At 42.0% G+C, this 1125216-nt stretch overlaps 3 protein-coding genes, 1 long non-coding RNA gene and 2 pseudogenes across 29 annotated transcripts; 5 read left to right on the plus strand and 1 right to left on the minus strand.

Moving 5' to 3' along the window:
- The first annotated feature begins 95449 nt into the window (after window positions 1-95449).
- LARP4B (La ribonucleoprotein 4B) lies at window positions 95450-214807 on the plus strand. 2 transcript variants are annotated; one of them, XM_073334490.2, is made up of 17 exons: window positions 95450-95842; window positions 152657-152791; window positions 172795-172942; window positions 173195-173356; window positions 175689-175770; window positions 176724-176860; window positions 177272-177375; window positions 179193-179303; window positions 179870-179923; window positions 180006-180215; window positions 184265-184371; window positions 185033-185287; window positions 187661-187706; window positions 190563-190727; window positions 197552-197676; window positions 204374-204482; window positions 210858-214807. In XM_073334490.2, exons 2-17 carry the CDS (start codon window positions 152711-152713, stop codon window positions 211137-211139), a joined length of 2178 nt encoding a protein of 725 aa, XP_073190591.1. In that variant the 5' UTR covers window positions 95450-95842; window positions 152657-152710; the 3' UTR covers window positions 211140-214807. The 2 variants fall into 2 exon arrangements, with proteins under 2 accessions (XP_073190591.1, XP_073190592.1); XM_073334491.2 differs by lacking the exon at window positions 204374-204482 and having other exon boundaries at window positions 210858-211037.
- A 99737-nt stretch (window positions 214808-314544) lies between these two features.
- LOC140908047 (U2 spliceosomal RNA) lies at window positions 314545-314701 on the plus strand (annotated as a pseudogene).
- A 2098-nt stretch (window positions 314702-316799) lies between these two features.
- Window positions 316800-802476, plus strand: DIP2C (DIP2 acetate--CoA ligase C (putative)). Of its 11 annotated transcripts, none has more exons than XM_073334492.2 (40): window positions 316800-317326; window positions 601445-601516; window positions 604534-604701; window positions 613263-613373; window positions 644744-644869; window positions 645830-646039; window positions 656024-656155; window positions 657656-657775; window positions 658848-659045; window positions 669932-670023; window positions 674682-674792; window positions 689979-690102; window positions 690412-690557; window positions 692700-692802; window positions 693114-693178; window positions 696681-696774; window positions 696929-697048; window positions 697823-697937; window positions 701897-702036; window positions 705294-705430; window positions 707728-707936; window positions 708930-709044; window positions 712275-712476; window positions 714107-714216; window positions 715600-715680; window positions 718868-718991; window positions 720178-720299; window positions 724260-724371; window positions 724500-724609; window positions 725149-725279; window positions 732939-733107; window positions 735139-735309; window positions 745946-745975; window positions 746568-746612; window positions 747672-747733; window positions 779258-779315; window positions 780723-780797; window positions 782226-782400; window positions 787547-787670; window positions 799134-802476. In XM_073334492.2, exons 1-40 carry the CDS (start codon window positions 317242-317244, stop codon window positions 799384-799386), a joined length of 4947 nt encoding a protein of 1648 aa, XP_073190593.1. In that variant the 5' UTR covers window positions 316800-317241; the 3' UTR covers window positions 799387-802476. The 11 variants fall into 11 exon arrangements, with proteins under 11 accessions (XP_073190593.1, XP_073190594.1, XP_073190597.1 ...); XM_073334493.2 differs by having other exon boundaries at window positions 690415-690557; XM_073334496.2 differs by having other exon boundaries at window positions 690448-690557.
- LOC140907946 (small ribosomal subunit protein uS8 pseudogene) lies at window positions 543499-546424 on the plus strand (annotated as a pseudogene).
- A 29070-nt stretch (window positions 802477-831546) lies between the features above and the next one.
- On the minus strand, window positions 831547-992221 carry ZMYND11 (zinc finger MYND-type containing 11). 15 transcript variants are annotated; one of them, XM_073334509.2, is made up of 18 exons: window positions 991973-992220; window positions 928653-928741; window positions 911255-911395; window positions 882508-882667; window positions 870954-870998; window positions 867939-868100; window positions 858864-858941; window positions 858305-858397; window positions 856573-856660; window positions 854557-854612; window positions 853614-853691; window positions 852951-853069; window positions 851075-851282; window positions 849870-849938; window positions 847988-848026; window positions 838407-838679; window positions 837332-837517; window positions 831547-833170 (listed from the first exon to the last, which is right to left on the minus strand). In XM_073334509.2, the coding sequence occupies exons 3-18, from the start codon at window positions 911368-911370 to the stop codon at window positions 833048-833050; spliced, it is 1893 nt and encodes a 630-aa protein (XP_073190610.1). In that variant the 5' UTR covers window positions 911371-911395; window positions 928653-928741; window positions 991973-992220; the 3' UTR covers window positions 831547-833047. The 15 variants fall into 15 exon arrangements, with proteins under 15 accessions (XP_073190610.1, XP_073190609.1, XP_073190612.1 ...); XM_073334508.2 differs by having other exon boundaries at window positions 928636-928741; XM_073334511.1 differs by lacking the exon at window positions 991973-992220 and adding an exon at window positions 991120-991140 and having other exon boundaries at window positions 928636-928741.
- On the plus strand, window positions 990385-1015416 carry LOC140907773 (uncharacterized). The gene is made up of 5 exons (XR_012157619.2): window positions 990385-990549; window positions 1009970-1010161; window positions 1011769-1011894; window positions 1013322-1013348; window positions 1014198-1015416. It is a non-coding gene; the product is annotated as an uncharacterized LOC140907773 (long non-coding RNA).
- Window positions 1015417-1125216: the final 109800 nt, after the last annotated feature.

Raw genomic sequence — 1125216 nt, forward strand, 5'->3', positions numbered from 1 at the left:
CCATTTTGTTACCCAGGCTCCTCGCATTAGTGTACAAACATCTTAATTTTTGCTGTTTGGCTTCGCTCACATTCTGTACCCAATTGGGCATAGACATTCTACCACCAGTATCACCTATTAGACTGGCATGTACACTACCCTTCTTCCTTATGTCCATTCTCCTACCCACGGCTGTATCCTTTCTTACTTCGTTTTCTTCCCTCTCAATGTTAAAATCCGGTGTGGAGATTACCTGGATATCTCCCAACCATCTCCCCCAAATTCCTAGTTTAAAACTCTCTTAATCATTTGTGCCAGCCTCCATCCTCAAAGTCTATTTCCCTCCCTACTCAGGTGAAGTCCATCCCGAGAGAACAGTCCTCTGTCCATGAATGCTTCCCAGTGGCCATACATCCCAAAGCCCTCCTTATAGCACTGCTGCCTGAGCCATTTGTTGATTATCATAATCTTGTCACACCTTTGTTGCCCTTTTCTAGGAACAGGCAGAATCCCACTGAAGATCACCTGAGCCTCGATTTCCTTTAGCATCTTCCCCAGCCCAGCACAGTCTCCCTTGATACATTCCAGAGAGAATCTAGCCATATCATTTGTTCCCACATGAAGGACAATCAGTGGATTCTTTCCCACTCCCGTTAGGATCCTCTTCAGCCTCAGGTCCACATCCCATATCTTTGCACCTGGCAGACAGCACACCCTTCTGTTGTCTGGATCAGCTCTGGTTACAGTCCTGTCTATTCTTCTCAGTAAGGAGTCCCCAATCACTTAGAGCTGCCTTTTTCTGGTGATGGTGCGATTCTCCAGTGTATCTCCTGTTCCCTCTGGCTGCAAGTCCTCTCGATTCCTATTATCCCTTGCAATCCTCTGCAACCCATCCCGTATCCTCCTGGGGCTCATATTTGGTGTTGTTATCTCCATTGACTCTTCCCCTCTTCCTGTAGAACTAGCTGCTCTTCTCTTCTTCCTTGCCCTCTCACCTTCAGTGACCACCTGCTGTGCCCCTTCTTCATCTTCCAACTCTGCAAACCTGTTCCTGATCTCTATTTCTCCTTCACTAGCCCGTCTTTTCCTCTGCTTGGTTCTTGTAGTCACATGCTTCCACGGTCCACTTTCCTCTCCCAGCAGTCTCCCCTCAGAGTTCTTTGGTCCTACTTCCATCTGCAAGTCTGAGCTTTTCCCTTCAGCCTCCTCATGTCTTTGCTCCATCATCCACTCGAACCCCCTTCTAAACTCAACCAGAGTTTCCACCTGCATCTCCAATCCTCAGATCTTTTCTTCCAGCAGCTCTATCAGACGGCACTTCATGTAGATGAAACTCTTTTCAGGTATCTCCCTCCAGGATCATATACATGCTACAGCTTCTACAACTCATCATCTTCACTGTGTCCTCCACTACTTGGGTCACTACAACTGCTGCCTCTGTATCTGTCATAGCCTTCTCACCTAAGTTCTGTTAGTCCAGGAAACACAAACCAAACGAAACCACCACCACCCACAGCAAAACAAACCCCGAACGAGCACCAAAACACTGCCAGACCACGACACAATCCCTTCACTAGCTTGTCTGTTTCTCTCCCTGGCTCTCTTAGTCTTCCCCGCAAACTCCCCTTGCAAACTCCCACTCAAACAAGCCTACAAAGAGCAAACATCAAGCCTGGCAGACGCTCGCCACTCATCCTGAGGCTATTATATGGCCACTAGCTCCTTGGGTGGAAGCTGAAAGCCTCTGCTTCCGCCAGGAGCCCCAGGCAGCAATGCGGACAGGCAGGGTACCCTTATATCAGAGCTTGCACTTCATATCAGCACCTTTGATGCATCCTAGTGCAGCTAAAGGACATGTTGTAGACATTTAATGGTCCGTATTTCTTGCCACTATTCCTCATCTCCCCTCATCTTCGTTTTCCCTTCCCCATACATAACAGTCCAGGAAAAATATAAATCAATTGATATTTGAAAAAAATATATACCTAGAATGGATGGATGTGTGAAAGAACATTAAGCAGAAGTCTCGCAAGATTCTGTGAAAGTTGGATCCTCAAGCCTGGACAGCTGGAGATTCCAGTTGATGTAACTAAGAAAACTGCTTAAACAAAGATTGTAACTTGCTAAAATTAAGTTTTTGTCACTAGAAAGCATGTTTTGTTTTGTAACCCAACTGTCTTTTTCTCTTGCTTAGTATCACTTAAATCGCTGTTCTTTGTTGATAAACTGATTCTTAGTTTTACTATAGACCAGCTCAGTGCTGTTATATTGAAGTAAAGTAAATATTGAGTCCTCAGTTAACCTAACAAGCTGGTGTATGTATGGTCTCTTTGGAGACAGCAAACTTAATTTCTGTGTGCATTGCTTGAGAGGGACTGGATGCTATAGAGAGAAATCTCTGGGGAAAACTCAGGAACTAATTCACTAATTGTTACCTGCAAAGCAAGGGTAAGACTGATAGAGTCTTGCTGGTGTGATGGACAGACTGGTGTGGCAAGGAGCTGACACATAGTTTAAAACCCAGCATAGCTGTCTCTCTCACACATGGATCTGTATTCCCAGAGGAGACCATCACACATGCCACTAAAATACATTTGTTTTAAATAAATTACAATTTTTCTGGGATATTTGGACAATGAAAACTAAAGATGAAAAAAATATTGTTTGTTTTTGTTCCTTGTATCATACAGACAGTGAAACCTTCCACCTGGGTGTATAGCCATGGTGTGTAATATTCTGTCAGAATGCACATTTTTCTACAACACTAGGGGCTTGTTTTTAAATAAATTATTCATTCTGCATTTTCTTCACCTTGTTTGCCTTACAGTTTTGCTAGGATGCTCCAAGCAGATGTCAATGGTATTTCAGCAATAATAATCCATCGAATCACTTGAGTCACCAGTTAAGCTTTTCCACAAATTAACTTCAGTAATAAATATATGAATACCACTTATTGCAAAAATGTTAATAAAACCACTCAAGATTATTTTACAGCTGCCCTATCATCTTGAGGCATCATCATTATCACTCCCATAGCCGCATTGATCATTGGGACTCCATCATTGATGAGCAATCAACCAATTGTCTCCACCCCTGAGGATTGTGTGTCAGTGCTTGAGTCTCCGTGAAGTCCATTCCTGTCCACTCTTTTATGTTGTCAATCCATCTCTTTTTCTCTCTACACCTCTTCTTCTCTTCCCCTGTACTGTCCCTTGGAGGATGATCTTGTTACATGGCTGTACCACTTCAACTTGCGCTTCTTCACAGTCGTCAGGAGGTCTTCATATGACCCAGCGCTTTGGGTGATGATGTTGTGGACCTCTTCATTACTGACCTGTCTGAAGTAGGAGATGCCCAGGATTTTACAGAAGCATCTCATCTCTACTACCTAAGGACATAAGAATGGCCATACTGGGTCAGACCAAAGGTCCATCCAGCCCAGTATCCTGTCTGCTGACAGCGGCCAATGCCAGATGTCCCACGGGGAGTAAACCTAACAGGTAATGATCAAGTGATCTCTCTCCTGCCATCCAGCTCCACCCTCCGACAAACAGAGGCATCATTCCTTACCCATCCTGGCTAATAGCCATTAATGGACTTAACCTCCATTACTTTATCCAGTTCTCTTTTAAACCCTGTTATAGTCCATAGCCCTAGCCTTCACAACCTCCTCAGGCAAGGAATTCCACAGGTTGACTGTGCGCTGTGTGAGGAAGAACTTCCTTTTATTTGTTTCAAACCTGCTGCCCACCAATTTCATTTACTGGCCCCTAGTTCTTATGGGAACAAGTAAACAACTTATCCTTATTCACTTTCTCCACACCACTCATGATTTTATATACCTCCATCATATCCCACCTTAGTCTCCTTTTTCCAAGCTGAAAAGTCCCAGCCTCTTTAATCTCTCCTCCTACGGGACCTGTTCCAAACCCCGAGACATTTTAGTTGCCCTTCTCTGAACCTTTTCCAATGCCAGTATATCTTTTTTTGATGCAGTATTCAAGATGTGGGCGTACCATGGATTTATATAAGGGCAATAAAATATTCTCCATCTCATTCTCTATCCCTTTTTTAATGATTCCCAACATCCTGTTTGCTTTTTTGACTGCCGCTGCACACTGCATGGACGTCTTCAGAGAACTATCATGATGACTCCAAGATCTCTTTCCTGATTCGTTGTAGCTAAATTAGCTCCCATCATATTGTATGTATAGTTGGGGTTATTTTTTCCAATGTGCATTACTTTACATTTATCCACATTAAATTTCATTTGCCCAACTTGAATATATACCCCAAATTTAAAAACACAGTAAAAGAACTAAAAAAGAGCCACCGTGGCTTAACAACCATGTAAAAGAAGCAGTGAGAGATAAAAAGGCATCTTTTAAAAAGTGGAAGTCAAATCCTAGTGAGGTAAATAGAAAGGAGAATAAACACTGCCAAATTAAGTGTAAAAATGTAAAACAAAAAGCCAAAAAGGAGTTTGAAGAACAGCTAGCCAAAAACTCAAAAGGTAATAACAAAATGTTTTTTAAGTACATCAGAAGCAGGAAGCCTGCTAAACAACCAGTGGGGCCTCTGGACAATCAAGATACAAAAGGAGCACTTAAAGACGATAAAGTCATTGCAGAAAAACTAAATTAATTCTTTGCTTCAGTCTTCATGGCTGAGGATGTTAGGAAGATTCCCCAACCTGAGCCATCCTTTGTAGGTGACAAATCTGAGGAATTTTGTAGATTGAAGTGTCATTAGAGGAGATTTTGGAATTAATTGATCAACTTAACAGTAAGAAGTCACGGAGCAAATGGCATTCACCCAAGAGTTCTGAAAGAACTCAAATGTGAAATTGTGGAACTATTAACTCTGATTTGTAACCTGTCCTCTAAATCAGCTTCTGTACCCAATGACTGTGTTAGCTTTGGTCCATCTTTCCTTCATCAGATCTTTTACAACCTGGATGGCTCGTTTGCTATTTTTATTATTGATACAACTCTTCAATTTTAGAGCATTGTTTTTCAATCCATATCTCCTTGGCCACCTTCATTCCTTTCTTGATCTTTCTGCCAATTGCTCTGTATTTATCAGCTCCCTCAGTGCTGTTCTTGTCTCTCTTAAGTTCTCTTCTAATGTCACAAATTTGTAGTATTTCATTTGTGACCCATGGTTTGTTTTCTTACGATGTTTCCCAAGGATGTCCATTGCTGCCTCATTCATTACCGCGTTGAAATTGTTGGTCATTGTTACTCCTTCTTCCTCTAGAGCAGTGGTTCCCAAACGGAGGTTACAGGGGGTTCTCGGGAAAAAATTCCCTAATGGCAGACAAAGCTGTCCATAGGGACCCCAGGCAGCTCGGAGCCAGCAGCCCGGAGCCTTGGGGACTTCCAAGAGCTAAGCAGATCAAAGCAAGCATATCGATCACACTGAGGAGATTTAAACTTCAAGACTCCTTATACGAAATAGAAAGGGAGGTGGATATTTTTTGCTGTTTTTAAAATTAAATAGGCTGCTAGTATTGTTTTTAAATTATTATAAAGAACAAGTTTGAGCTTTGTTGTAACGTACGTTGTTTGCCCGGACTGCTCAAGACCTGAATGCTTGTGTAGGAGGAACTCTTGAGTTCTACTTAAGGTACTCCTTAAGTACCTTCTAGCTGTTTCATATCTGATACTCCTTGATGAAACATAGGAGCCAGAGGCACCAGTACAGGGGGGCGACGAGGGTCACGTGTCGCCCCCACATTGGCACACCCCTCCACGGGTCCCTCCCCTTTTTTTCAAGCAGTCCCCATGGGCCCCCCACTTTTCCAGCGGTGCCCCGCCAGGCCCCGGAATGCACAGGGGCTTTGCCCCTGCATCCTTTTTTCCTACTTGCACCTCTGATAGGAGCCTTGTTTTATAACAGGCTTAATCAAAAGTGATACAAACTCCAAAAGTGAGATCTTGGAAGAGTGTTGCTGTTTTCATAATGTAATAAAATACTGTAATGATAAATAGTAATTAATAAATAGTGTGTAATAAGCATCTCATAAAAACAAATTTTATATTTCCAAGATCACTGCTTTTATAATTTATGCTGAGGTAAGGGAGAAAATCCCTGGAAATATTCATTTTTAGGAAAGGGTTCATGAGACTTGACATTTCAGTGAAAGGGGTTCGTGGGTTGTTAAAGTTTAGGAACCACTGCTCTAGAGCAAGCAGCGAGGCATATTTTCCGCTGATCATTGCTTGGAATGATTCTGCAACTTTTCGGTCTCTGAATCTTTCTAAGTCAAACTTGGTTCTGGTGAACTTTGGCCTGACAATTTTCCTTAGCTGCAGCCAAAAATTTAGCATCACAAGGTCATGATCACTTCCAATATCAGTACCAGGGAAGCTCCTTGTTTTAGCTCTGTTAATCCCAGAAGGAAATCGGTTTTGCACCATGATGTAATCAATCTGGCTGTGATGTAGACCATTAGGTGCACACCATGTTGATCGTGTGGATGCTTTATGTGCTCCTAATGCATTTGCAAGAACCAGATTGTTATAGCTGGCAAACTCGAAAAGTCGCAATCCTCTCTCATTAGTTACCACATTACAGAAAGGGCCACAATAATCTCGCCAATCTGCCTGTGCGTCAGTACCCACTTTAGCATTCCAATCTCCTTGTAAAATCAGAATATATTTCTATCTATTTTGAGGCATGCTGCTTCATAAACATTTTAATGCAAGTACTTCATGGGTTCTTGAAGTGGAGAGAAGGTTCAGGTGGCCATTTTTATTTATATGTTGTTCTGGTTGCAAGAACATTTTTAATTATCTTGATGAAATGCATATAAATTGTTCTCTATATCATGCATACAAAGTGAACAAGATGGTGGGTAGATAGGTAAATAAAGATAAGTCCCAAGATCTGTCACTTACAGGGGTGTAATGCCACAGAACGTTAGTGGATTTATGTACAGGTTACATCATTGTGAGGTGAAGCAGCTCCACTGTCCTGAACAAATTGCATCGCCTTTCACGAGAAAGAAGGCATATTTGCCTGAAAACAGAGAAGACAATGGTAGCAGGGTGTTCTCACTGGAGACCTTTAGCTCTGGAATTCACTTTCTGACAAAGCCTGTGTTTGTAGAATTTCTATCTTGGTTTATCAAGATCTTTTCTCAGAATCCTAGAGATTGGCAGCCGGAAAGAGTCTTTTCTGCTTTTAATAATTAAAAGCAGAGTTACATATACATGCACTTTAAGATTAATCAGTTACATTTTATAAATGAAGATAAATTTGCAGATGACCACTAAATAGCAAAGTTTAAACAAAATAGAAATGTTTGTGTATGAAGAGAGAGAGTCATCTTCTCCCATCCACAGCAGCCATCCAAAGAAGAGGTTTTAGTTTTTTTAGTGGATACAGTCCTTATAATTTTTTTATGTTACAAATTCCTCTCTGATGCCATGATATCCCAGTTGTTCAGTGCTTCCCTCATAAGGAGCCATTACATTAGGGGACCTCCAAGGTTGTCTCAGGTATGATTTTACTGTCTGTCTTAGAATGACTGAATGATTGCCCTAAATGCTCTAAATGAGTGCTCTAACCACTAGGCAAGAGAATAGCCTGATGTGGGGCTCCATCAAATATCCCCTAGTCAAGTTGTTCCACTTTAATTGAATAATTAAATATTGAGCCAAAACAATGTAAGATTCCCTCTATAACCTAGTGGTTAGAGCTCACACCTGAGACTTACAGATCCCCGTGGAAATCCCTTCTGTTCATCAGGCAGAAGGGGGACTTGAACCAGGACCTGGGACTTGGCAGACTACCCTCTCCACTAGCTTAAAGGTTATACAGGAGAGCTGCCTCCTCCTCCCTCCCATGTGGCTGTTCTGAATTAAGTAGCCTCTGAACATGCGTACTGGATACAAGCCCAACACCTGTCTTTCCACTCCAACTTGTGGATTGCTCTGGCACTTAGGCAGGAGATAGGCATTTGGGCACCTATAGTGAGGCAGCAGTGCACATGACTAGAGGCAGTAACATGGGCACCTAGGGAACTTTTTACTGCAAAAACATAGGCAGTCAGTGACTTTAGGCACCTACATGGTTAGGCGGCAGCCAACTGGGAGTTTTGTGGATCATGGAAGTGCCCAAAAATGGGATTTAGGCCCTTAAGTATCTTTTTGGATCCGTGCCCCTGAGTCTGATTGTCAGAGGTGCTTAGCACCTGTCTGGCCCATTGATGGGAATGGAAATTTTAGGTGTTCAACAAGTATGAAGGAAGATGCCCAAAGTGTCTCAGTAGGATATCCAAAATCATCACCACTTCAGAAAATGTTGGCCATCCTGCCCCAGCAGACAGAAAAGACTTAATGGTCTTGTAGGTCTCTTCTATTTGATTCTAGAAGGCCTGATCTAAATTCAGATACCTCAGTCTAATCAGGAGTGGCTCCAGCTTCAACAGAATAAAAAATAGTTTAGCAAGTGTCAGGATCAGCCCCTGTGCATGTAACCAAGACATTGGTTTCATTTCATTAGGCTGTGTCAGACTATTTAAGCTAACCTACAGACACTGACTGCAATGAACTTTGCCTTCATGAAAGTCCTATCCTGCATTTCTTTATCAGTAAAGGGCACTTGAACCCCGTTCAATTGATAAAATAATGCGACTCAGAAGACTGGCAATGTCTAGGGAGCCTTTCACACTTAGGTGTCACCAGTCTGACTCACACCCAGAATTAATGATCAGAAGAGACAAAAAGAGATTTATGGTGCTGGTCAGATTATTAATGATCAGATCACAGAAGCCATCACACAAGTTGGCAGTGTTGTTTCCATTTTAGTCCTGAAGCCCCTGCAGTACAGGGCAAAGGAACAGTAGTGTCAGAGACCAGAACTTGAGTGGTGAAGCCCTGTGGTTAGACAGAGAGTAGGTTGCCAAGAATAGGAACCCAGGTTTAGAGCCTGAGTCAGAGCCAAAGTCAGGAATAGGAAACAAGGGTCAGAGCTGGTTACCTGTTGCAAGGCAGAGCTAGGTCCCAGGCAGAGGGCAAACAGGAACTATCACAGCCCTGGGCAAATACTCTGAGCAGCTGAGGGGCTTAAGAGCCCATCTGCTGGTTCTTCCCACCAGTCAGTAGGGTGGCCCGGTGTCCAGTTTTCAACCGGAAAGTCTGGTCGAAAACAGCACCTGACAGTGTCCAGTCAGAAACACTGACCAGACGCCAAAAGTCCAGTTGCCGCCTGCAGGAGCAGAGGTAACACGTAGGGGGGACATGTGGGGGCAAGTGCCCTCCCAGATTGGCCTGCCAGGGCAGGGAGAGGGGCTCTGTCTTTCTCCCACTGCTGCCCCTACCACCCGCAGCCAGGGTCTCCCTCTTGCAGGCAGCCACCACGCTGGTTGGGCGGCAGGGCTCTCACGATGACCCAGAGCAGAGTGTCCGGAGGGAGAAGTAGGTGGTCCCGCCCCTTCCACTCCCCACCTGCACCCAGCTGCCAGAGTCAGAGGCTGAGTGAGCCAGAAACATGCTGGGGAACAAAAGGGGGGAACACACATTTCTCCCACCAGCTGTTTTGGGTTGACGTGAGAGCCCAGCCACCCAGTGTGGCAGCTGCGCTGCCTGAGAGAGAGCCTGGCTGAGGGAGGTGGCGGCAGGCCACCCCCCACCAGGGCCCAGCTGCTGGGGCAGGTGCAGCGGGGAGGGGAGAGCCTCCCCTGACCCTCCTGTAGGTAACTGGTGGGATTGGGAGAGTGCAGCAGTCCCCAGGTTGGGTGCAGGGGTAGGGTTGCCAGGCATCCGATTTTCGACCAGAACACCCAGTCAAAAAGGGACCCTGGCAGCTCTGGTCAGCACTGCTGACCGGGCCATTAAAAGTCTGGTCAGCGGTGCAGTGGGGCTCAGGCAGACTCCCTGCCTGCCGTGGTTCCGTGCAGCTCCTGGAAGCAGCCAGAATGTCTCTGCGGCCCCTAGGTACAGGGGTGATCAGGGAAGCTCTGCACGCTGCCCCAGCCCACCGGCTCCACAGCTCCCATTGGCTGGGAAATGCAGCCAATGGGAGCTGCGGGGGTGGCAACTGCAGCATGCACAGCACAGAGCTGCCTGGCCCCCCCTGCATCTAGGAGCTGAGGAACATGTCTCCACTTCCAGGGAGCCCCTTGAAGTAAGCACCACCCAGAGCCTGCTCCCCACATCTCCTCCCACATCCCAACCCCCTTTCCCAGCACTGAGCCTCCTCCTGTACTCAAATTCCCTCCTGGAGCCAGCATCCACTCCTGGAGCCCAATGCCAGTCCTGAGCCCCATCCCACACCCAAACTCCCTCCCAGAGCCTGCACCCTGCACCCCTTCCTGCACCCTGCACCCCAAGCCCAGAGCCCCCTCCTGCACCCCAAACCTCTCATCCCTGGCCTGACCCCAGAGCCCATACCCTCAGCTGGAGCCCTCATCCCCTTCCACACCCCAACCCCCTACACCAACCTGGAGCCCCCTTCCAAAGCCTGAACCCCTCATTTCTGGCCCCAGCCTGGAGCCTGCACCCTTGGCTGGAGCCCTCACCCCCTTCCACACCTCAATTCCCTGGCTCAAGCGCAGTGAAAGTGAGTGAGGGTGGGGGAGAGCGACTGATGGAGGGATGGGGGAATGGAGTGAGGTGGGGTGGGGCCTCGGATAAGGGGTGGGGCAGGACCTCAGGGAAGGGGCAGGGGGCTGGGCAAGGGTGTTTGGTTTTATGCGATTAGAAAGTTGGTAACCCTATGCAGAGGGTGGGGGGGAAGAGCAATGAGCAAGACCTTGTGGGGCGGGGTGGAGCAGGGTTGTCCAGTTTCCAGAAATTGGAAAGTTGGCAACCCTACCAGTCATGCAGTGTAGCCTGACAGCCTATTACAGGCCAGCTATGCTCGCTAACTTGCCAGGAGACTGACTCTGCTGCAGGCCCTGGGTCCTGACAGCACAAACTTCCCAAACTTCCTATTGCTTCCTCTATTGTTATCTAGTTAACCACAGAACAGTTACATCAGTCTAAGGGCTGCCAGTCCAGCACTGGTTCATTAATTCCTTAAGTAAAATAAAGCCATAGCCTGGCATTTGTACATGAGTTGCGTCCATGTGATATCTGAAATGTTTTTGTGCTCATGATTTTATTTCAAAGTAGTGTCAAATACCAGTTCACATCAGTACACACAGGGGGTAGGTGTCAAGATAGTTTGATTCTCAATATCTTACTCATTAAATCACTACAAAGGGCAGGCACCATCATGGATCATAAAGCTATGAAGATTAACAAGAATGCCAGTAAATAGGTAATGCATTCTAATCTCTTTGATGGTAACATGTCTGAGATACCTTTAGGATCACTCTCACTAATGCAATAAAACATGTTAACATGAGTTTATTGCAGTTACAGCCTAGTCCTGGGAAAACTTTTCAGTTTGTTCAAGCAATATAATAAAGATACAGTGAAATAACTACTGGGAAGACAGCACAGGGCACAATGTAAGAGCACTGGAGAAAACAGATGGGCTGAACAAAAGAGGTGAAAGGCTGGATTCTCCAGTCTGCTACACGTTCTCCTATGCAGCATGAAGTGTTCTTATCCCAGTCAAAAATGTATTAGAGGCCAGGTCAGGACAGAGAGGAGATGAAGCATGGCAGAGTCAAGCTTTCCTATACCCCGTCCTTTGCTGGCATAAGGCCTTTGAGGGACATTACACTGGTGTAAGTCATTGATACCCCTGTACAACACTAAGTTGAGCAAGGGCTGGGCCAGCTTCCAGCCGCCCTCTCCTTCCTCCAACCCACACTCAGTCCAAGTGGAGCATGGACAGAATTTTAAATAAACAAACAAACAAATAAATAAAATGAAAGATCAAGCCTAAAACAAACTCTGGAAGATTGGCTATTAAGTCCTAACATTTACTTGCTTCTTTGCTCCCCACATAAAAACACCACTGGGGCTGGTCGAGTAGCCCTGTAGTAATTATTGTTTAAGGTGAAGAAAGGGATACATGGTTCCCATGTCCACAGATAGCTGCTCACTCCCAGGGCTGGCAGGGATTCAGAATGTTGTGGGGCAACAGCTAATCCCTTAATAACAGTGCCTTATGGCACTCTACAACAACCTCTCCAGCCAATGAGAATGGCATCAAAGGACTCCAGTTCCAAAGGGAGTCCCATCCAGCCTTCCCTAGACAAATGAAGAGGACAGTGCACACTGCAACATACTCTACCTCAGACAACACGCACAGCCACAGAGGTTCGCTAACTATACAACTAGCAGCAGTCCATCTGTGACAGGGCACTCTATTCACTGCTAGGACAATGCCACCTCCTAGTGGTTCTGGGGCTTAGCTCTGACAGGCCAATACCCCTTTCCTGCAGCTGCAATCCATCTCTCTCTCTCTCTGTCCACAGCCCCCCTCTCAAACCAGGAGCTCCTGCTTCCTCTTTGTGACTCAGCCCTCCAGACAGGTCATTCATATTTTCCCCCTCCAGGGTAAAAACATCTTTCAGGGAAAACTGTCTCAGAGCGTCCCCTCTCCACTGCCTGGCCTGTGGCACTTCCCCAGTGGCTGGTAGGAGAACCCAGTCCCACCCTCTGCTCCAGGTTCCCGCTCAGCAGCAACCAAGTTCTGCCTTGCCCCATACCTTGCTACTTTTCCTGCAAGCCTTACCTACCTTTCTAGTTCTCTCCCTCCTTCCCTCCTGGGCTTGTCAACCCAAACTCCCTTTTCCCAGGGGGTAACTGTAGTCCCAAACAGCTCTCCCAGAAAGTAACTGCAGATTACTTCCCTACAGCCCCTATTCTGCACTCGGTTCCTATAGGCCCCTCCTATTCTTGTCCACCTGAGCTTCATTTAATTAATCCCTGCTCTTTGGCTCCTCCAGGTGAAGCCTGGGGAGTTAACTGGCCCACTGCCACCTCAACCCCTTCAAGTCTTGTGTGGGATGGACACCTGTGATGGGGCGCCTGCCCCATACTGGGCTCTAAGGGATTAATAGAGCTCTAGGGAAACTGTACAGGAGGCAGCCAATCAGAAAAGGGCTGAAGCGAGCAGCCAATCAGGGCCAAGCAGGCCCAGATAAAAACAGGAGCTGCAGGGCAGAGAAAGGCAGTTCTCTGCTAGGAGGAAGGACTGTGTCTCTGGAGGGCTGAGAGAACTACTAGCACCCTGGACAGAGCAATGCTCCTTGCAGGGAACAAGAGACAGTTCCTGGCTGGCTGCTGGGGTTTGTACACTGAGGTCCTAAAGCAAAGAAGATGCTGAGGCCATGAGGAAGTGACCAGAAAATTTGCTGCAGTAGCTACTGAGGGAAGTGGCTGAACAGTGGACTCCAGGTCCCCCAGAAGGGGGAGCACAGTGTGTGGCAGAGCCAGAGGGCTGTGTCACTGAAAGGATGTGGCAATCTTTGGAGAGATGAGGGTCCTAGAGCAGGACTGATGGGGGTGAGGCACCACCTGAAGAGGGTGCACTAACATGCAGAGCTAATTCCCATGACAGCCAGCAGGGGCGCCAGAGTGGTGAGCGAACCCCATTACAACACTCCATCACACATAGGAAACTCCAACCAGAGCACCTCACCTTGGTGCTCTGTGTGCGCCAATAGCTTACTCTTCAGTCCAGACCTGCTTTAGAGTTGTTGGCCTCACTTTGCAGGCTAGGACATTTATGACCTCTGTAACACAGCAAGGCAACTTTGCTCCCTCAGAAAACTATGTGTTGACAGAGGCCCATGAACAGGGGTACAATATTCTTGGCAGAGCCCCTGTACCCCCACCCAGATGTGGAATTCCTTATCAGAGATTAGAATAACCCAAGACTAAGACACTTTTAGTATGAGACAAAACCTGGTTTGTCTGCAAGCCTTTCCTGAATGATGATGGTAGATATCAGCCAGGTAATGTTTTTTTAGTGGGAGAAGGGGAAACAGCGAAAAGAAGAAGAACAAAGGAACAAACTCTCAGTAAGTAACAATACAGTTAGCAGGTGATATCTAGGAGAGCTACCTTGTCTTGCATAAGATCAAATAATTAAACCAACTGAATACCACAGTGATGGGTGCCTAGACTGGACTGTGCCTTTAAGAGATGTGGGTGTAAACAATGGGGAAGTATGGAGAATCCTGCATTGAGGGCCCTTGGAATATAAAAAGAGTTATTTATACATAGTAAGGATAAGGTTGTACCCCTTATCTCATACTTAACACACTTAGGACCTGATGTGAAGTTTCCTCAGATTTCCCACTTGGGGAAATGTGCATGTGTAATTTTGCCGGCAAAAATAATTGCAGGCATATTTTACAGCATATTTTAGTTTGTTCAGAAGCCAAGCAGTTTGACATCAAAATGCATCTTTAATTAGCTGTGCCACCTTGATTATCATGCACATTGTGAAGAGAGTTGTCACTTTGGATGGGCTACTACCAGCAGGAGAGTGAGTTTGTGTGTGGGGGGGTGGAGGGTGAGAAAACCTGGATTTGTGCTGGAGATGGCCCAACTTGATGATCACTTTAGATAAGCTATTACCCGCAGGACAGTGGGGTGGGAGGAGGTATTGTTTCATGATCTCTGTGTGTATATAATGTCTGCTGCAGTTTCCACGGTATGCATCCGATGAAGTGAGGTGTAGCTCACGAAAGCTCATGCTCAAATAAATTGGTTAGTCTCTAAGGTGCCACAAGTACTCCTTTTCTTTTTGCGACTACAGACTAACACGGCTGCTACTCTGAAACCAGTTATATTCTAGACACAACATTGAAAAATGAGGAATTGTCCTTTTCAAAAAAGGAATCAGTGTCTTGATCTTCAAGTTTCTAGGTGGTAGGTTTGAGGTTTTATTAATGTTGTTTAAATCCTTATTAGGCTATATGTAAGAGGTAGTAGTAATGATATTCATTAAAGGAAGTATGCTATTAATATTATTATTTGCATTGTTCTTGTAGCTGTATTGGTCTGAGATTATTTGAAGAATGAGGTGAATGAGGTATTATCTCTATTGGACCCCCATCTGTTGGTGAAAGACAAGCTTTCAAGCTGCACAGAGCTCTTCCTCAGGTCTTGAAGTTGGTCCAATAAAAGATATTACGTCACCCACCTTGTCTCATTGCTATTATTAGACACAGAGTTACAACTATAGCAATCCGCATCTAAGAAGAAAGATGGAGTTTAGAAAGTTACGTTAAGAATCAGCAGGTGGTGCTTTTGAGTCACCGGCTTAAGTTTCCTATTGCCAAATACAGCAACATTAAACCTTTAGTAATATATCAGAAGCTTTATGACATTCTACAGTATCTTTCAATAAAGGCACAAGGCACAATAGTAACACTCTTGCTTGCTACTTTGTGAGCTATTACTATTGTCACAATCTGGTCCAGTCCCCTTCTCTGGATGGATACCAGTCTGTGGCGAGTAGCACCAACTGCTGGCTTCCAAGCCTCACTGGGTCTGGGTAGTGACTGGTCACTCTTCCTAGCTCTCAATCTCTCAGGTGCACTCCCCAGTGCAGACCCCATGTCTGGCACCCTTCTAGGGCAATGGAACCCTGCAGTCTGGCCACTTAGACCCTGGAACCATTCCCACAGCCCTCCCAGTTGCTTAGACATATTCCCACAGAGCTCACCTAGCTGTGGGAGCTCTGGTTTCTCAAGTAACTCTTTCAGGGCTGATGTGGCAGGAAAGCAAAGAACAGAGCTTTAGCAAAGGAATTTCTTAACCATTCAGGTTTGGCCCAACTGCCTCTCCATCGTGATAGGGAGGCAGTTGGCCCAAATTTGAGTGAGTGGCATTGTGATATTTGCACAGGCTCACAGCACCATGTGACCCTGTGCACCATGTCACAATGCCCAGAAGGGAACCAAGCCCAGGCTCGCAAGACAGGAGCCACTGCTGCCAGCTGAGTGCGCAGCAAGCTCACTCTCCAGTCCTGTGTGAAAGTTTCTGTCGTACACCTCCTTTTGTAAACTGCATAATACACTTGAAGAGTGACCACACACACTGCAAGGGTGAAGTTGGGCTTAAAAAAAGTCAACTAAAAGGTCACAAAATGAAGGGGTGGGGGCGTGGAGCAAAAAATGGTTTCTTCACTTTTTGTCTCAGACATTTGCAACCATAAAGTGGTAAAGGCTTACGACAATGTCTGTCCTAATGTAAAGGGTGTAAAGTTGATCCCAAGGTTGAAAAACACTTTGACTGGTAATTCCCTGGTCCCCAAACCACCACAAAAGTACTATAAACTCCAATTGCACCATAAAAATCTATAAAGCACCATCTAAAACTAAACAAAACCAATCTACTTTTCTAAAATATTTGTGGTGTTTAAACACTGGGGTAGTAGTGGTGGTAGTTAAAAAAAACTACAAGGTTGAATTTAAATGGTATCTGTGGGTCAAAATGAACTAAAAAAGAAACTGCATGGTTTAAAAGTTCATGGGTCTATAATATATTCCCAAAAAACATCTTTAAAAGGTACTAAATGTTGTGGCACATAAACAAGTCCAAAGTTTTTCTAAGGCAAAATAATTGTATTTTAGTAGGCCCAAAATAATTGATAAATGTGTATGTAAATAAACCCCAGGTATTTTGATGGCAGATAATAAATAACATGCAACTCCCATGCTAGTCCAAAGTAAGCACCTCTACCATAAAATCTTTTTTTAAAAGGTGCTCTACAAAAACTGTAAAGCCAATAAAAACACTGGCAACCATACTGGGTGGCACAAAAGTTGGGGTCTCCCTATAAAATTCAGCAAACATTACAATATTTCCTGAATCTGTCTCTATGTGGCTCTGCACCACCTTCCTCCCTCACCATGTGGCCCTGTGCCTCCACTCCATTCAGACATACTTGCGGACAGGTATTTTGAAATAAATGACCAAAAAAAAGTAAAATTAATTCACTGTTATTTAATATATCTATAAATATTGTAATTAATTAATGTTTCTCAGGCAAATGTGTGTGGCATACATGGTACCAAACTTGTTATGCATTGAATAAAAAAAATAAAGAAGGGGGAATGGTCAAGGTTGTTAAACAGCACACTTATCTGGACCACACTAGTCGAAGAAGGAATTCATAATATTGGGAAAGAAAATTTGCAAGGCTAGAAAATCCTGGACCTTGGGCACTGCATGAAATTAATAATTCAACTGTGACAATTATGATTGCTATTCCTAGATGGATAGGAAATCCTAAAACAGGGTATATGTTAACAGTATGGGTCCAACAGAGAATGGACTTATAAACAGCACTATCCCATTGCAGCAACAAAAAAATAAAATAAAGAGAACCTGCTGTAAACAAATCAAGCACAGATGGTTCTGAGAGTGCTCAGCCCAAATAAACTTGACCACAAGCAAGGGAGGCTGGGTTATTAAAGAGAGGGAGGAGGTGGTACTGATACCGGAGAGATTCCCAGACTCCATGTCTGCATTCCTAACCTCCATTTTGTGTCCCTAGATTCCCCCTTGAATCATAGAATCATAGAATACCAGGGTTGAAAGGGACCTCAGGAGGTCATCTAGTCCAACCCCCTGCTCAAAGCAGGACCAATCCCCAACTAAATCATCCCAGCCAGGGCTTTGTCAAGCCTGACCTTTAAAAACTTCAAAAGAAGGAGATTCTGTCACCTCCCTAGGTAACACATTCCAGTGCTTCACCACCCTCCTCGTGAAAAGTTTTTCCTAATATCCAACCTAAACCTCCCCCACTGCAACTTGAGACCATTACTCCTTGTTCTGTCATCTGCTACCACTGAGAACAGTGTAGAGCCATCCTCTTTGGAACCCCCTTTCAGGTAGTTGAAAGCAGCTATCAAATCCCCCCTCATTCTTCTCTTCCGCAGACTAAACAATCCCAGTTCCCTCAGCCTCTCCTCATAAGTCATGTGTTCCGGTCCCCTAATAATTTTTGTTGCCCTCCGCTGGACTCTTTCCAATTTTTCCACATCCTCGTTGTAGTGTGGGGCCCAAAACTGGACACAGTACTCCAGATGAGGCCTCACCAATGTCGAATAGAGGGGAACGATCACGTCCTTCAATCTGCTGGCAATACCCTTACTTATACATCCCAAAATGCCATTGGGCTTCTTGGCAACAACAGCACACTGTTGACTCATATCCAGCTTCTCGTCCACTGTAACCCCTAGGTCCTTTTCTGCAGAACTGCTGCTTAGCCATTCGGTCCCTAGTCTGTAGCGGTGCATGGGATTCTTCTGTCCTAAGTGCAGGACTCTGCACTTTTCCTTGTTGAACCTCATCAGATTTCTTTTGGCCCAATCCTCTAATTTGTCTAGGGCCCTCTGTATCCTATCCCTACCCTCCAGCCTATCTACTTTTCCTCCCAGTTTAGTGTCATCTGAAAACTTGCTGAGGGTGCAATCCACGCCATCCTCCAGATCATTAATGAAAATATTGAACAAAACCGACCCCAGGACCAACCCTTGGGGCACTCCACTTGATACCGGCTGCTAACTAGACATGGAGCCATTGATCACTACCCGTTGAGCCCAATGATGTAGCCAGCTTTCTATCCACCTTATAGTCCATTCATTCAGCCCATACTTTTTTAACTTGCTGGCAAGAATACTGTGGGAGACCATGTCAAAAGCTTTGCGAAAGTCAAGGAATAACACATCCACTGCTTTCCCCTCATCCACAGAGCCAGTTATCTCGTCATAGAAGGCAATTAGATTAGTCAGGCATGACTTGCCCTTGGTGAATCCATGCTGATTGTTCCTAATCACTTTCCTCTCCTCTAAGTGCTTCAGACTTGATTCCTTGAGGACCTGTTCCATGATTTTTCCAGGGACTGAGGTGAGGCTGACTGGCCTGTAGTTCCCCGGATCCTCCTTCTTCCCTTTTTTAAAGATTGGCAGTACATTAGCCTTTTTCCAGTCATCCAGGACCTCCCCTGATTGCCATGAGTTTTCAAAGACAATGGCCAATGGCTCTGCAATCACATCCACCAACTCCTTTAGCACTCTCGAATGCAGCACATCCGGCCCCATGGATTTGTGCTCGTCCAGCTTTTCTAAACAGTCCCAAACCACTTCTTTCTCCACAGAGGGCTGGTCACCTCCTCCCCATGCTTGAATAAGTAGAAGTTGCTCCCCCACTGGAAGCTGCAGATCACATGCTGAGCATGTGCAGTAAAGGTAGGCTAAAGGTAACAAGGCTAAAAGGTCACAAACTGCTGAGCACGTGAGGTATAAAAGTAGGGAAAAGATCACTGGCAGAGAGCCAAGTGGGTAAGGACAGATGAGGTAATCCTGGCTCTGAGGTAAACAATGGCAGTGAGCATGTGCAGGATGTTTGAATGTTGGCCTGTGTCCAGGAACGAGGTAATGTTTGACACTGAGTATGCGCAGAGAATGTCTGATAGCTGACGGCACAGTATAAAAGGCAGTGGGAAGTAGTCAGCTGGAGAGGAGTGGGAGAAGAGATCAGGAGCTGCTGAGAAGGAGAGATTGAGAGCAGAGCTAAGGGAAAAAGCAAATGGAAAGCTGACCAGAGCTGACCACGCAGCAGCAAACAAATCAATTGACAGAATAAGTCTGCTAGTTTTAATTATGGTACAAGTATAGTGTAGTGTAGCATGTGTGCAGGCTAATAAAAATGCATAAGATTTTGCTAATTGTAATTTACATATTTAAAATTTAAAGTACAATTTAAGAACGGATGTCAGTGATCTGTTGCAGACTGGCCAACTGTAACAGAATATTTTGAATTGTATGCAATTGTGGTTTGAATGCTCTTTAACTTGCAATAAGAGATTTCTATCTAATAGTTATTTCTAGATTATTACTGTATTAGGGATTATTATTTACCTTAAATAGTATTTGTTTTGGAAAGAATACTGCCTGTGTCAATCATTTTATCAGAAGATTATATCTGTGTCCTTCAAATGTTTCCTTAACTACCCTGGAGACCCAGACCTTAGGAAGGACAGATTAAGGGGACAATAGGTTATTCTAGGGGCACCCCAAATTCTGTTTTTGGGGTAACAGTATGGCTTTGGGACGTAGCATGTGCTCTGAGATACCACAACTTCACAGTGAGGACAACACCATGCCAGGGGAGCCTGCATGAATTTTGTCTGAACCTCACTTCTCTGACTCAGAGTGGGACCCATGCCCTATGGCCAAGCGTGAAGATGAAAGAGAATGTAACAGAAAACACCAAATGGGAATCACTGGTGACCAATATTTGTACCCGTACCTCCCTTGTCCATTAACACTGCTGATTTGGTACAAAGAAAAATAGAGCAATTGGTGCCTGTAGTGGGCTGTTTACCCTGCTCTGGCCCTGAAGGAGTTAAAGCAGCCCTGGAGAGGGCTGCAGCGAGGGAGAGGAGTGAGAACAGCTGGGGGAAGCTGAGTGAATAGCTGACCACAGCTGTGGCCACCTTAATTAAGGCCCAGCTGGCCCTTTTTAGAGGGCAGTGGGCTAGAAACCAGACATCAGTCTCCCTCTAGCTGTTGAGGGAGAAGGGCCTGACTGCTCAGAAGCTAAGCAGGGTACCTAGACTGGAGCAGGGCTGGGGGAAGGCCAGAGGAGCTGGGGAGCTCTGGCCTGGAAACCCCCCCAGGCTGCAGGCCTTGTTAAAGGCCAAGAAGGGTACTGGGGTTGCAGAGGGCAGCCCAGGGGTAGGCAAAGATAGCAGGTCCAAACCCCCCTTGCCGGTGATGAGTGGCATTTACACTGCAGTCTGCCCCAGGGAATGGGGGCTAGTTGATGACTGGCAGTGGTCATAGACTGAGGCGAGGTGGGGATAGAGGGCTGGGGATTCCTTGGGGAGGGGAGATGCAGATCCATGGGGTACTGCTAGGGGGCAGCACCCTGGCCCAAAAAGGCACCAGGGTCCAGGAGGGACTCGGGCCCAGCGGCAAGCAGGACACCAGCCTGCAAAGGGTGCTCTGGAGCTGGACACAGAGCTAATTCCCAGGAACCAGCAAGAGGCACCGCAAGGGTGAGTCCCACCCCGTTACAGTGCCCTTTGCCAAACTAGCAGCTGAGCAACAAGCAATTGGGGATAATATTGTTCAGGCAGTGGAGACACCCTGTTAGTCTGTACAAGAGGAGATGATCTTGAACCCCAGTTCATACTTTAAGCCTGGTTAAAATGATTATCACAACTGTGGTCTTGGAAATGTGCTGCTGGGTAATAAACTTTAAAAAAATCACAAAGACAGGAATATGATGCAAATGAAACGACTAGTCATATAAAAAAAGACAGAAGCAGGGGAATGTAGCTGAGGCCTGGCCCAACATAAGTAATTAACACATGGAGGGAGGCTTTTGTTTTTTTTGTTTTTTCCTTGGAAGATAAGAGTTAGGGACACTTGAATTATCAGGTTGAAAACAGAAGATAAGTAAATAGACCAGTAGGCTAAGATGACAAAATTTCTGAGCCAACTAAGATAAGAGGGAGAACGCCTAGGGAACTATTTACTATGAACTAGATGATAAGGGACAAAATAAGTTAGAAATGAGCTAAAGAGGAAGTTGAACCAGGGACAGTGTATGTTGTACAGGGATTGGTTCCTGCAAATAACCAAGCCAAGCATGTATGATGCAATGTACAGTAAATGCAATAAGATGTGTAATACATATAAAAAAGGGGGGTCGGGTGTCTGTAACTTTGGAGCTGTGATGTACCCTGCATCCATGCCCCCCCCCCCCCGCATTTGAGTCTAATCAAGTCTACGTAGCTCTGCTGTATGCCAAATAAAAATACCTAAGTAACAAAGACTGAAGTTGAACTGAGTTCTTGAGAAGCTGAGTGAAAACAGGTCTCAGAGGAAACAATCCCAACAATCATTAGGCTGAGGACAAAATTTAAACCACCAAAATCAGGAACACAAAATGAAGAGGGGCAGGAGTAAAGAGGACTGCTGTTCAAGGGGCCACTAGATGTCCCTGGCAGCTCCCCACTCTTCAAGCCACATAGGCTGGAGGAAGAGCAATACACGTCTCCTGGCTGACCCATACCCTCAAATGCTTTCCAAGGCAGCAGCAGCTGCTGCCCAGCTTCCTTTTCCTTGACCACAGTGAGCACAACAGAGCCTGTATTCCATGCCTTGAACTTTGCATGTTTTTTATCTAACTCTTCTGCCAGGTGGAGTCAGCAGCAACAAGGGCTGGGTTCAATATCTAGGGGTTCCTTTCTAACAGTACACCACAGAACCAGCTCAAGCCCCCACCCCGTAATCTGGGAAAACAACACACCACCCCTTGGTGCCTCTAAGAGGCAACACTTCTCATGCAAGTACGGAGTCTGTGTGTAGAAAAGAAACCCTTAATAAATAGGCGAAAGTAACCTGGCATTAATTTGGGAAAATGCCACAAGCATGATTCAGAAGCATATGAACAGAACACCCATCTCAGACTACACTGGGCAGTAGTATTCTTTGCCGCAGGTTTTCACCTTGAGATGAGAAACTCCAACAAACAAATTCCTTCAACGTGCCCCTCCCCTCTCCCTTCACTGCACTCCTCTCACAGTTGTTGTCCTTGGTCAGTGAAGACCCAGAGGTGCATTTGCATAAGGTCACCTCATACCCTGGTGGAGGTGGGGGGAATGAAGCACCTAGCTCACTCCACTGGTCAGCCACTCACCACTGCTGGCTGCTCACTCTGCCAGCCAATTGCCCTGCCATTCGCTCCACTGGCCACTCACTCTGACGTCAGCCACTCACCTTCCCACTGGCTACACCATTTGGCCGTTCCACTGCAACCTCTGGGATGTCTTGAGGTCCCACCACTTAATACAGCTTTCAGTTCTCAGTAATTTCAGCCGTTAGTGGGGAAGCTTCACTGCTAGTGCAGGCTGGGCAGCCCTTCACCAAAAACACTGTCCCATAGCAGAGCTAATGCTTAGACCTATCAATCTGCAACAAAAGCCTCTCAATTGAGCTTAACTCTGTCACTGCACAGTAGACAGGATCAAATGGTGTCTAGAACCCTGGGGTAGAACTCACTCAGGTACAAACACCTGTCCCTGCCCTTTCCTATCTCCACTGGGCATCTCCTCCTGCTTAGCGAGTGCAGTTCAGTTGGGGGTGAACCCCTTTAATTAGGGCATGCCAAGCACAGTTCTGCTTCCCTTGATCCACACAAGGATAACAACGCTTTACTATCCCTGCACCCAATAACAAAGTGACTTGCAATCCAACATCCACCAAAAGTGGTCATTCAGGGAAAGCAGCTCCATCATGCTGCGCACCTAGGCAGAGTGGGTGTGTCTAAACAAACAAGGTCAGTTCCTGAAGTCATCTTCCCCAGCTCATCACTAGATGTCAGAGGAGAGCTCATTCAGACTCTGTTTACACCTACGTTCTGCTGATTAGTTGTTTGCTCTGACCTCCTCCTGCCACTGTCCCACGATTGCCCGCTCACCACAATCCTCTGCATCCTTTCCTTTCACGTGCCTTCTTCCCAAACATGCACAGCCATATACAATACAAATTTCATTCTAGAGCAATAATGTTGTCCTTGTCAATAACATGAATGTGGCTTGGCATTATTTCTGCAGAAGAAAAAAAATCTGTCCACTAATTCTATGGCTCCGGAACGAACCTCCTGATTTTAAAGTGTCAGATCAGTTTTATGCAGCACCGGTAGCACATTTTCCCTATCCTTTCGCTGCTTCATGGCCAAATCCTCAGGTCCTTACTCTGTTTTTATTTAATTCAGGCAAAATTCCCAGAGACATCAATGGCAGTTTACCAGAATAGGAAGTGAAACAAAGTGAGTAAGGAGAAGGACTCTGCATCTGACTCTTAGTAGATGAAACATCACTTTGTATTCACCATTTTTAGCTGCCCTTTGTGGTATACTTTTACCCCCTCCTTTGTGCCTATGCTGTACAAGTGCACACCAATGTGAAAAGGTGAGATGTATTTCATGGGAGGATGGGGAAGGGAAGCAACCCGCCTTCCACCCGATTTTCTATCTAGCTAGTCATTTATAAGGTCCCCTGTCACTGTAGTATCGGAGATCCTTTTAGAGGCACCTGAAAGCCTTCACACCCCCATTGAGTCATAGTTGGCTAAATCCAGTAGGCTGCTTGGTAGATAAATAGGATTGCCAATGATTCCATGGTTACATATGTTTTTTTGACTGTGAATTGTTGCTGCCAAAGATTCATCAGAAATTCAGGAGCTATGAACTTAAAGTTACCAGCATATTTTTCCCTCTGGAAATGTATTACCAATGAGGAGGAATTCTTGAAGAATGACAAACTTCCCTGCATTACACTGATCCACTATATATTTTTATAACATTGTGATAGGCAGCACTCACCAGGGGTGCTGCATAGTGATTTGGTACCTGAATCTTCATTCTCTCATCTCTAGCATTCCCTGCCCAAGGTCACTCCAGTACAGTGGTGATCTCCTTTCCAGTAGATAGCAACTCTACCCTCCAGCCAGGTCACCAAATGAATTCATCCCCTTCCAGAGGAAGTTAACAGAGTCCAAGAAGATATAAAAGTCCAATGTCCACCACAAAAGAAGGAGTCACGCTTTAAAAAGAATGTTGGCAAATTAAGAAGTGTTCAGAAAAGAGCAACAAGAATGATTTGACATCTGGAAAACCTGACTTACAGTGAGAGACTAACGAAGCTCAATCCTATTCAATTTAACAAAGAGATGGTTAAGGGGTGACTTGATCATGGTCAATGAGAATCTACAATGGGAGAAGATTTCTGATAATAGAGAACTCTTTAATCTAGCATAAAAAGGCCTGAGATTCAGCCGTTGAAAGCAGAAACTAGTCAAATTCAGACAAGAAATAAGGTGCACATTTTTTAGAGTAAGAGTAGATTGGAACAATTTACCTAGAGATGGTGGTGGATTCTGCATCACTTCAAGTCTTAGAATCAAGACTGGATATCTTTCTAGAAGCCATCCTGTATCTCAACCAGAAGTTTTAGGTTGATGAAGAAACTACTTGGTGAAATTGTATGGCCTGTGTTTCACAAGGCATTCTGGCCTCAAAATCAATTAACTTATTCTAATAACATTTAATGTAATAGAAAAAACAGCAGATGTCTCAGAATACAGATTTGCATGACTGAGAAGGGGCAGGTTTTTTTACACCATCATTTTTGTGACTAACGGCACTTTAAATAACTTTAAGAATCCAAAGTTAACTAAAACTGTAACGAGAAGTACCAGCAGCTTCAGCAGGTGGGTTATTTAGTGTAATGTAAGGAAGCTGCTAGTTCATTACCAGGATCCTCGTTTTCTGTCATAAAAAAGCCAAAAATCTCTGATTTTAAAAAAAATCTACGATAGTCAACAATGAAGATGAAATGCTGAACTTTAGTCTCCCTAGCCACAATACATATAAGTATTGAACACAATATTTTATTGATATATTTACAATTTTTAAGAAAGTTCAAAGCCTTTTGTTTTTGTCATAAATATAAAGGGAAGGGTAACCACCTTTCTGTATACAGTGCTATAAAATCCCTCCTGCCCAGAGGCAAGACCTTTTCACCTGTAAAGTGTTAAAAAGCGAAGGTAACCTCACTGGAACCTGACCCAAAATGACCAATGAGGGAACAAGATACTTTCAAATCTGGAGGGGGCGGAACAAAGGGTTCGTCTATCTGTGTGATGCTTTTGCCGGGAACAGATCAGAAATGCAAGCCTTCCAACTCCTGTTAAATTAGTAAGTAATCTAGCTAGAAAATGAGTTAGATTTTCTTTTGTTTAATGGCTGGTAAAATAAGCTGTGGTGGAGGGAATTATATTCCTGTTTTTGTGCCTTTTTGTAACTTAAGGTTTTGCCTAGAGGGATTCTCTATGTTTTGAATCTGATTACCCTGTAAGCTATTTACCATCCTGGTTTTACAGAGGTGATTCTTTTACCTTTTCTTTAATTAAAATTCTTCTTTTAAGAACCTGATTGATTTTTCATTGTTCTTAAGATCCAAGGGTTTGGGTCTGTGTTCACTTGTACCAATTGGTAAGGATTATTATCAAGCCTTCCCCAGGAAAGTGGGTGAAGGGCATGGGGGGGTATTTTGGGGGAAGACGTCTCCAAGTGGTCTCTTTCCCTGTTCTTTGTTTAAAAGGCTTGGTGGTGGCAGCATACTGTTCAAGGACAAGGCAAAGTTTGTACCTTGGGGAAGTTTTTAACCTAAGCTGGTAAGAATAAGCTTAGGGGGTCTTTCATGAAGGTCCCCACATCTGTACCCTAAAGTTCAGAGTAGGGAAGGAACCTTAACAATTTTTGTTTCTTTTTATTCAGTTTATGTTTAGCACTTTCCATGTGTTATACAATTGTCTGCCTTTGAAAGTAATCTACAGCCTCACTGCATACAGAACTGCACAACACATTACTGTCAATGTGAAATATGTCCTTGCCAAAATCAGTGACATGGGATTTGGGGTGATTTTTAAAGTTTTCAGCATCTTTTCATAACTTTAATTACTCACATCTAGAGGCTGAAGTGAAATTTGAGATGCATTAAAACATGAAGCTTTATTCACCACTGAGTAACCTCTATACACTGGAAACAGTTTATTGGAGTATGTTTAGCTAGTAAATTTAAAGTGCATTCAAAAATCAACCACAAGAGGCAGAGGTTGCACACATTGAATAAGTGACACTAGTACTTTCAGTTAATTTAGTAAATATATGTTTTTATCTTTTCACAAAATGTAAAAACTAAAGATTCTCTATAAAAATAAAAGTTATGCATGTTTCCATGGCAAATGGAGTTCTAGGAACCCTGCTCATTACTGGGCCTTGTGTTAATCCTTGGTGCGGCATCCACCCAGCAGAGGGTTCCATAATCCCTCCAGTACAGGAAAGGGATGTAGGGGACCCAACTGTCTGACAAGAGTGAGGCAGAGGTTGCACGTGAATAGGAACAGCAGGCAGGAGCCTGCAATCTGGGACCTGGCTGTGGAGGAAGGGGCTGAGATGCACCCTGTTGCTGGCAGCAGCCAGTGGTAGCCAGAGCAGGAAGATACAGGGCCAGAGGACCTGAGAGATTACATCTAGACCAGTAGTCCCCAAACTTTTTACCTTGTGCCCCCCCTTACCCCTCTCTGTGCCCCCCCCCCAGAGCTGGAGTGGGGGGGACGCGGATGAGGTAAGGGGGCTGAGGCTGGTGCCACAGCTGTGGGAGGGGGTGGAGCCTTGTCTGGGGGCCGAGACTGGCAGCTGGGGCACCAGGACGGGGGCCAAGAGCAGAGTCCCAGGCAGTGATGAGCTGGAGCCGGTTTGCACAAACTGGTTGTTAAATTTTAAAGCCAGTTTAGAACCAGTTGTTAAAGGGGTGGGCAAACTCCGGCCCGCGGGCCACATCTGGCCCGTGGGACCATCCTGTCCAACCCACCTGAGCTCTCAGCTGGGGAGGCTCCCTTGAGAATCCCTTTTTAATTTTTACTCACCCAGCGGCGCTCCGGGTCTTCGGCAGCATTTTGGCGGCGGGTCCTTCACTCACTCCGGGTCTTCGCCGGCACTTTGCCGGCGGGTCCTTCAGTGCCACTGAAGACCCGGAGCGACTGAAGGAGCTGGTTCTTCAGATTTTGGCAGCTCATCACTGGCCCCAGGTGTGGCCCCAGTAGCCGGAGCTGGGACTAAGGTCAGGAGCGGAGCTGAGTGGCTCTCCCTCCACGGCCCCTGTGGGAGCTGGTCCGGGTCCTAGTTACGCCTCTCCTAACATTCCTTGACACTCCTGCAAGGGGGTTTGCCCCACAGTTTGGGGACCTCTGATCTAAACCTTATGCTGGATGCAGGCAGAAACCAGATATTTCATTTAGCAGGAAATTCCACTATTTTGAATTTTTTCCATTCCAAAACAAAACCAAAACAATTAAAATTTTCTGACTAAGTGAAATGTCCGTCCCCCCCAAATTGTTATGGATCAATTAAAATGTTTTATTCCAATCTGCACTTTAAAAAAACAATTATATTATATTGTCGTAGGGTGCCGCTACTGTTTTCACATTTGAAAAGGAATAAAACTGTTTGTCATATACATTTCCAATTATAGTACAGAGTATTCAAGAGTTTTAAACCAGCGGTTCTTGACCTGTTCTGTACATTGATCCATGATAAAACAGAAAAAGCTTTCAGGACCCACTTCTTTCTAGCAATAAAGAAAGAGATGGGGGTTGTGATGCGGTTCGCTCCCCATAGGCTGAGAACCAATGTTTGTTCAAACACTAGTTTAAACAAAAGATGGATGTGTTGTCGTCAGTCCATTCTGTTACCGTGAAATCTAGGCCAAGACGCAGGGAGACAGGCTGTGGTAGTCCGTCTGAGAGGTAAAGAGCCCAGGAAAGCTGCAGGGTCAGCAGCCTCTTAAAAAATCCCCGTATTCAGTACTGCAGAGTTCTGTCTCTTCTCTCCAGAGCTGACACAGTTAAAAACACAACACAGTGTGAAGCCTGAGATAGAAATGTAACTGGAAAGTCCTAAGTAAAAGCGGTTACTTAACTGAACTTATCATGGTACTGTGATAGACTGTATTTCAGCTATATTCCTTATTCCATGATATAAACCTGGAGAAGAAGAATGAACTCAACTGCATGGACCTTGACATTTTGATTAGACCTGTCAGTGAGTATACAAATAACAATCAGGAATCCTTGCATTAATGTATGTTTTATTAGACTGATTTTGATGTGCCAAAAAAAGATATTGGACAATAACAAGTTAAAAAATAATTTTCACTGTTAACTAGACTGTCCTAATTGTAAATACTGTAATTCTAGACTTCTTCATGAGAGACAAAGTTGCAGAGATTAATGTTAATTATTGACATTGTTGTAGGAACAGAGTTATGGATTTGGTGAGGATTTTGCCTTTGACTAACGAAAAAGCAGCAGCTGCTGACACAGATCCAAAGAAGGTGCATGGCTCTACAAGCTCACCTGTTTGTTGGAGCTGACATGACATTTTCCTTCCACTTGTGATAGCTGTTGCTGGACTCATAGTCATAAGAGTAATAGAAGATGCTTTTTAATTGTAATCAGAGAATTTAGGATGTTATTGGTGCATTTAACTGGCATTAGGTGAACAACTGTTGATGGTGAACAATTAAACAATGTCCTAGAACTCTTTCCACACATATGTAAAGATCTTTGTCAAGGTTTGATATTGTGCAAAAGCTTCAATCAGTCTTGCATTATCATCCAAGTACAGATGTCTGAATGAAACATACAGAAAAATGGAACAGCTGGACTAACAACACTTTTCTCAAATCTATAGACAACATGCATGTGGAGGAACTCATGCTGCACCAGGAACCCAGGTCTCCTTGAAGTTAATGGCAAAACTCCTATTGACTTCAACTGAGGCAGGATTCCACCCCATATTTTTAGCTTCTGTATCTACTAACATATAGAGAAATTTGCACCAAAATGTCAAGGCAACTTTTCTAGGAGTTGCCTTGACAAAAAACAATTTGGATAATGGAGCTGGACCCCATCCAAGGAGTCCACTCTCAAGGCAAGGAAGGAAGTGAAGAACAGTTTTAAAATCAGATGTTAGAGATGTATTTGGTTAACTAGTCCAGCTCCTTCAAATGCAAGATTATTCCCCATTGCACAAGTATTGGTGCTTTGTCCTGGCTAGGAGTCCCAAGCAATAGGTCTTCCATCACTTCACCAGGGATACCATACCCCAGCCATATTGATCTCACTATTAGGACACTTTTCCTGATATTCCACTGTGACACTCTGTACCTTGTGGGAACACCCTGCACCCCCATGTTCATCCTTATAATATGATTGTGTGGTATCCAATGCAAAGTTTGTTGTGGGAGGGATAGCTCAGCGGTTTGAGCATTGGCCTGCTTAAACCCAGGGTTGTGAGTTCAATCCTTGAGGGGGCCATTTAGGGATCTGGGCAAAAATTGGGGATTGGTCCTCCTTTGAGCAGGGGGTTGGACTAGATGACCTCCTGAGGTCCCTTCCACCCTGATATTCTATGATTCTATGTCAGGAGGCTCATGATGCACTGAGCATTGTTGTTATAGTAATGTTATAGGTTGTAATTTTATGTATATAGTTATGAGGCTGAAAATGTGTCCTCATGGCTTAAAACAAGCCCAGGCAAAAACTCCTCAGGAGCAGAGGCCCAGGCAAAACTCTCCAGGAGCAGAGGGGCAGTTCACACCTCATCAGAGCATGTATGGAACAAACCCAGCCCAGCGTCACAGGAACAAAGCGCACTAGCCTAGGCAGCAACAAAGGATCTGTTGGACTCTGGAGTGAGTCACCCCCCTTCCCTTGGTCAGTTTGGGACTACAATGAGGTAATGCTCACCTGACTCTGAAGGGGGGGGGTGCAAAGCCAAGAGGGAAGAAAGAACATGATAAAAGGGAGAGACCTTTACTATGCTCTCTCTCATCCACCTCCATCTACAGACACCATCCCAAGCGACTGAAGCACTGATCAAAGGGGAGAGCCTGGCTGAAGGGCAACCAGCCAGCCTGTGGTAAGAAGCATGTAGGTTTGTAAGGGCATGGAAAATGTTAAGATCAGCTTAGAATGTGTTTTGCTTTTATTTCATTTGACCAAATCTGACTTGTTGTGCTTTGACTTATAATAATTTAAAATCTATCTTTTGTAGTTAATAAATTTGTTTGTTCTACCTGAAGCAGTACCTTTGGTTTGAAGCATGTCAGAGACTCCCCTTGGGATAACAAGCGTGGAACATATCAATTTCTTTGTTAAACTGATGAACTCATATAAGCTTGCAGCATCCAGCGGGCATAACTGGACACTGCAAGACGGAGGTTCCTAGAGTTGTCTCTGGGACTGCAGATTTTGGCTAGTGTCATTTGGTTGCACAATCCAAGCAGTGGCTGGCCAAAAGTGCTCACTCATGTAGCTGGGAGCAGCTTACATGCCAGAGGCTGTGCGTGAACAGCCCAGGAGTGGGGGGTTCTCACAGCAGAGCAGGGTAAGGCTGGCTCCCAGAGCTGAGGATTGGAGTGACCTAGCAGATCACTGGTCCAGATAACACCAGGGGAACGTCACATCCACTTCTTAATTTCCTCTAATTAGTCCTAGTTTCTACATAACTTACTGTAGTAGCCTAATAATTCCTCCCTCTGACAACATTGATTGAGTGTTAGATCATCAAAGATTCATCTGTACCAAACAAGGGGCTAGATGAACTGCACCTTCAGTAGTCCTCCATGCACAGAACTGAAGAATGGGAGCTTAGGTGACTCTGTGGCACCATCTTCTCAGGTCCCTCTGTGAGGTCCAGGGTCTGCTTTAGGGAGGAAATGGAGGAGCCAGGTAGGCTGGGGGAGATACGACTGGGCCTTATGTGTGCAACTTGTAAAAAAGAAGTAAACACACAGAGAGCTGTATTAGTTTTTCTGCAGAGCCCTGTATCTGAGGGGCATGTCCCTGATTGTTTGTTTCGGGGTAGAAGTATCAAGGGGAGACCAGAGGTTCTGGCCATGGTCACATTTCTTTTCAAGATTGTTACTGTTTTATCACTGTTTTTCCCCAATGGTACCTCCTCTGTTTCCATAACTTTCAAACATCACAGCTAGTTGGTACAGTTTTAAAGCTCTGCTAGAGACTCCCTTCAGGTTTTAGTATATATTACGACACGACAAACATGGTATTAAGTGTAAGTTCTTATCTGTGATAAACATGGTTGTTGCTAGCACAGCTGAAAATCCTACCATCTGCTGTGGAAATGCTAGATGGGGAAGTGAGGGTAGCAATATTGCCAAACACGTGTTCAGAAATCATGAATCAGGTTCACCAAAAACCATGAGATTGGCTTTAAAATCACAAGATTATGTACAAATAATAGATTTGGTGTTCTTTTTATTTGCTTTTTGAGCCTTTAGGGTGCACTTGGGTCACATTTTGAAGTTTTCTTCACAGCCACGAGGGCTAGAAACTTGTTTTTTCTTTAAGAATGAAGGATGAAATCATCACATATCTACTTTACTCTGGGAGCTGGGGCTTTAAGGAAAACAATAATTATCATGAGTCTCATGACAAAATCATGAGCAACACTGGGATAGGGAACCTCTTCATCCCCAACCCCCACACATCAGCAGAACAGGAAGGCCCATCCTCCAACCTAGCACTAACATGCCAAGCCAAGGTGGTCAGGATCTCACCTGCTGTAGCTATACTGCCATTCCCTGAGTTCATCCATAGCTACTCTAAGGAGTGTATGCTGTTCTTTTTGGAGCAAAAGTCACGAGTGTCTTCCCAGACACAATGAACCATCCTTCTGTGCACTGACAGACGGACTCTGGGATCAGAAGCTGGCAGTCTCCACTCCCCAAACCTGTGTGGCTCACCAGAATTAAGGGCAGAACTATGCCAGAGTGTGTATGTAAACATGCTCTGTAAAACTCAGCAGAAGCAACACATGCGGAGTGGCTCTGTATGTTTGTCTGTTTTGTTTTTTTTAAACTGCCAGACAAGGCAGCAAAGAGAGAGCCTTTTCTTTACAACTTAATGTGACTGCTGGGCCTGGAGCAGGTGTTGGAATTCAGCTGGCAGTACTAAGGGCTGACTTGAACTTATACCAGCCTCACCTCAGGAGAGATACTGGCAATACTTTTTGAACTGCTGGAGCTCTCTAATTTAGTTTGACCTGCCCTCATGACAGGTGGCCGGTCTTCCCTTTGACTTGAGCTACCAAAGCTTGGCCATGGCAAGACTCCAACATTGGTCTTTCAGCTAGTGCGAAAGTGAACCTTTGCAGCATGATGATGTACTGGGTCTGACCTATTCATCACACAAGATGGAGGTGCAGACTACTGGAAAATAATCTGCGCACTCAAGACTCAATCCTTTTCATTGCTCTTTTTCTGCTGTTCCCAGCCACCACCTCAGTTAATGGGCCAGGTCAGATGCTTAGTTCTGTGGGCTAGAAATCTGCCTCCAGATTTTCATCTTAAAAAAACCCCAACCATTTAGTTTAATGCTGCAATTAGTAGCAATGCTAGTAACTTGTAAAGTGCCACTTCTCCAGTCCTTGTCTTATTAACGGGAAACCTACCTAACATCTAGTGTACACCATCCAGCAGCAGGCCTAATTATTCATTGGAAAGACAGATCTGATTCTCTAATATTTAGAAAAGATTTGCAAAGGAATAAAGATAACTAGTGCGTGAGAAGGTGCCCAAACTCCACAAAGAGTTGGGGGCTGTTTTCAGGGCTCTCTGTTGCACAGCACCAGCAACACTACCAAGCCTGGAGAAAGGAGTCAGGAGGGGAAAAAGAAATGGAAGCAGCCTTCAGACTGCAGCTATCCCTGGTAAAGAATTTCTGTCTCCTGTAAGCCTGGAATGAACTAGTGCTGAGTTGCTACCCATGTGGAGGAGAGAGAAGGGGCAATGGTGCTGCTCTGCCAGGGAAAAATCTCTTTTGAGGATCAGAGGAATCTGGCTGGGTTCATGAGATCTGCAGATAGCTAGTGAGACAAGGGGTTACCTTGGGAAAGGGACCCCAATTCTATAGACTGTTTTCCCCTTTAGGGAGTGACAAAGACTGTCCATGTTTCCCTGAGCTGAGGGGAAGCCTTAGAACCAGCACAAAATAGGGGTTTCTTCCCTTTGAGTTAAAAATTGTTTGAACTCCCAGTGAGTGGGAAAGCCTAACCTGGTCCCCTGAGAGGTCAATAAGGCCTCTGAATGGACTAGAGGAGCAGGGGTTTTGTTTGTTCCTCTGTGGTGCCCAGCTTAGAGCATAGACCTTTTGTTGACTACGTGCATGGTCATTCTGATGGAAGAGGTTGTTTCCCTTAACCTTGCTGTGCAACCTGTCTTTCTTCTGCTTCCAGCTTCCTGCGTGAAGGAAACTTTGCTGTAAGCAGCATAAGCTTGCCCAAACAGATCAAAATAATAAGGAATATAAGTCATTACACTCAAAAGAGACACTACATTAATTTCATAGCCTCAATGGCAAAGTACATATGTAATTTGTGTGGATCAAGATCAAGGGAGGCCCCATTTCCTATGCACCCCATTTGACCTCCACTATAAGGCAGAGATCCTGGAGTAAAGCAGCACTGTCTACTGAAAGATCTCCACCCTAAGTCAAGTCCAGTACAATCACTACAGTATTGCATGTTTATTTAATTTGATACAAAATTTAACTTATTTTACTCTGACTCCCAATTTATCTTGTACACAAACCATTATGGCTCTTCTTTCAGAAGTTTACAACTGAACATTGACTTAATACAGCTTTGAAACTTTACTATGCAGAAGAAAAAAACAGCCTTTCCTTTTTTCTTTTAATAGTTTACGTTTAACAAAGTACTGTGCTGTATTTGGGGTTTTTTTGTTTTGTTTTTTTTTGTCTCTGCTGCTGCCTGATTACATACTTCTGGTTTCGAATGAGGTGTGTGTGGTTGACTGGTCAGTTTGTAACTCTGGTGTTCATGACTCTATTGTATTTTGTGTCACAGAGTTCCATGTTATAGACTACATATATGCACTACTGTAACAGCATCATGGTCCAAGTTCAGACCTGGTGCAAGTAGGTGCAACTCCATTGACTTAGCCCTGGTCTACACTAGGACATTAGGTCGAATTTAGCAGCTTTAAATTGATGTAAACCTGCACCTGTCCACACGATGAAGCCCTTTTTTTCGACTTAAAGGGCTCTTAAAATCGATTTCCTTACTCCACCCCTGACAAGTGGATTAGCACTTAAATCGGCCTTGCCGGGTCAAATTTGGGGTACTGTGGACACAATTTGACAGTACTGGGCTCCGGGAGCTATCCCAGAGTGCTCCATTGTGACCGCTCTGGACAGCACTCTCAACTCAGATGCACTGGCCAGGTAGACAGGAAAAGGCCCACGAACTTTTGAATCTCATTTCCTGTTTGGCCAGCGTGTCAAGCTGCAGGTGACCATGCAGAGCTCATCAGCAGAGGTGACCATGTTGGAGTCCCAGAATTGCAGAAGAGCTCCAGCATGGACCGAACGGGAGGTATGGGATCTGATCGCTGTAAGGGGAGAGGAATCCGTGCTATCAGAACTCCGTTCCAGTTTTTGAAATGCCAAAACCTTTGTCAAAATCTCCCAGGGCATGAAGGACAGAGGCCATAACAGGGACCCGAAGCAATGCCGCATGAAACTTAAGAAGCTGAGGCAAGCCTACCAGAAAACCAGAGAGGCGAACGGCTGCTCCGGGTCAGAGCCCCAAACATGCCGCTTCTATTATGAGCTGCATGCCATTTTAGGGGGTTCAGCCACCACTACCCCAGCCGTGTTGTTTGACTCCTTCAGTGGAGATGGAGGCAACATGGAAGCAGGTTTTGGAGACGAAGAAGATGATAGCTCACAGCAAGCAAGCGGAGAAACCAGTTTTCCCGACAGCCAGGAACTGTTTCTCACCCTGGACCTGGAGCCAGTACCCCCCGAACCCCCCACACAAGGCTGCCTCCCGGACCTCGCAGGCGGAGAAGGGACCTCTGGTGAGTGTACCTTTTAAAATACTATACGTGGTTTAAAAGCAAGCATGTGAAAGGATTAATTTGCCCTGGCATTCGCAGCTCTCCTGGATGTACTACCAAAGCCTTTGCAAAAGGTTTCTGGGGAGGGCAGCCTTATTGCGTCCTCCATGATAGAACACTTTACCACTCCAGGCCAGTAGCACGTACTCGGGAATCATTGTACAACAAAGCATTGCAGTGTATGTTTGCTGGCGTTCAAACAACATCCGTTCTTTATCTCTCTGTGTTATCCTCAGGAGAGTGGGATATCATTCATGGTCACCTGGTTGAAATAGGGTGCTTTTCTTCAGGGGACACTCAGAGGTGCCCGTTCCTGCTGGGCTGTTTGCCTGTGGCTGAACAGAAATGTTCCCCGGGGTTAGACACGGGGCGGGGGGACGGTTAAGGGGGTAGCCACGCGGTGGGGGGAGGCAAAATGCAACCTTGTAACGAAAGCACATGTGCTGTGTATGTAATGTTAACAGCAAGGTTTACCCTGAAAGGGTGTAGCCATTGTTTTATAAAATGTGTCTTTAAATACCACTGTCCCTTTTTTTCTCCACCAGCTGCATGCGTTTCAATGATCACAGGATCTTCTCCTTCCCAGAGGCTAGTGAAGATTAGAAAGAAAAAAAAACGCACTCGTGATGAAATGTTCTCTGAGCTCATGCTGTCCTCTCACACTGACAGAGCACAGACGAATGCGTGGAGGCAAATAATGTCAGAGTGCAGGAAAGCACAAAATGACCGGGAGGAGAGGTGGCAGGCTGAAGAGAGTAAGTGGCAGGCTGAAGACAGGGCTGAAGCTTAAATGTGGCGGCAGCATGATGAGAGGAGGCAGGATTCAATGCTGAGGCTGCTGGAGGATCAAACCAATATATATATTGGTGTATGGTTGAGCTGCAGCAAAGGCAGCTGGAGCACAGACTGCCGCTACAGCCCCTGTGTAACCAACCACCCTCCTCCCCAAGTTCCATAGCCTCCTCACCCAGATGCCCAAGAATACGGTGGGGGGGCCTCCGGCCACCCAGCCACTCCACCACAGAGGATTGCCCAAAAAACAGAAGGCTGGTATTCAATAAATTTTAAAGTTGTAAACTTTTAAAGTGCTGTGTGGCCTTGTCCTTCCCTCCTCTACCGCCCCTCCTGGGTTACCTTGGTAGTCATCCCCCTATTTGTGTGATGAATGAATAAAGAATGCATGAATGTAAAGCAACAATGACTTTATTGCCTCTGCAAGCGGTGATCGAAGGGAGGAGAGGAGGGTGGTTAGCTTACAAAGAAGTAGATTGAACCAAGGGGCGGAGGGTTTCATCAAGGAGAAACAAACAGAACTTTCACACCGTAGCCTGTCCAGTCAGGAAACTGGTTTTCAAAGCTTCTCTGATGCGTACCACAACCTCCTGTGCTCTTCTAACCGCCCTGGTGTCTGGCTGCGTGTAACCAGCAGCCAGGCGATTTGCCTCAACCTCCCACCCCGCCATAAACGTCTCCCCCTTACTCTCACAGATATTGTGGAGCACACAGCAAGCAGTAATAACAGTGGGAATATTGGTTTCACTAAGGTCTAAGTGAGGTCTAAGCAAGTCAGTAAACTGCGCCAGCGCACCTTTAAATGTCCAAATGCACATTCTACCACCATTCTGCACTTGCTCAGCCTGTAGTTGAACAGCTCCTGACTACTGTCCAGGCTGCCTGTGTACGGCTGCATGAGCCATGGCATTAAGGGGTAGGCTGGGTCCCCAAGGATAACTATAGACATTTCAACATCCCCAACAGTTATTTTCTGGTCTGGGAATAAAGTCCATTCTTGCAGCTTTTGCAACAGACCAGAGTTCCTGAAGATGCGAGCGTCATGTACCTTTCCCGGCCATCCCACGTTGATGTTGGTGAAACGTCCCTTGTGATCCACCAGAGCTTGCAGCACTATTGAAAAGTACCCCTTGCGGTTTATGTACTCGCCGGCTTAGTGCTCCAGTGCCAAGTTAGGGATATGGGTTCCGTCTATGGCCCCACCACAGTTAGGGAATCCCATTGCAGCAAAGCCATCCACTATGACCTGCACATTTCCCAGGGTCACTACCCTTGATATAAGCAGATCTTTGATTGCATGGGCTACTTGCATCACAGCAGCCTCCACAGTAGATTTGCCCACTCCAAATTGATTCCCGACTGACCGGTAGCTGTCTGGTGTTGCAAGCTTCCACAAGGCTATCGCCACTCGCTTCTCAACTGTGAGGGCTGCTCTCATCTTGGTATTCATGCGCTTCAGGGCAGGGGAAAGCAAGTCACAAAGTTCCATGGAAGTGCCCTTACGCATGTGAAAGTTTCGCAGCCACTGGGAGTTATCCCAGACTTGCAACACTATGCGGTCCCACCAGTCTGTGCTTGTTTCCCAAGCCCAGAATCGGTGTTCCACCACATGAACCTGCCCCATTAGCACCATGATGCATGCATTGGCAGGGCCCATGCTTTCAGAGAAATCTGTGTCCATGTCCTCATCACTCAAGTGACCGCGCTGACGTCGCTTCCTCGCCCGGTATCGCTCTGCCAGGTTCTGGTGCTGCATATACTGCTGGATAATGCGTGTGGTGTTTAATGTGCTCCTAATTGCCAAAGTGAGCTGAGCGGCCTCCATGCTTGCCTTGGTATGGTGTCCGCACAGAAAAAAGGCGCAGAACGATCGTCTGCCGTTGCTCTGACGGAGGGAGGGGCGACTGACGACATGGCTTACAGGGTTGGCTTACAAGGAATTAAAGTCAAGAAAGGGGGTGGCTTTACATCAAGGAGTATTTCAGGCAGGACTTCACAGAGGGTTCCAATAAGAAATGGTGCACCTAAGTAATTGTTCTTATTGGAACAAGCAGGTTGGTCTGGCCTCTGATTGATACATGGCTAGATTTACCTCGCTGCACCTTCTCTGTGAGTGACTGCAGTGTGACCTAGAGGAATAAGTCCCCTAGACGGGGTGGAAGCAAATCTGGTCTATTTCTTGTTTTGATCCCCTCCATCTATCTTTTACATCTTTGGCTGGCAGCAGACGGTGCAGAAGGACTGCAAGCCATCCACATTTCATGGCTGCTCGGCAGAAGATGGTACAATAGGACTGCTAGCCATCCTCATCTCTTGCCTGTCCAGCAGAAGATGGTACAATAGGACTGCTAGCAATCCGTATCGCCTGCCTGCTCACCATAAGATGGTTCAATAGGACTGACTGCAGGACTAAAGAGAATGACCTGGTCAAGTCACTTCTAATGTAGTCTCTGCACCCATGTCTGCCCCATGTCTACCTCGGACATGATGATGACGGCTACCAGTCCTACTGTACCGTCTGCTGCCACAAGGAAAGGTGTTGCTGCTGCTGTGTAGCAATGCAGTACCACGTCTGCCAGCACCCAGGAGACATACGGTGACGGTTACCTGAGCGGGCTCCATGCTTGCCGTGGTATGGCGTCTGCACAGGTAACTCAAGAAAAAAGGTGCGAAAAGATTGTCTGCTGCTGCTTTCACGGCGGGAGGGAGGGAACGGGGGCCTGACGATATGTACCCAAAACCACCCGCGACAATGTTTTAGCCCCATCAGGCATTGGGATCTCAACCCAGAATTCCAATGGGCAGCGGAGACTGCGGGAACTGTGGGATAGCTACCCACAGTGCAACACTCCAGAAGTCGACGCTTGCCTCGGTACTGTGGAAGCGCTCCGCCGAGTTAATGCACTTAATGCACTTAGAGCATTTTCTGTGGGGGGACACACACTCGAATATATAAAAACGATTTCTAAAAAACCAACTTCTATAAATTCAACCTAATTTCGTAGTGTAGACATACCCTTACTGTCATGTAACAATTACAATGCAAATCATATCCGTGTTTGTGCCTCTCCACACTATTCTAGAATGTCACCTTTCACATTCACAGGGTGTTTTTCTTCACTCTTCTCTGAAGGATGAGATGACAGACTAGAAGGAGCTATTGATGTTGATCAGTCTGGGCAACAGGGAGGATTGAAGAGTGATGCTGTCAGCATCAGTGACTACTAAGTGACATGCCTAGCTTTCACTGTGCTGAGGAGCTGAATTCCCATCATAGCTTTCAAAGCCACTCCTTCTGTATAATGCTGCAGACAACCAATACGGTAGTGCATCCCCTCTGTCTTATTTTACTCTCTTTTTTCCTCACTCATTGTGTAGCTACTGCTGAGTCACACAGGTGTCTGTCAGGTAGTCCTCACTATAAGAATCAAATGTTAGGACTGCAGTGCAATGAATGTCCTCTCAGCAGCCCTTGGCCTGGGAGCCAGACCCACTCTAAAATCCTACCTGCCACATGGGACCACAACAGTGGTACCCCTAACTCACCCAGCAATATCATCAATCTATCCAGCTACACACTCAGCCCGGCAGAAGAGTCTGTCCTATCTCGGGGACTCTCTTTCTGCCCTGCCACCCCCACAAGCATGATACAGTTCTGCGGTGATCTGGAAGTCTACTTCCGCCATCTCCGACTCAAAGAATACTTTCAAGATAACACTGAACAGCACACTGATACACAAATACACTCCCACCAACAGCACAAGAAGAAGAACTCCATATGGACCTCTCCTGAGGGTCGAAATGACAGTCTGGACCTATACATAGAATGCTTCCGCCGACATGCACAGGCAGAAATTGTGGAAAAACAACATTGCTTGCCTCATAACCTAAGTCGTGCAGAACGCAATGCCATCCACAGCCTCAGAAACAACCCTGACATTATAATCAAAGAGGCTGATAAAGGAGGTGCTGTTGTCATCATGAACAGGTCTGACTACCCAAAGGAGGCTGCCAGACAACTCTCCAATACCAAATTCTACAGGCCACTTTCCTCAGATCCCACTGAGGAATACACTAAGAAACTGCACCATCTACTCAGGACACTCCCTACACTAACACTGGAACAAATCAACATACCCTTAGAGCCCTAACCGGGGTTATTCTATCTACTACCCAAGATCCACAAACCCAGAAACCCTGGACGCCCCATCATCTCAGGCATTGGTACTCTCACTGAAGGACTATCCGGATATTTGGACTCTCTACTCAGACCCTACGCCACCAGCACTCCCAGATATCTCCGTGACACCACTGATTTCCTGAGAAAACTACAATGCATTGGTGATCTTCCAGAAAACACCAGCCTAGCCACCATGGATGTACAGGCTCTCTACATAAACATCCCACACACAGATGGAATACAGTATCCCTGATGATGCCACAGCACAACTGGTTGCTGAGTTCTGTAACTTTATCCTCACACACAATTATTTCAAATTTGGTGACAATATATACCTCCAGACCAGTGGCACCGCTATGGGCACCCTCATGGCCCCACAATATGCCAACATTTTTATGGCTGATCTGGAACAACGCTTCCTCAGCTCTCGTCCACTCACGCCCCTTCTCTACCTACATTACATTGATGACATCTTCATCATCTGGACCCATGGGAAGGAAATCCTGGAAGAATTCCACCATGATTTCAACAGCTTCCACCCCACCATCAACCTCAGCCTGGACCAATCTACACGGGAGGTCCACTTCCTAGACACCACGGTGCAAATAAGTGACGGTCACGTTAACACCACCCTATACCGAAAACCCACCAACCGCTATGCCTACCTTCATGCCTCCAGTTTCCACCCCGGACACACCACACGATCCATTGTCTACAGCCAAGCACTGAGATACAACTGCATTTTCTCCAACCTCTCAGACAGAGGCCAACATAGAATCTTCACCAAACATTCTTCAAGATCTTCACCAAGCATTCTCAAAACTATGATACCCACATGAGGAAATAAGGAAACAGATCAACAGAGCCAGACATGTACCCAGAAATCTCCTGCTGCAAGACAAGCCCAAGAAAGAAACCAACAGAACTCCACTGGCCACCACATACAGTCCTCAGCTAAAACCTCTCCAATGCATCATCACTGATCTACAACCCATCCTGGACAACAATCCCTCACTTTCACAGGCCTTGGGAGACAGGCCAGTCCTCGCCCACAGACAACCTGAAGCATATTCTCACCAGCAACTACACACCACACCATAGTAACTCTAACTCAGGAACCAATCCATGCAACAAACCTCAATGCCAACTCTGCCCACATATCTACATCAGCGACACCATCACAGGACCTAACCAGATCAGCCACACCATCACCGGTTCATTCACCTGCACGTCCATCAATGTAATCTACGCCATCATGTACCAGCAGTGCCCCTCTGCTACGTACATAGGCCAAACTGGACAGTCCCTACGTAAAAGTATAAATGGACACAAATCAGATATTAGGAACGGCAATATACAAAAACCTGTAGGAGAACACTTCAACCTCCCTGGACACACAATAGCAGATTTAAAGGTGGCCATCCTGCAGCAAAAAAACTTCAGGACCAGACTTCAAAGAGAAACTGCTGAGCTTCAGTTCATTTGCAAATTTGACACCATCAGCTCAGGATTAAACAAAGACTGTGAATGGCTCGCCAACTACAAAAGCAGTTTCTCCTCCCTTGGTGTTCACACCTCAACTGCTAGAAGAGGGCCTTTTCCTCCCTGATTGAACTAACCTCGTTATCCCTAGCCTGATTCTTGCTTGCATATTTATACCTGGCTCTGGAAATTTTCACTACATGCATCCGACGAAGTGGGTATTCACCAACGAAAGCTCATGCTCCAATACGTCTGTTAGTGTATAAGGTGCAACAGGACTCTTTGCCACTGTTACTCTAAAACTAATTTCTCTCCCTTGACAGTGTAATTTACTGCCTCTGTTCTTCTCGGCTAACTCTACATTTTACTGCACCAAGGGATACGGCTGAAACTTCATCATGTGTGAAATGGTCCCTCTTTGAAGAGTTTTATATTTAAAACTTGTTTCTTCTGTGTCAGTCTGACACTTTAGAGATGATAAATTAAGAGACATTTCTGGGAATGCAGCCAATACTGTTGGAGCCCAAGAAAATCAATCTTCAACAAAAAAATAATTTTGATGCCATCACTATCTACCAACATTTGTCTCTGACTTCAGATAGCAAGTCTGAGAAAATGGACTGCTCCCATTAAATAAAGGGGAAGTTGGGAACTGTACTTAGATGTGTGTTGGGAAAGGGCATCTAGTGCAGAAGAGAGCTAATCATAAAGTCCTATAGAATACCACAGTGATGGGCACTGTAGAAACATGGAATAAGTCCTACAGAAACACAGTATATTCATCACAAGATATAAATAAATTTCTCCGCTTTACAGAGCTACAATTGGTAGACACCGTGTACTCCACTTAATAGTACCAATTCTTCTAAAAGTACAGGATACCCCACTTAATTGGGGTGGCTGTTTTACAGAGAGATCTCCTAGGGAATTGATGTAGCCAACTTTTACTGATTAGCAATGACTGCTTCTTGATCAGAACAGTATTAGCAAAGTTTCCACTTCATGACAACATGTTTAAGCCTATGATTTCTTGTTGCAGCCGTCTTCTCCCCCTGACCCCATGAGATGGATTGGCAGATGGGTCCTTCCATGTCCCTGGTACAACAGTTTTGCCCAGATGCAACCATCCCTGTTCTTTTTTTCTGTCCACTTTCTCTCGTTTCTCCTTTTTCTCATTCTTATCTTTCTTTTTTCCTTTTTGCTCTCTTACATATTTTTGCTTATCCTTCTCTCTAATCCTTTCGATCTTCTCCCCCAGCTCCCTACTAACCAGAAGATGACATGCTGCTCGGGGTTTGGTGGAGGTGTCCTGTGCGGTGTACCACAGCTACGCAGGGAAGAGAATCTTGGGCCCAGGACCTGCTGCCTGAGCCTATAGGCCTGTGCATGTGAGCTGCTTCCATAGCAGCTCCATGGAGGCTACAAGGAGAGAACACAAATGTTTAAGGGGAAGAGATATGATTAGAATACAGCACTAACATGGTCGTATCGCCAAAACAAACCCGCCATTCTCTGTCACACCACTCTGCCCCTTATAGGGTTCATTTGCCAACTCCCCAGCTGCCAGCCTGATGGAGTTCTGTAGGGGGAATTGATGGAAGTCAAGTATCTCACTCCTGACAGACATTCTGGCTTCGGTGGCTGACTCCTTTTCTTTCAGGTCATCTCTTCTTCCTGCGCCTTGTCTTAGAACCCCCTCCCAAGACATAGTAGTAGGAGAATCCTCTTTCCCTTGCTGTCAGTCCGAGAGTTTTCTATAGTGTCATTCATCATAGTAGGGAAGCATTGCTTCTCCTCCTCGTGTTACATACTATCAGACACAGTGCAGAGCCAATTCTCTTGTTTCTGTTCCTCCTCATCAGACCCAGTCCTCAGTTCGCTTTATTGTCATTGTGAATTGGGAAACGTACAGAGAAAAGTTCCCTAGCTGTCCAAAAATAGGACACAAAAACTATGGGAAGGGGATTAGAGGGATCCCACACCACTAAAAAGAGACCCAGTCTTAAAGCATTGACTAAAACTGATGAAGCTTTAAAGTCATGTGGCTGCAATTCTTGATGCAACCAATAGTGACAGTAATTATATTCACAGTCCTTTTAGCGCAGTCAAATCTCCAGGCTAGCCTGCGAGCTTGTTCCATCACTATGCCTGGTTTAGTGCAGGCTATTTATTTAAATGTTTCAGAGTAACAGCCGTGTTAGTCTGTATTCGCAAAAAGAAAAGGAGTACTTGTGGCACCTTAGAGACTAACCAATTTATTAGAGCATAAGCTTTCGTGAGCTACAGCTCACTTCCTCAGATGCATATCGTGGAAACTGCAGCAGGCTTTATATATACACAGAGAATATGAAACAATACCTCCTCCCACCCCACTGTCCTGCTGGTAATAGCTTATCTAAAGTGATCATCAGGTGGGCCATTTCCAGCACAAATCCAGGTTTTCTCACCCTCCACCCCCCCACACAAATTCACTCTCCTGCTGGTGATAGCCCATCCAAAGTGACAACTCTTTACACAATGTGCATGACAATCAAGTTGGGCTATTTCCTGCACAAATCCAGGTTTTCTCACATCCCCCCCACCCCCATACACACACAAACTCACTCTCCTGCTGGTAATAGCTCATCCAAACTGACCACTCTTCAAGTTTAAATCCAAGTTAAACCAGAACATCTGGGGGGGGGGGTAGGGAAAAACAAGAGGAAACAGGCTACCTTGCATAATGACTTAGCCACTCCCAGTCTCTATTTAAGCCTAAATTAATAGTATCCAATTTGCAAATGAATTCCAATTCAGCAGTTTCTCGCTGGAGTCTGGATTTGAAGTTTTTTTGTTTTAAGATAGCGACCTTCATGTCTGTGATTGCGTGACCAGAGAGATTGAAGTGTTCTCCGACTGGTTTATGAATGTTATAATTCTTGACATCTGATTTGTGTCCATTTATTCTTTTACGTAGAGACTGTCCAGTTTGACCAATGTACATGGCAGAGGGGCATTGCTGGCACATGATGGCATATATCACATTGGTGGATGTGCAGGTGAACGAGCCTCTGATAGTGTGGCTGATGTTATTAGGCCCTGTGATGGTGTCCCCTGAATAGATATGTGGGCACAATTGGCAACGGGCTTTGTTGCAAGGATAAGTTCCTGGGTTAGTGGTTCTGTTGTGTGGTATGTGGTTGTTGGTGAGTATTTGCTTCAGGTTGCAGGGCTGTCTGTAGGCAAGGACTGGCCTGTCTCCCAAGATTTGTGAGAGTGTTGGGTCATCCTTTAGGATAGGTTGTAGATCCTTAATAATGCGTTGGAGGGGTTTTAGTTGGGGGCTGAAGGTGACGGCTAGTGGCGTTCTGTTATTTTCTTTGTTAGGCCTGTCCTGTAGTAGGTAACTTCTGGGAACTCTTCTGGCTCTATCAATCTGTTTCTTTACTTCTGCAGGTGGGTATTGTAGTTGTAAGAAAGCTTGACATAGATCTTGTAGGTGTTTGTCTCTGTCTGAGGGGTTGGAGCAAATGCGGTTGTATCACAGAGCTTGGCTGTAGACGATGGATCGTGTGGTGTGGTCAGGGTGAAAGCTGGAGTCATGCAGGTAGGAATAGCGGTCAGTAGGTTTCCGGTATAGGGTGGTGTTTATGTGACCATTGTTTATTAGCACTGTAGTGTCCAGGAAGTGGATCTCTTGTGTGGACTGGACCAGGCTGAGGTTGATGATGGGATGGAAATTGTTGAAATCATGGTGGAATTCCTCAAGGGCTTCTTTTCCATGGGTCCAGATGATGAAGATGTCATCAATATAGCGCAAGTAGAGTAGGGGCTTTAGGGGACGAAAGCTGAGGAAGCATTGTTCTAAATCAGCCATAAAAATGTTGGCATACTGTGGGGCCATGCGGGTCCCCATAGCAGTGCCGCTGATCTGAAGGTATACATTGTCCCCAAATGTGAAGTAGTTATGGGTAAGGACAAAGTCACAAAGTTCAGCTACCAGGTTAGCCGTGACATTATCGGGGATAGTGTTCTTGACGGCTTGTAGTCCATCTTTGTGTGGAATGTTGGTGTAGAGGGCTTCCACATCCATAGTGGATCCATCTACTACTTCACATTTGGGGACAATGTATACCTTCAGATCAGCGGCACTGCTATGGGTACCCGCATGGCCCCACAGTATGTATACCTTCCTCAGCTCTCGTCCCCTAAAGCCCCTACTCTACTTGCGCTATATTGATGACATCTTCATCATCTGGACCCATGGAAAAGAAGCCCTTGAGGAATTCCACCATGATTTCAACAATTTCCATCCCATCATCAACCTCAGCCTGGTCCAGTCCACACAAGAGATCCACTTCCTGGACACTACAGTGCTAATAAACAATGGTCACATAAACACCACCCTATACCGGAAACCTACTGACCGCTATTCCTACCTGCATGACTCCAGCTTTCACCCTGACCACACCACACGATCCATCATCTACAGCCAAGCTCTGTGATACAACCGCATTTGCTCCAACCCCTCAGACAGAGACAAACACCTACAAGATCTATGTCAAGCTTTCTTACAACTACAATACCCACCTGCAGAAGTAAAGAAACAGATTGATAGAGCCAGAAGAGTTCCCAGAAGTTACCTACTACAGGACAGGCCTAACAAAGAAAATAACAGAACGCCACTAGCCGTCACCTTCAGCCCCCAACTAAAACCCCTCCAACGCATTATTAAGGATCTACAACCTATCCTAAAGGATGACCCAACACTCTCACAAATCTTGGGAGACAGGCCAGTCCTTGCCTACAGACAGCCCTGCAACCTGAAGCAAATACTCACCAACAACCACATACCACACAACAGAACCACTAACCCAGGAACTTATCCTTGCAACAAAGCCCGTTGCCAATTGTGCCCACATATCTATTCAGGGGACACCATCACAGGGCCTAATAACATCAGCCACACTATCAGAGGCTCGTTCACCTGCACATCCACCAATGTGATATATGCCATCATGTGCCAGCAATGCCCCTCTGCCATGTACATTGGTCAAACTGGACAGTCTCTACGTAAAAGAATAAATGGACACAAATCAGATGTCAAGAATTATAACATTCATAAACCAGTCGGAGAACACTTCAATCTCTCTGGTCACGCAATCACAGACATGAAGGTCGCTATCTTAAAACAAAAAAACTTCAAATCCAGACTCCAGCGAGAAACTGCTGAATTGGAATTCATTTGCAAATTGGATACTATTAATTTAGGCTTAAATAGAGACTGGGAGTGGCTAAGTCATTATGCAAGGTAGCCTGTTTCCTCTTGTTTTTCCCTACCCCCCCCCCCCAGATGTTCTGGTTTAACTTGGATTTAAACTTGAAGAGTGGTCAGTTTGGATGAGCTATTACCAGCAGGAGAGTGAGTTTGTGTGTGTATGGGGGTGGGGGGGATGTGAGAAAACCTGGATTTGTGCAGGAAATAGCCCAACTTGATTGTCATGCACATTGTGTAAAGAGTTGTCACTTTGGATGGGCTATCACCAGCAGGAGAGTGAATTTGTGTGGGGGGGTGGAGGGTGAGAAAACCTGGATTTGTGCTGGAAATGGCCCACCTGATGATCACTTTAGATAAGCTATTACCAGCAGGACAGTGGGGTGGGAGGAGGTATTGTTTCATATTCTCTGTGTATATATAAAGCCTGCTGCAGTTTCCACGATATGCATCTGAGGAAGTGAGCTGTAGCTCATGAAAGCTTATGCTCTAATAAATTGGTTAGTCTCTAAGGTGCCACAAGTACTCCTTTTCTTTTTATTTAAATGTTGTTGCCAATGAAAATTCATATTATCCTTTGACTTTTTTTTTCTTGAATTCAGCCTTCTCCAGAGGAAACAATGTGGAAACTTGGTGCTGCATCAAGATTGCAAAATGGAGTAATTCCATAAAAAGAATGAAACCCAAAAGGATTTAGAAGATACCAGTTGGCTCTGATAATAATCCAACTGCTCTACTTTACTTTTTACTCTGTTGGTTACTTCCCACCCCAATAAAGGTTGTTCAGCTGTGTTATTACAATTGTACCTGTGATACATCAGCAGTTGAATTTACACAGCAGACCTCCACACTGGATTTTAATATTATAAAATATTACTACTGTATTCTACAGTCATCACCTCCAGTTCTGCAGTGATATTACTATTACAGTGGCAAAGAGCCCTGTGGCACCTTATAGACTAACAGACTAACAGATATTGTGGATATCCGAATACGAAGTGGGTATTCACCCACGAAAGCTCATGCTCCAATACGTCTGTTAGTCTATAAGGTGCCACAGGACTCTTTGCCGCTTTTACAGAGCCAGACTAACACGGCAACCCCTCTGAAGCTTGCTACTATTACAGTCATCTTTTGGACCACTGCGGTCAAATGCTGTCGGTTTCTGTTGTTGTTTTTTCAAATAAGGGCTAGCCTGGAAGCAGAGCTCTCAGGATTTGTAGAATGCACAGTATGGATGGTTGGGGCCTATAGATGCTACTGCAATAGAAATAATAATAAAACTAGAATGAGCATTAACCACTGAAGACTCCATAGTCTAGAGTAAACGTACTGTAATGATCCACTAGGGAAAGCCAGAGTGTAATTTGTTTCCAGGCTGATTACCGTGTAAGATTTCAGGGTACATATGGTAAATGAAGTGTGGGGGGAGAGGGGGAAACTCCCTTTTATGGACACCCACCCAGCCAGTTAGCTATAAAATCCCTGTTAGTAGCTGTTCTCTACTTGCTTTACCTGTAAAGGGTTAAAAAAGCCCATAGGTAAAAGGAAGGGAGTGGGCACCTAACCGAAAGAGCCAATGGGAGGGCTAGAACTTTTTAAAATTGGGAAAAAACTTTCCCTTTGTCTGTCTGTCTGTTGTTCTCCAGAGAGAGGAGACACAGAGCTGCATTGCTGTAAGATGCTAAACCAGGTATGAAAAATCATCAAATCATTCTTAGGAATTGCTTATCTAAAACCCCAGATATGTAAGTAAATCAGGAAATGTCTAGGAAGATGTGATTAGGGTTATTTCTTTTATTTCTTATTGGCTTGTGGTCTCCTCTGTGCTAATCCCCAAATGGTTTTGTTTTGCTGGCAACCATTAAGCTGGACTTCAAGAAAACCATTCTTGTTGCTTAGTTTTGATATTTGCTCTTTTTAAATCTAGCAATAGCCTAAGTTACAGATGTATTTTCTTTGTTTTTAATAAAATTTACCTTTTTTTTTTTTTAAAGAACAGGATTGGGTTTTTTGTGTCCTAAGAGGTGTGTGCCTGTTGTTTAATTAGCTGGTGGCAACAGCTGATTTCCTTTGTTTTCTTTCTCAGCTCTACTCTGGAGCGGGGGTGAAAGGGCTTGAGGGTACCCCACAGGGAGGAATTCCCAAGTGCACCTTCCTGGGCCCCAAGCGGTTTTTTGCACTTGGGTGGTGGCAGCATCTACCCATCCAAAGTCAGAGAAAAGTTGTAACCTTGAGAGTTTAATACAAGCCGGAAGTGGCCAGTATTAATTTTTTAGAATCCTTGCGGGCCCCCACCTTCTGCACTCAAAGTGCCAGAGTGGGGAATCAGTCTTGACAGTGCATAATTAGCTATGAGGAGGTAGTGGCTGAGGGCTGTACTGGGAGGCCTACCTCATGGAGCTGAGTGTGCTGGAACTTTCTCTTATAAGCTTCTCACTGCACGCCTTGGGACTCAGCAAGATATGCAGGAACATGCCTATGGACAGAACTCTCAGGTTTTTCCAGGCCATGTGATGGACAGCTTGTCTTTGGAACAAAGAAAGAAAGACCACATGGCAAGAGAATATAAAAAGCTGCTGCAGCTCTTCCATCTTGTCTTCAGTCCTGCTTCTTACCTCTGGAGGAACTTGGCTACACTGAAGCTTTGAACCAAGGACTGAAAGACCCATCTCAGCTGTGGATGTTCTCCGGAGACTTGATTTGAACCTGCAGTTTATTCTATCCCTGCTGCAAGCCTGAACCAAGAACTTTGCCATTACTGTATGTAATTGATTCCATTTAACCAAGTCTAACTCTCATCTATATTTCTTTCCTTTTATGAATAAACCTTTAGATTTTAGATTCTAAAGGATTGGCAACAGCGTGATTTGTGGGTAAGATCTGATTTGTACATTGACCTGGGTCTGGGGCTTGGTCCTTTGGGATCGAGAGAACCTTTTTTCTTTTACTGGGGTATTGGTTTTCATAACCATTTGTCCCCATAACAAGTGGCACTGGTGGTGATACTGGGAAACCGGAGTGTCTAAGGGAATTGGTTTTGTGACTTGTGGTTAGCCAGTGAGGTAAAACCAAAGTCTTCTCTGTTTGGCTGGTTTGGTTTGCCTTGATGTGCATAGAAACCCCAGCCTTGGGCTGTAACTGCCCTGCTTTAAGCAATTTGTCCTGAATTGGCACTCTCAGTTGGGTCCTGCCAGAACCAGCCTCGTTACAGTGATAAAGGGCTGTGAATTGACAAAAGCAGGAGGCATCATGCCTAAGGCAGGAATGTCACCTCCAGGAGTGCCAGGGAGCCCACACAACAGTGGCATCTGCTACCCCTTTATTAGGGTGCCATATCTGTAGCCACTCACAATCACTGTTTGTTTTGGATGGCAGGATGATGGTTCCACTCTAATTCACCTCACCTCTGTGGAACTTCTGGCATCACTGCTGGTGTTAGAATCACTTCATCATTATGAATACAAGGATCAAGACTGTGTCTGACTCTTTGCACAATCGGGGTTGTGGAGTGGGCAGGGAAGCTCCTTGCACTCATTCCCTTATGCACTCACGCAAGACTAGGGATGACATAGCCCTAAATGGACAAGAGATACCTTGCTTTTAATGTTTCTGCCATTTTAATTTGCTAAGATATTGCAAATTTCTGTTAAAGTTGCCACCTATCTGGATTCTTAAATGATAACTATCAAATGTAGGACAGTGGGAAAGAAAGCTCAGTACTGTTTGATGGAAAATAGTTAAGTTAAGAAGGAAGGATTCCCTCTGCAAGCGCTGCTGGTATATACAGCTACTTCTTGCTTCCCATAGTTTGGTCAGAAAGACACACGGCTTTGAGAATTATGGTAGAGAAACTTCAGACATTCTTAAAAATAGAATGACAAGGATATAATTAATACTATCACTTTAAATTGTCATTTTCAACAAATGAGCATTCTTTTGTGGCTGGAAGATCGTCATTTTAAGTAATTATCCTGTTATGCTAGTGACAGATTGACGGTGACCTTTAATCTGCAAGTGAATTATGCAAATCAGTATTTTCATTAAACATTAAATAATTCCCTTGGGAGGAAAAAACAACATTACTTACTCTTAGTTGCTGTTAATGTCTAACAATATGATTTACCACAAATTTCTGTTCTGCATTTTAGAGCCCTGGAGGAAAGAGAATTAAAGCTTTGTTTGGAAATTGGGGTTTAGGCAGGTCACCATCAAGAGAATTTTTAAAAATCCACACTACACCCCCCACACCAGTCACTTTATCTCCTCTACAAAAATGTATGTTCTTTCTGGTAGTACATGAGGCATGCCAACAAAATGCCCAGATTGCTCCATGACATGTTTGTTCACTTGAGTACCCAGAGCTAGTACCCAGACATAGCCACTCCATAATTAAGGTAGAATCTGGCTTCCCATTAAAATTAGCCCTATTCTCACCCCCCACCTTAACCTTACCCCAAACTAGTAAGTATGTGCTTAACTTAAGCATGTGCATAGTCTTATTGACTAACTCCAAGTTCAGCATATGCTTAAGTATCTGCTTGAATTGGGACAACAGCAAGAAGATGCTCATGAACAGAGCCTGGGGTGAAATCAAACTTATTCGATACAGATCTCATGGAAACAGAGCATAACTGCTATACAGTAAAAGTGAAGTGGATATTCTGAATCATGGACTACTCAATACCTAAAGTCTCATCTAAGCATTAAGAATTTCTGTGTATTTTTAATAATTCCCAGGACACAAAATAGTTGTGTCACACTACAAGCTGTAAAAAGAACAGGAGGACTTGTGGCATCTTAGAGACTAACCAATTTATTTGAGCGTGAGCTTTCGTGAGCTACAGCTCACTTCATCGGATGCAAGCTGTATAGAATGAGTAGTGGAATTTCTTGTCCCTTAAGGTAAGATACCCAGATATGGTCCTAAAGACATTCAAGTATCACCTGTGAAAGATCTGAAATGCTGCCACTTCTCTCGAGAGTTCTCCCACAGAGCCAGAATGGATCGCACTAAGCATTCACTTCAATAAAGATATCTCCCAATCTGTACAGAGGAAAGCAAGAGTCTCAATGTCTCCAATGAGCACTGAGACAAAGGTGTAGTGACAGAACTAGGTGAAACAAGCTCACCTCTGAAGAGGTGTTTGTGATCACATACTCAGACAATGAGGCAGCAGATTGGAATTCCTGGTGTGTATATGACCACATTTATAGTGCTGGACATCTGAGCATAGATTATCTGTATCAAATTATTGGGTATTTTAGTTCAACAGTAAACCCTGAACTGGATTTCTCTGGAATGGGTTTCCATGAACACATTCACAGTTGCATCCAGTGAGTATGTGTCTCTCTCACTACCAGAGCATGAATGTAATTTATGCTGCTAGATATTGAATAACTGATCATCCTACTTGAGCAATGGATACAAATACTGTACAATAGTTTCATAGATTATGTCCAGCTGTTAATCCTTTTTTATTTTGATATTGAAAAGTTTCTTGGCACATTAAACAATGATTATTAGTTAATATCTAGCTAGCAGACTGTAAGAAAATTGTGCTTTTTAAAGTTTTGCAAAGTTTTCCCACTACCCAACAAATATTCTTTTAGTTCACATAAATCAATTTATAAACACAGAATTGATTCAGAGTTACCTCTGCTTTTACATGTAATTCATGCTTTGATTTAGGGAAGCAGGCCAAGTACATTAGGGCTTGATCCTGCTCCACTGAAGTCAATGGGAGTTTTACCATTGACTTCAATGGGAGCAGGATCAAGCCCTTTAGTGAGTATAAACAGGCCAGTCCCCTCCCAAGCACCCCATCATGGCCTGAGGTCACACTGCAGGCACCTTGCCTTAGTTTCCCTCTTCAACTCAGGGCCTCTTGAATCAAACAACTCTTCTTTGGTTCAGCAACATCCTTCCTTGGAGCTGTATTTATTCAAATAACAATATTAACCCCAAAACAAAGTTCTCAAATCTTCCACAAGTCCACACTCCCAGTTATTCCTTGGGGTCCTTGCTCTCCCATAGCAGTCTCTGTAATCTTTCCCACTTCCCACTAATACCTCAGGGCTCCCTGCTAGACTTCTCACTCCCAGCAGTCATTCCCTGGCTGGGAGTGAGAAGCCCCTACTGAAGTCTCTCAATACAGCTCCATTTTTGTTGTTTGCATCTCCCAGAGCATGTTCTCCTCTCCGCAGCTTCCTGCTGCTTGTATAGGGGAATCAGTTCCTTCATACCTAGCAAATTCTACAAATTAAGCCCCACACCTCATCCCAGGTTTTGCAGACAGAGCTAATTATACAGGGCTGGCCAGCTCCAGGCCTCCAGCCCTTAAAAGAACAATTACAGCGAGCAAAAATCCATTTAATATATTCATACATTTTAAAGCTATAAGGGTCCATTATTCTGACCTCCTTCTAACCAAGGCCATAGAAATTAATCTAGTTACTCTTCTATTGAGCTCACAACTTGTGTTTGAATAAAGCATCTTCCAGAAAGGCATCCAGTCCTGATTTCAAATGATGGAGACCTCATCACTTCCCTGGGGACTTGGTTCCAATGCTTAATCACTCAGTTAAAAATGTGTGCCTTATTTCAAATATAAATTTGTTTGGCTTTAACGTCCAGCTTTTGGCTCTTGTTATGCCTGTCTCTGTTAGGTTAAAGTGTTGTACCAATAAAATAAAAACCAGCAGGATCTTATTAAAGAGAAAAAGGCAAAATACCACATTTATTGTGAATACAGAAAGAATCATAGTAAGCAGTTAGTTATAGTTATAACATTCCATTCAATCTCATATTTATTCACACATTCATTCATACAAACACACACACACAGGTTATGCAAGTTTGTTATCATAGTTACCAGCCTTAGAGTTGCTCATGCCAAGCCACTGGCCAGGTGGCCTGGACATGAGGAGGGAGCAGGGCCTTGTCAGATGCTCATCTGATGTTCCTGGAAGTTGGTTTGCACAATCAGACCCCCTCCCCCAAAGTTCTCACTTTTTAGAGTCTATTTTTATAGGAATTTCTTCCTATGCCAGTCTATGAGAATTGCTTCATCATGCTGTTGCTGAATCAGTCAGCAGATAGCACATTCCTGATGGCTCCGTGCTGCTAGATGTTATCTTGTTCTTTGGTTCTCCCATTCTTGAGGCTGTTGGGTGGATTCCAGTCTGCCCTCCGGGGGTGGGGTGGGGGAGGTCCTCTGGTTATTTCCACTTGACGCCTCCTTCAGCCGATGGACACTGGATTCTTAGGATGGTACCTCCCTGATCATTCAGTTATTATCCACACCAAGCATCCATCCACATACATCCTCTATCTCTATTTTAATCATAATTTAATCACAATTGTTAATAAAGCAACATGAAAGGGCGGGGAGTCTCTGGGTGCTGTTTCTATTGTTACAAAGTATTGCTTTGAGTCTCTCTCTGTGTGAGTAGTTGTTGTTACAAAGAATTGCTTTGAGAACAGACTCTGTCTTAGAATGTACTAACACAATTAGCAGTTTGCAAGTTTCACACAGAGGGAGAGAAACAGTACCAAAAACCAAGAGACCTCTTAATTAGTAATACCCTGGAAATTAAACTATGGGGAATCAAACTCATTTGTGATTTTAATACAGAACTTCTTTAATACGATCCAACAAAAGAAGCCTTTGGTATTCAGTATGTTCTCCCTGTGTAGGTACTTTTACAACACAATCAAGTCACCTCTCAATCACCTTTTTGATAACCTAACCAGATTGAACTCCTTACATCTCAATACAGCCTGATATAATTTGATTTGTAAAACAAAAAATATATGGATAATAATTCAAATGATTTTCTGTATCACAAGACAAAAAAAAAAAATCTCTCTCCTACTGTTGTTTGCCAAACAAAATGACAGAACATGAAGATGATTTGTCCCCACATTTTTTAAGAGTGCAGTGTGGAGTAAAGAAAGTTTCTAAGTGACTACTTAGTCTACTGTAGCTATGGATTTATTATGACTATTTCCTTTTTGGAACAATCACCAGAGACTACAAAAGATTATTTTTAGCATGAATTCATTCAATAAAATACCATTGATAAGGTTAAAAAAAACATGCACTCATATTAGAAATTAACATTTTTTAAAAATTGAACTGTATTTTGACTTCATGGCTTGGGGCGGCAAAAAACCTAGAGCCAGCCCTGTTCATGGTGTTAGGTTGTACTTAAAAACAATTGAACTCCCCTGACTACTAGTTCTAAGCAAAGCTTTCTTAACCCTTTATTGTTATTAAATGCCAAAAAACTAACTTAACACAGAATTAGAGTTGCACAATGGTGCCTGGTGCCCTTAGAATATAGGATAATAGCACTTCCCTACTTCACAGGGATGTTGTGAGGATAGACACATTAAAGATTGTGAGGCTACATTAGCGGGGGCGACATAAGTACCTATGATTAATAGATGGATGTGGGACTTTTGGGAAGACAAAGCTGAAGCCTCCCACCAAAACCCCTGACTGCACAGTTCTGACTCCTTTCTTTCCTTCCCTGCACTACTCCAACACTCACCCACACTGCTCCAACAGCCCATACTCTCCCCAGCTACTGAGACTGCCCTACCACTGGTCCAATTTCAAGACAATCCAAGTCAGCATGTCATTGCAGAGCGCTTAGAATAGTCCACCTTTAAATAGAATGTAACGCTCAACCTTAACTACAGCAGAGGTGGCACTCTGCTATAATACAAAATCATTCGATCTAAAATGATTTGATTACTGCATTTGGAAAATACTGCGGTATTTTAGTGGCTGATATCATCTGAGGTCACCTAGCAACATAATGTTCATGACAATGGCCTTGTAAATTGCAGAATGACATTTTAAACTATTTATTTGTTTTACTTTTTAGGTTTCTGCTGTTTTTAATCAAATTGAGTATTTGATTGTATGTAGGGAGGAGAAAAGGCATAAAAGTGTATATAAGTCATAGCAGTGAATATTATTATAATGGCTATTATATTATAATAATTATTATTATTATAGTGACTCCAAGAAAGTAATGCCAAGAGATTCTTCTTGCCTTTCTTCTCTCTCATTCACAGACAGAAATAAGCATAACCACAGTCCTGCATTCAACTCAATGCTGCATGCAACTTTCATGGCTTTGATGGCTTACGCGATGTAAAATATATTGATCACCTGATTTTTCTAGCTGGGAAGTCCATAGTAAATATATTAAACCTGGGGTTCCCAAACTTTTTTCCCCTGAGGCCCACCTGTACGGCTGCAATAGGCACTGCGGCCCACTATTAACACTTCTTGAGGAAAATTAGTTTTAGTTACATACATATAAACTATAACACTGTAAATAAACAATGTACATGTTTCCTTTTCATTTTAATATAAACCATTGTAAGGACAGAAATCCTTAGCAATATGCATTCACAGAAATGCTTCAAGATTTTTGAAACCAGTTTTAGTCATAGGTGCTGGAACTAGAGGTGCTGGGGGTGTTGCTATACCCTCTGAAGTGGTTTCCATCATATAGAGGGTTTACAGTTTGGTTCAACGGCTCTGAGCACCCCCACTATACAAATTGTTCTAGCACCCCTGGTTTTAGCACATGTTCAGAAAAAAAGTCAAGAGTAAAATGTGGCATTCAAACAGGGAAAACACAATTTTGTATCAAACTGAACAAGATTATAGGAGTCACTCATGGAGTTAAAGATTTACTAAGGGCTTGTCTAGACTTACCAGGGGATCGACAAGTGGCGATCAATGCATCGGCAGTCGATTTAGCAGGTCTAGTGAAGACCTGCTAAATCGGCAGCAGATTGCTCTCCGTTGACTCCTATACTCCACTGGATAGAGAAGAGTAGAGGGAGTCGATGGGAGAGTGTCTCCCATTGACATCACGTCGTGTGGACCACGTGGTAAGTAGATTTAAGCTATGTTGATTTGAGTTATGTTATTCACATAACTCAAATTGTGTAGCTTAGGTCGAATTTCCCCTGTAGTGTAGAGAAGGCCTAAGAGCTTAACTGGAGAATGTGCCGGCAGACCATCTGGGATTGTGTCATGGCCAACAGTTTGGGAACCTCTGTATTAAAACATGGAGTTTCTGATTTTGCATAAATATTTTTCTGTGGTTTATAGAAATATTTTTGCTCCTTTATGTTGCAAACACTTTAGCTGAATAATATTTATGCAAATCAAAAATATTGTCAACACAGTTCTATGGATCTTTTTGCAAAGCTTTTCTCGTGTCAGCTTTAACATGCATATTAAATATTGAATCATTTAACTGAGGTACTCATCTCAGGAACAGATGTATTAAAATTTCACAAAGAATTATGACATGAAAAGCATAGTTATAAAAAATCTGAGAAGTTTATCTTAAAGCTAGGGGAAATGACCTTTCAGTAATATATATATTTAACATAAGCCTCAACTCTTGATTGTCTAGGAGTTTGCATCTAAGTTTTCTTACTATAATAAATCCAGCAACAGCAGGGATAAAGCTCATCTTCTCACTCCAAAAGCACAGAATTTTCTTCAACTGCTTACAGTATACAGCATATGACAAACAGTTGACCAGGAACAACACAAGATTTGTACATATGTCAACTAACTGGAGTTACACAAAGTTTCTTTCCTTATTTTCTCCCATACCACTCACCTTCTATGCATGGGAAGAGCTGCTTGTAAGAATCAGCAAATCTCTCTTTAAATCAGCAAATCTCTCCTTAAAACCCACCTGGGCCTTGATGTGTACAAAACACTTGACAGTGACTAGATAGACTCCTGTAACCACAGCTTGGTACATTAATTATAAGTGTCTCACTACAACCTTGTGCTCCTCCCCATCTGTTTGTTGTATCTACCTGTGTCTCTTGTCTTGTATTTAGATTGTAAGCTATTTGGGGCAGGGATCCGCTTTCGGTAACATACATGTACAATGCTTAGCACAATTGAGCTCTGATTCTTCAGAGAAGCATTCTAGACACTCAGCAATACAATAAATAATAATACACAGGGTGAGTGAGACCTGGATCAGGCCCAAAATTACCACAGAAAGCATAAAAAAGTTCCTCAAATGTTTATGAAGTGACACATGGCAAGAATGAACCATAAAGAATCAAAACAAACAAAACTTGCACTGTACAGATCCACATAGAAACTTTCAGCTGAAGTTATCAAAGCACAGGAAATCATTAGCTGTGAAGGTTTTTAAAAAAATCACCTAGAGGAGAGCTTTATTGCTACTTTCCAAAATAAAGAAATTAATTACCGATGTTAAGGAAATTCTGGTCAGATCTTTTTAAACTACCACTTCATTTCAATACTTGGCTGAATACTTTGATCTTCTTATTGTGCTATTAGCTTTTGATCTGCCAAACCTCCCACTTCTGCATTCTACCCTTCATCCAACATTCCCTATATACACTATATATAATATATAGTGCTCACAGAGTACCCAGCTATTAGTCCTAGGGATGCTCCTATTTACAAACAAAGCAATGTTAAAGCATTTAATATTCCCCTTTCCATAGCAGTTTTTGAGCGTACCATTTTTTAAATTTTTTTATTTAATATCTGTGTACCATTGCTAATACGATGTATTGTTCTGTTGTCATCATCAGAAAGAAACTAGTTCTATTCTATTTAGATACTTATACATCAACATAGAAAGACAGCTAAAAAACCTGGATCTGAACATTCCCAAGCTTTGAGAAGTTTGGATGAACTTTGTGCCGGGCCCAAATTCCAGGATCCAAACTTTGGTGAAACTTGGATCTCGATTTGAAGTCAGAGTTGAGCTTGGTGGCTCAGCCCCATCGCTGATATATAGAGAAAAAAAGATACATCAGTCAGCCCTTGCAGCAATTCTTGCTGCCTTGCACAATTGCCTTTCTGATTTCAGTGTTTCAATGATGACTAAAGACAGGGTTGTTACTGACTGACCTCTCCCAGCAGAGGAATCTTCTCTCCTAGTTGTTTCTTTAGAAGGCAATTCTCTTCTTCCTGTTTCTGAAGTTTGCAATTTTGGAATCTGTGCTTTCTCTAAAGCTCCCACAGCCCTCTTAGGAACCTCTCCAGGTAAGAGCACATGTTATCTCAAAGGGGTACTGAGGCTTTTATTACATCCTGACTTCACTTCTGTAATTCATTATTTGCAGATCTGTCTGCTACTTCCCTGAGGCATATGCAGCTTGTGCTGAACTTCACTATTAAAACTTGGATTTTTAAGAATATTGCTTCTGTCCTGAAAGAACTTCTCTGGCTTCATTCTGGTGAAGTGGCAGTTTCATTCTGAAATTAGTTTTCTGAAAACAGAAGCCTTCACTATCTCATCTCTACTTCTCTTCCTTTTTTCTTTTTGTTCCTTTCTTCTTCTTCCCCTTTCTCTGTGCTACCTTTTCTGCTCTCCTTAACAGCCATCTCATTCTGAGGTAGTTTTTCACCTCCTCCCTCTTTTAGGCACCTTTCCATCCACCTTCTCTGCTTTTCTCTTTCTGCCTTTATTTGTTCCTATTGAAGGAATTTCATACCTGTGCAGAGGCCCAGCACAAGGCCTATTTGCCACTTGAGCCCTATTCTAAGGATTTAGGTGATTCACAGTGAAATTCACCCCTGTAAAGAAAATCAAAACAAAAGCTGTGCCAGACAATAACACTACCATCACCACACTGGCTCCTTAAGGACTGGGGAATTCCAGAAGCTCCATTTTGGAAAACACTATTAAATTAGGCTTGAATAAAGACTGGGAGTGGATGTGTCATTACACAAAGTAAAACTATTTCCCCCATGTTTATTTTTCCCCCCTACTGTTCCTCACACTGTTCTTGTCAACTGCTGGAAATGACCCATCTTGATTATCACTATAAAAGGTTTTTTGTTTCCCCCCCACCCTCCTGCTGGTAATAGCTCACCTTACCTGATCACTCTCATTACAGTGTGTATGGTAACACCCATTGTTTCATGTTCCCCACTGTATTTTGCATTGTATGCATCTGATGAAGTGAGCTGTAGCTCACAAAAGCTTATGCTCAAATAAATTTGTTAGTCTCTAACGTGCCACAAGTACTCCTGTTCTTTTAAACTGGATTAAGAATATTTTTTCTATTATATACTAAGCACTGCTAGAAGATGAATGACTAATGCTGCAGGTTTCTCTGTAGAACAGTTACACAGGGCAAGATCCTGGCCCCAGCTCCATTCTCTTTGAGAGGCTGTTGTGGTGCAAAGGAAATGGAGAACTGACAAATATCTAGCTGGTGATGTCCCTTGCCTAGGGCAAGCCCCAGGTGGCATAAACAGTTCTAGCCACATGCCCTGGCCCCAGGGATAGGGGCAGGAGAGAGTGCGACTAGGGTTCAAGGCATGCAGGTTATCCTGGGCCAGAAGAACTAGTCATCACAAGTTAGAGGCTGCTCTAGGTTGCACTGTACCAACTCCTGGCTACCACCAGGATCTGGAGTTGGAAAGATGGTGGAAAGCCATCCATGCCCACGCCTTGGGCATGCCAAACAGGAGATTTGGCCACACAGGCCTGAGGACTAGTCAGGGTTTGTCTCTGGCTGCACAGGCATAGATGGGTCTGCAGGGAGAGAGGGACCTGAGAATTCTATCCCTGAGCCGAGGGTAAAGATAAAGGACCCAGGATGGAAGAGGCCTATGGAAGAAGCAGCAATTAACTCAACTGAGCAGTACTCAGATACTGTTTACAAAGTCCCTGGGTTGGAACCCAGAATAGTGGTCAGGCCTGGGTTCCCCCACTGACCACCAGCAAAGTGTGCAAACCCTAAAAAGCAGAGAAAAGCCTAACCTAAGCACAAGAAAGGGACAGGTTTCATTAGGAAGCATGAGTAAAGGGCTAAATCTAAAGAGCCTAGAGCTGGGGTTGAAGACCGTGGGGAGGCCAGACAGACTATTTGTTGGACTCTTTGCTGCCCTGGAAGGTATTCATTTTGGCTGTGTGACCCTGCCAGAGGGCTGAGCCAGAGAAGATCGGCAGGGACAGGCAGACAGCCTGTAGGGGGTTCCAGGAGCAGGAAAAGGATTGCAATATTGTATGTAGCTGCAAAGAGGCACTCAAGTCAATGCCCCCCTACACATCACCACAAATAGTTTTAATAAGTATAAGGAAAGGAAACTATCAAAACCCCTCCCAATGCAATACTCATAAAAAGAAATGAATCAGTCGGTTGGCTTATTACTCTATGTTCTTTAAATCCTGGCTGATGATGGTAGCTGCTGAAATTATATGTCTGTGGAAGCAAGACACTTAATTAAATAATGCAGAATCCAGTGCAGCTTACCTGTCACTTAACTGATGAGTTAAACCAGATGTAATGAGTTGGACCCCTTAGGAAGCCACCTGGTGTGCTGAGATACCACTGAGTCTACCTGTTCTGCCAGCATGGGCCCCCTTTAACCTGTCTTGCTGATCCAGGATATTAAAGCCTCCTCTAATACACACAAAGGGCCACACCCAGCTGCTGACCAGCTCTGGGAAGATTCAGTTTAAGAGACTTGCCCCAGCACTCAGATGTCCACCTCCCTTGGATTGCAGACCCAAAGATATATTATGAAATTCACCCCCTCCCTCAATGTGGAGAGCAGTGTGCACACTTCTTACCCCACAGTTAGAAATTACGAATACTGGGTTTAATAAACAAAACAAATTTTATTAACTATAAAAAGCAGATTTTAAATGGTAAAAGGGGGAACAAACAGAACAAAGCAGATTACTAAGCAAATGAAATCAAACACACAAACTAAGCTAGTTTCACTAAAGACATTGGTTACAAATAGTATTTCTCACCCTAGATATTGTTGCAGGCAGTTTGCAAAGTTTCTGTGGTTCAGAGTTCCAGTTATATTCCTTTTCAGACTGGACCCCTGTCTCAGTCTGGACTCCCCCCTTGCCTTCCCTTTTGCGGTCTTTCCTCTTGAGCAGACAGGCCAGGGAGAGGAGGAGTCCTGTTTGCCTTCCTCCCCACCCTTAAATAAAATTTACATAAGGTGGGAATCCTTTGTTTCCCAAACTTGAAACCCCTTCCCTTACAATGGAAAGCTACATGAAGCCCCAGGTAACGTTTTAGTATCAGCTGACAAGACCCCCTTATTCTGTAGGATCACAGCGTCCATGAGTCAGTGGCAGTATGAAGCGTCCACAGGAAGGCCAAGCTTTTCACAGTCCATTGTCCTCGCTGATGGGCCATCCTCCCTGTCTGGCTTTTCCTTTGGTGGACCTGAAGTGTTAGCCGTGGGCATCACCCAAAGTAGCATAGCTGAAATACAGATACATAGTCAATATTCCTAACTTCAGATACAAAAATGATACAGGCATACAAAATGGATGAGCATTCAATAAATCATAACCTTTCCAATGATATCTCACTTGAGTCATCTGGCATAAAGTATATCAGTTATATCATATTCACATCATAAGCATATTTTCATAAGGAATATGGAATTCAATGTCACACCAGACATCAATCCCTGGCCTGAAATAGGCAAATCAATCACTTCATCTTCAATTAATAAATGAAAAAAGTTCACCTTGAGGTAAAATCATTACATCACAATCTTTCTTGCCTTTGTGGATGCAAAAGTATTGATCATTTCCAACTTGACTTCCAGTAAACAATAAGGCTAAAACACTTACACTCTCCTGTGATATTTGAGACCATAAATATCTTTAATTTGGAGAATGTGGCTTCAGCTGCAGCCACAATAATAGGAATAGTTAAATGCATGTGCTATGCTATGTAAACAGTGGGAAATGTGTTCTTAATGAAAAAGTTCAGAATCTCATGCTGAATTTTTATTTTGTCTGTGTTCACAATACAATTTAATGTCACAAATTCATCCAATAGGTCAGCTGATAAGTCCACTTTAGATGCAACTAATTCTTTACATGCCTCTTCCACAGAGTCACCATCTAGTTTGGGGAATACATGTAAGAAGCCATACATAGCTAAAAATTCCTTCAAACCTGCTGTAAGGTTCTGCAACAACAATGTTCAGGAGTGAATATCAGAAATCAATCCTGAATTTGTCTTTTATAGCCATTTCACTGTCAGCTGCTCCATCCTCATATAACCTTTTCTGTCATCTTCTCTAGTGACTAACTGGAAATATTGGTTCTACATCCAACCCATGAGTAGTTTCTTTGGCTTTCTCAAGAGCTATATCAAAACCTGTCTCACAATAATCCTGGATGGTTGCAGCTGCTGTTTCTATTAATCAGCGTGCCATACTAAACTCCATATAATTTCCCTGAGACTGCTTGCTGAGTATGCTGATTTGAGTACCTTGTACCACATAGTGAGGTGTAAAAGGATTATGCCTATCTTATAGCATCCTCCTCCTAGCAGACCAACCTTTGTTCTTGCTGGGTCAGCTCACTCCCTGGGATTAATTCTGTCTGGGCTTTCTTAAGGAATCCAGGGAAGTTGTTTTCAGCAGGTAATAGTTGATTTAAGCCTTTTTGTAACAGAGTCCTATATGGGTAGGCGGCCTAGTGGTTATCACACCTAGTGCCACCTTCCAGTGAGTAGGTCTTGCATCCCAGGCCCTCTTTTAATCAGAGGTGTAGTGGTAGGGGAGCTTGGGCTCACCCACTCTACTGTGTTCCAACCCAGGGCCCTAGGAGGGTCAAGAGTGTCTGGCCCCTAAAGGTGCCTTCCAAGGTACCCTCCCTAGATCACTTCCTGCCATCTGCTGTTCTCCCACAGCTTCTAGTCTAAAAATCAGGTGAAAAGCAAAAAGAAAAGGCAATCAAACCATCAGCCCCAACTGGAATCCACATACGGAGTTAGTCCCTCCAGGAAGGCTTCTCCAACACCCTTATCGGGAGCCTCCAGGGTAGGTCTGTCCTCCTCCCCTTTTCAACCCTGTCTCCAGTTAGAACATGGTCTGCAGGGCTGGAGGGGCAGGGCTACCTGGGCCCAGTACTGTCCTTTAACCCCTTCCAGCTCATTGTGCGGTTTGTACACCCCATTACTTCTCAACAAAACAATCAGAACCCTTGCAGATTCTTCCCTCTTGCACCAGTAAGAAGATTTTCTGTCTCTTACTTCAGAGCCTGGGCAATAAAGGGCTCCAAATAGACTCCCTCCTGTCCACTTGGTTTTTCTAGAGCAGTTCCTTTCTGCGGTAACTCCAGTAGCCAACCTTTGGGATCACCAGCACTCAGCTTTCTAGAAGGTACTGCAGTTTTGGGTCTCCATTTCCTCTTTTATGAGGGACAGCTAATGAAGTTCATGCTCTTTCTCAGCTGGGCGGAACTAATCAGGCAGACAGACAGCTCCAGGCATCTGATCGTCATAGCTTTATAGGAGGGCTACCATGAAAGGATAAGTAGACAATTTCTTTTGCAATGATTTTGCTCTGAGCAAGGCAGATACTGTCAGAAGTACAGTCATGTAGCTCCCGCAGTGTGTCACAGATCTGAGGGATTTGTTATTCGACAGCTTTTACAGCATCTATGCATGCCTTCCATCTTGTTTCAGACAAGGGGTTCAGGGAAATATCCACACGCTTTTAGAAAGTATCTCACCTTTTAAGAGAGCTACCAGATAATGTAGACACTCTTTTCAGTATACCAAATAAAATTTTGGTCTCAAGGGAGGAGGCAGCAGCATCAGAAATCAGCAAGTTCCAGTTGCAACTACATGTACATGACAAAGGAGTTAACTTTCCTCCTTTGTGCCTGTAAACCCTTGTGCTCGCCCCTCATATTGGAGCCATGATTGTAACATTGGGCTCTGCAGTCTGTTATTTTAAGTCCCGTGTCTTCTAGTTGCTTCCAAGCAGTTTCAGGAAGTTCTGCTCCAGTAGCGCCTTTGATATTCAGAAAGGTAAGAAAAAGTGTTAGATGATTCTTGTTCATCCACTTTTCCATACCAAAGAATAATGACATTGGTTCTATATGAGAACAAGCCAGTGTACAATCAAGCAAGAATAGTTTGCAGTTTTCACTCCCATTAGAATGTGTTATTTAATTTTTTGGCTCAGTTAAACAAACTCATTTGGCGTGTATCGGACCCTAAGAATCCTTCAGTGCGAACTAGCAAAGTGTTCACTGTTCTGTAAGTCATTCCTGCCAGGTGGGACAACTCACTACACCCACCACATTGCTTTCAAAGTATTTATCCAGAAAGGGTCAAGTGAGGTATCTGATAAAAGCTTATGTATTACTGATCTTCAGAATTGTTGTGAGATGTACGTACTGATGATATTTAGGGAGTTGTGTATAAATACTGGAAAATATGTTTTGAAGTCTGAATCAAATCAGAGTTGACAAGCAGGTTCTGACCTGACAAAGGATGTATATGCACCTGTCTGCCTTGATTCACATGTAAAATAAGCTTTGTATGTTAACACAATGGAGGCCCGTTTGCAAACGACATCAACATGAGAATGTGAAGACAACATGGAGCCAGCACGCCAGGGAATAAACCGCTGGAGTTGTCCTGACTCTGGGGACAAAACAATGACTTTAGAGAATATAGGGGCAAGGCAAAAGAGATACCCCTCCATCTTTCACTGAGGAAGCACAAAGGCAGCACTTTTTGTGTTCATGAAAGAGGGATCCCAGCCATGTTGGTTGGAGATGCTGGGAGATTGCTTTAAGTGAGAAACTTCTTTAGACAAGGGTTTGAGCCTGTTAACATTAAGTTTAGACTCCAGGAAGCGTGTTATACTTTGTTTTAAATGTAACCATTTCTGTTTCCATCATTATCCTTAGTCACTATCTCTTCATTCTTAGACTTTCAAAATAAACTTATGATTGTTTTCACTATAAATATATCTCAGTGCTATGATGTTATGTTGGAGCTGATCCTCAGTTGAACCAAACAAGTTGATGTGTGCACTGCTCCTTTGGGGACAACTTACCTGGTAATTTATGTGTGTCCAGTGAAGTGCTAGATACGGCAAGGGAACGCTTCAAGAGAGCTCAGGGGTTGGGGTGCACCTATTGTTAAGGCAAAGTAAGGGCTGGCAGACCCCTGAGAAGATTTTTTGGGTGGCTAACAGACTGATGCTGTCAGGGAGCTGACACCCAGTTAAGCACCAGCAAGTCTTCCTCTTGCTGGAGGCAGGGGGTTATCAAGGTAAGTCACAGTCATGAGCATCCTGAGAAAGCATCACAGTGTCTTGACTAAAATAATGCATATTTGCTGCTCTATGGATACACATGTATCCAGTAGCTCTAAGGATGCCACCATGCAATCCCTCTGCCAGAGCAGTGCATCACCAAACTCTGCCCAATAGGCACAGTCCAAGAGCAGATTCAGAGCAGGAACACTCTGCTCCAGTTGCTGCCAACCCTGCATGGCATGAACAGTATGCTGACATTGCTACGTTCCTGCACAGGGGCTGCTTAGCAAAGGTCCCCCACCCCATACAGACTCCCCAGAATGCCCCTCTTCCTCTACTCCACACACAGACCTCTTCCAACCTTACCCATACATACCCCATGCCATGTACAGACCCCTCCCACTCCACATATACTCCAACAACCCTCCACCAGCCCACATACACATCCAGCAGCCCTCCCTGACACACACATCCCACTCACCACAACTTCCAACCTTTTGACACCTCAGCCCCAGTCACAACCCCCCCCCAACATCCTGGTCACCAACCCTACTGCCCCCAGAATCCCCCATTCACCCCACAGCCCCCCATCAATATATCCCATCATTTGAAAACCCCTCACCACACCACTCCAACATCCTGCAGAGCCCCTCCACAACTTGCCCTGTTCACCCCCAACATTCTTCCCCGCCCTTCACACACTCACTCACTCAACGGCCCACCAATCTCCCCACAATTCTCTTCACCACCCTCCAACATTCCCCACAGCCCACCAACAGCTTGCCCTCAACCACCAACCCTGGGACTTTCCAGCCCTGGCCACTCACCTGACTTTCCTGGTGAAACATGTGGTCAGCCGGTAGGCCTGGCACACACAACGTGGTCAGTCAACTCATTGCACATCACAGCAACTTGCAGACTGCAGTGCACACGTGGATGGAGTCATACTTGCGACGTAAAAGCCAGGCTGCAATGTACATTTGTGTGTGTGCACCCTGGACTGGGCAATGCTACCATGTGACGCCACCTGCCATTGCTGCTGTGAGTCCAACGCCGTCACCCCACCCCTGCCCGCCTGTGCATATGCCACCTGGCCACATTGCTGTGACTTGTGACCACATGCAAAATGCATACATGCACCAGTATGTCAGGAATTTGAAAATGATATGTCGGTGACAGGGAGAACAAACCTTGTTTGGGCTTCTGTTCCAAACGGGTGCTGTGAGAAGCCCCAAAACAAGTGGCCATTTTAAAAAGAAGCCCCAAAACCTGCAACTCATAATTTATGGGGGAAAACACCTGGTTGGAGAAAACAAAAAAGCCCAAATTTTCTTATAAGTTGGGGCCCCTTAAAGATCTTGGGGGGTGGGGGGAGATGGCAAATGTCCTTTTTGCCCATCCCCCGCCCACTCAGTAGTGCCAGCCTTGGTTTCTAGAGACCTATATATGGATTTTTTTTTAAAAAAATAAAGGTATATGGGGCAGATCTTAGTCCCATTGTATTCAAACAGGAGTTTTGCTATTGACTTCACGAAGACCAGGGTTTGGCTCAGAATTGTTAACTTTGCTAATGTTATGACTGGATTTCCCTTCTAGGATTTTGTCTGGAAATATATGATCCAAGTTCGGCAAATAAGACAGAACTCAAATATCAGGCAGACTGCAGAGCGTATCAGGTTTTGCCAACTCTCGTGACTTTATCACAAGTCTCATGATATTTAGGGGTTTTCTTAAAGCCCCAGCTTCTGGATTCAGGTTATTACCTGAGAACTCAGCTTTCATTTTAAAAATAAATTTCTAGCCCTCGTATTTGTAGAGAAAAGCTTGAAAATATGAACCCCATTTGCCCCAACAGTAGAAGATAAATAAAAAGAACCTCAGATGTTATTTTTCAAATCTCATGACGTTTCGGGACCTGACTCAAGATTTTTGAAATCTGGGGTTGGCAATACTGCTGATAGATATCCTTTGGCATGAACACTTAAAGGCCCCAAGATACACACTATTTCAGGAGAGTGAGTTTGTGTGTGTATGGGGGTGGGGGGGGTGAGAAAACCTGGATTTGTGCTGGAAATGGCCCACCTTGATTATCATGCACATTGTAGGGAGAGTGGTCACTTTGGATGAGCTATTACCAGCAGGATAGTGAGTTTGTGTGTGTGGTTTTTGGGAGGGGGGTGAGAGAACCTGGATTTGTGCAGGAAATGGCCCAACTTGATTATCATGCACATTGTGTAGAGAGTTGTCACTTTGGATGGGCTATCACCAGCAGGAGAGTGAATTTGTGGGGGGGAGTGGAGGGTGAGAAAACCTGGATTTGTGCTGGAAATGGCCCAACTTGATGATCACTTTAGATAAGCTATTACCAGCAGGACAGTGGGGTGGGAGGAGGTATTGTTTCATATTCTCTGTGTGTATATAAAGTCTGCTGCAGTTTCCACGGTATGCATCCGATGAAGTGAGCTGTAGCTCACAAAAGCTCATGCTCAAATAAATTGGTTAGTCTCTAAGGTGCCACAAGTACTCCTTTTCTTTTTGCGAATACAGACTAACACGGCTGCTACTCTGAAAACTATTTCATTACTAATTCTGTCAGACTCCCCCCATCTGGTTCTTGTTTTTATTTCCCTACTGCCATATATCCAGTGCAGCCAACACTCACAGTATTATTGTGAGTCCTGGGATTTCAGGTCAATCATGTGGAGCTCATGTGTTCTCACAAGAAAACAGCCACCTGAGGAAGTTTGCCTGAGCTGCCTGCAGTTTCCCCCTTCAGGCATTAGGGGCCACTTGTGCTGCAGGTATCCATAGCTACTGCCTTTAGTCCTGAGATGCCCCTTTGCCCTCTGAGCAGAGCAGAGCCCTGGAGCAGCTGCAGACTAGAAGCCAGCAGCAAATGGCTATCCTCTGCCCTGCCAAAGCCAGGGGAAAGCAAGCAAGGCATTATGCCAGGGGTGGTGCAATTTATGTGCCAGCCCTTGCACAGGGCTGTGCCGAAAGCCACAATCTAGCTCTTAATTTGAATGGTGTTGGAAAAGCACGATGAATAGAAATACACTAATTGAGCCAGGGGCATAGCCTTCTGCAGTATGATGGAATGAAACTTCTATATCTTACTTCATTATTTAATTGTAACTGGCATTTTTCAGCCTCTCTTCCCTGCTATACCTACAGTAAAAACTGCCACACAGTTCTGAAGCCATCTAACAAAAACAACGTGGATCTCACCATGGATACCCATTTAAACAGAGAGGTCACAGGACAGCTGCTATTTGTGTTGCTGAATGGTACTCTATTGTATTATTATTTTGCTCCAGTGAAGCAGAACAAACCCTTCTTTTTCTTTGTTTATCTGAGGTGAAAAAACATACTGGTGCTAACTTTCAGATAAAAACACATGTTGGTATTCAGTTTCTGCTCACTTTGAGCACAGCTGGGAGTAGATTGAGAAGGGCAGGATGACTTTTTCTCTTACATATGGGCAACACATCTATGCTGATAATATTTTTGCTTGTATGTTGTATGGGCAATGTACCAGTACAGTTTATATTTTGCTTATTTGTGATATCCCCTTTCCTTACCCTTTGCCCCCACCCCTCATCTTTAGACTGTCTGCTCTTCAGAACAGAGACTGTCTCTTTTCTTTCTTTGCATAGTACCCTCCTAATTGGGACCTTTGGGCATTACCATAATATAAATATAAAATAAATAAGATATTATCACACACTAAGAGAGTAAGGGTGGCCTTGTGGTGAAGGTACTAGACTGGCAGATCTGGTTTCAATTTCTGGCTTCACCACAGAATTCTCATGTGATGGAGCACCCACGGGGAAAAATTCGTGGGTGCTCTGCACCCACCAGCAGCCAAGCTCCCTGCCCCACCTCCCTTCCTCCTCCGCCTCCTCCCCTGAGCACACCACTCCCCACTCCGCCGCCTACCTCCCAGCGCTTGCCGCCGCCAAACAGCTGTAGCAAGCTCTGGGAGGGAGAGAGGAGGAGCAGGAACTTGGCGCACTCTGGGGAAGAGGCGGGGCTGGGACAGGGATTTGGGGGAAGGGGTTGGAATGGGGGCGGGGCCGGGGCAGAGGCGTTTCGAACACCCACCAGCGCCACGAGAAGTCAGTGCCTATGGTAAGTCAGTTAATCTCTCTGTACTTCAGTTCCCTATCTGTAAAATGGGGATACTACTACTGTCTTGTCTATTTAGTTTTAAGCTCTTTGTTGCAGGAACTGTTTCTATGTGCTTTTATACTGCCTAGGACAATGGAGACTGGATCAGAGTTGGGGCATTTAGATGCTACCAAAACTAAACAACAACATATGATCAAGTCACCTGTCCACTAATCTATCACCCGTAAGCCTTATTTTAAAATTTCAACCCCCCGAGGAGCTTCAGATAATCACCATACTTTTAAAGTCTACCAGAGAAATGCTTACTCCTCCCTCAAATATAGAATGTCTCTCACAAAATACTGTCTTTGTCTGAAGGCCGGGATGGTGCAAGATTCAGTCCTAGGCCAGTAACAGGTTGTCTATATATAAAAACCTCAGTTTCTAAATCTGATCTCTCAGGACACTACAGGACTAGAAATGGCAGCTTTATCTCACTGAGATGGGGAGATTCTCCGCTTTCCAATGGGGCCCAGCACTCACTAGCAGATATGCCCAAAATAACATACTTGAATGTCATGAGATTTTTAAGTATTAAAAAGGCTATTTTTAATTAGATAAGCCAGGCACAGTTGGTTTTGTAGACATTCATTTTTACGTCTGGCCAAGCTGCAATCAACACAGGACCAGAGCGAAGTCTGGGGCAAAGGTGTTTTTATGCCTGCTTCAGTTTGGCCCCAGTGTAAATTAAAGCAGCCTCAGAGCTGCTGCTCTAACTTAAAGACTGTTGTCTGTGGCTCTAAGGGCTGTGCTGGTGATTGGAAATAGCTGGAAAACTGCTGCACGCCAGCCACATCGCCTTATCTTCACCATGCACTCTGCTTTCAGGGGTTCTGTGCACAGGAGAGAAAGAAAGAAACAGACTTTGTGAGGCAAGGGAGGGAGATGAAGTCAATGCAGACTGCTTTTCAAAGCCATTTCAGGTCTCGCTATTTCTATGTTAGAGGGAGAATGAGGAGTTGGGCCCACATGCTCAAAAGGTATTTAGGTACCTAACTTCCATTGATTTCACCTACCTAAATACCTTTGAGGATGTGGGTCTTGTTGCCTAGACTAGTGATTGACACCTTGAAAATGCACAGAGACAAAGAGTGACTTGGTGGGATAGAACCAAGCAAAGGGTAACTAGATTGGTGGGGAAGTAGGAGGAAAAGACTGGGTAGATGTTTTAGAAAAGAGCTATTTAGGTGGAATGACAGTTTAATGAGTTTTTGGAAGGCGAGAGAGACTGCACGAGGGATAGAATGCGGGACTGGAAGGAGCAATTGAAAATGAGGGAGGAGAGAGAGAACACAACAAAGGGGAATGAAGAAGTAGAAGTGAAAGGGAAGTAAAAAGATAAATATACCCAAGAGAAACAAAAGAGAAAAAAGGTTGACTATGGCCTTGTGTTGACCTAGCTGTGGAAGTGTTTTAACTTAAATTTGGTTCCCACCGACATAAATGCCTGTGCCGATTTAGTACCACCACCTCCAGAGGTGATGACTTTCTAAGTGCCAGGGGGGTGCTCCCCCCAGCTCTGCCACAGGCCCCGCCCCACTCCACCCCTGACAACATCCCACCTCCGCCCTGCCTCTTCCCATTCTGCCCCCTCCCACAAGTGCACCCTGTCCTCGCCTCCTGCATGCTGTGGAACAGCTGATTGGGGGAGCCACCTGTGGGTGCTCAGCACCCACTTTTTTTTCTTCTGTGGGTGCTCCAGCCCTGGAGCACCCATGTAGTCAGCACCTATGACCACGTCCCCGAGTGGCATAGAGTCACAGTTGATGTAATTAGGTTGACTCAATGTCAGTGTAACACTGCTTACGTTGACTGTTACTGGCTTTCAGGAGCTGTCCCACAATGCCCCAAACTGACAATACAATTGATACAAGCGCTCCTGGTGAGGGCTCATACCACTGACACAAGAAACCAAATGTGCACACATACAAGCGATTTTATAACTGCAGTGGCTGTATGCCATTGTAATTAGGTTGACATAATTTTGTAGTGTAGACATGGCTTTAAGGATAGGGAAAAGAGAGAACAAGGGAGACTTAAGGTAAAATTTTCAAGAGCCACCTACATGATTTACAAGCCTTGATCCCATTTTGAAATTTGATTTAAGCTTTTATAAACCTAAATCCTCTCTATGAGGCTTAGGGTCCTAAGAGCCTGGATCGCTTTTGAAAATGGAGCTTAAGTTCTTTAGAAAATTTTATTCACAACAAATTATATTTTAAAAGATTACTGCACTTACCAGAATGCTGAATGTCACATGCCATAAAAGTGGGTTTGTGTGTTAGCCTTCTGGATTGCTCCTATGGATGGGAAATAAAACCACTTCCTACACGATCCTGAATAGTCCCAGCTCTCCTATGGGGTTCCCTCAACCTTGCCCTTACTTGTATCTTGCTTAATATTTTCTGGGCTGCCTGGGCCTTATACTCTGACTCTGATATAGCTGATAGTATTGTAAACCCATGAGAGTTAATAGTGTTCAGGAGGGGCTTAGCACCTCTCAAGATTATTGTCTATTATTTGCATTGCATCTGTACTGTCATAGAATCATAGAATATCAGGGTTGGAAGGGACCTCAGGAGGTCATCTAGTCCAACCCCCTGCTCAAAGCAGGACCAATCCCCAATTAAATCATCCCAGCCAGGGCTTTGTCAAGCCTGACCTTAAAAAATTCTAAGGAAGGAGATTCTACCACCTCCCTAGGTAACGCATTCCAGTGTTTCACCACCCTCCTAGTGAAAAAGTTTTTCCTAATATCCAACCTAAACCTCCCCCACTGCAACTTGAGACCATTACTCTTTGTCCTGTCCTCTTCTACCACTGAGAATAGTCTAGAACCATCCTCTCTGGAACCACCTCTTAGGTAGTTGAAAGCAGCTATCAAATCCCCCCTCATTCTTCTCTTCTGCAGACTAAACAATCCCAGTTCCCTCAGCCTCTCCTCATAACTCATGTGTTCCAGACCGCTAATCATTTTTGTTGCCCTTCGCTGGACTCTCTCCAATTTATCCACATCCTTCTTGTAGTGTGGGGCCCAAAACTGGACACGCTACTCCAGATGAGGCCTCACCAATGTCGAATAGAGGGGGACGATCACGTACCTCGATCTGCTCGCTATGCCCCTACTTATACATCCCAAAATGCCATTGGCCTTCTTGGCAACAAGGGCACACTGCTGACTCATATCCAGCTTCTCGTCCACTGTCACCCCTAGGTCCTTTTCCACAGAACTGCTGCCTAGCCATTCGGTCCCTAGTCTGTAGCTGTGCATTGGGTTCTTCCGTCCTAAGTGCAGGACCCTGCACTTATCCTTATTGAACCTCATCAGATTTCTTTTGGCCCAATCCTCTAATTTGTCTAGGTCCCTCTGTATCCTATCCCTCCCCTCCAGCGTATCTACCACTCCTCCCAGTTTAGTATCATCCGCAAATTTGCTGAGAGTGCAATCCAAACCATCCTCCAGATCATTTATGAAGATATTGAACAAAACCGCCCCAGGTCCGACCCCTGGGGCACTCCACTTGACACCGGCTGCCAACTAGACATGGAGCCATTGATCACTACCCATTGAGCCCAACAATCTAGCCAACTTTCTACCCACCTTATAGTGCATTCATCCAGCCCATACTTCTTTAACTTGCTGACTTGTGGGAGACCGTGTCAAAAGCTTTGCTAAAGTCAAGAAACAATACATCCATTGCTTTCCCTTCATCCACAGAACCAGTAATCTCATCATAGAAGGCGATTAGATTAGTGAGGCATGACCTTCCCTTAGTGAATCCATGCTGACTGTTCCTGATCACTTTCCTCTCATGTAAGTGCTTCAGAATTGATTCTTTGAGGACCTGCTCCATAATTTTTCCGGGGACTGAGGTGAGGCTGACTGGCCTGTAGTTCCCAGGATCCTCCTTCTTCCCTTTTTTAAAGATTGGCACTACATTAGCCTTTTTCCAGTCATCCGGGACTTCCCCGGTTCGCCACGAGTTTTCAAAGATAATGGCCAATGGCTCTGCAATCACAGCCGCCAATTCCTTTAGCACTCTCGGATGCAACTCGTCCAGCCCCATGGACTTGTGCACGTCCAGCTTTTCTAAATAGTCCCTAACCACCTCTTTCTCCACAGAGGGCTGGCCATCTATTCCCCATGTTGTGATGCCCAGCGCAGCAGTCTGGGAGCTGACCTTGTTAGTGAAGACAGAGGCAAAAAAAGCATTGAGCACATTAGCTTTTTCCACATCCTCTGTCACTAGGTTGCCTCCCTCATTCATTAAGGGACCCACACTTTCCTTGGCTTTCTTCTTGTTGCCAACATACCTGAAGAAACCCTTCTTGTTACTCTTGACATCTCTCGCTAGCTGCAGCTCCAGGTGTGATTTGGCCCTCCTGATTTCATTCCTACATGCCCGAGCAATATTTTTATACTCTTCCCTGGTCATATGTCCAACCTTCCACTTCTTGTAAGCTTCTTTTTTATGTGCAGAGGACCTAGCCTGGATCAGGCCTCCATTGTGCTAAACTCTGACTATAAACCAAGATGCTACAAGCTTACCCAAGAAACAGCAAGGAGGCAGGGTTGAGTAAGGACACATATACTAGCTAGGGCACAAGTTGCTGACTCTGACAGAACAAGATTTTTTCCATCCTCTGCCTTTTGCTTATTTTTCAAAGCTCTATTTCCATTTATTAACCTCTGGCTTTTTCAACGTTTTAAAAACTTAATGTCCTCCCATTTTCTTCTCCTCCCCCTCTCCAGCTTTCTGGCTATCAATAGGATTTTTATATTCTCGTACTAAACGTGTATATTTTTAGTCTCATTAAAAAGTTCCAGTTTTATCATATGTAAAAAAACCATTTCAATGTTTATAACATAGTCTTACATACTATTGGAAATAAATGAGAGAGGTAGCTTTCTGTTCGTGGGTCAAGTCTATCATGTGTGGTCATGGGCTCTCTTTGTGGCCATATAGAGGATTTCTTTACATGGCATTCTGAGCAGATGGGAGTTTCACATTTTCTCTTTCTGCCTTGGTTCCTCTTGGTTTGGCTGCCTGCCAGTCATAAGTACCATGTGCTGTGGCCAATAGGTATCTACTAGCCTCTGTGCAAGCTCAGCCTCAGAAGGTTGCACAACTTTCAGTCCCATTGCTCCACCCCACCAATGTATTTGGAACTTAACCGCTCTTATTTTTCATGTTCCACACCCCTGGATCCCATCTTGGATTAAACCCTTGAAAATGTCTAACTCACATGTTAGACTGACAAATACTGGTTTTGCATCTCTAGTGCCACATTTGCACAATGCACTCAGATATGCTCTAGGAATAATTTTGGGGAAGTTCTAGGGCCTGTGTTATACAGGAGGTCAGACTACATGATTACAATGGTCCCTTCTGCTCTTGAAATCTATTAATCCATTTACTAGATCAGTCAACACTACAATTACCTTCCTGATCAGTTTATGACACTTGGAAAGAAAATTTAATGTATTTATGCAAGACACTTCTCAAATATCGCTCTGATTTTGCATCAGAACTTCTTATTCTGTAAATATTATTTATATTACGATAGAGCCCAAAAAGTTTTAGGCACTGTACAAGCATATAAAAAAAGTGTTGGAAATATAAAAATGTCAGGGTTTAAAGCAACAGTTTAGATTTTAATCATTGTTCTGTATTGAAAATCAATGTAAATATGCACAGTGCATTTTATCTGTTAAGTGAATTTTTACTGTTCCTGTACAGTCTCAGAGTGTCAGCCCTGATGACAGAATCATAGGCCTGGAAGGGACCTCGATGTGTCTTCTAGTCTAGATAATATTTAGTCCTGCTATGAGTGCAGGGGACTTGACTAGATGACTTCCCGAGATCCCTTTCAGTCCTATGATTCAAGTCTAGTCCCTAGCACTCATGGCAGGACTAAGTATTACACCATCCCTGACAGGTGTTTGTCTAACCTGCTTTTAAAAATCTCCAGTGATGGACAGTCCATAACTTCCCTAGGCAATTTAATCCAGTGCTTAACAACCCTGAAAGTTAGGAAGTTTTTCCTAATGTCCAACCTAAACTGCCCTTGCTGCAGTTTAAGCCCTTGGCTTCTTGTCCTACGCTCAGAGTTTAACGAGAACAATTTTTCTCCCTCCTCCTTGTAACAACCTTTTTATGTACTTGAAAACCGATGATCATTGTTGTTGCTCTTTTCTGGACTTTCTCCAATTTGTCCACATCTTTCCTGAAATGTGGCACTTAGAACCGGACACAATACTCCAGTTGAGGCCTTACCAGCAGAGAGTAGAGCAGAAGACTTATTTCTCATGTCTTGCTTACAACACTCCTGCTAATACATCTGTGGCAGGGCAGAGGTAAACCCCGTGAATGCCCTGCTAAAAAGGGTTGGCCGCACCCTGCTTCCTAGCAGGGTGGCCAAGTACGGAGGCCCAGGCACTCAGCAGGGTGCCCAGCTGCAGGCCCTAAAGAGGGCTGGCCCAGAGGAATAGACTGAGCCAAGTGGAGACAGCTGTGCTGAGTACTGGGACGATTATATAAGCCCTGAGAAAAGCTCAGTCAGGGCTAGCCTGGTAAGGGACAGGAGGGCTGCATTTCTGCCTCTGTACCAACTGAAGGAGGCTCAAGGGCCAGAAGACCATGGGAAGGGTCTGTAGGAGGATAGCGGTTGGGGGCTAACGGGAGCACTGTAAATAAAGACACGAAAGTGAATCAGCACAGGAGGGCATTGAGACTCTTTATTTGACAAACCTAAGCGCAGGGTGCAGCTGCGAGGGAGGGGAAGCCTGAGCTGATCCTGCAACAACATCCCAGAATGATGTTTGCTTTTTTTGCAACAGTGTTACACTGTTGACTCATATTTAGCTTTTATCCACTAAGAACCCCAGATCCCTTTCCACAGTACTCCTTCCTAAGCAGTCACTTCCCATTTTGTATGTGTGCGACTGACTGTTCCTTCTTAAGTGGAGTACTTTGGATTTGTCCTTATTGAATTTCATCCGATTTCAGACCATTTCTCCAGTTTGTCTAGATCATTTTAAATTTTAATCCTATACTCAAAGCACTTGCAACCCTCCCAGCTTGGTATCATCCACAAACTTTATAAATGTACTCTCTATGCCATTATCTAAATCATTGATGAAGATTTTGAACAGAACCGGACCCAAAACTGATCCCTGTGGGACCCAACTTGATATGCTCTTCCAGCTTGAATGTGAACCACTGATAACTACACTCTAGGAACAATTTTCCAACCAGTTATGCACCCACCTTATAGTAGTTCCATCTAGGCTGTATTTCCCTAGTTTGTTTATGAGAAGGTCATGCAAGCCAGTATCAAAAGCCTTACTAAACTCAAGATATACCACATCTACCACTTCCCCTCTATCCACAAGACTTGTTACCCTGTCAAAAAAAGCAATTAGGCTGGTCTGACATAATTTGTTCTTGACAAATCCACGCTGTTACTTATCACCTTATCTTCTAATTGTTTGCAAATTGATTGCTTAATTAAGTGCTCCATTATCTTTCCATGTACTGAAGTTAAGCTGACTGGTCTCTAATTCCTCAGGTTGTCCTTATTGCCCTATTTATAGATGGGCATTATATTTACCCTTTTCCAGTCCTCTGGAATCTCTCTGGTCTTCCATGACTTTTTGAAGATAATCACTAATGACTCAGATATTGCCTGTCAGCTTCTTGAGTATTCTAGGATATATTTCATCAGGCCCTGGTGACTTGAAGACATCTAACTTGTCTAAGTAACTTAACTTATTCTTTCCCTATTTTAACAGTCAGGGTGGTTAAGCACTGGAATAAATTGCCCAGGGAGGCAATCTCATTGGAGATTTTTAAGAGCAGATTGGACAAACACCTGTCAGGGATGGTCTAGATCACTACTTCTCAAGCTATCTGATGTTGGGGAGGGAAGCAGCATTTTTTCCCCCCAGGGTGCATGCAGACCGGCAGCCGATGGCTCACGGACCGGCACCGGTCCACAGACCACCACTTTGTGTAGCACTGGTCTAGATAATACTTAGTCCTGCCATGAATGCAGGGGACTGGACTAGATGACCTCTCAATGTCCCTTCCAGTCCTAGAGTTCTACGCTTTTCTCTGCCTCCCCCCCAGCCTCCCGTCTGTCCTTCCTGAGCAAGCTGTACCCTTCTATACCAATATTCCAGTCCTGTGTATTATCCCCCACGCAGCCAGGCATTTACCTCCAGGATGCATCTATGTCTGCCTGGGCCCCTACCTGGGCTCGAAGGATTGAAGATAATACCACCTGCACCCCTAGCTCCTTCACCTTCACTCTCAGAGCTGTGTAGTCACTTCTGATCTGCTCAGGGTCATACCTTGCAGTATCATTAGAATCCACATGAATGAGTAGTATGGGGTAGTGGTCAGAGGGCCAGATGATCCTCAACAATCCCTCCATAACATCTTGGATATGGGCCTCTGGCAGGCAGCACCACCTCCTGGGATGCCATGTCAGGGCGACAGATGGCTGCCTCCATCCCCCTCAGAAGAGCATCACCAACCACCACTACTCTACACTTCCTCCTGGGAGTAGTGGCTGTGATCCTCCCAACCTTGGGGATACAGAACTTCTCCTCCACCACCTCTGGAAGACTTCTCTTTATCCAAACGATTGGTAAGGCACAGGCAGTGTTAGTGAAAACTTCAGTAAAACACACCATCAATGTGCCAAAATTCTCATGTAGAGAGACCATCTCTAGGATGGAGAGGATTGTTCAACCTACCTGTCATCAAGTTACAATTCCATCCTGGACTCATTTTCAGCATAAAATATTTGTTCATCCTGGCTTCTTTAGACTGAAGTCCTCAGCCTTTGCCACCAAGCTTACCAAGTAGACAGAGTGCTTTTTCTGATATGGACATCTGTCCACTAAGTGTTGGACTGTAACCACCAACTCGTTTCACATAGGCTAAAAAACAGATTTCAGTTACGCTCACCTAAGCCAGATGTAAACTAGTAATACAGAGTTCAATGCCTCAGAATCCCAGTATAAATAAATGCCTTTCACTAAAGTACATTTGTCATGGTGTTTTTCCTCTAATCTTTTGGTATTAAATACTCAAGTTATCAAAAATAATACAGTAGAATCTCAGAGTTACGAACACCCAGAGTTACGTACCGACCGATTAACCACACACCTCATTTGGAACTGGAAGTATGCAATCAGGCAGCAGCAGAGACCAAAAACATTTTAAAAAAGGCAAATACAGTACTGTGTTAAACATAAACTACTAAAAAATAAAGGGAAAGTTTAAAAGAAAAAGATTTGACAAGAAAACTGTTTGTGCTTGTTTCATTTAAAGAGATGGTTAAAAGCAGAATTTATTCTGCATAGTAAAATTTCAAAGCTGTATTAAGTCAATGTTCAGTTGTAAACTTTTGAAAGAACAACCATAACGTTTTGTTCAGAGTTTCGAACATTTCAGTTACAAACAACCTCCATTCCCAAGGTGTTTGTAGCTCTGAGGTTCTACTGTTATACTATGTTTAAACAGCCTCTGAATGAGCTCTCCATTGGCATCTAGTGATGAACTGGGGGGAAAGACTTCAGGAGCAGAGATTATTTACATAGACACACCTATTTACATACAAATGCTAAAGCAGCACAGCTGTACCGCCAATGGGAGTGCTTCTCTTGTCGGCATAGTTAATCCATCTCCATAAGAGGTGGTAGCTATGTTGATGGGAGAAGCTCTCAACGTAGCTAAGGATGCTGCCCAATGTACTGTGGGGTGGGTGTTTGCTTATGGTCACATGCTTTTAATGTTATTGTGGTGTTTTTCCAATCATTCCTGGATTCCTTTTTATTAAAAGGTTTCAGAGTAGCAGCCGTGTTAGTCTGTATTCGCAAAAAGAAAAGGAGTACTAGTGGCATCTTAGAGACTAACCAATTTATTTGAGCATGAGCTTTCGTGAGCTACAGCTCACTTCATCGGATGCATTCGAATGAAGTGAGCTGTAGCTCACGAAAGCTTATGCTAAATAAATTGGTTAGTCTCTAAGGTGCTACTAGTACTCCTTTTCTTTTATTAAAAGTTTTATTTTGCTATACACAGACTCAGTGCTTGTGAGTGAGGAAGTATTGCCTCTTAGAGGGGTCCAGAGGTGATGGATAGTTTTCCCAGATTCCTGGGGGGAGGGCTCAAGCTAGTTCTGTTTTGTATTGTTAAGAGGAATCCCTAGATATTGAACCCAACCCTTGTTGCTGCCGACTCCACCTGGCAGAAGGGTTACATATGCCTGGATCTAAAGACAGTGATCTTGATCCCTGATCATGGCATTGTTGGGATTCCCCCTGAGACCTTTTCCAGCTTATCCAGAACACCTTGTCCAATTCTGGGGCAACACTTCTAGTGCTTTGGGATCCAAAAACTCAGTTCAACTCCAGCTTGTCTCTGATGTTACTTTTTTAGGCAGCTTTATGACCATGCTGGCCAGGCCCAGACACAGTGAGTTTAGATACAGGGTGATACCTTAATTGCAAGCTATGTCCCACACAACATTTTCCCTAGTTAAATCTTGAATTTAATTGGTTTGGACATCATAGCGATCATGTAAGGATCAATCACTTTGTAGGTCCTGGAAGGACCAATCGCTTATATCCTTACCTTATCTACGTTTCAAGTTTATCAGGTTAGGGTGTTCCCACTATCAACTAGCCTGAACGCACCATCTCTAGCACACAGCTGTTACACCCGTAGTTACAGTTTAACCTAGTACTCAAATGAAACTATATGCAAGCTTACTCACGCCCAGCAAGATCTATGCCCACAGGCATAACTCCCATTGTCAGTCACTAATTTGGTTTGTTTTCTGGGATGAAGAACTGTCCTTTTTTCACTGACACATTGAAGTTTCTATGTTTGCTCTTAGTTAATGACCATCTTTGTTTAGGGAATGCAGCCATACAAATGCATTGGGGCTTGATATCTATGTAGCGATGTGATGACTCAGCAGTGCGGTGCCTCCTGCTGGTCATTGTGGGAATTAGCTCTCCAGCATACAGAGTGTCTCCTCCTGGCTAGTGTCTTGCCTGCCGCTGGCCCCTTGCTCCTCCTGGACCCCTGTGCCCTTTACCTTGGGGTGCTGCCCACAGCAGTAACCCCCAGACAGGGTCTCCCCTCCCCAGGGAACCCCCAACCCTCTATCTCCACCTTACCTCAGTAGCTACCGCCAGTCACCATCTAGCCCCCCCACCCCCATTCACTGGGGCAGACTACAGTCTGTAAACCACTCATCACTGGCAAAAGGGGTTTGGACCTTTCCCCGCTGACCAGTACCCTCTTTAGGCCTTACACAAGGCCTGCAGCCTGGGGAGTTGCCAGGCTGGAGTACCCCAGCTCCTCTTGCCTTTCCCCAGCACTTCTCTACCTCTAGTACCCTACTCCCAGACAGCTAGATCCTTCTCTCTCACCAAAGGCCAAGGGCTCAAAGGAGAGATCCATCAATCTAGTTAAAACCCCATTAAGATCCTAGGAAGAAGGGGGGCTCCCAGACAGAAGGAAACATGAACTAGGCCTTTAAGGAGGTATGAGAATAGCATGTAACCCTGAATCAGAGGATGATGGGCTGATATTCCTGCCAGGTGCACTCTGATAGAACTAACAGATAGTCCATAGTTCTTCAGAGATAACAAACAATCCAAAATAAAGGGAATTAGTGTCTCCAAGGAAGAAAGATGATGCTGTTCTGCCCAAATCATGAATCTTTTATACTGAGCTGCATATGGAGATTCTTGTGGAGTCTTTTCTGTTCCAAGTTAGAATGTGGAGAATATCAGAGGAATAGTCTCTTTCCAACTCACTTAGCCAGCCAGAATCCATGCTGTGAGACGCAGTGGGGTTGGGTCCAGAAGAAGAATCTGTCCATTGTTTTGGGGAAATTATATCTTAGGCAGGTGGATGGATAGTTTCTTTAGATTTGGATACCAAAACTATCTGGACCAGGCAGATGCTATCAGGATCATTACCTCTATGTCCTGCACTGAGTATTCTCAAGACCCTCAGTATTAGAGGGTACACATACATTATCCCCTGAGTTATATACAAGGAATGCATCTGACTGGAAGCCAGGGCTTGCAGGCCACCTGGAGCCAAAATTCTGACACGTGTTAATTTCTGTGGCAAACAAGTCCTTGACTGGTTGACCCCATTTGTGACAAATATTTTTGATGACAGAATCTTTGATGGACCATTTGTGGCTGCAAAGAAACTGCCTGCTCAATTTGTCTGCTAGTGTGTTTTTTAACTGTGACAGAGTGCTGGGCTACAACAGCTAATCCAGCATCACCGCAACCTCAGTTGGTTGCCCCATGTGCACTTGAATATGGGAACAGTGTCAAACTGATAGACTGAGGATAGGCTGAAGAGAGTTAACAGCTAATTGCCTCCTAAGGGTATAAAGGCACAGGAAGGAAATGTGAGAGAGAAAGTGAAAGAGCAGTAGGCTGGCAGAAGCCAAGGCAGTCTCTCCCCTGCTAGGCTCAGAAGCCTTAGAGCCCCAGGATACTGTTAAAGGTGCTGCACAATCTGTAAAGGTGGTGGGAATGAACTTTTTAAATAAATCACTGGGTGTTTTACCTAAATAAGGTCTCTGAATAGTTTGTTTGTTTGGAAAGAGGCAAGAGCAGACCACACACCCTGCCACAGTAACTCTGGAAGATATAGAGCTACTAGGGTAATCTGATGACTGATGCACCAATTCCACAGGCAAATTGCTCCTTTGCCCAGGGTGAAAGATCAGGCTTCTTGTTTGTTCACCCCATGATGTTGGCTGTCATAACCTGAATAGGTATTCCTTGGATCATAGGTAGAAATTTAAACAGACTAACAGGGTTACATTTAGCTCCACGACACTTATGTGTAGGTTCTTGTTTTCTTGAGATCAAAGTCCTTGGGTTTGACGGCGATCCAAGTGTGCTCCCAAGTCAAGGATGGAAACATCTGTAACAAGTGTTTTTGTGGGCAGAGGAGGTGAAAATAGTACTCCCTTGCATACCAAGAAGGGGCCTTCCATCAGTTTAATGACAGAAGGATATCTTGAAGAATTTGAATTGTCATATCGATGTGATGTCTGCCTGGAAGGTAGACAGACTTCAACCATCCTTGCATGCCACCAAGATGAAATCTGGCCTGCTGAATTATGTTTGTGCAAGAGGCTATGTGTTTGAGTGATCTATGTTGTTACTGACATTTGAGAATGGTTCTGTAGATAATTTGAGGTCCACCATGATTTCAAATCTGCTTTGAGGGAGGTAAGCTCTTGCTGTTGCTCAGCCTAAGATTGCTCCTATAAATTCTAGCCTCTGGGATGGCATCAGGGAAGATTTTTTGTTGTTGTTCTTCAGTGATCAATCCTGTGACCATTTGGCTCCAAATATCCAGATCCTTCTGGGTATACTCAGTGTCTCTATTAAAGCCATACATCAACAACTCTTTTGTGCATTGAACACAACTGCCTCCTCCTGCAGTGCAGGTCCAGGGTCATGACAGATATGAGGTCCACAAAATATTGGATTCAAAAATGAAACATGGCTCCCGCTGGTATCTCATTGACTGATACTGGCTCTGACTCTGGCTTCTGTTCTGGAATCCCAAGCTTCTGCCATGAGTCCTGCCCAACATTGCCCAGGATCCTGACACAGTACTGGAGTGGATGGTGTCAAAGACATTGGTACCTAAAGGATTGGTGCTGGTACTGGGAACCTCAGAGTCAGTGCCAAAGCAAAAGGCATTGTTGATGGCCACCACAGCTCTGGAAATGGATGCAGATTGAAATTGCTCCTTGCCATTACCGGAGCTTGGTGACTAAGGTCTGTCAGGGTGCCAAAGGGCCCCATCTCAGGCCATTTGCTATCCTTTGAGGAGGTTGAGCGAGGGGATTTTTAACCCCGTTTTTTTACCGGGTCCCTCAGAAAGTGATCAATGCCTGTGTTGTTGAGCAGTGCAATACTCTGTCCTACCCCACTCAGAAGCCAATGGTGCTGACTTGAGGGCAGGAACAGAAGAGGTCTTTTTCAAATAATGTGTTTGACAGCTAACATCAGACTCAGAGCTCACTGGAGCACTTTAGAGGAAGACTGCTCTGGAGCAAGAGGGTCTTGTCTGCTGGATTCAAAGCAGGTCTCAATCTGTCTAACAAGAAAAACTTCAGGCGAGCTTCCCTTGCCTTCTGCATTTGTTTGGAAAATGATCAGCAGATCAAACATATCTTGGTGGTATGCCCATCTCCTAGACAAAATAAACCTGTGGTATGCCTATCATTGAGGGCCATGGCCACCTCACAGGAGGGGCAATATTTAGAACCAGGAGATTTGTTTCAGACATTATGGCTGAAGCCCCATTACCAACAGAAGCCTATCAACTAACTAACACACTAAATAACTATTATGTATCCTATGACAAAACTGTTTACAAACAAAGCTAACCAAGTGGAAGAGATAAGGACACCATCTGCAGTTTTTTCTGTCAGTCGTGGACCACCACTGCTCTTTATGCCCTCAGGTGGGGGTGTTGCAAAGGCTCTCAGGGTGCAGGTGTGGCCAGCAGGCACTGCTGACCAAAAGATTCTATTCACAGGTACGTGGGGTACATGTGCACCAAGAGTGGAATTCATCTGGACAATCACTGAAAGAAAAACCTACAGATTTTTCTATGGGAGGACCTGATTTGTTCTTTATCCTATAGTGTCTCCACTTACTTTGGATCAAGCTCCATCTGAGTTTTTCACTTTTGATTCAGAAGCTGGCACACTCCAAGGCAGTGTTTCCCAAACTTGGGACGTTGCTTGTCCAGGGAAAGCCCCTGGTGAGCCGGGCTGGTTTGCTCCCACTGGCTGCGATCGGCCGAACCTGCAGACGTGGCAGGTAAACAAACCAGCTTGGCCCGCCAGGAGCTTTCCCTGAGCAAGACACATCCCAAGTTTGGGAAACACTGCTCTAAGGCTTTGTATAGCAGAGTGGGTGATCTACTGTAAGATTAGCTTTTATACATTATTTCTGCTTGAGAATGATACCCCTTTTTAACTTATATAATAATCACCTTGAGCAGCTACAGGAGTATTTAATCTAGAATTCATTAATATATATGAAAACAAATAAATCCCACCATGACTGATAGCTGCTATGTCACTAAGTTTTTTTTCTGGCACACTTGCTGCTCACCTCCCTAATCACCTCCTTTAGCAAATATACCTTTCTTATCACTAGGAAAATTGTAACCTTTTAATAAAGCCCCAAGGTGTAAAACTCTCTGCAGTCGTCCCCTTTGTGGGATACATTTAGCTGTCAATTGTACACTTACTGAAGCTCTGAAAACTGGCCAGACCAAGTGTTGTTAACTTGGGAGATTTAGATGAAGGACCAGGCACTGTATGTAATTCTAGTGTTTTGAAAACAGATATGTGGCCAGATCCTAAGACTGACAAGTGTTTGGTGCAGCTGGAGAAGCGGGTACTATGGTCGCTCTGAACCAACTTTGTAATCCCCCTATCCTGGTCCCACTTCCACTAACTGTCAAGGGGCCACTACTGCAGCTGGAGATCACCAGTATCATAGACCATATCACTTTCTCCCCCAAATCACATCCCCTGCAGTGACCATAGGGAGGATGGTGCGCAGAAGCCATTATGGTGATTTTATGTTACCTGAGGATTCCCCTACATAAGGGGGAATACTCCAGTGGCTGCACATGATACTGGCATCAGGGGGCAGCTTTGAGTGTACAGAACTGGCCCATAGTATTTCAAGGAACTTTCATTCTCACTAATTAATGCCCAGTATTTTATGGCATTTGGAGAATTAAATCTTCACCAAATAAATAAATTACGACTGTCAAGCGATTAAAGAAATTAACTGTGATTAATCGCACAATTACAGAAATTAATCGCGATAAACTGTGCCATTAATCATGCTGTTAATAATAGAATAATATTTATATAAATATTTTTGGATGTTTTCCACATTTGCAAATATATTGATTTCAATTACAACACAGAATACAGAAGTGTACAGTGTTCACTTTATATTTATTTTTATTATAAATATTTGCACCATAAAAATAAAAGAAATAGTATTTTTCAATTCACTTAATACAAGTACTGTAGTGCAATCTCTTTATCATGAAAGTTGAACTTACAAATGGAGAATTACGTAGAAAAAATAACTGCATTCAAAAATCTAACAGTGTAAAACTTTAGAGCCTATAAGTCCACTCAGTCCTACTTCTTGTTCAGCTAATCATTCAGACAAACAAGTTTATTTACATTTGCAGGAGATAGTGCTGCCCACTTCTTGTTTACAATGTCACCTGAAAGTGAGAACAGATGTTCGCATGGCACTGTTGTAGCCGGTGTTGCAAGACATTTATGTGCCAGATGCACTAAAGATTCATATGTCCCTTCATGCTTCAACCACCATTCCAGAGGACATGCATCCATGGGTTCTGCCCAATAATGTTCCAAAGCAGTGCAGACCAACGCATGTTCATTTTCATCATCTGAGTCAGATGCCACCAGCGGAAGGTTGGTTTTCTTTTTGGTGGTTCGGATTCTGTAGTTTCCGCATCAAAGTGTTGTGCTTTTAAGACTTCTGAAAGCATGCTCTACATCTCTTCTCTCTCAGATTTTGGAAGGCACTTCAGATTCTTAAATCTTGGATCAAGTGCTGTAGCTATCTTTAGAAATCTCACATTGGTACCTTTTTCGCGTTTTGCCAAATCTTCAGTGAAAGTGTTCTTAAAATGAACAACATCGGTCATCATCTGAGACTGCTATAACATGAAATATATGGCAGAATGTGAGTACAACACCGAGCAGGAGACATACAATTTTCCCCCAAGACTTAAATCACAAATTTAATTAACGCATTATTTTTTTAACGAGCATCATCAGCATGGAAGCATGTCATCTGGAATGGTGGCCGAAGCATGAAGGGGCATACAAATGTTTAGCATATCTGGCATGTAAGTACCTTGCAATGTCGGCTACAAAAGTGCTATGCGAACAGCTGTTCTCACTTTCAGGTGACATTGTAAATAAGAAGTGGGCAGCATTATCTCCCATAAATGTAAACAAACTTGTTTCTCTTAGTAATTGGCTGAACAAGAAATAAGACTTAGTGGACTTGTAGGCTCTAAAGTTTTACATTGTTTTGTTTTTGAGTACGGTTATGTAACAAAAAAAATCTGCATTTGTAAGTTGCTCTTTCACAATAAAGAAATTCCACTATGGTACTTGTATGAGGTGAATTGAAAAATACTTTTTCTTTTATCATTTTTACTCTGCAAATATTTGTAATAAAAATAATATAAAATGAGCATTGTACACTTTGTATTCTGTGTTCTACTTGAAATCCATATAGCTGGAAATGTAGAAAAACATCCAAAATATTTAATAAATTTCAATTGGTATTCTATTGTTTACCGGTGCAATTAAAACTGCAGTTAATTTTTTTGAGTTAATTGCATGAGTTAACGGCGATTAATTGACAGCCCTAATATACATAAGATATTTATTATATGTTACATCAAGGTTTTTTTTTATAATATGTATAAATATGAATTTTTTTGCCACCCCAATACAGTATGATCTGCTTTGGGGCCTGAACAGATTGGGGCCAGAACCACAAGGGTGCTGGAACTATTTGTATAGCGAGGGTGCTGAGATGCCATTGAACTAAACTGTAAACCCCGTGTATGGTGGAAATCACTTTAAAACAGGGGGTGCTGCCACAGCCCCAGTTTCAGCACCTATGCAGAACAATGATAAAACCAGTTGTTACTTTGCTCGTAGAGTTCTTGTACTCTCCTGAGCGGCGCTAGGGAGCATCTACACAACTGCATTTTCCTAGTTAGGTGACTGTGTATTGAAATGATACTAATCCAGTCATGTTACAACATGGTTAGGTCTTGCCTGTGTAGATGGGACCAGACCATGTTATAACATGGAGCATTATCATGTTACGGACTTGATCTTCCCAACATAGCCAATTTGTACCCTTAGAACTGTGTTATAAAACCACACTATAGGCCTCCTCGGGGAGATAATCTCTGGCATGACTCTTGGAAAAAATCTCTCTTTCCCTGCTGTGCTAGATCAGAAACCTGATACCAACAGCCTATGTTTAAACAGCTGTTTGTATCTACAATGATTCTGCTCCCAATATGGACAGGGCATAACTATTCACCAACCAAAATCCTGGATTTACAAATCTCCAATTCCTATACGAAAAAAATCCAGAGAGGACCCAATTCTCCACTACCTTACATTTAGTGTAGTCATTTACACCGAGGCAATATGAATGGTAGCATTTTACACGCAACTTGCGTTTCCTATGCAAGGTGTAAATGACCACACAAGGTGCAAGGCAGTTGAAAATCTGCTAACTCTTCATTCTTCAGATGTGCTATTTTGGTGGTGAGGGGCACGTGTAGATAAATAAGAAAAATAAAGACAATTCATTATCTCTATCATTGAATGGATAGTCTTTTTATGCATTGGTTGGTGTCTGAAAATTCTTCAGCTTTTCTGGCACAGAGGGGCATTCAATAGAAAGTTAGAACAACGAAGCACACATTTCTATGATTAGATTGCAAAGGTTAAAATGGTCTGCAATTTCTCTGTGAATAACATGTAGGCCATGATATACAGGGATTATGTAATTAGCACTGGAGGCAGATAAAAGTGTTGGTGTGTTTCTGACATTTTAGAACCATATTGCTCTGATTAAAAATTTGTTACTCAGGCCAACTGAACTTTGACAGAGAAACATGTTCTGGGTTTGCTCCTCATATGGACAATATTGTTCTTGCACTCTGTCTTACTAGGCTAGGCACATTAAAAATTATATCTGCTATTAACTGAAGACGAGCAAAGAGTAGTGAAAAACCAAAATATTATTTTAGGCTCATGGTCACATTTTTGCTGCATAATTGTCAACAAACCTATTACAAATTATACATCTCTTTTTGAAAAGTGATTTTCTTAAGTTCTCTACATTTGATTCAGCCAGACCTTTTTGTTGAGGCATTAGAGTAAATTTCTGGCATGGCTAAACCATTTTACTCTATACTCTGTTTTATGCCAGTGTAACTTCATTGCAAGGTGTGAAGGGAGAACTGAACTCACTGCCTACCCCAAAGATTAATTTTTTTTCTGTGTGTTTTTTTATTTTTTAAATGCAAAATGATTCCAGCTGTTTTGTAGTTATGGGCAAGTAGGTCAAAATAGCCAATGCTAAAAACTTGTCATGGATATAGTCCTCACTGAGCACTAGTGTCTATGCCTTGGTGTGAGGACACGGAAATACAAAATTATAATCACTTTTCAGGAAAACATCCCTGTTCAGGACACGACAATTGATTTAAACAGGGCTCCATTAGGTGCAAGAGCTTTCTTGCATAGAATCAGTTGCAAGATTGGGCCTTAATGTCTCTGAGCCTCAGTTCTCCATCTGTAACATGGGGATAAAGTACTCAACAAGGTTGTCCAGATGATAAATTCATGAATTTTGTGAAAAGCTCAGCTACCGCAAAGATGGGGACCATGAAAGCAAGTACGAAGTTAAGGAGGTGTTAAAATGCAAGCCCAGCACTGAGAAGAATTAAAATACATTTCAGATTGTTTAGGAAAATTCTGAGTCACTTACAAAATATGAAAAAGTGTGACTCCTTATTAAAGTTTCATTAACATTTTCAGAGAATAATTAAATGGCTAAAATTTATAAAAAAAAGCTCCCAGAAACAGATTATTATTGCACTGAGGAATTTGAATGTATTACAACTGACAAACATAAGACCTGGAAACTAGTTGGTCTGATGAGCTGCCAGGATGATAATTTTCAGACCTGTGTTTATGTGGGATATATTTAAAAACTAATTACAAACTTACATGAGAGCGGTTAATAGTAATACCAAGCTGCTCCCAGCAGTGATTGTAGCTTTACTAATCAGTGCTCTAAAACTGCATTACAGAAAGCTACACTTCAGCAGAGATGAAAATGGCTGACATACACATTGTAACTTTAAAAAACAGTTTTACTACTGTATTAAAGAAATGCAATTGAACCACAATGGAGAGCTAGTATCTGTTTAAAATAGTTTTGTTGAACCTAGTTCAACAAAATGCATAGATCTTCTGGCCTGTCTCCCCTGAGCCTACAGAAGACTAACATTACACTCCATAATGACAGGTTTCAGAGTAACAGCCGTGTTAGTCTGTATTCGTAAAAAGAAAAGGAGTACTTGTGGCACCTTAGAGACTAACCAATTTATTTGAGCATAAGCTTTCGTGAGCTACAGCTCACTTCATCGATGTATACTGTGGAAAGTGTAGAAGATCTTTTTATACACACAAAGCATGAAAAAATACCTCCCCCCACCCCACTCTCCTGCTGGTAATAGCTTATCTAAAGTGATCACTGGTGATCACTTTAGATAAGCTCAGGTATTTTTTCATGCTTTGTGTGTATAAAAAGATCTTCTACACTTTCCACAGTAGGCATCCGATGAAGTGAGCTGTAGCTCACGAAAGCTTATGCTCAAATAAATTGGTTAGTCTCTAAGGTGCCACAAGTACTCCTTTTCTTATTACACTCCATGTCTCTTTCAAGCCCTTTCCTCAGGATATGGTTTATTCATTCAAACAAAAACCGAGCAAAGAAACACAAAATAAAGCTATTCCTGACCTACATAGGCCCAGAAGCCTTTCACTACTCCCTGACCACTCAGAGGAACCAAACTCCCCTGACAGCAGCCTCCAGCTGAGCTCTCTGATTTCATTACAGAAAACACCTGATCCAGTACCCCCAGGGTCTGATAATGAAATAGGGCTTCCCAGCCCTTACAGGGGTGTTAAGCAGTGGTTTGCTACCAAATCATGTTAGTTAATCCTGCCAGGAAAATCCCACACTACACAACATGTTATCAGTTACTTTTCTGGGTTCTTAGAGCTACAGTGTGTATATGGGGATTGAACATGCTCCTCTAGAGTCTAACTGAATTTTGCCTTTGGAAGCAAAATTAGTCCCTGATTTCAGGTTTCAGAGTAGCAGCCGTGTTAGTCTGTACCCTCAAAAAGAAAAGGAGTACTTGTGGCACCTTAGAGACTAACCAATTTATTTGAGCAAAAGCTTTTGTGAGCTACAGCTCACTTCATCGTGTGCATGCAGTGGAAAATACAGTGGGGAGATTTTATATACGCAGAGAACATGGAACAAGGGGTGTTACCATACCTACTGTAACAAGAGTGATCAGGTAAGGTGAGCTATTACCAGCAGGAGAGCGGGGGGAGGGGGGGGAACCTTTGTAGTGATAATCAAGGTGGGCCATTTCCAGCAGTTGACAAGAACGTCTGAGGAACAGGAGGGGGGAAAATAGTTTTACTTTGTGTAATGACCCATCCACTCCCAGTCTTCATTCAAGTCTAAGTTAATTGTGTCCAGTTTGCAAATTAATTCCAATTCAGCAGTCTCTCGCTGGAGTCTGTTTTTGAAGTTTTTTTGTTGAAGAATTGCAACTTTTAGGTCTGTAATCAAGTGACCAAAGAGATTGAAGTGCTCTTCGACTGGTTTTTGAATGTTATAATTCTTGACGTCTGATTTTTGTCCATTTATTCTTTTACGTAGAGACTGTCCAGTTTGGCCAATATACATGGCAAAGGGGCATTCCTGGCACATGATGGCATATATCACATTGGTAGATGTGCAGGTGAACGAGCCTCTGATAGTGTGGCTGATGTGATTAGGCCTTATGATGGTGTCCCCTGAATAGATAGGTGGACACAGTTGACAACGGGCTTTGTTGCAAGGATAGGTTCCTGGGTTAGTGGTTGTGTTGTGTGGTTGCTGGTGAGTATTTGCTTCAGGTTGGGAGGCTGTCTGTAAGCAAGGACTGGCCTGTCTCCCAAGATCTGTGAGAGTGATGGGTCGTCCTTCAGGATAGGTTGTAGATCCTTGATGATGCGTTGGAGAAGTTTTAGTTGGGGGCTGAATGTGACGGCTAGTGGCATTCTGTTATTTTCTTTGTTGGGTCTCTCCTGTAGTAGGTAACTTCTGGGTACTCTTCTGGCTCTGTCAATCTGTTTCTTCACTTCAGCAGGTGGGTATTGTAGTTGTAAGAACACTTGATAGAGATCTTGTAGGTGTTTCTCTGTCTGAGGGGTTGGAGCAAATGCCGTTGTATCGTAGAGCTTGGCTGTAGACAATGGATCATGTGGTTTGGTCTGGATGAAAGCTGGAGGCATGTAGGTAAGCATAGCGGTCAGTAGTTTTCCGGTATAGGGTGGTGTTTATGAGACCATCGCTTATTAGCACGTAGTGTCCAGGAAGTGGATCTCTTGTGTGGACTGGTCCAGGCGGAGGTTGATGGTGGGATGGAAATTGTTGAAGTCATGGTGGAATTCATCAAGGGCTTCTTTTCCATAGGTCCAGATGATGAAGATGTCATTAATGTAGCGCAAGTAGAGTAGGGGTATTAGGGGACGAGAGCTGAGGAAGCGTTGCTCTAACTCAACCATAAAAATGTTGGCATACTGTGGGGCCATGCGGGTACCCATAGCAGTGCCACTGATTTGAAAGTATACATTGTCCTCACCCATAACTATTTCACATTTGGGGACAAAGTCACAAAGTTCAGCCAACAGGTTAGTCGTGACATTATCGGGGATACTGTTCCTGACGGCTTGTAGTCCATCTTTGTGTGGAATGTTGGTGTAGAGGGCTTCTACATCCATAGTGGCCAGGATGGTGTTATCAGGAAGATCACCGATGGATTGTAGTTTCCTCAGGAAGTCAGTGGTGTCTCGAAGGTAGCTGGGAGTGCTGGTAGCGTAGGGCCTGAGGAGGGAGTCTACATAGCCAGACAATCCTGCTGTCAGGGTGCCAATGCCGGAGATGATGGGGCGTCCAGGATTTCCAGGTTTATGGATCTTAGGTAGCAGATAAAATACCCCGGTCTGGGTTCTAGGGGTGTGTCTGTGCGAATGTGTCATTACACAAAGTAAAACTATTTCCCCATGTTTATTTTCCCCCCCACTGCTGTTCCTCACACGTTCTTGTCAACTGCTGGAAATGGCCCACCTTGATTATCATTACAAAAGTCGTCGTCCCATCCTCCCTCCCTGCTGGTAATAGCTCACCTTACCTGATCACTCTCGTTACAGTGTGTATGGTTACACCCATTGTTTCATGTTCTCTGTGTATATAAAATCTCCCCACTACATTTTCTACTGCATGCATCCGATGAAGTGACCTGTAGGTCATGAAAGCTTATGCTCAAATAAATTTGTTAGTCTCTAAGATACCACAAATACTCCTTTTCTTTTTGTGAATACAGGCTAACACCGCTGTCACTCTAAAATTTGTATCTGCACCCGATCTGCAAAAATGATCTGTGGGTATAAACCTGATATCCAGGGATTTGATGTGAAGAGGTGGTGGGGCTCTAGGTTGAGTGGGAGTGTCCCCCCATTAAAGGGGAGGTGGTGGTGGGGGCTCTAGGTTGAGTGGGAGTGTCCCTCCATTAAAGGGGAGGTGGTGGTGGGGGCTCTAGGTTGAGTGGGAGTGTCCCTCCATTAAAGGGGAGGTGGTGGTGGGGCTCTAGGTTGAGTGGGAGTGTCCCTCCATTAAAGGGGAGGTGGTGGTGGGGGGCTCTAGGTTGAGTGGGAGTGTCCCTCCATTAAAGGGGAGGTGGTGGTGGGGCTCTAGGTTGAGTGGGAGTGTCCCTCCATTAAAGGGGAGGTGGTGGTGGGGCTCTAGGTTGAGTGGGAGTGTCCCTCCATTAAAGGGGAGGTGGTGGTGGGGGCTCTAGGTTGAGTGGGAGTGTCCCTCCATTAAAGGGGAGGTGGTGGTGGGGCTCTAGGTTGAGTGGGAGTGTCCCTCCATTAAAGGGGAGGTGGTGGGGGGGGCTCTAGGTTGAGTGGGAGTGTCCCTCCATTAAAGGGGAGGTGGTGGTGGGGGGCTCTAGGTTGAGTGGGAGTGTCCCTCCATTAAAGGGGAGGTGGTGGTGGGGCTCTAGGTTAAGTGGGAGTGTCCATCCATTAAAGGGGAGGTGGTGGTGGGGCTCTAGGTTGAGTGGGAGTGTCCCCCCATTAAAGGGGAGATGGTGGTGGGGGCTCTAGGTTGAGTGGGAGTGTCCCTCCATTAAAGGGGAGGTGGTGGTGGGGCTCTAGGTTGAATGGGAGTGTCCCTCCATTAAAGGGGAGGTGGTGGTGGGGGGCTCTAGGTTGAGTGGGAGTGTCCCTCCATTAAAGGGGAGGTGGTGGTGGGGCTCTAGGTTGAGTGGGAGTGTCCCTCCATTAAAGGGGAGGTGGTGGTGGGGGCTCTAGGTTGAGTGGGAGTGTCCCTCCATTAAAGGGGAGGTGGTGGTGGGGCTCTAGGTTGAGTGGGAGTGTCCCCCCATTAAAGGGGAAGTGGTGGGGGAGCTCTAGTTGAGTGGGCAGTGTCTGCCGTTAAAGGGGAAGTGGTGGTGGGGGCTCTAGGTTAAGTGGGGGTGCCCCCCGTTAAAGGGGAAGTGGGGGGTCTCTAGGTTAAATGGGGGGTGGCCCCCATTAAGGGAACCTGGAGGCGTGATTTAGAGCTCCCCTTTCCCGCAGTGGCCATGCTAGTGAAGGAAAGCTTACGCGTGCCCGGCCTTTGCGAAGGACGTGGGGCTGGCAGCCGTTATCGGCCTTGGACGCTCTCCCCAATTAAAGGGAGGTAGCACGCCCCGGTGGGGGACACTGTGACTAGTTCTCTGTCCGTACCGGTCCCTTTAATTTTTCCGGCTGCAGGAGCAGCGAGGGACGGCGACGGAGAAGTCACATTCCTCCGGTGGGCGTGCTCGGTGCGAGGGGGAGGGGGGAGAAGGGGAACTGCCCTCCCCACTCCGCGCGCTCATTCAGGGCTGGTGACGGCACCTGGTCACGTGCCGAAGGACGTCACACCGCGCGCGGAGTCCGCTCCGCCAATCATCGGCGGCTGCTGCGGGCTGGGGAAATTTTAGCGACGACCAATATCTTCCGCTGGCGAAGGCGGGACTTCCGCCAGGAGCCGGAAGCGGGGCTGTGGGTCTCTCATGCGAGCGGGGTGTTGCTGCTTCTGGGATCAGAGACGTTTTGGGCCCCAAGTGCCGCCGCCGCCGCCTCCTCCTTGTCCACGCCCCCCCCTTCCCGCCGCTGCTGCCGCCGCCGCCGCCGCTTCCTTCCCCCGGGTCCCGCTCTCCATCCTCTTCCTCCTGGGATCCGGCAGCAGCGAGGCCCTGGTGGTGGTGGTGGCGGCGGCGGAGAGAGGCCCCGGCCCCCGCGGAGACCCCGGCAGGAGTGAGAGGCCCCAGCCCCCGCGGAGACCCCGGCATCGGCCCCGGCATCGACCTCAGCGGAGACGTGAGCGGCCTGGGTGGCAGTGGCTGTTGGTGACAGGTGGGTTGAAGGGGCCTCCCCGGGCCCACTCCCTCCCCTTGGCCGGCCTCGCTCCGGCTCCTCCCTGTGCTGCGACCCGCCACCTCCTCTCACCGGGGAGGCGGCCAGGGCCGCCATCTTCCTACCCGCAGATCCTGCTGCTGCGGGAGTTGGATCCCGGCACCGGGCGCTGCTGGTCGTGGCGAGTGCGAGTTCCTCGGTGTGGGGCCGGGCCGGGGCCCCGAGCTGTGTCGGCTGCTCAGAGCCCCGCACGGCAGCTGCCCGGCCTTGCTGGGGAGCGTCCTGCGCACTTCCCTACCCGGGGGCTGGATCTCCCGGCCTGGAGCCGCAGCCAGTCGCTGCCTAAAGCGGCTCTGCCTCCCCGCCCTGGTCTGGCCTCCCTGACAGGGAGTCTCAGCGGAGATCCGGCCCCGCGGCAGCGTTGCTCCCCTCGAGGCCGGGATGGGGGCGGGGGTGTCGTGTAAAGATACGTTAGCGGGCGGAGACGTGGGGTCCTTGCCCTGCCCCATTCAGCCAGGCGCTGCTGCCTGGATTCCTGTAGGCAAATCTTCCCCTGGACACAAATGAGTTAATATGCCTAGGAGCTTCAAAGGCACGTGTAGGAACCCGCCAAAAGAAGCACCAGCAAAAAGTATTGGGTCCTCAGATATTGCTTTTTATCAAGTGTGGTTGCTGTTGGTTCCTCCATTTGCTGCTTCAGCCAAGTTTTCCCCTCTTAATTTTAGTTTGTACAGATACTCAAAATTACGACTTTATATGTTCAGTGTTTTCAATCACCATGTTGCACGTAAGTCCTGTGAGGCAGAAGAATATCACCATTTCTACTTTGCGGGTGTGGATATTGAGGCAAAGTGAAGTTGAGATTTGCCTGTGGTCACAGGGAGAGGTGGTTTCAGAGCCAGTTTGAGTCACAGGTGAGGTTAAAAATCAGGAATTCTGAATTCCAGTCTATTACTTGCTCTCCTAGATCGTGTCTGTGGTCTAGTTTTTCTGGCTTTCATCTGAAAGTTCAACAACATTTGGTTGAGAATCTAACTTAAGTGAAGTAAGAGAAGGGGGTTGCACGTTGGAGCCCTTCATGCAACTTTTTCCAAACTTCACTTTGTGCTGTGAATCTGATTGGGCTATTTAGAACTACCGTTATTTCCCAAATGATATTTTTTCCCCCCAAACTTACCTGAGGAGTACTCATCTCTAGGGCTGTATATCTGACATGTCAGTTACTGTACACCTTATCAAATCAACTTTCTAAGAAAATGTGTTCTGAAATGTAAAGTTAATCAACATACATTTATTAGTAGTTTCACATCTTCGCTATTAGGATAAGACTTTAGCTTTCTAAATGTTGAAAGAACTGGGATGATACCTGAGAGGCGTATAATGTAAATAGTGCTTTATTTTTCTATATGGTATATAGAAGTGGATATTTTTCTGCCCCAGAATGCTGAAACTTGTATTGTGGTCTAGCTTTCAATAATACAGTAACATTTTAAACATTTTAATTGGTTTAATACATCTGGAATAAATGATTACTCATATAGAAACTCAAGTGAAAAAAAACTAGGTTGGTTTGTTTTTTTAAAATCCATATTCGAACAAGAAAGGTGTTTTTTCCCACTTGTGGTAAAGCATAAAGTGTTTCCTTAACTAGTAGTGGTATATTTTCAAGATATGTCATAAGTGCATTACCACCTTAAAACTTATAGTACCTTTCTCCTGGTTATTCTTGTCTTCAAATTCCCACACTTTTATATATTGGAAAAAGGCCTGCATAGGAATAATCTGTAACTAGTATCACTTGCTTTTAACTTCATATTGCATGCCTTTATACAAGAATACCATGTAAAAAGGTATGGTTCAATCTAAATATCGGGTTCATGCATCAGTTGAAATAAACTTGCTTCCATGATTTTACAGCTGAGAACTTATTTTTAACACTGTTACAGAACAACGTGGAGGTGTTAGACCAGGACCCTTTCTTCCTTTGAGACACTGATAACAATTTAGGTCATTCTCAGAAGTTGTCTTTAAACTGATGAGAATAGAGTTAAATATTAACTACTTGCCTTATTTTAGAGAAATGAAAAGTAAGAGTTTTTGTCTAAGCTAAATGTTTTGTGAAGAACTGCAGTTCTTTGTCGTCATTGTAAATCTCATAACTGGCGATAGGGTTTAGCTTTAAATCAGTTAATGAGCTTAATGGGCATGGTAATTTAATGATAAACTTTTATAACTGTTTATATTAAATATTGAATATTTAGCTGGTAGTAACTCTGAAAATGCGATATGTTGAAAACATGGAGGGAAGGCATATTCATTAATCCACATAAAGTGTATTCAATCCAAGCCAATGATAACGAAAGGTGACAGGGAAAGGGGTATAAAGTACAAGCAAGGTGATCAGAGTTTTGATGATGCATGTCTTATCAGTTAAAAATAACCAAGGAACCTTTAAACTGAACAGTTTTGTCTCTTGTTATCCCTGCACCATTCATCACCTTTATCTCCCCAATTTTGATTCCAGTGTCCTTGTACCACATTCCCTACCTTAGACCCTTTCACTTTTCATAAACAGCAGTCAGTTTACAAGAAAGAAGTCAATCACATGATCAACTTGTTGCTTGTGTTTGTCCTGGAAGAAATGGGTCTTGAGGAAGGATTTAAATGGAGAGGGTAGTGGCCTTGCTAACCAGCTCAGGTAAAATATTTTGTGCTGTCAGGGAGGACTCCACAAATCAAAGCAGAAAGATGGTTGTAAGAAAAGCTAACAAATGGAGTATCAATGTTTGGAATCACTGGCAGAAAGAAGATGGTATAAGAGACCAGGTTGGATAAGCAAAGGAAACCTATTTTCAAGCTTGGGAAATATAAAGCCATATTTTTCAGGCATGACATGATGACTCATTATATCAGGGAGATGTGCTGTCAAAAATGATAGGCTCCAAATGGGAAGTTGTAGCATTTTGTTCTTTATATATATATAGGTGTTCGCTGGTAGAATAGCTGGTACTAGTCAAATGTGAACAGATACAAACTGTATGTCCTTGTTGATTAAGATATTGCCAAGCACTTTGTATTAAGATGTTGCTATTCTAGTAATAAGTCTTGAGAAACAAGATATTAACTAAATAGTTATTTGTGGTTAGTGACTTTTTTTAAACTAATTGCTTCATCAGACACTCCTGTTACAAAGCTTAATCTAAAAATTGTCTCGGGAAACCTTATGCTGAAGTTCTGGTAAGACTAAAATCTTTTATCTTTGTTTAGTGTTGGTACTCATAATGGTACTTTTACAGGTTATGGTGCTGTCTCAGGTTGCCCCACAACGAAGCTTTGCTAGTGCTGACCATTGTTCAAACAAGGAACGGATGAATCAACCGGCCAATGTCCAAAAGCAGTTTGCTTACTCATACCCAGTGGCTGGAGGGTTTTATGCTTAAATGAGTCAATACTGCCTTATTTCAAAATTTCTCACTCTAAGAAACCAAAAGAAGAATAGAGCAAAATTAAACGGACAGTTAAAATAAGTGTCTTAAACTTCCTGAAACAAATTAATTATGGCTGTTAAACTGAGTTATGATGTATATTGTGTTTTGCCATCCTCAGGTGCTTTTGAGAACTACATGCTCTATGCCTGCACTGTGGCAATCTTTTCTCCATTATCACCAACAAAACTCAGACATTAATTGATAGTCCTACACAGCAGTTCAGAGATAGGAAGTGAACAGTAACTTTTCCAGGTTACTGGAACAAAAGTGGGCAGAACATAATTATCCACAATGGAATTTGACTAGGTCACTGGGGTTGGCGTCCTTAATCCTGCCTATGTTGCCACCCAGTCTCTGATAAGTAGTTCTGTTATGCCTGAAGGATGGCACAGTGGATTGCATGGTTCTCCCTACTCTTCTTCTAGGTAGCTGAGAATAGCACTTCTTATTTTTCTGTTTCTCATCTAAGTATTCACCTGATGCACTTTGGCTTGTGACATTTAACAAGATTCTCCAAAGTGTTATGATTAGAGCTGGGTGAATAATTGGTGGGTTTTCTTTTCAGTTCAGTGACTGAACTGGTTTTTCTCACTGAAACAAGAAACAAAAATTTCAGTTAGGGTTTTTTCAGTTTTTTATGTTTTGTGGGGTGTATATTTTTTTAAACAAATCCATCTACATTTCAAAATGACATCATTTTGAAACAAATACATGTTTCATTTAAAAAATTGAAATGAACAGTTAAGTTTTTTTTTTCAATTTTTTTTCCATTTGTTTATTGGGTTGAAAATTATTTGTAAATTCGACAAAGTTTTGGCCAAATAAAAAAAAGCAGTGAGGAATTTGGGGGGAGAATGGGAAGAAATTGAAAACATTGAAGTGGTTCACTTCAGTTGCCCCAGAACCACATTTGTGCATGAAAACTATTTGACCAAAAAATTCCGAGGGTTCTGATGCACGTTGACATTTTATCTTGCTCCATGGTATCAAGATATTGACACGGTTTCAGAGCAATATGGTAGTGTGCGTTGTGCCAAAGTATTTTGACTTGTGGGGAAAGTTTAAGGATGGAGTATTAGATTTGAATCCAGGCTGAAATTTTGGAACAAGTCCATCCTTTAACAATGAGCCAAAAAACCTGAATTACCAGTAGCTCTGATTACAAACGGGACTGTCAGACTAGCTATCAATAAAAGTGAACTACATTAGGTGTCTCTTGTGTACCAGTTTGCTTATTTTTAAAAGATTGTGCATTAGTGTTATGTTGTGGGCTGGAGCATGGATTAGTTGCAAAAAATAATGTTGAAGTGATCAACCTCCATTGAGCTATTTAATTCACTTTTTGTCAAATATAAAATCTTACCTAATCATGGTCAATAATTCAAGGTAGAATGTCCTAAAAGTGAGGAAAATGGCAAGTTTAATGAACATACATTTGTGACCACTTGAAATTAATATAGTTTATAAAGACTTGGATCTTACCTTTAGGACATTCACAAGCATAAGCTAAAAGATTCTTAAGTTACATTGGAAAAGTTTTTTTTGGAGTGACCTCCAGAGAAACTGAGAAGGAAACTGACTTTAGATTGTTCTGTAAAAGAAATTTAACCATTTTTTATTAAAAGAATCTTCATGAATTGAGCCAACATTTTCATTGAAAGAAAGCTAGTTCTTAAGAGCTTTTTCTTTCATTGCCTGTACTATCAATTATATTTGATCTCATAGTATAACTCCCACTTGGGCTTTGAATGTGTCAGCACTTTTGTTTTGCTGTCATGCTCCAAAGATCTGCTGTGGTTGAAGAAAACATGTTGTACCAGTACTGCCATAGCTTCCCCGTTATATGCTCTGGTCAGTCCTAACTCTAGCAAATGTCCCAGTGACTTTTTAAATCCTTTTGATTGCCAATTTTTAAAAAAACATTAAATATATAATGGGTCTTAAACTAAGCAGTTTTGCAAATTGGTTGGATAACATCACTTTCTTAGAAAACCTGATTAATCATGCAAACTGCATGTGAAGGTTAGAGACTATTTCTCAAAGCCCTAAAAAATCAAATGATCTAATGTCTCAAACTTCAATGAAATGCTCTTTTACTTAAATAAGGAAAACGTTTGTTGTGGACTCAAAATATGCAGTTTTTAGAATATATATTTTAATTGTTTAGAATATAAGCCCATTAAGATCTGTTGAATTAGACCAGACTTTTGACCTAAACCTTGGTAGTGCCCATTAAATTAACTTTATAGCTTCAAGGTGAAACTTTCAGTCTTGTCTCTGGTTGCTAGAGCAAGAGGCAGTGTTCCAGTCAATACCTTGGTATCAAGTATCGGGGGTAGCCATGTTAGTCTGTATCTACAAAAACAACAAGGAGTCCAATGGCACCTTAAAGACTAACAGATTTATTTGGGCATAAGCTTTCATGGGTAAAAAACCCACTACTTCAGTGCATGGAAAATTTCAGATGCAGGCATTATTATACTGACACATGAAGAGAAGCAATGTGAAGAAGAAATACCTTGGTAGTATCTGGTTTATCAAGGGAAGGTACTTAAGGCAAAATGTCAGCCCAGAGTTAGACTTCTCTCTCTTTTCTTGTTGGGTTAAATCATGCCTTTGTTTTAGAGGTGTACAGTTGTACTGAAATATGAAACTACAGTATCATAGACCAGAGGTTTTCAAACTGGAGGGGCAGACCACTCTGGGGGGTGTGGAGTATACTCCGGGAAGGGAGGGCATGAGAAGCTTTTGCGGGGGCGGTGGGGGGGGGGGGAGATGAGATTTATTGTCCACATTTTACCTACACCAGTGAATAACCTGAAAAGCTGATTCCTCCAGACCTATCCAGTCCTCAGATGGTGCTGTGCATTTTGACAGTGTTCTGTTTAGCTTGCATAGCGTTGTACAAAGTCGTTGCTATCTGTTGTTAATCCGTTCGCTATGAGGCGGTGTGCCCATTTAATTGTAAGCATGGACTACAATTGCAGATTTGCTTTTGCTCGTTTTACAGTGGATTGTTGGCTCATTTGTGCAACAGTGCGGGGGGGGGGAAACAGATTTGAGAGGAGCGCTGCCGCCGCTACACATATTAGTATATGTATTTATGTGGCGGGGAGGGTGCTGTAAACTTCTACAGACATGAAGACGGGGGGTATGATCAAATAAGTTGACCCTGTCTTAGACTCAACTAGAAGACTTGCATTCTGAGAAGCTAAAAAAGTAAACCTTCCAGTATACTCTCATTTCCATTTTAAACTAAAGCAAATTAGGGGGTTTTGTGCTAATCACAGCTCTCAAGTGGCTTTACCTTCTAAAAAACTAAAATTACAAAAAGTAACTAATTCCTGTATCTGTCACCTTCATGGTATTTCTAAGCTCTGGAGCTTTAGAAAGTTAATGGTGTACTCCAGGGCTAATGTGGTTCTGTTGGGTTCTTCTGGATAGTTCTAATTCTGCTGCAATCTCTGATGTTCTCTTGAGGCTCTGGGACACCCTCAGCGGTGGTGCTGGTTTTCTTGTCTCTAGGGCCCATGTCTGGGTGGAGAGAGTGCCAGGGGGTTGTCTTGCATCAAACTAGCATATGTTAATTTGAGGGGGCAATGTGTACCTTAAACTTCAAGTTGAAAACTGTTTTTCCTAGAGTTTCTAGCAGAGCTCTCAGTATTGCAAGAGTATATTACCCAGTCTTCTTGATGACAGGAGAGGGGAATGGTGAGGAAAACGTAAATGTCATCTTTGTAAATAAGGAAAAGGAAGTAAGATACAGTGGTTACAGAACAGGGAATTAATTGAGTTTACTGTTCTAGTCCCAGCTCTGATAAATTGGATGTGGCTCTGGGGAAGACACTCCATTATATATAAAATGGATAAACCTTCTTGTCTCCTTCGAGGGTGTTGTAGTGAATCACTGCATCTGTTAAAGGCTTGAGTCCCTTCCAAGGAGCTCTAGAGGTGTAAATGAAATATTGGGTGATATGTCTTGGCACTGGCCTTGAATGATTTAAGGAGTTACTTTGCAGCTCTACCATTTATTTTGAGGACCTAAGCGTAATTTCTGAAGTGACCCTATGTCTAAACTCTGTTTCCAATGATGTTGGTAAATTAAGATGTGCTGTGTTCCTTACCCCACAAAACATTCAAATTTCAGTTTCAAGAAACATTGTGTGTTACTCAGAAATAGGAATAAAGCCTTGCATTACAAGTCAGCAAAAGTTTCAGCATTAACATGAAAGCTGACTCCCATGATTGAGTTGGTAAGAGCCAATGCAAGCAGCTTATGTTTATCTTTACTACCATAAAGTGAAAGAGGTTTTCCTGTAGTCTTGTTGATGCGGCAGCAGTATAGATGAGCTCCTTTAAGCAATAGTTGGGTTCTAGATGGGGTCATAGATAATTGCTTCTTAAGACAGTGGAAATATTAGAGGAACATTAATTTTCTGGACTTCATCTGCATCCTCGAAAGAGAAGTACTCAAAGAGTTGCAGAGGTGAGGTGTAAGACAAACTCTGAAATCATAGTCCAATGGGGAAAAAAAGCAGCCCCCCCTTTTTTTAATCTGTGTCATCAGTAAACCCCTTCCAGTGTCAGTTATAGTTAAAAGAAAAGGAGTACTTGTGGCACCTTAGAGACTAACCAATTTATTTGAGCATGAGCTTTCGTGAGCTACAGCTCACTTCATCGGATGAAGCGAGCTGTAGCTCACGAAAGCTCATGCTCAAATAAATTGGTTAGTCTCTAAGGTGCCACAAGTACTCCTTTTCTTTTTGCGAATACAGACTAACACGGCTGTTACTCTGAAACCAGTTATAGTTAAGTTTTCCACTACAGTCGGGGGGAAAAAGGGACTCAGCTCTAATGCCCAAATTTGCAGACTATGGACACTTACTGCTGAAGGCAAATTTCAATCTAAGATTCAATAGCTTTCTAGAAACAAACTACAACTTTTATCATACCCTATAAAAATATTTGTCCTGTGTGCACTTAGATGAATTTCCCGTTCATGAGGCTTTTCTTAGTCATGTGAATCTCTCATCACCTTCACCTGACCACTAGGACTAATAGCCATGTGAAATAAATGTAGAGAAACTTGTCAGTTCTCCTCTTCCCCCTGTCCCTCTCCTTCACTCTTAGATTTAGATTTATTTAGAATGCATTGTGGCTCAGTATCTGGCACCTGGAATTTTTTACAGTTTTGCTTATGTAGTGAGTGAGAAATAGAAGAACAAAACTACTAATCTTGCTGCAAGTGTAGAATCTTTGAAATGTCCAAGTGTGGTTTTTGCCTTAAGTGGTGAACCTTTTTAAGCCTCTTCTTGAACCTTTTGTTAAGTCACAAGGTCATGTGTGACCATGACTGTTACTTAAAACTGCTGACTAGCTTGGAGGGGAATACTGCAAAGCTGTGAGATTACTTAACCATGTTTTCTTAAACTGTATTGTTTGGAGCACCATATGCATATGTGTATAAATAAATCAGCTCATACTTTCACTAAAATCATTAGTAAACCTGTAAAATCTTTTGATCTGACTAGGAGGCTCTTGTTAGCTGTCTTCTGAACCACTTCTGCCTAGGAGTTTAAATCTTGTGATTTGGCCAGCTGAGGAGCCAGTGTAGACAACATCTACATGGATGTAACACAACCATAGCCCTCCATCAAGTCCAAGAGCAGCTTTATTTTTTCTGTTGTCAGAACACATTTATTTGTTTCAGTCAGTGTGTGTTGATCATTCTGCCTTTCTGTGTGCATACTTAAAAGGGTGGGGATGGAAATGTTATGCAGCTTTTAATCCAAATGGCCTTAATGGAGACTATGAAGGCCAGAACGTTGTAGCAATTCGGTGTTGGTGAATTAACTGATTCTCTTTAATGTGGTCTTGAACTTGAGCTGTAAAACAGTTTTCTTTCTCCTGTATAAATGTGCTTTCTTTAGCTCTGCTTTAAAAGCAGGACTTGTTCGTTGGTGTAAGAAGAGCTAGCATAGCCATTTGTGACAGTTGTAGGCTGTAAGTGCTGGAGACTATGATCTCCCAGCCTGTTGTTTCTAGGCATATGGTTGTCTAAAGATTGTTGAGGAGCTTCATTTTAGATTTGAAATTTACAAAATGGCATCCTGGCAGAGCATATTGAAACACGTAAATACTACAGTGAAACTAGACAGCTTTTCAGGGCTCTTATCGAAGTGTTTACAGTTTTCTTCTTCAAAGTAGGTGAAACAATAATAAAACCGATCAAAAAAGTTAATAAGTGCAGAAAAATCAATTGATTCCTCTCACCTGGTTCTGGTTTTCTGGTCCTTGATCACTGAATGTGTAGGCATTAATAAACTATGGTTTCATCTTCAGCAAGAGACACCTGTTTACCACCCATCTCCAAGCTTGTAGTCAATAGGTACTGAAGTATGCGATATATAATTCTAAATATTATAGAGCTCTAATTTTTCAAAATGCTGTACAAACACTAACTACCCCCCTTAGCCTGTGAAGTGGGAATGGGAAGTAGTATCCCTGTTGTACAAAATGAAAACTGAGGCAAAGATTAACTGAGTTTAATTAAGCAGATCTGGGGTTAGAACTCTGAAGCTCCTAGCTCCCAACCAGAGGTCGGCACCACCATATTGCTTGAAGGACACTTAAGAAAATTACCGTACTTAGTGATGGACATTGGGTGGGTTATGTCATTCAATCATTCAACGTTTCTTGAAAAATTACCACGGGCCTCAACATTTTTACCACAGATGCTTGTGTCCATGTACGGATATGTTGCTGACCCCTGCTCCCAACTCTGTGGTTGTTCCTAGACTATGTTGCCTTTTTTAGTCAGACAACTGTTCTTCTGTTTCTGATTCAAAAGGTAAGTGATCACTGACCAACCAGCTCACTTCCTTGGTTTCAATGCAGGAGTTCACTTGAGACTGTTGTGGGAATTCTGCATCTTACTACAAATGCAACCACCTGACATGACTTAGATGTCTGACAGTGGGGCTTGGCATCTGCCCTGCTGCAGGTAGCCCTTCAGAGCAGTAGCAGAGTGAAATCAGCTTGACTTGTCAGTTTCACTCTAGAAGCTCCAGCACCCAAAGCAACATTTACAGTGCTCTACTTGCAGTACTCTGCTGCTGCTGAGGATGCTCCCTTGGGGAGGAGGAAGGAAGAAACAAACCCATTTCTCTTCCTCCCATCTTCTTTTTTTTCCCCTCCCCACACCCTCACAAATGATATTAATTTTGTTTGGTTTCCTCATTGTGCCCCGTAATAACAGAAGATAACGTTTATTTGCCTGCAACTCCTGCGCAGTTGCCCAGCTGATAGAGAGGAATTGCCTCAATTAACTCCACTGCTGTTCTCATTGGTGAAATACTATTGGTAGGGGCAGCAGTAAAATTAGGGAAGGAGACCATATGGGAGGTTAAATAGTTACAAACTGAGTTCAGAGGAAAGTGATGGAGTAGTGTTGTAGTGACTACTCATTTGGGATGCTCTCCCCTTTTGTCTGAGGTAGCAGAGGCTGTGAACGCCTCCTCTTGAGAGTGAGGGAATTCCTGGCCTAGTGTTAGCTGCTCGTTGACCTAAAACTAAGACACTTGCCTAGGGTATGAGAAATCTAGATGTGAAACTTGAGCAACCCCCTGTCCTCAATTAGACGCTATTTTAAAAAAAAAAAGTGTCAGCCCTCACATGAAAGGATATTCACTGTTACGGAAGGGCTCTGGGTGTGAGGGGTGTGTAGGGGACACTGACAGACACTCCCTTAGGGTATGTCTACACTATGAAATTAGGTCAAATTTATAAAGTCAGCGTTTAGAAATCGTTTTTATATAGTCGATAGTGTGTCCCCACACAAAATGCTCTTAGCGCATTAACTCTGGAGTGCTTCCACAGTACCGAGGCTAGCGTCGACTTCCGGAGCATTGCACTGTGGGTAGCTATCCCACAATTCCTGCAGTCTCCGCCGCCCATTGGAATTCTGGGTTGAGATCCCAATGCCTAATGGGGCAAAAACATTGTTACAAGTGGTTTTGGGTACATGTTGTCAGGCCCTCCCTCCATCAGAGCAACGGCAGACAATCGTTCTGTGCCTTTTTTCTGTGCAGACGCCATACCACAGCAAGCATGAAGCCTGTTCAGATCACTTTGGCAATTAGGAGCACATTAAACGCCACGTGCATTATCCAGCAGTATATGCAGCACCGGAACCTGGCAAAGCGAAACCAGGCGAGTAGGTGACGTCAGCACGGTGACGAGAGCGATGAGGACCTGGACACAGAGCACGGGCCCTGGCAATGTGGGCATCATGGTGCTAATGGGGCAGGTTCATGCGGTGGGACACCGATTCTGGGCCTGGGAAACAAGCACAGACTGGTGGGACCGCATAGTGTTGCAGGTCTCGGATGATTCCCAGTGGCTGCAAAACTTTTGCATGCGTAAGGGCACTTTCATGGAACTTTGTGACTTGCTTTCCCCTGCCCTGAAGTGCCAGAATACCAAGATGAGAGCAGCCCTCACAGTTGAGAAGCGAGTGGCAATAGCCCTATGGAAGCTTGCAACGCCAGACAGCTACCGGTCAGTCGGGAATCAATTTGGAGTGGGCAAATCTACTGTGGGGACTGCTGTGATGCAAGTAGCCAATGCAATCAAAGATCTGTTGATATCAAGGGTAGTGACCCTGGGAAATGTGCAGGTCATAGTGGATGGCTTTGCTGCAATGGGATTCTCTAACTGTGGTGAGGCCATAGACGGAACCCATATCCCTATCTTGGCACCGGAGCACCAAGCCGGCGAGTACATAAACCGCAAGGGGTTCTTCTCAATAGTGCTGCAAGCACTGGTGGATCACAAGGGACGTTTCACCAACATCAGCGTGGGATGGCCGGGAAAGGTACATGACGCTCACATCTTCAGGAACTCTGGTCTGTTTCAACAGCTGCAGGAAGGGACTTTCTTCCCAGACCAGAAAATAACCATTGGGGATGTTGAAATGCCTATAGTTATCCTTGGGGACCCAGCCTACCCTTTAATGCCATGGCTCATGAAGCCGTACACAGGCAGTCTGGACAGTAGTCAGGAGCTGTTCAACTACAGGCTGAGCAAGTGCAGAATGGTGGTAGAATGTACATTTGGACGTTTAAAAGTGCGCGGGTGCAGTTTACTGACTCGCTTAGACCTCAGTGAAACAATATTCCCACTGTTATTACTGCTTGCTGCGCGCTCCACAATATCTGTGAGAGTAAGGGGGAGACGTTTATGGCAGGGTGGGAGGTTGAGGCAAATCGCCTGGCCGCTGGTTACATGGGGCGGTTAGAAGGGCACAGGCGGGTGCGGTACGCATCAGAGAAGCTTTGAAAACCAGTTTCATGACTGGCCAGGCTATGGTGTGAAAGTTCTGTTTGTTTCTCCTTGATGATCTCCCCTCCCCCGCCACCCGCTTGATTCACTCTATTTCCCTGTAAGCTAACCAGGGTACCCTTGCCCCTTCGATCATCGCTTGCAGAGGCAAAGAAGTCATTGTTGCTTCACATTCATGCATTCTTTATTAATTCATCATACAAATAGGGGGATAACTGCCAAGGTAGCTCAGGAGGGGTAGTGGAGGAGGGAAGCACTGGGATGGGTAGTGGAGGCAGGAAGGACAAGGTCACACAGTACTTGAAAACTTATTGAATGCCCACCTTCCATTGCTTGGGCAATCCTCTGTGGTGGAGTGGCTGGGTGGCCGGAGGGGCCCCCCCCCACCGCATTCTTGGGCGTCTGGGTGAGGCGGCTATGGAACTTGGGGAGTAGGGCAACTGGTTACATAGGGGCTGTAGCGGGGGTCTGTGCTCCTGCTGCCTTTCCTTCAGCTCAACCATACGCTGGAGCATATTAGTTTGATCCTCCAGTAGCCTCAGCATTGAATCCTGCCTCCTCTCATCATGCTGCTGCCACCTATCAGCTTCAGCCCTCTCTTCAGCCCACCCCCTCTCCTTCCGGTCATCTTGTGCTTTCCTGCACTCTGATATTGTCTACCTCGACGCATTTGTCTGTGCTCTGTCAGTGTGGGAGGCCAGCATGAGCTCGGACAACATTTCATCGTGAGTGCGTTTTTTTTCGCCTTCTGATCTTCGTTAGCCTCTGGGAAGGAGAAGATCCTGTGATACTTGAAACACATGCAGCTGGTGGAGGGAAAAAAAAGGACAGTGGTATTTAAAAAGACACATTTTATAGAACAATGGGTACACTCTTTCAGGGTAAACCTTGCTGTTAACATTACATACACAGCACATGTGCTTTCGTTACAAGGTCACATTTTGCCTCCTCCCACCGCGTGGCTAACAGTGGGGAACATTTCTGTTCAGCCACAGGCAAACAGCCCAGCAGGAACGGTCACCTCTGAATGTCCCCTTAAGAAAACCACCATATTTCAACCAGGTGACCATGAATGATATCACTCTCCTGATATAACAGAGATAAAGAACAGATGTTGTTTGAACGCCAGCAAACATACGCTGCAATGCTCTGTTCTGCAATGATTCCCAAGTACATGCTACTGGCCTGGTGTGGTAAAGTGTCCTACCATGGTGGATGGAATAAGGCTGCCCTCCACAGAAACCTTTTGCAAAGGCTTTGGTAGTACATCCAGGAGAGCTTTATGGAGATGTCCCTGGAGGATTTCCGCTCCATCCCCAGGCACGTTAACAGACTTTTCCAGTAGCTGTACTGACAGCGAATGCCAGGGCAAACTAATCATTAAACACACCTGCTTTTAAACCATGTATACTGTTTAAAAAGATACTCACTGGAGGTCCCTTCTCCGCCTGCTGGGTCCAGGAAGCAGCCTTGGGTGGGTTCGGGGGGTACTGGCTCCAGGTCCAGGGTGAGAAACAGTTCCTGGCTGTCGGGAAAACCGGTTTCTCCGCTTGCTTACTGTGAGCTATCTACAACCTCATCATCATCATCTTCCTCATTCCCCAAATCTGCTTCCGTGTTGCCTCCCTCTCCATTGCAGGAGTCAAAGCATAAGGTTGGGGTAGTGGTGGCTGAACCCCCTAAAATAGCATGCAGCTCATCATAGAAGCAGCATGTTTGGGGCTCTGACCCGGAGCAGCCATTTGCCTCTCTGGTTTTCTGGTAGGCTTGCCTCAGCTCCTTAAGTTTCACGTGGCACTGCTTCGGGTCTCTGTTATGGCCTCTGTCCTTCATGCCCTGGGAAATATTTGACAAATGTTTTGGCATTTCGAAAACTGGAACGGAGATCTGATAGCACAGATTCCTTTCCCCATACAGCAATCAGATACTGTTCAGTCCATGCTGGAGCTATTTTGCGATTCTGTGACTCCATGGTCCCCTCTGCTGATGAGCTCTGCACTCGCCTGCAGCTTGCCACGCTGGCCAAACAGGAAATGAGATTCAAAAGTTTGCCGGCCTTTTCCTGTCTACCTGGCCAGTGCATCTGAGTTGAGAGTGCTGTCCAGAACGGTCACAATGGAGCACTCTGGGATAGCTCCCAGAGGCCAATACGGTCTAATTGCATCCACAGAACCCCAAATTCCACCCAGCAAGGCCAACTTCAGCACTCATCCCCATGTCGGGGGTGGAGTAAAGAAATCTATTTTAAGAGCCCTTTAAGTCAAAAAAAAAAAAAAGGGGGGGGGGGGCTTTGTCGTTTGGATGGGTGCAGAGTTAAATCGATTTAACACTGCTAAATTCGACCTCAACTCCTAGTGTAGACCAGGGCTTAATGTAGTATTTTGGATTCTAATATTTAAACTGTATTCTTAAATTTATTCACCTAAATTTAGGTTATTGCTGATTATGTACTCTGTATCCTATGACTTTTAAAAACAAGCTTTGTATTTGTAGGTAATCTAAGCACTATACCCAGATGTACAGACACTCTCTTTTCTCAACCTGTATATTATATAACTTTAACATTAGCGTTAATAAAAATTTTAAATCTGTTCTCTCAAGCAAAAAGGCAGGAAAGGGACAGGTTCATACAAACCACAGACCACAATCCACTCTGCCAACTTCTGGGATGGCAAGACAATGTGCAGAAGGGAAGGCTAATGGTTTATTTAAATTGACAGTTGCGTTTATTTGGAATCAGTAATCGGGTAAAGGCATGCTGTCAGGTGTGATGTCTGGTCGTAGTAAGGTGTGTACCCGTGGCTGGCAAGGGTGAGGGCACATGTGCTGTTAAATTGACTTAAACTTACGTTGCCTTTGTCTCGCGGTTTTATGTCAGGTATATTGTGTATAGTCAACTTAATTGTTTAGCAGTTTTTTTGTGTATCATTATGTACATTGTCTTCAAGCTTGACAAAAGCACTGAAAATAAATTTAGCTGAAATAGCATTGGAAGCAAACCTAAAATTGCTTTTTGCACGTATATGTTTTCCTTATTGACTTCCAGGCACAGAGTGCTCTTATCAGACACCTTACACAAGTACAGGAGTACTTGTAGCACCTTAGAGACTAACAAATTTATTTGAGCATAAGGTTTCGTTAGCTACAGCTCACTTCATCGGATGCATTCAGTGGAAAATACAGTGGGGAGATTTATATACACACAACATGAAACAATGGGTGTTACCATACACACTGTGATGAGAGTGATCACTTAAGGTGAGCTATTACCAGCAGGGGGGCGGGGGGACCTTTTGACCTGCTGAAGTGAAGAAACAGATTGACAAAGCCAGAAGAGTACCCAGAAGTCACCTACTACAGGACAGGCCCAACAAAGATAATAACAGAACGCCACTAGCCATCACCTTCAGCCCCCAACTAAAACCTCTCCAACGCATCATCAAGGATCTACAACCTATGCTGAAGGATGATCCCTCACTCTCACAGAGCTTGGGAGACAGGCCAGTCCTTGCTTACGGACAGCCCCCCAACCTGAAGTAAATACTCACCAGCAACCACACAACAGAACCACTAACCCAGGAACCTAGTCTTGCAACAAAGCCCGTTGCCAATTGTGTCCACATATCTATTCAGGGGACACCATCATAATTACATCAGCCACACTATCAGAGGCTTGTTCACCTGCACATCTACCAATGTGATACATGCCATCATGTGCCAGGAATGCCCCTTTGCCATGTATATTGGCCAAACTGGACAGTCTCTACGTAAAAGAATAAATGGACACAAATCAGACGTCAAGAATTATAACATTCAAAAACCAGTCAGAGAACACTTCAATCTCTCTGGTCACTCGATTACAGACCTAAAGGTCGCAATATTACAACAATAAAACTTCAGAAACAGACTCCAACAAGAGACTGCTGTATTGGAATTAATTTGCAAACTGGATACAATTAACTTAAGCTTGAATAGGGATTGGGAGTGGATGGGTCATTACACAAAGTAAAACTACTTCCCCATGTTTATTCCCCGCCCCGTTCCTCAGACATTCCTGTTAACTGCTGGCAATGGCCCACCTTGATTATCGCTACAGAATTTCTCAATATTTCATGCAAGAGGATTGCCATTGAAAGTCCAAATGTGATGAAAACCCTTGTTGCACATATGTTAATGCCCGGGATTTCTGATTTACCCTCAATTAATTTTGTGTCCTGGCCTGTGTCCAAACGTATTAATAATGATTAGGAATAGCAGTATCAGGCTTAGAGACAAATACAGGAGCATCACCCACGTAGAGCATAAACTTGTTCTCTCTTCGTATCCCATCCTGGTATGATGGGTATGTTGATTTGCCTGGATGGAAATGACTTAACACTGTAAAGCTAAACAAACAGAAGAGGAGAAAGGGGGCAGTCATGCCTCAGACCTCTCTGTAATGGAACAAAAGGCAGAAATAATACGATTGGTATTACCCTTTAAGTCAAGCTAAAGCAGAAAAGCTCCATCCAAGCAATGAATTAGTTATCAAATCAAAATTTTGATATTACATGAAAAAAATAGTCCCAGGTTATATAGTCAAAGGCCTTATCAGCATCTGAAGAAATGACAGCTAAGGATTCTTTAGAATCTCTCAGTGGCAATAATATCAATTGACACACATTATCTGATCCATGTCTATTATAAAGGAAGCCTACCTGATTTGTGTGTCATATTAGAGACCTTTGTCCAACTGCATAACAAGCTTTTGCTTAAAATTTTAGTATCACAATTGATTAAAGAAATTGGCCTGTAATTACTACATAGTCTGAGGTCTTTTCCAGGTCTAGAAATAACTGAAATTACAGCTTCTCTTAGAGTGGTGGGAAAGTTTGCTGATTCCTGGCCTCCTTGACAATATTCATTAATCTAGGAGGTGAACTTTTGATAAAATTCAGTAGGAAACTAGTCTGTGCCAGTAGTCTTTCCAACCTTTTATTTCTTTTATTGCCTGAGTCAGTTCTGTGATTTCTAGCGGGGTGTCTCTAAGTTCCTTCTGAGACTTAGAGATGAATATCCTAGACAATCCATTAGAATAGTTACTAGGGCATCTTTACCAATACCCTCTTCAGCTAAACATAGTTTTAAATCTGTTTTAATTGTTGTATATAATTTGTTACTGTCGAGAATAGCAACAATCTCATTTCTGATGACAGGTTTCAGAGTAACAGCCGTGTTAGTCTGTATTCGCAAAAAGAAAAGGAGTACTTGTGGCACCTTAGAGACTAACCAATTTATTTGAGCATGAGCTTTCGTGAGCTACAGCTCACTTCATCGGATGCATACCGTGGAAACTGCAGCAGACTTTATATATACATAGAGAATATGAAATAACCTCAGCCATGCGGAACGCAATGCCATCCACAGCCTCAGAAACAACTCTGACATCATAATCAAAAAGGCTGACAAAGGAGGTGCTGTTGTTCATATTCCGACCTATTCATGATGACAAGAGGCTGCTCGGCAGCTCTCCAACACGAGTTTCTACAAGCCATTACCCTATGATCCCACTGAGAGTTACCAAAAGCAACTACAGCATTTGCTCAAGAAACTTCCTGAAAAAGCACAAGATCAAATCCGCACAGACACACCCCTGGAACCCCGACCTGGGATATTCTATCTACTACCCAAGATCCATAAACCTGGAAATCCTGGGTGCCCCATCATCTCAGGCATTGGCACCCTGACAGCAGGATTGTCTGGCTATGTAGACTCCCTCCTCAGGCCCTACACGACCAGCACTCCCAGCTACCTTCGAGACACCACTGACTTCCTGAGGAAACTACAATCCATCGGTGATCTTCCTGATAACACCATCCTGGCCACTATGGATGTAGAAGCCCTCTACACCAACATTCCACACAAAGATGGACTACAAGCTGTCAGGAACAGTATCCCCGATAATGTCACGGCTAACCTGGTGGGTGAACTTTGTGACTTTGTCCTTACCCATAACTATTTCACATTTGGGGACAATGTGTACCTTCAGATCAGCGGCACTGCTATGGGTACCCGCATGGCCCCACAGTATGCGAACATTTTTATGGCTGATTTAGAACAACGCTTCCTCAGCTCTCGTCCCCTAAAGCCCCTACTCTACTTGCGCTATATTGATGACATCTTCATCATCTGGACCCATGGAAAAGAAGCCCTTGAGGACTTCCACCATGATTTCAACAATTTCCATCCCACCACCAACCTCAGCCTGGTCCAGTCCACACAAGAGATCCACTTCCTGGACACTACAGTGCTAAAACAATGGTCACATAAACACCACCCTATACCGGAAACCTACTGACCGCTATTCCTACCTGCATGACTCCAGCTTTCACCCTGACCACACCACACGATCCATCGTCTACAGCCAAGCTCTGCGATACAACCGCATTTGCTCCAACCACTCAGACAGAGACAAACACCTACAAGATCTCTGTCAAGCTTTCTTACAACTACAATACCCACCTGCAGAAGTAAAGAAACAGATTGATAGAGCTAGAAGAGTTCCCAGAAGTCACCTACTACAGGACAGGCCTAACAAAGAAAATAACAGAACGCCACTAGCCGTCACCTTCAGCCCCCAACTAAAACCCCTCCAACGCATTATTAAGGATCTACAACCTATCCTAAAGGATGACCCAACACTCTCACAAATCTTGAGAGACAGGCCAGTCCTTGCCTACAGACAGCCCCGCAACCTGAAGCAAATACTCACCAACAACCACATACCACACACCACACAACAGAACCACTAACCCAGGAACTTATCCTTGCAACAAAGCCCGTTGCCAATTGTGCCCACATATCTATTCAGGGGACACCATCACAGGGCCTAATAACATCAGCCACACTATCAGAGGCTCGTTCACCTGCACATCCACCAATGTGATATATGCCATCATGTGCCAGCAATGCCCCTCTGCCATGTACATTGGTCAAACTGGACAGTCTCTACGTAAAAGAATAAATGGACACAAATCAGATGTCAAGAATTATAACATTCATAAACCAGTCGGAGAACACTTCAATCTCTCTTGTCACGCAATCACAGACATGAAGGTCGCTATCTTAAAACAAAAAAACTTCAAATCCAGACTCCAGCGAGAAACTGCTGAATTGGAATTCATTTGCAAATTGGATACTATTAATTTAGGCTTAAATAGAGACTGGGAGTGGCTAAGTCATTATGCAAGGTAGCCTGTTTCCTCTTGTTTTTTCCTCCCCCCCCCCCCCCAGATGTTCTGCTTTAACTTGGATTTAAACTTGGAGAGTGGTCAGTTTGGATGAGCTATTACCAGCAGGAGAGTGAATTTGTGTGGGGGGGTGGAGGGTGAGAAAACCTGGATTTGTGCTGGAAATGGCCCACCTGATGATCACTTTAGATAAGCTATTACCAGCAGGACAGTGGGGTGGGAGGAGGTATTGGTTCATATTCTCTGTGTGTATATAAAGTCTGCTGCAGTTTCCACGGTATGCATCCGATGAAGTGAGCTGTAGCTCACGAAAGCTCATGCTCAAATAAATTGGTTAGTCTCATTTCTGTTAGCCTTTTGTGCCAATAGCTTGCCAGCTTTCTTGCCAGATTCCCAGTAATCTTGCATCAAACAAAATAACGTAAACTCTGCCTTTTGGGGCAGAAGTTTATTGATTTCATACCTTTCGATGAGGGTTCTGAGTTTCTTTAGGCAGAGGGCAGAAGCATAGTCTTCATCCCAGGTCTTAATTTCCTTTGCAATGGTATCAATTCTCTGTTCTCTCCACTCCTTTTATAAAGGTCGCATAATAATTGATAGAGTCTCTGAGGAAGGCTTTCATGGCTTCCCAAAATGTGGCAGCTGGTGAAGAAATGGCAGCATTTGTTTTAAAGAAAGAAAAAGAAAAAAGTTCTTACATCATTTGATAACTCTAGTGAGTATCAAATTTCAGAGGTATTCAATCTCACATTTTAGTTGGCGGGTACATACCCTGTAGGCCTAAAAGACATGCATAGGAGCATTGTCAACTATAACAATATAACAGTACCACAATAAATGATGGGATTTATCAAGTGATAATAGTAAGAAATAGTCCAATCTTGAATGTGTTGAATGACCTGCTGGGGAAAAAACAAAACAAAACTGGGCAATCCTAAGGACAGAGGCTATAATTGCCACATACCTTGTAAGCCTGAATTAGGCAGGTATATATGAAGTACCTGACGGGTTTTAGCGGTGTTATATGGAGATGGAGAAATTTATCAAAGACTGGATCTAGAGTTTCGTTAAAGTCTCTATCTATAATAATTGGATCTGACCTTGTCATTTATATTAATAAAGTATGAAAAAAATTAGGATCATCTCTGTTTGGCCCATAGAGATTGGCGAAGATGATTACAGAATTGCCAGTTTCAGCCTTAAGGACAATGCCTCTGCCCTCATTCAGACCTCTTTTGATCATTCACCTTTTTATGTATTAATATAGCATTGTCTCTCGTTTTAGAATTAAAGCAACTAGAAAATGAGGCCTACCCAATCTCTGTTCAGTTTATGATCGTCAAGTTTTGTCACATATCTCTTAGAGCATGGTGACGTCATCATTAGTAATGAATGTATTTGGTAATAGGGTTATTAAAACCCTTTATATTCCAGGAGACATGTTTAATTATGGGTGCCTTCGTTGTTAAAATGTACCAGATGAAGTATAAAGTCAGTTTGTGAATAAATGAAAAATTGCAAATTTTCTTGAACAGGGTATGGTTCTTGCATAGCTAAACAGCAAAAGTTTTATATAATCCAGGGGAGGCTGTTGCTTCCCAGTATATATTCAGCAGGCGTGGGAAGGAAATTTCCAGCATGGGAGGATAATGGGAAGGGTGAGGAGAGAGAGGAATTAAATAAGTGAAAAAACAAAATGGGGAAAAGATATTGGAGAGAGAAATAGACATTAGTACCATATAGTCAAAAAAGTGTCTTGTTTAAACATCCAAAATTCCCACTTGCCACCTGTGGGATGGGGAGGGTGGCTGCATGAGGTGAAACAGCTCCTGGGACCCAAATGTTACAGCTCTAGTAATCCCCTTTACCAACAGAGCCTTGATACATTAGTCTATAGGGAAGCACCATCTAATAAAGCAATGGTATTGCTAAACCTCTGATTGCCTGAAGCTGGCCTTGCATGATGCGGGATGGAACACTTGAATTTGCCCTGTTCTGTTCATTCGCTCCCTTCTGGCCACTGTCAGAGATGGGATACTGGGCTAATGGACCATTGATCTAACTCAGTATGACTGTTATGTTCTTAACAGCTTCTTTTTTCCCCTCTGGATTTCTGCAGTATAAGTTCCTTAGTGATGAACTTCAGTCAGTGCTCTAGGCTGATCTTCTGAAACTGGTTTGAGGGCAAGGAACTGGTGTACCTGAGGTATATCAAAACAAAAATCTTGGTTAGGGCATGTTAGGAGTTTAGAGACAAATTCAGAAGATTTATCTTTCTGTATTCCCACAATCCTGATGTTACATCGCCATGAATGGCTTTCTAGATTAGTTAGCTTGGTCTTAACAATCTTGATATCATTCCAGTTCTTCATAACCTGTAGTTGGTTGTCTTTGAAAACATCATCCGCTTCAGAAATTGTGTTCTGCTTCACTCATCCATCTGAATAGAGCTTGTAAGTGCACTGTGAATCTTAGTCATGGTGGTCTGTAGGGTAGATGCAGTTTCAACAGTGTCTGTGGCCACGGCTTGCTGAGCGGCCATCCGCTTGCATTCCATCAGTCTCAGGCAACCATTTGTAGAAGGTGAGGAGGCAGATCTCCATGGGGGTAGCAGAGGCCGTGTGCTTCCAGATATTGGAGAGAAAAATGCTGAGCTAAAGGGCATCTTGGGGGTTTCAGTAGTTGAATGGTGGGTTTTAGGAGACAATGTTTGGGGATTTTCTGTGGACTGCTTAGGAAGTCAAGCAACCTGCATCCACTTTGGTCACAGTGCCCTCTGGTGTCTAATTTGTTATAAAAATTAAAACTTCCATATGCAAAATCTGTGGCCCCAACGGCTATCTTAATGTATTAGTAATTTTTTTTTTTTTTTGTTCTTCCTGGAAAAGATGCAGTCCACAGTGAGTCTGGAACTGGCCAGCAGTTCTGAAAGATCTAAAACTAAAAAAATTAGTCTAAAATTATTTGTGTGCTGAATCCTGAGTCTGGTTAGTTCCAGGGTGTAAATGAGCCTAAATGCAGTCCCCATTTTAAGAAGAACATTAAAGGCACACTGTCAACTTAATTCATAGATTCCAAGGCCGGAAGGGACCATAGTGATTATCTAGTCTGACCTATAACACACATAGAATAATTCCTCAAAATAATTCCTAGAGAATATCTTCAACTTTATGGTGATCCACCATAACCCTTGGTAAGCTGTTCCAATGGTTAATTTGTTATACCAATAAAATAAAAACCATCTGGATCTTATTAAAGGGGAAAAGGCAAAATACCACATCTTTTGTGAATACAAAAAGAATCCTAGTAAGCAGTTAGTTATAGCTATAACATTCCATTCAATTTCATATTTATTCACACATTCATGCGCACACACATGTTCTGCAAGGTTGTTATCATAGTTACCAGCCTTGGAGTTGCTCATGCCAAGCCACTGGCCAGGTGGCCTGGACATGAGGAGGGAGCAGGGCCTCGTCAGATGCACATCTGATATTCCTGGAAGTTGGTTTGCAGAATCAGACCCCAAAGTTCTCACTTTCTAGCATTTTCATTTTAAAAGAAATTTCTTCCTATGTCAGTCTTTGGGAATTGCTTCATCATGCTGTTGCTGAATCAATCAGCAGATGGAGCTGTCAGGAATGTGCCATGCTGCCAGATGTTACCTTGTTCTTTGGTTCTCCCATTCTTGAGACGGGTGGGTGGGTGGGGGGGTCTGCCCTCGGGGGGTCCTCTGGTTATTTCCACTTGACACCACCTTCAGCCGATGGACATTGGATTCTTGGGCTGGCACCTCCCTGATCATTTAGTTATTATCCACACCAAGCATCCATCCACATACATCCTCTAGGTCTATTTTAATCACAGTTGTTAACAAATCAAGATGAATACAACAAAAGGGCAGGGAGTCTCTGGGTGCTGTTTCTGTTACAGAGTATTGCTTCGAGTCTCTCTCTATGTGAGGAGTAGTTGTTACAAAGAATTGCTTTGAGAACAGACTCTGTCTTAGAATGTAGTAACACAATTAGTAGCTTGCAGGTTTCACACACAGAGGGAGAGAAACAGTACCAAAAACCAAGAGACCTCTTTGTTTAAATTCCAGGGTATTACTAATTATGGGGAATCAAACTCATTTGTGATTTTAATACAGAACTTCTTTAATATGATCCAACAAATTACCCTCACTGTTAATTTTTTTTTTAACAACACCTTCGTCTGAATTTGTCTTGCTTCAACTTCCAGATGTTGGATCATGTTATACCTTTCTCTGCTAGGTTGAAGAGCCCTTTATTAAATTTTTAAGACTGTAAACAACTCCCTCCCTTAACCTTCTCTTTTTGTTCCGCTAAATACTCAGAGCTCAGTCACAATAAGGCATGTTTCCTAATCGCTTAATCATTCTCATGGTTCTTCTCCAAACTCTCTCCAGTTTATCAACATCCTTCTTGAATTGTACACACCAGAACTGGACACAGTATTCCAGCAGTGGTCACATCAGTGCCAAAAACAGAGGTAAAATAACCCCACTACTCCTACTCAAGATTTGCTTGTACAGGCATCCAAGAATCGTTTTAGCTCTGTTGGGTACAGTGTTGATTTGGGAGCACATTTTCAGTTGGTTATGCACCAGAACCCACATATCTTTCTGAAAGTCACTGCTTCCTAGTGTAGAGTCCCCAATCTTGTAAGTATGGCTGACATTCTTTCTTCTTAGATGTATACATTTATATTAAAACGGTATTATTTATTTGCACCCAGCTTTACCAAGCAAATCAGTTTGCTCTGTATCAGTGACCAGTCCTTATTGACTACTCCCCCAATTTGTGCAAACCTGATCAGTGATGATCTTATGTTTTCTTCCAGGTCGCTGATAAAAATGTCATAGTAAAAGGGCCATGAACTGTTGCCTCTGGATCCTCACTAGAAACACAGTTGCTCAGTGATGATTCACTGGTCACAATTACATTGAGACCTATCACTTAGCTGGTATAGTCTGTTTAAAGCATGCCATGTTAATTTTAAATTCTAGTTTTTTAAATCAAAATATTGTGAGGTACCAAGTTAAACACTCCCTCCTTTAATGTTTATTAATAGAGTCCTGTGTCAGCTCCTCCATTATCTTGCCCAGGATCAATGTCAGACTGACAGGTATATGATTACTCAGGTCATCCCATTCACCCTTTTGAAATATTGACATACCCGTAGCTTTCTCCTAATCTTCTGGAACTGCCCCATTGTTCCAAAACTTAGTGAAGGCCAATATTAATGATCTAACGAGCTCCTCAGCCAATTCTTTTAAAACTTTTGGATGCATGTTATCTGGACCTGCTGATTTTAAAATGTTTAACTTTAGTAGTAGTTTAAATCCTACTTCACTTTATCCGCAAATAGCATGCAAAGACTATTATGGATGAAAATGGGGAGAATTTATCTTCCAGTTACTTTGTGCATTTGTGCACTAAGGCTTGCATATAGCATCCCTGTGTTTCCCTATGTAGTTGGTTTTACTTTGTGGATCTTTTTTAATGTTTTAAAGTATAGAAAAGAAACCCTTTAAATCAAATCGGTAAAAAGTGATTGTAAAACCACAAAATGACATGGGCTCAGGAGGAGGTATCGTACCTGAACCACTTAAAAACAAAAAACAAAGAGTACACTTGAGTTGATGGCATCCCTTTAAATTCATCTCTGGCTAATATGGTAAATGCACAAGTCACTACTATTGATTCCTTCAGTAACTAAGCTTTCGTATATTAGATGAAGTGTGCAAGTCAGTTTAACCTGAAATCAGAAACTTTAACCTGAATTCATTCATTTATTTTTTAAAAACACAACACTATTAAAAACTTCAGTGTGCGCATGTGTATATTTAAAAATTAATCTGTTTAAAATAACATTAAGGTTGCTCCAAAGTTAGAATTGAGGTTGCCTGTGTAACCTTAATTTGTCCCCTTTGTGTATGTGCATTATGATGAATTCTTGAATTATGTGATCAGACTATTTTTTCCATGACCCCTGTTTTCATCAATGCACAGGACAGCCAGTGCTTACTTATTAAGTAGGTGTTCAATATTTTTTTTTCCTCCTTATTCAGGATGCAGCCCCATGCCTTATCTATTGCATACTCTTCAATCTCTGCTCTTAAGAATTATTTTTCTCATGGGCTCTTCTATAGTGCTTATTATAGGATCTGCCTACTTCACACACCTTAACAAACAGTAGGTTGTCATCCTCTGAACCAGCTCTAAAGAGGATGTGACACAAATTTTGCCAGCGTGTTTCAAGGATATTTGTTGACAGCAGAAGAATAGCGAAACTTGGAGATCTTGGGTTCCATTCCAGGCTGCTGGGGGGATGTGTACTCTAGTGGGCACAGTCTTCTGCCTATTTTCCTTAAGCATGACTCCTTTTGCCCTTTGTCTTACAACCTGTAGCTGTCCCAGTTCTTTTTCCCCCACCCCTAGCTCTTTGTCCATGTCCCATTCTCACTTAACCAGTCCCAGTCTCCGCTCTTTTGGCTTGTCATCCCAATCTCCTTCTCCAGCCAGCTCCATTTTCCAGCACTCCTAGCTTCCATCTTGCCTCCCACCCAGGTCTGGCTTTTGTCCCTGTTGTGTCAGGCAGCATCCTGCTTCATGTTGCCTGAGGGAGAGGAGTGAGTGATGGAGGTAGATTCTGCCTGTTTCCCCTGTATGGTGCATAGCTCTGGCACAGTCTGCGGCACTCCAGAGCTGCAGGGGAAGTTCTTTTTAGACCCAGCCTGAATCATGCCCAGTGTTCACAGAATGTTTGGGAGAAATTTAGCTGCTGAAACTTGTCTCCACTCAGCACATGCAAACTATCTCCTTCCCCCTCCCCCCAAAACTTGTATTTTGGCCCATTTTCACAGGGATGGTGTAAACATCCCTGATAGGTCCTTGAAAGATTAAGTCCCTGCTCCAAAGCATGGGAACTCTAGATGCTTTCGAGGAAAAGGTCCCAATCACTAGCATAGGAGAGAAAATGCATTGTTTTGCTTAGCTTTGTTCTTCGAAGTAGTTGAACAGTTTTGGCTGGAATTTTCTAAAATTCTTTAGCCTAATGCTGTCTGCACTACCACTTATGTGAGCAAATCTTTTGTCACTCATTGGTGTCCTACTGTGGTGGAAGAAATAAGGCAGCCCTCCCCAGAAACTTTCTGCAACAGATTTCAGAGTACCTCCACAAAAGTTTCCTGGAGATTTCTATAGTGGATTTCTGGTCTGTCTGTCCTTTTTCATTGGGCACCATCTGCCTACCTGGTATGGCCACTGGGAAGCAGATAGACACTGTACCTCACCTAAGACAAAAGACTGTCACCTCAGTGTTGCCCATGCTGGCCTGGGTCTCCAGCTCCTCAGAGGTATCCAGGCTGCTCTCGGGGGTCATGGTGGGGTCGCTGCTGAGAGTCGCATGCGGCTCCTTGTAGAAGCAGCATGTCTGCAGTGCTGCACAAGAACAACTGTTCACCTCCCTTGCCTTCTGGTACGCCCGCTGCAGTTCCTTGAAGGTTGGTTTTGTTTTGTTTTTTGTTTTTTGTTCGCCCTTCACATGGCACTGCTGTGTGTCCCTGGTGTAGCCCTTCTCCCCCATGTCCTGCACAATCTGCTCATAGATGTCTACATTTCTGTGGCTGAATCAGCTGTGCCTGCACAGCCTCTTCTCATAGACTAATAAGATCCATCGCCTCCTGTGTACTCCAGTTTTGTAGAGTGGAGCTGCCATGATCAGCTGTGCAGGTGAACTCTCCACATCGAAAAAACAGGAAATGGAAATTCAAAAGTTCCTGGTCCTTTAACTGGGAGGGACTTTTTCCTGTGTACCTGGCTACTGTGCAGCAGAGTTGAACATATTTACCAGAGAAGTCACAGTGGAGCATTGTGGGACACCTTCTGGAGGCCAGTTAAGTCAACATAAGCAACGCTGTGTCTACACTGCCTCTGCGTTGACCTAACAACATTGAATTAAGTTCTTCGTCTCTCACGGAGGTGGAGTAATTAAGGCTATGTCTACACTAGCACTTTTGTCAGTCATGGGTGTAGGGGGGGGAAAAACAAAACATCCCCCTGACCAACAAAAGCACCACAGTGAATAGCACTATGTCTGTGGGAGATGCTGTCCTGCTGACATAGCTACCATCGGTCCTTAGGGATGGTTTAGTTATGCTGGCAGAAGAGCTCTCTTTTGCTGGCATAGAGCAGCTATACAGGAGACTTTACATCGGCACAGCTGCAGTGGTACAACTGTGCTGCTGTAAGGTCCATAGCATAGGCATAGCCGAGGTCGACATGGCAGACGAGTTACATTGGCACAAGGGACCTGGTAGTGTAGACACATTCATTATTAGGTTGACATAAGGTAGATTGTCTACCTAACTATGTAGTGTAGACTAGGCCTCTGTTTACTAAAAATAGAAGCTTAGTACACTGAGGTGCTTGCTGGCTCACCTTTGTACTCATGACAAAGGCCCCTATTCCATTGAATTTTGAATATTGCCTTAGACCAGTAGTTCCCAAACTTGTTGCGCCGCTTGTGCAGGGGAAAGCCCCAGCTGGGCCGGGCCAGTTTGTTTACCTGCCATGTCCGCAGGTTCGGCCAATCATGGCTCCCACTTCCTTGACCCATGCTGTTTCCCGCAGCTCCCACTGGCATGGAGCAGTGAACTGGCTAATGGGAGCCATGATCGGCCAAACCTGTGGACGTGGCAGGTAAACAAATCAGCCTGTCCTGGCTGGGGCTTTCCCTGCACAAGCTGGGGAACCAAGTTTGGGAACTACTGCCTTAAACAATTTTACTCATCACACTTATATCTGGCCTATGCTGGGTAGCTAAGTTAAATACAGAACTATAGTGCATCCAGTTCACTTACCGTTACTAGTCCATAAGCATAGGTGGCCAATGGTTGGAGGGTAGTGCCCATCAATAATACCTCAGCTGACAAGTACACTGTTGACCAGTGGTTGCCAACCTTCTCTGTTGCAGCAGACCTTAATACCTTTAATTATTTTCAGGCATAGCACCATATTGTCTCCAAGTAAACTCCTGAATATTCATGAGCCAATCCAGAATGAGGCTAGTACAGTTAAAATCAAAACAACCATGCCAGCTGATGTTAGATCAGTCTGTCTTTTTTGTGCCAGAATTAACATTTTCAACAGTGGAAACTAACATTAAAGCTAGATACAAGAATTCTGGACAAAAGCATGCTTAGTGGAGAGAGTGACACGCACTTGAAAATAATATTTTGAGATGATGAGCAATTAATAATCATTTCTTCTCATTCCCAAAATAGTCTTCCCAAGCATGTGTAACTCTGTTTTTAAAGGCAATATACTTAAGCCCCACTTAGAGTATTGCCAACCTGAAGAGACACCAAAAAAAAAAACCCCACCAGACCCCAACAAATCAGGAGATTGGCCCCCAAAACATGGTTGGTTAGTTTACAAAACATTTTTCAGTCTGATTGGTTAACTTCCCCAGTTTATCCTCAGTGTGTTAGTGATCCCTATGCTCTCAAACGTATTGGGTATGAGGATTTTGACCCCTGTTGCAGGAGTTCTCACCCCCTCATCTGCCCACCGCTTGCCTTGCAATAAATTCTGCCCCTCAGTCTCCAAATCCAGTTCTGCCCTCTAGCCCCCATCAGTTCTTTCCCCACCCGGATGGGTTCTGCCTTCCAGCTAACCTCTGCGTCTCCTGGGGGGCTTCAGCGGGATCCCTGCTCCCCTTCCAGGTTGGGGTCCTGGGTCTCTTCCCATGGCCAGTGGCTGCAGGAAGGGGGGGGCAGGGCAGAGGAGGGGACCTGTTGATCACAGAACGGGAGGGGAAAAAGATTGAGCTCTGATTGGTTGCTCTGCCTGTGGAGGAGGTGGGGCAGTGAGGCAGATGGCCAATCAGAAGACAGCTTCCCCTTCCACTCCACAGGACTCAGATTTGCATCTTACACTCCATTCCCCAAAGCGAGTTTGACTCACACATAATAATGAAAGGGGTCTTGTCCTAGAGAGCAAAAGTACAGAATGTGATCCAGCTCCAACACGAATTAAAATAAAAGGCAAAGTTTTTTGGTGTTCTCATGTAGTTTTTTCAAAAAATTCCATGGTGCACCTGTTTGGTTCTGGCAGCACACTGGCTGGGAAATGCTGCTGTAGACACTGAACTATGACTAACTTCCTAGAATGTGGTACAGAGTGCTCTCACAGGAGATGGAGAAGCTCCTGCAGCCATGGGTCCCCAAACTTTTCATGCTGTGCTTCTCGCCTCAGCCCCAGCCCCCCCCCAGTAGCTGGTTCCAGGAGTTGGTCTGCAGCTCCTGGGTAGGGGGGGGGCCTGAGGTTGAGGGGTGGAGCCACACCTAGGCCAGGGGTCGCGGCCACAGGTGGGGGTAGGTCTGGGGTGACAAGTGGAGTAGGGGCTGGGGGTGGGAGCAGATCTGGGGGCTGGGGCTGGGTGGCACTCCCTTCCCATTGTGGGGGCTGGCCCAGGAGCAGAGCTGCAGCTGGGAGTAGAGTGGGGCTGGGTGGCACTCCCCAACTGTCATGGGGGCTGGCCTGGGCCACGCCCTGCCCCCAAACATTTCTCCATGCCCATCTGAGGTGCACGCCCCACAATTTGGGGACCACTGACCTAGCTGCTAATGCAGTGCTCTAGTGCAGAAAGAAAGGCATGTGAGAGTGAATATAGTGTCTGATACATATTGTAGTGAAAAAGTAGTAAGGGCTTTCTGACTTCCAGGTGGGAAGGTAGGTGGAAATCTGGGGACAGAGTTTTCTGGTGTTAAAAAATTAACGCATGTACCTCTTGGAAGGTCTCAACTAGAGCATTCTTATGTTAAGGTAACTAATGGAAGTGTGCTTCTATGCTGAAGGCTTCTTTTGAAAAACTTCCCTCAACCTAGTTTGTGAAGGAAGGGATTTATGCATCGAGCTAAATTCAAATATATTTTTGTTTACATTTGCTGGAAGGGCAATGAAAAGATTTTTTGTTCTAGTGAGGTTTTTTGTTTTATAGTGTTGCTGTTTGCTATGCTAAAGTTAGTTGTCAGTATTTGCATTATAAATTCTTTTTAAGGACTGATTACTCTGGTCTGAAAACTGGCATGCAAGATTTCAGCCCTGGAGCATTGTTTTGCGGTTTGTATGTTTTAAAATAACAAATCTGACTGACCTGATCGTGCGTATGTTAAACCCTTACACATCTGTGCTCATGTTTACTCCAGATAGCAAAACTGACTACATACCAGTAAAATTACTTTTTTTCTTCTAATCTTGGTTGTAAGTTTCAAGTTTTCAGGTTAAGGGTAGTTCAATATTAAGGGTCATATTCTGAAATCTGTAAGTCGTTCATTCAGTATTATTCAGTCTTTGCCTTCCTGCAAAGATCGCTAATAATGCAGCTGACTTTTTGCATGTGTTGCATTGACTTACAGTTCTTGGGTAGTAAAAACTATAGATGTTTGTAACTCAAGTTTTATTATAACCCATGTTTCTTCTTTGAGTGATTGCTCATGTGCATTCCAATAGGTGTGCACGTGCGCTGCATGCATGATCGCCGGAAAGCTTTTCCCCAAGCGGTACCCATCAGGTCAGCTGTGGAAACGCCTGGAGTGGCACCTTCATGGCAGTGTGTATATGTGTCCCTGCCAACCCACTGCTTGCTCAGCTCCTTCTTACCTCCCGTGACGGTGGTTGGAACAGCTCAGTCTCTTGCATCTGCAAGTGCCTTACCTAGTGGTTCCCTTGTTTTGTTGAAATAGTCAGTTAGTTAATAGTTGTAGATTAGTTTAGCTTACTTCAGGGGACCACCACCCCCCCGCTCTACTCTCTCCGGTGCTGGGGCATACCTCAGTCGCGGGGGTTTAAGGCGTGGGAGAGGTGTGCGAAGCCTATGCCCATAAGTTATCCACATGCTGCCTGTCTCAAGTGCCTCGGGAAGGGCCATCAGACAGATAAGTACCCTATTTGCAGACGCTTCAGACCCAGGACTAAGAGAATGGGACTATCATTTGAAGCTCTTCCTAATGGAGTCGGTCCTTCAGCCTCAGCCAGAGCTAGCCCCAGTATCCTCAGTGTGCAGCACACCTGCCTCGGTACAGGATGTCCCAGCACCAAGAAAGGACTCTGCTAGGGAGCACAGGCACTGCTTCCCGGCCCGCAAGGCCAACGCCTTCAGGCAGCACTATTCGCAATCCCTGGTGCCACATAAGAAAAAGAAGCCAGACATTTCCCCATCAAGAAGCCATGGAGGGATTCCAGTGGGGTGCATTCTCTGGCGGGACATCCTCGGTCTGGTCCTCAAGAACCGGTGCCATTGATTCTGACCCCAGTGGTGGAGCCGTTGGGTCCGGCAAGAACAGACTCCTCAACCTGGGATGACTTGGAGGATGAGCTTGATCTCCCCTCCACTCTGGATATCTATGAGGCAGCCCAAGATCTCATTGCCATGATGACGCAGTTCCCGGCCCCGCAGGTGCGGGTCCTGGTTTTGCAAACTCTGCTACCGCCAATAGCACCGGCGACAGCACTGACTGCAGTGTCATGCCCGGCACTGCAGGTGGCTCCAACATCCGTCATGGCACCGATGGTGGCACCACCGTTAATTCATTATCGAGGGAAGCCCACAATGTTGCAGCGTTGATAACCATCCTTCCGATAGCGCTTGCTGGCACCAGCTTGCTGTCTCCACACCCCCATGGTCGGGTACAGAGTACTTGTCAGAGGCTGTCTTCTGTCTCCTGACACAGCCACCACCGGTCCCGGTCCCGGCACCTTAGGCTAGCAGAGCAACTGGCACCAGCCATCTCCTGGCCACACCTGTGGCAGGCCCTGAACAATGGCCCTTTTTTACCCTTTGGGCCTACCACCAGGCTCAGGGTCAGGGATCCTACTGGTATTGGTAGCGTTGGCACCCCGTGCCCCCCATCAGCAATGTCGCTGGCACGCTACACCCCTAGGGCCCCTGAGGACCCCATATGAGACAGGGCTGCTGAGCAAGCACAGCCCCTCCTGCACTGACATCAGTGACACTTGAGTCGCCTCTGGTCGCCAGGAACTCAGAGGTACCTGACCCAACCTCCAGAGAACCAGAAGGGTAGGAAGACCCTGTCCCAGGAACCTCTTCCTCCTCTTCGCCAGACAAGGCGGTGGCAGGCACCTCCACCACTCTACCACCAATGGGCACTAAAGGCCACCAGGACCTGCTTAGGAGGGTGGCCGTAAACCTTAACCTCCAGGCAGAGGAGGTTATGGAGGACTCGGATCCAGTGGTGGACGTCCTCACTCCCGAAGGTCCTTCTAGAGTGGCCCTGCCCCTCATAAGGATAACTTAGAACACCACAAAAGTGCTCTGGTAGACCCCGGTCTCTATACCACCAATGGCTAAAGGGGTCGAGAGAAGCTATTTTGTGCCACAGAAGGGCTATGAGCACCTTTTTATCCACCCTCAACCGGGGCCTCTGGTGGTTGATGCAGCAAATCACAAAGATCACTAGGAACAGCCAGGCCCCACACCTAAGTCACGGGACATAAAGAAGCTGGATCTCTTTGGCCGTGAAGTCTATTCGACTGACTGGAGGGCTCCAGCAGGCAGTGCTGAGTCGCTACACCTTTAATTCCTGGAACTTGTTGGCTAAATTCCAGGAGTTAATCCTGTCTGACCCTTGCAAGGAGTTCGGTGTGCTCCTTGAGGAGGGTAGAATAGTCTCTAGGACAGCCCTCCAGGCCGCCCTGGACATGGACTCTGCGGCTCGAACCATGGCCACCGCATCGCATTGACGCACAGTGCGTGGCTCCAGGTTTCAGGTATTCCACCTGAGGTCCAGAACACAATACAGGACCTCCCCTTTGACTGTGTGGGCCTGTTTGTCCAAAATACAGACACATGGCTGCACAGCTTGAAGGACTCACAGGCAACTCTGAATTCTCTGGGGCTGCACACCTCAGCGCTTCAGAGAAAGCCCTTTAGGCTTCAGCCCCCTTCCCGCTTCTACCCTGGGCCTCCTAGGTGAGCTCCACCAAGAAGGGGCAGGAATAATAGGAGGCACCCTCTGCAATCCTCCTCAGGCCAAGGCCAGGGTTCAGCCAAACAGCCCCCTGGCCCCAAGCCAAACTTTTTGAAGATGAGCCCGAAGATGGCACACCAGTTGCCATCTTGGATCCTTTCCCCGCCCACCTCCCCACTTGTGAACAGACTCTTCCGCTTCTACCATGCTTGGTCTCAGATCACATCAGACTGCTGGGTCCTCAGCATGGTAGGGGCGGGATACTCTATCCAATTCTGTTCCCTTCTGCCCTCCCACCTCCTCTTCCCTGTCCCTCTTCAGGCATCCCTCCCACGAGCAACTCCTTTTGCAGGAGGTGCATTCGCTCCTAGCTCTAGGGGCAATAGAGGAGGTTCCTCAGGAATTCAGGGCCAAGGGGTTCTACTCTGGCTATTTCCTTATCCCCAAGGCCAAGGGCGGGTTTGGCCTATGCTGGACCTATGAGACCTCAACACATTCATAAAGAAGGTAAAGTTTCGCATGGTCTTTCTGGCTACCATCATTCCCTCCCTGGATCCGGAAGACTGGTATGCCGCCCTCAACTTGAAGGACGCGTACTTCTATATTTTCATTATCCCAGCCCACAGGCTCTTCCTCAGATTTGTAGTCAGTGGCCAGCACTACTAGTTCAGGGTGCTCCCTTTTGGCCTTTCTGCAGCCCCCCGGGTGTTGACCAGGAGTATGGCAGTTGTGGCAGCCTTCCTTCGCAAGCGCCAGGTGCAGGTATTCCTATATCTGCACGACTGACAAAGCCAATTCCCAGGAACAGGTGGCAGAACACTTGTCCCTGACCAGGGCGAGATTTTGCAGGCTGGACTTACATTGAACAAGTCCACACTGACCCCCACACAAAGAATAGAGTTCATAGGAGTGCTCTTGGACTCCACGGAGGCGAGGGCATTTCTTCTGGAACTGCGTTTCAGAGTGCTCACAGACATTATCGAGACCCTGCACCGCTTTCCCACAACCACAGCCAGAAATTGCATGAGGCTATTGGGGCACATGGCAGCCTGTACGTATGTAGTACAGCATGCCAGGCGGCCCCTCCAGGCATGGTTAGCGCAAGTGCATAGACCAGGCAGGTACCCATTGGACTCAATAGTGACCCTCCCGCCTTGGGTTCTCGACTCTCTCCTCTGGTGGCTACAACAGCTGGTTTGTGCTGGAGTACCCTTCGCCAAACCCCAAACTACACTCTCCCTGGTCACGGCTGGGGAGCACATCTGGGCAATATCAGAACCCAGGGCCTCTGATCCTATACAGAGCTATTGCTGCACATCAACATAAGGGAGCTGAGGGCGGTTTGCTGAGCATGCCAAGCATTCCAGACCCACCTCCAGAGCATGTGTATCAGTGCCCACAGACAATACTGCAGTGATCATAGAATCATAGAATCATAGAATATCAGGGTTGGAAGGGACCCCAGAAGGTCATCTAGTCCAACCCCCTGCTCAAAGCAGGACCAATTCCCAGTTAAATCATCCCAGCCAGGGCTTTGTCAAGCCTGACCTTAAAAACCTCTAAGGAAGGAGATTCTACCACCTCCCTAGGTAACGCATTCCAGTGTTTCACCACCCTCTTAGTGAAAAAGTTTTTCCTAATATCCAATCTAAACCTCCCCCACTGCAACTTGAGACCATTACTCCTCGTTCTGTCATCTGCTACCATTGAGAACAGTCTAGAGCCATCCTCTTTGGAACCCCCTTTCAGGTAGTTGAAAGCAGCTATCAAATCCCCCCTCATTCTTCTCTTCTGCAGGCTAAACAATCCCAGCTCCCTCAGCCTCTCCTCATAACTCATGTGTTCCAGTCCCCTAATCATTTTTGTTGCCCTTCGCTGGACTCTCTCCAATTTATCCACATCCTTCTTGAAGTGTGGGGCCCAAAACTGGACACAGTACTCCAGATGAGGCCTCACCAATGTCGAATAGAGGGGAACGATCACGTCCCTCGATCTGCTCGCTATGCCCCTACTTATACATCCCAAAATGCCATTGGCCTTCTTGGCAACAAGGGCACACTGCTGACTCATATCCAGCTTCTCGTCCACTGTCACCCCTAGGTCCTTTTCCGCAGAACTGCTGCCTAGCCATTCGGTCCCTAGTCTGTAGCTGTGCATTGGGTTCTTCCGTCCTAAGTGCAGGACCCTGCACTTATCCTTATTGAACCTCATCAGATTCCTTTTGGCCCAATCTTCCAATTGGTCTAGGTCCTTCTGTATTCTATCCCTCCCCTCCAGCGTATCTACCACTCCTCCCAGTTTAGTATCATCCGCAAATTTGCTGAGAGTGCAATCCACACCATCCTCCAGATCATTTATGAAGATATTGAATAAAACCGGCCCCAGGACCGACCCTTGGGGCACTCCACTTGATACCGGCTGCCAACTAGACATGGAGCCATTGATCACTACCCGTTGAGCCCGACAATCTAGCCAGCTTTCTACCCACCTTATAGTGCATTCATCCAGCCCATACTTCCTTAACTTGGTGACAAGAATACTATGGGAGACCGTGTCAAAAGCTTTGCTAAAGTCAAGAAACAATACATCCACTGCTTTCCCTTCATCCACAGAACCAGTAATCTCATCATAAAAGGTGATTAGATTAGTCAGGCATGACCTTCCCTTGGTGAATCCATGCTGGCTGTTCCTGATCACTTTTCTCTCATGCAAGTGCTTCAGGATTGATTCTTTGAGGACCTGCTCCATGATTTTTCCAGGAACTGAGGTGAGGCTGACTGGCCTGTAGTTCCCAGGATCTTCCTTCTTCCCTTTTTTAAAGATTGGCACTACATTAGCCTTTTTCCAGTCATCCGGGACTTCCCCGGTTCGCCACGAGTTTTCAAAGATAATGGCCCGTGGCTCTGCAATCACAGCCGCCAATTCCTTCAGCACTCTCGGATGCAACTCGTCCGGCCCCATGGACTTGTGCACGTCCAGCTTTTCTAAATAGTCCCTAACCGCCTCTATCTCCACAGAGGGCTGGCCATCTCTTCCGCATTTTGTGATGCCCAGCGCAGCAGTCTGAGAGCTGACCTTGTTAGTGAAAACAGAGGCAAAAAAAGCATTGAGTACATTAGCTTTTTCCACATCCTCTGTCACTAGGTTGCCTCCCTCATTCAGTAAGGGGCCCACACATTCCTTGGCTTTCTTCTTGTTGCCAACATACCTGAAGAAACCCTTCTTGTTACTCTTGACATCTCTGGCTAGCTGCAGCTCCAGGTGCGATTTGGCCCTCCTGATAACATTCCTACATGCCCGAGCAATATTTTTATACTCTTCCCTGGTCATATGTCCAACCTTCCACTTCTTGTAAGCTTCTTTTTTATGTTTAAGATCCGCTAGGATTTCACCATTAAGCCAAGTTGGTCGCCTGCCATATTTACTATTCTTTCGACTCATCGGGATGGTTTGTCCCTGTAACCTCAACAGGGATTCCTTGAAATACAGCCAGCTCTCCTGGACTCCTTTCCCCTTCAAGTTAGTCCCCCAGGGGATCCTGGCCATCCGTTCCCTGAGGGAGTCGAAGTCTGCTTTCCTGAAGTCCAGGGTCCGTATCCTGCTGCTTACCTTTGTTCCCTGCGTCAGGATCCTGAACTCAACCAACTCATGGTCACTACCTCCCAGATTCCCATCCACTTTTGCTTCCCCCACTAATTCTACCCGGTTTGTGAGCAGCAGGTCAAGAAAAGCACCCCCCCTAGTTGGCTCCTCTAGCACTTGCGCCAGGAAATTGTCCCCTACACTTTCCAAAAACTTCCTGGATTGTCTATGCACCGCTGTATTGCTCTCCCAGCAGATATCAGGAAAATTAAAGTCACCCATGAGAATCAGGGCATGCGATCTAGTAGCTTCCGTGTGGCCGGAAGAAAGCCTCATCCACCTCATCCCCCTGGTCCGGTGGTCTATAGCAGACTCCCACCACTACATCACTCTTGTTGCACACACTTCTAAACTTAATCCAGAGACACTCAGGTTTTTCTGCAGTTTCGTACCGGAGCTCTGAGCAGTCATACTGCTCCCTTACATACAGTGCTACTCCCCCACCTTTTCTGCCCTGCCTGTCCTTCCTGAACAGTTTATAACCATCCATGACAGTACTCCAGTCATACGAGTTATCCCACCAAGTCTCTGTTATTCCGATCACGTCATAGTTCCTTGACATCACCAGGACCTCCAGTTCTCCCTGCTTGTTTCGAAGGCTTTGTGCATTTGTATATAAGCACTTGAGATAACCTGTTGATCGCCCCTCATTGCCAGTATGAGGCAGGAGCCCTCCCCTCACAGACATTGCTGCCTGTGCTTCCTCCCGGTATCCCGCTTTCCCACTTACCTCAGGGCTTTGGTCTCCTTCCCCCGGTGAACCTAGTTTAAAGCCCTCCTCACTAGGTTAGCCAGCCTGCTGGCAAAGATGCTCTTCCCTCTCTTCGTAAGATGGAGCCCGTCTCTGCCCAGCACTCCTCCTTCATGGAACACCATCCCATGGTCAAAGAAACCAAAGCCTTCTCTCCGACACCATCTGCGTAGCCATTCGTTGACTTCCACGATTCGACGCTCCCTACCTAGGCCTTTTCCTTCCACGGGGAGGATGGACGAGAACACCACTTGCGCCTCCAACTCCTTTATTCTTCTTCCTAGAGCCACATAGTCCGCAGTGATGGTCTATATAAACAAACAGGGTGGTGCTCGCTTCCTGTGCTGGGAAGCCCTCAAGTTGTGGGACTTTTGCATCGCCCACTGTATGCACCTACAGGCGTCACGCCTTCCAGGGATGCAAAACTAGCTAGCCGATCGACTCGGTCGCTCGTTTCATGGTCACTAATGACCCTCAGACCGGACATCGCTCACTTGATTTTCCAGAGGTGGGGCTCTCCCCACATGGACCTATTCGCGCCGTGGAACAACAGGAAGTGCCAGAGGTTCTGCTCCTTTGTGAACCACAGCCCAGGCTCCACCGTAGACGCTTTTCACTTGTCATGGATGGGTCATCTGCTGTATGTGTTTCCCGCATTCCTTCTCATACACAGAGTGCTCCTCGAGACTCGTCAGGACAGGGCTTCTTTGATCCTCATAGCACCAGCATGGCCTCACTAGCACTGGTTCACCATGCTATTGAACCTCTCAGTGGACAGACCAGTAGTGCTCCCCCTCTGTCAGACCCTAATCAAACAGGAAAAGGGCCATCTGCAACACCCCAATCTAGAGTCCCTCCACCTCACGACGTGGAAGTTCCATGGCTGAACCCTCTTGAGCTTCAGTGCTTGGACTCAGTGAGGGAGGTCCTGTTGGGAAGTAGGAAACCCTCCACTCAAGCCACGTACCTGGCTAAGTGGAAGCGTTTCTCCATTTGGTCTTGACAAAGGGGAACTGAGCCACAATCAGCCCCAATTCCCCTTATTTTGGACTAGCTTTTGTATCTTAAGCACCAAGGGTTAGCAATATCATCCCTGAGGGTACACCTTGCAGCCATTTCGGCCTTTCACCCAGGAATGGCGGGTGGGTCAGTGTTCCATGACCCCATGGTGGGAGGTTTTCTTAAGGGCTTGGACAGACTTTATCCCCCTATACGTCAGCCTGTTCCCCAGTGGGACCTCAACTTAGTCCTGTCCTCACTCATGGGGCCGCCTTTTTGAACCATGGCTACCTGTCTTCTGTCCTATCTCTCCTAGAAGGTGGCCTTTCTGGTGGCTGTAACCTCCGCTAGAAGGGTTTCCAAACTCAGAGCGCTGATCTCCAAACCTCCTTATACGGTATTCTATAAGGACAAGGTGCAGCTACACCCTCACCCTGTGTTTCTCCCTAAGGTTGTATCCCAGTTTCATGTGAACCAAGATATATTTTTACCTGTGTTCTTTCCTAAACCCCATGCCACTAACAAGGAGCGCACGTTCCATTCCCTGGATGTTGGACGTGCCTTGGCATTTTATATTGAACGCATGAAGCCGTAATTTCGTAAATCACCAGAGCTCTTTATTGCCATCGCAGAAAGAATGAGGGGGCTTCCGATCTCAGCACAGCGCATTTAGTCATGTATCTCATCCTGTATCAGGACTTGCTATGACCTGGCTAAAGTTCCAGCCTCTCCGCTTACAGGGCACTTTACCAGAGCGCAGGCAGCATCCACGGCATTCCTGGCGCAGGTCCCTATCCAGGATAACTGCAAGGCGGTGACGTGGTCTTCCGTCCACACCTTCACTTCACACTACGCTGTTACCCAGCAGGCAAGGGATGCGGCTGCCTTTGGTAGGGCAGTCCTGCATTCAGTGGTCTGGTGAACTCCGACCCCTCCCCTTGGGCAACTGCTCGGAAGTCACCTATTGGAATGCACATGAGCAATCACTCAAAGAAGAAAAAAGTTACTTACCTCTCATAACTGTTGTTCTTCAAGATGTTGCTCATGTCCATTCCAAATCCCACCCGCTTCCCCACTGTCTGAGTATTCCAGCAAGAAGGAACTGAGCAGGCAGCCGGTCGGCAGGAACATATATATACGCCGCCATGAAGGCACCCCTCCAGGGATCTCCACAGCCAACCTGGCTAGTAGCGCTAGGGGAATAGCTTTCCGGTGATCGCGCACACAGCTATTGGAATGGACATGAGCAACACATCTCAAAGAACAACAGAGAGGTAAGTAACCGTTTTTTCACTTTGTACTTTGGTTCTCTTTTTCAGCTGAAATGCCCTGCTTGGGTTCATCAAAAGTGTGAATTGTTGTTAAACTTGAGCAAAATCCGTTTAGCTGTTCTTGGGTTAGGATAGTGGAGATGAATTTTGTGTCTTCAAAATAAGCCCGCTCTTTACATATTAATGTCTCAATTTAATTTTAGCGTTTAACTAATGCCTAGCTTTTGCTAAAATAGTCCCTTGATAAATCTGAAGAAAAAGTTAGACAACTATATAAGCAGTTACAAGATTGATAATTTTAATAATTTAAGGTCGAATTAGAAAGGTAAGGCACAAAACCAAATTAAATTAGTTAGGAACATCAAGAGTAACAAAAAACATTTTACAAATACATTAGAAGCAAGAGGAATACTGAGGACAAGGTAGGCCCATTACTCAAATGAGGAGGGATAGCCAATATCCGAAGATACAGCAATGGCCAAAGTGTTAAATGGTTGGGGGTGTTTTGGTTTTCATTGAAAAGTTTAAGAGTGATCAGATGACTAACACTGAAAAATATCAGCATAAATAGGGTAGGCTCTGAGACTGAAATAGGGAAAGAACAAGCTGAGAATTACTTAGGGCTTGTCTAAACTTGAAATGTTGCAAGAGTGCTGCTGTTGCTCTTCAGTGTAGACACCAACTGGAGAGGCTCTCTCATAGGTGTAAGTAATCCACCTCCCAGGGAGGTGGAAGCTAGGTCAGTAGAAGAATTATTTTTCTATTGACCTAGCACTGCCTACATGGGGACTTAGGGCACTTTATCTGTATCATTCAAAGGTGTGAATTTTTCATGTTCTTGAGAGATGTAGCTGGGTTGATCTAACTTTCTAGTGTAGACCAGCCCTTAGTAGACAGACACCTTCCAGTCAGCAGGGCCTGACTACATACCTCCTAGAATACTGAAGGAACTGGCTGAGATCTGAGCCATTAGCAACTGTCTTTGAGAATTTGAGGAGGGTGGGAGAGATTCCAGAGGACTTGCAAAAGGAAAATACAGTAGCCATCTACTAAAAGGGGAATAAGTTCAACCCAGGGACTTACAGCCCAGTCAACTTAACTTGCGTACCTGGAAAGATAATGGAGCAAATAATCAAGCAATCAGTTTGTAACCACCAAGATGATGATAATGTGATACATAAGTCAGCGTGGATTTATCAAGAACAAATCATATTAAACCAACCTAATATTCTTCTTTGATAGGATAACAAGCCTTGTGGATGGGGGAGAGGCAGGAGATGTAATCTATCTTTTCTTCAGTAGTGCTTTTGGTACGATCTCCTATGACCTTCTCAAACTAGGGAAATATAGCTTAGATGTACCCGTTGTAAGGTGGATGCACATCTTATCAATGGTTCTTAGTCAAAGTGGAAGGGCATATCGAGTCGGGTGCCACAGGTATTGGTCCTGCATCCATTTCTGTTCAATATCCTCATAAGTGATTTGGATAATAATATAGAGAATATACTTAAAAAGTTTCAGAGTAACAGCCGTGTTAGTCTGTATTCGCAAAAAGAAAAGGAGTACTTGTGGCACCTTAGAGACTAACCAATTTATTTGAGCATGAGCTTTCGTGAGCTACAGCTCACTTCATCGGATGCATACCGTGGAAACTGCAGAAGACATTATACACACACAGAGACCATGAAACAATACCTCCTCCCACCCCACTGTCCTGCTGGTAATAGCTTATCTAAAGTGATCATCAAGTTGGGCCATTTCCAGCACAAATCCAGGTTTTCTCACCCTCCGCTCCCCCCCCCCACACACACACACAAACTCACTCTCCTGCTGGTAATAGCCCATCCAAAGTGACCACTCTCTTCACAATGTGTATGATAATCAAGGTGGGCCATTTCCAGCACAAATCCAGGCTTTCTCATCTCCCCCCGGAAACACACACACACAAACTCACTCTCCTGCTGGCAATAGCTCATCCAAACTGACCACTCTTAAAAGTTTGTGAACAATACCAAGCTGGGAGGTGTTGCAAGCGCTTTGGAGGACAGGATTAGAATTTGAAATGGCCTGAAATAAATAGGATGAATTTCAGTAAGGACAAATGCTAAGTACTGCACTTAAGAAGGGATAATCAATTGCACAAACATAAAATGGGAAATTACTGCCTCGGGAGGAGTACTGCAGAAAAGGATCTGGGCATTATAGTGGACCACAAACTCAATAAGTCAGCGATGTAATACTGATGCAAAAACGGTGAACATCACTTTGGGATGTATTAGCAGGAGTGTTGTAAGTAAGACATGAAGTAATTCTTCTACTCTACTCAGCACTGATAAGGCCTCAACTCAAGTACATTACTGTGTCCAGTTCTAGGCAACACACTTCAGGAAGGATGTGGACAAATTGGAGAAAGTGCAAAGGAGAACAACAAAAGTGATTAAAGGTCTAGAAAACATGACTTACAAGGGGAAATTAAAAAAAAATTGGGTTTGTTTAGTCTGGAGAAGGGAAGACTGAGGGGGGGAATGTAAGTCTTCAAGTATGTAAATTGTTAAAAAGAGGTAAGTGATAAATTGTTAACCACTAACCACTGAGGACAGGACAAGAAGTAATGGGCTTAAATTGCAGCAAGGGAGATTTAGGTTTGACATTAGGGAAAAACTTCCTAACTGTAAGGGTAGTTAAGCACTAGAACAGATTACTTTGGTCTACATTAGGAACTTAACATCAGTATAATGACATTGCTCAGGAGTGTGAAAAATCCACACCGCAGAGCGACACAGGTATACAGACCTAACCCCCATTGTAAACAGCACTATTTTGTTGGAAGGGCTGACCTCTCAACACAGCTACTTCTTCTCAGAGAGATGAAGCGCCTATGCCAACCTGAGAAGCTTTCCTGGCAACATAGTGTCTTTGCTAAGCACTACAGAGGCACAGCACCTCCAGTGCAGCTGTGCTGTTGCAGCATTGTAAGTGTAGACAAGCCCTGGTCAGGAATGATCTTGATAATACTTACTCCTGCCTGAGTGCAGGGGGCTGGACTAGATGACCTCTCAAGGTACCTTACAGGTCTACGGTTCTGTGATTCTGTTATCTTTTACTAGAGTGCAAAACTGCCTGGTGCATTAGATAAGTGTTTGCTACTGAGTAGGATGTTTGTGGAGTTGTGGAAAAATCATTCAGCTTTCTAGTTTGTGGGAGGGCATGGTTTTTGTATATTGGATTCCTGCAGTCTATGGAATTGTGTGACACCCTTATGCTGTGGCTAGGCTTTCCTCTGTTTAAATGCAAAAGATTACATTACAATATTAACCGTAAATTTAAAGAACAAAGGTCCAAATGCTGATGTGCCTTCAGAGCTTCTATTGACTTGAGTAGAGCCCATAGGGACACTTGTATATAGCAACAACTTGGCCGCACTCTTATATGTATGCCAGTGTTAGGATGACTAGTCAGTTTGTTTTTAAGATACACAATTAACAATGGATATGCCAACATTGCTATGAGAATCTTAAATATTTAATTTAAATTTGTTAATGCTACATGGACATAGAAATATACATTTAATATATTGAGCATTAACTATTTTACCTATTACCTTGATACTATAAAGTGATTAACTTGCTTCCAATAGGTCCCATTGAGTAGTCACATTGTCATCTAGAGCAGTGCTACTCAAAGTGGTGGTGTGCGGACCAGTGCCTGTCCGTGAGCCATCAGCTGCCAATCTGTGCACACATTGGGGGGAAAAAAATTGCCGGTCCCCCACATCAGATAGCTTGAGAAGCACTGCTCTAGAGCATTTTATGTAGTGGGGTTGCCGCTCTGTTGGTCCCAGGATATTAAAGAGAAAGGGTGAGATAATATCTTTTATGGAACAACTTCTGCTGGTGACAGACAAGCTTTCAAGTTTACACAGACCTGAAGAAGAGCTCTGTGTAAGGTCGAAACCTTGTCTGTATCACCAACAAAAGTTGGTCCAATAAAGAGGATATCTCACCCACCATGTCTATCTACAGTATTGTCATTCTTCGCAAGGTTGTTGATACCAGCACACAGCATAGTTAATAAGAAATTTTTAAATCTACAAACTTAGCAAATTTCACTTTATAGTCTTCCACAAAAGTATGAAGGGGGCATTTGACACTTAACTCACTTATAATTGTCATTTAGCCATTTAGCTTGTCCTGAAGTACCTGTGTTCTACTAGGCTGTATGCAAATGCCCTGTTCTGTGACATGGCTAATATGGAACCCTACCAGAATAGAGTTGGACTACAAGGTACTGGTAAGTGGTGACTTTATTATAATGGTGTGGTTTTGAAAAGTTCATTATAAAGTAATTAACTTTCCAAAACGGTGCTTTATAATAATAAAGCCACTCAACCCTGTAGGTCAGCTGTGTAGTCAGGTTCAGTAGTATCTGTGATGTCACCACACAATCTGGGATGTTGCAGCAGAGCTCTCAGGAAACATGAAATGATGATCTAATTTTCATTCGTGGCAAGTGGCTGTGGCATTCCGCACATGCGAACATGGTTTACTTAATTGTAAAATTCTTACCCAATTGGGTGGCCAGTATGATTAACTCCTACTACGTATTAATGCAACAAATAATGCAAATGGTAAGAATATTTATATGGCTGAGTATTCCAAATGAAATTGCCACAGGTTAGTTCTTGACAAAAGTTTTACATGAGATCCAACGTGACACATCAACTAAGGGCATATTTAAATTACTGCCACTACAGTGGCACAGCTGTGGTGCTATATTTGTGCTGCTGTAGCATCATCGTGTAGATGCTTCCTGCCATTGACAGAAGGGGTTTTTCCTTTGGTATATTTAATTCATCTTTTTGAGAGGCAGTAGCTAGGTCAACAGAAGAATTCTTCTGGAAACCTAGTTATGATCCAGGGGTGAGGTCCAGCTAACTATGGCACTCAGCATGCAAAATATTTCGCATCCCTGAGCCACCTAGCTAGGTCGCTCTAACATCTTCTTCATGTAAACCAGGCCTTAGTGTTAGAGGTTGAACACTGATTAGTTGTTATGCTATTTTTAATTGTAACTTTTTTTAAATGCTTGTATGGCCATCACATTTCATTATATTGTTCATGATATTGTTAGCCATCTAAGAAGTTTACTACTAACTTATCTAATGTCAACCTAGAATAATCATTTAGCTGACTACTGTGTGACTGATAACAGGTAGTCAGGAAGTGCCAAAAGGGAACCTCAGTGCAGTGGAGTTTTACTCATGGTTGTTAAAATCATGTCATCCTACTTGTTTTTCCTCCACAGCTTAACATGTATGAAGTACTAGTGCTGACCCTTCATGTTCTAGAAAGAACAAGCTGGGGGAGGGGGTATGATTGCGAGATTAGAGGGGAGGTGTAAAAGCTCCACGGTGGAAGGAAAATAGACAAGAAGATGCATAGGCTGAATGGGGAGGTTTTAAAACTAGCAGTGTCTGTTTTGGCTGAGCATGTGCCCTCATGCGAGTGCTTAAAGGGCAAGGCATCTGCAACTGTCCCCAAGTTCCTGCTGGCTGGAATCTAGCTGGTCCACCCTGCTAGATTTTTACCTCAAGCTAAATGTCTCCAAATTCTTCTCAGAATCTTGAGAACAAAGTTTTTTATTTTGGCACCTTAGTCTGTACTAGTGCTTGTCAGATTGAAAGCTGCTGATCCAGACCCCTTTGTCCTATCCTAGACCACAGGAGACTTAACACACATATGGTATCTCAGGTTTAGAATGGCATCGCTTTAGGCTCATGACTGGTTCATGGCTCTCAACTTGCATGGTGTCTACAGTACTTCCATGTCTCCATCCGCCTGGCCCACAAGAAGTACCTCAGGTTCACAATAGGACCCAATGACTGTCAACGCTGGGTTCCGCCCTTCGCAGTCTCTGTGGCACAGTCTCTTCATGAATCTGGTTTTGGAATCTCTGGGGGTGGGGGAAGTACCTGGCTATAGCAGTGGCACATCTAAGAGGGAATCCACTTCTACTGTATCTAGATGACTGGCAAATCAGAGGCAGGTACTCCTCATCCAAACATCATATTAATAAACAAGTTATGGTCCTGACCAGAATCCTGCAGGAACTTGACTGGTGGCCGCACCCACTGGATGTGAGAAAAGAGGTACTTTTTTTGGTCTCTCCCTGACAATGACACAGGTCACAGATGTCTCAGGGACAGTCTGGTCCACTCACCTTAATCACTTTCAGATGCAAGACTCATGGTCTCAAGATCTTAAGCTCTTCATATATATCTTGAAATTGAGAGCCACTAGGTTAGCTTATATGGCTTTCCTACCTGTCCTGTCTGAAACCCTGCAGTGCAGATTGTGACGGACAACACATTGGCATTGCATAATTTAAATAAGAAACAGAGGCACTTGATCATCATCTTGTTTTCTTTGTCTGGTAGCAATTGAGTTTTGGGAATGGTGCCATCATAATGGAGTGACATTATGCTAGCTCTACATCTTCCAGCTCCAAGTCGGTCAGACCATTGCTGATTCCTGGAACAGCTGTGAGTATTCACTACAGAAATCTATCCTAGACCTGATATTCCACCATAGATCTGTTTGCCATGACCAGTTCTGCTTCAGTGAACGTGTGAGCACTGACTTTTGTTCAGATGCCTTTCTGTTTGGTGATCTCAAGGACTGCTGCATGCCTTCCCCAGGATAATATCCAAGGTCAAAATTGCTTCAGCCAATATGATGTGCTGTGAGATCTCCACAGATGTTCAGCCAGCCCTTCTGTACATCTTTCTATCTGTTTGAAAATGCTGTTGCAAAACTAGGGTCAAATATTGCCCATACGCCCACAGTGGTTGCACCTAATGGCATGGATGTCAGCTGGATGAGTAGAACTGTCAGGGATTGCCCCCTAGAGCAGGGTGGGCAAACTCTTTGGCCCATGGGCCACATCTGGATATGGAAATTGTGTGGCGGGGCCATGAATGCTCATGAAATTTGGATTGGGGTGCAGGATGGGGCGAGGGCTCTGGCCGGGGGTGCAGGCTCTGCGGTGGGGCTGGGGATGAGGGGTTTGGGGTATAGGCGAGTACTCCAAACCGGGACAGAAGGGTTTGGAATATGGGAGATGGCTGGGACAGGGTGTTGGGGTGCAGGAGGGGAAGCTCCTGGATGAGCATATCCCCTCTCCATCTCCTACACAGAGGCATGACCAGGCAACTCTGCATGCTGCCCTGTCCACAGGTGCTGCCCTGAAGCTCCCATTGGCTGCAGTTCCTGGTCAATGGGAGCTGTGGGGGTAGAGGGTGGAGCGTGGATCCCCCTGGCTGTCCCTATACATAAGAGCTGGAATGGGGACATCCTGCTGCTTCTGGGAGCCATGGCACACGGAGCAGCCCCTGACCTTGCTCCGGCTGGAGCGCGGGAGTGGGGCAATCCCCAGATCCCACTCCCCAGCAGGAGTTCAAGGGCCCGGTTAAATCTGCTGGCAGGCCAGATGTGGCCCGCAGGCCATAGTTTGCCTACCTCTGCCCTAGATGCTCAGGAGATTTGTTTTTGCAAAGTTGGACCAGAAGGACTTAAAGTAGAAAAGATTGTTTTGGGCTGCCCATGGGAAGGTGGGGGGATTTGAACCTGGTAGAGGCCCCAGTACCAAAGATTCTGGACTACATATGGCTGCTGAAGCAAGCAGGACTAGCCTGTAGCTCTTAAATCCACCTGCCAATAATATCAGCATGCCACACTCCCATATAGTCGCATTCAGCTTTTTTGCAACCAACAGTATTGAGATTCCTCATGGTTCTCCTTCATACCTGCTCTCTGGTTAGAGATCAGGCACCTGTGGGACTTCAGCATCATTCTATAGCTCATAGAGCTGCCATCAAATCATCATTAGAATGCCCGTTATGCCACCTCACCATCAAGATGGTCTTCCTTCTGGCCATCACATCGGTAAGCTGTAGGTCTCCTATGATTGAACCACCATAAATACCTTTTCATGTAGACATGGTGGTGATGAAACCACACCAAGTTGGTTCTTAAAGTGGTCTCTGAATTGCACCTGAAACCAGTCTATTGCCTTATCAGTCTTCTTCCTGAAGCTACACTTCTCGCCAGGAGAAAAACATCCTTCTCTGGATGTGTCCAGGGCCCTGCTTTACCTCATCAGAACAAAGTCTTTCTAAGTCTCCTTTCCTCTTCATGGCCTTATCTGGCATATTGAAAAGGTCATGCCTTTTTTTCCTCAGAGGATCTTGAAGTGGATCACAGAGTAATGACTGTTGGAAATACATGGCTGGCATGTCTCTCCCTTCAAAGGTCAAGGGACACTCCACCAGGGCAGAGGCAACCTCTTCGGCCTCCTTCAGAAATGTGCTGATCTCTGAGATCTGTATGGCAGCCACGGGGAGCAACCCACTGGCCTTTTGTTATGGATTATTCATAAGGCCGTGAGTTTGTCACAGAAGTCACCCCTGACCTCTGCAACGGCTGGTGCAGCTGGTCTGGGGGCTGCCTTTACAGCCCTCGGCTCCTAGGTGGAGACATGGCCAGGGAGCTCTGTGTGCTGCCTCTGTCTACAGGCACCGCCCACTCAGGGCACAGGCAGCGCGCAGAGCTGCATGGCCGTGCCTCTGTCTAGGAGCTGGGGTGGGGGATGTCACCGCTTCCAGGCAGCCCATCAAGGTAAGCGCAGCCCAGAGCCCTCACCCCCTCTAGCACTCCAACCCGCAGCCCAGAACCCCCTCCAAAACCCAAACTTGTGCTGCTGCTGGGAGGGGGTGCTGTTGCCCAAGACTCTCAGCTTGCCAGCACTGACATTCCTCCAGCACCAGGGGGGGCCCAAGCCGCACGCTGCTGCCCATTCCAAACACCAGTGGGGATTCTGGGCCACCCTCCCAATACCTGCGCACCCCTGGGCCGCTGCCTCTCCCCCAAGCACCCGAGATTTAGTCAGGGGTACATAGTACAAGTCATGGACAGGTCACAGGCCATGCATTCACTTGGTTATGCCTGGGCAGATGCCAATTTCAGAAGAATGGTACTCCAACCTAGTTGATATAGCCAAGACTCCTTGCCCACAGTCCAAGGCAGATTCTGCTTTGCAGTCACCTAGTGTGGGATCCACACTGACAAGTAATTGGAGAGGAGAGTTTCTTATCTATATTAACTATGGGTCTTCAAGGTAGCCAGTGTGGATCCCATGTTCTGCCCTCCATGCCTGTTTTTCAAAGGCCTCAGTTACCTGAGCTTTGAATTGCAAATGAACTGAGGGACGGTTGTGGCCTCCCAGTCCTTACTGCTCTCATACAGGATTACAAGGAACCACAAGATGCATGTGTGGCCCCACTGGACTCTGCTAATAAAACAAAAAAGCACTGTGCTTGAGTCATATGCATGCTTAATGGGATCTACCCTGACTACAGCATCTCAAAGAACCCCATTAACTCTATAGCATAAGTAACCATTCATTGTTAGTTTCCTGTCATGTTCTGTGGCAAATCAAAATATATATTACCAGAATGTACTTTAGTAGCCTACACACTACGTTATTTTAAAAAAAAAATCTTCACGGTTAATAACTAGTGAGAGTGGGTGTTGTTAAAGAATACTTTCAGGAATATTTCCTAGATACCTGGGCTCTGTTAGTGTTTGGACAGATTCTTCCCACCCTTGAATTTCTGGGGGGAAGAAATGTAGAGATTCAATAGTTACAAATATCTAATGTTCTCAAACATAGTTTCATCTTGAAGTAACTAGTAGTGAAACTGTTTAATTAGACTTCATGAAATATTAATATACAAATAACAATGTTTTCTGACACCTCACATGCCAACACTTTATTTGGCTCTTACGGTTCCTTAGTCCTTCACCACAAAGAAATTTATTTTCTTTACCCTACTGCTTCCTCACGTGCTTCATTTAAGGGGCTACTCCTCAAGAACTGGTTGGGTAGAAGTGGTACACTGGTTTTCCAAAAGAATATGCCCAAAATATTTTTCATGCTGTCTGGTCAAACCACCACTGTTGCATATTTAGCATGATACGATAAGCAAGGGTTCGTTTAAACTAGATGCTTAGTCTCGACAGCGACTTAAATTTCAGTTCCTTGAGCAATGCCAGTAAAATGATGGATCTGTTGAATGAGCAATGAGTCAGATAATGGAACCTAGATCTTGTAATTTTGAGTTCTTTGGTTACTTGTAGATTTGCAAGGATTAGTCTTTTGTTGGTAAACATCAGTTTCACCATATGTACACAAACTGATGAAAAAATATTTCCATTGATAGAAATGTACATGTAGGTAAAGTAAGAAAAATGCTGCTTGAGAACTTAGAGAATTTAAGGATATTTAATTTTGTGTATTTTGATATTTAATGTTGACAACTTGTGTGTTAATGGTTTATAATGCTTTAATTTTGAGTCTCAACATTTATCATTGTCTGATCCTCATAAATTTGCAAAATTGTGAATGTAAATAGATAATAAATTAGGAAAAAAGCTTTAAAAATAAACACTGAAATTTATCAAAATTATTTTTAAAAAAATTATTCTCCCTAGCCTATTTACTTGGATCTGCCATAGCGCTATATGAATATCTGGGATATACAGAGTCATTCCACATGTAGAACACCTTCTCAATGTAGGCTCCAAAATTTACTTTCTGTATTTGCCATACATTACTCTAGTAATGTTTTAAAGTTTCACTTTCAGTTCTAACTGTAGTTTCTCTAGCTACCTGCAAAACCTCTTGAGTGAGATCTTGAATACTTTACTTGTGTGCTCCCTTTATGCTGAGTAAAAGGGCTAATGTGGCATAAATGTGCATTAAAACCCCTAGTCCTGCCTGGGGAAAATCTTCCTCACAGCAGGTACTGAGGTAATGGCAGTAAGGGTGCCTCACTGGACCCGCTTGCGAAGCCCTAGTTCAGTGGTGCATGTGCCTGGGCAGGTCTGCAGTGCTGTGGAGATTGCAGGCATTCCTGGGACTCTGCTGTAACTTAAAAAGGCCACAGGGCTCTCTGAGTTAGGCTGGAGATTGCTCCATCCTCCAGAGTAGCCCAGGGTTTGGAGAGTGTGAAGATTACTTAAAACTACCCTAGCATATACCCCAACCTCTTCATTTCCCTGGGGTGTGCATTCTGTGCCTCCTCTTACAGGCACAACACTACATCTCACCCCTTGGCTTTAGCACTAAATCTAACATGTTCAAAGTGGTACTTCCCACAAATTGCACAATTTCGTGTGTGTGTGTGGTACTCTAGGGCTAACAATGGGATTTAAAAAACTAACAAAAAACCTCCATTTGTACTCAGGGACTTTAAGGCCAGAAGGCACCATCATCCAGAAGGCACTGGAGTACTGTCATGGATGGTTATAAACTGTTCAGGAAGGACAGGCAGGGCAGAAAAGGTGGGGGAGTAGCACTGTATGTAAGGGAGCAGTATGACTGCTCAGAGCTCCGGTACGAAACTGCAGAAAAACCTGAGTGACTCTGGATTAAGTTTAGAAGTGTGTGCAACAAGAGTGATGTAGTGGTGGGAGTCTGCTATAGACCACCGGACCAGGGGGATGAGGTAGATAAGGCTTTCTTCCGGCCACACGGAAGCTACTAGATCGCATGCCCTGATTCTCATGGGTGACTTTAATTTTCCTGATATCTGCTGGGAGAGCAATACAGCGGTGCATAGACAATCCAGGAAGTTTTTGGAAAGCGTAGGGGACAATTTCCTGGCGCAAGTGCTAGAGGAACCAACTAGGGGGGGCGCTTTTCTTGACCTGCTGCTCACAAACCGGGTAGAATTAGTGGGGGAAGCAAAAGTGGATGGGAATCTGGGAGGCAGTGACCATGAGTTGGTTGAGTTCAGGATCCTGACTCAGGGAAGAAAGGTAAGCAGCAGGATACGGACCCTGGACTTCAGGAAAGCAGACTTCGACTCCCTCAGGGAACGGATGGCCAGGATCCCCTGGGGGACTAACTTGAAGGGGAAAGGAGTCCAGGAGAGCTGGCTGTATTTCAAGGAATCCCTGTTGAGGTTACAGGGACAAACCATCCCAATGAGTCGAAAGAATAGTAAATATGGCAGGCGACCAGCTTGGCTTAATGGTGAAATCCTAGCGGATCTTAAACATAAAAAAGAAGCTTACAAGAAGTGGAAGGTTGGACATATGACCAGGGAAGAGTATAAAAATATTGCTCGGGCATGTAGGAATGTTATCAGGAGGGCCAAATCGCACCTGGAGCTGCAGCTAGCCAGAGATGTCAAGAGTAACAAGAAGGGTTTCTTCAGGTATGTTGGCAACAAGAAGAAAGCCAAGGAATGTGTGGGCCCCTTACTGAATGAGGGAGGCAACCTAGTGACAGAGGATGTGGAAAAAGCTAATGTACTCAATGCTTTTTTTGCCTCTGTTTTCACTAACAAGGTCAGCTCTCAGACTGCTGCGCTGGGCATCACAACATGGGGAAGAGATGGCCAGCCCTCTGTGGAGATAGAGGTGGTTAGGGACTATTTAGAAAAGCTGGACGTGCACAAGTCCATGGGGCCGGACGAGTTGCATCCGAGAGTGCTGAAGGAATTGGCGGCTGTGATTGCAGAGCCATTGGCCATTATCTTTGAAAACTCGTGGTGAACCGGGGAAGTCCCAGATGACTGGAAAAAGGCTAATGTAGTGCCAATCTTTAAAAAAGGGAAGAAGGAGGATCCTGGGAACTACAGGCCAGTCAGCCTCACCTCAGTCCCTGGAAAAATCATGGAGCAGGTCCTCAAAGAATCAATCCTGAAGCACTTGCATGAGAGAAAAGTGATCAGGAACAGCCAGCATGGATTCACCAAGGGAAGGTCATGCCTGACTAATCTAATCGCCTTTTATGATGAGATTATTGGTTCTGTGGATGAAGGGAAAGCAGTGGATGTATTGTTTCTTGACTTTAGCAAAGCTTTTGACACGGTCTCCCACAGTATTCTTGTCAGCAAGTTAAGGAAGTATGGGCTGGATGAATGCACTATAAGGTGGGTAGAAAGTTGGCTAGATTGTCGGGCTCAACGGGTAGTGATCAATGGCTCCATGTCTAGTTGGCAGCCGGTATCAAGTGGAGTGCCCCAAGGGTCGGTCCTGGGGCCGGTTTTGTTCAATATCTTCATAAATGATCTGGAGGATGGTGTGGATTGCACTCTCAGCAAATTTGCGGATGAAACTAAACTGGGAGGAGTGGTAGATACGCTGGAGGGGAGGGATAGGATATAGAAGGACCTAGACAAATTGGAGGATTGGGCCAAAAGAAATCTGATGAGGTTCAATAAGGATAAGTGCAGGGTCCTGCACTTAGGACGGAAGAACCCAATGCACAGCTACAGACTAGGGACCGAATGGCTAGGCAGCAGTTCTGCGGAAAAGGACCTGGGGGTGACAGTGGACGAGAAGCTGGATATGAGTCAGCAGTGTGCCCTTGTTGCCAAGAAGGCCAATGGCATTTTGGGATGTATAAGTAGGGGCATAGCGAGCAGATCGAGGGACGTGATCGTTCCCCTCTATTCGACATTGGTGAGGCCTCATCTGGAGTACTGTGTCCAGTTTTGGGCCCCATACTTCAAGAAGGATGTGGATAAATTGGAGAGAGTCCAGCGAAGGGCAACAAAAATGATTAGGGGACTGGAACACATGAGTTATGAGGAGAGGCTGAGGGAGCTGGGATTGTTTAGCCTGCAGAAGAGAAGAATGTGGGGGGGATTTGATAGCTGCTTTCAACTACCTGAAAGGGGGTTCCAAAGAGGATGGCTCTAGACTGTTCTCAATGGTAGCAGATGACAGAACGAGGAGTAATGGTCTCAAGTTGCAGTGGGGGAGGTTTAGATTGGATATTAGGAAAAACTTTTTCACTAAGAGGGTGGTGAAACACTGGAATGCGTTACCTAGGGAGGTGGTAGAATCTCCTTCCTTAGAGGTTTTTAAGGTCAGGCTTGACAAAGCCCTGGCTGGGATGATTTAACTGGGAATTGGTCCTGCTTCGAGCAGGGGGTTGGACTAGATGACCTTCTGGGGTCCCTTCCAACCCTGATATTCTATGATTCTATGATCATGATCATCTAGTCCAGTGATGGGCAAACTTTTTTCGCCTAAGGGCTACATCGGGGTTGCAAAACTATATGGAGGGCTGGGTAGGGAAGGCTGTGCCTCCCCAAACAGCCGGGCCCCCTGTCCCCGATCTGTCCTCTCCCGCTTCCCGACCAACCCCCCAAAACCTCCACCCCATCCAACTGCTTCCAATCCCCTCTGCTCCTTGTCCCCTGACTGCCCCAACCCTTATCCACAACCCCGTCCCTTGACAGGCCCCCTAGGACTCCCATGTCCTATCCAGCCCCTCCCCTGCCTCTGACCGCCGCCGCCACCACCCCCCGAGCCTCCCCCCCTCAATCCAACTGCCCGTGGGACTCCCTGCCCCCTTACCATGCGAGAGCCAGCTGTGCTGCGTGGCAGAAGCGGCGGCCCAGAGCACTGGCTGCGCGTTGCGATGAGGCTCAGGGGGAGGGGCCGGGGACTAGCCTCCCTGGCCAGGAGCTCAGGCCAGGCAGAATGGTCCCGTGGGCCATAGTTTGCCCACCTCTGATCTAGTCTGACCACCTGCACGTTGCAGTCCCTAGAACCTCACCCACCTACTCCTGTAGTAGACCCATAACCTCTTGCTGAGTTTCTGAAGTCCTCAAATCATGATGTAAAGACTCCAAGTTGCAGAAAATTCACCATTTGCACTACTTTAAACCTGCAAGTGACCTGTTCCCCATGCTGCAAAAGAGAGTTGAAAAATCCCAGTCTGTGCCCCTCTGACCTGGGGGGAAATTCCTTCCCAACTCAAAATAGGTCTCTCAGTTAGACCCAGAGCATGTGCACAAGGCCCAGCCAGCCAGACACATGTGAAAGAATTCTCTGTAGTATCTGGGAGCCCTCCCCAGCTAGTGTCCCATTTCTGGCCGTTGAGAATATTTGCTACTAGCAGTTGCAGATCAGCTACATGTCATTGTAGGCAGTCTCATCATCCCATCCCCTCCATAAACTTACCAAGCTCTGTTTTGAAGCCAATTTAGATTTTTTGCCCCCACTGCTCCCATTAGAAGGCTGGTCCAGAATGTCACTTCTCTGATGGTTGAAACCTTTTGTCTAATTTCAAGCCTAAACTTGTTGATGGCCAGTTTATGTCCATTGTTCTTGTGCCAACGTTGGTGCTTCACTTAACTCCTTTCCCTCCCTGGTATTTATCTCTTAGGATTGTTCTCTACAAATACACCAATCTCCTCTCAGCCTTACTTGGTTAGGCTACACTAGCCAAGCTCTTTGAGCCTTCTCTCCAGAAGGAAGGTTTTCCATTCTTCTGATCATCCTAAGTAGCCCTTCTCTTCACCTGTTCCAGTTTGAGTTCATCTTTCTTACACACGGGAGACCAGAATTGTACATAGTATTTCAGATGAGGTTCTGCCCCTCCCACAAAAATATTCTCATTTACATTCCGGTCCTTTTTTAAAAATGAAGGATGTGATGTATACAATGACTTGCTCATTATTATTTTTTTTATGAAACACCGGTTTACTAAGACAGAGGTATTTAATAATAGCTGTAAAATTTGAAGCCATCCCTGTCCTGCAGATTTTCACCCCTCATCAGCTTTCTACCCATCCGGCTGGATAAAGGAACTTTCAAGCATGATGGAATAAAGTGACTTAAGTCCTGCTAACATAGAAAAGCAATTGTGATGTGACCTCCTTTTTTAAAAAATTGCTAAGATGAAATGTTATAACAGATGGGAACCTGAAAATCCATTTGTACTGGAATTGGGAATCTTTTTAATCAAATGGAAAAAATAAATTAGCTGCAGCAGTGGCAAAAAGAGGTGGTGCATTGTTGGAAACCAACCTGAATGCGTCTCGAGGTGGATCAATGTAAATTGTGCTTACAGCTGTTTTCTACTGGAAAATCTACAGTAGAAACAGTTGTAGCTGTTCTTCTTGCCATTGTTCTACAAAATGAAGTTGCTTATGAATTCTTGAACTATTTTAACAGTCACTTTTATAGCATCTGTATCTTTGTTTTCTCTGCAGCTTACCAAGGTGACCAGTAAAGTTCTCTCTGAGGAGCCAAAAAGCAGACAGCTCATGACTTCTGATCAGGACACTAAAGTTGTGGCTGAACCGCAGGTGCAGCAAGTACAAGAAGTTAAAGACGGTTCTCATCTAGTAAGTATTATAGTAAAAAAATAATTTCACTTAGTTACCTAGTGTAGTCTTTGTTTTGTATATTAAACAAATATGCACTTTTGTTTGGCAGTCTTTAATACAAATTGTAGCCCAAAACGTTCTAATACAGGATGTGGGCGGTACATGGCACCACCACCAAAAATCCTGAGAAATAGCTGTCTAGGTGGCCGTGTTTCCACAACTCCTGGAAATTCACCTTCATGGTACAAAGTTGTTGCTCAGTCTTGGAGTAGTATGCTTCTTTAGTTAACATGTTATGCACTTACTAGTATGCTAAAGCCAGTTGGAGAGGAGGGTTTTTTTAAAAAAAAAAAAACAAAAAACAATTAAAATTAAGTTGCCAACCCTGAAGTCAGTCAAAAGAAAGTGCTAGACTCTCACATGAGGAGAAATTGTACCGGAATAAATCCTGGCATGGATATTTTTAGCTTGAAAGTGTGTTAACTTGTGTAAAATGGTATTTTGCATAGTCAAAGCACTCTGGCAGACTGCACAAAATACATGTTGCAGTGCAGGATCTAATAAATTGCATTATGGGGTTCATGTGGCTTTTGGCAAAATGCATGGTAAATGCAACTTGTGTACAGATTTATAGTGATAGTAGCAAATGTTCCAAAAAACTTAGACATTTGGGTTTGAAATTTTTTTTATTAACCAAATGCAAAATTTGACTTCTTGCATAAATAGTACTTAAATGATTTAAGAGACTAAAATGTAAGTGCTTTGCCTTTAAGGAAAATGTTGCCTTTGGGACTGGGTAGGGGGTAAGTGGGGTAGGGAGGGGGAGCTGCACTTGGGGCAGGGGTAGGAGCAGGGAGCTGTCAATACCTCTAGACTGAGTGGTCTCAGAGTGCTCCTCCAGGCTCCACCAGCAGCTGCTACCCCCTACCCCTGGGGCTGGTAACAGAGCGGGGATGGGAAGCGCTCCCTTCCCACCCTCTGGTGAGGTTGGCCTAGGCCTGCCGCACCCTTCCCCACATTTGGGGACCACTGCACTAGGGGCTTGAGGTGCACTTATATTCAGCACAATGTGTTATCTGATTGATCTTCTCTTAACACTTAAAACATGCTTTGCTAGAGCATATAACAAACAGATCACTAGACCGCTTTAAACTAGTGCACTCTGCTTTTCTCACTTCCACTAATTAAACACATGTATTCTCCAGGTTGTCCTAAAACATGGGCATAAGTGGAGATTGGGGACCTTATTTCTTTTTGGTTGAGTCACTTTGTTGCCTCAATTCTGTTCTGCCTCAAACTCAAATGTAGATGTTTCTCTTCTCTTTAAAATCACAGACCGGAATATACTGAGCCAAATTTAGAGTGACATTATTTCAGATGTGCAGAGTTTTTGTTCTATGCTAAAGTTGCCTCTCCTCAGAATATCTATCTGACTCTAGGGAACAGTCAAAATACCAGTAACTTTCAGTGCTACATCTGGATCTAATAGGTACATCAGTTGTTGCTCTAAAGAAAAGGGTGTCCGCTGATTTGCATTAGTCTCCCACTCTGAGAAGCCACTCACTATACTTTTTGTCTAATGCTAGTTCTTCTAAAATAGTTAAGTGTCCTTAATTAAAACACGTAATGCTAGATGCAAATTTAGAGCCAAATCTCAAATTTCTGCTCTTCCGTATCTGTTTAGAAATGGGATTAACCATCTTCGATTACTTTAGAGAAAACAGATTTCATTTAATGTCTAAACTGTGGTAAAGGAGCTTCTGAAGGCAAACAGTTAACATGAGGTTTGGAAGACTTGAAATGCTATTCATAGCATGAGACCTGAAGATTAAGCATATTCTGTAGTTTTCAGGAGTGGTAAGCTTTTCTTCCTATGAAGTGTCATTATTTTTCAAGCTTTTCATGAACCTATACTAGTATCGTGGTTCTTAGGGTACTGCTCGTGTAGAGCACCTTTGTCAGTGACATAGTATATTGAACTGTGCTTCTGAAGGGCTTTCTTTAAAAGCCATATATTCCCTCTCATACAAAATGTCTGAATGTTTTATTAGTAATTACTTGGTGCTTCCTGTACAGAATCTGGGAATGGTGTCTGTAGATTCATGAGCAAAGCTTGTTACTTCAGTAGAATTCAAGAAACATATAAAGAAATAGGTCATCTAATTTGTAAAACTTTTTATGTAGATGCTTCAAAGAATAATTCCAGCTGAGGTCCTGGCTAAAACATTAACAAGAAAGCACTTTAGATTTTTTTATGAAAATCACTCTTTTTTTCCAGTTTATTTGAATTGAATTACTTTTTAAAGGTTATAAGGCTATATTTCTGTAAACTGGTGCAGAAAGGTGTAGATTACTTCTCTGGACCTCTGTGCACTGGGGGTATTCATCACAACGCGTTGCTGCTTGTGGAGGCCCTACCAGAAACCCTGAGAGCACAAGAACCCAGCTCCCAGGAGCTTATTGGGAATGCGCTGAAACGTATTCTCTAGCCATCCTGGCTGTGCCCCTCAAATGAAGGTTAGGCGTCTGCTTTCTGCCAGTTCATTCTCCCCTTCACAGAATGTCTGTTGGGAGGCTTTTGGAATAGCTGTAGACCTTGGAAAACGTAACTCCTTAGGTACTGGTCTGGAGCCTGGAATGAACCAATGAACCCACAGAAGCGTGTGTTTTGGGTTTTTTTGTTCGTTTTTTTTTAATTTCTGTAAAGGATTAGCGTTTCTCAATAAAATATAGTGACAGTCTTCCTCTGCAAACCTAGATCAAAACTTACAACACACTTGTAACTGCTCCATAGTTTGAGCAGCTAGTGGTCTGCCTCATAGTAAGCAAATAAAGGCACAATTTTTTTTTTGGTAGGACCCCTTTGCCCCTACTATCCCAATGCCCCTACCTAAAAATCTGGCTCTGTGTAGACAAAGTGAACATGTTCACTGGGAATTTCCAAAATTTACTTTAGTCTGGTAATGGCTAAGGGTATGTCTACATAAGGGGTTTAATGCAACTTTTTAGATGCACATCTGGTAACTCACAGTATACAAGTGCCACCAATAGCATGCACCTAATATGCTTGTTCTGTTAGAAATTTCAACATGGTCTGAACACGCGCTAGTAGTTTGCTGCAAACTGGTGGAGTATCATTCTCGGGGGGGGGGGGGGAAATATCCCAAAGTCCTTTGCTGTGTGGCTGAGCAGTGTATATTATGGGATAGTTTTCGCTGTGAATTGTGGGATGCGAAGTGGAAGTTAGGAGGATTCAGATTTTAAACCCCCATGTTCTGTTGTTTCATGTCATGCTTCCTTTTTGGATGAGCATTTTTGCCGTTTTTGAATTGCTTCCTGCCAGCATGGACCCTGAAATGCACTATGCTGCTATGGTGGCAAGTGAGAGTATGCAGGGACTGCCTGGGCTGTATTACAGTGCACACAGCCACACATTCGGCTTTGGTCTTCACCCACCTTACCACCAAGCAGAAGGAAGGAACATTTTAACTGTCTGAGTAGTTGCCGGAAGGTGATCGTGTGCATTTGTCTATTTTGAAAGACAGATGCTGCTGCTTATGGAATCATTTTGGATGCAGCAGAGAGAGTCCCAATTATCATAGCTGTGTTCTGCATAATATTTGAGACCAAGGGGGAAGGCCTTATCAATGCGTGGAGCCGAGGTGCAGAGACTTGCTTGGCAGTTCGAGCAGCCAGCAGGGCATCCTGTAGAGAATACTAGCACGCAGGAGAATACTTTTAGGGATACCTATTGCTCATATTTTGAATCTCCTGGTTGGATGTGTGTCTGTGTATCCAGCTGCTACTCCGTGGTGGGGCAAACTGGGATAAATTTTGATCAGTTCAGTACATTTAAGGCTGGTGGAGGTGGGATATTGGCTATATACGTCTGTAAAACTTTGAATTATTTTAGCTTTATTTAAAGAATTTTGTGTTCCATTAGTGATGAGTGAGAATGGACCAACATGGATTTTAAATCATTTTTATTATGGAACAGTAACAAAGCCAAAAACTTTGCAAATAAAAAAGGTATTTATTATTTAAATACATTTTCCAAAACATTCTGACCAGCAAAAAGCAAACCTTTTAAATAAAACAATGTGAACCAAACTAAAAGTGCAACAATGTAAACAGAGCAAAAATAACAAGTTTGCAGGGGGAAGAGGCTTAAAGTTAGTGTGTCTAGGTTTTACCACTTGTACACAGTCGTTCTGGTGCCAAGGTTCAAAAGTTCTGGACTTCTGGAACCAGTGTTCCTGGTGAGCGGATGTTGGACCTGAGAGGGGAGTGGCCTCTCCAACAAGTGCTGCGTGGATATGGCATTGATGAATTGCTGCTGGTGTCCATAACCAGTATTGTGGCCTAGCAGGATCATGTTTTGTAGGAGAGCATTCTGGTTCAGGATTGCATTCATGAGTTGCTTCTGTGTATTCCTGTCTTTTTTGTCAATGCTTTCCTTAGCCACTGTGATACTTTCCTTGATCACTGCCACAGTCTCCTGGGAGAGATGAATTTCTTTCTTCCTCTATCAGCCAGTGTGGTCTTCGTTTAGGGCTCTGCCATGAATTCGTTGAACATTTTGTCCTGAATCTTCCTTTTTTTGCTCCTTCCTTCTGGTTGGCCAGCCCCTCAACAGTAGCTAGAGGCCCTGTCCTTGATGGTTTGGCTGTTGCAGGTGCTGTGGTTGTGGGAGTATTGAAAGTGGGGAGGGGACACCCAGTTGCTTATTGTTCATAATTCAGACTGGCCATGGTAGCATTTTCATTTATTATGCCTATATGACTTTACCTCCTTAAGACACTTGCCATCTTGGGGAAGCTCAGAGATGGTAAGTGGCCTGCATGTGAGGAGGTGCTGCGTGCACTAGGATTTCTGTATGCTATATGTTTCCTGCTGTGCTTCAGTAGGATGTGGGGGTGGGGTGGGATGGGATGAGTTGAGTTGGAATTATGTTCCAATTTTGGTTTTGCAGTTTTGTTTTAGGCCCTCTGGTGTTGGAGGGATCGGAGATGCATTCAAGGCTGAGCAGAGAGTAATCCCCTGTGGATCCCCATTAGGCTGTCCACACTCTTGATGATGCACTGAGGCAGGTGACCAGGAAGCAGAGAACAGTATTGCTTAAAAAAGGAAAGGGCAGACCAGTGAGGTATTCTGTGAAGTTATTCACCAGAGTGGGCCACCTCAGAAGTACTGCAGGAGAGGAAAGGACTTGCAAGCTAAACTGGGAGGGGAGGGAAGCATGGGTATGCTATACTAGGGATAGATGGGTGTGCAGCTATTCCCTATGGTGTGCAAACTAAAATTGAACAATTCCTCCGTCTTAAATTCTGTTATCTCCCCTGCAAACATGGAGAGAGTGCAGATGGGGTCTTGCTGTGATTGTTAGTGGACTATGTATGTTACAGGGCATTGAAACCTCATCAGGGAACAGTACTGTTTGTACCTTTTTCTGGGCATGTAATGTCCATTTATACCTTACGTAAACTCGGAACACTAACCACATTTATTTTCCTGTAACCACCGTCTAAAAAAACAGTTGCATTTTGCAATAATAAATTGTTTTCATTAATCAAATGTGCTGGGGGGTGGGGTAGAGGCCGTGGCTGCACCATGCAGCTAGCCGCCATTTTGGGCTGGTGAATGGGTGGCATTTTCTAGGTAGGGCAGATGAGGAAAGGAGAAATTAAGATGGACAAGTGACCTCTGTGGCACGGTCCTGAAGACTGTTGATAGCTGTGGCTTGCATGAGGACTGTCACCTGGGCGGAGCAGCCGCCAATTTGGGTACACGTATGGGGTGGCCAACAGGTCAGCATGGACAGAGGGAGGCAGGGGCTAGCTTCTGGCTCACATCTGTCTAAAATGGCTGTGGCCGTGGGGCACCCAGAATAGAAGGCAGAAGGCGTTGTATAGCATGACAATAAATTGTAAAGATAGGTACCTGTTGAAATTCCCTCCAGGGAATCGGACTCTTTGTTTGCAACCTGGCTTTCTAACTGGAACTGAGCCTCTGCTGATGCAGAGCAGGAATCGGTATATGTTGCAGCAGGGCATGACTGCAGCTGACTTTCCAGCTGGCTAGCATTAGGTTTGGGGTCCCAAAAAGATCCTGACTCTCTCAGGAATCAGCACTTCTCCAGCATCCTCCAGTGGGTCTTGCTGGTCATCTCTGGTGGTGGGGAGAGCAGGTTCCACATGGTGTCTTGGATGAGTTGTGCTATAATTGTGTAGGATCCTGTCCAGTTCGTCATAAAATGGGCAGGTCACCTGTCCTCTACCAGATTGTCATTGTCCCTCATTTCAGTGTACATTCTCTTTCTTTTTCCTTCATTGGTCGTTGTCCCAGTGTTGAGTCCAAAATGTCTTTATTCTAGTGGCCAGCCACAAGAGTGTCCTGCACCAATACTTTTCTCCAGATGGCGATGGAAATCCAGGGTCTCAGTATGGCTCCAAGAATAATGATACAGTGGGATCCAGGAGAAAATGAGAATATTTTATCTCTGCTCCAACTGTAGAGGGGGAAGGGATTGTCCTGGGAACTTGACCCCAGAGCAGGAGGATGACACACAAGTGAACAGACAAGTCAGTAATGGGCAACCTGCAGAGCACTGTGGGATAGCCTTTAGAAGCATGGAGGCAGATGCATGCACGTGAACAATAGACTGCACTAATTAAGTTGTAGGAATCCCAGTCCACTTGGCAAGAGGACTCCAGAGTTCCTCAAGTGAGGAGTTTGTGTGCAGTGATGGAATGAATCATGTATACAGCCATTTTCAAACAGGATTAACTTGGTTTGATCCACTTTAAAACTCCTATGTAAACAAGCGCTAAGTGAGGCAGAGGGATTTCTTCAATCTTGTATCTAGGAAACCTCAGTGAATGGACACCATACAACATTTAATGACCAATCAAACTACTTACTGTGTTAGGCTCTTTGAAATAGCTTGGAAACGGTGGAAACCCCATTGTTGGATACTATTAAAATTAGACAAAGCACCTGCAAACTGGCTGTAAGAAACAATCCTACTTTGGCAGAAAACTGAATAAAACTGAACTTTTGCCATCTTTAATGTCAGCAGCTTGGAGAAACTCCCATATCTAAATTTTGTTTTTAAAACATCAGTATACTTTTTAATGAGGATAATAAAATGGCAGTGGTGGAGTCAAGTGATTCTTAGTTTTAGTAGATCTGGGATCCTTATTGTCCAGCCCTGAAGTTTTCTTTAAGTTCCTCTTGTACTAAACTACTATCAGTTCTCGGTATGTCATTTTTTTGGTTTTGTAGTATTTCTATCTGTCATAGTAAGTGGGCCATATTATTCCCATTTTACGGATGAGGAACTGAGGCACAGTAAGAGTAGGTGACATGCCCAAGGTCATAAGCTGAGACAACTGTGAATTGAATTCTCATCTCCTAAGTCATAATTTCATTCTTCAACCGCAAAAGAGGCTGCCTTTGATAGTGGGGTTTTTTTCCCCCAGGTGTTCTAATAGCAGCCCTATGTCAATGCATTTTACCATTCCTAATTTGATTATTCTGTTACTCACTGTAGAGAAGATCCTTAACTTGGGCACAGTTTGTCTGGTTCATCTACTGCTCACGTAATCAGAGTGGTAGCCATGTTAGTCTGTATCAGCAAAACAATGAGGAGTACTTGTGGCACCTTACACACTAGCAAAGTTATTTGGGCATAAGCTTTCGTCGGCTAAAACCCACTTCATCAGATGCATGGAGTGGAAAATACAGTAGGAAGAGATATATAAATTGTACATGAAAAGATGGGAGTTGCCTTACCAATTCTAATGAGAATTGAATTGTCTCTTCAGTGTAGATGAGCATTTTGAGTGAGGATTTCTTAGCAGGGAAAAAAAATCTCTGTAAAATCTGAAATTTTACTAAGTAGAAAATTAAAGAAACAAAGTACAATATGTTCTCTTTAGCAACTTAAGACTAAACATGGGAAAGAACTAAACTAGCAACTTGTCAATAAAGTTTATTTTTCATGTTTTTTTTCTCCATCCTGCCTTAGAATCACCAGAACATACATAAAGAAAATGGTATGGTAAAGCCATAGTAAGTGTTGTCTTGGCCACAGAATTTCCCATTTTGTTTTCCTGTTAATGTAAATAGTAGAATTGCTTGCCTGTGAGAGCACTAAATGAAAACTTTCAGATCCAGTAGGCATGCTCTAGTTTTAATGGCACTTTGTTACTCTGTTGTAGCAAGCTTTCTCTTCACATTTTGTTAACATGTCTGTGACGTGTCATTCCATATTCTTTATGAAAATATGCTTATGATATGAATGACATCATTGAGATATGCAAGATGGCTCATGTGAGAGATCCTTGGAAAGGTTATGACTTACTGAATGTGATTATCCTATTTTTATGCCTGTATCATTTCTGTATCTGAAATTGGGAATATTGACTATGTATCTGTACTTCAACTATGCTACTTTGGGTGACACCCACGGCTAATACTTCAGGACGGGTGGCCCATCCGTGAAGACAATGAGCTGTGAAAAGCTTGGCCTTCCTGTGGACTCTCTCTACTGCCACTGACTCGTGGACACTGTGATGCTACAGAGTCAGGTGGTCTTGTCATCTGATACTAAACATTACCTGGGACTTGATGTAACTTTCCACTGTAAGGGAAAGCGGGGGGTGGTGGTCAAGTTTGGGAAACAAAGGATTCCCACCTTATGTAAATCCTATTTAAGGGTGTGGAGGAAGGCAAACAGGACTCCTCCTCTCCCTGGCCTGTCTGCCCAAGAGGAGAAAGTGCAAAAGGGAAGGCAAGGGGGGAGTCCAGGCTGAGATGGGGGTCCAGTCTGTAAAGGAATATACCTGGAACTCTGAACCACACAAACTTTGCGAACTGCCTGCAACAATATCTAGGGTGAGAAATACTATTTGTAACCAATGTCTTTAGTGAAACTAGCTTAGTTTGCATGTTTTGATTTCATTTGCTTAGTAATCTGCTTTATTCTGCTTGTTCCCCCTGTACCACTTAAAATCTGCCTTTTATAGTTAATAAAATTTGTTTTGTTTATTATTAAACCCAATTTCTGTAAATTTCTAACCCGGGGACGGTGTAAGAAATGTCTCTCCACATTGAGGGCGGGGGCAAATTTCATAATGTATGTTTGGGTCTGAACTCCAAGGGAGGTGGACATCTGAGTGCTAGGGCAAGTCCCTTAAGATCAGTCTTCCCAGAGCTGATCTGCAGCTTGGTGTGGCCCAACCTGTGTGTCAGAGAAGGTTTTTAAGAGCCTGGCTCAGCAAGACAGGCTAAAGGGGGCCCATGCTGGCAGAACAGGTAGACTCAGTGGTATCTCAGCACATCAGGTGGCTTCCCAATGGGTCCAACCTGTCACAGGGTGTGTTTAGTAAAAGACTTAAACTATTTTGTATGGGTCTTAGGTATATCTGATAACCATCTTTATGAACTGTTACAAAACGAAACAGTGGTTGGGTTTAGCATGTGGGTGCTGGATAGTGTTTGCCTGTGACGTACAGGAGGTCAGACTAGATGATCTGGTGGTCTCTTCTGGTCTTAAACTCTGACTCTATTAACTGCTCTGACATGCTGATCTTACAAATGTTTGGATCATTCACACATGTCATATATTCAATGAAATGTATTCTAATTGGGGAGGAGAGACCACCAGTTCTCTTTTCCAGGAAATGTAGGGGAAAAATGACTCATAATTAAATCTGAGTCAAGTTAGACACAAGCATGTTGAACTCTGTCCCAGGAGAGAATTTGGGGGCGGGGGGAGCGGGTAAAAGGGCGGGGGGCAGCAGATAGTAGCAATGATGCATCAGACTTACTATGCTTAAGAACAGTTCAGCTATAGGGACTTGTGACATTGTTCACAGATTTGGTAACTTGGGCCAAAATAGTGTGTCTTTGTTTCTGTGGCGTCTCAAGGCAAATTTCTTAGAGATTATGCATTCTTTCTAATGGTGAGAGGCTTAGTGTTGAACAGAGTTTCTTCTGAAAATTGACCAGTTTAACTCTTTAGCATGTGCCTGTCTGAAGTTAGAGAGTTGGCTGTCTGTGTGACTTAATGTATTTTAGTCTTTGGTCTCATTTGAGGTATTTCCCAATTTCCCAAATTCAGTTTCTTTTGTTCTGTGGGCAGAACAAATCTTAAGACTAATACAGTGACATACAAAAAATCAGTTGCAAAATTTTCTCTGTAGCAACTATCTTCAAACAAATACACATTGTGTACAAAATAGGGATGGGGGACATCAGATATGAAATCACTTAAAACAAAATATCACACACTTTGCAGAAAGAGAAGGAAACTTGGGACTTTGGACAGCTGATGAACATTGATTTTGGCCTATAAGTCCTTGCTGCAACCACCTCGCAGTGCTGCTCCCCGAGGTAAAAAGAAATCAAACTGGACAAAGATGTGATGTTGCTCAATCCAGACTGGCATCTTCAGCGTTGGTCTTTATTCCAACTGTATCTCTGTAGGGGAAGATTCTTGCTCAGGGATTGCAAATTGATGCCTATCCAATTTCTGTGCTTACACACTAGTTAATGCAAGGACCAGATCACTTGATACTTAGGTCACGAAAGCTTATGCTCAGATAAATTTGTTAGTCTCTAAGGTGCCACAAGTACTCCTTTTCTTTTTGCGAATACAGACTAACCCGGCTGCTACTCTGAAACATGTCATTATTCTTCTAGGAATACTTTCTCCTACAATGGCTCACCTGCAAATTCTTGAAATATCTTTTTTAAAAGGCCATCTGCATGCTCAATTCTTATAGTAAGATATCTCTCCCCCAGTACTAACATAAGCTCCTGATGAACTTTGGAATAATTAAGACTTGTTATGATATCCTTTTGTACCTTTCCTACCTTGTCTCTTCTATAGGATGTCTTCAGATAGTGTGGTTAAATCTTACCAGTTCCATAACAGTAAAGGAGCAGGGGTATGTTCTCATGTTTCCTACATTGGAAACCTGCATGTTGCAGTTTTTCCTTGTAAATTTGTTACTAATAAATAGCATATTACAAAGGGATCGAAATGTTTAGTTTTTGGAAATGACTGTTTTTACTTTCTTGTATTGTCTTTTTCTTGAAAGCAGTCCATGTCTCCAGGTGTTTGTAGGTCTTATACATTTTTTCGGCAGTGGCCAGCATCTCACTGGTGAGTCATCTTCTCTTTAGAGTTCTGAAGATTAGAGCTTTCATGTTCGTCGCAGTCTGGGAGTGCAAGCTCAGTAGTGGGAATCTGGTAGAAAACATTTTACTAAAGTAAAAGGATTATAGGTAATTCTCCCCACTGACAGTCTTTCCAAAAGAGTTTACTCCTTGTTTGGCACGCATTAAATTTAATGGAAAATAGAGGAGAAATTAATAGCAAGGTATTTGCACAAAGATCTAGTGCAACACCTGGAAGACTGTTGTACAACTTTGTACCCCATAGTACACTAAGTAGACTGGAAAAACTTAGAATCTTCTCTACCTTTGCCACAAAGATAGTGAAATATCTCAGGCAATAGTAAGGTGGGGAAGTTATAAAGAAGAATTTAAAAAAAATGTAGTAATCTGAACTGTATAAAATTGGGAATAGACAAAGTAGAGATAGCTGAGCAATCTGAGAATGTGATGGTGGGTTTATTTAAACTGAAGCATTGTGTGTTTAATACAATTTTGGAAACTTCTTTCAGAACTTGAAAACTGTTTGCCCGACCAAGCAAACAAGTAAGAATCTTTCCTAGACGAGTGTCAACTTAAGCAGCATGTGTTCTTTAAATAATCTTTTCTTTTCTTTTTTAAGCACTCAGGTTCCAGTTTCTATGGTTGCACAGAGAATCTTCTAAACCTGAACTAAGTGTGAAACAATACAGGGTCATCTTCCTGAGTCTGCAGGCATGGGACCATCACCTGTGCTGCTGTTCAGAACTTGTTAGGCAGCAGCAGAGTAAAAGTTAATTGCGGCATTTTAACTGACAAGACTTGACTTACAGTCTCCTAGGTGGCCATGAAACTTCTGAGTAGGTCGGTTTCATGCTGATGGTTCTTGGGAAAGCTGTGAGCAACAGCAGAATAAGACTGTCTGTTTTCCAAGTAAAACTGAAAAGATGCTGGGAGATGGGTAACTTGGTTAGACTCTCACTACCGCTTATGGAGAATCTTGGAATTTATGAAACGGATGACAGGAATAGACACTGTTCCTTCCAGTATCAGAGGAATTTTTGTGGTAACAGTGGACAAACATTTCACATTAGTCTTGCATACTAGCCACAGGCTATAAAAGACTGGCATTCCCTAGGCTGTGCCAAGAGTATTTTGGTTGTAAGCCAAACCCAGATGATGGGAGGTTGGTTCTGTTTATCATCCCTGGAAAACGGGACCTGGAACACTTAGTCCTGGTAAATGTGTCAAGCCTTGTGGAAAGGATGAATGGGAGAGTGGGCGGATGGAAGAACACCTAGCTGTGGATGGGAAGTAGGGGAATTACTGTTGGGGTAAAATAGAAAAGAGAAGTAGAATAGGTGAGCAAGTGAGGTGGGTTGTTTGGTTTGTTTGTGGTTTTTTTTGTTTTTGTCGGCAAAAATGGCGTGGACAAATGGAGGAGGAGGTAGAACTACCATGTAAGTAAAGAGCTGGAGAGAGAAGAGGAAATACACACTGAAAACAGTGCAGGAAAGATATTCTCTTGTAGGAAAGAAGAGTAAAGTGAAGCCCAAGAAAGGAAAGCAAGAGACCATTTAAAATAAGTAAACCTACTCCTTTAAATTATAGAGGAGCGGTGACCTCGGCATTTTTGCTTTATGATAAGGACAACTAAGCTTGGTCAGAATTTGAAAGCCCTGAAAAAAGGAAGTAAAAATTATGTAGATAAAACTACAACAGATATTTAGATATGTTGCAGGGCTTTCTGTTTTAGAAAGTTAATGCATTTAATAGAGCACTTAGAGTGAACTAAAATAACAATGAAGTACCTAAGCATGCTGCGGTATTGGTTCATTAAAGCTGTTTCCCTTTAAACCTGCAAGCGCGTCAGATGTACTGGAGCTGTAAAAGGGGGAATAACAAGTTGCCTGAATAATTTTGCTATATTTACAGCTACTTTTGGACAAGCTATTGTTTTGTATTGATATATTAATTTAAAAAAAAATTGTTTGGAGGAGAGGGATTTGGATAGCTTATGACTCTTCACTACAAGAGTTGTGACCTAAATTCACTTTTTCTAAAAAGTAGTATCTTAGTCTATATTCACTTTTATAGAACCACTGTTGGGGTATAGTCATGTGCACAACCGCTTCAGTAATACTTTTTCCTGTGTTCTTTAAATCTGAATCAAACTTGCGTGTAGCTCTGCTTTAGCTATTGATGGTCATATCTGCAACTTCAAGGAAACTAGGTTTAGGGCATGCTTGCACTTTGGTAAAGTCATAGTTAAACTAAAAAGAAAAGGAGTACTTGTGGCACCTTAGAGACTAACAAATTTATTTGAGCATAAGCTTTCGTGAGCTACTTCAAAGTAAGCTGTAGCTCACAAAAGCTTATGCTCAAATAAATGAGCTGTAGCTCACGAAAGCTTATGCTCAAATAAATTGGTTAGTCTCTGAGGTGCCACAAGTACTCCTTTTCTTTCTGCGGATACAGACTAACGTGGTTGCTACTCTAAAACCTGTCATAGTTAAAGTAGTTTGGTTTAAGACAACTTTGCTCAGGAAATGTAGCAATTAAATGCTCACAGATCTTAAAATATTAGCGAAGTCTGCTATGTTTTGGTTTGGAAAACTTTGACTTAGCTACTACAGGACATATAATGAAACATTAAAATATTGCTCTGTAATTGGGATTTGGACTTTGAGTGGCAATGGCATATGAGCTCCCTGCACGGTTTTAAATGTACTATTTTTGGCATCTGGGTGTTGGCTTGTCTTTTCAGAAGCAGTAGAAAGTTAGTTAGATGTGCAAGAAGGCGATTTGCAATGTGAGCTCTCCAGTAGTACAGCTGCTTAAACATGGGTTGCTGCTTCAGTAAAGAACTAACTACCAGCAAAAATAATGAAAAAACTGGCCTGTTACAAAAATCTGTGGAAGAGGAGGCACCAGAAAACAGGATAAGTAAAACTTTACCTTCAATTTTAGAAACTGTGGAAAGTAAGGAGCTGCACGCAGTAGAAAAGACAGCTAACGGGACAGCTGCTTTAGTCAGCATTGAGTGCATTCATACCGATAATTGCATGGAGTCAAATCCTAAACATGGGTTCTGGGGTAGGAAAACAAAGTATCCTTCATACAAAAGTGTGGACAACACTGACCATGAGCAAGTCACTAAAAGGAAGTATAACAGACCTTTTAACTTTTTTCTTTCATTTAGTCATATCCTAAAGGTCTTTAACAGATATGAACATTTGGAAAAGAGTAAAGAAAAGGAAGACTGGGATGGCAGTGAAAGAATAATTGAAAATACCAATAGGAATACTCAGTGTACAAATAATACAGAAGTCTCTCAATGTAATAGTCCTAACGGAAACAAATATATTACAGCCAGAGAGCCATGTTGCTCATTGGACTGTATTCCTCCTTCATGGGAACCAGTGGCTCTAGGTCAAAGCTCCCAGGAAGAAACTTTGTTAAATATGAGTTATCTGGAATATTACCCAGTTAAATGTGAATATTCACGAACACAGAATGAAACAGTGGAGTATGTTCAAGACAACAGTCGTGACAGCTATAGAAAGTTTTCAGATACATTACACAGGCAAACAGCAGTTCCAGCTTTTACCTATATTGATATAGACCATAGGCAACGTAGAAGAGATAAGGAGTTTTATAGTATTTGTATTGTAGATGCTGAAGATCTGAAAGTGGATGAAGAGATGCCAGCTACCGAGCATGGAGCAATGGCAGCAGACATAGATAATTCAGCTGTCACAGTTGAAGGAATGTGCAATGTGGTATGCCCTCGAGACACTAGGAAAGAATTTCCAATCCTGCGGTCAGTACAAGTAGAAGCAGAGTTTAATACACAAAAAGAATTGTCTGTAGGTGAAGAGGAGCATAGGTCAAACCTGCAAAAAAATGAAACAAAGGAGTATTATCATATGGACGTCCAGTCATCTTATACAGGCTTACTGGATAGCAGCTGTCAGACATATAGGCTAAATATGGACTCTCTAGCAACAGATGGTTTAAGAGCACTAGTATATGATGAAGAGTTTCGTGAAAATAGAATTCAAAGATTGGATATACTAGATAGTAGTGTCAGTTTGAATGAATCAATTAATAAAAACAATGAGTCTGTAAAATTTGTGAATGCTCTTAGAGAAGAACAATATTGTCCTTATTCAAAAGGTGTGAAACATGTTGACAGCTCCACTTCTGACATCTTCTTGGCTTTAAATCCTAAAGAATATAATTTAGGAAAGACTGAGAGAAACTGTAACACTGAGACCACACCATTTCATTTAAGTGAACGTTTACTGAAAACTGAAAAGGAAGCAAAGACTAAACAAAAATTAGATACTACAAGTAACTTACATTTTCGCTTAAAATTTCAGAAAACAGACAGTGATTCCTTTTCAGCGACTCAAGATCTGGAAAACCTTAGCCAAGAGGATTCCCTATTAAAGCCAGAAAGTAAACTAAATTCTAATGAGAAGACAAACACATTTCAGACAATGTACTGTGAATTTAGAAAAGAGGCCCCTTTTACTTCTTGTGAATGTGACAGCAAATTGGAACAGCTCCTGGAAGATAAAGAGAAATACACAGATGAAATTTTGTGTAGTTTGGAAAATGTTTTGGGTGCAAACGTGATTAAAGTGCCCTCAACATTAAAGAGTGTTTTAGATTTTCAAACTGATATGAAAGGCAGCACTGAAACAAAAATACTGTCAAATGTTTTAAGTCCTAATACCATAAAAGATGACAATCATGTGAGCATCATTGGGCAAACTCCCTCATATCAAGCAGATAACATTCCTGTGGAAACTGGTTGTCTGAGAAGGACCTCATTAAGGGTAAGAAATCATACTTTAGCATCTTGCAAACCACATAACATAAGTACACATGAAATAATCCAAAAGGAAAACAGTCTAGAATGTCAGCTTTCACCAGCACTGCCAGAAAATAAAGGTAAATTATATGACTATTCCAGTTCATTTAACAAAAACAGTATTTCCTCTGTATCTTTGCTGGCATATTCAAATGTGAATAAAATGGACTTGAATTATAAACAAGATGAACTATGGGATAAATGTTCATTTCATGCAGTGGAAAATGAATTGAGTGCTGGAACTGACCCTGCCAGATTAACAAGTGGTGGTGTAGAAATGGTGAAACAACCAAAACTAGAAATGCTTCAACGGGGGACCATTAATAATGAAACAGAAAATAGTGAGCCAGATTTTGAAGTTACCATTTTTGATCATGACAGTAATACACTAAGTCTCAATGGAGACATAATACATAATCAGAATGTTTTCTCAGTTATGCATGATAGACCTGTAACTTTGGAAGACTGTACAGATGATAGATTAAAAATGAGGAACAGTTTCAGAAATCATCAAAGAGCTAGTAATCCTATATTTGGATCTCCTAGCTATCTGTCTCCATCAAGCCAAAGATCCTATTCAGATGTTCTTCAGAAACCAGTGGGAAAGTGTGATGTGACAGATAACTGTGACTATACAGAATTAGACCCAGTTTACGTTAAAAGGTCTACTGAACCTTTGGCTGAAAAACTTCCAGAAACTTATGAAAAATGTGTTTCAGATCTACAGGAACCAGAATTTCAAAGGGGTGAAGAAAACCTGTGTCACAATCTGTCAAAGGAAGAAAACGTTGATGTTTCTAATACATCAGCTGACTATGCAGAAGCACAAACAAGTGAGAATATAAAGTGGTTGGGAACAAAGAACACTGAATCTGAAAACAGCAGTTACATTCTAGATGCTAAGATGAAAAGTTTGAGAAAACTTTCCACCGCAAATCATGAACATACTGAAACTTGTGATCTGAACACATCTGATAAATCTTTTTGTGGGGTTTATACTGACCCAGGGCAGGTAGATAGATATGCTGCTACTCCTTCATATGCATTACCTGATATCCCAGTTGGTGCTAGAGAACTTTGGCAAGGCAATGAGAAGTGTGTTCTAGATCTGATGGGAGATACTTTGAATGAATCAGAAAATACCTGTAAGCTGGATACACAAAATTCCCAAGATGAAATGGGTTCACAGTTCTTAACTCTGCAGGCTGATAATGCTGATTTTACAAGTCAGATACTTTCTAACACCATCTTTAGTGGTGGTAATGAATATCTGATGGACTATTCATGGAATACTGATACTTCTAACACAGTTATGGAGAATGACCGACAACACGTAACTGAGAATTTCCAGAACCAACCTCAAGATTTGACAGTTTCTTCATTTGCTGTAGAAAGAGATCCTTATCAGTTGCTAGTAGCAAAAAATGGTGGTATTTGGGGATGGCAAGATGCAGAATTTGTAAGTATTTTTATAAGCATGATTTGATCATTTACGGTATATTAAACTTTAAAATGTGGCTCTTGAAATTGGGAGTTGGAGTAAATCTGAAGTCCAACTTATGATTTGATTAAACAGCGCAAGTTTCATATACTCTTTCAAAAAGTGTATTGATCAGTTTTGGCTCAATAAAATGAAGTTATGTCATGCTGATATAGTCCAAAAATGTTACTGACCACTGTCAAATCTAAGTCAATGCTGCTTAGAAGTTTAATCCTTGCCAAAGTATGTGAATTTCCAGAATTGAAAATTGCTGTGTAAATGAGATCATGCTACAACTGTTCATCACAAGTGAGGAAAGCTATCTGAAGATTGTCAGTAGTCCCCTTCACTGTGGTATCTAAGAGCTATATTTATAATCACAAAATAAAATGACATTTTCTATTCTAATGTATTCTACATCACGTATATTAAAAACTGCTGAGAGCCTGCATCACTTAAAGGGAGTTTTAAATCTTAAATCAAACTTTTTCAGAGTAGTTCAGATCAGCCCTGCAGGGTGTTCATTTATTTCAGTGGGAATGCCTCATGTCATGTCAAGATTAATTACATTTTTAGAACCAAGTAAACCTTGTGCCTGCACACTTGACACCAAGTACTCCTCCTCGTGAGGAAGGATGGTACAGTGGTTAGGGCACTAGGCTAGGACATGGGAAATTAGAGTTCAGTTTCTTGCTCTGCCACAGACTTGCTATATGAACTTGGGGAGGTCACTTAGACCCATACTTGAAAAGGTAGTTAGGCATTGCAGTGCTGAGTGGAGCAACACCTAAATACATGTAAAAATTCTGTGCTTTAGTCTCTGTCTCCGTTTCCCATCTGCAAAATGTGGTACTAGCACTTCCCTTCCAGAGGTGTTGCAAATAAATACATGGAGAATTTGACAGAGGTACAATAGTGATGGGGATGCATCCATGCATGCATGCATACACACATACATCTTGCTAATTTACCCCACCCTCCCCACCTCAGTCTCTTGTAGCACAGATCATTCCCACCGTTCTGTCACTCACTTCAGCTCATCAGTTCTCTACGCCCCTCATTTAATCACGTTTCTCTTCCCACCCCAACGCTAAAATTCATCACTTTTGTCTCCTACCAAATCTGTTGCATTATAATGAGTTCCTTGGTGGCAATGGCAGCAACACCACACCCAGCCTGGGTAGGCCTCAAGGCCTTCCTGATGGCAAATGCTTCTCCCTTTCCTTGCTGCTCCACTTTTGCTGTTCCTGGGGCATGGGGGTTCTGCTTTGCCCCCTCCTTTATTTAGGGAGGAGGCTTGTGGAGCTCCTGAAATCTTTAGTTCCTTTCTGGAAAGGTATTAGGAGCTTGGGTATCTTCTGCACACCTTTTGAGGAGGGCATTGTAGAAGTGAGGGAGAAGGAAGAGCTGCACGGCAGCTAAACAGGAATGCACTGGGTTAGGTCTTGGCCAACCGGGGGAGAGAAAAGAACAAACTTGACTTGCAGCTGCTTCTCCAGCTCTGCCTTGGTTCGCTGGCAAAGCAAGTGGAGTTCCACCGACAGGCCCAGTGTATCAGTAGCAGCTGCTCTAACCTTGCCCAGCAATTTCACCACCAGCACCTGATTCACATTTTTAAGGCCCTTTGCAGTCATAAGGGCTGGGAATTTCCTTCTTTTTAAAAATGGAAGTTGATGGCATTGGTCATAATCACTGGGGAAAGCTTCCTGGAAAAGCTGGGAAATAAATAAATAACACCGCATGTCTGAATTCAGCAGCATTTAAAAGTTATTACCTGCCACACACTCATCGCCCTTTTAAACTATTATTGATCTCCTGGTTGTAAAAATGGATGAGTTGGTAGTGTAAATGGAACACAATGGCCTTCAGCACCATTGCCATTGTAGTGATTTCTATAATGGTGCTGGAAACAGTGTTCTCCTATCCTACTTATACTACAAATTGTTTCCATTGCTGGTTAAGGGGGGGGGGGGCATGTAGTGTCAGCAGCAACAATTCAGTTTGCATGTATAGGTGGTGCTAAAGGAACATGCTGAATTGTCTTTTGTTTGTTTTTTTTTGCTACCAATCTTTTGGCCGCCTTCTTGCCAAATGGTATTAGCCAAGTTTTGTCATACATACTTCATATGGTGCTATTTTTCTTCTCCGTTCTCTTTCACAGGAACAGGCAGGGAACAAATCTCCGCTTGAAGTAGAGATGTAACATAAACATTTTGTTAGTAAGCAACGTAAAAGATGTATTAACAAACTTAGGAGTGACAGATCCGTGAAAGCTACAAACATTAGTCCTTGTAGCCTGCAGAAATGTTAAGGTCTACACAATGGTATCATCCTTGCACCGGTAGTTCTGTTACTGTTCCTCCTTTTTTCCCCTCAATCAGTCGTGTGGTGAAGGACCTTGGGATGCCCTCTAGCATTATATGTCAGGTTTCTTTTATGTCACATATATAAATGTGACTCATCTACGAAGTACATAATCCAAAATTTCTTTTCTAGGAGTCAACCAAGGTTTCTGAGTTAAATCCTAATGCAAAGGTATGGGGGAATCATATGTTACATTTGGAAGCTAGTGGTGCCACGGATGGTAGCGTGAACAAACCCTGGGAAGAAATACCTGACCATCCTCCAGATTCCTGCAAAGAAGGTATGACTAATAGTTTAAAAAGCTTCCGTTCTGGTTGAAGTAAACCCAGTCCAGAACTTCCGAGTAATGTCACAAATTTTCTAATGTAAGTCGTAAACACGAAAATGATTAAGAAAACAAGGGTATTCTCAGATTTCTTCTAGAATACAATTCTTTACTGAGGTTTATTTATATAATTCAGTTATTGCAAATGAAAGTTTAGACCTTCATGAAAAATCCACTTCAGACATTTTCTTGTAATCCTTGCTGCAGGACTGGATGCCAATGGTGATGGTGACAAAAAGCAGCAAAATGCAGTGTTAACAGAACTGCAGGAGCCATCGCTAACCGTTCCAGTGTCAGACCAAAGAGATATGAACCCTTTGGCTCTAGATAATTCAGAGTATGAATCGATACATGAAACCACCCAGACAGGTAAGAAAAGAAACTTTCTTTATGCTTCGATAGAAATTAATTGTAAACTGTTTGGCTTGTAGCTGAATAATGAACGTGTATACAGCAGAACCTCCGAGTTACAAAAACCTCGGGAATGGACGTTTGAAAGAACTACCATAACGTTTTGTTCAGAGTTACAAAAGTTCACATCTAAACATTGACTTAATACAACTTTGAAACTTTACTATGCAGAAGAAGAATGCTGCTTTTAACCATCTTAATTTAAATGAAACAAGCACAGAAACAATTGCCTTGTCACCTTTTTTTTAACTTTCCCGTTATTTGTTTAGTAGTTCACATTTAACACAGTATTATACTGTAGTTGCTTTTTTGTCTCCACTGCTGCCTGATTGCATACTTCCGGTTCCAAATGAGGAGTGTGTGTGTGTGGTTGACTGGTCAGTTCATAACTCTGGTGTTCATAAATCTGAGATTCTACTGTACTAGACACAAACATCACAGGAAATAATCACTCTTGCAAGTCAGCCTAAACATCTTACAGAATGTGTTCAAAATCTGAATTCTGTCAAAGTACAGTACAGTTTTCCCTTAAAAATTAGCATGCTAATATAAACCTAATCGGTTCTTGTATGATACTGCATTTTGTGGGTATTAAATCTCTACAATAAGTGTAAGGAGGTGTGCTAATAAGTGTCTAATACTTGTGTGAAGCAAAAGGCAATGTTAGTTGCTATAAAGACTTTTTTTAAAAAAATTAACCATTTGTTTAAATATGAATTTTTCACTTATCCTAATGTGTTGCTTATCCTCTTTTGTTTGTCTTATGAAACTGTTTCACACACATTCTTCTGAGTCCCCCTTGTTATAAGCATCTTAATGAAGCTGTAAATGACCAAACTTTGTCGTGGTGTGTTTCAGTAAAGTTTTCAGACTACTGCAGAAGGGTCTTGCTATACTTACTCTTAACTAGCTCTTTTTTTCAGTATATATTATAATGATTATGTAGCATAGTGTCAGGAATAGATTCCAGTTCTGACTGTTTAGTGGCATAACTAACAGCTTCAGGGATGGGGGAGAAGGAAACTGAAGATAAATGGGAAAAGGTGAATTAAGAAGGAAGGAAAACAAAAGACCGTAATAGTGGTGGTGGGTTCTAGAGATAAGCATATTTTTTCTGCTGAATGGAAAAGATCGTTAAACAGGCAGTAAATGATATAAACTAATGTTCAGTTACTATGTTTGGTCTTTGAACATACCTCCCATTGACCTCATTGGGAGTCTTCACTCTAGAGTGACTTTTAGTATGTAGTCCTAAACTTGTACACTAGCCCAAGGGCAATAATTAGAAATGAAATTCGACCTTCTTGACACAGAGTTTGACATCCCTGCTCTAGGAGACACAAACGTAACATTTTACAATGGGGGGAAAATGTGTCTGTAACCATTTGTACATCAATTACATTTACGAAAATGGTACCGTAAAACTGGTTTGAGTTACAGCAACTACATCTTTTCTTCAGAGTTGTAGTGTTTGTGAATTTGGAACACAGTGGTGAGGGCATTGGTGAAAGTGGATTAGTTCTCAAACTTCATTGGACCTCAGCCCCATTCCGACAACAAATATTACTACACAATCTCAGGAGAGGGTACCTGAGCCGGCCCGAGACCTGCCACCCCATGGGGGAGGGAGGGGCAAAGCCGAAGCCCAAGAGTGTCACCCCTGGGCAGGGGGCCTGTAACTTGAGCCCCTCTGCCCAGGGCTGAAAGCCTCAGACTTTGGCTTCACCATGGGGCTTGGGCGTCAGCTCTGGGTGGCTGGGTTCAGGTTATAGGCCCCCAGCCCAGGGCTGAAGTCTCAGGGGTGGCAGGGCTCAGGCTTTAGCTTCAGGCCTGGGCCCCAGCAAGTCTAACGGCCTCCCTGGTGATCACATTGAAATAATGTTGCAACGCACTTTGGGGTCCCGACCCACAGTTTGAGAACTGCTGATAGTTCACTGCACTGCTTCCTTGATATTTGCAAGGGGTTACTCAACCTTGAATTTACTTAAGTTTCTATTCAGTCTTGTAAAGCTCTTCCAACTGCTTGTGGGCACAGACATCCAGATATGTTGCTTTATTAATCTTTTATATTCCTGATGTAGGGATTATTTATTCCTTACTTTTCTGATTGGTAGTCATTTTTTTAGTATCTAGCGTTCAAGTCTTATTAATGTTGAAAGTTTAGGCTACAGCTGACTCTGGGTATGACTTTTGAAGAAGTTACTTTTTCGAATTTTCTGGCAAAATTCACTTTTAGATTTCACTGTTTCTATTCAATTTAATCATACAACCGTACATCTTCCATACTTAGGAGGAAATGACCAATTGCAGCCAGAAGGTCAGGAAGACCTACGAGAAGTGCTTAAAAAAACCCTGGAGTTCTGCTTATCTAGGTATGTATAATACATAAATATGGGACATCATAGGATAGTAGGATCCTGTTATATATTCCCTTCTATCCCTAAGATGTGATGGGATCTCTATCTTCCAAAAGTAAAAACTTAATGGAAAGGAATAGCAATATGAGAGGAAATGATCCATAGAAAAATTCCAGCATGTAGTGCTACTGAGATATTCTGTAGCTTAAACAGAAATAATGGATTCAATGGAGAAATTACTGGATCAGGTGCTGTGGCTTGTGTTTTATGCAGGAGGTCAACAGTGGTCACTTCTGGCTTTAAAATTAATGAATCTACTGTTCTGAAATTCATAACCCAGTTTTATTCATCACATCTCTGTACTACTTCACTACCTTTTTTGTGAATTTAGATTAAGAGGATAGTGAGACTACTATGAAATAAATCAAATACAATTCATAAGGTTGTTTCTATACCGGAGGGCTTTGATATGCTTGTGCATTCTGCCTATGCATCTGTATTTGACATGAAGTAAATAATTCCTTTTATCCTACATGGTTATAAAACTAATACAAGATGTTAACCTTTGAACTCCTGTGTTACCACTTAAAGTTAACATCCACTTACAATTGACAGTCCATTGAAACAGTGGAATTTTCAGGACCTAGCATATTCAGGAAGATGGATCACTTGCCTCTTCCAAGTATGCGAGCACAATTTGTGGCAGTGAAATGGCTAATGGGTGGTGGTCATTCTAACAATTAGTTTGAAGTGGAACAGCAAAATAATGGTGTTGAGTGGTTCTGATGGAAAATGAGTGAAAATATTTTCTCAAGACAAAGGGTGCTGTAAGAATCTGGTACTTGCTACTTTATGGAGATGGATACAACATTCCACTGTGGGAATTTTTTCTTTGCAAATAATCCTTTTTTGCACATGATGAATTTAATGGGAAACCAGGATTAACCACTTATTTTTCCTTCCAACAGAGAGAATCTTGCCAGTGACATGTACCTTATATCACAGATGGACAGTGATCAGTATGTGCCAATAATGACAGTAGCAAACCTTGATCATGTCAAGAAACTCAGTACTGATATGGATTTGATTGTGGAAGTGCTGAGATGTAAGTAAATCGTGTATTTTGACAGCATTTTTGTTGTACATACTAAATGCTTTAGAACATACTAAATATTTGCAACTTAAATAAGGCCACTTAAAACTATCGAACATTAGCGAATGTTCAGCCTTTCATCTAGTGCTAGCACATTCATATTTCACTGCCTTAGACAGAATTTCATAGTTTTAATTAGATTAAAAGTCTGTCTATACAGTAACAATGAGCATGTTTAAGATGGCTCGAAAGTAACCACATTTTATACTATGACCCTTTACACGAACAGGATCAAAATTGTTTAAAACCAGGTTTATGTAAACCATGCAGGCAGACCTTAAGTGACCTTAAGTCTTTTAAGGTGTAAAACTGCTTCACTTTCTGTTTTCTAAAACCAGATTTTTTTTTCCCCTTTCCTCTTAGCATTGCCTTTAGTCCAAGTGGATGAGAAGGGAGAGAAAGTCAGGCCAAATCAGAATCGTTGCATTGTGATTTTACGTGAAGTACCTGAATCTACACCCATTGAAGTAAGGATTTTGTAGTTCCATGAAACAAATAATGGTTCACCCTCTTGACTCAGGAATTAGCATTCTCCCGTTGACAATAAGAATATACAGAGGGGATGTAACCTACTTTTTAACATTTCTAATGAGATTGCTAGACTTTGGTTTATAAAGTCCATTAGAATGATCTGTGGTGTTTCTCTGTAGAAATGCATGATTTCAAGAATATTACAGTAAGACGTGTGTTTCACATGAACTTCTGTAAAGGTCTGAAGCACTTAAACTGCTATTGAGACCATACAGAAATTCTTATAAATAGGTTTAACTGCTGGTCTTCCTCTATAGAACCATGGTTGTAGGTCTTTCGCACTACAGGCCTATTCAGGGATTTAGGCAGGTGACCATGCCTCCACAATAGGTTAGCAGAGTACTTCTCTGTGGCTTCCTCAGCTTAGAATCTCCCTCCCTTAAAATACTCCCTGCTGGCCTTCTTCACAATATGTTCCAGCCTCTTTGCTCTGGGGCATAACTAGTAAATGGATGAAATTGTGAAAAGGAAAAACTTCTAATGCAAAAAGTCACTGCTGAAGCTGGAAGCCTGTCCCGGTGAGTGACTGCAAGCTTCAGAAGCTTTCCTGTAGCGCTGAGACAATCAGCTTGATATACACTAGTTTTGTTGGAAGGAGTGTTAGTAGTCCAGTGGACCACTAACTATGGAACGTGAAGAAAAAATCGGGGATGGAATGTGAAGTCATTCAGTGCGTATCTTTGAAGCAGATTGGACTTGATAGTAGAAAGAAGATGGAGCAGCAGAGGGATCTGTAACTACTTCATTTTGGGGAGCAAGAAGGAGGCAGAGGCACTTAACACAGGGTGGGAAAGCATATGAATGAAAACGTACAAGAAAAATTCATATTGAAAGGAATTAAACGTATTCTATTACTGGCGGAAAAAGTAATAGGAAGTAACAATGGACTTCAACATAAACAGAAGCATAACATTCTTAAAGAACAAAAAAGGGAAAATTAAAATTGAAGATATGGCAAGTCTTCCTTTCAACAGTCCAGCTATTTTAACTTTCAAGGAAGTTTTGCGAAGAGAGGCATTTCATGTGTGTACGAAGTTGTTACATGGATGTTTTCCCCCTGTCACCCATTTGCTGATTATGACAAGATGTATTGGTGCTGGAACTGTGTAGCTGATCTGCCTTGAACACTTGCAAAATAGTTGTGTGAATCACTGGCTTTAAAAATGGCCAAGACCTGTCAGAAGAGAAGTGGATGGTGTAGCTAAACACTGTAGAAACTATGGTAGATGTAAATTGTGTACATTTTCTAATGTAACGGAAAATTGTAGAAAGTCTGACCAGAATGTTCAAAGCTGCTGTCAAGTCTTCAGAGTCACATGATGGTTCTGGATATTACTTGGCTTTTGGTTCTATGAATAAAACAGAATGGAATATTCTGTACTAGAGGCAGAACTATTGTAAATTAACATTGAAAAGTATTTTTGCTTCTGTGCTGCCAAAGTCCGCTATTTTGAGGCAACTGAAATCCTGCATTTATTCTTAAATGAAAGCCCTCTAAATAGCTTTGTGCTCCTGTTTTTAAACAGTACTGAGAAGAACAATCCCAGTATGGCCTTCATAATGCAACATTTCATATCCCTGTATATGAAAAGTAAATTTTAAGATTCAGCATTACTGCGGGTATTATAATCTCTCTCAGTTGAAAAGCATTTTTATTCTGAACTCTTACCCGTCGTTCACGTTCAGAGTTCTACACTTCACAATAACCTTTCTTTTTTTTCCCCCCGTCAATTCTTCCCCACCCTTTCCTTAGGAGGTTGAAGCACTCTTCAGGGGTGATAATTTGCCTAAATTTATCAACTGTGAGTTTGCCTATAATGACAATTGGTTCATTACCTTTGAGTCCGAAGCTGATGCCCAGCAGGTAACAACTTTTTTTTTTTTGTATTGCCCAATAGTTATGCAGCCTTTCGAATGCTCCAAGGCACCAGCCGATCAGGGTGGGCAAAAATCCACTCGTAAATAAACTTTCGGTGACTATTTCTAGTCCAAGAAATACTGTTAAACCTCCAGTTAGTCATATCAGAAGCCTGATTTAGCAAAACATAACCCGTAAGAACTTTATCCTGTGTGCATATGTTCTTGTTTCCTGTGAAATACTTGAACCTTATTTACTACAAATGGCGATATTCTGTAGCATATCTTGAAGCATCACCTTATCTTAAGAAATAAAGTACTGATTTAGACTTTCTAAAGGTCTTTTTAAAAAGCTGTGTAATTCTATATCAAATTTAACTTCAGTGACTAAAGAAATGTTCTAACTTGGATTGACTGTTTATACAATTACTTACCTCCATTTAGTACTGGTGATACTTCAAATGTGGCAATAGTTCTTGGTCTACCAAAACTCCTTTAACACTAGTTGTTGTGTTAAATTAATATTCATAATGGATATTTGACAACTTTTTAAAAAAATGTCCATTTTATAAGGCTTACAGATACCTTAGAGAAGAAGTGAAAACTTTCCAAGGAAAACCAATTAAGGTAAATAAAGCTGTTTGTACTATTTTATTTACTATTAACATAATAGGTTGATGTACTTAAGTAATCTAAATCTCTCTTGCAGGCAAGGATAAAAGCAAAGGCAATAGCTATAAATACATTTTTGCCAAAGAATGGATATAGACCTCTGGACATGAACCTCTACACACAACAGCGTTATACAGCATCCTTTTATTTACCTCCAGTATACAGTCCCCAACAGCAGTTCCCTCTGTACAGCTTAATTGCCCCACAGACCTGGTCTACTACGCACAGCTATCTTGATCCAACATTGGTAAGTGTTCAGGAGTATGAAACAGCTGCTGCATGTTTAACTGTTTCAAGAAGAGTGTTTAGCGTTCAGTTTGAAGGACTGCGTGTGGGAGGTCAAAATCTAAGTTCCACTCTTCTGATTGTATGTGGTGTGGGCTTTTCTTGAAAGTGGACATTGGCAGTCCATATTTTGGAGTATGAGACCCTCTTTGAAAGAGGAATCTGGTTTCTTTTTTTTTCTTTTTTTAAAGAAAGGGAGGCTTCAGAAGTTACTTTCCTCATGCTTTAAATTCAAATCATAAGGTTTTTGTTCTAATGGTTAAACACTTAAGCATCCCCCTCTGAGTAATAGTATTAAATACTTTTAAAAAGGTAATCTTCATAGCATATGTGTATGAGTGTATTTATAAATCCAATTCAATGTTTTATGTACGGAAAGCACCAAACAGGACTAGTTGAGAGGGTATAATCTAGCATATTAGTTTAAAATTTTAAGATTTTTCTCTTGCAAGGTTAATGTGCAGGATTGCCCTATTCGACATATCCTGACAGTTTTACAACTAACATCTTTATTATTAGGTTTAAGAATTATTGATAATCTCTAAGGAAGTACTGATTTAAAGAAATCTTACATTTTCTATATTCAGAGCTAGCGGCAGCCTTAGGTCTACATTGCTAGTGCAGTCACATGAGTTACTTGACAGACCCCACACTCTCTGTATTCTACAGCCTTTCCTCCTCACCACTTACTCTTGCATCAGCATTCATGTCACGCTCCGTCAGTACCCAGCCCAAGTTGGGGAAGCTAATGGTCCAACCAGCAGACCAAATTCAGTGATGAATCCTAGTCATGTGCCACCTGAGGCATGTTGTACATGCGTGGAGAAGAAGGTGTGACTTAGTGCCACATCAGAATTACTTGGGCCAGCTCCACTCTCCACTTGTGCTTCTTGTTTGGTCAGTTGTATTCATGCATGCAGCTTTTTGTGCATTCAGTGGCTGTGGAGTGTCATTGATTGGTGAGGGCCAGGGTTGTCACAAGTGGAACCATCCTCCCACCCCCACATCTGTCTTTAATTGGGGTTAAAATAAACTAGGGTAGCAGTGCTCAAAATTAGAAAGAGACTATTTAGAAATCTTGGCAAATGATTAAAGTCTCTTTGAACTAACTTGATAATTAGAAAGTTGTGGTGAACACATTGACACACAGGGAAAGCAGCCAGAACCCTTTGCAGTTAGTGTTTAAAGGGAGCTATAGAATGGGGAGGAGCCTTGATGGAGTGCACGTTCATCTCTGGACACCCATGTCCTGATTTAAGTAACACCTAAAAACTTGTTTGATTTTTGAGATGGACAAATGAAGACTCAGTAACAGCAGTAATTGTGCCATTTTCAAACATGGTCACATTCTTGTTGTCCAACAGTATCGCTGGTTATGTCAAAGTCAATAAAAGCATGTTGAAGGTTCCATTAGAATTGGAAGGAAAAGACATTTTCTGAATGGAAAATGATCATAATGAAATGTTTTCAAACTAAGGGCTCTTCTGAGGAAAGGGTACTGATCATTTAAAAGATTTTCACTTAAAGAATAATTTGAATAACCTGAATTACATTTATTTACTACGTGCATTTCACTCAGTTTGGACAATAAAAAATACTTTGACTTTCTTGGTTCTTCACAATTAGTGCAGTGTTGCAGCATTTGGGTTACAAATGCTGTAACTTCAGAGCAAGCCTTTTTCATTGAATCTTCACTTGTATTAATAGGCTTTGTAAAATCTTTATCTAAATTTGAAGCCTAAAGTATTGAACAATGTCACTTTTAATCTCTTCATGGTGGCCTGTTTGCTGGCATGTTGTTTTATGCTGCCAGTAAGTTGTGGTGTGACAACTGCACTGTTAAATTTCAATTGTCAGTGATTTGTGATGCTCTTCGCACTTCTAGACAGTGTGGGTGTTTTCCTGTATATATAGTTTTCAGTAAACATAATGTAACCTCCAATTCTTTGAGATGGACTTGACACTGTTAAGCATTTATGTAGTACTCTTTTCATACATGTTTGAAAGTTTAATTCTCAGCTCATCTTGCTGATGCAAGTATTAACTGAGACTGTTGTCTTACTGTTAACACATTCAGTTGTGGGTTGTTTGGTTTTTTTGAGCAGCAAACTTTCCTTTGAACTAGTTAGGCAGGAAAGACAATTTTCTTGGTGCTTGTGCCATTGTAAGAAATAACTGTAAACTTGGGTTTAATTTTTTAACTAAAATGATTGCTTAGTATGCTCCATGATAGGGGGAACATTAGTAGAAGGTGGATAGGAATAGTAAAAAGTAAGTCTAAAATTTAAGAGCTTCACTTTGACTTTGGTAGCTCCCTTTCAATAAGCATTCTGTTACATCCTCTTTTCCCTATTGGGAGCAAGACAAACAGTAATACACATGTAGAGTTGTGCCGAACAACATGAAAAATTACAGGTCCCTGTAACAGACATTTACCAATTTTGGTAAGACTTTGTCAGCAAGCTCTTAGGAAGATGATGAAGAGATCTAGCATATGGAGAAACTGTAAGTGAAAGGTTGCTAGCCTTGACAGTCAACATGTTTTGTATACATTGGTAATACTGTACTTGACTAAATGTACTTTAAGAGATCGTGACTGAGGTATTTATATGTTATAACTATTGTTGAATGCTTGTATTATTAAATAGGTCAATATAAACTGATTAAGTAGCAGTTTTCTTGGCATACTGAATAAATTTAACTTACCTATTTTACTGTCTTTTTCACATGCAGTGAAGATTTGTGCAAGTTGTAGTAACTAGATAACTGGCCATTCCAATAGTTACTGTGAACTCTGAACAGAGATTGTTTTTTACGCAGTCCATAATTTTCAAATCTGGACGTCAACACTGTTTAAAATGATTTGTGTGTCAACATAGCAATCACACCTATTTTTACCTTCAGACAGCTAAAACATGAGATGTGATTGTATCCTCCTCTTTGGCACACTTGAAAATGGGTATTGGAAAGTGAAGTTATCTTAAAGTGTAACACGAATCTATAATGTATTGTGCAGAGGGATGGAGTAACAAGGTACTAGAAATGCCAAACTGGGATGTTGGGGCATTATATCCGTTTTTTGCTTTCTACTACCTTTTACACTACTATCTACTACCATTACTCTTCCAAAGCTGAATGGCTTCATGTCCTCCTTCCACACATTTCATTCTTCTGTGCAGCTCTTCACTCCTGGAACCTGCTTCCTGACCCTGTCTGCCATGCATCCAGCCTTGCCTTAAATATCTTTCTCAAAATGCACTTATTCCATGAGGCTAACACTTTAACCTTCGAGTTATCTTTGAATCCAAACCAGTAAGGGGGAAACTCCTAATCTTCGTGAAGCATGAATTAGTTACTTAAATAGCCATGTAAGCCTATTGTTGTAGTCCTCTTCCTACCCCAGCTGAATGATGTCATCTCACTATGTTGTCTCTGCTGACGTCATAAACTCTTTGAGACAGGGACACTGTTTTACTAGTTTTTAAAGCTCCATGCATGTTCTGATGCTGTATAATATAGGAAACATATCTTAGACTACATAAGGGAGAAAATTAAATCAATATTAATAGTAAAAAAAAAAAAAAAATTTTATCTCCAGTTATCTTTAGAGCATGTGTAATGGCTGTTTATAAACTTCCTCTTGAATGAGTTTGTCATGCATGCACTGGCCTAAAAATGTTCTTATCACATAATCTTAAACTAAAAATGAAAAAATAAAAACCTTTCTGAAATACTGTTCTGCGTAGAATGACATGGGATATCGTTTCAAAAATAACTTCAAGCATTCAGAACAAGCGAAGAGGACTAGATCTCAGAAATGAAGGAAATTAACCTCCAAATTTATCTTACTTTTAAAGAATACCATAGTCGCTATTTTTGACAAACCCGTGGAGGTTCAAGACCTTTAGTATAAATAAGTATTCAATTTTCCACTCTGAAGATAAACATTTAGTTTGGTTATATAGTATGTAATCTACAAATGTATGTCCACACAATGTTTTTATTCTTTAGGTAACGCCATTTCCCAATGCTGGATTTATCAATGGGTTTACATCACCAACCTTCAAGCCCCCTGCTTCTCCATTGACTTCACTCAGACAGTATCCTCCCAGAAGCAGGCAAGTTCAACCAAATAAAAATGTATATCATTTTTTAAAATATCTGTATTCCAGGAGTTGTGCAAGTTACTTTATTCTTCATAGCTTAAAAAAAACCTTTAGCTTGCAAGTTGCATGCTAAATTAAACTTGCTGTAAGATTAAATATGGCCAGATGATACTGATATCAACATAAAAACACTGCAATATTAAAAGTGATTGATTGCACTGCTCCCTTGTAGCTCTGAACTGGTCTGCTATGTGCATGATCAGAGTTTGGCTTTGTAACTTTCTGTTCAAAGTTCCCACTGAAAATGTATCTTTCTGTAATGCAGATTACTAAAATTTGTTTTTCTGGACTAGTTGCAGTATTCAGCTCTGAGAATACTGTATTTGGAATGTCTTTTTCCTGAAGTCCTTGGCTGCAATTATACTATTAGAAATATAATTATCAGCAGATTTATTCATATTATATATTTAAGTTTAGAATAGTTTTAGTCAAGCATTAAGTTAAAATAGAAGTTCCAAGGTTTAATTTTGCTAAAAATACTTTACTTGTATCCAAATAATAATCCATCTCTTTTTAAGAGGATGATCAATTTATAAGGATTATATAAATATACAACAAAGTGCCAAGCAGTTCACATAACCATTTTCGAATACAATGTATTCCTGATTTGTAGGAATCCTAGCAAATCACATCTACGGCACACCATACCCAATGTAGAAAGGGGACCTGGGCTTCTAGACAGTCCTACAATATTCAACTTTTCTGCTGATCGTTTGATTAATGGTGTCAGGAGTCCACAGACAAGGCAACTGGGGCAAAACAGGACACGGATGCAAAATACTACTACAAGTTATACAAAGAGGGATATAGGAACTGGACGAATGGAACAGACTAATATTGACTCTTCCCCTGGCTTAGGAAGAGGAAGGTGAGTGTTTTTAACAGTGGTTCGTATAAATACCTATGGTGTGGTCTGCTTCTGAGTATTTATTTGTATACACAGTAGTAAACACTTTCAGAAACAGGAGTAACATTAAAACATTAACTATGGCCATGTCTTTTCAATATAATTAAGGCTCTGATTGAAACGTTTTCTCTGAACATGTTCAGTTGATTAAACAATACATTAATACATTAAACAAGGGAGGTAACCTGTTGTGACTGTAAAATGTTGAAGTTCTAACCTCTTTTTAGAGAGAACTTTCATGTTCATTTTTGACTTGTGCTAAAATCATCTGTTGTCTAAAACTGTATAAAGAGTTATATGTTAAATGAGGGCCCAGTTTAAGTGAATTGGTTTTCTTAAGTGACTATTTAAAAATGGCACTTTCAGTTGGTCTTGCTTACTGTGTGTTCAGTCATAACTGCTAGATTGAGTGAAACAGTTAACATTTTGCACTCAGTCTAATACTGTAGATAATTCACCTAGGAGTATGTGAGCAGGATTGTATCCTGGCTAACACATAATATAGTTAACTAATTTTCAGTGGCAGGGCCAAATCGTGGTTTCACTTATACCTATGTGATGCAAAGAAAATGGAGTTGCATAAGAGTAACCAAGGGCACATTTTGGATTGTGGGATCTATTGTGCTGTAAGGAAGAAATCCAGTTTACACTTCAGTTCCCAGGTGAAGTTGGCAGGGCTGGGAGTTAGAGAAGCAATTTTTAATTTGCAAATTGAGCAGATTTGATATGGAAGCCATTGAGATACAAACATAAAACCACACTGCCATTTTTTAGTCACACTTTTAGGATTGTATGTTAACTTCCTTTTTCCCCAGAATTACTTTATCACTCTTCCTTATCAATAACCATTTCAATTATGAATAGGGCTCAGTGTCCCTCACAGAGGTTGCGGAAGTCATGGAATCTGTGATCTCCATGACTTGTGCAGGGACCAGTGTGGCTGACCCCAGGGCCACCCAAGCAGTTGGCTCTGGGGCCAACCACTCAGGTGGCCCCCCGGGGACAACCATACCAGCTGCTGCTCCAGCCGTGGTCCCTGGCTGGCTGGCTGGAGCAGTTGCAGTCTGCTGGCCCCAGGCTGCCCCTGGTACCTCTTCCTCTCCTCTGTGTGTGTGCGCGCGTGTGGACGCACACACACCAGGTTTAATCACAGGTATTTTTAGTGAAAGTCATGGGCAGGTCATGGGCTGTGAATTTTTGTTTGTTGCCTGTGACCAGTCCATGACTTTTAGTAAAAGTACCCATGAATAAGTCGTTGCCTTAATTATGAAATGTCAGTTTTTTCAGAAAGCTGAAGTCAGAAGTCAAATTTTACCTTGCCTTTTCACTAAATAAAAATGAGTACTTTAAATGTAAAAGTAAGAACTCCCGGTGTTAAATCCTTTAGTGTTGTATGCAAAAGAACTATATCGGGACATGGTTTTCTTTTTCTAAAACAGGTTTAAGTTGTGAACGGTATGTTAACATATATAATTATGTAGATGGAAGACTTAAGTGGTGTTAGAATTTACATTCTGATGCTTTTGGCACTGGATAAAACTCTAGGATATTTCCTAATGAGTTTCTATTTTTTTCTTAATACATAGATGTTATATTAACGAAGCATCACAAATGCTGTTACCTTTGTCTTTTTGGAAAGGCATAATGAAAAGCTAAAGATAAAATACGTGGTCGTCTTCAAGTGCTAGCTCATGTCAATTCCAATTAGGGGTGTGTGCACCTTGTGCACAATAGCCGGAAGGTTTTCCCCCTAGCAGTACCCATCGGGTCGGGTCGGACACCTCCGTGGTGCTGTATATAGGGCCCTGCCAACCCGCTGCCTCTTCAGTTCCGTCTTGCCCGCTTTGTGCCAACAGAGGGGTGGGCTGCTGGGTCTTGGAATGGACATGAGCAACACCTCTTGAAGAACAACAGTTACGAAAGGCAGGTAACTGGGTTTTTTTCTGCAAATAAGCTATGTTTTCAAGTTTCAGCCAGTACTAAATCACTTCCTAAATATAGGGTAAAAATTATTCAGCCCTTGTTTATTTAATGGTTTTGGGTGTCCCTGAGGCTTCCTGATAATTTTAGATAGTTAGATATTTTGAACAGGGGGATTTTCATTTTAAAAAAGAGTAGTTTTGCCTTGTGTAAACTTCGTGGCTTTTTTCTTGTATGAGCTTTTCTTCAATCATATTTCCTCCTTAATCCTTACTAGTCACGGTCTCTAAAATAATGACTTGTATAATAAGCCTCTAGGATGAGGGTGACTGTAATAAGGTAACTCAGAAATAGATTATTTTTATATCCCATCTAGACAAAGTTCTGATGTTAATTGTATGTTCTGTCTTCTAGGAAAAATTCATATGGCTATCGAAAGAAAAGGGAGGACAAGTTTACAGTGAGTGTTGGATCATAATTTAATCTATAAGTGAAATATGGATAACAAACAAGAACTTGATTACCATGAAGAGTAACTGACCAGGCTTAAATAAGATGTTACACAAGAAAATGTGCTTTCTAATAGTAAACTAAAGATAACTGACTGTTTTGTTAAGGAAAATAGATCTAAATCTACGTTAGAATACACCACATAATGAACACTAAATATCGGGGGGGGGGTCTGATTATTAATGCAGAAGGTTGGAGAGAAAATTTGAAATGCTAGTTTTTTTTTAATGATACGTTACCCCCATTCTTACTACTTGTGATACTTCAGCTGAATGCCTGTGTATTTATTTAAACTTCCAGTGAGAGTTGACAAGGTAAGTACAAGGATTCCTCGAGGTTCAGACATGCCTCGTTTGGAACTTGAAAATCACTAATGCGCCATAGTAGAATTAAGAGTTAAAGAATTAGATATCTTACAGTGATTAATTCATTTGCAGTATCAATGATATAACTGGAACACCTATTAAAATGAGGCAGAACGCTGATTGTAGTATGATGTTTCAGCTCTAAAAACATCTTTGTAGAGAAGAAGCCACTAAGGTGCTTCTAAAGTTAACAAGGGGTGAAATGAGATGGATTTCAGAGGGAACACCGCACAACACCTGATTTCAGAAATAAAGTGAGTTCATTTTATGATGGGTGGTGTATGAGCACAGTTGCCATCGACATAAAACTCAAGAAATAGATCTTGAATGTAGTGTGCACTAACAGTATTGCAAGTTACCAAAAAATGCTGTTAATCTGTAACTTAATACAACTTAAATTTTAGGCATAAATAAAACATCAGACTGGAAATTTGAAAAGCTTGGGCTTACACCAAAAAAAAAACTTTAGTCAGTATCTGTAGCTCTGTTGTGGGACGTGAGATTTGATTTAACTTTATACCCACAGCCTTTCACTCAATTCACTTGTTTAAAATTTCATTGTCATAGCCCATTTGACCACTGTTGCAACAGTTTCTTGGTAAATGATGGTGAAACTTCATGAAATCATTTTTTCCTTCATTACATTATTACTGCAGATCTTCACTGAAGGAGGTGGCCTCTGCATAGTCCCACTTGTGGGGTTGGTGCCTCATGGCGTTGAGCTGTGGAATCTTCTAGACAGCAGGGTCTCTTTCTGTTCGAGCCCCTTCTAGAGATTCAGATGGTATAAAAGGGAGAATGGGCCCAGCTGCCCTTCAGTTGGTTTTTAGCAGTCAAATGTGCAACGGTCTTGGATTGCAGATGGTATCCTTGGTGCTTCCCTTTCTTTTTCTTCTGTCCTTTCAGTTTTTACTTACATTTTAGATTGACAGGTTGGTACAGGTTTGTTTAGTTAGAAGAACAAAGAAATGGTACACATCAGGCACAGGTACTGTCTGGACAACCTCAGGAGCAGGAGAGCCACCTCATTCACCCCTGCTCATGGCAGTGACTTCAGGCCCAGTTGACCAATTCTGCCGTCAGATGTCCAGCATCAGCTTTACTAGCTAATCTGGCGTTTGTGACACCAATAGGACCTGGGCCACCTTCTGCTCAGAAACTGTTCAGCTGAGTTCCCTGATGTCTGGATGATACCACTGAAACCTTGTAAGCTGTTTCTAGGCCCAGATTTGAGGTGATCTTGTACCTATTAAGTCTCATTCAGTTCTGCACCATGTAATGGCTCTGAAAATGTCTGATTTCTAATAATGTGCTGGTGCTGTGACTTTGAAACGGTCCAAGACCATTATTGCTTGGAGGCATCTAGTTTACCAAGACCATGGCCTGTCTCGGAAACAAAGCAGCAACACTTCCGATCATTGTAGCTGTACGTTTGTCCTGCTTATATGCAGTCAGCTGCACGCTGACAATCCTGCAAGCTTCTAGAAGAAAGCAAATTAAATATATATTTAAAAATAAAAGTTGGCATCTGCTCTTCAGACCCCACTGCTTTGGCATCAAAAGTCTTGATTCTGACTGGACTCTTGGGTGCTGCATTGCCAGTGCTTTAGTCCGGAATCTCTGCTGCTGAAGGTCCTGGAAAACCTTAGGCTTCCTTCATCCATTAAGTATAGCAGGCAATCTATTTCAAGGACAGATGCAGTATCAATGGTATAAGGGGAACCCTTATTAAAATGAGTCAGAACTCTGATTGTAATATGTTTCAGCTCTAAAAACGTCATTGAAGAGAGAGAGTCTCTCTTTTTTTTGTTTGTTTTGTTCTGTTCTTTACTGAAACCACCTGGACAAATAGTGAAGAGTTCTGCTATGTAACTTTTACTACTTTTTGTATTAAGTCCTATAATTACTAAAATGGTGACTCAGTGGGGAGAAATAAGCTTCTGTTTCTACAGTGCATTGTGACAGACCATGCGTAAGTAAGCTACCAAATATCGTTCAGCAAACGGCCTGGTCTACCAGTAGACTTTGTACCACTGTTTATTTTGGATAGGGATGTGATTTTTATTTATCAAAATAGTTGCACCAATATAACTGCTAGTGTAGACAGTTCTCTGTATAAAGGTGGTCTATACTGATACAGCTTATTTCCCTTCCTCTACAAGCATAAGTTTTACTGGAATAACTATATCCACACTCGTAACTCATTAACTATTCAAGTATAGTTAAAGCAGTACAACTTGTGTGTGTAAATAGGGCTTATGTTCCTCACTTCCCATTGTACATTTTAGTCAGAATTAAATTTTGTCAGGGATCCGATGGTGAGTAACATTGAGGCCCTGGTCTTTCCTATTTTTGGTGCTTAATTATTTTGTATCAGAGTCCCATAATCTTCCTTAACTGTAGTCTGATTTAATAATATGTCACACTCTCTGTTGTTACAGAGAGGTCAAACGCAGTCTCCACCACCTCCAAAGCCTCCATCTCCTAGCTTTGAATTGGGATTGTCCAGCTTCCCTCCATTACCTGGGGCTGCAGGCAATTTGAAGACTGAAGACTTGTTTGAAAACAGACTGTCCAGTGTCATAATGGGAACATCAAAGGAAAGAGTGAGTAGTTTGAGTTTATTGCTTTACATACCTCCTTGTTTCGAATTCAGTGGTTTATGCAGTAAAAACATAATTCAAGTAGAATTTAACCATGCTTTTATCTAGGTCATGGAAAACTGTAGTTGTTGTTCTGTGTCTAACTCCTTTGCTGTCATCTCTATTCTCATCCGAGCAGTTGGTTGGCCAAGAGTGCACCCTCCGTGCTGAAGGATAACTGAGGTGGTGTGGCGTATGGTGCCCCAGAGTAACTATTTCTAATTAATTGCTAGTGACGAAAACAGAGAGCACTTTTTTCCATGTTCCCAGCTGTGTCAGGTTACTACTTGTTACGTTTTTGATAGCATTAAGTGAAAAATAATCTTAGCCCTGGTCTACACTACAAGTTTTAAGTCAAATTTAGCAGCATTATATCGATTTAATCCTGCACCCGTCCACATGACGAAGCCATTTTTGTCGACTTAAAGGGCTCTTAAAATCGATTTCTGTACTCCTCCCCAACAAGGGGATTAGTGCTGAAATCGACATCGCCGGGTTGAATTTGGGGTAGTGTGGACGCAATTTGACAGCGTTGGCCTCCGGGAGCTATCCCAGAGTGCTCCATTGTGACTGCTCTGGACAGCACTTTGAACTCAGATGCACTAGCCAGGTATACAGGAAAAGCCCCAAGAACTTTAGAATTTCATTTCCTGATTTGGCCAGCGTGGCGAACTCAGCAGCACAGGTGACCATGCAGTCCCCCCAGAATGTTTCTACGCTCCCCCTATCATCTTCGTCCCTGAGGTTATCGCACATTAGAAGGTGGAAAAAACGCACTCACGATGACATGTTTTCCGAGCTCATGCAGTCCTCCTGCACTGATAGGACACAGCTTAATGCATGGAGGCATTCAGTGGTTGAGGCCAGGAAAGAATTGCTGTGTTTGCTTAACAGCAAAAGTATCATGCCTCACTAGTGATCCTGCCCGAGCCAGGTCACTATGTCACATGCACTCCGTGTTGTGTCAGCCTTGGGCAGGGGCATGACCGCTTTGTAAGCAGGAAGGCCATAGATATAGACATTGCATTAGGTAGCTTCTGTAGCTAGAGAGAACATTCCAGTGCATTCGGCAAAGTCTGTGGCAAAAAAAGAGAAGCCCCTTGACACAAACTATTAATATACAACCCCATGTTACACAAAGTATAATAGGGACCATGCGAGGGATACACTCAAATTGGGTTTCCCTAGTTTAGTGGTTATCCCATTCACCTAACACGTGAAAGGTTGCTGGTTTGAAACTGGGCGGAAACAGGTTCCTGTTCCTTTTTCTGACTCGCCTCCTACGTTTTTAGTCTTAGAACAGACCGCGCTGTGAAATTTTACTTTGAATTATATCAGTTCTGAGTTAAATAATATGGAAGCTTTCTCTAAGTTATAGTCCCAGGTTCCTTACCCTTATCAGCTGCTCTGATAAATTAACATTTTTGTTAGGGGCGGGGGAAAATTTTTATGAAGCCTTTTATAGGGACTAAATGCTATCTAGGACTCTGAAATAATCTTAATGTGGCCTATAGAGTGCAATCCTTCGTTCTGGATTTGTCATTTCACAAGTTGAAGTGGTCCTTACTACTCTCCGGGCTTCATGAGCCATGGGAGCAAGGGGTAGGCTGGGGTAGGTGCGACCGTGCAGTGCTGCCAGCTGGGAGAGCAGCCTGAGGCAGAAGCCTCCAGCTTGCATGATATTCCATGCAGAACTGAATCTCCATGAGATGAAACTTAAAGAAGAGAATGATCTGGAGTCACTCCCATTCAGTGCTCTAAGAGGAGGATAGCTATGTCTGTCCAGGCACACCTGATTGACCTCACTGAGGTCTGCCAGGAGCACCCAGGAGACGTACGACGGCTATCAGTCCTATTGCATCGTCTGCTGTGAAGGCAAGGAGCTGCTGCTGTGTAGCAATGCAGTACTGTATCTGCCAGCAGCACCCAGGAGACGTACGTGAGCTGAGCGGGCTCCATGCTTGCTGTGGTATGGCAAGCATAGCAGCAGGCTGAGAGGAGCCAGCGGCCAGGACCCTGGCTGGTAGGAACCAGCGGACGGAGCCCCAGCCAGCTGCCGGTCTGGGGCTCTGTCCGCCGGCCCTGCTCAGCCCACTGCCTGCCTGGGGTTTTGATCATCCAGGCAGGCAGCGGGCTGAGCAGGGTCGGCGGCCGGGACCCTGGAAAGAAGGTGTGAAACGATTGTCTGCTCTTGCTTTCACAGAGGGAGGGAGGGGAGCCCGATGACATGTACCCAAAACCACCTGTGACAAAGTTTTTGTCCCATCAGGCATTGGGATCTTAACCCAGAATTCCAATGGGCAGTGGAGACTGCAGGAACTGTGGGATAGCTGCTCACAGTGCATTGCTCTGTAAGTCAATGCTAGCCACGGTAGTGAGGACAAAGTCTGCTGACTTAATGCACTTAGTGTGGACATACGCAATTGACTGTATAAAATCAAATTCTAAAAATCGACTTCTATAAAATCAACCTTATTTCGTAGTGTAGACGTACCCTTACACTGCAATTTGCTCATAGTTTGATTTGTTGATTTTTTTTTCTTTCCTCCCCTTAAACACTTAGAGAATTGTTGCAGGTGGGGAAAACACATTTTCAACCTCTGAAATAAAAGGAAAGAGCCTGGAAACTCTCTCTCTAAACACTGGGCTTGTCAGTTGAAATAATAAGTATTGCTAAACCAATTGAATCCAAGAGCGGATGTGTGATATCAGTTGGAGAATGTAAAAATACACCAAAATGACCTGGCAGACTCTGCTTTAGGATGCAGCTAGAGATGTAATTCAGAGTTGATGCGCTCTCTAGCTGCTCATATATGGTGCAGAGGACAGAGTCCTAAAGAATGCAGTCTGTGGGCCCAGGGTGCTCTCCAAGACAGATTTAATTCCATAGTGACTATCAGTCTGGTTTGTTGAAGTCTGTTCCACCATCCCTTCAGTTTAATTTTGGTTGCTTTAGTTTTAGTTTAGTTGCAATTTTATCGATATTGTGTATGTTGATTCTCAGTTATAAAATAACCAGATCCTCCAGTGCAGAAGGGTTGCTGTGGACTATTTACAAAACTGGTTTAACTGGCTCGGGGTGTAAGGATGACCCACTAGTGGTAAAGAGTCACATCATAAAGGGGCTTACACAACATTCCCTCTCTTCCCCAACCCCAACCTCTTTCCCACCCACCCTAATATGGTGGTAGTAAAGACGATATCGTGGAAGTGTCCTATGTCATAGCAATCCCTGGTTACATTTTTCTGCCCACTGATGCTGGTAATGGTCTCAGTTAAAGAAAGCCCTAAGGTTCTAACAAGGGGCATAGCCGTTTACAGAACAGTGACAGGGCAGTGCAAAAGTGATTTCTAAGCCACCTTCACCCATTTTCCTTATCCTTCTCCCCCTCCCCACCGCCCCACACACACACTTTTCCACCAATTTGTAGTCTCTGCATTTTGGCCATATTTAAGGATCTGGCCCACAGTCTCTTGGAAATTTTACCTGTTTTAACTCTTAAAGATTCATATCTTCTTTACTCAAATATAACAAGTCTCCACTCTTCTACAAGGGCAGCTCTAATTTGGTTAGGCCAGGGTGGTCTCGTGACAGCACAGTCTATTGCTACATTGGGTGAGGAGTTTGCCTTGGACTCTGAACTCCTGTTTCTGGTTTCTGCTACATTGTGCATGTGCTCATATTTGGAAAAGAGGGTTTGACCCTGAGCATTGCCACTTGAGAATGAATGGGGTCTCATTGATTTGGCTTCCAAGGGAGTTTGATTCCACCCTGTAGGGTATTGTGGGCGTCCTCAACAGAGTTTAAAGTGGGGATTCCTAGATGATACTTTCTGCTTTTCATCTCAGGATTTCATAGCATTTTTTCCTCCAAGCTTCACAATAGCCCTCTGAAGTAGGCAAGTATTATCCTTATCCTTATTTTACAGATGGGCGACCATATGCAGAGGTTTATTCAAACCAGGTTACACAAATCAGTTGAAGAGAGGTAAATAGTGGTGTCCCCCAGGGATCTGTACTAGGACTGGTCCTATTCAACATATTGATAAGTTTCAGAGTAACAGCAATGTTAGTCTGTATTCGCAAAAAGAACAGTAGTACTTGTGGCACCTTAGAGACTAACCAATTTGTTTGAGCATAAGCATCCGATGAAGTGAGCTGTAGCTCATGAAAGCTTATGCTCAAATAAATTGGGTAGTCTCTAAGGTGCCACAAGTACTCATACTGATAAGTGATCTGAAAAAAGGGGTGAACAGGGAGGTGGTGAAATTTGCAGATGATGCAAAATTGCTCAAGATAGTTAAGTCCTAGGCAGACTGCGAAGAGCTACCAGAGGATCTCTCAAAACTGGGTGACTTGGCAACAAAATTTATCAATTTAATGTTGATAAATGCAAAGTAATGCACATTGGAAAACATAATCCCAACTATACGTATAAAATGTTGGACTAAATTAGCTGTTACCACTCAAGAAAGAGATCTTGGAGTCATTGTGGATCATTCTCTGAAAACATCCACTCAGTGTGCCAAAGTGAATAGAATATTGGGAATCATTAAGAAAGGGATAGATAATAAGACCGAAAATATCATATTGCCTCTATAAATTCATGGTATGCCCATATCTTGAATACTACATGCAGAAGTGGTTGCCCCATCTCAAAAAAGATATATTGGAATTGGAAAAGGTTCAGAAAAGGGCAATAAAAATTATTAGAGGTAGAGAATGGCTTCCATATGAGGAGAGATTAATAAGACTGGAACTTTTCAGCTTGGAAAAAAGATGACAAAGGGGGGATATGATAGAGGTCTAAAATCATGACTGGTGTGGAGAAAGTAAATAAGGAAGTGTTGTTTACTCCTTCTCAAAACACAAGAACTAGGAGTCACCAAATGAAATTAATAGGCAGCAAATTTAAAACAAAAGGAAGTATTTTTTCACACAACGCAGTCTGTCTTTGAAACTCTTTGCCAGAGGATGTTGTGAAGGCCAAGACTATAACAGGGTTCACAAAAGAACTAGGTAAGTTCGTGGAGGATAGGTCCATCAATGGCTGTTAGCTAGGATGGACAGGGATGGTGTCCCTAGCCTCTGTTTGCCAGAAGCTGGGAATGGGCAAGCGAGGATGCATCACTTGATGATTACCTGTTCTGTTCATTCCCTCTGGGGCACCTGGCATTGGCCACTGTCGGAAGGCAGGATACTGGGCTAGATGGACCTTTGGTCTGACCCAGTATGGCCGCTCTTATGTTCTTATGTAAAAGACAGGAATGGAACCTAGATATTCGGTCCTTCGCTGATCATGTACCATACTCCCCCTCTAAATATAGTTTGGGAAACTGTCTCAGAAGAGCTCTGCGTAAGCTTGTCTCTTGCACCACCAGAAGTTGGTCCAATAAAAGATATTACGTCATCCGCATTCTCTCTCTGATCTATAAACATGAAATTTTAGGGCTCAGTCATGCAAGGAGTTGAGCACTCAGGCCCAAATCCATCATATGCTTCTATCGAGACTACTCCTATAATTATAGTTAAGTATGTGCATAAGTGGTGTGCTGGATTTGGGCCAGGATGTTCAGTACCTTGCAGGATCAAGCCTTTACACACTTAACTGTGGGTGCAGAGTGGTACTCTCTTCTAGTTTAATTTCTAAACACCAACTACGTACGTGCTGCATGCAGCTGCTCATGATTTCGTTTTCACCAAAGTGTAAGTCTCTGATTTTGTTAGGAGAAACTGAACATAGTTAGTATGTGGTCTGAATCATAATTGCCTCATGGATTACTGTTCACCTTCATGGAATTGCCTATCCACAGACCCCACTGTAGGGATCTCATGCCTAGCCACATCAACATGGAACCAATTTTGAGTGGTAGTTGGAGGACAAAATAATTCCCCTGTTCACACTCACACACTGCTCCCCTTGCTTCACTTCTCTGCTTGCAAAAATGGTCACAGAGCCAACCTCTCCCTTCTGTCTTACTTGATGGACAAATCCAATACTTTTAATTGGTTTTGTTGTTAGAGCTGGTTTTAGCATGGGTAAAGTTTCTCTTTTAATTTTGCAACTATTTGGATTTTAGTATGTCTAGATCCTCTTAGGCCTTGACCAGGAGGAAGGATCAGTCTTTCGGGCAGTGGAAAATTTTAAGGAGTTTTTCGTATTCAGTGGTCAGTCCCACTTCAGATGGGTGTGAAAAGGGCCCTTTAGGTCTTGGGTACGAGCACTCCTCTAAAGGCTGTGATGCCAACACGCTCTTCTCAAAAAGGTACTGAAGCCCATGAGACACTTCAAGAGAACTTGCCTTTGCAAAATACCAAGTTGAAAGAAGTGATCCTGTTGTCAAGGTGCCCTGTTAAAAGGCATTGAAACAAGCTTCACCAGCTAAAAAATTAGGCTTTTGGGACAGAGCCCAAGAACAGCACCTTTTCACGGTGTCATTGGTTCCAAATGGCTACACAAGAAGGTACTTCAGTAAGGATCCTACTGTTGGATCCCAAGTATTGATGTGCCCATTGGATCGGTCTGACCAAAGCCCCAGGAGTAAACACGTTTTTGAAGGTGAAAAGGCTGTTGGGAGACTCTCTGAACCACCTTTGTTGTCAAACCGTGGCTGCTCTTTTCTCCCTCCCCCGCCCGGGAACTTAGCTTCCTTTATTTTCAGCATTAGCCTGTTGATCTGTGGCTGTTCACTATAAATTAATATGTAAATCATGTAGTTTTCTTATTCCTTTGCAAGAACAAGGGCAGTCCTAACACCTCTGCTTAAACATACGGTTTTGTTTTTTAGAACCTAAATGTGGATGCAAGTACAAACACTATTCCTTCAGGAATTCCTCGAGAGCCATTGTTGCCAGCATCTCCTGCTCTGTCTGGGACATTTGAAAGGTCTCCTTCCCCATCCCAGTCTCCTGAGTAAGGATTTAATTACATGCCTATAATTATTCTTTTCTGAATCAAGAGTTTGCATTTTCAAAAGGTTAGGTACACTGTGTGTAACTAGCTATTGAATCCTTAATCAAGGAATGGAGTAACAATATTTCCTGTTGTGAACTATACATAAAGCAGAAGGCATTAGCTTGTTTATTGTGTAATAAATGTGCACACTTTATAGTTGCTAACAAATTGCATAGTCTTGATTCTTAATATCTGTAAATGTTTAATAAAATGGCAAAAAATACTTTAAGCTAGGGGTGGGGAACCTACAGCCTGTGAGTCGAATCCTGCCTGCTGCTTCATTTCATCTGACCTGCAGCAAGTTTCCACACCATGGGCCAGAAGCCCTGAGCCTTGGCGCCCTTCTCCTCCCTTGTCCCCCTCCCACCCTGTGGGGCTGGAGCTGCGAACTCTAGCTCGCCCTACTGCGGGGGTAAGCTAGGGTTGCCAGGTTGTTAAAAGTACAGTCAGCTCCCAGAAGCGACTGGCCCGTAGGCGTGGGGCGATCAAGGAAATGCCTCACACTGCCCCCACCCTTAGTGCCAGCTCTGCAGCTCCCATTGGCCAGGAATCGCAGCCAATGGGAGCTGTGGGGACGGCACTGTTCAGAGCCAGGGGCAGTACTGGAATCCATAAGGGATGCTGGTGATGCTGGTCCAGTGCTCCCAGCCCTCCCTGGCCACATGGGACAAGCCAGCTGAGGTGCCACCTGTGCCACAATTGGAGCATGGCATTGAGGCGGAACCCACGCCCCGTACTCTGGTGCCAAGAGAACCCTCCCCTGACAAAGAAGGGGGTGACACCATCCCTCAGGCCACTCAGTTGTCATCATCGTCCCCAGAGTAGGTGGTGGCCGGACCCTCCCACAACAGCAGTCCCCCCAGACAATTTTAAGGAGCACCAGGGCCCTTCTTAAATGGGTAGCAGAGAATCTGGGCTTTCAAATCAAAGAGAGAGTTTAAGAGGCAGAAGACCTCTTCAATGTCATCTCTGCCACCACACTGGCAAAAATGGCATTGCCTGTCCACCCAGGAGTGATCAAAATAGCCAGGTTGGTGTGGCAAACATCCTCATCTATTCCGCCAACATCCAAGGAAGCAGAAACGAAATACTATGGCCTTGGCTACACTTGCAAGTTAGAGCGCATTAAATCAGCCCTGGGCGCCATAACTCCTGAGGTGTCCACACTGGCAAGGCACATATCGCGCCTGGACTCTGCAGCTGGAGCGCTCCTAGTAATCTACCTCCACAAGAAGCATAAAGCTTGCTGCGCCCTGGCTGAAACGCCCGGGTGCCGGTATGGACAACATGTTGTATTATGGCACTGTGATTGGTCTCCGGAAACGTCCCATAATCCCTTGAAGTCAAGTGGCCACTCTTCTCATTGTTTTGAACTCTGCTGCAGGCATGCGTCTCCCCTTTCAAAGCTTCGTTTCTGACAGCCGGCATGCTTATCTGCTCCAGGACAAAGCAAACCATTACTGTGGAATGCCCCTTCCGCAGAGGCAGGCGAGTGTGTGTGAAAGAGGTGTGGGGGCTGATGGGGTTTTCCCTTTCCTTCTGCTGCTGTCTGAACTTACAAGATAGCATGCTGACACACTCTGCCCCCCAAAACAGTCTCTTCCCCAACATACACACAATACACTCCCTGTCACACTCCACCACCCCCTTCCCTGATTTGAAAAGCATGCTGCAGCCACTTGCACACTGGGTTAGCTCCCACAATGCACTGCTCTCTGTGGCGTTGCAAGAGCTGCTAATGTGGCCACGCCACTGCACTGGCAGCTGACCGTGTGAACACACAGCAGTGCTTTCCCTGCTGTGGTCTCCAAGGGCTGGTTTAACTCCCGGCACTCTACATCTGCAAGTGTAGCCATGCCCTATGTCCCTGCAAAGAGCTTTGAGTATCTGTATATTCATCCCCCTGTGGTGAATGAAAGGGACAGACTTGGCCACCCCAGCGGAAGGCCCAAAACTAAGGAGGCCAAGAGATTCGACTTTTTCGGGAGAGAAATTTATTAGACAACCAGCTTACAGTTTAGGGCAGTGGTGGGCAACCCGTGGGTTGCACACGGCCCATCAGGGTAATCAGCTGGCAGGCCATGAGACTGTTTGTTGACATTGACTGTCCCCAGGCAAACCGTGGCCACTGAGAGCTGCAGGCGTTCAGTAAGTTCACAGAGGCCCTCCCACAGGATCATGCCCAAGAGTTCACTGAATTGGTGAGCAAAAGCATGGTGGTGGCCCAGGGATTCCTCCAGATGGCCTGGAATGTGATGGGCTCGGCTGCCTTGGTGGTTGTGACGTAGCTCCTGTTTGCAGGCTTCTGGGCTGTCCCAGGAGATGCCTACCATGATACAGGATCCCATTTGGCAGTTCAGGGCTCTTTTCTGAGCTAACTGACTCTAGGCTCCATGGGCTCAAGGACTCCTGAGCCACCCTCCATTCCCTGGGTTTGCACACCCCTCAGCAGTCCACGAAGCCATTCCACCTTCCGCCACTTCCTCCTCCAACGCAATCTAGGCCCTGGAGGGCTCCCAAGTCTGGCTCCTACAGGAGCAAGGGCAAGGACAAAGGGCTTAAGAGATGTTATCTGTTCTCTTCCCGCCCGGCTGCTCAACCTGACCCTCTCAGAAGTCAGGGAGGCCAGCAGTCACTTTGAGGGTGTGCTCGAGGACAGCGCCCCAGCCAGTGTACTGGATCCAACCCTCCCTTTCCTCAACTGCCTCCGCACTTTCTGGTCAGCCTCGCCCCGTGTCACCTCGGACTGCTGGGTGCTAGATACAGTTTCTTCGGGCTACACCCTGAAGTTTACAGCCGACCACGCCCTTCCCCGTCCCTCTTTGGGGACCCTTCTCATGAGCAACTCCTCGTTCAGGAGGTCGAAAACCTCCTGTGCCTGGGGGCAATGGAAAAGATTCCTTAGAACCTGGAAGGCAGAGGATTCTACTCCCGCTACTTCCTGATTCCAAAGGGGGCCTCAGACCCAGCCTAGACCTGTGTTGCTTCAACACATAACTCCAGAAGCTAAAGTTTCGCATGGTCTCCCTGCCCTCCTTAATCCCCTTCCTGGATCTGGGAGACTGGTTCACCTCCCTCCATTTAAAGGACACATGCTTCCATCTTTCCAGGGCACCGGCGCTTCCTCTGCTTCATGTTGGGACAGCACCATTTCCGTTTACGGCAGTGCCCTTTGGTCTTTCGTCGGCTCAGAGGGTATGCACAAAATGTATAGCTCCAGTGGCTACTTACCTGAGACGTCGGGGAGTCCAAATATACCTGTACCTTGACGACTGGTTGATGAAGGATCGGTCTGCAGATCAGGTGCGGAGGCATCTCAACCTGGTCTGTTCCACCTGTCGAGACCTGGGTTTGAGGAAAAAATCAACCTTAACCCTGGTACAATGCATGGAGTTCATCGGAGCCGTCCTCAACTCCACTTGGGCCAGGGCCTTCCTCCCCAAGTTTCGATTCCAGGCCATGGCAGACCGCATTACGGGCCTGTGAGCCCACCTGCTCACCACCACCCACCAGTGCCTGAGGTTGCTGGGCCACGTTGCAGCGTGTACTTACATGGTCTGGCACGCACGACTCCCCCTCAGACCTCTCCAGGTGTGGCTGGCGTCAGTCTGTGTCCCCAACCGGCACAGCAGGGACCAGGTGGTCAGGATTCCAGACAGTGTACTAGCGTCCCTCATCGGTGTTGGAAAGTGTTCCCTTCACGGCCCCGTCCTTGTTGGTGACCCTTGTCTCCGATACCTCAGACCTGGGCTGGGGAACCCGGCTGGGGAACCCACCTGGGCGCTCTCAACATTCAAGGCCATTGGTCCAGTCTCAGTCGTTCCCTTCATATCAATGTCAGGAAACTCAGGGTCTTTCTACCTTTGTATACAAGACAGGGTGGTCCAGGTCCTGGCAGACAACACGGCTACGGTTTTCTGTATCAACAGGCAGGGCAGAGCCAGGTCATCGGCCCTTTGCCAGAAAGCCATCTGCCTCTGGGACTTCTGTCTGCAGTACAATATCCATCTCGCAACTGGTCACCTTTCAGGGTCCAAGAACGCGTTGGCAGATCGCCTCAGCAGGACGTTCTCATCTCTCCACAAGTAGTCCCTTCATCCAGAGGTGGTCAGCTCCATCTTCCGCAGGCGGGGATCTCCCCAGGTGGACTTGTTCGTGTCCAGGCAGAACAGGAAGTGCCCCGTCTTCAGCTCGATTGGAGGAGGAGCCCTGTCTTATGCCTTTCTGCTCCCATGGTTGGGGGATTTGATGTATGCCTTCCCTCCTGTACTGTTGCTGCCCAGGGTCCTCATGTAGATCAAACAGGACAGGGAGAGGATCATCCTCATAGCATCAGCGTGGCCATACCAACACTGGTTCCGCATCCTGCTGGGCCTCTTGGTAGCAACCCCGTTCCAGCTACCATTCAGGTTGGACCTGTTGTCCCAGAACCATGGCAGTCTTCTGCACCCCAACCTGACGACACTATATTTGATGGCTTGGCGACTGCTTTGTTAAACACACAGGAGCAGCAGTGCTTGGCAGAGATTCAGTGTGTTCTGTTTGGGAAGCAGGAAGTCCTCCACCAGCACAACCTACATGGCCAAATAGAGAGACTTCACCTGTTGAATTGTGGACAAAGATGTTCATCCTGAGTGGGCTTTGCTGCAGCTTATTCTAGACTACCTCCTGCGTCTCAAGCTCCAGGGCTTGTCCCTCTCAACGATCAAGGTCCATCTAGCAGCTGTCTCAGCCTTTCACCTGCCGTTGCAGGGTAAGTCTGTTTTTGCTTAGGATATCATGGCCAGATTCCTTAAGGGCCTGGAGTGGCCTCTATCCGCAAGTCAGAGATCCCGTCCCTCAGTGGGACTTATATCTGGTGCTGTCTCAGCTCACAGATCCTCCCTTTGAGCCCCTGGCTTCCTGTTTTCTCCTGAAAGGTCTCATTCCTGGTTGCGGTGACGTCAGCCCTCCCGGTATCTGAGGTTCAGTTGCTCACCTCGGAGCCACCGTACATGACCTTCTAAAAGGACAGGGTCCAGCTAAGGCCGCACCTGGCTTTTCTTCCTAAAGTAGTCTGTTTCATTCGAGCCAGGACATTTACTTACTGGTCTTATTTCCAAGCCGCGTAAGTCAGAAGAGGAGCACAGACTACACACCCTGGATGTCAGGAAGGCTCTGGCCTTCTATGTGGATAGGACCAAGTCATTCTTTAAGTTGACACAGTTCATCGCTGTGGCAGATAGGATGAAATGTTACCCAATATCCACTCAAAGAATTTCTTCTTGGATCACTGCCTGCATTTGCTTCTGCTACAACCAAACAAAGGTGCCGCACCCGGTGATTGTCACCACCAACTCTACCAGGGCGCAGGCCTCCTTGGCTGCCTGTCCAGGGCATCTGTAGGGCAGCCACCTGGTCATCCATCCACACTTTTACGTCCCACTGTGCTCTTTCCCAGCAGGCCTGGGACGATGCTGGCTTCAGTAGGGAAGTACTGCAAGCCACTAAGCTGTGAACTCCAAGCCCACCTCCATGGGTACTGCTTGTGAGTCACCTAATATGGAATTGACATGAGCAAGCACTTGAAGAAAAAATGGTTACCTGCCTTTCGTAACTGTTCTTTGAGATGTGTTGCTTGTGTTCATTCCATTACTTGCTCTCCTACCCTTCTGTCAGAGTTGCCAGCAAGAAGGAACTGAGAGGGTGCAAGTCGGCGGCGCCTGATATACCTCCGCATGGGAGCGCCACTTCAGGGGGTGCCACAGCCAGCCCTATGGATACCGCTAAGGCAGAAATTTCAGACAACTGTGCACATGGGCGCACACACGCCTAAAATGGAATGGACATGAGCAACACATCTCAAAGAACAAGTTACGGAAGGTAGGTAACCGTTTTTCATCAAGCTTGACTATACAGAGGACAAAGAAAGTCAGCCCATGGGATTGTAGGCTGCTTTTGGCAGACTCCCAGAGCCAGGAGTCCAGTGGGGCTGGACTACATTGCTTTGTAGTCTACATTGCAAAGCAATAGGGTTTGAACCGTGAGTCCTGGCTTCACTCAGGCTTGAACCTTGCACTCCCATGGGGTCTTGAGACCCTGGGTCTGAGCCCTACGTTAGTGTAATTTGTGTGTAGACCGAAGGGGATTAAGCTTGAGTCTGAGTTCAAACTCTGGGCTCACATTACATTGTAGACACCCCCACTTACAGAACAAAGGAGTTCATAGACTAACTCCCACAGCAATATTTAATATCACTTTGTGCATACAATAATAGAATTGTTTCCAAGTACTGTATGCCACAACCTGTTTTACTTGAGACTTCAGAATCAGAAAATAAGATTGTGGCAAGATAAAATGTGAGCTTTGATGTCCTGGTCCATCTCTAGTTTTAAACAAATATTAACTTAATTAGAATTTGTAACATGTTCCTTATTTTAAGTCATGTATTAAAGGGTAATATACTTTTTAAAAAGGTAGGTTTAAAATATATCGCGAATTAATGTTTAAAAGGTTGTTATAGATGTCAGTTCACATATAGCTGTAACTTTCTTGCCGTCTAAATCAGTCTGATTTAAAAATACTCTTAGATGCGTAATCTGCTCACATGTTGACTTTTCAAGTTCCAAACGTGAAGATAGCTTTTTGAGATTCACTTTCTGATATGTGCTTGCAGTGACTCCAAGGTTGTCGATAAGCAGCAGAGAGAGACACAAAGTATGGAAAGACTTTCTTCCACGCTCAGTACTGCATGTAAATCAGTACAAGTTAATGGGGCTGCCATAGTAAGTGATCATATTAGCTGTCTTTTGTAAGTGTTATCACTTGATGATGTATTAACAGTGCAGCGTTTCCATTGTTTGTCCATTGGTACTTACAGCTGTGAGCCCAGCATCTTTACCGTTGCCTCAAGTCTCTTCTGATTACTTGCAATAATATAGCTGTATAACATCTTGCAGAAAAAATGGCAAGAGTATTTTTGCATTTCCATGATTAAAATTCAGCTCACTGAAGAATTTGCAGGAACAGTTAGTCATAGGTGGAGTGACTTTTTTTTTCCCCTGAGCACCAGTAAGTGCAATTTTGGAGTTGGGAAGGAGGGAAAACATTGGTTTATGCAATTATCATCAGTTTATGTTCATAGTGGAGAGTTTTGATCTGGGAGCACCATTTAACTAACACATTTCCTCTTCTCGTGATTTGCTAACCCACTTCCCCATAGTTTGGTTTCACTCCATCCCCTCCCTCCTGCCTCTCCTTCCTCTCTGTTACTTCCCCAGATCTCCCAACATTACCTCTATCCGTTATCCCACCAAACCTTTGTGGAGTTTTTGGAGGTCGCTCAGACCTTAATATGTTTATCAGGGAGACTGAAACCTGCACTGCACTGCCTATGTACTCCAGGCACAGCAAGGTGTGTAATGGTGAACTTTATTGATCACAAAAAGGGACGCTTGTCTGTGTTGGCAGAGTCTGTGTACTAAAACCCTTAAGCACATGTGTAAATAATGTCTACATTGCAATGAAAGCCCAGGGTTCGTAGAACTCAAGTTAGCAGACCCTGGGTTTGTTAACCTAGGGCTAGAGCATCTCCACTCATTTGTAACCTCCGGTTACTAATTATTGAAACCTGGACCCCAATCTGAGGCTCTAGCATCTACATTGCATTATGCAGGCCTGAGTCCAACCACCCATATCTGACTTCCTAGCACCCTCCCAAAAGGTGCCCGCTCTGGTCCTTTGTTCGTGTTGCAGTGTGTGTAAACTTGACCGTCCACCGAACTTGACAGTCCAGAGGACAAAAAGTCAGCCCGTGGGATACTTTTATGTCTCCCAGAGCATAAAGCTGGTGGGGCTGCAACTGCATTGCAAAGCATTAGGGCTTGAACCCTGGGTCCTGGCTTGACTCAGGCTTGAACCCTCTATTCCCAGGGGGTCCTGGGAACCTGGATCTAAGCACTGGATCAGCAGGATTTATGTGTAGATGGAAGTAGGGGGTTAAGTTTGAGCCTGAGTTTAAACCCTGGGCTTACATTGCAGTGTAGACATACCCTTAGAGGCAACATTGTGTGGGGCACTGTTCCAGTCCCAAACTTACTTACTTTTTATCCAGAACTCCCAACCATCATCTGATGACTTTTGAGCCTTGTCAACAATTGGATGGCATGTCAATGACTCAAACAGTATGGTTAGCTTCAAATATTTAACTGCTTTTTTGCTATGTCTGTGGTGCTGTATGCAAGTATCCATGTTTTCTTTTGATTCATCGATTTGTCCTTTCTGCTTTGGGCAATATGCTAAGTTGACCTCACTGTTGTGACCTTCTCCTCCTCCATATTTAGATATCTGATTTGGCAATTTTTTTTCTTTTAATGAATAACATTTTTCCAAACTCCCTTCTTTCTTGGTTCTGCTGCCCTTTTCCATCATAATCTGAGAAGAGGGGAGAGAACCGGTTAAGTGGAAAGTTCTTAGAGTGCTTGCCCGTGTCAGTTCCATGTTAGGCGCATGCACATGCGTGGTGGTTGGAAATTTTTCCATTAGCGGTATCCAGAGGAACAGTTTTGGCGCCTCCTGGAGTCTCGTGCTCCTGCACCAGTATATTGGACGCTGCCAGTCCCACACCCTCTTAGTTCATTCTGACTGCCTATGACAGTTGTTGGAATGCTCCTTGCTCTTGCAAGTTCCCTAGTGATATTTGTTCTTGGATTCTTCAAGTTTTTTCCTTGTATATAGTTTAAAACTTGTCAAAGCACTGTGGCAAGTGCCAGCCACTTTGCCCCCAAAATTTAAAAGGGCAGAGGGGGAAAAAAAAATGTCCCTGCCCAAGGCTTTGAATACATGTACTCCCACCCACACACCCCCATGGTCACTGGTGGTCTCATCTGCGAACAAACAGGACAGATGGGCAATCTAGTGCAACCCCTAAAAACAAAGACCCTAAGAAACTTGACTTTTTTGGTAGAAAAGTGTTTTCTACTGCAAGTCTGCAGCTACGTGTCACCAATCAGCAAGCATTGCTGGGGTGATACAATTAGAACACTTGGCATTCAATGGCCAAGTTAAGGGACTCTGCCCAGGTGTCAAGACAAGAGTTTTTGGCCATCTTGGAAGAGGGCAAGGCAGTGGCCAAGGCCTCTCTTCAAGCAGCGTTAGATGCAGCCGATCTGGCAGCGCCATTGATGGATCTGCTGTCTCCATGTGACACAGTTCATGGCTGCAGTCCTCAGGGCTCCTGAACAAGGTTCAACTGTCCATCCAGGACCTCCCATTGAGGAGCAATGCCCTGTTTTCACAGCAGACGGACACCAGGCTGCATGGGCTGAAGGACTCGAGGGCCACCCTGCGCTCCTTTGGGCTCTAAGAACTTCCGATATCAGGGAGGCACTTCCGACTGCCACCCAGATACTCAGGTCCACCTCGACAAAGGTCCTATAGAAGGAAAGACTGAGACTTTTAATGCCGCCTATTTTCCCCATTCTCCTTGACCCCGCAGTTGGACTCCGCCCACTGCTCAGGTGGCCCATGGCAAACATTTTGAGGGTGTGCCCCAGGGCAACACACCAGACTAACCCCGATCCAGTCCCCCTTTTATTTTTGCACTGGTTGTCCCTGTTCCTTTCTGCATGGTCCCAAATTATCTCAGACCATTGGGTGCTCAACACCATAACATCTGATTACACCCTGCAGTTCTCCTCCTCACCTCTCCCTCCATCCCCTAGCCTTCTTCAGGGACCCTTCTCACAAGAGACTTCTCATCCAGGAGGTGGAAACCCTCCTATGGGTAGGGGCTGTAGAGGAAATTCCTCAAGATATGAGGGGAAAGGGGTTTTATTCCCGCTACTTTCTAATCCCAAAGGCCAAGCGGGGCCTCAGACCCATCCTAGACCTGTGTCACCTCAACAAATACCTCAAGAAGTTGAAGTTCCGCATGGTCTACCTGACCTCCATCATCCCCTCTCTGGATCCAGGATACTGGTATCCCTAGACTTAAAGGACGCCTATTTCCATATTTTTGTTTTTCATGGTCACATGAGATTCCTCCGATTTGTAGTGGACCAGTGCCATTACCAGTTCACAGCACTGCCCTTCGGCCTTTCGTCTGCTCTGAGGGCCTTCACAAAGTGTATGGCAGTAGTGGCCGCTTACCTGGGGCATTGAGGGGTGCGGATCTACCAGTACTTTGACGACTGACTTGTCAGAGGCAGGTCATGAGCCCAGGTTTAGCACAGCCTTAATCTGGTGTGGGCCACCTGTCAGGAGCTAGGTCTACTTATGAATGAGCAGTAATCAGTCCTGGCCCCGGTTCAGTGAACAGAATTCATAGGAGCCAGTACTTGATTCTACCCAGGCCAGGGCCTTTCTGCTGGAGTCCCAGTTCTGAGCCATGTTGGACTTCATCGCATGTTTAAGAGCCCCACCCGTTCACAAGCTCCCGTGTATGCCTCAAGCTGCTGGGCCACATGGCAGCATGTACTTACTTGGTCCGATATGCGCGTCTATGCCTTAGACCCCTGCAGATGTGGCTGGCATCAGTCTAAGCTCCCAGCAAACATGATTTGGACCTACTGGTCACAGTTCCATCGCACATCCTGTCATCCCTGGCTTGATGGACAGACCCTTGATTTGTGTTGGAAAGGATTCCCTTCACTGCCCCATCTCTATCAGTGATGTTGGTCTCTGACGCGTCAGATCTGGGGTGGGGAGCCCACCACAATGGTCTCCACGCACAACGTCTCTGGTCATAGGAGTATTGTTCCCTCTATATAAATGTCAGGGAACTCAGGGTGATACGCTTGGCCTGCCAGGCATTTTTTCCCTACCTGATGGGCAGAGTTGTTCAAATCCTGACAGACAATACCGCCGCAATGTTCTACATCAACAAACAAGGTGGAGCTCGCTCATCAGTCCTGTGCAAAGAGGCTCTCCAGTTATGGGACTTTTGTACAGCACGCCATTCATCTTGTGGCTTTGTACTTCCCGGGGACCAGGAATTCGCTGGCAGATCTCCTCAGCAGGTGGTTCTTGTCTTGCCTCACGTGGTCATTCTACCCACAGGCGGTCAGTGTGATCTTCAGAGTTTGGGGACTCCCCAGGTGGATCTGTTTGCATCCAGACTGAACAGGAAATGTCAGCAGTTTTGTTAAATTGACAGGCTCGACAGAGACTCCCTGTCAGACACCTTTCTGCTCCCATAGACAGACACTTTTATACGCTTTCCTGTCAATACCCCTGCTGTACAAGGTCCTCTTGAAGATCGAGAGACAAAAATCATGATGGCTCCACCCTGGCCTCAACAGCATTGGTTCGGCGTGCGTGTGAATCTCTCATTAGCAACCCTGCTTGAACTCCCGCTCCGAACGGATCTACTCTCGCGGAACCAGGACCATCTGCACCTCCCAAACCTAGTGTCCCTTTGTCTGACAATGTGGCTTCTGCCTGGCTGTATGCTGAGGAATGGGCCTGCTCAGTTCAAGTGCAGAACATCCTGCTGGGTAGCAGGAAGCACTCCACCAGGACGATCTACCTGGTCAAGTGGAAATGCTTTACCTGTTGTCTTCCCCCTCCAAGTCCTCACTTCAATCCAGCCTGGACTACCTGCTTCACTTCAAACTCCAGGGCTGGTCCTTTCATCAATCAAGGTGCATTTGGCAGCTATCTCAGTTTTTCATCCTCCGATCCAGGGCAGATCGTTCTTCTCTCACGAAATGATGCTCAGGTTCTTGAAAGGCTTGGAGAGGCTCTACCCTCAGATCCGCTATCCAGTCCTTCCGTGGGACTTGAATCTGGTTCTCTCTCGGCTCCTGGGTCCCCCCTTCGAGCCATTGCCATCCTGCTGTCTGCTGCTTCTCTTGTGGAAGGTCACCTTCCTGGTAGCGATCACTTTGGCCTGACAGTTATACAGAATGAGGTTTCACGTCAGAACATCCCTTCAGTTTTCTATAAGGATAAAGTCCAGCTACACCCCCATCCAGCATTCTTACCAAAGGTGGTGTCGCAATTCCGCTATAACAAGGACATCTTCCTACTGGTTTTCTTTCCAAAGTCTCACCAGTCTAATGGTTATTCTGTTTGAATGTTAGACGGGCTTTAGCCTTCTACATCAAGAGAACTAAACCCTTCTGTAAGTTGATGCAGCTTTTCATCATCAAGGTAGACAGAATGAAGGGCCTCCCCTTTTCCTCTCAGAGGATCTCCTTGTGGATAACCGCCTGCATCAGGTTCTGCTATGAACAAGTGGGGGTGTCACCACCGGCTATCATGACTGCCCATTTCACTAGAGCACAAGTTTCTTCAGCAACTTCCTTTGTGCAGGTACCGATTCGAGATATCTGCACAGCCGTTACCTGGTCTTAGGGCCCATACCTTCGCATCCAACCACGCCATCACCCAGCAAGCCTGGGACGGCGCCAGCTTTGGCAAAGCAGTGTTGCAAGCCGCACGACCATGAACTGCGAGCCCACTTCCATGGATACTGCTTGTGAGGCACTTAACATGGAATCAACGTGAGCAAGCACTTGAAGAAAAAACAGTTACCTACCTTTTGTAACTGTTCTTTGAGATGTGTTGCTCATGTCCATTCCATGACCTGCCCTCCTTCCCCGCGGTCTGCATTGACAGCAAGAAGGAACTGAGAGGGTGCGGAGCGGGCGGCACCCAATATACTGGCACATGAGCGTGGGACTAGAGGGGGCACCAGAGGCGGCCTTTTGGATACCGCTAAGGGGAAAATTTCCGACAACCATGCATGTGGGCACGTGCACACGTAACGTGGAATGGACATGAGCAACACATCTCAAAGAATAAGTTATGAAAGGTAGGTAACTGTTTTTCCAAAGTAGGCAGTCTTAGTATTAGCAAACATATCTGTTAAACTTTAAAAGGAGATGATTCTTTACCCCGTTCCCACCATCTTGTTCAGGTCCAGATGGGAGGTTATACGCTGCTATTCAGCGATAAACCTATTACTCGAAGTTTTGTCTCTTGCTTCCAGCCAGTCTTGGCTGTAATGCTACTTGCATGAACTTCACATGCTAAATTGTGCTAAATCTTCCCTGTAGTTGCATATATTATCATGCATAATTTCTGTGCTACATAGTCACAATGAAGACTAATACTGTTTTAACTTCGGTGTCTTTTGTTTATCTTCCATTTCACAGGAACTACGAAAACCTAGTTATGCAGAGATTTGCCAGAGAACAACTAAGGATCCACCTACGTTGCAGCCCCAGAAAGAACAGAAGCCAAACACTGTAGCTTGTGGGAAAGATGAAAGAAAGCCCACAGAAACAATAGAGAAAAACAGAGAACCCCCTCCCACAAAGTCAAATCCAGGACAGCCCAAAGACCAGAGGAGACAGTCAGGGCGCAGATCGCCCCCTCCAGCCATTGGGAAACGTTTAAATAAAGAACAGAACACCCCCCCAAAATCTCCTCAGTGAAACTAATGCTTGGGAGGGGGTTGAAAAGAGTTCTACTTCCTACAAATTAAAACCCATGTTCCCACTCAGAGTACAGAGAATGAGTTGCTGGTTAGGGAGCTTGCAGTGCTGCTAGGCATATAAAATGCCTGCAAGTTTTTCCTTCTATGAAATAATTTTTTACCCTCTTGAGCAAGCGTTCTATTTTTCCGGGATTTAATTGATCTAAACCTTATATTTAGGCTGGTGCTTAACTGGAGGTGATGCTTAGTCTGATTATTTTCAAGATGGAAAATGTGTTCTCTTAAAAAATCAATTTTTTTATGAAGTCTCCTTGTGGCATTGTGAATCCAAGCTCAATACAGTGAGTATTCCTGAACTGTGCTGCTGCAATTTTTTAATAAACTGGTCTGCAAGTAACTATATCTCTAAAATGTCCAAAAGACTGATAATAGCAGCTAGCGTAGAGTGTGGGGGGGGGAAAAAGTATATCGTACAAAAGTAGTATGAATATGACCTTGAGGATTTTTTTATTGAGCTGCTGTTCCAAATATCAGTTAATAAACTTGCACTTTTAGGTTAAACTAATAGTTGATTATAGCATTTTTTTAAAACTAATCTTTTTTGATGACTTTTGCAAAAAAGAAAAAAAAAAAATTAAGTCCTCCAGACAGCACCAATAGAGATGTTCTAAAATATTTGTGTTCTGAGGTACTGCAAGCAAGTAACCAGCTTCTCACTCCAGAATAAAATGAATACTATCATTTCGAAATACAAAGCACATTGTGAATAGAAAAAAATTGTGAGGTTGTGAGCTTGTATAGTGGTGAAGTCTGCTAACGGCTGTTATCACAAGAAAGCACAATAGTGTTCTTGTGATGATCTAAACTTCCCCCTCACCAGGATGGAGTTAACTAGAGTCATTACTGTACTTTCTGGTTTATCCCTGTGCTCAGTGTAGACTTTTTTTAACTTGGCCCCAAGTGCTCTTTGAAAGAGTTCATATCTTAGTCAGCCTAGTGTTGACGTCTTCCTGTAACTACAAGCATTGGCATGTGGATTTAAATTTTTCAAACATTGAGATAATGGTATTTGTTTTTTGTGGTGGAGGAAGAGATCCCTGCTATTTACCTCTGGGATGAGGTTTCTCACACGTATATTTACTTTAGAAGTGATGCGCTTTCTGAAGGACAAGGATGCACTAAATTAGCAAGCTTCTAATAAAGTTGAATATAAATTATTTTTGTTTTAAAATGCCTAAAAATTTTCTTTAAGTGTTTAAATAGCAGGCAGTTCAGATAAACCTCTTTCCTGCTGAATATAACAGTACAGTTTATTCCACAAAAATGTTTGTTTAAACAACTGATTTTTTAAAAATTCTTTCCATCCAATATTTAAAGACTTGAATTTTATTTAAACTTGAAAATGACTTTGCCTTAACTTTTGTATAAGACAGCTTAGAGTTAATGAAGTCTGACCCCCTTAAGGGTTAGCATGAGTTAATTACAGGATTACTCAGTTACAGTATGTATCTATTGTCACTGGTTTTACTGGGTAAACATACTGTAGTACAGGAACTAGCAGCAGGTTTTGTAATATACTTTAAAGATCGTAAACAGTTGATCTTTTTCAGATTGTTGAAAAATCTGTAAATGCAAATAGTCAATACTGTATTAAATATGTGCACTTGGAAGTGTGTGCTTTGCTTGTACAGTTGTAAATAATCAGAACATATAAAAAGGTACCCTAAAGAAAAAAAAATCTGATAAAAATTATTGATATATTATAAATGTTGCTGTTGAGCTGGATGTAGATAAACTAAATGTTGTGGTTTGAATCTTACTTTAATTGGTTGTTTTTTGTTTGTTTTTTTATTTTATTCTGGTGTGCTGAACTGACTCTGCCTCTTCACTGCAAAAGGGAAATGGAAAGAGAGTCTTATTTCAAAGCCCTCAAATGTTTTCATAAGTCTCTCTACAAGTGTGCATTTTAACCAATAGGTGTTCCAGAACAGAACATAAATAGTCAATTCTGGCAGTCTAGCAGTTCAGCCAAAATTTTAAAAATCCCAGTCATAAAATCAAATAAATTCATTGGGATAATAGTTCAAATAGCCAAGAAAAAAAAACCCTGAAGCTTATTTGACCACCTCTTCCAGAGAGAGAGTGTCCATGCTTACATAGATGGATAATCAACTTGAATATGGCTGTCTTAAAAAAAAAAAAAAAAAAGGGGGGGGGGGCCGCCGGGGGAAGTAGCAGTTAATTTCTTAGCAATTTTTATACTGCGGATATCTGATGGTAATGACTTGACCTTTTAAACCCAGCCTGCTGTGTACCGCAGAGTTGATTAAAATGGGCAAGATGAGATTTGTTGGTTCCTTCGTTTAAAAAGCACACTTTGAATTCTTTTGGAGGAGATAGGACTCTGACAACAGCGAACATCACCAAAATTTAGAAACCAGTTCTGTCATTGGATTTTAATATTCTTATCCTTTCCCCAGTGGGCAGTGAAAATGGCAGCTAGACTTGTATATGGTTTAGGCCAGCTGTGAGATTTGTTGTTTGCCTGTTGAAAGTGTGAACCTCAACAGCTGCAAACAATACAGAATGGTCACTTACAGCAACAGTGTACAGCTATTCATAATAGCCAACTGGGACTTAAGGTAATATATTGAGACCAGCGGATTGTGTTGTGCTGTTATAATGTATTCTGCTGCCATTTGTACTAGGTCAATACACTGTAATTACTGCTTACCCAGCAACAGTCTGTTGCAACAGGAGTTTAAACCTTGCTCTGATGTGGTTTTATAGCTTTTTAAAAATAAGCAAAAGTGACCTGCCAAGTAGCTGTATATAATATACAAAAACTTATCTTTGCTGCATTTACTTTGAGATTTTTCCACTTGGTGACAAAATGGACTTTCAGAGTAGAAAGTTGTGATGTTGCATGCAGACTGTTGCTATGGTTCCTATAGCTGTTAACATGTGGCTTTTAAAAAGTTAAAAGGAAAAATCCTCCCAGAAAGCAGTATCTGAGTTACAAGTTCAGAGATAAAGTAATTAAAATTGGCATTTAACTTGTAGGATTGTGTGGTGATGCTTTTCATTTGGAAGTATAAAACAAGTTAACACAGGATCTGAGACTCTTGTTCCAGGAATGTATTTGAAACAAAGGTTGCTTTTGAGACTTTATGTGAATTTCATTTCAGATCAGTCCCCACCATGACTTCATAATTTGCTACTTAGAAATCAGTGGAAAGTGGCAAACTTTTATGTTGCTGCATTATCTTCTGAAGATTCAGCAGTTAATATGGAAAGGCCCTTTGTGGGTGCGATGCAGTGTATCACAAGCAACAGCTGACTGTAATGGTGCATACCTATCTCTATATCTCCTTCAGCTAGCAACTTTAGGGATTTTTATGTGCTTTGTAACCTATTACACTAATAGCAGCAGACAATCGAAGACTTTCAAGGAGAGCTAACAGCTGCCAATTCATGACATAGAAGTGTAATATGGAAGCTTTTTTGAGGGTTTTTGTTTTTGTTCTACTTCTTCCATTAAGACTGGAATCAAGCTTACATGTAAACTATTGGTAATTTAAGTTTCCTTTTGTGTCATAAAATGTAAAACTGTCTAATTTGAAAAATATGTAGGTTATGAAAAATAAAGATTTAGGCACTGTTGAATTCTTGATTTTTTTTTTTAAATTAAACGGTTCACCGGTATCGGTCACTACCTTTGTTTTTGCTCACATTTGTGGAGAGTATGTTGCTTCAAGATTGCTTTATATTATGGATGTTTCTCTGCTGTGAATAGATTCGAAATGAGAGTTTATAAACCATGGTGTAAAGATTAAGCCTCGTGAAAATGTCTTCACAATTTAAAGAGATGAGCAAACAATTGCACGCCTTCATTAGGAAACAGTTAATGTAGGAGTGATGCTTGTCCCAATCAATGTACGTTGATCTTTTTATGAATGCTTCCATTGCAACCCCCTTTTGGGGATTTATGACTGTCCCATAATATTTTGGGCTTCAAATTTGGATTGAAACTTAGTGTCCTGGTACATGACTTTCTCAGTCTAGAAAACTGTTTGTAAGGCACTACCTCAATTACATTGTTTGGCTATTCTATTCGATGGGGAAAAAATGTTTTGGATACTCTGCCCTCCAGATTGAAAAAACCAAAAAAACCTTCAAAAATAATTGAAGTCCTTTTATTTCTTTTAGTCCAGCATATGAATCGGCTGCATTTAGTATTTACCAGTTGCAAGAACCAAGTTTAATGTTAACAAAATAGATACTGGCTTACCCAGCAAGTCTTAGTGTTTTAGAATATGTTGTATCTTAAAGAGCCTTTAGAGCACTGAACTCCCAATGACTTCTCTTAAATGGTAGAATAGCACTTTCTAACTGCCATTGGATGCTGTTTGCTAGGCTGACACCTGAATGTCTGTTTTTCTTTTCTTTCCCTTTCCCCTATTGCCACCACTAATGGCAGCTCTCACAGAGGGAGAAACATTTGGGGTGCCATTGTAGACCAGCTTCTGGTATTTTAAACAGCATAGGCTTCTTTACACTAGGAAAGCTTATTGTGTTAGCTAAATCATTATTGGCATGGTAAATACTGAAGAGGACAGGTCACTGCTTCAGAGCAATCTAGAGCTCTTGGTAAGCTGCGCACAAGTAAACTATGTATTTTAATATAGCTAAATGTATTCATCAGGGATTGAAGAATGTAGGCCATACTTACCCAGTGGGGGACTCTATCCTCGGAACCAGTGATTCTCAAAAAGATTTGGAGGCCATGGTAGATAATCCGCTGAACATGAACTCGCAGTGTGACACTGTGGCCAAAAAGCTAGGGATGCATAAATGGGAATCTTGAGTAGTAGAGAGGTTTTTACCTCTGGATTGGCACTGGTCTGACGACTGCTGGAATACTGTGTCCAGTTCTGGTGCCCACAGTTCAGGAAGGCTGTTTATAAATTAAGAAGGTTCAGAGAAAAGCCACAAGAATGATTAAAAGTTAAGAAAACATGCCTCATAATGATAAACTCCGGGAGCTCAATCTATTTAGTTTAACGAAGAGAAGATTATGGAGTGACCTGATTAATAGTACTTATATAGGGAACAAATGTTTAATAATGGGCTCTGCAGTCTAGCAAAAAAAGGTAGAACATGATCCAATGGCTGGAAGTTGAAGCTAGAGAAATTCAGAGTGGAAATAAGGCATACGTTTGACCAGTGAGAGTAATCTTTGGAGCAGTTCGCCAACAGTCATGGTGGATTCTCCATCGCTGACAATATTTAAACGTCCAATATTTTTTCTACAAGATCTGCTCTAGATGTTATTTTGGGGGAAGTTTTTTAGCCTGTGCTGTGCAGCAGGTCAGAGTAGATGATGACAATGGCCCATTCTGGCATTGGTATCTGAATTTACACTCTGCACTGACAAGGACTCTTTTATGCTTAACTGCGACTGGCTGACAGTGTTAAACATAGCATATCCTTGTCTCTACGTTTGTGTGCTTAGTATCCTGTTAGAAGGATTGTCTGCACAGGACGTTACTGCGCAGCAAAGCAGGGTATGCATCTGCAACGAGCTAGTTTGCTCCCTAGTAACATCCCACGTGGACACTGCTAGGGTGCTCTGAAAGTACCCGTGTGCTCTTGGACTTACTGTACTTTACGAGTAGTAAGAGCCAGAGTGCACGGTGCTAGTGTTCACATGGGATGGTACTGCACAGCAACCTAGTGTGCTATAGATTCACACTTGCTGTTCACTAATGTCTCATGCAGACACGTCCTTAGTTAATGTGTTCAAACACAATGTAACTTTGCAGCGTGAACAAGACCTTCATCTAACCTAGGGGGTTCTCAGGCGTTTTTTTGCTGGGCCCCCCTTGAAAATATTTCAGACTGTGACAACCTCCCCAGCCCCCACAAAAAGATAGCAAATTACTGTACATCCTCATAGAAGCACTAAATTAAGCATGTAGTCGTTATCCCTGCAGCCAAAGGCGCTGAAGCCTTTCAAAAAGGGAGGAAATGTGTCAAGTTCCCAAACAGAGGACACTGCCCAGGGGAAGGCGGTGGGGAGGGTACAGCAGCACCGTACTAGACCACCCTTACTTCTGCGCTGCTGCTGGGGCAGCACCGCTTTTGGAGCGGGGCGGTCGGCCTGTAGTCGCCACCGTCCGGCTGCCCAGCTCTGAAGGCAGTGCCACCGCAAGCAGCAGTGCAGGAGTAAGGGTGGCCATACCGTGCCATCTCGCGAGCCCCCCGCAATAGCCTTCCAACCCCCTTTTGGGTCGGGACCCCCAGTTTGAGAAACGCTGATCTAACCTGCTGAGAACATATTTAGAAAACACGTTTCAGAGCAGTAGCCGTGTTAATCTGTATCAGCAAATACAACAAGGAGTCCTTGTGGCACCTTAGAGATGAACAAATTTGTTAAGTCTCTAAAGTGCCACAAGGACACCTCTTTTTTGTTGTTTTTTTAGAAAACACTAAGAGTACATGTACCCAGCAAAAAAAAAAAAAACCCCACAGCAGTGTGTCTGAGAGCCTGGGTTAACTGACTCGGGCTTGACCTACAGGGCTAAAAATAGTGTCAACATTCTGGCTCGGGCTGGAGCCTAGCCTCCAAAACTGGGCCAGGGGGAAGGTCCCAGAGCCTGGGCTGCAGCCTGAGGCCAAACGTCATATCTACTAAGTTTTAGCTCCATAGCATGAGCCTAAACTGGTCGCCCCAAGCTGTGAGACTTGCTGCTATGGAGGATTTTTTTTTTCCTGGGTAGACCTACTGTGAAACACCAGAAGGTGGCTTACACTAGAGCAATTGGTGAAGTTGCACTGGGGGGTGGGATTTGGATTCAACAATGACCTAGGCTTAAGTAGCGTGAGTTTAACCAAAATGAGTAAGTGCCTCCTTCACTGAGGCAGCAATAGTTTGACAAATACTTCTGCCTGTGGTGCCCTGACATTGGTATTGAACAAACCCAAACTATTCAGTTTTATGCCACTAGAAATAGAGGAAAAAGCAAAGATGGGCAGGATCATCATCAAGTGAGTATTCTGCAAGTTTTTGGCACCAAACGTGCTAGCTGACTCATTCTCAGACTCTAATCCTAAATTCCATTTAAGGGTATGTCTACACTGCAAATAAAAACCCGCGGCTGGCCTGTGCCAGCCGACGGGCTCATGGGGCCTGGGCTGTGGGGCTGTCTCATTACTGTGTAGAATTCCAGGCACAGGCTGGAGCCTGTGCTCCAAGACCCTGCAAGGTGGGAGGGTCCCAGAGCTTGGGCTGCAGTCCAAACCTGAGAGTCTACACTGCAATGAAACAGTCCTATAGCCCAAGCCCTGGGAGCCCGAGTCAGCTGGCACAGGCCAGCCGCAGGTTTTTAGTTGCAGTGTAAATATACCCTAAAAGTCTTATTTTACGGCAAATCTTGTATAGGTTTTGTCTTTTTTTTTAATGTATAATAGCTGTAGAATCTTTAAAATTAAACTTCTTACCCCATTGACTATCATAAGGTTTGGTCGATGCTGAAAAGCTTTACCAGTTCCTTTAGGGGTGTGATTTTTTTATACTAAAATAGCTATACTGGTACAAGCCCTAGTGTGGATACTTATTTTCCTTATGTATGTGAATAGGCTGTACCAATATAGCTGCGTCCACACTAGAGGGATTGGACCACTATACTAGCATAGTTTAAAGCAGCACAACTTTCAGACGCTTCCTACAGTGCCGCATTTTGAAAATGTTTTTGTGATAAAACGGAAAGCAATGGGGCTCCAGGTTACTTACTTTTGGTCGTAATTTTATCAGTACTGTGTGGGGAGAAGCTTGTTAACATCTTTTTCCCCTCCAAAATGTTGTAAGACCACAGTTTATGGAAAAACTTCAGTTTGAGGAAGTGTGTGCTTGGGTGCCCTTATTTGATTCATTTGAATACTAACATTTTCCACCATTTCAGTAGCTTTATGTTCACATTTACTGTGGGTAGACAGTTGTCTGTTGAGCAGTAAATCTATTATGGTGAAGAGCACTCTGAGGGAAGAAAGGATAGATGGATAAATTTGGAGTCGTAAAACATAGCTAGGCTCAATAGATGTATGTAATTATCAAAACAGATGGAATTATAGGTGCCTAATAAAAATGCCTCTTAAATTTTATGCCATTATGGCTCCAGTTCTGGACATGTGCCATGCACAAACTCCCACTCCTTCCTGCTCTTCAGATCCCAGGAGGATTTCTGCCCTACCTACACCCACATCTGCCTCTCCACTCTAACAGCTCTTACAAGCTTATCATTACTTCTACAAGTCTCTGCCCTTCTCCCCTCGTACTAATATCCTTCCCTCAAGCTCCACCACTTTCCCCACCTGCTCTGGCTGTTTAATCTTGTAGTTCTTTGCTATAAAGTCTCTCATGACATAACGATTTTGATGTTTGCTGATCCTCACACATGAATAGCAAGGTGTTTTTCATAGATCAATGTGCTCTGTGTATTGTAACACTTTTAATGTACGTTGAACTTAATTTTTCTCTTGCGTCCCCCCCCCCCACTCACATTAACATTGTTGATGTGGTATGTTTGAAAGTCCATGGATTAAAATCAGTTTTAGATTAAATGTGTCAGATTTGATATTTTAGATTTTGGGATCCCAGACTAGTTTTCAGCACAAATTAAACAAGTGTGGTCTGCCTCTGCATATTTATAGTTATTGCTGGCTTTCCAGTGAGTAAATGATAAATAGTTGTTCAGTTCTATCATGCTAAAATCTAAGTATGCTTCCTATGTTCCATGTTGTGTGGAACAAGTCCTGGCTGCGCTGAAGGAAAGTTCCTTTATGAACACTATGGCAAGGGAAAAGTGCAGGTTAGAGATGCTGCTCCAAGTGATAGAGATCATATTGACTCTGGTTTTTTTGTTTGGTTTTTTTTTTTTCTGTGAAGAGTGTGTTCTTCTGCATTGAACTGGCTGCTTTCCTGGTAGTGAATCTTGAGAAAATGCAAAGGCTTTCTCTAGTTCTGTTAGGCAGCTCTCACTGAGATTGGTGTTCTGGATGTGGTGGGGATCCTGGCCAGCATCCTGCATATAGTGGACATGTCCCTTCCTCTGACTAGTAAAATTTAGTAGGGGAAGGTATTGAAACCTTTGGAGGATGGTGACATCTTATATGTAAGTGTTTTGAGACTGGAAGCCAAGCCAAAAGGGAACAGTCAAGGCTTGCTTATGTGAACCTGGAAACAGTGATTCCTTTCCTGTTAAAACTCTGGCATCGGGACGAGGTGGGGGAGGGGAGGCTATTTTGCATATCAACAGTGAGAAGTGAAAGGTACACAACTCAAATTTAGCAGTGTGCACACCCAGCATGTTACTTAGCTTGACTACGCTACTGTGCATACCATTATTTCAGTGCTTTCTGACATAACTGGAAGATTGAGCAGCACTCATCAAACTTTTTCTGTTGGAATTTTTTTTCCATATTTCAGCATCTGCAGGTTGCTCGATTCAAGCATGGTGGGAGAAGTGGGTTTTGTTGCCATCTTTCCACCCATGGAAAAGATGAGTGACTAGTAAAACCAGAGGAGCATGCTAATGTTCAAGAGCTGGTCCCTATATGCCTGAGATCAGAGATTTCTAACAAGTAGTGTCTATTATCTGCGCAGTTCCCCTCGTGCTTCAAACCAAGGGTATAAAGGTCAGTATGGACAGATGCCTCTCTAGTTCCCTGTGACCACCAAATGGCCTGAGTTGGAATCCTCTGTGTCCATAGATACCTCCATGTTTCCTCTTCAGAAGCTGTAAATATATTGTACATGGTTTTTAGTATTTTAGTGTTTATACTGTAAGACTAAAACACTAATTAGTATAGCTTAGCTTTTCCCCTCCTTGAAGAGTCTCTCCCTGTGGACAAAGCCAAGGCCCAGAGTCCCAGGCTTAAGAACGGACTCTCCTGCCCCAGCTCCTTCTCTATGGCTGACTAACATAGGCACTGCTGCTATAGCCTGGGAGAGGTTTCATATCTCAGCTAAGTGCAGCATTTGCCATGCCTTCCCTCCCCTAACCCATGAGGGGTGAAAGTTCTATCTAAGGAAACGTTTTGTGGCGATGGTTAGGAGCCCTCCCTTGCATACATCAGCCTCAATCCATGAGCAGCACCCCTCGGCACACAAGTTCAGGAATGAAAGCCAGAGCTAAGCAAGCCTAAGGAATCATCAACTCGGGCTTCTCATGAGAGTAAGAGCCACTCTTACAAACACAAGGCTAGATCTCTTTCCAGGTCTGCTTCCAAAAGAAGGAATCCTTCTCCAATGGTCAGTCAGGTGAGTCCTTGCATGGGGGTCCTAAGGATTTCAGCCTGTTTAAACACTCTGAACATGAGGATAAATCACAGAGCAGAAAGGATCCACCAGTACCGGTGACAGGTCTGACTCAAGCCTAAGAATCAGCACCACAACCACTATCTAAGAGTTCCCAGTTAGATGCTTTGACAGTACTCACCCATACCTGGAAGGACCAGCCATCCCCTGTGACCAGGGTTGTGCTGTATCTGTCAGTCCTAATTACTGGAACCCTCCTATGCTCTGGGACTAACTGAAACCTACAGTTCCCTAAAGGATATTTTCACTCTTCTCTATCTTCAATCTCTTCATTCAGGACCAGTCCTCCTGAGACACATTTTGACACCAGAAAAGGAAAAGATAAAATGGGGATGCTTCCCTCTCCCACCCATAGGCAGGAGCTTTCAACCACCGGTATTGACAGCTCCACCAGTCCAACAGGAACCAGCTTTGTCTCTGGACAAATCAGAAGCTCTAGCACCTTGGGCCTAGAGTTCAATTGAGGAGTTCAGTCCGTAGAGCTATCTTTTCTTAACAGATTTCAGGGCGGTATCCGTGTTAGTCTGTATCGGCAAAAACAACAAGGAGTACTTGTGGCACCTTATAGACTAACAAATTTATTTGGTCATAAGGTTTCATGGTCTAAAACCCACTTTATCAGATGCATGGAGTGGAAAATACAGTAGGAAGATAGATAGATAGATATATAGCAGTACATGAAAAGATGGGAGTTGCCTTATTCAGTGGGGGGTCGAGACAAATCAATTGAAGTGGGCTATTATCATCGGGATGAAAAATCACTTTTGTAGTGGTAATCAGGGTGGCACATTTCAAACCGTTAAGGTGTGAGTAGGGGGAAATTAGCATGGGGAAATTAGTGTTGGGGTTTTTTTTAGTTCTTGTAGTGACTCATCCACTCCCATCTTTTCATGTACTGCTATATATATATATCTTCCTACTGTATTTTCCACTCCATACATCTGAAGTCGGTTTTAGCCCATGAAAGCTTTTGCCCAAATAAATTTTAGTCTATAAGGTGCCACTAGTACTCCTCATTGTTTTATCTTTCCTTAACTAGATCTGTTGCATCTTTCTCTGCAAAAGTTTTCAGTGTTTACTCTGGTATCTTGGGTTTCCTAGCATCTTTCTGAGACTCAATGTCTAGCAGGCTGAACTCTTGTATGTGATGCTAAAATATTTAACAGAAAACCATTGCACCATGTGTATGGTTTGAACCTTTTAGGCCTGGAATCAGGAATTGGCCTTGCAAGGTGAGGAAGTGCTGTTGTTGGAGAAGAAAGCATTGTACTACGTTGCTTTGAATTTTTAGAGATTCTTCATTTTCCTGGGTACCTGAAAAGCCAGGTCTGGTTGAAAATGTTCTACTAAAACTGGCTTTTTGAATGGAAAATTGTTTGACTAAATGAAATTTTTCAGAGTAGCAGCCGTGTTAGTCTGTATTCGCAAAAAGAAAAGGAGGACTTGTGGCACCTTAGAGACTAACCAATGTATTTGAGCATAAGCTTTCGTGAGCTACGGCTCACTTCATTCGAATGCATCCGATGAAGTGAGCTGTAGCTCACCAAAGCTCATGCTCAAATAAATTGGTTAGTCTCTAAGGTGCCACAAGTCCTCCTTTTCTTTTTTTAAATGAAATTTATTTGCCAAAAATGTTTGGCTCCTTCAGAAAACCAAAATGTTTCAGCTGTAGTGCCTTATGTTCCCATTGTCATCTCTGGGACAGGTTTCCCAGACATACTTAGTCTTCCATGATAAATCACAGCAGCATTTGAGACAAAATATTCCAGTTTTCAGCCCAAAGCTCAATTTTCTGGGGGAATAATCTTTTCCCCACTAGTCCTAGTATTGTCTGTCTTTTATAAGGATTTGGTAGCAGGATGGATTTAAATCATCACATGGAAAACTTTCACCAATCATTGATTTTAATCAACTTTTCCATTTTTAATTGTTTTCTAAAGAAAGGCGCATTCTCATTAGTTGGTATAGCCATTAAAACATGTTGATTTACAACTAGAGAGCCTTCACAGTAGCTCTGGTACATCTCTGCTGCCTAGGAGAGTACACCCACCATAATAAAATACATTAAGCTTAATATTTTCCGATTCTTATTGATTAATTGCACATTTTAGGATGTTAGAAAATGGTGAATAATATATTGCTTATTTAGGAGATAATTAATTTTTTGCTTAGGATTTGTCAAGCTGCATTAGGATTGTACTAGAATTTAAGCACACAAAACAGCATATAACATTTATCGACCAAAACAAGCCTTAGTACAGTACATGACCTACGGTGCCATATTTGTAAAGCTTGACTTCAAAAGTTAGATGTTCCCCCTGATTCTTTCTTTATATAGAAAAGCAGTCCTGGACTCAACGTTTTTGATAGAGGCTCATGGATTCATCATATTTTTTTATTTTAATATATTTAGGGATTATAAGTAGTTTAGGCCTTAAAACACTTTGTATTAAATTCAGAATTATTTTAAATGATTTAAAAAGAAACTGATTACAATTTAAATAATGAAAAACTGATTTTTCTCCATCTGGTTTGGTAGAGCTATATGTCTACTTTTAGGGACTTGTGTGGATTCCATTATCATAATATCTGAATGCCTCATAGTCTTCTTGGTATTTATATTCTCAACCCCCATGTAAGGGAGAGATTACTAGTAGCCTGATTTTACAGGTAGGGAATAGAGGCGCAGAGAGGTTAAGCCTCACACTGGAAGAATATTGTGGACCTGGATCTCCTGGGTAGTACCCTGATTACTGGACCATATTACTGCTCTTACTCTACTGAAGTAAAGAAACTAAATGGAGGATGCAGGGTACCAATTGTGCCCCTTAGATTGCTAGCATCTCTTTACTTAAATCTCTAATTAAAGAGGGGCTGACTCAATGAAAAGATTTTGGCTTGCATGAGCTATAAATTGCTCTTCCTAAGTGCTGAGGAACACCCATTTTTGAGGATATACATTTACAGGGATTGGGGATGTGAATGGAGGTGCATAGTGGCCCTCCACCTTTTTTTAGGGAGCTCAATTCAAAAAGATTCCTTCCTTAAGGATAACACCCAGGAAGGCATTCATGACCTGCTTTATTCGTGACGGCTAGAGATTTAAGAAGTGGGACATAGGTTCTCACCAGGGTAAAATGCCACCTATGTTCTCATAAGTACCAGCCAGTTTAACACTGTCATGGAATTGTGGAGCCTGAAGAGAGTTGTGACATCCCTGGCTGAGAAAAATGGAGGTAAACTGAAATATAACCAAGGGAGCTGACAAGATGTGCACAGGTTTATTTTTATGTCTCTTTTTAGCGGTCTCCGTCCTTCCTCTGGTCTTTAACTTGTAAGCTTTTCAGAGCAGGGACCATACATTGACACAGTGTGTAGCCTGTTGTAGATTCTACCTCAATATTGTGAATTTCCCCAGGCGGTTCAGATGGCAACAGCAGTCTGGAACGGCTGATTAACTGAAGCTTTTATTTCAAGTCATTTAACTGCTGCCTTTAGCACTTAGTGGGGCCCATTGACTTCCTCATGAATGTGAGGGAGGTGGGGTCTGAGGTATTCATTATATTGCTGACTTGGGTGTGTAGAACACACAAATTTTATCTTCCTAGTTGGCAGTGACCTGGCCTAACTGCTGTCTGGAAGGGAGGCTGACCTGGTTTGGCTGCTCTAGTTGCTAGGTGGAATTTAGGAGTTGAATAACTGCTGTGTGAACCAAATAGTCAAATCCCCCCTCAGGATAGGGTTGATTCAAGCTGAACTCCTCAGAGATGCTGCTTTTTGAGCGCTGAAAATCAGCCCTTTAAGTACCTTCTTCCTGCATGAGGTGCTCTGCTGAAGTGTTGCAGAAAACTGCTAATTATATCACACTCCCATGAGCCAGTTTAAAAACTTAAGAGCAAAACTGGCAATTCTTGGGCAAAACTGCAGTTGATTGACTCTATAATATAAGAAGCCCAGAGCTGTCTTTGTGCTGCTGATAGAGACAGAATCAGCTCAGGCTCCTGAAAGCAACCGGCACATCTCTGGCAGCAGCTCCTAGGTGGTGGGTCTCTGTACACTGTCCCTGCCCACAGTTCCCAGCCAATGGGAGCTGCGGAGTCTGCGCTCAGGTCAGGGGCAGCGCGCAGAGACCTCCTGCCCACCCAGGGGCTGCAGGGAAGTGCTGGCCGCTTCCAGGGGCGGGACGGAGCCAGGGCAGGTAGGGAGCCTGCCTTAGCCCTGTTACTCTTCTGGAGGGGGAGGAGTTGATCAGAGGCGTGCAGACCCCCAGGAGTACACTTGGGGACCCCAGGGGTCCGCAGACCTCAGTTTGAGAAATGCTGCTGTGGATAATAGGTGACTTGGTGTGTCTGTGACGGTTGCTGGATCGGTGAAGATAAGTGTGATCCATGGGTTTTCTTGTCTATAGACTTGTAGGGCTCCATTGCTGACACTGATTGTAGTGTCCAGCAAATTGATGCTGGTGTGGGAGTCTATAGAGAGTCTGATGCGTGGGTGGTGGTTCTTGAAGTTGTCATGCAAATCTGCAAGAGAGTTTAGGTTACCTGTCCAAAGGATGAAAATATCATTGGTGTATCAAAACACATGATATGGTTAGCTAGCTGGTGAGTTATGACTGTTGCATATTACACTGATTAGTGTTGTTCCACTGTTGCCTTTTGCTCCCCAATCTTCTTGTATCCACTTGTCTTCTGACATTTAGATTTATGATCCTTTTATGGGCAAGAACGGTCATCTTACATACAGTGCCAAGCATAATGGGAGTCTTTGATCCATGGTCCCTAGGCATTACCTCTACAGTACTAGGTTTTAAAGGCAAGTATTTATGTAAGGTGCATGATGCTTCAGACATAGAAGGGTTCTCCTCTTACTTCTATGTGGAATTTAAAATCCACTTTATAAAAATAATATAGATAAAACATAGGCTTATGCTGCAGTTTAATAATTATTCTTCTGGTCTATTGGGTTCAGTAAGAGAGCTTGTAAAATATGGCTAGTAAGGCCTCTGGAGTTTTGGCAATTAAATATTGCAGGGGTGGGGGGGTGGGGGTGTTAGAGAAACCCAAAAGTGTATTTTTAAAAACTTAGTAGTGTTTTTAAGAGCTACAATGCCACCTCATACAAAGATGTATGATAATAAACTGGATACTTTGACCCAATGTCTATTTGTCGCAGATTTACCATGCCCCTTGGAAACGGCATTATTTTGCATAGGTGCTCTTCTAAAAGCTGAGCTGGCTAAAGCACAATCCTAGTAAAACAGAGGAAATGTTCGTTGACAGCGGGAAATCTCCTTATGAATTGGCTGCCCAAGTCATTCTTCTTTTTCCTTCTATAGAAGACCTCTGTGCTTGGCTTGGTAAAATGGTGCACAGTCTCAGCTCATTCCTGCTCTTTCACACAACTAGTACCAGTAGCCTGAAATTCTGCCTTCCATTTTCAGAAAGCAAGTAGACTGTAGAGTTTGTTCTCAGGTGGAGATCTAGCTACAGTGATGCAAAATCTTTCACTTCTGGTCCATGCACTATCCCTGGGGCTGCTGGAGTCCATGTGAAGTTTTATCTGGCACCTTCTAGGTAGGACAGACCTAGAGCACATTGGTCTGTGGGCAACAGGGGCACCTGAAGAGGGAGTGCCCGACCCATAACTGTAGAGCCCAGGCGAGCCCAGAGTATGGGGCTGAGCCAGAGGACGACTATAGGAGTGCCATGGCCATTGGGAGGCAAAGGACATGCGTCCAGTGCCATAAGGAGGGCCATATAAAAAGGCATTGCCCCTGGAAAAGAAGTAGGAGGATGCCAGAGAGCTGGGCTTGGTCGGTGACTGCCCAGAGCGAGGGCGCAGTGAGGACTGAGGACCTGGCAGAAAGCCATCTCCCACACTCAGCAGGGGGAGGTAGGGAGGTGATGGATAGGATGTCTGGGGCAGAAAAGACCCAGACAAACAGGGGAACCCACACATGCTGTACATGGATCCTATCAGATTCCAGCCCTGTTCCTAATATCCAAAGCCCTCAACAGGCTAGGCTCTGTAATCCTGCCAGAAACCAGTGAAATTGGTCAGCAAAATGCCAGCAGCATCCCTTCGAGACACAGCAGCCACCAGTAACCCTCCTCCTATCAGTGTAGGGCAGATGCCCCATCACACACCTCCCTCTTAAGCCCACACACCCAGGTGTGGGAGGGGTGTGTCTCTACTTTTCCATCTTCCCTCGCAGCTGGGCCCGCAGGCTGTCCCTCTCTTGCCTCAAGCTCTCTATCAAGAGGAGCAACCTGCTTCCCTCTTCCAGGGTCTGGGTCTCCACTATAGCCTGTCCTGCTCCTGTGTGGGTTCCCCTGTCTGTCTGGGTCTCTCCTCCTCTTCTTGTAAGAATAGCCACTTTTCTCTTTTTTTTTCTTGCCCTCCCACCTTCTGTTACCACCTGCTGTGCCCCTTCTTTTTCCAACTCAGCAAACCTGTTCCTGAGCTCTTTCTCCTTCACTAGCCAGTCTTCTCCTCTGCCTGGTTCTAGTAGTTGCGTGTCTCTACTGGCTGCTTTCCTCACCCAGCAGTCTACACTCAGTTCTCCAGTCCAGCTTGCATTTTTCCTTTCAGCCTCCTTGCCTTCCCTCCATCGTCTGCTCAAATCCCCTTCCAAGTTCAACCGTAGCTTCCACCTGCATCTCCAAACCTAGGAACTTCTCTTCCACCAGCTCTATCAGGCGGTACTTCATACAAAGCTTTTTTTGGGTACCTGCTCCAGGATAATGTACATGCCACAGCTTCCACATCTGGTCATTTTCATTGTCTTTTCCATGCCATAGGCCACTGCCACTGCTGCCTATGTATCTGTCATAGCCGTGGTGCCTATGGTCCTGTCAAGGAAAAACAAAAACAAAACACCACACAGTCCGTCCCCCAAGCTCCCCTAACAAACTCCACTGCTTTATGCTCTTTGCTGGCTCCTGGGCCACTGCTCCTATGCCACTGGCTGGTTGCTTCACTGCCTTTATGGGCCGCCTAATCAGGGAAGCCCCATCCCCTGGTCAGGGCTGTGCTCTGATCAAAGGCTCTGCTTCTCTCACAGCTCACTGCCCCCTACCAGCTTCTGCAAACTGGAAGGGAAGTGGCGGAACCCAAGAACTCACTGCCCCTAAGGACCACGGGCTTGCCTCCTCCCTTATCCTCCCACAGAACTCCCACTAAAACTCCTTTGTTGTCAGCTCTGTTTGCTAGCTCCCGTGCCACCACTCACTTGCCGATCATGTCTAGATTCATAGTAAGAAAAGGAACTAGAGAGGCATCAGTCCACACTGCACTTTTTGACCTTTGTGTGGAGCAAAAGGAGATCTACTGCACGTGTGGCCCAAGGACTCTTGCTTACAAAAATTTCTGGACTCAGGTGCATGGTGTGCATTTGTACCCCACATGTGGAATTCAGACTACACATCTCAAAGAACCACCAGTTACAGGTAAGTAACCTCCATTTCTTATTCCAGAATAAGAGCATCCACACACAAAGTTAATCACGAATAATAGTTCACCCATTTTAAATATACACCCTACTTTATTCTGGATTAACTTTCATGTGTAGATAAATGCTGCTGTGCCAGCATTAAATGTTTATCACCCAGAACAGCAGGTAATGGAATTGTTTGAGGGGGTTTTCGGTTCCAAACACGGAGTAAGGGCTGTTACAGCATTTGCATGGTAGCAAACACTGTAATTAAGTTTTTTGCTTTATAACTCTACCTTTCTCCAAATTTCAGTTTTAAAACTCTTCTTCAGTGCTCAAAGTTCGCTTGGTTAGAAAAGTGTCTTAAAGTGGCTTATCTTAGGAGGTATATGGTGCAGCTGACAGGAAGAAGTCCTGCATGCTAGGAAAAAACTATTCCCATAGCAGCTGGAGGAGGAAAGTATGTGTTTTGTGCACATATAAGGTCATGAACGTTCACCTTCAATATAAGCCTGTTTTATGCCTCATCTGCTCCCCTGATGGCCAGTGAGCTAGACCCTTGCATAGGTGAACTCTTTCCTTGTTTTCTTGTAATTAAAGTTCACTATTTTCAACTCTCCTTCTACCTTAGAGTTTAAATATTAATATAGCATGGAAATATCTGCATTAACACAATGCAGAATAAAAAGCAAGATGGTTGGAGCTGCTTTGTTGGGGGGGGGGGGTCATGCAATGAGAGGAAGGGCTTGATGCAGAAATCACTGCATGAAATTCTATGGCCTTTATTATGCAGGAGGGCCAACCGGGTGATCAGTGGTCCCTTCTGGCTTTAAATCTACCAATATCTGAAGAAACACTCCTTGCCCCAACATGGTAGGCAGACCATACAACTGATGAAGGAGCTGAGTAGAGAGATGCCAGAAGTTGATTTGGAAGAAGATAGTAGTTGTTGTTGCGTGCAACAGTGTGGGAAGTAAACTCTGGTAAGATGTGTGGAGGAAGGCCTGAATGTTCGACAAAGCAAGGGGGAATTAAGATGAGAAGGAGCTAGGAGTAAATGATGTTGGTGATATAGGTAGGGGCAGTGCTGCAGCCTTGACTTGGAGAATAACAGGAAGAGAGGGAGTATGGTCTTGTGGTTAAGGTTGTGCCCAGGGACTCTGGAGATTTGATTTTAATTCCCCCTCTGCCATCCTGGGCATGTCCCTTATTTTGTCTGTGCCTCAATTCACAATCTGCAAAATGAGGGTAATAGGGGGCTAAGTTAATTGTGAGGCACTCATACTATGGCGATGAGGACTATTTATGAGTAGGCTAGAGAAGATTCAGTGTTGGTTGATTCAGGAGATGGCAGTGAAGGCCTTTGAAAAGGGAAGTGATGGTGATCAGGAGTCAAGAACAGTGAATGATTTTGACCTGTTTGACAGGCAGCAATGACACTGAAAGGAAACATGATGTACAATGACCAAGGTCATGGTCTAGGTTTGATTAGCTGGGGTTGAGAAGAAAGGACTATAGAAAAGAGGCAACAGGGTTTGACCGGGACCTAGATGTGAAGTTAAGCTAATTCCAAGACTGTGACTGAGTAGCAGGGCAGGATCATACCATTCTTCAAAAAGATGTACTCACAAACTTGTATCCTTCTTGAGCAGTTTAAATCCAGCCCCAGTAATGACCACTGCAGCACTGACTTCATACCTGTAAACAGCATAATAAAGAGAGATGATCTTTTATCTGTTCCCCTTCTCACTCAGTCTAATGCAATAAGCTATGTAGAATGAAGAGTGGGTGGTTCATGATATCAGAATGATGAGATTAAAAGGTTACTCATTCCATATCCTAAAAGATACACCACCCTAAAAGAACAAATGCTGCTCATGCTGAGAGGCTTTTATTGGGCCAGAGGTCAGTTCTTCACTACCTCTCTTCTTCCAAGCTTGCATGTCACTACTTAGAACATCTGATCCACTGTGCTACCTCTGAAACACCTGACTCACTGTAAATGGGATGAGGGGGCATCTGATATGATGTAGGGGACTGGATGACTCATGGAATGAGTAATAGAATTCTGGAACTGGTTATCTGTTCAAATCCATCTCAAGTCAGCAGTGACTAGGGGTATATCTCACTGCAGAGTGCCCCTGGTTTAGCCTAGCTCAGGTGCGAGTAGCCATGCTGCACAGCTATACTCAGTTATTTCTCAGGGCATATCCCATGGTTCTTAGTGCTGCTCTGAACTGTGCTATTCTGAGTTGTTTCACAGGGTATTGTGGGAGAACTTGACTGTTCTCCTGGGCTCTCTTGTGAAAGAGTTCTTAGCCCACTAGCTCAGGCGTGCTCTCGACTTCTGTCTGTGGCTTCTGTTCCCCCCAGGAGCCAACACATGGATCCAGCTCAGGACAATGACTGTTTCAGCTGTTGCCATTAATGCAACTCTGATTTTGGCAACAGGAGGCAGATACGCCGATCATGAGACGTGGTGAAAGGCATTTTGACAGCGTCGTCTTACCCTGAGAAGGTGATGGCATGCGTTGCTAAGGAGATAACACAGACTGCATGCAGACGCAGCAGGGTGGAGACAGCTGAAGCAGGTTTGAATAGGTGCGGATTCCCCCTACACTGGCAACAGTTCTGGAGCAGGGACTACAAGTGTAGTGGTGGGAGTACATTGTCATACAGGCCTGGGATGACCAGTAGTGGGTCCAGAAGCTCTATCTGGAGCTGTGGGGGATCTTGCTCTGGCCCTTCAGCACCAGGATATGCAGATAAGAGAGATAAGACCAGTCCACAAGTAGATGGCAATAGCAATCTGGAAGTTGGCTACCACAGACAACAGCTACAGGTCTGTGGCTAATCAGTTTGGTGTTCGCAAGTCAACTGTCAGTGCTGTGGTGATGGAGGCTTGTGGGGCAATTGCTGCTGTAGATTATCCCTGGGTAGTGAAGATTGCTAATATCCCAAAATAATAGCAGACTCTGGGGGAACATTTAGGGGCCCTCGATAGCACACTGGAACCCATTGTCTGCCTTCCCACCCCCACAAGGTGCACACAAATATGTAAACCAGAAAGGATACTACTTGCTCATTACCCAGGCCTTGCTTGACTACAGAAGAAGGCTTATGAACATGAAAGTGGGCTGCACCGGCAGGGTGAAAGATGCCAGTAGTGCTCATGGCCTCGTGTGTACCATTAACAGTGGTGTGGCAGAGAAGCACTGGCCGTTCCACTGCCCATGTAGGACTGGGCCTGCGGCCTCTCTGCTATGATGGGGAGGAGCTGTGGGGCTAAAACTGAATGACTGGGGTTGCAACCCCATGCGCCAGGTCGCAGCTGCACTGAGTACTCAGTTTTGCCCCTGCAGCTTCTTGTCGTGATGGACTTAGACTGAGCCTGAGTGGGCAGTGGGGTGGCCAGTGCTTCTGCTGCTCTAGGGCCAGCTCCTGCACCAGAGCTCCCTGTGTCACCTCTCAGGGCAGGGGTGTGACTCTGCACCTGGATAGGACAGGCTGGAAGGTGGGGGCAGAGCATAGCGCTAAATTGGCAGATGAGTCACTGGGCCAGCAACAGCAGCGGGGGTGGCTCCACAGGGATTAACCGTATGTGCCATGGAAACAAATTTCCAGGGCTCCCCTGCATGATGCCAAGGTGTCCCAGAGATCTGGGGTTTTCAAATATTGACAAGATGGGGCTTCATTCCTGACCAATAATATGGATATCAACAGGGTGTCTATGCCCAATGATAGGCTGGGTCTCTCAAGATATCCTCTCTGTCCCTGGCTTATGAAGCCCTGCCCTGATGTGAGAGTACCTGGCAGAAGGAGGTTTAATTCACCCTGACCAGGTGAAGGATGGTGATGGAATGTGCATTCTGCCCACTGAAGGCAAGATCATGCCGCCTATAAAACCATCTGGATGCCCGTGTGTACAAGGCCATTCGTGTTGTTAGGACCTCTGGGCCCCACACAACAGATATGAGGAGAAGGCAGAGTTCTTTGGCCAGGAGTGGATCAATGCCTGTGCTGGTACAAGCAGCCAGTAAATGTGCCTCTGATCTCTGGGGCTGGGTCTAGGAGAGCTAGGGAAGTACTGGATACCTTGGGTACCCAGCTCCTTGGTTTGGAGGGGGAAATGAGGGTGAGCACGTTTATGATAATGTGAGCACAACACTAGTGCGCTGTGTCAATCTACCTGTATTATCCTTATCAATGTACATATATGGTTAATCTGAGACTTCAGGAAAAGCTTTGCTTTGAACTTCCTCTCTTTCTCTGAGCGCTCACGCACTGAGAGATTGAACAGCAAAATAATTTATTAAATCAACACAGGTAGATCAGCTGTCACTAACTAAAGAAAGGGCAAACAAAATGAAGTGCAAAGAAAACAAAACATAAAACGCAGGAGTGCAATGTCCCATAGAATAGAATTTCACATCATCAGTGCACCTGTTCTCCTTCCCCCATGGATGCAAGGAGTGGAAAGCTTTGGGTACATCTGTCCATGTGCACGTCCATTCATGGACTGCATTGACTGGCTCATGCCACGCCCAGATTTGTCCAGTGGCTGCAGCACGTGGTAGCATAGAGGGAATGAGATTGGAGCAAGCTGGACTCAGGCTGGAGCAAGATGTGGGGTCTGGGCTGGCACATTCTGCTGCCTGCTGGCCATCATGTTAAGCAGCCACTCAGACAGTTTCCTCTGCTGCTGGCAGTCCTGTTCCCTCATTGACCAGTCACGCTTGAGGTAGTGAGCTGCCATCTTTTTCTCTCGCTCTCCAACATGGCCAGGGCTGCAGCGTCTCCTTCTGCATTTCCAGGAGCTGCTCTGACCTGTTGGCAAAGTCTTTCTGTATCTCCCCTGCAGCAGGTCATTCCTGGCCTTCGCTCTTTTCTCCTGGAGGGTCTGGACCCTTTCTCTGACAGTCAGTGCCATCATAGGTACCTCACCTCCACTGAATGAGACAACTCGTTACTTTTCTGTTCAGGTGGGAAAAAAGTTTCTCCTCTTTAACTTTCTGCATCACAGCAAGGGAAAAGTTTCAATTTTTCTCTTTGGGATTCAGTTTCCTCCGTTTCTATGCTCTGATGCTGCTGTGTCCTAGGTTTTCTCCCCTCCGTCCCACTCACACTCAACCCTTCAACAATGGCAAGTAATTATTTTTTTTTTAAATAAAAATTATAGGCTTTTGTGGACAGGGACTGACCAATGTTTTTTTAAACTAGTAATGGAATTAAGATTATTACAGGCTGCAGTGACATTGGAAGATGTCAGCTTGCTGGAGATCCCTCAGTGGAAAAGGAGATTCAGGTCTCTGATAGAAAGCCATCCATCTGTGCCAGGGAGCCTTTGGTCACCTGGTGACTGATCGGCAGATGAATGTCTGGAGAGGACTAATGAGCTACAAGGGCAAGTGTGGAAAGTTGGCTCTTCCTAGAAATCAGACAGACAATTTGGAGTTCCTGCTGTACAATAAGTTCTCCTGCATCATTACACAAAGTGGACTAAAATTCAGGCAGTACTAACGGGATGTTGAACTAGGATAGAGTAGCACAGAAGCACCACAGATGTGCCTTTGCAACCTCCCTCACTTCCACCTGTGGCAGCCAGACACCAGACCTGCAGTACTGAAAGTCTTTGCAGGTACTCTTGACTTAATACCAGCACAGCTCATGCAATGAGACTCAATACCTTGGCTGCCTCTGAAAATGCTTCAATGCTAGTGTCAGCAAGAGAAAACAGCACAAATATGTTTATGCTGTAGCTCACGAAAGCTTATGCTCAAATAAATGTGTTAGTCTCTAAGGTGCCACAGGTCCTCCTTTTCTTTTATGCCACCTGTGTCCCTGCATTTGCAGGCATTGGTCAGCTTGTACTAATCCATCCCTGCTCTGCATGCACATAGCACTGCATGCCACAGTAAATCACTGGCTGCATGACTGGATTTCCCCCCCTCCCCTGACTTGGAATCCAACTTGATTCTTAAGTGGCCACAAAGGGAGTCAGGGGAGGAAAAGGGGGAGCAGGATTAAAGACCTGATGCTGAGATGGCCTCAACCATCCACAATTTACATTGACTTCATTGGGGATTATAGGTCCTCTCAAGATCATACTCATTTCATTATTTTCTCCAGGTCAATCTTGAATCCCATTTGCAGGAGGATTTGGAGAAGCTGCCCATGCTGTAACTGTGGCTTTAAACTTGCACCTTTGGCAAGCATGAGATCTCAAATGTCAAAATCAACCAGAAACCAAAGCCCATTAGGCTGTTTGATTAACAGCACTTGGCACCTTCCATTCAAAGACCTAAATTCTTTTTTGCAAACATTAATATAACCTCTTCATGCGAAGGTACACATTACACCAATGAGGAAGAGAGATCAAGAGCCTGAAATGTGACTTCCGTGCTTTACCAAATTGGGGCATAATTGTCTCGTCCCTAAGCGGGATCTGCATAGAACTGTTATTTTATAGGGAGTCAAAGGCATCTTTCTTTTGTTGCACCTGAACTTGCTGGAAGAATATTTACATAATTTAGATCAAGCTTCAACTGTCCCCCTGTAGACCAGCTGAACTTTCCTGTTGCATTGCTGGAAAGAGTGTTCTTATCTAGTTAACAGATCTGACATGGAGGGATGAGATATTGCTCAGGGACAGAGTTTAAGAACAAGTACAAATTAAATGAGGTGCAAAGTGTTAAACAGAGAACTCTTCCCTACTGTAAAGATTGTGTCAAAGAACTTTGTTGTAATATGACTAAGGCAGTGAGAGTGGAATGGTTTCATCCTCATGAGGTTACAAGCTAATCTACTTATCACAGCTTGCAAGAGAGCATTGCTGATGTGAAATGGTAGAAAGCCTATGTTGCTCAGTGTGTTTACTATGCCTGCTACTTTGACTGGTAGACAAGAACTAAATTCATTCTCCAAGGACCAACAAATCACAGCCCCATGCCCCGGCAAGCCAAAGAGCCCCCTGTAAAAGTGCTCATAGCCCTCTAGTTCTCTGCCCTGCCTGTGCGATCTCATAGACTGACTCAGAGATGAAGGCTAGAAGGGACCATCATGATCATCTAGTCTGTCCTCACAGGCCATTGAACCTTGCCCACCTATTCCTGTAATAGACCCATAACCTTTGGCTGTGTTACTGAAGTCCTCAAATCATGCCTGTACTTAGCCACCATGCAAGGCACCAGCAATGTCTAACCATGGCCCCACCTCCCATAGATTGTTGAATCCAAATTTTCTGAGTCCATTGGGCCCATCCTAATGCAGAACCTGGATCTATAGATCCATGAATTGTCTGAATCCATTCCGGCCACATCTGTTACTTACCTTAATGAACTAAGCCCTATGGTGCTAAACTGTTTAAACTACATCTGAATGTAAGAATTTATGTGTCTGCAGTGTTTTCTCTCCCTACCACCAACACTTATTAGTGCTTCTAGTGTAATTGGTGTTACTGCGACACAAAAAATGATATTCCTTTTTTTAATGTAGCCTTCTAGCTAGATTCAGAGAGCAGAAGAAAGGAAGGTGGTGCACTGTAATCTAGAACTTGTCGCTCTTTAAGCAGTAATCTGTAGAAATAAATCTAGCCCAAAGGGCAACTGCTTGTGTCCATTGCAGACACACAGCAAGGTCTCCAGATCCAGCCATTTCAGCATTATTTAAATATTTAAAATGTTATATTTCAGCTGCAGTACAATACAGAGCAGCTTTCCAATTCTTTAGGAACTGCGTGCAAGACTGAAAAAACCTGCACCTCTCTTTGTGGTAACTATGATGTGTGTACGTGCATCCTTGTAGTATGGAAGTTTCTGGAGCGAATATAAGCAATGAGAAATTAGTTTTCATTGTGTCAAATTTATGTTATCAAACCAACATCCTTTTTATTTTTTTAAACATTTTTGTTCTCAGAACACAGACTACTTAAGAGATCGAGGAATACAGCACCTTGGGAAGTAGATATGTTTTTGAAAACTACATTATACAGACTAGGTAGATAGAGACACAAAGATTGTAATTTGCCCAAGTCAGTGACTAAGCCATGATTAGAACAGAAAAATTCTGACTTATGATTCTTTGCTTTAGCCACCTGTTATGGGGTGTCTGCACCACACTGGCCTGTAAGGGGTTAATGGAGCCCTAGGGAGGCTGTGCAGAAAGCAGCTAGTAGGAGAGGGGCTACGAAGAGCGGCCAGTCATGGCCTGGCAGGCCCATAAAAGAAGAGCTGCAGGGCAGAGCAGGTTCAGTTGCTCCTTGGAGCGCAAGGCGGGAGGGCTGGCTGGCTGCCTTGCAGGTTGAAGAAAGCCAGGACCCTGGACAGAGCAGTGCTACTAGCAGGGACCAGGAGAGCTAGGGAAGAGTTCCTGGCTGGTGCTGGGAGTTTCAGGCTGAGGTCCTGAGGCAAGGAGAAGAAGGTACTGGGGCTGTGGGGACGTGGCCTATGCAAATAGACTGAGAGGTTAGAGGGGACGCAGCAAGTGGCTGCCATCTACAGGGTCACTGGGCCAGGACCGAGAGTAGTGAACAGGTCCAGGTCCCCCTCCTACTTGCCACTGAGTAAATGGCTGGACCGTTGGACTGCGGACCGTCCCCCAGAAGTGGGGAGAACAGAGTGAGGCACAGCCGGAGAGCTGTGTCCTGAAGAGGACACTGCAGTCCTTGGAGTGACATGGGTCCAGGAGCAGAAGTGACAGTGGCAGACACTACTGAGAGTCAGACTACTGACCTGTGAAGCTGATCTGCAAGATGACCAGCAGGAGGCACTAGTATGGTGAGTCCCACCCCGTCCCACCACCGCATATTGCCACCTAGCCTTCATCTTAGCAGGGGATTCTTGCATCCTGTAATAGTGAGCCCTGTCAGCAGTGCAGGAGTTTGCCTTTTGAGAGTGTTTTTTAGAGCAATAGTTTGTACTTGACAGAAACAAGGACAATTTGTCTGAGAATGCAGTATGATGGTCTCTGAGACAGCCTTTCTCCTGGCCCCAGCTGCAACCCCACTTCTGGCCTCAGGCCCACTGCAGCCCCAGCCTCATCCCCTGGTACCAGCTGCAGCTCTACTCCCAGCCATAGCTTGGCTCCAGCTGCAGCTCTAGCCCTGGCCTCCGTTCCTGGCCTTGGCTCCTGGCCCCAACCGCAGCTCTGCTCCTGGCCATGGCCTCGCCCTGGCTCCCAACCATAGCTCCTAGGGGGTGCAGACAGATTCCATTAGGGCGGGGGGGGGGTGATAGAAACATTGTTTGGAGACCACTGATTTTAAAGACTTGAAGTCAGAATCTGTCATTTACACTAGTTTAAACCTGCAAGTGACCCATGCCCCATGCTGCAGAAGAAGGCTAAAGAAACCCAGAGTCTCTTCCAATCTGACCTGGGGGGAAATTCCTTCCTGACACCAAATATGGTGATCAGTTAGACCCTGAACATTTTGGCATGACCCAGCAGCCGGACGCGTGGGAGAGAATTCTCTGTAGTATCTCAAAGCCCTCCCCATGTAGTGTCCCATCACCAGCCATTGGAGATATTTGCTGCTAGCAGTTGCAGATCAGCTACATGCCATGGTAGGCAATCTCATCATACCAACTCCTCCATAAACTTAGTCTTGAAGCCAGTTACGTTTTTTGTCCCCACTGCTCCCCTTGGAAGGCTGTTCCAGAACTTCACTCCACCTTATATCTAGGGAAGCTTACATGGGTGAAGTGGAAAAAGAACCTGCTCTAAATTTTCTATTAGTCTCTTACCTGGGTGATGGTCTAAGTAGCTGCTTGAACTAATTGGGATAGTTGTCTTTCTAAATCATAGCTGTAATTTTATCAAGTTTGCTTAACTCTGGGGGTATTTACTGGGCTCTCCTATGCCCATGCCCTTTTTTAGCTAGTTAAGATTTCCTCTGATTTTGCAATGTTTTTATGGGATTAGCATGTATAGCCAGAAAACTGTAGTGATTTGTCTGCCAAATAAAACTGAAAATACAGTCTTCAATAATTTTGACATTTAAACTGTTCAGTGTCACCTCCGGCAGCTGCTACTTGCAACTCACTCTGATGGAATTCTCTTCCTGTCATTTTAGAGGGTTATTTTAAGTGTCTCTTAGTAAGGATGTATGATACAACAACAGGATATAGTAGAGATGGGCCTGACTGAAAACCAATCCCTAGATCAAACCACTGCAGAACACTGGAAAAGGTTGGATCTAGAAATGAATTCTGTACCTGATCCTTCTCTCTAATGGAACAAACCACTTATTATAGTGCCTACGAGCCCCAGTCAGGGACCGAGAACCTCCCTCCACTGCCCTGGGCACTGAACAAAAAGATGGTCCTTGCTCCAAGGAGCATACAATCAAATGTTTTTGAATGTTGAAGTTTGGATCCAGAATCTAACTAGGTAGCTCAGCCTTGTATCTAGTATGTGGTTCACTCACTCTCACCCCTTGGGTATAAGAAGTTCTAGTTATTGATCTTCAGGGCACAATGCACAGTCCAGCTCTTGTCACCAGCTCTTGATAGAGGGGGTTAGTAGCCAGGGAAGGGGGGTTGCGTTTGCCTGGTTCACTCTTGTTCTACAATAAGGCCTGGCTGATGGATTTGACTTTTCTAGCAAGTTGGTTGACCCTATTTGTCTAGGTATTTACCACCGGTGATATGTGATTGGTCACTTAAGTCGCATGATATTGCTCTTTCCAAAGGGATGACAAAAGCTTTTTTTAAATAGGATAGCAAATAATGAATAAGACACATTTTCATGTGTGAATTTTCTGGTAAACAACCCACCCATAGGCTGAAACTGATTTGTGTGGACTATGCAGCAGATAAATTACTACTGGTAGAAATTGGAATCCATTCTCAGAAAATGCACAAAAAGAAAAAATTGGGAAAGATTTGTCATAAATTGTGCATAATGAGTAATTAAACCACATGTGTGCAATATGTATCCACCCTTCAGGACTCCGTGTAACCTTCATCACTGAGCAGAAAGCATTTAAGCAGTAGTGTAAATTACTCTGTTGTATTGCTCTGGGAGGTACTTTGACATCCAAGTGATGGTGGGAGCATAAGAACCCAAATAAAATAGGCATAGAACTATTATAGCCTAACCTTGCTCATATATCCTAATGTGGGAGGAGGTTAGGGCATCACATTCATCTTGATATTCCCCCTGCAGTGAGAATAGCCCACTCCAGACAGCAGGTGCTGGTTTGGTCCCAGCTTTTGTTTAATGCAAACCATTGTGCATTAAAAGTTTGCTTTTTTCTTTACCGACATAGTAGCATGAAAAACCATGCAGTCCCAACATACGTTACATCTGTCTTAGGGTTTTATACTGCTGTTTATACTATGTTTATACCATAGTATCTGAGCACTTTTCATGTATAATCAACAGCAGTAGTGAAGTCCCTACTGCACTAACAGAGCCTGTGCTTTCCCTTTCTTTTCGTGAACTAAAAGTTTTGCTTGGGCTATTCTTCTTTTCATTCTTTGGGCTTTTTCATTGGCTGGTTTGTTTACATAGGAGACTTATTTTTACATATTAAAAAAAACACATTTTGAGGATGGGTTGTTTATAGATAGGCTGAAAGTTGAGGTTTCAAATGGTGGCGTGTTTTTTAAACCCACACTGACATATAGGATAACAGCAAATAATGAGTGACTTGTTCCTGGTACCATATTTTGGAGCAAACGCTCACAGGAAAATTCACTACCTCCTTCCTGGATAAAGGGTGGATCACAGCAAAGTAGGCTTGCCACATTTTTTTTCATAAAAATATTTGCAAATCTTTGTAGTATTCAACTGGCTCCCTTCCCTTGCATTAGAAGCTCTTCAGGGCCGAGGCCTCTACTATTTTAGTGACTTCTTTATCCTCAAGATCACTGGCACTTCAGAAAGTAACAATCAACAGGGAGACCTGTTTTTGGAATCAGTCCTGGAATGTCCAGCTCAGTCAGTAGAGACTGAGTTGTTGAGGCACATGCATTCATTCACAGGCTGCATTTATACGATGGTTGCTTTTGTTACCACATAGAGGAAGCTTTCCTCCTGCATCCCCAACTGAGCCAAGCAGGACCTAGTAACTGCTAACTGACAGCTGATAAAATGAAAGAGGGTGGCTCAGACTGAAAAGATGGATCTTTTGTCTGGAAATAAGAACCTTTGTTCCTGGTGTAGCTCAAGTATTTCAGTGGAATCACCCTAGGGATGAATTTAGCCTTGGCTCTTTGAGCTTGACCTAACCTAACCCTGTGTGTGCCTTACCATCTGTGGAACATGAAACTCATCACCATAGGATATTCTGCGGCAGCATGCATGAGACAGCTGTAAAAGTGCAACCTGGGTAGATATTACATGCTTGTCTGGGAAAGGTAAAATGACATGGTAACAGTGGATTTGTCCTAAGTTTTTCTGTAAATGGTACAAGCACTGTACATGTGTTGTTCCAATGCTTTTCCACTGGGGGGGGAGATGTTTTTTCCTCTTACTTGCAATGGCAAATTAAACTCAATCATGATGTTATGCCTGCAGAAGCAGTGAGAAAAATCTCCAATTTTTATCACCTTTCCCCTTTTCAGAGACAGTCTCACTGTAGCTTCTTGGCTAGCTGGATTCTGGAGGGCTGCTTTGTAAAATGTAATATGTTGCTGTTGTGCTGCAGGGGAGGAGGGGGACTGTGTTGTGCAAAACTGCAGGGGATGAGGGGGTAAGAACCCGTTTCTCAGGGCAACCATCATAGTTTATTTTTAAAGAGGCTAAAGATAAAGTACGACGTGTAGGGTGCAGTGCAATCTGACCACCCACGACATGGATCTTTTGTCTGCTCCTTTCTTTCAGGAAGTGATAGAAGTGCTGTGATGGATATTTCAGTAGTATACTCCCACCCTGAGCCATCTTTGCAGTGTGAACATCAAATGGCAATTTAGTGAGATCAAGGCAAGAATCATTCCCTTTATTGTACTGACTACCTTGCAAATGTGACCAGCTCCAGAAAGTCCCTGGCACTACGCCTGTGGTCACAGCAAAATCTAGGAAGGGAAAGTGGGAATATGATCTTGTTTACTTCAGCACCTGTAATAAACAGTGCAGCAGCAGGAGTAGGATGTCTGCCTTTAGTCCTGTTGCCTGGCAGCAGCCCTGTGCAGTGGGAGACCCTGGCTCACTCAGGAACAGCCTCTAGTCTCTTGCTTACCAAGCCAGTTGGAGTGCAGATGCAGTACGTCACAAAGGTAATATGCTTGGGCTTTGCACAGGGGAGGGTGACAGGCAACTGCTGCCAGCTGGTCTGAAGGTGAAAGCACCTTAGCTTGGTGGAGCTTTCCTACTCAGGGGACCAGTGCTGTGTTCAGGGCTCTCCAAAGCACAGAAGAAAGTTGGGAATGAAGGGTGGGGGAGGGAATAAATAAGAGGTGGAGTTCCCTGGTCTTGATTTGCTTCTAGCAATAGGAAAACGATCAGTAATAACACCTTCCCACCCAGCCCCCTGTCTTTAGCACAGTTATCTAAGGGCTTGTTTATAGTGGAAAACTTTGCCACTTTAACAGTACCAGTGTAATTAAAGCAATACACATGCCTCCCCCCACCCCCCCGGATGGACATAGTTACATCAGTGTAAAGGTGCTTATATCAGCACAGTTTATTCCTGGTTGGGAATAAATTATACCAGTGTGAGGCACCTTTATAGCAGTATAACTGCATCCATGCCAGAGGTCTCACTGGTAAAACACTCATCCCACCCACATAGCTATACCACTGTAGCTTTTCTAGACCAGCCCTAAGTTTCTCTGTAACAGTAGGACATTTTGAATACAGTTTATCATCTTCAGTCTCTACCCCAATCACCACTTCAGCTCTGCAGGAGACCCAGTGGGTAGGATACCAGTCGGGGAGTAAGAAGACTGTGCTGAGAACAAAAGATCTGCCTATGACTTGGTATGACCCTTGGCAAGTCCACTAACCTTTCTGTACCTCAATTTCCCTATCTGTAAAATGGGATGATAATGCTTATCAGCTAGTGTAGCATGCACTAAGATCTACGGGGAAAAACCTGGTATAGAAGTGCTTAGTTACATAATAATGGAGGCACAAAACTTTCTAAAGCCTTGTCACAAGTTCTGGCTGCAGAAGAGGACTCTTGAGTCAACGTATGGTTCTGAATTGTTAGACCTGTCACTATTGAAGGAAAAACTCCAAAGATTGGACCAAGATTAAATTAAATAAATTGAGATCAAATCTGAGGAGAGCACTTTAATTATATAGATGATAGAATCTGGTCTGGTCTTTCTATAGCACCTTTCCTCGACAGGATTCTCCAAGTGCTGTATAAACTGTGTCTCATGTCTTCCAGAATCACCTTCCACACTGCTGAAGTTCAGCCAGCTCAGATGCAACGTGCCATCTGTTTGCTATGCCATGTGACAGATTTGGTCAGGAAGAGAAGAAAAACACTGGATCCAGCTGCAATCACCACAAGGATTTAAGAGGCAGCAATTATTTGTGTGCATTGGAATTGGGCCAGGATGGCAAGACCTCCACCTCTGATCTTGCATAAAGTTCCATGGGATTTTTTTTTTCAGGCTTCCAGAATGCTCCGAGATCGGATGGTGCAGGATATACCTTCACTTTGCCTGTGCCTGGTATCCATCTCTTTTTTTGGATCTGAGTTTCTTTCATCGGAAATGGTTTTAAAATGTGGTTTCTCTCCCAGTGTGTGAGATGCAGGTAGAATATTATACATCACCTTCCTCCACTCAGTCCCCTTTCATATGCTCACGCTCAGGTGCGTTTCCTGGGGACGGCCACCTGAATACGATCATTTTCTAGTCCTAGTTATCTTTTTTCCCCTTGTTCTCGGGCTATGAATTCCCTTGTGTTGTAGAATTACTCTCTCTCAGGTGCTTGTTAAAATTAATCAGCTGAGTAAATACTAGAGGAAATAGGAGGCTGGAAATGAAGACAATGCTAGTAACACTTCACCAAAAATCCCTGCAATGCACCGGTTTGTTAAACTGAGGTTTCATTCTGTTCCAAACCAACATACAAACAGATTCCACCAGGAAGAAAAGCAGTTCAATAAGGAAAAAAACTTTAAAGTAGTAAGGATTGAATTCCACATGCTACAAAAGGAACCCATCCTATAAAATACTCTAAACAGAGCAAAACTAGCAACAACAGTAATGGACATAAGTGCAAGTCAATTTCACCCCCTCCTGGAACACAGCCCTAATTGACTGAATGAAAACTCTCTCCCTAGCCATGCTCCAAATGGTACATTTGTGATACAGGAAGCTTAGAGGAACACTCTGGCTTTCAGTAAATTGATACACATTGCAAAGAGGAACCAACCTCAGAAAATAGCCTACATTAATATACAACTACACCAACAACATAGGGCCAAAATCTGCCTTCGGTTACATCAGTGTAAATGTGGAGCAACTTGATTGGATTCAATGGACTTTCAGTGCTGTAACTGAGATGGGATTTGGCCCTTCCAAGGACTGGAGTTGGGGTGGGGGTGGAATAGAGAGTGAATCCCATTAACTTGCATTGCTGGGGAATTAACAATGGATCCTGAGTAAGCACACAGATCTCCATAGTGCGTTGTTAGCACTAGGATGCTGGAAACAGTGGCCACAAGTAACAGCCTGCAATGCAGAAGGCCTTAGACAAGATTTGAAAACATGGCATCAAAAGGAGGGAAGGTGAAAACCTTTTCTTTTCTTTTCTTTTTTTTTTTTTTTGGCTGACGTCATTGTTTTCTAATATTTCCAGTTGAAGACCAAAACAGGGAGGGGGCATTTTTGCAGCACGTTGCAAAATAAAACTTACCTGGTATTTTTCAGCCAGGGAGATAGAGCCATGCTTCAGTTTGCTCCATGTTTTTGCAATCAAAGCTCCCTATTTCTGCAGCAGCCGCCAGCAGCTCATTCTTCCCATGCAACAAACACAATTCATGCTTCTAACACCACTCTAGACTAATGTCCCATCATTTAACTGTATTAAAGAAAAATGTAAAAGTTTAAGTTCTTGGTTAGTATGTGTGGGTTTTCAAGAAGTTTGTTTATATTTTGGTCAATGCTAGAGCTGGTTGGAAAATAGTAAGTATTTTCTGTGGGGAAACTTTTGAAAGAAACGAAAACGTTCAACAAAAATTTTGAAAATTTTGGATAAAATGAAAGTTTCCAAACCATTCTAGTCATTGCTTTCCTCTTCCCCCCTTTTGGCCGCATGCTGTGTGTTCCTGAAAGTTTAATTTTTTAAATTCTTTATTCTTACTAACGTAGCATCTTTCAAGCCAAAGGATCCCAAATGATTCACAGCTTATGTACCAGAGCACCAGTGAAATGCAGCTACTGCTGGAGTGGGAGGAAGCCAGCCCAGTTTGCTACACAACAGCAGAGAGGGTGAGGCTGTTTCTAGGGCAAATAAGAGCCTCTTTCTGTACTTTAGAAGTAAGGCCAAAGTGGAACATCAATTCTGAGTGCCTTCCTGCTTTGAGAAAGTTCATTCAGAGCCCAGGTATGTGACTTGTCTCCTTTATAAATAATGGGCTTGAAGTTCAAGCCTGGGTAGGAATTTTGGGAATGTTGGGTTCTGGAGGTAAACTTCATAATGCAGGGCCCATCTCTACTCTGTATCAGTGTCTCTAAAAGCAGACTCTCTTCTTGTTACATTGCTGACTGGAATCACTTTAGTCCTCCAGTTATCCAGAGAACCTGAGGCAATGGCAAAAAAGGGTCTAGAATGCCAGTTCCTGAGTTCTGTTGTCTTCCCTCTACTTCTCATTTTCCTCTCCACATATTCTTCTGTTTATCTCCTTTCAGTTTTTTGTCTCCTTCCCGCTGGGCTGGCTCTAGGTTTTGCAACTGCCGAAGCCAAAAAAAAAAAAAGGGGGGGGGTGGCCAGAATGTTGTTCACTCCATTTCCCCCGCATTCCCCATCGCTCACTGTCCCCCGCCCTCACTCACTTTCACTAAGCTGTAGCAGGGGTTTGAGGTGAGAGGGAGTGTGGGCTCTGGGCTGAAAGGTTGGGGCAGAGGGGTTCAGAGTGTGGGAGGGATCCTGGGCGAGCCGGGGGTTGGGGTGCAGTAGGGGGTTTGGGGTGCAGGTTCTGGGTGGGAGTTTGGGTGCAGAAGGAGGCTCAGGGCTGGGGTAGGGGCAGGGGGTTGGGGTGCAGGCCAGGGTGTGGGTTCTGGGATGGAGTTTGGGTGTGGAAGGGGGTTCAGTGCTGGGGCAGGGGGTTGATGCCTGGAAGGGGGTTCTGGGTTGGGCCTGGGGCAGGCTCCAGCCAGGCAGTGCTTACCTCAGGCTGCTCCCGGAAGCAACCAGCATGTCCCTCCAGCTTCTATCATCAGGGGTGGCCAGACAGCTCCATGCACTGTCCCCCACCTCCATGCACTGTCCCCACAGCTCCCATTGGCCGCAGTTCCTGGCCAATGGGAGCTGCGGAGTTGGTGCTTAGGGTAGGGGCAGCACAGAGAGACCCCCACCCCTGACTGCCCCTACACCTAGGAGCCAGCCATGCCGGCAGCTTCCAGGAGTCGTATGGAGCCAGGGCAGGGAGGGAGCCTACCTTAGCCCCACTGCACTGCCAACTGGACTTTTGGACTGTTAAAATCTCCCAGATTGCTTTCAATAGCACCTGGGAGATTGAGGCTGATTCCAGGAGACTCCTGGCCAATCTGGGAGGATTGGCAACCCTAAGCCCCGAGCTCCAGCCGCATGGCTTTAGGCTCCATCCCTGTCCCCCAGCCATGGGGCTTTGGGCTCTGGTGATGGGGCTTCAGACTCTAGCCTCCCACTGTCTCCCCAGACCCCCCCCACAACTGCATCACCCCTGGTACCTACTGCGTACCCCAACCAACCCTCCAGTCTTAATTTGCCCTCAGACTTGCAGGGCTGAATAAGTCTTCTGTGAACAGTGATACTTGTTTGTTCCTATGACATTTAACAACAGACTTACTTGCTAACAATAACTAAATTACAATGATTTGGGTGTGTATATGTCCATATTCATTTGGCTTTCCTAAAGCTAGTTAAATATTTTAGGAAAAGGTGCGAGAGCAGCCACCAGTGAGAGTTGGTGGCTGCACTCTGAGGCCACCAAAAAATTTGTCCTGAAAACCCCTGGCTCTAGCAAACCATTAAAATGTATTCTTTTGAAGGGTCACCATAGACAAAGTTCCTTTCCCTTGTTGGGTGTAAATGCCATGCTGTCTGATGTAGACTCCGTGCTGATCCCTACGCTGCTGGTAATTTTTATGACAGATGATCTCTTCCTGCAACCTCCAGTACAAATTAATAGCACATTGATTTTGACAGCACCTGGGTTGAAGTGTTGGTCTCTTTCTTTTGTCCAGAAAAAAACCCTGTTTACCAACTCCCACTGACATGCCTAGTTTAAACACAGTTTAGTCACATTTTCAGCACACTTGTAAAGTTTTTTGTTGGTTAACTGTACACACAGCACACCAGGGGTGCCAGAATGGGGGGATCAAGGGGCCATGGCACCCAAACTTTTCAAAGTGGGAGGGCTGTGACGTCTTAATTTTTACTGGCCATAAAGGCAAGCGACTGGGGGGAGGGAGCAGAGAGGAGCGGGGTGGGGGCAGGGTCTTGGGGGTAAGAGGTGGAGCAGGGCCTGGGGGGAAGGGACAGCCCAAGAGTGGGGGCTCAGGGCAAAGAGGTGACAGGGGAGCAGGGGGTTGGGGCCCTAATTAGGGTGCCTGTGGCTCCCCCTTCTGCCACTTCTGCAGCACACCAGAATATTAATATTCGTGAGTTATTAGCTTTCCCATGATGCCACCTTTTGGGTAAATATCATGGCAATAGTGTGCCATCTGGCATTGGGGTGCTCTAAGCTCACAATACATGCTGCTGCTCTCATTGTTTGGCAGGGGGCTTCTAAAACACAGACATGGTGAGCACCATCAAAGGACTCCAACTATTTAAAGGGACACTACCCTATTCCTATACATCGCACACCTCATGGACTGATTCTTTCCCTCTCCTCAAAATTCATAGTACCAGCCTGATCTTTCCCTTCCCTTTCTTCATCTCTCCTTATCCCCTCCCTTTTGAACTTCTTTGTCTAGTCATTTTTCCTGTCTCCATTATTATATCACATTTTTTCTCTCCCTCCACTTTTTCCCTTCCCTGCTTCTTTTCCCTTCCTCCTTCTATCCTTTTCTGTTCATCTCTTCCCCACTCCATCTCTCCTATTTCTCTGCCACTTTTTTCTGCATTGCTATCTCTTCCCTTTTCTCCATTTATAATGCTATCAATAATTCCAATCCTGGGGGCGGGGGACGCGGGGCGCAGCAAGTCATGTAAAAACAACAAAATCCCAGATTCTTCATTCTCTAGATCAAAGGTGACTGAGCAATGACAGGAGAATCCTGGACAGCATTTCAAGTACAGTTTTGATGTTAGCTAACCTATCATAACATTAAAATCTCCCTATACTGTATCTAGATCAGATACATAGGTCATTATAGTTCACCTGATACATACTAACACCATCTGAAGAAAGGTCCTTTCAGGCCTGAAAAAGTTAATTAAAATGTTAGATGTTATGCTGGTAGTAAGTATGAGATTAGCTACTCAGTCCAGTTTTATTTCTTAGGACCCACCTAGCTGGAGACACTGGTATTGTGTTAACTCTATGCTTTTGTGCCATGCTCCTTGCTGTGGTAGCTCATTGCCTACATTCTTGTGCTTTGAGATATGTACTGTTGTGCTGAGCCTCTAGTGGAGATGCTTTTGCATCTTTGGTTAATCTGAAGAGTAAAGCCTCCAAGTCTTCTGTGACCAAGTTTGCCTTGCTGCAGCCCTCTTAGCAATGATAAAAACGGTCTTGTTTCACCTTGACTCTTTTATTGTTAAGATTAGAGAAATGTCCAAGTTTCTGTCAAGACAGAAAACCTAAGATATCATGCAACACATTTGAAACCTTAAACTCCGTAGATGTCAACTGGCATAATTCCTTTGACTCTGCTATGCTTGCTTACTCCAGCTGAGGTTCTGACCCATGACACTTAAAGTGAAAACCCTCAATGTTTACTGTAGCTATAAATACAGTTCTTCTTGTAAGTTACGACAGGCTTTATTTCTAATGTGCTGTATAATAAATTTCAATAGAACCTCAGTTACGAATACCTCTGGAATGGAGGTGGTTCAGAACTCTGAATAAAACGTTACGGTGGTTCTTTCAAGTTTACTGCTGAACATTGACTTAATGCAGCTTTGAAACTTTACTATGCAGAAGAAAAATACTGCTTTTAACTATCGTAATTTAAATGAAACAAGCACAGAAACAGTTTCCTTACCTTGTCAAATCTTTTTTAAACGTTCCCTTTATTTTTCTAGTAATTTACATTGAACAGAGTTCTCAACCTTTCCAGACTACTGTACTCCGTTCATGAGTCTGATTAGTTTTGAATACCACAGGTTTCACTTCACTTAAAACTACTTGCTTACAAAATCAGACCTAAAAATACAAAAGTACCACAGCACACTATTACTGAAATTGCTTACTTTCTCATTTTGTCTGTATGAGATTTTAGTTTGTATTGACTTTGCCAATGCTTTTTATGTAGCCTGTTATAAAACTAGGCAAATATCTTCTGGAAAACACGTACACGTACCCCTGGCTGAGAACTGCAGTACTGTATTATATGGTATTGGTGGTTATGTTTTTTTCATCTCTGCTGACTGATTGCATACTCCTGGTTCCAAATGAGGTGTGTGGTTGACCGGTCAGTTCATAACTCTGGTGTTCAGAACTCTTGAGGTTCTATTGTAGCACTAATCCTGGCATTCCCGGCATTATATGTTACTTAAGTGATAACACGTGCTGATTCAAAAAAAGAAATGGCATGCTATCCCTCCAATCTCTCACTTCAGAGAGGATAGTAAACATGTCTGAGCACTGCCAACAGCAAAAAAAGCTATTTAGAAAATACATAAAGGCAGATGATTTGCTGTAAATTCTCAAGCAAGTAACCCCTTACCTGTGTCTTCCTTTTGGGAGCATTTGAGATGAGGACTATCCTCTGACATTAGTAAATCTACATGGACCTCCTTTTCTTTCTTCTATCATTCATTCTGATATTTTTAAGTACGTGTTTTAATAGCTGTGTTGCAGGCCTGCTATCTGGTCATACCCAGCTACCACAAGCCAGCACTACCTCTTGGTAGATGCAAGGCCGGAAATAAAACCATCTATATGGAACTCAGTTTCTCAATCCTGTGCTGTGCTCAGTTGATCGATTGGCAGTGCACAGGCAGCCTTACCCCGGCCGGTTTGCAGGATTGTATTCATTACTCCTGAAACACCACCTTTGAGAAACATGCACACACTTCATGAACCAATAACTTCTGACTGGATCACATCCAGAACGCAGTTTGAACTCCAGCCCTGGTCTGTAGTGAGCATGACCCAAACTCATTACCCTCTGATGGCTGTTTGGCACTTTGTGAAATGACTTGGTTGTCCAGTTCCAAGTTCTTCTTTGGGGGGAAAAAACCTCTCAAAATTGGCAGTGATTTACACCCTTGTTAGCACGCTCAGCATAGAACTTGAGGAGTAACTAGACTTGTAGACCAAACTACCTTCTAAACGGTAGAGTTGGTCCCTCTATGGCAGAATAATTTACAATGAATACATAAATCACGCATACAGTGTTCTAGAACCAAGGGAACTGGGGATGTAATTGGCTGTACTGTACCTATTTTGTGAACAAAAAGAGGGCTTCAGGGCTGTCAAGATGTACCCTTTCTGGATCCAGAGTGTCTTCACCAGTCGCATTGCCAGCTCCTCCAAGAGAGAGATTACAGCTCCCACTTCTTCCATGCCTTGGAAAAGAGGAGGGTTGCCAAAAAAAACACTTGATGGCACCTCTCTGATGGATCTGGATATGACGTGAGAGATGGTGAGGGATTTTTTTACACTGATCTTTTTGCTCCAACTCTGACCAACACCGATGCTAGTGAGATTCTGTGGGATGGACTCCTGACAGTTGGCATGGGTGACCAGGAGAGGCTGGAGGGTCCTCTCACTCTGGCCAAGTCTTGGAAGCCCTTGACATCAATGGGCTGACCTTGGAGCTCTACTGTATGTTCTGGGACTTCCTTGGGCCAGACCTCGCCATCAGCTGGGCTGAGTCCCTCAGGAGTGAGCTGCTACCCTGTTGTGCAAGTAGGCCAGCTTGCCCGTCTGCCAAAAAAAAGAGTAGGACTGCTGCAACCTGATGAATTGAGGCCCAGTTTTGCTCCTCACCATAGACTACAAGGTCATCTTGTTGTAGCAAGAGTCTATGCTGGTGGACCTGATACATCCTGAACAGACATACTGTCCCAATCTGGACCACCTTGGACAACTTCTACCTGTTCCGCAACTTTTTCCATGTAGGGCATGGCTGTCACTTGCCCACCTGTCCCTCGAGCAGCAGAAGGCATGCTTTCCAAGCTACCAGGTCAGCTGGCCTGGTGGTTGAGACTGGGTGGCAGGTCGGCTCCTTTCTATCCAGTGAGGCACAGGTCCACTGATCTATCTTGGTGTCTACCTCTCCTTTACTGGTCCCTTTCTGCTAGTTTATTGAAATACCCTGAATTGAAAGCCAGGGTATCTGGCCAGGTGCAGGCATGGATAGGGTTTGTCTGGCACCTCTTTCTTTAGGGGTAAGGGTGTTGGTCATCAACCAGCTGGTTCTGTCCATGGTGTGGCACCAGTTAATCATCCTGAGCCCACCCCAGAAACCCAGGGAAGGTCCTGGAGTTCAGGCTAGGGAAGCATTGGGTCTCTGAGGGGGTCCTGAGAGGCCTCTTGGGAGAGGGAGGACAGGGCCTGGTCTGTGTCAAGAGTCAGGTCAATATGTTCTCCTTCAGGCTCTGCAAAGACTTTTCAATGCTTTTAGACTAGTATGAAGCCAGCTGGTGCATGCCTTCCTCTGCTGCCTCTGAGAGTTCTGATATGATCAGCTGCAGATACATAAGAGGTTCCCCTGAGAACTCCCTGAGCTGCTGGCTTCTAGCAGGACCTCCTCAGGACCTGGAAGCTTGTCTCTGACCAGGTCCACCACAGTCCGTGGGGAAGCCTCCATTATATCAATCCCCATCTATCTGCATATATGGTGGAGGCCCCCGTATTGTGCTGGAGGTTGGTCCTGGCTGATGTCACCAGAATTAATGACTTCCCAGGCTGTGGCTAGCGAGAGTGGTGCACCCCCTGTGACAGTCACCCACAGCATGGGGCTGGACACCCCTTGCATCTCCTTCTGTGTGCCCTAGGAGGTGATGGCCACAATGCCTCTCTGATGTACTTAGAACAGGTGCTGCAGGTGGTGGCTACCCACATATCCATATTCCCTGAATCTCCAGAGGTCAACACAAGACCCCTACCCCATGAGCTCTCAACTGCCCACAGCATACCACCCAAACAGGCTGCTTACTACCCAGCTGGTCCACTCCGGAGCCAGGCCCAGGGAACATATCTAAATCATCTTATGCACCCCTCTGTACACTCCTCACCTGACACTAAATTGAGAGACATCCTACCACCCTGTGAAGGCAAGGACCTCTGGCAGTCCAGCCTTTACTCCAAACATCTTCCATGGCCCTGCTCAGTGCTCTCAACCAGTGCCCTGGTTGTAAACCTTCGACTTGTGCTCCTGTTCCTGGTTTTTCTTTCCCTTTTTTGTCCCATGTAATGAGTTGTCTTCTGGGCTGTGTGGCCCCCTCCCTCAACTGAGGTAGGCCTTTTGACCTATGGGGGCCTAGGCCCACCCTCCTCAATCTCAAATAGACTGATGCTCTTTGCCCCCCACTAAACTCTCGTGTGTGTGTGTGTGTGTATATGGAGAAGTGGGGGGGAATAGATGGTGAGAGGGATCCAGCCATTTCAACTTGCTTATTTCATGTTGGCTTTTGTTTATACAGATCAAACTAGACAAAATGGTACTGTGATTGATTTTCCCACTCATCAGGAGCCAGAGTCTAATGCTGCCATTCTGCCCCGCTTGGTGTGTCTATCACGAGTAGCCAGAGGTGCAAGTAAGCCGGTACGCCCCGGTACGGCGTATCGGCAAGAGTTGGTGCGCCATACCAGGGCAGATGGGCTTCCCCAGGTGACAATTTAAAGGGCCCGGAGCTCCCAGGAGCGGCTGGAGCCCCAGGCCCTTTACATTTCCACCAGAGCCCCGCTGCTGGAGCCCTGGGGTAGCAGTGGTGGGGCTCCAGCGGCTATTTAAAGAGCCCACGCTCGGAAGGGTCCCTGGCTGCTGTTCTCTGCCCCCCACTCTCTCCTATGGGGGCAGAAGCTTGGTGCTGCCGTCTCCTGGGGCTCTGTCCTGCTGCTACAGGGCAGCCTCCGCTGGCAGCCCAGCTCCCCCTCCCCAGCCTCTTACCCCAGTGTGCTGCGTTCCCCCTCCCGCTCTCTCTCCATGCTGCCGATCAGCTGTTTGCTGGCTTGAGGAAGAAGAGAAGAGGCGGGGGCAGGGCCTTGGGGAAGGGCATGGAATCAGGGCATACCCCCTCCAGCTCCCTGCCATGAGCCGCTCAGGGCAGGGAGCTGGGAGCAACCCCAGCCCACACCCCCAGCCCTCTGCCCTGACTCCTGCACCCTCCCACACCCCATGCCCTGACTTCTGCACCCCCCCACATCCCCACCCCAACCCTGAGCAAACGGGAGCTCCTGCACCGTCCCCCACCCCACATACCCACCTGCACCCCTTGCACTGAATGGGAGCTGCCCCAGGTAAGCGCTCCACACCCCAACCTCCTGCCCCAACCCTGAGCCCTCTCCCTCTTTCTAGCTCCTGGACAGACCCTGCACCCCAACCCCCAGCCTGCTCCTGCACCTTAACTCCCTCCCAGACCCTGCATCCCCAGCCCTGTTCTCAGTGCACCCCCACCCTCCACTTGGTGCAGAGAGAGAGACAAAGAGAATGGGCTAGAACCAGGGAGAAGGTAGGTACCCGCTCTATGTGGGCAGTGGTGTGGGGGGGATCCTGTTTACCCCCTCCCCAGCCCTGTTCCCCTTGCAGTTTACCCCCAGCCCCTCCCATGCTCCAAGGACCAACCCTAGCTCCCGCCCCACTGTGTTTTTGCCCCCATCCCCTGTCTTGCTCCAGTCAGCAGGGACTAATTCTCCCCCAGTGCCTCACTGTGCTCATCTTCCCCTGGCCCCTGCCTTGCTCCAGCTGGGGACCGATCCTTCTCTCCCCCACACCCACCCCCGCCACCACCACCATGCCCCGCTGTGCTCTTGCCCCTAGCCTCTTCTTTCTCTCGGGGGCCCTCAAATATGTTTGGCGCCAGGCCCACAAAAAGTTAATCCAGCCTGAGCCCTTTAAATTGTCCCTGGAGCCTTGTTGCCAGAGCCCTGGGGTAGCCGCAGCGGGGCTCTGGTGGCAAGTTAAAGGGCTGGGGCGCTGGCCCCAGGCCCTTTAAATAGCCGCCTTTAAATCACCCCTGAACACTAGGGCTCTCAGTTGCCTCTGCAGCTGGGAGCTCAGGGGGTGATTTAAAGGGCCCGGGGCTCCCAGCTGCTGCTCCCACAGCCCTAGCCCCAGGCCCTTTAAATCCTGATTTAAAGAGCCTGGGGATTTAAAGGCCCCACCCCTTCAGGACTCCGGAGTACCGGTAAATCCTTTGTTACTTTCACCCCTGCAAGTAGCACTACTTACCACCCTTGTAAACTGTTGGAGCAGAGACCAAGGGCTGAGTCAGCAAGGTGACTAAGCAAACCTGTCATCCTCAAGGGTAATATTTCCAGATCAGGGTTCAGGCCTCAGCAGAGCCATGTAACAAGGATGCCCGTTAACTTTTGCCACTTCTCATTCTCTGGCAGTGCTGCAGATAAAGAGAGGACATCAGGTACCTTTTCATCCAGCACCTTTCATGAGCACTAAATAATTCAGAAAAGAAACCCTTTATATGTGTTAGTGCTCTGCATTCCCACTCCCCATCTGAAGTGGCTCATCCCCACCCACCCTAGAAATACCATCTGAGAACTGTGCTTTATCAAAGCTGTCCTAGCTTTGAATCCCTGATGCCCCTTTGATAAGCTTCTCTTGATCCTCTGCGGCTGCTCTTTGGTGATGCTACAATCTTCGTTGTTTTTTTAAATTACATCAGTGGTTTTTTTCTTAAAAAAAAAAGAGCATTTTTTGTTAATTGTGTTGAATTTTAAATTGCTTGTGAAGCAACTTGAGTGCCTCAGCAGGTGGGGAAAAGGTGCTTTGCTTTGTAAATAAAATAATCTTTATAAATTATTATTGCTTATAAATTGGCAGTTTTCTCAGGCAGTATGTTAATTGGCATTTTATGCAAAATAGCTTTCATTTTTTTCATAATGTTTTCTTTATGCAAAGAAGGAACAAGATGTTTTGAGACTTTAGGTCACAGAATTCAAAGCAACTGGAGATTCTGGATGCTTAACTTAAGATGCCTTAAAAGGGCTTGATTTTCTGAGGGTGGTTACTCACCACTTTCTGAAAAATGAGGTTCCTTTTAAGGTGTGCCAAGTACGGCATGCAAAATCCTTAGTCACTTCTAAAGACTTAGGCCGGTTCTCACCCTTGCCACCATATGCAGCTGATGTGTAATGCAGCAAATTATGATTACTTCTAATCTATTTGTAATACAGATGTGACAGTAGTATCTGGACCACAGGATCCAATGACTGAGTGTCATACTTTAGAAACTGTAAGGAGGTATAAAACTTTTTCTGAGTCACCCTGGAAGCTAGGTCAGGAGGGTCTCTTCAGTTCTGACCCAAGAATGCAAAGGTTTGAGAGGGTCTCAGGTGAAGAAAGAGCAAGAGGAAGGTACAGGAAGACCTGCTGAGAAAAGCCTTTCTGTGATTATGTACTGTTCTGCCATGGGCTTTATTTCAGATTTTTTAAAAAGAGGCAAACCCCAGGTGAGGGGAGAATATTCAGTATTGAGTTTATGTTGTTGAGGGGGGAATGGAGTACAGGCTGCAGCTGTTCACAGCCCTCCAGTAAATTCCAGTTTATAATAGGCTACAAAGAGTATTTCAACCAGAAAAATACATGTTTTACTTCCCTGCCCATGTTTAATTTGTGCACACATAGTCGTACACTCTATTCAATACAGTATTCAGTATGTGCTTATCCCACTGAAATCAGTGCTCAAGTGCTCTGCTGAATCAAGGCCATAAGCTTTGATTTTGATTTGTTTTACTGTATTCTGTGCAAACTGTTCTCTGCAGTTAGAGAAGCAACACCCACAAACCCTACACAAGTTCATAAGCTCTCAAGAGAGAGCCTTAGATCTTAAAACCCTGTTTATGTAAGACTTGTGTCCTGTGCAGACTCAAATGTCATGAAAGTGGCAGGGAAATATTACACAATGCACTTTGCCTGCATGATGTGCACAAAAAGACTCTCCTTCGAGAGTTTTGTGGTATGTTAACTAACCAAACACTCATTCAATATGAGTTTGGGAAAGGTCACAGGCTGAGGGAGAAACAGAAAGAATAAGGGTGGAAAGGGCTCCAGAAAGTTGAACAGAGCACCTATTGGGATATGTGGAAAATGTTTTGAAAAGCCAAGTGCTTAGTTAGTCCAACCCCTGGTCAAGTCTGATGTGAGCAGCCACCTCTTATTTGAGAAATAACCCCATGCAAAGGCTGATCTTTGGGTGAACAGAGGGAGGCTAACGGCGGAGAGGCTAGCAGAGTGAGTTTGCCTGGGATCTGTCAGAGAGGAGGTAAGCTAAGTGCTGCATTGGGGGGCTGTGTTGGTGAGTATCTGAGTGTCTGTTGCGGGAACAATTTCAGTTTGACCATGTGCTTGATTGTTTGAAAAGTGTGAATTGGGAATGCTTTGTCCAGGTGAGCCTTGAGTGGGCCTGACTGTTATAAAAAGCCAGTCAGCTGAGAGGCTAACAGAGGGAGTTTGCCTGGGAAGAGCCCCCTGAAGCTTTCATCTTGCAGGCTTCTCTTAGTAGTTACCACAACACCTGAGGAAGCTCTTAGAAGGAAGGTAATATGGATGAGGTGAACGTTCAGCTGTTACCTGCACAGGATGTGCCATGTTTGTCTTTTTTCCACAGGACCAAAGCAACTTTGTCTGTACAAAGTGCAAGCTGGTCTCCATCTTGGAAGAGAAGGTTCAAGGTCTGAAGAAACAAGTATCAACCTTGCGTTGCATAAGAGAAACTGAAGATTTCCTGGACAGACGTCAGGATATGCTTCTACAGACACAATATTCTGAAGATTCAGAGCTGGCTGCGTATCAGGGACAGAAGGATGGTGAAGAAATTTGGCAGCATGTGACCTCTAGAAGAAGAAAGGGGAGCATCCATGTACCAGCAATGCAGATACAGGTAAGCAACCGTTTTCATGTTCTCTCCACAGGTACAAATGCGGAGAGTGGACTAGATGATACATCTGAGGGAAGGGAGCAGAAGGAGACTCCACCGATTGGAAGGCATGAGATGCACTCTCCTAGGGATGGGGGTTCCACGACCACCGCTCCCAAGAGAAGAAGGCGGGTGGTGGTAGTCGGGGACTCCCTCCTCAGGGGGACTGAGTCATCTGTCTGCCGCCCCTACCGGGAAAACCGAGAAGTCTGCTGCTTGCCAGGAGCTAGGATTCACAATGTGACCGAGAGACTGCCGAGACTCATCAAGCCCTCGGATCGCTACCCCTTCCTGCTTCTCCACTTGGGCACCAATGACACTGCCAAGAATGCCCTTGAGCGGATCACTGCAGACTACGTGGCTCTGGGAAGAAGGATAAAGGAGTTTGAGGTGCAAGTAGTGTTCTCGTTCATCCTCCCTGTGGAAGGAAAAGGCCCGGGTAGAGACCGTCGAATCGTGGAAGTCAACGAATGGCTACGCACATGGTGTCAGAGGGGTGGCTTTGGATTCTTTGACCATGGGATGGTGTTCCAAGAAGGAGGAGTGCTAGGCAGAGGTGGGCTTCACCTAACGAAGAGGGGGAAGAGCATCTTCGCAAGCAGGCTGGCTGGCTAACCTAGTGAGGAGGGCTTTAAACTAGGTTCACCAGGGGAAGGAGACCAAAGCCCTGAGGAAGTGGGAAAGTGAGATACCAGAAGGAAGTAAGAGCAGGAGAGCACAAGAGGGGAGGGCTCCTGCCTCAAACTGAGAAAGCGGGATGATCAGCGAGTTATCTTAAGTGCCTATACACAAATGCAAGAAGCCTGAGAAACAAGCAGGGAGAACTGGAAGTCTGGCACAGTCAAGGAATTATGATGTGATTGGAATAACAGAGATTTGGTGCGATAACTCAAAAGACTGGAGTACTGTCATGGATGGATATAAACTGTTCAGGAAGGACAGCCAGGGCAGAAAAGGTGGGGGAGTTACATTGTATGTAAGAGAGCAGTATGGCTGCTCAGAGCTCCTGTATGAAACTGCAGGAAAAACCCGAGAGTCTCTGGATTAAGTTTAGAAGTGTGAACAACAAGGGTGATGTCGTGGTGGGAGTCTGCTATAGACCAGGATGATGAGGCTTTCTTCCGGCAACTAACAGAAATTACTAGATCGCAGGCCCTGGTTCTCATGGGAGACTTCAATCATCCTGAGATCTGTTGGGAGAGCAATCCAGGAACTTTTTGGAAAGTGTAGGGGACAATTTCCTGGTGCAAGTGCTGGAGGAACCAAGTAGGGGCAGAGCTCTTCTTGACTTGCTGCTCACAAACTGGGAAGAATTAGTAGGGGAAGCAAAAGTCGGGGGGGAACCTGAGAGGCAGTGATCATGAGATGGTCGAGTTCAGGATCCTGACACAAGGAAGAAAGGAGAGCAGCAGAATACAGACCCTGGATTTCAGAAAAGCAGACTTTGACTCCCCCAGGAAACTGATGGGCAGGGTCCCCTGGGAGAATAACATGAGGGGGAAAGACAGCCAGCTCTCCTGGACTCATTTTAAAGAATCCTTATTGAGGTTACAGGAACAAACCATCCCGATGTGTAGCAAGAATAGTAAATATGGCTGGCAACCAGCTTGGCTTAACAGTGAAATCTTTGCTGATCTTAAACACAAAAAAGATTACAAGAAGTGGAAGGTTGGACAAATGACCAGGGAAGAGTATAAAAATATTGCTCAGGCATGCAGGAGTGAAATCAGGAAGGCCAAATCACACCTGGAGTTGCAGCTAGCAAGAGATGTTAAGAGTAACAAGAAGGGTTTCTTCAGGTATGTTAGCAACAAGAAGAAAGTCAAGGAAAGTGTGGGCCCCTTACTGAATGAGGGAGGCAACCTAGTGACAGAGGATGTGGAAAAAGCTAATGTACTCAATGCTTTTTTTGCTTCTGTCTTCACGAACAAGGTCAGTGAATCATGGAGCAGGTCCTCAAGGAATTAATTCTGAAGCACTTCTGGAGAGGAAAGTGATCAGGAACAGTCAGCATGGATTCACCAAGGGTAAGTCATCTAATTGACTAATCTAATTGCCTTCTATGACGAGATAACTGGCTCTGTGGATGAAGGGAAAGCAGTGGACATGTTGTTCCTTGACTTTACCGATCTCCCACAGTATTTTTGCCAGCAAGTTAAAGAAATATGGGCTGAATGAATGGACTATAAGGTGGATAGAAAGCTGGCTAGATCATCGGGCTCAACGGGTAGTGATCAATGGCTCCATGTCTAGTTGGCAGCCGGTATCAAGCAGAGTGCCCCAAGGGTCAGTCCTCTGGCCGGTTTTGTTCAATATCTTCATTAATGATCTGGAGGATGGTGTGGATTGCACCCTCAGCAAGTTTGCAGATGACACTAAACTGGGAGGAGTGGTACATATGCTGGAGGGTAGGGATAGGATACAGAGGGACCTAGACAAATTGGAGGATTGGGCCAAAAGAAATCTGATGAGGTTCAATAAGGATAAGTGCAGACTCCTGCACTTAGGACGGAAGAACCCCATTCACTGCTACAGACTAGGGACCGAATGGCTCAGCAGCAGTTCTGCAGACAAGGACCAAGGGGTTACAGTGGACGAGAAGCTGGATATGAGTCAACAGTGTGCCCTTGTTGCCAGGAACGCTAACGGCATTTTGGGCTGTATAAGTAGGGGCCTTGCCAGCAGATCGAGGGGACCGATCACGTCCCTCAATTTGACATTGGTGAGGCCTCATCTGGAGTACTGTGTCCAGTTTTGGGCCCCACACTACAAGAAGGATGTGGAAAAATTGGGAAGCGTCCAGCGGAGGGCAACAAAAATGATTAGGGGACTGGAACACATGACTTATGAGGAGAGGCTGAGGGAACTGGGATTGTTTAATCTGCGGAAGAGAAGACTATGATGCCAGCTCAGGTGCTGCCTCTTCCAAACTCATCCTGTTGGGGTTTAGAGGAAACCAGAGAGGCACTTATTCTCTGCCATGGTGCCAGTAAAACAGAGCAGCTGGTGGTAGTCTCCTTCTGCATCACCAGATCTTTCAGAGCATTCTCATTCACTTGCCTTCTCTTCACATGTATACATGTAACACGGCAACCCTTAGTGGGCCAGGTTTCCTAAAAAGCTTAGTTCCCATTTAGGCCCCTAAAGGAAATGGCCAGATTTACAGACAACAGCTTCCGTTGTTCTCAAAGTGTGGGTGAGAGATTCTCTATTGTTCTCTGTGGCTGTTGAAATCCTGGTCACATGAATTAGGTTCCTAAAGGGGAGCTGACGGGTGCTGGGCCCTTTAGAAAATCTTGTCCATTCTCTTCTGGAATTCACCATGTACCATGAATTTAGTTGTTGGATCTAAAACTCTGAGTAAAGCATTCCTTTCACAGTGGCCCCTGCATTTACTATTCTTTTATGGCTTTGAGATGTTTTTATAATACATGACTTTAGCACATTGAAAGAAATAGAGCAGGACATGATTTTGAATGAACGTACCCCATCAACTAGTGACTGCTGTTGATCACTTTTCTAAATGTTCAGTATTTTAAATGACAGGATTGCAGTTATCTGAAGTGTTCAAGCCCCTTCATTAATTTTGATACCTAAGGCCCCAATCCTGCAGTGAGTGCTGTAGCATTGGACATTAAAAAAGTTACAATTTGGAAATTCATTTAAAATTCAGCATAAAATTATTACTTATATTATAATCTGTTAAGGCAGCAACTTTCTCTTTGTTTTGCATTTGTACAGCATCTAGCACAATAGAGTCCTGGTCCATGGCTGAGGCTCACAGGCACTACTATGATATAAATATTTATATGCATGCATATGAAGATAAACACACACAACCCACAACGTTTTAAAAATAAGGCTTCTAATTTTCATTTTGTTGACAGCTGCAAAGAGGCATGTGTATAAATCCTTTAATTCAATGTAAAATGTCTGTTACTTCAGAGAGAATACCAGGAATAGTTTCACTATATGAATAAACAAGCAGATGAATGAATGGAAATATTGTGCATCAAGAGTTTCCCATTGACAAAATACCTGTCATATACCTTTTGCCTTAATGCACAAGGAGTCACTTGTGTAACAAAATGGCAAGTAGCCCACTGATCGTATTCAAAGCAAGTCCTAAAAAGGAAAATCTCTCCAGTGTTCAAACCTGTAGAGGAGTGGATGGATGGATGGTAAATCCAAGTGCTTTACTGGCTGCCTGCCTGCCATCCTCTGAAGAACAGCTAATAATAATATCACTTAAAAGAGCTGCTGAAGAGTGAGATTGGTTTTACTGCAGGTAATTTGCAGCTAATCCAATATCGGCTTTTACTATGTCCTTTGCTAAAACCATAGTCAACAAATCCCGAAGCACGGTATGTTTATGCACTGACTGACTTTATTTTCCCTTCGTGGGGAATAGAATCAATGAGTGAAATACTGACCCTACTCCAATCCATGGTAAAACTCCCATTGATGGAAGTGGGCCTAGGATTTTTTAAATATCAAAGCCCCTTCATCCAGGGATGAGAACCCACCAACACCCCTGCCAGTTTACAGCTGCTACTCCAACCTTTGGAGTTGTCTTATCTGAGGGTTAGGCACTGCTGGACTTGCACAAATATGAAAGCACCAGTTTCACCCAAAACCCACTTCCAATCTTCCTCCATCCTGGCTTATATGGAGCTGGTGCAGAGCCCTTCTCTGCCATGCACAGGAGTTGAGGTCACCCTGCATGCCTGCTGCTTTGCAACCTTCATCCTCCCATGCAGCTAGTACGGAAAGTCATTTCTGCAGTTAGCGTAACGTTTAGAAGACCCTCACCAACACCAGTGGAGCAGCCCCCGGGTGCATGTGGCTCACTGCTTCTCATAATTTGATTTTTAACTAGGTTTCCTCTGTCTGCACCTTCCCTCCAAAACAGCTCAGGCACAAGTGCCCCTAATGCAATGGCCTTCTTTTATCAAGGGGTAGCTCTTTTGTCAGCAGTAGCCCTGGTGATCCTGATTCTCCTCTCACTTTACACCAGTATCAATCAGGAGTGACTCCTGGTGTAAAGTGAGGGGAAGGCCCAATATGTGGATTCCAAACCCCAAAAGAATATTGGAATAAAACTTCATTCTCAGGTCTGGTTCCTCTCTGCTTCTCCCCCCGCCCCAGCCTGCTTTTTAATACACTACATATACATGTGGGAAATCTCCCCACCAAAAACCATGAAGCCCCCTGTGATGGGGCAGCAGGTTTGTATAATTTTTAATGGTGCCCAGAACAGGTCCAAGTCCCACTCTTTCCCACCGTGTCCCCCCCTCCCCACCACCACACCTGCCTAAGGCTCTGGGAGGGAGTTTGGGTGTGGGAGGGGGTTTGGGGTGCAGGCTCTGGGAGGAAGTTTGAATGCAGGAGAGGTGCGGGCTCTGGGAGGTAGGCTGGGTGTGGGCTCTGGGCTGGGACAGAGGGCTGGGGTCAGGGGGATGTAGGTATGGGGCTGGGCTGGGAATGAGGAGTCTGGGGTACAGCAGGCAGGCTGGGCTGGGGCAGGGGAGCCAGAGAGGAGGACTTCCCCTTTCCCCCCTCCGGCAGAAGTGAGCTCCAGGGGAGGGGGATGCCTGTCCCTAGCCCCCCTGGCAGGACACTCACCCAAGCCCCCCCCACACTGCTGCTCCAGAGGTCCAGCCAGGATAAGCTCCCCACCCCACGGAGTTGCCTGACTGCAAGGGAGTGCAGCGCGTAGCTGCAGGGGTCAGCCACCCACTGCCCAGGGTAGGCAGCAATGCTCAGGGGAGGGGGCATATGGGGGTAGCAGGCAGGGCCAGGGAAGAGACCCGGCCCCGAACATTAGTAGAGCCGGGCCCTGAATTTGCTGGAGCCTGGGCACCACTGGCCTATACAACTCGCCACCCTTGCCCTGTGACAATCCCAAGGTGTACCCGGGTTGTGAGGCACCTGACTACTTTCTGCTCTTAGCATGAAGGAGTTTTGTCTGTGCTTATTGTGTATCAGCTCCCTGAAACCCACAGCCTCTGTCAGCACAATCTCTACCTTGCAGGCCTCACTCCCTCTGTGCAGGTTAGCGAATGGCATACACCAACCCCCGCGCCTTCTCCAAGCATTCCCTACAGTGTCCAGCCCCTTACCTGCTGAACACTCACAGAACTACCAGGCCTCTTACTTCCAAGAGGCTGGCACCCGCCAGCTTGTAAGAGTCAACTCAGGACCAGCACTTTGCTTAATATCACAGCACTTAGACATATTTATAGTGAAAACAAGCATAAGTTTATCATCAAAGAACAGAGGTTCAGAAGAAAGTGAGTGAAAATATTGGAAACAAATTATTACATGTTAAAAAATGTTTTCTAGAGACTAAACTTAACTAATAGGTTAACCTCCTGTCTAAAGAAGTTTCTCACCCAAAGTCCTCTTCAGCATTTTCAACCAAGGCTCTCTGAGATTCCATTTTCATGAACATAAATGGACAGTGCATTTATTTCCTAGGTGCAGGATGCTAGGATTCCTTCTTTCCTTTCTAGAAGTACCCTGAGAATTCCTTGTCTTTAATCATAGACAGGATAACCTCCTGTGGCTTATTTTTTCCTGTGTGCTCCCTTCCTGCTGATTTTCACATCTCTTCATTAATATCCAACTTTGTATGGAAATAGGCATCTATTGTATTAGCTTACAATGCTTAATTTACATCCCAACAGAGAGAGAGGTGAATAAGCATCTCTTGTTTGAGAGAACATCTGTTTTTCACCTCTGCTGGTGAGTAATACCTCAATACAGACTCTAAGAACATATTTTCAGTGTATGTACGTAGCTGCTTACATAGTACATTTACTAATACAGTTCACAATTGTATGAATAACCACTGTGAGATTGGCTTTCAGTTGGCAGTTCACATGACATTCTTTGGTGATCCAGAATGCACATACCAGAATCAGGCTATTCCTGTTATCCTCTTGCCAGATGACACTAAGCCCTGGTCTACACTATGAGTTTAGGTCGAATTTATAAGTGTTAGATCAATTTAACCCTGCACCCATTCAAATGATGAAGCTATTTACTTTGATTTAAAGGGCTCTTAAAATCGATTTCTGTACTCCTCCCCTGACGAGGAGATTAGCGCTGAAATTGGCTTTCCTGGGTTGAATTCGGGATAGTGTGGTTGCAATTTGGTACCGGCCTCCGGGAGCTATCCCAAAGTGCTCCATTGTGACCTCTCTGGACAGTGCTCCCAACTCAGATGCACTGGCCAGGTAGATAGGAAAAGGCCTGCGAACTTTTGAATCTCATTTCCTGTTTGGCCAGCGTGGCAAGCTGCAGGTGAGTGCAGATCTCATCGGCAGAGGTGACCATGATGGAGCCTCAGAATCCCAAAAGAGCTCCAGCATGGACCGAACGGGATCTGATCGCTGTATGGGGAGATGAATCCATGCTATCAGAACTCTGTTCCAAAAGACGAAATGCCCAAACATTTGAAAAAATCTCCAAGGGCATGAAGGACAGAGGCTATAACAGGGACCCGCAGCAGTGCCGCATGAAACTTACGGAGCTCAGGCAAGCCTACCAAAAAACTAGAGAGGCAAATGGCCGCTCGGGGTCAGAGCCTCAGACATGCCACTTCTATGATGAGCTGCATGCCATTCTAGGAGGTGAAGCCACCACTACCCCACCCCTGTACTTTGACTCAGTCAATGGATTATCATGCAACAGGGATGTGCATTTTGGGGATGAGGAAGATGATAGCGCACAGCAAGCAAGCAGAGAAATCGTTTTCCCCAAGAGCCAGGAACTGTTTCTCACCCTGGACCTGGAGCCACTACCCCCCGAACCCACCCAAGGCGGGCTCCTGGACCCGCCAGGCAGAGAAGGGACAAAAGAGTGAGTGTACCTTTGTGAATATAATACATGGTCCTGTCCTAATCCATATGTAAAGAGGGCTACAGTTAAATATGACTCTCCTAGTTTTAGGCAGCTCAAACATAATGCTGGAATTAATGTAGGATTTTTTTATTTAGGCATTCATTTTCCTTTTTGGATGGGGGAGAAGAAAATACTGGCTTTGGGATTTTTTATTTTATTTTTTTAAAAGGTTCCAGAGCAAGCTGACATTTCTTCTGAAAAGCATTTGTGGCCTACTGGGACCTTCATGATTCAAAAGGCTACAGTAGAACCTGAGTTATGAACACCAGAGTTACAAACTGATCAGTCAACCACACTCCTCATTTGGAACCAGAAGTATGTAATCAGGCAGTAGCAGAGACTTAAAAAAAAAAAAAAAAAAAAAAAAAGCAAGAACAGTACTGCTTTTACTGCGTTAAAAGTAAACTATTAAAAAAGGGAAAGCAGCATTTTTCTTCTGGCATAGTAAAGTTTCAAAGCTCTATTATGTCAATGTTTAGTTGTAAACTTTTGAAAGAACCATCATAACATTTTGTAGAATTACAAACAACCTCCATTCCCAAGGTATTCATAACTGAGGTTTCTACTGTATATCAATTTTATTCTATCAGATTTCCGTTAAGCGATGGTCACCACCCTTTCCCAGCAATTCCCTTTGAGCCTTTTCATCTGAAAATATGTTCACACACATGGATAATCCTACCAAGAATAAACCAGTCACAGCAAGGAGCATCTATTTATAAATTCTAAGGCCAGCAGGGAGCACTGTGATCTCCTAGACCGAACAGCACAGGCCAAAAAATCCCCTAAAAAACTCCTCTTTGAATTTGAGCAGGTCTTTTAGAAAAACATCCTATCTTAATTTAATAATTCACAGTAATGGAATTACCACAACTCTTGGTAAATTAATCCAATGGTGAATTACACGCACTATTAAAAATACGCAACTTATTTCCAGTCTGAATATGTCTAACTTGAACTTTGGCCATTAGATCTTGTTATACCTTTCGTGGCTAGAAAAGCCCATTATCAAATATTTGTTCCCCAGGAAGGTACTTACAGAGTGTGATTTGTCACCCCTTTCCCTTCTCTGTGTTAAGCTAAATACATTTAGTTCCTGGAGTCTATCACTATAAGGCATGGTTTCTAATCCTTCAATCATTCTAATGGCTCTCCTCAGAACCCTCTCACATTTATCAACATCCTTCTTGAATTGTGGACACCAGAAATGTTGCAATCTTCTAGCAGAAATCACACCACACCAAATAAAAATACAGTGGCCCCACTCCTTTTTGAAATTCTCCTGTTTATACATCCAAGGATATCATTAATCCTTTTTGGCCATAGCGTCAACAGTAACTTCATGTTGAGCTGATTATTCACCAAGATCCACAAGTCTTTCTTTGAGTCACAGCTTACCAGGATAGAGTCCTTGATTCTGTAAGTATGGCCTATATTCTTTGCTCAAGGAAGTAAAAATGTACAGTCAGCCCTATTAAAACATTTATTTTTTTGTTTGTGACCAAATATACCAACGAATCCAGATATTTACCACTCCCCTAATCTTTGTAATAGCTGCAAAGACTTTATCAGTGACACTTTTATATTTTCTTCCAACACCATAGATAAAAATGCTAAATAAGGTGTTGCATTTCCAAATTAGGAAGGAAGCTAAGGGCCTTGTGCATACACCTGTAGGAAAGTAGAAGGATGCACCTTAACGTTCCTGAATCCAAACTCACTCAGCGCAATGCAATGCATTCTCTCAGGTTTGAGGGGAGGGGAGGACAGGCCAGTGAAACAAGCAGGTTTTGTGAACTATGTGAAGTCTGCACAACAGCCTACCAGTTCTCACAGAAGGCCATTTTTTCTCTGCAGGTCTCTGAGCCTCCATTTAACCTTCTCAGTAATATAAGTCCCTGTGAAACCATGTTGCCAAGGGAAAGGTCCCTGGGCCTGCTGTGACAGGTTGCCCCTCCCCCCTGGGGTGCCACCTGATGTAGTCAATGTGGAGGAAGATGTACACAGCTTTCCTCCCCTCCCCCCAGTTATGAATTCCACAAACTGGTTTTAGAAAAACAAAAAAGTTTATTAGCTACAAAAGACATTTTTAAGTGGTTATAAGGGAAAGCAAACAGATCAAAGCAGATTATCTAGCAAATGCAACAAACATGCAAGCTAAGCTTAATATACTAAAGAAACTGGTTAAAACCAGTAATTTCTCATCCTAAATGTTTTAAGCAGATTGCAGAGGTTCTTGTAGGCAAGATTCTCTTGCTTGCAGTTTAAAACTCCAGGTATTTCTTTCACAGGCCAGACACTTTTCCAGCCTGGTCTCAGTCCTTCTCTCCCACTTTGTCTTTGTTTGTTAGACGTTTCCAGCAGTCATCCTGGGCAGGGATTCACTGACGAATGAACCCTCATTACGTCACTTCTTTGTATTAAATAGATTTTACATGTGGTGGGAATCTTTTGTTTTCCAGTGTCGTTCCTCCCCACCTCAGTAGAAAAATACTGGTATTCTATCATGGAGTCTGGTACCAGGTGACATGAGCTCATGACCCGGCAGTGTCAAAACAGCCATGAGTCAAAGGCCATTTGTAGCATCCCAGGAAGGTCGCAGATTAGCACCTTCGAAGACCTATTGTTCTCCCTAATGGTTCATTGACTTGTCTCCAGCTAGCCAGCCAGACTGATTGCATTCTGTCTGGTGGGCATTCCCCTGGTGCAAACACTTTTGTAGTACACATGTATAGTCAATATGCCTAACTTTAGATACAAAAATGATACATGCATACAAATAGGATAATCTGATTCAGTAAATCATAACCTTTCCAACGACATCTCACAAGACCCATTTTGCACAAAATACATCTTTGTTGTGATATAATCACATAACAATATTTCTACTAAAAATATGGAGCGTAGTGTCACACCGGCATCCTTTGCCCTATTTGAAAGGGGTTCCAAGTAGAGTTCCAGCAGTTGCTGCTATTTCTACTCCTGTGGGGATTTCCATGGGGGGAAAAACATTCCCCTCTGGCACCAACTTCTCCTCATTCTCAGAATGACCCCCCTTTAGACCAGTAGTGAACCGATCTTGCACACAGAGATTCCTGCAGTCTGGAGGTAGGAAGTAAGGGCTAGGGACGGTGAGGATAAGAATTCCCTAGGGATGTGGCTTCACACATCTGCAGATCTGCGGGCTTTTCTGCACATGTGAAAATTCTAGAGGGGGTGGGGAAATAAGGGGAAACATAACTCCCCCCTCACCCCCAACTTTGTACCTTCCTGTTGATAGTCCCCTCACTGTGGGAAAAGAGCTCCTTTTCACTCCATCCCTATGAGTCTGGCTTCTCTGCCAGCTGCCAAGTTGAACTCTTTTTATAAAAACTAACTTTAGTATATTGAACAGAGTTTACTATGCAGAAGAAAATGCTGCTTTCCTTTTTTTTTAGTAGTTTGCATTTAACACAGTACTGTACTGTATTTGCTTTTATTTTATTTTATTTTTGGTCTCTGCTGCTGCCTGATTGCATACTTCCGGTTCCAAATGAGATGTGTGATTGACTGGTCAGTTTGTAACGCTAGTGTTCATAACTCTAAGGTTCTAATCTGAATTCCTCCAACAAGGTAATGAATTTATCCTCTCAGAACCCTGAGAAAGAGCTGGGAACTGATTGATTATTAGCCTCATGTTTTAGCAACTAAACTGTCCTTCCCTTATACAATTTTTATAGAGCTGTTTTTCATGGTTGGAAAACTTCAGTTCACTTTTTAATTTTGCATGCCTCAGCTCCAGCCAGCACTTAATCAGAACACCTGACATACCACAATAGCTTTTTTTAAAAAACTGTATAGTATTTATAACTCAACCAGGAGTGACTGTGTCTTGTATGTTAAGATCATTTCATTTTTTACAGCTCCCTCCCCACCACCAACACACTGGAACCCACCAGCCATTCTGTGGCCCCACTCCGCAGGAATAATACTGCCTTCTCCATTCCATTCTCTGATTCACACATTGCCATGTTCACCTTCCTCTGCCTCCTTTGAGGACAGAGCTACATTTCCTTTGATTGCACTAGTCAGTCATTTGCAGAGATAAGTAACCTTGTTCAGTGTTGCTGTGCAGATGTTCTGTAAGACAAACAAAATAATTTTTTCAGGCAATCAAGGTCCCTTCAGTGGTTTCATCTCTGTGGGTGTTTTCTTAGAGTGGGATCCAAAGCCCATCAAAATCAATGAGTCTTTCTGATAGCTTAAGTGGGCCCTTAATTAACAGTGTGGTCCTGGAGCTGCGAAGTGTTTGATCCTGAGAGGTGCTGCTGAGCACCCGCTACCTCCTTTGAAAGACCGTGAAGGGCTGTGCACCACATAGCACAAAACATGACCAAAACGAACTACAAATCATAAGTGTTAATATCTGTCATGCTTAGGTTTTTTTAAACTGCAACCTATCACCATAGTATCTGAGTACCTGCCCTAGAAAATCAATAGCAATAATAAAGTCTCTAGAGGGTTTCATGGAGTGTCTGGCACGTCTCCCTTTTCAGAGTGAGAAGAAATTAAAGTCAGGCAGGCTGCTCATAGTTGTCACAGGAATTACAGGAAATCTCAAGACAAATCTAGACTCTCTCTGTTTTCTTGGTTCCTACAATTTAAGGGGCCAGGTTAAAACAGAATTAATATACGAGTCAGCCTTGCAGGACTAAACTGTGTTTTAACTGTACTCCCAGACTATACTGCAACCCTGGCAGTATTCCATTCTTCCAGGTGGGAGACCTGCTCTTTGCCTGTGGAGACGTGGTTACCATATGGTAGTATACCAATACAGGTAAAACATGGTTCTGCGTTAGGTGCAGACAGGATTAGAAGTGTGTGAAAAAACAGGCTTCGTTTCGTATATTTTTGAGATAAAGAATTTTTTACCCATCTCAGATAGGAATGAAACATTTAAATCATGAAAATATCCATAAACTGAAAAAATTGATTCTCCCAGCACCTTTTATGTGTCAGAGTGTTTCCATTTGATTCTGACATTTTTCTTTTTAACCTTTTAGGCTAATTAGATAACATTTTGAAACTAAAAGTTGTTCCAAACCTGAAAATTTAATATTTTTCATTCAAAAATGTTAGAATGAAATATTTCAACACGTTCAAAAAATCAAACCTGACCCTGTTTACTGAACCATTTTGGCTTCAATGAATCAGCACTTTTGATGGAAAAATGATGAGTTGACAGATTCACAACCAGCTCTCGATAGGACGGTTTTAACCATGTGTCTGTGCCGTGCTAGAGTCTTAGGCTTTTTCAGAGCTTTAGCCCAGTTTGTGACACAACACAATTCAGTCCTACCTAACAAGAAGACTGAAATGCAGACAGGAAGCTTTCATTCTGTAAGTGTCCCCTCACGTCCTCCCAGAGTAGGAATAGCAATATAAGTAGGACGCGTCTGAGACTTCAAGGCCGTTTTTTTGTCACATCCAAGATGTTCAGGTAGCTTTGATAATCCTCAAACTCTGAATGAACCCAAACGTCAGAGTGAGTGGGAGCTGGGTGGTCACTTAAGAGCTGAATCTGGACCTTGGGCTAGGACATACTGACATTTATAACATGTTGCTTTTATTACAGCCTTGATAATTCTTCAGTTGTCAAACAGCTGTCTGGCACCCAAAGTAGCCTGACTGAGTTGTCAAGACTCCCTCTCCTGGCTATTTTTTTCCAAACTAAACTTCCCCTCAAAAAGTCCTAAAAGCAGCACCCTGCTGTAGTCATGTGTATGAACCATATGGGCAAGAAGGTGAGTTCTAAGATCTTTTCATGGACTTGTTATGAAAAACAACCAATCGGAGCAGAGTAGACAGTCTTCTTCGGTCTTTGAAGCTGGCTAGGCAAAAGGACCATACATGGTGCCATTTATTGGTGATTTCATTTAGGTCCAACCCTGTGTTTCCTAGAAATTGCTGAGTAATGTTTACTCCTGTTAATGTCAGGAGAATTGAAGGCAGTCATCAGCACCTCTCAGGAGGCACTGCACCTGCACTTTTGGGGCCCAATATAGCAGTCTTTATTCAGGCAATACTCTGATTAGGAGGTTTGCTTGAGTAAGGACTGCAGGCTTGTGCCCTAGTGTGTTTTAGCCCTTCGTATGTAAAATTTAGTGCAGTGACTTTATTTCTAATAGAGGAAGCAAAGGACTAAACAATCTCTTCCCTGGCATTAAATATTCAATAATTTCACGTTGAAGGAATATAGCTTTTTCTTCTGCAGTGTATACCCTGCTAGTGGCTTTTATTAAAATGTGCTAAGTATATCATAGCACATTCTGTCCTCAGCTCTAAGGCTCTTATGTGGTTTCTCTTCCAGCCATTTCACAGTTAAATCCCTAATTTAATAAACCGTAAAATGAGGCATAGGACAAGACTGTGCAGCTCTTGCTCACAGTGGTGAGTGCTTACTCCCAAGAGTAATCCACTTGAAGTCATGGGACTGCTTGTGTCAGTAATTGCTCACCATTGTGAGAGTAAAAGAGGTCACAAATCAAATTATTCCTAGAAGACAAATAACAAAAATGACTCCTAGTAATGCCTCAGCTTCAACTTGATCCATTACTTAGGCTCTAGAGTTTTCCAAATAACTGTGTTTATAGCGGAGTCTTCCTTGGAGATCTTGTGTTCATGTAAGAGGGACAAATACAGGGAAGGAAGCTCAGCACTGAGCTATAATCCTCTTGTAATCATGCTACCACACTAATTAGCAAAAAAAAAAAGAATATGATAGGTCATAGGGCCAAATTCGTCCTTGGAATAAGCCTATACATTTCAGGAGAGTTATATCAGGGATGGATTTGGCTTGGTCTATTTATCTGCTTCTGAATGTCATGCATAGTAGACTTTATGCTGTTTGCTTCAATTTTGAAAAGAGGACACACTATTTTCCTAGAATTTTATGAGAGTGAGGAAATAAGTTCTCTCTATTTTGTAAGGTTAAACATAGGGGCAAATTAATTCTTACTAAACTGCAGCCTCAAAACTCTGTAGGAGATCAAAGTAAGCTATGCATGGGAGGCAAGGCTAATTCCCAGTGTAATGCTTCCTATCTGTGAGTATGCTTCTCCAACTTTGATTTAAATTAGATTTTTATATAGGAATTATTCCTCCAGACTCTTATTGTTCATATACTTTTCCATCTCCCAGATACTGTTTCTACTTCGTTCCAGATGTTTCTATCCCATCTCTCCTTTTATTCTTCATATACTGTTGCTGGACAGCACCAGCAGCAACACAAATTCTGCAGTCTACATAGGCAGCTGTCATGCAATTATTAAGCTCAGAGTTGATGTTTTCATTCAGCTGCACAGAGCTTCCCCCCCCCATTCATCTTCAAGGGACACTAGCCACTATAAAGAACAATGTTATAAGTCTAGCATATTTAATATGGTATCTGGGAATTTATCTTCTCTAAGGTGAAGGATCTTAGATGAAGAAATAATTCACTACTCTTAATGATAATGAGCTCTGTCACAGTTGTGAAGATCTGGTCGTCTTGTCCCAGGTATGTATCTTACAGAATTGTGTACAATACATGGGTTTCTTGGACGGTCTTGGTAGAGAGACCAGTCTTTTTGGCCCTATGATATATTTTCACTTCATCGATCCCTCATCTGTCACAGAGAAATGCTTGCTTGGTCCTGTCTTGCAAACAAATGCATCAGTCTGGAAGTTCCTGGATGAGAACAAGTGATAGATCTCTACATGATAGGAGTGGTGCAGATGCATCAATGCTCTTGATGAATAAGGTGGAGTGTGCAACTTTTCTGAGAACCCCCTTGGCCCAGAACTACTCTTCTCCAATTTCTACACTAGGTCTAGTCAAGTAAACATCTCTGCAGTGGGTTAGTGTGGTGTTTAGATGTTGCTTGTAATTATTAGAATTGGGAGCACTGGCTGTTGGGAGTCTGAAAGGACAGGAATTGAAAAGGCTGAGGGAGAGCTACTGAGGGTGCAGCAGCAGCTTGGAAAAGAGGTTTCCATTTTATAAAATAAAGTCCTGTTTAAGTTTGTTAGTACCTTGCCTGGCTACTACAACATTTTGGCAACGAGGATGGGATCTTCTGCCTCTGAACCCACCTGCACCCTTTCTACAAAGCCCAGGTGAGCCTCCAATTGCTTTTACTACCTGGATCCATATGTTTGACTTATCTGCTTGCAAACAGTGATACAGAGATTTCTGAAGTAAGAAAGCCTGCTCTGCTAATCCACTGCCTTGAAGCAGAAGGGCAGCATATATTTTACACTTTTCCCTTTGCAGACTATAAATGAGACTGCACTCACTGCATTAAAGAACTTTTTTGTACCAAAAGTGAATGTAGTAGCTAATCGCTACAGATTTAACCAGCGTAAGCAGAAACCAGGGGAGACTATAATACAAAATATTGCTTCCCTGAGGAGTCTGATTGTAACTTGTGACTTTGGGAATATGGCAGATGAGAGATTAGAGACAGCTCATTGAGAAAACCATGCTTCGTGTAAGAGAACGTTTACTTCTAGAACCACAACTTACACTAGAAAAAGCAATAACTATTGCTACCCAGATTGAGTCAGCTACAGCTGAAGCCAAAACAATGAGCATGGATTCAGGAGGCACAGTCCAGGCTGTAACTCCTTTGCAGAAAAGTTCACTATCACTGCAGACAAACAATTTCAAGAGGAAAACTAATGAAAAACCACCAAATCAGCAAATTCAAAATACATTAAAAGCATACTTTCTCTGTGGATCCCCACAACACCTTGCAAGCTACACAGGATGTCCGGCAAGAGTAGCAAAAAAAGATTGGACATTTTGCTAAAGTATGTTGCAACAGCCAGTTCAATCAATAGGTGCATGCTGTTACAATACCAGATGTTACTGTGCTGAGCATGGACAAAATCACTACTGCACATATTCCAGAACAAATAAAGTGCACAGTAAATGTTTCTGCCATACCCTCAGGCAAATCACACTCTATTCAGCTAACGTTGGACACTGGTTCAGCAGTATCTATACTACCTGATTCCATCTGTCTGCATTACTTTAAAGATGTGCCTCTTACTGAACCCAAGCTTCACTTGGTGTGCTATTTGAAAAACCATATTCCACTATGTGGCTGCCTGCCAGCAATAGTTACTTTTGATGATTGCGGTGTAACTGCAGAGTTCTACATTGTCCACAAAGGCACTCCGATCCTTGGCAGAGATCTATTGGCTGCTTTAAATCTCAGGGTAGTTAATGGACGAATTGATCTTCCTCAGCAAAGCACTCTTGTGGTACACACACCAGTTTCAGCTGGGAACCAACACCAGGTTGAGGAGAAACTCGGCTGTGCTTATGGGTTTCTGCATAAAGTTAAAATGCAGAATAATGTGATGCCTGTACGACAGAAATTACGGCACTTACCATTTTCAGTCAGGGAAGCGGTTTCAGAGGAACTTAGAAAACTTGTTCAAGAGGACATTATTGAAGAGTGTTTCACCTATAGTAGTGATGCAGAAGAAGGGTGGAGGCATTCGTCTTTGTGTGGATTTAAGGGAGCCAAATAAAGCTATTGTGGTTGACAGCCATCCTCTTTCTCACATAGAAGAAGTATTTGCAGAAGTCCGTGGAGCAAAGATGTTTTCTACTCTTGATTTGCAGAGCACATACCACTAGGTTATGTTGCATGAAGATAGCAGAGTCCTCACAGCATTTATTACACATGAGGGACTATTCCATTTTAAACGTGTTCCATACGGTCTCGCATCAGCCTTCCAAAGTGCCTTCCAAAAAATGTCATTGATTCTGAATAATCAACATGGAGTTCAGTGCGATTTGGATGATATTATCGTGTTTGGAAATACTTCAGAGGAGCATGACAACAACCTGCAGTCTGTACTAAACTGCATCAGCAAAGCAGGCCACAAGCTCAAGAGGTCCAAATGCAAATTTAGATTAACTGAACTCTCCTTTCTGGGGCATACAATTTCACGGACTGGACTAAAAACTGATCCAGCTCATATCCTGGCAATTTAAAATGCTGCTCCTCCAACAGATTTGCAAACCTTATGTTCCTTCTTGGGTCTTACCTCCTGGTTTGCAAAATTAATTCCCAATTATGCTTCTGTCATTGAACCGTTATGAGAATTACTATGGGGAAGTTCAACCTTAGTGTGAACAACGGATGCACAAGCTAGTTTCAAAATGGTGAAAGACTTGATTGTACATAGTCCAGTACTTGCACTATTCAGTCCTGCATTGCCCACAATTGTACCTACTGGTGCTTCTACTTATGGACTTGAGGCTGTCCTCACACAACTTCATGAGGTCAACACAGAGAGGACTGTTGCATTTGCTTCAAGGACACTAAGTAATGCTAAGTAATGGGCTACTGAAAAATGGAGAACTTACCTGTGGGGCTGCACATTCAAGTTGCGCACAGACAACAGCCCTTTGATGACGTTGCTCACCATGAAAGGACTGGGAAGTGCAGGATATCTTATTGCTAGATGGTCTGCAAGACTACTCTTTCAATTATGAACTGGAATATAAGCCTGGAAACCAAAATGTGGTAGCTGATTGCCTTTCTCGCCTGCCTTTGCCTTCACCAGATGGTCCACCGGAGGATGGGGATGTAGTAGTTGTGCTTATTACAAGCACTCTTACTGTAGTTACAAGAGAACAATTTCAAGCTGCTTGTTCAGCATGTCCAATTCAACAAAACTACAGGAATTTCTGACAGAGGTGGCCCAGTAACCCTAAAAACCTTGACCCAGTTGTGCTGCCTTATTTTAGAGTTTGGGATGAACTTTCTTTGCTTGATGGCTGTGTGCTACAAGGTACACAGCAGCTACTTGTACCAGAAGAATTACAGTCAAAACTCATACACCTGGCACACAATACTCATCAAGAAACTGTCAGAACCAAACAATGACTGACTACAGGATCTGTATTGGTAGCCAGGGATGGACTCTCAAACTAAAGCACTCATAAAATCCTGTGCCACTTGCCAAATGCATAATAATACAGCAGTGACATGTACCCCTCCATTACAGCCTGTTCCTCTTCCTGAATCTGCATGGGAAAAAGTGGTGATTGACATTGTAGGACCCTTTGATACTGCTCCAATTGACTGTTATGCCATCACCTTAATAGACTATTTCAGTAAATGGCCTGAGGTAGAGGTTACATTGCAAATCTCTTCTGTTACAGTAATTAAGTTCCTCTCTTCAGTTTTTAGCAGGGAAGGTAACCCCAAAGAACTGGTTTCAATTAATGGAAGTCCATTTACTTCCCTGGAGTTTAAAACTTTTCTAGCAGAGAGGAACATTTTACACAGAAGGTCATCCCTATACTACCCTCAAGCCAATGGGGAAATCGAACGGTTTAACAGAAGTTTGAAAGAGTTTGCAAATGGCTAAACTGGAAGGGCAATTGTGGATAACCTTCACTGCTGATTTCTTTCAAGAGTACCGGGCTACACAACATGCCACAATGCAAAGATCACCCACCGAGCTACTGCATGGGAAACAGACAAATGCTAAACTGAACATTGCTGGATTGTTAAAGGCACGACCTGAGGCCCCAACCGAGGATGATGTGAGAAAAACAGTTGAACAGAACCAAGCAAAGTATAAGGCTTTCACAGACAAGTGGCGGGGTGCTAAGGAACCAGAGTTTCAGGTTTCAGAGTAGCAGCCGTGTTAGTCTGTATTTGCAAATAAATTTGTTCGTCTCTAAGGTGCCACAAGTACTCCTTTTCTTTTTGCAAAGTTTCAGTGTGGTTCCTTCGTTAGAATCTGAAAACCTGGAATTTTACTCAAAGGGGATCATAAATTCACAGCTCCTCTTAAAATCATAGAGAAGAAGGGACCTTACACCTATCGACTTCCTGATGGGCGGGTAGGGAATGTTTCTTATCTTGCACCTGCCTATGCACCAAGAGGAGATTATGCCAACACCCAGTCTGCATTGGATGACTTCACCGTAGTAACAACACAACAAGACATTGCACTGGAACCAGGGCTTGAGAGATGGACTGTCAGATGCAGACGACCACCTGTCTGGACTAGAGACTGTTGTGTAGTATCTATAGTGTATCTATAGTTTTTAGTGTAATAATTCTGTCAACAGTACAATGCCTTGTTTCCTATTTGTTCCTATGGTTAGAACAACAAAGTTTATTGTAATTGGGAGAGTTTCTTGAGAGATGGGAATGTGGTGTTTAGATGTTGCTTGTAATTATTAGAATTGGGAGCACTGGCTGTTGGGAGTCTGAAAGGACAGGAAACAGGAAGGAGGGGGGAGGAGTTGAAGAGGCTGAGGGAGAGCTACTGAGGGTGCAGCAGCAGCTTGGAAAAGAGGTTTCCACTTTAAAAAATACAGTCCTGTTGAAGTTTGTTAGCCAAGCAAACCAATGGCCATGGCCCAGGAAGCCAGATATTACTGTTTCCGGGGAATCTGAAGGATTTATAATCCTCCAGATCATGATCCAGGTGGCTCTTATCGGAGTGGGACCTTTGAATGTTCTTCTCTCACACATTTATTTGGAGATGAGGGAAGGCTCTCTAGGGACTACACTGATCTGTCCACTTAGAGCAGTGGTCCCCAACCTTTCTGCGGGAATAGCATATTGCTATTCCCAGAAGACTGTGGCGGGCGCTGGAGACCCCACCACCGAAATGCCACTGCCGAGCACAGCCGCGGCAAGAACCGTCGCTGCTGAAATGCTGCGGAGAAACGGCAACGCTTCTCGGTGGCATTTTGGCGGGCGGTTCACCGGTGGCCACAGTCAGCGGCAGCATTTTGACGGCACGGTGTCCTGCAGGCGCACAAAACTGCCCCAGCGGGCACCATGGCACCCGTGGGCACTGCATTGGGAACCCCTGACCTAGAGTAAGGACGATGGATGATGGGCCCATAGAGCAGGTGAGCAAATCTATATCACTCTGGGTTTAATTTTGATCTGGTTTGTGAACTAGGTGAAGGAGAGTATAACTCATGATTATGGACTCTGAATGTTTTGATTTTTGAGTCACTAGAAACTAAAACAAAACTCTGCCAAGGGCTTTTCCAATCATTGCAGAGAGAGAATTCCTGAATAAAGACTGGGAGTGGCTGGGTCACTACAAAAAGTAATTTTCCCTCTGTTGATACTCTTCTTGTCAACTATTGGGAATAGGCTCATTCAGAGGTGGGCAAACTATGGCCCGCGGGACCATCCTGCCCGGCAGCCTCAGCATGCCATGCTGTCCACAGCGTGTCTGGCCGGGCAGCGTGGGTGCAGACATGCTGCTCTGAGTGGCATGGTGAGGGGGCTGGGGCAATGGGTATGGGTCAGGGGCCCCCGGGGGGCAGTCAGGGGACAGGGAGCAGGGGGCGGTTGGATGGGGCGGAGGTTTGGGGGGGGTCAGGGCATGGGGAACAGGGGGTGGTTGGATAGGCAGAGGCTTGGGGCAGGGGACAGGGAAGGTTGGATCAGGGGTGGGGTCCCGGGGGTGGTTAGGGGCGGGGATCCCGGGAGGGGGCAGAGTTGGATGGGTGGGGGGTTCTGAGGGGGGCAATCAGGGAGCGGGAAGTGAGAGGGGTCAGAGGGGGTGGGGACCAGGCTGTTTGGGGAGACACAGCCTTCCCTATCCAGCCCTCCATACAGTTTTGCACCCCAGTGTGGCCCTCAGACCAAAAAGTTTGCCCACCCCTGAGCTATATCCACCCTGTTTGAATTGGCCTCATTAGCCCTGACTCCCCACTTGGTAAGGTAACTCCCATCTTTTCATGTGCTGTAATATATGTACCTGCCTACTGTATTTTCCTCTCCATGTATCTGATGAAGTGGGTTTTAGCCCATGAAAGCTTATGTCCAAATAAATTTGTTAGTCTCTAAAGTGCCACAAGGACTCCTCATTGTTTTTGCTGATACAGACTAACATGGCTACCCCTCTGAAACCTGTTTCCAACCATGATGATTGCTGGGTGTGGGCTTCTGGAAGAGAGAAACTGGGCAACTCCTGCTATGATGAATAAACCCTCTGCACCTTGATTAATGCAGGATGCTAATTAAATTTATATATAATGCTGACCAGTGAGGACAGATACATAATACTATGGGATGTGTGGGCCAGATTCAGTCCTGAAGTAAGTGGTTGAAATGCCACTGACTTCAATAGAATGGCACTGTGATGGGGTGTGAACCCCACATTCTTCCTGAAGGAGTTAACATAGGCCAGATGGGCCAATTAATCTATTAGGCTGCAAACTGGGGGACATTTAGACTAAGAGGAAAGGTCTAATCAAGGGACGCTTACCTGTGCAGGAAAAGGCAGGGCTTCTATAAAGCCAGGGAGCTGGTAGCACTAAGGGGGTGACAGGGAAGAGGGCTGCAGTCTCAGGGATTGGGGAGAGAAAGGGATTTGGACCCAAAAGGAGGGGTTTGTCTAGAGACCCAGAGGAAAGGGGTTTGGCTGGAAGGGTTGAGAATGTGATCCTGGGTTAAGCACAGTAGGACATAGTCTAGGGGAGTGACAGGAAGGTTTGTGGTAGTACATAGCTTCCCTGGATTGGAACCCAGAGTAAGGGGAACCCAGGCCCTCCCTCCCCACCCACTGAGTGGCACAGTCTGGGCAGTGAATTTAGACGCTGTCCCGAACCTTGCGGTCTAGCCACTGAGGGAGTGGCCCAGCCAGGGCAGTAGACATAAGGACTGCCTGGGATGATGAGGAGCACGTTGAGAGTACCCTGGAAGGGGAGGATGATGGTGACTTGGCCAGAGGGCTAAGCCCCAAAGGAGAGGCACTGCAGCTCCTGACCAGTGAGAGAGGGGCCGCAGAGTGAGTGACTGAGGCAACGAGCTGAGCAATTGCAGACAGTGATGAGCTAATTTCCCAGATGAGCCACGAAGAGGCAGTTAGAAAAGGTCCCTGTTACATACACCCACTTACACCAGGGTTGAATTTACTCTTTCAGAGCTAGAACCATGGTTAGAAAATAACACAATAAGATTCAGCTTGGCAAACGGCAAGATAATACTGTCGCAGGGCAGGGGCACCTGTATCCCTCTCCGTGGTCCCTTCTCTAGGAACTTGATTCCTCAGCCCTCACCTCTTTTTTGGGCAGAGACCTGCATCTCTCTCACTCCTGACTTGGAGCTCCCTGTGATAGTCCTAGCAAGTCAGACTGAATAAACAGACCAGCATCTGCACTTCGCTTTCTCTTCTCAGGCTTCAGAGTAACAGCCGTGTTAGTCTGTATTCGCAAAAAGAAAAGGAGTACTTGTGGCACCTTAGAGACTAACCAATTTATTTGAGCATGAGCTTTCGTGAGCTACAGCTCACTTCATCGGATGCATACTGTGGAAAGTGAAGAAGATCTTCTTATATACACAGAGACCATGAAACAATACCTCCTCCCACCCCACTCTCCTGCTGGTAATAGCTTATCTAAAGTGACCACTCTCCTTACAATGTGTATGATAATCAAGGTGGGCCATTTCCAGCACAAATCTTTAACAAGAACGTCTGGGGGGGGGGGGGGTTTAAAGGAAAAAACAAGGGGAAATAGGTTACCTTGCATGATGACTTAGCCACTCCCAGTCTCTATTCAAGCCTAAGTTAATTGTATCCAATTTGCAAATGAATTCCAATTCAACAGTTTCTCGCTGGAGTTTGGATTTGAAGTTTTTTTGTTGTAATATAGCAACTTTCATGTCTGTAATCGCGTGACCAGAGAGATTGAAGTGTTCCCCGACTGGTTTATGAATGTTATAATTCTTGACATCTGATTTGTGTCCATTTATTCTTTTACGTAGAGACTGTCCAGTTTGACCAATGTCCATGGGAGAGGGGCATTGCTGGCACATGATGGCATATATCACATTGGTGCATGTGCAGGTGAACGAGCCTCTGATAGTGTGGCTGATGTTATTAGGCCCTCTGATGGTGTCCCCTGAATAGATATGTGGGCACAGTTGGCAATGGGCTTTGTTGCAAGGATAGGTTCCTGGGTTAGTGATTCTGTTGTGTGGTATGTGGTTGCTTCTCAGGCTGTGCCCAGTGTATTGCCCGGAGTTATCAGTTACCACATAGCTCTTTATGAATAAACGTGCTTCCTTGATAAGGTGACAGTATTACAAAGACAACATATTAAAAACACTAAAAGAACCTACATGTGTGCTAAAAAGCTTACCAGAGTTCCCCCCAACTCCAGTCTCAGGCTTTGGTGGTGGCAGTCTTTCCAAACTCACAACGGGGTGTTTCCTGTGGCTTCAAGGGCATAACTGTCTCCGAGTCAGACCACAGACTGGGCAGATCAGCCTGATTTGATTTTTTTCAATGCAGCTCAAGCCTTTGATGTTGGTCTCATGTAACAGGTGATCATCAAATCATGGCCTGCTCCTCAGGGCATAGCTTCAAAAGGCTGTGCTTTTGCATCACCAGAGGTGGGGAATTTGCATTCATCTCCCTTCCCCCACATATTGCCCAGAAAAACCACTTTACGCGTTTTTGTTCCAAAAGTCCATTCTTGTCTGGCCGCTGTTCAGTATAGTCTTTTGGACCCTTGGGTCTCTCATCTGCCATAAATACGTCTGAGTGAAAGTTATACTATGCACTGCAGATAGCGAATAGGAGAGAAAAACCTGGGAGAAACGTAAGAGATCTAGAGGCTTCACTAGAGCCGGGGCAAAGACTGTTGCTGTGCCTAAAGCTGACTGAGCTCGGCCTGCAGCGAAGGCAGTGAGAGTAACCACACCCCTTGTCTGGAAAAGTACTTGCAAGAGAAGGGGCATAGCAAAGAGATTTTAATGGGTTGTTTGAGTCTGAGAAGAGGCAGAGCAATCTTCTCATCAGACCAGAAACCATGGCTGGTGACATTTGGTTAAGACAACTCCAATCTTCTGAGGGTGTGTAGCTTGTTGCCTTGGCTGGATTGATTCACTGGACCAACAGAATGCTTTCTCCAGCTTCGAGATCTCCAAGCACACCCATGCATATCCAGAGGAGTGCACACTCAGGGGTGAGGTAAATGGTGGCAGTGTAAATGCCAGTTAAATACATTTCATTTAGTATTGTAAAGTGTATTTGTTAATTTATTGAACTGCCTCACTGCTGATTTAAATTAGTGATGACATTTAATCTTAGTTTGTTTTATCATGTTTTCTTAAATTGTTAAGTAAAGGTGCGTGCTCATTCTCATCTAAGTGCATATTGGGTATATATTGTTTATAATTGGCATTTTTGAGTTAGACCAATTGACCCCAAGACTGGTTTAGATTTACTCCTGGAGGCTTCCAAGGCACACCCATTGTGTGTGTGTGTGTGTACAGGGCCCACCCACGTGGAGGCATCACCTATTTTAATTTCCTCTACAAGTAAAATGACGGCAGCAGAAGGGTGGATAGAGAATTCCCACCTACCTAACATCACCATTGGGATACTCAGGATCTTCTTTACTGTCGTCAACATCAGACACCCAGGCACCCAGGTGAATGTTCCCTGCTCCCAAATAACCAGGGATGAAAGAGGGGTTACATCTGAATAATATTTTTAATCTATTTTTATGTGGATGGTTAAGTTCTGGCATAGAGGTCGTACAATGAATCAGGTTTCTGAATCCAAGTGTCCTGGCTCAGATTCTAAAAACTAGCTACCTACATCTGTGTCCCTGACTGAGTGACTTGAAGGAAAAGAGTGGCGAATTAATCCTAATAACAGGAAGTAATTACTGTACAGATCCAATCAAGTCCACAGAAGAAAAAATCATGCTTTCTTCACTGAAAAACAGCAAGTGTTTTGAGCACAGACTCCTGGACAACTTATTGTCAATTTGTGACAGTAGTGGAGATCAGTACTGCCACATCTCCTGTAAGTTTAATGTCATGAAATTGGGCATAATTACTTGTAGTAAAGTCTATTAAAGAACTGCTTCCCTAACACTAGATGAAAGCCAGTCTTGGACCTGTACTCTAAATGTGTATAGAATGACCAATGGGAGCTTTGTACACACAACTGGTGCAACCCATTTGTACAGTGTGTCTTTGACCCCTTTAGTGAGTAGTCCATTTTTAGGATAACAACCTACTACTCCTACTAATGGTGCTAATAGTACTCCTTTAGCTCAAGTAGTTGCTATAAGGTTTTAGGTTTAGAGATTCATGACCTGCTGATGACCCATGCAAACGGTTGTTACACTAGCAGACTCAGGGCTTGTAGGTGCAAATTAGTAAGGGGCACTGGCTTTTTAAAAAGGGATAAAATATAGACTGTCATCTTATGATAATTTAAACAGCTGTACTGACCCTATCTTTAATGATGTCTTGCTGCAGATTATTCAAAATGGCAGCACAAGATGACCGAGTGACATCCCCTGTACTTCAGACACAATCTTAAAAGGTTACTTGAAGAAGCAAAATCAATATCTTGAACTTAAAGCACTAGTTTTATTATGAGTTGGCTTTATAGCTTTTAATCACTTCATATGCTGCTGCTGTTTACTCATTTGATATGGTGGTACCTAGCACATTGTGAGTGTTACTTCCAATGTAGACAAGACCATTCTCTCCAAACCCAAGAGGTTGAATTGCAAAAAAGTCAGTCTGGAGGGAGATGAGCTGTACTGACAGCTTAGGTATATATTCTTATAAAATAATTGTAATGTGTCTGGACCAGAGAAGTTAAAACATACAGGGGAAACTTCAACCGAGAGCTGATTTCCTGGAGCGGTGAAAGTGCAGTAAACTTTACTGCTGCTTTTGCTGTCTAATTCTTTCCTAGCTCACAGCAATAACTAAACTGTGTGTGTATTGTAAATAATAACAAATGAAGAGTATGTATTGTGGCATAGCTCCGACCTTGTCCCCGTGGGTCCCATGCCTCCAGGCGGTTTATGCTAGCGTCAGAGGCTCACTGCAACCCTCCACATAGCTCTTCTCTCTCTAGGGCCAGGGATACAGTCATAAGCCAGCAAGGAGGTTGGTGAGAGAATTCCCACAGTCTCTGTTGCTCCTACAGCCTCATACCAAAACAATTTAGCCTCCTGTCCTGATGGGCCTGTTTTCCCCTCCCAGGAGGTGTTTCTGTAGTGGTGGGTTGGGGGGAACCCAGGCCTGTCCTCTACTCCAGGTTCCACCTCAGGGACCTTAATGGTAGCAGCTGTTGGCAGCCGACCTTTCACTGCTAGAGTTGCTACATTGCTCTGGGCCCCTTCCCCACAGCTCTTCTGCTTCTCCCTTATCTTAGGGCTCCCTTACCAATGACTTGAGGGTGTCTTCATTAACCAGCTCACCACTGCTCCCGCTCGGGCCCAAGGGCTACTTTCCCTACTGTGCCCAGATGAGCAAGAGAGCCCTGCCTCTGCTGCCTGCAAGCCGATGGGGCCCATAGAAGAGGGTGCAGCAGGGACACTGCCAGGCATGGGAGAGGGCCTGCCCCAGGGGGAATCTTCCCTCCCTAATGCTGCCCCACTGTTAACCCCCCCCCAACCCGAGGCCCTGAGCCATTGCCCCTGCCCCCGCTCCCCAACCTGACCCCTGTTAGCCAGCCCCCAGATGGTGCCATGGAAGGCTGGGCCATAGTACAGGGGAAGCAGGGCAAGCGGAAGGCTCGAGCTCCGCTCCTCCGCACCTATGCGGAAGCCCCCCAGAAGACCAGGAAGGGGGCACTGATGCTGGGCCTTCTGCTTTGCCCCTGGGTGGAATTTGTCCACCAGTGCTGGCTGGGGAAGGCATGGCAGCACCGGAGGGCAGTACCGCCCCCTCCACTGGAGTCCCTTCCCTCAGAAGCCCCCAATGGAGCCCTTCCTGCCCCATTAACATCCAAAGCCCCTGTGAGCCCAGAGGTGACCGTCGCTTCGGGTGCCAGCGGGGAAAACCCCAGGATGGTGGAAGGCGATCTCCCCTCCATTTATGAGGAGATCGGGGCCCTAGATCTGACCCTGGTCACCCAGCGGGAGGATGACCCTCTGCCAGCGGGCCTCAATCTGAGTGACCTCACCCAGGCCCCCTTTTCCCCATGCTCCCTTCCCCTACCTGCTGCTCCCGCTTCCGCCGGTCCCCTGGGCTTCTCCATCTGCCTGGCCACAGGTGGCACCCCACTGAAGGCCACCAAGCCTATTGAGGCAACTGCCGGTGCCACATGGCCAGGACCTGAGTCCCATGAGGTATCCCTCGTAGGTGTGGGGCAACCGACCGACCTTCCCAGGCGGAGACCCCACTGCAGAGTGTCCACCTCCCGATGTCGTGGCTGCTACACCGGCCATAGAGCCTGAGCCCGGCATCATTGGGGGTCCCCTTCTCACCCCCCCAGATCCCCGAGCCTGATCAAGAGGGACCACCTACTGGGGCCCAGGATCCTACCTCTGTCCCTCTCCCCAACTTTGCCCCATGACCCCTGCTCTGCCCCTACTCTTGATCCCTGCCCTGCCCCTGATGCCAACCCTATCCTTATCCCCTCCACCTCCCGTGATGCCACTGCCGCCCCTTGGGCCATCACCTCCTCGTTCCTAGAGGATAGTCCCCAGGGAGCAACATCTGTATTTCCCTGTCCCAACTCACCAGGGGCTGCTATCTTCCCTCCACTGCCCCCAACTGAGCTAGAGTTTGAAGCGGGCCGTGTGGCGCCAGCCCATCGGGGGTCCGCCCCTTGCCTACCCATCTCAGTAGGCCACGGGGCTGTGTCAGATGCCCCTCCATAGGATTGCCGCGGGCCCGTGACCCTGGCCCCCTATATGCTGCGAGAAGAGCTGCAGGAGTTCCTTGAAGACATCCGTGGCTCCCGTAATAAGGTGCAGCTTGCTCTCCAGCGATGGGGAGACACAGTCTCCTGATCCAAAAGCAAAAATCTTCAGAAGAGATAGATCATTAATTCCAGTGCATTAGTTAAAATCCTATTTCAAATTTAAAAACAAGGGGTGAGGGAAGTACGTCAAAACAATCCTTCCACAGTATATCATAATATTACACACACACACACACACACACACACACAAAACTAGTTAAAAGAACATTAAGGTTGTAACATCAAGTTAGTAAATACCTGAATTAAGGTTGACCTTAAGCTCTCTCTGCCTCAGCTCTCTGTCTGAAAAATGGGAATAATATCACTTTACCCTCACCGGGGTGTTTTGCAAATTAGTTAATGTTTATGACGCGCTCTGATGCTACAGTGATGAACACCATAGCAAAGCCTCTAAGGAAATTAATATTTCTGTCTTCTGAGCAAGAGTTTGAATAGGGTGCAGAAAATAAGGCGTGAGGCCACACATTGAACAATAAAGAAAAAAACCAGCATCATCTATTTTGTGCTCTATCTGACAGAGGCTCCTGTAGGAATAAATAGGATGTGCTCATGTAATTAAAGATTGTTTCCTAGTGCACTGGGGGCAGCTCCGATCTTCGTTCCTAATTTTTGTTGACTTTGCAACCTTCATGTTTTTAACATAGGTTTTGTGTGTTTACACAAACACACAAACACACACACACACACACACATACACCCCTCACTCCCTTCCTTCTAGGGCATTCTATTGGCTCCTTTCAGATCTTGACTTCATCTTTTTTTTTTCTTGAAGATTTGACATAGTACATTTGTGGTCTCTTCCCCATCTGATATTCCCATTATAGCTACTATCTCTGAAAGTATAACCCCTGTCTTCGACATTGGTCTGATCCTGGGCACTGCCTACAAACCCAAACATATATCCACATTTTTCCTCTCGTTCAATTATTCTTTCTCTAGCTCATATAATTTGTTCACCCATTATTTATAGACTGTGGGGCTTTTTTGTTTTGTTAAACGAATATTTACACCAGTGATCTTCCACATCTGGCTGTTCCACCATATGAAATTCTATGTGAATATACATGTAGCTCTCATGAAGACAATGCACCTGGTTGGTGTCCCACAGGCTATACCTGGATTTTAGGCACAAGTGTGCCCTTCAACTCCTTGGTATGTATGTGCTGGGCATGCTGAGGCCGGGCACTGTGGGAACCACTGGAATCTGTTTCCCAAGCTCTTTTCCCCTTGCAGGTAAGAGTAGAACCTCCACTGAATGGAATTAGAGAAGCTGGGAGGGGTGAAGCTCCATTCAGCAGCCATGAAAAAGAAAGCAAGACTTGAAGATGATAAAGTGTGCATTGAAACCACACAGCTTCGTTTTTGTATTGAGGCAATGTCACAACTTAAATATCCTAACACACCATCTGGATGCTATTTTTTGTGGCTGTCTGCGTTGTCATCAGATGACTTAGTGGTTCTTCATCTGTTAAACAATGGGTACTCTTCGTCTAATCTAAGGGGATTTGTTAGTGGTGCACAAACTTAGCCAGGCTCACTGGCTAAAATTAGCTAACCATAGAGAAGGTAAATTTGTTATAACAATAATGTGTAGCACTTTTTACACTGAGTGCTTTTCAATGGTTCTCATCTATTACACCAGTAGAAATGCAGAGTAACTGCAGTAGAGGGCACAGTATAATTCCAACTTAGTACTGCTGTAGCTGCTGCTGGGAATACATAGGCATAGACGTTAAGGACATGAATCGCCACTACTTTGCACATTGTGGAGTCATTTCCATCTGTGCAAAGCATTGCATACTCATTTTGCACGGGTGGAAATGACTATACAATATGCAAAGCAGTGGAGAATAAGGATGTGTCTAGACCACAGTTTCTGGTTGTATTGGAATTGAAGTTTATTGATTGCCAACCATTATAAATGGTATTCTAGATGCCAGATTGAATCGTAATCAGGAACAAATGTTTGTGCTCTGCCTAGCCCTGGACCATCACCTATAGTTGTTAGTTAACTGATTACCGGTTAACTCAAATTAACTTGTTACAACACAAAATGGCTTCCTCAAGCACATAAAGGAAGTTGTTCTACACTGAAGCTAGTTGAACTCACCCATCCTTTATATACTGTTGACCCGCTTTCATATGAAAAGATGACAAATTATTTCTCACTACAGATGAAAGAAGAAATAATTTCCATTGGGTGAAACAATCCAAAGGTTGACTTCAGTTCAATAGTTTCCTACACTGGCATGCATGAGATGCAATACCTTCATGTTAAATGAAAGTGTTCATTACATTCCACAGTCAGTGTATGATCTGCACCTACTGACAGATGGGATTATGTAAAGGCAGGGCTACTGGAATTCTGAACAATGATTTTGTCAGGGTGGTTCCCGTAGCAAAGTTTCATCAAATATGATCAGCATTACTGAGGTACCACAAGCATGAGCCTTGCTCATAGATTTTTCTTTAAATGGTCAATGAGTATGCTGCCTTAAAATAACATGAAATGCCCAAATAAATTTGTTCGTCTCTAAGGTGCCACAAGGACTCCTCGTTATTCTCCTGCACTGATTCTTAAAACAAGCAACGCTTTTGGGGAAAGGGGGTGAGGGGAAGAGGAGAAATTTGGCTGCCAGAGACCGATTCTTTTCAATTTCCTAACTAGAATTTGTGGAGCATGATACACAATAATCTCTGAGACCGGCTCTGTAAAATTTTGAATTTGATTCTCATCAAAGTGGGTCAGATACTTTAGTCTTTACACCAAATTGGTACTGCTATTTGACAATCTTCGATCTCAATGGGACACATCATTGCTTTCTGAGCACTGTGAAATGAAGAAAAAAGCTACTACTAATGCTCCCGCTTCTTCTATTATCTTTAATAATGAAAGAATGCTATCCAAATGTTTTATTTCATTCAGTGGTGGATCAGGGGCCTCTTCTCTCCCCCATCCAAGATTTTTTAGCAGCTGCAGAATCTAAGTTTTGATTTAAAAAATAAATGGTTTCTGGCACTTACACTTGCAGAGAAAATTGACCAAGTGTGAACTGAATGCCAACTGACGCTATGCTCTGCTACACAGAGATATCAGATCAATATCTGCAAGAGAAATCTGAACCACATACTCCCCACATCTTCCACCTTTCATCTCAACAGGCTGTGGACTCCGAAGGGCTATCCGAATGCCAATGTTGTTACCCATTAATTTTTCAGTCAGGGGTGGAGTGGACATGAACCTCTCATCTCAGATCCCAGAAGGCATAAGAACAGGAAGCCCATGGAAGAGAGTAGAGAAGCTATTAAAGTTGGTTGGATCTACCCTTGGCCTTAGGGCTGGTCTATCCTGCCAAGCTTTTTCACAACTGCAAAGCCACTTTTTGCAACAAAGCTCCTCAGTGGCAGCGCTTTAATAAAACCATCTTGACGATAGTGATAAGGCTTTTCGCACAAAGGTTTTATCTCCAAAGTGCCCGGGTAAATGCCTTGCTTACTTTTATCGCTGTGATTGGCCTCTGGAGGTGTCCCACAGCTGACCATGGTGGCTCCACACAGCAAACAGTCTCCCGCTTGGAGCACGCGCACGTTTTTGGAGCTGTTGGCACTGTGGAGAAAGGAGGCTGTACAGTCCTAGCTCCACTCCAGCCATAGGAAATTGGATACCTATGGGCAGATTTCTCATGGCTTGTTGGATGAGGGCTATGAATGGGACACTCATCAGTGCCAGACGAAAATAAAGGAAAATAAAATAAAGGTGTACCAGAAGGCAAGGAACACAAACTGTCACTCCGGTACTGCACAGAAGACTTGCCATTTCTGTAAGGAGCTGGACGCTATCCACCTCCACCACCAAGAGCTCTGTGGATACTCTGGCAAGGCTGGAGGCAGCAGACTCAACCCTGAGGACAAAGTCATGCACAAGGAGATTGAGTTCAAGGAAAATGTGGAGCACACAGCAGGGTTGTTCGGTGGCACAGCAAGTCAGGAACTCTTTTCCACTCCAGAGGGGTCCAGCCAGTCCCAGGACCCCATCTCTGGCATGCATGCTGCAAGAGAGGAGAGCTCTGGTAAGTGGCCTTTTTGAGCTGATGCTGCTTGCTTATATGAGGTAGAGCTGTCTTTTTGCTGGGTATATTCTAGAAGTGGTTGAAGGGATAGAAATGCACAAGATTAGCTGTGTTTGCCTGTGCTTCACATTCCCCTGTGCAGCTAAGCAATGTGGTGGAACGGTGTGTTAATCCACACCGAGATTTCATGGGAATCCTCCAGAGAGTTCTCTAGGAAACCTTCCTGGAGGTACTTGCCAATTCTCTGCCGAAGGTTGCTTGGCAGACCTGCTTTGTTCCTTCCCACATTGTAGGAAGCTTTCCCATCCCAATTGGCACTCACTTGTACAGGAACCAAAGTGGCACACAGGCAAGCAGCATAGGGACTGGGTCTGAAGCCCCATGCGTGCAGATGCACCCTTGCATCCTTGTTTACCCTCAGGAGTGAGAGACCAGCTTCAGTGACCCCCACCAGTAGAAAATTGTGGCAGAATTTACAATATGTCCCTAGTCGTCTGCAGTGTTAGCCTTAAAAAACCGTCTAGACCCTTTGCCCCATCTTGAACGTCCAACCCCTCCCTCCCCAGGCCGAACTCACCATGTTTAGGGTGTTCGCCAAGATGGGTCCTTGCCAAAGGACAGAGAGAAAGTGATTTGTATGTTAAAAGATGTATATTTTACTAGAATAGTTCAAGGCTCTGTGTGAACTCACAATCATGCTTCTGTGTATTGTTTCTTGTGCTTCGGCAGATGTAGCCTTCCAGGGAAGCCCCTACACACCAACAGAGTTCTTCTGCCAGATAAAGAAGTCACCAAGGCGGAGCAAGAAGGACATGTTCTGAGAGGTGCTCCAATCCTCAGAGGCCAAAAAAAGAGAACGCAGGGAGTGGGGAAAGACTCTGAAGGAAAAAATTAAAATAGAAAGGCAGGACAGAAAGGAGAGTGAGGAGTGCATTGTAAAGGCCAGGAGCAGATGATAAAAGCGATGGAGGAGCAAACAGATGTTGAAGTCCCCAATCATTCTCCAATCAGAACACATGCATACACAACTCCCCTTCCGCTCCCCAACAGCCAATACAAAACTGCTTTCCATGCCCTCCCCAAACTCCTCTCCCATATTCCTTGCAACTTCCTGGAAGTCTCAATACCCCATTCACTCCACCACCTCTTCAGACAGCTTCCTAAATAAGAAGCTGGACTTACACACAATTATGAGAACCTACACTGCCCATACTCTTATCTCCCTTCCCACCAAGCCTTTTGTGTGTGTGTGTGTTGTTAATTGGTATTTAATAAAAACAAACACTCTGAAAGATAACCATTCTTTATATAAAGAGAAAAGGAGTACTTGTGGCACCTTAGAGACTAACAAATTTATTTGAGCATAAGCTTTTGAGTGACCAAAGAGATTGAAGTGTTCTCCGACTGGTTTTTGAATATTATAATCCTTAACCCACCCAGCAATAACATAAAGCGGTGGGACACCACCCTATACTGGAAACCTACTGACCACTATGCCTACCTACATGCCTCCAGCTTTCATCCAGATCACACCACACTATCCATTGTCTACAGCCAAGATCTACGATACAACCGCATTTGCTCCAGCCCCTCAGAGAGACAAACACTTACAAGATTTCTATCAAGCATTCTTACAACTACAGTACCCACCGGCGGAGGTGAAGAAACAGACTGACAGAGCCAGAAGAGTATCCAGAAGTTACCTACTACAGGACAGTCCCAACAAAGAAAATAACAGAACACTACTAGCCGTCACCTTCAGCCCCCAACTAAAACCTCTCCAACGCATCATCAAGGATCTACCTATCCTGAAGGACGACCCATCACTCTCACAAATCTTGGGAGACAGGCCAGTCCTTGCTTACAGACAGCCCTCCAACCTGAAGCAAATACTCACCAGCAACCACACAACAGAACCACTAACCTAGGAACCTATCCTTGCAACAAAGCCCGTTGCCAACTGTGTCCACATATCTATTCAGGGGACACCATCATAATTACATCAGCCACACTATCAGAGGCTCGTTCACCTGCACATCTACCAGTGTGATATATGCCATCATGTGCCAGCAATGCCCCTCTGCCATGTACATTGGCCAAACTGGACAGTCTCTATGTAAAAGAATAAATGGACACAAATCAGACGTCAAGAATTGTAACATTCAAAAACCAGTCGGAGAACACTTCAATCTCTTTGGTCACTCGATTACAGACCTAAAAGTTGCAATTCTTCAACAAAAAAACTTCAAAAACAGACTCCAACGAGAGACTGCTGAATTGGAATTAATTTGCAAACTGGATACAATTAACTTAGGCTTGAATAAAGATTGGGAGTGGATGTGTCATTACACAAAGTAAAACTATTTCCCCATGTTTATTGCCCCCTACCTCCCCCCCCCACTGTTCCTCAGACATTCTTGTCAACTGCTGGAAATGGCCCACCTTGATTATCACTACAAAAGGTTTTTTCCCCCCTACTCTTCTGCTGGTAATAGCTCACCTTACCTGATCCCTTTTGTTACAGTGTGTATGGTAACACCCATTGTTTCATGTTCTCTATGTATATAAATCTCCCCACTGTATTTTCCACTGCATGCATCCAATGAAGTGAGCTGTAGCTCACGAAACCTTATGCTCAAATAAATTTGTTAGTCTCTAAGGTGCCACAAGTACTCCTTTTCTTTTTGCGGATTCTGACTAACATGGCTGCTAATCTGAAACCAATCTTTATATGTCTCCTACACGTGGTGGTTGCTGTTGGTAGTAATACATAGTGTCAGTCTGATCATTTGCTGGCTGTGTATCCCAGTCAGGAATTATCACAGAAAGGAAAGCAGCAGAATACGGACCCTGTACTTCAGAAAAGCAGACTTCGACTTCCTCAGGGAACTGATGGGCAGGATCCTCTGGGAGGCTACTATGAGGGGAAAGGAGTCCAGGAGAGCTGGCTGTATTTTAAAGAAGCCTTATCAAGGGTGCAGGAACAAACTATCCCAATGTTCAGAAAGAATAGCAAATATGGCAGGCAACCAGCTTGGCTTAACAGAGAAATCTTCTGTGAGCTTAAACACAAAAACAAAGCTTACAAGAAGTGGAAACTTGGACAGATGACTGAGGAGTATAAAAATATTGCTTGAGCATGCAGAGGTGTAAACAGGAAGGCCAAAGCACAATTGGAGTTGTAGCTAGCAAGGGATGTGAAGGGTAACAAGAAGGGTTTCTATAGGTATATTAGCAACAAGAAGAAGGTCAGGGAAAGTGTGGGACCCTTACTAAATTGGGAGGCAATCTAGTGACAGATTATGTGGAAAAAGCCGAAGTCCTCAGTGCTTTTTTGCCTCAGTCTTCACAAGATCAGCTCCCAGACTGCTGCGCTGGCCAGCCCAGTATGGTGAGGGAGGTGAGCAGCCCTCAGTGATGAAAGAACAGGTTAAGGACTATTTAGAAAAGCGGGACATACATAATTTCACTGGGCTGGATCTGATGCATCTGAGGGTGCTGATGTGATTGCAAAGCCATTGGCCATTATCTTTGAAAACTCGTGGTGATCAGGGGAGGTCCAGGACGACTGGAAAAAGGCAAATATAGTGCCCATCTTTAGAAAAAGGAAGAAGGAGAATCCAGGGAACTACAAGCTGGTCAGCCTCACCTCAGTCCCTGGAAAAATCATCGAGCAAGTCCTCAAGGAATCCATTTTGAAGCACTTGGAGAAGATGAAGGTGATTAGGAACAGTCAGCATGGATTCACCAAGGATAAGTCATACCTGACCAACCTGATTGCCTTCTGTGATGAGATAACTGGCTCTGTGGATATGGGGTAAGTGGTGGACAGGATATATCTTGACTTTAGCAAAGCTTTTGATATGGTCTGACACAGTATTCTTGCCAGCAAGTTAAAAAAGTGTGGATTGGATGAATAGACTACAAGGTGGATAGAAAGCTGGCTAGATGGTCAGGCTCAATGGGTAGTGATCAATAGCTCGATGTCTAGCTGGCAGCCAGTATCAAGCAGAGTTCCTCAGGGGTCTGTCCTGGGGCTAGTTTTGTTCAACATCTTCATTAATGGTCTGGATAATGGGATGGATTAAACTCAGCAAATTCGTGGATGACACTAAGCTGGGGGGAGAAGTAGATACACTGGAGGGTAGGGATAGGGTCCAGAGTGACTTAGAAAAATTGGAGGATTGGGCAAAAAGAAAGCTGATGAGGTTCAACAAGGACAAGTGCAGAGTCCTGCACTTAGGATAGAAGAATTCCATGCACTGCTACAGGCTGGGGACTGACTGTTCTGCAGAAAAGGACCTGGGGATTACAGTGGATGAGAAGCTGGAGTCAACAGTGTGGCCTTGTTGCCAAGAAGGCTAATGACATATTGGGCTACATCAGTAGAAGCATTGCCAGCAGATCAGGGGAAGTGATTATTCCCCTCTATTTGACACTGGTGAGGCCACATCTGGAATATTGTGTTCAGTTTTGGGCCCACCACTACAGAAAGGATGTGGACAAATTGGAGAGAGTCCAGTGGAGGGCAGTGAAAATGATTAGGGGGCTGACTTATGACTCACATGACTTATGAGGAGAGGCTGAGGGAACTGGGCTTCTTTAGTCTTCAGAAGAGAAGAATGAGGGGGGATTTGATAGCAGCCTTCAACTACCCGAAGGGGGGCTCCAAAGAGGATGGAGCCAGGCTGTTCAAAGTGGTGGCAGATGACAAAACAAGGAGCAATGGTCTCAAGTTGCAGTGGGGGCGGTCTAGGTTGGATATTTGGAAACACTATTTCACTAGGAGGGTGGTGAAGCACTGGAATGGGTTTGTTAGGGAGGTGGTGGAATCTCCATCCTTAGAGGTTTTTAAGGCCCAACTTGACAAATGATGGGATGATTTAGTTGGAGTTGGTCCTGCTTTAAGGAGGGGGTTGGACTAGATGACCTCCTGAGGTCTCTTCCAACCCTAATCTTCTATGATTCATGCAAAGTGGCAAGTTAACAAAGCATAGCAGAGTGCTGTACAGAAAGACACATTACTGGAGCTCATTGTCAGAAGGACAGGTTTCAGAGTAACAGCTGTGTTAGTCTGTATTCACAAAAAGAAAAGGAGTACTTGTGGCACCTTAGAGACGAACCAATTTATGCATCCGATGAAGTGAGCTGTAGCTCATGAAAGCTTATGCTCAAATAAATTGGTTTGTCTCTAAGGTGCCACAAGTACTCCTTTTCTTATTGTCAAAGTGTCATCTCAAAGTCTCCCTGGTTTGAGTAGCCCCTTGTTGTGTCCTCCCCCAATAGCCCTGGTATCCGGCTGCTCAAAATCAGCTGCCAGGCAATCCACCTCCATGTTCCACCCTGGGAGAAACTTTTTACCCTTAGCCTCACAAATATTATGGAGTGCACAGCAGGCTGGTATTACCGAGGGAATATTTTCTTCATTTAGGTCTAACCTGCCATAAAGGCAGTGCCAGCATGCTTTTAATCTGCCAAAGGAACATTCTATGATCATTGTGTATCTGTTCAGCATATTGTTGAAGCGCTCCTTGCTGCTGTACAGGTTTCCTGTGTAAGACTTCATGAGCCATGGGAGCAAGGGGTAGGCTAGGTCTCCCAGGATCACTATGGGCATTTCAGCATCCCCCACTGAAATCTTCTGGTCTGGAAAGAAAGTCCCTGCTTGGAGCTTTCTGTACAGGCCAGTGTTCCTGAAGATGTATGCATCATGCACCTTCCCGGACCACACTGTGTTGATGTCAGTGAAACGGCCATGGTGATCCACAAGGGCCTGCAATAGCATAAAGAAGTAGCCCTTTCTATTGAGCACTTTATATTGAGGTACTCTGTAGCAAGATGGTCTGGGGCCAAAATTGGGATATGCGTGCCTTCTATCGCCCCACCACAGTTAGCAAGTTGGGTGGACTTCTGGAGGACAGAACTGATGTGGAGCAGGCAAGAAAGAGAAATGCAGACCAATAGAACCTGAGAGGGAAATGCTATGGAAGGTCATCCATGGATGAATAAAGCTAGAGGACAGAGGCAGAGCAAAAGGAGAGAAGGAGGAAAGAAAATATAAAAGGAAATGGTAATATAACTCACTGGGTAAAAATGTTGATCATATCTTCCTCTAGTAACTGGTCCACATACTGCTACGAGCTTTAGCAGTGGAGGAGGATTGTGCATTTTGGGGAGGCTGTTACAGTAGACGACAAAAAAGAACCAAAAGAATGTCACGTGGTATTATGCAAAAATCAGTATATCAAAATTGTTTATATCAAGCTCAACGTATCAGAGTAGCAGCCATGTTAGTCTGTATTCGCAAAAAGAAAAGGAGTACTTGTGGCACCTTAGAGACTAACCAATTTATTTGAGCATAAGCTTTTGTGAGCTACAGCTCACTAATGCATCCAATAAAGTGAACTGTAGCTCACGAAAGCTTATGGTCAAATTTTTTAGTCTCTAAGGTGCCACAAGTACTCCTTTTCTTTAAGCTCAACGTACGACTCCATGGCAGTACAGGACCTCACTATTGTTAGCTATATAACACCCTGTGACCATGCAGACTTTGGAGTCATTGGTAGAGATAACACTTCAAGACTTTCTGCTCTAAAAACCTATGACCCTGCTTCAGGGGCTAATGAAGAGTCTCTGTAAGGTGTCAGCACTTGTAGCCTCTGTAAACCTGCTCCACTAAAGAGCAGCCCACCTGAGCAGATCTCACTTTCCACCCATGGGAGGGAATGATGCATACACAGTGTTTACTTTGTGCCAGGGCACAGCCCCGGAACCTCTGGGCTTTGCAGTTCATAGCCCCGGCACCTCCGGGCTTGCTGCGTCTGTTGTGAATGTAAAAAATTTGCTTGAGCCCCGGCACCTCTTTCATTGCAAATTAAGCACTGAGTATACACTACCTAACACACTTCAGTGTCACTAGACCAGTATAAAAATGTATTTGTCCATTTAAACAGTTTTGCTATATGAAGAACACAAACTATAATACAGCTTTCACAAAGATGATATTTTCCAGAAAGGGAGAACCCTCCAGGGGCAGTGTATTTTTGTCCTGATTTTCAAAGGTACCTTCATCTCCCTATGAGATTTGTGAATTTTCAGCACTACTGGAAATCAGGCCACTTGAGTCTACTGGCTTCTATCAGTTTGTTGTCACAACCTTAATTTTATTTGTTTGTTTTTGGGGGGGAAGGGGGAAGGTGTATTTAACCACATTAGATGGCATTGGCACTAACAGAGAATCTTTCCACAACAGCTCTACTTCAGTTTACACTGAAGAAGTCACATTTTTACATGATATGATTAGGACCTTTAAATGGCTATGCTGAGAATTAGATTAATTCTTCATAAACCCTATCTATAAGGATAATCGCATTCTGTGTATGCTGATATCAGTGTTGCTAATGCATACATACAGTACAGGAACAGATATCCCTCAAGCTGTCTTTACCTTTCCCTGAACAATATAATGGTTTTTCATCTACCAGAGAGAGATCATTAAACTACTACTTTAATAAAAGGAGGACTTGTGGCACCTTAGAGACTAACCAATTTATCTGAGCATAAGTTTTTGTGAGCTACAGCTCACTTCATCAGATGCGGATACAGACTAACACGGCTGCTACTCTGAAACCTACTACTTTAATGCAACTGAAGAATTAGAATTGCCTTGCAGGGACGTTACTGGCAACTCCAATTTATGATGGGTGCTCAACTTCCAAAGAATATTTCCTCATTTTTTTACAGATACTATGCATGTTGATTTTTGTGTGATATATGCCTTGTGTGGGAAAAATCATACTTTTCATTGTATTCTACCTCTTCGCTATGTAAGAAGCATGGCTGTGTGACAACATCAAGGGGAATTATATGTTATGGTAACTTCTTCCTTTGGGATGGGAGAGTTCTTTGGCTTCTTTTATGCAGATCTGAAGTTTTCACTTTCTCCTTGCTCCCATTTCTTAACTCTCAGTCTCCATTCTCAAGGTCCTGCAGCTCAATCATTGTCTCTCCAGAGGAGAACTGGATGGGATTTCATTTGCACTTCTTAGTGATCAGGACTTATTCTGTTATATACACATGCACAAACAGTGAAGGAGCACCTGCCAATTTAAACAAGACTTGATTAACATAAATATACATCTGACACGAGAGCAAAATACTTCCCCAAGTATTATCCCAGGAAACAACCCCGCCCATGGCCTTTCACAGAATGATTTGGCTACATACATCATCAAATAATAATCATTCTTCTTGAACATCAGCTCCAACAACATGCATAATACAGTCACAAAAACAATATATTCACACAAAATGACATCAACGTCAGCAATCACATGGGTGGCAGAGATTATCTGAATATTAAATGTAAAGTATAATATACAGTGTGACACTCTATACATCAAAGTAGCACCCTGGACCCCATATTCACCACTGTTATGTGATTATGGTATGTTTTGTACAGAGTATGCCTTGTGAGGTATCATTTAAGAAGTCTTGATTTGGTGAACATTAATATCCTTTTGGAGTGTATGTTCTGTCACTGTATGTGAAATTACGAAGTATTGCTATCTGTGTTACTGAAATACGTTGTGAGGTTGGGAAACCCCCCAGCTAGCCTTTCAGTTGCAACAAAGGAGCAGCCATCACTGGCTAGACAGGTGTTGATGGTTCATCAAGAAGAATCCACTATCGCAGAGGCTTCTCAGGCTATGTCTATACTAGGGCAAAACACACCCCTGACTGACATGAGTTATACCAGCAGAAGCGCCCGTATGGACAGCTTGTTGGAGGTGATTTAATGATGCCGACGGGAGAGCCCTTTCCAGTCAGCATAGAGCGAAACCTTACAATGGCGCAGCTGTAGCAGTACAGCTGTGCCACTGTAAGGTCTCTAGTGTAGACGCACCCTCAGAGAAGGCACATTTGCAATTGGGCAGCCTAACCCACGTCCCTGCAAGCATCTTTCTAGCAGCTGGAAAATGTATAAAAGAGGGACAGTGACATCATCACTTGGCCTCTCCCCCCACAGCTCAACACCTGGAAGATTGTCTGTCAGACAAAGACTTTGAACGAGGGAGATTGGTCCAAGGCTGGAAGGGAGTCTACCTGTGAGCCACCTGTAACATCTATTATGGTGAGAGACTGCTTGATTCCAGTCTTGCTTAGTTTGATAAAGTTAGAATTTAGATTGCATTTTTATTTTTATGTAACCATCTTTGATCTCTATGCCTACCACTTATAATCACTTAAAATCTATCTTTCTGTAATTAATAAATCTGTTTGCACGTCCACTACCCTTTTGTCGGTGTGGTGAACTAATTAATGAGCTTGCACTGTCCTACAGAGTGTTGAGCAGCGTAAGATGGTACGTTTCTGAGCGCAAGGCTAGAGGCTGAGGTGATTGGCTGGTACCTCTCTCTGTATGAATCATGAGTGGCTCAGGGAGCATTCATGCAATTTAGCTGGGTGTGGGACTCCACATGCTGATAGCTTTGTGAGAGACAACCCAGCCTGGAGAGTTAAGGGAGCACAGCGGTTCCCACAGTTCCAGGTTGTACTCCGGGGAACCCATCACATATAGTTATTAGAATTTTATAATATAGTGACTGATGTGACAAAACCTTTACTCAATGAGAAGCCTTTACTCACATGTTAAGGACCCCTTGCATAGGTAAGGGCTTACAGCAGGGGGACTTTAAATGACCTGGAAAGGGTGGGGATGGAGGGGAAATGGCTTTGTGTCCTTTTTTAATTCTGCACAATGTATAAAGGAAACCAGAAAGATTTTTGTCCTTTAAGAAATGGTTTTATATTAGAAATTCAGGTCTCAGCTGCCCTGAAGAACTCTGTCAACTGGAGAACTAGAAATATTATGAGATAAGGAACTGGACACTGAGCAACTGAGGCTATGTCCTGCTGTTGTAAGGTAAGCGGTGTAGCTGCTTTGTCCCTCCCGGTGACAAAATTAAACCACCCCCAATGAGGGTCGGTAGCTTCATCGCGGGGAGAGTGGCTCCCGCCAACAAAGCACTGTCTACACCTGCGCTTTTCTTCATTAAAACTTTTGTCGTTCAGGGTGGTGTGTTTTCACACCCCTGAGCAACAAAAGTTTTAAGGAGGAAAGTGCCAGTGCAGACAAAGCCTGAGGCTACACAGCTTTTAGCGACATGGCTGTGTCTCTTCGGCTGTGCCCTTAAACATCACGCAGCGTAGCTGCTCTTTGTCAGCCCTCCTGCTGACAAAAAACTTCCACTCCCAACTAACAGCGTTTGCCCTGTCAGCAGGAGAGCACTCCTGCTGACAAAGCGCTGTTCACAGTGGTGCTTGTCGCGGCAAAACTTTTGTCTTTTTGTTGCTCAGTTGCCAGCGTAGACATAGTCTGAGGGCAGGTCTTCACTTGCAACGTTAAAGCGCTGTAGTTGTGGCACCTGTGCTGGGAGCGAGCTCTCTCAGCGCTAAACCCCCCCCAGCTCCACGGGGGGGGCGTCGCTCCCAGCGCTGGTGCACTGTCTACACTGGCATTCTACAGCGCTGAGACTTTCAGCACTCGGGGGGTGTTTTTTCACACCCCTGAGGGAGAAAGTTGCAGCAATGTAAAGTGCCAGTGTAGACAAGCCCTGAGAGTCAGCCTATTTAAAGCATTTCTAACGTTTGTTTTTGCTAACACCCAATTAACTGATAAATGCTTAAGAGAAATGAAATCTTTAATAAAGATTCAACCCCCCTCCATTCCTTCAATTAAGATGGGAGAGCATACACATCTCTGATACTACCAAGAAGCCCTCTAGCAAAACCAGTGAAGACCAAATGTGACATTCCTAAAACAGGTTTCAGCGTAGCAGTCGTGTTAGTCTGTATCTGCAAAAAGAAAAGGAGTACTTGTGGCACCTTAGAGACTAACACATTTATTTGAGTATAAGCTTTCGTAAGCTACAGCTCACTTCATCGGATGCATTACCTCACAAGATTTGGGGAGGGGGGGACGGGACGGGACGGGACGACTTACGTGTTGTGAAAACCCTAAACATTATGATGAAGTAAAAAACCCAACTGAAAAAATGCTTTGCAGGTCACCTAGTTCTTCCCACAGATTATACAACCACCACTGAAACCAATAGGAGATTATTGTATCCTGCTGAGGGAAGATCAGGCCTTTTACTGTTAATTATATTCGGGATTATGTATTTCTTTGAATCTGAATTTGTGGCTTAGTCACATGTTTATGGAACTTATGTCTGCCATGTTTTTATTGCTGTCACTTAAATCTGAAATGAATGAAAATATTAAAGGAGTTGACTCCTAATACAGTATATAAAAAGGAAGGGTGGAATTCAGTTTACATGCCATACACATGACATTTTCATCTAATATGGCTCAGTCCTAAAAAACACATGACTTGTGCCAACAAAGTATAGTAGATTAGAACCCTAAACATTACTGAAGAGCTTTTAATGTCAAGGTCCACCATGAGAGACACGATGGGTGAGGTAATATCTTTTATTAGACCAACTTCTGTTGGTGAGAGAGACAAACTTTCAAGCCACACAAGGCTCTTCTTCAGGTCTGGGAAAGGTACTCCAAGCAAAATGCAAGGTGGAACAGATATTTTTATCATAAGTAGTTAGCGCACATTGTAAAGGACCATTCAAGGCAGAGAGGTCCATTAACACCTCTGCAGTCATCAGACAAAAAGAGGCGGCTTATTCGGTTACAGCCAGGTTGTTGTAACAAGGCATAAAGCTAGGGTCTCTGTTCAATCCATGATTTTTTGTGTCTAGCGGAGTAATGAATTTAAGCTCCCAAGCCATCTTTTGAAAGCGTTGTGCAGTATTCAAGGTGTCTCCTGTAGTAAACACACATGTCTTATCAACTAATCCTCACAACACTTCTGTGACAGGTTTCAGAGTAGCAGCCGTGTTAGTCTGTATCCGCAAAAAGAAAAGGAGTACTTGTGGCACCTTAGAGACTAACCAATTTATTAGTAAAATCTGTTAATATTTATTAATAAATTTTGTTAGTCTCTAAGGTGCCACAAGTACTCCTTTTCTTTTTGCGAACACTTCTGTGGGGTAAGTAGGGGCTTGTCTGCACGGCGAGGTCATGCACTTGATGGGATTTCTAAAGCCCCCTAACATGTTGTGTGTTAATTGGTACATGTAGCCTCTCCTGGTGTGCACTAATGTCCCCTACTGGGTTTTAACATAGCACTGTTCCAAACAACCTTATTTTAAAGCACCCTAGGAAGCTTTAGTTCGCAGCAGCAGGGTCTACACATGGACCAGCGAATGCACAACATGTTAGTGCACGTTAGAAGTCACACTCTTGCCATTTGCATTACCCCACACGTAGGCAAGCCCTAAGTGGTATTATCCCCATTGTACAAATGGCGAATTGTGACACAGAGAATTTAAGTGACTGTGAACCCAGCTCCAATATCCACTGAAGTGAATGGGAACCGGATGAGTGCCCATGCTTTCGCAGTATACAGCAAAACAGGGCTAGAGCTGGGATTAGAGCTCTGAGGTTCCTAGCTATAAATCTTGCCCGAGTCCACTTGACCATACTACCTTCCTTTAAAAAAAAAAAAAAAAAAAAAGCCAATTCACTGAAAATTAAACAACATAACTAGAAGGTCACAGTCTGTACCTTCTGCGGTCTCAGCTCATTACACACCTGGAGGTTCCTTGAATCCCTCATTACACACCTGGAGGTTCCTTGAATCCCTCCATAAGCCCCCTGTGCCCACCCTCCTATCCCACTCTATTCAGGCACTCTCTCCAACACCTTGGATCTGTGCGTCGCGTCCCCCATTCCCCTCTCTTCCACACACCAGTGGTGCTGTGAGTCCACCATGTCTTCCTCCCTCCATACAATTGTTCCCCATTCTTCCTCCCATGCCAGGAACTCTGCCTGTCCCCCATTCCCACTTCCATCCATACCAGGCTCCCTCATCCTATCCCACACACACTAGGAGTTCTCTATACACTCCCATTCCCCCATGTCCTCCATGCCAGGGGCTCTGTGTTCCCCCATTACCTCGTTCCACCTATGCCCCCTCTTCCCACTTCTCCCCCACCATTCTTATTTCTTTTCTTTCTGACTGGGAAATAAATCATCCAGGGTGTCAACATATTATGCTCTGTTGGGAAGATGGGCAGGGCTGATATGGGGGGGTCTTGTTATGCTTGAAGGTGTTAATGACTGCCATAATTAATCACCAAGTCCTTAGGCTATGTCTACACTACAGAGCGTACAGTGGCACAGTTGTACTGATGCACCACTGTAAGATCTCCCATGTAGCCGCTCTATGCCGATGGGAAAGAGCTCTCCCCGCAACATAATTAATCCACCCCCAACAAGCAGCGGGAGCACGCTGCCACTTATGCCAGTGTAACTTATGTCACTCAGGGCAGTGGAATATCAACACCCCTGAGTGACTTAACTTTTGCTGACAGAAGTGGTAGTGTAGACATAGCCTTAGTCTATACACAGTTGCAGACCTGGGTCAGCTAAGCAAATGCCAGGGGCTCTGTGTGTCTCCCGCTTCCTCCCACCAGGTTTCTGATTTTCACCAGAATAAATAGGGTTCTTCCCACTGATGTCTAGAGCATTCCCTTGGATCAAGTAGTGACAAATCAGAGGAATTCAAAGGAAAGCAACACAAATAATTATGTACCTGGAGGGACTGATTTATAAAGGAACATTAAAAGAGCAACATTTTCACAGCTTGCTAAGTAACAACACATTTTGGAATTGATTGGATGTGGTATTCAAAAGTTATTGCATTACATCCATATACACAACCAGAGAAATACCATCAAGCTGAGAGCAGTACCTCACTTTGCTCTGCCAATAGAGATTAATCTGAAGCAGTGAGATGGGGTTGCTGTCCAGTGGTTTTGTGTTTGGAGAGGTGCAACCTATTTGGTACAGCTGATGCTCCAAGCCATGGAGAGAACACCAAGCAGTAGCCAGAGGTAAACAAAGCAGTTTAGCAGAAAATAAACCACAACTCACCCCTTGTGTAACAAGTGCCAGACAAGAGTGTTTAACCAATAGCAGTGTAAGATTATTTCCTAAACCTACAACATATTCTTGAGTACTTTGTTTTAATTTTTCAAATTTGGGGGACTCCACCCCTTCCCTTAGGAGATTGTTCTACAGTTTAATAGTGGTCTCTTTTGTAAGCTTTTTTCTGATATTCATCTTAAAATCTCCCATTCTTAATTTTATCCCTTTATTCCTAGTTATATACCTTCTACCAATCTAATTTATTGTTACCTTAATGCACACACCTTTTAAATAATTGTGGATCGTTATCTGGGCCAGCCTTAGCTGTTGCTTAGCAAGCTAAAAAACTTCTCTTTTTTAAATCTTTCCTTATAAATCAGTCCCTCCAGGCCTCTAATTATTTTTGGTGCTTTTCTACGAACAATCGCTGATTTGTCACTATTTGTGACAGGATTGCCAAATCCTGCCTGCCTTACACAAATCTCCCATCTGCTTCACTGGACATTTTATAAATTGATCAATCCATTAGTAAATTTGGCCCTCTTCCTATTGCTAAGGTGCCTAGAAGAAAGGCATAGTTTTAGGAACTCAGGTACCATAGGTGTACAAAGGTATATCTAGATCAGTGGTCACCAACCAGCCAATCGTGATCGACTGGTCAATCATAGAGGATCTCCCAATCAATCGTGATCTCCGGTGGCACAGGGGGGCTGCCGCTAAGCCAGTCTCCCTGCCTGCCCCAGCCCCACTCCACTCCCGGAAGCGGCCAGTATGGCCCTGGGGGTGGGAGGGTAGGGGAGTCCCTCTGTGCACTGCGCCTGCCTGCAATCACTGCCCCCGCAGCTCCCATTGGCCAGGAACGGGGAGCTGTGGCCAATGGGAACTGCAGGGGCGGTGCTTGCAGAGAGGGGCAGCACATGGAACCACGTGCCGCCCACGCCCCCACCAGGGCCCACAGGGGCGTGTTGGCCTCTTCCGGGAGCGGTGTGGGGCTGGGGTAGGCAGGGAGCCTGCCTGAACAGCAGCCACACTTCCCCACCAACCGGGAGCTGCCAGAGGTAAGTGCTGCCCGGCGGGAAGCTGCACCCTAGCCCTGAGCCCCCTTCCGGAGCCTGAACCTCCTCCTCCACCCGCAGTCCTGAGCCCCGTCCCAGAACCAACACCCCAAACCAGCCCTGAGCCCCCTCCCAGAGCCAGCATCCCATACCTCCTCCTTTACCCTGAACCTACTCCTGCACCCCAAGTCCCAGCCCTGACTCCCCCCCCAGAGCCAGCATCCTGTACCCCCTCCTGCACCCCAACACTCTGCCCCAGCCCAGAGCCCCCTCCTGCACCCAAACTCCCTCCCAGAGCTTGCAGCCCTCACCCCCTCCTGCACTCCCAATCCCCTGCCCCAGGCTCAGCCTGGAGCCTGGGAACACACTGCAAACCCCTTGACCCCAGCCCAGAATCTGCACCCTCTCCCAAACCCCGACCCCAGCCCAGTGAAAGTGAGTGAGGGTGGGGGAGAATGAGTGAAAGAGAGAGAGGGGATGGAGTGAGTGGGGCCTCAGGAAAGAGGCAGGGTAGATTCTGGGTTGCCCTTAAATTCAAAAAGTGATATTGGGCTTTGTCATAAATATAAAGGGAAGGGTAAACCCCTTTGAAATCCCTCCTGGCCAGGGGAAAGCTCCTCTCACCTGTAAAGGGTTAAGAAGCTAAAGGTAACCTCGCTGGCACCTGACCAAAATGACCAATGAGGAGACAAGATACTTTCAAAAGCTGGGAGGAGGGAGAGAAACAAAGGGTCTGTGTCTGTCTGTATGCTGCTCTTGCCAGGGACAGAACAGGAATGGAGTCTTAGAACTTTTAGTAAGTAATCTAGCTAGGTATGTGTTAGATTATGATTTCTTTAAATGGCTGAGAAAAGAATTGTGCTGAATAGAATAACTATTTCTGTCTGTGTATCTTTTTTGTAACTTAAGGTTTTGCCTAGAGGGGTTCTCTATGTTTTTGAATCTAATTACCCTGTAAGGTATCTACCATCCTGATTTTACAGGGGGGATTTCTTTATTTCTATTTACTTCTATTTTTTATTAAAAGTCTTCTTGTAAAAACTGAATGCTTTTTCATTGTTCTCAGATCCAAGGGTTTGGGTCTGTGGTCACCTATGCAAATTGGTGAGGCTTTTTATCCAACATTTCCCAGGAAAGGGGGGGTGCAAGTGTTGGGAAGATTGTTCATTGTTCTTAAGATCCAAGGGTCTGGGTCTGTAGTCACCTAGGCAAATTGGTGAGGCTTTTTACCAAACCTTGTCCAGGAAGTGGGGTGCAGGGTTTTGGGAAGTATTTTGGGGGGAAAGACACGTCCAAACAGCTCTTCCCCAGTAACCAGTATTAGTTTGGTGGTGGTAGCGGCCAGTCCAAGGACAACGGGGGGAATATTTTGTACCTTGGGGAAGTTTTGACCTAAGCTGGTAAAGATAAGCTTAGGAGGTTTTTTCATGCAGGTCCCCACATCTGTACCCTAGAGTTCAGAGTGGGGGAGGAACCTTGACAGGCTTAAAAAGGTTGGAGACCACTGATCTAGATTATATTAAATTAATTTTCTCTCCCTTACTACTTTATTCATATGCATTGTAAGGGCTCCCGGGGATAAATATAAGCTTCCATTGAATTGCATGCATTTTACAAAAGTTATCTCCAGACAGTCCTCTTTCCCTGCATTCTCCTAGTTCTAAGCCAATTTCTTCCCCTCACTGATAAAACTTTTAGGTGCCAATCCTTCACACACTTGAATAGGTTTGCTGTTATAACTATACTGACAACTCCCTCTGGTGTAGACACAACTTCTACCGGCAAAAGTGTGCTTTTGCCAGTATTGTTTATACCAGATCCCTGAACAAATAAGCCACCAACAAAAGCAATTTTTTGCCAGTATAACTTCATCTCAGCTAGGGCTTTTTCTTTTATAGAAATATCATTTAAAATCACACCCTAAGTGACATTATATCTGCAAAAGTTTTTAGTGTAAATCTGGCCTTAGAATATGTCTTGACTGTGAAGAGAGATGGATTTTTACACTGAGGCTTTATCTACACTACACAATTTGTCACGACATAGCCATGTCACTAAAAGTCGGGCAGTGTAAATGTTGTTTGTTAGCACTTTTGCAGACAAAATACTTTCACCCCCTACGAGCGGGGTTCGCGTTGTCAACAGGAGAGCACTCCTGCTGACGACAAGCCGTTTACACTGCCACTTGCCATGGCAAAACTTTTGTCTTTCAGGGGTGGGAACTTCTTTAAGCATCTGTGCATGACAAAACTTTAGTCGTTCAATTGGCAGTGTAGACAAAGCCTAAGATAGCTAACTCAAGTTACACATAAATATCTAACCCAACTTAGCTATCTTGATATAAAATTGTAGCAGAGACAAGGCATAGGTAGTTTTTATCTCAGTGTACATCTACACTACAGAGACTATATTGGCATAGCTATGTCAGCATGACTCTGTAGGGCAGACACAGCATACACCGATGGAGGGAATTTTTCCACCAGTGTAGAAACACCACCTCCCCCAAACGAAGTTAGCTATGTCAATGGAAGCATTCTTCAGCTGACATAGTTGTGCTTACACTGAGGGTTAGATTGGCATAACTATGTTGGTCACGGGGGTGATTTTTTTCACACTCCTGACCCACATAGCTATCTCAACATGCCCTTAGTTTACCCTAAAAAGGTATGTCTACACTGCAAACTTTTGCCAATGCAAGTTACACTGGCATAAAGCTGCCGCAGTTAGGATAGCACTTGTGTGCATGCATGCTTGCCTCCTTGTGTCAGCACTCTGTATACTCACCAGGAGTTCTTGTTTTGATGCACAGTGTGGTGCACCATGAGTAGGTATCCCAGTGTGCAACTCACCACCATCCAGCATACTATTTTTTGGGAAGTTTTGGCACTGCATGGTGGAGCAGAAATGAGTTGTGCTGGGGTGACTGGCACTGCACGGTCAAGTTTCCATCATGCAACTTTCTCCACCCCATAATGCCATCTCTATCCCATCATTTTTGTACCTATTTCAAAAATCCCATGACCCCATGTGGGACTTGTTGCTGTCTGCCATTTCCAACAGAAGCACGGAGCCTGCCCAGCTCTGCACTATTGTCATGAACGTTGTGAGCACAGGAATCAGAATCCTCTGGTATTTGCAGAGCCACAGGGAACATGACCATTTCCTGGAGGGCAGATGGCAGTGGGACATAGTGAGAACCAATTCAAGATTGTTGGTGGAGTTCATGGAGCAGCTGCAAACAGTGGAATGCCACTTCTGGGCCCAAGAAATGAGCATTGCCTGGTCGGATAGCCTCATCATGCAGACTTGGGATGACGAGCAGTGGCTGCATAATTTTTGGATATGCCAGGTCACATTCGTGGATCTGTGTGATGAGCTCTCCCCAGCCCTCCAGTGCAGCGACACCAGAATGAGAGCTGCACTGAGCTATCAGTGGAAAACCATTTTGGAGTTGGAAAATCTACTCAGGGAGCCATTGTCATACAAGTTGGACTAGATGACCTCCTGAGGTCCCTTCCAACCCTGGTATTCTATGATTCTATGATAAGTGTGCAGGTCCATTAGTCCCTTCTTGCTATTCAGGACAGTGACTCTCAGCAATGTGCAGGACATAATGGATGGCTTTTCAGCTATGGGGTTCCTGCACTGCAGTGGAGCTACAGATGGCATGCATCTCTCTATTTTGGCAACAGACTACCTTGGCACAGAGTACATCAACAGAAAGGGCTGTTTTTCTCTGGTAGATCACCAGAGATGCTTCACTGACCTCAATGTCGGCTGGTCACAGAAGGTGCATGATGCTCACATCTTTAAGAACACAGAACTGTTCAGAAAGCTACAGGCCGGGACTTTCTTTCCCGATTGGAGGTATACCAGTGGCGATGTTGAAATGCCAATAGTGGTGCTGGGAGAGTCACCCTATCCCTTACTCCCCTGGCTCTGAAGCTGTACTCTGGCCACCTTGCCAACACCAAGGAAAGATTCAACTATTAGCTCAGCAGGTGCAGAATGACAGTTGAATGTGCTTTTGGTAGGCTGAAAGGGTGCTGGCGTGTTTACTTACAAATTTGGATCTCATTGAGAAAAATATCCTAATGGTTATAGCAGCCTGCCACAGGCTGCATAATATTTGTGAAAAAAAGGGGGAAAATTTCCTGCCAGGATGGAGGTTGAACAGCCAGACACAAGGGCTATCAGAAGAGTTCAGTGCAGAGCCCTGCAACTCAGCGAGGCTGTGAAAGAGCACAGAGTAATACCTTGTGGTGTACTGTGCTCTACCTGGCCCTGCTGTTTGGGGGCCTCTTACAAATTGTGTGGTGCTTAGTACACATCTATGAATATGACACTGCCAATGCACCTATTAGTTTTGTGGTACTTGCTGTACATTTATGATGATTACATTGTGTTTGTCACTGGTCCCATGAGTTTTGTCACAGTGTACAATAACTACTAAGTGGGTGCTTTCATTTCCACCAGCTACTCTGCAGCATATATTGTGAACTAATAAAGATTCATTATTTTCCACACAATACTCTTTTATGGAGTAACAGAAACACAAAAAAAATTCTGTGCAAGTTAAAAGCAAATATATTAAAACCTTAATAAATGTATGGAACAGAGCTTAAAGAAGGGAAAGGAACAGTCATGTCCATTTAAGCTACACATACACTAATCTCTAAGAGCCACGGTTGATGTATGTGAAGCTGTGGTTATCCTAAATGTCCTCCAGTGTCGACTGGTAGGGTAGGGGATGCAGCCCCTAATGCCATGTGGAATGTTGAGAAGGGGTGAAGAGGGGGTGCTATGCTGGAGTTCTCTACGGACTGCAAAAAGAGGTGAGCCTGGGATTGTTGAATCTGTAGATCCACAAGAGTCTGCAGCATATGTGTTTGCTGCTGGAGAAGCCCCATTACGTCCTGTGCAATCCCCTCTCTGACTCCTGGGCCTTTCTCTTGTCTGCTCTTTCCTTCTCCATACAGCCTGAAATATTCATTCTCCAGACTCTCTGCTCATGGTCCAATGTAGCACTTGCAGGATCTCACCAAACATATCCTTCCATATTGTTTGCTTCCTTCTCCTTATCATGGTCAGGTGTCCATGGATGTGGAGGGAGAACACTTCAGGTCTGCAGTGGCACCAGCTACAGATAAAATGCATAGAGGTACCATTGTCAGTATAGTCACAAGTGAAAGCAAAAGTTAAGATTCAGAACTCCCTTTCCTTGCTCCTCTAAAATTTTAAACAAGACATGAAAAGAAAAGGAGTACTTCTGGCACCTTAGAGACTAACCAATTTATTTGAGCATAAGCTTTCGTGAGCTACAGCTCACTTCATCGGATGCATCTGATGAAGTGAGCTGTAGCTCACGAAAGCTTATGCTCAAATAAATTGGTTAGTCTCTAAGGTGCCAGAAGTACTCCTTTTCTTTTTGCGAATACAGACTAACATGGCTGTTGTTCTGAAACCAAACAAGACTTGCTTATTGACATTTCTGCTTGAGAGTGCTTTGCACAGCGCCACTCCAGCCACGGTAAGTATGGCCCACCAGAGTTGAGGGAAACGATGAGGGAATTGCTTGGTTGCATGAAGCTGTGGGTGGAGACCAATGGCACTAGATACTGGCACTGTTTTCCCCAGGCGTTGGTGATTTTATCTGATATCTCACTCTTGAGAGTAACAAAGGTTGAGAGGACAGCTGCTGCTGGTGTCACAAAGCTGCCTGGGCCTATATGCCGCTAACCCGGTTACTGCATGGTGCCTGCTGAAGTTATTGCTGATTGGCGTGGGAAAGTGTCCTACCATTGTGGAAGAAATAAGGATCCCTAGAAACCTTCAGGACAGGATTGCAATGTACCTCCATGGAAGTTTCCTGAGATCTCTCAGCAGGATTCAAATGACATCACTCTGTATATAAACAAACTGCTTTTCATGCCCCTCCCCCGTCCCCCAGTCACATGTCTCCCATCCTCCTTCTCTTGTTCCTACACCTACACCTCACTGATTACACCAGGTGCCTGTGACTCGGGTTCCTTGGGGATAACTATGGTGTTGGGCGGGGCGGGGAGTCTCCCCCAAGTATGGCCTGCAGCTCTTTGTAAAAGCAACAGGTCTATGGCTTGGCACTGGATCAACTGTTGGCCTCTCTGGCCTTCTGGGATGCCTCCCGCAGTTCCTTCACTTTCATGCAGCACTGCTGCTGATCCCTATCATACCCCCTTCTCCTGCATCCCCTGTGCAAGCTGCTCAGAGATGGCCACATTTCTAGGCTGGTCCATAGCTGTGCTTGCTCAGCCTCTTCCCATCCCAGGACCAGAAGATCCAATATCTCCTGTCTACTCCAGGCCAGAGCGCACCTGGAGTGTGTAGGTGGTGGGAGAGGGAGGCTGGGCCTCCCCAAACAGCCAGGGGTGTCCCTGCCCACACTCTGTCCGCAGGGCCCTGCTTTGGCAGTGCTGCTGGGCTCCAGGGGCCGGGGCCACGCTGCCCGCCTTCCTGGAGCTGTGCCAGTCCCTCCCGGTCCGCTCTGTCCCTCCCGGCACTCCGGGGTTGGGGAGGCTGCAGTGGTACTGTGCACTCTCCCTCCCAGTGCTCCGGGGCTGGGGGGGGCTGCGAGCATTCGCCAGCCTGGGGCGGGGGCAGGGGGCCATGGTGGGGGGCTCTGGGTTCCCATTGTGTGTGTAAGGGGCAGGGCCTCGGGTGGAAGGGACAGGGCTGTGGGCTAGCCTTCCACATCCAGCAATTCACGCGCCACCCATGGTAGGCGGCATGATCTTTTGGGCAGCTGCACCCAACAATGGTGAGCTGCTAGGGTGCTTGCCAAGCTGGGCAATAAGGGAAAGTCATTTCAAAAATTCATGGGGTTTTAAAAGGCAAGGGGGCTTCTGGTCTCTGTGACCTCTGGGCAGTGGAGTTCACAATTGTCAGTGTCGGGCAATGTGGTACAACTGTTGGAGGACTGGTGGGGTCTACATTCATGCTGTGTCAACCTCACTACATTGACCATGGCTCAATGCCACTTGGGGAGGTGATGTTATTATATCAGTGTAATGGAGAGCTTACATGGAGCAGAGATAAATTTAAGTGTAGACACACACAACTACGTTGACACCAGGGAGGCTTAAATGGACTTAACTTTGTACTGTAGACCAGGCCCAAGACTCAGTGGGGCTAGTTGAAGTCATCACTGTACCCTACTGCACCCCCACCTGGGTTATACCTCAATTACCTACACTGAGGTTAAAAACTACCTATGCCTTTCTCCACTAGGATTTTACATTGGGATAGCTAATTCAGGTTAGATAACTCTAAAAATACCGGATCAAAGCCTTGTCAGTGAGAGAAAAGGACAAATTCATCTCTTCTCTTAAACAGATAAGGTACTGTATGGCATGCAAATCCTGTCAAAAGAGCTTTTAAAGACACATGTATTTGACAAAAAGGGTTATACCAATCTGACCGTATTAATTAATCTTAATATTTTGTATTTAGTACCTTCCTCTTTTCCTACTGAAATCAATGGGAGTTTTACCTCTAACTTCAGTGAAAGATCAGGAGTGGTGCCTTTCATCTAAAAATCTTAAAGCATTAATTGAGTAGACCACAATGGGTCAAATCCTGTGAATTTCTTTCTTCTTGTTTTAAATTTAAATACGTTGAAAACATCCAAACTGATATCCTTGGTATCTGGTACCCTGGGCCTAGGACATGATCCTGAAAATCCTTACTTATGTAAGTAGTCTCTTCTCCTGCGAGCAGTCCCACTCAAACAAATTGAATTATTCAGGTGAGTTATTCAGATCCTTCAATTTGAATAGGATAAATTTAATCTTAGAGTGATTATTTTTCCTTTTAAAGTGACTGATTTATGGCATTTGTAATGAAAATGCCAGGAGAACTTTAGCTGTAAATGTTGCAAATGTTCAAATGTTTCCCATTAGGCCCCTTTGTGCAATGTCATAAAAGGCAAAAATTTGGAAAACAGGAGAACGCAACTAACACATATTCTGCAACAATCAGATAACAAGTAAAATAATCACCATTTATCAGCTGAAAGCTTTAAGAAGTAAAGGTGCAACTCCGAGATACACTTTAGTAAGGGAAACTGGATTACTACAACGCTTTGTATTTCCTCCTTTTTGGCTGCCTCATTAATACATGAAAAAGTGGCTTCTGCAGTGCTCTGATGCTTTCAGCATACTGTGTCCCACACAAAACAATAAATAAACAGAACGTGGATTTTCAGATAGGAACCCTAGAGCATATAGTTTTAGCTGGTTTTCATTGGCTAGATCCTAACCTGACTGAAACAAGAAAGATCAGAGATAGGATGCTGTGTGTCTCTGCTGGTATCACTCAGGAATCATTCCACAGAAGACAAAAACATTACCCTATATACCTTGTATGCTCTTGTATCATCCTAAATGGCGTGTGTGTTGTTATGCTGTAAAAAGTAATGGGCCTGGTAAAAAGGACCTGAATAATTGGTTCTGGTCTTGCACTGCACTAAGGAGCAGCATGGGAATGGTTAATAGAAATTAGAGTATATAATGACTAAACGAATAGAAGCAAATGAAATTAAGGGATTCATCTACTAAGATCATGTCTACAGCACATAGTTCTACTTGCATAGCTATCTCTGACAGTATTATGAAGAGGAGTGATCCTGATTGACATAGCAGAGTCAGCAAAAGCCTCTAGTGTAGATAGTTATATTGGCACAACGATGCGTTTGCCAGTATAGCTTGCTTTGCTCAGGCTGGCTCCATTTTGCCTGTATAAGATAAGCTGCAAATAGGAGTGTTATGCTGCTAAAGTACCTATGCTGACAAAGTGCTCCTAGTATAGACATGGCCTAAAGCCTTGTCAACATTACTGAATTTTACAAAAATATTCCCCCTGGTTCCACTATTACTTTAACTGAACTAGTGTTAGCACCAGTTGGGGCTGCCAACTCTGACTGAAGTTATTCCAGGAAATTTTTCCCCCTAGCATGACGTAATGTCATTTTCTGAAAATATCCTATTAAAATCTCCCGGATTGCTTTCAATCGTCACCGGGAGATCGATGCTGATTCTGGGAGACTACAGGCCAATCCTGGAGGCTTGGCAACCCTAGCACCAGTGGAGGCCTAGGCTCCCAGAGCCCAGGATTGCTTTTACCACCATGTCAACTAAACATGACAGTGGGAAGACGCCAGAAGCCAGTTCATCTGAACTAGTGGTAATATGGTGGGAATCTTTGTAAAATTCCCTACTACAGACACATTCTAAAGCTTACTCTGCTCTTTCAAAGGAGCTCCTACATTCTTTTATTTTGCTGCTACTGACTTAAATGGGAGCAGGATTGGATCCAATGTGCTCCTTGTAAATCAAGGCTTTGAACTGAGAATGATGACTTCTTGGCCTTCTGATTAAGATCAAGTGCAGCATCTATTATTATCTTTATGCATCTCTGTCTGGGGATTATGTATTAGATGGATTTTTGGAACTAGAAGATGGTCTAGCAGCTTGCTTCTTCCTTTCCACAAAGTGTCTCCAGGAACTCCTTGGAGGAAGAAGGAGAGAGAAAGAACTGCGGATGTTCAGTATGCTTGTTATAATACAGCAACTGGTTTAATGCAGGGATTCCCAAACTACAGTCCCGGGCAGTCCGTTGGTAGATGCAACTGCATTCTCCAGTCAAGCTCTTAGTAAATCTTTAACTCCATGTGACTCGTGTTGTAATCTTGTTCAGTGTTATACAAAACCGTGTTTTCCCTATTTGAATACCACAGTTTGCTCTCAACATTTTTTTAAAGTGTAATTTTACTAAAACTGGTTTCAAAGAGATCTTGAAGCACTTCGTTGAGTGCATATTGCTAGTGATTTATATCATCACAATTGTTTACATTAAAATGAAAAGGAAATATGTACATTGTTTATTTAGTGTTATAGTTTATATGTATGTAATCATTAAAATGAATAATTTTCCTCAAGAAGTGTTAATAGTGGGCCGCGATGCCTATTGCAGCTGCATAGGTGGACCTCAGGGCAAAAAGTTTTGTAACCCCCAGTTTAATGAATATGGAGCGATGAAGGAAGGCACTGCCTTGTATTATATCTTTATATTTTTCATTAACTGTCATCCTTATAATAAGAGAACTGATTTCCTAACCGTTTTTAACAGTGTCTACACGTAGTATCCCTCCTTTCAGCTTCCCGAGACTCATTAAATGAAAGTCATGATTTGTGAGGCATAAGCATGGACACACTATAATCTAAATGAAACAAGAACGAACAGAATTGTGGTGAGGTCCCTCCCCAACCAACGGAATATACACACACATATGCTTTCATTAAAGTGTACTCGCTGTTTGTTTCTTGGTGTGCAGAATGTAGTTCAAAATGAACATATCAGAATATGCTGAAAGTTGCCTGGTTTGTTAGAGAAAAAAATGGAATTCAGGACATCTGAGTATTATTTCTATCTCTGATGTTGAATTTGGGTAAATTGCTTGGCACCTGTGTGCAGCGTTGCCACCTGCTAGGTCCTTACACATCTGTCATTCCAAGCAGCCAAGAGCCCCGCTGGCTTCAACATTCTGTCCCTGCTACCCAGGTTCTAAAGCACAGGTAACATGGTAACATGGGGAACATGGAAAAGAGATCTTACTGCAACACATTGATTCCCTCTGTGGACATGGGACTTAGTGTTCCTCACTCCCTTAAAATGGGATGACAATACTTAGATCACAGTGTGAAGACTAACTCACTATTTTGTAAAGCACTTTGAAGTTAAAGAGCATTATAAAAGAGGTAAGTATTAGGACTTGTCCACACTTGAAAATGAATTTGGATGAAGGTACCACCACTCTTACTCTGGAATAAGAATGTCCAAAAATAGTTATTCAGGGATATTCCAGAATAGCTATTCTGGAACAACTCCATGTAGAAAAGCCTTTATTATACCGCCTTCCGCTTCCAGAAATGATGTAAAATAATTTGTTTTGCTTGTTTAATTCATAGTGTAGTCATTTTTAGAGGTAAAAACCTCAGAGCAGAGAGAGAGTTGTGAATGACATACACGAACGTGACCCGATACCCTAACCTTGAGCGGCAAATTTCGACAGAAGAGCGGGCTGGCGAGGGCACTGTGTTTGTGCAGCGCCAAGCACACACTGTTAGCACATAAACCACCATCAGATGTAATACACTGAAAATAACTGTCACGCAGACAAACGTGGAGCAACAAATGTCGATGGCACAAAATGCTGCGCAAAAACCGAACCCCAAACCGGCGGGACTTTTAGAGCAAGCCCCCAAAGGCTGCCTGGCGTGGCATGTTACCTAAGGGCACGCGGGGCAAGACAGCGTTGCTGGCGACCCGCCACCCGTGAACGGTCCCCGAAATGCCCGGGGGAGCAGTCACGAGGCGGCGGAGCGGCGCCCTCCAGCGCACGGCGTCGCCCGGCTCGCAGCGGCGGGGCAGAGCCCAGCCACCTGGCTCGCCGCAAACTTCGCCGCTGGTGCCCGCGCGCGCCAGCGGAGCTCCCGGGAGCGTTCCATTCCGCCCTGCCGCGGGGCGGCCCGCCGCCCGGGCAGATGGGGGGGTGGGCTCGAGCGCCCCCCCTAGGGGCGCGCGGGGGCCGCCGCACCCGGCGGGTCACGTGCGTGTGACAGCCGCTCTCGCTGGCCGCGGCAGCCGCGCCGCAGTTCCCCCCGCAGCAGCCGTCTCGAGCGCTCGCCGGAGCCGGATCGCGCGGAGCCCGGGCGCGCTGTGCAGGAGTCACCCCGCGGGGTTGCACCGGGCGGGGGCCGGGCTAGACCGAGCCGCGGTGCCGAGGAGCTGCAAGCGGCAGGCGGCGGCCATGGCGGGGCTCCCCTGAAGGAAGCGGCGAGGGAGGAGGAGGAGGAGAGGAGAAATCTCTGCATTCCCTCCACCCCATCCCTGCGCGCGGACTCCTCGTCCGCCTCCCTCCTGCATGCACCGCTGAGACCGCGCGAGGACTCTGGCATCCACCGCAAGCCCCCCACGTTCCCCCCTTTTCTGTTGCAAACAAAGAGAAGAGAGAGAGAGAGGAGGGGAGAGAAAATCTCCTTGGCTCGAGTATGGCGGACCGCAGCCTTGAGAGCATGTCCCTGCCTCTGGAGGTGAGAGCCAGGCTGGCTGAGCTGGAGCTGGAATTATCGGAAGGTAAATGATTTGTGATCGTCCCTCTCATTTCCACCCCAGCCTCGCCCGCCGGGAGACCCGAGGGGACCCCGCTCCGGGGCTGTCTGCAGCTCCAGGGTGGTGGGAGCAGTAAGCTAGGAGGAGAACCGGGGGGCCGAGGGGGAGTGACACTTCGATGGGGGGGGGGGTTCCCTGGAAGGTTGATTGTCTCTGCTGCAGTGTGTAACCTCTCGTCCCCAGCTTTGTGTCCTCATCTCCTGTGTGTATTTTGCATGGTACAATTGTTTCCTGTGACTGTCAGTTTCTCCTGGTATGTTACACAGCCTAAGGAATGGGGGGGGGGAGAATCCCACAGAACATGGGGTTGATTTTTTTCCTCTTTCTCCTTGTGATTCTCCATGAGGAATTCGCTGCATTTTCAGTTTCTCTGGAAACTGGTTTATTGAATATTTTTTTCCGTGGTTGCTTTTGTTTTCTCCCTAATTCCTGATGGCGCCTGTTGTCTCTCTTTTTTCTGCCCCTTCCCCCCACTACCTTTTTCTGAGGCTGTGTAATTTTTTTTCTGACTGTAAATTCCTCCTCTTTCTCGCTGCCTCTCCTGCCACAGTGCTGGTGGAGATGGAAGAGGGGGCTTTGGCAGCAGGATTTGCTGCTCCAGTGTTGCATGTTTTATTACGGAAGATGGAAAAATCTTAAGGGCTGGGCTTGCAGGGATTCCTGTCCTGCCAAGAAAATGCAGTATTACAGAAACCTGCTATATACTTTGTAACAAAACCTATTTGAATATATCCAGGGACTTGCGTTGAAGTCCATGCAGTGGAGTCCACATTTAAATCAGTTGCAACAAAATAATAATGTTTAGGAAGGTTTATTTAAAAAAAAAGCCAGTTAATTATTTCTGTAGGAGAAACAAGGATTTTAGATTAAATAGAAAAGTCGTTTAACATTTTTAATTGCGAGCTTGGGATCATTCTCCGATTTGGTCTGTTTGGATGCTCCACGGATTCCCTGGTTGGAAAAGATGTCAGTGTAATTCTCATATTATTGTTCCTCTGATTTGGAGGATGAGCTGAAGAGACTAAACCCTCCACCCAGCGTGTGTCTCGCTTCACATTTTGATGTGTGTCAGATTGGGTTAAGTAAGGAGATGTGCCAAATGATTATTTTGTATGAGGATTACTTATTGGTTGGCTAGTAACGAGTTCATGTGCTCAAATGTCACACTAAATCTATAATTTGTATCTAATATATTCCTCTCTGGGGAAGAGAGTGAGAGTATTTCTGTATCGTAACGCTAGAGTTTGCTGTGTCCAGGAGTAAAATTCTGCTAACGGTTGGTTGGTCCCTCTCTCTTATCAAAGACAATTAACGTTCATCCGCCTCGGAAAGGCTGTTAGAATGACGCTTAACAGAAGGGGGAAAAATAACCCAGCATGTCCCAAATTAGTCGTTGGAATAGCTCAACATATCGAACTTCATTTTTTTGTAACGGTTTTAGAAGGGCTTGTTGCCAAGAAGTAAAATGTACTCATGCCAATTTCCACAGCAGGGAGGAGCTGATGTTGACATTGTATTTTCGTTTTAACGGCTTTCAGGGTGAAGAGCAGAATGAGCTTGTGGCTCTGTGCATTGCTCTCAGTCCTGTAGCTTTTTTCAGTACCCTGAAATCTTGAAATAAAGGAGATTAAAAAGGGAGATTGCCTTATTGTAGCCTACAGTGCATTGATTGGCCCTTATCTGTGCTAATAGGGACAGGAAAAGCTGACTGTTTATACTAGAGTATGCTGGATACCCAGCATTCTGGCTGCATGTAGAGATGTTGAGTTTATACAGAGTATGATCTATATATCAACAGTATAGTAATGAAAACAAATTTAATATATACTATATTTTCAGGATGCTGTAATCAATCTGAACATAGCTTCCCTCTGAATGATATATTTCTGTGATTAAGAACACAGAGTGTTGGTGTGCTGAGCATAATCCAGTAATATATTGAGGAAGTAGGATATGTTTAGCAATTAGACATTTGTACACACAGTCCAGCTTCATCCTTGGTGTAATTATTTACTTCATTGGAGTTCCAGCTGGACTGAATTTACCTACGAACAGTATCTCTTTCTTTGTGGCACTGAACCCAACTCCTAGTGGGCAGTATGGCCAATGACTTCAAAACATGGCACCCATATTTTTTAACTCTAAATACATGAATGGTTTAATGGGAGAGGGGTACAAGGGAGGAGGGAAGGGGAGACCAAGCACCATTGAAGTGATTTCACTTAAATGAGTGGTCTAAATGAAGTGAATCTAATGGTGATTGCAGGTGCTCAGCACCCCTGAAAATTATGCCACTCATTTGTTAACTTTAAGCACCCACATTGGAAATTTTGGCCTATGCCCATAATTTCCCAAGGTAGATATATCTCTACATACACTATGATCACTATTAGAAGGTGTAGTTGTAGGTAATTAATATGCTTATCATGATAGCACAGTACTTTAAATAGTTTTCAGAGCAATTTTGCATTGCTAGGCCCTGATCCCACAAACATTTGTGTGTACTTAACTTTCCTATTTTGAACAGTTCAGTTGAAATCAATGGGACTGCTCACAATAGTAAAGTTAAGCACATTATTCATTCGCTTGCAGGATCAGGGTCTTAGTGTGTGTTGCACTTATGTTGTGATAGTGTGTCTGTATATTAAGGCCCAGTTTCAGGAAACTCGGGAGAGCAAACAGATTCAGGACAGCACTTAAGCACTTGCAGAAAGTTATGCATGTTCTTAAGTCCTATGAAAGTTAATGGGACTTAAAGGTAAGCTTAACTTAAAGCATTTGCTTAAGGGCTTTCCTGAAAGAGGGCTTACGGAAGAAAACTGTTGTAGAGAGAAAAGGAGGACTTGTGGCACCTTAGAGACTAACAAATTTATTTGAGCATAAGCTTTCGTGAGCTACAGCTCACTTTGTTGACTGTGTGAAATGATTGATTGCATTGCTTATGCTTATGTATGTTTTAGTGTATCTATCCAGCAACTCGGTGTTGACACATCCGTGAGCTATGTCTCATAACTGTAAGTTGTACCAGTACATTCTAGGACTCCTGGTGCACCTGTCCCATAGTGCAAAACACACTTGTGAGCACCAGAGGCTTTTGGGCAACTTCCAGATGAAAGTTGCTGCATTTTGGCAAGGAGTGACTGATTGTTTGTGGTTTCTTATTCTAGAGCCAAACACTTCTCAGGTGTTGTAACCAGAACACTTCTCAGGTGTTGTAACCAGCTTGTACAAATGATGGGCTCAATCTTGCAAGTATTTATGAATGTGCTGAACTTCATACGTATTAGTGGTCTCATTGGGAGTGGGAGAGCAGTGCTGTGTCACAAACACACAAGACACTGTTTGGCTCTTACAACCTCAGTGTCTTTCACCTTGTTTTTTTTTTTTTTTTTTTTTTGAGTGGGGCAGCAGTATTTTTTCACTTACAAATAGATTCTGATCTACTTGCTCAAGCTGGGTAGTGCCTGACTTCGTGCAAAGTCTCATTGAATTCAGTGGTCAAGGTAACCACACGACCTGCCCGGTAACCACACGACCTGCCCCATAACCAGTTTGGATATGATGTGAAGTGTATAGGACAAGGTAAGGGAGGGTGCTATGATTTTTGTCCAAATCTTGAAGCTGACCTGCATTGCTCTGCAAGGAGGAGATGTACCTTCTGAAAGTGTTGAATTTGTAGGGGTTGTGCTATGATGGTTAGGGAAGGCTGTCCAAACTTCTGCAGCAATCCTTGCCTACATTTCCACTGGTGACAGGCTTAGCTCTGGTGAAGTCTGAAAATGATTATTTAAAAAAAACCAAACAGTTTTTAAAGGGTTTTAAAATGTAGTATGGATGTAAATTCAGTTAACCACTTTCAGATCATGTTACTTTTCTTAATATGATTTAAAAGTTGGTGTGGCCAGAGTCGCAAAAACCTTATAGTGTATGTCTGCAGTCTAAATCCATGTGAGAAGGTGAAATATGTATATGTGTACTGTAAATTCGTCACCTCAGCAGTAAAGTCCACTTTCATGTTAAGTGTTGAGGTGTAATTTTATGTTCAGTTTAAGGCATTAGTGTATACCTTACCATGATGTTTTCCCTTAATGTTGGAGCGGGGGAAAATGTTACAATGTGTCTCTGAAAATATAGAAATGCAAAACAATGGTTTGTGAAAGTGTTTTAGGTAAGTAGTGGGTCTTCCATCATCCAGTTCAATATTCTTTAAGATGTTTGTATGAGTGTGTGTGCATGTACACTGGGAGATTATGGACTTGCTCTGAAGCTCGGTAGTAGTTTCTACTGTCTGTACTGGTGGTTGCATAGCTGATGAACTGTAGCTCTTCTGGGCTGATGCAATCAGCATCTCACTTCATAGTGTAGTTCTTTAAGGCTGTTTGCAATTTTATGAGCCTTTAGTTTTCTAACCCTGTATAATTTTTTTACTGGATGGAATTAGATGAATCATCTTATTTTCTACTAACTGAAGATCTGATGTAATAGTAATAAAAGTGTTTTGTAAATGTCTGTGCATTATAAAATATCAAAATTAAAAGACCCATCCATTTCTTAAAAGTGCCTACCAATTAGAAAGAATTGCTCTAGAAATACTTCTCTTTTTCTTTGGATTAATTTAAGGGTATACAAGATTACATTGCCCTTTAAATTACTTTCTGATCCTAAATTAATTGGGAAAAGATGCTTTAAATTTCTTCCATTATTTTATCCAAGTGTCAGATAACCTTGTAGAAATACGTAAGGAACCACAGATGCCATATGGAAAATGTGAAAAACATCCTGTTCAGAAATTATTCTCACTATATGCTGTATATGTTAGTTTCTTTCCTCCTCCATTTTATGAATATGTGGCATAGTTTTTTGTTTATGAACCTTTACAAAAAGAATATTTTTCATAAAATGTCAGCAGATCTTTTTTATGAATATTTATTGATTCTCAGAGGGTCTGGATGCATGTTCAGCTAATTAATGTGGCCCTCAGTTTTAGTTATGTCCATTGGCCCCATTATGTGCATTAGTGTTTGGATTTATTGGGTTGTTGTTTGGCCCAGGTTGCAAATTAATTTGTTGGTTGTAGGGCTATGTGCTCCCCATACCCATCTCCTCTTTTTGTGTCTGTTACTATGCTGTGTTTCCTTCAGGATAGGAAAGCAAGGGCCTCATACACTACTAGACTAATACAGTCAGCAAAAATACAAGTGCTTTCAGAAGGGAGATGTAGTTGGCAGGGTCTACCATGGAAACTAAAAGCAGCAAACCTGTATGTCTGGATATACTCATTGGGTTGGCGCCAGGGAACCTTAGTTCCTATAGTTAGGTTTCAGAGTAACAGCCGTGTTAGTCTGTATTCGCAAAAAGAAAAGGAGTACTTGCGGCACCTTAGAGACTAACCAATTTGTTTGAGCATAAGCTTTCGTGAGCTACAGCTCACTTCATTGAATGCATACCATGGAAAATACAAACACCCATTTTTTCATGGTCATGTGTATAAAAACATCTTCTGTATTTTCCACGGTATGCATCCGATGAAGTGAGCTGTAGCTCACGAAAGCTTATGCTCAAATAAATTGGTTAGTCTCTAAGGTGCCACAAGTACTCCTTTTCTTTTTCCTATAGTTAGTACTTAAGAATATTAGCCAGCTGACCCTGTACCAGCATAGCAGGTTAAGACTGTGGAAACCTGAATAACTACCATACCTGTATGAATTTGGGGACACAGTAATTCTTTTGCTTTAATTCATTCTTCAACAGATGGTACTCTAGCAAATGGGTACAACCAACCTGTCCAGTGGGATCGAAAGAAACTTTAAGGTGAAGCTCTTGTCATCAGTTATGCTGGACAGTGTACTGGTTTGAGAGGAGAGCAAGAGAGCTGATAGTTTTATAAATGCAGCCAGAGTCGCTCATGAGTTAATGCTCTCATTTAAAGCAAGGGAATCAGAGCTTTAATATTTGTTACATTTGTAGTTATTTGGCGTTGCTCTGATATCTGAACTCAAGACCTTTAGTGGATGTTGATGCATCACAAGGATTTCCCTAATGGCACTGGTGTGCCTTGGCTACTCATTCATTTGAAACATATTTTAGTGTCTTGTAAAACATACAATGCATATTCTGAGGATTTCCCCAAAGCAGCTCTCCTGAAAGTATGCTGTGAATAGAAAAGGAGTACTTGTGGCACCTTAGAGACTAACCAATTTATTTGAGCATGAGCTTTCGTGAGCTACAGCTCACTTCATCAGATGCATGCCGTGGAAACTGCAGTAGACTTCATATATACACAGAGAATATGAAAAAATACCTCCTCCTACCCCATTGTCCAGCTGGTAATAGCTTATCTAAAGTGATCATCAGGTGGGCCATTTCCAGCACAAATCCAGGTTTTCTCACCCTCCACCCCCCACACACAAATTCACTCTCCTGCTGGTGATAGCCCATCCAAAGTGACAACTCTTTACACAATGTGCATGATAATAAAGTTGGGCCATTTCCTGCACAAATCCAGGTTCTGTCACCCCCTCACCCCCCTTCCCAAAAACCACACACACAAACTCACTATTTGAGGCTGCTATTGAGCAATGGTTTATGGTGAAGTGTTACACTTGATAGATCATTCAGATTATCAGTACTGGGTTACACAACGGAGACACCATTGCTTCTCTTCTCAAGGATGTGTGAAAATTGCCTCAGGGGCATCAGTTTTGTTGGTAAAGCAGCCAGCAAGCAGTTTATTTATAACAAGAATAAATGGAGTGAGGGCCTGGCCTTTCTGACACTACATGTTGCCTATCTCTGGTTCTACTGTACGGTCCAGCAGGTAAAAGCCTAATATTGCTTTCCCTTGCCAAACTATACCACTTCATGTATATTGTTATTCAATATGATACCTTTAGATAGCCTAGCCCACATCTAAAAATATTCTTCCATATTTTGGAGTACACTGTCACATTTAGATTCAAACAGGCTTTACCCTCGTAACTCCGTTAATCTGTGGTCCAGAGTAAAACTTCCCTTTAATTTTCTTCGGAAAAATGATTATTAAAAAAATCTCATTCTATATAAAACTCAGGTATAATGAGACTGGAGAGCAGCAGAAAGATAAATTTCAGAGTAACAGCCGTGTTAGTCTGTCTTTGCAAAAAGAAAAGGAGTACTTGTGGCACCTTAGAGACTAACCAATTTATTTGAGCATGACCTTTCGTGAGCTACAGCTCACTTCATCGGATGCATACCGTGGAAACTGCAGTAGACATTATATACACACAGAGACCATGAAACAATACCCCCTCCCACCCCACTGTCCTGCTGGTAATAGCTTATCTAAAGTGATCGGGACATCAATAGGTACCTTTAGGTTTTTATAGCTCAAAGTGTGTGGGAGGAGGAGGGAGGCAGGCCTGGTCTACGCATACAAATTAGATTGTTAGCTACATTGCTCAGGGCTATGAAGTTTCGCATCCTGAGCGCTGTAGTTAGGTTGACCGAACCCCAATGTAGAGCACAGCTGGGTTGATGGAAGAATTCTGCCACTGACCTGGCTACCACCTCTGGGAGAAGTGGATTATCTACATCAATGGAAAAAGCCCTTCTGTAGATGTAGGAAGTGTCCGCACTACAGCGGCACATTTGTAGTGTAGACATAGCCAGAAAATCCTAAATGTAATGTATCGCTTCTGTACTTAAAATTCACTGACTTAATTTTAAGTTTTATAAGAGGATATTTATATAAAGCATCAAGCAGGACTTTTTAAATAACTGCATTAATTCTTCAACAACTGTCAGACAAGATGACTCACCGCTGTATAAGAATGCACCACAGTACATAGCAGATTTGACATAAACCCTTAATCCTTGTGAAATTTTGTATGTATATTCCCCACCTCCCCTGTGGGTGAGCTCTTGTCTATGCTGAAGTCCTGATGATCCCACTCTGCCCCCCCTTCCTAAGGACCAGTTTTGCTGTCCCCAGTCATCTAGCTGAGGATGGGATGTGGCCCACTGTCCAGAGCTCATTAACGGTGTTCTGTCATTGTCTAAAAAGGTCACTGTTGTAACGTTTCCTTTCTTTCTTCAACTCATGAGGCTGAGATTGGTGCATTTCCAGACCCCTGCTGTCCTGTGCAGTGTTTATTTCCGTCTCCTTCTTATGTTATTAAAGTAAGTATATGCTAAAAATCTAAGTCTTGGTTTCACATAATGCCACTTGACTTAGTGATGCAAATCAGAGAATTGCTCATTTTAGGGTTGTGTAACTCAGTCAAATGAGTTTTACAGTAATGTTAACTAGGGCTTCTAATTGCTTGATCAAGTTTTCAGTACCACTACTAAGTACATCCTTAAAAACTGTGAAATAGATTGGGGGCACATTATCCTCTGCTGCAATAAAGCACAGAGGGGCAACTCATCTTGAGGAATTCCCTGCAAATTGTTCCCGGAGGCAGGAAGTGCTTGGAAGGCCACAACATTAAGAGGATCTATGTTGCTTTTGAACTGGAGTCTCCTGAGACTTCTCAGTAGCAGCTGTGGAGGAGACCCAGAAGGAGTTAATGCAGTTCTAAGTACAAATGGGAGAATTATAGGCGGGGAGGTTTGCAGGGAATGGTGCTGAAGCATGGCCAGTTCCTGATTCCTAATCTTCTTTCTCTTCCCCTAAGCCTGGTGGAGTGCTAGCAGAGGGGGGATGGGAGGAATGTACCATGGAGATGGCACTCCTGCACTCCCTTTTGCAAGGGCAGTGGGAGAACTAGGCCATCTGAGAAGCAATACTTGAGTTGACTTGGTCAACACTTATATCACTTATATACGTATATACAATAATATAGTTACCATAATTTTCATACATGGTGTCCAAATCTGGATACACTGATCAGCACAAAGCATCCAGGTGTGGAACTGGGCACCCAAATTTACAGTTAAAGTTAAAAATTAGGCCCTATGTGTTAACTGCTCCCAGGGACCTCTTTTTAAAAAAAAAAATAAAATAAAATCATACCTTGGGTAGTTTGAGTAAAGCGAGCAAGAAAGCTGACAACCTGAGAGATTCTACTATGAAAAGAAAGCCATTGTGAAGAGTTGTATGTTACTAGTGCTAATAATCATGGGTGAGCTGAAAAGTGCAGAAAGCATTCCCAGGGATGATAGACTTACTACATGAGGTTTCATTTCTAGAAAGCAGTATCAAGTATGGTCTACTCTTGGGGCTTGCAGATATTTGAATGACTGAATAGGTAGGGCAGTAGCTAAGGAGGGAAAGAAGGAAAAATTAAAATATTGGTTGTTCTGAAACAATTGTAATATGAGGATCTCTGTCAGGTCCTGTTGCAGTATATAGATCTTGTGACTTGCTATCTGGAGTCAGACAACCTATTATACCTGATCTAAGTTAATGGTGACATCAGACATTCCTTTTTTTCAAACATATTTTGACTGTGTGTAAATCAAAACTAAAAATATTAACAGCTCCATCCAGTTTCTTATATTAAAAGGAAATTTTTTTGTTAAAAATGTGTCCCCTTTCTTTGGCTGAAAGAATTTGAATTCAGAAAGTTTTCAGCCAACTCCACTGGAAATGTCAAAGTATTGGTAATGGAACACTGTGTTTTTACTTCTAGATCACTGGCTCAAAGGCTGCCTAGACTGGCAGAGGTTGAAAGTTTTTGGTTGGCTTTATGACCCGTGTGAAGTAAATTGACAGTCTTGTTCTTAGTGCACAGATGTCCTCATCACAGAAAACAATTTTGTTGCTAGGATCTTTTTATTTAGCAATCCTTGCAGAAAGCCCGAGACTGAATGCACATAGCAGCTGAACTATCCTTTTATTGCCAGAAGTGGCCCTTTTAAGTTAAAGGTGCAGTACATTGGCAGGATGATGTGAGGAAGTTTTCACATCTCTTGTCTATTTTGTACCTCTTTAGTGACCAAATGGAGGAAACTGGTCTTGAGGAATATAAATCTGTTAGCACAAATTCACTTAATGTTTTTGGAAAGATTAAAAAAATCATATGATCGTCACAGCTTTTTCATAACTCGGTCTACTTTCTAACTACATTTTCATAAGTAATTTTTCAGTTTGTAGTTTTAGACCTTGAAATTACAGGAAATAATTAATAGTTTAACACCCTTTTTCTAGCCGTGAGTTTGTGAAACACGTTGATTCACAATTCAGATTTCACTTAAAAATATTGTGCATGGATCAACAATTTTCATGGCTGTTGCTCATTATTTTCTTGATACGCTGATGTTTCATTCTCCCACTACTGTCTTCAAGCTAGACTGCCGCACTGTCGTCATTGCAAGCAAATCCGAGGAAAATTGGGATCTTATACGCTCTCTTTTCCCCTTGCTGAGTGGAATGTGATTCAGATAAATAGCTAATATTTTGATGAAGAGTCTGCACAAATAAAACCAGACTGCTGCACTGTGGTGACATGTAAGCAGTTCCATTTTGCTAAGGAATCTTAAAATGAAAATTGCAATTCAAATGCTGTTATAGCTGTCTTTTAACAGATGCCTGAGGATGAACAAATAGCACTTATCTAGTGAAATGGCAAAATGCAGAGACTTATCTATCTATCTTGCTACCATTAACATCAATGGCAAAACTACCATTGACTTCTAAGGGGCAGGAGTAGCTCCTTATTCTGTACAACATGATTAAATAGACTGAAGATGTAAACCAACCATTGCAAAATGCACACAACTTTTTTTGAGTGTAAAAATCTAGGGGTTAGCTTTATTTCCTTGGAGGCAGAAAAATATATTACATTGCTGGGCTGTTGGAGTGAACCTTAGTGCTAAGTGATAAAATAACAGATTGGCAACATTTTTAATTGGCTCAGTGTTATAATAGAGTAGGTTGGTTTGTTGTGAGGAGCAGCAACAAAAGTGGTTAGCAGGAATTTTATTGTGGTATAAAATTGTATTGGAACTTACGTTTCTACTGATGATATGTTTGACACTCTCTAGTCATATGAAGTTCTCTCTGTGTGTCAGTTACAAGCTTCAAAAGTTGGCTGTGTGTGTAATATCTATCTAATATCTATCTAATATCTAATATCTGCACCATGAAATTCTCTCTGGTTTTGCATAAAAGTGGTGCAGTAGTTTGAGAGTAAGACCCTTACTATGGTTGTCAGAAGTCCTAGGTTCAAATATTGTATGTCTGGTTTAATTGGATGCTGGACTGTATTTTGGAAGATTTCAGAGTACAGCCGTGTTAGTCTGTATTCGCAAAAAGAAAAGGAGTACTTGTGGCACCTTAGAGACTAACCAATTTATTTGAGCATAAGCGTTCATGAGCTACAGCTCCCTTCATCGGATGCATACTGTGGAAAATACAGAAGATGTTTGTTTTTATACACACAAATCATGAAAAAATGGGTGTTTATCACTACAAAAGGTTTTCTCTCCCCCCACCCCACTCTCCTTCTGGTAATAGCTTATGTAAAGTGATCACTCTCCTTACGATGTATATGATAATCAAGGTGGGCCATTTCCAGCACAAATCCAGGTTTTCTCCCTCCCCCCCAACCAAACCCACTCTCCTGTTGGTAATAGCTTCTCTAAAGTGATCACTCTCCTTACAATGTGTATGATAATCAAGAAAAGAAATTTGGGGTCACAGTGGATAACTAGCTTAACACAGACTACCTGTGTTATGTGCCCAAGAGATCAAATGCAATCTTTGGATGTATAATCAAGGGAATACTGAGAAGAAATAGGGAGGTGTTATGATCACTTTATACAACCTTAGTGAGAATGTTACTGGTTCTGTGTCCGATTCTGATGTCCACACTTTAAAAAGGATTTTGGCAAACTGAAAAGAGCTACAAGAATAAACAAAGGCCTGGAAAACCTGCCTTGCAGGTTATGTCGATGCTGAAATAAAAGATGAAGGTGCCAAAGTTCCAAAACTGCTCCACAGCCGTTTTACAGCCCCACAGCCTATGCCCCAGGACCTGGGCCAGCTGTGAGGGTTTAATGGCTGTATAGACATACCCACAATGAGAAACCAAAGAAGCTCAATCTATTTAGCTTAACAAAGGAAAGGTTAAGAGGTGACTTTATGTACTAAGAGTACCTACATGGGGGAAAGATTTCTGATCAGAGAGGGCTCATTAATCTAGGAGACAAAGGCATAACAAGAGCTAGTAGCTGGAAGCTGAAGCTAGACATACTCAGATTAGAAAGAAAAGGAGGACTTGTGGCACCTTAGAGACTAACCAATTTATTTGAGCATAAGCTTTCGTGAGCTACAGCTCACTTCATCGGATGCAGATTAGAAATAAATCAGACATTTTTAATAGCGTAATTAACCATTGAAGCAACATACCTTGGGACGTGATGGATTCTCCATCACTTGAAATCTGTAAATCGAGACTGGATGTCTTTTTCTAAAAGATACACTGTAGCTCAACCAGAAGTAATGGGCTTGATGTGGGAATCGCTTGGTGAAATTCTATGGCCTGTTTTATCCAGAAGGTCAGATCACATGGTCATAATGGGTTCTTCTGGCCTTAAAATCTATGAATATATGAATAAAAGTCCCAGCACAAAAGTAACTTGAGATGTCTCCCTTCCCCTCCCATCTTGTGCAGTGGTGGAGTCTTTTATTAAAATTTGAAAAGACACGCACACCTTCATACATTTTTTTAAATTATCAAAGTATCTTTTTAAAAGCAACCTGCTGCCCCTCAAATTTGCAGGTTTGGGGTTAGTTAGGTGACTTTACATTTTTTTTATCGTGTTATGAGTGGTGTAGTTCATATTCATGTCCTCTTGGTAATTTTAAAAACTGGTATTACAGCTGAGTGCTTAAGGTTTTACTGGTTCTTGAGCGTGTACAAATGATCAGTTAATGTCTATATGCAATAACTTTTTTTTAAAAAAAATCTGTATCCGCACCATAAATATCTGTAATTGCTCTACAGGTGGACAGGATATTAAATTCAGTTGGGTCAATAATATGGATTTCAAAAACACCCTTAGTGTACTTACCCTATAGATTGTAATGACTAGTTCAAAAAAAAAAAAAAGAACTAGATAAGTTCATGGAGGATAGGTCCATCAATGGCTATTAGCCAGGATGGGCAGGGATGGTGTCCCTAGCCTCTGTTTGCCAGAAGCTGGGAATGGGCGACCAGGAATGGATCACTTGATTACCTGTTCTGTTCATTCCCTCTGGCGCACCTGGCATTGGCCAGTGTTGGAAGACAGGATACTGGGCTAGATGGACCTTTGGTCTGACCCAGTATGACCATTCTTGTGTTCTTATGACTACTATGTAGCCTTTAAGTATCAGGTCAATAATATGGATTTTAAAAGCTCCCTATGTGTGGGTCAATAACCCACTTTTTAAATGGGGAATTATTCTTTTAAATAACCTGGTGAAAGAACTCAATTCTGAGATTGAAAATCTATCCTTCATGTGCTCCATTTGTGCCTTGATATAGCTGGGAGGTAAGGTCAGAGTGTGTGTTATAGTGTGCTGAAATATCTTGGCACAAGAGGGCAAGTACACACTTTGGTGTGCTTGCTTTGGTCCCATTTAAATCACAATGTTTGTTTTTTCTGGTTAACTGAATATATGTATTGATTTTGCCTTTTTTCCCTTCCCCTGGGTGTTTTGAGTTTTGTTTTTAACTGTGTCAGCGTAAGTGGCTACAATGCATCCTGTGTTTCTACATTCTCAATATACTAATTTGGAAGTGGTGAGTAGCTCTTTCCTACTTCATGCTGAAAGCAGCAGCATAACCAGTTCTCATCAAAAGACTTTTGGCACTGCTCAGAACTGCTTTTCCTTGCTCTGATGTCTTTTTCCTTTTGCCTCACTAGACAGTCTCAACAGCTCTTATTTGTTCCTCTGCTTTCTGACAACGAGTGAAGAGTAGGAAAGATACTGGTAGCATATTTCTAACCCTTCAGCTGCCATCATGGGTTCCGTGAGTGCTATGTATTTGCTCTGATGCAGCTGCTGACCTTGAGTAAGAGACAACTTGTCTCATGGGCCTACCCCACACATGGGCCTCCCAGGTGACCTGAGACAACCAGTTGGGGAGGAGAGAGTACAAGTGCAGAACAGTCCATTCCTTCTAAGCAGCATAGAAGTCCATACACACAGACAGAAAACACAATCTTTCACTAACAGTCAGAGACGTAAGAAATGTCAACTTGCCTAATATGGAGTCTCCCTTTTGTAGTTTTAGCTAGCTGTGCTTGTCAGTCATGCCTACTAGGAGGGCCATGGTTATGCTTTGGTGGGTTTGCTACACCCCTCCAACTTTGGTTAGACATGCAGTAGTACTGGGCTCCAGTCCACAGGGGATGAAGTGAGCTTGAGCAAGTTGGTTGGACTCTGGTGAGTAAAAGGGACGGGGAGCGGGGAGGGAGAAAGAAATCTCTTAACCAAAAAGAGAGCAGAACACTGTCAAAGGAAAACTTCCCCAGATTCGAGGTGCCGGATCCTAAAGAGGTAGCTAGAAATTGTAGAGCAAAGAAACATCCTCTGTTCACTAACTTGCTCTCTAACAGCTTTCTCCTGAAAGTATACCCCACAGTGCTCAGTTTGTTCCTCCTTTTATAACAGAAGCTAGCAGAGAAGTGGCCTTTTTTCTGTCCAGTGCCAGTCTCATCATCTGCCTCACTGTAAGGTAGATACTGTCCCCTTCATGTCTGATATGAAATGTAGTTTCTGGAAAGGATAGGGAATATTCAGTATGGTCTGCTTTTTAGAGGAGGAGTATGGGGAGCAGAACTTATGAATTCTGTTCCTAGCTCTGTAACTGAATAGCCTTGACTTTAAGTCTCAGTTGCCCAAATGGGTATAATGATACCTACCTCACAGGGCAGCTGTGAACATTAATATTTGAAATACTGGTTTGGGATCCTTGGCTGATATGTGTTGTATAAATAGCTGCTTTTAAACTCCCATCACCAGAAATGCTCATAGTTCTTCTTGGGAGCACAATACGTTATTGCAGAGTTCTGATGAGCTATAGGAATCAAATGCAAAAGTTTCCAAACGCTTGCATAGCCCTTAGTTCACCTTGGCAAGAATTTCAGTACTGCCCTCCCCTCTGCTTCCCTCCCCCAAAGGAATAATTTGAAGCATGAAGTCCAGTGATTAGAAAACAAAGGATGAAATAAGAAGCTTCTCAGTGGCTTAAGTACATGTCTGGAGGGAAGCCATAAAATGGTGAGGTTTACTAGTGTTTTGCAAAGAGGTGTTCTTTCCCCTGGCTATTCCTCTGCTCCCAGGATGAGATTCTGGTTGCACAGAAATAAATGGCAAAACTCCCATTGACTTCAGTAATGCCCAGGATTTTAATCCTAGTGTTTGATGCACTTCCTCTTAAAACAAAGACAAAGTATGACGAGAAACATTAATACAGGAACTAGTCTCCTCTTTTTCCGATAAAAGAAAAGGAGTACTTGTGGCACCTTAGAGACTAACCAATTTATTTGAGCATGAGCTTTCGTGAGCTACAGCTCACTTCATCGGATGTAGCTCACGAAAGCTCATGCTCAAATAAATTGGTTAGTCTCTAAGGTGCCACAAGTACTCCTTTTCTTTTTGCAAATACAGACTAACACGGCTGTTACTCTGAAACCTGTCTTTTTCCGATGTGTGTCAGTAATTTTTGATGCTAATGTAACATCTTACATTTTTCCAATCTCTGCTGAGGTGGAACAAGGGCTAAAATCTACTTGGAGTGGGGAAAATAATTAGAAAAAACACAATAGGGTTCAGATTCATGACTGACTTCCCAAGTGCAAACACAATGCAAATAATAAATCCTGTTTTGTAGGAATGGAATTGCTTTTGGAACCTTAAATGTAACAGGGAAACTCATAGGGAATGCTTAATAAAAATAATTTGATAGCTGTCTGCTCAAGATGAATAGGTTTCAGAGTAGCAGCCGTGTTAGTCTGTATCTGCAAAAAGAAAAGGAGTACTCCTTTTCTTTTTTTCAAGATGAATAGAGTTCAGAAAAGCCCTATGGCACTCCTGTCATTCTCTAAAAGGAAATACATGGACGGAGATTTGCCTGACTGCCTTTGAGGTCTGCCATTTGGCAAAGAGAAAGTAGCCTCTGTGGAAAACCTAGGCAGAGATGAACAAGTGGTTCTCTTGCTTTTATTGCTTCACCTAGTTGTTTTCAGTATGGTCTCTGATCAGTGGGGATCCATTCTAAAGGATTACTGGTTAATTATAGGATGACAGATCATTACTGTTTGTAATAACATGTACCTGGAGCAAGAGAGGCATCAAACACTGGGAGTTGTAGTAGTAAAACACTGGGGGATTCCTGTGTTGTCTGCCTTCCCATCAGTCCTCTTAATCAACAAACGGGGGGTGCAAGACAAAGGTGGAGATTATTCCGGTTTTTTTCCCTTTTGCCATACTGTAGCTGTCATTGTGGTCTTCTTTTTTCATGCACAGAGTGCTTGGAAAGGTGCCAGACTGATACCTTGGAGGCTGAAGCTTTCAAAGCTCATGCTTCTGAGCAACCAACTACATGAAATCGGAGTATTATATAAACCTGCTGAAGTGCAGATGTTCTGATAATCGTACTTGCTGCCTGTCTTTTGTTATTCTTGCCACTTATCTTCAGGCTAAAGATGTATCATGCATATTAAGGGCCAAATTCTGGTATATTTACTCATATTAAATAGTACCTTACCTCTATACTTGATGTCAATGCACTGTGGAGTACCCCCCCGCCAGCTTTGAAAGTATCTTGTCTCCTCATTGGTCATTTTGGTCAGGTGCCAGCGAGGTTATCGTAGCTTCTTAACCCTTTACAGGTGAAAGGGTTTTTCCTCTGGCCAGGAGGGATTTTAAAGGTGTTTACCCTTCCCTTTATATTTATGACAAATATGTGTACAGGATGCAGAATCTGGCCCTTGGAAAATAAAGAGCTTAATGTACTTTATTTAAAAATATAGCTTTTTGGATCAGGGTTCCATCCAGCATATTTTTTTTTATTGATCTGAAGACCACCCCAAAAATGTCATTTGTAGCATATAATTAAAAAAAGGAACATCTTGCAAAGGGCGGTTAATGCTTTCTACATGATGAAAGCTATTTGAATTGTTCAAGCATAAAGCACGGATTATAAACCATATCTTCAGATCATCTTCGCATATTTATGAATGCACCTGTTATATAAGCAGTGAAAAATGCTCAAATTCATCCTGTCGTAGGCCACAGTTATCAGAGTGAAGAAAAACTAGATCATTTGTCAGTTGAAGTATTCTGAATCCAAAGCTGTGCCTTATCTGCCTAATAACCTAATGCTAGAGAAAGATACCATTTGCTTTTAGTAGGACTATATTCATGTGATTGTCTGTGGCTGAATTGCTGCACTGAGTTCTGTGTAAAGATTTCCCCCTCATTTTGCATAATATTGGAGTAATATAAACCAGCTCCAGAATATTGAGTTGTTTCTTATATTTGTAAAAAAATCTAAGGACCAGATATTCATCTGGCATAAACATCATCGTTCCAATGGCTTCAATGGATCAATGACAGCTGAGGAACTGGCCTTAACTATAGCTTCTTTACTTATTCGTGTACATACTCTTAGATACTTGGATCCAGATTCAGAGGCGAGGCTAGATGAAGTGTAATTGATGGTTTGCCTCTTCCGTATGTGTATATATTGTCACCTTACACTTACTGATCCTGAAAGTAGATACACAGTGGGACTCCATGCAGGTTCAGGGGTCTGCACTAGCCTTTCAGTTTGCAGTATGGGGCTGTCAAGGTTCCTTCCCCACTCTGAACTCTAGGGTACAGATGTGGGGACCTGCATGAAAGACCCCCTAAGCTTATTCTTACCAGCTTAGGTTAAAAACGTCCCCAAGGTACAAACTTCGCCTTGTCCTTGAACAATATGCTGCCACCACCAAGCATGTTAAACAAAGAACAGGGAAAGAGACCACTTGGAGAAGTCTTCCCCCAAAATATCCCCCCAAGCCCTACACCCCCTTTCTTGAGGAAGGCTTGATAAGAATCCTCCCCAATTGGTACAGGTGGACACAGATCCAAACCCTTGGATCTTAAGAACAATGACGAATCAACCAGGTTCTTAAAAGAAGAATTTTAATTAAAGAAAAGGTAAAAGAATCACCTCTGTAAAATCAGGATGGTAAATACTTTACCGGGTAATCCGATTCAAAACATAGAGAATCCCTCTAGGCAAAACCTTAAGTTACAAAAGGACACAAAAACAGGAATATACATTCCATCCAGCACAGCTTATTTTACCAGCCATTAAACAAAGGGAAATCTAACACATTTTCCAGCTAGATTACTTACTAACTTAACAGGAGTTGTAAGGCTGCATTCCTGATCTGTTCCTGGCAAAAGCATCACACAGACAAACAAACCCTTTGTTCCCTCCCCCAAATTTGAAAGTATTTTGTCCCCTCGTTGGTCATTTTGGGTCAGGTGCCAGCGAGGTTATCCTAGCTTCTTAACCCTTTACAGGTGAAAGGGTTTTGCCTCTGGTCAGGAGGGATTTTATAGCACTGTATGCAGAAAGGTGGTTACTCTTCCCTTTATATTTATGAAAGGGGGTAAGACTCATACCCACTTACTGACATGTAACTCACACCCTGAACTCTTTACACATCACTTTTGGATTGAGTCCTATGTGTGTAATACAAGATTATATTCTTTTTCATTCGAAGTGGTATTCTTGGCCATGTTTCCCTAAGATTTCCCTTCCTTCCTAAATGACAAGCTACAATTTAGCTCGGAGGATTCTTGGTGGGGGTGATGCATTAAAAACAAGGCATCACTTCAGATCTTTAGAAGGAATAGTGACAGGTAAAAATTCACTTCTATGGCATGTCTAGTGTCTTATCATAGATATCACAGTGCAGTCATTTGGTCCCTATTTCAGATCTCTTGCAGTACTGGGACTTAAAATTTGGCTTTAAATTATGCCATGTACAGTAATAACTAGTGCGTGCATGCTCTCTCTATATCTAAAATAGAATAAAATGCATACAATATATGCATTCAAGCAGATGTTGGAATTTTAAAACTGTTTTAGTTAAAATAATAGCTATTGATTTTGTATATAAAACTTGGTAATTATTGAAATTTACCTCTTGCATGAATAATTTGAACTGAGGTGGTGGGTGATTTGAATGCTATGGGCCTGATACTCCTGTCACTTATAGTAGTTCAACTTCATTGACTTCAGATGAGTTATTTTTGAATTACACTGGTGTCAGAGAAGTATTGGGCCTCTTTATATTTTAGGAAGAATATTTCCAGCCATTCTAACTGCAGTAAGTGGATAAGTAGTACTGAATGTTGTTTAAAATCAATTTATTTGATTGATTAGCCATAAAAGCTAATTCCGGTATGCAAATATCTTGTATTTTGATGAGATCTTCTGTTACTTTTGTTCAAATCCATCTTGAGATTTGTGCCCACCTATAATCATGCACTTCAGTATCCCTTATCTTTTCACTGTTTCGGGCAATTAAAGCAATAATGAATCATTCTGAATAAACTGGAAGCAGTCGTCAAACACTTTTGGTGTAGTTGAACCACCCACAATAGGATCCCCTGTCCTGAGAACTGTTATGTCACTTTGGTCCTCTGTTGAATGTTTAGCTCCCGCTACTTGTTTCTCAGCTCTCCAGGCCTTGGATTGCTTCTATAAGGAGGGAAGTCCAGAGTAGCTGGATTGTATTTTAGGGTACAGCTAAGGCCTTTCAGTATGGTCACAGAGCTTCCATATCCAGATACTCTCCTGACTATTCAAACAGTGAGCAACTGGGCACAGCTTTAGCAAATGAAGGGTATGTAGAGTATGGCCCTGATTCAGCAAAGCATTTAAGCATGTGCTTAAATCCCACTGATTTCGCTAGTTAACATGAAGTCTGATTATTACAGATAGTGGAAACAAATTAGTCTCCTAATATATATTTGTCTGTATGTTCTATGGAGATTGAAAAGTCCTCTCAACTGAGGGCCTTACTATAATATATGAGATGTTGTCTGTATGTTGTGTCTCTCTCTCTCTCTCTGTATCTATATATGAGAGAATACAACTTTGTAATCCGATGAAGTGAGCTGTAGCTCATGAAAGCTTATGCTCAAATAAATTGGTTAGTCTCTAAGGTGCCACAAGTACTCCTTTTCTTTTTGCAAATACAGACTAACACGGCTGTTACTCTGAAACCTTTGTTTTTGTTGGTCACAGAAAAATCTCCTCCTCAGGAACATTCTGTCTTCAGTAGCAGGAAAAGTCACCTTGTTACAAGATGGCCTAAGACGCACATCAGTCCACAGAGGTTGCGCTCATGAAACCAAGATGCATTTGGTCTGCTAATAAGGAAACAGGGTTGACCAGTAATCACTCTGCATCAAAATAAAAGATACTGACTATTACAAAGACCTGGCAGCCACTTGTGTTGATGCCCTTTTTAGTCTATGAACATAATTTAACTTCTTTTTCCCTTTTGCTATATTAAAATATAGCAGGACCCAATGGGAATAAAGAAAAAGATGCCCAAGACCAAATTAAAGTTCCAGTTGGAATATTGGTAGACCAAAGAGAGCAATTGCCCTTGCAGAGGATGAGGGAGATTGGGAAATGAGAACTAAAACTGGAGCATTTCTTATCTCTGATGTGGCCTTAACAAACCTGATTCCTGGATCTGCTGTAATCCTCAACCCACCGACAAAAATATTTGTCTCCTCAGCTCCAGGGCCAAGTATGTGGGCCAGATTTGGAAATTCTGGATCTATCGGTATAATTCTTAAGACTCAATTTAAGGACTCTGTGTGAGGGAGGGAGAGGCAGAGGGAGGTGGATGGTGGGAATTTTCTAGAGTTCAAGAAAGTCAGCGTACGGCGGTGGATGCTAAGGATGAAGTATCTCCTTCATCCCCTCAGGAACTGTATGGCAAAGATGATGGCTACACAAGAGATCTTACAGCTGTGCCGCTGTAAGATCTCTACTGTAGGTGTTCTAATCCGATGGGAGAGCTCTTAATTAATTAATCCATCCCCAATAAGTGGCAGTAACTATGTTGGTGGGAGAAGCTCTCCTGCTGACATAGCGCTGTCCACACTGGCGCTTAGGACGGTGTAATTTATGTTGCTCAGGGGGGTGGCTTAGTCACACCCCTGAGTGACATAATTTACACTGGTTTCAGAGTAACAGCCATGTTAGTCTGTATTTGCAACAAGAAAAGGAGTACTTGTGGCACCTTAGAGACTAACCAATTTATTTGAGCATGAGCTTTTGTGAGCTACAGCTCACTTCATCGGACATAAGTGGTAGCGTAGACATAGCCAAAGACGCCTTTTAAGAGTTCATGTACTGCTCTAATTATTTATGGAGTGGTGCTAGAATGAGCTGCAGAGTCCTACCACGTGATTCGGGCCCTACCAAATTCACGGTCCATTCTGATCAATTTCACAGTCCTAGGATTTTTAAAAATCATAAATTTCGTGATTTCATCTATTTAAATCTGAAATTTCATGGTGTTGTAATTGTAGAGGTCCTGACCCCAAAAGGACGTATGTGGGGGGGAGGGGGATGAAAGTTTATTGTGGGGGAGGGGTTGCGGTACTGCTACCCTTACTTCTGTGCTGTTGCTGGCGGTGGTGCTGCCTTCAGAGCTGGGCAGCTGGAGAGCGGCAGCTGCTGGCTGGGAGCACCGCTCCGGAGGCAGCAGCACAGTAGTAAGGGCGGCATGGTACGGTATTGCTGCCCTTACTTCTGCGCTGCTGCTGGCGGGGTGCTGCCTTCAGAGCTGGGCGTCTGGCCAACAGCCGCCGCTCTCTGGCCACCCGGCTCTGAGGGCAGCACAGAAGTAAGGGTGGTAATACCACGACCCCCTAAAATAACCTTGTGACCCCCCTGCAACTCCCTTTTGGGTCAGGACCCCCAATTTGAGAAATGCTGGTCTCCCCCATGAAATTGTATAGCATAGGGTAAAAGCACACAAAAGGCCAGATTTCACAGGGGGAGACCAGATTTCACGGTCCATGACGTGTTTTTCATGGTCGTGAATTTGGTAGGGCCCTACATATCATTGTGGTGTGCTCTGCATATTTTTTGTACCTTCCTCTTGCTGTCCAGCTCGTTGACCTACGAGGGCCGTTGCTCTCTTCAATCCACTAATAGTCTACCCAGAACTTTAATTTTATCTGGAGACATCTTTTCTTTATTCCCGTTGAGTCTATTGGATCTTTTGGCTTCATTGTCAGAGTGGTCTTTGTGATAACATAATGATGGCTAGGAAGTTGATAGCTCTGTGGTGTCCTGCTACCCTTCGTTTATTGTGTTCCATAAGAGCTGAGCAGCTGAAATTTACAAATGCAAACTTTGGACTAGTGGTGCAATAATAGGAATGATCTGCAAAAATGAATACAACGTTAGTGTTTGAATCCACAGGGCTGGTGAAAGTAATGTATAAAGTTCGCTTACATACCATATGTTTTGTGTCACTTCATTGAACTGATTAAACTTGAGGCATAAAACCATAAAAAAAATTAATTGAACAAAGTGCACATTCCTTATAGCAGTGGTTCTCAACTAGGGGTACACATACCCCTGGGGATTCGCAGAAGTCTTCCAGGGAGTACATCAGCTCATCTAGATATTTGCCTAGTTTTGCACTAGCAAAGCCAGTACAAACTAAAATTTCATACAAACAATGATTTGTTTATACTGCTCTATATTAGGGCTGTCAATTAATCACAGTTAACTCACGTGATTAACTTAAAATTAATCACACTTAAAACAATAGAATACCAATTGAAATTTATTAAATATTTTTGCATGTTTTTCTACATTTTCAATATTGATTTCAATTACAATGCAGAATGCAAAGTGCACGATGCTCACTTTATATTATTTTTTATTACAAATATATCACTGTAAAATAAACAAAAGAAATAGTATTTTTCAATTCACCTCATACAAATACTGAAGTGCAATCTCTTTATCGTGAAAGTGTAACTTACAAATGCAGATTTTTTTTTTGGTTACATAACTGCACTCAAAAACAAAACAATGTAAAACTTTAGAGCCTACAAGTCCACTAAGTCCTACTTCTTATTATGCCAATTGCTAAGACAAACAAGTTTGTTTACACTGATGGGAGATACTGCTGCCTGCTTCTTATGTACAATGTCACCTGAAAGTCAGAACCGGCATTTGCATGGCACTTTTGTAGCTGACATTGCAAGGTATTTACATGCCAGATATGATAAACATTTTTATGCCCCTTCTATGCTTCGGCCACCATTCCGGAAGACATGCTTCCATGCTGATGATGCTCGTTTAAAAAAAATAACACATTAATTAAATTGTGACTGTACTCCTTGGGGGGAGAATTGTATGTCTCCTGCTCTGTTTTACCTGCATTCTTCATATATTTTATGTTATAGCAGTCTCTTATGATGACCCAGGACATGTTCGTTTTAAGAACACTTTCACAGCAGATTTTACAAAACACAAAGAAGGTACCGGTGTCAGATTTCTAAAAATAGCTACAGCACTCGACCCAAGGTTTAAGAATCTGAAGTGCCATCCAAAATCTGAGAGGGACAAGGGATGGAGCATGTTTTTAGAAGTCTTAAAAGAGCAACGTTCTGATGCAGAAGCTACAGAACTCAAACCACCAAAAAAGAAAATCAACCTTCTTCTGGTGGCATCTGACTCAAATGATGAAAATGAATATGCATCGCTCCGCTCTGTTTTGGATCGTAATTGAGCAGAACCCGTCATCAGCATGGAAGCATGTCTTCTGGAATGGTGGTTGAAGCATGAAGGGACATATGAATCTTTAGCGCATCTGGAATGTAAATATCTTGCAACGTGATCTACAACAGTGCCATACGAACGTCTGTTCTCACTGTCAGGTGACATTGTAAACAAGAAGCAGGCAGCATTATCTCCTGCAAATTGTAAGCAAACTTGTTTGTCTGAGCGATTGGCTGACCAAGAAGTAGGACTGAGTGGACTTGTAGGCTCTAAAGTTTTACATTGTTTTATGTTGAATGCAGTTATTTTGGAAAAATTCTACATTTGTAAGTTTAACTTTCATGATAAAGAAATTGCACTACAGTACTTGTATGAGGTGAATTGAAAAATATTTTTTTGTTTTTTACAGTGCAAATATTTGTAATAAAAAATATAAAGTGAGTACTATACACTTTGTATTCTGTATTGTAATTGAAATTGAAATTAACATATTTGAAAACATAATAAACATCCAAAATATGTAAAATAAATGGTATTCTATTGTTTAACAGCGTGATTAATCACGATTAATTTTTTTAATCGCTTGACAGTCCTACTCTATATACTATACACTGAAATGTAAGAACTATATTTAAATTCAAATATATTTATTTTATAATTATATGGTAAAGATGAGAAAGTAAGCAATTTTTCAGTAATAATGCGTTGTGACACTTTTTTGTATTTTTATGTCTGATTTTGTAAGCAAGTAGTTTAAGCGAGGTTAAACTTGGGGGTACACAAGACAAATCCGACTCCTGAAAAGGGTACAGTAGTCTGGGAAGGTTGAGAGCCACTGCCATCTAGAAACTAATAGCTTAGTTAAGCATGACACATTTGAGAAGTTGAGTTAACTTGTGCAAACTTCTGTTGAAACAACAATTTATTTTTCTTACTCGTAAAGGAAATACTCTTATTTTTAAATCATGTGGCCCCAAACCCCCAGAATATGTGTGTGTGGGGGGAGGGTAGAGAGGGGGGTATTTGGGGATTAAAAGGGCTGTGCATCCAGAGTACCTCCCAACCTCTCCCCCCAAAACCCAATCCCACCTCCCTCAACTCTTTGAATGAGCAAGTCTTCCCACTTATGGGAATGTTATCTGAAGAAGCAGCTCTTTCAGAGATAGGCATCCCTGTGTCCCCACATTCTGTGACTCACAGATTCCTTCTGAGCTTTGTGGATTAGATATATGCCTTCCCTCCCCACCATGCTTCCCATTCCTAAAATAACGGCTCAGGTCAAGTGGAACAAGGGACAGATCATTATCATTGTTTTGGTTTAAAAGGCCTACCACAGTAATCAGATTTCTTGATCGTCATCCTCTGCTTCAGCAGAACTATATGGCTCTATCATTGAAACCAATTTTATTTATTTCTGCTTTGTTGCATTCTAGCTCTCTTACTGACTCGCCCTTTGTTGTAATGACTCACCAGTACCTTTGTCAACAAAATGGTTGTGTTTTTTTTGTTTGTTTGTTTTTTACAAATACCTTTTAGTCTTATGATGTATGTGTTTTTGTGAAGTCATAACAATTTAATTAAATTTGGTAACAGCAGCATATATTTTATGACCTTCTTTACAGCAGTGTCTTGCAGCACTGTACAATTAACATGATAAAATGATCTGCGTGTCGGAGCAGTCTTTGTCTGAGTTTAAAATATGTATCTTTAGCCTTGCTCTGTGTGGTGACACAGAACAGGCCTTTCCAGTTGCAGGAGCAGTGGCATATAGTTACAGAATGCTCTGGCTCCTCTTGAACCATTTTAAAAACTGGAGCAAGTTCAGATCCCAGTAATTGGTTGGGAACATAATGAGAGAGAAGATCAGTTTGGCAGACAGGGACATAGCTTTGAAGTCAATGCATGATTTGACAGGGAACCAATGTAAAGACTTTAAAATAGGAGTAATGTGCTTGGGTGGGCATGTGCTTGTAAAGCTGTGTCCTGTCTATAATTTAAGCTGGAGCTCTTGGATATAAAGAATTGCAATCATTGCTAAAACATACATATTCATCAGTCGTTTCAGATTTGTGCTATTTAACAACGGTCTCAGCCTGATGATATTTCAGGAATTCATAGATTTTTAAAGCCAGCGGGGATCGTCATGATCATCTATTCTATTCTGACCTCCTGGATAACTCAGACCATAGAACTCCTTCTTATAATTCCTGCATCAAGTGCAATAACGTGTGGAGGAAATAGAGCGCATCTTTTAGAAAAAAGGAGTACTTGTAGCACCTCGAGACTAACAAATTTATTTGCTGTAGCTCACGAAAGCTCATGCTCAAATAAATTTGTTAGTCTCTAATGTGCCACAAGTCCTCCTGTTCTTTTTGTGGATACAGATTAACATGGCTGCTACTCTGAAACCTATCTTTTAGAAAGACATCCAGTCTTAACCTAGAGACTTCAAGTGAGGGAGAATCTAAAATTTGCTCTTTATCCAGTTTCAATTTTTCCTAGCTTCAACTTCCAACCATTGGGTCTTATGTCTTGCTTTTCTAAATGTAAGAGTCCTCTAATATTATAGGTGCTTAATAAATCAGTTTTAGGGATGGACAAGCTGAGATTAACATCACACCCAGGCTTTTTGTACTTGAATATGGACTTAGTGGTACTTTATTGAATGTAGTTGCTAAGGCGGAAACATTTCTCCACAACTGCTTAGAGCCAGTAATCAGTGCTTATGTCTTTCTTTGGATTCAGCTTCATAAAATTGTGAGACATCTATTATTGAATGCCCTGTAAAATACTGGTCAGAGTGAAAATTGCAGTGTGACATTCAGAATGAAGAGAAAAATATATCTGAGTATTGTATTGTCTGCATAGTTATGAAAGCATAGATTATACTTGCTAATAAAGGCATTTAGGTGCACTCTTAAATCAATCACTGTTCATCAAATCATTTTGAGCATGTTCTCAACTTAAGCATGCGCTTAAATCCCATTGAGGTCAATTGGAATGTATGTATGTACTTAATTTTAGGTACATTTTAAAGTGTTTTGAATAGGAATGGACTGCTGAATCTGGGCCAAAAAGAGGAGAACAAGAGGCATAGTTTGAAAATATAAGAAGGGAAGTGAGAACTGAAAAATGCTGACCCAGTTAGACTGTCCTCATGTGGTATGAGAGGCACAATTTGAAACATGCCAAGGCTATATCAGATAGCTTATCAGTGGACCTTAAGTCATGGCAGCATGCTGGAAAAATACATGATTCACTGTATCAAATGCCTCAGAAGTTCAATGATGATGAAGTTGACACAAAACCTGCATCTGTAGCCATTAGTAAATGTAATGTAATGTCATAGCTGTGCTATAGTAAATTCTCAAACTTGGCAGACATTTTTGTTAATGAAGTGAACAGTACAGGATCAGTATATTTAAAAAAATGTTTGCTGAAAAAATCCCAAAAACTTTTGATATAAAATATCACTCTGAAATTAGACCAAATCAGTAAAATCATCTACTATCAAAGAAGGTATATTCTGAGGAAAAATGGAGATACTTTAAACCTTTTTTTCTTTTGTTTTGGGTTGTGGAAATGATTGAATGTCCCTACTTTTAAAGCCTGACTTCTTGTGTTCTGAATCACTGGAGGCATAACAGTTAAATTACCAGGTAGGAGTATGATCTAGGAAACATTTTGCTCTCCTTAGTCCCTGTTTCAGTACTCTGATATCTGGCACAGACTAGGAAAGAAAAACAGTTATGGTCTCCACTGGACAACAGGAAGACTCTAAAGTTGGAACAACTGCATCTAGTTATTGAGTAAACAAGCAATCAGCTGTTGAGACCAACTGCTTATTTGTAGAGATGTTACAGAATTGAAGACATCCAGTGTAGGTACCAAAATATGTATTCATTTGATTTTTCTTGGATTTAAAGCCTAGCTAGTATTTTAAAAAGGATTACAGGGATCCTGCTGGCAATAATATTAGAAAAATACGTTGCCTATGTCTTTCACTCTTATCTAGACTCTTAAATAGTTGACTATTCTGTGTTTTCTTTATTTGGATGTCAAATCAATCATGTAAGAAATGTTAACTTCCAGAAATAATATAGGGCAACAATTTACCAAAACAGAACTTGTTTCCTGTCAGATTTTGCATTTGTATGTGACCTGATGTGGGTTGGACTCGTGAGTATTTTTAGTGAAGTTGAGTATAATAAATAAAAAATGTGAATAAATTAATCTTTAGAATCATCTACATGACCATAATTTAGATTTGGACAGGTAAAGAAGTTAGTAACAATATTCAATCAGTATGATACATTTCTTGAGCAGACTATTTGATTTTATTATACATTTTTAAAAGCTCCAGCTGCCTTTGTCACAAATTAAAAATGGAATTGTGTAACAAAAACTCCCCAATCCAGCAGCTTTCCTTCATCTCAAACCATAAATGAATAAACTGATGATGAAAACAAATCCAAACAATTTCCCATGTCATTCATAGAGGGCAGCTGTTGTTGCTCTCCTCCTTCCACAATGGATAAGTAACTGGGCTTCCCAAATTTCCCAGAATCTGGGTATTTAAGTCTAATGGAACAATAAAATGACATGGAGGAAGTCAGAACTGATATGGGGAGTTGGAACTTCAGGTTGTGGGCTGTACATTGTTATCCAGATGTGGCACTTCTTCTTGTCTTGAAGAATAGGGGTATAAATCTACAGTCTTCTAACAGTACCTTGTGGTGTTTGTTAGTTCATGTACAAGGATATATGGTGGCTTGGCATAAATATCCTCACTTGGCTTCTTCCTTGGAGGTACAGTAGAGACAAGAAAAGAAACTACAGGCAATACAAAAATAGAGTTTCCATACTTAGAATTTGCTTTCAACAAAAGCTTCCAATAATGCAGCCTTTCACATTCCTGACAGATTTATCAGGTCTAGCCACTTGAAGCCCAAACTATAGCTTAGTTTGAATCTGATTTTTCCATGAGCTGATGTCATGACTGGACCCATAGAGCAGTTTCAAAACTATTGCTTTAGATTGCATCATTACTTTAAAACCTCTGTTTTTTGACCCAAAGTGCCTTTCTTAGAACAGTGAATAAATGTCAGTATTCAGTCAAAACATGCTCATTTTAAACCATGTGAACTTCAATCATCACAATCCAACCTGTTTTTGCAGTTTAAAAAAAAATTACTCATTGGTATTTAAAAACGATCATTTCCAAAGTGTTGAGAATATGGAGGGGAAGGTTGGGTTGGAGAAAAGAGTAGAATAAAAAAATGCTATGATTTTTTTGCCCCATTTTTATAGAACCTGACATGCTTCTGAAAAAAGGTTGGATCACTTAAATATTCAGACTCTCTTACATGTTCCTAATGCATTTTTATCACATTAAGATTTGTAACCTGTATCAACACACAATGGCACATAGTAAAAAATAAACAGCCAGCCAGCTCCCTGTGGATAGCTGAGAAGGGTGATTTACGAAAAAAAAAAAAAATCCTTTACAGAAGATTTTCTAAGGCAGTTAAATCACTGTGATGCTATTTGTAGAATACAAAACAAACACAAGTTATTATGGTATAAGTTAAAAGAAAAGGAGTACTTGTGGCACCTTAGAGACTAACAAATTTATTTGAGCATAAGCTTTCGTGAGCTACAGCTCACTTCATCGGATGCATGTAGTGGAAAATACAGTGGGGAGATTTTATATACACCGAGAACATGAAACAATGGGTGTTACCATACACACTGTAACGAGAGTGATCAGGTAAGGTGACATCAGATTTGTGTCCATTTATTCTTTTACGTAGAGACTGTTCAGTTTGGCCAATGTACATGGCAGACGGGCATTGCTTACCTACATGCCTCCAGCTTTCATCCAGACCACACCACATGATCCGTTGTCTACAGCCAAGCTCTACGATACAGCTGCATTTGCTCCAACCCCTCAGACAGAGAGACAAACACCTACAAGATCTCTATCAAGCGTTCTTACAACGACAGTACCCACCTGCTGAAGTGAAGAAACAGATTGACAGAGCCAGAAGAGTACCCAAAAGTTACCTACTACAGGACAGCCCAACAAAGAAAATAACAGAACGCCACTAGCCATCACCTTCAGCCCCCAACTAAAACCTCTCCAATGCATCATCAAGGATCTACAACCTATCCTGAAGGACCACCCATCACTCTCAGAGATCTTGGGAGACAGGCCAGTCCTTGCTTACAGACAGCCCCCCTCAACCTGAAGCAAATACTCACCAGCAACCACACACCACACAACAAAACCACTAACCCAGGAACCTATCCTTGCAACAAAGCCCGTTGCCAACTGTGCCTACATATCTATTCAGGGGCCACCATCATAGGGCATAATCACATCAGCCACACTATCAGAGGCTCATTCACCTGTACATCCACCAATGTGATATATGCCATCATGTGCCAGCAATGCCCCTCTGCCATGTACATTGGCCAAACTGGACAGTCTCTACATAAAAGAATAAATGGACACAAATCAGACGTCAAGAATTATAACATTCAAAAGCCAGTCAGAGAACACTTCAATCTCTTTGGTCACTCGATTACAGACCTAAAAGTGGCAATTCTTCAACAAAAAAACGTAAAAAACAGACTCCAACGAGAGACTACTGAATTGGAATTCATTTACAAACCTGGATACAATTAACTTAGGCTTGAATAAAGACTGGGAGTGGATGTGTCATTACACAAAGTAAAACTGTTTCTTGCATCCGATGAAGTGAGCTGTAGCTCACGAAAGCGTATGCTCAAATAAATTGGTTAGTCTCTAAGGTGCCACAAGTACTCCTTTTCTTTTTATGGTATAAGTTGTAAGTAAGGAATAGATACAGTACATAAAACAAGCTTGGAATTCAAAAATTAATAGCAAATGCAATTGCAAACCTGTAGGCTTAAAACATAATTTTTTTTAATTTTTATTTTTGTAAAAGCAAACCAGCTGAAGGAAAGATCCTAGTCTTCATTTTCTATTGCACTTGTTGTTCTTACTCTTTTAACTGTCATTTTAATCAAATTGCCATGCTTGTTTCAAATAGTGGGAATCAAAGATCCAGTCCCATTATTTCAGTGCCTTGCAGAATTGTGAACTTTAATTTTACCCCTTTAGGTGGGGAGTGGGGTGAATCCAAGCTTAAATGGTCTTGGTGCATAATACTTTTCACATAGATAGGCCTCAATTCAGAAAAGTTCTTACACATGCTTAACTTTAAGTACTGGCTTATGTCTATATGAGGTAAACAGAACTTAAGCATGTGCTTAACTTTAATCATGTGCTAACGTGCCATTCTAGATAGGATGCTTTCTTGAATTTGCAAAAAGAAAAGGAGTACTTGTGGCACCTTAGAGACTAGTACCACAAGTACTCCTTTTCTTTTTGCGGATACAGATTACGGCTGCTACTCTGAGACCTTTCTTGAATTTGAGACCTAATGCTTTCACCAGAGGCTATCCAACTGTGTTATAGACAGTTAAAGAAGCCTTACAACACTCTTGTAAAATAAGGTTTTACAGACACTTCCATTACAGTTGTGCTTGGATGAGACACTGCTTCAGGTATTGAAGGATACACTACACTACCCTGCGGGTGGTGAGTGGCCGGAAGATGTGACTGTCAATGTAGATGTGCCCCCAGGGAGATATGTAGGTTATCTGTTAGTTAGTTAGTTTTTTATATATTTTATTAAATGAAGAGGTGTAACCATAGCCAGAGTTATTAATAAATAACAGAAATGGCTTCTTATTTAGTTACGCTAATGGATAGTAATTCTACAGATTTAGACAAACAAACTGATTTTTTGTGTGTTTTTAAATTGAAGCAGTCTCCTAGAATGTAAAATGAAAATGTGGCATCAATGTAAGATTTCTGAGCATCTAAAATATTTTACTTGTCTCACAATAACTCTGGTTCAGCCTTAGGACTTTTGAGCAAGATGAATTCCCCTCTTTTACCTTAACTGTCTCATTTTAAATTAAAAGGATGTGTTTTTTAGGCTCCCCTGCTTCAGAACAATTAGATCTCAGCTACTTGGACTAGAGGTTGGGTTCATACAGATGACAATCCTGCAATGAGCTCCATGTGTGAGGAACGCTGAGTTTCCATTACTGATTATCCTAATTCTGCTGTATTGCCTGTGAGGAGGAGGAGCGGGGTGGTAAATAAATAACTTTTTAAGGGAACCATCAGTATATGTGCATGCTCTACTAAATGATTTTGTCACCTCATACTTTCTCTTTCCTTCCCTTCATTGTGCCCTGATTCAGAAAAGGATTTCAGCGTGTGTTTAAGTCCATCCCTATTTATGACAGCACTTAAGCACATGGGATAAGAGGGAAGGTCCTCTTATTGATCAGTAACTGGTTAAGAGAGAGGATTCAAAGGAAAGGAATAAATGGTCAATTTTTCAGAATGGAGAGAGGTAAATAGCAGTTTCCCTCAGGGAACTGTACTGGGACCAGTGCTGTTCAACATATTCACAAATGATCTGAAAAAAGGATAAACTGTGAGGTGGCAAAATTTTCAGATGATACAAAATTATTCAAGATAGTTAAGTCCAAAGCAGATTGTGAAGAGTTGCAGAAGGATCTCACAAAACTGGGTGACTGGGCAACAGAATGGCAGAGGAAATTCAATGCTGACAAATGCAAAGAATGCACATGGGAAAACATCATCCCAACTATACATACAAAACGATAGATCTCAATTAGCTCTTAACACTCAGTGAGGAGATCTTGGAGTCATTGTGGATAGTACTTGGAAAACATCAGCTCAACCGTGCCAGTAAAAAAAGCTAACAGAATGTTAGAAACCGTTAGGAAAGAGAGAGATAGTAAGACAGAAAATATCATAATGGCACTATATAAATCCATGGTATGCCCACATCTTGAATACTCCATGCAGTTTTAGTCGCCTCATCTTAAAAAAGATGTATTGGAATTGAAACAGGGTCAGAAAATGGCAACAAAAACGGTTAGAGGTATGGAACAGCTTCCATATGAGGAGAGATTAAAGACTGGGACTTTTCAGCTGGGAAAAGAGTTGACTAAGAGGGGGATATAATAGAGGTGTGGAGAAATTGAATAAGGAAGTGTTATTTACTCCTTCCCATAACACAAGAACCAGGGTCACTCAATGAAATTAATAAGCAGCAGTTTTAAAACAAACAAAAAGGAAGTACTACTTCACACAACACACAGTCCACTTATGGAACTCATTACCAGAGATGCTGTGAAGGCCAAAGCTATAACAGGGTTCAGAAAGAATTGGATAAGTTTGGGAAAGATAGATCCATCTGTGGCTACTAGCTAAGATGGTTAGAAATGCAACCCCATGCTCTGGGTGTCCCTAGTCTCTGACTTCCAGAAGCTGGGAGTGGACAACAGGGGATGGATCACTCGGTAACTTCCCGTTCTGTTCATTCCCTGTGAAGCATAAGGCATTGGTCACTGTCAGAAGACCGGTTTCAGAGTAACAGCCATGTTAGTCTGTATTCGCAAAAAGAAAAGGAGTACTTGTGGCACCTTAGAGACTAACCAGAAGACAGGACACTGGGCTAGATGGACCATTAGTCTGACCCAGTGTGGCCGTTCTTATGTTGTTCTGCATAGTGATGCTTTTTGAAGCAGGGCATTACTGAGCCATGTCAAATACAGTTTGTAAGCTATTCAGGGCAATGTCAATGTTTTATTTTGTGAGATGACTTGCACGTTTTTGAGAGCTTGATTAATAATAAGTAGTTCTGTTTTCTCATAGAAATATTTTTGTTTAGATTCATCGGTAAAAAGTGTAAATCAGAAAAAATTAACTGGTTTGTTACTTGTCAGTTGTCAGTTTGCTTTATTTTTCTATCTCTATTTTGCTAATGTTGAGCTTCGGTAGGACAGACTATATTCTTCTTTTCAATGCACTCCTCTTATTACAAAAGTGCATTGAGTGCATCTTAATTCTGTGGTCTATACACATTTGCTTTTCTTGTTTTCATTCTAGCATTCCTGAAACCAAAGAATCATAATATCTCATACAAATAATATTTTTATGAGATGTTATAGTTTGATTAGTAAACTGAAAAATAAACCAATATGTTCTTTAAAGTATATTGTACAAAAGATCCATGTGACTTTATATTTGTTTGTCACAAACTAAGCAGCACATCAGTTTATCTCAATTTTTCTTTTGAAGCGTCCAAACTCTTGAAGGTTTTGTTTGCCTCTGACATGTGTATCACATGCCACATCCGTGGACATTACTGTGCCACATATATATGCAGGAACTGGATAGCTTTTATTCTAAATTCACAGAAACCATGCCCAGTGTACAGCAGCAGAAGCAGCTAGGCCATGTTTTTTAAGGCCTTGGCACCTCTCAGAACAGTGTTTACTTTGATTTTTTTGTTTTGTGTTATGACTAATGCTTAGCAATGTCCTTCAGTAAAGTATTCAAATCAACCCCAAGCAAAACTTCCAGTCCCAGCTGTGACTCTGGAAATGAAAGCCCGTTCATCAGGGCATGGAAACAAGATGGTCAGATTATATAATTCCAAATGTTAAATCATTTATGTCTTGCAGAAGAATGTTCCTTCTACATGTTAATTTGCAATGGACATGAATCTTTTTATATTACGTATGAAGTAGCACATTGTATTTCTGAAACCAGCTGTACACACTGTCGAGCCAGAAACATACAATGACAAATAAATGTGTGAATTCCAATTTGTATTCATGTTTTCTAAATTTGTTCAGTGCAACATTACCTTCCAGCTGTCTAAAAATCTGGGGTAAGACCATTTTTTTCTTTAATAGTATTGTGATTTAGCTTACAATGTTCAGAAAGTCTGTCCGTCCTTCCTTCCTCCTTTCCCATGTCTAACTCTTGCAGGCCTTACAGTATTACAGTAACTTTTAAGCTAATTCTTTTCCTACATGAGTTATTGCTTAGGGCATGTCCACATGACAAGTATAACTGAGAACTAGTGTGAATTGACCGCCACAGTTATGGATGTCCATGTTCTAGCATGTTGTTTTATTGCTAGTATGGCACAACAGTGGTTCTTTAACAATGTTAGGCAAACGGTATTGTGGCCTAGGACTTGAACACATGCAGATATGCTGATTCAGACGCAGAGTCTATCTAGTTCAGTATCCTGACTCTAACAGTGGCCAGCACCAGATGCCTTAGAGGAAGTTGCAAGAAATCCTGCATGGGCACATGTGGGATAATCTGCCCACCATGAAGGTCTCCACTAATAGTTAAAGATTGGTTTAAGCCCTGAATCATGACATTTTATATTCCCTTTTTAACTTCCTTACCAGTTAACTATTATAACTTTAGACATTCTTGCTATCTCTTTAAATGTCCAGTCTCTTTGAATCTTGCTAAATTCTTTGCCTCAGTGACATATATAAGAATGCTTTTGCTTTTACAGTAGAGCAGATATTTGTAATATAATTTTATTGTCATGTATAATATACTTTTATTACATTATTTATATATATGTATAATATACTTTGATTACATTATATATTTTAGGGAGTTGGTGAGTGTATGGAATAACCTCTACTATATGTCCTTAGGGTTATCTAAGTAGTGAATTCCTTTGGTGAAGTCTTTATATTTCATGGTATTCAGACAGTATGAAATTACAACATAACATGATATATGAGTAAACACTATACTAGAGAGCTATTTGGTTTCTTTGCAACTTTGTGATTTCTTTAAAAAAAAAAAATGAAATGCTTTGAGTTTTCTTTCCTTCATCCTGAGTACCTACTGTTCCATACTTGCTGGGGGCTTTCTTTCCAGCCGTGTATGGCAGTTGGCCATCAACAGTGAGAGCTTTCACAAGGTTTTGGTATCATATGGCTGAAATCCAGTCAGTGCCACTCTCTGTGATGTTCTGTGAGGACTAGAATCCGGGTCAGTGGGGTGGCTGTTGCATCCATGCTGCTATCTGGCAGTTATGATAAGGCTGCATACGTTATCACAAAGACCCTGTGGAGGTAAACACAACAGGAAGTATCACCTCTGAAGGCCAGACTGACAGCTTCTCTTGTGGGCTCTTTTTATTGGTCCAGAGGCCCTCTTAAGCCAAGGAGGAGTTCCAGGAAGTGTCCATGTAACAAGATGGACTCCTTTGTCAGATCTCATGACAGACCTACTCTTCTGCTCACTCTTGGCCCCTGCTCTGACTCCTGGTTTCTGGCATTGACCTTCTCACAGTTTCTCGTCTCTGATTGCTATTGCTCTGACCACTAGGCCTGGCTGCCCAATCCCTGGGCATGACGCTCTCCCCTTCTTTCCAAACCTCTTTTCTACTTTGTGGTGGAGTTGCTCCATTTAAGTTTTCTCTTTCAGTTACCTAATGGGAAAGCTTGCAGAAAGGGATGATTTTAACGTTAAAGTGCAGGACTTGACATGAGACCTGGGTGCTACTTCCAGCTCTGCTACTGACTTGTATGACACTTGCGCCTCAGTTTTCCCAGCTGTAAAATGGGGATGATGGTAATACTTACCTGCCATCCAGGGATGTTCTGAGGTTAATTAATATTTGTAAATTGCTTTGTACTCTCATGGCACCTTACATTATGTTGTTTAAAAAGTGAAGGAGGCAAGGAAAAAGGGCATGCTGTATGTGTGGCTACAGCTCTGAAAATGAAGAGAAATCACAAAGGTTAGAGATGTCTCAAACATCACAGTTCACTCCAGACCACCTTCCGTGGACTCCATTTGACTTGCCTGTCTCTCTACCTTATAGCTATTGCCCTGAAGCATCCCAGTGCGAAGCTGCAACAGACACACTCAGTATCTGCTAATCTGGACTGGAGTGTTAAAGGGTCTTCAGAAGCTGTTTACTGGGGAGCAAGAATTTAAGACCAAATACTTTGCAGCCAGGTTGTGCCAAAAATGTTTGGAGAAGCCATGCTGTTGGCCTCGGTTGGAAAGGAATGAACCACTTTTGGTTCTGTTTTAATGGATTCTGAGATGCAGAATACAATTTGCAGATAAGCTATTCAACATACAGCTGAATGCAAGGGAAATATAAAGGTCAAGTTAAGAACCAGAAATGTGCGCTTTTGTCCTGTTTTGCAGAGAATGGTTTTTTCAGCTTGACTTCTGGCATCGATCTTCACCAGCAGTATGATCCGTTACTGACCACATGTGCTGTGAACCTGGGTTCCACTAGGCCTCACGTGAACTCTTTTTGTTGCAGAGCTGCAAATGGTTTCATCCCATCTCCATGCACAAGGTTAGGTGGACCCATTATTGACAGTTATTAGCAGCAATGAGTCATTTTTCTTGGTCTGGCACCACAATCTGTAGAAGTTGGAGGGTCACGTGCATTCTGTATGGTATGGGCTGGATGAATGGACTATATGGTGGATAGAAAGTTGGCTAGATTGTCAGGCTCAACCGGTAGTGATCAATGGCTCCATGTCTAGTTGGCAGCCGGTATCAAGCGGAGTGCCCTAAGGGTCAGTCCTCGGGCCAGTTTTGTTCAATATCTTCATAAATGATCTGGAGGATGGTGTGGATTGCACCCTCAGCAAGTTTGCAGATGACACTAAACTGGGAGGAGAGGTACATACGCTGGAGGGTAGGGATAGGATACAGAGGGACCTAGATAAATTGGAGGATTGGGCCAAAAGAAATCTGATGAGGTTCAACAAGGACAAGTGCAGAGTCCTGCACTTAGGATGGAAGAATCTTATGCACTGCTACAGACTAGGGACCAAATGGCTTGGCAGCAGTTCTGCAGAAAAGGACCTGGGGTTAAGGTGGACGAGAAGCTGGATATGAGTCAACAGTGTGCCCTTGTTGCCAAGAAGGCCAATGGCATTTTGGGATGTATATGTAGGGGCATTGCCAGCAGATCGAGGGATGTGATCGTTCCCTTCTATTCAACATTGGTGAGGTCTCATGTGGAGTACTGTGTCCAGTTTTGGGCCCCACACTACAAGAAAGATGTGGAAAAATTGGAAAGAGTCCAGCGGAGGGCAACAAAAATGATTAGGGGACTGGAACACATGACTTATGAGGAGAGGCTGAGGGAACTGGGATTGTTTAGTCTGCGGAAGAGAAGAATGAGGGGGGATTTGATAGCTGCTTTCAACTACCTGAAAGGGGGTTCCAAAGAGGATGGATCTAGACTGTTCTCATTGGTAGTAGATGACAGAACAAGGAGTAATGGTCTCAAGTTGCAGTGGGGGAGGTTTAGGTTGGATATTAGGAAAAACTTTTTCACTAGGAGGGTGGTGAAGCACTGGAATGCGTTACCTAGGGAGGTGGTAGAATCTCCTTCCTTAGAAGTTTTTAAGGTCAGGCTTGACAAAGCCCTGACTGGGATGATTTAGTTGGGGATTGGTCCTGCTGCTGAGCAGGGGGTTGGACTAGATGACCTCCTGAGGTCCCTTTCAACCCTGATATTCTATGATTCTAAATAAACATTGTGATAACTTTTCTTGAGAAGCCTGAGTCCCGTGATAGTGCAAGAGGGAACTGACCTATATTGCAAGGAAACTGCCTACAGTGTGAAATGCTATATTTGTGTGCAGCCTCTTTTGTCATCCAGAGAAATGATTTGAGGCTTTTTATAAGGTTACAGCCAGCCTCATATTGATTTTGTTCACTCTGTATGTGTTTAACTTAAAACATTTAGCAAAAAATCTATTTGTTGAGCTTCAGCTGTTTTATCTAGTTTTGATATGTAAGATTATGCTGGAAGGGTTAAATATAGGGAATCTTTGATTTAAAAAAAAATTTTAATTCTCTGGTGGTGGTCGTCTTTTTGATCATTGAGACATATTTTTGGAGCATTAACATTACAGAAAATACTGATGTTTTCACATATGCTGTAGTGATAATACACTTTTTTTTTTTTTTTTGGCAAAGTAGTTGAGAATTGTTAATCCAGTATTTTTTCTGTTCCTTGCAAACTAGACTGTTGGCTGTTTTCTTCTCTTTAGGTAAGAAAAGATTTACGATAATCTTGTCCAACAATGAAAGTAGCTTGTAGCAAACACAAACTTGGGACATAGGTCTTATATAGCAGGAAGGAAAGTGAAAATTATCCTTTGATCTAATGCACAATACAGCATTAAAAGTTAGTACTGTACCATTCTCAGGGTATGAGCCATTACTTAATTTTCTTGACCGAGATTCTTCCTCACATGTATGTTTTAATTGGAGACTGATCCAGTACAGAGCATCTTGCATTTTTGAAAATGATCCAGGTGGGAATGTATAAATGTTTTAGCATGAGAATTTGAAATTAGATGTTTACCATTAGTTGTACAGGAAAGCACTTGCGCTGAGAGAGCACAAAGAGAACACACTTAACTTATGGCTTGAAAATGTGTTGAATACCTACTAGCCGGAAGCTGATATGAAAATAAAGGTGGATGACTCACCGGTGATATCCAGGGGCAGCGATCTGAAAGGAGGCCATTCCCAGCTGCTGAGAGGAGGAGGGACACTGGGATTCCTGCTATAATGCTGTCTCTGGACTCTGTCAGGGGTTATGGGGGTGTCTTCTTTTTGTACCTTCCCTTGGCTGGTAGGTAAATTTGAAGCTATCACAACTGTTGGAAGGGAGAATTTATTTTTCTTTCCTGGTTCCTATCTGATCCTCACAACTTGATTGTTGTTGTGTGGAGTCCAAGGTTCACTCACTCAAAAGGGTGAGATGGTGGGAATCTAGCTAATCCTGCTCCTAATGCAGGCAATGGTAAGATTGACATGAACTTCAGTGGGGCCAAGATTTTTACCACCAGTGCCAGCCTCTGCTGCAGCTGCTCCGAACTTTTCTGAGCAAGGACTCAGTGAAACTGATGTGAATCTGGTGACTTTCACAGCTGCTTACACACAAACTTGTCAAAAGCAGTGTGGAAATAATACAACTCATGTATGGGGATGTACAAAACTGAAGCATAACTCAAATTGAAACACAAATGATTTTTGTTTCACAAGCTAGAAAAGTGAATGTAGTTGATTTTAATACTATAATTTTTTGTAACTAAGTTTTTTGTATGCACTGTGGGGAAATGTGGGAATTTGAAAAATCTGATTGTTAGACTTCTCAAAGGAAAATTAAACATAAACACAAAAACCTATGTATTTATTTTTTTAAAAAATCAACAAAACTTCTAGTTAAAACCACCAAAGCAAATCCATCTAAGAATATTGCTGAATGGAGTATAATCTGTGACCTTTTGTTTGTAACTTGGTACGATGATAATGCGTTCATCTTTGTTAAAAGATGAATATATTAACACCACTGGTATGTCTTTGTCCACTTTCTGTTTATGTACATCTACTTCAGTGCTCTGACTTTAGAGGAGACATGGTGCACCATGGTTATGAATATTTTCAAAGTTATGATTTTGCTATCTTGCGTCAATGTAAATAAGTGCAACTTGCTTTAAAGAAGTATTTCCCGGTTAATAGTATCAGACATACTGTTCAGTAAGGAATTACTTACTTCTTTCTGTATGTTAAAGTGGAAGAGAGATTCAATCCAAATCTGTTGTTGTTGAACCAAAACTGGCGGAACAGCTAAGAGTTGGAAATCTATGTCTGTCTTTACCTAAAGTTACTAGATCTACAGAAGACTGTCTGGAATGTCAGCCAGGTGACTTTCAAGGAGAATGTTGCTGGTGACATTCAGCTGGTATGGCTGACCTTGATAGGCAGGGGCTAGGGAATAATGTCTGCAGATAATTTGGCCCTTTTTCTGTAACTATAAATTCTGTTAATAAATAGATTAATTGTTTTGGATAACTCAGATAAACTTTGTAGGCAATCTGAGTAAAAATATGGTTGAAATATACAAGGGAAGTAATTAAGCAGAATGTACATTAGCGGAAGAATTGATTATTCAGATTCAGAGTCCTTGTCAGAGATGTTTGAGAAGTACTGTGTGATATGTATATACAGATGGAAAAAATAAGAAAAAATACAACTGCATGCTGTTGTATTTGTTGTGACGTGCTTTTTGGTCAGATGAAGGTTTGTTATTTTGTTGCTTGTTTAGGCTTTTCTGTCTGACTTTGTGTCTTTAGTAGTAACACTTTGAAGAGGTGTTGATATTATGGTATACATTATCTAAATGCATATGGCCACTTAATTATGAGTCCAGAATCTTTTGTAATCTGCTTAGCGAGAAGAGATAAGTGCTAAGTAAAATTACAACAATGAAAGTGTTTGTAGCTATTTAATTTGTCATACATTCTTTATTGGTGACAATACATTCTACCATCATAGGAGGTTGAGCTGGATAATATTTTTCCATGTTTAGCTACCATGACCCTATTTGCCCCCTGTTAAATCACATGAAAACGGAGGAATATTTTCTGTAACGTGCAGGACTTACAATATAAAATGCCTCTTGTTCAGCTAATAGGAGCAGAGACCTAATGTGTAAAGTGTAAAACTCGTAAAATATACTGCACTTGGCGTTAAACCTTTATCCATAGTCAAAGTATTTAAAAAGGGGGAATGGAAGGAATATAGTACATTATTGTGCAGCGCTTCATTTGTTGCTGGAGTTATAATAGGAATCTAAAGATATGTCTATAGGGAAGTGTATAATTTGTACTCCTTTAAAAATGGCAGGGGAAAGAAGAGTTAACGTCTTGCGCACTTAGTTATGATTAAGGCTAAGATTTTGTCACGGATATTTTTAGTAAAAGTCACGGACAGGTCATGGGCAAAAAGACAAAAAATTCACGGATGCCATGACCTGTCTGTGACTTTTTTAATAAAAATATCCCAGACAAAATGGAGATCTGCGGGTCCCCACACCGCCTGAAGTGGGGCAGCTGCACAGGGGCTAAGAGCCGCTGCAGGGTACCACTGCCGCTTGCAGCTCTGGGGGTCCCCCTGCTGTCCGTGGGGGCTGGGAGCTGTGGGGTGCCCCCACCTCCCATAGCTCCGGGGGCCCACAGGAGCCGGGAACTCAGTAGTTCCCTCGCAGCCGCAGTAGCTGGATGCCCACCGCGCGGGGGCTGGAGCTCAGGGGTTCCTGCGGCAGTCGAGAGCTGTGAGGTTGCCCGCCGCCCACAGTGGCTGGGAGCTCGGGTTCCCCTGCCACTGGCAGCTCCAAGGGCCCCCACTGCCTGCAGTGGCCAGGAGCTCTGGGGGTTCCCCCACCACTCGCAGTGGCTGGGAGCTGCAGGATACCCTGCCACCTGCAGCAGCTTAGAGCTCAAGGTGCTGCCAGAAGCGGCAGGGGGTACCCCGCAGCCCCCTACCTCTGCGAGCGGCGGGACCCTGCAGCTCTCGACCACTGTAGGCTGAAGTCATAGAGGTCTCTGGAAGTTACGGATTCCGTGACTTCCGCGACCTCCGTGACTAAATCTTAGCCTTAGTTATTAGTTTGTCTGTTTTCTCACATCCACGAAACAATGATTTTAGAAAAGAAAAGCACTTTAAGAAGCCCTCCGTGTGCTCTGGACATCCAGATCATTGCTACCTATTGCTAGCAACTTGCCTCTTGCTGTTGCTGCTTCACCAGTTCTCTCGTTTCCCATATGACATTTTAATTTTTTTTTTAATGTTTAATTAGGGCCCTCCGGCAGAGCAAACTATAAACTGGATTTACTATTATTGCAGCCCTTGTTGTGCTAACCATTGCATGGTGGTAGTCCTTGCCTTGAAGAGAGTTTACAGTCTAAATAGACAAGATAGACAATGGGTGCGGGCAGTGGGAATTAGAGGCACAGAGATTGATTTTATTATTCAGCCCTGCTATAGCAGGAGTCCATAGCTGCTGCCAGAGTTTCCCAGCTGCTGTACAGCGTGGCAGCCCAGAACAACCCTGTTCCAATAGCCACTGGCATTTAGAATACAGGGCCAACCTGACTGCATTGTAATAATTTTTTTAATATAACCCACTCGGCTCTGAGATTGAGCAAACAATTCTTTCCTCTCCCCGCCCCCCCGCCCCGCCCATCTTATTTTCAGCTGGAAATCTTCACAGAGACACTATGGGTTAGTTGTTAGGAAGGCTCCTATTAGCACAGGGGTGGGCAAACTGCGGGCCGGATCCGGCCCCTCAGGGCTTTGGATCCGGCCTGTGGGATTGTCACCCCTGTGGTGCCACAGGCCCCATGCTGCTCCTGGAAGCGGCCGGCACCGCGGCACCTGGGGGATGGAGTGGGGGGGGGCAGAGGGCTCCGCGCGCTGCCGTCACCTGTAGGTTCCACACCCAAAGCTCCCATTGGCCGGGTTTCCTGGCCAATGGGAGCTTTGGGTGTGGAACCCACATGTGAGGGCAGCGTGCGGAACCCTCTACCCCCCCGCCCCCCAGGGGTCACAGGGACGTGGTGCTGGCCGCTTCTGGGAGCGGCACGGGGCCAGGGCAGGCAGGGAGCCTGCCTTAGTGGTGCGGCACCTCTGCCACCCCGGAGCTGCTTCCGGTGAGCGGCACCAGCCGGAGCCCGCACCCCTCCTGCACCCCACACCCCAACCCCTTGCCCTGGTTCCCCCTCCTGAGCCCCATCCTGCACATTGCACCCCCTCCCATACCCCGCAGTCCCTCCCACACCCCAACCCCCTGCCCCAGCCCTACATTCATGGCCCTGCATGCAATTCCCCCACCCAGATGTGGCCCTCGAGCCAAAAAGTTTGCCCACCCCTGTATTAGCATTAGCTCCAGAATGCGGTTGTGAAGAATGAAAGAACTGCTAGGAAATCTCATTGGATAAGGAGGCAAATTCTGTTTCATGTTCACTGTTAAGGTTTATGCTGTAGGATTCTCCTTCCCACCACAGTGCTTAGTAAGGTTACTTTTATGCCGCCGTTTGTCACTGACCCTTGTCTATTGAAGCTCTATCCCTGTACTTATTTTCATAGAAGATTCTTTTCTTTTATTTGACATTAGGCTTGGACCTTCTCCTGGAGAGCTGCTGGTCTTATCTACAGGGACAATAGATTCAAAGAAAGGACAAATTACTGTAGGTAATCTCACTTTCAGAAGAAGGATATTGAGATATCTACTAACCTAGATGAAATAAAAACAAAGAGGTGTTCTTTTCACCCCCCCCCCCCCCCCCAGTTTAAAGAACAGGAATACAATTTTGCTGAGTTAATTCTTGGTTTCTTTCTCAAATAGTTTTTATGGATGCAGGTATTACATTCAAAAGAAAATATTCCCCCCCTCCCTTTTATGCTCATGAAACAGTTCAAAGATTGCCCTTTTGACTTCACATATGCCTCAGAAGCACTTGGTGCTGTTGATAGATGACCTAAACAGCAGTAACCTTTCCATTTAAACAGATTATGATTTTATCTGAAGATTATTCCTGATAAAAATCTCTCAGGCTGTTTTCACATATTGATTTAGTTTTAGAGCAGTTCTGGTTCTTATGACTGTCCTTCAGAATGTACTTTTACTCTTGTTTATTCACCCTAATCACTTTCTGACAGTTTCTAGGGTGGCCAGAAGTGGGAATATTTAGGAGGGGTTATGAAAGTGCTGGAGTCTAGCTTTTCTTTTTAATAACAGATTAAACACATACTAAAATATTGGGGAAACTTGCGGATGTTTCAGAGAAATCACAGTCTCAGCAGGCAGTAGAAGAAATATGACCAAGTAGGGCGACCATGTTTCCTAAAGGGAAAATGGGACACCACATGGGGCTAGCCTGAGCCCCCCCTCCCTACATGGGGTTGGCCTGAGCCACTTGCCTGAAATGCCCCCACCCCATGGGCTGTCTGCCCTGCCACCCCTCCCCCGCCCCACGAGGCTGGGGCTGGCGTTGCTGCTCGCTGGAGCTCTGCCTACCCCCCTGAGTGGGCTAGCATTGCCACTTGCTCTTCTGCACGTTCCTCCACTCCCCAACTTGATCAGTCAGCAAGAGCAAATGGGCAAACGCCCACTTTTGCCAAAAAAGTCGGGACGGCCAGGGACTGTCCTGGCCAAAACAGGACATATGGTCACCCTATGATTGAGTAATTTGTAGTTTTAAAAGTTAGGTCGCTATGGCCTCTCTGTCTCAATGGCAAAACTTCCTTCGAAGTCCCAGCAAAATGCCAGGTGGAACAGATTGTCTACTTTGAGTGGTCCCTTTCAATATGTGTTAACTACTTGTGCTAAACAATCTGTTCCACCTTGCATTTAGCTGTGACACTAGGAATACCTGTCCCAGATCTGAAGAAGAGCTCTGTGTAGCTCGAAAGCTTGTCTCTCTCTCTCTCACCAGCAAAAGCTGGTCCAATAAAAAACATTACCTCACCCACCTTGTCTTTGTGCCTCATCCAAATTAGGATAGGTGAAGGAGCAGGGACCTTCAACTTTATAAATGTTCATATGCCATTCAACCCCCCCCAGACAGATGGATCATCATCACATAAATTATATTTTTTTATTGAAGTAATGGGGAGAACACTGGACTAGTCCTAATATTCAATGTAATGACATTGTTTGAAAACGCAGTGCAGAAGAAGTGTCTGTTTTGTTGCATGTTGTCAGTGGAGAAGTATGGTTATTTTAGTTGTGGCATCATATATAAGTATAGTCCACTAGCTGGGAAAGGAGACTGTGACATTTGGAACCTGTGCCCAGGTGTGCTGGGATTATATATTCTTTCTTTGTGGGTCATGAACTATTTTGAACTTGGACAGACATGCTGTGGAAATACTGAATAATGGATATCTGACTCAAAAAAGGGATATGCTCTTACCAAAGTGGCAATATGTCTTCTCCTTTTCTCAGAATAATACTGATGCAGTTAGTGTACAGTATTTTACCGGTTAGAAACATATAATATTGGTGATTTCTACTCTGCAAAGAGAATTTAGCCCCTGAAAGACTAAGTTTTCTCCATCCTAAATGGATTTTTATTACTGCAAAGAAAAATCTGTCAGTTGTGTCTGAGATGCATTATTGAAGAATTATTTCCTGAGAACTTTTGGTGTCAATTAAATATCTAGGATGCCAGATTAGCTCACCACATTCCAGAGCCATCAGTGGAAGACCCCCCGAGACTCTGCACAGCAGACCTATTTTAATTTCAAATCATTCTCCTTCAGAATGTCCTTGATCCCTCAGAAATATGCAGGATGAGGAATGATGGGCGAGCCTGGCAGAAGACCATTAGCCATGTGTCATTTAGAAAACAAATTTGGATTTTGCAAGACCCTACCAGTCAAATTATGCCTTGATTAGACCCCATCTACTTCATTTGGGTTGTAATCTAAGGCAGAATTTCGCCTAAACTTTTAAATTTAAACCAGATGAGCTATTTTAAAACAACTTTGTGGGTTGCACTCCACTCCACTCCACAGAAAGGAAGGAATTCAGATTAGAAGCAGACCGGTAACGCTATAAGGCCACCTACACAAAGGTCTGGATCCATTGGATAGACCCTATTTGGCCTGAGCTATGGTTGGTCCCATGCAGCAAAAGTGTGTTTGTTTTGTTGTTTTCCTTTCCCTCTTTATCTTTTGTTGTGGAGAGGAGGGACTCCCCATTTTGGCTGTGGTCTCTGGGTGCTATTGAAGTTTTGAATGGCATTTTCAGTTCAAACTTGTTTTGTAAAATGTCAGTGTATATTAATATTACCAAAAAATCGCCCATGTATCAAGGGCATTTGGGGTTGGTTTCCCCTTTCTCCCTTGAAATTCCAAAGAAAGCAGACTACATTCCAATGGAGACTACATTCCAGTACCGTAGATGGAAATCTGGAACAGGTCTCCTCCTGGTCCGATGTAGCCTGGGACCATTGGCTTTCAGGGCATGCTGTGAGGTGCATCTGTTTTCACATGGTGCTGTGAAGATGGGCTCTCAAGGAGAATCAGATTTATTGGAAGGAAAGGGGGGTTTTCGTGTTCAGCTGGCTGTGTAATGGTATATGATTTTGTACTTTACGGAGGTTTTGGATGGACATGCCTTTTATTTTTGTATAAATCTAGAGAATACCTAAAATAAATATGCTTTCGAAACAAAAAGAAAAATGATTTAAATAATTGATATTGCAACATGGTATTCCAGAGCGCTACCACAGGAATAATTTTGATAGCCAGATGGAGTTAAATTCAGTGTTACATTATTTGACTCATGCTCTCTCTCTCTTCTCCTGTAGTTACTAATTATTAAAGTACAGTGGGTTGTGTTAAAATGGTCAAATTGTAAATTCCATGGGCTTGATCTAAAGACTTTAACAGCCAATGGACGGCTTTCCTGGCTTAGACCAGGGCCTATAATATCTTAAATTTGAAGACAGGCCTCTGTCTTCAGGGCCAAACTGAATTTAAACTAATTATTTAGATACCTTGTGGGACAGGAATCCTCAGAGTTCACATGTTGAGTCAACATGTCTCACATTTCATAGATGATAAACTGTCACCACATTACGATTCATGGTACATAGTACTGCAATTTTTTTTCAGGAAATAGTCTAACAAAAATTGGAGAAGATACAGAAAAGTTGTAGTATTGATGGTAGAACGTCTCCAAATTTCATTGCTTTCAGTTCCTCTTTTGTGACAAAACCTTTGCCAGAATCAAAGCATGTTTCAATTAAAGCTGATGGTTTGATTAAAAGGGCTAAACTGTAACAACTGTTTAGTCCTTTTGCAAATTTTTGAAATCCACTCGGGCCTGTCAAGTTTTTGAGATTAGGATTGCTTCATCTGGCACTTGGTTTCTGTTCATTGCATAGAACAGGAAGATTAGCTTTTCTCTGGTTTGAATCAGTTTCTCCTATTTGAGTGAACTAATCCAACTAAAGGGAATAGCTATGCCTTCAGAAAAGGCTGCTGATTTATACCTTGAACAAATTCTGATTGTAAGTGGCTGGTCTTCAACTCCCAGCAGTTCTTTAGTTTAACTCTTTTTACAGTTTTAAGCAGGGAAACATACTCTTGTAATTGTTCAGTCCAACAGTGGCATTTATTCTACTTGATACTCTATAGTATCTGGGCAGCCACCCTGGTAAATTTGGGTATTTTTAATGAGATTTAAAACTCAAGTGTGGGCCATTTGTGCTCATTAAGGAACCTGTGAGTCTTATTTGCAAGAGCTGGAGTTTTAACCCCAGGACCTGATCCGAATTTGAGCATGTTTGAACAATATTTTCCTAATTTAAAATTCCTCCAGTAATTTCATTTGGGAAGCTTATTTCTTATCTATTTACCTAAAAATAAACATAGTGGTGTGGTGTTGATCATGGAATAATAGAAGATGAGGGTTGGAAGAGACCTCAGGAGCCATCTAGTCCAACCTCCTGCTCAAAGCAGGACCAATCCCAACTAAATCATCCCAGCCAGGGCTTTGTCAAGCTGGTAGCAGATGGGTGGTAGAGGGAAAAACACAGAAAGGAGTAGAATAGAAGAAGCAAACTAACAAAGCCACAAAACAGAAGACTGGTGGAATAGGAAAGATACAAGTGAGGATAGGAGGGAGAGGGAAATGGAATGGAAGCTGTCCTGATCCCTCAGGGACAGCAGAATCTGGGAGAGCCATGAAGATGGGAAATGGTACAGCTGGTCAGCTGACATACTGGTATGGATCAGGAAGTGTGATGGGAGGAGAGATGCGTTAGGATATTGAGTATGTCTACATTGCAGCCGAGAGCATGCTTCCCAGCATGGATAGACAGACATGCTAGCTTTGCTTGAGCTACTGTGCTAGATATAGCAATGTAGCCAAGGGAAGATGGGTGGTGGCTGAGGCTAGCTGCCTGAATCTGTACCCAGCACGTCCGTACTCAGGCCCAAGCTTCCGCCCGTACTACCCCCGGCTACCCTGCTGTTTTAAGCATACTTACTTGAGCAGAGCTATCCTGTGTCTGTCTACGAGCATTGAGAAGCACTCTCGCAGCTGGTCTGTTGCACTCTGGATGGAATGGAGGTTTGTGGGGGAATATACAGACATTTACCACATACCTTATAAGGCTTTGGGGACAATGTTATTCTGAATGTGTATTCAGTTATTGATGTACGATCTTTTAAAGGTTTCTAAAACTCTAGTAAGTTAAAGGGATGGAGGTGGGGAGGGAAAGGAGTGAAAACTTTTCAGTTCACCTTTAAGGTGGACTTTTTTATTCACACAATTGAGAACTAAAAAGTCTAAAGAGTACACCTGCAAATAGTACTCTGTTCAATACAATGCCAGGCTACATTAGATTTGGCTTGAATATAGTATAAATCCATTGTTCTCTAGTATGTCTTGTCTGTAAGTTCCCTCATGCAAGAATCTTCTACGGCAGATATAACTTGAACACTCTCTTAGTAGAGTATGTGTAGCTTCACTTATCCTTTTCTCTTTAAGGGAACACCTCCTCCTAAACTACATCTTGTCTGGCTAGGATAAGCTTGTTGTTGGTCAACAGTGTCATTTTATAATTTAATATGCTGAGGTTATCAAACAGTACATGAAATCCATTTGGAATGTTTTTTAATATTTTCTTTCTGGAAATATTTTGTTTTATCAGAAAAAGTCTCAGTACAGTAGTGCAAAATAAGTTTAATTGTTTAGATGCTGTATATTGCTCTTGTATGCAATCTCCAGCTAAACCTTTTCTTTTTTGAACGTTTTAAGTACAATATTGGTCTCCCATAAAAGAGTGCTATGTCTTTTAGAGACTATACTATTTACTTAATATTTCAGTTTACTTATCCATCAAAGATGTGTAAGGGCTCTGAGGGCAGGCTAGTTCTCTCATGAAACATATATAACAGTTGGCTTATAAAATTAGTATCACATAATGTAAGTGTTGATTTCTCCATACACTTCTGTCCTGTCCTCTCCTCTTGTTTCTCTAGAGATGCATATCAGTGGGAAGAGTTGGATTCATATACATGCATTTTGTATAGCATTCCTTTCTTAAATTAGAAGCTGTTGGAGACCAGCTGCAGTCTTACTTTTTTTTTTTTTTTTTTTAAAAATGAGGGGTGGTTAGCTATGTAGCTATGAAAGTATCCTACAGTTCTACAACTGCAAGTCACAATCAAGAATAGAGATGTTTATATCTTATTGACTTGAAACTGTGGGATATATTATTTTGAAAGTTCTAACAGTATTTTATGTCCTTGATTTTGGATAACTTAAAGCTACCATTTCAGCAAAATTATGCTAAAAATAAGATGAAAATGTAGAGATCAGTATGCCAGTTAGTAGGTTCATGAGAATTATAGAAATATGCTACTGAATTAAATAGTATGTTCAGCTGAAGTAGAAAGACTTATTTTATAATTAAAGTGCAGATGTTAAGTATAATATTTGGACATTTGTTCCAATAGATGTGCCTTGCCAATATTTACAGATATGTGAAGAAAACATGTCTGCTGTATTTCCTCCATGAAACGGCAAAGAGTTATGCGTACCTCACTGTGGTGGGTTCTTTCGCATAAAATGGGTGGAATAGGATTAAATGAATTGTTGGTAGATTGTACTATATAATGGGTCTAATTGCCTACTACCAATGGCTAATGCTGGTTGAACTCTGTTTTTGTCTGCACATTCCTCTTCAAGTTAAAAGAAACAAGAGATTTATCTTGTTTTAAGTGCTGAACACCAAAGTTAAACCAGGTTAATATATTTGCAAATGTACACTTGTGAATAAACCAGCTTTTAAACCTTAAATAGGAAATTATGGATATGGAGTCTGTAGCCTGTCTTTCCCACCTGCTCCCAAGTACATGGAAGGCCCAAACTGCAGTAGAAACAACTGTTTGCGGTTGGTGGTGGGGAATAGGGTATAGAGATTCAGCTTGGGTTTCACAATTCCTGTGCACTTGCTGGTGGGTCTCCATAGAGCATGGGATTGTTTGTGGGCAAGACAAGGGAGTGGCAGCGGCAGTTCCATAAACTATACCTCCATTAGCAATAAACTACAGTTGGGGTTGGGGGGTGGAGATGGGTTCTTTAGCCTGTGGCTCCTATTTTGTGTAGGAATTCCATCCGCTGATGCATGACTGGTTATGTTAATTCCTCTCCTATCTAGTATATGATACCCACTCAGAGTTAATTTAGTCAGGCTTTGCCTGGATAATGCAAATTTTTCCCATAATTGCAACAGGCCTCTATCTAACACTGATTTGCTGAAAGAAACACCTTGAGTATGTGTAAGTATTCCAGAAACAACAATGTAATTTAGAATAGTGCTTTAAAGATTATTTTGGGGGGTGGATCTGGGTATTGTTACAGTGGTTTGTGGGGCACTGAATGGGAACACTATGAGAGGAGGGAGAGAAGCAAAGGATTGAATTCATACTGGACAAGGAATAAACCACCTGGGATGATTGCTGTTTTTATATTTGTCTCTTCGCCTTAAATTAGCTGTGCAAATTCCTTTGGCTTTGCTGAGGCCACTCCTGTTTAGTGTAAGTCTTAATCAGCAGAAATAACTGTGTATGCTATCTGTAACGTATGCTATATTTTGGATATGCTATCTGTAAGTTTAAGTTTTATGCAGTCACTCACCTCCCCATAAGTTTTCATTTCTATTCCAGAAATTACTGGGAACACATCTGATGTATTTAAAAGCTTTCTTGCTTATTATTATTTGTATCTATTTTACTTATTTTTTTCCTCACGGATGTTGTTTTCTGATGTGTGACTAACCCACTCAAGGGAAATATACCCCAAATTCTGCCCTAAGAGCCAAAGCCAAATCATTTTCCCAATTAAAAGTGCAGAATTTGGGGTATGTTTCCATTAAGCTGGAAGGGGAAAAGATTTGATTTTTAGGGAGTACATCCTCAGAGGGTGTAAATTGTCATCGGCCCATGGATGTCAATTTACACTAGCTAAGGATATTCCCCTATAAACCAGATTTGTGTCCCTACACACAGCTTGCTTTCTCAGGCTGTTGTCTGTCTTGGTGGTTAACTGAACCCCTCTCTCTGCCTCAAACAATTTTCAGTGAGGCAATGCTAATGCAAATATTTTACCATTCATCAGAAGTCTAATCCAGTCTGATTCCAATAAAAGCTGCTACACGGCCATACAAATTTTCAGTCTGGTGTACTTGTATGTACTTGTAATTCTGATATAGACCTATCTATTTCTGCAGCTAATGACTGAGTGTAATTAGGAGTGAGTTGGGTTTTTTTTTGTTTTTTTAAGCAGTGATCTTACTTTGCATCTGTCACAATCCTCAAAATTGTGGTTTGGCAAAAGGTCGCATTTCTTGGTTTCGAGGAATACGAGTCTGGGCATTCAGACCCACTTCAGAAGAAATAGACAATTAGAATTCATTTTCGATGTTGATGTGCTATAATGAGTTAGTTAAAATGAAAGGATTTTATATCAACTGTGTAGTTCCACACTGTGCTTTGGATGTAAGGGGGTTATATTGGGGAAGTTCTATGGCCTGTTATACAGGAGGTCAGACTAGGTAATCCTAATGGTCCCTTTGGCCTTGGAATCTATGAAAAACAGTAGCACTGTCTAGCCTCCAATATAAAATACTTAAGGAAGAACATTCACAAACCGGGCTGTGGTGTTCCTAGCTGTTATAGCTGAGCCCAATGCTTCAGAATTGGTATTCTATAAGCAAGAAGTAGTTTGAGAACCATTTAATGTATGGGAAGTTAGAAGATGCCAAGGACTATTTTGGAGGCTGCCAGATCCCATTAGAATCAGTTGGATTTTTCCCACTGATTTCAGTGGCAGTAGAGTTAGACTTAGGGCCAGATTGTTGCTGTTGTGAAGGAGGAGATGCAAACACAGTTCCTCTTGCATGCCTCACACAAGAGACTGTCACAATCAGAGTCTAGTTCTCCCTCCTCTCCTGTTGAATCTGGGGAAGGTCCTGGCTCCATTGAAGTCAATGGTAAAATTCCCATTAATGCCAATGGGCCAGGATTTTACACCCGGTGTCTTCCATGTTCTTCACTCTTCCACAAGAGCAGCTCAGCATTAACTACCACAGGAAAGCTTTGTTTTATTTTAAACGACTGGTGACCAGGTACTGACTCTGTTGCTAGTCACTGAACAAGGTGCTGGTGTTCGCCATGTTTCTCTCTAGCCAATACTACAGTAATATTTAGAATAATGTACATTTGTGTAACAGTTTTTATTCCAACTCCAAGCTATATACATGCTCCTTCACTGAAATGCAGTTATCTCTGGGAAAGGGGTGTGGCTGCCAAGGAAAATAGGGCAGGAATCTGTTCTTTGGAAAAGTCTCAAGATAACTTCATTGTCCAAGCTGGGCATACATAACATGGATATTTAAGGTCTCTTCCAAAAGGTTCACATAGGTAAACTGCATGGGTAAACTCAATGTACAGTATTGAAATATGTTTCAGAGTAGCAGCCGTGTTAGTCTGTATTCGCAAAAAGAAAAGGAGTACTTGTGGCACCTTAGAGACTAACCAATTTATTTGAGCATAAGCTTTCGTGAGCTGCTGTAGTTCACGAAAGCTTATGCTCAAATAAATTTGTTAGTCTCTAAGGTGCCACAAATACTCCTTTTCAGTATTGTAATAGCAAGGAGTTAAGATGTTTCAAACCAGGTACATAGACCACTAAATTCATCCCATTCTTATTGTATTGCAGATATTGTTGAATTCAAGAGACATTTGCAAAGGGACATCAAATTGGCTTCCATTTGTGCGTGTGCAGTTTCCATGCACTATCACTTGTGCACACAAATGGTATCGTGTGCGTGTGCATAATCAACCCATGTTTCATTTGCATGCACAAAAGAGATGTTACTGGAATGCACAAATGATAGTGTGAAATGATTACATGTACAATCTGTCGCACAATCAAAGGTGTGCCTGGACCAAAGGAGACCACGTTTTGAAAATTTGATCTTTTGCTCAAATCATGAAACACAGAGTCTGAAGACTGTTTGTTTGACCCCTTGGAATTTTCACCTGGACCCAAAGAGGAGAGACACTTTCTAAAATCACCATGTCAAATTGTTCCCTCTGTTACATCAGTGCAATTGATTATTTCCCTTGAAACAGAGTAAACTGCAACCGATTATTCTTAACATAAAATAAGCAACATATGCTCCAGTCCATGCCTTCTCCTCAGGAGTGGGTGTTCTGAGGGTTCCTCCACTAGTGGGGCTCAGGCACAGATCCTAGATTTCTCTGCGTGGATGGCTCCCTCCACCTCCGTTACATGCAAGGTGAAATTAACTAGCCACACTTAACATTTCCCAGCCTGGTCAGTGCCTGCTAACATGATGGATCCATAGAGAGGAGCCCTATTATACATCTGGAGCTCATAGCATTGACTAAAATTGAAGCTGACGTACAGTCCACCCTCGCTATAACGAACCCCTGGGGATCAAAGCCATTTGTTCAGTAGAGCCAGGGGTTCGTTATAGCAAAAGAGAACCACTGGAGGGGCGGGGAGTGGAGTGGCTGGGGAAAACTCCTCTGGCCCTGGGGCTGCAGCGGGAGGCTGACAGCTGGCCAGAGGAGCTCTCTGCCCTCGCCGCATTGGTGGGGCTTGAGGTGGAATCAAGGGACTGGGTTTGCTATGGCCCAAAGTACAGTATTGTGAAGGACATTATAGCGAACGTGTACTGTAGTTCAAATGCGTGCGATAAAAGGCTATTTATAATTACCTATCATGTGGTCTTTTGTGCTCTGTGTCTGTAGTGCTTTGTATAATGGAGGACTTACAGGTAAAGAAGCTGGACCCTGTAGTTCACTGTCTCGGAGGTATTAACCCAAAGGCAACAGTTGTGGAAATAATTGATTCCACTGTTAATGGCTTGGCTGGTGTCAGTATTACCTTAGTGAAATTCCTCTTGTCAGTGGGTGGAAAATGAAGGTAAAGTGAAGTAGAATACTATGTCAGGTTTCAGAGTAACAGCCGTGTTAGTCTGTATTCGCAAAAAGAAAAGGAGTACTAGTGGCACCTTAGAGACTAACCAATTTATTTGAGCATAAGTTGTTGTGATGCTCAATGCTCAATCGTGATGCATCCGATGAAGTGAGCTGTAGCTCACGAAAGCTCATGCTCAAAGAAATTGGTTAGTCTCTAAGGTGCCACAAGTACTTCTTTTCTTTTTGTAGAATACTATGAATTCTAACTTCTGAATAGTGAGAAGATAATGGGAGAGCCACACACAAAGCTTTCGTTGGGGAAATGTAATGAATAACTTGCAGCAAATCAGTTTATATCGTCAAATCCAAATAATAAAAGACAGTAGATCTGTTCTCTGTGAACATCTTGTTTTTGCTTGCTTTGGGATTCCAGAGGCCTCTTTCTCAATTGCTCATTATATTTTCAGATCACTTGTCCTAAAAAATATATTTCTGGGCAACAGGTGGCATTGGTGTTGTCAAATCTTATCACTTTCCATTAATCTCAGTGGGTGCTCTGCCAAAATGGTCTTTGCTTAAGTAATTGTCGTAATCTGTCCATCTTAATCATTCATGTCTTGCCTGATGTTTTGGCTCCTTTCCTTCCAAGAAGCTGTCACGCTGTGATGTATCCTAGGTTTTGGCCTTGCAAGATTTTAGCCAAGAAGAAATATTTTGGGAAAATTGGATTAATTCTATGTAATTGGCTTAGTTGCTGTATGCATGGAAATAAATCTTTCTTGACAGAGGGGATGAAATGCTAATTGAAGTGAACTAGATTACTGTGATCTCAGTCCTTGAAGTAATATTAATGTGGAGTGAGAATCTTAAAGTAGAAGACATTTATATGTGCAAGTGTAATTCAGATCCCTTTAATGAAGAATCGAAGTAGTTGAAACTTGATTGTCTGCTTACTGACTCAGCAGAGAATTCTCATCTTTATTACTTTTGTTTGCAACCTAATTTTCATACTAATTAATCAGGATTCATATTTGTTATGATTTAGGTGCACAGGCATCTCAAAAGCACTTTACGGAGGCTGCGGCCATAGTGATTCAACGGAAATCCATTTCCTGTCTTCAGTGACAGAGGTTCAAAATGGTTTAAATCTTTTCAACATCATCCTGGTCAGATCCAGTGTACACTGCAAGTTTGTCTTCGTAAGAAAAATGGATTCAATCTTGATATTTATTTCTCAAATGGCACTGTATTTTTCAGCCTAGGGACCATATCCGCAATGGGGTAAATTGATATAATTCTATTGAAGTCCGGGATACGTCACCAGTTTACACCACCTGGAGATCTGGCCTTAAATCTTTTAAGAAATCACTATTCTATTTCGCAGACCCAGGGCTTTACTGTCACTTTATTCTGTAGGTGTAATAATATAAATCATTACTCTCTGTGCCGTCCATTCCCTGATCTGTGGACTGAACCAGATTTAGGCTTCCAGTTTACTCCCTAGCTGCTCCCGTGGTAGTGGTTGGTGAATGTTTCTTTGTTCTTTTACTATCTATGAGTGAGAGGTCTGAGAGCATTATTTTAAAAATGTTTCACAACCAGAAAAGACTTGAAAGTATTATCGCTGGGGAAAACCTGCTTTTGATTTGTGCTCCATGTTCTTACACTGGAAACTTGTAAGTAGTATTCCCCTATTACTGTAGAGTATATCAAATGGTTTATGTTCCTAGGAGATGAATGGAACCAGCGCCATCCTTTTTAGTTGATCTTAAACTTGCCTAAAGAAATTCTCTGCCTTACTTATGAATTGAGGGTATTTCACAACTTCTTATCATCTCATGTTTGTGGCTTTGGGGTAAGCAAGTAAAATGTATATTGTGTATAGTCTTATTGTGGATTATTAATGAACCTAATTTCAGCAAGACACTCAACTGTAGTTGAGGTGAAATTATAGAAACTAGTGTCAGACATACTGTACTGTAGTCCAGTTTGGTGATGACTGCAAAGGCACATTCAGCTTGTTAACTGTGATTTATTCAGGTAAGGTACTTAGTTTCCATGCTGAGCTGAACCTTTGTTTGTAATAATTACATCCTGGATTTTTTGCAGTTTGAATATTGGACCATTACTCCCTTATGTTGTCAGTTGTTCTGTAGCTTCTTAGTTTAGTTTAACAACATGAAACACTTCTAGTTCCTATTGTTGTAAATAGACAAACATACTTCTTAGTGTGTGGATTTATTCTTTTTACTGGTGATACAACAGTTATTTCAGTTTGAATAACTAAAATCCAGCAACCCAAAAAGCAAATATGCTTTGCAGTGGGAAAGGTGTGTTCAATTAAAAACACAGTATTGTTTAATCTGTATTAGGTACTTATATGCACACATTTCCATAGCACCTGAGTGCTTTATAGTCTTCATATATGTATCCTCACAACACCTCTGTGAGAGAAAGTGCTGTTATCCCCATTTCACAGATGGGGAACTGAGGCACAGAAAGACTAAATGACTTCCCAAGGTCAGACAAGAAGTCTGGGTTGAGAAGGAACTGAACCCTGCTCTCTTGAACCTTAGATTAGTGCTCTAACCCATGGGCTATTCTTCCTTTTCTTTATACACATAAAATAATGACCATTCAAAATAGAGACAACTGTTGTCACTGTTTATCTAAACACCATACCATAAGTGTGTGCTGTTTAATGATACATGGGAAGACCAGGTCTGGGCCCTGATGTGTAAACTTACTTAGATAGTAAGCTCAGGTGTAAGACCTCATGATATGGCATGGAGATGGGATATAGGGAATGAATAGGGATTCCAAAACAAAGAGAAAGGGAGAATTTAATTTGGAATAGCATTATTTTCCTTTTTCTTTTTCTGCATGTTACACGTTATTGAATTATCTTGCTGTGTCACTTTATTTGTGCTTTTCTCTATATAAATATATTTTATCTTGACCTTGATAAGGTTAGACTTAGAACTCAGTTGTTTCATGATAGATGATTTTTAACTTTAAAAAATTGTTTTGAAGTTCTATGGCTGGTTTATTTCTTTATGGAAGAGAAGAGAGAAGTTTGACAGAACACAGTCTGTTTCTAGGTCTATATGATGAATAGAATATAATAGTGCACTGATGTATTTATCATTTTTTCCTTCTGCAACTCAATTGTACTGTAATGTTGCTGACATCCTACTGGTAAATATTCCTTTAATCTGAATATTTCTGTCAATAAAATAAAGCCCTTGAAACAGAAAAATGTGAAATGGAATAGTGTCCACTGGAAAATATTCTTTCCGGAACTGGTACGCTCTCTGTTATACCCAGCCACACTAATAAATTCAAACTTGTGATAATGTTGGTCCCATATCACCCAGTGTTGGCCAGGCTGACTGTTAGTAGAGGAACATGGAAAAACTCAAAACAAAATCTGTGAATGTACTGGACAGGGCATTGAATGTAAACTTGGTTGAACTATTACATGCCTTAATTTCTTTCAACGTTTTTAGGGCAAGCAGTACCTGTCAATGTACCTTTTGCACTACAGTACATTGTTTACCAGAATCAGGCATTAACTTCTTCTCTTGAAATTAGGAAATGTAAATGAGTGAGGTTTGTTCTCCATTGTCAATAAATGCAGATATTTAACATTGCTTTCCTCATATCATCCCTCTCACAACTTACCTAATTTTTTTATTGTTTAGATTTATACGGGTGTTGGAGGAGGGGGCCTATCTGTGGTTTTGTGTCCCTGCCAAAAATATAAAAATGCAAAATAAAATTAAACACAAAGTATCAGTAATTAACAATTGGTAAAAAGTGTATTTTAAATAAAATGACACTACAACATTTATTACTACATGTACATTTACAATTATAGACCACTTAAGATGGGTGTTATTAGTATGTAATGGCTCCAAAGGAAACTCTTATTGTTTTAAGGCCTGATTACAGAAGTTGTTAGTTCATGGACCATTGATTGGCCCAATAGAGTATAAAAATTCCATCAATCTGTTGGATGTACAGGCACAGAAAATACATCATCGAATTCTTTATGGATTTTTTATTTTTGTACTTTTTTTGGAATGAATGCCTCTATTTAAAATAATTTCAGAGTAACAAAATACCCTACAGTCTAGAATATTCAGGTACCCAATGTGGGCTGATATGGATGAAGTCTTGGGTTTCCTTTATTATGCCCTCCTGGTGCCACCATTTTAATCCTGTTTTGTCTCCATCTTTTTCACCATTATTTCCATAGTGAGTGTAGGACATTTACAGCAGTAACCTACCAAGTAAGAAGGATGATCTATTGGATAGAGCACTGGACTAGGACTTATTAAACCTGGATTTAATTCCTGTCGCAGCCACTTTCTTCTTATGTTATGTTGGGTTTAATCTATCCAGTTAATCTCAGTTCCCCATCTGTAAAATGGAGATTGTGCTTCCCTCCCTCACAGGGGCATTGCACAGATAAAATCCATGGATGACTGTGAGTTGCTCTGATACTATGATAATGAGGGCACAAAAGTAGATAGAGTAAGCTATTTATGATGCTTTGCGGATTTGCGGGCAGAGGGCTCTGAGAGAGAGATTGGTCTTGCATCTTTCTTTCATCCAACCCCACAGTGCTTTGTACCCTTTGGAACCTGAAACTTGTGTCTCCTCTTAGATACTTTCAAGGGGATTTAAATTTAATTTTAGCCACAGTGCAGAAGAAATCCTTGTCCACACATACATGTATGTTGATGTATGCTCATGCAGATGCTCTTTCCAGGTGGTGGCAAATCACTATACTGGATGTGTATAGGGCCAATGTGAAGTGAGTTGGTGCTCTCAGTGTGGTCCCTAGTGTCCATATATAGAATCCCCTTGGAGTAATTGGCACCCTTATTGATGTTATCAACAGAAAGTCAAAGGACTGAATGGGCATGAAAGGTAAATTCCCTAATCAAGCGATCCTTCCAGATCATGACTGAGACACACTGGATGGGATAGAAGAGTATTTCAGTCATTAAAAAGAACAAGGAGTACTTGTGGCACCTTGGAGACTAACAAATTTATTTGAGCATAAGCTTTCATGGGCTAAAGCCCACTTCATCAGATGCATGCAGTGGAAAATACAGTAGGAAGATAGATATATAGATGTATATACAGAGAACATGAAAAAAATGAGGGTTGCCATACGAGACTAGTCGATTAAGGTGGGCTATTATCAGCAGGAGAAAAAAAACTTTTGTAGTGATAATCAGGATGGCCCATTTCAAACAGTTGACAAGAAGGTGTGAGTAACAGTAGGGGCAAAAAGAAAAGGAGTACTTGTGGCACCTGAGAGACTAACAAATTTATTTGAGCATAAGCTTATGCTCAAATAAATTTGTTAGTCTCTCAGGTGCCACAAGTACTCCTTTTCTTTTTGCGAATACAGGCTAACACGGCTGCTACTCTGAAACCTGTCAATAGGGGGAAAATTAGCATGGGGAAATAGTTTTTAGTTTGTGTAATGACTCATCCACTCCCAGTCTTTATTCAAGGCTGACTTAATGGTGTCCAGTTTGCAAATGAATTCCAGTTCTGCAGTTTCTCGTTGGAGTCTTTTTCTGAAGTTTTTTTTGTTGAATAATTGCGACTTTTAGGTCTGTAATTGAGTGTCCAGGGACGTGGAAGTGTTCTCCGACTGGTTTTTGAACGTTATAATTCTTGATATCTGATTTGTGTCCATTTATTCTTTTGCATAGAGACTATCCGGTTTGGCCAATTAAAATAGATTCCAGTGGTCTTTAACTGACACAATTCACAAATACTTAAACCCCCCAAAGAAAACAGGCTTTACCAGGCCAAAAGAACATTATAATATTATTAATAACAATTGTTGTCTACTCCGTAGCCTCAAAAGCTATGCCTTTTTCAAAAATTGAAATGTTTGAAAAAGGCATATTGATGTCTTTGGATTATAGTAATCTTTGAAGTTTGAAGAGTAGTCTATATACAAGATCTCATATAAAAGTGAGTCTTCTGCATGGTATCTAAGACACTCAAACTGGATTGATGGAAGATCTTTGTGTTTCTTGAGGAGAGAGAGTTTTTGGACAATTTAGTGCCTAATATTCTGTAAGAGGCAGTAAAAAATCTTAATCATTTTTTCCATAAGATTAGATGGCAAAATCGCGGCCCGTCTTCATTTAATTAATGTTAGGAGTCATATCTTGTAGCAGATCTGGAGATAAATGGGTACAGTAAGTGTTCTTTACAATCCCATCCCAATTTTTTTAGGAAATTCCTTTTATTGTATTTCATTAGTCTCCCTTTATGAACCTCATTATTTGTGCTCCTCAGTTAAATCATTACACTTTATTCCTTGTTTCATCCTGCCTCATCTCCATGAGTAAAGTAATTCTGCCCCTCTCTTTTCTCACCCATACTTCCAAAAATACCATTCTCAAGTCAGTTCAGAGCGGAAAGATGGATTTAAAATGTTCACTGGGGTTTTCTGAACGGAGTGGTTGGTTAATGATAGTGCAGTAGCTGCAGATTTCCTTGAGGAATGTGTTAGATGATTCCTTTTGGAGGTCTATTAAAGGAACAGAGTTAGCTGAAACATCACACTCCAGTTTGAATTGTTTTTACCTACAGCACAACTGTTACAAGTAGCAGAGATTATTATAACTGCAGGAAATCTGAGAAAATAATACTTATTCTCTTTCCCCCACGTTGTTTACTTCGAGTACTTGACACCATCTTGAGCGAGATTTTTCAAAAGCGCTATGTGATAGTGGAGTACAAGCCCCCTTATCTTTCAGTGTTGTTGTGTGTGCGCTCCTATGTTACATAGACTCTTTTGAGAATACTAACTACCCTTTGTGAACAGTCACTTTCACTGTACGGTTGGTCAGTGCTGTATCATGGGCTCACTCCTAAACTTCTCTGAAGCAGCACTTGCTGCTGCAGTTGGATGCATAACTGGAGTGCATCTTGGTGGCAAAACACCTCTGCCTCATTCTGTCCTGGGACTGGGTGAAGACCAACCAGCTTCTGGACAAGTTAGAGCAGGCTAAAGGCCGTTGTATCTTAGTGTGACTTATGGTCTCCTAAAGGCTATTAGGATTTTGTCTTCGGGGTATGGTGGGCTGCACCACCCTTTAGGATTCTGCAACTTTTCTTCCGTGCACCCAGGCTACTTCAGGGGCCAGTGTAAAAAGGATGGGGTTCTTGCCTGCCCTCTTCCCCTCTCCTCCCATTTTGGGGTGCTGTGCATATCCTGTGGTTTCCTGAATGCAACGGACTGTAATTGCAGAAGGTCCCTTTACACAGGCCATGTAAAGCAGGGGAAGGCTCCTTACCCCCTTAGCCCACACCAGAGCAAGGACCAGCCATGATGTGGCCCCAAATGAGTTTCCTGTTTGTGTGGGTCTTTTGTACAGCAGTAGGGGACGAAGTAAAACCTCACTGAAAACCAGGAAAATGTGGCTGTAAAATCCTAAGAATTTTGAGGTGGAGACAGGAGCTGGTGTAACTCCTGAAACTACTTTTTATTTTAAATGTACTAGATACCAAGTTAATCTCTAAGTGTTGACTATTATTTGTTTCCAGTACCATTGTGCTAATGTACTAGATGGGTGTTCCTGCTTCCAGAGCCATGCAGAATAGCTACAAGGTTAAACTGTACACTTCCATAAAATCTGGGAAATGTAATGTCATTCTGTGATGCACTGGACCTCAAAAGTAACACCCGGTATCCCCCGTATTCATCATTTGTATAAAGCATGCCATGTAAGATACCATATGAAAGTTCGTGCTTTGTTGAAACTCATTGTTCTGTGAAAACATGTTTATCATTAGTGTTTATGAGATTTTGCTATATGGTGGTTGTTGAAATATGTTATGTGTCCGGGAGAAGCCCACTGCTCACTCTTCAGTGATGGCAAAGGTGGTGTCCCATACCCAGATGGGCGTTAAGTGACCGTCACTGACCAGCAGGGGAATTTTTAAACAAGAGTTTTACAGTTCTGTAAGAGACAGTTGTGCAGGCACCCCACCATGAGGTTTGCTCAACTTTATGACCCAGTTGCGTATGCACCACACAGTGGGGATTGCTCAACTCTGTGGCTCAGCAAAGCCCACCAGGACACGTCTGGGCCTGTATCATCCCTGGGATATGAACGAGAGTATAAAACAGGGGAGGGCAAACTTTTTGACCAAAGAGCCACATCTGGGTATGAAAATTGTATGGCGGGCCATGAATGCTCATGAAACTGCGGGTTGGGGTGCAAGAGGAGGCAAAGGCTCCAGCTGGGGGTGCAGGCTCTGGGGTGGGGCTGGGGATGAGGGGTTGGGGATGCAGGAGAGTGCTCCAGGCTGGGACCAAGAGATTCAGAGGGGGGGAGGGGAATCAGGGCTGGGGCAGGGAGTTGGGGCACGGAAGGGGTCATGGGTGCAAGCTCCGGGCAGTGCTTACCTCAAGCAGCTCCCGGAAGCAATGGCATGTCCCCCCTCCAGCTCTTATGTGGAGGTGCGGCCAGGCAGCTCTGCACACTGCCCCGTCCACAGATGTCGCCCCTGCAGCACCCTTTGGCTGCGGTTCCCAGCCAATGGGGCGGCGCTTGGGGCTCTGCACGCTGCCTCTGCCCCCTGGCGGCCCCTACATGTAGGAGCCAGAGAGGGGACATGCCGCTGCTTCCAGAAGCCTCATGGAGCGGGGCAAGCCCCCAACCCCGCTCCCTGGCTGGAGTGCCGGAGTGTGGCAAGCCCCAGGCCACGCTCCTTGGCGGGAGTTCAGTGGCCATTTAAAAACATCTGGAGGGTGCACGCGGCCTCTGGGCAGTAGTTTGCCCACGCCTGGTGTAAAATAAGGGACAGTGGCATTATGAGGCCACCTCTTTCCTCCCCCACCTACTCTGAAGGCAACAAGAACATTGGGAAGACAAAGACTTTGAACTGAGGAGACTGGTCCCAGGCTGAGAAGGAAATTCAGCCTGTGTATTAAGAACTGTAAACTACCTGCAACATCCAGGTAGATGGGGTGAAAAAAGCCATTTAATTCAAATCTTGCTTAGTCTGGAAATTTAGCATTAGAATGCATATTTACTTTTTATTTTCTTTGGTAACTATCTCTGATCTTTATGCCTACCACTTTTAATCACTTAACATCTATCTTTCTGTATTTAATAAACTTATTTTAATGTTTGATCTTAACCAGTCAGTTTGTCTAAAGTGCTTGGGGAATCTGCTCAGGTTACAAAGGCTGATGCATGTCCACTATCCTTTGACGAAGTGGCGAACTAATGAATGAGCTTGCATTGTTCAAGAGAAGATCTTGAGCAGTGTAAGATGGCACATTTCTGGGGTGTAAAACTGGGGGCTGAGGGTATTTGCTGGTGTCTTCCTCTGTGTAGTTCATGAATGCCTAGGAGCACATTTGTTCACATGCCATAGCTAATGTTCACACTTCATTCCTCAGAGTGAGCACTGGGTTTCTGAGTATCAATTATGATTGTGTTCAGTGTATGGGAAGTAGTGAAAATTAGCTTGATTGGTGGCATTTGCCTGAAGAGTTGCCGATGCCTCCAAAAAAAGAGTATTCCATCTGGAGAAAACTCTTGTCATGCATTTCTGTATTTTTCTGACCTAGTTAGCTATTACCTAGACCTACATGAATACAAGATTTTAAAAATTTCATCTGCCCCAGTTTATTACACCCTTTGAAGAAGCTTCTCATAATATCATAATTAGTTGCTTTGCAAATAATTTTATGACATACTGAGGATCATGATTCCTGGTAGGAGGTAAGCAGGGGAATTAATTAACATCTTTTGTCCATGCAAATATCCCTAATAGCGGGTGGGGGGAGGGGAGGTAGGCACGAGCAAAGCATCAGAAGTAACGGACACGTGACCCAAAAAGATACCCCACCCTATGTTAGGCTTTAATAAAGTTAAGGCTGTGTCTATGTACAAGTTGTACCAACTTTAACTAAATTGGTTTCGGAACAGATGTTAAATTAGTGCAAACTCCATGTATTGTTGATTTAAGAGTGCAATTTAAGATGTTTCCCTACCAAATTAAGATAAATTGATAAAAAGCACTCTTAAACTGACAAGAGGATTGCACCAAGTGAAATCAGATCCCAAAGTGAACTTTTTTCTTTTCCAGCACATAGTTAGATGTTGCAACCTCAGTGCTATGAAAATCTTGAATTAGTGGTTTGCAGAAATGAAAGCTCCTTGTCCATTTTAAAAAAAAACCACAGTGTTAAACCTTGTGACTTGACCAAGCCTCCTCCTTCCTACTGCACCCTTCAACATTAATTTATTTTTTACACGGAAGTCAGACAAGTCCCCATTTTAGAGAGGAATTTTATTGTCAACACATTACCCTACATTAATTTCCGTAGTAAATCTTTACAGCTTTGCCTACTGCATAATGTTATGGGAATGATTTCTAGAAAGATTTAATAGACTTTTATGTTTTCAGAAGCGCTTTTTTTTGTGTGTGAAAAGTTAAAGGGACTGCAGTTAAATTAATTATCTACAGGAAAAATGTGCAGTATTAGGGTTGTAACTGCAGTGCATATCTATACCTTTTGCTTCATCAATGACCTTCATCAGTGGCCTGGATAGCAAGCCCATTTGGGGTCAGAAATGGTTTACTCTGTGTTGGGTCTGGGCTTTTTAAAAAGAATTATTCTTTTTGCCAGCATGCAAACCCTTCCCACTAAAAATTGGTGATGAATCGTATCTACTCATCTTATGATGTCCCAGGGGGACAGCTGAGACCGCAGGCCAAGTTCAGATGAAGCACGGCCCCATAGATGAAAAGTGTTGAAATTAGCCACTGTAATCATTCTTCAAAGTGTAGTTACAGGCTTTAGTCTACCATAACAGTGAAGAAAAAGAAAGAAAGGTGCCTAATTTGACAACTAACTCCTATAAGTTACCCACAGTCCTTTTTTAAAAAAAACACGATCATTTCTGTGTTCATGCCAGTTTCCATGTTTAATCTCCGTCTCTGTCATGAGGCTCTGTGTTAATTTGACTGGAACTGGCAGATGTAGGGTATGCTGGTTAATGGGCTAGCCAAAAAAATTAGGCGAGGTTAGTTTGCAGAGGAATAACGAAGTATTTGTTTTCAAAAAGCAGACTTGAGTTTGAGATATTTTCCAGTCTTAGGGTTCAAACAGTCGTCGGTTGCAAAATTCTCTGCAGTTTAAAGCTGTACTTTCTTTTCTGTTCAGATCTCTGAATCTGTACCTGAATACAAAAGATGTCTGTTAGGTTTGCTATCCAAGACAAAGCCATGTTTTCAAAATGTGTCAAATGGCAGACGTGTCCTTGTTTTATACAATGCGTCCTCTCTGTAACTTGTGTGTGTGTTAGGAACGGTTGTGTCTCTAAAGTGTGCCTGTCTAGTGGACTTGAACAGAGTTCAGAGCCAAAGCGTGTTACCATTCGAACAGGGTTAGCTTTAGAACAAAGCCTTGTAATACGGATTCACTGTGCAAGAGGGAAGTGAAGGAATGGTTTGGGGTTTTTCCCTTCATTTTCATACATAGCTGTATAATGGTTTCATTTGCAGTCTCTGGAGTAAATCCAGGGTCGCTCAACCTCCCATTTGGCTTCTAACCTTTAATTTTCAGAACAGATGTTTGTGAAGGAAAAGGGGGAGGGAGGTGGAGGGGAAGGAAAGAAAAAGTAAAGCTAGCACGGATACTGAAAGTTGCAGTGAAGAGTACATTACATCAGGGAAACATGAGAAGGTCCAGTTGTGGAAAAGAAAACTAGATTTCTATGACCCTTAGGAAAAAATATAAACTAAACTCGGCTCTAGAAAGTAGAGTGTAGGAGTTTCCAGAGGCATGACTGAACCCGATAGCGGTAGGAAAACAGCTCAATGAGGTCAACAGGAAGGCCAGCTGTCAGCAGAGGTCAAAGGGTACAAAAATTTGACAGTAGCAATTCCCTGCCAGAAAGAATAGGACCTTAAGCCCAGCAGACTGGATCACAGAATACAACTTCTGTTTCTGGATCACAGAATACAATTAACAGATAGTATTTGGTATGTATGATGGGTGTCTATAAAGTGTGCTTTAAGGGTAAGTCTTCCTTGTCTTACTTAGGGGAATTCTGACTGTGTAATACATGAGTAAGGGCTACAGGATTCAGCTTTAATAGAGCAAATAATTGCTAAAGGAAACTTGTCCTCTATCATTCAGTGTAAGAACTGGGAGGTCTGAACTTGGCAAAGTGAGCTGCTGCGTGCAGAGTTGATCCCTGTTGGACGATAAAGGAGTGACATTACCATTGGATAATAAAGGCTGCTGCCTTTCTGTGTATCTGATGATTTTTTGGTCTTCCAGACTGTGGAAGTAATGGGATAATATCAAATACTACAAAAAGCACAAGTCATCCAAAAAATATCATTGTCAAAATTTATTCCAAATGGATATGTCCCAAGACGAAGCTTGGGAGTGTTTTTTTTTTTTTTTTTTCCGGGTAGACTCATTTCAAGTCTTCTGTAAACTTCAATCAAAATAAGTGGATTTTTCCTCCCATATTTCAATGGTAACACTGAAGAGGGATAATCAGATCAGTAATGGCTGTATGAATTAATTGGGCTTTTATTTTTTAAATCCTTGCAAACCTCTGTTGAGCCAGCTGATAAAGAACTTGTGGTTTTGTTTTTGCCCCCCCCCCCCTTTTTTTTTTTTTTTTTTTTTAGCAGTAGAGCAAAAGCAGCGAGGAGTGGAAGGAATACCAGAATATGCATGCTTGGTCAAGGCGTATACTCTGGGGTCCAGAACAGGCTTTGACAAGCAGCAGCTGCACTTGCCTTTCATAGCAGGTGTCAGAGAGAGACTTTGCTAATAGTAATAAAATAAATTAGATGTAAAATTGAAAAACTTCGTATTAGCTGGGGAGCAGTAAGAATATGAGGCAGGACACATAACAGGACAGAAATCACAAAGGTGTTGCCTTGGGTTGCTGTCCTGAAGAATGATCAACATGAATGTTTCAGTGACTAATTTCATGTCCTCTGACTTTTTATACAGTGCATCTTGTTTTGTTCTTACAATCTTGGGCCTTGTTTACATAACAATTTAGCTGTGATTTAACAGTCATATTTTCAGATTGTTTTTATTAAACTAGTACAAACTCCTAGAGTGAATACTTTTAAAATCAGTTTATACCTGGTTTATATCAGTTTAAGATAGATTAGTAACTCTACACCCCATATACTCAGTGCCCTTTCCCTCCAAAACCTAATCAAGCAAACACACAAATCCCCAACCGCCTAAGAATCTTCTTTACTCTTGTAATAAATGGAGGAACAAATCCCTCCTCCCTCCCCTCACCGTGCCCCATGTTAACAACAGTAGAATTCAAAGAAATAAAATCAGTTTAGTTAAGTTATGGAGTTGCCAGGCTTTTTTGCTGATCATGTATAACCAGCTGATAGAGATTCCACTGTTTTCCAAACAGGAAGAAGGGAGGAGGAATGGAACATGGCAGTAGGCTGAATCATTGAAGATTAGACTCTACGATAGCTGTGATTGAATATGGCATTATTGTTTCATTGCTGAATCTTTTTTATGTGTGGAACTCTCATTGATTTCTTACCTGTGTGTTTTGTGGACCCAAAGAAATAAAGCAAAACAAAACCCTGTACATTAAAGCACATTTTTATGACTGTGACTAGAACTGGTTAATTCGATTAGGGTACATTTTCAATTATGTGAGAATCTGAAAGCTGCTTTAGCACCAAATTCTTCCCTCAGATGTGTATGCACAACTCATGTTGCCATTATTTTATTTATTAAACACCGCCAAGAATTTAGCTCACAAGTTTTTAAGGTTTAAATCTTGTTTTGGCTCGTGGTATTTCCTCAACTTGCTTGAGTTTTGGAGACTGAGCCCCCATGAGAGCAGAGTGCAGTCAGACATTGTAGATGCTACTGTAACACCTCCTTTATATAATGCAGAGCAGCTTCCCTGTGTTTGGTTCTTACACTCATAAGCTTGTGTGCAAACATCTTGTTCAGTGCACTGCTTATGTCAGGAGCGTGTTATGAAATGTGCATTACATTTTGGAGGTTTGGATAGTTAGGCTTTTGTGTCTGCTTGGAGGAAGAGTTAAAAAAAATAGCCATTAAAGCATTACATTCAATATTGCTCATTCATATGACTTAGATGTCATCAATTGCTTTGCAGCCTCAAGGCCATGTTACACATGGTTGGACAGTTGAACATTTAGAACGATTTTGGGGAGGGCCAAGGGCTAGGAATCATTGAATTTCTCACTGTTGTATTTGAAATGTTTTGAACAGCAGTTGTGCTCAATGAAATTGAGGCTTTGTCTACACTATGCAGCTTTTAGCGACACGGCTGTGCTGCTACAATGTAGCTGCTGTTTGTCGGCGAGCTCTTCCACCAACAAAAAATTCCCTCCCCCTCCCCCCCGCCCCAAATGAGAGGTGGTAGTTTTGTTGGCAGGAGAGTGCTCTTACCGACAAAGCACTGTTCACACTGGTGCTTTTCCTTGACAAAACTTTTGTCTTTTGAGGGGAGGGGGTGGTTTTTTAACACATCTGAACGACAAAAGTTTTGTCATTCGCTTGCCAGTATAGACAAAGCCGAAGAAATGTGGGCACGCCAGCTAATCGAGCCACAGTCTGATGGGCAGTTACGTAGCAGATCTGTGACAAGGCCTTGTTAGTGTCATATAGTTCAGTCTGTCTAAGCCTAGTGGCAAATGTGCCATCTACTTGCATAAAACCTTTGATTCTATCAGGCCTCCATTCAAAGCTGCATTTAGATTAATTTGGGCATCTAACTCCTGAGAACAGTCACTTGTGGAGTCACAGAAGGTGTGCATATCCTAAAATGAAAAAGGAAGTAAGATTACAAAAATACCTAAACAAACTAAAAAAAATTCCACCAATATTAAATATTCATGAGGCTAATGGAAGTATTCTTCAGAAAATGGAAATAAAACCCAGTGAAGTCAGTAGAAAGGTGCATAAACTATTGTAGGTAAAATATAAGATTAGGGGTATAAATGCTAATGTCTGAGCTTCTGATTCTTCTCTCTCTTTCCTCTCACCCCCACATCATAACGGCGAGGAGCCCTAGCCATATTGTACTAACTGTTGTACAAACACAGAGCCAGAACTTGGGGCAGTTGGTAGTGGAAGGTGTTAGGAAGAAAATTCCACATAAGCAGGTTATTCTGTATTTACCCACTGAATATTTGTTATTGGTCACTGTCAGAGACAGGATACGGATCTAAATGGCCCATCGGTGTAATCTGGTACTACAGATCCTGTGCTAATAAAGAGGCTGAGCAGAAAACAAATAATGAATGATGCAATGTAAACTGCGATAGTAAACTTTGTTATGGAAATATTTGTAGGACTCATGCAACAAAAACACAGCAAGAGAAAGAGGAGGCATTTTTATTCTAGGTAAACTGCGTAAAGCAAAAAAAAAAAGGTTAACTGTGTGGAAGAATTAAGCTGAGCAATTTGAGAATTTAATGAGTCAGGAATTTAGAGTGCAAATACTTTGCTGTTTAAACTCACAAATATTTTGCAACATCCCTTGTTCGTTGCTGAGACGTCATGGTGCATGTGAGTCTAAAAATATTGCTCTCTAGTCCTCTTGTCAAAATAGAATTTATGTGCTTTTTGTTTTCCTTTCTAAATCTGTATAGGGCATGATAATATTGTCAGTATCTAAAACACTGTTCACATGCAGGATTAGGCACACCATTATATTTAGGTAATAAAATACACAAAAAATATATGAATATATACCACAGTCACTGGCTTTACCAGCTGGTAAATGCTTACTTCCTTTGTATCGCTTTTTGTGTAAAATGCCAGTTATTTTTACATGGAAAATTTTGAAAAATTAGTTTCCAAGATTTTTTTTCTGAACATCCCAACCAAAAATTGGGAGGGTGGGGTGGGGGCAGGATTGTGTTTTGTGTTTTTAAAAAATAATTAAGGTTTCGTTTGTTTAAAATTGCTGCTCTGAGGATGTCTTTGCATGCTGCAAGGAACAGGATCAGGATACTTTGTGGGTAATAGGGGAAGACGGGAATACTTGAGAGTTATAAGAGAAGATGACTCTCAATGCTTGTGGACCCTCATCCAGTCAAAGGCTCCCATTAACTTGAATGGCCATTGGATTGGGTGTTTAACCAGCAGCTGGAAGAAGAATGAAGAGTCATCCATGAGAGACATTGTGTCATCTCTGGTGTGGATGTTATGTTTGAGGCTATCATGGAGCCCTTTATATCAAGCCAATATGATTCAGAAGTGAGGGTCATAACTGAATGTAGTGGTCATCTCTCTAGAGAATGAGTAGTCGCTCAGCACTGCTTAAATACCCAATGTGTACTGGGCTCAGTATTCTGGGCCTCTCACATCTTGACTGAACCTACGTAATTGTGTATACTCTGTTACATTTAATTTGAATTTTAAACTGAATTTGATTCCCCCCCAAGAAGTTTATATCCATGGAGAAACATAGGGTTTGCTCTTGGGTGTTTGTCAGTAAATTTTACTTCTTGCTTTAACAATATATAAGAGAAAATCATTTCTGTGGCCATATTTCACAGTGGTAAACCATTGTTCAAGTCAATGAATCATGGAAGAGTCTGCAGAACTGAACTTTTAAGCACTCCCTTTTCATTCCAGTTATTCCCTACTCTGCCTCCCTAATGCAGGAGTGTGCTTTTTGTCGTTCTTAATTCACATGTCCTGTGAGACCCCAAGCCTTCATTTTTCCTGGCCTGACTCACAGGAAGGCTTGCAAATAAACAGAGCCAATTTCAACCAATTGTCCTAGCTGATGGGAGCCATCAAGATTCCAAACCACCATTAATGGCCCACACTTTGCATAATTACAATAGGACCGCAGAGTTATATTTCATATTTCTACATTTATACAAATAGGATGACCACATGCAGTCGATTATAAGCTTTGTAATGATACCTTACAAGAGACTTTTTGCATGAAGCATATTCCAGTTACATTATATTCACACTCATTAGCATATTTTCATAAAATTATATGGAGTGCAACATCACAGAGTGTTTAGGAAAGTCATATGTCAATAAAGTAGAATTACAGGTGGCTTTTTATTTATTGAAAATCCAAATTGCCTAATCGCCAAAACAGAACTGAATTACTTAGAAGCATCCTGCCAACAAATCAGAAATGGGCCATAATCCGTTAACACTGAGGAGAAAACATTTCTGGGAAGCCATATCCTGGGCAAACACTTGGGGTGAAATCCTGGCTCCATTGAAGTGAATGGAAGTTTTACCACTGATTTAATAGAGTAGGGATTTTATCTATGATGTATTGAGCTATTGCATGAGAGATACTCAGTGTTTAATGTCTTGTTATGCCAGTCAAGATTGAAGGATTAAATACAAATTTAATCAACAATCGGACACATCCCAAGGTTAGTAGTTCTGAAGATCTTCAAGAAATATAAGAAGCTAAAACAAGGTTTAGGATTTTTTTTAACCAAGACAAGTTTTTTCTTTTTCTTTTTGTTTGTTTCATTGAAGGGGGGGAGTCCTTACACTGCATGAATGAGATTACTATTGACAAAAATTACTGTTTTAAAAATCAGTTTGTTTACCAACTGTTAGCTATTGTCTAGCACTGTGCCTGACAGTCATAATTAGTCTCTCAAACAATATTCACGAATTAATTGAAGTTCCTATCTAGCACTCATCTGTGATGTAAATACAGACTGATTGTAGTTTAAATTAGCTTGAAATTTAGCATCTCATTATAATCAAGATATCTGAAGACGCTGGCTTATTTAATTGACATAATTGTCATAAAGTCTCTAGTTTCATGTTGAAGTCTGAGGTAATTATTGAATCACCTCCGCCTTGGGGAACACTTAAAATAAAAAAGGGAAAGGCGTAAATTCGGGTAAAAATCTTGTTAAAGAGCAGGATTTATTTTGCTTCCTTTCCCGTCTTGGTAGCTAGTTTAGGCAGAGTAAATTAAATGTAGATGAGCACAGCAATGTACCATCTTTATCATTCACAAGTGCAGATCATCATGAAAAAGTGAAGGCTTTGTTTGGTGAACTGAATCATTGTTACCAAAACAGCACCAAAACAATTTGCTTCATAATAAAATATTTCAATAACTTCTTCTGAGATGGAATGTCTCATTTATGAAGTTTCTCTGGGAAAATATAGGGTGATTCACTGTTTCTGCTGCTTGCTGAATAGTTAACTAAAGTGACTCATGGCAAATAATAGAATTAAAGCTGTTGAAGTACTGGGTAACTCATAATAGTGAGCCAGAGACTTAGCACTGCATAGAGTTTTAGTCAACTAGTCAAATTCTGCCTGACTTAGCTAAGTTAGGGTTACCAGGACTCCATATAATAGTCTGCATTTCTGTGGCTATGCTACTTAAAATGGGTAGAATATGTGGTGTCTGGAAACGTAGACACTGAAATTCCCAGTTCTTCAGCCTTCACTATAGAAGCTTAACAGTCTCTGCAGCTCTGTTGGAAAGGAGCTGAGCATTGGTTTATGAGCTAAAACTGTCTATTACTTGTCTGTGGAGTTCAGTCTCCTGACTTTGGCTCCCCTCCGCCCCCCCCGACTCCAGCTGAAGACAAATGCATGATTGTGTATGAAATATGAGACACAAGACTACTGAATTCAGCTTGTGCTGAGAGAACAATTATGTTAATAATTTGGGGGAGGATGAAGGATAAAGAAATCAGAGAAGTAATGGAAAAATGGATCGTATGCTCTCATAGACTTTCAGCAGCACTGAAGCTGATTGCCCGGCAAGAGAAGCATGAACTGCAGGCTTTCTCATAATGACAGTTGAGGTGCATTGACAAATGCGGCATTTGGAAGTTTGGACTCTGACTGATTCAAGCCAGTACTATTCCCCTCAGTTTTTTGACTGTTAAATAACTTTCCAAATTAACAATGGAAGGATTCAGCACTGGCCCAGCAATTGCCAAGATTCATTTTATCTTTTGTTCCATTTGAAATTAAGTCCAATATTAATGTCTGGGTTGTCTGTCTCTAGACATTTGCCTGCTTCTTAAGGCAAATACCCAGTCTGTGTTTAGAACTTACTTGACATTTTCTACCCTATGCATTGCTTTCAGAGTGTCTGCCAACTTTACAATTACCTAACAAACTATATAGTTTGCCACTCTTGTATTTGTCATTCAGCTTCTAGGTGCCTGCAGAAATGCAATCTCTTCTCTCTCTCTTTTATTTTTTAGCAACCGGAAACTGTTTTCCTTTTCTTCGTTATTCAGGTATTTACATTTAGCATGTAAATGTCAACAGATGTTGCCAAGTGTGTGAAGAGGCATATAGCTCTGTTGTCAAAGATGAATGGTTTCTTGCAAATAAGAGGATGTTTGCAGCATTGCTAAGGCTGCCCGCCTGAGAGGCATTTTAGATTACCTACTTGCTAGTGCGATGGAAATACCACATTGGGGGTAGTGAATCATTCTGTGGACATAGGTTTTTGTTTTCATATAAAAGATGGGCGGGATGCCATATACTGTTTTACCACCAAGTGTGTTTTAGTGAGTTGTATGAATCAGGATTAATACTCTTCCAATGGAAAGGTTTCTAATGGTGTCTCCATCTGCTTTTCTCTCCCTGGGACTGACGGAGTACTTGGTACTGAAAGAGGCCTAATTTCTAGTAGCTTGGTAAAAATGCTGAAGCAACCTGATAGCATTTCTAAGCAACATTTCCAAAGAAGTATCCATCATTGCTATGACATCAAGTGCCTAAGAATAACTCAATAGCAATTCATGCACTTGCTCTGCTTACCCACTGTTAGTCATTATACCAATTCCTATGGGCTACAAATAGTAGGATACTTATTAAAAGCATTAACTAGCGAAAGAGTGTTTTCTTATTCATGTTCTTCCTGCCAAGAATGTAAAATCAGTGATATCAATTTTAGGTGTCTTGAATTCTCTCCAAGTTAGATTACGAGACAACTCATATTTCCTCAGCCGCTTCTGCTCCTGCAATTCACACTGCAGTCATTAAGTTTTTAAGTTGACCTATCACTATTATTAATAATAAAAATGATATTTTTGTAAAATGATTGGAGTGGGGAAGCCAGAAATGTGGCCATTGTCTACTGTGCCTCATCTGAACCTAGCCTGTATGATATAGGATCCTCATTTTCTCTGACGCAGAGGATGAACTAATTTAAGGCTCTCTTAAGAATAAACCAGCTGTTTCTCTGTCTTTCCTCCACTACATATTGTCCACAGAGTCATACCTGTAAATTTTAATTTTTGAGACCATGCTGAAACTCTGCTGATGTTAATAAGTAAACATTTTTGAATTTCCACTTATTTTCCCCTGTCCCTATCAGCTGAGAACTCAAGTAGCTTTGCTCACATCTCGTTTTGGCTCTGCTTGTCATTTTCAGTTTCTTGCCTGATCGTGACATCTTTAAAACGTTTCTCTCCAGAACTGATTACTGATCCACCAGCACTTACAGCGTGGGCACTACTCTGATAGGAATGGAACAGCATAGCCAAGCACTGACTTCCCTCCATTACAGATGGGCTTTATGTAGCAGGCAATGATGTTTAGTGAGAGCATGGCAGAGAGAGACTTGACAATGGGAAAGGCTTTGAGAATGATCTTTGTCAATGAAATGCAGAAGTTTGATCTTGGCCAAACATGCCTTTCTGAACTTGTTTGTAAAGGGAGGGAGCTTGAGGTGTAATGAATCAATGGACTGCTGACATCAGAAGCAATAACTATATAAACTAACTCCTCACCTCTCTGGTCCATCACCACCAGAAATAAGAATCCATGAGGTAAAGATGATCTCTCTTTTTTTTTTTTCTTCTGGTTTCAGTCCCCGACCTTCTTGGTGAATTAGCCATTATAGGGCAATGTAATCATAGACACACACAACTGGCTTGTAAAGGAAGCAGTGTCTCATGGATTATGTCATTATGTATTTCAGAGCGAAAGATTCGTAGTTCAGAAATAGATACTTACGTTAGCTGAGAGCTCACTGTTCAAGAGGTCTGACATCTTCCATAGCAAAAAGTCAGAAGGTTTGCTAAGTTATCTAACTCTCTGCAAAGAAGAAACCCAGAATCTTCCCATTGTCACCTTGCAGCAGATAGGCTAAATGAGCTTCTTGAGAATGCTAATTTATGGAATAGCGTATTCTCATGCATCTCACAGTCCTCTTTTTAAATCTCGTTCATGTTTTTATGGCACGTATTTCTTCTGGCATGATACAAAATTTAAGTCCAAGGGTACATCTCCATTCTTTGATGTATTTTACCCTGTATCAGTCTGGGCCATATTATTATTCCCCTGTGTTAAAAATTAAAGAGAGTAATTACCCGTCTCACATTGAGAATGGTTTTTCTGATGGTAGATAATATATTTAGAAAGAGTTATGCAATTATATTTGGTGTGTTTCTGGTGGTGATCTCTTTTGGGTCGAGAGACTTTTTGTATCTCAATGACCATTTGTTTTCCATCCTTTTCTTTCTTCTTTTTTCACCCCCCTCCACCATTTTTTCCCCCTTTCATCACAAATTGCTCGCAATTGATTAAAGGTAGGAAGGGGTTCACCTTGTCAAACACAGATCAAACTTCTGAGTTTCCAAGTTTCAGAGTAGCAGCCGTGTTTGTCTGTATCTGCAAAAAGAAAAGGAGTACTTGTGGCACCTTAGAGACTAACAAATATACTTGAACATAAGCTTTCGTAAACTACAGCTCACTTCATCAGATGCATTCAGTGGAAAATACAGTGGGGAGATTTATATACACAGAGAACATGAAAGAATGGGTGTTACCATACACACTGTAACGAGAGTGATCAGGTAAGGTGAGCTATTACCAGCAGGAGAGTGGGGGGCGGGAACCTTTTGTAGTGATAATCAAGGTGGGCCATTTCCAGCAGTTGACAAGAACATCTGAGGAACGGTGGGGAGTGGGGGAAATAAACGTGGGGAAATAGTTTTACTTTTGTGTAATGGCACATCCACTCCCAGTCTTTATTCAAGCCTAAGTTAATTGTATCCAGTTTGCAAATTAATTCCAATTCAGCAGTCTCTCGTTGGAGTCTGTTTTTGAAGTTTTTTTGTTGAAGAATTGCCACTTTTAGGTCTGTAATCGAGTGACCAAAGAGATTGAAGTGTTCTCCGACTGGTTTTTGAATGTTATAATTCTTGATGTCTGATTTGTGTCCATTTATTCTTTTACATAGAGACTGTCCAGTTTGGCCAATGTACATGGCAGAGGGACATTGCTGGCACATGATGGCATATATCACATTGGTGGATGTGCAGGTGAACGAGCCTCTGATAGTGGGGCTGATGTGATTAGGCCCTATGATAGTATTATCACTACAAAAGGGGTATCCGTCGTCCCCCCCCGCTCTCCTGCTGGTAATAGCTCACCTTACCTGATCACTCTCGTTACAATCACTCTCGTTACAATCCACTGAATGCATGAAGTGAGCTGTAGCTCACGAAAGCTTATGCTCAAATACATTTGTTAGTCTCGAAGGTGCCACAAGTATTCCTTTTCTTTCTGAGTTTCCAAGTGATCTTGCTCACATCTGCTGGAAGTACATGGCATGCAGCTAAGGCTGGGTTAGGGGAGGTCTGGATGGATACAATTCCATGCCTTGGAATGTTTGTAGTGCCCACTGTGACCCCCCTCTAGCTAAATTTCATGCTTTGAAATCTGAAACTGACTTTTGTTTCAAAATCTCTGTCTTTACTGAGGTTGTTCTTGAAGAGCTAGTTCTTTAAAATTGTATGCACTGAAACTTCTTTCCAATTACAGCTTCAAGAGAACGGAGAATCATAGTTCCATTTGTCAATATTGATATTTAACTACTAGTTAACTTGTGTTGGTGTTAGAAAGTAAAGGGTGGGGGGAGGACGGGACAGAACCCAAACTAGTTCAGTTAAGTAGCAATGTGGGAAACAGATGGCTCTTTGAACTAGCACTTCCAGAGATTCTAAAGATGTATATCAATCAGATGGTCTGTGATGTCTTCAGTGCAGTGGTGGGCAGCCTGTGCATGAGTGTGTGCGCATATGCCTGCACATTTTTATTCATTTGATTTTTGTGACCTAGCAAGTGTGTTTCACATTACATATGGTATTGTAGGAGTGTGTTATAATAAAGTAACTGTAAAGGCAAAGCACTATTTCCCAGTAATTGTAATGTGTTAAACGGAATAGTTTGGCTGTTGGGGGACATTAAATACTGTTGGTAATGATATTGGTGTTTGGTATTTTACCTTAGCAGGTCACCTAAGGTTTCAAATGTCTTGTGGGATCCTGCAATATAAATTCTGCTTTAATTTTAAGATGCCTGCAAGGGAGTTATACCACTACCCCTTTCCTTTTTGTGGTTTTACTGCTTTGCAGCTGTTCAGCTTCAACAGCACTTGATGGTGAGTGAAATGGTCATATAGGAACTGGATTGATAGGACATGTAAGGCAGATGCTACAAATCACAATCTTTGGACTATGATATGGAGCGTAAGCTATAGTTTTACCTTCTATTGTCTCCTACGCTCCAAATTCCGCTTATAGAAAGCAGGGGGTGGGGAGGGGAGAAGGGGGAAAGAAACATCCAACTGATCTGAAGGTTATTAGAGGTTATAACTGCTAGTCGCTCTTACACATACTCAGCACAATCTAAATACCACCAATATTGAACACCTCAGCATAGAAACATACGCTCCAGTATATTTTAATCAGATTACCCTCCCTTTCTGCATTATAGGGGGGAAAAAAATCAATGTGCAAACATATTTTGAGGAATGCTTTTTGTTGCCATTGTTGAGAAATGTTGCCTTTTTTTCTTTACCTATATACAATTAAATCTATATAAAATTCTTTTCTATTTGATTTAATTAAAGTCTTTATACCAAAGTGAACACTGTTTTGTTTTATATGTATCCTATCTGGTTTGTGCACTCTCAATGAACAGTAGGACTTTTCCTTTGCTGTAACATATGGAGTATAATCTTTAACTCTTAATAATCTAGGAGCTAATATCACAATATTTATTTCCCTAAGATCTCTGATTTGACCATGAGGTGTTGTGGTACTAACGATCTGCATGTAGGTAATACGTAGGCAAAAAATTTGATAGCTGCTTTCAACTACCTGAAAGGGGGTTCCAAAGAGGATGGATCTAGACTGTTCTCAGTAGTAGCAGATGACAGAACGAGGAGTAATGGTCTCAAGTTGCAGTGGGGGAAGTTTAGGTTGGATATTAGGAAAATCTTTTTCACTAGGAGGGTGGTGAAACACTGGAATGTGTTACCTAGGGAGGTGGTGGAATCTCCTTCCTTAGAAGTTTTTAAGTTCAGGCTTGACAAAGCCCTGGCTGGGATGATTTAGTTGGGGATTGGTCCTGCTTTGAGCAGGGGATTGGACTAGATGACTTCCTGAGGTCCCTTCCAACCCTGATATTCTATGATTCTATGAAATGGTGTTGGATTTTTTTGTACAGCTGCTAGAATTTTATTTATTTAAAAAGTAATTTTAAGAATTATATTTTTAGATTATACTTTTACTGAGTCAATATTCAATATATTGATAGCGGTATTGTCTTATAATACAAGAAGAAGACTAAACCAAAAAAGTAAAAGGCAACATGTTTAAATCTGGTCAAAGCAAATAATGTTTTACATAGCAGTCTGTGAAATGTAATGCTCTATTATTGTGGCAAAGAGCTTAGTCAGATTCAGAAAAGGATTAGACATTTAGATACCTGCAGATACCCTGTCTTAGGCCTTGTCTACACAACAGTTACACCAATTTTGACTAAATCAACTTAGAAAATGATGTAGTTAAATCAGTGGAATCCCCTGGTGTGAGCACTTGTAAATCAGTTTGACTGCCATTTCTTACTTTAGCTTACATCAAGTCCTTAACAACTTAAGTTGATATAAGGGAAATCAGTTCTTCTGTTTCAGGATATAAACCAGCCATTAGCTGCCTAACTTTAGGAAGAAACTTCCCCTTTATGCATATTAGTGAATAAGTTAACCATCATAGCGTTTTACACTTGCCTTTAAATCTTCTGGTGTGGGATGTTGTTAGAGAAAGTATACTTAACTAGGAGGGTCTGTGGTCTCATTTGATATGATCATTCCTGTGATTCTTATAAAAAAGCTTAGTGAAACTCTTATGAAACCCCAAAATCCAGCATTTCTTCTCCTTCCCAAAAAAAGGCACTAAGGGAGGCATGACTTTAATGGAGCTGACTTCTTATTGTCTTGAGAATGCATTCATATTCATCTGTATTCCATTATTACTAGTCTTCAACACTCAAATGAGGTAGATTGTTGACTACTGAGAAGCAGTGAACAGTAACTAGCTAAATGGAAAAAATAATTTGAGATTTTTTTAACATGAACGAGAGTTATCATTTCTAACATGTCCTTCCTACTGCCCCATGAGCTTGTGCTTCATTTTAACACTTTGTGAAATATTATGGTGAATGAATCCATTTTCATTTTTTTATATGCTTGTTATCCCTTCTTTCATATTTTACAATTGCTTTGACATGCAGGAAGGTGGTGGGTGGAGTGGACAGTGTATCACATTGCAGAATATTAAAGTAAAAGTATAGACTCACAGACTTTAAGGCCAGAAGGGACCATCATGATCATTTAGTCTGACCTCCTGCACATAACCCACCCACTCCTGTAATAGACCAGAATCTCTGGTGAGTTACTGAAGTCCTCAAATCATGATTTAAAGGCTCCAAGTTACAGAGAATCCACCATTTATACTAGTTTAAACCTGCAAGTGACCAATGCCCCATGCTGCAGAGGGAGTGAAAAAAACCTCCAGGGTCTCTGCCAATTTGACCTCGTGGAAAATTCCTTCCCAACCCCAAATATGGTTAGACCCTGAGCATGTGGGCAGGGCAAGACCCATCCTCCAGACACCTGGGAGAGAATTTTCTATAATAACTCAGAGCCCTTCCCATCTAGTGTCCCATCACCAGCCATTATGGATATTTGCTACTAGCAGCTGCAGATGGGCTGCATGCCATTATAGGCAATCTCTCTTCATACCATCCCCTCCATAAACTTTTCAAGCTCTGTCTTGAAGCTAGTTAGTTTTTTTTCCTCCCCTTGGAAGGCTGGTCCAGAACTTAACTCCTCTGATGGTTAGAAACCTTTGACTAATTTCAAACCTAAACTTGTTGATGGCCAGTTTATATCCATTTGTTCTTGTGCCAACATTGGCTCTTAACTTAAATAACTCCTCTCCCTCCCTGGTATTTGTCCTTTTGATGTATTTATAGAAAGCAATCATATCTCCCCTCAGTCTTCGTTTGGTTAGGCTAAACAAGCCAAGTTCCTTGAGTCTCCTTTCGTAAGGTAGGTTTTCCATTCCTCTGATCATCCTAATAACCCTTCTTTGCACCTGTTCCAGTTTGAATTCATCTTTCTTACACATGGGAGACCAGAATTGCACAGAGTATTCTACATGAGGTTTCATCACTGCCTTGTGTAATGGTAATAGTACTTCCCCATCTCTTTTGGAAATACCTCGCCTGATGGATCCTAGGATCACATTAGCTTTTTTTCACGGCCACATCACAATGGCGTCTCATAATCATCCTGTGATCAACCAGTACACCCAGGTCTTTCCATTCCTCTGTTGCTTTCAATTGATATGTCCCCAGCTTATAGCAAAATTTCTTGTTGTTAGTTCCTAAGTGCATGACTTTGCATTATTCACTATTAAATTTCATACCATTTTTATTACTCCAGTTTTCAAGGTTGTGCAGATCTTCTCTGATGATATTCCGGTCCTCCACCGTATTGGTAATACCTCTCAATTTTGTGTCGCCACAGATTTTATTAGCACTCTCCCCCTTTTTTGTGCTGTGGTCATTAATGAAAATGTTAAATAAGATGGGTCACAAGGCCAATTCCTGAGGAACTCCTCTAGTAACCTCCCTCCAGCCTGACAGTTCACCTTTCAGTATAACCCATTGTAGTCTTCCTTTTAACCAGTTCCTTATCCACCTTTCAATTCTCATATTAATCCCCATCTTCTCCAATTTAATAATATCCCATGTGGAACTGTATCAAATGGTTTACTGCAATCCAGGTAGATTAGATCCATTGCATTTCCTTTGGCTATAAAATCAGCTGTCGTCTTAAAGAAAGAGATCTTGCATGATCTACCTTTTGTAAAACCATGTTGCATTTTATCCCAATTACCATTTTCCTTTGTCCTTAACTATTTTCTCTTTCAAAAATTGTTCCAAGACCTTGCATACAACTGAGCCCAAACTAATGAGCCTGTCATTTCCTGGATCACTTTTTCCCCCTTTTTTAAAAATAGGTATTCGATTAGCAATTCTCCAGCCGTAGGGTAGAACCCGAAGTTTACAGATACATTAAATATCTTTGCTATTGGGCTTGCAATTTCATGTGCCAGTTCCTGTAATATTCTTGGATGCAGACTATCCAGGCTCCCTGATTTGATCCAATTAGGCTGTTTGAGTTGACATCCACCTCTGATGTGGTAATTTCTAATTTCATATCCTCGTTTCCATTTGCCACCCCTGCCCCTGGCCCTAAAATCCTCATTAAAAACTGAGACAAGTATTCATTTAGGTACTGCCTAGATTATTTTTAATCTCCACCCCATCTTCAGCGTGTAGTGGTCCCCCTTCTTTCCTTTTCTTTTTTATTTATATGGCTATAGAACCGTTGACTATTTCAAGGTTGTTGTTACTTTTGCAAAGTTCAACTCTGCTTGGCTTTTGTCAGTTCTCACTTTTTCTCTACACTTTTTGACCTCCAACAAGTCTTTTTCCCTTGCAGATTTGTCCCATCTTCCAATCCTTGTAGTCTTTCTGCTTTCTCTTAATAACCTATTTGAGAGGCTTGCTCATCCAGTTTGGTATTGAACCCTTGCCTACAAATTTTTCCTCTTGCTTGGGATATAGGCTTCAGATAGCTTCTGCTACTTTGACTGAAAGTAATTTGAAGCCTCCTCCACATTCAGATTCTTGAGTTCTTCACGCCAATATATTTCTGTCTATCACTTAAAGCACTACAATGCTGATCCTACAATGATTGACTGAGATAAGAACAGGAAGTTAGTCCAGCATGTATCCATTCTTGGGGCACAGAGAGAGGATGGGAATGATACATATATAGCACATTATATTTTACAGAGAGATTTTTCAAAGGCACAGCGGGTCATTGAATGTGAATGGGATTTGGAAGTTGAGTCATTGTAAGTATTGAATGGGAGTTGAAAATCTCCCTCCTATATACCAGTTTTGTTTTTTTCCTCTACAACAGTATGTTGTGTTTTGGGAAAGAATTGTAACAGTGTGGAGTATGTGATTTAAAAAAAAAATTAATTAAAAAAGGTCAGGGCAATTCCGTCATCACTAAACTTTGATAGCAATTTGGTAGCAAGTCACACAAATTTGATGAAAGCCTTGGCAGGTGGAAAGCAATCAGTTCTTCAAAGAAAGTATCAAATTTAAAAGTGTTTTAGAAGCCATTGACCGTCAGGTGTATGGGAGAGCCGAATTTGGCTCTGTTTAGATACTGTTGCTGGTTGTTTTCAGGCAGGTGACTTTTATTCCTCAATGAGAATTACACAATTTCATTTCAGAAATGATGCTTTCATGCTAAGTATCAGAGTGGTAGCCATGTTAGGTCTGTATCCACAAAAACAACGAGGAGTCCGCTGGTACCTTCAAGACTAACAGATTTATTTGGGCATAAGCTTTCATTGGTAAAAAACCCACTTCTTCAGATGCATGGAGACTTCCAATCCATGCATCTGAAGAAGTGGGTTTTTTACCTTCGAAAGCTTATGCCCAAATAAATGTGTTAGTCTCTAAGGTGCCACCAGACTCCTCGTTGCGTTCATGCTAAAAGCTTGAATGCTCCCATACGTTTGGAAAACTGTTTTTGATCTTGACAAAATATAAAAAGCATTATGTTTGATGGAATATCTCGGATACCAAAAGGCTGTTCTGTTTCTTGTTATCTAAGTGTAAGTGAATATAACAGGTCAAATTATAGTAGTGTGGTGTTTTTTTTACAGTAGAATGAAAAAGTTCATGAAAGTTGGGATAGTACTGATTTATTTTCAGTGATGTAATCAGGAGTAGCAGATTATTGGCTTTATAGATAGCTTCCATGTAACTTCTGCTAGAAAAGAATGAGGATGGTAGAAAAAAGTGGTGCATTGTGTTTGAACTATATGCTGGTTCCTTTTGGAAACATGATTATTCTTTGCAGTTTAATTCTGCTATTGTCAGAAATACATGTGTTTTTTATGAAAAGTATATGTGAACCAGCCTACCGCTCTGATACAGCATTGCTATGGTGCAGAAGAATGTTTAAAATAGCATTCTGCTGTGTCTAAAGATTTTGCATTGGTGTAAAGGTTATGATGTTCCAGTTGTTTTCAAAAGATCATTAAAAAACGTGTGTGTTAATAGTAACACCATCTCTACAGTAACTTGGGTTTATTAAGCTATTTTTAGTAAAACTTCGTGCATGTGAGTGCTTCTGTGCTTTAGTAAAGCACAATCTGTTTTATTTAATAACTTGCCGCTGCATAATTCATTATAGATTTTTTTTTTTCAGATTGACTCCAGAGAGTTTACACAGCACCACAAGAGGCTAAAAAGAAAAATGCACTTCATAAGTAGGCTATAGAAGATAAAAGTATTTTGTGTTTCTTCAGGGAAAAACTATTGTAGAAATGTGATACTTTCCCATTTGTTCAAATATATCTAATAAAAATGTGATAACGTCTATGAATGGTTACGGCTTGGACATATGTTGTGGAGAATTTGGTTCATTTGTTTACAAAAATGCACTTTTTGTTTTTGACATCTGTTTGAAGCCTGGGATTAATTTAAATAGATAGTCTCTAACCTTGTGAACTGGACCGTGTATAACATGAAAGAACCAGGAGGGTCTTCTAGCTAACAACAATCAATTTAACATGGCATACCGTTTTGAATTTATATATGGTCCACTTCTCTTACATTTGTGTTATATCTTCTAATTATGTCCTCCTCCCCAACTCAAATAAGAATGAAAAACCTTTTCTAAGAATTTAGAGAAATGCATATGTGTCTTCTCCATCCCAAAACTGAATTCTCAGTGATTAAATGTAAATGTTTTTATGATTGGGGTTTGAGAGATATTGGAATATCTATTCTGTCTTGCTTCCATCTACTCTGCTACCTCTTCAGGCTCTGTACTGTGAGTCACAAGTGATGTAATTCACTGGATTTGCAAAACAAAACTATGTAGAGCTAACAAATTCTATCCATTAGTGGTCCTGGTTTTCAAATGTAGTGTGAGATTTACAGATTTTAGTTTTGGTAGTGCTATCGGCATCTGAATGTAGGATTAAAAGGTATCAGAAACAACTTCTTCCCTTAGCCCATTCTCCGGTATTTGTTGTATAAGTACAGTAATGTGTAGATAACACTACCGATTTCTCAAAGTTTTCTGTTTCTCTTTGAACACTTCAGCTTGAGACGTGTGAACTTTAATAACTAAGTACTCATTGAGAGATTGTCAGGAGCTTGCGAGTTGCTCAATGTTGACATAAATGGAGCCAACTGCAGCTATCTTAGGACTTCATTACACACAAACATGCACCAGTTTAAATGAACCAAATTAGTTAAATCAGTGCAAGGACACATTTATATTGGATTTAAATTAATATGATTATAAAGTTTAAATAATTTTCAGGATCCACACACAAAGTTGCCATGTTGAATTAAATTAGTTTAGAATTATACCTTTACTTAAATTGTGGCAACTTTGTGTGTGGAGCAGGCCTTATTCCTCAACGAGCACATAGATCTTGCAGAAACAGTGCATGCCAGCATGCAGTTATCCCTCTTCTTCTGATTGGGGTCTCTGGAGGCTGAAAAGATCAAGATGGAAAATTGCATTCTGGACTAATAACTAGAGCCCTGCCCGGATACAAAAATGTGGATCCACATCTGCCAGGATCAACCCACGATCCGCTAGCCATCTTTTACCTGTATTCGCATCTGCACCTGCAGCAGCAAGCCGTCTCACAAGGGCTAGCGATGGGGATCGGGGGGTGGAAAAGGGAGCGAGTGGGGGGATGGGGTCTTGCAGGGAAGAGACAGTGTGAGGGTGGGGACTGGGTAAGGGGCAGTGCAGGGGCGGGGTCTTGAGAAGAAGGGGTGGCACAGAGGGAGGGGCTGGGGGGAAGGGGCATCGTATTCTGTGCTGCTCCCGGGGACTCACTATCAACTGCACACGACAGCAGAAGTGCGTGTTGCATCACAGCGAGGTGGAGGGGAAGGGCGCCGGGGCCCCACCTGCTTCAATCTCCAGGGCCGAGAGAGAGACAAGCTTTTGAGCCACACAGAGCTCTTCTTCAGATCTGGGAAAGGTACTAAGAGTGTCACAGCTAAATACGGGATTGAACGGATAGTCGTAAGAATTTAGTACCTATTCTAAGGGACCATTCAAGGTGAAGAGGCCCTGTAGTCATAGGACAAAAAGGGGAGTGAGACGAGGGAGAGACACCTCTCATGAACGCCTCCTGTTGGTTGGGTGCAAACCTGCATCATCTTTCTCTGCGTCTGCAGCCCCCTGTTGGCTGTTAACATCATCAGGTTCATCTGGCCAGGTCAGACACAGTCAATATGCACGAACACACCCCTTCCAGGATAAAAGGTTCAACCGGTCCTGTCCCTGTGCCCTTGTTAAAGTCGTTAGCCCTGACTCTACGCTCAGTCCTCAACCCCTTCTGGGCTAGCTTTAAGTCTGTGCCTGTCCTGGTATAGAGCAGTGCCCAGAAGGCTTTCTCCCTGGAGACTCTGTCTTACCAGCTCTTATTGCCCCAGTTGTCCAGCCAGGCCACTCCTTCTCTTCAGACCTCTTCCGGTGTGGGGACCCGGGCCTGCCAGCTACTCTGGATCCTAATCCAGGAACCCTACAAATAGCAGCCACATGCTGCTTCCTTTTAATAGTTGCTGCTGCTATTCCCTGGTCCCCTTCCGCTTCACCCTTACCTCAGGGCTGAAGTTCTCCACTCCTCTTCTCCTTCACCGAATACCAGTGCCACCAGAGCCCATCTTCTGGTTCTCCCTGGAGCACCTGCAAGAAGCACCCTTCCTTACTGCTCTGGTCCCAGCCAGGAGCTGACCTCATCACCTACAACTCCTTTTAGCTGAGCTCGCTGTGCTCTGATAGGCTGCAGGGAAGCAGCCATTCTAGGCAGGCTTGGAGGACCCACCTTCACAGCTCCTTTTATGGAGCAGGTTGTGATAAGACTGGGAGGCCTCCAGTAGGGGACCTCAAAGGGCCTGGTACACCCCGTCACAGGGAGTTAGTGGGTTACAGATTGTTGTAATAAGCCGTAAATCCAGCGTCTTTGTTAAGACCATGAGTTTTTGTTTCTAGCAAATCTATGGATTTAAGCTCCTGGGCTCATCTTTTGAAGGTGTTGTGCAGGTTTCTTTTGAGGATGAAGACTGATAGGTCAGTTATAGAGTGATCACTTTTCACTAAGGGTTCACTCACAGGTCACAGTGGTTATTTTTTTTATCATTTTCTGGTGTGGCAGTGTAGTGATTGTCTGGTTTCACCCACATAGTTGCTATTGGGGCATTAGTGCACTGGATGAGGTATACCCCATCTTGTGATAGGCAAGTGTAGGACCCATAGATCTTGAAAGCAAATCACTCTATATCTAACCTATCAGTCCTCATCCTCAAAGGAAACCTGCATAGCGCTTTCAAAAGACAAGCCTGGGAGCTTAAATCCATAGCTTTGCTAGACACTTAAAAATGGTCTTAATAAAAACACTGGATTTATGGCTTATTACAATAATCTGTTACCCACTGGCCCCCCCTTTCCCCCTTTGGTCTATGACTACAGGTTTGGTAATGGGCCACTTCACCTTGAATGGTCGCTTAGAATATATGCTAACTACTTATGCTAAACTGTCTGTTTGATCTTGTATTTAGCTGTGACATTCTTAGTACCTTTCCCAGACCAGAGGAAGAGTTCTGTGTAGCTTAAAAACTTGTCTCTCACCAGCAGAAGGTGGACCAATAAAAGATATTGTGTCACCCACCTTGTCTCTCTAATGTCCTGGGACCGACATGGCTACAACAATACTGGCTTAATAAGGCATACCCAGTTTCAATTCTGTCCACACTAAAGAATCCTTTCCCCTCTATCCTTAAGGAAGCTCTCCAAGTGGCCCCACCACACACTGCCCCTTGCTCTCCTCAGTTCCTTCTTACATCTTCGAAAATATCTTGCATTTAGCCAGTGTAGAAATACACTGCTCTGGCCATTTTTTTAACTCCTGGGCAATTCTGCTAACTTTCACCACTTGGAGGCAACATATCATTTTCCTGTTGATTTCTCTTTCTCTTCTTGCAGCCCGCTCGCCCTGCTGGCCTGCTGAAGATTTGCTCAGGTTTTTGCCCCAGGTGTTACTGCCTCAGCTGAGAAACAACAACTCAAAGACACAAGTTAATATACACACATATATCTCCAAGCAGGCAGGCTTGCAAGAACAAAGGGAAAACCCACAACCCAGATGTATTCATTAGTATAATTGATCTGGCCTGTCTGTTTAACATCTTGCAAGTGGAATTGAAGCTGAATCAAAACTGCTTGACTTTAGTGGGGCCAGGATTTCACCCTAGGCTTTATTCTTAAAGCAGCTTTGTGGCCATGCCATGAAAAAGCAGATATTTCCTGCCCCTCAATTTTATATAACAACTGTGCAAAAACCCCTCTCTTGGCACTCCAGTGAATGAGTCCACTTGGGCAAAGTAACCATTTCAGCAAGTCATTTGTAGGCTAGCCCTTAATTTCAGCTTGGAAAGTGGTCAGCTGGAAGTCAGCTGGTGGGAGGAGCAGAGGCGGAAAAGACTGGGTACAAAATTTCCTCATCCAGACTATCTCATGGCTGTGTGACAGGTCAAACACCACATGCCCAGTATGTACTAGCATTGCCAGGCCACAGAAAATAGCTCAGATAAAAAAGTAAAAAACAAAACACACAAACATATTTGCAAGTAGTTCACTATATTTAACAATGGAAGATGGATCAATGGAGTACAGTACCCATGATTAAAAATCTTGCATTGGGAGTAAACTTTTCTTTTCTGCAGGGTGTAAACATGAATTATTTGGAAAAATGCAAGCACTACTCTCTATAACTGGTGCTTTAAACAAACATACACATTATATAATGATGTTTAATGAAAGGCAATTTGTATTTAACACAATAAAGATTTTTTTAGATAAGTTGTGAAGTAAATCTTTCAAGGCAGTTCTCTGATGATGTTACATCTTTCTGTATCAATCAAGTATTGTAGGCCTCTTACTTAGGAATCTTGTAATAGAGCATTAGACAGACACTTTGACACACAAAGTAGAATTTTCTGTATTAAGCTAAAACCCAAGACAATTGTACATGAATATTTTCTATTTAAAGGTATTAATTTATCTAGGCATAAATTTTTTCAATTTCATTAACATTTGATGTACCATGGGTTCATCAGAACATGGAAAAAATTCACTGTACATAACTTAGCACAAATGTCCAAAATGCGTGGAACACGCAATTAAATACACAGTTAAAAGGAATTGGTTGGAACCTGGTGTTCTATAAGATGCAGGAAAGGGTGGAGGATTTGGACTACATGTAACCTACTCCTACTTAACTAGTAGGGGTTTTTTAATTTATTTTTTTAACTTCCAATTTTCTGAAAAAATATATGACGTGGCTTATTAATTTTTTTAAGCGAAGGCAATATTAAATATGGAAAAGCTTATTGAAGTAAGTTTTTAAGCAATACAGCTGTTGGATACTTAAATCCATTAAAAAAACTCAGTCAGTTAATACGTATTTCCACTGTGCACAGCCTCTTGGAAATGTGAGGAAAGGGGGAGAGATGAAAAGGAGTGGTAATAACTTGCATATTGAAAATGCTCTCTGATTCCCCCTTTCTTTTCATGAGTTGCATTTTAAAAGTTAGTTTCTTTGTTTATTGTGGCCACTCTGACTGATGGCAGCAAGCCAAGGAAGGATTTATAGTGCAGTAGCACCAGCTTATAAATATAAAACTTACAATGCTGATCAGGACATAACTGCATTCAACTTGTTGATTTACTGAATTTGATCTTTATGCACCAGATTCTGCTCTCCGTTACACCAGTGCAAGTCTGGAATAACTCCGCTGAACTCAGGGCAGTTATTCCAGACTTCTGTTGATGTAACAGAGAGCAGAATTGGACTCTTCTGTTTAGTTACCTAAATATTACTATTACAGTATTTGTATTAAATAATACATGGCATGGCACATCACAGACAAATAAAAGACAAAGTCCCTGCCCTGAGAAGCTTGCAGTCCAAGGGCTGAAGCATAGTGTTAAGGCACAGCTCTGCCTGGTGGTTAGTGCAGAGGTGCAGCTAATGCTCCAGGAGGCATCAAATTTCTTTAAGGTGCAATGACTCCTGGAGCTTCCAAAAAGCACAACTATTTCATTACTCTCCCTTCTGCGTGAAACTGGCCGGTATGGAGAGGTGGGTTCACAGCTTTTCTTCATGCTGCCTTAACCTTAATGCTGCTAGTCGCATTAGCCTGGAGGAGCCCTTGCCATTCGCTTTTGCTTGGGTCAGTCATAAGGGAGAAGCCCCTTGTAATCTCTTCTTCCTTTCTGTAACCACACGGGATGGGAATAACCTGATCCTAAGTTGAAAAACAAAACATTATATATGTGGACAAGCACTGGGGATGCATTGGGGTGGGAGGGAGACAGGAAGAAAAGGGCTTCAGGGAGTATGTAATGAGATTGTGCAAGTTGTGAATGCAAGTCTCATGGGGATCATATTTTTGGTGGTTATGATACTACTTTATACCTTCCTTTACAGCAGGGGTTGGCAAACTTTTTGGCCCAAGGGCCACATCTAGGTATGGAAATTTTATGGCGGGCCATGAATGCTCACAAAATTGGGGTTGGGATATGGGAGGGGGTATGGTCTCTGGCTGGGGGTGCAGGCTCTGGAGTGGGGCCAGAAATGAGGAGTTCAGGGTGTGAGAGGGGGTGCAGATCAGGGGCGGTGAGGGCTCTGGCTGTGGGTGTAGGCTCTGGGGTGGGGCTGGGGATGAGGGGTTTGGGTTGCAGGAGGGCTCTGGGCTGGGACTGAGGGGTTCGGAGGCCGGGAGGGAGATCAGGGCTGGGGCAGGGGGTTGGGGCGTTGGGGGGTGGTGGCTCAGGGGTGCAGGCACTTACCTCAAGCGGCTCCTGGAAGCAGCGGTATATCCCTCCTACGTGGAGGCGCGGCCAGGTGGCTCTGCTGCATGCTTCCCCATCCGCAGGCACTGCCCCTGCAGCTTCCATTGGCCACAGTTCCCAGCCAGTGGGAGCTGCGGGGATGGCACTTGGGGCGGGGGCAGTGTGCAGAGCGGAGTGCCGTGGCTTCCCCTACACGTAGGAGCCAGAGGGGGGATATGTCGCTGGTTCCGGGAGCCGTAGTTTGCCAACCCCAATCAGTTCCTTTCCTAATGGTTCCCAATGTCCTGTTAACTTTTCTGGCTGCCACTGTACATTGAGTGGTTGTTTTCAGAGAACTATCCACAATTACTCCAAGATCTCTTTGTTGAGTGGTAACCACTAATTTGAACCCCATAATTGTGTATGTATAGTTGGGATTATGTTTTCCAGTGTGCATTACTTTGCATATTGAATAGCAGGGAGGATGGTGGAAAGGCCAACATTGATGGAGAGAAGAGAGATTTAGGGGGAAGGCAATCAGTGCAATGAATATAGAGGAAGACAAGGAGAATATCAAGAATGGGGCCCTGAAGGATACAAAGAGGAGGAACGAAGAAGAATTACTGACGAAAGAGTGGCGAGAGAGGTAGGAAGAGAAGAATATGGTCTCTATCAACTAAGGAGAGTTCAAAGACAGTTGGATGGTCAACTGTACAGAAGGTAGCAGAATGGTGAAGGAGGATGGGAACGCAGAAGAGAAGTCAATGACCACTTTAGTGTTGGAGTATGAAAGCTGAGGTTAGAGGATCCAGGAAAGAATTAGTAGAGAACTTTAGTGTAGCATCTGCTCCTGCTTAAGTTTGGGGGCAAAGAGAGGAGTTAATGTGAACAGGGGGGTGAGGTGAGACAACGTTCTGAAGGTGGAAGGAAAGGTACTGGATATTACTTTGCTGTGGGCTGCATGAGCAAACAGATATGTTCGAGGGGCAGGATGAAGACTAGAATGAGGGAAGTAGTAAACCACAGTGTTTTGAGTCACATTTAAGGGAAAAACTCTGCAGTGATTTGTATCCAGCCCAATCCCCATGTCAGTGCAGATTTTGGCCCTGTTTCCAAAATTGAGCATATAGAAACTAGAAGATTGTGGCCTATATTCGGTCTTCATTTACTACTGTGCAATATAATAACTTTGTTGGGATTACACATGTCTGTGGGTTGGACTGGGCCCTCTGTGTTTTGTATGGCAGAATATTTAGTGCAGTGAGAGAGGGAATAGTGTGAAAAATCTTACTATTATCCGAAGTGAATGAAGTGGATTGTCTTGTTAAGAATTTAAATGTCAGCATTGGAACTAAAATATTTACTGTGCGATTAACATGTTCCTTTACAGAACTTTTGTTCTCCCTTTCTTATAAGAACTTAAGAGTGGATTTAGAAGATGGAAACTAAGACTTTGGAAAATGGTTTTAATACCAAAATAATTGTTTAAATGCAGTCTTAATAAAGATTAGCATGGTGATTATTGGGAGATAATGTACTCTGACTCAAAATCATGTCTGGGTATTAAGTATTACTGTTTAAGCATGCAATAAGAAAAGAGGTATTTGTTTTAAAACCGTTTATGGTAAAAAGGAAAAGACTGGTTTCTGGGGTAAATGTGTCTAATGTTCTTTGCTCATGTAAGAGAGTTTGTTGAGGACAGAAAACCTCAGATATGAACTTTTGGAGACTTTTTCTCCAATGGTCCAGAAGTGACGGAAAATTTTAGCTTTTTCACCTGTTCCACATTCAAAGGATCTCACTCTTAGCTAGTTTTTGCCTGTGTATATTGCATGTGTATCAAATCGCCATCTTTCTGTAATAAATACAGCAAAACCCATCCTAGAGAGCAGACATATTAGCACTCCTGTGTTAAAAGTGCACCTCAAAGTGTACCCAGTTCTGCTTGATCTTTATTAAAACACCACAGTTAAACAGTCTTTTTTGTAAATCTCTTGAGTGGTCAGTCACTGAAGACAGTATTCATTGTCTCTTATTTTCCAATTTTCCATATTCTGGTGTATCATTTATATTACTTAGTTCCTATATTGAAGGTCAAATTTTGCCTTAATTCACATGTGAAATCAACAGGAGCTCCATGTGTATCTGAAGGCAGAATTTGACCCTGAATGCAGTTGTATCTGGTACAGACTTGATTAGATTTACAGGCCAACGGCCAGTTATCTGTAACAAATATGCCACTATGGGAGAGGTCAAACATTTAATAGGAAGTTCTTAATGTGCTCTGTTTTGTATTCTAAATATTGGATGTGAACATTTAGACCTCAGTGCTGCTTAACTTTATACATGATAGCACATTGACTTTAATAGGACTAGACCCGTGATAAAGTTAAACACATGTATAAGTGTTTGCAGGATTGGGGGAATAAAAATACCGTGCTGGTTTCTCGTGTTTGTGGTGTTTTTTTGCTAAAAGTAGTGTCTCAGCTAGTGTCCTTCTTCCCACCCCTCAGGAAGAATAAATAAAAAAATAAAAAATTAACCAGGGCAAAAATGATTGCAGTATATTTTGTTTTAGAATAAGTGTAAACCTTGTCTGTTGAATAAAGCTATATTTTGACAAAGTTATTTGCAACAATTTATAAAGTAATTTAGCAGAGACTAGATTTAAATGTTATATTTTTACAGCTGGACATTGGATAATTGTTTAGATCCTTTTGAACAATAGCAAATGTTCTGGAAGAAGCTTCTATTTATTGAAATATAATGTTGACTTGACTTGTTTCTGATGTCTTTTCTTTTTCCTTACGCTTTATTCTGGGCACACAATGAGTGTGTAACTTCCAAGCCTCTATGAATCAGGAAGGAGGCTTGTCTGCTTTGAGTTTCACACCATCCAGAGATACAGAAGGGATTTATCATACTGTGTCTTACTTTAAGAAGAATTTATGGTAGAGTAGTAAAAGATTGGATCCATTTTAGGCTTAAGTGGTTTCAATAGAGAGCTTGGAAATTTTGATTAAAAAAGGACTACATCTGAAATAGAAATGGAAAATGTGGAAAATAATGATAGATGTGTGTGATGCTTTCCTAAGAATACTGAGGATTTGAAAGTTTTGAAAAATCTGATTGATGACCTGGAAAACAGAATCTGATTAAGAAATGTCCGGTTGGAGGGAGTTCCTGAAAGCATGGAAAGAAAAGACACAGATTTTGTTTTTCTAAGGGATTTTTACTGCTGTGGAGCAGTATATTGTGTAGAATCATACCCCATTCTGATTAATGTGTAAAGGAAATAGTTGAGGCAGTGCAGTTCCAAAATAGACATGCAAATTTATCTCTAATTTCCATAGTTTGGGAAAGACTTTATTTTAGCTAAATTCAAGTTGGAGAGTGCTGAAGTTAAAAAGACGACTGAAACATATGTGACTGGGAGAGGAGTTACTTTTTCCTGCTAGATAAGGTTTGCCAGTGGAATCCAGATAGATCTCTCTCTCTTTTCTCATGGGCGTTACACTGTTTCGGGATAAGGAGGCAAATAGAACCATAAATGGTGGTAGAATCTCTCCAGAGAATCTTTTACTCTCTCCAGTATAAAATTACTAGCAGTTTTGTTTTATTTAAATACCCAAGAGATGTCTTTATGTTCTTTATGTGTTTCCTATTAAAAGCTTTTTGCCAAGTACTGTGTTTGAGGAGTCTGGGTAATTTCATTTTATTGTAAGACATATGGCAGATTAAGTCCCTAGTATTTTTAAAGAGGACCCCTACTGCAAAAACAAACAAATAAATAATTAAAAAAAACTGTGATGTTATATGTTTAATGTCTCAAACAGCATAGGGTATAAAATTAGCTTACAGTGATTAAAAAACACCTCTTAACAGAGTGCTTCTGGGCTGCACTGCTGCAGCTCGGTTGTGGATAGTACTGTCACTATTGATGATTAGCAATGTATTACTGTACCAACTGTGTGATAGTCAGTTTGAAGACTGGTGTGAAGACAATACCTTTGCATAGCAGACTTTACAGTACAGCAACTAGACTGGTGTATGTGACATTACAGATTGATGCATTCTGGGCCATCAGAAACTTAGGAGTTGTCTGCAGCAGAATCTGGAGGGTTCCTGAAACAAATGTTTTACCTAGTTTAGTTCAGTTATTTGCTGAATGCCACTTTTTTCTTTGCTCTTTGGGATGATCAGTTCTTAAGTTTACAGTTCTCAATTCCAGTTTTGGAAAAAGGCTTCATCCTCTATATAATGAGGCTTAACACCCCTTGAGTCCCAAAAACACTTTAAGAGTGTGTTAACTTTAAGCATGTGCTTAAATGCTTCTGCTGAAGAGGGATGGACTGAAGCACATACTTAAGTACATTACTAAATTATGGTCTCAGAAAGGACACTTGCACCTATACAAGCTATGACAATACACCTTATGTAAGTCACCTAAGGAAATACACCTCATATTTCAGGCCATGTCACCTGCCCTGTCTTCTCATGGGATAGCATTAACGAGGTGTCCAGAGGAGTGAGGCTAGAATTACTACCTTTGAATCTCTGACCTGTACTGACCCGGCAAGCCCCAATCTTTACATCCCCTGTGAAGCTGCTGAATCCAGGCAGTTGATAAGAGTAACTGAGGGAGATTGCCACACTACATCTCAAGGTGTTTAATAACTATGTTTTTTTCTGCTGTAAGGTTTTCTGCAGAAGATGATGATTTGGTTCATTGTTTATAAACATTTGATCAACTCCAGCTGTGTGTGCTTCTTAGCTTGCTAATAATATTTAAAGATTTAAACAGTCCCAAGAAGCCTCTGAATTGACTTCTTTGTTGACGTGGGTAGTACATCTCATAAACTTGCCATCTCTCTTCAGATGGCGACAGTTTCCTGGCAGTCTAGATCACAGTGTTTTTCTGTGTTTATACTGCTAAAGCTACCTGTATAATGAAAAAAGCCAAGTACCCATATCTTTTAACAAAGGAAGCGTAGTTTCTGCAAACATCAACAACATTTGTAGAACATTATCAAAATTACAGATTTTTGCAATTTTCTCATGCCTCTGACTTTCCAGTGTCCCAGATCATAACTCCTAGAGTTGTACTGCCAGGCAGAGTACTGTGGAGGCATTCCTAAATTGAACTGGACTTTAGTTTGGAGGAGAAATGAGAAATGCCAGATAGCAGCATTGCTGCTATCTGGATTCAGGTCCACATACAAACTTTGTAGCTCAAAACCATATTCATTTTGGAGGAAGAAATAGTTGCATTGTGTTAGAAAGGACTCATAATTGCTTTGTCCAGTCATCTAAGATGTTTTTACTCAGGATAAGATTTTATTCTGGTGCAGTGCTCATAAGCTATATGACCTGCAATTTAATTTTTAATTTACATTATGTATCAAACTCTTACGTGTTACTGCTGTGTTTTTTTTTCTTGGTGTCGAAGTTATTTTGTTTATAAAGGTTTACTAAACACTTTAAACTTATTTAGTATAGGGTAACACACATTCTTTCTTTTCCTTAGGTTGCACTAAATAGATAAATATTTTGCAGGGGCCTATGACACTTCATTATTTAAATGGCAGTGTGTGAACTCTTAGTTGTGTTATATACTCGAGCCAATTCAACTTTTATTATTTTAACGATATAAAATCATGCCGCTTGTTGGCAGATATGATCTTGGCCATTAGAAAAGTTGCATCCTCCTGGTTTTATGCATAGTTTGGGAATTTAAATTTTAAAATAGGTTGGCTCGTACTTGATCTCTCTAGAGGTTTTCAGAGTATAGTGACAATGTATTACTCATCATCAGTATCCACAATATCATTCATCCTATTTCCTATTGGGCTAAAGATTGCATCCTTCCCCCCTCTCTGTTTTTGTCATTTCTAATGTGCTCCTCCCAATAATATTGAGGTGATTTTCTCCCTCTGCTTGTACTGTATGTAGTAGTAGACTCGAGGGGTTGCCTTGTGGACATGGATGCTAGCATCAGCGTGCCAGTTTCGCTATTTTTCAGGTTTGGAGGTAGCGAAATTGAGAGTGATGCAGTTTCTAATATTATTTTATATGTACTGCCGTAACACTTCACGGTCCCAACCGAGATCAGGGCCTCATGATGCTAGATGCAATGCAAACACATAGGAGACAGTCCTGCCCTGAAGTGCTTGTGATCTAATTAGACAAGACAGACAAAGACGGGAAAAGGAAGCATTAATTATTCCTCCCCCCCCCTTTTTTTTTTTTACAGGTGGGGAAATAAAGCATGGATAAGTTGATTTGCCAGAGATTAACTACTCTGGATAAGATGGGAGGTGAAGGCAGCAATACCAAAAATAAATATGAAAAAATTGGAATATGGGGAATCTGAAAGCAATGAGTACAACAAGCCAGCAGTTAGGAAATGCAGACAGTTGATAAGGGAAGCTTAAAGTATCTATGAAAAATATGTGGCCAGTAAGGTTAACGACAGTAAGAAGGAATTCTTCAACTGTATCTGGAATGTGTAAAATCCTAATAATGGTATGGGTTAGATCAGGGGTGGGCAAGCTATGGCCCAGGGGCTGCATCTGGCATGCCAGCTGTTTTAATCTGGCCCTCGAGTTCCCTCTGGGGAGCGGGGTCTGGGACTTGCCCTGCTCCGGTGTTCCAGCTGGGGAACAGGGTTGGGGACTGCTCTGTGCGGCTCTTGGAAGCCGCGGCATGTCCCCCCTCTGGCTCCCTCGCATAGGGGCAGCCAGAGAGTTCCGCTCCGCATGCTGCCCCTGCCTCAAGCACCGCCCCCGCAGCTCCCATTGGCCGAGAACCTGCAGACGGGGCAGCGCGCAGCAGAGATGCCTGGCCACGCCTCCATGTAGGAGCTGAAGGGGGGGACATGCCACTGCTTCTAGGAGCTGCTTGAGATAAATGCTGCCTGGAGTCTGCAACTCTGAGCCACCCCTTGTGCCCCAGCCCTGATCCTCCTCCTGCCATCCCAACCCCTCGGTCCCAGCCTGGACCACCCTTCTGCACCCCAAGCCTCTCATCCCCAGCCCCACCCCAGAGCTTGCACCCCCAGCTGGAGCCCTCACCCCTCCTCCTGCCTGAGCCCAGAGCCCCCTTCCACACCCTGAACTCCTAATTTCTGGCCCCACCACAGAGCCTGCACCCCCAGACAGAGCCCCCTCTCCCTCCTCCCACACCCGAATCCCAGTTTTGTGAGCATACATGGTCCGCCATACAATTTCCATAGCCAGATGTGGCCCTTGGGCCAAAAAGTTTTCCCATCCCTGGGTTAGATACTAGACAAGAATGGTAAAACTGTCAATCATGATGTAGAAAAAGCAGAAGTATTCAATACATATTCTGCAGTGAAAATGAAATACTTTCTAGGAGAAAAAGGCATAGCAAGGCCCATCAGTTAGAAATTAAAGCTAGAAATAAGGTGCACATTTTTAAGTGAGGCTAATTAACCATTGGAACAATAGAGGTAGAGTCTCCATCACTTGAAGTCTTTAAATGAAAACTGGATATCTTCCTAAAATGTATGTGACAACACAATCAGAAGTTATGGGCTTGATACAGGAATTAGTCGGTGAGGTTCTTTGGCCTGTGTGATGCAGAAGGTCAGATATGATGATCACGATTGTCCCTTCTAGCTGAAAAAAAAAATCTATGAATAAGATCCCATAGGAAACTTGTATAATATCTGGGTATTGATCCTTTATCATGTGGGGGCCTCAGTCCAGTGACTTTTCTTAACCATAAAGCCATCCTTCCTCTTAGATTTCAGTGTCTGAGTGTTTTTCACAAGACGTAAATGCTGAGGTTCTGTGTGGTCTGTATGCATATTCAGATCCCGCACTTTATAAAAGAGTAAGAGTTTCTTCTGGTGTCCTTGTTCAAGATGTTCTCTCTCACTATTGTGCTGCATGCTGCAAACCAGTTGGCAGCTGCCCTCCACTTCAGAGATTGCCGCATGTCAGCAGTGCTGTAAATACATTTCACAAAACATTTATGGATCCTTTGTGATGAAAAGTGCCCTGCCTGTGTCGTCATATATATATATATAGATTCTGGGGACTGATGGCACAGCCTGCATTGTGGTGACTCTGTTAGTTAGAGACGGGAGGGGGCGGAGCGGAGCGGGTGTAGAGCTGAGTGGTGTGGATCTTTTTTAAAGTTCCGTTTTAATAGTTTGCATTAACAGATTGTCCGTCTGCTTTCTATGAATGGAGGGTGGATTACTGAGTTAAATTAACCTACTGAGTGCACAAGAAAATTATTTGTGATTAACTTTCTGGAGCAGGAGCTGCTCATGGTAGTAGGCACTATGCCTTGGATTTGCATTATTGGGCTCTTGTTTCTACTTAATATGATATATTGCCAGATTAAGGCACCTGATGCTTTTCTTTTAATTAATCCCCAAATTGAAAATAACTGAAAAAATCAGTTGTGTAGTTTTAAAAAGTAATAACAATAACAAAACTCAAATCCCTGCCCCCCTCGCACCTTACTGTAGTTGACGAGATACAAGTGAAACATGCATAGTATATAGTCTTCTTCTCTCTGTGGGGTTTGATTCCCAGCTTGTGTACACATGCTCAATGAGAGCCAGAGAGAGTATAAACCAGGGGTGGACAAACTACGGCCTGGGGGCTGCATCCAGCCCTTCAGACATTTTAATTTGGCTCTCGAGCTCCCCCCAGGGAGTGGGGTCCGGGTCTTGCCCTGCTCTGGTGCTCCAGCCAGGGAGCAGGGTTGGGGACTTGCCCTGCTCTGCGTGGCTCCTAGAAGCAGCGGAATGTCCCCCCACTGGCTCCTACACGTAGGGGCAGCCAGGGTGCTCTGCATGCTGCCCCCACCCCAAGCGCTGCCCCCACAGCTCCCATTGGCCAGGAACCACAGCCAATGGGAGCTGCTGGGGGGGCACCTGCGGACAGGGCAGCACGCAGAGCTGCCTGGCTGCACCTCCACGTAGGAGATGGAGGGGGGGACATGCCGTTGCTTCTGTAAGCTGCTTGAGGTAAGTGCCGCCCTGATCCCCCTCCTGCCCTCCGAACCTCTCGGTCTCAGCCTGGACCCCCCTCCTGCTACCCCCAACCCCTCATCTCCAGCCCCACCCCAGAGCTCGCACCCCCAGCCAGAATGCACACACTCCCGCCCCCAGACCCTTGCATTCCAACCACCTGCCCCAGCCCGGAGCCCCTTCCCACACCCTGAGTGCTTCATTTCTGGCCCCACCCCAGAGCCCACACCCCCAGCTGGAGCCCTCACCCCTTCCCGCACCCCAACCCCCAGTTTCATGAGCATTCATGGTCCCCCATACAATTTCCATACCCAGATGTGGCCCTCGGGCCAAAACGTTTGCCCACCTCTGGCATAAACAGTAGTATTGGTAGCACAGACAGTGGCAATAGCGGCATGGCTACATACCCACAAGGCGCAGGTGGGGTTACACTCAACATGGATCTGCTACTGTCCGTGCTACCGCAGCTACCCTGCTCTTTATACTCCTGCTCGCTCTCATCGAGCCAGCGTATGCATTTGCAAGCTGGAAGTTGCACCCCTAGCTCATAATGTAGTTGTCCAAGAGCAGTCTTCCCTTCCCGTCAGGGCTTTGGAGCTGTGCTCCAGCTCCGCTCCAGCTCCAGGCAAAAACCTGCAGCTCCACTGTGCTGTGCTCCAGTTCCAGGCTCCGCTCCAAAGCCCTGCTTCCCATTGTCACGCTTCTGAACCTTCCCACCATAGCCAGATAGTTTTTTGTTTCCTTGAAATATTTGGATTAGAAGCGCCTTCAGGTATAGACTATGAGCCAGAATCCCCACTGCCTTGCAAGTTGCGCAGTCGTTTCTGTGTGTGCACAATGGGTGTTAAGTGCGACTAAATCAGAATGTAAATGACTACACAAGGTGCAGAGCAGTGGAGAATCTAGCCCAGTGTGGTTTTGATTTTCCTGCAGTCATGCACACCTACAGTGCTAACATTTATTTGTAGTTCAGTAGCCCTCCGACCTCAGTTGGCATCAGGACTCCACTGTGTTAGACACAGAGAAAGATACAGCCCATGCTCTGAAGAGCTTACATTATAACTTAAGACAAGATACTAACAAATGAGGGCAGCAAAAGAGAAGAGCGAACAGTGGGGGGAAGATGAGGATGGCAGTGCTGAGAGCTCTCTTGGTTACATGCAGTAGCTGTCAAACCATGGGAAGCACATGGCATCAAGCAGGACTTGACCCTAAATCTCCAGATCTGCATGTAAAGATAACGGTTCTGATTCCTCAAGATGACAAGCATCTCATGAGAGCCCTCATCCTTCATTGTTGTCAGTGAGAGTGGGGAGGCTCAGCAATTTTCAGACCTAACTCAGTAAATATAACTCAGAGAAATATTTTCTGTAATTTTTGTTTTGTTTTATCTAATTGCTCTCCATCCAGGCATATGTCCTTTAAAGGATATGTTAAATGCTTGACTGTAGATAGATGCTAGCTACTGTGACATTAATACTTTAAATTGTTGTACTACTTTGGGGAATATGTGTGGCTATTTTTCTTGCTGATATGGCCAGAAACACTAGCTGACTGATAAGGAGAGTTAGCACTCCGATAAGGAATTATCAGCATGAAAGCAAGCTGCATCAATCATGTTATCAGTCTATGTTTAGAATTTAATGGAAACTCACTGCAATATTTTACAAACAACTGATAAGAGTGTCAAAATAGGTATAATATATTCAATACAAAAAAAAGAAGGGGGAAATAAAACCTCTTAACGTAAGCGTCTGTTGGCTTAGGCTGGTCCCTTAAATCAAAATTTAAGAAAGGGATTCAGATATAAGGTCATCATTGTGTCCTTAATTCACTGCACTGTCTGCAAGAAGGCTTGTGCAACAGTATGGGTTTTTGTGTGCTGGGATCCTGCCACACAGTAAGAGGGTTAAACTTGCATGATGCTGCTGAATGCCAGTGCCTTCCGTTTACTTCAATAGGAGCTCAGAGTATTCAGCATCCTGTATCACGGGCCCAAGGTCTGTCTTTGCTTTATTCTTCTTTAAATTTTTATATGTAATGAATTTGTAGTGAGTAGGAAAGTCCTGAACTGACAGCCCTGGCGACTTGACTCCTCCCATATGCAAGAGAAAAAGGACAAGATGGGCACAACAGCGAGACTTCCCTGAACTGTCCCAGCATTACCCCTCAGTCCTGACTTAGGAGTAATGTTGAAAGTGTCCATTTAATTCTTGGCCTCTCTTCTGGGATGGCCAGAAAAGGTATCAGTCAATATCAGTTCTGACAGTATTTGCTGGGAATTGGACTTAAACCACTAACCTTTTTCAGTTAGGTGGCTACACCTAGGGCCTGAACCAAAGTCTATTGCAGTTGGTGGGAATCTTTTCATTCTATTAGGCCTTATAACACATTTGTCTCAATATATTTTTACTGTGCTTATCAAGATGGGACCTGGATCTTGATTGAGACAATGGTCACTTCAGCAATACGAATAATAATAATGGCTGCAGGTCACAACCATTCTGGGTTGGATTAGAACCAGCAACCTAGAGAAGACAGGTTCTTCTTCTAGTATGCACCTCATGCACCTCGTGTAGGAGATTGGATTTTTTTTGAATAACCGTGTCCATCAGGGCTGGACACGCACCCTGTTCCCCCTCATGCTCCTGTGCAAGGGCATAAAGGGCAGCATAGCCATGATCCTTCCTCAGTTCCCGCTTACTGTCTTTGGCAACAAGAGTGTCTGACTGCTACTTCTGCTGAGCTTCAAACTTGTCCTTTTCTCGATTAGTTTGAGAAAATAATAAATTTTCACCTTTTATTCCCTAATTTCTTTAATTTGAAGCTTCCAAAAAAAAACCCCCAACAAGACACCAGACAAACCGACAACCGTGACCACCACCCTGTACAGAAGGGCAAGGTGCGTCTTGCTGACCCCCTGTGGTGACTCCAAACCCTCAGGATTTTAAGCAATGCTTGGCCTGCAGTTGACTCATCCCCCTTGTCAATGGGCATAGTCAATGCTTATTCTGTCTAGGGGAGAGCCAGAGATGATTATTCAGTGTGCATGCCTTTCTCCTTGCACGGCTGAAGTTGCATCTGCTTGAGCAATCAAAGCATGTCACTTCAGACCCAGAGGAGTTGCTGGTTATCTCAGTATTGACTACCTCAACACCAGGGTCTTCAGCACCAGTCACCACTACACTGACCCTGGTGCTGACAACCCCCACATCAGCACGGGCACTGACAGACTTGGCACTAGCCTTGGCACTGATGCCTCTGGCATGTTATGATCAGAGCAGCACCAGAGCCCCAACAGAAGTGCATGACCAAAAGGCAGAGCTGAATGGAACCCCAACATCGCTCCAAGCACCAAGAGACACTGTCCCATTAGGAGGAGAAGCATCACTTCTCCAAGGACAGTGTGCCTAAGTCTTGGACTAAGGCAGGAATGACACATGCATTGACACCAGTGCCAGTGAAGAATCTGGGTGCTGAGCACTGAGCCGATTGCAGGCTGAGACATGCTATCATGGAATGGTCATGATTTCCTCCAGGGATATAATTGATATTGGGGGATGCTTGATGCTGGAGCCAGGTCTGCAGCATTACCCCATGACACTGTCATTTGAAGAATGTTACTCATCTTCACCACCACCAGATTTTTTTTTCCCCCGGGCATCGAGTTGGAGAGCCTCTCCTCTACCTTGCAAGCAATCCATAGAGACAGGACCTGAGATCCCCGTAACAGGACACTGCTGCAAAGGGGATGCAAGTAGAATTGGGCTGACCAGCCGCAACCAGTCTAGTGACTATATAACATGCTGCTCTGACCATACTCAGGGCCATCATCTCAGGTGTCTTGCAGCAGATACCCCAAGCATTGTTTGCCAATTATAACTTCCTGACGTGGGAAAGGATGACTCCCTTCCTATTGAAAGTACCACAGGACGCTAGGGAGGAATTGAGAGAGATCATGAAAGAAAGCCAATTGGTTGCCAGAATAGTCCTACAGGCAGCCATGGATGTCTCTGACGTGGCAATGAGGTTGACCCTGAGGCAACCCTGTGACCCTGAGGCAGGCCTCTTGACTTGCAGGATGCGTACTTCCATGTAGTCATCCACCTGGCCCACAGGAAGTACTTGAGCTTTACTGGGGGACCACAACATTACCAGTACAATGGTACTACCATTTGGACTCTACTCTTCACCAAATACCTAGTGGTGTAGCAGCCCACCTGAAAAGGCAACATATTTGCATTTAGCCCTGACTGACTGACTGGCTGATCAGAGTCAGATCCCAGTGGTAAGCCTGGAATGCACACGATCTCTCTTCACTCCACTCTGGCTCAGGTCAGTCTATTCCCTGACGAGAGCAGATGGACGGGAAGGTGTTCGTGCCAGATCGTGACATTGCAGAATTCGCTTGGTGACTGGAACCCAGAAACATATGGAAAGGGGTACTGTTTTCAGTCTCATTCCCAACAAAGACACTGATAGAGCTGGTCACAGAATTCATGTGCATTGCCTATAAATTCAAGGAATTTGGTCCACAGCCAACAAGGGATATGTAAAGGTCCTGGACCTCGGAGCCATCAGGCTGGACTGTGTGGTGTTCCTGTCTCTCCTTCAAAGCTTCATAATACAAGTCAATACAGGCAATACAACAATCATGCACGACATAAACAAGGGAGGCCTGTCTGCTCCTTTCCTCTCTTCCTGGGGGCCATTGAATTCGGGGAATCCTGTTGTCCCTTCATCACCCAAGAATCAGCAATAGCCTAGCAGACTTCCTGAGCAGGTTATCTTTCTCTGATCGTAAATAGTCCTTCCACAGTTCCATCATAAAATGATATCACATCATTGGGGATCCCCAATAATAGGCTTAGGTTCCATCAGGGACAACACCAAATGTCACAACTGTTGCCCCAGAAGAGGCCTGAGTCCAAGATTGCTGCCAGACACCTTCCCCTTGCAATGGAACAGAGTTCGGCTCTGTGCCTTTCCAGTTCCCCTGGTTCCCAAGATCAAACGAGAGAGATCCACAATTATTCCTGTAGCTTTATACTGGCTGAAGCAGTTCTGGCTGACAGACCTCTCGCAGATGGACCATTTAGCCTCCAATCCAGCTCCCAGACCGCCCAGAGGTGGTCTCACAGCACCACATCCAGATGCTCCATCCAGACCAGAAGTCACTGTGCACAAAGGTGTAGCTGTTGGGTGGTGAGTACCATGGACAGGGACTGCTTCCTCTATGTTTCAGGAAATCCTGATACAGAGGAGGAAAACATCTACCAGGGAAACACGTTATTTAACATGGAAGAGGATATGAGCTGTCTATCATGGTCTGGAGCCTAACCAGGCCCCAGTACCAAAGATTCTGAATTACTTATTGCCCTTAAAGCAGGCTGGCCTTACATTCAGCTTGATTAAGGTCTGTTTTGCAGGGGGAGGAGGGGTGTGGCCCGGGGTGCTGGGAGGGTGACCCAGGGCACTGGGGCTGCTCTGGGATCATTGCTCTGGGCAGCAGCTTGGACTGCTGCTGCTCTGGGGTCCCCCAGGACAAGCTGCATGGGGCTGCCCGAGCAGCGGCCGATGTGGCTGGACCCAGGGCTACCCCAGCTTCTTGGGCAGACCTGGGGTCAGCTGCATTGCTGCTGCAGAAGTCCCAGTGGTCCCGGAAAGTCACAGTATCTGTGATCTCCGTGACAGACTTGCAGCCTTACTTACGGCCAAACCTCCCTGTACAACATTCCATAGGGACAAGGTGGTGCTGAGACCTCACCTGAAGTTCATTGCTAAGGCGGTCTCAGAATGTCATCTAAACCAATTAACCTGCCTGTCGTCTTTCTGAAGCTACACTCAGTACCAGGAGAAAAGAATTTACAGGTGCTAGAGGTAGACTTTTGCTTTATTTATTTATTTATTTATTTTATTAGGATGATTTAGTTGGGGTTGGTCATGCTTTGAGCAGGAGGTTGGACTAGATGACCTCCTGAGGTCTTTTCCAACCCGAATCTTCTGTGATTATACTGACAGGGCTAAACTATTCAGACTGTCTCTCAGTTTCTAGTCATCACCAGACATTCTGTAGGTCAAGCCATCTTGATACCCAGATTATCTGAGTGAATAACACAATGTATCTTAATGTGTTTAGCTGGCTGGTGTACGTCTCCCACTGAATATCAAGGCTCACTTCACCAGAGTGCAAGCAGTATCCTCTGGTCGGTTCAGGAATATGCCAACATCAGAAATTTATAATGCAGTGACGTGGACCCATTGACCTTTCTCAAACATTGTTGTTTGGACTTAGCTGCTGGTCAGGTGCTGAGTTTAAGAGAGCAGTACTACAGTCAATTTTTGACTGACACAGCTGGGGCAGTACAGCTTGCCAGTCACCTACAGTGGGGTCCATTCTGGCACATACTTGAAGAAGGAAGAATGGTTACTTACCCGACCTGAATTGTGGCGCTTCGAGATATTGTAGTAAGTGTGAATCCCACAACCCGTCCTCCATCCCTGCTTTCCAGAGTCCTCAGTTACCATGAATTTTGAATTGTGATCCAAAAGACTCCGATCTCATCCCTGTGAGGCATATGCGCACCTACAGTAGGATCCACACTGCCTATAACATCGTGAAGAATGACAGTTATTGTAGGGTAAATAACCATTCTTTCAGTATTGTGTTACTAATCCTCAAAGCTATTCAGTCCATGCAAATGATCAGATGCCGTGTGATGCTCTGGACTTTCAGCTGAGTCTCAGTCTGTCTTGTTTTTCTTAATTTAAACTAGGCCTTTAATATTAATGTGTGTCTTAATTATTCCTTTAAAAAAATCCCTGCCCTCTGCTAACTGCTCTCCCTCCAGGGAGAAATAATCTGTTTAATACAGAGCCAAATCCTATTTATTTTCTTATACACATAGCCCTATTGACTTCAACAGCACTGATTGTATGAGAAAGGCGAGCAGGGTTTGTCTTGTAATGAGCTGTTATTACATATTGATGTAACTGTAATAGAAAAACCAGTCCTCCGATCTCCCATGGATGCTTGTTAGATACATTGGTCCTTTGAGCTCTGTAATATGTCAATTTCACCAATACTGTCATTTACTGAATAATATGCGTGTATATTTTAATGCATCGTGCATCTTTACAGTATCAGCTTTTGAGAGTTTAAGTACATTTTTCTTACATCAAATGGCGTCATTTTATTACAAATTAAAATTTTTGAGAGAGGTTTTTTAAGAGATGAAAAACAGAGCCTTTGACTGATGAGCTCTTCACTGATGAGACTTGCTTTTTGAGTTGGGTTGGCATCTGCTGTATTATTTGTGTCTGAAGTGCATTGTGTGTGCCTAAATGAGATTGTAAACTCCTTGAAGCAAGGACTTTTTGTCATGTTATGTTTACATAGCCCCAACCACGCTGTCAGCACTCAGTAAATACTAATAAAGATAAGCGTACTGGAAACATCTTTAATTTGTTCTCAGTTGACATTTGTTTACATTACAGAATCACCATTAAGTGTGCCATAATGTGATCTGCCCTTGTCTTAGGATAGGGACAGTGTTGGAAAAAGTAGGTCTGTTGGGACCAGAGAACTCATGGTAGGGCTTGTCTGAGTTAAGAGTTCAGGATTGAACCTACTGGTGTGGACTGCAGAAATTCTCTTGGCCCCATCGATCCTACCTAGAAGTCTGATAGCTCTTCCAAGCTGGCAGCCACTGATACTTTGTGTTTCCTACCATGCATGAGTTTAGCCAAATATTGTGCTAAGAGGCAGTAAATTCAATGGTTACATTGAAGGGGAGGTGTATAGTAGTGGAGAACAGAGGAATGGGAGCAAGGAACTCCTGAGTTTTAATACCGGCTCTGACACTATCTCGGAAGTCATTTACCCTGCTTTTCTGTGTCCCCATGCATTCAATGTGAGATAAATTCATAGACTTTATGGTTGGAAGGGACCATTAAATTGTCTTGTCTCACCTGCATAGAAATGTAGCCAGTTACTCCTGTAATGAGCCCAAAAACTTGACTGCTTGCCTACTTTGTCCCCCATGGTGTTTGAGGTTTAATTAATGTTCTTACAATGCTTTGAAGATGAAAGGTGGTGTACAAATATTATTTTTTGGTATTCCGTTTTCTCTGTATCCAAATATTGTGGAGCCTTCCAATTGGTGCTGGTGTCTCACATCTTGCAATTGCTCTTTCTGAAGGTCAGCGTTTGTGATCTGTACATGTTTGTTGTAGCCTAAAAAAAGGCAAAACTCAGGTATTGTTGAATCTCCTTCACTGGAGGTTTTCAAAAGGAGACTGGATAGCCATCTGTCTTGGATGGTTTAGACACAACAAATCCTGCATCTTGGCAGGGAGGTTAAACTAGATGACCCTTGCAGTCCTTTCTAGCCCTACGATTCTATTATTCTCTTTTTGAAAGAAAAGCCTTTGTATCTAGACTGATAATTTCTATGGTAAATTTCATCTTAGTATGAATTAAATCAGACTAGTAAGAAATCCTGAAAATGGGTTATAAAGGAACTAGCAGTAGATCTTAATAATAAAATCTGAATAGCCATGGGTCCTGCACAGTTGCTTGTGGGTGCTACTGCACTTGAATAGTTCAGAAATAAAAGGCCTTATGTCACTTGAGATGAATGCAGCTTTAACGGATGCTGTCTAACCATTACAGAGCTCCTAAACCAACAGCAAACTCATATTTTCTGCACCTGTGTTTGTGGATAGGTGCCCAGAACGCCTACTGTAATTAATGTGAGCCCTTGTATATCTAATCTTCCTTGAAAAATTAGACTTTCATCCCAGACTGCACTTGGTGCAGCATTAAGAAGATAACTTGCCAGCTATAGCACTTCACAAGATTTGATAGGGCACCTTGCAAACTCTATTCCTATGTGTCTAGTTCTATTAGGTGCCTTCAGGTGCACTTCAACTATTGTATGTCTAGGTGTGATTGGTACATCCTGTAAATTCTGGTTAGCACATCTACAGTGATGTCACGCAGCCCTACAGTAGCTGTCACTGTAAAGTGTAGAACCTACTCCTGCAGGTGACTTTGGCCCACAGGGAACGTCTATTAAAGTTCATTGGCCTGCTGAGATGGAATCTTGCGGATGCAGAAAGGACCTGTAGCTGCTGAAGGAGCAGAATGACATTTTTCAGTGATAGCTGTCGTAGTTGTTGGCTACATTGTAGAACTAATGTGAATTTATGAATGTTTGTGAATTTATTATTTATAAACAAAAACTGTGGGGACACATTAAAAATAGGAGGAAATACTCTGGACTGCGGGTTTTTTTTTTTTTTTTTTAAATACCAAATTCTAACCTGAAATTTACTTTTTACTTACAAACACCTAAAATATTACAGCGGAAGCAGCCATAGCAATGTAGCTTCTTGAAGAGCAGCATTGTTTCTGCATAGTAAACACTCAGTGCCAATTGAACCTCCATGACTGGAATATTATGCTCTATGTAAAGTGATAAACTGTGATCCTGCCAACTCTTAAACGTTGTGCTAGTCTAGTTGCTTTCCACTGTTGATTTCTAGAAACAGTCTGAAAAACAGGGTAAAGTTATACACATGTATTACAATTGTGTAATAAAGTTACTTGTTTAGATATGTTTTGGCTAGACTGTATGGATGAGTCGAAAGCATGATTTAAAGACCATACATAAAGACTGTAGGTGAAATCCTGGTCCCACCAAAGGAAGTGGGAGTTTTGTTGTTTAGCTTCATTTTGGCCAGGATTTCTCCCCATGATTTAAAGACCATGTTTGGCTAGGGCCAAAATGAGTCCATGGCACAAACAAACTCTAATTCCGTTGAAGTAATTGGAATTATATTTATTTACACCTAGGCTGAATTTAGCCACTCATACTTGGTGTGATTTCTAAGCCAGTTTAAACGCCATCCATAATGGCCGACCAAACTGTGTTTATTAAATGAGTTAATTGAAAGCGTACTGCAATAAAGGTAAAAAAAAAATCAGCTCACTTTGTTTCTGGCATAGAATGGACAGAGACCTTTGTTGCTGACATATAGTTGAACTATGTCTGTATGTCTCCATAGTATAATATTGGCTTAAAAAAAAAACAGCACTGGAAGGCATGAATTTGGGCTTTGCACATATCACTGTGATCTGCAAAATGGAGTTTATGCAACAGACAATGAAAAACAGAATAACGGAAAATGCAATATAGCTGCTAGGATACACAGTGCTTGGTGTCATTTGTGATAAATATAACTAATTAGTTTACTTTTAGTGATGAAATTAATATAAGTTCTGTCTACAATGTTGATCTTGACAAACACCATTGTAGGGCTGACATTTTGTTCAACTTGAAGCATACCATTAGCAGACATTTCTGTATGCTGTTTGAGGAAAAAGTACTGATTCCATGGCTGAAGATATAATTCATGCATACTGTGAGGAAACACTGCAAGTTCACATTGCTCATTGATTCTGTCCCAGGAAAAGAGAGACATTTAGACTGCTAAATAACCCATTTTCATCTTCCTTTTTCACACACACACATGCAGGCAGAACTATAGATTGGCCTGGTATTGTCTCTATTTTACTTTAAAGTTACCTGAGCGTTAATAGTGTTGGCATAGTTTTAATTTTGTAATTTGGCCTGACACATGAGCATGCACACAAAACGAGGCATGACACGCTCAGATGTGTTTGCACTTTTGTACTTCAGAAGAGTGTTCAAGCATTGATTCATAGTGTGAATGGGGAGCTGGGAGCCAGTAAATCAGATACGGTAAATACAACATTGTGTGTGTTCCCTCTCTTAAATAAGGCCATATTTTTCCTTCCATATAATGCTGATCACATGCCACTACGGCATGTTTTTTACTTAACCAGTGGCAGCTATCGTCTACCTTCTCCTGCCTCCCATCGAAACTGAAAAGGTGTTGACGGCTTGAAGGACAGTCAGATTGATTATGATTAAATGTGTTAAAATTTTACCACTGTATGAGCTGGTTGGAAAGGAAGCATTGCAGATTTGCAGCCTACATTAAACTATTACAGAAGTTCTGTGCTAATTACTGTCTTTCAGTCTGATTGAAATAATTCCTACAATGCTTTTTGAGTCAGTCACCATTGCAGTCATAGTAGGGATAATGGAAACAAATCTCAGTGAATGCCAAGGAAAAGTAGGAATGTATAACTTTCAAGGGTCAATTCTGCTCCTATTGAAATTAATCAGAACTCCCTCTGGCTCAGTAGGAGGAGGAGCAGACTTGCAGTTTGTCTGTGGTGAGAGGTCATTGGCATATGTATGTACAGTACACTTTCGTAGAAGTTTCAGTTGCCAAAAAAAAAAGTACAAATCAGAACAAATTGAATTCATTCAGTGTATATATATATTTTATAAATGCAAGGAGTTCAGATATCAAGTTCGATGTCATTTCTTTATTCGGAAAATAACAGTCCTGCTATTATTCTTTGAAATAGGGTCTATCTTTTTGTTCTGTTTGTCCAGCAGCTAGCACACTAGGGTCCTGGTGCATGGCTGGGGTCTTAGGTGCCCTGGTAATGCTTCCTTTTTTTCTGTTCTGGCAATGAATCTAGCTTTCTCCCCCATTCTTCCCATAGCCACTTAACTGATTTCCATCATACTAACAGTCGGCTTTGTTATTACAGTATAATTGTAACAAAGCACTAAAAGCACCAGATTTTTAAAGCTGCTTAGGTGTCTAACTTCCATTGATTTCAATGAGAGCTAGGTGCTTAAATACCTGTAAAAATTTGGGCCTAAATATTTAAGCCTTCAGACCAGAATATCAATACTTTTGGCAGAAGGCTCAGAGTTACTAAAATAATATCCAGTTGAGACAAGTTTTACTGCTGCATGTTTTGTGGGATGGCAGGTTTTCTGTGTTGGTTCCATTCCAAAATGCAACAGCAGAAAGATGCAACTGTATGCTCTGACTAATTATGGGAACACTAGTGTTTGTAAGTAATTATTATACCCATATCTTAGATGGGTAAAATAAGGCAGAAGAGTTAAGTGATTGTAGCTACTGAAATTTATATTCTTCTAAACAAGAGGGCCTATCCCAATCTCTGGGCACACTTGACAAACTGTTAAAATATATTTAATAAAATAAAGAGATTCCAGCCCATAACCCCAGATCACACTATTCCAGAGCAACAAATATCTAAATAAAATCACGATCAGAATCCCCTTCCATCACTCCTCAGCCTCATTGCCATCTTCCTAATACATTTGGGCAATGGAGAAATAGCAGGCTTTGCCTCATGCTCTAAAGGTTAACAAAGTTGCATAACAAGTCTGACTACCCAGGAATAGAAGCTAGGAGTCACCTGCACTTACCACTAGGCTTTTTTTCAATTCTTACTGACTTGGGACTGTACTGTTAACTATTGTTATAAAACAAACTTTTTTCAAAACCAAAGTACTACATATAGATAAAGATAAGATGTGTTCAAAAACAAGTTCTGTATAATACTTTATGTTCTAAGGTTAGTCTTTTTGGCTGTTTAATCATTATATGAAACAAAGGAAGATGTTTGCTTTTATTTAATACTCTATCAGTTATCCACATTATTGCTACTACTACATGACAAAGGAAAAAAGCAACATAACAAATTCTCTTGGTCCATTAAGTACTCATGTTTAGAATCCTGAATACCGTTCTTTGTTTTTGTGGGTTTTTAGAAGCATGCTCAGATCTAGAGAGATTCATTTCTTTGTATTTTTATTTGCTCCAATCTCTAAGCCAAAATTCCTTCTACAAACTTTCTAGCAATCTCTTTATACAGATTAAGAAGTACTATGTTAGTTTTGCTGTAAGTGCAGAAGTCTGCTTAATAAAGCATCATATTTGAAATACCTAGAGTTCTGGAACCACAGGTTCAAATCCCAGTAGTGCTGACTCAATCCTCCTTCTTTCCAAAATAGAAAGAGGTTCCAAACAGTACTCTGTTGGGGATTTTTTGGGTAAGACCTTAACATATGAAGTACTGTTTGGCCTAATTGGATGATAAAGATCCCATGACACATTACTGAAAAAGAAAGCTGTCCTTGGACAAAATTCCTTACCACTGTGTGCTGTCTTTCCCATAGGTGGCTGTGTTTCATTGGTAAAATAAATCCTGCTTGCATAAAGAGAATTAGGATCCTTTGGGATGAACAGATATAAATAAATGGAATCTATAGTTTCACTGAATAAATAGCTATCATTTATCTATACAGAAAAAAACAAACCGTCATAAAAATTGTCAAGTTACAGCAGCAGAAAGGCCTAATCCAGCAGAGCACTTGAGGACATGTTTAACTTTAAGCGTATGAGTAGTCTCAGTGAATTACAGTTTTGCTGGAATGGGGCCCTAAAAGGGTGCTGATTCTTTGGGTCAGTGACAGTGGTACATTTAATTGAGATTATATTGTATATACTGAATATTAATTACTTGGGGAAAAAACAGAGCCAACTCTTCTCTAACTTATACCAGTAACTCCATTGAGGTTCACACAGTTACAGTAGCATAAAACTGGTGTGAGAGAAGAATCAGGCTCAGGATTTCTTGCAGCATCATTGTTGCTAAGACTTGTGTATTGCAGGATTTCTTTCTTTTTTTGATGTCAGTGCTTACCTTGAAATGGAAAAGTTGGAAATTGACCCTAATGTGGATTTGCTTCAGGGACGTATGTAGTAAAGCCAGAATTCTATTGCTTATAGAATTATTGAAACCTCCTAAATAAATAGCTATTAAAAATTCAACTTTAACTAAATACATGGAAATATCTATTTGTTGCTGCTGTTGATGATGTGGGGAATGAGGGAAGGAGAGTGAGAGAATTACTCTCTCTGGTGGATTCCTCTCATTTTTTCCCCTTCTCTTCATTCAAAGTTGTATTCATTTGAAACAACATGTTGCCCTTGCGACTGGAAGAGCAATTGAAGATAACCTAGTTAGAGAATTTGGTGTGCGTGGAGGGAGAAGTAGGGGACTGGGAACTTCTGAAACATTTTATGTTTTGCAAATGTGCTTTTCCTCCCCCTCTCTCCACCTCTTCCCCATGCTCCAACACACAGAAAAAAGGCACAAGCTTATTAAGCAACTGTGGTTCTAAACAAAATCAGTTTCTTTCTCAGCAAAGTACTTTAGTAATTTAGTATCATTCCCTGTAATTTGAGTGAAAGTACCATATAAATTATAGTGTGCTCCCCCGTCTAAAAAGCCCCCCAAAACTTCGGTCGAAGGCAGTCAGTTGATGAGTCACATATGATAGAAACTGCAGCATATGAATTGTTAATGATCTTTAGTGAGAAAATAACCTTCTTCCTGTTGATATGGAGCCCAACTAGAGTGTGGAAAAATCCATTAAATGTATGTAGATTACACTGAGTCAAACTTCATATCCTTTTTGACTGAAAGTGGTATGTGAAATGGTGGTTTAGAATTGCTTTTTGTTTTTATTACGTCCCCTGGTATCATTGCACCCGTTACTAGAGCTAGATGATGTACTGTACAAAACATCAGCTCCATATCTGTTTTAAAAAACAAAGTTTGGACTGGCTCAGGGTTTGAAATGGGCATTTCCACTTCAGCCATACAGGCTCTATCCTGTGAGGTGCTGAGCAAAGAATTCCCATTGATTTAAATGGGAACAAAGGGTGCTCAGTTTTTCTTAGGAGGCACTGACAGCATCAGTGCATTAAAGATAGATAAAATTCTGGTGCTTTTTATCTGCTCTAAAAATGTGTGTGGTGATAGCCTGTTAAAGCATCAGTTATTTATTTGGGGTGTCTGGGAGATGTGCTATCAGCTTTGTAGAAACCTTGGCCACATATTCCTTTTCAGAGGTGAATCCTGTCCATGTCTTCAGGTGCGGGGGAGTACTAACCACCACCCCCAGAACTGAGAATTAGAGCCTCTCGTTGCCCATCCGAGGAGAAGTTAATGGCCTCATATAGGGGATGCTGGATGTGTGGCCTGCAAACCAGGTGGGTCCACATGGAGATTTGAATCCTGCATCATGGATCCTGTGACTCATTGGGCTGTTCCCCCCCTCAGCTGCTTATAACCCATATTGTCGTTGCCTCCTGCTGCTTGCACTCTACTTCCATCTGCAATGGGTATAGAAGGAGCAGAGGGGAGAGTTAATGGCGATGCATCTGCTTCAACTATCATGGATTTCTGCATGGCAATCTGGCAGTAGATGAGAAGAGCAGAGTGCGCCGAGTGGCTGCTCTCCAGCCACTTTATGCCACTACACACCCCTTCTGCACCCATGGAACACGCAGAATGGACATGGAGAAGCTTCTGCAGACTCCCAGGGAAATAGGTTATACCATGAAATTACTATTCTTTCCCCCCTTTCTCTTTACATTGGAGATTTTCTGCCTCTTCTTCACCACATAGCTCCAGGGTGAAGGCAGCATGGAACCCTCCAGTTGCAATTTGGCTGATAAAGGCTGAAAAGGTGAAGATCTCTCTCTTTAGCTCTGTTCAATTAAAAAACAAAAAAAACCAAACCCCCCACCCCCCAAATCCCAAAACAAAACCCTCACAGCAACATGGGGTCCATCTATGAACCATAGGAATCAGAATTCTGTAACATGATGTTTAGATCTTAAATATCACAGATCTCACAACTGTCAACATCCAGGATAAATTCTGTAGTTTTTAGAAGTTTCAAAATGTTTGAGAGTCACTGATCAGTGTGGCAGGTAGGCAGGGGACGGGGGAGTATGCAGCTGTGATAAAAGCATAACCTAGATTTTTCCATAGCAAGTCTTTACCTGTGCTTTTAATAAATATGAGAAAATTTGCAGTAGGCTGCTAATGTATAACAACACTCCCCCCACCCTCCAAGAAACTGACTCCTTTGATTTCAAACTTAGTTTTAAAGCAAAAATACAGCCTCTAAATAATTACTGAAATTTTACAAGCTTCTTCCTTTTACGTATGCTTTGACTGCTACCCCCTCAAAACATTAACTATTCAGCATATCACCTGCACAAATGACCAGGAGCAATTAAGTCAGAGAAGTGGGTAGTGTCCATCTCTAAAGTTTTATGTCTGAGACACTGGTAAAGGCACAACATTGGGCTAATGAACTAAAGGTTTGATCTGGCACGAGAAGCATTATCGTCTTTACATGTTTACCTCTTATAGATGTGTGCTGGTTTGTTACATGTCCAGAAGCTGTCAGGAGTTAAGAAAGCTAGTTTTACTACCACCATTGTTGCTAAGACTTGTGTATACACTGTACAAGTGTTACTTAATTTGAAGCATTATTGCACTTGATTTCACCATTGTTTAAGTGGAGGCTGAGGTGCCGGGATATGGACATTCATTTTCTGGTTTAACTTGGATTTTAACTTGAAGAGTGGTCAGTTTGGATGAGCTATTACCAGCAGGAGAGTGAGTTTGTGTGTGTATGGGGGTGGGGGGGATGTGAGAACCTGGATTTATGCAGGAAATAGCCCAGCTTGATTGTCATGCACATTGTGTAAAGAGTTGTCACTTTGGATGGGCTATCACCAGCAGGAGAGTGAATTTGTGTGGGGGGGTGGAGGGTGAGAAAACCTGGATTTGTGCTGGAAATCACTTTAGATAAGCTATTACCAGCAGGACAGTGGGGTGGGAATAGGTATTGTTTCATATTCTCTGTGTATATATAAAGCCTGCTGCAGTTTCCACGATATGCATCTGAGGAAGTGAGCTGTAGCTCACGAAAGCTCATGCTCTAATAAATTGGTTAGTCTCTAAGGTGCCACAAGTCCTCCTTTTCTTTTTGTTTTAAGATAGTAGTTTGAATCATTTTCATAGCATGATACCTCTTCTGTGTTATTTTCCATTGTGATGAATCTACATTATACTTAATAATGTTTAAGGGTATGTCTGTACTCAAAAAAAAGTCATAAAATTTCCCTGAAATAATTCCTTCAACATTTCTTTAGAAATACATCCAGTCTTGATTCAAGATTACTATTATTAAGTATTTGTTCCCCATGTAGGTAATTATAGACTTGACCGGTCACCCTATAACCTTCTCTTTAAGTTACATAGATTGAGCTCCATCAGTTTATCACGATAAGGATTTTCTAATCCTTTAATCATTGTTATGGCTCTTCTCTGAACCCTTTCCAAGTTTTCAATATCCTTCTGGAACTGTGGAACCAGGTCTGGACACAGTACTCCGGCAGCAGTTGTGTGCGCGCGCACACAGACTGGCTCTCACACCCACATATACTCTGCCTCTCACAAGTCACAGTCCCCCAACAGATTGTCACGCACACACAGTCTCACACTCCAACACTCACTGTCACACAGTCCTCCAACACAGTCACACACACACACACACACACACACACACACTTGTTGTTGTTGTTATTACTGCTTGGTACTTCCTGTCAAAGTGCTTGTGGTGAGCCAGGAGTGGCCAGGGGCTGCAGGAGGGCCGTGAGCTCTGGCAAGATGCAGCCCCCATGTGACAGCGTGAAGCCTGCCTTGAGCCACTGCTGCAGTAGGAAGCTTGGTGTGTGTCAGCAATGGGGGGGAAGGAGTTCTGGGAGTCCGTGGGTGGGAGTGGTGGCTGTGCCCCTTCGACACACCGGGGTCAGTGGTGCTGGCTGGGGACCACCTTCAGTGGAGCATAGGGGCACCAATTTAATAATGCTGCGTAGGGCCCCATAAATCCTAAGGGTGGCCCTGGTGGGAGGTAGGGGTTAGTGTTGTAGAGGCAGTTGACTGCCTTCCATGGGAGGGGTAAAATGGATCTCAGGGGGAACAAAATGGCCCCTATGTTTATGCATATTGGGTGAAATTTACTCCTGTGCAGAGGGTATATACAAAAACTGTATCCCATTTCTGTCCTGTTTAGACCCTTATGTGATGCATAGGCCTTGTATGGAACATCTGCTCAGGGGTAAATGTCACCGATAGAGTTTTGCAGTGTGCTTTATAGGAATAAATCGAAGGGGGTTTTTATACTGGTTTTAAATTCGATCCATTTTAAACGATAGTCTTAGTAAAATAGCAGTGTGCACTGTAGAAATGTCCTATAAATAAGTATGAAAATGAATGTGCGTGTGCAATAACTGTTATTCAGACTAATAGTTGAACTAAACAGGATAAATTCTAATCTGTTACACTGGTGTAAATCTGGGGTAACTGCTGAAATCAATGGTGGATTTACACTGGGATAACTATGAGAGCAGAATTCTTCCTTGCAGCTATACCATTTTTAAAAGATAAGGGATTTTGAGTAAGGACTGCATTATTTGGCTCACAGTGAATATTTTAAAGTATGTTTATAGTAAGGAAAGTGAGTACATTAAATTGGTAACTTCTTTTCCAACAAAGTTGCCCCCTTATGCATTCTAAATATAATCTGCTTACTTGAGTGACTAAATACGTTTTTATTGCTATTTTAACTCTTAAGATTGCAGAGCCAACATCGCTCTTGGAGAGGGAGATGGATTCTATTCTGGCTTGTCATCAACAAAGTTGTTAGCTTTTCCAGTTGCAGAATTTTATTGCTAATGATGATATGTAAACAAGGACGATCACAGGCTGTCTTTCAGATCCCTGGTTGACGTTTCAGGACTGTCAGACAAATAAATTATGTTCTTATTTGTAAACCTAACAAATCTGGTCTGGAGTCATTGAGACTGAACAAACATGGAACCCCCACATGTTGTTTTTTGGTACATTTCAGATGAAAACTGCAGTCTTAAGATTTTTGTATTTTTAAGTTAAAATTCCCATTGAAACATACAGCTCTCTGAACTATAGTAATTTTCCATGCATAGCTTTTTGGGGGAAGATCTAAGGACTACCTATAATAAAATGACCTCTGATTTTGCACCCTCATTTATTTAGCCAGCTGAGGGATATAATATGCCTTTAGGCATAGCCCTGTATAATGGATGATGTGTGCTGTGTTGGACCCGGAGGAGCTTTGGGGAGAAATTATTACTCAGTCACATTTCCTCCTTCACCTTGCTTCCAGGGTGGAGCGAACAACTGGTTATAGCCTCTCACCAGGTCTGCCAAGTGTCACACATCTCATGGAACACTCAGGCATCTGGCAATCCTGTCTCATATTGCCACAGTCTAGCTGGAATCTCATGTATCTATCTGGGCTAGGGGCAGCAGCAGCAGTTAATCTCTGGCCACGGGGGAATGCTGTCAGGTAGCCAAGTGGTGCCTTTCTGACTCTGCTCTCTCTTCTCCCCCCTTTGGCATTGGTCCACGAGGGAAGTTCCTGCAGAGGAGAAGACATTGGTGGCAACAGCTGGTAGGGAAGGCAAGGCTGGCAGATCAAACGTCGGGGGGCTGAGAAGTGGGGAGAGAATAAGGCAGGCTGAGGAAAGAGATGGGGCAGAGTGGGGGAGGTTGATAGGGGACGGGTAGTAATTTGCAAACATGCCAATTGTCTTATTAAAAAATCTGCATAAAATGTCATACATGGAGATGCATGAAACATGACAGCCATGCCTTACCAGGTATAGCATATTTCTGGCCCACATATGGAGTCAAGGCTGTATCCATTCCTTCTCTTCCCACTTGCTTGCAGCAGGGAGTTGTGGTTGTGTTGAGCTTGCTCCACCTCTTCCCCCATGCCTGGAGTCCAGATGTGGGGAAGTTACGGAGGGCGGGCGGTGCATACATGCACACTGGAAGGTTCTTATTCCCCTTTGGGGGCATATTAGGGCTAGTGAAAATCCAGACAGGGACTGTATATTTTAGTATGTGTGCTTGATGCTGAACAACAATGGGATCCTGATCCTTACTTGGGTCTCTGGGCATTATGGCAATATAAATATTTAATAGGAATATGTAACATTTAATTTTTATGTCTAGGTATTTACTGTATTTTTATCCTAGCTTTTTTGCCTTTCATTTGTCAATATAGAGGTTTGTGAATGTGCTTTATGCATTAAAACTTGGTAACTGGTTGGTTGATTTTGAGGATTATTTCATAGCTGAGAAATTACCTGGTCTTATTTTTATATCCATCATCCGAGTTTTAGCTATCATGATTACTCTGGAATAGTTTGCTTCCAAATCTGTGTTCTAAGACACTTGCCATTTTTCATGTACCTTAGCTGTCTACACAATGCAAACAAATGAACTTTTTATCGCAGACAGATGCAAACATCTCAGAAGTTCAGATTAAATTCAGATCAAAACTTTGCATCTTTGGCACATCTCTACTTTTTTGGTTTATGCTTTTTAGTAATATAGATATTTAGAAGTGTCTCTGCTTTTTCCTACACTTTCAAGTTGTATAACTAAAGTCCTGATCTTGCAAAGACTTATGGCTTCAGGGGGACTTTCACATGGGACTGTAAATCTTTGCGGGGTTAGAGCCTAACGTTGTAAATGCTTGTAACAGAAGTTCTGAAATGTTTTTTTAAAATGTCATTAGCTAATTTATTTTTCTTATTCTACATTGTTTACCAAGTATCCTGAAGAATATATTCACAATGCTCATATTATATTTTTCTGCATTTTAAATTTTTTATGCTTATCATGTTGTTGTTTTTTTATGCTTATATATAAAAAAAGAGAAGATTGTTAAATTTGTGCTTAAGAACTAGACTGTAGAGAAACTCTCCATTGAACAAAATGGGAACTGGAAAATGAAATAAATTGTATATTAAGCAGTGCACATAAAAATGCTGATTACTCTGAATACCGTGCCTGAATGTGTTCATATTGGTCAAAGGACTCTTGGTTGAGAGGAAGAGCAGGCTCTTGGGTTGTTACTTCAGCACAGAAATGATGAGATTTTGTACTGTGCTAAACTGTAAGCTGAGTTGTTACAAAATCATATTTTATGTAAATAACAGTAATTAGCAAAAAGAAAAGGAGTACTTGTGGCACCTTAGAGACTAACCAATTTATTTGAGCATGAGCTTTCGTGAGCTACAGCTCAAATAAATTGGTTAGTCTCTAAGGTGCCACAAGTACTCCTTTTCTTTTTGCGAATACAGACTAACACGGCTGTTACTCTGAAACCAGTAATTAGCAAGGACACATTTTGTTCCTTCTTTGGGATGATAGTGGCGAATGGTTTTCTTTACTTACCAGTGAGCACTTTGAGTTGTGACTCTGTGGGAAGCTTTTGCCTGTTTGATGCTTTGACAAATTCTGCTTTCAATATTCCAATGAAATTTAGAGCAGTGCTGACATTCGGGACTTGAAGTGACATATTCGTTGGAGTAATAAAACTTTTATAAGAATACTTCTAATAGGTGCTTTCCTTGCAGTTGGAAATGCTGTGCTGCAGTACTGGCATCATTCGCTGCTATAAAGTATTGTAGGCTGTAAGGGAGAAGGTTTTTGGTGGCATTGGAGTTACCGTCAGAGCTCATTCTTGGCCCGGTTATAAGTGACCAGGCTTTATACGTGCTGTGATGAAGTCAGACCTGACAGCTATAAGAAAGCTTTTTTTTTTCTTTTTTTTTATATCCACTCTTGGAGTTTTCCTGTATGATGCAATCTTATCCTTGCTCTTTCTTCTAGTTGGTTTCTCCACCATGGTGCTATCACTGTCAGAATTTAGAGACACCTCAGCCCAATTAAGGGCTGTGGGTGACCTTTAAAAAACCCCTCTTTTGGTGAGAAAAAGGCAGGAGGGGTGAGAAATCAGTGGAAGCAGAGTTAGGGGCAGCAGGGAGAAAAGTTTTCTCCCAGGTGGAAGGCTGTTCTCCTCCCTATAGGGGAACCAATCAAATTTACTTCTGTTTGGGGAAAGGCTGGAAACTAGAAGCCAGCATATGTCAATGTCTGGCGGACGGGTCAAGGAAATGTATTTCTTTTGTGTTGGTGTTTTTGCATAAGAAAAGTACTTGGGCCTATGCTGAGGTCACCGTGTAAATATTGGAAGCAAATAAATAAAAACAGAGCAAAGAATTAAAAACTGTTGGAGATTTACTCCAGGCCCCACTGCCAGAGGGAGAAACACCGAGGTTGATGCATGCTCATGTTGTCTCCTCCCGGGTACCCCCAGGGCAAGCCTCTCAACCTCCACACAGTTGGATTTGGGTGTCAGAATGCCTCCTAAGCAAAGTGATTTCTTTCAAGAAAGTGACTGTGTAAATCATGTTAGCGGAGGATTGTTTTTTAAAGGGACATGGTCATCTTGAAATTGCCTCAAGAAGAGGAGGCTGCTCCCCCAGCGGGACCATAACAGTGGGCATGCGCCCCTGTGTGCTGGGGAGCTCTGGGAGGAATTCTTTGGCTTTGAGACAAAATCTCTCCTTGCCCCCCAAACACAAGTCGACCCACTGTGAACATCAAAAAGTTTTCAGTTATCCACAAATATTTGTAAATATCTACCTAACTAAAGCCCAGTTTATTCAAGCAGCTGTATGCATGCAGCCCCCTGTACCGGCACAGATCCTCATTAAAATCAGCAGGGCCCCGTGTAGGTGCAGGGATCTGCTCTCATGGAACAGTTTCCCGGATCCGGTTTTAAGGTTTGCACAGGCTTTACTTTGTTTCAAATGTAAATTTAAAAATGTTTGCAGGCATTCAAGTCAACTTGAATAACAAATGAAGAGATATGGGGACCCTGGCTCTTAAATATTTGTTTGATAACGATTTAAAGGTTGTGTGTTGTTTTTTTTTGTTTTGTTTTTTTTAAGAACTTCAGAAGTCATTAGGATTTACCTGGTGGCCAAATGTGGAAATACCTGTGCAGAATTTTCATGTGTTTAGAATGTAGTGCAGAAGTTAGGAGCATTCCTCTGAATTATCCAGTAGGTCATACTGTATTCTGGTTTCTCTGGCAAAACCAAGACTCGCTATTTCATGTTTTTATGATCTTTTAGTTAATCAGAGGGTTAAACATGTTTTGGAGATTTGATGTGAAATGCAAAGTATTGTCATCGGATCTAATTGGAATGTCATTTTAAGCAGGAATAGAAAAGATTCTGAGTCTCTAAAGGCCGAAATAATGTTTTGTTTTTATTATTATTATTTATTATTTTGGAGCAGAATTGGGCCATAGAATTATTACATCAGCTAATAATGTTTAAATATATTCGTGTAACATCTCTGAATGTTTGCAATGTTGATCTGATTTCTTAAATGAATAAAGAACTTAAAAATGTAATTACTGTAGCTTTGACTTGAAAAATATAGAATGCTGCAGCAATTTTAATAATGCTGCTGTTTCTTCTTTGTGTGCCATTTGAAAGGCTACTGCTGTTCTGAAATGGGCATTTATTTGAATAGTCCTGCTGCTCAGGTTACAAAAAACAGATCTTCTGCTGGAGTTAATGTGATGTTTGCTAGTGTGTCGGAAAGGAATCAGCAGTGTCCTAGCCCTGCTGAGTAACAGTAAAAAAACCCAACACTTTAATCCTGGTAGATTACAGATTCAAAAATGTCACCGTTAACAAGTGCTAAAGATCTATATGCTGGGTAGTACTTTTTATGTCGTTTTACTTAATCCCAAAATGTTCCCATTCCAGACGCCTCAAATGTTACATTTGTGATTGTTAAAACTGACATAGTGCCTGAATCTCTGAATTCTGCTTGGTGGCTATGGTTTTGTTTTTTGGCTGTAACATAGCCATTTTACGCTCAGATTATGTCTTTGAGTGAAATTAAAAAAAAAGATTTAATTAAAATGATCTATTTTTAAGCGTGCACAGCATCTTGAACTAATGGGTGGCATATGAGCATCTATTCTGGTGCTAGAAATCCAGAGCATGCGAACTTTACCGCAAACTAGGGATGTTGTGTGAAGTGAGGTGAAGTAATGCAAAGGACTGGGAGAAGTCATTGTAAGTCTTTCTCTGTGTGTGTGTAGATCTATATAACGTAATGGATCCAAATTAACAGTCATTATCTTAGCATGAAATTGAAAAAGTATTTTTCCCCTTAAGTCCTCTGCTCATATGAACATCTAGAAAAGCATCGACCACTGAACAAAAGCTGGCTGCCCTAATTTTTTGTAGAAATTAAGCAGAGCGAGTAATTGCCGTTTTCATTCATGTCCGTTTAGCATACTAAGATTAATTGGGGGTGGATAGCCTGGCGAGAGACTTCAGATTCTGGATTGGGAGTTGCTGGGTGACCCACATATGTTGTGCCCCTGACATGACGTGATTTTTTTCAGCTCTTCTCTGTGAACTGACAGTGCACAAAGCCCTCTTTGAGATGTGGGCAGATGAAAGCAGAGAAAACAGCTGGTTCGGTTTTATCTCATTCAGGTCAGATGTTTGAGTCAGTGTGTAGCATTGATTCAAAAAAAAAGGCATCATTATATACCAGAAAACTTGACATAAAAAAGGGTCTAATTATGAAGGCTGGTACTGTAACTTAACCTATACTCACTTCAAAGTAGAGATCTTAGTTTTAGTATCAAGAATATTAGGTGGCTTTTTTATGGCTGTTGTTTATTTTAGTGATTTTTCCCCGCCCCCCAACCCCCATTCCCTCTGTTCCCTATAAAGGGAGATGGCAGACAAGAGCCTTGATCTGGGCAATGTAAAGTGAAGTCTGAAAGCTAACCATGTAGGGCAGTAAAATATTATCCTTGCTGTTTTATAGTGTGGTTGAGTAAATTAACATTCGAGGCACAATTAAATGGATTGTAGCATAGTAGCTGAATAGGGATTGTTCTAGAGCAAGAACTTACATGTACTTATTTAATACTTTTATATTTTATTTTAAAGAAATGCGTCCATCACAGGATCTTTGAGTTAAAAACTAATGCAAAAGTATTTTGAGAGAGTATTTTGAGAGAGTAAAGAACAAAACCCAAATGTCATAGATTGCTGTTAATTAACTTTTTAATCACTTGGCTTCACTAGGAAAAATGGAAACATTATTCTGTCAAGTGGGCAAAATGTGGGGCCTTGTTAGATGCAAATATAGAGTAAAGTTGCAAACTTAAAAAGCCTGTTAAATATGGGACTTTCTGGATGTTACCATTTGTCTTAAGGTCTTATGGGTTATTTTTTAATAAAAAATTTGAAATGAAAAATGATCTTTTCTGTAGACTCTTTTGGGTAGCTGCTTTCTCTCTAGTTATCATCTTTGTTTCATTATTAGTGTAAACTTACTTGGAGGAGTAACATATCACTCGTACCAGGTCTGAATTTGTCACTTAAATCTGACTACTAGGGGCAATCAGGGCCGCCCCAAGCAAAAAATTTGCCACCCCAAGTGCCGAGAGCGCAAAAAAAAAGAAAAAGAGAAAGAAAGGGTGTCCGGAATGCTGCCCCTGGCATTGTGCCGCCCCATACACGTGCTTGCTTTGCTGGTGCCTAGAGCTGGTCCAGGGGGCCATTTAACTGCAGCGCTACGTAGGAAAGCATAGGGTTCTATTGACTCATGTGAGCCATCCGGATGAAATTAATGACACTTCCTGGATGAGTAAGTGTTGCAGAGATGAGATCTGTGTGAAATTCTGGATGGGGCTGTTGATTAAGTCATACAGTATTTTCTGTTAAACATATTTAGCCCAAATTTGGACCCGGTTTACATTTTGTGCAAGCCCATTGAAGTCTGCAGATTTTTTTGGGGTGTAATAAGGGCAGAATTTAACCTTTTCCTGGTTTTTTAGTAGGCTTTTTTGCATAAGTTTTTTAAACTTAATCAGGAAATCTTGATTAAATAGTGAAGCCATTCACTTTCCTTATTTAATGCCTTACTGAGTTAATATAAAATCTTCATAACCACTAAATTGTTTTTAATATATATTTTAATTCCCTGATTTCCACTTAGTTTCTCCTTATAAATTGCTTGCTTCCTCATTAGTAACTACAAATTGAGAAAGAGATGACAAAGGCACATGTTTGAGCTTGCTCACAGAATTTGATACTGATGTCACCTGTTTTGTGGTTTTGGCTAGATGTATACAGTATGATAGAGTATAAGTAAAGTTTAGTGCTTCCTTGTTTCTTTCTGATGCTTTGGTGTAAAAGGGGGAAAGAGGAACAATTTTGGGGAAACAAAATAAATGTTATGCATTCGGGGTAATTATTAGGTTCAGATTATATTTTTTATCAGAGGGGTAGCTGTGTTAGTCTGTATCCACAAAAGCAACAAGGTAAATATATATTTATGCCTCTATCTGTAATTTTCACTCCATGCATCTGAAGAAGTGGGTTTTTTACCGACGAAAGCTTGTGCCCAAATAAATCTGTTAGTCTTGAAGGTGCCACTGGACTCCTCGTTGTTTTTGTACTATACTTTTTGTGAGTGAAGACTTTAATAAGGTTATTAATCTTTCTGTGTTCTCTAGTCCCTAATTCTTTCTATTAATTGTATATTTAATGGTAAATGGTAAAGAATGGAAACTGAGGGCCCAGTGCTGCAGCCCTTCTGAAAATTTACACCTGAAGTGTGCCAAGTACAAGGTATGAAGAGTACATACTTCCTTATAAAAAGAGTAAATAGTTTAAACTAAAGTCATTGGGTTTTTGCCTAAGAAAACACTGCAGGATTGAGCCTCAAGCTGGCATGTTACTACACTGAATTAGTTTTTTTGATATGTGATTTAAATGTATACCTTTATTTTTTTGATTTTTTAGGTGTATCTATTACAATGTAGTAATATGTATGTTAATAATTACATTAACTGTAATAATAGTAATCTGTTCATTTGAACAATGTCTCTTATGTAGAAGGCTCCCAAATGTGAACTTCTTTTATTTTTTTCTTCTTTCTCCTTCTTTGTTTGGGGACAGTTGTCTTGGCCCTGTTAAAGACACAAACTTTATAAGCTATATAGTAGACACAGAGAAAAACATGACCCCTTGGGAGCCCCAAAGGAAGGTGTTAACTTAGAGTTTAAATTTTCTTTTTTCCTTCTGTTATCCCCATATACAATACTGTGGTGACAACACCACGTGTCTGACCCAGGATAGTGTTTGTGGGCTTCATTGAAGAAATAAGTCTTTAGGAGTAGTTTGAGTGGAAAGATCTTGGGGGGGTTCCGCACTCTGGATTCGAAAGTTATTCTGTGCATAGTGGGCAGCATGGAAGAAGGCTTATGAAGTGGAGATTGAGAAAAAGAAAAGCAAGGGATGGGGAGGTTGGTGTCCTTGGAGTGAAGAGAGTTGCGGGGAGATATGAGAAATGTGGTCTGAGGTGTAAACCAGATGAGAATTGCGTAGGATGTATGCAACTGCCTCTGGGATGAAATGTGGACTCTGCTTAACAGCCACACTGTAAACAGCCCTATAAATTGTAGTGTGTGGAAAGTGTATAAAAATTATTTGTTGTAATCTTTGTCTTTCATTAATTAATACATCTGGTGATTAGTATAAGCACAAATTGCATTTTATCATAATAACCTTTGTCAACTGTATCTGTCTATATTTTGTAGCAAGTGTAAATCATATTTGTCTCTCCTATGGCAATGCTAACAAAACCCACAGCTTTTTACCCCATAGTAATTCTAGTGTGTATATTTTATTGTTAAAGAGTCCTCTGAAATAATGCTGTAAATAATTTGCTGAAGTGCATGACGACAGGAACAGCTGCAGAATCTCCTTTGGAACAAGTTTTGAGGCTTGCTTTCTTCTCCAGCTTTTTTTTTTTTTTTTTAAACTGTAAAACTAAGAGAGCAAGAAGCAATTACTTTCCAAATGTGGGAAGCATCAGTTACTTAATGAAGAAGGAAACACAGGATTGTTAATGAACTGTAATGTTTGTGAGTATGGATATTACTTGGAGGTGTGACTGTCACTTTCTAAGTAGTCCTTGCCAAGTGGTGACATCAGCTGATTTACATTTCATGTTGTTGGTTTCTTACATCTCCTAATAGATGTTGCAAGTTATAACACAGGTAATGCAACATGCTATTATTACATATATAATACATTAATGTAAACATTAATATTAGGAGCCTTACCTCAGCCTAGGGGTAGAACAATGAGAGAGAAAAATTCACCAGATGCTCAATACTACAAAATTAATTATCCTTTTTAGATCTGGTTTTACTGCAGGGGATCTGCTTTAATACAGATTGACACCAAATTGGCAAAAGCTGCTAACTGCATTCCTTCAAATACAAAACCCAAGTAGAAGCCATACAGGTTAGCAACTGTTTTGCCAGAGCTCCCTCCCTAGGTCTCTGGTTTGTGCACCCCCTGTCTTCTCAGAGAGTAACGCTTTAGGGGTTTGTAAGGTGTTGAGCTGAAATATGTTCAGCTGCACTTAGGCCGCAGTTTTACAAAGAGCTTAAGCACATACGTAGTCCTCATTGACTTCAGTGTTCAGCACATGCTTTAGTGCAGTGGTGGGCAACATGCAGGCTGCAAGTCCCTGTGGCCTGCTGCTTCCCGCAGCTCCCATTGGCCGGGAACTGCGACCCGCAGCCACTGGGAACTGTGGGGGCGGGGCCTGCAGACGGTCAACATCTGCAAAATGTATCGCGGCCCACACTCAGATTACCCTGATGGGCCACGCAGGTTGCCCACCACTGTTTTAGTGCTTTGCAAGAGTGGGGTCTTATTTTGCTCCTAGCTAGTAGTTCCAGGTGAGTCCAGGGTGAAGCCTAAGTCTCACTTTCCAAAGACACTTAGGAGCCTACGTTCAGTGGAACGTAGGCTCATAAGGATATGTCTGCACTACAATTAAATACCTGTGGCTGGCCTGTGCTGGCTTACTTAGGCTCACAGGCATCAGGCTAAGGGGCTATTTAATTGCAGTGTAGATGTTCAGGCTTGGGCTACAGCCCAGGCTCTGGGACCCTGCAAAGTTGGAGGGTCCCAGAGCTCGGGCTGCAGCCTGATTCTTAACATCTGCACCGCAATTAAACAGCCTCTTAGCCAGAGCCTCGCAAGCCCGAGTCAGCTGGCCTGGGCCAGCCATAGGTTTTTAATTGCCGTGTAGATGTACCCTACATAGACATACCCTAAACCAGTGTTTCTCAACCTTTTTGATACCAGGGACCGGCTTGCTGCCTTCCTAAACTCTGTCAGGGAGATCTCGGGGACCAGTGCCGGTCCATGGACCGGTCGTTGAGAAACACTAAGCCACCTAGGTGCTTTTGGAAATTTTCCCTTTGATCCTTATTTGAAGAGTCCTTTGAAAGGTCTCCTCAGAAGTGAGGGAACTAATTGCATCCTTTCTAATTGCATCTAATTTAACTTACTTAGATCTGGATCAGATAGGGAAACTTTGCAGAAAGGACAGTATTCAGTTAGTTGTGAGATTCTCTTTACCAATCTTTGAGCCCACTCATAAGTGTGCTGATTCCACAGTGGTATAAAAACTTGGCTAGATAGGCTCTTAGTTGCTGTGATTCTGTTAGGTATATTTCACTGTTGTTTGTAGCCAGCCCGATATATTTTCAGGTAGAAGTACATGATACTCTGTTCATTCATCACCTGCTAGCACTGAAGGACATCAAGAAGCACTGTACTTGTTCAAATGAAATCTAGGTAGGGAGAGAAATGCACCTTTTCAACAGCAGAATATTTGCTAAAAGAAACTGTTCAATGAAAAGAAAAATTTTGCACTTCTGTACAAATCATATTCAGAAAACTTTATCTGTACTGATTTAATATTGGAGAGCAATCAGACTAGTAAATCAGCATATCAAAGAAAGTATAACACGTCAACGGAAGAAAGAGGACAAGAGAAGAATTTCAGGGAGAGAACATTGCAAACGGAGCTCCTTACCAAACATGGTCTCAGATCACAATTACTGACAATGGATGGGAATAGGATAGCAAATTGTAAAACAAATCAAATCCAAGGTTTTAGTGCCTTGAAAATTATGACTGACCCTTTCTGCATTTTCTGTAGGCTTTCCTTCATTTGTTACATATTCTTTTCCCTCTCACCAGCTATTTATTAATCTTTGTTGGTTGTAAGTTGTCATCTTAGATTGGATATGGAAAAAATAGCTTTGCCAGGGAGGATTTCTTGATTTTTTTCAAAAAGAAAAGGAGTACTTGTTGCACCGATGAAGTGAGCTGTAGCTCACGAAAGCTTATGCTCAAATAAATTTGTTAGTCTCTAAGGTGCCACAGGTACTCTTTTTCTTTTTGCAAATACAGACTAACACGGTTGCTACTCTGAAACTTTTTTCAGTTTTTCTGAATTATCAGTAAAGGTATCCATAAGATACTTCACCATTTTACAGAATACCATCAACTCCATTGTCTTAAAGATCTGACCTAATTATTAATCCAGCTAGACATTTATAAGGTATTGATCACTGTGCAACAATTGGTATAATCCACATTGTTGATATAGTCCATTTGAATATATACTTCAGACTTCAATATAAATTTTTCTTTAAAAATGCATTTGCTTACTGCTACCAAAAATTAAAGATAAAAAGTCATGGCAGGAGGTATATACAACAGGGAATATCAGAAAATACAAGATGCTATTTAAAGTTATTTCAGTGTTCAGAATCTGTTTAACTCCTCTGTATAGCTCTGCATTTTTTCTGAAGGACTTCTCTCCTAATGTCTAATGAGTAGAGCTCTTTACATGGTGTTTTATGTGTTTTTGTCATGTGTGTATTCAGTTAATCATGGAAGGAAACTAGTTAATAGGGATACTTCAAAAATTGTGCCTTTTGATCCTATTCATGCTCTTGACTTCTGTATATTTATTTAATGGGGTCACTGTGAAGACATATAAACAAAATGTGTTCACCTGGTTTTCTTAACAGCCAAGTCTTTGCATTGTTATGTTGTTGGATATCTGAACTCTCCTAGGTCTGAATCTGAGCCAAAGTCTGAAGGCTATTGTTCTGATGGAAAAGGCGATTTACTTATCTAGGGGTCAAGTTTCAGACATGGTTTCTGTTTGGAATCCATTCATTAACTTCCTAAAAGAATACACGCACTGTGAAGATGGTCCTGCTAAAGCGAAATACCACATGGACGTTCCAGTGAGGAACAATGAAAATAACTGAAATTGCTAGACATACTCTTACATGGGTTATAACATATTGACATACATTTGCTAGACTTGGAGCAGATTAACAAAAGAACATGTTTGTAAATTCTCAGTGTGTATTGTTGCTGTTCAGGGATTCTATGCATAGTAAAGTTACAACGCTATATAAGACACAAATTTATACCTTTAATATGTTGTATACTCAATAACAATATTTTATTACCTTTGTTTTGTTGCAGTCATAAACTACAATAAGCCAGGCTGAGCTGCCATTGCCACCATGCCTTAGCATACCATATAGCTTAGCAACAGTTGCCGATCTCACTTTGTGCCTTAATTATACAAAGGGGAAGCAGTGAGTGGATTGTATATTTAGATACCCAATGTGTACTGCACATTCCTGCTGACGTCTTCGTTGTCTGGGGTGATTGTGCAACCCTGACAACTAGGACTGTTCCTGTTTTCAGGGCCTTTCCCTGCATCTCTTGGTTTTACAAATATCAGTATCTTTCTTGATTTTACAAAAAATTTGTTCCAGATTTTTTTGTAAAACCTGCAGTCTGGCCACCTGAAAGAACTAGCTGGTGAGATTGATGACAGGCTGCCTCAGTGCATGTACATCTGAAGGACTTCACCCACCACTGTCAGACACTGACACTTTTCCTTTGTTTCACTCTTTCCAGTATTCCTTCTCCCTGTGATGGCTCTTTGAAAAAGGTATTCTCATACATTCAGATCCACAGAATCAAAGGGACCCAACCAATCCCATCTCCTGCAGCCTCCATCCTTCCTGGATAAGTGTCCCATTTTTCACTTTGAAAATCCTAACAAAGCCATGGTATAAACAGTAGCTCTCAACCTTTCCAGACTACTGTACCCCTTTCAGGAGTCTGATTTGTCTTGCGTACCCCCAAGTTTCACCTCACTTAAAAACTACTTGCTTACAAAATCAGACATAAAAATACAAAAGTGTCATGCCACACTGTTACTGAAAAATTACTTCCTTTCTCATTTTTACCATATAATTCTAAAATAAATCAATTTGAATATAAATATTGTACTTACATTTCAGTATATAGTATATAAGCAGTCTATACAAGTCACTGTCTGTATGAAATTTTAATTTGTACTGTCTTTACTAGTGCTTTTTATGTAGCCTGTTGTAAAGCTAGGCAAATATCTAGACGAGTTGATGTACTCCTTGGAAGACCTCTGCATACCCACAGGGGTATGCATACCCCTGGTTGTGAACCACTAGTGTAGAAAAGCAAGTAAACGTCATCCATTTTCACTGCTGCAGCACTACAAAAATAGTGGGAAAATAGCTCTATGGACACCAAAAACAGTTGGGGAAACAGTTTCATATTTCAGGAAGGGATATTATGATAATTTGTAAGATTAATAAGTAAGTAGACAGTACAGAAATCTAGAACTGTCTGCATAGCTATGCTCTCAATTTCTTATCCTAACAGAATTAAGATGTTACTTTAAAAACATTACAAGCTGTATAGCATTTAGTGTGCCCTCTGGGTAGTTGTCTAGAAACACCACTAGGCATAAGAACATTGTAAACAAATTTAGTGTGCCCTCTGGGTAGTTGTCTAGAAACACCACTAGGCATAAGAACATTGTAAACAAATGTTTCCGGGGGAAACTCGGTGAATTAAGAGAACCCTTTATTTATTTTTAAATTGTGGTTATAATCTGAAAAGCGGTTCTGTGATAATGACATTGTGGGGTTCAATGTTTGAGTTCATTCAATGACTTCCAGATCAAACATGCTCCATTTATGAATATTTTTTCCCCAACTGCCAACCCTGAAAACAGAATGACATCCTGTGTACTTCATGGCTCATACGTTACCACCATTGCAATTGGAACTTAGAGTTAGAAAACAATCTAGTTCACTCTTTCATAGCTGTGTTGGGTTTTGCACTGCTAAAAGACATAAAGTAGAGAAATAGAATATACATACTTTTGTCACTAAAGAAACTAGACCTGATAAGGAATACACACGGGAAGCAAATCTGTTAAGGAGCAATTTTTGCATAGTCATTTTTATGACTCAAACTGTACTTTAAGGCTTGTGTAACTCAAGTTTTGCTGTTTACCAAAGAAATCCCAGGTACTTCACAAACAAAACATGAGACTTTGCTAACGATAAGTTACAGTTTTAGAAGTTGCTCTTCTCTCGACCATGTCATAGAAAGGCCATTCCTCCTAGGAGAAAAGAACAGGCAACAATTTAAAATGTGGTTAACTGTCCGTGATGACTTCACTGCTTTTTCTAATATTTTATTTCCGTACAAGTAATAAATATTCAGCTTTGTAATTCTATAATTTTCTCTCTTTTAAGTAAGATGTTGATTTCTCCTGTCAGCAGTCAAGGTTTTAGCAGCTCCTTTGTATTCAGCTCTACTACTGAGATCAGTTAGAAGATATAATACAACAAACACTGAATTCACCATTATCGTGATTGAATTTGCTTTTCATGTGTAACTGCTGAGTTGGCAACTCAAGCAATGTATAGGTCAAAACTCAAGTTTAAACTCCAAGCAATGTATAGGTCAAAAACTTTTCACTTATGATTGCAGAAAGAAAACATAGTTTTAAATTTATTGTTGGACCCACTTAGAAAAAATGAGTCAATCCAAGAATAGATCCAGTTCCAGCAAAGCGTAGGAAACAACCAACCCCACGTGTACACTTATCTTTTTGATCAGTGAAGATATGTTAATGTATTTCTCCTTCTAAATCAGCTTTTGCCAGTCGAAATGACAGATCCTGCAAAACCTAAGTTCTTACCTAGGTTTAGTAATATCTATTCTTTTTAACTTACCTGTAACCAAAAAAGACTTGACCGTAATTCAAAATTTGTTCTTAGTTTTGTGAATTTTACTAAACTTTTCTGCTTTCTTGATTCAGTGATTTGTTTTTCTTTATATGCAAAACCATGGATTTTAGGTGTAGAATTCACTTAGTGTACTGAAAGAGAATTAATTTTTCCTCCCTTGATGCATGCACTTAGGGCCTGATCCAAGGACATCTATGGGTTTTGGATCAGTCCCTTAATGCCTACTAACATTAATGAGAAATGTATGTGTGTATCTTGAGAGATTAGGTTCCCATTGTCTTTGAGAACAGCCCTCCATCATATTTTATTCATCATAAATAAATGAATAATTCTACGATTATTATTCAGTTGTACTCTGCCATAGCTGAGGCACTTAAGAACATGGGAGGAATGTTTACTATAGTCTTCAATATTATTCCTTTTTTTAACAAAGATTGGAAGTATTTTTTAAAATTACCTATTACTCAGCCAGAGATGCTGCTATTTATTCTATTGGTTTTCTGTGGTAGAAGTTAAATATGGACCAAAACTGGAACTTTGAATATGAACCCATTTAAATTTTGGGATAGTGGAGTGAGGAGTCAGTTTCCCAGATCCAAGCCTGGCTCTGATAGTTTTAGTCCCAGATACAGAAACAAAATAAACTGGCCTATATTTTCTAATTTCTGATGTGGATGCATCCAAAGTCTCAAGATTTCAGTCCAAGATTTAGAAATATCCTGAGAAGAAAATGATATTGCCAAATCCGGTCATCCTATGCGTTCTCTGTTTGGGGCTAAAATTGCAGAGGCCACTTTGCTAGACTTTGGTGCAAACCTGAACCCTAGGTTCAAACAAGTTACTGCTTTTATAGTCTAACACTAATTTGGATGCACCCCCCCCCTTCTCTTTGGCCTATCTATAGATTAAATCCATTGATACAAGGGCTAAACTATGAGAAGATTTATGCATTGGATCATTAATCCCTGGGTTCAGTGGATACTGACTCCTGACATATATCAGGGATTTTTTAACCTTTTATAGCTCTGATCACAGTCACATGACTGAGGCCAGGATATAAAGATCAGGCTCTTACCAGAATTCCTGTGCACTGAGAAGGGAAGAAAAAGGAGGATTATAATCTGCTGTGGTGCAAGATATTCAGTCGGACTCCCCATTTGTAAATACAAGTCTTTGTCCTAAAGGTCAGGAAATGAACCAGGTTTTTTCCCCCAGTCTTTTAAAAGAACATTTATTTCATTGCTAATTGACTCTATATACAATTCTGTGAACGGAAACAATTGAGGCATTATTGACCAGGCAGGCACTGAAATGCAAATGCTGTTGTTTGTTTTCCCATGACTGCATTTACCAATTATGTTCTGGCTTCTGTATGGATTTGTGTGTGGTCTGACTTGTAATGAAAGCTATGGCTACTGGTTTTATGGTACTTTAAAAAAAAATTCATATATATTGTGAATTACGTTGAAGAACTCCTGAGAGATTGGCTTAATATAGAAAGTTCAAACTTCGATCTGTAAGATTACAACCCTCCTTTCTCTTCCCTTCTCACAACAGCCCCAACAATCACCATTCCAAATCAGTTCCTAAACAATCAAAAGAAAAGCAGCAACTTCTGCATCATAGATGTAACTTTTCTGGCATTGAGAGAAATGTATCAATACGACCCTTAGAGCCTTGTTTTACTAATATGTGCATTCCAATAAAGGTCAAACATACAGGAATTCTGGTAAAGAGCCTGATCTTTATAGCCTGGTCTCAGTCATGTGACTGTGATCAGAGCTACAAAAGGTTAAAAAAATCCCTGATATATGTCAGGAGTCAGTATCCACCGAACCCAGGGATTAATGATCCAGTGCATAAGGGGCATGTAAAAATAGAGATGTGACGAGAGTGCAATATCCGCAGTTGCTGGATAGACCCTTGAGGTCCATGTCCATCTGGCGTAGGCTGGGAAGCTAGTAACCCCACAGTTTCTCAAACTGTTTAAAAAGGACATTTTATGCAGACTGCTGTACCTAAGGCAGATTGAAGGGCAAATCTGAAAGTGGAAGGCCTGGGCCCTCATCTTCTGCAAGGAAGGACAGGTGGGTATCCGAGCCTGTCATGAAACTGGTGGAGGAACATCCTGCATTCCCTTCCAGCTCCCGCGTAGACTAGGAGAGTGTGCAATGTTTTAAAATGCATTTATTAGCCAATTTTAACTAATGAGATGATTTTGTACCTAATACAGACAGGGTCAGTTGTATTTAAAACTGTGTTGGCTGGTCATGGTTAATCCTAGGTTCTGCCCTATGTTAAATGTCAACTCTTATTTTTAAACCATGACCCTGCTTTGCAAGTCAAGGTATGGCCCTAGCAACCATAGATAAGAGCATGCTCAGAAGTTCTAAACTGGACTCTATAATGAAGCTTAAAAACTCAGCTTTTGTAATGTGTGTCCTATGAGACTTTCCACCACCCTCCAATTAGCTTTTGGGGGGCTGAAAGAAGTCATGATTCAAGTGTGTTTTTCATTTGTATTGCAGAGAGCCTCCCTCAGGAACCCTGTTGCATCTAAAGTCTGTTCGTTAGGCTAGGCCATGGAACTCCAATCAGCACTATACAGAGCAGATCAGAAGGGCTAGGATTTGCCCCATATTAAATAAATCAGTGGATCACTAGGAGGTGGTAAAAGTAGGCTAGAGCTCTCCCTTTTTTAAGAAAGAGTTGCAGGTGCCCACTTAGAAGAGATGAAGATGTGGGTTCCCCAGGCCACTTTGCAGCTATGTGGTGCAAAATTTTATGACATTATCAAGTCAGTGTTACTGCGTAGCCACCATGTGACAGATTGTCAAATGAAAAAGATGGTTCTAAGGTGTTAACGTTAATCTGTTCCTTTAGTATTTGGGGAAACCATCTTGTGGTCAAGTGCAGTTCAAACAATATACAAGAAATATAGGCTGTTGTAACATTTTTGGCATTAAATTCTCTGTCTAAAATAGTAAATTATGAATAACTGAATCTCCCTGGCTTCCACTTCAGCCGTTTTCCTTTTCTGTTTGTAGATTCATTTAAGACCAGAAGGGACCCTTAAATCATCTAGTCTGACCTCCTGTATAACAGAGTCATAGAATTTCATCCAGTTATTCCTGTATTGATTCCAATAACTTGTTTGATTAAAGCTTATCTTCCTGTCTTGATCTGAAGGTTTCAGTAGAATGTTCCTGCATTCCCCTTTCTTGCTTTCTTAATGTTCCTTTTTTTCTTCTTTTAGTAGGTTTTCTTTTGGTTTAATTTTTGTTTTGTCACTTTTATGTCACTTCTTATTTTTTCTCATTGGGTGTCTCTCTCCTTGTCTTTTCTATTATTATTTTGGTTTTATGTTTTTGTGTTGGTTCCCTTTATGGTTAAAATTAGGGATGGTGGTGGTTGAAGTCAGTGGGATTTTTTTCAAGCCCCACCCACAAAATGAACACCCACTTGAGATGCTAGATTGTGTATATATTTAAAAAGTGATATGCACGCTTTGCTGGATTTAATTAATTGAGCTTCTGGTCGATGGTACTCAGATGCCCAGCTGGCTCCCTGAGCTTATAATACTTAATGGTGAGGTTTAAAGTGTCATCACCGGGATCCCAACTAACACCCTATCGTGGGGTAGATAAACCCTGTCAAGGGGTGTCCAGTCATGTACAGTCAGCAGGGAGCTTATGCCCCAACTGCTAGAATCTCTCCAATGGCCTAACCCACAAAATGGGAGTGTGTGACCTACTGGTCAGAGTCCTTCGAGCTACCCTTGCTCCCAGGGCAGTGTGACCTAGTGGTCAAGATAGATTAGGCCGCCACCCAGGGTCTCAGGCCCTCAGGCAGGGTAGAACAACAAATCAACAGTCTTGAGTGCTCAAGCCCTCAGCCAGGGCAAAGTGGCAAGCAAACAGAGGGTGCTCAGGTCCTGAGCCAAGGTCGAGTGGCAAACAAACACAGTGGGCAGTTCTGCTTAAAAAATGATGGCACGATTTGGTTTAGTGTACAGAGATTCCAACCCTTTATAGCGGATTTACAAATCAGTAATAACTTCAGCTTCAGAAGAAGATAGCTATTTCTCAAGCCTGGGATGTAAAGGGAGAACTACATACCTGGAAAAGGGAAATGAAGGTATTCTCATATTAGCTGAACATTGTATCATTGGGAGATGGATGCGATAAAAGCTAAAAAAAACTCTTATGGCGTCCCCTTTTTTGAGATTAGAACAAACAATCCAATGCCTGCATTCATGAGACCATTCCCATTGGAAAAATTCATGAAACAGATGTCAAGAAAATATAGCAACTGTTAAAAATAACTGAGTTAATTTCTTCTATTTCATACCTGTAATCATCTGCTACATTAAAAGGGATACTTTCATGGGTGACTGGATGGCTCCAGGGAGTAGGTAATGGGATATGGAGATTTTCACCTCTTGGGCACTGGCTCAACTCCAGTCCCAAATTGGTAGCAACCAAAATGTATTACTTTCTGACAGCTGTTCAGTGTTATGTGAAATGAGCCTGTATTCCCAGATAGAACCAACTGTCTATATAATTTCTCAAATAAATGTAACATTAAAATAAAAACTTAATAAAGACCAAATTTACAAACATGAGATCCAATCTGTACTACTCAGCTGCATAGTTACTCATGGGTATAAGTGTTTGCACAGGCCACAGTCTGTGCTCCCGCCTCTGAATATTGACTTGTTTTTTTTGCCACACTTTTTCACAGATCAGAAAGATGCTGAATTTAAGTGACATTCAGACAATAGCTCCAGGTTGCCTCCGTATCATGTTTTGCATTATGTTGCAAAGAGTCTACTGCATATAAATGACAGTGTCCTTCTATCAGAGTAATATGCTGTGGCCTCACACGATATCCTTAAAATAAAGGTTCTCATAAAAATGACTTAATAATAAACTCATCATCTGAGTATTCTCCCACTAACAGGCTAAATGTTCATCTAAAGTATACCCTGGGATCGAGTCCTGCAGTCTCCGTCAGCCGAAATACCCAAGGAAGCTAATAACGAGTCTGTAATACTGCTATTGGGTGGATAGGGATAGATTGAGGGAGAAAGAGGACAAAGTCAGACAAAATAAAAACACAAATTGTATTTTCAGTCACTTGGTTTGAGTACTAATGGGGTGTGTGTGTGTGTATAACTACATGTACAATGGTATATACCATAAAAATTATACCAGTAATGTTATTTATAAAAGAAAAATGTCTTAGACAAGACTTCCATTGTCAAAAGGAGGTACAGTATATTGACTGTAACATATATTGAAAGAGTAAACATCAGCCAGAAAACTAAAGAAAAAATTAGGTAGCAAATCTAAGAAATATCTGGTAAATCATTAGTTCACATTGTATTAATGCAGTAATTAACAGTATAATGCAAATTCAAATAACTTCAGAAACTATGGTGTAGTGCATCTGTCCTACAATACACAAAGAGAGAGATAAATAGGGTATGAGAAGAATCAGGGCTGCAACTGGGCTGCTGTGAAACAGTACAGTATAATTTCCATAGCACTCAGTCTTGATCCTCGGGTTCAAGTTTGAAAGGAACACCCGGGTCTCGTATTTTTTTGGTGCTGTTATAAGTGAATGGTCGCTTTTAGTCTGCAGCAGGAATTAGCTCTGTGATAGTGTGAGAATCTGTGGCCAAAGCTAAAACTCAGGTGAAGATAATTGTATTCAGCCCACATATGTATCAAAATTCCTTCACAAGAATTGGACTGAATAAATAGTTCTAGGAAAAAAAGGGCTATTACTGGTCAATGAAATTTCCAAACTGTACACATAGCCCATACTGTGGTGCCAAGTCTTGAGATTTTTATCCCAAGTCTCAAAATATTTCGTGATTTTGTTAATGCTTTGGCTCCCTGAGTCCTGTGATTACATGAGAATCTCAGCTTTCATTTAAATAAAAATATGAGTTTTTTTAGCTTGTGGTTGTGAAGAAAAGTGTGACTGCAACCTGAGCCTAACCCAATGGCTCAAAACCAAAATGTGAATAAAATTTATTATTTTTTAAAATATCTCATGATTTTTGGGGCCTGACTTACAATTTCTGAACACTGGAGATTAGCAGTATAGCCTTTATGTCCACAAGGGTGGGACTCTATTATCCATATTACCTCTATTTTATTATTATGATCATCGCAATAATACTTCCAGTGAAGTCATTCAAGAATATGCACACTGCTAGGATAGGCTGAAAGTTCCCTGGCCTTGGGCCTCATGCCTAAGCACGCATATCCGACAATACATTCCTTATTGTGTGTTGTGCACCTGCAGAAGGAAGTTTTCTCTATGAAGGATAAAGAAAAGGCTAGGTTTCAGAGTAGCAGCTGTGTTAGTCTGTGTCCGCAAAAAGATACTCCTTTTATTTTTTTTAAAAGAAAAGGATGTGTCTGTGAAATGCAGTAATTAATCTTTTGCGGAATTTTCATAATGCTATCATCCCCAGCTCCACCCCAATCACTGAACATTTCAGTTACATTTTTGGATAGCACCTTGTGTAGTCAGTCATGCCACACAGTAGTTGTGTGCCCAATAAAAAGGTATCTTAGCTATCGATTTCTCTCTCACCTCAAAAGCATTTGCAAAAAAATGTCACACCACTCCCTTGCCAGCAGTGATGCTGGAACGATTTGCATAGTGGGGTTACTGAGAGCCATTGAACCAAACTGTAAACCCTGTATGCAGTGGAAACCACTTCAAGCTAAGGGGTGCTGCTGCACCCCCAGCACCTTAGTTTCAGCACCTATGCTTGCCAGGTACAATAGCTGTAGTTAAGAAAAAAACGCAGCCTTGGAAAGAGTTATGAAAGATATTTATTACCCTTGGAAAAGAACTTTAAACATTTCAAAGAGTTACTGACAGGGATGTGTGTGTTTCTTAGATAGATATGCTGCCATAGATAGAAACACATGGCAGATTCTCAGAATCCTTCTACATTTACAGTGTCACGTGCCATAGTCTTGGATTACTTCTAGTAATGGTGGAAATCCTGGTGACCATTTAACCCCCTCCATTGTTTGTTCCTGCATGACCTTTGTGTGTTGATTACAACAACATTCTCTGAAGTGCCAGCTTTCCGCTGATGTACCAGCTACATGGAGCAGCAACAGAAGTGCATCTTGCTCTGTGTATCTAGTATGTTCAGCTGCACCAAAGTGGGATATAAACATGTTTAAACTTAAATTTTGGTTCAGTAATAGTATATAGCTTATACTGTGCTTCCCATCCAAAGTTTTCCAATACTTACGGTACAAAGGTAGCTTTTATTATTCCCATTTTCCAAATGGGACTCTAGAGCAAAGAAGGATTAAGTGACTTCCTTATGTTCACACATGTGAACTGATAGTGATGGGAACAGAACTCAGATCTTCTGAGTCCCAGCCTTGTGCTCTAATACTCTGCCTCTTTTAGTAAGAGGATTTGCCAGACAGCATTAAACCCGATGTTTTTTTTTCACTGACAAATATTTGATAGTTCAGTAAGACTGTTCCCTCCTCCTCATTTATGCAGTGTTTTACTTTGGAGTGTTGGATGGGAATGTTCCCACATACCTGTATCCCTCAGTTCATAACTTTCAGCATGAGGTTAATGGAATCAACTGTGTTGTATATACATTACATTTATTGGTGGTCATAAAACTCTCCATCCTTGATAAAACTGTGCCCCAGCATTAGTCCTTATGATCTCCTGGAGTAATGCATTTCACAATTGTGCTGTATTCTGGCATCACAGACACTGGTGGGATAATTCTCATGCCTGGAATACTGGTGTAGAGGGGTATAGTTTGTTCAGGAAGGACAGGCAGGGTAAAAAAGGAGGAGGGGTTGCATTATAAATTGAGACTATATACGCTTGTTCTGAGGTCTAGAAGGAGGTGGGAAGCAGACCAGTTGAGATTTTCTGGGTAAAGATAAAAGCGGTAACAAATGGGGTAATGTCATGGTAGAAGTCTGCTGTAGACCATCAAATCAGGAAGAGGAGGTGAATGAGAAATATTTAGAACAAATAATAGAAATATCCAAAACACAAGACCTGGTAGTAATGGAGGACTTTAACTACCTGGACATCTGTTAGAAAAGTAATACGGTAAAACACAAATTTTCTAGGAAGCTCTTGGAATGTATCAGGGACAACTTTTTGTCCCAGAAAGTGGAGGAAATAGCCTAACTTCAATACCTGGAAAGATACTGGAGCAAATTATTCAAAAATCTGTTTATAAGCACCTATAGGACAATAAGGTTATAAGGAATAGCCAGCATGGATTTGTCGAGAACAAATCATGCCAAACCAACCTAATTTCCTTCTTTGACAAGGTTACTGCCAAGTGGAGTAGGTATGAACTATCTTGATTTTAGTAAGGCTTTTGACACAGTCCCACAAAACATTATCATAGAATCATAGAATATCAGGGTTGGAAGGGACCTCAGGAGGTCATCTAGTCCAACCCCCTGCTCCAAGGCAGGACCAATACCCAACTAAATCATCCCAGCCAGGACTTTGACCTTAAAAACCTCTAAGGAAGGAGATTCCACCACCTCCCTAGGTAACCCATTCCAGTGTTTCACCACCCTCCTAGTGAAAAAGTTTTTCCTAACATCCAACCTAAACCTCCCCCACTGCAACTTGAGATCATTACTCATCATTCTGTCATCTGCTACCACTGAGAACAGTCTAGATCCATCCTCTTTGGAACCCCCTTTCAGGTAGTTGAAAGCAGCTATCAAATCCCCCCTCATTCTTCTCTTCTGCAAACTAAACGATCCCAGGCCCCTCAGCCTCTCCTCATAAGTCATGTGCTCTAGCCCCCTAATCATTTTTGTTGCCATCCGCTGGATGCTTTTCAATTTTTCCACATCCTTCTTGTAGTGTAGGGCCCAAAACTGGACACACTACTCCAGATGAGGCCTCACCAATGTTGTATAGAGGGGAACGATCACATCCCTCGATCTGCTGGCAATGCCCCTACCTATACAGCCCATAATGCCATTGGCCTTCTTGGCAACAAAGGCACACTGTTGACTCATATCCAGCTTCTCGTCCACTGTAACCCCTAGGTCCTTTTCTGCAGAACTGCTGCCTAGCCACTTAGTCCCTAGTCTGAAGCGGTGCATGGGATTCTTCCGTCCTAAGTGCAGGACTCTGCACTTGTTCTTATTGAACCTCATCAGATTTCTTTTGCCCCAATCCTCCAATTTGTCTAGGTCCCTCTGTATCCTATCCCTGCCCTCCAGCGTGTCTACCACTCCTCCCAGTTTAGTATCATCCGCAAATTTGCTGAGAGTGCAATCCACACCATCCTCTAGATCATTTATGAAGATATTGAACAAAACTGGCCCCTAGACCGATCCTTGGGGCACTCCGCTTGATACCGGCTGCCAACTAGACATGGAGCCATTGATCACTACCCACTGAGCCCAATGATCTAGCCAGGTTTCTATCCACCTTATAGTCCATTCATCCAGCCCATACTTCTTTAACTTGCTGGCAAGAATACTGTGGGAGACGGTATCAAAAACTTTGCTAAAGTCAAGGAATAACACATCCACTGCTTTCCCCTCATCCACAGAGCCAGTTATCTCATTATAGAAGGCAATTTGGTTACTCAGGCATGACTTGCCCTTGGTGAATCCGTACTGACTGTTCCTGATCACTTTCTTCTCCTCTAAGTGCTTCAGAAAGAAACAAATAAACAAAACTAGGGAAATGTGGTCTAGATGAAATTACTGTCAGGTGAGTGCACAACTGGTTGAAAGACTACTTAAAGAGTAGTGATCAATGTTCACTGTAAAACTGGGAGAGAGTATCTAGTGGGATCCTGCAAGAGCCAATTTGGGTACTGATACTGTTCAATATTTTCATTATTGACTTGGATGATGGAGTGCAGAGTATGCTTATAGAATTTGCAGATGACACCAAACTGGGAGGGGTTGCAAACATTTTGGAGGAGGGGATTAGAATTCAAAACAACCTAGACAAATTGGAGAATTGGTTTGAATTCAACAAGAGGGACTTCAATAAAGACGAATGCAAAGTACTTCAGTTAGGAAGAAAACCTCAAATGCACAGCTACAAAATAGGGAATAACTGGTTATGCGGTAATACTGCTGAAAAGGATCTGGGAGTTATAGTGGATCAGAAATTGAATGAGAGTCCACAGCGGGATGCAGCTGTGAAAAAGGCTAATATTCTGGGGTGTATTAACAGGAGTATTGTATATAAGAGATTGGAGGTATTTGTCCCGCTCTACTCAATGCTGGTGAGACATTAGCTGGAGTACTGTGTCCAATTCTGCGTGCCACATTTTAGGAAAGATGTGGATAAATTGGAGAAAATCCAGAGAAATGATGCATGGTTTAGAAAATCTGACCTATGAGGAAAGGTTGAAAAAATTGGGCTTGTTTGGTCTTGAGAAAAAAAGAATGAGGGAAGACCTAATAAATCTTCAAATATGTTAAGGCCTGTTAGAAAGAGGACTGTATTCAATTGTTCTCTATATCCTGTGCAGGTAGGATAAGAGGTAATGGACTTAGTTTGCAGCAAGGAAGGTTTCAGTTAGATATGGGGGAAAACTTTCTAACTCTAAGGATAGTTAAGCTCTGGAATAGGCTTCTAAGGGGGGTTGTGGAATCCCCATCATTGGATATGTTTAAAAACAGGTTGGACAAACACCCAATAGGTGTGGTCTTGGTTTGCTTGGTTCTGCCACAGCACAGGGGGGCTGGACTCTCAAAGTCCTTTCCAGCCTACATTTCTATGATTCGGTGTTTTATTTAACTGATTTTAAACTAACACACCATTAATTTAATCAAGACTTTATTTGGAGTCAGTTCCAATAGGAAAGATTGACCAATTTTCACTATAATCAGTTACCTCAACCAACTTCTTTCTAATTTTCTGTTCCATGTTAAATAGGCTTTATTCTGGCAGCATGTTATCAAGCCCAAGTGTCACCATACCTCTGGCCATCTTCTTTGCCTTCTGTGGACCTTTATGGTGTCAGCTATATCTTAAACAAGGGCAACCGAAAAGAGAGACAAATAAATGCATGTCATTGTTCATCATATTGTATGATGCATTGTGTGGTGCCAACTTATACAACATTCTATATTTTCTGTTCCCCTCTTACACTCCCCAAACATTTCTTTTTTATTCTTAACTGGTAGAGCACATTATGCAGATATCTTCATTGAGCTATCCATAAATTACTCCATTTTCATTGAGGATCCCACAAGTTCAGAGGGCACAAGAGAATTTTAGGTGTCTAGGCCAATGTGCATTAGTGTTCATATATTCAAATTAACTTTTATCTGCCGTCGTGATTGCTGCTCAATAGCCCAATGCACTTAAGCCTTTGTAAAGTGTCTAACACAAAGGAAGCTGTGCCTGATTGTATTTCCTGTTCTCAAACCCTGTGTCTACACTGCAATTAAACACCTGCAATTAAAAACTCACAGCTGGCCTGTGTCAGCTGACTTGGGGTCATGGGGCTCAGGCTAAAGGGCTGTTTAATTGCGGTGTAGACGCTCAGGCTCTAGGCCCATCTCTGGGTCCCAGAGTCCAGGCTCCATTCTGAGTCTGAACATCTGCACTGCAATTAAACAGCCTGTGAACCCAAGTCAGCTGACACTGGCCAGCTGTGGGTTTTTAACTGCAGTGTAGACATACCCAAAGAAGCTGGATGATACAAAAGTGAAGTTTTAAAACTTTTAGCATAGAAAATTAATACTTTCAAATGAGCCATCAAGTTTTGCATGTAGCTAACCTGTACAACCATGTGATCTGATCAGTATTATCTTATTTTCACTGCACCTTCCTTTCAATTGTTGATTACACTTATTTGTTTCAAATTAAATTGTAAAATCTTGAAGTATGGCGCTGTGTCTTCCGATGTTTTTCTACAATAGCCACAACAATAAGTCCCGATCCTGATTAAGGCCTTTGGGAGCAACTGCAACCTTCTGTTCTATGCGTTAGGAGTTTCACCATGAGAGAGTGCCAGGTTGCTTGTGTTTCTCCAGTGGGAATTATCAAAGGGCCTGCAGGTTCTTCAATCTTTTAAAGTCATTGAACCATGTTAGATTTATACAAATGGTGAAGAACTGCAGGGTGAGGGTTTCTGGAAGATGGGGAAGGGTTTATTTCCCCCCTTAACACAGGGCTATAACTAGGGCAGGAAGAGAGGGGTAGCTGCCCAGGGCGCAGAGCCAGTGGGGATGCAAAAGTGGGGCAGGGAGGGATTGGATCCAGCAGCATCAGACCCTCCCCCTGCAGGATTGGGCCCAGCAGCATTAGTTGGAGCCCAGGGTGCTCAGTGCCCACCCCCATCCTGCATCATCATGGGTCCAGTGACCCCAGCTGGAACAGGCTTTCCCCCGGCACTAGGGCTGCAGTGGCAGGCAGGCAGGGCTCTTGAGTGCCAGCTGGTGGGAAGGGCAGGAGGAGGGTGGGCTGCACAGCTGGTTCCAGGCAAGCTATGTGCAGCTCTGTAGATAGGAGACTGGCTGCACCAAGTACCTGTGGGGGCAGGAGTGTAGAGGCTAGGGCCAGGAGGGCTTGCAGGGTTGGGAATGCAGGGAACTCAGGCGGGAAGTGCAGGGTTAGGGGAGAAGGAGATAAAAGAGCATCAGCATAGGCGCTAGGAGGATAAGGTATGCACAAGTCGGGCCATGTGATGGAGTGTACATGAAATGTGCTAGGTGCTGTACGGATCTGTGCCAGAAGGGACTGTGTGGGTGGTTAGCTCAGGATGGAATGGTTGCCTTCCCCAGACCCGCTATCTGGCCATTTGCCACTGGCTCTGCTCCTGTTCCCTAACCTCTGTGCAGGGCTGAGCCCCGACGGAGCAGTGTCACAGCCTGGGGCCTGGCCCTTCCCAGTGCTGGGGGAGAGAGGACATCTGCAATTAAGGCTTTCATTAAAGTTGCTCATCACAGGTCGTACACACTAAAGGGTGTTTGCAGTTTAAACAGACTCATCCCTGGCCCAGGTTTCTGACACACCCACAGGGAATTGCTCAGGGCACTCACAGGGTTGGTGCCATCTTGGGGCCTTTGCCGCACAGAGGGATGGCCTGTGCCCCCTGGCTGTTGACAAGCCTTTGACCCTGACACAACTGCATGGCAGTGGCAAGGAGGAAAGGCATCCTAGGGCCCCACATGGCAGTGAGTACCCCCTGGCACACATGTGTGCTCAGCTCCATGGAACTGGGGAGTCTAAGGCTGCAGTTCCAGCTGAGGGGTCTGGAGACTACAGTTTTCACAACTGCTGATGAAAAATGATGGCTGTTGTCACTTGCACATAATTTCCAGTTACAGTGGCCAGCTTTTATTTGACCCTGTTCTATTCTGTAACAACCTTTTCACTGCACTGAACAGCTCACTGAGCACTGGGATGGAGGAGTAACAACTCAGGGAAGTACTGCTCTGTTGTGACAGTTAAACAGCCTGTTGGAAGGACCGTGTGCCGCTGTGCTGCCCACAATAGCCTTGGAGAGCTTCACAGTTGTGGCAGAACACCTGTTGCCTGCACCAAAGCACAGGGCCCTGATGCCTGAGCTAAAGGCGAATCTCTGCTATCTGTGAGCAGTGTAGGGCCCAAGACAGCCAGAGGAACCATGGGAGCTGCATGGTACGCATACACACCAGCCTGTTCATAACCCACTTGCTTAGATAGACAGAGCTTGCCATCAGAACAGTTCAGATCTTTCTTCTGACAGCAGAAATAAATATCTGCACCAATTACTTCTGCAGTTTGTGCTCGGCCTTGCCTGAGATGGGATTTTGGGACCTGTCATTCCCAAATCCAGAATTCTCCCACAAGAGCAGCAGGCCCTTCAGTGACGGTGGCACCCCCTCCTCATAAATATGGCACTTTATCATGGCCATGGGGATTGAAGTGGAACTGCTCCCATTCCCAAATCAGAGGCTCTTTCCCACCACCAACTGAGCTGAAAGATGGTTTTAATGGTTTAATGGCAGGACACTGCCAGACAGTTCTGACTCCACCAAAAGATTTGAGATTGGGAATATTTTGCTGTATTATCTCCTGATTGTGCTAAGTTTACATAACTTAAAATATGGCGTCAATTGGTGTTCGTACATATTTCTTTATATAAGAGTTAGATAACAGTGCTCCTGTCAGCTAATTTCTAAGTTATCTGCAAAACATTAGTTTTCAGGTGCCTAAGAAGCCCCTGGAATCACAGTTAAAGTCCCGCCCGCCCTGCCCCCCCACCCCCCCGCAAAATCTGAAATGGTGCCCCCGTCCAGCCCTGGGGAGGGAGAGAGGCCCAAAGGGAGGTGCTGATTGATGGCTGATGCTGTGTCCTTGGTCTGCGCGAGCCACCCCTGCCACTGTGACAGGGAGTGATACTGCCCCCCATCTCCAGTGGGTACCCCTGCAGTAGGTACTCCCTCCAGTGTCGCCAAACTGTGCCCCCCCTCCTCTGTTTGGGAACTTGAAATATGGTATCCCTTTGTTTCCAGAGCTGGTGGGAGCGAGTCAGGCCTGCCAGCAGCAGCCGCATGCCACCAGCGTCTGGTCTGGGCACCAGGCTTGTGTGGCTGAGCTCAGAGATTGGGCTGTGCAACCGCAAGTCCAGGATCCACAAGGGTGGGGATGGGGCAGGGCAGCCAAGTGGAGGAAGGAGCAGTTCCACTGCAGGCAGGGAGCAAGAGGAAAGTGACCTGACTGCAATGGCAGGTCCCCAGGCTGAGTGTGACCGGGCTGCTGAGAGGCAGGTGCCCAAGAGGGAGGAGTGCTCCAAGGAGCACCTTAGGGAGCCAGGTTCCATAGGTAGGTGCCGGCTCCAGGCTCCTTCAGGGCTGAGGCAGGAGCGTGTCAGGGGTACAGGTGGGAACTGTGCCACTCACCCTACCTGAGGAGCGCCTGGCCATACAGAGGTGGCCTGTCTTGGGGAGGGGACAGGGAGGGCTGCTGGATAGCCAGCCAGTGCCCAAGGGTTCCACAGCAAAGAGAGCCAGAGGCTTGAGCAGGCTGGGTGACTCCCACCTGCTTCTGATCTGCTGGTTCCTTGGTAGAAGGCCTCAGTTTTCAAACTGTCCCCCAGGAGGACGCGCCCCACAGTTTGAAAACCGCTGTTCTAAATGGAAGGCAGAAGTCGGGGGGGAGGGCGAGCCCCTGCATGCCCCCCATGTGTTGTCTCTATGGGGCAGAAATATGCATGCTCATTCAGGGCACTAAAATGCTCAGTTACTGCTCTGTCTTAACCAGTATGTTTTTTAAAGAAAAATTACATTTCCATGTCACACACAAAAAAGTAATGTATATACAAATGCTAGCCATTATTTCAGAAATGGCTGAAATTCAAAAATTCTGGCTGGAAACCATTAGGAAAGAAATGTTCTGCAGTATCAATTAATGCATTGTTTTTCTTTTCCTTTCATGTTGCTAAGCAGGACAAGAGATAAGAAGCCAGCTGTATTCCATCTTGTCAGATGAGTTAAGTCACTTTGTGGTACACTGGTTATCTGGAAGATGAAAACTGCATTTCACTCTGAGTTTGAATTTTCGCTCACATTTTCCAGGTCACCTTTGTCTGCACTAAATGTTCTTGCCTGTCACACACATTCAGTGTTCCTATCTGTAAAGAAATAATACAGCATTCCTTTTTAGAATATAAAATGGAGAATGTTGTACACCGTTAGTAAGATAATTAAGAAAGATACGGAAGCAACTGGTAATTAATTGTCTGTGGAGGATGTATCTTAGTCATTGTAGCCATCTCACCCAGTGGTAGTGCTTTCCTGTACACTGAGAAGGGAGCATGCTGAGAATTTCAGGGTTCTGTGGGCTGAGCTTTGTAATTATGATTGCTCTCTTTTGATTTATTGGTCCAGCTCAGGGTTGAGAAGTAAGTTGGTCACACTGTCTCTCACCCTCAGCTGGCAGGATTTGTATGAGGAGGAAGGCCCTGAAATACACAAGCAGGGGGCAAACATTCAGCCCAGTCATCACATCACTTTGTATTTGAAGCAGCTGAGGAAAACTTGTAGGCTGACTTCACTGTTGGAAGGAGAGGGGTTTGGGCCCAGGTGGTATTATGCACCCATTTCTTTTAGAAGCATGTTTGTTGCTCTTCTGGTGGAAGTGATGATGTGGTGTAGACAGGGAATGACGGTTTGCCACAACATCTCCCCAATCCAAATGTGTGGGAAAATAACTGCAGCAATTAATGTTGACCCTGTCAGAGTTAGCACTTTGTACATGCAAACTCCTTTGGGGGAAGTTCACCCAGCCAGCCCCCATCATGCGGACCAGAGGAATGCCTCGGACCAATGAAAAACATAGTAATTGAACTGTTCTGTGAATAGCAGAACTTGAGAGTTCCATAGGTTAGGAGGGTAACCCACTCCGTCCAATTCCATTCTTTTCTGTTCAGGTTCTGATACTGCCCTCACCACTGTAATATCTGAGCACCTTCTAGTAGTGAATTAAGTGAAATGGCTAAGCTCTGTCATGTGTGGCAAAGTGTTCTGGGGGAAGCAGAACTTGCTTCTAATGAGCTGATTCCAAAGAACCTTGTGAGTTCTAGTTCTTCTCTTGTAGCACAGGATTTATCCCATGGATGTAATTGTAGCATGATAGCACACTCAGATTCTGTGCACTGCATGCTAACTACTAAATCACTGATCTGTAAGGCTAACTGTTCTCATGTGTCCTTTTAAATAAATGGGTACCTTACTATTATTGCTGTTTACATTATGGTCTAATGGGCAGCAACAGAAACCCCAAACCACATTTCTCAGAAATGAACTTACTAAGGGCAGGTCTACACTACCGCTTACATCAATCTAACTTGCGTCCCTCAGAAGGATGTATTTTTCACACCCATGAATGACATAAGTTAGAGTGCCCTAAGCTCTCCTGCTGGCGTAGCTTCCACCTCTGGAGGAGATGAAGTAATTATGCCGATGGGAGAGCGCTCTCCCTTTTGCATAGAGCGACTTCACCAGATGCGCTACAGTGGCGCAGCTGTGCTGATGTAGTTCTTCTACTGTCCTAAAGCCTCTTATGCTACCCAACTTGGTTATAAATATTTTTTTCATGAAGTACAGCAGATCGTATGTCAGTGTGACTATACATCCTCTTTATGGAAAGTGTTGCCAGCTATTAATATTCACAATCAGAGGAACTACTAACTTACAGGACCCACACAAAATTTAATAACGTTGGAAGTGATTCAGCTCTCAAATAGGTGTAAATCCTACGGATGGGTAGGATCCCCTGGGGGACTAACATGAAGGGGAAAGGAGTCCAGGAGAGCTGGCTGTATTTTAAGGAATCCCTGTTGAGGTTACAGGGACAAACCATCCCAATGTGTCGAAAGAATAGTAAATATGGCAGGCAACCAGCTTGGCTTAACGGTGAAATCCTAGCGGATCTTAAACATAAAAAAGAAGCTTACAAGAAGTGGAAGGTTGGACATATGACCAGGGAAGAATATATAAAAATATATTCTTATAAAAATATTGCTCGGGTATGTAGGAATGAAATCAGGAGGGCCAAATCGCACCTGGAGCTGCAGCTAGCGAGAGATGTCCAGAGTAACAAGAAGGGTTTCTTCAGGTATGTTGACAACAAGAAGAAAGCCAAGGAAAGTATGGGCCCCTTACTGAATGAGGGAGGCAACCTAGTGACAGAGGATGTGGAAAAAGCTAATGTACTCAATGCTTTTTTTGCCTCTGTCTTCACGAACAAGGTCAGCTCCCAGACTGCTGCGCTGGGCAACACAGCATGGGGAGTAGGTGGCCAGCCCTCTGTGGAGAAAGAGGTGGTTAGGGACTATTTAGAAAAGCTGGACGTGCACAAGTCCATGGGGCTGGACGAGTTGCATCCGAGAGTGCTAAAGGAATTGGCGGCTGTGATTGCAGAGCCATTGGCCATTATCTTTGAAAACTCGTGGCGAACGGGGGAAGTCCCGGATGACTGGAAAAAGGCTAATGTAGTGCCAATCTTTAAAAAAGGGAAGAAGGAGGATCCTGGGAACTACAGGCCAGTCAGCCTCACCTCAGTCCCCGGAAAAATTATGGAGCAGGTCCTCAAAGAATCAATCCTGAAGCACTTACATGAGAGGAAAGTGATCAGGAACAGTCAGCATGGATTCACCAAGGGAAGGTCATGCCTGACTAATCTAATCGCCTTCTATGATGAGATTACTGGTTCTGTGGATGAAGGGAAAGCAGTGGATGTATTGTTTCTTGACTTTAGCAAAGCTTTTGACACGGTCTCCCACAGTATTCTTGTCAGCAAGTTAAAGAAGTATGGGCTGGATGAATGCACTATAAGGCGGGTAGAAAGTTGGCTAGATTGTTGGGCTCAACGGGTAGTGATCAATGGCTCCATGTCTAGTTGGCAGCTGGTGTTAAGTGGAGTGCCCCAGGGGTCGGTCCTGGGGCCGGTTTTGTTCAATATCTTCATAAATGATCTGGAGGATGGTGTGGATTGCACTCTCAGCAAATTTGCGGATGATACTAAACTGGGAGGAGTGGTAGACACGCTGGAGGGCAGGGATAGGATACAGAGGGACCTAGACAAATTGGAGGATTGGGGCAAAAGAAATCTGATGAGGTTCAATAAGGATAAGTGCAGGGTCCTGCACTTAGGACGGAAGAACCCAATGCACAGCTACAGACTAGGGACCGAAATGGCTAGTCAGCAGTTCTGCGGAAAAGGACCTACAGTGGACGAGAAGCTGGATATGAGTCAGCAGTGTGCCCTTGTTGCCAAGAAGGCCAATGGCATTTTGGGATGTATAAGTAGGGGTATAGCGAGCAGATCAAGGGACGTGATTGTCGTCCTCTATTCGACATTGGTGAGGCCTTATCTGGAGTACTGTGTCCAGTTTTGGGCCCCACACTACAAGAAGGATGTGGAAAAATTGGAGAGAGTCCAGCGAAGGGCAACAATAATGATTAGGGGTCTGGAACACATGATTTATGAGGAGAGGCTGAGGGAACTGGGATTGTTTAGTCTGCAGAAGAGAAGAATGAGGGGGGATTTGATAGCTGCTTTCAACTACCTGAGAGGTGGTTCCAGAGAGGATGGTTCTAGACTATTCTCAGTGGTAGAAGAGGACAGGACAAGGAGTAATGGTCTCAAGTTGCAGTGGGGGAGGTTTAGGTTGGATATTAGGAAAAACTTTTTCACTAGGAGGGTGGTGAAACACTGGAATGCGTTACCTAGGGAGGTGGTAGAATCTCCTTCCTTAGAATTTTTTAAGGTCAGGCTTGACAAAGCCCTGGCTGGGATGATTTAATTGGGGATTGGTCCTGCTTTGAGCAGGGGGTTGGACTAGATGACTTCCTGAGGTCCCTTCCAACCCTGATATTCTATGATTCTATGAAATCAGGCAAAACTCTGTAAAAGTCATTTGTGTCACACCGGTGTGAAATAATGTAAATGAAATTAGAATCAAGCACTTGGAGTACAAAGTGAATAGATGGCTACTTGTGATTTGTTTGTGTACTAGGAAACTGGATGAGTAAATTAATTAAAAATGAACCTGCTGTAGAAAGACAACTTTTATTTACATCATCAGTTTCAACCCTTGTGTATGGGAGGTTGGGAGAAGAAGGATAGATGTTAATCCTTGATTGCTGGCATGGTTTGATTATTCAGAATATAGGTTACATAATTTATTGCATCCTAATTAATGTTAGTTGAAAGTTTGGCTCGAGCATTCATCTATAGTTATTTTTCTTCTATATATGTATCAGACATCTATAACTGAGGTACTTCTTTACCCTTGTTTGTTTTTCTTGGAAGAAAAATACTTTGTCTAAGCCATATTCTTTTTACTGCAAATTCAATTGCTAGTTTAACGATTTCCACATTTTCATACCAGGTTCTGATTATTATTATTATTTCCTCTTGGATAACCCCGTGGGTTAGGAACAGTCCGAGGGACTCCTGACATACATTGGTACTTTAAAAAAAAAGAGCCTCTGTGTCTTAAAAGCAGTGGAGCACTGACTAGGTATGAACAACACTGCAAATCCCAAGCATTCAAAAATCGTGAGTCTGGCCTGCAAAGATCATGACATTGGCTTAAAACCCAGGAGATCTGAAAATAATAAATCTGGATTATTTGTATTTGCTTTCTGGAGTCTGGGCCAATTAGGGTTCATATTTCCAAGCTTTTCTCTGCATCCATGAGCACTATAAACTTCCTTTTTTGCCTTTTTTTTTTTTAAATGAAAGCTTTGATTCTCTCATAATCACATGACACCAGGAGACTGGCCAGAAAATTATAAGAAAAACTTCATATATTGTGAGACTCATAAAATCATGAATGTTGGCAGTACTACGATGGTATACAGCAGCTTATACTTGATTTATTATTAATTTTTGTTTTCAAACATTTATTTAGAATATTGTCATTTTCCAGGCTGCTGGCTAATGCCTGCTGAAGTGGGATATATTAGACTCAGAGACTGTGACTCTATTTGCAGTCATCAAAGGTTAAGGAGAAGAGACTGAAAAATGCTGTAAGTATAGTGAGCTACAGCGTACAGAGCTACATGGTTACTCTGGACCATGCTACTAACCTTTTTAATAGTCAGCAATGCAAATATTATTTCAGAATTGCATTGCTTCAGACTTTTTCAACGTTTCATATTTACTGATACTGTACTGTAGAGCTCCACGTGTTACCATTTGATGTATTTGTAAAAAAAACAGAATTCCCAGAAACCAGGTTATGAAGGTGTAATGCAGAAAATGGATTTCTATAATGACATTCCAGGGTGCAATCCAGACCCATGATGGATTGTCACCACCTGCCCTGCAACTTGGGGTGCCTCACAATATTTTGCTACTGTAGCTCCCAACCAGGACTCCTCACAAACAGCCAAACAGCATCCAGGTCACACTCTGAGTGTCTGTGTTCAGCTGCAGCCTCCAGCAACACTCCAATCACACTCTGGCTTCCACCAGTCTTGGTTACCACATTCAGAGTGATTCCAACAGACTCCCAGTCCCAAATTTCCCCCACACTGTCCTGCCTGTTCCTGGAAAGTTCAGATATTTTAGGTCCGGTGCACCTGTAAGCGAAAATATCCAACACTTTTTGTTACTTTTAGATGGACTTACCCAAACAGTTCAGTTTGTATGCAACACTGGATTAGTTTTGATTAAAGAATAAAACAAGTTTGTTTAACTGCAAAGAGATAAATTTTAAGTGCATATAAGTATAAGGCATTGAAGTCAGGGCTTGTCTACACTACAGGGTTATGTCAGTATAACTTATGTCGCTCAGGGATGTAAATAGGCCACCCTCTGAGTGATGCAAGTTACACTGACCTACGTGCCGGCGTGGAGAAGCACAAGCCCCATTTCTCCCTCTGACATAGAATCATAGGACTGGAAGGGACCTCGAGAGTTCATCTAGTCCAGTCCCCTGCACTCGTGGCGGGACTAATTATCTAGACCATTCCTGACAGGTGTTTGTCTAACCTGCTCTTAAATATCTCCAATAATGGAGATTCCACAGCCTCCCTAGTCAATTTATTCCAGTGCTTAACCACTCTGACAGGAAGTTAGGAACCTCCCTTGCTGCAATTTAAGCCCCTTGCTTCTTGTCCTATCCTCAGAGGTTAAGAAAAACAATTTTTCTTCCTCCTCCTCCTTGTGACAACTTTTTACATATTTAAAAACTGTTGAAAACATGTTCCCTCTCAGTCTTCTTTTCCAGACTAAACAAACCCAGATTTTTCCATCTTCCCTCATAGGTCATGTTTTCTAGATCTTTAATAATTTTTGTTGCTCTTCTGTGGACTCTCTCCAATTTGTCCACATCCTTCCTGAAATGTGGTGCCCAGAACTGGACACAATACTCCAGTTGAGCCTAATCAGCGCAGAGTAGAGTGGAAGAATTACTTCTTGTGTCTTGCTTCCAACACTCCTGCTAATACATCCCAGAATGATATTCGCTTTTTTTTGCAAAAGTGTTACACTGTTGACTCATAGTTAGCTTGTGGTTGACTCTGACCCCAGATCCCTTTCTGCAGTACTCCTTCCTAGGCAGTCATTTTCCATTTTGTGTATGTGTAACTGATTGTTCCTTCCTGAGTGGAGTACTTTGCATTTCTCTTTATTGAATTTCATCCTATTTACTTCAGACCATTTCTCCAGTTTGTCCAGATCATTTTGAATTTTAATCCTATCCTCCAAAGCACTTGCAACCCCTCCCAGCTTGGTATCATCCGCAAACTTTATAAGGTTTATGACAGGTTTCAGAGTAGCAGCCGTGTTAGTCTGTATCCACAAAAAGAAAAGGAGTACTTTTGGCACCTTAGTGACTAACAAATTTATTTGAGCATAAGCTTTCATGAGCTACAGCTCACTTCATCGGTACTCTCTGTGCCATTATCTAAATCATTGATGAAGATATTGAACAGAACTGGACCCAGAACTGATTCCTGCGGGACCCCATTCATTATGCTCTTCCAGCATGAATGTGAGCCATTAATAACTACTCTCTGGGAATGGTTTTCCAACCAGTTTTGCACCCATGGTAGCTCCATGTAGCTCCATGTAGGTTGCATTTTCCTATTTTATTTATGAGGTCATGCAGGAAAGTATCAAAAGCTTTACTAAAATCAAGATATACCAGTCTACTGCCCCCCCCCCCCCCCCCGCCAATCCACAAGGCTTATTACCCTGTCAAAGAAAGCTATCAGGTTGGTTTGACACAATTTGTTTTTGACAAATCAATGCTGACTGTTACTTATCACCCTATTATCTTCTAGATGGTTGCAAATTGATTGCTTAATTATTGGCTCCATTAGCTTTCTGGGTATGGAAGTTAAGTTGTAATTCCCTGTTGTACGTCTGTAATTCCCTGGGTTGTCCTTATTTCTCTTTTTATAGATGGGCACTATCTTTGCCTTTTTCTGGTCTTCTGGAATCTCTCCCATCTTCCATGACTTCTGAAAGACATAACCACTGCCTCTCACTGAGGTGGTTTTATTATGCTGACGGGAGAGCTCTCTCCCATCAACATAGAGCATCTTCACCACACGCAGTCCAGCTGTGCCGTTGTAGGGCTTGTAGTGTAAACTAGCCTTCAGAAATGGTTACAAGAAAAATAAAGATAAAATGCTTTCCAGTAGCTAAAATCTAACAAATTAGACGTGGTTCAAGGTGAAATTTTTAACAAGTGCCCCCAGCAACAGGGATGACCAAATTTCAGGTCAGGATCTGCCCCAAAGACCAAATGACTGGTTTCTTTTGTTTTCTGTGAAAGAGAGATGGAGAGATTGACAGGGAGAGAGATCTTGGTGTGTTTTATAGTCCATTCACCCTTTCAAATGCATTTTCGTGAGGTTTCAGAGTAGCAGCCGTGTTAATCTGTATCCGCAAAAAGAAAAGGAGTACTTGTGGCACCTTAGAGACTAACACATTTATTGGAGCATAATGAAGTGAGCTGTAGCTCACGAAAGCTTATGCTCAAATAAATTTGTTAGTCTCTAAGGTGCCACAAGTCCTCCTTTTCTATTTTCCTGAGGGTCACCCCTAGATAAAGTTCATTTCTGCTGAGAGGTTGGAGTCAGAGTCTCAAGGCAAAAGAGGTTCCATGCTGTTTGGTAAAATGTAGATCGATCTGTTACTACCCCCCTTATTTGCCAGAGAATGTCCACTTGACAGGTGATTGCCCATCAACTTTGATGACACTGGCTAGAGGCGTCTGGTGGTCCTTTTGTCTTTGAGAGAGAGAGGTTTATCCACTCCCTAGACTTATCTACAAAAAGAAAAGGAGTACTTGTGGCACCTTAGAGACTAACAAATTTATTTGAGCATAAGCTTTCGTGAGCTACAGCAACCGATGAAGTGAGCTGTAGCTCACGAAAGCTCATGCTCAAATAAATTTGTTAGTCTCTAAGGTGCCACAAGTCCTCCTTTTCTTCTTGTGAATACAGACTAACACGGCTGTTACTCTGAAACTAGACTTATCTGATAACCCACATTTCAGTCATAATTTTACATTATATTCATGACTTCACATATAATGTTGCTTCACACATTTCATCATGGTATTATTGACCAGCCAGGAATTAGTTTTCAAATTATACCTCACAGAGCATATTTTGTACAAAGATTATTATAATAGTGTTTAGGGTGTGAATACAGGGGTACATTTGGTCACATCTATCCTTTGTGTTCTATATGTGTTTATGTAAATAATATCAATAAAAGAATAGTCTGAACAAGGGAAGATGCTCCATCTGCTAACTTATAGATGTGATCAATTTGGTTTTTAGCAGTATAGCATGTTCACCGCAACAGTATTGCCACCCTTGAAAGTTCAGAAATCATGAATCAAGCTCACAAAACATCATGAGATGTGCTTTCAAATGATGAGATTATGTAGAAATAATAGATTTGGTGTTCTTTTTATTTGCCTTCTGCTTTTTGAGCCTTTAGGATCACTGGAGTCCCATTTTGAAGCTTTCTCCACAGCTACGAGGGCTAGAAACTTACTTTTTCTTTAAGAATGAAGGCTGAAATCATCATGTATCCACTTGACTCCATGAGCTGCGGCTTTAAGGAAAATAATAATTATCACGAGACTTATGGCAATATCATGAGAGTCATGACAAAATCACGAGTTGGCAACACTGACACTAACAATTTCAGCAGTTGCTGTGTTTCATTCCAGTTTCAACAACTATCCAGTTTAATTAACATTTCTGGATTTAATTGCAGTCCCAGAGTTATAATATAATGGGAGTAAATTGTTTATTGTTGGCTTTTGAAGTGGTGAAACTTTTGTCATAAGTAACTTATTGAATGCCTTCATTCTTCTTTTCCTAACCCTCTTCATGGTGCACATAAATGGTACCTAACTTCCTCTCTTATGGATTCCCATTTTTTGTACACTTTTTAGCCTTTATTTCCTTTTGTTGTCTGACATGAAAGAGCAGAATTGATGTATGATTCTATTACAATGGCTGGATGGACAGGATGCTGGCAATAAAAGATCTTCCTTAACAGAAATTCATTCCTTCTCTGCAGATGCTAGTTAATTTCTTAGCAGATGCAGTTAATGATGCTATTTATTTTAATGTTCTTTCAATAGAAATAAAGTATGGGTTTTGCTCCTTGTTGGCAGATTTTTTTCTAAATTGTACCTTCTGGGGCTACCCTCATGAGACTTTTTTTTTCTTCTTTTTTTTTTCCCCTGTTTGGCTTAAGTCTGGAATAAAATCTCCATCAAATGGATAATACCTTCTGCACCAGTTTCCCTGTGCTAAGTCAGTTGGCAATAGAAAGATAGAAAGTATTGCAGAGCTAAGAGCTTATGAGAATTCAAACTACACATCCAGACCAGGCCTAATTGTTCAATTTCCTGTTTTAGATGTTTCCTTTTCCCCACTCTAAAATACTTAGTAGGCTTTTGCTGTGGTTGCCATAAAAACATCCTGTGTGAGGAGGGGAGGTGGGAGTTTTGGGAAGGGGAGTCAGAAACACAGTCAAGCTGAAGGTTATAAATCAGTAATTTAAGGGTGGACTCATTGTCTCTTCATTTAGCGGAAAAGGCTCCCCAAGGTCTTGTTGAATGTAGAGAGAGCATTACATGCTCAGGAAAGGTACTGCAGTTCACTCTCTCACTGTGTGAATTGAGGGTAGAGAGTGCCAGATGAATTTAGGAAATCTTATGTCATTCAAAAGCTCATCTCAAATCCTGCAATAGTATCTTTCTGTACTCTAAGTGTCTAAGAAAACTGGAAAAAATACTGCAAACTAATTAAGCAACTTCTCCATTTTTGTGCTGTCATTCTTGTTGCTGTAGATTAAAGAGCGTAAGAAATCAAGTGTTACCAACTCCTGCAATCATCATGATATAATGTGAGAATCTCAGGTGGGGTGGTGGGGACAGGGGGCGGGAAAGAGAAGTAGAAGTTTCTAGCCCTTATGGTTGCAGAAAAAAATCTTGAAAATGTGAATGCTACAGACTCAAAAACCCGAGGACAAATAAAAAGAACCCCAAATTTGTTGTTTTTTAAAAAGCCTTATGGTTTTTAAGCCAAACTTATGATTTTGGAGGGAGCTAATATCCTGATTTCTGAAAGCTTGGGGTTAGCAATACAACACGTTTATTCAACATGCAATTCTTACAGTATTGCCAACACCAAATGTTCAGTATATCATGAGTCAGGCCTCAAAATCATGAGCTTGGTGTCTTGCTTGATGTCTTGTTGCGATAAAATCATGAATTGATAGCACTCTTCTTAGTTAATAAGTTGACTTCAGATATCATAAAAGGGCCTTCTGTTTTGAGGCATTTACTGTATTTGCTTAATATTTTAGGTGATTTTCCCCTTCCATCAGTAAATACCAATTTTTATGTGCCTTTTCAGTAACTTTTTTACAATATGCTCCAGACAGCAAAGTGTGCCTTGCTTCAGATTATGAGACTGTTTGAGAGTGCAGCTGGAGTAGTGTTTCGTAACCTAGTGGAAATGGGAACTTAAAAGGTGAAAAATACGAACACCAACCCTGGTTCTTTCCATCCACCATTTTGGCTTACATTGGCATGTCACAACCTTAATTTTAAGAGTGCTATTTTACTAGTAAATATTGGTTATGCCAAATACTGAAACCTTAATTATGTAATGGTTTGTTCAATAAAATATTCAAAAATTAAACTAAATTAATTTTAATCCTGTTTTTTAAAAGCACTAAAGAGCCATATTAGAGCTGAAAACAGAACCCGTGTACCTTCAGACAACTGCACTCATTTTGCTCAGCCCATCAGTATGAATATTCACAGGGTAAGAAACAATCCTTGTTCTGAAAAATCTAATTAATTAAAATTGGCATTTCGGAGCCAAGTTGTGGAAGCTAAGCAGTAATGTCACGTATGATGCTAGCAGAGTGATTGTGCAATATGAGAGATCAACAAGCAATCTGCTCTAATGTTTTTGTAGATTGTTATTGTACTCCGAAGATCTCAATTAATATTTTTCAACTTTAGGAATTGATGTAAACCCTCATCTTGCAATGTAGAGCCAAGTGTGCAGACTCTACTGAGCTTCGTCAAAATGAGTGGGGCTCCAGATACGCAGTGAGTCCTGTCGAGCATTGTGAATAGCAGGATTGTGGCCTTCATTAGTAGAGTGACTTTTTTGTGATTGAATAGCCATTTTTAAAGTACATTGGTAAATGGGCTTGCAGTCTTTTCATTTCCAGAGTAGAAAATGACATGATAGTTCAGCAAGACCATCCCCACCCCTAGTCAGAGACTCAGACATGTCAAGCTGGTAGTTTCATAGAGTTCAAAGCCAGAGAAGACTATTAGATCATTAAGTCTGACCTCCTGTATATCACAAGCCATTATATTTTCACCAGATATCCCTATATTAAGCCCAAAGACTGGCTAGAGTGAAGCATTTCAATCCTCAGGAGACTAAATGGTGTGCTACAGGCAGAGAGCAGGAGTGACCAGGTGCCACCAATGCTCGAGGCCTCTGCAATGGCGAGGAACGGGTTAGGTGAGATATGTGTCGATGATCCCAGCAGGCTAATCACACTTCATGCCTCAGAAAAACGTGACCTCCTTCCGTCCCCCAAAGATTTCTGCCAGTTTATTCTGGGGGAATACTCCTTCTCCATCCGTAGTTGGTGATTAGTATGAGTCTGAGTATGTGAGCAAGAGACACCATCCAGACATCTAGAAAGAGGATTTTCTGCATCACCTCAGAGCACTGGTCAATCCAGTCTGGTGTCCCATCTTCACCAGTGCCTAATCTCTGATTCATCAGAGGAAGGCAGAAAAAAACCCATAATATATCTAGTCATTTGTGCATCTGGAGAAAAAATTCCGTCTTGAGCTTTGCAGGTGACCAGGTGAGGCCCTGATGTATGAGATTTTAGTCATTATCCACCATGATGGCAACCTAAGGGTTAGACCAGGGTTCTCAACCCTTTTCTTTCCTAGGCCCCCCCAAAAATGCTACAAAACCTCCAACGCCCACCTGTGCCACAACAATGTTTTTTCTGCACATCCAAGAGCTTAAAAGTGTATTAAATGGGTTCTTACACACACACACACACACACACACACACACACACACAGAAAATTATATAAAACAGGACAATATAGGCACAAAAATAAACTGAATATTATTTTTTCATTTACTCAGTGTGAAACTTGTTGGTGCTGATCAACAATTCTGCCAAGGCATGGGGGTATCTTTGACAAGCACACGCGCATGGCATGGTCAATGTTCATCCTGGTTCGGGACTTTGTTTTCATTGATGTCATGGCTGAAACTCCAGCTTTGCCTAAGTAGGTGGTACTAAAGGGGATCAAAACTTTCAGCGCTGCAGGAGAAGCTGTGATGTATTCATTGGAACCCTGACACCAAAATGTCTCCAGTGGCATTTCTTTGAACCTGGTTCTGAGGGAGCTGTCTGGTGAAATGTCAATGAGCTCGTCTAATAATTTTGATGGAACATCGGATGGAAGTTTAGCTTCAATGTTCTCACTAAAGGGGTTTGTAGTTCACATATGTGAGACAACTTGTTCTGTTGTGACTTCGGGAAAATAAGCATTAAATTTGTTAAGCAGACCAGACAGATGCGCTGCTAACTGAGGTTAAATTACGTCAAAGTCAATGTTTTGCTCCCGAATGAAAGAATGTAAGAGCCCAAACATATCAATAGTGCCCCCGCAGATACAAACTTTCCAGAGTTGTAGTTTTCTTTTGAATGCCTCAATTCTTTCACGCTGGGCAATAAAATTAGTGTTCCCACCTTGCATAGTTTTATTCATGTTGTTCATTCACTGAATATGTCTGCGAGGTATCCAGTTTTGCCAGCCACATGTCATCTTTCAGCACTTCAGCAAATTCAGTTTTCTTATCAAGTAAGAAAGTACATAACGCTTCCTTGAGATTAAAATACGGGCAAGCATTCTGCCTCGAGATAGCCATCTCACTTCTGTATGCATGAGCAAGGAATGGTACTCAGTACCCTCCTCCTCACATAGTGCAGCAAAACACCTGGAGTTTGTTGCTCTGGATTTAATAAAATGAACAAGGGTCACCGCTGTATTCAGAACACTGTGAATACCTGGTTTAATATCTTCGGCAGCAAGTGGTTCTCAGTGTAAAAAGCAGCGTGTCCCAATAGCACGAGGTGCAACAGCTTTTATTTTTTGCACAATGTCCGAATGCTTTCTGGTCATTGCTGTGGTTCCATCAGTGCAATTAGTCCAGGTGTTTTCTGCTGAAATCATAAAATCATCTAACAGTTTGAAAATGTTGCCTGATGTTGTTGTTATCTCGAGGTCTTCGCAGAACAAAAAGTCTTCCTTTATTTCCTTATTCCACACATACCGAACATAGGCAAGTAAATGGGACATTTTTGAAATGTCTGTAGATTCATCTAGTTGTATAGCAAAATCATTGTCATGCAACTGACCAATACACTGAGATACTTTTGATATAGAAATGTTCCGTTGTTTGACAGTGTCATTTGATGTCGGTATTTTTGTCAGTACTTTGGCCCTCTTCTCTCCGAACACTGCCTTTGTTATTTCAGTAACACGTGGCCTTATCAAAATCTCAGCAATCGTATGTGATTTTTTTGTTTTAGCAATTTTCTACACCACTATGCAGGATGACCTTAAAAACTTTTCATCTGCAGTAGTTGTGGATTTCATTACTGCTTTAGTACCAAGCAGTTCCTTGGCCTTTCGCTCAAAAAATGAATGGTGCTAATCTTTATAGATGTCATGTCTTGTAATTAAATGCCTCTGGAGGGTTTCAAACATTCATTGGACAGTATTTGTGTGCAAATTACATACTGCAGTTCTCTACTTCTTGAACAAATCAAACTGAAATTCAAATAGGTGTCTTTGTATTTCCTAAATTTTGCGAGGTTAATAGCAGCTTTGTTTCTTACTCACATCACCTCCTCGGTGTTCTTCAGCCATTATGGTTGTTTAACTTGTTGAAGGAAGTTCGGTGTCATCGCTCTGTGGGCTTCGTTGTTTTGAAGCTGATGGTTGAATTAAAAATTTATTCATATCTGATATTCGTTGTTTACATTTACAAAAATTTCCCCTGTGCTGTGTAACTTGTCCTGCTCTGGTTGAAATAGCTCCTTTACAACCAGTAAAGGGAGCTAGCTAACTTGCAAGGCTGGCATCAGACTCACTGGCAGAAACCAAGGAGTGAGCCCTGACATGCAAAATCTCTGGGGACAGAGTCAGAGCTGGGCCAAAAGGCATTGAGGCTGATATACAGGCTAGGTGACCCCAGACCCCCGGGGCTGACTCGGAAGTCTGTCCTTCTGGGCAGGAAGCCAGGACTTGAGCTTCTGCCCATGGGGCACAGGGCTTCAGCACTGCTGCTCCCTGCTTTAGCCCCATGGTGTCACTGGGTGTCATGGCTCCCAGATTCAGCTCTGGCTCCCAGCTTTAGCCCTGCGGGGCACACAGGCTTTGGGTTTCAGCCTCATAGCTTCAGCCCCGCTGCGGCATCGGGGCTCGGTGCATCAGTCCCGCAGCCCCAGGGCTGCACCGGAGCTTGGGGCTTTAGTCTAGGCCTCCTGGATGCAGCCCTGCAGCAGCACTGGGGTTTCAGCCGGCAACTCCCGGCTTCAACCCAGCGGCAACACCCAGGCTTGGAGCTTCATCCCCGCAGCTTCCAGCTGTTGCCCCACTGCGGGAGTGGGGCTCGGGGCGTCAGCCCCATGGCTGCTGTCGGGAGGGGGATGTTGGGGCTCCAGGCTTCAGCTGTAGGGCCAGTGGACTCCCTGAAAAGGCTCACAGACCCCCATTGAGAACCTCTGGTTTAGGCCATTACGAGTTGACTGCAGACACTACTTGGTCAGCTAAACTGCACAAACATGAGGCATGGGAATAGAACTCAGGGTTTTTTTTCCAAAAGCATCAGCCCTGAACACAAGGAAGAGCTCTGTTAGCATTATTAAAGCTTTTGAATCCAGATGCAAACATTAGAACGGGTCAAACATTCCATCTGCCAGAGGGCAATGATACACATATGCATAAGCCATTATATTACAAGTTCATCTTTGTGGCCCCTCTTTCTTTAATAAAATTGGAATAAACAGGCAGCAGAAACCAGCTGGTCCAGCAACCAACCAACCAAATAAATAAATCGTTCGTCCAAAAGCTTTTCTCCTCAGCGTTTATTCATGAGGTCCCAGAAAAACATCGGATAACAAAAGAAATAAAAAGTTTCTCTTTAAACAGTAATAGAAATTGCTCAGCTCTGGCTACAAACACAGATCAATAAAAACTGGATATGGAGTTCTGCCTCCACAGGGATCTCCATCTCCTCTCTGACTGCCATGCAACATCGATGGGGTTTCCTGGCTTCCCTCTGGGTATCTAATTAGACCTTCAGTTTCCAGCTCTGCTTCACTGTATGCTGTACACCTGTGGAAGTTCCAAGCAAAGTTCCTGCCTGGTGAATATCAAATTGAGCCTCTGGAAATGTAATTGTTGTGTTTAAAGTAATATGGCGGTTTGGTAATGCCTCTGTCTCAGTTTGTTTCATTTTTTGCCCTTCCAGATTGGGTCTTTCCTTGTTACCCTCTCTGAATTAATTGGAAAGGGTCACCGATTTGTTCCCTGAAGAGAACACCAGGAAAAATGGCGCAAACCACCATTAGCATCTTAATCCAGTGCAGTGGTTAACTAACCATGTTCGGGTACACTTCAAGATGTTTGTTATGATCTAAATCAGTGTTTTCAACATGGGGGGTCATAGGACATGCTTAGGGGGGTCACAAGCAGGCGTTAGGGAATAGGAAGTAGGGCAATTGCCTGGGGCCCCACACCACAGGAGGTCCAGCGAAACTAATTTGTGTTTCAGCCCCATGCCCTTTGGGGCTTCAGATCTGCAACCCATGGGGTTGGAGCCGTAAGCTGCTTTCTTAAGGTAGGAGAGTCTCCATTTTTTCTAGTGGGGGGTGTGTGTGTCCACAATTAAGTCCAGCGTAAAAAGGGTGACAAACACTGATCTAAATAGCCCAGAACCCTGTTTTTTGAAAAACTTTCTCTCCCTCTGTGTCTCATTGCCTAAATTAAGGCCTGTTGGGTCACTTTGCTGTTGATCTTGTTATGAGAGAGTTCTATATCTGTATATATGTAAATAATTAATAGTTAAGGTAGTAGTAGGTAGCACCAAGAAGATAGCACTCAACATAGTTCCTGGGTTTTGGAGGACTGGTCAAACTTGTGGTGCTCTACAAGCAGCTTCCTTTGTGCATTTCTTTACATCAGGTCTAAACAGACCTTGAGTTTTAGCTCTTCACACTGCATTCTCACAGCAATACCCATGCCTCTGAAACCCGCTCCCTTCAGTGTTCCATCAAAGCCTAAATTTGGTGAGCTTCAGACACACTGAATGGCCTTATTGTTTGATCAGAGGTTTCACTGACCTCTTCAGTAATAATGTTTTGTTTTGTTAACAAGCTTGAGGTTTTTATTCTATTCTTCAGATCTATAATTGTTGTTTTTTATTGATGTAAAGTGTCTTAGCTTAATATAAGCATCTAAATTGTACTGTTAAAAAAATCCAAACAATAATTCCAAGTTCAATGATCATGAAAAACTGGAGTTTTTCGAAAGGGCTGAAGGTTTGTTTGCTTTTCTGGGATGAGTAGATTGGTTGGGGGTCCGATGCCAGTGGCCAGATTTCTAAATGGCTCAGCACCCAGCAGCCACCATTGAAACCATTATCGTTAACAGTACGGCAGTAGTGCCTAAAAGCCCAGGTCAAGTGCTGGGTGCTGTACAAACAGGGAACAAAAATATGGTCTTTGGGACAGGGACCTTACAATCTAAACAGAAGACAAGAGACAGCCCATGGATACAGATGTATGTGGGGAGCACAAAGACAAATATTGCTGAGGCCTTTTGAAAATCTGGTCAATTAAGTTCATTTTCATTGGTCAGTAGGTAGGGTTAGGGCAGAGGTAGTTAATAGGTGGACCGCAGACCAAATCCGGACTGCCAGATGGTTTTGAATGGATCTAAAAATCTTTTTATTTACTTTATTGTTATTTTTAAAATTATTTTCTCTGGAGTCTGGACCTTGACTATACCTTGACCAAGAAATTTTGACCTTGACACAAAATAACTGTTTACCTCTGGGTTAGGGACACAGGCGCCGACTTTCCAAAGTGCCAGGGGGTGCTCAACACCCAGCTGTGCCCCAGGCCTTGCCCCCATTCCACCCCTTTCCCCAAGTTCCATCCCCACCCTGCCTCTTCCCACCACTGCTCCATCCCCACCCCGCCTCTTCCAGCCCAGTTCTGCCCCCTCCCCTAAGCGCGCTGAATTCTCGCTCCTCCCCTCTTTCTGCAGAGCCTCCTGCCTGCATGCTGCAAAACAGTTGATCGCAGCAGGCGGAAGGCGCTGTGGGAGGGGGAGATGTTGATCCATGGGGCCTGCTGGTGGACGGGAGATGCTGGGGGAGCTGATAGAGGGGCTGCAGGTGGGTGCTCAGCACCCACCATTTTTTCCCCAGGGGTGCTCCAGCCCTTGAGCACCCATGGAGTCGGTGCCTATGGTTAGGGAGCAGAATGATGTAGCATTCTGAATAAATGTATCATGTCCCTCTCTAGTGACCAGTCCACATACAAGATGGGACACTATTGGTGTTGCCAGCTAAGCAGTTATTCCTTTAGCTGAAGTGATAGTGATTTTGGGGATGTTACAATGGCTGCGGTCATTAATAAAATGTTTCAAATACTGGTCTGTGGTATACAGAATAACTGAATGGCACAGGAATTACCTTGTCACAAATATTATAAATATACAAGCCCATTTTTCTAAATTCTACATGCCAAATATTAAAAACTTTGAACAATGCTTTTGTAGGATGAAAACAACAACAAAAAATGTTCAGGCAAGTTATGTTCCAGCGTTTGCATTTAATCATTCGTTTCAATTGGAAAAGTTGGTTGTGTTCATTACTGCAGAAAGATGGGATTATTCTTTAGTATGTTCATACTAGGACATGACAAAACAACATTATTTATCAAAATGTAGTATAGGGACCAAACTCATATTCTAGGGTTTCACAACAATTTTAGCACTTTACTTGTGTCCAGATTATTATTTATCTTCACTTGAAGGTTGACTAGCTCCATTTTGGTGAAGGAGATTCTTTGTAGTGCAGTCTAAGTCAGGGTGCCATCTAAGTACAAGAACCTCATTGACAGCTGCTAATGGCTGGAAACTGCTGACAGTAAAAAGAACAGGAGTACTTGTGGCACCTTAGAGACAAACAGATTTATTAGAGCATAAGCTTGCGTGGGCTACAGCCCACTTCATCGGATGCATAGGATGGCACATATAGTAAGATATATAGTTAAAAATGGAGTGAGTTGTCGCCTGTCTTCCTGTGATAACCATTTAGAAACAGTTGTTTTCAGTCTCTCAGCAGTTCACTAAGTAGACTAAATTGTGTTTATGAAATGTATGCATAGGTCATCCCAAACTGTGTTATAAAATAAGTGCTTAGAAATGTATTTGTAACAACTGTTCAGTCTAATGACTTGAAATCTTTAAATGGTGTTTGTTGTCAAATTGTAATAAGATGCCCGAGGCTTCATTTCAATTAAAGAAAAAAAAATTACAAATACAGACTTTTATAAGCTCCATAGACATTGGAGAAAATTTGGAGGCTTTACAATACTTTGCATATGGTTAATAGGGGGGAAGTGTCATTCACAATTAGAGATAGTAGAGCTAACAGGAATGCTGATTGGAATTATAGGCAGGGCTGGTACCATCCACTGTAAAAGTTGTCCAATATTTCCCATTGTAACACCTGGTTTTCACTTTCTTATAACTGTGCCAAAATTTAACTGGTTGGGCTTAAATTTTCAATGCTGTGTTTCTGCCTTAGGCTGAATTGTTTTGAAATATTTCAGACAAAATGGTTCAGCAGTTTCCGAAAATGAGGTTGTATATGCAACCTTAATTCTGACATTTCCTAACTTTTGGGTGTTCAACTGTGCAACCTTAATAACCTTCTTTTAATGTAGTTTTTTGTGTGTACTATATTTCTATATTAGGAAAGCACTCCTGAGACTGATGCAAATTGGTTAGGAGAATCCCAAGAAGCATCAGCAGCATTTTAAGGTCATACAAATCACCATTCATAAACAAATGTGGAGTTGTATTCATGCATTATTAATCACTAAATATCCTCTTATTAGCTGTCAGCTGAACTCCTTCTTGCTAATCCTTCTCTGTTGTTGAAAGCACTGTTGACCCTAAACTAATATATTGGCTAGAATTATCTGTATATATTTCTCATGGACTAGTTTGCCTCAGATGAAATCTTTCCTGGGATAAAGTGACACAGCAGGTTTACAACAGTGTACACCAGATCTGACCTTGCATATCTGCTGCATATCAATTCCCTGACATTTCAGAACCTGGGGCATTGGTGGGCCTTGGTTCCTTCTGTTCTGTCTGTGGCACATAATTGTTTAATCTCCTACTCTGTTATACTTTGGTCTAATTTTGATGGTTGGGTTTACTGTGCGAGTGTTGGGTAGTGTTGATGTTCTGCGATATACAGGAGGTCAGACTAGATGATCTGGGGGGGTCCCTTCTGCCTTTACACTCTATGACTATTTTTAGCATGCTAGCTCAAGCTAGCATGAGTCTAGCATGAGTCCCCTACCTAGCATGAGTCTGTCCTACCTAGACTGCGAGCCTCTCAGAGTAGGCGTACGCTTAAGGGCCTGATCCTGACATCTTTGCATACATGAAGTTTCAACCAGCTTTAGTAGAACTTTTGCACACAAAGGAACTGCCACATTAAAAACAGGACATCTAAATACCATTTTAATATAATAATCTTGTATATAAGTAACATTCTTCGCTCTACCATGTGAGTACTGGTGAACTTTGTGCCACTGTCACTATGGCTCTTCCAAGAGCATTTGTGTGGGATGCCTTTCCCCTGCTCTTTGCTGCAATATGGTTGCTGTCGCCTGACTGGTGTACGTGAAGGGTTGAGTTTGCCTTTGATGGAGATCTAGTGTTCTTTCCTGTGGAAGCAGTCCTTGCCCAAGTAGAGGATGAACGTGAGGTAAGGGGCTTATCACTGGTCTTGGACACCCCCAGTTCCTGCCTTAAAGGAGGAGATAAAAGGTAGAGGCAGCAAAATGGGAACTACACTGCCATATTCTGTTCATTTACACCAGTATAAATGTGGAGTTACCCCACTGAACAGAAGGCTGGATTGCACCCTCCTGTGTAAATCTTTGGTGGGTGTGTGCAGCAGGGGTGGGAGGGCATCTCCATGAGTTATGGAAAATTCCTGCTTGTTTTTCCAACAGTGGGGAGAAGGGCTTTTCTCCCCTGTACAACGAGCTACAGGACCTGCCCCCAAACCCTATGGAACCACCAGAATTCCCAGGAGGCCACAAGTGGTGTTTGCATGGAGGTTCTGTGTCTCTCTGTGGGCTTGGGAGCCTCCCTGGCAGCATGGATCTTCGCTATGGCTGACTGTGGGTCTCCCTCTTAACGGTGGAGTCCCATCACACAGGGGTGTTCTGGCAAATGTAATAGGAGCTTAAAGTTATATTACCGCTCCCTGGTAACTCTTCAGAGACCCATGGGAGACAACGTGCATCCCCTTGACTCTGACCCCTTCCAGTGCAGGGCTGCCCAGTCCTCATCCTTTCTCCCCTGCATGGGTGGCAGCCTCATGGAGTTATCTCCTTGTGATGTCTATAGGGAGTTGGAGGAGGATGGAATAGTGGTACAGAGGCACCTGATCCTTCTCCTACACAGCAAAGGGAAGATCTTTGGGCAGGGGGTCACATTTATGCTCCCATCTTGGAGATGCATTCTAAGTACAGTTGTTACAGGGAGGAAATGTCAGTCAAAGTTAGGGATAATAAAGCTAGAATGTACATACCAGAAAAGCATTCTGGAGACAGATACAAATTTGTAAGGGGAATCCATTGAAGCAGCAGCACAATTTCTAATGGAAAACACTAATTTTTAGGGGTTTTTTTTGAAAGTTGCCTTGACCAGGGTCTTAGCACAGGGAAGTTTTTCATAACTGAAAAGAGTGAGCAGCTGGCTGATATAATATTCTTCCTGAGTGCTTGCTCACGTCCATTCCATGCTAGACATGAGACCGTGTGTGCGCAGCATGCTCTGTGGCTGGAGATTTTTCTCTTGGTGGTATCTGTAGGGCTGACTCCAGCGCTCTCTGGAGTTGCATGCATATGTGCCAGTGTAAGGGGCGCAGCCAGTGCCACACCCTCTCAGTTCCTTCTCACCGCCCAAGACGGTTGCTGGAATGATTCTTCTTGGTGTGGCAAGGGCTATGTTCCAGTGGTTTGCACTCTTCTCCATTTGTTCAAAGTGTAGTTATTGTCGTTAGTGTATATAGTTCTTAGTTAGAGTTAGTATATAGAGTAGTGTGAATAGTCCCCTGTGATCGAGGGACTTTTTGCCCCGGTCATGTCGGCAGCAAATGAGTGCGATGGGCAGGGGCAGTCGAGCACTATCCCTAAGAATAAAGAGGCTGAAAGACTAGACATTTTTGGGCAGAAAGTTTATTCAGTGGGCAGCCTTGAGTTACGTATCTCCAACCAGCAGGCTTTGCTGGAGAGGTATGATTTTAATCTGTGGGACTCATTGTCCAAATTTAAGGACACCCTCGCGCATGAGTCAAGGAAAGAGTTCATGGCCATTTTGGAGATGGGCAAGAGTGTGGCCAGGACCTCTCTCCAAGTGACTCTGGATGCAGTGGACTTGGCTGCCAGGACTATGGCATCGGCAGTCGCCATGAGACAGTGTTCATGGCTCCAGTCCTTGGGCCTCCCTCACAAAATTAAACAATGCATCCAGGATCTCCTTCCTGTTTTCAGAGCAGAAGGACTCAAAACTGCATAGACACAAGGGCCACACTGCGGTCCTTAGGACTTTATAGGCCTCCAGCATCGAGAAAGCACTTTAGACCCCAGCAGGCTTCCAGATTCACAGTTCTTCCCAGACAGGAGCCTTACAAAAGAAAGGGGAAAGATTAGAGTTTAGAGTTAATTGGAGCAGTGACTTGACCCAAGCCAGAGACTTCATGCTGGAGGCTCGATTCTGGATTATGTTGTACCTGATATTCAAGGTCATGATACACCCAATTATGACTGCTTGAGTCTGCCTCACACTATTGTGACCCATGGTGGCATTTACTTATATGGTACAGTACCCAGAGCTGCATCTCAGGCTCCTCCAGATGTGGCTGGCGTCAGTCTACTTCCTGAGCAGACACCACTTAGACTCAGTACTCACAACCAGTCCTCGCTTCCCTGACCAGGTGGAAAGACCCAGGATTGGTAATGAAGCAGATATGCTTTTCTGCCCCTCGACTGTCAGTAACCTTAGTCTCAGATGCGTCAGACCTAGGGTGGGAAGCCCACCATGGCAACCTCAGGATCCAGGACCTCTGGTTCTAAGAACAACAACTCGCTACATATAAACATCAGGGAAGTACAAGTACACTTAGCTTGCCAAGTATTTCTTCCCCAGATTTCAGGCAAAGTACTGAAGGTCCTGACAGACAACATCACTTCCATGTTTTACATCAACAAGCAGGGAGGGGCTCGATCTTCGGCCTTGTGCCAGGAGGCCCTCCGGCTGTGGGACTTCTGTGTAAAACATGCCATTCACCTCATGGCAACACATCTCCCAGGACCCTGAAACGTACTGGCGGATCACTTCATCAGAGCTTTTTCCACTCGCTATGAGTGGTCTCTTCACCGAGAGATCATCAGTGTCATCTTCCAGAGATGGGGGCCTCTCCAGGTAGACCTATTCACCACCAGGCAGAACAGGAAATGCCATTAGTTCTGTTCACAGCACAGGCTCCTTCTCTGATGCTTTCCTCCTCTCATGGGCAGACCATCTACTGTACACCTTTCCTCCGATTCCCTTGATTCACAAGGTTCTCCTAAATATCAAATGGGACAAGGCAAGGATTATCCTGATAGCACCGGTGTGGCCACATCAGCAGTGGTTTGGCACGCTTCTGGACCTCTTGGTGGTAGCACCACTCATAATCCCACTTCTCCTGGACTTGATCTCACAAGACCATGGCAGATTGCTTCACCCGAACCTTGCCTCCCTGCACCTGACTGCATGGATGCTGGGTGGCTGAACCCCGAGGAACAAGCCTGCTTGGACCAGGTTCAACAGGTCTTGCTAAGTAATAGAAAGCTTTCCACCAGGGCTACCTACTTGGCCAAGTGGAAACTTTCTCTTGTTGGGCCTCTGAATGGAATCTCTCTCCATTCTGAGCTTCTTTGCTTCACCTAAAGCACCCAGGTCTGGTGCTTTTGTCTATTAAGGTTAATTTAGAACCTATCTCAGCCTTCTGCACTCCAGTGAACGTCATATTGTTGTTCTCCTACGGTTTCTCAGGGGGCTGGAAATACTCTATCCTCAGGTTCGCGAGCAGACCCGCCCCCCCATGGGACTTAAACCTGGCCCTGTCGAGGCTCATGGGGGCCCCCCTTTAAGCTGTTAGCATTGTTCTCCCTACTGCTTCTCTCATGGAAGGTCACCTTCCTGGTGGTTATCACCTCAGCCAGAAGGGTCTCTGAGATCAAAACCCTTACCTCAGAACCTCTTTACATGGTGTACTTTAAGGACAAGGTCCAACTATGCCCCCATCCAACCTTTCTACCAAAGGTGGTGGGACAATTCCACAACAACCAGATCATTTTTCTACCTGTCTTCTTCCCAAAACCTCATAAGTTCACCAAGGAACATTGACTTCATAAGCTGGATGTTAGGCAGGCTCTCACCTTTCATACTGAAAGGACTAAGCCCTTCCGCAAATCCACACAACTCTTTGTAGCAATAGTGGAAAGGACGAGAGGGCTACCTGTGTCATCCCAAAGAATCTTGTCCTGGATAACCACCTGTATTCGGGCTTGTTACGAGCAGGCAAATGTCCCGCCTCCAGCCATCATGACTGCTTATTCCACAAGGTCCCAGATTTCGTCAGCAGTGTTCCTCGCGCAGGTACCAATCCAGGACATATGCAGAGCTGCAACCTGGTTGTTGGTTCATACCTTTGCGTCCCACTCAGCCATTACCCAACAGGCCCAAGATGATGCCAGTTTTAGGAGAGCAGTGTTACAGTCAGCATGTCCATGAACTCTGAGCCCACTTCCTGGGGTACAGCTTTTGAGTCACCTAGCATGGAATGGACATGAGCAAGCACTTGAAGAAGAAAAAACAGTTACTAACCTTTCGTAACTGTTGTTTTTTCAGATGCGTTGCTCATGTTTCCATGACCCACCCTCCTACCCCTCTGTCAGCGTTATGAGCAAGAAGGATCTGAGAAGGTGCAGGCCTGGCAGCGCCCCTTATATATATGCATATGCACGTGACTCCAGAGGGCATTAGAGTTGGCCTTACCACTAAGGGCAAAATCTCTGGCAACAGTACACGCGGCTCACCCACACCTAGCATGGAATGGACATGAACTAACATCTCAAAGAACAACAGTTATGAAAGGTTAGTAACCATTTTTATATATCCTATGATATTTCATGTGGATGCTTTTTATAAATATCTCTTTTGATATGACTGAACTTTTGATTATTCTAACTTGACTATTTCTTTGACATGTGAAGAGTTTCGTATCCATTAAAAAAAAAAATCTCCTGGGGAAATCACCAGTAATCTTTGATTACTATATCTGGAGCTTCTGTTTTGTAGGGTTTATTAATTTCATTTTTCACTATTTATTTTTAGCAATTTTTGAGTTTTATTTAGATGCCCAAAATCAGAGGGGGGGGGGTTGAGCTTTCTTTTAGTATACACTGTAATAAGTAATGTATAACAATACAATATACAAGATATATATTATACAACATACATGTATATTACATGCATATGTATTATGTACATTGCTCATCGCAGTAGTATGTACTGTGTTGAGTAATCTCTTTATAATGTTCCCAAACAGCACTATGTTAAAGTGCACTACGGAACCTTGAGTGTGCACCATCAGGATCTACACAGACCAGTTACATGTGCAACGTGTTAGGGCAGTTTAGAAATCACACTGCCATAGTCTGCATTACTGCTCCAAGTAGACACAAGATGCATCTCTGGTGTTTTTCTCATGTTTATTGGATAACCACTATTGTGTTTATTGGTTAAAACCGAGAATCAGAAGCCCTAAGTATATATTACAGTTACAGCATGTCAGAACTGCAAGGTTGTAGGGTCATCTATTTGCCTAGGATTTAATGATCACTATTTAACCTTGATCTTCACTTTGCAATGTTCTTGTAAACACGTGACTTTGATTAAATAACTTAGCATTCTGAATCAGTCGTCACAACTGCACCTGGCAGAGAGGTGACATGGTTATTTATAAAGCGTTATAAAGGCCATCCTGCAGTTTAATAGACATTTGTTTCCACTCAGATGCTGAAATATTAATCTGAGCTGCACTGTAATCTGATTTTGGGTATTAACAACAGGAAAAGCTACCTTTTTAAAAAAATACTCCTTAATAATTAAAGAATTCTATTTCTGTTTCTGCTTAGGTGCAAAATCTAGCCAGCTTCCTGTAGTGAGTTTATTTTTTATCAAATGATACAGGCTCTAGCCCTAGCTGTGTAGTCAGACGCTGGAAGGGGAAAATATCATGGGCTGATTTTGAACATATTTTTCTAAGATATGTTTTATGTACATGATATTGAAACATATCCACATAAGGCATCTGCTGTGCCATTGATCTTTTAGTGTCCGTAGCATTAGGCTCAGATTATTGTGGTGAGCTACTATTCAGATTAGAGTCATAACACAAGAAGTTGCTGTTTTTGTGGGAATTCTTAATCCCTGATCTGTAATTGTATTTAAACAGGAGTAAGTTTTGTTTACTTTTAACTTTCTAGAGGCTGGGCTTGTTAGGGAATCTAGAGCTCAGGTTAGGTTAGTTTATGTACTTCTTGTTTTTACCCCCTCAGTGGTTTGATTGCAGGTAAAATAAATGTGCTTGTGGCATGGCAATTGTTTTATTTCCCTACACTGTAGCCGAGTCTTTTTGAACATAGGGGCAGTGAACTGTATCACAGTCTCTGCTGGAAGTCTGAACAACAAATTACATTTAGAACAGACACAGTTTAGCAATCCGCTGAGCGTCAGAGTTGTCTCAGAAATCAGTAACCATATTCCTGCATGCCTTTTCAGCCAACAGCAAAGAACCATATTGATAGTTCTCAGGGGGAAAAAGGGAGGGACAGAGATTTAGCACCACTTGTCCATTTTCCCAACTAGCAGAAAGAGATGGCAGTGACAGTGTGCCAGTAGAATAATAGTATAGATCACCACAGACAGGGTATTTTCTAACTTCAGCTTATTATGTGTTCTCGCGTATCAGTGATATAGGGCCTAATTTTCATAGGTGTTGAGCATTTGCAGCTCTCAATGACTTCTGCTGGAGTTGTGCACTGAAAATCAAGCCAGTAGTGTATAAATAAGAGGTGAACAGACCGTGAGTTTGGGTATTGCTTATCCTTGTAGCTAACAAGTTCAGTTAAAAAAATCAATTGTTTGGAATACATTGAAGATTTAGACTTATGGGTCATAAAGAAAACATGTCTCCACTAGATTTACACTCTCATTTTAAACTAGTTTGTTTTTCAAGCACTCTTTTGAAGATGGAGAAAAGCCAAAGATCCTTGGGCATAACAGGTAAAATATAACTTTTCCTAGAGTCTTCCTCAAGCCAGTTCTGATGACTGAAAGTTCAATTGGTTATGAAGGCAGTAATTCACTGTGACCGCCAATGACTTTTTCAGAAATGACAGCCACCATCCTTATGGTGGAAACATTTAAAAAATAAAAATAAAAATATGACCGGCTTGGTAGAGTAAAAAGAAATGCTCCAACTCTCAGATGCAGAGCAGTGTCTTGGCAGAGCATGACAGAAGTAGGACGTTGTACAGATTCCTTTGGCTTTCCAAGAGACTGTTAATGTTACTCACAATCACAGCAGTGCCTTACCTTGTATTCTCCATCCTGCTGGGCTTCCCCCTCCTACTCCTCTCTCTCTCTCGAGGAGTCTCTTCTAAATGAAACCCATGGAACAGCCTGAAGCTGAACAGTGTATCTCACAGCTCAGTTCCTGGATCCATTGTCATTTTTTTTGTCAGCAGATCTAAAGTAAAATTAACGTGAAATGAATTAATCAATCCAGGGGACCACCAGCATGGAAAGATAAAAAACATATTTTTATTGAGAAGCTCTATTGAGCCTATTATCAGATTAACAAAAAATATTTTTTCGTTTTATATGGTATTTTCCAGTCACATCAAACGAGTGTGTGGCTTTCTGTGTGTGCCTAATATAAAACAATTAGGTCCTGGTAGAATTCCTGAGAGCTGCATGGATGCTATGCTGGCTGTCCTTTGTTGAAAAAACTATGGAGTTATCAGATGTGCCTCCATAATGACTGAAACCACAATTCTGTAGAGGAATACAGTTAGCTGAAAGCTGCTATAATATACATAATCTGTTCTGCTGCAGCTGGGGAAACTTTTCAGTTCTAGAGAGGATACTGGTGCCAGTACATGGCCTGTATTTATAGTGCCGTTAGTAACAGTAGGTTAACAAATATAAACAGATAGAAATGGTTTACTGGAAGGTCAACTTCCCCTTACAGTCTGCATCTACCTAGTGTCATGTGTTTTCTTTCCTTTTTAAACTTCCTTTGACCTCACTGGTTTATAAAGTTTCCGTAGAATTCGTTCAATTTTCGCTATCTAGCTATATCTTTGTGATGATTTTTAAGGTCAGTGCCAGCTCTGTAATTTCACCACTATCCCTTCAGGGGAGGCAATTAGCTCTCAGCAGAGAATGCCGCTACAGCAAGTAGAGAAGCTGGCAGAAATTCTAAATGCCTGATGCTGGAAATACTTACTACTGGGTGTAGTGCTTACTGCCGTCAGTGGGGCACCTCAAAGGCATAAGCACTGTGCTAGTAGTAAGCACTGGCAGAATCTAACCCTTAGGGCCAGCTGCTGCAAACATTTGTGCACATGCTTGCTTGAGTCTTCCTATAGTAGCATATGCATGTTCACAGGACTGGGGTGCTACTACATAGATAAGAGTTTTACATCTGCTTCAGGGGTCGGCAGCCTTCGGCACGCAGCCCGTCAGGGTAATCCACTGGCGGACCGTGAGGCATTTTGTGTACATTGACTGTCCGTAGGCATGGCCCCCCACAGCTCCCAGTGGCCACGGTTCGCTGTTCCCGGCCAATGGGAGCTGCGGGAAGCAGCAAACCACAGCCACTAGGGACTGGGCCTGTGGATGGTCAACGTAACCAACATGTCTCAAGGCTCGCCAGCGGATTACCCTGATGGGCCGCGTGCCGAAGGTTGCTGACCCCGATCTGCTTTGACCTGAAAATCATGATAATAATGCTCCTATAAAAACATGGCGTATTTTAGAGAAGTATAGCCAGCTGTCCTATTTAAATTAAATATTTATATAGAATTATATTTATGTGAAATATTATGAGGGGGTTATCACAAGCATACATTCAAGAACAACAAATATAATAAATAATATGTATAAAGCTACCAATTAAAATTCAAAAAAGCTGAGAAACTCTATATAAAGTTTCTTTCATTAACTTCTATTTTGTTTCAAATGTACCATAGAAAGAAAAATATATACATCATTTAATGCAGGGGTTTTCAAACTTCATTGCACCGTGACTGCCTTCTGACAACCAAAATCACTGCATGACCCCAAGGGTTGGGGGTGGGAGGGACGAAGCCTGAGCCTGCTTGGCGGGGGCGGAAGCCTAAGCCTGAGCTCTGCTGAAGCCAAAGCTTGAGCCCCGCCACGCAGGGCTTTGGCCCAGAGCCCCTGCAAGTTAACACCAGCACTGGCAACCCCATTAAAACACTTTGTGGTCCCGACCCACAGTTTGAAAACTGCTGATTTAATGTAATAAAAGTCTATATTTCAGCAAATTTTACAAGTATAATTCAAATAGCTGTATTTTTACTAGTGCCGTGGCATGTTACAGTATTTACATATTGAGATATTGCGGACTGTTTCACAGCAAAGCTTGTTTGAAAATTCCAATCTTGGTAAATGGAAAGTTGGAGAATCTGCAGGAACTCAGCATGTCTTGATTTTGTAGTTTGTGGGACAGGAAAAATTACAAGAGAGTCCCACTCCCCCTAAAATTTTAGGGTAAGGATGTAATTAAATTATTGACCACACCTTGTTGGGAGAAGTTTTATTAGAGCTGCAACTTCTCTAGCAGTGGTGGGTGTGACTTTGAACTTTGGTGCTGTAAGAAATGCAGATAACTTATATCAAATTGAAGAAACTATGAAGGTTTGAAAGCACACCTAGCAGGTAGGTATATTTTCGTATCCATTTAAATAATGGTCAGAAGCGCCATTTAACAAAATACAGATTACAGCCTTTTCAGGGGGCTTGTAATATATCTAACTGAGAAAAACTTCTGTTTACAAACTGTTCTATAATTGTTTTGTTAAATAGACACTATCTAGTTATGTGTCTGTTAATATGTTTAATCCCCAAAATACTTTCTACTCTCCTGAAAATAAGGTAAATTGCATCTGGCATACTTGAAATAGACATTTTCTGACTTTTTCATATAAAATGTACAGTAATGGTTTAAAAGAAAAATCAGTCCATGTTTATTTTGTGAAACCAAACAAAATACTGTAGAAGAAATGGATATTGTATGAAATTTACTTTGTTTTAAAGAGAGTACATGTTAGGTTCTAAAGTTAGAATGTCACTGCATCCCTTTTATTATGTGATCTTTACTTGTTTCACGTGACATGAGTTGACAAGAAGATATAATTTCCTTACTCTACAGAAGCCTTGAAACATTCTGCTCTGCACTTGCTGAGGGCGAATTTCTTTCTTTCTCCTTGGATTATTAATTCTTCAGGGATAGGATTTTGTCTTCACTGCCGGTGGGAACCGTGCCTACCTGATTGTGGATACTGCTGTAATACTTTATTGCACCCTGAATAAATCGTAAATAAATTATCTCCCCCGCCCCCCCAGCTTCTTTCTTTCTCCTCGTCATCATGTTAAGGGTGGATGAGTGGACACTGTGCCTATGCTGGCCTCGGCAACCTTAATTCAACCCCTATCTGTGTATGTATTATCATACAGTCTTTAATTATATGATCACATACTATTTTCTCCTGCCTTCTCCCCTGCACCTGCACCCTTCATGTGCTTCTGCCCGTTTTCACCCTTCTGCTCCTATCTGATCTCCCTCTTCCACTCACATTACTATCCCCCTTCTTCAACTTCTTTCCCCTCTACTCCTACCACTGTTTCTCCCTCCCGGGCTCCTGACCCTAGTGTTGTCCCCATCCTATGCCTCTTCTCTCCCCCCGCCAGCTCCCGCATTCCATTCAGGCTGTTTCCTCCTTGTCCTCCACTCTGCCTGGGCATCAGCTGGGATGGGGTGGGAGGAAAGCATTGAGAGCATAAAGAGAGACAGTCTCCCTGCTCTCAGTTCCAGTGCTGGGTGCCATAGTGTCTGTGGCTGCTAGAAGGAGCAATTCCAAGGAAAGTTCTGCTCACTTACTGCTGCCTAGGGTTGGAACATGCTCTGTGGGGATGGAGCCATGTGCAGGCCGGTTGACATGTAGGAGCTACAAGGAAATGGAACAGACAGAATTTCCAAAGAGCTTAGCTTCCAAGCTCTGACAAATCTAGCTTGAGCATATGCAAACTCGGATTTATTTTTTTAGAGGCTCATAATTTGGCCGAATTTGGGGACATTTTCATGGGGACATCAAAAGGCACATCCACATCCACAATATTGGGGCAGGCCCCCCTCCTCTGCCAAATTGTAAGTCCCTGCTCCAAAGCAGGGAGTGCTAGGGCTTCTCCACAAAACAGTTGTAAGAATTTTTTTGTTGAGCAAAACAAAGCTTTTTATTAAGCTCATTCTTGAAAATGGCCAAACCATTTTAGCTGAAACTTTCCCCAAAAGTTAAGGTTGAGGCAGACACCGGACAAGGAATATTTCACTCTGAATGATTAAAGTTTGGCAAAGTGATACAGAACTGAAGAGTGTCTGATAAAGGAAAGTGTTAGGCTGCCTTATCTAAGAACATCCCTGGCTGTGAGACCTATAATAAAATATATGATTGTGTGGTAGAAAGATTTTATTGACATGAACTTGGAACGGTCACGTTAATTACAAATGGCGAAGCCACAAGTGCATTATTCAGGTCATCTCAAATGAGTACCAATTAAAGCCTTTATACCACTGAACTGCATCAAGTATATTGCGTGTGCCACATATAGAAAAATAATTTTAGGAATCCTTTAGAGACTGTGTAAGCATATTGTTGGGGTTATTACATAGAATCATAGCATATCAGGGTTGGAAGGGACCTCAGGAGGTCATCTAGTCCAACCCCTTGCTCAAAGCAGGACCAATTCCCAATTTTTGGGCCAGATCCCTAAATGGCCCTCTCAAGGATTGAACTCACAACCCTGGGTTTAGCAGGCCAATGCTCAAACCACTGAGCTCTCCCTTATTCCTATCCAGTTACCTGTAAAGCCAGGTCCCTTAGTTACCATGAGTCCAAAGGCAGAGGAGCTACAACAACTTGTAAAAATGAACTGAAATAGCTTTTCTGTGTATATATGTCTGTATACACACATGCACGTGCAATCATTAATTAATTTAATTAATTAATTTGGGGTCCAATATTTCAGGTCATTGCGGATCTAGAAGCAAGTGCTGAGAGTCTCATCTATCGAATGCTGTAAAACTACTTCAGGGCTGCAAAATAATACATCTTAAATGAGTTTGATATTTTTATTTGGGAACAGTCACTGGCACAGGGGCTAGATCTTGCCCATCCTGAGCCTGGGGCAGGTGTCATTTTGTTGGGAAGCTCCACATTTGGAAGAAGAAAGAGGAAGCATTTCTCTGGCACATTTTTAAAAAACAGTGGTTGTGTGAAGCTGCTTAGGTGGTTGGAACGTGAGACCAAGTCATAGGAAGCTGGCTTAGTGGGCAGAGGTCAGCTGAAGCAGTCAAAGATGCATGATATCACATAGATTTTGTATTTCTCAAATGATGCTGCAGTTTCTCCTGCTGACTCTACCTGCCCCAAAGTGGTGCTTTATATATTGGGCAAACTGTTTATATACAAAAGTTTTCCTTTTTCCTTGCTGATGAGTCACCTTGAAGATAGCTCATTGTTGAATGTGAATGCCTCATTTGTTCAGGTTACATTAGCATGAAAATTGCTGAGCCATGTAATACATTTCTTTATCAGGTGCTTTTGACTGCCTCATCTACCCACTAGTCCATCTCCTCGTGTCTTATTCTAACCAGCTTCAACCAGACAGCTGCCATTAAAAATAATAGCCAGTTTTCATAGGACTGAAGTCAGTGGGAGCTGTGTATCCTTAGCACCATGGGCCATTTTTATTTAGGGCTTAAAGTGCCTTACATTAGGCACCCGGCATTTGAAAATGTTGGCAATATTTTTAAATTTATGTGAGATACACGACTGCTTTCAGCCTGATTAAAATATTTAAAGTATGCTAAAGCTACTCTCTATGCCTTAGGGTCCTGATCCAAAGTCCATTGTAAGTTATTACTTTATTATTAGCAGCATGGCAACGTATGGAGGCCCCAGACAAGATAGGGCCCCATTGCGCTAGATGCCATACAAACAGAGTATGAGACAGTCTCAGTTCTGAAGAGCAAAGGGACCTGTTGGCTTGAGTGAACTTCAGATCAGACTTCAGCTAGAACATCTGGGACTTCACCTTTGTTTTGTAAGGAGATAATGATATGAATTTCAAACGTATTCCAAAACCTTTGAAGAATTCAGCTTGTTAAATCAACATACAGGTATTGCTGGTAACAATGTATTTAAACTAGAACAAGAAAATAATTATTTCTGCTTGGAAGCCCTAGCCCAGTCAGAATCTGCTTTTGTCATAAGCCAGCATGCTGTTCCGTTGTTGAGACCACAAAATATAATGATAGCTTGTACATGTTTAGATGGAACAGAGGAATATCGGGAAAGTTCTGCTGGAAGCTGTTACTGTCTGTTCCCTTTGTCCCTACCATAAATGTTGTGTTCTAGTCCAACCACAAGGTTGGACTCGATGCAGGAATCACTGGGTGAAATCTGTGGCCTGTGTTTTATAGTAGGTCAGACTAGACAATCAGAATGGTCCCTTCTGGTGTTAAAATCTATGAATCACTCTGAGATTTCTTAATTGAAAATTTAAAAAATAAAAGTAAAAACAACTGGTCTTAACGAAGGGATGTCCAGAATCTGTAAAATAGTAACAGGCATCCTCATGTTATGGTGTAAATGACATTCACTGCCTCCCATGTTTCACTTATTCCCAATTCTGTATTTGGGTTAGGTATCAATTATGAGGCCAACCAATGTATCAAAAACTCTAGTGGATTTCTGCCAACCTCAACATTGCTCTAAAATCAACCAATAATTTCTCCAAACATGCAACAAAACAATGTATTCACGTGTAGACCTAGCCATAAATATAGAAATGCCTTGACACAATACTATATCTACTCAACACCAACTGGAGGCAACAGAGGAAGAAGAAAAGCTCTCCAAAATAGGACTAATCACATGCAGAGGAAAATTCCTTCCTAGATCCCAAAGGTAAGGTGTTAGAAGGTGCCCCTGAGCATACTAGTGAGTAATAATTGCAAAATCCCTGGCACAGTTGTACTTCTGTCTCTGTTAACATTTTCCTAGAAGACTGGTGTCCTTTCCTGAGTTCCTGATTGTACCTCCCATTGTCAAGAGAGAAAGGACAGGACAAGTTGTTTGAGGTGCTGAACAGGGAGTGGGTATGTACTCTGGCTCCTAGTTGTGGTCCTAAATCATTCTCTGCAAAGCAAGAGGAGGAGATCAGCTGGTCAAAGTTTGGGAGGGTTACAGATGTGTCAATCATAAAAGTTTTCTTTTTATTTGCCTGCTAGAGCCAATCAACAACTTAGTTTGAGAGATAATCTTGTCCATCTCACCCTACCTCTTGGAATCCACCCATTCAAAAGGAGACCTATATTCTTGGAATTTTCCCTCAAACTTTATACTGATTCACCTGTGTTCTTCAAGTGCCTTCCGTGCTGCGCCACAAAGATCTGATTTAATAAGTAACCAGAATTTCAAGCAGATTATGCAGACAGTTCAAACCTGGGGGTGGTGGTGTGGAACTAATCCAATCCTCCACCAAAATAGCTATTTTCAATTCCAGTGCCCGAATTAACTTTCAACAGGATTTGACCTTTGTTCTTTGATTGTGGTACAAAAGAATAGGTAGATGCCAAATGAAGAGGCTGAAGTAATGATTATATGCAAAAATGCTGCTAAGCATGTAATTAAAAACTGCCCTGAGAGACACCCCCCAAATCTTACATCCTAATTTTATTTTATACTGCCATTTAGGGGAGGGATAAATTCGCCTCTCCCACACACTCTCTTTGCACCTGTTTTACAGTTTAACGGGCAGACTTGGGATCCATCCTTTGTAGTAAGACTGCTCTTTATTGTTCAGATAATATTATGCAGCATTTGTTAACCTAAATTCTGACCCCTCAGATACTCCAGTCTAGACTAATTCGCTTCAGCTCTTCGTATTTAAATTAGCCGGCTGTAGTGTCAGTGAAGATTGAGCACGAAACATTTGGTAGCAAATTCTTGTCTTCTGCTTTCTCTGTCTCAGAGTGAGAATATTGCAGCAAAATGTGCTTCAACTCATCAAGGTTTGAGGAAGGTAAATGAATGTTTTTGGCCATTTTAGCTTTAGAAGTGAGCTTCATTTCCTGGGAATAATGATATTCTATGTCAGGTTTTTTATTTGCTGTATTTCCACTCAGGGCTCCTTTCAATATTGCCAGCCATCCTAGTATTTTCTGAATTGTTCTTGTGTTTTACTGGATAAGCATTTACTTCCAAGGTATTCATGGATCAAACCCTTACCTTAAAAGTCCACAAAATACCACTTTGCACCATGTGTCACAAAATACTAATCTTCTGATGAAATGTGGTAGTATTTTCATGTAATTTGGTAATGGCAAACTAACGTGCTCTTAGCAAATCTGTATAACCATATTTTCTTCACTGCTATCCATGTCCTCCTTTGTGCATCTCCTCTGTTTGCTTGTTACACCCATCTACATCATGTCTTAGTATGATATTGGTATTCACTTCAGTGGGGCTCCTCAACAGTGTAGAGTCTGATTTAGTGCATCATATTGCAGGATCGGGACCTTAACTGCAAGCTCTACAGGGCAGAGGCTGCCTTTTACTGTCTGTTTGAGCAATGTCCAGCAGAGTGGGGCCCCAACTATGATTGGAGCGTGTGGGGTCTACTATAATGCATAATAACAGAATGTTAAGGCATTGTGTCACAAGAAGCTGGCATAATCTTACAAGGACATGTGACAGCAGAATAGGAAGCTGACCTTCTTATGTGCTTCTCTGTCTGCTAATCTGGACATTGTCCTCTTCCCCAAAAGATCTTTCTACAGGAAAGGGCATCTCCTTTCTACAAACATCAAACAGGCAGATGGCAATTACCTTCTGAGACGGAGTTACATTTACTGTGTCACTGATGATGCAGACCCTACCAGGGAGGAAGGAGCTCACACTCCCAGAGTGGATAGCAAAGTCTTTCGTCATGCCATGGGACACTACATATGGAGGCAGTACTGGTTCCAACATCCCATGTATCTGCATGCTACGGGGTGAGCTAGGAGTGAGGGTACCAGAAACACTTGTAAAGACTTATCTAGACTGTGACTTTTCCCTGATTACAGCCACTGGTGTACCTGCTCCAGTGCAAACCCTTAATTTAGATTGGCAAAGCTGCTATTTTCACTGGTAATCCCAGACAGCAGCTTTGCCTGTCTCCATTAGGGTACTGGTTCAGCTACACTGATGGCTTTAATCGGGACAAATACCCCATATAGACAAGGTCTAAGCTGTTGTTTTTGTGAGGGTTCCCCTGCCCCAAGTGCCTTGGAAGCTTTATCTGGGGGGAAAAGGTGGAGAAAACGAGAAAAATCATTGAATAACATAAACTAGAGAAGGAGAAAACCTATTAGCCTCTAAGACACCATAGTGATTGGGGGCCTTGCAAGTACCTGGGTGTCTGTCTACTAAATACCTAACAATCTATTGTTAATTATTTGTATGTGCCAATGCCAAGAAACCCCAGTCATATGCTAGGTGCTGTACAGCCACAGAATAAAAAGATTGCACAATTTGCTACATCCTTTACCAGTACAAGATAGTTCCTAGAGTTTTGTTCTACAACTTAGGTGCTCACATTTCATTAATGCTGCTGGCAGTTAATATAAGTGGGAACAGCTGCAGTCCATCAGTGCTATATCTGAAATGTCTAGCAAAAGGGTACTTTAATCCTTCGTATTCATTATAGACACCATGAGATCACTATGCAAACAGTGTAATGTTGGCACTTTACCTCGCAGTTATAACAAGTAGTTTGTCATTTATAATCTTGGTGTGTCCTGTCAGTTGAAATAATAAGCTGTGTTTTCATAAAGTGTTGATTTTTAGGAAACTGCTCTTCAGCAATAACTAGCTCTGTACCATCCTCACTGCTTTTACAGTAAGCACAGAATGGTTAGAAGAAGTGCAGATACTCATCAGTGCAGGTACATGGGGAAGGGAAGCCAAAGTGGCATCTCTGCACTTTCCCCGAAGGCTATAGATGCCCCTTCTATTGAAAGAGCAGGTGGTTGGGGCTCTGGAGGAAGAGGCCAGCTACAGGCCAGGCCTTGGTTTGTGAGTATGAAAAATAGACACTGTTATGAGAAGTCAAGGGAGTGTGGGTGTTTCATGCACTGGGTAGCTTTAATTACTATTTTTTATTCCTGGCAGCATCAAACATAATATCAGAGGAGCCAGATGGGCAGATTTTTCTGATGTCTGATGGAAATTATATCAGTGAATTTTTCAGACTTCAGTTACCAATTTGTAGCTACTAACAAAATTTGCTACAACTAGCTACAATTTGTAGCTACTAAAGCTACTAACAACTTTCCAAATACAAGTAAATAATTATCAAACTCATTTGTCTCACAAAACATTTTTTCAGTAGTATTAAAATCTAACTCACTGGCAGAAGTTTAATTCACTGTTCTTTAATTTCTCTGTGGCTGCTGCTTTATTTCTTAGGGCCCAATTGTGTATCCCTTATTCACACTTCATACCACTTCACTCATCAATGGCACATAGGTGGCCCCCTTATCATAGTAGCTGAGCACCTCACAACATCCCTGTGTGGTGGGGAAACTACTGTTACTCCAGTTTCACAGGTAGGGAACTGAAGCAGAGAGATGAGAAGAGATTTGCCTAAATTTACACAGGAAGTCTGTGTCAGAGCAGGGACTTGAATACAAAGTCCTAGGCTTGGTCCCCAGCCACTTGACCACGTTCACTGGATTACCCATGAGAAGAACTTCTCCTCACCATATGTAAGAATTACACAGGTGAGCAGTAGGGCTCAATCCTGCTCCTGCTGAAGTCAATGGGTATGTTATGTGCTCTGAGGACTGGGTCCTCATTAGTTCATTGTTGCTAATTAGATGTATGGAATGTCTTCTTCAGTGTGGCTCAGGCATATGAACATAATTTAATAAAACACATATATTCAGGTAAGTATATTTGGTCACCTAAATCACATGCTATTTCTGTCCCCTGGTAGGATGATCTGCTGATTCCGCCTGAAGTGTATTTTGCATCATGATTAAACAAACGTCAGCCATCAGCCCGAATTTTGCTTTACATGAACATGGAGTGAACAATACTTTGCTTACATGAGTGTTCACAAAAAGTGAATACAAACTGGGTAGAACTTACTCAAAGCAAAATTCTGTTTAGAAGTACTCCTAAATGTTTGCAGACAATTTTATTCTTCAATACTCATCTGGCCTGAATAGTCAATAGGATAACAAGGAAAATCAAGGGTTTTTTTTCTGAAATTCACATGGAACCTTCCTTCCTGGTGCCTTTCTGTCGACTGGGTTATCAGTGGTGATACAAAGGAGCCGATCAGATTAAAATGCCAGATAAAGTATGGGTATATTATGGTCTCATATGAGTTCTGACATGGATCAGCTGGATTTATTTCAGTGCTACTGTATGTCTTAAAGGAAAAGTGCATAATCTAATAATTGTATTAAATTATAAAGAAAAAAAATTAGGAAACTAAAATCTTAAAAGAATAGTTATAGTCAAATAAGTAATGGTGTAAAAATAGAAGTGTGGTGATGTGCGCTCAAAACAAGCATACATTTCGGCTTGTGGAAATTGGGTACAGTACAGTTTCACTGAAAATCCAGTGCAGAATTATTAAAGTTTCTAATTTTGCAGACTAATTAAGTGTGTGGTTAAGTTCAGCTAAAGGCAGGTGAAGTGCTTTGCTGAATGTGGATGGACTTAAGCATGCACTTAAACTTACAAACATGATTAAGTGCCTTGCTGAATCAACACCTCGGTTCTGAATGTGGACCCTTTACTACAGGTATCAATGCTCATGCTAAAACCAAGAAAGCTCTTGACTTCCTTATCTCAGGTTGAGTTTCCATGTGTGGAAGTCAGGAAAAACAATTTTTGACCTGAAAACTAAACGTATCAAAGACCATGAGCCTAGTACTTCATGATGTCATTTTTACAGCCTCTTTTCAGAGGCTTTAAATAAAAATCACTCCCCCAGCTCTCCAATAACCAGGAGGAGTGCACACATTTCATTGTCCCCAGGGATGGCTCTGTAGGATGATATGGATAGATTGCATCAGTACATGGCTCCTCCCCACTCTTCAATTGTGCAAAAGGAGCCAGCCCTACACTGATCAAGTGCAGGGACTGTAACTGTCCCTAGCCCTCATGCAGTGTGCCTGGTGAGACAGGCAGAAAGGATTCATGTGCCCTTCCTCACACTTGCCATCCACAATGGGGTCAGTGACAATCTGCCCTCGTATATTGAATATGTTTGTGAATGATATGGTTCACCTCCCTTCATGAACTTGCAACCAGTAAAACCCCTCCTTTGCTTTTTACAGCTAGTCAGACGTGTGACTAGCTACTTCTTATATTACAATGCTGTCTTTACAACTTCCAGCAAGCTGTTCTTTCATGTTTTCATTTGTGCAAAACAGTGTTCTGAACAGCTACTTCTGGGCAGGGTGAGGGTATTAATCAGAGGCCGCAGATAGTAGTTGCAATGCTCTTGCTTCCCATCTATTCATCCCCATTAAAATGATGAATGGCTCAAAACAATAAGTATCCATTAATACCCAGTATATTTTGCTCATGCATTATATTTTTCCCTATGTATCATTATTGTGGGTAAAACAGAACTGTTCTAGCCTTGAGTAAGGTGCGGTGCTTGCCTCTTTTTCCTGGGGTGAATACCAATTAAACCAATTAAATCAAAAGAAAGAGGAAAAAAAGGGTTACTGGCCTAATGGATAGAGGCGAAGCAGTAGTTGTGATATATCTCAATCTTAGAAAGGCTTTTAACACTGTCCCAATTGACATTTTATAAGCAATCTAGGGAAAGGTGGTCTAGATGTAATTACTAGAAAGTGGGTGCACAACTGGTTGAAAGGCTGTACTCAAAAAGTAGTTATCAATGGTTCACTGTCAAACTTCAAGGCTGTATCTCTTGGGGACCTGCAGGGGTCAGTCTTGGATATGGTGCTATTCAGTATTTTCATTAATGTCTTGGATAATAAATTGAGAGTATGCTTAAAATTTGTAGATAACACCAAGCCAGGAGGGGTTGCAAGCACTTTAGAGGACACAATTAGAACACAAAACCAAATTGGAGAATTGGTCTGAATTCAACAAGACAATAAAAGACAAGTGCAAAGTACTTCACTTAGGAAGGAAAACACCAAATGGACAGCCACAAAATGTGGAATAAATGGTTAGGGTTGTAGTACTGCTGAAAAGCATCTAGGAGTTATAGAGGATTACAAAGTGAGTATGTGTCAACAACGTGATGCAGCAGCGAACAGGCTAATATCGTCCTTGGGTGTATTAACAGGGGAGTTTGTATGTAAGACACAGGAGGCAACTGTCACCTCTGGCACTCGTGAGGCCTTAGCTGGATACTGTGTCTAATTCTTGGCTCCACACTTCAGGAAAGATGTGGACAAATTGGAGAGAGTCCAGAGGAGAGCAACAAAAGTGATAAACGGTTTAGAAAACCTGCCCTATGAAGAAAGATTAAAGAACCTGTGCGTGGTTAGTCTGGGGAAAAGAAGACTGGGCGAGGAGGAGGGATGGCGGGACCTGATAGTCTTAAGGACAGTTATAAAGAGGACTGCGATCAATTGTTCTGCAGATCCCATGAAGGCAGGTAGGATCAGAGGCTATAATAGGGAAAGAACAAATTAAAAATGACTTAGACAAGTTAGATGTCTTCAAGTCACCAGGTCCTGTTGTTCTAGGATGTGTTTCGGTGGTTCTCAACCAGGGGTGTGGGGCCCCCTGGGGGGCTGTGTGCAGGTTTCAGGGGGTCCGCCAGGCATGGCTGGCATTAGATTTGCTAGGGCCCACGGCAGAAAGTCAAAGTCTCGTCATGCGGGATTGTAGTCTGGCGCCCCGAGCCCTGCCGCCTGCAGCTGAAGCCAAAGCCTGAGCAGCTTGGCTTTGTGTTACCCCCTGTGGTGTGGGGTCCTGGGCAGTTGCCCTCCTTGATACCCCCTCACACCAGCCCTGGATTTTCTATGCAGAAAACAGTTGTGGTGGCACAGTTGGGCCGTGGAGTTTTTATAGCATGTTGGGGGGGGGGGGCCTCAGAAAGGAAAAGGTTGAGACCCCCTGCCCTAGGATACTCAAGGAGTGGACTAAGGCGGTACCTGAGCCATTAGCGATTATCTTCGAAAAGTCATGGAAAATGGGTGAGAGAGTCCAGTTCAAATATAATGCCAATGTATAAAAAGGGAAATAAGGACAACTCAGGGAATTACAGACCAGTCAGCTTAACTTCAGTACCCGGAAAGATAATGGAGCAAATAATTAAGCAATCAGTTAGCAAACATCTGAAAGATAATAAGGTGATAAGTAACGGTCAACATGGATGTGTCAAAAACAAACTGTGTGAAACTAACCTAATAGCTTTCTTTGACAGGATAGGTTTCAGAGTAACAGCCGTGTTAGTCTGTATTCGCAAAAAGAAAAGGAGTACTAGTGGCACCTTAGAGACTAACCAATTTGCGAATACAGAGTAACACGGCTGCTACTCTGAAACCTGTCATTATGCAAGGCGCTGCATTTAGCCATATGGAGTGGTTTTTTTTTATTATAAATTGGTTAGTCTTTAAGGTGCCATTAGTACTCCTTTTCTTTTTGACGGGATTACGAGCCTTGTGGGTGGGAGGAAACAGATGATGTGTATATCTTGACCTTAGTAAGGCTTTTGATACTGTCTCGAGTGACCTTTTCATAAACAAACTAGGGAAATACAGGCAGTCCTCGGACCATCGACACAATTGGTTCCTGAAAATCGCGTCTTAAGTTGAAAATGTCGTAACTCGAATTTCCCATAGGAACAATGCCGGATGGAGCATCGTAAAGTTGAAACGCAATGACAATTTATAAATGTCGTAAGTGCTGTTCACTATAATTCGAATGTCGTAAAGTTGAGGACTGCCTGTACAGTATAGGAGCTAGATGGAGCTACTCTAAGGTGGGTGCATAACTGTTTGGAAAACTGCTCCCAGAAAGTAGTCATCAGTGCTTCACAGTCAAGCTGGACAGGCATATTTAGTGGGGTCCTGCAGGGATCGGTTCTGGGTCCAGTTCTGTTCAATATCTTCATCAATGATTTAGATAATGGCATAGAGAGTACACTTATAAAGTTTGTGAACAATTCCAAGCTGGGAGGGGTTGCAAGTGGTTTGAAGGATAGGATTAAAATTCAGAATGATCTGGACAAACTGGAGAAATGGTCTGAAGTAAATAGGATGAAATTCAATAAGGACAAATGCAAAGTTCTCCACTTTTGAAGGAACCATCAGTTGCACACATACAAAATGGGAAACGACTGCTTAGGAAGGAGTACTAGAAAGGGATCTGAGGGTCATAGTGGATCACAAGCTAAGTATTAGTGAACATTGTAATGGTGTTGCAAAAAAAAAAAAAAAGCAAACATCATTCAGGGCTGTATTAGCAGGATTGTTGTAAGGAAGATAGGAAAAATAATTCTGCTGCTCTACGCCACGCTGATTAGGCCTCAACTAGAATATTGTGTCCAGTTCTGGGCACCACATGTCAGCAAAGACGTGGAGAAATTGGAGAAAGTCCAGAGAAGAGGAACAAAAATGTCCTGAGGAAGAGGGAGGTTTGATGAGAGCGGTGTGCATGCTTGTTGTTTTTGTTGTTTTTGGAACAGAAATAATTACAAAAAGCAGTCAGAAGTTAATTCTTTCAATAATTATGAAAACATTCCCTGTATTAAAAACTGGCAATATAAATATATGGAAGGGTGTTCAAAGTGTCCTGCTTCAATAAGATAAGTGTTTTGAAGTAGCATGGCTTCTAATGCTGCAACATTGAAGAGATAGCAGCATCCCAGAATCTTGATGAGAAGGAATTTCCATATTATTGCTGTTCAAAATCAGAGGTATGGGAGGCACAGGAAAGCAGACAATGTTGTAAGAACATCAAGTGTTTAAAGCATAACTAAGTTAAACTACTTAAACTTAAAGATGACGCGGAGCTGTTGCTGACATTACAAGCCCTGTGGGAAAAGCATTTTGTAAAATTAGTTATACAGAACATATTGCAGATCCATGTAGGACACTTACGCACTTGCTGTGATGTATATGACATACACGGGAAGTGTTGTAAAGTGGTTATATTTTGCAGAGAAGCCATTATAGAACTTATGAGTCAGGGTGAATATAAATACTTTTTGTCAAGGAGAGCCTCCAGACTTGGATTCACACAAGCATCAAACCCATTATTACTATCCAACACATCAGGTTGTGTCAGGCAAATGTTATTAATGTCTGTTTTCTGGAGTTTATAATCAGTTGTAAAAACTGACTTGAGGCTAAAGATTAGCATCCAGTGCCTTTACTGGGGCCAATCAACCCAGAAAAGAGACCGGAGTGTCATTTTAGACAGTTCAGTGAAGACCTCAGCTCAATATGTGCAACCATAGTCAAAAAAGCAAACGTGAGTATAAGATGCATAAGGAATGGGATGGAGACTGATGTGATAACAGTTTTCAGATATCTTAAGCGCTGTTGTAAAGAGGGCAGTAATTGTTCAAATATGTTAAGGGCTGTTATAAAGAGAGTAATGAATTGTTCACCCTGTCCACTGAAAAAGGACAAGAAATAATGGGTTTAAGATGCAGCAAAGGAGATTAAGGTTAGATCGTAAGAAAAACTTTCTAACTGTAAGGGTAGTTAAGCTCTGGAGTAGGCTTCCAACGAATGTTGTGGAATCCCCATCATTGGAAGTTTTTTAAAAACGGGTTGGACAAACACCTGTGAGGAATAGTGTGGGTTTACTTGGTCCTTCCTGTCAAAGTTTGACTCAGACTCACAATTTATCAGACCACTCTGTTTTATTAGCAAAGCTGCTCTGCTAATACATTTAGAAGTGAGCCCCCTGAGTGGGGCTTGTGTCTCTTAATTTATACAGTTTTGGAGAACAAGTTACAGAGAAGTTACAGACAAAAGAAGAAAAAAGATTTTAGTCACCACCCTTTGAGATCCCTGAGACCAGTCACGTATCTTCAATTACCTGCCACCCTTAACAATCTCCTTTAACAGCTTCCAGTTAACTTAACTAATTGCCCTTCACACCTTCCATTCTGATGCCTACTTCTTAGACATGCTGGCTCTATCTTAATTGCTTCTCCATTCAAAAGCTAACTGTCCCTACATGTGCTCCCTCAGATACTTTGTAACATGTTTTGGCATGCCCTCTCATATACAATGTATCCAGCATGTCCCCTTATACAACGCTATACTTATACAATGTTATACTTCCACATGCCATAGTGCAGAGGGCTGCTGGACATGATGACTTCTTGAGGTCCCTTCTGACCCTACATTTCTATGATTCTGTGATCACACTCACATTTTTAAAAAAAGAGTGAAATCCCAGGCGTTCAGCTCTTGTACTAATCACAGAAAATCCTTCCTCTGATCTAATAAAACCAGACAAAAAGTAACAAACAATGGCATTCCTTACAAACTCTGTACAGTTGACAAACAGTAAAAGAATATTTCACAGTCATTAAACAGTAAATCAGATTTTCCATTGATAAGATTGCTTTAATTTTGTGTCCATTCTTCCTCTGTAGGCAAAGTGATCCTCTTCCAATCTCTTGCCACCTCACTCCCTCTTCCTCTAACAGCTGTTCGCTGTAGCCCATGGACAAACAACCTCCTTTCTAAAAAAAGAAACAAATATTTTAGTCCATTACAGTCCATATATCCATTGTTTTTAAAGATGTACACGCAGCCCATGCCAAGCTTAGTGCAGCACTCTGTCCCCTCTAGTAGCACTTAGGCCAGCTAGAGATTGATGAGCCTTCTACGGCCTTGGCTTAAAGAGATGTGTCTTTTAGCTCGTGCAGTAGAGACTCATGCATTAAACTCCAGAGGTCACAGGTTTGATCCTATCTGATGACAACCGCAGTCTATTGGCGTTACATGTATAGTCTCTTAATATTGTGGAAAAATAAAGAGGATTCCACAATTTAACAGGGTGGCCTCTCCCTATAAGCCCAAAAGACCCAGGGCCGGCCAGGCCCCGCCACAACTGGGCAGGCTGTGACACTTAAAAGGAAGAAAGCCTGGCAGCAGGAGGCTGACTGGGGGTGGGGAGGGAGAGTATGGATTGACTATTCCTTCCAGAGGGCCGGAGCCCGTTGTAGAGGGCTGGCTGAAGAAGAGTCCCAGGAGAGAGCAGGGAGTCTCTCCACTGGAAGACTTAAGGGAAAACAGGTATGGCTGCTGTCTTGTTTGGGAAGGGCCTGTGGGAGGAGCCTAGGGCCAGAAGCCAGTTAGGGTTTGTCAGGAGCAAATGGGGAATGAAGGGGACTTTTCAAAGAGCTCATTCTTTGAGAGGGCTGTAGAAGACCTTTGGAATCAAGGGAAGAAGGAATGTGGGATGGCCCTGATCAGAGAAGAAGGGGTATTTATAGGCCTGAGTGTAAAGCCTGTAGACATTGGTACCACAGAAGGGGTGAAATTAAATATCTGGTTTGCCAAAATCTATAGGCCATCGACAATAGTTTGCTTGCATTATGCTTATGTAATTATTTCCTGTCTGTAAATAAATGCATATACTTGACTGTTTAGTGGTGTGGAGAAAGAGAATAAGGAAAAGTTATTTACTTGTTCCCATAATATAAGAACTAGGGGCCATGAAATGAAATTAATGGGAAGCAGATTTAAAACAAATAAAAGAAAGTTCTTCTTCACTCAGCGCACAGTCAACCTATGGAACTCCTTGCCTCAGGAGGTTGTGAAGGCTAGCACTATAACAGGGTTTAAAAGAGAACTGGCTAAATTCATGAAAGTTAAGTCCATTAATGGCTATTAGCCAGGATGGGTAAGCCTCTGTTTGTCAGAGGGTGGAGATGGATGGCAGGAGAGAGATCACTTGATCATTACCTCTTAGGTTCACTCCCTCTGGGGCACCTGGCATTGGCCACTGTTGGTAGACAGGATACTGGGCTGGATGGACCTTTGGTCTGACCCAGTATGGCCATGCTTATGTTCTTATGGACATGTCCATTATTCTACCCACCTTTAAAATACAGAGTTTTTTCTTTTAACATCTTTAAGGAGAAACTGTTTTCTTGTGGCCTTATCCAAAGTCCATTCAAGACTCCCACTGATTTCAGCAGACTGTAAATCAAGCCTTAGAGGAGTCATTACAATCAGCTGTAGCAACAGGAAAGTGCTGTTGCTGTTTATAATGTCAAATAGTTAACATTGCTGTATCAAGAACTATGTGGCAAAGCACGACTTTGTAATAAAGCAAAAGCTGTTTGGAATGTTAACAGTCAGAATCTTTTAGACATTTGGAGATGCCTGCAATTACCTAAACAACGCTTCATCTATCAAGAAAGTCCCTTCCTGGATTTGTCACTTTGAGATTTAACTAAGGGTTTTAATTACAGACAGTTGATCATTTTATTTTGTAGAAACTGCAGCATGTGATGTTTGAGTATAATATATTGAAGAATTGGCAACTCCTTTAAAAACATTTTGAAGATCAGTTCAATGGTTACAGTTTTCAGGAAAGTAAAAGTTAGATGAGCACAGCCATATTTTAAAAACAGTCCACAATTCAGTCTTAAGAGATTTTACTGAAAGTTTTTTAAAAAATACAAAGAAGGGGGAAAATGTACAGAACAAAACTGGATGTTTAAGGACTACATATCTGCATCCACTCGACCACAAGTATAGGGCTAGACTGTGTGTTGGCTCTAAATAGTTGTGCCATCCACTGCACAAGCAAGTAAGGCTTTCCCAAATCATGTGTCCAGGCTTAGATAGCAGTGTCTGGGGGCTGCTACTTCCCACAGGAGTGAGTGGGTGGAGGGTGCCCCCAGCACACCATCTGGGGGAAAGAAGCTGCATCCGGTAAAGGGTTGTAATAAATTACTTGTCGTTAGTTTTGTGCACATCTGTGATTTTCTTAGGTTTGCATGTGGGAGAGCACTGGTCTTCTATTTCTGGGATGAGGCTTCAATAAATAAACATTCAGGGGGTGGAGAGATTGGTTTGAACATGCTGAATTTTAATGTAGACCAGACAAAGCTGCCTAGGATTCCAGGTTGTTGTTTTAAAAAAAAAAAAATCTTAATACTGTACTCTTGGAATGCAATTATTGCAGTTTCCTAGGTGATGTTCAGATGTGCTGAACACTGGAGATGGAACCTTTTGTTAACCTTTTTTCTATTCTCAAGAAAATATTCTTGCTAGGAATTGACAGTACATGCCAAAGACACTATTCAATGATGGGAGCTCAATTTGCACGTGTGGGCTTCTAAATTAGGGCATTCTGTGCCACACTTGGATACTCAAACAGCAACTTAGCATTCAAATACCTCTTTTAGACTTCCGCATACCAGTTTGGGTACTTAGGTACTTTAAATCTGTAAATTTGGCCTCAGATTGGTTTATGAGGATGAGACAGGTTTTCAAAGTTAGGAACATGTGGATATTTGCACATGCCTAATAAATACCAATGTGCACCCAGCAGGTACAAATTGCTGGTCTAACTTTGAAACTTAGCCCTTATATTATTATAATGCAGTTCTACCCTAAAAATTGACTTGGCATTGTGTTATTCCATATCATTGTATCTCACAGCAGGTTAAATTAGGCCCTTATTATGGAACTCCATTGACTTCACTTCATGTCTCCATTTTGGTGCAGGTCGCTGTGCAATAAGGAACATCTAGCGCATGATATCAGGGTCCAGGTGCACAGCTCATGCATAACACAGTGCACGGTAGATTTACACCCTGGCTTATCATGCTTTTAGTCTCCCTATGAATATGCACACACCTTTGTGGAGCTAACAGAGAAGGTTTTTTGGAACATTTATTTTTTTGTTTATAAATGAATTTTTCTGGGGCTAGTGGAATGAGAGTGGGACTATAGTGGGAGGCAGATGGATCTGAGTGGGAGCAAGGAAGGTTGGAGGAACAGAGGGAAGAAGTGCTGGGATGGGAACAGAGAAGAGTGAGGGGAAAGGAGGTTTGTCAAAGCAAGTCACGTCAATTAAGAGCAAAAAAAAATTAAAAAATAAATAGACACCTGAAGCAAATGCCAACAAAGCCATGTGGTGGCTTGAGTCATGGGTTGTCATTTGGAGGAATGATGAGGGACCTGGAGTATGAAAGGCTGTGAAGATTGGCCTCCAGGGAAACAGGAGGATGTAAATCTACCTCTAGCAGGCCAGATGAAGAGGTGGCTTGAGGGATGTGTAGTCGTGAACTGCCCCTGGGAGCTGGCATCATATATGGTTGCCCTTTGATCTGATTAAACTTTCTGTTCACCAGAGAAGTGAGGCAGGCCCTGCACTCACCCCTATCTGTCTGGTTTCAGAGTAGCAGCCGTGTTACTCTGTATCCGCAAAAAGAAAAGGAGTACTTGTGGCACCTTAGAGACTAACAAATTTATTTGAGCATAAGCTTTCATGAGCTACAGCTCACTTCATCGGATGCATTCAGTGGAAAATACAGTGGGAAGATTTATATACACAGAGAACATGAAACAATGGGTATTACCATACACACTGTAACGAGAGGGATCAGATAAGGTGAGCTATTACCAGCAGGAGAGTAGGGGGGAAAAATCCTTTTGTAGTGATAATCAAGGGTGGGCCATTTCCAGCAGTTGACAAGAAGATCTGAAGAAAAGTGGGGGGGAGGGGGGAATAAACATGGGGAAGTAGTTTTACTTTGTGTAATGACACATCCACTCCCAGTCTTTATTCAAGCCTAAGTTAATTGTATCCAGTTTGCAGATGAATTCCAATTCAGCAGTCTCTCGTTGGAGTCTGCTTTTGAAGTTTTTTTGTTGAAGAATTGCCACTTTTAGGTCTGTAATCGAGTGACAAAAGAGATTGAAGTGTTCTCCGACTGGTTTTTGAATGTTATAATTCTTGACGTCTGATTTGTGTTCATTCATTCTTTTACGTAGAGACTGTCGAGTTTGGCCAATGTACATGGCAGAGGGGCATTGCTGGCACATGATGGCATATATCACATTGGTAGATGTGCAGGTGAACGAGCCTCTGATAGTGTGGCTGATGTGATTAGGCCCTATGATGGTGTCCCCTGAATAGATATGTAGGCACAGTTGGCAACGGGCTTTGTTGCAAGACTAGGTTCCTGGGTTAGTGGTTCTGTTGTGTGGTGTGTGGTTGCTGGTGAGTATTTGCTTCAGGTTGGGGGGCTGTCTGTAAGCAAGGACTGGCCTGTCTCCCAAGATCTGTGAGAGTGATGGGTCATCCTTCAGGATAGGTTGTAGATCCTTTATGATGCGTTGGAGAGGTTTTAGTTGGGGGCTGAAGGTGATGGCTAGTGGCGTTCTGTTATTATCTTTGTTGGGCCTTGTCAAGGTTCCTCCCCCACTCTGAACTCTAGGGTACAGATGTGGGGACCTGCATGAAAAACCTCCTAAGCTTATCTTTACCAGCTTAGGTCAAAACTTCCCCAAGGTACAAAATATTCCACCCGTCGTCCTTGGATTGGCCGCTACCACCACCAAACTAATACTGGTTACTGGGGAAGAGCTGTTTGGATGTGTCTTTCCCCCGCAAATACTTCCCAAAACCTTGCACCCCACTTCCTGGACAAGGTTTGGTAAAAAGCCTCACCAATTTGCATAGGTGACCACAGACCCAAACCCTTGGATCTGAGAACAATGAAAAAGCATTCAGTTTTCTTACAAGAAGACTTTTAATAAAAATAGAAGTAAATAGAAATAAAGAAATCCCCCCTGTAAAATCAGGATGGTAGATATCTTACAGGGTAATTAGATTCAAAAACATAGAGAACCCCTCTAGGCAAAACCTTAAGTTACAAAAAAGATATACAGACAGAAATAGTTATTCTATTCAGCACAATTCTTTTCTCAGCCATTTAAAGAAATCATAATCTAACACATACCTAGCTAGATTACTTACTAAAAGTTCTAAGACTCCATTCCTGGTCTATCCCCGACAAAGACAGACTAAAGACAGACACACAGATCCTTTGTTTCTCTCCCTCCTCCCAGCTTTTGAAAGTATCTTGTCTCCTCATTGGTCATTTTGGTCAGGTGCCAGCGAGGTTACCTTTAGCTTCTTAACCCTTTACAGGTGAGAGGAGCTTTCCCCTGGCCAGGAGGGATTTCAAAGGGGTTTACCCTTTCCTTTATATTTATGACAGGCCTGTTCTGTAGTAGGTAACTACTGGGTACTCTTCTGGCTCTGTCAATCTGTTTCTTCACTTCAGCAGGTGGGTATTGTAGTTGTAAGAATGCTTGATAGAGATCTTGTAGGTGTTTGTCTCTCTGTCTGAGGGGTTGGAGCAAATGCGGTTGTATCGTAGAGCTTGGCTGTAGACAATGGATTGTGTGGTGTGGTCTTGATGAAAGCTAGAGGCATGTAGATAGGCATAGCGGTCAGTAGGTTTCCGGTACAGGGTGGTGTTTATGTGACCATCGCTTATTAGCACCCTAGTGTCCAGGAAGTGGATCTCTTGTGTGGACTGGTCCAGGCTGAGGTTGATGGTGAGATGGTAATTGTTGAAATCATGGTGGAATTCCTCAAGGGCTTCTTTTCCATGGGTCCAGATGATGAAGATGTCATCAATGTAGCGCAAGTAGAGTAGGGGCATTCGGGGACGAGAGCTGAGGAAGCGTTGTTCTAAGTCAGGCCTAAAAATGTTGGCATACTGTGGGGCTATGCAGGTACCCATAGCAGTGCCGCTGATTTGAAGGTATACATTGTCCCCAAATGTGAAATAGTTATGGGTGAGGACAAACTTCAGCCACCAGGTTTGCCGTGACATTATTGGGGATACTGTTCCTGACAGCTTGTAGTCCATCTTTGTGTGGAATGTTGGTGTAGAGGGCTTCTACATCCATAGTGGCCAGGATGGTGTTTTCAGGAAGATCACCGATGGATTGTAGTTTCCTCAGGAAATCAGTGGTGTCTCAAAGATAGCTGGGAGTGCTGGTAGCATAGGGCCTGAGGAGGGAGTCTACATAGCCAGACAATCCTGCTGTCAGGGTGCCAATGCCTGAGATGATGGGGCGTCCAGGATTTCCAGGTTTATGGATCTTGGGTAGCAGATAGAATATCCCTGCTCAGTGTTCCAGGGGTGTGTCTGTGCGGATTTGTTCCTGTGCTTTTTCAGGGAGTTTCTTGAGCAAATGTTGTAGTTTCTTTTGGTAACCCTCAGTGGGATCAGAGGGTAATAGCTTGTAGAAAGTGGTTTGGAGAGCTGCCTAGCAGCCTCTTGTTCATAGTCCGACCTATTCATGATGACGACAGCACCTCCTTTGTCAGCCTTTTTGATTATGATGTCAGAGTTGTTTCTGAGGCTGTGGATGTCATTGTGTTCTGCACTGCTGAAGTTATGAGGCAAGTGATGCTGCTTTTCCACTATTTCAGCCCATGCACGTCAGCGGAAGCACTCTATGTAGAAGTCCAGTCTGTTGTTTCGACCTTCAGGAGGAGTCCACCCAGAATCCTTCTTTTTGTAGTCTTGGTAGGAAGGTCTCTGTGGGTTAGTATGTTGTTCAGAGGTGTCAGGCCAGTCCTTGCTTACAGACAGCCCCCCAACCTGAAGCAAATACTCACCAGCAACCACATACCACACAACAGAACCACTAACCCAGGAACCTATCCTTGCAACAAAGCGCGTTGCCAACTATGTCCACATATCTATTCAGGGGACACCATCGTAGGGCCTAATCACATCAGCCACACTATCAGAGGCTCGTTCACCTGCACATCTACCAATGTGATATATGCCATCATGTGCCAGCAGTGCCCCTCTGCCATGTACATTGGCCAAACTGGACAGTCTCTACGTAAAAGAATAAATGGACACAAATCAGACATCAATTATAATATAATTATAATATTCAAAAACCGGTCAAAGAACACTTCAATCTCTTTGGTCACTCGATTACAGACCTAAAAGTGGCAATTCTTCAACAAAAAAACTTCAAAAGCAGACTCCAACGAGAGACTGCTGAATTGGAATTCATTTGCAAACTGGATAAATTAACTTAGGCTTGAATAAAGACTGGGAGTGAATGTGTCGTTACACACAGTAAAACTATTTCCCCATGTTTATTCTTCCCCCTTCCTGTTCCTCAGACGTTCTTGTCAACTGCTGGAAATGGCCCACCTTGATCATCACTACAAAAGGTTCTTCCCCCGCTTTCCCCCCGCTCTCCTGCTGGTAATAGCTCACCTTACCTGATCCCTCTCGTTACAGTGTGTATGGTAACACCCATTGTTTCATGTTCTCTGTGTATATAAATCTCCCCACTATATTTTCCACTGAATGCTTCCGATCAACTGAGCTGTAGCTTATGCTCAAATAAATGTGTTAGTCTCTAAGGTGCCACAAGTACTCCTTTTTTCCCTGTCTGTTATATACCTTATTTTCAGCATCCTCTACAGTGTGGGGACTCCATAAAATGTCCCCTAGGGTGGAATATTGTGTCCTCTTATATAGATATTGTACCAAAGCAGAGTGTCAGAATGCAGAATCAATACTTTATCTGGGAAGTATGCCAAAATATACAGTAAACACTATAAAATGTTTGCAGTTCCCATATACGCTGCAATCCTAGAGAAGGATGTATTTTTCCAAGCACTTGGGACATCTGTAGCTATTACAAGAGGAAGAGAGGTATCTGATCCCACAAAGTTACTTCTGGGACAAATCCACCCTCACTTCTGTGACAGTGGAAGTCTCCTGGCATCCGAATCATTGCAATTTTTCTGAATCAGAAGAAAGCTGACCTTGGGTGGTCCATACTAGGGGTATGCACCTCCTGCATGTCATGGAGCCTAACTGGGATTCTTGTAAGACCCAGTGCAATGGCCTGGTGGAGCCATAGTAGAAGCAGGTTAGGAGAATGTACAGGTAGTGTTCAAGGATCTGCTATTGCACAGCTGTTATCGTTCTATCCCCCCTCCCTCTCTTTGAGGAGGTGTTAAAGCTGCAGTCGGCTACCTCAACAAGTAGCTCTGAGGAGTGATTCCTCAGCTATGTCAGGACCTGGGATTAGGATTCTTTCTCTCCCAGCCTCCTTACAGAGATACCTAGTGTGGTCTGTGTGCAGCGTCCCTGGATTTGAGCCTTTGAGCATTATCTTAATTGTAAGGCACAACACGAACTGCATCTGACGCCTGTGGAAACACTGTTTCTGGTAAGTAAGGTGCAGTGCAAGGTAACATTTGTTGTTTTTCTAAGTCTCCTGAGTGTATATGTGGGTCTTTAAAATAGATTGTAAAGATGATTTTCCCCTTCAAATCACAAAAGTTAAGAATGATAAAACTCTTAATTTCTCTGTGGGGACGACTTTCAGTTCATCTGCCTTACAAAATACGTTTTGCTTTCTTTGTTCTGTCATCAGTTGTCAGCTACACAGAACCAAGCTTTTAACACTATCTCTCCCTCAGCAGGAATGGCTTCTCTCTCCTGTCTCTGTGTTAAGCAGTCAGATGGCAGCAGCACCATGTTAATTGGCAGGGATGGAGCAGGCAGTTTATATTAATATTTTCTTTGAAGTTTACCAAGTGGAATTGGGGAAGAGAAAAGCCACAAAGACCCCATCTGTGGTGTTACTGGACAGGTCTCCAGAGCAGACTCAGTATATGAGCAGACAGTCAACTTCTGCAGTTAGGTGGTGATGTAGAACTCTCCTTCAGGGGCAAACTCACAGCCCTCATTGGGCTAAGCGACTGCTGTTGGATACTTTCCCAGCAACGCAAGTAAGGTGTCCCTGACAGAAAGACGGCCTATCCATGGAAGGGGTAGATCCAGTGCTTCAGATCCAGTCTGATGGCTTGATAGAAGGTATAGCTCTTCCATAACTATCCCTAATTTATACCTCATCTTGCTGTAAATATGTTTTTCTTTAGGTCTCTAGTCATAATTCAAGCCAAGCTCTTCTACACCTCTGTGGAGGCCGGGGTTGGGGATATGTATTGTTTTGCAGGCAGAACAGAGGCACTGGCTGGTTTGTTGCAATCTCCTGCTTCTGTTAGGGGTTTCTTCAAGATGGGAACTACCTGACTAAGCATGTGGCTGGTGCCCTGAAATCCATTCTAGGATGGACTGGGAAGATTATGCATCCATAGTCTTGGTTTTTTGAGAATTTGTAAAAGAAATGGTGTCTCCATTCCTCTCATCTGTGACGGAAAAATGGTAGCAAAATTATTCTGATGATAGTTACTAATAGAATATACAGCGAGAGCTGGAGAGACTTAGGATTCAAAGCTTTGCATTCTGCATCAGGTAATTCCCTGGATGTGAATATTTTATCTGAAGAAGATCTTGCTCATAAAACAGTAGAAACCTTAAGGAGAAATTTTAGGCTGATTTGCAATACATTTGAGGACCTCCAGGTGCTCAGATAATACAGTGATCGGTGCAAGATGTGAACTTGAATGCAGAAATTCTAGCAGACAAGGTGTTAATTTCTTCCCTGCCAAAGGAGCCGCATAGATTTTTCTGTAAATGCCAGAGTGCTCTGAGTTTCCTTAGTAGTATTTCCCAGGATGCCATCAAGTTGGCTACCAGCACCATGGTTACCTTGGTTCTTGCCAGAGGGTTTTCCAGCTCTGGCTGTGGAGCAGTGACCTCATTAACAAAATGAACCTCATGGCTAGTCCCATTGCAAGGCTTCAGTATTTTTGCATCTCTGGATGCAGCTGTCAGACTCCTCAGCAAATAAAGCTGCAGTCCAGCCTGCCAGCAAAAATATCCCAGAGCACTGATCCTGCCCAGTTCTCTTTATCTACAAATCTCTGTAAAGTACAAACAGTTCATACCACCATCTGTCTACTTCCCTAGGTCACGTTTCCAACCAGTCTGAAAAAGGTTAATGTTCTAGTGATGCCCTGACCTCCTGTACCATCTCCTGTGGGAGAGAGGAAAACATTTTACCTTCCACATTTGGTCACCATAGGAGAGGACATTTGGACATTTTTTTTTTAATTAGAAGACCAACTTTATTCAGTTTCTCCCACTGTGACTCCCAAACTAATAATGTCATCAGTTCAAGGAGAACTCTCAGAAAGGGTAAGCTTTTGCAAAAGTTAAACACTTCCCGCTCTTAAAATCTTTGCAAAGCCTGCAAAAATTTATGGGACTGCATTCTAGGTTGTTGTTAGGCAACTGAGTCATAGGTATAGTGGTCACAGCAGAAGTCAGGCCTAATGATCTGAATCCAAATGTCAGAGCCGGGGATCGGAGCTGAAGATCAGAACTGAAGTCAGAGTCCGAATGCCATCATCAAGGGTTGAGACAGAGTTGGAGCCAGGAACTAGAGCCGAGGGTCAGAGCCAGATTACCTGGGATCAAGGAAGGCAGGAGCAGGGCTGGTTCCAAGGCTGGGACAGGACTGAAACAAGGCCAGGAGCAGGGCAAGGTCTAGGCTGGAGCAAGGCTGGGTGCAGGGCAAGGTCTAAGCTTAGGGTTGCCAACCCTCCCAGTTTCGCCGGGAGTGTCCTGGAATTGGGCTCTATCTCCTGGAGGCTACTGAAGCCAAACCAGGAGATTTTAGGCTGCTAAAAGTCTGGCAGTGCAGCTCTGCTCCGCTCCCAGAAGCAGCCAGCACATCTCTGTGGCCTAAGGGGGGTGGTGGTTCTAGGGGGTTTCTGCGTGCTGCCCCCACCTTGAGCGCTGACTCCAGAATTCCCACTGGTCAGGAACTGCAGGGGCAATGCCTGTAGGCAGTCCAGAGGGTATATGCTGTCTCTAATGACAGGTTTCAGAGTAACAGCCGTGTTAGTCTGTATTCGCAAAAAGAAAAGGAGTACTTGTGGCACCTTAGAGACTAACCAATTTATTAGAGCATAAGCTTTCGTGAGCTACAGCTCACTTCCTCAGATGCATATCGTGGAAACTGCAGCAGGCTTTATATATACACAGAGAATATGAAACAATACCTCCTCCCACCCCACTGTCCTGCTGGTAATAGCTTATCTAAAGTGATCATCAGGTGGGCCATTTCCAGCACAAATCCAGGTTTTCTCACCCTCCACCCCCCCACACAAATTCACTCTCCTGCTGGTGATAGCCCATCCAAAGTGACAACTCTTTACACAATGTGCATGACAATCAAGTTGGGCTATTTCCTGCACAAATCCAGGTTTTCTCACAAATTTGTGTGTGTATGGGGGTGGGTGTGAGAAAACCTGGATTTGTGCAGGAAATAGCCCAACTTGATTGTCATGCACATTGTGTAAAGAGTTGTCACTTTGGATGGGCTATCACCAGCAGGAGAGTGAATTTGTGTGGGGGGGTGGAGGGTGAGAAAACCTGGATTTGTGCTGGAAATGGCCCACCTGATGATCACTTTAGATAAGCTATTACCAGCAGGACAGTGGGGTGGGAGTAGGTATTGTTTCATATTCTCTGTGTATATATAAAGCCTGCTGCAGTTTCCACGATATGCATCTGAGGAAGTGAGCTGTAGCTCACGAAAGCTTATGCTCTAATAAATTGGTTAGTCTCTAAGGTGCCACAAATACTCCTTTTCTTTTTGCTGTCTCTAATGTTCAAGTTAGAACCCTGGAGAGCTACGCTGGTAGAACCATCAAAATTAAAGATGGAAATGACCTGTTGTGTTATCTGCTTCATCTTTCTGTCAATACACACTAACTTCCTACACCACATTCTTCTACTAACCATCAGCTAGGGCAGGTTCATGGCTTGAGTATATTTAGAGGATACCTATTTTCATATTCCCATGGTGCTGAAGTATCTGTGTGTTTGTGCATCTCAAGTTTGTCCTCAATCCCAGATACTTAAATAGCCTGTATCCACCCACTATTTACAAAGATCCTAGTAGTTGTAGCAGCCACTCTATATCAACACAAGGATACTCTTTCTGACATTTATTCAATAAGTCATTGTTGCAATTCTCCTGCTTACTTCTCCACTTTGTCTTTGACAGCCATGAAAACTTGATCAGAAAAGGGAGAGAATCTTATGTACCAAAACTTCAGTGCATTATGGTTGCCTTACACATGGGAATAGGCACAACCTATGGTTGGGTAAATATGTAGGGAGAAATACTTGTCCCATGGACATCAGTGGGAGTGTTGCCATTGGCTTATTGGGACCAGGATTTCACCCGTAAGGTGTAAATTCTACTTTTCCTGTGTAGACAAGGATAATGACTTTTTAACTAAACCATATTCCTTCTTTTGAATGAAGGCATCTGAATCTGTAGTGTGTGGGTGTGGGCATATTATGACATGAAATAGGCAATGAAAAGCTAAGTGCTTTTTCAAATCGTTTAGATGAAGAATGTTTCAATTTATTATATACTTTAATCAGCCTTCTCTAGAATGAACTGTGAGAGGGTTGCTCTTGCTTACATTTCATAATGGGGTTACTGATCAGCATGTCCATTCATCTTTAGTATCAGATTTGCTATTGGTGTGGAAAATGCTTCTTATTTGCAATCAGGATGTTACATTTCTGTGACATATCTTGAAACAAAGTTAAATTTCTAATGGTCAGTCAGACACTACAAAGGTTTGGAAGATTTTTAGATTGAAAAACTCCTCAAAGTAATAAACAATTTGAAGTATCAGAGGAGTAGCCGTGTTAGTCTGTATCCACAAAAACAACGAGGAGTCCAGTGGCACCTTAAAGACTAACAGATTTATTTGGGCATAAGCTAGCGTGGGTAAAAAACCCACTTCTTCAGATGCATCTTGAAGATGCATCTTGCATCTGGAGAAGTGTTTTTTTACCCATGCAAGCTTATGCCCAAACAATTTGAAAGCACTCTTCCTTTTCATAGAGACTGTACCTCCTGAAGGATCTGGCAATTTACTTGACAGGTGCTTTTCACATTCAGTGCGATCAGGAAAACAGAACTTTGAGGATGAGAGCTGGGTAGTGCATTGCAGGGCTTTTCTTTTCAAGATGGTACAATTCCCAGTGGGTACAAATGGTGTAAAGTGCTTTTTGGCTGGTACTGTGACTCAGACATATAAAACGATATTTCGTCTAAAACATGTTAGAAAATAACTTTGGGCTTGAAACCATTTAGCTTCTTATAATTGAATCTTGATCAACTTGTAAACTATAGATGTATTGGTTTATATATGGGCACATGAAATATAACTATGTACAAGATAATATAATCTCAATGGGTGTAATATCTTTTCTCCATATATTATGCGTTTAAAAAAAAAAGATGACGACCAGTACACAAATGTGAATGAATACTATGCAATGGAAATATTTGTTTTATCCAGATGGTCTAAAGAAATGTGGTCACAGTACATTAGTTTTGTCTCCATAGTAACACTAGTTTGGCAAGTTTAGTTATTTAGATCTGCACTGCAGTGATCATAACAGTATAATCCTTATATATGTGCTTTTATTGGAATTTAAATCAGTATTTATGCAATCATTCACTTGAAAGGGCGTGCAAATCAAGGGAAGGCAAATTTCCCAAAGCAAGAGATGACAGTGGACGGGCATACTTGCTAGACCAGAACAACGACTCCAAAGAGGAATATAAATCATATATTTTCATTGAATTTTGTTTGTATCAACCTGAAACTTAAAAGATTTTTTCAGTAACATATTTCATCAGAGGTCAATATGCTTTTTGTATCTGAAAAGAATAGCAGACATACAAATAAATTGCATTTTATAACTCTAGTGCACATGCATAAATAGTGTGTTTCAACTTGGCATTTCATTTTTTAGTATTATTATTATTATTAATAAATGAGTATTGACATGGAAGCACAATGGCAGAAGGCCCATTGATTGGCACATTTAAAACTAAACTGGGTAATGAACTAATACATGTACCATAGGGAGCAGTCCTGTATCAGCAAAGGGATAGGCTTAGCTGACCTAATAGGCCTTTTTCAGCTCTAATTTCTCATTTTCTAAGAAAATGTACAGAGGCTGGCAGGGAAATAACCTCAAACAAACAGCAGAGGAAAACACATTTGTCCGTTGGCTTTAGTGGAATATGATGTACTGTATGAATTAGTTAGCTATAATGGGCTGATTTGTGCTGTGACTTGCAAGAGGTCCCAATGAAATAAGTTTGTTTATTAAGGAACTCTAAATCATTTGCAGAGCACACCCAAAATACATTGGATCTAATCAGCAGTTTGTGAAATTTAGATTCAGATAATTTTGGCATGTGGAAGGAAAGCCCAAACCAATTTGTTGTTCACTAGAACTATGTAGATAAATGCCTTAGTAACTCTTTGGCACTGGCTGTGGTGAACTCACATTCTGCCAGTTCTGTTTGTATGTTATATTTCAGTCAGCGTTAGCAAATCATAGCACTGTAAAGTTAACTTGATATATTTTCTAAAACAAAAATCATTTTGCAGCTATTTAGAGCATTTCTAGAAAAATTATTTCCTTCATGTTTTCCTACCAGGCAATTCTGGATTATACCAAACATGCATGGGTGACATCTGTCCATTGTCGTTATTATGTATGTTGTCTGTCAGAGTTTAAAATCAATAATTTTCTCCTTACCCCGAGAATGCTCAGATTGCAGCTTGTTCGGAGGTGGGTTTGAAATGTTTGGAGCAAGAGAAGACTCAGAACTGAGTTAGCAAGCTTTGATGAAGGTCACTATTTTAATTAAAATCGGATGTGTTTTCATTACCAGCTACAAAATGAATGAGTCAGAGATGACTGTCTCTTGCCTCTTTATTGATTTGTAAAAGCCTTATCGTAATATTCTTTGTCAAAACTAACTTACATCAGCAGCAGTATGCTTATTTTGTCTACTGTATGTTCAACATTTTTTAACAAATTTAGAGCAAATTTTAGTGTATGAAACCACGTGCATTCATTTCCCCCCCAAGATCATCAACTTGCTTTCCATTCAAATGATGAGTTCTCAGTTAATTTTAAGGTTATTTTTTCAAAAAGAGTCTTGTAACTTGAACAGATGAATACTTCATGCATCATTTCACTCTGTCACATCAGATACACTAGCCAGAGCCCTTATTTAATATCTGAGAACATTAGAATATGCATCATGTGCCCTACAAAGGGACAGTTATGTGATCTGTATGAACTTAGTTTTCCGTTAATTGTTGCAAATGCCTTTAAAACTAAGATTCTAAGCATGCAAAGGACTTGCCTGAGGAATGGTGAGGAATGCTTATTACTACTATACTGAATTTGTTGTAAGGAGAGCACTCGTTTTTTTCCTGGTAATTTGCTTTGTTAGACATCATTATTTAATGTAAATTAGTACCATTTCTGATTCACTGGTTCTAATTTTGAGAACCTCACTCTGGAATTTGTGCTGATAAATTTTCTTTGTGAAAGTATTGAGGGCTTATGTGTACCATATAATATACCACAAATTATGTTAAGGCTAGAATTAAGCTAGGAAAAAGAATGCTAAAAGAGATATTCTGTTCTCAATAGACCTCATTGTACCTAGATGTTGCAGTACATACACACAGTAAAATATCTTCCATACTTTGGAGAATCATTAAAATCGTCATTTGTGTGTAGGTATTGAAAGAACTAGTATTAACTTAAAAATCACATTTGGTCTGACATCTTTTTACATACTATTAATCCAAATAAAACCTATGATTACTATAACTGAAAAAGTTTAGGTCAATTTTTCTCCTGTTTTTTATTATTATTATTTTATTATTACTATTTATTATTTTTGCTTTGTACATTTTTCAGCATTTTGATAATTTTTTTCAAAAGCAACTAAGGTACATAGGCCTCTAAGTCACTTAGTTACTTTTGAAAATGTTATCCTTTGTGTAAAGTAAGTCAGTTTTGCCATTTCCCCTGAAATCAGTTACCTTTGATTTTGGGATGGGTCTTTTGACCAGCAAAAAGAGAGAGGAAAAATATTTTTTTAAATGGGAAAATGAGATTGTAAAACCACAAAAATTGGCAGGTTAAGTCAGCTATGTGTGTATAACTCAGGTTAACTCAGCGATGTGTGTATTAACTCACACAACTGCTGGAAAATTGTTAAAAAACTGTTCCCGTTTTAAGTTGATGGTGTCCCTTTAGAGGCATATGATCTAACCTAAACTGACGTCAGCTTTCAAATTAAATTTCTTAACGTTATTTGAACAAAGCTCTTTAACTTCTAGTGGAGAGGACTTCTGATGAACTGATATATTCCATTTTAATCAGTAACATTTTAGAAATTACGGAGTACTAATAATAACTGAGTTTATCATTGTAGATTGATATAATTCTAACAAATCTATACAAAAAATGCATTTGATTGCTTGTATGTTCATTTGTATGAACATTATTACTAAATCATAAGATCAAGGTCATAGATCAAATCTGAACTTTTTTTTCAAATTTAAGGAAAATTAATTTTTTAGTGACCCATGCTATGACTGTCAAATTGTGATAGTCTGAGAGGACTTAAGGTCAATTCTTTTTACTTTCATTGAGCATGTTCAGATTATATATGTGTGTTTTTATTTTATTTCCTTTTATAGCAGTACAATTTTGGGGGGTAAAAGTCACACCTTAGAATATATAATATGGAACTATGTTAATATGTTTTTGACTTTTGAATACTGCCAAAAAAAATCCCATTCACTTTCTTAAGTCTTAAAAATTATTATAAAACAAAAAAGAACAATAACTAGCAATTACTGACTTTTTACAGTCCTTTTGGACCCAACATTATATTAGTTGATCTGTTAAGTAGATCATCTTAGGCTGCATGAAGTTGACTAGTTTAGGATAATTTATATATTGACAAGATAAGGAGAGGAAGAGGTAAAGTTTGCCATTCATAAGTTACAGGAAAACAAAATAAAAGTTTCCAAAATTAAGCCTATTAGAGATCGTTTGTGCATTTCCATAGTTTTTGAAAAGAACAAAGCACATTTTTCTTTAAATATATTATTATTTTATAGCCAAAATTTCAAAATCTCGCTGCCTAAAATTAGGCACCTAAATCTATATTTATCTAACCAAAAGTAAATGGCCTGATTCTCAGATGTGTTGAGCAAGTCCCACTGAAATCAGTAGATGTTCAGCACCTGAGAAAATCAGGCCGCCCAGGTTTTTACAATGTTGGCTCATATTCACTGACAAAAGACTTAATTAAAAAGAGCTAACAGTGGACTCCTGCTTTCAGTGGACTCCAGCTACCTCCACCCTTGCCCAAATTCTCAGAATAACATTTTCTTTACAAAAAATGCACAACTTAAAAACCCCACAGGCTAAAAAATATGGAAATGAACACAGGCCTGACCTACACACAGTTGTGTACTGTTTCAGTTATTTCAGTTAGGAGGGTGTGATATTTTACTGAAATAGTTAGTGATGGATTACATGGCAAAGAAGAGGAGGATATATCCCTTTAGGGGTTGCTGACACAGTTTTTGTACTGCTTTAACTTGATTGGTTTGAATCTGGTCCATTTAAAGCTATACAAGGGCATCCATATTAGGGGGTTGTACCAATTTAACTATCACCTCACTCAATTTACATCGCCCCTTGAACCTACCTGCCCCTGCTGTGCTGTTCTATAATGAACCTCACGTGCATTGTTAATTGGATGTGTACTGAATGTTTCTAACGAAATATCATTGTAGGGCACAGTAAATTGGGTTAGAGTTCTATACATTTTCTCAAAATGTATGTGGAGTAGAAGAATATTTTTATAAGTAGAAGTGGAACGATTGATCTATGTGGTTTTAGGATGCATGTTGATTCCTCTGTGACCTTGGACAAGTCATTTATAGTGGGATTTACAAAATCGTCTGGACACCTACTTCCCACTGTGATCAATGGGAGTTAGATGCCTAGGCACCTTGGATAATCCCACTAGGTACCTACATACCTTATAAAAACCACTCTAGGTCTCTCTCAGTTCTCTAGCTGTAAAATGGGGCTGATAGGGAAGTACTATCTCACAGGGGTGCTATGAGGATAAGCACTTTAAAGATTGTGAGGCAGTCAAACCATATTATAGACAGATGTACGTAAGTATGTGTTGAGCTTGCTTTTATTTTAACTATATGTAGCACTTTTGTGAGGATGCTGTGACTATTTTTAGTGTAAGTAGAAATGCGTAAGTATTATTTATGTATTTGTTGGACATTATTAAAATACATAATGTCCCAAGGTGGAATTTTAATATGACAAGCTTCAGATCGGATCCAGTTTTCTCAGTAGAATTCTATATTTTCTTGTGAAATGGGGTTATAATGAACATGCTGTAATGGAGCTTTAATTATTTCAGCACTCATGAGCACTAATCCACTGAAGTGGAAAAAAGAATGACTCCATCTATTGTCAGACTGCTGAAGTTCAACATTGTGCCTGCCATCCCTTGCCATCAGAAGTGGAGGTTGGTTTCTCATGGCTCTATTGATTAAAAATCCTAAACCATTTACGGGCCCAATCTTGCAAGCACTTCTGCATTTGAGTAATGTTCTTCATCTAAGCGGCATAATGAAGTGCCTGAGTATTTGCAAAACTGAACTCTAAAAACTTTCCACAATTTGCCACATGAAGAATTGTCACTAGTTGTCAAATAAACATGCTTAAAAATGAAGTCTGAAGAAAATGTAAATTAATTCAAGTCACTTCTTGAATAAGGCATGCACCTATTCTCAAACAGCAGTATTAACCTGGTATATAAAAAGCCCAATATATCAAATAGATATTAATATAATTTAAAACTCCTATCCCTCAGGCAGTTTTTACAGAAATTAAAATGTGCAGTTGCAAAAAATAAATATCATACAAACAACTTCTCATTAAAAAAAATATAATACTTGCTCTCAGTAATGATGTCAGTAGGATACCCTAACTTGACCACTTTCCTGCCCTTTAGCACTCAGCCTCTCATCCCCCCAAACACCTCAAAAAAACTTTGGTCAGCATATTGCAGATTAGTTCAAAATGGTAGAAAAAGGTCCGTGGTATAGAAGACATTTGAATTGGCATAAAATATGCAACTGTCCACAAACGGTCTTCAGTGTAGTAGTTGTGTAGGGCTGACATAGTCAGTACACTAGTATGCTCTGATTTTATATTTCACCCCCATCCCAGGAACAGTGAAAGGCTGATAATGGGATCTTAACAAGAAATCTAATTATCAGAGTTTCTTTTGAGGAGTTTTATTTTTAACAGAAAAATTAATTGTTTAAATGTAGCTTCTGGTTTGTTGGCTCTTCTGGGAGGGAAAAAAAAAAGCTGTATGCTGCAGTAGGTTAACTAGGAATGTGAAGTTTTTATAACTAGACCTGGAATTTAACATTCCATATCAAGGTAGCCACATAGCGTGTCAGTCTAAATCTAATTTGGACTCTATTTATCTCTGTCTTAGAGAGGCACGTGCTCCTGAACATGCAGAAATGGGTATAATCAGACACAGGAGCAGAGATTGGGCCAAGGTGTAAAAAAAAAAGAATATGTAACTAAGTTTTACAGCAGATAAGCCAACCTGCTAAACTTCTACTTGAGATGGGAGAAATATATTAGTTTCTAACACCTTTAAATGTTCTGACATGTCATATCTAATCATATGAGGCAAAGTAATGCTGCACAATAGAGTACCATCCCTAGCAACAAGCAAGAACATTTTCTGTGGTGTGTTGATAATGTACTATCAATTTGGCTGGCAGATATATTCAGTCTCAGTTGACAGCAGTTATCTGAAACAGTGAGAACTGGTAAATGCATTGAATTGTTCATAAATTTTTGGCATTTGAAAGTATGTTGAGATATTTTTAGTAACAGAATAGTGAGTCATAATAGTCAATAGCAAAGACCTTGTTTGATTCTGCAAAACACCTATGAGTTAAAGGAGTACAGTAGTTTGATTACTTGATGAGAAGGGACATAGGCCCTCATTCAGCAAAGCACTCATGCAAATTCCTCATTTTAAGCATGTGAATAGTCCTATTATACTGAGGCCTGGTCTACATTACACAGTTAGGTCTGCGTAAGGCAGCTTACGCCAACCTAATTATGTCACTGTACACACCACAGCCTTGTCCCGCCGATGTCAGTGCCCTACAACACCGACATAATGACTCCATCTTCCCTGGAGGCGTAGGGCTTATGTCGGTGCAGTTAGGGCGACAGAGTGTCTCTGTTAGACACTGCGTTACTTACATTGGCTGGAGCCCTGAAATGGTTGGGCAAGAACTGGGTAGCTAGACCCTGAATTCCCCTGGCTCCCCGCTCCCAGCTGGGCTGTGCCTGCCTGGTTCCCTGCTAAGGGAGCTGAGAAGCCTGGGCTGCTGTGCCTTGCTCCTGGCAGGTAGGTGAGAAGCTTGGGCAGTTGGCCCCCACTTCCGGAAGGGAAGGGGGAGGCGAGAAGTCCAGGGGGCAGCTGGACTCCTCATGCGGAGCTGCACCTTCCTCCCCTAATGGCCTTCCTTCAGTCGGCAGAAGTGCTGGTGGAGAGGATGCACACCACCAACAGAAAGAGGTGGTGGCTACTGTGGTGGCTGTAAGTCAGCCTCACACAGTGTAGTGTAGACATGCCCTTAATTGTTATCAATAGAGATTGAACATGTCTGCCAGCCAAGCTGGTAAACTGTATTTAACGGAACTACTATGTGCTTAAAGTTAGGCATGGCCTTAAGTATCTTGCTGCATTGGGGCCAGAGCATGCTGGGGTAGGGCATATTGCCTCTTCTCAGAATAACTGTCTTGAAGTACATGCCTGTTACTTTTAGAACACTCCAAAGTAACGTTTGCCTTCCCACACATCTTCTCCCCTCTCTGTCTCTCATGTTGACCAAGATTGTAACTGATTTGGTATTTTAGTACAACTGCATGGACTGTGGTTTTGTGAGCCTCGTAGGCTTGGCTTTAGAGTACAGCTGTCAAACATCTATTTAAACTGTTTGTTTCTCTTTTTATTTCCTAAATTAAATTTCCCGCTGCTTCAGCTGAAAGCTGTATAGAGAGTACTGTCTCTCTGCATATACTTCTACTGGGGGTAGTTGGTGTTAAATTGCTTCCAGAGCTGTTCTGTAAGGGTAGTCTACACTGGACATTAAGCCGGGGTCTGTGGAACCTGGGCTTGTGGATGCTTTGGGTTAACAATTGCTGGACCCAGGTCTCACAACTGTGCTAAGGCATCCATATTGTTCTGTGCAGAGCTCCTGACTCGGGTCTGTGGTTTAACCTGCATCCACACTGCAGAATGACAGGGCTTGGACCCAAATCATAATGGAACTTGGGCTCTGACCAACCCCCCTAGCAGAGTCCTATGATCTGAGACCGGAGTGCTTGCTGACCTGAGACAGACTGATTTGTATGTGAACAGAAAGGTGTCTTGGGCTGAAACCTGAGTCAGAGTCTGGGCTTAGTGTGAAGTGTAGACATAATCTAAATGGGTTAAGGGCACTCAGCACCTTGCATCATCATTTCCTAAACTGGACAAAAGAGAGCAAGGAACGACAAATTAAAGTGGCGGGGAGATAGGAAAAATAAGAATTGTAGAATACAAGAGCTAGAGAGATGCTTTTGGTACTTAAATATTTTGTTGAACTTTTTAAATTAAAAAAAAAAGTGCTTTTTTAACATTAGCTAATGTTTCTCTGTGTTTCTCTATGACCCGTCCATGGACTGGCACTGGTCCCTGAGATCTCCCTGACACAGTTTAGGAAGGCATCAAGCTGGTCCCTGGTTTCAAAAAGAAACACTGATCGAATGTATTCCTGAATCTTTAGGGGAGACAATATGTGGATGCTCTCACAGAACTCTCAGCTGGGCTCATGGCAGCTCATTTTGTATGCACATCTCACGGTTCCTCTTCTAATAAACTTACTTTCACAGTAATTTCCTCAGATAATGTTCTACATTTGAGACCATATTCTATGCTTCTTTTCCAGCCTGGAATTGGAAAACTGCTCTAAAGAGGTAACTAGGGATTCCCCTGAAGTACAGAGCATATGTGCTCACCCCGTTATTGACCAACTGAAAGATTTTTAGTGGATCGCTGCCACTGACATCATTTCGAGCATTTCTTAATTGAGTAAATTGACTGCTTGCTGTAGTTGAGCATTTAGTCCTTGGACTCAAGTCATGGTTCATCTGTTACTGTAGATCATGTTTGCAAAACTTAAAAATAACTCAGACCCTGATTATAGTGGGTTTTGGTTTTTTTTATGCAAAAGCAAGCTAGCATTCAGCATCAGAAATGTCCAGTTTTTCTTGAGAATCTTTCTTCACAAAGAACCTAAATCAACTTTATAATTTAGTCATGAAAATAAGGATATGACTTTTGAAATCCACAAGCTGTAATTTATTAGCATTTTGGATAGATTTTAATCCATGTTAATTACCGTGTTACTACTTTGGCTTGGGCTGATTTTATGTTCTTTCAGGACCCAGTATGTAGCATGGAATACTGCTTAATGTCTTATGTTCATAAAGAGACATATGTGTACTTGGAGTTGTTTCAGAGAATCACTTTTAAATTTGAATTTTATAAATATGTTTATTGAAGTCTGTGTAGCATGTGTGTGTATGACACACGTGCATGAAGACACGAAAAGTTCCTTTGTAACTCCACAATTTAAGTGCATTATGCCATTGTGGGTACTCTTTTTCCTCAGTTTCCCAGAATGCTATCCCTTTTTCATGGATAGAAATTGTTTACTTTTTTTCTTTGAAAGAATAAAGACCAAGAACATGACTCTGATCAGTCATGAGGTGAATAGCTGTATGGCACTTTGATTAAATCCAGTTTAATTTAAAATGCATGGAACAATGTTTTTAAATGAAGTGTTTTGGACACAACCTACATGTTGACGTCTTTTCAAGGCAGTTCCGTCCTGTACCATATTATTAGTCATTTTAAAGGTAATTAGGCTGGCTGTGATCAGAACCAAAAAGATAATTGATAATGCACTGGGGAAATGAGATGACCAACCCCAAAGTACTAAGGGAAGGCTGTGAAGTGTCACAGAGTCTATACTTATCTAGTGAACAGTCTTGGGGATATACAAGCAACCTCTGTTTAAGCTTTAGGTTAGGAAGTCTGTCTGTATCTCCCGCAACATCCCTAAGAAACGAACAAACCTTCTTTCATTCTTTTTTTCAATGAGTCTTCATCCATTTTCAGTATATATTGAAATATACTTTAAAATATTTTGACTATCTGCTATTGTTGTGGTCAACAGTGTGTTTAGTGAATTTTTATGATCCAGATATCACTGATTGTAGTAGGCTGTACCGGTAAAATATAGCATGAAATTCTGTTCCTGCTGAGGTTAATGGGAGTTTGGCCACTGACTTCAGTGTGGCCAGGGATTCATCTGTATAATTGAAAACATATTCTGTAGATAGAATTAAATACTTCCCAATATTTTATGCTGTATTTAGCTGAGTTACTATGTAAAGTTTCACTAAATTGCAAATTGTTGACTGATGATTCAGATACGGACATGAGTCCTGGTTATGAGTCATGTTGGAAGGACGTAACAAGTGGGGTACCACAAGGATCAGTTCTGGGTCCGGTTCTGTTCAATATCTTCATATTGATATAGATAATGTTATAGAGTATACATTTATAAAGTTTGTGGATGATACCAAGCTGGGAGGGGTTGCAAGTGTTGGAGGATAGGATTAAAATTCAAAATGATCTGGACAAACTTGGAGAAATGGTCTGAAGTAAATAGGATGAAAGTCAATAAGGACAAATGCAAAATACTCCATTTAGGAAGGCACAATCAGTTGCACACATACAAAATGGGAAATGGCTGCCCAGGAAGGAGTACTGCAGAAAGGGATCTGGGGGTCATAGTGGACCACAAGCTAAATACGAGTCAACAGTGTAATGCTGTTGCAAAAAAAGTGAACATCATTCTGGGATGTCTTAGCAGGAGTGTTGTAAGCAAAACACGAGAAGTAATTCTTCCGCTCTACTCTGCGCTGATTAGGCTCAACTGGAGTATTGTGTCCAGTTCTGGGTGCCATATTCAGGAAGGATGTGGACTAATTGGAGAAAATCCAGAGAAGAGCAACAAAAATTATTAAAGATCTAGAAAACATGACCTATGAGGGAAGATTGAAAAAATTGACTTTGTTTGGTTTGGAAAAGGAAGACTGAGGGAGGACATGATAACAGTTTTCAAGAACCTAAAAGGTTGTTACAAGGAGGAGGGAGACAAATTGTTCCTCTTAACCTGTGAGGATAGGATGAGAAGCAATGGGCTTAAACTGTAGCAAGGGAGGTTTAGGTTGGACATTAGGAAAAACTTGCTAACCGTCAGGGAGGTTAAGTACTGGAATAAATAGCCTAAGAAGGTTGTGGAATCTCCATCATTGGGGATTTTAAAGAGCAGGTTAGACAAACACCTGTCAGGGATGGTCTAGATAATTAGTCCTGCCATCAGTGCAGGGCCCTGGACTGACTAGATGATCTCTTGAGGTCCCTTCCAGTCCTATAATTCTATGTTGGAGGAAGAAGTCAGGGCTTGTGCTTGTCCACACCGCTCAGGTCAGTGTAACTTACATCGCTCAGACATCAAATCTATCAAATCCATTCACTAGAGAAGAAGTGGAAAAGGCCATAAAACTCACCAAACCTGGAAGGCTGCAGGCTCAGACACATCTTCCCAGAATTTCTGAAAAACCTATGTCAGCATGGCCATGACTGGCTGACGTGCTTCTTTACCAGCATGCATGCTCTGACCAAACATCAAAGGGATGGCAACAGGCAAAGGTCACACCATCCTAAAACCAGGGAAACGGAAGATCTGAAAAACTACCAGCTGATATAGTTACTATGTGTAACGGCTGGATTTTAAACCCCTCCCACCCAAAAAGCTAGTGCTTTTTTTGTATCAGAGTTACCAGCCACTGTATTTTTTTCACCTGATCTTTTCGCTTCCTTCTCTTCTACAGTATCTCCTCCCCAGAGTCAATCACCTACTCCCACTTCATTTGTGTAATTCTGTGGTTCTGTGTTCTGTAACTTCCTTTTTCCCCTTGGGCATCTGCCTTCTCTTCTATCTCTTCATTATTCTTTCTTTCCATCTGACATCCTCTTATCCTTTTGGCTGTTCCCAGCTGAATATCCACAAGTTCATTTTAAGCTGCAGAAATTTTGTGTTTTTGAGTGTGGGGCCTAGCATCCTCCATCTATGTGCAGACTATTTTCCTGCAGGCATGGCCCCTGTGATTAGCCTCTGAAATACCCCTTGAGTTATATATGGAACTCCCTGTGCACCAAGCAGAGAAGAAACCTTTTACTTTCCACTTTTCTTTTTGACAAACAGCTTGGGCTCAATTTTTTAGTATCAAAAGAAACTACACTGCAAAAAAGAAAAGAAAAAAAAGAAAAAATATGGCAAGCAACCCACAGCCCAAGTAGATAACTGAAAAACTCTAACATTTGTAAAAACAGTGGCAAACTAAGATGTGAACTGATCATCATGATCGAAGTCCAAATGCAAGATAATGCACATTAAACGTATTGTAGTACGATGTATTGAAGTGAACTGGACAAGGAAAGTGATTAATATATGGAATTGTACAAATCTCCTTCCATTATTGAGTGTATTGTTGTTCATGCAAAATATACAACTACAACTGTGAGGTAGTGTAACCAAGACTTTGACCACAAAATCATTTTTCCTTAGCTGTTCCTGTAAGCTCAGAACAGCAGACACAATTACTTGCAAAATCAAGGTGATAGATTTTTCCTTGCAGGCAGAGTCTTCTAGATAATGAAACTGTAACATAAGGTGTTTCAGTTTTATTTACAACACTTCTGTGTTAATGTGTTTTAATATGCCACTACAAGCCGTCAAGAACACTATCCCCGATACTGTCACGGCTAACCTGGTAGCTGAACTTTGTGACTTTGTCCTTCAAAGATGGACTACAAGCCGTCAAGAACACTATCCCCAATACTGTCACGGCTAACCTGGTAGCTGAACTTTGTGACTTTGTCCTTCAAAGATGGACTACAAGCCGTCAAGAACACTATCCCCGATACTGTCACGGCTAACCTGGTAGCTGAACTTTGTGACTTTGTCCTTACCCATAACTACTTCACATTTGGGGACAATGTATACCTTCAGATCAGCGGCACTGCTATGGGTACCCGCATGGCCCCACAGTATGCCAACATTTTTATGGCTGATTTAGAACAACGCTTCCTCAGCTCTCGTCCCCTAAAGCCCCTACTCTACTTGCGCTATATTGATGACATCTTCATCATCTGGACCCATGGAAAAGAAGCCCTTGAGGAATTCCACCATGATTTCAACAATTTCCATCCCACCACCAACCTCAGCCTGGTCCAGTCCACACAAGAGATCCACTTCCTGGACACTACAGTGCTAATAAACAATGGTCACATAAACACCACCCTATACCGGAAACCTACTGACCGCTATGCCTACCTGCATGCCTCCAGCTTTCACCCGGACCACACCACACGATCCATCGTCTACAGCCAAGCTCTGCGATACAACCGCATTTGCTCCAACCCCTCAGACAGAGACAAACACCTACAAGATCTCTGTCAAGCTTTCTTACAACTACAATACCCACCTGCAGAAGTAAAGAAACAGATTGATAGAGCCAGAAGAGTTCCCAGAAGTTACCTACTACAGGACAGGCCTAACAAAGAAAATAACAGAACGCCGCTAGCCGTCACCTTCAGCCCCCAACTAAAACCCCTCCAACGCATTATTAAGGATCTACAACCTATCCGGAAGGATGACCCAACACTCTCACAAATCTTGGGAGACAGGCCAGTCCTTGCCTATAGACAGCCCCGCAACCTGAAGCAAATACTCACCAACAACCACATACCACACAACAGAACCACTAACCCAGGAACTTATCCTTGCAACAAAGCCCGTTGCCAATTGTGCCCACATATCTATTCAGGGGACACCATCACAGGGCCTAATAACATCAGCCACACTATCAGAGGCTCGTTCACCTGCACATCCACCAATGTGATATATGCCATCATGTGCCAGCAATGCCCCTCTGCCATATACATTGGTCAAACTGGACAGTCTCTACGTAAAAGAATAAATGGACACAAATCAGATGTCAAGAATTATAACGTTCATAAACCAGTCGGAGAACACTTCAATCTCTCTGGTCACGCAATCACAGACATGAAGGTCGCTATCTTAAAACAAAAAAACTTCAAATCCAGACTCCAGCGAGAAACTGCTGAATTGGAATTCATTTGCAAATTGGATACTATTAATTTAGGCTTAAATAGAGACTGGGAGTGGCTAAGTCATTATGCAAGGTAGCCTGTCTCCTCTTGTTTTTTCCTTACCCCCCCCCCCCCCCAGATGTTCTGGTTTAACTTGGATTTAAACTTGAAGAGTGGTCAGTTTGGATGAGCTATTACCAGCAGGAGAGTGAGTTTGTGTGTGTATGGGGGTGGGGGGGATGTGAGAAAACCTGGATTTGTGCAGGAAATAGCCCAACTTGATTGTCATGCACATTGTGTGGAGAGTTGTCACTTTGGATGGGCTATCACCAGCAGGAGAGTGAATTTGTGGGGGGGGGTGGGGGGTGAGAAAACCTGGATTTGTGCTGGAAATGGCCCACCTGATGATCACTTTAGATAAGCTATTACCAGCAGGACAGTGGGGTGGGAGTAGGTATTGTTTCATATTCTCTGTGTATATATAAAGCCTGCTGCAGTTTCCACGATATGCATCTGAGGAAGTGAGCTGTAGCTCACGAAAGCTTATGCTCTAATAAATTGGTTAGTCTCTAAGGTGCCACAAGTACTCCTTTTCTTTTTGCAAGATTCTTCAGTTCAAGTTCTTATGCTTTTAAAAAAGAGTAATAGAATGTGTATTTTTAATTAATTAATTAATTAAATATAAAAACTACATTTGAACTGAGGATTTCCAGGAAAATATACTTTTTGTGATCACTTGCTCCAAGTTTCCCTTCTGTTCTGATATTCTCTGTTAGTTCCTTTCTGTTGGTATAGCTAAGAAGTTTGGACCATCCTCTTGTTGGAATTTCCACATCTTATATCAAAAAGCTGTCTTCTATGTAATATAGCAATCTCTTTGATGTGATTTGGGCTGTGATGTGTGTAGTCTAACAGATATGAGTAGCTAAACTCTCCTGTGAGAACAAGAGGCTGTGAGTGTGAATAATTGCTGGAATATTTGGTTCTTGTTCTCCTCCCGTGAAAGCAGCCTGTACCAGGTGGGATACTCACCAGCAAAAAATCACCTCCTCTGTTTTCAAATACAAATATATAAAATGGTGGAAAAACCTGTATGTTGTATTATTTGAGAAATAATATGAGATCATGTAATTGAAGGCTATATTGTGAAACATACTTAGGAGCAGAGTTAAGGTTACACTGACAACTTCAGCCCTGCTCTTTAACTTTAGCTGAGTAGCCCTTGGCATAAGTCAAAGAGGGCTGCAAAAGACCTGGGACAGCTAAGCATCAGGCTTGCACAGATAAGAGCGGCCAAAGGAAGTTTTGTTTTATGCTGGCAGTGACCGGCTCAGGGAGTGCTAGGGCAGCCTGGGATTGCTGGGCATAGGGATGCTCAGGTCACACCACTTACCCCTTATGCCAATGCACCGGGTGGCATAAGAGGCACAACCCAAGGATGACTAAACTGAAGCAGTTCAAAAGGAAGAGAAAATTGGGACATTTAGCTTTGTCATTTCCGATCTTTTGAATGCTTAACAAATTTGTCCTAACTTATGTCTGATTCTCCTCTTATTTACACCAGAGGAAGGGCTTGTCTACACTTGAAATGCTACAATAGCATAGATGTAGTGTTGCAGCTGTGCCACTGTAGCGCTTTGTGCAGACACTATCTACACCCACCGGTTGGGGGGGGATCTCCTGTCAGAGTAGGTAATTCCCCTAAATGGCCCACCTTGCTTATCACCACAAAAGGTTCTCCCCCTCCCCCGCTCTCCTGCTGGTAATAGCTCACCTTACCTGATCACTGTCGTTACAGTGTGTATGGTAACACCCATTGTTTCATGTTCTCTGTGTATATAAATCTCCCCACTGTATCTTCCACTGAATGCATCCGAAGAAGTGAGCTGTGGCTCACGAAAGCTTATGCTCAAATAAATTTGTTAGTCTCTAAGGTGCCACAAGTCCTCCTTTTCTTTTTGTAGAATTCTTCTGTTGACCTAACATGGTCTACACCAGGAGTTAGGTTCGCTACACTACGTCTCTCAGGGGTGTGGCTTTTTCACACCTGTGAGTAATGTAGCTGGGTCGACCTAACTTTTTAGTGTAGACACAGGCCTAAATCAGAAGTAACCCCTTGGAGGTAAAGGGAATTTCACCAATGTACAACTGGTGTAAGTGAGACTAAAACCAGACCTGTAGACTTTATAGATGGAAAGCATTTTAAAAAACCCTGTACTAATAAAGCAAGTTTTTTTTAAAATTTCTGAATACCCTTTATATTTTTAGCAAAAGTTAAATTGTGTCTAACTCTGTTAGTCATTACTGGATTTTACCTGGTAGAGAATGGATATGGATTCTGACTTCATGACCTTTGTAGGACTAGTGCAAATGGCCACTGACTTCAGATAATTTGACATAATTTAACTTGTTAGTGCATGTCAATCAGTCAAAAGAAAAGGACATCTTTCTACCAGTGATAAATTAGTTTCTGGTATTAATTTACTGTTAATTACATGGAAGATGATGAATGGCATTTCAGGTAGCCATGTAAAAAAACTAGCTTCATAATGTATTCCTATATTCCAGTGGTCACCATTATAAAGTTAACTCTTACCAACAGATGTGCTGATATTTCCTATGGCTAGATAGTTATTTTGTAAATATAGAAAATGTATTGGTAAATGTCTGTTTCCTCTTCCCACTCTCCCGTTCCTCCCTGCCCCCTGCCGCCCCAGTGCTTTTTCTATCAGGGTTGGAAGTGATCAGCATGTACCCAGGTTCCAGTAGGATTGTTGGGGGGGCTGTACATTCCTTAGACATCTGGCCACGCCCTCTTGCATTCAAGGAATGATGCTGGGCATGCTTAGCAAGGCCCAGCACTCGGGCAATATACTGACTCACCACCCAGCCCATTATTCCTGGGATGCTGGGTCACTATATTGCCTGGATTCTGCATGCATATCCTGAGAGGCTGAGGAGAAAGAGGCCATCCCATGCTACAGAATGGAAGTTTTACTTAAAAGTTTGTAAACGGCTGGGATTGATTTTTATGTGTGTTTTTTTTGTTTTGTGTAATCTCTGATCAGAGGTTATTCCTCTTCTCTTATACACAATGGTTTACATTCATGTTCTTTTTGGGAAAGTATAATTTTCTGCATGTTGTCAAATAATTGGTCTCATGGCATTTCAGTGAAAAGTACCTGCAACATCTTGGTTAAAACATTTCATGCATATAAAAAAAAATCCCACGAAGGTCTTGTCTGCCAAAGATTGTACTGCGACATGATTGAGTTTGCATGATCTGTCTTGTTTGTAGAATGAAGACATTTTGCATTGATGTCTTAGCCTTTACAGTTGAGAGGTCTACATATGGCCCATTAATTTTCCATCAGTACAATGTTAGTAGGTCCCTGGAGTTCTCTTTATTGATGGTAGATGTTTACAGTTGTCTGTGCAGGATGAAATAATGCCTGACTTTATTATGTTTCAGTTGACTATTTCCTTCACCACTACCTCTCTTTAGATGTTGCTTGTAGCTTTCTTTTAATACTGTTAATTTAATGCTCAGACCTGTCTATATTTAAGATGTATTTACAAACAAAATATACATAGTGTAACTTGTGATACATTTTCTCAGAAGAAAAATATAAAATGAAAACAAACAAAAGCCCCCTCTGACTTCAAGTTACATAAATGAACATATGTAGTGGAGTGGGGATAAATAGTTTTTGAAGTCTGATTGATAGTTATGTGCACATACCAACAATGGAACAAAACCCCCTAAAGTGATAAGCTCCATTACATCCTTTTGCACACTCATGTGTCGTTAAATTGCCACGCATTACACTTTTTTCCCAATTTTCATAGGCTTTGTTTATAATTCTAATTCCCTACAAGTGAATATTAAAAAAGATCCTGCATTAAGTCTAAACGGTCTGCTTTATAAACTAATTGGATTGCTTAATTTTTACCTTTTCTATGGCATTTTGCATAGTTACATGATTAAGAATTAGCTGCTCACTAGGAGATAAACTGCTAATTGCATCCAGTAAACCTATTTAATGAAATGTTCTTGTCTAATTCATGAAGTTAAGAGACTGATTTGGTAAGTGAGATGGGTAGCTATAGCTGAGTATATGTGCAGTTTGGTATTACATTTTTTAACCTTCAGGTAATTCTTGTAGGAATAAACTGTATTGCTGGAGTACAGCAAACGACTTATGTTTGCCTTGCTAACATATCCAGATTTTATTCTCAACCCTGCAGTTTGGGAGACAATAGGAGGAAGCAAGGAGCAATAATGGTTATGCACATGATTTTGCAAAGGGTCTACTTAAAGAGGAGATGGCCTGCTCCCAAAACAATTTGTGCAGAGTTGGGGAGGACAAAATACATGAGTCATCCCAAACAGGATTTGGGAACGAGATGTACTGCATAATCTGTCACCATGGATGGGGATGGGTGGGCTTTTGAGGAAGACAAAAAAGGATTTTATTGGCAAATTATCAAAATAGAAAAATCACACTGCTGCTCCGTATTGTACCTGGCTGCAGCATCCCCCAAGGAACTCTTGCAACAGCCAGGGACTGAGGACATTTTGGCCACACCCCCCATTCCGTCAGCCACACCTGTGACTCTGTGGTCTGCAAATGGTGAGATAGAGCAGCTATTCGAGCTCTGTGCCGTTGGAGGAGTCCTCCACTCAAGAGGACTCTTGAGTTGGTCACTGCAGGCTTTAAATCTGCTTTGTGTTTCCAGAACAGTACAAAGCAAACTTAAACGGGCTGCAGGGTTTGGCTCCAATGTATATAATCTAAACACTGTATTAAAAAATGCTTTATAAATTTACCAGTGCATTGCTGTGGCCACCTTTACAGTGTAACAAAGGTGCTGTTTAACAGCAGAGGTTAACACTACGCAATAGTTCAGGACCAGAATTGAAGAATGATCCATCTGACTGAAAATCAGGCCATAAAAGGGTAAAGTACTGCAAATGATACAAGGAGAAATCTTGGCCGTAGTGAAGTCAAGATATACTAGCATTGGAAAGGGTTCAGAAAAGGGCAACTAAAATGATTAGGGGTTTGGAACGGATCCCATATGAGGAGAGATTAAAGAGACTGGGACTTTTCAGCTTGGAAAAAGGGAGACTAAGGGGGGATATGATAGAGGTCTATAAAATCATGAGTGATGTGAAGAAAGTGGGTAAGGAAAAGTTATTTACTTGTTCCCATAATATAAGAACTAGGGGCCACCAAATGAAATTAATGGGTAGCAGGTTTAAAACAAATAAAAGGAAGTTCTTCTTCATTCAGCACACAGTCAACCTGTGGAACTCCTTGCCTGAGGAGGTTGTGAAGGCTAGGACTATAACCGGGTTTAAAAGAGAACTGGATAAATTCATGGAGGTTAAGTCCATTAATGGCTATTAGCCAGCATGGGTAAGGAATGGTGTCCCTAGCCTCTGTCTGTCAGAGGGTGGAGATGGGTGGCAGGAGAGAGATCACTGTTAGGTTCACTCCCTCTGGGGCACCTGGCATTGGCCACTGTTGGTAGACAGGATACTGGGCCTTTGGACCTTTGGTCTGACCCAGTATGGCCATTTTTATGTTTTATGTCACTGAGAGTTTTGCTGTTGATTTAGATAGGGCCAGAATTTCACTCATAATATTTTTATTTGACAGTTCACATTTGGTTCACTGCCACACTTTTATTCCAGTATAGAATGTTTATTAATTTCATACTTGTTAATCCCTGATGCACGTATTACTTTAAACATTTATGGATGTTCTTTGAGTTTTTATGGATCATCTTCACTACAGAGTAAGGCTGTTGTATGTTTGATGAACCAATTTAAAAGATAATGTGCTATCACTCACAAGCAATGCTTGTCTTCTGAATAAAACTTTAGAGAAAGAAGAAGTCCACTTCACTGGTAGCTGATATATCGGTGTCTCTGTTTTGACTGTTTTCTAAGGTATTTCCCTTCATTGAACGTTTTAATTTGGGTGGTTCCATTTCAGCTAATTTTTGATAATGTACATTGTAGAAACAATCACTTTAAATGAATTACCACAGATAAATATTAATGAACATAGATTTATTTCCATTTTTCTGTTTAATCAGTATTTTAGTGCTTTTAATTTTCTTCTTCTTCTTCTTCTTCTTCTTCCCTGTTTACTGCCGTTCATTTCCCACTTGGGCATATTTAATGACTTTCTATTTCTGCAAAGAGGCATAAAAACAAACAGTGTGGATTGCCTGTAGGATGTCAGAAACCCCATAGAGGGGATTAACACTACAAACTTAAAAGTTCAAACTCTTCCATTTGCTACTGGTGTGAAATCGCCTTCTCTTCTGTAGTGTTTCCATATTCCATTAACTGTAGCTCTCAAATGTGAAGGCAACAAAAACAGGAGTGTTTGCCACTTTGATTCTTTATATTGGGATTGGCAAAACTCTGAACAAGTAGAATAGCACCTAAATTATCACCTTCATCCCAGCTATAGAGGAGGGTGATCCTTTTTGAATGACTTTGCTGTGCAGACGTACATTAAGTATTCTTTGCTTTGAGGCCCTAAAACAAAAGTATGCCCTTTTTTATCCTTGGGTTACATATTCAAAAACTGCTAAACAAAAACTGCATAGAATAGGTTAATTCCAAATCTGCTTCACGAAGCCAAATTAACTGCTTTGTTTTCCATGATCTTAACTAGAGTAGCAGAATGTCTTCACTGTTAAATCAGATTAAACAATTAGCTTATCCTGATGCCTAGGTTTGTCTCAAAATCATTGATCTGACTGAATATGCCTTCCACTGGAGAAATTCAGATATTTGATTGTAGATTGATTTTCTGTCTCTCCTATAATAGATTCATTTGGAAGGTAAATATTAATGTCAAATTGGCAAATTGTGGGAAGCAAATTGGCACATTAAGATGTATTGTCCATGGAAGCTAGAGGAAAAGGCAACTCTTGAAATTGTCACTTTAAGTTCTGGCCGATCCCCTTAAGAGCATCAACAATGCAGAGAAACATGGAACACGTCAAGTTCTCGTTCGACCATGCTCTAAAGTAATTGTCCGGTTTTTAACTGTGAAGCATGGTTACAATGGTGAATTTGAGATCATTGACGATCACAGAGCTGGGAAAATTATTGTTAATCTCACAGGCAGACTGAACAAGTGTGGTGTGATCAGTCCCAGATTTGATGTTCAGTTGAAGGACCTGGAAAAGTGGCAGAGCAACCGTTTGCCTTCATGTCAGTTTGGGTAATAGTGCTGACACCTTCCGCTGGCATCATGGACCATGAGGAAGCAAGGCAAAAACACACAGGAGGCAAAATCCTGGGATTCTTTTTCCAACACTTGTAAAACAGGCATACTAATAACTTGTTCAAATGGAAAAAAAAATGTACTAGACAGTCAGAGGTAAAAACTGTGTTTGAAAAAGTACCAGTGTACCTTCTATCCATCAACAGCCCAGCATGGTGTTTGGAGGCATTGCACATTTGGAAGAGCAGAACTATTTGCAAAAGCTACAAAACAAAAATAAAATTCCCTCTGAGATGTGGACTCTGAAGTCTTCAGCACTTACTGATTTTCCTTTTGTCCTAGATAAAATATCCATGTTTCCAACCTCAGACTGAAAGGGATAATAACGTGATTCTCTTAAAATGATGATCTGAATGCCATATTTGGACTTCAGTTACACTGACACATAACCAGAGTATGTGAAGAGATTTCTGATGCTCTCTCATTGTACACTGATGCTACTGTGCTCACAATCTACCTGAATGAGTGTTAACTCAATAAAGAGGGTAGATAGAATTACATTGCTACTTTCTCTTATAAATAATCTAATCAGGTGATTAATTGGAGAGAGATTTTAAATGCTGCCCTATGCCACTTGCCAATCACATTGGAGGAAGCTGCTCTTTAAAGAAATTCCATGTATTAGGGCCATTTTCTAATCTATTTTTGAAATATGATAAAGTATTAAAGGCATTATTATACTGTTATATGTCTTCTTTCAAGGCTACAGGGCTTTCAGATGACGAAGTGAAATGGCAAAAAACAAAATCCAGTAGTTGTGGAAAATTAAACACCTTGTATGGTTTAATGAAACGTCATAATTTCAATTGACAATATTTCTGTTCCCACTTCTAGGGGTCATAATGTTTACTATACCAGCACCTGGCTTTTATCAGTGCGAACACAGGATTTAAAAAAGTTTATCTTTTGCTTTCCTTAGAGAATATTTTCACCCTGCAGCTCTACGCATTTGGTGAGCTTTATACCAGATCATTCTTTTTTTTTTCCTGAGCATATACAGGCCTTTTTGTTATTGCCAGATTTTTCGAACGCTCTCCTTATTGTTGCTGGACTCCGGTGTAAATAGAAGCAGCTTGCTTTTTGCCAGTTTTGTCTCCATCTTCACAAATAATTAACTCTTACTGCCCCAGGCCAGCAGAGGGAAAACAGGCATGCACTGATTAAAAAGGAAGATGGCGGGATTGGCCTAACAACATCTAAAAGCAAATGTCTGGGTGGTAGCACCTAGGACATTCCTGCAAGTACTTCTCTCTCCTATATATATATATATATATATATATATATATATATATATGTGACCTCCCATCTCAGCAAATGAAACTGAGACACTTAAGAGCCACATGGGCAATCACGGAGTCACAGAAATTTGTAAGCCACCCACCTCTTGTACTGAGAGTATGGGCCATATCCCACAACAAAACCTCCATCGGCCCTAATGACTGGCTGTCCTCAAATCAGTGAGGAAAAATGAATTCCATTACTATCTCAACTGTATCAGGACTGAAGGCTGCAAACCACATCTTTCTTTCTTTCTTTCTTTCTTTCTTTCTTTCTTTCTTTCTTTCTTTCTTTCTTTCTTTCTTTCTTTCTTTCTTTCTTTCTTTCTTTCTATGCCTATTGTGACTGGGGTCCTTGTGGGAGCCAGCTGAGGTTACTCAATTAGGGTGAACTGCAAAGAATGGGGCAGACAAACTCCAAAACTGGTGGATATTTCAATACTTAGATTTACCAAGCCAGCACAAAACAGCTTCTTTTTTACCTCACTGGTTGCTCAGAAGCCAACAACACAGTTCCCTTAAAGTAACCTACCCTCAGGCCTCCACCTAGTTACCCATGTGAAGAATGATGAAGATTACTGATGAAGATCAATATACATACAGACATGAGTTCAGTTCTTGAGGTTCAGATTTCATAGCAGAGATGGTGAGCTTTGTAGTTGCAAAGAGTTCTAAAAGAGTTCTTTTCGAATTTAGCCCATAGGTTATAGTCCAATGTCCAATATCCTGTTAAGGGTGTACCAGCATAAATGGGATCTCAATCTGGTGACTCAAACTTCCCCTGATGAAGCTTAAGCAGATCTGAGATAAAAAGGATTGTGACCCAAACATCTTTTATACAATTTCAAGCCTCCTTTGACAGGTTGGAGTCCCTCAGGGAACAATAGGCCCTCATTTCTTAAGCATCGTCATTAATTATTCACACAGATTAACATAAGGCAATTGCCTGTTTTTCCACCATTCACAGGTGATTTGCTATACACTTGTCATAAATATAAAGGGAAGGGTAAACCCCTTTGAAATCCCTCCTGGCCAGGGGAAAGCTCCTCTCACCTGTAAAGGGTTAAGAAGCTAAAGGTAACCTCGCTGGCACCTGACCAAAATGACCAATGAGGAGACAAGATACTTTCAAAAGCTGGGAGGAGGGAGAGAAACAAAGGGTCTGTGTCTGTTTGTATGCTGGGTCTTTGCCGGGGATAGACCAGGAATGGAGTCTTAGAACTTTTAGTAAGTAATCTAGCTAGGTATGTGTTAGATTATGATTTCTTTAAATGTCTGAGAAAAGAATTGTGCTGAATAGAATAACTATTTCTGTCCGTGTATCTTTTTTGTAACTTAAGGTTTTGTCTAAAGGGGTTCTCTATGTTTTTGAATCTAATTACCCTGTAAGATATCTACCATCCTGATTTTACAGGGGGGATTTCTTTATTTCTATTTACTTCTATTTTTTATTAAAAGTCTTCTTGTAAAAAACTGAATGCTTTTTCATTGTTCTCAGATCCAAGGGTTTGGGTCTGTGGTCACCTATGCAAATTGGTGAGGCTTTTTATCCAACATTTCCCAGGAAAGGGGGGGTGCAAGTGTTGGGAGGATTGTTCATTGTTCTTAAGATCCAAGGGTCTGGGTCTGTAGTCACCTAGGCAAATTGGTGAGGCTTTTTACCAAACCTTGTCCAGGAAGTGGGGTGCAAGGTTTTGGGAAGTATTTTGGGGGGAAGGACGCGTCCAAACAGCTCTTCCCCAGTAACCAGTATTAGTTTGGTGGTGGTAGCGGCCAGTCCAAGGACAACGGGTAGAATATTTTGTACCTTGGGGAAGTTTTGACCTAAGCTGGTAAAGATAAGCTTAGGAGGTTTTTCATGCAGGTCCCCACATCTGTACCCTAGAGTTCAGAGTGGGGGAGGAACCTTGACAACACTTCAAAGAGAGATGAATACAGTGATATCCCATGTTTACAATTCATTTAAGTGCTAGGTTTCAGAGTAGCAGCCGTGTTAGTCTGTATTCGCAAAAAGAAAAGGGGTACTTGTGGCACCTTAGAGACTGACAAATTTATTTGAGCTTAAGCTTTTGTGAGCTACAGCTCACTTTATTGGATGCATTCAGTGGATGTTCTTTTGATCTATGAATTAACAGAATACAGTATAGATAGGAACTGTTGATTACATTGTTGACCCCTACCCATATGTATGTAAATACACAAAAACACAAACTTTATCTCCCCATATGTCTTTAAGTGTTGAATCTGAGTAATTTATCATGCAGGATGTTTAACCCTTTCTGGCCATGCATCACACCTATTCACTGGAAAGTGTAACTTCCCTGTGGGGAGAAGGCTTCTGTACAGGTAACCTGTATGGAAAAAATCCAAATACTCTTTGTGTATGATAGCTATGACTCTGCTGCTCCCCCCTTCTCATAACCAAGGACCCTAGAAGGTGTGGGATGGATGGGAATGATATCAGGGACAAGAAGCAGAGACCCTGCCCTGTGACTTCTCCTATGATCACCATGGCAATACAGTGGAGAATTGGAAGGTTTGCATTCCACTTATCAAGGTAATCACAACCACCAAATAGGAAGCCATGGAGTTCACTGGCCAATAGGAAGGCCATCATTGCTGGTTACATGGCCACCACCAATTTGGATGGCTGGAAGCCCGTGGTATCTAATATTTGTTCACCATCACTTCAGACTTGCTATTGGTGCTAATGTTCCCCTTGTTGCTGTTCTGCCACTCTAGACCTGTTATAAGGGTAGGCCAGTTGTCTGGTGGCAGTTTTCAAACTGTGCACCAGGGTGACTCATATTCTGATTCTCCTTTATCATTCACTCCCATGTTTGTCATGTTTATCTTTCACTTGCCTGAGGGCTTAATGAATTGCACATTGCACATTCCACAAAAGGGAGAATTGACAATGTAACCCTTTTAGCACTGAGTGTGGAAAACACAATATGGAGTAGAACAGTGTCTCTCAACCTTTCCAGATTACTGTACCCCTTTCAAGAGCCTGATTTGTATTGCGTACCCCCAAGTTTAACCTCACTTAAAAACTACTCGCTTACAAAATCAGACATAAAAATACAAAAGTGTCACAGCACACTATTACTGAAAAATTGCTTACTTTCTTATTGTTACCATATAATTATAAAATAAATTGATTGGAAGATAAATATTGTACTTACGTTTCAGTGTATAGTATATAGAGCAGTATAAACAAGTCATTGTCTGTTTTTACTGTTTTTACTGACTTCGCTAGTGCTTTTTATGTAGCCTGTTGTAAAACTAGGCAAATATTTAGATGAGTTGATGTACCCCCTGGAAGACCTCTGCTACCCCTGGTTGAGAACCACTGGAGTAGAATAAAGTAGATCAATATGGGAATGACATCAGGGACATTAGAGATGTAAATAAAGATGGTTGCAACTGATGAGGTCAGCCTGGACAGTGAGTAAGATGATCTCTTAGCAGCAGGTGGGAACATAAAAATTCACAAACATTTGTGATGACAACTCCATAGACCCTGATCTAAATCTCATTGAAGTCAGTGAAAGTTTTTCCATTGACTTCAACAGGATTTCAGTCAGGCCCCTTCTGGCTGAGGGATCCAGTTCATTTGTTTGGGATGTTGTTAGCTGATAAATCTTTTCTTTGAATTACTTATCACTTTGTGTGCTGTGTGTAGTATTTGGTTAAAAGAATGCTTTTAAGTATGCTTTGCTGGTAGGTTGAAATTGACTCCTATCACCCAAGGTGTGTTACAGGTGGGTGCATAGATTCTGCTGCATGAACTTATTGAGGAAAAGGAGAAAGTTTAACACACAAATTTTAAAGGAAAAAAATGGCTTGGTTTCAAGAAAGGCCAACAAGCAGAGGGTTATTAAGTACATGATGGCTGTAATCAGGAATAACTATTATACTGTCAATAGAAAATGCACATTGGAAAAAAGTGCTTTCAGGGGGTTGGAGATAAAAATAAATGTAAATAAAATTACTAACCCTGGGAGAAAATATTGGGCTATTCTAGCAGATAAAGCTACTCTGTGGGAAAGAGTAATGGAAAAAAATAAGAGTGGCTGCTGGCATTTCAGATTCCACAGTCTAAAAGCTACACTGCAGAGTGGCCTGTCTGATACATGTGTACCCTTGAATGTATTCCACTAAAATAATATTCTGTGGTTTGTACGTGCTTATCTGATAAATCAGTAATGAGAAGTTGTGGAAATCAACACAGTGTTGTAAGAGCAGACACACTCAGGCATACTTCTTAATTGGGAATAGTTTAAAAGGACTTTGCTAAAATATTAACTTTTTCTGTATTTATTACTAGGAACTATGTATTTGAAAGCATTTAGGTATGGATACAAGCTTTCTTCTTTTAGAAAGCAGCCCTCTTCTCACTGATGCCATAGTCCACATAATGTCTTCCATTTACCATGATCCAGAGAAAGAGAGAGAACACCCACTGCTTTCAGCTTGCATTACAGTTCACTAAATTTGCAATACTGGACCCATAGAGATGAATGAGGTTACTTACTGTAATTGGAGGTTCTTTGATATGAGTGTTCCCTTTCTGTATCCACACATGGTGTGCATACACACCATGAGCTTGAGTTTTCTCCAAACAGTATCCATTGGCCCACACATGCGCAGTATCTCCCCTAATGCTCCTGACTGAGGGTATAAGTGGCAGTGTGGGTTGATGCCATTCCAGTTCCTCTTCTTACCACAAAGCAACCAAGTCCTAAGCAGAGGGTGGGTAGTAGAATACAGATAGGGACCACACATCTCAAAGAACCTCCAGTTACAGTAAGTAACCTGCTCTTCTTCTTTGAGTGATGGTCCCTATGTGTATTCCACATGTGGGTGACTTGTGAGCAGTGATCAGTGTGAAGGTGGGTGCAAGGAAGCTTATGGCAGAGCCATTCGTAAGATAGCTTGTTCTACTACTGCATCCGCGGCTGCCGCGAGGGTCAGAGCATAGTGTGATCTATCCACACATTTACAGCACCATGTTGTGGCTTTGCAAATGTTTTGCCATAAAATATCCACTAACAAAGCCAAAGAAAGGTTTCAGAGTAACAGCCGTGTTAGTCTGTATTCGCAAAAAGAAAAGGAGTACTTGTGGTACCTTAGAGATTAACCAATTTATTTGAGCATGAGCTTTCGTGAGCTACAGCTCACTTCATCGGATGCATACCATGGAAACTGCAGAAGACATTATATACACACAGAGACCATGAAACAATACCTCCTCCCACCCCACTGTCCTGCTGGTAATAGCTTATCTAAAGTGATCATCAAGTTGGGCCATTTCCAGCACAGATCCAGGTTTTCTCACCCTCCGCCCCCCCCCCCCCCCCACACACACACAAGCTCACTCTCCTGCTGGTAATAGCCCATCCAAAGTGACCACTCTCTTCACAATGTGCATGATAATCAAGGTGGGCCATTTCCAGCACAAATCCAGGTTTTCTCACCCCCCCCCACCCCAACCCCATACACACACAAACTCACTCTCATGCTGGTAATAGCTCATCCAAAGTGACCACTCTCCCTACAATGTGCATGGTAATCAGGGTGGGCCATTTCCAGCACAAATCCAGGCTTTCTCACCGCCCCCCCCCCCCCCCGGAAACACACACACACACAAACTCACTCTCCTGCTGGCAATAGCTCATCCAAACTGACCACTATCCAAGTTTAAATCCAAGTTTAACCAGAACGTCTGGGGGGGTAGGAAAAAACAAGGGGAAATAGGCTACCTTGCATAATGACTTAGCCACTCCCAGTCTCTATTTAAGCCTAAATTAATAGTATCCAATTTGCAAATGAATTCCAATTCAGCAGTTTCTCGCTGGAGTCTGGATTTGAAGTTTTTTTGTTGTAAGATAGCAACCTTCATGTCTGTGATTGCGTGACCAGAGAGAGTGAAGTGTTCTCCGACTCGTTTATGAATGTTATAATTCTTGACATCTGATTTGTGTCCATTTATTCTTTTACGTAGAGACTGTCCAGTTTGACCAATGTAAATGGCAGAGGGGCATTGCTGGCACATGATGGCATATATCACATTGGTGGATGTGCAGATGAACGAGCCTCTGATAGTGTGGTTGATGTTATTAGGCCCTTTGATGGTGTCCCCTGAATAGATATGTGGGCACAGTTGGCAACGGGCTTTGTTGCAAGGATAGGTTCCTGGGTTAGTGGTTCTGTTGTGTGGTATGTGGTTGTTGGTGAGTATTTGCTTCAGGTTGCGGGGCTGTCTATAGGCAAGGACTGGCCTGTCTCCCAAGATTTGTGAGAGTGTTGGGTCATCCTTCCGGATAGGTTGTAGATCCTTAATAATGCGTTGGAGGGGTTTTAGTTGGGGGCTGAAGGTGACGGCTAGTGGCGTTCTGTTATTTTCTTTGTTAGGCCTGTCCTGTAGTAGGTGACTTCTGGGAACTCTTCTGGCTCTATCAATCTGTTTCTTCACTTCCGCAGGTGGGTATTGTAGTTGTAAGAAAGCTTGATAGAGATCTTGTAGGTGTTTGTCTCTGTCTGAGGGGTTGGAGCAAATGCGGTTGTATCGCAGAGCTTGGCTGTGGACGATGGATCGTGTGGTGTGGTCAGGGTGAAAGCTGGAGGCATGTAGGTAGGAATAGCGGTCAGTAGGTTTCCGGTATAGGGTGGTGTTTATGTGACCATTGTTTATTAGCACTGTAGTGTCCAGGAAGTGGATCTGTTGTGTGGACTGGTCCAGGCTGAGGTCCAGGGGGAGGGATAGCTCAGTGGTTTGAGCGTTGGCCTGCTAAACCCAGGGTTGTGAGTTCAATCCTTGAGGGGGCCATTTAGGGATCTGGGGCAAAAATTGGGGATTGGTCCTGCTTTGAGCAGGGGGTTGGACTAGATGATCTCCTGAGGTCCCTTCCAACCCTGAGATTCTATGATTCTATGATGGTGAGATGGAAATTGTTGAAATCATGGTGGAATTCCTCAAGGGCTTCTTTTCCATGGGTCCAGATGATGAAGATGTCATCAATACAGCGCAAGCAGAGTAGGGGCTTTAGGGGACGAGAGCTGAGGAAGCGTTGTTCTAAATCAGCCATAAAAATGTTGGCATACTGTGGGGCCATGCGGGTACCCATAGCAGTGCCGCTGATCTGAAGGTATACATTGTCCCCAAATGTAAAATAGTTATGGGTAAGGACAAAGATGGCTGAACTTTGTGACTTTGTCCTTGGATAGTGGTCAGTTTGGATGAGCTATTGCCAACAGGAGAGTGAGTGTGTGAGTGTGTGTTTCCGGGGGTGGGGGGTGTGTGTGTGAGAGAGCCTGGATTTGTGCTGGAAATGGCCCATCTTGATTACCATGCACATTGTAGGGAGAGTGGTCACTTTGGATAAGCTATTACCAGCAGGAGAGTGAGTTTGTGTGGGGGGGCGGGGGCAGAGGGTGAGACAACCTGGATTTGTGCTGGAAATGGCCCAACTTGATGATCACTTTAGATAAGCTATTACCAGCAGGACAGTGGGGTGGAATAGGACAGGAGGTATTGTTTCATGGTCTCTGTGTGTCTATAATGTCTTCTGCAGTTTCCACGGTATGCATCTGATGAAGTGAGCTGTAGCTCACGAAAGCTTATGCTCAAATAAATTGGTTAGTCTCTAAGGTGCCACAAGTACTCCTTTTCTTAAAGCCAAAGAAGTGTCCTATGCCCATGTAGAGTGAGTTATAACACCCCTGGGAGGGTGGAAGTTTGTTATCTTTCAGCATTCCAGTGTGGAGCCTGAGACCCACTTAGAGATCCTTTGTGAGGCTATGGCTTGGCCTTTTCATCTCTCTGCTGTGGCAGGAAAGAGTCTCAGAGACTTTCTAAAAGGCACAGTTCTTTGTAAGTAGAATGCCAGGGCACAGCTGATGTAGGAGAAGTGTAGCTTCTTGTCGGCAGGACAGATATGTGGTTTTGGACAGAATACAGGTAAGTGGATTGATTGGTTGAGATGGAATTTGGACACAACTTTGGGGAGGACTTTGGGGTATAGCCTCAATGAAACTTTGTCCTTGTGAAAGACTATGTAGGATGGGTCTGCCTCATGGCTGCTAGGTCACTGACCCGTCTGGCCAAAGTGATGGCAACTAGGAATGCCACTTTCATGGAAAGGTGGGTCATAGTACACCTTGCCATAGGTCTGAAGGGTGGTCCTGTAAGAACGAAGAGAATGAGGTTAAGATCGAACTGGAGTGTAGGTTTGACAATGGTTGGGAAGGTTTTGACCAAGCCTTTCATGAAGCGTACCATCACAGGGTACATAAAGATAGTATCCATCCATGGTGGGGAGGAAGGTGCTAAGTGCCACCAGAACACGAACAGAGCTGAGAGATAAGTCTGATGTTTTCTGTATGAAGAGGTAGTCTAGGGTGACCGGGTGGTCACCGTACCAAGGGAATGGTGATGGTGGTGGGCCCACTCCAGGGAGTAATGCTACTTCGCCTGGTAATATGTTCAGGTGGACCATTTCCTGCTGTGGTTAGGGATCTGCTAGACTGGCGCTGAACATGCAATCTCTATGTCAGACACCCATCCAAATGCCAGGCTGTGAGGTGAGGGAGGTCTGGATTTGGATGCCTGATCCTGCCTTGGTCCTGTGTGAGAGGAATAACCAGAATCTGAATGGTGATTGGGTGGAAAGCTTCAGGAGGTGTGTGAACTACAATTGCCGGGGCCAGTAGGGCTATGCTGCGTGCCTCACACAGATGGTAGAGGCACAGTTGATGATCCTCACTGCTGGAAAAAGGAATGAGGGCAGGAGACAAAGTTCTTGAAGCCTGAGATGCTGGACAGAGTCCCCGGATAGCAAGGAGTTGTTTCCTCCGACTGGGGAAGTTCTATGCTAGTTACACTAAACTACACTACACTATATTAAACTATCTTAACTGAGCTATTTAAACTATGAAAGAACTATGCATATAAGTATACAACTCTTATTGAGATAAGAGCGAAGGAGAAATAGGGGTTCCGACTCAGGCCATATGTCAGTAAGAAGGAACTGGAGAGGTGCCAACCCTCACTGCCCTTTATACTCTCGGTTGGAAGCATGAGGGGAGACACTGCACATACACACCCACATGTGGAATACAGATGGGGGCATGACTCAAAGAAAACTATCACATTACATATGCATGGCTGAGAGTTTGACATTTCTGGCTGTGTTACTGAAGTGTGTTTAGAAAGAAGAAAGCTTACACACACACACACACCCCTTTGCTAATCAGCAGCAATGGAAAAGGAAAGTACAAAGAATTACAGATCAATTTAATAACGTTTTAAAATTATGTATTTTTAAACATTTGCTTAAGTGTGACTGTGAATATTTAATTTTTTAAAGCTTTTTTTTTTAATCCTTACAACTACTCAATCATATACTTTATGCTACTAAGCCAGGGCATTCAGTAACAAGCAAATACTACAATAAGACAAAGTACTTTACTAACTTCTTATGAAGTAATTAGAAGCAAATTCACCCCATTTTATTACTTAATTAAAGCCAACTAATTCATGTATTAAGCCCTTGTGTATTCTAAGTCATCCATTAGAAGAGTGAGGAAAAAAACTGGAAAATCAAGTAAAGTGTTTCATGTAGTGTGACAGGGTCGGGCCAGATGGCTACAGGAGAGTAATAAAAGGCAGATATATTAGCCCCAGGTTAAGTAGGTCCCTTTTCCCTGGGTAAGGTAACAGGGAAGGTTCCAGAACAATCAGGAACCTTCTGGAGACAATTAAGACAGACAGGCTGATTAGAACACCTGCAGCCAATCAAGAAGCTGCTAGAATCAATTAAGGCAGGCTAATCAGGGCACCTGGGTTTAAAAAGGAGCTCACTTCAGTTTGTGGTGCGCACGTGAGGAGCAGGGAGCAAGAGGCACTAGGAGCTGAGAGTGAGAATGCGTACTGTTGGAGGACTGAGAAGTACAAGCATTATCAGACACCAGGAGCAAGGTCCTATGGTGAGAATAAAGAAGGTGTTGGGAGGAGGCCATGGGGAAGTAGCCCAGGGAGTTGTAGCTGTCGCACAGCTGTTCCAGGAGGCACTCTAGACAGCTGCATTCCACAGGGCCCTGGGCTGGAACCCGGAGCAGGGGGCGGGCCCGGGTTCCCCCCAAACCTCCCAACTCCTGGTCAGACACAGGAGGAGTCGACCTGGACTGTGGGTTCACAAAAACGGCCAAACTGAGGGCTGCCATGAAGCTCCAAGGCGAGCAAATCTGCCAATAAGCGCAAGACCCACCAAGGTAGAGGAGAAACTTTGTCACAGTAGGCTTCCATTCCTATGACAATTTGTCAGTGAAAGTTAAAGGCTTTTATTTTTGTTTTTTTAAAGACTTCAATACAGATGTTAGTACTTGGACACTGTAGTCAATTAAGGCACTTTACAGCTGTGATTATGTAGTGTACCAACGTCACACACTATGGATCCAAATTTCTCACACTGGGTTTAATTTCACTATAACTCCACTGAAGTAAATGGAATTACTTAGTAAATTACAATTTACTTAGAGCTAGCTGGGGGAAAAAATCAGAAAGTTCACATTTTTGACAAAACAAAAACTTTTGTTTTGGGGATGTTAGTTGACTATTTTCCATTTTCAGTTTGACAGTGTGGGCTGTGTGTGGAGGGAGAGGGAACATTTTCTGACCAGCTCTAAGCTTTACACATGGGCAAGTGACATCAGTATCTAATCTGATTTAATCTACATAGTTCTAATGCACCAGTCACGGTAGCATGTGAGTCGTAAGGCTAGGAAGAATTCTTGAATGGGGCCTTTATTAAATGTGAATTTTTTACATGAGTCATGAGTGATCAGTGTTTTAATTTCACTCTGTGTACAATATGTAGGGTGGAAGAAAAAGTTTGCAGTACTCTGAGCTATATTAGTGTTACGATGAATGAAGAGGAAAAGCTCTGCAATAGTTTTGAATTTTCGAATATAGTTTACAGTGCAAGTAAAATTACGATTAAAGTGAAGACTTCTAAACAGACCATATATTTCTAGAAAAGTAGAGCATAGTTCTAATAAAAAGAGCTTGATATGATAGTTTAAATTACCACCCTGAATAATCTCCCAAATATAGTTTGTTGTCCTTTGTTGTTGTTGCTGTTTTTTTTAACGAGGTCATGTTCTGCACTGGCATTGGCCACTGTCAGATGATAGGATACTGCGCTAGATGATCCATTGGTCTGACCCAGTATGGCCATTCTTATGAAAAGAGGCTATTTGGCATGCACAAGTTACAGTAAATATAATTTAAAAATAAATGTTTGCTGCATATACAAAACTATGCAAATACAGATTGACAAGTGAAATGCTAAAAATCAAATCTGAATATAATATTCATGAAAATAAAAGAGTAGCATAGGACGAAGGTTAGAAAGTTGAGGGGGAATGTACATACATAATGTTTTCAAATACAGTGGTATTTTCCTACTGCAATGAGGAATTGTCATATTACAGTAAAGAAACCACTACATTGCTGTCCTTTTTCAACAGGTTAGTTTTGCAACCAGTCTAAAGGGATATGTGCAGCTGCCAGCATGATGAAATGTAGATTTTTGTTGTTGTTGCTTTTGGATTGTTAGTTTAAGGGCAAACTTTCTGTTAGTGTAGGGGGAAGTGAGAACAGGGAGGCTGAGTGGCCATTTTGATGAGACTTAATTTTCAATGGGGAAAGCTGTAGGTAAATTTTATAAATCTAACCTTTAAAGTGCCAATTTCTGCTTTTGATTGCCCTCGGTGTGGTGAGGATGAGAAATAATGCAAGGCTCCTATGATAGTTAGTCACAAAGATGTTAATAAAGACAGTCAGATTTTAATTTTCAGGTAAAATATGTAAGAGTCACCTCAATTAAGATTAAGGAATGCTCTGATCTTGCAAACAATTACACACACCTGTAACTTGTGCATCAAGTCAAGCATGTGCAAAATGTTTGCAGGATCAGAATCATAGATTAAAAATGATTTGAGGCAGAACAAGTACAGAAACACAAACCTTGAAAAGCAAAGGGATGTACACAGCATGATTAAGACATTAATTATAGAAGACATTTCACTTTTTGGCATCAGTAAATTCAAGGGAATTTCCTTTCACATCTGTTCAGCCACAGTTGAACTTGATTAAATATACTCGACTGCTGAAGAAATGAATTTTAAAAAATCAGTTACAAGTTGATGGAAGAATACTGAGCTTAGATGAGCATTGCAGTAATTCTTTGAGACAAAAATTGTGGAGGCCACGTATGTTTATGGCCTAGGACCAAATGTTCCTGGGTTTGGCACATACAGTGCTGGGCACTTGACTTATCGCCGGCCGTGTGAATGTGTATTATAATGAAGTCACACAGTTCAAGTACAATGCAAAAAAAAACAAGCAATGCACTAAAATAATCATTGTTATCAAGAGTTCATTGGAATCTCCAAATGAAGAAATCAAAGATTTGGAATTTAAAGTCAATGCAGAAAGACTGTCTTCCTCTGTGACTTGTAAAACAATGTACAGTTCAAATAATTAGGGTTACACAAACTAGGTATATAAATCCCAAAGACAAGACAGGCAATGTTATAGTAGAGAAAAATCAGTACTAAATTATGAGATGCTCTTTATTTTTTTCCTTATTAATACAGAATAGACTGTATAGAAATTGATTTCATGAGAGCATGTGAATATAACAAATAAGCATTTGTATATTTATATTATACAGCACAACCATAACTGAGAGAGTCCCAGCCATTGCATAGTCTACCATTGAATAACTAATGGTAGACTAATAACTAATACCCAAGAGGTAGCCATGCATGCTAAACTGCAGACATGGATGCATAAAGGGTGTCAAAGTCACTATTCCAGCGGCAGAGACTATAATGAATGTGGTGTTCTTGGGATTGAGGTATGACATTGACAAATGACCTTGCAGCCATTCTCTTTGTTAGTATACTGTAAGTTAATTTGCTTTTTGTTGGTGTATTTTGTGGATGAGAGCTGTGCTGAAGAGACTTATCCAACAGTGAGATGAGAATGGCTGTTGTGGAAACTGTTGTGTTGTATTGTTAATGCAGGCTTCTAATCAGAGTAATATGAAATGCTGTGGGGGGTGGGGCGGGGGATACTTTGTGGGAATAGGTACTTCAATCTCAGTTTACATGGACTCACATCTCTTCAGTGTCTCTCTGAGTTGTGAAGGAAACTCATTCAGACTCATGCTTTCAGGTGGCTTTGGTGCAAAATCATAAGATAGCCCAGGTGGAATAAAAATTCAAACAGAGGGGCAACTGTAATCTAGGGGATTTGCACAGAGCTATGAGTTAGGAAATACAGTTTTTATTGCCAACTTTTTCACTAACTTGCTTGCTTTAGGCACTTTTGAAAATGTTACCCATTTTCCCATGGCATTTTCACAGCTGCCCATGCTGACGGAGTCTTTTCATTTTGACTTTGCTGCTTGATAAAAGTCAGAGCGGCCACAGATGCACTGGAGCTGTCTCTCACTTGTCTGTGCTTCCATTACCTGCAAAATGGGGAAAATAATGATTATCCCTCTTGGCAAGGTATTCTGACGTCAAGCTGCAAAATGTAATAATTGATTTAGTACCTAAATATTTAGTCAAGGCTGGAAAAAAGTACCATACCCTTATGTAAGGGGACTTTTGCCCCCTTACTAACATTCAGTGTGGGTGTTTTGGTTGGCTAGCTCCCAGTACTAAAAGGGGAAGGGTCTATGGGAAATCAGGACCCTGAGACTAATAGTCCCCAGGAACAATGGGGAGAGGCCAATGCTCCAGGTCAGCCTGAATGACGGGGCGGGCAGGTTAATCAGGGAGTCGGGAGACCCCGTCCTCCGTGTGAGCTGGATTTGCCTGGGTCAGACAGAGTGGGGCTGAGCTAAGGAGAAAGCAGGGGCCAAAGCTGAGCTGGGGAGCAGAGTTGTGCCAGATCCAGAGGGACCAGAAAAGCAGCCCCGAGAGAGCAGACCCTGTCCTGGGAGCAGAGCTGTAGCCCCAAAGCTAGAGGCACAGCCCAGAGAGAGCAGACCCTGTCCTGGGAGCAGAGCTGCAGCAACCAGAGCCAGAGGGGCCAGAAAAGCAGCCCACGAAGAAGGTCAGTGCTGGGAGCGGAGTCACAGCAGCAGCCTGCAGAGCAGACCTGTCCTGGGAGCAGAGCTGCAGCAACAAGAGGCAGAGGGGCCAAAGAAGCAGGCCAGGGAGCCGGAGGCAGAGCAGCAGCAGCAGTGCTGAGACAGAGTGGTGGAGCTGGGGCTGGAGCAGTCCGGAGCTGGGTGCGGTGAGCAGCTGGGGAGACCCAGGGTGACCCTGGGCAGCGGGCCCAGCACAGGGGGACGCCTCTGCCAAGATGCTCTGCAGGCCAGGCTTGGATCGTACCCCCGACAGGGCGGGGGCAACACTGGGAAGAAGGGTCCTACCACTTAGAGCATGAGAGCATGTGGCCACCAGCAGAGCAAGTGTCCAATGCACAGCATCCCTGCAGCACAGCCAGGGCCTGAGAAGGCGGCCTGGGCCTTACAGGGAACAGATTGTGAACTGCCCTGACGTTCCAGAGACACTGTTTGTGATGTTCCCTGCCACAGAGCGGGGTGATGTGTTTCCTTTAACAGTTCCCATTTCCCCTTATTCTTTTTAAAATTAATTGTTGATTAAATAACTTGCATTTGCTTTAACTTGTATATAATGGTCAGTGGGTCAGAGAAGTGCCCAGTGCAGAGAGAGTACACCGGAGTGGAGACACCCTAGCCCCTGTCCTAGGTGACCACAGCAGGGTTGGGGGTCGAGCCCCCCAGGAATCCTGGGCCCAGCCTTGTTGGGGTTACGAGGACTCTGCCAGACAGGAGAGTCCTCAAGGGCGGGGAGGCCACTGTGTAAAGGAAGTGGGAGCGAGGACTCAGATCCTTTCGCTAGCCCACTTCACCGGAGTAGTGCAGAAGCCAGGAAAGTTTCCCACAATAGCGGGACTATTCCCCCGTTACACTTAGTAGACAGAGGAGTACCCCTACAAGCCAACAAGAATAAATGAAAATTGAGGAGAGGGGGAGGAAGGTATTAGAGAACTCCAGAGTCAGTGCCTTGGTTCAGGAGACCAGACCCCATATCAGCTGCTGGGAGACCAGACCCCATCTCAGCTGCTGGGAAGCAGGAGGAGGCTGGGATTCCCAACAAGGAACTGGACACTAGTGGAGGGCTTGTTTCATATTAGCCTCTGATAAAGTTGAAGCTTGGTGGAGGGCTTGTTTCATATTAGCCTCTGATAAAGTTGAAGCTTCGCCCTGAGCCTCTCTGCCTGCGAGAAGGAAAAGGCCTGTGTCTCTTCCTACCCCCTTGACTTTTAAGTTTGTTTGAGGAGTTTTTGAAGGAGGGTTTGGGGTCGGGGTGAAAGTAAGTTAGAGGACTTACCGGTAGGCTGGAGTCCTGGCAGGGGGCGTGGCCTCAACCGGAAGAGGCAGGGCCTTAAATCCCGGGGCCCTTTAAATCTTGATTTAAAGGGCCAGGGTCCAGCTGCGGTAGTGGCGGCTGGGAGCCCGGGGCCCTTTACATCACCCCTGAGCTACCAGCTGCAGAAGCAGCTGGGAGCCCCAGGGCTCGGGGGTGATTTAAGGGCCCAGGGCTCCAGCTGCCGCTACCACAGCGGAGCCCCGGGCCCCTTCAATCACTGAGGAGCCCTGGGGGCTCCCGGCTGCCACCACTACCCGGGGCTCTGGGCTCTGGCAGAGCTTTAGAGGGCCTGGGGCTCCGCTGTGGTAGTGGCTGCCGGAGCCCTGAGCCCTTTAAATCCCCACCTGAGCCCTGCTGCCCGAGCCCTGGGGTAGTGGTGGCCGGGCTCCATCGGGGATTTAAAGGGCCCCGGGGCTCCAGCCACCGCTACCGCCCTGGCCCTTTAAATGCCTGCCAGAGCCCCACCGCCGCTCCCCCAGGGCTTTGGCAGCAGGGCTCAGGCGGGGATTTAAAGGGCGCCAGGGCAGTAGCGGTGGCTGGAGCTCCGGGGCCCTTTAAATCCCCGCCAGAGCCCCGCTGCTGCTACCCCAGGGCTCGGGCAGCAGGGCTCAGGCCGGGATTTAAAGGGACCCGGGGGGCATAGCAGCGGCTGGAGCTCCAGGGCTCTTTAAATCCCCGCCGCAGCCCCGCCACCGCTACTCCAAGGCTTTAAATTGCCCTCTCAGAAAGTTGGTCCTGGGACGGCGCACCGACTCTTACCGGTACGCTGTACCGGGGCGAACAGGCTTACTTTCACCTCTGTTTGAGGTTCTCCTAATCTTCCCCTTCCCCAGGCCTCTAGCAGCAATAAGAGGCCTGCTTCAGACTTCCCAGGTCTTCTGCCCCTGTGAATAGCTGCTGTGTCTTCTTTTGCTGCTCATACTATAACTTTGCCAAGAGCAGGAAAGAGAAAGTGACATGAGAAAAATTTTCAAAAGCACCTTAAGTCCCATTTTCAAAAATGCCATAGGCAGTTTGGTGCCAAAGTCTTATTCTGAGTCAATGAGATTTAGGTTCCTAAGTGCCCATGGCACTTTCAAAAATGGAATTTTATGCACTCTTGAAAATGTTACCTCATGTCATTGTCACAGCTCTCAGTGCTGACTATTTTCCTTTTGACTTTGCTGCTTGGTAAAGGTCAGATGCATTGGAGCTGTCTCTCAGCAGATTCCAAAAGAACAAACTACATCAGTTCACATGTGAAAAGTCAATTTCAGCATACAAAAGCTACATTATTTTAAAATGCAGGTTGAATTCTGCAGAAGTGGTAGCTTTTTCCTCCCCTAATTTTGCTGTTGGGGTCGTCCCACTTCAAGCTCCAGAGAATTTCTCAAATATTTTATTTAGCACAGCAAAATTGAAACCCATTTCTTCTACCCCTAGGTAGGCTGCTACAAAGTTTACTAACTGGGTGCAGTACATTTTAATTTAATTGTATTACATTCACAAAATAATGTTGTGTATGTATGCCCTCCGACCAGCAAAGGGTGCATTGAGAGCCTTGCCTGGCTCATTTCATTGCCTACGCGCCAGGGCTCCAGCAAGGGTTTTGCATACTCTGTTTCCCTACCATGTCAGAGTGTGTCCAATCCTATATAAAACATACAGCCATTTCTGGAATGAACGCTTGAGGCTGCAAACTGAAATTCCTGTTCTGCAAACATTCCTGTAAGTAGAACTCAATGGCTTAAATGTTTTTGCTTTGCACAAACAAAAAAGGGGCTCATGCACATCAAAGCAAAGTAACTTTTTAATTTGAGTGAGTAGTTGTGGAATTGTTTGCCAGGATTTTCTGACCTCTATTTTAGTTCTGAAATTATCCCCTACTCTGCAGAGGTTCTGAATCAGTGAGAGGTAGACAGAACTGTCCGATCTAAAACAGTGAAAAAGCTCTCATACTTGATTATGTCCGACTGCATGTAAGACAACTTTAAAAGGCTCTTTTTGAAATACTTTTTAAAAATAGTTTAATTATTCTCTTTTGTTTTGATGAGGTTTATTTTTATTGAGTGATAATAAAGTGAAAAACATGTCTGCAAAACAAAAATGTCACTGGCAGAAAGCACCTGACAATATCTTTTCCCCTTCTGGCGCTTCACATTGAAAGAGGGCACGGGGTGGGAGTGTAGCTTATCAAAGTGCCATCACAAATGAACCTCAGGTATCGGAAACGCTCTGCTTTGGACAATTTATATGAAAAATTTTTATTTTAGTGGCTGCTTTATCAAAATATCTTTGTAGTATCAAAAATCCCCAATCGCCTGATCCCAAATGATGCTGAGTAACAGTATAGCCTTCTCAGCACCAGTCTTGTGTTTCTCAGCAAGTTTTTGTAATGAGTGCAATGGGATTACATTTATATAAATGCTTACAGTTCTGTTTTGGAATTGCAAATTACAGTTCATGCTTCCATGGCTGATAAATGTGGTTTTCCATTTTGAACTCACTGGACAAATATTTTGGTAATGGTGTATTGCTTTCTTTTGCCTGCCCATAACATTAATATCCCGAAATACATCAGTGACTGTAGAATAATTATTGCTGTGTACAGTGTTTCTGACACACTCCTGGACTAAACTGTGATAAAACAATAACCATTCAAATAAGCAATGTACCTTATTTTTAAATGTACACAGTCTAATCCTGCTTCTGTCCAAGCCTGTGGCCTTCTATCATTGTCTTTATGGGGACCTGGATTGGGCCTTCATTTTGCTGTTGGACATAATTTTTTCCTTTAGTTTAGATCTTACTGGCTCTTGGACTTTATATCTTGGCACAAATTTTAGTTCTCATTACACTTTAGCTGCCCACGCTTTTCCTTGGCTTATATTTCATATTTTCCAATTGAAAAAGAGGTCAGCAAACCAAGTCAAACTGTGTTTTATGTATTCGGCAAAGAACCCAAATTATTTGTGTACTCAAAGTTTATCAGATCCTCTACTTTTTTTCCCGGTGTTTTTTAAATGCTTCCAGCCTAAATGATGTCTGTTATAAATCCAGGAAATTATGTAAGACATTTAAATACTATAAGAGCAATATATCCATCCCTAGATAGCACTGAGTGTATCTACCCTTTGTAAACATTCACACTACAAGCTTTATTAACATAATACGATGGGTTTGGCTTAAAACAGTTTTCTATTTTAAACAGTTTTGCCCTTAACTTTTCGAAGTTACTAGTGATCATATAATATTAATACAGGCATTTTCACACACAAAACCAGGGTCTCAGCTACCTGAGCTCATACTCACTGTACATGCATATTGTACATTATTAACATGCAAATGTTGCCTGTGGACCATCAAACCAAAACAAATCCATGTCAATGAAGTTTATAACACCACAACAAAAGAACCTCCTTCCGTTGCCAGGGGTTTGTTTCAAAGCAGTACAGACAGTGTAACTTAATCCCCCACCCCATTTTATTTATGAAAAAAAATTGATTCAGACCTCTCTCTCAGTGGTGCCTGTCCCAGCAGCATTCCAAAAACAAAACAAGCAAATATGGAGTCACTTGCCCTTAGATTTCAGGAAAGATCTAGCAGCACAACCTTCCTCTTTCCAGGTTTCTGCTCTGCTAGGGAAAGGGCAGATTTTTATTTGCCAGGATGCCTTGTTTGTGTCCAGGACTACAGCCTGCCTGCTACAAAACTGCATTTCCTAGTAATCCTGCTTCCCTAGATTCCAGAGTTAGGTCAACCTGGGATTATTACCCTCAGCCAACATACCTGCTGGAGGTCTCTTGAAAGTTTGGGACTTTAGACTATTTTCTAAATGCTTAATTTAGAAAAGCTTTGAAATGTACCATTTTCTGATTGACACCATAGATTTATGGTGGAGCCTTTCCTTTACTGTTGTGTAAAATCCTTTGTGGGGTTCTTTTTATTTTTTTGTTATAAATATTTACATGATAAAGCCCCTGTGATTGGCTGGTCAGCCTGCATGTTCACTAAGCAACAGTACTAAAAATCCTAATAACACTTTTGTTTCCATGACCTTCATAAATGCACTCATGTCTTCCTCACTTATGAGCAAGGCAGCCATGTCAATTTCATGCTGATAAAATCTGTATGCCATATCACTCCTTCAGTTATGTATCTCTTATCAATATAAATATAAATAGCATGTGTATATCTCAGTATGCATGTACATATTCCACAATCTTTCATTCGTCAGTTACCATAGCCATGAAATTTAATTGGCTGAAGCTGTCATTCACTGTACTATAGCAGATGTAAGCACCTTGGCAGAGGGTTATATAATGAACTTGTTTTTAGTGCAATCTTCACATTTCATAATAGATACAAAATATGAAAAGACTGTTGTTGATTATTAGTATGTCCTGCTATGATAAGTATTTATTCTACAGAGTCTGCAAACTTTATTTTGTTAGGACTTTCATGTAGGACATTATTGTTTCACTGATATCCATTTTTAAATTAGAAACTCAGGATAAGTAGGTCATCTATAGCTTTCTATTTTGGAACATTTATATTTTCTTTTAAATATACACTAAATTATTTACTTGAATAGTGAGATGAAACAAGATGTCAGGAAAAAAGTCTCATTACCTTGCAGTGTCAACCAGGCAAGCTTTGAATCCTATGCCTTTTAAAGTTAGTATCCTGTAGCATCAGGATTATGTTCTTGTATAAAATAAACATATCTGTTAGTCTAAATAGCAAACATAATGTATTTGCTGTAGGGGTGATTAATGTAAATTTAGATTGATTTATTTTATTCCTCCAGCTTTGCTGAAGAAACATCCAAGGATTTAAGTGAGGATATAGAGTGTCTTTAAAACATACAAACACTGCAGGAAACCCCACCGCCCTCCATACAAGTGATTTGCATTCTTCATCAATGAAACGATTCTGACACAAAAGACGTATATAAGTATCCTCCTCTGACACCCTCTATCCCATAAACTATCCATGTCCCAGAAGCCTGGAAAAATAGAAGAGCCTTGTATAATGCCCTGAAGGTTTGGGTATTTTCAGAATAAGAGGGGAGGGAAGGAATGAATTCCAAAGCAGAGAACCCTCAGATAGTGTCTTGCTGTCCAGTCCCCTTCTTTTTAAACCAGGGGACTGATAGCTTGAGGTAGATGCCGTACTGAGTATCCTTGTAGCTCATTTCAGGACACTCCTGACCTTACATGCCCATTGAACACAAAGGGTAATGAGAGAACCCACATGGGAGAACTTTCAAACAGATAAGCAAGTACTCAAAACTACCCCGAGATCCCTCGCAGAGGAAAGGAGCCACTCTGTCTATCTCTGCCAAGGTGTGCACAAGTGTTAACTAGTCTTCTTGGTGGATAGCAGTTGACAGAACAAAAACAATCACCAGATCTTCATCCATTGACAGGAGGAAAGCAAGGAATGCAACCAATAGTTTCCATATCATGCCCAGGCCTGAAACAGGATTTACTGGGTTTTGGGGGGATGGGAGGTGTTTGGGCAGTGTTAGGAAAGCTGAGACACCATATACCAGTAAAACTGCTTCTGCACAACCTTTCCTCCTGAAATTCTGAGTTTTGTCCAAGGTCACTGTTTGGCAAGACTGCCTGTATCGGAGATGGCTTCTTGCGGAGAGGTTTCAGCAGTGCCCTTGAGAACAGCTAGTACCCTGCTTTCCTGACGAAAGGCAAGCATCTCTGCCAGGGTGCGACCAGTGTCTCTGACCACTAGCTTTCACCAGCCAGGAAGCACATGAATCAAGCTGATGGGTTGCAGCCCAAAGTTTCCCCAAAGCCAAGTGAGCAATACTGGTTGAAACTATAGTCAAGAACAGAATCATCAGACATATAGATGAACACAGTTTGTTGGGGAAGAGTAAACTTATTTTTTGTAAAGGGAAATCATGCCTCTGCAACCTACTAGAATTCTTTGAAGGGGTCAACAAGCATGTTTACAAGGCTGATCCAGTGGATATAGTATACTTAGATTTTTCCGAAAACCTTTGACCACGTCCCTCACCAAAGACTCTTAAGCGAAGTAAGCTGTCATGGAATAAGAAGGAAGGTCCTCTTATGGATTGTTAACTAGTTAAAAGATAGGAAACAAAGGGTAGGAATAAACTGTCATTTTTCAGAATGGGGAGACGTAAATAGTGGTGTCCCCCAGGGGTGTGTTCTGGGACCAGTGCTATTCAAGATATTCATAAGCGATCTGGAAAAAGGGGTAAACAGTGAGGTGGCAAAATTTGCAGATGATACAAAACTACTCAAGATAGTGAAGTCCAAAGCAGCCTGTGAAGAGTTACAAAGAGATTTCACAAAACTGGGTGACAGGGCAACAAAATGGCAGATGAAATTCAATGTTGGTAAATGCAAAGTAATGCACGTTGGAAAACATAATCCCAACTATACATATAAAATGATGGGGTCTAAATTACCTATTACCACTCAAGAAAGAGATCTAGGAGGCATTGTGGATAGATCTCTGAAAACATCCACTCGGTGTTCAGCAGCAGTCAAAAAAGTGAACCGAATGTTGGGAATCATTAAGAAAGGGATAGATAAGACAGAAAATATTCATATTGCCTCTGTATAAATCTATGGTACACCCACATCTTGAGTACCTCATGCAGATGCGGTTACCCCTTCTCAAAAAAAGATATATTGCAAGTTGGAAAAGGTACAGAAAAGGACAACAAAAATGATTAGGGATATGGAGGAGAGATTAATAAGACTGGGATTTTTCAGCTTGGAAAATGGGCAACTAAGGGGGGATATGATAGAGGTCTATAAAATCATGAATGGTGTAGAGAAAGTAAATTAGGAAGTGTTATTTACTCTTTCTCATAACACAAGAACTAGGGGTCACCAAATAGAATTAATAGGCATCAGGTTTCAAACAAACAAAAGTATTTTTTTTACACAACGCACAGTCAACCTGTGGAACTCTTTGCCAGAGGATGTTGTGAAGGCCAAGACTATAACAGGGTTCAAAAAAGAACTAGATGAATTCATGGAGGATAGGTCCATGAATGGCTATTAGCCAGGATGGGCAGGGATGGTGTCCCTAGCCTCTGTTGCCAAAAGCTGGGAATGGGCCACTTGATGATTACCCATTCTGTTCTTTCCCTCTGAAGTGCCTGGCATTGGCTACTGGAAGACAGGATACTGGGCTAAATGGACATTTGATCTGACCCAGTATGACTGTTCTTATGTTCTTATTAATACTTGTCAGATACTAAGCAGAGAAAACTCTGCATCTGTTCCTTGATGCAGAAAGCTCAGTGCGGATCCAAGCTATAATCTACATCCATGGCACGAAGCTTCAAAAACTCATTACCATAATCAAGCAAGGCTCAGTATATCTCACCTTTTCCTGTCTGTGGAGCAGGGTCTCTGTATAGCACAATGACCTGTGAAGATGGAACTGGGGAAGAGGGAAATTAGTGTCAATGAAGGGGGATAAAAAAATCAAAATGTTCTAAAGGTCCCGTAGTAGTGTGACTTGTTGACTGGACAGTATTCTCTTTCTGAGGAAAGATGGTCCAATAGTTAGGGCACAAGGCCAGGACTTGGAAGACCCAGGTTCAGTTCCCTGATCTGCTACAGCCTTCCAGTGTGAACTTAGGCAAGTCACTTAGCTTCTCTGTGCCTGAGTTCCCTATCTGTAAAAATGAAGATGACAGTACTTTCCTATCTCATGGGTGTTGTGATAAATGCATTAAAGTTTGTGAAATGCTCAGACAGTATGGTGGTGGGGCCCTCTATGTACTTTAGATAGACAGAGACATCTGGAAACATGCTAGTTTCATTTGCCTCTCACAGTGAATAGTAAAACAGGTCCTGCATTCTGACCTCAAATTGAAGGAGGTAGTAGGAACCACCCCCAAGCACCAGTATGAGACCTAACACCAGACTGCAGCCAGATGGATGAGTTGAGCGTTGAACCATATGGTGTGGTCCCATTGTTGTTATGGTAGTCATGAGCTGAACTGCAAGATTTACTAGGGGTCACAAAGTACAATCAACTCTGGCAAAACCAGCAACACTTAGAGAAGAACTTGGACAGAGCTTGTGCAGTGCATGGGTGATCTATACACAAGGGCTGGTCCCCCATGAACCCACCCTTGTGCTTACATGGAGGACTTACGTATATTAAATACATTCAAATATTAAAGGTTGAAATAGTTTGTGTATTTGTTCCACTAGAAAGACCATATGAGATTTAATGTAGTTCAAACAGAGGTTTTTTCTTCCATACAATTGCCTAGGGAGGTTGTGGAATCTCCATCATTTGAGATTTTTAAGAGCAGATTAGACAAATACCTGTCAGGGATAGTCTATCTAGATGATACTTAGTCCTGCCATGAGTGCAGGGGACTGGACTGGTTGACCTTTTGAGGTCCCTTCCAGTCCTACAATTATATGATTGTATAATGGTTATGCTAAAATTACTGCCTCTAATTTTTTGTTTTTATTTATTTCCCATACAGGTGTAACTAAGCATCTCCTTAGAATATTCAGTTCTTTGTGTGTTTTTCATAGTTGCTCTTTGTGACCAGGGTCCTTGTGGGGAGCCAGCTGTGGTCACTCAATTAGGGTGAACTGCAAACGCCAAACGCCAAAAAGCTGGTGGATAGTCCAATACTTAGATTCACCAAGCCAGCATAAAACAGCTTCTTTATTACCTTACTGGTTACTCAGAAGTCCAAACAACACAGTTCCCTTAAAGTGATCCAGCCTCAGGCCTCCATCCAGGTACCCACATCAAATATGAGAATTTCTGTAATTCTTATTTCATCACATAAAAGAACATAAAAAAATTATCTCCCAGGTTATTGAATATTCCAGATCTTACCCAAATACCCCTACAGCCAATTCTTATTAACTAAACTAAAATTTATTAAAAAACAAAAAAGAGAGGGTATGGTTAAAAGATCAGTATACATACAGACATGAGTTCAATTCACTGAGGTGCAGATTCATAGCAGCCCCATCAGCTCCCCCACCCCTGCTCCCAGCGTCTCCCGCCCACCGGCAGCCCGGCTGATCAGCGCCTCCCCCTTCCTCCCCACACCTCCCGATCAGCTGTTTCGTGGCTGCAGGAGGCTCTGGGGGGGAGGATCAAGGGCACAGCAGGCTCAGGGGAGGGGGCGGGAAGGGGTGGAGTGTGGGTAGGGCCTGTGGCAGAGCCAGGGGTTGAGCAGCGAGCACCCCCCGGCACACTGGAAAGTTGGTGCCTGTAGCTCCTGCACCGGAGCCGGTGCCTATAGAAGGAGCCACATATTAACTTCTGAAGAGCCGCATGTGGTTCCGGAGTTATAGGTTGGCCACCCCTGATTTAAATGCTAGCATCTTCTTTTGACCTCTGAATTATCGGAATACAGCATAGACAGGGACTGTTGATTACATTGTCGACCCTATTCATACATATGTAAATACGCAAAACCACAAACATCTCCCCACATGTCTTCTGTGGGATATTTATTTTGCAGAATGTTTAACCCTTTCTAACCATGCATCACACACTGCAATTTGTTTGGAGAACTGGAAAGGACATTTATATAAAGAGTGATTTGCCACCAATCTGGATATTGTGTTAGGAGTTTGAGTTAATCTTCCTCATTGTTTTCCTTATTATGTGATATAATTGTAATGAATAACATGTCAAAGCAGTCTGCACTCGTGAGCGTTAATTACTTATGTGGGTTTGTGAAGTGTACAGAAATGTCATTTCATAATCTAGTATTTCAATTAACTTAAGCCTCCTTTAGTAAATTAATTTAAATTTTACATGGAGTCTTAAGTGGTGAATGCAAGCTGGAGAAAGATTGTTTTTGTTAACCAACCAGGAGGGTAATTACAGTAGTTCCCCTGTTCAATATCTTGATAACACTTTGAATACAGGAATCTCAACATTTGTCTTGGAATTGGAGCAAGAAGATACTATAATAGATTATAGTTGGTTAGGAAATACAGTAGGGCTGTCAAGTGAATAAAAAAATTAATCACGATTAATCGCACTGTTAAACAAGAATAAAAACCACTTATTTAAATATTTTAGGATCTTTTCTACATTTTCAAATATATTGATTTCAATTAAAACACAGAATGCAAAGTGTACAGTGCTCACTTTGTTTATTTTTATTACAAGTATTTGCACAAAAAACAAAATAAGTAGTATTTTACAATTCACCTAATACAAGTACTGTAGTGCAATTCTTTATCATGAAAGTTAAACTTACAAATGTAGAATTATGTACAAAAAACTGCATTCAAAAATAAAACAATGTAAAATTGTAGAGCCTGCAAGTCCATTCAGTCCTACTTCTTCTTCAGCCAATAGCTGAGACAGACAAGTTTGTTTACATTTGTAGGAGCCAATGCTGCCTGCTTTTTGTTTACAATGTCATCTGAAAGTGAGAACAGGCATTTGCATGACAATGTTGTAGCCGGCGTCGCAAGATATTTATGTGCCAGATGCACTAAAGATTTGTATGTCCCTTCATGCTTCAACTACCTTTCCAGGGGACATGCGTCCATGCTGATGATGGGTTCTGCTCGATAACAATCCAAAGCAGTGTGGACCAACGCATGTTCATTTTAATTATCTGAGTGAGATGCTACCAGCAGAAGGTTGATTTTTTTTTTTTTTTGGGTGGTTCGAGTTTTGTATTTTCCGCATTGGAGTGTTGCTCTTTTAAGACTTCAGAAAGCATGCTCCACTCCTCATCCCTCTGAGATTTTGGAAGGCACTTTAGATTCTTAAACCTTGGGTCGAGCACTGTAGCTACCTTTATAAATCTCACATAAGTACCTTCTTTGCGTTATGTGAAATCTGCAGTGAAAGTGTTCTTAAAATGAACAACTTGTGCTGGGTCATCATCTGAGACAGCTATAACATGAAATTTATGGCAGAATGCGGGTAAAACAGCAGCAGACGTACAGTTCTCCCCCCAGGAGTTCAGTCACAAATGTAATTAACACATTATTTTTTTAACAAGCGTTATCAGCATTGAAGCATGTCCTCTGGAATAGTGGCCAAAGCATGAAGGGGCATACAAATGTTTAGCATATCTGGCACGTAAATACCTGTAGCAATGCCAGCTATAAAAGTGCCATGCAAATGCCTGTTCTCACTTTCTGGTGACATTATAAATAAGAAGAGGGCAGAATTATCTCTTGTAAATGTGAACACACTAGTGTGTTTAGTGATTGGCTGAACAAGAAGTAGGACTGAATGGATTTGTAGGCTCTGAAGTTTTACATTGTTTTGCTTTTGAGTGCAGTTTTGTAACAAAAACAAATCTACATTTGTAAGTTGCACTTTCACGACAAAGAGATTGCACTACACTACTTGAATGAGGTGAATTTAAAAATACTATTTCTTTCGTTTATCATTTTTAGTGCAAATATTTGTAACAAAAATAATATACACTTTGATTTCTATTACAACACAGACTACAATATAGCAAAACATCCAAAATTTTAGCAAAATGTAGCAAAACATCCAAAATTTCAATAAATTTTCAATCGGTATTCTATTGTTTAACAGTGCGATTAAAACTGTGATTAATCACGATTAATTTTTTTAATCATGATTAATTTTGGGGGGGTTAATCACATGAGTTAACTGCGTTTGATTGACAGCCCTAAAATACAGTATATATAAATTGTGTTGGGGGGATTTATATAGACAAACTTTTATTCTGATCAGAAAATGTAATACTTTGGTGAAGAGATTAATGTCCAGATTTTCAGGCATATTGAAACCCATTTGAGTGGTGCAAATTGTAGATGCAAATAACTGCAGGAACAAAACTGCACACAGAAGAATGGAGGACCAGTTAAGACTGGGCTGAGATTTTGCTTTCAAATCCTTTTTTTAGTTGCAGAGGGTCAGGATTGTTGCTTGTAAAAACTATAAAAGGCCAGTATTCAACTTCCATTTTTCCCTTGAACATGTGCATTGGGTTTATATAAATCTGAACCCATGCACCATGTGTTTAATGCATTACATTGAACTTTCGTAAGTAAGGTTTTACAAGCTCCCAGGGTTTTCATGGTTTCATGAATCAAAGCCAACCTGTTTGGTTTGCCAGGGTTTACAAATCTGAAAACTCTAAATGTGATGACTTTCTGCACTCTATGTACTACCTCTTCCCAACAGGGCCCAGGATGCCCTCCTGTAACTTGCACAATCCTCCTCCAAGAAGATCTCAAGAACCCCCAACTCCCATCTTAAGCTATATGGAGGAGGAGGATCAGCAACCCTCTGGAATGGCCAGCTGCCCTTGTTTCCTTGGTCAATGTCTGTCACCTGTCATGGTGCACTATTAGCTGAGTGCACTCTGGGGATTATCAGGTCCCAGAATGCGGTCAAAAGCTTCACGAGAGCCTGCAGTTTTACTACAGTACCATTTTCAGTCCCTGTTGGTGCGGTGGCAAGGTACTGTACATACTTCCAAAAGATTTCAGAGACAGCAAGCCTAATGGGAGCCAACACAGACACTCCAGATGGGAGGAATGGCCTAGCCAGTCACCCCCTGAAAATCTAGCAAGTGATCACCCATGCCCTGAAGATGTGGGGTACAGAGGGAGAATTTTTAGGCCTCTATTATCTATATGGCTAAGAAGACAGGTTGAAGTTAGAGGGAGGTACTGTAGGTTGCTTATGTGTATGTTGGAGTCCTAGGCAGTGTCAGGTCATAAGATTCAGGTTCATGTTTAAACACCTATCCATGAAAGTTCCGCTTGGTTTCAGAGTTTTAGGTGAAAGGTTGACACAGCCCCCCCATAGATTATAATGGGGAAAGGGTACTTCATGAGGATGACATGATGAACTCTGAGATTAAAGCAAACCCATTGGCTCTCCATAAGGTAAACATTTCAGATACATTTGGAAGGACAACTGGAGGTGCGGTCCATCATGGTACTGAAGAGGCCAGCAGGGTTGTAGCGGTGGAGTCCGTTGGAGAATAAATAGTTGTAAAAAGGAAAAGTAGAAGGTGGTGTTGGTGGGGACAAGGTGAATCAAAACAACAGCCTTGAAAGCATCAGAATCTCTCAGTGAGTTATAGACCTGTCGGTGATACCAGTTTGTTTTGCATGTGTCTTAATTAAGGCCCACCTCCTTTCACTTACCTAACCCTCTATGTCTCCTTATAGTATTACATTTTCTTAAACATTATATTATACCACTCACAATGTGATTTCTTCACAGTAATTTTGTGTACGTGGCATAAAAAATCCCCCTTTTTTAATAGGTGCTCAAGAGACGAATTTAGCTGTAATCTCTTCATGCACACATCTATTGCGTGACTTATGAAGTAAGCTATTAATTAGTGCCTTAATTTACACAAGCTCTTGTGACTTTTCAAAGAGAGGTTTGACATAGAGCATGGAGAGGTTAAGAAATAAATATGTACACGCCGTTAGACTTACAAACTAATCACAAACATTTTTTGAAAGAGGTGGTACCAATCTTAGACTAGCTCCCAGTTAGAATCAGGGCCCTATTATGCTAAGATCTGTATGACCTATCCAGCACTAAGTATTCTGGGAGCTATACAATAAGATAAAAAACATGGGCAATGTCATTGTTGGGGTCTACTGTAGAACAAGGCATCAGGAGGAGCAAGTAGATGAGGTATTTCTAGAACAAGCAGGAGACATATCCAAAACACAACACCCAGTAGTAATGGGAGACTTTACCTACCCAGACATCTGTTGGAAAAGTAAAAGAGAAAAACACAAAGTGTCCAATAAGTTCTTAGGATGTAGTGGGAATAATTTCTTGGTTCAGAAGGCGGAGGACGTATTCAGGGGGCAGCCATTTTTTACGTGATTCTGATTAACAGGGAGAATTTGGTTGTGAATCTTTAGGGTGAAGGCTGAAAGATCATGAAATGATAATTTCATGATTCTAAGGCAAGAAAGGAGTGACAGCAGCAGTCTATAGACTAAAAAGGGTGATTTTTCCCATGTGGTGGCATGTCTGGGACTAAGCCAATCTTGATTACAGGATGAGCTCCACCTGAGGGGAATCAAGTGATTCCAGTATAAAAGGAGCAGAAAGTTGAAGTGAAAGGGGTTGGGGGCACTCGGGAAGGTGTGGCAGAGTGTGAGGAAAGCCTCCTGCAAGGAAAACCCTGAGATCAGAGGACTTGTGGCAGGCAGAGGCCTGGGAGAGACCCTGACCAAGCAGAGGAGGGACTGCAAAGGTCCCAGGCAGGAAGGCCTTGCAGGAGGAAGAGAAGTCTTGTGTTGTGTGTACATATGCATGGACTTAGTTTGGGATTTTCAGTTTTATTTGCAGTTTATTTTATAGTAATAAACCCAGTCCCAAGGAGGAGTATTTTTGAGCAAGAAGAAGCCTGGGCAAAGTTTTATTTTAACACTCCAAGAGGGGAAACTGAGGCAGGCTGTCTGTAGTGTGAGCTGAGGCCAAGAGGGGGTGCAAAGGAGGTGACTGTACCACAACAAATAGCAATGGACTTTAAAAAAGCAGACAAAAGTCAGAGACTGGTAGGTAAGGTCCCAGGAAAAGAAAATCTAAGGGGACAAAAGAGTTCAGGAGAGTGAGCAGTTTGTGAAAAAGACAATATTAATGGTACTATAGCAAACTATCCTGATGCGAAGGAAGGATAGGAAGTAAGAGGCGAATATGGCTCCACCAGGAGCTCTTTAATGACCTGAAAATCAAAAAGGAATCCAACAAAAAGTGAAAACATGGACAGGTTGCTAATGATGAGAACAAAAAAATACCATAAGCACGAAGAGACAAAATCAGAAAGTTTAAGGCACAAAATGAATTACATCTAGCAAGTGCCATAAATGGCAAGAAGAAGTGGTTTAAATACATTAGGAGTGAGTGAAAGATGAAGAAAAATGTAGGCCCACTATACAGCAGGAAAGGAGATCTAATAATGAATGACATCAAGAAGGCTGAGGTGTTTAAAGCCTATTTTGCTTCACTCTTTTCTAGAAAAGTTAATTATGACCAGCTGCTTAACCCAATTCATATTAACAACCGAGGGAGGTAATACAAGCCAGAATAGGGAAAGAACAGGTTAAAGGATATTCAAGTCAGTGGGCCTGATGAAACAATCCTAGGATACTGAAGCAATCTTGGAACCATTATTGATTTGCTCTGAGAACTCATGGACAGGTGAGATTTCAGAGAACTAGAGAATGGCAAGCATAGTACCTATCTTTCAAAAGGGGAATAAAGAGGACCCAGGGAATTAGATACAGTTCAGACTAACTTTGATGTGGAAAGATACTGGAACAAATTTTTAAATAATCAATTGCAAGCACTTAAGGGATAATAATGTAATAGCTGCAATATGTAATAGCTGCCATAGATTTATCAAGAACAAATCATGCCAAACCAACCTAATTTCCTTCTGTGACGAGGTTACTGGTCTAGTGGATCGGGAAACACTATATATGGGATATATTTTGGTCTTAGTAAAGTTTTTGACACAGTCCCATATGACATTGGCATAAGCAAACTGAGGAAATGTGGTCTAGAAGAAACTACTATGAGGTACGTTAACTGGTTTAAAATCCAAACTAAAAGAATAGTTATCATAGACTCATAGAATAGAATCATAGAATATCAGGGTTGGAAGGGACCTCTGGAGGTCATCTAGACCAACCCATGGCTCAAAGCAGGACCAATCCCCAACCAAATCATCCCAGCCAGGGCTTTGTCAAGCCTGACCTTAAAAACCTCAAAGGAAGGAGATTCCACCACCTCCCTAAGTAACGCATTCCAGTGCTTCACCACCCTCTTCATGAAAAAGTTTTTCCTAGTATCCAAACTAAACCTTCCCCACTGCAACTTGAGTTGTTCTGTCATCTGCTACCACTGAGAACAGTCTAGATCCATCCTCTTTGGAACCCCCTTTCAGGTAGTTGAAAGCAGCTATCAAATCCCCCCTCATTCTTCTCTTCTGCAGACTAAACAATCCCAATTCCCTCAGCCTCTCCTCATAAGTCATATGTTCCAGTCCCGTAATCATTTTTGTTGCCCTCCGCTGGACGTTTTCCAATTTTTCCACATCCTCCTTATAGTGTGGGGCCAAAACTGGACACAGTACTCCAAATGAGGCCTCACCAATGTCGAATAGAGAGGAACAATCGCGTCCCTCAATCTGCTGGCAATGCCTCTCCTCATACAGTACAAAATGCCGTTAGCTTTCTTGGCAACAAGGGCACACTGTTATCTCACATTCAGCTTCTCATCCACTGTAACCCCTAGGTCCTTTTCTGCAGAACTGCGGCCTAGCCATTCGGTCCCTAGTCTGTAGCGGTGCATGGGATTGTTCTGTCCTAAGTGCAGGACTCTGCACTTGTCCTTTTTGAACCTCATCAGATTTGTTTTGGCCCAATCCTCTAATTTGTCTAGGTCCCTCTGTATCCTATCCCTACCCTCCAGCGTATGTACCACTCCTCCCAGTTTAGGGACTAAGGTGAGGCTGACTGGCCTGTACTTCCCCGGATCTCCTCCTTCTCTTTTTTTAAAGATGGGCACTACATTAGCCTTTATTCAGTTGTCCAGGACCTCCCCCGATCGCCATGGAGTTTTCCAAGATAATGGCCAATGGCTCTGCAATCACATCCGCCAACTCCTTTAGCACTCTTGGATGCAGCGCATCCAGCCTCATGGACTTGTGCTCATCCAACCTCATGGACTTGTGCTTTTCTAAATAGTCCCGAACCACTTTTTTCTCCACAGAGGGCTGGTCATCTCCTCCCCATGCTGTGCTGCCCAGTGCAGCAGTCTGGGAGCTGACCTTGTTCGTGAAGACAGAGGCAAAAAAAAGATTGAGTACATCAGTTTTTTCCACATCCTCTGTCACTAGGTTGCCTCCCTCATTCAGTAAGGGGCCCACACTTTCCTTGATTTTCTTCTTATTACTAACATACCTGAAGAAACCCTTCTTGTTACTCTTAACATCTCTTGCTAGCTGCAACTCCAGGTGTGATTTGGCCATCCTGATTTCACTCCCGCATGCCTGAGCAATATTTTTATACTCCTCCCTGGTCATTTGTCCAATCTTCCACTTCTTGTAAGCTTCTTTTTTGTGTTTAAGATCAGCAAGGATTTCACTGTTAAGCCAAGCTGGTCACCTGCCATATTTACTATTCTTTCTACACATTGGGATGGTTTGTTCCTGTCGCCTCAATAAGGATTCTTTAAAATACAGCCAGGTCTCCTGGACTCTTTTCCCCCTCATGTTATTCTCCTGCCCATCAGTTCCCTGAGGGAGTCAAAGTCTGCTTTTCAGAAGTCCAGGGTCCGTATTCTGCTGCTCTCCTTTCTTCCTTGTGTCAGGATCCTGAACTCGACCATTTCATGGTTGCTGCCTCCCAGGTGCCCATCCACTTTTGCTTCCCCTACTAATTCTTCCCAGTTTGTGAGCAGCAGGTCCAGAAGAGCTCTGCCCCTAGTTGGTTCCTCCAGCACTTGCACCAGGAAATCGTCCCCTACATTTTCCAAAAACTTCCTGGATTATCTGTGCACCGCTGTATTGCTCTCCCAGCAGATATCAGGGTGATTGAAGTCTCCCATGAGAACCAGGGCCTGCGATCTAGTAACTTCTGTAAGTTTCCGGAAGAAAGCCACGTCCACCTCATTCCCCTGGTTTATAGCAGACTGCACTCCACGACATCACCCTTGTTGCTCACACTTCTAAACTTAATCCAGAGACTCTCAGGTTTTTCTGCGGTTTCATACCGGAGCACTGAGGAGTCATACTGCTCTCTTACATACAATGCAACTCCCCCACCTTTTCTGCCCTGCCTGTCCTTCCTGAACAGTTTATATCCATCCATGACAGTATTCCAGTCTTGTGAGTTGTCCCACCAAGTCTCTGTTAGTCCAATCACATCATAATTCCTTGACTGTGGCAGGACTTCCAGTTCTCCCTGCTTGTTTCCCAGGCTTCTTGCATTTGTGTATAGGCACTTAAGATAACTTGCTGATTGTCCCACTTTCTCAATATGAGGCAGGAGCCCTCCCCTCTTGCATTCTCCTGCTCGTGCTTCCTCCCGGTATGCCACTTCTCCACTTACCTCAGGGCTTTGGTCTCCTTCCCCCAGTGAACCTAGTTTAAAGGCCTCTTCACTAGGTTAGCCAGCCAGCCTGCTCGTGAAGATGCTCTTCCCCCTCTTCGTTAGGTGGAGCCCGTCTCTGCCTAGCACTCCTCCTTCTTAGAACACCATCCCATGGTCAAAGAATCCAAAGCCTCCTCTCCGACACCACCTGCGTAGCCATTCGTTGACTTCCACGATTCAAAGGTCTCTACCCGGGCCTTTTCCTTCCACGGGGACGATGGACGAGAACACCACTTGCGCCTCAAACTCCTTTATCCCTCTTCCCAGAGCCACGTAGCCTGCAGTGATCCGCTCAAGGTCATTCTTGGCAGTATCATTGGTGCCCACATGGGGAAGCAGGAAATGGTAGCAGTCTGAGGGCTTGATGAGTCTCAGCAGTCTCTCTGTCACATCGTGAATCCTAGCTCCTGGCAAGCAGCAGACTTCTCGGTTTTCTCGTTTGGGGCGGCAGGTAGATGACTCAGTCCCCCTGAGGAGGGATTCCCCGACCACCACCACCCCCCTCCTTCTCTTGGGAGCGGTGGTTGTGGAACCCCCATCCCTAGGACAGTGCATCTCATGCCTTCCAATCGCTGGAGTCTCCTTCTGCTCCCTTCCCTCAGATGTATCGTCTAGTCCACTCTCCGCATTAGTACCTGTGGAGAGAACATGAAAACAGTTGCTTACCTGTATCTGCATTGCTGGTACATGGACGCTCCCCTTTCTTCTTCTAGAGGTCACATGCTGCCAAATTTCTTCATCGTCTTTCTGTCCCCGCTGCGCAGCCTGCTCTGAATCTTCAGAATGTTGTGTCCCTAGAAGCATATCCTGACGTCTGTCCGGGAAATCTTCAGTTTCTCTTATGCAACGCAGGGTTGATACTTGTTTCTTCAGACCTTGAACTTTCTCTTCCAATATGGAGACCAGCTTGCACTTTGTACAGACAAAGTTGCTTCGGTCCTGTGGAAGAAAGACAAACATGGCACATCCTGTGCAGGTAACAGCTGAACGTTCACCATCCATATTACCTTCCTTCTAAGAGCTTCCTCAGGTGTTGTAGTAACTACTAAGAGAAGCCTGCAAGATGAAAGCCTCAGGGGGCTCTCCCCAGGCAAACTCCCTCTGGTAGCCTCTCCGCTGTTCGCGGCTCAGCTGGTTCACAGCTGACTGGCTTTTTATAACAGTCAGGCCCACTCACGGCTCACCTGGAACAAAGCACTCCCAATTCACACTTTTCAAACAATCAAGCACACGGATAACAATGGTTTGCTATCATCCTGGGAGGACATATCAAGTGGGGTCCTGCAGGATTAGACAAACACCTGTCTCAGGGATGGTTTAGGTATACTTATTCCTCCCTCAGTGAAAGGGGCTGGCCTATATGACCTCTAGAGGTCCCTACGAGCTCTATAGTTCTATGGTACTAAATCCTGCTGTGAAGAACTCATAGTCTAAAATCATGATTTAGTTCAATATAAACAGAACAGCATATGTGTATGTGCTGATGGAGTAGATGGGTTTGTAGATTTTTTTTTTGAGAGAGAGAGACTCAACTCAAATGTAAAAATTGTAGTAAGTGTATTTTGAAAATTTAGAATTACATTCTATTTCATCCTTGTTCATGCTGTTCCTCTTATTAACTCCCATGTGATAGTATTTTCAAGGGGCCCTAACAGAGCCACAGGTATGGCATACTGCCACACCAGGACCTTATTCTTGGAAGTACTTTCTCTGGGATGTGGTCAACTCTGGATTGTCATAACATCAGCAAAGCGACATTTTCAGTACTGCCCTGTCCTATTAGAACAGTGATTTTGGATGGAGGTAATGTGAAAAGTTGTGTTATAAGCATTGTTGGACTGTTGGATTCTGAGATGCCGACGCTCACACCGTAACATATGTATACTTGAATTTGCCAGAGTTTTTCATTTATTCAGTCAGTCTCTAGCTGAAGTTGTCTCCATTATTGCAAGGAAAATAGTTTCCATATGAAACTTAAATATCCTCTGAGCTACATGTTCACATCGTTGTCAGCATTTTACAAGTATAAAAGAGAAAATATTTCTTATAGTTGAAACACTTTTTTGGCAAAGGAGTCTGAGGAGTATTTGAATAGGACAAATATTCAAGAAAGATATAACAATGTAAAGACCAAGCCAAATAAAGAGTTCTAATAGATACTGTGTGCAAACAGAACTTCTACTACAATTATTTATCCCCACTTATTTTCTTGTTTGTACTGTCTGGTCTAATTGTTGGATTACAGTAATGCTGTATTTTCTTAAAATTGTTTTACGATAGTAACTATGTCTAAAAAGCTACTAAGAAATATTTTTCCTTGTCTTTGGATAGAGGTTTGGGTACATTTACTAGTTTGCTTTAAAGAAAACTTTTCAACCTGAGTTTGCTTTTCTAAAAATCCGAAGCCGATTGATGCCTATTAGAGAGTAGACGTGATTTCTCCCATCTTGGACTTGCAGCTGTCTCTTTCATTTATATTTTCATTTTCTGGGATTTGAATAGTGGATGTGTGCATAACCTGAAACTGTCTGTGCTCGTCTGAGCATCACTCATGTCTATTTAGCAAAGTATGTAAAGGTGGTCAAAATACCCTGCTTCAATAAGATAAGTTTTGGAGTTGCATGGCTTCTAACTCTGAAGTACTGAAGAATTAGCAGTATGCCTGTATCTCAAACAGAAAGGGTTTCCTTATTATTGCTGTTCAATATCAGAGGTCTGGGAGGCATAGAAAAGCAGAGAATGCTGTAAGAACATCAAGTGTTTAAAAAAAATTAAATAAATTAAGCCACTTAAAAGTAATGATGACACAAAGGTGCTGCTGACATAAGCCCCGTGGGAAAAGTATTTTGTAAAGTTGGTTTACAGAAGATATTGTAGATCTGCATAGGGCAGGTACGCATGTGCTGTGATGTATGTGACGTACATAGGAAGTGTTCTAACGTGGTTATATTTTTTAGGTAAGCTATTACAGAATTTATGAGTCAGGGTGTATAAAAATACTTTGTCTCAAGAACAGCCTCCAGACTGAGATTCAGACAAACACTGAACACACTATATTATACAGCACGCTGGATTATGTCAGACAAATGTTGTTAATCCCTGTTTCCTGGAGTTTATAATCAGATGTTAAACTCTAGGCTAAAGATGGCTCCCAAAAACACTGAATGGCAGTCAACCCAGAAAAGAGACCTGAGGGTCACTGTAGATAGTTTAGTGAAAATCTCATCTCAATATGTAACTATAGTCAAAAAATCAAGCAAGCCTGTAGGATGCATAAGGAATGGGATGGAGATTAAGACAAGCAAATATAATACTTTTATATAAATCAATGGTGCAGTCACATTTGGAATGTTGTGTGTATGACTAGCCGCCACAACTCAAAAAGGATACTGCAGAAGGAGGTTCAGAGAAGAGTGATGAGAATGATCATTGGCTTGAGAACACTCTCAGATGAAGAAAGCTTGAAAAGATTGGGATTGTTTGCCTAGGAGACTAATGAGAAGCGACATGATAAAAGTACGTAAAACAATGAATGGTATAGAGAGAGTAGATCAGAGACTTCTGTTCTCCTTGTCTCACAGCACAAGAACAAATGGAATTTAATACCATCCAGTCACCTCCTAAGCACCCTCTCATGGCCAGAGGACACTCTGCAGCACCCTGCCTCTGTTTCCCCATCTTCAGGGCCCTCTAAGTATTCTCAGTTCAAAGGTGGCTCAAACAGTCCCCACAACAGGTACCATTTATTTAGTCTTCCGATACATACTGGTCCTCTATGCCCTAGCAGTTCAGTGTCTTTCTGCTGATTAACGAAAAAGAGAAACTCAGAGTTTTCATCCCTGCTGCACTATACAGTCTGTACCCTGCTTGGATAGGATCTTTCCAGGGTAGCCCTACCTGGAGAGCTTTCTCCCACTCTCTCTTGCATCTTCAGTTTTTTCCCATGCTGACTCAGGGCCCTGCAGAAGCCTTCTTGCAATGTCTACAGACATAGCTGGAGCATGCAGAGCTTCCCCCTTTGGATGCAACTTCCTGCCTTTTACCCTGGGGTTACCTGATGCAATCCAGATGTCGCTCATCATGTAATCAGGGCTGATCTAGGCCCCGGCTCTCCAGCCCATGAGCCAATAAAAGATATTACTTCACCCACATTGTTGTCTAATACCCTGTTACATTCAATGAAATTAACAGTTGGCAAATTCAAAGCTGATAAAAGAAAATACTTTTTCACACAATGCCTAATTAGATGATGGACTCTTTGTCAAAGAAGGTTGTTGAGGCCAAGAATTTAGCAAAATTCAAAAAGGGATAGCACATTTATATGGATAACTATTATAATTCAAGATATTTTTGTTAATACTAACTAAAATTTTGGAAAGGGCATAAAACTTCGTGCTGCAGGGTTTAAGCCAATCTCTAACTATTAGAGAGCAGGATGAGACCTACCAAGGGGCAGAGGGTGAGAGGGCAGATTATCCCACATCTGCCTGTTGCAGGATTTTTACACCTTCCTCTGAAGCGTCTGCTGCTGGCCAATGTCAGAGACAGGATACTGGACTAAATCCAGTATGACAATTCCTATGTTTCTAACTATTGGCTCTAATCTTGTAAACACTTAACAGTAAAAACGAATACCTCTCTCTTGCATAGTGCTTTTTATCCGGAGATCTCAAAGAGCTTTGCAGAGGTAGTGAGCATCATTATCCGCATTTTACAGATGGGGAACTTTAAGCATCTGTGTCGTCCCACTGGCTGTGCCAAAAGCAGCACCTTGTGATCTTTGATTGTAAAGGACTTCGAGGTTCCACGCCATGGTTACCCGCTGAACACTGAAAACATAGAGGCATCTTTTGTTTAAAAAAAAAAAAAAGGGTGTAGTTGTCTTTTCAATGTTCACCACACAAAATTGAAGACTCATTCATGACATGTCGTCAGACAAGCAAATGATAACAGGCAGCATAGGTGAAACCTATTGAGGGTAGGAATCAGAAACAGACATTTATGCCTCGTCATTATAAGAAATGATACCTTTATCCACAGTGTGAATAAAGAGAAAGTACAGTAGCAGTGACACCAGATCAGAACCCTGAAGGGACTCGGTCGACTCAGGGGAGTTAACTATTACAAATTACCTACAGTGAAGGAAGTAGTTGGAAAGGTCTGACGCAAGCGACTGCAGGGCAAGACCTGACATAGAAAACAATGAGAACATTATGATGAGGGATATTGAAGCGTGCAGTTGGTAAATCAAGGTAAATTCAAAGAGATGATGGGCCTTATGAATGTGAAATAACCAAGTAGTTAAAGACTTTATGCTGCGCTATTGCTGCAGAGCGTTCAATTCTGAGCCCACTCCCGCAGTGATCAGACATGCCATGGCCACAAAAGTGAAGCAAAACTAGAGTTAGAACAATGTTTTCTAGCAGATTACTATCCGAGGAGAGTCAAGGGAGAGTGGAAATAGCCTCTGAAATCCATCTGAGTAGACTTTAAAAAGGCCTAGTGATAACTAAAGTCCATGTAGAAGGAGGGAAGATTCTGAAAAAGAAAGGAATTAATAAATCAAGGTATTTTAAAAACAAGTTCAGAAGAAGAGTGGAGATAAGGAAATAGGAGTGTGACGTGCCTAGAAAGGGCCCTGTTTGAACAAAAGCACCTGTCCGTGTAGATCAGCTTGCAGAATTAGGACCTTAGAAGGTACTTTGTATTAAAACTTGTCAAAATTACAGTGCCTAACTCTGCCTTTGGGCACTGAGATCAGTTCATAGGTACCAAACAACTATTTGAACACACAAATGCTGGACTGGACATCCTAGCTTCAGTGTCCAAGTTTGAAAACTGATCCCTATATAATACTTATTTTTGTTTTGTGGGGGTGGGTGTGGGTGTGTGTGTGTGACATTTAAATTATGCCAAAATCACAGTATTTCATATATAGTTACAGAAAACTAGGATATGTTGTGAATTCTTAGCCAAGATTTAATAAAGTGATGAAGAGAGAGCTCTCATTACTTCACAAAATATAATGTTGTGCAATTTACTAGCACAGTAAACTTCAGTTGTCAAAAATAAGTGAACACAGTTAATTTGTAATGCAGCATTGCTGATAGTCCCATCCGCTCCAGCCCACCTTGTTTTTTCCATTCCTTGCTGATTCACAAAATGCAGTAATTCAAAATGGGTATCCCTCCAATAGTATGAATTAGCAACGTTTCATTGTACTAACTAGCTAGCTGGCTTGTGGCACTGAAGTTCATAGTAGAGAAGCGTGTGTTCAGAATGGCTGACATTGTTATAGGCAGATAGGCTATTTCTCAGAACCTTTACTTAGTCAAAGCTGCCATCCCTTCTTGTGACAAGCAGATTTATCATGGAGAGGGATAATATCTGCCATTTACGGGACAAACGCCTATATGTATAGAGTTTATTACCATTGGTGCATTGGCACTGTCTTTCTTTTCCATGGTTTCAGAGTAGCAGCCGTGTTAGTCTGTATCTGCAAAAAGAACAGGAGTACTTGTGGCACCTTAGAGACTAACAAATTTATTTGAGCATAAGCTTTCGTGAGCTACAGCTCACTTCATCGAATGCATTTGATGAAGTGAGGTACAGCTCACGAAAGCTTGTGCTCAAATAAATTTGTTAGTCTTTAAGGTGCCACAAGTCCTCCTTTTCTTTTCCATGTGATTTTCATTTATTGACAGGTGGAAGAGACGCAATCTAAAGAAAAACCCTTTGTTTTTATTTTGCTATAACATTTTCAGGTACAGGTGTTGCGTTGCGTCTTTAATGTTAAGTTCAGTCACAATTTAATCATGGGATGTTTTGGAAAAGAATGGTGTTTGTTAAAAATCTTGAAAAGAGTGCAGCAGGGTTTGTTTCCTCTTCTGTGATGTTAGTATTGATTTTTGAAATCTGAGTAAAAACAGATAGAAAACAATACAGAATTTAAAAAAATCTAATTGCAAAATAAATCAATCAATCACAAGTGATAGAAGGAAGAGAAATATATATAAAGCATCTGAGTTACCACAACAACGATCCATAATATTGTCATGTACAGTAATTTGGAATTTGGGAAAAATAATAAATCACAAAACATGGAAGAGATAAGAGTTTATAGTTCATTTTCAGAATTATTGCAGCACTTTGTGCCCAAACAGAGCACAGAGTTAGCCTTCCACAAGTTCCATATCTGAGAATCACCAGAGGGTAATGCAAATGAGAACAGCTGCTGTCCAGTAACTGCAGCATAAGCTGTCACATTGGGTCTATAATAATGTCATGGACCTTTTATGAATCTCTGGAGGTGCTGCACCAAAAAGAGAGTGGATTTGTCAAATGTTGTGAAAGCTGTAGAAGACGGGCATATTCATCGTGTATTGAGATCACTGAAGGTCTCTAATGCTTTTTCTTGGAGTTACTGTTTTGTGGATCTTATGGGAGTTTAGGACCTGATCACCTTTTGGTTTTAGGAGATCTTAAAGCAAAAGCTGTAGCTATTCAGTAATTCATAAACAGTTAGTTTACTTCACAGGAGAACAGTGAGCTCCTATTGCTTTTCCCATTCTTTTACTAATACTTTTGGAATGGAGTTGAGTAACCAGATGATGTGTGTTTAATTCATCTAAGGTCTAATTCATCTAAGGTCTAGGTCTAAGGTCTTTTCAGAACAAATGGTAAAACAACATGAATATGTTTTTAGGATATTTTACTATAGATGTGGAACTCCTATTCGCTGAAGTCTCAACTGCAGAAATGACAATAGTGAATGTTTTTAAGCATAATACTTCAAATTTCTGGGATATATTAAGTGTCTGAGGTACTTTATTATCACATAGTGCAGTTTTTCTCAAACTTTTATACTGGTGACCTCTTTCACATAGTAAGCCTTTGAGTGCAACCCTCCTTTCCCCCCTTACAAATTAAAAACACTTTTAAATATATTTAACACCATTATAAATGCTGGAGGCAAAGCGGGGTTTGGGGTCGAGGATGACAGCTCGCGACCCCCCCATGTAATAACCTTACGACCCCCAGAGGTGTCCGGACCCCCAGTTTGAGAACCCCTGATATAATTCAATAAGAGTATTGTAAATGTCTTTATATAGACATTCATTATAGCTTTTACTCCAAATATATTATCTTGATATTTAATAGAACTTTATAATTATTTTCCAATTATTTGAGAGGTAGAAGAAGGACAACACAATAATATATATTTAGCTTTTTTGGACCATAAGCTTTTTGGGTCAGGGGTTGGCTCTTTCTATATGTTTGTATGAGTCTTGTGAAAGCAAAAGTTTTTCAGAAAAAAACTCCTCCAGCCTAGAAAGTTTTTTCCTTTCATCTGTTTCATTTTTTAACAAAGAATTACATGCTTCTGTGAATATACTATATTAGGTTTTTTTAAACTAAAAAATTAGGCTCTACTTACTTACAACCTGTGAATGAAAATTTAAATAAATCTAAAAGGGAAGATATTTTTGTTTTTGTCTTTGCTTACTCGGCCTATTAAGAAATTATAAAAATGTTCTATAACTATCTAGAATCCTGAAGGGGAATGGGTGTCGTCTATGTTGATTGGTCAGAGAGGCATGGATTAGAATCAATTGTCATTAGATGTTGGAAAGGGAAGTGGGTAGAGTTATGAGTATTAGGAGGCTTGTTTACTAGAATCCATAAACTTATGGAGACTTGACAGGGCATCAGACTTCAGAGTGTTGAATTTACTACATAGTTGTTTCTCATTCTAACTGTAGGAAACGTGAAAGCTGCTGATCAATACGGCAAATAAGTAATTGCTGTTTAGTGATTATCAAAAATCAACATAGCAGTTTCTGACTCATATTGACTACAATTGAAGGATGTGGTAGAAAGCATGCAACTGAATGGACTTCAGTTATGAAAACAGCTAAATTTTCTAAAGACAATTGTAAATATTGTCATGAGTTGTTAAGTAGAGAGAGGGACTCATGCTCATGCATTTCTTTTGAATTCTCCAAGCTGGAATATGTCTCATAATTAAACTGTCTACTAAAGTGGAAAAGCAGGATATTGAGTTTGATGATCCTCCAAGTGACACATCTTTATGTAATCATTGTCTTCAAACATAGCCATAATGATAATTTAAGTTCCTGTTCCAGAACGTCCTACAGCTCTTCTACATTTTGCCACAACCACTATCAGCCTTATAATTGGCTGCTTAACAAAGGAGGAGTGATGCTCCAGGTTCCCAGTGAAATTTTGGAATACTTCATTTCTACAATTGCACCATCATAAGCATGGCGGTTACTCTGAGCACAAAAAGCATATCATTAAAACATAGGACACATTTTTATGCACAAGGCAGCCTACAGAGAGGCACTAAATATACTAAAGCAATTGAAGGAGGTTTTGGGGGGACTTGACATGACACGCTGATGACACTATTGTTACAGTCTTTGAAATTTTGGCTTGATCAGATCAACAAAGACTTGAAACCACATGAAGACAAAATAACAAAATGATTCAGAGAAGCTGTGAAATCTTTCCTCTACTTTCCTAATATGACTGATCTCAAATAAAAGTCATATGATGAACCCGGCACAAGAAAATCTGAAGCATGGCTGATTGAACTTATTCTTGAGGTTATTCCTTCTCTTCCCGTGCTTAAAAATAGTAGATCCAGACTGCTACCCCAAATCTGTCTGTGAAGGAGCCTGCATCACGTTGTATTGCATCGTAAGGGTAGAAAATTGTGGAAGTAAAATCAGGGATGACAGGGCAGTTGAATTCAGAAGTTTGTCAATTTGCAAATGACTTGCAGTCATCTCAGCATCAGCCCAGTATGATTTTACCATCTTTGGATTGATTTGGTCCAAACTTTGTAACAGGTGAAATACGAAAAAGCTAATAGTTAAAAGTGTGTTTAAGGGTAGACACAGTATGCCGAGCTGGATCGTAAACTGGCCACTTCAATCTTGATTTGATTTACAGTATTGCAAGCTTTTCACTTTGGGCAAGATGAAAACTTTTTTTGGTTTGAGGTATAAATATGCTTACAAAGTGAGTCAAATGTGTTTCTGTTTTGTTTCAGAAAACCAGCAGTTTCCCCTCCCCCACTCCTCACAATATTTTTTCAGTAAGTTTTTGGAGGGTTGGGGAAAATCACAAAACTGTTTAGCAGATCACCTAACACGTTGCTATCCTAATCCTAATTGGGATGTCTGACTAGCATGGAATATAAATATTAAATAATAAAATAAAATAAATAAAATAAAAAATAGAATTATTGGTATAATGTCTTGCTTTAGGGAGAATTTTCTAATTTGAAATTTAAAGCACATCTATTAGATAACATTATAAAGACTATTTTTACCTTTTTTGTATACATATTTTTCAGAATTACATTTTATTGTTATCTTTAACAGGATGTGACTGCTGCATTGTGTATATGCTAGTGACAGAGAGAGCATAACTAGAACTGACAAATGCCCATTGGGCAACAGAAAAACCAGTGGAGAGATGAAAGATGAGCTTCCAGCAGCCGCAGAGTGGATATAGACTTCAAGGGAGCCCCATAAGCCTTATAAAGGAAGGAAAACAACATTATGAAGGGTCCTAACGGCCATAAAATTCCAAAAATGGCAATGATTGCTTTCATTACATAAAGTGTTCGTTAAAGCTTTAAATAATGAAATAAACGTTCACACTGAGAATGGAAACCTTCACCATTAAACTCGTCTCTGTTTACTTTACAATAATCCCGGCCATAAAAGCAGTGCTTCACAAATATTCCATTCTTTGGGAGCTCTGAAAAGCCTGTAGACCACACAGTTCTCTTTCCTTAAAGCCTTTACATCTTCAGCAAAACGTCTATAGGTGCTGGCTTCCAGCCCTGAGCATGGCAATTTCTCCTTCCAATAAGATTGTCAGAATATGAGAAACCTTGAGTCAGGGTTACGGAATTCCATGGAGTTTTTTGTTTTCACTGGCCTAAATTAGGCTACTTTTTATGAGATCCAGGCGTATTTTGGATTTTGAAAAAATGTGCAGAAATCTTTGAGTCCAGAAGGTAAGTAGGAAAACTGATCATAAAGGCTTTTGCGGTTCAGGATGAAGAGAGAAAGAATATACCAGGAGTTCTTTTCTGCCTAAAAAGATTAATGATTGACTTAGCTGCTTTAAAATATATAAAACTGTACATAAAACAGACATGAAATTGTTATTTTTAAATGAGTAACAAGAAGTTCATTATGTAGGAGCAGAAATAATTTAAAAATCCCAAGCAACTTCTTTTATTTATGTTAGATAAAATATTGTTAGGTTTGATAATATAGGTTTCAGAGTAGCAGCCGTGTTAGTCTGTATCTGCAAAAAGAACAGGAGTACTTGTGGCACCTTAGAGAGTAACACATTTATTAGAGCATAAGCTTTCGTGGGCTGCAGCCCACTTCATCGGATGCATAGAATGGAACATATAGTAAGAAGATTATATATATATATATATATATATATATATATATATATATATATATATATATATATACACATACAGAGAAGGTGGAAGCTGCCATACAAACTGTAATAGCTCCTCTTAATTAATTAGCCTCTTACAGTTTGTATGGCAACTTCCACCTTCTCTGTATGTGTGTATATATATAAATATATCTTCTTACTATATGTTCCATTCTATGCATCCGATGAAGTGGGCTGTAGCCCACGAAAGCTTATGCTCTAATACATGTGTTAGTCTCTAAGGTGCCACAAGGACTTCTGTTCTTTTTGACAATATAATCCATCAGTAGTGTCACCTGTTCAAAGATTTTTTTTATTGGATGGTTTAGGAAGCACCTTTTGGAAACCTTAAAACATATTACAAACTACAAATATTAAAGGAACACTCCACCTATCACTGAAATACAGCCATTTTATGCTTTGAATGTGACTTAGAAGAACAAAATGTATCTCTGTGTGTGTAAAGGACAGCAAAATGTGGATAAAATTATCACTGAAACCTTTGAGCTATAATCTATTTTCCATGAAGGCCCTTGAGCAATATTGTAACTTACTGTACTGTTTGTAATGATAGTATTTAAATCCAGTTGTTTTCTGAACAGTTCAGTTTAGCAGTTTTCTTCCAATAATGTTTTTGATTAGCTTTCTAAACTACAAATGAGGTTAAATAGATAATAGAAGAAAAGAAATCTGTTCCTCAGTTATATATTTTTAGTTCATTAATGTACATTAAGCTGTTAAATAAATCTGATTTATGTGAGTACATTTTTACTCTCTCCATCCAAAACAAAATCCTTTGTCTCTTCACATATTTTTGGAAGACCTAACAGAGAGACTGTCTGCATCATGAGTGGGAGAAGTAAATGAGTCACAGTTCACTTTGAGGAGCTTTGTTTCATTCAAATCCCTCTTGCCAAGATGCTGATACTGAACTTGAGTCATCAGCAGTAAACAAGCCATACTGAAAATTGACTCTTTAGAGCACAGAATAAATGTGGAGAAAGTTAAGACACTCACGCATGGACTCTGCTGCTTAGTACCTGGATTCGAGAGGAACTATTGGTTTCATTATTTCCTCCTCTGAGATTGTTCACAAGTACCTTAAACTCAGCTGAAATGCCAGTCTCCAAAACTTCAGTTTGTAGTATGCATGTCCAGTGGGAAACAGCAACTTCAGTCTGGTTTTGAGGTCACTGAACTTTACATTGTGTTTTCAGTGTTCTAAGCAAGGTGTTACTTGTACCTAACTTTTAGTACTTTGGTTTACATCTCTGGTGCGGTGCAGGCTAAGACGGGTGACAGAATTTAGCACTGGTGTACATGGGTTTTTTGTTTCTGAAATATTCAAATATTTTTCTGAAGCCCAGGAGAAGCAGATGTTTTAAAAATAAAGTATCCCTTGATGTACGCTCTTTAAAACATCAGTGCTAGTGACAAGTAGGTTAATATTCTTAGGATTGGTTACTTCAACTGTGAATGAAGAGAGATCAACAGTAAAACTGTTAGTCTAAAGAACAAATGCTAAAAGACCAAGAATGTGCATAAGATGGCTTACTTTATTGACGGCATTAATTTAATATAGGCAAGTATAATATGTGTGTTACATTAAGACTGGCTCAGACACAATGGGCCCAATCTTGCTCCTATTGAAGTCTTTTGCGGTTGACCTCGTTGCCTGTGTGATTTGACTGTCAGGCCAAAATGTTCAATCTTTGAATATTTAGAGTTAGAGCTAGTCTACACTGGCAACACTAAAGAGCTAAACCCCACCTCCATGAGGGGCCAAGCTCCCAGCGCTGGTGTACTGTCTACACTGGGACTTTACAGCGCTGAAACTTGCTGCACTCAGGGGTGTGTTTTTTTCACACCCAGGAGTGAGAAAGTTGCAGCGCTGTAAACTGCCAGTGTAGACGAGCCCTTAGTCACCGAAATCTGCGGTTTGACAGGTGTGTAAGCTGATTATCAGAGGTGCTCAGCTCCCCCAACGCCCTCATGGAAGTCTATGGGATCTGTGGTTATTTAGCACCTCTGAAAGTCAAGCCACTGGTTTAAAGTGCCTAAGTGTGGATTTAGGAGTCTATCTTTAGGCACCCATGTTAATTTTGGCCCTTCTTTTTACTGTATGAGTCAGAAAACTCAACAGTGTCTACCTTAGTGTGAAAATATGAGCTACTGCCAGTGTCATGTAAATTGTAGTTTCTATGTAATAATCTCATCTGTAAATTTCTACCTCTGTCATATTGAGCCTATGAGGAATAGTATGGGAACACAGAAGATTTGGTTTTATTGTTTACATAGGGAGAGGGAGACTTTGTGAACTTTGCCCTGTTTTCTGTATAATGTTGTTATCCTTTGTCTACATAGGTTTGCCTCTCATATCATGGTAAAAATCCCTAAATCTGTATTCACCGCATATTTGTGGTTACGATTGGCCAACTAATATTGCAGTGTGAAACGAGACTTTGTATACAGAGATATCTGCTTTACCCTGAAACGCTCCACTTCCTTTGAGTTAAGCGCTGGCAGCCATACTTCCATGGCACTAACATTTCTGATTCACTGGCTGGGTTAAAATTTACACTTCTAAGTGCATTAAGGGACGGAGGGAGATGCTGTTTAGATACTTTGCGTGAAAATGAAAGTGGAAAATGCACTTCTGTGGTCAAACACAGATGTGACCTGTAAACTGGTACAGCTTACTTGCCAAGGGGCTAGAAGGAGTGAGTTGATGGGAGCTACTTTAACTTATACATGCTTTTCTTCCAACTCCTCAGCATATAATTTACAACATCAATCTTCATGGATTATCCTAGGTACCCTTAAAATTCCCTGATGCCTACTGACACCTGCTTACTGACATTTAACTCAGTGGTTCTCAAAGCCAGTCCGCCACTTGTTCAGGAAAAGCCCCTGGCGCGCTGGACTGGTTTGTTTACCTGCCGCGTCCACAGGTTCGGCCTATTGCGGCTCCCGCTGGCTGCGGTTCGCCACTCCAGGCCAATGGCGGCTGCGGGAAGGGTGACTAGCAAGTAGGTTGGCCCACGCTGCTTCCCGCAGCCCCCATTGGCCTGGAGTGGCGAACCGCGGCCAGTGGCAGCTGCGATCGGCCAAACCTGCGGACGCGGCAGGTAAACAAACCAGTCCGGAGCGCCAGAGGCTTTCCCTGAACAAGTGGCGGACCGGCTTTGAGAGCCACTGATTTAACTTACATGCCATCTCTGAATTGGACCCCCCCAGTGATCATTGTTAAGGGACAGAAAAGCAAAATTGATGGAGGAAGGAGAAGACATAAATGTAAATCTCTGAAGAATATGTAGAATGGAATTCAAACAAGAAAAAATAAAAGATCACTTAGGATACTGTCAAATGAACTTAAAAATAACTTAAACTTCACCAAACTTAAACCTCACCAGATATTAATAGGATAATAATAATAATAATAAATATAGTAGTAATAATATTTAGCACTCAGAGAGCACATTTTATCCATAGATGTCAAAGTAGGTGAGCATTAGCACCCCCCATTTTGAAAGATGAGGAGACATATAGCACAGAGAAGTTAAGTAAATTGGCCAAGACCAGATAGTGAATAGAACACAGGTCTCCAGATTCCCCATTTTGTGACCTATCCCATTGAATCACACACTCTCCTTTGAAACAGTGATTACATTTCATTCATACTGTCCCTTTGATCGCACTACCAGCAATTTTTCCACTCAGTCTGGAATGGTCCCAATAGATCATTTCAGAATATTAACACCAGAGCTATTCCTGGGCAGAATTGGTTGGCATTTTCCAAATGCAATTTTTCTTCCATTTTTGTTTTTGTCAATTTCAAACTTTGACCAAAAAAGAAGTGTAAGAGTATTTCAATGACATTTTCGCTAAACTTTTTTCTAATCCTTTGACCAGCTCTATTCTTGGGTGAGGCTGCATAAACAAATCCAAGTCTCTGGTTCTCGGCCGTTTGCAGTGTGATTTTGTTCACTGTCTTGCTTTGGTTTATTCATGCACATAGGCAGGAGGTTGAAATCTTTAGGAATGTTGCTTTCTGAAGCACTCACATAGCAAATAAGTAATTTCCTTATAGTGCCTGCTAACTGAAAGGAGCAAAGACACATCGTGCGTGAAATCCAGGTCCCACTGGGAATTGGGTTTGTGTGAGCATGCTATATGCACAGTTGGTAGGTCAAAGTTCTGAACTGCCCTTTATGTCACTGATTCTTTAAGATGAAAGGGAGGACAACATGGTACTCATATTCTTTTTTGAAAGAAAACATAGTCCAGCTGATGTTTTCCAGGTGATGAGATTTAGTTCTCTACCTTACTATGGGAAAAGATCATGGGCTAGGCGAGCCCAACTACCAGCTAGGGGGTATTATGTACATGACATGCAGTAATTAATTTTGAGTTGGAAAAATAAAAAGTAAGAGTTGTGATAAAAGCACAGTGAGAGTTCAGTTAGCTTTTGACCAGTTTCATTCGTAAAATTAATGGTTGGTCAGTTAGTGTTTATGTTCTGAAGTCTGTCTACCTTAAACAATATAAAATTTAATCCTGATAAATTGTTTCTGCCCACACCCCCACACCATATGGCACATCTGACTTCCATCCATTTCATAGCTGTAATACTGGTATCTACAATGAATAGTTAATCTTTTTATTTTTTGCTGTCACATATTTTTGTAATTTGGTTGCCAGGGCAATGATGATTTTCTGTGTGCTCATTATTATCAAAAATTAATGATGGGTGTAAAGTAGAATCTTGCTATTAATTGCAGGGAGACAAAGACTTTTGTATTTAATTCCCACCAAAAATCATTTTGTTTTGTTTTTTTCACTGGTCTTCTTCAACCCAAAATATTTTCTTCTCTTTAGTGTATTTCAGAAGTGTGAGTCTAAGGGAGATGTGCAAGAAAAAGTGTGAAAGAAAACATGTCATGGCCAGTGGATAACAGCTGATGTTTTTCTTTCTGATTTTGGCATCAAAGAGACTACGTGTCGTCTTTATTTCTTTTACCAATTTATTTTACAAATACAAGTGTTTTCAGACTTTTGTTCTGTGGCAATAGAAATTATATAAGTATTTTTTTAAAAAGCCTGTCTGAGATAAGGGCCAGTACAGGTACAGTATGTAGCATAGGAAAGCTGTACTGTTGGGAAGACTACAAGAACAATATCCAGCATCTGAAGCCTTTAATAACAATATGCATATATATGTACCCTATGTGTAGAAGATGAATCACTATTTTAACTAACCCGTTGTCTGCAGTTTCTTCTTTAAAATGAAATTACAGACTAAAACTGTACTGCACCTAGCAAAGTGGAGCTCCGATTCTGATTGGGGTCTGTATGTGCTACCATAAAAGCAGTAATAAAATAATAAACAAAGTGAAAAGAAATATGCACTCAGATTGAGCGAGATGTGTCTGGAAAGCTTAAGGATTCAATATTGATAAATATGATAAACACATGCTAATCTGTTTTCATCAATTTCAAAAGGAAAATTGGTTCATATTCTATACTTTTGTCAATCTAAATGTTATAGCCAAACCATTTTAATGCAGCAATATATACAGTAGGTTTCCTCGACTAGTCTGTGAGAGGCTGATGATTACTGTGCAGAATGCACATTTCTGACTAGTCTTATGTATGCCAGAAATATTAACTTCATGGGGATTTTTTTAAAAGTTTTGTTTTTATTTTGTCCTGTTTTGTTTTTTGAGGCAGAGAGGGTGGCTCAGAGTGTTGGTAATAGGAGATGTAGCCTTTTGCCTCTGGGTTGGAACCCTTCCCAAGAAAGTACCTTTCATCTAATGACAACCGTTACCATCTGATGGCTGTTTGGTCTGTGCAAAATGTGTTTAGTGGTCTCCGAGCAAGCCCCAAAAGTCTATCCATACAGCTGGTGTTGGTTAGCACCCAGTCATAGCAGAATGGCGAGAGTTTAAATGATCTTAAGCAATTATTGTGGTTCCTCCAACTCATGGTTGAGCATATGAGGGGAGCACTGTGGAGAAATGTACACTTGCTGTTGCTCCTGGTTTGCGGGTTACATTCTGCAGGGCTATCAACCTGATAAACTCTCAGTTCCAGTATTACTGTTACCGTGACACTTCCCAGGGATCCCAGGCTGCACCTCACCACCACCGGCCCTTAATATGAGGCAGCCTTACCTGTGCCTGCAGTGGATCAGCTCCCTAAATCCACCAGCCTCTGGCAACACAAGCACTACCTTCCAGGCCTCCCTCTCTCTGTACAGGTAGCAATAGGCATACTCCAACCCCATATCCTCAAAGTGTTCCCTACAGCATCCAGCCCCTTATTCAGTGAACACTCACAGAATTACCAGGTCTGCTGTCCTAAAGGAACAGAACACAGCAGCTTGTAAGATTCTGCTTAGGAGTGAGTCCCAGTGTTCCGTCTAATTCCACACATGCGTGGGGAAAATTAATTTTATGTGCGCCAATATGGAGGTAACGTGTGGCGTGGGTGGGGCCGAGGGGTTTGGAGTGTGGGAGGGGGCTCAGGGCTGGGGCAGAGGGTTGGGTTGGGGGGGGTGAGGGCTCCAGCTGGGGGTGCAGGCTTCCCCAGGGCTACGGTGGGGAGAGAGGACTCCCCCAGCTCTCTCTTTCTGCAGCAGCACCTGGGCTGGGGCGGGAGGGGCAAGGGGAGGCGCTTCTCCCCCGGTTGCACAGCTTAGAGGGAACTTAACTTGGGACCAGAACTTTGCTTAACACACAGTTCATAGGTAGGTTTATAGTGAAAACAAGTATAAGTTTATTATCAAAGATTCAAGATTCTAGTAATTGTGAGCAAGAATATTGGAAACAAATGGTTACATATAAAACGATATCATGCTTTCTACAGACTAAACTTAACCAACAGGTTCACCTCCTGTCTGAAGAAGTTTTATTTCACCCAAAGTTCTCTTTAACATTTTCAACCAGGGCCGTCTGAGATCCCTTTTTCATGAAGCAAAACTTCTGTCTTTTTCTTCATCAGTGAAGGCTGCCTGCGCATCTTCTCTGCTCCCGCCTCCAATTCTTATCTAACAAACCTTTAAAGCGCCCCTCCAGATAAAGTTCTTCCTTCCCTGCTGTTTCTCTCTTAGTTCCTCTCTGAAGTTTTTACAGTCCTTCATCTGCATTTGGTTCAGGTTGATGATATGAAAACCATAATGAATGAGAAAATTCTCTGTTTACAGACAGATGAATAAACATATCTCATCTAACTGAAAACCTATTTTTCACCTTTGCTGATGATCAGTACCTACAGACTTAAAAAAAATTATTTTGATGGCTAAAGTGATGCAAGCTTTTAGTCAAGACCTCATATGTCACTCTGGTGAACTAGAATATACATACCAGACCCATAAGAGGCCTGTAACCACTCTGTATCTCCTTGCCAGTCGGCATTAAAGGATTTTTGGGTCACAGTTACTAACTCTCTGCTTTATCGTGTGTCTCATAATATGTGGTATTATATTTAAACCTCAGCTCCTGGAATCCTGTGATTATGTGGGAATCTTACAGTTGTTATTTTTATTTATAAAGTAAGTTTCTAGCCCTCATGGTTACAGAGCAAAGTTTGAAAACAAACCCAAGTGTACCCCAAAGGCTCATAAAATAGAAAGCAACAGAGCCCCCCACTGCCAAATTCATTATTCTTAACATCTTTTGATTTTTTTAAGCCAATCTCATTTTTGAACACGTGGAGGATTAGCCACACTGAAATTCTTAAATAAATCTATTTTTGTAAAAAGACAAAACTCAGATTTTAATTATCCTTAATTCAATATTTTGATTATGTTTATATATTTTGAACAGTAAATAGAGATGGGTCTAGAATCGTATTCAGACTTCAGTGTTCAGACCCCTCTCCGCTTTTAACTAGACAGAAAACATGTGCTCTCCTGCAGCCTCCCCTTATCTGCCATTTCTTCGTGCAACACTTTTGTGGAAAAGCTTTTAAATCCTTATCTTTAAAAAATTGTCATCTGTGGAAAATGCAAATGCAGTAAATAGACATATCAATTAAGTGGGCTTATGGGGTATTCAACCCCTTGGACAATTGAGTCTGGAAATTTCAAGATGCTTTTTATGCAGTGTTAGGCAGAGACTCTGTAAAGACGTAATGCTGTTTGACAGTGGATGTTTGGTGGGTTTGCTGCATTGTTTTTCTTAGAGTGGTGCTTAGGAGCTAAGCCAAATGTTTACATTATAGCAGCAGTGTAGCAGCACTTTGAAATCTTTTGTGGCCTACATGCTCGATTAGAAAAATCTCATTAATGACATAAAATTCTAATCTGTAATGAGTTTTGCTAGCCATTACAGGCCTAAGTATTCTATATAATCCACTGTTGATTAACTTAATGAAGGCCTATGTAGTTTTTGAAAGCCTTGTGTGACAGCATATCAAAATGAGACTGAAACACTGTGCTTCTGGACTCCACTCCTGGAATAAATCAAGGTTAGCTGTTTACTTGCCGAAGTGGTTCTAGTGTAAATTAGTTCTTTCTGGGTAGAATGATCATACTGTGTTTTCATTTGTTCATTATAATTGTCAAGAGAAACAGACAGTGCAGTGGTGGTGAAGCATATGGTACTTCCGTTAAGCAGCTAGACTGTGTCTTTATTCAAGTCTTATTGATTTTCCTTTTCTTTCCTTGGCAGGTGACATCACACAGAAGGGATATGAAAAGAAGAGATCAAAATTAATTGGGGCATACCTGCCACAGCCTCCGGGTATGTATAGCTGTTCCAGCACTGTATGAAGTTGTCAAATACATAGATAGCTACAGAATAAAAATCTGTATATTGGAAAGAGTATCTGTGGCAGAAGCAAACCTGTTTGTTATGCATTGTACATACAGAGCTCCCATCATCCTTTTGTGTATACATATATATGTCTGCCTGGATGTGTTTACATTTTATACATATATTACTGTGGGATGCCCAAACCTACATGGCCAAGAAATAAAACTAGCCATGGCTCTGCAGGTAGCCATTATTTATTCCAGGGAATGAAAAAATATCTACAGAGCTATCGTAACCCTCTAACACTTAAGCCAAACAAAGGTCTCCGAACAGTGGGGAAAAGGAGTTAGGTTTATAACAGCCTGCCTGTCAGTACTAGGGTTTGCTCCATTGCAGGACTTCCAACCTAAGTCTGTCACGCCTGCGTATCTTTTGAAGAAGACAAGTGAAACAGTCATCCCCCACAGCTCAACACAGGCCAGAGTCCCACAATAAGGGCAAGCACCTATGATCCTTTCTAGAGACCTGGGTTAACCCTTTCCTTGCTTCCCTAGGGATGCAATACGTATCAAAACTAGACTCACCCACAGCCATACACAGACACCCCGACTGTATTTTGTTCACGTTGGTTTAATGCTTAATTTAAAGTATTCCATATGTAAATTGCAAATAAAATAAGAAAAGAAATATTTCACATTATCTTCTCCAGTTAGGCTGACCAGATAGCAAGTGTGAAAAATTGGGCCGGGGGCAGGGGGGTAATAGGAGCCTGTATAAGAAAAAGCCCCAAATATCAGGACAGCTGCTCAGCCTATCCTGGAATCATAGAATATCAGGGTTGGAAGGGACCTCAGGAGGTCATCTAGTCCAACCCCCTGCTCAAAGCAGGACCAATCCCCAATTTTTGCCCCAGATCTGTAAATGGCCCTTCCAAGGATTAAACTCACAACCCTTGGCCAATGCTCAAACCACTGAGCTATTGCTCCTCCCGCCCATCTGTATTTCCAATGCTGCATTTATTTTTTTTCATGTGAGACCACTGAATCATGAAGTCAAATATGAATTTGTGTGCATCAACGTAGGCCCCAGTCTTCACTGGGGCTCCACTCAGGCACCAGTGTCTACTTCCACTGATCTTGTGGGCCATAGTTCAGGTCTTCCTTTACCTTATGGTAATTACCTGGAATTTTGTATAGTTTAGGGTTTACTGTTTAATCTGCTCACACGTACATGCTACAGCAAGATGTTTTTGTGTCCTTAGACTTTACTGGCTCTGTCCCCAAAGTTCAGGAGATATTAAAAAAAAAAAAAAAAAGCTTGGCATTACTGACTGAGCTGTTGCCATCTCAGCTCTCCAGAAAGGTGTGGCACGATTTGGGGGGTGCTCTTGACATTTGCTAGCTGTTGGGAACAGCTATAAAACTAGACAGATCAAACAAAACACCCCATAATCCTAGAAGATTCCTAAACTTCTGTGCATTCAGCATTTTTACTAATTTATCAAAGTGTATACAACACTGTTCATAATCTGCTTCACTGAAACCTGTATGCTCTGTGCACCTCTACTCATTCCCCCCATTCCTGCCCCATACCTTCTGCAAACTGGTATAATTCATATTTTTATTAGTAGTATTTACTGAGCACAGTCAGTTGTGTCCTGCTGTCTCTCAGCTTGTTCTCCAAAGAGCTTTCAATTTCAGGAGCAAACTATATCCTCCAAAGCTGACACCCATGTAATGGGGTAAGAGATGAGACAGGGAACCCTATGGGATGAACCTGCCAAGAATTTCCTTCAAACTCTCTCCTCAGGGAGCTAGGGTTTGGCAATCTGTGGTGAAGGCAGAGGGTCCCCTGGAGAGAGTCATTCTCTCACTAATGCGCCTTTGTACCCTCACCAACTGAATGGTTCCTGCAGAGGTTGTTTAGCCTACACAAAATTGTCATCAGTGAAGGAGGTGGCCTTGTGCTGCTTTATTCAGATACAGAAATCTCAGTGGATATCCTCTGCCTTGGGAAGGGGAGAGAGACTCCTCCCCCTCTCCTCCAAATCCTGCAGTGGACCCAGCGGGGCTTCCTGTGACTGGAGGAAGGGGAGAACCATCCTGCAGAGATGGCATTGCTTCCTTTTGCATTCCTCCATCTAGATCCAGTGGAGCTGAGTCCCCTTTGCTTGCAAAAGGGAAACTTGGCCCTAAATTGTTTCAGCATTAAAATGAATGATTTTATTGCACTAAAGGACATTACAGCTGTAAAATTACAGTGTATTCCTGTTGAAACTGAGATTATTTATGCCTTAGGTCTTCGCTGTGTTTGTAGTTTTCTGTTTGTTTTGTTTTGTTTTTTCCCCCTTTGTTACTTTTAAAACAAAATTGGTAAAGAGGTATTGTGGTATTTTTCCTCTCAACCTTTACTTAGCTGAATGGCTGAGGGTCCCTGCTTCCTACCCAGGGAGATGAATCTTCTCCAAATGGAAGTAGGATAACAAAGTAACTGGGGCTGCCTCCTGTAGGTGCTTGTTAAGACCTCTTGAACATTGGTGTCCTATTATCCAATATGTCACTCATTTGTTTATTGTACTCTGTTTTCATGGGGAACTGCAAACATTTATAAGGTTTGGTACTAGAACTCTCTATTATAAGGGGAGGATGTTTTAGAAATATTAACAATAAGGGGATTGAATTTCACAATACTTTTTTGGTGGGAGCCAGGGTGTGAGAAAGGGATGGGGTCTGCATTTTTTGCAACTGCGCCTACCAAACGGAAAGTAAATCAAAAGGCAGTTCCCCACTGTTCCAGCATCCAGTCCTCCTGCTGCTGCTTTGCTAACATTACTAACACCAATGTTGGCAGAGCGGAACACTGATCATGTGGCTCCATGAGTGTACCGTAGTGTCTGTGTGTGTGTGTGTGTGCTGTACTGCATGGGGGCAGCCGCTCCATTCGTTGCTGTAACAAATGTAAAAAAACTAAACGTGAATTAATTAGTTTTTTTCAACTTGTTACAGCAGCGAATGGAGCTGCCGCGGTACGGTGTAGACTGCAACACAGTGAAGGAGCCGCAAGAAGAATGCTCCGCACTGCCAACTTTGGGGTCTGTGACATCCGGGAAGCAGCAGCTAGAGAGCGAGCGGCCAGCACAGCAGGAAACCGTCCCCTCTTTTACTTTCGTTTTGGTGAGCACAAGAAATGTATATTTTCAAGTGAATATTTGTTTATAAGCGTCCCTCTCCTGAAGGCCTCTGGGCATCTACTACAATAAAGCAGACAAACATAGTTAATAGAAAAGCAACATGGCCTGAGACAACACTTGGAAACCTGTTATCAACCATGTCCAAATAAGAACGAAGTAAAAAATCACCGTTCTTATGAATAACTGAAAAGACCCAAGTGTGTCTCTAACCTCTCCCAGAGGCATGCTTCAGAGGAGGTTTTGTACAATAAAGTGGTTAAAGCATAGGAGACTGACAAGACTTCTAGTTCTGGCTGTGCCACTGACTTGCTGTATATAACTCAGTCAAATCCAGGTGCCAGCCCTCTGGATGGTGCTGTAGAAGTCTAAAACATAGTGCACATGCCCTCTGTAGGGTCAGAATTCATCACTTTCCTGCTGTTTGACACTTATAAATTATTAGTAAGTCAACAAAAAGCCTAGGATTCCTAGTTCTTAGTTTGTCAGTTCACCACTTACCTTCCCTGAGGCCAGGGAGGACATGCACTGAAGCTTCCTTCTTTCCTTTTTATGCCCTCCATCCAGGCATGAAATTGCTGAAGATGATGTGGGATGGGGCTGGCTTCTGCTCTTGTCTCTAGGATAATTCATTAACTCCTTTATGCTCTGGTGCACCGTGGAGCTTGTCCAACCCCCCACAGACATATCTAGATGAGGAGAGCGTTCCAAACTCCCAGAAACTCAGTGGAGTAGGCCCTGCCTGAGGTCCTCTCAGGATTCTGTTGTGGAAGCTGAGCAGTTGCTGCTCCCCAACTGCACTTGCTGTGACTACAAGCACACTGTGACAGAGGTGGTCTCTCCCACAGAATGCTCCCATATTATTATCAGATCAATGATTGTTAATACAATGAAACTACAGAAACAATCCATATTAAGGCCTAAAGCTAATCAACTGTGGACCTTCACTTTATTGTCAGTTTTCTGTTAATGTGAAGTAGCATTGCTCATTGATTCGGAGCACTGGTCTGTGAACAAGTTCTAATCCAGGCGATGACAAGTTCTGTCTCTGCGGCCTTGAGCAATTCTCTCTGCCTCAGTTTCACCATAATACTTATCTGGGTGTTGCAGGGATTAAAAGAGTTAATTATTTTGTACCATAAAAAGTGCTACATGTTATTAATAATACTATTGAAAGCAGAATGATGCTGTCCAACCATGCCCCTCTTCACGTTCACAAATTAGTGGGGGTATTTCAGTTGTGTTCCGTAGTCTCAGAAGGCTGCTGTCACTTTTTCTTGGGAAAACAAAACAATTACACCATGTAACTTTTGTTTCCTCAAGCTGTATTTGCCAGAACATCAATTAGAGGTGCAGATGTTCTGTGCACAGGATTGTTTTCATTTTAAATTTGTTCTATAACTGTTGAATATCTGGTTTTGGAACCTTCGTATTATGCTACTTTCCTTATTTGATAAACTGAGGCTAGCAAATTAAAACCATAGCACACTTCTTGTACTGTTAAATTAGGAAAGGAGCACAGTGAATTTCCCTAAAACATTTTGGGGGCATTTTCTGCCTGGTACAGATGTGGGAATAGGAGGGGAAGAGTTGTAATGTGATCTAGTGGATTAGACATCAGCCTGGGAGCCCTTGACTTCAATAGGAGTTGAGGGTGTTATACATTTTGCTGTTTCAGGCCTTAAATGGCTTCCCAAAGGTTACTTGGCAATAGGGTGACCAGACAGCCAATGTGAAAAATTGGGACAAGGGGTGGGGGGATAATAGGAGCCTATATAAGAGAAAGACCCAAAAATCGGGACTGTTCCTATAAAATCAGGATATTTGGTCACCCTGCCTGGCAAGTTGGTATGTTGTAAAGTAGGGGGCAGGATATTTACAAGTGCTGAAATCTGGAAATATAAAGGGTGTAAGCATTAAATCAGGCCTGTTTCCCTGTTTTACAGATTCAGCAACTGACCCTTGGCATAATGAAGTAACTTGCAGGAGAGACACTGTGAATCAGCTTGGCAGCTAGGGGACCAGTGCCATCTAGTCCTCTGTGCCATGCTGATTTAGACCATGACCGTATGCAAGTCACTTAATTTCTTAGCCTCAGTCTCCCCGAATTGTAAAATGGGGGTGGTGACCTTGATCTTTCCTCCCAGGCCTTCCACTCAAAGAGCGGTTCTCACTACTAACCGCTGAATAATTTCTTCTTACATTATAGAGGTTGTTTCAGAATAATTGGCATATAAGAGCGCCTCCAATTCTGTATGTGGAAGTAGTTTTCTGCTTCTCCTTGCTTGTGCTATTAAATTCAATTTTTTTTACATCAAATTTGCCTTTACTGTTAATGTGGTTTACCCTGTGCAAGTTACTCATCTTGGACAATGGAAGTAAACTAGTCTATTTCACTTTTGCTTTGCCATGCGCAAGGATAGCACTGCATACAGTTTGGTTGCAAAGCCTGCGAGATGTTTAAATAAAGCTTGATTCTGGGATTAAAATAAATCAGAGCTACTTGTACATGCACTAATACGATTTAACATTTATGGGGAAACGTTCATCGATTGACCTCAAAGCCCTTTACAAAGATGGGTATGGGTGGAATTTGCAAAAGCACCTAAGTGTGTTAGGAGCACAAATCCCATGTGACTTTCACTTAGGATAGGACTTTCAAAAGCACCTTAGTGTCGTCGTTCCCATTTTCGGAATATGACTAAGGCTATGTCTACACTACAAGCTAGGCGTGTTATTCTCCTGCTCACATACACCTACTTGGGCGATCTCTCATCCCGCTAGCACAAGCATAAATAGCAGTGTAACTGCAGTAGCACCTAGAACGTCACCAGAGGCATGGCCGAGCCATGCGGAGTACAAACCAGTGGATATATACTTGGCCCAGGTCAGCCATTCCTCCAGTGCCACTACCCATACCACAGCGGCTACACTGCTGTTTGAAGCCACTCTAGCTTGATGAGAGAGAAAGCAGGTATTGTGTACACGAGCAGGGGAATCACACCTCTAGCTCATAGTCTAGATCAGGGGTCGGCAACCTATGGCACGCGTGCCAATTCTTAATGGCACGCTGCTGTCTGCTGGACCCCGGCAGACAGCAGCATGCCATTAAAATTCCGGCCCGGCCCGGCCCGGCCCGGCCCGCTGTTTTCCACCACCCACCCACCTCTCTCTCCTTGCAGGGCAGGCAAGCTCCCCCCACCCTCCCCATGCCTCTTTTCCCAGCGTGCTGGATTCCTGCCCCTCCTTCTTTCCCTCCCTGCGGTCCATCAGCTGACGGCCCTTGCTACCAAGGGGGAAAGGGAAAAGCGGAACTGCAGCACGCTCTCTGCTCCGGGGACCTTAGTGAGGGGGGTGGAATCAGGGCATATCCCCTCCAGCCCCCTGCTGTGAGCAGCTCGGGGCAGGGGGCTGGGAGCACCCCCACGACCCCAGCCCTCTGCCCTGACTCCTGCATCCCCTCACACACACCCCAGACCCCTGCCCTGACCCCTGAACCCTCCTCACACACACCCAGCCCTCTTCCCTCACCCCCGCGCCCCCCATACACCCCAGCCCCGTGCCCTGACCCCTGCACCCGCCCCACAACCCCAGCCCTGACTCCGGCACCCCATACACACCCCCAGCCCCCTGCCCTGAGCACCAAACAGGAGCTCCTGCACACACACACCCCACATTCCTACCTGCACCCCTCACGCCAAATGGGAGCTGCCCAGGTAAGCGCTCCACACCCAAACCTCCTGCCCCAGCCCTGAGCCCCCTCCCTCATTCTAGCTCCTGGCCAGACCCTGCACCCCAGCCTACTCCTTCACCCCCAGCCCTGGTCTCAGCACACTCCCACCCTCATCTCAGTGCAGAGAGAGGAAGAGAATGAGGTAGAACCAGGGAGAAGGTAGGTACCTACTGTATGTGGACAGGGCCGGACCCTAGACCGGCAGCAGGCTCAGCAGGGCCGGCAGCTGGGACCCTGGCTGGCAGGAGCCGGCGGACGGAACCCTAGACCGGCAGGGGACTGAGAGGCAGCGGGCTGAGACACTCAGCCCACTGCTGGTCTGGGGTCCCAGCTGCCAACCCCGCTCAGCCCGCTGCTGGTCTGGGGTCCCAGCCGCCAGCCCCGCTCAGCCCGCTGCTGGTCTGGGGTCCCAGCCGCCGGCCCCGCTCAGCCCGCTGCTGGTCGGGGGTCCCAGCCGCCGGCCCCGCTCAACCCACTGCCGGTCTGGGGTTCTGGCTGCTGGCCCCTTGCCAGCCGGGTTCCCTGCCGCAGGCCCCACTCAGCCTGCTGCCGGCCTAGGTGAACGGAACCCCAGGCCGGCAACGGGCTGAGCGGGCCGGGGGCATAAGATCAGCATTTTAATTTAATTTTAAATGAAGCTTCTTAAACATTTTGAAAACCTTGTTTACATACGACAATACTTTAGTTATACAATATATAGACTTACAGAGCGAGATCTTCTAAAAAATGTTAAAATGTATTATTGGCACGCGAAACCTTAAATTAAGGTGAATAAATGAAGACTCGGCACACGAGTTCTGAAAGGTTGCAGACCCCTGGTCTAGATATAGCCAAAGGCACAGAAAGGCAAAGTGACTTGCTGGTAGTTCTTTATTTCCTAAAGCCTAATTGTTGGCCTATATCAACCTGATGGTTTATTGAATCAGGTTTGATTTATGAAGGCATATGAGAAAATCACAGCCATGCCACCATTTCTACAATTTATACCAAATTTCTGACTGCTCTTTTTCATGTTAATTCAGAACCCATTTCCAATCATATCTGTGAGCTGAAATAAATATGGAAGGTAAGCTAGTCCAGTTGATGTTTCATCAGGAGTACTGCACCCCTATGCTTACAAAGAGTATAGTGGCCAGAGTATCTCTTGCATACCATTTGTAGGTGAATATACATGAATGGAACCAGTTTTTAAATCATATTTAGCATGGGCTGTCATAGTTTCCAGGGAAGTTACTATTTACTCGTATGATAGCAATATGTGATGTAACAAATATAATTGTGGTGGCATGACATTTAACACGTATATACATCATACAGAGCATTCATCACTCGGCTTTGATTTAATGACACAACAACAATCACTGAAGAAAAGCTCTGTAAAGAGATTGATCTAATAGTAAATCATATTTTAAACTGTTCCAAATATCACATGCCATTTCTCCCCCATCCTTCCAGTCCCTGAAGTTGTTGGGTTTGTCTACAGCTGTATCTCCCAGGGTTTTATATATAATAGATTAGTTTTAGAAGAATAAAATCAACCTCTGCTTAAGAATGCCTTCTGTCTTTCTTAAATTAGTTGCTTAAGCTTTTAAATATTTTTAAATAAAAGATTTTGAGAGAGTCAACTCAAAGTAATAAAAGAAACATCAAAGATATTTGTCAGCTATAGCTAAAGAAACAATTGCCCTCTATCTGATAGGACAAAGTAGCTACCACCACACAGGATGCATTATCAGCACTTAGCACAACAATTAAACTAAAACCAAGAAGCAATAAAGACTGGAAAGGAGGAAAGAAGAGGTGAAGGAGAACAAGGAAAGGGCAGGGGGACTACATGCATTCCATACATATATTTTATAATGATGTTAACAACCTGCAATATATTTCTTAAATAGCTTTTATATAAGGTTATATTCCTCAATATTGCTTTGTAAGCTAAAGTCAGTAGATGTGTTAGAAAAGGCAGTTAACAGCTGATGACATTGGAATTAAAAGCATGGCCATTCACTAATACATAGAAGAAAATTTACATGTAACTTAGTACCTATAGGGCATTGATCTCTGATCATAGAATATCAGGGTTGGAAGGGACCTCAGAGGGGTCATCTAGTCCAACCCCCTGCTCGAAGCAGGACCAATTCCCAGTTAAATCATCCCAGCCAGGGCTTTGTCAAGCCTGACCTTAAAAACCTCTAAGGAAGGAGATTCTACCACCTCCCTAGGTAACGCATTCCAGTGTTTCACCACCCTCTTAGTGAAAAAGTTTTTCCTAATATCCAATCTAAACCTCCCCCACTGCAACTTGAGACCATTACTCCTCGTTCTGTCATCTGCTACCATTGAGAACAGTCTAGAGCCATCCTCTTTGGAACCCCCTTTCAGGTAGTTGAAAGCAGCTATCAAATCCCCCCTCATTCTTCTCTTCTGGAGGTTAAACAATCCCAGCTCCCTCAGCCTCTCCTCATAAGTCATGTGTTCCAGACCCCTAATCATTTTTGTTGCCCTGATCTTTGTATTTAAAATAATGCTGTTCAAAGTACATTTTTGCATATCTTGAAAAAACATTCAGTGGGCAGCAAATAGTCGGTCACTTGGAAGCAAGTCAGTCACTGGTGCTAATTTCATTCATCTTTTTTAAAATGTGCACAAAAATCTGCCAGACAGAATTAGTCAAAATAAAGTCCCTTTTCCAGTCACAGGACAAGTACAGCATGTCACAGATCACAGATAGTTTACTACAGGCCTGGATTGCATGATATTTAATATTCTGTAATATTCTCCTGCTTCTCATACAAAAGTGTCAGTGTAGATGCTTTCTATCCTGTACTCTGTAACATTACACTATATAGAGTGAGGCTATTTTATATAGTACCTAACATGTCCTGTTGAGTGTTTTGATATTATTTTGCCCTCTGGTTACAATGTTTAGGGGTAAATGGGGAGTAATCAATCAAGCAGACTTTATAGATTATTGTAACGGACTGGTGGAGGATAAACTCTTTTGCAGTTCTTTTCACTTTGATCTAGTCCTCTTTGCAACTGGACTAGATCAAAGCATTTTAACAGACCTGTTATTGCATGTCAACAGGGTCCAGATGCTCAATTAGTCCACAGCAGGCTAGGGCAGGTTAGATTCACACCCCATATGGTTGTGAACTAAATGTTTGTGTAGACAAGCCCAAAGTGACTTGGACAATACTTTTGCATGGTCAGTTGCACTTCCTGCCATGCACTGCCATAGTGACATTAGTCACTGAGTGCTCTCAGGGCCCTGCTCACCGCATACCGCAGGAAAGCTGAAACCGCAGAGACAGCAGGCAGTCATCATGTGCCCAGAGAAGAAGGGGAGGAGTGGGCCTAAGTATGATTGGTGGTGTGGCTCTTGGGTCTATGTACTTTTCCTTCCTGAAAAGATCATTTAATCAAGTGGGGAGCAGAAAAACTGATCAAAATTTCTGAAATGCCATGAGATTCAAGACAAATTATTTTAAAAGTGCTTTGTTTAGTCAATTAAAAAAAATAGATGCACATCCCATTACACTCCTGTGCACCTAGGAGATTTTAGAGTTTAACTATGAAGCTCATAGAATCATTTATATGCAAAAGAATCTCTAGTGGAACATCTAATCCAGGCCCCCTGTGTGAGGGTAGGATTTAATTATTCCTAAGAAATTAATGATAATGGAATATATAGTCTAGTCTTAAATATTGCTTTAGAGGATTGACCGCCTCCCCTAGCAGCTTGTTCTATTCTGTGCCTGTTTATAGTTGAAGGTTTCCTAGTATTGAATTTAATTTTTTCCTGCTCTGTCTGTAGCCCATTGCTCGTTCTTTTCTTGTTAACTAAATCAATCCCTTTCTTCGTTATAATCACCCATTTACATTTTTATAGATGGGCCCCATTTATTTCTTTCCCTAGTCCCACTAATCTGCTAGGGCATATTGGGGAGCAGGTCCACTGATGGAAAACTTTACAATACAGGTACTGCTGTTGCATGGAGACCAACCACTAAGAAGATTGGTCCTCATATGCACCTTATATTATCAAAGAGCAGCGTAGATGTGTTGTGAAGTTCTGTACTTTCCAGGAAGGAAGTGGAAAAGAAACTCTAGTTTCTTGGACAACATACGTAGAAGGCTGCTGTGGTCCTACCAGTTGCATGTGAGCCAGCCTTCAAGAAAACACTTTCTCTCTTGAAAATGGCTCTGGGAAAAAGGGATGGGTGTTTGAAGCCTAAACAAAGGGTAAATGGGCCAGAAATGTTGAGACACTGCAGGTAGCATTGTGTCAGGAGAGTGATCTGTTTCCATTGTTTCCAAAAGAAAGGTTTTCAGCAAAATGACGTACTTATTCAGATCTGTACAGTGCAGTCATTTTTTATTTCCTGGTCCTCAGTAGCTACAGTACAGTCTGTTTCACTTTACTTAGGATTTATTTTAACCAGTTCCAGGACAGCTTCAAGACTCAGTCCCATGACTTCCTACTCATTCATATTCCCTTGCCCATATACACACACAGCCTGTTGAACACTATTTCTACAGGAGCCACTTGTAAGTAAAATAATCAGTCATAATTTGGAGTCATCCCCCTTTGGTGTTAGGTGTTTGTAGAATGTATGCTCCTTTGACTGCCTTGGTCCGCACCATTGACATAACTACGCCAGAAAAGCTGACCAAATACTAGTAGTCTTTTTACCAATAGAAATCAAATGATTTAACAGCTGAACATTCAGTTTGCTTTTTGTGTGCTCAGATCTGCATTGGCAACCATCTTCTGTAATCCAACCAGAACTATTTGTTTTTCATTAATGCAGGGGTGGATCAGGCATTGCCACAAGAACGTCGAACTCCTGTTACCCCTTCCTCTTCCTCTCGATATCACCGTCGCAGGTCCTCAGGGTCACGGGATGAGCGCTATAGGTCAGGTAAGTAGAAATGAAGAACACAGAGGTGGAGAGAGCATCCTTCCAGTTCAATTGTTTGCAGTGGGACTCTACTTGAACTCTTCTTCCAGCTGTCACAACTGGGAATATTCATCGTGGGCACGAAGGGAAATTCTACCATACTGATTCTGATTTGCAAACACCATAAGAGTACACTTAATTAGAAATAAAGGAGCTGGGCATGTTAACGCACCCTACTTGGAAAACATTGACGAGGAACAGGTTCTAACATGATAAATAAATTGTGAAGCTTACCAAAAAGTTACATTCTAGTTGCTAAATTAGGGGGCCAATTCTCTTCACTCACATTGGTATAAATCACAGGCAAGGGAGTTATTGGTCTGTAAGTGAGAGGAGAATGAGGTCCCGTATCTCCTCAAAGATGTAAACTGTGTATAGTACACAGCAACTGGATAAGCATTAGCTTTGCTACAGTCACTATTGCAGCAGTGCAAATGAAACTCCCCTCCTGGTTCTCCCACCAATGCCACAAGGAGAACCTGGGGATTAACCATGTATTCCTGCCCATCCCTCCCCTCACTGGCTGTTGCAGCCAGACATCAGGGCCAGTTTGTTGCAACACCAAGAAGTTCTGCAGCCAACTTCTCCCAACTTGTGCCAGCCTACTCAGCCTGGAGTTTGAAGAGCTGGGAGTGGGAAGGAGAATTGTCCCCTTTTCACTACCACCACATGGGGAAATCCACACCTCCAAACCACTGATGACTGCCAGAGGCCACAGGGCAGCCTGCCTGCCACTGACACTCTTGCTGCCAGACAGAAGAGCCTCCATGAGATGCTCTGAGGAAGTATTGTGGGTCATACGTTCCAACGTCAGAAGGACCCACTGTGATTACGTAGTCTGTCCTTCTGTGTGAGGTCATAGATCTCGGCCAGGACTTAATAGATTTGGAGGGTGGGAAAGAGCAGAGTATGGAATTATTTGATAGTGTTTGAGGAGAGGGGTGCATTTTAACAGTCAGGCCCATACAGCTGACTGAGTTGGAAACTTGTAGGGAGCGCCTTGTTAAAATGTTTGCAGCATATCACCATTTCGTTGCAGTAGGCGAAGCGCCTGCCAGTCCCATTTCAAGGAAAGCGAAACAATAAATATTACACAAAGAGAGTTAATTTGCATCCAAACTATTCTGATAAATGTAAGTTAAATAAACCTCAGGTCAGATGCAGTGGTTTCTGCCAACTTTCATTTAAATAATGGTTAAGTTTGCCACATGCTGCTACTTTGGCATTTGACCTGCAAGAATTTTCTACAACATTCAGCTAAGAATTGGCTGATTTGTCTGCAGATTGTTTTTTAATTCATAACAATATGGTTAAATCAGGGGTGTCCTGGCATTGGTCCTTGTGGCACTCAGTGTTATACGTTGTGACTCTCAAGAATAATTGTGTTAAGAAAATTTGTTCTTGACAATGCATTGAGCTGCCCCCGGCAATGTGTAAACTGAAGTGTTTGAATCCGCCTCATTACTATGGGGAGGTACAATCTCCTTCTGCCTTCCCTGCAGCACCAGGATCAGCTCTGGTGGTAGCCAGGAGTGCTATGAGAAGCTGGTGGCCCTTTAGTTGTTTAGCTGGTCTGCCTGCTCTGTCACAGGGATAGAAGAAAGGATGAGAGAGTAACTGGGTACTCATCTGGTTCCCTGAGAGGCTCTGGGAGCCCCAGGAAGAACAGGATAGGAGCTTAACTGGCTTATCCTGAGCTTGAGGGAGTACCTTACAAAGGATGGCTCCCCTCTTCTTCCCACACAACTACTGAGGGCAGCCCAGGAAAGGGGAAAAGGAGATGAAGCTGAGAACCAACAGCCAGCTATGACTCTTTGATATTCTACTCCAGCTCAAATCCAGGCTAGAGCAGACTGGGAGCTGTTTTAATTTGTGTCAGCTGGCTATCATCCCCTAACGCATCATAAATCAGCTGGGGGCAGCCAGAAATCAGGGCACTCCAGCCTCCTCCCTTACTTGTCCTCAGGTCATCCCCTCGGGCCAGGGGTGGTAGCGAAGGATATATAGGATCCAGCCAACAACCTCCCCCGCCCCCGACTGGGGGATTCCCCAGCACTAGGGGTCTTGCAGGTGTTTTCCAGCTCCAGTGCATCATCTCGGTGAGGTGAAAAGAGCAAATGAGGAGAGAAAATCTGCCCCAAAATATTGACTGTGACCTCTTAACCTTTTTGAAATATGTTCGATCCTTAGGCTGAAAAGCACTGGTCCAGTTCAGTGTCCAGTCTCTTCACAGAAAATTGTGAAGAAAAAAATACGACCCCAGCCATTGATTGTTCTCTGTTCTCTCCTGCATAAGGGCAAAGATAATACAAATACTTCTGCTATTCACTTTCCTATGCATTCTATAGGAGGCCTGTTTTCTCTTTCTGTATTTTGGCCCATCTTGTTATCTGGAGGTGAGTTCTGATCATTTCCCCTATTATAAGGCTTCCGCATTGTGATGTTGGCATTGGTTGGAGGAATGGATGTGCACTGCACAGCTAAAACTTTGCTCCCTATTAATGAAATAGTCTGGTTCAGGAAAGTCAGGATCATAGAATCATAGAATATCAGGGTTGGAAGGGACCTCAGAGGGGTCATCTAGTCCAACCCCCTGCTCAAAGCAGGACCAATCCCCAACTAAATCATCCCAGCCAGGGCTTTGTCAAGCCTGGCTTAAAAACCTCTAAGGAAGGAGGTTCTACCACCTCCCTAGGTAACGCATTCCAGTGCTTCACAACCCTCCTCATGAAAAAGTTTTTCCTAATATCCAACCTAAACCTCCCGCACTGCAACTTGAGGCCATTACTCCTTGTCCTGTCATCTGCTACCACAGAGAACAGTCTAGATCTATCCTCTTTGGAACCTCCTTTCAGGTAGTTGAAAGCAGCTATCAAATCCCCCCTCATTCTTCTCTTCCGCAGACTAAACAATCCATTTCCCTCAGCCTCTCCTCATAAGTCATGGGTTCCAGGCCCGTAATCATTTTTGTTGCCCTCCCCTGGACGCTTTCCAATTTTTCCACATTCTTCTTGTAGTGTGGGGCCAAAACTGGATACAGCACTCCAAATGAGGCCTCACCAATGTCGAATAGAGAGGAACGATCGCATCCCTCAATCTGCTGGCAATGCCCCTACTTATACAGTCCAAAATGCCATTAGCTTTCTTGGCAACAGGGGCACACTGTTAACTCATATCCAACTTCTCGTCCACTGTAACCCATAGGTCCTTTTCTGCAGAACTGCTGCCTAGCCATTCGGTCCCTAGTCTGTAGCGGTGCATGGGATTCTTCTGTCCTAAGTGCGGGACTCTGCACTTGTCCTTGTTAAACCTCATCAGATGTGTTTTGGCCCAATCCTCTAATTTGTCTAGGGCCCTCTGTATCCTATCCCTACCATCCAGCGTATCTACCTCTCCTCCCAGTTTAGGGACTAAGGTGAGGCTGACTGGCCTGTACTTCCCCGGATCCTCCTCCTTCTCTTTTTTTAAAGATGGGCACTACATTAGCCCTTTTTCAGTTGTCCTGGACCTCCCCCGATCACCATGGTGTTTTCCAAGATAATGGCCAATGGCTCTGCAATCACATCCGCCAACTCCTTTAGCACTCTCGGATGCAGCGCATCCGGCCCCATAGACTTGTGCTCATCCAGCTTTTCTAAATAGTCCCGAACCACAGAGGGCTGGTCACCTCCTCCCCATGCTGTGCTGCCCAGTACAGCAGTCTGGGAGCTGACCTTGTTTGTGAAGACAGAGGCAAAAAAAGCATTGAGTACATGAGATTTTTCCACAATCTCTATCACTAGGTTTCCTCCCTCATTCAGTAAGGGGCCCACACTTTTCTTGACTTCTTCTTGTTGCTAACATACCTGAAGAAACCCTTCTTGTTACTCTTAACATCTCTTGCTAGCTGCAACTCCAGGTGTGATTTGGCCATCCTGATTTCACTCCTTCATGCCTGAGCAATATTTTTAAACTCCTCCCTGGTCATTTGTCCAGTTTTCCACTTGTAAGCTTCTTTTTTGTGTTTAAGATCAGCAAGGATTTCACTGTTAAGCCAAGCTGGTAACCTGCCATATTTACTATTCTATCTACACATTGGGATGGTTTGTTCCTGTCACCTCAATAAGGATTCTTTAAAATACAGCCAGGTCTCCTGGACTCCTTTCCCCCTCATGTTATTCTCCTGCCCATCAGTTCCCTGAGGGAGTCAAAGTCTGCTTTTCAGAAGTCCAGTGTCCGTATTCTGCTGCTCTCCTTTCTTCCTTGTGTCAGGATCCTGAACTCGACCATTTCATGGTCACTGCCTCCCAGGTGCCCATCCACTTTTGCTTCCCCTACTAATTCTTCCCGGTTTGTGAGCAGCAGGTCCAGAAGAGCTCTGCCACTAGTTGGTTCCTCCAGCACTTGCACCAGAAAATTGTCCCCTACACTTTCCAAAAACTTCCTGGATTGTCTGTGCACCGCTGTATTGCTCTCCCAGCAGAATCAGGGTGATTGAAGTCTCCCATGAGAACCAGGGCCTGTGATCTAGTAACTTCTGTTAGTTGCCGGAAGAAAGCCACATCCACCTCATCCCCCTGGTCTATAGCAGACTCCCACCATGACATCACTCTTGTTGCTCATACTTCTAAACTTAATCCAGAGACTCTCAGGTTTTTCTGCGGTTTCATACTGGAGCACTGAGCAGTCATACTGCTCTCTTACATACAATGCAACTCCCCCACCTTTTCTGCCCTGCCTGTCCTTCCTGAACAGTTTATATCCATCCATGACAGTATTCCAGTCTTGTGAGTTGTCCCACCAAGTCTCTGTTAGTCCAATCACATCATAATTCCTTGACTGTGGCAGGACTTCCAGTTCTCCCTGCTTTTTTCCCAGGCTTCTTGCATTTTTGAAGACTTTTGCATTGGTACTATTTGATGTTCCTACCGTAGAATCAATTGCTCTTCTTTCAGTTTGGAATCAATTAGGTTAAAAGCACATTTCAGTCGCAAATGGTTTAAGAAATAATGGTACCCCTTTCATCAGTTTTTTTTTTACTATAGATAACAAAATTATAAGCAAAACTCCCATGTGTGATTCACATTTCCTTGACTTCAGATTTTCTTAAGTTAAAAGCTTTTGTTTGATTTATTGAGATGCTTAATACATCAGCATCTCAGCTCTGATGGTATTGTGATTATTAAATCTAGTTGGTACCCAGCTTCCATTGCTGGTTATCATATTTGGCACATCTTCCTGGACCAGGACCTGAACAAAATAACAGTGCAGTCTTTATCCAATAAGTAATTCACTTCCAGGAAAACATTTCCCTTCCTCAGTTTTTTCACAAGTTATTCCAATTAGCATCTGAATACAAGTTCTCTACCCCAACTTATGATCAAAGTTCTGCTCTGCCTTAAATTGGAGGCCTAACATCCTGAGAATCATCCAACATCCTTCCTTGTCTTTGCCTTCCATGTACATTTAAGTGTCAGCCATATTGTTAAATTAGCTCTTTGCAGACTCAACATCCTCTCTCTCTTCTATTGCTAACCTTACTATGCTCTATTCCCTTAGTAAACACTGTACCTTGACATTTTATATCCCTGCTGATTTTCTCACTTCAATCATATTGCTTTTATGTCATATAAATTCTTATAAAAGAATTTTTGCACTGCCATAATAGTGAAAATCTTTTTGAAAGATTCTCAGGTTCTGGATAAAAATTGGTTCCTCACTGGCACACAGGGGCAAGCTCATGGCTGCTTATCATTTTTCTAAAGATTGCCAGTAAATTTTGGGTTGCAAAGATGGTTTGGTGTTAGACTAGCCACATTTCAGGCTACTCTTCAAAGTAGAGATAGGTCCACTCCCATCCTTTAGGCTTGAAGGAGTTTCAGAATCTGAACACAGATTCAAATTTCCTCATTGGCCTGTTTGCCTCCAGTGGGCCATCCTGAAACTCTTAAACTGAACAGCCCTGGAACTTCAGCATTCCAATTTTATAGTTCTTAAGATTCTTCACAAGTCTCAAGAAATATTTAAATAGGTGACTGAATTAATGCAGTATCATGCTACATTATCCATTTTTAAAATACAAATTACCCCAGGTAGCCGTTTAGGAAGTGTAGCTAATGTTCATGGACAATAATTAATTCATAGAAAACTTTGATTTATTCCTCCCAAGAGTAAACATTCTCTTGTTATTTACTGAACCAGAAAGTGTTCAGAAAGTTCTGCCAAATACGGACCTTTGCAACAGTTTTCCCTCACGTAATTTTAGCAGCTGCTATTTCAGTCAGCTGAGATATAGATTATTTCTTTATACCATTTGAAAATTGGGTTTCAAAACTGATTTCAGATGGTACTGCTGTATCATTTCAAAACAGTATCCACTACAATAGTTAGAAATCAGGAAGGGTAAAAAGTAGGGCTGTCAAGCGATAAAAAAAATTTATCTTGATTAGTCGTGCAATTAATCGCACTGTTAAACAATAATAGAATGCCATCTATTTAAATATTTGTGAATGTTTTCTACATTTTCAAATATAATTATTTCAATTACAACACAGAATACAAAGTGTGCAGTGCTCAGTTTATATTTATTTTTATTACAAATATTTGCACTGTAAAAAATAAAAGAAATAATAGTATTTTTCAATTCACCTTGTCAAGGTTCCTTCCCCACTCTGAACGCTAGGGTACAGATGTGGGGACCTGCATGAAAAACCTCCTAAGCTTATCTTTACCAGCTTAGGTCAAAACTTCCCCAAGGTACAAAATATTCCACCCTTTGTCCTTGGATTGGCCGCTACCACCACCAAACAAATACTGGTTACTGGGGAAGAGCTGTTTGGAAACGTCTTTCCCCTCAAAATGCTTCCCAAAACCTTGCCCCCACTTCCTGGACAAGGTTTGGTAAAAAGCCTCACCAATTTGCCTAGGTGACTACAGACCCTTGGATCTTAAGAACAATGAACAATCCTCCCAACACTTGCACCCCCCCCTTTCCTGGGAAATGTTGGATAAAAAGCCTCACCAATTTGCATAGGTGACCACAGACCCAAACCCTTGGATCTGAGAACAATGAAAAAGCATTCAGTTTTCTTACAAGAAGACTTTTAACAGAAATAGAAGTAAATAGAAGTAAAGAAATCACCTCTGTAAAATCAGGATGGTAGATACCTTACAGGGTAATTAGATTCAAAACATAGAGAATCCCTCTAGGCAAAACCTTAAGTTACAAAAAAGATACACAGACAGAAATAGTTATTCTATTCAGCACAATTCTTTTCTCAGCCATTTAAAGAAATCATAATCTAACACGTACCTCGCTAGATTACTTACTAAAAGTTCTAAGACTCCATTCCTGGTCTATCCCCGGCAGAAAAAACATACAGACAGACAGAGACCCTTTGTTTCTCTCCCTCCTCCCAGCTTTTGAAAGTATCTTGTCTCCTCATTGGTCATTTTGGTCAGGTGCCAGCGAGGTTACCTTTAGCTTCTTAACCCTTTACAGGTGAGAGAAGCTTTCCCCTGGCCAGGAGGGATTTCAAAGGGGTTTACCTTTCCCTTTATATTTATGACACACCTAATACAAGTGCTATATTGCAATCTCTTTATGATAAAAGTTGATCTTACAAATGTAGAATTATGTCCAAAAAAACCTGCATTCAAAAATAAAACAATGTAAAACTTTAGAGCCTACAAGTCTACTCAGTCCTATTTCTTGTTCAGCCAATCGCTCAGACAAACAAGTTTGTTTACATTTTCAGGAGATAATGCTGCCTACTTCTTGTTCATAATGTTACCTGAAAGTGAGAACAGGAGTTCGCATGGCACTGTTGCAGCCAGCATTGCAAGCTATTTACATGCCAGAAGTGCTAAAGATTCACATGTCCCTTCATGCTTCATCCACCATTCCAGAGGACATGGGTCCATGCTGAAGACAGATTCTGCTCAATAACAATCCAAAGCAGAGCTGACCAACACATGTTCATTTTCATCACCTGAGTCAGATGTCACCAGCAGATGGTTGATTTTTTTTTTTTTTTTTTTTTTTGGTGGTTCGGGTTTTGTATTTTCTGCATTGGAGAGTTGCTCTTTTAAGACTTCGGAAAACATTCTCCGCACCTCATCCCTTTCAGATTTTGGAAGGCACTTCAGATTCTTAAACCTTGGGTCGAGTGCTGGAGCTATCTTTAGAAATCTCAGATTAGTACCTTCTTTGCCTTTTGTCAAATCTGCAGCGAAAGTGTTCTTAAAATGAACAGCATGCTGAGTCATCATCCGAGACTGCTATAACATGGCATATCTGGCAGAATGTGGGTAAAACAGAGCCGGAGACATACAATTTGCCCCCAAGGAGTTCAGTAACAAATTTAATTAATGCATTATTTTTTGAGTGTCATCAGCATGGAAGCATCTCCTCTGGAATTGTGGCCGAAGCATGAAGGGGCATATGAATGTTTAGCGTATCTGGCACGTAAATACCTTGCAATGCCAGCTACAAAAGTCCCATGCGAATGCCTGTTCTCACTTTCTGGTGACATTGTAAATAAGAAGCAAGCAGCAGTATCTCCCGTAAATGTAAACAAACTTGTTTGTCTTAGCAATTGGTTGAACAAGAAGTAGGACTGAGTGGCATTGTAGGCTCTAAAGTTTTGCATTGTTTTGGTTTTTAGTGAAGTTACGTAACAAAAAAAAATCTTCATTTGCAAGTTTCACTTTCACCACACAGAGATTGTACTTGTATGAGGTGAACTGAAAAATACTATTTCTTTTATCATTTTTCATTGCAAATATTTGTAATAAATAATAATAATGTAAAGTGAGCAGTGTACACTTTGTATTCTGTATTGTAATTGAAATCAATATATCTGAAAATGTAGAAAAACATCCAAAAATATTTAATAACTTTCAATTGGTATTCTATTGTTTAACAGTACGATTAAAACTGCGATGAATCGCGATTAATTCTTGAAATCACGATTAATTTTTTTGAGTTAATCACGTGAGTTAACTGCGATTAATCAACAGCCGTAGTAAAAAGCAAGAAGGTAAACCGAACTGAATGATTTTTCTCTTCTGATCATGCAGTCTCAGAGAGCTAGAAACAAATGTGTTAAGCCAGTAAAAGGCTGGGATTGACATCGGGATGCTGGCTCTTCAAAGAATGCTTCTATGACCCTGTGTACACTAGGGAAAAATTTGGTTTGTTTTTTTTTAAGTTTCCCACTGCAGTGAAACATTAGTTGAGTTTTACCTGTGTTAACAACATTGCAAACTCCATGTTAAATGGGTTGCAGGTCACCATCATCATTTAAAGTACCATTTTGATTGGACCTACACATTTAACACTTCTTAGAGCAAGTCTAATTGTCATGAGTCTTAAAACGGTGGCAGCAGACTCTGACCTATATACACTGAAGTTGAAGCAGTGTTTCAAATGATTTCCCATCATTTTTAAGGGTACATCTACACTTCAAGCTAGGGGTATGATTCCCATCTTTAGGAGCTAGTGTGTTAAAATAGAGTGTAGTGTGGCAGCACATGCAGCAGGAGGGGTTAGCCACCTCAAGTATATGCCCATCCAAGTCCATAGGTACATGTCTCTTGTGTAGAGAAGGCCTGTATTCTACTGCCATAACATATCAGAGAATAACAACATAAGCTGTTGTGGCAATCCAGCACAAAATACCTATAGGTCAGCTAGTCAGATTTCCTTTATCAGAGGACTTTTACTTGGCCATAGAAAAAACTAATAAATCAAAACATACCAAATATTCCCCCCCAGCTCAGGGTTTCTCACCCAGATACGAAGCCAAGCGTTAAGAGAACAACTTAAAGAAATATTTAAGCAGGTGACTAAATTAATGCAGCATCATGCTACGTTATCCATTTTTAAAACACAAATACAAATTCTTGGAGGGAGTCTCTTTTCTAGGAAGCTGCTTTTATGGCCCCTCCATGGAGGGTGTGTTAGCCTGAGTTGCTGTTAACTCCTCATTTGCCAAGAACTGGGTGGAGTCTCTGCAGTCTGTCACAGTCAGCAAAACAATTAAGTACCAACTTCAGCTGTGAACAGGGTCTCATGTACGAGATTACACAGCCACATACATTGCTACATTATCACGGATTAGTTTTAAAATTGCCCAACATTTGTGCACAAGATCTAAGCTGTCCTCTAAAAATAAACTAAGTCTTTTGCCCTGTGTGGCTGCAAAGAACCTGAAAAAAACTGACGGGTGCATGCTGTGATGTCTGCAGACAACATTAGCTCAGAGAAGTGCGAGTTGCTCCCATTCACCTCAATTGGATGATCACATTGAAGACTGACAGTTTAAACATCAGTGTTCACTATCTCAAAAATTAAGCAAGTATCTTTAGCTTGCTTTCTTTAGCTTGCTATCTTTAGCCCTGCTGACAGGGCTGAGGGGGCAGCTAGCTTCTGTCAAGGGCTGCTAGGTGGGGAGCAGGGAATGCAAATTGCCCAACACCCTTAATTGCTGCCCTAAAGAGGGAGAGAAAAAGAGGCTACATCGCTGTGCCAGGGCAGACCTGCAAAGTCTCCCATATTGACGTGAGACTCCTGCAGACAACATTAGCTCAGAGAAGTGCGAGTTGCTCCCATTTCAATTGGATGATCACATTGAAGACTGACAGTTTAAACATCAGTGTTCACTATCTCAAAAATTAAGCAAGTATCTTTAGCTTGCTTTCTTTAGCTTGCTATCTTTAGCCCTGCTGACAGGGCTGAGGGGGCAGCTAGCTTCTGTCAAGGGCTGCTAGGTGGGGAGCAGGGAATGCAAATTGCCCAACACCCTTAATTGCTGCCCTAAAGAGGGAGAGAAAAAGAGGCTACATCGCTGTGCCAGGGCAGACCTGCAAAGTCTCCCATATTGACGTGAGACTCCTGCTTATGGCTACCGGCTACGCCGCTTCTGACCCAAATTGCAGAGCTGTGGAGTAGTAACCAAGGTGTTCTAGGGCTCCTTGCTCAGTTAGAGCTTGTCCTAGGTGTGGTCTGTATGGTTACAGTCTTCTAGGACTCTAATCAGAGAGGTCCCACGAAAAGTGTTGTCCCACAATCCACCCATGGCTAGAGGGTAGAAACCTCCTGAATTTTCACTGCATATTTGATTTTCAATTTAATTTTTTTTTCACTAAAACATTCCTCAAAAAATTTAAACTGAAAATCTTCAAGGAAAGTTTTAGGTTTTTTGACCAGCCTCTACCCAGGGCCATAGAGCTACGTGTACAGTGGTGGTACTGTAGAGGGTTGCTTTAGCCAGAGCTCTGGAGCCCACGGACTGGTTATGAACCAGAATAAATAAAAATAATGATTGTTTTAAAAATCAAACAGTTTTTTTTAAATTGGCCTTGATTTTTTTTTAACTTATTTTTAAACAGAGATGTGTCTCGAGCGCAACTCCCCTGCACCACTGCAGGAGGAGTGCTCAGCTCTAGTGGGATCTGCGCCATGAGAAAGGCACTCTAAGGCAGTGAGCCGCAGGTTGCCCACCACTGCTCTAAGGAGATGCAAGCGGCTTGCGCAGACTGCAAGGTAGCTTCTCCAGACAACTCAGGTTGGATTTGCCTCCATCCTAGTGAAATCCTTGTGTGTTAGATTCTAATGTTGTTCACACTGAAGAATACTTAGATTAGATTTACTGTCATTGCCCTGCTTAATGGCAGAGAGAACACAAAGCTATTGGACTGGAAACCTTATCAGCACAATGATCTTTTTGTGAAATAATTTATCAAACATTTGTTTGTTTGTGTGATCACCCACTGATATTTGTCCTGATTAAGGAAGGATAGTAAATAACACGTTTCCCCCACTCACAATAGCCAAATCTACAAAATCAAGATGTTCTAGGAAGTTGTCTGCAATTGTTTTGGGGAGAGGAAAAGGGTTGTCATTTATGTAAATGAACTAATATATATTAATCAAATGTAGAAATTAAGGCATTGAGAGTCAAGTGCCTAACATCTCTGCATTTCCCAGAGAGAGGCTGCATATGGCCTTGACAGCTATTCCAGTACCAAAATTTGGATCCAAAAGAACAGAACTGCTGCTCATGTCTTCCTGCAAGCCATTCTCCCCGGCTGAAAAAACTTCTGCTTTCCCCTTTTAATTTACTCAATGCAGCTACTCAATATCAGTACAAAAATCTTTAACACAACCAAAATGTAAGGTTTGGGGACAGTATAAAGTAAACGCAACTGAGAATACTGTGCTGATTCGGAGGAGCCAGGGGGCAGTGAGTGGGAGAGAGGAGGATGAGTGGGGCACTGCTGCATAATTCTGTGGTTCTTGCCATGAATGGAACATGGGGTCTTGCATGGATCCTTAATTACCACTTTGTACCCCATTGGACCTTTAAGAGGTACTGAAGCCCAGCATTTATTATGAATATTCTGCATTTTACTGCCCACACAAGATGCTGGCTTGTTAGCCCTGAAGACTTTGGGCAGGTCTACCCTACAGGGCTAAGTCAACCTAAGTTACTCCACGTAGCTGGAGTCGATGTACCTTAGGTCGACTTATTGTGGTGTCTGCACCATGCTGGATTGACGGGAGAAACTCTCCTGTCGACTTACCTTATGCTTCTTGTTCTGATGAAGCACCGGAGTTGACGAGAAAGCAATTGGTGATTGATTTAGCGGGTCTTCACTAGACCTGCTAAATCAACCCCCGGTGGATTGATCACTGTGTGTCGATCCCCTGGTAAGTGGAGATAATGCCTGTGTTTTCCACAGTCCAGAAATAGCATGGACAATACCAGTGTAAGCGCCTCCCTGCTGCCTTTCCATGACCGAGAGATACTACTACTTGAGAGAACAGCTCAGTTTCCAGGCTCATTAAGTAACTAGCCTCTTTTTGAGACTCAAGAAGTAATTCAATTAGTGACCGCTGTGGACATGGTGGTTTTCATGACTGTCACATGCCCACTGGGAGCTGGACAGACCAACTCATTTGGCAAAGGTAGGACAACTCCTTAATAAGTGATGACTGAAGCAAATGATACAATGGTTTGTTAGCTGGTCCATTTCAGGAATTCACTTTTTTTTCCCTCTTCTTGAAATGGGGATATCAAGATGCTCAGTCATTTGAGCAAATCCAGTTCCCTGCACATTCTTATAAGGAAGGTACCACACCTGGAATACATTTAAAAGAGGGGTTGGCTGGCTAGCTGAGACATTTTTGCTTCAGGATCTGTTTTTACTTACAGTGCTCATTGATTTGGAGTTGAGCAGAATTAGTAGTAAAACTTAAAGAAGAAAATGGAAGATTGTGTTGTTTGTTTGCTTTCACTTTTTAAAGAAGAAAACTTTCAGTGAGTAATTTTTGGAGATGTTGCCAAGATGAAAGTCTCCTAAGTACAGGTCTAGGCTAGCTCAGATTCATCGGCTACCTTTCTTATTCTAAACGGTGTTCAATAAGGAAAAGACAGAACTGTTCTTCATGTCAGGTGTTAGGACATTCCGCCTGAAAACAAATAAACTCTCTGTGAGTTATGAAGCATCTGAAAGAAGGTCAACCATTGAAATGCATCCTCTGAAGAGATCGTCACAACTGGAGAAGATGTCAGAGCGGGATAGCCTTTGGAAGATTTACTTATTTATAAAGGAAATTCAGTCTGGCACTTTTATAGAGCTTGAAATTAATTAATTAAAACACAAAAAGGGGTTAGTCTATGGGAAGACCAGAGTATATGTACATTGCATACAAGGAATATGAACCCTGACTGGAATGTATGGATTTTGAGAACTGTTTCCGCTGGTGCACCTTTAATAAGTGTTATCCCAGAGAATGAGGGAAATAAAGTTAGATGATAGACTTACTGTGTAGCTGGCCCAAGAGTGTCTTAATGTCTATTAAAATGGTTCACTGTAGAACAAATAATGAAAGAATTCATCTGCTAACCCTTCAGGTCAGTGGTAATTCATTATCAACACAGAGCCATCACTGAACTGGGAAACAAGGGTCAGGTGTCCATGCTGATTCTTTAAATTGCTAGCATTCTGATACCATTTACTGTGAGATTTTTTTTAACCCACTTGTGGTTAAGAGGGAGATTGCTCATTTCTTTGATGATCTTCTTGGGGTATGTTCCCAGACCTCTTGTTCAATGTGCTCTCTCTTGCGGGAAATAGTAAGGAAAGGGATGCAGTGTTATCACTATGTAGATGACAACCATCTCTTCATTCTTTCATTTGATCCAGCTGGTACAGTATCAGACTTACCAGAACCTGGCTGATATGGTGACTTGGATGTGAGCAAAGTGGAAGTATTTCAATCTAGACAAAACAGAGGTTGGGGGGAAAGACGTGGAGGAATATGATAACTGCCTCAGTTAATGAGGGGCCTTTGCCCATTCTTTGTCTGAGAGCTTTTAAATTTTGGGTTGCTTTCTAACCCTGGACAACTCTTTGAATCCCAGCTGACACCCTTTTTTTCAGTCCACATCAGAAAAGGCAATCACTTTTTTTCCTAGCTAGACCTTGATAATTACCCACCCCTTTAATAAATGCATTCAGATTATTGCAATACAGTCTGCGAGGCTAGTCTTATAGGTATCTGAGAACTCCACATATGGTGCAGAATGTGGTAGATAAGTTCATGGAGGATAGGTCTATCAATGGTTATTAGCCAGGATGGGCAGAGATGGTGTCCCTAGCCTCTGTTTGCCAGAAGCTGGTGTAACACCAACAAACCTCGGTCGTCGGCGGGCGGGATCAAACCTGAGATGTCTGGAGCTAAATGCATGAGCCTCTACTGCATTAGCTAAAAGCCAACTGCCTGTTAGCTAAGGCTGTAGAGCAGACTCATAATCTCTCTCTAAGTGGGCTCAGTGCCACTAGATGGGACAGAACACCACACCCAGGAGGTGTGTGGGTTACATTGGGAATGAGCGACAGGGGATGGATCACTTGATGATTACCTGTTCTGTCTGCCTCTGGGGCACTTGGTATGGGGCACTGTCAGAAGACAGGAAAATGGGCTAGATGGACCTTTGCCTGACCCAGTATGGCCGCTCTTATGTTGTCTGCTCAGCTGGCAGAGACCATGCAACAACAGTTGCCTGTTGGTCTCTAAGTGCAACTCAGGATGTTCACATTAATATATAAACACCTATGTGGCTGAGACAGTCCCATCGCAACAATTGAGGTCACCTTGTATGAATCAGCCTTTCTCTGCATGTCTGCAGTGTCCTCTGTGAAAGAGTCTGCCTGCAGGACATCTGTAAATTTAATCTCACCTCACTCCCCAGCAATGGGCTTAGGATGTAAGGTGTTGTTAGTAATTTGATTTTGGAAGGGACCACAGCTGAAACTTTGGATACTGGGAAGGGAGTGAATTTCTTCTCTTCCTCCTTTTGGGTAGAGGCAGAAGTTTCTAAATTTGGAGGAGGCGTGGGGGGTTAAATTTCTTGTCCCTCACCTCAGGAGTCCTTGATAGCAACCAGCTGCTTGAAAATCCACTGACTTTGAGGAGCCAAGACAGGTAAGCACATTAGTTCAACACTTCTGCTAAACAAGCTAGACAAGGTGGGCAAGATATTTGTTACTGGAATTCAGTCCAATAGAAGATATTACCTCACTCACCTTGTCTCTCTCATATCCTGGGACACACGGCTACAACAACAGTGCAAATGAAAAAGTTTATGTTGGCAGCTGAACCTTACAGCCACTGAGATGATTTGAGTCATTCACAGCTCTGGAGCTAGTGTTTCAAGCAGTTGGGACTGCATGTTTTAAGTTTGGTTCACATTCTGGGAGCAATGGAGGCTAGAAGTTGAGGCCTTGTCTGCACACTGTAAAGCTGCACGACTTTTACTAAAGCTGTTATTTCTTTGCCTATTTAGTTAAACTGGTGCAAAGGCTTTTATTTTAGTTTAAACCAGACTTATTTCTATAGCTGGTCAGAAAATGGTTTATTTTCTGCAGAAAGTTTTGACTACCCAAAACCAAATTCTGGGTCTGTCAGAGTTTTCAGGATAAAACTGGCTTTTTTTCCCTACTGAAAAACCAAACACAACTTTGTTTATTTGCTTTCGGCCAGAAGCCAACAAGTTTTCAGCTGATTCCCCCCCCCCCCCCTTTTTCAGGTTTTGGTTTTCCAATTAGAAAAAAAATTCAAAATTTTGAGGAAAAAAGAGACTTTCGTGAATTGTTGTAAATCCAAAACCCAATTTTCTGTCAGAAAGAAGTTGACAAAGATTTTCAACCAGTTCTCTTTATTTGGATTTAACTTAAGTCAATTAGGAATCTGTTTAAACTAAACCAAAATAGGCCCATCTTAAACCAAAACAAGATTGTCCACAGACTGGTTTTCAGTGGATAGTTAAATTGGTTTAAAGCCCAATGTAATTTAAACTGTTACGACTTTCTCATATAGAAAAGGACTAAAGATTTGCCCATACTGGAGCCTTTTCAAACAGTGTAATACCTAGCTTTCTAGAGTGCTTTTTCATCCATAGCTTTCAAGTGCTTTACAAAGGAGGTCAGTAAGATCGTCCCCATTTAACAGATAAGGAAACTGAGGCAGATGGAGAAAAATGACCTGTCAAAGGTCACTGAGCAAAGCAGTTGCTGAGCTGGTAACTGACCCCTGGTGTCTTGGGTTCCAGGCCAGTGCTTCGTCTAGTAGGCCACACTGCCTCTCCTACACCAATCAGCATAGCACTTGTGGAAACCCCTTGTGTAGACAGACTGCACTTATGTAAAAAGGGACTAGTGCTCATTCCGCTTACCTTGCTTTCAAATGTACAGCTCCCATTGACTTCGGTGGGAACCAGGGTTACTCAGCACCTCTGAAAATCCAGGGTATCATGGGCCTGTTTAATACAATGGGAGATTTGCCATTGACTTCAGTAGGGCCAGGAGTTCACTCCAACGTTGTCTACTTGGTTGCTTAAGTATAGATTTATGAGCCTAACGTTAGGTACTCAGGTTTGAAAAATTTTGTCCTAGTTTTATTTTCAAATAAAATTTAGATTCTGCACTAAGAAAAGGAGTACTTGTGGCACCTTAGAGACTAACCAATTTATTTGAGCATGAGCATGAGATTCTGCACTGCCGCTTTAAGTCAATTGTACTACAATTTATTTGTCCCCCATATCCTTCTAGTGAATACATGTACCTGTGTACAGTACAAACTTCAGTAAGGATAATTAATCTTTCCAAAATCCATCAGAAAAGTTAAGCAACTATCTCCATTTTACAGCTAGAAACCAATACAAAAGCTCGTTTCATTACGATCACCGAGTAATGGACCCTGAGATCAAGTCACTGGAGGAAGCAGACTTCTACATTACGAATAAAAGATTAAATACACAGAGGAGTCTTGCATGTTTTGTTGATTTCACTATAGTGTAGAGTTAATGTAGCTTCAAATCTCACAATACAGAGATTCTTGATAAGAGGTAGAAGCTTTGGCAGCTGTTTGAGTGATTAAAAGACTCCAATATAACACAAAAGTAGCCTTGCATTTCGGAAAGCTCTGACAGTATTGGAGTTCACTATTCAATTGTTGCACCCCGTAGTGACACGTTACCTCTTTGTGTTGCAGCGGATCCTCAAGACACTCCAGCTGCAGTCACAAGGACTACTCCAAAAAGTCTAATCCCACTTTTGCCATTTGCCTTTTCAGCTTTTACCTTTGCTCCACTTGCAGGTTCCTATCCTAGGTATTAACAAGAGTTCCACCACTGCCATGGAAAGCATGGCACGATAACTGTATGCTTCTACCATTCAGATTACAGAGAATGTAAAAACACGGGGCTCCCAGCGCTTCTCCTTTTGAACAGAAGGATGCAGACAAATATGCACCCTGGACTCAACTACCAGCTGTTATGTGACAGTACAACTTACAACCTTTCGTAAAGCACATATAATTAAGTCCATGCACTAGTCAAATTTATTTGCCCATCCCCATGAAGCCACCCCTCCTTATTTGGCAAGCCATAAAATAAAATTCAATAAAATTTTCAAAAGTATGGAAGTCCTCTTTTCAAAAGTGATTTAGGAGCCTAAGTCTCATTGTGAGTCAACAGGACTTAGGTTCTTAAGTGTCTTGGAAATTTGTGCCTTCAGAACTTACGAGGCTCCTAAACTGCTTTTTAGAAAAGTTTACCCTAGAGCAATAAGGAATATCTCAAGACTTTCATTTGTAGCCTCGAGGACCCTCAGCTAAATGAATGGCTTATTAGAATTGGATGATCTTACATTAGAGAGGGAGCTGATTGTGTTACTGTTAGATCCACATTCCAGGATAACTAGCACCCCTTAGTGTAGCTGAGAAGCAATGGGACTCAGAACAGCTTCTGCCACAACTCTGCTACTTTTATCTCGAGAGCAATTATCAAAACAGTCAGACACTGCCTGCCTCATAGCATGCAGCCTCATCACCCACAATAACATAGCACCAATATAGAGATTCACTTAGCTTCACCTCATCAAAAATGCAGGTGCTGAGGCCATTTTCTGTTTACCAATGAGTGCCCTGTATGGGATGAGCATAGCAATGTCTGAGATCACCAGCCACCTAGCTACTTGACAGCAACCCTTGAGGTGCTATCAGCCCGAGACTGATCAGACCACATTATCTGCTTTACCACCCATCACTGCCAATTAGCACATCTTGATCCTGCTTCTAATAAACACTGGTGCCATATTATCTCTACTCAGAGTACTTATGTGCAACACTTTTGGAAATTCCCACTCAGCATATCCTTGGTTTCACTGGAAAACTATGGCAAAGGTCCAGTTAAAGTCACAGGAGACTTTCAGCTACCAGTCAAATTTAAAGCAGTGACTGCCAACATATTGTTTGCCCTTTATAATGACCTCCCATAGTACTACCTTTCTCAGGACTGACTTGTCTACAGTTCTCATGTTTTAGCCAAAAATTAGTCCTGCTGACATTTACCTCCCTAATCCCGTCTCCCAAGAAATGAGGCCTCACCCATGTTCGATTGCTCATGCCAAGCCAGGGCTACACAACTATCCTCTAGGACCTAGGTTGCTTTGTGATACACAGTTACAATTTGCTTTGTGATACACTACAGCATCAGCTGTATCACTGTTCTTAGCTACAGCTGAACTCGGTTCCGCTAGATGTACAACTTACTTATGCAAACATAACTCTCTTTATCTTGTTCCCCAAACCACCTCTATTTGTCTGTTCATCCAACTGTTGTGTGCATCGTGTTCATAATCCTAGACTGTGAGATCTGTGGGGAAGCGGCAGTCACTGTTTTACTCATTGCAAAGTGTCCTACACACACGGGCTCTGATCTGTGATGGGTCCTCCAGGTGCCATGGCAATATAAATAATATATAAATGACCTCTAATAAGGAATCCTCTAGCATTCTGAACTCATTACTGCAGAGCTTCAAGGATTTGACATTATCACTGTAATTCAAACTGTGTTTTGTCTTTTCAAATCTGGTAATGGGGAAAAAATAAGTGAATACAATTTGGGATTGAAATGAGGCAAAATGGGGGGTTGGGAAGGCCTGAGTGGGTATAGAGATGTCTCTCAGAGATGTGGGTTGATGTGAAGTGAGGTTGAGAGATGAGAATGGGAAAATGAGGGTAAAATCTGGAAGTTGATGGAAGGAGGTAAACAATAAGGCCTATATTTTCAGTGTCTAGTGATTTGGTGTACCCAACCAGCTTGGTTTGCAAAAAGTACTGAGCATCTGCCCTCTGAAAGCCAGACCCTTTCAAGGTGTCTGAAATTGGGGCGCTCAGAAATACTGGTTACCTTTTGAAAATGTAGGGTTAAAATCCAGAAAAAGAAAGAGGAAGGAGAAAAGGAGTTAGAGAAAAGCAGTTAACGCAAGAAGAATGTGAGGTAATATCTTTTATTAGACCCAACTTCTGTTGGTGAAAGAGACAACCTTTCAAAATAAGAAATAAGACATAATAGAAGGAAAGAAACTGGAATTAATAGAAAAATTAGAGGAGGAAGCTCAAATGAGACATTAGTTACAGTTTAAAAATTGTAAATAGAAAATAGAATGCTGAAAAGTTACAATAAAGTGTTCATGTGTCTAAATCCACACCCCCCCACACACACTATGATTGTGCGAAAGGTTTCACTGCCTCTTCTGGCAATGGGAAAGGGGTGTTAGTGGGCGGTGTTAGTTCCGTTCTGATGTAAGAACGTTTAAAATGATTTGAACAAGAGAGGACAAGGATTGTTAATAAAATTTGCAGTTGACACTAAATTAGAGGCATTTGCAAAATATGAGCAAGAACAGAGACATAAAATTAAGTGAAAAACATGAACAGAAAAAGTAAGATTCAGCTTGGAAAAATGCAAATATATATACATTTGGTGAGAAACCCGATAAAGAGCAATGCTAAAGAAGAGTGAAAAGCAAATCAGCCATGAGCAGAGAAATAACATCCAGTATTTGTACTCCCGCAGCTGGAGTGTTTCATTTCATTTTAGTCACCTCCTTACCAGCAACAAAAATGACAGTGTTGAGAGGGGTGACCTATGAAGAACGACTAAAAGACCTTCCTTCACACAGGTTGTTTAGCAAGAATGAGCCAACTCTGCATGTGTCCAAAGGGCTGAAAACTATTTGAGAAAGGCAGAGGCAGAGCTGCAATTTGGCCCCTCTGAAGCCTGTGTCTATGGCTCCTATTTGAGTTGGGGGAACTCAGAATGTGAGAGAACATCAGTTTTCATTAATAAAAGTTAAATTTCCAGCTCTCTTCCTTGCAAGGATAGCCTTGAAACTGTGAACTGATTGTTAGGGACCCAGGTTTTTTCACTGTTCTTTCCCTGAAGATCACAAGTCATTTGGTTCCTTCTTGACACCAGTCCCCCAGGGCTGGCTTTCTGGGGTCACAAGTCCCTCAGCTTTTGGGAAGACCAGGGATTAGTTTGCAACTTTGCTAGGGCAACACTGATTAGGGTGTTGGTACTGTCACTAAGGGTATGCCTGCACAGGAGCTGGAAGGTGTAATCTGCAGTTTAAGGAGAAATACCCACACTAGCTCTGATCAAGATAACATGCTAAAAATTGAAGTGAAGCCACAATAGCTAGGTTCCTTAGTACACATCTGGGGTCTTGGGGCAACTAGCCCCTCCCACTGTGGTTACACTCCTATTTGAGCTAACCTGGATATGTCCCTCCAGATGGAAATTATACCTGCAGCTTCAAGTGTAGATGGACCTAAGTCTGCCACAAATTCCTTCCTGGCGGCTGCTGGCAGCTGAACTGGGTGCTGTACTGAACAGGCAGTGTGACCAACGAGGTCTAGTGCATAGGTGTGAGACTGAGAAAGGGGACTCCTCTACTCCCCTCCCTGCTCTGACACAGCTGATTTTGGTCCTGGTCAACTCACAACCTTTCTACCATGGCTTCCCCTTCTGTTCAAGGAGAATAATACTTAACCATCACAAACCTCTGGCGATGTAGGTGGTGGTAGTTTCTAAAGCATTGTGTGTGTGCTAAGATGCACAGTAATGTGCATACTGCCATTCAGTGGCTGGGGGCCCCATCCAGGTTCCTGCTCCCCCTAGGTTATCTGAAGAGTTATCTCTTGGATCTGAATCCCCGACAAATAAGCAATTGAATCAATGTTACTGTGTATAAAAACATGCCAAGCAAGGTCTTTATGAAACCTTGTAATGACCAAGCAGGGCAGTGGTCAGCCAGGCAGGGGTTGCTTCCCCAACCAGACAAGACTAATTCAAAGCACCTAGCATTGTACAACCCAGGTGGTTCAAATGATGGACCATTAAGGTTAATGGGAAAACAATGAGACATCCCAGCTAGGATTTCCCCACCTTCAAAAACCATGAGTCCCTATGCTACGGGGGGCTTTTTAAAAGTATGCTTGAAACTGAAGTCTTCACCCAGAACCCAAGGGACAGTCTCAAAGGCAGAAGGCCATCCATGTATGCTGGGAAACTGTTCAAAGGCAATTGGTAATTTGTATTAAAAAAGGGACTTTGTTTGATGCAGAAGTGCAAAGCTAGAAGTTGCATCTTTGTTTGTTTTCTATGTAACTTTCTATGCTTTCCCTTACCAATTCATCTTTGAATGTGTGAGTTTTGTTTGTGTGATTTTTCTATTAAATAAAGCTTTTATTTATTTTTACCCCAGATGGGGTCTCCGTTGTGCAAACTGTATGGAGTGTGTGTGCCAAAGTGAACTGATAACTGACGGCTGGTTTCACTACTTCAGGGGTGACGAACCAGAGGAGAAAAGACCAAGTGTCTGGTAGTATCGTGGGGTAGATGGTTTGGGGAGACTTGGGACCAGAAAGGTTATTGGGGTCACACTGCAAGGAGTAATTAGGCTAGTGGAAGCCAGAGTGAGACTTCTATGTTTGTGTTGTGGCTATTGACGTGAGGGCTGCGAGCCACAGCAGCACAGCATTAAGGAGCCCAGAGTTACAAAGCAGGCACTGACAGAACCTCTCATGGGTCTGGGTGATCCCAAAAATGTCACAGCAACTATCCAGAACCCCCTTTTCATCTTCAGCAGGAGAACAAGGGCTGAGCTCTGGACCTAAAGATCCCTCAGAACATATTGTCATGTGAAATGAGTCAGTTAAATGTGGGGTGTATCCTATAAAGCCATTTTCCTAAACCTTCCCACAATTCCTCAGGCCAGTCCTGTGCCCAGTGGTGTGATTATAATAATAGGAATTGGTTCCATAGGATGAGGAAGAGAGGTTTTTTCCCTATGGGCCCACCCACAGAAAAGCAAAGATAGCTCTTGGGAGAAGAATTATTTGAGGCACAAAGAACAAGTAGGCGAAATTAAGAATGGAAAAATGTAGGCTGCATGAGAATAAGATTCTTGACATCTATTATGTTGTGGTGTAAACTCCCTGGAGGATGAGAGAGAAATATCATTACTTGAGACATTTATAAGTAGAATGCACAAAGCACAAGAAACTGTATTAGAAAATCATCCTCTATTGGAAGAAACAAACTGGATGAAAATTGGTCTTCTCAATCTCTATCCATGATTCTTACAAACTGTTTGCTTGGATTCAGGATAGGGTAAGGTTTGGTACCTGCTATGGCAATCTTGTACATGTCAGAAGGATAAACAAAATAGCACTGAAAATTTTAGGGAAGAGGGTTTTTGGAAGTTAAAAATTCCTAGAGTTAATAAAAACAATACATTTTGTTTGAAATATAGGAGCAAACCGATTTTACCCTTTTGATCCTAGCAACTCACAACTGTTATCTGAAATATAAAATGAATACGCTGTGAGATTTTTTTTTTTAAGGTTGTGAGGGGCTATATGGTAAATATGCAGGAGAACTATTTTGTAAAAGATCTCAAGACCAGGCACATGAGACCTGGGGTCTCATGAGAGTGAAGATTGTGCACAATGTTAAGCAAGTAGGAGCACCTCAATCCAGTGATTTGCTAACAATTATAGAGTGCTATAAGATACCACAATATTTCTTTATATCTAGAGTAAGAAATGATGGAACTTATCAATCAAACAGCCATTGCTTGGAACTGCAAAATTCATTTCCTTTCAGGACTTCCCTAAACTGAACTGAGTCTGGGAGGCTCTCAGTTGTGTACTGTGCCCTAAGGGAAATGGATCTCATGGGACAAGGCAAGTTTGAAGTGGAGGAAGTTGGAAATTTTCTGTAATGAAAAGATTAGATGTTTGGAGGCGCTTCAGTGCGAGGATTATAGAGTATGTTTCCTTAATACATAGTTCAGAAGAGACTTTCCTTATCACAGAGCACACAGATAAATATCTGAGGGTCGCTTTCTCCTCCTTCCCATTTGACAACCTTCTGATGGCCTGATTTCTGACTACATCAAAGATGGACAGAAAAATACAGACTTTCTTGTTGTCAGAAATATCAGATCATTAAAAATATGGAGTGTAAATAGTTAAAGAGGGCCATGCAGCTAATGGATATTGTGGAAAAGGGCATGTAGAATTCTAGAGACCTATAAGTTGCAAGTTTTGCCATGACTCCTTAGGAACTTCTTAACCCTTGAAAGTATCCCCCTCCTCAGTATCCTACAGTACAGAGGACTAATACAGTTGTCCTGAGTATCCAAATCCCCTCTTCCTCTATGGTCCAGATCTCCTTCCTCTTCAAAATGAGATCTCACTCATCCTCTGACAACTATGAGCATTTAAGATGGGCATCCCCTGAGCTGGCCAGAAGCCCCATGGTTCCCATCTCACCTGCCTTTCCCTGGAGTACATACCAAATGCTGACTACCCACTCTCCTGCTGGCTTGCTGTGGAAGGGGTGTCATATCACAGGACCATAGCAGTGCAAATATAACACAACTTTGTCCCATAGAATTAATTGGGAAAAGTAACAGTGGGATTGCCCCCCTTTCCATAGACAGACAAACTCCTTGGCATGCAGAACGTACAGCCATGAAAACAGACTGGGGAATAAATGTAGGAAAGGCTGAGAGAAAGATGGTGTTCATAGCTGACTATTGCTGTACATTAGTATACTCTAGTGTCTTTGTTCCTAAGGCGTTTCAATTAAATCTGGAATACAGCATCATATCAGGTTACAAGATAAACCAAATAAAAAACAGAAGCCTTGCTAAATAGGACACCTTCTGGGGAAGTTTAGAAAATTAGCTGTGCTAACAGAATAAAGAATCTGCTACCTAGGAGTAATGCACTGCAGACAAACAAAATGGATGCAGAAGGAAAGAGAAGTTGCTTGCTGTGGGGCATTCTGGTCCATTGGATCTGGACTGAGCTAAGCTTCAGGAAACCTGAGTTCTGGTGCTGCCTCTGACCTGCTATGTGGCCTTGAGTAAATCCACTTAGTTTCTGGGCTCTTGTTTCTCCTGCACACCCTTTGTCTCTCTTGTCTATTTAGATTGTAAGCTCTCTGGAACAGGAACTTTCTCTTACTGGGTTTTTGTACAGTACTAGCATAATGGAACCCTGATTTCAGTTACTGTATTATATCAATAATAATATGAAGAAATGTTATCAGAACAGATAATCATCCCATCCCTGTCCATAATTGTTGAAATAGGAACCAGAAAATGAACATTACTGTGGTTCCTATTTGATTCACGACTTAATATTACTTTTAAAATTATGTTTTGCCTCCCTAGTCTTTCACAGAGGGGGTAGGGTGGATGGGAGGGAGAATGAATGAACAAAATATGAACAAATGCAGCAAAGGAAAGAGGCTGAGAAAGGAGTTGATTTACCCAAACTTTACTAAATATTATCAGGCAGCTTAGGAAAACTACCTGTCAGGTTGAATAATGAATCCCGCACAGGCTGCATGAGCATAAGTTGAGCAATTAGCCGTCCCAATTGTGCCACTTTGTTCGGTGCCATTTATTGATTCCCCAGGAATAAAAGCACAAATTGAATCCAATATATGGGTCAGCCAACCTATAACAGTTCAGTAGAATAGAAGAGAAGGAACTGAACATTAATACCTGCCAGTCTAGACAGGAGGGGTGATATTTTATTCAGTACTTTAGATTTTACATTGAGCTTTTCTTGTGCAAAGAGCCAAGTGGGAAGAGGGAAGATTTTGTTACCTAGATGAGTGCTTTGAGGGGTCAGGACCTGGAATCGTTTCATCAGCTTTAACAGAGTAGTCTGGATAGCACAGACTTCTATATAAAAGAACATTCCTTCTGAAAGCATTTTCTTTTCACTAGACCCAGTCCTTTTCAGTAGGCCTGAGTGAACTACATCACACCATATCTGCATTGGAAAATCTGGTAGACATTTAAGGAGAGAGCATATTGTATGGAGTGCTAGAATATAAAAAATAGGGTTAAGGGAAAATGTTTCTTGTAGGACTGTCAAATGATTAATCTCAAGATTAAAATAATAATCGCCATCAATCACAGTTTTAATTGCACCATTAAACAATAACAGAATACCATTTATTTAAATATTTTTGATGTTTTGTACATTTTCAAATATATTGATTTCAATTACAACACAATACAAAGTGTGCAGTGCTCACTTTGTTATTATTTTTGATTACAAGTATTTGCACTGTAAAAAGATAAAAGAAATAGTATTTTTCAATTCACCTCATACAAGTACTGTAGCACAATCTCTTGATCGTGAAAGTATAACTTACAAATGTAGAATTTTTTTAACATAACTGCACTCAAAAACAAAACAATGTAAAACTTTAGAACCTACAAGTCCTCTCAGTCCTATTTCTTATTCAGCCAATTGCTCAGACAAACAAGTTTGTTGACATTTATGGAAGATAATACTGCCCGCTTTTTATTCACATGGCCGCATGTCACCACCAGGGGCTTTTTGTGCAGACACAGTCTCCTGGGCAGAGATGGGGGCAGGGAAGCAGTGTTCCCTCCCCCAGCGTCACCAGTAGGGGTTGGGCCCTGCCCCCCTCCGGAGCCACAAATGCCAGAGAAGCCAGTAGCTGGTGAGTTCCTCACTTTCCCGGGGGCAGTGGGGTTAGTACTTCAGATATGGGGTGGTGGCCAGCAGGCTCCAGACATGTGGCAGTGGTCCCGCCACTAGCCCCGGGCTCTCCCACCCCTCCATTGTCACTGGCCCCTGCTGTGTCCTACAACCCTGGTCCCCTGGCTCCAGACCCTGTCCACGTGGCTGCAGGGCTTTGGTCCCTGGACTCACTCCCCCACCCCCATGGTCCCCGCTGTGTCCTTCGGCCTCGCGTTTCTCTCATGCAGTCCATGCCCCGGCCTCATAGTGATGGGCCCTGGGCTCCAGCTGCTGGGCTTTAGGATCTGGCCCTCAGCTGAGTAAGTTTGCTGTGAAAAAAGATATTTGTATGTTTGTTAATATCACTTTTCACTGCGGCCCTGCTGGCTAGCAAGTCTGCTGCTGTGAAAAGTGATATTAACAAACATACAAATATCACTTTTCACAGAAACAGACTTACTAGCTAACAAGTCTTAAAAACACAACCAAAAAAACAAAAGAAACAACAAAAGGAGAAGAACATGCAAAGCACATTATTTGTTTCAATTCTGTCTAGGTCCAGTAAAGAATAGAGAAAACCGAACATTATTTTTATTATTCAGTCTGCAAAAAACCCAACATGAGTAAATTACAGTCATTTGGATGTGTACATGTGCATATTTATATGTTTTTCCTAAAGCTAATTAAATATTTAAGGAAAAATTGTCAGAGCAGCCAGCAAGAGTTGGTGGCCGTACTGTGAGGCCACCAAAAGATTTACTGTGAGAACCCCTGATCTAGCATCACATGATAGGGAATACAAGGTGCTTTGTATTGACAGGACTGTGAGAGATTAAAAATTTCCTTTCCCTGGGGAGCTAGAATAACCCCACCCACCTGTATTCTTTCTAGGCAGTACCAAATTCTCTCTCTTGTCCTGTTGAACAAGAAATCACGATTCACCATTCCCTAAATTCCCCTCACAAACCTACACCAGTTCTGGGTACATTACTAATGCCCCATCTCCTGCAGCAGCTGTTACAAAGAAATTGTTGACAAGTGGAGGAAGAAGATGCCATATACAGCCTATGAGGTGCCTTAGCCATCCCTATCCCAATATAACAACTTTGAAAAGTACTGCAGACTGGCTCGAATCAGACCCAAGGGCAGGAACAGAGACTTTTTGAAGAGAAATCTAAATTTCTTAAATTTTGTTCTCCATCCCTCAGGTAAAATTACGAGGTTTTTACACCAAGGCAAGAGTATCAGATTGCTATTAAGATTGGTGCATTTTATATGATAGTCCCTCAGAATGGATTAACAAAACCAGGCCCATCTGAAATACTATCTGGCTACAGTGAAAAGGAAATATACTAGTATGCTTCCTTCAGTGACTGTGCTCTAATTAGCTTGTGGATCAGAAGACCAAGAAACGACAGCTACAGTGAAGAGCGCAGCTTGTAGGAAAAAGAAAAGTACTCCTTTTCTTTCTGCGATTATAGACTAACTCGGCTGCTACTCTGAAGCTTGTAGGAAGTGGCTATAGGGTCACTGAGTAGAATAGCCATTTACATTTATAAGCCAGTACCTACAGCGGATTCAGAAGGAAACAAATGCTTAACTTACCAGCAGGACAGTGGGGTGGGAATAGGTATTGTTTCATATTCTCTGTGTATATATAAAGCCTGCTGCAGTTTCCACGATATGCATCTGAGGAAGTGAGCTGTAGCTCACGAAAGCTTATGCTCTAATAAATTGGTTAGTCTCTAAGGTGCCACAAGTCCTCCTTTTCTTTTTGCGAATACAGACTAACACGGCTGTTACTCTGAAACCTCTACAAGCTGTCACAGTTGCAGGGGGAGCTATGCTTTGGGACCCTTTAGTCAGTTACCTTTGGCATGCGGCCCATCAGGGAAATCCGCTGGCGGGCTGGGACGGTTTGTTTACCTGCAGCATCTGCAGGTTCGGCCGATCACAGCTCCCACTGGCCACGGTTTTCTGTTCCTTTCCTTTTACCTAACCCTTAATCTTGCTTTGGTCTGTTTCATCTAGCCTAATTACCTCCATCTGAGCATTATGAAAAGCAGCCTGCCCCACTTCAATTGCTGCCTCTCTCTGTCTCCCCACTAGCTAGCATGACGTTCCCTGGGGAACCTCTGACAACTCACTCAAACCCCACCCTTTTCTGGATCCAGGGTCTTCTAATAGCTTGGTAGCCTCCTTTATATCATTGGGAAGAGTAAGCCATTCACAGCAATGGGTGGAGCCAGGTGGGAAGTATTCCTCAATAAACAGTTGCCCTTTCATTTCCTCAAGGACGCTTGTTGGTGTCAGTGTTTTATTTTTCCTACTTGGTTCCTTGGTTCCTCTTTTAACAAAAAGAGTTGTTAAAACTCCATAACAAGTACCCCTTCATAAACACAAACACAAGCATTTACCAGTATGTGAAGACAACTAGCAAATATCTGTAGTAACTTTGAAACTATTACATGGTTTAATTGTAATTTCATGTAACTTTTCTTTTTAGACTCATTTACTTCTTATACACACATGTTGCAATTGCAGAGTCTCAATGGGCTAAAGTATTTTCTTAAATTAAAACTCCCAAAGTATTTATGGACTAGGAAGAAAGTACTGCCCCCTTTAAAACGAAAAAGAAGCTGAATTTGAAAAGCTTGCTATAGCTTTTGAGGATTTAGAAACCAAAACACTGAGAATTTAAAGTCCAAACAATAGGCTAATAATTTTAATAATATATTTCAGTAAACTGTCCTCCTTTCCTCCTCAGATTTAGTAGATACAGTTTATCCCACCCCAACAACTGTAGTTTGAAAGAAACCAATATAGCCTGATAATTTCCAAATAACTCTTCCTATTGTAATCAGTAAGATGTGACTTCTTCAAGGAATAGTCTAGACTAAAGAAATGGTGGCAGGATGACTTTTTTTTTTAATAAACTTGTCATAATTTACCCATAATTCCCACTCTTAAAGTGAAAACCTATATTTTCCCCAGTTTATTTAAACACAAATGGTCTCTTTTACTGAGTATATTCCAGTCCTACATATCTGAATGTTATGAGAGGGAGGATGTTATTGGAAAGGTATCTTAAGACACAGATGAGTAAGAAATAACTTGTTATATTTTTATTTGTATTAAACTTTTTAACAAGCTTTTTGTTGTAAGGTAGTTTAAAGAGGAAGGCTTAAGTTCTTTTCTAAGGGTTTGGGTAACTTGGCTGAAAAAGGAAAATCTAGGTCTTTTAATAACATTAGTATTATAATCTTTTTCCCAATTCCTCTGTTTTGCCCTGTCAACCTTGCAACCCCTTTATGTGTAATGTATGCGCTTTCCTATTTCTCTTGTTGTTTTTCCTGCCCCTCTTTCCTTGTTGTATGTATGTAATCCACATAAGGTTCAAATCAAACACAAGTCATAGTTGAAATACTCTTTTTGGTTTGTTTGTTTTTAAGTGTGGGATAGGAGCTCTTCTTAAATTCTTTCCCACCTTGAGAATGTGTATAAGATAAAACTAACCTTTTTTTGTTTATTGTATTTGTTTATTGTACCTCTTCTCCCTCTGCCCCCCCCCCTTGTCTGTCCCCTCTTCCCCCCTCCCCAAATAGAGCGAGTGATAGGCCAGCTGAGGAAATAAAGTAAAATAATAGCTCACTCTCCAGGGTGTTGCTGCTGTGCTAATTAAGAAATTAGGGGAATAGCATGTTAAAATAAAATAAAATAACCACTGTGTTTCTGCTGTTATATATGGGGAGAAACAGATGCATAGTGAAGCACATGAATGCTAGAAAAGCTCCTTATTGTGAAACTTTGAGCATGTCTATTCGGCCCTGCAGTTTGTAAGGGGGGGAGGGTGTAAATAGCAGAGCTCACCAAAATGCTGTGCTCTAACTCCCCTGTGTGGATGTATGGGTGCAAACTTACAGGTCCTGAATTGGCAGTAATGTCGTCCACACAGGGGAATTACAACACAGCCCTTTGGTGAGCACTGCTGTTCACACTCCCTTACTCTGAATGGCGGGGCATTTCAGACATGCTCTTTATCCTGGAGGAATGATGTGGACGCTGTTGGCAGTAGTCTAGAAGCCATATAAGCTAAAGAATGAGCACAGGCTTTGGCACCTAGAATGTCTGAGTGCCGGTTGTTTTTTCTTGCCCACCCCTTCACTAACTGATCATAATAATACTTTACACTTCCGAAACACATGCAAAGTTTTAAGACCAATCAATGGCAGAAGTGGGACGAGGACTGTTTTCATATCCTCAGTCCAGCTGATCTCACCTGCTGCCACTGCCTCTTTCACGATTTTTCACAGCCCTGTTACGTTTCAAACATATCTCTTATGTACGTAGCTGATATGACTCTTATGTGAACAGGAAACCTGGTTCACTTCATCAATACAAACGAGCATCCTTTCATTACAAGTCCTTGGCCCGCTACCAGCTTAAAAAGCAAAGATATTTGCTGAGATAGCTGTTGCTTTAAAACAATACTTAACAAGGGTGTGCTGTAGGAAAGACCATTCCATTCTCACACTCTAAAAGTAGAAAGAGCTGAGAACAAATTCTGATAAAGGTCTGTCAGGGACCCAGAACCCTCAAAAGGTAATTGTGGCTCTTCACCACTGTTATATTTTCTGCACTTTCTGTGGCAACCCCTACTTCCTGAGCATGAATCACTTAACACACTTAGCAACACTTCTTGGCGGCATTTTGGCGGCGGGGTGTCCTGTGGGCGCACAAAAATGCCCTGGCGGGTGCCATAGCACTCACAGGCACCGTGTTGGGGACCCCTGACTTACCACGACCAGTTAGCCTAAATGAAATACAATTTAACTCCGTTGCAGATGCATTGTGTATGCATGCAATGCCTTTCACTTTGAAGGCTAACCTGAATCTCTTTCTTTCGTTCTAGATGTCCATACAGAAGCAGTTCAGGCAGCTCTTGCTAAACATAAAGAAAGGAAGATGGCAGTCCCCATGCCATCAAAACGACGTTCATTGGTGGTGCAAACGTCAATGGATGCCTACACACCTCCAGGTGAGCAACTTCACTGTATATTTTATTGATATGAAAGACACATGCTATATGCTGTCAAAATCAATCTAAATAAAATCAATCATCTAAATAAAATATCCAATTAACAGATGCAACATGTCAAGTAACTATAACATTAAAGCCCGAGGAATCTAAGATGGTTTACTGGGTAGTTGAAGAGGCAACAAGGAGCCATCACCCACATGTACGGTGCCCCCTTGTGGTGGCTGGGTTTGCACATATCTTTGTGTTCTCATGAGTGAAATAACTTCGTGGCTAGCACTGTGTGCTTCTTGTAACACTTTGCAGTGCTAAAGATTCCTCCCATACCTCTTCCCCCACCTCTTGGCCCTGCAGTTCTCTGGTTGAATCCTCTGCACTTCTATGGAATGTTCTCTTTATTTCTTCTTTTCTAACGTTTGTCTAGCCATTTACCTTCTTGTTTCTGTTCTTTCAACCCCTGGCAGGTGGAAAATATCGGAAGCAAATGCAGTTCTGACACCTGCTGAATCAATGACATGACAGCAGTGACTAAAACATTCCCTAGAGTATGACCACCCTCCAAGGTGAAACCTCATAAGTAGGGGTTTGCCGCTGACTTTGCGTTGTGACCTTTGGAGCATCGTTTAAGCGTTCTGTCTCTGAGTTTTCCCATTTGCTCTTGTTAAGTGCTTTGAGATCTTTGGACTGAGAACCACAATATAACTAAATTTATTTGTTTTGTTCCATAGAGAAATACCAGAAGCAGCAACCTTGCTGCAGGAAAACCCTGTCAATGTACTGTAACAATTGGTTCTGTTCCAGTACTTACATTTGTACAAAACTCCCCTTACTATAACTACCTGCTGCCAATGGGTGTTGAATTGTAGTTCTCTTTTTTTATTTATGTGCCTTATTTCCATAAAGAAGCAAAACCATCATGCACTTACATCGCAAATAATGAAGCCTGTTCTCAATTATTAGATACCTCCTCTGGTTCAGAAGACGAAGGCTCTGTACAGGGCGACTCCCAGGGAACTCCCACCTCAAGCCAGGGAAGTATAAACATGGAACACTGGATCAGTCAAGCGATCCATGGTTCTACCACATCTACCACTTCTTCCTCCTCGACACAAAGTGGAGGCAGCGGCGCTGCACACAGGCTAGCTGATGTTATGGCTCAAACACATATAGGTTAGTAAATCATCTTTTTTTAACATCTTCTATTTTCCCTGTATGTCTTTTCATTTTAACTTCAGCCTATTTCATAACACTTAGCTGATGTTACTGGTGTGAAGTTGAGACGACTTCCTTACAGCAACAGCTGTGCTTTTTCTTCTTTTTTTCCTCTCTCTCTCTCTCTCTCTCTCTCTCCAATATGTTTAGGGAGAGACATTTTTATTTATTTAATCTCAATCCAAGTTTCACAATAACTTCTCAGTTAAATATCCACGGTAGCATGTGGGGTCTAGCACTGCATGGTTACAGGAGTCATGCGAATGAAGCCCTTTACTGTGCACTAAAAATGTACCTCTAGGGAACCCCTGAAGCTAGCTAGTGCAGCTTTTACGCAGCCTTCCCATATTTCTTCAGTAGTTGAATTCTACTGTCAGTTTGCATGGTTTTCTGTAACTCTCCATTAACACTATGATCATGGTCCTTTTTAACTGCTTTTTATTTTTCTATCTCTAAGTAGCTCTAGAATCCCTAGGCTGGGATGTGTGACTGGTAAATACCTTGTGAAGGGAAAATTCTTGACAAGAAAGGTGTTGGTAGTGTTATGATCTATATTGTTAGTTGATTGTTTACTTCCTATGTTTTCCCAAGGGAATTTCAAGACTTGCTTTCCTTTAAGGAGCTGAGGTAATAGGTATTAATTATTTCTGCATGTTTGACACGGACATTTCTCTTTGCCTAAATGAAATAGCCACATGGAAAACTAGGGTTGCTACCCACTCTCATTTTCATCCTGATAATGGCTGATATTCATCCTGAATAGCTTGTGGGAATTTCAATTCCTAAATCAGCTTTGGAAGATATTGGAATAAATATGGCAGCCTTAGTGTGACAATGTCATGATATTACATGTGATTCAGATTCCTGTGAAGATATATCTATCTACTCCTCAGCTGAAAGAATTGTATGTTAATGGCTTTCCTAGCTTAAGTAGTAAATGAATCTTAAATGTTCCCTTCTCCTGTTGTCACTATGTCTTCAGGTAACACCTGTATTATTGGTTAAGTAATCCTTTCCCCAAGGCTCTTGCAGTAAAGTATTGCAGTTGGAAGAAGCAGTTGTACTGTATTCTTAAATTTGTGCTTAATGAATAGCCCAGAACTTTGTTTTAGAAAAGCATACGTTTCTGAACAGATTAATCATTGCATTTGGTTCTCCTCTATGACTTCATCTTGAAATGCTAGAGGAAATTATAGCATGGAGAATTAAATTTATCCAGACTCCGAAAGGTTGCATTACTCACACATACCAAGTCTCAATGTGTCTTAAATATAGCTTTTTATAAAATAATGTGACATTTCAGTAATTTAAAAACTGGCACAGTAAGTCTTCTCCCTTTTTTTTTTTTACTCCGAGTTTGCAGTAAACAGTACAACATTGATAGAACTAAATCAAGAAGGCAATATTTAGAGAGAGAGGGAAAAATGCTTTTTTTCCCTCTCGCTCTCTCCCTCTGCCTCTCGCTCTCTCTCCCTCCCCTCCCCCCGAAAATCAGGCACCTGATCAACATCCTCTACAGCAAACAGGGGAATGATTAAGAATGAGCTCTCAAAACTGGATACTCTCATAAAAAACCAACCTTCCACACAAACTTCCTCGTGGCTGGACTTTACAAAAACTAGACAAGCCATTTACAACACACACTTTGCTTCTCTACAAAAGAAAAAGGACACTAAACTATCTAAACTACTACATGCCACAAGAGGCCACAGCAATGGTTCCCTTAACCCACCCAGCAATATTGTCAATCTATCCAATTATACTCTTAGCCCAGCAGAAGAATCTGTCCTATCTCGGGGCCTCTCCTTCTGCCCCGCCACCCCCACGAACATGATACAGTTCTGTGGTGACCTAGAATCCTATTTTCGACGTCTCCAACTCAAGAAATATTTACAACACACCTCTGAACAACATACTAATCCACAGAGACCTTCCTACCAACGCTACAAAAAGAAGGATTCTAGGTGGACTCCTCCTGAAGGTCGAAACAACAGACTGGACTTCTACATAGAGTGCTTCCGCCAACGTGCACGGGCTGAAATTGTGGAAAAGCAGCATCACTTGCCCCATAACCTCAGCCGTGCAGAACACAATGCCATCCACAGCCTCAGAAACAATTCTGACATCATAATCAAAAAGGCTGACAAAGGAGGTGCTGTTGTCATCATGAACAGGTAGGAATATGAACAAGAGGCTGCTAGGCAGCTCTCCGACACCACTTTCTACAAGCTATTACCCTCTGATCCCACTGAGGGTTACCTAAAGAAACGACAGCATTTGCTCAAGAAACTCCCTGAAAAAGAACAAGAACAAATCCACACAGACACACCCCTGGAACCCCGACCTGGGGCATTCTATCTGCTACCCAAGATCCATAAACCTGGAAATCCTGGACGCCCCATCATCTCAGGCATTGGCACCCTGACAGCAGGATTGTCTGGCTATGTAGACTCCCTCCTCAGGCCCTACGCTACCAGCACTCCCAGCTATCTTCGAGACACCACTGACTTCCTGAGGAAACTACAATCCATCGGTGATCTTCCTGAAAACACCATCCTGGCCACTATGGATGTAAAAGCCCTCTACACCAACATTCCACACAAAGATGGACTACAAGCCGTTAGGAACATTATCACCGATAATGTCACGGCAAACCTGGTGGTGGAACTTTGTGACTTTGTCCTTACCCATAACTATTTCACATATGGGGACAATGTATACCTTCAAATCAGTGGCACTGCTATGGGTACCCGCATGGCCCCACAGTATGCCAACATTTTTATTGCTAACTTAGAACAACGCTTCCTCAGCTCTCGTCCCCTAATGCCCCTACTCTACTTACGCTACATTGATGACATCTTCATCATCTGGACACATGGAAAAGAAGCCCTTGAGGAATTCCACCATGTTTTCAACAATTTCCACTCCGCCATCAACCTCAGCCTGGACCGGTCCACACAAGAGATCCACTTCCTGGACACTACGGTGCTAATAAATGATGGTCACATAAACACCACCCTATACCGGAAACCTGACCGCCATTCCTACCTACATGCCTCCAGCTTTCACCCAGACCACACCACACGATGCATTGTCTACAGCCAAGCTCTACGATACAACCGCATTTGCTCCAACCCCTCAGACAGAGACAAACACCTACAAGATCTCTATCAAGCATTCTTACAACTACAATACCCACCTGCTGAAGTGAAGAAACAAATTGACAGAGCCAGAAGAGTACCCAGAAGTCACCTACTACAGGACAGGCCCAACAAAGATAATAACAGAACGCCACTAGCCATCACCTTCAGCTCCCAACTAAAACCTCTCCAATGCATCATCAAGGATCTACAACCTATCCTGAAGGATGACCCATCACTCTCACAAATCTTGGGAGACAGGCCAGTCCTTGCCTACAGACAGCCCCCCAACCTGAAGCAAATACTCACCAGCAACCACACACCACACAACAGAACCACTAACCCAGGAACCTACCCTTGCAACAAAGCCCGTTGCCAACTGTGTCCGCATATCTATTCAGGGGACACCATCATAGGGCCTCATCACATCAGCCACACTATCAGAGGCTTGTTTACCTGCACATCTACCAATGTGATATATGCCATCATGTGCCAGCAGTGCCCCTCTGCCATGTACATTGGCCAAACCGGACAGTCTCAACGTAAAAAATAAATGGACACAAATCAGATGTCAAGAATTATAACATTCATAAACCAGTCAAAGAACACTTCAATCTCTCTGGTCACTCAATCTCAGACCTAAAGGTCGCAATATTAAAACAAAAAGACTTCAAAAACAGACTCCAGCGAGAGACTGCTGAATTGGAATTAATTTGCAAACTGGATACATTTAACTTAGGTTTGAATAGAGACTGGGAATGGATGTGTCATTACACAAAGTAAAACTATTTCCCCATGTTTATTCCCCCCCCCCCCGCCCACTGCTCCTCGGACGTTCCTGTTAACTGCTGGAAATGGCCCACCTTGATTATCACTACAAAAGGTTTTCTTCACCCCCCACCCGCTCTCCTGCTTGTAATAGCTGATCTTAAGTGATCACTCTCCTTACAGTGTGTATGATAACACCCATTTTTTCATGTTGTGTGTGTATATAAATCTCCTCACTGTATTTTCCACTGAATGCATCCAATGAAGTGAGCTGTAGCTCACGAAAGCTTATGCTCAAATAAATTGGTTAGTCTCTAAGGTGCCACTAATACTCCTTTTCTTTTTGCAAATACAGACTAACACGGCTGCTATTCTGGCACCTTTAAATGTTTCTCATGTTGGACAATCAAAGTCACTATCTAGAAATCTGGGTCTGACATTATTTTCTGTAGATCAATTTGATACCAGGCATGAGTTAGCCTTCATATCTCTTAAACCATATGAACATGTTTTAGATATAGAACTTGACTGTGAGCTTAGGGTTGTCATCTGTCATTATTGCAGAAATGTCTGCTAGAAGTAAGAACCACATAGGTACTAACTCGTAGGTAAGTTATTGCATGAGTGAGCTGTTCTAACTACTCTTGTATTGAATTGCAAGTCAAATGGCTCTTTCCTTCCTTTTCACTTGACATCTGGGAGGATGGGCCTTGCATTTAAATATATTCTAGTCGGTAATTGTCACAGATGATCTTCCCCTTTCAGAAATGGACGGTAAGACATAGCAATGTGCCAGTGAATAGCAAGTGTAGCTGGACAATAAGATAGTCATCTTCAAAAGGGGGAAAATGGGACAAAATTCTACCTTGCCAAGTCCCTCAACTACTTTTAAGCAAATTAATCTTGTTACAAAGAAATGTATATCCTCATGGCATCGTGCTTGTTCAGTACAGGGACCTGCTGTACTTCCTTGTAGACTAATGTGTCTTTGGAGATGTCATCTGAAAATATGTTAGGACAAACTGTGTCACATTCTGAAAATGCTAATTTTGATCAATAGGATTTTAAAGGGCAACTCTAAAGACCCATAGGTGAAAAGTACAAAAAAACCTCAAAACAAAACTCCATTCTGATCTCAACAAACACTTTCCTTCCAGAATACATCACAGAATCAGATTTTTCTAGAGTTAGTGTTGTAATGCAGTTTTAAGAGGGGCTTTGATAAAAAATATTTAGCTATAATATAATCAGAGTTCAGAGTTCAGCTCTGTGTATCATTTGCATAAGCTATTATATGCTTTTAATGTTGTACTATTCATTTAATTGGGGCTGCTGCTGCTCCTTTGTGGCATAAGATCTAGAGCAGGATAGATTTCCCTTTAAGAGTCTTGGGTCTTTCCTTTAAACTACATAGAGGTTTTTTAATTCAGCGTAGACCATGAATGAAGATTATAGTGGCCGATACTTGAATTTTAAAGAGGGACAGGTTAAGCTAGTGGAATTCACCAATTCTCTAACACACAATCTTTTGAAATCAATCTTGCATTTATTTCAATTGATATCTTGGTCTTCAAGCCTTTCATCTGTGGTCAGAGTAGGAAAAATACTTCCTGGAGCTTAGAAAGGTGGTACAAACTGTTTGGTCAATATTAGGCACTTCATAAAGAATGGGAAGATAATAAGTTAATGCTTCTCTGTAATACCTCCTCACTTGTACATTAACTTCTTTGTGCCAAGTAGGAACCAAAAATGCACAAAATACCCTGGCATTAGTTGTTAATTCTTCTAAAAAATAATGACACCTGAACTGGAAAAACCAAAGTAGACTCTAGGATGGACTGCTTTAGAGGGTAGAGTAGGGAAACAATCAATGAATGGCACCATAGCTCTTTTCAGAGCAGGGTGTATGCACCAAGGAGTTCTTTGATGGCTGCTGAGTCTGATGCACAAGTGACAGTCCAGCCCACAGGTAGGGTACACCCATGCACTAGCAATATCTGAATCCGAGCAGCAGATTCTTTCCTCCTCTGACGCTAGTCACCTCAAAGCTTGATCCAGTCCACCGCGCAATGTCTCGCTCCATCTACAGGCTGACTCCGTCAACCAGAGTGGCATTCTGCCCTCCTTTCCCAGTCATCCACAGAGATTCCAAAGGATATGAAGTCATTCTTGCAAGCATCCCAAAATCTGTGCAGTGCTCTGCCTCTTTTTCTAGACCCTTCGCGAGCTTCAGAGTTCAGCACACTCTTTAGGATCCTGTAATCTGGCATTCACTTGACATGTCCAGGCCATTTGAGTCTTTTCTTACGAATCAACATTCCCATGAATGACATAGCAGCACAATTTAACACTTCCACATTTGTCACCTTGTCTTGCCATCTTATTCGAAGAATTTTACGCAAGCATCTGATATGAAAGCTGTTTAGTCTTTTGGTATGTTTGACATAAGTTGTCTGTGTTTGAGCCATATAGAAGTGTGTATAAAACACGTCTCATAAATATGGATTTTCATTTTAGTTGACAATTTGTTATTGTTCCAGGCTCAATCTTGCAAAAGACCAAAGTTCCTGGGTGCTTTGCCGAGTCTACTAGTGAGCTCAGCATCAAGATCTACATTGCTGGTAACAGTAAAGCCAAGGTAGCAAAATTGGTCAACAGCATCCAGACGAATACCATCTGAGGTGATATCTGGACCTGGTTCTGAAGAGTCTTGGAGCATGATAACAGTATTTTTCAAGCTTATTGTTCACCCAAAGATTTTGCATAAATCAGAGAACTTGGTAATAAGATGTTGTAGGGGATCATGTGAACCACAAGAGTTGCATCATCTGCAAACAACAGGTCCCTTATGACCTCTCCACAGGTCCCAGGGAAACATCTACCCACATAAACTTGCATTTTTAAAAACAAATTCTGTAGCATTCTTATTCCTATGAAGCACAGCTGAACTTCTATAGATCCAAAACAGCATGTGAAGGAAATGTTGCTCTGAAAATTTAAGATGTGCAAAAAACAAGCAACTCTTCCAGTTTATAGCCTGGGGCACATCTTTGTAACCTGAGCAATTGTGCTTCGTACCTAAGTGCTTGTCTACACTACAACTTAGTGTGCAGTGAGCCAGGGTGTGAATGTAAGATGCCATGTAGGCATGCCCTTAGATGGTCAAGTTGAAGTCAGCCACTAAATGCATCTTATTAACCCAATTACGTAGCTGGTTTGAAGCGTGGCAAATGAAGGAGCAAATCAGCTCCAGATTCTACTCTTATCAGTTTATCTATAGTGCTTGGATTCTCTCAATTCCTTTCCAAACAAGTTTTTCCATCCCTGTCTGTCCACAAACAATTGTGGTTTAAAAAGCAGTTAGTGTAGTAAATGGAATGTGTGCAACAATACAGTAAATGGTAGAATAGGAAGTCTCGTAACATTTTATTATTCAGTAAGTACATGTCTATCATATGTAAGGGACTGGATTTCTTAAGCTTCAGGTCTGCCTACTGTAGTTGCATGTTATGTATCTCAGGGCCCCTACAATGGCAGGGAAGTGATTAAATGTGATATAAGGTTGCCCATGGCTTGTTCCATCATTACTTTCAAGTGCTATGATTGGCTGCCCACAAAGATGGTGGAAGCAGCTGAACTAAACATAATTATTTTCCTAATCACAATATTCTTTCCCATTTATATAGCAGCTCTTCCTTATAAATAAAAAGCAAAGGATAAAACTTCTACTCTTTTTATTTGTTTTGTTGTTAGAAAAATCAGCCAGGCCTATAAAAAGCTGACATTTAACAAGCAAGACCAAAAATTGCATCAAAATATAAGTAATGGATGAGATAACTAAAATGAAGTTATACTGAGACAGTAGCGTAAACACTATTGTGCTGTGCAGGCTGTTATGCATTCAGGTGGTCACATGCGTAACATATTCAGCTGCCTATTTCAATCAAGTTATAGGGATGGACTGAATCAGAATCACATCACTAACTGGACACGTTCAGGATGCAAGACAATTCTCCCAGAGGTGGGCTAGATTATCAAGTCATCCCATCTTGTCCTGAAACAAACTCAGCTCATCCTTATGGTGGCAATTATGTCATGTCTACCATTAAGAGTATCTAAGAATATCTAAGGATATCTTGGTCTCTTATGCTCAAATAAGAAGCATTCATAATAGACATCTCTTACAATGGAGATTAGCTATTTGCATTGGTAGCACATGCCTTCCTACTTTTTCAAATGCACAAATATTAAAATGTACAGAACCTTTTGAGGCTCCAGGACACAGGAATACTTTCATTGCATTTTGGGAAGAGGGAACTGCTCCTTCACAGGGAGGAACCTGGTTGCTGGTTACCTCTGGCAGCAGGCAGTGCTCCACCCCTGCTCCCAACCCACCATCCAGAGAGAGAAAAAAACTGGTATGATGCCCTGGCAACAAGGGATGAGGAATCTCCACAAAGCCATGTACCCCCCCAAGGTTTGGGGGATTGTAGCCACCACTCCCAAGAGAAAATGAAGGGTGATGGTGGTTGGTGACTCCCTTCTAAAGGGGTGGCGGCATCCAATCTGCAGACCTGACCTGGCATCCCAGGAGGTGTGCCACTTAAACAACGTAAACAAAATGTATCACAGCCCACCAGCAGAATACCCTGACGGACCGTGTGCGGGCCGCAGGTTGCCCACCACTGAATTAAAGGATCCTGTTTTATACTAATTCATAGTTAAGAAAACCATAATGTAGTACACAAATAACAGATATGCTTTTAGCATAGGTTATCAAAAATGGTAGTTATTGATAGTGTTTAGGATCCAAATAGCAGAAATAGAGGAGAAGCAAATCTGTCCATTGCACAAAGCTCCAAAGGGAAATCATTTTAATATAATAAGCAAGCTGTAAGTGTGTGAGACAAATTTAGTATAAACATAAATCTTCAATAATACTGAAGTCTGATGAGATTATCTGATTTGCTTGTCTCTTTAATGGGCCTGATCCTATCCTCCCTGAATGGAATGTATTCCTCTTGCCTTCAGTGGCACAGAACACAGTATAAGGCCCTGACTTATTTGTCTGGAATGTTCTGGGTGATTGTCATTAAACAGAAAACTTGTTAAACATTAATTGTATTTGTTTCCAGGAAGTTTAACACTGCTAAAAACCTGGAAAAATTCATGATATAGAATCTGTGAATACGGTGCAAATCTGTAGGTAATCCAGAGTCAGACTTTATTTTCAGATGTTTTAAACTGTGGATACATGCTGAGTACCGAGCTGAGAAAGAGGAAGATTAGTGGTATGGAATAGTTTAGTGACATCATGAGTCAGATCACCAAATCATGTTTGCCTTCTTGGAAGGCAAGTCTGTGTTATGTGGAGAACTGAAATAGCTCTGTTTAAAAACAGTCAAGTAGTAAGCAAGAAAAGTGTCCATGCAGATGGTAAAAAAACATGAACATTACATTTTATTTCCTTCCTCTAGATCCAATTTCCAACAGTACCGTGATTTCAAAAATCTTGATATAACAGTAAATTGTTCTCTTGAACTAAAACTTGAATTTTAAACGGTGCATTTATTGTTGATTTGCATTGGCAATTGCAAGTGCTAGAACTCAACATATTGTAGCTTTTTTCTATTTTGAAATCTTGGTACCTTTATCTATCAGAAATGTATGTGTCTGGGTCGATTTCTAACTAGATTTGGCCATAGGAAATTAAACTAATATAAAATTAAAGGTGGGGGTGGGGAGGGGAAAGGAGAGGAGAGGAGTAAAAAAACCTTTATGAGTAAAATCTGTATTATGTGGCTCTCATGCCTTTAAATACACAACTCCTTTTTTGTCCGTGAAAATTTCAAATATTAAAACCATGTTGGATATAACTGTGTTTACAACTTGTGAATAGATTAATTTTAACAGCTTTTCAGGTCTTATGTAAGAAGAACCTTAGTGGAATCTCTCTTTTTCTCCCCCACTCCCTTCTCTCCCTCATTTCAAATCTAGAGGAACCTGGTTAAACCTTCTAACTTATTTTTCACAGAAAATCATTCTGCCCCTCCAGATGTTACTACTTACACCTCAGAACACTCAATACAAGTAGAAAGACCACAAGGATCCACAGCAAGGGTGGCACCAAAATATGGCAATGCTGAACTTATGGAAACTGGTGATGGTATGTCACAAAGCAATTGTTTTCTTTAACATTGTAACTTACCCCTTTTTTGTGATTTACTGTACACATCTGCTTTTTGTTTCTTTTGGCCACATTTCACTGAAGAGCACGTACAAGCAAAGTTACAGCATCTTTGAGTCTTAAAATAAACTGGCATATGTGAAGCCAATACTCAGCATGAATAAATGTTTCTTAATTAGTGGAGCAGATTCCCTATAGAAAAAACTGGTATTTGCCAAATTTCAATCAAATAAAACAGCCAATCTCTTTATATTTCACTTAATAATGATGTGTAACTAAAACTAAACTAGGTATTGTATGAAGCTCTTCTGTTTTCAAATGACAGAGTATATGATGTATATCAATAGGGCTACATCTTAAGGTGACGTTTGGGCAAAGTTTTTGTTTTCTGAATATTTTTTTTTGAAAAACAGTTATTTGTAAAACCTTCCATATTTATTGCTCCTCTTTTCTAAAACAGATTAAATAAAATTGCAACCAAGATGGGACTTTTAAGACCTACAGTATCTTATGTACACTTGTCTTCAACTATAGAAACAACCACTGCTCTAATGCGGTAAAAATGTTGCTAGCTTGGGAGAAAAGACAGGAAGGTGGTATTTCTGCAATGCTGTTAGAGGTTTGAACTCGGGAGCAGATATCATGTGACGTGCTCTATCAAGCATGAGTAAGGAGGAAAGTACTTTATAGGAATACACAGTAGGTGCCCAAGGGCCCCAATCAGAATCCTGTTTGGCTAGGTGCTGTATAAACACATATGGTAACTTCTGGAGATTGCTATTAAAACATCCTTATCTACTGGCCAATGGAATTCACTATAGGGTTATTCCAGGATGACAGTGTCCATTACAATGAAGTAACGTGACAATGTGAACAGCTACAGGCTGGGGAAGGATAGGGCCCAGGACAGAAATCTGCTACTGTGTGAGAAGCAGCCCAAAATGAATGACAAGATAAAAACCTGTGACCGGCTTCCCTTGCTGACTGAATCTGTAGTCTCAGTTGCAGTGTGATGAAAGCGCTCTAGTCATGCAGCTTTGGTGTGACCCTAGTGGCTGAGAGAGAAGCCTGTGCTTGGATTTCTATCTCCTCACTAGCCATCACCAAAGTCACCTCAAAGACTGCTTTAAGCTTTTTGAAAAAGATTATTGCCAGGGACTGTTTCTTCACTGTGCTCCTCTCCCCCAAAGCCTGCGTGCCATTTCCCCCCTAACGCTAACTAACTCACTTTCTGAAACTGCTGTGTTGTTTGTTTTGGGTTTCTGTGTTTGTTTTTTAAACCAGACTTCACTGTTCATTTTGAAACCATGATCTAAATGTCTTAATGTTGAATACATTCTGCTGAGTCACAGTACGGCATGAAACTGTCGCTGTGGTGGCATTGCAGTTCTAGCCTTTTTCTCCCCTCCCCCCCACCTGACATCTGGTGGCGTGCAGCTTAGCGGTCTACTGATATCTCCATTGATCCCTATTCTGCAGGAGTACCAGTGAGCAGCAGAGTGTCAGCAAAGATTCAACAGCTGGTCAATACCCTAAAACGACCCAAACGACCACCATTACGAGAGTTCTTTGTAGATGACTTTGAGGAATTGTTAGAAGGTAAAATGACTGTTTTTCAAAAGGTTTTGGAATCTAATTAACACTGGATAAAATGTTTCCTTATTTGTCTTGGACTGCTGCTTTCTAGTAGGCACATCCTAGCTGGTTGACTACCGTTGAGAGAGCAGTAATGCAGTGGGACCTGCTTATAGTGAACTTGGATGCACTGAGTAAAATCAAAGTTCCACCTTGTTTGCCCAACTTGTAGTACTAATTAGAGTGAACCTCTGCTTAGAATGAGGTCACTTTGTGTATGAAAGAGAGTGGAGGAAAAAACTCTGTTCTCAGAGTATTTACTGTGTGCTATGTCTTTTCCTCTCACTTATCTGGGTCAGTTGGAAAGACCCAGTCTATGGAGGAGGAGGAGTGAAGGGAGATGCACATGTTACATATCTGTTAACAAAATAATCAAAAATGATATCTGGAAATGCAGTAGAGACAATAATAAAGTAAATACCAACTACGCGATTGTTTTTAAAAAAAACAAGCTTGCTGACCATGATGTCTTGCCATACTGTGGCAAGTCACATTATTTTAATAAAAGCATGTAGCAAAGCAGTACAATACAATATAACTTAAATCAGTGTACCATTTACCAATTTACCAATAGTTCCACCTTGCTACTATATTTTTTTAATCAAGGAAAAATTAAAATTTTCCATCTCTTCTTAAAGGAAAAAGTTACCTTGATGTGACTTTTGAATAGCTCTAGAATTTGTCTTTCCTTTAAGAACAAACTTACTTATGCATGCTGCTTATGCTTACAGTACAAATATCGGAAAAAGAAATTACATAAGGATTTTGGATGATGCTTTCCATAGATCCATTTATTAATTGCTTCATCTCAATTGTAGGAAAGTTAAGAGTTAACTCACTAAACTTCTCCACATCTTATTCATATAGGCACAGTACTTGGGGTTTATGAAACTGGGCACAGTAGTTTCCACATGTACTAACATTTTATTTTCAGGCTATTTTACAAAGGTAACTTATTCTCTTGGTTACATGGGCATAAACAAGGCATAGAATTTATATAGTAACTGTTGTTTTTGTTTTGTTGTTTTCAAATAAGTTCAACAGCCAGATCCAAACCAACCAAAGCCAGAGGGAGCTCAGATGCTGGCTATGCGTGGAGAACAATTGGGTGTGGTTACAAATTGGCCACCTTCTCTGGAAGCAGCATTGCAGCGATGGGGGACCATTTCGCCAAAAGCTCCTTGCCTAACCACTATGGACACTAATGGAAAACCACTGTACATTCTCACTTATGGTAAGCACTCTTTTTTTAAGCGCCTTTATGCTACATTTTTAAGAGAAAAAAGATTCTTACAATAGTTATGCTGCAAATTTGACTATGGCAAAACATTTCTACTGGTAGTGCTCTCATATTTATTTAATAAATTTTGCTTGGTTAAGAAATGGGAGTATGAATTTGTTGCAAAAATACACAATCTAATATACTAGTAAGGGGAAGGAGGGAGACAGAGTTTATGCCAGCCATGTGTCTGGTATTAGAAAATAAAATAATTTTTTAAATGGTCATGCATATTAAGCCAGACTTTGTTCAAGGTGTAAATCCAGAGTAATTCCATAGTCCTCCGGTGTTGCACTGGCTTTGACATCAAACACTCACCCAAGTAGCTTGAAGTAGATTCCCAGAATCTACTGCACTATGAACTGTGCTAATTATGCCTATCTGTTGCAACAGATAAGTGCCAGAAAAGATAGATTCACATAAGGGTGTCTCTCTTAAATGACTCCCATCTAAATATGGGATTTTCATGGGGTGCTCAAAGGGATAGTGCTTTTCAAACGTTACTAAAACAAAGTTGATCGTTGGCATTCTTCATTTGCCTGGAGCAAACCAGGGTTTACTTTTCCTGATCTTTAGGTCCCCAGTCTAGCAGGGGCTTGGAATGCCATTGAGACAATACTTTTCACACATTGTATTTGGAGAGTGCCATGTTGCTCAGCGTTGATCCTTCCATCCGATTAAGAAACAAACTTGACTTACTGCAAAGCGAATCTGCTCCTAGACTGAAAACATTATGTTTGCAAGAGTGGAGAGGAGGGCTGGTAAAACAAAAGTACTTTAAGAATTGAAGTTCAGATTACCATGTCTCAAACCTTTCCCCCAGATTAATTAAATTTAGGAAGCAAACCTGTGATTCACCATTGATCAGTGGTCCTGATCTTTTTGAGGAGGTTTGCTTGCTAATGAGAAAAAAAATATTAGTTTAAAGATCTGAAAATATGTGTTAACAAAATAGCAATAGTGGTATTTTGTACCGAATGCCCCAAATAAACTGAGCAAGAAGAGGAATTAGTCAGTATTGGGAATTCAGCTATTGCAGGATAGGGGAGCCTATCCATAGGGGCGAAGTAAGCATGTTTCTAATACTAAAGAGAGAATTTGATAATACAGTAGTGTGCTATATAGGTAGGGAAGCAGTTTAACTTATTTAACACCTAATCCTGGGGTTCTGTCGTGATACATATTTAAGGGAACTGTGAGAATTTCTAGGAAGAGACTTGACTTAACCCTTACAAAGCTCTACTTTCCTGCACTCTTCAATAGTATATGTGACTCCATCTACAAAATTATTACGCTTATTTCGCTTTTAACTTCCAGGGAATAATCATAGATTTCTAAATATACCATAGTTAGAGTTGAGTATGCACCAGTCTGTAACTATGCAAATAATATGGGGTCTGAGATATTCAAAAGGGGCGTCCTTTTAGCAGAAAGAATAGTGGCTATCTTTGCTTGAAATGGTAAACTTAAATCAGTCCAGAAAATTTTTCTCCTGGTATTGTTCAACTCCTAAGATATCTGAAACTGAAAGACTGAAGGTAAATACATTTTCCCCTCCAGTCTGTGCATTTGGCAATGCTTTTGAAGATCATTTTCACTGTTTCCTTTACATTTATCTTTGTTAGTGGCTTTTCTAAAGAGGGAAGAAGCTGAAGGGGAAGGAGAGGGGTCATTGAGGGGGAAGGAACGTGAGGGGGTAGGGAGGTGGAGAAGGGGGTAAGTAGAGTGATGCTGAGGTAAAGACACTGATTGGGAAAGGAAAGGGGAGGCATAGGACCAACAGCCAATCACTCAAACCTGTAGAAAGTTCTCCAAAGGACCAAATGTTCCTGCTTTGGCATCCTCTGCCTTTGCCTTCCCACTTTTGTGAAACACTGCATTAATCTCTTGTCAGGATTGAGCCCATAAAATGTGGGGGGAGGGGGGGAAGAGAGAGAGAGAAAGAAACCCTCATTGTATCATCTTGTTTCTCCCTGTAGGGAAGCAGTATGGTACTAAAGCTTTAAAACCTCATCTGCTCTGTAGAGTGAATCCCACTGAGTGCACTTGAGCATCTGATCCTGTGTAGCTGGAGTTTCCACTATTTCCCTTGGGAAGCTATTCCACAATCTCATTATCTCCTTAACTCTTAACTGATATTCTGTCTGTATTTTATTTTCACCTGGCTGTTCCCAGTATTCAGTTATACCCCTTTGGAACACCCTAAATAAGTGAGTTAACTTGTTGGTAGTCACTCTTCAAATGCTGGTGGGCTTTAGTTCTTTAACTTGCCACACTTCTCCCTCCTTGTCTTGTTGTCAATAGGCCAAGCTATGCATCTAATTTAATCTTTCCTCAAGGATCAATCCTTTCAGCCCCTTAAATGTTGGGGTGGGGGGCAGGGAGGATTTGTGGTTTCCTCCTAATCGTCAACACCTTTCTGGCAATGAAGGTCCCAGCATCCTATTCAGTGGCAGTAATCGCCTACCACCTGAAAAAAATTCACAGTATTTAACATCACCACAGTATTTCCAGTTCTAAATATTACTCCTGGAGGAATTCTGTGCCACTTTGCAATGTTTCAGGCACCCAGAGCAGACTGTGGAGAGGTAAATCACCGGGGGAGGGAGGGAGAGGCGGGTCTGGGGATGCTCCAGCCAGCAGCTCCTACCTGTCTGGGCTGGGGGTGCAGAAAGATGGGACTTTCTCTTCCCCTGCAAGGAGCAGCTGGGGCCAGGGCTGAGTCAGACCCACTCCCAGAAACCTCCCCTGGTTGCAGGAATCTCCGCACTCCTCCCCCTCAGCTTCCTGCTCCCCCAAGGGGTCTGGATGCCCAACCCCTGTGCATCCAGATCCCTTGCCCGCAGAAGAGTCTCATTCCCTGAATCTGCAGCCCTCTGCCCCCAGACCCCTCGCCAAGTCCCACCCCTCTCGCACCTGAACCCCCCCCTTGCACCCGGATCCCCACCCCTGCATCCAGACCATTCCCCACTGAGCCCCCCACACTCAAACCTCCGTCCCAATGAGAACCCGCACCTGGACCCCCACCTCACCAAGCCCCACTTTCCCAGCACCCAGACCCCCCTGCTGAGCTCCACACACCAAGATCTCCGCTCCCCCACAGCTGAACCTCAACCACCTTCACCTGGACCCCCCCTTGGAGAATTTCATTGCCCCTACACCCAGAACCCCCCAACGAGGCCCTGTGCATCCAGATCCCCCTGCACCCTGATCCCCCACTGAGCTGCACACACCCAGATTGCTCCACCCAGAATCTTATTTACACCTGGATCCCCCAACATTAAGCCCCCCTACACTTGGATCCTGCGAGGCTGTCTGCCTGCCCACACCTGATGTGCCTGGTATGGAGGGACAGGACTCCCCGGGTTTCTGGGGCAGGGCTGGTCCTTGTGCTGTGTCAGGGTTGGGTGTAGCCTCACTGCCAAGTCCGTGTCTCGGGGGTCGGGGTGGGGGAGAGAATGCAGGGTGATCCCCCACCTCTGTGCAACAGGTAGCTAGTGCTCCCCACTACTATGCTGGAGCCTCCACATTTATTTATTGACAAATAAAATTTGCAGAGTTTTGCAAAATTTTAAAATGTGTGCAGACATTTTTTTTTGCACAGAATTTCCTCAGAAGTATAAGTTTGAGGGGAAACTGCTGTTACAGTGGCAAAGATAACTACTGTATCATGGTGCAATTAAAAAGTGCTTAAGTGAAGACCTCCGTAGATAAGAATTCACCTATGCCATATAGAAAACTATCACTTCCTTAGTCTAAGAAGTGATGCTTCTTTCATATGTAGTCTGAAATTTCTTTTGCCTTTCCTCTCACACCATTTATTACACTGCAAGCTCTCATCCAATCCACTACATCTCTTAGATCTTCTCTCACCATTACCTTGCAAGTTTCTCTCTTTCATTTAACATGCAGCATTATTTCCCCCTAGATGTACTGTATAATACTAGCTTCTTTTTTTCCAGGTTGATTCTCATGTGTCCGGACCTTATTTCTCATGTAATTTGCATCATTGCTCAGCTCTCAATGTTCTTCACACCTCCCAACTTAACAGTATATATTTAATATACTGCTTGCCCTTTTTTCCATATTGTTAAAGACTTTGTCCCTATTTATTAAATGGAATTTCTTTACTTAAAAAGTACCTTATGCCATTGGGATCTTAGTTATGAAAAGAACCTCTTAGTTGGCTTGTTACTACACAGTCCCTATATGGGCATAAGTAAAACCACAGAATTGATATAAATGGAAAATACCTGGAATGTAAGAGAATGATAAGATTTATAGGGTTCTAGAGGAGTTTGGGATTTGATTTGAAAATTTTAATATGTGCTTTGGGGACAAAAGACAATTTCTTGCTCATGCAAGGTTTGATCAAGCAGTCAAAACCCATATTTTACGTGTGGTGTTGTTGGAATGAATTAATGTGCTTAATATTGGTGCTTTCATCTAAAATAGAAGAAAAATGGTAACATGGTATAAAAACAATAGAATACATATACTGTAGTCATTTCTCTTTACAGTATAAGGATTATTCCAAGAATAATTTATTGGAATAGGTAGAGGCAAAAATGAAAACATTGAAAATAAGTTTGGGATTAGCAAGTGTTCTAGGCGTTTTGTCTGTATCTTTAAAAAAAACCAAACGTCGTAAGTACAACAAAACCAGTACAAAATAATTTATGGGTAGAGCTGAATGCACCATATATTTAGGCTGCCTAATACTTTCATTATAAAAGATTTTTGCAACCCAGTTTTTGAGAAGCTCTAACTTCATTGTTTGTTTGCTGTAGGCCTCTGAAATTTGTTGGGAGCTGGGAAGAGAAAACCTTCTGGTTAGAAAAGTGCTGTTCTTTGTCTTTTTAGGTTTTGCTCTGAGAAACTTTTGAAAATCGCCTTTTCCCTTTTGTCACTTGCATTGCTCAGGAAAATTATAGGAACATGCCAAAATGACTGAATACGTGAACATTTTAAGTCTGGGCCCATACTGCTGCCAACGCAGAAACAGCACACACAGTGCTGGAAATGCCTGGGAGCTGCCAGAACAGTAATAGCAGGGGAGCTGATGGGAAAGAGCCAGGTCAAGCTGCCCCAAATATCCTGGACCAGCACCTGGTCCCAGCAACCCATGCCCTCTCTCCTAGGGGTCATGGCCAGGAGCTCCCCACTCCCAGGGAGGAGAGCGATAACTGGGTTAGTCTTCCTTCCCCGGACCCAAAAAGTAGTACCAGCAGTGCATCATCTTCAATGAGATAACTACCGTCTCCTGCTGCCAGCTAATGTATCTTGCTCAAGCAGCAGAAACCTGGGCTATGGTGGTTAAGTTTCAGTATTTAAACCATTATGGTGCATGGATTTGAGCATTGTTACAGTTGTATGTAGCAAAATATTGGTTCTACCTTTTTTCTCCCATAAAAAAACCTAGGAAATTACAAGCACAAAAAACTTTGAAAGAACACGATTTAGGTTGCAAAGTCAAGCACTCAAAGGTAAAATAATGCCAGATGGAACACTTGCAACCATTCATTCTGCCCTCTTGTGCACCTGCACTATCATATAATCTTTAATTACATGATCATATGCTGTGTTTTCCACAAGCCCCTGACTTGCTCAGTGCACACGGTGGACATAAAATAGGTCTGTTGGTGGAGAAATAACAGAACAACAGCCATTTCTTGGCAAATTAGGAAAATGTTTGCTCTTACCATTTAGCTGCTCAAGTCATGAACCTACCTCAGATTTAACAAATATTTAATTTCTAGTTAACTTACAAGAAGTGTCATATTGTGATACTGAAAGAATGTCTGGCGAAATTATTTGCAGTTAACTTTGGCAGTCTCAGAATTGCTGTACGTGAAGATTGGTAAGAAACCACTGGCTTGCTTATGCTGAGTTGATGCTGTGTGGTTATGAGCAGCATACTGTTCATAATAAGAAAACTGATTGTGGTTTGTTTTGTCTCAAAGTACTTCTCTCTGCAAGCTTTTCTTTTATAACCTTCTTTACATTCAACACAAATGTACATTTACATTAGAAATTGGGAAGGGAGGGAGAAAAGCCCAAAGTATTTACCTCAGAACCACGTCAAGTAAGTGTGTGTGTAATTTTGTCAACTCATCTTTTATATTATATTTAAGACCTTGTGACTTCCTTTACCCTAGGAATGTTTTGCTCAATCAGATGTGCCTGAGTATCAACTCACTCGGGGCTTGTTACATTTCAGTGGTGTGAGAGGTGTTAGTAGGGCCCCCTGCATTTGGCATGAATGTATTTTGAGATGAGAAAAGATCTATTAAAAGTGTAGCTAAGTCCTGTTGCCACTGGCGCGAGGGCAGCTGGTACATTACTCAACCCAAAGTCTAACACCCCCTGGGAAAATTGCTGCTAGTAAATAGCCTCACACTGAAATAAAGCTTTGTCACACCTTTCTGCGCTGCCGCTAGACAGCGAAAGGACGTGTTTCTCTTTCTCTTAACCAGGTTGTTCATGTACGTGCAGGCAAATTATGAGTTGACTCCAGAGACATGGCCATCATACCACACGCTTGAAAATACTTGGTGTGCCTGGGGAACAATCTGGTAGTTCACATATGTTTGGAGAACACGTCAGGGAGACCTGGTTTCAGAATTTGAAAGTCTGGCAAAAGTGCTCAGGCCCAGATTCCAAGCTGGTGAAGAAAGTGGTGAAAGAGAAGACTATTCTTCAGAAGACTAAAACTTCTTTAGTAGTTGCTTAAAAATGTGTTGGAAACAAGTCAGTCACTGACGGATCGGAGAAACTAATTTCCCATCAACCCATAGATTTAAGAGAGCTAAAGAAGGTCTAGGAAACTATAGACAGTATTTTGCAGTGTTGCAGCTATGCTGGTCCCAAGATGTTAGAGAGGCAAGGTGGATGTTTTAATACCTTTTGTTGGACCAGCATCTGTTGGTGAAACAGACAGCTTTTGAGCCACACAGAGCTTGCCATTTCTGTGGTGAGGAAACAAGATAATTGTTTGCAGCAATGTTAGGGGGGTTAGCCACTTGAATGGGTGAATGCGAGCAGAGAACCCTAACATGGACAATGAAGACAGTAGGCACTCCTTAATAGGGATAACAGTTGGTGACTGGTGTAGGATTGATTTGAGAACTAAATGAGTTTACTTTCAGTGACTTAAAAATAAAGGATAAAAGTAGGTCAGTGAGAGGATGAGTAGAGAATGTGAGGGCTTCTGGCTGGCGGGGAACAGAAGGTTACTATCACAGTAATACAAAAGCCCTGCATCTCCCAAAGTGCAGAAAATGATTGTATTTCACACACTGCATCAGGGATGATTTCATGAGTTGCCAGAAACAATAAGCAGAGAGTTAGCCCAGAAACACCTCCCAGGAACTCAGCACATTCATGAAAGAGGAAATCATAGAAACATTAATGGCAGTTGAGAACATCACCGGTGACTGAACCCATCCTTTCTGGGTTTTGAGAATAGAGAACACTGAGACCATAAAAGATTGTCAACGTCTCCTTTGAAAAGGGAAATCTACCGCCCACCCTAAAACATGTAACAGGACTAAAGAAATTATTGTTTGAAGCCCTTACAACTAGCCGCTCTTCTCTAAGAAAGCTAAACAAGAAGATCTATTAAAAATTACTGACAGGGGATATAGCCAATCAAGTCCTGAGGTTTAGATACAAGCATAGCCAAGGACAAATGGGGATAGATACTCAGGTAGTGTAAATCATGATAGCTCCAAAGAGATCAGTGGATCTATGATAACTTACATCAGAATTCTTTGAGGAGGGCCAACAAACATGTGGACAAGTGTGATCCAGTGGCTATAGTGTGCTTGGACTTTCAGAAAGCCTTTCACAAAGTCCCTCACCAAAGGCTCTTAAGCAAAGTAAGCTGTCATGGAATTAGAGGTAAGGTCCTCTCATTGATCAGCAACTGGTTAAAAGACCAGAAACAAAGGGTAGGAATAAATGGTCAGTTTTCAGAAAGGAGAGAGGTAAATAGTCGTGTCCCCCAGAGGCTGTTCAACATATTCATAAATGATCTGGAAAAAGGGGTAAATAGTGAGATGGCAAAATTTGCAGACAATACACAATTACTCAAGGTAGTTAAGTCCAAAGCAGTCTGCAAAGAACTACAAAGGGCTCTCACAAAATGGGGTGACTGCGCCACAAAATGGCAGATGAAATTCAAAGTTGATAAAGGCAAAGTAATGCAACTTGGAAAACATAATCCCAAGTGTACATACAAAATGATGGGTTCTAAATTAGCTGTTACTACTCAAGAAAGAGATCTTGGAGTTATTGTGGATAGTTCTCTGAAAACATCTGCTCAGTGTACAGCAGCAGTCAAAAAAGCTAACAGAATGTCAGGAAACATTAGGAAAGGCATAGATAGTAAGACAGAAAAGATCATAAGGCCACTATATAAATCCCACATGCCCACATCTTGAATACTGTGTGCAGTTCTATTTGCCCCATCTCAAAAATGATATATTTAGAATTGGAAAAGGTTCAGAGAAGGACAACAGAAATTATTAGGGTGTAACCATGCCTTCTTGGGCCACAACTGAGAATGCCAAATTCAGGACAAACTGCTGAGAAATAGGGCAGATAGACCCCAAGATTGATGGCTAATCCCCCATAGGATATACCAAACCGGCAACAAAAGTAAACTTCTGTTTCACCACACTGGCTAACAAGAAGTCATAAAAACAGTTTCCTTAGACATCCCAGTCCTTGTATTACCACCGAAAAAAACTAGACTTAGAGATGAGTGGTTCTTTAAAACCAATCTCTTCAAATAATAGGTTCTTCTGATCCCAAAGGACCAGCCACATACCCAGGTCAATATATAACTTAGATCTTACCCAAAAATCACGCCGATGCTAATCCTTTAGTATCTAAAATCTAAAGGTTTATTCATAAAAAGAAAGAAAGAAAAAGGTGAAAGTTAAAATTGGTTAAAGGAGTCAAATACATACAGTAAAGTGCATCTGGATGGGTATAAACACAAACTTAAGACTCGTGGTGGAATTAATGCTTCATGGACTGAAAAAATGGCTGACGCTGTGAGGTGCAGAGTCCCCTTAACTCTCATTGGCATCAAACAAGGGATAAAACTTATTCAGTCTTTATGTGTATATCAAGTTAGGAAGTGTTTTGTGTAAAGATGGTTCTTTCTTGCAATTCTGAACTGTTTGCCTTTTCCTTCTCCAGCGCGCTCTATTTGCACTACTTGTTCCATAAGGGAACCTTTTAGAAATCAAAGCTGTTGGTTACCTATTTTCCTCTTCACTTCTTTTAAGGTCTGATCATGCTTGCTTGTCAAATTTAATTCTGAAACAATTATTGAGCATTGTAAATAGCTCTGAGTGAAATACCTTGAGGTTAGAGGTTCACTTTAAAATAAAAGTGGCGAGCTGGAAACTAGTTCTATTGTTGTGGTGACAATTTCTAGTATTTAAGGAAAAATCCTCTAGGCAAACAATAGCTTGTCTATACAGTGGGATTTCTTGTGCATTAACATGTTGTGCATTAATTGGTCTGTGTAGATCCTGCTGGTATGCTGTAAAAAACCACAAGAGAACCTTTAGTATGTACCAGCAGGGTCTACATGGACCAGTGAATGAGAAATATGTTAGTGCGCTTTAGAAATCACACCCTGTTAGTAAACTACATGAGACAAGCCCAAATATACCTGCTCAGTTCCCAGTGGAGCAGAAATTGGGATTTTTAAAATGTTGAAGATAATCTCTTCTTTAAATATTAATTTTATTGTGTTGGTGCCTAAAGGCCAACTGGGACCAAGTCCCTATTATGCTAGTTATTGTATAAGTAATATAAAGTCCCTGTTCTGAAGAGCATACATAGTCTAACTAGACAAGACAGACGAAGAGTGGGGGAAAGGGATACAATATGCAAACCATCGATGTTTGTTTATAAATGTCATGTTATGGCCATGACTTGTTGTTAAACAATTCTTTGGGTGGGGTCTTGATTGTGAGGGCTTAGTTAATGGAAAGGCAAAGGGAGGGGGGGAAATGGGGAGGAGAGAGGGAAGGAGGCTGAGCACAAATGGCAGTGCAGTTGAAGCTGAGGTGAAGACACTGTGGGAGAACGTTGGAGCAACAGCTAGTCAGCACAGGGGAGAGACTGTACAGAATAAAAATTGTAGAAAGCACCTTAATACATCATCCGTGTCCAGGGGTCCCTGCTGCTTCTGTGCCAGCTGCTCCAGGGAGTTTCTTTGTCCTGGGGAGGGATTGGCATTTTTCTGGAATGGTTCTTTTGCATCCTCAGCCCACGTGGCTAGGGGTTGGGCTATGTGCCACATGGGTCCTAGTTATGCCTTTGGAGGGAGGTGGAGGGGACCACCCCTGCATAGTTCTGCCAGGTGGGAGTTCAGCTTTCCGTGTCTGCCCTACATCAATTAATGATGATTCGGCCGTCTGTCTCTGCCTGGGCTAAATGTTATCCCAGCCACTTGAAACAGTTGAGTGCTGCAGGCAGTAGAATAGAACCCAGAGTTCAGATCTTGGCAGGTAGAGGAAAAGGAACTGAAGGAAAAATTAACTTAAAATATAAAGAGAGCTTGAGATTTTCCTTTTTTATTATAATGCTTCATATGATAGATAAATGTTCAAATAAACATCTGTGTTTAAATGTATCCACAATATTCCCTTTGGGTTCAGTTGGAGCCTCATGTGTACACCCAGTAGCAAAGTCCTACCCTAAATGTTCCTGCTATTTAGTCCCTTTGGTCTAGAGGTGCATTTTTCCTTTATCATTTTACAAGTAAATTTTGAAGATTAATTTAAAAGTTAATTTTACAAATTATTTATTACTAGGCAAACTTTGGACCAGAAGTATGAAGGTTGCTTACAATATACTGCATAAATTAGGCACAAAACAAGAACCAATGGTGCGACCTGGAGACAGGGTAAGTATCTCAATGGTTTATTAACAGACATTAAATACACTCTGAGAAGATGTGAATGTGGATTTGGAGGGCACATAGATAAGTGATAAAATCAAATGTGGAGAAAATCTGTTGCTTTTTATCCATAGAGGGACTGGCCGTTTGTGTGGTGGTTTATATCTGCTTTGCTACTCACTGAGTAGTAACTTGAGTTTGTTGCAAAATCAGCAATAAGCTTTCCCATGAAAAAAAAAATATATATTTTTTTTGATGAAAGAAAGAACAACTGGTCTTGTTTGCAAAGATTTCTGCATACAAAGAGCATGGAGGATAATAGACCATGGTGTCATGTTGGTAAAACGTATTTAATATAATGACTTTGTGGCTGCTGAGATGGTGGATGCAAAAGAGGCATTGCTTAAGATGAGATGAAAATGTGAGCATCCTTTGGCAGAACTGGACACACATATAATTCTTAGACCATTATAAGTGTGAGCTTGCTTCCTGAGCAACAATCAGAGTTTTGAATGTGGGACTGGGATTAAGTACTTCCATGATCTAATGCTGCCACTGCCTTATTTGGCATAGATTTGGACAAGTCATTTAATCTCTTCTGCCCCTGTACAACTGAGAAGCTGCCAAGGCTTATATGTATTGACTTCCTGAAACATAAACAACCCCAAGCAAACATTCCTGTCCCCAACCTCTGCCCAATTGTCAAGTTGTCCAAGTGGTTGGGACAGAAACTGAACTGAATGCCCATTATAGCTGAGCATGCTCAGTGCTTGAGAGAACGGATGATTAGCTAAGCTGACCTGTCCATGTCACTTAGAGGATCCTCCAGTGTTGTCTTTGGGGTTGGGAAGAGAGCAGAGTGGGCTTCTGTATTTTGACACTTAGTGTTAAACATGGTGGTTCCCATCTGTCTCTGTCCTCTGTAAAAGAAAGATAGTAATATCAGCCCTACTTCCTCACAGAGTTCTGAAGACTAATTCTTCTATGAAGATGTAAAGTTTGGAAGTCCTTTCCTTTCTGGTGTACTAAGTAACTTCACTCATTCAAGTCTATCCTCAAAAAACCGTTATCCATAAAGCCTTCCAGAACTTACCTCTGTATAATTACCTCAGGGTATGTCTACACAGCAACTAGACACCCACAGCTGGTCCGTGCCAGCTGACTCAGGCTCACAGGGCTTGGGCTGTGGGGTTGTTTCATTGCCGTGTAGACTTCTGGGCTTGGGCTGGAGCCTGTGCTCTGGGACCCTGCAAGGTGGACCCAGCAATGAAATAGGACAGGCCAGCCGTGGGTGTCTAGTGGCTGTGTAAACATACCCTCAGGGGCCTCAAATTCACACCTTTTCCCCCTTGTACTGTATGCAATAAATGTATAGTTGTATGCAGTATGTTCCTTAGGGCAGGGACTGTTTAACCTCTGTAAAATGAGCATGGTTAATGTTTTCCAAATAAAAGAATTTTCAGAAATATTTCCTAAATTTCTTTTAGAAATAAAACATAAAGAAGCAAACTAAAGAGTCTTTTTAAACTGATGTTTAAACAAAATCTCTTTCTACAGTGGCAGTTAGCCAGTACTAATCAACAGAATCTTTTCTTTCTCTTTGATTTACAACAGAGTCTAAGCAACAGTAGGACAAACAAATTGTTGATTCTCATTAGATTTACTTGCACAAAGAATCCTTTGAAAGGAGGAATGTTCAGATACACCGTATCCGTATATCTTGTATTTACTGCCTGTCTCCTTGTAGTAAATTACTGCACAGTGATCCCTAAGATTTCCTAACCCTAAAAAGGATTTGTTGGTGATTCAGACCTAAAGCTGAAACTCTAGCAAGAGTAAGACAAGTAAAATCTTCCCTTTGTTCAAATCAATTGAAGTTCTTATTCTAAAATAACTCTCTGTAGATTACAGTGAAGCTAGATGTTTATAGCTGAGTGGTGAAGGCATATACTTTGCATTGTATAATATCTTACCCAACATCTTTTGTAATTTAAAGTAATTTCAAATTGAAGATGAGTTGCTCCTGTACTCCTCATGTTCTGAGCAGATATTCTGTTCACTTTCCCCATTGCAGTGCCATAAAAGTTTTTTTAACTTCTTTGAAAATAGGAGTTCGCATCATATGGCAATAGAGGAGTGCTTTATAGCACTAAATTAAATACAGGTGGACATTGGCAATCTTTTCTAAATGAAAATGAAACTGTTTCCTTATGGACACGATATGGAATACTCCGAAATGCCTTTTCCTTAAAGTCTGACCTCATGCTACTCATACCCCATGTCTGTGTTGAACAAAAATGAAGCATGGTTCTATGAAATATCTACTGTCTCTACATATTTCCCTCTGGCTAGATACACTTCCATATGTTTTGTTTTCCTCCTTTTTAATTTTTACAGGTTTGTTAGTGATTAGTGTCTGAGATATTCAAAAGCACCTAAGTCACTTAAGTGCCCAATACGCCCCTAACTCCCTTAAGTGCCTTTAAAAATACTAGCCAGAATCTATTCTGACATATTTGCTAACTGTCCCAGCTGACCTACTCCCAGGGACTGGGCACCACTTTACTGGAATAAAACAACACAAAACCCTACATCTAAACTACTTAACAAAAAGGAGTTGCATCTGTCTTCCACTCCTTCATAAGAAGGCTGTCTCTTTAGACTGTCAGTTCTTTAGGACAGGGGCTATTTTATAGGTTGTAAAGGAGCCTATAAAAATACTTTGTCCAAAATGTAAGCTTTGTGCTCTCCAACGCGCACTCGAAAGTTTTACTGCTGAGTGTGAAGCAGCTCGAATGAGAATCAGCGCCTCCAAATCAGAGGCCATGGTCCTCTCCCGGAAGAAAGTGGACTTCTCTCTCCTGATGAGGGTAGCAGGTTGCCATTAGTGAAAGAGTTCAAGTATCTAGGGGTCTTGTTCACAAGTGATGGGAAGCAGGAGATCTCCTGGTGGATTGGGGCAGCGGCAGCAGTGATTCAGGCACTGTACCAATCCATGGTGGTGAAGCGAGTGCTGAGTTGTCGGACGAAACTCTCGGTTTATAGGTCGCTATATGTCCCCATCCTCGCCTATTGTCATGAACTTTGGGTAATGACTGAAAGGATGAGATTGTGGGTACAAGAGGACCAAATGAGATTTCTTTGCAGAGTGGCTGGGCTTACTCTCCGAGACAGGTGAGGAGCTGGGAGGGCCTCAGAGTAGAGCTGCTATTCCTCCGGATCAAGAGGAGCCAGTTGAGGTGGTTCGGGCACCTGATAAGGATGCCCTCTGGGAGGCTTCTGTTGGAACTCTACCGGGCACGTACCACTGGGTGAAGGCCCCGAGGCAAACCCAGGACATGCTGAAGGGATTATATCTCCTGGCTGGCCTGGGAACACTAGGGAGAAGCTGGAACCTCTTGTGGAGGAAAAGGAGATCTGGTCCTCACCAAAAAAAGTGGCATAAAGGAGGAAGAAGAAGAAAGTGGAAGCTATATGCCAACTGTTTTTTCAAAACACAAGAGCAATGGAAATGCATCAAGTAATTTTTTCCCCAAAGATTAAGGGCGTCCTAACATTCCCCTGCAGTTATTACTGCAATGTTCATCTTGCACTGAACAAGAACTTCAAAATGAAATTGGCTAGTCTGTTTGTTAGTTGTTGGGAAAAATAAAACATGGGGAAGACTACAAATAATGAAGTAAGTTAATAGAAAAAAATTCCTGTCCAAAATAAACTAAGAAAAGGTGATGTTTGCAATATGTTAGGTTAATGAAACTTGTTTCATAAATTATAACAGTAATTGTCCCTTCTAGTATAAAGTAGCCTCAAAACAAAAGAGCATTCGGGTGATTCCATATGGCATCTGATCTTTCCTTGAAGTTCTCTTGTTCCAGTAAGACTTGGCCCTAAACTTGCTTAGTTTGAGGAATCTGAGTAGGGTAGAAAGAACAGGAGTACTTTGTGGCACCTTAGAGACTAACAAATGTAGAGACTGAGGTGCCACATATACTCCTGTTCTTTTTGTGGTTACTGACTAACACGGCTGCAACTCTGAAACCTGAGTAGGGTAGGAATTTCAGGCTGCTACCTTCATCGTAGTATTTATTGTTCCTGCATTGGCCTTATAGAGCATAGGTGAAACCTCTTCATCAAAGTTGCAGGAGGCTTTAGTTGTTGCAGGCGGACAAAACAGAAGGCTGAGAATAGTTGGCACAATGGTACGCTATGTTTGGTTACTCTGGATGGGCATAAACCCATTTCTGTTTTCAGTAGCCTAATTTAATGTTTTTAGGATGTAAAACTTTCTATTTAAAATTACATTAATCGTATTTGCTCCAAAGTTGAACCTCAATCACGTCATTGCTCAGATGAAACTTGCTGGCAATTTAAAATGCAGCGTGTAAGTAAGTGCAAGTTCCTAAGTGGAGATGCTCACAAAAAGGAACGTGTATAAGAGAGAACAAACTCCTTCTCACTCATCATTCAGCTCTTAAATGTTCAAAAGTTGTACCTACATATAAGTCGGGAAAAGTTTAGGTGGAACACTGTAAAGTTCATTATATCAGAGCTGTTTTTAAATATTAATAGCTTTTCAAAGGGAATGTGGAAGCTGTTTTTAATGTACAGTATACTGTAACAGATTTTTGACAATGTAAATTTTAACATGTCTCTCTCTGTTTCAGGTAGCACTCGTTTTTCCTAACAATGATCCTGCTGCTTTTATGGTAGCATTTTATGGCTGCCTACTGGCGGAAGTTGTCCCTGTCCCTATTGAAGTGCCACTTACCAGAAAGGTAAGGAACTACATTTCTCCTCCACAGTGCATTTTGAAAGTTTAATATCTGAATGAATCACCACTGAGCACAGCTTTGTGTAAATTTTTTTTGTGATGAGTGGTTCTGCATCTAAGGACAGAAAGGATAATACTGTACTATAGGTTATGTATGGCTTCTCCATTTTAGTAAAGTAGTATCTCAAGCTATCATTTTTGGTTACTTCTAATTGCAAAAAATATGGGCCTTGTCTACACTAGGAAAAATTTGCACAAAGTTAGTGTCACAGGGTAACTGGTTTCTATGAGTGTCTGAGCCCTGCTCCCCTAGACTGGAGCAGGTGAACCTCACCCAGCTAATTAAAGAGGGTTGGGCTACACCTGGGCCTATAAAGGGCTGGTAATAAACAGCTGGGAAGAGGAAGGACTGAGACAGGCTGATCCCTGGGAGCAAAGCCACGCTGGAGTGGAGCTAACTCCTGTGGAGGGTCCCTGGAGCAAAGGGGCCAAGTGCTCCAGGAAGCAACCCTGCAGCTGCAGCTCCAAGAGGGGAGGAGACCTGGCACAGGGGAGGAAGTTCCAAGCAACTAGAGCACCAGAGACCCCTGGGAGGATAGGCCCTGAGGCCAAGTATTGAAGACCAAGCTCTGTTTGTTTGTTAATTTTTGTTATAAAAATAAACCTCATTGACTGATACTGGGTGTGGCAGCAAATGATTGGAGCTGGGGAGCTGTGGCAGCCCCCAGTGACAATTAGTTCCACCAAAGTTAGCAAGCCTGGAAACCCTAATATATCTGCCATGATTTCTTTAGGCACTGTGTTAGCTAACCAGGTTTTAGAGCAGGTCTAATCAAGACAGTACTTAAAGTGTTAGTGTCAGCCATTGTCTTATCCATGCTAGGGCATCTCATGTTGTTGGAATTGAACCAGTCTCAACAATTGTGCTACGTTTCACTTGTGTAGATCAAGCCTTAGAGCATTTGTTCTTGATCAACTCTCAGTGTTGCTAACACTAAGAATTTATCATATGATGTTGGTTCCATTAAATTGGCTGTCATGTTCCTAGTGCACAGGTATTACAATCTTAGCAAAAAGGCGTAGAACAGAATGGACACAAAGACTCAACTGTCCATTCCCTGCTTGAGGTGGTGCCGGCATCCTGGGGACTCAAGGCACCATTGGTGGGTAGTGTAGGGAAGCTTATGCTAGGACTGCTCAGGCTGTATCTTTGTTGAAACCATCTGTCATCAGGGCTGTCCATATGGAAAGGTTCACCAGTTCCTTTAAACAACAAAGCAGACCAAGCTAAATAGATCTTTCAAAAGAGGGAATGTAATCTTCATTAACAGAACTATTCAGCCACTTCCAGGAATGAGGCTAGGGAAAAATACTTGTAAAAAAAATCTTTGAGACTTTTCTTTGAAATGCTCCAGTGCCTCAATGTTTTGGAGCAAAAACATGAAATTTGGTGGGGGGGTAGTGGGAGGTGGCCTTTGTCTGTGATCGTTATCCCTGTAAAAATCTGCCCAAATTCGGCCAAGTTCTGTATGTTCCCTGAAAAAAAATCACAGTTCACACACGTTCAGTAGAGACTTGCTAGAATTAACAGCTAAAATCTCTGAAGATTCTGTCTGCGCTGAGCATGTTCAACCCTCTCACAGCTCCTGATGCTGCCTGAACTGTAGAGGCACCATCCCCACAAAGTAACTGAACATGCTCCAGCCCAGAGCTATGGGGGTCCCAACAGGACTTGCCCCATAATGGCTGTTCCTAACTTGTCAGGATGGAACCAGGCCTTGGAACTGACAGCAGGGAGCCAGTATCTCCTGTGCTGTCAATTACCTTTCCCCTCACAGCTGGAACCCATGCAGTGTGGAGAAGGAAGCCATCTAATACGAATGCAGAGGGGAGAAAAGCTGGAGGGGGAAGGAGGGAAAGGACTATATTGTGACAAAGAGTCTGATGAAATTGTTACTGGCAGGTGGGGAGGGAAATTATGACTGAGAGCAGGACAGAGAGAAACTGGCATTGGTGTGGAGTGGGAGAGCTTGGGACTAGGACAGCAAGCCTGGAGGAGAGTACAACTGGCTGGCAAGGAGACTGGGATGAGAAGCCTAAGGAATCAAGAGTGGTACTGGGATGAAGAGCCAGGGGTAAGAAAAAGTCGGGAAAAGGATAAGTAAGAGGATGAGGCAAAAGGAGTCAGACTTCAGGAAAATGGACAGAAGAGTCTGTGCCCACTCGAGCATACTCCCTCCAGAGCCTGGAATGGACCCCAAGATCCCTGAGTGTCAATCACCATTCCTCTGCAATCAGAAAATATCTGTGAAACCCACTGGTAAAGCTTGTCATCCCCCATTGATGGTGGTCCACATAGAAGATAACCTACTATTGCTATCAGTTACTCCATTAGCCCAATTGGCAGAGGTCTTCATGATGTCTCTAAAGGTTCCAACTCCTTTATGAACTACGTAGGTGTAAATATGGTGGCACATGATGGAAATTCTTTTTTTTTTTTCAGTTTGTTTTTTATGTGTAATTTCTTATTTTAAAAAAACTCACAATATTAAAAGAACATTATTACGGTTGCAAAGTCAAGCATTCAAGACTCAGAAAATGCCAGATTGCAGCCTGATACCTTGGGATCTGATTTGCAGAACAGGTGACTACTCACAGTTGCCACTGAAATCAATGGGAGCAGAATCTTCAACATATAAAATGCTAAAGTTCTCTGAAAAATCAGGTCCTAGGCTTCCCATATTGGACTCCCAAAATTAGTAGGTACTTTTGACTTTAATCTTTCTGTGCCTCAATTCCCAAAGTTCTGTAAAATGGGTGTAGTGCTATCCCCTCATGGCACAGAGGTTTTGTGAAGCACTCAGATGCTGTGGTGCTCTGTGCTATAGAAAAGCCCATGAGGAAATTAATAATTTTGTTTGCAGAGCAGGGTTTGAATAATGTGCAGTAAACTGGGAGTAGGGCCACACATTGAGCAATGAGGATAAAACAAAATATTGGATTAATACCTCTAACTGAGCACAGTCCATCCTGTGCACTGAATGAGGCAGGGTCCTATGAAAAAGAGTATGTGAACATGTAAATAAAGGCTGTCTCATAATGCATATTCACAAGGGGGACAAATTAAGATTTCACAGGCAACCTTAATTCTGTCATTTCCTAACTTCTGAGTGCTTGACTTTGCAACCTAAATGTTGTTGTTTTTTTAAGTGTGTGTGTGACTATTATGTAGAAAAAGATGAAGGTTTGTGGCTGCTCCATCATTTTTACAGTGGACTTAAGGAAAGATGACTTGGTCCTTATTCTGACTTATTTATTTTCACAAACAAATTTGTGGATCACTTTATCTGTAAAACTGTTCTTGAGAGGAAAGGATAAGGGCTATGAGTTTTGAAAATATATTTTTATAATGGCTTCTGTGGAAGCACAATCTGTGAATTTGCATTGGTTTAATACCAAACAGGAACCTTTTAGGATTACATTAAGTCGTGTGACATAAAATGTATAACTTGGTGTATTGTTTGCCTTTTTGGTCCCTGAAATTGAGATTTTACGTGTGGTAATATAAACAGGACAGCTAGATTATTTAAATTGTAAGAGCCTTCAGCAAATTCCCATAGTAAAACTTACTTTCATGGTAGAGGAAGAAACATATTTGATCAACATAATTTCCAGGGGGGAAAAAGTCCTATTTTGTTGCTCCCTGTATTTTACTTGCCAAGAGTCACGGTTAAGTGTTAATAAAACATAAATCTACTGAATTGGATTTATTTTAAGATGTCTACTGCCACATTCTTCTCTATAGACTGTAAAATCTATTTGTCCAAGTAAATACACCATGTCAAAATAATTCCTTACTTTAATTTGGCTGAGCCCCGTGTGTGTGTGTGTGTGTGTGTGTTTCTTCAGAAATATTGAATTACTACAACAGTATTTGAGGAGGTGGGGTATAACTCTAAAAAATCAGACTGAATGATCTGTACCTGATAAATGATACTGCACATTCTCACAGCATGTATGACTGCAGATATTTCTACCTTTGTTTATATAGCACAGGAACTAGGGTGGAAGCAATGAAATAAAAATCACGCTTTGTGAACAGTCCCAGAAGGAAAACCTCTACTTGGTCAAACAGTAGCGGCTTTGCTTCTGGCACCAGCTGAAGGATGTGTCATATATGTGTCATCATACAATAGGCTAGGCTGTTCTTTTATGCTTCCTCATTATTTGGTCTCTTCTGTGCGTGCTTCAGTTAACAGTGGCAGTGTGCATTTTGTAGTCTACATGTTCAAAGGAAGATGTGACCCAACTAAAAACAGCAGCTACACTGTAGGTGAACAATGGGTGAGTAGGATGTGTCTGGCAGCTGTGTTAATCTACACACAATACTATACAGCACGTATGTATTAAATTAGTATTTATAGTATTAGGTTTTATCTGGCAACAAATTTGTTCTTGCTGAGAATTTTCCGTTCTTCACAGCATGATTATTGTTGTATAATAAATTTTGCTAGAAATCTTTTGTGGATAAATGTTAGGCAAATACCCATCCCTTCCTACTCCTCTCCCACTTATTCTATCCTGCCTTGTATTTCCAGGATACCCAGAATCATTTGTAAGGTGGCTTAGTGTCTTGGGACAGCTGTCGATCAAATGATCCTCTAGGATGCAATGGACTGAAATTCCGTGCAGCCATTAGCTTGCATTTAGCCTTAGTATACTCTGACATATTCTGTATTTTTTTTTAAACTTTCTTTTAAAATATTCCTTTTAAACTTTTGAGTAGAAGAATCCATGATTAGGAAACTGGAAATGCAGGATCCCTTGAAGTAAAAAAAACAACAAAAACTCCTTGCAGGAGCAATAGTCTGGGGTTGTGAGTTTAGTATGACAATGAACTAAGCAGACAAGTTTTAGTTAGAAGATTTTCATCTTATTTTTCCTTCCACTAACTGTCTGTAGGTGCCATAGACAAGAATTATCCCTATGTAGAGGGCAAACACCAATATACATGTATATTTTTGTATGAGTTACTCATATGTAAAGCTGCGAGTCTTTCACGGAGGTCACAGAAGTAACGGATTCCATGACTTTCCAGGACTTCCGCAGCTGCAGCTGCTGGTGCGGCTGACCCAAAGGCCACCCGAGCAGTTGGGGCAGTCCTGGGGTCAGCAACACTGGCTGCTGCTCTGGCAGCCCCAAGCAACTGATCCCGGGCACTGCCCCGGAGCAGCGGTCTGGAAGCAGCTATGGCACCCCTGCCCAGAGCAGCGGTGGCAGCAGGGCCCTGGGCCGCCCTCACCCCCAGGAGCAGCAGCGACCACCAGAGCACTCCCATCCCCCCACCATCCTCCCACAGCACCTAAGATTTAGTTAGGGGTATTTTTAGTAAAAGTCACAGTCAGGTCACTGGCCGTGACTTTTTGATTATTGCCCGTGACTTTTACTAAAAATACTTGTGACTAAATCATAGCCTTACTCATGTGTTATCCATTCTGTTCTTCAGAAAAGTGTCTCTATTGCCAAATGCCCTTATTTGTAATTTTTCAAGCATTGGTAAATAGGTATATACCACTTCGTTATGTGTAGATAGAATATTTCCTATCGCTGAACTTGTCTGGGGTTGGTTGGTTTTGTTCACAAGAAGTAGAAAACTGCACTGTTACTTGATCAAGGATTTCTGACTTTCAAAGTACTGGTTGCCTTGCACCTCACCTCCTGAAAGCAGTGTATGTAATTTAATATCTTTGTATTTTCAACTTTTTTTTTCTGATCTGTCAATTAACATGATTGGGGTGGGGGCGTGTCTTCCTTTAAAGGAAAACATAAAATTGGTCCTCTCCACTTTCTGATACCCATATGTAAAGAGAGCGGGGAGTGAGAGAACTGCTTTAATTTCATTCTGTGAAATTTGCCCTCTCTACACATTCATGGCTAGCCTTGATGACATGCTGTGAATATAGGAACAAAAAGCTCTTATATAAAGCTTCCATGACCCTCTCACCCTGGGCAATAAACCTTATGTACCCAGGTGCACGTAGTTGCATGAGTAGCTGACGCATATGGGAATCTGTTTGTTTTTTCTCAGTTAATAACACTTTCCCATAATTATAACTTGGGAAAGTTTAATGCTAAATGAACTTGCAGAAGAGGCCTGAACTTTCTTCCGGAATAATATATGTGACACAGCACACATTCCAGAAGAAAAAGCTGTTCTTCAGGATCACTTTTTATGAGCTCCAGAGAAGACTGGCCTATCAAGGGTAATCACAGAAGCGGTGTACTTTTAGAGGCAGTGAAATGGTCTCAATCCACCCCTTCAATCTGGAGGTGGATTTATAAACCTCACAAGTAAGCCCTCCCCTACAGTTTTCTAGTTCCTGAAAAAGTCTGAATAATGTCTTCAGGCTGAAATGAGTCACGTTTCCTCTCACCTGCAGTTAGTACCAGTTACATTGATAAATGTGTCAAGTAGCAGAAAACATCTGTAGGCAATCTACATACCGACCAACATCTTGAGACAAAAACCCAGTAGACTTTACATTTGCATAGAAATATATACATTTTCATTGTGTTGCCTGATGACACAGAAGCTTCCAGCTTCTTCGCAAAGAAACATAAATGCTAATTAATTCTGTGTCCCCAGCCCAACACTAACTAATTCTGCAGCTTCCTTCATCTCTCCAAGCCCCACATCTGCATCTGATATAGAGCACTCTTCTGCAGCTCTTCACTGAGCCCAGGTCCCTTATGCCCCAACTTTGTCTTGCTTTTTTGGTTTTTAAATGTAAGAAATGGCAGACTATGCTATTTCCCCTCCTACAGCTCAGATTTCACGTTTCTTCCCATGATCCATAGCAAAGTAAACTTCCAAAAATAATGGTTGTCCCATTTTCAGTTAGTCTTTTATAGCTGTTCAGGATTTACAAATTTGACATGTTTGCAAATACAGGTAGATTCCTGACACATTACCAATGCGGCAGGTTATTTCTTACTTTCAAAACTGGTGTGGGAAATAGTTTCTGCTCCCTTTTCAGTTCTTAAGGTCTTTGAGATTGTTCTCAAAAGTTGATGATTTTTTTTTTGATTCCCTTTTGCTACTAGTTAGAACTAGAAAGAATGAACTCTCAGTGTACCCGCTGGCTGATGTTCTGTATCTGCCATTGTTCATTGGGATAAGTATATGTAGGGTTTGAGCAAGCAATGCACTAGAAGCCAAAATCTGTTTAGTTTGGAAATTATATGCTGTTACTATTACTTAAATACAACACCCCAGAGTATTGATTTATTTTAAATAAATCTTACCTCTGCTGGTTGATGGGTTTCTCTTATATCAGAAAGCCCAACCCTTCATTTTGGGCAGACTGCTTTTTCCTTCCTTCCTTGTTGGATGAATACACAAACGCTTTCACAAGCAGTGTGAAGTTTATTTTTATATATAAATGTTAATCCCAAGGCACTTCACAAACTACATATTTACCGTACCAAGATGCAGCCACATCCGTGGCACCACGAAGTCATGAGACCTCCTTGTCAATTTCCTCCTAGTGATGGCCAAAGTGCCCAACTGTAACACCAGGGAGAGGATGTTGGTCAAGGGGGTGCTCTGTGACTGTGGGGCCTATTTCCCTTACTCTCTCTGTTCATGTCGCTGGGCAGAGTTCCTCTGGCCCGCATCTGTTGGCTCCCTTGACAGCTTTGAGGAGCAGTGGGCGCTGTCTGGGATTCTCTGCTTGGTGTCCCCTTCAGGTTCCCAATTTTTATCCTTTGACCTGCACACCTGTCCCTGTTTTTTTTCTTTTGTTGTCCCCCATATTTATTTGAGTCCCTGGCTCAGTGGCTGGGGGGAGGGGCTTTTAGTCATGGGCGGGCTTGCTCCCACCCATTTCCCGGAACCTAACAGGACCTGTGGGATCTCTCATCCAGAGGACTGACATGAAAGTACATAGTTGTGTACTTTATGTACTGTATGTGTGTATATTATATATACAAATAATATATAAAATGTACAGTGCAGGCATAAAATATATATGTATATACAATTATATAATTATACTTTACATTATTTATATATCTATAATCTTCCTCTGTGTGTGAATTTATAAATATAGTGAAGCAGCAAGAGGAGGACCATTTATCTACAGACGCTGGTGAAAGCCTCCTTATGAAAGGCCTTAGTGAATCTTTAATAGTTTCCCGGAGGAGACAGGGCTTATGGTTTGTTTCATCCAAAAGATTGATACTCTAGGACCACAAAAGTACAGTCACACACTCATCTGCAAAAACCTAATTTTATGTACCTCAACAGGGTAAAAGGCTGAGCTGTGTATTCAAAGAATGAAAGCAGTGACTCCAAAGCACTTCAGACCCGATACTTGGATACCTAAGCCATTCTCTTTACCTCACACCCGTATTTACTGCCATTCTAAATTGTCACTGGTGGAGGTTTCTCTGTTTAAACTAGTGTTATTAGCTAGCAAGCCCTCCCTGTCTCTGCAATCCAGACTGTATCCATTCAGTTTGTAACTGGTCTCCATTGGAATCCTGAGGCTTCTTCCAGCCGCTCAGATTCAACATAATATACTGTGTGTGCTCACTGGTCTGCCGATGAAGCAGGTTAACATAAACTAAGTAAATAGCTGGAGAAAACTCAAGTCACATCTGGCAAAAGTAGTGTTTGTTTCCATAACCCTTTTGCAGGGCAGTAGAGCAATTTGATTTGTTAAGGAATTTCGATGTTACCATCAGACAGAAAATCTTCATGGTTTCTCTTCTCAATACCCTTTCATGTTGTCTAGAGAACCCAATACTATTAAAATAAATGTAGTCTCTTCCTGTAGCTTTCCAGTGCATTATATTTGTTATGAGCAGAATTTGGCAGATTACTTCCTTGTGGTGTGTGTTCACAGGGGTCATTTATGGTGGTGCCATATGATCTGCACTTTATGATCTGTACTGGGTTCTAGTTGGTTTCTGGGTGAAATGCAATGTTTTAATTTTGGTCTGTAAAATCCTAAAAGGCTTGGGACCTAGCTACTTGAGAATTTCCTTGTTCAGTACTATAGTAGTTGAGATCATTTGAAGTGCCTTAGTGTTTAGGCCCCAATTTACCAAACAACCCCTATTGAGCAAATTGGTTAAGCATGTGTTTTTTGGAGTTGAGGCCTTAAATGAGAGGTGTTGCTGGCATAGTGTCTTCAGTGAAAGGTCCCCTACTCAGGCACTCACTCCATTCCTTTGTCTAGCCCATCAAAGCCATTCTGCTGGCTCTCAGGGCATGTAACAAATCTTGTCTCTTTGCTCAAGCTTTTGAGGAGAGGTGAGCAAAAGGAACGTTCTTGCTGTTTAATTTCTGAATGGTAGTCGTAATGAGGCACAGTTCAGTAGCTTTTCTTTTCTTTTTTTTAACTGGTTCATACACCTAGAGCAATATAGGCACACTTTAAAAAAAATCAAAATTAAATACTATATCTTCCAGCAGTCTGCCTGGGTTTTGTCCCCATTCACTAGTTCAACTAAAATTATAGTGGTTACTTGTAAACCACTATAAGTGGAAGGGGTTTTATGACAAGTAGATAGAATGATGGATAAGATTATCTTGACTCATCTCAGTGTTTTGATTTTCACATTTCAGTGCAAGAATGTCTCTAAAGCGATGATTTGTAATCCATAAACTTGTGTAAATCAGTAACCAATCTTTATGATGAATTGGAGGATTTGTGCTCTGCTAGTGCTGGGGTTTTTTATGAAGCTGTGGACCACCATTCAAATTCATTGGGAGATACTGAAGGAAGGAAATTAGTGGCCTCTCTTTTATGCTCAGTAGGACAGTAACCTCTGTCTTAGAATGACTGACTGGTCTCCGGGATGTTTGTACAAGATTCAGCAAGGATATCCATGCAATTAATTTGTCAGCTCTACAAAACTCTGTTTGGCACCTCCTGAGTAGAACTGAGTGAATAGTTGATTTTTTTTTTCCAGTTCAGTCACCAAAAGCAAAGACTCAAATTATTAAACAAACAAACAAACAAAAATCAATGTTTCAAACAGAAACTGAATTTTTTTCAGTATTTCTCACCAAAATGAAAAATCAAAAAAATTTAATTTGCATCGAACAAAACATTTTGACTGTCATTTTGACATGAAATGAAACTATTTGTTTCAACAAACAAAATGCCAAACTGGTTTGTTTTGAAAATGTCAAAACTAACTTTTCCCTCCCTCACCCACTTTTTTTTCAATTTGGCCAAGTTCACAAATAGTTTCAGCTGCCTCAAAAGTGCTTTGTTTTTTCTTTTCTCTTCTTTTTCCAAGCAAATTTACCATTTGACCAGCTCTGCTGCTGCAGTTACTGACAGAGCTGTGTGAAATGAGCAGCACTTCTCCCAGAAATTGATACTACGTGATTCTCTTATTGCCATCTCTGTATTTTTAAAAGGGGCACTTCCCTTGTCTGGATTTTCATAGAAGCAGAAATAAATGAGAGAGCTCAATGTTGAAGAATTTTCTTGCAAAAGAATGTTTTTAATTTTGCCAAGCTTAAACTAAATTTCTGATAACTGCAGTGAACAAAAATGAATGTGACAACGTCTGGATGTCTGAAATGAATGAGTTATGTAATTCTGTTTATTATGGATCAGTTTATTGTCCCACAATATTTACTCAAATGTCAGCATATGCTAGTTCAGATAATCATGTTGTATAAAAAGATCATTCTCTGGAGGTACAGAATCAAGCTAATGCAGACAAATGAGAAATAGTGGGTTGTATCTGTTCTTTATTTGCTTTTCCCTTTATTCACTAGTTATAATTAAGTGATATTCTTAATATGGGAGGGAGGGGAGGGGGAAAAAGTACACAAAGACCTGATGCTATTAATATAGTAGTGAATTCAAAGCAAAAGTTTAGACAGAAGAGAAGATCAGTTCTGAATTTTGCAGCTTAGGTCCAATTCTAATTTTTCATGTAATTTTATTATGTCAAATGAGTATAAATAAAATGATCACAACTAGTGAATAAAGGGAGCTGCTGGGGACTGTGCCTGTGGACGGTCAATGTAAACAAAATGCCTCGTGGCCCACCAGCGGATTACCCTGATGGGCCGCGTGCCAAAGGTTGCTGACCCCTGGGCTAAATGAACGAAGAAGTGCTATTTTGTTCTAATGAAAGGATTTGAGAGATTCTGTTTCCATCCGGCACCAAATTCACTGGTGAGCAAAAGGGCCCAACAGCACAGATTCAAGTCCACCCCAAAAGACAGAGTCCCAGTGGTTGGACCTTCTGGGCTGACAGATCTATACCTCATCATCTTTACAAATGAGGACCTTGAATCGACAAGCTTTGCTGTCCAAGTATAATTTCCTCAACTAATCAGCCATGTCCAAGTTTGTGGACTAGTTTCCTGAGGCCTCGCATGAGGAGTTTTGGGTGTTTGTTGCAGAAGGCTGCTTAGTGGCCAAAATGCGCTATGGTCCATCCTCAATGCTATGGACACTTCAGCCAGGGTAATGGCCTGTGCAGTTACTATGAAGAGGGCTACAAAGCTGCAGGATTGCATCAGATTTCCAGCCACCCATTGAGGACTTTCCCTTTGATGGCTGGACCTTGTTCTTGGAAGACTGACACTTCACTCTCCTTTAAGGATTCCAGGATTACCTTAAGGTCCTTGGAAGTGTCCATGCTGTCCATGCAGAGATGCCACTATGGAGCTCAGCAGCAGCAGTATTCCCTGCAGCACTCTTTTGTGTAATTCTGTCCCTCCCACCACCTCCCCAAAGCAGCATGACTACCCCAGAAAGAGGGATAGATCTCACAATAGGAAGCCGTTGGGCTCAGGGCTCAGCCAGTCCGCGCATCCTCCCCGAGTGCCTCCTAAGTGCTCATTTTGACTCCTTGGTCCAGAGCACTGTTCCAGTTGTTGCTCTGCCCTTCCCTCTCCCTCTCCCATCCCTCTGGGGACAGGCTGGCCTGTTTTTAGAATGCTTGAGGCTCAATTATCTTCAGCAGCTGGGTCCTAGACACTGTCAAATCAGGCTAAGCAGTCCAGTTCCTTTCCATGCACGCTCCCCATCCCCTCTCCCAATCCCTCTTCAGGGACCCCTCTCATGAGACACAGCTCATTGAGCAGGTCAGCTCTCTGCTGGTGTTGGGAACAGTAGAAGGAGTCTCACTGGGACTCTGGGGGCCACGATTTCTATTCCCAGTACTTCCTGGTACCAAACCCCCAGGATGGGATGAGACCCATATTTGACCTTCATGGCCTCAACACATGTATCAAATACACGAGGTTCCGCATAGTCACTTTATGGGCTATCCTCCCCTCCTGTCTCAGGATGACTAGTTTTCTGCTCTGGATACCTATTTTCATGTGGTGATTCTACTGAGCCACATGAAGTTTCTTCATTTTGTTGTGGGAGAATACCATTTTCAGTACATGGTTCGCCCATTTGGCCCCATTCCACCTCTCAAGTTTTCACCAAAAGCATGGCTATGTTGATGGCATATCTCAGGAGGGAGGGAATCCACGTCTTCTCATACCTCGATGACTGGATGCTGAGGGAGGCTCCAGAGAGTTTCTTGCACATGTCAACACCACACTGCATTTACTTGACCGTCTAGGACTCATTTAAAACACCGGAAAGTCTATCTTGGCTTCCACTCAAAAAATCAAGTTCATTGGGGCCCTATTAGATTCCACAGGGTTGAGAGCATTCCTGATGACTGATCGCTTCCAGGCAATTAAACAGCTCTGCCTCAGTCTGCAGTCTCAGCCCTCCATGACAGTCTGGGTGCATCCAACCCTATTGGGACAGGTCTGCTTGTGTGCAGGTGGCTCAGTTTGTGAGACTGTGCCATTACCCCCTCCAGATGTGGCTCAGGATGGTCCACTGGCCTGCCCTGCCCTGTCCTACATTCTCTGGACGGATTGGTTTGCCTTCCTTCACTAGTCCTAGACTCCTTGCTCTGGTGAGAGTCCCCATGCAACGTGTGCCAGGGATTCCCTTTCACTCAGCCCTCTCCAATCAAGTCAATGGTTACCAATGCTTCCCTTCTGGGTTGGTGGGGGTGCATCTGGACCCGCTGAAGGTGCAGGGTGTGTGGTCGGAACAGGGAGCCTCTCTCCATATCAGCATGCTGGAACTTCAAGCCATCCACAATGCATGCCGAGCTTTCTGGGACCATATCAGACTTTCAGTGGTTCACATACTTACCAATAATACCACCGCAATGTACTGTGTGAACTAACAAGGGCGTGCGTACTCCAGGTTACTCTGCCTGGAGGCGATCAACCTGTGACAATTCTGTATTGAAGAGGATGTCACTCTGGCAGCAGTCCACTTGCTGTGTGTGCAGAATGGTCTCACAGACTATCTCAGTAGGATTTTCTCCCTTAGCTATGAGTGATCTCTAAAGATGAGTGTCCTGCAGGTCGTCTTCGCAACATTGGGCTTTCCCACAATTGACCTGTTTGCCACATGAGAAAACAGAAAGTGTCGCCTGTACTGCTCTCAGGCTCCCTCTTGTGACGCTTTCCACTGCAGCTGGCAGTCAGCACTTGTGTATGCCTTTCCTCCTGTTACGATCATTCCCCAGGTCATCCTCAAACTCAAGTGGATCAGGCCAAGGTCATCCTCGTTGCTCCAGGGTGGCTGAGACTGTGCTGGTTCTCGGATCTTCTTGCACTGTCTGTTTACACGTACCACTTCCTCTCCACCCCATCTTGCTCGTTCAGAACCATGGCCAAACCCTTCACCCTGTGCTCAGCTTCTTGCACAGCCTTATAGCTGTTGCATGGCTGAATGAAGAGGAAGAGCACCGTTCAGCAGCTGTCCAATAAGCCCTATTCAACAGTAGGAAGTCCTCCACTAGGCCAGCCTACTTACTGAAGTGAAAGAGGTTTTCAGTGTGGCCCTTGTCCCACATGACCCAGATGACATGGACTTCTGTCCAGGACATCTTGGAGTACCTGTTACATCTTCAGACATCTGGCAGCAATATTGGCGTTCCATCCTCCTAGTCAGGTAAAATCAGTTTTTTCCAATGCCATGGTGGCAAGATTTCTGAAAGGACTCCACTGCTTACATTCTCTGGTCCAAGAACCAGCCCCCTTGTGGGACCTACACACAATTTTGGCAGTTTTAGCCATTACCTCTGCAAGGAGGGTGTGTGAGCTGCACACGCAGATGGCAGGGCCTCCTCTACACACAGTTCTCCAAGGACAAGGTAATACTGCAGACTTCATGAAGGAACAAGCGGTCTCTGCACAGACTCTAGATCCTGTCTTAAGACTGCATATGAAATCACTTTGACTACACCTCCTCAGCAGATATGAGCTCATTCGCTGAGAGCACAAGTGACATTGATAGCGTTACTCAGTGACATTTCCATATTAGACATTTACAGGTCAGCCATACACTTATGGACCATTCTGCTATTACTGCATCTTCCAAAGCGAACACAGGCCTCAGTAGGGCAGCCCAGCAATCTATATTTCTATAGACTCTGAGTCCTCCCAGATGGGGTTCTGTTTGTGAGTCACCTATGTGGAATACACATCTGCATTTATTCAAAGACGACAAACAGTTACTTACTGTAACTATGGTTCTTTGAGATGTGATGCAGATGTGTATTCCATGACCCACCCTCTGTCCCCTCTGCATCAGAATCTCCTCTCATAGGCTTTCGGTGTCAAGGAACCAAGGGGGGTCAGGACGGTGTTGCCTTATATAGCCAGGGCAGGGGCCACAGTCACAAGGCGCAAGCTCTGCCCCTCTATGGGTACTGCTAAGCAAAGTCTTGGCTCCAGTCACTGGGTTCACACACACCTAAGTGGAATACACCTCTACATCATTCTTCGAAGAGCCACATTTACAGTAAGTTAACCATTTCTTATTTCATAGACGAGGCATCTTGTGTAGAGATGTAAAAGATGAAGCCATATGATGGCTTTAGTCCTTTGAATGGATATATATGATTGTGAGGATGAATATATCCAAATTATAGAACTCCTTTTTCAGTTTACAAGTGAGGCAATTATATTTTGTTAATTAATTAAGTTGGATAGAGGGAAGACTATTTTTTTCCTAAGACATTGCGTACCTTGTAAAACAAACTACAAAAAAAGCATGTTGCATGCAGTCAGTTCTAGTAAATTTCACTTGTTGCTTTTCTTATTTTTGTGATCAATTAGGATGCAGGAAGCCAACAAATTGGTTTCTTACTTGGAAGCTGTGGTGTTACTGTGGCCTTGACTAGTGATGCATGCCATAAAGGACTGCCTAAAAGCCCTACAGGGGAGATACCACAGTTCAAAGGTAAACTCATCCTCATTAAACCTACTTCTTGTACAAAGATTCCACACGTGTTACTAAATAGCACTTATGAACGTGTCACATATACACCATTAGTACTTTTGAGGTTTAGAAACTAGCCTCAACATAGTATGTCCTAATGTCTATGTACAGAAAGTATGATAATTAATAATCCTGCTTGGTCTATTCCAGTGTGGATACTCACATGAGTAGAATAAGCAATATTCAGCCAACCACAACATACAAGCATAGAACACATTTGAAATAAACTTGTGTGCAGAAGCATTTCATTCTCTTGTACTATTTATCCAGCAGAAACTCAGCAAAAGCTCTTTGTCTGTTTCTCAGGATGGCCAAAGCTGCTATGGTTTGTCACAGAATCTAAACATCTTTCTAAACCTCCTCGTGACTGGTTCCCACATATCAAGGATGCAAACAATGACACAGCTTACATAGAGGTGAGTTTATAAAGATAAATTTTCCCTATGATCCATTGCATATGACACTTCTGAATAACATTAAGATAAACATAACTATGTTGTCACTGCTTCTATAAACAGTGAGCCTCCTGTTTACTGGCTGATAAGTAATTTCAGTATAAATAGGAACTGAATATTATATGAAAGTTAATGCAATGTTAAATTTGCACAGTTTGGAGTCTTTTTTACTTAAAGGTTTCTACAGCACTTGAGGCCCTGATTCAGCAGTGCTCTAAGTAGTCAGCTTAGAGCATGCATGTGCTTAACTGCTTTGCTGTATTGGGATTTCAGATATTACAGTGATGGATGCTTCACAAATAAGTAAGCTGCAGCAGTGAGGACACCCAAACTTTTGCACTTCTAGACTTTGATTTTTTTGTTTGTTTGCTTTTGTTACAACTTTGATTAAAGATAAGTTCATTTTTTTACAGTCAGTTTTGTTTATCAAGAAAGTCACAAAGCTATAAAAAATAAGGGAATGCAATATAATTCTTAATGTCACTTCTCCTAACACACAATGAACTGATGACACCAAAGACTTTGAAGGGGTGGGAGCTGGAAGTCCACAACTTATTAAATGGCATAAACCATGTTAACTTGCTCTCACTGAGATCTTATGTATATTGACTCCCACAAGGCGATATGTATTCTGAATGGCCCATGTATTCAAGGGAGTTCTGTCCTATCCTGTCCTTAAAACTAGGCCCTGTCTGTGCTGAAGAGAAGTCCAGACTTTCTCCAGCTGCATCTGTTGAGATGTGGAAATGACTAGCAAAGTGTATGGTGGACCATCTCCTCAGTGCCTTAGAAACAGTTATCTTCTTTTTCCCCCTTAGCGTCATCTGAAGTTCTTTTCCTATCACCAGGCAACCTCCCCCCCTTTTTTTTTCTTTGCCCACATGGCTCCTCCTACTCAATTTAACTTGCTGCCACAATATTCTATAGAAGTTTTCCTGTTTTGCCATAGCTCTTACTCACCATACAGGCTTCTCACTGATCTGTTCAGACGAGGGATCACCAACTAGCATCACCGAAAAAAGTTTTCTCCCTAGTATTTGTGGACTTGACTATCCGCCTAAGGAAGAGAAGCTGCTTGTTCATCATCCTTTCTTAAAAATCTTGCCTCTCTTGCCTAAAAATCTTGCCTCAGTCAGTGTGTGTGGTTAAATTCTCTCCCGAAAGGTCCGCTTCAGGAAGGGAAAATTAGCATAGCTAGCTGCATTTAACTTTTTTGGGTGTAGGTTTTTCTCCTTCTTTTTTCCTCTTTTGAAAGGAGCAAATGAATTAAATAATGTTAGCATTTAAATAATCACAAGTCAAGCTAATGCCCTCCTCAGTTCAAAGTGATTGGGATTTCCCATCTATATGCTGCTGTTTGATAATGTTAGTTTTCTAAAGGAGTGGGTGAACATGGCAGCTATGCATATGTATTGAATGTTGCTGGCTATCTTCATCATGGAAGAAGATACTGATTTTGTTTAAATGATGACTTAGAATTTGCAGCCTACTGCAGAAAGTACCAAAAATTGTGAGGGCTCCAAACTCAGCACTGTGATTCTCTCATTATTTTTTCTTCTTAGATTTAATACAGTTCATGTATTTCTGTTAGTATCAATACCCTCACACACATGGTTGCAGCAGCCACCCCTTTGCCGGTCTTGTTTGGGAGGGCTGCCCAAATAATTTAACAGATAACCAGTGAGAAGTAACTCTCACATTTTTAAATCTAGCCAACATATTACTCAGTGATGTCTTACTTAGGTTACTCAGACTTCTGCTGCTGGTGTTGCTAGTGTGACTCAAAAGCAAGTTTAGAATTAATATCAAATGTAATTCTCCCACCCTCCCTGAATGCAAACAGCTGAAGAGTTCCTGATACCAAACATGACAAGTTTCTGCCTAAAAAGACACCTTCTCCAGGAAAAGAAATGGGGCTTTATAAAAACTGTTTCGCCTTCATTAGAGCTCTCCCTACCTGTGAAAGCTAAACTATAGTAACGAAGTTCATCAACTGGCCTTTGTTTCTCCATGTTAAATGCTCTGACTCTAACTGCCAAACAATAAGAGCAGTGCTACTGTTGCATACACTATATTCAATCTTCAATAACAAATCTTTTGTAGTACAAGACGTGTAAAGATGGAAGCGTGCTTGGGGTGACGGTGACAAGAATTGCACTGCTGACCCACTGTCAAGCTCTTACACAAGCATGTGGATATACAGAAGGTATTAAACACATTCCTCTTGTTTCATCCCTGCCTGACTGGGGTCTTATTTTATATAGGGCTGTATTCAATATTTCTAGATTAAAAATAGAAATTATGGATTCATTGCATTTTTGCATGTCTTTGAGATGTAACAAAGAGAAGATGCCTTGCCAAGACTAATCCTACTATGGAGAGTTACTCGGAAAGTTATGCTTGAAGTCATCAGTCATGTTATACCAAAATTTACTGTATTTCCTTCCTGTAAGAGGTTTTGCTTTGAGTTTATGCCGTGCTCAGAAAAATAAGCCATATTTTGTTTTTATTTGATAGCTGAAACAATTGTGAATGTACTAGATTTCAAGAAGGATGTTGGCTTATGGCATGGGATTCTTACAGTAAGTAACTTTTTCCTTTATGTGAATATTTGAAAAAGAGCTTGTCTAATAAGCTTTTATCAACAGATGTTGGGATGTCATAAGATTTCTTCTAACTCAATCTTGTTTGTCATAAAACCAGACAATTACAGTTTAGAGCTGATGATTCTTGGCTAGTTAGCTACACCTTTATCTAGCAAGCACAGAGGGTTAGGGTGCAGGAGGGGATGCTGTATTCATTGCTGTATGGTTCTGAGGCCTACAGTCTTCGAAGGCATTGAATCAAGAACAACAGGCCTCTGTTGCTTCAGTAAGATCCTCATCAGCTAGAGTTGTTATATTACCACTGACAAAGTTCCTCATCATTCAAAACTACCTCCTCTTGCGGTGTCCCCCAGGGATCTGTGCTGGGACCAGTGCTATTCAACATATTCATAGATGATCTGGAAAAAGGGGTAAACAGTGAGGTGGCAAAGTTTGCAGACGATACAAAATTACTTAAAATAGTTAAGCCAAAGCAGACTGAGAAGAGTTACAAAGGGATCTCACAAAACTGGGCAACAAAATGGTAGATGAAATTAACTGTTGATAAATGCAGAGTAATGCACACTGGAAATCCCAAGTACATATACAAAATGATGGGGTCTAAATTAGCTGTTACCACTCAAGAAAGAAATCATGGAGTCATTGTGGTTAGTTCTCTGAAAACACCCACTCATAATGTTAGGAACTATTAGGAAAGAGATAGATAATAAGACAGAAAATATCATGATGGCACTATATAAATCTGTGATACACCCACACCATGAATTCTGCATGTATTCTGGTCACCCACATTTCAAAAATATATATTAGAATTGGAAAAAGTGTGGAGAAGGGTAACAAAAATGACTGCGGTATGGAACAACTTCCATTTGAGCTCAGATTAAAAAGACTAGGACTGTTCATCTTGGAAAAGAGACAATGAATGGGAGGATATGATAGAGGTCTATAAAATCATGACTGGTGTGGAGAAAGTGAATAAGGAAGTTTTTTTTAAACCCCTTCCCATAACTCAAGAACCAGGGGTCACACAATGAAATTAATAGGCAGCAGGCTTACAGTAAACAAAAAGAAGTACTACTTCACACAATGCACAGTCAACCTGTGGAACCAGTTGCCACGGGATGTTATGAAGTCTCAGGGGCAATTGGAGGCTCCGCATGCTGCCCCCACTGTGAGCACCAGCTCTTCAGCTCCCATTGGCCAGGAGCTGTGGCCAATGGGAGCTGTGGGCAGGCAGGGGCAGTGTGCAGAGCTGCCTGGCTGCCCTGAGCCTAGGAGCTGCAGGGACATGCCTGTCACTTCTGGGAGTCGCCTGAGGTAAGCACTGCTTGGCTGGAGCCAACACCCAACGCCCCCCGCCACACACAAACACCACAACTCCCAGCCCCTCCCCTGTCCCGTACCCTAACCTCCTGCCCCAGGCCTGAGTCCCCTCCCACACCCAAACTCCCTCCCAGAGCCCGCATCCCCTCCTACACCCCAACCCTCTGTCCCAGGCTCTGCCCAGAGCCCCCTCCCAGACCCCAACCCCCTGCCGGGGAAAGTGAGTGAGGGTGGGGTAAAGCGAGTGATGGGAGAGGGGGATGGAGTGAGAAGGGGCGTTGCCTCAGGGGAAGGAGTGGGGCAAGGGTGTTTGGGTTTGTGCGATTAGACAGTTGGCAACCCCATGCTCTGGGTGTCCTGACCCTCTGACTGCCAGAAGCTGGGAATGGACGACAAGGGATGGATTGCTCAATAATAGCCCTGTTTTGTTCATTCCCTCTGAAGCACCTGGCATTGGCCACTGTGGGAAGACAGGATACTGGGCTAGATGAACCATTGGTCTGATCCAGAGTGGCCAAACTTGTGTTCTTGTATTACTGATCCTGAGACAATTCTGCTGCACTAGGTTGGACAAGCTCTCTGTTTGCCTCTTGAATATCTTTCAGAGCAAGAACATGAAAGTTCACTGGTGTGGAGGCCAACGTTTTTTTTTTAATTATTAAAGACAGCCTCCAACAGTCACTTGAAAACGATGTTGCAGCTGAAGCTTGGGGAAATCCTGTTCAACTGATCGTAGCAGAGAGAGTGGCTATCTTTGAAAAGACCATATCTGAACATTTCAAACTGAAAGAACTTATGTTTTATGATTCCAGGGGAACCCAGCTTACCTTTCCTGCCACCTGTTGCTCTGTTTCCATGAATGTCAAAGGGCAATTATAGCTATGCTTTGAGACAGAATTCAGAGTAACAGCCGTGTTAGCCTGTATTCGCAAAAAGAAAAGGAGTACTTGTGGCACCTTAGAGACTAACCAATTTATTTGAGCATAAGCTTTCGTGAGCTACAGTGAGACGCGTCCGATGAAGTGAGCTGTAGCTCACGAAAGCTTATGCTCAAATAAATTGGTTAGTCTCTAAGGTGCCACAAATACTCCTTTTCTTTTTGAGACAGAATGGGATTCCAGGTTTTATGTCCACAAGTAGTTAATCTAATATTGTTAACTTTTTTATTACACAGCCTGAAAGTAAGCACCCACCAAAATTTTCTCACAGCCTTTTTTTGCTCTTCATATGGCCTTACCTTGTTGCCTGACTTATCTATGAAGGCTTTTCCTGTGTTAACAGTTGCACAAGACTGAAAGGGGAAATATCATCTTTGGATCCAGTCATGCAAACACTTACATGAGTAATCCCATTGGGAGATTTACATATGCTCAGATCTTGGGATCCTAGACCTGGTTTTCCCAAAATATGTACCATATTTAACCCCTACTTTTAATGTAGCGATATTGTGTGCCAAATAACTAAAGAAAACAAACATTTAAAACCATCAGAGATCAACTTGCTGCCATTGGCTTCACTGAATTTCTTATTTATATACTTTACAACTTTTTAGAACCTCACCAAGGGTATTCTGGTATTGGTCTAGCCATAAGAGGGCCAAAAGGCCCTGAATTTATTTTGTTTTAGAGTAAGCATGATTTTGCTTATTTCATGTATTATCATTGATTCCCCTTCCTACTTTTATGCACAACTAAATGAACTTTTTTGCTGCTATGGTAGCTTTTCACTCCAGGTACAGACAGGTTTTTCTAGGTGTTTAAATTGTTGCATATCTCTTTGAGTAAGGGTCATTCCTGTGAAACAAGGGTTAGCAGAATTGGGCCTTAAATTCATTTCTGAAAGCAAAGATGCAGTCATGAATCACTCAACCTTTGGGAGTTAAAGCATGCTCTTGTGCCACTTTCCATGTTGCTGTTGTGTAAACGAAGTGAAAGAGAGTGGAAACAAGTGAACATCCTTTTTTAAAGTAACATTACAATTTTCATCATTGATTTTTTTATTGATTTTTTTTTAGCATCTGTTATTGGTTTAAACCAGAATTCCTAATTATGTACTTATCAACTTGATTCACAAGCTGACATGATATAAGCTTGTTCCATTACTAATTTTATGCTCTTTGGGGACAAATCCCTTGTTTACTTTATTTTGATTTCAGAGCGTCATGAACATGATGCACGTTATAAGTATCCCGTATTCCTTAATGAAAGTGAATCCGCTATCATGGATACAGAAAGTCTGCCAGTACAAAGGTAAGGAGTGGAAGTGCATAAAGGTTTTTTTTGAAAAGTCAAACTCAGAAAAGCAAGTTGTTGCTATTGAGGCTATTTAGCTGTAATTTACTCATTCCCACGTCTTAAAATAATTTCTACTCAGCACATTAGTAATTTTTCATTTTCATTTTAGCAAAAGTCGCTTGTGTAAAATCCAGGGACATGCACTGGGCGTTAGTGGCACATCGAGATCAAAGAGATATCAACCTTTCCTCATTGCGTATGCTAATAGTGGCCGATGGCGCAAATCCTTGTAAGTCATGCTTGTATAATAAAACAAAGAATATGATACTTATTTCCTGTCTTATGTTTTAAGTTTCAGTCTTCAGTCACATTAGCAAAACATGTTTAACAAAAGTATAAGGTTTATCTACTGCAAACTACACAACATTTGTGGAAACAGTAATTAATTTTGGATTTTTTTTAAAATATATTTTTCCTTAGCTAATCCTGAAGCAAACTTGATATTCTGCATAACGTAAGTCGCAGTAAATCCAGTTTTGTTTAACATGACAGCCATATATAAAGACTGTAATAAATTATCTTTAAGCAGTAGAAAGAAGCAGAAGGTTTGCTTCTGAGTAACAGAGAATTGGCGGGAGGGGGGGGATATATGCACTATTCTAGACAACTGCATCTGGATCACTTAGTATTAATCAGAACTTTCTCCATGTAATTTTTAAGATACAGTGATATAGATCTTCTGCTCATCTATTGTAACTTGCTTTGAGTTCCTAGAGTAAATCTTTCCTTAATGTGCCTTTTGTTAAACATATTGTATGTGTACTTCACATCTTAGATCCATCTGTAGTGGCTCTTCTACCCACAAGCAATAAAACTATTTATGCCTGAAAGCTAATCTTTAATATACCATATATAGTTGAGCTCTACCAGATATGATGTTTTCCAGATGTCATCTAGATCCTTTTGTCCTGAAAACCTATGTACATGCATCAAAATGTTTTGTATGTGAATGGCATTGTCTCAGAAGTCAGATTATTTTTCTTCTCTGATTTTTTTACTCCAGGGTCTATTTCTTCCTGTGATGCATTTCTCAATGTCTTCCAAAGTAAAGGCCTAAGACAGGAGGTCATTTGTCCTTGTGCCAGTTCACCAGAAGCTCTCACTGTGGCTATTCGAAGGTATTGTGTTACACAAATTAAAAAAGACAGTCTATAGAACAACACATTCAAACTAAAAAAAATGAAAATTATTTTCAAGAAAGATTATGTCTGTATAGTTAGCATTCACATTATTCTTTTTGTATTCATCTTTGTACCAAATAGGACATGCAGAATGTGTGGCACCCTAACTAGTTTTGGAGGGAAAGAACAATATGATCAAGTTCATAATATAATTTTAGTTTAAAATCAAGCAGGCTAACATGCAAAATCTGTTGTGGAAACCCTTGTAAAATCCCATAATAAAGCAGTGAATGAATTAAAAAGAGGGAATTTTAATTGAATTGTAAGAGTGAGAAAATCATGCTTTAGAACTCAACAACCAGTGTCTTTCTGGAGAATTACAGCAGGCTTCTGGTGGTATTTGGCTGAATGGCTTTTTTCTTAATGATTAGAGAAGGTCTGTAATCCCCTGGAAATATGCTACCCGCTCTGTTGTGCCTGTGCCTGGAAATGGAGTGTATAAATTCCAACAAAACTGCCAGACCTTTATATTTACTCATAATTGTGGGTAGGTAGTGGCCACCTATCCCAGGTTTGTGACACATTGTGATATGATGGGTAAAGACATAATTGTAGCACATTCCAATGTATGTGCCACAATGTCATGACTTTGTCCAAAAGTGGGAACTCTGGAGAGTGGGTGTGTCATCCTAAATGGTCAGTTCAAATGCCCTTCTAACATCCAGATTTCTAAAGCTGTTTTTCAGTGTATAACCTTGTTGTATAACCCTTGTTGTAAGGGAAGGCATACCTTATGGAGGCTAAAGGGTTTTCTTTTCCCTGCTGGCCCAGACAGTGCCTCCCTCAAATCTGATGCTGCTGAATGGAGGCATTCTATCAAATGTTTGAACCTTAATGCATAATAGGAGGTCTGTCCTTTCTAGCTTTAGAATTCTATGCTAAAATCCATTTTGAACTGTTAAGGGTCCATTTTCATATTATGTACCTTGGATAGGTTACCGAAGAGATTTTATGAACAAATAAAATAGATAATAAATGCAAAGTATTTTTTATTTTTAGAACCTTGTTCTGCAATTATGTAGCAATCATCTTGTTACAGTGAATGTTATTGAATTTATAAATGCTTGTGTAAAATCCGTAAATAGCAAGGTAATACTTCCTGAACTCTGAAACTTTAGTATCTTTCACATTCTATTCAAACAGTCATTCTTTACAGTAAAGACATTATCACACAAATTCCACAGATTAGCATCTGAAGCATGAATTAAAATGACTGACTACAGATTTGCTGTACACAGGGTTTCCTGTTAACACTGCAACTTCTTCAATATACTTTTCTAAGCTGTGATCGATAATTATAGATGTTCCTTCCAAGAAGAATAAGAAAAAGCAATTCCTCTTGTAAAATGCCTGTATAATTTAGAAAAAGGCAATTAGTACTAGATTAATTGCTGCTTTAACCAGAAACTCAAGGCATAATGTCATAGCTGAAGGCTGCAAAAAAGTAATTTCATGTGCAAAACGGTGGTCAAGATGATTTTGTAATGCCACTTGATGAGCTGCCTCCAGCAGATTGCATCTGGCCTGACACTACTGACACTTGAGTGCTTAACTTTAACTACAAAAAGACTTCCACTGAAGTCAATAAATGCAGGTCATAAGCCACGTGTTCTGATCTATTGTACATGTTTCTAAAAGGGAGGGAACTCTGTACTTTTGCACACACAATCTTTTAAATCCAAGAATCTCAAAATACTTCACAAATACTGAATGTTAAGGCTTCATTCATTTACATCTTGAGGTAGATTTGTTCTGTCCCCCTTTTATACACAGGGAACCTGAGGTACAGATATGTTAAGTGACTTATGCACATTCACTTAATCTAGGAACTTGATGGAAATAAAACCCCTATCTCATTGCCTCTATTTCTTAATCTCAAAATTTATCCTTCCTGTAATGAACCTTGAAGATCTTCATGTTTTTTTCTTAGAAATAGCCGGTATGCAGATGTTGTTAGCTTTAACCTAAAAAGTTCTAAATGTCTTGGAAACAGGCTACTTGAATCCCCTTTTCTCCTCGGGTGATTTTTTCCCCCATAATTGCTTAGCAGAGATACTCAGTTAGAGATGCCCTGGTTTGGACTGCATAGGGCTGACAAGACGTATTCCTGAAGGGGACTGTGTGTCTTGGATCTGCTCCCATTCTTGATCCACCAGATCCTGGATTTGCTTAATAAAACAAGGGAGATGTATGCCAAAAGTCTCATGTTGGCTTCTACTCTATTACAAGTAGCAGTATGAGGAACTGTGTGAGCGAATTGGAGAAGGAAATCAGTGAAAACAGGCATTTTATTTTCATGTTTAAGATCGTACGAATAACGTAATGTGCGCTTGGGGATTGGGAGTGAGACAAAGTTGATCAGTAATGTGGTTGAGAATTCCTTTTAAATGATGGAAATGTTATTCATCATGGCTGCCTATTTACTAGCCTCCATTTGTTATGCTCTACTGCATATTTGAGCCTGCCCATAGCCTTCTTTGCTGACATTGTCATTTCAGAAATGTCTCATAATATCTATTAATTAAAATTTGTTATATCAGTCACTAGGAATCTTATATGAACATGATTAGCTAAGGCCTATCTAAGTATTTCAAGCATAGCAGAGGAGACATGACATAGAAGAAGAACATTATCTGATAACACAAGCATTTGTTATGATGGATTACATAGCACAACTGCAAAAAAACAAGATGCATATAGGCTCTTCCATTGATCTTGAAAATAGTTTAGTCTGTTTGCATTACATGCAAGCAATATCCCTAACCAAATCACCATTGTTAGACTCCATTTTACATTTTTAAAGTACAATGTAGTGCGGGTCTCTTTCCAGTTTCACCTGACTTAACTCAATAACTTACACAAGTCAACATTAGTTTGTTCAAGCTATATACCATATATGTATAATTGTATTCACTAATACAATGTGCACATTTGTACTGAAACGAACTGACAAGACAGCTATGCCTGAGTTGTAGAATAATATAGTATGTTAAGAGTGAATTTGACCAAACCTAGACGTCACAAAGGAATTGCCATTCACAATGTCTTGAACTTTTTGTAATGTAATGGTGAAAATTACAGTGACTACACCTGGTAGTTAAAGAGAAATAAGCTAGACAGTAATGCATTAGAATAATCAAGTTATGCATGTTAAAACTGTGATGATAAAATTATTGCTGCGTGTACTGAAACTTGGCATTGAATTTATTAAAAAATGTAATATCTTCGGTTCAGAAGGCTGATGCCTAACCATATGGCAAAAAAGTCACATCCATGGTCTAAGTACAGAACTGGGATACTTCAGTTCTAATCCTGACTTTCTGACACTAACACACTATATAATCCTGATCACGTCACTTAAACCTAAATTCTAAATAAACTAAGGTGTCTCGGTTTGGGCTACCAAGAATTGAGGCACCCCAAATCTCTAGAGATCTGATTTCCAGAAGCATTTGTCTCTAGTTCGGCATCCCAAAATCACTAGTCAGTTGTGAACATTTGGGCATTAACTTCTCCATTTCCCTATTTGTAAAATGGGGCTAATGCCTCTCACTAGGAACTGAGTGAATTAATGTTTGTAAAGCTCTTTGAAGACTAAAAAAAGTTACTGTAGGTGAGATTAGAGTTATTCTTAGCACTCTATAGAAACATACTTCTGGGTGGACACTGACAGTGAAAGCTGGTATCTCTAATTATCAGTGACTTGGGAGAAGAATTATGTCAGATGTAGTAGGGCAGATGAAGATAATGTACAGAATAAATCAAGATTAAATCTAAGAAATGCTAATTAAGAAATACTGGAATATTTTTTATGATAGTCTGTTACAAATGGGGAAAACATAATGGTTTGCCTGGTAAAACACACTGCCTATTCAAGTTATCGACTCTTGTTGCAGGCCAACAGATGACAGCAATCAGCCTCCAGGCAGGGGAGTTTTGTCCATGCATGGCCTCACCTACGGAGTAATTAGAGTGGATTCTGAAGAAAAGCTTTCTGTCCTAACTGTGCAAGATGTGGGCTTGGTGATGCCAGGAGGTAGGGATTGGCACAGCTTTCTCTGAAATATGTAATATATACAAACATGAGCCTTTTTCATTAATTATACTATATAATGCTATAAATAGAAATACTTTCCTATTAAAGAAACAATGAAAATTAGGATGTATATACTTTAAAGTATACAATCTAACAATATGATCAAACAGAACTCTTTTTTTTCTTAGGATTTCCAATATACATTTTCTCCCCAGTATTTACTGTGGTCGCATGCTCAGCCTCCACTTATTAGCCACAGACTGCTTTCATTTCAAGTGGTCTGGCAACACCTGATTCTACTCCATTGTCCTCATGAAGGCATGCTCACCACTAATTCATTACCCCTAAAATGCCCAAACAAAATTAATTTGGAATCCTGTATTCAGAGGCTAGAACACAAGTATGAACATGAGTCCATGCATAGAAAAAAGAGTGACCCAGACCAGACCAAGGTATTTTAGGTTATTTTCCTAACCTGTTGTAAATATAAATTAAACTGCTTGCTGCAGACTTCCTGAATATTTCTGCAAGCCCCTTTATTCAGACACGATTATATTATAAAAAGAGGGGGATGTATCCTAAGCAGATGGTAGTTAAAAAATTCAGACTAAAGCAGTAAGCCAGAGTTTTTAAACATGACATCACGTTTTTATATCTAAATTGATTTTGCGTTTGGTGTAATGATTGGAAAAGACCAATATTGTTGTGTTTCTTAACAGAACTTCTAACTGGGGCTGTCAAGCGATTAAAAAATTAATCGTGTGATTAATCGCCCTGTTAAACAATAATTCAGTACCATTTTTTAAAATATTTTAGGATGTTTTCTACATTTTCAAATATATTGATTTCAATTACAGCACAGAATACAGAGTGTACAGTGCTTACTTTATATTTATTTTTATTACAAATATTTGCACTGTAAAAAACAAATCGTATATTTCAATTCACCTGATACGAGTACTGTAGTGCAATTTCTTTATCATAAAAGTTGAAATTACAATTTTTTTTTGTTACATAACTGCACTCAAAAACAAATAATGTAAAACTTTTGAGACTACAAGTCCGTTCAGTTCTACTTCTTGTTCAGCCGATCACTCAGACAAACAAGTTTGGTTACATTTGCAGGAGATAATGCTGCCTGCCTCTTGTTTACAACGTCACCTCAAAGTGAGAACAGGCATTCACATGGCACTGTTGTAACTGGCGTCACAAGATATTTACGTGCCAGATGCACTAAAGATTCATATGTCTCTTCATGCTTCAACTGCCATTCTAGAGGATGTGCGTCCATGGTGATGACGGGTTCTGCTTGATAACGATCCAAAGCAGAGTGGACCGACCCATGTTCATTTTCATCATCTGGGTCAGATGCCATCAGCAGAAGGTTGATTTTCTTTTTTGGTGGTTTGGGTTCTGTAGTTTCTGCATCAAAATGTTGCTCTTTTAAGACTTCTGAAAGCATGCTCCACACCTCGTCCATCTCAGATTTTGGAAGGCACTTCAGATTCTTAAATCTTGGGTCGAGTGCTGTAGCTATTTTTAGAAATCTCACATTGGGTTTTGCGTTTTGTCAGATCTGCAGTGACAGTGTTCATAAATCAAACGTGCTGAGTCATCTTCCGAGACTGCTATAACAGGAAATATATAGCAAAATTCAGGTAAAATAGAGCAGGAGACATACCGTTCTCCCCCAAGGAGTTCAGTCACAAATTTAATTAATGCATTATTTTTTTAACGAATATCATCAGCATGGAAGCATGTCCTCCAGAATGGTGGCTGAAGCATGAAGAGGCATAGGAATGTTTAGCATATCTGGCACGTAAATACTTCGCAACGCTGACTACAACAGTGAGATGCAAATGCCTGTTCTCACTTTTAGGTGACATTGTAAATAAGAAGCAGGCAGCAATATCACCCATAAATGTAAACAAACTTGTTTGTCTTAGCGATTGGCTGAGCAAGAAGTAGGACTGAATGGACTTGTGGGCTCAAAAGTTTCACATTGTTTTGTTTTTAAAACAATCCAAAAATAAAACATCCAAAAATATTTAATACATTTCCATTGGTATTCTATTGTTTAACAGTGCGATTAATCAGGATTAATTTTTTTAATCACTGTTAATTTTTTTAAGTTAATTGTTTGAGTTAACTGCAATTAATCAACAGCCCTACTTCTTATACATTATACACCAAATGAATTTTCAGTTTCAGTTGGACATCTTAAAATTGAAGCAAGTTAAGGTTTTTTTCTGACAGCCATAGTATAACAATATTTTGTAGATATATCGGTTTATGTCTGATTATATACTCTGATCTAATTCAAAACAAGGTATAATACAGATTCTCTTATTATCCTCACTGTGAGTGGAGAAGCATCCAAGACTTTACATTTGCACTTATAAAGGCATTCTGGTCTGTTTCCCTTCTCTCTGTCACCTTAGCCCCTTTCCAGTCGCAAAGGCTTATGCTTATGGCAGACTCCTACTACAGAGATTGCTGCTAAGAGGCATACCTGTCCTTACTTTTATGCCCAAGACTGGAAGTGGCAGAACTCCAGCAGTACCTTTGGTGCAGTGATGGAATGCACCGGAGTGTCTTCCAGCAAGCACACTCTTTCTCACCGTTGCAATTTTTCCTTCTCCTCTCTCCCGCAATGTGCGCTCTCTTCTTCTCTCTTTCCCGTCTTCCCTTTGCTCACTGTAAATTTTTTTTTCACTTGTTGGTCCCCTCCTCTTAGCTCCTGCAAAACTCCAATACAAAATTGATGGGAGACTAAACTCTGGTAATTCTTGACAAAGCAAGACACTACTTGTGCTAGTCTGATGGGCAAAATAACTGGATCTCTTGCATGGCTGTTACTCGCTACTTGCTGAGAGCTGGCCTTGTCACCTTGACGTCTGTTGCTGGCAACTGGATATAGCATAATTATCATCCAGGAGCTAAAGCAAAACATTGTATTTTGTACTGACCACAGTAAATATATTATCCTGGTTGCAAAATCAAGGAGTCAGTCAGGCCAAAATAAGTTTTTGTTTTTCTGACTGTCTTTATATAAAGTTCTTGCCACTGTTTGTCTAAATATTAAATTCTCTTTAATGTTGTTAAAATGTCTGAATGGATGAGCAGTTTTGTATGTCTAGCATTAGTGTCTGCATATACTTCATTCATTGAAGTTTATAGCCCACAGCCTTCCCCCACCACTGACTTTCTTCTGTTGTTTCTATAATATTTTTGAAAGTCTTCTGCTTTCTCTTTAGCTATAATGTGTGCAGTGAGGCCAGATGGAATTCCTCAGCTCTGTAGAACAGACGAAATAGGCGAACTTTGTGTATGTGCTATTGCAACAGGTACATCATATTATGGACTCTCAGGCATGACCAAGAACACTTTCGAGGTGAGTCAGAATGAAGGTGCACAACAAAATCCTCTTAACTCTTCAAAGTTGAGAAGACTGTTTGGAGGGTGTGGTAATACTAATAATGCTATTACTAATTACTAGCAATACAATCTGTAATACTAGGTAATAATCACAAGCAATAAAATCTGTTTTGGGCCCCATTTCATTAAGTTCTGTTCAAACCTTTAGAAAGGCATGGGCCCCACCCTGAGAGGTTGTTCTCTGTTTGAAACAAGGTACTAGTACAGTGGTTCTCAAACTTTTGTACTGGTGACCCCTTTCACATAGCAAGCCTCTGTGTGGACCCCCCCCCTACAAATTAAAAACACTTTTAAATATATTTAACACCATTATAAATGCTGGAGGCAAAACGGGATTTGGGGTGGAGGCTGACAGCTCGCAACCCCCCATGTAATAACCTTGCGACCCCTGGAGGGGTCCTGACCCCCAGTTTGAGAATCCCTGTGCTAGTGTGTGTAACAAACTATAGCAGGAAAGTGGGAAGGAGGACATGCAGTTGTTTAGGGTATCTATATGCCCAACTTGATGGTTCCAAACACTTTACAACTGCTAAGAATTTAGATTTTAAAAGCTGTCTTCACTAATCCCACAATCTAGCCAACATTAGATGACTGATCTATTGTAGGCATCCTAGCAGAAATATGGTTTTTGAGGAGATATCTGAAAAAGCCAGAAACATGATTTTACAAGATTGCCTTTTCGTAATGAATTGAATATGGCTTTTGTTTTTAAAACAACTGACGTGTAATTCTTTGAATTTCTTAATTCTGCCTGTTTTTCTGAACTTTGCATTTCAATGATTGCTAATTTGATAACTTTGTAGCAGCTGTCTAGTTCTGTTCTTGTTGAACCTTAATTGAAGTTATATGAAAAGGCTAAACAAGTCACTGAAGTGCAGAGAAAAACTGAACGGAGATATTCCTTATTTAAATTTTTGTTTCTTTCTTTCCTTAATCAGTGTGTGGGGTGGAGGAGGGAGAGGAAATTAGTGTAAATGTATTTGTTCCTTTAACCAAATGCTTTTTCTAATCTTATCATTTGTGAAGTCTAAACAGAGTTAATTTTTTTCCTGCATAATGACAGTTTCAACATTCCTCATCAGTACACAGTTCTGAGTGTCACAAGTACTGTACCCTGAATAAATAACAGGGGCTAAGGGTTGGAGGAGTTCTCAGTCTATCCATGGAAGCCAGGAATCTTGCTATTCTGCACTGGTTTGGAATTTTTAGAATCACTTTTTGCCTTGCTGAAAGAGCAATTAGTGATAGCCAGTGTGACTGGTAATCCAATATTTGACAGGTTTCCAAGACAGAAATGTACTTAGACTAATTTTGGAGCTAGAATTTAATAGCATTCATAAAATCCGTCATAACTGGTAATATCCAGTTGGTAGTAACTGAGGCCCTAATTAAGCATGTGTGTAAAGTTAAGCATATAAATAGCCCATTGACTTAATGGGCTACTCACATGCTTAAGAACCTTGGCTGAGTCACTTAAGATGCTTTTCTTTTTTAAGAATGTCCTTTCATGTGAGAGCAAGTCAAGAGTCAATTATCTGCTTTCACCCCTAACTATGATTTCTGAGTGAGCATTTATTCTTTCTTCAGAAAGTCATCCATGTGCATCAGAGGGCAGAATTTGACCTTTTTTTTTTTTTTCTGTTATCTGAGCCTCAAAGGACAAAATACAGAAACTTTGACTTTTATTGAAGACTCACAATGGTGGCCCTCAGCTTGTGATTGCCTTAGATAATTTAAGAACTTGCATTTACAAATACTCATTACCTGCAATTTTTATGGCATTTGCTGTAGTCATTTAGGAAAATAAAGGCATTCCTGAAGATACCAAGGGAACATAATTTATTCAACTTACATAAAATTGGCAGGTGTCTACAGTATATTAAAATGGCTGGACTTGTTCTGATGACTTGTTTTTTTTCTGAAGAATATTCCTTTAATGGAAAAGGACATTTCCAGTGATATTTTTTTTATTTTTTCTTAACTGCCCTGCATTTTGGACCTAAATTTATTTCCTTCCCACTCAAATATATTTTATCCATTACTGTTAAATAATTTACAACATAGAATCCAAGTTGTGCAACTGAAGCTATGGAACGGGTGTATCCTAAATATACTTGTTACAAGTGTTCATCACAACAGGTGGAGAGGTCCGGGTCCAGAGTGGAGAGAGCACTCCTCATTCCCAGGGAAGCCCACGGTGCTAGTAGCACTGGGGATTAGGTTCTCCTAACGGTATTTTGGTATGTCTTACAGGTGTTTCCTATGACCAGTTCAGGAGCTCCAATAAGTGAATACCCTTTTATAAGGACAGGATTACTAGGATTTATTGGACCAGGAGGGCTTGTCTTCGTTGTGGGCAAAATGGATGGTCTAATGGTGGTCAGTGGAAGAAGACATAATGCTGATGACATTGTAGCAACAGCCCTGGCTGTAGAACCAATGAAGTTTGTCTACAGGGGAAGGTTTGCTTCACCTTTTTTTCTTTCTAAATTGAGATCTTTGTTTTGCTTAAAGCAGGTCTAATTGGTCCAGCATTTAAAGATGCCTGTGGCAGCCCTGACCCATCCATGCTAAACTTCCGAATATTGCTTACATCAGTGGAGCTGCTCTAGTGTTGGCAACGGTGGAAACTTGTGCAGAATTTCATTGTGTAGAGAAGGCTGTAGAGTCCTCCAAGATCACCAGATACAAGCCTTTGTAGGTCACCTTCTAAAAAGGATAGTCATAATCCTGAGAGAACAAGGAGCAATGGTCTCAATTTGCAGTCGGGGAGGTCTAGGTTGGATATAAGGAAAAACTATTTCACTAGGAGACTGGTGAAGCACTGGAATGGGTAACCCAGGGAAGTGGTGAAATCTCCATCCTTAAAAGTTTTTAAGGCCTGGCTTGACAAAGCCCTGGCTGGGATGATTTAGTTGGGGTTGGTCCTGCTTTGAGCAGGGGGTAGGACTAGATGAACTCCTGAGGTCTCTTCCAACCCTAATCTTCTATGATTCTATGATAATTTTAAAGTGCGTAAGGGGTTATTGGGATCATCCCCAGTGATCTAAGCTAATGTTTTTTAAGCATTAGCTTGCAGTGCATTCAAACATTGCTGCATTTCTAGGTTCCTAAATAATTGCATGCTTCTTGTTTGTGTGAAATTACAAATTTTAGTTTTGAAAAGATGAAGGCTACTGAAACAAGGGCTACTTGTAACCCCCCTTTAAAAAAAAAAAACCTATTGGTTTTACAGCTCTTGTAATATCTTTCCTCCAAAGCTACTGAAGTTTAACAATTACATCAGGGTTTCATGTTACAATTTTCACTAGAAGAATTTGGTAGCTGAAGCAGCGTTCTTCTGAATAATACAAATAATTAACAAATAAGTTATAAAACATGCTCTTCCGGAATGAAATTGCCTTTTCTGCAGTCACTATTCTTACCCAATACCCTTTTCTTTTTGTGTTCTGCAGAATAGCAGTGTTTTCAGTGAGTGTCCTTCATGATGAGAGGATAGTTATTGTTGCTGAGCAAAGGCCGGATTCCACAGAGGAAGACAGTTTTCAGTGGATGAGCAGAGTTCTCCAGGTAATGTTCCTATAGTAATTCTGAAATTTGCTGCTTCAATTTTATATTCCCTTTATTGATCTTTCAACACAATGAAGATTGTAATCTGACATGCTTCTTTGAGTGGGTATGTGGATTTCACTGTAGGCCCATCTGATAGAAATCTTTTTAATACCAGTATTCATCAGAGCCATTCCTGTACTCTGTGCCTCCTCGTGATCCCCTGTGAGGGCAGGAAGGGCAGAGCAGCCACAACCCTCCATCTAGTTTCTCTTATCACTGGTGGTAGCAAGTGGGAATCTAGCAAGTATCCAACCCATTACTCTCCTTGGAGGCTTAAAAACTGTTCTTTTCATAAAATTTGAAGAAATCTTCATCTTCTATGACTAGACTGAGACCTCCCCTGTACACCCCTGAACAGAATGGCGAGGTGCTTCATGCCAGCTCTCATGATGGACTCCAAATCTTCAGGGCTTTAAATCCTGCCTATCCTGTGCCAGACTGATCCCTTTCAAGGATGGACATAGTTTATTTCATTTCTGCCTAGTGGGGAGCCAGGACAGGTGCTCTGTGTGCAAATCCTCTGGATCCAGGACCCAAAAATCCAGACTCTCAGCTCAAACTATATCTGCTACAGCAGTCCACGCAGGTCACTTCAGACCAGAGGTGATAGCTATGGTGGCATCAGCTAGTATTGCCTGAAGCACAGATCATACGCTGATATCAAGCACTGGGAAAAAGGTGAAGAGAGCACTGGCAGAGCCAGCACTCCTGACTTTGACCCCAGCCACCTCCACATCCGTGAAATCCTTGGCACTGGAAACTGTAACACCATCTGCACCGAGAGCCTTGTTTCCGACTGCTCCAGCATTTGCAGCATCACCATCTCAGGCAGTAAAGTCGGCACTACTGCCTGTCCATAAAGGTGAAGCTCATTCAGAGCAGGGTGGAACCCAGATATAGCTCCAGATGTGAAGGGAAGCCCTAGAAGGAGAACACAGAATCACTCCTTGAAGGATGGAGCATCAGACCTGGAACAGCACAGGGAATGAGAGACTCAGCACCAATCTCAGTACTGGTATGCCCAGCAAGGTCCTCCAAAGACCCCCTGGATGAATCTGGATCACTTCCGGTAATGCTTCCTATGCTGAAGAGACAACTGGCACTGAAACTGTCCCCGGCACCATATCCCCCAAAATTACCACCATTCAAAAAGAGATCTATTCCTTGCCATCACTAGTTTACTCCTCCTTGGTAGCTTAGAGTAGAGATCCCTCTCCTGTGCTTTCCTGTATGCATTCAGTATTGATCTACCCTGCATGGCCTTCTGACCTGTTCTTCAAAATTCCACAGTGCAGATCATTACGTACAACAGCTACACCAATGCACTGCACCAACAAGCAAGGAGGCACACGCTTGTCTCCTCCCATCTCTTAGGAAGCTGTCAAGCTCTGGACATGTGCCACCAACAGAGGATAATCCCAGTGGTTCTTTGTCTTCTGGGAGTCAGCAATGAGCAGGTGGACTTCCTAAGCAGACAAGCCATGACCAATCACAAGTAGCCCCTGCAAAGATCCATCATAGTGTTTATGTTCCATCATTGGCGAAGGGAGAGGGTTCCCATAACAGACCTGTTTGCCACCCAAAGCAAAGCCAGATGTCAATTTCTGTTCCAGAGCGGGCATGAGCCAGGGTACATTTCCTTCTGCAGTGGAGTCCAGGCCCAACTTGTCTTTCCACAGATCCTCCAGGATGATTTCCAAAATAAAGATCACTCTCATGGTTCTGTAGTGGCCCAGGCAGCTTTGCCTAACAGACCTGCTGCAGATGTTCATTCTGGTATCAATCCAGCTCTGACTGCCCAGACCTGATCTCACAGCACTATTGCCAGATATTCCATCCAGACCCGAAGTCCCTGCACCTGATGACCTGTACATTGGCTAGTTAAATACCATGGACAGGGGCTTACCCACCAGTCATAGAACCTGCTCCTACCTGAGGCCGCAACACCCTTCTCTCAAGACTCATGAGGACACTTTTCAAACCCCTTACAGAGGGCTCCTCTCTCTTTATCTTGCTATCTCGTCAGCCAAGAGAGCAAGGGAGCTACCAACATTTATGGCCGACCATCCATATACAGTGTTTCAGAGGGATAAAGTGGCGTTGAGTAATCGCCATGTTTCATCTGAACTGATCAGTTTGCTTGTCTCCTTCCTAAAATCCATCTCTTTGTTGGGGAAGACGTCATCATATTCACTAGATATTTCCAGAGCCGTACTTTACTACATCATCCAAATAAATCCATTCAGACTGTGTCTTTTCAGTTATTCCTGACTGTAGCCACTGGTTCCAAGGGCTAGGCCATCTCATCCCCGAAGATATCTAAATGGATAACACAACGAGCCAAAACTTCCTAACTGATTTTAAAGGGATGCAGTCAACTTTAATCACACTTTTCTCTGAAAAATATGTATTTACTGTTTTTTCAAGCAATCCCTAAAGTTACTGTAAGTAAAAGGTTACAGAAGAGAATACTTCTGTTTTTCAGTTTTGCCTTGTGCATTTGACAGCACTTTGTAGAGAGCCAGTCTCATAGTTTCCCCAGTATACCCTGTCAGTTTCCCTTCTTGTTTGAGGATCATTTCATGTAGTGATCAGGGAGAGAGAAAATCTTTAACAATCTTTTTTTCCCTTTTGATTTAAACTCCACAAATTAACAGGGAAGTTCAGAGGCAGGAGTGGCACCTGACACTTCTTTTCAATCCTTCTGAAGTTGATTAGATTTTAAGTTGATAGTGTCCCTTTTAACAATAGCATTAAAAGCACACACAAATTAAAATCAGATTTGCCTGTGAACTGTGTCTGCCTGTGCTTTAGTTAGTAGATCTCCTGCAGTGAATTACTGCTAGAACATGGTTATGGAGAGAGCCAGGCACATCAGCCCAAACCTGTATGAAATTACCAGGGTCTTTAATTGATGTTCATCTATTTATGTTGGGGGTTGTATTTTTTTTTAGAGATCCATGTTTTTAAATGGTTATAACAAACAGTGGTGAAGTAAATTTTCTTTCATATGCACTCAGTGAAGAGCACCTCTCCTCCTCTGATATTGCTGAAGAGTGTGTTTACAGTGGCAGGTAATTGCTAGGTTGTCTTCTGCACCAGTTTAGAGATCCAAATGAATACTGTAGTGCTAATAAGTACAGTGATTAGCCTTTCTTCATTAATTTCAGCTTCTTGAATTTTTCTAGGCTATTGACAGTATCCATCAAGTGGGTGTTTACTGCTTAGCACTGGTACCAGCAAACACGCTCCCTAAGACCCCTTTAGGTGGCATACACTTATCAGAAACCAAACAACTGTTTTTGGAAGGCTCATTGCATCCCTGTAACGTATTGATGTGCCCTCACACCTGTGTAACAAACCTGCCTAAACCACGACAAAAACAGCCAGGTAAGCTGACAAGTGGCATAAGCTATTAATAGTCTATGTTTATGATGTTCTATGCGGTAATATCAATAGGAGCTAAGGGGGCTCACCCCCTTATAGATTCAGTTGCATAATTTGAACTGTGAACAGCTTCACCCTCCTAAAAATACTTCGATTGAACATGGCTCTATAACAGACTGCAATAAGAAATATAGAAAGACTTTGGGTTGAATAAATACTCAGTCTGTTGACTCAAGCCCAGTAACCAGTCACCTCACTAGCAGGGATGTGCCCTCACTGCACATTGAGTCTGAATCCAGCTTTTGAACTCACATAGTTGGAGGGGTGTCTGAATCTGTGGCTCTGGTTTGGCCACCTACTAGTTACTAAGCACTAGTGATTTTGCACAAACAAAATACCATGGAAACTGAAATGCTCTCTCCTTCAGTGCCAGAAGCTTAGGTGTCGTCCATTATAGAACTCAGAGCATATTTACAATAACAGTTCCCTTGTTTCTCTAATTTACCACTCTTGGACAAATGCTTGAGAACACAAAGAAAATAATCGAGCCTTGAAGTGTATTACAAAAATGAAATGTTAGAGACTGATAGTGGCTTGTCAAGGTAATGATAGTAATAGGAGATGCCAGCTAGCTGTAAAATTCCATCTGGCAGGCCACATTCCAGATAAGTTAAATACTGTGTGTTTCTGAACTGAGGGTTTTGTCCGGATGTGATGTGTTCAGCCTCAGTGGATGGTAAAGGGGAGGCCAGGAAGAGAGGAGATCTCTGGGGTATTTTGCTTTTGTTTTTCATGCAGAATAACTAAGAACCAAAGTGCATATTCCAACATGGGCATCAATATGTTTTTGTGGCTCTTCTTTGGACAAAGTTTTGGGCTTCTTTGCCCTGGTATAAGCTTGACACTGATGCTTCATCAGCAATCAGCAAACACCTAAAAGCACAAAGTGAAAATACTACTATGTTGGTAACTGCAATGGCAACATTTATTACAAGTATATAGTCTCCAATTTGCAAGAGTTGGCATAACGTCAGTGAAGGCCAGCTTGTATGTGAAATGTTAGTGGTGATATGTTCCTTTCTTGTAAACTTGACTTCACTTTCTCCAGTCTATTCAATGTATTGAATCAAGGGTTCTCAAATACTTTCAGAGTGTGAACCATCTACCCTCCCAGTCCTGATCACTTACAAACACCTACAACAACTGCTTATGTGGAAAAGAAATAGTAGAAAAATATTAATGCATTTTCGTTTGTTCTTGTGCAGCTTACTAGCTGAAAATAAAGGGGTAGGGGGAGCTAGAAATATGGAGTGGCCAAATCTCTGCAGGCCACAATTGGCCCATTGACCATAGTTTGAAAATGTGTATATATAATTTTAAAACTGTATATCTATTGCTTCAGCAATGGATCTCTTTAGAAATGCATGAAATGTCATGGTTTTCATTGCTTTTCTGCTTTTTACAATTTACATATCTTAAACATGGACTGAATTGTTAGGATATTCTCAAAATGTTGTTCACTAAAGTTGGTAATGGGAAAAACTTCACCTGCTGCAAGAGAAGGAGTAATGAGAATTCTGAACTATAAGCCTAGTATTTTTATTGTATTTAGCATGTTTCTAATACATTCTAGAAATTGGCCCTGCCTCTGTGATGGTGGGGAACCTGGTCTCTGGAAAACGAATTGCTCAGGCTAGTGGCAGAGATCTGGGACAGATAGAAGACAATGATCAGGCCAGAAAGGTAAGTTACATCTTTCCAAATACATCTTGTATGTGACTTAAATTCACTATCTCTACTGTTGTAAATATAATAGCATAACTTTTTTGTATTGTTATCCCATATTTGTTGGCTTAGTTGGAATAAAAATTTGAGTTCTAGAATAGATATGAGGAAGGGATTCCCTACATTATTTTTTTTTAACGTGTCTAACTTTGTTTAGAATTTTAACTTGGATCGATGTACTGTGTGAGGTGTTAACTTTCTAGTGTTTCTAAGTGCTCCTGTACTGGTTTTTTATTATTTCAAGTGAAGTCTAGGAAGTTCATTTGGTAGACATGCTCTTGATCTTGAGTTTTTTTGTTTAAGTTCTGTTAAATGTATTGCATTTCCACTCTAGTCTTCTCAGTGGAGAGAGTAATTATTAGAGAGACGAGTTGGGTAGGGTGACCAGATGTCCTGATTTTATAGGGACAGTCCCGATTTTGGGGGCTTTTTCTTATATAGGCACCTATTACACCTGCGTTCCCCCACCATGTCCCAATTGTTTACACTTGGTATCTGGTCACCCTAAAGTTGGATAAGGTAATATCTTTTATTGGATCAACTTCTGTTGGTAAGAGAGAGTAGCTTAGAGCTCTTCTTTAGGACTAGGAAAGGTACTCAGAGTGTCATAGCTAAATAAAAGATGGAACAGATTGTTTACCATATGTAATGAACCCTCTTTGTAAGAGACCATTCAAGATGAAGTGGCCAGTTAACTCCTCTGCAGTTTTAGGACAAAACAGGTAATTATTGTGAGCTGGCAAACATACAAACATTAGTGTTTTTTAAAAGTAAGTTAGGGAGGGAGGAGCATTAGAAGTAACTATGAAACCAGAGCCAGGCTTAGATCCAGAGATACTATTCAGAACCAACTTATTGCTTTGAAAGTACAAGTAAGTCACACTTCAAACATCAGAGGGGTAGCCGTGTTATTTTGGATCTGTAAAAGCGGCAAAGAGTCCTGTGGCACCTTATAGACCAACAGACGTATTGGAGCATAAGCTTTCATGGGTGAATACCCACTTCATTGGATGCAAGTGGGTATTCACCCACAAAAGCATATGCTCCAATACGTCTGTTAGTCTATAAGGTGCCACAGGACTCTGCTGCTTTTACACTTCAAACAGTAATCTTAGACTTTTAAACAGGTTTGCACAATTCAGCAGGAGCATGTTGCCCTAATGATGAATGATGCTGACAGCATTCAACAATTTACTGGTTACTGATGTAGATGTATGAACATATAAAATAGAAGCAAGAATGGGGTGTATAAAGTGGAAATAAGAAATTGCTTCCTATTTTTAAAAAAATTAAGAAAAAAAATCCATAAAGTATCATGATTATCACTCTGTTTTGTTTTAGTTCCTATTCCTCTCAGAAGTTTTACAGTGGAGAGCTCAAACCACTCCTGACCATGTGCTTTACACGCTACTTAACTGTAGGGTAAGAAATTCAGATGATTACTTTAACAAGTTACCTTGAGGAGAAATGCATGCTGAGAGACACACTGCATCAGCTCGCACCAAGACTGTATGTGGCTCAATCTTCGGATATTTCTTTTTGCATTAATGTTTAGCTGCTGTATTTACTACTCACTTATGGGGGAGGAACAGGGAATTATCTCAAGTCGTTATCAAATGTGTGCTCTCTGCTCTGTTTCATACCCAGCTTTGTATATTCCTACCCCATGAATTCACAGTTGCCAGGAGTGTTGACGAGTCAGAATATTTACATTCCAGTAGAGGGAGGCATAGTTCTTGATGTTGCTCAACAGTCTTTCTGTTCAGTTAAAGGAATCGTTCTGACTGTCCTAAGAGACTATAAATTCTTCCTTAGCTGAAATAGTGAATATTGGGTATGAGATTAGGCCTTCCAGGGAAAATAGAGAAGGGGAAGATGTAGAGGGAAATGGATCAGGACTCCAAGGGCTGTGCAGGACCTCTAGTAAATTAATCTGCATGCTTATGAGATAAGTATGGTTTAATTTTAAAACATTTAATTAGTCATCAAAACCAGATTCTGTGCTTCTGTGCCACAGAACTATATTAATCCATAGCATAAAATTAGAGTTTTTCTAGGATTAGAAGATTACGTGATTACTATATATACTAGACCTCTGCCCTACGTGTTTACAAAGTACCCTCCTGTCTATTACATTGGTATCAAAATGCCATTCAAGGTTAGAGTGGTCACCCTTAATCTTGCTTATTTTTCTTTAGATAACTAGCTAGTGTTACATCACCATTTGCAACTTTTCAGCAAATGGTGAGGCAGCTTTAATTAGTTACCTATGGCAAATGGAAAGCTTCTGAGATCAAGCTACCACTGTGCATTCCAGGCAGAATTTGACCCTGGAGAGAGTTTACTGTTTTATCTTCAGAGAGTAAGGGCTTGTCTTCACTACTGAGGTAAGCTGGTCTAAGTTACGCTACTCCAGCTACGTGAATAACGTAGCTGGAGTCGACGTAGCTTAACTTGACTTAGCCCGGTGTCTTCATTGCACTGAGTCAACAGGAGATGTTCTCCGGTTGACTTCCCTTTCTCTTCTCGGGGAGCTGGAGTATCGGGGTTGACCGGAGAGCGCTCTGCCATCAATTTAGTGGGTCTTCACCAGACCCGCTTAATCGATCCCTGCTGCATCTATTGCAGCAGTGTTGATCTCCCTGTAGTGGAGACCAGCCCTAAGAAACAAGTACATCATGGTTGAGAGAGACTGGTTCTGATGACCACATTCCCCCACACTGACTAAATCAAACTATTAAGGTCAGACCTTAAGTAACACGCTCTGCCTGTCTTGGGAAAACAGTAGGAAGAACAACCAGCTGGTAGGAAATACAGTGAGGAAAATGAATTTGATGATGATAAAATAATTCATCATTCCTTCCATGTGAAATCAATTGAATTGTGAACCTCGATTGCTCTGTTAAATTTTTAAATCTGCTCAGTTTACAGTACCTTGTCTCTGTAACATTTGTTTTAAATTTCTGGAAGTAAATAAATATTGTGATTGTGTGCGAGATGGTTATGGTGAATAATAATTCATTTCTTAGCAATCAAGCAAAATGCATGTATTCTCTTAACTCTTCTTGAAATAGAGCCCCCTGTTGCTTTCCTTCATAATAAGGACCCTGGAAGGATATTTTTACAGGTCATTTTTTGACTCATTGTCTATCTTATAACCCAGTAGAAGCCTGAAATGTAAATGTTTCCTTACCACTCTTTTTTTTTCTTCTTCTTTTCAATTTCTTCAGCTTCTCTGGTTTTTAAGTGAAGTTAGTGCTTGTGAAAGGGGCCACATATGACAGGAAACTGAAATCCTCCTTCTCCAAAGAACAGGCACAGCACGGACAGTAGCAATGCAGGCCTTCCCCATGCTGCCTCATCAATTTATCTCAGCCCAGGCCCAGAGAGACCACCTCTAGGAAAGTTCAGTCTCTTTTCTCGCTCACTGTTAGGCTTCTCTGCTGAGACTGCCAGCAAGGGTATGCATTGTGGTGGTCATTTTTGTGATATAGACCTATTGGGGCTATGCCAAGACCAGAAAACTCAGCCATTGTAGACCACTACAGTCTGATAGCCCCATGTCAGTAGTGACCCAAAGTTAACTTCTATAAGAATAGGTCAGTTGTTCAGGTGAGAGGCTGCATAGCCTATTAACTCTTCCTGAGCTATCTTTCCTCCCATCCCACATGCCTAGTCGGTCAACCATGTGCAAATAAATAACTTTCTTTCCTATTTGGTTTATATGCATGTGCATCGTTGTTCCTAACTTATCTCTTCCCCCTCACATATGTTTTCTTCCCTTCTGGCTTGTGTCTCATCTTCTAATAAGTCCTTCTGATGTGCCATCTGGCTTCATTCCAGTGTGCAGACAGTGAAGTTAAGTTTACAGGAATACTCTTCTCAGACTCTGGTTATGTGTACACTGCAAAAAAAACCCCAAACAAATGGGAAAAAAAAGCACCTCTCAGAGCCCAGGATCGTGGTATAGGGCTAAAAATAGCAGAGTAGACATTCCTGCTCAGGCTCGAGCCAGGTCTCTGAGCCCGCCTCTCCCTTCACCACGTTTCAGAGCCCAGGCTCCAGCCCGAGTAGAATGATTGAGCTACTATTTTTAGCCCTGTAGCGTGAGCCCTGTGGGCCTACGTCAGTTGACTCAGGCTCTGAGACTTGCTGCTGTGGATGTTTTTTCTCCCAATGTAGACGTAACCTTACTCATCGGACTACTGCAGAATTCTTGTAAAAATGCGCTTTACTCCCTGCGTGTGGGAGCAGAGCAGGCATAACAAAGGGAAGTAGTGCTGATTATATGGTCATGATATTACATGGTAACCGATATATCGTTCAGGTGAGTGATTAAATCACTGCTTTGGGTGGATCGTATGGCGACTGGGGGTGGGACGTATTCACATCCTGACAAAATTCCTTTAATTTTTTCCAGTTGCAGTTTGGTATGAGACGGAAGGTTTTCCTAGTTAAACTATGTGGCTATTGACACTCTCTCTCTCTTTTTTTTTTTTTTAAACATCCTGAAGAAAAGCCTTCAATTGGTAATTTATCAGTTGGGGAAGGAATACCAGAACTCAGCCTACAACCTGTTCTTCTGACACTAACTTATTTCAATATGCAGGGAACAATAGCCAACTCCCTAACCTGTGCCCAGCTACATAAACGAGCAGAGAAGATAGCGGTCATGCTGATGGAAAGGGGACACTTACAAGATGGAGACCATGTGGCTTTGGTCTACCCACCAGGTAAAGAACTTGCATGTATTGTACCGTGGGGACCCTAAAAGTTCTGACTTCACTGTTTTTGTTGGAGGACTTTGGAAAAATAAGTCACAGCCATATGTCTAAGCAGTGGTGCAAGTAGAATTTATTTCTTACCGGTACGCTATGCATAGGTGATTCATGGGAGGAACACAAAAGGGAGGCACCAGCTAAAGGGGGGCACGTGACCTCCACACTTGACTCCCCATGTCACTCCTCCCCATCCCCAGCCCTGGGTCTCCGCACTCTGTCTGTCCCCTCCCCATCCCACGTTACTAGGCGGAAGGGGATGGGGCTCTGTCCTCCCGCTGCGCCAGATACAGACTTCTGAACCGCAGGGCTCCCCAGAACCACAATGGCAAAAGGAGCAGAATGTGGGGCCCGCCACTCCCATGAGCCAGAGCCCTACACTGGCAGCTCCTCCAGCGCGGCTGCATCGCTACTGCCCCCAGCCCCGCCCCTGCCCCAGCCCTGTCCTCCAGCGGGGCTGTACAGACCCCAGACAGGAGACACAGCTGCATGGAAGGGCTGGCGCTGGTCCAGCCACAATAAAGGAGCTGCTGGCGTGGGGCCATCTGGCAGCCCCACGTTCTGCTCCTCTGTCTTTCCGGTACAGTTTACTGGGAATAAATATCTTAATGGTATGGCGTACCAGACTGTACTACCCTACTTGCACCACTGTGTCTAAGGTAAAATAGGGTGGGAAGGAAGCAGAAAGTAATTTTAAAACACAATTTTGAAGCTCTCCTTAAGCACACAGGAGCAGTGAAGAACACAAATCCTCTTTGTTCTTTGTGTTGAAATTGTCCTTTAAAATGCTGTTTTGTGTGTAAATTTAAATTGGATAGCCTATAATAGCCTATAATAGTAATTAAGCTTCTTCACTGATAAATTGATGATAATAAAACTGAGCAGTTCATTTGAGTGATGACATGTAGTTTAAACTTTTGGGCCTTCTTTGGTATTTCATGCGTAAAAGAACAGCAGAAGTGACAGTGATCAGCGAAGCTTAGCAAATACTGACAAGGGACTGAAGGAGAAGTCTGTTAAAGAGCTTAGTTGCTCATTTAACCTTCTAGGTGACTTCAAAGTAGTATTTATGCTGACATGGGTGTCTGTGATTAAATTATTTGATTTTCAGGTGAGGATTTTTGTTTTGTTCTTCATGCAGGAATAGACCTGATTGCAGCGTTTTATGGTTGCCTGTATGCAGGCTGTGTGCCAATAACTGTTCGACCTCCACATCCACAGAACATTGCAACGACATTACCTACAGTGAAAATGATTGTGGAGGTGAGCAGACATCTGGAAATCTGCAAGCAGTCTAAACAGGCAGTGGACTAAATATAGAAAATTAAAGTGCTCTTTAGAAGTTTTTCCATCCAAGTTAGCAAAAGGCTACAGGTTTTATAACGTGGGTTCAAACTTCATGTCACAGGACCTGATCCTGTACAGTACCACAAAGTCAAGGGGAGCAGGGAATGTTCAACACTGCTTCAAAGCATACAGCACCCACACTGTCACAATCAGATGAGAGCGCATTTACATCCACTTCTTTCAAAGACCCATGTAGACGTGTTTTCCAGTATATGACTCTAAATCAGGTATCTCAGGATTATTGATATTATTATTTACACTGACCTAGCTCAGCTGTTTCAGGTTAACCATCTTTAATGTAAACTGTTTTCAGCCAACCTGTATCTGAAACTCCCGCACCACGTAGTTCTTTTTACATGTTTGTAAAAGCCTTTTACAAATTTATGGTTACAAGTTGAGTGAGCAGCTCTTAAACTGACTGGGGAGTAACAGTTTAGAAGTTACATTGTGGCCAGGCTTTTACCCAGAGAGAGATGACCTGGATTTTGTTTGTTTGTTTGTCTTTTAGTCTTACTTGGTCTATTTTTGTTCTTTGCTGCACTGATACTGCATTGACCACATTGGTGCAAGAAGGGTGCGTGGGGGTGGCCTCTTATGTCTGATGTTGTCTTCTACTTTATTAAATGGCACTCTAGTTCTCTCAGGGCTTGACTACACTGGCAATTTACAGCGCTGCAACTTTCTCGCTCAAGGGTGTGAAAAAACACCCCCCTAAGCAGAGCAGGTTTCAGCGCTGTAAAGCGCCCGTGTAGACAGTAGACAGACTGGGAGCTACTCCCCTCGTGGAGGTGGTTTTGTTTAGAGCCCTGGGAGAGCTCTCTCCCAGCGCTCTGCCGCGACCACACAAGCCATGATAAAGCGCTGCCGTGGCAGCACTTTAGCGTTTCCAGTGTAGACCTGCCCCAAAACTCTCTGGCTAGTAATCCCATTTGTAGACTCCTGCACAGATAGAAAATTTGTATCCATATCTGATCCATGATCCGCAAATGTAGTTCCCAGATATAAAGCGAATATCTGCAAATTTGTAAATCTCGACCCATTTGAAGTTAATGGGACCACTTACAAAGTAAGATGCTACTCAGTACGAATGTGGTGTTAGAATCTGGCCTGCTATTAACAGATTAATGGGACCATTATTATTTATTGTAGTGATGGTCTTGTGTTCTCTTGAGATGTTTTAAAACTGAGCATATGCAATAACACTTCAGTGATCCCTGAATCTCTGATCGCCAAGATTGACTAGGAGGGCTGCTAGGGCATGTCTGGCAAACCTTCAGGTGGATCTAAGCTGTCTCATGATCATTTAGCTCTTTTCAACAGGCTAACTTTTTAAATAAAGATTGAAAATTGCCAGCCCTACTAAAGACAGTTTGACTTAGAGGCCTGTCCACCTCTGTTTCACCCAAGGATTCGCTCTCATTTTGAAGTGGAGTGACCTTGTGGAGATTAAACTATCGAGGCTGTTGCGAATACATTGCTGAGTTGCTGCTGTCCTAGGGAAAAATTCTGCCCTCCCGGTACCATCAGTTCAACTCCTTTTGAAGTCAATGGAAGTTGCTTCTGAGAGTGGAATTTGGCCCATAGAACTGTGTTTTGCAGATGCCTAGGGAGTAGTCAAAGTAATCAAACATTACTGTGATCTAACTATATTGTTACTAGAGGTCTAAAAGACTATGGACCAGACTGTGCTCTAATTGGATGGGGGAAACCCAAGCAGGGTGACAGGAAATGGATATTGTTCCATCCAAATGGAGGTGTGTTTGCTGCCCATCCATCAGGGAGCTAGCCAGAAGTTCAGCTCCCCAAATGTGATGTCTCTTGGGACACCCGAAGGGGTCAGAGCTTCTGCACTCTTTCCTGAGTCTCCTGGCTAACCTAATATGGTACCTGAAATACCCAGCTGCCCTTCAGTCTTCCCTCATTCAGTGCTTACACTTTGACCCAGCCTATGCAAGGTAGTACTGAGTGAGTGAACATTATCTTGGCTTGGGATACTGTGTTATATGTTGTGAGTGAGTGCTACTGTCAGGAGCCCTGCCACCACTCTTCTCCACTAAGTGTCCACAGAGAGAGTTCATGAGATCTTAGGAGGTGGAGGAGTCTATAATGTGGAGTCTCTGTTCCTCCCTTCCCCACACTGCACCTGCTATTGGACCAGGGACCTGGTGTGCTCCAGTGGTTCTCACCCAGTCGTACGTCTACCCCTGGGGGTAAGCAAAGGTCTTCCGGGGGAAAATCAACTCTTCTAGATATTTGCCTAGTTTTACACAACTGTCTACATAAAAAGCACTAGCGAAGTCAGCACAAACTAAAATTTCGTACAGACAATGACTTGTTTATACTGCTCTATATAATATACACTGAAATGTAAGTACAGTGTTTATATTTCAATTGATTTATTTTATAATTGTATGGTTAAACATGAGAAAGGAAGCAATGTTTCCGTAATAGAGTGCTGTGACACTTTTGTATTTTTATGTCTGATTTTGTAAGCAAGTAGTTTCTAAGTGAAGTGAAGACCAATCAGACTCCTGAAAGGGGTACAGTAGTCTGAAAAGGTTGAAAGCCACTGGTGTGATCAGTACGATTACTGCTGATAGCTGCTAATTTTCTCAGCTCACGAGGTAGAGCTTTTTGCATATGAGGCTGAAAGTGTGGGGTTCAAGGATTGATTTTCTCATGTTGACAAAAGGTGGGAGTTAAATGTTCCAGTATGTAGATCCAGACTGTCTCTTTGGGACCAAAATGGGAAAGTATTTGTACTAAGTTCAATGCTAGAGTAACTCACAGTGAGTCATTCTCAGTTTGGGATTTTCCAATCACCTTTTTCTCCATGCTGGAGGCCTGAATAAGGATATCTATTCTGCTAACATTGACAGTATTGACAGTAGTGCACAGAATGGTTATTACTTTGCACAGGTGTTGGGGATAACCGCTTCAGGTTCAGTGGAACCGAACATGGCTCAGATTCCACAAAGAATACATTCATTAGGAACGCTTTCGCTTACTTGACTTCTCTTCACAGACCCTCAAAGAGTGGGAAAGAAAGGAAAAGTGCTTTGTTTTACATTGTTTCTGTGCTGTGATTTAAAATGTTCAGTAATCTATTTGGGCTTTTGTTTAAACACCCTATATTAAATACTTGTTCAAACAGTATCACATTTTCTGTATGTAATGTATTTGGTAAAATAACTGCCCATTGTCAAAGACAGAGAAACCCTCAACATATGTAAATCTAAAATCCTTTAGAGCCTAAAATCGAGTGTAGGCAAAGAGGAGATGGTAAGCTGACTGTGTCACTTGAGAAATAACTGCTCGAGAGCTACAGTTTGAAACACCAGAACTCTCTGAAATGGAGCCCGTGTTAAGTCGTTAGTGGTCCTGCAGAGAATCCTGTTCGTTTGATTTAGTGGAGAAATCATGGGTCTGTGGCTAGCACACAGTTATTGATTTAATAAGGTGAAACCACTGGAGCATTGCAAGTGTAAAGGTGGGTTTTCATTTTATTAAAATATTTGTGTAAACAAACACATATTGCGTTCACTTAGGGAATATCCTTGTCATAACCTTCACTACAGGTTTCCCAGGATGATGCTATATAGGGAAAAGTGCAATTTTTACCTATTAATGCACCGTTAATTTCAATGTAAAGATTTGCTGCAAAGTGCAATTATTGCTTGGTCTTGTAAAAGTCCTGTATACCCTCTGAAATTTCAAGGGTCTGCCTTTTTTGACATATGTTCCTGTCTCCTAATCACGGGAAATAAGACTGGTAAAATTAGATACGTACCCTGTTGTAATATAAATCATGGTCTTACTCAGTTTTACATGTGAAGTAATTAGTGTTCTCTTTCCTTTTGTTTGTTAAACTCCCAGGTGAGTCGCTCTGCCTGTTTAATGACTACACAATTAATATGTAAATTGTTACGGTCACGAGAGGCAGCAGCAGCAGTGGATGTCAGAACGTGGCCTCCTGTGCTAGATACAGGTAAGTAAGTATTAAAGCCAGAGCCTCCCTGTCTTGTTTTACATTTGAACTTGTCGTGGTTCAGAGATTCATGCAGTGAACTGTCATTAAAATAAGGCGCACACGTTTTCATTTTTTATTTATTCTAGATGACTTGCCAAAGAAGCGGCCTGCTCAAATCTACAAACCTTCTAACCCTGACACACTGGCTTATCTTGATTTTAGTGTGTCCACAACTGGAATGCTAGCTGGGGTAAAGGTAGGAATTTCACACTAAAAACAAATGTTCTTGTCATGTATGTAACCAAACAATTTGGGCATATATACAATCGAATTTCATTGTAGTCTGGAAGATTCTAAAATTTTCTGTGGTTTTGAAGAATTATAGGGTATGTTACTGATGATCAACAGAAATTCAAGTTGATACTTGTATTTTGCTTATACTGATGTTATATAGAAATTCTACCATCTTTATTTTTTATGCTTGTAAAAGTTTAGCTCATTCTCCTTAGCTTTCAATATCACATCAAGCACATCTGAAACCACTCATGACCATGTCCTACCTATTCAACTTATGATTCTCTATCTTCCTTTTCCTTGGATGGTTATTTGGATGACCTCTTAAAAGAAAATTAACTCACATTAGGTATAAATTACAGTGTGTGTTCATGCTGAGCACAAAGTTTAATATTAATTTGTTTCCTTCATCCTGTTACCGATTTCAGGAATGGCAGTAGTTTGGGAATGAACCTGCAGAATGGCATAGTTTATCATTTTATTTACTGTCTTGTCTTCCAGATGTCTCATGCAGCCACTAGTGCCTTTTGTCGTTCTATTAAGCTGCAGTGTGAGCTTTACCCCTCTAGAGAAGTAGCTATCTGTTTGGACCCTTACTGTGGACTTGGGTTTGTCCTCTGGTGCCTCTGCAGGTGAGATTTCTCTTTAGACTTTTTAAACCTCATTTCCATTGTACCATAAAACAAAAGAACAAACTGCATTTGATAATAGAGAAATTTGATAGAGAGATTCTTGATTGGCAATAATAGAGCTGGCTGAAAAGCTGCAAAATATTTTCACAAAAAATGTTGACATTTTATTAGCACTAGTTAGTGGGGAGTTTATAACTTAGTTAACAGTTTTGTGGTTTTCTGTACCCTATGGATGGTGTAATGTTGCAGTAAAAGCATTCTCAGTAACTTTTAGCTTTACTTTAAGACATGTAGGTAGATGTATATGAAAAACGATGTGCTTTACAGAAGAAAATTGAAAACATGGTACAGGGAAGGTCTATGGAAAAGTAGCTGGAATCATTCTTTACTAAGAAATGTTAGATCCTAGAATTATTATGTTTTGACACATTTCACTGAAAGTGCACTGTTGCTGTTTTAAAACCATGCTGAAATTAAGGTAACTTAAGGCATTAAAATGATACAGTGTTGCATAAATGTTTTTATTTAAATTATAATTAAAAGTGAACATCCTATTGGAATCAACACTTTGTTTAGATGCTTGGAGCACTAAAAAAAATAAATAAAAGTTAATGGTACAGGGACTTGTCTTGCACCAGATAATTATGATTTATGAGATGCATAAACCATGTGCTTGTTAGACTTCAAGCACGTTATTTTAGCATAAGATCCACTTATAGTCTGAGATTGTTCTTTTATTAACCTTTTGGGAAAAAACGGCAATTGGAAAATATAAAAAAAATGATTTGTTCTGATTTAAGCTTGTTGCAATTACTATATTATAATCTGGAACTGACACACCGAGAATCATTATAGTAACATTAACTGTTCTGGTATAAAGCAACAGAAGGCATTTATCTGAGCTTGAACAATGAAAAATCAATGCGTCAGTTTCACTTTCAGGTTTTTAGAGTGGCAGCATTTTGGTTTCAGCAAACCTTCTTTGTTTAATAACAAAGTGTAGAAACCATTTTTGTTAGGCTTTGCCTTTTTAAAAAGCTTGTTTTTACAAAATGCAACTCTTGGGCTAAATGTAAGCTGACACAGTTCCTTTAGCTCAGGCCACTGCGATTCCCAAAGAGAACACGTCTTTGCTTGGAGCTGCGGGCGTGATACCCAACTCAAGGAGAGACGCTCACACTTGCTGTCATCAAGCTAGCATTCAAAAAAAGAGTGTAACCGCAAAAGCTACACTCCCAAGTCACGTACCTGTCCAAGTCCTAGCACATACTGGAGGCAGCTAGACCATCCCACAGCTTGCGCTGCCGTGACTGCATTCGTAAGGTCCATACCTTAAAATGTTATCCTAGCACGGTCTTTGTGTGTGTGTGTGTGGTTTTTCTTTTCTCTTTTTTTTTTTACGGGATCCAGTGTATTTGTTGGTTTAAACGATAATTGCTCTGGTCTCTTATTTCAAGGTCTACAAAGGGGCTAGAGCTGAACAAAAATCATTTTGCAGGAAATTTTGATATTTCAACATCTTCTTTTCATCCCCAATTGGTACAAAATGTCAAATTATTTGAACTTTTTTACAAAACAAAAAGTTCATAAAAAAGTAGCCTTGGAATTGTTGAAACATTTTGTTTGCCTACTTTCTATTGAAACTAAATATTTTGACATTCTGACATCAAAACATTGAATTTTGAGTCATCTCAACATTAATCTGTGTTCATGTGAACCATCACAATTCCTCATGGGAGTTGTAGTTCATGTGTGCCTTGTGCCCTTATTCTCCCTGGCCAAAGTACATCTCCCAGGATATACCATAGTGGCTCAGGCCGAGGGGAGACTGCAGTGCAAGATAGGGAGATACAATTGTACCATGGGGCCACGATAAGGGGGACACACGCAAATTACAACTTCCATGAGACACCATGTCAGCTCAAACAAATGCAGATTAACGTTGACCTGACCAAAAAGGAAATATTTCCCAGTGCTGTTAGCTCTCAGAAGTATTGTGATTTCTGGCCTGTGTTGGAGCCAGTCTTTCAATAAATGAGAAGCTCCAATCCTCATGTAAGTTTCAGACTTGCCCAGAGGAAATCCCCCTCTAATTGGCTGCCTTCCCCACTTGCCTGCCTTTTAGGGAAGAGCAACCAATCAGATGCTCCTCCCTGCCTTCCCTTCTGGACCTGAGAGAATTTGGATTAGGGACTGTGGGGAAAGGAGCAGCCAATACCATTTTCACAAGGGGGGAAGGAACAGAAAGTGGAAAGAGCCTAGCAGCTCAGGGCAGCTGTGCTTCCTCCTTCCCTTTCATCTTGTGAAAAATGGGTCAGTCTGTTCCTCTCTCCATCACTGCAACACTAGGCTTGGGGCAAAGGATCCTGCCTCAGCTGCCACCCCACACCTGGAAGGGAGGTGAAGACTCCCTACAGCTCCAGAAGGAGCAGAGGTGCTCAGAGGAGCTGAGACAGATGTGGGGACAGAAATTATGTATGGCTGGCTGTGCACAGTTGATGTGGGCTGGAGGGGCTGCTTAATTAACTGAAAGGTTGGAGGAGAGGCAGATCTGGGGCTGAATACAGAACACAGAAATAATTATTAGAGTCTAGTTTGGGGAGAAGCTGGAAGCTCTGTATAATTAGGGCAGCATTTTATATAAAGTTCTTTAATTTGATCTCAGTTGGATCTTCCACTGAGAGCCAAAATCAGCTTACTCTACAAATTTGGGACTTGCTATGCACACAGTGGGCAGGGGAAGTTCAAAAATGAAAAAGATGAATGCAGTGTAACCTCTCTCTACTCTTAAAAACCCTCATAATTTTCAGGGTCTGAGTTTTGGGATTGGCCATACTGACTTTGCTTCAGTTTCCCTAATGGGCCAGCGAACAGCTTCAGCAAAATTGATGTTTTCCTGCAGAAAACATTGAATTCTCTTTTGGAAACCAAATTTTCTGTCAAGCATTTTGATCCAAAAATTCATAATCAGCTCTAATAGATTATTTCTATGTTATAGGTAGAAAGCTGACATGAGAACCCAGCGTGGTTCATTTTGCTGCACAGACTTGACTTCCATCTCACACTAGTTTGTTAGGAGTGAAAGTTATTTTTAGGATGCTCTATAGAAGTACTGCATAGCCCCTTAAGCATACAGTTTGGAGCCTTAAGCATGCAGTAAGCATACAGATTACTCTTTCTAACTTACGTGCCAAAAGGTGATTGTTACTTTTAACATGCCATGCTTTACCTCTGGGGGATATCTGGATGTAAAATTAAATACACAGATTGTGAAGTCTATTGTCATTGCCATTAACTACGCTACTACTTGCTATTCTAACATAGAGATTCATGGTCAGCTCCTACTGTCTTTATTTTTGAAGGTTAAGGGGCTGCAAATGGTAGCAATTCATATTGGATACAGAGCAGACATAGCAAATGGGCTCCTTTATGCAGTCTCTGAAATAAGAAACACAAGTTAAAACTTTGAATTCAGTCACTTCAGCTATGCATATTTAATTCCTCCATTAACTAGGCCGAAGGAGGTATTCATTCTGCAAACGACCAAAAACTAACCTCTTTTCCCCATCGTAGGTTCTTAGAAGTTATGCTGCCCTGCTTCGCTGTGACGCCCCAGAATGCAATATTCTGTGACGTCAGAGCTATTAAGGAAAGCCCACTGGAGCATGGAGCCAGCCCATTGGTAAGTCTGGAGTATATTGCATGGTTTTGCAAAGTTTGTTTTATTTTATGTCCTAAAGAGTATAAAAAAATAACAAAAAGAAACCTTGCAAAGCAGAGCAATACATGATTTACCAACTTATTTACAAACTGGCTGCATGCTCCAGCAGGGTTTCCTTGGGATCTTTGTCACAGAATGATGCATCCTAGGCGTGGCAGCAGAGTCATCAGGCCTATGTGAGTTCACTAATCCAAAAGCTCTTCTTTTTAGCTGTTTGTGCTAGCTTTTTCATGGGGGAATTCATGATGTGATTTGATTTGATTTTTCATATTTTTCTTTGCAGCTTTTGCCTTCCATTCTGAGAAGCTGACCCTACTATTTTGTTTTGCATTGCATTTTTAAATCTCTAAGTTATAATAGTTTTTAAAAGAGCAAACACTTTTCTCCAAATATAAAATCAAAACTAAATCCAATTAAACTACTTTCTAAACTTAAGATATCCCTGTCCTAATATGTAGACCACCATTTATTGGAATAGAGCCTACTACACTCCATGTTAAGAGGGGTTTAATTATAAAACAGAAACATAGGAAAAGCAGATATGAAATTTTTCCTGAATTGTTTGTTAGCCAAACTAAGCTAAGCCCTCTAGTAATTCTGCTTTAATTATCAAAATACAGAAGTGTGTGTGTGTGTGTGTGTGTGTTGATAAACCAAAATGAAATAACAGTTAATTTTCTAAAACTGAGACTTTGCTAGTGCAGGTTAGTAACAATGTTTTAGTCAAGTTCTACAGTGATAGAGATGCACTTAATTGCCATTTTGGTGCAGGAATGGATTTAAATAGCAAATTAAGACCATAAGAGCTGTATTTTTCCAGTCCCCTAAGACCACATTCAGTGAATACAGTGTGTGCTGTGGAGTTGTGATATGAATGTTTGTTTTGGAAGTGCAATGAGAGCTGCTTTCTTCTTGCACACTTCCTATCAGCCCTGAATGGGCAATTGAAGTCATTGATCAAGTAACTTCTACAGCAAAAGTGAGGTCCTGCAAAGTTTCCTCTTAAACAAATGGATGTAACTGTAGAGGAAGTGAACACCCCTTGAAACCATTGTTTCTTGGAATTGCAACTTTCGAAACTGCAGCAGGAGAGGCACCATTTTCATCTACTACATTTTGTGGCCTAAGTTGAAGATAAGCCTGGGGTGAAATTCTTACACCAGCCCCAAGCCCCTTTATGGCGAATAAAAGTGCTGCAGCATCATAAAGGGGCCCTAAAAGTCCCAGATCATGAGATAAGGTTGCCAACTTTGTAATATTTAAAAACCACTTCTTCCCCCCGAGGCCCTGTCCCTGCCCTGCCTCTTCCTCCCAGGACCCTTCCCCCAGTCACTCCTCTTCCCCCTCTGCCCTGGTTGCTCACTGCTATTCCCCTCTCTCCCCTGCCCGGGTCGGGAGGGACTCGCCTGCAGAACCACTGCTGGGCGCTGCAGCCACCTCATGCTGGTAGGAGGTGGCCCCGGCTGAGTAGTAGCTGGCGCGGGTGATGACCCGGTGCCTCCCCTGCCCACAATAACAGGTCTTTGCGTGTCTGGTCAGTAGATCTGACCTGACACTGTCAGATCTCCTTTTCAACCAGACTTTCTGGTGGAAAACTGGGCACCTGGCCACCCTATCAAGAGAGGAGGAGAATTCTGGGAATTCTCCTGGCATAACTGAGGAAGAAAGCCACGGGCTCAGAGAAGGCCAGTGAAGAATTCCCTTGTGCAGGGCAGCTCTCTCCTCTCTGTCTGTCACAAGATAAAGACTGGACAAAACTTTCAAACTAGAGTGCCTGAAAACAGGCACTGAAGTAAGTGGGGGACAGGAGGGGCACCATTTTTAATGGTGCTGAACACCATCAACTCTTTGAGTGCTTGTCCATACATATTACACTCTTGGTGCACATGCTCTTGGGGTTGGAGTCTGTTGTCCAACAGTGTTCTTTGGGGCCATGCATGTGCCCTTGTGCTCCCATACTGAGGATAAAAGGGGCAGATCAGACCCATCTACCGCTCCAGTCCTTCTCAACTCGCAGTTCTTTGATGTTCATGTCTTTGCATATCCTGTTTTTTTACCTGTTGTTGTGAATTGTGTATGGATTAGTGTTAGACAGTAAAGGGTTGCCTGTTGGAAATTTTTTTGATAGTTGTTAATTGTTTGGGGAAGTTTTTACCTTCCATATTATGTCTTTTTTCCTCACTTGGATCTTTTTCCCAGCACCATAGCTTAGTGGTGTCCCATCACAAGTCATCCAGCTTCAAGACTGTCCCTCCTGCAAGGCAGCAATTCTGATTAATGATGGACCTACCAAGTGCTTTGTTTTCTCTTGGGAAAGCTCATATACTCAGGAAATGTTTGGTGTGTAAGTCCTTAAAAGCAAGGAAGGCATATTAGATTGTTTGATTGCTCTATGTGTCTAGCTTCTGATTTGGAAAGGGCAGACCCCACTGGAAAAGTTCCAGTGCAGTCCAGAAGCATCTCTGTGAATTCTGGATTCACTAACTTCTGGGTTCCATCTTTGACGGTCATTTCAGTTTCAGACTCTGGTAGGACTGCTAAAATTAAATCCACAAAGGATCAACACTCCTCTGGGAAAGCCAGGGACAGATCACTGATGGGCATTTCCACTAAGAGATCCAACTCACCTCAACACTACCATTTTAGGAAGACCCCATGTCACAAATCAGGTACCCTGGGAGCTCTGAGGGAGCACAGTACCAAGGCTTTGGTACTATCCTGGGATGCAAAGCAACCAGCAGTTATTTCAGCAACGGCTCTTACGCTACAAGTCTTATTAGCACTGGTTTCCTTGAAGTTTCTCACTTCAGCACAGTTTGTCAGTAGTGGACATGTTGGCACCGTCAACCTTGATGCTCTCTGTTCGTATTCGGAATTTATGGCAAACCCCTTCTAAGTACTGGGAAAGTTTGTGGTACTGAAGGATTTTCAAGTTTCAGAAGAGCCAGAGCCTCCTCTGGTCTCCAAAGGGCTAAACATGCCTTCCAGCACCAGTGCTCTCCCCTCAACAGCATTGAGTGACTCCTGGAGCTGACTGCCTCTAAACTTACCCTTTGTGAGAACCTTTCTGGTTTTCATCTTTTATTGTATTCTGTTGTGACATGTCAAAGCTGAAAGATGCACAAATCACAGATTAAGATGTGAGTAAAAACTGTACAACTGATGGGGAAATCTGCCCGTCTGGTAGTCACAGGGCACACAGGAGAGAACTGTCAATGTGGGAAACACTTCTGGAGAAGAATTTGTCAGTGACTATGATGATACTGCAACAATTAGTGCTGTACCTTTGGCACAGGGACATTACCAAGTGCCTGCATCTCAGTATTACCGTGCACTGGGGAGCCAATAAACAATATTGTATATACACTACAATAGAGCTCTGGGATTTCATTTTTAAAAGTTCATAACATTTTGTGGAGAGAATTTTAAAATGCATAATTTACTTTTAATTTGGTGCCTGATACTGGCCCCTTGAAAATGATGGCAAAGCTCCTGTTTATTTCCATGGGAGTGGGGTCAGTTCTTTGGTGAGTAGAAGGTATTGTATTTTCTGTCCAGGAAATGTTTAAATAGTAATAACCAACCATAATCTTTTATCAGCAGATGCGTATTTTACATGCTACTAACCCAGGTATCTGTGTGCTCTTCCATGAGTTTCTAGCAGTAAGGACCACCTGTATTTTGTAGGTTTTAGTAATTTAGGACTCGGTTCTGCCTACATTTCCACTCATTTCACTTGAATTATATGGGTGTAACAAAGGGCAGAATTTAGCCCTTAACATAAAGCTGTGACAATTGTGCAGTGTTAGTGAGATATAAACATATTGTGCCTAATACTGATGTTAAAGTTTACACTTAAGTGAGAATACCCTTTTTAGTTTACAATCATCTCATCTACAAAATTCTAGCCTGTATTAACAAATCTTATATTTTTGCAGCGTTTATTCAGGACACCAGTCTATTCTGATTCCTCCCTCAGAATTGGAGACCAATCCTGCTCTATGGCTTCTAGCTGTGAGTCAGTACAAAGTGAGGGACACTTTTTGTTCCTATTCAGTCATGGAGCTTTGTACCAAGGGACTCGGTTCACAAACAGAATCACTGAAGGTGAGGAATTCCATTTTTCTTCCAAGTGTGACATTTCTGTAGCATTTAGGAATGTTCTCTGCTCAATAAGTGTGTGCTAAATCCATTCATTGAGGAGAAGATAATCAGAGAGTAAGGGAAATCTTCAATACAGCCAGTATAATTCCTTGCCAAAGGCTGTATATTAGTTTTTGCCACCTGCTGCTCCCTAGCCCTTTTCCAGATTATGAGGTTCCTAGTTAAATTTATTCCTTGAGGCTTTCCAAATCTTTAAGATTTGTGTTTATTGTACAGCCCAAATTGCTGTAGCTGGTTGCTAGGGTTGTAAAAGTCAGAACTGTGTGTATTAGCCAACTGCATATTGTATGTATAGCTTACTCTAATAAATATGTTAAATATTTGTTTTGTTTTGACATGCTAGAGCACTCAGAAATGCTCTAATCTTTTTCAGCTTGGGGTCTGGGATATACTGATGCTTTTGTTATGAACCTGATAAATTTTTGCTATGCGTTCTGTTGCCAGTTCTGCTAACTAACTGTAACTGCTTTTAAAAGATCTATTTTTTTTCTCTTCAGTTACAAAGGGGTTTAACTTATCAGATGTCAGTATCTGCCTTCATTTACTGAGAGCTATATATCTTTTTCAGAATTAGAGTAATTTAGGAAGGTATTGTGGTGTAAATGTGAAGCAGAGGAGCTTGGAGCCAGACCGTGTTTTTGTGGTTAAATATTTTCTTCCTTCCATCTCTATTTTTTTTTCTTTGCCATTAGACCTTATCCTTTTGTACCTATAGATGCATCTTATAGTGATTCAGGCTTACAGCTTGCATAGAACAGTTCCCACCTTTTAGTCGAATCCCAAGCCCAAATGGATTGGCAAATATATGCCCCTACTACGTCATCCTCCAAATGTGTTCAGACTCACTGGCTGCTGTCTCGCCTTCTTTCTGTTCACGTTCTCCCTTCCCCCCCTTTTGTCTGTTTTCTGTGTTTTTTCGTGTTTCTCTTTACATTTTTTTTAAAAGTTTGTTCTTTCACATGTTTTTTGTGGACTCTTCTTCCCTACTGTTTCCCTTTGTCCAACATCTGGAAGCTGAAATCTCACTCTCATGCTGATGGGAGAGCTGCCATTGCTGCCACCGCATGGCTAAGCTGAGTGCCGCGAGAGCAGAGAAAGAAGCTCCGGAGGGTGGGCCTGGTGCCTGTATGTTAAGGCCACTATGGGAACTGGGAGGTAGAAGGTGGGTGGCTTTCAAGGAGCAACCTGCTGTGTGTGATATTGGCGGACACAGTAACTTGTTTGGATTGTGTCTTCATGTATCTAGGGAACACGTTGATTCATTCTTCTGTCCTATTTTCATCACTCCAACTATTGTAGCACCTGTTGCCCCTACCCTAGATTGGGAAATGCAGCACTAACGTAAAGCCTAACCAGCACCAGCCACTACAACAGAGACTTATTTTGGTTGATTTGTTTCCATTGCTCTTAAATTTCTTCCAGTTTCAATAAATTATAACAAATGCAGAAATTTGTATATGTAAAACTTGTAAATTTCTGATGTCAGTGTTTTTTATAGCCTCTCACATGCAACTAGCTGTAAAATGCCAGACCTTCCTTTCATGATTCAGAATTCCCATTATTCTGCTGAAACCCTATTAGGTAGAGCTCAGGGTGTGTACACTGCCTTCACGCCCTTGTGTCTTTAATAATTCTCCAGTCAGTTTTTTCCTAGGACAGTTAACTCTTCCAGTTCACTGGTCATTGGAGTCCTGAGCTATTACTCGTTACTAGCATATTTTCCCTCCAGAACTTTTTTGTGATCCATTTCCTCGTAAATGCTAGGGAAGAAATTCCAGGCAAGTAGGTCTGTTCTACATCAGCCATAAATGTGTCAGTTGGCCATCCAGCTTCCATGAAAGGCTAGAATCGGAGTATTATAATCCTATATTCTTGTGTTCATGTTTTGTTTCACAGTGTGTTTAACACATGTTTTGATGCACAGTTTCAAAATTGATTAACTGTAGCTTTCACTACATTATAAATTCTTCCTAGGGAAGGGGACTGGACCTCTCACGTGTACGGACATGTGTCGTCGTGGCAGAAGAACGGCCCCGAATAGCTCTCACTCAGTCATTTTCAAAATTATTTAAAGACCTGGGTCTCCATCCGCGGGCTGTTAGCACATCATTTGGCTGTAGAGTTAACCTGGCTATATGTTTGCAGGTAAGACTTTCCATGCCTTAAATTTGTACAACTGCTAGTACTAAGAAAATGGTTATCAATGAGCAATTTTCTTGTCAAGCATGGGAGGTTTCATCATGTTTCATGTTGGTCGATTGCTTAGTTGTTCTTTAAGCATATTGAGCAAATCCATCTGTTACTTAATGTTCTCCTTTCGTATGCAAGTAATACACTTCTGCATTTGTCAATGAACCCTGTTCATCCTTCACAATACATTCATAGCATTTATTCTGCCCCAGATGTGCTGTAATTCAGTAACGTGTATCAGAATGATACAACTTGTACTCTCAATACTCTAAAACAAAACTAGTTGGAATTTATTCATGTAGTGCATATCCCTGCTTCCAAGTGCTTTCTTTATGTACTTTAAAACAAAGTAGCTTCCTGCTTTTTGTAGAATAGTTATTTACTTTAATCAGATAAATAATTTCTGCATGAAATATATAGGTCACACAGTGAAAAACTAATCTTTCTGACTCAGCTATTACCATATGAGGCATCTGTGTATTTCCAATTTGACCCATTCATCAGATGAGTCTCCAGGGAGAACCTGGGATTTATCTTGCATTCTCTGCTTCAGGCATTCAGCTCTGTTGATTAATAGGTTTAAAGGACAGAAAGGAACACTGTCATCATCTAGTCTGACTTCCTTTGTAACACAGATCTTAGATCTTCACCTGTTGATTCCTGCATCCAGCCCAATAACTTGTGCTTTAGTACATCCACATCTTTTTAGAAAGACACCCAATTTTGATTTAAAGCGTCCAAGTAATGCATAATTGCCGTACTCCTTAATAAAATGTTCTAGTATTTAATTATCCTTAGTGTTATGGCACAATTTTTCTATTTTATTTTTTATTTCCAGTTTGAACTTGTCTAGCTTCAAATTCAGCGATTGGATCTTGTTATGCTTTTGTAGGCTAGATTAAAGAGCCTTCTACTATCACATCTTCTCCACTTAAATATAAATAGATGAATGAAGAGATAAATAGATGGCGCTCCTTAAGTCTCCTGCTGTAAGGCATATTTTCCAATCCACCTCTCATTCTTATGGCTCTTCTCTGAATCCTTTCCATTTTTCAATATCCTTTCCAAGTCTGGATAACAGAACTGGACATGAGCAGCATCTCACCAGTGCCATATATATAGGTAATATAACCTCCTATTCCACTAGTTCAAGGATCACAGTAGGCCTTTTCAGAGCAGCATTGGGAGTTGGCTATCGACCATGTCCGTTAAGTCTTTTGCAGCCTTGAGTCCCCCATTCTGTAAGTATAACCCACATGCATCGAGCAAAGACTATTGTACCTTTTTAGCTCTTGTACCTACCAACTGTTCCACGTTGGGGATCTCTTCGTGGATAGTAGCAAAAGGCTTGCTCAAATATGGAAGCCAAAACCACATCTGAGCAGAAGTACTGCAAATAATGCACTTGCCTCCCTCTTCTCCTACTCATCATTTTTATAGCACTTTGTTTTACAAGCAAGGCCATCCAAAAACGCTTCACAAGTACAGGTGATCAGCCCAGCACAGACCACTGCTTCTGTGTCTTATCCCCAGCTTCACCCCTGGCCTGTTGCAGGGAACTGAATAATGAAGGCCTTCATCAAACCTTGGTCTAAAGTGACCTCACTACTGCAACATGCCAACAGAAAACAAATACAGGAGTTGAGCCACTTCTCTACCTCTCATGTAACCCAGAGCTAAATTAGATGGTGATTTTAATGATCACTATAGTCAACTGAGTAAGATAAAAAGTCATTATTTGTTCTGGAGATAGCCCTCTTCTAATTCAATATTCTCTAATTACTGTCATAAATAGTCTCCCAGCATATAAAAGTTCAAGCAAATCTCTTGCACTCCTAAAAGCAATATCTGAATCCTTTTAGAATGAATGTCCCTTCTGCTTAATACATGTAAGATCTTGGACTCATACAGAAGTCATGTTTAGAAATGCTTGTGTTAATGTTAGGTTTCAGAGTAACAGTCATGTTAGTCTGTATTCGCAAAAAGAAAAGGAGTACTTGTGGCACCTTAGAGACTAACCAATTTATTTGAGCATAAGCTTTCGTGAGCTACAGCTCACTTCATCGGATGCATACTGTGGAAAATACAAAAGATGTTTTTATACACACAGACCATGAAAAAATGGGTGTTTATCACTACAAAAGGTTTTCTCTCCCCCCACCCCACTCTCCTGCTGGTAATAGCTTATCTAAAGTGATCACTCTCCTTACAATGTGTATGATAATCAAGGTGGGCCATTTCCAGCACAAATCCAGGATTTAACAAGAAGGTCTGAGGAACGGGGGGGGGGGGGGAGAGGAATAAACAAGGGGAAATAGGTTACTTTTTATAATGAATCAACCATTCCCAGTCTCTATTCAAGCCTAAGTTAATTGTATCTAATTTGCAAATTAATTCCAATTCAGTAGTCTCTCGCTGGAGTCTGTTTTCGAAGTTTTTTTGTTGAAGGATAGTCACTTTGAGATCAGAAATCGAGTGACCAGAGAGATTGAAGTGTTCTCCGACTGGTTTATGAATGTTATAATTCTTGACATCTGATTTGTGTCCATTTATTCTTTTACATAGAGACTGTCCAGTTTGCCCAATGTACATGGCAGAGGGGCATTGCTGGCACATGATGGCATATATCACATTGGTAGATGTGCAGGTGAATGAGTCTCTGATAGTATGGCTGATGTTATTACGCCCTGTGATGGTGTCCCCTGAATAGATATGTGGGCACAGTTGGCAACGGGCTTTGTTGCAAGGATAGGTTCCTGGGTTAGTGGTTCTGTTGTGTGGTATGTGGTTGCTGGTGAGTATTCACTTCAGGTTGAGGGGCTGTCTGTATGCAAGGGCTGGCCTATCTCCCAAGATTTGTGAGAGTGTTGAGTCGTCCTTCAGAATAGGTTGTAGATCCTTGATAATGCGTTGGAGGGGTTTTAGTTGGGGGCTGAAGGTGACGGCTAGTGGCGTTCTGTTATTTTCTTTGTTAGGCCTGTCCTGTAGTAGGTGACTTCTGGAAACTCTTCTGGCTCCATCAATCTGTTTCTTCACTTCCGCAGGTGGGTATTGTAGTTGTAAGAATGCTTGATAGAGATTTTGTAGGTGTTTGTCTCTGTCTGAGGGGTTGGAGCAAATGCGGTTGTATCGCAGAGCTTGGCTGTAGACAATGGATCGTGTGGTGTGGTCAGGGTGAAAGCTGGAGGCATGTAGGTAGGAATAGCGGTCAGTAGGTTTCCGGTATAGGGTGGTGTTTATGTGACCATCGTACATTAGCACTGTAGTGTCCAGTAAGTGGATCTCTTGTGTGGACTGGACCAGGCTGAGGTTGATGGTGGGATGGAAATTGTTGAAATCATGGTGGAATTCTTCAAGGGCTTCTTTTCTATGGGTCCAGATGATGACGATGTCATCAATATAGCGCAAGTAGAGTGGGGGCATTAGGGGACGAGAGCTGAGGAAGCATTGTTCGAAGTCAGCCATGAAAATGTTGGCGTACTGTGGGGCCATGCAGGTACCCATAGCAGTGCTGCTGATTTGAAGGTATACATTGTCGCCAAATGTAAAATAGTTATGGGTAAGGACAAAGTCACAAAGTTCAGCCACCAGGTTAGCCGTCACATTATCGGGGATAGTGTTCTTGACGGCTTGTAGTCCATCTTTGTGTGGAATGTTGGTGTAGAGGGCTTCTACATCCATAGTGGCCAGGATGGTGTTATCAGGAAGATCACCGATGGATTGTAGTTTCCTCAGGAAGTCAGTGGTGTCTCGAAGGTAGCTGGGAGTGCTGGTCGTGTAGGGGCTGAGGAGGGAGTCTACATAGCCAGACAATCCTGCTGTCAGGGTGCCAATGCCTGAGATGATGGGGCGTCCAGGATTTCCAGGTTTATGGATCTTGGGTAGGAGATAGAATGCCCCAGGTCGGGATTCCAGGGGTGTGTCTGTGCGGATTTGATCTTGTGCTTTTTCAGGGAGTTTCTTGAGCAAATGCTGTAGTTTCTTTTGGTAACTCTCAGTGGGATCAGAGGGTAATGGCTTGTAGAAAGTGGTGTTGGAGATCTGCCAAGCAGCCTCTTGTTCATATTCCGACCTATTCATGATGACAACAGCACCTCCTTTGTCAGCCTTTTTGATTATGATGTCAGAATTGCTTCTGAGGCTGTGGATGGCATTGTATTCTGCACAGCTGAGGTTGTGGGGCAAGTGATGCTGCTTTTCCACAATTTCAGCCCGTGCATGTCGGCGGAAGCACTCTATGTAGAAGTCCAGTCTGCTGTCTCAACCTTCAGGAGGAGTCCACCTAGAATCCTTCTTTTTGTAGTGTTGGTAGGGAGGTCTCTGTGGATTAGTATGTTGTTCAGAGGTGTGTTGGAAATATTCCTTGAGTCGGAGACGTCAAAAATAGGATTCTAGGTCACCACAGAACTGTATCATGTTACTCTTCCTCAGATGTTCTTGTTAAACCCTGTATTTGTGCTGGAAGCGGCCCACCTAGATTATCATACACATTGTAAGGAGAGTGATCACTTTAGATAAGCTATTACCAACAGGAGAGTGGGGTGGGGGGAGAGAGAACCTTTTGTAGTGATAAACACCCATTTTTTCATGGTCTGTGTGTATAAAAACATCTTCTGTATTTTCCACAGTATGCATCCGATGAAGTGAGCTGTAGCTCACGAAAGCTTATGCTCAAATAAATTGGTTAGTCTCTAAGGTGCCACTAGTACTCCTTTTCATTTCGTGTTAATGTTGTGAACTCAGACATCTACATGACCTATTTCACTTAATAAATATTGACTTAAGTTTCTCCTGTTGAACGAGTTCTGTACCCTTGTGGAGAAACTGTTTCTTGCTCTCTCTCTCGAGTACCTGTAGCTGTAAGGGAGATAGAAAAACCTAATAAAACAAGTAATCAAAATTTTCATTTAAAAAAGAACCCCCAAACTTCATCCTTGGAAACTCACATCAAAGAGATCCTCTGCCCGCTTTCTTTTGGAGAGCTGATAGTTAGTTCCATTTAGCAAATAGGTCTCAGTTTACCCTCTCACCGTGAATACATCCAAACTTTAAAAGCTGCATATCAGGGAAAATGCAGGTACTATAGATACCTACTGTGCAGGTAGATCCAGAACACTTGTTTCCCATAAAAAGTAACCGTTCTCCTAAGAATTCCCTGGTCAAGAAAACAAAGGAGAATCAGATGAATTAACCACTTAGTAACAACAGTCTGCTAGTTATGCTTCCTGCATCGCTTTTGACTTTGAAATGGCTGCAGGATTTCCTTTTGTGTGGGAGAAGGTTGGGGAGGGAGACATAGCTCAGGGAAATTATGGCATTGCTGTCATGACAGACTGCTCTAAGCATCCACTAAAACTTCTCAAGTACATGAGGTTAGTGGCCCTTCAATCCCTGAAGCTCCATCCCTGAGACTGTCTTTCAAAGCTTTGCTTGAATTCACTCCGTGCTCTGATGCATATGAGAAGAGGCCATGAAGGGCACTGTAGATAACAAGGACAAGCTTCCCTTTGTAAGCTGGGAGGCTTCACTTGCCACTAATGGAGATCTCCCTTTCAGGGTTGCACTAGTCCCCAGGCAGTTTGACATCATGCTGTTGGTGGCTGCCTCACCAACACCAAGGCACTTCAGTAAGACCATACTGGCACTAAAAGCAGCAAATGAGTTGGGAGAACACTGGCCAGTTCTATAGTTTAGACCTTCAGTCAACCTCAAAAATATTGTTGAACCTAATGTATATGGAAGCCCAGATTAACCCAGAGAAATGGCAGGCATATCCCATCACTTGAGAACCTGATCAATACTGAATTTTATTTGGGGTACTTTTTTTACTTGAGTATGTATGTATGTTGGCTTTCTGACTGAAACTCAGCCCTCGGGAGTTGTGTGAATGCACAAAATTATAGGCAGTTCTTGAGACGGGATCACCCCTCAAGTGAATATTTGTTAACGATTTTGACTGCAGATTTAATCTGTCTTCAGCACAAAATAAGAGGGACGCCCAGCCCATTAACATCCGGGAGAGAACAGATGTGGCTACTCAGGTTGGCAGAGATCTTTGGGTGTGCTTGAGTAGCTTAACAGCAGGCACCTCAATCCATAGGAGGAATTAGAAGTATGTATGTGATTTTTTTTTTAAATAGCTTTGAGTGGAAAACTGCTTAAGTCGCTGTTTCGAAGTAGTCTAATGCCTGTAACATTGCCCTGTAAATCACTCTTATGGGCAGAATGGCTCTTAAAGCATTTAAGCAAGGAAGATGTGAAGTGTGTTTTGAAGTAATAGTGGAGCCATTATTTATAAAAGTAACTGCAAAATAGGCCTTTCAATAGAAAATGTAAAGATGCCAAAATCCTCTGGAATGCTTGGCTACAGCAGGGTTGCTTCCTTTAAAGCAGCTGGTACTGTTGACTGTCAAAGCCTGGATTCTGGGATAGATGGACTACTGTTCTGATTCAGTATAGCAGTTCCTATGATTTGTAGTATACAGGTATCTTGACCTGAAGAGCATTCTGTTTCCTGGATGGCAGATTGAAGAGCAGAATGGGTCTTAACAATTTCTCAGCAATGTTCTTTAAGTTAGCATCTCTTCAGCATGTTCAGGAAGTGGTCCTTGTTTGCTGGGGTCTTAATACTGTGCTTCAAAAAAATACTTTTGTACATTTCTGAGCCAGTGGCATCTCCTTTGTGTTTATTCTTATAATTGGTGTAATCCTCCCTCCTACCCTGTAATCATTATATGAAAGAAGATGGAGGAATTATTGACATCTATCAATATATAGTCATTGAAACCTTACTTTCCATAAGGCTGGTTGTCAGGCCCATTTGAGGTTCCTCCTAAAATTTGCACCTATGTTATCTTTATCAAGAGGTCTTAGTGCTCACCATTTGCTCCTTCTCCAGAGAGAGGCCTATCCTGATTGTCTTCAGAGTGAGTTACCTTTTTATTTGACTTGGATTCAATCTCTTATTCTTCTCTTACTTTAATTCCATCAACAGATGATCCTATAGATTGATTATTCCAAAGGGTCTCATTAGAGGGTCTTCAGGGGCTGAGCATATCCTATGTTTATAATGCACAGTGTGTGTGCTTTTGCTAGAGGTCATTGACTGAATAACACCTGTATTCTGGAAGCAGTCTTCAGCAACAGGGCAATTCTGTTCTGTAAATAGTTCTAAGTTGTTCATCTAGTTATCTTGGAATTGCTAGTTTCTTTAATTTTTCCTCTTTTCAGACTAGTGACAAATGAAGGATACAAGCATTTTACCTAAAAAGTGCTCTGATTTTTTGAACAAGCTTCTTCTATTTTTTCCTTTAAAGTGAGGTGGTATGTAAAGAAGAAAAAACGAATTTTGGAGCATGTTTATCAATCTTATTTTATTAATATATACTTGGAAAAGGCAGGCATCCTAATAATCCCTTTGATACAAAACTGTTTTATACTACTAAACTAATGGTAATCTTAGTATTGCACCATATGGAATACTATGAGACTAATACACTGACGCTGAATTTATTCCTTGTGGCTAATTTTAGACAGAATTACCATATGTCACTAAGGGCAAGATTTGTAAAGGTGTTGAGGCACCTAAAGATACAGATAGGTATTTTTGAAAATCATAGGCACCTAAATGCCTTTGCAAATCCAGCACCTTATGACTAAAAGTTATATAGGTATTTGGCAAAGGTATTTCTGAGATAAGTAGATTGTATATAGCATATTTTACTTCTCATGTATAATATCCTTAGTATTCTCTAAAGAATTAGAAAAGTAGGGATGAGCTATTACCAAGGCAGAGGTGCTCCTCCAGAATTTTTAGCTTTGTAAGCTAGCTTTCATTTAAATACTTGGAATTTATTAAGTTTTTAGTGCAGGGAGAAGGAGTGGCACAAAAAGGCATTGAAGTTCAAATTACATTCATTCAAATTACAACTCCCATGCTTAATTATCCTTGAGATAAAATCTTTTTCCAAAGAGTCACTTTGTTATTAACCTCCACTGGAGAAGAAAATATCTTCAGCCACATTTGCTCCCTTGAAAGAAAATGGTCAAGTACATTTTTGTTGCACTATAATTAGAAAAGTTACTCAATGCTTCATGTAGCTTTTTTTAGTTGAGGAAAACTGTGTATTGATGCTTCACTCCAGTTAACACCAAAATATTAATTGCTTTGACTGAGAATTCTATTAGTAAAATTTTTTAGGAGGCAATGCTTGTTTGTGTCTTTTTCCTTAATAAAAGATCACACTTTTGAGGATCTCCTACACCAGGAATAATGTGGAGTTGCTTTTAGAGAACTAGAACTGCTCTGATAGAGGACTATTCAATTTTTATGTATATTTCTTCAAGTAGTAGTAAATTCTTGGCATGTATGATTTTGTACTTGCATATGTAGTACAAATCCTTCAGATAGTTTGCCAACTCTCAAGATTTTCTGGTGAGTCATGATATTCAGTGACTTCCTTAAATCTCCATCTGCTGGAATTATGCTAGGCTCACTAATATAGACATAGCCTAAGTCAATATAGGAGGTTCTGTCAGCGTAGAAACACAGCCTCCCCGAATGACATTAGCTATGTCAACAGAAGCCCTCTTCTGTTGACATAGCTGTATCTACACTGAAAGGTTTGTCGTCATAGCTATGTTGGTCAGACGTGTGGTATTGTCATACCCCTAATCAACATAGCTTTGGCGGTATAACTTTTCAACATAGACCAAGCCTTACTTGAGATTCTCAGATATTCGTGAAAAAGTAAATTTTTACGCCTCATGGTTCCCGAGCATCCTGAAAATGTGTTACCCTAAAGGCGCCCACACCAGAAGGCAAATTAAAAGAACTCAACACTTATCTTTTGAAAATCTCATGATTTTTTTGTTGCCCAATTCATGACTTTTAAACACTTGTGGTTGGCAATATTGTACATACACAATTGTCCATGACCTCAATAGAAGTTAGGCACATGCGTCTCAGAGGGAAAGATTTATCCCTACACATGTGGGGGTTTTTTCTCCTTCTAAACATCAGACACAAGAAGGGATATGCTTGCTGGCTTTGTATGAACACTATTACAGAAGAATCTATAAAATATATCTCATTGTTTCTAATCAAGAGTTAAAGTTTCACACTAAGTGAATTTGTATACACATGGTTAATGTTTCAGCTAGATCTCAACCCAGCCTCTAATTCTTTGGGCACAGTTGGTAGGTAGCACAGTCATCTACCAGATTTACATGCGTCCACAGAGTTAGAGGACAGTGTTGAAAATTAAATTCCAAATGTTGTGCATTGAGCTCATATTGAAAAACCTTATGAGGGCAGTTTAGGGTATTTTTAAAAGTCAACTCTGGAATTGGAGTGTTACATTTTTGCATTTGTGTATATGTTTGGTAACGGACTTACTGCTCTTAAGCTGGTCTCATGCTGAGTTGCAGTTTTATAGTATACAGTGAAACCTAGACATTATTATCTATATGGCTATTCTCAGGCAGCAGTGTAATATGCAAACATGTCCTATTTAAAAATGCTCCCTCTTCCCCTTCATTCAAAATATACCAATTTTTAGCCGTCGCCGTGACAATTTCCTCTAGGATAAGAAGTTGACAGCCTAGTTCTATTGGCACTAATATTGTTATTAAAGCAGTGCACCACAATCCAGTGCTCCTGGAACTGTCTGACTTCATTGAGCATAGGTCCAGTCCCATGCGGCCCTTCGGAGTTTAGGTTTTCCACGTGCCAGCACAGTCAGTGGTTGCTACATCACCAGAGTGTCTGAAGCAGCAGGCTTAGTAACAGAGGGATAATCGTCGCTGTATTTGTTATTGTTCCTTCACTGTACTGTTGAATCTTGATGTTGAACTATTTGCTTTTTATTAGTATTGACTTTTACTGCTTCACACCCTGCATTCCAGGGTTTGTGGCCCAAGAATGAAGGAGTTTTGTAGTACCGAGTTACATAATTAGCTTTGAACATATAGAAATCAGACTATACAAGAAGCCTTGATTTTATTCTACCCTATGAGCAGGTTAATCTGGGTGAAAAATGTGTAAGTATTCTTTTTTCCCCCTTTGCCAACTAATTTTGCCCCAAAAAACCAAAATCCAGATACTTACTGCTTTTAGGGGGGGAAAGTAATCACTAACAACCTTTATTTGTTAGAGTAATGGCAAACTTGTAGCCCCTGTTTCAATTTATGTGCATTTAAAATAGCGAGTCTATTATATTTACTTACACTTTCACATGAAAGATAGCGTGCTTAACATAAATTGTCTACTAACATTGTCTGTAGTGTCCTAAAATCACTTAAGTCTGTTTGTCTAAGGTTAACAGTCTGTTGCTGTCTCTTCTGTTGCTCTACTAAAATATCGACACCTCATTTTTTACTTTTTTTTAAAACCTTTAATGGTAAAATAGTTAATTTGTAAGATTCCTGTATTTGACATTGTTTTTCTTTTTATTTTACTCCCCGCTTTTTGCATTTCCTCTCTTTTTTTTTTTTCCTCTCCCACCCTTCATTCCCATATGTCGTTATTATTTTTGTCTTGTGTTACTTTCTTTCCTTCTCTCCTTCATCCCTGCTATTCCTGCTGCTATAGCCTCACAGGCTGGGGAAGCTGGCCGAGCAGGTAGGGGATTTTCACGTTCCCTAAATACCCACCTATCAGCTTCCAACAGTGGGACAGACTAGAAATTGAGTCTGGAGATTTGAGGATTATCAGATTCTTTGTGTGTGATTATGAACAAGTCCAGTACAGTTCTGGCTGGATGCAGGCTTCATGAAAAGTTAGCTGGCTATAGTAATTATTTCATTCACACTGAAAATAACTATTGCCATGATGGTTGTCTTTAATTTTCTAACTAACTTGTTTCCATTATTTTACAAATTGGTTACATTCAATTTTTTTTAAAAATTAAGGGTAACAGTTTTTTTAGGTTTTTTTCCACATTCATCCTTACTTGAACTAAGCTCTCCACTCAGCACTAGTCTGTTACACTGCTGAGTTTATTAGTAGACGGCAAATCACATCTTTGATGGCTAGATAGGATGTTGTATCTTGTATTTTGTATCATTACAAGCTAAAGAGGCTAACATGCATGTGCAGTGCTGTTTCTCTTTGACTCTTTTGGTGGTGGGTTACTGATCAGTGTCTGTATTGTAAAGATTAATTCTTAGTAACGTCTTTTCCCTTTTTCGGTATGGAAATTGTTTACCTGTAGAACATCATCACATTTTTCAGTGCTGAACAAATTGTGGAACTACCAGTAAGCATTTCAGTAGAAATGTAAAATAGCAAATTGGTTTTAATTCTCTTAGCTCTAAATATGTCCATTTCTAAGAATTATATTGTGTTATATATCTTAAAGTGGCTAGAAGACATTGTGGTTCGATGGTCTGTGATATTCCTTGAAAACCTAAGTAACTGATACAAGGGTTCCTGTAACTATTATTTGGTGTTCAAAACATTAAGCTGCTTAGAACAGAATTTCCAAAATTCCATTGTTCTAGCTTTCCACCTGGCTGTGGAGTGGAGTATGTAGCAAAGAAAAGATCACTCGATATAGGAAATTCAGATTATACATGGTGATGAGTTTAAGCACTTGGATAAGGGAAAAATCATTGCAGAGTACAAAACCACTGTAAAAACAGTCTGCTGTTACCAGAGTGACTGAATATTATGACACCAAATGGGCAGTAAAAATACAAAGTGGAAAGCTGATAAGGAACAGAATAATTGCTTATATATCTTCAATCCATATCAGTTCATGTCATGTGTTCTGCCTTTTAATATCTTTAGCTTTAAATATATGCTCTGTTGCATGTGTGGAAGATTCTTTGCAAATCATGTTTCACATTCCTGACCACGTGCTTTTACCATTAAACTGTGTCTCCGCAGCAATTTCAGCATTCCTTTATATGAAAAAACATTTAATATATTTTTGTATGTATCAATGTGCTGAATAGTCAACCTTTTGGAAGCAAAAAAGCTTATGTTGACATTTAATTAGTACAATCATTTGAAGTTCTCACAAGCCGCAAGGCAACAGTTATCCTAGGGTAGGTATATTTGGAGGTTATTATATTGCGATTGTTATAATAGTATAATTATCATATAATACATAAGATATTATAATCAAGTTTTAGTTTGGTTTTATTTGTACCTTAAATAAATATTATTTGATTAGCCTAACTAAAAGACTATTTTTTCCATTCCTAAACCATAAAGTTACTTTGACAGTTATTCCAGTTAGAATATGTTGCATTTCATATCATTATAAATTCATATAAATGAAATTCTAACTAGAATATGTTACATTTTACAGGGAACATCCGGACCAGATCCGACCACTGTGTATGTTGATATGAGGGCACTGAGACATGACAGGTATGAACCCCATCTTTCTTGGTTTCACAATATGCAGATTGGACCGATTTGCAAGTGCATAGCAGGAACAGTATTACAATACAGTTGTCAAGCTGTGAAAGTGGTAGTAACCCTCAGATTCTTACTGATTTCCACCAGCCACCTAAAATAGAAATGACTGAATTAACAAAACGCTGGTATAATCGCAGGTGTTCGAGATACTGTGGACAGCATGTTGACACACTTAATGCTGTATGCTTCTCTACTTCTTTCGTTTTGTTCAAGGTCACACTGGCAATCCAACCCTTTCTAATAGGGGTGCTGCTTTTTTTTTGTTTCACTCCCATCGGGCTTGATTCACTTTACATCAGGCCATTTTAACCGAGCTGAGGGTTTGCTAGCTAGTTGGATAACAATTTATTGTATGAACTTTAATACTTTTACTCAGCTCAGTGGTACGAGATGAACCTTTATACTAGTATTACTGCATCTGCATGAAGGATTGTCCCATTTTAATTACATCTGTTTCTAAACCAATACAGTTAAAGGACAAAAACTGCATGTAAACCAGACCTAAATCTTTTGCCCTAATGTCCAGTTTCTCTTGACTGCTAGCAGGTTCCCTCCTTTGCCAGGCTAACTCTTACTAGTGTATCTGGTTGTATACCTCTCTATGCTGGAGTCTGTAGCTTAGCTCTGCCACTGACTTGCTATGTAACCTTAAACAAGTCATTTAACCATTTAGCTGTAAAATGAAGATAACAATTAGCTATTTCACATGGGTGTTCTGAGAAATAGTTAATGTTTGTAAAGCACTTTGAATGTATAAATCACTAGTTGCACCGGTACAAATCTTTTTCCTGGAGGAGGTCTAAGAGTGCTGTCTCCCTATCTTGTTCACTGTATTACATTAGTCAAAACATTAATTCCAACTGGCAGTTTCAAATCAGGTTAAATTACTGATTAGGCAATTTATAGTGGCTTCCTTCTACAGTAACTTCTAACTAAGTCTTCTCTGTGTCTGCTAAGCAATTTTTTTACTTTTGTTTCAAAAAAATTTCACTTACTGTTGAGATTTAGCAGCTGTAGACTCACCCCTAGGAAACATAAAAGCTTTCCCCGCAGAGGTGGTTGGAAATTCATTTGAAATATTATGTTGGGGTAAAGGGGAAAATAGGAGGACTTTTTATTGTGGAAGCTTTTTTTTTTCCCACTTTTCCAACTTGAAATCAATTTTTTTTTGGAGGAAAGCAGATACTTTTTGTGACTATTTCTTTTTGTTGAAAATCTAATTTCCCATCAAAAGTTGAAATAGAAAATTTTGGACCAGCTTTATTCACCAGTTCTGCTTCTGGGAAAAAAGTGTATTTGGGAACAAACCCAGCTAGTCTTTTCTTTCATTGTGGTAGTAGAGAGCTCTCTCCCTAGGACTGGGTAAGAACACCATCCATCTTTCACATATACTCTCTGAGAATACTCTGAGGTTGCAGTCCTCAGTAACCTAATGAATCACAAAATGATTATGCATTAGCACATGTAGCCGGGTTGTCGGGACATTAAATAGTTCTTTGGCAGTGCAGGGTACGCAACAGTGCCCAGCTGCCTCTCTACCCAAACAAGTCTTATTAATTCAATGCTGCTCTTCTGAGACACAGCACTACATATGACAATACTGATGCCTAATCAGATTCAAGTGAAACTACAGTATTCAGAATTCATCCACAGAGTATACAGCAATTGTAATCTTGCAATTTTTTTGTGAAGCAATTAATTCTGTGCAATATGTGCATAACACGCACGAAAGTAGACCTACTGAGAAGCTAATTTCTTTTTCCTAATCTAAATCAATGGGAGGTGGTACAGTTCTGTACTTAGGAACAAAGACATTGCCTCACTTCTTAACCTCTTCCATCACTACTTAGAATGTCACTCGTGTGGGAGAAAATAATTTTAGCCTACACTACACTGTGGCTATGGCGAGGAGCATTGATTGGGAAAAGAGAGAAGTAAACACAGGGAGAAAGAATTAGTTTTTCTCCTAGGGGAAGAAGGAAATCTGTAAAGTAGTCCTTAGTATGAAAATGTATTCTCTTTTTACAAGCTGCATAAAATTGATTTACACACTGTATCTACAGTAAATACTTTCACCTTCTTTAGCCTGTCATGGAAAAATAGATGCTGTTACCAAGATCAGCGTTTGCAGTGTATTAATTTCTTTTTGGTGTCCTGGTTATAGAGAACACTAAGGGAAATTGTTAGAGTTGGCCTAGATTTGCTAACATAACTCTTAATTTGATGGATTAAAGCCGCAGTTCAGAAGTATTAGACAAATGAATTTAAAATTCAGGTCATAAATTGGAGGACATAATCCCTTCATGTTTACTGTTTTATAGCCAGTTGAGTGGAACTGAATATCACTGCTGTTTACCTGTACCTAAAAATAAGACTGATGTGCATAGCCGCGAGAGTGTAGAGTGACTGTCCAAAGCCACCTTTGAAACGTTCTTAGCTCAGATAGCCCAAGAACATTATACTGTAAACTGGGTATACCTCTTACCTTTTACCAGAGAGAAAGTCAAGTTTTCCAAAATGTGTAAAAGGAAAAAAGTTTTTTATATGTTTTTAATTTGGCAATACGCTTTCTAATTATTCCTAAAACACAGCTAAATATGTCATCTTCAAGTCTGTTAAACATGGTTTTATCTGTGCAGTAACAGTTTTCATCTACCATATACATAGGTTTCAGAGTAACAGCCGTGTTAGTCTGTATTCGCAAAAAGAAAAGGAGTACTTGTGGCACCTTAGAGACTAACCAATTTATTAGAGCATAAGCTTTCGTGAGCTACAGCTCACTGCTCACTTCCTCAGATGCAACTGAGGAAGTGAGCTGTAGCTCACGAAAGCTTATGCTCTAATAAATTGGTTAGTCTCTAAGGTGCCACAAGTACTCCTTTTCTTTCTACCATATACATGTTATTCTTAAATAGAAATTAATATTTGACAAAACCTTGAACAAAACAATACCTGTTTCTAACCCTGCCAGTAATGATGTTTGGATAACAGTGCATGACTAATGAAAACACCACCTTTGAGTAGTAATTTAGAGCAAAATCCCTGTGCTATGTGCAATTTGGGTAGTTATTGGCCAGAATTGAAACACTAGATGTAAACATTGCCAACGGACTGTACTGCTGGATTACAACTGTACTTCTCTATTTAGAACAAGGGTGGGAAAATGTTTTGGCCCGAGGGCCACGTCTGGGTATGGAAATTGTATGGGGGATATGAATGCTCACGAAATTGGGATTGGGGTGAGGGCTCTGACTGGGGGTGCGGGCTCTGGAGTGGGGCCAGAAATGTGGAGTTCAGGGTGCGGGAGGGTGCTCTGGGCTGGGACAAAGGGGTTCGGAGGGTGGAGTGGGATCAGGGCTGGGACAGAGGGTTCAGGCAAGGGGGAGGGGCTCAGGGGTGCTCCCCATCCATGGTCCAAGGAAGAGGGTGGTTAAAGGAATGAAATCGCTGCTATACATGCATATAAAGGGCTGAAAATGTCTAGCTAGTAAAGCAGACCTCAGTTATCTGCAGGGTGATGTATGCAGCTGTCTTCATCTTCACTAACAGACAAATCATAGATAGAAAACCAATTAGATTGTCAAAACCAGCATTTTGGATGCATTGTGTCAAAATGAGGATAGCAATAGAGCGTTAAAATCATTAATTCATCCACCATTAATTCATCCACCATGTGATCAGTTGTCTGCCAATTCACTATACTTTCCCATTTGAAAACTTTCCCATTAGCAGTGGAGCTGGGCAGCAAAGAGTTTTCCCATCCTGGGGAAAATTTTGTGATATTAAAAAAAATTTCCAGTTCTCGATCTGGACAAAAAAGTCAATCTCAAACTTTTGTGAACCAACAATCTGAAAGAAATTTCAGTTTGGTCCAGTCAAAACATTGACATTATGACTTTTTATTTTAATTTTTTTTTTACTATATTTAGCATACATTTTTAAACAAGAAAGCATTTTAATGGATTTTTTTCATCTTGAAAATATCAAAGGGAAGTTTTAAAAAATTCATTTTTTCCGAATACAGAAATTTATCAGAACCAACCCTTTCCTGTGAAGTTTCAGTGTTGCCAAATAAAAAAAAATGTTTTGTTGAAAAGTTCCTAATCAGCCATAACTGTCTGGAGGAGACTTGGAATAGCTATTAATTTTGGCACACATGAACTTCCCTGTATATTCTAGAAGAATAAAATTCTCCATGCACCTCAGGATTTTCTCATGCAGTTAAATTCTGTCTACACATAACAAGGACTTGTTACAGTCCTTTTCCTGGCCAAAGTGCAAGATGGAAAAGCTCCAGCACAACCTTGATCTCAGCACTTATCTGAAAAGGACAGAAAATGTAAGAGAAAACCTGGAGTCCTTATTCAATTCCTTGTATCCAAAGCATACAGGTAAAAAAACCTTCAAAACTTTCACTGTCCAGATAGATTTGTTGCTGACTTCAGTGGTCATCTTTGGATGCTTAAGAAATGCAAGATTAGACCCCAGCTGTGGACGCTCCCATATTCAGAAGATTTAAGTTCACTTTTTTACAAAGGTCTTTTTATATTCACATGGATTAAAAAAATAAAAATGTCTGTCCTAATAGTTTTAGGTCTACTGATAATTTTACATAAGTTTGTAATAAACTACTAGGCACATCCATTTCTTATTTATTCGGATTGTACCTAGAACTTGGCCAAACAAATCACTGAATTGTACATACTTGTACAAGTATGTAATAATATAATATGTCATAATATGTACAAGAATGGAAGCTTTCAACCAATGTAACTATAAAAACTGCTCTCATATTTTTCTTCGATAAAATGATTGCTGAATAAAAGGTGGGCATCCTTACTTCCCTTTTCTTACATGCACACGCATGCACACTTCTCACTGATCCTAATTGTGAATTCCAGTATTCCATTTAATAAATCTTATCCTTCTCCCAGTCCCATATTAAATCCCTATTTCGGGGCTAAATTAAAAAAAGATGTGGAGTGCAATACATTAAATACACGCTTCTCTTGTCAAGTTGTCCTGTGTGCTAGTTCTCGTGCTGAGCAGCTCAGCTCACTTCCTCATCACTTGTGCAATCTTTGAGACAATCAACCCTGGGCAGGGAGCTGAATCCAAAGCTTGGGAATTGCTGTATACAATGAAAGACGGGAGAGAGAGTTTAAGTTTATTGAATTCTTTAAATATCTGGTCATCACTTATACGATGATCAACTATCGTGATCTCTCGTTGAAATATTCAGATTCCTCGATTGGAAACAAATTACTGTTCTTCTGGCTTCATACTGCACTTGTTCAGGCACCAGACTGTTGCTTTGTAAGAAGAATGCCTGTAGCAGGGAGGTCTGCCCCTTTAAGGGTCCGCGGCTCCGGGGAGCAGCAAGCCCTGGCCTAAGGAGAAGCCCAGCAGTATTTGTCTCTCCTGGCCCTCCCTCTCATATAGTTTCCAGCTGGGCATCAGAGCCTATCATTAGCTGCAGCTTAGCTGGATCTGCTGATGCCTAGCAGCTGCCTGCTGGGCTTCTCCTTAAGTCCAGTCTTGCTCGTCCCTGGCTCCACAGGCTTTTAAAGGGGCTGACCACGTTGCAACAGTGCCTCTGTCCAATTATCCTGTCATTGACAACTTCTTGTAGTATTCTAAAGTATTGAGTCTCTAAAATTAAAAATAAGGGAACCTCATAGAATCATAGAATATTAGGGTTGAAAGAGACCTCAGGAGGTCCTCTAGTCCAACCCCCTGCTCAAAGGGGACCAATCCCCAACTAAATCATCCCAGCCAGGGCTTTTCAAGCTGGGCCTTAAAAACCTCTAAGGATGGAGATTTCACCACCTCCCTAGGTAGCCCTTTCCAGTGCTTCACCACCCTCCTAGTGAAATAGTGTTTCCTCATATCCAACCTAGACCTCCTCCACTGCAACTTGAGACCATTGCTCCTTGTTCTGTCATAGAAAGCAGTGTCTCTAGTAGATTTTGACTTCTTGATTAGTCAGCCAAACTCAGTTTCTTGTTTTTGTTTTTTGGATGTGTCTGCAGTGTTAAAATAATCTTTAAATTTTCAGCAGATCTACTGGAGAGCATTATCTCCTTGATAGACAATTTATGAGGATACAGATTTTAAATGCCATATTCTTCTCACATCAGAAGGAATAGAAGTAGGGAGTTGCAGTGTTAGATTTTATTTCTGTAGATCTGTTACATATAGTATCTATTTGCAATACTTACAATTCAAGCTGTCTGTCAAAAGCAATTAGCTCAAGCTTTGGACTCTTGTTAAAATATTCAAGCACTTAAGCCTTCACCCCCCCCCCAAAAATACCTTTCAGTCATTACTATCAAATCTTTAACTTGCTTCCCCATGTTTTTGTTCAAATTTTCATCCTGTACGTACATTGTTCACAGTAACGCTGAACAGCAAAACCAAAGAAGCTTACTTGCTAACTTCTAGAACATCTCTAATCCATCTACCTAGAAAATAGTCTTTTTTATTACAGTGTTATCAGAAAAAATTATTGTGTTAACTTTAGCCAGGGCAATGCTCTGTAGCAAAGGCACTGTATTTGCTATAGCCACATTACATAAAGGAAGAGCATAGAGAACAGACTGGGGGAGAGTATATAAAATTAGAAATATGGAAATAACAGTGGTAACAATAGAACTAACCCTTCTGTAAAACATAGAAGGATAGACAAAAATACTTGAAATAAATTGACTGAGACTAATAAAAGTGGGACTTTTAAAAATATCCTTTGATGTGGATATGGGACAGCTATAATGTGCTATAATAAACCTCGTCCTTATTTTTTGGTATTGTCAGATGCTTTAGCTTATTTTTACATTCTGGCATTATATAGCATCACAACTTGCTCTCTAAGGACACTGTGGCATCATGCTGCACATAAGCCCATCGTAAAGTCAATGGAGACTTGATTCTGAATTGATAGTAAGATTGGTTGAAGTATCTAAAATAAGACCATAAGTCCCTCCATACCAACCTATGATAGAGGGTTTGTAGTTTGCATTTGAGGATTCCTTACACAAAGAGGTAGGTTTTAGGTATTTTGTCCATTATCTTACAGGATCTCACTCCAGGGTCTTAGTTCTTTAGCAAGAAATTGGCAAAACTTCCCTAGTTCTTCAGGTATGTTTTATGTTTGAGGACAGCAGTAGCAGGGTAGAATGTGACTGAGGCCCCTTTTTGGCCGTCTTGTTTCATTTCTGCCTCATATACATGCTGCCTCTAAAAGCTCCAATTTGTTTCTTTTTGTTGTATGGGAGGCAAAGAAAAACATCCAATCTTGATTTAAAAATTCCATGGTGGAGAATCTACACCACCACAACTGGTAAATTGTTTCAATCATTAATCGCACTCACTGTTTTTAAAAAATGCCTTATTTCCAGCCTGAATTTGTCTAGCTTCAACTTCCAGCCATTGGATCATGTTATACCTTTCTCTGTTAGATTAAAGAGCCAATTTTTAAATATTTCTTCCCCATGTAGGTACTTACAGACTAGTCAAGTCACTGCTTAACCTTCTCTTTGTTAAGCTAAACAAATTGAGCTCCTTGTGTCTATCACTATAAAGCATGTTTTCTAATCCTTTAATCATTCTCATGGTTCTTTTATAAACCTCTCCAATTTATCAACATCCTTCTTGAATTGTGGGCCCCAGAATTGGACACAGTATTCGAGCAGCAGTCACCTCTGTGTCAAATGCACAGGTAAAATAACCTCTCTGCTCCTTGTTTAGCCATCACATTAGCCCTTTGGGCCACAGCGTTACACTGGCAGCTCAGGTTCAGCTGACTATCCACCATGACTCCAAAAGCTTTTTCAGAGTCACTATCCTAGGATAAAAAGAAAAGGAGTATTTGTCCAATTTATTTGAGCATAAGCTTTCATGAGCTACAGCTCATGCATTCAGTGGAAAATGCATCCGATGAAGTGAGCTGTAGCTCACGAAAGCTTATGCTCAAATAAATTGGTTAGTCTCTAAGGTGCCACAAGTACTCCTTTTCTTTTTGCAAATACAGACTAACACGGCTGCTACTCTGAAACCTATCCCAGGATAGAGTACCCCAATCTGTAAATAATAGCCTACATTCTTTGTTCCTAGACATATACATTGACATTTAGCCATATTAAAATGCATACGGTTTGCTTGTGCCCAATTTACCAAGCAATCCAGATTGCTCTGTATTAGTGACCTGTCCTCTTTGTTATTTACAGCTTCCCAGATTTCTGATTCATCTGCAAACTTTATCAGTGATGGTTTTGGTTTTTTCCAGCTAATTGATAAATGTTAACTAGTGTAGGACCACGAACCAATCCCTGTGAGACCCCACTAGAAACACAGCCACGCAGTGATGATTCCCCGTTTACATTTGAGAACTATCAGTTATCCAGGTTTTAATCCATTTAATGTGTGCCATGCTTATTTTATGTTTGCAGTGGGGTGTGTGTGTGTGTGTGTGTGTGTGTGTAAAGAGATATATATCTTTACACGCACACACACCCATACATATATATATATATAAAATGAACATGAGAGAGACGTAAGGTAATATCAAAGTTTGTCCAGTAAAAGATATTATCTCCCCGATTCTTTCATATTAATTTTATATCATTCTAGTTTTTTAATCAAAATGCTGTGTGTTACCAAGTCAAACGCTTTACTGAAGACAAAGTTTATTACATCAACACTATTACCTTTATCAGCCAAACTTGTAATCTCATTAAAAGACTATATCAAGTTAGTTTGATAGGATCTAGTTTGGATAAACCCTTGCTTATTGGCATTAATTATATTACCCTCCTTGAATTCTTAGTTAATTATCTTGTCCATGATGGCTGGCAGACTCAGAGGCCCATAATTACCCTCATAATGCTGTTTATTCTTTTTAAATATTGTCACAACATTAGCTTTTTTCCAGTCCTCTGGAACTTCCCAGTGTTCCAAGTTTTACTGAAAATCAACATTAACTGTTTATCGAGCACCTCAACCAGCTCTTTTAAAACTCTTGAATGCAAGTTACCTGCACCTGCTGATTTCAAAATGTCTAATGTTAGCAGCTGCTGTTTTAACAACCTCCTGAGATACTATGGAATGGAAGGAATGTTATCATTGTCATATGATGATGACATCATCGGTTTTTATCCAAATACAGAACAGAAATATTTATTAAAAACTTCTGCCTTATCTGCATTGTTACTGATACTTTTACCATTTCCATTGAGTAATGGACCCAATACTATTGTCAGTATTCTTTTTGTTCCTAATATATTTATGGTCCTTAACTTTGCTGACCATAGCTTTTTCCTTGTATCCTTTTCCTTTCCTTATCAATTTTCTACAATTCCTATGAACTTCCCCTTTCTTCCACTTGTTACATTTTTTTTTTGGTTGACTTCACTTCTAAACCAGGTAGGTCTTTTAACCAGTATGGCCTTCTTTTTGATTTGTAGCTTTTGGGGCATCTATTAGTGTTCTTAAACAAATCCCAATTATTATTCACATTTTTCTGATTAAATTGTTCCTCCCATCTGATTTGTCTTGTTGTTTTCAGCTTTGTGAAATTGGACTTTTTAAAACACCAACTATATATATTATTGATTTAGACTTTATTCTGTTTGCACATAACAAATATAATCAAGTCATGATCACTTGTACCTAACCTATCATTAATTTTTAGTTGTGCAATCAGTTCTTAATCTATCAAGTCTAGGTCTAATATAGAATGCCTCTGTGTTGGTTGCAACTCTTTTAGAATTAGGAAATTCTTATTTATATTATTTACAAATTCCAAGAATGTATTGGCAGCGTTAGATCTCCAGCATGAGATCTCCAGCATATCTCATTCAAATTAAAATACCCCATGATCTCACAATTTTATTCCACCCCATATTGTAGGAAGGTACTTACAGAGCTGGTCATTCCACCACATATTGTAGGAAGGTACTTATAGAGCTGGTTATCTAGAGTGATTTGGTAGGCCATAGTAAACCTAACAACACCCCATCTTGTGCTTTATATGTTAGGACATTGATCCATAAGCTTTCAAGATCATTTTCTTCCAAGTTATCAGTGATTGGAAACAGGTAATGCCATTTTTGACACAGTCAGCTAGTCCCCCTCCCTTTTTACTCGATCCTTCCTAAATAGGTTATAACCATAGATTTTCACATTTTAGCACGTGAATCATCCCATCAAGTTTCACTAATACCAACTAGATCAAATTCATGTTCATAAATAAGCAGTTCTAATTCCTATTGTTTGTTACCCAGGCTCCTAGCATTAGTGTTAGGCAGTTAAAGGATTTCTTCTTTTCATGTCCTTTAGTTCCTTGTTTAATTTTGTTCTGAACATCTGGATCCTGTGCTAAATGAGACCTCGGAACTTCCCTCTTTTTAACCTCCCCTTTTGTAATTAATTTATATTAGAGTTTGTTGAACAATCTCTGTTTCCTTCTCCTTTGGTCTCAATCCTACCCCTTTTACAGTGTCTAGGAAGTAATAAGGCAGGTTGGCAGCCATTTCTGAGAGTGACTTCTCTGTTATTACAACCAGACACCATACTCACATCTCTCTGACATTAGCTGTAAGTCTAATGCATTAAATCTTAGGCGCACCTCTAAGAAAGTGGATGAATCAAAGGACAAGGGGCCAGATCCACAAAGATACTTAGGCTTTGCAACGCTGAGCATTGAATGTTGCCACCCAGTGGAATTCTCAGTCCCAGCTTAGTTGCCCAGGCTCCCCATACAATGCAAGGGGGGCGTTAAGCACCTAAGGAACAAATTCTCAGAAGCCAGCAAGCTGAGTGGGGATTCTCCTGAGCTAGCCAGGAGTGAAATGCAGAGGAAAGGGACCGAGGTTAGGTCTAGATCTACAAAGGTATTTTGGCACCTAATTCCCATTGATCTGGGACTTTAGACACTGGTCAGCAATAGACGCCTCCCTCCATTTTGGGGATCCCCAGCCATGCAGCACCTCCAGGAGCTAGGTGCCTCAACCAGGTCAGCTGCTTATGTAATCTCAGCCCTAGCAGCTGAAACCCAGACTTGTGCAATAGACACTCACTAACCTATCCCTGACCTGGGATGTGGGAGACCTGTGTTAAGATCTCTGCTTTCCCAGATTAGGAGCAAGAATTTGAACCCAGGTTTCCCAGATGACTGTCTGAACTACCAGGCTGAAGACACATCAGCGCTGCTTACGCCTGGCTGTCTTTTGTGACAGGTATCACAGAGCACATCTACAGGATTCATCCCCACTGGTGGGATAGGCATTCCCCCGCCTAATACGATAATCCCGCTTCTGGGCCTCCAGGGCTTCCCCCTTAGATAGCGCTCCAAGCAGCTCATTAGCTGTGGGGCATAGGTGCTGGAATAAGGGATGCTGGGGCTGCTGCCATATATCCTGGCTTGAAGGGGTTTCCATTATCTACAGGGTTTACAGTTTGGTTCAATGGTTCTCAGCACCCCCACTATACAAATTGTTCCAGCACCCCTGCTGTGAGGCAGTTTAGGTGGATTTGTAAATGCTGACCAGCAGAAATTAAGGCACCTAGGAGTGAGGCAGCAGCTGAGCAATGGTTTTGAAACTATCTTTAGGACGAAATGATGGACTTAGGCACCTAAAGAGGGATCATGGTGCCCTGATTTAAAACTTAGACTGGATTTCTGCTTTTTTTTTCTTTCTTTTTTTTTTTTTTTACAGATTGCGCCACAGATTATGATAAAATACAAATTGCAGGCCCTGCTGTGTCTTGTATAATACAGTACAATATTCATAATCTTTCACTTTTCCTCCAGGTTTTTGTTCTTCCTCTTCTGCCTGCCCTCACTGCAGGACCAGAGCCTCTGCTCACTCCGGAGCTGACTGTTGAATGATTCATGGAATAGAACTAAGGGTGCTGTGTCAGTGGTTTCCTCTGGGGCAATGGGCTGTACAGCTGGACACACTAAGCTTCACTGGCCTGAAGCAGTCATTTGGCTCCTTTCTGAGCAATGTGCCTAGCTTAAAAATAGTGTGATATTTGGGCATGGGAGGGAGATCTCTGACTAATTGTATAAGAATCTAAAAGTATATAAAACCTCACTAATTATTTAAGAAAATTAGTGACATTCCTGTTCTTTTAAACAACTGTTCAGATCTTTCTTTCAGTGTCAAAAACAGAGTGTAGTCATACGTGCTAGACTCAAGTAAAAACTGCTAGTCCTGTTCTTGCAAGAAATGGCTTATTGTAGTGGAGATTTCCTCTAGGACTCAGCCCTTCTCTTCCTATAAGTCTCTTACCAGAAGAGTGTTCTCTTTATAGCCTTCTCTGAGGTATGTGGAATATGAGCAGCACTGCAACATCCTGAAGAAAAATGCAGCAATGATCTGATGTTTTTAATTTGGTTTCAATGACATCTCCTCATGCTGAATTCTGCAAAAAGCCCTGGTGACTGTTAACCTGCCGTAAATGCCTCTGCTCTTTAACTTAGAGTGGAGGGTGACCTGACCACTGAATTGGTCTCATGGCAATTTTTTTACACTTTTCTTTTCTGAAAAATGAGGAAAGATAGGGATTGTGATGGTGAAAGTGTGACAACTTCACAAATCTGACCTTGGGAAAGGTTGGAGAAGAGTGTATGAATGTTAAGTTGAGAAGGTATTTTCAAAAGCATCTCAGTGTTTTAATAAAGGCAAATAAAGCATACTCTAATGCATGGAAGAATACAGCAAAATGTCAATATTTGCCAATATTAATTTTTATTGAAGTTGTCCTTATATGTTGAGCCTTTTTTCTGAGCCAGACCTGTGGAGGCAGAGAATTAGAAAACACTGGGCTACAATTTAAAATAGACAAGATAGAAACAGGGAGGTAGGGGGTATTATCTCTATTTTGCAGAGGAGACCTGAGCTGCAGAGAAATTAAGTGACTTGCCTGAGGTCACACAGGAGTCTAACGATTAAATAATTGTTGTTTAAGTACAAATCGGAAAATGCCAACAAAACATGAATTCCACACACTCATAGACTTTTAGGGTAAAAATATTTCATGCCTTTTTAATATTTGAAGTTCTGGATGCCCCTTCTTTGAAGCTGAGCTTCTGGCCCCCTGGTTTCTTTTGCACCTCTTTGAAAGTATCTGAAGAACTGTTGTGCCCCTTGTCCAGAAGCAGGAAAGGTTACAAGAAGGGTAAGAGAAAACACTCTTACAAGAAGCATGAGAAAAAAACCCTCTAAATCCTCATCCAAAAAAGAGGACCACCTCTCCAACACCCTCTGTCAGGTGAGATTCCATGCCCAGGTTTGGGAGTGTTAGGAGCTCACCAGAGCACAGGACTGGTTTCCAAGGACCAAAAAGCAAGAATACTTCGAAAATCGCCCTAGCCGAAGGATCGGGTACTCCTCGATACTGCCAAGGGAAAGAAGACAGCAAATGCTTCCTATGCCAATGGTACAGACGTGGAGTGAGAAGGAGCTGTCTGTAGTGAAGACCATGACCCGTATGCCAGTACTGCTGACATATCGAGGGAGAGAAGCCCAGTCTGCTTATTAGTCTCAGAGACTAGATATACTACCCTGGAGGACATTACTATCTACACTGACCCCGAATCACCAGTACTGTTGGACCCAGTCCTAACAAGTATGTCCTTGCACCATCAGTTTGCCACTTACTAGTACTGTCAACCAGACAGGTCATAAGAAGACCTCCAGTACCAATAGCACCACTCATCAACATTGTATCTGCCTCCTCCTCAGCGTCCAGTTTCTGTGGGAAAGCTTCACCACTCCCATCAAGACAGGGGCTCATCCCCAGCAGAGACTCCAAGATTTTCTTTTATCTCTTCGAGGAGAGACTACACACCTCAGAATCAATGGTACCCTCCTCCTTGGGGCCCGCCCCATTTGCCCTACAGACTTCACACTGGCCTTCCTGAAGTCCCTGGGTGCACGACACCCCTCATAAGCTACTAGACATCCTCCAGAGCACTGGTCCCAGTAAGGTGGCAATGCTAACTAATGAGACCGTCTAAGAACCAGCCAAGACAGTCTGGTGTACTCCAGCCACTTGCTGAAGAGAATGGAGAAGAAATGGTTTGTGCCATCTAAGAGGCTAGAGAATACATATTCTCAGATCTCTAGCGCTGCAAGGTGTCACCAAAAGGAATAAGTAACACCACTCCCAGCTCTACACCTTCTGAGAGGGAGGCCAAATGTGTATACCTCTTGGGGGGAAAGAACTTCACTTCAGTGAGCTTACAGTTTCACATAGTGAACTACCAAACTTTAAGGTCTAAAAATGATTTTATTAATTACAATAAATGCGTTGAATTCACCAACACACTCCCACAAGAAAATAGACTTCTGTTCCAAACCGTTATCAATGAGGGTAAATTGCTAGCTAGGTTAGCACTCAAGGTGTCAGTCGAAGAAGCAGATAAAGCTTCCCACCAAAAGGCAACTTCCATAGTCATGAGAGAGCCTTTTTAGCTCCAATCCACTGGCTTTCCCAAAGAGGTCAAATTTACTGTGGAGGGTCTGCCCTTTGAGGGGAATAACCGATTCAGTGAAAAGAGAGATGAGTCATTTTATTCCTCAAAGATTCAAGAACAACCCTTCACTTGCTGAGTATCTGTATCTCAGCACTGTGGAGGAAATTGCCCAAGACTCGATCCTACAGACAACAACCAGCTTCTCAACCATTCTATCATCAGAGGGCTTGTGGGCTGCCAGGGAAGCATCAGGAAATCCAGCATAGTAAGCCTAATGTCCCCCCTTTATTCTCCTTCCAGCCCCTGCCTTTTACCAAGAAATCCTTTTGGCAGGACTTTTGAGAGCTGCAGATCAGTCCCCCAACAACATTTGCATGTTCAGAACTCCTGTATCCCATTTGGTGGCCAACTAGCTCATTTTTTCCCAGGCTTGGCACCACATAACATCTGATAGATGGTTACATGATACAGTTCCTCTCTGTCCCACCCTCCAAGATCCCCTTCCCTGTTTCTGTTAAGGGACCATTCTTATGAGAAGATACCCCAAAAAGAAACAGAGTACCTATTCTTCCTGGGAGCCATGGAACTGGTACCTCTTGAGCACAAAGGAAAAGGTTTTTACTCAAGGTATTTCCTCGTCCCTAAGAAGAAAAGAGGCTGGAGGCCCATACTAGACCTCAGACAGCTGAATGTCTTCATCCTCCACGGAGGGTTCAGAATGATCATCTAGCTTCTATGGTCCCTTCACTACTGGTTCACCACTCTTGATTTAGAGGAGGCTTATTTCCATAAAACATTCACCTTGCACACAGGAGATTCCTGACATTCACTGTGGGCCTACACCATTAACAGTACAGAGTGCTCCCCTTCAGCTTCTCAGTGGCACTGAGACTATTCACAGAGGTGTTATCAGTAGTGGCCGCCCACTTCAGTCATCAGAGTTCATCTACCTCAATGACTGGTTGCTCACAGCGAAGTCCTATCAAGAAGTACAGACAACCCAGACCCTACTCGGTCTCCTGCACTCCTTAGAACTCCAAGTAAATATAGAAGAGTCCATTTTAGTTCCCATGCAGACTAGATTTTATTGGGGCAACACTTACCCTCAACAGGGGCCAGAGCACACCTGCCTCAGGACAGATTCCTAGCTATGAACGATCTCATCACTCCACTTCAGTTGAAGTCCCCGATGACCGTTCAAACCTGTCTCATTCTTCTAAGTCACATGGCCTCGTATACCTATGTGACACCCTTTGCAAGACTTTGCTTTTGTCTACAGGCTTGATAACAGTGTGTGCCAAGTGAGCACAGTCTGGACAAACCGATCTTGCTCTCCCACAGTATTCTGATTTCTCTCTCCTGATGGCACAGCAGGGAGACACTGCATATGAGGGTTCCCTTTATCCCTCCCCTACCCACAAAAAGATTGGTTACAGATACCCCCATATGAGAGCGGGGAGCCATTTGGATGAACATGTAGCACAAGGTATCTGGACTTATCAAGAATCCCAGTTGCACATAAACCTTCTGGAGCTGCATGCAGTACTCAAAGCATGCAAATAATTCCTGCTGTTCACTCGGACTTTGTACGTTCAAGTCATGTTCAAGACAACATGACAGCAGTTCGCTATATGGACAGACAGGGAGGCAAGGTCCACCCTCTTTGCACAGAAGCAGTCAATCTCTAGAACTGGTACATTTGCCACTAGATTACCCTCTCAATATTGCACCATCCAGGGGTAAACAACATGTTGGCAGACAGCCTCAGCAGATGCTTCTCCAGACACAAGTGGGAACTACACAACTTGGTGGTAGGGAGCATCTTTCAGCAGGAGGGATCCCCCTCTTGAGATTTGTGTCTCAAGAGGAAAAGAAATGCCCAACTTACTGCCCCATGTAGCTTGAGGAGACATTTCTAGTTCAGTGGTGGGAACAGCTGATCCACACATTTCCTCCCATCTTTCTTTTACTTCAAATTCTGAGGAAAATCAAACAAGATGGAGCTTTGTTGATCCTGATTGCTCCATGGTGGCCCCGACAAATTCTGGTTCCCGAATATTCTCCAGATCTCCTCTTGCCCATGCATCCATATTCAGCTTTTCCCATACCTATGCACTTAGGACAATGGAAAAATGAAACACTCCAACCCAACATCCCTCCTTCTAACATCGTGCTATTTAGTAATCCCTTAGTAATAATAGGAAAGATCCAACGAGGAAATGCTATACAGCAGAATTGAAAAGATTTTACTCCTGGTTGCCAGCATTGTCAGTTACGCCCAGAGGGTGCCAAGCCCCATACAATGATGGATTACCTCCTCTTTCTAAAAACTTGGTCTATCTCTCAGCTCCTTGTGGCAGCTATTAGCACCTTTCACCCTCCAGTGAATAACTATTTGGTCTTCACCAATACCACTACAGTTCGTTTTCCCCCAAGGGAGTTATCAGAACCTTTCCTCTGATAGTGAAACCTACTCTGTTTGGGAACTTCAACATAGTCTTATTGGCATTAACAAAGGCTTTGTTTGACCCCTTAGTCTCATGTTCCGTCATTCATCTATCTATGAAGGTGGCCCTTCTGGATGCAATCACCTCAGTGAGAAGAGTAGGTGAGCTGGGGGCCCTTATGGCTGACCCGCTTTACACAGTCTTCCACAGAGACGTAGTTTCTCTGAGATTACACCCCAAATTCATCCCAAAAGCAATCTCAGAATTTCATCTAAGCCAAGTCATCCACTTACTGTCTTCTATCCAAGCTGCATGCCATCAAAGAGGACCGAAAACCCCACTCTCTGCGTGTCCATCAAGTCTTGGTATTCTACCTCCAGAGGACAAAATGCTTTAGGAAATCTCCAAAACTGTTTGTATCCTTTGCTTTCCTTCTCAGGTGTTCCTCAGACTGTATAAATGTATTTTGGGCTGCATCTTGCTTTGTTAGGAGTTAACAGAGATCCTGAAGTGAAGTGGAAGAAGCCCCATCACTTGAGACATTTTAAACAAGACTGGACATAGCACTAGACAATTTACTTTCGCAAACAATGCTATGGCAGGAAGTTGGACTTAGATGCCCTGATAGCTTCTTTCCATCTCTATTAGAATCACAGAATTGAAAGTATTTCTTAGTGTAACTACAGAGTAGTGTGTTAAGGCTTTTCCCAGAGCTGGCATAGCAACAATAATTAGTACCACTCCCAACACTCCAGACCCTGAGGCTAGCTCAGAACAACACTTTACTTAATAGCTCCTCTGACAAACTCTACTTCTGTGATTGAAATTGTTGAGGAAACTAGCAAACTACAAAATACATCATGGGTGATTCTTCACTGCTGAGTGACTTAAAGGGAAAGAGGAGCCTAGAAGAAAATATCCAGCTGCAGATGGGATGGATGGGCAGGAATAAATTTATATTATTGTAACTACCTGGCAAAGCAAGACTACAGCGCAGTGTTTGGTGGTTTAATCCTGAAAGTTAATGTATCCAGATTGCTTTATCTCAGTCCTTTCCCCCCATGATACAAGTGTAATTATGAAGAGAAGATCAAAATCTATCAAATGTATCAAACTATCACCAGAACAAGAAAACAATTTTACAAAGTATCAACACTACACTCATCTTTTCTGCGGAGTCTTTTTCACCTGACTTGAGATGCAGGCAGCTTTCTGAAGTTGAACTAGAAGTGTAAATACATCATCAGGTTTGGAATTTTTTGTTCAAGTTACCTGTAAAGAGGCAATCTGTATCTTTGAGAATACCTGTCACTAGAACGAGATTTTAAAACATTACACTGTTCCCAGAGAGGGTACCTGTGCAGCATTACTGCTTTTGGTTTTGAGGACACATGCTTGTTCTTAACTTTGTCTAGTACCTATTCATAAATCTTTTGGGATTATAAATCCTTGGGAGAATGGCCACTCTGCTTCTCACTAGGCTCACGGGGGTACATCTGCACTACAATAAAATAAAACCACCCTTCAATGAGTATCAAACCTGGCTTGACTGACTCAGGCTCATGCTACAGAACTACAAATAGCAGTGTAGACATTCCCACTCAGGCTCTGAGACCCATCCCCCTCACTGGGTTTCAAAGCCCAAGCAGGAACATCTACGCTGTTATTTATAGTGCTGAAGTGTTATCCCAAGTCTGTAGACCCAGGCTCTGCAACTCGCTGTCATAGATGGGGTTTTTGTTTCTTTCATTCTTTCTTTGTTCCTTTCTTGTTGTTTTTTCAGTGTAGACATACTCTGAGATAGTCTGGGTTCATTTACCTACTACAGTATCTCCGATTCTTGCTTTGACTGGCTGTTGTAGAGGCATTAGTTTCAGGGGTGTGATGAAATCTCTGCCCTGCCAGACCTGTTCATGTCACCTGTGATGGTATGTACCAGGCATTTGATGCTCCCTGCTGGAGGTCTTGCTGCCTGTGTGCACTCAGCCTGAAGAAGGTGTCCTTTTGATGCGGGAGAAAGAGCAGTGAGTTTAGACTCCCAAAAACTGCCTAGCGAGACCGCCATGGTTCAGTCGCTGGTGGAACCGAGGAGAATTAGTCCTCCAGTGGCTAGAGAGTGGGCAGAAGTCAATCAGGGCTCAGCGGACAAGGTTTTTAAAAAGGGCTGGCTGTTTCCTCCAGTGGGCAATTCTGGGTGAAGCTGGGACAGGGGGCATAGGATCTCCTCCTCCAGCTGGGCCGGGCCTGGCCTGGCCAGGGCCTGACTCGGACTGCTCCTTTTTGAGTGGGCTAGTGAAAGACTGTTTTGTTTTATGTAAAGACTGTAAAGTTTAAAGGTATCTTGAGATGGACAGCAATTGACCGCTTTCAAATTAGCGTCTGCTCCGCTTTAAATTAGCATCTGTGAGACCTGACCCGTAGCTTTGGAAATTGGCAGTAGAGGGAGAGAGAACAACTTTGTAGACATGTCTGCTCTGTGTGTGTGTCAGAGTTGAGCAATTTAAATCACATGATTTATTTTTTTAATCATTAATTTAAATCAGATTTAGCATTGTAAAATTAATTTGAAAAATTGTGGTGTTGTAACTTTATACTAAAATGTATAATGAACTCAATTATAAATGTTGAGTTTTTTGGTTTTGGTTTTGAATGCCATTACTAGTTGGTCTCTTACTTGAATTCTCTAAGACTCTAACATTTTCTAGCTATAGGCTAAAAGATGTTGAATATTAAGGCGCTGATGCTGCAAACACTTAAGCACAGGTAGTTACTTGAGTAAAATGAAATAGACCCAGTGAAGTCAATGGGATGACTCATGCTTAAAATTAAATGTGTGCATTAAGTGTTTGCATCATCGGGGTAAAAACTGTACCTCGATTTAAAAAAATTCTCTTAGTGACATAAAATCTTTGTCACTTAAAAATAAAATTATTTCAGTGTTAACAATGAAAAGTAATTTAGACTTCCAATACATGACCAAAGTTATTTTGTGCTTTTCGTACACACATTGGCCACAGAGCAAACCATTAATGTGGAATGCTCATGGTGTTGAACACAGAGGCAGGTGTGTGTTGTCTGTGTGTAAGAGAGAGAGATTGCTGTGCAGAGAGCTGGGGAGGGAGGCGGGGGGCTGATTTCGGGGTTTCCCTCTCCCCCTGCCTCAGGACTGGTTGCTTCCTGCCGCTGTCTGAACTTACAAGACAGCATGCTGACACACTCTCTGTCCCCCAAAACACACTGTCCCTCCCCCCCTCCTCCATACACATACACACTCCCTGTCACACACTCTGTCCCCCCTCCCTCCCCACTTCAGTTGAAAAGCAGCTGGCAATGTAGTAGGGTGCCCATGGAACAATGGGATTGGGAAACCTGCATCATGTGATGCTGTTCCTGCTCCATGTAAGAGGCACTGCAAAGCTTTCCCAAAGCACCCTGTGGCCAGTTGCACAGTGGGACAGCTACCACAATGCACTGCTCTCTTTGCCGTTGCAAGAGCTGCTAATGTGGATACGCTCTACCGTCACAAGGAGCATGGGGTGAACACGCAACAGCGGTTTAATTCCAGCGCTTTAATAAAAGTGGTATAACTTGTTGCGCAGAAACTTGCCAGTGTAGACATACCCTTTTTCAACTTCATTAAGGTGTGTTGATAACAGGGAGGAAGCAGAAGCTGGTAGCATCTCTCAGTGATTAGACAAACCTGACAGGTACTCCTCCTGCCTTCAGAAATATTTTGCTATAATTAACAAATATTGAAATGTAATTCACCTCAAACCATATTTTAAATTAAAGCTCATGCTCAAATAAATTGGTTAGTCTCTAAGGTGCCACAAGTACTCCTTTTCTTTTTGCGAATACAGACTAACACGGCTGTTACTCTGAAATAAATTCAAATAGTACTTCCTGACCACTTTACACAAGATTCTCTTGCTAATATAGATTGTGTTTTAAAAACTGCCTCTCTAGGCAAACACAGTGTGGTAAATACTTATTTGTGAACAGTAAGATAGCATGAAGCCATTCTCCCTGTGGCTAACGTGGCTAACTAGAATTCCAGCTTAGACTTGTATGCACGAAAAGATGCTGGCTATACCAGACTTCCTTATGACATATGCATGAGGAAAAATACTTAGTTTCAATTTAAAAAAAATCGTGTTAAGTTCATGCTTGCCCTACTGTCAGGCAGAAGATGAAAGAATTTGAGAGCAGAAGCAAAGTAAGATCTAAATTTAATAATTGAGATATATTGAACAGCAGTTTAGGGAGGTTCAGTGTAAGTGTTACACAAATCTCAGGGTAGATGGATCATTGATAAAATATCCAGTCACACTAAATATAACCATTGTAAATTTAATAGTCTAATGAGATAACTTGGTCTAATACGATAGAAATTGCAGATCTCAAGAATTACTGCACTTCCTATTCACTATCAGGAAATGTTTCCCACCAGCGCCTTCGTATTGAGGTATAGGAACTGTTGTACCACAGGCTGAAAGTAAGTGATCAATAGTTGATATTTAGAATAGTGCAGAGATGGGAAGCTGAAATTTGGATGAAAGAACTGAAAATGTTGCAAATAAAAATGTATCCCAGCAGTTTGTAGGAGGAGGGTTTTTACTGTCCCTAGTGGTTACATTTTATAAATTCCAAGGTCTGCCTGTTTAGAGAACTGGAGTTCCCTCTGCAAATTCCAGAGTAATTGTATTTCAGCTGTAGTTCTTTTGCGGGTTTCTTGTGTTGTGCTAAGCCATCAGAGCAAAGTTAGACTGGTTAGTTTGTTTAACCTGAGATGCCATGGTAGCTTAGGGTTAAAAGGGGGCTTTTTAAACTGGTTTAATAGAATGTATGATCCCAAGTTCATAGCCTTTCAGGCTAACACTTACTTTTTCTTCTTCTAATCTTACTTCCCTTGCCAAACCCAGCCAGCACACCAAGCGGCATGATGCCTTTCATTGCTGTCTTTTCTCAGCACTTAAATGAGTGCCACCAGAGCCGCTTTCTCCACTGCTCTGGTGCATCCTGTTTGGGTTATAATTAAGGTTAAGTTTTTGTCATGGTTATTTTTAGTAAAAGTCAATGACAGGTCACGGGCAATAAACGAAAATTCACAGTAGCCTGTGACCTCTGACTTTTACTAAAAATAACCATGACAAAATGGGCCTGACGGGGGGGGTGGGGAGAGGGGGAACGACAGCCCGAGCCCCACTGCAGAAGAGGGGTCCAGCACCTGCCACCCGCGGTGGCTGGGAGCTGCAGGTCTCCCCACCGCATATAGCAGCTCGGAGCTCCGGGTGTCAGCACCAGCCTGCCTCCCTGGGGCTGGGAAATGTCATGGAGGTCTCTGAAAGTTGAGGAATCTGTGATCTCCGTGACATAATCTTAGCCTTAATTATAATTGAAGCCGTTTTCACCACCACTTTAGGGACACTCCTCCTGCTGCCGGAGTAGTATTTTGGACAATATCCGTGATTAGCTGTGATTTGTTAACCTCAGAAAACCATGCCAGGATTTTAATCTATCAACTGAGACATTTTAAATAGGGGAGGTTATTATTTCCAGTGCAGTAAGTATTGCAAATAGCGCAGATGTTCCCGAACTATGGGGCATGCCTCTGGGGAGACATGGGTGTGCACCAGGAAAGACACCAGTTGCCTGTCTTTCGACTAGGAGTGTAGTACTGTTGGAGCAGATTCAGAGCTGTGCTCATCCTGGGGGTAGGGCAGAAGGAGCCAGGGCTCTTCCCAGGGGGCCATGAGCACCAGGGGAAGCAGCTTGCAGGGGCTTCTCTTTTCCATCCAGTGCTCTGCTCCCCAACTCAGCCCTGCCCACAGCAGCTCAGCGGCTTTCCTGCTTCCCCATATTTCTCCCTTCAGCATCCCAGCACCTCTCATTCCCCTCATCCTCTCCCATGCCCTGTTCTCCAGCTCAGCTGGGGTTCCTCCATCTCCCCCTGTGCTTTCCTCTTTGGTGGAAGCACCATCTACAGTATTCTAGGGACTCCCCTCCACCCCATGTGTCTCCCCATCTCAACCCTGCCCTGCAATGGTATTAGGGCTCACCTCCATTTCCAAGGCCCCTGGCCCTACCTCGGCGCTGAACTGCGGTATCCCAGAGGCTCCCCTACGTTTGCCACTGAGCCATCACTCATCCCTGGGCAGTGGGGTGGGGCAAACTGGGTTTACCAGAAGGGTTCTCTTTCCAGTCTGCCACAGCTGTTCATTTCCTCTTTGGTGCCCCCATCATGGCAGCAGCCACTGTGTGAAGTGGTTTCAGAGTAACAGCCGTGTTAGTCTGTATTCGCAAAAAGAAAAGGAGTACTTGTGGCACCTTAGAGACTAACCAATTTATGTGAGCATAACCTTTCGTGAGCTACAGCTCACTTCATCGGATGCATTCAGGGGAAAATATAGTGAGGAGATTTATATACACACAGAACATGAAAAAATGGGTGTCCCCCCCCCACTGTTCCTCAGATGTTCTTGTTAACTGCTGGAAATGGCCCACCTTGATTATCACTACAAAAGGTTTTCTTTCCCTCCCCCGCCCCCACACACACTCTCCTGCTGGTAATAGCTCATCTCAAGTGATCACTCTCCTTACAGTCTGTAGGGTAACACCCATTTTTTCATGTTCTGTGTGTATATAAATCTCCTCACTGTATTTTCCACTGAATGCATCCGATGAAGTGAGCTGTAGCTCACGAAAGCTTATGCTCAAATAAATTGGTTAGTCTCTAAGGTGCCACAAGTCCTCCTTTTCTTTTTGTGTGAAGTGGGCCATTAGTTCTGTGGAGGCTCTTAGTGCCATCTTCTTCCCCATTCCCCAGTGCTAAAGCTCGACGGCTCGCATGGGGGAGGAGCTACTGCAGGCACATAGTCCCTCTGGCTGGTTGGGTCAGGTCCCGGGGAAAGCCAACACCCTGGTGGTTCCTGCTTGGGTGATACACTGCCTCCCATATGGTACTGGAGAGTAACCTGTTGGTCCCAGACAGTGATGGTCCTACCTTGGGTCTGACTCTCCCTGCCCTGGGAACTGGGACAACCATGGTCAGTCCCAGCTACCAGCTCAGCATCCTCATTGACTTCCTGCCTACATGGAGCTCACGGTGCTGGCAGACCTCTGAATGCCATGCTCTGCCCGCAGCTCCTGTGCACCAAGCCGACTGCACTAAAGGGGGCCCCGCTGCCTGTGAGCCCAATGTGAGTGAGCCTTGCTATCTTAATCCCTGGGCCCCTGGGAATTTGAGAAGGGGGGTGAGGAGAGGTATCACACAGTCAATGAATGTTGCGATGTCCTAGAATGTTGGTGCAGTTTCATTTTAGCGGCTGTGAGGTGTAATCTTTTTGAACAGAACTGTGAGATAACATGAAAGGTGCTTTGGGAAATAACATTAGTGCTTTTGACACCCACTCTTATTATAATTATATTGATCTAAGCTGCTGTACTTTATTACTCATATTCTTGGAAAGTATAGGGTTTTCAGTTCTTTGTGTTGTTGTAGTAAACTATGGGGAAGTGCAATTGCGTTTAGTTTTTTGGATTTTTTTTTCCTGTACATAGGAAGGCTCTCAACAAAGTTTCCGAACCCTGATCTAAAATATTCATTTGTTTTATAAGTGTAAATATAGTGTTATATGTTTATGACTTACCATTTGTTCTCTTTCAGCAGAAGCTTTTTAGTTCTCTGCCTTTCTACAAGTAAATTGCTTTGTAAAGTTTGAGCGGGGTCTTGTTTTAAAGAGACCATTAAACCCTTTGTTGTTTTCTAACACTAGTTTGGTTTTTATAGAAGAGAAAATATAAAAAGGGATAGAAATGTAGCCCATATTGTGGCCTCTGGTAAATGTCCCTTGTCTTCCTGGTATTGTGAAAAGGTCCCTATTCAATGCAAGTGAGTCTTTTGTAAGAATGGCTGCTGTATATTCTTAGGTGCCTAAGGCACTTCAGCAACTTTGAAATTTTTACCCATCATTACTAAGTCCCATGGTCTTCCAGTGGGATTTAAATGCTCCTGAAAATTCTGACCTATATTTTAATAAGTGTAACAGATCAAGGGGCACATTTCATTTCACTCCGTGGTGATTGTTTCATCAGCATTTCCCAATGACTTGCATTGGGAACATGGCAGTCCTAGTTTCAGTGCAAGAATGTTATCGTCTCATAGTTTCTTATAGACCCCCTCCCCCACCAAATTCGTCAGCTTAATCTGATCTACCTAAACCACCGTGGGACACCCTCCTGAGTTCTTCATAAACTGTATTGGTTGTGGGTGAGATTGCCTCTAGGTGCACTTTGTAAAATGGGTGTAAAAGTTAAATATTAAATGTACAGGGGGTTAGGAACCAGGCCCTTTTCCTGTTTTTATTATTTGTGTTACGGTTGTGATTGCAGGCCCCAACTAAAATTGGGCCTCCATTCTGTTAAACACCCTACAAATGCATAGTGAGAGACAGTTCCTGGCCCCCAAGGAATTTACAGTCTAAATAGATGAGGCAAGGAATGTGAGGGGAAATAGAGACACAAAGAGATCGAGCAATTTGCCCCCCAGGTCACAGCAGATGAGTGACTGGGCTGGAAAAAGAACCTAGGTCGTCTGACATCAGAGCAATGCCCTATGCACTAGACTACACTGTGTTTCCCTAATATGCAGAGATAAGAAGGAAGGTGGCTTCAAAGATTGCAACTGCAGCAATGTTATGGGGGGAGTGTTTCTTGGCTAACAGTGTCTTACAACGTGTAGGGCATGACAGGTCAAAACCAACACCTTAAACTCTGCCTGGGAGTTCTGTGGCAGCCAGCCAAACAATGGAAAGGGTTTCCTGCTTAAACACACTACTCAGTATGCAGCCAGAATGCAGCTGTCTAACTTCAGCTTCCACGTGATCTCAAGGTATAGCCCCACAGAGGGAACACTACAATAGTTTAGTCTGAAAGTCACAACGGCTTGGATAAGTGGAAAAAGTCCTCACTCTTCCTTCCAGGTAGAGTACTTTAGGGGGAAGACTTTCTAATTTATCATAGAAATATAGGGCTGGAAGGGGCCTCAAGAGGTCACCCCTAGTCCATGCACCCCACCACCAAATTGAGGCAGGATTAAGTACACCTAGAAAAGCACTCTTGGTCACAGTTGCTATCTACACAGCTGCTATCCAGGAGCAGCCAAGGATCTAACAAGACCCATGCTTTCTGCTGTGTTGCAGAATCTGAAACGATAGCTCTAAGAGGTGTGAACTGTGCCATTCATCTCCAAGGGGACTAATTCAGGTACTCAATGATAACAAAGTATTAACTACATCACGGCTCTTCAAAAGGAGAAGGGAGACTATAGTTATGATCTGTACAACCTATTGAGAGTGACAGCTCATTTTGGCACTACCAGTGAATGAGGTTTGGAGAGCACTGTTACTTTCTCCACCCCAACCGAGAAGCCAAACCTAAGGAGCCTAGCAGAGCCCAGTGGGCCATGTGAGGCCCCCACAATGGGTCAGGCTCTAACAGCCTGGTGGGGCATATAAGCCTCACTGGGCAGTGAGGTAAGCCCATCACAAAGAGTCCAGCAGAGACCATGGGTGTGTTCAGACCCCACTGAGGAGGAGCTCAAGCCCGAAGAACCCAAAGAGCATGTGTGATCACAGTTAGAATATCTGCACACCAGTACTTTGGGGGTGGAGCTTATTGTGGGGGCATAGTTTAAAACAGTGTTAGCACAGATTTTTTTCCAGCCTGATCCATGACAGCAGTGAACACCTTGGCACAGTGAAAGGCCTATTTTGTCTTTAGGTCAGGCATAAAATACTTTATGTATTTAAGATTTTAGAAGTCTTTCTAACTTGTAATCGTAGATATATAGGGCTGGAAGGGACCTCAAGAGGTCATCTAGTCCATACATCCCACCCCATGCAGAGGTGGGATTAAATATACATAGACCATTCATGACAGGTGTTTGTCTAACCTATTCTTTAAAAATTCCAAAGACAGGGATTTTACAACCTTCCTAGATAGCCTGCTCCAGGGTTTAATTATCCTTATAATTAAATAGTTTTTTTCCTAATATCCAACCTAAATCTCTCTTGCTGCCAATTACTTCTTGTTTTACCATTGATGGACACGAAGAACAGTTAGTCAGTCTTTTCTTTATAACAACCTTTTACATATTTGAAGACTGTCATCTGGTCCCCCCTCAGCATTCTCTAGACTAAACAGGCCCAATTCATTCAATCTGTCCTCAAAGGTCATGTTTTCTAAACCTTTTTTCAGTTTTGTTACTCTCCTCTGGACTCTTTCCAATTTTTTCACCTCTTAAAGTGGGGAACACAAAACTGGACACAGTTCTCCAGGTGATGCCTCAACTGTGCTGAATATGCAGAACAGTTGCCTCCTGAGTCTTACATAAGAACATAAGAATGGCCATACTGGGTCAGACCAAAGGTCCATCTAGCCCAGCATCCTGTCTTCCAACAGTGGACAACGCCAGGTTCCCCAGAGGGAATGAACAGAACAGGTAATCATCAAGTGATCCATCCCCTGTGCCCCATTCCCAGCTTCTGGCAAACAGAGGCTAGGGACACTATCCCTGACCATCCTGGTTAATAGTCATTGATGGACCTATGCTCCATGAATTTTTCTAGTTCCTTTTTGAACCCTGTTATAGTCTTGGCCTTCATAACATCCTCTGGCAAAGAGTTCCACAGGTTGACTGGCATTGTGTGAAAAAATACTTCCTTTTGTTTGTTTGAAACTTGCTGCATATTAATTTCATTTGGTGACCCCTAGTTCTTAATCGTACAAGGTTAGGGCTGGAAGGGACCTTAGGAGGTCATCTAGTCCAACCCTCTGCTTGAAGCAGGACCAATCCCCAATTTTTGCCCCAGATCCCTAAATGGTCCCCTCAAGGGTTGAGCTTACAACCCTGGGTTTAGCAGGCCAATGCTCAAACCACTGAGCTATCTCTCCCCCTGTGTGATGAGAAGGAGTAAATAACACTTCCTGTTCACTTTCTCCATACCAGTCATGATTTTGTAGACCTCTCTCATGTCCCCCCTTAGTCGTCTTTTTTCCAAGATGAAAAGTCCCAGTCTTATTCATCTCTCCTCATACGGAAGCCATTCATCATACCCCTAATAATTTTTGTTGCCCTTTTCCAAATCCAGTATATCTTTTTTGAGATGGGGCGACCACGTCTTCACGCAGTATTCAAGATGTGGGCATACCCTGGATTTATATAGAAGCAATATGATATTTTCTGTCTTATTATCTATCCCTTTCTTAATGATTCCCAACATTCTGTTTGCTTTTTTGACTGCTGCTGCACATTGAGTGGATGTTTTCACAGAACTATCCACAGTGACTCCAAGATCTCTTTCTTGAGTGGTAACAGCTAGTTTAGACCCCATCATTTTATACATATAGTTGGGATTATGTTGTCCAATGTGCATTACTTTGCATTTATCAACAGTGAATTTCATCTGCCATTTTGTTGCCCAGTCACTAGTTTTGAGAGATCCTTTTGTAACTCTTCGCAGTCTGCCTGTGACTTAACTATCTTGAGCTGTTTTGTATCATCTGCAAATTTTGCCACCTGACTGTTTACCCCTTTTTCCAAATCACTTATGAATATGTTGAATAGGATCGGTCCCAGTACAGACCTCTGCGGGACATCACTACTCTCGATTCTGAAAACTGGCCATTTATTCTTACCCTTTGTTTCCTATCTTTTAAATCTCCCCACTGTATTTTCCACTGCATGCATCCGATGAAGTGAGCTGTAGCTCACAAAAGCTTATGCTCAAATAAATTTGTTCGTCTCTAAGGTGCCACAAGTACTCCTTATCTTTTAACCAGTTACCAATCCATGAAAGAACCTTCCCTCTTATCCCATGACTGCTTACTTTCCTTAAGAGCCTTTGGTGAGGGACTTTGTCAAAGGCTTTCTAAAAATTTAAATACACTGTATCCACTGGATCCCCCTTGTCCACGCTCCTGTTAACACATCCTAGAATGACATTTGCCTTTGTCATAACTGCATATTACTGTTGTCTTATATTCAATTTGTGATCCAAATAACCACCAGAGCCTTTTCTGTGGTGCTGCTGCCTAGCCAGTTATTCCCTATTTTGTATTTTGGGCATTTGATTTTTGCTTCTTAAGTGTAGTACTTGGCACTTAGGTATGTAAAATCTTTAAGGTTTTCTGGAGTGTTTTTTTAATTGGACTTTAATTGACCTAAAAGTGTTCCTTAAACAGATTCTGTGTTCTAGTGAATTCTCAAAGAGTGTGTGATCACCTGTATAAAACATTTATTTTAACCCGGAACATCTTGGAACTTCAAAAAAAAAAAAAAAAAAAAAACCCAAAAGCTGTTGCTTATACAATACTCAGATCACCAGTCATATTAATCCTTACTACTGAACAAAAAGATCTGTCTGGAAATTTACCATTTTTATGTCTCCCACTTTCTTTGTCTCATAAACATCAACTTTCATAGAATAGACTCAGTTCTTTAGTACCGGGGTTCTCAATCTTTTTCTTTCTGAGGTCCCCCCTAACGTACTGTAAAAACTCCCCCAGCCCACCATTGCCATAACTATTTTTCTGCATATAAAAGCTAGGGACAGCGTTAGAAGGTAGCAAGCAGGACAGTTGCACAGGGCCCTGCACCACAGTGGGCCCCACAAAACTAAGTTGCTCAGGCTTCAGCTTCAGCCCGAGGTGGCGGGGCTTAGGGCCCCGAGCTTCAGTCCTGTACAGTTTCGGCTTTCTGCCCTGGGCCCCAGCAAATCTAACATTGGCCGTGCTTGGGGGATCCCCTCAAACCTGTTTGCAGCTCCCCAGGGGGCCCTGGACCCCTGGTTGAGAACCACTGCTATAGTACACATCATTTCGGAATTACTGTATGTGTCAGTCCAAATTTGTCTTCTGCATTTCCTTAAATATTGTGTACTTGTCTATTTGAAAATTTAAAACATGAAAGCATTGAAAACTCGAGTGCATCGTTAGTTACCAACTTGATTAGGCACTACTTAGAACAAATGACTGGAACTCAAGTGTTCTGCACAATTTTATTGTAGCTACAGCTGTCTCACTTACTTTCTGCCTGGTTAGAGCTGAGGAAGCTATTTGTAGCAAGCCTCTTTTCTGGCTGCGTATTTTCCACAGGCAGACTTGAATTTCTGAACCTTATCCTCTTCCCCAGTTCAAGGCAATTGTGCAGTGCCTCAATTCCTGCAATTACTAGAAAACAATTCAGAATTGTCTACAAGGCTCCACTGTCTAGCCATGCCCCTTTCACCTTCACACCATATCCTTTGCCCCCAGTACCATGAACAAAAGCTGTGGTTCAGCACTCCTGCCTGTCCATTGCAGTCCTAGCTGCTAGGGCTGGCTCTGGGGTCAGCAGTGAGAGAGATACACTTCCTACACTTGCCTCTTTCGGTAGGGGCTGAAATTTCCAAGGCTCTGTTCTCCAAATGGGACCATTCACTGAGCTCTGTAATTGTTCCTCCTTCCTATCCTGGCAGAGCAGGCTAAGTGGAACAAGCTGAATTGTAAGTGGTACTCCACCTGTAAGTTGACCAAGTGATGAATCACAAAACGGGAGTAGCCCATAGCACCTTGCTGTACCCTGGGTAGGAGTTTAGAGTTTGGATAGTTTGTTTAGAGCCTTCACTTAACCACAGCAATGCACATGCATCACCAAGACTCCTTCAGCAAGTTGTGTATTGCAGGTCAAGCTTCTTAGGACTCCTTAAAACAAACTATTCAAGTCCAGTAATTTTCCCCTACTCCTCTAAAGGGAGAATTCCAGGGTGCCATACTAGTTTCTCTAGTGTATAAGTGAATCATTTGGCAAGGAAGGTAGAATTTCCAAGGAGAGTGGGAACCCAAATGTCTCAACTAGGAAAGAGGTCAGTCCCAGACAGCAAATAAACTTTCCATTTCACAAATTCGTTGGTTGTTTGAAGTGTTTGCCAAACAACAAAATACACAAAAATACACAAAAAACACAATCCACTAAAAATAATTACACAAAAGTTGCAAATATAGACCTATATCAGTCTGTTGTTCAGTTGTGAGCTACTTGCTATGACCCTGTCTTTCACTACTGGCTGTTCTTGGAGCATGATTGGTCACCTAAGCCACAAGTTGCTATGCCTTGACTAGATGATTGAAACATTTATAAATAGATTATAGGAAACTGAAGGTTGATTCTGTTTATTGTGAACAGATTTTTCATTTCCTTTTAATATGTTCTGAACAAAAAGTCTACTGGAAATAACTAAAAGGCTGCAAATACCGTTGCAGAGTTCTATATTTGAACAAATGTTCATTAATGCCTTTTTTCATTATTCCCCCAGTTACGTTCTACAGGGTTGCCTGTTCTGGATATTATTTACCATTGCACAGATGTCATACTTTCTGAATTTATGTTCAGTATTGCAACCATGAAGCTGTCCTAGATATCTTTTTTAAAAATACCCTATTGAAATAAAATAACCATACATGCAATCAGGTCTGATGCACGCTATTGTTACGTTTATTTTACAGAGTTCGTTTAGTAGAGAGAGGATCACCTCATAGCTTGCCCCTAATGGAATCAGGAAAAGTAAGTACTGAACATGTCTTCTGTACTGTTAAACGTTTCTTTAATTTTCACTTTGTTAATTTTTCTAAGGTGAATTTAGTGCTGAGGAAAGCTTTGTACAGACTGCAGTCCTGTCGTTATCCACAGAGACGTTACAGCACAGTAGCATTGACAGAGCTCTTAACATTACTCTAACAACTTATCTCCCTTTGTTCTGAGGGAATTGCTTCCTACTCCTGAGATGGTAGTTCACTATCTGCCTATGCAGTCCTCTGACTTGCTTTAGAGACAACTACTGGCACCTTTCTTGGCAGTGGTGGTTTTAATGATGACACATATCTCCTGTAAATTGGACTGAGACCACCAAGACATTTCCACCTTATTCATAGGCCACCAGACATCTGGCAGGGGAAACATCTCTGGGATGTATGGGAAACAGTGTGGACTGGTGGTTAGATCACTGGACAGGGACTCAAGAAACCTGGGTTCTATACCTGACTCTGTCACTGGCTGAGTTGGTGATCATGGACAAGTCATTTTACCTCCGCATGCCTCGGTTTCCTCCTCTGTAAAATGGGGATGATACTGATTGTCTGTATAGAGCATTTTGAGATCTACTGATGAAAAGCGCTATATAAGAGCTACGTATTTACTTATTGCTACCAAGATGGGCTAAATTTGAACCAGTTTCTGTAAGTGTGAAAGGATCTATTGCTGCCCTGAGCATCCAGACAATCTAGCTTAAAGAACTGAAAGGGAGGCTCTTGGCACCATAATATATTCATTATTTTCCCCATGTGAATGTTATCTTTGGCAGAAAACACTATCTGTCTATCAGGGTTTTATCCTGCCATCTGTTCTTATAGTGTATGGGCACCTTCCATAGGAAGCCATAGCAAAGTCCCTAGTGGATTTCCTGCAGTCACTGGTTCTTGACCCATTTCTGAGTAAAAACTCTATTTGGGGTAGAGTTTTTGGTTTTGAATGTTTTAGAGCCTATTCAGTATTTTTAAAATTATTTATTTATTTTTGGTAGGAAGGGGGTGTCACTGTTGTGTCATTCTTACGCCAGAAAAGCTTTTACGAAGAGGAGGGTTTGCAGCATTTCCTAAATACAGTCAGTCTGGATTGGCTTACTCTCTTATGCAGTTTTCTTCCCCATCTGAATCCCTTGACTGATAAAAAGGAAAGAGAGGGATTTTCTTATCAAAAAGTTTACTGGCAGCAATCTCTAACAGCACAGAATTAGGTATATCTACCACAACTAGCTAATACCATTCCTTAAGTAATATGTCAATTTTTTTAAAGATTTTTTTAACGAGTCAGGTAAAGGGCTTCTGGGGACAAGTATCATTTATATAGTTACATAAACAGACACGTACATCATCTGGTTTCTTACAGAATATGACTCACTTTGTCTTTTAATAGATCCTCCCTGGAGTTCGCATCATTATTGCTAATCCTGAAACAAAGGGACCCTTAGGGGATTCTCATCTTGGTGAGGTGAGTCACAAAAATTGCCCCTCGGTCTGTAATGAATGAAATTACAGGAGCAAAAGCCACTTTATACTGTATTAGTGGCTTCCTTAAATAAATATAAAGATATGCCAAGCTCATAAATACCTGTCGACCATACAGCTTTATAACATGTGAAATTAACAGTAAAAGAGTTGCTGTTGCTGTTAAAAACCTTTTTCTTGTTGAACTTCAAAACTGTGAGTATCTCTTTAAGAAAAGCTCGGAGACCCTTTTTTAAAATAACCTGCTTTTTCCATCTACATTTTCTATTTGTCTTATTACTTCTGAAATGGAGTAATGGTTATTTCTTTGATTAGTCTAACTTCAACTACACAGAGTTCCTTTATTCTTTTTCTGATCACTATAACCTAAAATGTTCTGTTTAATGTAGTTTAGCAAAGCTGTACATATTTCCTGCTTATTTCATGTTTCAGAGAATAATAAAATTGAACTTAACGTTTTATTTTCAATGAGCAAATAAAGATTTCAATAAATGAAATAATTTGTACGGTCATGATTAAAATTACAGTACAACTTTTGAGAATATATAATCTTTCTGAAAAAATGAGTTCCCGAAATCCCAATGTTTTGTGCTAAGGCTGGAGTACAATATTTTGGCTAAAAAATACTGTCAGTGCCTTTTTCATTATTCCGGAAAAGGTCATTAGTATAGGTTAGTACTGACTTGCCTGTCTCTCAAGAGTTGTTATGAAGCTATCTTTAATATTTTGAAGATGAAAAGTGCTTTGTAAATACTAAGTGCTATTATTGTTTAATAACTAAGGGGGACACTCACCAAAGTAGTCTTATTGGGTGAGTTTCTGGCCCCTTGGCGTTATACCAAATGAAAAGACCAAGACAGTGTAAACGGTCTTGGATCAAGTTGGGGAAGAATTTCCCCAGCATAGACACTGTGAAAGACCTGTCTATAAAGCTGTCATCAAAGGACCACCCTCAAAGTGCTAGTGTAGCGGGCATGAGTGGAAGGGGCATGTCAGGACAGCATCACAGAACACAGCACTGTGGAAATGCTGGGTAGCACTGCAGCCCACAGTACAATCCTATGAGACTGATAGAAATTAGGCAGTTCTGGGGGCTTGTCAAAGTTATGCCAGGAGCCTCTTGAGCCCTCAGAGCAGCCCAAGACCAGGAGAATGCAAAGGCTAGGCACCACTTCCCTGAGGCACAGAACCTCACTCATTGACTTCAGCAAAGCTACTCATGTGTAAGGCAAGCAGGATTTGGCCCTCAAATAAGTATAGAAATAAGGTGAGTGTTGAATCAGAAAACATCATGCTAAAAGGTACTATAGAAGTATCTAGTTATGATTAAAAATAGACGCAAGAATTTTCAAGAATTCTTCACTCTGGATAGATACTTTAATTAATGCCAGTGTAATTGCTTTTAACTTAGATATGGGTTCACAGTGCTCATAATGCCAGTGGATATTTTACCATATATGGAGATGAATCTCTGCAATCAGATCACTTTAATTCAAGACTCAGCTTTGGAGACACACAGACTATTTGGGCTCGGACTGGCTATTTGGGGTTCTTGAGGAGAACAGAACTTACAGATGCAAATGGAGGTAAGACCGCTAGTTCCATTTAAAATGTTTATACATAGCTTTGAAAGTGCTATAAAGATGTTCACTCACGTGTAGCCTGGTCTGTTGTATGCATCAACATTCACCATTAAGTGCTCTATAACCCTCCAAAGAAGCATTTTCAAAATAGATGTCAATAAGAAAATAAAACAGTGGAACAAGATGCCTGCCAAAAATGACTACCTGGTTATATTCCTTTTGTTAGATGTGTGCTTTTGTATGTTTTCTATACACACTGTAAGCTCCCTGCGGAAAAGACCTTCTGATTCTGTATACAAAATGTCTCTTTACTTTTCGTCTGGAAAAAATATGGAATATTCTTACGTGTTTTGCACCACTGCTGCAACTGGATCTGCATGGACAGATCTTTGCTTATGGAACACTGCTGCAGGATTGGGGATTGGGCTTTTTGTGAAGACATCCTCATTTATTAATTCTGTTTCTATGAAGTTATTAACAAAAGCTTTCCTATTTTTGAACTCACCCTGTCTTTAAGACTATAGGAGCAAGTAATAAACATTTACTATAAGCTGTAGCTTGTAAATGAAGATACAGGGAATATTTTGTTTTCTATCAAGGAAGCACAGGGGCCATATTAATCACTAGTGACATATACTGTATATTGACAAAAGATAGGGTAAGTAAACAAATGCTGTGAGGCAAAAGACAGTCAGTGTGGCTGAAATTCTCTGATTGGGAAATTATTATGACTTGCAAAATACAGAGACTGGCTGTGATGGTAGCTGAAATTGCTAGCGAAGTATAGTTTCCAGTGTATCAATAGCGTTCACAGTGCCACTGTTAAGAACCAACTGAATCTGTTTGAATTACGGCTGTCAAGCGATTAAAAACATTAATTGCGATTAATTCCACTGTTAAACAATAATGGACTACTATTTATTTTAAAAAATGTGGATGTTTTATACATTTTCAAATATATTGATTTCAATTACAACACAGAATACAAAGTGTCAAGTGCTCACTTTATTTTTATTTTTGATTACAAATATTTGCACTGTAAAAAACAAAAGAAACAGTATTTTTCAATTCACCTAATACAAGTACTGTAGCACAGTCTCTTTGTCATGAAAGTTGAATTTACAAATGTAGAATTATATACCAAAAAAAACTGCATTCAAAAATAAAACAATGTAAAACTTTAGTGCCTACAAGTCTACTCAGTCCTACTTCTTGTTCAGCCACTCACGCAGACAAACAAGTTTGCTTGCAATTTGCAGGAGATAATGCTGACCGCTTCTTGCTTATAATGTCACCTGAAAGTGAGAACAGGCGTTCACATGGCACTGTTGTAGCTGGCGTCGCAAGATATTTACGTGGCAGATGTGCTAAAGATTCATATGTCCCTTCAAGCTTCAACCACCATTCCAGAGGACATGCATCCATGATGATAACAGGTTCTGCTCAATAATGATCAAAAGCAATGCGGACCGATGCATGTTCATTTTCATCATCTGAGTCAGATGCCACCAGAAGAAAGTTGATTTTCTTTTTTGGTAGTTTGGGTTCTGTAGTTTCCGCATCGGCGTGTTGCTCTTTTAAGACTTCTGAAAGCATGATCCACACCTTGTGCCTCTGAGAGTTTGGACGGCGCTTCAGATTCTTAAACCTTGGGTCGAGTGCTGTAGCTATTTTTAGAAATCTCGCCTTGGTACTTCCTTTGCGTTTTGTCAAATCTGCACTGACAGTGTTCGTAAATCAAACAACATGTGCTGGCTCATCATCTGAGACTGCTATAGCATGAAATATATGGCAGATTGCAGGTAAAACAGCAGGAGACATACAATTCTCCTCCAAGGAGTTCAGTCACAAATTTAATTAATGCATTATTTTTTTAACGAGCATTATCAGCATGGAAGCAGGTCATCTGGAATGGTGGCCGAAGCATAAAGGGGCATATGGATGTTTAGCATTTCTAGCACATAAATATCTTGCAATGCCAGCTACAAAAGTGCCATGTGAACGCCTGTTCTCACCTTCAGGTGACATTGTAAATAAGAAGCAGGCAGCAGTATCTCCCATGAATGTAAACAAACTTGTTTCTCTTAGAAATTGGCTGGACAAGAAGTAGGACTGAGTGAACTTGTAGGCTAAAGTTTTACATTGTTTCGTTTCTTCATGCAGTTATATAAAAAAAAATACATTTGTAAGTTATACTTTCACTATAGATACACACTACAGTACTTGTATGAGGTGAATTGAAAACTAGTATTTCTTTTGGTTATCATTTTTACAGTGCAAATATTTGTAATAAAAAATAATAATATAAAGTGAGCGCTGTACACTTTGTATTCTGTGTTGTAATAGAAATCAACATATTTGAAAATGTAGAAAAATATCCAAAATCTTTAATAAATTTCAGTTGGTCTTCTATTGTTTAACGGCGTGATTAATCACAATTACATTTTTAATCACAATTAATTTTTTTGAGTTAATCCCATAAGTTAACTGCGATTAATTGACAGCCCTAATTTGAATAGAACCTAATCAGATGAATTTGATAGGTCTGAATCCCTGTTTATAATTGCTGTGTATTAAGATTACTGTCCAGTTCCTCATATTTAGATCTTCCTAAAGGCATTTAATCTTATATAGTAACTCCTCACTTAAAGTCGTCCCAGTTAACATTTCGTTGTTATTTTGCTGATCAATTAGAGAACATGCTCATTTAAAGTTGCGCAATGCTCCCCTATAATGTCGTTTGGCAGCCGCCTGCTTTGTCCACTGCTTGCAGGAAGAGCAGCCCGTTGCAGCTAGCTGTTGGGGGCTTGGAACCAGGGTGGACTAGCAGCCCCCCAACAGCTCCCCGCTGCCCTAAGTCCCCTGTGCAGCAGCCGCCCAGGAGGCTACCAATTGCCAGCAGTTCAGCTGGCCCTCAGAGAATCATAGAATATCAGAGTTGGAAGGGACCTCTGGAGGTCATCTAGTCCAACCCCCTGCCCAGAGCAGGATCAATCCCAACTAAATCATCCCAGCCAGGGCTTTGTCCAGCCTGACCTTAAAAACCTCTAAGGAAGGGGATTCCCCTACCTCCCTAGGTAACGCATTCCAGTATTTCACCACCCTCCTAGTGAAAAAGTTTTTCCTAATATCCAACCTAAATCTCCCCCACTGCAACTTGAGACCATTACTCCTTGTCCTGTCATCTGCAATCACTGAGAATAGTCTAGATCCATCCTCTTTGGATCCACCTTTCAGGTAGTTGAAAGCAGCTATCAAATCCCCCCTCATTCTTCTCTTCCGTAGACTAAACAATCCCAGTTCCCTCATCCTCTCCTCGTAAGTCATGTGTTCCAGACCCCTAATCATTTTTGTTGCCCTTCGCTGGACTCTCTCCAATTTATCCACATCCTTCTTGTAGTGTGGGGCCCAAAACTGGACACAGTACTCCAGATGAGGCCTCACCAATGTCGAATAGAGGGGGACGATCACGTCCCTCGATCTGCTCGCTATGCCCCTACTTATACATCCCAAAATGCCATTGGCCTTCTTGGCAACAAGGGCACACTGCTGGCTCATATCCAGCTTCTCGTCCTCCCCGCACTGCTATGTGCTGCTCCTGCCCTCTGCCTTGGAGCTGCTCTCCAGAGCCTTCTGCTTGCTGAGGGAGGCTAATGTCAGGGTGTCCCCCTGCTCCTGCACCCCACTTACCCAATCTCCATAGAGCCGGGGGGGGGGGGGGACATGAGGACAGAGGGAGCTTCCTGGCAGCAGCTGCTGCGATCCCAGCTTGCTGATGAACTTAACAAGGTAATGAACTTAAGAGTGGTGTCAGCGTATTTAAAGGGGCAATGCGCATCTCTCTCTCTCACACACAGGGTGCGTGTCTCTGTCTGCCATGCTGCCTCCCCACCCTCCATTCCTGCTGCCTTGTAGAGTCTGAGGCTACATTAACAACGAGTTAACCCTTGAGGGCTCAGCCGAGTGCTAGTTCATCATTTAGCAGAAAGGCATTCCCTGGGAAATATCCCACCCTCTGACTCCACCACCTCAACCAAGCTTCACAATCATATCTGTGTACAGTATTAAATTGTTTGTTTAAAACTTGTACTGTGTGTGTGTGTGTGTGTGTAGTCTTTTGTCTGGCAAAAAAAAAAATTTCCTAACCCCCCCCCATTTACATTAATTCTTATGGGGAAATCAGATTCGCTTTACATGGTTTCGCTTAAAGTCGCATTTTTCAGGAACATAACTACAACGTTAAGTGAGGAGTTACTGTAAAGCATTTTGTAGGATTTTCTTGCTTTATTAATTATTTTATCCAGGAAAATGCTCTGAAGCTATAAGGGGTCCAAGGAGCAGCAGGGATTCTTATTCTGAGAGAATAGTAACTGAGTGTTTTCTAGTCTTTCGTTTCCAGTGGAATAAATCTTCCCATGAAGTAGCCGTGGCACACTTCCCTCTCCTTCCTTTCTCAACTCCCTCTTCAGAAGGACAGGTCCCTCTTCTACACAGCATCTGGGAGATGTCTTCATTGAGACTCAAACGCCATTGCCACAGCCAATATATTTTCTCTTATGGATGACATATGTTAGTTTATGATAAGTCTAAGATCCCAGAAGAACTCTCATCTCAGCTTAGGGGTGGCTGGTTGGTTTTTTTTGTCTTGTCTCTAACTGATAAAAATTCATGATACAAACAAATTGCAACATTGTCATAGTTTTGTCTTAATCAGTGATTTGATATCAGCAATATAGCATATTATTTCGGCATCATAGGCAGACACCATAGTGGTTTAATATTCAAAGCTGCAAGATAGATTCAAATCCCAGAAGGGTCAGTTTCATTCATTGTCCTTCAGAGGCAGATAAACAGAACGCCATACAAGTCACTCTGTCTGCTCTACATAAGAATAGAGATTTGATCCGGTGTTGGCTAAAAATTTCTTCTTCTCCCATGTTGTGCTCAGCAACCTAATTAGCTGTTGCCCTCCATCCCACATTGCATTTCAGTAATCGTGAATGTATATAACTTGTAACGTGCTTTGGATCTTCTGAAATTCAAGGATACTTTATAAATGGAATGTTGTTATTTTACTAATCTGGATATTTGTATAATTTATTTGATATAGTACAGATTTAAGTCGTTGCTTTTCCCTCTCTGTAACTAGAGCGACATGATGCACTTTATGTTGTGGGTGCACTAGATGAAGCCATGGAGTTACGAGGGATGAGATATCATCCAATTGATATTGAGACATCAGTAATTAGAGCACACAAGAGCATCACAGAATGGTGAGTGTTGTGAAACATTATCTCAAACTCTAGCCTGTAAGATGTTTTCTGTGTTTTTGCTTGGATAGCGCAGTTGATTTAGGAAATATACCAGTGTTCCAGGAGTTTATCACTTGATCATAAATTATACACTCTCTAAGCTAAAACTTGGTATAAGCCGTTTTTATCAGAAAAGACAATTTTCTTTACTCTTTTTGGGTTTTTTTAAAAACATGCAACATACTGTTTGGTGGTAATTGGTGGGGTTTTGGTTTTATTCTGAGTTATTTTTAGCAGTGGGGTTTCGAAGCTTAGCTGTTTGTTTTCTTTCTTCAATCTTTTTTGGAATTCCTTTAGAAAGCAACATAGCAAGTTAGTTTCATTATGGAGCTGAGACCAATTATTGATTAAATATCAAGATGCTGAGTTAGTGATTATCTGCTTTTCCTGAGGGTTTCTACAACACAATTTGTAGCATTTATATATTGTATAAGTAATTGTTTGCAAGGGGCCAGTACTATACTTGCAGAAAATATTGTGTAAAGGCATTCGGTAAAATTTTCAAAAGTGCCTTTGTCCCATTGACTTTCAGTGAGATTTAGGTGCTTTTTGAAAACTTCACCCATTTTCAGTATATATTTCACTTTCTGCCTAGCCTCTTCTAGACTTAGGGCATTAACTTTACATCTCATTAACTTTACATCTACTGGTCAAAACAGATCTCTTGCTCATTATATTTTTTGATATTTTCAATAATTATGGCAACGAGTATGCCTACGATGTGGAATTTATACAGGTGACTGTAGACTGTGGATAGGCAGATGGCTACTGTGGGTAGCTGATATTTATTTGTATATTTTATATCTTGTAAAAAATCAAAATTGCAATCCAGTTGTGCTGCTGGTATGAGTATTCACATCTTATCACTGCAGCCGTGGTCTGCCCTCCCCTGCTCCTTTATCTACTTCTTGCACCTTATCTTAATTCAGGCCCCAGTCCTGTAATCAGCTCCATGTAAGCAAAGTCTTGCATGGATCCTGTTGATGATCACATCCTTATTATGTAAGATTTTCAGAGTTGGGACCATATTTTTCATATGTCTGTCTGGGGCCTGTCACAATGGGACCCTGACCCTCATTGGGTGGTGCCATAATACAAATATAATTTAATAGTTATGACAGAGTGCGCTTTATTGGCTAATAAGGGTATTTTATTAAATCATTACATGTGTATCTTACTATAAAATGCAACTTTCGCTAATTGAACTGCAGCATGCAAATGAACTAAACATTATTCTAATTATCAGTCACAATCTATGTGACCCTCTTAACTGTTTCCTCCTTGTAAGAAAAATGTCTTCCTGTCAAAATACCAAACCACAACAAACAGAGAGAGGGGAAAACTCAACAAAGCAGTAGAACACCGTGGATTACAGATGTGAAAAAGGACTGTGTGATTGTTTAATTTAAAATGGAATATTGATGGATTTTACTTTTCATAAAATGTAGCAGGCAGGATTTTAGTTTTACTGAGGCTTCATTCATCAAAACACCTCAGTGGAATTATGGTAATAATTCATAGTTGCCGTCTCCTTACTTCTTATTTCTCCATGGCGCAGGCACCACTATGAAATGGCCTACATGTAGCATGTTTATGTAGAGCTTAATCTTATAGAGATGAGGTAACAGATCTGAGGTTTGCAATTTAAGTCAGGTGTCTCCCCCCCCCCCGCCCTGACATCTCTTAAAGTCCACAAAAAGATTATATCTGCCTCAGAATGGTGCACAGACAATCCAGGAAGTTTTTGGAAAGTGTAGGGGACAATTTCCTGGTGCAAGTGCTGAAGGAACCAACTAGGAGCAGAGCTCTTCTTGACCAGCTACTCACAAACCGGGAAGAATTAGTAGGGAAAGCAGAAGTGGATGGGAACCTGGGAGGCAGTGACCATGAGATGGTCGAGTTCAGGATCCTGACACAGGGAAGAAAGGAGAGCAGCAGAATACGGACCCTGGACTTCAGAAAAGCAGACTTTGACTCCCTCAGGAAACTGATGGGCAGGATCCCCTAGGAGAATAACGTGAGGGGGAAAGGAGTCCAGGAGAGCTGGCTGTATTTTAAAGAATCCTTATTGAGGTTACAGGGACAAACCATCCCTTTGTATAGAAAGAATAGTAAATATGGCAGGCGACCAGCTTGGCTTAACAGTGAAATCCTTGCTGATCTTAAACACAAAAAAAGAAGCTTACAAGAAGTGGAAGATTGGACAAATGACCACGGAAGAGTGTAAAAATATTGCTCGGGCATGCAGGAGTGAAATCAGGAAGGCCAAATCACACCTGGAGTTGCAGCTAGCAAGAGATGTTAAGAGTAACAAGAAGGGTTTCTTCAGGTATGTTAGCAACAAGAAGAAAGTCAAGGAAAGTGTGGGCCCCTTACTGAATGAGGGAGGCAACCTAGTGACAGAGGATGTGGAAAAAGCTAATGTACTCAATGCTTTTTTTGCCTCTAACTTCACGAACAAGGTCAGCTCCCAGACTGCTGCACTGGGCAGCACAGCATGGGGAGGAGGTGACCAGCCCTCTGTGGAGAAAGAAGTGGTTCGGGACTATTTAGAAAAGCTGGAGAAGCACAAATCCATGGGGCCGGATGCGCTGCATCCAAGAGTGCTAAAGGAGTTGGCAGATGTGATTGCAGAGCCATTAGCCATTATCTTTGAAAACTCATGATGATCGGGGGAAGTCCTGGACGACTGGAAAAAGGCTAATGTAGTGCCCATCTTTAAAAAAGAGAAGAAGGAGGATCCTGGGAACTACAGGCCAGTCATCCTCACCTCAGTCCCTGGAAAAATCATGGAGCAGGTCCTCAAGGAATCAATTCTGAAGCACTTAGACGAGAGGAAAGTGATCAGGAACAGTCAGCATGGATACACCAAGGGCAAGTCATGCCTGACTAATCTAATTGCCTTCTATGATGAGATAACTGGCTCTGTGGATGAGGGGAAAGCAGTGGACGTGTTGTTCCTTGACTTTAGCAAAACTTTTGACACGATCTTCCACAGTATTCTTGCCAGCAAGTTAAAGAAGTATGGGCTGGATGAATGGACTATAAGGTGGACAGAAAGTTGGCTAGATTGTCTGGCTCAACGGGTAGTGATCAATGGCTCCATGTCTAGTTGGCAGCCGGTATCAAGTGGAGTGCCCCAAGGGTCGGTTCTGGGGCCAGTTTTGTTCAATATCTTCATAAATGATCTGGAGGATGGTGTGGATTGCACCCTCAACAAGTTTGCAGATGACACTAAACTGGGAGGAGAGGTAGATATGCTGGAGGGTAGGGATAGGATACAGAGGGCCCTAGACAAATTAGAGGATTGAGCCAAAAGAAATCTGATGAGGTTCAACAAGGACAAGTGCAGAGTCCTGCACTTAGGACGGAAGAATCCCATGCACCACTACAGACTAGGGACCGAATGGCTTGGCAGCAGTTCTGCGGAAAAGGACCTAGGGGTGACAGTGGACGAGAAGCTGGATATGAGTCAGCAGTGTGCCCTTGTTGCCAAGAAGGCCAATGGCATTTTGGGATGTATAAGTAGGGGCATAGCGAGCAGATCGAGGGACGTGATCGTCCCCCTCTATTCGACATTGATGAGGCCTCATCTGGAGTACTGTGTCCAGTTTTGGGCCCCACACTTCAAGAAGGATGTGGATAAATTGGAGAGAGTCCAGCGAAGGGCAACAAAAATGATTAGGGGACTGGAACACATGAGTTATGAGGAGAGGCTGAGGAAACTGGGATTGTTTAGTCTGCGGAAGAGAAGAATGAGGGGGGATTTGATAGCTGCTTTCTACTACCTGAAAGGTGGTTCCAAAGAGGATGGATCTAGACTGTTCTCAGTGGTAGCTGATGACAGAACAAGGAGTAATGGTCTCAAGTTGCAGTGGGGGAGGTTTAGGTTGGATATTAGGAAAAACTTTTTCACTAGGAGGGTGGTGAAACACTGGAATGCGTTACTTAGGGAGGTGGTGGAATCTCCTTCCTTAGAGGTTTTTAAGGTCAGGCTTGACAAAGCCGTGGCTGGGATGATTTAGTTGGGGATCGGTCCTGCTTTGAGCAGGGGGTTGGATTAGATGACCTCCTGAGGTCCCTTCCAACCCTGATATTCTATGATTCTGTGAAAACAGTTAGGTTAGTACTTAGGCTGAGGTAGAACTTACATACAAAATTTGAATTTATGTGGACAAAGCGTTCGTGAATTAGAACACCTTTAAAATAATGGTGTCCACTGGAATTCAAGAAGTCCTCTAATATGGTTTTACCACTTTTGAGCAATGGAACAGAAGAGAGACAACTTAAAAATCTCCTCTTCCCTAGCTCAGATCTAGTACTCTGCACCAAAGTGTGGTTCAGTAAAGTCAACATTCAAGAGTTGCCAATTCTTGAAATAGTAAACTGAGACTTTTAGATCCACCTCAGGACATAGATGTCCATTTATTGAAGTTATTGGGAACTGGCCATCCATATCCCTTAGGTGACTTTGCAAACTCAGGTACAAGCTCTTTGTTGATTAATCACAAGTGCTACAGACTGATGGGAGCAGCAGATGGTGGTGCGGAGAGGAATTCGTCACTCCCCAAATTTGCTGCATGGAACTGGGTGAACAGGCTGGGAGAGGCCTCTACGTATGCTGCTCCCTTCAGCCACCGGTCCTCAACCGGTGCCATGCCTCTGTATAGGCCTTGTGAGATGCACAAGAGAAGCCCTCTCCTGCACACTTCGTAAGGATGGTCAATATGCAACATCGCCAGGAACAGGTCTGGGGGTGGGGAGAAGCAGCACATTAGCGAAAATCCTTAGCAATCACCTTTCGCTGTCCAGAGCCACCTGATGGGGTGGAGACTTTATTCCCTGTTCCCTGATGCCTGCATAGGAGGCTCCAGGGAACAGAGATTCCCTCCCCAGCTGCTCCCTGAGCCCAATAAAGGGATGCTGGTGGAGTAATCAATCCTTTCCCATCACTGTAGCTCTTAGGCCTGGTCTACACTTTACAAGTTTTGCTAGCATGGCTAGGTCAGTCAGGGATGTGATTTCCCCACTCCCACTCCCACCCAAGCAAGCAAGACTATGACAGCAAAAGCTCTAGTGTAGGGCACTAGTTTAACTCTTGCTGTTATAAGCTGATATCCACTGGGAGAGGAGAGTGTGCCAGGACAGCTCTCCTGGTATATCTATGCCAGCATACCCTTTCAAGAGTAGACAAGGCCTCGGTTGATTCTTCAGTCCCCTGAAAGCCATCCGAGAAGCCATAGTAGTCTCACTCGGGCATCTGAAGGTTTATTGGATGAGAGAAGGAGAGGCCCCAGGGAATGCTTCATCCCTTATCTCCTGAGGTGCTGCAGAAACCTTTGCTTGGATCCCAGGAAACAGTAGGAGGTAGCCAGAGGGAGCAGCATTGGATTTCTTCAATCCCCAGCTCCCCTGCCATTGGGGCCAGGAAGCCTCAGGATGCACATCAGTGTAGTAGGGGGAAAGTATTCCTCATATCTCTACTGCCCTCCCCTTCCCCCGAAGCCTCCTGTCACCTGCATTTCTCTCCCTCTGCCCCCATGAATGTAATGATGGAGAGCCTCAGTCCTGTAATCATTAGGTTGACAGAATGGGAGCTCCACTCCTACACACACCTGCAGGGGCGCAACATGAGCTCCTGACATCCGGAACTGTGAAGAATTTTAATTTCCTTGTGAGGGCCTTTAAGACCTTTGTAACCTCAGAACTTGCCTCACCGGATGGCAGGTGGAGACTGGTTTGCAGGAGTCTTTGCAGCCAGTGGACTAAGGGGTTGTTCTGTCCCCTTGACTCTCCCAGAATCTGTGGGAAAAGAGTTCCTTTCCAGCGGACAGACCATTTCTAGACAAGGAAATTCCCACACACAAATCTTCAAGACTACGGACACAAGAGTGTGTGTTTATTACCTTTCCAGAACACATCACAATAAACAAAACAGTAGAAACAAAGGCATTTCCAAGTTAAAGCTGCATTTTCATGGCAAGCTGCAGAGGTGAACCCAAATAATCACCACCGTCTACCCACTACCCAGTAGAGTTGTGATAAGACTCTGTTGTAGAAAATATTTCAAATACTATTTTTACAACTCTGCTTAAGGAAATCGGTGCTCACTGGGACACCTTTAAGTCAGTTAAGAAAGTTGGTACCTTGTTGATTTGATTTATGATCCAACTGTCCAAACTTTATTGAGGAGTGTCAAGGTTCCTCCCCCACTCTGAACTCTAGGGTATAGATGTGGGGACCTGCATGAAAACCTCCTAAGCTTACTTTTACCAGCTTAGGTTAAAACTTCCCCAAGGTACAAATTAATTTTATCCTTTGTCCTTGGAATATCCACTGCTACCACCAAACTCTAACTGGGTTTCCTGGGAAACAGAGTTTGGACATGTCTTTCCCCCCAAAATCCTCCCAACCCTTGCACCCCACTTCCTGGGAAAGGTTTGGTAAAAATCCTCACCAATTTGCATAGGTGACCACAGACCCAAACCCTTGGATCTGAGAACAATGAAAAAGCATTCAGTTTTCTTACAAGAAGACTTTTAATAGAAATAGAAGTAAATAGAGATAAAGGAATCACCCTGTAAAATCAGGATGGTAGATACCTTACAGGGTAATTAGATTCAAAACATAGAGAATTCCTCTAGGCAAAACCTTAAGTTACAAAAAGATACACAGACAGAAATAGTCATTCTATTCAGCACAATTCTTTCTCAGCCATTTAAAGAAATCATAATCTAACGCATACCTAGCTAGATTACTTACTAAAAGTTCTAAGACTCCATTCGTGTTCTATCCCCAGCAAAAGCAGCATAGCAACAGACACAGACCCTTTGTTTCTCTCCCTCCTCCCAGCTTTTGAAAGTATCTTGTCTCCTCATTGGTCATTTTGGTCAGGTGCCAGTGAGGTTACCTTTAGCTTCTTAACCCTTTACATGTGAGAGGATTTTTCCTCTGGCCAGGAGGGATTTTAAAGGAGTTTACCCTTCCCTTTACATTTATGACAAGGAGTATCTGGTCTGGACAGTTATTTTAGATATGTCTTTTCTCCTGATAATTCCAGTAGTATAAAATCCACAGTCTGTAACTGTGATGGAGTGTAAAGGCCTCACACAGTTGAGGAAGGGGCCAGAGAGGCCAAGGTGGTAGGGCTAGGCCCACCCCTCCCACCCTGTCAATAATGCATAGAATCATAGGACTGGAATGGACCTTGAGAGGTCATCTAGTCCAGTCCCCAGCACTCAAGGCAGGACTAGGTATTGCCTAGACCATCCCTGACAGATGTTTGTCTAACCTGCTCTTAAAAATCTCCGTTGATGGAGATTCCACACCCTCCCTGGGCAATTTGTTCCAGTGCTTAACCCCCCTAACAGTTAGGAAGTTTTTCCTAAGGTCCAACCTAAACCTCCCTTGCTGCAATTTAAGCCCATTGCTTCTTGTCCTATCCTCAGACGCTAAGGAATGAGGAAGCCTTTAAAAGGCAGGAAAGTGCAGTCAGTGGAGGGAAGGAGCCGGATTGCCCTACGCAGCAGACTGCAGGAGCAACTCCTGAAGCTGCAGAGGGAACTCCTAAGCAGGAGACCTTCACCCCAACCCTGGGCAGAGTACAGTGGACCCCCAGGGTAAGACAGACAGACTAAGCCTGCCTTAGAGACCCAGCCAGAGCAATTTCCCCAAACTCATTATGTCAGGGCTGGATCATTGGTAACACTGTAGACTCATCACCTCACCCCTCTCTTTGCTGAGACTACAAGGAGGGAGTATCCCTGAGTGTGTGAGGGTTTATGACTCATTTTTATCCCGCCAACTAGAGAGAATTTAGGAGGCTCTCAAAGGGAAGAGCCCCCCTAGTTAAGTGGGGCCTGTGTTGTGACTGCCCAGTTTGCTAAGTGCTCAGGTTCCCCCACCCACTTAGAGAGGAACCACTAAAGACACTGTTCAGTAGCCACCTGTATTTACCATGTGATGTTAAAGAATCCATTTCTGTCTGATGCCTGACTTAGCTATGCATCAATGTTGGCAAAACTTGCATTTTGAAAACATTTTAAATAATCTAAGAAACTTTAAGAAATTATGGACGTGCTTGTAATTTAATTAAGAATACACAATGCTGCCTCATTTAAACTTCTAACCCTGGAAAGAGAAACAGAGCATATGTCTTCATTGCATTTGAAAGGAAGTGGCATTCCCTCTGTGCACTATGACAGAATGTGTAAACCCACAGGAAGCATTTTGGATGCATTTTAAAATATGTTATTATAGCTCAATCCCTTCTGAAGCGTTACAGCCACTTACTTGTACTTCCTGATGAGGTTAGTGCAATGGAATATAGCTGGATTTGCAGGAGGGGAGCAGTTTCCAACTCATTGGCTTTTGTTGTGTCTACAGAGCATGACTCGGCCTTGTTGTGGAAATGCAACCTTCATGGGTTCCTAATTTTTTTTTTTAACTCAACAATTCTAGAAAGCAAATACGTATTCAAAACACTGATACATGTCTGCAACTTCAACGTGACTTTAAAGGGTCTCTGTGTGGAGTGCATAAATATAATATGATCCTTGACTGTACAGAGAGGTGTCTATCACCAGCAAGTTCTAGCCATTGCATTTGAAATGAGGTTCCAGCATCCCAAGCTCCATTCTGTTTTAATTCATTGTCTAGAAAAACAATGCCAGGGAAACTTTCAAATGACATTCCAAAGGGTCTGAACTATTTCAAATGTTTAGATTTAACCGTTAATTTTTGTTTTGTTTCGGTTTTTTTAGAAAGCCCCAATAAATCAAATGGAAATAGGACCTTTCATGCTTTCCTAGAGTCAGCCAGGACTGTGTACCAGCAAAATTGCACTTTCATGAAGCTTACATGTAGTGTTGCTAGATAGACTCCCTCTGTCAAACAGTTCAGTTAAAATAGCTTCCAAACAAAATCCTGCTTATAAAAGGGCTGGTGTTTCTGATCTGTCTAGGGAAATAAGGTTTCTTCTGTGTCTTCCTCTGTTTCAGAAACTAGAAATAAAAACAAACCACCCTTTTCTACTGCATTCTCAATGCTGGGTTGTTCCTGAACATCAAAGCATGATCTAATTAAAGCATTAAAATAATATTTAGAACTTGACCCTTACAACTGAAAATGTCAATAATTCACACTGTAGTTGTGGTTAGCCTTAGCCTGTTCTACTGTAATCTACAGATGGCCCTAGAAATGCCACACCATCTTGATGTAGCAAGTGGCCAAGGATGGAATTTTAACCTTGCTGGTTTCAAGAGTAGGAAAGAAAGGGGGGGGGGGGGAAGCTGTGAGATCTAGCTACTTCCCCAGGAAGGCCATCCTGGTAGGTGAAAACCAGGATGTCATTATTATTTTAAAGTAACTTTTCTTTTGGATTTCTTGTTGCAAATGTTAATTCAGGTCATCTGAACACTAAGGTGTATATATAAAGCAATCCATCAATGTTCCAGAGGCTTATGAGAGAGAAAGAGGCATCTTCTCAGACTGACCACTGTACTTTGTTAATATTCAACATCATTCAGAACTCATTAGACCTTCTGCTAAAATATAATTATAAATCAAAGTAGTTTTTTTTTTTAGCAAAATGGAGGCAGAAGGCAGCCACTCAGCCTGTCTGCTTCTGTCCACTGACTTTCCAAGCCAATGAGCACAAAAGAATTTAATCCAACAAAACTTTGTGGGGTTTAAAAACAAATATTTTTAAATACCTCTCTCCTGAAAGATACTCGTATAAACTTTAGGATGAAGCACATGTTCTAAATTCTGGGCATGGGTGGATAATTGTGTGTGTTCTGCAGTTTCCAAAATACCTGTATTTTCAGAGTTTTAAAATTTGATGGGACAAGGGCACTCTGAATTGGAGTTTTGACCTCGGGATGTAATACAATTGCATACTCCTGGGGCTCAGTGAGGTTCTAGAGAATCTTCACCTGATTGTACATGGCTGTCAGTAGGTAATGCAATTTAAGAAAATAGTACACAAGTCTACTACAGTAAGGGAATAAAAGGTCAGTACTGCACATGGAATAAGTGACTGCTATGGGGTTTGTACTTAACCTTACTGTACTATATTCTCCCTGGCTAATGGACACTGTAACGGTGGTATTCTAGCACTGCTGAGGTCAAAGGGTCCAGCTGATGACACTCTTCTGGATCATTACAAGCTGACCCCTCTCTGTGCCTGCATACTACCCCTCTTTGTATGGGTCTAGGTGTGGAAGGTGTGTGTATTTGCAGCCATAGATAAGAGATGCTGTAGTTCAGCCACAAGTTACTGGGCTTGATGTGCAAATTACCCAGTCGAAATTCTATAACCTGGGTTCTGTAACAGGTCAGACTAAGAGCATGTCTATACAGAGTCAGGCTATGTCTACACCTGGAGCTAGTGATGTGATTGCCACAGCTGCCTGGATCCTGTGGATACATGCTCGGGGCAGCTAGCCTAGGCCACCACTCGCTGCTGCCTATGCCACTATTTTTAGCACTGTAGCTCAATGAGAGCTAGCGTGAGTATGTCTACGTGAGCTTGGAATCACACCCCTAACTCCACTTGTGGATGTAAGTCTCAGTGTGCAGCAAGCTGGGGTGTAAAGCTACAGTACTGTAGCCTGCCGTGCACCGTCTGTGTGGGCCCTGACACCGTGCACTAAAAGCTTCTTAGCGCTCTTTGATCTGAACTTTTACAGAACTTTTTGTGCACAGTAGCCGGGTGGCGTGGCACACTAGAGTGCTGTAAACTTACACCCCAGCTTCCCGCGCACCAACTCTCCAAAGAGACAAGCACTTACATGATCCTTAAAATCTGTGAATAAATGTGAGACTGCATCATGTTGGAGCCTCAAACTTGCAGCAGTCCAGTGGGAGTTCTGAGGCTCTGGAGGAGTTTGGGATGGGATGAGGGGACTGGACTGGAGGGAAGAACATGCCAACGTGCCGGAACGCTCCCCTTCCGTGCTCCAGATGTGAAGGGAAAGAATGGGCCCTTAATTGTTATGCTCTATTTGTGTGGAATAAAGCGTGACATTTAAACCTGTTATCCTTAGCTAGAAAATAAATGAGACGTCAGTAGCATTTAGTTAGTATGTATAACTACATGTTATACATACTATTTGTATCAGTGTATATGCTAAATGTAAAAGTGAAGCTGTCACTCCCTTCGCTTTTCTCAGCAACAAAAAAGAAAGAAAGAAAAGGTGGGGGTGGGGAGAGACCCCAAAACATAGTATTAAAACAGCAGCTAACAGGACTGTTTGTGTCTCTACTTGTGAATGAATTCTCCTGCAGTCTGTGATACCCTTGTGGAAAGCAGCCAGGAAGTGCAGTATATCTGAAACACCCACTGTGGATAAAACATGGATGTGTCAGCCTGGGAGAAAAACTCATAAAGCTTCTAATAATTATGTTTTTTGTGTATTCTAGTGCGGTGTTTACCTGGACAAATCTGTTGGTCGTTGTAGTTGAGCTGGATGGATCAGAGCAAGAAGCCTTGGACCTGGTTCCTTTAGTCACCAATGTGGTCCTGGAGGAACACTATCTGATTGTAGGGGTGGTGGTGGTGGTGGACATTGGTGTAATTCCTATCAACTCCCGTGGAGAGAAACAACGTATGCACCTACGAGATGGATTTTTGGCAGACCAGCTAGATCCCATCTATGTGGCCTACAACATGTAGTCTTGTATCTTAAGGCTTCCATGGACTTTACTATAGATGTATACAATTTTTTGGTGTCCACTAAAAATGTGCAGATAAGAGGGTGATACTCATCAGAATGGAACTGTATCTATTATGACTTTTCAAAGCAGTCATGGTTTGCAGGAAATAAAATGTGAAATGTGTTTTCTTTTACCACTAAATTTTAACGCAGAAGGACTAAGAAGTACTGCCCTTCAGTTTGTTGGAAAAGCCCATTTTAGGTTTTTTTTACTTATTGGATGAAACTGCTTTCTGAGTAAACGTGGCTTTGTATTTTATGTTGAGTAAAGCTGAAGTAGCTAATTTTTTTATTCTGCCCTCCAAGTGGATTCTTTTTAACAATTTATATACGATGACAAAGAATTATGTTCAGTTGTTTTTGATGCGTCATAAAAAAACATACAAATACAGATCCATTACTAATTTAAGCCATTTTAGATCCCACCATTTTAGGAAACTATGTAGAGGTACGAGGAAAATGCCCAAAATAGCACCTTCCAATTAGAGTTCTAGCAGCTTTCTCTGTCAGAGATGTCAAAAGCACAAAGGCCAAAGAGCCTTTGATACTAGTGTTAGAGTGGAAGAAATTTATAAATAAGGTGTATTTCGGCAATGAACTTGCAAATATCTTTGTACTAAACTAAAAAGATAAAATAAGTTAACTACTTCTTCTGTAATTATGTACAAAATGTTTAATTTATTTTGATCTCTTTAGAAGTATAAAAGAAAAAACATTCAAGAATATTAATCTCTTGTAATGTTTGCTAATATAAAAACAAAGTGTTGTATTATCTTGAGTGGATAGTATCACATCAAATATATATATATGAAATATAAATTCACTAATGACAAAAAAGATTTTAAAGTTTAAAATGCAGTACTTGTCACTTGCATGGTGTCTCCCACTGTAGATAACCAAATGTTGCTCACAATTTTTTTGAGAAAAAGCAATCCTGGATTGCTAAGTATCCCTGTCTAAAAAAAAAAAAAAAACCCTCTAGATACCAGCAAGTGGAATTATTGCTGCCTTTAAGGCAGTGAATGAATTTAAGACTAAAGATGCACTATACGATTTTTTTTTCTTTGCCATGGAGTCAACAATCAATATTTGTGCTGGCATGTGCATACACTTGTTAGACTTTAGAAAAGGCAGGTTGAAGAATAGCACTGGTTTGTAGCTGCATAACTTTGTTGCACAATTTTTGTCATCATTTCAGTTGGTGTTTTTGTTGTGATAAGGAAAGGTTTTGGTGGTTATTTGCATAGAGTTATCAATTTGCCTCTCAGCTGGTCCACGTAGCTTGGTGGCTAATACATCCAGTTTACACTTGTAGAAAACTATTGTTTTAACGGTCTTTAATTTATTCTTCAACAGAGAATAACATGTAGTCATTACAATTGATTTAGCACAAATTGTGCATCTCCTAACAAGTCCCTAGACCAAGTGAACTAACGGAGGAACTGAAATGCCTGTTTTAAGGAACTGAGTCCCAAGGTCTCAGAACTGAGGCCATCAGTAGGGAACAGTGGGAAAACATTTATCACAGCTGCCTTTATTTTACTGCCTTTGGGTAAACTAGATCTTCAATTTCCCGTTCCGGTGTCTTTATTTCCTTTAACTTTCATAGTCCCTTCATTCCCTTGTAACTGAGTTGACCTGTGTGTGATCAAGAGTGGGGTTTACCAGCAGCAGTCCAAGAATGCTTTTCTTAATGTCCAAAATATGTTCATGTGCTGACTCTCATGACCAGATATGCATGACTAAGGTTGTTGCAGGGCAAACGTAATCATTTTTATAACACGCATAAGGGACGTATTTTGTCTGCCTTTGGAAAATATCTATGGCAGTGGACCCCTGCTAATGGTAGTTTTGTTTGGCTTCTAAGACACAGTGTTGGTTGTTTAAAATCTCTTTAAAAGGTAGGGACATTTTAGTCTGCATGTACAGTACAGAGCATCTTACTATGTAAGACTTGTTTTATTTCACACCACTCTCAGATTTCACTGTCCTGTGAATATTTCTACTCATGCTCTGAAGACCAGTTCTTATATTCTCTCACTCCTTTTTCTGCTCCCCAGAAAGAATAAAATCCATTCTTAATGGCAAGTTATTGTAAGGTTTCAGAAAAGATGTTGATTGATGACAACCATAATTGCAGCATGTGAACTAACTCGTGAAGTCCTGCTATTGCTGATCTCAGTACTGCAAAACAAATTTAGCAGTCATTTACAACATCACTTTAACCTTCACCAAGTCTACTTCATATTCATAGGAAAAACAACTGTGAATGCAGTTGTGAAACACAGTGAATAACAGATCTCTTCTGCACCCTGTCATCCATGGTTGTTAAATTCTGAGTTAAGAGAAATGATAAACTGAATTTCTAGTTTGGTTATGCAAGCAAAAGGAAGGAAACACTAAGTACCATCAGACTGAGCAATAAAGAAGGATCGTTCTGTATTAGAAATTGTACTGTAGATAAACCATTCATGAGAACGTATAAAATGTTTGTCTTGTGACCTTGTGCTTTTGAAGTCAGACAAAACCATGTAATCAATTTGATGCACATGCACAAAAAGAGGGTACACAATGAACATTTAAACACAAAACTAATCAAACAGGAGCAGATTCCTCATGGTGCTTGTTTATTATATATATTTAATCCTGCTTGACACTTTACCCAAGGGAAGACTGTCCCTTTTATCAGTTGAATGTTAGCAGCGTTATTTCATAGAGTGTGGTGACTGGTTAGAGAAATTCATGTAACTCAGCCAATCACAGTTTAACAAAAGTTTTTATGTGCAAAGGACAGCAATCTTCTTGTATGTTAAACCACCAGTACGCTTTGTACATCTGTGATAACGCCTGTTTTATATTCAAATGAACAAATAAAAGCTTTTATTTTTGTTGCTCTGAAAATAGCAGTTTCTTAATTAGTCATCTAAAAATGAGGTTTCCTAATCCACATGGGTTCTTTGGAAGAATACTGATAGCTATATTGTAATTTTATTTTGTTTACCTCTCTTGTTGCATAATTTATTAGTAAGATCATTATACTTTTAACAATGTTTAAATACTGGTGTGAGCATTTATTGCTAAAGGACTTTCATATGGCAACAAATGTTTTATGTGAAATGTTTTTTTTAATTCTTTTTAATATTTAAATATACTGTTCACATTTTTGCTGAAAGTGTAAAGATTATTGTAAGCTTGGTAACATTTTGTGAGAAGCAATAACAAGCATTAGTACTGTAAAACTCCTCAAATTTGTCACATCACTTTTGTTGCAAGAAATTGCTACTAGCATATTTCAAAAAAGTTACTGCTAAGTTATTCCTCTAGGTGTTTTAAATCTTTTCTTGAGCTCTCTGAAACAGTGTGAAAATATAGTACATGGGTAACTGGTACAAATCAACTATCTAAGGACAGAACCTTTAAATAGCTCACAAATGTTTTGGATTATCTCACTGTAGCACTGAGAACAACAATGTCGCTATTATGTCAGTTGGTCCTCTCAAAGAATTCAATGGTTTGGAAGCTTCCCTACTCATGCCCAATAGTTTCTGGCTTTTGGAAATCAGTTGCTAGTTCCTGTATTCAGACAGGAACCTCCTAAGTCCCTCACCTACTCCCTGTCTTCAAGATTTGACTTTGGATGGATGAAGCATTCCAGTCAGCATTTGTTTAGGAGCCTAAGTGAAAAGTTGCGTGGGTTAAATCCAGTTCTTAATGGATAAGTGTTTATGAATGGGAACCCTGGAAGCAGTTTCAAAAGGCAGACGTGACCATCCATAGGAGTGAATTTCTCCAGTTTAAGGTTGAGGCAGAGTTGGGGAACTTGCACTGGAATGGGAAGTTGTGGTATAGAAATTTGCACTGTCACCAGCCATACTATAACTATTGTGTAGATAAAGTGCTTCATTTTCCAAGGTTTGTCCAGCCACTACATTCTCAGGACTAGCACATCAGCACTGTTTCAAGATACTTCTCGGAAGGACAGCCTCATGCAATTGAGTCTTATTTATGTCAGGATCCAGTGGACAGCAGCTCTCCAGTCTTGCCCAGAATACTCTTATTAATTCATTTACATGCATTTTTTGTGGCACTCACCCTCGTATTCTAATGTTTCATTACAAATCAACCCTACTTCACTGTAGCGCGATACAATGCATGGCGCTAGCTAAAAAAGGTCACGAACAGTGGCTACATCTTCATTGCATTCTAGGGTGGCAAGGTTTCTTAAAAGATATGGTTCTATTGTGTACTGGGTTTTATGCGCTCTGAAACACAAAGTCCTTGCCCCAGAGAGCTGACACTACAAATACAAAAAAAGCAAAACAGTTGTGAAGAAGCATAATATACGCTTTACCACATAATAGTCTAAATCCAAAAGGGTGAAGTTACTTTCTTTAATGTCATGCTTTGGTGAACTTGCAGGGAGAGGCGTTGTGGAAGGAAGTGTCCTGAGGAGGGAGTTGAAGGAAGAAACAGTAGGTGGAGGGAAAGGGAAGGAATTCCAAGTGTAAGTGGCAGCATGGGGAAAGGTTCAAAGATGTCTGGGAGATAGAAAAGCGAGGATGGTTGTAAAGGCAAAAGAGAGTAATGCTCCTGTATAGACTTGATGTCAGAAACTGCTACCTCACTAAAGTTGAGAGGAAGCCAGGAGAGGGGATTGAAGAAAGGAATGCCAAGGCTGGAGAGACAAGAGGAGGATGGTTTTAGCAGTAGTATTTTGTATAGCTAGGTTTGACAGAATGCAATTATTTTTATAACTTTGACAGAAAATAATGGTGTTTATTTTTAATTTTTTCTATTTTTAATCTATTTAAATTCTCACAGTTTTGGGAAATTATGGGGGAGGTCACACGATTATTTATTGACAGTACATGTTAATATTCCGAAAGTTAAAGCTTTGTGTAACTATTAAAACACAAATTTTCAACATCCCGTGGCAAAATATACATAGTAAATAGCCTTAAACTCTAACATTGCTCATAGCATTGTTCTTACTTTGCCTAGCTATAAACGTTGATTATTATTAATGGAAATAATTTTTGGTAGGTTTCTGTGCATGATGAAATCAACATTTATTGACATTTACTGATACTCCTGGGGGAATTGTACAACACTGTGCATGTGTAAAATTCATATCCCCCACAGTTTTTTTTCCTCCGCAGAAAATAGATTCTTGCACAGCAGCGCTGCAGTTACACCTTTTGCCCACCTGAGGCTGCTGTGACACCAGGAGACAGAGCAGCTGGCTCATAGGCTGGAGCAGCCAGCCACGGAGAGGTCGGAGGGAGGGGTCAGAGGCTGTGTTCCTCACAGCAACATGCCCACAGGGCCAGGTCAGGAGGCATGGAATATGGGAGGGACCTACAGACTATGGCACACTGGGCTGCTGTGGGTGGGGGGGCGAGTCACATAGACTGGAGTTCATGAAGGGCTAGTGAGGGGGACAGACTGGGGACAGTGAGGGGGACAGGAGCTAGTGCGGTGACAGCATTGAGCTAGGAGCTGAATGGGAGTGTGGGGGTACACGGGCATGGGGGCAAGGGGGGAAAGCTGGCTGAATGGGGACACAGGGACACATGGGGACAGGGGGTTCAAGGACACTTGGGGGGAGGTGGTTGCAGGGACACATGGGGATGGGGTAGCTATGCCTGACTGAATCGGAGAGGCTAGTGGTCAGCCAGGATGTGCATGGGGGAGGCTCCCCAACTCCCTAACAATCCCTTCCCCCCCCCGCCAAAAAAACCTATTCCATACTTCTCCCACCCACATCTAACAACCCTCCAGGTTCACTTCCAGGCTTCTGCCCAGCAATTACTTCCCTCTTCCTCAGTTCCTCTGTTACCCCTGACTCCCCCAAGCCTTTACACTGCTGAGGAGGGCAGGAAATATGTTTCTGTACCGTAGTTGAAATGATTATTATTCAAAGTTCTGTATTAATATGCCTATTATTTATCAAAAAAACATTTCCTGGATCTTTTTTATGTCAGGAGGTTCAGACATACTTGTTGATAGGTATTTTGAAATAAATTACCAAGATAATTGAAATTGGCATTATTCTGACAAATAAAATATGCAGAATTTTGCGGAATTTTAAAATATTATGTGAGGTATTTTTTATCTTTTGGCACAGAATTCCCCCAGGAGTATACTGATAAAATATCTTCTCCTTCCAAGCCTGTGTATAGAATGAGGTGGAGAAAAATGAGGCAAAGCCAAAGACAAGGATATTGCAACAGTGAAGGTGAAACCAGTATCAAGTGGTAGAAAAAGGCAAAATTACCAATGCACCTAAGTTATGCACCTACATTTATATTTAGCCATCTAAACAATGTGTCCTTCACGTCCAATGAATTTTGGGTGTTCACTAGCTCAGAAAGGCAAGCCAATTATTTAGGCACCCAAATATAGGTTTGGGTGCTTACCTGAGATTGAGTTTGGTCAAGCGGTTTTGAGGTTGAAACAAAACTGAAATGATATAATGTAGAGGTTTTACAAAGGCTATGATGGGCAGTGGGAGATTAGAAACAGCCTGGCTAATAAACCTTGGAGGTTGCAAAAGTGCATGAGAGGGAAGGTTGATGGAATGTGACACACCTGGAGAGAGTTTGGAAGGGAGAGAAGGGAGTTTGTTTTTCAGGAGATTGGAATTGGCAGTTGGATGTAATGTTAGACCTGTGCAAGATGAAATGCATAATAGCGGTGGGGAGGGCCAGGCTGGAGAAAGAGACATTTGGCAACCTTTTGCATAAAAAAAATAAGGGGACCTGAAGCCATTACCATTAGGAAACACCTAGGGTTGCCACCTCTCCAGAATTCTCCTGGCGTCTCCAGGAATTAAAGATTAATCTTTAATTAAACTAATGGCATGTGATGAAACCTCCAGGAATACGTCCAACCAAAACTGGCAACTCTATTAACACCTAAGAGTAGTCAGGAACAGGAGACTGAAGAGAGCTGATTTGGGTCGGGGAAGAAGATGTAAAGATAGAGTAGTGATGGAGAGTGATTGGAGAAGTCAGAGAGCACATACATGAGCCTAAGGAGGAGGGGTAATTGACAGTCAAAAGCAGCAGCTGCAGGCAAAAGGAGAAGAATAACGTTTCTATTCAACTCAGCCAGGAGGAGGTCATGGAGAAGACTCTGTGGAATGAAGGGAACAGAAATGAGCTTGCGGGGGCTCTAAGAGTCAGGGGAGAGGAAATAAGAAATTAAACTTCTTCAGGTGATTGTCCCTTTGTGTAGTGAGCTCCATGCTCCCAGGACCAGAGATTTTTCCCTGTGTCCATATGGGCCGCACATGTCCCCCACACTCTCCTTGTGCTCCGCACTGAAGGAATGACGGGCAGCCCCACCATCTTAGTTCTGTCTCCCCTCACACAGTCTAGGATGGAGCTATAGCATTTATGCTGACCTCCAGCTTCTCACTGTGAACATTGCTATACACACACCCATACACAACTCCTAGGGTTGTGGAGGCTTAGGCCAAGGATGCCCACCTTCAAAAATTACTGCGAAAGTCACACACTTTTCCCAGTTATGGACATCCATGTGTGCACCTATCTGCACTGCCTGTGGGAAGCTCATGTCCCTTCCAGGCACAGTATCTGCAGATTGTGCCCACATAGGAGGAAACAGGACAGGGAGTTTCTGCTATGTAAAATCCTTGGGGCACGTAGAACCTCCCACTGGGAAGGTAGGGGTGGCTCTTCGTCTTTGGTCCCAGGCAGCTCTAAAACCTCAATTCTCCCCTTGAGTCCAAAAGACTCTGGTGAGCAGAGACTGGACAAATGGGGAAGAGAGCCATAAACACTTGTGCAAGAACAAGAGGGAAGGTTCCCTGTCTGAGGCCTCTCAGAAGAAGCAGAAGTCCTTGTCCCGTTCTGAGTTATCATGAGCTTTGTGCTCCACCGTGGGCCTGGCCAGTACTGAGCAGAGCCAGACCAGGATTTCTCTGAAGGGCAAAACTGTAGCATCCTCCAGTACTGGGACCGCTTCTTTGGCACCAAAACCCTCATTTATATTGCCAGATCTGGTACTCTCATCTTCAGTGGCCGAAGCTGTGGAGATTTTCACAGCAACTCCAGCTTGCTTTCCTGCTGCTCCCAGAACTGGAGTTTCTACGCCCCTTGACCGTAGGCCTCAGTTGATATCATTGCACTTCTCTCTGTCCCTAGGGTTATCAACCGTCCCGGTTTCGCCGGGAGTCTCCCGGAATCGGTCTCTATCTCCCGGAGGCTACTAAAGCCAAACTGGGAGATTTGGGCCACTAAAAGTCTGGTGGCACAGCAGGGCTAAGGCAGGCTCCCTGCCTGCCCTGGCCCCGCGCTGCTCCCAGAAGCGGCTGGCCCATCCCTGTGGCCCCTGGGAGGGTAAGGGGGTCTCCACGCACTGCCCTTGACTCCACAGCTCCCCTTGGCCAGGAACTATGATCAATGGGGGCTGCAGGAGTGTGGAGCAGTACAAGTCAACTCTCCACTTGTTACACAGATGTGTCCCCCCCAGGTTGGGGAGCACACAAGGAAGAATAGGTTCCCTAGGGAATGTCCTCCCCCTCCCTATCCCCGGAGTCTCTGCTTTACATTGTGTTGGAGCTAAGGGCAATCTGATTAGTCTGAAAACAATTATTTTTTGCTCCTGTGGCCAATCAATCCAGGTGTTTTCAGGCAACTGATGGCAGTCTGTTATATTGACAGTAAGGACCAGCACACGCTTCACAGAAGCCATCACCATTTTGAACTGGTGCATATTACCCTAAACCACAACCACCCATCCACCTTCCAGGGATCCACAACACCCTGGCAGATTCTCTAAGGAGACAGTTCTCCACAGAACATGAGTGTGAGCTATGTGACCTGAGAATCTAGGAGGTATTTTGAGTGCGGCGCTTCCCATCCACAGACCTCTTCATGTCCAATGTGAACAAGTACAAGGAGTTCTGCTTCAGCAGGGGCTACATGATGAGCTTTTCATACAATGGTCAGAAGCCTTGCAGTACATGTTCCCTCCCCCAATTTCCTTTTTAAATCAAGTATTGCAAAAAAAAAATCCGACAGAACAAGGTACAAATCATCCTTCTAGCACCAGGTAACACCTGACAATGCTGATCCCCAGTGCATCTGCAGCGATCCACCCGGCCTCCTCTCTGCTTTGTCCTGCCACATCAGCTACTAACCCAGGGTACATGAGTGCAATTTATCCTCTACCAGATACCTGCTCTGCTTTTCCCCACCACAGTCACAGCCTGCTCCGTGAAGGACATGATTTAAGCCTTCTCTCAAGTGCCAAAACCTGTACCAGCCTGGGACTTGAACCTTATTTAATAATCTCTTAGTAAGTCTCCGGTCAAGTCCCTGGCTTCCTGCTCTCTATTACATCTTTCTATGAAGGTACCATTTTTTCATCGTTATCAAGTCAGTCAGAAGAGTTGGGGAGCTGGAGGTTCTCATGGCTGACTGCCCCCCTGCCCCATCCAGTTTTCTGTAAGGACAAGGTATCACTGAGGCTGCAACCTAAGTCGCGCTCCTAAAGTGGTGTCAGACTTTCACATCGAACAGTGTATCCATCTACTTGTGTTTTTACTCTAAAACTCATTAGAGCAGGGAAGAGGTGGTGTGGCACTCACTGAACTTGTGTAGGGCACTTTCCTTCTATTTTCAAAGAACAAAATAATTTCAAAAGTCCCCTAGACTTTTTATCTAATTTGTGGAACATATGAAAGGAGAGGCCCTGAGGCTATGAAAATCAATCTCAGAGTGCAACAAGAATCGATGTTTTTCTAAAAGATACCCTCTAGGAATTATTTTGGGGAAGTTCTGTGGCCTGTGTTAGGCAGGGAGTCTCACTAGATGATCACAATTGTCCCTTCTGGCTTTAGAATCTAAGAATCCTACTCTGCTATGAGTTGAAAAATAGATCCCTTGAGGGCATTATAAGAACTCACTCAACTGCAGCAAGAACTCACTCAACTGCAGCTGACATCTGCAGAGCAGCAACTTAGAGTTCTGTACACACTTTCACTAGACAATATGTACAGCTGCAAGCAACTGCTGATGCCTCTGGAAGGAGGAGCGTTGTACCATAGGACTCCAGATAGCCACGTCCATATGGAAACACTACTTGTGAGTTTCCTGATGTGCAGGAGGGGTTGCTCGCCTTGCAATAACTTGAATTCTTCAAGATGTGCTCTTCCTGGATGTGGTGCACTGCCCACCCTTCTTCCGCATTGCATGGCTTCCCATACTGGGACACTAGTGGTGGAGAAGGCACTCAGATAGAAGCAATCTGGCAGACCCTTTTCATTCCCTCAGGGTGGAGCATGAGGAGAGCTGGGGCTCACGTGAAGCCCACACAGACTGATAGGGAAAAATCTCCAGTCTTGGGTGCATCTACAACCTGAAGTGCACATGGGAAGCACACATCTCAAAGAGCCCATGGTGACCAGCGTAGTCTTTCCATAACAACCACCATGAGTGCCTGTTCCAGGCTCATTCAAGACCTTGGGTGCTGCCGCCATCCTGGCATTTTTTTTCATAGGTTTGGCTCAAGATCCTTTAGGCTTTTCCCAAACACAGGCAGTGGGTGCCATTGCTGCCACATGACAGGGTGTGTCTGTCAATTTGTGCCCAGCTCATGTGTGCTTGTTGTACCAATAAAATAAAAACCAGAAGGATCTTATTAAAGGGAAAAAGGCAAAATACCACATTTATTGTGAATACAGAAAGAATCATAGTAAGCAGTTAGTTATAGCTATAACATTCCATTCAATCTCATATTTATTCACACATTCATTCATACAAACACACCCACACACACATACACACCCACACACACAGGTTCTGCAAGGTTGTTATCATAGTTACCAGCCTTAGAGTTGCTCATGCCAAGCCACTGGCCAGGTGGCCTGGACATGAGGAGGGAGCAGGGCCTTGTCAGATGCTCATCTGATGCTCCTGGAAGTTGGTTTGCAGAATCAGACCCCAAAGTTCTCACTTTTTAGAGTCTATTTTTATAGGAATTTCTTCCTATGCCAGTCTATGGGAATTGCTTCATCATGCTGTTGCTGAATCAATCAGCAGATAGCACATTCCTGACGGCTCCAAGATGTTATCTTGTTCTTTGGTTCTCCCATCCTTGAGGCTGTTGGGTGGATTCCAGTCTGCCCTCCGGGGGGCGGGGGGTCCTCTGGTTATTTCCACTTGACGCCTTCTTCAGCCGATGGACACTGGATTCTTAGGCTGGCACCTCCCTGATCATTCAGTTATTATCCACACCAAGCATCCATCTACATACATCCTCTATCTCTATTTTAATCACAATGGTTAATACAACAAAAGGGTGGGGAGTCTCTGGGTGCTGTTTCTGTTGTTAGAGTATTGCTTTGAGTCTCTCTCTCTGTGAATTGCTTTGAGAACAGACTCTGTCTTAGAATGTACTAACACAATTAGCAGCTTGCAAGTTTCACACAGAGAGGGAGAGAATCAGCACCAAAAACCAAGAGACCTCTTAATTAGTAATACCCTGGAATTTAAACTCTGGGGAATCAAACTCATTTGTGATTTTAATACAGAACTTCTTTAATATGATCCAACATAATCCCCCTTTTGACACTAAGATTTATAATCGTCAGTGTCACTTTCTATGTAGCCTATTCAAGAGAAAGTACTTGAGGCAATTTGAGTTTGTGATTCCAATTCATGCCACATACATGATCCTAGTGATGTATCTTTACTACAAGGTTCTGGGGCAACAGGCAAGGTGAGGCACACGCACTTTTGAGGAGTCCATTCGGTACAACCTCTAGTGTCCAATAGCTTCCCTCCCTCCCCAGCCCACTGGCTCAAGGTCCAGGGTAGCCAAAAGGATCCCATGTGTGATATGGGGAGTGGGTTAACCTTCAATACCTTTGCCTCCAGGGACTGTTGGTGTGCAATTTTGACAACAATTTCTCCCATTAACAAGTCTGGTTTACAATACTGGAAACATATTGCATCCATTCATATTGATAAGTGTCAAACAATGATCTCTTTCTTTTTTAACAAATGCATCAAACCCTTAATATTTCCCAATATGACCCAGAACATTTTGTGTTCCAAAGTAGCTAGTGCAAGTATCTGCATTTCAGTGCATCCCATAGCTATGGCTGTGTAGTTTCCTATTTCTAATATTTTTTTTTTCTTATGGATAAGCCATGTGGTAGTATTAAGCCATTACTAAAGATTCCATTGGCCTTTTAGGTTACCCAGACCAATTTGGACCAAGTCTACATTGGCATGTACTTGTTTTTGTATCAGGCTGTCCTGTAGCTGGGACAGAAAGCTTAATTTATTTTTAAGTTCCTGCAGGTCTTCAGTATTTTTTTTTAAACACACAACAGTGCTAGCAACAACACAAAACACAAGACAAAACATGGAACACAGAACACAATTTCTATTGTGACAGTAGATTCATGGTATTGGGTTGCTTTTCAGCTGGCAGCTTTTCCTGATTTTCTGAAAGACAAAAAGAACATGTTTCTACCCCTTTTGGGGTGGCAGATTATTGCTTAAAATATTTCTTTTACAAATACCCTTGCTGATTGCAGGCAAAACAGAGAAATTGCCCCCATATTTTCCTGTTTTTGTTCTATAGGCAGGCCAGGTTTCAATGGCTTTTATCTTTTAAGGGTTATGGGGAAATTATCCCACTGTTTAGTCATTAAATCCCTGAGTTTTCCTTCTTATACAGCAGACCAAGTTTATAATGTTTTTCCTGCTGTGTTAAGCTTTAAGTTTTATTTACAGGTAATAACTGAGAAGCATCATTACCATACGACCTTAAAGGATTTTTCCAAAAATCATACACACTATACGTTGTTACAGGGATACTTATTATCATTAAATTTATTAAAATTATCTTGTTATCCCATGCCTTTTATTTAGACAATTTGTTTGCTGACCAGGTATGTCCTTTATCTGCAGCTCCTTTGTGCTGCTAGTTCTTTCCTTCCTTTATCATTTAGGTAATTTGCATTTTCACAGAAACTTCCTGCTTTTGGATTTAAAGCCATCAGCAGCTCAGAGACTCTATCTTAAAAGGGACACAATCAACTTTCACCAGAGTTTTGATTACTTTTAACTTCTGCTTCCAAAACACACAGCAATCTGAAAAAGAAAACCCAACCTATTGTGGCTCCCTTTGGAGCCCTAATAGCATTTTAATTAAGTAGCATGGTATGTTCGCATTTCTTTTGCCCCTTCTACAATATACCCTGCACATGTTCTGGGGCAAATGCACATTCCTTCCATAGTTTAACTTCTATAACATTATCCAGATCCATTTTTACATAAGGTGTCACTATTTCTTTTTTTGCTTACAGAGTTTTCATGTACCTTTATCAAAGTGACAGTCTGATTACTCAGAGCCATTTTAAGACTCAGTGTTTCTAACATTGCTTCTTTTTGTTTTGTGCACCTCACCCCTGCTGTTGCTTCAGAGAGGCACTGTCTTTTTTTAATTTTTTTTTTTACTACAACTCTCATCTGCTATTTTGTTACAAAAACAAACAAACAAAAAACAAACAAAAAGAATCCAAAAATTTTTTTTTTATATTCTCCTGATTTTACTGCCCTGCTGCAGCCACAACTTAAAAACATTTTAAATTTTGTAAAGCATTGAGTTACCTTTTAAGGGTTAAATGCCAAATCCCAAAGCCAAACAACACTAATTACCTGTGTCTAGCAAAAAGGTCTGTCAGTTTTGCAACTTTGAATTAAAGAGTCAAATGGATTTTTAGTGGCATTATTTAAAACAAAAACAAAACTAACTGGTCCTTAGAACTTTACATATTTACACACACACAGACAGATACATACACATTTTCTTTTCCTTAACATCCCTTCCACACTGCTCTGTTTTTTACATCTTTACATTCCCTTTATACATTTGAGGCAGTTAAGTTCCAATAGAACCCTCTTATGTTCTTTTAGCAAATTTGACTAAATTGTCCAGTCAAATGATTTTAATCAGATAGTTTATTTTTGCCTGGCTAATTTACAGACATTCCTTTGGAAAAGGGCCCATTTTTCTTTCAGAATGGCTGCAAAGAAACCAAGAATGCTCTAACACTTTTCCTTTTTAACATTTTTGGTTAAAAGTTGTTTGGGTGAAATACAAAGTTTAACTGCTTAATTCCCTCCAGCCTCTGCAGAGTTAACTTTTTTTTTTTTTTTTTACTCTCTTTTCTCTTTGTAATTATGCCTGGGGGTGCCGTACATAGGACCTTCTCCCCCTTTACCTGCCTCCCTCCAGCCTCTGCAGAGTTAACTTTTTCACTCTTTTTGTATTCCTGGAGTGCCTCTTTCACTATTTTCAGCTGGCTTTGGATATTTGTAGCCAGCACCTTCCAATTGTCTGCTCCCTTTTCCATTTGTGCCTTTTCCTCTTTACATGAAGACAAGCGGAGGGAAGAATCCTTACATGCCTCCCACAACAACCAAATTGCTGCTGCATCTCTTTTGGCAGCACTAGAAGGTTTGTATATGAGGATATACTGAGCCAATCTATCCTCTAGGTCCGAAATAGTGCAGACATCAGCTAGGGCTTGTTTAGTCCAAGGACTGTGCCCAAATTTTTGAAGGATTTGTTTAAAAGGTGTAATTTCTTTAACAAAAGGTGAGGTTGGAGTTCCTTCTGACTCCATTCCTCCCTCTAGTACTGGCTTACCCTGTTTTCTTTTAAACATCTTAACATGGATATTTCAATCTCTTTGTCACTGCTGGTATTACTTAGCAAGTGACACAGCCTAGATTCTGAAATCATAGCTTAATCTATGCGTTTTTCCCCTGCTACCTTCCCGGAGGCCAGCAGGTCCCCTGCTACCTTCCCAGAGGCCAGCAGGTCCAGTTAACCTATTTCTCCCTGCTACCTTCTCGGAGGCCAGCAGGTCTGGTTAACCTATTTCTCCCTGCTACCTTCTCGGAGGCCAGCAGGTCCGGTTAACCTGTTCTTCCCTGCTACCTTCTCGGAGGCCAGCAGGTCCCCTGCTACCTTCCCAGAGGCCAGCAGGTCTAGTTTAATCTGTTTTCCCTGCTACCTTCTCGGAGGCCAGCAGGTCTGGTTTAATCTGTTTTCCCTACTACCTTCTCGGAGGCCAGCAGGTCTGGTTTAATCTGTTTTTCCTGCTACCTTCTCGGAGGCCAGCAGGTCCCCTGCTACCTTCTCGAAGGCCAGCAGGTCGGGTTAACCTAATAGAAATGCCTAGCTCACTAGAGCTGGCGGTGTGCACACCAATATTTACAATAACTGAGGTTTTTTACCAATATTCCCCCTTTCGCAATTCTCCACCAAAATGTTGTACCAATAAAATAAAAACCAGCAGGATCTTATTAAAGGGAAAAAGGCAAAATACCACATTTATTGTGAATACAGAAAGAATCATAGTAAGCAGTTAGTTATAGCTATAACATTCCATTCAATCTCATATTTATTCACACATTCATTCATACAAACACACCCACACACACATACACACCCACACACACAGGTTCTGCAAGGTTGTTATCATAGTTACCAGCCTTAGAGTTGCTCATGCCAAGCCACTGGCCAGGTGGCCTGGACATGAGGAGGGAGCAGGGCCTTGTCAGATGCTCATCTGATGCTCCTGGAAGTTGGTTTGCAGAATCAGACCCCAAAGTTCTCACTTTTTAGAGTCTATTTTTATAGGAATTTCTTCCTATGCCAGTCTATGGGAATTGCTTCATCATGCTGTTGCTGAATCAATCAGCAGATAGCACATTCCTGACGGCTCCAAGATGTTATCTTGTTCTTTGGTTCTCCCATCCTTGAGGCTGTTGGGTGGATTCCAGTCTGCCCTCCGGGGGGCGGGGGGTCCTCTGGTTATTTCCACTTGACGCCTTCTTCAGCCGATGGACACTGGATTCTTAGACTGGCACCTCCCTGATCATTCAGTTATTATCCACACCAAGCATCCATCTACATACATCCTCTATCTCTATTTTAATCACAATTGTTAATACAACAAAAGGGCGGGGAGTCTCTGGGTGCTGTTTCTGTTGTTAGAGTATTGCTTTGAGTCTCTCTCTCTGTGAATTGCTTTGAGAACAGACTCTGTCTTAGAATGTACTAACACAGTTAGCAGCTTGCAAGTTTCACACAGAGGGAGAGAAACAGTACCAAAAACCAAGAGACCTCTTAATTAGTAATACCCTGGAATTTAAACTCTGGGGAATCAAACTCATTTGTGATTTTAATACAGAACTTCTTTAATATGATCCAACATGCTCAGACACCAAGCTGCGCAATGTCTCCACGTACATCCACTTTGTGTGTAACAACGTATGACGCACAACCTGAATGTACTTCAATAACAAACCTAGGGCCAAATATATATGGGGACCTTTATCATCAATGGAGATGGTACCCAGGGCCTTTTACATCAAACATATCAGACCAACCCACTCAATGAAAAGCATAAATCTGTCCGTAGAGGTGGTACAAACAAACCAATGGTTTTGATTTTTTTTTCTTTTTTGTTGAAAATTGAAATTTTTTTCAAATCAGTTCGATTGTTGGTGGTGGGGAGAAAACAGGAAGAAATTGTCATCCATTGCTATAATTTTTCTACTTTGGATGCTGAAAAATTATATTCCGTCTCTTTTCTGCATGGAGAGACAGAACCAGAGTAGGCTTGAAACTGCAGTTCTAATCTGCAATAAAGTGATTATTTAGAACGGATCAAAAATTCTTGCATTTTGAACTGATTCAAGGGACAAATTTTTCATGAAAATGTTGGTGAACATTTTCCACATTTTCTTCAACCGGCTTTAGTGCCTAGATAGCAAGGGTGCCGCCTTACTCGAGAGGTTTTTTTCTCTCTGTGTATCATTTCTGCTTACTTTACTCACTCAAATCAGCATCTAGCTTTACTGTGCTAGCAAAGTAACACACCTAGGGGAGAAGGAGCTGGCCTCTGTTCCAGGTTGTTGCTAAATCAACTGTTCCAAATGCAATACCTTTGTTAGTGATGATTCCTGAGCCAGCGAGCGAGCAGCTTGAGATTCAGGTTCTAGCCTGAGTCTGCCAGGCTGGGCAACATCTTCTTACTAAAACTGAATTGATCTTTAGCTAGAATCTTTCAGACAAAATAAACATGGATCCAACTGTGCCACTTTTCAAGTTCTCATTCCGGGTAAACCTGCACCTCAGAAAGTCAGCCTCCTCTAAAAATTAACTAGCCCCAGATTTGGCTTTAGTGCTGAATGTGGATTCACTTTAACCTCAGGGACAGCAATTTTCTCAGAGATCAGGGCCCTTAAGGAGACCTGTGTGCTACTAGCTGTTGTAAATACTTAGGTAGCTCATCACCATAGCTTCTGAGTGCCTTCCACTCTTCAGAGTAGTTCTCCTCACAACACCCTCATGATGAAGGGCAGTACTATTGTCCCCATTGTAAAGACAGGGAACTGAGGCCCACAGCCTCAAAGGTATTTAGACATCTGACTCCTATTGCAACACCATTTAAAATCAATGGGAGCTAGGTATCTAAATACCTCTTAGAACAGGGGTGGGCAAACTTTTTGGCCTGAGGGCCACATCTGGGTGGGGAAATTGCATGCGGGGCCATGAATGTAGGGCTGGGGCAGGGGGGTTGCGGTGCGGGAGGGAGTGCGGGGTGTGGGAGAAGGTGCGGGGTGTACGAGGGGGCTCAGGGCAGGGGTTGGGGTGCAGGAAGGGGCTCAGGGCACAGGTGCAGGCAGGGTACAGCAGGGGGCTCAGGGCAGGGAGTTGGGGTGCAGGAAGGGTTCAGGGTGTGGGCTCCAGCCCAGCGCCACTTACCTGGAGCGGCTCTGGGGTGGCAACAGCGTACAGCAGGGCTAAGGTGGGCTCCCTGCCTGCCCTGGCCCCGCGCTGCTCCCGGAAGTGGCTCGCACCACATCCCTACGGCCCCTGGGGGAGGGCGACCAGAGGGTTCTGCGCACTGCCCTCACCTGTGGGTACCTCCACTGAAGCTCCCATTGGCCGGGCTTCCCCATTCCCGAGAGCAGTGCACGGAGCCCTCTGCCTCCCCTCCTCCCAGGGGCCGCAGGGACTGGTGACGGCTGCTTCTGGGAGCATCGCGAGTCCCGCGATGCCCTGGGGGTGGCAATCCCACAGGCCAGATCCAAAGCCCATGGGCCGTAGTTTGCCCACCCCATCTTAGAATCTGAGCCTAAGGGATTTGCCCAAAGTCACACGGGAAGTCTGTGGCAGAGCAGGAAATTGAGTTGAATACATCTGCATTCTAGGCTAGTGCCCTAACCTCTGGACCAGCCTTCCTCTGCTCACTTAGTAAACGCACTCAAACAGTGACTTAGTCTCAGACAACCTTGTCTTTTTCTTCAAGAGGCGGGGCGGGGGGGAGGCTGGAGAGAAATGCAAATCAACTTCGGATACTGAGGATAAAGCCCCTGCTTAAACATCACTTCAGGACAAAAGTCTCTTAAACAAAGGCCCTTAGACAATCTTCACCTGCCCCTCATTCATGGCCTTGCAGAAAATAAGTGCTCCTGTTGCTGAACAATGGTGCCTCTGGAAAATCAAATGAGCTGAGCTGTGGCTTAGGGGTTTGCTAAATTCAGAGCAAAAAAGATAAAGTAAGGTCAGAGCTACACGTGTGTTATGGTTCCTGGGTCCAAGTCTGCAACTCTTACTCATAGGCATAGTCCTTATGTAGACAAGTAGCCCAACTGAAGTCAATGGTACTGTTCACATGGAGTGAGGTTTGCAGAACTGGGTCCAGTAACAGGGTTCAAATACTAATGAGAACCACCCAGGTCTTTCATGATTACTGTCCCTAAACAGATTCTCAGACTGCGCAGAGACTATCATGGCGGCTCTTTTTTGCTGTTTGAAGTTCAGGCCAATATTGACCTGGTGGGGCCTTGTCTAAAATAGCGTTGATAAAGGCTTTGTGGCTCTGCAGGGATAGGGCACACTCACTCTACAATCATTCCTAAGTGCCACAGAACTAGCTGCTTTCCACCGTCTGATAGGAAGCGAGTCAAAACAGCCCTCCGTCTCCAAGACTGAAACACCTACTTTGAGGTCAGCATTCCCTGCTGCTAGTTTGTCTGATTCCTGTTAGATTCAAGGACTTCCACAGTTTGGCTTTTCAATCACTCACTGAGCTGGAGAACAAGTTTGTCTCTGTGTGAGACCATGGATCTGAGTGTGTCAAATATTGGTCTCAATATCTTTCTTTTTAAAAGGCAACTATTTAAAGGACAAATGTTGGGTGAAAGTGTGGACACAGCTTTGAGTGATTCTGCCAAGGGGTGAAAAGCCTGAAAATACATGTCCTGCTCATGACAGCAGGGACCAGACAATTAAATCAGGTGAGGAATCATGGCTTTGAACAGGCTGCTGCCAAAGAGGCTCATAATAAATGTATTGTCTTTCTAAATCTGGTTTCTTAAACTTGGGCTCAGTACATAAAATTCAGCCCGCAGGAGCCTTCTGCTAAAAAAACCAAAACAAAAGCGTCTTCCCCCTTCAGTTCTGTGTCTCGAAGAAAGCTGTAAAAATATGGCTGGAGCTCTCAGAAAAAGCTATGACAGCTCTTCTCATGCTCTAACTGCTGCTATATACGCACCCACTGCTTCCAGAGCAATTATGGTTTGACAGTGTTTTAAAAGGAGACTGGGCACAAAGGGAATGAAGAAGCATTTGATTAGATTTCTCTTGCAATTAGTTTTTTTGTGGTGATGCATCATTGATGTCACTTTTCTGTCTGTAAAAATGAGAAGAGCACTTGTGATTTCACTTCGCAGTTGGGTTCAGTCCATCCCTTCAGAAAGCAGCAAATATTCAGAGAAGGATTAGATGCAATCTTAGCTAATTTTAATGAGAAAAATACAAATAGGGTTTGACCACTAATGGCAGTCGTGATGACAGTCATTTGAACAATCCTGTTTTATAGCTTCTGCACTCGCTAAATGAATTAGAGTAAAATTCCAACTCTGCCTCTTTACCCTTTTCAATATAATACAGTTTTTCCACTGATGATTTTATATATATTATATATATATGTGTGTGTGTGTAGGTATATATGACTTTGTTCCATTCTTGACTGGAAGGGGCAGCCAGCCTTCTACTACAAGATTATTCTGTGTTTGGGAAGAGGAATGTAATCTGACTGTATTTCCATTTCCATTTAATTTTTACCAAAGGAACGGATGCCAGCCGTGGGCAGTGAGTAGAGTTGAGGGTCATAGGGAACAGTAATGTTGACAGTCTTCGCAGTATGGGTAAGTATTGCTTGTCAGTAAGACACCATCATATGCAGAGGTGCCCCCTTCTCCATTGGGCAGTCAGGGCCATGTGGAGGACACAGCTGGCAGGTATACTCTATGACAAGGAGCACTACAGGTTTTGTAGCAGTAGGACACCATGTGTGGTGGGTTCATAGGTGGAGGTGGGAGTTACAGCGTTTAAGGCCGAGTTCCCCAATAGCTCTTTAAAGCACAGAGTGTTAAACATAACTAGATGTTTAATAGCCCAACGGTTTGGAAAAGGAGGCTCTTACACAAACACAAGCCGAAACTTAAAAGATGCCTAGAAAAAGACAAGGAAATAACAATTCATGTGTGCATATATGTTGTCAGAAAAAATACCTTGGTACATTGTTGAGCGCTCCATAGCATCCCAGTTCAGACCCTCTGACCGTGCACTCTCCATGCGCAGCTTTTAGCTTACTCAGCACTGCTTTTTCCCTGTCTGGCCTCCCCTCATAGCTCTCTTCTCATGCAGAGCTTTCCCTGTTAGCTCACTCCTCCTGCAGAACTTGCCCCACAGAGGCATGCCTACTAGCTTTGCCTGACTAGGTACCTGAGTGTCCCGCACAGCTCTTGCTGTCTAGCTAAGGGTGTTCCCTATTTACCTGCTATGCTAGTGTCCTCTCAGTACACAACTGTCAATTAGTTTCTCTGCTCATGTTCCCATGACATGTTTGTATTGTTTGCAGCCTCCCATGACCTGCCAGGTGCCTTCCATAAGTAAGTGAGGTGGGAAACAGCCAGCAACATAGTCCCTCCTAGCTACACAGGGCAAGCCTCCCTCGTGACAAATCCCCCACCCCAAAGTAAAATTCTTTGTGTGTGGGGGGGAAATCCCCCCAAATTTTCAAGACGAGAGCAAAATGATGCAGTCAGACCTGGTGTGCTCCTATTGTTTGCCATACAGGTTGGTCAGGCAACTACATATATTCAATTTTGTTGTGTCCCAATGAGTTTCAAGGCCCTTCACCCAAAGGTGTTACTCAGTTATAATCTGGGGTAGGGCAACATCTGTAAATCCTTGAATGTGCATGTTTCTTGGGGAGTGGACAAAGGTATTTCCTATTACTGAATCTTGTGTGTGCTGCCCTCTTAAGAACATGGTTTAGCTGTATGAAAAGAGTTTAGAGCAAAAGGTTAACACCCTTTCTGAAAGTGATCTGTGGGCATTAGTGAGAACAGAGCTGTACCGAGTCTGAGGTTTAAATATAAATGTTGTGGTAGTTCTTTGCCAAGTCACAAGGTGAGTGAAACTGTCATGCCTTTAGGTCAGATTTCCCCCTTGTTTCTTATGTATTGGCATAGAAGGCTTTTCTATTTAGCTCCCTAGATGATTAATTGTGGCATTAGAGGTTGCTGGGAGCTAGTGCATAACCAAGAAATATTTTTTTTTGGTAGCTTTTCTTGCTCCATAAAATGGTGGTAGTTTAACCTGTAGGTAGCTGCATGCCTCTCTTCTGACTTGTGAAGAAATAGAAAGCAGCGCTATCAATTGTCTCCCCATCAGCAGAGCAATTAATACAACTGAGAGCAAATTGCAACACTCAGGAAGCCTGTTTCCATTTCTGTAAGGGTGGGAGCTGGTGCACCTTCTTAGGCCCAGCTGTGCGGGCTACGGTTTGCAATGGACAGATCACGGGAAATGTAACCCTTATGTACATATTGTCGTCTCCAGATTGGCTATGAGGCCAACTTACAATTCTCCTCTCACTTGAGCGTTCACTGGGGAATGATACTCGTTCCTCTTCATAATTGTTGTTAACAAGGTGGTGTAATGAACTAGCTTTTCTTTTTGTGTGCGTGTCCAAACAACTGATTGCTGCTGAACAGACTTGGAACTGCCTGTCTGGTTGTGTTATATGTCTCATGCTGCTGCTTACAGCAAAAAAAGATTGTATCCCCATAGCTGCTGTGAAGTCAGTGACTATAGTGTGCAGCACAGTAACAGCTGTGAAGTCCTAGGCATCCAAAAATGTGTTATATTGGTATTAAGGTGAGCTGTGAATTCTTGGGAACCCAGATGGCCAAGGATGAACTTCGCTTATTTGAGCGTGTATAATAATCTGGTTACTGTAGATGCATACTCCTGCCCTCTATTGGATGGTATCAGAATGGCTCTATCTGTGAGGCACTGCTTAGTGAATACAGACATGCTTGATCCCTACACGGGTCTCTACATGCCCAAGCAGCGACTCTCCCCTGCTGGAGTCTCTCTCTACAGCAAGGGATGACTCCCAGCAGCAGAGAAAGGCTCTGGTAGGGGGCAGACCACAGAGAAAGGCTAGAGCTGCCCTCACCTTTTCCCAGTGCCTCCCCAGCCAGAGCCCATTGCTGACATGTGTGGCTACACACTGCAGTCTGGACACAGCCTGATTTTCACTGTGACATGTAGCTACACCCACCCTCCATGCCACTGACAGGTGTGCAGCGTAGATACAGCTTAAAAATAGCTGTGCGCACATTGTGTCTCCAGCTCTCAACCCCAGGTGGTCTGGCGGGAGATGGTATATGCAAAAAGAAAAGGAGTACTTGTGGCACCTTAGAGACTAACCAATTTATTTGAGCATAAGCTTTCGTGAGCTACAGCTCACTTCATCGGATGCATACTGTGGAAAGTACAGAAGATGTTTTTATACACACAGACCATGAAAAAATGGGCGTTTATCACTACAAAAGGTTTTCTCTCCCCCACCCCACTCTCCTTACAATGTGTATGATAATCAAGGTGGGCCATTTCCAGCACAGATCCAGGTTTTCTCCCCCCCTTCTCCCCCCCCCCCCCGAAAACCCCCCACTCTCCTGTTGGTAATAGCTTATCTTATCACTTTAGATAAGCTATTACCAACAGGAGAGTGGTTTTTGGGAGGTGGGGGTGGGGAGAAAACCTGGATCTGTGCTGGAAATGGCCCACCTTGATTATCATACACATTGTAAGGAGAGTGATCACTTTAGATAAGCTATTACCAGCAGGAGAGTGGGGTGGGGGAGAGAAAACCTTTTGTAGTGATAAAAGCCCATTTTTTCATGGTCTGTGTGTATAAAAACATCTTCTGTACTTTCCACAGTATGCATCCGATGAAGTGAGCTGTAGCTCACGAAAGCTTATGCTCAAATAAATTGGCTAGTCTCTAAGGTGCCACAAGTCCTCCTTTTCTTTTTGCGAATACAGACTAACACAGCTGTTACTCTGAAACCTACACATGGTATAGTAACCCAGTTGGCAACAAAGGGTGCATTGCCTTTTAATATCCCTTAATTAATAGCTTTACCTTTCTACCTGAAATTTACATGCTCAGCTGTTTGTAAATGTTTACTCCTAAAGCCTTGTCTACATTAGAAAAGTGTGTCAAAAAGCTGAGCCTCTGGGCCATTGGCTTTGTTAATATACATATACATTGCATTCTGCTGTAACAGACCTCCCCCAGGAACCAATAAAGCAGTTCATAGAAACAGTTTCACATGGTGTCAAGGTTCCTCCCCCACTCTGAACTCTAGGGTACAGATGTGGGGACCTGCATGAAAAACCTCCTAAGCTTATCTTTACCAGCTTAGGTCAAAACTTCCCCAAGGTACAAAATATTACACCTTGTACTGGCCGCTACCACCACCAAACTAATACTGGTTACTGGGGAAGAGCTGTTTGGACGCGTCCTTCCCCCCAAAATACTTCCCAAAACCTTGCACCCCACTTCCTGGGCAAGGTTTGGTAAAAAGCCTCACCAATTTGCCTAGGTGACTACAGACCCAGACCCTTGGATCTTAAGAACAATGAACAATCCTCCCAACACTTGCACCCCCCCTTTCCTGGGAAATGTTGGATAAAAAGCCTCACCAATTTGCCTAGGTGACCACAGACCCAAACCCTTGGATCTGAGAACAATGAAAAAGCATTCAGTGTTTTACAAGAAGACTTTTAATAAAAAATAGAAGTAAATAGAAATAAATAAATCCCCCCTGTAAAATCAGGATGGTAGATACCTTACAGGGTAATTAGATTCAAAAACATAGAGAACCCCTCTAGGCAAAACCTTAAGTTACAAAAAAGATACACAGACAGAAATAGTTATTCTATTCAGCACAATTCTTTTCTCAGCCATTTAAACAAATCATAATCTAACACATACCTAGCTAGATTACTTACTAAAAGTTCTAAGACTCCATTCCTGTTCTGTCCCTGGCCAAGACGACTACAGACAGACACAGACCCTTTGTTTCTCTCCCTCCTCCCAGCTTTTGAAAGTATCTTGTCTCCTCATTGGTCATTTTGGTCAGGTGCCAGCGAGGTTACCTTTAGCTTCTTAACCCTTTACAGGTGAGAGGAGCTTTCCCCTGGCCAGGAGGGATTTCAAAGGGGTTTACCCTTCCCTTTATATTTATGACACATGGTATCATCTGTATATGGAATTCTAGTTTATTTTTAGGAACATCTGTGAGGCCAATTCTGTTCTCCCAGCAGCTTTACACTAATTTGATTGACTTCAACAGAGTTACTCCTGATTTGCATGAGTTGGAAAGCAGAATCAGGCCCATATTTCTTGTAAGTAAACATATACCTGTCTAGCCCTTTTAAAAGGGACTGATGTCTCATCAAGTCCTTGGATGTAAAGGGTAGGAAATGTTTTCAGTTGCTTCTGTAGTATTTGACTTTTTTTTTTTAATAAGAAAAGTCTCAGCAAAGCACACCCTGTTTTTAATTCACTTTTCTTTGTAATTCCTTTAACATTCTTCACATATTTTGCCAACAACTTAAAGAAACTTTGGGATTGCTGTAGTCCTGATGGTATGCAAAACCTAGCAATGGTAGAAGAGTCCAAGATAATTTCTTATTCGTTCTGTTTCTGTCTCTAATTTCAAGCACTTCACATTCTAAGATTGTTAACGGAGAGTTAGAGCTTAAAACTAGTCTTGAGCCTATAGTCTTCTAGAAATGGATTTGATTAGTTTAAAATGTAAGTATTTTTCAAGCTTTTAGTGGTTCAAAGTAGTTGGGTTTTTCAACAGCCACTTTAACCTTAAACTTCCTCCATGAAAAAACAGTGGAAACATTACACTTGTCACAGCACGGGTAGAACTTTTCCACTTAACTTCCTTAATGGAAAACAATACAGGAAGAGTGTTTCTGGGTTTTATACTCACCCTTTAATTTGATTTACTAAGGCAGTTGGAAAGCATATGTATAGCTCACATATGTGCACTCACTCAATGTAGCTAAAATTGTCCGAGTAGCACATAACTACCAGTAGCAAATCCCAAACATATTTCATATAGACAGGTTTCAGAGTAACAGCCGTGTTAGTCTGTATTCGCAAAAAGAAAAGGAGTACTTGTGGCACCTTAGAGACTAACCAATTTATTTGAGCATAAGCTTTTGTGAGCTACAGCTCACTTCATCGGATGCATTCAGTGGAAAGTGTAGAAGATCTTTTTATGTACACACAAAGCATGAAAAAATACCTCCTCCCACCCCACTCTCCTGCTGCTAATAGCTTATCTAAAGTGATCACTCTCCTTACAATGTGTATGATAATCAAGTTGGGCCATGTCCAGCACAAATCCAGGTTTTTTCACCCAGCAGGAGAGTTGGTTTGTGTGTGTGTGTGTGTGTGTGTGTGTGAGAAAACCTGGATTTGTGCTGGAAATGGCCCAACTTGATTATCATACACATTGTAAGGAGAGTGATCACTTTAGATAAGCTATTAGCAGCAGGAGAGTGGGGTGGGAAGAGGTATTTTTTCATGCTTTGTGTGTACATAAAAAGATCTTCTACACTTTCCACAGTATGCATCAGATGAAGTGAGCTGTAGCTCACGAAAGCTTATGCTCAAATAAATTGGTTAGTCTCTAAGGTGCCACAAGTACTCCTTTTCATATTTCATATACTCAGTCATCTAGGAAAAGCAAACAAGCCAAGAGCTGTGCCTCTTACACCACTTAAAGGAAGCAGGAGGCAAAATGACAATTTTTGGGCAGGACGGGTTGGGTGGACTGGTTTTGGAGGGGCTCAGCTAAATGGAAAGAGAAGGGAGGGTGAGGTGGACAGGACACAGAGAAGGCACAAGTGCGGAGTGAAGCAGAGGTGATGGGACTGTGAGGGAAGGAGAAGTTTAGAGCAAACAGCCAATCAGCCCAGGGCAGAGAACAGCAGGGACTATTGTCACTGGAACATCCAGGGGTTCCTGGGGTGGCTGCGTCTGCTCTTAAGGGCTAGACTTTGGCTGGCTCCCTTCTGCAGTTGGCCCCACCAAAGGCCACATGGCTGGGATGTCGGGGGTGGGGGGGAATAGGACACACCACCTAGATCTTACTGCCCTTCCATGCTGGGGAAAAGGGTACTCACAGGGGTGGGCAATGGTTTGGGAATCCCTGACAGCACAGCTCCCTTGAGGAGACACCAGACAGGACATAGGAGGCACAAAGTCTCAGTGTGGATATTTTGTGTCCCTAGTGCAGCCCTGAGAATGCAAAGGTGCCTGCAGGGGCTGGGTGTGGGGGCTCAAGCCTCACTTTCCTGACAGGGCCCTGTCTCTTCAATGGAGAAATGGAAAGTGTGAATGCCAGCAGGGACCCTCACAGCGTTCCTGGTGCATCGGGGGGTGGTTGGGGGGGGATATGTCACCTTACAACATGATCAGGTCCAAATTGGAGAGTCCATATCAATCTGCTGGGACAGGCTGCTCCCGGGTGTTAACAGCACCAATAACAGACTAGGGAGAAAGGAGGTCCTGGCCTGTCAGAAAAGCAGCTGCAGCATCCCAAGCTTCCCTCAGTCTCTCAAACAGCAGGGACAGCAGCTGGGAACCTCCCCTCCTGTCATCCCAAGTAGGAGCTGTGGCAGTGGCAAAAGTCCCTCCCACTCCCAGTGCTGCTGGAAGCGACAGTTGCTCTCCCCACACCTCATGAGCCTGTGCAGTTTGGCCTCCCACCTCTAACAAGGGGAGTAGCAGAGGCAATAAAACCCCTTGTTTCAGGACTGAGCTTGACAAGTTTATAGAGGGGATCGTAGGAAAAGATTGCTTATGGTGGCATTTGACCCACTGGTGACTGCTATTAACGAATATCTCCAACAGCCGGAGATGGGACACCAGATGGAGAGGGCACTGAATTATTACAGTGAATTTGTTCCCAGGTGGGTCTCACTGATGGTCATATTTGGGATTGGGATGGAATGTTCCACCATCTCAGGCTTGAAGAGCTTTGGGGTTTTTTCACTTTCCTCTGCAGCATGACCATGGGGCATTTGCTGGTTTGAATAAAGTAAATGGTGAATTCTCTGTAACTTGAAGTCTTTAACTCAAGCTTAGAGGACTTCTTCAGTAACTCAGCCAGAAGTTTTGGACCTACCTCAGGCAGGGGTGGGTGAAGTTCTGTGGTCCATGATGTGTGGCAGGTCAGCCAAGATGCTCATGATCCCATCCCAAAAACACACACACCAGAACAATCCAGAGACAGTGTGTAACATTGTACTGCATTAAGAAGGACCCACCTGCACGCTGGGGTGAGACCCAACAAACCAGAGTGGGAAGCCCCCCCAGGACAGGAGCAGTTGTGAATTGAGCTCACTCTCCAACACCTTCTCTTAATGGCCTCCCACCCCTGGGGCAGGACCCATTCCCTGCCTGGGGCCTCCCTTCTCTTGGGGTAGGGAAGTTGGGGGTCCCTAATTGCTATTGTGCACTGGGTCCCACTGAGGATTAATCCCATAAAGGATTATGGGAATTTTAGAAATGTGTAAACCATTTTATTCCTGGGCTAGACTGTTCCAAGTCGTAATTCCTTGATATAGCCTTGGATGCAGTAAAAGTTATATGGGTAGGTGCAAATTTTGTCTTACTGCATTCAAACAAACGTGTGTGACTCGCTCTTAGAGAGAAGGATACGGTCAGATCTTTAGCTCATTTAGTTGCCTATGAGCCATGGCTCTGCAAAACAGTTTGTGAACCATGTACCTCTACTGTGTTAATAAGTAGTGTCCCAGCTTATATGAAATGGGACTACTTGAGCATGCAAACTTAGTGTTTATTTCCCATCTGCATCAGAAAGTAAAACTTGACCACCTGACGATGGCAATGACCATTCAAGACATGTGAACACAGCCAAGGTGAACTGATTTTAAATTATCCCACCAATTTTCCCATTGTTTGTCGGGCTTTGGTAGTGGGCATTGGCAGGAACAAAACACTCACCTGACTCCTCTCATGAGGTTAGCATGCCCTGATTTTTCTTGGTAGTGTGCTCAATTGCCAAATCTCTTGTCCAACGTGCAGATGTTCACAAGCCCCAGATGCCCCTCGCAGGAGGTTCATTAGCTCAACACTTTGCTGCTAGACTTCTGCTAGTCTTAGTGGCTAGTACACCACAGCACACCAACTTTAAGGAACAAATGAATAGATGGCAGGAGAGAGCACATATGCAGATGTGGCTCAATGACAGGAAACACTGAAGAGAAAGTTGCTTACAGACAGCCCCCCAACCTGAAGCAAATACTCACCAGCAAGCACACACCACACAACAAAAACACTAACCCAGGAACCTATCCTTGCAACAAAGCCTGTTGCCAACTGTATCTACATATCTATTCAGGGGACACCATCATAGGGCCTAATCACATCAGCCACACTATCAGAGGCTCGTTCACCTGCACACCTACCAATGTGATATATCATAGAATCATAGAATATCAGGGTTGGAAGGGACCCCAGAAGGTCATCTAGTCCAACCCCCTGCTCAAAGCAGGACCAATTCCCAGTTAAATCATCCCAGCCAGGGCTTTGTCAAGCCTGACCTTAAAAACCTCTAAGGAAGGAGATTCTACCACCTCCCTAGGTAACGCATTCCAGTGTTTCACCACCCTCTTAGTGAAAAAGTTTTTCCTAATATCCAATCTAAACCTCCCCCACTGCAACTTGAGACCATTACTCCTCGTTGTCATCTGCTACCATTGAGAACAGTCTAGAGCCATGCTCTTTGGAACCCCCTTTCAGGTAGTTGAAAGCAGCTATCAAATCCCCCCTCATTCTTCTCTTCTGCAGGCTAAACAATCCCAGCTCCCTCAGCCTCTCCTCATAACTCATGTGTTCCAGTCCCCTAATCATTTTTGTTGCCCTTCGCTGGACTCTCTCCAATTTATCCACATCCTTCTTGAAGTGTGCGGCCCAAAACTGGACACAGTACTCCAGATGAGGCATCACCAATGTCGAATAGAGGGGAACGATCACGTCCCTCGATCTGCTCGCTATGCCCCTACTTATACATCCCAAAATGCCATTGGCCTTCTTGGCAACAAGGGCACACTGCTGACTCATATCCAGCTTCTCGTCCACTGTCACCCCTAGGTCCTTTTCCGCAGAACTGCTGCCTAGCCATTCGGTCCCTAGTCTGTAGCTGTGCATTGGGTTCTTCCATCCTAAGTGCAGGACCCTGCACTTATCCTTATTGAACCTCATCAGATTCCTTTTGGCCCAATCTTCCAATTGGTCTAGGTCCTTCTGTATCCTATCCCTCCCCTCCAGCGTATCTACCACTCCTCCCAGTTTAGTATCATCCGCAAATTTGCTGAGAGTGCAATCCACACCATCCTCCAGATCATTTATGAAGATATTGAATAAAACCGGCCCCAGGACCGACCCTTGGGGCACTCCACTTGATACCGGCTGCCAACTAGACATGGAGCCATTGATCACTACCCGTTGAGCCCGACAATCTAGCCAGCTTTCTACCCACCTTATAGTGCATTCATCCAGCCCATACTTCCTTAACTTGCTGACAAGAATACTGTGGGAGACCGTGTCAAAAGCTTTGCTAAAGTCAAGAAACAATACATCCACTGCTTTCCCTTCATCCACAGAACCAGTAATCTCATCATAAAAGGCGATTAGATTAGTCAGGCATGACCTTCCCTTGGTGAATCCATGCTGGCTGTTCCTGATCACTTTCCTCTCATGCAAGTGCTTCAGGATTGATTCTTTGAGGACCTGCTCCATGATTTTTCCAGGGACTGAGGTGAGGCTGACTGGCCTGTAGTTCCCAGGATCTTCCTTCTTCCCTTTTTTAAAGATTGGCACTACATTAGCCTTTTTCCAGTCATCCGGGACTTCCCCGGTTTGCCACGAGTTTTCAAAGATAATGGCCAGTGGCTCTGCAATCACAGCCGCCAATTCCTTCAGCACTCTCGGATGCAACTCGTCCGGCCCCATGGACTTGTGCATGTCCAGCTTTTCTAAATAGTCCCTAATCACCTGTCTCCACATCTTTGCTCTAAATCAGTGGTTTTCAACCTGTGATCTGTGGACCCCTGGAGGGGGGGGAAGGCACAGACTATATCTAAGATTTCCAAAGGGGCCCACGCCTTCACTCACATTTTTTTAGGGGTCTGCAAATGAAAAAAGGTTGAAAACCACTTGTCTAAATAATTCCTGCTCAGTATTCATCTACAAGATGGCTGTTACTATTAGTCTGTAATCTCCCGGCATTGCCTGTCACAGCTGTCTAAGTCGCATGTTAAGATGTGTTTCAAGTTTGTGACTGAACAGTAGAAAAAGTGGTTAACATATCTGAGAGATTGTTGAGGGGTAAAAAAGCAATACTTTCCTGGGGAAAAACTGTATCTGAGACAATCTTTTGAAATGAGCATGACGTGTATATAATATCTAGTAATGGCCCAGGAAAGAAGTGAGAGGTTGTTTCTCAACAGTATATTCTGGTTTCTGATATTCATTTAGCTACCAAACAATGAGGTCATAGACCCCTGGACCTCGACAGTCTGGTTACTCTGACATAACACAAAGGGTGGCAGGTAGACAAACACACACTGATGATAGAAATGACTTTGATTCAGATGCAGACCCTATCTTGCAACCTTAAACAGTGATTTTTCCAGTCACGCCTGCTACAGATACCAGACAGTATTTCTATTGAATCGCAGAGAATTTTTTCATCCAAATGGAGGGATTTTCTTTGCTAATGTAGGGAGAGAGTATCCAGAAATAGCATTTCTGAAAAATCGCTATCATTATAAATCAGACCCCTGAAACCAAAAAGTGTATATTTTCTGTAAGAGGCCAGAATTAACATGGACACTTTCATAGAGCAGCGAGGTTTTTTTTTTTAAATACATTTATTAACCAATGTTAACACATTAAATGACTCTATATATTGCTAGTCAGAGCAGCTTACAAAATGCCAGAATGCATCATAGAACTGGACAGCCACAATGAATAATTACAATGTGCATAGTGGCTAAGCTCAACACTTTAATATAGCTTTATGATTTGCAGAAAAATTAATTTTTAAATCATGATTCCTAAAACAATCAATTGTAATTTTACCTAAAACTTATACAAAACCAGGCCACAATTTTTTAAACTTTTTTTTAACACACAGTTTTCACGCTGTAGTAACTTGGAAATGTGCAACCGTGTCAACAGAGACAAAAAAGCCAAAGTAACACGAATCTTACTTTCATGCAGCTATCAGTTAAATATTACATATTCTGGAATGATTTTACACCAAAAATATTTCCACAATAACTTGCTTTCATAGGGGTGGATCGAAGTTTTGGAACTCGTAAAGTAATCGAACAAGATTTATTTTTAGTTGTGATGTGTTTTACCGTCACAACACAGAGGCGACCAACGTTAATTACACAGTTATCAGGCAATAACAGTCTGTGGTAATTCAAGCTACTAACTAGTTACTATTGTTTCCAATCAACTTACCATGTAGTTTTTTTCAACATATTGGGCATTAATTGGCAGTATCAAATCAATTAACTTGTATCACCACTGTAAGTAAAAAAGATCAGGATTTCAATGGCAGTTCACAGAAGACTTAGTTATACTTTAATCTTTATACTGACCCTGACAAATCCTAAAGAAAACTTTTTTGAAAGGCTTTCCTCCTGATTCTTCCGCTTCCATCGTTCCATCATGTAATTGCTTTCAATAAATATCAAAGATCTAAATAAATATTTACAAATTATTCCTCTAACTTCTCAAAAAATAGCTAGGATGATTAATGGGCATTTGACTCAGTCTAAGACCAACCTTTAAAAGAAACTAAAATGGTGAGACACTTTAAAAGAAAAGCTGTTTAAGTAAGCTTTACACCTATTTAAAAAATTGTCTCTGAATATGGATGCAATTCATATAACTATATATAAAACAAAACAAAAAAATCATTTTTCAACTATCGATCCATTCCTATTGGTAATGCTTCTTAATCCAGACATTCCGCAAAATACAGACTTTTTACAAATCACGGCATCTTTAGTACAAGAAAATTAACATGCATTATTCTTCATTCTGAGTACAGTGATGGAGCTCATTAATAGGCAATGACCCATTACTACAAACATAACGGCTTCTGTGAAACTTAAGTGCTATTTTTCCTTTTATTATTAAGTTGCAATGGAATAGGTGACACCGGATAATAGGCTGTCAAATGACCTTGGGTTGGGGGCTTAGAGGGAGGGGGGAAGCATTAAAGATATTTTTATGCCTCGTCTATAATTCAATGTATGAATAAAGGTAGTTTTTTTGGCTTTTCTTTTTCTTGTTACAAGCACTCATGTTAGGACAAGGATGAAATGTGCAAACTTTAAAATTTAAATATTCATTTTTCTCTAAGATCCAGCTCAGCAAAAATTACCCCAGTCCCCTGTGATTTGAAACTACAAGATCAAAGCTAATATTTTGTTATAAAAGTTATATATTGAAAAGAAATAATGAAAAAAACACAACAGGGAAACGTTTAAGAAAAAATAGGCAGGACTAGCACCTGCTGTGTCAACCCTGTTCCCTAAATTCAATCATGTACCCACTGGTATAACCAATAGATAATGCCTTTAAACAGTAAAATTAAGCTGAACAAAACCAGCTCACCAAGGTTAGGAAATAAATGTTACATCAAGGTAGTATGCTTTTTTTCTGAAACAGTTCTATAGTTCTTACATTCAGATCTAACTTTTAAGTGTTCCTCTCATTAAGCTCATGTTGTTTTTCTTTTTAAATCTGTTGCTTTTAAAGATTAAAATCTCTGTAAAACCTAAAAATGTTTTAAAATGCAACAAATCCTCTATTTAAAATTATTTAAAGTAACCTGCTCCCACTGATGTTAAATTCAGTAGACTGACAAAATTTCGGAGGAGCATTAAACAGAAGGTTGAAACTACTGTGCAAAATTTCTTTACGAAAATTGTTTAAAGGCTGGTGCAAAATGGGAAGCAAATTCTAAACAATTTTGGCTTCTTGGAAACAAAAACCGCTGTGTCTGAGAATAGCAATCATCGGGGTGGTTTTCTAGGGGAGGACTAAATCTTTCATCTTTTTCTGCGACAGGTACGTTTGTGTTCAGCATGCCAGTGTTCCTGCTGACACTTGATGGAACAGTAGGAAGTATTCCAGCAGCAGTGGTACATAGCCTCCTCTTCACAGTTGTAGCACTGCAGAGAGAACAAATGGATTACTATCACTCCTAGGAGCAACCCCGACAAATGCAAATTGTTTCTCATCTGCTCGTTTGTTTTCTGTCACTTGCTTGCCTCAGTAGAGACTGTGGAGTATTCCTCTTTTAGTTAGGCAGGTGGTAGCCAAATGCAGGGGGGATTTTTCACCCCTGCTAGGTAAGGACTGCTCTTTCTTTCAGCAGATCCCCTGAGGAAGACTTCGATAGTTGCAAAGTTAGCCTATACTCACACCTCATCGCCTGAATACACAGAGCTTAATTTTCCCAAAAAGTCTGGGGTACCTAAATGAAGTGGCCTCATTTTCAATGGTGCTTAGTACCCGGCAGCTCCTATTGAGAACAATGGAGACTCCATCACATCCGCCTCTCAAGAACAATGTGAGTGCGTGCTGAGCAGCTCTGAAAATCTGGCCACTTAACTACATAATCAAGTGCCGTGATCACCAGTGGTCTGCTGCTCTGTTACTCAGCTGAGGCTTCTTTACCCTGCTCTGCTTAGGCTGTGAAGGCTTTTCTTTATATGAAAAGGGAATTTCTGCTACTCAACACAGTGATAATGAATTTGATTTACACAGCAATAACTTCCAGAGTCTCAAGTTTTCCTGCCTGGGCCCTTCAAGAAGGATGAACAGGTCTTCAGAATTCAAAGGATTTGGTTCTGAAAGGTGAATATTTAAAATCTTTTGCCTTTAATTTCTTTCTACCTGAGTGTCAGGGCAGTGCTGCTTGTACTATTTTATTGTAGTACAACAGAGGTGCAAGCTAACAGGAAAATAACTTGTCTGACAAGGAGACTGGGACCGGATCTGTTGACAAGTCACAGTCTCTAGATTTTTATATCACCCCCATCATTATAGTATCTGAGCACTTCAAAAGCATTACATTTTAACCTCGAAGTATCCCTGTACAATAGGGAAGCACTATTACTAGGTGCTCAGTAACTTTGAAAATCAGGCCCTGGAAGTCCCAGGTTGGGCACTCCCCCAAAATGCGAGGGGACATTTGAAAATCTAGACTGAGATGTCTATTGTTTGACAGGGTACGGGAGGAGGAATACAGTACATCCTCTCCACATGCAGCCACCGAGTCAAAGAATCAGGATTTCACTTTTCATGAAACTTCCCATCTTCCTTTATGTCCCACGTGGTTACAATATAAGATGAAGGATTACTCAGGAAACAAACCCAATTGTCCTGAAGAACTACAGCTTACTAAAACAGACAGAAGAAAAAAATTTATATTGGCTAAGCCAAAAGCCAATAACCATCACCAATAAAGGGACTGCCCAAGCTGCAACTGGAATCCCTTCCCTTTTCTTTTTATAACTCAGCTATAGACAGTTTATCTGTAGCATTTCAAATGAATATCCTCTAGAGATCCATATTCCTGGATTTCATAAAGCTGGCTGTCTAGGCCATTAGGAACATCATCTGAAAAGGAACATGGAACAGATGCATGCCTCTACATTACACAGAGCACGGGAGTCAGCCAAAGATCAGATTCACATTTGCTTGCTAGGAGACTTCAATAAAGCTAAAATGGAGGAGGGCAACTCAGATCCATAGATGGAGAGCCTGCTGCTCCTCTTACACGTCTTCCATAAGTCTCAGACATAAAGCTCCTATATCATCCTACGTGCAGATACCCATAATAGAGGGAGCAAATTGCCAGCTTTAACTCTGAATCTGACTTTTCGAGATGATAACACTACATAATCTTATGACTGTTAACCTTGTCCTCCACCCCCTCGTCTCCTATTGTTACCCATATTTTGCATCTTGTATTAGAGCCAAATTCTCTAGTAGCGTAAATGCGTGAAAGTCCAATGAGTTGTGCTGATTTATACCACCAGAGAATTCAACCCAGTAACAAGACTGTAAACTCTTTGAGGCTGGGACCATTCTCCCTGTGTGTTTGTAGAGCACTTAGCACAATGAGCCCTGATCTTAATTGTGGTATCTATGCGTAACTGAAATAGAAACGTGTAATTAATAATAAAAGCTTTCCCTGGCTTTGGGCTATCCATCACAAAACCATTAATAAGCAAAGCCACTACAACTCATTTGGTATATGCTGATTATAAGAGATTTCAGTAAGAAGGTATCATTACTATAATAGCCGCATGCAGCAGTAGTATTGCACGTAAGCGTCTGTCGTTATTACCGCTGGAGAAAAAATCATTTTGAGGGGTTGCATATTTGGACCATTTCCAACAGTTTGAGGCTGAACAAGTTTTTTTCTAAAAATGTGAGACAGGACTTGCCTGTATGGAATGATTCACTAAAGGCAGCATTTGATGGACCTACTCCCGGGTCCCTAGGTTTGTGTGTGACTGTCAAGTGTGCTCTCTGGCATCAGAAAGGATAACATGTAACTACCTCACTTGGAGGTGGTGTTTGCACATGTCCGTGAGATGCAATGGAATGGGTACCAGTGCATCAATTAGCACTTTCTTTTGAATAAAGTTATCAAACATGACAAACAAATCACAATAAACTAGAATGATTCCAAGTTCTAACAGGGACAGCAGGAGTGCAAGTGTGCATCTATCATAAATTCTACCTATGGGGGACACTTATACAGCTAAATAGTTATCTAGGCTCTCAAGGTAAGTACTGAGGGTACGTCACTATTAGAGACTAAATCACACTCCATCAAGAGATAAAAGTGAGATACTGGTAGAATGATAGATAATTCTATGGGAGCTGTGTTGTTTGACATATTCGATTCCTCTTTAAAACCACCAACAATCTTTGATACTTAGGAAGGGATCTACTGTCCCTACTTGACGTTTTCCTTCTCTCTTCTAAGGGATATAGTTTTCTTTTTACAGAGTATCCTCAAACTACAAAAACAATAGACAGAACTAGTGATTTTGAATATGAACAACCATTGTCAGTGGAAAGAAAAAAATCATTGATACTGGCTTGACACAGAGCTGGTCACTGTGAGAAGGAGGAGGAAGAAAGTGATAGCTGAGTGCTGGCATCCATTATGTTTCCAAGATGAGAGTGCCACCTTGTGGTGAGGCATTAAAACAAGACTCAGCCCTATATACCTGGCAAGATCTATGCAGGAGAGATGTATAGTAGATCTAAGGCCAAACATCCTTTATTTTATAGATTGCTATCAAAATCCTAATGCCACATTTTAAACATTACATCTAGTCCACCTTTTGTCTGATGTTTAGTTGCATGCTCGCTCTCTCTCTCTAAACAGTCCATGTGTTAGAGTAGACCTTCTGCTCCTAATGACAGTAACAAATTTTCCATCTACATCCTATTAGAAATCTGCAGCATTACATGTTAATAATTATTTGTAATGCATTAGTAGCCAAAATTTGCTGGGTGCTGTACTGACATATAGGAAGACATACTTCCAGCCCCAAGAAGCTTACAATCTAGAATGACAAAACACAAAGCATGGGGAAATGGGATACATGGGTGAGCTACGTGTCCAGTTCCAGTTGTTTTATTCAAGTGTAACTATATCCACTTTTTGTATATGCTGCTAGAGGTTCAAGTTTTTAGGAGTGAAGGAGGGATGGGTGAAAGCTTGAGAAATATATTTTGGGTAGTCATTCCATGTATACAGGGTACCATAGAAGGAGGTGTTGAGACATTTGTGAGAGAAGGAAACAAAAGTTGGCATCATTGGCAGATGAATACAAATGGAGACAAGTTAGCTATACTTACTTATACTTATAGCTATCCTATACAAGTGGCTGCTTCACGCAGGGCTTGGAAAGCAAGACAATAAAGTCATAATTTAATGCATACATAGCATAACGGGGAGGCAGTGAAGTGGTTCAAAGGGACATGATTGTAGCCATAGGAAAAAAGGATTATTTTGGAAGCAACATTTTGATGGGCTGGAGAGGGTGGGGTTAGTTTCACATAGGCCTAAGATGAGGAGACGGCAGAACTCAAAGTGAGAGATAACCAAGGCATGGAGTAGAGATTTGGCAATTAGGGTGGCAAGGAAAAGCAGAGGGAGGAGGGGAGACTAGGATGACCCCAAGGTTAATAGCTCAGGGAGAACAGAGTGGTTAACAGTAATGGTGAAAGCACATCCATGCTTCCTGCCGCCTGTACAAAACATTTTCAGTTATTCACTGGTAATAAATCCTGACACTTACCCACTGCTTCTTCTTGGTTTGGGAAATCAGTTGCTTGTGCTGACCTGCTAGTTTCTTAATTTCTTCTACAAACTCTTCTTTGCACTTCTCCTTTACCTGCTTACACTTTCTGTCCATCTCTCCTTGCATGTTGGCTACAGCTTTATTTACAGCTTGCCTTTTGTCCTCCTCCATCTCTGTACGCAGCTGGGATAAGGGAAGCAAGTCAATAAAGAAAGTCAATGCGTATTTGTATTCTTTGGCTACCTCTAAATACCATTACCATAGTAGATGGAGGTCAAACAAAGTAGAATTTTCATTCTTGGAAAATGTAGAAGCTTAAAAACAAATAAAAAACTGACCCCAGCAATTTAGCATACAATACATAGATCACAATCAAAACTTTACAGTAGTTCTACACTGCAAGGCAACTCTGTCAAAGCAGCATCACAGGATTCCACGTGTATTGTGTCAATGACTCTAGATCAGATGTGCTCAGTTTACAAGGGATTTTTTTAATTCTTTTGTACAAATTTACAGTAAGAGCAGATTGGACAAAACCCATGCAAAGAAACTTCACTAAGTATGAAAAAAACACAATGGGTGGAAGAGTTCAAAGGGTAACATTTAAAGATTCAATCTTACCCAAACTGTTTAATGCTCAAGATGAAATAACTGACAAGAAAATTATTTATTCAGTTTCACTTAAAGAGACGATAAAAAACATCTGTATAATCCCACCGCATGACATCACACAGGTGAAGACTGAAGGCATAATTTAGAATCAAACGAGCTGGAAAAGTGTTACTGGGGTCAATTATAATGAATGAATGAAGACAGCTTGATTTTCAGATAGCAGGTTACATCTGCAGGGATAGAAGCTAGAAAAAAACAACTATACTGAATAAACTAAGCACATTTGATATGGACTCTCTGAAATACAATAACCAATGCTGTTTTTACACAGTTTCTTTTGAAAGTTGCACTTTAAAAAAGGATTTTCCCTATTTTCTTAAGAACAGATGACAGAAGACATCAATCTTCTCCCTCCCCAAACCACGTGTGTACAGTTTGGGTTACTTGCGGTGAGGGCTACCTTTTCCACTGCTTCTCGTACAACTCTCTCGGTCTCTCTCTTGTGATCAGCCTTCATCCTGTCTTTGAAGTCATTAAAGATTTTGGTGTATTTGTCATGGCACATGTTCTGACACACTCCATCATTATTGGTCTGGGTGCTCCGATGCAGCATTTTTGGAGAAGAGGCACTTAACTTCTTGGTCTGTGTTGAGACTGAAACCTTTTCAATGGGCTGAGGCATTGTGGGAATTTCCTGGCTTGAACTTACTGCTTCAGTTTCAGGCTCTGGCTCCTACAGAGAAAGAGCAAAATTTCTAACACTTATGTCCAGGACAGACTATAACTCTTAGCATCCAAAAGGAAGGATTCGAATACACTGAAGCTGGCAAAGTTAGGCATACGTTAACATCCCCCTTTACTAGCCAAGACCCTGTTCCTGGAGGGTGCTCAGTGTGATGGAGTGCTGGCAGCGTTAGTCGGAGGCCAAGGCTCCAAAGGACATGACGAATCTCAGTATGTCATCCTTGCCATGCCCCCTTTTTCAGCCAGCACTGCCCATTTGGGGGTTACACTGCATCCACACAAGCCCCTTAGTGAAGGGGTGGCTGCATCCTCTCTTCACTAACACCCTCTCAGAGGGATCCTAGATGTGGGCCCTTAAACCTGAGTTTATTCTAGTGGACGCTGGGCTAAATTGGGCCCAATAGGCTACTTTGGTATTTTATAAGATTTTGCTTACCTCACACGGCTGCTGAGAGGATTAACTAATTGTTTCAAAAGCACTTTGAAACTGAAAGGCTAATCAGATGCCAAGTGTTACTAATAATAACAGAACTAGACACAGATGACCATGAAAGCATTGTGCAGTTACATAATTATCCAGGGAAGAAATCACAGTTACTGTAGAACTGAATTTAGCTCACAGTTCGTAACAGAATAATACTAGTGGTCCATGCTCTTTAAGATATAAGTAATATTACCCCCTCACCTCCATCCCCCAGACCGGGAACTTGAAGTGTTTAAAATCACAAAAAAACCCTGTTTGTTTCCTCTAAGAAAAGATTATTATTTTTTATTTTGATAACCACTTAATGCAGAATGGATAATTAACAAATTCTCTGCAATGTCAAACCATCATTTATCACAATGTCTACTGCTTGGGCTATGCTTTGTTGTTGCCTAAATGACGAGTACAGAAATTATACCCATTAAAAGGTAGATTGTGTATTCCCTTTTGCTACCAAGTGCTATGTAACATGTCAGCCTGATTAATTTCTTAGAGCTGCCCTTATCTGGTCGCCGATCCAGAGGCCTGCATTAGGTCAAAAACTGCAAAACAGTCTATATTATAACCTCATTGAGTAGGCACTGTTCCAAACCCGCTCTCAAAACACGCACTAGAGCCCTAACTCAACCCTTTTCTGGATCTGCTTTTATTGACCCAAAAGGAACACTAATACAACATGAAGTTCGGCTCAAGTCTTCTCCCAAAACTAAAGGGAAGGATAAACAAAAATAGGTCTGCAACTAGGGTTCTTGTTTTCAAAAGGGCAAACTTAAAAAAATTAAGGGAATTAGTTAGGGAAGTGGACTGGACTGAAGAACTCAATGATTCAAATGTGGAAGAGGCTTGGAATTACTTTCAGCCAAAGTTGCAGAAATTATCTGAAGCCTGTATCTCAGCAAGGAGAAACAATTCATAGAGAAGGGTTGCAGACCAACATGGATAAGCAAGCATCTCAAACAAGTTATTAAGAGAAAACAGAAAGCCTACAAGGAATGGAAGATGGGATAGATCAGCAAGGAGAGCTACCTCTTGGAGGCCAGAAAGTGTAGGGGAGAAGTAAGAACTACCAAAAGCCAAGACCTTTCGACCTTGAAAAGGAAATTAATACCAATAGTAAAAGCTTCCACAGTCATATAAATAAAAAGAAAACAAGAAAAGGAGAAGTGGGACCGCTAAGTACTGAGGATGGCTGGAGATTAAAGGTAATCTAGGCATGGCCCAACACCTAAATGTATACTTTGCCTCAGTTTTTAATAAGGAGTTTAGGGACGGGGCAGGGGTACTACTGGAAATGAAGATATGGAAGTAGAAATTACCACATCAGAGGTGGATGGCAAAGTCAAACACCTTAATGGGACTAAACTGGGGGACCTGGATAATCTCCATCCAAGAATATTAAAGGAACTGGCACATGAAATTGCAAGCCCAATAGTAAGGATTTTTAATGAATCTGTAGACTCAAGGGTTACACCCTACGACTGGAGCACTGCTATTATACAGTAAAAGTTGTTTTATCCGTCACTTTGCCAACTAGAAAGCTCTATAAACCAGCATTTCTGATCTTCATTGAAATTCTGGTTTATAGTCCAGTTGGGTGGGGCTGACAGGGAGTTTGGGTCTGGGAGGGGGTATAGGAGGGAGTGTGGGGTGCTGGATCCGGGGACCGCTCACCTCGGGCGGCTCCCTGCAAGTGGTGACCTGTCCCGGCTGCTCCTAGGTGGAGACGCAGCAGGTGGCCCTGTGCGCTGCCTCCGCCCGTAGGCGCTGCCCCCACAGCTCTCATTGGCTGTGGTTCCCAGCCAATCGGAGCTGCAGAGCCATCACATGAGGCAGGGCGGGGGCAGTGCACAGAGCCGCCTGCCGTGCGTCGGCCTAGGACCAGCGGAGACAGGTCACCACTTGTGGGGAGCCGCCTGAGATGAGCGGCCCCCGGATCCGGAACCCTACACCCCCTCTCACAGCCCACACTCCCTCCCACACCCAAATTCCCTCCTAGAGCCCGCACTCTGCACCCCCTCCCACACCCAAACTCCCTCCCTCTGAGTTAACTGGCATTTTTCACTTACCAGCACCCCCCATCCCTCCAACGTGCCGGATAAAACAGATTTTACTGTAGTACCTACTTTTAAGAAAGGAGGAAAAAACGTGATCCGGGAAACTACAGGCCTGTTAGTTTGACCTCAATTGTATGCAAGGTCTTAGAACAAATTTTGAAAAAAAAAAATAGTAGTTAAGGACATGCAGGTAAATGGTAAAACTGGATAAAATACAACATGGTTTTACAAAAGGTAGATCATGCCAGACCAACCTGATCTCTTTCTTTGAGAAGATAACTGATTTTTTAGACAAAGGAAATGCAGTGGATCTAATCTATCTGAATTTCAATAAGGCATTTGAGACAGTTCCACATGGGAAATTATTAGTTAAACTGGAGAAGATGGGGATTAATATGAGAACTGAAAGGTGGATAAGCAACTGGTTAAAGGGGAGTCTACAATGGGTCATACTGAAAGGTGAACTGTCAGGCTAGAGGGAGATTACTAGTAGAATTCCTGGGGGATTGGTCTTGGGACTGATTTTATTTAACAGTTTTATTAATGACTTTGGCACAAAAAGTGGGAGTGTGCTAATAACATTTGTGGATGACACAACGTTGGGGTGTATTGCCAATACGCAGGAAGACTGGAATACCATATAAGAAGATTTGGATGACTGTGAAAACTGGAGTAATAGAAATGGGATGAAATTTAATAGTGCCAATTGCAAAGTCGTGCACTCAGGAAATATAAGCTGGACTTATCAGTTGGAAGCAATAGAGGAGGAGAAAGATCTGGGTGTATTGGTTGATCACAGGATGACTATGAGCTGCCAATCTGATCCGGCCATGAAAAAGGCTAATGTAATCTTAGGATGCATCAGGTGAGGTATTTCCAGGAGAGATAGAGAAGTATTAATACCGTTATACAAGGCACTGATGAGACCTGCTCTTGAATATTGTGTACAGTTCTGGTCTCCCATATATAAGAAAGGTGTATTCAAACTGGACAGGTGCAAAGAAGAGCTACAATGATGATCAGAGGAATGGAAAACCTTCCTTATGAGACGAGACTCAAAGAGCTTGCCTTGTTTAGCCTAACCAAACAAAGGCTGAGGGGAGATATGATTGCTCTCTATAAATACATCAGAAGAATAAATACCAGGGAGGGAGAGGAGTTATTTAAGTGCCAATGTCAGCACAAGAACAAATGGATATAAACTGGCCATCACCAAGTTTAGGCTTGAAATTAGATGAAGATTTCTAACCATCAGGGGGGTGAAGTTCTGGACCAGCCTTCCAAAGGGAACAGCGGGTGGGGGATGTAACTGCCTACAATGGCATGTAGCTGATCTGTGACTTCTAATATTAAATATCTCCAACGGACGGTAATGGGACACTGGATGGGGAGGGCTCTGAGTTACTACAGAGAATTCTTTCCTAGGTGTCTGGCGGGTAAGACTCAACCAGAGGTTATGGTTCTATTACAGGAGTAGGTGGGTGAGGTTCTGTGGCCTGCAATGTGCAGGAGGTCGACTTGATGATCCTGATGGTCCCTTCTGGTCTTAAAGTCTAGGAGTCTAAACTTGGTTGCTTCTAGCGTCCCTAAATGGGGATTACTCAGTTACCATGCTGGCCCCTCTCTCTTAGAGAGCCATTTCCACCTCCCTATACCTGGGTGGGGTAACAATCCACCTGTCTCAGAAAAGTTATTTGAACTTTCTTAAATCTTTACCAGTAGGATCAATACCTGCTAATAGGGCGGGGTGTTTCAGGTAAACTATGCCAGGCCATTAAAAACCTCTCCAAGTGCAGCCATAATACTTCTTAGATTACCCATCCCTGTGTAGATCACTGGCCCCCTTTTGGGTTTGGATATTATTATTGATTATTATTGTATTACTGGTTTCAGGGTAGCAGCCGTCTTAGTCTGTATCCACAAAAAGAACAGAAGTACTTGTGGCACCTTAGAGACTAACAAATTTATTAGAGCATAAGCTTTCGTAGGCTACAGCCCACTTCATCGGATGCATAGAATGGAACATATAGTAAGATATATATATATATACACATACAGATAAGTTGGAAGTTACCATACGAACTGTGAGAGGCTAATTAGTTAAGATGATCTATTATCAGCAGGAGAAAAAAACTTATGTAGTGATAATCAAGATGGCCCATTTAGACAGTTGACAAGAAGGTGTGAGGATACTTAACTTAAGGAAATAGACTCAATATGTGTAATGACCCCGCCACTTCCAGTCTCCATTCAAACCCAAGTTAATGGTATCTAGTTTGCATATCAATTCAAGCTCAGCAGTTGGTTGGAGTCTGTTTTTGAAGCTTTTCTGTTGCAAAATTGCCACCCTTAAATCTTTCACAGAGTGGCCAGAGAGGTTGAAGTGCTCTCCTACCGGTTTTTGAATGTTATGATTCCTGATGTCAGATTTGTGTCCATTTATTCTTTTGCGTAGAGACTGTCCGGTTTGGCCAACGTACATGGCAGAGGGGCATTGCTGGCACATGATGGCATATATCACATTGGTAGATGTGCAGGTGAATGAGCCTCTGATGGCGTGGCTAATGTGATTAGGTCCTATTTAAGGTGTCACTTAAATAAATATGTGGACAGAGTTGGCATCGGGCTTTGTTGCAAGGACAGGTTCATGGGTTAGTGTTTTTGGTGTGTGGTTGCTGGTGAGTATTTGCTTCAGGTTGGGGGGCTGTCTGTAAGCGAGGACTGATCTGTCTCCCAAGATCTGTGAGAATGAAGGATCATTTGTTCAGGATAGGCTGTAAGCCTTTGATGACGTGCTGGAGAGGTTTTAGTTGGGGGCTGAAGATGTTAGGGGATGAGAGCCAAGGAAGTGTTGTTCTAAGTCAGCCATAAAAATACGGTTCCCTTAACCCACCCAACAATGTTGTTAATCTTTCCAGCTATACTCTTAGCCCGGCAGAAGAGTCTGTCCTATCTCGGGGCCTCTCCTTTTGTCCCTCCAGGCCCACGAACATGATACAGTTCTGTGGTGACCTAGAATCCTTCTTTCGACGTCTCCGACTCAAAGAATATTTCCAACACACCTCTGAACAACATACTAACCTACAGAATCCTTCCTACCAACACTACAAAAAGAAGGATTCTGCGTGGACTCCTCCTGAAGGTCAAAACAACAGACTGGACTTCTACATAGATTGCTTCCGTTGATGTGCACGGGCTGAAATTGTGGAAAAGCAGCATCACTTGCCCCATAACCTCAGCCGTGCTGAACACAATGCCATCCACAGCCTCAGGAACAACTCTGACATCATAATCAAAAAGGCTGACAAAGGAGGTGCTGTCGTCATCAAGAATAAGTTGGAATATGAACAAGAGGCTGCTAGGCAGCTCTCTAACTCCACATTCTACAGGCCATTATCCTCTGATCCCACTGAGGATTACCAAAAGAATCTACACCATCTACTCAAGAAACTCCCTGAAAAAGCACAGGAACAGATCTGTGCAGACACATGCCTAGAACCCCGAACAGGGGCATTCTATCTGCTTCCCAAGATCCATAAACCTGGGAATCCTGGATGCCCCATCATCTCAGGCAGTGGCACCCTGACAGCAGGATTGTCTGGCTATGTGGACTCTCTCCTCAGGCCCTATGCTACCAGCACTCCCAGCTATCTTCGAGACACCACTGACTTCCTGAGGAAACGACAATCCATTGGTGATCTTCCTGAAAACACCCTCCTGTCCACTATGGATGCAGAAGCCCTCTACACCAACATTCCACACAAAGATGGACTACACGCTATCAGGTACAGTATCCCTGATAATGTCATGGCAAATCTGGTGGCTGACCTTTGTGAGTTTGTCCTCACCCACAAGTATTTCACATTTGTGGACAATATATACCTTCAAGTCAGTGGCACTGCTATGGGTACCCGTATGGCCCCACAGTATGCCAACATTTTTATGGCTGACTTAGAACAACACTTCCTCAGCTCTCGTCTCCTAATGCCCCTACTCTGCTTGCGCTACATTGATGACATCTTCATCATCTGGACCCATAGAAAAGAAGCCCTTGAGAAATTCCACCATGATTTCAACAATTTCCATCCCACCATCAACCTCAGCCTAGACCAATCCACACAAGCGGTCCATTTCCTGGACACTACTGTGCTAATAAGCGATGGTCACATAAACACCACCCTATACCGGAAACCTACTGACCGCTGTACTTACCTACATGCCTCCAGCTTCCATCCAGGACACACCACACGATCCATTGTGTACAGCCAAGCTCTAAGATACAACCGCATTTGCTCCAATCCCTCAGACAGAGACAAACACCTACAAGATCTCTATCAAGCATTCTTAAAACTACAATACCGTCCTGCTGAAGTGAAAAAACAGATTGACAGAGCCAGAAGAATACCCAGAAGTCACCTACTATAGAACGGGCCCAACAAAGAAAATAACAGAACACCACTAGCTGTCACCTTCAGCCCCCAACTAAAACCTCTCCAGCGCATCATCAAAGATTTACAACCTATCCTGAAAAATGATCCCTCACTCTCACAGATCTTGGGAGACAGACCAGTCCTCGCTTACAGACAGCCCCCCCAACCTGAAGCAAATACTCACCAGCAGCCACACACCACACAACAAAAACACTAACCCCATGAACCTATCCTTGCAACAAAGCCTGATGCCAACTCTGTCCACATATTTATTCAAGTGACACCATCATAGGACCTAATCACATTAGCCACGCCATCAGAGGCTCATTCACCTGCACATCTACCAATGTGATATATGCCATCATGTGCCAGCAATGCCCCTCTGCCATGTACATTGGCCAAACCGGACAGTCTCTACGCAAAAGAATAAATGGACACAAATCTGACATCAGGCATCATAACATTCAAAAACCGGTAGGAGAGCACTTCAACCTCTCTGGCCACTCTGTGAAAGATTTAAGGGTGGCAATTTTGCAACAGAAAAGCTTCAAAAACAGACTCCAACAACCAACTGCTGAGCTTGAATTAATATGCAAACTAGGTACTATTAACCTGGGTTTGAATGGAGACTGGGAGCATCTGGGTCATTACACATATTGAGTCTATTTCCTTAAGTTAAGTATCCTCACACCTTCTTGTCAACTGTCTAAATGGGCCATCTTGATTATCACTATAAAAGTTTTTTTCTCCTGCTGATAATAGCTCATCTTAACTAATTAGCCTCTCACAGTTCGTATGGTAACTTCCAACTTATCTGTATGTGTATAGATATATATCTTACTATATGTTCCATTCTATACATCCGATGAAGTGGGCTGTAGCCTACGAAAGCTTATGCTCTAATAAATTTGTTAATCTCTAAGGTGCCACAAGTATTCCTGTTCTTTTTACTGTATTATTGTAGTTACTAGGAGAGATCTTTTTAAGGAGGTTTCGTCTATTTGACATCTAATGTCCTCACATCAAGTATAGGACATACTTTGCCTCATATTTCAAGCAATAACAATACAAAGAATCATACACTGTGATACTAATGCATGTTTTAGGACTTTGTATCAGTTTGCACTATGAATAAAACTTGAGGGCACTGACCTAAACTTTTCCCTGTATTTTTCATATAGTTCTACAGTAACTCCTCACTTAATGTCATCCAGGTTAACATTGTTTCGTTGCTGATCAATTAGAGAATATGCTTGTTTAATGTTGCGCAATGCTCCCTCATAATGTTGTTTGGTAGCCGCTGGCTTTGTCCACTGCTTGCAGGAAGAACAGCCTGTTGAGCTAGCTGGTGGGGGCTTGGAACCAGGGTGGACTGGCAGCCCCCCATCAGCTCTCAGCTCCCCTAAGTTTCCTGTGCGGCAGCCGCCCAGCAGGCTACCAATTGCCGGGCAGTTCAGCTGTACCGCCCCCCACTGCCATGTGCTGCTCATGCCCTCTGCCTTGGAGCTGCTCCCAGGAGCCTCCTGCTTGTTGTGCAGAGCTGGGGGAGGGGGCGGGGGGGATGGAAGGGAAAGAGGGGTGCTAATGTCAGGGTGTCCCCCTCTGCCCCCGCTCCACAGAGCAGGTGCGGGACATGACAAGGCTCAGGACGGAGGGAGCTTGCTAGCAGCAGCTGCTGTCTCAACTTGCTGATCTACTTAAAAAGGCAATGTACTTAGAGTGGGGTCACTGTACGTAAAGGGGCAATGCGCGTCTCTCTCTCTCACACACACATACACACACGGTGTGTGTCTCTGTCTCTCTCTGCCATGCTGTCTCTCCTCCCTCCATTCGTGCTGCCTTGTAGAGTGTGAGGCTACATTAACAACAATGTGTTAACCCTTGAGGGCTCAGCCGAATGCTAGTTCATCATTTAGCAGTAAGGCATTCCCTGGGAAATATCCCACCCTCTTCCACCCTCTAACTTCACCACCTCAACCAAGCTTCACAATCAAACTTTTTCTGTGTGTGTGTGTATAACACCCCCCCCCCCATATATATAGTCTTTTGTTGGGCGAAATTTTTTTTCCTGGAACCTAACCCCCCCATTTACATTAATTCTTATGGGGAAATTGGATTCGCTTAACATTGTTGCTCTTAAAGTAGCATTTTTCAGGAACATAATTACAATGTTAAGCAAGGAGTTACTGTACATTATTTCTTTAAAATGTAGGTGGTCATGGTAATATCCTGCCTTGTTCATTCTAACAATACATTTTAAATATTGCATCAATATATATTTATACACAGGTTTAAAATATTATATAAATCACATACAAGAACATCTAACCTTTCTGCCAGTTATGACCAGGTTTTTTTTTAAACAATTCTGCAACACAAAAAGCAGAACAAAAATGAGCAAGAACAAGTTTTCCATTTCTATGTGCTGGGCCTGGGTCTCCTCTCACTTATACTGGCATAAATCAGGAGTAGTTTAATTAAGTCTGTGGTGTTACATCCACGTAGGGTTGGCATAAGTGAAAGGACAGCCAGGCCCATGAGTTCAAATGTCATAAGCACAAGATCTGGGCACATTCAAAGAAAGAAGTAAATCAGTATGCCTAAGCTATAACCTGTGACTGCCCTCCTTTTTCATTTGGAGTTGAGGCCCACTGACACTACATGTCCCAGAATAAAATGTTCCAACTGGTGTCACCTAAACCACAATGAAGCATTGTGTGCTGTAACCTGTAGTTTCTGTGATTCCTCTCCCCATATTAAAGCAAAGGTGGGCTGCTCTCTGTTCAACTGTGCCCTTTAGATTCAACCTCCAGGCCTCTATCAAGTGGACAAAATTTGGTGACCCACACAATTATAGGGAGAGATGGTAGTGACCTGTATATTGAGGTTGCTTAACACCTTTCAATATAAAAATATCATTGGAACCTTCCTTGAGAAACTCTAACATCTTCATTGTTTACAATGGACATTTCAAATTTGGTTGGGAGACAGTCTCTAGGCTTGAGAAGTGTCTTTTCTTTGTCCCAAGAAATTCTGTTCAGTTTAGCTGAATTGTAGACTGTTAGAAATCACCATTTTCTTTCTCCCACTTGCATTTTCACAGGATTATTTTGGCAGGCTGCCAAAATAATTGAATGCCCCAATATACTAATGAGCTGGATCCAACCTGCTGCCAAAGTCTTAGCAGCAGGAGCGACAGATGCATACACTGCCCTGGGAACCCCTGGGAACTGTAGAGAAACTGCAGAAACAGAGGACCCCTCCCCATACGTACCTAGCACATGGCCCCAGTGATCCATCCCCCACTCTGGAGGCACCACATGGGGCAGGAGCCTCTTCATCTCCCAAGGATGGAGAGATAGCCAGGCCACGCTCCACTGGACCATCCTCTGAACCCAGCAGCCCATCCCTATACTGGGACAACAGACTTCTGCTGCTGCCAACTAATATAGTTAGTTCTGCTGCTCAAGTACTCGTAGCAGTCTGTGCTTAAGTGTCAGGGTTTGAACCCAGCTCATGAGGTAAGTTGGGGGTGTTTTTACAGTCAAACATAACAGGTTTTTTAAAATCTATTTCCTTTTTTCAAAACAACTATGAAGTCACATAAAAACTACATTAAAGGAACATTATTAAGAATGCAAATTAGGAAATGCCAGATTTATGGCTGCCAGTGCCACTGCCTTCTTGTGCATGTCTATTAGGATAATCCTTCAGTGCATGGTTTGGATGTACAAGTGGGTAGAATTAAGGTTCTGTGGGCAACCATAAAACTGGCATTTCCTAACTTTTGAGTCCTTGACTTGGCAACCTAAATAATGGTCTTCTAACAGTTTTTTAAATATGTAATATATTATTAAAATTAAACCTAGTTTGCCGCTCCTAAAGAAACTATTGTCAATGGGACGTTGATTTACTAGTGATGGAGATTTTTAACTGTAATGATACCATCTGACTATTACTTGTCGCTAAACTTGTGGTGATCTTACACAGATACCATGGTGGTGAGTGCCAATACAAAACCTTAAGATAAACAGATCTCATTATAGTCTTCAGCAGAGAAGGTCGCCGTGCTGACACTCAAACTTTTAATGATAGTAGCATAAAACAAGTAAAATGTGACAGAAAATAAGGGATGTCTATCATGATTCTGAAAGTGTTTTTATTTTCATTGTTTTGCTTAACTGGCAGACATACCACGTGAGGCTACTTACTTCCTTTTTGGGTTCCACACTTTGATTACGTCGTCCTTTTTTTGCTCTGGGTTCCTGAGTAACCTTCAGCTGTCAACATTATTAAAAAGAATGTTGAATAATTCCAAATGCTGGGAAACACTAGTTCTCAGCTGCCAACATAAATAGCATTCTTTGTAAAATGCATGAGATACCTGGAGTGTGAAAGGCAACATACAAAGCCAAATACAATTCCAAAATGAGGACTATGTACACTCAGATATATTTTCTGAATTAGTGATAATGACCTCATAACTAATGAGCTGAGGAGTGAGTAGAATCCATGTGTGTATGTGTTATTAATTCTCTAATAAATAACAATTGTTTATTTAATTTACACTATTTATGCAATTTGTCATTGGTATGCTCAGGCAAACGGGTTCTTCATTTTGGAACAAACCTCTAGTCCTATATCAGGATTCACTGGAGTGATAGAAAAGATTTTTGTTTTTTTGTTTTTAGGAAAACATTTTTCTGCTTGTTTTTGTACATTAGAAATTCAGGTCCTTTCTAGGCTGGAAAATGTTCTGATTTTGTACTGTGTAATTAAACTTTGGAATGTAGGCCAAGAATTTAGCAAGATTCAAACAGAAATTGTACATTTATATCTATAACAAGACAGAGTTATAATTAATCTCTAATAATTACAGGCCAGGATGTAGGCAGTTCTTAGTATCACGTTCTTTCACATTCCTCTGGAGCATCTGATATTGTCAATGTCAAGAACAGGACACTGGACAAGATGGACCTTGGGTCTGCTCCAGTACGGCAATGTCTATGTTCCTATGTCTGGAGAACTAGTGAAATGGTGACATCACAAGAGTCAACAGAATGAAAGCTGAGCCGTTGTGGGGAGAAGAGACTTTCAGTAGGACAATTTAAACTCTTTGTTTTCATTAACACTTATTTAACTTTAAGGACCTTTGCTCATTCAATCAAGGTGTTAGAGTTCCCGATAAACATTCCTGAGACTTCCCAGAAGTCACCCAGCAAAACCTGGGAAGATGACAACTTTATATTCCTGGTATTTCTAAAGTATTAAAATCAAAGAAGTAACCTGCCTTCTCGTCTCATCATAAAGAAGTAAACAGGGCATAACTTAAAACTAACTTTAAAAATTCCATTGCAGGTCACCTTTCCGTCATTTAATAAATTATAGTAGTTCTTGCCATTGCAGTAGTACTCACCTGCTCATTGCTGGTGGAAGAGATACTGGATTCTGCCTCCTCCTCACCTTTATCTTCATTCTTAGACTTCCAGAATCTCCCATCACGAAGGAAACGCTGGTGCAGTTCCAGTTCATCACATGCTTTTTTCCAGCCCATGCTGCGCTTCACATGCAACCGATGGATATTAACTGTGATATCTTGAATGTTTTCTGAAGGGATCCAGGCCCTTGTAAAGACCATTTAAAGACACAATCAGAAAGCTGAAGAGAAAGAGTGTGTTAATATACATTTAAAAAAGATTTAGGGTGAGATATTCCGATGAATTTAGTGTTGGGCTAACTGGCAGCCATGGAAACAGAGTCCAAGTTTCAAATCTGTATTTATGCAACTAACTCAAAGTGGCCAGTTTTTCACAGGGGCTGGGCATCATTAGGACATGGAGAGACCACGACTACATGTGCACTTTCTATTCAAATTCAGTCCTTAGCCTCTTTGTTGAAACTCAAGATGAGTGCCAAATTCATGCCTCTTGTATGGATGGTTTTTGTGATTTGGACATCTATCTAGCTATCTATCTGGAACTGAATCAAGCACACCAGATCCTTTTGTATAAATCACTGAACAGCCATCGGACAGTAATTACTTTTTGTCCTACTGTTCTGGACTGGATTTCTGCCAGTGACTTAGAGATCTGAAAGGTTCCTTAGTCTCTAAAGTTATTCAGATTTTCCTCTTTACAGTATATACTTATGTTTCAGGTGTTTTTCATCGAACTACTTAATAGGAGAACACACCACTTGTGTGAAGCTGTGTGAGCCTGGTGCCAAAACTACAAATGAAATGATTCTCTACTTACGTATGAAGCTTTTGCTAAGGTACTTATGATTTCAATATAAGTCATTCCATGATTTAAATGCAAGTAAGAGATCTTATTCATTTATCTTTGCTAGAAAATCTCCTTGTTAAGAAGTAATATAATAAGCACTTGTGGAGAGGCTGGAGACAGTTGTTTTAAGACATAGTCTATTCTATTATTTACTAGATAAATCAAGTGAAAATATACATAGTCCTTGTTAAATTAAAAAGCAACTTAAATAAACACTTCTAGGAAAAAAAAACAGCTATAAAAGTCTCCAGCCTCCCTCATGATGCATTGAAATGCACTACTTTCTCAGAAACAATGAGCCAAAATGTAAATGTTGTTTCACCTCTACAATCATATACACACTGATGCTGTAAAAGCAGCACTGATGTGACCATTCTGCAGAGCAGCACCAGCTACGTCAATAGCACTTGGACAAAATTGGGGGCTGTACTATTCTCTTTTCTTATATAATCTCACAAAGTAGCCATAGCCAAATGTTACCTAAATGAATAACCCAACCCCCTGAAGCCCTAGGTGAAAGGGATTATTTCATTGAAATTACAAACTTCTGAAAATTGGGCTCCACCTGGGGACTGTTGGCACAATGCTAACAATAACACCAAAACACTTTGCAATGTGTTACATCCCTAAAATGCATCTTGTTGGCTAACAACATGTGGAAAGTTAGCAGTTCAGGCACCTAAAATACATCTCAGTTAATGTGTGTCTAGTTTGTGTGCAATGTCTTTATTACAGGCTGCTGTGGCGGTGAAGAGTCATGTGCATAGGAATTAATTTGCTTTTTTACTTTAAACAGTAGAGAACATCCCTATGGCAATTCTGAAAATGGAATCTTCTATGCATCACTCATCAGCCTCTGATGTCTTACACCTGACTTTGAACTTTCTGAAATAATTATGGCAAAGTTAGGCTGGTGACTAGTTCAGCATGTTACAACATATTACAACATGATTGGATGGGGTAAACTTGTGTGAGGCATGCATGCAGCACCCGGGGTTAATAAATTACCGTTGGTGGTGATGCCCAAAAAAGCGAACATCGACCTGATTGTCCTCTTTCTGCATGACTTTGGCTGGCCAAAACCCAAAACCTTTCATTTTGGCCCAAACCAACTCATGATTAGGTATCTGGAAAAAAAAAAAGTGTTTTCTTTATTATTGGGGTTGAAGTATTACATTCAGTCATCCCACAAATATTAAGTTTAGTGTAACACCGTCCTAGTATCTTAAGAACACGGTTGCTTTTTATGTCTAGTGCTATTTTTCATTCTTATCTTCCTATGCTAGCTATACTGCTTGGATCAAAGACATTAAGAAAGTTACACACTTTTCAGAATTTGTCTATCTAATGTACACAGAATTCCTAAGCACATCAAAAATTAAATTTGTCTTCATAGCTTTATCCAGAAACAGAGCTTTAATTCCTGTAAACTCCTTATTTCTAATGCAACTGCCTGATAACCAAGTTTATTTCCCATATTGTTATTGCTTTGGATTTCAGTTAATGTTTTTGCTTGTGTAAAATATCAGAGGTGCAGAGACTAAACAGTACATTTGAAAAAAGCTTATTCTGCTTATTTGAAGCAGAATAGTCAAGAAATGAATAACACCAGAACTGAAAGTATTTATTTTTTAAAAAGCAAGTAAATAAAAATCTGTGTCAGAAACATACACAAGGGTAGCAGAACCAATTGTCAGGACGTGCATTTGACAAATAGAAACAGTTCTTGCAAAGCTGCAGTTCATCCAGCTGAAAAACAAAAACAAGTAAATCAGCCCCTGGGACATTCTCTTTGTGACAGTGCTATTAACTCTTAAGTAGTAAGATTTTTAAGGTCAAATGTTCAACCCTGCCTGCTAATTTTGTGGAATCAGTTCAATTTTGTGCAATCAGTTAGTTATATTCATAAAGATAGAGGCAAGTTGAGAGTGGCAGAAATTTTGGCCTTAACATAGAAACATTTTTTCTTTTTTACAAAAATAATGCTAATGGAACTTTAATTTATTTTTAAAGATTATACACAGCACAAGGACAATTAGCATATTTAAAGCACACTCTGAAAGCACTGAAATTAGTTGACTATGAAGGCTGAGCAAACCGTCAGCTGTCCTGAACACAACTTTCCTGTCCCATTCAATTTTTCAATTGTCCATCTTCGAAATCATTCAGAATTTGGCTTTGGGTTTGAATTAAATCAGATAAGACTGACCATTTCTGGTCTAAATATGTGTTTATATATTATTTGAAAACTAAAACTTTACTCCTGATTTCTCCTTTCCATTGACTAATCATGTCCTCCCAATTATGAAGAACTGTAGTTCAGCGAGCAAAGAAATATGATAACAAATTGCAATAAAGCTGTTCTGTGTGTGTGAGAGATATAAAACCCTGGCTATGCAGAACAAAAGGAAAAGGAATTAGGAATTCACTGTGAAAAAGTTTAATTTGGGAAAGTTAATAATAAATGTTCCACATTATTTCCTTGCTTTTAGGGGCAACTTAGACAAAGAAAGAAATCATCATTTTAGAAACTCGATAGTACATTATTTTAAAACCAAATGGTTTCATCTGTACCAAATCATTTCTTTCATCTCATTTAGTAGATAGTAGTTACCTCATGGCATGTGTCTTTGTAAAGCATCCTAGCTATATCAGCTTGTTCACTGTCCGCTGTAAATTAAAAATAAATACCATCAATAACCACAATATAAGAACACTGCTCAAAGACTTGCAATCGCTGTCACGATGCCTTTCATGCTATAAATATATGCTTTAAAAAAAACTCATTCAGTATCTTAGCTAAAATTTCTCCTATTACATTTCCAACCATCAACTCTATTTCTCTGCCTCACAACCCCCATCATATCCATTTGTATACATAAATATTACTGGGGACTTTTAAACTAGCTAACATGGTAAGTAAGCATCTTTAGAAGTGGACCGAGGGATGGGCCACCATTAACAATCTAGATGTTTCACTTTCTTTTTTAAACACGAATGCCCTAGCCCAACTGCTGCAGTTGTTCTAAAACACCACTCTTTGCTACAGTATCCTTATAGAAACACAACTGTCACTTAGAGGATTACAGCATGCAGTTGAGATGGGTCAATACTAGAAACTACCTCTTGTGGTGCTTTTACTTCCAATTAACATAACATAACAACATAAGAATGGTCATACTGGGTCAGATCAAAGGTCCATCCAGCCCAGTATCCTGTCTACCGACAGTGGCCAATGCCAGGTGCCCCAGAGGGAGTGAACCTAATGGGTAATGATCTATTGATCTCTCTCCTGTCATCCATCTCCACCCTCTGACAAACAGAGGCTAGGGACACCATTCCTTACCCATCCTGGCTAATAGCCATTAATGGACTTAACCTCCATGAATTTATCCAGTTCTCTTTTAAACCCTGTTATAGTGCTAGCCTTCACAACTTCCTCAGGCAAGGAGTTCCACAGGTTGACTGTGCGCTGAGTGAAAAAGAACTTCCTATTATTTGTTTTAAACCTGCTACCCATTAATTTCATTTGGTGGCCCCTAGTTCTTATATTATGGGAACAAATAAATAACTCTTCCTTATTCACTTTCTCCACACCACTCATGATTTTATATTCCTCTATCATATCCTCCCTTAGTCTCCTCTTTTCCAAGCTGAAAAGTCCTAGCCTCTTTAATCTCTCCTCATATGGGACCTGTTCCAAACCCCTAATCATTTTAGTTGCCCTTTTCTAAACCTTTTCTAATGCCAGTATATCTTTTTTGAGATGAGGGGACCACATCCGTATGCAGTACTCAAGATGTGGGCATACCATGGATGTATATAAGGGCAATTACACTGTCTCACTGCATCAGATATTCTCTCAACATATTTTGACTTTTCCATGACTGCAAACTAGATGCCTGTATTAAACACAATACTTAATTCCCTGAGAATTCTTAGGCCCAGATCCTCAAAGGTATTTAGGCTCCTAACTTCCTTTGAAATCAGTGGGAGTTAGGTGCCTTTGCAAACCTGGGACTTAACTCTTAGAACCCTATGGATCAGCAAATATATCCTCAATAAACTGTACCAAGGGAAAGTATACTTGCCCTGACACTGCACCTGGTTTGTGACTTGTTCTGGAGCAATTCTTTCTTAACTTCTTCAAAAGAAGTTCGCCCATAGCTATGGCCATTTGAAGACTCTATACGTTCTGTAAACAGCCAGAGACTAAACAGGTAGTCAGCACTGCTCTCCCTGGTGATATTCTTAGCAACTGGCCTGCTATTCAGCATGGAGCTGCTCTGGGATCCCACTCCTCAGACTTCACTGTTTTCCCCTTACAGCTTCCTAGGCTGAAGCAGGAATAGATTGGTAAGGGGGTAGAGGTGCTCCCATTGAGAAGGCCAGCTGCAGAGAAGGCAGTACCAGGTTTAGGGGAAATGAGGGAGGCTGGGTCCCACTGTAGAAATGAGTACTAACACAGCCCGCTCTTCTAGTAGCCACAGACTCTCAAGGTGGCCTCATCCTCTCTTAATTAGCTGGTCCCCAAGTCTCATCCAAAGTGGTCAGTTTCCTAAGAGTAAAGACACTGAGATCTATTTCCTGAATCAAATTAATGGGAAAAATATTAAATGTAATACTCTACCTCCATAGAAAATCACTGTGTTGTGTAGAAGCAGCTGAGCATCTGCTTTGAACTCCTCATAACTCCTGTATTTTCCTTCATTTACTTTCTACACAAAGCAAAATATAGAACTATGAAAACTACTGGCAGAGTGACTTGTTCATATTATGCACACAAGCTCATACAATAATATGTATTAGGCAGACAAGGTGAGTTATTGATATTGCCATGGCTCACAAATGTACTTATAACACTTCCAGGATTAGTCTGTGGCATCCTACCTGTCCATATTTCAGTAGGTGCAGTACTTGTCCAGTTCTCAGGTACCAAGAGGTGCTTTAAAATTAACTTAATTAAAGGAGGGGAATTTTTCTCAGTTATAACAAGTAAATCTGGAGTAATCCCATTCACTCCCATGGTGTGTAACAGAATAAACTCTAGCCAATAGCATTTGCTCAAAGATTTGCTCCCTGTGGGACAGTGCTTTGCATCTTTCAATCCAGTTTCAATCCAGAATTTCATCTTCATATCAATTCAGTGTTGAGCTCCCATATACTTTTCTAAGGGCCTCATGTTGCAGCCACCGTTTTCTCAAAGGATTAACTTTCAAAGCCCATAACTTTAAACCATAACAGAGGTTTGCACTGAGTCACACTGTGCATTTTTCTAGTTCTGCCCAAGCTGAGCATGCTATGGCCTTCTCCACACTAGTAAAACATTCTTATCTGTGCGACTGTCAGTTGCACTGCCCTGGTGATAGCACTTATGAGAATTCTAGCGTAGACAAAATTCTGTCAATTTCTGGGATTTTTGCCAGCATCAACCAAACCTGCTCTGAGCAAATCTAGATCACATGGTGCTAAAATGCCCAAACTGCCTACTCTGGCAACTTCCACCTCTGGAGGAGTGCAACTGGTGGTAGTTTCACCAAAAAATGTTAGTGCATGTGTGATTTCATGTTTCAAGCAACACTAAATTCTATTTTATAATACTGAAAATCAAGAACCCCCAAATCTACAATTAAAAAAATAAATAAAAATATCAATAAGTAGCACAACATATCATATAATTTTAGATGCAATATTCAGTAAGATATTAATCCTTATAAGGGAAGCCCCCAACTCCTTTGATTTAATAAGTCATGAACATAATCACCTTACAAAGAAAAGATTATATATTAACCAGTATTTTAATTTTAGAAGAAATTAACATAAAAGGTGGTTCAAGTCATTCCTGCTTTTTGTGATCAACCAAAATGTTTGGCATTTTATGAATCATCATGATGTTTGGAAAGCAGATGTCTGTAACTGCTTTGACAAGAAAAAAATGGACTATTTGGTCAAATATGTTCTTATGATTTGTTTCATTTGCCATTTTACTTATTAGCCCTATTTTCAAACTTAGATGCCTAACTTTAGGCACCCAAATCCATCTTTAGGCAACTAAATAAATAGCCTGATTTTTCAGAGGTGCTGAACACCCATATCTCCCCTTAAAATCAGCTGGAACTGAGGGTGCTCTGTGCCTCTGGAAATCAGGCACATTTTTAGGTGCTAAAAGGATTTGGGTGCCTAGCTTTAGTCACCCAAGTTTGAAATGTTTGGCTATTATGCTTATGACAGAAGCCATAGCAGAAATGAGCATGGAAAGAATTAAATAACAAGGATTAGTACTTTGGTTCATAACGTTCTGGCCTCACTTTTAAAGACAGAACAAAATTTCGCTTAGGAAATCAGAAAGCATGTGACTGTACCTCTTGTATAGTAGGAACATCAACAGCTGAGTGCACCAGCCTCCTATACATTGGGTGCTTGTTGTCCTTCCCCTTCTTGTTTAGATCGATAGCCTGAAAGGACCAAGAGACAGTATGTGAAAAAGAATTATTTCACTTTACATTAATTTAAGTACTTCATATAAGGAACAGGGAGCCATACAATCGCATGCCAGAGGTGGAGAAAGGGAAAGAAGTGTTTCACCTTGATTTTGTGTCTCTGTAATATCTGAAGAGAGTCCATTCCACTGGAGGTGTGGGGTCCTTGCACAGGCTATTCCAGCCAGAAATATGAATAATCTGTATACTGGGCCATGGGCCGTACATGTTGAAACAGAAACCATTCCACAGAGGATGTGTAAGAAGGAATGGCTCTTTGTGTCCCCTGCTCTCTTGCACACTTATGCATGGGGTGACCATAATATGCCCCTAATTGAATACAACATATTTAAAAAGGGGACATCAGAAACATTTCCCGACTCTCTACTACCCTCTCGATGCAAACCACCGCCTTGGAAAAGTGTCATTCTTTCAGACTCACCCGCTCCTTCATACGAGAGACAATGAATCGCAGGTATGTGCTCATCTCTTGCTTGCTTGTGTTTTTCTTCTTAATGCTCTGTTTAAAAAAAAAAACCCAGTCAACTATTTTTTAAAAATCTGACTTAAAAAAACCACACCAGCAACCCTCTGCAGTACAAAGATTTTAAAAAGGTACATTTGCCTCAGATTAAATCATACAATTAGTTAAGGAAAATCTCTTCTTCAAAATTGGTACTGCTAATGCACAAGAGTAACAGTCAAAGCATCATAGTGATACACGAATTATGTATTTTGCTGAGGACTTCAGTTACAGAAGAACTAGGTGCTTAATTTCCATTTAGTGTGTTCTTAATGCCTCCTCAAATGCTCTCACACAAAAAAGTAAAGAATTACTTTGCCTTAATAAAATGAAGTAATGAAGAAAGGCTAGGATCAGCATAAAATTACAACATATTATTTAATGGTCAACTTATCAGCAAGGTATTACTATCTAGCTACCGAAAGACAGGAAGAAAGCTTTAAAAAAAAAAAGAAAAAAAAAAGAAGCCCGTAACAGCTGCAAATGATATGCTTACTAGGCAAGCAGAAGCTGTTTAGCATGAATTAAAGTATAGTATTGTCACTACAACTATGAGTAAAGTGATAGCTCCTCTTTGCTCTTTTCCCGGCCTCCTGTAGGTCTTCCACATTTAAAGTGCAGTTCTGTGCTGAAAAGAGACTGCAAAAGCAGCAATGTGGGGTTCCATGTTTATTATCACTCAGTGATTTCCATATGATCACTTCACAAGCAAAAAGGATTTTTTTGATTTTGTTTTTCCCTACCTCCCAGCCTTGAATACTCAGCCTGGTGACTGAGTGTTAGGTTGAGTTCTTACCTTCTCATGCATTTCATTGTCACCACTATGAAGATTTTAAAGACTAAATTAGGCTCAGAGTTACATCTCTGTAACCTCCAGGTCTTCAAATTATGACACCTGTGCAAAGCATGGTCTTTAATAAGGTTTGCAAAGGTGCAACTGATTGGAACTTAGGGCTAGTCTACACTGGCAGCGCTTTAACGCGCCTTGTGCGGTTGCGGTGCACTAAAAAAACCCAGCGCTCTAAGAAAACCACCTCAATGAGGGGCGTAGCTACCAACGCCAGAGCTGGGGCACGGTTTAGACAGGCACTTTACAGCACTGAAACTTGCTGTGCTCACGGGTGTGTTTTTTCACACCCCCGAGCAAGAAAGTTGCAGCACTGTTAACTGCCAGTGTAGACAAGCCCTTAGCAAATAATACTCTTTGTGATGCACAAAAAGGAACAGAATCCAATTCACACCTTCTTAGCTAAGCTGGCTCTGCAAAAGCTAACGGGAAAACTTTATAAAATCGTATTTCTCTCACTGGAGTATTAAGGGATGACTCTGAATACACCAAGGGAGCAGATCGGCACCATTTTTACATATTTACTTTTTAAGGCCAACACCCTTGCACTTTAAGGTTAATAAATGGATAGTATTTGAGTCTCATTTTGCCTTTACTCCTTCTGAAATGTATTGTCAGCCAACTATAGGCTTTTCTATTATGGCAAGTGCATAACCTGCTCTTCTCAGGACTTATACAATGTCCACTATATCTTTCTTAAAGCGAAGGAACCAAAGTTGGCTACAGTACTCCAGATGAAAGCATGCATACCATTGTTTAACCAGATGGATATCCTTAGAGAATTGGGCTCACATCTTTATAATACATCTCACCAGCCTAAATACTAAAGTTTTAATTGCTACTACATACTAAACATACATCTTCATTGTGCTAGCTATATCAACACTTAAGCCTTTTTCCTCACACAAGACTGCAGACATGGGATGAAATTCACCACTGTGCAGAGGGCCAGCCCAAGGCTAGTCTAGCACTCATGTCATACCTAAGCCCTATGTTCAGAACTTAAGTGGTGCATAGGCCTTTTTCTAGCCTCTGTATGGAGGTGAATTTCATCTTTAGAGCTCAACTGCATTTATTTTGTCAATTTGCATTACCGTACATATCTCCATGTTCAATTTTACCTGCTATGAGACCACCCAATCTGTTTAAATGCATCTCAATTGCTGTCTTACATAAAACATAACAGTTCTACTCCATGGAAACCTAAATGAGCATTAAAAGATAACTGTGGACTAGCTGATGTCATTTTAAGGTTTTAAATAAGCAATAGAGTGCAATGTGTGCTTCTAATGACACAGCCTTTGAATAGACTGAAACTCATTAGGACACAATAAAATTCACTTGCCTAGCCCAGTCTCTCTCTATATTTCCCTTCCTGACATAGTCTTGATTTCATCATCTGCAGAAAAATCCCCAAATTAATATGAATATTTTTTCATGCGTTGGTCTGCAGGACAGATTTGTAAAGAGAATATATAAGATAAATGGGTTGTAGTCTGATACCTAAGCCTTTATTAAAAGACAGATATCTGGCTTTGCTGTTAATCACAAGTGGTGATGAAAACTACAGTACCATAATTAATTAGCCAATTTGGCCAGGATCTGTCCACTTCTCCCCAATTCCCTACACTGGTTTATTTTAGGAAAAATGTTATTTACAGTTTTGATGTCTAAAATTCATTACTTTTGAGATTTTAAGTAATGAAAGCCAAGGAACCAGCAAAATGGCTTTTTTACCGTCGGCTTAGTCTTCTGGCTGTACAACTTCCAATCACCTCTTTAATAAACTAAATTCTAATCAAGACTTTTCTTTTACTTTTCTACAAAGATTTTTCCTTCATCAGATATTTGCTGCTCATGCTCAGTTTGGAAGCCATGTTGGGAAAAGATGTCACTGAAAGCTTATGCTTATGCTCAAATAAACTTGTTAGTCTCTAAGGTGCCACGAGTACTCTTATTCTTTTTTTGAAAGTCTTCCTATCATTTAAAAAAGCTATTACATATTCTTACGCAAACATGCAAAATTAGTACTTCTAAATACTCAAAATATTTTTAGAGTAGTCCAACTCAAGCTACTTAAAGCAAGAGGATGGATAATGTTAGATCTGGGGCCTGATTCTCAGTCATACTGAAACTCAATTACATTGCTTTGGCAGCGCAAAGGAATAGGAGTAAATTATAATCACATCCACTTTAAGGACCCTTTCACATAGACAACACAGTATAAAGGGGTCTCAGTGTAAATGAGAATCAGACCAAGCGCTCTTTTAATCTCTCATTTTTTGGGGGTGAGAAAACAATATGAATTTGTGTACTTTTGAATTTGGAAGAGCAGTGAGGAAGTACACTCTATAAGCCTTCCCACACCTCCGCTAGTGCGAACCTTCCCTGCCTGGCAACAGACCTTCTGTTTAAGTACCAAGCTTCTCAAGAGGAGTTTATCATGGCCTGATCCAACTCTAACCTGAAGTCCAGGGGGAATCCCTACACTGGCTTCATTTGGAGTTGGATCAGGCCCTCCGTCGTGCCAATTTATGAAGTTATTTTGCTGCCATGCCACCTTGCCTTGTGATCCCATCAGACTGTAAAGAGTTAGCTTGTTAGTGTGTATGTATATACTGCATATATATGTATGTGGGAAGACTGTAGTACAGGAGGTCTCATGCAGAAGATGCATGTGCTTTGGGAGATAAAGGACCAAGGTTCTAGCCTGGCTCCTTGCTTGTGTGTCCATGAGTTATAAGTCACTTTTAAACATGGGACTTGAGTGTTTCGAAAATGCTGCTCTTTAATCTGTAAATCAGTTTATATTTGTAAAATGCTTTGGGACCCTTTGGAGTGAAGTTTAAGATCTGATGTGAATAGGGCACACATGGCAGGGGGCAGGGAGTCAGGGCTCCTGAGATCTCTTTCCAGTTCTGTCACTGATTTGGCAAGTCCCTGAACTCTGTATTACACTTAAGGCTGAGAGTATGTCACGGAGGTCCTGGATTCCGTGACTTTCTGGGACCACTGTGACTTCTGTAGCAGCTGGTGTGGCTGGCCACTGCTGGGGCAGTTTCGGGACACCGCCCTCCTCCCTGCCCCCAGCAGCAGTAGGAATTTGGGTGTGTGTGGGAGGGGGCTCAGGTCTGGGGCGCAGGAGGGGGTAAGAGCTCTGGGCAGCGCTTACCTTGGGGGGGTGCTCCCCGGAAGCGGCGACATGTCCTTCCCTCTCAGCTCCTAGCTCTGTATGCTGTCCTGTCTCCGCCCGCAGGCACTGCCCCTACAGCTCCCATTAGCCGCGGTTCCCAGCCAATCAGAGCTGCGGAGCTGGTGCTTGGGGCGGGGACAGTGCGTGGAGCTAGGAGCTGAGGGAGGGACATGTCGCTGCTTCCAGGGAGCTATGAGGAGCCGGATAGGGAGCCTGCCAGCCCTCCCACCCCCACTGGGGATCTCAGGCCACGTGCTGCCACCTGTCCCCCCCAGCAGCATCCGTGGCACCCCCAGGCTGCCCCCCTCCCCCTCCCAAGATTTAGTCAGGGGTATATAGTATGAGTCAGGAACAGGTCATGGGCCGTGAATTTTTGTTTACTGCCTGTGACCTGTCCATGACTTTTACTAAAAATACCTGTGACTAAACCATAGCCTTAATTATACTTACCCAGTGTCCTCTCCAATTGTGTTGCCTTCATGCTCCACTTGTCCAATCATTCCAACCCCTACATAGAGAATGCCTTCCATATCCTGTCAGCCAGGCAGTTACCTTTTAAACTCATGAGAACTCTTCTCTTCCATGATGCTCACAATAAATGAAACAATAATATTTTCCACTTTGGCTCTTCATCTTTCTTATTTTATATTAAACAAAATATCTTGAGTGACCACCATAATCTGCACAAATCAAACCTGAACAACTGAATCATTGTACTGTTGTAATCCTCATCCTTCTGTCCCTCTAAACCTCTGTACTGTGTGTGCTCCTCTACTCAACATACTATGTTATGGGTAGATTGTTAACAATGGGGACAATCTTTCTATATATTCCATGAACTGCTTCACACTACTGAGCACTAGAATATACAGAATATAGATCACGGTAGTTTTCAGTATCTTAACCTCTCTGTGCTCATTACCCCTGTATAAAGATGCTTACCTACCTCATTGAGTGGCTGCAAGTCGTAATTGTTTGAAAGCCCTTGGATGAAAGATACAAATTATAATGATGAGCTGAACAAGAATGCACTAGGATCTAGATGAAGCCAAATCTCGCCCCGGGGTGGGTGTGTGGGTGTGAAAATGGGACAAGTTACTTACTGCCTTGAATCATCCTGCCTTAGTGGGCTGTAGCCCACGAAAGCTTATGCTCTGATAAATTTGTTAGTCTCTAAGGTGCCACAAGTACTCCTGTTCATCTTCTTTTCGTTTCTTAAGAAAATCTTAAATGGACATGATCACAGTTGGTAACACTCAAAAGTTGACCTGTTTTTATTTCTATTTATGAAGTCCATGCAAATCTTTGCATGCATCAGTTTTTCCAAAACAAATGATTCAGTACTTTTTCTGGTATTATTTTCTTTTTTAGTTCCCCTAATAGGTGCCAAATTAACAGCAGTGGAAAATGAAATTCTTTCTTTTATCCACCCAACAGGAAGCAACACTACTGCAATCTTCCCATGTCCCCCCCACTGACTCACCAATCTGCCTTTATCATGTCCTGGAGGGACCATTTTGATACAGGTGAAAGACTATCTGATCTTCACACCCATTTGATAGCGTTTCTCTGTTGTTACCTATCTACCAGAAACTGGGCTGAGAGCACCAACATAAAGCAACGATTCGTCAGCGGTCAGTGACAATTTCTAGTCACTACCAACCTGGATTGGATTTGAACCTATGCCTAACTCTGTATCCTCTTACCAGTGCTGAAAGCTATGCAATATTACCCCAAATATTCACACTGGTCCTTTAAAAACAGAAGAGCCAGAAGCTCAGCACTCAATGGAAGGAAAACAAATTTCAGAGCCAAGCTTCCAAAGAACTGTAATAAACATTGTGGAGGGAAAAATATTTTAAAATTATGAACAATCCTTGACAGTGTCCTTTGTAAAATGTTGCTGGAGCAAGCAGGTGGGCAAAATAAAGCTGCATCAGGGGACTGAAGTAACACATCCAGCAACCATGTGATGAACAGTCCAAAGACTCGGTGACCTGGGCAGCATTACATGGGAAACCTTTTAATAAGAATGAAGTGTTCTTAGATTATTTCTCCAATATATTCTGTTTCAAAACACACTTTCCCTTCTCCTTTCTAAAGAGCTGTGAGATCCTTGGATGTGAAAGATTCTGTGCACTGGCATTAGAGTGAAATAGTATTAGACACGCATATTTTTTGTCCCAGCTAATATTTTTCTTGAATGTATACATTTACTGCTGACAATGCAAAGTAAATTCCTCTGCCCTTTCACAAGAGAGTTAAGCTCTGTTATGTCCTTTGGACATCAACCAAGACACTCTAAACTATTATGATTTTGAGGATGCTCTCTCTCTGTCTCTTTTAAAATAAAATTAGAATAGAGAGTCACCTGCTGGAGATGGCCGTAAAATACAGAACAGCTCCCAAACCTGTGGCCAGGTGTGTGGGACTGGACAGCAATTCAAATCTCCCTCTTGCCTCCAGAGGACCCACTAGTCCACTGCTGCAGAACTGAGATGGGTGGGAAGCAAGTCTGGTTAAGCAGAAAGCCAGCAAGCAGTGCTGTTGAGGGGAGGAAGTGGTATTCACATTACAAAATAGAAGTCTTTTGTGAAAGAGCCTGATAGTCACCTGTGGCCTGTGAGTGAGCTGCAAGGTTTTAGGGTCAGAAAATGAATGAATCACAAAGGCCAATAAATGTGTTCTCAAGGAAATAAAAAATGGACCAGTACGCACAAGTGCACATCACTCATGGAAGAGAGGATGAGTTTCAAAATATTTTCTTCAAGGTAAAAGTTTGTTTAAAATCATCAGCTTAAACTAATGGAATTCAAGATTCTAGGATGAAAGTAAAATTTACCTCAAAACTAGCTGCTCCATCTATTTATATACATTGGATAGTGAACAAGATCCTCTGATGCGACTATGGTCATATCACAGCAGATGAGAGGGAGAAGAAAATGGCTTTAAGTCATTGTACTCTCCTGGTCCCCAGTTGTAACTTAAAACAACCTCAGTCTGGAGCGGAGTTTGGGATTTGGTCCAGCATATCTAATTTTAACTGCATCTGTGAGTTATGTGTGTGTTTGTTATGTGCATCAACAGTGATTTATAAGATCTATTTAAAAATTCCAAGGATTGTAGGATTGCTCTAGGTTGCATTCCCCTGAGTGGTGAAATTAAATGCTAAGTAAAGCAGAATATATTGTCCTCTACAGGCAAATGCCACACAGGTGTCATTTTTGGGATACACTCTGTATGTTCATATGGAAAGTATTAACATGCTTTTATTTTTTATTACTCTTACTCATCTTTCCCTCCCGCTTTCTTTCTTTCCATTTCACTCCCTTATTTGTGCTGACTTGGTTACCTTACACTTCCAGAAGCCTGTAGCTTTCAGTCTGCCCTGACTCAATGAATCAGAAGGTGTTGCTTTTTACAATTAGCATCTGGATGACTGTCAAGTCACAAGTAAGAGAAATGTGCTTGACTTTTAAAAGAAGCAACCCTAATAACTATGTGGCCTCCAACAGCTTCTCTGCAGCATAAAGAGAGTGGGCACCCACATCTCTGGCAGCAGAGACCATCTCTGGGTTGGCTCGCTGTACAAGATCTGGTTCAAAACCTACATCTAGGGAATCTAATCTTGCTTTCAGAATCCCAATGCCACAGAGCAAATAGTAGTGTTGAATGCTTTCTGCACCAGTAGTTCCTCTTTTAAGAATTCAGATGTAGTTTTCCCCCCACTTAATTAAGGCTCAGAATGTGCCCTATGCCCCACTCCCTGAGCGTATGCAGGAATACTAACGGTAAGGGGATGCAGCTGGCTAATTAAAGGCCAGGTGCCAATGAACAATAGCATGATTTGGCTGTTTAGTTTTGCCTAATGGCATGTAGACAACGTCCCTGCCCATTCCTGTAGTGCACATAAAAACTACTCTCCTCCCACCATGCTCAAAAGGACAAAACCTTGAAAAGAAAAGTAATATGTAGAGGCTATGGGTGAAATCCTGGCCCTACTGAAGCCAATGGGAACACTCTCACTGACTTCAATAGGGCCAGGATTTCATCCCATATTTTTGAAAGCTGCCCTAGTATGTCTCTGATTTTTATAATGTATAATTTTATTCCAATAGAGTAAAAGCCTTAATAACATGATTACTAAACTGCAAACATTCACATTATGGTTTAGAAAAATACACTAAAATTAAAATGACCATCAATAAAATAAATAGCATCTTGAACAGTATTTTATATGCTCATTTCCATAATACACTGCAATCTCACATTACACTCATACATACACACTTTTCTACATACACTCCAACACAGTATACTCTATGCATTCATATAAATAAATAAAAGTTAATGGGGAAAATATAGAATTATGAAAGCTACCTAAATACCTACCTGACTATTCCATTTAGTCTTTACCAAAAGATATAGTTTTCATTTCCATTCCCTCTTCCCACAGATCATTTATCAACAATAGCAGAAGCTACCTCAGGATCTGATAAAAGTGGACAGGGTGCAATTCAAAATATTTAATGGGCACAAAGGGGGTAGTATGGAAGATATAGAAGTTTTGTCTAAATACAGTGAAATCTTCCTATAAGGAGTTTGTAGGAAGTGCATGGATTAAATACTTCACAGCAAGATGCTTACACAGAATGAATTAACTTCTTAGCGCTGAAAACCACAGTAGCATTCAGAAATACCAGAAAGGCTTATAGTGAGGAAGCATTATATTTGTCTAAGTGTTATATAAACTTCCTTCAAAGGATCTTCAAAAAAGTAGTCATCTATATGCACAGTATTTTGGAATCTTTGTACAGGTATGCTATGTATGTATCATTGTTTCGATAGGCAATACTTAATCCATTAACCTGGCCAGACCATCTGTGCCACCTTAATGAAACTATTAATGAATATCAACCCTCTAAGCAGCACATTAAAGCTCATAGGTACTCACCCTGCAAACTGGGCACTGCCAGTGACTACTGCTGTCTCTAAGCCTGAACTCATCAGACAAACACTTGGAATGATACACACGAAAACACAGGTCACATATCAACACCTCTCCAGGCAAATGGCATTCAAAACAATACCAGTCATGATTTTCTGTTTCCCAGTCCTACAAAAAATACAAAATAATTTGGTATGATATTGTCATTATCTGCAGCAACTAAGAACAAAATTGATACTTCTTAAAGTCCAGCAGCAGTTAGACATTATAAACATTTAAAGAAGTGTACTGTACCTCATTTGTGTTTAAAAGCCAAGAATAAAAACCTATATACTAAAAGAACTTTATTAATGTAACACACTATAACTTAAACATAATATGAATACTAGCCTTTATTTCTTTTAATGTCTGGTTAGTAACACAAACCCAAATATGAGCTATGTCCCAAACTATACATTAAAAATCTCCACAATAAAATATTTTTTTTATTCTAGTCTTGTATGATATAACCTATTAACCTTTTATTTCAGATACTTAATTGTTAGACTACCCAAACACACATTTGTGATTAGCACTGGACCTTAACAAATTGCAGATCAGTGTTCTCTTTTCCCTTTCCAAAGATGTGGTGTATTTTCTAACATAAATTACTAAAGTGTGGTGCCTAACAGTCTTCTACACTATTAGAAATGACAAGTTTTCAGTTCTAAAGTGTGAATTACAAAGCATAAATAAAATGATGAACCTATTAGTTAAACAAAAATTTCTGACGCGCCATACAATTCAGAAAGAAAAAAGTTTTATCTGCAGTGCTGGACATTACTAGGATTATTCCTGGAGTACTGCCTGGAAGACAAAAATGTGATTCTACTGATACACAGATTTGTTTTGATACATTTTTCTTGAAAATGTAGCCTCAACTGCCAAATTCTGACCTCTGATACATGTGTGTAATCCTCACTGACGTCAATGAGAGGAGCATGTATGTGACCGGAGCCAGAATTTAGCCCCAGGAGTCTACCACACTAAAATATAGACAGAATTTCTAGTGGTCCCCATTAAATGATTACATTTGCCAATGTTATCTGAAATGCACAGTTTCCCTATACTTAGAACAGAAAATAACTTCCAAAGCTCAGATATCACTCTGATTCCTTTCAATAGCAAACACTGCACTTTTCAATTGATTTTCATTTCTTTGAAAGAATTACTCTGATTAATTCTGACCAAATGATTTTTACCCTCATCTTGTGGAGGTGGTGCTAGTAGTGTCCATAAACTGTTGGAAAAGATGTTCTCACCACATCTAGTCCGACCAAGGCTGGTCCAGAGTCCTGAGAATCCTCACTTCATTTCTCCATGCCTGGGAACTACTGTCACTTTATTCCTTGATTGTGAGTGACCTCCTCCAACACAGCCTTTCCACTGTTGCTGAGTAGGAGATGTTTATACAGCAAGTGGCAGTTATCATTTCCTTGTCCCTGAAGAATAACTGTATTGTCTCCATGACCCAACTGAATAGAAAACACCCTTGGAACCAAACCCAGGTCTCCTACACCCGAGAACACATAGTATTAATGCCAAAATAACAGGAAAATAGTTTTATTAACCTTCATCAAATTCTCTTTGAACTCAGAACCTTGGGGATGAAAATATTAATATGTTGTCCATACCTGTAGCTCAGGATGTAATAAGAGTTTTGTCTTTTTTACTCACTGGATCTAATTTTCAAAATTTGTGGATCTCAGCTCTGATAAATTAGATTTTGCAATGATGTCTACATACAGTACACTCACTTTACCAAGCCCCTCCGAGCAAAGTATAATAGCAATACACTTCAGAGTATTTGATTTGCTACTACACTAACAAAGAGCTATCAAAATGAAACATCAATTTGGGTACATTTTCCATTTCCTATAATACTATTCCTCTTTATGTAACTTTGCAAAACTTCATCCATAGCAGGAAGACCAGCTAAAGAAGAGAGAGAATTAGCTTTTGATCAAACATTTTCCTAAATAAAAATCAAGATGACTCAAGTCCATTTGTTGTGGCTACTCATGGGAAGGTACTTTACCACAGGATTAGGTAGTTCACAATTTTGTAATGATTATTGAAAGAACTAACTATTTTAGTACATTCTAGATGTGCCATTTATGTGGAAATATACTGCCAGTTGAATGCAAGGTTTTATGACCATGGTCAAATACACTTGCTGGGAAGAAAAAGGATATGGCCAAGCCAAAAATTATGTATGACCTTAAATAAAACAGCGGCAGACCGTAGCATTCACACTATAGAGTTTTAAAAACAAATCTCTCTGTACTTTTTGTCCTTTTCATAGAAGGTATTTTCAGTTAATTGAAGTACATAAGGTGCATGTATATATAAAATAAAAATCATTTTATGCACAATAGTCATTATTTTAAAAACAAATAAATAAAAGGCAAAATGTCCCTTGTGAAAAATACACTATTGGCTTCAACAGTCAAGTTACACAAATAAATTCTCCTCTAACAGCAGTGAAACCTCATTTTCTTCAGTTGTTTTGTATGGCAGTGAATGGAAGCAGATTCTGGCCCCCAACATATTTCCCTTGCAGGAAACTAGAGTTATTTAAATAAAGTCTGATGGCCAATGTTCTTGTCACAACAGGTACAAGTTCTTAAAATAGAGCCAAGAACAAACATAGCTAACTCTGCATTTATAAAGTTTACCACCAGGTGTCACCACCCACTACGAAAATGACTGATTAAAGGGCCACCATTGCAACTACACATCTTGAAGTTTAACACGTGAGTAACCACTTCCAGCTGCCACAGAGAAAACAAAATGAAACTCTAAGTACAGTGTTGGCTAAATTCAGATCTGGAATTGATAAGGATGATGATGGTGTGATAAATAAAATAACTCTAAAAATAAGATGCAGTAATCTAAACTATCCTAATGAAAGAGAAATGTAGCAGAAAATAACAGAAAATATAACAGAATTTAAGACCACATAGTGCAAAAGTTGTTCACCTTGTTTTTTGCTGTTGTCCGGGAGAAAGGCTGCATACTGTAGGCCTTTCAAAATAAAAAAACAAAACATCTTGGTATCTATACTGTAATCCATCTTATTATCAGGATATACACAGTCTAGAAGTAATTCAAACATGGTGATGGGGAAATCATATAGCCACTTCTACCATCTGTTTGCATACATTTCCTCCTATAAATTTTGCATACTACCGTATCTACTAGCATTTTCATCACATTTTAGTGTGCTACCAAAAACTGTTCCATGCACTTACACTACTTTAGGAAAAAAAACAGAAAAAAACCCCAAACATAAAAACCTAAAACCCAGCAGCATGTAACCTCTGACATCTCCAAAAATGTTAGAGGAACTAAAATGCGCACTCAGATACGAATACCAAATGGGCATGGGGAAAAACATGACTGTCACATCATATAATTTACTGTACTGGTGTCAATTCTTTGGCAAATTAGGGAAATGCCTTATTTACTGTGTATTATCAACAGTTGTATTGTCATTTTACAAATAACATTCATAGTCCTTTTGATCTGCTTATGAAATACGATGTGATACAAATTCATGGGGGCCATTTGGAATGAACCAGGACTCCGCTGCAAGTACACAATTTGCCAATATTATTTTTTTCTTATGAGTAGCAAGGGAAACCTCCTGGGTCATTGCACTAACAGAAAAAGGGAATCCCCATCCAGCAGCTGCCCCACAGCTCAAGTTCACTAGTTCACTAGCACCCAGTGATTGGCCACAGACCCCAAGAGGGAGCTGACTTGGCAGTAAAGTTACATAGCTTAGATATAACATAACATAAGCTCATTTTATTCAGCTGTTCCTTGACTTGTAGATGCATGCATTAGCAGGATAGCAAATGTATATATTGCAGGCTGTATTTAACAGGCAAAGATTGTATTATGATATGCAGAATTGGATGGTGTGGTGTTCTGTTACTCTGTTGCATTGATATTTTATATTAAAACCAATTGAATTCTACATCATAAAAGTGACTTTGCACTGAAGTCAACAGGACCTCAGTGTGCTCAGCACCTCGAAAGGAGGCAGTTCCAGCAACATGCAGAATTTGGCACAAGGGACAACCAACCGGATTCACTTTCATGTGTTTTGTCTTACATAGGCTTTGGTGTCTTTTTTAATGCAAATATATAAATTGACACCTGAACCCTAGAAAAATAACATGGGACAAAATATGATAGGCTATCCAGAACAGCTGACATTTTAAATGTAGATGAACTCAAGGGAACAGAGTGAGTCAGCATGCCTTAGCCTTTTCTATTGAATAAAGTATATATTTGTTGTCATGATGAGAATAACTTTCAGTCTATGAAGAAATGTTCATTATAAGGCAAATGTAAATGGGAGAGAAATGCCTGTTCATTACAAAAGGAGATTTACTTAGTTATAACTAAAATAGGTAATCTGTAATTTGGATAATGTGTCAGTCTGCAGTATAATTAACATACCATTAAGTAGGAGATGTGTAGTATATATTGACAGGAAAATTATCAGTAACCAGGCATCACCACTGTAACTATTAGACCACTTCCATATATTAGTGAGCAAAGAGAAACAGCAGTCATAATTACAGCAAAAAGTGTATAAAACAAAACAGTGAATTAATACAAAAGGCACAGAACTAGTATTTAGTCATAATCACTCTGTGCTAAGCTTTTATATGAAACTGTAATAAGAAAATAAATGTGTGGTTATCCCATTCTGTAGAGATTTTTGTCGAAAGGGGTCACCTCTCCATCACACAACCAGTATATTTTATTAACATTGGTAATTTCTTACCTGTTAATTTGATTTCCCCAAATCCTTTAATGTTAACTCAGACAGCGGGTACAAGTGACTCAATCAGCAAATGGAAAGGGGGCGGGGGGAAGCGAAGCTCTAATGATGAAACTTCCCTAGAAAAAGACCCTGCTGGTTGATCCTGCTCTGTTACAGACTTCCCAAGCCATACACATTATTGCTACCCCCTTTGACCCAAGCACTTGGTAAAACTGAGGGGTCTTGCTGACTGTTTCCATTATGAAGAGAAATTGATGATGAGTCAGGTATTTTTTTGATGCAATCCTGTTTATTTAAAAAGAACACACATAAGGTCTGTTTCCATAAACACGGTAGGAATCAAACAACAGGAGACAGTTTCTTTGCTTGCAGTTCCAAGCATGTTTCCAGCCATCACTCTACCCAAAAGCTCCCTCACTTGGCTTTTCCTCGAGGTCATGCTATAAGTGCTTCTCTAGCTGTCTCTGGAGATTCCTTGCTGCCTTCTTTGTGTGCTTCTATGATGTTTCTGCTGCTTTCCTCATACACACTGCTCCCTCAAACAACATCCATTCAGCCCCTACTCCACGTAGTTCAGATTCCTGACTGGCCTTGCATGTGGCCTGAGTTTTGGATGGTAGCTCCCATTGTTTAAGCTATCTATTTCGTAAAGAAGTTTAATTGATTTTTATTAGGGCTGTCAAGCAATTAAAAAAATAATTGCGATGAATTGCGCTGTTAAACAATAATAGAATACCATTTATTTAAATATTTTTGGATGTTTTCTACATTTTCAAATATATTGATTTCAATTTCAACACAGAATACAAAGTGTACAGTGCTCACTTTATATTTATTTTTTATTATAAATATTTGCACTGTAAAACAAAGGAAATAGTATTTTTCAATTCACTTACTGCAAGTACTGTAGTGCAATCTCTTTATCATTAAAGTTGAACTTACAAATGTAGAATTATGCACAAAAAATAACTGCATTCAAAAATAAAACAATGTCAAACTTTAGAGCCTAAAATTCCACTCAGTCCTACTTCTTGTTCAGCCAATTGCTCAGACAAACAAGTTTGTTTACATGTGCAGGAAACAATGCTGCCCGCTTCTTTTTTACACTGAAAGTGAGAACAGGCATTTGCATGGCACTGTGGTAGCCAGCGTTGCAAGATATTTACGCTCCAGAGGTGCTAAAGATTCATATGTCCCTTTATGCTTCAATCACCATTCCAGGGGACATGCATCCATGCTGGTGATGGGTTCTGCTCAATAACGATCAAAAGCAGTGTAGACCAACGTATGTTCATTTTCATCATCTGAGTCAGATGCCATCAGCAGAAGGTTGATTTTCTTTTTTGGTGGTTTGGGTTCTGTAGTTTCTGCATCAGTGTGTTGCTCTTTTAAGACTTCTGAAAGCATGCTCCACACCTCGTCTCTCTCAAATTTTGGAAGGCACTTCAGATTCTTAAACATTCGGTCGAGTGTTGTAGCTATCTTTAGAAATCTCACATTAGTACCTTCTTTGCATTTTGTCAAAACTGCAGTGAAAGTGTTGTTAAAACGAACAACATGCTGGGTTATCATCCAAGACTGCTATAACATCAAATATATTGCAGAATATGGGTAAAACACAGAGCAGGAGACATACAATTCTCCCCCAAAGAGTTCAGTCACAAATTTAATTAGCGCATTATTTTTTTATAAGCGTCATCAGCATGGGAGCATGTCCTTCGGAATGGTGGCCAAAGCATGAAGGGGCATACGAATGTTTAGCATATCTGGCATGTAAATACCTTGCAATGCCAGCTATAAAATTGCCATGCAAACGCCTGTTCTCACTTTCAGGTGACACTGTAAATAAGAAGCAGGCAGCATTATCTCCCATAAATGTAAATAAACTTGTTTGTTTTACGGATTAGCTGAAAAGAAGTAGGACTGAGTGGACTTGTAGGCTCTAATGTTTTACATTGTTTTGTTTTTGAGTGCAGTTATGTAACAAAAAATATATACACGTGTAAGTTACACTTTCACGATAAAGAGATTGTACTACAGTGCTTGTATGAGGTGAATTGAAAAATACTATTTCTTTTATCATTTTTACAGTGCAAATATTTGTAATAAAAATCATATAAACTGAGCACTGTACACTTTGTATTCTGTGTTGTAAGTGAAATTGATATATTTGAAAATGTAGAAAAACATCCAAAATATTTAATAAATTTCAATTGGTATTCTATTTTTTAACAAAAAGAAAAGGAGTACTTGTGGCACCTTAGAGACTAACCAATTTATTTGAGCATAAGCTTTCGTGAGCTACAGCTCACTTCATCGGATGCATAAAAGTGGAAAATGCTGTGAGTGAGCTGTAGCTCACGAAAGCTTATGCTCAAATAAATTGGTTAGTCTCTAAGGTGCCACAAGTACTCCTTTTCTTTTTGCGAATACAGACTAACACGGCTGTTACTCTGAAACCTGTTTTTTTTTTAACAGTGCAATTAAAACTGTGATTAATTGCGATTAATTTCTTGAGTTAATTGCAAATAATCGACAGCCCTCCTTTTTATATTTATCCTGAATCAAGGGTAGCCGTTACACCCACCAGCTTCAGTGAGGTTTTACCAGCCTCTAGCATAATACTATATTAAGATACATCACTCCCAGAAAAGTATGGAGTCACAGCTCCACAAACATAGTAAAAACAGAGTAAGGTGTCTGGACTGGCACAGAGGAAAAGGAAGAAACCAAGATGCCCATTTTTAAAACTAGTACATAAATGGCAGAGCCATGTAACAGTCATTAATGTCAACCAAAGTCACCTGGTTAGACCCTTAAGCACCAGTTTGAAAAATCTATTCTCAAATCAGCAAGTAACTATTATTTCCCAAAGTCCCTCAAACCAGCACAGACAACCCATGGGACATGAGAACTCCAACAGCAGCCTCCAACTCCAGGACAGACAGAGTGGGTACCAATTTTCAAGAAGAAATGAGACACTAACAAATTACAACATGCACGATTGACCTACTAAAAGCAGAGTTTCCAAAGCTAAGAAAAGTAGTAAAGATGCTCAGGGAGATGTCTTACACAGTTTTACAGAGGAAACACCTCCTCTCTCAGCTGAAGGGGTAGAGATGGATGTTCTAGAAGATTCATGGTAGAAGAAAGAACTTCCCAGCAGTATGTGCTTCCTTCACACAGTCTCAAGTCCAACATGGCACTGAAACTTTAGAGACTGTTGTGACTGTGTGCAGGCACTTTCTTTCCTATGTTGTGGCAATGGACACAATAAGGAAATGAAGCACTCTTGAATCAAATGGAAAGGGGAAATAATCTGGAAAGGAAATGGAGAATAGCTTTTCTCTTTACTGTACTTTATCATGATGACATGCCAGGTAGGGATCCCTGCACAGGAGGGCTCAATGTTCCCCCACTTTACTGGAAGAATGGATGGCCACTGGAAAGGCAGTTTTAATGTTGAAGGCTTTCCTTGAGAACTCTCTCATGGGTTCAGAAGGAGCACTTGTGTATGTGGTTAGCTCCATGCTAAGGTCCTGCATGCCTAAAAGGGAATAGGTCTTGGCTTTAGTGTATCAGCAATTCTAAAATATCTCACCCATCAGGTAGGAATTCACAGAGTTCTACTGTGCTTCTTAAGGCCAAAACGGCTGATGCTTGGATATTCTGGGAGCTGGTGTTCAAGCCTTTAACCAGCCCATCCTCAAAGGCATGTAAGTCAGGAATGTCACATCTAAAAGGATTTAACTTCCTGTCCCGACACAAGTCCATGAAAATGCTCCGGGTTCAGCATTTGCAACAGCATGGAAATCACCTGCTTGGAAAATCTCTTTCTCTTCAGGTACACTAGATTTATGTGACTGCGATCCCTCTAGTAAATTGAGCCACAAGGTCTTACATGATGGAAAGACAGAGAGTGATCTAGAGAGAGATTCAACAGCTCCAGAAGCCCAGACTTCTGGGCTACTTCAGAGCTATTAGGTTGACTCTTGGCCTGAACTTCATAGTTTTTGAAAGGCTTTGCCAATCAGGGGAAGGAGGTGAAAGATACGTGCTAAGCTGAGGTTCCAAGAGTGAGTGAGAGTATCCACACTTCAAGTTACCAAGTCACCAAATATGAAGAACATCTTTACTTTACCATTTAACTGGGAGGCCATCTGGAAAGATTCCACCTCAAATTGACTTCTGCAGATACCATTTCCGTGACTAGATCTGGCTTCAGATCAGCCAGTCCCACCCAAGACTTCAGATTCCAGAGAACAGAGATGGCTTAGAGAAACAGGAAATTCCTTTCAACCTACCAGATAGCAGCCATGTGACACATTGTACCCTAACAGGGCCATCCCCAGAAAAGATCCTATCCCGCGTGGCCACCATCCAGTCAGACCAATGCTAAGAAGCCAAAAAAAGAATAAGAACATGACTACAGCAATAGTTCTAGACATGTCAATGAGGTAGCGAGGCACATGCAACTGAAAGCACACCCACGCTGCAACCAAGGTTGCCTGGATCAAAGAGCTGGCTTATGCTTTCACTTTCTCTATTTAAGCTCCAAAAGGAACATTGTACTTAGCTGAGAACTAAACTTGGCCCCAGAGTGGAGGGAGGTCTAGTTACAATCTAGCATCAGGAAAGAGAGTCTAAAGAAGACTACATCCTGCTGAACAACAGGCTCAATCCCATTCTGCCCCTTTCTGCAGAAAGCAGTAACCAGAATTACTTGCACATTAGTGGAGGTACAAGCTTCTATAACCAGTCCAACAGGAAGGCTTGAACTGCCAGTGCCAGCCCACTGTGAAAACTTGAAGCACTTCCTATAGGCTTGGCAAGTAGGATGGTCTCTGCTTCATCCAAGACCATTTAAAACAGGTCACAACTAGAGTCTTCTTTTCTCAGAAATTGATCCCTGCAAGCGTGACATGGCAAGAAATCATACTACCTTAATCTCATGCATTTGGCCTAATGATCAATCTTTTTGGGGTTTCCTCAGACTCTCAGAATTGCCTTGAAAATCTCAGGGCTTCTGACAATGCTACAGCAATTGGTCATAGCAGCTGTGAAAGTGATGGTAAAGAAAGCAGCGGGAGATTACATAAATTGATTTTGTCCTAGCTTACCTGATACTGAAAGTTATCTGAAGTCACTTTGAATAAGTAACTTTATTTTCCAGACACAAATATATGATTTCAATAATTATTTCAAATGTCAGAAAAGCCCAGAAGTGAGTCAGCAAGTCTAGAAGCATTTGTACAAGAGGAAAATCTCATGGTTTTCAGTTTCCTATTGTATGCTTGAAACACTGCAGCTTCTGAGCTGCCTCTCCCCAAAAAGCACTCTCCACTAAACTAACACACACTGACAAGAAGGAAAAGGTGTGAGGGTAAATGGTCTGGAGTTGTGGAGGGAGGGCTGAAAAGGACAAAATTATTTCTTCCCATGTCACTCTTGCAGGTCTCAATTTCTGAGAAAAGGGGACCAGAATAAACCGGTTTAGCCAGCCAAGAGAGCTGTCTCCATCTGCTGGAGGCAGCAATTAATTGAGCACAATCAGCCAGCCAGTGCCCTTTATGAAAAAGAGTGACATTTCAAGAACATTGCCTTCTTCCTGCCTCCACTGTCTGTGCAGCAGTGAAATGGCACAAAGCACTATAATCCGTTGTGGGGCCTCTCCTATTTACACCACCGGAGAATCTGGCCACTAAACGACAACTTCAAACCACTGGTGTCAACTGAGCTGCGGTTGCTAGGCAAGTGCACAAACCAGACCTTCTCCAATAACACATCTCCATTTTAAAGTAAGAATAGTACTGTGTGGCTTTATGAATAAATGTAAATTTGTTTTTTAATAGAGAATCCCGCTCTATGGGCCAATTTAGTCTTAAAATTCTTTAACCCTGTAGAAAAGAGTTTACATTTAAAACATTAAGAATAACCTCTAGGAAAACCATTTGTAAAATTCACAAAATGTGTATGGCGTTTATGAACTGCTTTAAATCTTCAATAAAAGGAGTGTGGCTTTTTAGTAAGCATGGCACATCATCTTTAAGAACCTTATCTAGAATCACCGAGCAAAATGTATTTCTGGTGTAATTCCACTGACTTCAATGTAATACATCAGGGATGATCCAGACCACTATTTTTTCAGGATACAAATGAACTAAATATACTGCCTAACTAAATTAACATTTGATTGTTAATTCTTTTTGGCCAAGAATTGTGTTTCCATGTTGTGTTATCCACTGACAGTAACCAAATCACTGGAACTACTATCATTAAGGATTTAGACTGTCAAAATGTTTCCTAAATCAACAAAAGTAAGAAAACTCAGTCTTGTTAATATCAAATAATGTGCTTACTTTGCATTTATATAGCACTTTTCATTTGGGGACTTCAGAGCATTTTAACTAAATAATCCTCAACACCACTGTGATGTAGGAAATTATTATTATATGTATATTATGTGTTACTACTATTATTAACACTGCATGTTTTGGCTAGGACTGAGAAGAGCACATAATATTACTTACCAGGCACTTGTGTTAAGAACAGAAATAATGTTTTAGTGGTGAACTGTAAACTACTATTACCTGAGTTCAGAGTTCCACATTTCTTCTGCAAAAGGTGATGACAACAATAGTGCCCAAAACAAGGCAAGGTGCTACACTGAGTTAGGCATTAGTGCCATCAACTGTAGCAGTGGAAATGCAGAATTCTGAACTAAGATCCTGGCAAATAAGTAAATGAGGAAATTATTATCAACCATTTTGTTTACAACTGTATTTATGTGTAATATGAGGATGCATTTTGAAAAAGCTGCTATGTTAGATCCATACCATTTGTGTCAATGCCCAGCAAACACGCAAAATGGGTAACATACCAAACAATACAAGTGCAATTAACCCTTTCACATAACTAATTTGTTATAAGTACCAACTTTCAGAAATGTTGTCCACTGAGTCATGCTTTGTTATTGATTTAAGATCTTAAATAAATGTATATATATGTGAGAGAGAACATTTTTCATTGATGTTTAAATCTGAATTTCCTTGTTCTTGTCAGTTTTTCAGAACACTATTGTCATTTTAATAAAAGTTCTTTTTACTTCTTTTTTTAAACATTACCCAAAAAGGTCACCTCTGAAGCAAGAGCCTCGTCATAACCACAACCCCTCCATACATCTTGGCAGCTCTATTTCAGGTCTTTGCACAGTGTTTCTAAATGCACTGAAGTTTCCTTAAAGTGTTATATTAACACAGTTTCATAAAACTTCAGAGAGTACCCTTAAAGCTGTGAACCACTGATCTATGATAGAACCGTCAAGCACTGTATGACAGAATATTTAATCCTTTCACAGAATAACCCAATCATTGACATAACATTATTAAGAAGAGCTTTACCAGAGTTTGTTATGTCAGTCTACTCGATAGAACAATTAGATTGATACAGATAAGCAAACTAATACTGCAGGTTATCAAACAAAACCTTTTGTCCATGCATAGTAGCTGTTACGTAATCTGTATGATTTGCTTTCTTATTATTACTACTACTAATAACTTAAAAAGTGATCAGTCCACATTATGCACTAAGGCTAACATGCTCTAACTTGATTGTCTCAGGTTAGGCACATCTATCCATGGTTAGGCACCTATATAAGAGGGAGGTGTGGATGCTTAGCATCTCTGAAGCTCAGATCATTTATTTGTGTTTTCATATAGATTTAGGTGCCTAAATTCAGGCCTAAAGTTTGTAAAACAGAATGGCTAAAATGACATATAAAGTAATTTTTTATATCTGGGAGTGAGTTTTCTTTGTTAACCCCTTGAAACAATTTTTCTTTACTGACTGTGTGTGTGATGCATAGTCAGTGGAAGTCTTTCCATTGACTTCAACAAGTTTTCCGTAAGTTTCTAAGGATATGTCCACACTGCAAAAAAAAGCCTGTGGCACCAAGTCTCAGAGCCCGGGTTAGCTGATTTACGCTTGCAGGGGTTGGGCTGTGCAGATAAAATTGCAGTGTAGATGTTTGGGCTCTGTCTGGAGTCTGGGCTCTGAGACTCCGCGAGGGGGAAGGGTCTCAGAGCCCGAGGTCCAGACCAAGCCCTAACGTCTACCCTGCAATTTTAGCACCCCACAATCCAAGGCCCATGAGCCTGGCTCAACTGACTGTGGCTGTGCTGTGAGTCTTCTATCGCCGTGCAGACATACTCTTAGAATCTGATAGTACAAGGCCTGAGTGCCCTCAGTTTCTAGTGAGGTCAGCGGAGTTTAGCATGTTAAGCCATTTACAGGATCTTCTGCTAAGACATTTCTGTTTGTCCAAGACATATTTTACTTCCTGTATTTGGAATGGAACAGAAATCAATATGGCTCTGTTTGTGTATAATTCCTCCAACACATATAGCTCCATTTCTTGCCAACATGGCTTCTATGAGCCCTCTGTAGGGCTTATCTTTACTGCTGAGTTAACTTGATTGTTGCCCTTAATTCAAGTCCCATCCACACACAAAACCCTTAACTCATGTTGGCTGACCTGTCAGGAGATATAAACTACAGCTCGAGTTAGCACAACCCATCAACTGCTAACACAAACACTCTGTGCTGCTAATCCAATCACTCTGGGCAGTCCCAGTGTTATTTTGCAGTGTGGCGACTCTCATTTGACTAACTCAAGTGTAAATAACTTGCCTTAACTCTGCAGTGAAGATAGCGCATCTGTATGAAACTCCAATGACCTGAGTTATTAATTCCAATGTTATGAGTTTGCATGAGGGGGCTTGCATGATTGGGTCCAGTTTTTGTTAATTAATTGTTGCTACTGAAGTAGCAGAAGTACCAGAATTGTTTGAATGACCCATGAAGACAGTGGCCATTGTGAGACTTTTAATAATTTTTTTAAGTTACTTCATTGTTAAGAAATAAAAAGAAAGGCATTCAGAATAACTGTTAGCAGCATGTCTCTCATATTTTGCACCTATATATTTACCATCCTCTCTTTAAAAACACAGCAATTTTTTAGGCAGGAAATTAGAAATGTTGTGAACAGCCAAGCTAGTCTTTCAACCTGATTAATTAGATTTAGTCACCGTATATATTTTCTGAACCAATTTTTGGAGGCTTATAGCTAAAAAAGTATACCACAATAGATTTCCAGACTGTTTGCAGACATCTGGTATAACACAGGTTTTGTTATTGTTGCATTATTTTTGGGGTTGGCTTGGGGGTATATAAATACAATTTTTCCTTGAAAAGAGCTAATTTTTCCCCCTCAGATTAAAACACCCTCAAATCAATGCTCTCCTTTTAAAATATAATCTTTTAAAAAAGATATATTCCTTTAAGGATCACTCTGGATATCTGAAGATGTCAGAGGAGTCAAAGTGACACCAGTAAGGTTTGGGTTGAGAATCTCCACATATGACCATAGGAGAGGTGAAGTTATGTCACAGAAAGGAGTAAATGAGCAAAACTGGGTAAAGCCACAGACAGTGTTCCATGGCAGCGGATCTAGAGCCCTACAAGGCAGGATTTCTATGGAACAGGGAGGATTTTAAAAAAAAATCTTTTCAGTGCAAGATTTAAATAATAAAACTGTGCTTATAAAACATCATTTCATTGTTCACAAGTAACATCAATAGATCATCTATAAATAACTGTTAATGGAAATTCAAATAGGCTCCATGTCAACATACCAGGAAACATGATTTAATTTCTTCTAGATATTATACTCACAATCTCATCTCCTGGCAACCAGTATCCTTCTTGTTCAATACCAGCTTTTGATCCCTTACATCCCACAGTCAGGGTTTCAACAATAAGACCATCCTTCACTGCTAAGCTCAACTGACGTGTGGTCTCTTTTGGATGCATACCATGGACTCGAGACATATACCTGCACACAAAGCACAAAAGAACTCCTTAAGTAATAGTCTTTCAATCTAAATATTACCAATCCCTTTTTTACAGTTGGGAGTAAAAAAATACACATTTTATTAACTGATTTAGGATCATAGCAGTTGCCAAGTTTTTTTTAACTTGTGCAATGTTACACCTCCTTCCAAACTCAGGTTGTTTCCCTAGTAGGTTCTCCACCGTGTAAGTGCTTAGAGGAGTCTGAGTGTAGTGGTATTGCAGAGGGATTTTCCGAAAAGATTCTCAAAGCTGACCACTAACCTGCCACTGGTACTTTTAGATACAGGATGAACTCTCTACCTTCAGTCCCAATCTAAGAGAGCATAGTGCTTTACACACTCTGAAACTGCTAGTTTCAACAATTTTACTCATACAGACCATAGTATAGAGTGCAGCTAGGAATATAACACAGTGCATTAATTAATCTGAAGGAGACAGGACAATCATGAACAATGAAATTCATGCACCAAACATGAAACCCCAAGAGCTTCCCCAGTTATGGTAATAACTTGTCTCTTTCCTGTGCTTGAGGTTGCCAACTTGGAATGGCCACTCTCAACTACACTGGCAAGAGCAAAGAATGTACAATAGGCTATTAGGCAATTAAGTCATCTGCAGACAGAAGAAACACTAGTTAGATTTGGTTTGGTATATGAAATGTTTGCCCAAGTGTAATTTGTTATTCCCAGGCAAAAACGATGTTAACGTGAAATAAAGTAAATGATTCTCCATTCACAACAAATGCAGTGCAAGAACATTACTAATTTTATTAAAAAAACCCACAAAGGTCCAAAATGATGTTTATGAGCCACTACTGTTTCTGGTCTGTGTGTAGAAGAAGAAGTGAGCAGCAGTCAAGTGAATGACTGAATTGTGCAGGGTCTGAGCTGTAATCAGTGGCAAATATCTGTTTTGTGTTTGTATTTTTCTAGCTATGTGTCTGTCACAGTTACACGGTTAGCTACACTTCTGTTCCCTTTCTGGTCTCTCTGAGTGTACCCCATAAGGTGCCTTCAACTAGCCTGTGGTGCAGTTCCGTAGTTCTCCCTCTCTTAGACCAAACTCTGGGCTACAGTGTCCAGTGCGTCAGTTGTGCTTACCGAGCAGGTCAGAGTGAGTTCTAGCACCTACAGTTCCTCCCTTTAGCAAGGTGTAACCAGTGCGAATTAGTGACAAAAGAGTCCTCAACACAAAATTATTGTTTATTTTAAACTGTGGGAACAAAGCACCTAGAGAAAAAGAATTTTAAAATAGTTGACATGCATGTCTGCCTTACCTAAAGGCTTACCATCCCTGATGGTAATCTAGGCAGGCCTAACTTCTTCAGATACCCCAGCGTCCCCGTGTCTCAGTCTCTTGGACCAATAAAAGATATCACTTCACTTACCTTGTCTCTAATATTCTTACAGTGACCATCCCAATAACTAGGTCAATATACAGCATTCATAAATTATTACAGAGCAGCTCCAATTCTGTCACAGAATCTACAGTATTTGAGCTGACTAAGAACTGTGCACATCCAATTATTTTTGTTTCCCCAGGCTGTTTGTTCTTCTCATCCATCTGTTATGTCTTGTTTGTTAGGCTGAAAACTCTTGAGGCAGAGATTCTTTGTACAGTGTCTAGCATAGGGGTTCTCAAACTTCATTGCATTGCAACCCCCTTCTGACAACAAAAGTTACTACACAACCCCAGGAGGGGGGACCAAAGCCTGAGCTTTGTGTGGGGGCAACGCCGAAGCCTGACCCCTGCTACCCCTGGTGGGGGCTTCGACCCTGGGTAGTGGGGCTTGGGCTTTGGCTTCGGGCCCAGACCCCAACAAGTCTAACACCAGCCCTGGCGACCCCATTAAAACAGGGTTATAACCCACTTTGGGGTCCTGACTCACAGTTTGAGAACCGTTGGTCTAGCACAACGGGGGTCCAAGCCTGATTGGCCTTTAGGTGGTACTATTATATTAATATCAATGAATAATAAAGTTTTGGTCCATATTGAATTTATGGTCAAAGGGCCAGATCCTGTGTGGCTTTATGACCCCAGCCTCTTCTACCCTACACTACTTGACAACATATGTCCAAGCTCAGGGGGGAACGGAGCAGGGGGAGAGGGAAGGGATGCAGGAGCCAGTCATGACAGCTCTGAATCTTCTATATGCTAGGTGAATTCCCATATGGCCAAATGGGCATGGCTTTCTGGTTCCTCTGTACTGTCACAGGAACAGGTACCCACAAGAGAATCTGGTTCAAATATCTTATTTGTAATAACAAAACCCAGTCTTTTGCAAACTTAAGCCACAGGACCTTGGAACTTGTTTTGTCACTTTATACTGTTTTAATTTTCTTTTTATTTGGTAGAAGACTACAACTGGAAGAGTTATTAGAGCTGCCTGAATAATCCAAAAACTCAGGTGGCTGACCAAGTTACCAAATGCATTTGGACCACTGCTGTGCTTTTTCCTTTTTCTCTGTGTGTCCATTTTTAATCTTTCCAAGTCTCATAAGGTCATAAAGTTTAAGGCCAGAAGGTATCACCAGATCATCTTATCCGACCTCCTGTATAGTAAAGTCTCTTCTCAGTCTGTCTCTTCTTTCTGTGTATCTTTCTCTTTACTTCTGTTCTCTTCTTTGCAATTCACTCTGGTTCTTTGCTGTGTGCATCTTAGGCCTGGTCTACACTCGGGGGCTGGGGGGGGAAAGAATAACGTAGCTGAAGTCAACGTATTTAGATCTACTCACCGTGCTGTCCTCACTGCGGTAAGTCGATGGCTGACGCTCCCCCGTCGACTCTGCCTGCGCCTCTCGCTCCGGTAGAGTACCGGAGTCGACAGGAGAGCGCTTGGGGGTTGATTTATTGCGTCTAGATTGGACTAGACACGATAAATCGACCCCCGCTGGATCGATCGCTGCTCACCGATCCGGCAGGTAGTATAGACAAGCCCTCACCCTTTTGCTTCTTCAAGACTAAGGTATACAGCTCAAGAATAAGAGTAGTATTGTGTTTCTGCACCAAAGTCAATAACCACTTAAACACGGAGGACAAGATCCTCAGCTACCATAAATCAGTGGAGCTCCACTGAGCCAATGGAGATATGTCAATTTTCAGCAGCTGAAGATCTGTCTGTGATGACACTGGACAGTAATGTTAAATACTGTGATCCAGGTTTCCAGTACACTATCACTAGCCCAGAATTACTTTATAAAGAGGTATAAAGAGCTAAATGCCTTAAAACTGAGTTAAGGATAAATGTGATTCTTTAAATACTCATGTCCACACATGCATGTGAGTGAGTACACACACAGCTTATTTAAAATGTTATTTCTAATTTGTGAAATTTGTTGACACATATTTATACTTTTACCTGATACTCTCACCTCCCCTATCAGACACCCAGCATGTTCAATTCTGACGTCTGTGACTCTTCTGGCCTTCTTAATAAAATAATAATAATGTCATCTAGCTCTTATATAACACTTTTCATCACTATCTTCATTTTACAGATGGGGAAACTGAGGCCTAAAGAAGGGCGGTGACTTTCCTAAGGTCACACACAGCAGGCCAACAGCAGAGCTGGGAACAGAACCCAAATCTCCTGAGTCTCCATCCCGTGTGCTATCCACTAGGCAATGCTGCCTTTTAGATCTATATATGTTGCTACACATCAAAGCACTGAACATTACCTAATGAAATCCTTGTAATGTCTGTTTGAATTAGGTTGGCCACCAACGTAAAGCAAGCCTTATTTTGGATGGGTGAGAAAACAGCATGGAGACAAAGTTAAATCCCTAAGACCAGCTATAATCAGTTAAGATGCTGAATCAACGTATTTCAAAAAGAGGCAACGTGTGCGGTAGAGAAATAAGCACAGGACTGGGTATCTTTGGCTATCCCTTGATGCGGGGATGATGTCTGCCACGGTGGTTCATTGGTGGGTCTTTAAGTGTCTGAGGAGCCCAATTTGTGCCCTGCAGATTTTCTCACAGAAGCGACAGGTGTAATCTTGGAGGAGACATAGTTGTTGGCTGGACTGTTGTGCCCTTTCTTTCCTCCTTTGTCTTTGTCTCATGAGCACCTCTGTTCTCCTCAAAGTGAGCTGTGGCTTGGTGTATCGTGTGGCGCAACTGTGTTCTGTTCAGCGCTGAGCCCTCGTAGTTTGTTGGGTTGATACCTTCCTTTTTAAGGTGTACTTTTGAAGCGCTTCCGCTGTCCTCCATGAGCCCTTCTTCCCTGACTTAACTGAAAGGAGTACTTGCTTCAGAAGGCAAGTGTCACGTACACAGTGGCCAGCCCAGTGGGTTGGTGTTTCATGACCTGCACTTCTATACTGCTGATGCTGGCTGCAGAGAGAACGCTGATGTTAGTGCGTTGGTTTTCCCAGCTGATCCTGAGAACCCTCCTGAGGCAGTGCTGTTGGAACCACTCCAGCCGCTTGAGATGTCATCTGTAGGTTACTCACACCCATAGAGAAGGATGGGGATGACAATTGCCTTGTAAACCAAGATCTTGGTGCCTGTTTGCAGATCCCTATCAATGAAGACTCATTTGAGTAGTCTTCCAAAGGATGTGCTGACACAGCGAATCCTGTATTCAATTTTTGTGTCACTGCTGGCTGTTTGGGAGAGGTAGCTGCCAAGGTATAGAAAATGATCCACGTTTTCCAGGGGTTCTCTGATGATGGTGATTTGTGGAGTATGAAGAGTAGTTTGTGCAGATGAGGGCTGGTAGAATACCCTGGCTTTCCCAGCAGTGATAGGCACCTGCAAAAAGGTTTAGGGTAGTTTGCAGGCTCTGCGCGTGCAAGAATGACAGTTACTGCATATGGAAGGTCAGTGATGCCAATTCTTGTGATCTTAGATTTTGTTTGGAGACATCAGAGATTGAGGAGTTGACCATCCATACAGTACTAAATCCCGATTTCATCAGGAAGATGGTCACAGATGAGAATTAGGATCACGGCAAGGTAAATGGAAAAGAGTGTTGGAGCAATGACACAGCCTTGCTTGACACCAGTGTGAATGATGAATGGTTTGGTTTCTGAGCCATTGCACAGAATGGTGGCAGTCATCCCATCACAGAGTAGTCTGATGATGGAAATGAATTTCTGTGGACAGTCAAACCTACACAGCACCTTCCATAGAGCATCACGACTGACAGAGTCAAAGGCCTTGGTTAGATCGATGAATGCATTGAACAGTTCCTGGTGTTGCTCTCTGCACTTCTCCTGAATCTGTCATGCCACGAAGATCGTGTCAGTTGCGGTCCTCTCTGATGGACCACAACCATGTCATGATGGAGAGGCTTGCATGGGCTAAAGACCCTTGGAGCTACATCGTCCAGAGCTTTCATATTCCTGATAGGGTCCCTCTTGGTGAGCAGGTCTGAGGCAAGGCTCCTGACTAACCGCGGTCCAAACTTCACAAGATCCCAACGGTGGATCAGGTGCATATAGAGGACCTTTTAGTACTCTGCGTCTGTGAAGGCGGATGAGGGATGCAGCAGGAAGGAGGTGCCCTGGTTGTCTTGGATCTCCTTGCCACTAGGTCAGGGTTTTCCTCCTGTCAAGTCACATGTGGTCACCGCCCATGCACCAGTCTCCACACGTTAAAAGATTTCATGCGCAGGCCTCTGCCAAAGGGCTCACACCTGCACAAAGCCCTGCACTGGGGAAGACAGGAGTGGCGGTGAAGACAGGAGCAGTGATTTCTGGGAATAGTCACAAATCTGCAACTTCATGGCTGAAACAAGAGATACAAGACAATGAATTTCACCACCTGGAATGGCCACACCCTTATGGACTCTCAGCACAGTGAATGCCCAGAAAGAAGAACTGCCATAACTGCCAGAGAACTGGCAAGACTCAACATTGATATTGCAGCGAATTGGGGCGATGAGGGCCAATTAAAAGAGGATGGAGGTGGCTACACCTTCTTTTGGAAAGGAAAGCCACCTGAAGAGAGACGCATTCACGGGATTGGCTTTGCCATCAAAAATAACATCGCCAGTTGGCTTCTGGAGCTTCCCATGGCGATCAACGATCATCTCATGACTCTTCGGCTCAAGCTCAGCAACAGCTAATATGCCACAGTCATCAGTGCATAAGCCCCAACACTTGATGATGATGAAGACAACAAGGAGCAGTTTTATCGTGCTCTCGATGCAGTGCTCACAGCCACATCTAAGGCAGACAAACTGAAATCTCTGAAGAGGATCAATGCCAGAGTCGGATGGGACCCCCAACTCTGGAGTGGCACAACAGCAAAGAAGGGTGGCAAATGTAAACCCAATGATCTTCTCCTCCTCAGCAAATGTGTGGAGCATGACCTGAAAATACACAAATACCATCTTTAGGCAGAGTAACAAATTTAAGACCACCTGGAAACATCTTCGGTTCAAACACTGGCACCTCCTTGACTATATTATAGTCAGAGCCCGAGATTACACCAATGTCCGTATAACATGAACCATGAGAGGTATAGATCACTGTTGGACACACCATCCATGAGTAAGATCAATCATGTACCTGCAGCTCGCTTCACCACACCACAAACACCCCAAAACTAAGCAAAAGTGGTATAACATCAAAGCACTTCAAGATCAAGTCAGCTGCAAGACGTTCCAGCAATACCAGTCTGAGAAACTCTCTAACTTGCCCGATAACATCACTGACATTCAAGAGCACTGGGATCATCTTAAAAATGAATGTACTGAAACTACAGGATATTCCACTCATCAGCACCAGAACTGGTTGGACAAAAACAAGGAAATCCTAGCATTAATTCAAAAGAAAAGAATTGCATTCTGTAACTGGCAAAATGAGTCCTCTAACCAACGAAAACATGAGGCTTATCACTGCTCAAAGCCGAAGTCCAAAGGAGGCTATGTGACATCAAAAATAAGCGGTAGCAAGAGAAGGCTTCTGAGGTCCAGGGTTTCGTAGATCAAGATGACATGATCAGCTTCTTTCAGGCAACAAAAGCTATATATGGGCCATCTCCAAAGGCCCAACCCCCTTACGTTCCCAGGATGGCTCCACCCTCTTCAAGGACAATGCGGTCACTGAACAATGCTGGAAGCAACACTTTGAGAGCCTACTACACTGCGAATCCATGGTCTCTGAAGACACCACTGAGTCTATTCCACAATGGTCAGCAATAGAACACCTTGCTGATCCTCCATCTTTTGAGGGAGTCCAGTATGCCATTATCCAGACAAAAAAATTGCAAAACAACGGGCCCAGATTGCAGTCCATCTGTGGTTTTTAAAACTGGTGGAACAATGCTCCAGCGCAAACTTTGCCAACTCCTTGACAAAATCTGGACCTGTGAAGAAATTCCACGCCAACATTGTTACAATATTCAAGAAACGGGACAAATCTTTGTGCGGGAACTAGAAGTACTGCCCTCCTCTTCAGTGTAGGGAAGATCCTTGCCTGCATCTTATTAAACTGCCTTCTCCCCCTTGCTGAGGAACTCCTGCTCAAATCACAGTGTGGCTTCAGGCCATCCCAAGGCCCTGGGTATCACACATTCTTAAATACCAAGCCCTGCTCTACCTTGGACTTCCTGCATGGCTATGGGCAAGCCACTTCTCCCTCATTTTTTCCAGCTGTAAAAGGGGAATAAGAAATCCTACCTCGCAGAGGTTTTTTGATTAATGAACTAATATTCATATGGTGCTTTGAAGATCTAAAGCACTAGCAACCTCCAAGTTTTGTTGTTGTTGTATTTTTAAAGAGAGCACTCTCAGTATTCATATGAGAGCATATGTGCCCATGGAAAATATTTTACTCAGAAATGTGGATATTAGTAGAAAAGTCTGGACAAAAAAATCCTTATTTATATCAAAGCATGTACAAATGTACATAACCACAAATTTAGAGAGATTATAAAGCAATTCTGCAAGTTCTGGGAGGGAGTCCGGTCCTCTTCAGCTAGGACTAAAATATGCAGCCACGAGGAGTCAGATTTGAATCAGAAAAGATGATGGCTCTTGAACAGTCAAACATGACAGCCTGATAGGAGATGAGAAGAACACTAGAAATGTGCAGAAGTGAAACACTATCCTTCACAAGCATGATGTTGGGAGTCCTAACTACTTCATCCAATCTATTACTGAGGCAAGGAGAAAATACTGTTCAAATGCCTAATGCCCAAATGATATTAATAATCCTGGAAGTCAGATTCTTCTGCTAGCAATGGATGCACAGAAACAGCTGGCACCAAGAAGTTAAGAGATTAAGAAGTGAGATGAAGCAATCCCTGATTGCTGCTTTCAACAAAGAGCTGATTAGCCTTACCTTGAGAGTTGAAGATATACCGGTCAGTTATGTTCTTGTCCAGTTCTCCATTCATCAGCAGGTTGGGAAGCATAATACACACCCCAAAGTTGTTATGTAGTCAGCCCAGAGAAGTAAAGCAAATACGCTTTCAGATTGGTGAGAATACGGCAGGGAGACAAAGTAAAATCCCCTAAATCACCAAACCGGCCCTAATAATTTAGGAGGTTCGAGCAACCCTTTTGAAATATAATTTATCTGTGCAAAGGGGAGTTAGTGCTAATCCTCACTAGATAAAATGAGTGTCTGTCTGATGTAAAGAGGAGGTTCATCCAGATAACCTGTCTGCTAAATTCCAAATTTAGCCAGATAGGGTTGCTGCCTTCAGGACAAAGAGAAAATAACTGAGGAATCTTACTTAGGCTGCTGCTCAATAGTACAGTATTTATAGCTCAGCTTTCTCAGTGTTTCTCCATCTGTAAACTGCACTGAGATTAGTGTAGGAGAATATAGCAGGATTACAATATTTGCAATAAACGTTTAAGATTCTATAACAGGTAATGTTTTCAATAACTGCAATGATCTTACCCTTTGCCTTAGACATAAATTACAGACACACCTTTGTTTATCAGTATCAAGAAAATTGAGCTTTGAAATTCCATAAAATACAAATCTGTTCACATTAAGAAACCAGTAGAAACCAAATAAATGCATATGCACAAGAAGCTGACCAAAATGGCCTTATTAATAGTGAGTGCCACTTTGGAGGGAGCTGTCGATTGGAGAACGACCAGGAGCTTGTATGTGGGATCCTGAACCTCCTCCAGCAGGTTCTGGAGGGTGTCTGCGATCCTCCTTGGCAGCTCTTAGTACTGCTTATGAAGAAGAAGAGGCCTTCAGCTGATCTGGCAGTACCACCTGCTTTGGTTGCTCTGACTTCTCTTGTTCCTCTCCCTGCTCCAGGGGCAGTTCTTCTGGTATTCTTTGACGAGAGCAATACCGCCGGTGTTCAAAGTGTAGGACTCTACAGTAGGGGTCCCATGCACTTCAGTAAGGTCAGTGGGTGGGATCACAGTAATAAAGGGCAGATCCCATGGTGGGTACCATTGATCCTTTGACATTACGTAAGAGTCCCATGAATCTCGGAATCCCCAAATAGCTCTGGAGGCCGCATCTGGGTTGACATGCAAAAGATGAACCATCAGTGGAACCAGAGGTACTGGCTCCTGCTCCTCTTCAGAATAAGAGTCATCAAACTCGAAGGGTGAAGCCATCAGTACTGGCTACCTTTTGATGACTTGGCCAGAGGGTAACCAGATGAATAGATCCCTGACAGTGTCAGGGCATCCACAGGTCTGCTAGTGCTTGAGATCAGTGAGTGATACGTGAACAGTGCAGTGATGTCTCTCACTAGTACCAAGTCCGACAGGATTGGTGACTCCAGATCTGTGTAAATTGCCATATCTTTGAGAAGGGCATACCGAGCTCTGGCAAGACTCTTTAGTACTGGATCCGTTGGTGCAGGCACAGGTATGGCTGCCTTGGCACAGAGTGGAACTGTTGGTGAAAAAGGGGATCAGTCCTTACTGTCCTTAACCGGTTTTGAGGACAGTTTCAGAGCACTAGACACTCCCACTATCACCGGTGCTGTCCAATGATCACAAGATTTCCAGATGGGCCAATTCTGGGGAGTGGAGTCTCATTTAGCCCTGAGGGGAGGGAGGAAGCAGCCCTCTTTTTAGCAGACTTATGGGACATTTTGTCTGTCTTCCTGTGAGGGTGCTTCTCCTTACCCTCATTGTGCCTCTTTTTATATGAGGCCTTAAGCCTGCTGGAGCGTTCCATCGGTGCCTGAGGGGCACTGCTCGGAGGATCCAGCCAACATGGTGGGGAGCAGAAAGGCACTGGGTCCAACCAAGGCCTCCTGGAGAGCTTCTTTAGGTGCTTGCAAAGTCTGGACTCCCGGGTCTGCCTAGTACAGGGGGAAAGGAGTAGCAGATGTCACATGTTGATGGGATGTGTGACTCTCCCAGGAAGTAAAGGCAGCTCATGCACAGGTTGCTTACCAGGAAGACCTGAAGGCACTTGAGGCAAGGCTTGAAGTCTGGAACTTTGGGGATAAATGCCCCAAACGTTGGAGGGGCCCCACACCCAATGCCAGCTAACTAAACTATGACTATTAACACTAATTATAAAAACTACAAAGAATTAAAACTAATTAACTCTACACGTTTTTACAGGAACAATGGATCTAGGAAGCTAGAAGACACGGACAAAGGGGGGTTCCACCCTAGACTGCAAGTGGCAGAAAAGAAACTGGAGAAAAAGACAGTTCATACTGTCCCTTATGCCCCCAGTCTGCAGCACAGCAAGGCAAGGGGTACAGGTGCAGACCAACCGACACTGCTACTGAAGAATTTTCAGACGCAGGCATGCAAAGCAAATGCACACCCACAGTGAATAACCATAGGGACCAGCATTCTAAGAAGAAAGGGCCAACAGTCACAATACACACTATTTACTCCACTGTGCTGTACAAAACACAAAAGTGAAGAAAGGCCCTTCTCCAAAGAGCTTACAATCCATGGCCAAAATGCCGCAACTGGATCTAAGTAGACAGATTCTTGTCTCTGTGAGGAGCCCCCTTGAAGACAGTGGGCACAGCATCTGCCTGTGCGGCCGCAATCAGAGGAACATGGCCTCCAAGACACACACAGAGAAGACATGGTGTACAGCAGTACTCAGAAGCGGAAGTTAACATGGACACTGCAATGAATGTTAATCTCATTTTTTCTGGCCATCATGTAAGAAATGAGGTTTTTGGAGTGATCTCAATAATCAGAGGGTGGATCATTATATTCTAGCAAGAGGTGCAACAGAAAGACCAAAACTAGACACACAGAAGGACAGGAAATAACGGAGGCACCACTGTGGTGGTAAATGATGACTTTTTGGTGGTGAACACTGCATTTTGGTCTGTCCTTACAACATAGTTTGTTCTTTAGGGAAGCTGAGGCGCCACCTGCTCTGCATCCCCATGTGTAGGAAGGGAAGTGACAGTCTTCTGCTGATAGTTCTCCACCCACTCAGGGCCTGGCAATGCAGTTAGCATGGGAGGAGGGGGGCTCCGTACATTCCTCTGCTTCAGCGTGCCGTTAGGCTCACGATGGAGCCCTGAAAAAATAAGGCAGGTCCTATTAAAGTCAGTTGAAAGAGTGCCATTATCTTCAATGGGAGTTGGACTGAGTCTCTAGATACTAATGATACGTACCTAAAAATGTCTTAGATTCTAGGGACAGACCTTAATTTATATCTCAAAATGAAAGCAATGGGAAGTGAAAGGGAAAGTGGAACCTCTCCCAGAAATCCATGGGAAAATGATTTTCATACTAAAAGGAATAGCATAATACAACTGTTATTCAGTTTCTTATTCATATTCTTATTCTTATATTATACCCATCACTATGATATCAGGGGTCCTAGAATTGGGATGAGGAAAGGTAGTTTGCTTTAAATCCACCACCTTACAGGAGTTTTGTTAAGAATATATTGCCCAGCCCTAACAGAAGTAAAAATGTAAGAGATGGACTTTTTTTAATAAATATGTTTAGATAACACTATTTAAGAGCTTAAATCATTTAGGCCCAAACTTGGGAATCAGTGGACAAGCCAGATAGCAAAGCTATTCCCTAGTGATCTCTGCAGAAAACCAGAAGAGGAACAATCTCTCTCCTCCATGATGCTTGCAGTTGTGCTTCAAGGCACCCCATTCAAGAGATACCTACTTCCTGTGCAGATCCCCTCCATATATCCCACTCCCTCAGAGAGCAGTACCACATCAGGGATCTGACTCTCACAAAATACATGGATAGACTTAGACGTTACAAATAAATACTTTCCAAAACAACATATTTGAAAATCATCCCTTTTTTCCTTATCTATCAGGACCTGAATGCTAGACTGAGACTTGATGACATTGCACACATACAAAAAAGTACAGATAGCTGAATTCTTTATACTGTTCTACGAGTGTGATGGCAGAAAAAACTTCTTTCAGTTTGTTCTGTATTCTGTTTGGATTAAATTCAGCAAGTCCGTATAATACACTGGATAGTCTTGCTTTCATTAATTAAAGTCTAAAATTGAAGAAACTGTTAACTGCTTTTTGCAAAAATGAACTTTTTATACTTTAACAAACACAAGTATGGACATTACAGGTTACCTTCTTAGAAAAATATCATGGGAACTAGGATTGTCAAACTCCACACAATATTTACAAACATTACCCTTAAGAGTATTTAAATAGGACCTGGTCATTTGTTTTTAGTGTCTTAAGCAATGAACAAAAACATTGAGGATTATACTTTGCATAGTAACAAGTACTGTAGAAAGAATTTAAGATGAGTTTGCATTCATTAGCAAGTATCTACCAGGGAGAAGCACTGCTGTTTTCAATAACTGTTTGTTTGTACTGCTAGTGATAATAATCTTATCCACCAATCATAGTCATGCTCAGTTCATGCTCAGCGATTACTTCACATGCCATACCAACAAAAAGCAGCCAGCTCTGGGATGAAATGTGGAAATCATTCTGCAACACCAGTACTGCACAACAGAGTGCTTAGGAGAGGAATTATCCAGTGGAAACTGCAGGGGCAATCTAGATAGGAAGAAGCTATCAAATGGAACTAATTCTTGCAAAAAGAATGGTGAGATCTTTGTGTGGTTTACCACTGATATCTAATCCAAAGAAAATCACACCAGATTATTGCTCTTCATCTCTAGCTCCTTTGCTCTGCTTCCTAGGTGCAAAAGAACTAGACAACTTCCCTACCAAAGTAATTGCGGATTCCTCCAGAATGGAGGAACCCCCACTAGCACAGCAAGTTACAACATCCATTCTCCCCCTCGCCCCTCCCGCCCCAGACAGGGTGTATTTTGGGGCTTGGCGAGGGCATGGCTGGAGTGCCCTTGTGCTCCATCAATCCTTGCCTCTGTAATGGCCCTCCACCCTAGGTCCTGCATCAATCTTAATTCAACTAGACTGAGGATCTCACATGTCATCTGCATCAATTTAATGTCCCATAATACCTGGCTGGGCATTGGTTTCAATACAGACTTAACTTAACTCTTCTTTGTAAATCACCAATACCACTGCATACAGAACCTAGGTTTTCCTGTGATGTTTTTCATTAAGCGGCTAAGTTAATGTGATTCAACAAGATCACTGTCCAATGTCATTTGGCTGCAAATATGGACCTGTATAAAGACAACATGGAAGGAAAAGTATCTTAATCTATAGATGTTAAATGCCAGGGTGATATTTTAACCAGGGCTATTAACAATTTAAGACTTTTAACTCTTCTAGCACCCACATTAACTGCAGCCAGTTTCTTCACATCACCTTCCAGCAGGGGATCACAACCTCTCTCCTCCTAGTGCAACTCAAATAAATTTCTCCCATGCCTGTTTCCATCTCCCTTAGGATCAAAGATAGATTTATTTTTCTCAGAGGTGTCTGAAAGTGACTATTAATAGGAACTGTTGACACAACCAAACCTAGGCATTTTACATTTTATGTTGCTTAGGGTAGAACATAAAGATGAAATCACAAATAAAATTAATGTTAAGCAGAACATAAACCAGCTAGACTAAAGCATTATGAAAAGTGTAGCTGTCTAGACTTTAAACCAAATTACGGGGAATACTGTTTAAACAAGATGAAACATTTCCATCATAGAAAGATCTTTGTGCCGGCCAGCTGATGCCAGCCTGTCAGTGTTCTTCAGAGGTCCAGCAAGATGTGAGAGTTCAGCTTAACTACTCCCTTCTCTCATAGTCTTATGTGTCTCTGTGAGCCCAGATGTTAAGAATCTTCATTATTATGTTGAATATTGCCTCACTCTTTAATCCAGACATTAATATACCACCATAATTTTGTGCAAAGTTACAATGCAAAATTGATTAGACTTAATATCACTTTTTTCAGCTAGTTTTTAAATTTTCCTTCTATTAATTTGCACTGGTTTATAGCTCTGCATTTCAAAAGCCTTTCAAATTTTCAACCTGAGTGAGTCATATACACAAATAATATAAAAACTATCAACATAAAAACCAATTAATCAGTCCAAGAAAGACTAACACTCTGGTGCCTATAAATATACTTATTTGCAATGCATTTCTATGTGTTTACATATAAAATGAAGAAATATTATAAATTACTAATTTGAAATTTTACCTTCGTATCAGATTTTTGTACAAATGACCAGTTTCTTATATATTTATATATTCTTATATAGAGAGTTTTCTTATATATTTCTTTGCTTTATGAGTATACTGATCTTTAAACTAACTAACTGAATGCTCACAAAAGCATAAAGGACATTTTTGTTCTTCCTAGGGTGGTCTAACACTGAATATTTACAAGATTTAGGGCTTCTAGTTTCAAGAAGTGTATGTACAAAGTTTAGTCTACTATAAAAAACAGTGCTAGGAGAACAGGAAAAACATTTTCTGAGCCAAAGGCACCAACTACAATATTATCAATTTCATGCAGCTTACCTTAGGAAAAATAAAGTAATGTAGGAAAGGGGATTGATTTAACAAGATCAGAGAAAAACAGCACCTTATTCTTGTCTCTGTAACAGAAAGAGTTCATGGCTGTTAAAGAGAGATTCAAACACAGGGTTTTCCTTAGGCTTGGTCTACACTACCAACTTACGTTGGTATAACTACTGTCTTAACCCGCAGCGTAGACAGTGCTATGTCAACAAGAAAAGTGCTCACGTCGACATAACTCCCGCCTCTCAGGGAGATGGAGTACCTACACCGACAAAAGAATCTCTCCCGTTGGCGTAGGTAGCATCTTCACTAAGCGCTGCAGTGCTGTTAAGTGTCGACTAGCCCTTAGTATCATCTCTTCATTGTGTGTTTCTGTGATTGGGGCAATAATGTTCTGGTTCTCTCTGTGTAATGCTCACATCACACACCTTTGTTGGACTGTACAGAACACAGAAGTGCTTTTTACACTATGTGTTATGGAAAATACTTCATGATACTATTTCCCCTTTCCTTTTCACCTGCCAAAATTTCAGGTTTCCATAACTTGCTTCATCACCTTACCTATTCTGTCAGGTTGGAATTCACCATGGTTTGATATCAAATGCTAGATCTTGAAAGAGCTCCCTTTCAACAACTGATATATGCCTTTCTGCTGCTATGGTTAAAAATACACCAAGAAGAACAGTAAAGAAAGACATGAGAAATGATCTAATAACACCAGCCAGAAGTAAACTAATGCAATAATTGTACTATATTCCTCTGGATAGCAAGATACCTTATCTCAAACAGCAGTTTTCAGATAAACCTACTCATAACTAATAGTAAGACAAAAGACATTTTGAGAAGAACAATCTGACAAAGGAAAAGAAATTGAAATAGCAACAAAATGATAATTTCAGTCAAAAAATTTCAGACACAGATAACAGGATTACCTGGTCATAAATTCAAAGATAATCTGCTTTCTTAATCATTGTTATTACTTTCTATTGTTTATGTATAAGTAATGAGTTGTGATATGAAGAACGCTAGGGAGATTTACATTTTCATCAAAGCCAGAGATGCCATCAGCAGTGACAGTCAGATTTTCTAAATGGTTTCTGATCCTGAAGCAAGCACATAGTAAGCAAACCAGATGTTCTGGTTTAAGTGAGATCATCTTAAGTTTTGAAGCACTATCTTGTCATTCCATTATATATATGCTCATTCATCCCATTTTGAGGCCATTCCCTACCAGTTCAGTCTGCTTGTCCCTCAGCTTGCTTAATCAGCACTCCTAGAAATGTGCCTTCTGGGGAAACTCAGCCCAGGAACTGGACAGCTCAACAAAAGGAGATCTGTCACTGTTAATTGCCCTTAGCGTGTGGAGAAACTTCACAGAATGATATTCAGAGAAGAACACACACACACCCCCCCCCCGCTTTCAGAGCTAATTATGGAATGGGAGGGGCACACACACAATCTAAAACTGCAGCTGACTCAACCTCATTTTGGTAATCAGAAAATCTCAAGTCAATAAAGTAGAATTTCATATCTAGTAATTCTTTTCTGTGATATCATCCCATCAGGTACACTCTGCCATGTACCTAACAAACATAGTACCCTTAGAAGGACAGAGTTTTGACACCCTCTATAGGATTAATGCCTCCCCTCTTCTCAGGGTACATCTACACTACAGCCAGGATCGACACTCTGAGATTGATCGACCGGCGGTCGATTTAGTCGGTCTAGTGTACACCCGCCAAATTAACATCAGATCGCTCTCCAGTCGACCCCGTACTCTACCCCCAACAAGAAGAGTAAGGTAAGTCGACAAGAGAGTTTCTCCCATTGACCCCCCCCAAGGTGTAGACCCCACGGTAACACGAAATAAGGTACACTGACTCCAACTACATTATTCATGTAGCTGGAGTTGCGTAGCATAGGTCGACTTACCGTGGTAGTGTAGACACAGCCTCAGAGATTCAACTGAGCTGTAACTTAAATCAAAATAGAACTTAACAAAAACAACCCCACAGAACTAAAACAGATCTGACAAGGCCAAGGTGGGTATCTACATCAGTAGAAGTGAACCACAGAAAAGTGTTACCACACAAGAAATTCTCCTTTCAATGACTTGGTTCTATGATCAGTATAGACTGATATCATCCTTCAGTCAACAGTCAGAAAGGAGTTACCACACAAGAAATACAGACTGATATTTGTATTTCTTTGCAAGATGCAGACTGATATCATCTGAGCAACATATCCCCAACCAAAAGGCAGAGAAACACAGAGAGGGAAATCAACATGCTAGGTGCTATACAGAGCCATCAGGGTAGTAGGATTAAGAGAACCCAATTCTGCCTCCCGTCATTAAAAATTCAACAAAAAAAGACAGATTCAACTAACAAACTGGTGGAACTGGAAAGGAACTTTACTGAAACCACAGGCTTCCATCGCTCACTGCCTGGGGCAGTCCACAACAGCCCTAGCCAAATTAACTTTATATCCAAGTGAGGGGAGGTCTCCTACCTTGTTGTCCTCTGCAAACATTGGGCCTTTTCAGGATCTTCAACTAGGATGATGGAGTTTTGCGATTTTCAATATTCAATGGAATGGTGGAGGTAAATATTAATAGCCTCTACATATCAAAGAAAAGCATAGCTTCTCTATCTGCACTCTAGCACTCTGGGCAATGGCGCAGTTTCACAGATAAAGGAAAGGGTACAGAGAAAGGCAACAAAAATGATTAACGGTACAGAACAGCTTCCATATGAGGAAAGATTAAAAAGACTGGACTATTCAACTTGGAAAAGAGATGACTAAGGGGGGATATGATAAAATCATGAATGGTGTGGAGAAAGTGAACAGAGAACTGTTACCTACCCCTTCACATAACATAAGAACCAGGGATCATCCAATGAAATTAATAGACAGAAGTTTTAAAACAAACATAAGAACAGCCATACTGGGTCAGACCAATGGTCCATCTAGACCAGTATGCTGTCTTCCAACAGTGGCCAATGCCAGATGCTTCAGAGGGAATGAACAGAATAGTTAATCATCAAGTGATCCACCCATCACGCATTCTCAGCTTCTGGCAAACAGAAGCTAGAGACGCTTCAGAGCATGGTTTTGCATTCCTGCCCATCCTGGACAATAGCCATTGATGGACCTATCCTCCATGAACTTATTTTGTTATTTTTGGACCCTGTTATAGTCTTGGCCTTCACAATATCCTCTGGCAAAGAGTTCCATAGGCTGACTGTGCATTGTGTGAAGAAGTACTTCTCTTTGTTTGTTTTAAACCTGCTGCCTAATAATTATGTGTTATGAGGAGTAAATAACACTTCCTTATTTACTTTCTCCACACCAGTCATGATTTTATAGACCTCTATCATATCCCCCCTTACGCATCTCTTTTCCAAGCTGAAAAGTCCCACTTTTATTAATCTTTCCTCATATGGAAGATGTTCCATACCCCTAATCATTTCGTTGCCCTTTTCTGTACCATTTCCAATTCCAATATTTTTTTTTTGAGATAGGGCGAACATATCTGCACGCAGTATTCAAGATGTGGGCACACTATGGATTCATATAGACACAATATGATATTTTCTGTCTTATTATCTATCCCTTTCCTAATGATTCCCAACATTCTGTTAGCTTTTTTGACTGCCACTGCACATTGAGCTGGAAGTATATAAGTACTTCACGCAACACACAGTTAACCTGTGGAATTCATTACGCGGGGAAGCTGTGAAGGCAAAGAACTACAACTGGATTAAAAAAATTAAATAAGTTCATGGAGGATAAGTCCATCAATAGCTATTAGCCAAGGTGGTCAGGGATGCAACCCCATGCTCTGCGTGTCCCTAAGCCTCTGACTGCCAGATGGTAGGACTCGATGACAGTGAATGGATCACTTGGTAATTTCCCTGTTCTGTTCATTCCCTCTGAAGCATCTGGCATTGGCCACTGTTGGAAGACAGGATACTGGACTAGATGAACCATTATGGCTGTTCTTATGGGATGGAGATTAGGGTAAGGCCCACAGCTATTGGGTTTGAAGCAGGAATTAACGCAGGGCAGTCCTATGGGCTATTTTATGCATGAGGCCAGACTAGATGATCAGTTATGGCCTTAAAAATACATCAGTCTACTTTATTAGAGAAATACAAGGAAAGACCAGTGAGAGAGCAGCCAGCTCCACTATTTCACAGGCCGGGAGATTCCTTCTAAAGGACCACCACCTTCCAGGATGTTAGGGGAAGGATGACAGAGTTGAAAAGCTCAAAGGAAGTAAATTGTGTGAGCCCAACACTAATTTTGGCTCCAGTGTGGGAAAGTAGAACTGGCCGGGGGAAAAACAGACAGCAGCTTCAGAAAACCAAGACACCAAGGGAGAAGCACAGAGCACATGATGTCAGTACCAGCGCCCTGGCAGGCCAGGCCTGTATCACATCATCCCTTGAAAAAGCTCAGAATAAAGGGAAAGAAACATTCTTAGCTTGCTCACCGCATCTGAGCTTGATGTAAAGAAGACTGCCCACAGCCTCTTTTCTTCTGGGCAACAGCAAGATGTAGACAACCTGGTGTAAAAGACCAAGCTCCTAGAACATCACTTGGTCAGGAGCCACAATGATAGACTGAGTTGATCTGGGAGAGGTGAAGGTCTCTTGTGACACAAGGCAGGAGAGAAAGGTTAGAAGGACTGATGATTCTCAAGTCACCAGTTACAAATCCACAAAACTACACCCTTCTTGGCCAGTTGAGCAGGTGTGCTTTGTCTTGTAAAGGAACCTCAGATTGGTAGAGAGGGGGTGATGTCGGGGAACACACATACTAGGATGTAACTCCATTAACTGGAGATGTTGCCCTGTGCTACTGTCCTTGGGTCTTGGACTACGCAACGTAAGTTCGTTGTTTTCTGGGTTTTCCTGACCAAAATACATCTCTGATTGCCAGGACCAAATCTCTAGATCAGAGATGGAAGAGGCAAGCCTTTTCCCTTAGAATCCATTTGGTGGGATGCATTTTGTCTGAGTCAATAGGCTGCTGGATTCAGCTATTTCAGTATTTGTGGGGTGCTGAGGGGAAAAGAACAGTTGTAGGGCCTCCTGTACCTATTTTACTCTTTGAGTGTTATAATCAGTTGACTTAGGCAACTACTGCTATGTTTTCAATATAAAGGAAAATATGATAGTGAAAACAAAACTGATATAAGATTACCAGAGCCATTTTCACCGTTTGAAACTCTAGGGCACTGATGCCTTTGACAATTTCACCTGTTTTGTTGTCCAGTGTTCCTGCTCAGAAACTCAGTGATCAGTTACCTTCCTCCAGGACGTGACTTCCTACTTCTCGAGATATAAACAGAAGCCCTAGAACTGGCTATTCCTTGCACAATGAAGTACGCTGTCCTGCCTTTGACTTAGTATCTGATACTGGTTGTGCCTATGCTTGTGTGACATTTGAGTCAGTCCATCTGAACATTATAGCCCTATGATGTTAAGTCCTTGTCTGGTTAAAAATAGTCTTTGGTTAACCCTGGAATATAACTCCACTGATTCAAAATCCTCCAAACTGGGGGAAAACGAACTGGCACAAGTCCTGACTCTCTGAACCTTTTCTCAGGAAGGAATGACATTTTGGAAGCCGACGACTTGCCTAATCAGGTAGTTCTTCTGAAGAGACACTCTGGGGGGAGTCTTGAGGTCCTGGTTCAAGCACTAAAGTCATATCTGCTTTTGAATATCCCAGTATTTTGAAACATGGACCATAAAAACCAGGAGAACAGTGTGTGGGATGCTCCAACCAACAGTCTGGAAGTTCTACTGGCAGCTGCTACAGGATGCAGGCCCATGTTGACAAGGAAAAGAAATGCCCAGATTTTTTATTATTATTTTTGAAGGTCAGGGGAGGGGCTGAGTATTACTTAGTCTATCTTCTGCAGAAATCCAGTGTAGGCACACATGAGCTGCGCTTATCATGTCTTCTTCCTTGTGCTTCCCTATGATTTTCATCGGTGAGGGGCTTCATCCTATGCATCCCCTTAAGAGTCTTCAGATATCATACGCCCCTCAGTTTCCTTCCCCTGAATATTCCCCTGAGTGCACGAGGAGGTGTGGTTAAACACCATAGAGGTCTTTGGGTGATTCAGCTGCAGGCACAGGAGCAATGACTGCCTCTCTGTAGAGGGTCTCAGAATAAATACAGATTGGGAAGAAAGACTCATTGAGAGACACCTTGAAGGTGCTGCTGCCAGTGAAGAGTGCAGGCCTTTTTTGCTGGCTCCATGGCTAGCTTTCCAAGCTAAGGGAAATTTAAAAAAACAAAAAAACTAAAAAACTGAGGTATTGTAAAAAATAAATATAGGCCCAAGTGCACACACAGCCCAAGTAAAAAAAGAGCCTCAAAGTGGGTTCAGGTAAAAAGAATAAGCAGCATGTGATCCTGCCAGCAGAACTAGCAGTCTGCTTTGTTCTGGCTTAATTCTTCAGAAGCAGGAAGTAAAGTGAATCTATGCAGAGACAAGGCAGGAAGGAGCTGACTCAGGAGTGTGCCAGTGTTCTGTGCTCTCACTAGTTTTCACACATCTGAGTGATAAGTGCAGGAGTGACTGCTCATCAGTTTGCACCACTGGTAACTAAGTTACAGAACTATAAGTGACACAACAGTGTACGTTAAACCTATTACAGTTTACCTTATTAGAGGTCAGCGTAATGAACAAGATAGCTTTATAACCCCATCAGTTGTTCTGGTGAAAACATTTGGAGCCAGAACACTAAAGTTAGAGCTAGTTTAATAGTCCAAACAGGCAAATAATAGTGCAGAGGTCTACAGAGCTTGTATCTATGCTGCATGCAATTTATGAAATGTATATACTTTAATACTGATGAAACTGAGGATTTAATTGTATTTAGTTTTGCAGGTCACCATAAATAAAATCAATTGTTAGGGTAAAGCTTTAAAGTGTGTGTTCTTGAAATATCAGTATTTGTAATAGGCCAGATTCAACCAACCTTACACTGAATAGCACACCTCACTACTCAAGATGCATTTAGTGAACTTTGTATTTCTAAACTTTGTATTTTCTTTGTATTTCTATTTGTATTTAGTGAACTTTGTAATTGTATAAATACAAGTTGCCTAAATCTCAAATGTGCTCACCACTCACAAATGTCAATGCAGCCAACTGGAGCTGTGGGTGCACAGCATTTCTGATACTCATTTATATTTAAGTACATGAATATAAAATAAGGTACCTAACTTTAGGCCACCTAAATTTGAAAATGATAGTGCAAAAGAACTATTTTTTAAAGGACTTCATACTTATTTACAGAAATAAAGTATTTTTCTAAATCCCGAATGTTGTCAAAGTACTTTCTCACCAATGCTACTGAATATGAAAAGTAATTCAGACCACAGGTTATTTGAAAAACATTGTTTATAATGAGAATTATCTAATATAATGTAATACAACTTTATTCTGTACAGTAACTTTCTTACCAATTGCATCTCACAACACTTTACTGAGAGAGATAACATAATTACCAAGGTAAATCATAAACAGTAGTAGAGGGAAAGAGAAACATAGAGTTATAGGCAAGGGAGAAAAAGATATATTTTCTGTTTAGATTTGATATGAAATGAAGTTCTTCACATAAATCTTGATATTAATTTTGAAACTAGAACAAGTATTGGTTACAAAATCAAATCTTAGAGAAACACTAGAACTACCTCTTGTGATATCATACATTTTACTAAAAATAACTGGATACATAATTGTCTCTCTGAACTCTGTAAATGTAGGAACCATAAGAGATTAGTAAATAACCATAAATTGCTAGTACGGATTCCTAATAGCTTGAGAGAAATAGAGAAAAACACTTGATTAAGTCTTATGAGCCCAATTAGTTGTGAGGGAAATATAAAGAAGGTGCTGCAAAAGACCTTAGAAAATCTAGAGAGAACATGTATCTGTACAGAAGTACTTGTCAACCTGCTGTGTGTCTATGAGAGTCAATATTTTATTCTAGTGATTTAAATATGCATGATTTTTTTCTTTTCTCTCAAGCAGACATCTAACTATTCCCATATACATCATTGTGTGTTAAAACCATCTCAGGATTATTTTGTAAGACTTCTGAAACAATAATTCCCCAACCTCAAAGTTACGAAAGGTACAAATATTATTTATATCATTTAATGTAAATTTAAATCTAAGTACTAAGTATAAATTCACAAACATCCAATTCTATCAAGGAGAGCTGATATTTTCCCTAAAGTATGAGTGAATTTAGGGCTAATGACAATGAGGTAACAAAAGCACTAGCTCGAGACAAATATAATACAAGCAGATCCTATGCAACAACCTCCACTGCTTTGCCAATGAATCTCAAACCTGACCTGCAACAGTTTACTGTTCCAGGCCTAGATTTCTCTTCAGTAAGCAGTGCCAATGCTGCCAAATTATGTGGTGGTTTTGAAATGTACGCATCTAGGGACTAAGATGGGGCCAAACTTATTTTCGCTTGTGATTTTAGTTAGTGCCTGAACTGCCATCTCCAGAGGTGAAAGCCTAGGGCACTGTAACCTACTGTAATTCCTTTTTTCAGATTACCCCAATTCCAAAACTGATGGAAGCTAAAGGGGTGAGAAAAAACTGAGGAAGGAAAAGCATAAATATCATTCTTGCTGCACACACATATGTGGACAATAAGTCAAAGCTCTACTATCATGACAGAAGCCATTCTCAGCTACTGTTTAGAGCATCATCAATCCCAGTGATACTTATCTATATAACTGACAGATTAGGGTCAAACTATCCTAATGTCAGGACTAGACAGGACATATTTTTGGATAACAAAGTGATATTTATGAAATAATATGTCAGTGTAGGACTTCCAGACCATTCCTATTAACATTTATAATTTTCACAAGTTAGCACTTGTCTATGTTATAATTTAGTACATAACAGAGGGGTGTGAATTTTATTAAGCACTAGTGTTGTGCACTAACTGGTCCATGAGAACTCTGCTGGCGTGCACCAAAAGTGCATATTTATGTAGTTGCATTTCAAACAGTACTACGTTACTGCACACTAGGGAACTTTTAATGCGTGCCAGCAGGGTCCACATGGGCAAACTACCGTGTGACACACAAACTGCAGACTAAAATTTACACCCCCCTCTGTTATGGACTAAAGCACCATGGGGACAAACCCAGTTACTAAATATCAAGCACCAAATCCTCAACTTGTGTAAGATGTCGTAGCTCAGCTAAGTCAAGGGGCCTCTGACAATTTAAACCAGCTGAGGATCTTCTCCAATTGTTATATTTTACATTTAAATAAAAGTTTTACTATCCTTAAGGAAAACGGTCTAACCAAAACCCCAACGCACTGAACTGTATACACAGATGAGATGTGACATCCATTCGATCATGTTTTTTAACACTATTTTAAAAAGGTGATTACTGTATAATCCTTATTACTAATTCCCCAGAACTTGGTACAATGCTATTTATTGTTACCCTTTGCTCACAGACTTTTAGCTAGTTTCAATCCAGGGTACAGTGCATATATCCAATGAATTTGAATTAAATATCCAAATAAGATACAGTGCCTTGTTAAATCACTACATGCTTTATTAAAACGTAGACAGAACAGCTATTGAATTCCCTTCATCTTCTGATTTTTTAAAATTTATATATTTTTAAAAAGCCATCAAGATTGTCTATCATGATAGACAAGCTTGGGAGCTAGTGGAATCACCATCCTTAGAGGTTTTTAAGGCCCGGCTTGACAAAGCCTTGGCTGGCATGATTTATTTGGTGTTAGTCCTGCTTTGAGCAGGGGATTGGACTAGATGACCTCCTGAGGTCTCTTCCAACTCTGACCTTCTATGATTCTATGATATTGTCCCTCGCAGACACATGTTGTTCACACTTTGCTTTTCTGTTATTTAAGTATTTATATTGCACTCTAATTACTAACATATTTTATCCCTTAATTTTCCTCCCATTTGAAGTTGAATTTAAGTTTTTGTTTCCTGATACCTCCTCCAATTGTCAAAGACTTTTCAAAAAGAATTGCCAGAAGTTCAGTAAGTTAATTAGCTAATTCCCTAAAGGCCCTGATTTGTGTACGCATATTTTCCAAGTGATTCTTTCCCTCCATTTTACAGCAATAAATGACAGTTTTCAATTACTTTCTAATTGTTCATTTTCTTTTTCTTTATTTTTCTCATCAATTTTAAAGAACAGTTCAACAGAATCATACTTGATTTAGTCCTTTAATTAATGGGCCTCTTTTCTCTATAGAGCTTCCCAATACATATTAAAAAGTCCTTTCCTTCCCTCTCCTCCCCCCACCACATTTTCCTTGCAAGTCTTGGCTAGTTCTGTAGATTCTACTTTGGTTCTCTCATGTTCCAACTTCCAATTCTTCCATCTTCAGATATTTGAAGAATTCCTTATAAAACCACACTGACTTTTTATTGCTTTCTATATTTTATATTTCAGTGGAATTGTAATCTCTTACATCTTAATTATGATGTCTGCTAGTATGCCAGTTTTTTCCACATTCATGGATTTTCATACTTCCATGTGAGATGGTTTCTTAATTCCCCAAGGTGTATTTTCTAAGATCCAGTACCATTTGTATTTTTGTTTTCCATGAATCCACTTTTGAGTTAGTGTAGCTCATTATCATTACCACTTAGCCCCCTTTTTCATATTCTCATTCAGTTCCTTTCTGTTGGTAAAAAAGTAGATTCAGGATGGTGTCTCCACATTCCAGATCCTGAGTGTAATGGGGTGTACCTGGCTCCTCATGGCCTCTTGCTGAAGGCTCTACAGTCCTACTATGCCTGGCTTCAGGAAGGAGCAGTGGAGGTGGGTCCTCCAGGCTTGCCTAGATGGGGCCTCATGAAAGCAGCCAATCAGAGTTCAGCAGGCTCAGATAAAAGGAGCTGCAGGGCCTGATAAGGTCAGTTCTAGAGGAGGGGAGCTCTCCTCTCCTCTCCTCTCCTCTCCTCTCCTCTCCTCTCCTCTCCTCTCCTCTCCTCTCCTCTCCTCTCCTCTCGTGGCTGCACTTTCTTAAGATGGGAGATAGTTCTGTTGGACATTTGGTCCCCTGGAAGGGATCCATTTTTGACTGTGTGCCTTGAGCCACTGGAGACCTGCCCAGCGAAGATCAAAGTGAGTGCCCCCCTGTTACAATGAGTATGTCCTCTTTCTAACTTAGGAATTTTTTTCATGGTCCATATTTCTCAACTAGTGCATGACTGAGTACACTGTTTTGAGAGTAACAGATATTCACATAAACCGATCCTTTATTTTCTGTGTCCTTTTCCAAGTATATTTCACACCACTGTGACTCTCAGAATTATTGTATTGTCTAGTCTTGTAAATATTTGTAATGTGCAAAGTCACCCCTCTAACAAATCCCATAAAGTTAACGTTGTCAACAGTGTTAACATCCTACTTGTGAGAATCACACCCCCCAAGTTCTAGTTGGGCACACCAAGTCATATTATCCATCACTTAGCATCACTTGTAACTCACTTCGCTTATTAGCCACTTTTGCATTTGCGCACAGACACCTGTGTACACTTATTAAGCAACAGCTCCACTATTATTTTACTTGCATAAATGAGCCTTGAACCAAGGAAGCTGTTATCACCTAAGCCATTCAGTTCTCATCACAGAGAGAGCATTCTAATATTTCATAAGGCTTTGGGATTCATGTCTATAGAACATACTTTGTCATTCATCTCATTAGTCTCCAGCACTACTTTTCTTCTTCCTTCACTAGTGCTTTGCACTGGAAGGATCTTTAAGACATCTATCTGTGTGTGTTTGTGTCCTGTTTTGAGTTCTCTTCTCAAGACTATAAAGTTGATAGAATTGAGGACAAATTTCCCTTCAGTCTTGTGTTGCCAGTACTCATCTGGACTGATATTTTAACATTCGCAAACTTTTTCATGCAACCCTTTACCTTTGACACATCTGTTGCCTTGGCACCAAGAGGCAACACACCATCCATACTCTTTCTGGATTACAAAAAAGCCCAGGCCACGGTCTTCTCCATTAAGCTATTAAGATTGCTTGACTCTTCTTATTATTCTCTGATAACTCACCTTCAGTGGCTTTCTTGTGCTCACTGAGTGGGTTACCAACTGTACCCTGTTTCTTTTTAGCCTGACCATCCTCCAATTTGTTAACAGCAGAATCTCTATTGGTGGTTTCTACACTAAATGGCCCTGATTGGTTTCCATTCCTTTTGGCCAAATGTTTCCATCATCCTTCCTCCACATCAATAATTTGGCATTGTGTGTCTCTAGATAGCACCCTCATGACTTCTCTAATTCAGCGTCCCATATTTCTGACAGTCATCTTGTGCTGAATGGAAGCCAGTTTGCACTTCATAAACATATAGAGTATTTGGTTATATTCCCAACCTTGTCACTGAGTTACTATGTGGCCTGGCGTAAGTCACTTGACATCTCTCTAAATGTGTATAGTGATACCTACTTGTGTATTAGAGATGTTCTGAGGCTTGATTAAGTAATGCTTGTAAAACCCTGAGACTCTCCAATTGAAATGAGCTGGAAAAGTCAAATTCCCCATGTATATGGTCTTCTCCATCAGGCTAACCTGGCTCCTTTGGTAGAATTTTCATGTCCCAGTAGATGCTTCTTATTTTAATGATGCATTTCTCTGTTAAAACTTATAGGAGCTAGGCACAGTACTATCACTCCCTCAGGATTTCATCTATTTGCTTTCATCTTATTTGTTGTTTACTACATTCTCTGGCTTTATAACCCTAGAGATGCTTTCCAACGCCTAATACAGAACTTCCAAATCATGTCAATAAAACAGATCACCAACCTGTAGTTATGCACCTTTTAAAAGTTATTCATATAGATATCTTTTCAGTATATGCTGTGTATGTGTAGGTCTAAAAATTCTGGTAATAAAGCGAAACCAGGGCACACAAAACCCCAATCTTTGATTGCACTGATTGGCCCATCTTATTCAAAAGACCTATATTAATGTTGTGGGTGTTTGTTTCCTCCCACCCCCCAAATTATAAGCTCTACAGGGCAGAGATCTAATACATTTTGGGTGCTACCACAAAATACATAATAGTAACATTAGCAGCAAACAACATTCTAGTTCAGTGGTTCTCAACCCGCGGCTCACTTGCGGCCCAATCACACAGCTGCTGCCCATGTGACTTCCTCAAGGCCAAACAAGATACATATTGTGTGGATGTGGCCCACATAATTTGGTTCCTGTATGGTAATATAATCTCAGTGAGGTCAGGGGCTTTTTTAAATAAAAAGGTTATCCTCTCAGTTCCAAAATAATTCAGCTTTTATAAGACTATTTACAAATATTTTTATTCTCATTTTCTGCTTCACTTTCTATAGCTAGTATTTCCCCTCTGATCACAGGCTAATGAATAAGCAGAAGTCTACCAATGTTGCTTCTATTTTATCTATGGATTTATGATGAAGTGAACAAATATTGAATAGGCCCTTCGTCAGATTTAATACCTCAGTATTGGACTTAAAGACACTCAGTTTTTAACATTTTTTGTTAATTTAACAATTAATGAAACAGTACTGAATGTAATCATTTCACAAGCTCTAACAAGGTTGACTATTGTGTTTTTTTCAAGGCTTACATAACTAACATTATCTCTTTGCCCCTTATCATCTTTCATTATAAAATGCAACTTACTTCGTAATACGGTCAATATTAGCAATTTGCTTCTGGTTCCGGATTATTTCAATAGCTGCCCAAAGATGCTGGATAGCTTTTGTATCTGCCTGTCGTCTTTTCGTTAAGCGTGCCATGACCTGTTTGCTTGTTTAGCTGCAGCTGATAAAAAAAGAAAAAAATTATCATGAATTATGAAATGGATTACATGATTATCTTGCATAAAATAATTTTATCAGAGAAATGTTATGAATCTATAGCAATCCACTTTGTATATTGCAGTTTGTTTTGTGTTCAGACAGCTCCATAGACCATAAACTGTGTGTCTAATACAAGTTTCATTGGCAGGTTCTTCTACATTAAAGATTCCAAAGAAACATGAAATTGAGTAGTGAAATGACTAAACCAACAGGAAATAGATGGAATTAGCAGTCTCAAACTGCTCATGAAAAATCAATTCGCTCATAATCAACTTCCCTGGTCTCCTATCTACCTGAAAAGGGTAAAATTCACTCTGGCCCAGGGGTCTGTATGGGCCCCTTGCATTATTTTAAGCCTTTAACATAGGGGCTTAAATGGTGCTTGAGTGGAGTACAGAGCATTATTGAAAGCCTTCAGCAGCAGGGTGAGTTTTATCCAAAGTTAATATGACAACACCGTTTCTCCTTGTCCTTCTTGTAAATTTCCATCACTAATATGGATTTTAAAATCCCAACTCTCTGTTTAGAAACTAAAGCATATTTTGAAAGATAGTAGACTAAAAAAATAATTGGAACAAGATATTTTCCACTATACACTAAAACCAACAGAAACAGAGCACTTGCGATGCCATTTGCTCATCTAACCAACCATGAGCAGTAACATAACAAGCAGCTGGCTTTGTTTACAATTTTTCCAAAAGCTGCAGGCAATGAGGTACAGATAATCTAAAAATCGCCTACAGCACAGAATCCCCTTCTCAAAAAGATTAATGATGCATATTGACCACTAAATAACTTTCTTCCAGTGCCACCACTTATTGAATGAGAAATAACTGATTGATGGCTGCTACTAACAGATACATAATTTATTTTTGAGCTCAGTGTCCTAAAAATGAACTCAGTGATACATAACTAGAATACTTATAACTGGGAGACGAGTATTACCTTTAGCATGTCTAAAAGAATATATAAAATGCAAAAACTACCATAATATCAGTACAATGTTAAAGATGAGTATTCAGGCATAAAAATCACAAAATTCCAAAATTAAAGAGACCTGATAATTCTGTAACTTGTGATAGGGTTGCCAATTTTCTAATTGCACAAAACCAAACACCCATGCCCTGCCCTTTCTCTGAGGCCCCGCCTCCACTCACTCCAGACCCCCTCCCGCTCTCCCCCACCCTCACTTACTTTCACTGGGCTGGGGCAGGGGGTTGGGATGCAGGAGAGGGTGAGGGCTCCAGCTGGGAGTGTGGGCTACAGGGTGGGGCCAGAAATGAGGGGTTCAGGATGTGGGAGGGGGCTCCAGGCTGGGGGTTGTGGTGTTGATAGGGGTGCGAGCTCCGGCTGGGGGTGTGAGCTCTGAGGTGCGTCTGGGGATGAGGGATGCAGGAGGGGGCTCTGGGCTGGGGCTGAGGCGTTTGGAGTGCAGGAGGGGGCTCAGGTTTCGGGGCAGAGGTTTCAGGGTGTGAGGTCTGGGAGGTAGTTTGGATGTGGGAGGGAGCTCAGTGCTGGGGCAGGAGGTTGGGGTGCAGGAGGGGTTGGGGTGTGTGGGTTTCAGCTGGGCAGCGCTTACCTCAAGCAACTCCCGGTCGGTGGCACAGCGGGGCTAAGGCAGGTTCCCGGAAGTGTCCAGCATGTCTAGCCCCTAGGCAAAGATGCAGCCAGGCAGCTCTGCACAGTGCACGCTGCCCGTGCCCACAGACACCGACCCCGCAGCTCACATTGACCGCGGTTCCCAGCCAATGGGCGCTGCGGAACCGGCGCTTGGGGCAGAGCCAGTGCGCAGAGCCTCCCTGTGCCTAGGGGCCACAGGGACATGTCGCCACTTCCGGGAGCTGCACGGAGCCAGTGCAGGCAGGGAGCCTGCCTTAGCCCTGCTGCGCCGCTGACCATACTTTTAACAGCCCAGCCAGCAGTGCTGACCAGAGTTGCCAGGGTCCCTTTTTGACCAGGCATGCACATAACTCCCACTGAAGTGAATGACACCTGTATGCATTTATCTGACAGGATAATCAGCCAGACCAGATTTCAAATCCAGTGTTAACTCAGCCACATTGTATATCCTGCACTGTACATGTAATAGCAAATATATATTAAGATTACAATGTGTTCCTGATTTCTCATCCTTATCTTGAAATGTTATACTCAGTATCTCCATTTTTAAAAAGTGTCTGTAAAGACAATATACACGCAACTAATTGCACAGCCATATCATTAAAGTATACTATAACTTTGGCTACCTAACATGCAAGGATTATGAAAAAAAAATTATTTTGTTTTTTCCCAGGGAAGAAAAAGAAACAAAATCCGTTGACTTTTTTCAAGATTTTCACTTCTTGTGCTTCGGTTTTGCTCTGAAATATTTTTATGATCATAACATATATTTGAAAGTCTTTGATACTGAAAATATATGAACGAAAACTATAACTATTCTTAGATGATGAGAGCATTACGCTTCTTGTACTTATTAGGAAATACGAAATATGTTATAGAACTCTCTAGGAGCCAAGAGAGGAAGTGGAATGGGTGAACTCATTGTAGGCTGTGTAGGGGGCATTATTAATGGATAGAATCAAATGTAAGTGGAACTGCTGAAGGGGCTTAGTTGACTAGAATCTAAAAACGGCTGGAAGGTGGCCAGGGCATTTAATATTTCTAAATAAAGCTAAGTCATATTATTTCTCATTCTGTCTTCAGTTTATGACCTTTTTTAATTTAAAAGAAGACATGGCAAAATGCAAAAGGCTTACAGAAAAGCAGACAAGGGGAGATTTACAAAGTGCAGTTAGACCAATTCCCAATTGTACTATTGACAGTCTCGCCCTAGAACATTTAGAGGGAAGAAGGTTGGAGGATAGAGGGGTCATCTTCCTTAGAAGAAAAAACAGAACTTATTTCATTCTGAATCCAGAAGAGGAGCAGGACATATGAAAGAGGGGGTGTAAACTAAGATTGACAAAGGTCAACAAAGAGCTTGCATTTAATGTGTTTCACAAAAGAAGAGGACATTTGAAATAAAAAGCAATAAGGTTATAAAAGAAACATAAAATTAACCTCTGGAATGTAATGCCATGGGGTAATAATTATTGAAAAACAGCTGAGTAAAATCCAAAACCAGATCAGACACATGAGAAAATAGTAACATCTGCAGTTATACTAGCTATGAAGAGAATTACAAGGAGTATTAATTGTTATGCTTCAGCATATAAACAGATTGCCAGCTGGGGTCAGGAAAAAAACTCCCTTCCTAGTGTGGTACTGAGTAATGGCAAGACTATTATACATTTTTTACTTCTCTCCAAAGCATCCACTGTAGATGCTCTCAGAGATAGAATATTTGAGTGGCTGGGCGAGTGGCCTGTCCATTATGGAATTTTATGTAAAATTTAGGGAAGAAAATCACTTCCTTCCTGATCCAGAGAATAATTCAAAGGAGTAGAATGATTTTTAAAGTTTACTGTGATGCCTCAAAAAAAGAGAAGGAGTACTTGTGGCACCTTAGAGATGAACAAATTTGTTAGTCTCTAAGGTGCCACAAGTACTCCTTTTCTTTTTACGGATACAGACTACTAACACGGCTGCTACTCTGAAACCTATGATGCTTCAGCTGCTCTATAATATTCTAAAAATATAACACATACATGTTATGGGCTACATGCTCACATGTGCCAGAGAATCACTCAGCACAATTGAGGAGGGGCACTTAGGTGCTTTTGTGACACCTTTCTGTCCTTCTGATCCTGGGGGCTGCTGAATGCCAAACTGGCCCTAGTGTAAGTTAGAGCAACCTCAGAGGGAATCCACAGCTGTTGCATTAAACATTGAGCTTTAATTCCCCTTTGCACAGCTGGAGCAGCACAAAGGGGAGTCAAGAACAGCCAATTCTTGGTCCTGCATGTGTAAATCCATTTCCTCTTATGTTTGCAAGGAAGAAAAAAGTGTGTGTGTGCATGAGAGAGAAAATGGCACCTTTAATAAAAACTCCCCGGAGCCATGCAGCTGCACCTCATGCAGCATGCATGGCAAGACTCCTGCCGTTTCTGAAGTGCTGCCCACCAGTACTGCCAACCAGATGGATGGGGTACAAGGCTCCCCCGTACCCTTGCCACTTCTCACATTGCTAGCCATGGTGTTGGTGTGGTTCAGAAGCTTCCTCCTCCCTCCAACTGCATCCTTGCCACTTGCTGGGAGGAAGGTTCCTCTTTCCTGGCTCCTTCTGGTGCCAACAGCAGTGGAAGGGGCAGAGTCACATCAGTGCTTCTTTTTCCCCAGGCCATTTCCAGCATCGCTGTCCAGAGAAAGGTAGCAAATAGGAGATTCCAGGATTCCTCCTTTTCCCAGCCTCCCTCCCTTTGTCTCTACTCCTGGCTCCCAAGTTTCCTTGATGTGTCTTGAAAGGTCTCCCTGTGTGGATCCTCACATTGCAAATTGCACAGGGAAGGGATGTTGTCCCTTATTTGTCTAGGAAATGGCATGCCAACAGATATAAGAAACAGAGTAAGTAGTAACTTACTACAAATAACTATCACACACTCACAAGGATTTCCTGTTCCAAACAGATTTAATAGCTTTGGCTTTTGTACCAAACTTTTCACCTTGCAACAAGTGAGATATGTTTAGTTTTCATATTTGGTGGTTTTGACTTGTTTTTGAGACAATATTGGTCTCTCCAGCCGCAACTCCCACCCAAAAGGATGACATTTTTCTGTTGAAGTACAGAGAGTACATGGCCGCAAGGCTTATTAAAAGTGCCAGAATAAATTCCTAACTTGTTAAAAAAATCGGTTAGGTAAATTTAGCAACATTTTTCAACTTTTAGCCCTATTAAAAGGAGAGGAGTACAGCGCCTTTTGCACTCCAGAAACGAAGATTACTGCACTTCTCCACGTAACACATCGCAACAGCCATTCTTCCTCAACTGCTGATGTAAAACTAACCACAAGAGTCCACTCCCTAAATTACTGCAAAATTCTAAAAAGCCCTGCATGCTACTGCATAATCCCGTTTTCAGTTGAAGGTTCTGGTTGCTTATGGGGAAAAAATCTACACCCCAGTGTGCTGACTTATATAAAGGCTTCCTGCAATTAGCATTTTTCAAAAATAAGGAGTCTATAGAAAGGCTTGTGAGAAGTTCAAATATGCATTTAACATTCCAGATTTGTGTGTAAGTATATCTATTGGTATAATTTAAGTACTACTGAGGCCAATTTATATCTGCTGGATTTTTAAAGAACACTAAGAAGTTAAAACTCCAGGGACCCTTTACAGCCACAATACTTATTTAATACATACATATACTAATACATACTTATGTGTGCATTTTCATGTAGGTGCCAAAAGGTGCTTCGAGTTCAGCTCTTTGATAATTACATTGATATCAACATTCTGGGAACAAAATAAAAGGCTGAGGTGTGTGAAGAAAGAGTTGGCAAAAATTACTGATGGCTTTCCATCACTATGTTTAGCCATCACACTCTATCAATATGGGTTTAGCAATATGGGTTCAACATCACGCCATCTTTACTGTGTCATGCTAGTGAGCTTAACACGTGAAGTAGCTTCTAAGAATAAAGGTTGGCAAAACATGGGCAGGAAACACTATGGGCTTGTCTACTGGCACTTTACAACGCTGCAACTTTCTTGCTAAGAGGTGTGAAAAAACACCCCCCTGAGTGCTGCAGATTCCCTGGAGAATCTTGGAAAACTCTCCCTTTATAGAGAAAGCATGGCAGATTGGCCTGGGGCTAAGAACTCCTGATCTCTAACACCTGGCTCCAATACTGACTCGCTATGGGGCCTTGGATAAATCATTCAGCTTCTCTCTTTTTTTTCTGTCTATAACATAGGATGCAATAAAACTTATTTACCTTCCTCGCAGGTATGTGAGGAGAATTAACTAACTAACATTTGTACAGTGTTTTGAAAATGATACACGAGTTAAGTGTTATCCTTACTACTTAACTATGAACTCTATGGATATACAGTAAAAAGACTCACTTTTATATAAAGACTCACTCTTCCCTTTGTGAATGAATGTACCCAAGTTTTCCATCTAGACTATACTTTAGATGGAAATTTGGTAATGTTATCAAGCTAAATAGATCACAGTGCAGAGTTTGTAGCTCTCTGCTTCTTCATGGTGGCAATAGATTAATTTTGTGTCCCATATCAATGTTGCAAGTACAGGCAATAGTTGCCCTGGTCTAAACAAACTCTGCTCCAGTTTCCAAAGCTTGCTGGCGTTAATAGTACTGGATTTGTAAATTATAGCAGCAAGTCAACAACTTAATACAGTTGTGTATAATAATTTTTAAAGTATGTTGTAATAATATGCATAAAGCTGGGCAAAGCTTTCCAAATTTGTAGGGATCTATTCTTACATCCTATTTTGACCTGTTCAAAAGGAATTGTCTATTAAAGTCCCTATTTACAAAGTTTGGAAGGTAATTTGGAAGGATTATTCCAGGAGTATATTTAAAAAGCTCTTTAAAGAGTTTTAAAGCTCTTCAAGTTATAGTTTACAGCTGAAGCAGCTGCTAGAATTTAGCTTCTGTCACTAGTTACAGAGGATGGTTAAATCCTTTAGATACTTAAAAGTGAAGGGCAAGTCTTCCCTTTCTAAGAGAATAAGGAGAAAAAGTAGTAGTTTCTTGTTGTGTTCTTTTCCCCCTATTTTATTATACGAAAATCAGATTATTTAATTTTTAGAACAAGGGAGCCTGTTTGCTGAGATTTTTCTACCTTTGTGTATTCACTTTGGAACTGATCCAGAGTCCATTAAAGTCAACACAACAAGTGTTTCTATTGACTTTCGCTGGCTTTGTAGCAAGCCCTTTGTCCCTTAAGTTGACATCCGTTGACAGCTATCCCAGATCCTCCCACCGAAAAACGGAGCTATGTAACAACTATGTTGCAACAGAGCAGTCCAACAACACAGACTGCAGCTACTGTAAGTGGAAAGTCTTAAATATATTAAATCAAAAAGACTATACGAAGGCCACAAATTTAAATGAAAGAAAAAAAATCAGGAAATGCTAAAGTTACACTTCTCATAGGCAAGAGACTGCCCTGTCCCTTCCTCGAGGCCCCGCCCCCACTCACTTCACCCCCCCCCCACCCATTGCTTGCTTTCCCCCATGCTCGCTCATTCGCTCATTTTCACCAGGCTGGGGCAGGGGGGCAGGGGTGCGGGCTCTGAAAGGGAGTTTGGGTGCGGGAAGGGGCTCAGGGCTGGGGCAGGGGGTTAGGGTGCAGGAGGAGGTAGGGCTCTGTACTGGGGGTGTGGGCTCTGTGGTGGGGCCAGAAATGAGGGGTTCCGAGTGTGGGAGGGGGCTCAGGGCAGGGGCAGGGGGTTGGGCTACAGGAGGGTGTAGGGGTTCTGGGTTGGGACTGCGGGGTCCAGGGTGGGGCCAGAAATAAGGGGTTCAGAATACGGGAGGGGGCTCAGGGCTGGGGCAGGGGGTTGGGGCACACAAGGGTTACGGGCTCAGGGCTGGGGCAGGGAGTTGGAGTGCAGGAGGGGTTACGGGCTCTGGGCTGGGGGGTGCAGGCTCCGGGGTGGAGCCAGAAATTAGAGGTTCAGGGTACAGGAGGGGACTCCAGGCTGGAGCAGGGGGTTGGGGCGCAGGAGGGGTTGCAGGCTCCGGGAGGGAGTTTGGGTGCGGGAGGAGGTTCCAAGCTGGGACGGGGGTTGGGGCACGGGAGGGAGTTCGGGGTGCAGGCTCCAGGCAGCACTTACCTCATGTGGCTCCCGGGAAGCGGCTTGCATTTCCCTCCAGCTCCTAGGGGGAGGGGCAACCCCAGGGGCTCTGCATGCTGCCCCCCCCCGGAGGCACCGCCCCCGCAGCTCCCATTGGCCGCAGTTCCTGGCCAATGAGGGCTGCGGAGTCGGTGCTCAGGGCAGGGCCAGGGGAAGTGCGCGGAGCCCCCATGGCTGCCCGAGCTGGAGGAATATGTCGGCTGCTTCCTGGGAGCTACACGGAGCCTGGCAGGTAGCCCACCAGCCCGGCTGCGCCACTGACCAGGCTTTTAAAGGCCCAGTCAGCAGTGCTGACCAGAGTCGCCAGGGTCCCTTTTCGACCAGCTGTTTCGGTCGAAAACCAGACACCTGGCAACTCTATAATACCTAGGCTGTCACATGTGTACACAATGCATGCAATATGTAATGAAAACCTTTTACTTCCCAATATCCATATAGTACACTGTATCCTGGAAAGGACACTTGTCAGCCTAATAATACTAAATATGACATATGCACAATGTAAGCAAGTTTATATTGCTATGAAAAGAATACTTTTTGTATTTCTGGAATTTTCTTTATTTTCTTTATTTCTTTATTTCTTTATTTTGCCATCTTAAATTTAGATGGAAGTTTCTGAATGAAGTATTACACAATTCCATAAAATACAGTACTCTGGTAGAAACACAAAAACCATTACGCAGAACTATGGAATTCTGTAGGTCTTTTTTCTGTAATTCCATTTTTTTTCAACTCCAGTATACAATTCTGTAGATACATGAACAAACCTAGCTACTGATAGCACGTCACAATTTGGCACTGAGGCACTGCACAACCCGTACTGTCAAAAGCAATAATGTTACTAAACACCTCTAAGAACTTTCTAGTTTTTTGTTTGTTTTTTTAAAAATCACTTTCATGCATGTGTAGTAATCACTTATATTGTTGTTCATTTCAAATTCACTTACTTCAAGCTTAACAGGCAACTATCCTTCACTGAGGTTTAGGCACACGATGCGTGAGGTTCTCAAGTTTGGATATTTTGAATGATTAAGCCACAAAAAGCTGCATGATTATTTTAAAAACAAACCTGGAACTCTTTCCTGTTTACCTAACTCCACCGGCTGAAGAGATTTTGCTCACACTGTTGAGACCGGGCTTCACCTCAGTCCCTGGAAAAATCATGGAGCAGGTCCTCAAAGAATCAATCCTGAAGCACTTGCATGAGAGGAAAGTGATCAGGAACAGCCAGCATGGATTCACCAAGGGAAGGTCATGCCTGACTAATCTAATCGCCTTTTATGATGAGATTACTGGTTCTGTGGATGAAGGGAAAGCAGTGGATGTATTGTTTCTTGACTTTAGCAAAGCTTTTGACACGGTCTCCCATAGTATTCTTGTCAGCAAGTTAAGGAAGTATGGGCTGGATGAATGCACTATAAGGTGGGTAGAAAGCTGGCTAGATTGTCGGGCTCAACGGGTAGTGATCAATGGCTCCATGTCTAGTTGGCAGCCGGTATCAAGTGGAGTGCCCCAAGGGTCGGTCCTGGGGCCGGTTTTATTCAATATCTTCATAAATGATCTGGAGGATGGTGTGGATTGCACTCTCAGCAAATTTGCGGATGATACTAAACTGGGAGGAGTGGTAGATACGCTGGAGGGGAGGGATAGGATACAGAAGGACCTGGACCAATTGGAAGATTGGGCCAAAAGGAATCTGATGAGGTTCAATAAGGATAAGTGCAGGGTCCTGCACTTAGGACGGAAGAACCCAATGCACACCTACAGACTAGGGACCGAATGGCTAGGCAGCAGTTCTGCGGTAAAGGACCTAGGGGTGACAGTGGACGAGAAGCTGGATATGAGTCAGCAGTGTGCCCTTGTTGCCAAGAAGGCCAAGGGCATTTTGGGATGTATAAGTAGGGGCATAGCGAGCAGATCGAGGGACGTGATCGTTCCCCTCTATTCGACATTGGTGAGGCCTCATCTGGAGTACTGTGTCCAGTTTTGGGCCCCACACTTCAAGAAGGATGTGGATAAATTGGAGAGAGTCCAGCGAAGGGCAACAAAAATGATTAGGGGACTGGAACACATGACTTATGAGGAGAGGCTGAGGGAGCTGGGATTGTTTAGCCTGCAGAAGAGAAGAATGAGGGGGGTTTGATAGCTGCTTTCAACTACCTGAAAGGGGGTTCCAAAGAGGATGGCTCTAGACTGTTCTCAATGGTAGCAGATGACAGAACGAGGAGTAATGGTCTCAAGTTGCAGTGGGGGAGGTTTCGATTGGATATTAGGAAAAACTTTTTCACTAAGAGGGTGGTGAAACACTGGAATGAGTTACCTAGGGAGGTGGTAGAATCTCCTTCCTTAGAGGTTTTTAAGGTCAGGATTGACAAAGCCCTGGCTGGGATGATTTAACTGGGAATTGGTCCTGCTTTGAGCAGGGGGTTGGACTAGATGACCTTCTGGGGTCCCTTCCAACCCTGATATTCTGTGATTCTATGATTCTATGATTCACCTCAAATGGAGAATTTTTGAGAAACTGGTAAGTGAGTGAAAACAGGTAACGAAAGCTGAAATGCAGCACTGACAGTAGATACCAAGAAAGCTGAAATAATAGGAATATAACTGCAGTTAGAGGCTGCTAAAGGAGTTTTTTGTCTAAATGTTACATCGATTCGTGTGCGTGAAATTTTGTGCCTAAATCAAATATAAACATGTATATGATTAGAATTTAATCCTGGATTTTGCCCCTGCATCTGGAATTTCACATCAATTAAGAAATCCATGGGCCTGTATGCAATAGTTTCATTCCTCCATAGAAAATGGGAAGGAATATTCTTGGTTCCTGACTGGTAGAATTCCCTGAACAAATTGTGATTGAGTGACAAGAGTTTGGAGAATAAGAGAACTCTACTACAAGTCAGAAGGCAGTGTAGGTCACCATGGGTGAAAAGAAGTAGCCAAATCCTCAAATGGCAAAGGAGCTATGCCAATTTGCATGATCTCATAGTAACTTTCTCTCCATGTAATGTCTCATGCATTTTACTGCAGTTAAGCTGATAGATGTGAATTTGTTCTTTGATAATTGCTCCCATGTGGTTTGTTTGTTTTTCACCTGTACAAATTCAATTAACTATGTACATTCCACAGTGTCTAGAAGTTTAGAAGGTATTACCTACATCCAGAACAGTACAGTCTCTCGTGTCTACTATCACCCTTAACAACGTTACATATGGAAATCGAGAGGAGAAATCATGTAGGCCTTGTCTATACATGAAGAAAGTTAACTAGTTTAACAAAAGGTGTAATTTTACATCAATATAAACCAGTGCAATTTTCTCATGTAGACGGGCTTTAGCCTCCACAGCAACAAATCACCTATATCTAGAAAGACGATGTAGCACTGTACTATTTTGAAATAGTTTTTATGTTGTTCAACAGAACTGGGGGTCTGCACATCTTGATTAAAGAAACAACCTCAGCAAGAGACAGCTCATCAGAACTAACTCCAGGGCTATTTAGATTTTATAGAAGGCTCCCTACCACATATAGAAGACACTTATGCACCACTACACTTATATTAACAGTGGCAACAAAAGGAAGATGCCTCCTTGGTAAATGATTCCTACTGATTCTGCAATTTTCTCTTAAAAACAAAACAAAACAAAAAAAAAACCCAACTGGCTGGTGCAGAGGCACTGGAAAATAAAAGGAAGAAAATATAAATATGAACACTAGATTTTCCTCCAAAATGTTGCTAAATAAACTCTCTTCCTTCTTAATAATCATTTTCCTCTCTGTCCCAGAAGACAAGTGGCTTGTCTGTTCTGTAACATACATACTGTGAACTCTTCGGGGAGGAGACCTCCTTTTCATTCTGTTTGTACAGCATCTGGCACAATGGAGTCCTGGTCAATGACTGGGGTGCCTACGTGCTACCTCAATAACACACAATGAAATAAACTCTGCTTCTAGACCAGGCAAATAAGCTACAGAGGGAACTTGAACAATCTTAACTCTTTGGTTAGTATAATTGATACAAAAGGTTTTTCTCGAATAGATAATGTGCTAACATATACAAAAGTGAAATAAATCTCTCTCTCTTCATGCGGATAGAACTGTGGACACATCATTCCACAAAAAGCCAGGGCTACACAACACAAACAACGATGTGCATTTTTAATTCAAAGTTTCAGGAACGTATGCAAAAAAACGAGGTACTCTCCAGTAATAATAAAGGTAAGTCACTTGGCATGATGATTTAAGGTGTGTGAGAGAACCAGAAATTGATGACATTTTGCAGATTGAACTTAGCTTTCAGTTTATTTTTTTTCTTTTCATCTCATTCTCTAGAATATACATAATTGACTGTACCTTTCAACTGTAAATTATAATTGTGCTCCTAGCAATGGGACTTATGTCTCAGATATTTGTTAGAACTATTATTCCTCTACCAGGCTTCGTATTTTACTGAGGAGAGGCAGTTGAATCAGTTTCTGTGCCCTCTCTATAAAACCAAAGACTACGTGAACATTTTCTAGTATTTGTGTTTGCACAGATGTTCTTTTGATTTTTCACTCTATTTATTAATGCAAACAGAACCTATGGAACTTTTTTAAGGAAAAACTGTTCACATATCGAGTCATTTGAAAGTCAGGTATCTGTCAGGCAGACAAAGGGTACCCTCCTCCAGAAGTCATGCCTTGAGGCATGAGCTGGGGACGGGATGGGGAGAGGGCTATCTTTTATCAGCATTTAACCCTTTATTTTTCCAAGCACATGGAGTGTTACTCCTGAAAGAGAAAAAAAAAAAAGAGAGGAGACCTTGTGGCACCTTAGAGACTAACAATTTTATTTGGGCATAAGCTTTTGTGGGCTAAAACCCACTTCATCAGGTGCATGGAGTGAAAAATACAGTAAGCAATATATATATTACAGCACAGAAAAGATGGGAGTTGCCTTACCAAGTGGGGGGTCAGTGCTAACGAGGCCAATTCAATCAAGGTGGAAGTGGCCTATTCTCAACAGGTCTCCTACAAAGGCCCAACAAAGAAAGTAACAGAACTCCACTAGCCATCACCGACAGCCCCCAACTAAAACCTCTCCAGCACATCATCAAGGATCTATAATCTGTCCTGAAGGACGATCCCTCACTCTCACAGACATTGGGAGACAGGCCAGTCCTCGCTTACAGACAGCCCCTCAACCTGAAGTGTCTCCTACTGGTTTTTGAATGTTACAATTCTTGATGTCTGATTTCTGTCCATTTATTCTTTTGCGTAGAGACTGTCCAGTTTGGCCAATGGGCCACTTCCACCTTGATTGAATTGGCCTCGTTAGCACTGACCCCCCACTTGGTAAGGCAACTCCCATCTTTTCATGTGTTGTAATATATATACTGCTTACGGTATTTTTCACTCCATACATCTGATGAAGTGGGTTTTAGCCCATGAAAGCTTATGCCTAAATAAATTTGTTGGTCTCTAAGGTGCCACTAGAACTCTTCATTGTTTTTGCTGATACAGACTAACACGGCTACCACTCTGAAACCTGCTGAGAGCCGTCTCAAGACAGACAAGCAACATTACTTAGCTCTGATAGTGTTCAGTACGGACTTTAGTTCCAAAATGCCAGGGACATAACTGCAGGGAAAGGAGACACCAAATACAGAGGCCAAGCAGCTTTTCATTACCAACTGAGGAGTCAGAATAGATGCTATTTCCAGGCCCAAGGTGTCACGGCAGACCAAGACTGAAAACCCTAAGAAATATGCTCAGAGCTTAGACAGCCAAAAATGCTTGTCATGTTGATCTGTGTCAGACATAAGATGAGCCTCAGATAAAGCAGTGCCTAAGCTTATGGGCTTTCACAGGATCAGTAAAAGGAAACCTTAAGCGGGGGGGTGGAGTGGAGGGGGGGTGGTAGAGAAAGACCTGCAAAAACTGCGCTGCTGAAGCTGTTTCTGAGATCCAAGCCCAAGGAAAAAAGGAACGGATTAGGTTCAAACAATGCTTTTCCCCAGTTCCTATCTCCACCAAGCAGTTGCTCCAGAGCACTGAGATCACTAGAGAGGATACAACTGGAGAGCTGCAAGCCTTTTCCAAAGTTGTGCATACAAGCATAGCTCTGAAGTTAACAATAGGCAGAGCAGAGAGTGCTTATTATACAATATTCAAAACAAGTATAGCTGTTAAACTAAACCTCTCCCCACAAACAAAAAAACCCTAGCACCGTTCCTGAATGAGGACCAAGTTTCAAATTTCAGCCATTTTGACAGAATCCTGTCCATAAAAAATAGGTAACTTATTTTATTCATGTTTCCCTATTCAAAATCATCTGAAAAGATTTTCCTCAAACATTACCCACCAAAATTCACATCTGAACAGAGGTCAAACATAGAATGCTTCATGCCTAAAGAGGAAAGGTATGAACATGTGAGAACAGAAATTATGATGAAAACTGATTTGCAATGTTAAAAGCATTCACTACCAAGAAAATCATTAAGATAGGTAACAGCTGAATATCATAATGAATCTTCTCTTTTTTTCATCTTAATTGTGAGAGTTTGTAAATGATAGGTGAAAAAATAAAGTTTAAAAAGCAGAAAGATAAACTTATCAAGAGAAACTGTATCAAAAGGCAAATGGTAACTTGGAAAAATAAACATAGAAGAAAATGGCTTTCAGATGATGCACACATATTGTTACACTAAGCTCTCCACCACTTCTACTGATAGCAACCTCTTGTCAAACCAGCAAACCTCTTGTCTACCTCCAGCAAACTCTGTCTCAGTCCTTGCTTGTGCCATGGAATTCCTCACCCCACAACTTGTCAAGAGAAAACAGGCAGGAAGCATTGTGTCAATTTGAGATGAATTGGGAAGCATTGTGTCAATTTGCCTTCCAGACACTCTAGGAGTAGCTGGATGTTGTGGGGGAGGTTGAGGACTGGGTTTATTTTTCTGGCATGGATTTTTGTCCTGGTGCCGTAAATGTACTGTTCAATTTGTGTGGTTGCCACTTTCACAGAGTTTGGTTTTGGTAGTGTCCTCTGGTGCTGCGTCACAGCTTCTCTGAGGTGAAATTTGCAGACATGTGACTAACGTTAAGATTTTGTCTCGTTTATTTTTAGTAAAAGTCACGGAGAGGTTGCGGGCAATAAACAAAAATTCACGGAAGCCCATGACTTTTACTAAAAATAACTGGGAGCAGGGTTGGGGGAGGAATGACAGCTGGAGCTTCACTGCCATAGCCATGGGTGTGTGTGAGGAGGGGGCGGGGGGCCACAGCCCTGACCGCAGAAATCAAGGAATTCGTGAACTTCCGTGACTATGCAGTATCCTTACACATGACCATAAACTGAAGAGTTGAAGAGGAAAAAACTGCATCAGCTTTGTGTGAGGTTTCTCAACTTTCTCTTGGCTGCAGCTAAGCAATGGCATTTATTTGCTTTTAAATGCAGGGGAATTCTCCAAAAACTCTTGCAGATTTGGTGGCAGGAGGGCAGAATTCCACATTTTTTTTTTTTTTGGTTATTACCCACCCATTTCACTTCCTCTGTCCCAAGCCTATCACATCTTCTCCACATTTCTTACACAACCAATCCTCATCTCCTCCACCATCCAGGTCACTGCTCTCATCTCATACATATCTCCCCTCTGTGCTAGAGATGTGAGGGAAAGAGGGACACAAAGGGAAATCATAGGGCTCTGCAGGATTAAGCCACTTACACTCTCCTGCAACACCACACTCTGCCTTCCCATGGGCAGGTGCTACTCAGAGTTGCTCCTTCTAGCACTACTGTCACATGTCTGATAACAGTGCAGAGAGGCACTATAGGGAAGAAGGAAGTTTACTCCCTGCAAAACCTAAGAACACTTCCTGATATCATTACCCAGGGCTGCAAGGTGTTAAAGGTGTCTATCTGGCCATTCAGCAAACTGCATTCCACTCCTAGACTCACAGACTTTATCCACTTGCAGGTCCAGAGGGAAGATATATATGGTAATTTTGCCTTAGCAATGGGATTCCATTTTCAGATATTTGAGAACTCTCCTCTGCCAGCCTGTATCTTTTTTTTTTCTTCCTCCCTCAGATCTGTACATGGCTGAACAGGGGTAGAGCTCTGACACAGAGACTCAACTAGTCTCACCCTGCATATCTGATTTCCCACACTGCAGGGTTCTAAGAAAGCAAAGGAGTCTGACTGAACAGTGTGCCTGTTCTGCACACAGAACTTAAAGCCTGGATAAACCTACTAATTAGGTTAGCCTGATACAAACTTCTGAAAATGTCCTTCACAAGGAACTCACAGCATGCTGCTTGGACTTCACAGAAATCGTCATGACATAATCCAAGGAAAATCAACTTCAAGAGCATATTGCTGGAATATAATTAATGAAGTGGTAGAGAGACTCGCCCATCTGTTGCTAGGTACAGTGGGCTTGAAAACTCCCAGATGGAACCAATTTAGTTTGATCTCTTGCAGCACTCTCATTTGGGCTTCTCTGGAGCAGCAAAAGTCTCGGCAGAAGTCAGGCTTGTAGCCCAACCTCTATGATATTTTCTAGAAAGATTGCCATGATTCTGCCGAATGCAAGGCCGTGTTGGCACACATTTCTGTTTAGAGAGAAAAAAACCCAGTGCCCTCAATGCATTGGTTTGAAAGCTGGCATTTTATGGAGCTTTCTGGGTGTTCTTAGAGAAGCTGGTAACTACTTCAGTGGTTGACGCTCAATTTTGATCATCCATATAATATTTGTCAGGGAACTTATTTTGGGGAAAAAAATGCTAGGGTTAAAGTAGTCTTTCCACCCTTATCCAATCTGTGTCTTTCTTTTCTGCATCTACTCTCTTCTTCTGGTTCAGGATGATGATGCCTGCAATAACCTGCATCACTGGAGCTCCTACATTGAACTACTTAGTAGCAGTGCATGATGTTGAGTGTGAAGATACTAGTCTACTTCACTCAGACTGTATCTGAAAAACTTCAGTCCAGGAGTCTAGCATTACATGTTCATCTGCACTTTCATAGGATGGTCAGCAGAAGAAGTGGAGAAAGGGAGGAGTGGGTTTAACTTGCTATTCGCTGAATGTGCATCCTCAACATGTGGCCAGGCAACAGATGTTCATTCCTGGATCTGTATAAAACTTCTTACTTTACCATCTCACTTGTAGTTCTGATTTGCTACTCCATAACCTGATGAAATAGACTGTGATTCTGGAAAGCTGGCCTTTATTTCTCCAAGTCTCTCTCATTTGACCACTCTTTTAACCTCATTATTTTTACTTTTCCACATAGCTAAGTCAATTCCATTACTCAACAAAATTAAGCATAAATTTAAGAAGATTTCACATTTAATTATATCTACTTTCTGGTGTTCTTTACCAAGTATAAGTCCTCTTTTTATTTATTATACATTGGGATTCATTTAAAAATGATTTAATATACCCAACTCATATTTCATTTTTACTTGTTTTCTATTTGTGCTTCCATAGTTGTCACTTCAGTACTTCAGTTAATATAAGACTTAATTCTTTTTTCTGATTTCTTTAGCATGATCTGAAACAGATAAAATGTGAATGGAAAAGTTTCCTTGCCCTTTAAAAAGAAAGTTTAATAATTTCAATGATAGTTAAGGGTCCCACAGCTTACAGCATTTGATGCTAACATCCCATTGCATCAACACCCCCATGCCCTATAATATGACTCAATCTTGCTCTGAAATTGGGGATCTGAAGAGACTGTGTGAAAATTTGGGAATTTCACTAATTTTGCTTACATGGAAGTAGGATTGGGCCCTCAAGTTTTAGTGATCTCATCTGCTGCAGGAAAAAATACAAGTACTGAACTCATAAAATCATAGAATATCAGGGTTGGAAGGGACCTCAGGAGGTCATCTAGTCCAACCCCCTGCTCAAAGCAGGACCAATCCCCAACTAAATCATCCCAGCCAGGGCTTTGTCAAGCCTGACCTTAAAAACCTCTAAGGAAGGAGATTCCACTACCACCCTAGGTAAACCATTCCAGTGCTTCACCACCCTCCTAGTGAAAAAGTTTTTCCTGATATCCAACCTAAACCTCCCCTGCAACTTGAGACCATTACTCCTTGTTCTGTCATCTGCTACCACTGAGAACAGTCTAGATCCATCTTCTTTGGAACTCTCCTTTCAGGTAGTTGAAAGCACCTATCAAACCCCCCTCATTCTTATCTTCCGCAGACTAAATAATCCCAGTTCCTTCAGCCTCTCCTCATAAATCCAGCCCCCTAATCATTTTTGTTGTCTTCTGCTGGACTCTTTCCAATTTTTCCACATCCTTCTTGTAGTGTGGGGCTCAAAACTGGACACAGTACTCCAGATGAGGCCTCACCAATGTCAAATAGAAGGGAATGATCACGTCCCTCAATCTGCTGGCAATGCTCCTACTTATACAGCCCAAAATGCCATTAGCCTTCTTGGCAACAAGGTCACACAGTTGACTTATATCCAGCTTCTCGTCCACTGTAACCCCTAGGTCCTTTTCTGCAGAACTGCTGCCTAGCCACTTGGTCCCCAGTCTGTAGCAGTGCATGGGATTCTTCCGTCCTAAGTGCAGGACCCTGCACTTGTCCTTGTTGAACCTCATCAGATTTCTTTTGGCTCAATCCTCTAATTTGTCTAGGGCCCTCTGTATCCTATCCCTACCCTCCAGCGTATCTACTGCTCCTCCCAGTTTAGTGTCATCTGCAAACTTGCTGAGGGTGCAATCCATACCATCCTCTGGATCATTAATGAAGATATTGAACAAAACCAGCCGCAGGACTGACCCTCGGGGCACTCCACTTGATACTGGCTGCCAACTAGACATGGAGCCATTGATCACTACCCGTTGAGCCCGACAATCTAGCCAGCTTTCTATTCACCTTATAGTCCATTCATCCAGCCCATACTTCTTTAACTTGCTGGCAAGAATACTGTGGGAGACCATATCAAAATCTTTGCTAAAAGTCAAGGAATAACATGTCCACTGCTTTCCCATCATCCACAGAGCCAGTTATCTCGTCATAGAAGGCAATCAGGTTGGTCAGGAATGATTTGCCATTGGTGAATCCATGCTGACGGTTCCTGATCACTTTCTTCTCCTCTAAATGCTTTAGAATTCAGGATTTGGAAAGTAAAGGAAAGGAAGGTTGAAGTAATGTTTTGAATTTTTACATGCAGAATTCTGTTAATGATTGGGAGATAATCCAACATGGTCTTTTGTTTGTTTGTTTGTTTGTTTAAAAGAGTCTGCCATTCTCCTTTAAAAGATGAGATTTCCTATTTAAAGTTACTGTGGGCTTGATTCTTCACTAAACTGCAGGAAATCTCCTTTTGGCAAAGCTTCTAGGGATGTATCTGCACTAGACTATTGCTTCCCCTGGTGCAGCTTATCTAGCGGGTGCTATTGTCGACTTCACTAGGGTTTCCAATCACAGGCATTTTAACTCAGAGCAAGTTTAAATGGCATGGTTGTTAAAACAATGACAGCAGTCAGAGTTCTGACTTAGTGCTCCCACCATTGCAACCTCCAATGGAACTGCTCTCATGGGAAATTCAAATGGCTAGAGTAGACAGACCTAATTGTTCATTTGCTGCTGCAAGCCCAGCTGCGAAATGCATGTTCAGCAATAGATGTGGAAGCAACAGGAAAGCTAACATCCAGTGAATCTACATTTAGCCAGTGGACCATCTAGCTAGGAACAGAGCTAATGCCACAAGAGGACAAAAAATGCTTTGGCAGTTAAAGATGCATTTTCTTTCCTCTTAGATATTTTTTTCAGTTTTGTGTGCTTCCTGTTTTGTATTCCACTTATACATTTAATAGAGGCCTGTACATCACTGCATTCTGAACTTTGTACTTTTCGCATATTTAATACAGTAAAGCCTGATTAACAAATCTCACACACACACATGCCCTGGCCCCCTCAGCCTGAATGGTTAAAATTTGGCAAAGTATAAGTAACTGTAGGCACCCTTTACTAGAGGGGCCTCTGAACTTAATTGGGAGTGTTCCAATTGGGAAGATCCTGAGTGCTCCAATCCAGCCTTTGAGACTACAACTTCCATGATGCCTTGGGGAACAGAAAAAAAACTTCCTTTCCTGGAGAGTTCAGGGAGAGGAGCTGAGTCTGTTTTTGTGGAGCTCTGCCCATATCAAGAGCTGCTACTAGGAAGCCAGAAGCTGCTACTGAGAGCCTACTGGGGCTTGGATTAAGCAGGGAGCGTCAGAGGCTGTTGACGGGCTACACTGGAGTCAGGGCAGCTGGTCTGCTCAGAACTGACTGAGTGCAGGCAGTGAGAGTAACCACTGCCTTTGCTGTTTGGGAAAGTGCTTGCAAAAGGAAGGGAGTCAGCAAAGAGACTTCAAAGGGTTGCTGTAAGTCTGCAAAGAGGTGGAGTAGTCGTGTCATCTAACCAGAATCCAGAACTGCTGACATCTGGTTAAAACAACTCTAATCTTCAGAGCGGGTGAGCAGCTTGGAATGATCCCAAATTAGAAATGTTCTGCCCTTTGTTACATTGGCTGGAATGCTGTCCCCAGCTTCAAGATCTTCAAGCATGCTCATGCAAATGTTTAGAACTCTGAAATCCAGAGGAATGCACACTCAGGAGAGGGATAAAGGGTGACAGTGTAAATGCAAGTTATATAAATTTCATTTACTACTGTAAACTGTATTTGTTAACTGATTTGGGCCTCAACTGGAGTACTGTGTTCAGTTCTGGGTGCCACATTTCAGGAAAGATGTGGACAAATTGGAGAAAGTCCAGGGAAGAGCAACAAAAATGATTAAAAGGTCTAGAAAACATGACCTATGAGGGAAGATTGAAAAAAATAAAAGCTTATTTAGTCTGAAGAAGAGAAGACTGAAAGCGGGCATGATAACAGTTTTCAAGTACATAAAAGGTAATTACAAGGAGGGAGAAAAATTGTTCTCATTAACCTCTGAGGACAAGCAGCAAAGGGCTTAAATTGTAGCAAGGGCAGTTTTGGTTAGTCATTAGGAAAAACTTCCTAACTGTCAGGGTGGTTAAGCACTGGAATAAATTGCCTAGGGAGGTTGTGGAATCTCCATCATTGGAGATTTTTAAGAGCAGCTTAGATAAATACCTGCCAGGGATGGTCTAGATCAGCGCTACTCAAAGTGGTGGTCCGTGGACCGGTACCGGTCTGCGAGCCATCAGCTGCCGGTCTGCGCACACATTGGGAAAAAAAATTGCCGGTCCCCCACATCAGATAGCTTGAGAAGTACTGGTCTAGATAATACTTAGCCCTGCCACAAGTGTAGGGGACTGGACTAGATGACCTGTCGAGGTCCCTTCCGGTTCTATGGTTCTATAAGTTATCGAACTGCCCCTTACTGATCTAAATTAGTAGTGACATTCAATCTCAGTCTGTTATACCACGTTTCCTTAAATTGTTAAGTAGAGGCGTGTTAACTCTAATCTAAGTGTATATTGTTTATAATTGGTGTTTCTGAGTTAGACCCATTGCACAGATTAGCTCAGATTTATTCCTGGAGGCTCCCAAAGGCATGCCAGTGAGTGTGTACAGGGCCCAGCCAGGTGGAGGCACTGCCAATTTTAATCCCTTTACTGTACAAGTAAAAGGACTGCAGCAGAGAGGCGGAGAGAGGATTCGCACCTATCCAACATCACCACTGGCATACTCAGGATCTCCTTTACTGTCAACAACATCAGGCACTCAAGCACACTGGTGAGTGCTGCTTGCTCCTGAGTAACCCAAGGAGGAAGGGAGTGGAGGGGAGTTACACAACTGAAAAGAGGGTCTTATGATGGAAAACATTAGACAATTTTAATAATATGTGGTGCTACCAGCTCCACCTATAATCAAATAATAATAATAACAGAAGGCAGAATTAGGCCCTAAAACTAAAAGATGCCAGGAAAAAAACGTGGCTGACAGAAGTTAGCCAGCCAGTTCAGAGTAGGAAGCAGTGATTTGCCCCAGAGGATGCGGGGAAGGCTGAAAATCTGGTTTTCAAAGGCAAGAGCATATTAGGAGGCACACAGTGTAAGCGTGATTTTCTAATCTTTACATTTAATTGTTTGTGTAGCAACATTTCCGTATAGCTAGAGACAGGAAATTATGCAATATGCAAATTTCCTTTAAAAAGACAGCTTTGCTTTCTCTTCCTGTCTACCTCTAAAATGTTCTGACTAGTGTCTCTCACAAGGTGCATGTTTGTTGGATTTTTTTTAATTGGGGCACGATTGCTTGTTTTTAAATAATGGAATGGTGTAACTACTGGAATAAGCCCATTTTCTTCTAAAGTGATGTGTTACAAAAACGGTATGCTAAGTTACTAAAGAACAAGAAATAACACTCAGAGATAGGCTGATATTATTTCCTGAGAGCATGACAGTGGAGGGCTTTATAAACATCATCCATATACCTATTCCTAACTCAATATACCTATTCCTAACTGTACAATGTTGCTAAAATTAATATTATATTTTGTTCTCAAGCAGTAGCAGTGATGTATTTGAGGCTGCAATGGACACTGCATTTGAAATCCCTATCTGAAGGCTGACATTGTAGCAGAAACCCTATTGAGGTTAGGAGCTCAACAGTTTTGTAAAAGAAGCCAGAGCCAAGGTCTAGGAGCTTCATGGGAAATCTGAGCTGTGGGGACCTAAAAAGAAAGAAGGATGAGTAGGGGGGCCAGGAACCATGCAGACTTTACCACCATGTAAGTTTACATATAATTGTATATATAAATATACACATACACTACCACTACTGACTGTAAGGGCATGTTTTTTTTTCTTTTTAGCTCACTAAATAGCCAGTCTGATGTAGAGAAACCTGGTTTAATTTCTGTCAGAATGGATTTCTTACGAATTAAAAACTCCATTGCAGGTGGAGTCCTGCACCTAGAGTCTATGCATACCGCAAAATCAAGGTCAAAGTTAATCCCATTCTTTATCTTTGTGCACTTGAACAATTTTATATATTCAAGATTTTCTAATTTTTATTTAAATTTATTAGAACTTATATATTCAGATAGACCCTCATTCTGCTGCCATTGAAATAAATAGCAGAACTATATTTTACTTCAGTGGTGCAGGACCAGGGCCATAGTTATGGCTCACATAGTCCTAGTTTCAGTGACTTGTAACTTTCCAAAGCCCTAAATACTTCAATACTTTAGGGCTGGAAGTTCTCATGCCTGTTCTCAGCCAAAACCTGTTTAAAATGTTGGAAGTCAAGAAAATGCAGGGGCACACTATTTGCTGAATGATATTGAAATAATTTTAACATCCTTTTATACAGAAGCAATATAGTGTATATTTTTCAAAGAAAAGCATACATGGAAATTTAAACACAAAAATTTTGTAATGCACAATTGCAGTCAAGAATTTACCCACACATAAGTGAGAAAATTCCAAGTTAGGTTACACATAGCAAGGTTAATTCACTCTGCAGTATAAAGGACTATATCTAATAGCTCTAGCTATTCAAAGTATATGTAAAATGGCGGAATTAGGGATAACCTGTGAATGGTCTCAACTTGAATGCTGCATATTTTTTAAACTATATTTTCTTGATTGTGTCTGAAATTCATTTTAATTAAATCTAAGGAACAACACCAATCCCCTTTCTTGGCCAACAGCAAAAATGAAACTGCACAAATCTAAATTATGAAGCATTTTCACTGGTACTTTATTGGTGGTAGCTTCTATTTGGTCAAGAGGTAAGGGGTAAAATTTTCAAAGCCTCCTAACTGAGTTAGGAGCCTAGGTCTCATTGAAAGTCAATGAAACTTAGTATCCTATAAAAGGCACGTCTGAAAATTCTACCTGAGGCCAATAGTGGCTAAGTTTATAATTAACGGATAATTCTTTTACCCATTAATTTGTGCACTTTGTAGGCTTCATACTAGCTATTTGCATCACTACTGAAACTGTAATTTCACCTTCTCAACTTCCTATGGAGACAGCTCATGAAATCTATTTGGTAACTTGAGTCTGATTTATATAAAGCACCCCCTGAGACTAACTCCAAGACAGCTTAAGAATGGCAATACAAGAAAACCCTTAAAACTGATGCCATACATTTAACAATTTAAAAGTAACATCCCCTTTTATTCATAAGAGTTGCATCAATCTGGCCTTGTATTTTATGGAACACATACAAACCGTGGAAAATGGAAGGAAAAGTAAACAAGAAAAAAATGCAGAGATCACAGCTTGTACAACCTTCCTGCCAAAAGAAACTAGATCTGTAACTATATTATATGACTGAGTGCGCAGTCCACAAGGAGCTGCTCTGTTTATATACAATGCTCCAGTCTACCCCAGTCAAGGACTCCTCACTGGAGAGGGTGAGGGGAATGTAGCTTAAATCCTCTAGAATTAATCTGATATCATAAATCAAACCCACAGCCTTGGAAGCCTTCTTTGTCCTGTCCTGTAATTTATTTAACAAAAATAAGTTACTCTACCTGCCAAAACCTGTTACTCTTCCCTAATAAATCAAGACAGTTTTTTAATCTTTAGGCTCAAATAGAGATTACTTCACTTTGTGCAGTAACTGTAGTTCTTTGAGATGTGCCCCCCTATGGGTGCTCCACCTCAGGTGTGAGCGTGCCCCCACACCTTCGATCAGAGATTTTCATTAGCAGTGCTCATTCGGCCTGTGCCCTGCACCAAGGCTGTATCACTTTGCACAGGCAAACTGCCCTCAGTTCCTTCTGCACCACCAAGTCTCAGAAGGAAACTCCAAAACAGAAGGGAGCACATCTCTAAGAACTACAGTTAATGCACAGGGTGAGTAACCTCTCTTTCTTCTTCGAGTAGTGTCCTTATGGGTGCTCCAGTTGAAGTGACTCCCAAGCAGTATCCCCGTAGGGATTCTCAAATTTGGGGTCGGGACCCCCTCAGGGGGTCACGATGTTATTACATGGGGGGTCGTGAGCTGTCGCCTCCACGTGCTTTGCCTCCAGCATTTATAATGGTGTTAAATATATAAAAAAGTTTTTTTAGTTTATTGGAGGGGGGGTCACACCAGAGACTTGCTATGTAAAGGGGTCACCAGTACAAAAGTTTGAGAACCACTGATCTAGAAGCATCGACTAGCGCATAGTGTCTGGAGAAGGTATGTACCAAGAACCATGTAGCAGCTCTGTAAATTTCAGATACGGGACATTCTTAATTAGAGCTATAAATATAGACTGTGACCTTGCAGAGTGAGCTGACCCTCCAGAATGAGGTGGGTGGAATGCGGGCAGCACTCTCAAGCAATAACACATCCAGGAATCCATTTTGATAATCTTTGGGTAGAAATAGCAGAACCTTTAGATCAGTCTGCAAATGAAATTAATAGTCTAGGACAGGGTTTCTCAACCTGTCAGTCAGGACGCAAAATTGGGTCACACTAGAATGTTTCAAAGGGTTGAGTAGCAGCTCCTGTGGCTCCTGTCCCACAGGCCTTGCCTCCCTGCTCCAGGCACTATAACCTCTGGGGTCCAAGCCGTCAGGTTTGGCCCAGCCATCATGATGACAGGAGTCCAGGTAGGCCAAACCTGAGTGAGTGGCACTGCAACCCCATGAGCCAGGTCACAACTTCACTCACACACATTTGGTCCAGTCGGGAGGCAAGGCCAAACCTGAGCAGTGCTGTAACCATGGAGGTTGCAACGCTGAAAGCCAAGCCCAGCCAACCCCATAGCACAGGAGTTGCAGGAGCCGCTACTGTGGGGTGAGTTCCGGGGGGCAGGACCTGGCCAAAACCACTCCCAGGCCTCCACGCCCAGACTATTTACTGGGTCGCAACAGGCCATAAACATTTACAAATGGATCCTGAGCCCCAAAAGGTTAAGAACTACTGGTCTAGGAGATTTCCAAAATTAGTCCTATCTAGGGAGAAGGCTAACTCCCTTCTAATATCTAGAGTAGGGAAAGCAGTCGTCAGACTACAATTATGTGGTTTGGGAAAGAAAAATGATAGCTAAATATCTGAGTCAAATGAAACTCAGAAGGAAGTTTAGGAAGGAACTTTGGGTCTGGCTGTAAGGAAACCTTGTCCTTGTAGAAAGGAGGGTCTGCAACTAAGGCCCCAATTTCTTTGACTCTGTGGGATGATGTAATAGTCACTAAGAACGCTGTTTTCCAAATTCAGTAAAGAGCAGGTCACCATCAGTTCTAAAGGAGGTTTCATGAGACTTTTAAGAACTAAATTAAGGTCCCCAACCAATGTGGGGACTTTAACTGTGCAAAAAGATTTCTCAGAACTTTCATGAGAACACTCACAATTTATAGTTGTAGCGAGAGCAAACCTCAAGAATCCCTCAATTGTAGTATGGAAAGCTATGAAGGCAGCCAAATGCACCTTAAAAGAACTAACTGACAGTCCTGTTTTCTTTAGTTGCAGCATGTAATCCAGAACAAGCTGAAGTGAGGCACATTAAGAAACAACTTTCTAGAGTTTGCATCAGTGACTAAATCTTCTCCACATTTGAGGTAGAATTTTTGCCTAATTTTGTTTAGTAATATCTGGTATGCCTCTGCAGAACAAGCAGACTCTAATCCCGTGAACCATGAAGGAGCCACACCTTGAGGCAGAGAATTTTCAGATTGGGATACAGCAGTTGATTGCTGGACAAAGAGCGAAGTGAAACAAGTAAGGAAACCATGCCTGCTTTGACCACAATGGCACTATTATGATAACTCTGGCCTTACCATGTCTGATTTTGTTCACCACTGTGAGGATCAGAGGCACCAGGGGAAATGTGTAAACAGCTTCTTTGCCCAAGGGAGAAGGGCATCCCCCAAGGAATTATGACCTAAACCCCTCCTTGAATAGAACAGATGGCATTTTTCATTTGTAGCTGTGGCAGCGAAGACCATTTATGGAAATCCCCTAGTTTGAAATATGCCCACAAGAATCTGGAAGTCCAAATCCCAATAGTAGTCCAAGGGAAGACATCTCCTGAGAGCATCAGCTGTGACATTTTGCCTGCCTGGGAGATAACACTGCTGAAATTCTAATGTAATTTTTTATGCACCAGTTCCAGAACATTGCTTCAGCACGGAGGGAAGGGGATTTCACTCCTCCTTGCTAATTTATATAAAACATTCAGACCACATAGGGTATGTCTACACTGCATTTAGAGAACTGCATCTGGTCCGCGTCAGCTGACTCAAGCTCCTGGCACTTGGGCTAAGAGGACATTTAATTGTGATGTAGAAGTTTGGGCTCATGCTGCAGCTCGAGCTCTTGGACCCTCCCACCTCGCAGGCTCCTAGAGCCTAGGCTCCAGCCTGAACATCTACACCACAATTAAACAGCCCCTTCACCTGAACCCCACAAGCCTGCATCAGCTGGTAGAGGCAAGTCACAGTTTTTTAACTGCAGTGTAGACATACCCATTGTCTGTTATGACTTTGATAGACCTGAATCTCATGAGAGGCAGAAAATGAAGGCAAGCATTTCTGACTGCTATGAGCTACAACAGGTTGACATGGAGGTTGTTTTTTTGGGCTGTCCATCTACCCTTGAACAGTTTTGACAAGGTTTGATAGTGTCATGAACCTGTCCATGGAAAGGAAGGCCCTGGATGCCAAGGAATCCAGGGATGCTCCAATAAGTTGTATGTTCTGTACAGGAGTCCGTGCGGATTTTCCCATGTTCAACTCAAGACCCAAGTCCAAGAACAGAGAAGGTGCCATTTGTGTGGCAGTCAACACCTCTTGCTATGACTGATCCGTGAACAGCCCATCATCGAGGTATGGGAATACCATGATCGCCTGACAATGCAAGTAGGCAGCCACTACCAATAGAACGTTTGAAAACACTCTTGGAGCTGAGGAACTTCTGCTACTGGCTGACTGCAGTCTGGCTTAGTTTATTTTAGTACAATGCAGACACACTAAGCTCTGTCTCAGGCAAAGGTGGCTGAGAAGGAACTGAGGGTGGTTCACACACACAACCCGATATAGCCTTGGTGCGGGGCACGAGGATATCAGCAGCGCATGCGTGGGCCGAAGGGACACTGATCATAAAAATATCTGATGAAAGGCGCGTGGGGTGCACACGCACCTGAAGTGAAGTACCCATAGAGACACTACTTGACGACGAAGAAAAAGTTATAGTTAAAAATATCTAAATTCTTCTTACTTATATATGATGGGGTTATGTGTACGGCTACAATTTTGTCATGGACATTTTTAGTAAAAGTCATGGACAGGTCACAGACAATTAACAAAAATTCATGGAAGCTGTGACCTGTCCATGACTTTTACTAAAAATGTCCATGACAAAATGAGGAGGGAGGAGGATCGAGCACTCTGCCCTGCTGTGGCTGGGACAGATCCCTGCCTGTGGTGGCTGGGGAACTGTGGGGCATCCCCAACTCCCGTGGGGACTGGTGAGCTACCGGGGATTCCTCCCACCGGTGGCAGCTGGGGAGCTGCATGGGACCCATGCCACTCTGGGCAACAGGGGTACCCCGCAGCTCCCAGCCACCACGGGAGGTGGGGGTACTGTGCAGCTCCCAGCCATAGCGGGCTGAAGTCATAGAGGTCTGCAGAAGTCACGGATTCCATGACTTTCGCAACCTCCATGACCAAATTGTAGCCTTAGTTATGCGTAATGCAATTGTTTGTGTAAATATTTCACCTATCATACCTGAAATTAAAGATCTAACTGAAATAAAAAGCTTTTAAAGCCAGCTCAAGATATAGAAATAAAATACACTTCCTTACATATTTCAGAAGAAACTGTCTATCAAGGCAAGTCCAGTTAAACTAAGGCACCATCTAGAACTCATGTACACAAGGGAAACCATGAGTTCTCTTCTTCCAGGACAATGCCAGTATCGCCACCAAAAGACTTGAAAAGCTGAAGGTCAACATAATGCAGAAGCAGTAGATTTGACATAATGGAACACAAAATCCAGCATCCCTAGCCCTGGCAATAGCTAGTATCCGATGCTGCAGAAGTAGAAGACATCACACAAACACCTACCCAATAATGAACTTCACTAATTGCACAAAGCTTTGCAGAAGATGTGAGTGTGCTCAGGATTCATTCCAGATGTCTGCAGGTGATATAAACCAGCTTATTTTCTAAATAATGAGATTTGATTACCCTTCTCTTAGCATGCCTAGGTGGAATTCTAGGTCATTTAAATTATTGAGCCCTTTAAAAATATGCAGCCACCGTATTTGACTGCATGACCTCCACTAGCAGTAAATTCCACTGGCTGAGTGCATGCTGGTTGAAGAAATATTTGTATCTGTTCTAAAGTTACAGAGCATTCATTCTATCAAGTGACTCCTTGTTCTGGTTTAATGAGGTGAGGGTGGAGGGAGACTCAATCATTTTTATCAATCCTCTGTATTTTTGAATATCTCAGTGCAGACATCTCCTGTCCTTTTCCTTTCCAGACTGAATAATCCTATTTTTTCAGTTATATCATAAATAAGTCAGATCATCTCTCTAATCCTCTTTGTTTCCCTTCTGTGCATCATTTCATAGTCCTTGTGGCCAACACCACTGATGAGTCTCATCTCTTCTTTGGTTTTTCATTTTCTCCCACTGAAGTAATAAGAGCTGCTGAGAGACAACACCTTTGTCCATGCCCTTCAACTGAGATTGAATGGGAAGGTGTAGGGTCCAGAAACTCTTTACCTTTCAAGCTCCTCTCTTTAGAAATTATGGACAGGGGGTGACTACACATTGCAACACCTATCTTTTAGGCCCAGAAGAATTGCACAACCTCTTATTAGGCACCAGGCTCCCCATACAATGCATAAGGAGAATTAGGAGACTAAAAAAAGGGATTCACAAAAACCAGCATACTGAGCCAGGCGCCACCTAAACTATCCTCAGGAAATGCTGAGGAGGGTGGTGTGTCTTAAGCCCCACCCCTCAAAGGGAGTCAGGTGCCTAAGTACCTGTCAGAGAGAGAGAGAGAGAATGATTTTATATCCCAGTGGTTAGGGCACTCAACTGGGAGGTGGAAGAACTGGATTCAAGTTCCTGTTCTGCTAGCTGTGGATCAGGGATTTGAACCCATGCCTCCCACATCCTGAGAGAGTGCTCTAACCTCTGCATTATTGGTAAAAGGAGTCCACATCCTCTACCAGCATCTTTTGTGTGGGTTTAGGCATCTGTTGTGCCTACCAAATTGGGCCCTCAAGGCAAGCTAAGTGGGGGAAGGCCTAGTTTGTGAGTCCCACTGGCACTTAGACATGAGGCACTTAGAGTGTCAGGGCTTAGGCAGCTGTGTACATGCCCAGCCAAAATTTAGGAGCCTCAGGGACTTTAACAATAGAAAATTAAGGATTTTAGACACCTTCAAGACTACAGGCAGCAGATCAGTGGTGGTTTTGCAAATGCCAGAGACAACAAAATTTTGGGCATAGATACCTAAATCCCCCCTTGTGCATCTAGCCCTATGGGTTTCTTCTCCTCTTTGAGGACATCTATGTGAAGTTACCCACACAGCAGTAATCTTAATAAAAACAAGATTTATTAAAACAGAGAAAATTGAAAAACAAAACAAAAAACTTTTGCTTAACATACTAGATTTACACTTCTCTAAAACATTTTCAGCTTAGCTACTGATAAAAAAGGAAAGCAAATAAGCTTGTATCCCTTAAAACCAATATCTTCTCTGACAATTCTGGTCAGCCTGTCAGTATTGCTTGCTGCCCAGAGACAATAACTGCTCTTTTGTTCCCCACAGACACACTTACTTACATGCCCAGTTTTCCCAAACACTGTTCTAAAGACAGAGTAAGGTTTGGTAGATAGTTTCAGTCTCCACCTCTCAGGAGATGGTCCTCTGAGGAAGAAAAAGCACTTAATGAAGATTAATGGCTGCCCTTCTAGAGTTCAATGAACTAGCTCAGACACTGCCTGTCTTTGACCACCGTGGCTGGCTACACCCAATTTCGGACAGGTCCCTTGATAAACCTCTTAAGCATTTTTTCCCCTCTTGTCATGAGCGAAGAGTTATAGCCCCTCTGTCATAATTAGCTATCTCTTATGATGATGAGTGAAAAACAGCTAAAAAAATTTTCCTCAAATTGACAGGTCAGTCTTTCTTTTTGCCTTTTGTGGTTTTAGGTGTAGTCCACACAGTTTCTACCGATATAACTATGTTGGTCAGAGGCAATGTTGTATTGACATAGTTATACCAGTACAACCCTAATGGGAACACAGTTATGCTGGTAAAAAGAAAAGGAGGACTTGTGGCACCTTAGAGACTAACAAATAAACTAAGGTGCCACAAGTACTCCTTTTCTTTTTGCGGATACAGACTAACACAGCTGCTACTCTGAAACCTGTAGTTATGCTAGTGTAGCTTATTCCCATTCCCGTATGGGAATAAGCTATTTTCGTATAAGCATATTTACATTGATGTAACTGCAACCCCTCTAGGAGCACTATGTCACTTTAACAGTTTGCCAACCACAAGTGTTCAAAAATCATAAGCCAAACAACCCATAATCATGAGATTTTTTTAAAATAACTTTTGGATTTTTTTATTTGATTTCTGGTTCTGAGCCATTTGGGTACATTTGCTTGGCATTTTCAAGCTCTTCTCCACAAACATGAGAGCTAGAAACTTACTTCTAAAAAAAATGAAAACAGATTCTCATGCAATCTCTTGATTCCAGGAGTGGAGGCTTTAAGAAAAATACCAGATATCATGAAATTAACAATAAAATCACAAGAGTTGGCAACACTGGTTTAACTATACCAGTAGAGATAAACCAGTACAACTTTTCTGCGTAGATAACCCCTTGGAAGGATGATTGTCTTTAGAAGTTTTTACCAGTTGATTAGCAATTAACTCAAGGTAGTAAGCAACTTTGCAAAGGCTAGTCTGGACACTGTCCAAACTTTGTTCCAGGTTGTGGTTTACCTTATATCAGCAAGGACTACTAAGGTGAGTACAGTCATGTCTACACTATAAAGTTTTGCTACTTTAACTAAACCAGTACAGTTCAATCCCACCTCCCCATGCCTGGATATACCAGTATAAAAGTGCTGGTATCGGTATAGCTTTATTCTGGTTCAGACAGCAAAAGGCACCTTTACTATAGTATAGTGTAACTGCCTTCACATCAGGGGTTATACTGGTATAACTATATCAATTAAAAAATCACATCTCCAACCAGACTAGATATACCAGTATCACTTTTCTAGCCAGGCCTAAGAGTTTACAGGATCAGTCCTTTATTCTGCAGTGACCCCACGGAATTTTTTGTACGATAACAGGATGTCTGGAAAGAACAGCATGTAGGAATTCAGGGTGGGGTTGCACACTGGGTTCCATATCACCAACAGGAAATAAACTCTGATCTGGGGCTTCAATAAGTGTATTACACTTCTCATACACTAAACTAGATAAGACAACTAACAGCCACCTGAGGGATAGTACTATAGATATTCAAATAGATTTTTTTTCTAAGTTGAATAAAAAATGATACAAAGGGGTCCTTTTAAGTAGTCAGAAATAATTGATTATCTAAAGAAAGGTATCTTTGTATACAAATATTGTATAGAATGAGCACTGTGCTAGAAAGAATACAGGGATAAATTTCCTTTCCAGATGGTAGATTTGAATAAACACTACTGTCACTATGTTAATATATGATAGACTGCCAATGAGTTAGTATTTCATAACCAAGACCTTTGGTTCACTAGAAAGGTGTGTTCACTAGTAAGGTTTTTATAACATGTTAAACTCCTTGTGTTGTTAAGGTTTTAACATGTGTCAGTTGGCCAGGGTAAGCCCTAGAGGGCAGCCATTTCAGGGCAGATTTTTAAATGTGCCTGTGACTTTGAGTGCCTAAAGATATAGGTTGGCACATAGTGTGATTTTCAAGAGTGCCTAGGCACCTAACTGCCATTGATTTTAAGTAACTTAACTAACTGATTGAACTAATTGATTACCAGTTATTAACTTGAATTAATTAATTAACTAAATGCTAGTCTACACACTTCATAAACATTTGTGGCTCAGCCTAGGGCAGTGGTTCCCAAACTGGGGTTCATGAACCCCTTGGGGTTCACGAAATGTTACAGGGTGTTCTCAGGGAAAAATTCCCTAATGGCGGACAGAGATGTCCCTAGGGACCCCAGGTAGCATGGGGCCAGCGTCCCAGAGCCCCTGGACTTCCAAGAGCTAAGCAGATCAAAGCAAGCATATCTATCACACTGAGGAGATTTAAACTTCAAGACTCCTTATAAGAAATGGAAAGGAAGGTGGATGTTTTTGCTTTTTTTAAAATTAAATAGGCAGCTAGTATTGTTTTTAAAATTATTATGAAGAACAAGTTTAAGCTTTGTTGTAACGTGCGTTGTTTGCCTGGACTGCTCAAGACCTGAATACTTGCGTAGGAGGAACTCTTTGAGTTGGCTTCTTAAATACCTGCATGCTGTTTCACATCTGATACTCCTTGATGAAACATAGGAGCCTTGTCTTATAACATGCTTATTCAAAGTGATACAGACTATGAAAGTGAGATCTTGGAAAAGTGTTGCCGTTTTCATAATGTAATAATAATACTGTAATGATAAATAATAATTAATAATAAATAGTGTGTAATAAGCATGTCATAAAAACAAGTAACCACAAGATTCAGTGTGTACCTAGGCAAGACTAGTTGCAGATGCAGACCAAGCTACATTTTATATGGTGTAGCTTTAATTTGATTCCCTCTTCTCTAAAAAGAACACCAAACACTCCTTTATTTGGGGTCCTACCGAAATCACAGTCCATTTTGGTACATTTCACGGTCACAGGATTTTAAAAATCTTAAATTTCACGATTTCAGATATTTAAATTTGAAATTTCACTGTGTTGTAATCATGGGGGTCCTGACCCAAAATGTGGTTGTGGGAGTGGCTCACAGTATGGCCACCCTTATTTCTGCACTGCTGCAGGCGGTGGCGCTGCCTTCAGAGCTGGGCTACCAGCCAGCAGCTGCAGAGCTTCCTGCAGACATAGGTCTGATCTGACCCCAGGAGAGGCTCATGCAGGGGAAGAGAAAGTCCCATCCATCCCCAGCACAGCTGGCACTAGCAGCTGGAGCCCAGCGCCTGGTAGGAGCCTTCGGCCAGCCCTGCCCCTCCCTGGCTTCAGGTCCAGTGCTTGGGGGCTAAAGGAGCCTTGGGCTGTCTGTGTGTGTCTGAGGGGGGTGACCACAGTGCCTCCTGACCATGCCACCCTGGACATTCATCCACATCGCCCACCCGTAAATCCAGCCCTGCTCCCACCCAAAGTGATAACCCCCCCCATACCATGACACCCTCACTTCTGCACTGCAGCTGGCCACGCCACTACCTTCAGAGCTGAGTGCCCAGCCAGCAGCTGCCACTCTCTGGCCATCCAGCTCTGAAGGCAGCGCAGAAGTAAGGGCGGCAATATCATGACTCCCCTACAATAGCCAGATTGTATGTGGGAGACCAGATTTCACAGTCTGTGATGCATTTTTCACGGCCATGAAATTGGTAGGGCCCTATTTATAATATTTTTTGATATGGCCTCTGACGAGAAACAGAAGACTGACTGCCTCCAAAAGATGCTATCTAGGTTCTACACTGTGGCCAGTAAGGGGTTTACAGATAGATTTTTAAAGATGCAAATAGGTGCCTCATGAGATTTTCTAATGCCCCTAGATGTTTTTAAAAATCCCACAAAAGATCTATCTGCATCTTTAGGTGTGTAATACCTTTAAAAATCTGTCTCTTAGTGAAAGTCTGGTGACTAGGTGCAGTGGCAGGTATAAGAGAATGAAGTCTCAGATTGTGACAAACATGTCTATTGAACGTAGAGGCCCTTGAGGAATTCCACCAGGATTTCAACAATTTCCATCCCACTATCAACTTCAGCCTGGACCAGTCCACACAAGAGATTCACTTCCTGGACTCTACAGGAAATAAGCGATGGTCACATAAACACCACCCTATACCGGAAACCTACTGACTGCTATACTTACCTACATGCCTCCAGATTTCATCCAGACCACATCAAACAATCCATTGTCTACAGCCAAGCTCTAAGATACAACCGCATTTGCTCCAATCCCTCAGACAGAGACAAACACCTACAGGATCTCTATCAAGCGTTCTTACAATACCCACCTGCTGAAGTGAAGAAACAGATTAACAGAGCTAGAAGGGTACCCAGAAGTCACCTACTACAGGACAGGCCCAACAAAGAAAGTAACAGAACACCACTAGCTGTTACCTTCAGCCCCCAACTAAAACCTCTCCAGCGCATCATCAAGGATCTAAAACCTATCCTGAAGGACGATCCCTCACTGTCACAGACCTTGAGAGACAGGCCAGTCCTTGCTTACAGACAGCCCCCCAACCTGAAGCAAATACTCACCACACACCACACAACAAAAACACTAACCCAGGAACCTATCCCTGTAACAAACCCCGTTGCCAACTCTGTCCACATATCTATACAAGGAACACCATCATAAGACCTAACCACAACAGCCACACCATCAGGGGCTTGTTCACGTGCACATCTACCAATGTGATTTATGCCATAATGTGCCAGCAATGCCCCTCTGCCATGTACATTGGCCAAAACAGACAGTCTCTACGCAAAAGAATAAATGGACAAAAATCAGACATCAAGAATTATAACATTCAAAAACCAGTCGGAGAACACTTAGTCTCTAAGGTGCCACAAGTACTCCTTTTCTTTTTTCAACCTCCCTGGACACTCAATAACAGACCTAAAAGTGGCAATTCTTCAACAAAAAAACTTCAAAAACAGACTCCAACGAGAAACTGGAGAACTGGAATTAATTTGCAAACTGGCACATCAAATTAGGCCTGAATAAAGACTGGGAGTGGATGGAGCACTACAAGAACGAAAAACTAATTTCCCCATGTTAATTTCCCCCTACTGTTACTCACACCTTCTTGTCAACTGTTTGAAATGGGCCACGCTGATTACCACTACAAAAGTGATTTTTCCTCCTGTTGATAATAGCCCACTTTAATTGAATTGTCTCATTAGAATTGGTAAGGCAAGTCCTATCTTTTCATGTACTATGTATATATATCTTCCTACTGTATTTTCTACTCCATGCATCTGATGAAGTGGGTTTTAGCCCACGAAAGCTTACATCCAAATAAATTGGTTAGTCTCTAAGGTGCCACAAGTACTCCTCGTTTTTTTTACATAAAGAATGGAACGACTGTAACACAATGTTTGTCCTTCAAGGTGCCAACACCTTAAGCAAGGTGTGGAGAGCCACCCACTGCTACTAACTTCAGTGAGAGTTGAGACTGTTGCTGCCCTTTAGAGAGCAGGCCCTATAAAGGTATTGCAATTCATAATTAACAAGTACAGTCCATATTATTCAGCTGCCTAGATACTGGAAGTCTGACGCTGAGTTTCTATAATGTCGGGGTTTTAAGTCATTCCAATGCAGATTTTTAACTACAGTAATGTCTCAAGAGCTTGTTTGGAAGGAGGGAAGGGGAAGAGCAGGATGGAGGAAATTATTATATAAAATATCAGGAGTTAGTTTTAATTTTTAACTATAGATATCCCATTTGGACTCCATTCCCATCCCCTGCACACAACAGCAGGATCTTCTGTCCTCTGAATATTGAGTTCAAGAACACAGCAGGAAGTAAAACTACTTTAACAATATGTTTATAGGAATGTCCTTGGAAATACAGCTCATCATCAGAATACTGCCTAGTGTTTACAATCCAGCATGTCATTTTTGCTTACATCAGGGCAACAGAGAATTAAAAATGCAGTGTCCTCCTTTTGTTTTACTGAACGATGACCAAATAATTTTATGACAGCAAAAAGTTTCCAGATTTTTTTTTAAAAAAATAGACCCCTTTATAGTCAACTTTCATAACAGAATTTGGAGGAAAGGAATTAGACATTAAATCTTTTTAAAAAGTAAAACTTAATTATCCCTCCAATGACCTTCAGCTGTGGGGGAAACTGGCGCCACTCTTTTTTAATCAGTTACACGAAGCTGTTTGGATTAGTTAAAAGAGCTTATCAACTGATGCTGGGAGGACTATTTAAATGTGTTGTCTAAAACAGGAAATGTAAATGCTCTTTACCCAATATATAACTGCCCTACCATGAAAATGAATGGTATTTTAAGAGTGAAGGGATCCAAAGCCTTCTCTTATTAGTTGGCTATTAGAAGAGTTCTGAAATAGTGGCGTTCTATAATTTTCAAGTTACAGTTTGACTGAATTCTGACCTCAGTTACGTGCACGCAACTACACTGAAATCAGTATAAGAGCAGAACAAATGGAACCCAATAATGTTTGCGAGGTACTTAAATACTACACCATGATAAAGCACAAAAATAAATGTGGCAGATTATAAATGGCCCTTACTCAGGTGTTCAGGGGAAAAGAGAAGTTTGCATGCCCAACCCACACAAGGGCACTCACTTTGCCCAGGACACTGTGTTTCAGTGATGTGTTCCTGGGGGCACTGAGTGCTCCCAAGCAGAGTGACTACACTAGAATGAGCACAGGGGCGTTACGAGGAAAAATATATTAAACACTGTGAGGCACCCAGAAACTACAGTAACAGAGGTCATATAACTAAGTACCATAGATATAGACAGACAGGTAGGAGCAGGCTCAAATATCCTGAAGGATAGTGAGGTCTGAACACCATCCCAGTGTACCAGCTCACTCAGAGTAATTATTGCCATCCATCCACCATCACACAGTTCTCCTCCACAGCACCCCATACTCAGGCCAATGGTGAAGCGCCACAATTCACCTAATACATGGATACATTCAGTGAATACATTCAATAGGAGTAACGTAGAGCTGGGATCAAAGTTAGAGAGCATTATTTTGAAATCAGGAAAATATTTTATTTCAGAAGTCCCTGGATATTGCTTCTAGAAAAAAATGTCATGTAAGAATTAATTACCAAACAAATTAGGAACTGATCTGGAGCCACCACTATTTCTGTACTCTAATAAAAAATAATCAATTTCTTAGAGCTTTTGATTAGATCTCAAAGCACTTGATGTTGGACAAGCATTATCATACCCATTTTACATTAGGGAAAAGGTCACACAGCAAGTAACCAGCAGAGCCAGGTACAGAACCTGAGTCTTCTGCTCTATCCATAGCTGGACTATATTGCCTTCTTTCTCCCTTCACAGAACTGTAAAGAAAGGGTGGCTACACTTTTGTATCAGAGCAATATCATAGTTATGATTGTAGACATTATTAAAAAACACATACATGAAAAAATGCCTCAAACAAACAAACCAGTACAATTTCTAAAATAATTTCCTGTTAAGAATTATTAATTAAAATAATAATAAAAAAATTAATTACAATTAATCGCACTGTTAAATAATAGAATACCAATGGAAATTTATTAAATATTTTTGATTTTTTTCTACATTTTCAAATATATCAATTTCAATTACAACACAGAATACAAAGTGTACAGTTCTCACTTTATATTATTTTTGCTTACAAATATTTGCACTGCTTTGGATCGTTATCAAGCAGAATCAGCATGGACGCATCAGCATGCGTCATCAGCATGGACGCATGTCCTCTGGAATGGTGGTTAACGCATCAAGGGACATATGGATCTTGAGCGCATCTGGCATGTAAAGATCTTGTGACACCAGCTACAACACTGCCATGCAAATGCCTGTTCTCACTTTCAGGTGACATTGTAAACAAGAAGCAGGTAGCACTATCTTCTGCAAATGTAAACAAACTTGTTTGTCTGAGCGATTGGCTGAACAAGAAGTAGGACTGATTGGACTTGTAGAGTCTGAAGTTTTACATTGTTTTATTTTTGAGTGCAGGTTATTTTTGTACATAATTCTACATTTGTACGTTCAACTTTCATGATAAAGAGATTGCACTACAGTACTTGTATTAGGTGAATTGAAAAATACTATTTCTTTCGTTTTTTATAGTGCAAATATTTGTAATAAAAAATAAAGTGAGCACTGTACACCTTGTATTCGGTGCTGTAATTGAAATCAATATATTTGAAAATGTAGAAAACATCCAAAAATATTTAAATAAATGGTATTCTATTATTGTTCAACAGCGTGATTAATTTTTTTAATCGTGTGACTAATCGCGATTAATATTTTTAATTTCTTGACTGCCCTAATCTTTACTATCAAATCCAGCTTTACCTTTACTAGATCTTGTCCTATGTAGGAGCAGTAGCCTTGAACCATATTCTATCACACACAGAGAAAAGGAATTTTATTTCTGTTCCATTTATCCAGCTGTTTTGGGTTTTTTTAAGCAGATTCTGGTTCTTAAAAGAGAAAGAGAGACCATCAAGGGTTGCTTCATTTCCCTTTCATAATCCATCACATCAGTACAGATTTTTTTACTGTTTATCCCACCATCCTTATAACCCTTTCTATGCAGCCCATTGCCATGGTATGTAGATAGCATATGGATATGCTTCTCTAGTTAGTCTGTTTGGTTATTTCATCCATTTTCCCACCAAACAAAGCTAAGCACCATCAACTCTGTTAGATTTATGCTGATCTACTCTGATCTCCTCCAGCTCACTGTGTCCTCATCTGAATGAAGTTCCCTGGTCATATCTTCATGTTCCTGCAATTCTGGAAAAGGAACTGAGCCCCCAGCATGGGACTCCTCCTTGTTTCTCTCCTTTGGTTTGGTATTTTTACTCCCCTTTCTTTCCATGATTTACAGCTTTTTCCTCATATGGAAGATGGAGGCAGTGAGAGCTGACAGAGCCCTCACCTGAGGACTAGCCCAGGGGTTGGCAACCTATGGCACGCGTGCCCAAGACGGCATGTGAGCCGATTTTTAATGGCACACTCAGCCTGCTGCCAAACCCAGGCCGGCAGCGGGCTGAGTGGGGCCCATTAAAAATCCTGCCCACCCAAGCCCGCTCTTCTCCCTCCACGCTGGGGCAGGGTGAAGAAGCTTGGTCCTGCCAGCTGCTGCTGCAGGGCAGGCAAGCTCCCCCCTTCCCCGCCTCTTCCCCCAGTGTGCTGGGTTCCTGCCGCCTATCAGCTGATGGCCCTTGCGAGGGAGTGGGAGAAGCGGAGCCGCAGCGCGCTCGTGGCTCCAGGGAGGAGGTGGAGAAGAGGTGGGGACAGGGCCTTGCGGAAGGGGGGTGGAATCAGGGCATATCCCCTCCAGCCCCCTGCTGTGAACCACTCTGGGCAGCACCCCCACAACCCTAGCCCACACCCCCAGCCCTCTGCCCTGACCCCTGCACCCCTCTACACACACGCCTAGTCCTCTGCCCTGGCCCCTGCACCCCCCACGACCCCAGCCCTGACTCCAACACCCCCACACCTCATGCCGACTCTGCAACCCCCTCACATGCCCCCAGCCCTCTGCCCTGACTCCTGCAGCCCCCACACATACCCAGCCCCCGCACACCCCATGTCCTGACTCTTGCATCCCCCACATTCCCACCCCCACCCTGAGCACCAAACGGGAGCACCTGCACACACACCCCCACATTCTCACCTGCACCCCTTGCACCAAATGGGAGCTGCCTAGGTAAGCACTCCACACCCAAACCTCCTGCCCCAACCCTGAGCCCCCTCCCTCATTCTAGCTCCTCGTCAGACCCCACACCCCAACCCCCAGCCTGCTCCTTCACCCCCAGCCCTGTGCTCAGTGCACTCCCACCCTCAGCTCAGTGCAGAGAGAGAGAGAGAGGAAGAGAATGAGCTAGAACCAGGGAGAAGGTAGGTACCCACTCTATGTGGGCAAGGCTGGGATCCCAGACCGGCAGCGGGCTGAGCGGGGCCGGCAGCCGGGACCCTGGCTGGCAGGAGCCGGTGGACGGAACCCCAGACCAGCAGCGGGCTGAGCGGCAGTGGGCTGAGTGGCTCAGCCCACTGCCAGTCTGGGGTCCCAGCCGCCGGCCCCGCTCAGCCCGCTGCTGGTCTGGAGTTCTGGTTGCTGGCCCCTTGCCAGCCGGGGTCCTGGCCGCAGGCCCCTGCTCAGCCTGCTGCTGGCCTAGGTGAACAGAACCCCAGGCTGGCAGCGGGCTAAGCGGGCTGGCAGTGTAAGATCAGCATTTTAATTTAATTTTAAATGAAGCTTCTTAAACATTTTGAAAACCTTGTTTACTTTACATACGACAATAGTTTAGTTATACAATATATAGACTTATAGAGAGAGACCTTCTAAAAAACATTAAAATGTATTACTGGCATGCGAAACTTTAAAGTGAATAAATGAAGCCTTGGCACACCACTTCTGAAAGGCTGCTGATCCCTGCACTAGCCTGTGCTAAGGGAATTCCTTTCTTCATTAGATCAATAATTGAAAAAGAGCCCAGAGTTTTAACAAAAAAGTAAGACTAGATGATACTTTTAATCTATCAAACTTTCTTTAAAAAAAATTGTTTGTCACCCAGACCTTGCTGCATGACCTTAGTGCATAAAATGAACCACAAAGTGATACTGACTAAAATAAAACTAGTGTATTTTAACAGGCCACACTGAGAAATACAAACAGAAAAACAAAGAGAGAATGTCACAACACATAGTAAAAAGTAATATGGCATCTGAAATATTTGTGTTTACAATGTAAACAAGTGTTGTTCTAGCTTTCATTTGGTAGTGATCACAACAGGGAGGATGCAAAATAGTTTCAGTTACCCTATAATGCCTCGCTTTCATTCATTCATACATTTTCAAACACATCTTTAGGTCTGTTGAAATGAGTCATGTTTTGTCTCAACCAAAATGTTCTCTTTCTTTTTTATTTTTTAAGAAGAAGAGTATGAGGAAAATGTATGCATGTGTTTCGGGGTTACACAAAGGTGGAGGAGGAAAAACAAAAGAATGCCTGACCTGAAAAACAAACTGGGGGATCCTTCTGTAAGTTGCAGAAACAGAGAAATCAGGAATGAAGAAGGTGGGAAGCACGCAGGATCCTACTGACTTTTCTGCTACTACCTGACTGGCCTATCTTCAGATCCTGAGTGTTCCTAGCTCTGTTCATTTTCCTCGAGCCAGGGTCTTCTGTCTCTGAACTATTGCTGCTGTTTGTCCTCATGCCAGGTAGCTTGCTGGCTCTCCTGGGATCTCTGGTCATCATGCTACCAGAGATTACAATGCATGGTTAGTAGCTGACAACAGGCTTCAATAAAGTAACAAATTAATCTGTTTAGGAAAGATTGTTCTTTGGTTTATACAAGGGACAGAGAAAGATTCTATTCCTGGCTCTGCCACATATTTTCTGTGTGATATTGGGCAATCTGTGTGATATTGAGCAAGTCACTTAACATATGTAAAACAGGAATAGTGCTTATCTACCTCACTGGGATATATTCATTAACATCTGTAAAATGTTTCAATATTCTAGAATGGAAGGGGCTACATATATGTAAGGCCCTGTCGGAGAGGCAGGTATTTATTGCAAGTAAGTGAAAATTCAAGGGGATACTTTTATGTAGCTACATGTGACAGAGAGACACAATATAATACGGGAGGACAGTAATTTTCAAAGTATAAGGACTTGTCTACACTTACAGCACCCGCCCTCTACTGAGATCTGAAACTCTTTGCACCTTTCAATAGAGCCATTTATAATCAATATTCTAAGAAGCTGTCAATGCAGTTCCAAATCTCATTGCAATGGAGGCCACAGATAGCTAATATCAGCACCGTATCTAAGTTATGGTAAAGGGTAAACAATGGAATAAAAACAAATATAGAGTAAAATATGAATAAGTTTCCCAGAGGAGAAATAGTCTGTTCAGGCTGGCTGAAATAATAGTTTTAAAATAATGGTAAATTTCAGCTGAGAGTTGTTCTCTCTTGAGGAAAGTTTTAATGATGCTGTTTGTTGTGACTCACTCTCTTGCAAGTTATTAGGCAGCTTTTCTTTTGTGGAATAACATTTCATCTGTTTACTATGAACTAATTTTACTATCTGCAATATTGTGGCTTCTTAAAAAGGTACCCAAAAATAATAATGAGCCTCTTGTTTGACATTGCAATAGTCCAAACACATTTTTATCCTCCCTACTATTAAAAGCACATCAACTACCTGAAGTCTAGCCATTAAAAAAACAACAAAACAGTAAGCTTTGGGTAGTACATTGGCCTCTGAGTCCACGCTCCTTATATTTTGTGCCTTTATAGCTACATTCTTATTTTTATCAAATACTTTTATTCCCCTATTTCACACACACCCCTCGCCCCCACGCAAAACACATCACTCCTACATGCAAAATTTCCTTTCTTCTAGCAGGAAGGTCCACAGATCCTAAGCAATGTATTTTCAGCCAGTTCTGAGCAGACTAGATCGCTTAATCACTGGTAAAATGGAAGTATCTGCCTTATCTAAGGTATGCATATGGCCTCCATTAAATAGTATCCAAGATACTCAGTCTTTAATGTTTTATTCTGTTGTTATGTCTTTATCCTGTCAACACCACTGTGATGCAGGAAAGTGCTATCATTCCCATTCTGCAGATGGAGAACAGAGGCACAGAAGACTAAGTAACTTGACCAAGCTCACACAGGAACATTGTGGTAAAGCAGGAAATTGAATGTGGGTTTCCTGAGTAGCATCCTATGCACGGATCATCCTTGCCCTCTGAAGATCCCACCAGTTTGATGACTTCCACAACTACTACTATAGATAATCCTAAATCATAACCATTTAATTTTAAAGTGAATAGGAACACTTCTCTATTACACAGTTCATTGCGTGCAAATGATTTCTTCCAGTCACAGAATAGAATAGAATAGAAATGTAGGATTGGAAGGGATCTCAATAGGTCATCTAGTCCAGTCTCCTGCACTGAGGCATGGCTATGTGTTATCTAGACCATCCCTGGCAGGTTTTTGTCTAACCTGTTCTTAAAAACCTCCAATGACAGAAATTCCACAACCTCCCTAGCTAATTTATTCCAGTGCTTAACTACCCTGACAGTTAGGAAGTTTTTCCTAATGTCTAACCTAAATCTCCCTTTCTGCAATTTAAGCTAATTACTTCTTGTCCTGCCCTCGATGGTTAAGGAGAACAATTTATCACCCTCCTCTTTATAACAACATTTTAAGTACTTGAAGAATATTATCATGTCCCCCCCATCAGTCTTCTCTTCTTCAGACTAAACAAACAAAAATTTTTCTATCTTTCCTCCTAAGTAATGAGTGTTGCTCTCCTCTGAACTTTCTCCAAAATGTGGTGTCCTGAACTGGACACAATACTCCAACTGAGTGTGATAGTCTGTACCCCATCTTACAGGACTACATGACATTTTGTACTAGCATAATAACATATAAGGTATCGTTTGAAAACTCATGATTTGTTGATCATTCCACTTTATGATATTACCAAGACATGTTTCAACATGTTCTGTAGGGCAGTCACAAACAAGTTTCCCAAAGACAAAAGGTTAGCCAACGCCTCAGCCACATGTCAATGAATTCAAATGGACCATTGCCTAATTAAGTGGCCACCCTTCAGCAGGACAGAAAGTGTGGGCGAAAAAAGTCTACATTTGGACAAAGAGGCAGCTTAAGGTTCCTGGCCACACAGACTTTCTGTCTCCTGAATTCAGCCAGAGATGATTCTTGCGCAAGAGAAAGGGCTATAAGAGGAGATGACAGATCCCCAAAGCATCCCTCCCTTGCTCTCCACCCATGACGAACAAAGGAAGCAGCACTGGACTGGGGGAGAGATCCTGAATGAAAGAGGTTCAGCCAGTAAGACTGCTGGAATATGTGGTGAAACACATCTTTGCTTTGTATACACTTCGTTTAAGTTAGGTGTTAGTTGCATTTTACCTTTTATTTTCTTGTAACCAATTCTGACTTATATACCTCATTACTTGTAGTCACTTAAAATCTATCTTTCTGTAGTTAATACATGTATTTTGTTGTTTGGATTGAAGTGTTTGGGAAACTCCATGTGGGATAACAAGATTTGTGCGTATCACTTTCTATTAATAAATGACAGACTTTATACAAGCTTGTATTGTCCAGGAGGGTGCTGGGCAGTACAAGACGCACATTTCTGGGGAAAAGTCTGGGACTGGGAGTTTGCTGGTGTTGCCCTGCATGTAATTCATGAGTGGCTCACTATAGCACTCATACAGTATAGCTGGGAGAGATTTACATGCTGGAGGCTGTGTGTGAGCAGAGCAGAAGTGGTTGCTCTCACAGCAAAGCAGTGTAAAAGGCACCCCAAGTTAAAGAATCGAAGGAATACAGCTGTCCATCATTCCAGATTTTACCATTGGTAATGTCACATTAAGGCTTTATCAGTGCTGAGTGGAAGAATTACTTCTCATGTCTTGCTTACAACACTCCTGCTAATACAGCCCAGAATGGTGTTTGCTTTTTTTGCAACAGTGTTACACTGTTGACTCATACTTTGTTTGTGATCCACTATAACCCCCAGATCCATTTCTGCCATACTCCTTCGTAGGCAGTCCTTTCCCATTTTGTATGTATGCAATTGATTATTCCTTCCTAAGTGTAGTACTTTGCATTTGTCCTTATTGCATTTAGAATCATAGAATCATAGAATATCAGGGTTGGAAGGGACCCCTGAAGGTCATCTAGTCCAACCCCCTGCTCGAAGCAGGACCAATTCCCAGTTAAATCATCCCAGCCAGGGCTTTGTCAAGCCTTACCTTAAAAACCTCTAAGGAAGGAGATTCTACCACCTCCCTAGGTAACGCATTCCAGTGTTTCACCACCCTCTTAGTGAAAAAGTTTTTCCTAATATCCAATCTAAACCTCCCCCACTGCAACTTGAGACCATTACTCCTCGTTCTGTCATCTGCTACCATTGAGAACAGTCTAGAGCGATCCTCTTTGGAGCCCCCTTTCAGGTAGTTGAAAGCAGCTATCAAATCCCCCCTCATTCTTCTCTTCTGCAGGCTAAACAATCCCAGCTCCCTCAGCCTCTCTTCATAAGTCATGTGTTCTAGACCCCTAATAATTTTTGTTGCCCTTCGCTGGACTCTCTCCAATTTCTCCACATCCTTCTTGTAGTGTGGGGCCCAAAACTGGACACAGTACTCCAGGTGAGGCCTCACCAATGTCGAATAGAGGGGAACGATCACGTCCTTCGATCTGCTCGCTATGCCCCTACTTATACATCCCAAAATGCCATTGGCCTTCTTGGCAACAAGGGCACACTGCTGACTCATATCCAGCTTCTCGTCCACTGTCACCCCTAGGTCCTTTTCCGCAGAACTGCTGCCTAGCCATTTGGTCCCTAGTCTGTAGCTGTGCATTGGGTTCTTCCGTCCTAAGTGCAGGACCCTGCACTTATCCTTATTGAACCTCATCAGATTTCTTTTGGCTCAATCCTCCGATTTGTCTAGGTCCTTCTGTATCCTATCCCTCCCCTCCAGCGTATCTACCACTCCTCCCAGTTTAGTATCATCCGCAAATTTGCTGAGAGTGCAATCCACACCATCCTCCAGATCATTTATGAAGATATTGAACAAAACCGGCCCCAGGACTGACCCTTGGGGCACTCCACTTGATACCGGCTGCCAACTAGACATGGAGCCATTGATCACTACCCGTTGAGCCCGACAATCTAGCCAGCTTTCTACCCACCTTAACTTGCTGACAAGAATACTGTGGGAGACCATGTCAAAAGCTTTGCTAAAGTCAAGAAACAATACATCCACTGCTTTCCCTTCATCCACAGAACCAGTAATCTCATCATAAAAGGCGATTAGATTAGTCAGGCATGACCTTCCCTTAGTGAATCCATGCTGGCTGTTCCTGATCACTTTCCTCTCATGCAAGTGCTTCAGGATTGATTCTTTGAGGACCTGCTCCATGATTTTTCCAGGGACTGAGGTGAGGCTGACTGGCCTATAGTTCCCAGGATCCTCCTTCTTCCCTTTTTTAAAGATTGGCACTACATTAGCCTTTTTCCAGTCATCCGGGACTTCCCCGGTTCGCCACGAGTTTTCAAAGATAATGGCCAATGGCTCTGCAATCACAGCCGCCAATTCCTTCAGCACTCTCGGATGCAACTCGTCCGGCCCCATGGACTTGTGCACGTCCAGCTTTTCTAAATAGTCCCTAACCACCTCTATCTCCACAGATATTTCATCCTATTTATTTCAAATAATTTCTCCAGTCTATCAAGATAATTTTGAATTCTAATCCTGTCCTCCAAAGCGCTTGTACCTTCTCCCAGCTTGGTATCATCTGCAAACTTTATAAGCGAACTCTCTGTGCCATTGATTAGAACCAGACCAGGACAGATCCCTCTGGGACCCCACTCGATACGCCCTTCCAGCTTGACTAGTCAGTATCACTTTGTGGTTCATTTTATGCACTCTTGTGGGAGAGGGAGGGAGGTAGCTCAGCTGAGCTGTGTGGAGGGGTGAATGCCCCCGGGAGCCAGTGTCCCCCCAGAAGGGGAGCCAACTTAGGGGAGAGTTGCTGCTGCAGCCGAGCAGGCACGGATCCCTGCCTTAGAGTAAAAATACAAGCCAGGTGCTTAATTACTTCTCCAATAAATGGAGTAAAGAAGATGGAAATTAACAATTTCATAATGGTTAAATTTTAACTACAGCACTAATAGAACCAAACAGTCCCAACCACCAATGGGAACCTGGAGCTTCTCTTACCAAAGTACAGCCAAACTTTCAATCCTTTGTCATTTTCTTCAGCAGAGCAGGCATGCATAGCAGGCACAGGGAGAAAGGAGCAGGCACAGGGCAGAGCAGACCCAAAAAAGGGGAGCCAACTTACAGTACCTGCATCGATTAACTTTTATACCTGATTTAGAATTTAATGCAACACTGACACAGTAGAGTAGTGTTGTTGTTTTAACAATTTTGCATATATTTAAATTCTTTCACAGTCGCTTCGGCCCGTGAAGCCCCTTCAAAAATCTAATATGGCCCTCATCTCATAAAGTTTGGAGACCCCTGACCTAAGCAATGTAGGTGCCTAACTCTCATTGACATAAATGGAAGTTAGGTACCTAACTTGTTGAGGCAATTTCTGCATCTTTAGGAGCTTAAATACCTTTGAAAATCTGTTAAACTGAACAGACAAATAGCTTTGTTCTCTAATCTCTTTTAGTTTTAGTAATCTTAGGTTACTTGTAATCATATTAGGTGAAGTATTTTTAGACAGAAAAGTGATTTCTAAATTGACAGTGTCTGTTCCAAATTCTAATGAAATCCATTCCTGGTAATTTTTTTTATTAAAAACATTTTACTTAATCAGCATGTCACTATTCTGAACATGTTTTCTATTCAAGCCATTTAAATTTACAGTTCAATGTAAAACATACAAATGTCTCCTGAGATCATGCAGTTCAGATTGATAAATCCAGAATCTAGTAATTAGTCCTGTAGCTAATGAGGCAGCACTCTTATTTTGCAGTGCTCACTGTTCAGGATCCAAAATCCTGCCAATGATGCATGATGGAAGTTGTTTGTGGGGAAAGGGGTGGAATGAAGTGGGGGTTATTACAGTTTTACATAATAGAATATGTTTTATGGATTTGATTCAGGAACAGCTGAGTAAAATTCTATAGCCTGTGTTATGGAGGAGGATGTCAGACTACATCATGAGCAATGAAAAGGAGACCATCATCTTTCAAAACTTGTGTTTTTCCTAAATTTATCTTTGGGGTTTGCATTGACACCCATCACCACAGAATCTGGACAGTTTGTAGAGTCATGGATTTAAAGGGGAACAATCATCTACTCTGACCTCCTGCATAATACCACAGAATTTCACCCAAGAATTCCTGCAGTGCAGTGAATTATTCTCTACTATGTAAGCCTCATAATTTATGGTTGAGCTAGAGTATATCTTCTAGACATCTAATCTATATTTGTTCTAGACATCCACTCCTTCAAGTGCTGGAAAATTTACAGCTAATACATTGGTGCAACAACATCCTTAGTGGACTTATGAAGTCATTGGCTCTTCTGCCATTCCTGGTTTTGGGAAGCTCTGCCTAGGGTAGGTCAGAGGTATCAAACTCATTCAGTCCCAAGGACCAAATTCCACGTTAAATTATGGTCGATGGGTCAGGTTATACGTTAAGACTGTAGACTTCTCTCAATGCACAGTAGTCTCCCACTGATGTCACCGGGAAATTCCCAGAGAGATCAACGAAAACCTGGACTTTTATGTTGTAACTAAATTCTTAGGAATTTGTGAATTCAGCATCTTACTGTTGCATGCAGCATCACTCAGAAAAAAAACAGGCTCCCCTTTATGGCTACTTCATCTGCCCTTTGTTTCTGCGCCTTCCCCCATTTGCAGTTCCTTTCCCTCTTCCCAGTCTGTCTCCCCTTTGCATTTCCCTCCCTAAAGCAACTCTCAATTCCAACCTCCTCTTGTGGGCTTCACTCCCAGCCTCTTCCCTATTCCAACGGAAAAATTATCATCACTAAAACAGTTAATATTGACACTGAAATGGAAGCACTGGATTTTGGAACTGACACCCCAATGACATTATTAGTACACAAACGAATTCACACTTAGGGTGACCATATGTCCCAATTTTATAGGGACAGTCCCAATTTTTGGGTCTTTTTCTTATATAGGCTCCTATTACCCCCCACCGCCTGTCCTGATTTTTCACATTTGCAGTCAGGCTGTCTGTACACTCCAGCGTATGTCATTCCAGCAATTACTCTGGGTTCACAGATGAAATTTTTTCTTCACAACTATTAGGGCCAGATACTGCCTTTAACAAAAGAAAAGAAAAAGAAAGGAAGGAAGGAAGCAGATTTTGGGCAACCTAAACATGTCATGGAAGCCACATAGATACAAGAGCAGGTCAAAACTTGGAACTTCCATTTTAGAGAGAATATTAACATTTTGAACTATGTTTTTGTTCCAAATCATGAAGGGTGGTTGCTATTTAGTGCTGATTAAAACCTCTTATCTTCTTTTCTAGATCAAAGTGTCAAACTGTTCAATTTCAACACAGTCAGCAGCCACTGGTCTAGAAAAGAAGATAAGATGTTTCAATCAGCACTAAATAGCAACCACGCTTAATGATTGTTAAACTAAAATACTATAAAAATAAAACAATATAAAAATTAACAATATTTTGAGTATTATATTATGTCATTTTGCAGAACAGGATGTGTCAGTAGCAATGTGCAATAATATCTCATGTTACTTGACTTGACATGATATGACATTATACACTATTGACATCTCATGAAATAATGAAAAAAATAAGTTATATGAAAACAGAAAATGAAATAATTCTTGAAACAAAAATTTCACTTTGGAAATTTCAGAATTTTCCCTAAATAATTTTTGTTTTTGAAAAATTAACACTATGCTGTAAAAACCTGTTTTTGGCAAAAGCTTCAGTGAAATCTATAGAGTTTTGGAGAATTTTTTGGTTTAGTTGAAATGTCATTTTTCAATGGAAAACTGTTTCAACAAAGGTTTCAGAGAAGCAGCCGTGTTAGTCTGTATTCGCAGAAAGAAAAGGAGTACTTGTGGCACCTTAGAGACTAACCAATTTATTTGAGCAAAAGCTTTCGTGAGCTACAGCACACTTCATCGGATGCAGCATCCGATGAAGTGAGCTGTAGCTCACGAAAGCTTTTGCTCAGATAAATTGGTTAGTCGCTAAGGTGCCACAAGTACTCCTTTTCTTTCTTGTTTCAACAAACAATTTCCAACCAACTCTAATAAATACATCAAATGGGCCTGGTGCAGCCTGTGAACTGTATGTCTGACATCCATGGAGGAGTATGTTAAGTTTTTCTGGAAAGGTACAGGGACAGTTGTCACAAATGTCATTCTGATTATGGGGAGAAACCTTTATAAAAGAGGAAGGTGGTACAGTATTTCTAATGGTGGATTAGCCTATATCCCTCTGTAAATTAATTCCACACATGATAAATGATTAAGGCTGTAAGAAATTGCGGGCCGCAATTTTGTTGTGGAAACAACAACTGCAACTTTTTATAGTTGCTGCAAATTTGAGTGGCATTGTGACCTTGTGTGCCAGGTTGCAATGTCACTTATTCACATTTGGCAACCTGTTTCTATTTTGTGTGTATGTGTGTTTGTTTTTTTTAATGGTAGTTGAACTGACCACACCAAAACCACAACTTTAACAAAACTATGGTAGCAACTTTTGAACCAAAAAAATCACAACCTTCTTACAGACTTACAAATAATTTATTAGTATTAATTAGTGTTGTGAGAGTTAACTCGCAGCTTTAATTGCTCCCAGTTTTTCTAGTTCAGATGTTAGAAATAACCATAATTTCCTCAGTTCAGCCTCCTTCCCTTCTCTCTGCATGTGTCAGGATTTTTTTCCCACACAGTTGTTGCTGTAGGAATGCATACAGCAACTTGTTCCTGCAACTATTTAAACAAGAGTCTCTATAAAACAAACTGAATAGCAGACTATGCAGTCAGTCTTTGCATATAGAAGAGAGGCATTCTGTGCCAGAAATTGATTGCCATGTGCAGATCTGAGATAGCCAAAATCCCATTCACATGCCTACAACACCCATATAATTTGACTTTTTTTCTTGTTGATGCACGTGTAAAATCCATATCCAGCTCATGCATAAAGATACCCACTATCATTAAATTATGTGCACTCTGTGCAAAAAGCCAGCATACACATTTCCAAATCTTAGTTTCAAAGAAATAATATTTGTAAGGAAAAGAATCAAATAGTTTTAAATATAATACAGGAATCATTTCACCCACCAATGAAATACAGCCACCATCCGCAATACAACATATCATCTGCTTTACAGTGCACACTACACAACAATTGAGGTCAATAAGTGAAGAATTTTGTGAAGCTTCTTCTACACATTTTCAAAGTACTCGGTAACTATACCACTGCACTTATACCTATATTTCTGCCTTCAGCTCCTCCAGCTCCGTATCAGGTTCTCTCCTGACTGCTGCCTCTGTCTCTTTCACCTCTATGCCTTATTTCATTCATGCCTGTTCCTTTTACACATCGAAAAGGTCCCCATAAATGTTAAGCGCCCTCCTTCTTTTACTTCAAAAGCTCTGAAAACCCACCTGTTCTGAAGCCTATTCAAATATGTGCCACTTTGCATTCTTTCTATTGAATCCATTCATAGACACAGACTGTAAATTATTTGGGATTGCAATTTTGTTTAGCATGCACTATTATTTTATAAACTGCCATGTACATACACACTGCTGTGTAAATAAATAACAGTAATAATATCCAGTTGAAATTGCAGGGAGAACTTAGGTAGGCAGAATGTAATTATACAAATTGGAACTTGGCTAGGACACCAGGGCTAACATCCCTATTCTTGCAGAAAGTGTCAGGGGATCTTTAAAACAGCTGTGATTTGTCAAAATGCTTTACATAACTAAATAAATATGTACTATAATACAGAGTATAGAAATATCTATCACTGTTTCACTATCTAATATGACTGTGAAGGGTCTCAGCAGCAGCTGCCATTTTAGTGATATATCCCCTCACACTTATGTTGTAGTCTGAAACACAAAAAGTGAGGGCAGCATTTAAATGAAGGTGAAAACGCTATAGTAAAGCTTGACATTCTGTCAGAAAATTGGGGGTTCCTTTAACAATAGCTAATAGGCATCTGTAGTGATGTTTGGCCGTCCAGATAATTTCATTAACTCAGTGGAATTTGGCAGAAATGCTCAAAACGACAAGGCTGTAATTTCAAACAGTGAAGAGCACTTTTGTTTCCTAAGTGTAGCCACAGAAATGTGAATGTATTTAGCATTCTTTGTAATCTTGTACATAATTTAATGCATTTGTTTGGTAATATTCTGGGCATCACAACAACAAGGGTGTCACATTGGACAACTGACACTTGTTACTCTTCCAAATCTGAAAGTCTCCATTGTTCAAGCCACGCCTCAATCAGTAAAACATACTTTCAGCTGAAAATACATATAAGCTCTCACTCTTGATGTCATTCAATAACTAAAATCTCCCAAGCCTATTTAAAGAAAGATTTTTCCCACTAGGCAAAATGTCCAAATATATCAGTCATACTAAAATTTACTTTTACTACCACCTATTTCTTCATTTCTCTACGCACTTGCTAGTTAGCAGGCATGAACCTCTGTGTTTAGCAATGGTTTTCTTCCTCATCCCTTATCTTCTGGAACTGCAATCCCCAGTTCAAGTCCCTGTTTTCTTGTAGAAGCATGCAAAACTATCCTGACAGATCGTCCTGATATCACATATCACAAATGAAAGTCAAAACAAAACTACATACTGGATTTGCAGTAGATTAAAACAATGAGGCAACAGAGCTGTTGATATAATACTCATTGAATAATATGATGAATTTAGCAAAATATTTCAAATGAGATTGACAAGGCTATGTGACCACAGATATATAAGAAAACTATTGTGTGTGAATGTGACCTAGACAACACTGAATGTAAAGTTGGTTCTAAATATCCAATAAATCTTTCATTAAAAAAATATTTTCACACTTTTTAAAATATAAAAACCAAATAAGGCCATGCAAAGAGATAGTTCAACTGAAAAATCAAATCTCTTTTCCCCAGTCAGATAAAACCTAGGAATTTTTTTAATCTGGGGTCCACATAGGTAGCTAGAATATAATGCCTCCGTGGAAATGAAGAATTCCCTCCTTCTGCTCTCTTTAAAGTGCTTCCACACTGTAATTGAAACAAGTGAAACCCCAATAACCTAAAATGGCACACAGTAACTCCTCGCTTAATGTTGTAGTTATGTTCCTGAAAAATGCAACGTTAAGCGAATCCAATTTCCCCATAAGAATTAATGTAAATAGGGGGGGTTAGGTTCCAGGGAAATTTTTTTCACCAGACAAAAAACTATATTCTATATACCATATATACTAGTTCAGTAGCCTGTTTGTTTATAAGCCGACCCCCAAGATGGATAGGTAAAAATAGTAAAAACTGTATGACCCTTTCATAAGCCAACCCCATATTTCAGGGGTTGGCAAACTTTGGCTCCCAGCCCCTCAGGGTAAGCCGCTGGCGTGTTGGGATGTTTTGTTTACCTGGAGCGTTCACAGGCACAGAGCCCCTCAACTCCCAGTGGCCGCAGTTCGCCATTCCCAGCCAATGGGAGCTGCAGGAAGTGGCAAGCTACTTCCCGCAGCTCCCATTGGCTGGGAATGGTGAACCATGGCCACAGAGAACTGAAGGCTCCATGCCTGGAGATGCTCCAGGTAAGCAAAACAACAACGTATTAGATATTCAATTCAGTGATTTCTTAGAGTTTAAAATCATCAAATTTTGGTGTAGACCCATTTATAAGCCGACCCCCACTCGCTGATGCGTCACTTTTTTACCAGAAATATTTGGCTTATGAACGAGTATATACACACAGCATAAATTTTAAACAAACAATTTAATACTGTACACAGCAATGATGATTGTGAAGCTTGGATGCGGTGGTGAAGTTAGAGGGTGGAAGAGGGTGGGATATTTCCCAGGGAATGCCTTACTGCTAAAAGAAGAACTAGCATTCGGTTGAGCCCTCAAGGGTTAACACACAGTTGTTAATGTAACCTCACACTTTACAAGGCAGTATGAATGGAGGGAGAGGAGACAGCATGGCAGACAGAGACACACACCCTGTGTGTGGGAGAAAGGGAGAGATGTGCATTGCCCCTTTAAGTACACTGACACCACTCTAAATACATTGCCTTTTTAAGTAGATCAAAAAGTTGAGACAGCAGCTGTGGCCAGCAACCTCTCTCCGTCCTGAGCCCTGTTGTGTCCCCACCCTGCTCTATATGGAGAAGGAGTAAGCGGGAGGCAGGAGTAGGGGGGAGGGGAACATCCTGACATTAGCTCCCCTCTTCCCCCCCTCCCCGGCACGGTAAGCAGGAGGCTCCTGGGAGCTGCTCCAAGGCAGAGGGCAGGAGCAGCACATGGAAGTGGGGGGAGGGACAGCTGAACTGCCAGCAATTGGTGGCCTGCTGGGCAACTGCCACACAGGGAACTTAGGGAAACGGGGAGCTGATAGGGGGGCTGCTGGTCCACCCTGGTTCCAAGCCCCCACCAGCTAGCTGCAATGGGCTGCTCTTTCTGAAAGCAGTGGACAAAGCAGGTGGCTGCCAAACAACATTGTAAGGGAGCATTGTGCAACTTTAAATGAGCATGCTCCCTAATTGATCAGCAACATAACAATGAAACAACGTTAACCGGGACAACTTTAAGTGAGGATTTACTGTACCTCCTCTTTATAAAGGTTTTTATGCAATCAAGAGAGGAAATAATGCTAGGCCTTTGCAAGTTGGCTATTAATCATCATTAAAGGATCTGTGTGTCTTCTTAAAAGAGTCCCCAAACCTACTGTCCGTGTAGGTAACTGTAGAAAACTAGTTTGGAAAGGATGGAGAGGATTAATCAGGATGGAGGCTGATAACAGAGAGGGGAAAACATCTCTTTAGAAACCTGTGTGATGCTGATAGGCAGATCTGAGTGAACAGAGGGAGGATATTGCTTTCAAGGGATGCAAACATTCACTTTTCCTTTTTCCCCTCCGAGCTACATTGAAAATGACTTATCTAGATTAGCTTGTGAGTAGTGTAAATCTGATATATTAAGCCAACAGTTTCTTTTGTTTTGATTCCATTTTCTCTGTTTGTAGTAAATCTCTTTTTTTTTTTTTGTTACAATTACTGTTGTATCAGTAATTTCATGCAGTCTGCCCCAATGAGAAAAGAAGCCTGTAAATTCTAAGGAGACAGGTTGAAAAGGGAAAAAAAAATCTGGAATGTAACCCCAATCATGACTTCTAGCCTGCTAAGTAGATGGCAAGATAGATCACACAGTAGGGCTTTCTGGGGGATTATGGGAAGGCTCTGGAGGACTAGCAGCCATCAGTTGTTGTTACTGCATCCATAACGGAGATAGAAACAATTGAGACAAACTTATTTGAAGCAAGCTAATTCAAAGTCTCCTTATATAAGACCAGCTCCCTATAAGATAGCTGCCCTGATTGCAGGCACAAGCAACATACTGAAGAGGTTTTGTGTATAGGGCGTGTGTGTAAATTAATGGGAACAACTGATCCAAATCTTAAATCTCTAGTAAAAGGTATGTCTACACTGCAATCAACCTAGGTGGTTGGTACCTGGATTAGCCTGCTGTGAACAGCCACAATGAAAAGCCCTACCCATGTTACTGTGTCCCCTCTGTTTCTGCCAGGGTGGATAAAAATCAATGATTTTTAAAAAAAAAAAAATCAAAAAAATTTGATTTTTTTAATTTAAATCAGTATTTTTGATAAAATGCTTTTTGAGGAAAATACCTATCTACAGATAGTTTTAATTAAAATACCTTATAACTCAAAGATATCTCATCATGGGAAAGGGATTATAAATTCTAATTCTATTGTATGAGACAATATATTCATGTAATGTTTAAGAAAGTTTTCTAAATGAGTTCCAATAGTTCATGGATTAGGGACCCAATCTTATGGGGTTCCAGGGGCTTCTGTATAGATTATTTAGGTTAATCTTTCTATCTACCCAATCAGACTCAGTGCTCAGTCTGAGCTGACAAGGGGGCGGGCCTTCTCTGACTAGGGGTCCTACAAAGGTAGCCAGCCAGTCAGGCAGTGGCATGGACAGGTGTGGCAGCACAGGAGCCAACAAACAGAGCTGTAAATAGGGGAGTTTGTATTGTGGTGCTTGTTTGGGGTTTGTTTTTGCTGTGGGTGGTGGTGTTTTGGTGTGGTTTGTTTCCCAGATTAACAGGATTTAGGTGGGAAGGCTATGACAGATACAGAGGCAGCAGTAGGAGTGACTCATGTAGTGGAAAGAAAAGGAGTACTTGTGGCACCTTAGAGACTAACCAATTTATTTGAGCATGAGCTTTCGTGAGCTACAGCTCACTTCATCGGATTCCGATGAAGTGAGCTGTAGCTCACGAAAGCTCATGCTCAAATAAATTGGTTAGTCTCTAAGGTGCCATAAGTACTCTTTTTTTTTTTTTTTTTTTTTTTGCGAATACAGACTAACACGGCTGCTACTCTGAAACCTGTCATGTAGTGGAAGACACAATGAAGATGATTGGATGTGGAAGCTGTGGTATGTACATGATCCCGGAGGGGATACCTGGTAAGAGTTTTGTCTGCATAAAATGTCATCTGATAGAGCTGATGGGAGGAAAAGATCTGAGGTTTGGAGATGCAGGTGGAAAGTCTGGTTGAGCTTAGAAAGGGGTTCAAGCAGATTATGGAGCAAAGATATGAGGTATCTGAAGGGAAAAGTTCAGACTTGCAGATGGAAGCAGGACTGAGGACTTCTGAGGGGAGACTGGGTGAGGAAAGTGGTCAGTGGAAGCATGTGACTAAAAGAACCAGGCAGAGGAAAAGACGGGCTAGTGAAGGAGAAACAGAGCTCAAGAACAGGTTTGCAGAGTTGGAAAATGAAGAAGGGGCTCAGCAGGTAGTCACTGAAGGTGGAAGGGCAAGGAAGAAAAGAGCTGCTAGCCCTACAGGAAAAGGGGAAGAGTAATGGAGACTATACCAAATATGAGCCCCAGGAGGATACAGGATAGGTTGAAGAGGATTAGCAAGGGAGAATAGGAATGGAAAGAACTTGCAGCCAGAGGGAACAGGGGATAGACTGGAGAATAGCACCGTCACCAGGAAAAGGCAGGTCTATGTGATCGGGGACTCTTTACTGAGAAGAATAGACAGGCCTGTAATCAGAGCTGATCCAGAGAATAGAAGGATATGCTGTCTTCCAGGTGCTAAGATATGGGATGCAGACCTGAGGTTGAAAAGGATCCTAAAGGGAGCAGGAAAGAACTACCCTTCATGTGGGAACAAATGATACTGGTAGATTCTCACTGGAAAGTATTAAGGGAGACTATGCTAGGCTGGGGAAGACACTTAAGGAAATCAAGGCTCAGGTGATCTTTAGTGGGATTCTGCCTGTTCCTAGAGAAGGGCAACAAAGGTGTGACAAGATTATGACGATCAACAGATGGCTTGGGCAGTGGTGCTATAAGGAGGGCTTTGGGATGTATGGCCACTGGGAGGCATTCAGGGACAGAGGACAGTTCTCTTGGGATGGACTTCATCTGAGTAGGGAAGGAAATAGACTTCTAGGATGCAGGCTGGCACAACTGATTAATGACAGGTTTCAGAGTAACAGCCGTGTTAGTCTGTATTCGCAAAAAGAAAAGGAGTACTTGTGGCACCTTAGAGACTAACCAATTTATTTGAGCATGAGCTTTCGTGAGCTACAGCTCACTTCATCGGATGCATACCGTGGAAACTGCAGAAGACATTATATACACACAGAGACCATGAAACAATACCTCCTCCCACCCCACTGTCCTGCTGGTAATAGCTTATCTAAAGGGATCATCAAGTTGGGCCATTTCCAGCACAAATCCAGGTTTTTCTCACCCTCCGCCTCCCCCGCACAAACTCACTCTCCTGCTGGTAATAGCCCATCCAAAGTGACCACTCTCTTCACAATGTGTATGATAATCAAGGTGGGCCATTTCCAGCACAAATCCAGGTTTTCTCACCCCCATAGACACACAAACTCACTCACCTGCTGGTAATAGCTCATCCAAAGTGACCACTCTCCCTACAATGTGCATGGTAATCAAGGTGGGCCATTTCCAGCACAAAACCAGGCTTTCTCACCCCCACCCCCGAAACACACCCGAAACACACACACACAAACTCATTCTCCTGCTGGCAACAGCTCATCCAAACTGACCACTCTCCAAGTTTAAATCCAAGTTGAACCAGAACGTCTGGGGGGCGGGTAGGAAACAACAAGGGGAAATAGGCTACCTTGCATAATGACTTAGCCACTCCCAGTCTCTATTTAAGCCTAAATTAATAGTATCCAATTTGCAAATGAATTCCAATTCAGCAGTTTCTCGCTGGAGTCTGGATTTGAAGTTTTTTTGTTGTAAGATAGCGACCTTCATGTCTGTGATTGCGTGACCAGAGAGACTGAAGTGTTCTCCGACTGGTTTATGAATGTTATAATTCTTGACATCTGATTTGTGTCCATTTATTCTTTTACGTAGAGAGAGTTTGACCAATGTAAATGGCAGAGGGGCATTGCTGGCACATGATGGCATATATCACATTGGTGGATGTGCAGGTGAACAAGCCTCTGATAGTGTGGCTGATGTTATTAGACCCTGTGATGGTGTCCCCTGAATAGATATGTGGGCACAGTTGGCAACAGGCTTTGTTGCAAGGATAGGTTCCTGGGTTAGTGGTTCTGTTGTGTGGTATGTGGTTGTTGGTGAGTATTTGCTTCAGGTTGCAGGGCTGTCTGTAGGCAAGGACTGACCTGTCTCCCAAGATTTGTGAGACTGTGCCCACATATCTATTCAGGGGACACCATCAGAGGGTCTAATAACATCAGCCACACTATCAGAGGCTCCATGCACATTGTAGGGAGAGTGGTCGCTTTGGATGGGCTATTACCAGCAGGAGAGTGAGTTTGCGGGGGGGAGGGCGGACGGTGAGAAAACCTGGATTTGTGCAGGAAATGGCCCAACTTGATGATCACTTTAGATAAGCTATTACCAGGAGGACAGTGGGGTGGGAGAAGGTATTGTTTCATGGTCTCTGTGTGTATATAATGTCTTCTGCAATTTCAACGGAATGCATCCGATGAAGTGAGCTGTAGCTCACGAAAGCTCATGCTCAAATAAATTGGTTAGTCTCTAAGGTGCCACAAGTACTCCTTTTCTTTTTACAACTGATTAAGAGAGCTTTAAACTAGGAATTTGGGAGAGACGGTTGGGAAAAGTCCAGGTAATCTCCATGCCAGATTTTAGCATTGAGAGGGAAGAAAACGAAGTAAAAAAGGATACAGCCGTGAGTAGGAGAATGTATATAAGGAGGAAGGGCAGTGTGGATACCAGTCTAATAGGTTATACTGGCTGTAGAATGACCGTGCCTAATAGGGTACAGAATGTGAGCGAAGCCAAACAGCAAAAATTAAGATGCTCGTACACCAATGCGAGGAGCCTGGGTAACAAAATGGAGGAACTAGAGCTACTGGTGCAGGAAGTGAAACCAGATACTATAGGGATAACGGAAACGTGGTGGAATAGTCGTCATGACTGGACCACAGGTATTGAAGGGTATGTGCTGTTTAGGAAAGACAGAAATAAAGGTAAAGGCGGTGGAGTAGCATTGTATAACGTTGAGGTAGAATGTAAAGAAATAAGAAGCGATGGAATGGATAAGACAGAGTCCGTCTGGGCAAAAATTATGTTGGGGGAAAAAAACTACTAGAGCCTCCCCTGGGATAGTGCTTGGGGTGTGCTATAGACTGCCGGGATCTAATTTGGATATGGATAGAGCCCTTTTTAATGTTTTTAATTAAGTAAATACTAATAGAAACTGCGTGATCATAGGAGACTTTAACTTCCCAGATACAGACTGGAGGACAAGTGCTAGTAATAATAATAGGGCTTAGATTTTCCTAGAAGCGATAGCTGATGGATTCCTTCATCAAGTAGTTGCTGAACCGACTAGAGGGGATGCCATTTCAGATTTGGTTTTGGTGAGTAGTGAGGACCTCATAGACAAAATGGTTGTAGGGGATAATCTTGGCTCAAGTGATCATGAGCTAATTCAGTTCAAACTGAACGGAAGGATTAACAAAAATAAATCTGCAACTAGGGTTTTTGATTTCAAAAGGGCTGACCTTCAAAAATTAAGGAAATTAGTTAGGGAAGTGGATTGGACTGAAGAATTTATGGATCTAAAGGTAGAGGAGGCCTGGAACTACTTTAAATCAAAGCTGCATAAGATATCGGAAGCTTGCATCCCAAGAAAGGGGGAAAAATTCATAGGCAGGAGTTGTAGACCAAGCTGGATGACCAAGCATCTCAGAGAGGTGATTTAAAAAAAAGCAAAAAGCATACAGGGAGAGGAAGATGGGAGGGATCAGCAAGGAACGCTACCTTATTGAGGTCAGAACATGTAGGGATAAAGTGAGATAGGCTAAAAGTCAAGTAGAGTTGGACCTTGCAAAGAGAATTAAAACCAATAGTAAGGTTCTATAGCCATATAAATAAGAAGAAAACAAAGAAAGAAGAAGTGGGACCGCTAAACACTGAGGATGGAGTGGAGGTCAAGGATAATCTAGGCATGGCCCAATATCTAAACAAATACTTTGCCTCAGTCTTTAATAAGGCTAAAGAGGATCTTAGGGATAATGGTAGCATGACTAATGGGAATGAGGATATGGAAGTAGATATTCCATATCTGAGGTAGAAGTGAAACTAACAGCTTAATGGGACTAAATCGGGGGGCCCAGATAATCTTCATCCAAGAATAAAGGAATTGGCACATAAAATTGCAAGCCCATTAGCAAGAATTTTTAATGACTCTGTAAACTCAGGGGTTGTACCATATGATTGGAGAATTGCTAATATAGTTCCTATTTTTAAGAAAGGGAAAAAAAGTGATCCGGGTAACTCCAGGCCTATTAGTTTGACATCGGTAGTATGCAAGGTCTTGGAAATAATTTTGAAGGAGAAAGTAGTTAAGGACATTGAAGTCAATGGTTAATGGGACAAAATACAACATGGTTTTACCAAAGGTAGATCGTGCCAAACCAACCTGATCTCCTTCTTTGAGAAAGTAACAGATTTTTTAGACAAAGGAAACGCAGTGGATCTAGATTTCAGTAAGGCGTTTGATACCATGCCACATGGGGAATTATTAGTTAAATTGGAAAAGATGGGGATCAATAGGAAAATTGAAAGGTGGATAAGGAATTGGTTAATAGGGAGACTACAGTGGGTCCTACTGAAAGGTGAACTGTCAGGCTGGAGGGAGGTTACCAGTGGAGTTCCTCAGGGATCAGTTCTGGGACCAATCTTATTTAATCTTTTTATTACTGACCTCGGCACAAAAAGTGGGAGTGTGCTAATAAAGTTTGCAGATGATACAAAGCTGGGAGGTATTGCCAATTTAGATAAGGACCAGGATATCATACAGGAGAATCTGGATGACCTTGTAAACTGGAGTAATAGTAATAGGATGAAATTTAATAGTGAGAAGTGTAAGGTTATGCATTTAGGGATTAATAACAAGAATTTTAGTTATAAGCTGGGGACGCATCAATTAGAAGTAACGGAGGAGGAGAAGGACCTTGGAGTATTGGTTGATCATAGGATGACTATGAATCACCAATGTGATATAGCTGTGAAAAAAGCTAATGCAGTCTTGGGATGCATCGGGCAAGGTATTTCCAGTAGAGATAAGGAGTTTTTAGTACCGTTATACAAGGCACTGGTGAGACCTCACCTGGAATACTGTGTACGGTTCTGGTCTCCCATGTTTAAGAAGGATGAATTCAAACTGGAACAGGTACAAAGAAGGGCTACTAGGACGATCCGAGGAATGGAAAACTTGTCTTATGAAAGGAGACTCAAGGAGCTTGGCTTGTTTAGCCTAAAAGAAGGTTGAGGGGAGATATGATTGCTCTCTATAAATATATCAGAGGGATAAATACCAGAGCGGGAGAGGAATTATTTAAGCTCAGTACCAATGTGGACACAAGATCAAATGGATATAAACTGGTCATTGGGAAGTTTAGACTTGAAATTAGACGAAGGTTTCTAACCATCAGAGGAGTAAACTTTTGCAATAGCCTTCCAAGGGAAGCAGTGGGGGCAAAAGATCTATCTGGCTTTAAGATTAAACTCGATATGTTTATGGAGGAGATGGTATGATGGGATAATATGATTTTGGTAATTAATTGATCTTTAAATATTCATGGTAAATAGGCCCAATGGCCTGTGATGGGATGTTAGATGGGGTGGGATCTGAGTTACTACAGAGAATTCTTTCCTGGGTATCTGGCTGGTGAATCTTGCCCATATGATCAGGGTTTAGCTGATGGCCATATTTGGGGTTGGGAAGGAATTTTCCTCCAGGGCAGATTGGAAGAGGCCCTGGAGGTTTTTCGCCTTCCTCTGTAGCATGGGGCATGGATCACTTGCTGGAGGATTCTCCTCTCCTTGAAGTCTTTAAACCACGATTTGAGGACTTCAATAGCTCAGACATAGGTGAGAGATTTTTCGCAGGAGTAGGTGGGTGAGATTCTGTGGCCTGCGTTGTGCAGGAGGTCGGACTAGATGATCGTAATGGTCCCTTCTGACCTTAGTATCTATGAATCTATAACCATCAGACATACTTAGTTTTGCAGTTCTCAAAGTGTGGATTTGTGTCTCTAGAGATAACATGCTTGTTAACAGCAAAAATGTTTTAAAATAAATAAATAATATATAGAGGTGAGAAATAACAGACTTCAACCCTCTACAAATTTGTGTACAGAGTCAGTCTCTTATCTCTCTAAAAGTGCAAAGTTTCAAAAAGTTCAATGAATAGAAGATTTTGGGGGGGCAGAATAGATCTGGACAAGGAGAAGAAGTCTGGAGATAAATGTGAGAAGAAAGGGACAGGCAGTAGAAACAAAAGTGAAACTGTTTGAGCAGCATATTCCAGAAGTCTTGAGGTCTTTCTGAGTGTAGCCTTCATTGATTTGAGATCTACCATACCATTCTCTCACTAGAAGGGAAAACCTATAATAGCAGCAGGCTGTAAAAGAGACCCAGTTTGGGAATTAGAACCATTCAAGAAATGTATGTTTGCTGATGATGATTTAAAAAAAGTCACACCAGTGAACTAGTGGAAGTCACTTAAGCACTTGGATTCAAAGTCTGTTGAAGTGATAATCTCACTTTTAACAGCAGTAGTTTCTTCTGCGGGTGTAGAAAGAATATTTTCTTCCTTTGGACTAATTCATTCTAAATTGAGAAATCGTTTGGGACCTGAAAAAACAGGAAAGCTTGGGTTTCTTTTCCAGATTATGAACAAACAGGAAAGTGAAGGTGAAGACGACTGAGTTAGCTGGAGAAGCCAGTATTTTAAGTTTCTCATGTTGACCTGGCTGACATTCGATTTAATTTTTTTTTAATGTTTCATTTAACTATTTTAGTTAAAAACAATATTAAAAAAAAAACCTGATTTTAAAAAATTTAAATGTTTAACTAAATTAAAAAAATCATATGCTTGTTTTGTTAAAATATTATGTTTGCTGTTGATGGAAAAAACCCAGAATACATAATGTTGTTTTAGTTAAAAAAGAACAATTTAAATGTCTGTGTATAGTGTGTACCTTCTAAAAATGAAACCTACATCTATTTCTGAGTTGTGAAGAATATGTATTAAGTTTCTAACAAACAAGAATGCACTTTTATTTAGAAATCCATGATTAAATCGAGTCTTCCTGACTAGTGATTTAAATCAAATCCACCCTGGTTTCTGCACTTGCCCATATTTGTCTGGTTCTTTGTGCTGAGACACTCGAGGATTCTTTCCCAGTCAATTGTAGGAGAACTTATCTGTTCTTTAGGGGGAATCATGGGAAATGAACAGGAGGACTATCAGCACTTGAGCAATTTAGCTCACGTCCTCACAACAAAGTGGATAGGTTCCAGCCCAAGTTAAAGTGGAGCCTGGGTTCTAACCCCATTCCCTACAGCCAGGTAAGCTACTTTAGAACATTTCCAATCCTGGGTCAGAAGTTTTTCTATGTGGACAGGAAGATTAATACTAAAACTAAGTTAAGTGCCCAGGTTAACTGTACAGTGCAGCTATACCAAAAGACAAGACCTTAGTTTCAGTCAAGGGTGGGCATAAAGGTGTGCTATCCTAGTAAGCTGTGTTTCTAATAGGCTGCATCAGGCCAACACAAGAAGAGAAACCAAAGGATTTAGCTGGAGAAAAGTTCTGGTGACAGTGTTGATCACACCTCACAAGAGTCCTCCGTTAAATTTTATCATCTCCAGAGTCTTAGCGGTCATTTAAGAGAAGCAACCCCCCCTGAAGTATCTACCTTTGGGTTGTAAAGACTGTCTTCATATTATAAACTGCGGTCTTGTTTCATCTGCAGCAAAGCAGTCTGAAATGGTATTCCTAAGAACAGTGTGAAATTTCCTTTCAACTCCATTGGGAGTTAACTTAGAAGTGCAATTTTGACCCTTAAAGATCAACAGTTAACTATGTCACTGCTGAACAATTTATCAGATGTTACTTAGACAATACACTTGTCCCCATGCAACTGTATATACCAGGAAGGACTTCCTTTCATTGGGACTAGCTCATTTCTGAGTATTGGACAAACCTGGCCAAAAGAGTAAGTACTTCTTTATTTCTCTCCTTTTTTTTTTGCTAGATCTCTCTCTGCCACAGTTCTGCTCATTACCACATCGCTCCTTCCCCTTTTGATTTCTGTACCATTGTGCATGTGCTACCAACAGTGTGGGAGCTGTATTAACTTGATGCTGCTGAAAAACTAGCATAAACAATGTGCCTTTTTTTTTTTTGCAGCAACAGCAGCATTTTAAGGATACATTATTCTTGACACAGAATGGTGGCTTGTTAAAAACATTTAGGCTCATGATTCTAAAAACTTGCCTCCATTTTTGTACTTACAAACTTCACAATATTGTGGGTGAAATTAATACCAATGGATGTCTAATTACATGATTTAGTCGTGCTAACCTGCATATGTAAAAGCAAAAGACCTGCCAAAGTAAGGTTTAAAAATTAGGGCTGTCAAGAGATTAAAAAAATTAATCGTGATTAATCATGCAATTAATCGCACTGTTAAACAATAGAATACCATTTGTTTAAATATTTTTGGATGTTTTCTACATTTTCAAATATATTGATTTCAATTACAACACAGAATATAAAGTGTACAGTGCTCACTTTGTATTTATTTTTGATTACAAACATTTGCACTGTAAAAAACAAAATAAATGTTATTTTTCAGTTCACCTAATACAAGTACTGTAGTGCAATCTCTTTATCGCGAAAGTTGAACGTACAAATGTAGAATTATGTACAAAAATAACCTGTATTCAAAAATAAAACAATGTAAAACTTTAGAGTCTACAAGTCCAATCTCACCTACTTCTTGTTCAGCCAGTTGCTCAGACAAATAAGTTTGTTTACGTTTGCAGAAGATAATGTTGCCTGCTTCTTGTTTACAATGTCACCTGAAAGCGAGAACAGGCATTTGCATGGCACTGTTGTAGCTGGCGTCACAAGATCTTTACATGCCAGATGCGCTCAAGATTCGTATGTCCCTTGATGCATCAACCATCATTCCAGAGGACATGCATCCATGCTGACGACGGGTTCTGCTCGATAACAATCCAAAGCAGTGCGGACCAATGCATATTCATTTTCATCATCTGTGTCAAGTCTGCCATCAGCAGAAGGTTGATTTTCTTTTTTGGTGGTTTGGGTTCTGTAGTTTCCGCATCAGTGTTGCTCTTTTAAGACTTCTGAAAGCATGCTCCACACCTCATCCCTCTCAGATTTTGGAAGGCACTTCAGGTTCTTAAATCTTGAGTCAAGTGCTGTAGCTATCTTTAGAAATTCACATTGGTATCTTCTTTGCATTTTATCAAATTTGCAGTGAAAGTGTTCTTATAAAACAAACGAGTACTGGGTCACCATCCGAGACTGCTATGAAATATATGACAGAATGTGGGTAAAACAGAGCAGGAGACATACAACTCTCCCCCAAGTAGTTCAGTCACAAATTTAATTAACGCATTATTTAACAAATGTTTAACAAACGTCATGAGCATGGAAGCATGTCCTCTGGAACGATGGCCGAAGCACGAAGAGTCATATGAATCTTTAGCGATCTGGCACGTAAAGATCTTGCGACACCAACTACAACAGTGGCATGCGAATGCTTGTTCTTAATTACAATGTCACCTGAAAGTGAGAAGTGGGCAGCATGATTTCCCATAAATGTAAAAAAACTTGTTTCTCTTCACAATTGTCTGAACAAGAAGTAGGCCTGAGTGGACTTGTAGGCTCAAAAGTTTTACACTGTTTTGTTTTTGAGTCCAGTTATGTAACAAAAATACTATGTTTGTAAGTTGCACTTCCATGATCAAGCGATTGCACTACAGTACTTGTATGAGGTGAGTTGAAAAATACTTTCTTCTGTCTATCATTTTTACAGTGCAGATATTTGTAATAAAAAATAATATAAAGTGAGCACTGTACACTTTTATTCTATGTTCTAATAGAAATCAATATATTTGAAAATGTAAAAAACATCAAAATATTTAAGAAATTTCAATTTGTATTCTATTAACAGTGTGATAAATCGCGATTAATTTTTTTAATCGCTTTTAACTTGAGTTAATCGCATGAGTTAACTGCAATTAATCGACAGCCCTATTAAAAATCAAGCTATTTGTTTCCTATAGCCTGTTTTTGTTTCCTATTTGCTTTCTTCTTCTCTGCATTTTTGTACAACAGAAAGCAGTGAAATAAAAAATACAAAGCTAAGTACAATATAAAACTATAGTCATAATATTTTACATTTCACTGTAATTGATATAGTTTTGTTTTCTTTACATAATCAAGAGTTAATACTTATAAAAGACATTTAGAAGCTAGTAAGCCAGATTTTATAACTAAACTACCCAACAATGTCCTATAAGTGGCTTACCTAGCTGCAGTAACTTTAAACAACCTAATTGCTTGATCATTACAACTTGAATTAAAATGGCTGAAAGCTTCTCCAAACCTAAGATTTTATAAAACCTAGTATATTAAAAGAAAGTTTTTTTATAATATTTTATTTTATATTTCACTGAAAAGAGATTTATTTGATTTAAACATTCCCCTTACAACTGTTTGCAACACAATACTACAGCATTGTTCTAGGGACTAACGAGTTAATTTTCATTGTCCAAACACAGGACTAGATTCTGCACCCTCACGCACTGAATAATCACAATGAAGAAAACAACATAGTGAAGTGCTGCTCAATGTGAGTAAGGGTGGTAGATATTGGTCCCTAGTGAACTTCATAAAGCAGATGCGATTAATATTCAGTTTTAAGCTCATGTGTGAACATTAACACTGATGAATACTATTTAAAATATGTGGTCTTTTAACTCCTTTACCTTCATATAATCATTCTCTCTCTCTCTCTCTTTCCCCCGCCCCTTCAAAACACCCCTGCCGGTACCCATGACATACTCCATTTTACACACTCCTGGATGTTCTAGTCCAAATTGTTGCTACATTGAAGCCAACAGAGCTGCACCAATTTACAGCAGGAGAGAATCTGGCCCTCCTTCTCTTTCTTACGCACTCTTCTTTGACACATGCACCTGTACTGTCTTACACAGGTATACTTCACACCAGACTTTTCCATTGTTTCTGTATACATACTTCCAAACTTTTATTCACATACACCAGCCAACCACCATTAACTCACTACTCAAACCTCCCAACTCAGTCACGCACTGAATGAAAGCCAGGTGTCTTCTGTTCTTCCTGGGCCTGGGAAGAGGACTGTGGAACTGGGCTGGAAGATCCTGTGCCTGCAATAGGAGACCGTAAGGCAGGGGAGCTGGGGTGTTCTGGAACGGTATTCAGGGATGAGAAGGGAAGAAGCTTGGCCTAAAAAGGGATTAAATGTTAAAAAAAAAAAAACCCACAAACTTTGGAAAGGAGAGGAATCCTCCTGCTTCAGGGCAGAAGCCAACTATTAGGGATTAGAATGAAATTTTCCCTGGGGGGGAAATTTTATTCCATACCTGCCAACTGCAAAGTTTTGGTTTTTTGTAGGGATTTTTTTGGCATCTTCCACTGAGTTTCCTGCTATTGGCCACTATCTGAGAGGATACAGGACTACCTGGCATGCCGGTCTGATTCAATATGGCAATTCCTATGTTCTTACAAAAGAGGATTCAGGAAGAATCACTAAAGTTTACTCCTCCCCCTGGGCTCAGGAGCCACGGCATTTACTCCCGCTGCTGTTGAACTGGACAGGGTAAATACAATTCCTTTTATAGGCTCCATAGGGTAATAGCAACAACAGCTCTCCCACTACCTGCTAACTGCAGGTGATTACACTTGGTTCACATTTTTAAAGGTTTTCTTTACAACTATAAAGCCTAGAAGCTTTTTTTAAAAAAAAAAAAAAAAAAAAAAAAAAGCAGCTTAAGCCTGGCGTACACCTAAAACTTAAGCTGACCTACCTACATTGCTCAGAGCTGTGAAAATTTTAATACCCTGTGCAACGTCACTAAGTAGAACTCACCCCCAGCTCTAGATGCACTTAGGTCAGCACAAGAATTCTTCTGTCAACCTAGCTACTACCTCTAAAGAGTGATGGATTTACTACAGCAATGGAAAAAACTCTTCCATCACTGCAGTGTCTACATCAGTGGTTCACAACTTGTGGCCCACAGACCGCTTGCAGCCCAACCAGCACACAGCTGCGGCCCATGTGACATCCTCAGGAAGTACATATATTGTGTGCATACAGGCCACATAGCACATAGAGAGACCTGCATATGCAGCCCACAATGGTAGTAAATAGGTTGAGAACCACTGATCTATATTATAGCACCTCCTTTAGAGTCTGCAGAAGTTGATGCCACTAGTCCCCAGAGAGCAGGTAAATAGGGGTTTTGCAAAACTGCTCTATTATAAACAATGTTGTTGTAGCCGTGTTGGTCCCATGCTATTAGAGAGACGAGGTGGGTGAAGTAATATCTTCTATTTGTCCAACAAAAGATATTAGCTCACCCATCTTGCCTCTTTATTATAAACAACTCAGATAAAGAAAACTAATATAGGGTGGAAGAACTATTGATTTCAGCATATGCGGAGTTCATTTCCTGCTAATTCATCCTGCTTCCCCAAGTGGGAAGGTGTGAACAGCAATACTAGATCTTATGCCTGGACTCAGGTAGGAGCTAAGAGCTTGACCCCAATCAGGAAACTTTATAAAGAAGCCCCGTAGTAGTCAGAGAAGTGGAAAGGGGGCTGACGGGAATGTGAACTGTGGACCTGTGGGGAAAGGTAAAGTCTCTTCCTAAAAGTGTTTTCTTTGAACGCATGAACTTTGGGGCATTCTAAGAATAAAAAGATGTGAGAGCTCTACAGCTGGAAGATGCAGTTATTGGACTGTTGGTGGTGGAGCCTACCACCCAGCAGGAACAAACTGATCCATTCCCAGGTGTGTAATAGTATAGAACATAATGGCTGGAAGTGATTTGAACCATTACCTTTCCTTCAAATGAATTGTCCATGAAAATTCAGCAATCTTCCCCCACCTCACTTTTTTCATTGTATTTAAGTAAATGTAAAAAACACAAGGGTTTTATACTTGCACCAGTTTTCAAGAAACCTGTCACGCCGCTCAGTGAGACAGGGGGTTGGACTAGATGACCTCCTGAGGTCCCTTCCAACCGTGATATTCTATGATTCTAAGACTATGCGAAGTCTTTTCAGGGCAAAGGTACCTCTCTTCTTCCCCCGCCCCTTCTCCCCCCATCTTGTTTTGTTTGGGCGAGAAGAGAAGTTTTTAGAAAGCTTTTGTGGGTGAAATAAATACTTTATATTTCTCTTATTCAGAAATGTTGGTATTCAAGGATTGATTTTTCACTGAGCCATGTTTCCTTCAAATGTCTGCTGCCACACACAATAATCCATGATGAAACATCTAGCTTCCCAAAAGCTGCTTCAGGCATTTAGCTCCTAGGAGTGACCTAAAGCCTAGACAGCATTCAGATCAATTTAAAGGGACAATACTAACCTGGGTTTTATGGCACTCACTAACCAAGAAACAAAGAGCAGATATAGTGAGATTTCAAGGGATTGCAAGTGAGGTAAAGTACACTTTCTCTCAGAATAAAATCACAAGGTGGAAGGAAAGGTGTTTTTTCTGAACTCTTTATGGAGACTAAGCCCCAATTCTGCCCTGAGATCCACACACAAGTGGTAGGTGAGCTACTTGTAGCCCATATTCAGCATGTATTTTGTAGGGTGGTTGGATGCAAGCATCTATCAATTTTGAAGTAGTGGGGATAAAGGGTCAGAATTCAGATTATTGTTGGAATGTATAATATCTTATACCCGTACTGGATGTTATTCATACAGTATGAACTGTGAAGATATTTGAGTATTAGTTCTACTTTGCCTTAGCTGTTCATTTTCCATTTTTTAAATTCTTAAAGTTTATCAGTAACATTTCTTGCAATACATATGTTTCAAATTTATTTTTAGCTAGTAGCCTTAAAAGGTAATAATTTTTGATCTGTCAATAGGGGCAGCCATCATAATAAAAGGCATATCAGTAAACCAGGAACTTTGAAATCAATGGGCCCACTCAGTAAGTTGCTACTCAAAATGCATAAGGCTTTTAGAATCTTGCCCATAGTTAAGAAACACTTAAGGCTGAAAGTGTGTATAAAGAATCTACCAAAAACCACGAAAGTACTATGATTTCCATTTTGCTACCTGAAAAAAAAAGTGTTAAAAGCATAACTGCCTAGAAATTCCCTCTTGTGATCTGAAATTATATATTATTAGAGGTATATAAAAGAAATAGCATACTATTTAATTAATACTAAAGATTTCAACAGTACTTTAGTCCCAGGATACATTATAAGTCAGGTTTTGGCTGATGTGACATGTTGTTCAAACTGTAAGATACTTTTATGAATAAAAAGCAAAGCACTATCTTTGTGATTACAGAATCTGTTGACTATATGGTATTTTACATTTATTGACCAGATTGTGCCTAGTGCAAATGAGGCTGGGAACAGAGTAAGAAATTCCCCACCTGAACTACTGTTAAAGCGCCCTAGATTTTGGGTCCGAGTGCTGGTGGAAGAGCAGGTGCCTAATACTATCCTTCTTCTTCCCTCAGAACAGGTGGGTAGAGAGGGCTGGAGCCTTGTTTCCGCCTCCATTATTTTCCAGCCAATGAAACTGAGATTGCAAATGGGGTTGAGTTTGCTACTTCTGGTCAATTGCCATGAACAAAGGCAGAGCAAGTGATGAACTATCAGTCACATTTCCTCCCTAAAGCAACTGTAGTTTCCCAACATTTACTAACACTTGTACTGCTTATTTAAAAAAAAAAAAAAAAAAAAAAAGTAATGGAAAATTGTATGTTAGTTATAACACACTGGATATAGAATTCCTGGAAAAGGATATGGGATTTTATATTCACAGTAATATGATCTCAACTTTACATGAATTTATGCAAATTATAAGGAGACAAAGGTGTGGTTAGGGATTGGAATGTGTAACTTTCATGGCATGACAGTAAGGGAAATAGGAATAGAAGGCATGAATGAAATGGCAGCATTTCAGTGTTTTGGTTTTTGGAGGAAGACAGTCTATGGAAATTTTAAAAATTCCAACTGTTAAGATTGAAAATGTATATCAATGGAGGTTGCTTAACTAATTCCCCATTAAGTTTTTCTCTACTAATTTTCTATATTTACAAATAATGTAACTATGTATGTTTAATGTGTACAGGTTATAAAACATTTAGAAAGACAGATACTAATAAAGAAATATAAAGTAAGGAGCCAGAGAAAACATACAATTGATTGAAAATGTAAAAATTTAGGCAGACCCTGCAGAAACTTATGTACATGATACACTTTAATTATGTAAGTAGTTCCCTTGGATTCAATTGGACTCTCACAAGCTTAAAGCTAAGCATGTTCTTAAGTCGTTTCAGGATCATGGCAACAATTTGTACGACTAAAGGCAGACTTCAAGGAAACACATACATTTTATTGGAAAATAGTTAAAAATGAAGATAATGTCATTCTTCATAAAAGTAAAAAAAATACACGGAAAAAAATGACAAACTACGGTCATTTTCTTATAGTACTTTAGTTGTATATAAAGTGCTAAAAATATTACTTTAGTTATAAAAATACAGATTTTTGTATTGAGTATGGCCCCAATCCTGCAAACATTTATACATGTTTAACTTTGAGTGTGACTAGGCTCACTGATTACATGTATAAGTGTCTGAAGCATCAGAGACTCTGTAATTACACTTATACCATCCATTAGTTGTTTTCAGATATAAAAGCTATTATAATACAGTGCCCTGTGATTCTATTTTATGGTGCACAGTTCCTTTGGTTGTGAATATGTCCTCTTTGTTGTGAATGCAAACTCTCTGTGATTTGCAGTTAGTTATTGGGACATGAATCTTTTGTATTGATTACTGAAAAGACCATTAAATAAAAACACATTAGATGAAATCCTGGCCCTACTGAAGTCAAAGGAAGTTTTGGCACTGACTGTAATAAAACTAGAATGTCCACAGTAAAAAAAGAAAGAGGGCTCAATTCTGAAAGGTATTGAGCTACTATTGGAGATGAGTACCTCAATATATTGCCGGATTGATCCCATAATGTGAATCATAGAATTACAGTTATCACAAATATCACTTAAGAGCAGAACTTAAAAACTAACTAGAGTTAAAACGTTCTTCTGTAGTATTAATAAGTGTGAACATCTGCTGTTCCCTAAAATCTCTCTCACATTGTGGAGTCAAACTCACCCTCTTCCTGTGGTTTTCCTTTATTAACAAAGAAAGGAACAATAAGATAACAAAATTCAACTTAAGCTTCTGTGCAGACTTGGCTACTCCTTGGATTTCTGATAACTACAATGTAATAACATGTATGTTTAAATGTGTGCAAAAATAAACATTCTGCTACAAAATAAGCATGAGGATTGTTGACAGAAAATTAGAAGGATTAGACAACTAGCCAGGAAATAATAAAACTTTCTTCAAAACTGAGTTAAAGATATATTTTTCATTTTTTTCATTTGATTTACTTCTCTTTCAGCTTACTATTATGGCATATTACTTTGTTAATTTTAAGCTTTTAGTCAGTCTCTCAACTCAATTTTGTTTCACTTTATTGCTACTCCAACGACAAGATCCAGTAAAACTCGTTGCTGGAAGATAAGAGTTATTTTGCTAAGATTTGTGAACAAAGTACAGCCTCCCATTAATTGTTCCACCTTGCTCCCATTAACCTCTCTTAAAAAGAAGAGATAATGGTGTCACACTGTAAGTCCAGGAGACCAAAGTACAAAATCTAATTTCCAGCATGCCACTTTTGAATACTACACCTACCAGCAGACTCTAGAATTTGTAACAAAAAATGTACTATGGTAAATTAGCTAATTTTAAGGTAAAAAAAACTATATACTTTAGTATGAAAGACCTACACAAACAGGGAATCATAAACCAACAGGGAAGAGAAAAAAATTAAAATAGGAAAATGTTATATAAAATTGGCAGATGGGCTAAAAGGCAGATATAATATCTAAAAAAAAATTGTTTTTTGGAAACTGACTAGATTTCAAGTTGACAATATCCCATTAAGGGAAAAAAAACAACTTAAGACTGATTCCAGTTCTCTGCCTCTGAAAAAGTTCCCCTTTAGATATGTATGATATTAATTTTGTACTATACTTGGCTTTTGCCTAAATGTCAAGGAAATGGATTTTACCACTTAGATTTTTATAGCAAAATTGTAAGAAATTTTCATCACATTACTACTGATTGAAAAGCAATGTTATTACACCCACCTGTACCTAACTCTCCTATTTTCTGTGAACATGCAGAAAGTCTTTTTAAATTATTCATCTGGTTCTGTGCAACAAGTTCAGAGTATATTCAAAATAAAAATTTTAAAATATTCTGTTGCTTGTATAAAACAATTACTTCTTTGTATTTTGGAATCATTTGTATTATTCTCCTGCAATTGCATTCAAGAGTTTGGGTTTCTTTTAAAATTCCCGTATACTACTGTAAATGAAGATATAGGTATCTACAAAAAAGATACAAGAACTGCAATTCTGAAAAATGGTAAAGGAAGGAGAAACTGAAAAAAAATAATTAACTTGTCTCCTTTGCTAGATCTTGCAATCATTCTGTATACAAACTCTCAGCAACTTCCACTGGGATTTACCTGCATAGAATAACTGCAAGATTGTACTCTACAGGGATGTTACCAAGGCTGCTAGGCCTAAAATTAGACCTTTGATTTGGGTTTATGGGTGTGTCACAGCATCTCTCCACTATTCCTGCTGTGGTCTTGTGAGCAGCCTAAAGAATACTGCTCTCAAAGGAGAAAAAAAAAAATCAGATGTTACTAAAATTGAATCAAGTTTCAGCACTGCACAACTTTATTTTAAATTAGTTCAAACTCTAATTGTTTGCAATTTAAGGAAAGTGTTTACTAATGGGGGGTAAAGGGGGAAGGCAGTCTTGCAATGACACAAAAAAAAAAATCTAATACAGTAACTACATGGATATCCATTTAAACATCTAGATTAAATAATCAGGAGTTTATTCACTTCTTTCATAACTAGGAGAATCTGTAATATAGTCAAGAGTTTGCTTGGCTTCATCTTAAAAATAACTTGTCCATAGCTCTGTATGAAAAAACCCATTCTCGTTTAGAAGATTTATACCTAGTTTAAAGCTCAATCTCACAAACATCAGCAGATATAACCCGATTCTGCCATGAGATGTACTTAGCAAACCCCTGAAATCCATAGAACTCAGTATAGATTTAAGGTCCACCTATGAAGAGTAGAGGTCATAGTGCTTACTATATACTGTGAGACATCTCACTAACATCAGACTACTCCCAGTTACATATACTATACCAGTAGTAAGTGTTTCCAGGACTGGACCTTTTAATTTGTAACATTTTAAAAGAATTTAATATTTGATTTAAAATAAAATATAATTTACACTCATTTTGCAACCAACAGACTGCAAAAGTGCATTTTCACCAGCTTTTTAAAAATTGATATATTTAATACTTTAAAAAATAAATTTCATTGCATTACAAGCCTCTTGCAGAAAGACTTACTTCCCCAAGACTTAGCTCACTAGAATATTCCCTCCAAAATGGCATATTGCTTCACAAACTCATGACTTTGGAAAATACGGCCTGCAAAGACAAACTGACAGATCTAACTACAGAACAATAAGAAACTCATTTAGCAAAAAGAAAAGGAGTACTTGGGGCACCTTAGACACTAACCAATTTATTTGAGCATAAGCTTTCGTGAGCTACAGCTCACTTCATCGGATGCATTCAGTGGAAAATACAGTGGGGAGATTTATAGACATAGAGAACATGAAACTATGGGTGTTACCATACACACTGTAAGGAGAGTGATCACTTAAGGTGAGCTATTACCAGCAGGAGAGTGGGGGCGGGGGGAACCTTTTGTAGTGATAATCAAGGTGGGCCATTTCCAGCAGTTGACAAGAACATCTGAGGAAGGGGGGGGGGAGGAAGGGGGAAATAAACAAGGGGAAATAGTTTTACTTTGTGTAATTACCCATCCACTCCCAGTCTCTATTCAAGCCTAAATTAATTGTATCCAGTTTGCAAATTAATTCCAATTCAGCCATCACCTTCAGCACCCAACTAAAACCTCTCCAACGCATCATCAAGGATCTACAACCTATCCTGAAGGACAACACATCACTCTCACAAATCTTGGGAGACAGGCCAGTCCTTGCTTATAGACAGCTCCCCAACCTGAAGCAAATACTCACCAGCAACCACACACCACACAGTAGAACCACTAACCCAGGAACCTATCCTTGCAACAAAGCCCGTTGAAAACTGTGTCCACGTATCTATTCAGGGGACACCATCATAGGGCCTAATCACATCAGCCACACTATCAGAGGCTCGTTCACCTGCACATCTACCAATGTGATATATGCCATCATGTGCCAGCAATGCCCCTCTGCCATATACATTGGTCAAACTGGACAGTCTCTGCGTAAAAGAATAAATGGACACAAATCAGACATCAAGCATTATAACATTCAAAAACCAGTCGGAGAACACTTCAATCGCTTTGGTCACTCAATTACAGACCTAAAAATTGCAATTCTTCAAAAAAAAAAAAAACTTTAAAGACAGACTCCAACGAGAGACTGCTGAATTGGGATTAATTTGCAAACTGGATACAATTAATTTAGGCTTGAATAGAGACTGGGAGTGGTTGGGTCATTACACAAAGTAAAACTATTTCCCCTTGTTTATTTCCCACCCCCCACTGTTCCTCAGATGTTCTTGTCAACTGCTGGAAATGGCCCACCTTGATTATCCCTACAAAAGGTTCTCCCCCCCCCGCGCGGGTAATAGCTCACCTTAAGTGATCACTCTCCTTACAGTGTGTATGGTAACACCCATTGTTTCATGTTCTCTATGTATATAAATCTCCCCACTGTATTTTCCACGGCATGCATCCGATGAAGTGAGCTGTAGCTCACGAAAGCTTATGCTCAAATAAATTTGTTCGTCTCTAAGTTGCCACAAGTACTCCTTTTCTTTTTGCAAATACAGACTAACACAGCTGCAACTCTGATAACTCATTTAGAAATCAAGTGCAGATCCAAGTTATCAAAAGTATTCCAGAACCTGAGAAAAACGATCTTGCCATTACCGTCTTTGTTCACAATTGTTAGCACAAGCAGCCCTGACAAACTAAGATGTATAGACTATATAAAAGATGACACATAGTGTTGCCAAAGTGCCAAGGGCACCATGCTCCAAGTATCATAGAGTGTTCAATTCTGACTACCTTCTGGGACTCTCCAAAGAGGTGGATTTTTCAAATGCTTGTAAAAGAAATAACTTCAGATTGCACTCTTGGCTTACTACAACAGAGGAACCCAGACAAAAGGGGACACAGAAACCAAAATTCTTATAATGTTAGCTTGTGGAATAAAGAATGTTAATTAGTACTGGAAAGCTCCTAAACCTTCAGTGCAAGGAGAATGACTAAAAGAAATCTCACATTACATACCAGAAGAAAAAAAATTACAACCAAGAGAAATTACTGACAGAAACTCTACACAAACTACTGTTCATTTACTGAGTACATGGAGGGAAAGGAATTAACCCCAATATACTTGAATATAAACACAATCATCTATCTAGACTGGTTCAGGAACTTAAACTCTAAAAACAACACACACATCTGTGGAGTAATTTTTGACAAATCTGAAATTTCATGGGCAAAATTCACTGCTAGTGCCAATGGTTACAGCTTCATTAAAATCAATGAATTTAATTTCATAAAATGTTATATCAAATGATGTTCATATGTTTGACAGTTGAATTTTGTCAACAGATTGACCACCAATAAATACCACAATCAACAAAGCAGCCATCAGACAACTCTTTCAGTCACTCTGAACATAGATTAAAATTTGTGATCAAAAAAATTAAATGCTCTCACAACATTAACAAACCTGTGAGTTACTGAGACCTCCATCAAAAAATCCAGTCAAAAACAATAATAATTTATTTAGCTATAGAAAATTTGGGATTAAACGTGAACCCATGCAAGGAATTATTTTGAGTATACTTTCACTTCTTATGTAAAACAGCAGTCAGCAAATGCTTTACTTCCCTGAAGACTTTCTGTAACATGCTCAGAATGGCTGATAATAAAATTGTTTTTAAAATGTGTGAAGAGAGACTTGGTCCTTTGTGCTGAATGAGGAGGGACAAGAAAAACTCAAGGGATTGCAACCTGAACCACAAATTGCTTTTTCTGCATCTCCCCTCCCCCCTTGTGCAAGAGATTCCCCTCAAGGAATTTCCTACAAAGGAACACCATAAAGTTCAATAAAAACAGGCTTCACAAAGGTGGGAGAAATTTTCTACCTTCCTCTTGTCCCCTACACTCCAATAGGGTATTTTAAAAAACTATTTTATTATATTTTTCAAGTAATACAATCAGTAAAGTGTGAGAGGAAGAGACTACTCTGAGATGTTAAAATGTCAAACTATCACTGAATTATACAATACTCAGCACTGTATTCAATACTTGATTTTTCAATATGTTTCTAGGTTTCTCAAGCCTGGTTCTTTACTAGTGTCCTTTAAATGCTGTTCACTACTTTGCATTTGAACAAGACCTAACACACTTAATGATAGATTCTGAGTGATTTTCAGGGACAAAAACTGTGAGCTCAGAAATGTCACACAAAGTTTCCCAAGTCCCCAATGTCACTATTTGACATACTGACTTGTCTCTCAAACTGAGAGAGAGCCAGGAAAACGTAATGCAATGCCCCACTACATTTCTGCTTTCTGTACTCTACATAAAGATTTGCTTCTCCTTGCACACTTTCACCTCTTAAACTTAAAAGAAAAAAGGGAAGGAAACCTGGAGAGTCCTCTGGCAAATCTCTGAGACAGAAGGAGAGTCAGCACTTAAGTTAATGCTGTGGGAGGCTTAAGATAATTTAGAAATGAAGTTTTAAAAATATTATTTCAAAATTCCCTAGAACCAGGGCTGTCAAGTTTCCTGCAACACCTCTTAGGTGAGGAGAGTGAGTAAATCATTTCTGAAGAGGGAGGGAGGGAGCCTCACAAAGATTCGAGCCTCCAGGTGGCCGGGTGAGTTTCTCCACTCACATATGTGAAACCAGAGCCAATCCGCCCAGGCCCTACTGCCCCAGAGGAGCTAGAGCAGACAATGTGGGAGGAAGAAACCCACCCAGCAGGTGGGGAAGGAAAGTGAAGAGGGGCTGCCTGGATCTGATGAGCATCCTGGGGGGGCTTGGGGAGCAGGGGCCCACCTCCTGTTAGGGGGTGCTAGGGATATAATCCCCACCCTTACTCCATTCCCTCCTTTAGGAGACAGTTTGAGGGTGTAACATGCACCTTCCCTGACCATGTCTGCCTTAAGGGGGGAAGCTAACGCATCGCCGCCCCTCCCTCAGGGTCTGCCCTACGGGGGTGGGGGGTACTACCTCTCCCCCAGCGTCTACCCTACCGGGCGGGGCGGGACGGGGCGGGGGGTAGAGGGAATATCGACTTCCCTCCCCCATCGCGCGTCTGCCCTGCGGGGTGAACTTGGGGGGCGGGGGTATTGCCTCCGCCCAGCGTCGGCCCTCCGGGGGGAGGTGGGGATACAGCCGTCTGCCCCCCGCCACGTGCCCCCTACAGGGGCTTATCCCCCCCTACCCGTGTCGCTCCTTCGGAGACAAGCCCGCAGAGCAGCTGCCATTATCCGGCCCAAGCCCCGTCTCTACGCAGACACCACCCCAGCGACAGACACAGGCGGGGCCGGGGGCAAACCAGGCGCCTTGCGTGTGAGGCCGGGGCGGGGGGTAGGGGCTGTGGCTGGCCTGCGCCACACCCCGCTCGGCCTCTCCTATCACGCGAGGCCCCGGCTTCCCCCCAGGCCCTCGTGGAAGATTCGGGAGAGGATTTCTCGTGTGTCTCCCTCCCCCGTTTCCTTCCCCCTTCCCCCAGGTTATTTATTGTAACTTCAGTGTGTGGGGGGCCGCAATCCCGGCCCTTTGCAGCTGGAGCCCATGGGCAAGGGGCGCTTTTGTAAACGAGAATAAATAATAGTTAATGTCCCCCCCTCCCCCCCGCGCAGTTTCCCTGCTCGATTTCCAAGCTGGCTAGGAGATTATCCTCCCCTCACCCCAACAACAAACAAAATCCTACCTTGCACCCCTCCCCCAGCAGCTCCCCACCTTTTATTAATTATGATTATTATTGCCCCCTCCCCCTTTGCTACCCCCCAGGCAGGATCCCCTTCTCCTACAGAGCAGCCCTTCCCCTGCTCCCAGCTCCTTGGATCACTGTATAGATTTTGTAGGGTTTTTTTTTTTTTAAGGCGCCATGTTTATAATCCTCCATCATATTTAAAAAAAAAAAAAAAACCCTACCCAGCACGAGACACGGTGTCTCCTCACCCCAAAGCCAGGGGGAGAGAGACAGAAACATCATCCACAGGGCTGTAAATTCAAGCCCCCCCACCTCCGCACGCGAACCCCTCCTCCCCAGACTCGAAAGTCTCTCTCACCTTGTGCTGTTGCTGCTGCTTCTGCTGCTGGAAAGGGGGGGGGGGGGGAAGGACGGGGGAGGGAGAAGTTAAGCCAGGGGAAACTTTTCAATCGCTTCCCCAGGCCGCTGCTGCCTCCTCCTTCCACATATTTTTCCCCCCTCAGAGTTTTATTGTGTCTGAATATTCTCTCCCTCTCCTCTTCTGTCTGTCCACAGTTAAGGTTTCTGGGGTAAACAGGGTTTAGGATGGTGCGAGGGATATTTGGGAGAAGGAGAACTCTAGTGGTGTCTGCTGGAGTTGCTGTTTGTTTCTTTTTCCTTTTTTTTTATTATAATCAATTTAAAGCACATTCTTAACTGTTTATTAATTATATATTAGTTTTTAGATCATAATGTCAGGCCAGGACCCTTATTGCAGGATCAGGAAGTTAAGAGGGAATGTACATGAACCAAGGCAAGATAGCGTGTACAATATCACAATACAATCTAGAAAAGGAGTACTTGTGGCACCTTAAAGACTAATAAATTTATCTGAGCATAGGCTTTCGTGAGCTACAGCTCGCTTCATCGGATTTGATGAAGTGAGCTGTAGCTCACGAAAGCTTATGCTCAAATAAATTTGTTAGTCTCTAAGGTGCCACAAGTACTCCTTTTCGTTTTGCGAATACAAACTAACACGGCTGCTGCTCTGAAACAATACAATCTAGAAATTCTGGACAAAATTTTTAGAAGGGACCACTGATTTTGGACACCCAAAAACGGAAGCATGCAAAATCCATGGCTACTCCTGAAAATTTGGCTGCATACGCTTAGCTATGGTGTGATTACAGAATGGCTTTTTAATAAATTATTATTGCTGGGTGCATTTTGTATGTAATTTATAATATTTAGGAATGTGTGGTTTGTTTAGATATAATATAGTACATCTTATGGGGTGTCACAATATTAAATGAATATTTAATGCTTGTGTAGGCAAATAAATTCTAATTTTCATATACATTAGAAATTACATAACAAGAAAGAAAGGAGCCTTGTAATTGCATTTCTTTTTGCAGTGCAACATCATATTCTGACACAGCATACTATCGCTCAATCCTGAAAACATTTATTCTTATGAAACATTTATTCTTATAACTTTACGCATGTGAATAGTTCCATTCATATAATAGACTACTCAAATGAATAAAGTTAATCACATACTTAATGCCTGATACAAAGACTTACACATGCTTAATTTTATGTGCTGTGAAGTCTCTCAATCATTCAACTATTGAAGTTAATGGGACTAACTGATAGTGCTTAAAGTTAAGCATTTGCATAAGTCTTTGCTGAATCAGGGCCTTAAGCCCTTTTTTAAAATTTGTTAAGCATCAGTAAAGCAGCTTTGGTTCTATTTTTTTAAGCAGTGAGAGAGAATTTTAGACGATCTAAAATAAATGATATAAATAGAAAAAATGTAAGTAGATAATCTACTTAAGTTTTCTTGATGGGTTTGCTTGATAGCAGACTACTTTTTATTAACAAGACTGCATTACATGACTGTATATTACCATAAAAATATGGGTTTCATTTTAAAGTCAGGATTTTGATAAGCATACATCATTGGAGCTTTGCTGTCAATAAGTTACAAACCAGCTGCAACCTTATATTGAACAATTGGGTATAATTTCTGTTCTAGGGCTAGGATTTTTAAAGGAATTTTAGATAGTTAAAGTTCTTTAGTGTATTAGACATTGTAATATGGGGCCTTTATCAGTTAGCACCTCTGGTAGCAGGATGGGGAGCTATACTAACCTGACCCCTATCCCCCTAATGGCACCAGACTCAATTCTCAAAAAGAAAAGGAGTACTTGTGGCACCTTAGATACTATACCAATTCTGTGTATATCAAGTCCTTGTGATGACCCAGCCCAATAGCTGGGTTCTAGTAGTATCTAGCCCCTTTAAGATAATGGAGAGTTAGAAGTCCCATAACTCTAATGGGGGCTAGACAGCCTTAGGTGTCCTGGGTTTAGCACCTTCTCTTTGGAGTCCTTGGCTGGTGTAGATACGGGAACCCAGCACAAGTGCTGATTTTGTTTTTGCTGGTGGGTGCTTTTGAAGAGGTGTGTGTGTTTGGGGAGAGGCTATTTTCAGCATATTTATTCACTTCTTTCATATTCTAGTTACTGAATATGTGTCTGTCATTGGTATCTTAGCAGGCAGAGAGGAGCAGGTGTGGGGCACCTTGGGGGAGGAGGCCTCAGAGGAAGAGGTAGAGAGAGGGTGAGAAGAGGTGGAGTGGGGGCGGGGGCAGGGCCTTCGGGGAAGTGGCAGAGCGGAAGCAGTGCCTCCAGGTGAATCACAGGCAGGGCCTCAGGGGGAGGAGTCTAAGCAGGGCTGGGCCGTGGGACTGAATGTGGGGTAGGGCCATGGTCTGGTCACTGGTGCCCCCCCATCCCCCCCCCACACTTCTAGGGAGCTTCCAGCACTCCCGCCCACTCCCCAAACTCAAGAATCATGCACTGCCTATGACTGTGGCTCATGGGTGCTGAGCACCCCTATTTTTTTTTCCAGTGGGTGCTTGAGCACCAGAGCACCCACGGAGTTGGTGCTTATGGAACCCAGGCCCACCCACTCCACTGGTTTCCAACTCAGGGAACATATTTAGAATAGCCACCGTCAATCCGTCTCAATCCTTTGTTGCTCAATGAGCTACCTCTCCACCTCTGCAGGCTTTTCATGCCTCTTGCCCTAATTTGCCCTCTTTGGAGTGTTGGGTTCTCTAGCAGCTTTTTCACCAGCCTGTTGGAAGAATCCTCACTTTACAATCCCTCTCTGTGGACTTCCTATTTCTTCAGGAGGTTTCTCCTCTAATTGAGGCCCTTAGCCTTTTATCATGCCCCAGTGCTTCCCTGCCTGTGGCTATGTTCACACTACACAGCCTTGTGTTGCTACAGCAGTACTGCTAAAAGTTGTGTGGTGTAGCCGCTGTTTGTCGGCACTCCTGCCAAGAAAAAACTTCCACCCCAACGAGCGGCATTTGCGTTGTTGGCAGGAGAGCGCTCCTGCTGACAACATGTTGTTCATACCGGTGCTTGTCACGGCAAAACTTTTGTGTTTTCAGGGTTTGTTGCTTTTTAAACACTTCTGAAAGACAAAAGTTTTGTCATTCAATTGTCAGTATAGATGGTCTAATTAACTGCCTCCTAGTTACTGGGTGAATTAACTACTTACAAGTGTACCTGAGCTGCCTCATTTCCCCTCATGGGGCCTGTGAGAAGTAGGCTGGGCCCCTAACTCCAGAAGGCCAGCTACTTTCTGACAGATGCCCAATTTAATTGGGGTTTGGATGCCTAACTCCCTCAGGTTCCTTTGAAAACCCAACCCCATATCATTTTTAAGCACTATAAATAGTAAGAGGAAAAAGGATATACATCATGATCTAACAAGCCCTTATTCCCAGGAGTAGGTCTTAGTTTTACAAAGATTCATATTGACTTAGGGCAAAACTGCAATTGTCTTCAGCCCTAGCATGATTAGTCCCTTGGGTTCTCAGAGACTATGGTGATCGTTATCACATAAATGTTTGGGCCGCAGTCTTGCAAACATTTATGCACATGCAGGATTGGGGCTTTCAGGTTTGTCCGCATTAGAAGTTTTTATTTGTTGTTAGTGATTGCCAGATTATTTGTGGTAGTTAACGTATTAGCAAAGGCTAAGCTGGATACTCTCTAAAGGTTTGTTCCAGGATACAAATTTTGGGTCTAAATAAAGGACAAACATTTGTATTCTGGAAGAAATGTTCAGGGAGTGTTCATACTGAGCCTAAAAATGTGTCACCAACTTCTATGCAGTGTTGTTGTAGCCGTGTTGGTCCGAGAATATTAGAGAGACAAGGTGGTGAGGGAATATCTTTTATTGGACCAAGTTCTGTTTGTGAGAGAGACACACTTACACAGAGCTCTTCTTTAGGTATGGGAAACATACTTGGAGTGTCACAGCTAAATACAAAGTAAAACAGAGTAAGCATTTGCTGACTAACTCAAACCAGGTAATCAGTTAACTCAAAGTAAATAACCCTAGTGTAGACCTCCCCAGAGAAATAGGAATGCTTAGGGCTGAATCTTGCAAGATGCTGATCTCCCACATTTGCATGAGTATCAGCACCTTGTAGGATCCAGCTTCAAGCAGATAAACATTTGCATAATGTAGTCCGTAGGCAGGGTCTTGATGGACAAAAAGGGTGTTTTTCAGGGCTTCTCTGCAGAGGAACATCCAGGAAAATGATTCCAAATTAACTCAATTAATTTGAAGTGGATTAGTTAAACTTCATTAAACCCATGTGACCCTATTCAGAATTAAAGTAGCCTTAATTTTGTTTAGTTTAATTCCCTTCCAAAGTTATTTAAGCTACATGGAATCAGGGCCACTTTAATTCTGAACAATAGTGTACACACAGGGATTTAATGTGGTTTCACTAATCCACTTCAAATTCACACCTTTAGTTAATTCAGATTAATTTTCCTGGATGACCCATTTGAGTTAGCATTAAACATGATTGAAAAGACTTCTTAATACTGATTAAGATGCAAGATTGAAGCCAGGTTAGCTGGCCCTGTTATAGCCTTGGCACCCTTACAGTCTTTTATCTGCTTTATTTCTGAATCTATATTTAAGGTTTCCCCTTTGGCCAGTAAGGTTTCAATTAGGAAACAGCACTAAAATAACTAATTTTAAAGCTCCACGGTGAGAAGCAGTCAGAGATTAGGTAGGCAGACAACAGGAAGAAAATTCCACTTTCCATGAGTGCTGGGCAGTTTGTTCCCTCATAGGCCGTGCCAACTGTTTGTTAAGGCAACTGCTCAATTAGGAGTGTCCTAACCCTCCCCCCAAAGTAGTGTGATTGGCTGCTGAGAGTAATAGGCAGATAGAGTTACATGGCGTGTCAGCATAAAATTCAGGGTGTTTCCTTTCTCCTCCTCTTGGATTGGAAAGTCTCTATAAAGGCAAAACTACAAAGACAAATGTTGCTTACTTTCTGAACTAGAAAGCAAACTTTTGCTACTAAAGTAACTCAGTTCAGAAAGTCACAAGTGTTTGAATAGCTATAATCAGGAGATTGCATTATAATGGAAAAGCAAATATTCAAAAGAGCCAGTTTGTTACTTGGTTCAGGGAAAAGAAAATATAGTAACAGTTAAACAATACAAAGAAAATATGAAACATTTACTTCCCTTCCTAAAGTATTTCCCTTCAGAAAATAAAACCTATTCAAGGTAGAAGAAATAGTTAAGGCCAGGTCTAAACTACAAACTTTTGCCAGCATAAATTATATTGGTGAGGAGGTGTGATTTGTGACTGATATAGCTGTGCCAACAAAAGCCCCTATGATAGACACAGTTATACCGGCAAAACTGCACTTTGCCAGCATAGTTTATTTTGCTTGTGGGGGGGGGACTGAAATAAGTGCAGCTTTGCTGATATAGGATGCTTCCATATGTGGTGTGTTTTGCTGGTATTGTATATCAGTCTAGCTATACCAGGAAAATCTTTCAAGTATCAGCCTGCCTTAAGAGACAGAACTATTTTTTAAAGCTAAATTCTTTCTTTAGATATATATACACACATAACTCTTGAAGTAAAGAGCGTGCATGCATGTACATTTAATTTAAGTTTCAGAGGCTTGCCCAATCTGGGGTTCACGATAATCTCTTTTTATGAAGTAATTTGCACTTTAAGGTTTAAATAAAAACAAACAGAAAAACAGAATTCTATATTGGGCTAAACAATTAAAGCACAGGATCTGTTGATAACCTATCAGGAGCCAATGATAAGGCATATGTAATTTTCCATAAACCAGCCACTACCATCAGCAAATAAGTGATACCTTCTGCCACTGTTAAAATGTTTACAAAATAAGGTCCTGATACTGAAACTGGTTCCACTTGGGCAGAAGCCTGAGTCATTTCCCTGAGCAGTATTGCCAGTGCTAAGCATTCACAAATCACAAGTCAGGCTCCAAAGTGTCATAAGATTGGCTCTAAAATCATGAAACTTTGGCAATTAATTGATCTTTAAACATTCATGGTAAATAGGCCCAATGGCCTGTGATGGGATGTTAGATGGGGTGGGATCTGAGTTACTACAGAAAATTCTTTCCTGGGTATCTGGCTGGTGAATCTTGCCCATATGCTCAGGGTTAGCTGATGGCCATATTTGGGGTCGGGAAGGAATTTTCCTCCAGGGGAGATTGGAAGAGGCCCTGGAGGTTTTTCGCCTTCCTCTGTAACAAGGGGCACGGGTCACTTGCTGGAGGATTCTCTGCTCCTTGAACTCTTTAAACCATGATCTGAGGATTTCAATAGCTCAGACATAGATGAGAGGTTTTTCGCAGGAGTGGGTGGGTGAGATTCTGTGGCCTGCATTGTGCAGGAGGTCAGACTAGATGATCATAATGGTCCCTTCTGACCTTAATACCTATGAATCTATGAATAATTTTGTGTTAAATCTAATTGCCTTCTGGTTTCTGAACTTTTAGGGTACATTCAGACCACATTTTCAGGCTTTTCTCCACAAACATGCAGGCTAGAAATAATACATTTTTACTGAAAGCTAAGATTTTCATGTAATCACTTGACTCCAGGAGCTAAGGCTTTAAGCAAAACAATAAATATAATTAGATTTTACCAGAGTTGGCAGTATTGGGCTTGTCTATTCAGAGGTTGTACTGCTTTAGCTATACCAGCACAGTAAAAGCAGTACAGCCCCCTTAGTGTGGAAGTAGTTATACCACTTAGAGCCCTGCAACCCAACCAGAATCTGGCAGGACCTAACTAAAAGTGTCGGGTCTGGGTTGGGTGGGAAAACAACCCAACCCTCTCAGGCTCAGCAGCATTCGCTCAGGGTCGGCATGGCTGCGTGCCCTGCCCTGCTCCAGCCAGCTGCTGCCATCTCGCTGCACTGTGCATACTGAGGAGCTGTAGCGCCTCTCACTCTGCAGCATACACAAACCACAGCAGGGGTTGGCGGAGTAGAGGAGTGAGGGACACAGCTACTGCCATGCCAACCCCATGGACAGGAGGTAGCAGTGGCACTGGCTCAGGGGCAGGGGCAGGGTTAGGGTTGGGTTGGGTCAGAAAATGACTTGACCCTCTAGGGCTTGAGTCTGGGGTGGGCTGGGCCTAAAAATTAGTCACGAGCAGACCTCTAATGCCACTATAAAAGTGCTCTAGACTGGGCCAAATTTTTGTCTGTTATGGTGCATTTTAGACTGCCATAGCTATTCCTGTATGGCAAGGGGAAGAAGCTATACTAGTATAAGGCACCTTTATACCACTATAACTGTGTCCGTACTTGGTGGGAACGGGTATAACTATTTGGTAACTGAATAGATATACCAGTACAAAAATTGTGTGTACACTGGGATAAACTCATTGTTCCAGGAAGTTGTTGAGGCCAAAAATATTGGACATTTGTATGCATAACCAAGAATAGCCTGCATTATAATGAAGGCTGTGAGTTTGTCACAGAAGTCACAGCTTCTGTGACTTTCTGTGACCCTGGAACAGCTCAAGCAGCCCCTGGGCCAGTCACACCAGCCACTGCTGGGGCAGTCTCAGGCCACTGTGCCTGACCCCCCAACAGCAGCAGGAGAAGTTTGGGTGTGGGAGGGGGCTCAGGGCTGGGGTACAGGGTGGGGTGAGGGCTCTGGACGGTGCTTACCTTGAGGGGGGGGTTCCCTGGAAGTGGCAACATGTCCCTCCCTCTCAGCCAATGGGAGCTGCAGAGCTGGCAGCATGTGAAGCTAGCAGCTTAGGGAGGGACATGTTGCCACTTCCAAGAAGCCGGGCAGGGAACCTGCCAGCCCCGCCAACTCCCCCTCCCCCAGCACCAGCAGGGGGCCTGGGCTGCTCGCACCCAAGCACCCATGGCGACCCCCAGACCACCCCCCAGCACCTGTAGCACTCCACCCTCCCACCAGTGCCCTCCAGCACCCACACCCCCCCAGTACCTACAGTGCCCCCCGGGCCACTCCACCCCCAGAACCTACGCCCCCACCCCCCACAAAGCACCTACAGCACTCCCAAGATTTAGTCAGGGGTATAGTACAAGTCATGGACAGGTCACAGGCTGTGAATTTTTGTTTACTGCCCATGACTTTTACTAAAAATACCCATGACTAAAACATAGCCTTAGTTATAATTCATAACATTTTTGAAGGGATATTAAACCCAGTGCCAATTTCTAACTATTAGAAATCAGGATGAAACCTAATGTGGGTGACAGATTAACCCACATCAGCCACTGTGGGGTTGTTATACCTTCTTCTGAAGCACTTGCTACTGGCTACTGTCAGAGACAGGATATTGGACTAGATGGACTTCAGGTCTGACCACATATGGCAATGCGTTGTTCAGGGCGGTTCTGTAAGATCTCAGAGAAGCACCTGCACAGAGCCAACTGTAGGATCATGTCTCACTATCCTGTCTATGACCATCTCTAATACTGATGGAATTTAAAGATTATACAAGGACATGACATCCAAATAGGAACTTTTTATGACAGGAGACTGTTTGAAGAGTGGAGGACAGTCAGGCATTTATAATGTTAGGTCTTCTACCTCATGTGGAGTTTGTGTTTCTAAAGCACATAAAGAGTAGATAGATTCTTTATTTGGCAATTTTAGCTAATAATTGCATTGCAGTCAGCAGATGGCAATTTAATCTTTTAAAAGGTTTCTCATTAAAATGAGAATTTGTTAAACTTTTAAACTTAATAGCAACAGTGTGTGTGTTGCACATGCACTTTTTCCTCATTTTGTGAGAAAGCTCCTAAATTAGCCAGGCACACTGTTGAAAAGGGATGTTAGCAAATATTGAAAGGTCCAGTTTCCATGGAAATAATAACTTTGCTGTCCTGATTTTTCTGTGTTTAAGTCTTGAACATAATATTGAATTTTACAAAGTTTCACTGAAATTCTTTAATTTTAAAATACAAAAAAGTGAAAAATACTCAAGTTATTGCACATTGAAACAAACATTTGTGATTAAAAATGTACATTTCTGGCCCTCAAGATAAACTCATTGAATGTATAAGCTTTGAGTTCTTCCCTGCATTTATTGACATTATTGCACACACAAGTGAATGCAACTTAAAATAAATAAAAAATAAATTTTGATGTCAGTGTATAGAGGTCTCTATGGCCTATGCATAAAACTGATGCTGTACAACTTTTGTGCATTTATTTCAGTATAGAATGTATATATTTTAGAGGAAAAATACAGGCTTATCTATTGAATTAAATGCTCACCTGTAAGTGACAATACTTGATTTGTTAATGAGAACACTATTTCCAAGAAAGAAAGTGGATGCACCTTTGTGAATTATATTGCCTTTACTGCAGGTAGACTGTAGGACAAGGACACCACAGAGGCAATGGGACACCATGAGTAAAATCCATTGGGTTTTCCTTTTGTATTCCTGCAGATCTACAGGACAGTTCCACAAACTATTGCCTTTACTCATATGCATAGACATGTGTAAGACTGATGTTATACATATGATTAATCCCATTAAATCTGCAGGGGAATAAATTCTTTGTTTCATCTTTCTAAAATCTGAGTTCAACATGTGTGTAAAGTTACCCACAAATAAAAGATCAGATTTGGATGTGTTCTAAAGTCCATTGCAAGCACTGGAAAGATTCCCATTGCCTTTAATGACCCTTGGATCAGGCCCTTTCAGCGTTTCTCAGACGTGGCACATGCAGCCACCAGGGGCTTTTCTTGCTGCCACGGCCTTCTGGTGGTTATGTGGGCGGAGGGGAAGCAGTGGCCCTTCTCTGGAGACACAAAAGCTGGAGGAGCAGGCAGCCAGTGAGTTTTCCACCTTCCCATGGGCAGTGGGGTTGGGCTTGAGCCCTGGGGTGGTAGGCTCCCCACTCCCTCCCCCAGGCTGCCTTCCCTAGTGCCCCATTGCCCCTGGCTCCCGCTGTTCTGTGCCCACCTCCCCATCAGGGCTCAATAAGTCTGCTGTGAAAAATAATATGTGTGTGTGTTTGTTAACATCACTTTTCACAGTAGACTTAGTAGCTAGCAAGTCTTTATATAAAAAACAAAACAAAACAAAAAACCAACAACCAAAAAAGCAAAAGAAATAAGAAAAAAGACAAGACTATGTCAAGGCACCTTATTTGTGTTTCTATTCTGTTTAGGCCCAGTAAAGAACAGAGACAACTGTACATTATTTTTATTATTGAGTTTGCAAAATAAAGTCCTACATAAATAAATTACAATGATTTGGGCATATTTATTTGTTTTTCCTAAAGTTAATTAAGTATTTTAGGAAAAATGGTCAGAGTGGCCAGCAGCAAGAGTGGATGGCCGTATTCTGAGGCCACCAAAAAATTTGTTGTGAGAACCTCTGCCCTAGATGACCTACCATGGCACAAGCTACATTTCATCATGCAACTCCAAGCACATTTTGTGCTCCTACCTCCATTCCATAAGATGTGGTTAAATGAACTTGAATGCTGGACATTTTGTACCCCCAACCAAACATACAAAGATAAGACAGCAATCATAGGAAGACAGTATTCCAGGTGACAAGACATATGTATGTCTCTCTTATATAAAGAGGAAGATAAACTAGAAGTATTAAACCACCTTAGGCTCTAGGTGAATTAAATTTGACTTCTAAAACAAAAAATAGAGAAAAATCTTAGGTTTCCAAATTAATACATTATTTTGATCTGTTTTGGGAAAATGAGGAAAATAAAAAAGTTTAACTGTCACGGGGTGCTCTACGCACTCCTAGGATGGTACCTCCTCCTGGTCACTCTGCAGAACAGCTCACCAGATCAACACCCTTTTCTGCTGTTGCTCACCATCCCTCTGCTTCTCTTTGTCTGCAGCCTCTCTTGCTCCAGGAGCTGCTGCAGCCTCTCTATGACTTGGCCCTAAGGCCAAGTCACTCAGCATTCCCCACTTCTGGGGCAGAGCCCTTCAAAGTCTCAGTCACTCCCACAGTGACCCAGGCAGTCTTCCAGTTTACTGCCCTGCCAGTACCACTTTGCCAATGGTAGGTAGCCTAGTACCTCTACTCCAGGTTGCAGTTTAGGGACTTTACAACAGCCAAGGTCTGTTCAGTCCCCAACTTAACTCTTTAGGCTGCTTCCTACCCCAGCACTCCCCCCTCTCTGGGCCTTGCTAGCCTCTTTACTTCCTCCTTCCAGGGAGCAACCATGAATTATTTGTTGCTATAGCCCCCAAACACACCTCCCTTCTACCAGGAAGTTTTTAGACTATCTCCCTATAGTCCCCTTCTGATTATCAGTTCCCTGGCTTTATAGAAGCCCTGCCTTTTCCCACACAGGTGAGCTTCCCCTAATTAGGGCTTTCCATTAGCCCCTGGAGGGCAAGAGTGGGGTGGAAAAAATAGAAGGAATGCCAAAAATAGAAGGAATATTTGATAACTGAATTCCCAGAAATTGTGATATATGATCACTTATTTCATACCCTCCAGTAAATATAAAGAGATACTTTTCTAGTATTGTTCAGAAACGTTTGAAAACAGTAGTAGTACACCTGATCTGGAATAAAATAGCCAAATAGAACTATGCATTTTACTGATGATGAAATCTCAGCTGATGGAGGTTTAAAAAAAAAGAAGAAAGTAAAATTGAAATAGATTTTCATCAGAGAAACATTTAAATGATTAAATTTGCATTCTCCATAGGAAATTGAATCGACCAGTAGACTCTTAAGTTGATAGTATGGTAGGGGAGGTTTACCCAGAACCCTTTTGTTTTTTTAAAATGGTGCATTTTAGAACTAAATTCTGCACAGCTGGATATGATAAAAGCAGGGCAACACCATCTGCCAAAAAGACTGAGACTGAATTCTCTTGCTGGATTTATTTATGCTTTGTTCCTTAAATCAATAGGAAAAAAATCTATTTAGGATTTTGCTCATACAACATATTAAGGGGGTTTCCTGAGAAAGGAATCAAATCAATACACTAAAGAAGATTGTTATTCTTAATACTAGGATAGCTGTAAAACCGTGAGCCCATAAACTTGGGGTCCACTCCAAGTATATGAAGAAAGGAAAAGAAAATGTAATACTTTTTGAGGGTAAATGTCAGGAATTGGGGCTTGCAGCTGAGCCTGGGACCATTAGACCTACTTCCATAGTGAGCAACAGAAGATTCCCAGCTGAATCACTGCTGGCTTGCCGTGGAATCACCTGATTGGCCAGACTGTCTGATTGGCTGGAGGAACCAACAAACATGCTCTTAAGCCTAGCAGTAGTAATAGACCAGCAGCCGCTTAAAGCATTTGTTTATGGTGGTAGTAACTTCTTTGTCTGCTTGTTCCTATTCCTGCCTTGCTTTGCTCCAGATAACTGGGCTACTGATACCTGCTGTAACCAGTAGGCCCAACCACCTGCATCCCACTCACTGACAGTAAGGGATGTGAGATGACCACAAGAATTTCTCACAGAAAGAAAAAGAGAGCTAAAAAGTAACTAACAACCAAGACAAAATTAATACTTTGCAGACAGAGAGCAGATTCAAACCAAACATCTCAAAGTGCTTTTAAAAAACTTAAGGGCAAATCATCTTCCTGTGCCAAGCTCAAGTAGCTGGTGCGTGCATCTGTATGAGTGTGCTTAGAGATGAGCATGTTCAAGCAGGGTAGTGGGAATGGAATCTGCCCTGACCTGCCCCTCTTTCCTGTGATAGGTGCTGTTAGCAGCTATAAATAGAGCTCCTTTTGGAAGCCACCACCCTGGTTGCTTAGAAAATGCAGGGCACTGGGTAGCTACAGTAAGATGGGGGGTGTTTGGAAGGTTAGTGGGGATCACTTACATCTACAGGGAATCAGATGAGGTAATTAGCTCACTAACTGTATAGCTTGGAGAAGAAAACAAGCAGTATAAAAGGCTGAGCGAGGAAGTAGGAAGGAGGCCTCTTCTATCTGCTGCTACATTATGTTGCTCCTGGAACACAGGGCAGGAAATAATAATAAAAACGCTTAGTGAAGGTACCCTAGTGGAGTGCATGTGCTGTTTAATCCCCAGGAAGGCTTACCAGCTAGGGTTTCCAAGGCTGGATGGGGGATTGTACTCACCCTGAATAGGGAAGAGGATCTATTATTACATGTATCCACCAGTCCTGACCCCGGTACAATCCTAAAGCCTAAACTTCAAGGTATGGAGGAGGTCTGCACGTGATCTCAAAAATCTGTCCATCTAACATAACAGTAATGAAGAATGATTTCATCTACCCTCATATAGGATAATCAAATGTTATCATCGGATAAGGTTTAGAGAAATAATTTCTCAACACCCTAAATGGTTGCTTCTTGAAACAGCTAGTTCATGAGCACATCAGAGGAGAAGCTATTCTCAACCTAGTCCAGTAAAGCTGGTTGTGAATTTTTTCAACTAATAATTTATTTGTTGAAAAATGCCAGTGCATCACACCCAAAACTGTTCGGGAAACAGTGTTGGGTTTGACAAATCTACCAGCTCAGAAAAATGTCAAGTCTGTTTTTCAGTTCACAGGTATTTTTGAGATTTCAGCTTTTTATCCAAGACAGGAAAAAATGTTAAACCCTTGAAAATATTTGTAGACTGGAAAACCATTTCCCACCCAGCTCTACTCCTAAAGGAATTGGCTAAAGAAATAATTAAGTTGAACCACTAGTAAAAGTGACCGCACTATAATTAAATTCAACATCCTCAGGGGGAGTACCTGGCCTAGTATGAAACTATGCATTAGAAAGAGGGATTTTTAAACAATTGGGAAGCTAGTCAAAAAGATCCTAAAGAAGCATTTTCAACATTTTTGACAGCTGAACCCTTCTCCAAGAAAATAAAATCAATCACAGTCCTCTTCAGTTCTCCCATGTGAGGTAAGTTAGGTCCATTTGAATAAGATAATTTTTATACAGCCAAATGCAAGGTCATATATCTAAGAACAAAATATGCAAGTGACATTTACAAAATGAGGAACTGTATCATGGAATGCATCAATGCAGTGACTCTGAAAACGACTTAAGCGTTACAGTGGATAACCAACCGAACATGAACTCCCAGTGCGATGCCATAGTTAAGAGGACTAATGCAATTTCATGGATGTATAAGCAGGGAAATATCAAGTAGGAATAGGGAGGTGGCATTACCCATGTATATATCGCATTAGTGAGGCCATTACTGGAATACTCCAGTTTGTTGTTCACATATTAAAAAGTATGTAGAAAAATTGGAAATGGTTCAGAAAATAACTACAAGAGATGAGTGTAACTTCCAATGGAAGCTGTGCTGGCATAGTTGAGGGATGAATTTGGTCCTTTTTAAAAAATTGTGTTTAAGCAACATTATATAAAAGTAGCTACAATTTGACCCCACACTATCATTTTGTAAAATTTCATTACGGTTCTGTTAAATAACTGCACTGTTTTAAGGGTTAAGATTTGACCACAGTTATGTAAATATAGTTTATCTCAAACTGGTTTAGAAGTACCCGGCATGGACAGGGTTTTGTAGGGTGAACTGGGGAAGTCTGTCCTCTCTGATTCTGCTTGCATGAAAAATTTCAAACTCTTGAAAATATTTGCAGGACTGGAAAACCATTTCTTACCCAGCTCTACTCCTAAAGGAGTTGGTTCAAGAAATTAATTAAGTTGAACCATTAGTAGAGCAGAGCACATCACACTGAATAAACAATTTGCAGAGTGACTACTTCCAAACCAACAAGCAAAGAGAGAGTTTTGTCTTGATCATACAGTCAAATAAATAAAGCCTGTTGTTATTAGAATTAAATATGCCTTTCAGTTAAAAGCATGTGAATATATCTGAGGCCAGATCTACCCTATAAACTAACATCGGTATAACTGCACCCCTGAGCAACACAGTTAAACAAACCTAACCCCGTGTCGACATAGCTACCGCCTCTCGTGGAGGTGGATTAACTACGCCAATGGGAGAAGCACTCCCACTGGCGTAGTAGTGTCTTCACTGAATCATTACAACAGTGCAGCTGCAATGGTGCAGCTGTACCACTGCAGCATTTTACGTGTAGACTTGCCCTAAGTGTGTGGTAATCCAACAGTACCGATTGCATGGTTAGATACGTCCCTCCCCCGCCCCCCCCACAGGCATGCACGCTCCTATTTAAATGAATGCATTGGTACATGTTGAATATCTGGCACTCATCTTAATACATGTATAAGACTGGAGTGGAAAAACACATATTCTGCATGCAATGTCCATGATTTTCAATGTTTAGAACTGTTATTTCTACACTAAACTCTTTCAAAAGGTCTAACTCCTGATAAGTATAAGGTTTCAATATCTGCCTACACACCGCCTCCAGCATGTAAATCACTCCCAGCTATTCTGTATGAGTGCTATAGCCAGCCAGCCATGAATTACACTGCAGGGTAACACCAGCAAACTCCCAGTGCCAGACTTTCCCCCAGAAATGTGTGGCTTCTACTGCCCAGCACCCTCTTGGACAATACAAGCTTGCATAAAGTCCATCCGTTCATTAATAGAAAATGATACATACAAATCTTGTTATCTCAAATGAAGTTTCCCAAACACTTCAATCCAAACACACTGATTTAGATAAAACAATAAAACAAGTTTATTAACTATGGAAATATAGATTTTAAGTATTACAAGTAAATGAAAGTGTCTGGTTGCAATGTAAGGACAATATCTGTGGGCAGTTATTTTTATGAACACTTGGCAATACATCATTGTAATAAGAAGGTGAATGGGGAGTCTGTTAGTAAGTCTTATATTTTGATGAATTTGTTCATGGCTATATTTTAGTTATGTAAAGTGCCCAGGTGCCACAGCTAATGGTCATCTTTATACATTTCTAACTAATGTTTTAAAAACTACATAGTGATCTGGGTCATTTTCAAAAAAATAAGAGGAATGAATAGTAAAAGAATATGTCTGCTAAAGGATAAATGACTTAAACTGCTTTCCAACATGCGATGAACATCAAATGACAAGCTAAGGCCCAAGCGGAATGTGTTGGCAATTTATATTAAGGTCAGCTAGACATTTATAAATGTGATAGATTTAAATTAGGTGCTATTCCATAAACACCTGAATCTTTATTTATACTTCTTCATTTGTCTAGCATTATTCCTTAGAAAACCAGAGGAGGAGGATGTATGGAGAGAGCCACTTCCACTGTCTGCAGCAGGACACATTTCACACTCACAGTTTGTGAAAACATGGTTCTTTTATTTTGAAAAATCATAGCAAAACACTGCTCATGGCATGGTCAAGAGGCTTGCAAAGGGAAAATAAAACATCTTCTCAAGTACATTTTACAGGCATGTGGCTAAAATATTTGATTTAATATCCTGATGCAAAAATGGAGGACTTGTTAAAATAGTTGTATTAACCTTACACTTGATTTCCTTAGAAAGGTATCACAAGATTGATTTATAAGGAAGACTTCCAGATCCAAACTTCACATGTTTACAGAAGCATTTCCCTTCACACAGCATAGATAGTAAAAGATAGTCTGTGGAGGTAAGAGATATGCAGTTTCAGAACAGTTTCAGCTATGCAGTTTCATGAAAAGAATCTTAATGAAGTAATTTGGTGTGACAGAAATTATAAGCAAGAAGCTACATGAAAATATTGGCAGATGGGGGTTGTACTCACAATTTGAGGTCTGAGAAACCTGGCAGGTTAAGTTCACATTAATTTTAATTATGAATTAATATTTTTAAATGCATTTGTTTTTATTGCCTTTGCCTCTTTCCTTATTTCCCCTTTGCATTTTTTTTCAATTTTATTCTTATTTATTTCTACAGAACCTATTTCCTAACCATTACTTATTCACCACTGATATATACCTGGTACAACAGGTTTTTCACTTGCTTCCTTGACACATTGTGTGCTAAATTTCTGTTTGTATTTTTTGTAATTGTGTGTATAAGTGGTCATTTTTACATCAAACTGGCTATCTACAGATACAATTTCCCAGTTTGCATGAAGAAGCATGGTATCTATCTATCTATCTATCTATAGATAAGGCAATTGGGTACTTCTTAAAAACCAAGCCCTACATGGCCTATAACACATATGCCATATTTTACTTAACAAATATAACTCCTTATTATGGCATGGAAGGAGGAAGAGAACACAAATGGATGCACAAGTATATTAGTTAATAAATATTCCCTGCTGAATATTACCCAGATGAGCAGCCAAATTTTCTTCTCAACCTTATCTGAGCAATCCAACTGATTTCAGTGGGCTTATTTCCATGACTTTATTATGATTACTTAACTGTTATTGCACATATATAAATGAGAGGACAAGCTGACCCATCTATTCATTCCTGTGTCATCTTTCAAATTGTCCACACACAATACTAACTCTAGTGATTCTTCAGTATGTAAGCCTAGAAAATAATCTTTGTAGGCATTTTCAAGAAAACTAGAAAGTTAAAATAGCTTCCAAATAGAATGATGCACTCTGTTATTTATAATACTGACTCTTTTGTCCCATAATAATAATGATTAGAAAATTATGACATTAAGCCCTGGAAGGTTTTGACAAAGTGGAAGGAGCTGAGATTTCCACTTGTGGACACCTCTGAACTGCTCTCAGAGATGTTGATGACATGATGCTTTTTGCTATAACCACCAATGCAATGCAATGAATATTGGAGTCTGTAAAAACAGGTAGTGAGGAACAGGGACTATCCCTGAATGTGCCTATTCCTCGCTGAATGTTGACATGATTAACCAAAAACAGAACACAAGCAGACACCACAATTAATGGTCAAGCTGTACAGGCAGTAGATACATTCAATTATCTAGAATCATATATATCCAACCAAAGAGGCTGTTCCAAAGAAATCAGAAGAAGACTAGGAATATCTGGCAGAGCCAAGGCCTCCCTTACAAAAGTCTGGAAAAAAGCATGGCATCTCAAAATGTATGAAGGTTGGGCTGGTGAAAAGCTTAATTTTTTCTATTGCAATCTAGGGTTGTGAATTGTGGGAAATGAATGCTGCTGACAAGAAGAAAACAGAGGTGTAGTGCTGGCAAAGAATATTGCATATCTCCTGGATGGAAAAGAAGACGAATGCTTGTTAGAAATATTATGGAAAGAAGCAGACTGTGATATGAGAAATCGACAGGCATGGTGGTGGTTCATCACAGTAGACCAGAAAGGAGGTGAATAGATGGTGTGTGGCAGATCGCTGGGAAGTCTGCTGCTGAAAGCTTGAAGCTAGGAATGGATCAAAAAGGTTTCCAAAAATACTGATGTCACCAGTATTCAGACATGAATAACTGGATTTTACTTACTTACTTACTTACTCTTTTGTCCCTCTGTGGACAACTGTCCATCAGTCTATCCAGACTGAAAATAAAATTGAAAGATAATATAATTAATAATAGTATAGTAGCCACCTTTCTTTGCTTTAGAGGAATTATGACCAGTTATCTAGTGGCTGACATGTCAGCATTATAGTTTAGAGATGCTTATATATGTATAATCAATAAACCCTTATGCTTACCCCAGATGATCTTTTGTGCAACTCTACTGAGTTCAGCATATAATGCTTTTCGCATCTTATTCTTCTTTCAGTATTAAAACAAAATGTTTGCAGAACTGACAGTACATTTACAGAGCAGTAAAAGTTATGATAGAAATGCAGCTCCTCGCTGACATTTGACAACTTCTGGCTTGGGATGGTACAGTAGATGGGGAGTAGTGCCCCGAGTATGATCAGCATATTTATACCTTTCATTCCAAGAAAAAAATACAACATTAAAAAATCTCAGTTGCTATGAATTTTATAGAATCTTAATTATTCACAGGAGAAAATACTGAATTTTTATTGTCATATATGTAAGATTAATGGCCTACGTTTTCAGAAGTGACTGGAGATTTTGGGTGCCTCAATTTTTACTTGCCCAACTTGCCAAACCTCTGAATATCAGGCCCCTTTAAGGTGTCTCAAGTTGGACATCTGAAAATTGAACACCCAGAATCACTAGGCCCTTTTAAAAAAACTGGGTCCCTAAATAATATAAAGTAATTCTAGAAATATTGCTGTTTAAAGCAGTTAGAGAAAGAGAGAGATTCTAAATAAGAATGAAGACGGAGTTCCATTTGAAACTTGATCCTGCTCCCATTTAAATAAATAACAAAACTCATATTGACGTTAATGGGAACATGAAGAGGCCCTGGATATATGTTTGATTTGGGATTTCCAAGCTGTTACATTTGCAGCCCTCTTGACTGTGTTCAATAGCACCAAGATCTTAGGATTCTGAAATCACTCTGACATAAGAAAATATAAAATCAAAAAGGCCTTTTTCTGCCTTTGAGTTCTGATATTCCTGAGAATTATAATACTATCTCTTTCTAAATCAGTAACTTAAAATATATTAGTAAAGAACTTAACATAAAAAAATCAAACAGACATTTATGTACAGTGCAATCTGAGAGAGACACTCCTATATATATACTGAAACTGGAGTCACACCTCCTGGTTCTATGCAATTTAGCTGCTATATGGCCTGTTCAATAGTAGGGCCGATAGTTTCTTACGAAGTCCACTACTAACTTGTAGAAAGGCTTAGTCTGCACTGAATCTATATGGCTATGAGGGTTAACAATAAAGTTCAAATAGGATCTGACCTTTCCTACCTATCCCACAAGGATTTTTGCTGATGAAATACTGCTATGAAGATCACACTTGCTATATTTTTCAGTATTTGTCTTTCCTGATGCCTGCTAGAGAACTAACACATCATTGCTTTGACAATTGCAGGACAAAACTTCCCTATTTCAGAACGCTATTCATTTACTGATTAACTTACTTCATGGCTGAGTAGTCCTGCAGGGTCGTGCTGTACTAATGACCAGAGCAGAGGAACGGAATGCAAACCAATCAGAAGTAGGTAGGCCTGGAAGTATTCCAGATTTTGTTCAATTAATTACTGGAAGTTCAGGAGCTTTGGGGACAGAGTTGAAATCAAGTGCATAAAAGACTAGATTCACATCCTGGAAGGGCAGAAAGAAAGCATAGGAGAGAACCTTACTGTAAGAGGGTATTGTAGCCATCGCTGTCATGAGTCAGACAAGGTTGTGAAGTAGGGGACGCAATGTTATGCAGATATTTGTGATACCAATGATTTTGCAAAGGACTATAACTGTTTTCATTTATTGTTATTTATTTTGCTCTCTCTTATGTATAACAATGGGCTGATCCTGCAAACCCTTATCCCCCAACTTCATTGAGACTACTTCTGTGAATGCGGGCTATTTATGTGCATATGGATTTGTTAAGATCTGGCTCAAAAATAGCATTATGATCTCTTTAAAAGATTTACCACTTCTCGCTGGCATTTTTACTCATAGCAGCCCAGATTCCCTATCACAACAGCAAAATATCATAAATGAACTCAGAAGTGTTTCAAACATAATGCCTGATACTGAGTGGTACTATCTCCACCTCCTACAGAAGTCTGTGAGAGCTGCTGCTGCTGAATAAATACCTCATAGGATCAGGCCAATGAAAAGGTCCAGTAGAACCTCAGAGATACAAACACCAGAGTTACGAACTGACCAGTGAACCACACAACTCACTGGGAACCGGAAGTACATAATCAGGCAGCAGCAGAGACAAGAAAACAAAAACAAACAAACAAAAAAACCCAACAAAATACAGTACAGTACTGTGTTAAATGTAAACTACTAAAAAAAAATAAAGGGAAAGCCGCATTCTTCCTCTGAATAGCAAAGTTCCAAAGCTGTATTAAGTCAATGTTCAGTGGTAAACTTTTGAAAGAACAACCACAATGTTTTGTTCAGAGTTATGAACAACTTCCATTCTCTAGGTGTTCGTAACTCTGAGGTTCTACTGTATATTCTTCTCTCTGTGCATGGATTTAAATCTTATTAGTACTATGGGGACAATAACACATGCGCAGGCAGGAAAATAGGCTGCCCCAAGATTATAGGTTACCATATATTTTTCATAGTCAATGGTTCAATTCTTGATTTGTTTTCAAAAATAACATTCAGCTGAATATGTTCAGAAGGTGTCACAAAGAAGAGAAGGTTACTCACATTGTGCAGTAACTGAGGTTCTTTGAGAAGTGCATCTTTTGAATCCAGGCGAGCCTGGCATCAATGTATTAATTTTTTTTTATCTAACTAAATCTAAAGAGCAACTTGGAGATGAACTCTCTTTGGTTTTCTGGTTTTGTTTTTTTTGTAGTCTGAAACTAAAATTTGAGACTAAATTTAAGATTAATACTACTCTATGTGCTACTGAAATCTATCTAATAACTAACTTTACTATCTAAATTAATATTTCAGACACCCCTTGTGGAGCTCCGCCTGCAGGTGAGGACGGTTGAGAAGGAACTGGGGTGGGGGCGGGGCGGGGCGGGACGTGCAAGCACTAATGGCACACAAGGCGCCTATGATGCATGCACGTTCCTGACCAGGCACTGCTACCAAAAGTCTCCCATCAGTGGTGCCAGGACATGTCAACACCTAAAGTGAAGCACCCACAGGGACACCACTCGATGAAGAAGTACCAGCTATGCAAAAAAGAGCAGAGAGGGGGGTAAATAGTCACTGAACCAACAAGAGACATTGCAATTTTGGACTTGGTTTTGGTAAGTAGTGAGGACATCACAGAAAATAATCTTGATTCGAGTGATCATAAATTAATCCAGTTTAAATGAAATGGAAGCGCAATCAAAACCAGGTCTACAGTTATGTTTTGTTTTATTTCAAAAGGGCAGACTGTTAGAAATTAAGATAATTAGTCAGAGGAGTCAACTGAACTGAAGAACTCAGATTTAAATGTGGAGGAGGCTTGGAGTGTCTTTAAATCAAATGTACAAAAACTATCTGCCATTTACAACCAAAGCAAGAGGAAAAACACTTATAGGGAAAGGCTCCAAACCAAGTTGAATGAATAACCACCTCAAAAAGGTTGTTAGGAGTAAGCAAAGAAGCTATAGGGAATGAAAAAAGGGATTCATAGGCAAAGAAAACTACATCTTGGAGGTCAGAAAATGTAGGAATAAAGTTAGATTAAAATAATAAGAGGATTTTTAGTTATATAAATAAAAAGAATAAGGAAGGATGAGGTTGGAATGCTTTGCAGTGTGGGTGGGATGAGATTAAAGATAATCTAGGTATGACCCCAAAGCTAAATGAATACTTTGCCTCGGTTTACAGTAATATAAAACATGGGCATGAAGACAGGATTGCTGATGTGTACAGAAATGGAAATTACCACATCTGAAGTGGAAGAAAAACTGGAAGAGGTTAATGCACTCAGACTGGGGGAACTGGATAATTTCTATCCCAGAACACTGAAAGAACCTGCACATGAGATTGCTAATCCAGTAGCAACAATTTTAAATAAATTTGTATATTCAGACGTGGTATCATATGACTGGAGAACAGCTAAATGTTGTACCTGTATTTAAGAAAGGGGAAGAAGGTGATCCAGACAATTAAAGACTTGCATACCTCAGTAGTATGTAAGGCTTTAGAACAGATTTTGAAGAGAAGAATAACAACATTCATGGAAGTAAATGGAAAAGGGGATGTAATGCAACATAGGTTTACTAAATGTAGATCATGCCAGACTAAGCTGGTATCCTTCTTTGAGAAGATATCTTAAAAAATTAGTTAAGGGAAATGCAGTAGATTTAATATACTTGGACTTAAGTAAAGTATTTGACACAGTGCCACATAGGAAATTATTCGTTACATTAAGGAAGATGGGGATTAATACAAGACTTGTAAGGTGTGTGTGGAACAGGCTCAAGGGCAAAAGACAATGCTAAAGATGATCCTGGCAATTATAGGCTGTTAAATCTAACTTCAGTACCAAGCAGATTGGTTGAAACTGCAGTAAAGAATAATTATCAGACACATAGATGAACATGATTTGTTGGTGAAGAGTCAACAATGCTTTTGTAAAGGGAAATCATGTCTCACCAATCTATTATAATTCTTTGAGGAGGTCAACAAGTGGACAAGGATGATCTAGTGGATACAGTGTAGTTGGGCATTTGACAAGGTCCCTCACCAAAGGCACTTAAGCACAGTAAACAGTCATGGGATAAGAGGGAAGGTCGTCTTATGGATCAGTAACTGGTTAAAAGACAGGAAACAAAGGGTAAGAATAAATGGTCAGTTTTCACAATCAAGAGAGGTAAGTAGCGGTGTCACCCAGGAAACTGTACTGGGACCAGTGCTTTTCAACATATTCATAAATGAACTGGAAAAAGGGGTAAACAGTGAGGTGGCAAAGTTTGCAGATGATAAAAAATTACTTAAGATAGTTAAGTCCAATGTTGACTGTGAAAAATTACACAGGGATCTCACAAATCTGGATGACAGGACACAAAATGGCAAAAATGAAATTCAATATTGATAAATGCAAAAATGCAGATTGGAAAACATAATCCCAACTACACATACAAAATGATGGGGTCGACATTAGCTGTTACCACTCAAGAAAGAGATCTTGGAGTCATTGTGGATAGTTCTCTGAAAATATCCGCACAAGGTGCAGTGGCCGTCAAAAAAGCTAACAATGTTAGGAGCCATTGAGAAAGGGATAGATAATAACACAGGAAATATCATGCCATTTGATAAATCCATGGTATGCCCACACCTTGAATACTGAGTGCAATTCTGGTTGCCCCATCTGAAAAAAAATATTTTAGAAATGGAAAAGGTATAGAGAAAAGCAACAAAAATGATTAAGGGTATGGAATAGCTTCCATCTGAGACAGATTAAAAAGACTGGGACTGTTCAGCTTGGAAAAGAGATGACTGGGGAGGGGGGGATATGGTAGGGGTCTCTAAAATCATTGATGGTGTGGAGAAAATTAATAAGGCAGTGTTATTTACCTCTTCACCTAACACAAGAACCAGGCGTCACCCAATAAAATTAATGGGCAGCAGGTTTAAAACAAAGAAAAGGAAGTACTTTACACAACGCACAGTCAACCTGTAGAACTCATTGCCAGGGGATGTTTTGAAGGCCAAAACTATAACTGAGTTAAAAAAAGAATTAGATAAATTCATGGCAGATAGGTCCATCAATGGCTATTAGCCAAGGGATGCAACCCCATGCTCTGGGTGTCCTGAGCCTCTGACTGCCAGATGATGATTGCCTCATTCCCTTTGAATGAATGTTCATTCCCTTTGAAGCATCTGGCATTGGCCGCTGTCAGAAGACAGGATATTGGGCTAGATGGACCATTGGTCAGACTCAGTATGGCCGTTCTTATGTTCTTACATTGTGCTGAAAGTTGAGCTGCTTGACTGGAGGGAGGTTACTAGTGGAGATTCTCAAGATCGGTCTTGGGACCAATCTTATTCAATACTTTTATTAATGGCATTGGCACAAAAAATAGGATGTGCTAATAGTATGAAGTTAGAAGGTGTAATGAATCAGGGCCAGCAGCAGAGCCAGTCTCAGGGCAACTTAACAAGTGCAGCTGGCCTGTAGTAGGCTGCCTGGTTGGCTACACCACTTGATTGGTAGGAAGAGTCATCAGACCAGCTCTTAAGCCCAGCAACAGTAGCAGTTCCATAGCTGCTCAAAGCATTCACCCCTGTGATCGCTCCTGCACCTGCTTTTTCTCAGTACCCTCCGCCCTTTGACCCTTGGCCCTGCCCTGCCCTGCCCCACCCCAGGTAACTCAGCTCTGACCCTCCGCTCCTATTCCTGACTTCTGACTCCGGGCTCTGGCATCTGACTTCTGACTCTAGTTCTAACCCTTGGCTCTGATTCCTGGCTACCAATGCCTGCTCTAACCACTAGGCATGCCCGCCCATGTCCCAGTCTGCAAGGAGGCATCAGCAACACAAAAGAGGATCTAGTTGACCTTGAAGACTGGAATAACAGAAATGAGATGAAATTTAATAGTACAAAGTGCAAGGTCAGTCATGCACTTAGGATCTAATAATCAGAATGTCTGCTACAAGCGGTGAGCTCATCATTGGGAAGTGTCAGAAGAGGCGAGACACCTGTGTCTGTTGGTCAAACACAGGATGACTATGAGTCACCAATGTGATGTGGCAAATGAGGAAATGTGGAAAAAGGCAAATGTGATCCTAGGATGTCAGTGTTCTTTACAAATCACACCCCTCTGTCAAGCTTTGCTGGGCCATGTAGAGAAGCCCTGAGATAAAGTAACACTCACTATTTTGATTTGCACCTTCTTGTTAGTTTTTTTCTATTGCACCCCGCCCCTCCCATAAACTGCATTTCTAGAACACCCCACATTTGAATTAATGGTGTAGTGTATAGGAATATGATAGTATCCTGAATATGATTGTACCTGTTGCACCTTTAAATAATTTGTAAACCCTCTAACAGTGCTCACCGTGTTCTATATAAAGCCACCAGAACACAACCAGAGCAGCAATGCGTATGTGTAGCCAGGTCTTGCATGTTGTGTGTATTCAGGAACCACAGTTATTTGAACTGTATACTGCCCTTGTGGTTCCTTTACATTATGTTTGTAGTGAAAATGTAAACCTTCTGCCCGTCGGGGTTGGCAGCAACAAGGGCCGGGTTCAATATCTAGGGGATCCATTCCAATGACACAATGCAAACCGGCTCGAGCCCCCACCCAGTGACCTGGGACAAATATATACCACCCCCGCTGGGCGCCTCCAAGAGGCAATACTTCCCCTCTCGCAAGCGCATAGTCTGAATGTAGCAAAAAGCCTTTTAATAACAGAGAGAAACAATGTGGCATTATATTGGGGAAACACCACCGACGGGATTCATAACACAACCCATGAGCAAAAAACCCACCCCAAGCAAACTGGGGCATGCCCTTTCCCTTTGGTTCTTGAGTCCAGCAACCCCAAATCACCCAAAGTCCCAAAAGTCCAATGACCCAAAAGTCTCTGTCCCTGGTCAGGGCAGCCCCAGAGTTCAAAAGTTTATCTGCAGAGCTTTACCTCCCAACCTGGCCGGAGATGGGGGCAGGGGTAAAAGGCACCTTACATGATCTGAAGCTGACCGCCCCACAGCTCCATAGGCTTCACTCCACTCCACCAGCCGCCCCACGAACTGCTTCGCTCAGCTCTGCAGCCCACAAGCAGCTCCCGCCGTCCCACGAACTGCTCCGTGTCCCACCAGCAGCTCCCGCCATCCTATGAACTGCTCCACCAGCCTGTCCGCAAGGCACTCCAGCCATCCCGCAAACTTCTCCACGATATATCTTCAGGCTCCCCGACTAGTTAACACAACGCTCAGTGATTTCAGCTCTTAGTCAGTTCAGCTCTTTGGTGAATTCAGCTTGTAGTAGGGGAGCCTCAGTGCTGGTGCACCATTAGCCCAAAGTGAATTCAGCTCAGCAGCCTGTAACTAGACTCCTAATGAAATCAAAATGAGCTGTGATATTCCACAGTGGAGAGAGGAGGAAGTGCAATTAGCATGTAAGGCCCTCACCAAGGGGCCCATGCCACCAAGTATTAATACTTGTCCCCAACCTCTCTCCATTCACAGAGTTTTGGAACCCATGACTCTTGCCTAGCGAGTGCTACTTAGTTGATGGTGAGTCCCTCCATCATAACAAAAGGCCAAGTACAGTTTGAAGCACAGTTCCCATAATCAGGGTAATAATTTATTCTTCCTGCCCCAATAACAGAGACACTGGGGATCCCACAGCAGCCAAAGTGACCATTTGGGCAGCTATGGCCTCATTCTAGGCAGGGTGGGTGTGCCTATGCAAATGAGATTGGCCGCTGAAGTTCTTTTCCACAACTTGCCATATCTCACCACCAGATGTCAGGGTGGAGCTCATCCTGACACTACTTACAAAAAGACCAAAAATGCAAACTGGTGCATATTATACTACCTCACTACTTCTGTCTGTTTTCTGACCCAGTAACTACCTGCATGTAATCTAAATAAATAGTTACATCACTGCTACAATTCATGGATACTTCTTTCATAGAGTTTAAGTCCAGAAGGGACCATTAGACCATCTAGTCTGACCTCCAGTATATTATAGGGCACCCAGATACCCATATATTCTGTAGTATCTGGCTGATGAATCTTGTCCATATGCTCAGGGTTTAGCTGATCACCATATTTGGGGTCGGGAAGGAATTTTCCTCCAGGGCAGATTGGAAGAGGCCCTGGAGGTTTTTCGCCTTCCTCTGTAGCATGGGACATGGGTCACTTGTTGGAGGATTCTCTGCTCCTTGAAGTCTTTAAACCATGATCTGAGAATTTCAATAGCTCAGACATAGATGAGAGGTTTTTCGCAGGAGTTGGTGGGTGAGATTCTGTGGCCTGCATTGTGCAGGAGGTCGGACTAGATGATCATAATGGTTCCTTCTGACCTTAATACCTATGAATCTATGAATAATTTTGTGTTAAATCTAATTGCCTTCTGGTTTCTGAACTTTTAGGGTACATTCAGACCACATTTTCAGGCTTTTCTCCACAAGTTGCGTAATATATATTAAACAATTTGAACCTGGTGTACAGTTCTCATAACCCATGTTCAAGAAAGATTCATTTAAACTGGCACATGTGCAGACAAGAGCTACTAGCATGATCAGGGGAATGGAGGGCCTAGTTTATGAGAAGAGACAAAAAAGGTTGTTTACCCTAAGAAACAACTTAAGCAATATATTAAGCTCTTAATATATGTTAAGCTCAAAGACTTCAGTCAACCTAAAGCATTTCAGTCCTCACTAGGTTGAGGGGAGATATGATTGCTCTCTATAAATATACCAGAGGGATAAATACCGGAGAGGGAGAGGAATTATTTAAGCTCAGTACCAATGTGGACACAAGAACAAATGGATATAAACTGGCCACCAGGAAGTTTAGATTTGAAATTAGACAAAGGTTTCTAACCATCAGAGGAGTGAAGTTTTGGAATAGCCTTCCAAGGAAAGCAGTGGGGGCAAAAGATCTATCTGGCTTTAAGTTTAAACTCAATAAGTTTATGGAGGAGATGGTATGATGGGATAACATGATTTTGGTAATTAATTGATCTTCAAATATTCATGGTAAATAGGCCTAATGGCCTGTGATGGGATGTTAGATGGGGTGGGATCTGAGTTATCCAGGAAAGAATTTTCTGTAGTATCTGGCTGGTGAATCTTGTCCATATGCTCAGGGTTTAGCTGATGGCCATATTTGGGGTCGGGAGGGAATTTTCCTCCAGGGCAGATTGGAAGAGGCCCTGGAGGTTTTTCGCCTTCCTCTGTAGCAAGGGGCACGGGTCACTTGCTGAAGGATTCTCTGCTCCTTGAAGTCTTTAAACCATGATTTGAGGACTTCAATAGCTCAGACATAGGTGAGAGGTTTTTCGCAGGAGTGGGTGGGTGAGATTCTGTGGCCTGCGTTGTGCAGGAGGTTGGATTAGATGATCATAATGGTCCCTTCTGACCTTAGTATCTATGAATCTAGGAGACTAAACTGTGTGCCACAGGAATAGATCAGGAATGACAAGATCCCACCAATGTCCGAGGCCCCTCTAATTGCAGGGAATCGATTAGATGAGCTATGCTCAGATTATCCCAGTAGGAACTGTGCCCAGTTCTGCAGAGGAAGATGAAAAAACCCATGGTCCCAGCCAATCTAAGTTGGGGGGAAATTCCTCCTGAGCCCAAATCTGTTGATCAGCATGACCTTGGGCATGTGAACAAGACAGACCAGCCAGGCATCTAGAAAAAAGTTTCTCTGTACCATTTCAGAGCACTGATCCACCCCTTCTGGTGTTTGTCCCCAGCTCTGGCTAATTTTTCATGCTTTAGAGGAAAGTGAAAAAAAATCAAAAATACATCTAGTCAATTCAGCACCGGGGAAAATAATTCCTTCCTGACTCCTATAAGCAACCAGCTGATGCCCTGAAGCATGAGATTTGATTAAAGTCACTGTTTTCATACAGAGCTGCAAGTGTTATAGCATGTTGATTCAAAGAATTTCTTCCAGAAACTGAATTAAAGCATAGCTTTTAAGAAGATCTTTTATCTTGTTTTTAAAACTCCAAGTGATGATAATTACCCTAACTGCTAGGAAATTGTCTTTGCAGAACTTCAACTTCCAGCCATCAGATCTTATTATGCCTTTGTTGATGTCTGTTGGGTCCTTTTTTTTTTTTTTTTTTGGTCCATTAGGTCTGATTCTGAACTCATACCAGTTTCACACAGTGGAGTTACTCCTGATTTACATTGGCATAAGTGAGATCAGAATCAGGTCTATTATTTCTGTGCTATGCTATTTATTCTTTTAATAGCACAATTAATGACAGAATGGACATAAAAGGATAGATTAGCTGGGGAGCTCCCTAATCTGTATGGGTGACGGTAAATTTCTGGTTAAATTCCAAATTGTTAGTTTTAACCTATAAAGCCCTAAATAGTTTGGAAACTGGCTCTCTGAGAAACAGCCTCTCTCTTTGGGTGACACAGTTACAGAAATCAGCAGAAATGCTCAAGCTCACAGCCCCGGGCTGAAAAGGGAGGCAACTGGCGGCAGAAAGGCTTCTCGGAAGGATGCGGGACTTTGGAATTCACTCCATGTGTTGGTCTAACAGGCACTGGTTTGGTTTAACTTTTAGATCATATTACATCTCTGTTTTGTTGGCCGTTTCTGTGAGCACATCAGGCTCATGCTGAGGTATCTCCACAGGCTCCCAATAAGCTCCTGGTGCCAGTGTAAGGTTTTAGTCCTAATATTCAATTAATGGATCAAGCTCCAGCTATGTTAAAGAATTTTGATAGACAAACTACTACAATAGCTGCATTCTGCTAGGACAATGATGATTGCAAAGTCCAGGACTATGTGTTAGAGCTGGGGATAAAGCATCTTCATTCAAGGGCATCCAACTATGGAACAAACTTCCACATGAGATTAGGCAAATCCAGAGTATGACCATCTTTACCAAATACTGCCAAATCTTCCTCTTCAAAATAGCCCTTCCAAGCATAAAAAGGATATTCACAAAACTGACAACCCCCACCAAACAAAAAGAAGAGATTAATACAATCTAAAAAATAATACCCCCCCAACCCTCATTCCCTTTTTGGGATTAAAACCCTTTGGGTAAGTGCTAGAAACTCCAGGAAGTCCAACAGGGTCTTGGTAATTGCTATTGATTTTACTTTGAAATTGCTCAGATTCTGTGGAGATGGGTGTCTGTATAAAACCCTAAGTCAGATAGTATAAATAGAAATAATTAATAGTATGCTTCTGTAACCTATATGCTTGCATTGCAGCATTTAAGAGTGTAAATAAAGGAAGAAAGTGAGGAGGATATATATTTTTGTTTTGGGGAACTGAGCCTGTAGACTTGCTCCAGCCAAACAGGATGACTCTGCTAGATGAGATAGAATCATCCAGAATTTGGGTGTTGCAGGCAATAGGCCTTATTATCTGTTTGAAGCTACTCAGATGACTTCCACTGTTGGCTAGGACCCTGGCAAGACACACACACAGAGTCACTCGCTGAGAATGGAACTAACTTAAAGGGAAGGGGAGGAGTTTACAAATAGGAGAAGTAGAAGCCAAACAGGAGAGAGGGCTCCGTTTGGGAGCAGTGCAAAGACCAGAGGGTTCTGTTGTGAGGCTTGTGTTCCAGGGACTTTGCCAGTTGGATCAAACTGGAGGCTCTATTGCCCCACTGGAGAAGACGAGGTGCAAATTGCAGGCTGCCATTGCGAAGATGCAAGGGGAATCTAAAAGAAACTGGGGGACTATCATTTGTTTCTCACTTTTAAGGTGCTGGTGTGCCCATTAGAGGTTTTGGACCATTCCACAGAGATTGAGGAGTACAAATCCTCCCAGAAAAGAGAAATAGGAGAGCACATGTGTGTGTATGTGTGCATAATTATCATCACTGAACCTGTAATAGTAGCAAGTACTAAAGTGTTGTCTGTCAACAAGAGTTTTTATTGACACTATTCACAGTTTCAAAGATTATAAGTAAATTGTGTGGGGTGGTATATATTTAGTGAATTTTTTCCTTTGGAGATTTTGTGTCACTCTCCTTCCATTAGAAATTTAACTCTCTTTCTATCTCAAAGTCCTGAAGAGACTAGACATCGGGTAACCAATGATTTTTTGTCAAGGTCTAAATTTCTTGGTCAGGGTCCAGACTCCAGAGAAAAGAATACAAAAATAACAACAATAATGATGATGATGACGACGACAAGTAAATAAAAAGATTTTGCAAGCTGTTCAAAAGTGTCTGGCAGTCTGGATTTGGCCCCCAGCCTATTGACTACCCCTGAACTAGACTCTGATCTGTGCTCCAGTAGAGAGGTAAGCTGAGGTACAGGAAAGGGAAAGAGACATTATACAGTACATTAGCATAGTGGTTTCCCTAAGCCTGTTGTACAGTTATTTAGCAAATATTTAATTGACTAGCCTTCTTGCTCTAGTTTCGGTAGCATTATATATGAAATTGCACAAAGATACTATTTAAAAGCATTAGAGACGAGGAGGTAGTGAGGTAGTGTCTTTTCTTGGACCAGCTCCTGTAGGTGAAAGAGGCAAACTTTCAAGCATATGCAGAGCTCTTCTTTGTTAAACGTTAACACTGTGCTGTTATATTAGACAATTTGAAGGTTGTACCTGTTTTACCTTCTTGTATCTCAAGATGGCGCTGTACACACAGATATGGTGCTAGCACACAGAGTTCTCCTTACCACAACACGTTGTCAGACGCATGTATCCTGCAAGTATTAAGAAAAAAATTTTTTTTTTTTTCAGATTGGAGTCACATTGTTTAAGGCCAAAAGCAACCACCAGATAATCTAGTTTGACCTCACAGGCTACCAACGCCAACCAGCACCAGCACACTAACCCAACAGCTGAAATTAGATCAAACTATTTCTGCCCCCAGGACAATAGACTATTATGTGTCAAGGTAGAGAATAGGAGGGACTGAGGTGCACCAGTGCCCAAGGGCCCTGCAATGGTGGGGAAATGATTAAGTGGGATATACCCAGATAATCCTGGCAAGTGATCCACACCGGCATACTTCAAAGGAAAGCAAAAAATCTCCAAGGTCAGTGCCAGTCTGACCTTGGGAGAAATTTTCCCAACCCCACTTATGGTGAGCAGTTAGGTCTGTGAGCAAGAACCAGCCAGTCAAGCACCTGAGAGAGAGAATATAAGTGACATAGCAGATCCCTGCCTCTCTCCATCAAATGTCCCATTTCCAGCCATGGTCATCCCTGATGCTTCAAAGGAAGGAGATTAAAAAAACCAAACAAACCCAGAATACACTGGGGGAAAAAAACCTTCCTGACCCCTGCAGGTGTCTGGCTGAAACCCTGAAATTCAGCTTTTAGGAACATAAGACATAAATCAGAAGTAAGACTCAAGGCTTCCAAGTCCTACCTCCCACAATCCCATACAACAGTGGCATACAATTTCTCTCAAATTTCTCCAGCTCTCTTGAAGCTAATTAAGTTGTTTGCTCCCCACAACTCCTATTGGGAGGCTCTTCTGGAACCTCACCTCTCTGGTGGAGTGGGGGCGGGGTTGGGGTTGAGTACCCCCAGGCCCCGGAGGAAGCCAGCGCCTGTGTCCCCAGAGACAATCTGGGTATCCTGAAAAGACTTTTGGGAAACTGACAGTTTATTACATCATTGCCACCATTTGGAATTACAAACTGTGACACACCTGTGCGTATAGTTTACCTGCTTTAACCTCTCAATAACTCTCACTTCCTTTTCTTAGCTAATAAACCTTTAGTTAGTTTACTATAGAATTACCAGCTACCAGCGTTGTCTTTGGTGTAAGGTTGAGGATATCAATTTGTCTGGAGTAAGTGGCTTGTCTCTTGGGCCTGGGAGCAACCTGATGTGGTGTGGTTTTTGGTTTAAGTAACCTTTTATTACAAAGTCCAGTTCGCCTGGCTGGCAAGATAGACTGGAGCGCCTAAGGGGACTATCTGTGACTCCATGGTAAGATTGTTATAGTGATTCAGGAGTTCACATTTTTCACTGGCTTGGTGAAATCTAATAATAGAACATGCCAACCAGTTTGGGGCATCTGTCCTGTTTTCTGAACAGTCTGCTCTGAGGCAGGCACTCATGATCGTGAGCCACTCCAGACAGCGTGACAGGTGTTACCTTTGGCTCAAGTGTCAGAGACTCATGCTTTCCGATTTGAAGGTTCTAATCCCGTCTCCCCCTGTGCATATTTGTTTACCTAGAAACTATGTCCATTGTCTGCAGTACACTGGTATGTTTGTGATATTTTAGTTCAGTAATTGTACATATTATTACCACAGTGCCTGGGAGCCTAGTCATGGACCAAGAGAATATTGTGCCAGGCATTGTACAAATACAGAACAACAAGATGGTCCCTGTCCCAAAGAGCTTACAATTTAGAAATTCTCTATCTTGGATACATTATCTACAGTAAACTTAGTTATCTGAGGGGTGCTGGTGAAACTGCCTGTGTGATAAATCTGGAGATCACCAATCAGAGAATAGACCTGCTTTGGTCCAGTACTGCATGTAGGAGAGTTATGTTCTCTAAAATGGCTTCCTTTCCACTAAGAAATGTGCAGAAAGGGAGGGTGATCTTCTGATGTGTTTACTAAATAAAAACATATATCTGAGACCTCCTGAAAAGTAATTGCAGTTCCTAAAATCAGAGTAATCATACATTCTACATCTTACTCTGTTCCCCATTAGGGTTTTAGCCCAACTTTCTTTATGAATGTGTAGCAATTATTTTCTTTCTTCTGTATATGTTCTACCAAGACTAGCCTTACGTATTAAGGGGCCTTATGTAGATAAGAACCTATGGAGGATGATCTACCTGCTTGCTTACATATTCCCCCGCACTTGTTTATGTTGCTCCATGTCTACTGTTGACCTGGCCACACAACCTGCAAACCCAGAAGCTGAGCCAAAGTACAACTTGCCAAGTTATGAGTGGGACAGGGCAGTTAGATAAATTATTAATTGTTTTCTATGTGGAGGCTGAACCTCCACCCACCTGGATTTCATTATGTGTTCAACATTTGAAAGTAGGCATATGTGCTAATCTAAAAACCCTAATGGGGAACAGAGTAAGATGTAGAATGTATGATTACTCTGATTTTAGGAACTGCAATTACTTTTCAGGAGGTCTCAGATATATGTTTTTATTTAGTAAACACATCAGAAGATCACCCTCCCTTTCTGCACATTTCTTAGTGGAACGGAAGCCATTTTAGAGAACATAACTCTCCTACATGCAGTACTGGACCAAAGCAGGTCTATTCTCTGATTGGTGATCTCCAGATTTATCACACAGGCAGTTTCACCAGCACCCCTCAGATAACTAAGCTTACTGTCAGTGATCAGAGCGATTAAAAAAAATTAAGTGATGGCAAAGTGTGAAAGGGAATCATGAACAAAGGCAGGATGGACTACAAGGTGGATATTTAGAGATCTATTCCCAGTTCTACCAAAGACTTCCTGTGTGATTATGGGTAAGTCATATAGCCTGTGCAAATGGGGACTCCTTACTTCCTTACCAACCAGGGCTATTGTGAGGCTTAATTAATGTTTGTTAGGAGCTCAGATGCTATGGTGTTACAGCAGAACCTCAGAGTTACGAACACCAGAGTTACGAACTGACCAGTCAATCACTTGCCTCATTTGGAACCGAAGTACGCAATCAGGCAGCAGCAGAGACAAAAAACGAAAACAAAACCAAAAAAAACAAAAAAAGCAAATACAGTCCAGTACTGTGTTAAACATAAACTACTAAAAAAAAAAGGGAAAGCAGCATTTTTCTTCTGCAGAGTACAGTTTCAAAGCTCTATTACATCAATATTTAGTTGTAAAAGAACAACCATAATATTTTATTCAGAGTTGCAAACAATCTCCATTCCTGAGCTGCTAGTAACTCTGGGGTTTTATTGTAATTGAATGCATGCAAACAAGTTAGAAACGGGCTCAGTCAAATGTCAGTCCTCATCCTTCTTACTCTTTTGGAGAGATTACAATCTGAATCAGGATCTGTGCCTGAATTTTTCTTTAACCCCCACCCTTTTAATGATCTTAGCCAAAGCTTTAGATCTGAACCACTCTTCCTTACCTTCCAAACTTTCAGATATGTTTAATGCTGATACTAATGTTGTGGTTTGGACCAATTTCTACAAACATTTCGCAAGTGAGGGGTAGAAAACGCAACATATGCTAAGCCTAGAACATACTTAGGTGACATTTTTTGTTTCCCCTTTCTCTAAATGTGTACGTGGAAGAAAAGAACTATTCATTTTTATATGTTTTGGAAATGTGTGTGGTTGATAGTTGAAATAACGGATTCCTATTTTATATACTCTTCTTTTTATCTTCTGGGAATGCTTCTGGATTTTAGGCCTAATTTATTCTGCCTTTGGGGATACATTTCATTTAATAGTTTGGCTCAATTTTTCATATAAACCTTTGCAGCAGATACTGAAGCACTGCAAAAAGCTATCTATGGCGCTTAAATAATGTAACACTTCTCAGTTTTAGAAGTTCCAGGTAAAACTGGAACTATTAGCAGGGAGTAGCCATTTCTGGTATAATCTCCTTCATTCCTCTCAACTGCACGGAGGTGGGGCACTTAGGGAACAGCACACACAATCATCTCTCAGTGCTCTCCAGACTCAGGAGAAATACTTAGAGCTGGGTGAAATTTTTGTGCAAATATCTTTTCCCGCAAAATATACTGAAATAACTTCCAAATTTCAGACAGTTTTGGTGAATTTTTTTGGTTGGAAATAAAATTCAGAAGTGTCAAAACATTTATCAAAATGTTTCAACTTTGTTTTGGGACAGATATTTCATTTCAGAATTTCCCTTCATTTTATTGTAAAAGCTATGTAAATCATATAAAAAACCCTTGAAATCTAAATGAAATTATTTGTTTTCCAACTTTAATAAAAAAATTCAAAAATTCTTTGTTTGGGATCAGCCCAAAATGACTTTTCCCCCCAATTTCTTTGGTTTGGTGCCTGACCCAAAATAGTTATGACAAGTCAGTTTTTTGAGAGAGCTGCATTTTGGGCATTTGTCACAATGTTGAGTTTTGAATTGGGGAAGCAATAGGGGAAAACTGAGGTTACATCAAGGCTCTGAGAATGATTGGCGGTTCCCCCCCACCCCGAGAAAAAAGAAAACAACAGATTTCACTCCTTCCCCACCCTGCAGACTGAAACTTAGTCCACAATTCCCAGCCAAAATGAGAAAATAGGATAAAAGGCCCACAGAAAGGATGCATCGTCCTACTGAGTCTGCTCCCCTGAAAGAAGCAGAGTATGGTTTCCTATTAGGAGATTGTATCAGATACTGAACCGACACTACATTTTCTCACAAGAGCATTTGGAGACACCGTGTTGTGGTAGGGTGTTGGTTTCAGAAAAACTGTTAGAAAATGACACACAGTAATTTCTGTTGGGGTGGTGGCTGCGTTTTGGGGTTTTTTGTTGAGTATTCTGCTTGTTAGATATGGGCCTAAGCCAAAACTTTATATCTAACTAATCCACACATTGGGTGAGTCTGGATCCGAAATGTGTGGTTCATCTATACTATTTAAACCTTACAAATATTCACACTAGTTAGTAAAGAATTCTTATGATAAACAACCTTTGAAACTGAAATCTTTCCTAACAATGTCTTGATGTTCAGTGGCATGCACACCACCCCCAATGTGCACTTAGGGCTGCCTTGAATGCTGGCCTAATCCGTTTGTGTGTTTACTAACAGTGTCCTTTTGATCAGAAAAGTAAAATGATTTGGAACGTTATTTATTCCAATGCTTCCCTTTGCCTTCGTCGCAATACTGACCTGGATTTTCCAGAACACTATTAATAAAAGTCACAGAATGACCACAAGAACATGCAGAAAGTACCTTTTGTCCTGAGTTACAGTAATGTATATTGCATCTCCATTTTACACACAAAGCTGATGAAGCATTCTCATCACTATCTACCAGTATGCTGTTATTTTCATATTTGCATACCACACGATTGCATTTATACACTTGTAATCATTCTAGTGCACAGACAGGCTCTATTGAGATTACATAGATTTAACAAGGGGGGAATATGACTCACTGTAATCACAGTGCCAAAGTTTTCAGATGCAGTGATGGGCGGGGGGGAAGGGGGCGGGGGAGCAGACTGATTTTGTTGGGGACTGTGTCTCTTCTCTGATGCAAAAGTGCTGTGGTCCTGTAGGAAAAAATACCCATTACAATATCAATAGACACAATTTAGTGGTGTGGGCCAAATCTAAAGTTCTTACTCATTTTCTTTACTCAGGTCATATTTCGACAAAACTCACTGAAGTGAATGGGTTCTGCTATTATTTACACTGCTGTCCATAGAAAGTATCTCTATCGGAGTCAAAATGCTTACAAAGGAATGTTTCAAACTGATGGAGTTACTCCAGAATTAGTTTTCAGCTGTGTTAACTTGCCCAAGGGTAGCTTTCCTTAAATAAGGATTTCAATGATTGGCACAACTTCTGCCAGTTCTATAGGAATTCTCAATTTTAGCATAACGGGTGACATTATGGCCTTCTTAAAATCTTATGGCAAGACTCCCATTGACTTCATTGGGGCCAGAATTTCTCCCAAGAAATCTCTTTAAAACTAGTAGAATCTTTAAAAACGGAAGACTCTTTTGAATTGTGACCATAGTATGTGGCAAATACATAAGATATTTTCATAGACAGACAAAGGACGATATAAAAGAAACAGATGATTGCAAGATATGCTTTGCTGAAACAACAGGAGCGCTAGGGTTGTGACCGTTGAATTTATATCTGAAATGACCACAGGCTCTTGATGTCATGTTCTTGTGGTGTATTAGTAAGAGCTCTAGTCACAAACGGAAAATTTGACTCACAGATATGCATGTAAAACACCAGCTGACTTCATAGGGAGTTTCATTTATCTTGCATGATTGTATTCAAATTGTACAAACCTTCAGCAGAGTTTTCTGGAAATTTCTAAAAATCTCTGTATGCCCATCTTCCACTAACATGGCTCTAACATGTTTGACTCCCTCCATGTGTAGAATAAATCCATAGGCGCTAACTCTGTGGGTGCTATATATCAGTGAAAGATTGGGGCTCTGTATACAAGCTCTTGTGTTTTATATTTTAAGGAAGTAACTAAAACATTCTTAGAGGGAAAAAGATGGCAAAAATTGGATATAACAGTTGAGCTAAAGGTTTCCACTGACAGTCATGTTAGCTCATGGGACTAAAAGCCAGAAGCTCCTGAGCAACAATCCTGGCTCTGTTCCGACTGACTGTGTGGCCTTTGGCAAATCACTTTGTCTCTCTGAGCAAAGTTCCGCTCTCAGTTACACCAGTACGAATCTGGTCTGTGAAATGACAACAAAAACACCTGTCTCATAGAGGATTAACGGAGTTAATGAACGTATTTTAGGCTTTGAAAATATAAAGTGATAAGTATTATTACATTGGATACGTGTGCTATATAGTACATTTCTTTGTAATGTATATCTAGTTTGGTGGATTCTAAATTTATGGCACTCAAACATTTTTTCTAAGTGAATACTAAAAAGCTCACTTAATCCACTCTTAAAAGGGAATTTTAGCTAATCTCTCTTATTTACTATGTATACAGAAATGAGACAAGTTTTTACCTATAAACCTCCTTGCCATAGAAATGAACAACAACAACTTCATCAGTAATCCTTTTTATAAACGTCCTGCTAAAACATCTCAAACACATTCTTTTTCTGGAACTTTTATATTCTGGAGGGAATAATCTTGCTTCCTGGATGGAGATGGACAATTTATAAATAATGTGACCACATGACAATACTTTAGGCGCCTAACTCCAGGAGAGGGTTCAAAGCTCTGAATACTGAGTGGAGGTAAGCACCTAACTCCCTTTGAAGGGTGGGGGTTGGCCATATCCCTCTCCTCAGCATTTCCTATTGGCTACTTTACGCTGCTCCCCATTTAGCATGCTGGATTTTGTGAATCTCTTTCTTATGCATTGTATAGATAGCCTGAGCACCTAATTTAGGCCTGTGAAGGGCATAAAATCCCCTTGTGAATCCCACCCTCAGTCCCCTCCATGTGTTCCTGTGTGTCCAACCCTTTTTCAATAGAGCTGTGCCCACTCACACCTGCAGTTAATTTGGCTCAGTGACTTATTTATAGTTTTAAGCCCCCCTATCTTTTCTGAATAGGGGTTTATAAAAAGTTGGTGGCAGTTCTAGAAGCAAAGTTTTAGTATGGTTCCAGAACCCATTTCTTGACACATACATCCATTAATAATGGTACTTGGAAAAATACCTCTCAGTTCTCTCCGGTAGCTGCCAGGCTGCTCAAATGAGAGGAGAACAACTCTCTGAAATGCTGCTGTTGCTTTGGAGTCCCCTATTAGAAATTCTATTGGTAATTTTGGAGCAAGATGCTGCACCTGGGATAAAAAATAAAAACATTTTGTTCTTTAATTCGCGCCTCCCCCCAGTGTTCAGAGTGGGCCAGTGTCTCAGATGCTCCAGTGGTAAAAACAGAAAAGAGTGCTCATTGTCCCACAATATACAAACAGCTGGTTCCTGAGATCATGGCACTAAAGGGTATTTGATCTTTCAGTGGGTAGGCACATATGTTTTGAATAGTTGTTCTGGAACACACAGTGCATGCAAAAGGTGCCTGGATTTATCTCTGACCCTGGGATCTAGTGGGACCTCTTGGGATGAAGAGTCTACATTTGTAATCAAAACATCTCGTTTTCTCAGCAGACCTGTAAACTGAGTTCACAAGTTTATAGCCAAGCTGTTGTAGAAACATCCCCAGGGTAGGGACAGAGAGTCTTTAAAACTTTTTAACATTTAGAGTGAATCACCCTGTGTAGATTTGAACAACTGCTCTCCAGTTCAATTTAGTTAAATTGGATTGAAATAAGTGCTTTATTCTTCCTTAATTAATCTAAATGAGAGAATGGCCAAAATCCCAACACTTACTTTATCTTCTTTAAAATCCAACATAACAAATCATACAATGCAAATAATAATAAAAAAAAAAGCAGCATGACTTTGACATAAGTCAGAACCAGTCCCTGCATCTGAACACACCTGAGATTTGGGGATGTCCAGATCTGGACACAAATGTTAGGAATTAGGCCCATTTTTTGGATAAATAGGTCATATTGAATTTGTATTAGACATTGCATAATTGATTTGTTCACAAATATTACAGTTTTCAACACAGATAAACATGAATAAGAGTTATGTTATCAAGAATATTTAAAATATAAAATTTGTACAGAAATCCAGCTAAACCATTTACAAATTCAAAATTACCATATTATATCTGTTACTGTAAAATGTGTACAACCGCAGCCCTGGGAGATATACCCAAACATACAGTGTCACAAAGTCAATCCCTATTCCCTATAACATACTGAAAAGATGAATATGACTCTTGTGGATACAAGTACCTCTACACTTCCAAGAGTATCTCTGCTAAATTTAATTTAAGCCATAATGTCTATTTGCTCCACAGCAGAGAATGTAGATGAAGACAAAGAAACACAAATAAATTCTTAAGAAACAAAACAACCCATTCCTCAAAATTACAAATCCCAGACTCATTGCCTTTCCAACAAAGTTAATAGACATGTGGGGGTGGAGGAAGGAGGGGAGCTTCAGTACCCCAAGAAGAAGACCTGATACTTGAATCACATCCTAGGATTGTCCCTTTGGATGGCTCATCTTTCTGGATACACAGAACTCGTGGGGCCCGACTACCAGATCTGTTGGAGAATGCTTTGAGGCCAGAGGAGCCAATCCTCACTCCTGTTTTATTCTCCTAAACTGCCAATTTTGACTATATAAGCTTCTGAAAATTTTGCTCTCAATATACAGACAGTCCTTTAATAACTTTCCCATTGCAGCTAAAGAAAGAGCCATAGATACGGAGAAAAACCCTCTTTTGCTTAAAGTAATATATTACAATCTGGTTGGCCAACTCATACAGGATCAGATTCTAGTCTCCTAACTCATGGTGAGTTGTACCTTACACTGAGGAGCTTCACTAAAATGAATGGGACTATTTATAAAGTAAGGCAACTGTTGTTCAATGTGAATAAAGGTGTCAAAATCTGGTCCATAGTATAAGAGAGATTTCTTCCTTATTTCTGCAGATAATAAAATTGCAGCTCCTTTGTGCTAGGTGCATAATAAGAGACAGTATTTGCCCCAAAGATCTTACCTCCTAATGATACTTAATCCTTTGGTTGAACTCGTGATCAGACTTTCAAATACTTTATGAAGTGGTCCTTAAATAGAGCTGTGCCCACTCACACCTGCAGTTAATTTGGCTCAGTGACTTATTTATATGTCTCTAATTTTGGTCACCTCTCCTTGAATTCTGGCGATCTTGTCCCTTGATATCTGTTTCACAAAGTTGGGATTTATACTTGCTGAAAAAAATTAATCACTGATGATTTTTGGCAGATGTGATAATTAGGTCATTTTGATATAACTGAGCTCATTATTAATTTTTTCTGATGCTTGTGCTGCTTATCAAATTTCAAAAAAAGCAATTAGTAAATCAAAGATTAAAACAACAGCAGACTTGATTCTGTAATTTACCCATGCTATAAAGCCTCTTTATACTGCCAGAGTGGGGTAAAGGGAACATAATGTAGCTAATAATCAGGTGCAGAAAGTTTTTAAATGTGCTGAGTTCCTGACTCCCTTTCAAGAATTCATCCCATATTTTCCAGCCCTTTCAAACATATGTCATTGTTTGTAGATAAATTATAGATATTACAATATGTATATTTTATATTAGGTATTGAACTGTCTGAGGGAATCTCAGAGGGATAAACATCACTCGTGTAAGGCAATTTTTAAAATTTTAATGAGCTTCAATACAACTGGAAAGTCAAATTCTATTGATGTGAGTCTTTAAGAAAGGAATGAGTTCATAGTCCTTATTTATTTTACTAAACAAATATGTGTATAGTCTTTATTGTGTAAGCAGAGTCAGGATGAGCTCCACCCTGACATCTGGCGGTGAGGTGTGGCAAGTTGTGGAAAAGAACTTCAGCGGCCAATCTCATTTGCATAGGCACACCCACCCTGCCTAGAATGAGGCCATAGCTGCCCAAATGGTCACTTTGGCTGCTGTGAGATCCCCAGTGTCTCTGTTATTGGGGCAGGAAGAATAAATTGTTATTACCCTGATTATGGGAATCAAGGACAGTGGAACTGCACTTGGGCTTTTGTTATGATGGAGGGACTCGCCATCAACTAAGTAGCACTCGCTAGGCCAGGGACATGGGTTCCAAAACTCTGTGAATGGAGAGAGGCTGGGGATAAGTATTAATACTTGGTGGTATGGGCCCCCTGGTGAGGGCCTTACATGCTAATTGTACTTCCTCCTCTCTCCATTATGGAATATCAGAGCTAATTTTGATTCCATTAGGAGTCTAGTTACAGGCTGCTGAGCTGAATTCACTTTGGGCTAATGGTGCACCAGCACTGAGGCTCCCCTACTACAAGCTGAAATCACAAAAGAGCTGAACTGACTAAGAGCTGAAATCACTGAGTGTTGTGTTAAGTAGTGGGGGAGCCTGAAAATATATGGTGGAGCAGTTTGCGGGACGGTGAGTGGAGCCGTTCGTGAGGCAGCAGAGCGGAGGCATTCTTGAGATGGTAAGCGGAGTGGAGCCCTGTGGGGCAGTCAGCTTCAGGTCACGTAAGGTGCCCCTTACCTCTTCTCCCCCACTCCCAGGCACATTTTTACTCAGACTGGGGAGTAAAACTCTGCAAATAAACTTTTGGACTCTGGGGCTGCCCTGACCAGGGACAGAGACTTTTGGGTCATTGGACTTTTGGGACTTTGGGTGATTTGGGGTTGCTGGACTCAAGAACCAAAGGGAAAGCACATGCCCCAATTTGCTTGGGGTGGGTTTTTTGCTAATGGGTTGTGTTATGAATCCTGTTCCTGGTGTTTTCCCAACATAATGCCACATTGTTTCTCTCTGTTATTAAAAGGCTTTTTGTTACACTCAGACTATGTGCTTTCGAGAGGGGAAGTATTGCCTCTTGGAGGCGCCCAGTGGGGGTGGTATATATATTTGTCCCAGGTCACTGGGTGGGGGCTGTAGCCGGTTTTGCATTTTGTTATTGGAATGGAACTCCTAGATACTGAACCCGGCCCTTGTTGCTGCCAACTCTGACATGCAGAAGGGTTACAATTGTAACTGGAACATTACTACTACAGACTGACTGATCTAGGTCTGTCTATGTGGCAGGCATGCAATACAGAAGTATACCTTCAAGTCAGCGGCACTGCTATGGGTACCCGCATGGCCCCACAGTATGCCAACATTTTTATGGCTGACTTAGAACAATGCTTCCTTAGCTCTCGTCCCCTAATGCCCCTACTCTACTTACGCTACATAGATGACGTCTTCATCATCTGTAACCATGGAAAAGAAGCCCTTGAGGAATTCCACCATGATTTCACCAATTTCCATCCCACCATCAACCTCAGCCTGGATCAGTCAGTGGACTTTCTCCACTTCCTGGACACTACAGTGCTAATAAGCGATGGTCACCTAAACATCACCTTATACCAGAAACCTATTGACCACTATACTTACTTACATGCCTCCAGCTTTCATCCAGACCACATCACATGATCCATTGTCTACAGCCAAGTTCTAAAATACAACCGTATTTGCTCCAATCCCTCAGACAGAGACAAACACCTACAAGATCTCTATCAAGTGTTCTTAAAACTAGAATACCCACCTCCTGAAGTGAAGAAACAGATTGACAGATCCAGATGAATACCCAGAAGTCACCTATTACAGAACAGGCCCAACAAAGAAAGTAAAAGAACGCCACTAGCTGTCACCTTCAGTCCCCAACTAAAACCTCTCCAGCGCATCATCAAGGATCTACAAGTATCCTGAAGGACAATCCCTCACTCTCATAGATCTTGGGAGACAGGCCAGCCCTCGCTTAAGGGGGGAGGGATAGCTCAGTGATTTGAACATTGGCCTGCTAAACCCAGGGTCGTGAGTTCAATCCTTGAGGGGGCCATTTAGGGGATCTGGGCAAAAATCGGGGATTGGTCCTGCTTTGAGCAGGGGGTTGGACTAAATGACCTCCTGAAGTCCCTTCCAACCCTGATATTCTATGATTCTATGACAGCCCCCCGACCTGAAGCAAATACTCACCAGCAACAACACAACAAAAACAGTAACCCAGGAACCTATCCTTGCAACAAAGCCCGTTGCCAACTCTGTCCACATATCTATTCCAAGGACACCATCATAGGACCTAATCACATCAGCCACACCATAAGAGGCTCATTCAGCTGCACATCTACCAATGTGATATATGCCATCATGTGCTAACAATGCCCCTCTGCCATGTACATTGGCCAAACCGGACAGCCTCTACGCAAAAGAATAAATGGACACAAATCAGACGTCAAGAATTATAACATTCAAAAACCAGTCGGAGAGCACTTCAACCTCCTTGGTCACTCAATTTTAGACCTAAAAGTCGCAATTCTCCAACAAAAAAACTTCAAAAACAGACTTCAATGAGAAACTGCAGAATTGGAATTAATTTGCAAACTGGACACCATTAAATTAGGCTTGAATAAAGACTGGCAGTGGATGGGTCATTACACAAAGTAAAAACTATTTCCCCATGCTAATTTTTTCCCGCTACTGTTACTCACACCTTCTTGTCAACTGTTTGAAATGGGCCATCCGGATTATCCCTACAAAAGGCTGTTTCCCCCCTGCTGATAATAGCCTACCTTAACTGATTGGTCTTGTTACAGTTGGTATGGCAATACCCATTTTTTCATGTTCTCTGTGTATATATATATATCTATCTATATCTTCCTACTGTATATTCCACTGCATGCATCCAATGAAGTGGGTTTTAGCCCACAAAAGCTTATGCCCAAATACATTTGTTAGTCTCTAAGGTGCCACAAGTATTCCTCGTTTTTTTTGCTGATATAGACTAACACGGCTACCACTCTGAAAGAAGTAGGTTTATGAATGTTGACATTCATTCCACGTAGCTTGTTATGCAAGTTGGCTTAATGGATAGCATGCTAGATTAAGACACAGGAGGCCTGGGTTCTAGTCCTTGCCTTGCTAACAGCCTACTGGGTGATCTTGGGCAACCCACTTCACCTCTGTCTCTCATTTTCCTATCTGTAAAATGGGGATAATGATACTGATGGCCTTTGTAAAGCATTTTGAGATCTACTGATGAAAAGCGCTGTAGAGGGACTAGGTATTAAATGGATATATGCTGAGAAAAGATAATTTCAGTGAGTCAGGAGGACAATAAGATCAGGCCTTTAGTTATACTGACATCCATTAGCTTGAATTGCCCTACAAACACCGTTTCCTCCTGTAGGAAAAGGAAACAATGCATTACTTTCCACTTTTCATTTTTATTTAAAAAAAGTTCATTTGCATTTATCAATGATTTGTTAAGAACAAAAAGAATCATAACACTAGTATTGTTTCATTGATAGATGGAAATGGTAGAATTATTAATAATGTAGAAGAGGCAGAAGTGTTCAATAAATATTTCTATTCTGCATTTGAAAAAAAAACCCAGATGTACTCATATCATATGATGACACTCTTTCCCCTCCAACAGTAACTCATGAGAATGTAAAACAGTAGCTATTAAAGTCAGACATTTTTAAAATCAGCAAGTCTGGATAAAAACAAGCTGGCTGAGGAGCTCACTGGACGATTAATGTTGATTTTCAGTAAGTCTTGGAACAGCGTGGAAGTTTAAGAAGACTGGAAGAAAGTTAATGTTATGCCAATATTTAAAAAGGGTAAACAGGAGGTCTCAGTTCATCATATACCAATCAGTTTGACATCAACCCCAGGCAAGATAATGGAGAAGCTGATGTGAGATTCATTTAATAAAGAATAAGAAGGTGGTAATATAATTAATACCAATCAACATGAATTTATGGAATACAGATCCTGTCATCCTGATATTTTTTTTTTGATGAGATGACAAGTTTTGTTGATGTACCAGGCTTCTGTAAAGCATTTGACTAGGTACTGCACAACATTTTGATTAAAAAAACTAGAATGATGCAAATTTAACATGCCATACATTAAATGGATTAAAATCTGGCTAATTAATAAGTTTAAAAATGTAATTGTAAACAGGGAATCATCATCAAATAGATGTTTCTAGTGGGCCCCTGCAGGAATCCATTCATGCCCTACCTTATTTAATATTTTTATCTATTACTTGGAAGAAAACCAATAATTGATAAAGTTTGCAAATGATACAAAAATTTGGGGATAGGCCAATAGTGAAGAGGACAAGTCACTGATACAGAGCAATCTGGAATGTGTTTCAATACACCTAAATGTAAATGTACGCCTCTAGGAACAAAAAATATAGACCATATTTACATGATGGGGGAAATAGTGACTCTAAAAAAGGCTTGGGGGTCATGGTATATTAACAGCTGAACATGAGTTTCAAGTGCTGTGAACTTTCTGCCCCAAAGGGTTAATGCAATCTTTGGATGCATAAACCAGGGAATATTGAGTTGGAGTAGTGACGTTATTTTACCTCTGTGTTTGGCACTAGTGTGACTGATGCTGGAATACTGTGTCTAGTTCTGGTGTCCACTAGTCAAGAAGGATATTGATAAATTGGAGAGGGTTCAGAGAAGAACCACGAGAATGATTAAAGAATTAAAAATCATATCCTATTGTGATAAGATAAATAGCTGGAGCTCCATCAGTCTAACAAAGAGAAGGTTAAGGGGTGAGTTGATCACCGTCTGTACCTACACAGGTTGATTATGGGCCCTTCAATCTAGCTGACAAAGGCCAATGGCTGAAACTTGAAGCTAGTCAAATGCAGACTGGAAATAAGGTGTACATTTTAAATGAAAGTAGTTAATCATTAGAACAGCTTATAAGGATCATGGTGGCTTCTCTATCACTGAGAATTTTTGAATCAGGACTGGATGTTTTTCTAATAAAATATGCTCTAGGAATTATTTTGGGGAAGCTCCATGGCCTACGCTATACAGGAGATCAGACTAGATGATCACAATGGTTCCTTCTGGACTTGGAATCTATGAAGATGTCTGTTTAGCATTGGAAAAGGTATGCATATAACATTCCATTCCATATTCCTCATGAAAATATGCTTATGATATGAATATGACATAACTGAGATGTACTTTATGCAAGATGGCTCACATAAGATATCATTGGAAAGGTTATGATTTACTGAATGTGCTTATCCAATTTGTATGCCTGTATCATTTCTGTATCTGAAGTTAGGAATATTAACTATGCATCTATATTTCAAATGTGTTACTTTGAGTGTCACTCCCAACTAGCCCTTCAGGTACAACAATGGAAAAGCCAGAAAAGGGCTAATGGGCCATTAGAAGAAACAATGGACTTAGTGAAAGAGCTTAGTCTTCCTGTGGATGTTGGAGACAGCCTATGAGCAATGGCTGCCACAGCCATGAAGAGATATGGGTCCGAGTCATCTGGTGCTGGATACCCGTCTTCCCCTTTTGGAATCCCAGTGGTTTTCCACTTGAAGACAAAGACAAAGACAAAGGCAGGGGAGTGACATCATCAGGGTTCTCTTCTGCCTCCCCACCAAAAGAGACACTAAAAAAAACCTGGAAGCAAGAACCGAACTGGGGAGAGAAGGATTGAGCCCACGGTGGAAGGGCGTCCAACTTGTGAGTAATAATAACTAAGGTTTCAAGCTGGAGACCAGTGCAGCTGCCTTTCAAGACTTTCTACAAGCTGCCTGCAACAATATCTAGGGTGAAAAATACTGTTTGTAACCAATTTCTTTAGTGAAACTAGCTTAGTTTGCGTGTTTGGTTTCATTTGCTTAGTAATCTGCTTTGTTCTGTTTGTTACCCCTTTTACCACTTAAAATCAGCCTTTGTAGTTAATAAAATTTGTTTTGTTTATAATATAACACAGTTTGTGTAATTTCTAACGGGGGCTGGGGGCATGAGAAGTTGTGCATACCTTCCTCCACATTGAGGGAGGAGGCAGATTTCATAATATACCTTTGGATCTGCACTCCAAGGGAAGTGGGCATCTGAGTGCTGAAGCAAGTCCCTTAAGATCAGTCTTCCCAGAGCTGATCTGAAGCTGGGTGTGGCCCTGCCTGTGTGTGTGTGTGTTAGAGGAGGCTTTAATAGCCTGCCTCAGAAAGACAGGTTAAAGGGGGCCCAGGCTGGCAGAACAGGTAAACTCAGTGGTATCTCAGCACATCAGGTGGCTTCCTAAGGGGCACAACCCATCACAATGCATTAGTCCTTTCTGCTGATAATTAAAAAGGGATACATGTTACTGAATGGCAAGTGCATGAAATGAATAGGATAAAGTACAAATAATAAGTGGAACAATGTCTGTGTGCTGACTGGCGGTTGCACTTCTTTCAATTAAATAGTTCCTGAAATAAAATTCACATAAATACAGCCATGGAAAACAACGTCACTGGTAGTTATTTATCTGCTAAATGGGGAAATACTTCCCCTATGCCTATCCTGTTTGCATGTGTCATCATGCCTTTTTTAAAAAATTGTTTTCATTAGATGAAATTGAGTGTGTCATATCTTAAAGCTTTTGGATAATGGGACATGGCAGTTTGTGATTTGGGACAAAAATAACTACTGCCTCACAAAGATTTTTATTGTCAATTAAAGGAAGTCCCCCGTTGTAACTTGCACCACATTTTACTACATATTACACATATGTGTTTCTAAATGACAAAAAGAAACATACTTTACTTCTTCAAAAAAATTGTACAAACATTAAATCGTCTTTGTAACAATGCAGTGAGGTCACCACTTGTAAGGATTGTTATCCCAGTTTTACAGATACAAAAACAGACACAAAGAGATTAAGATTTAGGGCCAACGTTTTCAGAGTTTGCCTAAAGTCAGGCTCCTAAATCCACATCTAGACAGCTAAATTAGTGAGGGTGAGTCATAGCTGAGGGTGTTTAACACCTCTGAAAATAATGCCAAAGTGTGGGTTCCTAAATATAGTTTTAAGAACCAACTTTAGGCACTCTGTGACAGCAACTGATCCAGCACTCTGACCATTTAAGCTTTAATAAGCTTGACCTATCACATGTGGAGGTTATGCGGGATCTTTCCCTCATTTGTAGTGATAGAGAACCTGACAGAAAAAGCCAAGTGAAGATCTGGCAATCCAGGCAATGGAGGGGATGCCGCAGTGGCTGGTGGAGCAGCAGAAAGCTGTAAAAGGCGCAGGTGTAGCTGCAGTTATATCAAAGTCTGGTGAGTTCAGTTGTGGGGAGCAGTAATCAGCTCCAGGGGGCTGGCCAGTGTAAAATGGGTCTTGCAGGTGACGCTGATGTATTGTTAGAAACATTCGAACGGGTACCTATGGAAGCCGCTTGGGACAATGGAATGTGAGTCCTTCAGTTAGCACCCTACTTGTCAGGAAGCTCAAGCAGCCTGCATGGCCCTGAGCAATGAACATATCCCGGGACTACAATATTGTTAAGGTGGCCATATTAGGCCAAATAGGCCTATCCGCAGAAAAATATCACCAGAAGTTTTGGGCAACTAGATGGAGGGACACAGCCCCAGGTGTTTGCCCAAAAATTAACAGACCGAGCAACCCACTGGTTAAAGCAGGAAATTCAAACAGTAGAGATTATGGACTCTAATTTTGGATCAGTTTCTCCGAAGTATCCATGAGAATACCTGAGTTTTAGGAAGTGGGGCACAAGCAATCTTGCCTAGCGGTCACAGCTGAGCTGAGGCCTGCTCACCAGGGATGGTAGTCATCGAGCAGGAGTTGGAGGAATTGCAAGAGCCAAGTTCCATAGGCAAATGTCAGGATTGGAGTCAGGCTGGAGTCACAGACCAGACATCAGAGGCAGTACCAGGCTAGAACTGAGAGAGAGAAATCAAGGTCAGAGTTAGGCTGGAGTTGAAGACCAGCAATCAGGAGATCAAGGAGAGTTGTTTGAAAGTATGGTTAGCTTCAGGTGTCCAAAGAAATTTGACAGCCTGGCAGAGGAGATTGGTCCTGGGGGCTGTTTGCCCTGAGAAGCCTGGAATGAATCGTCAGTAAAAATTTGCAAAACCTAGGAAGTGCTGTAACTCCTGGAAGGATGTGGGCACAATCCAGCCACAGATGGCTTCCACCTTCTGGGGGTCCATCTTAACACGCTCTGGGGAGAGACTGTAACCCAAGAATTCTGTAAAGGACTGGTCAAAAGGTGCATTTTTCCAACTTCACGGACAGGTCATGTTTTCGTAATGTTTCTAGGATGGAACAAACATGGTAACAATGCTGCTCAAGATTGTCTAAAAACACAAGTGTGTCATCAAGATAGATGACTCCATACTGGTCCAGTAAGTCTCTAAATACGTCATTCATGAAATTTGGAAAGGTTGCAGGAGCATTGGCCAGTCCAGGGCCAGATTTAGGGGCAGGTGACCCAAGCGACTGCCTGGGGTGCCGGGCTTGGGTGAGGTGCTGAGCTTGCGGTGTTGTTTTTGTTGTTAGTGCCAAAAGGGAAAATAGAACGCTTGAAGTAAAATGTTTCAGGTATTCTGTATGTGGATTTATTTTTCACTAACCTCCTAGCATGTTCTGGACCTATGTAGAATCTCGTGGAACCTTACAAACTTTCTGAGGACCACATTTTCCTTGAACCTCTTAATATGTTGTCAGTCATGCCCTCGTGGGTATAGAAGGGGCTGGGCATCGCCAGTCAGTCAGTGAGATATAAGAACGAAGTGAAATGAAGTGAGATCCCAGCTGCGATATTGTGAACCTTGTTTTATTGTGTAATTCTGAAAGTGTACTTGTGTTTTAAGACTTGAAGAGTGTAAGTAGTGACTAATAAAGGACATATTTAATGAAACACCAGAGATATCTATCAAACCCCTATCTACGCAACAGTATAAAAGAAATACTGTTACTTTTTTTTGCCATGCTTAACATGTAATGTTTGATGACTTTCTAAGACTGTGGAACATAGACTTTTGCTCTCATTAATACTGTTTTCCCCAGTAGATAATAAAAGATGCCCTCAAAGAAGCCTTCAGGAGCTCAGTATAGGAAGTGAAAAGCTCAATTGCAATCTAGTTAGCAGCAGGGGGAAATTTGATAGGAAAATACCTGAAACAGAACAACACAGACTGGGCTGTAGGCAGTAGTGATTGTCCCATTGCAGAAGAAATTGAGGAGCTAAGCATAAATGATGGAAGTCCTATTACTAAAGAATTAGCAGATTTACCTGAAGATAAGGAATGGAAATGTGATAAAAGTGATGGAGAATTGTCCACAAAAACAACAAGGAGTCTGGTGGCACCTTAAAGACTAATAGATTTATTTGGGCATAAGCTTTCGTGGGTAAAAAACCCACTTCTTCAGATGCAACTGGAGAATTGTCCAGTTTTCCTGGCAGCGTAAAGGAGAGTTATGATAAAGAAGAATGTGGCCCACACAAAAGGAGGGTAATGACAAATAAAATCTGGTTTACGTGAAAAGGAGAGAAATAATAAAGAAGACTCAGCCTCACATGATGACAGAAACAGCAGTGAGAAAAACTGCACATCACAAATCAGGGCATCAGATCCTGCTTTATGGCCAGTGATGCTCAACTCTGCCAATATTGATCATATTATTTTGAATGGGCAGGGCAAAATTGAGGATATGACATTTCCAGTAAATAAGCAGAAGTGACACTTCTTAAAGTCACACTGTGAAAGAATGCTCGAGAATGATGAGAAACTGAATAGGCATTGGCTAGTTTACTTGAAATCAACTGAGAAGGTGGTCTGTTTTGTTGCAAAATATTTGACAAGAATGAACATAAGAATGGCCATACTGGATCAGACCAAAGGTCCATCTATCCCAGTATCTCATCTTCTGAGAGTAGTCAATGCCAGGTGCCCCAGAGGGAATGAACAGAACAGATAATCATCAAGTGATCTACCCCTGTCACCCATTCCCAGCTTTTGGCAAACAGGGGCTAGGGACACCATCACTGCCCATCCTGGCTAATAGCCATTGATGGACCTATCCTCCATGAATTTATCTAGTTCTTTTTTGAACCTTGTTATAGTCTTGGCCTTCACAACATCCTCTGGCATAGAGTTCCACAGGTTGACTGCGTGTTGTGTGAAAAAACACTTTTTTGTTTGTTTTAACCTTGGTGCCTATTAATTTCATTTGGTGACCCCTAGTTCTTGTGTTATGAGAAGGAGTAAATAACACTTCCTTATTTACTTTCTCCACACCAGTCATGATTGTATAGACCTCAATCATATCGCTCCTTAGTCATCTCTTTTCCAAGATGAAAAATCCCAGCCTTATTAATCTCTCCTCATATGGAAGCCGTTCCATACCCCAAAACATATTTATTGCCGTATTCTGAACCTTTTCCAGTTCCAATATATCTTTTTTGAGATGGGGCGACCACATCTGCACGCAGTATTCAAGATGTGGGCGTACCATGGCTTTATATATAGGCAATATGACATATTCTGTCTTATTATCCATCCCTTTCTTAATGATTCCCAACATTCTGTTTGGTTTTTTGACTGCTGCTGCACATTGAGTGGATGTTTTCAGAAAACTATCCATAATGACTCCAAGATCTCTTTCTTGAATGGTAACAGCTAATATAGACTCCATCATTTTATGTGTATAGTTGGGATTATGTTTTCCAATGGGCATTTGTTTGCATTTATCACCATTGAATTTCATCTGCAATTTTGTTGCCCAGTCACCCAATTTTGAGAGATCCTTTTGGAGCTCTTTGCAGTCTGCTTGGGATGTAACTATCTTTAGTAGTTTTGCATTATCTGCAAATTTTGTCACCTCACTATTTAACCCTTTTTCCAGATCATTTATGAATATGTTGAATAGGACTGGTCCCACTACAGACCCCTAGGGGACACCACTATTTACCTCTCTCCATTTTGAAAAGTGACCATTTTAATATTCCTACCCTTTGTTTCCTATCTTTTAACCAGTTACCAATCCATGAGAGGACCTTCCCTCTTATCCCATGAGTTTACTTTGCTTAAAAGCCTTTGGTGAGGAGCCTTGTCAAAGGCTTTCTAAAAATTTAAGTATACTATATCCACTGGATCCACCTTGTCCACACGCTTGTTGACCCCCTCAAAGAATTCTAGTAGATTGGTGAGGCATCATTTCCCTTTACAAAATGACAATCGTTGCACTTTCTGGGTACAATTACTGGCATAACTTAAATGATGATGAGAAGCAACATGAAAAGTCACCAGGCCATTTTAAGGCCCCCTCCAAATGGATTGAAGTTCAGTCCAGGCTTAAGCTGAATAAATGCGCAGCTGCAGAAAACCAGTGCATTATTAAAGAAGAAACCCAGCAATGGAGGAATGTGCTCAAGTGTCTGATCTCAAATATCCTTTTCCTTCAAAGAATAATTTGGCTCTCTGGGGCTTGTTGGATAAGTTGTTCACTGAACATAATGGTAATTTCCTTGGTTTGGTAGAGCTCCTTGGAAAATATGATGATGTCATGAATGAGCACCTACGTCAAGTAGTTTGCAAAGAAGACATGGACCAGGACTTCAGCAAAACAATTCAAAATGAATTGATTGACCTTATGGCAAGGAAGGTGCAGCTCAGCAAAGTGAACTAGTATACTGTAATAATGGACTGCACTCCCGACATTAGTCACAGTGAAAAGATGTCATTTACAGTAAGATTATTGATAACGAGGATGGCTGTATTCAAGTGATAAAGGAATACTTTATCTGTTCCGGTCTGTGGATAACTCTACTGGAAAAGCCTAACAGAACTGTTTATGAATGTTTTGAATCAGAATAAAATAAAGCTTCAGGACCTCCGTGGCCAAGGCTATGACAATGGCATGAACATGAAGGGAAGAAACACTGGCAACCAGGCAAGGATCCTTACACTGAATCCAAGAGCTTTCTTCATGCCTTGTGACTGCCATTCCCTCAATCTGGTTATGTCAGATGCAGTGTCATCTTCTGTAGATTCAGTACCTCTCTTTGGAATACTGCAAAGGACCTACATCCTGTTTTCAGTATCAACTATTAGGTGGAAGATCCTCATGGACAATGTTACAAATCTGACCTTCACAAATCTGTGAAGCCACTAAGTGACACTTGCTGGGAGAGCTGTATTGACAGTGTAAGGCCAGTTAGGTACCAAGTGACAAGTTTACGATATCTTGATGGAACTGGTGCGGTGAAGTAAAGCTGAGTGAGGAATCCGACACGAGGCGTAAAGCCTGGCAAACCACATCACTGATTTCAAATTTCTATTTCAGTTGTGGTTTGGAATGATATCCTGTTCCAAGTAAGCATAAGCAAGGCATTACAAACTCAGTCGATGGACATTGCGACCACTGCTATTTTGATGAGAAGCTGCTTTGATGTCATTGTGGCCTACAGAGACAACTGATTTGAAGATGCCATCACTTCTGTCAAAGAAATAGTGAAAAACTTAGGAGTTGAGCCTGCCTTCAAAGAAACTTGTATTTATAGGAAGAAGAGACAGTTGGGTTAAGAGGGCAGAGATGAGGTGATAGGAAGCTTGGAAGAAAAATTCAAGAGGGACTTTTTTTGCTCACTCGTTGAGTGTCTATTGATGAAAGGTTTGGACAAATTAAGCACCATAAAAAGACCTGGGGTTTTTTGTATGACCTTAGTAAGCTGCCGGTGGACAGGAAAACTCTCTTGAGCTATTGTACCGGACACATGGGGGATGTTCAGACGTCAATGATAAAGACCTCTATTGAATTGGACAACATCTGTCACATTTTGCAACACAAGAAGAACTCTCCACTCTAAGTTCTCCAGTTCATTTATGATGCAGAGCTGATGGACACTTTTCCTAATGTGTAGACAGATTTGAGGATTCTGCTCATGCTGCTGGTCACAGTTGCGAGTGGTGAGTGCAGCTTTTCGAAGCTCAAGCTCATTAAAACATATCTTTGATTGATGATGGTCATAAAGACACTGAAATTGCTTGCTATTTATTGCTTGAAAATACCATTGGCCAGTCTTTGGATCTCTCTGATGCTATGCTTCAGTTTGTGAGGGCAAAGGCAAGAAAAGCAACCTTTTGAACCAAAGGACTAGGGTTAACATTCTAAAGCTGTCACCTAGTGTAACACTATTTAATACTGGTCCACCCAATGTTGGTGCACAGTTCAATTTCTTGATGTTAATACATTTCATTTATTCTTAAAATTAAAAATTTCTATAAGCTTAGCGGAAACGATTTTTTAAAATGTGCTTATATATGGCATGAATAAATATAGATTTATAGATTCTAGTGTGAAAATTTATCATCTTATATGACAAGGATAAATTATACATGCAAATTGTTCATCAAAGTAATGAAATGGGCTACAAATGCAATAAAAATAAGATATTCAAACATTTTAATAACTGGGAGGGGAGGGCGCCGAAGACACTCCTTGCCTGGGGTACCATTTGGTCTAAGGCCAGTCCTGGTTGTAGACATATAAGCACACATGAATGAAATTGTGGAATCAACAATACCAAGCTGTCAGCAGGTGAGTGTCTGTTCAAATTCACTAGTTAAATTAATTAATACAATGTACAAGTGTAATGTACTCAAGAGAAACCAAACCTCAGATCAGCAGTCTGCAAGAATGTCAACATTACATTATAAAGAACAAGTTCAGATCTCCTGAGAAATTCTCTCATTAGTGTATGGTTTCATTGTACTGAAAGATGACTGTTTGTAGCTCTGTGCTCTGCATGAGCTGTCACTAAGTACAAGTGGCTATGGTGACTGAAGGAAGAATAACAGTGCAATGTTAGGAAGTTTCACTTCTTTAACTGGTCCTGGAATTAGGAGCTCAACAGAGCAGTTTTCCTGCAATCTATTAATGTCATTGAAAACTCAACCAGAAAAATTAAAACAAGAAAAAAATGTTAACAACCAAGAAGGGAACCTGGTCAAACAAACAGAGTAGGATACTGAGACTCAGAAAACTTCAATGCCAATGCCAACATTGACTCTTCCAATGCCATTGGGCAAATCCCTTAATCTCTATCTGTAAAAAGGGGGTTGTGAGTATTAATATTTGTAAAGTGCTTTCAGATACAGATACATGTGCTATGTATTACTATATTGGGACAGGGCTGTAGCAGTTTATTTACCATGAAAAGGAAGGTTGACTCCTTAGGGCTAGATTGTGCAATGCTTACTGATGATGAAGAGCACTTATAAAAATACAAGCAGTCTCATTGGATTCCAAAGGACTACGCACGTGAGTAAGTGCTTTTCATGCTGAGGAAGGGTTGCACAATCTTTAGCTTTACTTCACAGAGATTCAACAGAGGGAGGGTGAAAAAAGATGTGAAGATGGAGGTTGTTCACTAACAAACTGAAACTATGGCAAGACAGTTGCTTTTACAAGCGAACTTAATTTATTCTCTCATAGTTTACACTTGGCTGAAGTAAGTAAACAGAAGCTGTTTGGGCCTGGGCAGTGTATATATATGCCTGTAATGTTGATGCCATTTTTTAATGCAGAAGTTTTAGTTATATGGGAAGTTCTGAGATAAAACAGCTGTCTGGCACATTTTATGGGTTATCTTACAGTGAGTGAATCAAAGTAAAACTAGCAGTGTTTGACATGCAGATGTATTAAGACTGCTTCTATCCAGAATTCAAAAATATATTTATAGCTTAAACATAACGGTATTGCAGTAATGTTAACTATTTGCAAACATATGCTATGTTCAGAAAAAGCTTCAGTGCTTATTTCTGAGGCATTGTTTTATATTTTGGTGAATGGAGAGAGAAAAGTTTACTTTCTCCCTATTTTTCTCTTTCCAACATGTAAGTAAAGTGTGTGCAGAAACAGGATAATAAGAAAACACCAATGCTCAATGCAGTCCTGGATTGTTCACATTTACAAAAGGTTAAAAGTAATTTACAGTGCTCATCATTAAAATGTCGCCATATACCAACAGTTCCCATTATGTGGTATCTGAGACACATCAGTTTTCTTTTCTAATTACAAGGAAAGCTGCAATATCTTTGTCACAGGGCATACTACTTGCTGCTGAGGTGTGTCCTTATGGATCATATGGGGATTAGCTCTCAACAGGTCTGATGCCCCATGGTCTCTTTCTTAACTCAGATTACTTCCTCTTCATGACTCAGATCTCTGGCCAGATCAGTATAGCCCTTACCTTCCATGGTAGCAAAGGGCCACTGGCCAAACAATCCATCCGCAGTCTCAGACAGTCTTCCAATCCACCTCCTAGTCTGTGGCACTTTCCTAGAGGCCAGCAGGGGATCCTGGGCCCACCCACTACTCCAGGTTTCAGCCTAGGGCCCTATGCCCAGCAACCCGAGTTTTCTCAAGGTGTGACCTTGTTGCTATTTCCCTGGGCTCTTTCCTACTTTCCCCACCCTATCTTCTGGTTCACCCTGTCTTCCGCTCCTTGTGGCTACTTCACTCCCTCTGAGGTTTTTGCCAGAATCTATAGCCCAAGACAGGATAACAGGGCTGACTATCTCCCTAGAGCTTCTACTTAGCCAACTCCCTCCTCCCTAGGGAGTGATTGCAGAATTCCTCTCTGTAGCCCCCTTTTACCACCAAGTTCCTCGCTTTATATTTATCCTAGCTCCTCCCCAAGCTGGACTTCATTAACCATTAGGCTTCATCAGTCCCTGGCTTCTTCCAGGTGCAGCCTATAAAGTTAATTTGCCTATTTTACCTCTTCAGGACTTGTGTGGGGTGGACACTCCATCAGAATCTTGAATACCTTATGTGGGAATTGTAGGAAAATTGTGTCTTTTTAATGGATTTCACCTTCCAGTTCAGGTGTCCTTTCCTAGTCTGGGCTGAGAAGAGGCATTTACTTTGAGTGTACACTTGTAAAACACATGTAATAATGAACTTTCATTAAGACTAGAAAAGAATCCTCAAAGATTAAGATTTAGGATTGTTTTAGGAATTTATCAATTGCATTCATTGCTTGTTACCTGAGAACTCTACATGAGTTAAAATAAATACTAAATTGACAAACTATAGTTAACTCTAACATAAAAACTCCATAAAGAACCTCCATGGCCTGCTCTTAGTATGGTCACACAAAAAGACTTGATGACATTTACTACACAAATGGGTTTTAAAGCATGCCCATGAAAACACCAAACTTATGATCCGGAGCACAGCCAGGGGAAACAGGTTTGAGAGGCCTTGGTCCTCCATTAGGAATGCCCACCCACTGGTCCACGGCAGTTAAACTCCCCAGGGCATGTCAACAAAAGACACATAGAATATCATAACCAACATGGTGGGAAACAAAGGGAGGTGATCTCTCAGACAACTGGGTTTTAGGCCAAATAACAGCATTGTATAGTTTACAGATAGTACTTGTCAGCAGAAAGGTGTTGTTTTTTTTGTTTTCATGTCTTGAAATATTGACATTTTCCTAAGAAAACATCTACATAAATACTTTCTACTGAAGCAAAACAAAAGGAGTACTTGTGGCACCTTAGAGACTAACCAATTTATTTGAGCATAAGCTTTCATGAGCTACAGCTCACTTCATCAGATGCATACTGTGGAAACTGCAGAAGACATTATATACACAGAGACCATGAAACAATACCTCCTCCCACCCCACTCTCCTGCTGGTAATAGCTTATCTAAAGTGATCACTCTCCTTACAATGTGTATGATAATCAAGTTGGGCCATTTCCAGCACAAATCCAGGTTTTCTCACCCTCCGCCCCCCCCACCACAAACTCACTCTCCTGCTGGTAATAGCCCATCCAAAGTGACCACTCTCTTCACAATGTGTATGATAATCAAGGTGGGCCATTTCCAGCACAAATCCAGGTTTTCTCACCCCCCCCCTTTTTCCAAAAACCACACACACAAACTCACTCACTCTAGAGATGTTACAGAATGCACAAAGCTCTGCACTGAACACTTCTTTCAGCCTATTAAGTATTCCTACTTAGAAACTGGACACTAATTGATGTGAACCCCAATTTTGCTTCATATAGTCTTGAGCATCAGGAATTCACTGCTGTTACTGCTGCTGTGCTTGTGTCTCATAATAGCCATAAGGTGGCAGAAGAGAACAAATATTAGCAGGGAAGCAAACTAACGGTTCTATTTAATAGAGACTACAAGGTAACTTTCAGCATTTTTTGTCAAGCATTTAATGTACTTATCTATTTTAAAAATACATATCTTGTTTCTTATGAGGAAGGGAAATAGACAATTTAGTCTTAGTGTTATGGCAGCTGTGCCTGCTCAGAGTCAGGGATAATGGCAATGAGTCAAAAAGGCCTGGTTTTCCGCTCACTTATGCTGGTGTAAATTGGGTCGCAGTCCCATTTCTGCCAACTAACTCATTGGGCAGCCTTCTCTAAATCTTAATATTTCTCAGTTGTGTGAGGATTAATTTGTGAGCAGTTACACAGTGCTTTGAAACTAAAGTTGAGGGCTAAGAATTATTATGTTGACTTTGAAACTCAGTGATGTGACCTGGATGTAGTAACTGTGATGGAAACCCATTTAGCAAAATTAGATAGCTTTTCTAAAGAAGGCCAGGTAAAAATGGTGTTTTCATTGTGGTTGACTTCCAATTGCATTCACACACCTACACCTTTTACTGTAGTTAGGTATCCAGTGAATATATATCAATATAAACACTTTTTCTTCCCTCATTTTAATAAATCTATAATAAGCATTAATTTGCCTCAGGAGACTGAACTGATTACCTACAACCTAGCTTCATTAAAGCTTAGTTTTGTGGTTGCAAATTCATGCACTTTACCAACCTTTTTTCATGGTTAAGCTGAGTTTGCTTCACTGGTATTAGGAACAAGGTAAAGCAGCATTCTTATTCTAACAGAACTGAAAAACAATATTAACCTAATTTTTTTTAAATTATTCATTTTGGGCAAAACTCTCCCTTCCACAGAACTGATTATTTGAGTTTAGTGCAAGAAAAATCCATGACAGTTGGTTGGAATCTTCTGCAGTTGGTTGGAATCTTCTGCTTCAACTGGCGAGAACCAACAACCTTTGCAAATGATGATAAATCATTGGCATATATTGTGCCTTTAACAAATGGACCCACTTAGCCTGGAAGCCAGTCTGCAATTGATTGAATTTCATTACTATGTGCATCAAGAAGTGTTCTGTTCTAAAGCAACTTCAGCATTGCTTGAGAATGTAATGAGAATGGCGACAAAAATGGTTAATTTCATCATCACAAGATATCTTAGTAACTTAGAGTATAAACTGCCTCTAAAGGAGGGTGAGTCCCAAAACTTGGGATTGCTAATGAACAACAATGTTGGATGGCTAAATAAAGGATGTTGGTCATTTTGTAGACTGTTTGAAAGAAATGACGTTGTTCTTATTTCAAAAGGAACAACATTACCTATGGGTAGCAAATTTACAATGGTTTGAATGACAACATTTTTTGTTTACTTTGCTGAACATTTCAGCTGAATAGATGTAAAATTTCAAGGTTGACAAGTGATGGCAGGCACCACATTTGACAACTTTAAGGCTATGAAATGACACTAGAGATATTTAAAAAATACTTGGATGCTGGAAAGTTACAACACTTTGATTCAATGAGGGAGCCTCTGAAAAACTCAGCTACTTTCATGGACAATGCTGGCATTTTTGAGGAAGTGCAACCATACCCAGATACAACTGGAAAGTTACTGGAAATCATTTCCGGATGTTTTTTTAATTTCTGACAACTAGAAATGTTATAATTCATCAGACAGTCACACAAAGTTCATCATGAAGATCTCTACATCATAGTGAGCTGACTAGATGTCAATAACCTTGAGATGGTTGAGCAATCAAGTGGGTATTTAAGGAAAACCCATTCTAACTTCAGTTCCTTGAAGAATATTCATCATAGCTAGTTTGAAGAAATTAATTTACTCCTGCGGGAAAAAATGTTGCAAACTTGGAACACTTTGTCTGATTTTTTTTGTTTCTATGAAAAAAATAGCTATAGCTTTACTGCCACCCAGAAATTCAAGAAGGAACTTGATTAAATCTGCCATGAGGATGCCACTGAGGAATGATCTGAGTGCCGTGCATGATGAGGAAAACTCTAAAATATGATCCTGAAATGAAAAAGCAGTTTTGAAAAACTCAACATCAGGAGTCCTACTGAATGTTCTGCACCTCCAGCATGCCATGTGATGGTGATTTCTACTGATTCCTATTTCATGACACATGGTACCAAAAAGGTTTGCCATCACCAACCAATACATTCAGTTGAACAGAACTTGTGAAATGGTTTGTAATAGTCTTCCAAAAAATATTATACGGTACACTCAGGCACAAGCAAGTGTACCAAACTGGAAGTCGCTGTACAACTACCTCCGACAACAAAGTAGAAAACCCAAGGTTAGAAACAGATTTGGCCATTCAGTCCAAAAAGCTGTATGGCCACAATACAGTTGGAATCATGCTTGTAGAAATTATGTCTGAATATAAATTTCTCTGACCATGGCAGACAGGGATTATTTTGTCAGAACTCTTATATGTAAAGAGATATTCAGTTGACTTTTTCCTCCTTCTATCCTTTCCATTATTCTCAACAGTAAAACAGATGGGCTTCCCCAAAGCACTTAACACTGACCCAACTTTGCTCCTATTGAAATCAATGGCAGTTTTACCACTCACCATGGTCAAAAGTTAGACTAAGGCCTGGTCTACACTATGAGTTTAGGTCGAATTTAGCAGCGTTATCTCGACTTAACCCTGCACCCGTCCACACAATGAAGCCCTTTTTTTCAACTTAAAGGGTTCTTAAAATCGATTTCTTTACTCCACCCCCGACGAGGGGATTAGCACTGAAATCGGCCTTGCTGGGTCGAATTTGGGGTACTGTGGACGCAATTTGATGGTTTTGGCCTCCGGGAGCTATCCCAGAGTGCTCAGTTGTGGATTGTGTAATGCTCCCACACTTATGCCCAAGATTCCATGTATGCTGTGCTGGACACTGGTAAAATGCTGTGTACGTGTATACATCCTTGTTAACGCTGCTGCTGCTGCTGCTGCTGCTATGTGACATTAGAGCTACTATTTCAGGGGCAGTATCCCAGGGAGACACTCTAGAAACCAGTTTGCTGTGGCTTTTTGGTTCCCCACCTTCACACATTGGCCAATGGCAGTTCCTGATCACATTGCTCCTTACTTGTTCTTTTCAAAACTGGATGAATGATGTGGAGCAATTGGATGAAAATCTGGTTCTGCTCCTACTCCTTATGCCAGGACACATGGTTATGCAGTGCAGTAGGTGCTTGGTGAGATGCTGGATGGAATTTGCGCAGCATTTTCGGACAGACTGAAGATGGCTGACCTTGAGGTCAATGACAATTCATTCAGCTCACACTGTACAGATATGGTGAATGCTGGTATTGTCACGGTATGCCCTCTGATTGACTGTTGCTTCTGGTGCAGGAGAACCAGCATGGTGTGGTGGGATCACATCATTTTGGAAACCTGGAATGACTGGCAGTGGCTTCAGAACTTCTGAAAGAGAAAACAGACCTTCATGAAGCTGTGTGATGAGCTCGCATCAGAACACTTGATTCAGGGAAGCTATACCGGTTCAGAAATGGGTTGCTATTGCCCTGTGGAAGCTGGCTACACCAGATAGCTATAGGTCTATTGTAAACCTTTGGTGTTGGAAAATCCACTGTTAGGGTCAGGGTTGTGCTGGTTTTTGAGGCAACACTGATTTACTCATGGGTGGTTGCCATGAGCAAAATTTCAGAAATAATATCTGGATTTCAGAAGATGGGGTTTCCAAACTGTGCAGGGGCCATCAAAGACACTCATATCCCATTTTATTTAGTTGCCCCTTATCATGGCAGGGTATGTGACCCAAAAATATTACTATTCAATCGTTCTGCAAGGCTTAGTGGCCCACAGAGGAAGATTCCTGAATACAAACATGAGAAACAGGGTAAATGTTCATGATGTCAGGGTTCTGAGGAGATCAGGATTGCACATGAGGGGGAAGAAGGGACTTTATTCAAGCTATGTACCTGCAGAATTGTCATGTAGTGCTAACATTTGGCAGGCTGAAAGCCCATTAGCACTGCCTATTTGCCTGTCTGGGTGCCAGTGTGGCAATTGCTGTTTGTATAATCATCACCTACTGCAAACTACATAACATTTGTGAGGGTTTGGGGGAATGCTTCTGTCCTGAGTGTGTGCTCCTATTACAAGTAGAATAGTCTATGTAAAAAGTCTTTTCTGAATAGCATACAAGTCATCAGTTGGCAAGAGCAAACATGCCCAGTTTTGCCAAAAGAGTTGGGACATCCAGGACAGAGCTTACAAAGGGGACTGTCCTGGCCAAAACAGGACGTATGGCCACCCTAACATGACTATAGTTGCTAGTGTAGCTGTACCTTAATTCTTGTGTGTTTTTGTCAATCCTACCCATCATTTATTTTTTCCAAATTTATCATGATTTCTAACTTTTTAATGCCTTTATTGTCCTTGATTAAAACACATACTAGGATTTCAAAATATTAATTTCGTTTTGTAGCCCTTATACCTTTCCGGTAAGTTGCTACTACCTCTCTTTCCCCTCCATTTTATACTAGCCAAATGTGGCCCATATGTATCTATTTTTATTTCTAAAATTTTAATGACTTCAAAAATAATATTCTATGAAACCCACCTAATTTCCGTCAGTAAAGGCTGGGCATCCCAAGTTACAGCTATACTCACAGGTGGTGCCTTGCTGTGATAGGAGAACAAAAGGTGCAGAATAGTTTGTTCAGGTGCTAACTTCTGGATTTGTGGTCAATTCTGGAAATTAAAATGTTTCTAGGATTCCAGTCTTCTTGTCTTCTTTAGGCTGGCCATTTGGAAACATACTGCCGTGCATCTTGCAAATACAAATGGTACTTTCAATGGCATCAAATTCAGCAGCTCAGATAACTAGCCTGGGAATATAAGGAGAAAGGACTTCAGAGGGTTTGAAAGCAGCACATTCTCAAAGCACAAATGGCCAAGTTTCACACAGAGCAATACCCTTGGCTTCAGTGATGCATGGACTTTATTACTTTTAGACTCTCTGTTCAGGTCTGGCAACAGAAGCCACATAGAAACTGCCTTTTTACTCTCAACAGTAATAATCTGTACTGGCGGTGACCAGGAAGTGCCAGCTCAAAGGTGCTGGATAGTGCATTGGGAGGGGGAATCATAGCTCTGTCTAGTCACTGATTCTCTCTACCCACTCCCTTCTCACCAGTGCAAAGTTATGGGGAAGGAAATATCAGACAACTCCTGGCCTGTAAGGGAGATGTGGTGAGACCATACTGGAGAGTGTATGGACTGGGCCACAGTCCAGCCTTTAGTAATTTTTTGATTGACTATGGACCAAATTCTACTCTGAGGGGGATGGAGGCATCCATCTGTTGCCCTAACATGGCATCATGTTATGCTGCCTACCAGGGGTCCGTATCCAATAATCAGAGGGCTGGATGATCCTCACCCGTCCCTCCGTAACCTACTACCCCATGCTACTCATCCATGTGGGCACTAATGATACTGCAAGGTATGATCCTCAGCAAGTCAGAAGTGATTACAGGGCTCTGGGAGTATGGGTGAAGGAGTTGGAAGTGTAGCTGGTGTTCTCTTTGATCCTTCTGGTCAAGGATAGGGGCCCAGGCAGAGAGAGAGATGCATCCTCGAGTTGAATGCCTGGCTATGAAGATGGTGTTGCCAAGAGGGCTTTGGCTTATTTGACCATGGGATGCTGTTCCAGGAAGAAGGACTGCCAAGCAGAGATGGGGTCCAGCTATCTATGAAGGGGAAGAGCATATCTGGATACAGACTGGCTAACCTAGTGAAGAGGGCTTTAAACTAGGTTCGAAGGGGGCAGGTGACCAAGGCCCACAGGTAAGTCAAGAACATGGAGACCTGGGAGAAGGTTTGGAATTTGGAGGGAGCATGGGCTGTTATAGCAGGGATAAAGGAGAGACCAGACAGAACCTGGGGGTGGGGGTGGGAGGGAAATCAAATCAGTATCTTAGATGTCTGTATACTAATGCGAGAAGTATGTGGAATAAGCAAGAAGAACTCGAAATGCTAGTAAATAAACACACATATGACTGAGTTGACATCAAAGAGACCTGGTGGGATAAAACGCATGACTGGAATATTGGTATAGAAGGGTACAGCTTGCTCAGGAAGGACAGGCAGGGATAAAAGGGTGAGGTGTTGCCTTATATATTAATAATGTATACACTTGGACTGAGGTTGAGATAGAAATAGGAGACAGACTTGTTGAAAGTCTCTGGGGAAGGATAAGAGGGGTAAAAAACAAGGTTGATGTCATGGTGGCGGGTCTACTACAGACCACCTAACCAGGAAGAAGAGGTGGATGAGGCTTTTTTAAACAACTAACAAAATCATCCAAAGCACAGGACTTGGAGGTGATGGGGGACTTCAATTACTCAGACATCTGTTGGGAAAATAACACAGCCAGGCACAGATTATACAATAAGTTCTTGGAACGTATTGGAGACATTTTTTTTTATTTCGGAAGGTGGAGAAAGCTATTAGGGGAGAAGCTGTTCTAGATTTGATTTTGACAAATAGGGAGGAACTGGTTGAGACTGAAAGTGGAAGGCAGCTTGGGTGAAAGTGATCATGAAATGGTAGAGTTAATAATTCTAAGGAATGGTAGGAGGGAGAACAGCAAAATAAAGACAATGGATGTCAAGAAGGCAGACTTTAGCAAACTCAGAAAATTGGTAGGTAAGGTCCCATGGGAAGCAAGTCTAAGGGGAAAAACAACTGAAGACAGTTGGCAGTTTTTCAAAGAGACATTATTAAGGGCATAAGAGCAAACTATCCCACCATGTAGGAAAGATAGAAAGTATTGCAAGAGACCACCCTAGCTTAACCAGGAGATCCTCAATGATCTAAAACTCAAAAAAAAGAGTCTTACAAAAGTGGAAACTAGGTCAAATTACAAAGGATGAATATAAACAAATAACACAAGTATGTAGGGACAAAATTAGAAAGGCCAAGGCACAAAATGAGATTAAATTAGCTAGAAACATAGAAAACATTCTGCAGATACATTAGAAGCAAGAGAAGGACCAAGCACAGGGTAGGCCCTTTACTCAGTGAGAGGAGGGAGAGAGGGGAAACAATAACGGAAAACATGGAAATGGCAGAAGTGCTAAATGACTTTGTTTCAGTTTTTACCAAAAAGATTCATAGCGATTGAACGTCTAACATAGTGAATGCCAGTGAAAGTAAGGCAGGATCAGAACAAGTTAAAAATTACGTAGACAACTTAGATGTCTTCAAGTCACCAAGGCCTGATGAAATACATCCTAGAATACTCAAGGAGATGAATGAGGAGATATCTGAGCCATTAGCTATTATCTTTGAAAAGTCATGGAAGACCGGAGAGATTCCAGAGGATTGGAAAAGGGCAAACAGAGTGTTGTTTTAATGCTGTTGCATTAAAAAAGCAAACATTCTGGGATGTATTAGCAGGAATGTTGTAAGCAAGACACGAGAGGTAATTCTTCCACTCTGCTCCATGCTGATTTGGCCTCAACTGGAGTATTGTGTCCATTTCTGGGTACCACATTTCAAGAAAGATGTGGACAAATTGGAGAGAATCCAGAGAGGAGCACAAAAATGATTAAAGGTCTAGAAAACACGACCAATGAGGGAAGATTGAAAAAAAATTGGGTTTGTTTAGTCTGGAAGAGAGAAGACTGAGGGGGAACATGATAACAGTTTTCAAGTACGTAAAAGTTTGTTACAAGGAGAGGGAAGGAGAATTGTTCTTCTTAACCTCTGAGGATAGGATAAGAATCAATGGGCTTAAATTGCAGCAAGAGAGTTTTAGGTTGGACATTAGGAAAAACTTCTTAATTGTCAGAGTGGTTAAGCACTGGAATAAATTGCCTAGGGAGGTTGTGGAATCTCCATCATTGGAGATTTTTAAGAGCAGGTTAGACAAACACCTGTTAGGGATGGTCTAGATAATACTTAGTCCTGCCATAAGGCAGGGGACTGGACTAGATGATCTCTCAAGGTCCCTTCCAGTCCTATGATTATATGACTGAATTGAATAGATAGGCCTGTAACCAGAGCTGATCCGGAGAATAGGAGGGTGTGCTATCTTCCAGGTGCTAAGATACGGGAGGTAGACCTAAGGTTGAAAAGGATTCTAAAGGGAGCAGGAAAGAATCCCCTAATTATCCTTCATCTGGTAACAAATGATACTGGTAGATTCTCGCTGGGAAGTATTAAGGGAGACTATGCTAGGCTGGGGAAGATGCTTAAGGAAATCGAGGCTCAGGTGATCTTTAGTGGGATTCTGCCTGTTCCTAGAGAAGGGCAACAAAGGTGTGACAAGATTATGACGATCAACAGATGGCTTGGGCAGTGGTGCTATAAGGAGGGCTTTGGGATGTATGGCCACTGGGAGGCATTCATGGACAGAGGACTGTTCTCTCGGGATGGACTTCACCTGAGTAGGGAGGGAAATAGACTTCTAGGATGGAGGCTGGCACAACTGATTAAGAGAGCTTTAAACTAGGAATTTGGGGGAGATGGTTGGGAGATGTCCAGGTAATCTCCACGCCGGATTTTAGCATTGAGAGTAAAGAAAACAAAGTAAGAAAGGGTATAGCCGTGGGTAGAAGGAAGGGAAGTGTAGATACCAGTCTAATAGGTTATACTGGCTGTAGAATGACTGTGCCTAATCGGGTACAGAATGTGAGTGAGGCCAAACAGCAAAAATTAAGATGTTTGTACACTAATGGGAGGAGCCTAGGTAACAAAATGGAGGCACTAGAGCTACTGGTGCAGGAAGTGAAACCAGATATTATAGAGATAACAAAAACGTGGTGGAATAGTCGTCATGACTGGACCACAGGTATTGAGGGGTATGTGCTGTTTAGGAAAGACCGAAATAAAGATAAAGGTGGTGGAGTAGCATTGTATATCAATGATGAGGTAGAATGTAAAGAAATAAGAAGCAATGAAATGGATATGACTGAGTCCATCTGGGCAAAAATTACATTGGGGAAGAAAACTATTAGAGCCTCCCCTGGGATAGTGCTTGGGGTGTGCTATAGACCGCCAGGATCTAATTTGGATATGGATAGAGCCCTTTTTAATGTTTTTTATAAAGTAAATACTAATGGAAACTGTGTGATCATGGGAGACTAACTTCCCAGATGTAGACTGGAGCATGAGTGCTAGAAATAATAATAAGGCTCAGATTTTCCTAGATGTGATTGCTGATGGATTCCTTCAGCAAGTAGTTGCTGAACCAACTAGAGGGGATGCCATTTTAGATTTGGTTTTGGTGAGTAGTGAGGACCTCATAGAAGAAATGGTTGTAGGGGATAGTCTTGGCTCAAGTGATCATGAACTAATTTAGTTCAAACTGAACGGAAGGATTAACAAAAATAAATCTGCAACTAGGGTTTTTGATTTCAAAAGGGCTGACTTTCAAAAATTAAGGAAATTAGTTAGGGAAGTGGATTGGAAGAATTTATAGATCTAAAGGTAGAGGAGGCCTGGGATTATTTTAAATCAAAGCTGCAGAAGCTATCGGAAGCCTGCATCCCAAGAAAGGGGAAAATATTCATAGGCAGGAGTTGTAGACCAAGCTGGATGAGCAAGCATCTCAGAGATGTGATTAAGAAAAAGCAGAAAGCATACAGGGAGTGGAAGAAGGGAGGGATCAGCAAGGAAAGCTACCTTATTGAGGTCAGAACATGTAGGGATAAAGTGAGACAGGCTAAAAGTCAAGTAGAGTTGGACCTTGCAAAGGGAATTAAAACCAATAGTAAAATATTCTATAGTCATATAAATAAGAAGAAAACAAAGAAAGAAGAAGTGGGACCGCTAAACACTGAGGATGGAGTGGAGGTCAAGGATAATCTAGGCATGGCCCAATATCTAAACAAATACTTTGCCTCAGTCTTTAATAAGACTAAAGAGGATCTTAGGGATAATGGTAACATGACAAATGGGAATGAGGATATGGAGGTAGACATTACCATATTTGAAGTAGAAGCAAAACTCAAACAGTTTAATGGGACTAAATCGGGGGGCCCAGATAATCTTCATCCAAGAATATTAAAGGAATTGGCACATGAAATTGCAAGCCCATTAGCAAGAATTTTTAATGAATCTGTAAACTCAGGGGTTGGAGAATTTTGGACAATTGCTAACATAGTTCCTATTTTTAAGAAAGGGAAAAAAAGTGATCCGGGTAATTATAGGCCTGTTAGTTTGACATCTGTAGCATGGAAGGTCTTGGAAAAAATTTTGAAGGAGAAGGTAGTTAAGGACATTGAAGTCAATGGTAAATGGGACAAAATACAACATGGTTTTACAAAAGGTAGATCGTGCCAAACCAATCTGATCTCCTTCTTTGAGAAAGTAACAGATTTTTTTAGACAAAGGAAACACATTGGATCTAATTTACCTAGATTTTAGTAAGGCGTTTGATACCGTGCCACATGGGGAATTATTAGTTAAATTGGATAAGCTGGGGATCAATAGGAAAATTGAAAGGTGGATAAGGAATTGGTTAAAGGGGGACTACAACGAGTCCTACTGAAAGGTGACCTGTCAGGCTGGAGGGAGGTTACCAGTGGAATTCCTCAAGGATCAGTTCTGGGACCAATCTTATTTAATCTTTTTATTACTGACGTTGGCACAAAAAGTGGGAGTGTACTAATAAAGTTTGCGGATGATACAAAGCTGGGGGGTATTGCCAATTTAGAGAAGGACAGGGATATCCTACAGGAGGATCTGGATGACCTTGTAAACTGGAGTAATAGTAATAGGATGAAATATAATAATGAGAAGTGTAAGGTCATGCATTTAGGGATTAATAACAAGAATTTTAATTATAAGCTAGGGACGCATCAATTAGAAGTAATGGAGGAGGAAAAGGACATTGGAGTATTGGTTGATCATAGGATGACTATGAGCTGCCAATGTAATATGGCCGTGAAAAAAGCTAATCTGGTCTTGGGATGCATCAGGAGAGGTATTTTCAGTAGGGATAAGGAGGTTTTAGTACCGTTATACAAAGCACTGGTGAGACCTCACCTGGAATACTGTATGCAGTTCTGGTCTCCCATGTTTAAGAAGGATGAATTCAAACTGGAACAGGTACAGAGAAGGGCTACTAGGATGATCCGAGGAATGGAAAACTTGTCTTATGAAGGAAACTCAAGGAGCTTGGCTTGTTTAGCCTAACTAAAAGAAGGTTGAGGGGAGATATGATTGCTCTCTATAAATATATCAGAGGGATAAATACTGGAGAGGGAGAGGAATTATTTAAGCTCAGTACCAATGTGGACACAAGAACAAATGGATATAAACTGGCCACCAGGAAATTTAGAGTAGAAAGTAGACCAAGGTTTCTAACCATCAGAGAAGTGAGGTTTTGGAATAGCCTTCCAAGGGAAGCAGTGGGGGCAAAAGATCTATCTGGCTTTAAGATTAAACTCGATAAGTTTATGAAGGAGATGGTATGATGGGATAACACGGTTTTGGTAATTAAATATTCATGGTAAATAGGCCCAATGGCCTGTGATGGGATATTACGGGTAGTGATCAATGGCTCCATGTCTAGTTGGCAGCCGGTGTCAAGTGGAGTGCCCCAGGGGTCGGTCCTGGGGCTGGTTTTGTTCAATATCTTCATAAATGATCTGGAGGATGGTGTGGATTGCACTCTCAGCAAATTTGCGGATGATACTAAACTGGAAGGAGTGGTAGATACGCTGGAGGGCAGGGATAGGATACAGAGGGACCTAGACAAATTGGAGGGGACCTCAGGAGGTCATCTAGTCCAACCCCCTGCTCAAAAGCAGGACCCATACCCAATTAAATCATCCCAGCCAGGGCTTTGTCAAGTCTGACCTTAAAAACTAAGGAAGGAGATTCCACCACCTCCCTAGGCAACGCATTCCAGTGTTTCACCACCCTCCTAGTGAAAAAGTTTTTCCTAATATCCAACCTAAACCTCCCCCACTGCAACTTGAGACCATTACTCCTTGTCCTGTCCTCTTCCACCACTGAGAATAGTCTAGAACCATCCTCTCTGGAACTACCTCTGAGGTAGTTGAAAGCAGCTATCAAATCCCCCCTCATTCTTCTCTTCTGCAGACTAAACAATCCCAGTTCCCTCAGCCTCTCCTCATAAGTCATGTGTTCCAGACCCCTAATCATTTTTGTTGCCCTTCACTGGGCTCTCTCCAATTTATCCACATCCTTCTTGTAGTGTGGGGCCCAAAACTGGACACAGTACTCCAGATGAGGCCTCACCAATGTCGAATATAGGGGGACGATCACGTCCCTCGATCTGCTCGCTATGCCCCTACTTATACATCCCAAAATGCCATTGGCCTTCTTGGCAACAAGGGCACACTGCTGGCTCATATCCAGCTTCTCGTCCACTGTCACCCCTAGGTCCTTTTCCGCAGAACTGCTGCCTAGCCATTCGGTCCCTAGTCTGTAGCTGTGCATTGGGTTCTTCTGTCCTAAGTGCAGGACCCTGCACTTATCCTTATTGAACCTCATCAGATTTCTTTTGGCCCAATCCTCCAATTTGTCTAGGTCCCTCTGTATCCTATCCCTGCCCTCCAGCATATCTACCACTTCTCCCAGTTTACTATCATCCACAAATTTGCTGAGAGTGCAATCCACACCATCCTCCAGATCATTTATGAAGATATTGAACAAAACCAGCCCCAGGACCGACCCCTGGAGCATTCCACTTGACACCGGCTGCCAACTAGACATGGAGCCATTGATCACTACCTGTTGAGCCCGACAATCTAGCCAACTTTCTACCCACCTTATAGTGCATTCATCCAGCCCATACTTCCTTAACTTGCTGACAAGAATACTGTGGGAGACCATGTCAAAAGCTTTGCTAAAGTCAAGATACAATACATCCACTGCTTTCCCTTCATCCACAGAACCAGTAATCTCATCAGAGAAGGCGATTAGATTAGTCAGGCATGACCTTCCCTTGGTGAATCCATGCTGACTGTTCCTGATCACTTTCCTCTCATGTAAGTGCTTCAGGATTGATTCTTTGAGGACCTGCTCCATGATTTTTCCGGGGACTGAAGTGAGGCTTACTGGCCTGTAGTTCCCAGGATCCTCCTTCTTCCCTTTTTTAAAGATGGGCACTACATTAGCCTTTTTCCAGTCATCCGGGACTTCCCCCGTTCGCCACGAGTTTTCAAAGATAATGGCCAATGGCTCTGCAATCACAGCCGCCAGTTCCTTTAGCACTCTCGGATGCAACTCGTCCGGCCCCATGGACTTGTGCACGTCCAGTTTTTCTAAATAGTCCCTAACCACCTCTTTCTCCACAGAGGGCTGGCCATCTATTCCCCATGTTGTGATGCCCAGCACAGCAGTCTGGGAGCTGACCTTGTTCGTGAAGACAGAGGCAAAAAAAGCATTGAGTACATTAGCTTTTTCCACATCCTCCGTCACTAGGTTGCCTCCCTCATTCATTAAGGGGCCCACACTTTCCTTGGCTTTCTTCTTGTTGCCAACATACCTGAAGAAACCCTTCTTGTTACTCTTAACATCTCTCGCTAGCTGCAGCTCCAGGTGCGATTTGGCCCTCCTAATTTCATTCCTACATGCCCGAGCAATATTTTTATACTCTTCCCTGGTCATATGTCCAACCTTCCACTTCTTGTAAGCTTCTTTTTTATGCTTAAGATCTGCTAGGATTTCACCGTTAAGCCAAGCTGGTCGCCTGCCATACTTACTATTCTTTCGACACATCGGGATGGTTTGTCCCTGTAACCTCAACAGGGATTCCTTGAAATACATCCAGCTCTCCTGGACTCCTTTCCCCTTCATGTTAGTCCCCCAGGGGATCCTACCCATCCATTCCCTGAGGGAGTCGAAGTCTGCTTTCCTGAAGTCCAGGGTCCGTATCCTGCTGCTTACCTTTCTTCCCTGTGTCAGGATCCTGAACTCAACCAACTCATGGTCACTGCCTCCCAGATTCCCATCCACTTTTGCTTCCCCTACTAATTCTTCCCAGTTTGTGAGCAGCAGGTCAAGAAAAGCTCCCCCCCAGTTGGCTCCTCTAGCAGTTGCACCAGGAAATTGTCCCCTACGCTTTCCAAAAACTTCCTGGATTGTCTATGCACCGCTGTACTGCTCTCCCAGCAGATATCAGGAAAATTAAAGTCACCCATGAGAACCAGGGCATGCGATCTAGTAGCTTCCACGAGCTGCCGGAAGAAAGCCTCATCCACCTCATCCCCCTGGTCTGGTGGTCTATAGCAGACTCCCACCACTACATCACTCCTGTTGCTCACACTTCTAAACTTAATCCAGAGACACTCAGGTTTTTCTGCAGTATTGTACCGTACCGGAAATCTGAATGGGAGTAACAGGGTTGTCTGATTAAGTGTGATGAAAAGAATGGCTGACTGACACACAAGTTCACTGTTAGGCTATAAGTCCTTTGAAATTTTTTTAGCATTATTTGTGTTAGCTCTTGCTTGAATTAGCAGTTGTGCATGATGGGCTTTGACAGAATCATGGAGAATATTCCAAAAGGCAAAAATTATTTACATTTCACAGCAGACTGATTAATTGTCTGTCTCTGTATGCTGAATCCAAGGTTATGAATGTCTCTGGTGCTTCTGTTTTAGTTGAATCAAAACAGAGCAATGTGGGTGTTTTCAGGCCAGACTCCTGCAGGCAGCGAGTTCTTTGCAGTGCTTTTCCTATGGGGAAATCCAGGCCATCATAGCAAGCCATTTTACAGAAGTGAAACTGGCATCTTGTTCTGCTGAGCCACTGCTATGTTGGCTGGAGAATAGTGCTGTGACAGTTCTGTGTCAAAAGTGTCACATCTGAAGACAATAAAGCTGCAATCTTAAGATTGTAAAGAAGGTGGGGTGAAGTTTTGGTTGCACTTGTTATGATATAAGTCACCAGTGTTCAGATATCAAAATTATCCTTGAGGCAACCTGGAGCCTTCAACTTCCAGATCAGAGGAAGTCAGGCAAGCTAAATGACCTGCTTTGTTGGTCCCTGGGAAGGAGGCTGCGGAGAATGCTGCTCAGTAGCCATCCCGCTGGCCAACAGTTTCACGGTGAAATAGTGATCATGGCCTCAGAAGATGCTACATATTCTATCCCCTCAGACAGTAAGTGCCTAATGTGGACGACAGCTTTGTAAGTAATCTGGTGCTCTTGAGGGAAAAAGTGCAGAGAAGAGGAGGATATTAGCCAATAGGTAGGTACAAAGTCAGAAGGCTGTTTTAGAAAGCACAGTCAAGGTCAAAAATGGAGTTATCTAGATCAGCGTTTCTCAAACTCGGGTCTGCAGACCTCTGCGGTCCACAAGGGTACTCCAAGGGGTCTGCAGGCCCCACTGATTAACTTCTCTTCCTCCCTCCCAGTGCCTCCTGCATGCCAGGGAACAGCTGTTCAGGAGGCGCTGGGAGGCAGGAGGCAGCACTGGGAGGGGGCGGAAAGAGGAGGGGCAAGGGTGGAGTGGGGATGAGAAGAGGTGAGGCAGGGGTCTGGGGGTCCCTGAAAATTTTAAAATCAAAATGGGGGTCCTCAGGTTGCTAAAGTTTGAGAACTGCTGCTCTCAATGATCCCCTATCAACTATGTTTCAGTTACAAGTCTTAAGATAAAAAGAAAAGGAGTACTTGTGGCACCTTAGAGACTAACCAATTTATTTGAGCATAAGCCTTCACGAAAGCTTATGCTCAAATAAATTGGTTAGTCTCTAAGGTGCCACAAGTACTCCTTTTCTTTTTGCGAATACAGACTAACACGGCTGTTACTCTGAAGTCTTAAGATGACTTTTCTAAGGTTATGTCTACACTGCAATGAAAAGTGTGATTGCATTATATGTAGACATACCTGAGCTAGCTTGGATCTAGCTAGCTTGAACAACAATAGCACTGAAACAGCAGCTGCAAAGGCTAGGTGCTCAAGTACCTACCCAGGGGCTTAGGCAGAGTTGTACAGCCTACAGCTTCACTGCTATTGTTACCCAAGCTAGTTAGGTCAAAGATATCTTGGGTATTGTAGTGGCCTGTGGTCATCCCTCCCCCTCAAGCTTGGAGGAAGGCCACTCTGCCTCACTACATCACACAGCAGATTATTAGGCTAGGGCTCTGGCAAGGCAGAACAATAAGCAGTCTTTAGCTCAGTCTTCTGGCTAGGGCAGACAGCCAGCACACAAGGCACAGGCCTTCAGACCTAGGGCAAGTAGGCTGCCACCGCAAGAGTGGGGTCAGTGGCAGGGGGTAGGAGGCACGAGCCTCCCCCTACTGCACCACGTCCCAGCCCAAGGCCCTAACAGTGGCAGTGATCCTGCCACTGGGCCAGAGGAGATCCTACCACAATATGCTGACTCATATTGAGAGCACAACTGGACTAATGTCTGGTTTCCTGGGCTACTTCCTACCAGTCCATTGCAGGGCTCCACCACCTGTGTATCCCCAGTCTCCTCTGTGTAAACAGCAGCCAGCAGCTCCTCTCCAGTCGGTCTCCTTTGGGGTCAAGGTGCTACATGGCTCAATAGCAGGGCTAGAGTCCTGCAGCAGGCTAGACACATCTGCCTCCTTTGCCAGCTCCCTCCCAGCTGAGCTGAAGGGCCTGCCTCTTATACTTCCTGTCCCGCCCCTCTGTGTCCAATGTGGGGGGCAAGGCTGGCTTGGCTCCACCCACCAAGGGGGTGTAGTGGTCACTCCCTGTAAAGTTCAGAGGGAGGCTACTGTGTCTCACTACGGGTTTGTCTATACAAGCTACAGTCACGCCTGTGATTGCAGTGTAGACACACCCTTAGAAGTCATCATAGACTTGTAACCTACAATGTCTTAAGTATGGGTACCCACAATCACTAGTAACTTTTGAAAATATTGGTCTTGGTAAAAAAATTTCCAAAACTGCCCATGTGAATTAGGAGCCTAAGTCCAATTTCAAAAGTGAGTAATTTAAAAGTCTAGGTCCTTCAAAAAGACTTAGTCTCCTAAATACCTAACTCATTTTTAAGAATGTGATATAAGGTCATAGCCACTTTTGAAAGATTTTCCTCCAATATTCCTGTCACACCTTATTACACCCTTGTCTTCATCCCACTCACTTGTTTCCTTCAATTACCTCCTTGTCCTGGGTTGATAGGAAGAAATAAAGAAAGACTTTGAAAAGAGTGAATGTATTGTGGCCCTTCTGAAAATGCAAGAGTCAGTGATCTTCCTGATAAACCACCATCAGTTAGCAATGAAGACTTAGAATTCAGGGAAAGTAGCCTGAAAAAAATCTGTGTCCTCTGACTCTAGGCTGTTTTGTAGCTAGAGATAAAACAGGTGGCTAGAACTGTGGAAAATAGCTTGCTTTTACAGCTACATTTTAAGACTATGGAACTAGGAACCATGGAAATGAAGATGAGATGTGTATTCCTGGTAGTAAAAGATTTTTCCTGTGAGAGAAAGTGGAGAACTGCAGCATGGGATGGTTATGCTCCCCCCATGCATCAGATTTTTTGATGCCAGAGCTCTGTTCTGGTGTTTAATCCAGAGGATCTTTCAGCTTTGTTTTAGTCTGAGGATGACATTTTCTCAGAAGCTCAGGCTTGCTTCTTAAAATACAGCCACAGGTTTCTGATCCCTATTTGATACCTTTTCCATGCTATGCATAGAAAACCAGATGGGAAACAGTGACATTGAAATTTGTTGTATTTTTTTTTAAGACAAAGAATTATTCTGCTTTTTGTTTACATAAATGAGTTAGATAGGCATCCCATTGTATAGCTTCACTTTACATTTGTCATGCTGCTTGCTCATATTGCTTTTTTCTCCCCCGCTCCCACTGGATCATCCTGTCAGCCTTCCATTCTGTTCTGATATGAGTCTTAAAAATCAGGGGCTATTCTTTCTTACAAGTGTGTCTCTTTATTATTACAAAATATGTATGCAGACTAATGGGAGACCCCAGGTTTGTTTGAGCATCCTCATCGGATTTTCACACACTGCTCAGCAGGACTTTAGACACTTCTATCTTTCACTGGCATCAATCCTGATATTGGTTATGGTGCCCTTAAAGAGGAACAAACACTTAACCTGTATCATGAAGGAGATTAGTAGAGAGTTTTAAACTTAGTCCACATTTTATATAGCCCAAGAGATGGTACATAAAGTCTCTCCATAGATAAGAACACCCTGGAGGTGTCTAATTGTTTGGCTAGGGGAGTCACAGTATTCAGATACTAACTGTATCAGATACAGTTGGTATCCTCATTATATAGAAAGAAAATTCACTAATGAATTTACGTGTTTGGAAAGTCAGTCAAAAAAGACATTCTCTGTGGTCTCACTTCTATTGTTTAAACTTTTTGGAACTTCCGCCATTCATCTCACAATGCAGAGAGACAATTAATTTGTGAAACTAAGTAATAGATCCAACATTGCATGGTTAAGAGTGAGATCCTCAGCTTGTGGAAACAGATGTAACTCCATTGAAGTGAAATTTATACCAGTTAGGAATCTATCTTCTTTGTAGGATCCCAGAACTACCTAATAAAAATAAAAGAAAGATTTATCATTTATGGTGGTCATGAATGTCATTATTGAAAATGTCCACACTGTACTTTTGTTGAGTTTAAAACATTTTTATTCAGTAACCAAGCATTTTCAGGGAGGAAAAGAGACTAATTCATAGCTTGAATATCTGCATTTTCTGTATAGCTAGACAGTACAACACCATGCTGCCATTCGTTTTGCATAAATTAAATATACCACACATTAACACCATATATAAACAATTGGGACATTTGGGCAAGCCAGCTCTAACTCAGTCAACAGGAATGTTAATGGTAAATTTTTGGCAACTTGCTGGTTGGGAGTAATGATAAATCTATTACTTCAAGCTAAAAAAAAGCACATAAACAATACAAAGCCACTATGAAGGACAAAGAATGAGTAATATTTTAAAAGGGTTCTAACGTTATAGTACATGTGATGTGAATTTAAACACAATTTTGGAGATCTGTTCACTCTGTAATTTTAAAATAGCACATTAAAGTTCCTCTTTGCCTGTTTAATGTCTTGTCTGTCATGTTCTTCTAAATACAAAAGCTAAAAGCTGGCAACATAATTGCTGACACATGAATAGTCTGTAGACAGAAAGTACTTTAAGACTAAGTAGAACCAATTTATGGAGCTTTTTTTAAGCTTTAAGTAGTAAAGTACATGAGATGTGGCACTGCTAATGCCTAGACCTGCACGGCCAGGAAAGGAGATTTTATAAACTGAAAGGAAAAAATGCAAATGAATAGGTAGAAGTCTAATTGTTTCTCTGTTCCCCATTTACTATTTTCTACTAATCCCAAACCCTCTCCTTTGTTTTCTATGCTGTTTCTTCATGCCAAGCTCCTGTGAAATTTCAATTTGTTTAAAAATGGGAACTTTGACTGAAAATTGGTCTATTTTCATTAAAAAATATAGTATCTTGTTTTATTTTGGACAGAAATCCTCAATCATAAAAATCAAAGTGTTGTTTTGTGGAAGTTTTAAAATAGTGCATGTTTTGATGCAAAATCTGACCTTGATTGGAACAAAATTTGAAATGTTGAATCAATGTGAAGGATTCACATACCTTTTATGCTAAATGACATTGTGGGGCCCTGAACACTGCAGATGATTATCCAGCACACTAGCAAACTTCACGGGAGGACAACAGAGGTTGCTTATGTGGGTAGGACAGGCTCTTACCTACCTCCTCAATTTTAATCTTTATAAGATCTTTATTAATTTTAATTTTTTACTTTGCTAATATTAGCACTGTTATGGCTTCTCTTATGGAAAAGTCTTATAGAAGTAGTAGATATGAACCCTACAGAGGTAATACAAATAATAACTACTCTAAAAATCTCTGACTCAGATACTGGCTGGACCTCACATAGATGCATAGTGGGGATTCCTCACTCAGCCACATAAGAACTAGGCATGACTGCAATCTCTGCTCTCAGATAGTGCAAGAACCCTGGAGCTGGGGGAACGCATCACTAAAAGGGGACAGTGGAGCACAGGGCTATGAACCACATTCCATCTGTATTAGCTTCTAGAATGGGTCTGGCACCCATGGGATAAGTATGCTGCACACCATAAAAAGGGTGCAGAAGTAGGTGTACATTCCTTGTGTGTCTCCATGATTCAGAAGGCCTCTGGGTGCTTCCGTCAGGACTATTATGGCTTGGCACTCCTGTCCCCTGATACAGATGAACACCTGCATTAAGCAAGAGCAGAATTTGGCCCACTCCCATGACATGCCAGAAGAATATTCTGGGTATATTGCTATTGTCTATAATATCAATCCTTTCTCTGGATGTAGTAGAAAAAACTGTGGCATTAAGCAGCAAGTGTTTCATTCAAAGCCCATTTATCACTAGGAAGGCTACAATTGACTTCAGAAAGCTGTGGATCAGGCCCCCAAAGGAGTGATGTGTAGTAACCTGGATAAAAAAAAAATCCAGTCATGCTTGCAAGAAAGAAGTTCCAGAAAAAGTCAAGAGTTAATGGGACTAAAATTACTGCTCAGGTCTGATGAGCAGAATGAATATAAATCTAAATCTTATTTATTGCTTTAGGATTCTCACTGTAAGAAGCTCTCAAGTCCCATTTTCCTCAAAGTACTTGTCTCGAATCTAAAGAGAAAACAGAAGCTGGACACAAAAAATAATCTTGTTTGAAAAGTTAGCAGAGCGTGTGTACTGCTGAATTACTAGAAAAAGCAAACAATGCTTATCTGTTACAGTAAGAGAAATGTTACTTTTCATCAAACTGGCTGTCAGTGGGCTACAAAATAATTTGACAAGAATTTCAGATCTATTTGTTTTCTTACTTTCAGATTATATAATATTTTGGCAGCAAATTTTCTATAAAATATAAACTTTCCTTACTATGTTTCCCTGGGTGGTCTATTATTTCTTCATTTACTTGGCTTTTATTTTGCCTTCAAAATTTGGATAAATCTTTTTCTGATCTTTTTGTAATGTGGGAGTGTTTCTTCAGGTTATTTTATTTTTTTTCCATTTGCCAGTTTCTTGACAAACCAAAATTGGATCCTTGAACCCCTTGACTTCTATGGGGGAGAATTTGCATTAAAATTCCTTTCTTCCACTTTATGCTTTTAGTTTTGATTTAGATCCAATCTTACAAAGGACCTACTTTTGTTTCCCATTTGATGTAAGATTTTAGCATCTTCAGATCCAACCTCAAACCAGATCTGATACACCTGAGCCCTAGTCTAAGCCAAATTTGGATTCTTCTCCCCGTCCTCCCCATCTTTGATTGAGTTCACTGTGTACCTCATACCTGACCTCCAACATCTCTTCTATTCTAGTCTTGTAGCATTTATAAACAGAGAATACATCTCATTCTGAACACTGACATATTGGAAATGTTGCATGTGTAGATCAATGTCCTAAAGAGAGACCCCCCCCCCATATTCTCTTGTAACTTCATTTTGAGGATTTGAACTCTGTTCAGGGAGATCTAAAAGTACTACACAAGCCTATTGCAATGTAGTTACACTACTCTACCCTGAGATTTAATTTGCTAATTCTTCCTACATAGTGTAATCTGTGTGTTCGTATGTGGCTCTCCTTTGAAATAGGTTTTCAAGTATCTTTTATTTTTGGCAGTTTCTGGTTATTACTATCATTGGATGCAGAGTTGAGTTATTGGTCCTTTTACTTTGGTTCTGAATTGCTTTCCTGACTTAAATGTTCTTGAGAAACTCCTGGAGGAAGTGTCAGGGACAATTTAGAACTAATAGCAACAGACAGCAGAAACAGCTGCTTACTCTATTATTTGTTTCTAAATGAATTTTCCTCTGCTGAGCCAACAACAAAATGACAACACAAAAGCTGGCAAGAAGTGTGTTAGAGGAACAGGATAAGAAAATGACTGCAGTTGCACAAGCAAACTAAACTCTTTTAACGCTGCAAGATTTTCAACTTACCTATAAATTCTAGTCAAAGCCTCGTGAAATCCACAGTAGAGCACCTAAGAATGACCTAATGTAGACAGACTTTTCTTATCGTAGATAACTTTCTATCTATAATCAGTACTGTGACATGGAGTGGAGAATCAGGTTCACTATCATAATTCATACATACAAGGAGACAGAGCTCACATTGTTTATACAGTTGAGCACTCAAATGTCAGGAAATGCCAATGATCTATTAAGTATATATAAGAATACTAAGATGGAAGTTTCAGGGGTATTTTTATAAAGGAACAAACAGAAAAAAGGCTACATTGGAGTACCCTTTGCCACTGTTGATGTTGTTAACTCATGTAGGAATTTCTAATGGAAATTCCATAGACTTGCCAGAGGAGGATCTTGACTGTATTAGCTTCCCACTCTTCCCCTTAGCCTGCTTACTACACTAAACCAGGCTTTGTTCATGCATGGCAAAATCGGTAACAGAGTAAGTCCTCCAGAAAATGTAGAGATGCCACATTTCCTGTACATTCTTCATGCAGCCTTGTTTCCTGTGACACTTCCTGCTGGGAAGCAAAAATAAAGAAGACCAGGACAGGGCAATAACAGGCTGCAGCAACACAAAATAGCAGGAAGTTGTGTTAAATTCTATATTATAAACAATGTGCAGAAGTGAAGTATCTTGACACCAGTTTTCTCATCAGTAAAATAGTACAGTATCTACTGGCTTGGAGGGAAATGGGAGATGGTGCCACTTCCGTTCTCCTTCTGTCTTCCAAAAGGACACTTCTTATTTGGCTGGTATTCATGCTACCTTATTCTCCTCTGTGCTTCGGTGTAGGGGATGACATAAACGTCAGATACCATCTCAACTGCCTGGAAGAGATGGTTACCTACAAATCTGTCTAATTTAACAAAAGGGTAAACAAGGTTGTGGTTTGCCCTAAAGGAATTGCCAGGGTATTATCAGGTGGTTTGTTTCTGACCCAGAAAGGGCTCCCCAGAGCAAAATAGTGTTGCTAACCTCTGAAAGGCCACGGATACAGCCTTCTGCTCAAGAATGGACAGTAATTCTTTGAAAGCAAAAGAATTATTTATTTAAATAAATAAGGGGTTATGTAACCAGGCTCAGACTCACCAGCGGCACCTCCTGCTGGTCATTTCAGGGAATTAGCATTCCCGCTTCCAGAGCGCCCTCTGTCAGCTGCTGTTTCGCCTTGCTGCTGGCTCCCGTGTCCCTCCCAGGACCCCGGTAGTATCCCACAGCACTTCAACTGGGTGCTGCCCCCTGGCAGTATCCCACAGCACTGGGTCTCCCCCTCCCAGGGGAACCCCCCCACCCACTATCCCCACCTCACCTCAGTCCTAGGCTACTGCCAGTCACCAACTAGCCCCCACTCCCTGGGGCAGAATGCAGTATAAGCCACTATCACAGGTGAGGGGGTTTGGACCTGCCGCCTCTGCCTACCCGTAGCTACCCCCTGCAACCCCAGGCTCTAATAGGCCTTACCAGGCCCACAGCATGGGGCTTTCTTAGGCCAGAGCTCCCCGGCTCCCTTGGCCTATCCCCAGCCCTGCTCCCCTCCAGATACTTAGTTAAGCCCCTGCAGCCAGGCCCTTCTCTCTCTCTCAAGGCAGAGAGAGACTCTCTGGGCTTCTGGCTCACAGCCTTTATAGAGCCAGCTGGGCTTGGGGCATGGCCCCCAGCTGAGGCTGCTTCCCCAATCAGCCCTTGTCAAGGTTCCTCCCCCACTCTGAACTCTAGGGTACAGATGTGGGGACCTGCATGAAAAACCTCCTAAGCTTATCTTTACCAGCTTAGGTCAAAACTTCCCCAAGGTACAAAATATTCCACCCGTTGTCCTTGGACTGGCCACTACCACCACCAAACTAATACTGGTTACTGGGGAAGAGCTGTTTGGACGCGTCTTTCCACCCAAAATACTTCCCAAAACCTTGCACCCCACTTCCTGGACAAGGTTTGGTAAAAAGCCTCTCCAATTTGCATAGGTGACTACAGACCCAGACCCTTGGATCTTAAGAACAATGAACAATCCTCCCAACACTTGCACCCCCCCTTTCCTGGGAAATGTTGGATAAAAAGCCTCACCAATTTGCATAGGTGACCACAGACCCAAATCCTTGGATCTGAGAACAATGAAAAAGCATTCAGTTTTTACAAGAAGACTTTTAATAAAAAATAGAAGTAAATAGAAATAAAGAAATCCCCCCTGTAAAATCAGGATGGTAGATATCTTACAGGGTAATTAGATTCAAAAACATAGAGAACCCCTCTAGGCAAAACCTTAAGTTACAAAAAAGATACACAGACAGAAATAGTTATTCTATTCAGCACAGTTCTTTTCTCAGCCATTTAAAGAAATCATAATCTAACACATACCTAGCTAGATTACTTACTAAAAGTTCTAAGACTCCATTCCTGGTCTATCCCCGGTAAAAACCAGCATATCGACAGACACAGACCCTTTGTTTCTCTCCCTCCTCCCAGCTTTTGAAAGTATCTTGTCTCCTCATTGGTCATTTTGGTCAGGTGCCAGCGAGGTTACCTTTAGCTTCTTAACCCTTTACAGGTGAGAGGAGTTTTCCCCTGGCCAGGAGGGATTTCAAAGGGGTTTACCCTTCCCTTTATATTTATGACAGCCCTGTTGCCTTTCTCCTGCAACAGCCCTCTCTCAGGGCTGTCTTATGCCACTCTGGACCCGAGCGAGTGGTCACCCCGCTACAGGTTACAATGTTATTTAATAAAGCAGGAAAGAATAGAGTCAAATGAATAGAATTTAGTATGGAAAGAACTAAAGTGGTGCAGCAAAATCAAAGACACAGACTACATAGGATATCTGACACAAGCAGGAAATACAGTGGTGTCAATGTAACAAGCCTATAGAGGTCAGGTACACCCCAGAGGCTTTTTAGTCTTAACGTTATAATTTACCCAGCATTTAATACAATGTGATATATGTAGTCTCTTATAGACACATACCAGCAAACTATCACTATATTCGCAGATTAACACACTTGCTTAACATTAACATCAACATTTAACATCCTGACAGGTTTCAGAGTAACAGCTGTGTTAGTCTGTATTCGGAAAAAGAAAAGGAGTACTTGTGGCACCTTAGAGATTAACCAATTTATTTGAGCATAAGCTTTCGTGAGCTACAGCTCACTTCATCGGATGCATACTGTGGAAAGTACAGAAGATCTTTTTATACACACAAACCATGAAAAAATGGGTGTTTACCACTACAAAAGGTTTTCTCTCCCCCCACCCCACTCTCCTGCTGGTAATAGCTTATCTAAAGTGATCCCTCTCTTTACAATGTGTAAGATAATCAAGGTGGGCCATCTCCAGCACAAATCCAGGGTTTAACAAGAACGTCGGGGGGGGGGGGGCGGTAGGAAAAACAAGGGGAAATAGGTTACCTTGCATAATGACTTAGCCACTCCCAGTCTCTATTCAAACCTAAGTTAATAGTATCCAATTTGCAAATGAATTCCAATTCAACAGTTTCTCGCTGGATTCTGGTTTTGAAGTTTTTCTGTTGTAATATCGCAACTTTCATGTCTGTAATCGCGTGACCAGAGAGATTGAAGTGTTCTCCGACTGGTTTATGAATGTTATAATTCTTGACATCTGATTTGTGTCCATTTATTCTTTTACGTAGAGACTGTCCAGTTTGACCAATAACACCCATTTTTTCATGGTCTATGTGTATAAAAACATCTTCTGTACTTTCCACAGTATGCATCCGATGAAGTGAGCTGTAGCTCACGAAAGCTTATGCTCAAATAAATTGGTTAGTCTCTAAGGTGCCACAAGTTCTCCTTTTCATTTAACATCCTGTAAGTGTTGGCCAGGCGGTTACAAGATGGATGGGGGAGGGGGTGGGAATACCATTCAAAATGCAGGCATCCAGCTTAATTTACAAGCAAGACCCATACACTCTTAAATAATAGATAAAAAGGAGATCAGACTTACACTCTTCCTTCTAATTTCCCTCCGATTCATCAAGAGGTCCTTCGGCTCTGTCTGAAAGCTTTAGGAAGTGCAGTTTCTTCAGCTGTGCTGCTGCTCCCTGGTGGTGGCAGTGGCAGTTGCTATTGCTGGGGTAGTTACCTATTGCCAAGGCAACCCCAGGGTTCTTTTGCTGCTGCTGCTTCTTTTGCTTCTTATTCTGGGTGGCTAGTTTTCAGGTAGCTTCTTCTTTGCAAGTGTTTTGCAGCTTCTGCTGTCCTCCAGATCCCAAATCCATTACAAGTTCCTCCTGCTGGTCGTTGGCCTTTTCTGCTGGTTGCCCTCTTGAGGTAATCTCATTTACATAATTTATTAGCCTGGCTCAGCCAATCAGCTTCCAGATATTAGCATATTTCCTCTTCCTGTCTAGATCCTCCCCTTTTGTTAGCATGACACATGTAGTCACATGTGCTTGCCTGTAATTAGCATGCTGTCAGTCTAGAAATGCTCTTCCCCTGACACCATCTTGGTTTCTAGGACATTGCTGAGTCATTTCCCATTTCTACATCCTCCCTATATCCGCAATCTTGGTCAGCCATGTTGGATTTTCTAAATTTAAACTAACATTAATTTCTACTTAATTAGAACCTTAACCTTCAAACTAATTAATTTTTTCTGCAAACTAAGATGTCCTGATACTGTCACCACACTTTTTATGTCCAGTTAAGAGACTTGTAATTTTACAATATTTAAAACCATTCTGAGGTTTTTCTGCAAGCTTCTGTCAGGGTACTGCTGAGTATCCTAGAATGTTCAGCATAAAAATCTCTCACTACAAGATCTCAAAGTTGAGAAACCCTCTGTGGATTTATTGTTCAACTTGAGCTACCAAATTCCACAGAAGTTCTAATATTCAGGCATGTCAGACAAGAAAGTCATTAGAGAAAGAGTGGGGGAATTGTTTTCTGATAAAACTGAACCATCTGTGTGAGACTTCAGTTGCCCAAGGATGCTTTGGCCATGGGATTGTGAATCCCACCCATCCTATTCAAGCAAAGACCAATTTCTGTGCATAAAGTAACATTTCAGGCTCATTTCAGCCTGAGGGGCACTGTCCTGAGTGCAAAACAGTGCCATTATCTTGCCCAAGGTACTGTGCCTTCTGAGGCTCTCTGGCACCCAAGGGTTGCATAATTGCTGGCATACCCCTTAAGGGAATGCAGAAGCTATGACCAACCTCAGCTAGCCTATTCAAAGGGGACAAGGGGCTACTGTTCCACCTCTTCTCTGTCTCCGTTTCCCCCATTTGGGGTGACTAGACTCCTAGGGAGCATTAGGAGGGAGGAGCCTTGGCACTCGGGAGCACAAAGTCTTCAGTTTTACGTGCCCTCTAAGAGGGAGATGGAAAGGTGGGAGAATTGCACCTTCTCCTTCCCTCGCACACATGCAGAGGTACAATCCTGCCCAATCTACTATATTTAGACAAGGGTAGTCAAAGAAGCTGCAACACCCTAATGATAAACTCCCACCTCTCCTTTGCTCTGATGTGAATGACAGTTCACTCAGCTGCTCATACTGACTTCCCTCTCATAAAAAGTAATAATTAAATCTGAATTACCTTTTGCTTAAGCCTAGAAACAGCCTCTCATTGCTGCCAAAGGACTTCAAATGCTCTTCTTGACTATGCATATTTTACACACACCTGAATTTCAAGGGAGCTGAGCACCTTACTCCCTTAGGTTCCTTTGAAAACAATACCCATATTATCAAGTCCTTTGGAGGTTTACAATACATGAACATAAGAATGGCCATACTGGGTCAGACCAAAGGTCCACCTAGTCCAGTATCCTGTCTTCTGACAGTGGCCAATGCCAGGTACTCCAGAGGGAATGAACAGAACAAGTAATCATCAAGTGATCCATCCCCTGTCGCCCATTCCCAGCTTCTGGCAAACAGAGGCTAGGGACACTTCAGAACATGCTATTCTCATCCATGAGGAAAATACCATGAGAACAACATTTCTTTGGGTACTATGGCACTTACACTTCCAGACCCAGTAGAAGACAGGTAGGCAGAGGGAAGGAGAGAGAAAAAGATTATACTGTCCGTGAAAGAAGAGCAATGGGTGTAAATCAATCCTCAGATTAAGTGCTTTGAGATCTTTAGATGAAAGGCACTATATATAAGTACGTGTGATGATCACTCATCCGTCAAATAGGCTGATCTCTTGTCCCTATAAAATGACATGTCTCTATCATCTCTAGAGTAGGTTGCTGTACAGCATACTTAAAAGAGCGGGGGCAAAATTTTCAGACGTGCACATGTGATTTTGGAGCCTGTGTTCTTTTCAAAAGGGACTAAGGTACTTTAAAGCCTAAATCCCATTGATTTACAATGGGACTTAGGCTCCCAGGGCCCAGATCCTGAAACATACTGAGATACCTAGGCCCAGATCCTCAAAGCCCAGATTTCAGTGGGAATTAGGAGCCTAAATACCTTTGAAGATCTGATCCTCAACCACTCTTGAAAATGGGATTTAAATCCCTAAATCACTTAGGCACTTTTGAAAAACTTACCTTAAGTCTCAGTGATAGTCAATGGGTCTTAGGCCCCTAAGGGCTAGATTTTTAATGGTATTTAGGTACCCAGTGGAATTTTCAAAAGCACTGAAATCAATGGCAGTTAGACATCTATATGGTTTGCAAATCCCACTAGGTGCTCAAATACTTTTGAATCTCTGTCCCATGTGTCTAAGGGCTGGATTCACAAATGTATATTTAGATACCTAACTGCTTCTTAAGGCATCTCTGTCCAACTTTTAGGTGCCACATTCTCAAAACCACTGCTAAGCTGCCACCTAAACTGCAGGAGCCTAAATTTCTGCTGGTGGGCATGCGCAAAGCCACCTTAGTCCTGATGCTGCCTCACAGCTAAGGAACAGCTTGGGACCCTAGTTTACAGGTAAGCTCTGGTAGGATTCTCACACTAGGTGTTCACCTTCCTGTCTTGCCTCTGGGGTCTGATCCAGTAGGTGTGCCTAGTGCATGCCTAACTTGCACAAAAGGCAGCCAAGGGTGAAAGGGCATCTATACGCCCCATAGGCCAGTGGTTAGTGTTATGTTTCACAGCATACAAACAGCAAAATTAGAATAAAACATAAAATACTCTTCCTGGAAGATAGCAATGTAACACTACTTTATTTCTTAGAATTCTGAACACAAACACACAAGAACCCCAAAACCAGAGAGAAACAAAACAGGCTTCTCCTAAAACACAGAACCAACCAAGTCACCCCACCTTACTCTAACTAACTGTCTGCTATGCCCAAATGCCTCACTTCCCTACAGAACCTCCTATCCTACAAGCAGGACCAGGATTTATAGTGACAGGCTGTAATCTTCATAGTGTTCAACACACCACAGGTAGAGATGTGGGATACCCAGATTTGAATCCCTACTATGCCTGATTTGGTGCAGGGATTTTATCTTGGTCTCCCACTTCCAAGGTGAGTGCCCTGGCCAGCAGGGTGTTCTGGGGTGGGTTTCTCTTAATCTCCTTTGTTCCACTTTGTATAAATAATTAAATAGTCACTGGAGCAGACAATGAACCTGACTGTCCCATATCCAAGATAAGTGCCCTAACCGCTGGTCTATTGGCTATAATGGGATGGGGAGTCTCTCCCTGCTCTAGCGGTTTTTTCCATGAAAAAGGGCATGGGCTACTTAAGCAGTGGACATGGTTTAGGCATAGAATCATAGAAACGTAGTGCTGGAAAGGACTTCGAGAGGTCAGCTAGTCCAGCCCTGCACTGAGGAAGGATCAAGTAAACCTAGACCATCCCTCACAGGTGTTATCTAACCTCTTCTTAAAAACCTCCAATGATGGGGATTCCACAACCTTTCTTGGAAGCTTATTCCAGTGCTTACCTATTCTTATAGTTAGAAAGTATCCTAATATCTAACCTAAATCTCCCTTGCTGCAGATTAAGATGATTACTTCTTGTCCTACCTTCAGTGGACATGGAGAACAATTGATCACTGTCCTCTTTATAGCAGACCTTAACATATTTTAAGATTGTTACAAGGTCCCCACTCAATCATCTTTTCTCAAGACTAAACATATCCATTAAAAAAATCTTTCCTCATACGTCAAGTCTTCTAAAGCTTTGATGATTTTTATTCCTATCCTCCAGATTCCCTCCAATTTGTCCACATCTTTCTTAAAGTGTGGTGCATAGAACTGGATACAGTTCTCCAGCTGAGGTCTCAGCAGTGCCCAGTAGAGTGGGACAATTACCTGCTGTGTCTTACAAACAACACTTCTGTTAATACACCCAGGGAGGATATTAGCCTTTTTCACAACTGCACCACATTGTTGGCTCTCATTCTATTTGTGATCCACTATAACCCCAGATCCTTTTCAGCAGTACTACTGCCTAGCCAGTTATTCTCTATTTTGTGTTTGTGCATTTGATTTTTCCTAACTGTGTCTTTACTAACTTTCATCTTGTTGATTTCAGACCAATTCTCTGATTTGTCAAGGTTATTTTGGATTCTAATTCTCTCCTCCAAAGTGTTTGCAACCCCTCCCAGCTTGGTGTTACCAGCACATTTTATAAGCATACTACTTCATTATCCAAATCCTTCATGAAAATATTGACTTGTACTGGACCCAGGAAAGACCCTGTGCGACCCCATTAGATATGCCCTCCCAGTCTGACAGAAAGCCATTGATGACTACTCTTTGAGTTCGGTCTTTCAACCAGTTTTGCACCCACCTTACATTAATTTAATCCTGACCGCATTGCCCTAGTTTACTTTTGATAGCTAACTCCACGAGAAAGTTCACAGCTGAGAGTCCTGAGTGCAGGGTGGCCCGTAAGGCCCAGATCAGTGAGAGTTATAGGCCCAAATACTTTAAGGTTCTGGGCCCTAAACCTTGTCCCTTTTCTCTGCCTTTCACTTAGGGTGTAAAAAATTGTTTTAAAATTTAAAATGTATTTTTTATTTAAACAAAATACAGGTTTATCTTTAGAAAATAAACGTATCTAAAATTAATTTTGAAAATGACAGGTTAAGGCCTAAGCTTCTTGTAATCTAGTAAAATCATTTAAATTATAGACAAAAATAATATTAAGTAATACATATTTGCTGCCCTTTTTAAAAGAAAGTCAAACCACTGAACTGGTGGAAGTCACTGGCTAAGCATCTGGAACCAGAATTAGCTGAAGTGCTAAATCAGCTTTTGACAGCAGTTGCCTCTTCTGCACGTGCAGAGAGAATATCTTCTTCATTTCAGTTTACTCAACTAGTTCAGTTCAATGACTAGTTCATTCAAAGTTAAGAAACCAATTGGGAGTTGAAAAAGCAGGAAAGCTTATTTCCCTCTTCCAGACTATGAATAAAAACTAAGTGAGAGGATGTGATCCACTAGTTCTAAAATTGTGAAGGACATAATGAACAGAAATAATCAGTTCAATTCACAAACTTCAGATAATACTTCCTTTGTTTAATAAATCAGTTAGTTTTAAATGTAACACATGTTTTGATAAGTTCTTTTTCATATGTAGCCAGCACAGTTAAGGTAGTTTTATGTAATACAATATTTAAATACTGTTTTTAATTAAATTTCCATCCAGCTTGACACAAATCACAAATAAAAAATGGATCATCATCTAATAAATAAAAATGCATTGTTCACCATTTTCTAACATAATACAAATGTAAAAATTAAAAATCTGAATAAATGTAACGGAACCTATATAACTACTTAAATAAATGTGTCCAGACAAAGTGTAGCCTCCCGGTTACCAAAAAGAAGCACCAAATTTAGTGCAAAGTCTATTTGTAGTTGCAAATCAATATGTTTTAATGGTTACCAACCATGGAGAATCAACCTTTATTGAGGAAAATAACTAAATGTATGGGTGCAAAACTCAATTAAAACAGATGATTTAAATCATGATTAAAATTGGTGATTTAAATTGCTTTGATTTAAATCAATCCTCCCTGATTTCCTGGCTAGCTTAGTCCACTCCCTGCTCAGCTTGCTGGCTCTGGGGGTCCCTTCCTTAGGTGCCTAAATCTCCCCATGCATTGTATGGGGAGCCTGAGCATCTAACTCAGTGCTCTGAATTCCACTAGGGTACCTAGCAGTTAGGCATCACAAACACAGTGTTGCAATTTCTAAGACCTCTTAGTGAATCTAGTCCTAAATCACTTCTGAAAATGAGATTTAGGTGCTGTTTTTAGACAGCTAAATAATTTACTTCAATAGGAAATGTTCTGTGCTTTTGAAAATCTGCCCAGTAAAGTAGAACCCAATGTTGATTATTGACATCCTTAATCAGGGGAAATACAAACCACCCAGCTGACAGCTGCACTGGCGATCTGTCAGTAGCCTGTGAGCTTTCGCTGAATTGGGTAAACTTTAGCAAGTTGCAGCAACACTCATTTTTAATATGGAGGTATAAACCCCTTGAAGTTACAGACTCCAATATAAAGAAAAGGAGTACTTGTGGCACCTTTTATGCTCAAATAAATTTGTTAGTCTCGAAGGTGCTACAAGTCCTCCTTTTCTTTTTGCAGATACGGCTGCTACTTTGAAAAAAGACTCCAAGATGCAATCATCCTTCATTGCACAAGTGGATTCCAGAATCAAGGGATCAAGATCGAGCCTGGTATGCTAGGGTGTGTAGCCTCTGTAGGTCATGCACCCTTTCTAGGTAGACAGCTGCAGCTGCAGAGCTCCTTAGGCAGAATTCAAACTTTAGTTACAACATTCTATAACCCTGGAAGCTAAATTGAAATTTCTCTCAATACTGACTTGGACTTCTAGGCCCTAAATCAACAGCCCTGAATCCTTGCAAGTGTTACATCAGAAATTCTATGGTACTGCTGAATTTCTAAGAAATAGTCATGATGAATTCAGTCAGGAGATTTTGGGCCTTATTTTGATATAACCTTTTTAGCTATGTAGCAAGAGAGTTGTACTGTATCTGTCCTTCGAGGATGCTTGTAAATGCACTTCAGATGTAAGAGAAAAGCAGTCTATATAGCTTGTTGATGCCAACTAAACTAAGACATTGCCACTTTGTTACAGGAATGAAGCAGTTTAGGGAGACTGAGAGAATTCATATGGTGTTGCCTAAGATGCTCAGTTAGTGATTTTATTTTATTTCTGTGCATCTGTCATATGCTCAAAGAGCTGAGTTTCAAGCTTATCTTTTCTGATGAACTAATACATTCAGCATTTTAATTCCAGTTTTTGTCCCAGCAGCTTTTTTTCTGAAAGTCACTAAAAATATTCAATATATCCTTTTCTTCCTTCTTCAGATAGTGTCCAGCACAGCTATTACTTTTATGAAAACTAACCTTTAACTGTATGAAAGCCTTGATATTTGAAAAAGGAAACCAAACACTGTATACCTATCCAAACAGCAAGGAATTATAGTACTGAGTTTTCACACTGAGTTTTATCCTAGTCACTCTGGAAAAATCCAATGATTCATCTAAACCACTATTCTGCCTCCAACAGTGCTCAGTCCCAGATGCTTCAGAGCTGTGGGTGCTGGACAGATATCTTTCTGATGGCCTCTTGATGCCTGAGGAGATCAAATGCATCAGTACTGGAGATCCCTGTGACTAAGGTAGTAGGGGAGAAAAAGAAAATGTAGCCAATATAATTACAGGTTTCAGAGTAGCAGCCGTGTTAGTCTGTATTTGCAAAAAGAAAAGGAGTACTAGTGGCACCTTAGAGACTAACCAATTTATTTGAGCATAAGCTTTCGTTGCATCCGACGAAGTGAGCTGTAGCTCATGAAAGCTTATGCTCAGATAAATTGGTTAGTCTCTACGGTGTCACTAATACTCCTTTTCTTTTTGCCAATATAATCAGCTACTTAGGACTGAACCCAGCTGCCACAAGAAGACACAAGCAGCTGCCCCATAAGCAATAAAGAACAAGTCTCACTTGAGCTCTGCAACTTCCATTGGATACTTACTTCAAAACAGAGCTCAAAGTCCTGCTCTTAATCTTTGAGGTACATTTTAACAGTACCTGGCTACAACAGAGACTTCACCCTCCTACAAACTTATACTCCCTAGAATTAAGGCAGCTGTAAAGATTCATGGTCAGGCTAACAGGTACTGAGATTCCAAGTATGGTACTCTCTGCTGGAGGAGATCAGAACGAATGTTTTCAGATCAAAGTTTAAGACATACCTTTTTAGCAAAGCCTTTTTCTATGATCAGTGCATAAAAATACATTTATAACTATAAAACTGTTTAGCTGTAACATTTACAAACCCTGTCACCCAGGAGAATGGAGAGAACTCTTTGGTTCTGACCTGTTTTGTTTCTTCATAATTTTGTCCGGTGTTTTGATACCAAGGTGCCAGGCGATAGCTAGTATCCAGAATGCAAGGCATCTGCTGTGCTGCCAACCCCCCTGCAGTCAGGGCAGGGAAACATGACATTGCACATGCTGTCCTGCAGTCATGCAAGAGGAGACCATGGTGTGAAAAGAAGGTGGCATCAGAGGAGAACTGAAGACCAAAGACATGATAAAGGTAGGCTTCTTTTATAGCAACACCCCACTCAATTTCACCACATGAGGTACATTATCATCTCGTCTGACTGATTCTCTGTTTTAAAAGATATTTTTCCAGGTGCAATGTGTGGCAGTTTTCAGTCATTTGTGTAACTGCCTGAAAGTTTTTATTCATTTTGTTAAAAGTCTGAGTGAAATGGTTACTCAACAAAAATGACAGAGTTTCTCATTGGAACAAATGACTAGTTTGATAGGATGACTGATGTGGTAAAAATCTGGGAATTCTGCATTGCTTAGGAATGAGAACTTAGGTGTGAACTGATTCTGACTGAAAATTGCAAAGCACTGTGAATGTCCAATAAGTTGTTAAATGCTGGTAACGTCATAACATCTATCAGGGGTGCATCTACATATGATGTGGCTGTTGTACACATTAATTTCATTTTTATAGATTGAAATGCTTTTCTGTTTGTATAAAGAGCTTTAATGTTGAGGTTGAAAAGCTTTGTGGTGGAAACAAACTTGCAAGATCAAAATAAAAACTTACTTTCCATATTCTTGTACGGAAGAGTGAATAGCCTCAGAGGAGGCTGCATTTGAGTCATTAATGAAGTAATTCCTATTTATAGTTGCATTTCTGTTTGTAAAGTGATTTAGGATCCTTTAGGATAAAAGGTGCCAGAATAGTGTCAAATCATTGCCATTAAACAGTGTTATAATATATGAGGCACAAAACAAATGGCAATAAAAAGCCTAGAAAACTATATAGAGAAGAGGATAAAGCAGATCTCTTGGCTGGGAAGAGACTGAATGAGTAGAGCCAGAGGACAGATACTTTAGAGCAGGGAAATTTCTTTGGCTTCCTCCTACAAATAAATCAATGATTTCACCACTTATGTGCTTCACAGTGTTACTGGCAGGTCAGAAATTCCTCTTAATGTTTGGGTTTTTTTAGTCTAATATTTATGGTGTATGTGGAACATGCCTGAAAACTCTTAACTTGGCCACTGTGTTCTCAAAACGAAGTAAAGTAACTTAGAATAAACAACATTTGTTTCACTCGTCCAGTACAACACATCCAGGGTACATAACTTCTAACAGACACATTGATTGTTTTGCAAACTAACTCAACAGACAGGGCTGCATTCTCCCCTGGCTAACACTCTTTTGCAATCAGAAGTACGTAGTCCAGGGTTCCTGTACTGCGTAGAGTGTGAGGGAGTACAGAATTTTCATCACAACAGTTTATGTTTAGCTGGATATTCCCAAATGGAACAACTGATTGCAGAGATCTCTAAAGAACTATATTTATTATGTAAACTGGATAGCGATCTTTATTAAAGGCAGTCCTTACGGCAGACCACTCTAGAACATAGATTTGTTTCCATCCCAAATGTTCAGCTGCTTGATTCATCTGACCACTGAAGAACTAGGACTGGATCTTGTCTGACACACTTTTCTCCCATGCTAATAACTTAAAAGTGAGTTTATTTGATAACTAAATTAGAAAGGCAAGTACCAGTATAAAATAGGTACTAATTGCTAGAAGTCAGTTAAGTTATACAAGTGTCAAACTGGTGTGAGTGAAGCCAGAATCAGGCCCTCCAGCTCTGCTATTATGCTCCTCTCTTGCCCATTACCAATTTTTGCTTAGAACACACTCAAGTGGAAGAAAAATTTTGTTAATTACAATTGAGTGGTATCCCAGAATTCATAAAAGTACAAAATTTTAACATAATTAAAATAATAATAGGTCTAGGAATACTTAATCCTGCCTCAGAACCGGGTGATGGACAAAATGATCTTTTGGGTTTACTTCCAGCCCAACATTTCTGTGATTCTACAATTACAGCGTGGACAGATGATACCTGGCTTATATGGCCCCATCAGTGTAGTGCTGAGTACCTCAAAAACAAAGAATTTACTCTCATCTTGAGGTAGAGAAATGTTATTGTCCCCCTTTTATAGATCTGTCTGGGTGCTGATATGGCTCTCAACAAATGAGCCGGTACTGAGAGCGTGCGGAGTCAGTCGACGCTATGCCTGTCTCATGAGACAGCTCATGGTGTCCGACACCATCAGGTGGTCCAGAGACATCTACACGGAACACATCATAGGACACCGCCAGTACCAGGTCAAGTGACCGAGAACGCCGACCAGGGAAATAATGCACTTCCTTCTCTGGCAAACCAAGGGGTGCACTCTACCCATGTACTTATTCTCTACAACAATACTGACTTGGACTCTTAATACATTCCATGGATGGCGTACCTGAGCCCATTTATCCACCAACGCTTTAAAAACTCCCACACCCCAATCTGGATCTATGCTGGTTATGTGATATGTATGTACCTCGTGAACCTTGTAATCAACACTTGCAATCCCCCATAACCCAAGCCCGACCCCAGATGTACAGTACCCTCCCTCTTAACTTGTGTAAATTTGATTTTAAACATTAACTTTAATAAAAAATTGTAATCACCTCACAAACGTTAATGGAGAGTTCTCACCTCTCAGAGCTACTGTTTCACTCTGGCTGCAAACTCAGGCAGACATCATCATCAGTTACATTCTTCAGGCTTTGCTTTGCAGTTATGACTGAGAGTTAGCAACTTAATTTGTTTTAACAGTGAAAGCTGAGACTCGGATATAATCACCTCACTGAAGGAACCGATGCCCTAGGTATGGGCTATAAGACCAACGCTTTAGTTCAACTAGTTTCACCATGTTGAAATCCAGATAATATGTATTTTAAACAATAAGATGCTTACGATTTTAATTAATGTTATTAAACATATTATGCAATAATTACCTCACTTTAGGCTTAGTTTACAGGTTATACAAAAACCCTTTAAAAATGAATTGACTAAAATTGAAAAAGACTCCAGAAAGACAATACAGCAAGATGTAAAATTATGGAACTCCATCTAAGAAGAGGTCTTTGAATATGATTTTTCAAATAGAGATGTCAATTTTAAAAGGGAGGTCATTTATTGAACAAGCAAATCCTTATGTTGAAAGTGAAATAGCAAGGACCATAAGTTTGTAAATCACAAAGACAGTAAAAATGTAACATCTAAAGAGTAAGTTAGGAAGGAATTGGCCTGAACAAAAACCCAGATCTGGACACTCCTGAGCTTGTGGAGTTGGGGGAGATCAGAGCGTCGAAATTCAAACCTCAGTGCAAACTTTCCCAAACTTGGGAGTGTTTGTATTTGGAGTTTCCATTTGGAGATAGACACCTGACCTGGGAACTTGGTTTGAACCAAGGTCTAGGATTCTTATTCTGGACCATTTCTGTTTCCTCAACTAAACCCTGTAGGATGAAGAATGCCTAGGAACAGGGAGATCTGTGCATATAAGTAATCCAATCTTTTAAAATACTTTTTAAGCAGCGAGGATGGTACGACACAGGGTTGGAGTGATCTATTGTTGGGATGGAATCCATGTTAGCAATCTGGCAGCTGCAGTTTGGATAGTCTAATCAATTTATAAAGAGCATAGATTGCATTAACGCAATCTTACTAGTGTAATGAATATACAAAGGTAGATTTGAGGAGTGTCATCCAGGTGAAATAAGAAATTTTATGAGCTGTCACCTAGAATTGGATACAAACGTCAGTTAAAGCTCTAGTTTTGGAAAAACATTAAAAACAAAAATATTGTAACATATACTTTTCATTGTGGTGGGCACTAATGTACTTCCTGGTTATGGCCCTATTGGAATTGGGAACTGCTCAAACTTGTGAAAAGTTAGCTTTAAATAGTCCACTGGATTTTGCAGTCCCAAGAGTTCCTGATGTTCCTGCAGTCCCAAGAGTTCCATTCAGATAATGTTTGAATAAGTATCCAAACGTTAAGGATTCTTACTGAAATGTTTAAACCTTTTGATGTTCATCTGCCACTAATTTTGACACCTTCCAAAGAGAGTGAGGGATTGCTCTTACATTTGATATATAGTGAAGCAATAGTCCTCTATAGATTATACTTATTACAAGCGAAACTGAAAAAACAGTCTCACAACAGTCTGGTTCCCCAGGTTTTATCACAAAATCCGCTTGTGCATTGTAATCTGATAAACAAGCCACTCTTATCTGGGACCTTAGGACTGGATGTGTGACAGCAAGGCACCTTTTGGTCAAGTGAAAACACTAGATATTCACCAGGGGATCCTTGAATTCCAGGATAGCCTCAGATTTAAGTTGGAACTGTAGAGGCTGCTGGAAAAGAGGCATACAGCACAGAGTAGTGAGGTACCAGTTTTAAGCAGCGCTAGCAAAACACTGATCTGTGCTTTTAACTATGCAGCTCTCAGAAAAGACCGGATTCATTCCCAGAGGAATGTTACAGGGTCTTGAGGAAAAAAGTATGTGATCAAATAATTAAAGACTGTCATAATGCATATGGACGGGGGGACAAACTAAAGTTGCAAAGGTAACCTTAATTCTGGCATTTCTTAATTTTTGACTGCTTGACTTTGGAACCTTAACATTCTTTTAACACAGTTTTTAAGTAATATACTGCAGTTGTTATGCTTTCTGTATATTTAGTATTTTATATATATTGTAGACATATATTGTCAGCAGGGAGTGAAACTTTATATGGGGAAAAGATAGGGCCGTTTAAATACACTGCCCCTTCTTCAGGGTCTGTCACTGGTTAGACTCCAGGTGGAGATAGGTGCAAGCAATCAGCTGAATTTCACTAAAAACCCAGAGGTATTCTTATGGTTTCCTTGCTGGAAAAATTGGTCGAAAACCTGGATTTGTGCTGGAAATGGCCCACCTTGATTATCATACACATTGTAAAGAGAGTGGTCACTTTGGATGGGCTATTACCAGCAGGAGAGTGGGGTGGGAGGAGGTATTGTTTCATGGTCTCTGTGTATATAATGTCTTCTGCAGTTTCCCCTGAATGCATCTGATGAAGTGAGCTGTAGCTCACGAAAGCTTATGCTCAAATAAATTGGTTAGTCTCTAAGGTGCCACAAGTACTCCTTTTCTTTTTGGTCTTTGTTAGTTTCAAGACTGTTTATTTGGCTTATTCACCATTTCTTTATATTTCTTGTGTTATCCTATTTTTGTGTGATGGTTTTTCACTCATCATCCTGTTTGATTGTGGATTCCTTTGTAAATAACTCTTTGTTCTTTGTTGATTTGCACCAGAGATGTTTCAGAGTAGCAGCCTTGTTAGTCTGTATCTGCAAAAAGAAAAGGAGTACTTTTGGCACCTGAGAGACTAACAAATTTATTTGAGCATAAGCTTTTGTGAGCTACAGCTCACTTCATCAGACGTATGCAGTGGAAAATACAGTGGGGAGATTTATATACACAGAGAACATGAAACAATGGGTTACAATACACGCTGTAACAAGAGTGATCAGGTAAGGTGAGCTATTACCAGCAGGAGAGCGGGGGGAGGGGGAGACTTTTTGTAGTGATAATCAAGGTGGGCCATTTCCAGAAGTTAACAAGAACATGTGAGGAACGGGCGGGGGGGGGGGGGGAGGAATAAACATAGCGAAATAGTTTTACTTTGTGTAATGATACATCCACTCCCAGTCTTCATTCAAGCCTAAGTTAATTGTATCCAGTTTGCAAATGAATTCCAATTCAGCAGTCTCTCGTTGGAGTTTTGAAGTTTTTTTTGTTGAAGAATTGCAACTTTTAGGTCTGTAATCGAGTGACCAAAGAGACTGAAGTGTTCTCCGATTGGTTTTCGAATGTTATAATTCTTGACGTCTGATTTGTGTCCATTGATTCTTTTACGTAGAGACTGTCCAGTTTGACCAAAATACATGGCAGAGGGGCATTGCTGGCACATGATGGCATATATCACATTGGTAGATGTGCAGGTGAATGAGCCCCTGATAGCGTGGCTGATGTGATTGGGCCCTATGATGGCGTAGGCATATTCTTAATATTTGTGATTCTGTTTATAATAAATTGTAAATCTGCAATATTGATTTATAATATTTGTAAATCTGCATTTATAACATTTGTAATTCTCCTATGTTCTGCCTATAACATTTATAATTCTTCTATTTAACATAATTGTAAGTCTGCAATATTGATTTACAATTCTGTATTAAAGCTTGCAAACCGTCAACTATCTCTAAGTACCTTGCAAGCCGTTAATTGACTCTGCTTTCTCTAAATTGATACTTTTTCTCACTTGTTATTAAGATTGACGCTTGTAAAGCTAAACCGCTCAATTGACTCTACTTTCTCTGTATTGACGCTTTCCCTTGATTGTAATTGAGATTGACGCTTATAAACGTAAACCACTCAATTAACGTTACTTTCTCAAATGGTTACACTCAATTGACTCAGTAAACTGATACGTTGTAATGGAGATTGACATGCTTTTTAACTAACTTTACTTTATGTTCAATTGGCTCTACTTTGCAAACGGATACTTTGTGATGGAGATTGACATGCTTTTTTGTAACACCCGCGAAGAGCCGCGAATTGGAGCGGCGCTCATAGAAATGTCACATAGAGACTCCCACCCTCTATAGTTTGGATCAGGAATGTTAAAAAACGGGGAGTCTCAAATAAATAACACTTTCGTATGTTAAAAGAAAATCAGTACCGAAGGAATGTTAAGAGACAGGGAGTCTCAAATAAATAACAATACTTGGTGAAATAAGAAATGTGTTTTTATTAAAGTAAAGAATGTATGTGAATGAATGGTGGATTTTGAATAATCAGGGAAGTGCCAGCCTAGGAATTTAATATCAATTGGCTGAAGAAGACGCCAGGTGGAGACAACCAGACGGCTGGTGGAGACGGCTGTCAGGTGCTCATCAGCTTTCTTCATCCTTTGAATTGGTCGGGTGCCCTCCGGAGGGCAAACTGGGATCCACCCGACCAATTCAAAGGATGAAGAAAGCTGATGAGCACCTGACAGCCATCCTGGAGCCGTCATGACTAACAATATGACAAAGCAAATTCCACGGACTGGCACAGGAAAAAATTCCTATAAAAATGGACACTAAGGACTGAGAACTTTGAGTCTCCAGTTCAGCCACTACAGAAGCATCGGATGCACATCTGACACGGACTCGGCTCCACTCTCGTGTACAGGCTACCTGGCCAGTACTCTGTCACGAGCAACTTCTAGGCTGGTAACTATAACCCCTATGCAGAACTGGCATGAATGAATGAATGAATGAATATATATATATATATATATATATATATATATATATATATATATATATATATATATATATATATATATATATATATTCCTTAAGTAAGGAATAAGTAACAATACAACAGTGTGAGTTTTATATATATTTCTTTTTATTATTATATTTACAATAAATGTGGCATTTTGCCTTGCCCCTTTAATAAGATCCTGCTGGTTTTTATTTTATTGGTATAACATTTGTGTCCCCTGAATAGATGGATAGTGGATCTCGTGTGGACTGGTCCAGGCTGATGTTGATGGTGGGGTGGAAATTGTTAAAATCATGGTGGAATTCCTCAAGGGCTTCTTTTCCATGGGTCCAGATGATGAAGATGTCATCAATGTAGCGTAAGTAGAGTAGGGGCATTAGGGGATGAGAGCTGAGGAAGCGTTGTTCTAAGTCAGCCATAAAATTGTTGGCATACTGTAGGGCCATGTGGGTACCCATAGCAGTGCCGCTGATTTGAAGGTATACCAGAGATGTTGACTCCTGAGAATCTTTGGTCCTGGAAGGCTTCCCCTGGATTGTCACATGAGCAACTGTGCATATTGTGTTGATGCATCCATCATTCCATCCTTCTGCTAGAGCATGCTTTACTCTACAGGAAGATTAATCAGAGCCATGTATCAGCCTGATGATTCTCTTCATATTGTATAATAAACACTGGCAATGAAATAAAGTGTTCATATCTGCAACTCTTATGATAAATTAGAATGTGTTCTCATAGGAAAACAATTATGCTCATCATGTGATAATGAGTAATACACATACATTATACTTGGCTAAAGTCAGTATTTTTCCTGCAAAATATGCTTTTTTCAACTAACATTTTATATAGTAAAAATGCTGATTTTCTTTTTATCTTACATGAGTGTAAATCAGGAATAACTGATTATTTCAGATAAAGTCAATGGATTTACAGCAGTGCAATCAGAATTAGAACCTGAGTTTATTATGAACCATGAAAAATGAGAGTTCTTTAATACATAATTAGTCACTATAGACTGTTTTAAACCTAATATTTCTGGCTCTAGACATGACAACCACATGAACTGTGAAGTCTAAATGGAAAACCTTTGTTTGTTTTCCCTCTAAGATCACAGTAGCAAAACTCAGCTGAGCTACAGAATACAAATCAAACACCTTTACTGCCTGGCACTGATTTTTTAGAAAATATTTCAGGCTTGGGGATGGAGTGCTGGCATAGCCCAAGTGCTTGTGACAGGATAGTTCTGGCAGGGGAGAAAGATGGAAAGTGAAAGAATTGAGTCTCTGGGAGATGAAGCCTCATAGCTATAATTTAGTATCACTGTAAGAAAATGGCACGATCATTTCAGCAAGATATACCGTGGCACTAACAAATGAGGACCTGGTCCAGCAAACAATAATAAGCATTATTTCCAGGATTGGGCTGTTAGAAACCTTTCATTTCCTTTACCATAGAGCTTGTCATTTTCCTTTTAACTGAAATAAAAATAGGTATTGTGCAGAAGAAAGTTCATCTCCATCCTGACCATTTTATTAAATAAAAAGTAATTACAGACCCATGTACTCTTAACAACTCTTCAGTCTTCAAGCAGCTGTTATATTCTTTAGCCTGACTGAGCCTAAGAATGATCACATTCTAACTGTGGCATTTTGAAATGCATATTCACTGCATATTCCAGAAATTGTAAACGTTTCTACATTTAAAATTACATGTATTGGAACCTGAAACAGAAGTGTCAGTACAATTAAAATACTTCTCAGTAAACACTACCCAGACACCCTTAATAAAGAATGAAAAAGGTTATCTTATACACCTACCTGTGGAGGTAGGTTTGTTTAATCAAGTTCGCAAAGATAAATCACAGATTCCAAGGCCAGAAGGGATCATTGTGATCATCTAGTCTAACTTTTTGTATAACGCTGGCCATAGAATGCCTGCAAAATAATTCTTTTGGAAATTGTGCATATCTTTAAAAAATATTTGTTCTTGATTTAAAAATGGCCAGTGGTGGAGAATCCACAAAGAGCTTTGGTAAAGTGTTCCAGTGTCAAAAATGAGTGTTTTATTTCCAGTCTGAATTTGTCAAGCTTCAACTTCCAGCCATTGTATCTTATAATTTGACTAGAAGTTGAAGCCAATGAAACACCCAGCAGACCAACTTTAGCATTTCCACTGCATGGCTCAAACTCTCCTATCCTGTGCACAGCCTGAATACTCTAATTTTGCATAGACTTAGATCTTTGATGAGAAAAGCTGTTCCCACCAGATTTCCATTCCATGAGACCTGTGGGAAGGAATCCTCAGTCTGTAGAGCAGCTGCCAAACCATTCATGATCCCTACTTCAGTGTGAGGCTTCAGAGGACCCTGCATTCTAATACTCCCATCTATGAAGACAAAGAGCAGCATGAGAGTATGGTGTGTGACAAAGAGGAGGATGGGAGTAGCGGTGCTGTAACAACCTTCCCCTCCTCCATGTATACTGTTGTGTCTACTCCATAACACAGTACTCTCAAAACCTGCCTCTCTTGCACAGTGGAGCCACATCAGTTCTGCTGCCAGCAGGACCATGCTTGCAGAGAGTGGAGTGGGTATAATGCGTTGTGTTTTTGGATAGCTTTATTTGGAGTATCTTGGTGTAGTGCCTTGGACATTGCCTGTGTGCTTAAATGCTTGGCAGTTAAATGGTTGCACTTCTTCCCTGAAATGAGGAAAGGGAAATTTTCCTTCCCCTAAGATCCTCTCTCAGCTGCCATCAAGAGAGGCAAGAGTGCAGCAGTGAGATAATCTGGCCCAGATGTAAATGAGGAGAGAAAACTGTTTCCTCTGTCTCATTTTTTGTGGGTTGTCTTGCTTGACTCTGATAAGCATGGTGAGCAGGGAGAGGAGATTTTTGTTATTACCAATCTGACAAAAGAAATTTTTGTAATTCATTTGTGGTAATATTGTGCAGCTGTTTGTTTCATGGTCTGACAACAAAAGACCAAAAATATATTTAAGCCTGAACTTTTTTGGGCGGTGTTTCAGTCATCTGAGAAGAAGCTGACCAATTTTTTTGTTTTCCTTGATAGCAAAGACAGGCCAACGTCAAACTGTGATCAGAGATATATTCCTCCTTGAATACCCCTTAAAATTGCTAACCAATAATTAGGGATGGCCAAAAGGGTTAAAATTAGATGAGGTCAGAAATTTTTTCAACAAACTTTTTAAATGAAAATAATACAAAAATACAAATTTTCATCTAAAAATCCATTTTCAACAACATTTTCTATTTTGAAAAAATTTCAAAATGAAAAACTTTGGGAAAATATCATTCTTTTCACAATGTTGTGTTTTGAAATAGTGGATAAAATTCCACTTTCCCCCTCTTTTTCCAAGTTGGAAAAAAGAAAAGTGGAGGGAGGAGGAAATACACTCATATTCTTAAAGATGGATTAAGAAGACTTCAGGTATGAGGCTGCTACTGAAACCCAGGAGCAATAATCTTTGGCAAGATGGTGAGGAAGCTTAAGATCCTCTACAAGGAAGCTGAAGTAAACAAATCCTAGAAAGATTAAAGAAAAGACAGCTTCAGAGTTATCCAGGAAGAACAGCGCTTAATTTGTAATGAAAGAGGTGCTGGTGCTCAAGCAATTTTTTAACTTTCATAACGGACGCAGCAAGCCCAGAGGTGCCGGGGCTATGAACTGCCACGCCTAGTGGTGCTGGGGCTCATCCCTGGCACAAATTAAGTACTGAGGTGGAATCACATAGGCAACCGCCATGAGGATGAATGTGATATTGACAAATTTGGCTAAGTCAGTGGAGGTTCACCCATTTGGATCACAACTGAATTTATTGCGCTGTTCATACTTGGGTAAGAACTGTTGCAGTTTGGGTCGGTGACAGATGAGTAATATCCAGCTGAGAATATAATAACACAAGTCCAAACTAGCTCAGACAAGGGATGGAATCCTGTTTGCTAAACTGACAGAGCTGCTTCTTGCAAAGCACAAGGTTCCTGCTTTGAGTCTCAGCTCTAGTGGTGTCAGAGTTACCTACTCTTGTGATATTTAGTGGTTGTTTTTTTAACCTTTCAGCTGCTGGACTCAGCTTTCACTAAAAAAACCCAACTATCTATCCCCTGTAATCATGGAGCAAAACTTGAAATGTGTACACCCTAACGAAAAGGCAAATAAAATGAACCAAAACTTAATTCTTCTTTTAAAAAAGTTTCATGATTTTTTGCATCCTGACTGATGAGTTTTGAATGCTCTGGGGTTAGCAGTACTGTGTTGGTGCTGTGTGTCACAGTCCCAGTGAGTCCAGCCATTATTAGTGGGTGTTAGAATATAGATATTCAGGCCTGTCGGTAAAGGCCTGTACTTGAAGAATTTAGGTGTATTCTTATCACTTAGCTAGTTATAGAGGTATAAAAGAAAGAATCAAAATCACTGTCTGCCGGTGTAAGGGCCTTCTCTTACTGTGACAGTCTGAGGCCCTGTTCTTAGACTAAGGCCTTTGGCTAAGCAACAGAGGCAGCCATAAGCTGGGAAGCGACCAGTCACATCCTCACATTCCAAACTAGTCACTTTGAAAGAAGGTGCTATTGGGCTGTTAGGAATACACTCCTGTCCTGATAATGCCTGTCACCTCCAGAGAAAGGGAAGGGCCTAGAAAATGTAAAAGGAAACTTAGTTTGATAGCATCCTGTCTGGCAAGAACTCACTTATCAATAGCTGGGATGTGAAATCCTCACTTCTGTATTGTTTTGTCATTATAGTTCCCACTTTGCTATTGTTTGTCTGTATAATCTCTGTCTGGTTCTGTGATTGTTCCTGTCTGCTGTATAATTAATTTTGCTGGGTGTAAACTAATTCAGGTGATGGGATATAATTGGTTACATAATCATGTTACAATATGTTAGGATTGGTTAGTTAAATTTCAGGAAAATGATTGGTTAAGGTATAGCTAAGCAGAACTCAAGTTTTACTATATAGTCTGCAGTCAATCAGGAAGTGGAGCGGTGGGTGTGTGTGGGGAAAATGGGAACAGGGAATGGGGGTGGGGAAATTGGAATCATGTTTTGCTAAAGGGGTAAATGGGAACAGGGAATGGGGGTGGGGAAATTGGAATCATGTTTGGCTAAGAGCAGGAATGGGAACAGGGACACAAGTGTAAGGCTCTGTGATGTCAGAGCTGGGAAGGGGGACACTAAGGAAGGAAACTGGAATCATGCTTGCTGGAAGTTCACCCCAATAAACATCAAATTGTTTGAGCCTTTGGACTTTGGGTATTGTTGCTCTCTGTTCATGCGAGAAGGACCAGGAAGTAAGTGGGTGAAGGAATAAGCCCCCTAACAGTGGGACTCTGCTATTAGATCAGTCTATGGTCTGGTAAACACAATAGTTAGCTAACAGGGACACGTATAGTTTTGACAGAAGGCTGGGGGAGGGGGGGGGAAATCTGTCAATAATTTATATTTCATGGCAAAGGAAAATTGATAAGGATTTAAAGAGAGACAAGTCCATGTTATCTCTGTGATCAGTAAGATGGAAACTGGATACATCAAGCATGAGGATATGATTTAATACCTTTAGCTCCCCTTCTAGGGCATACCTGCTCCTCAAGGGTGGTAGACCCCCTTATTCCTCCCTCCTAAGAGGCTCAGTGACCCACATTAGGACCAGTAGACCCTGGATTCTTTGTGTATATTGTGCCTCCAGCCAGTCATTAGGTGCATAATAATAACCCCTATGGCCTCTAGGATATTGCCTTTTATAACAATAGGGAATCAAGGACCAAAAAATAATTGTAGCACCCCCTATCCACCTGGTTACCTCCTTTAGTGCCAATCTCCTTACGGGTTTTGATGGCCAGGCCTGGGTTCTTCTGGATCCTGCCACCCACTCAGCAGGGTTAACTTTTTCTTCTCATATGAATTTATTTGGCGGTGACTCCACACGCACACACCCTTGCTTCTTCCTGGCAGGATCACGAGGGCAGCTTGGGAGGAAAATTCTAATTACAGGGTAATCCCCACTTACTTGCCAGATAGTTGGAGACTTCCAAGAAATAACACATACACATACAATATATTCAACACTGTAATTATATTAAACAGGACATAAATATAACATAAGGTAAAACACTATTCTCAGTGTCACCGGTGCTCATGCTAATAACACCCATGAATTTCCTCAGTCATGTGATCGGATATAGCAAACATCAAACTAGTGTCCTGTTGGTACGCATATTTTGAAGGGGCCCTTGATGACCTGTGACCACGATATCTTATGTGCAGCAGTTAGCAATGTGGCTGACTGTGTCCAGTACAGCTCACGAGACTCACAAGTGGGATAAGGTGGTAAGTCCCTCTGCAGATTTAATAGGCAGCAGATAATAAAATCCCCAGACCTTTACCTCCGGGCCGAGGACACAGTTCAGAGAGTAAGGGGTCCCCCAAACAATTTCCCTGACTAGCTAATTAAAAGATGAGGCACTCACAAACTCCATGAATGATCCTCAGGTTCAGAGGTGGCTCTGGACTCCTCAGTCACTGCAGAGGGCTGATAACCACTGCTGGCAGGTGTCCTCTTCATGCAGGAGTCAGGCTGCTTCCGGTGCCATGATTTCCCCTCACTGCAAAGGTGTGCAGGGCTCAAGGTGCAGATTACAAAACTATACTGAAATCCAAACTTTAGTCTCCCACTTCAGTGATGAGACACACTCACAGCAAGTGGCAGCCCTGGACTAGTAGCCAGAGCTGAGCTGGACATGTGGTGACTGATCTTGGATAGAGAGTTGGAGGGATAATTCGGCCTGGCTGGGGGAAGTTTCCCCAACAAAGTTCTACAAACTGGGAGTCACTTTGGAGTAGGAAAGGGCCAAGCTGAGGGTTCTTGCTTTCAGGTCTCCAGAGGCCAGGTCTCCAGGGGAACCCCCCTCCAGGGGAACCCCTTCCACAAAGCCAGTCCTGCTTTTTCCCTGGCAGGCTCCAGACGGCTCCAAAATAGCTCCTCTCCTCTCCTGAGCTCCTAGGGAAGAGCATCTCACTCCCTATTGGTTGCCGGGCAGACTCTGAGTCTGCCTTGGCTTCCCCTCCCCCAGGGACAGTGTGCCTCTCCCTGAGTTACCAGCACTCCTGAGTCCCAAGAAACTAGGTAATCCCCTTGCGGGTTAGGTTACGTAATGATAAACAACAATTCCCAGAAAGGATAGGGGTAGATTAAAAGAAGAGGAAGAAAACGAGCAAAGGAATCAAGGATACCCAATAGATGAGTAATTAATGTACCCAGCAGCAACACACACTAAAACCCCATAAACTAGGTTAATCTAATGAGAGGAGCCCCCACTCCCCCAAGGCTCCCCACAGGCCTTATCTGGGTGGTAGAGTTGGAGCTCGGTGGGAAGGGTTGGTGTCCCTTGCTGGGAATCTGACCATTCTTCCTTTCAGCCACAGTGAGTCCATGGCAGCCATGTGCAGGCTTATCCATTGGGCTTCTGGTCCAGCCCCCAGTCTGTGTATGTCTCTCAAACACAGCTGAGGCAGGCAGTCTCAACTGCCTTTCTAGTCTGCATCTCAACTGCCTTTCTAGATGTTGATGCAGCTGAAGAAGTGAGTTTTTTACCCATGAAAGCTTATGCCCAGATAAATGTGTTAGTCTTTAAGGTGCCACCGGATTCCTCGTTGTTTTTGTGGATACAGACTAACACGGCTACTTTCTGTGCTGCTCTCTGTGGGAGCTGCTGCAAGTGCACACCTTAGGTGAGAGGTTTCAGTACCTGTACCTCTCTCTGCGTGGAACCTGATGGATTTACCACTCTCAGACTGGATCCCGGGTGGCAGACCCCCACCCTATTTTAAATTGTGTTAGCATGACAGACCCAATTGTATTTGGCACCTGCAAGAAACTTCCTTCTGGGAGCCCCCGTGACCAGCAGCTGATTAAAGTGACTCAGAACAGCTCCTTCCAAACAAATATATTGTCTATTCACCCAAAACGACATAGCAAGCGGAGAAAAGGGCTAAAACCACAAAAAGGTCTGAACTCCTTATCTGGGTCTTATCTAAAGCTTATCAATTCTCTGAAAGCTTAAGCATGGCTGGCTGCTTCAGAGATATCTCGCATGGCTGCTGTCTCATCCAACCACCCTCTGAACAGCCTCTAACTATGGAAACCCTGAGTTTTAAAATGTTTTGTGCCCTTTTGATTTTAGGCCCTCAGCCTAAGCAAGCCAGTTGTGTAACTTTGCCAGATGCCAGGAAACGGCATTTTTCCAATTAATGGCCTGGCCATTGTTCCCTTAAGTCCCCTAAGTTGTTTGCCCAGAGATGTCTTATCTCTGACCATCATTTTGCTTCCTGCTTTCTCTGCATAATTGTTTCTTCTTGTTTAACCCCATGCAGTCAGACAGAAGAATATTAAGCAAGTAAAGTGAGATACACATAATATTCTTAAAAAATAATACAGGTATCTCCCATGCTCTCCACAACCAGTGTATGTTAGTAACATAGTCAGCGCTAGTTTAGATGATTCCTGGAATATTAGCAGAATTAATATTAACAAATTAATGCAGGGTTCTCTCCAGTCAGCAGAGCGAATGATATTTATTGAAAAGAAATATGATTTGTTTTAAATATGTTTACCTCTGAGATCCTTTTGCTATAGAACAGGGGTGGGCAAACTATGGCCCCCAGGCCGCTTCCGGCCCATCAGACGTTTTTATCCGGCCCTTGAACTCCTCCCGGGAGTGGGGTCGAGGGCTTGCCCCACTCCGCCCACCTGGTGCTCCCCAGCCCCCGACTCACAATTCCACCATCTTCTGGCATGCGCAGAGCCACACTGCGCAGGCATGACTTCACCACACTGTTTCTGGGATTGGAACCCTACCCCTACGCAGCAGCCCCCCCCGCCATGCAGCAGCGCGCCCAATCCCCTCCTGGTCTCCTACCGCCCAACCCTTGAGAGCCTCAAACCGTCCAGGGGCCACACCTGTTTCAGCTAGGGTTCCTCTGCCTATGGCGGTGCCTGGTATGGCTGCCTTGGTGTCACTGCCAGCAGGGTCCCTAGGAGTCCCCGGTACTGCCCCTGTAAAGCCCACCCCTCCCCCCACATCGGTAACATCCCTTATAGAGTCCCCTATGCTACACCCCATACATTCCCCCTGCCCCACTGGGCATTCATGGCCCACCGTACAATTTCCATACCCAGATGTGGCCCTCAGGCCAAAAAGTTTGCCCACCCCTGCTATAGAAGCTTGAAACTTGGTTTAAACAATCAATTTCATGCCCAGCATAAAAAAGTTTACAACACAAAGATCAAATTTAACATATGGATATGCAGGATGCAGCATTCTATGGCCTGAAGGGAATATTGAGTTAAAAATATGTATCTCATTTTAAGTTTGAAATTCTTCCTGGATTTTTCTGAGATTTTGTTGTCCCTTTCAGCCTAGTGTTTGTTTTATTTTATTTTTTGTTTGCTTTTTAAATCCTCCGTGCCCAATTTCCAGTCTTGAAGCTAGTGTCAGATTTTAAAATAACATTTGTGCATTCCTTAAATAAAAATCTTTGAGGCATATACTCTCCCTTTTTGATTTTTTATTATTACTATTGCATGGTAACATATGCACATCCCTTGAAAGATTTCAGTAGCTTGACCCTGACATTGTCTCTTTAGAGAGACATATACTCTCTAAATAGTTATCTTTACTCAACACTGAGGAAAAAATGCTAAAGTTTAAACATTATATAAAGATCAAACATCAGTTTTCTCCTCTTCTTTTGATTCATTATGAATTGGTGATAAAAGAGGATGGCAACTGATTTAGCATGTCTGACACTGGATTCCCATGCTTTCAATGTCACAACAATTATATCATTTCTCAGCAAGTCACCCATATTTGGCTCATGAATGCCAACTGTAATTAGAAACTTCCTTTCCAAAGAAATTCCCAGTGTATACAAGACATGCTTCTTTTCACTGTGTGAAGTTTCAGATTGCTGAGCAGCATTACTTGGGTCCAGTTTCCGTGACAGAGACCCTTAAGAGCCCAAGTTCCATTGACTTGTAGTGGGGAAGCAATGGAAGAGCAAACTGCAGAAGCAAAAACAAGAGATGAGCAGGATGTGAATGCATGTTTTATCAGTCAGGATGTGGTGCAAAGGATGGCTTTTAGAGACAATATAAAGAAGACAGCAGAAGTTGCAATGAAAATAAAAAAGAGAGGAAGTAAATGTAACAGCATATTCTATGAACTAGAGGAAAAGGGTTGGAGGGAGATGGATAAGCATATGGGTTCAAAAATTAGTTCAAAATTGGAACAGGAAAGTAAGTTTAAGGCTGAAAAAAGGAGCCAGGTTGAATTCAGAGGTAGGGAGAGTATGAGAAAGAGAGCAAGAGAAGCCAGGAGGTGAGTGAGAATGAGGTTAGGAGGATGGGTAGAGTGGTTAGGAGTAGACAGAGAGAGATGTGGAGTAAAGGTGGGAAAGACTGTCAGAAGGAGGAACAATAGAAAATTTTAAGACTGATCAAGGCAGTGTGAAGAGGAACTCATTCACAATGGAATGTCAAATATGGTTAGAGAGAGGAGGTGAGCAATGGAGGGTTTAGGCGACTGGCCATCGTGGATACTCAAAGATAAAAGAATTGAGATAAGAGGGAGAGGCAGAAGTCTGTCTGAAAATGAGGATGAAGAGGCAGGGGAACAATAGATGCATCTCACAGAGACTCTGCAAGCTGACATTGTAAATATCATTTGAGACAGAGGGGCTGTGAAACAATGAGACCAGAGCCTACTGATAGGAAATTGTGTAAGGAAATTCGAGGTTCCCAAGATGATCTATGAAGAAGCCAAGAAAAAATCTATGAAGATCTATGAAGAAGGAAGAAAAAAATATGTACAGAGCTGAAGTGGAAATAATCTGTATGAACTCTGGACAGCCATGCAATCAGTGATCTGCAACATATAGGTGGCAAAATCCATCAAAAGCGCCAATGGGTCATGAGAGTTGGAAACATCTACAAGGAACACTGGGAAGGGAGAAGTCGATAATCCAGCTCCCTATCTGTATAAAGTGGCTAGTATTAGCCTGGATTAAGGACAATAAGGACAGCTTGCTCCTTAGGTTTTTCTTACAAAAAGGGGTTTCGAAAGAGAAATTCCAATGGCAACATGAAGAAAACTAACATATATGGTGTCAAGTGGACGGTGATCTGGGAAATGCCTCTGGTCTGTATGTTGCAGAGTTCAGAGATTTCTAAGCATAGGTAGACACAGGCAGAGTACTGCCAAATAAGCTATTTCCAAGGCTTTTCTGAAGTGAATTTCCATAGACTTCCCTGAAATTATTCAAGGAAAACCTTTTAATTTGTGGCTATAATTGGAATGTTTTCCAGGGACTGAATCTAGTTCTTTCCTACCTGGTTCTTTTTCCATCTTCATGACTTCCCTCCATTTTCCCTGCAGTATTTTTGTTGTTGAAGTTTCTTGGTTTATCCTCCTCTCCCTGCTGGCTGCTGTCAGTCTGTTCTTCCCCCACTACACTAAAACCAGAATCTCTGGAAGCAGGAGGCCCATCACTCAGTTCTAGAAGGACTGCTTCATCTTAGTGGGAAAACAGCGAGATGAATCAATGGCAGTTCTAGCAGAGGCTAGGGTCACTATAGGTAGGCCAAATCACCAGAGCCTTATTAAAAGACCATTATAGGCCTTCAGAAAAGGGAGTTAATAGGACAGGTTTTTTGATGTTGAACTGGCACCCAGACTCAAATGTAAATAAACATCCCTCCTAGTAGAAAATCAGCCAAGTGGCAAACACCAAGGTGCAGTCATTGCCTTTCAGAGTTATTTTTCCATACAAAGGATTAATTGCTCACAGGTGGCTCACCCTCCTCCCTGACAGGCATTAGCAGTGCTCCCTGCTAATGTTTTACTTCAGCCCAGCTGATCTGTCTTTTAAAGGTAACTTTAATTGGTGCCAGTAGCCCGTGTTTAATGATGGACACTGTTCTCAAGGGGCTAGGATTTACTTCAGATTATATTTTTCCACAGTGATTCTCTATGCCCAGAGACTTTGGTCAACAGATGCTTCAGACTTTGTATAAGCTGGCAAATTCCCCAAACTCCCACCACACAGTTGAGGTAAGTTTTGATTAGTATTAAATATGCCCCTATTCCGCAGTCTTTGACAAGGTTTGGATTCCTATCCAGGCTCCTCAGGTTGAGCCCATCTCTAATTAACATTTAATAGCTGGGCAGAGGCTAGGATATTTACTTGTAGTTTAATAAAACCCAGAGCGAACATACCATTTGAATGACTATAAACCATCAAGTTGTACATGTACAAGTTTATGTAAACTTATGTTCTTAGTACAGTTATCTTAGTGTTGTTCCCTTCCCACTCTTCCCTCCTTCTTTGTTATGTTCACTGGGCCAGATGGGAGTCTTTCCATTGACTTCAGTGGGCTTTGGAATAGGCCACTTGTTGCATCTTGTCTCAAGTTAGGGTGCAAACTCTTCAGAGCTAGTCACTGGGCCCTGGGTCCTCAGTCCATGGAACTTAGTCTCCTGAATCATGTAGGTACATTTAAAATTTTTTCCTAACTTCTCCTAATGAAGGGTATAAACCAACCACTAACTGATGAGATTAGGAAAAAGCTTCCCATAGACAAAAACCATGCAGATTATTTCATAATTGTCCACTGTGGGGTTTTGTGCACCTTCCTGAAGCATCTGGAGACAGGATAGTGGCTTAGATGAACCTCAAGTCTGATCTGGCAATTCCCATGTTCCATTTTTTTCCTGCGTGAATGAAACCTGATGAAGACACTTGGAAAAAAATAGTGTGGACTCAATTCTTCCCTTAGTTACACCCATATAACTCCATTGACTTGCGTAGGGTTATATGGATGTAACAGAAGCAGAGTATTTGTCCCTGTAAGTCAGCAGATATTTGTTAAGCTTGAATATGCTTATTTTTAAGTTTTATTCTAAAACCAGTACACACATTCAGAAAAATGAAGCTTATTAGGAAAAAACTAGCTAAGAGTATGCTTGTTTTTAAAAGCCTTTTAAAGCTGTAGTCCCATAATAACTGCTATATAGAAGTTTCTTTTCAGGCAAAAGCAGCAAGGCATGTAGGATAGTCACCCACATATAGATTTCACATCACTCACATGCAGTTTCAAAGAGCACTGGACAAAGGCACCACTGGTTATGGATGTCTGATTATGAAATCCTAAAGCACTAGAGGACTGTTAACAAAATGGTTGTTTAAAACCTTTTCTTTCCACTGGGCTCTTACACTACAAGAGGCTGTTGACAATTGACAACTGTAGACAAAAAGACTGCAGTGCTTTATGTTGACAATCTGCCTCTTTACCAGTCTGCATCAGGAAATCAGAAGCACAAGTCAAATTCATATTGCCTAAACCATTTGTGGTCAAATTACAGGTTCTACAAACAAGGGACTTTGTTTGACCTTAACATGTGTACATTTTTCATTGATTTGATAATCACAAAGAAACCCATAGATTTGTTTTTGGAGAAAGTGGTAGTAAGAGTAAGGAATTAAGAGCATACAGCCCATTAAGGCTCATCTCTTATTATAACTCCAATCTCCCCAAGTAACTTTTAACTGTTTCTCCAAAGACTCACCAACAAGACTTCAGTGTGTTTGCTCATACCTTAAGCTTTCTATTCTGTCCTTACAGAACTTTAACAATTCTGTAGGTTAAAATTTTCCATGCAGTTTTGCTTTCAGCTGCTGTGTGGATGTGCTTTCTTCTTTTGGCTATTCTTCATTTTCCCATATTCCATTATCTTTCATTAGCTCAACTAAAAATAGTCACATAATTGGGATGCTGTGGACAGGGCCAGTAATTAGGAGCCATTCACACAGGCCAAACTCCAGTTCATGGTTACAAGTGCATACATGAAATGTATCTGATAGCAAAGTCTGAACTCATCAGCAGGAAGAGCAGTCCCTTGCCCGTTTATTCTTTGGGAATCATATGTTAGCATAAACTTTTCATTCATGATGGTCACAGGTACAACTTAGACTGGAGTTGTTAATCTAATGTAAATACATTCTACAGTTACTCTGACTGTGTATAGGGAAATAAATCCATGACTAAATGAACAATACATCACTAACCCACTTCAGCTGGCAGAAGGGATAAAACCTAGGACTTTCAGTTACCACTACAAAAACACAGGCCTCTTCTATGTGGGCACTGAACTGCAAGTTATTGTGGGCTGAGAAGCAGGGAGAGCAAGTTGGTCTCTCTCCAGCTCAAGTGCGAGCAAAAGCCCTGGGCAGAAGTCTGACCCCTTGCTTTCACAATTAGACAGTTAAAAAGGGGGACAGAGGGGCAAAAAAAGGGATACAAAAAGCTCACATTTCCTGAGCCAGAGTGCAATACCCAGCATGCAAATGAAACAGAGAACTAACTTGCACACCTGTTGGCTGCCTAGGCAATAAGGAATTTTAGACAGCCTTTCAATGTTTGGACAAATCCATGATGTTAGACCTTACCCCCATTGCTAGACAGGTCAAACTGAGGGCCACACAGCAGGCTCTCATTGATTTATTGGGTTCTCTGTGCTTCCTTCTTACTCCTTACCTTTTATCTTACACCTGTACAATACTCTGCCCTGTGCAGTGCTGGATCAAGTCTCTAAGCTAAAGGCAGTTGTCCTTCAGTTGTTGGCAATTAATAGGCTTTCTCCTTCTGCAGGTCAGTAGAGGGCAGTAATACACATACACACTGCCTACTATAGTTCATAACATATCTGAGATGTCCAAGATCAAATATTTTTCCCCTAACTCTCTTTTAGATACAGCATTGCCCATTGACATAAAAATAAATTATTGCTCCTCGCAAAAATTTTACTAGGCTAGCACAGCCTGTCCTCTGTCACCAGACAGACTTGAGAAGACAGCTCATAATGTAGTGTGAAAGCCAAAGAGCTATCTGATTTCAAGATGATGATATAAAGCAAGAGCGTCTCTTCTTTGACCCAGACTGTGACACTTACTGATGTTAGGTAGTACCTTGCTCCACAAGAAACCACAGTGAAATCAGTGGGACTGCTCGGAGATTAGTGAACTACTTAACATGAGTAAGGGGATCACAATCTAGTTCTTTATGTACTCTCCATACACATTCCTCTCCTAGACATAAAGATGAATACTGGGATTTTCAAAGGCAGCCAATGAACTTAAGTGCCCATAATTCAGGCATCTAACTCTCTTAGGCACCTTTGAAAATCCCAATCTAAAAGCATTGCTGGAGTGTTCATGAAACCCCCTGAAAGAAAAATTAGACAGGGAATGAGGGGACAATGTAGGCTTTCACTTTCTCAGGATCCTGCCTCTGAATTTTGACAACTGTTCAGTGGTCTTTCTGAGGCCCCAGCAACATGCTATAAAAACTCCAAGGCTTAACTTCAGCCGCAGGTGGCGGAGCTCAGGGCCTCGGACTTCAGCCCCATGCGGTGGGGCTTTGGCTTTCTGCCCTGGGCCCCAGGGAGTCTAATGCTGGCTCTGCTTGGCGCCCCCTACTGAAACCTGCTTGTGGTCCCCCAGGGGGCCCTGGACCTCTGGTTCTCATGTCAGTTGAGTTATGATCCCAGTCCACTTCTTGGTGGACTGTTGTCCATATCACAAAAAGCAGATTGACAACTAGCACAGCTGTTGGCTGCCTAGGCAATAAGGAATTTTAGACAGCCTTTCCATGTTTGGACAAATCCATAATGCTTAGAGCCCAACTTTAAATTACTAGCTTGCAAATTATACAATTTTTGTACAGCTTTTAATTGTGGTGCTTATATGGAAGCTGTTGCAACAATATTTTCATAGCTCTGGAGTCATGTTTTAAAAGGTACCCATCTCATTTGTTTATGAATCCTGCAGTGTTGTAGACATAAGAATACAGCACTATCCCTTTAACTTTCTCAGAGTCTGGTACAGTAACAAGACAGGCAGACATATGCATCAATAATATACCTCAATTCCTGCAAAGGAATTCTGGAAATAAATGGACTCCTGAAAGAATAATTGATTGTTTGTCGTTATTATTTGCTTTGGGAATCCACATTGAGAAGTTTCGGATAGTGAGAAGCTTCTGCTTATGGGCATGAATCAATACTCTGCTCCCCACAAAAGAGCATGTTTTTAGGACTGTAGACACCTGTGTAAGGAGCCACAAGAAACAGATATTTTTACAGCCTTCCGTGAAAGCCCAGACATAATTTGCAGTAAATCAAGCTCCCAAAGAGAAACCTCTTAATGTGAGGACTGAGTGACACAAAGCTCCAATGCATAAAGCATAAGCACCCAATCACAGAAACTGCAGATTCAGCTGTGCTGGGGGGGGTTTGGAAGTAATCAGTTATTTTGTTGAGATCCCAGATTTCTGAAGTATTTTAGTTCAGTTAGATTTAAAGTGAATTAAAGTTAACTTTAAACCTAAACCTTTAAAGTGAATTAAAGTTAACTTTAAAACTAAACCTTTAAAATGGTATGAGATGCCTTACTCCCTGGTTAAGGCTGGTGGGAATCACTATGAGGGCAGTTAACTCAGCTTCTGGAATGTGTCAGGGAGGAAAAGATCACTCCATAGCATTCCTTTTGGCCATTTCAAGAGTTACCTTGACTGTCTCTAGAAAGAAAAACACCCAGCTTTCCTCTCAGGCAGAATGGTGATGGCCTTGAAGGGATGGCCTTAAAGGGTGGAAGGGGGGTAAAAAAGAGGAGTGCAGGGCTTATGGTAACCTTGAATTACTGGAGGTTAGGAGAAAACTTTCCTTGGGGTCAGGTTATTCCATAACTGCCCCCTGCAGGGTTTCTTGCACCTTCCACTGTATCATTTGGTACTGGTCACTGTCAGAGACAGGATACTGGATTTAATGGACAATTTCTGTGTTCATATCCTCGAAGAAAAAAGAATTATGAGAGTCATAAAAAGAAGCAGGTATGAATTCACTGACAAGTGGCAATTACAACATTTTTGTAATAATTTTGTAATAATTGAAATAATTTCAGTGAAATGGCCTTGCCTCTTTGTCATCAAACCATATCTCAGGTTTGTTTCTCTTGAGAGGATGGGGGTAAGGTGTGCAAAGATATTTATTATTAAAGTTTTCTTTTATTTCAGTTAGAAAAAGTATGTCTTCCGATGACGTGAGCTGTAGCTCACGAAAGCTTTTGCTCAAATAAATTTGTTAGTCTCTAAGGTGCCACAAGTACTCCTTTTCTTTTTATGTCTATAGAGTCAGCTTTCTTAACCCCTGAGTGATCACTAGTACTGTGACTTGGTCTTACTGACATTCTGTAACTTACTGCAACCCTTGTGGCTATCATTAGGTCACAGATATTTGTGGATGCTTCAGGGCATTTGCTGCCATGATCTAAAATATTGCCTTGTATGGTATGGATGCTTCAGATTGAGGAGGAAATCCTGTTATTTAGAACATAGAATGAAAATAGCTGGAGCTTAATGGCTTCCCTGAATGTTTGATGTTTCAAGAGTATTTGAAATATTTGTTGCTGTGTTCAAAGGCATGGGTTTTTAATTATTCTATGGAGCTTTTTTACTCTGGTTTGCATTAAATTTAATCTGTTAAAAAAGTAATGTCATTCCAATTTGGAAAGCAGTCATCCTTTAGCAATAATTTCCACTTAGACTGAAAATCAGGGAAAAGTTTCTAATGGTGAGAGCTATGTGACATAGCCTCCATCTGTAGTGACAGAACCTCCATTGCTTGAGTTATTTAAAACTAGGTGAACCAAGTAACATACTCCAATGTACAGTAGAATCAATTTTACAGTGGCATGTGACTGTATGAGGTAACCTAACTGATTTTTTCCACCTCTGATACTATGATTATTTGTATTTTTCTCACTAATGACTAATTTAGTCATTTTTTTAAGTAGCTGGATTAAGGGCTAGGGGCTGATTTTCTAAACAGCTCCATTTCAATTCAGGTACCTACTGAGATCAAGGGAGTACTGAGCACTAATGAAAATCTGGCCATTTAATCAGCTTCCTAAATGGAAGCTGGTGGGTGCAGAGCTGTCTTGAAAATCTCTATTACTGTTTTTGCAACTTGTGATACATAGAAGCAATGGCCACATGTGTTTCCTGGCAAGTAATGGTAGCTCCTGACTGAGTACCAAAAGAACCAGATGCAGAGCTAAGGCCCATTTGTGTCTTTTAGGCACTGCCCTGCATTGGCACACGTTGTGGAGCTGCAGGGGGAGCTACAGAACAGACTATAACTAAAGAAAGTATTTTTCCTTGGCAAGCTCCCTGGTGCAAAAGGGGACTGCACAGGCTGTGCCATCTAATAGATGTAGCTAACTCCATATTTTTTTAATAAACATCCTCCCCCTGTGCTCCAGTATGGAGTCGATTGTCACACACCAAACTGGTGGATATGCAGTTACATGCTGCCATGCGCATTATCTCCGGCACCCTGCGTCTGACTCCACTCCCATGGCTTCCGGTTCTGACCAATATTGCTCCTCCTCATATCAGATGGGAGGTTACCAGTGGCAAGTTACTGGAGAAAGTATCCACCAACCCAAGCCTGCCACTGCACAATGACCTTTTTAAACCACCGGCTGCACGTTTGCCATCAGATCACACGTTTGCCATTATGCTCTCATCCACCACGCCAGGATGTTAATGGTGGAAACACTCTGGCGAGAGGAATGGATATCAGTTATAATCCCCAACCAGTCCCTCGTCGCTGACCCCACAGTCTGCCCACCTGGTTTTGACTTGCCCCGTTGTCAGTGGTCCCTGTTGAATAGGTTCCGGACTGGGCAAGGTCTCTGTGCAGCCAACCAGTATCGCTGGGGCCTTCATGACAGTCCTTTGTGTAGCTGAGGTGCAACACAGATGATGACGCACATTGTTGAGGAATGCCTGCTGACTAGGTTCAGCGGTGGCCTAGAAGAACTGCATCATGCCACTGAAGATGCCGTCACTTGGCTAGATGACCATGCACACGCTAAATAAATAAAATTGGCTTCAATGGGCATTGGAGCCAGCCCCAAAAGAATAGTTCATCCTCTACTGCATATATTGGCAGGAGATGTGCACTATTGCATGGGAGGAGAAGCATTCTAACAGATCTGAAACAGTAGCTGACTATACAGGAACAAGAAAACTCAGCAAATTATGGATTTAATAATGGATGTGGTTGTGTTGGGTTGACAGTTCAAAATAACTTATTTAACAGAAACCAGGCATGCAAATATCGGTCCACAAATGTAACAAAAAATGGCAATACATATCTGTTGACTTAAAGTGAGGATTTCCACAATATTATAAAGTAATTACCTCCAGTACTTCACTAGAACAGGCTTTCTCACTTGTCACTGGTACAAAGGCATGAAACTCTGGGAGACTGCTCAGCTAAGATGGATAACGAAATTATATATTGATGACATATATATTGATAAAAAGAAAAGGAGTACTTGTGGCACCTTAGAGACTAACCAATTTATTTGAGCATAAGCTTTCGTGAACTACAGCTCACTTCATCGGATGCATACTGTGGAAAGTACAGAAGATCTTTTTATACACACAAACCATGAAAAAATGGGTGTTTACCACTACAAAAGGTTTTCTCTACCCCCACCCCACTCTTCTGTCGTATATCTAAAGTGATCACTCTCCTTACAATGTGTATGATAATCAAGTTGGGCCATTTCCAGCACAAATCCAGGTTTTCTCCCTCCACCCCCCCCGCCCCCCCACAAACCCACTCTCCTGTTGGTAATAGCTTATCTAAAGTGATCGCTCTCCTTATAATATGTATGATAATCAAGGTGGGCCATTTCCAGCACAAATCCAGGGTTTAACAAGAACGTCTGAGGAAGGGGGGAGGGAGGGTAGGAAAAAACAAGGGGAAATAGGTTACCTTGCATTATGACTTAGCCACTCCCAGTCTCTATTCAAGCCTAAGTTAATTGTATCCAATTTGCAAATGAATTCCAATTCAACAATCTCTCGGTGGAGTCTGGTTTTGAAGTTTTTCTGTTGTAATATCACAACTTTCATGTCTGGGGGTAATCGCGTGACCAGAGAGATTGAAGTGTTCTCCGACTGGTTTATGAATGTTCTAATTCTTGACATCTGATTTCTGTCCATTTATTCTAGAAATGGCCCACCTTGATTATCATATACATTGTAAGGAGAGTGATCACTTTAGATAAGCTATTACCAACAGGAGAGTGGGGTGGGGGGAGAGAAATCCTTTTGTAGTGGTAAACACCCATTTTTTCATGGTTTGTGTGTATAAAAAGATCTTCTGTGCTTTCCACAGTATGCATCTGATGAAGTGAGCTGTAGCTCACGAAAGCTTATGCTCAAATAAATTGGTTAGTCTCTAAGGTGCCACAAGTACTCCTTTTCTTTTTGCGAATACAGACGAACACGGCTGTTACTCTGAAACCTGTCATATATATTGATGATACAGCATGATACTATGTCAAGTAAAGTATGTGTTTTTGTTGCATGTATTATCAATTCAAACATCGCATCCTCAGTGGACGAAAACATAAACATATATTATTATTTTTGGGGACATGATCATGTCCATTGGACACTGGTCCACATCAGGATATTTAAGAGGAATAGTTGTTTGAATTAGCGATGGGAAACCATCCAAAGATTTGAAGGCTCAGTAGGTGAAGTTCACCTCCATTCAGAGAGCTCATACAAGGCCTATGCACCACTCAATGCCTTATACCTCTGAGTGGTGGAAAGGCCTCGCATATCTAGGGCCAGATCCTCAGTTGGTGTAAATTGTCATAACTCCACCAAAATCAGAGGCAGCTGAGGATCTAGACCTTAGTCTCAAAAATGACTAAATGCTGGAGATATAACAATTGTACAATGTGTGTAAGAGAGACAGAGGCACAATCATGGGTATTACAGAATGGCAATGACACACATTTCTTCCAGTATTGTTTTCTTTCCTGATCTCCTTTACAGGGGTCTAATTTTCCCTTTGCAATGGGAGCTGAGATCTGGGCTGTTACAGGAACAGCCCAATAAACAATACCCATTTTATTAATTTAAAAACAACCCAAGATAATAAATCATCACCTTTGTACAAACTTGCACCAGCTTTTTCTTGTAGTTCTGAAGAAAGAATTGATCTTTATTTCCAGAGAGACTTCTGCACAGTCAATAAAAGAAAAGAAAATATGAGACAAACTGTCATCACTGAAACTTCTCTACTTTTTTCTCACCCCCTTTTAGCTCATTTGCTGAATGGGAACAAGCAGAATTGAAATCAAATACATGCAAAAATAATATGCAGCATGGGAAAAAATCTTTCACAAATATTGAAAATTTTGTTTATTTTATAACATCATGATTCTTTGTGAAAATATTCCCCCAAACTGAATACATGTGGAAAAAATGCAAACTGTACTCTGTTTACAGATGATTGTGTTAATGGTACATACAAAGTTAGAACAGCACACTGGAAAAAAAGAGTTCCACGTGTAATCAAAACCAGCAGGAGTATTTTGAACCTTGAACCTTTACTCCAAAAAGAAATTTGCATATACCAAATGCAATCCTTAGCCTCATACTTAGCTCGAATACTACATTCTGTCCATTGCTGTTATTGTTACAGTTATTGTCTATATGCCACTGATGCAGGCTCTCAACTAATATATTTAAACACAAGCTGTCTTCCATTCATTGTCCTAAATGGTTGTTTTATCAAAGCCTCCAGATAATCACAGCCATACAGTGAAGGTGCTTCACTAAACCCCATCTTTAAAGTAATGGCAACTTAAGAGCCTCCTCTGGGTTTCTAAGCACTCTCAAACTCCATTGATTTCAAAAGGACTGGAGTGTGCTCAGCGCCTTGCATGATCAGGTCCTCTAAATAATTGTTGTATTGTTTGTCAGCTTCTTGGGGCTATGTCCCTTGTTGGGGCTATGTCTTGTTGACATACCTGAGAATACACTGTGGGAGGGTCCGCAAAAAACAAAGAATCAGATTCAAAATAATGCCCTAAATAAAAACATTGGGGTTGATTTCATACATGGAATACCCTCTAGACTGCAGTATATTTGTTATGGAGGGAATTCAAACCAATGGCATAATCAGGGACATTTCTACAGGGAGAAGGAACGTAGCAACATTTATTGAAATATTGGTTTATGGTCTGTTTAATTCCTTCATTATTATTTTTCTGCCTTTTTTTTTCTTCTTAAAGCCTTTCTATGGAAACATAACATAGCCCATTGTTTCGCTTAGTTTTCCTTTTTTCACTATTGACCTCTTCTGATATATGTCTGAATCTTTTTTTTCAGGCAAGTTAATGATTCAGGAAGAGGAAAGACATTTTCAGGGCAGCTAGAATATAAATGATAAACTGTAAGTCACATTTGTTTGCACATGGAGAGTATTTGTGGTTTCAGACTGTTCTAAAGCAGGGGATCTGCTTCCAAGAATTGACGGAATAGTTTGCCTGTTATTTATCAATGTCCCAAGCAGTTGATTTCTGGATGATTAACAGAATTGTTATTAAGCTCTTACACGCAGGCTAAACAAATCTGGTGCTTTAAAACTATTTAGTAAGTGTTTTTAAAAAAAAACCTAATGTTTCTAACACAATAACCTTTTATTAGCTAACCATCTTTTAAATGCTTGTAGTAATTTTTCTCTAATTTATGCATAAATAAACCTTCTTGGCATCCCCATTCTATATTGCTTACAATCCATTGCTATCCTAACCATTCTTCAGGTTACCATGAACACATGAAGCTGAATAACACTGACTTCTCAGATTTAAGAGAGGGTTTAAGAAGCTGATGCAGGCTTCCCCGGCGAAAAGTTCTGCCAATGGTAACTAATTTCAACACTAATGGGATTCATCCAAAAAAATATTCCATGTGGTTTCACATCCCTGTGATTACTGAGCTAGCACATGACGAAGTAGGTAGCTAGTTAGTGTGACAGAGAAACTCAGTGGGGGCTGCGCACAGCGTACTTGCTCTCTGCAGGCTATTTCTGCACAGGGGAGAGGAAATTCCATGAGGTTGCCTATACCTTCTCCTGTACATTAACCTCTATAAGAAAAAGGATGTTTTAGCCTCCCCTATCCTCTGAAGCAGGGCTGGTTGGAAATTTTGGTCAGAATGAATTTCTGACAAAAAATGCCCTTTTTGGAAACCAAACTTTTCTGCGGGAAGGGATTTCCATTTTCCAGCCAGCTCTACTCCAAAGAACCATGAAGGCCAAAGTCATCTCCAGGAGTGTCCTGTGTCACCACACTGCACTCAGCCTCTTCCTTAGGCCTCCTGCTCACAGAATCCAGAAGCCTCACCCACCTGGGATGAAATTGCAATGGAATGAAGTGGAAAGGGAGGTATCAATGTTAAATGAGCATAAAATTACTCAGGAAAGTCCCAGAGGGTTGGTAAGGGAAACATGCTGCCTCTGCAGTCATTTCTCTGCCCGCTCTGCCCCTGCCCCTTCCCCTTGTATGGATGCCAAGCTCCATGGAGCCCCAATGGAGGGATGATGCTACAGAGGTGGTGCTCCCTCTTTCCATACCCCGAGGCTGCAACCTGCTAACTTCTTCACCTTTTGCTCATGAAAGTGGACAATAAGACAGGGCTCTGTATTTGGGAATGCAGGGTGCTCTAAGCTGCTTTGATATTTCATCCTGCGAGTTTGCTTCACATCTAGTAATCTTTATGTGAAAAAATGAATTCTGCTGTATGTTTGTCATTTATGTCTCCAAAATCCCTGTCTCTTCAAACAGCAAGAGCTGCCATTCTAAGGTCATGTCTACACTATGAAATTAGGTCGAATTTCTAGAATTCGGTTTTGTAGAAAGTATTTTTATACAGTCGATTGTGTGTGTCCCCACACAAATGCTCTAAGTGCATTTAGTCGGCGGAGTGCGTCCACAGTACCAAGGCAACTGTCAACTTCTGGAGTGTTGCACTGTGGGTAGCTATCCCACAGTTCCTGCAGTCTCCGCTGCCCATTTGAATTCTGGGTAGAAATCCCAATGCTTGATAGGGCAAAAACATTATCGCAGGTGGTTTTGGGTACATATCGTCAGGCCCCCCTTCCCTCCCTCCCTCCTTGAAAGCAACAGCAGACAATCATTTTGTGCCTTTTTTCCTGGGTTACCCGAGCAGACGCCATACCACGGCAAGCATGGAGCCCACTCAGCTCACCGTCACCATATGTCTCCTGGGTGTTGGCAGACCTGGTACTGCATTGCTACACAGCAGCCGCTCATTGCCTTTTGGCAGCAGACAGTGCAGTATGACTGGTAGCCATCATTGATGTACTCCAGGGTGCTCTTTTAACTGAACTTGATGAGGTCAGGGGCACCTGGGCAAACATGGGAGTGGAGTGACTCAGCCAGGTCATTACCCTTTTAAGTTTCGTTTAATGCGATTCAGTCCTGCCGGTAGTCCTACTGCACCATCTTTTAATGAGCAGCCAGGAGATGATGATGGCCAGCAGTCATACTGCACCGTCTTCTGCTGAGCACCCAGGACATGACGATGTCCAACAGTTGTACTGCACAGTCTGCTTCCAGCAAGATGTATAAAGATAGATGAAGTGGATCAAAACAAGAAATAGACCAGATTTGTTTTGTATTCATTTTCTCCTCCCTCCCTCTGTGAAAGCAACGGCCTGCTAAACCCAGGGTTTTGAGTTCTATCCTTGAGGGGGCCATTCTGTTTCTCCTTGATGCAAAGCCACCCCTTTGTTCATTTTAATTCCCTGTAAGCCAACCCTGTAAGCCATGTTGTCAGTTTCCCCTCCCTCTGTCAGAGCAACGGCAGACAATCGTTTCGCACCCTTTTCCCTGGATTGCCTGAGCAGACGCCATAGCACAGCAAGCATGGAGCCCATTCAGCTCACTGCAGCAGTTATGACCATTGTAAACACCTCATGCATTATTGTGCAGTTTATGCAGAACCAGCACTTGAGAAACTAGGCTAGGAGGCGACAGCAGTGTGGTGATGAGAACATGAACACAGAATTCTCTAAAACCATGGTCCCCAGCAATTTGGAGATCATGGTGTTACAGGGGCAGGCTCATACCGTGGAACACTGATTTCGGACCCGGGAAACAAGCACAGAGTGGTGGGACTACATAGTGTTGCAGGTTTGGGATGATTCCCAGTGGCTCCGAAACTTTCGCATGCGTAAGGGAACTTTTATGGAACTTTGTGACTTGCTTTCCCCTGCCCTGAAGTGCAAGAATACCAAGATGAGAGCAGCCTTCACAGTTCACAAGCAAGTGGCAATAGCCCTGTGGAAGCTTGCAATGCCAGACAGCTACCAGTCAGTCGGTAATCAATTTGGAGTGGGCAAATCTACTGTGGGAGTTGCTGTGATGCAAGTAGCCAACAGAATCATTGAGCTGCTGCTATCAAAGGTAGTGACTCTGGGAAATGTGCAGGTCATGCTAGATGGCTTTGCTGCAATGGGATTCCCTAACTGTGGTGGGGCTATAGACGGAACGCATATCCCTATCTTGGGACCGGACCACCAGGGCAGCCAGTACATAAACCGCAAGGGGTACTTTTCAATGGTGCTGCAAGCACTGGTGGATCACAAGGGCCATTTCACCAACATCAACGTGGGATGGCTGGAAAAGGTTCATGACGCTCACATCTTCAGGAACTCTGGTCTGTTTAAATGGCTGCAGGAAGGGATTTACTTCCCAGACCAAAAAATAACTGTTGGGGATGTTGAAATGCCTATAAAAAGAAAAGGCGTACTTGTGGCACCTTAGAGACTAACAAATTTATTTAGTCTCTAAGGTGCCACAAGTACTCCTTTTCTTTTTGTGGATACAGACTAACATGGCTGCTACTCTGAAACCTGTCAAAATGCCTATAGTTATCCTTGGGGACCTACCCTACCCCTTAATGCCCTGGCTCATGAAGCCGTACACAGGCACCCTGGACAGTAGTAAGGAGCTGTTCAACTATAGGCTGAGCAAGTGCAGAATGGTGGTAGAGTGTGCATTTGGACGTTTAAAGGGTCGCTGGCGCAGTTTACTGACTCGGTCAGACCTCAGCAAAACCAATATTCTCACTGTTATTGCTGCTTGCTGTGTGCTCCACAATCTCTGTCAGAGTAAGTGGGAGACATTTATGGTGGGGTGGGAGATTGATGCAAATCACCTGGCCGCTGAATATGCGCAGCCAGACACAAGGGCGGTTAGAAGAGCACAGCAGGAAGTGCTGCACGTTAGAGAAGCTTTGAAAACCAGTTTCATGACTGGCCAGGGTACTGTGTGACACTTCTGTTTGTTTCTCCTTGATGAAAACCCACCCCCTTGGTTGCCTCTAAATTCCCTGTAAGCCAGCCACCCCCCTTCAATCACAGCTTGCTTGCAAAGGAAATAAAGTCACTATCATTTAAAAAACATGTATTCTTTATTAATTGATTATAAAAATAGGGAGATAACTCACAAGGTAGCCCAGGTGGGGTGTGGGACGAGGGTAGGAGGGAAGGAAAAGGCCACTTTAAAACTTCTTGAATGACAGTCTTGTGTTGCTTGGGCTGTCCACTGGGGTGGAGTGGTTGCGTGCCCAGAGTGCTGGGCAACAGAATTCGGCTTGTAGGCGGCCATGGTAAGCCATAGTCTTTCAGCTTCTGCAACCTTCATAACAGCAGCGCCCTCCTCTCCCATACCAAGCAAAGCACGCTGAGTTGGCCATTTAGTGCTGTGGTTTTCCTGTTAACGTGCAGCAGCAGAAACCAAACTAGCTCCCCTCCCCCCATCCAATTCTCTGGGATGATTGCTTTACCCCTCCCCCCACCGCGTGGCTGGTATCAGGGAAGCTCCTGCTAGCCAAATGCGACCAGCTCAGCCTCAATGCCTCCAATGCCTCCCTTCCCCTGCCACCGCGTGGCTAACTGCAGGGAGGATTTCTTTTCAGGCACAGGCAAACAGCCAAGTAGGAACGGCCACCTCTGAATGTCCCCTTAATTAAATTCCCCTATTTCAACCAGGTTACCATGAACGATATCACTCTCCTGGCTGAGTCACTCCCATGTCACTCCTGAGGATAACACAGAGAGATAAAGAATGGATATTGCTTGAATGCCAGCAAACATCGGGACCATATGCTGCCATGCTTTGTTATGCAATGATTCCAGACTACATGCTGCTGGCCTGCTGTGGTAAAGTGTCCTACTTTATAAGGAATAAGGCTGCCCTCCCCAGAAACCTTTTGCAGATGTAAGCAGAGTCAGGATGAGCTCCACCCTGACATCTGGTGGTGAGGTGTGGCAAGTTGTGAAAAAGAACTTCAGGGGCTCATCTCATTTGCATAGGCATACCCACCCCGCCTAGAATGAGGCCATAACTGCCCAAATGGTCACTTTGGCTGTTGTGGGATCCCCAGTGTCTCTGTTATTGGGGCGGGAAGAATAAATTGTTATTACCCTGATTATGGGAACTGTACTTGGAACTGTACTTGGCCTTTTGTTATGATGGAGGGACTCACCATCAACTAAGTAGCACTCGCTAGACAAGGGACATGGGTTCCAAAACTGTGAATTGAGAGAGGCTTGAGACAGGCATTAGTACCTGATGGTGTGAGGGCCTGAAGCACCAATTGCACCTCTGTCTCTCTCCACTGTGGAATGTCAGAGCTAATTTTGGGTCTATTAAGAGTCTTGCTACAGGTACTGTGCTGAATTCACTTTGGCCTTATGGTGCACCAGCACTAAGGCTCCCACTACTATGACCTGGAATCACCGAGAGAGCTGTGTCAAGTAGTGGGGAGCCGGAAGATCTAGAGTGCAGTGGTGCTGTTTGTGGATAGGCTGGCGGAGTGTTCATGAGATGGTGAGGTGAGCTGTGCAGAGCGGAGCCATTCGTGAGACAGCGGCGTGTTCGTGAGACGGCGAGGCAAGCTGAGCAGAGCTGTTCGTGAGATGGCGAGCTGTGCAGAGCAGAGCCGGTCATGAGACAGCGTAGCAGAGCAGAGCCCTGTGGGGCAGTCAGCTTCAGGACACGTAAGGTGCCCCTTACCTCTTTCCCCCACACACAGGCACATTTTAGCCAGATTGGGGAGTAACACTCTGCAGATGAACTTTTGAACTCTGGGGCTGGACTTTTTGGACTTTGGGTGATTTGTGGATTGCTGGACTCAAGAGACGTTTGGGTTCTGGGACTCAAGAACCCGAGGGAAAGGATGTGGCCCAATTTTCTGGGGTGGGTCTTTGCTCATGGTTTGGTTAATGAACACTAGTTGTGGTGTTTCCCCAATTTAATGCTGATGTCGTTTACCTCATGTTATTAAAGATTCTCTGCTACACCGAGACTCTGTGCTTGCGAGAGGGGAAGTATTGCCTCTTTGAGGCGCCCAGGGGGTGTGTAAGATTTTCCCAGGTCACTGGGTGGGGGCTCGAGCCAGTTTTGCATTTGCTTTGATGAGAGGGAACCCCTGTGTACTGAACCCAGCCCTTGCTGCTATCAACTTGGCCTGGCAGAAGGGTTACACAAAGGCTTTGGGAGTACATCCAGGAGAGATTCATGGAGATGTTGCTGGAGGATTTCTGCTCCATCCCCATACACGTTAACAGGCTTTTCCAGTAGCTGTACTGGCCACAAATGCATCCCAAGTCCTCAGGGCTACTTAATTAAAAAACGCTTGCTTTTATAACATGTATTATATTTAAAAAGTTACACTCACCAGAAGTCCCTTCTCTGGCTTGGTTAGGTTGGGAGGGTATTTCAGTTAGGGTGAGAAAAAGATCCTGGCTGTCGGGGAGAATGGTGTGCTGTGTGCTCTCCTCAAGCTCGTCCTCCTCCTCCTCATCTTCCCCATCTGCAAAATCCTCAGCCATGGCAGAGAGTACCCCATCATCGGAGTCCACAGACAGGGGTGGGGTAGCAGTGGCGATGCCCTCTAGAATTGCATGCAGCTCAGTGTAGAAGTGGCATGTCTGGGGCTCTGTCCTGGAGCGTCCGTTTGAATCTTTGGTTTTCTGGTACGCTTGTCTGAGCTCCTTAAGTTTCACACAGCACTGTGTTGCGTCCCCGCTGTAGCCTCTGTCCCTCATGGCCTCGGAGATTTTTTGAAATGTTTTGGCATTTCGTCTTTTGGAACATAGTTCTGATAGCATGGATTCCTCTCCCCATACAGCTATCAGATCCAGTACCTCCCGTTTGGTCCATGCTGGAGCTCTTTTTCAATTCTGGGACTGCATGGTCACCTGTGGAGTGGGCAAATCACCTGTACTGATGAGCTCTGCATTGTCACCTTTGCTGATGAGCTCGCCTGGCCAATCAGGAAATGAGATTCAAAAGTTCCCGGGGCTTTTCCTGTACACCTGGCCAGTGCATTTGAGTTCAGAGTGCTGTCCAGAGCGGTCACAATGGTGCACTGTGGGATAGCTCCTGGAGGCCAATACCTTCAAATTGCCTCCACACTAACCCTAATTCGAAACAGTCATGTCAATTTCAGCACTAATCCCCTCGTTGGGGAGGAGTACAGAAATAGGTTTTAAGAGCCCTTTATGTCGAAAACAATGGCTTTGTTGTGTGGACAGGTGCAGGGTTAATTCGATGTAATACTGCTAAATCCGACATAAACTCGTAGTGTAGACCAGGCCTAAGTGTCTAAGCAGGAAAAGATTCATCTGACCAGCTGTGCTGTAGAATGTTTTGCAGACTACTGACCAGGTAATGTAGTTTCCTGCTGCAGTGCATTTTGGTGTTGCAATATACGGTATGTTGCTTTCCAGCATCCTGGCTCCTATGCATATATCATGCATCTACATAGGGGCTGATGGATTTCTTGTTTTTAATTCTGTGTGGCTCCTGTGGTTTCTATTTGCATAAAGTCTTTTGAAATGCAGGTGGAGATCCTGTAATAAAAGGGTCTTGAGAAATACAACACCCTGAACTGGGCCTTAGTGAATTTTCATGTTTTCTCCTTTGGGCAGCAAGTCATAATCATGGGCTCATGTTCAAACTTCAGAGTTACACAAACACATTCTGTTCAGGAAGTTACATACAGTACAAAATACCTGGTTAAAAGGTAAAATATGTGCTATATGTATTTTTATTCCCCATTTGTTCATAGAAATGCTTTTTCAGAATATGAGCCCAAATATTGTTTATTTCATGAAACTAACACCCTTGCTTCTTTGCTCACTTACAACAGTGTAATTCAGGAGTAACTCCACTGAAGGCAATGGCGTTCCACTGGCATAAAACAGGTGTGAGCACAAGGAGAATCAGTCCCAATGTTACCATATCTCCAGAGGTTAAAGTAAGCCGGTATGCCCCGGTACGATGTGCCGGTAAGAGCCGGTATGCCATACCAGGACCAGCTTTCCCAGAGGGCAATTTAAAGCCCTGGGGTGGCGGTGGCGGGGCTGCGGCGGGGATTTAAAGGGCCCTAGAACTCCAGCCACTGCTACCCCTCCCCCAGGGTCCTTTAAATCCTGGCCGAAGCCCTGGGGTAGCAGCGGCGGGGCTCTGGCGGGGATTTAAAGGGCCCCAGAGCTCCAGCCCCCGCTCCCGCCCCAGCCCTTTACATCCTGGCCTGAGCCCTGCTGCCCGAGCCCTGGGGTAGCAGCAGCGGGGCTCTGGCGGGGATTTAAAGGGCCCCACAGCTCCAGCCGCTGCTACTGCCCTGGGGCCCTTTAAATCCTGCCTGAGCCCTGCTGCCGAAGCCATGGGGTAGCGGTGGTGGGGCTCCGGAGGGGATTTAAAGGGCTGGGGCGGTAGCAGCTGCTGGAGTCCCAAGCCCTTTAAATCCCCACCTGAGCCCTGCTGCCTGAGCCTTGGGGTAGCGGCGGTGGGGCTCCGGAGGGGATTTAAAGGGCCCCGGAGCTCCAGCCGCTGCTACCACCCAGGCCTTTAAATCCCCACCAGAGCCCTGCTGCCCAAGCCCTGGGGTAGGGGGGCTCCGGAGCTACCAGCTGCAGCTGCAGAGGTGCCTGGGAATCCCGGGGCTCGGGGGCAATTTAAAGGGCCCAGGGCTCCGGCAGCCGCTACCACAGCGGAGCCCCAGGCCCTTTAAAGCTCTGCCAGAGCCCAGAGCCCTGGGGTAGCGGTGGCAGCCGGGAGTCCCCAGGGCTCCTCAGTGATTTAAAGGGCCCAGGGCTCTGCTGTGGTAGCAGCAGCTGGAGCCCTGGGCCCTTTAAATTGCCCCCGAGCCCCGGGATTCCCAGGCACCTCTGCAGTTGCAGCTGGTAGCTCGGGGGATGATTTAAAGGGCCCCTGTCTCCCAGCTGCCACTACTGCAGCTGGAGCCCTGGCCCTTTAAATCAAGATTTAAAGGGCCCGGGGATTTAAGGCCCTGCCTCTTCCGGTTAAGGCCACACCTCTTCCGGTTGAGGCCCACGCCCCCTGCTCAGGATTCCGGCGTACCGGTAAGTCCTCTAACTTACTTTCACCCCTGCATATCTCATCCACTTTATAGCTACCATTGATTCAGAGCAAGATCTTCTGTTGACTGGCATGGAAAACAGTGGGAGCTTCAGTGCTCAGGTCTCACCAGGGGACTTTAGCTACTATGACGGAAGCAGGTGAATTACAACAGACGTGCCTGATGTAAAGCATTCTGATTAAAAATGACTAATGACTGTCTGACTACCATGTCCCGTTGCAATAAATATTGCCATCCCTAGTTATGAGAACTATATTGAGCTTTGAACTATTTTGGAGTAAGTTTGATAGTACAGCTTATTGTTCCGAGAGGCCAAATCCTGAGCAATGGGGATGGCATGCACACAAAAGGGATTTGCTCTGCATAAGCAGGTCACGGGGCTGAGCAACAGAATTGTCAGCCCCAACCATCCTAGGTGGTTGCATAGCTTAGCTATTGCCATTGTTCTGGACTGTGGGAAGGACTGCAGCCCACTGGACCCAGTGTGCAGGGTTTCAGCCCAGTGGATCCATTCTCTTTGAGTTTGTCATGTGCATGGGCTGCGTCTCTTACTGGTTCTGATTTTGTGTTTCTTCCCAAACAGGAGGGACCCATTTATCAGAGATTGTTGGTTTTGTCTTCCTAAAGACACTAAATCCTTAGCATATCCCTGGAATAAGTGGTACTGTGTTATTTTGATGGATGTGTGTTCATGGGCCCTTTGTACGTGGCTGCAGCTATACCAACCATGGTTCAGAATCATGGGACCAACCTTCTCCCCTTCCTTCCTTCCTTTTGCAGACATGGGGAAATTAATGCAGGTTACTTGAGATATGAATCATTAAACAGCAGATAGTGTAGCACTAAGCTGTCTGCTGTGAACTGGCTACTTGTGTGGGATCCAGGAAGGAAGAGAAGCACCATGGAATTGAGATGTTTGATTTCAGCACTTCAGATTATATC

Source organism: Lepidochelys kempii, chromosome 2 (assembly GCF_965140285.1).
Source record: "Lepidochelys kempii isolate rLepKem1 chromosome 2, rLepKem1.hap1, whole genome shotgun sequence".
NCBI classification, from domain to species: Eukaryota; Metazoa; Chordata; order Testudines; family Cheloniidae; genus Lepidochelys; species Lepidochelys kempii.

Coding starts and splice junctions, on each gene's coding strand:
- LARP4B (XM_073334490.2), top strand. CDS start 152,711: ATGACTTCTGATCAGGACACTAAAGTTGTGGCTGAACCGCAGGTGCAG. Junction 180,216..184,264: donor GCTATCTTGATCCAACATTG/GTAAGTGTTCAG, acceptor TTTATTCTTTAG/GTAACGCCATTTCCCAATGC. Junction 197,677..204,373: donor TCCCCATCCCAGTCTCCTGA/GTAAGGATTTAA, acceptor ATGTGCTTGCAG/TGACTCCAAGGTTGTCGATA.
- DIP2C (XM_073334492.2), top strand. CDS start 317,242: ATGGCGGACCGCAGCCTTGAGAGCATGTCCCTGCCTCTGGAGGTGAGA. Junction 674,793..689,978: donor AAGTGCCACTTACCAGAAAG/GTAAGGAACTAC, acceptor GTGATCAATTAG/GATGCAGGAAGCCAACAAAT. Junction 690,558..692,699: donor ATGACACAGCTTACATAGAG/GTGAGTTTATAA, acceptor AATCTTTTGTAG/TACAAGACGTGTAAAGATGG.
- ZMYND11 (XM_073334507.2), bottom strand. CDS start 911,370: ATGGCACGCTTAACGAAAAGACGACAGGCAGATACAAAAGCTATCCAG. Junction 882,668..911,254: donor AATATTGACCGTATTACGAA/GTAAGTTGCATT, acceptor CTTTGTGTGCAG/GTATATGTCTCGAGTCCATG. Junction 851,283..852,950: donor TTTGGGCATCACCACCAACG/GTAATTTATTAA, acceptor GGTCTTTACAAG/GGCCTGGATCCCTTCAGAAA.